This window comes from Pogona vitticeps, chromosome Z, assembly GCF_051106095.1.
Source record: "Pogona vitticeps strain Pit_001003342236 chromosome Z, PviZW2.1, whole genome shotgun sequence".
NCBI lineage: Eukaryota > Metazoa > Chordata > Lepidosauria > Squamata > Agamidae > Pogona > Pogona vitticeps.
This window is the reverse complement of record NC_135799.1, coordinates 1,542,308-2,652,307: the sequence shown is the minus strand read 5'-3', so window position 1 is coordinate 2,652,307 and position 1,110,000 is coordinate 1,542,308. Positions and strand designations below refer to the sequence as shown.

Below are 1,110,000 nucleotides of genomic sequence, written 5' to 3'. Positions count from 1 at the left end.
CACCCGCATCCTGGATCATTACCCCCACACCATTTTCCTTCTGCACATGCAGGAGCAGGGCATACCGGTCACCCGCCCCCCCTGTTGCATCCCAGTGAAATATTCCCCAAAACCCGTCATCACCTTTACCAAAGACCTCAACATGGCGTTTAAAGTTTACCCCAACATGGTGGCAGAATCGTGTGGGTGTCGGTAGAAAAAGAAGTTCTGGTAACTTCATCATTGGAAGTATATCTTTCCGGGATTTTTGCTTATAGTATTTTTAATATTTTTAGACTGCGGAGAAGTATATCAGCAGATACCGATCCCGCGGATAAGGGGGTCCTAACGTATTTTATTGCATTTTGATCCGTTTTATAGTGTGTGTGTTTTTAAAAAATGTATCTCTTACTGTGTTTTAGAATTAAAACTGTGAGATGCCTCAGATCCAATTATCAGGAGAAAGGCAGCCTATAAATAAGACAAAATCAATCAATAAAAAAAATCATCTGTATACCCTGAAGCCGGCTTTATGCGTAGCCTTGACATAAAAAAATGCAGCAACATAAGTTATTTTTTTTCTGAGTCAATATAACCATGGCAGACACAACTGCAGAATTACTCCGGCCATGTATAATTTTAAGTTGCATTTCATTTTTTTAAAATGGCCCCCATTACTGCAGAGTCCATTGAGATTTTCTTTGGGTGTTCTTTAATTAGAAGTGAAAATAGATTACGGAAGGATTATATATTTGTTACAATTTTGCCCCCTCTTGTCTTGTCTGTAAAGGGAAGATTTTGTTAGATGTTAAAGTACATATATGATGCTTTAAAAATTATATCAGGGCATGGAACGAAAATAACGAGATATCACTGGGGTTTCCTCCCCTCCCCCACATTTTTATTTAATATACATGTTATGAAGACATCTAAGCCAAAGGGAAAATATAAACACCACCTGCCACCCTCTGTACAAGTGGCCGTTACAAAGCTGTGCAAATATATCTTGATTAAACCCCCTCCCTGTCTTCAATCTTGATTCTAAATTCTACTCCGCCTTCCCAGAGGCATTGCACTCCATGTCCCATTGTCCTCGAACAACAGGAGTCCCGGTCAAAGCGGGCAGGCGATCCAGAAAACCTGCAAGGGACTTGTGTGGCGAGTGCGAAAGGCGGCCCAGATGGCGTTGAACTACAACCCCCATCACCCTTGGCCCCTGGGCTACCTTGGCTGGGGATCATGGGAGTTGTAGGCCCACATATCTGGAAAGGGGCAAGTGAAGCAAAGCTGCTTCTCTCTAAATTTTTTCTATGTCAAGCATTGTCCCAAATGTATCTTTTTAAATATGAAAAAAAATGTGTGCGTTTCCTTACTCCACTGTGTTTGGATTGATAATCCAAATTACTCAACTTTCTCACCATCTCTTCAAGCCGCACAATGCGTGGGAGCCCACCAAGTTTAAGATTTTGTTTGCCACAATGCCACTGGCTCGTAAGCCTCATTATCCCCTCGTCTCCACACCTCCCAAGGAAAGAATGAGACGATCCAGTGAGAAGCAAAGCTTTTCCAGGAGGCAAAACCCAACAACAAAACCCTGTTCTGACCAAAACCCTGTTTCATGCTGCATCTGGCAAACAAGCTTTCTTTTAATTTCTTGGCTGGTTGTTGCGGAGAGAAACACGGGGCTCCTGTTGCAAATTTGCAAAGTTTTCCTTTTACAAATTTTCAAGGTTCGCTCGGGCATGGAGAGCCAAAATGAAGCATGCCTGGATGGAAAACATCAAAGCAGGAAATGTGCTTTTCCTTCTACTTTTTTTTTTTGACCCGGGATGGGGGGGAAACCAATCCATTCCTCCTTTATACACACAACACATCTATTCATGTGGCAGAATTGGCCAGTGGCCACAAATCCCAGCCCTGCTGAGCACCCGCGGGGGGATCAGTATTTTCTTATTTGGGGGGTGGGTATTGACAGGAAACCATTTTCTGACCTCTTTCTCCCCAAAATATCAATGTACAGTGATCATTTTAGGGTGAAAATTCCCGTTTAGGTCCGTGGAGATCTCCACGCTTTTTTCCTGGCAGAGGAGAAGGGGGAAGAGGAGGGCGGCTGCCCCAGGGGGTGATGGACTACAAGAGAAGTATGTGCTTTTTTTCCCTTCTCAAAGTGAACCATGGATGAGAGCTTCAGAGAGCCTGTGGGTGGAGAGATAGTGTCGACTCATGGCCAAATACTCATTTTTTTGTGGGTATTTTTCCAAGTAGGATCCAGTCCAAGATGGGAAAAGCTGTTCCAGGTTGTGCATTGTGGGTTTTGTAGTTCAAAGGACCTCCACAGCACTTCCCATCTCCGGATTCAGAGAGCCATTATAGAGAAGCAGATAAAACCCTCTTCTGTTTTATTACTATTATTTCACGAACTCACTCCACCTGAAATCCATTCAGTCCTCTTGAATTCTAGCTTGTAGGAATGAATGTTGCAGATTTATTCCATATTTATAATATTGAAGCTCTTTACATTTTTGGGCTGGTTTTTTTTCTTCTGGTTCCTCCCGAGTAAGATTTTGGGGAGACTGCAGGAACTTCAGGTGGTAGAAACCACCATAATCCAGGTGTTGGCCAACATCAAACAATGTTGTCCAGTCACTGAGAAAAATACGAGATTGTTGAACAAGAGCAAGAAAGACCACGTGAGAGAAAGAAGGTCTGACGTTCAGATTAGGAACCCAGAGGTCAAGGTTCATCTCCTCCAAGCAGGAACTATCCACTTCCTCACCAAGGTAGTTGAAAGGAAGGTTGACTTCCCGGATATCAATGTGTACCGATTCTTTGGGTATCCAAATCACCTCCTTGTAACCTGTGAGGCAAATGAAGGAACTGGTAAGTGTGGGAATATGTTTGCTATACTTGCTGCTAAACTTTGCATTTGTAAAACTGTGTATCAGTTATGTAGCACACACACACACATGCTTGCTTTTTGCTTCCTTATCTGTAAAGGTATATCACGCATGCGCCTCACAGATGGTATGTTAACGAGCATAGTTAATTGCTTGAGAACTGCTGTAGTATCTTAGATAATAAAGTGAGGCACTAAAAGGGTTTGGCTGCAGACTCTGGAGAAGAGAAGAGTCCACTGAGCTGCTTTTTCCCTTACCTGCATTGTCTCTTAAAACACATGCATTAGTCCTGGTCTTACTCTTTCATCAACCTATATGGCAGCTGGACTGCTATAGGTAAGATCCACAAATGTTGATATCAAAATAATGGTCCAGCCAAATCCAACGGTTACTCTCAACAAGAGCAACTGCGGCGGCCAAAAGCTACATGACATTTGCAGTCAGAATCAGCCTAAGTGGAATCAATCGCAGAATTATCAATCAACACCTGCGTAAAACCATCTGATTCAGTGGGTCTACCCTCAAATTGCGGGCTCGAGGGTGTGATGTGTCAGGCGCTGGTCAATAGGAACCCACCCATAAGGATTTTGGAAGGGTGGAACTTTGCAAAGAGGCGAAACTGGGTCTGTTGTTCTGGACTCGGAAAGTTGTCCTCACCTCCGTTGGGCAGTGAAGAGTTGAAGATGCCTTTGATGGTTTCACATGTGCTCCCGTCCCCACCACACACACGGCACTTGTCTTCCTTGGTGTCCGAACTGAGAACGCGATCACAACCTACATGCTGGGGGGGGGAGAGCAGGGGTGGATTTATAATAGAAAACTCAAACTGTTTAGTCAATGGGGAATGGGGCAGAGAGGACTAGTGGTTAGGGACCATGGCCTGTCACCTTGCATTCTCTGCTGACACAGATATCAATGGAGTCTTGGCAAAGGGGTGTCGTCGACCACAGCCGCAATCCTTTCCGTGTAGAAATTGAACCCCTCCGCTAGGCAATTCAAAGAGCAGGATTTGATGCCCCCTGGAAGGGTTCAAACAGACAGGTTTAGAGTAGAGTTATGTTCGCTATGCTTCCCCTTTGTGGGAGTGATAAATGTACATTTCTGTATACTGTAGTTAATTTAGTCAAGCGATGTGAATTTTTACCATTGTCACTGCTCCAGATCTTTTTCAGAATTGTAAAAAAAAAAAAAAAAAGTTGTGCATTGAATGCATAAGAGACTCGGGAACCTCCAAGGAAATAAAGACTCTGAGGAGGTTCGCTGCTGCATCTCTGTATGATTTTATTGACTGCACTTTTCAAAACCACCTTCTCCCTTATGGATACCACCACCCTGGTGCCGGTGTGTTCTTGCAGAAGGCTTTGAGACGAAAGGAAGGGGAGAACGGGGAATGGATTAGACCTCATGGGAAATAGAAGGGGAAGACATGGAGGCAGTGACAGATTTTACTTTCTTGGGCTCCATGATCACTGCAGATGGAGACAGCAGCCCCGAAATTAAAAGACGCCTGCTTCTTGGGAGGAAAGCAATGACAAACCTTGACAGCATCTTAAAAAGCAGAGACATCACCTCGCCAACAAAAGTCCGAATAGTCAAAGCTATGGTTTTTCCTGTAGTGTTGTATGGAAGTGACAGCTGGACCATAAAGAAAGCTGACCGCCGAAGAATTGATGCCTTTTAATTGTGGTGCTGGAGGAGACTCTTGAGAGTTCCCTGGACTGCAAGGAGAACAAACCTATCAATTATAAAGGAAATCAACCCCGAGTGCTCACTGGAAGGACAGATTCTGAAGCTGAGGCTCCAGTACTTTGGCCATCTCATGAGAAGAGAAGACTCCTTGGAAAAGACTTTGATGTTGGGAAAGTGTGAAGGCAGGAGAAGAAGGGGATGATAGAGGATGAGATGGCTGGACAATGTCTACAAAGCGACCAACATGAATTTGACACAACTCCGGGAGGCGGTGGAAGATAGGAGGGCCTGGCGTGCTGTGGTCCACGGGGTCACGAAGAGTCGGACACGACTAAACGACTGAACACACTCACACAGGGAACAGGAGTAAATTACCCCAAATGGGGTAAAAATGAAAATCCTGGGGGTAATGAGGACGCAACCCTAACCCCCTTCCTCCTATTTTGCCCGGAGGGGTCCCGAGTTGCCCGATTGCTACCTTCCGACCCCTTCTCCGGTCCGGCTGCAACCAAGCCACCTGGTGCTCTTCCACGGCTACCCAGGAGCCACCTGCTGGCGGACAAAGGGAGCTGCCCCCACAGGGCCAAGGACTGAGCGCGGCCCCGCCAAGTGGTGGCAGAGGAGGAGGAGGCAGCCTGGGCGTGGGTGGCCCTGGGGCAATCGGCGGCGCTCAACTGACCACGTGTGACCGAGATCCTTCCTTTCAAATCAAGGGGGTAATGTCAGCATATATAAATTTTTTAGGGGGTAAAAGGTAAAAAAGTTCCCTGACCCCTGGATTAGAGGGTCTCACGAAAGGCCATGGCTGTTTGAAACCATGAACAAGGTGACTTCACCTGACAAAGCTCAGGTGTGGGTCCAATGGTTGAGCCCAAGTTGCCAATGTCTCACAGACACGGAAGGTCACCCTGGAGAGAAACGGCATGCTCACCTCGGTAGGTCTTCCAGCTGTAATATTTGCCGCGGAATGGAATATGATCAAATTCGGCGCACTGAAGTTCTCGGAAATCCTGAGATCCCGGAGGACAATCCTGAGCAACGGTAAGAAGGGAGAAAAGTCTCCCCAGGTCATTGCAAACACTTTTTGATCAGGCAGAGTTGACCCCCTTTCCCACATCTGTTACCACCGCATGGCCCCCAATAATGCCTTGGTAGTTGACTTCAGATTTCTTGCTGGAAAGCATCCCTTCTTCTACAAACACGTAGTCTGAGACATCCTTCTTCCCTCTTCTTACAGTAGTGAATCTATGTTGGTGAGATTTTTAGATTTTCAAGATCGCAAATCCCATAATTCTCGATTCTGGAAGTTCTCCCTGCCCTTATAGACACCTTTCCAACATCTCAGTGTGGCTCACCTGGGAGGAGGGCCTCAACCAGAAGGTGTAGCTAGGCTTAGCTCCTGTTTGGAAAAGTTCTCAGGTAGCTCTGGGGCAGGAACAGGAAGATGAAATGCTACTTGGCCTTGCTAAACCAGAAAGCTTCAGACCTAGGCTTTGTCCCCCAGGTGAGCCACATTTAGGTCTTTGAAATGGTAGGTGGACGCCCCAGAATGGATAATGATGGTGGTCTAGAACATTCCAAAATCCCATCCCCATCCATCAGGGGCTGTTAAACACCTCTGCACGGGAGCACTCTATCTCGGGTTGTGATACACTGACAGCTAGCAATGTAAGAGAGTAATTGCCTTGGAAAACCCATCGCCTCTGGGCTATTTGAAGAGGAAATTCTCATTCAATTAAAAAAAAAACCTTCCTTCTCTTCATAGGGCTCTCTGGCCCCTGTCCATTCATCCATCCCTCCTCTTCATCATATTATTATTCATATCCTTATTCTCAAGATTTTGTTAACTCACATCGGTGTTACAGGATTGGTATCGTTTCCACTCCCCCAAGCAATATCTCCCTCTGATGGTCGGCCTTGCGGAAGAGAAAGAACGGAAGGGGGGGGAATATCTCTCAGAACACATCCATTTCATTTCTGCTGCCTTTCTGAGATTCTTGTTTAGATTTGACATTTGGTTTGGATTTCGTGGCCAGGCAGCTTTCTGCTCGCTGGACCGGATTTCCTTACCGTGGGTTATAGCAGTGGCGGACTGATGAGGAGAAGCCACCACCACATGTCCGGCTACACTCTCCCCAGGATGACCATGAGCTCCACGCACCGTCACCCCTTCTGGCCGTGTTCCAAAAGGCACACATTCCCGTTTATAACACCACTGTGGCAAGGAGGAAACAAGACGAAGGTAGTCAGAGCCCCTTGTGGTCAAAAATAAATATTCTTTCCCTCTTGCTTTTCCTGCCTTGCAGGGCGGTTGGAAGACAACGCGTACCCCTATTTTTTGGTCTGAGTGCAAAGTTCAATTTAAATAATGCCATGTGAAAGCAAATCAAGATTCTAGACCTCATGGTTTCGGATGAGAATGTGATTTAAAGAGCAGCATGGGGACGGGGCTCCTCCTAAGACACATGAGTGGTCCATTTCACCCCCATCACATTGAGCACCATCTCTGTAGCGTTGCAGGTAGAGAATTTTCCCCGTCACGAGTTGGACGGGTGGGAACTCCACGCGGGACCAACCCTTGGAGGCTTAAAAGAGCTACAAGGCTGGAAGTGTTTGGGAAGTGTGGCCAAGGTACCCCCTTTTCGATGGTGTTGGTTTGGCAGATGGTCCCTTCCGCCGCTGGAATGCTGTTGGTCACACAGCGGTTGCTTTTGCTCAGGCCCCAAAGTTTGTTACAAACATCCTGGCAGGACGGAGACAAAAGACAGAAGGATGGATAAAGGCAGACGAGGTTTGTGTTGCACACTGCTCGTTTGCTTTCCATTTCCACACCTTGATCTTTAAAAAAAAAAATTAAAAATACAGTAGGAAGCCCGTATCTGCCACATCGGTATCTGTTGATTCACTTATCCACAGTCTGAAAATATTAAAATAAAATCCTAGAAATATATATTTCTAAAGGTGAAGTTACCAGAACTGGCCACTAGAAGGAGCCAGAGACCATGCTATGTACAGTGTAATATTCTCTATTAAATACTGTGTGCTAGAATCCACATTTTTCAACATCCATGGGAGGAGGGACGGTTGGAACTGTAATGAAACAGAGGTAAGAGGTTAACGTAAGGGCTTATCCAGACCGTGATCTGCCACTGGTTTAGTTCTGCAACAACACATGCATTTTACGGGCCAAAAAATCTCATTGTGCACCAATGTCTGACCCGACACCAGGTTCAGCACCTTTCCAGAGTGCCTGCCAAGTTCGCACGGGAAGCCGGAGCAGATTTTTCTGCCACCCACTTAGTGGGAAGTTGGCTCCCCACCCACCCCCTGGAAGGAAGAGAAAAAGCAGAAAGGCTTCTCTACCCCATATTTACACTGGCAAGATTTAACTCCGTAGTGAAAATGGCACTGCTCATCCGCATCGTAGGCCTGCCCCGCCGCCACCGTTGGGTAGACAAAATCTTGCTTGGGGGGAGCATTGTTCAAACACAGTCCCATCCCGGAACTTGAAGGCAGAAGATAGGGAGGGGAAAATAACGGATGGCAGTGGTTCAAGTGACCCATGGGAAAGAGTTTGGGCTGTGAGTCGTGGATGGCAAGAAGGGCGGGCAGCCTTAGAACATTTGGGAAATCAAGTTCCTAGTCCTTACTAAGCCATGGATCTCCATGGATGACCATTGGCCAAAGTTTGGAAGACTACTTCTGGAAAGGAAGTAGTTATAGTTACAGGATCACAAAAGTTTTTAGTTACAGTTACTATTCTACAAAGTAACTAACCTTGTTACTTATAGTTACTTTTTTAAAAATACAGAATGTTCCAAGAGAGTCTCCTGTTGGCTCAACTACACCAAACTAGGGAAGTCCACATAGACCATGAGTCCATCATAGAAACTCAGACTAATTTCAGTTACATAACAGATTTATCTTTTGGTGCCAGTGAAACATTCTTATGACCAATTACAAATCACTTATTAATAATAATGAGTTGCTCCCCAAATCTGGACTTCTTTCAGTTTCCCCTGACTCAAGAGGGTCATTGTGTTCTGGTATTAATGTTGAAATAAATAAATAAATAAATACGGGAGGACTCCCTTATCTGCAGAACTGGTATCTGCTGATTCATGCATCCACATTCTGCAAACATAAAATATATTAAAATGAATGGTGAAATTACCAGAATTGGCCATTAAAGGGAGTCAGAAACTATGTTATGTACAAGTACAGTTGCAGCTTCTGTGTTCAGATGCCCTGGTTTCTGGTTCCCTCTAGTAACCAGTTCTGGTAAATACATCCTGGAAATACATGTGAATATGTATTCCTGGGTTTGTTTGTTTGTTTTTTAATTTAGTATCTTAAGGCACTGGATAAGTGAATCAGCAGATACTGATTCCGGAGATAGAGGGGGTCCTACTGTATAGCTCTTGCTATTATAATAGGATTTGCTATATCCCCTGTTTTTTAGCATCCTCTGCTGATATCGGGGGGTCATTGTGCCAATTTTGTTTTGAGGGTTTTTTTTTAAAGAAAAGACAGGACATGCACCTATGTGAATAACCAACCCAGGCCTTACTCTAAGAAGCTGGTGATATAATCTCGGCTACACGCAGACCACCCAAAAGGGTTGGTTTTCATGGTGATGTGGTCTGCCATCAGCTTGGACGTCTCCTGCCCCCAAGAGCTGCAGCTGTTTCCCACACCGCCGTGGTTCATGCCAAAGCTGGAAGGGGGGGGAAATGAAATGTGGGCATCTATTTCTTGTTTCATTTTGCTGCTGAAGGAAAAGTTATCATTTGAGATTCAGCACTTCCCCCCTGCAGTGCTAGTCATTTGGGATTTTTTTGCCATGTTCAGATACCCAAAATGTGCCATTATGATTTTGTGTGTGTTTTAAAAATGGGATTTGTTAGGGAGGAAGATAAAAATAAGCCAATTGTCTGGGAAGTCCGTGGAAATTGGAGAACACTGACAGCCTCTGGGGATGACCCAGGAAACTTTGCTGCCTGAGGCAGAGGGGCAGGGGGTACCCCGTTCCTGTGCAGAAGCTGGAAAGCTTTTGAAGGAATTCTTATTCCAACACTAACAACCAAGAGAGACTATTGTGCCCTTCCCAAACGCAGTGGGTGGGGCAAAGCCCTGCCCGCTCTGGGGCTGTGTCTGATATTTCATCATTCCTGGCCAAAAAAAAAAGCAACAGACTCACGTGTGGCCGATCTTGTGGGCAATGGTGAATGCCGTGGCCAGCCCGAGATCTTCATTGATGCTGCAGCTCCTCTCACGTTCACACATCCCGCCCACAGGGGCCAAGCCTGTGAGAGGGGGAACTGTTTTTGGAGAGGAGCGCATTAAAGAAAACCCCTCTGAATCATGTCACAGGCCTCGTGTTGAAACAGAGGTTAGCGTCAAGGAGATGAGACCGGCTCCATGGAGCTGTGAAACCCATGGGGTGAGATGGGGAGGGGCCCCGCTCACACTGAGCTCGATCAACAACTTCTCAGGGTTGTGATGAAGATGACACAGGAACACCATCAGATCCAGGTGTCCCCCCCCACCACCACATGAGCACAGAAGCCACCACAAGGGCAGAGGAAAGACGGGTGGAGGAGTGGAGGAGCACCCAAAAAGATGAACGAAGAGGTTGATGTCAGAGGGCGAAGTGGGCCTGAAGAAGGGAAGGAGGAGAGAGAGGAAGAATGGTTGATGGATGTGATGAGATGGGTTTTTGGGTTAAAATCTTTTAAAGGCATATGGGTTTTGTAATTAAGAAATAAGCCAGAGAGGTTCCATCTTGTTTCTTTGTATAAAGTATCTTTGCTATGCTGACAAGTGTTTTCCAGGCGAGCAGAGAGAATGTTATTCTGAAAGCCTGAGAAAGGACTCGGTGTGATTAGATAGATGGGAATTGTTGTGACTCTTTGATAAACCACCGTAACCCAAATAACATCTGGTGCGTATGAGAAAGAAGTCATGTGGTGCAACAGGACTGTTTGCCTAGTAACGAACTCTGATTGGATGACATCGTGGGAAGGTGCGATGAGCCCTTGCCAGTTACTCTTGAAAAAGGAACTTTTTGCCTATAGACATTGTCTTTCCAAGACCGACCTTTCAGTCATTCGTGACCTACTCTTCAGCCATATGGGACTTACCCTGATGTCTTTACAGAGAGTTTGGTGGCCTACCTACATGGACTGGTTTCTATGCTTTGCTGGATTACTTTTGGACTTATGGGATTTTCCGTAAGGACTGTGCATGGACTATTTTCTATGGACTGTTCTATGGAATATTCTTTATGGACTTCTTTTCTTGGAATACTCCATATGGACTATGCTCTTGTAATTTTGTAAGGACTATGGTATATTTACTGGATTTTTCTTTTCTAAGGACTATGGGACATATAAGGGATTTTTACTTTTGTTTAGGGGTTTTTATTCTATAGGATCACTGAGGACTATAGCCTTTTTATAACCTACTTGGATTATTTTGTTTTTAATAATGATTTCCTGGACTGGAACTGTTTTTATTCTTTTTAATGGCTTTTTGGCTTTTTGAATACTTTTCTATTTTTCATGTTTTCTTTGCCTCACTACATCTGTGTAACTAAACAGCACAATGCTAGTTTATTTGTTTTGGGTTAATTTGGCTCTGATACTTAGTAACATGCTTTTTCTTTAATAAAATAAAGATTATAAAACTCATTTGGTTTCCTGAACAGTACACTTGTCATAGGGTCATCTGAGAGTGCTGCCTCGGCCTAGCTTACTTAGAGTCCTGTCAGTGGTGCAAGTTAAGTCTAAGGACTACAAAGCCCACTTGACCTTTTCATAATAATATCTGAGAGTACCAGGGTGTTCTTCTGTGGGCAGACCTGCGAGAAGGAGTGTTGTATCATGGCTAGCTGAATTTGGACTCTTCAGCCCATTGTAGCATGTGCAAACTCCTGATTGCTCTCTGTCCAAGCTTACACGTGTGTTTTCGAACCCGTGTTTGTGACAGATGGGTGGGTGGGTGGGTGGATGGATGGATGGATGGATGGATGGATGGATGGAGTTGAAGGAAGGAAAGATAGCTAGATGGAAGGAAGGAATGAGTTAATGATGGATGGAAGAAGGAAGGAAGGAGTTGATGGAAGGAAGTTGATGGAAAAAAGGAAGGAACTGATGACAGATTTATATTGATAGAGATCAGAAATGCTGATACAGGGCAAGAAAGAAGACGTGGAAACAATGAGGAAAATAGGAAAAATAAAAAAGGTCTAAAAGGGAAAGAAAAAGGAAGGAGGAAGAGAAAACAGGAAAGGGAAAGGCAGAGAGTGAAAGAGGGGGAAGAAAGACGCACATGGAAAAGCAAAGAGATGGAGGGAAAAAGCAGAAGAGGGGGACAGACACAGACAGAGAGAGAGAGAGATCCTGCCATACATCCAGATGCTATCAAGGCAGCTGGAGAAGAAGGAGCTGAGGAGGCCAGGTGGACGTTTAATGAGGTGCAGGCTCCATGGTTTGTCCAAAAGCTTAGGTTTTTTTTAAGCAGGTCTCCTAGACCCGAGGGGAAAAGCTCAGTCAGGGTTGCTCCAATGGTCAGGCCGGAGGTGGATCTGGAAACCATCTCGTCCAGCATGTCCTGCACGTATGGAACATGAGGATGCAAAAGGAGAACAGTCTCCCCAGAGAGAGGCGAGTCGAAAGAGCGATCGCCTGGCCATGTTTCACAACATCATTCTGGTACAATCTTTTTTTCTGCTTTCTACGGAACGGGGAAAAAATCGGCAACAGGGTGAAAGGAGGCTTCCTAAAAGGAAAGTTTCCTCAGCCCCCAGGACCAGCTGATTTGTGCCAAAAGATGCAAACAAGCCATCTAAGGCTACTTCTTTTGGAAAATGCACATAAAAAACCATCCGTTCCCATCCTTGGAGCAAGAAAATCGCATTTATCCATTCACGCACACACCAAAAGACTTTCCAGGTGCTGGTCAAGAAAGACAAGGGAGCATCTGGTGATCTTGGAAACCAGGAGGCAAAATGAGGGGCGGGGGGCGGAAATGGCCAGGCCAGGGAAGTTTGGCCTCGGAACGTTCCCATGCCTCAGGTTTTACCTGGTGATCAAAACAGCGGTGTCGTGGTTAGCAATCCCATTGTCCGGAATGGTGTTCCCATTGCCGTTGCAGTTCACGATGGACTTCTGCCACTTGCAAAAACTGTCCAGCGATTTCCTGGCGTGGTGGTTATCTCCAGGGTGGACTAAAGAAGATAAGAAGTGACACACTTTGGATGCCATGTAAAAATGAGAACCTTTCTTCCTGCCCCGCCCCGTGAGATCTTCTGCAGAGGCGTTGGGTTGTTTGTCCTGACCAGCCCTGAGATCTGTTGGGTTGGGACCTGTGACAGGGCCTGCTCTGTGGTGGCACATTTCCTTCCCTTTGAAGAAATTTCTTCTTTGGGCACTTCCACCACATCTGAAAGAGCATGCTTTCCCCGCCACCTGTATTTTAGGCTCAGAAGGTGTCAAAGGTCTGCTCTTATCTATCCTGGGGGTGGGCCCTTGGTGGCTCTCCCAAAAAAATGTGGGTCTTTCACAGGGGTAACATGGATCAGGAAGGTTCCCCCATAGACAGAAGAAGCTTTTGGGGGGCCCAGGAGGCTGGAGAGGAAAAAGGAAACAGGAAATTTGTCCTTTAATCTGCTGTTTACTATATACAGTGGTGCCTCGCTTACCGATCGCTCCATTGAATGATGAAATCGCTTTGCAACACTGTTTTTGTGATCACAAAAGCGATGGCTTTGCGATGTTTCCTATGGGGGAAAATGGCTTTGCGATGATCATGCGGAAGCGATCACCGCAAAGCGCCCATTTTTTAACAGCTGATCGGCGGTTCCAAAATGGCCACCGCAAAAACAAAATGGCCACCACTGTTTTGCCTCTCTCTAGAGGCACCTAAAATCGCCACCGCTGTGGAAGAATTTCGCTTAAGGTTAGTTTCTAAGCCCATAGGAACGTATTAAATAAGTTTTAATATGTTCCTATGGGCTTTTTAAAATCACTTAGAGATTACATCACTTAGCGATGTTTTTCCTGGAACGGATTAACGTTGCTAAGTGAGGCATCACTGTATTTCAATTTTGCAAGGGAAGTCTCGGTCTTTCTACTTATGGCTTTATCATCTTGAATCCTTAGGAGGTTTTTTTTTGGGGGGGGAACCACCATACTGGTTAGCTTGGTAGGACACTGGAGGACATTTGTAGGGTGTAGATGAGGCCACTAAAGCATAACGTTGCCAGTACAGAAGACCATTGGTTATTTTCACGGGAACCGTGACTTCCAAATCTTTCTGGGGAACCGTCTGTAACAGGCAGCCCTGACCCCACCTGTCCGTCATGGCTGGGCAGTGGATCATCAGCCAATTGGGTGACGGAGGGTGGAGCTGGAGGGAGAGGAGTTGGAAAAAAGGGGTGTGATGTATGGAAGTGAGAGCTGGACCATAAAGAAAGCAGACCGCCGAAGAATTGATGCCTTTGAATTGTGGTGCTGGAGGAGGCTCTTGAGAGTTCCCTGGACTGCAAGGAGAACTAACCTATCCATTCTGAAGGAAATAAACCCTGAGTGCTCACCGGAAGGACAGATCCTGAAGCTGAGGCTCCAATCCTTTGGCCATCTCATGAGACGAGAAGACTCCCTCGAAAAGACCCTGATGTTGGGAAAGTGTGAGGGCAAGAGGAGAAGGGGATGACGGAGGATGAGATGGTTGGACAGTGTCATCGAAGCAACCAAGATGAATTTGACCCAACTCCAGGAGGCAGTGGAAGACAGGAGGGCCTGGCGTGCTCTGGTCCATGGGGTCATGAAGAGTAAGGCACGACTAAATGACTAAACAACGACGAAGGGAGTGTGAGAGATCAGATCGGAAGTGTGTGAGAGAGAAAGAGCTTGTTTAGAGCCTAAGTGGTCAGTGAGGAAAGTCTGTGATTGATTAAATAAGATACAGTGATTGACATCTTGATTAGCTAATTGTGATTTACATATTTTATTTTGTTATTTCAATAAACCTGTTTTGTTTTGAAGGAAACCTTTGTCCTTCTTATATAGTCATACAATTGGTGACAGCGAGTGTGAAGTAGAGTGGTGGGCATTTTGAGAGGCCTGAGTTGGCAGAGACATCAGAGTGGCCTGCTACGTTACACCGTCCTACCTGGTCTTCTGTCAGCAAGATTATGTGGGTGATGAGGATGTTGACAATATTTCCTAGACTTGAGCCCTGGAAAAGTTTAGCAACCTGACCTCCAGAAAACAAAGAAAGACCAGTGGCAATTTCGAATGGCGAGGCCTGGGAGCCAAAAATAAAAATAATAAATCAATCTCGTTCCAGGAAGGTGAGCTCTCTTGGACCAGAAAATCCCCCAAAGAAATGAAATCAGGGTAAGGACCAGTCGTAGGGCTTTTGTTGAAGTCTTTTATGCTGGCACATCCAAGGAATGATCCACCAAAGTCTCTGTCCACCCTCTGGGAGAGCAAACCGTAACTCCAGCCCAGGCTGGCCGGCTTTTGTTTCCAACCCAGACTAAACTTCCCCCACCACCACCGCGAGAGGGGATGACCAAGTCCTGGCTCATCATTCCCACCCTTTGAAAAGGAAGCCACACTGGGATCGAATGCTCAAGTGGCTCTTCTGAAAACTCAAGGTCCCAAACGTGCCAGGAGCTGCACCAGCCACGCTGCAGGAGATGGTGGGAAAGATGCCAGCGTTGGGTCCCCTGATGTTCTCTTGGATGACAATTCCCAGAAGCCTCCAGCACCAGCGGGGCAGGCCAAGGTTTATGGGTGTTGTTGTCCAAGAACATCTGGAGGGGGCAGGTGGGCAACGAACCGGTCTAGAAATTTGAGACCCCAGATGTTCTTGGATGAGAATTCCCAGAAGCCGCCAGCACTCGCCAGGCTGGCCAAGGTTTATGGGCATTGTGGTTCAAGAACACCTGGGCGCACCACTGCTTTAGGGGATTATTGGACATGTTGTGGTTGCATGCATTTGGAGCAGCTGACACCCCTTGGAGTGGCGTCGGCTTCCAACTGAACCAGACGGAGCAGAAACTGCTCATTGGTTAGAAACACACACACACATCGGCCTGTGAAATCCTAAAAAATGTTCTTTTTGAAATTTGACAAGCTTAACCCTCTTTCCTCGGGCTCTGTCAGGTTTCCAAATTTCGTGTAGATCAGTATGAAGAAGAACCGAATCGAAATTACAATGGTGTTGGTTCTCCTGCAGAAGGCCGGCTGAGTTCATACATCAGCTTGAGCCCAGTGCACAAATGGAAGCACCGGGGTTTGTTCCGAAGTTCTGAACTGGCCTCGAGGCAGCGGGGGGGGGGGGAATCTGTGCAAAATCATCATCATCACCACTATCATCATCATCATAGGCAATGTTTTTATCATTTTGATTGACTGTGCCTGGTGTTTGGTTCGGTACTGAACCCCCAAACCAAACAACAACAACAACAGCAACAGCAACAGCAACAGCAACAACGTTTTTAACATAGGTTTTTGGTTAAGACTTATATCCGTTATATAAAACCAGACAAAGACTGTGTCTTGTATTTTCAAATCAGCTTTATCATCATCTTAGCTGGCAATTCAGTTTTATGCTGCCCTCTTGTGGCCGAAAATGGGGATAACTTTCCAGGCCGCTTCCTCCCCCCCCCCCCCACCCACGCTCTTGAGATATCTGGCTCTTCTCAAGCCGTTCTCATGGACAAAAATATTTCACATATTTTTCCTCCGCTTCAGGCCCCCAGGAGCGAGTCTTGGCTATCACGAAGGGTGCGCTTGGACAACCATGCAGAACCCGGCAGAAAGCTTGGGGTCCAAAATCCACAAAAACCCATTGACAAAATCCCGCCCACTGGCCAAACCAAACCCGCACCTCCCTGAAAAACTCTGAGCATGTGCAGAGTGTCTTTCACTGACTGCTATTCTGAAGCCCAACTTGGTTTTTAAAGGTAGGCAAAGCTTCCCTGCTGTGCTGAAAAGTAATTTTAGAGACACCTCTGGACTCCATCCAAAGGGTCCCTTCCGGCTCTGCAATTCTAAGGTGATGATGATGATCATCACCAATTTTGATTCAAAACAAAGGGTCTCTCTTTTTTTTGCACAAAGAAATGTAAAGACGTCTGCAAAGCCCACTCGAAAGGTTTCCAGGCAACACAGAGATGCAGCTGTAACTCTTAGGCACCGTTGCCTTTTCTTCCCCTGGGGGGGTTTCGGGTGCCTTCCTTCTAAAAGACGGGGGGGAGCTTCTCACCATTCAGAGGTGAGCGGAAAAGAGAGAGCCGACGCAGCCTGTTGGATTTCCGCCAGTCAGCGCAGCTGTCCAAAAGCACAGAAGCCCCATTTTGGGAGAAAAGGTGCCACCACCCACCTTTCCTCTGGCTCACGATCCTGCCACCCTTATTGTATCTTTAAAAACCTGGCTCACCTCTTTTCGTGTCCAACCTTTCAACATTGTCGCTGCCTGCGTAGGAGAGGAAAATGGGTTGGGAGCTTCAAAAGCCGTCTTCGTTCAACCTTCTTGGGGCAGAACGTCACTTCCCCAGTGTGAGAACCTCCGTCTTTCACACTCCTCTCCCAGCCCCTTGTTTTATTTTACAAAACCGACCCCTTTTGGCTTTGATCGGGAAACCACGACCACCAATGTGGATTTGCTCCTGCCAATAAAGAGATGTTGAAGGAAAATTAAGAACCCCTTGCTCTCCGAATCCGGTAAAGGTAATGGCGTGGTGGGGGGCAGTGGAGAGGAGGTGGCGACCATGTTTCGAACCCAACACCGGTAAAGGTTCAGGAGGCACCATCGTTGGTGCCCAAACCCCACAATTTCTGGAATTTGGGGGTTATGGTTCTGTGCTGTGAATTTAGAGAGACCTGATCAGGCTTTTGAAGCATTCTTGACCTTGAGATGTTGCAGGTTGGATCCCACCATATCCATCACCCTCCAAGTGGGTTTCCGTGGCCGAGTCGGGATTCAAACTCAAGCCATTCTTCACCCACCACCTTATAAGGGTCATTGTGTGCCTTAAATAACCCTGATTTAGCCAACGTTTCTTTCTTATTGCGGTTAGGGCTGTGACCGAAAAAAAAAGTTGGATACAGTTGGATTTGAGCAGTCCATTTGCCAAAACCAAGTTTGAATCTAAAGAGAATTTAAGTCCACTCTGAAAACTCGTGGGGCGATCGGTCTGCGGTAAAGCTTTTTCCCATCCTGATTGCAGGGGCTGTCGCTTGGAAATATTGTGCAAAAATGAGTCATGTAGGCCATGATAATGATAACGAATAATGATAATAAATAACTGAGTACGAGAGTGGTATTACGAAGAAGGGAAATCAGAAGTCTCGTGAGATGTCTCCATCTCCTGTTTTTAGTTTTTGCAAATTTTCGTGGGTCCCAGCACCCTTCTTCCGAGAATAATGAATAACAAGAATAACATCAGGATCCTAAGATTTGTTTGTTGACATCAGGGAACCACAAATCTTGGGAAAGACTTTGTTTGGCCTGAAAGCAAAAACCCTGAAACCCGTTTGTGAAAATCCTCCCTTTTTGGCAAACGCTGAATTTTCCTGAAATTCTCCCCCACCCACTTTCTAATCGTTCTTGCTGATTTCACATGTTTCAGTCCTGTTTATTCGAGCACTGTTGCCAGAGAGTAAACGGCCCCGGGCACTTCCTCAGTTCCTCTCGCAGATGCTGAGAAGTTTCCAACCACAGCTGAGAACCATCTGGGGGGGCTCCGATGGTGGTTTTTCTGAACTCACATCTCTGAAATGGGGGCCTGTTTTTAAAGCAATTGTGTCTGATATTGAAAGCTTTTTTTCCCTTTCCCTTTTGGCCCTGTCTGGGTGATGAGCAACCCCAAAAATCTCATTTCCGTTTATTGGAAACTCAAGTCTCATTGATTTCCGAGAAGCCACTTATGTATTGTTTTTTAAAAATACAAAACCCCCAAAGTACATTGTAAGAAGGTCCTTCTCCGGCGGGGGGGGGGACACTTGTAGTGAAGGCGGGAAAAAGACACGGAGGCTCGTCAAGGTCTTCATTAACAACTATTTTATTATAAGCAGCTTCTAGCTCCCGAGGATCAAACGGATCCTGTAACAAACGATCAGGCAAAAAATGATACTTCTTAGGGCGAACAATAGGTACCGCGCCTTAGCCTCCTAGAAGGGAGCTGGCCCAAACTTCTCCCGATCTGTCATCTGCCGCAAAGGCGCGCTCCTCACCGCACACACCGTGCCGCAGCACAGGTGGTGGGCCCAATCGCCCTCCAAAGGCCTCTTCTGATATTCTGGCCCGGGACGAATCACACGCCGCCCGCCCCCAGGGTAATTCAGAGGGAAAACCGAGACTTTCCATTCCAAGGGCTCAATACCTCTGCCTCTGATTCCCGCAAGGGACGGATCCGGTAATAGTCCCCCTCCCGTCATCAAGTTAGGAAATCCCGGTGTCGCTTCAGGTTTTTGGCTTTGGTCGAGAATGGGCTCTGTCTGCACCCCTCTGTGCCTTGGCCTGTCAGGGTTCAAGTCCGTCCAAGTTCCAAACTCCCGCGCGCCTCTCGCCTCTTTTATCTCCTCCCAGATAATTAGATCCAGCTCCTCCCCTCCTTCTTCCACAAGACACACCTCTTCGGACCTCTCAGCCACCACCTCTGTCTGATCCAGCTCTATTAACACCCCCTCCACACATCCTCCTTCCTCTACGTCATCCTTTTTAGCGGAGGACGGCGCACTCCCTTGATCTCCTTCACATACATGCATCACATACACAGGGGGGGAAGCAGAGAAAAAAGGGGACAGGAATTTGCATAAAATTGTGTGCATTTAGATAAAAAAACCTTGATTTTGGAGGAGAGAATTTGAGACAGAACGATGGGCTTTTGGCGAATCTGCTGTTCGGGTCAAAGCACAGATGTCTCACCTTTTTCAGACTAGAATTGCAGATTTTTTTTTAACCCGAGAAAAGTAACTTTTCGCACTTCAGATCCAACTTGGGCTAGCTCTGTGTAGGCAGAATCAAGGCTCCGATCGCTCTCTTCTGGCCTCTTGGTCTTTCTGCCATTTTTGCACCAGGTGGTCCTCTGAATACAGGATGGTTTTGAAAAAAGAGGTAACCCTCTCCCATCAAAGAGACCAAGCCGAGTATACAGAAAGATCAAGAGGAGAAGGGGATAAAATATATTTCTAAGGACCAGAAGATGCACAAGAATCACTTTCGGTCACATTCAGAATTTCTAAAAATCCCCGAATCCTTGTGTTCGTTTTGTTCCATGAAATGTAATTTGAGTTTATTTGTTCCTTGAGAGGCCTTCTTGGTGGCTGCTCCCAGACTCTGAAACTCCCTCTCACTGGAGGCCAGACTGGCCCTGTCTTTGCTGTCCTTTCTCTTCAGGCAGGCTTTGTGATGAGATGGGTTTTTAAGTTAAAATCTTTTAAAGGCATATGGGTTTTGTAATTATGAAGTGAGCCAGAGAGGTTCCATTTTGTTTCTTTGTATATAGTATCTGTGCTATGCTGACAAGTTGTTTTCTAGGCGAGCAGAGAGCATGTTATTCTGAAGGCCTGAGAAAGGACTCTGTGTGATTAGATAGATGGGAATTGTTGTGACTCTTTGATAAACCACCGTAACCCAAATAACATCTGTTGTGTATGAGAAAGAATTCATGTGATGCAACAGGACTGTTTGCCTAGTAACGAACTCTGATTGGATGACATCGTGGGAAGGTGCATTAGGCCCTTGCCAGTTACTCTTGAAAAAGGAACTTTTTACCTATGGACTTTGTCTTTCCAAGACCGACCTTTCAGTGATTCGTGACCTACATTTCAGCCATATGGGACTTACCCTGATGTCTTGAGAGAGAGTGTGGTGGCCTACCTACATGGACTGGTTTCTATGCTTTGCTGGATTGCTTTTGGACTTATGGGATTTTCCTAAGGACTGTGCATTGGCTATTTACTATGGACTGTTACCTATGGAATATTCTTTATGGACTTCTTTTCTTGGAATACTCCATATGGACTATGCTCTTGTAATTTAGTAAGGACTATGGTATATTTACTGGATTTTTCTTTTCTAAGGACTATGGGACATATAATGGATTTTTACTTTTGTTTAGGGATTTTTATTCTATAGTATCACTGAGGACTATAGCCTTATCATAACCAACTTGGATTATTTTGTTTACTAATGATTTCCTGGACTGGAACTGTTTTTATTCATCTTAATGGCTTTTTTGGGTTTTTGAATACTTTTCTATTTTTCATGTTTTCTTTGCCTCACTACATCTGTGTAACTAAACAGCACAATGCTAGTTTATTTGTTTTGGTTTAATTTGGCTTAGTAACATGCTTTTTCTTTAATAAAATAAAGATTATAAAACTCATTTGGTTTCCTGAACAGTACACTTGCCATAGGGTCATCTGAGAGTGCTGCCTCGGCCTAGCTTACTTAGAGTCCTGTCAGTGGTGCAAGTTAAGTCTAAGGACTACAAAGCCCACTTGACCTTTTCACAATAATATCTGAGAGTACCAGGGTGTTCTTATGTGGGCAGACTTGTGAGAAGGAGTGTTGTATCATGGCTGGCTGGATTGGACTCTTCAGCCCATTTTAGCATGTGCAAGCTCCTGATTGCTCTCTGTCCAAGCGTACACGCGTGTTTTCGAACCCGTGTTCGTCACATGGTGGCAGCTGCGCGATGAACCACGTGCTGGGTTTTGTAGTACCTCAGGATGACCAATTTTTGTTGTATCTAACAGCTTGAGTGACTCTGATCCACAAGCTAAGTTTTGATTGCAGTGGGACACTGAGGCTTCAAGGAGCTAGGTGCTTCCCTGGGTGTAAACAGTTGCTTCCTAGGAAACGCTGTTTGCCAGCAGTTAGATCTAAAGGCTGTGGTGAGAGGTGTTAAATCTTCAGGCTGTGGTAATGTGTGTTAGAATCTGGGGTGCTCTTTTAAGAAAGAGATTCCCAGTGGGACAAGCAAACTGTTAGGAAACAATTGAATTTAAGCAGTAGGCATGTGCAGGTTGTTACAACGTTGTAGTGAAGAAATTCCAAGATGCATGTCCTTTATTTTTAGAGTGCTTGCACTCTGTAAAAGCAGCAGGTCATTTCACAATCTTAGGATTGCATAAATGACTCTGGCCACTTTGTTCTGGCTATATTGTTTTGGAACTTGCATCCAGGTATTTTGTTTTTGTTTTTGGCCTAAGCGTACTCCTATAATCTTAGGATTTGCCGGAGCACCTGGCCGTGTTCCAGACTAGCTCTGGGTCTCCCCACTACGATCTTAGGATCTGGCAGGAGTACCTAGTTGCATCTGGCTTGGCCTAGAGTCATGCCCTATGATCTCAGCATCTGTCGGGATGACCTGGCCCTAGGGGTATCTATCTGCACCCAGTTCAGTCATTGATCATCTCTGTAAATCTAGGGTTCACAGAGTGATCACAGTTTTTCTTTTCTCTTCCTTTTGGATTTTTCAGTATTTTGGTTTTGGCAGCTGTCTGGCCTCTCACAGACCTTAGGGTCACCGAAGGGACAGCAGTTGGTCAGAAGTGCAGAAGAGATTTTTAATTTTATTTTGGTTTGGCAGCTGTTTGTTCTCTCGCCTATCTTAGGATAGCAGAAGGGACAGCAGTTGGTCAGAAGTGCAGAGGAGATTTTTAAATTTTTTTTTCTCCTTTTTGTTTGTTTTCGCTGACCTAGCCTAGGCTAGAGTACCAGCAGGAATGGAGGAGCAAAATCAGTCTAAAACCGTGGATTTACTCTTAGAAATGGCTTCGCAATTTTTCGAGGAAGCCAAGCAGAAAATTAGGGAAAGAGATTTCCTGATACGTGAGCTTTATCAGGAAAACATCCTTTTAAAACGTTTTCTTAGCACAGAACCTGGCTTGATGCAAAGGTTTTTCCAAGTTCAGCAGGGTTCCTTTGGGGATTACTGCAATGAGACGCTTCATACAGTTGGAAGCAACCCTGAGATGCAAGATGTTTGTGTGGAAAGAGTTAACGAGGCCCAGTGGAATGCTAAGGAGCATTCCAGAGAAGACAGCGATTCATCGTCCGTCCAAACAAAGGATTTACAGGCCCTGGAGACGCGCGCAGAGAGAGGAATGCAGAAAAAAATTTCCCGAGAAGCTGTGTCCTTGAGGAAATTAACATCGGGCGACCAATGCAGTGCATTGGAATTCAGCTCAGCACCAACTACAGCTCTTTTTCAGAGCACAGGACAGGTGAGAAATTCTGAAATAATTCGGGATGAGACTATGGGTTTGCTAGAGGAAGGAGAGCAAGGGATTTTCCAAAGTAATAAAGCAATTGCTGGGACTGAGAGCTTAGAAGCAACAGGACTTGTGTCAGCAGATCGTGATGCATGTCAGATCTCAACCAACCCCCCTTCTCTTAGCCCAGAGGGAACAGCGAAAGCAGACCCTGTTAGGTTGGCAGAGACCCCATGTAATTCATGGCAGTTCGGAAGTCAAGAAAAATACCAAGGGGGTGGCCTACTCAAGGTACCGGGGAAGTCAGCTGAGGAAGCTGGAGGAGTGAAGGTTTTCTCAGAGTCTTTGCCCAGTGCCATAGGAGTTATTTGTACAGAGACCTTGCAGCATGAACTTTCACATTGTGAGACTGTTTATAACACAACCAATGAAGGGGGAAGCGCTAACTTTTTGGGATTACAAAGTACTGATGTTTCTTCAGAGACTGAAAGATTTGGCCCAGTACCACAGTTAATCTTCTCAGAAAGATCTTTAGAAAGAAAAGCAGAGGTTTGGGACAATACTTATTTTCAACAGCCTATTTTCCAAGGAAGTGGTGAGAATGCTGATACTGTTTCTGAGGCTATGCAGAGTACTCCCGAGGGAACTTTGTTGCAACAGCGGCCTCTTGTGACCAAACCTGATAGCACAGCTAATTCAGCAATACATGTGTCCAGAGGTGTGACATTTCTAGACCAAGGCGTGGAAGGCATTGATCAATTTGGCCCAGGACAGATGTTGGAGCCTGTGTTAGCTAAACCCCAAAACGTCTTCTCGAATTCACCGGGAGAAACTGATGTGGTGAAACTTTTTATTACAGTCAATGAAGGATTTACTGCTGTTTCTGTTCCTATAGATCTAGAAGGGTCTAAGGGCAATTTAGGGTCTGGAACTGTTGAAAGGCTTTATCCGATTTTAATTAAAGGGGAACATCACCCTTATCCATCATTTAATTGCCCTCAGGGAATTTACCAACTCAGAAAACTAGCACCTGGAATGGAAAATACCTATGTTACTTTTCAGAAATTGGTTGTAATTTACAGCCCTGATCCAATTCAAGCAGACCAAAATGCTTTGTCATTCTTAGAGAAACAGAGACATCCAAGCCCAAGATTAATGCAGTGGTATTTCAGATTGCAAACATATGATTTTGATGTTAAATGTCTACCAGTAAAAGAGGCTTTAATTCCCCATTGCTTATCTCGAGTGTTTTGTGCAGATGCAAGGGGAGAAAATGGCTAGAATTGTTAAAGCTCTGATGTTTAATTTTCTTGTTATTCTGTACGACTATGTTCCTGAGCATACATAGAGTGTTTTCTCTATTATTACTACATATCAGTATATTAGATTGTCAAGTTATTATGATGTTAACCCTTGTTTCACTATTTTACTGTTTGATAGCTAGAGTATTATCTGAGCATATGCAGAGTGATGTATTTGATTAAGTATACTAACTTGTTTATTCTTCTGTTTTTCAGACTAGTAGAAGTGTCTAACGCAAATTTCTATCATGTATGGTAAATTCTGTAATTATGATAGTTCTCATGTATCAATTGTTTTGCTATTTTAGAATCACATTTGAAATGTATTACTTTATGCTCATGTTAATATCTTTCTCTATTTTGTCACTGCTTAATTATGACATCTCATCTTATTCGGTTATCAAAATTAAAACTTAAATTGTTTAGGAATTTTGTTAATCTTCAGGGGGCTTGTGATGAGATGGGTTTTTAAGTTAAAATCTTTTGAAGGCATATGGGTTTTGTAATTATGAAGTGAGCCAGAGAGGTTCCATTTTGTTTCTTTGTATATAGTATCTGTGCTATGCTGACAAGTTGTTTTCTAGGCGAGCAGAGAGAATGTTATTCGGATAGCCTGAGAAAAAGGACTCGGTGCGATTAGATGGGAATTGTTGTGACTCTTTGATAAACCACCGTAACCCAAATAACATCTGTTGTGTATGAGAAAGAATTCATGTGATGTAACAGGACTGTTTGCCTAGTAACGAACTCTGATTGGATGACATCGTGGGAAGGTGCATTAGGCCCTTGCCAGTTACTCTTGAAAAAGGAACTTTTTACCTATGGACTTTGTCTTTCCAAGACCGACCTTTCAGTGATTCGTGACCTACATTTCAGCCATATGGGACTTACCCTGATGTCTTGAGAGAGAGTGTGGTGGCCTACCTACATGGACTGGTTTCTATGCTTTGCTGGATTGCTTTTGGACTTATGGGATTTTCCTAAGGACTGTGCATTGGCTATTTACTATGGACTGTTACCTATGGAATATTCTTTATGGACTTCTTTTCTTGGAATACTCCATATGGACTATGCTCTTGTAATTTAGTAAGGACTATGGTATATTTACTGGATTTTTCTTTTCTAAGGACTATGGGACATATAATGGATTTTTACTTTTGTTTAGGGATTTTTATTCTATAGTATCACTGAGGACTATAGCCTTATCATAACCAACTTGGATTATTTTGTTTACTAATGATTTCCTGGACTGGAACTGTTTTTATTCATCTTAATGGCTTTTTTGGGTTTTTGAATACTTTTCTATTTTTCATGTTTTCTTTGCCTCACTACATCTGTGTAACTAAACAGCACAATGCTAGTTTATTTGTTTTGGTTTAATTTGGCTTAGTAACATGCTTTTTCTTTAATAAAATAAAGATTATAAAACTCATTTGGTTTCCTGAACAGTACACTTGCCATAGGGTCATCTGAGAGTGCTGCCTCGGCCTAGCTTACTTAGAGTCCTGTCAGTGGTGCAAGTTAAGTCTAAGGACTACAAAGCCCACTTGACCTTTTCACAATAATATCTGAGAGTACCAGGGTGTTCTTATGTGGGCAGACTTGTGAGAAGGAGTGTTGTATCATGGCTGGCTGGATTGGACTCTTCAGCCCATTTTAGCATGTGCAAGCTCCTGATTGCTCTCTGTCCAAGCGTACACGCGTGTTTTCGAACCCGTGTTCGTCACAGGCTTTTCCTGGTAGTCCGAGAGTGTTTTTTTAAATGGACCTGCTGTGCTCTGTTGTTTTAAGTGTGTTTTAGTGTGAATTTTATTTCCTGCTTTTAATGTAATATTGGTTCCGTTCTTTTAAAAATATTTGTACACATACCATAGTTTTTGGCTTTTAAACATTGCCTTTTTAATGAGGTAAGCCACCCTCCCGGGTCCTTTTGAAGAGCAAGGTACGACCCAAAATATCTTAAATAATTCCAGAGACCATGAAATGCAAAATTCTGATCAAAAACACCTCAAATTTGGGGGACCATCTTTACCCACCCCAAAAGCAAATGTGGGTTTTTAGCAGTCTCTTTGGATTTATTTGAGACTCTTCCACAAACTCCAGCTTCTTTATTTTTTAGTACATTTTTGATCAGGACCAAGCATGTGATTTTTGGGGAGACGGGTCTTCTTCTCTGTTTTCCCAGCCATGTGCTCTCATAAGCTTCTGCCAGTTCTTGAAGTCCCAGCTGTCACCGGCATGGCTTCCTGTCACAACTTCCTGCCCGGGCAGCCAAGAAGCTGCTCCTCTTCTTCAAGGGTTTGAAGTTCAGAGAACCGTTGTCAAGTTATAAGGCTGTGCAAGAAATCTCACCCGCTGGATTTCATGCAGGCCACCATCTGTTGGTGGTGCAACCTCTAACTGTCCTGGCTCAGCTATAGGGTGGAGACCATAAGGGGTTCTTCTCATGAGGAGGACAAGGAGCTGTCCTTTCCCACCCTCCCCAGATGTCTTTACATTTCTTTTTTTCTGAGGGAAAAACTTGTTTTTTAATAGGGACTCGAACTCAACACTTGGTGCCAAAGAGTCGAACTCGGGGCTTAATACCAAAAGGCTCTGATTCAGACTCAGTGCCAAAGACTTGAACTCAGAGTTGGAACTTACACCCAAAGATTGGCTGTCATCCCTGCCCAGTGTAAGATCAAAAGATCAAGAACCGTTATGGGGAGAGATCAGGGACCTTGAGGTTGCCCATCATCCACACTGAGCAGTCAGGAAACTCAGCGACAGGAGCATAGGTTACCAAGTCACCATCTTGGCTGTTACTCTTGGGTCCAGCTGATTTTGCCACTTTTTGGGGGAATCCTTTTGATTTTTTCTCCAGAACCCACTCGTGCAATTTTACCCAAGTCCAAAACAATTCAGAAAGCTCTAAAGGTTGGACTCAAACCCGGATGGGATGATCTACTACTCTCCCACAACATCACTGCAAATAGCGAACGGCTGGCTTTTACTAAAAATGTGGCTCTGGGTGTTTATGTACCTCTCTTCCATCCTTTAGACATTTCTCACAGATTGCCCACCAAAACCACCACCCAAAATGCAAAGTCAGAATACAGCTTCTATGCAGGTGGTCACCCGTGTTCAAAGCCGGGAGATGCAGGATCCAGAACTTGAACAGGAATCCACTGAGAATAGCTCAGATGGAAACCTGATGCAACAGCAGCCTCTTGTGACCAAACTTGATAATGCAACTACTACAGAGACTAAAATTGAGGATGTGACCCCAATGGGATCAGCTGATTTTAAATTGAAGCAACTTACTGATCCTACTTTAGCTTCTTTAAGGTCACAAGCAGACAGCTATGCCGTGCAACCTGTGCAACAGCAAGTTAACTTTTTGTGGGGGCAAAATGGACTTTTGTACAGAGAATATTTTCCTAAATCCAACGTAGATGCTCAACCTGTGCAGCAGTTGGTTGTGCCTACTGAATATAGTCTGAGAATACTAGAATTGGCTCATGACAATCCTAGTAGTGGACATCAAGGTGTACAGAAAACTTTAAAAAGGATTTCTCAACACTTTTACTGGCCTGGCATTTCAAAAACTGTAAAGGACTATGTTAGTTCTTGTGACAAAGTCGAGGCCGAAAAACAGCTTATGGAGATTTCTGAACAAGTATTCCAGTGTTTGCAAATGGACGTGTTAGGACCTTTTGTTCCTACTAAATCTAAGAAGAAATACATCATTTCTTTCATCTGTTCAGCAAGTAGGTGGATTGAGGCCTATACTATAAGCAACTTTACAGCTTCTACCATAGTTCGTATTATTGTGGACTTATGCTCACGCATTGGAATACCTTCTCAAATGATTTGTGACCAAGCAGGTGCTTTTAAAAGTGAACTGATGCATAAGATCTGCGAGATAAGTGGAATAAACATCAGTTTCAGCATTTCCCATCATCCCCATTCACATGGAATGGTCAAGAGAGGTCAGCAAACTTTGCTTAGGATGATTAAAACTTTGGTGCAAGAATATGGGAACATTTGGGATGAACTCTTGCCTTTGCTTTGTTTGTTTATCGCAGTGCACCACATGTTTCTTTAGGGAACTTTTCTCCAAGCGAGGTTGTGTTTGGGAGAAATCTACAAGGACCTTTGGATTTCTTGAAATCTGATTGGGAAGGAGTGGTGAAAAGCAGTACTGTTCCAGTTGCTGATTTTGTTAGAAAGCCTCAAGAGAAACTCTTGGCTGTCCAAGAATTGGCTAGAGAGAAGTTGTTGGATGCTTAAGCAAGACAGAAGTTCTACCATGACAAGAGATCCAGACACAGAGAATTTTCTGTGGGTGATTTGGTACTTGTTTGAACCCACTCAGACCTTCTAAGCTGGAAGTTGTCTGGGAAGGTCCAGGAGAAATTGTTCAAAAACTGGGAAATGTCAATTACCTTGTCAAAATGTTGAATTCTGGGAAGAAACCTGTTCTTTATCATGTCAATAGTTTGAAATTGTATAGAGATAGATCTGCAATGGTTTTTCAATATCATGCTGAATATTTTCAATCTGTAAATGAACCTATTGATATGTTAACTGAGTTACAGTGGGGTCTCTACTTAAGAACGTCCCTACTTAAGAACAATTCTACTTAAGAACAGCTCCGTTTGCTAAATTTTGCTTCTACTTGAGAACAGAAATCCTAGATAAGAACAGGGAAAAAAAACCTTTCCTGCTCTTTTTTTAATCTTAGGTCATCTTAGGTTAAAAAAATTTCTCCCCCTAGTGGTAGAGTACGTATCAACCAGCTTTGCATTAGTTCCTATGGGAACTAATGCTTCAATGTATGAACACACCTCTACATAACAAAAAAACAGCCAGAACGGATTAATTGGTTTTCAGTCCATTGCTTCAAAATTAGCTTCGTCAGAAGTGCTTTTAACACTGTTCCCTGACCTAAGAAAAAAGAAAAAATATCCCCCTCTAGTGGCAGAAGGCGGAATAGCAGCTTCCCATTAGTTTCTATGGACGGAAAAGAGCAGATACGGATTAAATGGTTTTCAATGCATTCCTATGGAAAATGCAGATTCTACATAAGAACTTTTCCACTTGAGAACCACCTTCCAATACAGATTAAGTTCTTAAGTAGAGACCCCACTGTACAAGATGCAGGTACATGGTCTGACAATCTTGTTTTGACAGGTACAACTGATCAGAAAGAAAAGCGTTTTCAAATCTTAGAACAAAACCAAGATGTTTTCTCAGATAAACCAGGTTACACTAATTTGATCAGTCACATAATTACTACTGACGACAGCCAGCCAATACGGTCTAACCCATATAGAGCAATTGGTAATCATGCTATCCAGATTGAACAAGAGATACAAAAAATGTTATCTTTGGGAGTTATTGAACCATCATTTTCCCCTTGGGCCTCACTGGTAGTTTTGGATCCTAAAAAGAATGCTATGGGTGAAATTCTGGATGAAGTAAGATTTTGTGTTGATTACAGAAAGTTAAACAGTGTTATTGTTCCAGATCCATACCTATTGCCTAGAATGGATGATTTAATTGAACACCTTTCAAATGCCAAGTTTATCAGCATCCTTGATCTAAAGAATGCATATTGGCAGCTTGATTTAGCTGAAGATTCACGAGATAAGACTGCATTCATAACGCACGTGGGAACTTTTCGTTTCTGACATTTGCCATTTGGTTTGAAGAATGCAGGTGCTTCATTCCAGAGGATGATAGACAAACTTTTACAGGGTTTACCATTTGAAAGTGCTTATCTTGATGATGTTGCAATTTTCAGTTCTGATTTTGATTCTCACATGTCTCACATTGAAACTGTTTTGTCTAGAATTCAGCAAGCAGGACTCACAGTCAAAGCAAACAAGTGTCAGTAGATGCAAGGAAAGGTCATGTACTTAGGTCATTTGATTGGTCAAGGAGAAATTCAGACTCTGCAAGCCAAAGTATAAGCTATTAATGATTGGCCTATTCCAAAAACTAAGAAACAGGTACGTTCATTTTTGGGCCTAGTTGGCTACTACAGAAAATTCATTCCTGACTTCAGTCATTTGGCTTCACCTCTGACAGAGCTAACTAAGAAAAGACAGCCTGTCAAGGTAAAATGGACACCGGAGTGTCAAGGTGCTTTTCATGCTTTAAAAGCTAAGATTATGGATGCACCTATACTGAAATCACCTGATTTTGACAAACCATTCATTTTACAGACTGATGCCTCTGAATTAGGCCTTAGTGCTGAATTGTTACAGCAGGGAGAAGATGGAAACCTTTATCCTATCTCATACTTCTCCAGAAAACTCTTGGAAAGAGAGAGACATTATGCAGTGTGATGAGATGGGTTTTTGAGTTAAAATCTTTTAAGGCATATGGGTTTTGTAATTAAGAAATTAGCCAGAGAGGTTCCATCTTGTTTCTTTGTATAAAGTATCTTTGCTATGCTGACAAGTGTTTTCCAGATGAGCCGACAGAATGTTATTCTGAAAGCCTGAGAAAGGATTCTGTGTGATTAGATAGATGGGAATTGTTGTGACTCTTTGAGAAACCACCGTAAACCCAAATAACATCTGCTGTGTATGAGAAAGAATTCATGTGATGTAACAGGACTGTTTGCCTAGCAACAAACTCTGATTGGATGACATCGTGGGAAGGTGCATTAAGCCCTTGCCAGTTACTCTTGAAAAAGGAACTTTTTGCCTATAGACTTTGTCTTTCCAAGACCGACCTTTCAGTGATTCGTGACCTACACTTCAGCCATTTGGGACTTACCCTGATGTCTTTAGAGAGAGTTTGGTGGCCTACCTACATGGACTGGTTTCTATGATTTGCTGGATTACTTTTGGACTTATGGGATTTTCCTAAGGACTGTACATGGACTATTTTCTATGGACTGTTCTATGGAATATTCTTTATGGACTTCTTTTCTTGGAATACTCCATATGGACTATGCTCTTGTAATTTTGTAAGGACTATGGTATGTTTACTGGATTTTTCTTTTCTAAGGACTATGGGACATATAATGGATTTTTACTTTTGTTTAGGGGTTTTTATTCTATAGTATCACTGAGGACTATAGCCTTATTATAACCTACATGGATTATTTTGATTTTACTAATGATTTCCTGGACTGGAACTGTTTTGATTCTTTTTAATGTCTTTTTGTATTTTTAATAAGGTTTTTGAACTCTTTTATATTTTTCATGTTTTCTTTGCCTCACTACATCTTTGTAACTAAACAGCACAATGCTAATTTATTTGTTTTGGTTTAATTTGGCTTTGAATATTTAGTAACATGCTTTTTCTTTAATAAAATAAAGATTATAAAACTCATTTGGTTTCCTGAACAGTACACTTGTCATAGGGTCATCTGAGAGTGCTGCCTCGGCCTAGCTTACTTAGAGTCCTGTCAGTGGTGCAAGTTAAGTCTAAGGACTACAAAGCCCACTTGACCTTTTCACAATAATATCTGAGAGTACCAGGGTGTTCTTCTGTGGGCAGACCTGCGAGAAGGAGTGTTGTATCATGGCTAGCTGGATTTGGACTCTTCAGCCCATTTTAGTATGTGCAAACTCCTGATTGCTCTCTGTCCAAACAAACACGTGTGTTCTTGGACCCGTGTTTGCTTACATGCAGTACCCGAAAAAGAGGCACTTTCTACATTTTGGTCTCTGAATCTTCTTAGACCTTACTTATGGGGGCGTAAATTCACACTCCAAACAGATCACAGAGCTTTAGTTTGGTTGCAGAAGATGAAATCTCACAATCAAAATTTGTTGAGATGGATTCGCGAAGGCTTTCACGGCCGGGATCTAATGGTTTTTGTGGGTTTTTTGGGCTTCTTGGCCGTGTTCTGAAGGTGGTTTTTCCTAATGTTTCTCCAATCTCTGTGGCCGGCATCTTCAGAGGACAGCAAACTGTCCTCTGAAGATGCCGGCCACAGAGACTGGTGAAACGTTAGGAAAAACCACCTTCAGAACACGGCCAAGAAGCCCGAAAAACCCACAACAACCATGTTGAGATGGAGTCTAGCATTGCTAGATTTTGATGTTGAAGTTCAACACATTCCTGGAAAACTGAATGTTGTGGCAGATGGTCTTTCTAAAATGTACTGTGAAGATTAATATGTTCCTGATCGTTGAAACAATGTTTCCAACAGTATGCCAGTGTTTCAGTATTCTTATAGTAATTACTGTGGTTGAATTAACTAACATGACTGTTTTCTATTTTCCAGAAAGTAGAAGTGCTTAACCAAGATATTGTATTGCGTTAATGCTGTTACGTTAATACAGTAGTGCTTTGCTAAATGCAGTGCAATTTTGATATATAACCAATTATTTACTTGTAATTACTTTTAGTTATTTTTGGTTGATTGCTTAAAATTAGACCAAAATTACTGCTCTGAATTTTAAAGGTTTTCGGTGGTGGCATGTAATAATATGTGTTTTTGAAGATATAGTGTGTTTCTTAGATGGGTTATGAAGTCATATAACTGTCTTCAAGGAATCCATTTTGAATCAATGTCTGTGTCTGTGAAAGAAGTTTTAAGATGCTGTTTTCATCTTAAAGTTCACAGTTCTTATCTGGTTGCTAGGAGACCGAAGAGAAGGACTTTTGGAGCCATAACATTCCACCAGTAACATAAACCTGCAGATTCTCATGTGAAACTAAGGATAAGACACTTTTTACTTGTTCCTGGTTGGTCTTCCTCAGGAAGAAGGAGAAGGGGGGGTAATGGAGTCATGAGTTGTAAAATGGAGAGTTTCTGAGACAGAGAGAGGCCCTTTTTCCTAACATGGATTTGAGTGGTTTTTCCTTAACATGGATGGAGAATTGATGGACTATAATGGACTTGGCAATTCCTGATGGACTATGGAATTCCTGAATACGTAAGTTTATTTATTTATTTATTTTATTTTATTTATATGCCGCCCACACTACCCAAACGTCTCTGGGCGGCTTACAGCATTTAAAATACAATAAAGTTATGTAGAAATTAAAATACAATTAAAATATATATAAAATTGCCATCGGACCCACAGCTAATATTATTTCAGTTAAAAGCCTTCTGGAACAGGAAGGTTTTGACCTGGCGCCGAAATGTCATCAGTGTCGGCGCCAGACGAATCTCAGTAGGGAGGGCATTCCATAGTCTGGGGGCAGCTGCCGAAAAGGCCCTTTGTCTACAAGCCATCCCTCTTACCTCCTTGAGGGACGGCTCTTTCAAAAGGGCCCCCTGGCTAGATCTTAACTGCCGGGTAGGTTCATATGGAAGGAGGCGATCCTTCAGGTATCCAGGGCCCAAGCCATTTAGGGCTTTATATGTCAAAACAAGCACTTTGAATTGGGCCCGGGCAGCAAATGGTAGCCAATGTAACTTATACAGAATTGGCTTGATATGTTCCCTGACGGCCACACCACTCACCAGCCGCGCCGCTCGATTCTGGACCAGTTGCAGTCGCCGGACCGTCTTCAAAGGCAGCCCCACGTAAAGCGCATTGCAGTAATCTATACGTGATGTTACCAGTGCATGTGTAACTGTCATGAGACTCCGCTCGTCCAGGTAGGGCCATAGCTGGTATAGTTTCCGCAGCTGGAGGAAGGCGCCCCTGGCCACCGAGTCCACCTGGGCTTCCAGTGTTAGACTGGAGTCCAGGAGCACCCCCAAGCTGCGGACCCTGTCCCTTAGGGGGAGTGTAACCCCATTCAGGGCAGGGAGATGGCCCTCCAGCCTGTCTGGCGAAGCACCCACTAACAGCACTTCCATCTTGTCTGGATTGAGTTTCAATTTATTGACCCTCATCCAGTCCATTATCAGGTCCAGACATGAGTTCAGCACAGAAACTGCCTCACCTGGATTGGTGGAAAATGAGAGGTAGAGCTGAGTGTCATCAGCATATTGCTGACTCCTCAGCCCAAACCTCCTGATGACCTCTCCCAGCGGTTTCATGTAGATGTTAAACAGCATGGGGGAAAGTATCGAGCCCTGAGGAACCCCATGACATGAATGCCATGGGGCAGAGCAACTGTCCCCCAGCACCACCCTCTGGACACGGTCAGCCAGGAAGGAGCGGAACCGCCGTAAAACAGTGCCCCCAACTCCTAACCCAGCCAGCCTATCCAGAAGGACACCATGGTCGATGGTGTCGAAAGCCGCTGAGAGGTCCAGGAGTATCAACAGAGTCACACTCCCCCTGTCTCTCTCCCGGCAAAGGTCATCATACAGGGCGACCAAGGCAGTCTCTGTACCAAAACCCGGCCTGAAACCCGATTGAAATGGATCTAGAAAATCAGTTTCATCCAGCAGTGCCTGGAGTTGCCCGGCCACAACCCGCTCCAACACTTTGCCCAAATAAGGGAGGTTCGCTACTGGTCGGTAGTTAGCCACCAGCCTTGGGTCCAGGTTTGGCTTTTTAAGGAGTGGTCGAATTACCGCCTCTTTCAAGGTGGTAGGGACTACTCCCTCTCTCAAAGAGGCGTTCACGGCCTCCTGGACCCAGGTGCGAACCCCCCTGGCTGATCTTCTAATTAGCCAGGATGGGCAAGGGTCGAGCGGAGTTGTGGTAGCATGGACAGATCCAAGCACCCTGTCCACATCCTCAGGTTTCAACAATTGAAACTCATCCATTAATACCTGACCAAAGCACGGTGCACTGGATACATCCTCTGACTCTGCAGTAACTGTGGAGTCCAACCCACTGCAAATCTGAGTGATTTTTTCCTCAAAATGGATGGCAAACTCATCACAACGAGTTGTAGTTTACTTAAGAGAAGGAAGGCCTAGCCTTCCATATAGATTAGTGTTCATTATTTTAATTTTCTAGCTGAAGTTTGTTGAGTGTTCTAATGACTTGTTTGGAAATGTTACTAAATGCTTTGCTTTTCAATAAACTGAATTCTTTCTAAATCTATATTTTTCTAATAAAAACAATAATGCTTAAGAGCTCATGTTTTGGTCTCTTGAACAGAACAGCTTGAATCATTAATTTGCTACCTAATTTTTGGCCACGTATTCGCTACCTTGAGCCCATAATTTACCTGAGTTCTGACTCATGGTTTATGTTGTGGTTCTTACTGGTTCTTTATCAAGGGCGTAAACTTGAGGAAGGAGTTCAGTGTAGTTGCCTGGCTGAGATTGGGCTCATCTTAGCTACATTGGAATGCACTGAGCTCTGGAATCTCTCTATTCCCGGCTTTTCTAATCTCTCCGGAGATGGACAAAGCTTACATCTCCTACATGAGTAGAAAGTTTTCATTTAATTTCCACTTTTGTCATGGTTACTTCTAAGGAGATTTCTTCAGAAGAAAGAAATGGAAAATAAGAAGTCGGCAAGTAAAACTGACTGCTGGGTTTAATCAATGCTTCCTTTAGGGTTGACTCTCCTTTGCCTTCCTGTCCCCTTTTTCTTAAACTTGTTTTTCTCTCTCCTCGAATTGTCCCAAAAGCTGGTCGAATATCTCAAACTCAAACCGGATCGGCTGATCTACTTTCTGAAAGAGAGCACCCCCAATCAGGATATCCCTTCAGGTGAGCACCCTCTTTGATCCTTAGCTATTCCAAAAAAATTTGAAAAAACAGCAAACCACCCCCCCCCCCATAATTTTCCCCCTCGATGCTGGGCGAATCTCTGGACAAATGAGGATATGGGTTTGTTTGTGGGTTTGTTTTTCTTCTTTAATTATTACTGGTTTCAAACTGTTTTGAAAAGCGTCGTCAAGATGGGCAAGATCACAAGAATCATGTGTTTCCCGCCTTTGGGAAGGAAAGCTTTTTGTGTGCGCATGGGCAGAAAACTGAATTCCGAGCAAAATGCAAAGCATTCAGGACAAAAATTTGCGGGTGAAATATTTTGGAGCTTGTAGAAGAGTGCTAAAAATTTCCCAGTGGCTGTCTATGTTGTCATCTTTGGGTGTTGAGACACTCCTTTTCAACCGGGGGCAAGAAAAATTTGTGTGTGTTCCTTACCTTCTTCCCGCTCCTCGCTTCTCGCTCGCCCGCCGTCCTGCCCGCCTCTCGGGGCCTCGGAAGACCCCCGATGGCGCCCCCTGCTCTCCCGTCAGTCCGCCAAGACCCTCACCTGCGCCTCCAGGCGCTCCTGCTCGCCCTCCTGGCCCTGCCGCTCGCCCCGTCGGTGGAAAGTGAGGGAGGGAGGGGGAGGGGAGGGGAGGGGGGAGCAAGTGGGGGAGGGCCTTGGGGGTGAGCAGAGAAAGGGGAGACCGGGAGGGGGCGGGAATGGGAGGATGCTGCCCCGGGACAGAGGGCAGCTCTGGAACCGCCACTTACGGGGAGGAGGAGGAGGAGGAGAAGAAAAAGCGAGAGGATTGGGAGGAAGGGAGGGGACAGGCCCCCCACCCCCGCCCTCTCTCCCCCCCCAAGAACACCCCCCATGTCTGGGGTACTTTGCCATCTGCTTCCTGATCCCTTTCCATTCGAGGGTGGTGGTCCTGAGGGGGCGCCCTTGAGCTGCGCCCTTAGGAGGAACAGTCTCTGACCCCGAGGGGACTTCCTTCTGAGTAGACCGGTAGGAAAAGGGCTTGCGGGGTGCCGCAGCTGACTTTGGTCTGAGGGAAGGATTGGGGAGCAAACAAGTGCCCCGCTCCCCCCCGCTCCCTGCCTTGCCCACAACAGCCCCCCCCCACACACACACACACCACACACACACACACACACGGGTATCCCTCAGCCCAGAGGTCTTTGGCTTGCCTTTCCGGTGGTGGACTGCGGGTGTCTGGAAGGGTGGCCAGAAGGCCAGATCATTCTCTCTCTCTCTCTCTCTGTTTATTATTTCTGATTTTTTCCTCTCCCCCCCCCCAGTGGAGGACACTTTCAAGGGGCTGGACTTCTTTCATCTCCCTTCAGGGCAAGAGGGCGGAGAGGACCTGTTGGCCTTCAACCAGGAGGAGATCTTCCACGTGGATTGGGCCCAGAAGCGCAACATATGGAGGCTGCCAGAGATTGGGAGCAGCAGCACTTATGAGACGCAGGGAGCCATGGGCAACATCGCCATCATGAAGAACACCTGGAGATCATGATGAAGCGCAGCAACTGGACCCGGGCCCAGAAAGGTAGCAAGATAGGAGGATTCCCACCCACCCCCACTTTGGCTGGACACAGCCCTCCCCCCACTGGATAATACCCCCCCCCTTCCTCACATGCCTCAGAGACACCCACCCAAAGGGCAGAGATCTGTTGACTTGACAGACACCCCATCACAGTAATTTAGTCATCAGTGGTCCTGTGAATGTGTGTGCAGAGCTGGGCTGGAGGGGGGAGTCCCACCCCTGGTCTGAAAGGGGGAGAAGCCCTCCATCCACAACAGGCCTCATGCTCAGCCTAGCCATCTACTCACCCCCTCCACCATCATCCACCCATGTTATTAGACCCATGAGCCAGGTCAGGGAATGCTATCACCTCAGTTTGCCCCCCACAGCCACCTCAATGACCCCCCAACCCCAGCTGCTTCAAACAAGAGAAAGTCCTTCTAGAATTGCAATGGAGGGGTGCACAATAGTTCTCTGGTTTGCCCGGATCTTTCCCCAGAGTCCAACACCTCTGTGAGAAATCCCAGGGCAGGATAAATCCTTTCAGGACCTTCCAGCTGGCTCAGCACAAGTAGCTGAACAGGACAAAACGGAGGCTGCTCCCTTCCGACACTTGCTGAAAATGGAGCCACAGGGAATATCAGCCTTGCGAAGACCTCCAGGGGGTGGGGGAGGGAGGGGAAGGGGCGGCTGCCAATGGTGTCCAGGGACCGGGAGGATTATTGGGGGTGATGGAGAGGGGGGAGGAATCAAGGCTGAGGATTCTCCATGAAGAAAGTCACTGACGTTGTCCATCTTTCTCAGTGGCTCCTTCAGCTACTGTGTACCCCGAAGACCACGTGGAACTGGGGCACCCCAACGTGCTCATCTGCTTTGTGGACCAGTTCTCCCCCCCAGTGCTGAACATCACCTGGATGAAGAATGGGCAGGTGGTCTCCCAGGGAGTGCAGGAGACGGGCTTCTATTCCAGCGTGGACTACACTTTCCGCAAGTTCTCCTACCTGGCCTTTGTCCCGCAGGAGAGGGACGTCTACGCCTGCCAGGTGGACCACTGGGGCCTCCCGGGGAGCCTGACCCGCCTCTGGTGTAAGCAGGATTGGGGCCCCTCTTGATTCTGTCCTGGAAAGATCCAGCCATTTCTTGCCTATCAGGCATGCTTGCATTATGACAAGATTTCTTCTGTTGGGCCCAAGGGATCTGTAACTCTGTTCTCACCCCAGATCTTGCTCTCTCGGGCAGGCTATAAATCAGGCTTGTTCAACCTGCGGCCCGAGGGCCACATGCGGCCCAGGTTGGCTCATAATGCGGCCCAGTGCAATTTTTTATTTTTAAAGAAATTCCAAAGTTTCAAGTTACACTGCCGGCGCTTGCAGCCGGAATGCGGCTGGGGCACGTCACAACGGGGGGGGGGGGGAGAGGGAAGGAAGGAAGGAGCGGGAATGGAGGGGAGGGGAGAAGGGGGCTGTGTGACTGCATTGTGCCATCCCGGTCAATAGGTGGACCCCCTTCCAGCTCCATAAAGCCACCGGAGTCTGAGATCGCAGCTGCCAGTAAGCGCACTTGGAACGGGGCTGCAGAGGGCAGCTAGGGCTGCCCCCCCATGCAGCCCAAACCAAATTTATGTGCGGCCCAAACCAAATTTTCATCTTCTAATGTGGCCCAGGGAAGGTGAAAAGTTGGACACCTCTGCTATAAATGCTTTAAATAAGTAGAATTTAAAAAGTGGTGAAGGAGAAGACAGAGCTATGTAGACCTTATTCCACTGTCTTAGCTTTGTTGAAGTATTGTTGTTCATCGTCATTTTCAAGTTTATCTTAAGATCTAGTGACTTACCTCTATTTAAAAAAATAATTGGTTCATATAAAGATAGTGATCTTTGGAAGTGCCCAATTTGGACCCAATTCATATCTCTGGTCTAGTGTGGTGAACACACAGTCCCGTTCTGGGCATAAATGGCAGATTGTTTATGGAGTATTTTCTGGAAGATTGCGATAAAGAGCCGTTCATGGGCAGAAAGAAGGAGAAAAATGACGTCCAAGATTGATGGGGCAAATGTTCTCTAGATCAGTTCCTACTGGAGGGAGTCACACAGTCTGTGGCTTTTCTTCCACCTGCTGGCAAGGAGTTCCACAGGCTAAGGAAATGTTTTCCCCCTGTCCAACAGCTTTCCCTCTGTCATGTATGGGTTCCCTTCTCCCACTCCCCTCCCTCGACCGCCCACCCCCCTTGGCCCAATGCCCTCCCTTTGCCAGGCAGATCCCATCCCCCCCCCGTGATCTTCATCAGAACAGCTCCCCCTGGGCTCTCGGGCCCCATCCTGCCTGATTCACCCACAGTGATCACCTCTTGACCGGCACCTCTGGATGAACATGGAAGAGCAGGAGGACGTGGACGGACAGACAGACAGACAGACAGACAGACAGACAGACAGACAGGTGGACCCTCTGTCGGCCCCGAACCAGGAGGGGTTGGAGAACATCTGGGTAGACTTCCTGTCCTGCCCCTGAAACGCCCAGCCTGACGAGGAGCCCTGTGGGACGAGAAAGCCTGCCTGTCCTGTGATACTTCCATGAGCCAATAAAAGGATTTCCCAAACCCTGATTTCCCCCTTGACATCTTTTCCTTCCCTCCCACCCCCATCACCCCCCCCCCCCAATGGAAAGGATAAAACGAGAGAAGAGCCGAGATATTAAAACCTGCCTGGAACCCCCCCCAACCCCCACCTTCACTCTTCCCATTAACTCAGGCAAAGACGGGCTGGCTTTAACAAGGCATTCTGTGTATGCTCAGTTGAAATCTCACTTTCACCCACCCGTTTTCCATCAGAGACAGACTCCCCGCCCCCCCTTTCCTGCCGTCGGATCTTGAATTCAGCCCCCTGAGGACAGCCTGGCCCTTGGCAATCTCTGTCGCGCACGGAGGGGGTGGGGGTGGGGGTGGGGGGGGCGTGGGGTGATTTAGTTATTTATTTTATCCACTCTACTTGTGTATGACGCCCGCCCACCCTCTGCAAGAGTCTCGTGGGGAAAGCGACACCGAAACGGGTGGCTTCGCGTTTGCACAAAAGGGGGGGGGTTCGCCAGCCAGACCAGAGCCACGGGGGCCAAGGCTGGCGCGGTACAGACTGGGGGGGGGGGGTGGAGAGCAAGCGAGAGGGAGGGGGGGAGAGGGGACCGCATTGGCTCAAGGGCCAGGAGGGAGATGCTGCCCTCCCCCCCCCCCCAAAAAAGGAGGTCGCGCCATCCCTCATTCGTCACATCATCCGAGGCCCTAAAAGCAACTTCAGAGAAACGCGGGTTGGAGCCCCCCCACCCCACCCCACCCCCGCAGTATTTCCCAGTGAATCAAGGTTTCCTGTATTTTGAACCCTGAACACCCAATCCTCGTATAGGTTTTGATGATGATGGGGTTGCGGTGGCTTTGCCCTCATGGGGGAGGGCTGTGACCCTTTCTGGTTCTCCCTCCCCCTCTTTGAATGGAGAGCCTTCCTCCCAGTAGGAAACCAGTCCGAAGGGAGGTGTCGGTGGGGGGGGGAAGCTCTGAGGAAGGAAGATTTTTTTAAGGGGGCAGGAAAATAGGAGAATCCCCCTAACTAGGCCACGAACAAGAGAGACGGGGGTCTCGGGGACCAAGCGAGGGGGGGGGACGGGGACCCCACGGGACGAGACTTCTCCCTTGTTCCGTCTCTCTTCAGGGGGGGGTCCTTGGTAGCCCCATTTCGGTGGGGAGGAGCAGAAGCTTTCCTCCCCCGCCAACCTTTCCTAGAGCCGCTCCTTTCCTCCCTCCGCCCGCCCGCCCCCCCCCCAAGCAGCGGAGGTGACCCCGAAAGGGGGCTCGGGTTTCGCGTCCCGGTGGGGGAGGCCGCGCTCAGCGCCCAGGGAAGGGGAGCCGGGAAGCTGCGCCCGATCCAAGAGGCTGCGCTCAGCGCCCAGGGACGCCGCCGGGCTCTGTCGGGGCGCATCATCTCCGGCTCCCAGCGGGGGGGGGAGCTTCCAGCCCGAAGGAGGGAGCGGCCAGCGGAGTCCCGGGACCAAGTGGCCCGCGAGGGGGGAGGCCCGGCGGACTGGGGAGCGTCTCTTCCCGGGGGGGGGGGGGAAGCTGGGCGGCCCAGAAGGCTCCTTGGGAGCCCACCTTCCCTTTCAAGGGCCCAGGAAGGCAGGGGAGGCCTCGATCAGCCGCACCGAAGATCAGGAAGGAGGAGAGTCGAGTCCCTCTCCTCGTCTCGTCGGCACGCATTCCCACCCTTGGAAAACAATGTGACAAGCCTGGCTGGGGAAGTCCCGGGGGGGGGGGGGCGGGGGGGCTGATCCTGCACCTGGAAGGAGGTGGCGGAAGAAGGCAAGGCCGGGAGGTCTCTCTCTCTCTCTCTCTCTCTCTCTCTCTCTCTCTCTCTCTCTCTCTCTCTCTCTCTCTCTCTCTCTCTCTCTCTCTCTCTGCCTCCTGAGGAACATCATCATCTACCCCCACTGGTTCTTAACCTTGGGTTACTCAGGTGTTTTTGGACTGCAACTCCCAGAAGCCTTCACCACCAGCTGTGCTGACTGGGGTTTCTGGGAGTTGCAGTTCAAAAACACCTGAGTAACCCAAGGTTAAGAACCACTGACTACCGGACCCCAAGAAACTCCTGAGCGGGTGCCGAGGAAGAGGGAACTCCGCCTGGCCTTGATCACGTCCTCCAAAGCAATGAAGCGGCTGGAGATTCAGACCAGCCTCCGCCACCATCCTCTCCTCCCCCCCCCCCGCCGCCGCCGCAGTGGGGGTTTCCTCCGTTCCCTCTGATGATGGATGAAAGGATGCTGGAAGAGCCTGCCTGGGCATGTCCCTGAGCAAGGTGTTCCCCTGGCAGGGAAAGGCCAGCCTGCAGCAAGTGGCCGGTCCCCCCTCACTGCATTTTGTTCTGTTTTGGGAGCCTGCCTCTCTCACGACCCACCCACCCCACCCCCCGGTGTGGGGAGAGGGTTTGACTTTTGGCCCTCCAGGCGATGCTGGCTATGGACCATCCCGGGAAGATCGATCGATCGATCGATCGATCGATCGATCGATCGATCGGTCTGCCTGCCTGCCTATCTATCTATCTATCTATCTATCTATCTATCTATCTATCTATCTATCTATCTATCTATCTATCTATCTATCTATCTATCTATCTATCTATCTATCTATCTATCTGTCTGTCTGTCTGTCTGTCTGTCTGTCTGTCTGTCTGTCTGTCTATCTATCTAATCTGATTCCTATTAAAACCAACTCATGAAAAGAGGGGTAAGGCTTCCAGTCTGCAGCGTGAGGTAGCCAGCGCCCCCCCCCCCCCGGCATCAGGTGGCCACTCAGGGAAGAAACATGGTGGGCTGGCCAGCATTCCCTGCAGAGGCTGCGGCTGAAAAGAGACCAGACCCTCTCTGAAAAAAGGCACCTTCGGCCTGAGCCGCTGCCCCTTTGCTGGTGATTTTCAGGGCAAGGGCGCCCCCTTCTGCCCGAAACCTGGGGGCGAGGGAGAAGGGGAGGGGGAGGGAGGGGGAGGCCCAAAGCAGGCGTTCCCGAGGATTCAATCCTAAATGTTTCTGTGTCTGAAGAGGTGGCTTGCGATCCCGGAATGCCCCCAGGGAAATCAGCCCCCAAAGGTGCCCAAACACAATGGGATTTGTGGTGGGTTTTTTGCGGCTCCTGGCTTCTTCGTACATCAGCTCCACTTCCTGTAGGTTTAAGAGGCTGTAGAGGAGCTGGGCAAGAAGCCCAGCAGGCAGAAGGAAAACACACAAACCACCACCACAAGCTGTAGGGCTTTTGAGTTGTTCCCTGTGAAAAGAAAAGGAGGGAGCACACAACCCTTGCAGTGTGTCAGCCTGGTTTAACTCTGCCGGCTTCAGGGCATCCCCTTCCCTATTCAATTCAGCAGCCAGTTTTAGGAAGACACAGTAGTACCTCTCCAGGTCAAGGTACCAAAGCTTTACTTTGTCCCCAGATAGATAGATCCCTTGGAGTCACAAAAAGGCCAATTTTATTTCTGCACTTGTTGTTTCTCACTCTCTGTATTCACTGATCTCAATATTTCTCCCTCAGTCACTGTGTCTCAAGCCAGGACATTTTTGGTCTCATACAATAAACCCTCATTTCAAATGCTTGTGTATATATAAACAATTGGCATGTTAATGTCCTAAAGGTAAAGGTTCCTCTTGACATTTAGTCCAGTCGTGTCCGACTCTAGGGCGCGGTGCTCATCCCCGTTTCCAAGCCATAGAGCCAGCGTTCGTCCAAAGACAGTTTCCATGGTCACATGGCTGGCACAACTAGACACAGAACACCATTACCTTCCCACCGAGGTGGTACCTATTTATCTACTTGCATTTTTACATGCTTTCAAACTGCTAGGTTGGCAGGAGCTGGGACAAGCGACGGATGCTCTCTCCGTCGCGTGGATTCGATCTTACGACAGCTGGTCTTCTGACCTTGCAGCACAGAGGTGTCAGCAGTTTAACCCGCAGCACCACCATCTTAATGTCCACTAGGTGTTAAAAGACCTGTCTGTATTATGACACTAATCTTTACAACAGCCCGTGAGGGATGTTATTTTTGATCATTGCTCAGCCTGCTCGTTATGGGCACATTCATTTATGCATTCCTTCCAAACTGTTGAGCAAGGATCCTGACCAAGATATAACGGATAACACCCCCCCCCCTTATTGTTCAGGCACTGCCCACATTCATCCTATGGGCATTTCCCATAGGAATGCATTGAGAACCATTTGATCCGTATCTGCTCTTTTCCGTCCATAGAAACGAATGGGAAGCTGCTATTCCGCCTTCAACCACTAGAGGGGGATATTTTGTTTCTTTTTTTCTTAGGTCAAGAAAGGTTCCGGGAAGGCAGGGAAAATACAGTCCAGGCAATACAGTACCAGGCAGTCTGAAGACTGTCTCCCAATCCACTCTCTAAACACTGGGAGGAGTGAGGAAGCAGACAGGCACCCTTTTCACTGGCCAACAGTTAACTGAAAGTTCACATTTTGCACTTTCCCTGCCTTCCACATGGTTTTTTTCAGTTCTTAACTCAAATCTAAGTATGTAAGTCAAGTCAATATTTTCCTATGAGAGTGGTTCTTAAGTCAAAATGTTCTTAACTCAAGCCGTTCTTAAGTCAAGACCCCACTGTAGCCACATGGTTTGCTTGGGTGGCCGGGGGAAGACGGTGTCATGAATTTGATTATGAAAAGTGTAAAAGTAGAATAGAGATGGAAGGGAGAGAGACAACACACCGAGAGATATGCAGCCGACAGGACTTTATTTTGAGATTGCGTAAGAATGCTTATTTAAGATATAATTAGACAGTTCATTATTTTCACTTTATAGAGGAAATGACTGGTGGCTAAGGCTGGGGGTTATTTTGGAAATAATTTGGAAATACTGAATGACGTTAAAATGAGCTTGTTGAAATGATATATTTTGTAATAAAATATAAAAAGATAAATTGTCTGTAAGCTGTCTCCTTGTTTAGACTAAGCTACTGTAGTAAATTGGATATTTTGAACTAGGATTGTTTTGATCTGGCCACGCTACCAAATGAGGGTCCTAAAGTAATAAAAGAGGAAGAGCAGACCTTCCAGATTGTTTATTTAAAATCGAGACAGACTTGGGTGAAGGAGTGAGAAGTCGCCCTAGGGCAAAATTACAGGACCCGATTTTGCTGGCAATAGGGACGGATCATTCTGAATCCCTCTCTGTCTCATGTAAAGGCAGCTCTAAGGAACGCTTTTACGACAGACGGGTCTCCTTTTGATGGGATGAAGACCCCCAAGGAGGAAGAGGAGGGGAAAGAGGAAGAGGAATGGGGTCCGGGTTGAGGAACTGCCCCATCATCCTCAGTGAGCTGCTGCAGCAGCAGCCTTCAGCTCAGTGGCCCATGGGCCACCCAGTCATTGCCCTCTGCTTAAGGGAGAGGACTTGCAACTCCTTCAAGTTCCTTTCGGTTTGGACTACAACACCCATAATCTTCTTCCCCGAAGGCCAGCTTCTTGAAGCTCGGTTAGTCAAGGCCATGGACGATGGATAAGATGGACCTACATTGCCTCTGATGTGGTCTCAAGGTGGCTTCTTATGAACTAACATGGCATATGATTAAATTTAAATTCCTTGGGAGTTGCTGCTGGAAGTGTTGGAACTCCCTCCCACAAGAAGCTTAGACTGGCTTTCTCTTACGGCAGGCTCCCCCACCCCTCAACGCCCACCCCAGTAACGGGCTGATTGTGAGGTTTTTTTAAATAAGGTTGTTTGTCTATCTTTTAAATATGCTTTCAAAATTGTTTAAGCTATTTTGAAATATGATACCGACGATTGATTTGTTTTAAAATTTTAAGAATTTATTGTTTCCCTGACTTTTAATATTGTCTGTTTTAATATTGTAAGCTGCCTGGAATCCTCTTCTGGAGAAAGGCAGGGTATAAATAATAAAAGGATTTCAAATAAAAAATTTCAAATAAAATTTCAGAGAATCTCAGGATTGCTGAGGACGGCAATGTCCAAACAGAGCTTGTGGGTTATGGAAATATAGTAATAGTAAGCATCCTTCAGTCTCAAAAGTCTATGGTAACATGCTCTGAATAGAGGTCTTGGAACAGCGTCTAGTGGAAATATAAAGCACTGTCTTTATTGTAAATAACCTGGGCCTCGTATAGTTTGGCTTCTTTATAAATGACTCAGGTTAAAAACTGGAGGGGGATGCTTATGAAATTTGAGGGTGACACCAAACTGGGGCAGTAGCTGATACTTCAAAAGAGTACCAGAAGAAGGTAATCAGGATTCAAGGTGACGTCAACAGATAGAACTGGGTCAAAAGAAACAAAGTGAGTTTAAAGAAAAAAAAAGGGGGGGGAATCATAAAGGTCTACATTTAGGCAGGGAAAAAAAACCAGACACACTAATATATGAAGAGGCAATGGCCAACATGGCTGTACTACACGGGGAAAAGGGTCTAGAACTGTGTGCCCAAAGTTCATGTCTTCATCTACAATCCAGTGTCTTAATTCTGGGCAGTCCAGTTAAGAAGACGAATGAGCTGGAGGATGTCCAGAGGAGGGTGACCAGCAGGGTAAAGGATCTGGAAACCAAGCCCTGTAAGGAACAAATTGAGGTTTCTGGGTGTTTTGTTTTTTTTATTCTGGAAAAGGGAAGTGGTATGATGGCCATTTTCAAATATCTGAAGAGCCGTCGTGTGGAAATAGGCAGAAACTTATTCTTGGCCGCTCCTTCAGACATTTCGGACCAGGCGTTGGGGGGCCACCCGGGAGGGGGATGTTCTGGCCTGGGGTTTTCCTGCATCTGCAGCTGGATGGGGTTGCTTCCAGCTGTCCAGCTCGGCTGGCCTTCAGTGTTTCTTTGCAGGAGAAGCCACTTCAGCTGTAGGGAGAAGATGGCGGGTGAAGAGATGGCTGAGGAGGTGCAGAAGAAGATTCAGGGGGAACTGGAGAAGTTCCAACAGCTGCAGAAAGGTCACTTCTTCCATAACCTATTTTTTATGGGATAGTTCTAGATTTGCTGCCCTTCCCCAAACCCAGAATGGGCTCTTCCTCCTTTAAATGCCTTCAAAACATCTGACCGACGGGCAAGTGTGACTTCAGGAAAGGATGGATGATTCGGAGGTGGTGTCTTCAGTTGACCCAGGGGGACTGTGGCGGGGGTGGGGTGGGGTGGGATCACTTATCACGGAGGTATGGAAGTTCCTAAGCTGTGCAGGGTCTTTGTGAACCTAGACCCATATGACAAACAAAGCCCAAGAAGGACTCAAGTATCTATGGCAGTGGTTCTCAACCTTGGGCCCCCAGATGTTCTTGGACTACAACTCCCAAAGATCTTGGTCAGCACAACTCATGGTGAAGGCTTCTGGGAGTTTTAGTCCAAGAACATCTGGGGGCCCCAGGTTGGGAACCACTCATCTATGGGATTTCAGTTCCAGGTGTCCCCTCTATGTATGTGATGTGACTGAAGGACATGCTGTAAGGTGAGGCTTCGGTCATCTATTATACGTTCAAAAAGAAGCTCTCCTTTGGCAGGTTTGAATTGCCTTACGTTTTCCAACGGAGCTAAATCTCAGTCCTGTGAAAGAAACACAAAGCAGGTGAAAGGACCCCCCTCCTGCAGGCTGACTTGTTTTAAAAAAGAAGAAGCCAAGGCAGACGTTGAGGCTATAAAGCGCTCTCTGCCTTTTGTTAAAAGAGAAAGGTGGACACCCAAAAGATAGTACAGAAATAATTCTTTTTAACAAAGAGGAATAGCCCTTCTGCAGATTTTCCTGGGGTGTCTCTTTTGCAGGACCCATGACCAGTCATGGATAGAGTAAGAGTAAGAGGTGGAGTTAGATGTCATTAAGGGCGAAGGGGAGATGTGGCTGGGAAGCCTCCCGAGGTTGATCTTTCCAGATCACTCTCTCTCTCTTTTTCTTTCCTCTTTCAGAGATCAACAAATGCATGACAGCCCAGCAGAAACTGGAGGCTCAGTTGACTGAGAACAACGTCGTGAAGGTGAGGCCCCTGGACTGCCCCATCCCTCCTCCTTTTCCCCCTTTCCCCACCTGCTGCTCTTCAATGGGGCTGTCTCTTCTTTCTAGGAGTTGGACCTCTTAGACTCCTCTAACACCGTCTACAAGCTGATCGGGCCGGTCCTGGTGAAGCAGGACATGGACGAGGCAAAAGCCACTGTTGGGAAAAGGCTGGATTACATCACAGGGGAAATGTGAGTCAGTCTTGAAGTGGGGGGGGGGGGAATGGATGTCAGGGGGGCAGGCAAAGAAGACGGGATGGCTCAGCAACCCCTCCCATCTCTGATCCTGACATAGGGGCAGCCCCGGTCCTGCCTTTTTCAGCCTTGCTCACCCTCAGAATTGCAGAATGTTTCTGAAACTGAGTTTGGTCCTCGGGCTGAAAGAGCTGACCTAGCCTTCCCTCTGAGGAACCTCTGGGTGCAGAGGCAGTCTACCTCTGAGAGAGAAAGAGGCCCTCAAGGCTTGAAGGTGCCCATGGGTTACCGCGGGGCAGGACTTTGGGTGTGGGGCAGGTGACTTTCCTCTTGATGTCTCTGCAGGGCCTCTAGGATGCCATTTCTTTGAAATAAAATTAGTCTCCCTCTTGTGCCCACTCCACAGTTGTTTGGTTGTTTGGGAGTGGAGGTTGGGATCCTGCCTTCTACTTGTCCTTCCTCCTCTAAAGGAGATGCAGAGGCCTGAGGACCGTAAGGGACCCCAAACAGCCTTTTGAGTGAGAGCTGATAAAGAAAGCGGCTAAAAGATGGGCACGAACCACTGGTTCGTTCATCAGCCAAACAGGTGTTCAACGCTTCCCAGCCCTGCCTCCTCCAGCAGGCAACCACTCACTGGGCACCTGCTGGAGGAGGTTGGACTGGGAAGTGCTGAACACTTGTTTGGCCAATAAGCGAACTGGCATGAATTAGTGGTTCGTGCCCATCTCTGGAAGGGACACAGGGCTGGCATCCCTCCCCTTTCACCTCCCTCAGGGAGGGGCTGGCTGAGCTGTTTTCGTGGCATCTTGAGAGATGCCCTCCAGCCTCTTTGGACTTGAGAGGGCTTCCCCACAGTGCCTTTTGGGAGCTGGATCTGGGCCCTGCTCTTATGGATGCAAAAATTGGCCCCCGGTGTGTTTACAGTGTTCTGTGTCTACAGGAACGCTGGAATCCCAGATCCCGGATGGGGGAAAAGGTGGAAGCAGAGGTTGAACCAGGCGATGAACTGCCATCTCCCCGCCTTTCCGAATCTTCTGCTAGCAGGGCCTGTAATCTTTTGTGGAAGGATGGCCAGATGCAGAAATGCGAGGGAGACATACCTGTGGCTGGAGGAGATTAGGCTCTGCTCTTGGGCAGTGATGGGAGGATCTGATCCACACTTTGTATGCACTCAGAGGTACTCTTACCATTGATGACAAACGTGGCACTGTGAGTCAGAGATGGAAAATGGGACCTGCCTGTTCTCACACAACACTAACAACTCTTTATATCACAAAGCTTGTTTTTTATTTTATAGAAAGAAGGGCACCCTCCATTCAGAGGGCCTGAGACCATCAAACACACAAGCATATCACATTCTTCAATAAAAAGGCTTTTTCTCTCTCTGGATGCAAAAACTGGAGGGGAAAAAAAGGAAAGAGAGAGAACGGATGGCTTTGCGGGCCACAGAATGGAAAGTCTCCCACTTGGGCCAGCGGAGCTTCTAGTAAACAGAGCTAAGGATCAGCCGGGGTGGCCTTTGACCCTCCTCTCCTCGCTGGTAATGGTCCATCCTCATTTTCTAGGAGAAATTAACTTCTGCCTTGGCCTCATGCAGTAGTGTCTGTCTTTATTTTTTTTAAAAAGGAAATTAGTGTTAAATTGTATTGAGAAGCAAAGCAGAGCGAGGCTCCGCTGCACAGACTTCGTATGAGGGGAGCAGGCAGCAGCAGCAGCGTTGGAAGGGGGGGCAATTAACGCATCTCAGCACCCAGCTAAGATTCCCTGAGGAAACCCTTCTTGCTTCTTCTAGTGCCTTCTATGGGCGTATGAACATAAAGCAGTCATTCTCCTTTTGCGTGGCTCCATGGATGCCCACCTGTGCTTAGAGGTGGACAGCAGGACCCGCCCATCCACTGATTCACTTATCCACTGGGCTGAAAATACTAAAGGCTATTGATAATCTATTTCCAGGGTGTACATATTTGTCTGAACCGGCCCCTAGAGGGCGCCAGAGACCATGCAGTGTCTGTTCTGTTTCATGCTTCCACGTTTTTCAGCATCTGCAGGAAGGGAGCTTGGAAACGAGTCCCCATGGATACGGGAGGCCCTACTGGATAACGAGAAAGGATGAGCAGAGAATCGGAGTGCCTGCCCCTGAAGGAGCAAAAATAGCAGGCTTTTCCAGCCAAGGCAGGAAGGGTGTGTGTGTCTTGGGAAAGGTCTGTCTTTTGGCCACTGTGTCACAATTAAGGCAAGTCAGGTGGGCATCCAACTCGAACACAGAAAAGGCACCCAGTTCGGGAAGCAGGAAGACAGGCGCCACGCCAACAGGAAGCATCAAAACAGGGCACCTTCTGGGGCAAAAAGTATCTGGTGTGTCGGCAGCCAGGGGTGGGTGGGGATGTCATCCATGCAGCTCTGGCTGGCTGGTGCCAAAAACAGCCATGCAAAACTCTTCCTGGCACCAAGTGCAAAATGCATCGCATTCCTGAAAGCTTTAGGAAACTCCAGTCGGTCTCCAGGGCAAAAGCAACTGCCAGAGCAGGAACCTTCCAGTTTAGCCAGGATGGGTGCCCCAAGTCAACGCGGCTGTTGGCAAATCCCAATGAGGGCAGGCAGCCCACCCGTTTCCTCCCCCCCCCAGGAGCAGGTTAAAAATAGGTCTCTGTTTGCCGTGCCGTCTGGGTGGTGGTCCCCTTCAGAAGAGGGCTTTGGCAATCTTGCGCCCGGTGGCTTTGATCTTTGGGAAAGTGGCACTGATTTCGACCCCCTTAGGCGTGGGGGTCCTGGGCAGGGGCGGCAGTGGGGCTGGCTTCCCCTGCTTGGCCCGGAGCATGAAGTCCTGGCAGGAGCTGTTCATGGCGTAGAACACGTTTGTGGTAGGCGGGAAGGCCAGCTCTGCGGGAGAGAAAGACATTGATGGATGCCCCACGGCCATTTCAATACATACGTCTCTTACCAACCTCCGGAAGGGTGTTTCTTAAAAGTTGACCTCTTCTCCTCCCCAACCTCCCCCCCAGCCGCCATTAGCTCCTGAATTCCAGGAAAAGGAAATTTGCAAGTCGCCACTTGCTGACAAGTCTGACTTAATTCGCACTAGCAACTCGACTAGGGTCTTTTAAAAAAAAAAGACTCCAAAACCAAATTTTTGAGTCGTGTTTCAAGTCCCTATTAGGGATGGCATTCCCTCCGTTGTTGTCGCCGCCATCATCCTTGGAGGCAGCTGACCTGACTTCCGTATCTGTCCGCCCACTCACCCACCAGCTGCTGCCCGACTGAGAGGCCGGTGAATGCGCCAAGGAAGGGACATTGGCCCATGGCCTATGCGCATGGGCCCAGCCGGCTCCCCTTCCAGGCTTTCTGTATTTGCCCATGCACCAGCCTATCTGCTGGGTGGTGCTTGCACAGTCTTGAGGTCCAAATCCTGAATCTCATGCCTGGGGGGACGGGGACGGGGAGGGCAAACGACTCAAGACTTGGACCCCAAGACTGGCCAATATCCCTTACTAAATTCTCTTTATATTGTATCAGAATTCCTTCTGCAGACCACAGGAGAGCTAAGCTTTGCACCACCCAAGCGGCCGGAGATCAATCATCCTTTCTGGGAGACTCGGGTTGGCGAACGTCCTTTATCACCCAAGACAGAGGCCAACCAGGACAAACCCAGCTTCAGGATCTGGTTCCCTCTTGGCTGACCAGGTTGCTCCTGGTTCTTCTCCCAGGCCACAGCCCCTGGCCGGAGGGCCAACCCACTGAGCAGCAATCTTATGGGTGTCGTTTGCAGCCATTCTGTCTCAGGCAGGCCTCCGTGTTGTGCCCGATATTGTCCAGAAACCACAATCGGCTCAGAACCCGGGACTGCCCAGGTTATAACAGGGGCCACCGTCGCCGCTCCTCCTCCCCACAGCCTCCTCCCCGCCCAAGACGATCAACAGCTCCCCCTGCTCTCCCCATCTCCACACAATTTGCACCCAGCACCCCCACCTTGGCCTTCAGACAGAAGCTGCACCAGTTTGTACTGGGGGGCCTGGCTCCGCTCCTGATTGTGTTTCTCCAGCGCTTTTGCAATCACGGCGGGTATCTTGTCTAGGCTTGTGACCTGCCAGGGGAGGAAAATAAAATAAAACCACACATCTCTGTTCTCCGGAAAACATTTCATTGGGAAAAGCTGTTCCCATCCCTGGGCACTCAGCGGCAATCTTCAGCCATCCCTTATTTCTGTCTGGAGGGAACTAATTTCCATCTTCCCAAAAAACAAACAAACAAACAAGCAAAAAACACCCACACACAACAGTAGCAGCTAATATTTTTTTCACTCTCTTGAGCTTCCTAGAACAAGAATTCTTTTATATATATAATGCTTGAAAAAGCGCTGCTGAACTTACTCACCAAGGCGGTTCCTCACCCCTGCTTAATCTGACAAAACCATCCCCTTTATGAGAAAGCTGGCCCTGAACGGATGCCAGACAAGTGAAGGCCTGCCTGCTCTGTCGTCCTCCTCCTCTAACTGAAACGTTTGTTTCCTCTAAGGATGATTTTGCACCTTTGGGTTGGATCCCGGCTGAGTCATGGTGAGAGCAGATCCCATGATTGGTCTCAGTGGGTCTACTCGAAATCAGAGCACGATCTGGATCCAACAGACCGTGAACGCTGTCATCCCATGAATTAAGTCCAGGCTGAAGAGAACATTTTGCTCAGCTGGGGTCTCTCAGCCGCTGCGCCCACGGTCTTTCACCACTGGTTCCACGGGATGAGGGGCAAATTGTAGCAGAAAATTTGGAAGAATACCCTTAAAAATAAAAATTCAAAAACAGCATAAAAAAAGAAGGAAAAGGGAGGGAAAATGATATTGAAAAAGTTGAGAAAAATAGTAATATTTTCTCCAAAGTTAATTCAGTTGTAGAAACCACTATTCCCTAATGTGTTGCCAAAAATTATATAAAAAGAGTGGGGAAAAAACAGTTGCCACCAAATTCCCAGAACTTGAGAATCACGTAATAAGATTTATTTATACAATTCCAGCAGTCACGTTTAGTCTATGCACGGTGTCATCGCAAAAAAAAAAAAAAAAAAAAAAAAAAAAAAGGTGCTATATCACTTACTGTCTTCTATTGCCCTCTAGTGGTTCCTGTAGGGTTTATATAGCCTTCCACTTCTTGCCAAATCCCAAGTAAAGGGTTAACTTCTTCAGTCTTCAGGCTTATCTCAAGTGTCCTTGGGCATTTGATACTTTGACAGTGTGCCAGTAAAAGGAGAGAGAAAGGAGGGGCTAGTGATGTCTTTATTCACCAAAATGGCCTTTCTTCTTTTCATATAGAATTCAAGGTAAATAATGACAAAACTAATATTAAAGCTGAGCCCCTTTCCCCCTTATTTTTGTAGGGATTCTCACCCAATTTCAGCACTACAATAGAGCTCTTCAACGCTTCATTTGTTCTCTCTTAAATATAGTTATACGACTTCTTCTTTCTCCATACCTCCCCCTTTATCTTCGAGCAGAGCCGCTTTGAAAGGGGGTGTGTGGGTCGTCGAGTAGAAGGAAGGACCAAAATTTCAAAGGAGAAAGGATGTTTCACAGAGAATCTCACCATTAAGGGTCGTTTGTATCCTGCTGAGTTTCTTTGTCCGGAGCCACAACTTAGTAGGAGAGTTAGCCCTCCCTTCCATCAACGGGGGGGGGGGGGAGAGTTAAGAAGCTGAACGATTCAAACCCCAGGTTCACCTCTTCTTCAGAAACTCTTCGGGTTCCCTACACCCTTTTTAGGGTGCCCCAAGGCGTGAGGACCCCCTCTTCGTTCGGAGTACCAAACTCAAGGAGTACCGCTGTGGCATAGACCGGAAGTCACCCTGGCACCTACTCTTGAGTAAACATGCCTGAGTCTTCTGGGAGGCAGCCAGCAATTAAAGGGGGGAGGAGAATTCTAGCAGTGCCCCTGACTTTTCTTTAAAAGTGATGCATCAGGAAGGGTTTCGACTGTTATTTACTTTCAGTGTTTATTTTCACAGTCTACTCACAGTGTTACATACAGCACTGATGTTACCTGTCTGTCATGGGTTTGGAGGGAAAGTTCCATCCTATGGAGAGTGGAAGGCGGGACATCAGGAGGAGGGGCTGTACTGTATATATAGGTGAAGCCTGTGTGGTGAAAGGGAGACGCTGGGATGTGACGAAGCAGCAGCTGGGAAGAAGAAGCTGGTGTGGGAGTCTGTGTGTCAGACAGGGTACTACTGTGTGTCAGAGTACCAACCTGATAGGTTCAGGTGTCTGTTGGTTAGCCAGAACTGATAGGTTCAGGGTCTGTGCTTCAAGTTAAGGGTTCTGTGTGAACCAAACTGTGTGTATGTATGAGTGAAACTAAGCCACGTTACTATATCTTATTCACCTGATCGTTTTATTTTTCCCTGTGTGTTGTATTTAAATAAACCTTATTCTTTATTTGTTTAAAAATCCATCCCTGGTCTGTGTGACTTCTTACAGGGAATGGTTGGTGGCAGCTTAGTTAACGTGTGGCAGATCCCAGTAGGTCTGGGTTTGTCACACACAGCTCTTTATATTTTCCCTAGAGCTCCCCTGGCCTGCTTTACATCCTGTGAAGGACACTGGGAGATGGGTTCTTGTTACAGTCAGCTCTGATGTCACCTGTCCTTCAAGGGTTTGGAGGGAAAGTTATCATCCAGTAGTGGTCGGGAGGCGGGACATCAGGGGGAGGAGCTGCGTTGTATATATAGAAAGTGGATGGTTTAGGTGAGGAGGGAGAAGGATTTGGGTTCTGTGTGAACACGTGTGGAAAGCCTGTATAAGCTTGAGCCTTTCTTTACCTGATTACATGATATTTGTGTTTTACCAATCCATGTGTACCAATCAATAAACATTTAGTTCTTTTATTTTTAAATCCATTCCAGTCTGTGTGACTCAATTCAGGGAATGGTTGGTGGCAGACTACCGGAAGTGTAGAAGTGTGGTGACGTAGCGACCTTCCTTTGTGAGGTGGGAGGAGGTTGTTACAGTTCTAAAGGACGATTTTATATATAGGCTGACTCAACGTGTTTGTTTTTATATATATATATATATTTTATATATATATACACACACACACACACACCCCGTATATAAACAACAGCCAATTGGCTCAGACACAAAACTCAGCCTCCAACACCAGGTGATATGAGGGACTGCGGTTTTGTCCTCAGCATAGCTTTTCTGGCGCTTCCTCCCAGACCCGTTTTCTTTCCTCCCTAAGCCCAAGGGAGACATGGACTAAGCCGCCAAGCAGGCAGAGAACACAGGGCAGAGAAAAGGAAGCCCTTCTTTCATGCTATGTGCAGAACTTAGCCTGTGGAACTCCTTGCCACAAGATGCAGCAACAGAAATGCCAACTTGGATTGTTTTCAAAAAAATCATCATGTCACGGTGCTATCTCCTCCAGTAGGAGAAGCAGCCAGCTATTATGTTATGTTATAATAATGTGTCGTCAAGTCAATTCTGACTTAGGTCAAACTTTTTCAAACTTTTCCAGGTAAGAGGGTCCTCAAAAGTGGTTTCCCACACCCTTCTTTTTTTGGGGGGGGGGTGCCCTGGGACTGTGCAGGTGGCCCAAAGCCACCCAGACTGGCTTTATTCTCCCCAGAAAATCACAGTGGGGTTGCCAATTCCCCAAAATCCCTCAACAAAAGCAAAATTAAAAGCATATTTCTGCATAATCCCGTGGAATCACGACATTCCTGGCTAGAGACGCTGGGGTTGGGAAGCGGGGTTGTCTATGCTGGGTGAGAGGAAGCCACGAAGCCCATTTGGGCTGACTCTCGGGCCTCCCCCTTGCCCAGGGCATAGTGGGGAAACATCCGCATACAGGTGCAGACGCACAACGCAACACACAAAGAGCGCGGTGGATGGAGGAGGAGAAGTGGGCTTCAGGGGTTGCACCCACCTGGAACAGTAGCCGCCGACTTTGGCTGTAGTTATCCTCTTCCGAGCAGACAGCGCTGAGCTCCTCATAGCAGCGAAGGGAAGGGAGGTTGAGGTGGGAGGAGGGGGGGAAACAGAGGAGAGAAGCTCCATAGGGCAACAGCACCCACAGAACTGCAGTGAAAGAGGGGGCGTCGTTCCAGATAAGAGAAAGACCCCCCCCCAGAAATTCTGGGAAGCTTGGATGGGGCTGTCTCGGGGGGGGGCGTCTTGTGTCCATGCTTGGCACAAACAGGCACCTCCCTGTTCTCTCCCACTGTGCTTTCTGGCTCTGCTGGGAGAGGGGAGCCTTCCGAGATCCTCCGTGACACCCCTAGAAAGTGGGGCTCCTGATGGCCCTTTTCATACTCCCAAGAGAAGACATTGCAAAGGTGGGAACCAGGAAAGGCTTGGGGGGGGCATGATAGTGTTATTGCAACCTCATATGCTGCCTCTAGGAGGCGTGGGCTGGAAGGGACCTCTTCTGGGCTAGGGGGACTGTCCATCTATCCAGCACTAACCAATCGTTCTTTCCCTGCCTTTGAGTTCAAAGAGAGCCCCGCCTCTCCGCTCTGTATCTCTTTCCTTCTCTGTGGTCTGTTGCTCAAAGCCAGCCAGCCAGGTTTGTTCCACTGTAAGTAAAGAAACATGTTTTGTGCTTCCTGCTGTTGATGTCCCAGATTGAGTTATTGAGACTGTAAGTGCCAATGGATGAGGGAGAAGAAGAAAACAAAAAGAGGAGGCCTACAATGGGGAAAACTTGAAGCTATTCTTCTAATGGAATTTAAACCAAGTTCAAAACTCTGCAACATGATCGGGGGGGGGGGGTTTCTAGGGGGAAGTCTGACTCTTGCCCCTCGGCCCCTCACCTGGAGGTCTTCTCCCAGGTCCTCTTGAGCCGGTGCAAGGGCGTGGACTGTAGGGCAGAGATGATGGCGTAGAGCGAAGAGAAATTTTGGAGGCAAAAGCATTCCTGGAGGGACACGAGGAAGCAGAGCAGATGATGACTCTGGAGCCTCTCCCCCCAGGGCAGAAGAGTCGGGGGGGACGACTCAAGGGAACCCTCCGCCTGAGACCCACTCACCTCGGCCACCCGGATCCACTTCTCCAGGAGCCGAGCCCGCTGGGCGGCCTATAGCCCCGTGTCCCTAAGGCAGGAGGAGACCACGGCCTTGGCCACCAGGCTGAACTGGGCCACCGTGGCCCGGACTGTGGGGCAGGCCCTCTCGTGGCCCTTCCTGTCCTGCTTGGACCACAGAGAGCCCACGCACTCCTGGGGGACGAGGCGCAGGAAGAGCTCCTGGGGGAACAGAAGGGGGAGAAGGTCAGTGAGGAAGACAGAGGCCCAGATCCATTCCTGCCTCGCGCCCCCCACCACCACCGGGGAACCCCGCCCTCCAAAATGACAGACGGGCTTCCACGTCAGCAGGAAACTAGGGCCCGTGGTCCTGGGTGCAAGCATCAGAAGGAATACGCCTTTCTTTCAAAAACAAAGCAAAAACAGGTCTAGGTTTCTAGCCCTCATGGCTGTGGCAAGATGCCACAAAATTTCTTTTACCCTACTGGCCATAGATGTTTATTTTTTAAAAAATGGCAATTTTTCAGACTTTACTTCATCCTCCTGATTCTGAGGGAATCAGGAGCAGTTAGGAGGACTCGTGGGGAAGAGCTGTCAAAACAAAACTATATTTCAGGAATATTTGGTGGGATTCCCTCGGGATAAAAACAAGGCAAGCAAAATAAACTTCCCGGTATCTCTAAGGATGCACCCAATTGTACTGTCAAACCTTCTACTTCCAGCAATTTTACTAACTTTTCAACACAGCACAAGCTTTCCTGGCCCCAAAAGGGATCTGCCAGTTTTCACTGGTTCAGAACCTAGCCAAGATATGGAAGAGATATAAAATATAACCTACAGCTGATCTCTTTGAATTCGTCCAGCTGAGAGAAAGCCAGAGAAAACTCAAGACATAATCAGCTCCCAGTTTCCACGCTGTTTGTTTTTCAAATCAAAGATAGAATTTAGATAACACGAAACACAGGATTTTCCCCTGGTGGAGTCCATGTATTTACGCAGTTATTCGTGTACAGTGGGGTCTTGACTTAAGAATGGCTTGAGTTAAGAACATTTTGACTTAAGAACCACTCTCAAATGAAAATATTGACTTGACTTACATACTTAGATTTGAGTTAAGAACTGAAAAAAACCCATGTGGGAGGCAGGGAAAGTGCAAAATGTGAACTTTCAGTTAACTGTTGGCCAGTGAAAAGGGTGCCTGTCTGCTTCCTCACTCCTCCCAGCGTTTAGAGAGTGGATTGGGAGACAGTCTTCGGACTGCCTGGTACTGTCCTGCCTGGACTGTATTTTCCCTGCCTTCCCGGAACCTTTCTTGACCTAAGGAAAAAGAAACAAAATATCCCCCTCTAGTGGTCGAAGGCGGAATAGCAGCTTCCCATTCGTTTCTATGGACGGAAAAGAGCAGATACGGATCAAATGATTTTCAATGCATTCCTATGGGAAATGCAGATTTGACCTGAGAACTTTTTGACTTGAGAACCACCTTCCAATACGGATTAAGTTCTCAAGTCAAGACCCCACTGTATATTTTCCAGACCTTGAAAGGCTGGTTTCTAAAAAAGCAACCTTTCTTCATTAAAGTATTTTAAAGCAGTTCGTTGTTGTTATTACTGATTGGAAAATTTTAAAAGTCACTTATGTTACCTTATGTCACTTATGTTAAAAAAAACCCTAAATATATCTAAAATTACCCTTAAAACATAATTTTGCATAATAATAATAATAATTGCATGCGGTCAAATCAGTTCTGACTTATGCAAATCCTTTTCCAGTGTTTTCCAGGTAGAGAATACTGTATACAGAAGTGGTTTTATCCTTCCCTTCCTTTAGGGGCACTGTGGGGCAGTGCAGCTGGCCCAAGGCCACCCAGGCTCGCTCTTCTCTACCTGGAGGCAATGTGGGGGAAATCGAACTCCCAACCTCTATACCTAAACCACTGAGCTGCCCAGCATAACTTTAAAAGACAGCTAGAACATATTACCAGTTCCTCAGATAAAGTACAGTGGTGCCCCGCATAGCAAGGGCCCCGTTTAATGACAAATCTGCATAGTGATGCGGATTTTGCGATCGCAAAAACGATCACATTGCGACGCTCTCAATGGCCAAAAATCGCATTGCGATGATTGGTAAGCGTTTCGCTTATTGATCTTTGCATTGTGATGTTTTAAAAACATTGTGATGTTTTAAAAATGGCCGCCGGAAGAAAAAAATGGCTGCCCGCAGCGTTTTCGCGCGGTTTCCCTCGCATACCGGGTGGCAAAAATGGCGGCCATATGGAGGATTTCCGCATAGCGGTGAGTTTATCCCCCACAGGAACGCATTAAACATGTTTTAATGCGTTCCTATGGGGTTTTTAGTCCCGCATAGTGACGAATCTGGATAGCAATGATTTTTTCTGAATGGATTATTGTCGCAATGCGGGGCACCACTGTAACTTCATTCTCAAGCACTGCACTGCGGCACAGCTTAAACTATCAGTTCTCTTGTCTTCCATGTTTTCATGCTGTCTTTTGCTTAGTTTTTCTTTTTTTTAGCTTAAATTGAGTGATGTGTTTAATTTGATTTTTGTCCTGTTACATCGTGGACCCATTTAAAGTGTCGTTGGTGGTCTTTATCACCTTGTAAACTGCTCAGAGTGGCCTCAACAGATGGACAGTGTAGAAATTGAATGAATAAATGAATAGATAGATAGATAGAGATAGAGACAGAGAGAGAGATATAGATATTAGATAGGTAGATAGGTAGATAGGTAGATAGGTAGATAGGTAGGTAGGTAGGTAGATAGATAGATAGATAGATAGATAGATAGATAGATAGATAGATAGATAGATAGATAGATAGATAGATAGATAGATAGATAGATAGATAGATAGATAGATAGATAGATAGATAGATAGATAGATAGAAAGATAGATAGATAGATAGACAGACAGACAGATAGATAGATTGAATGAAATGAAAATAACTCTGTTCCACTCTGATCACAGCCCCTTTCCTTCCAAACTGCCTGCCTCCCACCCAACCCCATTTTGACTTATGGCGTCCTGTGCAGTCAGGTAAGCTGCCACGTCCTCCGCCTGCAGCCCCAGGATGTAGTGGGGGTCGGGGTCTCTCTCCGGGGCATCATCCCCAACACCCTCGCCTTCCGCCAGGTCCTTCAGGGCCCTCCTGGGGGGCTCCTTCTCTTGCCGGGGCCGTGAGGGTCTTCTCACACTCTGACCCAGCCCCCAGGACCCAACGCAGCTGGGAGATCAGCTGTTCCCGCTGGCCGACTTCCAGCCCCATAAAGTCCTCTGGGTAGCCAGCCAGCCAGGAGCAAAGCAAGGCGCTCAGGACCCTGCGGAAGATTTGGGGGGAGGAGGAGGCAGGGGAGAAGGATGCTACCGTTCAAGAAGTGGCAGGGAATTCCACAGGGTCACAAATCTTGCAGGGTGGGAAAGGACATTTTTTGCGCCTCTCCTATAGCAGCTCTAGACAACTGCAAAATATGGGGGGGGGGCTTCCCAATGTAATAAAAACAGATTTGGACCAGAGAGAGCTTTGGGCCTGATCCAGCCTCTTGGATCTGCTGGTTTCCTTAAGCCAGATATACCTCTTCCAGGGCACTCTCTCCAGGTTCGGCAGGATTTGCCCCCCCCTCTGCTGTCTTTCCCGTTTCCCACTTCTTCTCTATGCGAACATAAACCAAACCTTGTCATTCCTCCTCATTCCAGACTTTTCAACATTTTCCTACCCCATTTTTGTTCCTTTCTCGGTATGATTTTCTTCCTCTCCATTCCAGCGTTCTCTCGTTGGGAGGCAAAAGATCCCCCCCACCACAATTGGAGGGCACCGGGTTGGGAAAGCGGCCTAACCGTTCACCAAACAACTTCCGGGAACACACTGAGCCTCTTAGCATGTGAAGAGTGCTGCCCCTTCCTGCCGTTGCCACAATCACAACCTTGAGCCACTACCGGTGGGGGGGTTGTTGTCCACAGAGAAGACACGCACACCCATCGTCCATGATTTGCCTAAGCCCAAAATCTGGAGGGAGCAGCTGCACCACAGTGTGTGTGTGTTTGTGTGTGTGTGTGTGTGTGTGTGTGAGGAGCCCTTGGTGGAAGACATTGTCTCTGGGGACTCCCTTGTGTGAGGCAGCGGGGCACCCACGTGCCTCAGTGCCCCCATCAGCTTCCAAAACACACACACACACCAGTGCAAATCTGAGCCCCGTGTCAATCTCGCATCACCTGCCAGTCACCCCTCGGGGACATTTTAACAAGGCCCTCCTCCACGTCACGAGGGTGTCCCTATTTCACCTTAAGAACCCCCCCGGCTCATCTCCAATGATGGGCAACCCACCGAGAAGAATCAAAACAGAAGGAGCTTCCAGATCTCTTCCCCCCCCACCATCATTTATGATCAAGGTACCCCTGTTATTTGGGGAGGGGGAAGATACTTCCACGGACTACTGATCCCACAATCCCCCAGCTGGTGTGGCCACAGAAAGGGGATTTTTAACCCCCCCCAAAAGGAACTTTTCTAAGCTTCCTCGCTCCTCCTTCGAATGGTGCTGTTCTGGACAACCATCGCACAGACTTTTCCTTGTCCTTGAGAAACACTGGTGCGTGGGGGGGGGGGGAACTGAGGGGCAGTTTTGCCTCTGTTGACCCTGTGCTCTCCCCCCCAACTCTCTAATGCTGGGGGGGGGGAACAGCTTAAGGATGGCCCGAGGCCCCAGCCTGAGAGATGGGGAGAGGTGGCCAAACGTTATCAGGAAAGCCAAAACCAAAAGACCTGACTGAGGCGAGAACTTAAGGCTCGGAACAACTGTTCCCCTGAGCCTGCGAAGAGTGCATTCACCATCAGCCAACTTAAAAGCAGAACGGCAAAAACAAAACCCCACAACCCTTCCCTGTCACAGTCAAAGGCAAAGAGGAAAGGATGATTTGAACCCCCTTCCCACAAGCACTTCTTCAGAAATTGCATACCCTTCACAAAACGAAGGGTGGCAGGAGTAAGACTATGCGCGCGGGGGGGGCCTTAATTGGGCCCTGGGAGGGCCTCGAGGCAGGGGGCTGTTTTTGGGCTGACGTCTGAGCCTGGCCCGGCCACTTCCTGTAGCCTTGGGAGGGAGGAAGAATATTAAAGAGGGCCAATGTAGAACCAAAGAGAGAGAAAGAAAACCACCTTCTAACCTCACCCAACTCAGCCCTCCCCCCTCCCCCCCCCGGCCCCCACTCTCCCATGGACGGGGGGGGAAGGGCTACTTGCCAGAAGGGCCACAAAAACTCGCCCAACCGCCTCCCTGAGGGGAGACGTTCTGGCCGCCTTACGCCCCCTCTGTGGGGAAGAGGAGCGCATGCGCGGGAGGGAGAGCGAGCCAGGGAGGGGATCTCGCGCGTGCGCAGAGACGAGCCGTGGGTGGGGCTTGGAGGGCAGCCTGTCAGTCACTCTGAGGGGGAAGAAAGGGGTGGGTGGGGAAAACGGGGGCTCTTGCCCAGCCAGCCTTCCAGAGGGAGGGGCTTCTTCCCGGAGACAGGTGACGCGTTAAGGAGCAGGAGGAGCGAGCTCTCATTGGGTCTCCATTTTCTTCTGCGCGTCGCTGGGTTGCCAGGCAACCCCCTCATAGATTCCCTCATAAACCGGCAGGGGGACGCCCAAGGAGACCCAGCCCTGGAGGGCTTCCGCCCAGCAACGGGTGACGTACGCAGGAGCAGCGAGTTCTCGAGGCTGAGGAGCCCCACCTACCGGGCCTGCTTTCTTAATACTGCGGAAGTATGATCCGACCCTTAAAACTTTCCTGCCCCCAGGTGTATGCAATGCTAATTGGGTTTTCTATTTACCAGGTTAGGCTCAAAATGTCTAAACCATTGGCATATAAATAAATATAAACATGTGCAGAGTGTTCTCATTGTTTTAGCTCCCAATCCTGCTGGGTTCAACCCTGCCTCAACTGCTGTGTGTGGGACGCAGCTTTGCGTGGGGCTCTCCTGAATGTCTCCTTTCTTTTGGGATCCAGGAGAGTGAACTGAAGAAACTGCTCCTGCGTGTGGGGTTCTTTTGGAGGGGGAAAGGTGGAAGGGAGCCTTTTTCCCCTTGCCTTTTTCCTAGAGGAAGTTACGTAAGAATCTAAGGAGAGTCCTGTGGTGGATCAGGCCCAGGACCCCTTCCTGTCTCTCCCAGTGTCCCCACCCCACCAGATGCCTCTGGGAGCCCACAGGATTTCCAAAACCCTAATTAAGTTTTTCCTGGGAAATCTGAAGCATTCAGGAAGTGGTTAGGCCTCCTGAGCCCTTTTCTAGCAGTACTCTTGTCTCCCATTGTAGGGTTTTAGAATTGAGGTGAGTCTTTGGATGACAGGCTCGTTATTGCCTTCCCACCAGTGAATTCCCAGGACAAATGAGTCCTCGTCTGACACTCTATCCATTGTGAACCTTCACTTGGCTCTCTTGGGTCCCACAGACAAGTAGGGGGCTCTCTTATGGAGCCAATTCCTCATCTCTTCAGAGGACGCCTGTGGAATGCCATCATCACTTTGAGAGCCCAAGAACAACAACGTCACTCATCCTCTTCTATCTTGCTTGGTCCCTATCCCACAACCAGGTTTTCAATCTATATAAACCCATGGGACCCACTAAGGTTCTCGGATCATCTGAAAAAGTGGACTTTAATCCATTGACTGTGCCATGGGAGGGGGAGCATGCCAAGTGATGCCAAAATTCACTTTTGGATGTTAAACATGTATGTGGTGACAAATCCACCCCAAGTCATCCCTGGGTAGAAGCAATAGCTCCTCTATTTACACACCTCCAGTATAGGAGAGAAAATCCCAGTCTGTTCCACTGTGGGAGGGCCCCAGTGCTGATTAGATGGGTTGCCTCTCCCAGATCACTGCTGAGGGAATGGGAAAAAATGTCCCCCTCCAGGTGGGCGAGAAGCCAAGATGGCCATGCCTGCAGTTGATTTGTCAGGACATGGAATGTGGGATGTGGAAGCATTATATCCATACCTCCTGAGTACAGTGTAAGATCACCCGTGGACTGGAAGCCGAGTGAGGCACACAAGTGGCAACCCTAAAGGCCTGCATGTTGGTGTAATGCCATTTTGATCCTGTATATCCTTGGTGGGGGGGGGCGGGGTGAGCCTTGGGATGTGGTTGGGATTCAAGGACCACTTGGAAGAATGGCATGAATGCAAAGAATGAATATTCACACACACACAAAACGCCTCCGAGCTCTTCTCCCACCTGACTGCAGGGGGAAAAGCAAGTGGAAAAACACACAACCAGGAGCCATTTTTTTCTGTGCCAGAATCCAGCTCTCTTTCCAAGACTCCTCTGGCTTTTCACCTGAAACACGGTGGGTGTCTAAACAAGGTGGCATGGAAGGCCTGCCCAGGTGTCCACCACACGCGGACACCAAGAAGTCACAAAGCCCACTTTTAAAAAATCTAAAAGCTGGAAAGTGAGCTCCGTAGGATACCCTAAGGAGGGCTGGAAGAAATTGCCACAGAGACCAAAGAGCCCCAGTGGGGGGAAAAATTGAATTCGAAGAGATAGAAGTTGAACTTTTGTTCAGTTCTATGAGATAAATTTTCTCAAGCAAGAGCCTCGTGGCGCAGTGGTTAAAACGCTGTACTGCAGCTAAAACTGTGCTCACGACCTGGGGTTCAAATCCCAGGTAGCCGGCTCAAGGTTGACTCAGCCTTCCATCCTTCCGAGGTCGGTAAAATGAGTACCCAGCTTGCTGGGGGGGCAATGTGTAGCCTTTATAATTAAAATTGTAAACCGCCCGGAGAGTGCTTGTAGAGCTATGGGGCGGTATATAAGTCCAATAAATAAATAAATAAATAAATAAATAAATAAGTATGGAAGAATTCTCCCTTCCTTCCTTCCCAAAAACCCATTCCTTTTGAGGAGAGCTTCTGTCCTCTGAGCTTCAAAGAAAGTGTGAGAAAAGGTTTGAGGAGTCATGAGCTTAATTAAGGCCTCGATCATCCTAGGGAAAGAAATGGTGGTGGTGTTCTCCTTTGTTTTTATCATCCCCTGTTAAACTTTCAGGTGGGCAACGGTGGGGGGGCGAGGACGGAGGGAGACCAGGACGTCTCATAAGCTGTGTGTTTTTGTTAAATTTTCATCTAGTGTGATATTCTGGCCATCTAACACGTAGCTTATAAAAGGTGTATAAAGTAGATTTGCCTGAGCCCTTCCGTAAAGTGATTTGTAAGGCTAACTCTGGAGATTTGATTACGGATTGCCTAGCAATTATTCTGGTTTCATTAAATAGCCCAAAATGCCTCAGGTTTCTTCCAAAGGCCTCAGAAAGCCTGAAACTAACCTCTTTTTCCACTAGAGAGGTGCGTTGCCTCTTCCAGGTGTACAGTAAACTGTGTGAGGCTGGGAGTACCTCCAAAGGCACTCCACAGTGTCTCTAACAGCAGAAAGACTGAGAAAGAATGGACAAATCTTGTGGGAGAGTTCCAGGAGCTGCATTTAGAGTCACAAACACCGGAGTGCATCCTTTTGGTGGGAAAGGAAACAGATATGAAGGAAATGAAAGGAGGAGGGAAGTTAGTTCAAAGGTGGAGGAGGAAGAAGTTTGTGGGGTGCAGGAGGAAAGAATCGAAAAGGAAGAGGGTTTAGTGGAAATAATAGAAGACGGCCTTGGATGGAGGAATGGGTGGAATTCAAAGTACCAAGAATTTGTTCAGAGAAGGAGTGAAAAGACAAACATATAGAAAGCCACCTAAGAGAGTCTCAAAGGAGAGAACGACAGAGATGTACAGAGAAACTTGGGAGACCCCGTGGGGCCAGTCCCTTCCGACCGAGATTGAGGCAGAATCCGGGCAAAAAGATTTGGGAGCCACAGGTGGGCTGGGTTCTCCACCCCCAGCAGTGATGTTTTGTTTTTGCTCGTTCCATCATTAAAACGTCCAGACTGGACGGAATCCTCAGCCCTTTTTGCCAACAGGAAACAGTCAATTGTGCTGTATATGAAACAAGACAAAGCGCCATTCCACAGGCTGGTCAGGAATCTAGTTCACAGGCCTTACCTCTAGGCCAGTTCAGTCCACCTGTCCAGAGACCTTTTCCCCAGGGTACCCTTTTGACCTAAAAGGTGCACCTGATCAACACATGCATGAATGGATTTGCCAAGGGCTTGCAACGTATCAGGTGCTTACCTGCAACCTCATTTCAGGGATTTTCCCACAGGAAACACTTGCAGTCCAGGTAGGTAAGGTAGGAGATGAACCTTAGGAACAGGGTGAAAAGGGCTGTCTGGAATCATAGAGTCACCATCCGTTTCTTTTTCTTTTAATCATGAGCTACCCTAATCAACAAGGACAAAAAGAAAACCTAGCTACCCAAATGGGAATCCAGCACCATTTTGTTAAAAATGCTGTAGGTGGAAGCTTATCTATGTAAGCCGCCTCAAGCAGACCTGGTCTAGAGGGGCGGGGTATAAATTCAATTTAAGTTAAAAAAAGTGAACTTGATCTGAGGAAGCTCTTGAAAATCAATACTGGGGAACCCTTACGGACGTCCCTAATGAAAGGTGATCATTTTGTTAATTTCCATAATGTTATTACCTTGTGAATCTTCTAATGAGCAAAGGCTTTCAATATTTGATTAGCATACAGTGGCAGGATGTGACTAATCTGGAAAAACAGACGCAGATTCCAATTTGTCTCCTAATTCGATATGGCTGAAATGGAGGACTAAACAACGCTGGGCGTCACTCGCCAGGAAGTGCCCGTGTCCTTCGCTCTCATGACCTGATCTTGGCATGAGTGGCACAATTTTGAATGGAGCAGAATATTTTCCTAGAAAGCGACTGAATCTGTTAATTTGCAAATGCTTGTCACCCCTTTCTGCTCCTCTGTCCTCTCATTCCCAAAGAATTGAAAAAAAGAATAGAGCTGCTAATAGTCACCTGTTATTTCTCACCTCCTGTTCCTTTCTTTGCCCCCAACCCCACCACCTTGTCTTCTGCCCCACCGACGACCCCTTGCCAGAATTCCTGGTCTCTTTGCAGAGATTGGGGGGGAAAGGGACCCCCTTTGATGGGAGGAATGGCCTCCTCCAAGGACGTTGGCTAAAGTTTAAGTCTGAATCTTTCGTACAGACTTTTGAGTCCCTATTAAAAAAAACCCTCCTTCATGGATTGCTGCCTTGTCGTGGCGAAGGGGCTTGAGCAACTCAGAGAAGCTATGGGCTATGCCATGCAGGGCCACCCAAGACGGACAGGTCATAGTGGAGAGTTCCAACTAAACGCAATCCACCTGGAGTAGGAAGCGGCAATTCCACTCCAGTATCTTTGCCAAGAAAACCCCATGATCAGAAACAAAAGGCTAAAAGATATGACGCTGGAAGATGGGATTCTCAGATCGGAAGGTGTCCAACATACTACTGAGGAAGAGCGGAGGACAAGTACAAGTAGCTCCAGAGCTAATAAAGTGGTTGGGCCAAAGCCGAAAGGACGCTCAGCTGTGGACGTGCCTGGAAGTCAAAGGAAAGTTCGATGCTGGAAAGAAAAATACTGCATAGGAACCTGGAATGTAAGATCTATGAACCTTGGGAAGCTGGAGGTGGTCAAACAGAAGATGGCAAGAATAAACATTGACATCCTGGGCATCAGTGAACTAAAATGGATGGGAATGGGTGATTTCAACTCAGATGATTATCATGTCTACTATTGTGGGCAAGAATCCCATAGAAGGAATGGAGTAGCCCTCATAGTCAACAAAAGAGTGGGAAAAGCCGTAATGGGATATAATCTCAAATATGATAGAATGATGTCAATACAAATCCAAGGCAGACCTCTCAACATCACAATAATCCAAGTTTATGCACCAACCTCCATTGCTGAGGAGACTGAAATTGAACAATTTTATGAAGATTTACAACACCTTCTAGAACTGACACCAAAGAAAGATGTTCTTCTCATTCTAGGGGACTGGAATGCTAAGGTAGGGAGCCAAGAGATAAAAGGAACAACAGGGAAGTTTGGCCTGGGAGTTCAAAACGAAGCAGGGCAAAGGCTAATAGAGTTTTGTCAAGAGAACAAGCTGGTCATCACAAACACTCTTTTCCAACAACACAAGAGGCGACTCTATACATGGAAATCACCAGATGGGCAATATCGAAATGAGATTGATTATATTCTCTGCACCCAAAGATGGAGAAGCTCTATACAGTCAGCAAAAACAAGACCTGGAGCTGATTGTGGCTCTGATCATCAGCCTCTCATAGCTGAATTCAAGCTTAAACTGAAGAAAGTAGGAAAAACCACTGGGCCACTCAGGTATAATCTAAACCAAATCCCTTATGGATACACAGTGGAAGTGAAGAACAGATTTAAGGAACTAGATTTGGTGGACAGAATGCCTGAAGAACTTTGGATAGAGGCTCGTAACATTGTACAGGAGGCAGCAACAAAAACCATCCCAAAGAAAAGGAAATGCAAGAAAGCAAAGTGGCTGTCCAACGAGGCCTTACAAATAGCAGAGAGGAGAAGGGAAACAAAATGCAGGGGAGATAGGGAAAGTTACAGAAAATTGAATGCAGACTTCCAAAGAATAGCAAGGAGAGACAAGAGGGCCTTCTTAAATGAACAATGCAAAGAAATAGAGGAAAATAACAGAAAAGGAAAAAACCAGAGATCTGTTCAGGAAAATTGGAGATATTAGAGGAATATTTTGTGCAAAGATGGACATGATAAAAGACAAAAATGGAAGGGACCTCACAGAAGCAGAAGACATCAAGAAGAGGTGGCAAGAATACACAGAGGAATTATATCAGAAAGATTTGGATATCCCGGTCAACCCAGACAATGTAGTTGCTGACCTAGAGCCAGACATCCTGGAGAGTGAAGTCAAGTGGGCTAACAACAAGGCCAGTGGAGGTGATGGCATTCCAGTTGAACTATTTAAAATCTTAAAAGATGATGCTGTTAAGGTGCTACATTCAATATGCCAACTAGTTTGGAAAACTCAACAGTGGCCAGAGGACTGGAAAAGATCAGTCTACATCCCAATACCAAAGAAGGGAAGTGCCAAAGAATGCTCCAACTACCGTACAATTGCACTCATCTCACATGCTAGCAAGGTTATTCTCAAAATACTACAAGGTAGGCTTCAGCAGTATGTGGACCGAGAACTCCCAGAAGTACAAGCGGGATTCCGAAGCGGCAGAGGAAAGAGGGACCAAATTACCAACATGCGCTGGATTATGGAGAAAGCCAGAGAGTTCCAGAAAAACATCTACTTCTACTTCATTGATTATGCAGAAGCCTTTGACTGTGTGGACCACAGCAAACTATGTCAAGTCCTCAAAGAAATGGGCGTGCCTGACCACCTTATCCATCTCCTGAGAAACCTATATGTGGGACAGGAAGCAACAGTTAGAACTGGATATGGAACAACTGATTGGTTCAAAATTGGAAAAAGAGTACAACAGGGCTGTATATTGTCACCCTGCCTATTTAACTTATATGCAGAATACATCATGCGGAAGGCTGGACTGGAGGAATCCGAAGCCGGAATTAAGATTGCGGGAAGAATAATCAACAACCTCCGATATGCAGATGATACCACTCTGATGGCAGAAAGTGAGGAGGAACTAAAGAACATTGTATGAGGGTGAAAGAGGAGAGTGCAAAAAACGGCCTGAAATTCAACATCAAAAAAACTAAGATCATGGCCACTGGTCCCATCACCTCCTGGCAAATAGAAGGGGAAGATATGGAGGCAGTGACAGATTTTACTTTCTTGGGCTCCATGATCACTGCAGATGGAGACAGTAGCCACGAGATTAAAAGACACCTGCTTCTTGGGAGGAAAGCAATGACAAACCTTGACAGCATCTTAAAAAGCAGAAACATCACCTTGCCAACAAAAGTCCGAATAGTCAAAGCTATGGTTTTTCCTGTAGTGATGTATGGAAGTGAGAGCTGGACCATAAAGAAAGCTGACCGCCAAAGAATTGATGCTTTTGAATTGTGGTGCTGGAGGAGACTCTTGAGAGTTCCCTGGACTGCAAAGAGAACAAACCTATCAATTCTAAAGGAAATCAACCCTGAGTGCTCACTGGAAGGACAGATCCTGAAGCTGAGGCTCCAGTACTTTGGCCATCTCATGAGAAGAAAAGAGTCCTTGGAAAAGACCTTGATGTTGGGAAAGTGTGAAGGCTGTAGAAGAAGGGGATGACCGAGGATGAGATGGTTGGACAGTGTCATCGAAGCAACCAACATGAATTTGACCCAACTCCGGGAGGCCATGGAAGACAGAAGGGCCTGGTGTGCTCTGGTCCATGGGGTCATGAAGAGTCGGACACGACAAAAGGACTAAACGACAAGCACAATAGAAGTGAGTTTCCAAATCCCGCACGGTGCTAGTCCCCCTTTGTTCAGCACTGTTGAGGCCTCGCCTTGAGTATTGTGTCCAGTTCTGGACACCAAACTTCAGGAATGATGCTAACTAATTGGAAAAAGTTCAGAGCAGGGTGACAAGGACAATCGGGGGCTGGACACCAAGCCTCAGGAGGAAAGACTGAAATAGCTAGGCAGGTTTAGCTTAGCTATTTAGCATTTTTAAAATGTTTGAAAGGCTGTTATCCAGGGGAGGGGCAGGACCTGTTCTTGGTCATTCCAGAGAGCAAGGCCGTTTTTCCTTCTGGGTCTCCTCGAGGGGAAAGGGGATTCAAAGGGGGGGGGGAGAAGATCTCTGCGGTCCAGATCCGAGACACCCCCCCACGGGTAGGGAGACCCCCCTGCCCCTGCAAGGCCCTAGCAGGAGGGCTTCATCTTGCCCCGCCCCGCATGCCTCCCTCTAAGGATGTGGGGCGCCCCCTCCCTCCCTCCCCCAGGAACGGTTGTTCTCCCCCCACCCACTGCCAAAATGGTTCTGGACTTTGGGTCCCGAAGGCACCATTCAGGGCCATCAGCTCTGCAAAAGACCTGCCCCCCTCGCTCCTCCTTCCAAGGGGTTCGCCCTCCTGCCTCCCTTTCCGGGCTCTCCGTGGGGTAGAACAAAAAAGGGGGCTTTGCAAAGAGGCCTCTCCCAGGGACGCGGGGGATTTTTCTACTTACCAGAAGGGCCCCTAAAACTCGCCCAACCGCCTTCCTGAGGGGAGATCTTCTGGCCGCCTTCTCAACTGCGCACGCGCCACAGCCCCTCCCCCCCCCACTGGATGTGGGGAAGAGGAGCGCATGCGTAGGAGGGAGACCGAGCGCAACAGCCAGTGAGGGGATCTTGCGCATGTGCAGATACGGGCCGTGGGCGAGCTTGGAGGGCAGCCTGACGCCCTGGAGGGCTTCCGCCCAGCAACGGGTGACGCATGAGAGGAGCGAGTTCTCATTGGGTCTCCATTGTTATTCGGGGAGAGGCTGCTCTGCAGGGGGAGGGGAGGGGCTTCCTCGCGAGTTTCCCGCCAGAGGACGGGCGAGGAGGTGAGCCCTCCGTCGGGGGTGGAGGAGCGCTTTTTTTGGGGGGGGGCTAAGGCGTGGCAGAGATGGAGAAGACCCGTCTCTTCTCTTCTGCCCCCCCTCCTACCCCGGAGACCCCCACAATCCGCTCGGTCTGCGAAGCATGAAAGGCCTCGACCCGTTTGAGGGAAGGGGGCGAGGGGGGGGGTCTCTTTGTTTTGGTCCCTGCCTTCCTCCTCCACTTCTTCCTCCTCAAACGGGGGGGGGGGCTAAATTGGGAGGGGGTCCGAATGGGAAGTCTGGGAGGGGCCTCGATCCCACCCTCCCCGAGACACCCGGGCCTTTTTCTCTGTGCGTGTGTCTGGTGGGTCCTTCTCAACCCCCTTCTTTCCTCAGATCTTGTAGGCAGCCTCTGGGGGGGGGTGGCAGAGGGGGGAAAGTGGAGAGCGTCCCCCCCCGTGCTCTTTCTTCCCCCCCAATTTCTCCTTCCTCCAGCGGGGGTATGGGATGCAGTGGGGAGGAGAGAGGGAGGGAGAGGGGGGCTGCAAAGGGAGGACACGAGGGGGGTCCCAGAAATGGGGACTTTGGGGGAGAAGGGGGGTCAGTTGGGGGTGATGGGGCTCCCCTAATTCCCCCCCCCTTCCTGGCCTGCCATCCTGAGCCTCTTCAGGATCCCCCCTCCCAAGTCTATGGTGTTTGAAGAGGACTCTTCAGAAGCTGTGGATGGAGGAGAGGGGAGGGCCGACCAGATCCCAGGCTGAAGGAAAGGGGGTGTGGGTGGATGGACGGATAAAAATATGAATTTTAATTTTTTTTTTAAATCCAGGGGAAAAAATTGGACATGCAGCTTCTCCGCATGTGGCTCAGCTGAGAGGTGGGACCCCGTGTGAAAGCCTCACCCAAGAGGAAATTTGTGATCACTTGGTCTTGAAAAGACCCTTCAGAGCCATTCACTCCACAAAAGACCTGCCAGGAGAAAGAGACGCCCCAGAAGGAGAGGCTGGGCTGCCTTTTCCGGTCCTTCTTTCCTCCTGCCCTCCACGTGGAAGGACCGGAGCCTCTTCCGGCCTCTTTCCAAAGCCCCCTTTTCTGCTCCACCCCATGGAGAGCCCCGAACTGGACGCAGGAGGGCGAATCCCCTGGAAGGAGGAACGAGGGGGCAGGTCTTTTGCAGAGCTGATGGCCCTGAATTGTGCCTTTGGGACCCAAAGACCAGAACCGTTTTGGCAGTGGGGGGAGGGAAAGAGAACAACTTCCAAGAAAAGACCGTTCCTGGGGAGATGGATCCCCCTTCCAGCCTCTGCTCCAGAAAGATCCCGTGGAGGAAAGTCCACCCCCTTCTCTCTCTCTCCTGATTCTCTCCTGCCTGCCTTTCGGGAAAAGGGGGTCTGTGTTCACACATGCAAGGCAACAAGGAAGCCGCCCCCCCTTGCAGTTGATCCTCAGCTCAGGATCTGGTCTTGAGAGGGATCCAGTCAGCCCTCCTCTCTGCCGGATCATCCAGGAAAACGCAAACACACACTCACACAACACACAGAGAGAAACAGGCACACATAGAGTGTGTGTGCCAAAGAGCCAGAGTTCCGGCAGACGTTCCCCCCCCCCCCGCAGGGAAGGGGCAGGGAGGACCCCCCTCCCTCCCTAGCCCCCCTTTTCCTGCCCACCTGCCCCCCAAGTCACTGGGGATGGGGCCTCCTCCCCCTTCCTCCTGCCCCCCCAGCGCCGCCCCCCCCTTTTCTTGTCCAGCCCTTTAAGAAAGCCCTTCGGCCCTTGGAGGGAGGGAGGGAGGGAGGGGGGCGTCCCACGTCATGAGAGGGAGGCACGTGCACGGGGGGGGGGGCGAAGAGATGGGAGGCAAGTTACTTTCTCCCGCGTTCCTTTGATCCCCCTACACCAGGGCGGCTGCTGGCAGGATTCAGGGGGGAGGGGGGAGGGTCTCCTCGCAGGGAAGGAAACTCCCCCCACCCCCCTCCGTGGATGATGAAGCCCTCCTCCCAGGGCCTTGCAGGGGCGGGGCGGGGGGTCCGGATCTGGACCCCGGAGATCCTCTCCCTCTCCCCCTCTCTCCCCCTTTGAATCCCCTTTCCCCTCGAGGAGACCCAGCAGGAAAAACGGCCTTGCAACCGCAGGAGGGAACCTCGGCCATGCCCGGAGAAGCCGCCCCCCCTCTCCTGAGAGTGGCCATCTCAACCCCCCCCCCCCCCGTGCAAATCCTACCCACCCACCCCGACCGGCCCCTCTGTCACTCCACCTCTGTCCGGGTCCCGTTCCAGGCATTGGGGGGGAAGGAGAGGAGCCCCATCGCCCCCAACTGACCCCCCTCTTCAACCCAAAAGCCCCACTTCTGGGACCCCCTTCGTGTCCTCCCTTTGCAGTGCCCCCTCCCTCCCTCTCTCCTCCCCACTGCATCCCATACCCCGCTTTCCGATCTGGGGGGGTGAACTTTGGGGAGGGGGTTCCTGGAGGAAGGAGAAATTGGGGGGGAGAGAGAAAGAGCACCGGGTGGGACGCTCCCCCCTTTCCCCCCCTCTGCCACCCCCCTCCCCCAAAGGCTGCCTGCAAGATCTGGGGAAAGAAGGGGGTCGAGGAGAAAAGGCCACCGACCCGCACAGAGAAAAGGGCCTGGGTGTCTTGCTGGGGGGGGGAGGGCGAGATCGAGGCCCCTCCCAGGGACTTCCCATTTGCCCCCCTCCCAATGTAGCCCCCCCCATGCAAGGAGGAAGAGGAGGGGAAGGGCAGGGACCAAAACAAAGAGACCCCCTACCCCCCCCAACCGGGCGAGGCCCGCAGACCGAGAGGATTGTGAGGGTCTCTGGGGTTGGCGGGGGGGGGGGGGAGAAGAAAAGGGTTTTTCTCCATTTCTGCAACTCCTCAGCCTCCCCCAAAAAAGCGGTCCTGCACCCACCCACCCCCAACCAGCAGGTTATCTGGCGGGAAACTCGCGAGGAATCCCCTCCTCTCCCCCTTGCAAAGCGGCCTCTTCTTCCCCGGGGGGGGGGATCCTAGAGGGTGGGGGGGCAGGAGGGGGGGCAGAGAGCCGGGCTTCTCACCTCCGGTTCCCCTTCGACGCTGCTCCTGCTTCTTCTTCACTTTTTTTCCCCTGAATGGAAAGGGGGGGCAATGGGGGGAGGGGAGATGGAGGACAGAGCGGGTGGGGGGGAGGGGAGGCAGAGAGGAAGGGGCGGAGCCTGAAACGGGGGGGGGCAGAAAAGATATTTTTCTCTCTCTCTCTCTCTTTCCTGAGGGAGGAATTTTCAAAAAAATGAGCCGCTCCTAAAACTCGCCCAACCGCCTTCCTGAGGCGAGACGTTCTGGCCGCCTTCTCAACTGCGCACGCGCCACAGACCCCGCCCCCCCTGGCTAACTCACCCCCCCTCTATGGGGCAGAGGAGCGCATGCGCGGGAGACCGAGCGGAATAGCCAGTGAGGGGATCTCGCGCGTGCGCAGAGATGAGCCGTGGGTGGGCTTGGAGGACAGCCCGTCAGTCACTCGAGAGGGAAGAAAGGGGGGGAACGGGGGTTCTTGCTTAGCGAGCCTTCAGAGGGAGGGGCTTCTGCCCGGAGACAGGTGACGCGGAAGGAGCAGGAGGAGGAGCGAGCTCTCATTGGGTTTCCCTTGTCTTGTGGGCGGAGCCAGAATCTCTCCCTTTGAGTCACCGGGTTGCCAGGCAACCCCCTCATAGACGCCATAGACGCACTGGAGGGCTTCCGCCCAGCAACGGGTGACGCGCAGGAGGAGCAAGTTCTCATTGGGTCCCCATTGTTCTTCCCTGGGCGGAGCCAGAGCATCCAGACGGACTCGGAGTCTCCCCCCCTTTCAGCCTTGTCCTCTTGAGATCCCAGAAGTCCGGACGGGGGGGGGGGGTCTGGGTCGGTCTGGATGGAGAGGGGAGAGTGGGGGGGAAGAGATGGCAAGCAGAGCTTCCCCCCCTTATGCCCTGCGTGGATACCAAGGCAAGGAGGGGGGGTGGGCTACCGGGGGGGGGCTGAGGACGAAGGGGGTCCCTTGAAAGGCTGAAGGGGGGGAGACACCCCCAGCATACCCTCCCCTTCTGGGGAAATTGGACTGAAATCACCAGGAAACCAAGGTCAGTTTCTCCTAGAGGGACTTCACAGGACACTGTATTTGCGCCCCCCTCCATGGAAATGAAAATCCCCCCCATGAAAGAAACTTCCCTCTTTCTCAACCAGGACTACCCTTTCGGGGTAACTTTGTGATTGCAAATCCCATCAATAAATCATTTTATGAACTTTCATAACCAAGCTTATCACAACCAGTACATGAGTGACTGTTGCCAGGCTCTGCTCATCCAAGTAAGGGTGAAGTTGATGTATTCTCCACAGCTGTAAGAATGTACCCCTGGACATTGAGTCCACCTTGGCTTCCAAGTTCAGACCGGGGTCAAGGAGCACCCCCAAGCTGCGGACCCTGTCCTTTAGGGGGAGTGTAATCCTGTCTAAAGCAGGGAAATGGCCCTTTAACCTATCTGGCACGGCACCTACCAGCAGCACTTCAGACTTGTCTGGATTGAGCCTCAGTTTATTGACCCTCATCCAGACCATTATTGAGTCCAGGCACAAGTTCAGAACGGTGACTGCCACACCTGGATTGGTAGAGAATGAGAGGTAGAGCTGGGTGTCGTCAGCATATTGCTGACTCCTCAGCCCAAACCTCCTAACAACCTCCCCCAGCAGTTTCATGTAGATATTGAACAGCATGGGGGACAGTATAGAGCCCTGAGGAACCCCATGATGCAGCCGCCATGGATCAGAGCTACTGTCTCCCAGCACCACCTTCTGGAGTCGATCAGCCAGGTAGGAGCGGAACCACTGTAAAACAGTCCCTCCCATTCCCATCCCAGCCAATCTGTCCAGAAGGACATCATGGTCGATGGTGTCAAAAGCCACTGAGAGGTCCAGGAGAATCAACAGGGATGCATTGCCCCTGTCCTTCTCCCGGCAAAGGTCGTCAAACAGGGCGACCAAGGCAGTTTCTGTCTCATAACCCGGCCTGAAACCCGATTGAAATGGATCTAGATAATCCGTTTCATCCAGGAGAGTCTGGAGTTGCTCAGCCACCACACGTTCCAACACCTTGCCCAGAAAAGGGAGGTTTGCTCTTGGTTGATAGTTGATCACTAGACCTGGGTCCAGATTAGGTTTTTTTAGGAGTGGGCGACTCACCGCCTCCTTTAATGGGGCAGGGACCAATCCCTCTCTTAACGAGGAGTTGATGACATCCAGGATCCAGGTGTGTGCTCCCCTGGCAGATTTCTTTATTAGCCATGATGGGCAAGGGTAGAGTCGTGTAGTGGTGGCACGAACTGATCCAAGCATCCTGTCCTCAGGCCATAACAACTGGAACTCATCCAATAAATTATGACATAAATCCGGAGCACTGGACACAACCATAGGCTCTGCATCAACAGTGGAGTCCAACTCTTTGCGAATCTGAGCAATTTTTCCCTCAAAGCGTGCAATAAATTCGTTACAGCAAGCCACTGAGGCGTCCAGGACCTCCACTGAACCATTAGGTTGAAGAAGGTCCCGAACCACTCGAATAGCTCTGCTGGATGACACGCCGAGGAAGCAATACGACTGGAGAAATACTGGCATTTCGCCAGCCATATCGCCACAGAGTAGGCCTGATAATGGGCTCTAAGCTGTGTTTGGTCATAGTCGCAGTGATATTTCCTCCATCTGCACTAAAACCATCTCCCCAACCGTTTCATAGCCAGAACCTCCTCTGTGTACCATGGACAACGGATTCTAATGCTGCTCTGCACCAAATCAGAGACCCTTCTAATTTTCTCGTGGGTCATGATTCCGACCTTGAGGTGATTGCCAATGGTTGCGCTCCATCCCAATCCAATAACCTTCTTGACCTACCTACTGAATCTGATTGACTGGTCAACCCCCTTTCATACTCCTCCTCCACTTCACCTATCAAGCTAATCTCTTGGAACCTCTCAGGATGGAGGAGCAAGTCCAAGGACAAAGACTTCCTGAATTACCTTCGATCCTTCGACGTCGTGCTCCTCCAAGAAACCTGGGCTTTAACGCAAATTAACGTCGAAGGTTTCAACTCTTATTGTTCTCCAGCCCTAAAAACTAACAACAGAGGCCGTCCACAAGCCGGTCTAGCAAGTCTGGTCGTCTCGCATCTAACCTCTGAAGCTGTCAATTTATTGTCGGATTTTCCTCGCTCAATTCAAGCCATAAAACTTACCTTTGCTAAAACAACGCTAATCATACTTAACATATATATTCCACCATTCCCCAATTCTGCCTCTCTACATCACTATTGGTCACACTTAACTTCTCTTATGGAGGACCTGGAAAGAAAATTTCCCTCCTCAGAAATTATTCTGGCAGGAGATTTTAATGCAAGAGTTGGTAACAATACCTTGTTGTTCCACAAGGCTCTTGATATTGACTACGACACCTTTTTACCACCTCCTTATTCTCAAAGCCGATATTCAAAAGACAAACTACTAAACCGTGCTGGTATTTGTTTAACAAAATTTTGTTTCCAGTTTAACAGAATATGGCTTAATGGGTCAATGAACTTCCCTAATTCCGGTGATTTTACTTTCCTGTCACCCAGAGGCTGCAGCGTAATTGACTATATAGTGATCTCTTCTTCTTTTCTGCCATACGTCTTTGATTTTGCAGTGGGCGACCACACAGATAGCGACCATGTTCCTTTAACATTGATAATTAAGCTTCACTACCAGCCAAGCTCTCTTTTAGCCAAACAATTCCCTGCTGAATCTACTGAGGTCCTAGGCAAAATCCATTGGAACGAGGCCTCAATTCAAATATTTTCTAACTTAATCAAATCCCACACCATGTTAGAACTCCGGCTTCACTGTACTTTATCTGACGACCCCCCCGAATTTATTAAAAGATACGAGGCTATACTTTCCCACATAGTTGATTCTTTGATCCAGAGCCCAAGATCTCAAAGGAACTTAAGAACGCCTTATAGTTTTCCCTGGGCAGACAAGGGGTGCCGTGAACTGAAACATCTCATCCGTGATACTTACCGCCAATTCCGGGACTCTAATGACAGATCTCTACTTCTAAGATACTTTGACCTTAAAAAACAACTCCAACAACTTATCCAGAAAAAGAAAGAAGACCTTTCATTTTCCCAGTGGGAACAGCTATATCAAGCCACAATCTATAATAAATCTAAACTCTTCTGGTCTATAATATCTGGGTCCTCTCACAAAGCTGATCCAGAGGCTTCCACAGTTTCATCTCTGGAGTGGCTTCGACACTTCTCAGCTCTGTTCTATGAAAGACAATCTGATGTTCCAAACTTTTTAGATCCCCCATTGACCGCCTTACCCAACTGGCCCTTGACCACACCCGACGAAGTCCGTGAGTTAATTTCTCAACTCAAAAATGGAAAAGCCCCTGGCCCTGATGTCATCTCAGCTGAAATGCTAAAGCATGACTCGGATTTTTGGGCCCCCCTTCTTGCTTCCACCTTTTCAATGGCTGACCAAACTGGCCTAATGCCAGAAGCTTGGACGAATGCCATTATAACTCCCATCTTCAAGAAGGGAGACCGTTCACTCCCCTCCAACTATAGGCCAATTAGTCTCTTGTCCATCATTGGGAAACTCTATGCAAAGCATCTAATGGCCAAACTTGCCTCCTGGATGGCACAGTCCAAAATCCCTGGGCCTGAACAAATCGGGTTCACTAAAGGGAAGTCAACTACAGATCACTGTCTGGTTCTCCATCATCTGGCCAACAAATATTCACAGAAGCCCAATTGCAAACTCTACACTGCTTTCCTGGATCTGAAGGGAGCTTTTGATTCTATTGACAGAGATCTTCTCTGGACCAAACTAAACAAACTGAACATTGATCCAAGGCTGCTCTTCCTCATCAAAAGACTGCATACTTCTACAACATGCCAAGTCAAGTGCTCCCCCACTGGAACACTAACATTAAAGATCCCAGTTAATAAAGGCGTCAAACAGGGCAGCATCCTAGCGCCTGCTTTATTTAACCTGTTCCTCAATGATATGGCCCCTTTCTTGGCTGAAATAGATGCTCACTCTCCTAAAATCGGCTCCCTACAAGTCCCTCTGCTCCTTTACGCGGATGATGCCGTTCTAATTTCCCGCACCCGTGTGGGTTTGAAACGCCTACTTACCAGGTGCCTCGAATATCTCAATCAAAACAAGCTTCTACTAAACTGCGAAAAATCAAAAATTCTTGTTTTCTCCAAATCCTGGCGACCCTTAAAATGGGTAATCAATGGAAACATAATAGAACAGGTTAAGCATTTCAAATACCTTGGTATCAACTTTCAATATAACCTATCTTGGACACAACACCGTAATTCTGTTACAAATCTAGCCACTTCCAGCGCCTTTGCAGTCTCCCGGTTTTTCTACAATACTGGCAACCAACTCATCCCTGCAGCCATAAAGGTCTTTAACGCTAAAGTTCAGGCCCAAATTTTATATGGTTGCCCTATATGGATTAGCTCATTCGACCATTCTATTGAGTGTATCCAGTCAAAATTTCTTCGCAAAATATTAGGGCTGCCTAATTGCGTTCCTTACGCTGCTCTTTGCCTGGAAACTGGACAGACTTCAATCGAATCTAGAGCCTGGTTGATTACCTTCAAATACTGGCTGAGACTTCATAATGACCCTGACCCAAATAGTCTCATTTTTCAATTACTTCGAGATTTGTCCCCCTCCAACTGGCTTGCCACCATCGAGAAAAAAATTAGTGCTTTGGGTCTAAGCTTGGACTCTTTTTATATGCTGTCTGCCTCTGAAACGTTTCAAATAATTAAACGAAGAGTCCTGGATATTGAGCAACAAAATCTTTATAATGCGGCTAACAAGACTTGTTCACCAGCGAAATTGTCTCTTCCCTGTAAATTTGGACATATAGCTTCATATCTTTCTGCACTAAGTAACCCCCAGCACCGGAGGGCGTTCTCATTGGCTCGGTTTAATGTGATGCCATCTGCAGTCCTGACTGGCAGATTTTTAAGGACCCCCTACGCAGATAGGCTTTGTTCATGCAAACAAAATTGTATCGATTCAATCTCCCATATCCTATTAGGGTGTCCCAAGTATACTGCCCCCCGTATCCAACTTTTAGAACCAATTTTAAAAAACAAATCAGGCCTCTCTGAAGCTGATAAAGTTTATTTTATGTTGAGTGACTCTCTACAGGATGTATCTGCGAACGTAGCATCCTTTCTACACTATGTTATAATCCTGTGCAACCAAGACCAGCAAACTGCACTCCTCTTTTAATTTTCCTTTTATATGTTGTCTTGTCTATGCCAATAAAGGTCTGATTGATTGATTGATTGACCATGGAGCCATATAGGCTCTGCGGGCAGGGAGAGGGCACCTAGGTGCAATCATGTCAACCACCCGGGCCATCTCCTTGTACCACAAGGCGACCTGGGCTTCGACAGGAGCGCCGACCATATCAGCTGGAAACTCCCCTAGAGCATTCAGGAATCCTTCAGGATCCATAAGTCTCCGGGGGTGGATCATTTTAATTGATCCCCCACCCCTGCAGAGGGTAGTAGTGCCAGAGAGTCTAAATTTTACCAGAAAATGGTCCGACCATAACAACAGAGTCAAAGATAAATCCACCACATCTGGACCACCATCCCCCCGTCCCGTTGAGAATACTAGGTCAAGTGTATGGCCTTTCTCATGAGTTGGGCCAATGCCATGTTGAGACAGCCCCATGGTTGTCATGGTGGCATGAAGTCCTGAGCTGCCCCTGATAAAGTGGCCTCGGCATGGAGGTTGAGGTCTCCCAGTACCAAAAGTCTGGGGGTCCTCACCACCAGATCCGAGATCACCTCCGTCAGCTCAGGTAGGGAGACTGTTGGTGAGCAGCAGGGTGGGTGGTACACCAACAGAATCCCCAGTCTGTCTCTTGAGCCCAACACATAATACAGGCCCTCTAGACCATTTCCCAAGGGGACGAGGAGTCTGGAAAAGTGGAAGGAATCCTTATAGACTATTGCCACACTTCCTCCCCATCCCTCCGGGCAATCCTGGTGTTGGACCAAGTACCCAGGGGGACATAACTGAGATAGAGGAACTCCTCCTTCTTCTCCCACCCAGGTCTCAGTAATGCATGCCAAGTCGGCCCCCTCATCCAAAATTAAGTCATGAATGAGGGCAGTCTTAGTTTTTGCTGACCTGGCATTTACCAACTGTACCCTGTGGCCCAGGGGGAGGCTGATATGGTCACCTGGTACCGTTTGGCTGGGAGTAGAGCTAGAAAGGGGGATAGGTGTAAGGTATTTAACCTCCTTTCTCCTATGCGGGCATGCCCTACTCCCACCGCCATATCTTCCCCTGCCGTATATTGTCTCTATTGGTTGCCCCAGAGGCCCCTCAACTCCCCCGTCTCCCAGCTTATTCCCCAACCAGTTCCCTCAGGAAATCTGGCAGCCGGAAGGAGCCCAGCCACAGTCCCACCGTCTCTCACACAGTGAGCTGTAGAAGGCAAATGTTGTTTGGCTCCCCTGAGCACAGGAACGCTGGTCTGGTAGGGCCCTAGAAGCAGCTCCGACTTAAAAGCCTTCTTTGCCATTGAGCCAGGTGGCTGAATTTGGGAAGGGGATCAGGCAGCCAGAAGCAACAGGGCCCAGTCCTGCTGGATGCATTCCGACCTGAGGGTCCCATCTTCAAGCATCATATCTTTTAGCCTTTTGTTTCTGATCATGGGGTATTCTTGGCAAAGATACTGGAGTGGCTTGCCAGTTCCAGCTACAGGTGGATTGTGCTTAGTCAGAACTCTCCACTATGACCTGTCCATCTTGAGTGTCCCTGCACGGCATAGCCCATAGTTTCTCTGAATTACTCAAGCCCCTTCACCACGACAAGGCAGCAATCCATGAAGGGGGCTGCTTTGCATAGAGTTTCCCAATGACTGATAATAAACTTATAGTTCTGAAGTTTTCTGGGACGTGCAGGTCTCCTTTTCTGTAAATGGGGCAAGGATCGCAGTTGTCCAGAATTTTGGAAAGATCCCAGTATTATCTCTAGGTGTGAGAAGGGAAGCAAAGAGTGAAGCCCACCAGTCCGGTTCGGATTTCAACATGTCCGGTGGGATGGCATCGAGGCCGTCTGCTTTTCTGGCTTGCAACTGAGTGATGAGATCTTTGGTCTCTTCTATGGTTAGTGGCCAAACAGGAAGATCAGAGAGAGCAAAGAGTGTAGAAGGTCTAACAGCTCTATCTTTGTCAAAAAGAAGGTCTGAAAAATTTTGGATCCATCTTGGTGGAGATATTACGGCAGAGTCTTGTACTTCCAGCCTGGAGGAGCTGGCCACGATGGCCCCAAATAGTTTATTGTTGCTACCAAATAAATGTCTGCCTTTTTTTGTTTTATAAACTTCCTTAATTGAGTTTTTAGGGAGCGATATTTGTGCCAATTCTCCAAGAGATCTATGGCTCCTGAAGTCTTCTATAGAAATTAAGCCAAGGTGTGAATCTCTTTTTCTGCCACCTCTACTGCTGGAATAAGGCTCCTTCCCATTTGAGTCCCTCTTGACCCTTTCCAGACCTCCGGAGAAGACCTCCCGGTGACACCTGTGGCTCGTATAGAATAACTTGTAACTGATTTAATACATTATTCAAGAAGGGCCGTTTGGGCAGCGGAATCTGCCCAAAGTAATCTGTCGTGGAGACAATTGCAAAATCTCATTTAATTTCTCTGCAATTTCCAATTCCCCCTTTCCCTCCCTCTCCATCCAGACGGCCAGATGCTTCTCTGGCAAGTTTCCTACTCCTAAAATATTTAAAGAAGCTTTTATTATTCCCCCTTACATTGCTAGCCATACGTTCCACAAAGTCTTTCTTTGCCTTTTTAATCATCTTGTTACATTTCTTTTGCCAGAATTTATGTTTTTATTTTCCTCAACTGGGAAGGATTTCCATTTATGGAAGGACCCCTCCTTTCCCGTTAAGGCCTCTGTAACTTTGCTTGTTAACTATTCCAGCACTTTCTTGGACTTCACTGAGCCCCCCCTTTTTTTCACTATACACTTCCACTGGGCCTCTGCTACCGTTGTTTTAAAAAGACTAGGCACTCTTGAGATTTTTTTTGTAAACTTCCCTTTCAACTTCTTTCTTACTTTCTTCCTCATCTGAGGGAGGTCCACCCTTCAGAAATTAAGGCTTTTTGTGTCAGATTTGCTTGACACTCTCATCTGGCCTTCGCCGTCAGCCCAGCTTCCAGGGAAAAGGGTCCTGGGTCCTGGGACACGCTCTTTTAAATCAGGAAGTCCCACCCCTAGGCCCCACCCCCCAGGCCATGTGCTCAGGAGACAAAAAGAAAGCCCAGGGGAAAAAAAACTCAGCAAGGCATCCATGCAAACAGACCTGGCCTTCGCCCTCAGCCCAGCTTCCAGGGAAAAGGGCTGGAAGCTGGGCTGAGGGCGAAGGCCAGATCTGTTTGCATGGATGCCTTGCTGAGTTTTTTTTTTCCTGGGCTTTCTTTTTGTCTCCTGAGCACATGGCCTGGGGGTGGGGCCTAGGGGTGGGACTTCCTGATTTAAAAGAGCGTGTCCCAGGACTGCGTGCCTAACGGCGCGTGAAATTCTCAAATTTAATATCTGGCCTTAATATGGTAAATAGGAAAGGCAATGAGATTTGCATAAGCTGGGGAGTCAGGAAAGTTTTAAGGATCAGATCATACTTTTGCACTATTAAAGAGCAGGCCGGGTAGGTGGGGCTCGTCAGCCATGGAAGGCAGCCCGTCTAGGAGAAGGAAAACTCCGATTTCAAACCTCCACTGCCTTGTGGCTATATCCACTCATGGAAAAGGCTTCAGGAGTTAACCTCGAGGCAAAATCCGGAGCTGGAGTCCCGAAGGCAGCATGTGTCGTTCTGCCAACTCCTGCGACATTGCTGGAACCAGTTGTATTGGCTCTTGCCTTTCCATTGGACCATTTCAGCAATGTGGAGAGGGGGGATCTGCTGCTTGGTTAACAGCCTATCCTCCATATTACCTTACCCGGGCTTCATGCTCTGGAGAGGACACTCCTCAATTCAGAGCATGTTACCATAGTCTCTCGAGACTGAAGGATGCCTATGCTATGCTTGACACTCTCCCCCCAACATGCACGGCAAAAGAGATGGCAGCATGGTCACTATTCCCTAGCGACTCAGTAAAATTCCTGTCCCTAACCAGGTCCTGAGTACATGATATTAGATCCAGAGTCACCTGTCTTCTGTTTGGCTCCATGAGAAATTGTTCCAAGACGTAGTCATTTAGGATGTCAAGAAACCCGGTCTCTCTTTCTTGACCCAAGCACGCCTCTGCCCAGCTGATGTGAGGATAATTGAAGTTTCCCATGATTACAGTCCTGTCCCTTTTGGACACCTCCCTGATTTCTCTCTGCATATCAGTTTTTCCCCCTCAAGTTTTTCCCAACATTTCCCCCTCAAGTTTTTGATCTGGAGGATGATAGCAAGCCACTCAACCCATTATCACATCACTCCTTGTGCCTGGCAGTTTAACCCACAGTGATCCTATGATGGAGTCAGACCCGCCGTCCATCTCAGCTGAGCCTCATCAGGTCCTTCCTCCCATTTCTCTTTTACCAAATCCAGAATACCATGGGGGTTCCACCCATACATCAGTTTGAATGGTGAAAAACCCATGGATGCTTGTGGTACTTCCTAATGGCGAACATCAAGGGAGTGATCAATAAATGCCACCTTTTAGGCTTCTTTATTTCCAATTTTCGCAGCATCCCCTTAAGAGTCTTGTTAAAGTGTTCCACCAACCCGTTGGTTTGGGGGTGAAAGACTGCAGTATGGATTGGTTTAACCTCCAGGAGGCGCCACAGCTCTTTAAGCGTTTGGCTCATAAAGTTTGTTCCTTGATCTGTGAGAATCTCCTTGGGAAAGCCTAACCTGGAAAATACCTGCATCAGCTCTCGTGCCAGCACTTTGGCTGTGGTAGACCTGAGGGGTATGGCCTTGGGGTACCTGGTGACATAATCAATGATCACTAGGATATGAGTGTGCCCCCCTGCTGATCGCACTAAGGGGCCTACAATATCCACACCAATCCTCTGAAAGGGGTGGTCCATTAATGGTAAGTGTCATGATTATGGTTTATGTGGACTTTATTGTGGTGTATTGCAGACGGCTAAGACAAACAACACCTGTTACCCATGGGAAGACAACCAAGCAGAGAAGAAAGAAGATAAAGGGAGACTGTTTACCTGACTTCATGCTGTGATTGGATGACAGCATGAGAAGTAGGAGATAAGGGATGTGCCAGCAAAGCTTGAAAAAGGAACTTTTTCCTTTCAGGACAATGATTAAGGATTCGAGATTCATGGACATTTATACTTTCTTGGATTACTTTATTCATTATGCTTTTTCTTATGGATTACCTTTTTTGACTATTTTAGAAATATAGTTTTTCTAGGTCTGCTTACCTGTTGTTCAGTGCAGGTGAGAGACTGAAATGAGAAGTAGGGAATTTTAGAAGGGGGGCACCTGCCTTTTTGCCTTTCCTTAAGTAGCTTTTTATATATTTTCATGGATTTTTGGGATTTGGGGGATTTTTAGTGTTTTTGTATTTTAATGGATTCATTGCTTCATTTCTACAGTATTTTGTAATCAACCTGGAAAATGATATTTTGCTTGTTTATGCATAAATTTACTCTTCTTTATGGAATTTTCTATTTTCTTTAATAAAATAATAATTATAAAAATCAATTGGTCTCTTGAACAGTAAAGCTGTCCTAGGTCACCTGAGGGGAAACTTAGGTCACATTATGCTACTGAGTCCTAACCAATTGAGCATATGGAGTCTAAGGACTACAAAGCTCATGTGTTTGGCTTTTTGAATTTTCCTAAGGTACAGAGGTGTTCTTATTAGGGCAGACTTGTAAGAGGGTGTTTGGCACAGGTCTTTGCTGCGTTACCAGGACTCAACCCAGCAACTTAAGGGTGTGTAAACTCCTAATTACTCTCTGTCTGCACAATCAGGTATCCTCTAGGGGAGAGCCTGATCGCTTACATGGTGGCAGTGGTGGGATGTGTGAGCAAACACGGTGCTCGAAAGCACACGTGAATGCCTGGACAGGAGTTTGCACACGCTAAAATGGGCTGAGTGAGTCCTAGAGCTCAGCTAGCCATGCTACAACCCTCCTTCTTACAAGTCTGCCCTAATAAGAACACCCTTGTACTCTCAGATATTACTGTTAGAAAAACATGTGGGCTTTGTAGTCCTTAGACTTATCTCGCACCACAGGCAGGACTCCTTAAGTATGCTAGGCTGAAGCAGCACTCTCAGATGACCCTAAGACAAGATTACTGTTCAGGAAACCAATTGATTTTTATAATCATTATTTTATTAAAGAAAAAGCATGTTTCTAGGTATCAAAACCAAATTAAGCCAAAGCAAGTAGATAAGCATTGTGCTAGTTATTTACAAAGATGCAGTGCAGTTAAGAAAACATGAAAAATAGAAAAGTGTTCAAAAACCTTATAAGAATACAAAAAGCCATTAAAATGTATAAAAACAGTTCCAGTAAAGTAATTCATCAGGAAAAACAAAATAGTCCAATACGTCAGCAAAAGGCTATAGTCCTCAGTGCTCCTGTAGAATAAAAATCCTGTACCAAAGAGAAAAATCCAGTAAATATCCCATTGTCCTTAGAAAAGTCCAAGAGCATAGTCCATATGAAGTATTCCATAAGTAAAAGTCCATAGAGAAATAATTCATAGGAAATAGTCCATAGGAAAAAGTCTTAAAAGAAATAGTCCTTAGGAAATAGTCCATAGGTCCAAGGGTAATCCAGTATAACATAAAAATCACTCCATGTAGACTTCAGGGTTGGTCCCGTAAGACTGAAGAGTCGGTCATGAAAGACATTAGGGTGAGTCACAAATGACAATGTCCACAGGCAAAAAGTTCCTTTTTCAAAAGTAACTGGTAAGGGCTTATCGTACCTTCGCACGATGTCATCCAATCAGAGTCTGTTACTAGGCAAACAGTCCTGTTGCACCACATGATTTCTTTCCCATACACACCAGATGTTATTTGGGTTACTGTGGTTTAGCAAAGAGTCACAACAATTCCCATCTATCTAATCACACCGAGTCCTTTATCAGGCTCTCAGAATAATATTCTCCCTGCTCGCACTAGCAAACAACCTGTCAGCATAGCATAGATCCTTTATACAAAGAAACAAGATGGAACCTCTCTTGCTCATTTCTTAATTACAAACCCCATATTCCTTACAAGATTTTAACTCAAAAACCCATCTCATCACAGGATGTACTACGTGCTAGACTTTGTAGTACCTTCATAGTGACCATTTTTGTTCTATCTCACAAGCTTGTGTGGGTCTGATCCATAAGCTATTTTTAGTGGTAGTGGAAAATGGCACAGGGACAGACACTAAAAAGTGATGTGTAGCCTCATGCTCACCAGCCTGGTGTGAACAGCAGCTTTTAAGGAAGCACTGTTTCTGAGGACTGAGTTTTATGGTTGTGGCCTTATTAGGTAGTATCTGGGGTGCTCTTTAAAAAAGAGATCTCCAGGAGACAGTGTAAACTGTTAAGGATCAATTATAAACAGTCAGTTTGTCATTTTCAAGGTTTTACAGAATGGGTGACAGCTTCTGGGTAAGACTTTTGCCAAGCAATTTCTCAACAGCGTGAAGGAAGACTCTCACTAAAAATCTGCTGCTGTATTTCCTTTTGCCTTTTTGCTTTTAAAGTTTTGGGTACCTGCATTCCGTCTGGCCAAGTGTCATTCCTGTGACTCCAGGGTCTTCAGGGTGACTTTGCTTTTTTGCTTTTTGGGCTTTTTAAAGTTTGGGTGCCTGCATTCTATTTGGCCAAGTGTCATTCCTGTGACTCCAGGGTCTTCAGGGTGACTGAAGTTTATCCAAAGTGCAGAGAGAGTTTTGCTTCGTTTTTGCTTTTTGATGTTCTGTTTTTCTTTTTGCTAGACAAGCTTAGGCAAGTTAGCAAATAGAGATGGAAGGAAACGATGCAAAAGCATCAAACAGGGACGCTCTTTTTGATAAAGTGTATAAGTTTATTCAGGGAGTGAAAGAAATTATGGAACAGAAAGATGCGATGATTGCGAGTTTGCTGGAGGAGAACATGAGATTGCTACTGAGTCCTAACCAATTGAGCATATGGAGTCTAAGGACTACAAAGCTCATGTGTTTGGTTTTTTGAATTTTCCTAAGGTACAGAAGTGTTCTTATTAGGGCAGACTTGTAAGAGGGTGTTTGGCACAGGCCTTTGCTGTTACCAGGACTCAACCCAGCAACTTAAGAGTGTGTAAACTCCTAATTACTCTCTGTCCGCACAATCAGGTAACCTCTAGGGGAGCCTGATCGCTTACAGTAAGGGTATCAGCTCAGTTCCTAACTTGGGCTTCCTTTGTGATTTCTGGCACTGGGGACACGTTACACAAAATTCCTTAATTTCCTTCTTCATCCCTGGCCACAAAATCTTTGTTTCACGCGCGCCTTCGTTTTTTCCTCTGCCAAGTGCCCCGCTAGCGGGATGACATGAGCTACTTCTAGGACCTTTGTTCTCCATTTCTGAGGTACCACAAGCTTCCTATCCCCGTTTTCCTCCACCCAGTACAACAACCCTTGCTCCAACTCACAACCTTGCTGGCCCCTCACTAGAGTTCCTGCGGGTTTAGCCACGAGCATCGGCTCTAGCAACGATGCGTCATCTTGCTGCCGCATTCTTGTTTGTTCCCGTGTCACCTTTTGCAAAAAATCGGACTGGTCTTCAGCTTTAGGGCATTCGCCCTGCAACCCCTCCTTGAATGTCTCTATCGTGCGCAATCCAACCCAGTCCCTCCCTAACAACATCTCTCTGGAGAGCCCAGGCACAACGCCAATATTCATTCTCCTTTCCTTCTTCCCCACCTTTACATTAGCCCACGTGGTTTGGTAGTTCTTTATGTCCCCATGAATACATCAAACTACCAACCTCTCATCCTTTTTGTCTCCTTATAAGTCTTGCACAAGAGTCTTCCCACACCTCATGTCTATTAAGGCTTTCTTTCTCTCCCCGTTCACCCATGCCTCAGTTTCCCAGTGTTCCGAAGGCACCATCTTTGCAACAGGGGGGTTCACTTGTTGTCCCACCCACAAACAATTAGTCCCTGGGCAATTTTTTTGTACATGTCCGGGGACCCCACATCCGAAACAAATGGGGTGCCCGTCTTTGCCTTCGCAGCACCCCATTCAGGGTGCGTAGATTCTCTGGTACACTGTTATCGGCCCCACCGGTTTGGTCCCAAAAGGCTCAAATCCTTTCCCGCGCTGCTTCACTGGCCCACTCATGTCTGTGCCGTGTTTTGGGGCCAGGTTTGAATTCGAAAGTGAAGCTTCTCTATGTGGCTTTCCTTGCTCCGACCAAGGGGGGTTCCCTTCCTTAATTGCCTCTTCTGCATTATTGTAATCCTCCAGTAGGGAGAGAGCTTTTTCCAGCGTCTTTGGGCTGTTCTTTTGAATCCAATTTTTCGCGCCGGCCCCCAACGATTGTACCAACTGCTCTAAAACAACAGTATCCACAAGCTGTTCCTTAGTTTTCTCTGCTGGTTTCAGCCATCTCATCGCACTGGCCCGCATCCGCTGGGCTACCGTGCGAGGGTGTGCTCCCGGTTTCCACTTAAGTTCCCTGAGTCTTTTCCAATATGTCTCTTCCATCAGGTTCAAAGTACGGAGTATGGCGTTTTTCACGGTTTCATATTGGGTGGCCTCTTGTGTGCTGAGCGTGTCCACTACCTCTTGTAACAGACCCGTGACGCATGGGATGAGTATGAGGGCCTAATGCTCTCTTGGCCATCCCGCCACCAGTGCTACCCTCTCAAACGTATGCAGGTATGCCTCTTGGTCATCTCTAGGTGTCATTTTCTGTATTCTAATATATGCAGGGCCAGCCAACAGTCCTCCGTGAACGCTTATTGTATTTCTCGGGTTTCTTTCTTCCTCACGTTCCTGCCTCCTCATCTGCTGCACAATCATGGTTTGCTGTTCTGTAATATTCGCAATTAGCTTCGCTTGTCTCTCCATTACTTCTCTCAGCTTATACAGCTCTCTTTTACCCCGGCCGCACATTGGGCGCCACTGTAACGAAGTTCTTCAGCTGGGTATGAGCTCGTCATAAAGGCGGGAAAAAAGGTTGGAGGCTGTTCTGAGTTTTCAACATTAGTTTCTTTATTCTTAACAGCACTAAGTTCAACAGTGTTAAACGGGTCTAACAAATTTATCTCAGGTAAAACATTATATTTCTTAACCCTAACTTCTGGAGTTGTTCTACTAACCCTCAAAAGGGAGCAGGACCAAAGTGCTCCTTGTCTGTCAAAGGCCTCAGGGGGGTACTCTGCACCGTGCAGACAGTCCCACAGCATGGGTGTCGAGCCCAGTCCCTCTCGGGCAGTTTCTGAAGAAAAGAGGGACCAGGGTGGATCACCCTCCGTCCCCCAGGCTGGGTTCGAGGGTAGTTGACCACCGTCCATTCTAGAGGGTAAAACTCACATCCACTCGTGCTGGCTAGTGTTGAATCAAGCAGTAATCCGCCTCCTAACTGCAAATTAGGAAAGTCCTTCAGGATTCCGGTCGCTTTTCCAAAGTCCCGCATGGGCTCAGTCTGTACCCCGCGACTTATGGTTCTTCCCAACTCTCCCTCTGTCGCCAGCCTGCATACGTGCACATTTTCTTCCCCTTTTATCTCCTCCCACAATATTAGATCTAACTCCTCCCGTTCTTCATCAACCAAACACACCTCTGTCATCCTCTGTGGTAACACCTCCTCCTGATCTATTTCTATCAATATTCCTTCAGTGCATCCACTTTCAGTCACTGCGTTCTGTGACATGGAGGACAGCACACTGCTCCTCTGGCCTTCACACTCCCCCGTGTGAGTTCGTTGATGGGAACTCAGGGCACTGCTCTGACTGAAGCTCTTTCCACATTCCATGCATTTATATGGTTTCTCCCCAGTGTGAGTTCTTTGATGTAAACTCAGATCACTGCTACGACTGAAACACTTCCTACACTCCATACATTTATATGGTTTCTTCCCAGTGTGAGTTATTTGATGGGAACTCAGATTATCGCTGCGACTGAAGCACTTCCCACATTCCATGCATTTATATGGTTTCAGCCCACTGTGAGTTTTTTGATGGGAACTCAGGTATTTCCTACAACTGAAGCACTTCTCACATTCCATGCATTTATATGGTTTTTCCCCTGTGTGAGTTCTTTGATGGGAACTCAGGTATCTCCTATGCCTGAAGCACTTCTCACATTCCGAGCATTTATATGGTTTCTCCCCAGTGTGAGTTCTTTGATGGGAACTCAGGTTACTTCTATGACTGAAGCACTTCTCACATTCTAAGCATTTATATGGTTTCTCTCCAGTGTGAGTTCTTTGATGGAAAATCAGGTTACTGCTCTGAATGAAGCTCTTTCCACATTCCATGCATTTATATGGTTTCTCCCCAGTGTGAATTCTTCGATGGGAACTCAGGTGACTGCTTTGACTGAAGCTCTTTCCACATTCCATGCATTTATATGGTTTCTCCCCAGTGTGAGTTCTTTGATGGGAAATAAATCTACTGCTCTGACTGAAGCTCTTTCCACACTGTAGGCATTTGTACTGTCTCTCACCTCTCAGTGATGTTTCACCTGAAGTATAATGACTGTGCATTGTGATGCTCTTTCCTTGTTCAATGCATTGGCTTTGTTTCTCCTCTGGATGGACCTTGTCAAGTCTACTGTTATCTGAAGCACCCTTGAATGTTTTTCTGCCCAGGGAACATTTTCTTCTTTTTTTCCCCCTGTTGATTTTTTTCCAGATGATCAAAAGTGCATCAACATTAATAGCAGAAGCCAGAGATTTCTTTTTTCCCTCTTGTTTTATGGCTTCGTTTCTTCACTATTTAGCCTTTTAAGTGTGTCGATTTTTTCATCATATTTCTTTTTTTTCCCATGAATGACTGCTTAAATAGAATTCCATTTGTCTTCTTCATCACCTGATGGAGAGAAAGAGATAAAAGAAGAGTCCTATGTTCAAAAAGGAACATTTTGTGCAAAGATGGACATGATAAAGGACAAAAATGGGAGGGACCTAAAAGAAGCAGAAGATATCAAGAAGAGATGGCAAGAATACACAGAGGAATTATACCAGAAAGATTTTGATATCCCAGACAACCCAGATATTTTGGTTGCTGACCTTGAGCCAGTCATCCTGGAGAGCTTTCCTGCATCTGCATTCCACATAATTAATAAAAATATTGAAGAGCCAAGGACAGAACCTTGGGGTAGCCCACTTGTGACCTCCTCCCAGTGAGAGGACCCATTAATCATAACTCTCTGAGTATGATTCTGCAGCCAACTGTGTATCCACCTGACACTTGATCTATGTAGCCCTCACCTAGTTAGCTTGCTAATTAAGATATCATGCAGCACTTTGTCAAAAGCTTTTCTGAAGTAAAAATATACAGAAAAATACATCCCAGGCTAAGCAATACTATAAGCAAAGAAGACTGTTGAATCGTCATAGATCACAAAATGAAATACAGTGGTGCCCTGCATAGTGAGGTTAATCCGTTCCGGATTAACCCTCGGTATTTGGAAACATCGCTAAACGGATCAAAAAACCCATTGGAACGCATTAAACATTGTTTAATCCGTTCCAGTGGGCCCCAAACTCACCGTTCAGCGATGTTCCTCCATAGCGGCAGCCATTTTTGTGCCCTCGGTAAGTGAGGGCAAGGCGCGAAAATGCTGCGCGTGGCCATTTTGGGGCTTCTGGTGGCCATTTTGGAGCCGCCGAACAGCTGATCCCCCGATGTCGCAATGCGAAGATCGGTAAGCGAAACGCTTACCGATCTTTGCAATGCGAGTTTCACTCATTGTGACCGTTGGTATGCCTTCGCATTAGCGATCCCAAAAAAGGGATCGCTATGCGAATTCATCATTATATGGTGCGCTCGTTAAGCGAGGCACCACTGTATAAGCCGGCAGTGTGATGTGGCAAACATTATTTTAGGCAGGATTAATATGAAGAGAGTATCCAAATCCCACGAGGTCCTAGTTCCCCTCTGTCCAGCATTTGTTTGGTCTCATCTAGAGTACTGTGTCCTGTTCTGAACTTCAAGAAGGATACCAACAAATTGTAGCAAGTTCAGAGGAGGCGAAGAGTGTTCCACCGACAGAGGCATTCAAGAGAACATAAGAATGTAAGAAGAGCTCTGCTGGATCAGCCTGAGTTCCCATCTAGACCAGCTTCGTGTATCTCACAGTGGCCCCAACAGATGCCTCTGGGAGCACATCAGACAATGAGATTCCTGTCTCCTGATCCCCCTCTCTTGCATCTGGCCTTTGCAGGGGCCTTCCTTTTAAGCCTGGAGATTGTACATCCCCATCATGATCTGTCCTCCTGGATTCTGTCAAATCTCCTATTTAAGGTATCTTATGCAGAGGCCATCACCACATACTGTGACAAGGTGTTCCAAAGACTAATAACATGTTGGGTGAAGAAATATTTTCTTTTCTCTGTTCTCAGTCTCCCAACACTCCACTGGGGTGGTTGGCCCCTGAGGGTTGAGAGAATTCAGAGAAGCTGTGGGCTATGCTGTGCAGGGACACCCAAGATGGACAGGTCATAATGGAGAGTTCTGACTAAACGCAATCCACCTGGAGCAGGAACAGACAAGACCCCCAGGATATCTGCCAAGAAAACTCCTTGGACAGAAAGACACTGGAAGACGAGCTCCTCAGGTCAGAAAGAGTTCAACATGCTACTGAGGAAGAGCAGAGGACAAGGACAAGTACAGTAGTACCTCGACTTAAGAATGTCCCTAGTTGCAAATGATTCGAGTTACAAACAGTTCCGTTCACAAAAAGTAGCTTCTGTCGTAAAAGCGAGCTTCCTAAGAATCTGCTTTTACACGGACCAGAGAGGGGTCCGGAATGATCAGTTCCTAATCAGGTAAAACTGGGTCCTTTAATTTTACCCTAGGCAACTGCTTCACTCCTTCTCCCAAGTCTGAACCGATTTTAAATAAACAACATCCAGGAATTCTAGAAGATTTAATCTTCCTCCTCTCTTATAGGTAGGACCCTAAATTGGTAGCATTTAATAAACGTGGCCTGATTAAAGAAATCAATTTAAAGTAGCTAATGAACTATAGTAGCTAATGGTCTATGCAAGAAGCCAATTTTCAGACAGTTAGACTTTTTATATTTTATTAGAAAAATAGAAATTAGTAAATGAATTTAAACAAGCAAACAAGACATCTTTTCATAATCATTTTAAAAAAAAACAAACAAACCCCAGCCATCACCACAAGGCATTTTCCTCTATAAAAATCAAAATAATAAACAGCTAACTACATTTTTGAACAGAGATCTGTCTTATTGTTAATTTGAAAAATAAAAGTTCATTCGGAGCTTTTCCTCTGGCATTCATTCCTCCGTGCTGGAATTTTCTCACTGTGTTTGGGCAGTCGTCCAGGCTGTCTTCTCTACATCTTCTCCCTCCTGTCTTCTCTCTCCCTCTCTTTAATCAAGAAGTTATGTCCTTGTTCCGTCTGGGTTGAGATAGTTACCTGGCGACGTGATAAAGGTCACCTTGTTCTTCATAGTTTTTCTCTACTGAAAAAGAACTGACCTTGGACATCTTGCTTCGTTCTAACTTGCACACAGACACAAACGGATTTCTAGCCTAACTTTGCTCCTATAAAATAAATCTCTATTCAGCTTTCATAATCAAATTCATGACAGCTTCGACCTGCGAATAGAGCCTCGACTTATGAAACAAAAAGAAAAGGGGAAAAAACTTTCCTGCCCTTTTTTTTGACGTAAGTTCATCTTAGGTCAAAAGAAGAAGAAAAATTCACCTGCTAGTGTTTGAATTATCTGGATTTGCATTAGTTCCGATGGGAACTAATGCCTCTACCTGCAAACAGTGCCTCAACCTATGAATGGAAAACAGCAGATACAGATTAAATGGTTTTCAATGGATTCCAATGCGAAAGATTGACTTGACTTGCGAACTTTTCAACATACGAACTTAATTCCAATACGGATTAAGTTCGCAAGTCAAGGTACCACTGTAGCTCTGGAGCTAATGAAGTGATTGGAACAAAGCTGAAAGGATGCTCAGCTGTGGGTGTGCCTGGAAGTGACAGGAAAGTCTGATGCCACAAAGTAAAATACTGCATAGGAACCTGGAATTTAAGATCTGTGAACCTTGGTAAGCTGGATGTGGTCAAACAGGAGCTGGCAAGAATAAACATTGACATACTGGGCATTAGTGAACTAAAATGGACAGGAATGGGCAAATTCAATTCAGACGATTATCATATGTACTATTGTGGGCAAGAATCCCAAAGAAGATATTTCTTTGTTTGTTTATTTATTTATTTATTTTTACCCCACCTATCTGGTCGGACGACCACAGATAGTCAACATAAAGTGTGGGAAAAGCTGTACTGGGATGCAATCACATAAATAATAGAATGATTTCAATACAAATCCAAGGCAGACTTTTCAGCATCACAGTAATCTGCGTTTATGTACCAACCACCAATCCCAAAGAGGCTGAAACTGGCCAATTCTATGAAGACTTACAACACCTTCTACAACTGACACCAAAGAAAGATGTTCTTCTCATTCTAGGGGACTGGAATGCTAAAGTAGGGAGTCAAGAGATAAAAGGAACAACAGGCAAGTTTGGCCTTGGCATTCACAATGAAGCAGGGCAAAGGCTAATAGAGTTTTGTCAAGAGAACAAGCTGGTCATCACAAACACTCTTTTCCAACAACACAAGAGGTGACTGTACACATGGGTATCACCAGGTGGGCAATGGCAAAACCAGATTGATTATGTTATCTGCAGCCAAAGATGGAGAAGCTCTATACTGTCAGCAAAAACAAGAGCTGGAGCTGATTGTGACACTCATCATCAGCTTCTCATAGCAAAATCTGGTCACATGGACCAGATGGGCGGGATGCAAATCAAATCAAATCAAATCAAATCAAATCAATTCAAATCAATCAATCAATCAATAAAATTCTAGCTTAAACTGAAGAAAGTAGGAAGAACCACTGGGCTAGTCAGGTATAATCTAAATCAAATCGCTTAGGAATACACAGTGGAAGTGAAGAACAGATTTAAGGAACTCAATTTGGTGGACAGAGTGCCTGAAGAACTTTGGATAGAGGCTCGTAACATTGTACAGGAGGCAGCAACAAAAACCATCCCAAAGAAAAGGAAATGCAAGAAAGCAAAGTGGCTATCAAGGCGAGAGAAGAGGGCCTTCTTAAATTAACAGTGCAAAGAAATAGAGTAAAATAATAGAAAGGGAAAAACCAGAGATCTGTTCAAGAAAATTGGAGATATTGAAGGAACCTTTTTTGCAAAGATGGACATGAGGCGGCAAGAATGAACAGAGGAGTTACTGTATACCAGAAAGATATGGATGTCCTGGGCAGCCCAGATAGAGCCATTGCTGATCTTGAGCCAGACATCCTGGAGAGTGAAGTCAAGTGGGCCTTAGAAAGCTTGTCTAACAACAAGGCCAGTGGAGGTGATGGCATTCCAGCTGAACTATTTAAAATCTTAAAAGATGATGCTGTTAAGGTGCTACATTCAATATGCCAGCAAGTTTGGAAAACTCAACAGTGGCCAGAGGACTGGAAAAGATCAATCTATATCCCAATCTCAAAGAAGGGCAGTGCCGTACAATTGAGCTCTTTCCCCACGCTAGCAAGGTTATGCTCAAAATCCTTCAAGGTAGGCTTCAGCAGTATGTGGACCGAAAACTCCCCAAAGTACAAGTTGGATTCCAAATTGCTAACATGTGCTGGATTATGGAGAAAGCCAGAGAGTTCCAGAAAAATATCTACTTCTGCTTCATTGACTATGCAAAAGCCTTTGACTGTGTGGACCACAGCAAACTATGGCAAGTCCTTAAAGAAATGGGAGTGCCTGACCACCTTATCCATCTCCTGAGAAACCTATATGTGGGACAGGAAGCAACAGTTAGAACTGGATATGGAACAACTGATTGGTTCAAAATTGGGAAAGGAATACGACAAGGCTGCATATTGTCTCCCTGATTATTTAACTTATATGCAGAATACATCATGACAAAGGCTGGAGTGGAGGAATCCCAAACCGGAATTAAGATTGCCGGAAGAAATATCAGCAACCTCAGATATGCAGATGATACCACTCTGATGGCAGAAAGTGAGGAGGAATTAAAGAACCTTTTAATGAGGGTGAAAGAGAGCTCAAAAATGGTCTGAAGCTCAACATCCAAAAAACGAAGATCATGGCCACTGGTCCCATCATCTTATGGCAAATAAGAGGGGAAGATATGGAGGCAGTGACAGATTTTACTTTCTTAGGCTCCATGATCACTGCAGATGGTGACAGTAGCCACGCAAGATCCAGAAACTGAAGCTCCAATATTTCCCGGAAAAGACTCTGATGTTGGGAAAGTGCGAAGGCAAGAGGAGAAGGGGACAACAGAGGATGAGATGGTTGGACAGTGTCACTGAAGCTACCAACATGAACTTGACCAAACTCCAGGAGGCAGTGGAAGACAGGAGGGCCTGGCATGCTCTGGTCCATGGGGTCACAAAGACTCAGACACAATCTAAGGACTAAACAACAATAAAGTGTGGATCATACAGTTACTTAAGGATTTAAATGTTAATGTAACTGAGCCTTTGTCTACTTTCATGGATAACACGGCATGTTTCAGTTTATTTGAGAATACAAGTGTAAAAGATAGAAGCAAACACATATGTACAAAATACTATGATACTGTAGAAGGTAGGCTGTAAAAGAGGAAAAAGTAAAAGATGAATTTTGCCCTGTTGTAAGAAGGTTCATCTTTTCCCTCAGGCAGCCCCTCCATTTCGGCGGGAAATATAAAAGGCTGAGTCTTTATAACTTTAACAGTAGAAACTTTATTTTCTCCAACTCCCTCCTGCACATCCTTGAACGATTCAAACGGTTTCAAACTGGGCAACAAGCCTGAATCAACATTGTTTAAACTGTGGTTAAAGTCCCAAGGTGTCAACGGCGCGGGACCCCATGAAGCCCCTTGGACTCCTGACGAGGGGGTGGGAGGCTCCTGATCGCACAGATTGTCCCACAACATCGATGTCTAATCCACCCCCTCTCGTCAGGACCCTCATCAAACGGCTTGGTCTTCCACTCACGCTCTCTTCGCAATTCCTCCTCTCTTGACGCCACGATCACGTTCCACTCTTTCACATATGGAGAAGTCTCTTTAATTGCTGGAGGATCGGGCAAAAGGCCACCCACTTTCAAATTTGGGAAATCTCTGATAAGCCCTTGGGTGCGAACCCTTTCAAAAGCCCTTCGTCTTTCCTCCTGCTTCTTCCTCTCATATGCCTCTACTACCGAACTGAACCACACCACCCCCTCCTTATCCTTATATTCCTCCTCAACTGTCACTCTAGACTCCTCCCACTCCCCTTCAGCTAAGCACACCTCTACCTTCCCCTCCCCCTCTTCCGCTGTCATCTCCTTTCCCTTTTCTTCTCCACTTTCACTGCTACGTGGTTGGTCCTTTTCTCCGTCCTTGCTTTCCATTTTCCTCTCTGCGGACGGCACACTTCTATCCACTACACCTTCACACCTGTTAACACCATAATGCTGACCTCTTCACAAAAGCTCTTCCAGAAGGAACACATGTAGTTTTGTCAAGTAGAATGGGGATTTTCCAAAGTTTATTTAGGTCAAGATATAAAAACCATCCCCCCAAAAAGGAACAGAGAGTACGAGACCCATTGCAAATGCAAACTAAACAAAGCAAAAAGCAATGAAGCATGCAAGACCTATTGTAAATGCAAAGAAAGCAAACCAAAAACTAATCAACTGTGCAACACCCATTGCAAATGCAAAAAAGCAAAGCAAAAAAACAATCAAGTGTGCAAGATCCACTGCAAATGCAAACAAAGAAAGCAAAAAGCAATCAAGCAGATTGTGTAAGATCGGAAATGGGGGAAAAATAAAAAGGAAACAAACTCCCCAAGACTCATCGGAAATGGGGGGTGTAACAGGCCGCCCTGACCTCACCTGTCCGTCACAGCTGGGCAGTGAATCATCAGCCAATGGGGTGACGGAGGGTGGAGCTGAAGAGGGAGGAGTTGGAAGAAAAAGGGGTGTGAAGAGAGTGTGAGAGATCAGATCTGGTGTGTGAGAGAGAAAGAGCTTGTTTTAGAGGCCTGTGTGCCTGAGTAGTCAGTGAGGGAAAGTCTGTGACTGACTAAATAAGAAACAGTGATTGACATCTTGATTAGCTATCTGTGATTTACATACAGTGGTGCCTCGCACAACTATGTTAATTGGTTCCAAAAAAACCCGTTCTGTGAAACATTGTTCTGTGAAACACCATTTCCCATAGGAATGCATTGAAAACCGGTTAATCCGTTCCAATTGGAACGGATTGCCGTCCTTAAGCGAAAATCCCCATAGGAAACATCGGTGAGGAAAACGCGGTTCCCCAATTGAAATACATTGAGGCCAGCTCAATGCATTTGAATGGGTTTGCGAAGTCCCTTTTCGCTCCTGTAAAAGTGCCTTAAACTGTTTGAAAAGTGTTTTCAGACCACCTCCTGAAACATATACAAACTTAATTTGGTGTTGTTCTGAGGCGTCGTTAATTTTTGGTGATTTTTTTTGTTTTTTCTCTCATTGAAATGCATTGGACGGACAGTTCAATAGAGTTCAATGAGAGAAAAAACAAAAAATCACCAAAAATTAACGACTACTCAGAACAACACCAAATTAAGTTTGCATAGGGTTCAGGAGGTGGGCTAACAATTGCAAGCATTTAAAACACTTTTCAAACAGTTTAAGGCACTTTTACAGGAGCGAAAAGGGACATCGTTGTGTGAAAATTCTCCATAGGAAACATCGTTGTGTGAGGTGGCAAATTTTTCAGGAAAAGCCATCGTTGTGTGAATTTATCATTGTGTGAGGCACTCGTTGTGCGAGGCACCACTGTATTTTATTTTGTTATACCAATAAACCTGTTTTGTTTTGAAGGAAACCTTTGTCCTTCTTAATTGGTTATTATAATTGGTGGCAGCGAGTGTGAAGTGGCATGGTGGGCATTCTGAGAGGCCTGAGTAGGCAGTGACATCAGAGTGGCCTGCTATGTCACAATAAAATTGGTGTCCAGTGGCGGGATTCGAAGATCCAGTGAAGCCTGGTACCGGAAAGGTGCCCAGAGCAGGGTATTTTAGTCAGGGAAGTCTGAGTAGACGCGTGGGTAACCTTCTAGGATTTGTCTCACAGGGGAGCAAGTCTAGTAGAAGGGCGCTGAAGCTCAGACTGGGGACTAAGATAGGGAAGCTCTGTGGTGACCATTTCTGTGGAGAGTGGCCCAAAGCAAAGGCTGTGGCAGATTGGCTGGCTTGTCCTGAGTTTAGGGAGAACTGTGAGGGGACAAAGCGGAGCCAAGGGCAGTGAGGCTGAGGGGACTCAAAACAGCTAAACCTGGGACAGGGGGAAGCTGTGTGTTTAAGATTTTGTTGCCTGAGGCAGAAAGAAAAATTCTGTTTTTGGCGAGAGGCCTAGCTGTAGTCAGAGGTCTAGTAACAGTAACTAGCTTGCCAGTGGATGAGTGCTGGAAGCTAAATTGTAACACAGACACTCACTGACAGTAAAAAAAGTGTATGTTTTAAATTTGAGGCTTGTAAATTGGAACAGAAGCCTACATAAATAAACATGCCTTCCATGCGGGGGAAAAAGCCTGCAGAGATGTCTCCTGAGGTGGCAGTTGGCTCAAATCAGGAGAGGGTAGGAACTCTGGGAGGAATTACCTCAGAGGGTAAAATGGAGACCTTGAGGAGGAAAAGATTCCTAGAATTTCAAGAATTCCAAAAATGGAAGTTACAAATGGAATTGAAATTGGATGCAATGGTGTTCTATGATGGGCAGGAGGCCAGTCAACTATCCTTTGAGCACAAAGAAAGGCAGTTAAGAGTTGGAAAAGTGGAAAGCAGAACAGAGGTCTGAGTATAGGCAGATGGAGATATACCTTAAGAAGAAATTAAAAATAGGTGATGGGGCTGAGGAAAAAGTTTTACAGCCCAACGCTGAAGCGGAAAAAGGTAATGATTTGGAAAGAAAGATAAAGCCCCAAACTGTTCAGGAACCAGGAGAAGGCACACATGTTATTATACACCTTCAAAACTTTTCTGAAGTAAAAGTGGGAAGAAAAACTTGGGAGGACAGCAAAAAGGAGCCCAAGGTTCACTTCAAGAACCAGCAGGCAAGTGGCGGTCATTTTGTAGGCAACCCCACAGAACAGGGCCAGCCAAAATACAAGCACTGGGAAGGCAAGGGAGATGAGACCCTTAGCCCAGAACAGAGAAACTTCAGGTCTTGCTTTGAAGGCAGAGAGAAAGGGCATTTAATTTCACAATGTGCCAAAGCCAGAGAAGGGGGTCAAAAAGCCAATTTACCCAAACCCAAGTCAGTGGGCTGCATGCAGCAAAACAAAGTTACCTCAGAGAATGGCGAGAGAGCAACTCATAATACAAGTACAGCTAGGGAAGAGGATCCTACTTCTGAATTAATACCAGTTAAGGTCTCCATAGAAAGTATAGTTAAAGGACCAAGGGTTTAAGAAAGTTTGCAAAAGTCAGTTAACCCCTGAGAGTCCTGAAGGGTTCTGCCTAGAAGAAGACCTTTTGGACAGAGAGGCCTCTGTGAATCCCAGTGGGGGAGGGGAAACTCACCTCAAGCAAATGATTGTTCCTCTCAAAGAGCAAGTGGGGATAGAGGAGCAGGGGCACACTGGTACCTTCGCAGATCATGTGGACATCACAAACACTGACCAGAGTTTAGTGCAAAACTTTTACTGCCCTGAAATGGAGGAGCAGTTAAAAGAATCTGGACAGAAGTGTGATGGAAGTCAGAGTCAAGGGGATTGCAGGGACAAAACTGACACCAAGCTATGTCCTTTACTGGTCATTTCAAACTCAGTTCAACGCAGTGGTTTGGACATAGTTGAACTCTTACCCAGATTTACCCTGAGGGGAAACAAAATCTGTCTGAATAGCATTGACTGTGCGGCATGTTATCCTGAAGCAGTTCCCCTGAGAAATATTGAGGCTCAGAATATGGTAGATGCTCTGCTGAGGCAAATGGGTAGCAGGAGGTTTGCTTCTGGGTTTGCCGAGTTGTTGGGAACCTATTTTCTTTATAAGATGATGCAAATAACCTCCCAAGTGAACAAGGGAGATTACATTGAACTGTTAAAGGGAAAAACAGGAAGGATCGTGGACCGGGTGAATACGATCAAGCCCTACTATAGAGAACAGAACCGGATTCGGTTTGCCATGAAGGGTGCAGACAATGGGAAACGTGACCTACCCTATTGGGAAGGTAGAGGGAAAGAAAACGATAACCCTGAAGATGTCAGAGTTAGTCCTGGACTTTTCCCTGAGCCACAAAATGAATTGAGGGCCTTGCAAGGGAGATTCCGGCAGGTTTCTTTCAGCAAGCCAGGGTTGTCCCAGGGAGTGGGGCACAAAATTGATACTAGAGATGTACCCCCACCAGCTGGTACTCCTTGTAGTGTTGCTGACCTAACACGCAAGAAGAGTGCAGATTGTATCCAGTGGACCGGCAGCTGCGAGGAGGCGTTCGCGAGGCTGATGGGGATGGTGATGACCAGTCCGGTCATGGGAGCTCCAGATTGGCAGCGCGAGTTCACCATTGTTAACGATGCGTCCAACACCGGGTTAAGACCCGTGCTGAACCAGAAGGACAGAGGACATCATCCTGTGGCGTACTTGTGCGGAAATCTACAGGCGGGCGAAGATCAGCTTTCGAGTGGTGAGGGAGAGTGTCTTGCAATCCTTCATTCTCTTCGCAAGCTTGGACCTTATGTTTGGGGAGGACATTTTGTCCTGTGTACTGACCATTCCCCATTATTGTGGCTAAGGACTATAAAGGCCAACAACAGTAAGCAGATGAGATGGGCTTTGCTTCTGCAGGACTTTGATTTCGAGGTTTGAGTGATAAAAGGGACTCAGAACTGTGCTGCAGATGCCCTCTCTAGAAGACCAGACGATTGAGGAAGACGGAAAATGGACTCTTAAATTGATTAAAGTTTGTTGTTCATGTACACCCTGATATATGTGATTTGTTGTAAATGCATATGTATTTGAATGTAAGTATAATTTTCTTATTGGATTCTAATATAGAGTGTATGTATGAGTGATCTTGGTAAGTGTTAATGAATGTATGAGTATGACTTGGAGATAAGATGTTTATTTAATGTTTATGAAAAGTTGTATTAAATGTAATATTGTTATTGGGTTAAATGTATCTTTGTACTGCTACTCGTTGTTTATAGAGGAAATCACTTTAGCTTTCCCCCATGAAACAACTTATTAAGGGGGGGGGTAATGTAACAGGCAGCCCTGACCTCACTTGCCGGTCACGGCTGGGCAGTGAATCATCAGCCAATGGGGTGACGGAGGGTGGAGCTGAAGAGGGAGGAATTGGAAGAAAAAGGGGTGTGAAGAGAGTGTGAGAGATCAGATCTGGTGTGTGAGAGAGGAAGACCTTGTTTTAGAGGCCTGTGTGCCTAAGTAGTCAGTGAAGGAAAGTCTGTGATTGAATAAATAAGAAACAGTGATTGACATCTTGATTAGCTACCTGTGATTTACATATTTTATTTTGTTATACCAATAAACCTGTTTTGTTTTGAAGGAAACCTTTGTCCTTCTTAATTGGTTATTATAATTGGTGGCAGCGAGTGTGAAGTGGCGTGGTGGGCATTCTGAGAGGCCTGAGTAGGCAGTGACATCAGAGTGGCCTGCTACGTCACAGGGGGAAACCCCCAAAAGCAACCAAACTTATCCAGACCCATTGGAAATGGGGGAAAAAAACAAAAAGCAACGAAACCCCCCAAAATCCATCAGAAATGGGGGAGAATCCAAAAAGAAAGGAAACCCACCAAGTCCCATCGAGGTGGGGGCATCTATCTTTTTTCTTGTGCTTCCTCATCTTCCTCCTTTTGGGGGGACATTTGGAGGGGGGCAGATGAGAAGTCTGGGAGGGGTCTCAATCCCCCCTCCCCCACTGAGCAAGACTCCAGGGCCCTTTCTCTGTGCATGTCCTGGGTCCTCCTTCGCTTTCATGCTAGGAGACCCCCTTCTTTCTCCAGATCCTGCAGGGACCCTTTTGGGGGGTGGCAACGGTGGAAAGGAGGGGGAGTCCCTCAGAGCTCTTTCCCTCCCACCAATTTCTCTTTCCTTAAGGTAACCCCCCCTCACCCCCGGGTGGCAAGCGGGCTATGGATTGCAGGGGGAAGGAGGGAGGGAGGGAGAGTGGGGGCTGCAAATGGGGAACACAACAGGGTCCCAGAAATGGGACTTTGGGGGAGAAGAGGATATCAGCTGGGTGCAACGGTGATCCCTTCCTCCCCCCTATGCCTGGCCTCCCCTCCTCAGCCTCTTCCCGATGTCCCTCCCCCTCCACTTTTCTCCCCTCTTGATGCCTATTTATGTAGTTACTTCACAAACCACCGTAACTATGTATAATTTTTATTTACACCAATAAAGATTCTATCTATCTATCTATCTATCTATCTATCTATCTATCTATCTATCTATCTATCTATCTATCTATCTATCTATCTATCTATCTATCTATCTATCTATCTATCTATCATAACTCCTATGAGGCCGGATGGAGAAAGGACCCTTAGATCTGCCCATTATTTAAAGACAAAAAATTCTTCTCCTATAAAGATTTCTTTAACACAAAACATAAGGACAATATACTCGTGCCTGGTGGATTTAGAAACAGGCCTCCCTGTAAGGACAGACTGGGTGTGGTGAGGGAACACAAATGGGGCGTTGAGATCTGGAAGCGGGACCGGTCCAACAGGGTTCAAAAGGCTCCATTGAAGGGAGGGTCAACCAGGCGGAAATGAAAGAACCTGCCCGGGAAATAAAGTGCTGGAGAGAGTTAATGGAGCCTCCATGACACGGGGCTGGAGTCGATGATCCAGAGGGTCCCTTCCCACTCGGCAGTTCTAAGAGGACGGGTAGACGCCAGAAGTGGCATCTCGCACCAGTGAAGGTACGATTTCTAACGCACGTCTCTAGTGGAAAAAGAGGTGAGTTTCAGGATTTCTGAGGGCTCTGGAAGAAACCTGAGGCATTTGGGGATATTTAATGAAACCAGAATGATTGCTAGGCAATCCGTAATCAAATCTCCAGAGTTAGCCTTACAAATCACTTTACGGAAGGGCTCAGGCAAATCTACTTTATACACCTTTTATAAGCTACGTGTTAGATGGCCAGAATATCACACTAGAGGAAAAATTAACAAAAAACCCTTCAGGCAGCTAAAGGAATGAAAGCTCCCCAGCTCCCCCCCCCTTTAATTTATTTATTGAGGAGGGGGAACCTTTCATAGTTATTGATGAGTAGCAAAGCTAATATCAGCCTCTGAGGCTCTTATATTTGGGGGGATCGTGAGCCAGGTTGAAATGTGAACATTTTAAGAGCATGTTTTGAAGCTCTTATATCCCACGTCTGCAATGGGACAGAGAGTGGGGTGGGAGGAGGAAGTAAGTAATGGGAATTACTATTGCATTGTATAAGTTATAGACATTTAAGGGAAAACATTTACCTGGAGAGAAGTCGTTCCCAGAAAACTCAAGCAGGAGGTCCTCGTGCAGAGATCTCTAGCCTTGATCCAGAAGATCCCACGCTCTGTTGGGATCAATACAGGGTCACCTCCTCAAAGGCCACTGGAATCAGGAAGGAGAAAACAGTCTTACTAGGTGGAAAAGGTCCCACAACGTCCCAACTCTGTTTGTTTGTTTAAAAGGTTTGAAAATCACAGGCATACTCTGAAGTTCAGCTTCAGTAAGCTGAGTCGCATGTCCAATTTTCTGACAAACAGGTCGGCTGATTTTGAAACACTGGGCCAGTAGAAACAAGTAGTAATTTTATTCAAGATTCTTTGGAGGTGAAGGTGGCCAGAAAAAAGAAGGGGCTCCCCAACCTCATTGCAAGGAGAGATGTACGTGGGGTGGGTGGGAAGGAAAAGTGAAGGAAGAAGAGGTGGAGCAAAAGAGAGATGCCCCACCCACCCTGAAACTCCTCCTCCTGGATGCCCCCTCCCCCTGAAAGGGAATCCGAAGGCTCCACAGCCAAGCATGGGCGAAGGAAGGCGGGGTGGGGAAAATCACCTGAAGAGTCGCCGCCTCTCCTTCCCTTTGGAAACCTTCCCCGCCAAAGGAAGGAAGGAAAGCAAAAAAGGAAAAGGGAGGTCTCTATGCACAGAAGAAAAAACAACAAACACCAGAGGATGATTGCCTGCACACACAAACACACATGCATGCATGCATACAAGCTTCCTGGTCCCCCTGGGTGGGACTGCGACCCTCCCTCTCTCCCCCGATGTATATCAACCCTGTAAAAACTACATATGAAAAAGACATGCTCTAATGTTTCAATTTCTTTATCGTCGCAGTGGCACAGTCGATTTTCATAAGGTATACTGTGGTAACGTTCCTCTAAAACTGCAGATGAAAGACAGTTAAATTGAGCTCCTGAAAAGACCTGCCGGTATTTTGGGATGGTTAGGTTTTCCAGGTAGTTAACTCTTTGGTGGAATTCGACATTTAGACCAAAGTTCACGGGTGAAGAGATTTTGCGGACATTGTAAACACCATTTCTCAATAAGGCTTTGGGATGACAAGCTGATGCTTTTATTCCAAACCCAAATGGGATTCTTGGGCAAATGCCCCGTACAAAAGTCCCTTTGTGGCCCAAGATGACCTGAGAGGTTTCACTGGGGAGGAAGGCAAACCAGAGTCAGCCCCGTCCCTTTGAGATGGCAGAGAGGGGTCACTTTTCTGCGCCCAACAGAAACATCGGGGGAAATTACCTGACTCGTGCCTAATCAACCGGGCTAAGCAAACATACCTGTTTCTTTCTTTGGAATTTAGGAATTCTCATTGGTAGCCCCCTTTCCTCCTGGTCAGAGGGCCTCAGGCCGCCCAGAATGTTAGAAACAGTCCTATGGGTTTTAAAAGGCAAACAGGCAGAGTGTGTGGAAGTGCTGGTTTTAAAAAAGGAGAAAACAACACCTCCCGCACAAAAGAGCCACAGAGTAGATGGGCGTTGGAGAAATCAGCTTTCCTGAGGATGACCTCCCTTTCCTTCATCCTTTCCTTCATCCGGCCTAAAGGCTGGCAGAAACAGGCAGCGACTCGGGTTCAGAAATGAATGACCACGGCTTCCTTTGAGCTACAGAAATCGTCCTCTTAGATTGCAAAACGAACAACTCTAGTGACCTGGAAGGGTATCTCTTCCCCAGAATAGCCTCATTCTGTCATTTCATTTCTCCCCCAAAAGTGCTAGTCGGTTGCAGAAACAGTTGCCACCCAAAACGCATCAACTCTCAGAGGCGCTGAATTTATTTATTTGATTTGTATCCTGCCCATCTGGTCTATGCCACCACTCTGAGCTGAAGCCACTGAAGCCTGGCAGACCCTGAGGGAGGTGGAAAGAACTCTTACCCCCCCCCCCAACACGAAAAGGTTTGTTTTAAAGAGCCTTTCCTGCCATGTCTCGCCCGCCCGGTTCCTCATCTGTCCAGTCATGATCTCAAGTCCTTCCCCCCCCCAGGCTGGACACTGCCTGCCCCCCCATCCACCCACTGGAGGTGTTTGGGGGGAGATTTGCCATCTGGATTCCTTTTCTCTTTTTTCAGGGAAATGACTTGGAGGAGAAGAAGGCGAGGGGGTGGAAGACTCCCCTTTTTGGCCTTCCTCTGCAAAGAGGAAGGCTCCTGGCCATCTTTCGACTTGCCCAGAGAGAAAGAGAGAGAGAGAGAGAGAGAGAGACGGAGCTCCCCCCTCCCTCATCCCTCGCCTCTCCCTGGCGGGGGTGGGATCCGGGCCCCAGGGATCCCCCTCTCCCCTTTGAATTCCCCCTCCGCCTCCCTCTCGAGGAGACCCAGAGGGAAAAAGCATTGCCTTGGCTTCCACTGGATAAACAGGCCTTTCTCAGTCTAAAGCTTTAAAGGAGGCGCTCAGCCAGGGAGAGTCCCTGCCCCGGGAGGCTTCCACGACTGGGGGGGTGGAGTCCCTTCCCCCCCCCCCGCCAGGCTCCACCTTGAAGGGACGTTTTGAGCCTCCCGCTCCTCCTAGAGAGACGCCTCGCCCGCCATCCTGAAAACTCAGCACCTCCTCCCCTGCGCGGTCGCCGGGTTGCCAGGCAACCCCTTCATAGACGCCTCCCAGAAAGACGCCTTGCCTGCGATCCTGAAACCTCTTGGGGAGAACTCAGACCCCACCCCCACCCCCACCTCTCCCAGGGACGGGGGGGGGGATTTTTCTACTTACCAGAAGGGCCCCTAAAACTTGCCCAACCGCCTTCCTGAGGGGAGAGCTTCCGGCCGCCTTCTCAACTGCGCACGCGCCACAACCCCTCCCCCCCTGGATGTGGGGAAGAGGAGCGCATGCGTAAGAGGGAGACCGAGCGCAACAGCCAGTGAGGGGATCTTGCGCGTGCGCAGATACGGGCCATGGGCGAGCTTGGAGGGCAGCCTGACGCCCTGGAGGGCTTCCGCCCAGCAACGGGTGACGCACGAGAGGAGCGAGTTCTCATTGGGTCTCCATTGTTCTTCGGGGAGAGGCCGCTCTGCAGGGGGAGGGGAGGGGCTTCCTCGCGAGTTTCCCGCCAGAGGACGGGCGAGGAGGTGAGCCCTCCGTCGGGGGTGGAGGAGCGCTTTTTGGGGGGGGGCTAAGGAGTTGCAGAGATCGAGAGGACCATCTCTTCTCTTCTCCACCCCCCCCCCGCCAACCCCAGGGACCCTTACAATCCACTCGTTTGAGGGAGGGGGCGAGGGGGGGTCCCTTTGTTTTGGTCCCCGACCTCCTCCTCTTCTTCCTCCTCGCACGGGGGGGGCTAAATTGGGAGGGGGTCCGAATGGGAAGTCTGGGAGGGGCCTCGATCCCACCCTCCCCGAGACACCCGGGCCTTTTTCTCTGTGCGTGTGTCTGGTGGGTCCTTCTCAACCCCCTTCTTTCCGTTTCTCCCCCTCCCGCAAAGAATGGAGAGAGAGAGAGGAGGGGGGGAGGGGGCGTCTCCTCTTTCCTCTCTCCACAGCCCCCCCCCCGCCTTCCTTCCGGGCTTCTCTCCAACCGCCGGCCTTGGGGGGGGGAGGGGAAAAGGGCGGGAAGGAAGAGAACGCACCATCCGCCCACGGTGGAGGGGGGGTTTGGTCGCTTTTCCCCTCAGGAGGGGAACTGAGGCGAGTGGGGGGGGCTCTCCCTTCCCTTGGAAGCCTCCCCCGTTCGGAGCCTCCTTCTCTGAGGGGATTCGCCCGAGGTTGTTTCCCTTCAGGAGCGAAAGGAGGAGGCGCTTCCTTTGCCAAGGGATGGGGTTTCTCTGCCCTCTTCCCTTTACATTCCTTCCTAGCAGGGAAAAGTTCACGCAGGGCACAAGGGGGGGGGGGAGGCTCTGCTTTGCCATCTCTTCCCGCCCGGACTCCTGGGGTCTCAAGAGGACAAGGCTGAAGGGGGGGGGGGGGAGAGACTGCAGCCCCTGGCTCCGCTCAGGGAAGAACAACGGAGGCCCAATGAGAGCTCGCTCCTCTTGCGCATCACCCGTTGCTGGGCGGAAGCCCTCGAGACCATCTTTCCTTGGGTGTCCCAATGCCTTATTATGCCGTCCATGAGGGGGTTGCCTGGCAACCCGGCGACGGGCAGGGGAGAGGTTCTGGCTCCACCCAGAAGACAATGGAAGGACCAATGAGAGCCCGCTCCTCCTTCCACATCACCTGTCTCCGGGCGGAAGACCCTCTGGAAGGCTTGCTGAGCAAGAACCCCGTTTCCCCCACCCCCTTTCTTCCCCATAGTTTGACTGACAAGCTGCCCTCCAAGCCCACCCACGGCGCTCCCTCCGCATGCGCTCCTCTTCCCCACAGAGGGGGCGTGTGTTAGCCAGTAGGGGAGGGGTGCTGTGGCACGTGCACAGTTGAGAAGGAGGCCTATTGAGCAGCAGTATAGAGTGGTGTGATCCATCATTCTAACATGTTCCTGCTCATCCTGCAAAATCTGGCGAATTCCCAGTATCTTCTTGTTCTTGGTGGCTCAGAAGTAAGCTCCACTGAGTTCGGCAGCCTTTAATTCCAGGTTAATGCCTTTGGGAATGGAGACTTCATTGGAGAGGACTGCGGACTGAAAGCATTATAGTACCGGCCTCTCTCTGGAAGCAGGACTGAAGCATGAAACCCCCAGATCTTTCTTTCTTTGGGCCAGAAGCAACACAGAACCATGAAGAGCTTTATCAGATCGTTCCCCCCCCCCATTAACAGGCAACATCAAGAAGATCTGAGGCAGCCAGCATTAAATCTTTCATCAATACACGTTGAGGGGCCTTGAGGATGCTGACCAAGGTGCGAAGAGGCCGGTTCCTCTATGAATGTGGGCGCAAAAGCCCCCTTTTCTTAGATTCACTCGGTTTCTTCTTCCCACTCCTTTCTGTAGCCGGCTATAAGTGACTTCCAGGTAACCCAGTTCTCTGTGTGACTGAGGGCTAGATGTTTTCCCGAGGTTCTACCCATTTTAAGCATTGTTCTTTCCTTCCACATTATAGCCCTGGCATCCTCTGCTATTTCTACAGAAGTCACCAAGGTCATGAATAACGTTTCCTTGATTTTATTTGGGGAGGGGAAGAGCCAAAGAGTGGAGGCATATTTTGAGGCACAGGCTTTTGGGTCTTTTGTTCTCAGCTGCCACTTCCCTCAATAGGTCACTCTGATGCAACACCTGCTAGGTAAGAGATTATATCCATAGGGGTTGGTTTCAGGGATCCAGTAACAATTCTGTAGCTTTCATAGGACAAAATACTGTTATGTAAACACAATAAATTAAAATAAGAAACACTACTAAGGTGGGCTACGGTGGGCTAGCCCCATCTCCTTCTTTCTCTTTAATTACATCCTCTCTCAATCAAGGTCCTTTCTCTCCCATCATCATGGAATCAAAATCCAGAACAGAAGAACAACCACCAAATCCTTCTTTCACATAACCCATTGTCTATTTTCTACCCTCTCTAACTCCTCCCTTCTTCTTGACAATTCTGGCTGTTAACCAATTAGCCTCAAGGGGCTGTAACACCTTCCTCCTCCCTTAATTCCTATGAAAGTCCAGGTGTTTTATCTCTTCTCCAATTAGCTCAGGCCCCTTGATTCGGCCTTCATTGCTGTCTTGAACCAGGCTGTAATGGTCTTCAGAAAAACATTCTCAAAGCACTTAGAAAAACACATTCCAGTGTCTCTCAAATCATCTTCACACAGAACCGGTCTGACTCCATCTTACATTTCTCTGACTACACATCTCATCATCATGACATTCATCACTCACCTACACTTGTTGATGCTGCCTCCATACATTTTTCTGCTTTGTCTTCCATTTCCCTTTGTTGCAGTGACTACTCCCTTAAGGAAAAATGCAAAAGCAGGATATATTGAATTCTCTGATCAGAGGCTGCTGTTTAGGGCTCAACATTGCTATATAATCACAGCCTAAATATATTTTTCTGCCCTGTACATAGAGGTCATCTCTTTAGCAGATATTAGTTCCTTGTTTTGATTTGAAAAGCTTTCTTGAAACTCAAAACAAAAAAATAAAACTTACAGGCTTGCTCCATCCCAGGCGGTGCAAATCCCTGCAGTTTGGAAACTCATGTTCTGCATTAACCCCAATACGACTCTTCCATGGTTGTTCCATACTAGGAAACAACACTGGAAAATGAATCTATTAAGTGTGTCAGCCTAGTCTAGTAGAAGCTGAGACTTCTATATATTTTTTAACCAGAAGAACCTATTTAAATAAATTTATAGAAATTATTGTCATTTACTCTCCTTAAATGGGCCACTGGGTCATTTTGCTTGTCAGCAAGTTTACAGTGCAATGCATCATTGGCTGGCAGCACACCTTGACCCAGGGAACGCCTAAATATGCTCACAATTACTTTTCACTCTTTCAGGAGGCTCCTTCTATGTCACTTCTATGGTAGCACATAATATAATTTTAAAATGGTGTTTTATTCAGCTGCTGCACATGAGCAAATAAATGTGTATTTAATGATGTTTGTAATAGCTCTTCTGCATTCACAGAAATCTATTGATCAGTTTCAACAAATTGTGGCATTATATACCTTACCAATGCTGAGGAGATTGAAATTGACCAATTCTATGAAGACTTACAACACCTTCTAGAACTGACACCAAAGAAAGATGTTCTTCTCATTCTAGGGGACTGGACCGTAATCAGATTGATTATATTCTCTCCAGCCAAAGATGGAGAAGCTGGTCATCACAAACACTCTTTTCCAACAACACAAGAGGCGACTCTACACATGGAAATCACCAGATGGGCAATACCAAAATTTATATTCTGTGCAGCCAAAGATGGAGAAGCTCCATACAGTCAGCAAAAACAAGACCTGGAGCTGATTGTGGCTCTGATCATCAGCTTCTCATAGCAAAATTCAAGCTTAAACTGAAGAGAGTAGGAGAAAACACTGGGCTACTCAGGTATAATCTAAACCATATCCCTTATGAATACACAGTGGAAGTGAAGAACAGATTTAAGGAACTGGATTTGGTGGACAGAGTGCCTGAAGAACTTTGGATAGAGGCTCGTAACATTGTCCAGGAGGCAAAAATAAAAACCATCCCAAAGAAAAGGAAATGCAAGAAAGCAAAGTGGCTGTCCAACGAGGCCTTAGAAATTGCAGAGAGGAGAAGGGAAGCAAAATGCAAGGGAGATACAGAAAGTTACAGAAAATTGAATGCAGACTTCCAAAGAAAAGCAAGGAGAGACAAGAGGGCCTTCTTAAATGAACAATGCAAACAAATAGAGGAAAATAATAGAAAAGGAAAAACCAGAGATCTGTTCAGGAAAAATGGAGACATTAAAGGAATCTTTTGTGCAAAGATGAACATAATAAAGGACAAAAATGGGAGGGACCTCACAGAAGCAGAAGACATCAAGAAGAGGTGGCAAGAACAAACAGAGGAACTATACCAGAAAGATTTGGATATCCCAGACAACCCAGATAGTGTGGTTGCTGACCTTGAGCCAGACATCCTGGAGAGTGAAGTCAAGTGGGCCTTAGAAAGCATGGCTAACAACAAGGCCAGTGGAGGTGATGGTATTCCAGTGGAACTATTTCAAATCTTAAAAGATGATGCTGTTAATATGCCAACAAGTTTGGAAAACTCAACAGTGGCCAGAGAACTGGAAAAGATCAGTCTACATCCCAATCCCAAAGAAGGGCAGTGCCAAAGAATGCTCCAACTACTGTATATATGCACTTATTCCGCACGCTAGCAAGATTATGCTCAAAATCCTCCAAGGTAGGCTTCAACAGTATGTGGACCGAGAACTCCCAGAAGTGCAAGCTGGATTTCGAAGGGGCAGAGGAACTAGAGACCAAATTGCTAAAATGCACTGGATTATAGAGAAAGCCCGAGAGTTCCAGAAAAACATCTACTTCTGCTTCATTGACTACGCAAAGGCCTTTGACTCTGTCGACCACAACAAACTATGGCAAGTCCTTAAAGAAAAGGGAGTGCCTGACCACCTTATCTATCTCTGGAGAAACCTATACGTTGGACATGAAGCAACAGTTAGAACTGGATATGGAATAACTGATTGGTTCAAAATTGGTAAAGGAGTATGACAAGGCTGTATATTGTCCCCCTGCTTATTTAACTTATATGCAGAATACATCATGCGAAAGGCCGGAGTGGAGGAATCCCAAACCGGAATTAAGATTGCTGGAAGAAATAACAACCTCCGATATGCAGATGATACCACTCTGATGGCAGAAAGTGAGGAGGAATTAAGGAATCTTGTAATGAGGGTGAAAGAGGAAAGTGCAAAAACCGGTCTGAAGCTCAACATCAAAAAAACTAAGATCATGGCCACTGGTCCCATCACCTCCTGGGAAATAGAAGGGGAAGATATGGAGGCAGTGACAGATTTTACTTTCTTGGGCTCCATGATCACTGCAGATGGTGACAGGAGCCCCAAAATTAAAAGACGCCTTCTTCTTGGGAGGAAAGTGATGACAAACCTCGACAGCACCTTAAAAAGCAGAGTCATAACCTTGCCAACAAAAGTCCAAATAGTCAAAGCTATGGTTTTTCCTGTTGTGATGTACAGAAGTGAGAGCTGGACCATAAAGAAAGCTGACCGCTGAAGAATTGATGCTTTCGAACTGTGGTGCTGGAGGAGACTCTTGAGTGTCCCCTGGACTGCAAGGAGAACAAACCTATCCATTTTGAAGGAAATCAACCCTGAGTGTTCACTGGAAGGACAGATCCTGAAGCTGAGGCTCCAATACTTTGGCCATCTTATGAGAGGAGAAGACTCCCTGGAAGAGCCCCTGATGTTAGGATAATGTGAGGGCAAGAGGAGAAGGGGACAACAGAGGACGAGATGGTTGGACAGTGTCATCGAAGCGACCAACATGAATTTGGCCCAGTTCCGGGAGGCAGTGGAAAACAGGATGGCCTGGCGTGCTCTGGTCCATGAGGACTTTGAAAACAAAACCTAAATATTGTTTCATATGACATATCATTGCATGTACTATACCTCTATAATTTGTATGCAGAATCAAAAATGTTTCAGTGATGACAAACCTCAAAAGCATCTTAAAAAGCAGAGCCATCACGTTGCCAACAAATGTCTGCATAGTCAAAGCTATGGTTTTTCCTGTAGTGATGTATGGACCATAAAGAAAGCCGACTGCCGAGGAATTTATGCTTAGAAAGAGCCTCGTGGCACAGTGGTTAAACTGCTGTACTGCAGCCAAAACTGTGCTCACAACCTGGGGTTCAATTCCAGGTCCGGCTCAAGGTTGACTCAGCCTTCTATCCTTCCAAGGTGAGTAAAATGAGTACCCAGTTTGTTCGGGGGGAGGGGGGCAATGCGTAGCCTGCATAATCAGCTTGTAAACTGCCCAGAGAGTGCTTGAAGCACTGAGGCAGTACATAAGCAGCATGCTTTGCTTTTGCTTTGCTTTTGAATTGTGGTGCTGGAGGAGGCTCTTGAGAGTCTCCTGGACTGCAAGGAGAACAAACCTGTCCATTCTAAAGGAAATCAACCCTGAGTGCTCACTGTAAGGACAGATCCTGATGCTGAGGCTCCAATACTTTGGCCATCTCATGAGAAGAGAAGACTCTCTGGAAAAGACCCTGATCTTGGGAAAGTGTGAAGGCAAGGGGAGAAGGGGACAACAGAGGATGAGATGGTTGGACGGTGTGATTGAAGCTACCAACATGAATTTGGTCCAACTCCGGGAGGCATTGGAAGATAGGAGGGCCTGGCGTGCTCTGGTCCATGGGGTCACAAAGAGTCAGACACGACTAAATGACTACACAGCAACAAAAAAGTATCTCTTATTTCAAATGATTTAATATAATAAAATGTTCTTCTGCCATCTCTGTTAACTAAAGAAGTCAGCAACTGAGGATGCCATATTGTGACAGCTCCGACCCTTTTGTTTTAACCAGCTGTCCCTTTTTGCCTTCTCATTATTCCCCCCCCCGCTTCCAATTCTGCAAGTCTGTTTGCAGTAGCCTATTAAAAAAGTTTTGCTGCACAAGGAGAAATTAGAGAACCTCAGCAATTCTTATTTTCGACCATTGTATTTAGAATGTAGGTAACCTAGTTCTCTGCTGGCTGGATAGAGCAATAAGTTGGGTCCTTGACTGCTGAGATACATTAAACAGACTCCTGTAGCCGCTTTGATCAGGAAGGAGCAGCTGCAGAATAATGCAACATTACAGAGTCCACCTCATGACCTAAAGACAGTGGTTCCCAACTTTGGGTCCCCAGATGTTCAGGGCTAGGAAATTGTTTGTAACTTCGGACATAAGCCAAAAGAAGAAAAGTGTGGCTATGTACATAAAGAAAGAACTGGAACCAAAACTAATTTTTGCCTCAGACAATGGAAGGATACTAATGGTGGAAATCCAAAGAGAATAAAAGAAAATGCTAATTACCTGTATTAATATTTACGCGCCAAATGGAAATCAAGAAACTTTTTTTAAACAACTGCAACTAGAACTAACAAATAAAGATTATGACTACTATTGTGTGATAGGAGATTTAAATGTTTTTGACAAAGAACTGGACACAAAATCAGATAAAATAACCAAAAAAAAGAGAGAGGAACAATCTCAATAAATTTTCTACAACTGGTGGAAGAGGTTAGTATCATAGATGCTTGGAGGACATGTAATCCAAAGTAAAGAGACTGTACCTTTTATTCGAACAGACATAAATCGTGGTCAATAATTGATGCATGTTGGATCTCAACAAGCCTAATGAAAGAATTGGAGCAAATAGATATTTTACCTAACACATTTGCAGAACACAGACCAATTTCATTACAATTGGGTAGTAAATCCAATTTAATTAGAAGCTCAATACTTCACATTTAAAAAGGAGGAATTTATTAAGCAAATAAAAGAAGACATGGACTTCTTCAAACAAAATACGAGTCCAGAAACATCAATGACAATGGTTTGGGAGGCAAGTACCCAACTCCGGGAGGCCGTGGAACACAGGAGGGCCTGGCATGCTCTGGTCCATGGGGTCACGAAGAGTCGGACATGACTTAACGACTAAACAACTCCTTAAGATACCCATTGGGGGGAACATTGAGTCAGGAGGGCGGTAGAGGAGCTTCTTTACTCGGTGCAGATCAAACAGGAACCAGACGTAGGAGTACGCCCACACGTCTCTTTCTCTCCTTTAACCCCCCCCAACACCTTTATGGTCTCCCAGGACCATACTTGCCAAGGGGGCTCCTCATGAGTTTTGGGTGGACAACATTGTTGGGGTGATGGGTGGAGAGAGAGGGGAGTGGGGGGGTTTCAATTGCAGAGGGTATTGATGAATGTCTCCTCCACAAGGAGGAGGTAAGAAGTGGGATACCCCAAGGCTCAGTCCTTGGTCTGGTGCTCTGCAACATGAGTAACAACTTGGATTAAGGAAGTTATTTATTGATTTGATTTGATTGATTTAACTGATTTATATATACCGCCCATCTGGGCACTTTACATAACATAATAAAAAAGACAATACCACAAGAAGACAAAGTATAAATTGCTCAAAACAAAATTAAACAAATGAAAATCGTATCAATAAACATGAATATTAAGAAGTGAAAGGAACAGATGGCGGGGTTGAACAATAAAATGAGTCAAGATAGTCAACAATAAGATGAGTCAACTACCCAGCTGGGAAGATCTTACTGGAGAGGCCAGTCCAGCCAGAAGAAAACATTCTGTCAGATAACAAGGTCCCAAACTGTTTAGGGTTTTGTATGTTAACACCATTACCTTGAAACTGGCATGGAAACAAACAGGTAACCTGTGCAGGGCAGCCAAGGTGGGGGAAATACGCTGATGTCTCCTCAGACCACTTAGCAATCTGGTGGCTGAGTTCTGGACCCGTTGGAGTTTCTGTGATAGCCCCAAGGGCAGCCCCACATAGAGAGCATTGCAGTAGTGTAATCACCAGACTACCAGTGCATGGACCAGCGTGGTGATGGGCCCGGTGTCAAGGTAAGGATGCAGCCGAGTGATTCACCTTTGATGAAAATAGGCGGTGCAGACCACAGACACTCACTGGGACTCCATTGATACTGCTTGGTCCAAGAGTACGCCCAAACTGTGCACCTCATCCTTCATGGTAAGAGAGACCCCCACCAAAGGAAAGGGAGGCTCCCAAACCAGAGAAAATAGGGACCCCAGACAAAGGATTTCTACCTTCTCCGGGTTCAGCCTCAGCCTATTATCCTTCAACTACCCCAGTAAAGCATCCAGGCAGCACTCAAGGAATGGGACAGCATCCACCACAGAAGGGTGGAAGGAGAAATACAGCTGGGTGTCATCTGCATATTGATGGCAAGAAGCTCCAAAAATCCCACCGACCTTTCCCAGTGGCCTCATATAAGTATTAAATAGCATTGAGGAGATAACTGACCCCTGCGGGACTCCACAATTTAGAGTCCATAGAGCAGACAGCATCTCCTCAAGCTGCACCCTCCAAGGAGGATACCATGGTTTCCAAGAACTCAAGAGCTCCTCCTGTGGCCCTAGCCTTGGCATGAACATTAGAATCTCCCAGGACAAGAAATCTCGGGAACCTCAATGCCAATGCTGAGACAAGGCATGTCTGCTCCGGAGAGGAGAGTGCTGGGTTGCAAAAACATGGTAAGCCAGCATCCTCCCAAAGCTGTCCCTGGCTCCCACCAACATGTGGAATGTGAGGAATGCTTGTCAGATTTGTGGATGACATAAAATTCGGTGGAATAGTGAATATCCTGAAAGACCGAAACAAAACTCTAAATGATCTTGATACGCTGGAGCACTGGGCTGAAAACTACAAAATCGGAACAGATCGTAAAGCGGTCATTGTGCTAGCACCTAGAAAAGAAGGCAGTAATAACTAGAAACCAACACAGATTTGTCAAGTTGAGATCCTGAAAACTTATTCAATAACTTTTTTTATCAGGTAACCTCCTGGATAGACAGAGGAAATGTTGTAAGTGTATTCTATGTTAACTTCAGCAAAGCTTTTGAGCATGTGCCCCATGATATCCTGATCAGCTAGCTTTACTAGGATAGATCAAGTGTAAGATGGATGAACAGTTGGCTATAGAATCATACTCAGAGGATGATGATTAATAGGTCCTTCTCTAACTTGGAGGAGGTCACAAGTAGGGTACCCCAAGGATCAGTCCTGGGCCTGGTGCTCTTCAATATTTTTTATTTATGATGTGAATTGGGGGTGCAGGGAATGTTAATCAAATTTGCGAATATCACAAAATTTGGTGGAGTAGCCAGTACCCTGGAAGACAGGGAAAAAAAATCAAAATGAGCTTCATAGGCTGGAGCACTGGGCCGAAAACAACAGAATGAAATTTGACAAGGAGAAGTACAAAGTACTGCACATCAGAAAAAGAAATCAATTGCACAGTTATGTCAATCAATTCCATCTTAAGAGGAAAACCTGGCTTAGCAAAAATACAAACAAGAAGGATCTGGGAATTGTCATGGATCACAAGCTAAATATGAGACAACAGTTTGATGTGACTACAAAAAAGGCAAATGCATTTTAGGCTCACTGTGAGTTCTTTGATGGGAACTCAGGTGACTGCTCTGACTGAAGCTCTTTCCACATTGCATGCATTGATATGGTTTCTCCCCAGTGTGAGTTCTTTGATGTGAACTCAGGGAACTGCTGTGACTGAAGCACTTTCCACATTCCATGCATTTATATGGTTTCAGCCCACTGTGAGTTCTTTGATGGCAACTCAGGTGACTGCTCTGACTGAAGCTCTTTCCACATTCCATGCATTGATATGGTTTCTCTCCGGTGTGAGTTCTTTGATGGGAACTGAGGTCACTGCTACGACTGAAGCTCTTTCCACATTCCATGCATTTATGTGGTTTCTCCCCAGTGTGAGTTCTTTGATGGGAACTCAGGTGACTACTCTGACTGAAGCTCTTTCCACATTTCATGCATTTATATGGTTTCTCTCCGGTGTGAGTTCTTTGATGGGAACTGAAGTCACAGCTACGACTGAAGCTCTTTCCACATTCCATGCATTTATGTGGTTTCTCCCCAGTGTGAGTTCTTTGATGGGAACGTAGATGAGTGGTGCGACTGAAGCTCTTTCCACATTCCATGCATTTATATGGTTTCTCCCCAGTGTGAGTTCTTTGATGGGAACTGAGGTCACTGCTACAACTGAAGCTCTTTCCACATTCCATGCATTTATATATTTTCTCCCCAGTGTGAATTTTTTGATGGGAAGTCAGGGAACTGCTGTGACTGAAGCTCTTTCCACATTCCATGCATTTATATGGTTTCTCCCCGGTGTGAGTTCTTCGATGGGAAGACAGGGAACTGCTGTGAGTGAAGCTCTTTCCACATTCCATGCATTTATATGGTTTTTCCCCAGTGTGAGTTCTTCGATGTGAACTCAAGTTACTCCTCTTATTGAAGCTCTTTCCACATTCCATGCATTTATATGGTTTCTCCCCAGTGTGAGTTCTTCGATGTGAACTCAAGTTACTCCTCTTATTGAAGCTCTTTCCACATTCCATGCATTTATATGGTTTCTCCCCAGTGTGAGTTCTTTGATGGGAATTCAGGTATCTGCTACAATTGAAGCTCTTCTCACATTCTGTGCATTTATATGGTTTCTCCCCAGTGTGAGTTCTTCGATGTGAACTCAGCTGACTGCTCTGACTGAAGCACTTCCCACATTCCAAGCATTTATGTGGTTTCTTCCCATGGTGAGTTCTTTGATGGGCACTGAGACTCTTGCCGTGACTGAAGCACTTCCCACATTCCAAGCATTTATATGGTTTCTCCCCTGTGTGTGTGCATTGATGGGAACTGAGGTTATTACTGTGAGCAAAGTTCTTTCCATATTCCATGCATTTATATGGTTTCTCCCCAGTGTGAGTTCTTTGATGGGAAGTCAGGCTACAGTTCTGACTGAAGCTCTTTCCACACTGTAGGCATTTGTATGATCTCTCACCTGTCAGGGATGTTTCACTTGAACTACAATCACTATGCATTGTGTAGTCCTTTCCTTGTTCGCTGCATTGACTTCGTTTCTCCTCTGGGTGGACTTTGTCAAGTCTATTGTCATCTGAGGCACCCCTGAATGTTTATCTGCCCAGGGAACCTTTTCTCCTTCCTTTTCCCTCTTGCTTTTTTCAGATGATCAGAAGTGCATCAACATCAGTAGCAGGAGGAGCTGGAGATATCTTTTTCCCTCTTCTTTTCTGGCTTCCTTTCTTCACTTTTTCGCCTTTTAAGTCTTTCAATTTTTGTTTGTCCTTTATATTTCATTTTTTCCACTGAGAGAATGACTGGCTAAATACAATTCCATTTGTCCTCTTCGTCACCTGATGGAAAGAGAAAAAGAGATGAAAGAGGTTTCCTATGTTTAAAAAGGAGAGCCAGGGACCTGCAGACCTCTCATCTTGACATCCATCTTAGGGAAAATTCTTGAGGAGATTACAAAGCAGACACTCTGCAAGCAATTCAAAAACAATGCTTTAACAGCTGAAAGCCAACATAGGAAGAAGGAAAGAACTGGGCGTCTTTAGCTTTGAGAAAAGAAGCCTGAGGGGAGAGAGATAATAGAACTCTTTCCTAAAGATGGGCCTAGAAGGCGTTCCGTGTCTAGTCACGCTGGAAACTGTCTATGGACAAACACAAGCTCTATAGCTTAAAAATGGGATGAGCACCACCCCCTAGACTGGGACACGACTGAACATTTGTCAAGAGGAACCTTTATCTTTTTTACATAAACTCTCCCACACCCAACAGGACAGTTGGACCAGTCATGTCTCGCTGTGCACTGCTGGGGTCCTTCTTCTCCAGTAGTGCACCAATCCAGAACGGAGCTCTGCTGGCCCTTCCTTGCCTCTTCCTGTGGTCAATCAATCATTTGCTTAGTAGGGAGAATCCTTGTCTCACTTCCTCATTGGAGAGGTCAGCTGCTGGAGGAGGCACGGAAGGGCAGAGCCACTTACCAGACTGGAGCACCGACACAGAAGAAGGACCCTGGTAGTTCATGATAAATTGTGAGTGGCTCGGCCGACCTAGGGCGTATGAAGGGGTTATGAATTTAGTTGCCAGGTTGGAAATAATTTGGGCCCCTTTCTCCTTTTTGGATATGATAGTATTGAGCAGGGAATGGGACTTGATAAACATATAGACCCCCTCAAAGTCAAATGATTCTATCATTCGACACCACGGCTAGGGGACTTGCAGTTGCATGACGGGGGATGTCAGGAACATCCTCTTCATTCCTAATCATCTTTGTTGCCATGTCTGGCTAAGCAAAATAACACAGGGGGAAGGTTTTCACTGTGCTCATTAACCTTAAGAACAATACCCTAAAAAAATGATTGCAGCCTCTTCCATGTGCTACTTTGGATGGAAACTTTGGCAAGTTCTAAAAATTTCACAAAAAAGTACAACACAAGATTAAGTGCTAAAATGATTCCACCACTCTCACCCTGTTAAAGGTGCTATTCCACAAGGGGAAGGGGCCAACGTGAGTTCCCAGTTTCACCAGCCTTTCAACCCTGTGATGAAACCTAGAAGGTGCTGAAATGGACAAAGCTTCTAACCCTAGACTCCCACTTATCCCCTTATTTGGGGAGAAAATATTGTTGACTGTGTACTTTAAGCCCTGCACATCATCCTGAACAGGTAGGACACCTGAAGAGCAAAAATAGCTCACATCACTCTGTGACTAAGGTAGTTTGTTTAGACACTCAAACCCGCCACCATCACTGCTTTCCCAGGCCCCTGGAAGCCTCAGAAAGGAGCGATGGTGGCAGGAGGGACCCTTGCGGTGCCTTCTGAGACCTCTGGATGCCTCAGAAGGAAGCGATAGTCGTGGTGAGGGACACCCGCGGTGGCTCCTGAGGACTCCGGATGCCTCAGAAAGGAGTGCTGGTGGCAGGGGAACCCCCACAGTGCCTTCTGAGGCTTCTGGAGGCATCAAAAGTCACCGTGTGGGTCCCCCCCCCCAGCATCGCTGCATTCAAAGGCCTCCGGAAGCCTCAGAAGTGAGTGATAGTGGCTGGGGGGGACTCTTGCAGCGTGTTCTGAGGCCTCCAGAGGCCACAGAAGGCACCATGGGGGTCCCCACCCTGCCGCGATCGCTGCTTTCCCAGGCCTTCAGAAGGCTCAGAACAGAGCAATGGTGGTGGTGGGGACCTCTGTGGTGCCGGGGGGGTAGAATCGCCAGCTTCTGAGAGTGTTTGGAGGCTTATCAAGCTTCCAAACACTCCCAGAACATGGTGATTTTGCCAGGGCTGGCCCCGTGGGGGGTGGGGGGAGCCTGGCAAGGGTCCTGGGAGGCTCCCTTGGACCCTTGCCATGCTCCCCCCGCCCCCCACGGGGCCAGGGGGGTAGAATCGCCAGCTTCTGAGAGTGTTTGGAGGCTTATCAAGCTTCCAAACACTTCCAGAACCTGGCGATTTCACCAGGGCTGACCACGTGGGGGGGGGAACCTGGCAAGGGTCCTGGAAGTCTCCCTTGGACCCTTGCAACGCTCCCCCCACCCCCCCATGGGGCCAGGGGGTAAAATCGCCAGCTTCTTGGAGTGTTTTGAGGCTTGGGAAGCCTCAAAACACTCCCAGATTGGCGATTTTGCTGGTGCTGGCCCGTGTGGGGGTGGGAGGAGCGTTGCAAGGGTCTGAGTGAGCTTCCAGGACACTTGCGACATTCCCCCCACCTGGAAGCTGGCAATTTCACCAGCGCTGGCCCCGTGGAGGGTGGGGGAGCCTCGCAAGGGTCCTGGAAGGCTCACCCGGGCCCTTGTGATGCTCCCCCCACGGGGCCAGCGGCGACGAAATTGCTGCCTTCGGTCCATAAGACGCACGGACATTCCTCCCCACATTTTGGAGGGAAAAAAGTACGTCTTATGGAGCAAAAAGTATGGTAGATTAGTAGGCGTGTATGTGTAATGCCTAGAAGCTTGGTGTAATAGGATAAGAAATGCCACAGTATGTACTCGGTAGGCTAAGTTTTGCTGCAGTGGGCGTTTTTAAGGAAGTAATAAATATGCACTGACACGGTGCTGGGGAACTGATAAGCCAGAAGTAGACGCTTTACACCCCAGCCTGCGGCAGAGCTGAAGAAAATGTTTCTGTGTCCTGAGTTTTTACCTTACTGCACCACTAGTATATCGAGCTGGTTTCTCGAGAATTGGTGCCCCAGCCTAGTCATCATTTTAGTCACTTTCTTCTGCACCTTTTCCAGTGACATCATGTCTTTTTTGCGGTATGGTTGTTTTATTTTCAATCCCCTTTTTTCATGATCCCTAGCTTGGAATTCCTACTTCATGGATTGCTTCCTTGACGTGGTGAAGGGGCTTGAGTAATTCAGTGGAGATATGGCCTATGCCGTGCAGGGACACCCAAGACGGACAGGTCATAGTCGACAGTTCTGACTAAACTGGAGCAGAAACTGGAACACCACTCTATTATCTTTGCCAAGAAAATTCCACAGACAGAAACAAAAGGCTAAGAGAAATGACGTTGGAAGATGGGCTCCTGAGGTTGGAACGTATCCAACATGCTACTGAGGAAGAGCGGAGGACAAACACCCTTTTCCAACAACACCAGAGGCGACTCTACACATGGAGATCACCAGATGGCAATACCGAAATCAGATTGATTATATCCTCTGCAGCCAAAGATGGAGAAGCTCTATACAGAGACTGGGTGGAGGGAGGAGCGGAAGGGGCGGAGCCTCAAAGGGGGGAGGGCAGAAATGTTAGAGGGGATACCCACGCAGGTGGTGGGAGAGTCTCCTGATTCCTCCCCCCCTCAAAAGGATCTGCCAAACTATTTCACGGCAGGCCTGCCCTCCTGAAAAAAAAAAAGCCTTCACCTGTGGCACAGGTGAGGAAGGTGGGCCAAGAGGGAGGGGGCCCTTTGGGAAGAGACCCCCTCCTGAAGAGTCCCCTTCAGACACCATTAAGGGGAGGGGGATCCAGAAGAGGCTCAGGAGGGCCAGCCAAGAATCTTGGGGGGGAGTAGCCCCTTTTGCGCCCAGCTGAACCCCCTGTTCTCCCCCAATAGCCCCATTTGTGGGACCCCCTTGTGTCCCCACTTTGCACTCTTACATCTGTTCTCATACAATTCTTCCAAAGAGGGGAGTGAACAGCCAGTGATGTTTTGGGCCGTCTTGATCACCCTTTGAATTGCCATTTTCTCTGCCACTGTGCAGCTCGTGAACCATACACAGAGACAGTAGGATAATATGCTCTCAATCGAACTCCGATAGAAGGTGGTTAACAAACTCTCAGTCAATTGTTGTTTTCTAAGAATCCTTAGAAAATACAACCGTTGTTGCGCCTTCCTGATTAATGCAGGAAAGAAGGGGGGGTCTCCTTGCAGGAAAGCCGAGCAGGGCCCACCCACAGGAACACAGAGAAAAAGGGCCCGGGTGCCTTGCTCGGGGGGGGAGGGTGGGATCGAGCCCCCTCCCAGGCTTCCCATTCGGGGGCCCCCTCCCCATTTACAGCCCCTTGGAGAAGAAAGAGGGGGGATAGGACAAAAAATAAGAGATGCCTCTCCCCCTCCTTGCAAGGAGGACCTTCGCGGGGAGAGGGGCCCGATCCGGAGTGCACGGTCTCTGGGGGGGTTGTGGGGGGGCGAAATAATCTTTTTCTGGGTGTTTTTTAAAATATATCTCTCTCCAGCCCCTTCTATCCCCTTAGGCCCCCCCACCCCTCCCCCGTCTTGCAAAAAAAAAAAAAGAAATACCCCCCCGGGCGATTGCTCACCTCCTTGCAGGTCCTCTGGCAGGAAACTCACGAGGAAGCCTCCCTCCCCTCCCCAGCGGGGGCCTCTTTCCCCTCTGAGAGCCCTTTGGGGAAGGGATGCCCTCCAGCAGGGACACACACAAAGCCCACCCCTCCCCAAGCGGATCCCCCCCCAGGGGACTGATCCACCAGGAGCAGCACCTCTTTCCCCCTTTGAGAGCTCCCTGTTTTCCTGAATGGAAAGAAGGGGCAGGGGGAGGGGAGCGGAAGGGGTGGAGCCTCAAAGGGGGGCAGGAACAGGAGGGGGGAGACCGTGGGGGGGTTCAAGAGCTTTCTGATTCACACACATCGCTGCTTTCCTAGGCCTCTGGAAGCCTCAGAAGGGAGGGATGGTGGCAGGGGGGACCCCCCACAGTGCCTTCTGAGGCCTCCAGATGCCTCAGAAGGAAGCAATGGTGTGGGGGGGACACCCGCGGTGGCTCCTGAGGACTCCGGAGGCCTCAGAAGGCACCACCAGGGGGCCCTCGCTGCCACCAGTCTTCCCAGGCCTCCAAAGACCTCAGAAGGGAGTGATGGTGGCGGAGGGGGACAAAATTTGCTCCAAAAGAGGCACACACTTTTCACACCACTTTTTTTGGGGGGGAGAAAAGTGCGTCTTATAGAGCAAAAAACGGTATATTCCAAGTGATGATCTAAGTTTTTCTTGAATGCCTCCAGTGTTGGAGCACTCACCAACTCCTGAGGTAACTGATCCCACTGTCGTGCTTCTGCAACAGTTGCTTTGAATATTGAACTAAAATCTTGCTTCCTTTCACTTGAGCCCATGGTTACATGTCCTGCTTTCTGGGATGACTGAGAACAGATCCTGCCCCTCCTCTATATGACAGCCTTTCAAACATTTTAAAAATGCTAAATAGCTAAGCTAAACCTGCCTAGCTATTTCAGTCTTTCCTCCTAAGGCTTGGTGTCCAGCCTCTGATTGTCCTTGTCACCTTGCTCTGAAATGTTTCCAATTTGTTAACATCCTTCCTGAAGTGTGGTGTCCAGAACTGGACACAATACTCAAGGCGAGGCCTCAACAGTGCTGAATAGAGGGGGACTAGCACCGTGCGGGATTTGGAAACTCACTTCTATTGTGTTTGTTGTTTAGTCCTTTTGTTGTGTCCGACTCTTCGTGACCCCATGGACCACAGCACGCCAGGCCCTCCTGTCTACCACTGCCTCCGGGAGTTGGGTCAAATTCATGTTGGTTGCTTCGATGCTTTATTTTATTCTTCTATGTTGTTAGCCACCCAGAGTAGACTTCAGTCTAGATTGGCAGGATATTAAATAAATAAATAATTATTCCACCCAATTTGGTATCATCTACAAATTTGACAAGCTTCCTTGCATCCCCAATCCACATCATTAATAAAAACACTGAAGAGCACCGGTCCCAGTACTGAGCCTTGGGGTAGCCCACGTCTGACCTCCTCTCAGTTAGAGAAGGAGCCATTAATCATCACTCTCTGAGAACGATTCTGTAGCCAACTGTTTATCCACCTGACACTTGATCTATCCAGCCCACACCTAGTTAGCTTGCTAATCAGGATCTCTTGGGACACTTGGTCAAATGTTTTTCTGAAGTCAAGATATACAGAAAAACATATCCCTGGCTCAGCAATGCTATAAACAAAAAAGATCATGGAATCGTCATAGATCACAAACTGAGTATTAGCCAGCAGTGTGATGTGGCTACAAAAAAGACAAACACTATTTTAGGAGGGGTTAACAGGAAGAGAGTCTCCAAATCCCATGAGGTCCTGGTTACCCTCTGTTCAACATTGGTTAGGTCACATCTAGAGTACTGTGTCCTGTTCTGGACCCCGCACCTCAAGAAGGATACTAACAAATTGCAGCAAGTTCAGAGGAGGCCAAGAGCGTTCCACCAATGGAGGCATTCAAGCGAACTTAAGAACATAAGTAGCGCCCTGCTGGATCAGGCCAAGAGCCCATCTAGTCCAGCTTCCTGTATCTCACAGTGGCCCCAACAGAAGCCTCTGGGAGCACATGAGACAACGTGATCCCTGTCTCCTGATCCCCCTCTCTTGCATCTGGCCTTTGCGGGGACCTTCCTTTTAAGCCTAGAGATTGTACATCCCCATCCTGACTTGTCCTCCAGGAATCTGTCCAGTCTCCTTTTCGAGGTATCTACACCAGATGCCATCACCACATCATGTGACAAGGAGTTCCAAAGATGAATAAAACGCTGGGTCAAGAAATATTGTCTTTTCTCATGTTCTCAGTCTCCCAACACTCCATTGGAATGGATGTCCCCTGAGGGTTCTGGTATTGTGTGAGAAGGAAAAGAGCTCCCCTCTATTCACTCGATCCATCCCGTGCATAATATTAGGTGTCTGAATCATGTCCCCTCTGGTTCCTTTTCTCTAGACTAAAGAGCCCCAAATGCTGTCGCCTTTCCTCATCAGGGAGGAGTCCCAGCCTAGTCATCATTTTGTTTGCTTTCTTCTGCACCTTTTCCAGTGCCATCATGTCTTTTTTGCGGTATGGTTGTTTTATTTTCAATCCCCTTTTTTCATGATCCCTAGCTTGGAATTCCTACTTCATGGATTGCTTCCTTGACGTGGTGAAGGGGCTTGAGTAACTTAGAGAAGCAACAGGCTATGCCGTGCAGGGACACCCAAGACGGACAGGTCATAGTCGACATTTCTGACTAAACATGATCCAACTGGAGCAGGAACTGGCTAGACAGTCCAGTACCTTTGCCAAGAAAATTCCATAGGCAGAAACAAAAGGCTAAGAGAAATGACACTGGAAGATGAGCCCCTGAGGTCGGAAGGCATCCAACATGTTACTGAGGAAGAGCGGAGGACAAGTAGCTCCAGAGCTAATGAAGTGGTTGGGCAAATGCTGAAATGACACTCAGCTGCAGATGTGCCTGGAAGTGAAAGGAAAGTACGATGCTGCAAAGAAAAATTCTGCATAGGAACCTGGAATGTAAGATACAGTGGTGCCTCACTTAGCGACGTTAATCCATTCCGGAAAAAACATTGCTAAGCGAAAACATCGCTAAGCGAAATTTACAAGCCCATAGAAACGCATTAAAACATGACTAATGCGTTCCTATGGGCTTGAAAACTCACCTTTAAGCGAAAATCTTCCATAGCGCTGTGAGCAAACACGGCGCTCAAAAGCACACGTGAATGCCTGGACAGAGAGTAATCAGGAGTTTGCGCACGCTAAAATGGGCTGAGTTAGTCCTAGGGCTCAGCTAGTCGTGCTACAACCCTCCTTCTTACAAGTCTGCCCTAATAAGAACACCCTTGTACTCTCAGATATTATTGTTAGAAAAACATGTGGGCTTTGTAGTCCTTAGACTTAACTTGCACCACAGGCAGGACTCCTTAAGTATGCTAGGCCGAGGCAGCACTCTCAGATGACCCTAAGACAAGTGTACTGATTTTTATAATCATTATTTTATTAAAGAATAAGCATGTTTTTAGGTATCAAAACCAAACTAAGCCAAGGCAAGTAAATAAGCATTTTGCTAGTTATTTACAACTCTGTAGTGAGGCAAAGAAAACATGAAAAATAGAAAAGTATTCAAAAACCTTATAAGAATACAAAAAGCCATTAAAAAGAATAAAAACAGTTCCAGTCAAGTAATTCATCAGGAAAAACAAAATAGTCCAAACATGTTAGAAAAAGGCTATAGTCCTCAGTGATCCTGTAGAATAAAAATTCTGTCCCAAAAAGAAAAATCCAATAAAAGTCCCATTGTCCTTAGAAAAGTCCAAGAGCATAGTCCATATGAAGTATTCCAAAAGTAATAGTCCATAGAGAAATAATTCATAGGAAATAGTCCGTAGGTAATAGTCCTTAAAGAAATAGTCCTTAGGAAATAGCCCATAGGTCCAAGGGTAATCCAGTATAGCATAGGAATCAGTCCATGTAAAGAATGGTCACGATAGACTTCAGGGTTGGTCACGAAAGACATTAGGATGAGTCACAAATGACAATGTCCATAGGCAAAAAGTTCCTTTTTCAAGAGTAACTGGCAAGGGCTTATCGCACCTTCCCACAATGCCATCCAATCAGAGTCTGTTACTAGGCAAACAGTCCTGTTGCACCACATGACTTCTTTCCCATGCACACCAGATATTATTTGGATTACTCTGGTTTAGCAAAGAGTCACAACAATTCCCATCTATCTAATCACACTGAGTCCTTTCTCAGGCTCTCAGAATAATATTCTCCCTGCTCTTACTAGCAAACAACCTGTCAGCATAGCATAGATCCTTTATACCAGGGGTCTCAAACATGCGGCCCCGGGGCCATTTGTGGCCCCCCAGATGATAGTTTGTGGCCCTCGCCTTGCTTGCCCCCCCAAAGCGCCCACACATCCTCTGCTGTCAAGAGTAAAAAAAAAGCCTTGCCTCGCTCGCCGGCTCTCTCCCAAGACAGCACCTCTTGCACCCTCCATCCAGAACTGCAACCTGCCAGCCAGCCCACCTGTCTATCAGCTAAGGAAACTCCTGGGCAGCTTCCTCGGGCTCTTGCTCCACTTGGCAGAAAATCTGATGCGGCCCAGCCTCACCCAGACTCTGCCTCCAGCGGCCCCCAGGTAAATTGAGTTTAAAACCCCTGCTTTATACAAAGAAACAAGATGGAACCTCTCTTGCTCATTCCTTAATTACACAACCCATATTCCTTACAAGATTTTAATTCAAAAACCCATCTCATCACAAGCGCCACCATTTTCGCTGCCTCTTAAGCAAGGAAAAACAGCGGACGGCCATTTTTGTTTTCCCGGCGGCCATTTTGAAACTGCCGATCAGCTGTGCGAAAATGGGGGCTTTGTGATGATCGCTTCCCCGCGATCATCGCAAAGCAAAAAACCCCATAGGGACCATTGAAAAGTGATCGCTTTTGCAATCGCAAAAACTCCGTCGCTAAGCAATTTCGTCGTTCAACGGAGCAATCGCTATGTGAGGCACCACTGTATATGAACCCTGGTAAGCTGGATGTGGTCAAACTGGAGATGGCAAGAATAAACTTTGACATCCTGTGCATCAGTGAACTAATGGGAATGGGCGAATTCAATTCAGACGATTATCCTATCTACTATTCTGGGCAAGAATCCTATAGAAGAAATTGAATTACCCTCATAGTCAACAAAAGAGTGGGAAAAACTCTGGGATACAATCTCAACAATGACAGAATGATGTGAATACGAATCCAAGGCAGACCATTCAACATCACACTAATCCAAGTTTATGCACCAACCAGCATTGCTGAGGAGATTGAAACTGAACAATTCTATGAATATTTACAACACCTTCTAGAACTGACACCAAAGAAAGATGTTCTTCTCATTCTAGGGGACTGGAATGCTAAAGTAGGGAGCCAAGAGATAAAAGGAACAACAGGGAAGTTTGGCCTGGGAGTTCAGAACGAAGCAGGACAAAGGCTAATAGAGTTTTGTCAAGAGAACAAGCTGGTCATCACACACACTCTTTTCCATCAACACAAGAGGCGACTCTACACATGGAAATCACCAGATGGGCAATATCGAAATCAGATTGATTACATTCTCTGCAGCCAAAGCTGGAGAAGCTCTCTACAGAGACTGGGTGAGGAAGGGGCGGAGCCTCAAAGGGGGGAGGGCAGAAATGTTAGAGGGGAGACCCACGTGGGTGGTGGGAGAGCCTCCTGATTCCCCCCCCCTCAAAAGGATCTGCCAAACTATCTGCCCGCCCTCCTGAAAAAAAAAAACCCTTCACCTGTGGCACAGGTGAGGAAGGGGGGCCAAGAGGGAGGGGGGAGCCCTTTGGGAAGAGACCCCCTCCTGAAGAGTCCCCTTCAGACACCATTAAGGGGAGGGGGATCCAGAAGAGGCTCAGGAGGGCCGGCCAAGAATCTTGGGGGGGAGTAGCCCCTTTTGCGCCCAGCTGAACCCCCTCTTCTCCCCCAATAGCCCCATTTGTGGTACCCCCCTCGTGTCCCCACTTTGCAACCCCCTCCCTCCCTCCCTCCTCCCCGCTGCACCCCATAGCCTGCTTCTCTACCTGGGGGGTGACGTTTAGCGGGTTTCCCAGAGGAAGGAGAAATTTGGGGGGGAGAGAAAGGCCACGGGCGGGGGAATCTCCCTCCTTTCCTTCTCTGCCACTCCACCCCCAAAAATGGTGCCTGCAGGATCTGGGGAAAGAAGGGGGGGGGTCTCCTCGCAGGAAAGCCGAGGAGGGCCCACCCACACGCACACACAGAAAAAGGGCCCGGGTGCCTTGCTCCGGGGGGGGGCGGGATCGAGGCCCCTCCCAGGCTTCCCATTCGGGGGGGCCCCCTCCCCATTTACAGCCCCTCGGAGAAGAAAGAGGGGGGTCAGGACAAAAAATAAAGAGATGCCTCTCCCCCTCCTTGCAAGGAGGGCCTTCGCGGGGAGAGGGGCCCGATCCGGAGTGCACGGTCTCGGGGGGGGGTTGCGGGGGGGGGCGAAATAATCTTTTTCTGGGTGTTTTCTAAAATATATCTCTCCAGCCCCTTCTATCCCCTTAGGCCCCCCCACCCCTCCCCCGTCTCGCAAAAAAAAAAAAAAAAAAGAAATACCCCCCCGGGCGATTGCTCACCTCCTTGCAGGTCCTCTGGCAGGAAACTCACGAGGAAGCCTCCCTCCCCTCCCCAGCGGGGGCCTCTTCCCCCTCTGAGAGCCCTTTGGGGAAGGGACGCCCTCCAGCGGGGATACACACAAAGCCCACCCCTCCCCACGCGGATCCCCCCCCCACAGGGGACCGATCCACCGGGAGGAGCGCCTCTTTCCCCCTCTGAGAGCTCCCTGTTTTCCTGAATGGAAAGAAGGGGCGGGGGGGGAGGGGAGCGGAAGGGGCGGAGCATCAAAGGGGGGCAGGAACAGGAGGGGGGAGACCGTGGGGGGGGGTTCGAGAGCTTTCCGATTCACCCCCCCTTGAAAGCAGGGAGTCCTTCCCAGGCCCTCCTGCGCCCCCCCCTCTTGGTGGCCCTCCAGGGAACCCCCCCCCCACGGCCAGGGCCTGCGCCCTCTACGGGGGGGGGGGGGGGAAGAAAGCCAGCCCGGGATCGGTCCGTGGGGGGGAGGGGAGGGGGGGAGTCCGTGGGGGAAAGCAGGTCACCCCCCCCAGGGGGATGGCGAGGGGGGAGGCGGGAGCTCGGCTGGCCCCGCTCCATGGGAGGAAGGAAGGAAGGAAGGAAGGAAGCTCCGGCTCTCTCTCTCTGTGCAAGCTGGAAGAGAGGAAGGAGCCTTCCTGTTTGCAGAAAAGGTGGGGGGGGGGCGGCCGAGTCGGTCTGCGCAAGGGACACACCCGCAAACACACACACACACACAGACACGCAAACACACCCCACACAAAAGCGCCACCCTCCCGCTCTGCCTGCCAGGAAGGCCAGAAAGGCGCAGCCTCTCCCCCCCCTCCCTTCTCCTCCAAAAGAGAGATTGAGAGAGAGAATCCAGGCAGAGAGAATCCGCCCCCTCCCACCCCTAGCTGTGAAGGTCGGGCTGATCCTGGTGTCGCTAAATAACTGGATGGAAATCTTCCAATTTCCCCGGTTTGGTACAGGTGATCTTCCATGCTGCCTTGACAGCAGAATTACCCAGTTCGACCACTGAATTGCTTGGTAATAAACAGGTGACGCTTTGGATTTAATGCACCTTGTGGATAGGTTTCATTTTGTTTCGTTAACCATAGATTTCAGTAATGCTGAATGTATTTTAGGATATATTTATTATTTATTTATTTAGGAAACATGTCACAAAGCATCTTATTTTCCTTCTAAGTCCTGTATAATCATTCTCCCCTTTTTTCCCCCCGCATTTTGTGGTTGGATCTAACACTAACTGGATTGTTTTATGACATCAATAAAACAGACGTGGGCCAGCCCTGCAACAAAGTCCTCTCTTTACAGATGACCGCGGATGTCCAGTCTCTGAGATGCTTTTTGTCAGAAGTGGTTGTGCGATCGTCTGATGTTCGCCACTGAAATCTTGGGTTGCTTAGAGGCCTATAGAGCAGCAGTATAGAGTGGTGTGATCCATCCTTCTAACATGTTCCTGCTCGTCCTGCAAAATCTGAAGAATTCCCAGTATCTTCTTGTTCTTGGTGGCTCAGAAGTAAGCTCCACTGAGTTTGGCAGCCTTTAATTCCAGGTTAGTGTCTCTGGGAATGGAGACTTCATCGGAGAGGGGACGGAAAGCATAGCAGGCCTCTCTCTGGAAGCCGGACTGAAGCCTGCGGGGATGGTATGAAACCCTCAGATCTTTCTTTCTTTGGGCCAGAAGCAACACAGAACAACTAAGAGATTTGTCAGATCGTCTCTCTCCCCCCCCCCCATTAACAGGCAACATCAAGAAGATCTGAGGCAGCCAGCATTAAATCTTTCCTAAATACACGTTGAGGGGCCTCGAGGACACTGACCGAGGGGTGAAGGGGCCGCCAATTCCCCTGTGAATGTGGGTGCAAAAGCCCTCTTTTCTTAGATTCACTCGGTTTCTTCTTCCCACTCCGTTCCGTAGCCGCCTCTAAGTGACTTCCAGGTAACCCAGTTCTCCGTGTGGCTGAGGGCTAGAGGTTTCCCCGAGGTTCTACCCATTTTAAGGGTTGAATTGTTCTTTCCTTCCACATTATAGTCCTGGCATCCTCTGCTATTTCTGCAGAAGTCACCGAGGTCGTGAAGAACGTTTCCTCAATTTTAATCAGGGAGGGGAAGGGGAAGAGCCAAAAAGTGGAGGCACCTTTTGAGGCAGAGGCTTTTGGGTATTTTGTTCTTAGCTGCCACCTCCCTCAATAGGTCCCTCTGAGGCAACGCCTGCTAGGTAAGAGATTTTATCTATAGGGGTTGGTTTCAGGGATCCTGCAATGATTCTGTAGCTTTAATAGCAGAAAAACTTGCTATGTAACTGCACCAGCACAACCCTGATCACCCCTTCATGGATTGCTGCCTTGTCGTGGTGAAGGGGCTTGAGCAACTCAGAGAAGCTATGGGCTATGCCGTGCAGGGCCACCCAAGACGGACAGGTCATAGTGGAGAGTTCCGACTAAACGCAATCCACCTGGAGTAGGAAGCGGCAATTCCACTCCAGTATCTTTGCCAGGAACGCCCCATGATCAGAAACAAAAGGCTAAAAGATATGACGCTGGAAGATGGGCCCCTCAGGTCGGAAGGCGTCCAACATACTACTGAGGAAGAGCGGAGGACAAGTACAAGTAGCCCCAGAGCTAATGAAGTGGTTGGGCCAAAGCCGAAAGGACGCTCAGCTGTGGACGTGCCTGCAAGTGAAAGGAAAGTCTGATGCTGCAAAGAAAAATATCGCATAGGAACCTGGAATGTAAGATCTATGAACCTTGGGAAGCTGGACGTGGTCAAACAGGAGATGGCAAGAATAAACATTGACATCCTGGGCATCAGTGAACTAAAATGGACAGGAATGGGTGAAATCAAATCAGATGATTACCATGTCTACTATTGTGGGCACGAATCCCATAGAAAGAATGGAGTAGCCCTCATAGTCAACAAAAGAGTGGGTAAAGCTGTAATGGGATACAATCTCAAAAATGATAGAATGATGTCAATACGAATCCAAGGCAGACCTTTCAACATCACAATAATCCAAGTTTATGCACCAACCTCCATTGCTGAGGAGACTGAAATTGAACAATTTTTTGAAGATTTACAACACCGTCTAGAACTGACCCCAAAGAAAGATGTTCTTCTCACTCTAGAGGACTGGAATGCTAAGGTAGGGAGTCAAGAGATAAAAGGAACAACAGGGAAGTTTGGCCTGGGAGTTCAAAACGAAGCAGGGCAAAGGCTAATAGAGTTTTGCCAAGAGAACAAGCTGGTCATCAAAAACACTCTCTTCCAACAACACAAGAGGCGACTCTACACATGGAAATCACCAGATGGGCAATATCGAAATGAGATTGATTATATTCTCTGCAGCCAAAGATGGAGAAGCTCTATACAGTCAGCAAAAACAAGACCTGGAGCTGATTGTGGCTCTGATCATCAGCTTCTCATAGCAAAATTCAAGCTTAAACTGAAGAGAGTAGGAAAAACCACTGGGCCACTCAGGTATAATCTAAACCAAATCCCTTATGAATACACAGTGGAAGTGAAGAACAGATTTAAGGAACTCGATTTGGTGGACAGAGTGCCTGAAGAACTTTGGACAGAGGCTCGTAACATTGTACAGGAGGCAGCAACAAAAACCATCCCAAAGAAAAGGAAATGCAAGAAAGCAAAGTGGCTGTCCAAGGAAGCCTTACAAATAGCAGAGAGGAGAAGGGAAACAAAATGCAGGGGAGATAGGGAAAGTTACAGGAAATTGAATGCAGACTTCCAAAGAATAGCAAGGAGAGACAAGACAGCCTTCTTAAATGAACAATGCAAAGAAATAGAGGAAAATAACAGAAAAAGAAAAAACAGAGATCTCTTCAGGAAAATTGGAGATATTAGAGGACCCTTTGGTGCAAGGATGGACATGATAAAGGACAAAAATGGAAGGGACCTCACAGAAGCAGAAGACATCAAGAAGAGGTGGCAAGAATACACAGAGGAATTATATCAGAAAGATTTGGATATCCCGGACAACCCAGACAATATAGTTGCTGACCTAGAGCCAGACATCCTGGAGAGTGAAGTCAAGTGGGCCTTAGAAAGCATGGCTAACAACAAGGCCAGTGTAGGTGATGACATTCCAGTTGAACTATTTAAAATCTTAAAAGATGATGCTGTTAAGGTGCTACATTCAATATGCCAGCAAGTTTGGAAAACTCAACAGTGGCCAGAGGACTGGAAAAGATCAGTCTACATCCCAATACCAAAGAAGGGAAGTGCGAAAGAATGCTCCAACTACCGCACAATTGCACTCATTTCACACGCTAGCAAGGTTATGCTCAAAATCCTACAAGGTAGGCTTCAGCAGTATGTGGACCGAGAACTCCCAGAAGTACAAGCTGGATTTCGAAGGGGCAGAGGAACTCGAGACCAAATTGCTAATATGCGCTGGATTATGGAGAAAGCCAGAGAGTTCCAGAAAAACATCTACTTCTGCTTCATTGACTATACAAAAGCCTTTGACTGTGTGGACCACAGCAAACTATGGCAAGTTCTTAAAGAAATGGGAGTGCCTGACCACTTTATCTGTCTCCTGAGAAACCTATATGTGGGACAGGAAGCAACAGTTAGAACTGGTCATGGAACAACTGATTGGTTCAAAATTGGGAAAGGAGTACAACAAGGCTGTATATTGTCTCCCTGCTTATTTAACTTATATGCAGAATACATTATGCGAAAGGCCGGACTGGAGGAATCCCAAGCTGGAATCAAAATTGCCGGAAGAAATATCAGCAACCTCCGATATGCAGATGATACCACTCTGATGGCAGAAAGTGAGGAGGAATTAAAGAACCTTGTAATGAGGGTGAAAGAGGAGAGTGCAAAAAACGATCTGAAGTTCAACATCAAAAAAACTAAGATCATGGCCACTGGCCCCATCACATCCTGGCAAATAGAAGAGGAAGATATGGAGGCAGTGACAGATTTTACCTTCTTGGGCTCCATAATCACTGCAGATGGAGACAGCAGCCATGAAATTAAAAGACGCCTTCTTCTTGGGAGGAAAGCAATGACAAACCTTGACAGCATCTTAAAAAGCAGAGGCATCACCTTGCCAACAAAAGTCCGAATAGTCAAAGCTATGGTTTTTCCTGTTGTGATGTACGGAAGTGAGAGCTGGACGATAAAGAAAGCTGACCGCCGAAGAATTGATGCCTCTGAATTGTGGTGCTGGAGGAGGCTCTTGAGAGTCCCCTGGACTGCAAAGAGAAGAAACCTATCAATTCTAAAGGAAATCAACCCTGAGTGCTCACTGGAAGGACAGATCCTGACACTGAGGCTCCAGTGCTTTGGCCATCTCATGAGAAGAGAGGACTCCCTGGAAAAGACCCTGATGTTGGGAAAGTGTGAAGGCAAGAGGAGAAGGGGACGACAGAGGATTAGATGGATGGACAGTGTCACCGAAGCAACCAACATGAATCTGACCCAACTCCGAGAGGCAGTGGAAGACAGGAGGGCCTGGCGTGCTCTGGTCCATGGGGTCACGAAGAGTTGGACACGACTAAACGACTAAACGAAACGAAACCCTGATCAGGCCCCCAAAGCATTTAATTCAAAACAATTAAAAGCTTATATCCTCTCCTTTCAAGTTTTGAGGATTCCTAAACCATTGGAATCCTCAAAACCCTTCATGGATTGCTGCCTTGTCGTGGCGAAGGGGCTTGAGTAACTCAGAGAAGCTATGGGCTATGCCGTGCAGGGACACCCAAGACAGACAGGTCATAGTGCAGAGTTCCGACTAAACGCAATCCACCTGGAGTAGGAACTGGCAATGCCACTCCAGTATCTTTGCCAAGAATGCCCCATGATCAGAAACAAAAGGCTAAAAGATATGATGCTGGAGGATGGGCCCCTCAGGTCGGAAGGCGTCCAACATGCTCTGAGAGCCTGGGACAAACCGCTCCGCTCGCCAGCATCCACAGCAAACGCGCAGAGAGCCACGGGAAACCCAGTGATTTCCGGCTCCAGACTCCAGTCTCAGGGAGACTCCTAGGTCTCTCCCCAGCCAAGGTGGGACGATGTCCTCCGGGGGGTCGAGTGAGGAGCTTCCGAGCTCTGCTGAAAGCCACTGCAAACTTCACAGGCTTCACGTTCTGAGCTCCGGCTCCAACGTTCTCCACACCGCCTGGTCTGCAGCTCTTCTTTTCAGGGGAAAGGACCCAAACCACTCTCAGGTTGCTCCCCAGTGAGCTTTGTCAGGCAGAAGATCTTCCGCTCCCCCCAATGCAGGAATGCTGGTCCGGTAGGGCCATGAAAACACCTTCGGCTTCAAAAGTCCTCTCTCCCCTGAGCCAGGTGGCTGATGTTGGGAGGGGGTGAGGCAATCTGGAGTAGCAGGGCTCAGTCCTGAAAAACAGAGGGAGATTGAGCCAAACTCCGGATGGTAGTTGGTAACAGCCCAGCCACAGTTCTTACTTGTTGGGACGTGTTCCCTTGTTTGGTAGTCAATCATGACACTGCAAGTATACAGATGAATTTTTCAATGGCTTCTGGGGAGGGGGAGGAAGTTTCACCTTGCCCCCACCCTGAGGGCACCCATGCGTTTCCTTCAGGCTCTGTGGAACAGCAGCCGAGCAATCCCTTGGCCACTCATCAAGCCCAACCCCCTGCTCAATGCAATAATCCAAATCAAAGGATATCTGCCAGGTAGTGGTCTAAATTTCTCTCGACTTCCTCCAGTGTTGGAGCGCTCGCCAGCTCTCGAGGTCATTGGTTCCACTGTCTTACTGCTCTAACAGTTAGGACGTTTCCCCTGCCTTTCTACCAAAATCTGGCTTCCTGTAACACGGTTGCATGTCCTGCACTTTGAGTTGATCGGGAACAGGTCCTGCTCCTCCTCTGAATAAAAGCCTTTCCAGTCTTTGAAAAGTGCTCTCAGATCTCCCCTCAGTGCTCTTTTCTCAAGGCTAAGCAAGCTCGGTTTATTTCAGTGTTTCCTCCTACGGATTGGTTTCCAGTCCCCTAATCATCCTAGTTTACCCTCCTCTGAATTTGTTTCATTTTTGTCAGCATCCTTCTCGAAGTGCAGTGTCCAGAAGTGGACACAGTCCTCTAGATGAGCCCCAACTCTGGCCCGAACACAGGGGGAACTAGTACATTGAGGATTTGGAGACTATACTTCCATTAACGCACCCCAAAATAGCATTGGCCTTTTTCGTAACCACATCACACTGTTGATTCATGTTTAGCCAGTGATCTATTTCTTGCTCCTGAAGTATCCCCCATTTTGTAACTGTGTGTTTGGCTTCTAACTCACCCTGAGTTAGGGTGCTTTGTCACTCCTATTTCTGACATGGCTTCTATCTCCTCTTCCATGAGCCTGGCCTGCTGGCCTACATCTCTCTCTAAGGAGCAAACTGAACAGGTGGATGCTCTCCAGTTTCTACAGAACGTGTAATCCATGAAGTTCTACCTGGTTAACTAGAAAAGAGAGACTAAAATTGCTGCATGAAAGCTAGCAGCTTTTCCTCTTCAGAAGCTGATGGCCCTGGAGACTTGAACAGCTCCTCCGCTCCTCCTGCCTCTTGAAAATTAGTCAAAAATCAAGCAACTCCTGCTTTGCCTGCCTTTGAGCCAGATACATGAACATCCCATGTTGCCCGGCTATCCTGAGGCCCACAGGGAACACTGGCTAGAAGGAAGGGAGATATGAGGGGACCAGGGAGGAAGCACCCCCTCCTGCCGACACCCCGCTCCTCTTAAACAACCATCAAGGAAAGGGGTGAGGGAGCAAGGAAGGGACTGGGGATCCCATCGTGTGCTTGCACAGAGAAAAGGGCAAAAAAGTGGAGGTTGTCAATCTGGGTGGCGCATGGAGTGGAGTACTCCTTGGCATCTAAGAGGGAAACAGTGCCCAGTATGGTGGACTGGGGAGAGTGACAAACTAGGACACTGGAAACTAGGGTTCAAATCCCCATTTCCCCAAATGGGAAACTCACTTGGAATTTGGTGATAAAGTCTACTGTAAATGTTGCCACAGAGGACAGAAAGCCGATAATCAGGCAAAAGCAAAAGAGGGGGGAAAGGAAGTTGGTAGGATCAATCTAAAACCCAAGTGGGTTGGTGAGGGAAGAAAATATAGGAATAAAAGTAAATGAAGACAGCAGAAGAACCATATGTGTTAGTAGAGGAAATATTTCATTTCCCCCCTCACGTGGTTGAAGAAGAGAGTGTGATCTGAAAACCTCAGTTTTGTCTGTTTTAGTTTTGTCTCATTTTGCATTGTTTTATTCCTCTGGATTTCACCCAGCGTGCTTGCACAGACTAAGTCGGCTCTCTCTTCTCAAAGGACAAGGGTGGGTAGTGAGTGATTCGTCTTGCCTTCTGCTCTCCTCTGGAGGGAGTTGGGGAGCTTTCTCTGACCTTTGAAGTCGGTGGTAGTGGCGGTGGTGGTTGTAAATATCAGGCACAATCAATCTCTTATAGTTGTTGCGATTGTTTTACTGTGGTCGCTGTGCTAGACATAAGCTGGTTTGTTTCCTTTAAAGTGTTGTTTGGGATTGTTCTGTAAATATGGTAAATGAGGAAAGTGGGAAGCTCAAAAAAACTTGGCTCCCAGCTCTCGAAAATACAGCATGCAAAAGGTCAACTCTACCCAGCCACAAGGGCAGGGGATCACTACACACAAAAGACCAGGTAATGACACCCATCAACCACAGTGACAGATAATCTCTTCTTAGCACAACAATACACCCACAACAAGACACACTAATCACCCATCTACAGAAAAAGACAAAAGCCTATCTCACAGCCATAAATACTGCACTCCCAAGCTAACTACACCAGAGCACAGAGTGCTGTCCTCTGAAGATGCCGGCCACAGGGACTGGCGAAACGTTAGGAAAAACGACCTTCAGAACACGGCCAAAGAGCCCCCAAAACCCACAACAACCGTTAACTATTTAAAACAAAAAACAAAAAAAACCCACTAGCCCCTAAACCCTCACCGCTATATTTAATAATACTATTTCCCCTCTCCTTTTGGCACGATCCTACCTGGCCACGGTCAAGTGCAAAGTCCTGCACCTTGGAAAAAGAAACCAATTGCACACTTACAAGATGGGGGATACTTGGCTCAGCAAAACTATGAGCGAGAGGGATCTGGGAATTGTTGTAGATCGCAAGCTAAATGTGGGCCAACAGTGGCTTTTTCTTAATCCAGGTTATCAAACTCTTCCTTCCCTTTCTCCTTTCATGGGTTCACCATTTTCAATATATTTATGGACTTGCAAAGCCTTTAAATTAAGTACTGTACAGTGGAAGAAATTTGCAAGTAAACCATGGAACTTTTCCAGTAAAACCTCAATTCTAATCAAACCCTCTCCTTGTATTTCTGAGTAAGCTGGCTGGAAAGGTCAGTGGTTTAAATATCTGGTTGCAGAACCAGAAGTTCCCTGCTGTGTCTCCCATGGGTAAGGTCAGCCTGTGTGGCCCTTGGGAAACTGTAGGGTCCCAGAACCAGGGAATGGGGACCGACTCTGAGAGGTTAGTCCACCTCTCCCTTTCTCACTTCAGCTAGTGTGCCTCTCTTCTCCCTGATCTTTCTCCTTCATGTTCTAACCTCTTTCTCTCCCCAATAGGAGGGTTTCTCTGGTTTTCTATCCATCTCCTATCTTCCCCTCATGACGTATCATCAGGTTCTCCCACTGTTTGGTCCAGGGTTTCTCCATTCATATCCACTCCCAGCCTTTGCAGTTTATCTTCTTCTTTCTTTGTGGTTTATCTTCCATTTTTTCTCGCCCATCTTGAAGTTTTGACTACTTAATATAATAACTCTTCTTCTTCTTCTTCTTCTTCTTCTTCTTCTTCTTCTTCTTCTTCTTCTTCTTCTTCTTCTTCTTCTTCTTCTTCTTCTTCTTCTTCTTCTTATTATTATTATTATTATTATAATTATTGTTATTATTGTTATTATTGTTATTGTTATTGTTATTGTTGTTGTTGTTGTTGTTATTGTTATTGTTATTACTATTGTTATTGTTATTGTTATTGTTACGACTCTGTAAGCTGCCTAGAGTGGTCATAACGACCAGATAGGTGGGATATAAATAGAATAAATAAATAAATTAAATAGATACCCCTGAAAAAAGGGTTGCCATCAGTCAGAATTGACTTGATGACCCCATGGACCAGAGCATGCCAGGCCCTCCTGTCTACCACTGCCTCCTGGAATTGGGTCCAATTCATGTTGGTGGCTTCGGTGACACTGTCCAACCATCTCATCCTCTGTCGTCTCCTCTTGCCTTCACACTTTCCCAACATCAGGGTCTTTTCCAGTGAGTCTTCTCTTCTCATGAGATGGCCAAAGGATTGGATCCTCAGCTTCAGGATCTGTCCTTCCAGTGAGCACTCAGGGTTGATTTCTTTCAGAATGGATAGGTTTGTTCTCCTTTCAGTCCAGGGAACTCTCAAGAGCCTCCTCCAGCACCACAATTCAAAAGCATCCATTCTTCAGCGGTCAGCTTTCTTTATGGTCCAGCTCTCACTTCCATACATCACTACAGGAAAAACCATAACTTTGACTATGTAGACTTTTGTATTGTGATGTCTCTGTTTTTTAAGATGCTGCCAATGTTTGTCATTGCTTTCCTCCCAAGAAGCAGGCATCTTTTAATTTCGTAGCTGCTGTTACCATCTGCAGTGATCATGGAGCCCAAGAAAGTAAAATTTGTCACTGCCTCCATGTCTTCCCCTTCTGTTTCCCAGGAGGTGATGGAACCATTGGCCATGATCTCAGTTTTTTTGATGTTGAGCTTCGGTCGGTATTTTGCACTCTCCTCTTTCACCCTTATTGCATGGTTCCTCACTTTCTGCCATCAGAGTGGTATCATCTGCATATCGGAGGTTGTTGATATTTCTTCCAGAAATCTTAAGTCCAGTTTGGGATTCCTACAGTCCGGCCTTTCTAATGATGTATTCTGCGTATAAGTTAAATAAGCAGATTGAAAGAGTTGGTAGTGTGCCAGGTGGTGCTAACAAGTAGAATTTCCCAGATTGATGAAGTCACCAAGCAAAAAGACATTATTGATAGCAGAAAATTATATTAAATCAAGTTTGTTGCAGGATAGATACATACAGCTTTGTCCTCATTCAGTCCAATGGTCATTCACAGTAATAGCAACAGAGTTTAGGCATAAATCAGTTCACAGTCCTTGTAAATCAGTCCAGCAGTAGGAGAGACAGTGTGCTGTCCTCCATGGAACAGAGGAGAGCTACGGTTGCATGGAGGGCATACTAGTAGAAATAGAACAGGGAGTAGAGGAAAGGAAAGAGTCACTTGAGGTGTGCGTAGCTGATGAGAAAGGGGAGGAGCTGAATTGGATTGTGTGGGAGGAGGGTATAAAAGGGGAAGAAAATGCGCGAAGTTTTACTATTCTAACAGGCAAATCACCGCCCATGAGAGATCAGGCAATCCAGACAGAGTGGAGCGCGGGACAAGAAGGATTTGCCACACTGATGAAAGAGTTCCTGAACCTGCAGCTGGGAGGAGGTCTGCTGCCTGAGCCCAAGGACGCGAGCGCGAAGTGGGAAGCCTTAGAGCTGCTAGAATGGACAGTGGTAGTATACCCTCGCAACGAGCGTGGGGAGAGGAGGGTGATCCATCCCAGTCCCTCTTTACTCCAGCCACAATGCGAGGGGGACTGGGCTAGACACCCATGTTGGAGGATTTTGAGCATGACCTTGCTAGCGTGTGAAATGAGTGCAATTGCACGGTAGTTGCAGCATTCTTTGGCACTGCCCTTCTTTGGGATTGGGATGTAGACTGATCTTTTCCAATCCTCAGGCCACTGCTGAGTTTTCCAGACTTGCTGGCATATGGAGTGTAGCACCTTAACAGCATGAGAGCTGGACCATAAAGATATCCTGTGGGCTGGATAGATCAAGGGTCAAAGCGGATACACAGTTGGCTACAGAATCGTACTCAGAGAGTGATGAGAGATACTCTCTTCCTGTTAATCCTGCCTAAAATAGTGTTTGCCTTTTTTGTAGCCGCATCACACTGCTGGCTCATATTAATCTTTTTTGCTTATAGTATTGCTGAGCCAGGGATATCTTGAATTCTGTATATTTTCAGCAAAGGTTTTGACAAATGGCAATATGGTATCCTGATTAGCAAGCCAATTAGGTGTGGAATGGATAGATCAAGTGTCAGGTGGATACACAGATGGCTACAGAATCATACTCAGACAGTTATGATTAATGGGTTCTTCTCTAACTGGGAGGAGATCACAAGTGGGGTACCCCAAGGCTCAGTCCTGGGTCCTGTGCTCTTCAATATTTTTTATTAATGATGTGGATTAGGGATGCAGGGAAGTTTGTCAATGTTGCAGATAATACCAAATTGGGCTGAATATTCATTTATTTATTTTATATCCCGCCCATCTAGACTGAGGTGGCTAACAATAGAGAAGAAGAATAAAATAAAATAAACAACATTTAAACCATAAGGATAACAATAAATCAAGTATTGACAAGAGGGAAGGCCTGCTGAAAGAGCCACGTCTTGAGTTGGCTCTTAAAAACACCCAGCAAGGGAGCCAGACAGATCTCTGGGGGGAGACGGTTCCAAAGGCGAGGGGCCACTGCTCAGAAGCCCCGGTTTCTTGTTCTTTCTCTTCGAGCCCCCATCGCCATTAGGCCCCTCAGCTGCCCATCTTGACTAAAGCAAGTGATTCGGGTAGATCTAGGTGGGAGAAGGAGGTGTTCCGTCAGATATTGAAGTCCTAAATTCGTTTAGAGATTTATATGTCATCATTGGTACTTTGAATTCAATGTGGAAATGAATGGACAGCCAATGCAGGGCAGCCAGAGTATGGGAGATATGTTGGTGTTTTCTCACTCCAGTAAGAAGTCCGGCTGCCGTGTTCACCAACATTTGAAATTTCTGCATCAGTCTCAGATGTAGCCCCACGTAGAGCGCATTACAGTAGTCTAATCATGAGACGACAAGCACATGGACCAGAGACAGGGACGCAACTGGGCAATCTGCCAAATACCAAAATAGGTGATACGGACCACTGACACTATCTGGGTCTCCATAGTGAGCTCCAGGTCAAGATGGATCCCCAGACTGCGAACTGAGTTCTGGGAATAGCTAATACCCTAGAAGACAAACAAAATTTACAATGACCTTGATAGGATGGAGCCCTGGGCCGAAAGCCACAAAATAAAATTCATCAGGGATAAGTGTAAAGTCCTGCACCTCAGAAAAAGAAACCAATGGCACAGTTACAAGATGGGGGAGACCTGGCTCAGCAAAACTGCAACTGAGAAGGATCTTGAAATTATCGCAGATCAGAATCTGAATATGAGCCAACAGTTTGATGTGGCTACAAAAAAGGCTAATGTTATTTTAGGCTGCATTAATAGAAGTAGAGTTTCCAAATCCCGCGAGGTGCTAATCTCCCTCTATTCAGAACTGGTGAGGCCTCACCTTGAAGATTGTGTCCAGTTCTGGACACTGCACTTCACGAAGGATACTATCAAATTATAAAAATTTCAGAGGAGGGTGAAAAGGTTAATCAGGGGCTGCAAACCAAGTCTTATGAGGAAAGGCTGAAAGACTTGGGCATGTTTAGCCTTGAGAGGAGAAGACAGAGGGATGACATGATAGCATTTTTCAAATGTTTGAAAGCCTATCATACAGACGAGGGACAGGATCTCTTGTCGATCTTCCCAGAGGGCAGGACATGCAACCATGGGCCCAAGTGAAAGGAAGCCAGATTTCATTTGAATATCCAAAAAAAAAACTGTTTGGAGCAGTATGACAATGGGATCAGTTACCTCAGGAGTTGGTGAGTGCTCCAACACTGGAGGCATTTGAATAGAATAGAATTTAATTATTGTGGTCAGGTGACCAGCCCACGAAACATATCCATGGCTAAAATATACAAAATACAGTTAAAAATATATATCCAAACAATTCCCAAAACATGCCATGTGGCCAGAATATACTAAATACAGTTCAAAAGTGTATAGCCAATCCGTAAAACACACTACATGGTCAAAACACACAAAATGCAATTTTAAAAAGTGCACAACAGGTAATCAACCGTGCACTGATTGTAAAATGGGGGGAGAATAAAACATAGCACCTCTACATTCAAGAAAAAAATTAGATCATCACCTTGCCAATATGCTTTGACTGAATTCCTGCATTGAGCAGGGAGTTGGACTTGATTGCCTTCTAGGCCCGTTCCAACTTCATTTTTCCATAATTCTATGATTCATTTTATACTTTACCCACAACAACCCCTCATGCAGTTCCAACCCACTTTGTCCCCTTACTATAGTTCCTGCAGGCTTAGCCTTCTGTTGATGTTCTTGTAGAGAGGGGTCAACTTGCTGCCACACCCTCATATGCTCCCGCGACGCGTCCTGTAAAAAAATCCGTCTTATCTTCAATAACTCTGCAATCGCCTTGCAAACCTTCTTTAAGAGTCTCTACCGAAATTAAAATACCCCTGTTTCTTGGGAGGAAAGCAATGACAATCCTAGAAGCATCTCTACCGTGCGGTCTCCAACCCAATCCCTTCCCAATAGCATTTCCCTCGTCAGGCCAGGCACTCCCCCAATGTTCATCCATCGTTCATCTCTCCCCACCTTCACATCAGCCCACACAGTCTGATACTTCTTAGCATCTCCATGTATACACTTTGTCGCGACTGCCACCTCCACCTACGTCACCACAAGAGATGACAGGTCACGATCCTTCACACACACACAGTACTTCGCTGCCACCAACCACACATAAACCTGACACTTCAGACTTATTGTGGATTTCAAATAAAAATGATGGTTTATTGGTTACAAAAATAAAATGTAAATCACTGAGAAAAAGAATCACTAGTAATACTATATTTATGAGACCTTCACCCTGCACAGTTCTTTGTTACTTTACACACAGTTACCTAACCTATACCTAACCCTGTCACTCTCCCACTAATTCCCCAACAACAACACCCTCAACAACCTTCTCTCTCCTTGTACACCCCCCTTATATACACAAGCTCCACCCCTATAAGACCCACCTCTTGCCTTGCCATAGGCCAGGAAACTCCAGCCTTAGCCAAGACAGGCAGGTGACGTCATGGCACACGTCACACACTTCACTAACAGCCCCTCCTCCTTCTTTTCCCCCTTAAGGTCTCTCACAAGCGTTTTACCACACCCAGTGTCTATCAGAGCCCGTTTCTTCTCCCCGTCCACCCACACGTCCACCTCCCAATGTCCTGCCATCGTTGTTTTCGGCAGAGTCTCCAGCACTTGCTGCCCCACCCAAGAACAATCCGTCCCCAGGCAGTTTTTTCTTACATGGCCGGCGACCCCACATCCATAACAAATGGGTCACCCATCTTTCCCTTCGCGCCACCCTATGCGGGGAGACTGTTCCAAAAGCGAGGGTCCACTGCCGAGAAGGCCCTATTTCTTGTTCTTTCTGTTTGGGCTTCCCTCAGCGTTTGGCCCCTCTCTATCCTTCTCCTACTCCTTAGAGCTGTGAAATGGGTAACAAAGCATCCACCCACAAAGGAATGCATCAGACTGTACTGGAGTCCATGGTTCAAATTTTTATGACATTTCAGGGCAAGAAACCCCAATTTAAAGGACAGCGGGTGCATTTTTGTGAAACAGGACAGCTGTTGGATTATGCTATAAATACTTGATACTGGGAACAAATTCCTTTGTTTAAAGACAGGGTTAAGCCTTTTAGCCAAGCGACCCGGAGGGTTAGCATCTGCACCAGAGCGACTTTGTACAGTCATGATGACAAGTTCCCAGGGAAAGACACTCTCCCCATTCAACCCGTATTCTGATGAAAGAATACTGGTCTCATCAGAATCTAACCAGAACCCTGACGAGAGGGAACGAGGACTGACAGGATGTCACCAGCGAGAGAAAACCCCTCAGCCATAAGTCTTACCAGAGATACCACAACCCAGCAGAGGACGGAGCAGCTTCTGAGCAAAAGTCCAGGATTGGGATCCCCAGAGGAAAACCTCCCCAAGGTGACCAAAACTACGCCAACCCCTGGGGACACAACCATCATGGGCTCAAAGCCGGACTTTGGTTTATATATATCTGGAAAATCTTCGTAACTATTTGAGCAGTACGGCAACGGAATCACTGACTTCCCCTCATGAAAAGGCCTTGGATGTGACAGGAACCCAGTTCTGACTTGGGTGACCCTTTTTCCAAGGTTTCCCAGGTAATGAGTCCTCAGAAGTGGTTTCCCCTTTCCTTCTCCTGGAATGGTGGAGCTGGCCGAAGAAGACAAATATGTCACCCCCGCCCAGTCCTCTGAGAGGGACGGAGAAGAACCAGTCGGATCAAGCCCATTTCTGTGGCCTCCTGGTCCCTCAAGAGTGGCTACAGGAGACCTGGGGGTGGCGCCCCCCCTCCCCAAAGGCTCCTGTGACTGCTGGCGATGGGGCTCAAATGCTCCGACATCCTTATCCAAGTGGCTTCTGCTGACGGGAGTGTAGGTGGCTGGTAAGCTCTGGGGTTCAGGATCAGTGCCTGCAGAGCTGGAGGTTGGGAGTTTGATTCCTCCCCCCCCCATGGGTTGCCTCCCGTGGGAAGATCCAGCCAGGGCGGCCTTGGGCCAGCTCCACCGTCCCAGGAGAAGGAAAGGAGAAACCCCTTCTGAGGACTCTCTCCCTGGGAAACCTTGGAAAAAGGGTCACCCAAGTCAGAACGAGCTTGATGATGATGATGACTGTCTTAATCGTATGGTGATGCCTCAGATGGCAATAAAAAGAGCTCACCTGCCTTGCAAAGGTTGGAGGGATCTGGCGTTTGATTTCTTCTCTTTCAGTCCTGGGAAGAACCGGGAGAGATCAGCTCCGTCTCCCCCCCTCCCTGGGAGAAGAGAAGAAGCCAAAGGATCCCTCTGGAGAGATCCCGGGAGGAAGGAAGAGCAAAAGGCTTTCCCTTTGGACAGCTGTCTTTCACCTTCTTCCATCTGCTGGGGCAGAGAAAGGAGCAGCCCCTGTTAAAAAAAAAGCTGGGAGGGAGGGGCCTTTTGCAAACAGGACGGCTCTGAATGGTGCCTCCAGGAGAAAGGCCCCCACCCGGAGAAGCCTCTTCCTTGCAGCCAGGAGAGCAGGCCTGAGGATCCTGTCCTTTGGGGGGGGGAGATCTCCTTTCTGCCTCGGCCGAAACCAGTGGCCTTCCTGGATTTCTTTCTCTTCCCTCTCAGGAAAAAAAGGCTTTTGCCTCAATGGCACCAGGAAGCTCCCCACTACTATCACATATATAAACACAGAGGGAGGGAGGAAATCCCTCCACCCCCCCTTCCTGCAGGGGATCCCCAGCCTGGGACTTGGTCAGGGAGGGGGATATGGTCCATCCAGACCATATCTCCTCCATCCAGAGCCACTGAACCAAAAGATGCTTCTGAAGAGTCCCCTCCATACACCACAGACTGGGAGGGGGGAGGGGGATCCAGAAGAGGCTTGGGATGGCAGGGCAGGCATTGGGGGAGGGAGCCCCGTCGCCCACAGCTCACCCCCTCTTCTGCCCCGAAGCCCCATATCTGGGAGCCCCTCATGTCCCGCCCCCTTTACAGCCCTTTCCCTCCCTCCTCCCCGCTGCACCCTATAGCTCGCTTCCCACCTGGGGTTGAGGTTCGGGGGGGTGTACAATGCCTGGAGGAAGAAGTTGGGGGAGAATTCAGGTAATGCTCCCTCCTATCCCCCCCCAAAAAAGGTGCCTGCAGGATCTGGGGAAAGAAGGGAGGTTTGCTCGAAGGAAAGCTGAGGAAGACCCACAACACTCTCAGAGAAAGGACCTGGGTGTCTTGCTTGAGTGGGATTGGGACCCCTTCCAGACTCCCCTGCCCTCCAAATCCCGCTCCCACAGAAGAGGAGGTGGCACAAGAAAAAGAAAAGATGCCTCCCCCTCCCCTTGCAAGGCCTTCGTGCATTGCAGAGCAAGCGGGAGGAGGGGCTGATCCGGAGTGCAAGATCTTTTTTTTAAGATTATTTTTAAATTTCCATAGCAAAAACAAATGCAAGATAACAAAATATTTACTACTACAATCTAAACCACAGTGCACCCCCATACCCATGGGACGTTTTGGAACAATACATTTAATACGAACCTCTTTTCCAAAATAGTATTGTTTGTTGTTTAGAGGCTTTCCCCTTTCCTTTCACTAATACAAATTCAATAAATCAACCCCAAATAGCATAAAAAAATAATTGAACTTATTTCCCTTCTTTTCATCTTAAGTTCAGTAGTCAATTTATCATTTAGCTCAATGTCCCATACTTCATTGTACCAATCTTCTAATTTAATATCATTTTTATCTTTCCAGAATCTAGCTATTAATATTCTAGCAGTCAATTCCTTTGAGCAATAATGAAGTTCTATCTTATCAAAATTTGGTCAAAGTATTGGAGCCTCAGCTTCAGGATCTGTCCTTCCAGTGAGCACTCAGGGTTGATTTCCTTCAAAATGGATAGGTTTGTTCTCCTTGCAGTCCAGGGGACTCTCAAGTGTCTCCTCCAGCACCACAGTTCGAAAGCATCAATTCTTCGGCGGTCAGCCTTCTAAATAGGAAAGCCAATTAGATTTGCATAAGCCGGGGAGTCAGGAAAGTTTTAAGGATCAGATCATACTTCTGCAGTATTAAAGAGCAGGCCGGGTAGGTGGGGCTCGTCAGCCATGGAAAGCAGCCCGTCTAGGAGAAGGAAAACTCCGATTTCAAACCTCCACTGCCTTGTGGCTATATCCATTCATGGAAAAGGCTTCAGGAGTTAACCTCGAGGCAAAATCCGGAGCTGGAGTCCCGAAGGCAGCATGTGTCATTCTGCCAACTCCTGCGACATTGCTGGAACCAGTTGTATTGGCTCTTGCCTTTCCATTGGACCATTTCAGCAATGTGGAGAGGGGGGATTTGCTGCTTGGGTAACAGCCTATCCTCCATATTACCCTACCCAGGCTTCATGCTCTGGAGAGGACACTCCTCCATTCAGAGCATGTTACCATAGTCTCTCGAGACTGAAGGATGCCTAAGAAGCCTTCTTTATAGTCCAGCTCTCACTTCCGTACATCACTACAGGAAAAACCATAGCTTTGACTATTCGGACTTTTGTTGGCAAGGTGATGTCTCTGTTTTTTAAGATGCTGTCAAGGTTTGTCATAGCTTTCCTCCCAAGATGCAGGCGTCTTTTAATTTCGTGGCTGCTGTCTCCATCTGCAGTGATCATGGAGCCCAGGAAAATAAAATCTGTCACTGCCTCCATATCTTCCCCTTCTATTTCCCAGGAGGTGATGGGACCAGTGGCCATGATCTTAGTTTTTTTGATGTTGAGTTTCAGACCGTTTTTTGCACTCTCCTCTTTCACCCTCATTACAAGGTTCCTTAATTCCTCCTCACTTTCTGCCATCAGAGACGTATGATCTGCATATCGGAGGTTGTTGATATTTCTTCCAGCAATCTTAATTTAAAATCTTAATTTTTTCATATGACAATACGTGCCAATCTTTAATTTTACATAAGATGATACGTGCCAATTTCTTCATCACATTTCCAGCAGGCCTTAGAATAGTCTGAGTTTATTATATTCAGTGTCACTGGTGTCGTGTACAATCTTAAACTAATTATAATTTTTTTTCTTTTATTCCTACTGACATTAATCTTAAAACTCTCATGTTCTAATTTTTTTGCAGTTTCAGCCAGGTCTCCTTTTGTCGGGAGGGGGCGGGGTGAGAGGGAAAAGTGGGGGAGGGAGGGGCACGGTTCCCTCCTCCTTTTCCTACTCCTCTACACCTTTCGTAGCTCTACGTTCTCCCCCCTCCCTTCCCTCCCCAGAGAGAGAGAAGAATCGCCCCTCCCACCTCCCTCTTCTCAGCGGCGATTGGTTGGGAGGGAAGGGAGGGGGAGAACGTAGAGCTACGAAAGCTATAGAGGGAGTGGGAGGGGGAGGCTGCTTCTCCCCCCGGAACCGGAAGTGGAGGCCGTGCCCTCTCCCTCACCCCTTCCCCCCCCCCTCTCGCTGTTTCTTCCGACCTCTTTCCCCGCCTGGGAGTTTTTTCCGCTTTGAGGATCCGGACGGAGGTGGGGGGGGGAGAGGGAGGGAGGGAGGGAGGAGAGAGCAGTGGGGTTTTTTTTTTGGGGGGGGGGCGTCCCTAGGAAGATGCTCCCACTCGCTCCCCACCCACTCCTCGGGGATTCCCAGAGGACCAGCCAAGGGTTTGCAAGACTGAGTGGTGGATTAAGGGGTAAAAAGGGGCTGCAGAGAGATGCGTGTTTTTTTTGGGGGGGGGTAAGACCGTCTCTCTCCCCCCCCCAACCCCAGAGACCCTCACAATCCGCTCGGTCTCCTCTGCACGAAGGCCTGGGGGGGGGTCTCTTTGTTTTGCTCCCTGCCCCCCCTCCTTCCTCCTCCTCGCATGGGGGGGGACTAAATTGGGAGGGGGCCCCCCGAATGGGAAGTCTGGGAGGGGTCTCGTTCCCCTCCCCCCCGAGCAAGGCACCCGGGCCCTTTTCTCTGTGCGGGTCGGTGGGGGTCCTCCTCGACCCCCTTCTTTCTCCGGATCCTTCAGGCTGCCTTTGAGGGGGGTGGCAGAGGGGGGGGGAAGGGGGGAGCGTCCCCCCTCCCGGTGCTCTTTCTCTCCCCCCTCCAATTTCTCCTTCCTGCAGAGAAACACCCCCCAAACCTCACACCCCAGGTTGCAAGTGGGGCATGGGCTTTGGGGGAGAAGGGGGTTCCACTCCTTCAGGCTGCCCCCCCCCCGATGCCTGGCCTCCCATCCTGAGCCTCTTCAGGATCCCCCTCCCCCCTCCCAGTCTATAGGGTTTGAAGGGAACTCTTCAGGATCATCTCTTGGTTCAGTGGATCTGGATGGAGGAGAGGGAGGGGCCCACCAGATCCCAAGCTGCAGGAAAGGGGTTGTGGGGGTGGGTGGACGGGTTGCCCCCCTCCCTCCCTGTGCCTGTGTGTTGGGGGTGTTTGTGTGTGTGTGTGTGTGTGTGTGTGTTCAGGGGGGCTTCCTGGTGGCATTGCAGGAAAACCCTTTTTTTAATCCAGAAAGGAAAGCAGGGCAGAAAGAGAAAGAGGGCCCAGGGAGGCCATGGGTTTTGGGCAGAGGCAGAAAGGACATCTCTTCCCCCCCCCCCATGAAACAAACTTTTTCTTGGGGGGTGGTGGAGGAATGTGGCGATCATCCAAGTCACTCATCCCATTCATATTTATGAGCTGGTGTGCATGAACCTATCAAAGGGCTGCAGAGGCTTGGCAGCAGGAGGAGGAGGAGTCAGATGGGGAGCAGAGAGAGAGTGAGCCTGAAGGGGTTAAGAGTGTGGAACTTATAGAGAGTGAAAAGACATTATTATTATTATTATTATTATTATTATTATTATTATTATTATTATTATTGTTGTTGTTGTTGTTGTTGTTGTTGTTGTTGTTGTTGTTGTTGTTGTTTTTGTTTTTGTTTTTATTTTTATTTTTATTTTTATTTTTATTTATTTATTTATTTAATTTATACCCCACCTATCTGGCCCACCGGACCACTCTAGGTGGCTTCCAAATATAAAATCAAATAATAAAACATAGACAAATATATAATAATCAGACAAGAACAGCAGTAAAGATAAAAAGGAAAAGTAAGAAAAAAAAATCAAGAGTTGGCTGGAGGGAAGGCCTGAATAAACAGCCATGTTTTTAATTGGGTTTTAAAGGTGCCCAGCGTGGGGGCCGCACGAATCGCCGGAGGGAGATTGTTCCAGAGGCGAGGAGCCACCGCCGAGAAGGCCCGGTTTCGTGTCTTCTCCTTCCGGGCCTCTCTCGGCGTCAGGCTCCTCAGCCTCACCTCCTGACTCGCGCGGGTGATCCGGGTAGACCTTGGTGGGAGGAGGCGTTCCGCCAAATATCGAGGTCCTAAACCGTTTAGGGCCTTATAAGTAAGCATTAAAACTTTGAAGTTGACACGGAAACAGATGGGCAGCCAATGCAATGTGACCAGCGTTGGAGAGATGTGAAACATGTTATTAATAATCTAATAAAGTCTGTGAAGAACCCGTTTAAGCCAACTGTAATCCATAAACCTCTGTTGTTCAACTTTATCCTCAGCTTGGACCTCAATCTTTCTAATTAAAGGGTGTTGACAGAGGTCAGCAGGTGGCAGCGAGATCAAGGACGTGTGAGCTCTGTGTTGGGTGAAACGAGCAGGGGCCACGTGAGTAAATGTCACAGTTATTTTACACACTGCCTCTCTGAACATGTGCAGAGTGTTCTTATTGTTTTAGCTCCCAATCCTGCTGGGCTCCACCCTGCATTAACTGCTGTGGGTTACATGCTGCTTGGTGTGGGGCCTCTCCCGAACGTTTCCTTCCTTCTTTTGGGATCCAGGAGGGTGAACAGAAGAAGCCGCTCCTGCGTGGGGGGTTCTTTTGGAGAGATCCTTTTTCCCGACCAACCTGGAGACAACCCCAGGTGGGGTTATCTCCAGGCATCCAAGGTAAAGTTGAGCATCCAAGGGGTTTCCCAGGTTCTGGCCATCCTTTAGGTCCCCAGACCCTACGAATCCCAGGTTCCAGAGATGGATTTTACTGGGACAGCCCCTGGTGCCCCATCCCGGTCTGGAAAAGTGGCTACTTTGGAGAAAGACTCCACGATCAAAACCTTCCCCCCAAAACCCCCTCGATGTGTGCCAATATCTGGGTTTGTCCTGAGTTAACTTTCTCAATGTGCCCTTCAGTGTCCGAGTAAACCTTTCCTCATGCCAATTTTGCTTGGGGATGATAAATGCAAACCTTTGGTGGCTTCACCCCTTACAGTTTCCACATTGGTTCCAAGGTCCAACTCATAAAGTGAGATCCTTGGCCAGGGAAGACCTCTTGAGAGGGAAACCTGTTCTCGAAAATATCCCTATTCTGTCAAAAGGCCCGTCCAGGAGGGGCCTCGGTATTCATGGCCCTGCTGGGGGTGGCCTTCACTGGGGCGAATGGGCCTTGGGGATGTGATCGGCAGCCTTCATCCACCTCTTTCCTCCTTGTTTGGCCAGAAGAACCGCTGTTTTCCTCTGGCCAGGGTTTTCTGCACCCCCAGGTGGGTCCTTCTTGGGGTAGGTCACAAGCCAATTGAAGCACCACCCTCTGTAACCTATGGGGTAAAACCATTTGTCCTTCTTCTGCACACACATTCTGACTTTACTACCCTGTATAGGATCCCATCCCTCAATTCAATCTTTTGCTCTATTTACGTAGTCCCTTTTTGGTCCCACTTTGCCTCTAATATCCTCCAGTTCTGAATCCTCTTGCTGCCATTTTCGTAATTGTTCTCTTGAAATGTGCAACTCCTCTTCTTCTGATGACATTTCCTCCACCTCCCCTGTTTCAGCCAGGATTTCTATCCCTGGCCAGTTTCTCCCCAAGAACTTCTCTCCTCCTAATCCTGGGATGACCCTGATCTCCAGGTCTTTCTCTTGTCCTCAGTATTTTTTAATATCTTGCACCCAGAGGCAAGATGTTTCAGTGGCCAGGTCTCTGTACAGTACTTTGTTAGTTTTTCCCGTTCTTTATTTTCAACTCTGGCCTCCCCTGGAATTGCAATTTCAATGATCCGGGCATTTCTTTTTTCTGTTCCTACCATCTCTGGTCAAGGTGTCTATCTGTTTGGATCCAGAAATCCCACAAGATCTTGACTTCCTCATTTTCTGACACCTTCTCTACCTGATGTTCCCATGGGTTTTTGGAGTCTGGCAAGTTCTAATTTTTGCATAATGACCAGTGCACTAACCTTGTAATCTGTTTGTGAAATCTTTGGACATTCACCGATGAGGTGTGATAAGGTTTCATCTTTGTCTTGGCAGAGTCGACATGTGCTGTTAGCACTAACCCCTTGGATCTTAGCTTTCATCACGTTGCTTTGGAGTGCTTGTTCTTGTGCAGCAAAAATCAAGCCTTCGGTTTCTTTCCTAAGGGTCCCCAGTTTTAGCCATACCCATGTTGAATTATCATCATGCTTTCCATCGCTATTACTCAGGTGTTGTCCATGTATTGGTTTATTTTTCCAGCTGTTTAATTTCTTTTAAAATTCTTGTTTCTTATATTGAGCTTTGGTTTCTGTTGTTTTCAAAATAGTCTCCATTTTCACTGTTTCCAGTAATTTTTCTCTACTTGTACTGATATAAATACTTAGGCTCCTTTTTTTCTTTCTCTCCTACCGGCTGCATTTGCAGTAATCCACGGCCTCTGATTTTTCGTGGTAAATATAATCTGTCCACATCACTTTTTTGGATGTAGTGTGTGATGCATGTTCATAAGGTTCCATGTTTTCTGATCCAGTTCTTCTTTGTTTTGAGTTAAAATGTAAGTTATATATATGTATTAATGGTAAGTAAGGTTTGTATAGCAAGTAATAAAAATGTTGATAAATGTAATTTATGTTAATATGCATTAAACTGTGTACTTGAGTGAGGATATATGGTATATGTTTTGTAACGACCAAGGGTTCGCTAGAGAACACCTGGATGGCGGACAGAGAGTAATTAGGGGTTTGCACACCCTTAAAGGTGCTGAGGGAGTCCTGGGGCCCAGGCAGGGCATGTACATAACCCCCTCTTACAAGTCTGACCTAATAAGAACACTACTGTACCTTAGAATATTTCTGGTAGAAAACCATGTGGGCTTTGTAGTCCTTAGACATACTAAACACCACAGGCAGGACTCATCAAGTAAAATAAGCCGAGGCAATACCATCAGGTAACCTATGACAAGCTTATTGTTAAAGAAACCAATTGATTTTTGTAATCATTATTTTATTAAAGAAAAAAGTAAATTCCATAAAGTAAAAGTCAGTTTATGCAAAAGCATGCAAATAATCATTTTGCTGGTTAATTACAAAATTGTAGTGAAGTAAAGAAATCATGAAAAATATACAAGTATTAAAAATAGTAAAAAGAATTCAAAAATCTAAGAAAACAAGTAAACATTGGTTAAGAAGGCAAATAGGAAGATACCTCCCCTCTAATCCAATCAGGTAATCCATCAGGAAAAACAAAATGGAGAAAATAATCCAAAAGAGTTTAAAAGTCCAAAGTCCATCATATCCTGTACAAAAGAAAAATCCTGTAAAATAAATATCCTAATCTATTAACTTAACTACTGCTAATAATCACATCTCTCTATAACTAAGCCACATGGTACAAAGCCATTTTATTCCCAACTTCCTCTTCATCAAACCCCACGAATCATCGTCCATAGGTAAAAGTTCCTTTTTCAAGCTTACCTGGCATATGCGTATCTTCCACTTCTCATGGTGACATCCAATCACGGCACGTCGTTAGGTAAACAGTCCTTCTGTACCTCCTGACTTTCTTCCCATGGGTAACAGATGTTATTTGGGTTTTGGTGGCTTGCAATGAGACACAACAAAGTCCATCTATCTTATCATGGAATGTTCTTCTCAGGCCTTCAGAAGAGCATTCTCCCATCCTCCTACTAGCAGATATTTTGTTACCATTGCAAAAATCATTTATGCAGAGAACCAATATGGAATCCCTCTTGTATTATTTATCTACTACATAACCCATCTTCAGTACAAGATCTCAACCAAATATCCCATCTCATCACATGTTTAACTGAGCAATGTTTTAAAGAAGATATTTTAAAAATGGGCAAGTTATTTCATACGTTGTTCACGAGGATAACCTACTGTAGGTATTACAAACCATGATACTGTACAAACTTTCCAAGGGGGGAGGTATGTGGCGGACAGCCCACCCGTCACTCCTGTCAGTCATTTTAATGCTCTAGGGCAGGAGCCTATGACAGGACAGGAGGGGCGGAGTCAAGATAACTGGGTGAGACAGAGAGTCAGTTAGAGAGAAGATTGTCAAGGGTTTAGACAAGAGGTTGGAATGTTGGTGTGTTAGAAAATATAAAAAGGTTAAAAGCAATAAGAAGTACATAGACACTCAGAATATATTGAGACCTTGATTACAGTGAATGAATCCAAGCAAGTGTACATGTAATCAAATCGACGTCTATTGAATGAATAATAATAGAACATCCATGATTTTTCTTCTGTGATTTACTTACTACTCCATAAAGAAACCTTGTTACATTTGGCAGCAATAGTCTGAGATTCATAATTGGTACAGTGAGGGCAATACCCTCTGGTGGCAATGAATAAGAGTGAAAAGAACAAGTCGTGTCCGAAGGTGAACTTGTGTGACGGGGAAAACATACAGGGGACACTGGGGGTGTGCGCAACAAAAGTTAATTAACTGTTAATCACTGGAACACTGTCTGATGACTGTCTATTACAGTGGGGTCTCAACTTACGAACGACTCTACTTGCGAACAATTCAACTTACGAACCCGCCCGATAGGGAAATAAGTACTTGACATACAAACTTCCCTCGAGTTACAAACAGGAAAAAAGTGCCCGCTCCCTCCCCTTAGAGGCTTCTGGAGGGGAAAAAAGGGTCAGAAACTTAAAAATAAATAAAACAAAGTCACTTACCAGGCATTTGTAGCCCCCGAACTGCAGGAAAAAGAGCACCAAACAGCTAAAAGCCGACAGCCAGCAGGGAGCCTGGCAGCCATTTTGTGCCCTTCTCCGCTCCTGCCCCCCTCTCCCTGCCTAACAGCTGATCGGCTGGCTCTGAAGAGGCTTCTGGAGGCTTCCTCAGCACCTAAAAAGGCTGAGGTGTGATTTCCAGACTCCTGCCTGTGTGTCTTTGTGCTGAAAAAATCAGCACAACATGCTTTAAAACATGCTTTAAAATTGGCTTCGTTTTCTTGACCTAAGGGGGAAAAAAGAAAAAATATCCCCCTGGCAAGAATACACAGAGGAATTATATCAGAAAGATTTGGATATCCCGGACAACCCAGATGATGTAGTTGCTGACCTAGAGCCAGACATCCTGGAGAGTGAAGTCAAGTGGGCCTTAGAAAGCCTGGCTAACAACAAGGCCAGTGGAGGTGATGGCATTCCAGCTGAACTATTTAAAATCTTAAAAGATGATGCTGTTAAGGTGCTACATTCAATATGCCAGCAAGTTTGGAAAACCCAACAGTGGCCAGAGGATTGGAAAAGATCAGTCTACATCCCAATCCCAAAGAAAGGCAGTGCTAAAGAATGCTCCAACTACCGTACAATTCCACTGATTTCAAACGCTAGCAAGGTTATGCTCAAAATCCTCCAAGGTAGACTTCAGCAATATGTGGACCGAGAACTCCCAGAAGTACAAGCTGGATTCCGACGAGGCAGAGGAACTAGAGACCAAATTGCCAACATGTTCTGGATTATGGAGAAAGCCAGAGAGTTCCAGAAAAACATCTACTTCTGCTTCATTGACTATGCAAAAGCCTTTGACTGTGTGGACCACAGCAAACTATGGCAAGTTCTTAAAGAAATGGGAGTGCCTGACCACCTTATCTATCTCCTGAGAAACCTATATGTGGGACAGGAAGCAACAGTTAGAACTGGATATGGAACAACTGATTGGTTCAAAATTGGGAAAGGAGTACGACAAGGCTGTATATTGTCCCCCAGCTTATTTAACTTATATGCAGGATACATCATGCGGAAGGCTGGACTGGAGGAATCCCAAGCCGGAATTAAGATTGCTGGAAGAAATATCAGCAACCTCCGATATGCAGATGATACCATTCTGATGGCAGAAAGTGAGGAAGAATTAAAGAACCTTGTAATGAGGGTGAAAGAGGAGAGTGCAAAAAACGGTCTGAACCTCAACATCAAAAAACTAAGATCATGGCCACTGGTCCCATCACCTCCTGGGAAATAGAAGGGGAAGATATGGAGGCAGTGACAGATTTTATTTTCCTGGGCTCCATGATCACTGCAGATGGAGACAGCAGCCACGAAATTAAAAGACGCCTACTTCTTTGGAGGAAAGCAATGACAAATCTTGACAGCATTTTAAAAAGCAGAGACATCACCTTGCCAACAAAAATCCGAATAGTCAAAGCTATGGTTTTTCCTCTTGTAATGTATGCAAGTGAGAGCTGGACCATAAAGAAAGCAGACCGCCGAAGAATTGATGCCTTTAAATTGTGGTGCTGGAGGAGGCTCTTGAGAGTCCCCTGGACTGCAAGGAGAACAAACCTATCAATTCTAAAGGAAATCAACTCTGAGAGCTCACTGGAAGGACAGATCCTGAAGCTGAGGCTCCAGTACTTTGGCCATCTCATGAGAAGAAAAGACTCCTTGGAAAAAACCTTGATGTTAGGAAAGTGTGATGGCAAGAGGAGAAGGGGACGGCTGAGGGTGAGATGGTTGGACAGTGTTTGTGAAGCAACCAACATGAATTTGACACAACTCCGGGAGGCAGTGGAAGACAGGAGGGCCTGGCGTGCTCTGGTCCATGGGGTCACGACGAGTCGGACACGACTAAACGACTAAACAACAACAATTAGTTTCTATGCACAGAAAAGTGCAGATACGGATTAAATGGTTTTCAATGCATTCTTATGGGAAATGCAGATTCGATCTACAAACTTTTCGACTTACAAACTGCCTTCCAATACGGATTAAGTTTGTAAGTTGAGACCCCACTGTATTTATACTTCCATCTTTTAACTATGCTTTAATCCATAAACCAACAATACCACATCAACTTTCCCTTCTCCCTCCTAAAGACCCCCAGAACCTCCCCTCTCATTCACTCTGCGTTTCCCAACGGCCTCTGTTTTCTTGACTCCGTCCTGCTGTCCTCTCATAGGCTCCAGCTCCAGAGATCCACATGAGGGGCAGGTGGGACGTGGGGCATTTTGCCACATACCTCCCCCCTTGGAAAGTTTGTTTCATGGGGTAAAACCTACGGTAGTTTACCCTCATGAACAACATATGCTTTTACTTACTAATATTTCTAACAACTTTTTTTCCCATTACAATTTTCATATACACATTTGTAATACATACTTACTCTAGGCTTACTCTTTTAGTAGGTAGCATATCATTCTTATTACTTTACATTTAAATGGCATTAATCAACATTTTTATTATTTACAAACCAATTCAGTCACTTTTATCCTTTTCATTAGTTTATTTATAAATTGCATTTTCTTTTATTTCATATACATGTACACTTAGAATATTTATTTAGAACAGTTTTAATACCATTAAAAGTTACATTCTCCTTCTTTTCTGTCAGTCATTCTTCTGGTTTTCTGGATTTTGATTTGAGTCCATTCTATTATTCCAGATGGGTATCTAATTACTGGAACAGTTTATATGTTTATGGCTTTGATTGTATTTCCCCCATTTAATTTTGATTTTAAGGTTTTCCACAGTCTATTTTTATTTATTGCTTTATTAGATTTATATCCTGTCCATCTAGATCAAAGTCTACTCTGGGCAGCTAACAATAAAAATGGAATAAAAACAATATAATAAAGTAAAAAAACAACAATAGTATTGTGGCACAAGATGGGGAAAAGAAAGGGAAAGTATTTCAGTATCTCCTCTTTCTGTCAGTTCTTTAATTTTTGTGTGCATGATGTTGTCTGCTTCTAGTATTCCAAGGTGCTTAGAATTGTCATCATTTGAAAGTGATTTTAGAACATTGCCATTTTTAAAACTCCATCTAGTTTTTTAAAAAATCTTTCCATGGTGTATAGACAGAGCAGCAACTTTGTCCATTCCAAATTTCCTCTGGATATCTTACCTAAATATTTGCACTGTTTAGCCATAATTTTATCTCTGTGGAACTTTTTGCATCTAGTTTTAAGTCATCCATTTAAAACAGATGATTGATTTTTTCCCCCTGCTTGTTCTGAAATATGGTAGTCCAATCCAGGTTTAATTAAAATTATTGACACAGGGATTTGTGAGATGTTAAACAGCAGTGGTGACAAAGATTCTGCCTGAAATATTCCTCATTTGATGTTAACTTCCCCAATTTCTTCACCATGTTTTTACTAATCCCAAAAAAATTTAGGCAGGTGTTAATCCAGCTGTGTGACAATGAGTCAGATGACTTTTTATTGTCTGTCCAGAGCATGTTAAGGTTTGGTTTTTACCTTTTTGTATTCTTTAGTATCATTTTATCAATAAGCAGCTGATCTTTCGTGCCTCTTGACTTTTTTAAAGTTCCCTTTCTCTTCAGTTGGGTAGAGGGAGTTTTCAGTTAAATGTTTAGATATTGATCTTGCCAGCACTCCTGTGAGGAGCTTGGACATTGTTGGAAGGCATGTAATTGGTCGATAATTACTGGGTTCGTTGCCCTTTTTTATTATCAGAAATGTGCGGCCTGTTGCCATCTAGTCTTAAGTTGTCGAATTTTGAATGGTTAAATGGCACTGCTATACATTGATGGAGACATGTTAGATGCCTTTAAGCAAACTCCATGCAGCTCCTCTCAACCAGGTGCATTCCAGTTTTTCACAGCCTTTCCTTGTCCCTTAATTCTTTCAGTTCTTATTACAATATCATCCATTGTTGTAGATTTTCCAGGCTCTTTGGCCATGTTCTGGAGATTTTTCTTCCTAACGTTTCACCAGTCTCTGGTCGGCATCTTCAGAGGACAGGAGTTAAAACTCTGTGTTCTGGTGTAGTTCATGGGATGGTTGTCTATTTGTAGCCGTAGGATAGCATTTGTCCTTTTCAGGAGCTTTGTTGATTATGGTGTTCAGGCTGTATTTTGTTATGGGTGTATTGTTGTGATAAGATGATACGTCACTCTGATTGATGGGTGTCATTAGCTAATCTTCAGGGTGCAGTGATCAACCGTCCTTGTGGCTGGGTAGAGTTTGTTGACCTTTTTGCAGGCCGTATTTTTTGGTGCAGGGAGCCAGGCTTTGTTGAGTTTTAGACTTTCTTCTTTTTTGTTGAAACTGTGTTGATGTTTGTAGATTTTAATGGCTTCCCTGTGTAGTTTAACAAAATGGTTGCTGGTGTTGTCCAGTACTGCTGTATTTTGAAATAGAATTTCATGTCCATATTGTTTTAGGGCATGTTCAGCTACTGCCCATTTTTCCTGTTGTTTCACTCTGCAACTGTCTGTCCTATTCTTTGATTCTGATGTGAATGCTGCATTTTGTGGTCCCGATATATACCAGGCCATAACTGCAAGGTATCCGGTATACTCCTACAGTGATGTGGGGTCCCTTTTGTCCTTTGCTGACCGTAACATTTGTTATATTTGTGTGGTGATCCTGAATACTGTTCATAGGGTGCATTTTTGTAAAAGTTTCCACATGTGGTCCATGACCCCATTGATGTATGGCAGGAATGTTTGTGGGTAGCTGTTTTGCTCTTCAGTTCTGTATTGTTTTCTTGGTTTGATGGCTCTTGTGATTTAATTCTTGGAATAGTCATTTGCCTGTAGGGCCCAATTCAGATGGTTGAGTTCGGTGCTGAGAAACTGAGCTTCACAGTTTTGATTCGCACAGTCTACCAGTGTTTTGATTATAAATAAATAAATAAATAAATAAATAAATAAATAAATAAATAAATAAATAAATAAATAAATATGCCTCTTTTTTGTGGTAGAGTTTTTGTGTAGGTACCGGTCTGCGTGGGTGGGTTTTCTGTAGACCTTGTGTCCCAATAGGAGGTCAGGTTTGTCTATGACCATGACATCTAAGGGGGAAAAAAGGCATAATCAAAACCCATCCACACAGACTGGCCTCTGGTGGAATTTCCAGTCTCATCTTTCTAGCCATCCTTAAAGGGCTGTCTCCAGAATTAGAGACAGGACTCAAGATGAGGCCTCTCCAGTGACACATAGAGGCACCTCAGCCACTGGCATAGTAATTACAGTGGCGCCTCGCTTAACGATGTTAATTGGTTAAAAAATTGCTATGGGAAAACATTGCTAAGCGAAACACTATTTCCCATAGAGATGCATTAAAAACCGTTTAATCCGTTCCAATGGGAACGGATTGCCATCCTTAAGCGAAAATCCCCATAGGAAACATCGCTAAGCTATACAATGTTTCCCCAATTGGAATGCATTGAAGCCTATTCAATGCATTTCAGTGGCTTTCCGATGTCCGTTTTTTCCAATTTTAAGTGTGTCCTAAGTGGTCTTAATCGACTAGATAGGCGGGATATAAATAAAATAAATAATAATAATAAAAGGTTCAAAAACGTTTTTAATTGCTTGGGATCGTTAATGCACCTTCTAAAACATGTGCAAACTTATTTTGGCTTTGATCTGACACTTCGTTAATTTTTGGTGAATTTATTTTTCTCCCCCATTGAACTGCATTGAACCCGATTTTGACAGCTGGCTTGGACACGCCATGAGAATGGCTGGTGGTCGGATTCCAAAAGATTTCCTGTATGGAGAATTAGTGCAGGGAAGCTGCCCCCAAGGGAGACCACAGCTGCGTTACAAGGACATCTGCAAGCGGGATCTAAAGGCCTTAGGAATGGACCTTAACAGATGGGAAACCTTGACATCTGAGCGTTCAGCCTGGAGACAGGCGGTGTATCATGGACTCTCCCAATTTGAAGAGACACTTGTACAGCAGGCCGAGGCAAAGAGGCAGTCCCGAAACAAGCAAAACCAGGGAGCTGGACAGGGGACAGATTGTATTTGTCTTCAATGTGGAAGAGATTGTCACTCTCGAATTGGCCTTCTCAGCCAAACAAGACACTGTTCCAAGACCTTCATACAGAGCACGTTATCATAGTCTCTCGAGACTGAAGGATGCCTACACAGATATTTGTCATTGATGTGTGATCTGTAGAGTTGTGATTTTTTTGCCCCAATGTGCATTACTTTACATTTTTTTAGATTGATACACATTTGCCATTTTCCCGCCGAGTCTCCCAGTTTGGAGAGATTCTTCTGGAGCACTTCACAATCCCTTCTGGTCTTCACCACCTGGAAAAGTTTCATGTCATCTGCAAACTAGGCCACCTCATTGCTTATCCCTGTCCCCAGGTCATTGATGAACAGGTTGAAAAGCACTGGTCCCAGGACAGATCCCTGAAGGCACGTTGCTCTTCACCTCCCTCCATGGTGAAAATTTGTCCATTGACACCTCCTCTCTTTTCCCTGGTTCTCCACCGATTCCCAGTCGATAGGAGGACCTGCCCTCTTATCTCCTGACTGTGGAGTTCTCTCAGGAGCCTTTGGTGAGGGACACCTTCCGAAAATCCAGAGAGACTATATCCACGGGTTCGCCCAGATCCACCTGCCTGTTGACCTTTTCAAAGAACTCCAAAAGGTTTGTGAGGCAAGACTTGCCTTTACAGAAGCCATGCTGATTCTACCTCAGCAAGGCTTATTCTCCTGTAGGATTTTCTCTTGGATGAGGCTTTCCACCATCTTCCCAGGAACAGACGTTAGGCTAACCAGCCTGTAGTTTCCCGGGTCCCTGTTCCTTTGCCTTTTAAAGAAAGTAGACAACCACCAGCATTTTTGAGAGGAATCTTGGAGCTGCCTCTGCGCATTCAACCACATCTCAGCCAAGAGGAGGGTTACCTGCTGAGAGGAGCACCATTTGCATGAGCTGTCCATTCTGCCTCTCAAAAAAAGAGCAAAAATTAAAATAAAATAAAATTTTTGAGAGGTAGCCCAGCCAAACTCTGGAAGGTTGGCTGTCTGCACAGAGGGTCCCACCTCTCAGCACAGAAGCAGCCCTGGACTCGCAAAAAATATATTTTTTCTTAAAATGTTGGGGTTTTTTCCCCTTTGGAGAAAGCATCACTGCGCATGCGTGAATCCAACTCTCAGCTGAGAGGGAGGCACATGCGCACAGGCAGCCCAGCCTCAGGAAGCAACTGCTAGCTTTCCTCTCATGACGGCGGCCGTGGGAACAGAGGGGAGGCAAGGAGGGTATCGGGGCAGGAGGGGGGCAATGAAACAGAAAATTAATGAAAATGCTAAAACTTTTATGATTCCAGTCAGCTTGGGTTCTCTGGTTGACAAACAACCCAAACCAATGAACCACCTATTATCTAGTTGTTTTTCATTCGTGCCCATATTTAACTAGTTCCGCTCTATGAGTCACTGGAGAGGCCTCATCTTGAGTCCTGTCTCTAATTCTGGAGACAGCCCTTTAAGGATGGCTAGAAAGATGAGACTGGAAATTCCACCAGAGGCCAGTCTGTGTGGATGGGTTTTGATTATGCCTTTTTTTTCTTAGATGTCATGGTCATACACAAACCTGACCTCCTATTGGGACACAAGGTCTACAGAAAACCCACTCACACAGACCGGTACCTACACAAAAACTCCAACCACCAACCACGACAAAAAGAGGCATAATCAAAACACTGGTAGACTGTGCCTATCAGAACTATGAAGCTCAGTTTCCCAGCACCGAACTCAACCATCTGAATTGGGCCCTACAGGCAAATGACTATTCCAGGCTGCCAGGAGATGTTCTAGCAACAAATTCCCCTGTTCCATTAAAACGTTGCCAAGGTCCATGCTGCAAAACCTCTTGACAATTAACTTCTTTAGAAACAGACAGAGTTAAGGCCAATGAACGGGAATCTTTATCTCCTTCAGTTTGCTTTGAAGTTTTCCCCTCTGTTCTAATTAGTCTATCAACACGGAGAGCTGAGTCCCTGCTAAGCTTCCATAAGGCTAAAGGCTGCTCATTAGAATTAATATTCACAGTCTCTACTGGGCTAGGCATGGGGGGGTTACTTGTTTCAGCTGAGATTTGACATGTAGCAAGTTTTCCCGGAGAAAGTTCAGGCTGAGTCACTGTCTCACCCGTCTGATAATCCTCCCCCTCCTGAAAAATTTCTGACTCCCATGGTTCTGGTTGCTCAGCCAACTGGGGAATTGTAAGATGTTCATTCTGAACTGAAATAGGCTCCATTACTGGGTAGTCTCCCAGGCCCTGGGGCGACTGGGATTCTGCTGTTGGCTCTAAGCAAAAGTCCTCAGGCTTCTCAGGCTTAGCAAAGTCCTTAAGGCCTTGGAGAAGCTTTTCCTCCCCATTAGCTGTCAAACCCATAGTCCCACAATCAAGTTCTGGGGTTCTCACCTTTCCTGGGCTTTGGGTAAAACACGGGAGGTGTCCTGATCCTCTGTAGAGTACGCTGACGTCCTCGGGTGTTCTGTGTGAAGCCAATCCATCAACGGAGACAGCTCGGCGAAGCGAGATCTCTCCTTCCTCCACTCCCTCGGCACGCTGTCCAGGCGCCTCTAAATCCTCTGCTGGGACGGCTGATAAACTGCTCTCTCCTCTGGTAGGCTCATTAAAAATCCACTGTGAGCCATCGTAGCTTTCGGTGAAAGTACTTGTAATTCCAGGGAAGTTATCGGTAATTCCAGTATGATATCCAAGAGTTTGAAGTATACCGTTACTGTAATCCTCAAAAGGGTCATACTGCTCTTGTGTAAATTGTTGCATCAGGTCAGTTCCTGGACCTAAGTCTGTCTCACTGACACAGGGTGAAGATCTTGCATCCAATCTTTCCTTTAACAACATCAAATTTTCCTGCTCCAACTGCCCTATCAAAGCGTCCTTCCATTTCAAGATTTCCATAGCTTGATGCATGAACTCACAAGTAAATTGCATAATCTCCAGTAAGGTTGGCAATCTCTCTCCCTCCATCTTCTGTTTGCTATCTAGCCTAAGCTAGTTCGGCACAAGAAAAACAAAACTCCAAAAAACCAAAATGAAACAAAATCTCCTCTGCACCTCTGACAAACTGCTGTCACTCTGAGATCCTAAGATCAGTGAGATGACACAGCCAGATGAAAAACCAGAATTCTGAAAAATCCAAAAAGTAAAAAAGGTGAAGTCATTCTGTGAACCCTAAAGTTACAGAAATGATCATCAGCCAATCTGGGTGCAGATATCCAAAACAACCAGGGCTAGGCCATCCTACAGATCCTAAAATCACAGGAATGACACTGAGCCAAACTGGATGCAGGTAACCAGAAACAAACTGGGCATAGTCATCCTAGAGATCCTAAGATCATAGGATTGACACAGCCAGAGCCAAATGCAAGCACCCAAAACAAAAAGAAATGCAACATAGGATTACTTCACTACTATTCTGCAAAAACCTGCAAATGATTACTGGTTATTTCCAATTGTTTCCTAACAGTTTGCTTGTCCTCTGGGAATCTCTTTCTTAAAAGAGCACCCCAGATTCTAACACACAAAGCCACAGCCATAAGATCTAATTCCTGGTAAACAGTGCTTCCTAGAAAGCTGCTGCTCACACACAGGGCTGTTCAGCTCGAGGCTACACGTTGCTCCTTAAAGCATCTGTGTCCCTCTGCTACCAAAACTTAGCTTGTGGATCAGAACCACACAAGCTGTAAGATGGAACAAAATTTGGTCATCTTGAGGTACTACAAAATCCAGCACACGGTTCATCGTGTAGCTGCCACCATGGAAGTCATGACATGTGGCCTGTAACACTGCTGCGACCATGTCAGTCATGGCACGTGGTCCGTAACACCGCTGCGACCATGTCAGCCACGGCACATGGTCCATAACACCGCTGCGACCATGTCAGCCACGGCACGTGGTCCATAACACCGCTGCGACCATGTCAGCACCCACGGTTCCCTAGAGAACTCGCAGATGGTCGACAGAGAGTAATCAGGAGTTTGTACACCCTAAAATGTGCTGAGAGAGTCCTATAGCTCAGCTAGGCATGTTCAACCTTCCTTTTTACAAGTCTGCCCTAATAAGAACATCCTTGTACCTTTGAATATTTCTGATAGAAAACCATGTGGGCTTTGTAGTCATTAGACTTACTATGCACCACAGGCAGGACTCATTAAGTATGCAAGGCCGTGGCAGCACCATGGATGCCTTGCTGAGTTTTTTTTTCCCTGCGCTTTCTTTTTGTCTCCTGAGCACATGGCCTGGGGGTGGGGCCTAGGGGTGGGACTTCCTCCTTTAAAAGAGTGTGTTCCAGGACCCTGGACCCTTTTACCTAGGAAGCTGGGCTGAGGGCGAAGGCCAGGTCTGTTTGCATGGATGCCTTGCTGAGTTTTTTTTCCCTGCACTTTCTTTTTGTCTCCTGAGCACATGGCCTGGGGGTGGGGCCTAGGGGTGGGACTTCCTCCTTTAAAAGAGTGTGTTCCAGGACACTGGACCCTTTTACCTAGGAAGCTGGGCTGAGGGCGAAGGCCAGGTCTGTTTGCATGGATGCCTTGCTGAGTTTTTTTCTCCCTGCGCTTTCTTTTTGTCTCCTGAGCACATGGCCTGGGGGTGGGGCCTAGGGGTGGGACTTCCTCCTTTAAAAGAGTGTGTTCCAGGACCCTGGACCCTTTTACCTAGGAAGCTGGGCTGAGGGCGAAGGCCAGGTCTGTTTGCATGGATGCCTTGCTGAGTTTTTTTTTCCCTGCGCTTTCTTTTTGTCTCCTGAGCACATGGCCTGGGGGTGGGGCCTAGGGGGTGGGGCCTAACGGCGCACGAAATTCTCAAATTTTATATCTCAAATTTTATATTAATATGGTAAATAGGAAAGCCAATGAGATTTGCATAAGCCGGGGAGTCAGGAAAGTTTTAAGGATCAGATCATACTTTTGCACTATTAAAGAGCAGGCCGGGTAGGTGGGGCTCGTCAGCCATGGAAGGCAGCCCATCTAGGAGAAGGAAAACTCCAATTTCAAACCTCCACTGCCTTGTGGCTATATCCACTCATGGAAAAGGCTTCAGGAGTTAACCTCGAGGCAAAATCCGGAGCTGGAGTCCCGAAGGCAGCATGTGTCGTTCTGCCAACTCCTGCAACATTGCTGGAACCAGTTGTATTGGCTCTTGCCTTTCCATTGGACCATTTCAGCAATGTGGAGAGGGGGGATCTGCTGCTTGGGTAACAGCCTATCCTCCATATTACCTTACCCGGGCTTCATGCTCTGGAGAGGACACTCCTCCATTCAGAGCATGTTACCATAGTCTCTCGAGATTGAAGGATGCCTATGCTATGCTAGGCAGCACCATCAGATGACCTATGACAAGTTTACTGTTCAAGAAACCAATTGATTTTTATAATCATTGTTTTATTAATAAAATAAGTAAATTCCATAAAGAAAAGTCAACTTATGCAAAAGCAAGCAAACAAACATTATGCTGGTTAATTACAAAATTTTAGTGAAGTAAAAAAATCATGAAAAATATACAAGTATTCAAAAATAGTAAAAAGAATTCAAAAATCCAATGAAACAAATAAAAACAAGTTCAGAAGGCAAATAAGAAAAAGCCTTCCCTCTGGTTCAATCAGATAATCCATCAGAAAAAACAAAATAGTCCAATTAGGTAGGAAAAAGTCCAAAGTCCATCATTATCCTGTAAAAAGAAAAATACTGTACGAAAGAAAAATCCTGTAAAAGAAATATCCCATTCTGATGATTCAGTCATATTGTCCTAATCCACGAGTGTCGTAAGGGTAATCCATAAGAGTTCTTAGAATAGTCCATGAGGGTGTCGAGAATATTCCATGTTGTTAGGCAAACAGTGCTGCTGTACCACCCGACCTTCCTTCCCATGGCTAACAGATGTTATTTGGGTTTCTTCAGTCAGAAACCTTTATTGGCATACTGAGTACAGTAAAACAGACAAATACAATAACATACAACTAAAATGTTCACTGGGTAACGGGTAGGAAGGGCCAGACAAGAGCATATTTAGGGCTCTTCATTCTGCGAGACTGTGCTACGACGTCTCTGCATGATGGCATATACGTATCTGGCAGTTGACAGGGTAAGTTCCTTAATATTGCCACTTAGAAGATGCTGCATTTTCCTCATATCATCCCATCCGGAATGGGAGGAGAGAAAAGCGCACAGATGGGACAGGCGAATATCCTTGTACAGAATACAGTAAAATAGCATGTGCTGCAGGGATTCAACCACTCCCTGACCACACGGGCAAAGTCTCAGTTCTATTGGTAAACCCTTGTACCTGTCCTGCACTATGTTCGAGGGTACTATATTGCATCTGGCAAGGGTAAAAGCCCATCGTTCTTGTGGCTGTTCTAAGTGATAGAGATAGCTCGGTCTACAGCCATAGCTGAGGGGCAACTGAAAGTGGAGTGGAGAGCAGACTCTTTGGGCAGCCCTGTGCAGAAATTGCCCCTCTATATCCAAAACCCTTTTTTTGATTGTTGGAAACACCCTGGAGGGGGGTATTGAGCCCAGTAAGTCTGGTGACAGCCCCAGGGTCTTGATTTTCTTAAGAAATAGGGCAAGGCCTTTTGGGAACAGACTATCTGCCAAGAGCGCTTGGAATAAGATGTCCTTGGGTGAAAAGAAACAGATTTTAATCCAATATTTCGAGAATCTGAGCCAGGCCTGAGTCTCGATCTTGTGCTGGCCACCTTCAAGGCATAGAGCAGCATAGGGCACACAGTGGGGAAGACCAAAGATTTTATACAGAAATGTGGATTGGACTCTTTCCACAGAACTGTGTAATGCAGACATCCAGATGGGCACACCATATAGAAGCTGTGCAACTGATTTGGCATCGAAAATCTGCAGCGCAGCAGGGATGTAAGAGTGGCCCCACGTATGGTGGAAACGTAAAATAGCCTGTGCCGAGAGCTTAGCAGACTTAATCGCTGCCCGTTGGTGAGTTGTCCAGGAGTGTCGATAATGAAAAAAGACACCCAGGTACTTAAACTCTCTAACCTGCTGAATATGGTTGCCATTGAAAGACCACGAGAAGGATTTCCAAGCTTTGCCAAAAGCTATAATTTTAGATTTCTCAAAGTTTAACTGGAGATTATTGCGTATCAGATAGTCATAGCAACCGATAACTAACCGCTTTAGGCCAACCCTTGTGCGGGAGAGGATAACCATGTCGTCCGCATATAATAGAACTGGAATCTGTATATGGCCCAATTTGGGGCTATGACCATTGATATTATGTAGGAGTGGGGCGAGGTCATTAATAAATAGATTGAACAGAGTTGGTGCCAGAACGCAGCCTTGCTTCACTCCTCTGTTGGAAAAGATCTGATTGGAAAGGGCCCCCAGCATCGACATTTTTATGCGACATGTAGAGCCCTCATGGAGTTTTTGGATTAAGAAGAGGAGCCTCCTATCAATACCCAGCCTGGCGAGCTTTAGCCATAGGATATCTCTGTCGATGGAATCAAAGGCCCCTTTTAGATCTAGGAAGGCTGCATACAAGTGAGTATTGCTCTGAGAGGTATATTTAGAAATCAGATGGGATAAAATCAGGCAGTGGTCTAATGTAGACTTTCCTGCCTTAAAACCCGCTTGTTCAGGTCCCAGAATATCTTGATCTAATAGCCAGTCTTGTAATTTGTAGAGTAGATAACTGGCGTACATCTTCCCAGTGATAGCGAGAAGGCTAATTGGTCTATAATTTGCAGGGGATTTCTTATCACCCTTCTTATAAATGGGAATCACTATGGCTTGAGTCCAAGACCTAGGCATAATACCAGATCGATTAACGGTAGTAAATAAAGTAGCAAGCACAGGCGCCCACCAGTCGGGGTAGGCCTTAAGCAGTTCCGGAGGAAGGGCATCGGGACCCGGAGCCTTACCAGATCTAAGGTGTCCTATAAGTTTTGTTATTTCACTGGTTGTGACTGGGGCCCATTCCGGAATATTGCTAGGTGGGAGCGAGTCGGTTGGCATTGTGGGCTTGCAGCTGTCGTAAAGAATGGCCAAGAAATGCTGTTCCCAAGTCCCAGCTGGTATATAGGGGAGGTCCTGTGAGTTCTTATTAAAAATAAAAGAACCTGAAACCACCTCCCAGAATTTTTTGTTGCTACCTGAGTTGATAGCCTGAGCTAAATGAGACCAGCGGTCCATTATAGAGCGATGGTGTAGCTTCTTAATGGCTATTCTGAGGTGGTTTTCCAACTCGAAATATTGAGAAGGGAGCTTGGAGGCCCTTGAGGGTCTGTAGTTATTGTAGATCCTTCTCATGTCATGCTTCAGGGCAAGACATTCCTTGTCTAACCTAGGACATATGGCCGGAGCCTGTCTTTTCTGAGGTTGTTGAGGAAGTTGGCCAAGGCTAGCTAAGATGGTGTCTAATAGATTCTCAAACCCTTTGATGTGATCTTCAGGCTTTGATGAAGATAACCAATTGAGGGAGCCTTGCGGTGACATTTCTGGATTAATTACTTTTTCAAAGAGATGTTTTGCTCTATGGTTCCATTTGATTCTAGGTAGGATCAATGGGCACTCCTCGAGGGCGATGTTGGTCAGAGCAGTAGAGTCTGCATTGAGAGCAAGGCTACAACATAAGGGGAGATGGTCACTAGCTAAGGGCTCACCCACCCTGAATTCAGCCACGCATGGTAAAAGGGAAACGGGGATCAAGATATAATCTATTGTGCTGGATCCCCGGGGGGAGATGTATGTGAACTCACCCTCGCTGTCGGACTCTGTAAGGCCATTTAGCCAGATTAAACCTCTAAGTAGACAGAGTTTTGCCAAATGAATTCCCGCGTCGTTAATTTGGTGGTCTTTAGACTGCCTCTCAGCAACATATAGATGTAAGGGGGAAGCATCACTAAATGTATCCAGGACACGGTTGAATACGACCTCGCCCTGGCCTACTCTGGCATTAAAGTCGCCTGCTAACAGCAAAGGAATCCCTGGAAACCTAAGATCCAGATTGTCTAAGGCATGGCTCAAGGCTTCCCATTGACTGGCCCTGTGAGACTGAGAAGAGACTGGGGGCATGTAGACATTGGCTATCAAGAGTTCTTGGTTCCTGGTTTTAAGTTTAATACCCTGGATTTTACAACTGCCATCAGGTTTCTGTGGTTTTGCAACGAGTCACAACAAAACCCATCTATCTTATCACAGTATTTCCTTCTCATGCTCTCAGAAATCATTCTCCCAGTTCTCACTAGCAAACACACTGTCAGCATTGCAAAAATCATTTGTGCGGAGAAACAAGATGGAACCTCTCTTGCATTTTTCATTATTACATAACCCATCTTCAATACACAATCTTAACCATATATCCCATCTCATCACACTCCTTCCATCCCATCATGCTCCCAGTCCTAATTGTTAAAACCGGCAGTTTCCTGAGAAACTACTCAGCTGCGGGACAGAGAGGATTCTGAGTGAATAGCTCCTTTAACAGGCAAAAACAGGGTCCAGTAATTTTACCCTAGGGCAGCTACTTCACTCTTTCACCAAGTCTGACCCGATTTCATTGAGAACCAAGACACACACGTGAGTTCTAGGGAATCCAATTCTCCTAGCACTCAGGAATATGTTGGACCCAAAGGTAGCATTACTTGTACGTGGCCTTATAAAGTACATCAATTTAGGTAAACCAAATGATTATTGTAGCATCTGTTCTATTCAAGAAGCGAAATTCCAGATCTTAAGCATATTTTGTTTTATTAGAAAAATAAAGTTCTGAAAGAATAAAGTTCATGCAAAGCAAGGCATATTTACATATTTCCATCACATCCAGTTGATAAGAAACTGGACTCCTCTAGAATAAACAAAAATAACAAACTTAATAACTAAAGAATTTGGGAAAGGCAAGCTTCCCCTCTAACTTAAGCAAAAATGTACATCTTAAAATAATACTGTAAATCCAATTGTCCATAATGAAATCAACGACATACCAATCTTCTAGAAAATCCAAGATCCATCAGTCTATTAGGCTTACTTACTTACTTAAATACCTTTATTGGCATAATACACACATTCAAACATACAAAAGTACAAAATACAGCTTGTGGAAATGACTCCTAAAAGACTAAGACTTCAGGTTAGATTCACGAGCTGAGTTAGTTTTGATTATGTCCAAGAGAAATTTACCAAGAGCATTCAGAGAATTCTCATCTGTCCGCTGTAGAATAAAACTAAGATAGGCTTTATCGGTGAGCCAGGGCTTTCATTGTGGTAGAGAGGCAAAAAAATTTTCCCTCGTGGCCGAGTGGAATGGGCAATGGAAAAGGATGTGGGGTAACGTCTCTACAACATTCAGCACGCAAGGACAAAGTCTGTTGTTGAAAGGAATATTGTTAAATCGGCCCGTTAGCGCCGCCGAAGGGATTGAATTACAGTGGGCCAAAGAAATCGCCCTTCTAATTTCAGGGTTGTACAGTATGGAGATGTAAATCGGTGGCCTACCTACTACCAAGGGGAGATTCCAGAACAGAGGTGAACAAGATCTGTTGGCGGCTCTTAATAAGTCTTGTGAGTTGATGTCAGCCAACCTTTGTTTGACAGTTCGTAGGACAGACTGGAACGGAAGAAACCCAAGGGTGTCCGGGTCTAGCCCGATCTGTTTGATCTTCCTAAGCCAACCAACTACTGGGGGGCAGCTATCTTTTTTTAGATGGTACAGTAGGCTCGTTTGAGAGGTGTCAAAATACATTCTTAGCCAGTATTTGCAGGTTCTATACCAGGCAACATCCTTGAGTGGGAGTTGTCCCATTTCGAGGCATAAAGCCTCGTAGGGGACGCAGTTTGGCATAGCCAAGATTCTTCTCAGAAAAGCTGATTGGAAACTTTCTAGTGATTTATGGTAAGCATTGATCCAAATGGGAATACCATATAGGGCTTGAGAAATAGATTTAGAATTGAATATTTTGAGGGCTGCCGGGATTAGGCGGCCCCCTTTATTGTAGAAGAATCTGGAAATTGCCATTGAGGATATTTTGGCTGTCGTTTGTGCCATATAGCGATGGCCAGCCCAGGAGCTGTCGGCTGCAAATAACAGACCCAAATATTTAAAGGTCCTCACCTGTTCTATTGGATGTCGTTTGAAAGTCCATTTGTATATTTTACGGGATTTAGAAAAGACTAAAATTTTCGATTTCTGGTAGTTTAGTTGAAGTTTATTGGTGGATAAGTAGTCCAGACATTTGTTCATTAGTCTTTTTAGGCCCAGCCGAGACCGCAAAATAAGTACCGCGTCATCGGCATATAAAAGGACTGGAATCTTACAGTCACCAAGAGTTGGAAAATGGCCATCAACAGTCGATAGTTCTGGGGCCAGGTCGTTTAGGAACAGATTAAATAAAGTCGGGGCCAGTGGGCATCCTTGCTTGACTCCCTTGTTTGTAGGGATTTCTTCAGTAAGAAGGCCATCCCATGAACATCTTATTCTGCAAGACGTGTTACAGTACAATTGCCTGATGGGATTAATCAAATTGGAAGGAATTCCAGTTCTCTCCAGCTTGGACCAGAGTAGCTGCCTATCAACGCTGTCAAAGGCTGCTTTTAAGTCGAGGAAAGCTACTAATAATTTTGAGTTGGCTTTAATGGAGTACTTGTAGGCTAGATGGGATAGGACAGCGCAGTGGTCCAAGGTGGAGTGGCCTGATCTAAACCCAATTTGTTCAATGCCTAGGATATTATTCTGGGTGATCCAAGTATTAAGATGGATCAAAAGATAGTTGGCATACAACTTGCCTACTATTGAAAGAAGGCTGATTGGCCTGTAATTCTCGGGGAGACAAGGATCTCCTTTTTTGTATATTGGAGCAACGACGGCTTGTTTCCAAGATTCCGGAAGAATTCCACTGGCAATTGCCGTTGAGAAGAGTCCTGCCAGAATAGGGGCCCAGAAATCGGGGTTGGATTTCAACCATTCCCCCATAATCATATCAGGACTGGCCGCCTTGCCAGACTTGAGTGAGACAATTAGAACTTTAATTTCTGACGTTAACACTTGCGGCCAGTTCGGAGTGGCAAATGTTTCGGAAGCTATTCCATTGGAGGGGCTATATTGTCAAAAAAGAGGTTTGAGAAGTGCAGTTTCCAGTTATAAGCAGGAACTGCTTTAGGGTCGTGACCTTTAACTTTGAAGGATCCATTCACCAACGCCCAAAAGGAGCGAGGGTTAAAGTGAATTGTGGCCTGATAAAGTTTTTCCCATAACATTTTCTCATACTTGGTCTTCTTACATTTGGCTAACGAGTTCAGATGAGAATTTAGAGAAAAATATTCTTTAAGAGCCTGCTGGGAGTTTAGTTGCCTAAACTTTTTAAAACAACTTCTGGCCGCCCTTTTATATTGTTGGCATTCATAGTCAAACCAGCTCGGGTTACTCTGGCGTGGGTCAGAACGTGAAGCATTTGCGGGCAGCGCTAGGTTAGAGGTAACGAGCTCTAATAGTTGGTTGTACAACCTTACCACTTCCGATGGATGGTTCACCAAGAGTATGGAGGAACTGAGTGCAGAAAAATTAGGGTCCTCCAACAGGAGAGCCAGTTTAGTCTGGGTTAGTTTGTCCCACCGGAATTTAGGGGGGCACGCCTGAGTCTTGACAGCCTCAGCCATTTGGACCTTACTCGCAGGAGGGACACTCAGACTAAGTTGGAGAGGGAGGTGGTCACTCAGTTTAAACGCATGGACTGCAAAGTCTATTAGGCAAAGTCCTCATTTAAAATCATTAAAAAGAAAAGAGTTCCATCTGTGTCTTTCTGCTGTCTTCCATCTTGACTCCCTTCTCCCTCTTTTTCTCTCTCTTGCTGCTGGAACTTACTTCCCCCGTCCTTCTTCTCATGAGAACTCCTGGAATGTTATGTCTTTCGCTAGCTGACCAGGCTTCAGTTACCCAGGTAACAAGATAAGAGGTCAGCCTGACCATTTCTGTGAAGCAGAGTTGTAAGGAGAAACTGTCTTTGGAAATTTTCCATTCTAAAGCACACAGAGACCAAAATGGATTCTTTTAGGTTAACTTTGTAACTACATGTTCCATTAGTAAATCACTTTCTAGCTTTCATAACCAAATTCATCATACTAATTCCTACACTATCATCACTTTGTGTTTCTCTATCCTCTCCACCCTCATTCCACAGGGATGAGGAGTCTCGAAATGAACACCTCTCGGCTCCTGTTGGCTTTCTCACGGGATTCAGTTTAAAAGCTGCTCTGCCACCTTTTTAATGTTACGCGACAGCAGTTCAGTTCTGTGTTCATTCAAGTGAAGCCCCTCCCTCTTGTACAAGCCCACCTTGTCCCAAAAAATTCCCGAGTGCCAAATGAATCTAAACCCCTCCTCTTGACACCACCGTCTCATTCATGTGTGGAGACCCCTGAGCTCCACCTGCCTGATGACACCCAGCTCTACATCTCCTTTTCTCCAACCACAGTGGATTCCGTTCCGTCCATTCAGCGCTGCCTGGAGGCTGTACTGCAATGGATGCAAGAGAATGGACGGAGGCTGAACCCAGATAAGACGGAGCTCCTGAGGGTGGCTGGCCCCTCCATTGGTGGTTTGGGAAACTCCATCTCTTTTGTGGGAGTGACTCTCACCACGAAGAGTGAGGTATGCAGCTTGGAGGTCCATACAGATCAGCGCTCACCATGGAAACCCAGATGGTGTCAGTGGTCCACTCCACCTATTTCCATCTTTGGTGGATTTCCCAACTGTGTCCTTATCTTGATGTCAGGGTGCTCACGACTCTGGTCCATGTGCTTGCAGTCTCGAGATTAGACTGCTGCAATGCGCTCTACTTGGGACTACCTTTGATATTGATGGAGAAGCTTCAAATGGTACAGAATGTGGTGGACAGACTTCTCAGTGGGGTGGGAAAATATCAGCATATTTCCCCCACTCTGGCTGCCTTGCATTGGCTGCCCGTTCATTTCCACATTGATTTCAAAGTGTTGATGATGACATACAGCCCTAAACGGTTTAGGACCTCAATATCTAGCAGAATGCCTCCTCCTGCCTAGATTTACCCGAACCACTTGTTCTAGCCAGGAAGGATGACTGAGGGGCCCAATGCAGAGCGAGGCCCACAGACAAAGACAGTAGCCCCTCACCTTTGGAACAGTCTCCCCTCCGAGATCTGTCTGGTTCTCTTGCTGGGTGTTTTTAAGAGCAAACGTAAGACCTGGCTCTTTAGGAAGGCTTTCCCTCCTGCCATCACTTGATTTCCCCCCCCCATCTTGAACTATATTACCATTGATATTTTTTATTTTATTATCTTCTTTTTATTCCTTTTTTATTTTTAGTTGCCCTTGGTCTAGATGGGCAGGGTATAAATTTAATAAATAAATAGCTGGCCCTGTGCGTTTAACAAGTAGCGCTTCCAAGAACAATACATTTGAGATACAGTAGTATCTTATTTTATGTACATCTTGGTTTACCTAATTTCTGGTTTACGAACGGAAATCCATTCAAAATAATGCCTCGGTTTAATAGTCTTTCCCCTTGTTTCTTTTACTTTGTGAAGGAGGTTTCACTGTGCCTGGAGGTTTGTAGCGCTGCCATCGCTATGGCAACCCACATTCTGGTTTATGTATTTTTCGCATTATGTAATGTCCTGGAGGACACATTGATTTTGTAAACCGAGGTACTACTGTAATATGCAGCATTTAGAATGTGTAATATTTAATTTAGCTGGGGTCAAATACCTTCTGAATTTCAATGTTTAAATATTTGCTTTTATTCTCTCAGATGTGGTTTTTCAAATTCTTCCCTCCCCTCTTTCCATACACATTGGTTTAAGTGCCTACCTCTGGATCCAGAATTTCAGAGTTGACTTCGCTTCTAGCTCTGCAGTTCTAAGATTCTATTACCTCAGTACCTACTTCCCTGACCATCTCTGCTTTCTATCCTGTTTTCAGAAATTCCTGATGATTCTCTACCTGTAATAGCATTTTATGAATTCTACATCCCATCCCTTTCGCGGACCTGTCCTTTCTCTTCTCCCTCTGAATAATAATCTCTGCAGACTTTGTCAGTTCCCGGCATTGATCACTAACTTCTCTTTACCAGTTCTCGAGCCTAATAATGTATATGCATTCATCCACTTTTACAATTCCTTTCTAACACTGTCTTTCCCCCACTTGTTACTCATGTTTGCTAAAAATGCTTTAATTCAATTATTTGTTTCCTCTTTAATCAACTTTGCGAAATTCCTTTTGAATTTTCTTGAAAAATAAGTACAATCATTGGGGAGAATGTGAGAAGGAAAAAAGTTAATATACTTTGAAACTGATGTATTTACTTGGGTGTGGAAAAGATCCTCCCTTCATGACTCCTCCCTCCATATGGTCGCTCACTGAAGAGGCCTTCCAACCTCAAGCCCAAAGGAACATCTTGAGGTCTGGCATCTTCCCCTCCCTGGTTCTCTTCCCTCACATTTTTTACTGTCTTTCCTTCCTGCTCTGTGATTCAGGCAGAGCCCAAACACCTCATTCCTTTTTCCCGCAGATTTTGGAAGTGATTGTTTCTCTTCTTTTTCTAATCTACCAGATGATAATGGACAGGAGAAGAATTGCCCAGCAACATCTGGGGCAACCTGGGCAGGAACTCATAATCAAGCAAGAAAACAGAGAACTGAAAATTGGAATGGCCATGCATGGACTTTACATGAAAGGAATAATGCAGGAGAGAAACGACGTAAATGCATGTCACATCAGTAGACATCAAAGAACACATGCAGGGGAGAAAATGTATCCATGTATGGAATGTGGAAAGAGCTTCAGTCGTAGTTATCCCCTTAGGTTACATCAAAGGACTCACACTGGGGAGAAACCACATAAATGCATGGAATGTGGAAAGAGCTTTAGTCGGAGTGATGCCCTTAGATTACATCAAAGGACACACACTGGGGAGAAACCACATAAATGCATGGAATGTGGAAAGAGTTTTAGTCTGAGTAGCTACCTTAGGTCACATCAAAGATCTCACACTGGGGAAAAACCATACAAATGTTTGGAATGTGGAAAGAACTTTAGTTTCAGTGGTGGTCTTAGGTCACATCAAAGAAGTCACACTGGGGAGAAACCACATAAATGCATGGAATGTGGAAAGAGCTTTAGTTTCAGTGGTGGTCTTAGGTCACATCAAAGAACTCACACTGGGGAGAAACCACATAAATGCATGGAATGTGGAAAGAGCTTTAGTCGCAGTGATCACCTTAGGTTACATCAAAGGATTCACACTGGGGAGAAACCACATAATTGCATAGAATGTGGAAAGAACTTTAGGCAGAGTGGTGACCTTAAGTTACATCAAAGAATTCACACTGGAGAGAAACCACATAAATGTATAGAATGTGGAAAGAGTTTTAGTTTCAGTGGTGGTCTTAGGTCACATCAAAGAACTCACACTGGGGAGAAACCATATAAATGCATAGAATGTGGAAAGAGCTTTAATTACAGTGGTGTCCTTAGATTACATCAAAGAACTCACACTGGGGAGAAACCACATAAATGCATGGAATGTGGAAAGAGCTTTAGTCAGGGTGGTGACCTTAGATTACATCAAAGAATTCACACTGGGGAGAAACCACATAAATGCTTCGAATGTGGAAAGAGCTTTAATTACAGTGGTGTCCTTAGATTACATCAAAGAACTCACACTGGGGAGAAACCACATAAATGCATAGAATGTGGAAAGAACTTTAGTCGCAGGGATGCCCTTAGGTTACATCAAAGGACTCACACTGGGGAGAAACCACATAAATGCATGGAATGTGGAAAGAGCTTTAGTAAGATTAGTCATCTTAAGTCACATCAAAGGACTCACACTGAGGAGAAACCATATAAATGCATAGAATGTGGAAAGAGATTCAGTCACAGTAGTAACCTTAGGAAACATAAAAAAACGCACACTGGGGAGAGACCACATAAATGCATAGAATGTGGAAAGAGCTTTAGTCAGAGTGGTGACCTTAAGTTACATCAAAGAATTCACACTGGAGAGAAACTACATAAATGCATGGAATGTGGAAAGAGCTTTAGTAAGAGTAGTCATCTTAAGTCACATCAAAGGACTCACACTGGGGAGAAACCATATAAATGCATGGAATGTGGAAAGAGCTTCTGTCAGAGTGGTCACCTTAGGTCACATCAAAGGACTCACACTGGGGAAAAACCACATAAATGCATAGAATGTGGAAAGAGCTTTAGTAAGAGTAGTCATGTTAAGTCACATCAAAGGACTCACACTGAGGAGAAACCACATAAATGCATGGAATGTGGAAAGAGCTTTAGTCACAGTGGTGAACTTAGGTTACATCAAAGGACTCACACTGGGGAGAAACCATAGAAAGGCATGGAATATGGAAAGAGGGTTCTTCAGAGCTCCTAATAATTAAAAAAAACGCATAAGAAGCTCATTCAGTTTTGTGCTTGTTTCCAGTGGAAAGATTAAGCAACCAGAAGCTCACTCAATGCAAAACAGAGAGAAAAAGTGAAACAATGGAGTGCATTTTGAAGTGCCACTTCTGATGTGTTTTATTTCTATCGTTAATTAACAGAGCGATACCACAAAATAAATGTGGAACGTTTTGCTAAAAAAAATGAGAACAAGCATATATTGTACAATGGAAGCTTTTACAAAATTAGTGTAAAAAGAGAAAAGGATGGATGTTATAAGGCTAACTGATGAAAGAAAAGCACGTAGTGAAGAGAGAAAAGCTGTCATTTGTTTTATGAGTCTTTATCCTCCTAATACAGTGGGGTCTCTACTTAAGAACTTAATCCGTATTGGAAGGTGGTTCTCAAGTGGAAAAGTTCTTATGTAGAATCTGCATTTCCCATAGGAATGCATTGAAAACCATTTAATCCGTATCTGCTCTTTTCCATCCATAGAAACTAATGGGAAGCTGCTATTCCGCCTTCTGCCACTAGAGGGGGATATTTTTTCTTTTTTTCTTAGGTCAGGGAACAGTGTTAAAAGCACTTCTGACGAAGCTAATTTTGAAGTAATGGACTGAAAACCAATTAATCCGTTCTGGCTGTTTTTTTGTTATGTAGAGGTGCGTTTGTACATTGAAGCATTAGTTCCCATAGGAACTAATGCAAAGCTGGTTAATACGTACTCTACCACTAGGGGGAGAATTTTTTTTAACCTAAGATGACCTAAGGTTAAAAAAAGAGCAGGAAAGGTTTTTTTTCCTGTTCTTATCTAGGATTTCTGTTCTCAAGTAGAAGCAAAATTTAGCAAACGGAGCTGTTTTTAAGTAGAATTGTTCTTAAGCAGGGACGTTCTTAAGTAGAGACCCCACTGTAATAGTAAATGAATTTTAAAGAGGGTGCCAATGAATTTTGTATTACTTATTTTTTATGAACAAATATATTGGGATTTGTATTCGCGAAGGCTTTCACGGCCGGGATCTAATGGTTGTTGTGGGTTTTTCGGGCTTCTTGGCCGTGTTCTGAAAGTGGTTCTTCCTAACGTTTCGCCAGTCTCTGTGGCTGGCATCTTCAGAGGTGGTGGGCTTGAATTGGCAATTATATCTTCCACGCTGAACTCGACCACCTGAATTGGGCCCTACAGGCAAATGGCTACTCCAAAAATGAAATCACAAGAGCCATCAAACCAAGAAAACAACACCGAACTGAAGAAGAAAAGCAGCCACCCACAAACAAAGTATTCCTGCCATACATCAAAGGGGTCACAGACCGCATGGGAAAACTTCTGGAAAAACACAACTTACAAACAGTATTCAAGCCCACCACAAAAATACAAGAAATGTTACGGTCAGCAAAGAACAGAAGGGACCCCCTCACGAATGCAGGAGTATATCGGATACTTTGCAGTTGTGGCCAGGTATACATTGGAACCACAAAATGAAGCATCCACACAGAGTCAAAGAACATGAGAGACACTGCAGACTAAAACAACCAGAAAAATCTGCAGTAGCTGAACATGCCATAAAACAAACTGGACATGAAATTCTATTTCAAAATACTGAAATACTGGACAACACCAGCAATCATTACGTCAGACTGCACAGGGAAGCCATTGAAATCCACAAGCATCAACAAAACTTCAACCGGAAGGAGGAATGTCTGAAACTCCATAAAACCTGGCTCCCAGCTCTCAAATACACAGAGTGCAAAAGGTCAATGAACTCCACCCAGCCATAGGTCAAGGGATCACTGCACACAAAAAACCAGCTAACGACACCCATCAGCCACAGGGGCAGATAATCCCCCCTCTTGATCAAAACAATGCAGCCATAACAAAACACATCAACCATCTCCTGATTAGGACAATAGCCTACCTCACCAACTAGCCTTCTCACAACCATAAATACTCCACCCACTCTCAGCCTCCCAGAGCACAGTTTGCTGTCCTCTGAAGATGCCGGCCACAGAGACTGGCGAAACATTAGGAAGAACCACTTTCAGAACACGGCCAAGAAGCCCGAAAAACCCACAACAACTATATTGGGATTGTTGGAAGGAGTGTAAAGTTTTGTTTTTCAAGTTCCGGTTTCTTTGGGCGCTGGACTGCATTGGGTCGGAGGTAACCAAATCCTTTGATCCTTAACATATGAGCTTCTCGGAGTCTGGGAAATCTAAGCCTTGGGAAAATTTGGTTTTGCTGATTGATGCAGAACAAAGGGATATAAATATTGGGAGTGATCTCACACAAAGTGTTATTAGAAAGAAATGGAGAACTATAGTTGTTGGGTTTCATGATGCCGGGTGAAAGTCCTTGGAAGAGCGAAAAGATAACAGTGTGGCATTGATAGCCACCAATGGATTTTACAGATGGCTGGGAGATAACAAAATGTTCTGTTTCTTAACATACTTACAGCCAAATAGTGCTTTTTTTACTTTGTATATATTTATTTTATTTTAAAATTTGGATACTTTTGCATGTCTTTCATGGAAAATAATAAGGTTTTTTTTATTTTTATCATTGTATTAAGAAGTTTGAAGCATTCTGAAGATGTATTCTGTCTTTCTAGATTATGAGCACCAGTGTTTTAATATTGTTTGCATTTTAGATTGAAACACGTCTTAAATTTTCTCTATTATCTAAATTTAAGTTGTTGCATCTTTTTACATGGTGCAAGGATGTATTTTAAGTAAGCCTGCAGTTTTTGCATAACTGTATGACATTTGGATTTAAAGATCTCTACTGGCAATTTTTCCCTCATGCCTGTAAGAGTGCCTTACAGATTTTTTTGGATTTAGTATATTGAAGTATGGAGTCTAGAAATGATGCAAATAAATAAACTCATACAGAATTAACAAGTTTTGGAATTGCCTTGAATCACTGGAACAATGAAAAGACTTCCTGTGAGATGCCCAGATGAGCTTCAAACACCTTGTCACTTGCTGTCTATCTGACGGAGAAAGTCAGGCTGAACCCATCCTAACTGGAGTGTGTCCTTTCCTGAGAAGTGGAGGGAGAAGCCCACGGAGCCCCAGAAACAGAACATATGACTCGTCAGAGAAGTGACACCTCCATGGGGAGAATAGAAAGATAGAGAGATGAGAAGGGTTACAGAGAAGACCAGGAGGATAGAGATAGTTCTGGGTGAAGAACCAAAGGCTTAGGCCAATGAAGGGATGGGAAAGTCAGGAAATAAAAAGAGCCTGGGGTGTCTTAAGGTGGAAGTTCCAGTGAGGGGAGCAGAAGGTCCATCAGAGGAAAGGATCGACTGGGCAAAGGTACATTAGGGTAGCAGCAGAGGTGCAGGACAAAAAGAAAGGAATAAGACAGCAGGAGGGAAGAGAAATATATCTTGGGGAACCATCAACAAGGGAGACAGTGGAAGGTGGAGAGGTAGGAGGGCAAAAGAAGGAGAGGATATTCCCACAAGGCTGGGAATGGATATGAATGGAGAATCCCTAGACCAAACAGTGGGAGAACGTGATGATACCTCATGAAGAGGCAGAAACAAGACAGAAGTAAGACCGGAGAAACCCTCCTACTGGGGAGAAAAAGAGTTTAGAAAGTTGAGGAGAAAGATCGGGGGGAGAGAGTCATGCTAGCTGAAGAGCGAAAGGGAGAGATGGACCAACCTCTCAGAGAGGGCTTTTGGCAGGACCCCGGTGGGTCAGTTGTCCTCCAGTGGTGACAACATTGAGGAATTGTAGAATCTCCTTGCCTGGGTGGTCTGTAAATTTCTGTAGGATTCCTGTGGAGTCGGGTATCCTAATGAAGTTCTGACCTGTAGATATCAAAGATGTCATAAAGGGGAGAGGCCATAGAACTATAAGGAATCATCTTTTATTCATCCAAGAACTCATACAAAGAGGAAACATTTCAAATGCAAAGAATGTGGAAACAGCTTCCGTCTGAGCTGACAGGCCTAGAATAGCCCTGTAAGAACTGATAAAGTTTGTGAACAGTTTTTAAGAAAGAGTCCAATTAATTACTTCAGCTGTGCAAGTAGCTAGCTGACCAGTTTGATTTAACCCACCTGTGGAAACAAAATCCTGGAGAAGAAGCCTGGAGAAGCTAATCTCTGATTGGCCACTAAGGGCAATAAATTTAACAGCCTCTGAGCACTTTTTTCAGGTTGAAGGAGGAGACACGAAGGTGCTACTCTGCAGGACTGATTTACGATGCTGGATATTGCTATGGACTCTGGATATATGCTATGGGAAAGGGACTGATATTGAATGCTTTATTGTGTAGGACCAATGGACTGAACTAAGACAACTCTGTCAGTATGACTATGGCTACAATATAATTTTTTCTTTACCTTAATGGACTCTCTTTTCATTGCTTGTCTGCATACTGAATTGGATAAACCTCTGCTAGGGCCAAGGAAAGATCCCAACAAAACAGCGGACAAACTCCATAGTTCCTTACATGAATAAAAGTTGACCCAATAAGCAACAGAGGCACCTGTTACTTAGATCACAGAACAACATGGCTGAGAAATCAAAGCGTGAAGTCTGGATTCCAACTTTTATATTTTTTTACTATTTCCATCAATATGTTAGAGCTTGCTAATACATTTCTGCTATATTTGTTTCTCTGTTTGAAATATATTTTCCTTAGAAAGGATCCAAGGGTGGTTTAGATCCTAGATTCCCAACCTTTGTTACTCGGATGTTTTTGAACTGCAACTCCCAGAAACCCCAGCCAGCACAGTTGGTGGTGAAGGCTTCTGGGAGTTGCAGTCCAAAACTCCTGGATAACCCAAGGTTAAGAACCAGTGGTTTACATCATTAAAAGACAATAAGAGCTTTCAAGGGTAACTATACAAATATTTAAAAGGATCAAAGTGGGGAAGGGTCATTGGTCCCTGTGACCAACCCAACAATCTAGCTGAAGCATTTTGGAAACAAAGGAAGCTTCTTGACATTGTGGTTTGAAAAAGTGATATAGGTGTGTGAGTCATGCTCCGTTCAGTATCCCACCATGAGAAGCTCGGGTGTGCATGGCTAAAATAGAGACACGCTTGTTAGCAGCATTTGAAAAGCACGTCTGTTGTCTCCACGACGTTTCTCTTCCCAAAAGCTGATGAGGGATGCCTGTCCATCTTTTGTTCCATCTCCAAACTGAAGGAGCTCAAAATGGAAAACAGACCAGCTCCTCTACATTCTCGGACCAACACACTCCAATGTAAGGTATTTGTAAGGTGCTTGTTTTGAAAACAAGGGGGACAACCAAAGGAAAGCCACCCTAGCCCTCTAATCGGCATCGTCCCGTCCAGGGATCTTCCAGCCAAATAAGTTCCCAACCACCGGGTATATTGTCCAGGTCCCTATTTATATCCCCAGCTCATGCCTCCACCACTTCCTGCACTCTTTCCTCTTTTCCCGCCAACTCAGGTTCAGTTTGAGTGGACAGTTAATCCCTTCATACCCGTTTCTAAGTCCTGGGTGTCTATACCCTGCTGTACCAGTGTAGGGGTTGGAGGAGTGGTCTGTATGCTTCTAGACGTCCTCTTGAGGGACAGCACTCCAGCGAGAACCTCTTGGGTCTCTTCTCTGGCACTACACCTGGATATGCCTTTCCTATTCCACGAGCCTGGCCTGCTGGCCCACAGCTCTCTAAGGAGCATACTCAACAAGTGGATGCTCTCCAATATCTACAGAACGTGTAGTCCATGAAGTTCTACCTGGCTAACTGGAAAAGAGATTAAAATTGCTGCATGAAAGCTAGCAGCTTTTCCTCTTCAGAGGCTGATGGCTCTGGTGACTTGAACAGCTCATCCACTCCTCCTGCCTCTTGAAAAGTAGCCAAAAATCAAGCAACTCCTGCTTTGCTTGTCTTTGAGCCAGATATATGAACATCCCATGTTGCCCAGCCATCCTGAGGCACACAGGGAACACTGGCTAGAAGGACGGGAGATATGAGAGGACCAGGGAGGAAGCACCTGTGGCATTCAGCCCTACACTCACCTGTCCGTCACAGCTGAGTAGTGTGAAAGGAGCCAATGAGTGAATGGGAGGTGGTTCTAAAGAGGGAGGGGCTGAGATAAAGGGTGTGTATGATGTGTGTGAGGGAGATTGCGAGATTGCAGTGAGAGGAGAGAGAGGAGAGATCTGAGTGAGAAGGCAGTGTGTTAATGAGTCAGTGAGAGCAGGGTCTGTGTATTAGAGAGTTCAGTGATTGAAAGAAATTGATTAGCTATGCGTGATTTGCCTATTTCTTTTATCTAATCAAATAAACAAGTTTTAATTTTAAAGAAAATACAAGTCTAATTGAATCATTGGTATTGGAGCAACAATACCTGGTGGCAGCTACTTGAGAAGAGGAGTGAGCACATCCTGGAGGCCTGAGTTATTAGAGACTTCAGGGTGCCCGCTACATAAACTGGTGTCCAGCGTGTGGGATACGTGCTTGGTCCAGTAAAGCCTTGGACTGGAAAGGTGCCCAGAGCAGAGAAGATCCTTAGTCAGGGAATCTGAGTGGATGAGTGGGTAACTTCCTAGGACTTGTCTCAAGGGGAGAAATTCTAGTGGGAAGGCTCTGAAACTCAGATTGGGGTGGCTAAGATAGGGACTGGCTCTGTGGAAACCATTTCTGGAAAGAGTTACCCCAAGCAGAATCTGTGGCAGGTTGGCTAGCTTGTCCTGAGCTCAAGGGAGAAAGCTCTGAGGGGACAAAGCAGAGGCCAAGGGCAGATAAGCTGAGGGGGCTCAAGTCAGCTAAACCTGGGAAAGGGTGAAGCTGTTAATTTGGGTTATTTTGGTGCCTGAGGCAGGAAAAGAGGCTCTGTCTTTGGTGAAAGGCCTGGCTGGAAGACAGAGGCCTAGACACAGTAGCTTTCCAGTGGATGAGTGCTGGGGAAGCAACTATATAACAATGGCTCTCACTGACAGGAAAAAAAGTGTGCTTTTTAAATTGAGGCTTGAAAACTGAATAACAAGCCTGAGTAAAGAAACATGCCTTCCACCAGAGGAAAGAAAGCTGAAATGGTACCCATTGAAATGGCAGTTGCGTCAGATAAAGAAAATGGGGATTCTGAGGAAGAAATTACCTCAGATCAAGAATTGGAGGCCTCAAGGAGGGAGGACTCAATAGAATTCAGAAAGTGGAAAATGGAGACTAAATATTCCAACTTTCCTAGGTAAACATACATCAGATCCCATGAGAAAGAAAGGCGGGATGAGACTGTCTTTTGCTTACTCCTGATTGGTTGTCAACGGTGAAGGAGAAGGAGGGGTACATTCTAGCAAGGAGAGAAAATGGAGGATGGCTGACAGAGAAGAGGACCTTTTTTCGTATAATGGATTACTACAAGGAACTTTTCCATATGGACTAATGCAGTTCGGATTTCCTGGAAGTTTGGTATGTTTTTGAATGGACTATGAATGCTTAAATGGACTATGGACTATGGAGTTCATTAAATTCTTTTAAGATGTAGTTTTGTACTTAGATTGAGGGGAAGCCTGACTTTCCTATTATGTAGTTAGTAAGTTTGTTATTTTTTTTCTTTTTTAATAGCAGGAACTAGTTACTTTTCTAACTGGTTATGATGGAAATGTTTGGGTGTGCTTTCCTTTTGCATAAACTAAATTCTTTCAGAACTTTATTTTTCTAATAAAACAAAATATTCTCAATATCTGGAGTTTGGCCTCTTGAACATAATAATTGCTACAATTACTCAATTGAATTACTTAATTGGTTTATTTTACATGGCCACGGAAATATGCTACCTTGAGTCCAGTATTTTCCTGAGTGCTAGGAGATTTTAGTATCCCTGGAACTCACGATTATATTTTGGGTTCTTAATAAAATCGGGTCAGACTTGGTGAATGAGTGAAGAGTGCTGCCTTGGGTAAAACAATGGACTCATTTTGCCTAGTTTAGGAGTACACTCACTCAGAATCCTCTCTGTCCCAGGCAGACAGTTCTCTTAGGAGACTTGCTTTGCTTACATAGCTGGCAGTGGCGCGATTTGATCCGCGTGCTGTTTTATTGCTTTACGACTGGGGAATTCCTATGCGTTCGGTTTTGGCCACAGCATAGAGAAATTCTTCCAGTTAGTGTTGATTGTAGCAAGTGGCTGTTCTAAATTGCAAGCTCTGATCATTAAGGTGACAGGGCGGAAAGATTTCATTCTGTTTGGATGACTAGAGGTCTTAGGATACGGATTAAGACTTTGGTCTTAAACTGAAATCTGTTAAAGGGCCATACTAGGAAAAAGAAAGAATTAAGTTGCATTTCCATACTATCCAGAGAAAGGGGCAAGCTCCTGAAGGGATCTGTTTTGTCTCAGTGAAGCAGTAAAGCTGACAGTTTTATTGCTTTCCCTGTGCTAAATGGTTCGGCAGCGCTTGCAGGCTGAGAGAGAAGAAAGATGACGCTTAGCAGGCGTTCATCACTGGCTGAGCTGAACTTAGCCAGCACGGCTCAGAAAACTTTAGACAGAGAGATTTTCGAAGCCATGGAACACCGTGCTTTGGTGCAGAGTGGAGCTAAGCAGCAGATTGCCTATGGTTCTTCACAACTACCAAAGGAGTTCCGAAAGGGAAGTACAATTTCCAAATTTACAGAGGATGACGTTCACAGAATGCTTACAGAGAATCCTTGCTTACAGTCTTATTCTTAGTTTGGGGCAAATTTGACCAGATATCGGGATAAATGGATCCAACAGGAGGGAGTTGAAACAGTACAAGATCTTAAAAACATCATTGGTCTTGAGCAGTTTTACTCACTGTTACCTGGTGAACTGAGGTATCTAGTAAGGGACAAGAAACCCAAAAATCTGCAAGAGGCGGGACAGGCCGGTGATTTTATTTCCTAAATTAGAAAACCAAGTATTTATGAGGGAAAAGTTGTGAGGAAAGTGTGGGAGGACACCAATAAATATCCCAGAGGGCAATTTAAGAACCAGCAGAAGGTTGGGGGCCATTTTGTGGGCAAGCCCTCAGATCAGAACCAGACCAGAAACCAAAATTTGGAGGGAAAAGGAGTTAAGAACTCTGGCTATGATCAAGTGAACTATAGGATCTGTTTTCGGTGTGGGGAAGAGGGTCACATTTCAACTCAGTGTGGTAAAAATAGAGAATTTGGGCCACAAAAAGTAAATTTGCCTAAGCCTAAATCTGTTTACTGTGTGCAGCAGGAACAGGTTAACACTCAGAGGGAGGAGTTAGGCGCCATGGCAACACAAGCTGAGCTCCCTACACAAGCTGAAAACAGAGAACCTGATCTTCCTGTGGCAGAAATTAGGCATTGTTACCTAATTAAAACAAACCAGGAGCTGTTTAAAACTTCTGGAGACAGTATTTATGTCTTTAACAATAAAGGACTCGTGCTCACAAGTAACCTTATGTTATCCTGATATTGTCCCTCAGAAATACATTCTCCAATTTCCTTATTTATTTATTTATTTATTTATTGGACTTATATACCGCCCCATAGCGCTACAAGCACTCTCCGGGCGGTTTACAATTTTAATTATACAGGCTACACATTGCCCCCCCAGCAAGCTGGGTACTCATTTTACCGACCTCGGAAGGATAGAAGGCTGAGTCAACCTTGAGCCGGCTACCTGGGATTTGAACCCCAGGTCGTGAGCACAGTTTTAGCTGCAGTACAGCGTTTTAACCACTGCGCCACGAGGCTCTGTTAACCACTGTTAAGGGAATTGGAGAAGCAGCTGTCATTCTGCCAGTGGCTGAAATACCTATCAGATATCAGGGGTGGGAAGGAAAATTGAGGATTGGGATTTCTTTGCAATTGCCATCAACTGTTTTGATTGGGACTGACCTCTCTGAGCATGTTAAGAGGGTTTTAGTTCTGACTCGTTCCCAAAAAGAGAATGTAGGGACAGCTGAGGAAGAAAATGAAAGTCATATGGAGATAATGACAGACATTAGTGACTCAGCTGAGATTATACATTTTAGTAATCCCCAAAGCAATACATTCACTCAGGAACAAAAGGCAGATTCCACGCTGAAACGCTGCTTTGAGAACATTTCTGAAGAACAGTTAACCCCTGATAGACCTGAAAGGTTCCTTATAGGAAAAGACCAGTTGGACAGGGAGGCCTTTGTGGATCCCAGTGGGGGAGGGGAGAATTACCACAAGCAGCTGGTAGTGCCTCTCAAAGATCCAGTGGGGACAGAGGAGCAGGGGCATGCTGGTACCATTGTAGCCCATATGGACATGACAATGACTGACCAGAAATTAGGACAAAACTTTTACTGCCTCGAAGTGGAGGAGCAGTTAAAAGAATTTGGCCAGAGGTGTAAAGGAGGTCAGGGGCAAGGAGATTGTATTGGCAAATCTGATGCCAAGCTGTGTCCTTTACCTGCTGTTTTGAACCCAGAACATTCTGTTGAGTTTGACATAGTTGAGCCATTGACCAGAGATACCCTGAGGGGAAACGGATTCAGTCTGAGCATAACTGAGGGTACAGCATGTTCTCCCGAAGCAGTTCCCCTGAAAAATATTCAGGCTCAGAACATTGGAGATGCTCTGCTGAGGCATTTGGGTAGCAGCAGGTTTACTTCTGAGCTTGTCAAGATTTTGGGAACTTATTCCCCTTACAACAGGATGCAAGTAACCTCCCAAGTGAATGAGGGAAATTATATCAATATGTTAGTGGGAAAGACAAGCCAGACAGGAGACCAGGGGAAAATAAGCAAGCCCTTCTATGTGAAAGAAAACTTTGTCTTACTAGCATTGGAAGGGGCAGACAAAGAAAGACTCGAATTACCTTGTGGGGAAGGGAGTTGTGAACTCAAATACACCTCAGAGGAGGATCAAATCAGTCCCTCAGTTTCCCCTGAAAACCAAAAAGGAGCTAGAGCTGTGCTTCAGAGGGTCAAGCAAGTTTTCTCCAACAAGCCCAAAGTAGCCAAGGTTGTAGTGCACAGGTTTGACACCGGGGATGCACGCCCACATGTGCTTACACCTAATAGAGGTCGAACCTATATAGCCAAACTGTGGGGCTGGAAAGCTAGGTTTGTCCAAATAAGAGAAGGGAAAAGACCCTGCGAAAACATGCATGACCATATTGGGAAGGCAGAGGGGTGACCCATCGAAAGATAAATAGGGTGAGACCCAGCCTGACCCAGTCGGGGGTGCTGAGAGGATAAGAACTGAAAGTTAGGTTAGTTCTGGCTAGGCCCTGCTTAAAGGGTTTGACCAAGAGCAGCATGTTAGCAGCTCCAGAGGGTGAGGTTAAACTCTGTAGAGCAGCTAAAATTGCAAGGCAAAAAGAGAGATGGAAGAAGCGCCAGAGGCAGACCGCTTGCAGAGAGGTCCAGGGACGGAGAGGCGTCACTGTCGTGGAGAGGTCCAGATTCCAGACAGGAGCCGTGCCGAGCCAGGCAAATGACTGCAAGGTCCTTCATCCGAGATTGTGCTGGAGAGGAAAGCAGAAGGTTGGTGAGGGACCCCAGCTATCTGCAAGTCGTGAGTTTTGTGAAGGTGCAGAGGGAGTTGGACTTCACCACATCTCCAGGTGCACAGGAGAGTAGGACATTTCCTTAATGCGCGCTACTACTCCACCATAACTACAGTTTTGGACTCTCGAAGAGGACGAGAACGTGGTGATGAGAGAGATCTCTTATGCCATATAACTTGGACTGAGAAAGATTAAAGTGCAGATGAAAGAGACTCATAATGGTGCTGCAGATGCCATCTCAAGAAGACCAGATGACTAAATGAGAAGTAAAAGGACTCTAGTAAAATGGTGAAAGTAATAAAATGTTAATGTACACATTGTTTAATGTTATTTGCTTTGTATTCAAAAGGAAAATATAGGTAAGTATTTTGGGCGTTGTGGTAGGTTAATGAGTATGCGACTGTTTAAACAATTGAAATGTTGAAGTATTTGATGTAATTAGTAACTGAATTGCCATGTTAATGTATAGTATGCAGGTAAGATGTTGTTTAATTGTAAATGTTCAAATGTGTTAAGTGTGAGTGTAATGTTGTGTAAATGGTATGCTAATTTTGAGTGTAATATTGTAATGTTTTAATGAAGTAAGCTCCTTGTTGTTCATGAGGGTAAAGCACTATAGCTTTTCCCCCATGAAACAACTTGTTAAGGGGGGAGGTATGTGGCGTTCAGCCCTGCCCTCACCTGTCCGTCACAGCTGAATAGTGTGAAAGGAGCCAATGAGTGAATGGGAGATGGTTCTAAAGGGGGAGGGGCTGAGATAAAAAGGGGTGTGTATGATGTATGAGGAAGATTGAGTGGGAGATTAGATGAAGAAGAGAGAAAGAAAGAGTAGAGAGATCTGAGTGGGAAGGCAGTGTGTTAATGAGTCAGTGAGAGCAGGGTCTGTGTATTAGAGAGTTCAGTGATTGAAAGAAATTGATTATCTACTTGTGATTTACCTATTTCTTTTATGTAATCAAATAAACAAGTATTTAATTTTAAAGAAAATACAAGTCTTATTGAATCATTGGTATTGGAGCAACAATACCTGGTGGCAGCTACTTGAGAAGAGGAGTGAGCACATCCTGGAGGCCTGAGTTATTAGAGGCTTCAGGGTGCCCGCTACAGCACCCCCTCCTGCCGACATGCTCCTCTTAAACAGCCAATAAGGAAAGGGGTGAGGGAGCAAGGGAGGGATTTGGGATCCCATCGTGTGCCTTCACAGAGAAAAGGGCAAAAAAGTGGAGGTTGTTGATCTGGGTGGCGCATGGAGTGGAGTACTCCTTGGCATCTAAGAGGGAAACGGTGCCCAGTATGGTGGACTGGGGAGAGTGACAAACGAGGACACTGGAAACTAGGGTTCAAATCCCAATTTCCCCAAATGGGAAACTCACTTGGAATTTGGTGATAAAGTCTACTGTAAATGTTGCCACAGGGGACAGAAAGCCGATAATCAGGCAAAAGCAAAAGAGGGGGGGAAAGGAAGTTGGTAGGATCAATCAAAAACCCAAGTGGGGTGGTGAGGGAAGAAAATATAGGAATAAAAGTAAATGAAGACAGCAGTAGAACCATATGTGTTAGTAGAGGGAATATTTCAATTTTTCCCCTCATGTGTTTGAGGAAGTGGACGTGATCTGAAAAACTCACATTAAAATAGAATAATCTCTACGGTGCCACATCGTTTTGTCTGTTTTAGTTTTGTCTCATTTTGCATTGTTTTATTCCTCTGGATTTTCCCCAGTATGCTTGCACAGACTAAGTCGGCTCCCTCTTCTCAAAGGACGAGGGTGGGTAGTGAGTGATTCGTCTTGCCTTCTGCTCTCCTCTGGAGGGAGTTGGGGAGCTTTCTCTGACCTTTGAAGTCGGTGGTAGTGGCGATGGTGGTTGTAAATAGCAGGCACACTCAATCTCTTATAGTTGTTGCGGTTGTTTTACTGCGGTCGCTGTGCTAGACATGAGTTGGTTTGTTTCCTTTAGCTTGTTGTTTGGGATTGTTCTTATGGCAACATTTGCATGAGTGAGTAGATCTTTTACGGGTTTACTTTGTAATTAGTGCTAATTGGGCAGCCTTTGCCTATCTGTCTGGCTAATATGGATTACTCCTTTTTCCTTTACTGATGTTTGCCATTGTGTCAACTCATAATTTCTGTTCCATAAGCCAGAGGTCCCCAACCCCCCCGTCTGTGGCCTGGTGCCGGTCCATGGCCTGAGCCGGACTGGGACGGCAAGACACACCTCCTGCCCCCCCGCACGCACTCTCCCCCAGACAGCCTGTTTGTGCCTGTGCCCATGCAAGTGCCATGCTGCAGTTTGTGCATGCGCATGAGCGCACCCGCATCCCATGTGAGTGCCAGACCACCATTTGCGCATGTGCATGAGCACCCCAGGGCCCCATGTGAGCACCATACCGCCATTTGTGCGTGTGCATGAGCACGCCTGCACCCTGTGTGAGCGCTGTGCTGCAGTTTGTGCATGCGCAGGAGCGCACCCACACCCAATGTGAGTGCCGTGCCACCATTTGTGTGCACATGAGTGCCCCAGAGCCCTGTGTAAGTGCCATGCTGCCATTTGTGCATGTGCATGAGCGCAGCTGCACCCCGTGCGAGCACTGAGCTGCCATTTGCAGGAGAGTGTGCACACTTCTTTGTGCATATGCACGGGCGTGGGGGGTGCCCCGCTTTCCCTAGCCGGTCCATGGGGTGAAAAATGTTGGAGACCCCTGCCATAAGCTGTTCCTTTATTGATATGTTTTCTTCCACTATTGTGTCTACCTCTAGCCTCCATTTTCCTTCCCTGTTATGCTCACTGTCCTGTGTTGATTGTGCCACATTTTCTACTTCTTGCAATCCTACATCTGAAAACACTTTGCGCTGGATGATAAATCTTATCTAGTCCATTAATTGTTGTTCAGTTATGTTATTACCTGGGTGTTGCCTTTTCCCAATTTCCGTATTTCTTTTTTGAAAACCACAGGCTGTTGGGTTTGCTTCATGATACTAATTTTTCATAATTTTTCAATTTTCAGCAAGAGTCCAAGTTTTGCATTTATGTTGTTCCAGTAGCTTTGCAGCAGCCGTCCTGGTCCCTCAACAGGGCCTGCTGAGCCCTATAGCTCATTTGTTGAGATTTTTGACCTAGAAATGTATTAAATATAATGTATAGTAAAAAGTATGTACAAAGTGGATTCCGGTGTGGACCGAGGTTAAAGCCTTAATATTGTGCATCTGGAGAAAATGATGTAATCTTATGTAATGTCCAATGATGTAATGTACATTGTGATTGGTCATTAGATGTATAAAAGACATGTGTAAAAGGGACATGTTATCTACTGTAAGTCAGATCATTTATTTCTATATCACGTATTGCATCACGTCATGTCATGCTGCCAGTTCCATGTCTGAATTCTATGCTGTCTTTATATTTGTCAATAGACTATGTTGAATTTTACTGTCCCAGTGTTTTAGTGTCTTTGCAACCTGATATTTCCTAACTCTGCTTACATCCAGAAATGTTGACAAATTCTCAACAATATCACCAGATACCCAGGAGCTATAGCATCTGACGCGGTCCTTGTTGACCCGAGTGACTACCTATCCGGTATGGATTTCTTTTTAATTTCCTTTCAACATAATTGATGGTTGGAGGACCCAGTTGGTCTGGCTTCTCAGCTGAGGCCTCTCTGGCTTGGGAGACCCTTCAGCATAGCTCTCAACCTCACTGAAGGATGCAGGTCCCTCCAACTCAACAAGGCCTGTGCCCATGGAGGGGATGATACTGATGATGATTCATGATGATGATGATTCAAAAACTCCAGACACAGTCAAAATTATAAAAAATATTCTGACTGGTATTATATAACAGATACAAGTTTTAACAAAAACCCTATAGGTCTCCTTCACTCTCGAGAGACTAAGGTAACGTGCTCCAGCAAGAGCACAGAGCCTTTGAAAGCATCCTTAGAGTTCCTGTTGGATCAAAACATGGCACTGCTTTCGGGGTGGATTTATGTCCCGCGTTTCTTCATTGGGGGCTGGAGGCCTCCTTTCTCGTCTGCGTCCTGGAAAGGAGAAGCAGTTTCGTCTCAAGTTTCTCTGGTGGCTGTTTTTCATCTTGATTAAGTGTAATTCCCTTTACGTGGTTTTTAGACATTCCATTTATGTTATTGTATTTAAATTATATTCGTGTCCTTCTTCCCTTTAGAGCAATTTTATTGATTGCACCTTTCCCTTAGTGCTCTCAGTATCAGGAAGATCAGAAAAGGTTCACCAAGTCAATAAAAAGGGAGCGGGCTAAATCGGTAGATAAACAGATTAGCTCCCACAGGTACAGAGAAAGATGAGGTGAGATGGATTGATGTTGGATATAAATGTAAGAAGAACGTTGGTTTCAAATTATGGGGTGGACTAGATGATCCCACTTTGCAGTGGAAACTCACTGGGGAATGGAAATGGTGAGACCCCTCCTTAAATGTCTCACCTCCCTTGAAAGCCCTCTTCGGATCAATCTGAGACGGTTCTGACTTGACAGGCACAGAACAGAACTAGATGACCTTACCTTCTAGCTTGAAAATGCCCTTAGATGACAGAGGGGAAGAAAGAGAAAACCAGGAGGAAGCTGATGATAGAAGTAGTTCTCATTCCTGCCTGACCAAGGACACCTCCCACCATGCCTCACACCAGACTTACTTAAGGCCGTGATGATGAGGATGATTATTAAAGGCACAACCAGAAGGACAAGCCCGAGGATCACACCAACCATCACCCACAGACTGATCCCTGGGACTGAAACAGGAGAATGGAATGAAATGTTACGCCAGCATATCAAACCAAACCCCCCTTGCTGTCAAGTGGGGGGGAGAGGGGGCTGCCTGCGTCTTCAAAGCTGAGACGTCCAGGCCGGGCATCAAACTAGGAGGGCGCTGGTGGTGCCCTTCAGAGGACCAGCCTGCCTCCCCCACCCTCAGCCCCACCCCCAGCAAAGGCCTTCTGTGGGCCACAGCTGGGCAGAAAGGTTTCCCAAGATGCCCACTCAGTTGGAGACCCCCTTCCAGTCAGATGGAGTGAGAGGAACAGGCACAACTTGACCACAAGATGCAGTGACCGCTTCCATGGTTGCAAGGGAATAAATTCAGAGAGGTTTGGCAGCATCCACCCTCACCAGTCAGGATGGCGGTTAATCATTAGGTTGTAAACTGACCAATACCACTTGTTGTGGAACATGATTCCACAGGCTACCACCCAGTTGCTTTGTGTAGTAAATCCCACTAGAGTATGACCATTGAATTAACTGGGATTTAGGGAATCAACTCCTTCATAAACTCTATTGATTGAATGGCAGCTTCTCTCGGTGCCTTGCTCTGCTAAAATAAGTTGCATTTAGAGTAGGCTTGTCAGAGGAATTTTTGGATGAGCTGAATCACTGAATTCTCCAGGGATTCAAGGGGCCTCCTCGAGTACACCTTACTACACCGAGGAACAGGATTTTGGCCTGGGAGTGCAACCACCCGCCCCCTCCCTTCTGATGGGTTGGTGGCTGATCACGGGACCAAATGCGAGGGCCAGAAAGATGACCTTCGTTCTGATCCACCTTCAGTGCTTTTCCTGTATTTCCATCCACGGAGCCATCTTGAATGTCCTAGTCTGGGATCCCATTCCATTTACTTTAGACAGGTAATCATTTTGTCCATTCAGGAAGGTGTTTGTTGCATGGCTGATGGCACATCCAGTTCTGCAACCAGGTGTACACCAGACACACACACGCTGAGATACTGACCTTCAACTGGCCTTCCTCCTCATCCCTTCCAGGTTCTTACCAGGCTGCTCCACAGGTCAGGATCCCTCATCAGGCTGTCATGCTCCACGGTGCAATGTTACTGGTCCCACTCCTCAAGGTGAGACTCAATACTGAGCCAGGTGTGGAAGGTCCTGTCTGAGTTAGGAACCACGTTCCTACAGAGGGTCTCGGCTTCCAAGACCTCCTTGTTCTTCCTCCAAATGGCATCAATCGCCTTGGGGTAGAAACCCTGAATGTGGCCGATGAGGATCTCAACACCATCGCAAACCCTTTTATGAACCACCTTCACTCCTGGAGCCACTGCAAAAACTATTATTTATTTGTTTGTTTGTTTGTTTGATTTATACCCTGCCTATCTGGACTATCAGTCCACTCCAGGCGGCTTCCAATACAAAATCAGACAATAAAACACAGACAAGTACATGATGATTCAATAACGGCTACAATAAAATAAGAATAAGGAAAGTAAGAGAAAAAAATTAAGAATTGGCTGGAGGGAAGGCCTGGATGAACAACCATGGTTTTAATTGGGTTTTAAAGATGCTCAGCGTGGGGGCCGCGCGAATCTCTGGAAGGAGATTGTTCCAGAGGCAAGGAGCCACCGCTGAGAAGGCCTGGTTTCATGTCTTCTCATTCCGGACCTCTCTCGGCTTTTTTGCAGTGGCTCCTCAGCCTCACCTCCTGACTTGCGCGGGTGATCTGGGTAGACCTTGGTGGGAGTAGACGTTCCACCAAATATCGAGGCCCTAAACCATTTAGGGCTTTGTAAGTTTTTTTTTTTATTATTATTATTTTTAATTTTTTAATTAACATATCCATACATAACCATTTCTCTTATCTTTACATAGTCATCATTTTCCTATTTATTTCTACCCCCTTATCCCACCCCCCCAAAAAAAAAGACCATTTAATTTTAAATCTGCAACCATGAGCACACCTTTTGGAGTTTAACCAATATAACATTATTGGCCCCCCCTTCTCTTACCCATCTTACATATCCCGACCATTTCTTTCTTATCTCTAATGTTTTTTCTTCCCATACCTTATCCTGTGTCAAAATCGACAGTATGTCTGATTGAATCCATTCATATAAATACCAATTCCATCTTTCCAAAGTCCATTTTGATGCATCCTTCCACCCATAAGCTATTACTGCATGTGCTGCTATAATCATAGCTTTAAATAAATTCTGTTTAGGTTTTTTTACTTTATTATTCCCCAGAACTCCCATAAACAAGATTTTCCCAGTCAGCTGCAATTTAATATTACACACGGCGTTCACCTTTTCTAAAATCAGCTGCCAAAATTCAATAACCTTAGGGCATTCGCACCAAAGATGTGCATAATATCCCTTACTCCTCTTACAATGCCAGCAACTTGAATTCAAACCTTTTATCATATAAGACAACTGAGGGGGTGTCCTATACCATTTCAATATTAATTTCATCTCCAATTCTCTAAATTTATCCATTTTGATTTCCAATATGCCTTCCATTAACCCATCTATTTCGTATGCTGACAATGTCATTTCTCTTTCCCACTTCGTTTGTATTGTCCCAATCATATAATCTTTATCTGTATTTATCAAGTTGTACAACTTCCTTGCAATACCCTTCTTATTATCCTCTTTATTATTATATAGTTTTTCTAGCGGGGTATCCTCTTTATTTAGTATTCCAGAATACCTTCTCTGTTTCAAAATATTATATAAAGCCATAGTCTGTAACCAGTATTGTCTTCCAACTTGTCCTACTACATTTTGTGCCGGAATCTGTATCCCCTGAGGGTTATATAAATCCTTCACTCTATAATAGCCAGTTTCTTTTAGTTTCTTCCAAAAAGTTTTCTCAATTTTCAAATCCTCACCTAGAGATTCTAGTGGGGTCCATTTGGAAAGACTTGGCATCCAATTAAGTTGCCTTTCCCCCCATATTGTTAGTGCTGTCTGTCTTGGGCCTATTGTATTTTTAATGTCGTTTTTAACCTTCTGTGTAAATATTCCAAATTTACCTACTCCTTTATTTATTATATCCTCCCATCTTACCCATTTCTCCACACTTTTCCCATCTAATTCCAATAGCATTTTTATTTGAAAAGCTTCGTAATAGCTTTCCAAATGTGGGAGACCCCACCCTAAATCTTCCTGTGGTGAATATATTACCCTCTTTACTATTCTAGCTTTCTTCTTCCCAAAAACCCAATTTTTTAATTCTTGATCCCATACAGCTAATTGTTTTTTTGGGATGTACTCCGGGAGTACCTGAAATAGATATAACATCTTTGGTATTATAAACATTTTTATTGCCCTTATTTTCCCTAAAATACTTATATATCTATTATCCCATTCGTTTAGTTTTTCCTGTATCCTTCTCCAAGTTATTTTATAATTAGTTCCCATCAAATTTTTAATACTTTTTGTTATTGTTATACCTAAATACTTTAATCTCCTAATTCCTAATTTCATACCTGTCAGCTTTGCTATTTCTTTTTGTTCCTTTAAATCTATCCTTTTAAACATTATTTCTGATTTCGAAATATTTACTCCTAAACCTGAAATCTTGACAGTTATTAAAAATTTAAAAAGTAGGAAATCACCAGGCTTAGATGGTTTTACATCAGAATTTTATAAAATGGTGGGGCCTTTAATAGTTCCAGAAATGCAGAGTTTGTTTAACAAGATAATGAAGGGAGGGAGAGCCCCTGAATCATGGAGGAAAACAGAAATTATGATAATCTTGAAACAATCGAGAGACCCGACGGACCCCAACTCTTATAGGCCTATTAGTTTAACAAACCAGGATTATAAAATTTTTGCAAAAATTTTAGCAAATAGATTAGAGAAAACACTCCCAAGATTAATAGGAGAGGATCAATATGGTTTTGTTAAAGGGAGATATATTGGACACCCTATAAGGAATGTGATTAATACTCTACATCACGGAAACAGTGAAGGAAGATTTGCCCTTTTAAAATTAGATGTATATAAGGCATTTGACACTCTAAGTCATGGGTATTTATTTCAAGTACTAAGTAAATTTGGATTTGACGGTCCCTTTTTGATAGCATTAAAAGAAATTTATAGAGAAGGGAAGGCAATGATTAAAGTTAATGATAATTATACAAAAGAAATTTTGCTCCAGAGAGGAGTGAAGCAGGGATGTCCCTTATCCCCAATGCTGTTTGTGTTATCTATGGAACCCTTAGCCGAAAAAATTAGAAGTAGTAGTAAAATAAGAGGATATACAGTAGGGAAAGAGGTAATTAAATTAAATCTGTATGCGGATGATATAATATTGGTGTTACAAAATCCTCTTGATGCAATAAGAGAACTACTGATAATTTTAGAAGAATTTAGGGCTTTGTAAGTAAGCATTAAAACTTTGAAGTTGACACGGAAACAAATGGGCAGCCAATGCAATGCGGCCAGCGTTGGAGAAATATGCTGTTATTTCATCACTCCGGTGAGGAGTCTGGCCACCACATTCTGCACCACCTGAAGTTTCCGCATCAGCCTCAAAGGCAGCCCCACGTAGAGCGCATTACAGTGGTCTAATCTTGAGATTACGAGCGCATGCACCAAGGTAGTGAGCACCCCCGTGTCTAGGTAAGGTCGCAGCCGGGCAATCCGCCAAAGGTGGAAAAAGGCAGTGTGGACTATTGACACCACCTGCATTTCCATGGTGAGCGTCGGGTCCAAATATATGCCCAGGCTGCAGACCTGGCTCTTCGCGGCCAGGGTGACCCCCCCAAATGTGAGAGAGTCACCCAAGCCGCCTACCACGGGGGCACCCACCCTCAGAACTTCCGTCTTGACCGGGTTCAGCCTCAGCCCGTTCTCCTGCATCCATTGCAGTACGGCCTCCAGGCAGTGCTGAAGGGACAGGACAGCATCACCTGCAGTTGGTGAAAAGGAGATGTAGAGCTGAGTGTCATCAGCATATTGATGACACGAAGCCCCACACCCCCTGATGACCCCACCCAGCAGCCTCATATAGATGTTAAACAGCATTGGGGAGATGATCGACCCCTGTGGAACCCCACAATTGAGACTCCACGGGGCTGAGGCACTCTCCCGAAGCTGTACTCTCTGGGGACGGTCCCCCAAGAAGGAACGGAGCCAGGCGAGTGCCGAGCCACCAATTCCCAACTCGGAGAGCCTCCCCAGGAGGATACTGTGGTCGACGGTATCAAAGGCCACCGAGATGTCAAGAAGGACCAGCAGAGACATTTTGCCTCTGTCAGCCTCCCTGAACAGGTCATCGTACAGGGCGACCAATGCCGTCTCTGTACCGTGGCACGGCCTGAAGCCCGACTGAAACGGATCCAGGGCGTCTGTTTCATCCAAGTGGGCTTGGAGCTGATCTGCCACCACCCTCTCGACCACTTTGCTCATGAAAGAAATATTGGCAACGGGCCTATATTTGCCAATTTTGTCCGCTGCCAAACTAGGTTTCTTTCTTATGGGCCTAATGAGTGTCTCCTTGAGGCAAAGACCCATTTATTATTACTGTGGCCCATTATCGGCCTGGCTGCTTTGATTAGCCAGGCCGGGCAAGGGTCAAGGAAGGAGGTGGTGGCTCGACAGCGACCAAGCACCCTGGTCACAGAATCAGGCGTTACAGGCTGAAAGGCGTCGAAAGTCACCGGACAAGACGGAGCACTGGACATCTCTGCTTGACTCACTGAATTTAAAAAAGGAGAGAGCTGCCGGTGGATGGCCTCCACTTTAGATTTTTTAAATGCTGCAAACTGGTCAGGTGAAAAACTAGGGGGAGGCCTATCACCTGAACCAGTTCCGCATAGGTCGCGCACTATATGGAATAACTCCGCCTGCTGGTTGGAAGCTTCATTTATCCGGTTATTGAAGAATGATCAACATGCAGCCTTTACCTTAGTCAGGTAAAGGTTAGTAGTGACCCTAACAGCTATCTAATTATAATCCGTCGGATTCTTCCTCCACCTACGCTCTAGCCTTCTCCTATATCGCTTCATCACTCGAAGCTCCTGGTTAAACCAGGGCGCAGGCCGAGCTCTGAGCGGGAGAGGGCGTTTAGGTGCGATCATGTCTATAGCCCTAGTGGTAGTGATGGACCAGCTGTCAACCAGAGCCTCGACAGGAGCGCCAGCCAGGTCAGCCGAAACACCTCTCATGGCCTCCTGGAATCCAACAGGATCCAGTGGCCTTTGAGGATGGACCATAGAAATAGGTCCCTGCTCCCTGCGAGGGGGGAGAGCCACTGTGAGGTTACATTGTACAAACAGCAGTCTCTTAACCTGGACTCCTAAACCAATGCAGCATGGAAGGCTGTTTCGACCCCTTCCCCATCCTGACAAGACAATCAATCAATCAAAATAAAAAGAAATGTATAGTGGGCTGAATCTGGGCTCGTCTCATGGAATCATGCAGCTGTTTTTGCCTTATTTCCTCCCCTCCAAGGGCACATCCCTCACCTTGAAAAGAAATCAGAAGCATAATATGTTTCGTTGCCATCACTTTGCTTTTTTAAAATAAATTTTGGCTATTTACAGATGCAGAACAAATTCCGAATCTCTGCCTGAGCAAAGTTGCCGAGCCTTTGCAACAGGAGGTAAAATATATCGCTGTTGGCTTTTATTCGTGCCTCGAGTTCTGAGATGATTTGAAGGAGAGTGGGGTTTGTAGTCAGAGGCAAATGGAATCTGTTAGGTTCAAAGTGAAATGATTTGAAGGCCTTGGAATGTAGTAAGGGCCCTGAGACTGTTTTTTCCTAATTTACAGCTAGGCTGGTACAGAGAGAACTCGGAGAAGGAGGAAGCAAGAGGCCCAGGAGACCAAACAAGAATGCCATCCCAATTGGGAAGGAGATGACACACCTGGCCCCAGCATGGGAGTTCGGGGGTGGAGAATGGTGTTAGCCCTCTTTGAAGTTAATTGGTTTACAGCTATGAAGTGCCAAGAAGAAAGAGGGCTAAGTGATGTAGAAAAAGATGGATGATGGGTTGGGTTGTAAAGGAAGCTTCTCTTAGCTTTGCAAGCTTGGAGAGGGGAGTTTCTGAAGGGAAAGTGCTATGTGAATGCTTACAGAAGGTAGAGACAGAAAGAGCAGGGGGTGAATAGCCCTTCTTAGAAGCTACTTAGCACAGAATTTAGTTTTTCATATTTTAATGAGAAACAGCAGCTTTATTTAACTATTGGAATCTTTGGATATGTTTTATGCTATGCTTTTGCAAACAAACTGTTTCTATGAATCTATATTTTCTTAATAAAAATAATTATAAAATCTTAAATGAGGATTGTCTCTTGGAACAGCAGGGTTCGACTTAAATCCAATTGAATGGAAAGGTCACTAACTGGCAACCAAAAAGAAGTCCTACCTTACTGAGCTGTTGTGAGTTCTGAAGTGTGATTGGGCTCAGAGTTTTCTTTGGGCAATTCCTCATTTTCCCTGGGAAATAAAATGGGAGACGTTTTAATAACCTTTAAACCATCACTTTTATTATCACCAATCCCCTCCAGCACATTACTCATAGGATCAAAGACTCTCAACTCTGGCAACAGGCCATAACGAGATGAAACAAAACTTTTCCCATACTCCCATGGACTCAATGGGGGGGGTGTTCACCCACGCCATTCCCTGCACCTCGGTCTTCGGGGAGGAGTACTTCTCAGGACGCAAGTCGTCCCACAACATGAGTGCCTCACCCAGCTTTGCTCGTCCGGTCTGTCATAGAAACGGTTAAGGGCTATCTCAGTCTCTCTTTGCAAATCTAACTCGCGTGGTGCCATGATCACAGTCCATTCTTGGGTCTTGAACTGGGCCGGCTTGTCTCCCTACAGCTTCGGCTCTGGCAACAGTCCACTTTCACATTGGGGAAATCCCTCAGCAGTCCTTGAGTCTTTACATACTCAACCTCTCTCCTCCCTGCACCTCTAGCACCGAACGGAACCAACGCACCCCTTCCTCACTTATATCTTCCTCCCACACGGTCACCTCTTGCTCTGCCTTCTTTCCTCTTGCATCCTCTTCTACTAGACAAATCTCCACTTTTCCCACCTTCTCTTTTAATTCAACTTCCCCCACCTTCTTCGTAACTGTCACTTCTTTAGTCACCATCTCTTCCTCGCTCCCCTTATCCTCTCCTCCTTCTATAGCTTTTATTATCACGGATGGCTCACTCTTGCACACTCCTCCTTCACATGAAGAATCATAAAGCCCATGTTTAAGTACTTTCAAAATACACAGTAAAGAGTTCTTTAATGGTCAGGCTTGTCCGTGGCATGGATGCTATGCATTGCTGAGGCTTAAGGACTTTGTTGTTTAGTCGTTAAGTCGTGTCCGAGTCTTCATGACCCCATGGACCAGAGCACGCCAGGCCCTCCTGTCTTCCACTGCCTCCCAGAGTTGGGTCAAATTCATGTTGGTCATTTCAATGACACTGTCCAACCATCTTGTCCTCTGTCGTCCCCTTCTCCTCTTGCCTTCACACTCTCCTAACATCAAGGAAACAAGCCAAAGTGCCATTCTGCAGGCTGGTCAGTAATCTAGTTCACAGGCCATACATCTAGGCCAGTTCAGTCCACTTGTCCAGAGAGCTTTTGCCCAGGGTAACCTTTTTACCTAAAAGGTGCACCTGATCAGCACATGCATGAATGGATTTGCCGCAAGGTATGAAGTGTTTACCTGCAACCTCATTTCACAATTTTCCTACAGGGAATAGTCCAGGTAGGTAAGGTAGGAGATGAACCTTGAGAACAGGGTGAAAAGGGATGTCTGGAATCATGGATTCACCATCCGTTGCTTTTTTCCTTTTAATCACGAGCTAGCCTAATCAACAAGGACAAAAAGAAAACCTAGCTACCCAAATGGGAATCCAGTATCATTTTGCCAAAAATGCTGTAGGTGGAAGTGAACTTGATCTGAGGAAGCTCTTGAAAATCACTACTGGGGAGCCCATACAGAAGTCCCTAATGATAGGTGATCATTTTGTTAATTGCCATAATGTTATTACCTTGTAAATCTTCTAATGAGCAAAGGCTTTCAATATCTGATTAGCGTACAGTGGCAGGATGTGACTAATCTTCGGAAAAACAGGCACAGATTCCAATTTGTCTCCTAATTCGATATGGCTGAAATGGAGGACTATACAACGCTGGGCGTCACTCGCCAGGAAGTGCCCGTGTCCTTCGCTCTCATGGCCTGAGCTTGGCATGAGTGACACCATTTTGAATGGAGCAGAATATTTTCCTAGAAAGCGCCTGAATCTGTTAATTTGCAAATGCTTGTCATGCCTTTCTGCTCCTCTTTCTCTTTCACAATTTTTTCTCTTGAAAAAAAAATTGAGTGTTCAATTGTTTTTTTCTCACCTCCTGCTCCTTTCTTTGCCGCCAACCCCACCACCTTGTCTTCTGCCCCATTGACGATCCCTTGCCAGAATTCCTGGTCTCTTTGCAGAGATGGGGGGAAAGGGACCCCCTTTGATGGGAGGAAAGGCCTCCTCCAAGGAGGTTGGTTAAGTCTTTGGGTCTGAGTCCCAAGTTTGAGTCCTTCAGACCAAGTTTGTCTGAATCTTTGGTACAGAGTTTTGAGTCCCTATTAAAAAACAAGCTTTCTTTCCTCAGAAAAAAGGGGAGAGGTTTGAGTGGGCTCTGAGTTGACCCCGAGTCATTGGGAAAGAAATCCCCCCCTAAAAAAAACCAGTCCAGTTTGAGTGGAGTCACTGGTGCTTCTCGACACTGAGTTCCCTCTCTACTCCTGGCCTCCTTTCTGGGGGGAGGGCTTCCCCCCCCCAATCACCGAGATGTGACCCCCCCCCAAAGCCGGCCCACGTCTCCTTCGTACCACAACTGACCTGTCCAGCCTTGTCCGGGGGGGGGGAGGAATTTCTTCTCTTGCCCCATTCAAACGTGTGGGGAAAGAGGAGACGGTTGGGACCAGAGGAAAAGCCCCACCCTGTTGAACTTCTGCCTGTCACGGAAGCCTTTAGAAGGGCAGGGTGTGGACAGGAGGACACACAGATAAGAGGCGGGCACGAGAGAACTCCTGAACCCCACGGAGAACAAAAGTGTATTCCCCCCCCGTTTTTTTTCTCTCTCTCTCTCCTGAGGGAGGAATTTCTAAAGAATCAGCGGCTCCTAAAACTGGCCCAACGGCCTTCCTGAGGGGAGACGTTCTGGCCGCCTTCTCCACTGCGCATGCGCTACAGCCCCTTTCCCCCCCCCCCCCGCCACTTTGAGTCAGTCTGCAGCCTCTGGCTCCGCCCAGGGAAGAACAATGGGAACCCAATGAGAACTCGCTACTCCTGCGCGTCACCCGTTGCTGAGCGGAAGCTCTCCAGGGCTGGGTCTCCTTCGGCTTCCCCCTGCCATATTATGGCGTCTATCAGGGGGTTGCCTGGCAACCCGGTGACGCTCAGGGGAGAGTTTCTGGCTCCGCCCAGAAGACAATGAAGACCCAATGAGAGCTCGCTCCTCCTCCTGCTCCTTCTGCGTCACCTGTCTCCGGGACGAAGCCCCTCCCTCTGGAAGGCTCGCGGGGCAAGAACCCCGTTTCCCCCACCCCCTCTTTCTTCCCCTTCGAGTGACTGACGGCTGCCCTCCAAGCCCCACTCACGGCTCGCCTCTGCGCACGCGCGAGATCCCCTCATTGGCTGCTCAGCTTGCTCTCCCTCCCGCGCATGCGTTCCTCTTCCCCACAGAGGGGGCGTGGGATAGCCAGTGGGGGAGGGTCTGTGGCGCGTGCGCAGTTGAGAAGGCGGCCAGAACATCTCCCCCCCCCAGGAAGGCGGTTGGGCGAGTTTTAGGAGCCGGTCTTTTTTCATTTCTCCTTGCAGGGGACCGGCAAGAAGGTGAGCCCTCGGTCGTGGGGGGGTTTACAGGACCGCTTTTGTTGGGGGGGGCTAAAGAGTTGCTAAAGAGATGGAGAATCCCCCCCCCCGCCAACCCCAGAGACGACCCTCACAATCCGCTCGGTCTGCGAAGGACGAAAGGCCTCGACCCGTTTGAAGGGAGGGGGGTCAGGGGGGTCCCTTTGTTTTTCTCCCTGCCTTCCTCCTCCTTTTCCTCTTCGCATGGGTGGGGGGACTAAATTGGGAGGGGTCTCGATCTCACCCCTCCCCTCCCCCCCCCCCGAGCGAGACACCCGGGCCCTTTCTCTCTGTGCGGGTCGGTGGGTCCTCCAGAGGGAAAGCCTTTTGCTCTCCCTCCCTCCCGGGATCTCTCCAGAGGGATCCTTTGGCTTCTTCTCTTCTCCCAGGGAGGGGGGGGAGAGATTCTTCCCAGGACCGAAAGAGAAGGGATCACACGCCAGATCCCTCCAACCTTTGCCAGGCAGGTGAGCTCTTTTGAATTGCCATCAGAGGCACCTCCATCCTATTAATCATCATCTTCCTTCTCCTGAGACGGTGGAGCTGGCCCAAGGACATCCCTCTTCTCATGGGAGGCGATCCAATGGGGGGGGGGGGAGAATCGAACTCCCAACTGATCCGGAGCCCCAGAGCTCTCTAGCCACCTACTCTCTTGTCAGCAGGAGGCCCTTCCTTGTGCTGCTCGGATAAGGAGGTCGAAGCATTTGAGCCCCATCGCTGGCAGCCCCAGAAGCCTCTTCGGGAGGGGGCCACCACCCCCAAGAATCCCGTAGCTGCTCTCGTTAACTGCTGAGGATGAGACACAGCTTGTCAGGGTCCTTCCTTGAATTCCCCCTTCCTTCTTTTGGGATCCAGGAGGGTGAACGGAAGAAGCCGCTCCCACGTGGGGGGTCCTTTTGGAGAGGGAAAGGTGGGAGAGACATTACATAAGAACCTAAGGATCCCTCTGGTGGGTCAGGCCCAGGGCCCCTCTTAGTCCCCCTTCCTATCCCCTTTCTTCCCCCGCATCAGGCATGGATGGGGTGCCGGGGTCTCCTCGACTTGCGAGCGAGCAAAAGAGTGATCTGGAAAGAAGGGGGGGAAGTCAGAGCCAAGGGAGGATGCAAACAAGAAAGGAAGCGAGCAAGCAGTGGAAAAAACTTGTTTTTTTTTCAAACTAAGGATTTTTCCCGGTTCCTCCACAGGTGTCAAGATGTTCCCTTCAATGTCTGATTAAACCTTTCCAATTGCCCATTTGCTTGGAGATGATAAATGGAAACCTTTGGTGGCTTCACCCCTTACAATTTCCACATTGGTTCAAAGATCCATAAAGTGAGATCCTTGGTCAAGGAAGACCTCTTGAGGGAAACCTATTCTTGAAAATATCCCTATTCTGTCAAAAGGCCTGTCCAGGAGCGCCCTCGGTGTTCATGGCCCTGCTGGGGGTGGCCTCCACTGGAGCGAACGGGCCTTGGGGACGTGATTGGCAGCCTTCCTCCACCTCCTTCCTCCTTGTTTGGCCAAAAGAACCGCCGTTTTCCTCTGGCCAGGGTTTTCTGCACCCCCAGGTGGGCCCTGCTCCAGGTAGGTCACGAACCAATCAAAGCACCACCCCCTGCAACCTACGGGGTAAAATCGTTTGTCCCTCTTCTCTCTCCCCTTCTGATTTTACTACCCTGTATAGGAGCCAATCCCTCAATATTTTGCTCTGTTTACGTAGTCCCTTTGGGTCCCACTTTGCCTCTAATGTCCTCCAGTTCCGAATCCTCTTGCTGCGAGTTTCGTAATTGTTCTCTTGAAACGTGCAACTCCTCTTCTTCTGATGTCATTTCCTCCACCTCCCCTGTTTCAGCCAGGATTTCTATCCCTGGCCAGTTTCTCCCCAAGGACATCTCTCCTCCTAATCCTGGGACAACCCCGATCTCCAAGTCTTTCTCTTGTCCTTAGTATTTTTTAATATGGCCAAACTGGCGGCACCCAAAGGCAAGATGTTTCAATGGCCAGGTCTCTGTACTTTGTTAGTTTTTCCAATTCTTTATTTTCAACTCTGACCTCCCCTGGAATTGCAATGTCAATGATCCGGACATTTCTTCGTTCTGTTACTACTAATTTCTTCTGCTCTGCATGTTCTCCTAGTGACCTATAGAATTGTGTTATATGATTTGCTTACAGTTATTTGTTTTTTACATCTGTGTCTTCCCAGTTGTCCCCCCCAAATTCCAGACATCTTTCAAACATTCAAACCATTCATGTACGTATTTTAGTATATAATATTGGCTACTATCATAATATTACTTTCACAGTGTACAATATTCTCAAGATCTTCTAATAACATATTTAATAAAAGTAGTTCCAGATCCATGCCCTAACCTTATATCTAGTTTAATTTACCTAAAAAGAAAACCCACCATATTAACGTCTTTACCCTGGTTAGTGTTCCCTTATTTCAATTTAATTCTCCTTTTTAATATAAAGGATATGATCCTTTACAATTCCCAAAGTTAGATATATACATGCTTTTTAACATTAAGGGCCCCCTTTCTATTTTTCCCATTTTCATCTTTCTAAGTAATTCCCTCTCTTATTTCTCTTTTTTCACTTTTTGATTCTGTCTCCCTAAGCATCCTGCCATCTTTCATGCCCTCTGAAACCATTTTGTGCATCTGATTTATCTCCACTAGATCTTTATGCACTTGCTCTAACTTCAATAGATCTTCTGGGCTTTTTAAAATTAATTTTGCTGATTTTCTCCTCTTGTCTTCCTTTAATACTCTCCCCATTAATTTCCTCCAGCTCCTTTTTTGATTGGCATACATAATCCAGCACACTCTCATTTCGTTTTTCGTTATTCCCTGTCTCTTGTTGACTATAATTCTTCTTCAGATGTTCGTTGAATAATTTTGCCTCTTGGTAGTGGGATCTCACTATTTCTAGGATTGTTTGAAGGGTAGATTTTGTTTCATCCCAAAATTGTCCTTGTTGTGCCATTCTGTCCCAGCTGCCCAAGAGCTTAAGCCAAGATTCGAAAACCCCAAGTCTCACAGTCCAGTTCGATTATTGTATCTGTGTCCTAGTTGATCCCTGGTAAATTGATGCCAGCCAAACAGATATTCCAAGTCTCCAGAGTCAGTTCAAAGAGTCCGCTTTGGCTAAATAGACCTGAACCCAAATTTAAACCCCCTAAGTACCAAGGTACAATGCAATGGTTGTATCCATGGCCTGATGGCCTAATTCCCACAGGTTTATGCCAGCTAGTCAAACACAAAAACTTCCAGCTCCCAGGGTAGTTTCAGAGGATCTACTTTGGCCAAATAGGCCTAAACTGAAGTTCAAAACCCCCAAATTTCACAATCCAATTCAGTGTTTGTATCCATGTCCTGGTAGCTTAGTTCCCGCAATTCTGCATCGTCCAAAACTGAAATTCCAAGTCCCTGGAGGTGGTTCCAAAAAGTTCACTTTGGCCCAATATACTGATTCCCAAAGTACAGTTTTAAAAGATCCACTTTAGGGTTAATTTGTCTATGTTCGAGCCAGTCTATGCTGTATAGATCCCTTCCACACTGATCCCTTCCAAAGATCTTTAGAACTTTGGATTGCAGCTGAACAGATAAGCCATGGGAGTGTGTGTGTTTTTTTAACTAATTAATCTTCATTCTGTGAATAGTTGATGAATGTCACAATGCCAGCTGGGTTCCTGCATTCCTAAAGTTTTGAAAGTGTCTGATGCATGGTTGGATTGATTGTTATTGACACGAGTGAATAAGATATTTAAAAGTTTAAAGTTTTTATTCTTCTACTATTATTTCTTCCTTTTCTTCTTTTTTTGCTTTACATATAGTGATGGCTGATCAACATAAATTCACCCAATGGGGATACCTGGAGAGGTTGCGCTCTCTCAGCTCTGTCCATGTGGCGTGTGGGAGTGTAGGCCTTTGCGCTCTGTGACATACAGTCCCCTTCCACACCATTGGAGAGAAAGCCGGGCCCTGAGGTCTGCAGCCTGCATATTCCTAATTCTTCTCCAAGTCCTTGGGCTGTGATGGAGGAGATAAACCATGCAGGAGACATTCAGCTAAGAGATCTTTTAATGGCACCTTGTTGCATACACTTTTCAAACTGATCTCAGTTGGTAGTTGTTGGTATCATAGTATCCCTTATAGATCACAGCTAAACTTTATGTTGTCCAGGGGTGGAGAGTCTCAGTTCTCTGGAGCTCTTAATACAGCCTGCTAGGCTTCCCCAGACTGCTGTGTCTCCTTCCTTGTGATACTACTGCTGGGTCACTTTAAAGCTTTTGTTTTCATTTTTCCATTCTGAAATGTCTCTTTAAGGCTTTGCTAAGAGCTTTAAGTTAGTATAGTTTTGGATTTGGATGCAAGAAATGTGAATATGAATAACACAACTTAAAATGTTCTAACTTTTGAATATGATCCAGAGAAACATAACTATTAGGCTACAAGTAAGTGACATGTACAAAACACCTTAATAAAATCTACATTAACAAAAAGCATTAACTTTAATCTAAAGCAGTGGTTCTTAACCTTTTTGAAAGAAACACCCCCTTGAGCCACTGAGGAAGTTATCATCGCCCCCTCTTATTTCTTATTATATCTTGTTTGTTTGTTTGTTTGTTTGTTTGTTTGTTTGTTTGTTTGTTTATTTATTTATTTATTTATTTATTTATTTAAGACACTTAAATCCAATGACCCCTGAAAACAAAATTCAATTCCAAGAAAATGAAATGGCCCCAAAAAGTAACATTTAATGATTTAGTTGCAAGCGAATTTTAAGACTCAAAAAGAAATATAAAAAGGGCATAAAATGCAGGAACTAAAAATTTCAAGACGAAAACTCTGAAACTAAATTAGGATAGGAGGAAAATATATATTCATGCACATTGTAAAAAGGCTGTAGCCATCTTCACAGGTTTGGCTTGCTCCAGCGCCCCCTACCGCCCCCTTCTGCTCCAGCGCCCCCACACCGCCCCTTTTCGTTCTACTGCCCCCTTGAAAAATGAAATCGCCCCCTGGGGGGCATTATCGCCCAGGTTAAGAACCACTGATCTAAAGCATGTTAATAAAATATTACAATTTTTGCCCTGTCCAGAATGCTTTTCTCCCCTCTAATGATGCTTGTCAAGTAATATAATTGCTGCTTAAGCTAACTAGCTGCTTCAGTTTTATTTATCCTTCATTAATTGCTGCCATTTCTTTATCATAAACAAAGCTCACCACCTGACTCAAGCCTTTATTACAGAGAAATTTCTGGACATGCAGCAACAGTGAAATTCTAATTACTTGTCTCCTCGTTATCTTAGATTTGAAACTAAATTCTTATCTTATTTTTGACTAACATTAGATACAAGAAAACGCCATGGACAAAAACAAAAGGCTAAAGGATTTGCTGGAAGATGAACCCCTCAGGTTGGAAGGCATCCAACATGCTACTGAGAAAGAATGGAGGACAAGTAGCTGCAGAGCTAATGAAGTGGTTGGGCCCAAGAGAAAAGAAATCTCAGCTGTGGACATGCATGGAAGTGAAACAAAAATCCGATGCTGCAAAGAAATATACTGCATAGGAACCTGGAATGTAAGATCTATGAACCCTAGTAAGCTGGAGGTGGTCAAACAGGAGATGGCAAGAATAAACATTGACATCCTGGGCATCAGTGATCTAAACTGGACGGGAATGGGAAAAATCAATTCAGATGATTATAATATCTACTATTGTGGACAAGAATCCCATAGAAGAAATGGAGTAGCCCTCATAGTCAACAAAAGAGTGGGAAAAGCAGTAGTGGGACACAATCTCAAAAATGATAGAATGATTTCAATACGAATCCAAGGCAGACCTTTGAACATCACAGTAATCCAAGTTTATGCACCAACCTCTGATGCTGAAGAGGGTGAAATTGACCAATTCTATGAAGACTTGCAACACCTTCTAGAACTGACACCAAAGAAAGATGTTCCTCTCATTATAGGAGACTGGAATGCTATAGTAGGGAGTCAAGAGATAAAAGGAACAACAGGGAAGTTTGGCCTTGGAATTCAAAACGAAGCAGGGCAAAGGCTAATACGGTTTTGTCAAGAGAACAAGCTGGTTATTGCAAACACTCTTTTCGAACAACACGAGGCGACTCTACACATGGAAATCACCAGATGGGCAACACCGAAATCAGATTGATTATGTTCTCTGTAGCCAACGATGGAGAAGTTCTATACGGACAGCAAAAACAAGACCTGGAGCTGACTGTGGCTCTGATCATAACCTCCTTATAGCAAAATTCAAGCTTAAACTGAAGAAAATGGGGAAAGCCACTGGGCCAGTCAGGTACCATCTAAACCAAATCTCCCATGAATGCACAATGGAAGTGAAGAACAAATTTAAAGAACTCAATTTGTCGACAGAGTGCCTGAAGAACTATGGATGGAGGCTCGTAACGTACAGGAGGCAGCAACAAAAACCATCCCAAAGAAAAGGAAATGCAAGAAAGCAGAGTGGCTGTCCAATGAGGCCTTAAAAATAGAAGAGAAGGGAAGCTAAAGGCAAGGGAGATAGGGAAGGTTTCAGAAAATTGAATGCAGACTTCCAAAGAATCGCAAGGAGAGACAAGAGGGCATTCTTAAATGAACAGTGCAAAGAAATAGAGGAAAAGAATATAAAGGGAAAAACCAGAGAGTGTTTGTATAGACCAGTTGGGCGGGATATAAATCAAATAAATAAAATTCAAGAAAATTTGAGATATTAAAGGAATATTTTATGCAGAGATGGACATGATAAAGGACAAAATAGTAGGAACCTAACAGAAGCAGAAGACATCAAGAAGAGGTGGCAGAAATAAACAATTATACCAGAAAGATGTGGATGTCCCAGACAACCCAGATAGTATGGTTGCTGACCTTGAGTCAGACATCCTGGAGAATGAAGTGGGCCTTAGAAAACACGGCTAACAAGGCCAGTGGAGGTGATGGCATTCCAGGTGAATTATTTAAATCTTAAAAGATTATGCTGTTTAGGCTCTACACTCAATATGCCAGCAACTTTGGAAAACTCAGAAGTGTCCAAAGGATTGGAAAAGCAGTCTACATACCAATCCAAAAGAAGGGCAATGCCAAAGAATGCTCCAACTATCGTACAATTTCACTCATTTCACACACTAGCAAGGTTATGCTCAAAATCCTCCAAGGTAGGCTTCAACAGTATGTGGGCCGAGAACTCCCACAAGTACAAGCTGGATTTCGAAGGGGCAGAGGAACTAGAGACCAAATTGCTAACATGCACTGGATTATGCAAAAAGCCAGAGAGTTTCAGAAAAAATATCTACTTCTGCTTCATTGACTATGCAAAAGCCTTTGACTGTGTGGACCATAGCAAACTATGGCAAGTCCTTAAAGAAATGGGAGTGCCTAGCCACCTTATCTATCTCCTGAGAAATCTATATGTGGGAGAGGAAGCAACAGTTAGAAGTGGATATGGAACAGCTGATTGGTTCAAAACTGGGAAAGGAGTACGACAAGGCTGTATATTGTCCCCTGATTTATTAAATTTATATGCAGAATACATCATGCAAAAGGCTGGACTGGAGGAATCCCAAGGAAAAATTAAGATTGCCAGAAGAAATATCAACAACCTCAGATACGCGATGCCAACTGGCCTGGCAGCATACTGACTCCATTCTAAAGTGTATCATACTGATGCTAAACTAACTTGTTCTCTCCGGCAATTATACTGTATTTCAATTTAAATGATAATTCTAATCTAATTACAATGATAGTTGCATATATTAATGTAAATTAGTACTGTATATACAAACTTAATGCAGACTTTTTTGAGTAAATAATTTCTTTGGTAACCAAGCAGTGGCCAGCCTAAAAGTCGATCAGGAAATTGCTTGCAAAGATCTAGTGCCATTAGTCTGTTCCATTGTGTTGACCAAATTTAATATTGTGGGGGAGAAATAAACAGCAAAATGTTGTGATACCCTAAAAAAGTAGCAGATGTCTTTGTGATTTGTGGTGGATCAAAATCACATCCTCAGTTACATGGAATATTGGGAAACGTCAGTCCCTGCTCACACTTCAGTGGCTGCTTAGAAATGTTGCTGCCATGCTTTCTTAAGTGCACTTCTTTGGATTATAACACTATTTCTCCAGTGCTAAAAGTGAGTAGTACTCCTGAGCAGTAGTTAAACAGTACCCACACAAGTCTGGTGGCAGGGGATTTGTGAAGAAACATCATTACAGCCCTCCTTGTATTGTGGTCCCACTGGAGAAGAAGCGGGACTCTTCGTTTCTCCAATGCACATAGAAGCATGTACTCTTGCTTCCCTAATAGAAAAACTCCATTACGATTTCCTATTAATATAGTTCTTCTACGCCTCTCTGTTGACTTACTGACACATGAGAAGCACCGCTATCAGAGGGAGAAGCTAGAGTATGTCGCTTGTCAGCAAAGCTTTACACTTTGTGGTAGTAGTGGGCATGAGTATTTAGCATGACTGTTTGCACTAGCGGAACTTGATGAAGGGACTGGAAGGGGTCATTAGCATCCCTGATGGCCAGGGTAAGATGGCTAGTGCCTTCCTGCTCCTCAGTGGGAAGTGGAGTAGCCCAAGGTTTTCACCTCATTTCTGACACCATCTGATGGCTTACAAACAAACCTGGGAGATCTTTTCGAGATATGTGGCAGTCAAGTCTGAAGTTCAGTACCATTCTGGCATCTGACAGGTCACTAACTGAAATTGTAATTTTTTAAGTGTACAACATGGTTTTCCCAGCAAAGTTACTGACAACATCTTGGACTCCTGTAGGGAGTTCACTACTGTAGTAGCATTCAACTTTCCTAGAGGGCCTTCTTTCTATATTGCCAAAGAGAGGGCTTAACTCCTTCATGCGCCAGAACTAGGAATGATGGGATACCATGCACTGTCTTGTGTTATGCGAGATCAATTTAAACACTGCCCTAAGGTGTGGTTCTTTATACCCAGAAAACAGGTTCAGCTGCCTTCGAAATCAGAGAACACGCCCTGAGATTTGCAGGGCTGGTGCCTCAAAGTTCCCCTCCTTCAGGCATTACCCAGTACATGATTTTGCTTCTATCAAAGCATTTTGACAGGAGGGTTTTGCAGGTGGTAGCAGAACTGTGACAACATTTTTTCACAAATGGTTGATTTTGTTTTGATAGGAATGAGCAGCACAGGCCCACTTGAGAGTACTAACTTTGGTATGTCTCACTGTTGCTTCTGCTACAAAAGACCATTGGTATTTGCTGCGATAAGCATATATTCTGTACTGAGAGGAGATACATTCTTCCTGCTCAATGGACCTTTGTACTGCTGGATAAGGGAGGAAATGTTTTTTTTTCTCCTCCCATTTTTATTATGGTTGATTTTGTCTCTTAGGATTTCTTCTACCCTCTGTTCTTTCTGGCAGCATGGAGATGATTGGTTGCTTTGCATCATTGTTCAAACAGATGTAGAGCATAGCAGACCAAAGGTTGAGTTATTTAAGAAAAAACACTTAAGTATAGAAATATTAAAAAGGAACAAATAACACTCTGAAATGGTAAAGAAGCAATACTAAAAACAGTCAAAGCGGTAATGCATAACAGTCAATCTAAAATCCCAGCCAGTCACTGATAGGCAGCCTGCCTGAAAAGAAGGGTGTGCTTGTTTGCAGAAGGACAGCTTAGCTTCCTGTGGGAGGGAGTTCCAGAGTCTGGGAGGAGCAACAGAGAAGTCCCTCTCCTGTGCCCCCACCAAACGCACTTGTGACGGTGGTGGAACTGAGAAAGGCTTGAAGCCAGATTGAAATTGATCTAGATCAGGGATCTCCAAACTACTGCCCCTGGGGCCACATCCAGCCTGCTTTGCCTTTTTATCTGGCCCAGGCATAGGAAGGGGGACCCAAGCAATCCCCACCCCTCCTGTCTGCAAACCAAGCCAGTTTGAATCAGAAGAATCCATGTCCTTTGCTGTGGTTACATGACACATTCCCTGGTATGTGTGGTGTGGCAATATGTGGAGTTGCATGGATATGCCTTTGTTCTGTGCCAAACAGACTGACAGCAACCCTAATACAACTTTCGTGGTAAGTAAGATACTGAAGGTGTGGTTTTACCAGTTCCATTATCAAGATAATACGGTAGAAAAGATTTGTCTGCTTTTCCATGTCAGTTTCTCTGGAATAGCAGCAAGGCAGAGTTTCTGCAGTGGGCGATTTCCAGTGGAAAGTGGCCCAGGACATGTTTCGGTGTTTCTATTATTTTGGAACAGAAAAGAACCTTTTCAGCCTGGAAGTGTCAGCTGAGCAACTGTTTGGCCTCATCCAGCCCTTTCCACTTTGGGCAGTCTGGTCACAGCTGAAGTATCACTAACTGGGACAAAGTTGGGAGGAACAAAGACTGTCTGGAGAGGCCCCCAAAGATGAGGAATGTTGGCAGGTTACTTTTGCATGGCCTTGAACTCACTAAGAGAAGTTCCTGCAATTTTCCTACCACTGCATTAGTGTGGTGTAGTGGGAGTGGCTAGAGGGTGGAGAACAAGGGTTCGAATCCCCACTTGGCCAGGGAAACTCCCTGGGGGAACAGAGCGGGTAAAGCCACTCCTTAAATTTAAATATCTCCTTTACCTCGAAAGCCCTCTTCGGGTGGCTCTAAGTCAGTTCCGCCGTGACGGCACAGAAACCAACCATACACAAAAGGGGCTACTTCGCCTTGCGGTCCAGCAAGAAGCACCACCCCGAGGGTAAGCAAACCTGTAGTATTAGCCTTCGGTCTAGATGGGCGAGGGATAAATTTAATAAAATAAACATTCAGTTGCCTCGGAATATCCCCAAAGGGCGTCAGCGGGCTTTCCTTCCGGGCAGAAACGTTGCAACCTGCTCAGCAAACCCCAAAGGCTGGCGCGGCGCCTTCCAGACCGCTGGCGTCCTCCTCTTCCTCACGTTCCCTCCGGCATAAATTCCCGCGCGTTCGCTGAGAGAGAGCGGAAAAGGGCGCGCGCCCCACCCCGCCAGGGAACTGGTCTGCGGTGGCACCGCCAACAGGCGCCAGGCCGAGCGCAGCAGGGCTCCCCCTCCCGCGAGAAAGCCTTTCCCGGGTCAGCGAAGAGGCGAGTTTGGAGGTGAGTGTCTGAGGCGGCGAGGGGGTTGGGGGGGGGGAACCAGCCCGACGCGCATAGCCGGCCGGGAGGGGGGGGGAAGGGAGAAGGTGCCCCCTCAAGAAGGGGCACCCCAGCGTGTCCGGCCCGCCGCGGGCAGCCCTCAACTTTCCGGGAGGTGGAAGTGGCGGGAGAGCCCGGCCGGGGCTCCTTCCACGTGGGGCCTGGAAGGCGCGGGGCGCCCCCCCCCCGACAGCCGCGGCCGTGGGTCGAGGGAGGCCTTCTTCTGAGGAGGGGAAAAAAAAAGGGGGGGGGAAGGCAAGGCAAAGGAAGGCGGCGCGGGAAATTCAAACCCGGCCTCTTTCCTGCCCAGCCGGGAAGCTAGGAGCAAGCGGGGCGGGGGGGGGGGGGGGGAGAGGGGGGGTTCGTTGTCGGGACAGGAAGATCCCGTGTTTGGAAGCGGGATCTTGTGGAGAGAGAGCTGGCGGCCTTGGGTTTGTTTTGTTTCCGTTTTTAAATCCTGCCCCAGTTGGGAGAGGGTGGGAGCTCTTGCGGGGGGGGGGTTGTCTTGGCATGCTTGAAGGGTAGACGGTGGGAGGCCCCGGTTTTTAAAGGAGGTCATTTTAGTCCCGAATCTCGAGGGCTTGGGTTTGATTCAGTGAAGAACTGAAGCCGGTTTGTTTCTCACAGGGTGAGGTTTTTCCTCCTAAGAAATCCTTTGAAAAGTAAAGCTGGGAGGGGGAAAGTTTTAAAAGCGCTATCAGCAGGCTTGGCAAATGTTAAGGAATTGTAGAGATTGCCTTCTAAAACATGGAGATCCGAAGGCTTGCCACTTAGGCAACTTTAAGTCACCGAGGTGTTTTTTGGACTGCAACTCCCAGAAACCCCAGCAAGCACAGCTGGTGGTGAAGCCTTATGGGAATTGCAGTCCAGGAACACCCAGGTTACCAGAGGTTGAGAGCCACTGGTCTATTTATTTCTTTGTTTTTAACAAATATACCACCCTATTAGTGTAAGGCGCTATTCTGTTTACAGAACATGATAAATAAAACCAAACAAGAATGATAGTGAAGGAGGCCCAACGTCTTGTGAATCATTTTCTGGCTTCCTTCAGAGGAGCATGGCCAGGGAGTAACTGGTGGAGTGGGTAGATGACCTTATGGGAAAACGGTCCAACAAGTACCTCAGTCCCAAACCATGGAGGGCTTTATAAGTGAGAATTAAAATCCTGGCCCGGAACACTGTGGGTAGCCAGTGCAGGTGAGCAAGAACTGGGAAGATAGGATCAAACTTGCTGGCGCCAGCCATCAGTCTGGCCACGGTATTCTGGATCTACTGTAATCTCCAGATTAGCCTCAATGGAAATCCCACCTAGAGAGGACTGGAGTCGTTGATCTGGGAAATGACCCGTGCGGGCACCAACATCCTGAGGGCTCCCTCATCTAGATAGGGGCGGAATTGGGTGATGAGCCTTAGCTGGTTAAAGGCTGCTGTGGATGCAGCTGCAGTTTGGGAGTCCCAACACAGACCCAGCTCCAGAAGCACACCCAGGTTACAGATTTGATCTCTAAACAGGAGGCCCATGCCATCCAGTCTAGGGTTAATTCCACACAAACACACCTATCTGACGGCCTCCCCAGGAGCAAAATCTCTGTCTTGTCTAGGTTCACGTTCGTGCCTGTTAGTGCTTGTCCATTGCAAGACCAACGCCAGATATCGCTCAAGTGTCTGGATAGCATTCACTGCCGAGGTGGTAAAGTAGAGAGTTGTGTATCATCAGGGAACTGATGACGCCTTATTCATCATGATCTCTCCCAGCAGCTTTGCATGGATGTTAAAGAGCATTGGGGGTATAGATGACCCCAAGGTGCCCCACCCCAAGCTGAACTGGCTCAACCTGGCCATTAAGGAAGGATCAGAGCCAGCTCACCACCAATCCCCATCTCCGAGATCCAGCCTAGCAGGATATTATGGTTGATGATATTAAAAGCTGCTGAGAGATCCAGGGCCACTAAGAGGATACATAGATCTTCCTCTGTTGGCCTCCCTTTTGGTTATTGTACAGCATGATCAGTGCTGTTTCAATAGCTCGCCACGGCCTGAATCCAGACTGGAATGGGTCAAGGCAGTTCTCCAGGTAACCACCCATTGGATCACCTTGGCCATAAAGGGTATGTGGGTGATTGGTCTAAGTTATTGAGTTTGTCCCTCATTAAATGTCCCAGGGAATGGTTAACCATTTCTCAGTATTCAATTCCTAGCAAAGTCTGGACAGGGTCACTGTGAGTCTTACTCAGATTGACAGCATACCCTTATCAATTTTGATTTTCTCCTATTTTGCCTAAATCATCTTGGCATGTTGCTTAGCTCTACATCTCTGCCTCATGATCATTAAGAATAAGGATTATTTTGCAAAAGGAGGGCTCTTACGGTAAGAGTAAAGTGGAGAATGCCTGGACTTTTTAATTCTATTGCTTTTATGTGACAACATTATCACCCTAGGAGTGTTTTCATGTTATTATGTGAGATATTCAAGGAGGGGGTTGTCATTTCCCCACCACAGTGAGTTTCCGTGACTGAGGGGAGATTTGAACCCAGATCTCCAAAATCCTAGTCTGACACTCTGTTCATTCTCTAACAGAAAGAAATTTGAATTAGGAAGTGGGCAGGAGGCTTAGCCACTTAGAGACAGCCTTGCCGTCTTCCATAATCAACTTCTGTACAGTCCCCTCTTTGTTTCCTAACAGAGTTCTTATGCTTTCAACAGGTGCAGAACATCGCACAGTTGTGTCTTTGTCACAGAGGTCTGATATTGCTGGACCTTCACAACAATTTACTGAATTTTTTGGTGACACAATGAGTCACATTATTTATTGAATGAAGACTAGCTACTGTCAGCCCCGTAAAGGTGCTTCTGCCCATCTGCATCAGAATGGTGTGGAGTACTGTATATCTTTTTTTACATTGACTGGGACAAAAGATGAGCAAAAAAAGATCTGTTGAAATACCTTTTCTTCCTGCAGTGTTCTGTTTGTTAAAAGGAAAAAAAACATTCAGCAGGTGGTTAAACCTTGGTTTTGTTGACAGCTGCTCAGATGGCAATGCTATAAAGTGCCTAGTTGTGTCTAGTTGTGTTGATCTTGCTTCCTCTAATCCAGTTATTTGTGCGGTGTTCCTGATCATTAGGTTTGAAACTGAAATTAGTTCAAGCAACTCTGTGTGATGTGTCAAATCCTGTTCTCATACTCCTTGCTTTAAGAACATTGCAGTTGTCTTCTCGGATTGTGTCTGATACTTCTCAGGGTATAAGTTACTGAACAGGTGGCCCTGTGGTTAGCAGTGTACTGTGTACACTATTGTTCACGTTCTTTCTGGCCAGGAACCATGTCAAACGGTCCTGGGCAAACATGAACAAAGGGAGTGCTTTGCTTTTTGAAATGTCCTCAGTTAAACCAGAGGTGGTAACTGTTCTCCAGATGTTGCACGGTATCTCCCAGGATAGATAGCAGCGAGAGATTATAGGGACTTCAGTCTGAAAACACTGGAGCACAGAGTGGATAAAATGCAATGATTTTTAAAACTCAAAATGATTAAAATTACAATTTCAATTTTTAAAAAAGATGTATTTACATTTAAATTCCAAAAAATATGATTTTTAATATTTACAAATTCAAACTCACCCTACCAGACCAGAGATTCCACTTCTGACTTAGGCTCAAGTTTGCTCAACACTTGGGGAGCAAGAACTTTATTTAACGTACTGTGCCAAATGCAGTGTCACAAAGATTTGCATTCATGTAAAGCCAGCTGTCAGTCAGTTGGTTAGTGTCAACTGTCCTTTGGCCAAATTCTTCAGCAGTGGGGACTTAGGTTGTTCCTGTAAGTAGCCAAAATACTTGTATCAAGCCTGGAGAAGTGAGTAGAAGCTTCTGCTCAGCTTTTGTGTTCATCATTAGCTGTTCTTACCATGATCAAGCACTTATGTACCTTCTTAGGGTCCGGGGGCCTCAGAAGAACATAAGAAAAATAAACTGCATTTGATTTAATTAAATAGGCTCCTGGTTGTGGAGGCCAAGGTTGGGAGTTTGATTCTCTGGCTCGGTAGAGAATCTCTCGAGGTACACACTTTGAAATAGTGCTCTCACTTGTGTCTTCATGGAGAAGAACTAGTCTGTGTAGCCTTGGGCAAGCTATACAGTCTCAGAATACTCCCCCGGAATAAACAGTTTCTGAGCACTTTTTACCTAGAAAACTTTGGGAGGGGCCACCATAAGTCAGAATTGAATTGACATTATGTAATTATTATTGTGTTTTCATTGAAAATTCAAAGAGGTATTCCAAGAGGCTAACAATGCCCAAAGTCCTTCTAGCCCAAAATTTGGATTTATATCTGGAGCATGAGGGGCTAAGTTGTCCCCAACAGTTGCTCCTTGTTCCCTAAGTAAGTGATGGGGAATCTTTGTCCAGTCAAATGTTATAAATCAACTCTCAGATGCTACGGGTAACCAAACCACGAACCAGAAAAACCATCAAATCAGGCTGGTTTGGTTTGCAACCCAGTTTGGAGATCCTGTTTTGCTGAAGCAAAATGAAGCGGTGAACGTCCTTCTCCACCCACTTTCCCCATGTCATTGCTTCATCTTGTTTTGGCAAAACAGATGCCAGCCTACCTCCTTCTGCCTGCATTGCCGTGGAAGGGAAGCTGGCCCCACTGTTTCTGACCAGTGATGGCGGTGATGGTAGAGAAGGTGGCAGGACCAAGTAGGGATGCAACGGGGGGGGGGGCAGCGGGAAGGGGGCTGGTGGGTGATCCTGCCTGGCACAAACCTGAAAAAGAAACGGTTGAACCAGTCCAGTTTTTAGGGAATTTGCAACAGTTCATGGATAGCCACAAACCATCGGTTGTGAGGTTCAAGTGCATCTCTAGTATGGGTATATATAGTTTCATCCGAGGGCCTCTGTCCTATGTTTTAACCAGAGCAAGTGTTTTTAAAGGGGACATACTCATCTATTGCTTTCTTCCTCTTCCTTCTCCCCCCCCCCCCAGCTTTAAAGAAACATGCCAAGAAAACGGGCTTTGGAAAAAGAAGATGCTCTCAAAGTGAAGCGGACTAAAGGTGAGATGTTGCTCTCAGTCCTTCATGTAAACCTCTTCCAACGCAAGAACTTTCTCCATTTCTTTGTTCATTCAGTCCTTTTTCAGATTCTAGTTTTCAGAGTGTCCCAACCAGCATGCTTTTGTCTATCACTGGTGTTACATAACAGCACTGATGTTACCTGTCTGTCATGGGTTTGGAGGGAAAGTTCCATCCTATGGGGAGTGGAAGGCGGGACATCAGGAGGAGGGGCTGTACTGTATAAATATGTGATGCCTGTGTGGTGAAGAGGAGATGCTGAGACAGACTGTGAGACACTGGGTTGGGACGAAGCAGCAGCTGGGGAGAAGAAGCTGTTGTGGGAGTCTGGGTGTCTGACAGGGTACTACTGTGTGTCAGAGTACCAGCCTGAAAGGTTCAGGGGTCTGTTGGTTAGCCAGAACTGATGGGTTCAGGGTCTGTGCTTTAAGTTAAAGGTTCTAGGTGAACCAAACTGTATGCTTGTGTGTGTGAGAATAAGCCACGTTACTTTATTTTATTCACCTGATTGTTTTATTTACCCTGTTTGTATTTAAAATAAACTTTATTCTTTTTGTTGTTTAAAAATCCATCCCTGGTCTGTGTGACTTATTATAGGGAATGGTTGGTGGCAGCTTAGTAACTGTGTGATAGATCCCAGTAGGTCTGGGTTTGTCACATTGATTGGTGTCCAGCGTGTGGGATACGACTGGTCCAGTTGTCCAGCGGTCCAGCAAAGCCTTGGCAAGTGTGCCCAGAGCAAGGGGGGTCTAGTCAGGGACAGTCTGAGGCGCGTAGGTAATCTTCTAGGTGTACCTCACGGGGAGGTGCGCTAGTAGAAGAACGTGCCCACTGGGGAGACTTAGATTAAGGTGCTCTGAGGCAGCCTAGTTTTGGCGGGAAAAAGCTGAGGCAAATCTGCGTAGCAACAGCGAGCTAGCTTGCCAGCTGAGAGGCCCAGCAGAGGGGGGTAGGCTCTGACTCGATACTGTTGCAATTTAAGTGCTGAAGAACAGCAGCAATCTCTAGGGAGAGCTGGTTCTGAGGCAAGAAGAAAAAAAAAAAAAGTGGTCGTTTTATTTTGAGGCTTGACTTTTTAAAGCAGCCTGTTCTGAGGGGGGGTATGCCCTTGACTCGAAGCCAAGTAGCAGACATGAGTGAAGTGAAAGACCCCCAGATTGACCAAGGCTCTGAGGATGAATTTGGCTCAGTGCAAGGTGACAGCACAGGAGAGCAGGACCCAGAACTCAGAAAAATACTCCTAGCCCAACAGCATGAGCTGAGGGTGAGGGAAATGGAGGAAAGATTAGAGAGAGAAAGAAGGGAGGAAAGGGAAAGGCAATTTGAAATGGAGCAAAGGGAAAGAGAGAAACAAAGGCAATTTGAATTGGCATTGGAGAGAGAGAAAATGGCGTTTGAATTAAGAAAACTGGAACTGATGAACCAGAACAATAATAATAATAGGGATTCTGAGGGAGGCCAATTGTCTAAGGCTGACCTGAAGAAATTCCCTGTGTACCACAAGGGAGATTGTCCTGAGGTGTTCTTTTCCTTAGTGGAAAGAGCGTTTGTGGACTTCTCAGTGAGGGAAACTGAGAAGATGACCATCATGCGTTCTTTAATCAGTGGTAGCCTGGCTGAGGTTTATGCCGAGATGCCTGAGGAACGGATGAAAGATTTTGCAGAGTTTAAAAAACTGGTGTTCGCAAGACATGGGATAAATGCAGAGCAGCTGAGACAAAGGTTCAGGTCCCTCACCAAGAAGCCAGAACAGACTTTTACCCAAGTGGGGGCCCAATTGGTGAGGCTGCTTGAGAAATGGCTGTCGCAGGAGGGAACAGAGACCTATGAACAGCTTAAAGACTTGATAGCCCTGGAACAATTCTATTCAGTCCTGCATGGGGAATTGAAATTCCAGGTGAGGGAAAGGAAACCGAAATCTGTGGCAGCAGCCGCAGAGATCGCGGATTTTATCTCCCAAATAAGAAAGCCCTTGGGTGAGGGGAAATCTGTAGGTAAACCCAAAGAAACCTACAGCAAGTACTCTCAGGGACCAGGGAAAAGCCAGCAAGGGGGAGGGGCCCATGGTGAAGGGAAGCCCTCAGGCATGAAACCAAGCCCTCAGAATTTGGAGGGAAAACCCAAACAAGAGGAGAGAGAATCAAAATACACCAGAAAATGCTATTTCTGTCAGGGAAAGGGTCATCTGATCTCAGAGTGTGAGAAATTGAAGCAGCTAAAAGGAATGGTGCCTCAGAATTCTAGTGGGACCAAGCCAAAAGCTGTGTTCTGTGTCCAGAAAGAGCAAAGCTCATTGTCACAGAGGGAGCCTGTTGCCATGACTACTCAGTCTGGAACAGCTACCTCTGCTGATCAGGCTGAGGAAAATGGTCCTCTTGGGGAGGTAAAGCGCTGCTTGCTGGTAAAAACAGATTCTCAGTTGTTTGAGACAGCTGGGGTGGACGTAGGAATACTTGACCGTCAGTATAGGGGGCTGCGGGACACTTGTTCCCAGGTAACCCTGTGCCATCCAGATATCATCCCTAGGGAGTTTATAATCCCAAATGAGAGCATGAAGGTGGCAGGGATTGAGGGGCAGATAATCTCTCTGCCAGTAGCAGAGGTACCTGTCAACTTTCAAGGCTGGAGGGGAGATTGGCGGATAGCGATTTCATCGACTCTGCCAGCAGCCGTGCTCGTGGGAAATGACCTGGCTGAACATGTGAAACGGGTGCTAGTGATTACACGTTCACAAGCCACCACAGGGACAGTTCAGGGGGGTAATGATGAGCCAGAGACGGAAGCAGAGGGGAGTTCAGAAGCTGTGGTGGAAACCTTAACCACAGACAGCAGATTTGGACAGGAGCAAAAGGCAGACGCCACTCTCCAAAAGTGTTTTGAACAGGTGACTGACGCCCAGCTAACACCTGAAACCCCAGTGAGATTTCTGGAGAAAAAGGGGATTTTATATAGAGAAACCCTGAGGAATATCTCAAAAGGGGGAGATGGGATCAGAAGTCAGCTGGTGGTACCTGAAAAGTATCGCCCCATGATCTTACAAAGGGGTCACTCTGACATGTTTGCTGCACACTTAGGGGTGAAAGAGCCCCTTGATTTGATCAAACAAATTTGGGAGCAGGTCACCCAGGATGACCCACAAGACGTTGTGACATACATAGACACCTTGATGAATGACCTAAGGAGAAATCTAGAGCTGGCAGCAGAAAACCTGCAAGCTCAGAAGGTCAGACAGAAAACATGGTATGACCACAAAGCTAGAGAGAGGCACTTTGACCCAGGGGAGGAAGTGCTTTGGCTTAGGCCCTGCAGAGAGAACAAACTGCAGCTCAAATGGGCAGGACCATATAGGGTCATTTCCAAGATGTCAGACCTGAACTACCTAATAGAGCAAGAGGAGAACCAAGCAAGGAGGGTGGTTCACGTGAATGCCCTAAAACCCTACTACAGAGGGGAACAGAGGGTTTTATTCGCGATAAAAGCAGCTGAGAGTGAGGAAGCTGAATTACCCTTCTGGGAGGGTAGAGGGGAAGTAAAATACAACCCAGAGGAGGTAAAGATCAGTCCTGCACTCACCCAAGACCAGCAGCAAGAACTAAAAATGCTGCTTAGTAAATATCAACAGGTGTTTTCCAACAAGCCGGGGATAGTGAAGGGAGTGATGCATCGAATCCACACAGGGGATGCACCCCCGCAGGCAGTATCCCCATACCGAGTAACGGGACCCTATAGGGACAAGGTGCGGAAGGAGCTGGACGAGATGCTGAGGGAGAACATAATCGTCCCCTCTTCTAGTCCTTGGTCCTCTCCGATAGTCCTTGTGGACAAGCCTGATGGGAGCATTAGGTTTTGTGTCGATTACAGGAAATTAAACCGTGTAACCACTCCTGATGCCTACCCAATGCCCAGGCTAGACAACCTGATTGAAACCATAGGGGGTTGTCGGTTCATCTCATCATTGGACCTGGTAAAGGGATATTGGCAATTAAGAATTGATCCCAGGGATCAAGAAAAAACTGCCTTTTGCAGCCCTTTTGGTCTCTATGAGTTTCGAGTCCTGAGCTTTGGTCTCAGAAATGCACCAGCCACATTCCAAAGGCTGATGGACCAGACCTTGGCAGGGCTCAGTGACTTTACAGTGGCCTACATTGATGACATAGGGATCTTCAGTAATACCTGGGAAGATCACCTGATACACCTGGAGTTAGTGCTGCAGAGGTTAAGTGCAGCAGGGCTAACAGTAAAGGCCAGCAAGTGTCAGCTGGGTAGCCCAGAAATAAAATACTTGGGTCACATGGTAGGGGGAGGAATGATAAAACCCCTGGAGGCCAAAATAGAAGCTGTTCGTGATTGGCCTAGACCCAACACCAAGAAAAAGGTCAAATCATTTCTTGGGTTGGTGGGCTACTACAGAAAGTTCATCCCGAGGTTTAGCGAGATTGCGGCTCCGCTGACCGATCTGACGAGGAAGAAGGCTGATGACCGCATCCCGTGGACCAGCGACTGTGAGGCGGCGTTCCAGAGGTTGAAGGAGGCGTTAATCAACTATCCTGTCCTGCGTGCTCCAGACTTCGACCGGGAGTTTATCATCTACACCGATGCGTCTAACAGCGGGGTAGGAGCAGTTCTGTGCCAAGAGGATGAGAATGGTGACCAGCATCCAGTGTCCTACCTGAGTAGGAAACTTCAAAAAGGTGAGAGACATTTGGCAACCGTGGAGAAGGAGTGTTTGGCCATAGTCTACGCGATCCAGAAGGCCAAGCCTTACATCTGGGGAAGACATTTTATTCTGTGTACTGACCATTCACCATTGCAATGGTTAAAGACAATGAAAACCCACAATAGCAAACTTATGAGGTGGGCTTTAAACCTACAGGACTATGACTTTGAAGTGAAGGTGGTCAGAGGGTCAGTGAACTGTGTTGCTGACGCCTTATCAAGAAGACCTGAAGACTGAAGACGGCGAAAGAACATGGACTATATGTATATAATGAAAACAAAAAGTTAAAATGTACCTGGTTTTAAATTGGTTTGTATTAATAAAGGTAAAATTGATGTAATGCATATGGTAAATGTTTGAAATGCCTATTTGCTATGTTTAACTTGGAGTGTAAGTATATGTAAGTATTATAGGGTATGTATAACTGTTGTTGTATGTTTTATACAGGTTGTTTTTTTGGTGAAAAGCACCTTAGCTTTCCCCCTACAAAACAACTTATAAAGAGGGGAGGTGTTACATAACAGCACTGATGTTACCTGTCTGTCATGGGTTTGGAGGGAAAGTTCCATCCTATGGGGAGTGGAAGGCGGGACATCAGGAGGAGGGGCTGTACTGTATAAATATGTGATGCCTGTGTGGTGAAGAGGAGATGCTGAGACAGACTGTGAGACACTGGGTTGGGACGAAGCAGCAGCTGGGGAGAAGAAGCTGTTGTGGGAGTCTGGGTGTCTGACAGGGTACTACTGTGTGTCAGAGTACCAGCCTGAAAGGTTCAGGGGTCTGTTGGTTAGCCAGAACTGATGGGTTCAGGGTCTGTGCTTTAAGTTAAAGGTTCTAGGTGAACCAAACTGTATGCTTGTGTGTGTGAGAATAAGCCACGTTACTTTATTTTATTCACCTGATTGTTTTATTTACCCTGTTTGTATTTAAAATAAACTTTATTCTTTTTGTTGTTTAAAAATCCATCCCTGGTCTGTGTGACTTATTATAGGGAATGGTTGGTGGCAGCTTAGTAACTGTGTGATAGATCCCAGTAGGTCTGGGTTTGTCACAACTGGCTTGAAGAGATAATCACTAATCACTGGGGTTTGTCTCCTAAGTATGTTAGGGTTTTAGTAAAGGTGTATGTAGTTTGAAAAAACATTTATTTAGAAAAAGCTGGGAAGTTTATATTTGTTGCTTATAGTGGACCCTCGGCTTACAGACTTTTCAAGTTACAGACTTCTCTGGCTGCAAAATTTAGGTTCGACTTGCAGCCAGAGAATCGACCGACAGACCGGAAAAAGAACCAAAATGGAACAAAAAAGGACCGGTTACGGGATTAATCGGTTTTCAATACATTGTAGGTCAGTGGAGACTCGACCTACAAACTTTTCAATCTACAGCCACCGTTCCAATACGGATTAATTCCGTAAGTCGAGGGTCCACTGTATTTAATCATCCTAGGGTGTGCAATAGTTCAGTCTTTATTATTTTATTTCTGACCATGCAGTTCATGACAGGGGAATGGCACCCTTTGTGTGCCCTCCTTTAAAGTTGTCCACACCAAATCTTTCTTTCCTGTAATACAGTAGGACCCTGTATCCATGGGATCGGCATCCGCAGTTTCACTTATCTGCTGCCTGAAATGATGAAAATGGATGTAGGAGGAAGTAGAAGTCTGGGCGTCAAAAGGACAGACAAGTCTCTGGGTTGCCTACTCTCAAATTCCTCTTGGGGGTCCTCTGGGCTGGATGGGTGCTAAGAGGTGATACGTGGAATATGGGACGCCAGCACTTCCTCCTTCCATCAATGGCTGACTTGTTCCTTTCTCTCTCCATCCATTCACTCTGTCCTCTTCTACTTCCTCTGGTGTTGCACCAGAGAGACAGATGTCATTAAACTGAGCTTTAGACTTTGGGGAAGGATGTTGAATAACACTGGATTGGTTGTGAAATGTGGTAGGTTATAGAGCAAGCTGTTGCAAGTGAGGGCCCTCTCATCTCTGATGCAGTGAGCGCAAGCGCAACAGCACAGAGTAAACTTTTAGCAGCAGAGGCAAACATCACACAGAGAATTCTGATGTTTCTTGATAAAAGTGTGTGGAAATAAAGAGTGTCTTTTCTTAATAACATAAGGACTGACTTCCCTACAGGAAGCATTTAAGGGCCACTTGAGTCATTTAGGTAAAGAGGGAGCTACTGTGCCCAGTTCTGGACACCGCACTTCAAGAAGGATGCCAACAAACTGGAGCAAGTTCTTGTTGCCCTCGGAGGATCATGGGACTGGGAATCCAGCCCCATGAGGAAAGACTGGAAGAACTGGCCATGTTTAGCTTTAAGAAAAGAATACTGAGAGGAGAGATGATAGCACTTTTCAGAGACTTGAAAGGTAGTCATACGGAGTAGAGGCAGGATCTCTTCTCAATCATCCCAGAGTGGAGGATATGTAATAATGGGCTCAAGCTAGAGGAAGCCAGTTGACCGTTAGGCAGTACAACAATGGAACCAATTACCTCAGGAGGTGGTGAGCTTTAGTGCTGGAGGCAGTCAGTAGAAAATTGGACCACTCTCTGTCAGGACAGCTTTGATTTGAATTCCTGCCTTGAGCAGGAGGTTGGGCTTGATGGCCTTATAGCCCCCTTTCAACTCAGTTATTCTCCGATTCTGACTTGGGTTTGCAACAACTGCTCTTCTGCTTTTTTCTTCTGCAACATGTATTGAAGATTGCCTTTTCTTTCTTTCACTCGTGCCTTATTCCCCTTATCTAGTCAGTCATCCATCACACCAATCAAAGCCTGGGCTGGTACTGACCTTGGGACAAGGGGACCTTGGACAGCTCGGCCTTGGGCCGGATGTGCTTGCCCGGAAGAGGCCCGCCGTGGTGAAGCTCCCTGAGAAAATCATCCAGGCCGAAGCAGGTGGTGTTCACACCGTGTGCCTCAGCGAGACAGGCAAGGTGAATCTGAAACAACTTTCTCCACCCACTTTCGGATGATTCGTGGCTTTGGTAGTGTGTGTTTAGATGGCCAGCTGCTCTAGTATGGGAGCCAGTAACTTCCTTGGGTGCATGGGCTGATTTGGCCCACATTCCCTTGCAATTTGCTCTGCTTTTAAACAAAGCAGACACACAAAGCTGTACCCTGTGCTTTAGAAAAGAATTGCAATGGGAATCTCAAATAGCCTGTAAAATAAGACAGATGGATACAGTAAGACAGTGGTGCCTCACTTGATGATGTTAATTCGTTCCAGCGAAATCGCTGTAGATAGAAAACGTAGTCAAACAAAATTAAAAAAACCATTGAAACGCATTGAAAACCATTCAGTGTGTTCCAATGGGTTGAATACCTGCTCGTCCAGCGAAGATCCTCCATATGGGAGCCATTTTTGGTGCCTGTAAAGCAAGGAATCCGTCCTAGAAAACAGCAGGGGCCCATTTTCTTCAGCCAACGCCATTTTGAAACTCAACAATCAGCTGTTTGCTGATCATCGTAAAGTGAAAATCAGTTCCCGAAGCAGGGAACCGATCATCGCACAGTGAAAAAAAACCCATTTAAAACATTGTTTTGCGATTGCAAAAGCGATTGCAAAAACGTCAACGTAGAGCAGGGTAATTGTCCAGCGGGGCACGACTGTATTTGCTGGGGAATGGTTCCAAGCCTCCTGTCCATACTGGAAATAATGGATAATAGTGAATTATAGTGTGGTAGAAGAGAAAGAAAACACCAGAAAAATTATTTTCAGCTGCATTACCAGAACTTGCCACTAAAGCTAATCTCTTTCTCCCATGTTGACCTAACTCATACCGTTGTTGTCAAGCTAGACTAGACCATATGAGTTATGCATAATGTCCATACCTTGAGCTCATTCATAAAACAGATGATACAGATGTAGTTAATAGCATAAATAAGCAATAAGTACACTGCCGTCTCATTCTCCTGATTGCTTTCTTCCGGCCTTTTACTGGTGCAACACAGTTCTTGTCAGATTCCTCCACATACATTGTCCTTCCCTCTGAAAGTGGCTGCTGCTAACCTGCTCCTTTTGTATTTCTGCACTCCATTTTTCATACACACTGAGTGTGATGTGCATATATATCTTTCTTTGCATCTGCTAGTAGCTCAGAACACTTATTTAATTGAATCACCGTTTTTTCATGTATCCTTTGTTTAAACCCATTGGTTTAAACAAGGGTACAGAATGGTTTTTTGGATATTGTTGGAATGGAAAAGGAAGAATAGAGAGGAAAAGCTCTGAAGTGGAGAAGGCAGTTTGTTGTTTGTGATGAGCGGGTGGGTGGGAGCTGCCATCCATCAATCAACACATGGTCTTCACCATCCCTCCGAACATTTTGTAGTAATAATACGGGTGTCACGCATGGGTGGGCCCGAGTTCACCAGCTGAAGGCCAGTGGCTTAAGCTACAGGAGGACCCCCTTATCTGCAGGATCACTATCTGCTGATTCACTTATCCACAGTTTTGGAAATATTAAAAATATTAAAAGAAAAATCCTAGAAATACTGTATGTATGTCTAAAGGTGAAGTTACCAGAACTAGCCACTAGAGGTAGCCAGAGACCATGCTATTAAACAGTGTGTTCTCTAATTTGGGTTTTTTAGCATCTGTGATGAGGGGCTTGGAATTGATACCCTGCAGATAAGAAGGTCCTATACTGTAGTTCGAAGATGTGGAAGAGTTCCCTCTTCTTTTTCAAAACTCTTCTCGGGCTGCCGTCCTGGTCTCAGTTCTGTGGAGTTTAGCAAAGCTATGTTTTTATTTTACAGGGGCTGTGCTGGCTGTGGGTTTCTGAGTAGTTTTTCAGCTATTGAAAAAGTGGCAATATATTCTCTGGCTTTCTCCTTCGCTTCATAGACATTTTTGTTCACAGATTTACACCTTTGGCTGCAACGATGAGGGTGCCTTGGGCAGAGACACTTCAGAGGAAGGTTCTGACTCCGTCCCGGGGCTGGTTGATTTGAAGGAGAAGGTGGTGCAGGTGTCTGCGGGGGACAGCCATACGGCAGCGTTGACAGAAGATGGCCGTGTTTTCATCTGGGGTGCTTTCCGGGTATGTTAGCCATTTGAGTTTTGAACTAGGTTGGGTAATCTGCCCCCCCCCCCAATTATTAGACTCCCTTTGTCATCAGCCTTGACTGTTGTCAATAGGAATGGTAGTTAACAGACCTTAAAATGGAGTACTGTGGAGGTTTTCGCCCTCCAGAGTAAGATTTCCAGATTGGTAGTATCTCAGATAGTGAGGTATGGAAGTGAGAGCTGGACCATAAAGAAGGCTGACCGCTGAAGAATTGATCCCTTTGAATTGTGGCGCTGGAGGAGGCTCTTGAGAGTCCCCTGGACTGCAAGGAGAACAAACCTATCAATTTTGAAGGAAATCAACCCTGAGTGCTCACTGGAAGGACAGATCCTGAAGCTGAAGCTCCAATACTTTGGCCATCTCATGAGAAGAGAAGACTCCCTGGAAAAGACTCTGATGTTGGGAAAGTGTGAAGGCAAGAGGAGAAGGGAACGTCAGAGGATGAGATGGCTGGACTGTGTCATTGAAGCAACCAACATGAATTTGACCCAACTCCGGGAGTCAGTGGAAGACAGAAGGGCCTGGTGTGGTCTGGTCCATGGGGTCACGAAGAGTCGGACACGACTTAATGACTAAACAACAACAAAACTATCTCAGAGGTGACCCATGCTGCTGAGGAGCAGATTACTCATTGAATCTTTCTTTTCCTCATTCTTCTCTTTCAGGATGAGAATGGAGTCATTGGCTTACTGGCTCCTCTGAAGGGGGAGGAGGATATAGAGTCGGCAACTGGTAGCCCTATTCCTGTGGAGCTGCAGCTGGAGGTCCCTATTGTTAGAATAGCCTCAGGTTTGTGATAGGAAGTGATGCCTAGCAACATGTGCCATTCACCGTGCTTGCCTTCCCATAAATAGCAGCCACAGAAAGCTTGGCTCTTCATTTGCTTTCACTCTCTTTAGGCCAGGGCTGTTGTCAAACTGCATCTCCCCTTAGCCTTACTCAACATAATATTGGTAAGAAAATTGGTGGGACTTGCATTTCACCCTCATGCGGGTGAGGGGGCACTTTGACTGTTTGGCCATCTTTCTTTGAGAATAACTGAGTTGGAAAGGGGCTATCAGGCTGTTGAGTCCAATCCCCTGCTCAGTGCAGGAACCCAATAAACTGACCTGGCAGATGGTTGTCTAATTTTCTCTTAAATGTCTCCAGCGTTGGAGCACTCACCACATCCCAAGGTATTTGGTTCCACTGTCATACTGCTCTAACTGTTGAGAAGTTTTTCCTGATATTCAGCCTAAATCTGGCTTCCTGTAGCTTGATCCCATTATTATGTGTCCTGCACTCTGGGATAACAGATCCTTCCCCTCCTCTGTAGGACAGCCTTTCAAGCATTTGAAAAGTACTATCCTATCTCCCCTCAGTCTTCTTTTCTCAAGGCTAAACATGCCCAATTCTTTCAGTCTTTCCTCCTAGGGCTTCGTTTCCAGTCCCTCATCCATCCTTGTTGCCCTCCTCTGAACTTGTTCCAATTTGTCAGCATCCGTCTTGAAGTGTGGTGTCCAGAATTGGTCTAGATGAGGCCTAACCAGTGCTGAACAGAGGGGAACTAATACCTCGTGTAGCTTGGAGGCCATGCTTCTGTTAATGCATCCCAAAATAGCATTTGTCTTTATTTGCAACCATATCACACTGTTGGATCATATTCAGCTTTTGATCCACAGTAATTCCAAGATCTTTCTCACTCATAGTATCCATGTAGTACATGGGCAACCTTCATAAGAAGCATCCAAACGGCTTAAATACCTAAGTCTTGAAATAAGGGGAAATCTGTTCTTCTTTGCCCTTATTAACTTTATTTATGTATTATTTTATATGCGGTTCTTCTATATAAGAACACTTAGAATGGTATATTCCATATAGCAAATACAGTATTTCATATGCCAAGTATAGAATTATAGGTGTCTCTCTTGTAAGCTTCTGACTGTCTTTGAAGCACAAATAACTCTTGAGAGAGCTTAAGTGCTCCAACTAAAATTACCAGCAGTCACGTTTACCACAGCATTGAATCTAACAGAATATTGCGGAAGGATCTGGAGAATAAACCCTCCAGAAAGGGGAACCCGGCTTTCTACCTCCACTCCTTTTCTCTTTCCTTTTCCAGGAAGCCATCATTTGGCATTGGTGTCCACGACAGGGAACTTGTACACGTGCGGTTGTGGAGACAATGGCCAGCTTGGCCGAGTGCCCCAAATCTTCGCCATGCGAGGGGGAAGAAGAGGTTTGGGTAAGTTGCTTGCCTTGAGCTTTGCAGTGTTGCTTTGAGATAGGAATAGGAAGAAACCTTGCTTTTGCTGAGTGTGTAGCTCATACAGTGGCTCTTGGCAGCGGGTTTTCAAGGATTCTCAACTCCCCTGAGAGATCTTGACTCTCAAAGACCAAATGTGTACTTGGTTTTTGCAGTTACTTGGGCTGAGGTGTAGATGTTTGTATTTTTAGTGGGGGATTTCTAGTGGATGGGGAGTGTTTGGGGAATGTTATGTGTGTGCATGTGTCTGGTCTCTGGGTGTCTGTGAATTTCGTTATATACTGTGTATATACTTACAATGACAATAAATTATATTATTATTATATAGTTTTTCTAATGCTCCTGTCTCTGCACAAAACTAGTTTGTTTTTTTAAAACAAAGCATGCACAGAGAGCCAGCACAACAAGATGAGCAATGGATGACAAAGACATCATCAGTCTGTCTAGTGCTATTGCTTTTACTAGCTCATGCAACAATCAATGCATTTTCCAGTAGGGTACATTTTACAGTAACACTTGCAAAACATGCGGATTTTCTCTGACTCTTTTCAGAAGAAATACTTGTCTCTTGTTGTACCTTGCATTGAGGAGAAAGATTTATTTATCTTTCTTGTACTTACGTTGCATATAGAAAGGAACAAATAAGATCCAGGTGTCCACAAACCAACAGAAAGACACACAACAAATCATCAGAGGCAAAACCCAGGCATAAGATTCAATGAAAGCTGACCCAGAAGTTTAGGTTTAATAACCATACATATTGTCTGCATGTATGAATGAATGTGGAAAGACATGAGGTCTCTGAGTCCATGTAAGTAGAGGGTGGGCATTTAGGGTTCCCATCTGTTGTTTACAACCTGGCTGAAACAGTTAATAGTATTGAATGAGACAGAATTGATGGCCAGAGAAAAGATGGAATTGGCTTTGCTACATTCATTCTTTTATTGGTTCTCAGGGCCATGCATCTGTTGTTCTTAACAAAATAAAAAAGAGCTTTGCTGTATCAGTTCAAGGGGTCACATGGTTCATTTCCAGCATTGTCAAAGGTGGGGTCCAAGGGTAGCTGAAGTATACATTTGGAGGCTCTTTTTCCTAGTTTGTCAGCAGCTTTCAAGAGCGACCCCTGAATTTTTCAATATTATTATTTATTTATTTTTTCAAAAGTTTTTAAAATCCCCAAAGGGTGGGCTTACCCTACAAAAGAGAAGTGACTGAACAGGTACAGTATTCGTGTCGTGCTGTGGGGTGGAAAAATAGGAAAGCAAGTTGCAGAGGATAAGATTGTAAGGAACCCACCCCCTGGCCCTCTTTCCTCTTGTGGCACTGTCAAACAGGTGTGGTTGTCTACATTCTGTTGAAGACTCTTTTTTATAGTATATTTGAAGCCACCTAGAGTGGTCTTATAGGCCAGATGGGCGGGGTATAAATCAAGTAAATAAATAAATAAATTTCCCCCTCACGCTTGCTCAGCCTTGACAGGGCCTAGATCCTAGGGTTGCTTCCTTGGAAGGAATTCAGGTGGAAGAAGCTTTCTGGAAGACACAGCTATTCGTGGAGAGAGAGCGAGAGACAGAGACTCTCTCTCTCTCTGTCTCTCTCTCTGTCTCTGTCTCTGTCTGTCTCTGTGTGTGTGTGTGTGTGTGTGTGTGTGTGTGGTGTGTGTGTGAAAACCTTTATTCCCTCCCTCCTATTCCCTCCTATTGACTTGATCCCCTTCTAAACCTCTTCTCACGTGTCCCAGAGCGGCTGCTGCTCCCACAAGCCGTCACCATCAAACAGAGAGGCTACAAGACGAAGGGACACATTCGGGACGTCTTCTGTGGTTCCTATTTAACAATTGCCATCACCGAAGAGGGCCACGTCATTGGGTTTGGCCTTTCCAATTACTACCAGCTGGGTGAGTTGCTTCCAGAACCAGCGGGTGAGACTTGGGGTGCACTGAGTGATCTAACATCGGATCTGGTCCTTTAACAATCCCAGATCTGTGCAACAGGAAGGCGAGATTGGTGGGTGGGCTTGGTTGCTCTTGCCCTGGGGAGATGCCCCACAAGACAGATCTTGGACCTGCTGGCTGGGCGATTCTGGCACCCGTCAGCCAAACCAATTTTTACCCCTAGACTGTGACGGAGAATAGAAATGCAACAGCCTTTCCCCAACAACCGTTCCAACAGTGGGGAAAAAAAGGCCCAGCCCAGCCTTTCCTAACTTGGTCCCCACCAGGTGGTTGAATGACAGCTTCTGTCAGGCTCCGCGGCATTGTGGGACCATCCTTCGTTTCTTAAAGTTCAAGTGTACAAATTGCGTTGAAGTACTTTGAACACTTGAAAGCATTGTAAAAATGGGACTTCAGCCTTGTGCATCAACCCACAAAATTTACTTACCTAAGATCGTCCCCACACGCACACATTCCTCCACCACCACTGACTTGTTTGGGACTGGCAGAGGAAGATTATTCTTCCCTTACCTGTTCTGAATACAGTCGTGCCCTGCTTAACGATTACCCCATATAACGATGAATTCGCTTCACGGCCATGTTTTTGCGGGATTTAATGGGATTTTTTTGCTTTGTGATGATCGGTTCCCTGCTTCGGGAGCCGATTCTTCGCATTACGACGATCAAAACAGCTGATCATTGGGTTTTCAAAATGGCCGCCAGCTGCTCAAAATGGCTCCCCGCTGTTTTTAGGACCCATTTTTCACAAGACAAGCACCCCAAAATGGCCGCCGTATGGAGGATCTTCGCTGGACGAGCAGGTATTTCGCCCATTGGAACGCATTAACCAGTTTTTAATGCGTTTCAATGAGGTTTTTAAATTTCGTTTGACGATGTTTTTGCTCTACAGCGATTTCGCTGGAACAAATCAACATCATCAAGCGAGGCACGACTGTACATTGATGGATCTCTGCAGACATCGCTCTTAGCCAGCCCGCTCTTCCCGTGTGTAGAATTCTCTCCTTTGGTGGCCAAGTGCTTCATCTGTACTAGTTTCTTTCTCATTCAGCATTAACCTTCCTGTATTTCCTTGCTAATCTCAGGTTCTCAAGGAATTGACACCTTTTATTCCCCGAAGATTCTGACAGCATTCAAGAACTCCACCAAATCCTGGGTTGGGTTCTCAGCTGGGCAACATCACACGGTGTGCCTTGATTCTGAAGGTAAGGTGCTCAAAGGGCTTTGGTGGCATTTGGCAATATTTGTTGCAGGGTCTTGAATTTGTGGTTCAATTCCTCCAGCTGCACAGCAGATGTGCAGGGATTCAGAGAGCAGGTTTTCCCCAGAGTAGTCCACCCTTTTTTTACCCGTCATCAACTGGCACTTACAGTCTCAATAGCCCCCTCTGAGACATTATTAGGAGAAAGAGTAAAAATGTCTCGTGTATGTACAGGGAACAGATAACAGCAAGCTAAAGCAAAAAGATCTCAACAGACTCACTGCTTTCAACAGACTTTAGAGCGGGAAAGAACTCAGAACAGAGAGAAAGGGCTCTCCTTGAATTCAGAGGCAGGGAAGAAACTATTGATTACTGCTGTTGGTGATTGTCACCCCAACCTGGAAAGGTCCCTCCCAGCCACACCTACTAGAGGAAACCTGGGAGGTTGCAAAAATCCCTACATTCTGGAGAAACGGAGTTGTAAGATAGCTGGTAAAAGTGGGTGGAGATGTTTTGCCTTGGTGGAATTGGGGTTTTGAAATATGGGCTTCTCATCTGTATAGTTCAGTTGTTTATGTATCTGGCCTTGAAGCCAGAGGTTGCGAGATCAGCTCCCCACTGTGCTAGACTTGATGATCCATAGGGGTCTTTTCCAGCTTTGCAGTTCTAAGATTGTGATTATGATCTCATCGTGGGGAATGGGATTATTTCTTTACGATCTCAAACAGAGTTCAGAAAAGTTGCTTTCTCAGAACATAACTATCTGGAGGGATTCTGGAAGCTATAGTCCAAAAATGTGACTTTCCCAATCTCCAGTGGCTTTTAGGCATGGCGGGGGTTCACTACAGCTAGCAGGACTCAGCAGGAGTACCTAAAGTTAAAATTCTGTAAGTTTAAGCCAGAAAAGCAAAGTTCTCAAAGCAATTTCAGAGTCCTCGCTTGTTCCTTGCTGTCTTTCTTCAGACAGTCATTAAAGCACGGATGTGGCTAGAGTTTTTGAAACTCCATGGGGACAGCTAAACATGATAAGAGCACTGGTAGTTTTTAGAGTGGCACCCTCTACAGGACCTAATGAATCACCAGTGAGGATTTTGAAATTTGATTTGATTTTTTTTAAGTAAAATTGCTAGAATTCTAACTGGGGTAATTCCTGCTCAATTCTGGCAGTTATATAATGAATTGGGGGAGTGGAATCAGAAAATCCCACACATAGGCTTCTGCTGTATCCCTGCTGTTTCTGATTTTCCATCAGACCTTACTGTCCTTCTCCTAATGGAGTGATCTGTGGGTTGTCTCTTTTTCTGCTGCCTTTGAACAGGAACGGTATATAGTCTGGGCAGGGCAGATTATGGCATGTTAGGCCTGGGAGAGGGAGTTTCGGAGAAGAGCACCCCGACCATCATCCCGGGACTGCCAAAATCCTCTTCTGTAGCCTGCGGAGAACGAGTCGGCTATGCGGTCACCGAAGACGGTGAGTCTGAAACAAGCATTGGGTTATTTGGGCATGTTGGTTAGAGTGCTAGACTGGGACTTGGGAAATCTAGGTTCTTAGTATTCCTGGTCATCTCTGGCCAGTCGCATTCTTCCTCCTTCAACATGAGCTTCCTCGCTAGGCTGTTGTAAGAATAAAAGTAGGAAGGCAAGAAGCCGTGTGCACCACCTTGAGCTCATTGGAAAGGAGGTAGAAGATAAATGAAGACTGTGAATATGTGAAATGTTAATCTGGTTTCCATCTGATATTGATTAGAATCCTCAGCGTCAATACACTAGGAACCTCCCCATCCATGGGATCAGTATCCACTGCCTGAAAATACTAAATACAGTGGTGCCTCGCTTGACGACGTTAATTTGTTCCAACGAAATCACTGTAGAGCGAAAATGTCAAACGAAACCAAAAATCCATTGAAATGCATTGAAAACCGTTCAATGCGTTCCAGTGGACTGAATACCTGCTCGTCCAGCGAAGATCTTCCATATGGTGGACATTTTCTGGTGCCTGTTAAGCGAAAAAGCCTTCCTAAAAACAGCGGGGAGGCATTTTGTACAGCGGCAGCCATTTTGAAACCCGACAATCAGCTGTTTGCTGATCATGTAAAGTGGAAGAACCCCATTTAAACCATCATTTTGTGATTGCAAAAGCGATTTCAAAAACCTAATTGTACAGCGATTTCCTCGTTAAGCTAGGCACCACAGTAAATCCCCCCAGAAATATGTGTTTATATGCATTTCCAGGGTGTAGTTACCAGAACTTGGCCAACAGAGGGAGCCAGAGACCATGTAAAATTTAAATTAGATACTTCTGTGTTTTTCAGCATCTGCAGGGAGGGGCTTAAAGCAGATACCCCGAGGATACCACAGTCCTACAGTACAATCCCCAGTGTATTTATGCAGATTAAAAGAGGGGTGTGGGAATAAAAACGTAGACACCGGTCTTACTTTTTTTAAAAAAATAAATACTGATTCAGGCGCTGGATATGCAAAATCTGAGACAGGAGGTTTCCCCCCCCCCCCCAGCTTCACTCTGAGATGTCAGGGCTTAATCCAGGGACCCTCTGCAAGAAAAGCAGCAATTATTACTTTATCGGTGGTAGTAAATATCACTTCCTTAAGAATCATGATATGAAAACAAAAAATCAACAATAAAACCAAATTTAAAGCAGTGAAGAGACCTTTCTAATTGTCATCCTGTTTCTGTCCTTCCTCCCTCTGAAGGCCGAGCCTTTGCGTGGGGCATGGGGTCTAACCTCCAACTTGCCACAGGAGACGAAGAGGATGCCTGGAGCCCCGTCCAGATGTCTGGCCAGCAGCTGGAGAATCGTACCGTCCTCTCTGTGACCGGCGGAGGACAGCACACGGTCTTGCTTGTCAAGGACCAGCAAAGTTGACGAACATGCAGTCCCACCAAGCACCATCCAAGGGATACCGGCTGCGGGTCTTCAGGGATAAGGGTCTCAGAAAACTGGCTTTCCTGGCCTCCTACGGGCAGAAAAAGGCTACGGATATTTCTGTGGAGGAGAATATCAGCTGATATAAAACATCTGAGATGCTGCGATTTGTTCAAATATAAAATGACTTTTGTCCTCACTCCTGAAGTACTAGTGGTTGGAACATAGCCTTCTATAGATAGATATTTTTTGTAAACAAATTTAAGAGACTAATTTCTCCTCTAGGAATACACGCTTTTCCATCCTGTCATTTTTCGTGCATCTCCTTGCCATGTATTTAAAAATCTCCAGAACCTGTTTTGGTTTTCTTGTTTGCCTACTAGATTTTTCCTTCCTTCGTTCTTTCCTTATTTTAAATACTTGTTTCCCCCCCTAAATACAGAAAGTTAGCATTTCTGTGGTTTTAATATTCATTGTCTGTTTCTTCTTGCTGAGAGAGTAACCATGGGACTCCTTCACCGTTCTAATTTAGGTATAATTTAGGCTGTGTTCACTTCTCTTGGGTCTGATCAAATAATGTAAGGAGCTAACGCAACATTGACGCAGAACCATTAGGGAGTTGGACCCGATGGCTTCTTGAGTAAGATGCAAACGTTTGCATGGGTCCGTGCTGATGGAGACACCTTAAAGTCTGACTGAGAGCTTGGAAAAATGATGGTGTGGGATGTAACCTCTGCTTGTGGCCGAACAGGGAAGTGATTTTTGCAATGTCCATAGAGAGGGAAAACTCAAGTGGATAGGGCAGATATTTGGAAAAGGGGTGCTATTTCTGCCCTTTGAAAGACCTGGAATACCTCAAGCCCACCTTTCCTGATCTGATGCTGCAGTGGTGGTTGGGGAAAACCACTTCCGTTTGTGACAAACCCAGACCTACTGGGATATGCCACAGTTTAACTAAGCTGCCACCAACCATTCCCTATAAGGAGTCACACAGACCAGGAATGGATTTTTAACAAATAAAAGAACAAGGTTTATTTAAATAACACACAGGGAAAATAAAATGATCAAGTGAATAAGATACAGTAACGTGGCTTAGTCTCAATCATACATGCACCAGTTTGGTTCACACAGAACACCTTTAAATAAAGCACAGACCCTGAACCTATCAGTTCTGGCTACCCATACAGACACCTGAACCTATCAGGTAGGTACTGACTGACACACAGTAGTACCCTGTCTGACACACAGACTCCCACACCAGCTTCTCCTCCAGCTTCTTCTTCTCCCTTCACACAAGCTCCACATATATATACAGTACAGCCCCTCCTCCTGATGTCCCGCCTTCCACTCCCCATAGGATGGAACTCTTCCTCCAAACCCATGACAGACAGGTAACATCAGTGCTGTATGTAATACCTCCCCTCTTTATAAGTTGTTTTGTAGGGGGAAAGCTAAAGTGCTTTCCTCCAAAAAACAACCTGGATCCAAAACATATAAAAACAGTTATACAATAACATACAATACCATACTTACTCTAAGATAAACATATCAATTAGGCATTTAAACATTTACCATTTACAATACATCAAGTTACCTTTATTCATACAAACCAAGCATGTTTAATAAACAGATACATTTAACCTTTGGTCACCAAAATATATACATAGTCCATGTTTCTTCGCCATCTTCATTCTTCGGGTCTTCTTGACAAGGCGTCAGCAACACAGTTCACTGACCCTCTGACCACCTTCACTTCAAAGTCATAGTCTTGCAGGTTTAAAGCCCACCTCATAAGTTTGCTATTGTGGGTTTTCATTGACTTTAACCATTGCAGTGGTGAATGGTCAGTGCACAGAATAAAATGTCTTCCCCAGATGTAAGGCTTGGCCTTCTGGATCGCGTAGACTATGGCCAGGCACTCCTTTTCCACGGTTGCCAAATGTCTCTCACCTTTCTGGAGTTTCCTACTCAGGTAGGACACTGGATGCTGGTCACCATTTTCATCCTCCTGGCAAAGAACTGCTCCTACCCCGCTGTTAGACGCATCGGTGTAGATGATGAACTCCCGGTCGAAGTCTGGAGCACGCAGCACTGGATAGTTGATGAGCGCCTGCTTCAACCTCTGGAACGCCTCCTCACAGTCGCTGGTCCACGGGATGCGGTCATCAGCCTTCTTCCTCGTCAGATTGGTCAGCGGAGCCGCAATCTCGCTAAACCTCGGGATGAACTTTCTGTAGTAGCCCACCAACCCAAGAAATGATTTGACTTTTTTCTTGGTGTTGGGTCTGGGCCAATCACGAACGGCTTCTATTTTGGCCTCTAGGGGTTTGATCACTCCTCCCCCTACCATGTGACCCAAGTCTTTTATTTCTGGGCTACCCAGCTGCAGTTTGTTCTCTTTGCAGAGCCTAGGCCAAAGCACTTCCTCCCCTGGGTTAAAGCGCCTCTCCCTGCCTTCCTGGTCATCCCAAGCTTTCTTTCTGACCTTTTGAGCTTGCAGGGTCTCTGCTGCTAGCTCTAGGTTTCTCTTTAGGTCATTCCTCAAGGTGTCTATGTATGTCACAACGTCTTGTGGGTCATCCTGGGTGATCTGCTCCCAATTTTGTTTGATCAAATCAAGGGGCCCTTTCACCCTTCTCCCAAATAAAAGTTCAAACGGACTGAACCCGGTACTGGCTTGTGGCACTGATCGATAAGCAAACAAAAGGGATTGCAGCTTCTGGTCCCAATTGTTTGGATTCTCTGCCAAGTAAGCCCTAATCATGCGCATCAGAGTCCCATTGAACTTCTCCGTTAACCCATTACTTTCAGGGTGATAGGCAGTGGTTTCCTTGTGCTTAATTCCACAGATTTGCCATAACCGTTTCATGAGCTTCGATGTAAACGACGCGCCCAAATCTGTGATTATTTCTGAGGCAAATCCCATCCTGGACATATACCCCACCAAGGCATCTGCCACTGTGTTAGTTTCAATGTTAGTCAAGGGAATGGCTTCAGGGTACCTCGTGGCATGGTCCACAATGGTGAGAATGAACCTGTTCCCCCTCTTTGTGGCCTTGGGCAAAGGTCCCACAATATCCACCCCTATACATTTGAACGGAGTGTCAATCACAGGCAAAGGGCACAACTTTGCTTTGGTCCTGTCACGGTTATTCCCCTGCCTCTGACACACATCACATTGTTTACAGTACTCCTTGATCTGCTTCCCTATTTCAGGCCAGTAAAAATTCTGTGTGATTCTCTGCTGTGTTTTGTTCACCCCTAAGTGCGCAGCAAACATGTCCGAGTGCCCCCTTTGTAAGATCATGGGGCGATACTTTTCAGGTACCACTAGCTGACTTCTGATCCCATCTCCCCCTTTTGAGATATTCCTCAGGGTCTCTCTATATAAAATTCCCTTTTCCTCACGAAATCTCACTGGGGTTTCAGGTGTTAGCTGGGCGTCTGTCACCTGTTCAAAACACTTTTGGAGAGTGGCGTCTGCCTTTTGCTCTTGGCCGAATCTGCTGTCTGTGGTTAAGGTTTCCACCACAGCTTCGGAACTCCCCCCACCTGCTTCCGTCTCGGGCTCGACAGTACCCCCCTGAACTGTCCCCGTGGTAGCTTGTGAGCGTGTAATCACTAGCACCCGTTTCACATGTTCAGCCAGGTCATTTCCCACGAGCACGGCTGCTGGCAGAGTCGATGAAATCGCTAGCCGCCAAACTCCCCTCCAGCCTTGAAAGTTCACAGGTACCTCTGCTACTGGCAGTGAGATCACCTGCCCCTCAATCCCTGCCACCTTCATGCTCTCATTTGGGATTATATATTCCCTAGGAATAATATCTGGATGGCACAGGGTCACCTGGGAACAAGTATCCCTTAGCCCCCTATACTGATGGTCAAGTATTCCTACGTCCACCCCTGCGGTGTCAAACAACTGCGAATCTGTTCTCACTAGTAAGCAGCGCTTGACCTCCACAAGAGGACCATTTTCCCCAGCCTGATCAGCAGATGTAACTGTTCCAGATGGAGTAGCCATGGCAACAGGCTCCCTCAGTGACAAGGGGCTTTGCTCTTTCTGGACACAGAACACAGCTTTTGGCTTGGTTCCACTCGAATCCTGAGGCACAATTCCTTTTAGCTGCTTTAATTTCTCACACTCTGAGATTAGATGGCCCTTTCCCTGACAGAAATAACATTTTCTGCTATATTTTGAGTCTTTCTCATCTTGTTTTGGTTTTCCCTCCAAAATCTGAGGTCTTGGTTTCATGTCTGAGGGCTTCCCTTCACCATGGGTCCCTCCCCCTTGCTGGTTTCTTCCTGGCCCCTGAGAGTACTTGCTGTAGGTTTCTTTGTGTTTATCTACAGATTTCCCCTCATCTAAGGGCTTTCTTATTTGGGAAATAAAATCTGCGATCTCTGCCGCTTCTGCCACAGATTTCGGTTTCCTTTCCCTCACCTGGAACTTCAGTTCCCCATGCAGGACTGAATAAAACTGTTCCAGCGCTATCAGGTCTTTGAGCTGCTGGAAGGTCTCTGTCCCCTCCTGCGACAGCCATTTCCCTAGCAGCCTCACCAGTTGGGCCCCCACTTGGGTAAAAGTCTGCTCTGGTTTCTTTGTGAGTGACCTGAATCTTTGCCTCAGCTGTTCCGCATTTATCCCATGTCTGGCAAACACCAGTTTTTTAAACTCAGCGAAGTCTTTTAGCAGTTCCTCTAGCATCTCTGCATAGACTTCTGCCAGGCTGCCACTGATTAAAGATCGCATAATGGTCATCTTCTCAGTTTCCCTTACTGAGAAGTCCACAAACGCTCTTTCCACGAGGGAAAAGAACACCTCAGGGCAATCCCCCTTGTGATACACAGGGAATTTCTTCAGGTCAGTTTTAGACAATTGGCCTCCCTCAGAATCTCTATTGTTATTATTGTTCTGATTCATCAGTTCCAATTTTCTTAACTCAAACGCCATTTTCTCTCTCTCCAATCTTTCTTCTCTTTCCATTCTCTCTCTCTCTAATTCAAATTGTCTTTGTTTCTCTCTTTCCCTTTCCTCCATTTCAAATTGCCTCATCCTCAGTTCATGCTGTTGGGCTATGAGCATTTTCCTGAGTTCTGGGTTCTGCTCTCCCGTGCTCTCATCCTGCACTGAGCCAAATTCCTCCTCAGAACCTTGGTCCATCTGTGGGTCTTTCACTTCACCCATTTCCGCCATTTGGCTTCGAGTCAAGGGCATAATCCCCCCCCCAGAACAGGCTGCTTTCAAAAGTCAAGCCTCAAAATAAAGCGACCACTTTTTTTTTCTTTTGCCTCAGAACCAGCCTTCTATAGATTGCTGCTGTTCCTTCAGCACTAACTTGCAACAGTTGCGAGCCAGAGTCTACCCCCCTCTGCTAGGCCTCTCAGCAGACAGGCTAGATCACTGCTACTTTACACAGTTTTGCCTCAGCTTTTTCCCGCCAAAACAGGTTGCCTCAGAGCTCCCTAATCTAGTCCCCAATCTGAGGTTACACGTTCTTCCACTAGCCTACCTCCCCGTGAGGTAAGCCTAGAAGATTACCTACGCGCTCTCAGATTGTCCCTGACTAGACCCCCCTTGCTCTGGGCACACTTGCCAAGGCTTTGCTGGACCACTGGACAACTGGACCAGTCGTATCCCACACGCTGGACACCAATCAATGTGACAAACCCAGACCTACTGGGATATGCCACAGTTTAACTAAGCTGCCACCAACCATTCCCTATAAGGAGTCACACAGACCAGGAATGGATTTTTAACAAATAAAAGAACAAGGTTTATTTAAATAACACACAGGGAAAATAAAATGATCAAGTGAATAAGATACAGTAATGTGGCTTAGTCTCAATCATACATGCACCAGTTTGGTTCACACAGAACACCTTTAAATAAAGCACAGACCCTGAACCTATCAGTTCTGGCTACCCATACAGACACCTGAACCTATCAGGTAGGTACTGACTGACACACAGTAGTACCCTGTCTGACACACAGACTCCCACACCAGCTTCTCCTCCAGCTTCTTCTTCTCCCTTCACACAAGCTCCACATATATATACAGTACAGCCCCTCCTCCTGATGTCCCGCCTTCCACTCCCCATAGGATGGAACTCTTCCTCCAAACCCATGACAGACAGGTAACATCAGTGCTGTATGTAACACCGTTGTCTTTCAGAATTTTTGAGAGAAGTATGCAGGACGACTTCTCTTTTAAAGAGTAGTATAGTGATTTTTTTAAAAAAATGGGTCCTATTCCTAAGACTCTTTACGATCTCCAGGATCTGATTCATAATTTGAATCTATCAGCTATGGAGAGAATAGGCTAGGGTAAATGCAAACTCATACCAACTCTTAACTTACTGTTGCTCTCGGGTTGTCCTTGAACCTGTTTACAGTTTCTGAAAAGTATATTGGATGGGAAAATGAGCATCTTGGCCTCTAGCAAACCTCTTGAGCTTCTGTGTTCTGGTAGACATCTGCAGACTTTAAAATCTGAGTGACCGCATGTCGGTGAGGCTCTACTGGATCCGAGTGGAACTAGGAGCACTTTATATAACATCCTGATTTTACAGAACGCCATATTACTGGTTGGTTGGGTCTTCTCCATCTTTATCTGTTTAGCTTTCTTAACTAGATGTAGATGAGAGTCAACAAATAAAGATCTAGAGAACCCATCCAACCAGTGTATGTGAATATAATATATATAATTTGAGGAAATACATTAGGTGACTTAGTTCACTTCTGCACTTGCTGCTCTTCCTGTTTTTTAAAGATTTGGCCTTATCATGACTGAAAAATACGTTGTCCTGTTGAAAGCAGCAAAGCCAAATTCCCTCCGAAAACTGGGTACTGTGACCTGGTTGAGAAAAAAGGCTTGTTTCCCTTCTTATGTGTTCCATCAATTCTGCCCACTCTTTGTGTCATCTCTTGCAGTCATTTTCTGAAAATCTGGACGGGTCGACAAAAGGCTGGGTTGTCAGCTTTCTGGGGAGTGATGGACTCTTTTCCCGTATAGATACCTCTGTCAACTTCTGGTGTTTTGAAATAAATTTAATTTTGTTAGCTCAGTGTCTGCTTCTGAAGAAGAGGATTGGAATCCACAAAAGCTCAGATTAAAGACTGCTAGTCATACAACATTCTATTTTGTTATATGTGCTGAATTAGACTATCTCTTTGATAACAATTTACAGTGGTGCCTCGCTTAATGATGTTGATTCGTTCCAGCAAAATCGCTGTAGAGCAAAAACATCGTAAAGCGAAAATTAAAAACCCATTGAAACGCATTAAAACCCGGTTAATGCGTTCCAATGGGCTAAAAACTCACCGTCCAGCGAAGATCCTCCATACGGCGGCCATTTTCGGTGCCTGTCTAGCGAGGAATCCGTCCTAGAAAACAGCAGGGGGCCATTTTCTTCAGCCGGCGGCCATTTTGAAACCTGACGATCAGCTGTTCGTTGATCGTCGTAATACGAAAAATCAGTTCCCGAAGCAGGGAACCGATCATCGCACAGTGGATTTTGCCCATAGGAAGCATCATTTTGTGATTGCAAAAAAGGCATTGTGAAGCAGATTCGTCGTTATACGGGGCAATCGTAAAGCGAGGCACGACTGTACATTTCCTTCATTAGCTAAACCAGGGATTATGGGCTTCCAGATGTTGATCACATCTCCCTTCACTGACTACCAGAATGGATGGGAGTCAGAGCTTGCCATAGCCACAAAGCAAATCAGAAAGCAACATGTTCATTTATATACTGTTCTTTAAAGCTTAAAGCACTCCTTAATGATGCAAGCTAAACAACTTCACACTCTAAAGTGTTCTTGTTACTTTTTTGCAGTTTACAAATGATGCAAAAGTGGAATACTTAATGATGAGTCAGATTATGGGATAACTTTCTCCATCAAGATCAGTTTAGGGAGATGGCAACAAATAACACCTAGGTATTAAGAGTTTTTTTAAAAAAAAATCACACACGAACTGATAATTCACTTTATTTTGCATGCACTTTTCTAATACCATGTTTCCCTGAAAATAAGACAGAGTCTTATATTAATTTTTGCTTCCAGTAGGAGTTAAAGCTAATCTTGTGTCTTGGAATATTCTTACAAATGCATTTTAGATGTTTGGCTCCACTATCAGATACCTAACTCACTGAGATATCAAACCAGGTAATTTTTCTAGGTGTATCTAAAAATGTTATGTGAGCTGGTTAATATTTGAATTCATCTTTGGTATACATGACAGTTTGATACTTCATATGGTATATCGCATGGTATCTTGAGATTTGTAGTTTGGTGAAATACGAATTCTGTCAGATAGAACACTTCCCAGAGCGTAGGATTCCAGTGTAGGATTCTAAGTATTCCACCAAACCCCCAGTCTTATATTGGCAGGGACATTGATAACACATGGATAACATTGGCAGAACCTCTTGTCAATACTGCTATTCTATGGTTTCAGACCCAACACATTATTTAGTTACTCAGGAAATTCGGAGTGTTTCTAGGTCCCTGTTGTAAAAAGATTCTGGATACTGTAGTAGCACATCCTGTGGCAAATAACAGTCCAACTACGTTGTTGCTATTTTCCTTCCAGGAAGAGCAGCAGTCATTCCTCAAGACATATGTCACCAGCTTTTAGATCTCCGATATCAAGAGAGTAATGAACATCATAATTGACACAACCTGAAACTCAGTGCACTAGTCAACCTTGATTACAGCCCATAATGTCAGTCCATTGATATAACCATCAATGCTTGTCTCCTTTTTTTTAAGCTGGATAAAATGCAGCCCAAAAACTTTTAACTGATTTACATTCCTTTATAAATTTCCTACAGTATTTTAATTGGGTTTTTATGTGTTCATTTATATTGGTACCAACCTTGACACTGCTAACCCAATTTGGGAATATATATGTTCATACTTATTTGGAGCAGGTCCATGAAATGTTTTTTAAATCGGGCAGAATCTCAACATCAGTTTTTGTTACTGTTTTCATTTCTGGCATATTTGGCCCAGCAGTTGTGGACTGGGCTGTGCTACCTGGATTGCAAAGGATATACCTCTATCCAAACCAGGAGGAGACGGTCTTATTCCAACACCCATATCCATTAGAAATACTGAAAAATAAAGAAAGCCCAAGTTCCATTCTATTCCTATTGACAAAGACGGAAAGAAGCTAAATCCTCATAAGCCATTGCTTTTATTCTACTGCCTCTTTAGCCGCTAGGGTTAATGGGGCATTTATCCCAGGGGTCACTTCCCTTCTTACTGATCTTTACCCTAATAGGTGCAACTCTGGTACCCCTGCTTTAATTGTGCAAACACTTCTTAGTGCCACTAGTATAGATAGCCTAAAAGAACCAGCGCTGCCCCCAAACTGCTATCAAGTGTTCGGTTTGTCCTTTTTACTGTGCCCTAGCCAGAGTCTCCTTTTTTACCCCAAGTTCTGGTGTCTATTTATATTGAAATACTGAGTTAAAAGATTTCTCGCATTTCGTTAAATCTTTTCTGTTTTCTCTGGTATTAGACAGCCTTGTGTGACATGGGTGTGATGCTTTCTTATTGTAGACTGCTTAATGTCGCAAGTTACTCAAATTGCACTCAAACTGAGTGTTGGAAGAATGAGAACAGACAAAAGAAGATATTTCTTTTACCCAGCATATTAGACTGTGGAACTCCTTGTCACAGGGTGTAGTGATGGCAACTGGCCTAGATGACTTTAAAAGGGGATTGGACCGATTCCTGGAGGAAAAGTCCATCACAGGTTACAATCCATGATGGGGATGTATAATCTCCAGCCTTAAAAAGAAGGGACCTCAAAATGCCAGATGCAGGGGAGGGGTATCAGGCGTCAGTCTCATGTGCTCCCAGAGCCTCTGGTGGGGCCACTGTGAGATACAGGAAGCTGGACTAGATGGACCCTTTGCTTGATCCAGCAGGGCTCTTATGTACTCATAAAATTAAATTTATTTAAAATATTTTTATCCCACCTTTCTCCTTACAAAGGACCCAGGGTGGCTTACATAATTAAAATTTAAAGTGTGAGTATTCTGCCTCTCTAGACATCTCAGACTGATCCTCTCTCAACTGCCACTTCCAAAACATTCTAGTTAAACCAACAAATCGACATTCAGCCTTGCAACGCAATCTCATTCTTCTGCCTCTGGGGAAAAATATATTTCCTTTGCTTCTGAATACTGTATTTCATTTTCACAATTCTCCAGATCCTTTGAGTTCTCTAGAACAAATGCCACTGCTGTCATCTTCAGGTAGCCGTCTCTGGTTGCGAGGACACACGAGTGATCATCCTTGACAATGTCAATGTTGTTTCATGGTGCCAAAGACAAAAGGCGTGGGTTGACTGCTTGTTGACCTTGGAGGGTCAACAAGAGTGAAGAATTTTCATGCAGTCATCCATCCTTCTGCTGCTTTGTCAGGGAGACTATTAGGCGGAAATAGACTTGAGGAATGTGTGTTTTCACATCGCCGAAGTGTTTCAACATGGTAGGTTTCCAAGGTTTGTGATAAAATAGCATGTTTTAATTCAATAGACCATTTAGTCTGCCTACAGCGCCATGAAGTGTTTAGCACCAGAAGAGCTGTTCTTAAAGACTTGTGAAACTTCTCTCTCTGGAAGGAGGCATGCCGGTCAAATTTTTGTCTCGGAGACCACTCCACAGACTGTTCTGGCTCTGAAAATAACAGAGAGCCAAAGTCTCAGGATGTAGAAAATAGAATCAAGATCTTTATTTTGTTTTCTTTGAGTAGGTAGTTAAAAAGCTTTGGCTCAATGCATTTCGGCAAAGCCTTCTTCAGGAGCTAAGCATACAGTGGTGCCCCGCTTAATGATTACCCCGCTTCACGACGAATCTGCTTCACGATGATGTTTTTGCTATCGCTATTGCTATCGCAAAACAATGTTTTAATGGCCAAAATCAGCATTAGGACGATCAAAACAGCTGATCGTCGGGTTTTCAAAATGGCCACTGGCTGTTCAAAATGGCTCCCCGCTGTGTTCAGGATGGATTTTTCGCTGCACAGGCATTGGAAAATGGCCGTCCTATGGAGGATCTTCGCTGGACGCTGAGGTATTTCGCCCATTGGTATGCATTGAACCGGTTTTCAATGCATTTCAATGGGCTTTTTTATTTCGCTTGACGAGGATTTAGCTCTACAGCAATTTCACTGGAACGGATTATCTTCGTCAAGTGAGGTACCAGTGTAATTGAAAACCACAGGTTAGATATCGAATCATTCACATACTCTTGAAAAAAATATACATGCCTGTTTTGGGACCATCTTCCCCCCAGTCTGTCACGCCATCTTCTTTTCACTGGGGGAACTGAGAAGGATGGCCTTTAGATATGCAGACATACACAGTGGAAGGGGAGGAGTGTTTTAATAACCCTTTAAAAATCTAAAATGTTTGCCATTCGCAGATGACCACTCAACAACAGTTATGTATAAGTAATCTGTCCTACCAACAGGAGTCTCTTAAGGAGATGTGTCATATTCTGGGGAAATAGAGCATGTCTGGGTTCCCATGGCTGGCTCCAGTATCGGAAACATAAGACTATTTCTAATCTTCCCAGAGGAAGAAACTAAAATTCTCAGGTTGAGCAGATGTTATACAGCAAATTTGGTTTCGTGTGTCTGATTGCACTGACCCACAACTAACATCAACCAAAGTTTCTGAAAGAAACAAAATAGTTGAATAGGTCCTATGAGAACATTAGGTTCCTCTGTGGATTTACCTCTCACATTCAACGTACACATACGTTCCTGGACAAATTCACAACCGTCTTCTCCCTGACTCCCAAACACGGGGTCAAGATAGAATGTCCTGGACCATTAAGGACTGCCACTGATCAAAGCAATTGAAATTGTGCTAGAAGTATTATGTTAACAGCAAATTGTTCATCGTTTGATCTATATGAACATTTGTGAATGGGAAATCCACATCTAAAGAGAAGAATTGCAAGAGAGCCACTCAATCTGGCCTGCCGCACTTACGTGATAATATTTTTTCAACAGCTATCTGTAAAGTGTGCTCAATTTTTCATTAGCGCAAACCTTTAGAAGGTTTTGCATTATTTAAATTTTACCCTCAACCTGTCACATAATATTTTCTGCCCATTTTCTGCCCTAGTTAAAGGCATCGTCATGAAGAGTGTGTTCATCTGCTCTACTGGTGAGGGAGGTAAAGGAGGGCTTGGAGAATGCAGAGAAATTCAATGAATTCTTTGCATCTGTCTTCACGACAAAAGACCTTGGGCAGATTCTGCTGCCCGAATGGCCCCTCCTGACTAATGAATTAAATCAGTTACAGGTTAAAAGAGAGGATGCTTTAGACCTAATCGATAAATTGAAGATCAATAAGTCTCCAGGCCCAGATGGCATCCCCCAAGGATTAAGGAACTGAGGAATGAAGTTGCTGAACTCTTAATCAAAATAGACAATTTATCCCTTAAAACGGCCTCAGTGCCAGATGATTGGAGGATAGCACATGTCACGCCAATTTTTAAAAAGGGAAAGAAGGGGGACCCAGAAAACTACAGGTCGGTTAACCTAATGTCTGTTCCAGGGAAGGTGGTGGAAAGCCCCATCCAAAATAAAATCTTAAAACACATTAAAAAAATAATAATAACAAACCTTGCTGAGGGAAAACCAGCATGGCTTCTGTAAGGATAAGTCTTGCCTCACAAACCTTTTAGAATTCTTTGGAAAGGTCAACAGGCTCGTGGAAGCGGGCGAACCAGTGGCTATGATCTATCTGGATTTTCAGAAGGTGTTTGACACCGTCGCTCACCAAAGGCTGCTGAGAAAACTCCACAGATGGGGGATAAGACGGCAGGTTCTCTTATGGACTGAAAATTGGTTGAGATCCAGGAAACAGTAGGTGTCAATGGGCAATTTTCACAATGGAGAAAGGTGAAAAGCGGTGGGCCCCAGGGATTTCTGTCCTGGGACCGGTGCTTTCCAACTCATTCATAAAATGATTAAAACTAAAACAACTAAAATGATTACTGGGCTGGGGCACCTCCCTTATGAGGAAAGGCTACAGGGTTTGGGGCTCTTTAGTCTAGAGAAAAGGTGCCTGAGAGGGGACATAATTGAGACCTACAAAATTATGCAGGGGATGGATAAAGTGGATAGAGGGAAGCTCTTTCCCATCTTAGGCAATACTAGAACCAGGGGACATCCACTCCAATTGAATGTTGGGAGAGTGAGAACAGACCAAAGAAAAGATTTCTTTACCCAGCAGGTTGTTAGCCTATGGAACTCCTTGCCACAGGATGTGGTGATCTCATCTGACTTAGACGCTTTTAAAAGGGGATTGGACAGATTTCTGGAGGAAAAGTCCATCGCAATTTACAAGCCATGATGGGGAAGAACAATCTCCAGACTTAGAAGGAAGGTACCTCAAAAAGTACCAAAAAGATGCAGGGGAGGGGTATCAGGAGACAGCTATCTAGTTGTCTTGTGTGTTACCAGAGGCCTCTGGTGGGGCCACTGTGAGATACAGGACGCTGGACTAGATGGACCCTTGGCCTGATCCAGCAGGGCTCTTCTTATGTTCTTATGTACTAATATGAGGAAATTGTGGCATACCACAAATAGACATAAACATATAAAGTCAGTCCTATAAATCTTTGCTCAACTCTTTGGAATTTAGTCAGTGTCACTAGTAGCAAGTACAGCATTAAGAATCTTCTTGTACAGATTAATTCACTGTTGTGCAGCCAGGTATACTTAAATATTGACTACAATCCTGTTGCTTAGCATGCTGAATCACAACTACAGTAGGCCCATCGAATCAGGAGGGATTTGGTGAGATCCTGTGATTCACCAGTCTTACTCTAGTTGAAACTTGCTACACTAAGCAACAGGATCCCAGCCATTGTCTGTGAATTTTGGCAGGGCTTTTATCAGGTCAAATGAAATGCCCATCCTCTCCCACTGCCTCTAAAATGAATTTAAAATGTGGATGTGTGTGTGTGTGTGTGTGTCAAGTTGGAACCGACTTATAAGAACCCAAATAGGGCTTCAAAGTGAGCTGAAGATGAAGCAGGGTTGTTTTCAATAGATCCAGAATGTAAAGACTGAAAGTCAATGATTCAAACTGCAAAGAAAGGAGATATCATCTTTATTAGGAAGAACATATTTGACATGTTTGATATTGGAATGGTCTGCCTTGGTAGGTGTTGGGCTCACCTGCATTTCAGGTTTGCAAATGGCAGCTAGATAACCCCCTATCAGGGATGTTTTAGCTGTGGAGTACAATGGTGCCTCGCTTAACGATTTCCTCTTTAAACGACAAAACCGCTTGAGGATGAAGTTTTTGCAATCGCAAAACGATGTTCTTATGGGGAAAATTTGCTTAATGATGATCGGTTCCTTGCTTTGGGAACTGATTTTTTGCTAAACCATGATTCTGAAACAGCTGATCGGCAGTTCTAAAATGGCCGCCCGCTGTGCAAAATGGCTCCCCACTGTGTTTCCAGGATGGATTCCCCGCTTTACAGGCACCGAAAATGGCCGCCCCTATGGAGGATCTTTGCTGGACAGTGAGTTTTCAGCCCATTGGAACGCATTGAACCGGTTTCAATGCACCTCAATGAGCTTTTTCATTTCGCTTGACAAGGATTTCACTTAACAGCGATTTCAACGGAATGAATTATCCTCTTCAAGCAAGGCACCACTGTACCTTCTTTGGAAGGCAATTGGATTTAGTGATCCTTGGGAAGCCTTCCATGTATGAAATTCTCAGAGTTTTTGAGACTCTGTATTTGAATTCTCCAGACATCTGGTGTCGGAATGGCTAGGGAAAGAAAAAATGGAATGGGAGATTTTGCAGGATCCCCAGGACCTCTTACTCTGAGCCTTTTCCCCATGGAATCTTCAGAGCCCAGGGCTTACCTTTCAAGGTGGGGCGAGCCCTTTGAAAGAGACCTGGACTTGAACATAACCCAACCTAGGTTCCAGAGTAGAGGTTGCTTTTTTTGCCACCATAATCCCAGAAATCAGAAGGTCAAAAAGCCTTCCCAGTGGTCACGGTCGTTCCTATGCTAGGCACAAGACTGAGTTAACCTGAGTTTCTCTTAAAAGCATTTCCAGACCAGGGGGGGCTGCTAGAAGTTTTATTATAAAAAGGAATAGTTTAAAAAGGAAGGTTAAAAACAAAATGGAACCTGGCAATCAGCCAGAAGTAGAATGGTGGCAGAATTAAGAAAAACAGTTACCAAAAGCAAAAAACAACAACACAAAAACAAAACAAACTTCTGAAAAAAACGAACAAGGTTAATGTAAAACGAAAAACAAACGTTAGGTCTTGGGCAGAAGGATAACAGACAATACACATAGGTAAATTTCAGCACACCAGAAAACAAGACATCACTCTTCTGCAATGGAGACGGAGATGCTCTGTTTCTCTTTCCTCCATCTCAAGATGGCTTTGCTGCTTCTTTAGTTCTCCCAAATCCGTTCTGATGGTGAGCATAGTTAGCACGACTGCCCTTTTCTTATAAAGATCTTTTGTCTCTGTCTCTCTCTGAGGTGGTCCCCCTCTCTTTGTCTCCTGAGAGTCATCTTAGTGTTTTTCTAAAGCTTTTCATTCTGTACTTATAGGCCTTCGGGATGTCAATTCTAGAGGCACCATTTTGCGATTGGTGTATGCCGTCATACACCAATTGGACTTTGGCATACACCAAAATCCAGGTCTATAAAGCCTGTGTCCTGAGCACACTCCTATACTGCAGCGAATCCTGGACCCTTCATGCACGGCAGGAGAGGAAGCTGAACATGTTCCATATGCGTTGCCTCCGACGGATTTTTGGTATCACCTGGCAGGACAAAGTTCCAAATAGAGTAGTCCTAGAACAAGCTGGAATTTTCAGCATGTATACATTACTGAAACAGCAACATCTATGTTGGCTTGGGCATGTTGTGAGAATGGATGATGGTCGGATTCCAGCAGGCCGAGGCAAAGAGGCAGTCCCGAAACCAGAAAAATCAGGGAGCTGGACAGGGGACAAGATATATACTTGTCCTCAGTGTGGAAGGGATTGTCACTCTCGAATTGTCCTTCTCAGCCACACTGGACACTGTTCCAAGTCATCCATACAGAGCACGATACCATAGTCTCTCTAGACTGAAGGATGCCTACACAATTTTGCGATACCTTCCTTGAATTATTCAGGTGTCAAATGTTTCCCCATTATAACCTGCTTATCATTTCCAATGGTCCTCCTGGCCATTTGGCATGTCCCAGTTCACATATCACAGGGTCTTATTTCCCAGACAGCCTGCCTGTACTCCCTTCGGCAGGTAATTTTTTTTCCTGATTTCTTTTCCCATGGGAACTAAGCTAACAAAGACACAACATTTGTACAAAGAATCAAAATCACATCAAGGTTCATTCACTCATTTCTCCACAGGAGTATTCTCATTCACAAGGCCTTGGATTGTAATCAGATAGTAACCAGGCTTCAGAATATATGTACAGTAGTTTTGTTACAGCTACATACATTGTTATATATATATATATGCAAAGTGTTCATTTCCTGCTCCTTGCTTCTGACTCTGGAATACATAGGGTGCTTACTCAGAGTTAGAAAGGCAACTCATTGTAGAAGTAAAAAAAAAAAAGGCTGTGTGGTACATAATACAAAGATAAGGGCACTAAAAAATTAAAGAAATAGTTTTAGTTCAATTCTAAACCAATCTTCATCAGGCTGTACAACAATATATTGTGAATATTGCAGAATATTCCAGAGCTGGAGTCCCAGAGGCAGTTCGTGTCATTCTTTCAACTCCTGCGACGTTGCTGAAACCAGTTGTATTGGCTCTTGCCTTTCCATTGGACTATTTCAGTAACGTGGAGAAGGGGGATTTGCTACTTGGATAACAGACTCTCCTCCATATTATTTCACCAAGGCTTCGTGGTCTGGAGAGGACACTCCAGCTTCGCCTACAGCGTCAAAACACTAGACGCTGTTCCAAGTCCTCCATACAGAGCATGCTACCATATTCTCTTGAGACTGAAGGATGCTTATGATGATTACAGAATATATATATATCATAGGCATCCTCCTAAAACAAAGGGCTGCAATTGATCTGCATTTACTTCCCCAAATGCCTTATTTTGAAACTCAAACGTTTTTATTTGATGGGAGTGTGGGGAAAGGTAATACAGAAATGGTGGCAAACCGCCATCAGAGAACTGGGAATAAAATGGGCCAAATACTCACCGTTCAGCGAAGCTTCGTAATGGCCGGCAGCCATTTTTGCGCCCTCGCCTCGCTTAACGAGGGCGCGAAAACGCTGCGCGTGGCCATTTTGGGCCATTTCCGGGCTGATCGTCGGGCTTCGTTTTGCGAAGATCAGTAAGCGAAACGCTTACCAGTCTTTGCAAAGCGAATTTAGCCCTATTTAAAAAACGTTAAGCGATCGCATTAGCGATCCGAAAAAACGGATCGCTATGCGATTTCGTCGTTATGCGATGCACTCATTAAGCGAGGCACCACTGTATTAGCTGGAAGGACATGTTATCTTCAGTTGACTTTTACCTGTTTTCTTATAAAGCACAAATTATAGCTAGAGATGGGGACCATCTTGGTTCGTGGGTCATCAAACGTGATGACCCACAATCCATGAATGACCCCACCCCTGTGGCATGACGAAGCACGAATCTTAAAAAAAGAAGAAGCCACGGCCTCCACAGTCTGCCCCCAACCCTCTTCCCACTGCCACTTACCTTCCCAGGTGCCTCCTCCTGCTCCGTGGCGACTTCCACGGAAACAGAAGCTAGACTGCTGGAACCGCGGTTTCAGTTCCAGCAGCCTAGCTTTCGCAAGGAGGAGCGGGGAGGGCTTCCCTTCCAGCAAGACTGAGGCGATCCCCCCCGCCACTGTCGTTCCACAAACAGCAGGGGTGGGGGGTTGCTTCAGTCAGGCTCCCCTCATCCTTCTGTGCCCCAGCGGGCATAGAAAGACAAATGAAATGGGACCCAAGCAATTCCCCACCCTTTGGTCATGTTTACCCTGTCTATGCTGCAGGTGCATAAAAAGACAGGGGGAAACTGAGCAAAGCAATACCCCCTGTCTTTGTAAACAGGGGGGTGGGATTCCCTTTGGGCAGGCATTAGAAAGTTACCCAAAGGAAAAACCCTTCTCTGTTTATGCCGCTGAGGAACAGTTGATCTGTGGGGGCATAAGCAGATAGGGATAGACGAAGGGACTAATATAAAAGGGTCATATTCGTTGCTTTGTGAGTTTCTGGACCTCAAGGGTACGAAGCAACAAACATCTGATGAATCAGGGTTATTCACTGAATATTCCAATTCGTTCTGGTATTCGTCCCCATGTCTAGTTATTATAACACAACTGAGGCAGGCACAGAAACCCACAAGATTCCTGCCCCTATTGTAATACACGTTGATTAAAATGTTATAAAGTGGTTGACCTGGGCTCCACTTAGGACGACAGCTTCTGTTTGTTTATGTCCCGTAGAACTGAAATTCCATAGTTACAAACTGAATTCTAATATTTGTTTCTCCAGCTGAAGTGAATTTAATTTTGTAGCCTTTAGAAAGTTCATTTTAAAAGAACTTCATGTTTTTATGCAATGAATGGTATCTAGTTATCAGTATGCTTATCTTGGCCATTTAGTGTACCTACATTTCTTTAAGGGTTGTTGTTGTTTATTCATTTAGTTGTGTCCGACTCTTTGTGACCCCATGGACCAGAGCACACCCTCCTGTCTTCCACTACCTCCCGGAATTGGGTCAAATTCATGTTGGTCGCTTTGATGACACTGTCCAACCATCTCGTCCTCCGTCGTCCCCTTCTCCTCCTGCCTTCATACTTTCCCAACATCAGGATCTTTTCCAGGGAGTCTTCTCTTCTCATGAGATGGCCAAAGTATTGGAGCCTCAGCTTCAGGATCTGTCCTTCCAGTGAGCACACAGTTATTTAACTTATAATATAAATTATAAATTTATATAAGTGGTTCCAGTGAACACTCAGGTATTTAATTTATAATATAATTTAAGGGTAATTACAGTACAGTATATGCAAAAAGCAAAAAAGATCATTTAAACAGAACAATCAACTAAGGACATTTTTGATAATTTAATTAAAAATAAAAAAGTTCTAGTTTTTTAAAAAAGCACAAGCACTGAAAGGGATTTGCAGCTGGCATTTCCTTCTTAATATTCAGATCTGCAATATATCATAGAATCACAATGGAACAGGAAGGGGCCTATAAGGTCATCTAGTCCAACCCCCTGCTCAGTGCAGGAATCCAAATCAAAGCAGAGCTGATTGCCCAGTTTTCTCTTGAAAGCCTGTAGGAATCTCCTATCATTCTGGCATTCACACTCTTAAGAAGTACAAAATATTTGTGATCAGGCTTTTCTTTCACATGCCTCTTCCTATGGGCCCTCATAAAATTCGTCATGGTGAGCTGGGCTATTTCTGAATGTAGGTCATAAAATGTTTATTTTACTTCTTCATCTTTTATTATTTGTTGCTGATTTTAGTCAGCCGCCCAGAATAGTGCATTGTACTCATGGGGTGGTATATACATGAAATAAATAAACGATCAATCTTCATTGCATCCTCAAGAGGCTCTTTTGGGGGCTGTCAGTGTCCAGTCAGGCTGACTTATTGAGGACTTCTGAAGGTGTGCATGTAGAGATACGTTCTCGGGTGGTATTACGGGCCCTGCTGAAGCTGTTATGTTCCATCTTGGACTGAAACGGGAGGCAGAATTCTCGGAAACACCTCTTGAAATTTTCATCCAGGAAAGCATAGAGTATTGGATTGAGGCTGCTGTTGGTGTACCCCAAGGCAATGCAGAAATGAAGGCTGGCCACCACATAGGGATTCTTCTTGTCAATGCCCACCAGGGTCCAAACAATGAAAAAAATATGGATGGGTGTCCAACAGATGATGAAAGCGGCCACCACCACCAGCACCATGTGTGTGATACGGCGCAGGTTGCGGTCTTTCTCCTTGGAGCCCGAGAGGAGGCGGACACTCTTCAGGCGGAGAATCATCAGCCCATAGCAGATGGTGATGACCAAGATGGGGATCAAGAAGGCAAAGATGAAAACACAGATCTTGGTCACTGTATCCCAGTAAATCTGAGGTTCTGGAAACTGGAGGAGACACATCACCATGTCATCTGAATGGAAAACAGAGGAAGTGTGTCAGGAGAGAAAAAATGGAGAGAGAGAGAGAGAGAGCTAAATTGTCAAGAAAATAGCAATTCTCTTGAGGAGGGGTTATAAATCAATAGCAGAGCATGTGCTTCACATATAAAATGCCCATGGTAAAGCAGTGGAATCTTTGGGAAAATCTAATTAGTTTTATTTTGTTTCGACATCTTTCTATGTCACGTTCTTTCTGTCCCAAACATGCAGTCGGTAGAAGCTTGAATCCTCTTTACATTGTGATGACATTCATAGCCCATAGGTTGTTAAATGCATTGAGGTTTTGAGGATGTATTTGAGGAGCAAGGCTGCAGACAACAAAAGGAGATGGAATAGAACCGGGCTGCGCGGCTGGTAAGTGGTGCCGCCGCACGGACTCATATCACGCCGGTTCTGAAAAATTTACACTGGCTGCCGGTTGCTGCTCGGGCCCAATTCAAAGTGCTTACTTTGACATATAAAGCCCTAAACGGCTTAGGACCTGGTTACCTAAAGGACCGCCTTCTTCCATATGTGCCTGCCCGTCCTCTAAGATCAGGCCAGGAGGCCCTTCTGAAGGTGCCATCCCTGAAAGAGGTGAAGGGGATGGCATGTCGGAATAGGGCCTTCTCGGTTGTTGCCCCCCAACTTTGGAACACCCTTCCTAGAGAGATCCGCCTGGCTCCGACACTCTTGGCCTTTCGGCGCCAGGCAAAGACCTTTCTGTTCACCCAGCATTTTAATTAATTACTTTTAATGTTTTAATTGTTTTAAGAAATATTTTAATATATGGTATTTTATACTGTTTCTTAAAATGTTTTTAATGTTTTTAGGTTTTAATGTTGTACGCCGCCCAGAAGCCACTGGCAATGGTGCGGCTAAAAATATTGTAAATAAATAAATAAATAAATAAATAGCTCAGGGTTACCTCATGTGAAATCTAGTACCTCATGGCAACAATATTTTGGTCTGTAGCCTGCCTCTTTCATTACATCCAGGATTCCATGATGAAAAAGGATAGTCATCGTGAAAGTTTGCACATTCTTTCAAACCCCCTTTTTTCAACTCAGTAAAAGTATCAACCCTGTCTGGATTTTGAAAGCTGAAGAAAACAGAGATTGTGATCCTAGATAAACACAAACATCTTTACACAGCTGAAAGTCCATTGGTCAGAGATCTGAAAGTGAGACACCAGAAACTCTGAGTATAAGTGACAGATCTGTCACTTCTGATTCCTGCCTCCATGTATATACTGTAGAGTATATAAAAATAGAAGCAGAATGTAATACATTGAAAGGATCTGTCTATTGATCAATTCTTTCAACGTATGGCATCCTGCTTCCATTTTAACAAACAAACCAAACAGCATGCTTTAAGAAATACATTAATTAACATTCTTATATAAAAGTATGTGAGTTAACATTCTTATTTAAAAAATCAAATCAAAATATATTCTTCACTCCTCCAATTTTTGGATGTAATTGTTTAACAATAAAATGGAAGGGGCAGCATCCAGAATCTAATGGGTCAATGCAGCTGGGAAGTGTTGGAATCAGGCAAGTTTTCCCTGAGTTACTGGCAGCCTGAGTGGGTTTTTAAAATAGATTGTTGTACTTCACTGCTTTGGATGTGTTTTGGTGTTGCTTTGGTTTACCATTTTTTTAGTGTTGTATCTGATCCTTTTTAGTATTTGTATATACTTGCTATTGTTAGCTTTAAAGACTGCTTTTTAATGATGTGAGCCACTTTGGGTCCTTTTTAAGGAGAAAGGCAGAATAATTTTTTTTAAAAAAATAAATATAATAAATAAAAATTTCCAAACCATACATACTTACCGTGAGATCTGGTGACTGCCATGATCATGATTGGCACTCCAATGGCAGAGGAAAGAAGCCAGATGCAAATGTTGATTAGTTTTGCTTTTGCCGGAGTTCGGAAATCTAGGGCTTTAACTGGATGGCAGACAGCTATGTACCGATCCACACTCATCATGGTGAGCGTAAAGATGCTCGTGAACATGTTGTAGTAGTCGATGGAGAGAACAGCCTTGCAGAGGAGCTCCCCAAAAGGCCAGGTCTCCATCAGATACTTTGCACTCTGGAAAGGCAATGTACTGGTGGCCAAAGCATCAGCCAGGGCCAGGTTAAAGATGTAGATATTGGTAGCTGTTTTCATTTTGGTGTATCTGGAAGGATGAGAAAAAGAGAGAGGAATGTGAAAGGCAGCTTGAACTGTACAGGAAAAAGACACAGATGGAAAGAGATGTAATGCAATGGCATCCTTCAGTCTCAAGAGACTAGGGTCACGTGCTCTGAATGGAGGACGTGGAACAGCCTCTAGTGTGGCTGAGAAGGCCAATTTGAGAGTGACAATCCCTTCCACACTGAAGACAAATACAATCTGTCCCCTGTCCAGCTCCTTGATTTTGCTGCTTCCGGGACTGCCTCTCTGCCTCGGCCTGCTGGACAAGAGTCTCTTCAAATTGGGAGAGGCCATGATGCACCGCCTGCCTCCAGGCTGAATCCTCAGAGGTCAACATTTCCCATCTGTTGAGGTTCATTCCTAAGGCCTTCAGATCCGGCTTGCAGATCTCCTTGTATCGCAGCTGTGGTCTCCCTCTGGGGCAGTTTCCTTGCACTAATCTTAATGAAGTGCTTAATGAAGTGCTCAATCTTAATGAAGTGCTTTGAGCAGTTAGTTCGGAAATATATTATCTCCTGCCTTCCTGATTCCTTTGATGGGCTTCAGTTTGCTTATAAAGAAAATAGATCAACTGAGGATGCGATTAATACTGTGCTTTATATGGCTTTATCCCACTTGGAAACACAAGGGAATTATGTAAGAATGCTGTTTGCGGACTTTAGCTCTGCTTTTAATACCATTATACCCCACAGATTAATAGTCAAACTGAAAGATCTAGATTTTCCAGATTCTATCTGTCTGTGGATTTTGGATTTTTAAACAAATCGTCCACAAAGGGTTAAACTGAATGATTACATCTCTACTGACAAGATACTCAGCACTGGCACTCCACAAGGTTGTGTCCTCAGTCCACTACTGTTCTCCATTTATTCATCGGATTGCACCAATAACCATCCAAGTAATAGAATTATCAAATTTGCAGACGACACTACACTAGTAGGACTTATTTCTGGGGATGATGAGTCTGCGTATCGGGATGAGGTATTACAGTTATCCCGCAGGTGCAGAAAAAACAATCTTCTATTTAACATCCTAAAAACCAAGGAATTTATAGTGGACTATAGGAAAAAAAGAGCAGACATTCAGCCACTGTATATAGATGGAGTTTGTGTGGAACAGGTGGTTGAATGTAAGTTTCTTGGGACCATCATAACAAATGACCTGACTTGGAGTGCAAACACCGCTGTGTTAATCAGGAAGGCGCAACAACGGTTGTATTTTCTAAGGATTCTTAGAAAACAACAATTGACTGAGAGTTTGTTAACCACCTTCTATCGGAGTTCGATTGAGAGCATATTATCCTACTGTCTCTGTGTATGGTTCACGAGCTGCACAGTGGCAGAGAAAAAGGCAATTCAAAGGGTGATTAAGACGGCCCAAAACATCATTGGCTGTTCACTCCCCTCTTTGGAAGAATTGTATAAGAACAGATGTAAGAGGAAGATATCTAACATACTGAAAGACTCCTCTCATCCGGGACATCAGCTCTTTAAATTATTACCATCGGGAAGGAGATTCAGGGTATTGAAAGCAAGGACAAGCAGATTCAAGAACAGCTTTTACCCAAGTGCAGTATTGAGTTTAAATGCGGGGTCATAAGTTTTTGGTGGAATTTTAATTGCTGGGAGAAACAGGGTATCTATATTTGTATGGTGAGTGTTGTGTATATTTTTAACTTTTTTTTGGTAGTGGTGTTGTCCAGTTTTACCTTGGGGAAGAGCACCTCATTTCGTTGCACCCACTTGTGTGTGCAATGACAAATAAATTTCTTATGTCTTATGTCTTAATTCTCCATACAGAAAATCTTTTGGAATCCGACCGTCAGACATTCTCACGACATGCCCGAGCCAACACAGTCATTGCTGTTTCATTAATGTACACATGCTAAAATTTCCAGCTCATTCTAGGACTACTCTATGCTTCCTCAGTATCCAGAAAGGATATTCTGGCTTGAGAGATCAAAAATCCAGATTCTAACAATTTTCTGAGCTTTAATACGCCACCCTTGTTCTGTTGGTATGTTAGGTGTCATCACATTGGAACTAACTAACAGGTAAATTAGAAATTTAAAGAGCAGTTTTGACAGTTCCACTCTCCAGTGGGGATTCCAACCCAGAACGCCTGCACCTTAGTCCATAATTGTATTCACTACACCACATCAAAAATCTTTTAAAAAACCCTTTAAAAACCCCACTTTCTCAGACAAACTGTCCATGAAAGCTCACATTAAAATATAGCAGTTAGTCTTTAAGGTACCACAACGTTTTGGACTCCTTTATTTTTTAATTTTTTCTTTTCTTTTTGCCTGATATGACAGCAGAGACTAACTTGGCTACATCTTGGAAATGTTACTTTTTTTGTACTGTAACTGCCAAACTACCATCCAGGATCGTCACATTTCAAAGTTCATTGACAGGCCTTCAAGCTAAGAATGTAAGAAGAGTGGAAATAACATTTATGGCTGCTAAACTATGATCATTGCTATTCGAGGCTGATTATGGCCCTCTCTTATCTTTGCCTCTTTGACTCAGAACCATATTTTAAAACAAAGGACCTGCAACATAAAGCTATAGATTTTTCTGCTTGCCAACTTAGATTAATCACTTCAGTTGCAGTGATGGGTAAACTAAGTAAGATGTATGGGATGTGACATTTGCCCCTCTGCCATATGATGGAAGTCAATCTATATATTAATCAAACAGGGGAATGGAAGCTGGAAGAGAATGTGCTGAAAAAGTTAATTTTGGGGCTACAGCCAGAATCAACAGCCAGTATAGTCAACACTGTACCTGTGGATTCTGGGAGTTTAGGTTTGACCACACAGAAGAATGTCCTTGGTTGCTCTCAACCTCTCTCTAATGCATCCTGGCATTTAAATTGCTGTTTCCATACAATTTTAATTATCCTCAGAAGGTGCATTTCAAGTGTCCCGGCAAGGACACTTGAAATACACCATTATCAGTTGCCTCTTTCATCAGTTTTCAAATCCTTTCTTTTCAGCTGTGTTCAGAGGTAACTTCTAACACTTCATACTTCCTCAAATCCTGCCCCCTCGTGTAACAGAGCAGACCTTGTTTGGAAAAGTCTTAGTGCACATGGAAGCGCTTGATCTGCATGGAATTCAGCCTTTGTACAGCACCTAAAAATAGTGAAACGTCTAGATGTCTTTGAATAAGTGTTCTAGCCCACCTCTGGGCAGAAAATTGGGTTACTTAAAGCTCCTGATGGAATCCTTCTCTCTTACTCATGTACTTTTATTCCCATTTCTGAGGAGGGAAAAAAATGAATCAAGTAGACGCATCTCCCCCTGTGAGCCTGACCAGGCATTCAGATCATCAAGGGAGGACTTTGCTTCAATCTCACCACCCTCACGGTGGCACTTGATGGGGACACAGGAGAGAGCGTTCTCTGTGGCCGCTCCCAGACTCTGGAACTCCCTCCCACAAGAAGCTAGGCTGGCCCCATCTTTGCTTTCCTTCCGCAAGCAGCCAAAGACCTTTCTCTTCAGGAAGGCTTTTCCTGAGTGATTGGCAGCAATTTTTTAGAATGGATTGTTGTGCTCTTTTAAATGGGCTTTTAGTATTGTTTTGTTTACCCTTTTTAATATAATACTTGTTCAATTCTTTTAAAATGTTTGTATAGTTACTGTTTTTAGCTTTTAAATATTGTCCTTTTAGTGAGGTAAGTTTACTTGGGTCCTTTCAAGGAGAAAGGCAGGGGGAAAAAAATTTAAATGAATGAATGAATGAATGAATGAATGAATAAAAGAATAAATGAATCAATCAATCAATCAATCAATCAATCAATCAATCAAGAATCAAAACAGTAGAAAAATCTACACACAAACAAAAAAAATCTTGTTACAATGCCAAAAGTCATTATTTCAAAGTAATATAACTAATAGCCTTAAGCAATTCCAAAATTGGCACACATCAGAAACATAGTTCCGAAATGCATTGTAGTTCCTTACTCGTGTGAGCAGAAAGCCATCAGACCCACACTGAACCATCCTTGTATCATCATTGAAGTCGACTAAACGTCCCTTCAATGGCGCCAAAGGACTGACCAAGGCAATCACAGCACATGGCTTAAAACACAGCCATGAGTGCGGAAGCTTCTACAGATATGCTAGTGTTATCTGACACTGTTGTTTCACTCTACAACGAGACACTGAAGTGCAAGATGACACAATCACATGGCTAAAACAAAGCTGTGAAAAAAGCAAGATGCATAGCTGGGAGTACATTTACAATGAAATGTTCTGATATCTACCAGAACATTTCTTTCTACGTACCGTACAGAATAAGGGTAATGGCCTTAGACTGGACTCTCAGATTTGACTATTCAGTCCTAGCTGAGGCTTTCAGGGGTCCAGACTTAAGCATGGAGACTTAATCTCTTCAACATACCAACTCCTGCAACGTCCGCTGGAACCATTTGTATTGGCTCTTGCCTTTCCATTGGACTATTTCCGCGACGTGGAGAGGGGGGATTTGTTGCTTGGGTAACAGCCTATCCTCCATATTATTTTACCCAGGCTTCGTGCTCTGGAGAGGACATCTCCAAATCCTCCATACAGAGCATGTTACCATAGTCTCTCAAGACTGAAGGATGCCTAAGGTTAAGGTTATAGTGAACAACCAAGAGAAGGTGCAACACAGAGCAATTAAAAATATTTTCAGAAAAGACTCTTCTTTAGGATATGGTTTAGAATCTAAATATAGTAATATGGATACATGTTCAGGTGAATAAATATTCAGTTTTTGAATGATTTTATCAATATTCATGAATTTCTTCATGACACAAGTGAAACTGCCTGATTTTTTTTCCCATTTCTAAATAAAACTTCAAGCTTGAGGTACTTGCTAAAACCCAAATACAACTGTATATACCAGTGTGGTGTAGTTGATAGAGTGCTAGGAGACCCGGATTCAATTCCTCTGCTCTGCCATGGAAACTCCTGGGAGAGGTGAGGGAATGGAACTGCCAAAATCACTCCTTAAATACCTCCCTTATCCTGAAAACCCTATTAGGGTTGATATAAGTCAGATCTGATCGTACATAACAACAATCACTCCAGTACCATATACTTTATTTTATTTATTTATTCAATTTTTACCCCGCCCCTCTATACAATGTCTACTCATACAACAATATAGGTAAAGGTAAAGGTTCCCCTTGACAATTTTTGTCCAGTCATGTTCGACTCTAGGGGGCGCTGCTCATCCCCGTTTCCAAGCCATAGACCCAGCGTTTTTGTCCGAAGACAATCTTCCATGGTCACATGGCCAGTGCGACTTAGACACGGAACGCTGTTACTTTCCCACCAAGGTGGTCCCTATTCATCTATTTGCATTTGCATGCTTTCGAACCGCTAGGTTGGCGGAAGCTGGGACAAGCGACGGGCGCTCACTCCGTCGTGTGGATTCGATCTTACGACTGCTTGGTCTTCTGACCCTGCAGCACAGGCTTCTGCGGTTTAGCCCGCAGCGCCACCACATCCCTATACAACAATATACTGTACAACAAATCCAGAGAGGGGAAAATGGTAGCCAGAATCAAAATGTCTTCTTGGGCTCCATATGAGGGTGTTGGGTCTCTTTTAAGTGCTCTGTCATACAGTGAGGTTATGAATTCCTTTAACCTGGGGCTAGCAATAATGTTATAATAAAATAAATAAAATGTGTCCTTTCTTTCTAAAACTGTCAGACAGCAGAATCCCAGGATTCATCGATATTGTTGAGAAACGACGAGAGCTGAATCCAAAAACGAGCCTACCTCAAAACTACGCTTTCCTTTAAACTCATAACTGGAAGCTACATTTTAAATAACTGTGAAATCAATTTTTTCCTCAGTTTTATCTAAAGACAGGTAGCATGATTATAGTTGAGCACCCAGGCAAATAACTCCCTGTTACCATATTGTGGCATTAACACCATCCTCTCCAGATAAATTGAGACAAAAGGCAATTATTTGTTCAGAGGACTTCCGACCTGCTCCCTATCTGCTATCCTTGCCTCATTGTCTCTTGGCAAAAATTCCGTCTGACGTTACAGAACCAGTCGGTTATCTATTTAAAATACACGGTTCTTTTCTTTCTTTTTTCCCCCCTTTCTTTTTCCTTTTTTTGTCTTCTCTTTTAAATCTAATTTCCCATTGTAACATAATGATTATCTTTTGGTTATTTTCTGTCAGGTTTGCTTTCAGAAATTTCTCTGGTTACCATGGCGAGCTGATCTTCCGAAATTTCATGATTAGCAATAATTGTTTGAAGTTGTGCAGTTCTCTGGAAAGAAATTACAAGCTTTACATAACAAAGCCCACACCAATGACAACTCTGTCCTTTATTTTATTTTTATTTTTTTTGCTGGGAAAGAAGTGGCACAATAACCAGGAAGTCTGTGATTATGAATCATCCTTACAATCTGTTAAAATGTTTAGTAGTGTTCCTGGTGCGGTCAGAAGAAAAAAAAAAGGTATGAGAGACTTTGAGAATGGAAGATGAGGAAAGCTGTAGTTGCCTATTATGATTCCAGTCCCCTCACCAGATACCACATCCGATAATTTCCCTGAGTTTCCCTATCTGACAGTGTGGCCTAGGACAAAATAAAGATTCTGTTGGTGCATTACACAACAGCTTCCCTTGCAAAGCTAACCAAGATGGCTTTGAGGGTAGCAATAAAGTTCCCACCGTTTGCTGTACTGAGGAACTTCAACATTGATGAGACCACGTTCTCCATGACAACAATGGGTGTGACAAAATGACATATGGCTCTATTTATGCTGCAGGGCACATTCCAAAACTCTCTCTCCCTTCCCCTTGTATGTTAAGCAAGGTGAGTGTCATCTGGATGCAGAAGAACTTGTTACAGTTTCATTGTCATCGAATAATCATAACTCATTAGAAGCTTATGCAGGGTGGGAGGATGATTAAGATGATCCACCCTAGGAGTCTGATGGATCTAAATGACTTCCTGATGGCTTTTGAGGAGGTTTTTGTCACATTGGCAGAAGTCCCAGTCAACTTCTGGAACGGGGAAATGGAGCCAGGCAGTGAACTTGGGAGGTCCTAAACATCCTCGTACATGGAGTGGAGCTGTACCAATTTACTATGAACCATGGCAGAGGCAGTGTTGTGTACTACTACTCAGACATCGGTACAAATCTCTGCTTGGGGTAGTAGACTCACCCTTGAAACATTAGCAGGTTTGAGATGCTGGAGTTAGATTACTGACTGAACCTGGTAACACTAGCTATTGGTTCATTGCTGGCTTCAAGCTACTATGGTGCTTTGCAAGACGGCTTCTTCTATGGCTGTGCTTCACAAGACGTCCCCCCCCCCCCGAGATCGATGCCTCACAAGATGAAAAAAATTTCATTCATCTTGCAAGGTTCCCATAGGAATGCATTGCAATGCATTCCTATGGGAAACTGCTTTTCGCAAGACGATTTTTTTTCGCAAGACAGCGCTTCTCGTGGAATGAATTACGTTCATCTTGTGAGGCACCACTGTATCTCCTCTCTTTTAAAATCTTTGGTAGTAGAAACTCTAATAGGTACTCCTATGGATGAGAAGTTCCTTCTTGGTAGCTTCTTTCAAATTTTGGAACTACCTTCCATCGGTGCTCAGGCTGGTCCTCTGCCTACTGCCATTCCACTCGAAGGCAGCAGCCTTTATCTTTCAGGCAGAATTTTATTAAATATTTGTCTGCTAAGGAAGGTTTTTTTTTTTTTACTCTTGTCTTTCTTCAATATCCTTTAAAATTGTTTTTTTAGTGTTTTAATTCAATAGTTTTAATAGGCAATGGTCCAATAACTAATTCCAGACAGAGCAGCCCTGCTTAGTTAACAGGATGTACATGTTTTGACCTAACATTAATCAATTCAGGACTTCTTTTGCATGTTATAAATCCCATGATTAACAACAAATCTTCTGGAACTGAACAACAAATTAACAAAAAATCTCTTGGTACTGAATGCTCCTCTTAATAAACCATCCAGTGTGGTGGAGTGGTGACAGACTAGGGACAAAATCACCATGCAACCATTAAAACTCATTGGGGTTATGAAACTGATAAAACCATAAATACTGTATTTACTTTGAAAGTCCTGTTAGGGTTGCTATAAGCCAGTTCCAACTTGATGATACATATTAAGTTCAACAAGAACTTAATAAACCATGGGTCCAGTCAGAAACCCAAATCAAAGGTAGAACAAAATGCAGATTCATTTTCCCACAACAAGAGTTGACAAACAGCTGGTAGATCTGCCTAAAACAAATCGTACAGAACTTTGTTAAGAACTTAACAGAATGAGATAAACGGTAGGTTGGAGAAAATTGAGAATATATTAACCTTTTTGTGCTTCTGTCTTGATTATGAATCTTTCTTCTAAAAGACATGTTAGATAAAATGCTTCCAACCTGATATAAACACAATATGTTTATCTTCTTTGATCCAGAATGGTAAATCTACCTTACATGCTGGTTTCTCTACTTATGAAATGGATCTGTATCATCCAGTTGAAGAAACACATTCTACTTTTCCAACAAGTGCTGAAGAGTTGTAAGGATCAGCAGAATGTAATCGTCATGCCATTTTGACAGGGCAAAAAAACCACCATCACCATTGGCACACAGTAACAAAGTCTATTTCCTGGTCCAGACCCCTTCTCACAGAAACAAACAAAATAGTTCGGACAAAAGCCAGCAAAATATACACCTTTAACAGAAAAAATACAGAATAAATCTTTAAAAAAACCCATCGAAGAAGTAGCCAAACACCCATACAAGGAACTGAAGCAAAACGAGGAAAGAAACACAACTCATTCTTCCACAAAATCCAGAAAAGCAAGCAAGCAAATAGACATAAAAGTAAAAATCAAAGCCTCCCCCACAAAACCAAAACACTCAAATATGAATTATCTCTCTCCTCCCTACTAGGTGATACATTCACTGAGTCCTCACGAGGAGACTAACTGTAGTTCTTTCTATTTACTTGAATTTTGCAATCTTTTTCTTTCATTTTCTTTGTAACCAAATGAAAACGATATTTTTAAAAAATACGAGAAAGCAAAACTGAATTTTTTTGAATCGGTGATCTCACCGCATCTGGGTTAAACTGCAGCCGTTTCTGATTTGTTGTAGCTAAAGAGATAAGGGATCAGCAGCTGTATTTAAAGTCAGCTACAGCATCTGAGCTGCATGCAAGGGAACCCCGATTATGCTGTATTGTAATAACGAGCCAAAGTCTCTAGAACAGGTGTAACTTTGGCCAAGCTGGCCTGATAATAAGACCCCTTGAAGGAATTTAGACACTGAATTTAGGCACTTACAGGGGAAACAGCACGAAACACACCCTGGGCCTTGGTTTCTTGGGATGTAGTGTGTTTGTCCCATTGACTGGCAGTCAGTATAAAGATTCTGTATCAGGTAGATGTGGCACAGATTCTGGGAGTCTGCATCTATAGACCCTCAGTTTTCCAGTTATAGACCTCTAGAATGCATGTCCTAGCCATCCCTGGTAGAGAAGAAATATAGGATCACAATACACTAGGACCCCAGTATCCACGGGATCGCTATCCACTGATTCACTTATCCATGGTATGAAAATATTAAAAATATTAAAATAAAAAACCCATATATATATATATATATATATATATATATATATATATATATATATATATATATATATATATATATATATATATATATATATATATATATATATATATATATATATATATATATATATATATATATATATATATATATATATATATATATATATATATATATATATATATATATATATATATATATATATATATATAATATATATATATATATATATATATATATATATATATATATATATATATATATATATATATATATATATATATATATATATATATATATATATATATATCTTCCATGATATAACTACCAGAACTGGCCACTAGAGTGAGAAAGAGACCAAGCTATGTAAAGCCTTTGCTAGCACAATAGTGTTTGCTATTATCCACTTTTTTCAGAATCCATGGTGGTGGGGGGACTTGAAACCAATCCCCCATGGATATGGAGCTCTTAATATACTTATTATTCCAATGTATACTTACCATGTTGTAGTAGCGCATGCTATGTGCCCAGATAATGCTCTATAGTATGCTAGCATTCTCCTGAAAAATTCTGTGATCAGTGCAGGGAAAGATTGAAGGAGACTTGCCCTCCCCTGAAAAATACTGGTTCACAGCACAAAAGGCACAGCAGCTTAGCCAGGAGTGATGAGCAGAGCTACGTGTAAAAGCAGAACACGCAGAAGCAGACAGCTGTACATTCAGTTCTCACTCCTATCCCATTTATTCACTCTTCAACCCTGCTACTTATTGGGAATCCTGCTACTACTTCCCTCAGTTGTGGGGGAAGTTGGCTAGTGGCTGCTTGAGTCCTATTCATTTTTTAATTTTCTAGCTACTCATTTTTGTTGTTGTTTAGTCGTCTAGTCGTGTCCAACTCTTCGTGACCCCATGGACCAGAGCATGGCAGGCCCTCCTGTCCACTGCCTCCTGGAGAGTTGGATCAAAGTCATGTTGGTCACTTTGCTGACACTGTCCAACCATCTCATCCTCTGCCATCCCCCTTCTCCTCTTGCCTTCACTCTTTCCCAACATCAGGTTCTTTTCCAGGGAAGCTACTCATTTACTCACAAGCACAACACAGAAGTTTTCCATGTCCTTTGTTCAAACTAGCAATTTGAACTTAATTCATACATTCGTTCTTCACTTAATTAGGATGAGCTAGGTGAGAAATGTTGTGATTATTTTGTTCCTACAAGCATCCTATGGCTACATTTCAAACCAATCAACTTCTGGCACTGTATTGACATTAAGAAAATGGGTTTGTGTAGCACAAAAAGGAAAGCCTGGAGCTGCAGTCTTAACTGGTTTGGGCTACAACACCATTCCCTGAAGTGATCTCTCTCTCTCTCTCTCTCTCTCTCTCTCTCTCTCTCTCTCTCCATCCATCCATCCATCCATCCATCCATCCATCCATCCACCGATCAGTTTTTGGAAGCAGTCCTCATATATTATGCAGAGAAAAGGCTAAATGCATGCACTGTATATTTTATTCCAAAAGAAGAATTTGGCATTTCCAAACACAGAATTTACATCGTTATGCAAAATTCTGTATAACTCTGATCTCACCAGAGCGAACACAAATAGGATTTGAATTTGATTGTGACTTTCTGAGTGTACTTCACAGTTCTTTGCCCACAAACGTAGATGTTTTACACTGAGACAACAAAAGTTCTGATCCCAACAGTATTCTTTATATGTTTTCTTTTTCATATAAATGTGTGATCGGCGATTCAAAGCCTCCAAGTGATGTGCATAACACAGGGTTCTGTACAAGTTGTATTTTCAAAATATCTGATAGAAACCAAAAGCAAATGCAGGCAGCTTTTGGTTGAGGAAAGACCTGAGGAAGACATTCGGAGCTTTAGGAGGAGCTTTTGATAGCCAACAGCTACCATAAGATCGCTGCAGGTGGTCCTGATCCCAGCAGTAGCTCTCCAGCCATATAGATATTTATTTATTTATTTATATGCCGCCCACACTACCCAAAGGTCTCTGGGCAGCTATATGTTATGGTATTTAAAAGTTATATGTTATGGTATATACTGAGGTTCCCAAAGGCTTCCCCAGGGCAAAAGGGGGGGGGGTCCTTAGGAACTTCAGAACCTACAAAAGGGAACACAGGAAGCATTAAATTATATTCACTTCTTTAAAAAAAACCCTCTGGTTTAGGAATGTGAGATATTAAGCTTCATGATTAAAAAACACAGGAAATGGCCCAATATTGCTGCAATGATATTGGGCTCATGTTGGCAGCAGGAAAAAGAATGTTAAACATTATATAGCAAAGGGCAGCCTGGATGTTGACAACACCAATGGCAGCTGTCAAGATGATCTACAGGATTGTGACACTACGCAAGGGAAAATCCCAGAAGCGGATGCCTTTTTTCATCAGTTCACCACTTCCCACCCAAATACAAAGCAATGGTCAGGGCTGTTTTTCAACAAGTGTGAACGGCAGTGAACAGAAGAGGTTAGCCTGTAGACCATCTTGACTGCTGCCATGGGTGTTGTCAGCACAATATATTGGTGCCCGCCGAGGCACCAATAATTATATTGAACAAAAGAAGTCCAACAGTTAATAAAGGAACAGATCATACTCATGCGTATGCTTTCATACTGAATTCTTGTCTATTTTGCACACTGACTCTCACTTGCCTGTATAAAAATATGTGTCTTCTATGAGTCACTCTTCCCTTTACGACTGTTATAGAAGATGGATTTAAACAGAATTCTTTTCATTCTTTGTGAACACAGAAATGAATATATCTAATTCTCATTATCCAGCTGGCCTCTCTCATAGAAACTACATCACTAAGAAGATAATTTTTTAAAAAACTCATATACAGCTACATGTAGTATCTACATAACAGACAGAACTGCAGAACCAGGAACCCATACATGCAATACTGTAACAATAATACTATAATAATGATAGTAGCAGTAGTAGCAACCATCTTCAACACCACCATTATTTTGCAATTCCAACTGCACACATTTTCAGGAGGCAGAAACATATTTGAACATTTTAATAGACTTATGCTATGTTCCCTTTCAAATACCAATGCACTGCTCAATTCACACACAAAGTTAAAAAAAATTACCTTACTCTCCAAAATTACCAGTCTTTTAAAAAACACAATGCTTCACGTCAGACACTTGCCTGCTCAGTGTATATTCTGTCTTTAACAAAAAAGATTTTTTTTGGAATTTTGTATCCAAACACTCTGATTATTGTGTTGCATATAATAATAAAGCTGACATGTGTGTGATCTTGTGTGTGTGTGTACACACACACACACACACACACACACACACACACACAGAGTTTGTAAGAGTGCATTATAAGCACAAATTGATGCTCACAGTCCTTGTGGCATTCAGCAAGGGAGGCATGCATAGAATTCTCCTACATCTAGACAAGAAGGAAGCTGGATTTACACAATCAGTGTCCTTACCTGACAATCCCATACATTACCAGGATATTCCCCAACAGTCCCACTACGCAGACTACAGAATACAGGGCAGTGATTGCAATGGCTATGATGATTGAAGTGGTGTTCTTCATTGGAGATTGATTCGTGGTGTTGGACAGCGTGAAAAAACTCAAACTGAAGTCTTGCAAGGTGCTGTTAGAGAAAAAATTGGGGAAGGTTTCAGCACCTGGGTGGGTGGACAGCTCCATCGTGTTAAGGAGCTTCTTGATTCCACCCCGAGGTCTGACAACCCCCACCCGATTAGGCTTCGAAGATGGTGCTGAGCAAAATTAAGTCTTTCTCTTTCTGTCACCAAATAAGCCCAAATAAAACTGAAAGGGGACAGGGAATTGTCTAGCTGGGTAAAGGCAGGAATTTTCAGTAGCAGCTGTATTTCCAGAGCTGCATCTGGCATTGATGCCAAACCTTCTGCATCCAGTGCTACAGAGACAACACTGCAGTCCCTTGGCTACTTGGTGCTGAGCATCTGAGCACAGGAAACTGAATTTCCAGGCTCCCCTACTGGTTGCGATGTCTTGTTTTTAAATGGGGTGGGGGAGGCTTTCTCACAGAACGTCAGAAACGGAGTAGAGGCTGCAGATTAAAGGTAGGGGATGAGTCAAACCCCTTAAGAAAATTTATTCTACATTTTCCTTCCAGCTGCTTTAGTTAATAGGTTCTTAAGGAGCTGTTGATTCTACCACACGAAACTCTCTCACTCCACGAGCAATGGAGACAATATATATGAGCAGTGGTAGAGGGAGCACAGAGGAAAGGTATCCATTCGATTAACTGCAGAAAATACAGTGGTGCCTCGCTAGATGATGATAATCCGTTCCACTGAAATCGCTGTTTAGCGAAACCATTGCTTAGCGAAAAGTATTTCCCTATTGGAATGCATTGAAACCTGTTTAATGCATTCCAATGTGGAAGAATCGTCATTGTCTAGCGAAGATCGGCCATAGGAAAGCTGCTTTGCGAACCGCCGATCAGCTGTTTAAATAGCTGTCCTGCGAAGCTTAGGTCCCAAAAACACCCGTTTTGCAAGCGCGGAGGGAGCTGTCAAAATTGTCGTCTAGCAAAAATCGGTTTGCGAAGCAGGGACCAAACATTGTCCAGTGAAATTCCCCCATAGGAATCACTGTTTTGCGAAGCGCTATAGCGATCACAAAAAGTCAATGTCTAGCGAAAAAACTGTCATATAGGTTAACTGTCTAGCGAGGCACCACTGTATAAGCAGTGTAGCAGCTGCTTTTTCTTCTTCTTTGGCATCTACCTTTCCACATGGCCTTCCTTTGAAACAACAGGTTTCTATGCAGCTGAGGAACAAGGGAACAACAACAGCAAAAACACACCCTTCATCTGTGAATTGGAGTGAAAATGTATTAAACCCACTGGATAGAGCCAACTGGAATCAAATTAAAGTAAAATAAATGAAATAGAAGCAGGCATTTCCTTCAGTTTGCCATCCTGGTCAGCTGATGCCTTGTTGGTGTGGTGGAGCTGGGGAACAGTAGTTATTCCCTGTGTCTTCATTGTTCAGTTGAAATTGAAGAGAGTTACCAGAATAGGTGATCCCTTCAATACAATGCTTCAACATAACACAACCACTTAAAATTTGTGCAGTCTGCTAGCTTTCATGAGAGTAAGTTTGCCAATTAAGATGCTCCTTGTCAAGAAGGTGATTCTTGTCCAAAGAAGAATCTATACATGGCTATCCTGTATGATGACCCACGGATCTGCAAATAGCCATCTTCTCAGCCAAAGAACCATGTGGAATGATTCAATCTGGACACTGGACTGGAAGATAATAAATATCTTCTTATTTGAACACATCTGTGCCTGCCCTGAATAGGCACCCTGGTTCTCAAAATGCTCTGTCTTGTGAATACCCAGACTGACCTGATTGGTAAAAGGAGACAGTTTTGACTACGAAAGAGTCTTCAGATCAGCTATAGAGGATGTGATCAAATTCCAGGGGTAGGCAGAAGCAATGATGGTCAATGAAAAACTCTGCATGGGAATAGACACACTACTGCTTTTAAAATTTTTGGATTAAGAAAATGTTAATCAGGATTGGTTTGATGCGAATGATGAGAAAATTGCAAAATTTCTTGAAAAAACTCACATACTCTACTGAGTTACGTGCCATTAATTTGGAACCAACTTGTAGTGACCCTAATAGGGCTTTCAAGGTAAGTGAGATATTTAAGGAGTAATTTTACCAGTTCCATTCCCCCAGTGAGTTTCAGTGGCTGAGCAGGAATTCATCCGAACCCTGTTGGCCAGAATCAAAGTCCTTCAATCTACTACACCACACTGGGAATCTACAAAATCTAAACAAAGTATATACATTCAGCAAATCACTTACCAATAAAGGCTTATTTGAAGAAAACATTGCAAGGTGCAACTTAAACTACAGGAGATGAGGAATTCATTGCTTACTTTAGGATGTTGCAGCAGTTAGTGGTTGCCTTTCCTCTTGTAAAAGCAGACAATTATTGCATTTTTGTAAAGTCCAAGATTTTGCCTTGTGTCTACATTACTCCAAATTGGTGTGTCAAATGCTGGAGAAGATTATTGTCGTATTTTAAAATAACTATCCGCTGGAATTCTATCTGTTGCTGGATATTTTCTTTGGAATGGTATATAGTTGCTTCTCCCACAGACGTGGTGTGTGTATGTGTGTATTATGTGCCATCAAGTCGGAACCGATTTATAGCAGAGCTAATTGAGCTTTCAAGGTAAACAAGATATTTAAGGAACAGGGATGTTGGCATGACTTTGGGTCCAAATCCCAAGCCCCAATCTCTGGTAGCAAGTCCTGAGTCGAAGCCCAAAGTCTAGGTAAAGGTTCCCCTTGACATTTAATCCACTCGTGTCCGACTCTAGGGGGCGGTACTCATCCACATCTCCAAGCCGTAGAGCCAGCGTTTGTCCGTAGACAGTTTCCAGGGTCACATGGCCAACGCGACTAGACACAGAATGCCGTGACCTTCCTACTGAGATGGTACCTATTTGTATACTTGCATTTACATGCTTTCGAACTGCTAGGTTGGCAGGAGCTGGGACAAGCGACGGGAGCTCCCTCTGTCGCGTGGAGTCGATCTTATGACGGCTGGTCTTCCGACCTTGCAGCACAAAGGCTTCTGCGGTTTAACCTGCAGCACCACCATGTCGCTATGAAAAACAAGTCTTTTTCCCCAGAAAAGGAGGGGTGAATGGCTTCTGAGTTGTGAATTGAACCTGAGTCATTGAAAGAAAGAAAACATCTGAGTAGAGTCACCACTGGGACTTCAGTCTGACTTGACAGCAAGTCCTCTAACTCAAGTCCCCATCCCTGTGAAGAAGTGGTTTAGCCACTTTGACTCCCCCAGTGAATTTCCATGGCCAAGTGGGGATTCAAACCCTGTTCTCCAGAATCCTGGTCTGTCACTTCAGAATCCTGGTCTGTCACTCCGAAATCCTGGTTTGTCTCACACCATACCACACTGGAAATGTGTTAGGTCCGTGGAACTGCAGCTTGTCACCTTTGACACAGCTTTCTCAGTTTCATTGTATTTTGAAAAAGCTCAGCCTATCTCTGCAAAACCTGTGACTTCTCGGGAAGCAGTACTGATCTGTTAGTATTGAGGAAGGTTGACACACCCGAAGGTTGGGGAAAAGAAAATATTGTTAATAATTTTTACAATAATCAACAAATATCTGGAAGTGGTTTCCTAATTAAGCCACTTTACAGTATTGGAAAATTGACTCTGGAGTGAACGAGGCAATCACCCAAAAAACTTTCTAAAAATGCAATATGTGAAATTAAAAAATTATACCGGGTATTAAAACATTTAACTGTTCAAAACACCTTTAAAACACATTAAAAAGATGCATAAAATATTAATACCCAGCTCACATAAGAAATTAATTATTAAGTGTCTTTTTTAAGAAGTTGAAGAAGGTAGCCCCGTTTAGTCTCCTGAAGGAAGGCATTTCACATCCTGAGAATAGAGAAGGCTTTTGTTCCCATGGATAAGCATGGGAAGGCAATGAGACCTGGAATCTGCATAGAAATATACGAGAAAGGTTGGGTAAGAATGAAACAGTTTGGCACCTTGAATTCAAAGTACTCTGGATCCAGTTTGAAATGGATGAGAAGTCTGAACTGTAAATCCAGAACTGCACAATCTGGTTGTGAATCTACTCATTTAAAGACTCTGAGAAGAGTCTTTCTCCTTCAAAAATTCTATGTAGCTATTTAAAAATGGGCTCGCTCTACCACTGCATTTAATCTAAACACACTTATTTTCTTTAATGATAAAAGCTTAATCAGAACAAAAGAATAAGGATTATAAAGATTTGTCTTATGTTTTAGAGTGTTAGATTTCATAGAATTAGAATAACAATACTTCTTCTGTTTCATCTAAAGAAGAATGTTCTTCAAGAGGGCAAAGCTTCAAAACAAAGCATCTTTAACTAGAATATTATTCTAAGAACTTATTTCCAATAGTAAGTCATACTTTGTTGCATCTGCAGGTGAAGTTAACACGATCAAGACTGTCATTTGAACCTATGGTATTTGCAATCTGTGATCACATAATGGGCTGTAGATTGATTTGAACTGCTGTGTGCTGTATAAATATCCCTTTAGCAGAACAAAAAGAAATTGAGACAATGTCTAGCTTAGACATTTGTTAATCTAGTTTTAGATTCTGAGGAATCTGACCATAAAGGAGAATATGGAGAAATGAGCTAGTTTAAATTTATAATTATTAGGTAGACTTGTGATAGTAAAACACATATATTACCAAAAACTATTTTTATGTATTTACAATATGCTTTTACAAACAAATGTAACCCTAATAAAATTGTGGTAAAACATTTTGGGAAGGTTTTTTAGAAGGGAATGGGAGAACATTAAGATTTAGAAATTGTGTACAATATAGACTAGCCACAAGCTGGATTGTCTATACTGCATTGAATAAAATATTATAGCCCATCAGATATCTCAGAATGTCAAATTTGTTTTAACTGAGTAAGACCCACAAACTGAATCAAATACAGGAAGCTAGGGATACATGTGTTGTCAATACATACCTAAATTGTCAAGAAACAGGGTTAGAATACCATTTTAGAAGTTAATATGGTAACATTTTAGAGACTGAGATTTCCCTACTGCGTATCCCAGCCTGTGGTTTTGGACCAGCTGCACAGTCCCAGGATGTTCCTAGAAGAAGGGGATGATAAACCACTTCTGAATACTCTCTACCTAGAAAACTCTGAAAGGGTCACCATATGCCAGAATTGATTTGATGGCACACAGTTATTATTGCTCCACCCGTATATCACAAGTATGCCCCTTTTTTTGAACATCCTAATTTTAACATTCAAGATAGATGCACAATTTAAACAATGGAAATAAAACAGAATTTACTGTCCCCCTCAGTGAACAACAAATGCTCACATCTTAACACATTGAGGGCCCATGGGGCCTGGTCTGCTGTTCTTGGTTGAGTCTTCAGTTCAGCCTCCTTTCAATCCATTGTCTTGGACTGGAGAGTCAAATAATTCCAATGCTCAGGAATGAAAAAATCAAAAGGAAAAAAAACAGGTTCCCAAGCTTTAAACAGCAGTAGAGTGCTCAAGGTCACTGTTCTGAGCATTCTGCCAAAAGACTTCAGGTAGCCAAAACATAAGATAACTCCAAACTTGCTGCTTAACTGATAATAGCTTACAAGAAAAGTTTCTTATGATTTATAATATTCTTAATATATATTTTGAATGTATTTAAATGAGTAGTTAATGTCCCATTAATCTTTAAATTATTTTCTTTGCAAAAACTGTCCCTCTCTCCAGATTTTCTGCTGCTCTATAAATGACAAGATTGATAGAAGGTTCTTTTTTCTGTATATAGGAATTGTCTTCTCCAGGGGTAATCACAAGCAATTAGTTGTAAAAATATATCTCACCCGATAATAACACTGATGTTGAATAGCTGATTGTTGCTTTTCTTATTGCCGGCTGCCGACGACTTGCAAGCAAGCTTCCTAGTTGCTTGTTTCTGCCCACTGGCTGATTGGGGAGTTTCCTGGATGAAACAGGGATGACCGCTGCCTGCCCCCCCCCCCCCGTGATCAACAGGCTTCCCCCCCAGTTCACCACCTCTTCGGAGTGGTTTTGACACCCTGGGGTGTCCCAAAAAGGTCAGAATTCAGCCCAGGGGACAGAGCTCCATCCTCCTCCTGCTGTCTCGTTGCGGCATCAAGCCAGTCTCCATTGTTGTTTATTTTTGAAACTGCTTGGTTTCTCTACATTGTGTGACTGTAAATCTTTTAGTTTTCTTTCCTGAAGAGGTGGGGGAGCTCTCCCAAGAAGTCTTTTGCAAAGTCAGTGGCCCAGAAGGGCCCTTTCCAGACCAAAGCATTGTGAAAGACTCTGCATGACACCAAGGGCAGCTAGCATTTGGCTTTTCTTGGGAGCAAAATAAAAGAATCAATGTTCAGATCCCTCCCTACACCGTTAAGGCAGGTGAAACCTTCATTTCTCTGAGTCAGAAGTGCCACCATACTATGGGCAGAAGGCAATAAGGGCGGAAAGCGTAGATATATCATATTTTGGGTGATTTCTGCTCAGTGTATTCATTTAATATCATTTTTACCTTGCCTTCTGTCTTACAAGAGGACCCAAGGTGGCTCCCATCAATTAAAGGACAAGAGCAGTTCCTTCTACCTGGGAGTGCGAGTGGATGCCGGGAGATGATCCTTGCAGTTTTTTTGGGGGGGAGCAGAATCTATTTAGAGGAATTCTCTTTGTGGTTTTGAGCTGCTGGTGTTCCCTGAGGAGGTGGCTGCAAATATCCTCAGTGGAAAGAGGGACCCTTTGGATCCAAGGCAAAGACTGTCTCCTGGAGGCTTTGGGGAAAGAAGGTCACCTCAAGGAAGGGTCTTCTGGCCTCCCGAGCAGAGATTGTGAAGGAGATTCCGGATTCCTTTGACGGATGTCTCTGTCTTCTAGAACAGCAGAATGAAAAGGGGCCGATTCGGCCGTCGGATTCAACCCTTTGCTCAGGGAGAGGATCAAAAACCAAGTTAACAGATGGTGGCCTCAGGTGGGGTTTTTTTCCAGCCTCCTCTTTCTAGCCATCCTTAAAAGGTCATCTCCAGAATTAGAGAGAGGACTCAGGGCGAGGTGACAGATGGAGGGGAACTAGTGAGATATGGGCACAACCCAAAAAACAACCACCAGGAAATGTGTGCAAAAGAGCTGGTTCCTTGGTTTGGGTTGTTTCTGAACCGGAGAACCCAAACGGATTGGCATCACACAATTTTTAGCATCTTCTTGACCGTTCTGGTCCATTGCCTCCCTCCTGCCCCAACAGGCTCCCCCCTCCCCTCTGTTCCCACAACCCCTCTGGCCTCCTTAATAAACATTAAGGCTGCCATCTTGAGAGGAAGGCTAGCAGCTGCTTCCGGAGGCTGGGCTGCCTGTGTGCATGTGCCTGCCCTTCCGCTAAGAGGGGGACTCACGCATGCACAGTGAGTCTTTCTCCAAAGGAAATGAATTTAAAATAAATTTTAAAAAATTTGAGCGGCTGCCTCTGTGCATGTGGCTCAGCTGAGAGGTGGGACCCTGTGCGCCGACAGCCCACCCTCCAGGAATTGGCTTGGCTGCTTCTCAAAAAGTTCTTCATTTCATTGAACACTTAAGAAGTTTCTCCTGATATTCAACCTAAATCTGGTTTCCTTTAACTTGAGTTCATCGTTGCATGTCCTCCACTCTGGGATGATCAAGAACAGATCCTGCCCCTCCTCTGTATGACAAGCTTTCAAGTCTCTGAAGAGTGCAATCCTATCTCCCCTCCGCCTTCTTTTCTCAAGGCTAAATATGCCCAGTTCTTTCCGTTTTTCCTCCGAAGGGTTGGGTTCCAGCCCCCTCATCATCATCGTGGTGGTACACTGGGTGTCCCCCTGGATTCATCCCTAAGCTCGGATGCCCAGGTCTCGGCGGTGGCAAGGAGTGCATTTGCACAGCTGAAGCTGGTGCGCCAGCTGCGCCCGTTCCGTGAGATGTCGGTCTTGGCTACAGTGACTCATGCCGTAGTTCCACCCTGTTTGGATGACTGCAACGCGCTCTGTGTTGGGGCAGCGGAAACTTCAGCTGGTGCAAAACTCTGCAATGGGACTACTGACTGGGGGCAGCTATGAAGAGCATAGAATGCCCCTGGTTACTGCTCCGTTTCCGGGCCCAATTCAAAGCGCTGGTTGTTACCTAGAAAGCCCTCTACAGCTTGGGTCCAGGCTCCCTGAAGGACCGTCTCTCCCTATAGACACCTTCTTGGTGATTCAGATCAGCAGAGGAGACCCTCCTCTTGCTCCCACTGCAAGTGCAAGCCCAGCTTATAAGGACACGGGTAAAGGAGGGCCTTCTCAGTGGCAGCCCTCAGCCCGTGGCACGCTCTCCCTCGGGCGATCAGGATGGTCCCTTCCCATTTATCCTTTTGGAAAGAGCTAAGCACCCATCTCTTCAGGCAGGCTTTTAAAAGTTATAATAGAATCCCTGAACCCCATTTTGGCAGATAATTTTAATTTTTTCCTGTTTTAATCTTTTAATTGTGTTTTAAATCATACATTGTTTAATTTATCTTTTAATATCTAACATATTGTGTTTTTAACTGTGTGAGTGTTAATGTTGTGAGCCGCTTTGGTTTACAACTTGGTAACAAAGCCTCATCAACGTGCTCCAAACATTGAACATAGTCCCAAGGGGTTAACGGCGATGGTCCCCAAAGGGTTTCTTGTAACCCCAATGAGGGGGTGGGGGACTCCTCTTGGCACAGATTGTCCCACAGCATTTGTGCCAAATCCACCCCCTCTCATCCGGACCCTCCTCGAACTCCCCTCTCTTCCCACCGCGCTCTCGCTGCTCTTCTTCTTTCCACGGAGCCACGGTTACTTTCCACTCTTGGGTTGGTGTACGCACTGGTGGATATTGGTGAGGTGAGGGATCTGGCAAGAGTCCGCCCACTCGCAGGTTTGGGAAATCTCTTATTAAACCTTGGGTGCGAACTTTCTCAAATGCTTGTCTTTTTTCATCTCTCTTCTTTCTCTCATATTCCTCCACCACTGCACTAAACCACACTACTCCCCCCTTCTCCTTCTCTCCACTTCCAACTGTCACTCCTGACTCCTCCCACTCCCCTTCAGCCAAACACACTTCCACCTTTACCTCCCCTTCTTTATTTGTTAACCCTTTCCTCTCTTCTTTATTACTTTCGCTGCTATTCAGCTGTTCTTTCTTTCCATCATCTTTTTCCTCTTCTCTGCGGACAGCACACTCTCTCTTTCTACACCTTCACACGCCCCCCCGGAGGAGTGGGCCATCCGCTCTTCATCACCATGCATATTTCCGTCTCCCTGTCGCGAAAAATAATCAGCATTAGCATGGTTGGTCCCTTTTTAATATTTCACCTGAAATGCATATGGCTGTAAACTCAAGTACCATCGTGTCAGTCGCGGATTAGCATCTTTCATTCTATTTAGCCATTGAAGGGGTGCATGATCAGTTACTAACGTAAAAGGTGCTCCCAACAAATATTATTTTAATGTCAAAATGGCCCATTTTACTGCTAATGCTTCCTTTTCAATAGTTGCATATTTTTGTTCACGAGGACTTAATTTTTTGCTAAGATACATAATTGGGTACTCTATTCCTGACTTTTCTTGAGCCAACACTGCCCCAATACCTCTATCTGATGCATCTGTTTGTACAATGAAAGGAAGAGAGAAATCTAGAGCGTATCTCTTAGGTAACTCATTCAAAATAATCTTTAACTTATCGAAAGCCTCTTGTTCTAATTTACCCCATTTAATATATTTATTCACTTTCTTTTTAGTAAGATCAGTTAGTGGGGCTGCAATACCAGAAAAGTTAGGTACGAATTGTCGGTAATACCCGGCCAAACCTAAAAATTGTTGTACTTCTTTCTTTGTTTTGGGAGCATGCCAATCAGATAGCTTGTCAATTTTTTCTTCTGATGGGCGTATCTCCCCTTTACTTACAACATGACCTAGAAACTTTACCTTCTCTTGGGCGACCTTACACTTAGAAGGATTAACAGTTAATCCTGCCTTCTTGAGTTCTTCTAGTACTCGTCTAATATGAATTATGTGTTCTTCCCAGCTCTTACTAAAAATAAGTATATCATCAATATAAGCTCCCGCAAAGGTGCTAACAGGCTCTAGAACTCTATCCATTAAGCGTTGGAATGTGGCTCCTGCCCCATGTAACCCAAATGGCATTTTCATAAATTGGTATAACCCTTTTGGGGTGACAAAGGCTGTCTTTTCTTTATCTTCAGCCTTCACGGGAATTTGCCAGTAACCTTTCGTAAGATCTAACAAACTGAGGTATTTAGTGCCCCCTAGCTTTTCCAATAAATCTTCAATGCGTGGCCTTGGATATGCATCAAATTTTGATACTTCATTGAGTTTCCTAAAATCAATACATAATCTCACTTTCCCATCAGGTTTCGGGACTACTACTGGATAACTTCTCCACGGACTATTCGAGGGTTCGATTATTCCTAATTTTAACATTTCTTCTACTTCTTTGTTGGTAACATCTTTTAAGTGGAAAGGCCAATTTCGACTTCCGCTACGTACCACCATTCCTTCTTTGGTATTAATACAATGTTCTGCCATTTGGGTATGGCCCGGTTTGGTGGAAAAAACATCTTGGAATTCCTTCTCTATCTCTTTTATTTGTGTTTTCTGTGATACGTCTAAATTTTCTCCCAAAGGAATCTCCACTTGTTCCCCTTGATATAGGGATGATTCTGGCCCTAAATCTTCTTCTATACTTTCACCCCATAAAGCTTCTCTTTCATGCCATTCCTTCAATAGATTAACATGGTAAATACCGGTCTTCTTTTTCTTGTCAGGTGTTTTTATCTCATAATCTACTTTACCTATCTGTCTGATGACTTCATAAGGTCCTTGCCACCGTGCAAACAATTTAGCATTGTCAGCAGGCAGCAATAATAGGACCTTCTGGCCTGCTACGAATGACCTTGGTGATATTTTTGCGTCATATCTTTTCTTTTGCCCGGCTTGAGCTTGCTCTAAATGACCTTTAGCCATTTCTGCTACTTTCTTTAAATGGTCTCTCATTTCTAATACATGCTGTACCGTCATCTGAGAATTATCTGCTCCGCTTTCCCATTTTTCCTTAATTAGATCTAAAATTCCTCGAGGGTTCCAACCGTACATCATTTCGAACGGAGAAAATCCCGTGGAGGCTTGTGGTACTTCTCTGATTGCGAACATAAGCGGTGCCACCAGCAAGTGCCACTTTCAGGGTTTCTCTATCACCAATTTACGTAACATGCCTAATTGCGTTCCTATGGGTGATAAACTCACCGTTCAGCGATGTTCCTCCATAGGGACGGCCATTTTCGGTGCCTCTAAAGCGAGGCAAGACAGCGGGCTGGCCATTTTGGAACCGCCGACCAGCTGACCGAAAATGGGGCCTTTGGCATTTCCTCCAGCTGAGCAGCGGGAGCTTCAAAGGCCCGCCGCTCAGCTGGGAGAAAATGTCTGCAGTCTTTCGGCAGTGGCTTTGGAAGGACCCCGAAGCCACCGCCGACCGCCCCAACATTTGCCTTCCGAGCTCTCAAGGGCTTTCCCCCCGACATTGGAGAAAGCCCTTTGAGAGCTCGGAAGGCTCTCAGCGGCGGCGGGGGCAGGGTAGGGGGTGTCCAGATGGCTTCCAGGTGAAGCACTGGACGCCATCCGGACCCACCTACCCGGCCCCTGCTGCCGGGAGACGTGCCTTGCCCACCTATCCCAGCCATGTTGGGACTCCCGGGAGTCCGGGCATGGCTGGGTAAGTGGGTGCAGCGTGGCTCCCGGAGGCAGGGGCAGGGTAGGGGGTCCGGATGGCTTCCAGACGAAGAACTGGAAGCCATCCGGAACCCCCCCTGCCCCCGCCCCGCCGCTTGAAGCTGCCCCGTGCCCGGCCAGCGCGTCCGAGCAGCGGTGGAGAAGCCTTTCCCCCAGGCCTCTCGGAAGCGCTGGCCGCGAAAATGCCGGCCAGCGCTTCCGAGAGGCCTCGGGGGAAGGCTCCTCCACCCCTTAGGTGTGCTGGCCGCCATTTTCGTGGCCAGCGCTTTCAAGCAGTGGCGGAGAAGCCTTCCCCTGAGGTGTCTTGGAAGCGCTGGCCGCGAAAATGCCGGTCAGCATGTCTGAGCACCGGTGGCGGAGCCTTCCCCCTCCTCCCGGCTCTGCACGACCCACCCCTTACCCTCCGCTCCGCGGGAGCGGAGAAGGGGGTGAAGGGTTGGGAGGAGGGCGGCCGGGAACACCAGAGCCTTGCTTTCATCGACCCACCCCTCACCCCCTTCTCCAACGCTGCGGCTCGGCTTTGGAAGCGGCTTCCGAAACCCAGCGTCAGTGGCGGAGAAGGGGGTGAAGGATTGGGAGGAGGGTGGCTGGGAACGCCGGAGCCTTGCCCTCCTCGACCCACCCCTCACCCTCATCTCCGCCGCCGTCGCTGGGCTTTGGAAGCCACTTCCAAAGCCAAGCAGCGGCATCAGAGAAGGGTTGAGGGGTTGGGAGCAGGGCAAGGCTCTGGAATATGCAAGCCTTGCCCTCCTTGACCCACCGCTCACCCTCATCTCCGCCGCCGCTGCTGGGTTTCGGAAGCCGCTTCCAAAGCCCGGCGGCGGTGGCGAAGAAGGGGGTGAAGGGTTGGGAGGAGGGTGGCCGTGATCCGCATCGTGGCCGGCTACCCCATCCATGGATGGACTACCAAGAGTCTGACAATGGGGGAGGCAGCTGGCCGGGACCCGGATCCCAGCCACGGGGGCAGGGTGGGAGGGATCTGGATGCCTTTCAGGCATCCGAAGTGGAATCCCGGCGGTGGCCTCAGAAGGACCCTTCGGAAGGGTCCTTCCGAGGCTACCACTGGCATTTTCCCCCAGCTGACCGGCGGGGCTCCCACTCAGCTCGGGGAACATACCCCCTCCGAAGGGGAATCCCGGCGGTGGCCTCGGAAGGACCCTTCAGAAGGCTACTGCCTGCATTTCCCTCCAGTTGAGCGGTGGGAGTGGTCCTTCGGAGGCTCCCACCGCTCAGTTGGGAGAAAATGGTGCCAATGGGGAAAATCGCAAAGCGATTTTTCCCCATAGGCAACATCGTAATGCGATCGCAAAAGGGATAGCAAAAAGCCATCGCTATGCGGATTCATTGTTAAACGGGGCGCTCGTTATACGAGGCACCACTGTATATCAAAATTGAATATCAAACAGAATAATTTACTAAAACTTTGTTCACTCAAAACTATTCCGTTAGAACCAAATGCAGCCAGCTGCAGTTATCTGTGAATAATATCCTGTTTCTGGGGTGGATTGAGTATGTTAACACATGGATCTGTGATTTTATCCCTTATTACAGTGGTGCCCCGTATAGCGACGTTAATCCGTTCCAGGTTTCATTGGCGAACATCAGACAATTGCACAACCACTTCTGACAAAATGCATTGCAGAGACTGGGCATTAGCTGTCATCTGTACAGACAGCACTTTGTTGTCCTCCTCCATTTTATTGATGTCATAAAACAATCCAGTTAGTGTTAGATCCAACCACAAAATGGAAAAAAGAGAAGAAGGGGGAAATGATTATACAGCACATACAAGGAAAACAAGATGTTTTGTGACATGTTTCCTAATTAATTAATTAATTAATTAATTAATTAAACAAACAAACAAACAAACAAACAAACAAACAAACAAATAAAAGAGCCCTAAAATACATTCAGCATTACTGAAGTCTATGGTTAATGAAATAAACTGAAACCTATGGATATGAAGAGCCACAATGTGCATAAAATCCAAAACATCAAGTATTACCAAGCACCTCAGTGGTGGAACTCGGTCATTCTGCTATAAAGGCAGGATGTTTGATGATTTGCTTGAAAGATGACCTCTACCAAGCAGGGAAATTGGAAGATTTGGATTGAGTTATTTAGCACTTTCACAGCTAAAGGTGGTGGTGGGGTTTCTCTCAGATGTTCGCACAACCACTATTGACAAAAAGCATTGTAGAGAGTCTTTGCAGAGGTGGGGAGAGATCGTGTTGGCCTCCATTGGGGGGGGCTTTCCCCCCAAGCTCTGAGACGTGACACACACACCCCAAAGTCCAGGGCTGGCCCACGTCTCCTTTGTACCACAACTGGCCCGCCCAGCCTCATCCGGGGGGGGGAGGGAGGGATTTCTTCTCTTGCCCCATTCAAACCTGTGGGGAAGGAGGAGACGGTTGGGAAATGACCTATGGGTTACCAGAAATTGGGAAGGAAACTATGATTGAAAGAGAGGGAACATTAAAACCCTTTGAGGCTGCTAACGGCAAAGAAAAGTAACGCAAAAGGCAGCAAATTCTGAAATAAGAAAAGGAGGGAGTGTGAGAAATAGAGGAATCAGGGCTGCTTTGGCAGGATCTTGTAGAGACATAATGATTAAGTAGATTGCTTCTGTAACCAATTAGTACATGCATTTGTTAATTATGTAGCTGACATTAGGAAGTTTAGGGGAGATCCGGGAAGCCAACAGAGAATGTGCAGATACGGGAGGTGCCCCATGGTCCTGACAAAAGGATGAAGTGAGTGAACCTAAATAAGGGTCTGGGGTCTAGGAAAAGAGGGGAGTGGGAGATGGAAACAGCGGTGGGGCTTCCTGTGATCAGTTTAGGCGCACTGGATAGGCTGTACACCTTGGATTGCCCAGACCAATGTGGAAGCAAGGGAGGGCCCCTGCAGCCGGAAGCAGGCGATTAAATATCATAGGACATGTAATGATGGGTGTGTCTACCCAGCTAGGACGCCCGCTTTTGCAAAAGTGCTTTTTAATAAAGGAGAGCTGCTTGTATTCGTGGTCGTCCGTTTACTGCATTTAAGTAGCAAGGGGTGGGCATTTGTCACACTTCCATCATCAGCGTCTTCCTTCCTCCCTTCCATCCCCTTGTCTATCTATTCTCCCCCCCTCCCTCCTTCCCTCCTTCCGACACTCTCAAAACCTTGCTTGATCAAGAAAGTGGCTCCTGCGGCTGGAATGGCCGACTGCCCTGAGAAAAGCTTTTTTCCTACCCCGTATTTTACTTTTTGCCATTGGGGTGGAAGTGTTCCTGCTGCCTTCCTCAGTGTCTAATCTCTCCCCCAGGAGGGTGAAGGAGAGAGAAAGAAACAGGGAGAATGAAAAAAATGCTAAAAAGGAAAGGGGAGGAGGGAGGAGGAGAAAAGTAAAGAAAAAAGCAAAATTCTACCTGCCACAAAGCCTTGAAAAAGGCAGAAAAAGCTCTCCCTCTTCTCCCTCCTGGGGAGGGGAGGAGCAGAGGGCAGGGCTCTCCTTGACTGCACTTAGAGAGAAAACCTGAGGGATTTCCCCCCCCCCCAGAAGGAGAACCACCCGAAGTGTCACCGTTTGCCCAGAGGAGCCTCTTTTCCTCTCCTTAAGGGGGGGGGAAGAAATGGCTTCCAAGTGAGCCCCCCCATTGCCCCTCCCAACTGCACAGGCACAGTGACCCCCCCTAGGCCTTTCCCCACTTTTTGCTCAGCATTCAGAGGGGAGAGGGAGAGAAGGGGGAGTGCCTGCACCCCAGGTGCTTGAGAGGGATTGAAGCCCTCCCCCGAGACGAAGGGAGGTTTGCATGCACACACACACACACACACAGATGAGATGTGCCTCAAGGGACCTCTGCATGTGCAGAGACCCATGGAGATGGGGCCAGCCAGCCAGGAAAGGGTCAAAGGGTGGGGCAGCTGATGGGCCCAACCTCCCTTCTCCCTGTCTGGTTCTCCTCCTCCACACCTCTCTGCCTCCCTTTCACACCTTTTCCAATCCTCTGGGGATCCATAGCTCACTCCTTGGAAATGTCATTCTATACAACACATCACATGTGTGCGTGTGTGTCTGTGTGTGTGTGTGTGGGAGGATCAGGAAAATGTGGTTTACAATCCTTTTATAAGCCACATGTTAGATGGCCAGAATAGCCACTGATCAATTTGGGACGAATCCTCGAGGGGTTTTGGCTACAACCGGACACAGTGAAAGAGGGCAGACGGCAGTACAGGAAAAATGAATAAAGAGGCTTCAGGCAGTCAAAGAATCTCCTTTATCTTCAATAAAAAGAATTTATTGAGGAGGGAGAACCTTTCATCATAGATACTGAGGAGTAGCAAAGCTAGTATCAGCCTCTGAGGCTCTTGCATTTGGGGGTGTCGTGAGCCAGGTTGAAATGTGAACATTTTAAGGGCATGTTTCGAAGCTCTCGTATCCCATGTCTGCAATGGGACAGAGAGTGGGGTGAGAGGGGGGAGTAAGTAATGAGAACGGCTATTGCACTTCTAAATGACAATTTCTAATAGACAATTGACTATTAAAAAATGAAGTTAAATCCAAAACCTGCACCGGATCCCAACTCTTCAGTTGTGTGGAGCAGCAGAACAAAATGCTTTCTTAAATATCCGGTCCTGTTTTTGACTGTGGCACTGGAGCTTTGAGCTCCCGACACACACGCTCGGGGTGCTTCCATTGACTGAGGCATCTCTGGGGGGGGGGGCAGCCAACCATCATCCTTCACAGTCTCAGCCCAGGAGACAATGGGATTCTTACCTGGAGAGACCTCGTTTCCAGTAGGAGATCCTGGTGCAGAGATCTCGAACCTCGATCCAGAAGATCACTCGCTCTTGTTGGGGGCAATACGGGGTCACCTCCTCAAAGGCCACTGGAAGCGGGAAGGAGAAAACACAGTCTTACTAGGTGGAAAAGGCCCCACAACGTCCAAATGTTTTTTTTTTTTAAGGTTTGGAAATACTGTAACAGGCATACTCTGAAGTTCAGCTTCAGTAACCTGAGTCGCATCTCCAGTTTTCTGACAAACAGGTCAGCTGCGACAATTATGTCTGGCTGATTTTGAACCACTGGGCCAGTAGAAAGGAGTAGTAATTCTATTCAAGGTCCTTTGGAGGCGAAGGTGGCCAGAAAAAGCAGCAGCGTGGGCTAAAGCGAAAACCTTTTCTCGGTAAGGCTTTGGCACTGTGTCCAGGGAGGCAGGAGCTCCTTGTAAGAAAGTCCCAGACCAACCCTAACACAGCCACCCACACCTATGGGGGGACTGTGCTTGGAGGGGATCCCCAGCCTCAGTGCAAGGAGAGAAGGACGTGGGGTGGGTGAGACGGAGAAGGGAAGGAAGAAGAGGCGGAGCAAAAGAGAGATGCCACACCCACCTTGAGGCTCCCAACAGAGACATCCGGGGGGGGGGGGGGGAATAACCTAGCTCAGAGGCAGAAACCTCTGCCTGAGCAGGCAGCTCTCCCTTCCCCCCACCCCATCCCCCACTTTCGGAGTTTACAACCTCAATCTTAATTAATTGTTCATCAGGCTCCGGCTGCCCATCAGTCCCTTCAGCATGTTTTGAAGGCAACGAACTCCACTTCCCCAGCTCAGCAATTTCTCTGTTTTTAAGCATTCTGTGCAGCCTTTAGGCCCTTGATTTCTTTCTCGTGCCTAATCAACCGGGCAAAGCAAACATACCTGTTTCTTTCTTCAGGATTTAGGAATTCTCATTCGTAGCCCCCTTTTTCTCCTGGTCAGAGGGCCTCAGGCCGCCCAGAATGTTAAAAACAGTCGTATGGGTTTTAAAAGGCAAATGGGCAGAAGTGTGTGGAAATGCTGGTTTAAAAAGGAGAAATAGCACCTCCCACACAAAAGGGCCACAGAGCAGACGGGCGTTGGAGAAATCAGCTTTCCCAAGATTGATCTCCTTTTCCTTCATCCTTTCCTTCATCCGGCCTAAAGGCTGACAGAAACAGGCAGCGACTCGGGTTCAGCAATGAATGGCTGTGGCTTCCCTTGAGCTACAGAAACCATCCTGTCAGAATGCAGAACGAACAACTCTGGTGACCTGGAAGGGTATCTCTTCACCAGAAATACCTTCGTTCTCTCATTTCTCCCCCCAAAAACGTGCAAGCCGGTTGCAGAAATAGTCGCCACCCGAAACGCACCGACTCTGAAGTTTGGCAGACCCCGAGGGAGGTGAAAAGAACTCCCCCCCCCAACACAAAATGGCTTGTTTCAAAGAGCCTTTCCTGCCACGTCTCGCCCGCCCGGTTCCTCATCTGTCCTGTCATGATCTCAACTCCTCCCCCCCCAGGCTGGACACTGCCTCGGCCCCCCCACCGGACACTGAGCCTGTCCACCCACCGCCTGGGATCGGGGCCCCAGAGAGGCCCTTCCTTCCTTCGTTCGCCTTGGCTTCTTTGTGCGTTTGTTGGAGGGGACCCAGAAGAAGGGAAAGGCCAGCCTTGACCGAAGGGAGGGAGGGTGTGTGTGTGTGTGTGGGGGGGTGTTTTGGGGGTCAGATTTGCCATCTGGGTTCCTTTCCACTGTTTTTGGAAATGACCCCCCCCTCTCTGTCTCTGCTTCCCCCACCCCACATACAGCTTATGCCACGTCCCGTTCTTCCCTCCCTCCTCGCCCCCCCCCGCCTTTGCCCACCTCCTGCCCAGACCCGATGGGGGGGGGAAGATCCTCGGAGCCCCATAGAGGTGGGGGGGGGAGAGGGAGGCAGGAGGGGGGTGATCTTCGGGGGGGGGCTTCCGCTTCCTGTTAGAGCAGCGCCTCTTCCGCCTTCTAGGTTCCTCTCTCTTCCCCCCCCCGCTTTCTCCCCCCCCCCAAGAATGGAGAGAGAGAGAGAGAGAGAGAGAAGGAGGCAGAGGCTCATGAGGGGCCAGCGGCCTCTTCACCCCCCCCCCCAATTTGTGCATACCTGAGGCCAAGAAGGAGGAGAGACCGGGTGGGTATCGTCGCTGAGGGAGGGGGGGGCAGGAACTTCCGAGGGGGGGGGAGGGTGAGGCGCCTCTCCTCTTTTCTCTCTCCAGAATTCCCCCCCCCGCCTGCCTGCCTTCCTTCCTTCCGGGCTTCTCTTCAACCGCCGGCCTTGAGGGGGGGAGGGGAGGAGAAAAAGGGCGGGAAGGAAGAGAAAGCCCCCAAAGGGCGCAGGCGCGCCGGGGACCAACCGTCCTCTAGTGGGGGGGGGGAGAGCAGGGGGCGGGGCCTCTGAGGGGGGGGTCGGTCACTATTTCCCCCCTCAGGAAGGGATACTGAGGCGAGCGGGGGTGGAGGGGTGGTTCTCCCTTCCCTTCCCTTGGAAGCCTCCCCCGTTCGGAGCCTCCTTCTCTGAGGGGATTCGCCCGAGGTGGTTTCCCTTCAGGAGCGAAAGGAGGAGGCGCTTCCTTTGCCAAGGGAGGGGTTTGGTTCTGCAAATATAAGAAGGAAGAGGCTGACAGGAGGGGCCTCGAACTAACTCCGCCTCCAATATATCTATACCAGTATATTATAGAGAGAAGGGGGATATTCTGCCCAGAGAGAGAGAAGCCCGTAGGCGTGTGATGGAGGTTGGGGGGGGGAAAGACGATGCGGGAAGACCGGGGGGGGGGGGGGAGGGAAGAGCGCGCCTTCTTGACCTTCCTGGCAGGGCCGGAGGGATGCCCTTGTCTGTGTGTGTGTGCGTGTGTGTAAAACGGAGCTGAACCATTAACACGGAGGTTGTAAGCTCGGGAAATGAGAGGGGTGGGGGTGGGGTGGTCTGGGGGCCAGAGAGATCCCCCCCTCTCTCCTTTGAATTCTCCCTCCTCCTCCCTCTCGAGGAGACCCAGAGGGGGAAAAACATTGCCTTCCCTTCCACTGGAAAAACAGGCCTTTCTCTCTAAAGCTTTAAAGGAGGCGCTCAGCCACGGAGAGTCCCTGCCCCCCCCGAGGGGGCACCCACAACCTGGGGGGGGGTTGGAGTCACCTCCTCTTCCCTCTCCCCCCGTCCAGGCCAGGCTCTCCCTTGAAGGGACGTTTTTGGCCTCCCGCCCCTCCTAGAAAGACGCCTTGCCCGCCATCCCGAAACCTCTTGGGGGGAAACTCAGACCCCACCCCACCCCCACCTCTCCCAGGGACACACGGGGGGGGGGATTTTTCTACTTACCAGAAAGGCCACTAAAACTCGCCCAACCGCCTTCCTGAGGGGAGACCTTCTGGCCGCCTTCGTAACTGCGCACGCGCCACAGACCCCCACCCCACCCCCCTCTGTGGGGGGAAGAGGAGCGCATGCGCGGGAGGGAGAGCGAGCCGAGCAGCCAGGGAGGGGATCCTGCGCGTGCGCAGAGAGGAGCCCTGGGTTGGCTTGGAGGGCAGCCTGTCAGTCACGCGAGGGGGAAGAAAGGGGGGTTCTTGCCCAGCCAGCCTTCCAGAGGGGAGGGGCTTCGCGGAAGGAGGAGCGAGCTCTCATTGGGTCTCCGGGTTGCCAGGCAACCCCCCTCATAGACGACATAATAGACGCCCCGGAGGGCTTCCGCCCAGCAACGGGTGACGCGCAGGAGGAGCGAGTTCTCATTGGGTCCCCCATTGTTCTTCCCTATTAGATTCTTAATTAGCTTTGAATTCATTCATTCATTCATATAAAATTCCTTTTCTCCTGCCTTTCTCCTCTTTGCTTCTTTATGTCTTAACTGTTTTTGTTGGTGCAGGGGACGGTGGTCGGCTGGATGGCCAGACCTTGGGGGCCAGAGAGGCTGAGCGAAGGTCCTCCTGGAAGGTCTTAAAAAGCAGGCCGAAGTTGAGTGTCCAGTGCGCCGTGCTTAGGTCCAGTATTAATGGATGAGTTTCAATTGTTGAGACCTGATGATGTGGACAGGGTGCTTGGATCTGTCCGTTCTACCACCACTCCGCTCGACCCTTGCCCATCCTGGCTAATTGGAAGATCTGCCAGGGGGTTCGCACTTGGGTCCAGGAGGCCGTGAATGCCTCTCTGAGAGAGGGAGTGGTCCCTACCGCCTTGAAAGAGGCGGTGATTCGACCACTCCTTAAAAAGCCTAACCTGGACCCAAGGCTGGTGGTCAACTACCGACCAGTGGCGAACCTCCCTTATTTGGGCAAGGTGTTGGAGCGGGTTGTGGCCGGGCAACTCCAGGCGCTGCTGGATGAAACGGATTTTCTGGATCCATTTCAATCGGGTTTCAGGCCGGGTTTTGGTACAGAGACAGCCTTGGTCGCCCTGTATGATGACCTTTGCCAGGAGAGAGACAGGGGGAGTGTGACCCTGTTGATACTCCTGGACCTCTCAGCGGCTTTCGACACCATCGACCATGGTGTCCTTCTGGATAGGCTGGCTGGGTTAGGAGTTGGGGGCACTGTTTTACGGTGGTTCCGCTCCTTCCTAGCTGACCGTATCCAGAGGGTGGTGCTGGGGGACAGTTGCTCTGCCCCATGGCAGTTATGTCATGGGGTTCCTCAGGGCTCAATACTGTCCCCCATGCTGTTCAACATCTACATGAAACCGCTGGGAGAGGTCATCAGGAGGTTTGGGCTGAGGAGTCAGCAATATGCTGACGATACTCAGCTCTACCTCTCGTTTTCCACCAATCCAGGTGAGGCAGTTTCTGTGCTGAACTCGTGTCTGGACCTGATAATGGACTGGATGAGGGTTAATAAATTGAAACTCAATCCAGACAAGACGGAAGTGCTGTTAGTGGGTGCTTCACCGGACAGGCTGGAGGGCCATTTCCCCGCCCTGAATGGGGTTACACTCCCCCTAAGGGACAGGGTCCGCAGCTTGGGGGTGCTCCTGGACCCCAGTCTAACACTGGAAGCCCAGGTGGACTCGGTGGCCAGGGGCGCCTTCCTTCAGCTGCGGAAATTATACCAGCTACGGCCCTACCTGGACGAGCAGAGTCTCATGACAGTCACACATGCACTGGTAACATCCCGCATAGATTACTGCAATGCGCTTTACGTGGGGCTGCCTTTGAAGATGGTCCGGCGATTGCAACTGGTCCAGAATCGAGCTGCGCGGCTGGTGAGTGGTGCAGCTGCCACGGAACATATCAAGCCGATTCTGTATAAGTTACATTGGCTACCAATTGCTGCCCGGGCCCAATTCAAAGTGCTTGTTTTGACATATAAAGCCCTAAACGGCTTGGGCCCTGGATACCTGAAGGACCGCCTCCTTCCATATGAACCTACCCGGCAGTTAAGATCTAGCCAGGGGGCCCTTTTGAAAGAGCCGTCCCTTAAGGAGGTAAGAGGGACGGCTTGTAGACAAAGGGCCTTTTCGGCAGCTGCCCCCAGACTATGGAATGCCCTCCCGACTGAGATTCGTCTGGCGCCGACGCTGATGACATTTCGGCGCCAGGTCAAAACCTTCCTGTTCCAGAAGGCTTTTAATTGAAATTATATTAGCTGTGGGTCTGATGGCAATTTTAATTGTATTTTAATTGTATTTTAATTATTTTATCTTTTGCTGTATTGAATTTTAATTATTGTAAGCCGCCCAGAGACCTCTGGGTAGTTTGGGTGGCATATAAATTGAATAAATAAATAAATAAATAAAATAAATCACACGAGGGGTGCCGGACCACCACATTCTTCTGGATAGCCTCTTTCTGGGTTTTCGTTCCTCTGTGAAATAGTACGGGGAATTAATGAAACCTGAAACACTCCACAAGCTGAGGGTTGGGGGGGTTGAACAAGAGTCCATCCCCCCCCAGCACCCCTGCCGTTCACAGAGCGATACCACGCGAGGGAACATCCCAGAATCTGACTCCCCTTTTTTTCGTCAAGTGACCACTCCTCCCCCAGACGCAAAGCCATGGTCAGGGCTGTGAAGGGCAAAGAGCAGAAGAGGGTCACCCGCAGAGTCCAGGGGTCCCCAACCTCTGGCCTCCAGAGGTTCTTGGACTGCAACTCCCAGAAGCCTTCACCACCGCCTCTGCTGGCCAGGATTTCTGGGAGTGGAACCGGCCAGTAATTTACACACTCCTGAGTTAGTGCAGCAGTTCCATGCTACTTACCCCGATCTGAAACTGTTAGAATGGCGTTAGCCTTAGCTGCTACAAAGAACTACATAATCCATCACTATGATATTACCACTGCATATTTAAATGCAGACCTGAAAGAGGAACTACACATGGCAAAGGCACCAGGATATGAAGGTACAAAGCCAGAATTAGTGTATAGGTTAAACAAAGCGATTTATGGTTTAAAACAATCGGCTAAGAATTGGAATGATTGTTTGCATCAAGTTTTGGTAAAACTGGGATATAGTAGCAGTCTGGCAGATCCTTGTCTATATACCAAGAAAAATGGGAATGACTTAAACATACTACTAGCATATGTTGATGATATTGTTTCATGGCAAAGAGTCAGAGCCAAGTAGAACTGTTTGAGAAACAGTTAAAAAAGGAATTTAAATTAAAAAGTCTGGGACCAATACAAAATTACTTAGGTGTACAAATACAGAGAACAAAACAAGGGATTGAATTGAGTCAAGAGCTAAAAATCAAACAAATGTTGGAAAAGTACTGCATGGGAGAGTGTAAAAGTGTAAGTACTCCCATGACGGTAGACTTTCAAAAGGAAGATGAAATCAGTAAAGATTTCGAAAACCAAGAATTATACCATTCAGCCATAGGAAGCTTAATGTATTTGGCAAACTGGACACATCCAGATATAGCAGCCTCAGTGAACATTCTAAGTAGGTATGTAGCCAGACCTAGTGAAAAGCACTGGCAAGGCGTAAAAAGGATGTTTAGATACTTAAAGGGGACATATAACTACCATTTGATATTGAAGCCATCAAAAGATTTAAAACTGTCTGCTTATGTAGATAGTGACTGGGCCAATGATGAGACAGACAGAAAATCCATGACCGGATTTGTAATAAAATTTGGAAACAACATAGTTGGATGGAAATCCAGAAAACAAAGTTCCGTAGCAACTTCAACTTCTGAAGCAGAATTTGCCGCATTGTCAGAATTGTGTTCTGAATTAACATGGTATAAACAGTTAACAAAAGATTTAAAGAATGAGACAAGTGGTGCAATAAAAGTGATGGAAGATAATACCACATGTATACACATGGCTGAAACAGAAAGAGTAAAAAACAGAAGTAAACATATTGACATTAAGTATCATAATGTAAGAGAGGCTATAAGAGAGAAATTAATTGAATTAGAGTATTGTCAAACTGAAGATAACATAGCTGATATACTGACCAAACCTTTATGTACACAGAAGCATGAGAAATGTGTAAATGAGCTGGGATTGTGTTGTGTTCAGGCATAAAAAAATTAGGAGGGGTGTCAGAGTATAGAAATTTTATAAGCCTGAACCTGTACAGTATATGTCATTAACGAGCTGCCATTGTGCACAGATGTGAGAGTGCTGAGTCACTCTGGACATGATGCAATGACTTGAAACCAGGAGAAGACCAGGTGCAAAAGGATGAAGTCATCTGTTTTCTGATTGGACAAAATATGCCATGTACATGTATATAAGTGGACTGTGTCTTTGCTTCTCTCTCTTCCTCCACTATCACTTGCTGCCACGCATGCTGTCCGTTTGTATAAAGAGTTCCTGCTGTGCTGTTAAGATACCTGCCTGTATATAACTGTAAATACGTGTAAATACAACTGTCTTGCAACAAGAAGAACTGGTAAAGTGTCTTCAATAACTCTGCGTATTTCTACTCTTGCCAAAACCCTAACAAGAGCCCGAAAAACCCACAACTACCAACATGAATCTGACCCAACTCCGGGAGGCCATGGAAGACAGGAGGGCCTGGCGTGCTCTGGTCCATGGGGGGGGGGGGTCACGAAGAGTCGGACACGACTTAACGACTAAACAACAATAATATCTACAGTATGAGATATGCAGGAAAAGGGGAAACCAAGAGGAGATTCAGACAATTGCCTGAGAATATTTTTAACCCAAAATCATCAGCAGCAAACCTCACACAAGACTACACACACACACACATGCACGCACGTACGCACACACTTTTCCTAGTGTAGGAAATGGGCAGCCCCTCTCCCCAGGGGCTCTCCTGCCCCCATTGCTATGTGGGGGGATGGAGGGTCAGGATTCAGGTCAGGGCCTGGTTCCTGTGCCAGGAACCTCCCTCTATTGCAGGGGCATCAGCAGCCACCTTCGCTGCCAGATGGACACCATAGAAATGATGTATCATCCACATTCGCAGCTATCTTCCAACCTACCCACTCCTGCTTTTCCCTCTGACTTCATTCACAACCCTGGCAGGAGCTGGGAGGGATGCAGGTGGTGGGGTCTTGCAGCTGGCTCCCCCCCTCCCCGCCTATCGTGTTGCCTGGCTTGGTCTGGAATGGATGCTTCAGAGCCATTAGCTTTACAAAAGACCTGCCTCCCACCTACAAAGGCTAAAATGATCCCTGTGAGGAGGGACTCTTTCTGGGTTGCATTTCTCTCTTTATTTTCTCCAGCCCTCCATCTAGGAGGGACGAGTCTTCTTCTTCTGACCCTTCCCAAAGCCCCCTCCGTCCGTCTGTCAAGAGGAGCCTCCAAAATCAGAGGCGGTCGGAGAGGTGGTTCGTCTTTGGAAACGAGGAGCCAGACTTTGGGAAACGGGCTGGCCCTGGAGGGGGCCTTTGGGACCCGACCCCCAGAAAGGGCTCTTCCTGGCAGCCAGGAGAAAACTTTCCAGCAGAGATCCCCTTTCTTGGGGGGACCAGAGGAACTGGCCGGCAGGATCTACCCCTCCAGTGCTGGCCGGAGCGGGGGAGGGGGAAAGGGCCAGAGGCCGCCTGGCCGGAGGGCAGACTAAGGGGCCTGGATCTAGCCCCCCTGGCTCCTAGCCAACCCCTGATCTTCACCCCCCCTCCAAGCCCCATCACTCTGGGGCCCCTCCTATGCCCCCAACCCCTGCACATGAACTTCGCCTGAGGATCCAGAGGGAGATGGGTGATGACCTCGGGGGGAGAGGAGAGATCAGTGGAGGTTGACCCTAGAACAGGGTCAGGGAAATTTTTTTACCTTTTACTCCAAAAAAATGGGCGGCTCTCTTTCTCCACCAGCAGGCAGCTCCTGGGTGACCATCAAAGAGCAGCAGGTGGCTTGCCTGCCAGGGGTGCCCGATGCCGCCTCCCACTCCATCACCAGCTCCGGCAGCTGCATTGGGGCTCAGCATCAGAGCTCCTGCAAGCCTTGCCATCAAAGCGCCCTGACAGCTGCCACAGGAAAGCCAAGAGCTCCACCAGGCCCAGCCGGTCAACATGGAGGTGCCACCGAAGGAAGCCATGTGGCTGGGCGAGCAGCACTGCTGCCTGGTGGGCTCCTCCAGACCCTCGTGACCACACCCGCCCCCCGCCCCCCGCCGCAATCCACCTCTCCTGGCACTGGAAGGAGAGGCTCCTCTTGGCCAGGATGCTCTGACCACTCACCCTCTGCCATGGGCAGCCCCGTCACCACCACCTCGGCTGACATATGCCACCGACTGGGGCCCATCCCCGGCTGCCATCCATCATGGCTCCAATGAGGCAGCTGGGGACTCCCTCCTCTCGGTAGAAGAGGAGGAGGAGGGAATGGGGTTAGGGTCGCGTCCTCATTACCCCCAGGATTTTCATTTTTACCCCATTTGGGGAAATTTATCCCTGTTCCCTGACCACTGGGTTAGTTAAAATAATGGCGAGTGATGATTAGTATATATTGCAATAATAGTAAGAAAGCTGGGATTAATAAGAAATGTTGGTAGATATTACAAAAAGAAAGTTATCAGATAACCAATATTAAATCTTATTATGTAACAAATCAATTAAGATATATTTCAGGTATTATAAGCAACAATGAAGATTTAATATGAAAACAATTGAAAATGCATGGAAGGGAGAGAATTTTGGATAACTTTTTTTTCCAAAGAAAACATTGGGGAAGAGGATAAAAAGATTGATAAACCTGTATTTTTCTATTTATAGTACACCTTTGTTTATAAGACCCACACAGACTCATTTCTAACGCAAACATTAAGAAAACTTAGCTTTGAGTATTTAGCCTCTGGGTTGAGAATGCTCAGACATTAGGAGTCCCCGTTGCTTCTGAGCCTGCCGTCTCCACCTCCAGTGAGGTGTGTCCCAATCGGTTTGTAGAGCATCAGCTGACGTCAGTTCCATAAGACGCGTGATTGGGGCAAGCTAAGTCTCCTGACTGTAGGAAGCAAAGCCTCATGACTGAAGGAAGCCTGTTTACAGAGGCTACATAAAGACCCTTTTTTGTTCTCTCCGTGCTCTCAGCTTACTTCTGTGTAACCAGTGAGCTGTGGAGAAAGTACCATCTTATAAACTGAAAACTCTGGCATGTTTGGAAGTTGGTAATATTACAGAGGATTGTTACATACAGCACTGATGTTACCTGTCTGTCATGGGTTGGAGGGAAAGTTCCATCCTATGGGGAGTGGAAGGCGGGACATCAGGAGGAGGGGCTGTACTGTATATATATGTGGAGCTTGTGTGGAGAAGTTAGGAGAGCTGAGAGAAGAAGCTGGTGTGGGAGTCTGTGTGTCAGACAGGGTACTACTGTGTGTCAGTCAGTACCTACCTGATAGGTTCAGGTGTCTTTATGGGTAGCCAGAACTGATAGGTTCAGGGTCTGTGCTTTATTTAAAGGTGTTCTGTGTGAACCAAACTGGTGTATGTATGATTGAGACTAAGCCACGTTACTGTATCTTATTCACTTGATCATTTTATTTTCCCTGTGTGTTATTTAAATAAACCTTATTCCTTTGTTTGTTAAAAATCCATTCCTGGTCTGTGTGACTTCTTATAGGGAATGGTTGGTGGCAGCTTAGTGAAACTGTGGCATATCCCAGTAGGTCTGGGGTTGTCACATTGATTGGTGTCCAGCGTGTGGGATACGACTGGTCCAGTTGTCCAGTGGTCCAGCAAAGCCTTGGCAAGTGTGCCCAGAGCAAGGGGGGTCTAGTCAGGGACAATCTGAGAGCGCGTAGGTAATCTTCTAGGCTTACCTCACCGGGAGGTAGGGTAGTGGAAGAACGTGTAACCTCAGATTGGTGGGACTAGATTAGGGAGCTCTGAGGCAACCTGTTTTGGCGGGAAAAAGCTGAGGCAAAACTGTGTAAAGTAGCAGTGATCTAGCTTGTCTGCTGAGAGGCCTAGCAGAGGGGGGTAGACTCTGGCTGGCAACAGTTGCAAGTTAGTGCTGAAGAACAGCAGCAATCTATAGAAGGCTGGTTCTGAGGCAAAAGAGAAAAAAAAGTGGTCGCTTTATTTTGAGGCTTGACTTTTGAAAGCAGCCTGTTCTGGGGGGGGAATTATGCCCTTGACTCGAAGCCAAATGGCAGAAATGGGTGAAGTGAGGGAACCCCAGGTGGACCAAGGTTCTGAGGAGGAATTTGGCTCAGTGCAGGATGAGAGCACGGGAGAACAGAACCCAGAACTCAGGAAAATGCTCATAGCCCAACAGCATGAACTGAGGATGAGGCAATTGGAAAGAGAAGAAAGATTAGAGAGAGAAAGAAGGGAGGAAAGGGAAAGGCAATTTGAAATGGAGCAAAGGGAAAGGGAGAAACAGAGATAATTTGAATTGGAATTGCAGAGAGAGAAAATGGCGTTTGAGTTAAGAAAATTGGAACTGATGAATCAGAACAATAATAACAATAGGGATTCTGAGGGGGGCCAATTGTCTAAAACTGACCTGAAGAAATTCCCTGTATACCACAAGGGAGATTGCCCTGAGGTGTTCTTTTCCCTAGTGGAAAGAGCGTTTGTGGACTTCTCAGTAAGGGAAACTGAGAAGATGACCATCATGCGATCTTTAATCAGTGGCAGCCTGGCGGAAGTCTATGCAGAGATGCCAGAGGAACTGATGAAAGATTTTGCAGAGTTTAAAAAACTGGTGTTTGCCAGACATGGGATAAATGCGGAACAGCTGAGGCAAAGATTCAGGTCACTCACCAAGAAACCAGAGCAGACTTTTACCCAAGTGGGGGCCCAACTGGTGAGGCTGCTAGAGAAGTGGCTATCTCAGGAGGGAACAGAGACCTACCAGCAGCTTAAAGACCTGATAGCGCTGGAACAGTTTTATTCAGTCCTGCATGGGGAACTGAAGTTCCAGGTGAGGGAAAGGAAACCTAGATCTGTGGCAGAAGCGGCCGAGATCGCAGATTTTATTTCCCAAATAAGAAAGCCCTTGGGTGAGGGGAAATCGATAGGTAAACCTAAGGAGACCTACAGCAAGTACTCTCAGGGACCAGGGAGAAGCCAGCAAGTGGGAGGGGCCCATGGTGAAGGGAAGCCCTCAGACATGAAACAAAGACCTCAGATTTTGGAGGGAAAACCAAAACAAGATGAGAAAGACTCCAAGTACAGCAGAAAATGTTATTTCTGTCAAGGAAAGGGCCATCTAATCTCAGAGTGTGAGAAATTAAAGCAGCTAAAAGGAAATGTGCCTCATGATTTGAGTGGAACCAAGCCAAAAGCTGTGTTCTGTGTCCAGAAAGAGCAAAGCTCCTTGTCACTGAGGGAGCCTGTTGCCATGGCTACTCAATCTGGAACAGTGACATCTGCTGATCAGGCTGAGGAAAATGGTCCTCTTGTGGAGGTCAAGCGCTGCTTGCTAGTGAGAACAGATTCACAGTTGTTTGAAACCGCAGGGGTGGACGTAGGGATACTTGACCATCAGTATAGGGGGCTGAGGGATACTTGTTCCCAGGTGACCCTGTGCCATCCAGATATTATTCCTAGGGAGTATATAATCCCGAATGAGAGCCTAAAGGTGGCAGGGATTGAGGGACAGGTGATCTCGCTGCCAGTAGCTGAGGTACCTGTGAACTTTCAAGGCTGGAGGGGAGTTTGGCGGCTAGCGATTTCATCGACTCTGCCAGCAGCCGTGCTCGTGGGAAATGACCTGGCTGAACATGTGAAACGGGTGCTAGTGATTACACGCTCACAAGCTACCACGGGGACAGTTCAGGGGGGTACTGATGAGCCCGAGACGGAAGCAGAGGGGAGTTCCGAAGCTGTGGTGGAAACCTTGACCACAGACAGCAGATTTGGCCAAGAGCAAAAGGCAGACGCCACTCTCCAAAAGTGTTTTGAACAGGTGACCGACGCCCAGCTAACACCTGAAACCCCAGTGAGATTTCGAGAGGAAAAGGGAATTTTATATAGAGAGACCCTGATGAATATCTCGAAAGGGGGAGATGGGATCAGAAGTCAGCTGGTGGTACCTGAAAAGTATCGCCCCATGATCTTACAAAGGGGGCACTCTGACATGTTTGCTGCGCACTTAGGGGTGAACAAGACCCAGCAGAGAATCACACAGAATTTTTACTGGCCTGAAATAGGGAAGCAGATCAAGGAGTTCTGTAAACAATGTGATATGTGTCAGAGGCAGGGGAATAACCGTGACAGGACCAAAGCGAAGTTGTGCCCTTTGCCTGTGATTGACACTCCGTTCAAATGCATAGGGGTGGACATTGTGGGACCTTTGCCCAAGGCCACAAAGAGGGGGAACCGGTTCATTCTCACCATTGTGGACCATGCCACGAGGTACCCTGAAGCCATACCCTTGACTAACATTGAAACTAACACAGTGGCAGATGCCTTGGTGGGGTATATGTCCAGGATGGGATTTGCCTCAGAAATAATCACAGATTTGGGCGCGTCGTTTACATCGAAGCTCATGAAACGGTTGTGGCAAATCTGTGGAATTAAACACAAGGAAACCACTGCCTATCACCCTGAAAGTAATGGGTTAACGGAGAAGTTCAATGGGACTCTGATGCGCATGATTAGGGCTTACTTGGCGGAGAATCCAAACAATTGGGACCAGAAGCTGCAATCCCTTTTGTTTGCTTATCGATCAGTGCCACAAGCCAGTACCGGGTTCAGTCCGTTTGAACTTTTGTTTGGGAGAAGGGTGAAAGGGCCACTTGATTTGATCAAACAAAATTGGGAGCAGATCACCCAGGATGACCCACAAGACGTTGTGACATACATAGACTCTTTAAGGAATGACCTAAAGAGAAACCTAGAGCTAGCAGCAGAGAACCTGTAAGCTCAAAAAGTCAGAAAGGAAGCTTGGGATGACCAGAAAGCCAGGGAGAGGCACTTTAACCCAGGGGAGGAAGTGCTTTGGCCTAGGCCCTGCAAAGAGCTGGGTAGCCCAGAAATAAAATACTTGGGTCACATGGTAGGGGGAGGACTGATCAAACCCCTAGAGGCCAAGATAGAAGCCATTCGTGATTGGCCCAGACCCAACACCAAGAAAAAAGTCAAATCATTTCTTGGGTTGGTGGGCTACTACAGAAAGTTCATCCCGAGGTTTAGCGAGATAGCGACTCCGCTGACCGATCTGACGCGGAAGAAGGCTGATGACCGCATCCCGTGGACCAGCGACTGTGAGGAGGCGTTCCAGAGGTTGAAGCAGGCGCTCATCAACTATCCAGTGCTGCGTGCTCCAGACTTCGACCGGGAGTTCATCATCTACACCGATGCGTCTAACAGCGGGGTAGGAGCAGTTCTTTGCCAGGAGGATGAAAATGGTGACCAGCATCCAGTGTCCTACCTGAGTAGGAAACTCCAGAAAGGTGAGAGACATTTGGCAACCGTGTGATGAGGGATCCTGGCCCAGGATCCAGCAATCAAGACACGGAGACAAGAGTCATGAACCAAAAGCTCTCCTCACCCAAGTGAGAGGTTTATTTTATAGTACAAAGTAAACAATACTAACATCTAGTAAGCAATGCTAACGAGCAGGTGCGTTATCAATGTTTTGTCTTCATGCAAGGCCTTGGCTCCAGATAAAGGCAAGATGATCTAATTGTTTTCTGGCTACTGAATCAGGGTCAAAGTGACCTTTCCAGACGTGGTTTGCCAGCGACCTAGAGAAGGTCACATCTCCCCCTTTTCTTTAGCCGTTGATAATAAACCTGTCGAGGTGATAATGGTTTTTTTTTGGAGCATGAAGACATGAAAAGATTTAGTAAATTTGGCAGGCATTGCAAGAAGCAGCAAAAGGCAATTAAAATGAACCCAGACATGATAAGCCATTGCACTACCTTTCGAATCCAGCCCACAGGTAACCAGCTCCAGAGAGCATCCCACCATGCTGGACCGATTTGCTCTTTGATAGAGGCTGCATAACTTTTTAGAGTGTTGATCTGTTGTTGAATTCTATTACTGTTGTCTGTTAGATTAAAGCAACACATTTCTTTTATGGCTTCACTGCCCAAATGCTGTTGTAATAAGAGATAATCAATAGCAGCCCGATTGTCCAAAATGGCTTGTCGCAGTTCCTGCTGTTCAGTTGCCAATAAACTGATAGCAGTTGAAGTAGTGTTAATGGTTTTTGCTAATAAGCAGGCAATTCGTGCAGTGTTGCGAGCATTTACTTTTACCATAGCTGGTAAGCCTACAAAGCTTAAAATAAGAGCAGAATATTCAGCTTTAGAGTATAAAGTTATATTGTAATATGAGTGATGTTTCTGGTACAATTCCATTGGGGATTGCCAGGGTTCAGAACCCCCAAAAACCTTTGAGTGGGTACAGTTTATTATGCGGGCACATGTGGTGACTGCATTAGCAACATGAGGTGTAAGTACCTGAAATGCTTCTGCAGGCAGCTGTTGTTGAATAGGTCCCCAATTCGGTAGAGAGGAATATTGTATCTGTGACTCATTCATGAATTTACTTAAGCCTGAGTCAGTACCAATATTACCAGGGGCTTTACAGACTGGAACAAGACAAGTACTTATTGCAAGCGATTGTACAAAAGCAGTGCATACAGTGTAAGCAGAAAGATACAAATAATACATATTAAAAATGGTTACATAGGAATTAAAATTCGGTTACATAGGAATTGAAATTTGGTTACATAGGAATTAAAATTCAATGCAGTGACAATGGCCGCCATGTAATTCTCAGGTGATGGTTCTGCCTGAATGGCTTCTAAAAGTCCTGCGGCCTGTGCTGATAAGTTCTTAAGAGCACCCCATGTCACAGGTGGCGGCTGAGGCTCCTGCTGTTGCCATCTCTGTTCCCTTGGTGTCATCCTGGGACTGTTCTGGCATGAGCTGAAGTCTGAGATTGGAGTGGTCAGATGTCGAGGCCACAACATGAGGTGGTCGCACCGAGCTGGCACCCTCAAAGGACCGTCTGGAGTGTCAACTGCCACGTAATCAGCCAACCTGGACCTGGAGGCTTCCGACAGCGAACTAAGGGTTGGACAGCTAGAGTGTCTATGAACACAAGTGGTTAGTTTGGAAGAAAAAGAAACAAAGGATTTAATAAAATGATAAAGGACAAAGCATTGATGAACTTTAAAATAACGTGGAAACCTTTATTGGACTTTGTAGGTCTGTGACTGTAATAAAGAATGATGATATATAAATAAGGAGACCTTTAAAACTTTGAGTATGAACAATTATTAATGCAGTAACTATTGAAATAGTGAAGAGAACTGAACAACACCTTGAAAGTTCTGACACTCGCCGAGTGTGGCACGGCCTAAGACAAATCACTGGTCAGAGTAACAAAAACAGTCTGTGTAGCAGCAGTGATTTTTTGGCTGAGCAGTTAAATCAATTTTTCAGCCGTTTTGAGGTGGAAACAGGAACAACCATTATTCCAGCACCTACTGTCTATAATACATCACTAGAATCTACCATCAACAGACAACCACTAGTACTGCAGATTTCAGATGTGAGACGCGCTTTCCAGAATATTAATGTTCGAAAGGCAGCTGGACCAGATGGAATCATGGGACGAGTTATTAGGGGCTGTGCTGCAGAATTAGCTGGAGTTTTTACGGATATTTTCAATCTATCCTTGTTGCAGTGTTCAGTCCCCACTTGCCTGAAGACATCTATTATAGTGCCAGTCCCCAAGCAGTCAGCTGTGGTATCTCTCAATGATTACAGACCAGTAGCTTTAACATCTGTTGTTATGAAATGTTTTGAGAGATTGGTGCTGGATTACATTAAGGCTAGTCTTCCACCTTCTTTGGACCCATGGCAATTTGCATACAGGAAAAATAGATCTACTGATGATGCTGTGTCCATTGTACTCCATACTGTATTGAGCCACTTAGAACATCAGGGAACTTATGCGAGGCTGTTGTTTGTGGATTATAGCTCTGCTTTTAATACCATTCTACCAAATAGGTTGTTTTTTAAAATGATCAACCTGGGATTACCTCAGGAGATATGCATGTGGATAAAGGATTTTCTGACAGATAGGCCACAGTCAGTAAGGATGGGATCTCACCATTCTTCTACCCTGGTACTAAGTACAGGAGCTCCCCAGGGCTGCGTGCTAAGTCCCTTCCTCTATTCCCTGTACACACATGATTGCACCCCACTGTATAACACCAATGCAATTATTAAATTTGCGGATGATACGACAGTGGTGGGGCTCATAAATAAGAACAATGAGTCTGCTTATAGAAAGGAAGTACAAAGGTTGATACTTTGGTGTAAAGAAAATCATCTCACACTTAACATCAAAAAAACTAAAGAACTCATAATTGATTTTAGGAGGAAGAGATATGTACATTTACCACTGTACATAAACGGTGAGGAAGTGGAGAGAGTTGGTAGTTTTAAATTTCTGGGTACTTACATCTCAGAGGACCTCTCATGGACTATAAATGCCAATATGCTAATGAAGAAGGCACAGAAGAGGCTGTATTTCCTGAGAATGCTCGGCAAGTTAAATTTATCTCAGCATTTGCTTCTGTCATACTATCGTAGCACCATTGAGAGTGTCCTAACCTATGGCATTCTGGCATGGTTTGGGAGTAGCTCTGTAGCGGACAAAAAAGCTCTACAGAGAACCATTAAAATTGCCCAGAATATCATCGGGCTCCAGCTACCAACCCTGGATGACATCTTCACATCCCGCTGTCTAAGGAAATCACATAGCATCCTGAGAGACTCTTCCCATCCTGCTTATAACTTTTTTGAACTGTTACCATCTGGCAGAAGATATAGAACAATTAGGACTCGGACCACACGTTTTCTCAATAGTTTTTATCCCAGAGCTATAATTGCAATTAATAATGAGCTTAAAGACCACCAGTAGTGAATAATTAGTTGGACTGTGTAACTTGGCCTGCGGTGTAGATGTTTGTATTTTTAGTGGGGGACTTTTAGTGGGTGGGGAGTGTTTGGGAATTTTATGTGTGTGCATGTGTCTGGTCTCTGGGTGTCTGTGAATTTCGTTGTATGTGTATATACTTACAATGACAATAAATTATTATTATTATTATTATTATTATTATTATTATTATTATTATTATTATTATTATTATTATTATTATTATTATTATTATTATTATTATTATTATTATTATTATAAGAATTGATGCAAGAGTGAATTCTTTATACATGAGACCATGGATTCTTTATTCATGAGACCCATCCTTGAGACCCAGGCCTAGGGATAGTCCAGGGATCATTCCCCCTTTTCTTTTAATTGTGCTAAGGCTGACTTAATACCAAAAGTATCCATGGGCCATAAGTGAGTTGGCTCTAAACCATGTGGATTGGGATAGATACGTAAGTTCAATTTGATTAGCAATATTAAAGACTATTTACAATGAGATTGAATTCTTGTCTAGTGAATTAAGAAAAACTAAGATAGCAGCAGCCAACTTTGCTCTTTGAGTTGTTGTTTGCAGTCCTGTAAACTTGGATCTTTCAGAAACATGTGAACACAGATAAAACCTGATCTTGTAATTGTACAGTTAGCTGGCATGAAAAGAAAATTTAGAGAGATCTCTCCCAATGTGGAATGTTCTAATTAGGGAGGTATTCAAACATTGTCACATATAGTATAACTCCTTAAAGCTTTAAACACAAAAACGTGAGTGTGGTGTGCGAACAGCTATGTATAAACACTACAGCATTTCTTCAACCTATCTACTGGGCTTAGCTTATATACCCCTATAGGACCTAAATATGGAAAGATACATAACCAGAATTAGCTAATAAGCTCTATGTTTTACCATCAGCAGAACCATTGCAAAATCCATCTCTGCGCAATCAGTGAGTCATAAGCATCACCTTGTTTCCATTGCTAGGAGTGCATGAACACAGCAGACTGCTACAAGGAAAAAGGCAGAAAATGTTAAGGTACACAGAACTGTTGCATAGAAATATCTGGAGAATTAAATGTTAAATGTGCGCTTTCCACAATTTCTTGCCCTGTAGACTTAAAAAGAAATCCTACGCTTCAGGGTGATTCCTTATTGAGCACACAAGATATTCAAATACAGTGTTGGATCACATGTCTTAAAGCAAGTAACAATTAAAGTCATAGAAAAAAATTCAAAAGCTGTCTCATAACAAAACCTCAAGAAGATGAACTGTCTGTGAAGAGAATACAAGATGCTGGGAAGAAAACAAATGGTTAATTGACAGAAAACACAGAGAAGCAGGCGCTTGTCCTTGGAGAATTCAACATTACCTGCAGACAACAAAAAAATTAGCAAAAGTTGATTACGGCACTATCTGGAACAAGCTTTGGCAACACAAATCTGTAACTGCTTTAATGCGGGAGTACAAGTTCAAAGGAGTGTCTGATAAGTGCATCTTTCACTAATTGTGATCCTATCCTTGTTAGGGATGAAGAAGAGAACTGTAATTGACAGCCGTGGTGCCACAGCTTGCAGATGAAGTTGTTGAGAGATCATGTGTATACAATGCTAAAACTGACATGCAATAGATGTGTTAAAGATGCAAAATTTTTATGCTCTGTTTATTTCCCTCTGAGGCTGCACAAGCATATTTACAGGAGTTAAGTGTTAACAAATGATTCTCTCTTAGACTGTCCGAGATGAATAGCATTCTCTTGCAGAACGCCCAGAATCGCTGATAAGAAGTCTGGGCTTTACGCCAGGCTATGACCTAGAGTTTTCTACTTCACAGAGCAGGGAAAACAATACAGACTTTATGTCCTAGCAGGCTGCACTGTATCCGTGGATGAGATTAGACCCATCACGCTGAGATATTTAGGAAACTACTAAGCAATGCAAGGTATGATAGAAGTTGTACAAATAGCTGGAGAGGAACAGTGCTTTCATGTTATAATAAATATGAAGTGAATACTAGCTTCCATACATGTCCCAGTATTTTTACTGCTGGGTCACTAATTAAATTACCTGTTGATGAATGACTGGCCTCATAATAAAAAATTACCTGTCAAAATGCTTAGGTGTCATCATGGCTCTTTGACAGTAATCTCAAGAAAACTTTTACATCTGTTGAATTTATTTTGCCTCTTATTACTGTAAGAAATAGGGACAAAGCTTTCGGATTTTCTGAGCTTTAAACTAAGAATTGTTTCTCTGAAATTCAATACTTATTACCTTTAAACCTATTACCCTTTAATATCTGGCCAGCTGATAAGACAGAAGAAAGCGCTCCTTAACGACAGCATTCCGCAGAAAAGAACATAAACAGTTCCTGACACAAGCAATCATTTACTCGGAGATATAGCAAACTGCATTTAGCAACCATGAGATCAACTCCTGTGGAGGTGCAACAGCTGCCCCCTTACTCGGAGACGTAGCAAACTACCTGCACAGAAGACACACAGCAAGCTTCCCTTGCAAACATGACCTGAAATAACTCTTGCAAATCCCCTGGGGGCTGCCCTGGGGGCTGCCCTGAATCCCATTTCTCTCTGCTGTAATGTGACCTCATCAGCAATGTGGCTGGTGCGTCCAGACCTGGCCAGAAAGGATGCAAGCAGTCAGCTGTTTTCCCTGTTTTGGCTATCTCTGGTCTTTGAAGACCATCAGTGGCTGATGCAAGATTAATTTTCATTTGCTTAGGGCAAATGAGTCCTTCCTCTTGTGGCAGGAGACCCCTGCTCCAGTCACTAGGGACTGGCTGTTGGACAGATGAGCCTTTGGGGAGAGCCTCTGTCCCTTTGTCTGTAAGACTGAGTTGCAGTTCACAGACCCCTTGAGATGGGAGCAAGTCACAGTAAGCAGAAACAGCTGCCTCATCTCTCTGAGCTAAAATCACACAGGCAGGGTCCAACACAGGAGGACTGCGAGGCATCCCAGGCGGTTCCATAATTAGCAGGGAGGCCGAAGGGAGGGGAAGAAGAATTTGAGGGAGTTGTTTAAACAAATTACTTTCACCTTCTGGAGCAAGAAGAATGTTACGTTGACTCACTGGGGTCTCTCGTATGCCAGATACTACACAACCCTCTCGAGAACTCTCACTTAAAGTTTCAGTTTTTTCCTCTACAGGAGCAGACGGTAAAGGATCTAAATTTGGTGGAGGCACTGCTGAAGAAGCAGCAGCAAGGGGGGCCGGTGGAGGCAGCGCTGTAGAAGCAGCGGGGGGGGGGGCTAACACAAACTGCGGAGATGAAAGTTTTTCCTCTGCTCCTTTTAAAAGCAAATTGTAGTTTCCATGAAATACAGAGAGTGCCTCAGAAATAACTTTCCAAGTTAACAAACATGTAATACTTGCTCTTGGCTCTGACTGCAATTCTTTCCCTATCCTTTGCCAAACTTCTAACTTCAAACTTCCATGCATAGGATACCAAGCACAACTCTGATCTATCTCACTTAACAATTCCAATATTTCTTTATCTGACACTTGTCTCTTGCAATTCTGCTGAACGAGCCTACTTAGCTCTCGAGCGTGTTGCTCCTGTTCCTTAGTATAAGAAGAGCCCATGCTTACCCGGGAGCTGACGCTGGGTGCACGAAGACTATTCCAGTCGAGGGCAGCAGGGTGATGGGAGCTGAACCTACATCAGAAGACTGTCGGCTCGGCTGATGGGAGCTGGCGTATCACGTCGGGGTCACCAACTGATGAGGGATCCTGGCCCAGGATCCAGCAATCAAGACACGGAGACAAGAGTCATGAACCAAAAGCTCTCCTCACCCAAGTGAGAGGTTTATTTTATAGTACAAAGTAAACAATACTAACATCTAGTAAGCAATGCTAACGAGCAGGTGCGTTATCAATGTTTTGTCTTCATGCAAGGCCTTGGCTCCAGATAAAGGCAAGATGATCTAATTGTTTTCTGGCTACTGAATCAGGGTCAAAGTGACCTTTCCAGACGTGGTTTGCCAGCGACCTAGAGAAGGTCACAACCGTGGAAAAGGAGTGCCTGGCCATAGTCTACGTGATCCAGAAGGCCAAGCCTTACATCTGGGGAAGACATTTTATTCTGTGCACTGACCATTCACCACTGCAATGGTTAAAGACAATGAAAACCCACAATAGTAAACTTATGAGGTGGGCTTTAAACCTGCAAGACTATGACTTTGAAGTGAAGGTGGTCAGAGGGTCAATGAACTGTGTTGCTGACGCCTTGTCAAGAAGACCCGAAGAATGAAGACGGCGAAGAAACATGGACTATGTATATATTTTGGTGACCAAAAGTTAAATGTACTTGGTTATTAAACATGCTTGGTTTGTATGAATAAAGGTAACTTGATGTATTGTAAATGGTAAATGTTTAAATGCCTAATTGATATGTTTATCCTAGAGTAAGTATGGTATTGTATGTTAATGTATAACTGTTTTGTGTTTTAATCCTGGTTGTTTTTTTGGAGAAAAGCACTTTAGCTTTTCCCCTGCAAAACAACTTATAAAGTGGGGAGGTGTTACATACAGCACTGATGGTACCTGTCTGTCATGGGTTTGGAGGGAAAGTTCCATCCTATGGGGAGTGGAAGGCGGGACATCAGGAGGAGGGGCTGTACTGTATATATATGTGGAGCTTGTGAGAAGAAGCTGGAAGAGGGCTGAGAGAAGAAGCTGGTGTGGGAGTCTGTGTGTCAGACAGGGTACTACTGTGTGTCAGTCAGTACCAACCTGATAGGTTCAGGTGTCTGTATGGTTAGCCAGAACTGATAGGTTCAGGGTCTGTGCTTTATTTAAAGGTGTTCTGTGTGAACCAAACTGGTGCATGTATGATTGAGACTAAGCCACGTTACTGTATCTTATTCACTTGATCATTTTATTTTCCCTGTGTGTTATTTGAATAAACCTTATTCCTTTGTTTGTTAAAAATCCATTCCTGGTCTGTGTGACTCCTTACAGGGAATGGTTGGTGGCAGCTTAGTTAACGTGTGGCATATCCCAGTAGGTCTGGTATTGTCACAAGGATTATTAAATCCACCAATCTTCCCTCTAAGCAGATTGCTTGAGAAATTCTGCAGAAAATCCTAAATGGGTTTATAAAAAATTGGATGAAACAGATACAAGTGTGTGTGTGTGTGGGGATTTGAGGTGGGGGGCGGGGGGTATTTTTCTCCCTTTTGGGGGGAATATCTTTCTAAGGCACCCCCCCTCCCCTCCCCTCCCCTCCCCTCCCCCAAAGCCCCACCACCGCCCGGATCCTCCGCCGGGAAAGTCTGCGCGGGAAAGAGGACGGAGGGAAAAGGGGGGAAGGGGCACAGCTTCCATTTCCGGTGGGGAAGCAGGGCCGGAAGCAGCCCCCCTTCCTCCTCTCTCACTTTAGTAGCTCTACGTTCTCCCTCCCTCCCCATCAACCTCCCACGTCCTGCTCTTCTCAGCGGCGATTGGTTGGGAGGGAAAGGGAGGCGGAGAACGCAGAGCGACTAAAGCTGTAGAGGGAGTGGGAGTGGGGCTGCTTCCGGTGCTGTTTCCCCCACCACAGGAACCGGAAGTGGAGGCCGTGCCCCTTCCTCCCTCTTTCTCCCCCCCTTTTTTTCCTCTCTCGCTGTTTCTTTGGCGCTTCAGGATCCGGACGGAGGTGGGGGCGATTTGGGGGCCTTTATTTTTCGGGGGGGGGGGAGAGCGGTGGGGGTGGGGGTGGGGGTGGGGGTGGGGGTGGGGAGGCCCTAGAAAGATATTCCCCACCAAAAGGAGAAAAGTACCCACTCCTCGGGGCACCCGGGCCCTCTTTGTGTGTGTGTGTGTGTGTGTCTGTGTGAGAGAGAGAGAGAGAGAGAGAGGGAATCTTCAGTGGGGCTTGTGTGTGTTTGTGTACCTATGGAAAGAGAGGCGGGAAGTCAGGGCGGGGGGGGGCCGAGATCCAGATACTCCGAGCCCCCCCTTCCCAGCAAGGCACCCGGGTCCTCGCAGGCTCACCTCTTCCCCCCCCCGTTGTGCTTGTTTTCCCTTTCTCCTCCCCCCCCCACAGGACCTTCTCCAGCCGTGACCCCCCCCCAGGAAACCCCTTTTGTTGAAAACTTAGGGGGGGGGAGTTCCTCGAAAGCCCCAAGTGGGAATTGGGGGGCCTTTTGGGGGGGGTGGAGATGGGGGAGGGGGTTGCAAGGGGGAGGGAGTGGGGGGGATAGGAGGGGGCCCAGGTAAATGGGGCTTGGAGGGGGGAGAAGAGAGGGGGTCGGCTCAGAGGGAGGGAGGGATGTGGATGATGATGATGATGTTCTATGTGGACCACCTGGCAGCCAAGGCGGATGCTGATGCCCCTGCAAGGGAGGGAAGTTCCAGGCTGAGGAATCAGGCCCTGACCCGAACCCAGACCCTCAGCGCCCCCACCCCCTTCTTCCCACCCAGAACAATTGGGGGGGCAGCAGAGCCCCTGGGGAGAGAGCGGCTGCCCGTTTCCGACCCTGGGAAAACTGTGTGTCTGTGTGTCCGAGTGTGGAGTCTGGTGTGAGGTTTGCTGCTGCTCATTTTGGGTTAAAAATATTCCCAGGAAATTCTCTGAATCTCCTCTTGGTTTCCAGGAAGAGACTTTCTTACAGGCAGGAAATTCAGTCATTAGATTCTTAATTAGCTTTGAATTCATTCATTCTTTCATTGAAAATTACTTTTCTCCTGCCTTTCTCCTCTTTGCTTCTTTATGTCTTAACTGTTTTCGTTGGCGCAAGGGATGGTGGTCGCCTGGATGGCCAGACCTTGGGGGCCAGAGAGGCTGAGCGAAGGGCCTCCTGGAAGGTCTTAAAAAGCAGGCAGAAGTTGTGTGTCATCATCACACGGGGGGTTTGCCAGACCACCACATTCTTCTGGATAGCCTCTTTCCGGGTTTTCGTTCCTCTGTGAAATAGTACAGGGAATTAATGGAAACCTGAAACACTCCACAGGCTGAGGGTGGAGGGGGTTGAACAGGAATCTCCCCCCCCGCCCCAGCACCACTGTCATTCACAGAGCGATACCATGCAAGGGAACATCCCAGAATCTGACTCCCCTTTTCGTCAAGTGACCACTCCTCCCCCAGACACAAAGCCATGGTCAGGGCTGTGAAGGGCAAAGAGCAGAAGAGGGTCTCCCGCAGAGTCCAGGGGTCCCCAACTTCATGCCTCCAGAGGTTCTTGGACTGCAACTCCCAGAAGCCTTCACTTCCGCCTCTCCAGGCCAGGATTTCTGGGAGTGGAAGTCCAAGAACATCAGGAAGCCCAAGGTTGGGGGGGACCCCCTGCTGTTAGACCCTCTGGACGGCTGCCTTGGGTGTGGCCACCCCTCAGCCTCCCTTTGCTCTGTCTGGCTCGGCCTCCTTTTTCCAGCTGGCAAGGAGGGCACGAGATTGTGCAGCAGTTTTGGGCTATTTCCTGGCTTTTGGAATCATGGGCATAGAAGCACACAATCCCCCCCCCACACACATTCATAAACCAGAGGATATTATTTAAAAGAATTGTATTCTCCAGATTGCCAGATTGTTAGCTTCTGTGCTAAGGGAAAGCTTTTAGTTTTGTCCATCCGAGAAGCCTCCAGAATGATTTGGGTTTTTTTTTCCTTTTCTCCCAAGGACGGGGTGAGGTTCAGCTGATGCTCTCCCGACTTTTCTCTGGACGAAAGGAGAAATCCAAAGCCTCCCTTAAAGCAGGTAAGATCTCTTTCATTCTTTGAGATCAGATGCGACATTGTGTTTGTTTATTTATTAAATGATAACTCTATGATTAGCAGGATGCAAGACATTGTAAAGCTTAGATCAGTATTTCAGAGAATTTTAGCCCAGTCGCTGGAACCATCGAGAGCGTTTGGAGGGCGCCTTCTACCCGACCTTCCATGGTGCCTGGTGAGGGCCAGAGGGGCCACCGAGATGGGCCTGACAGTGCAAAGGAGACTGAGATGGTGTGAAATGACAGGTTTTGAAGCGTTCTGCCCCAAGTTCTTCAGTCCTGGTGGAACAAAAGTCTCAAACAAATAGTTCCTTTCACTCATCTATTTCCAAACATACAGACAGAGAGAGAGTGAGACCAACTAGCAGCCTCTCTGTCTCTGAGGAAATGGGAGCTCTCAGAGCAGTTGAGTTCAGGATGGCATAAGCTCTCAAACTGAACCAAATGGTGCATGTCTTCCTCCTCGTTTATACGCACATCAGCCCCCGACAAATTACATTACATTGTTCTCTTACACCTACCATCATCTGCTGATACAGGATGACTTCCCAGTTTTCTTGACTAGTTGCACCTGCCGTGCTAACTCTTTCAGTTAACAAATTTTGACCTCATGACAGTATCTGTGAGCTATTGTTGTCTCCTAGAAGGCTAGCAACGCCAGGAACAGAGAAAAGTTATAATCCATTTCACCCCTTCATGAACTGAGTGAGTCAGTCTCAGTCAGGCTGTGAAACTGGACTTCTTTCTTTAAGTCTGTCCCCTATGAAAAAGGAACTTTAAAAAAAAGTAGCTTGTAATTAAGCAAATAAATGACTCAATTATGGTAACGTATGGCCAATTATCTGGTAGCTAGGTAGCAATATGAAACTATTCTGCTCAAAAGACCAGACTTCCAATTCTTAAGCAAAAACACATTTATTAGAAAAATAAAGAAAAATTAGTTTATTGTAAAAGCATAGATGATAGAAAGAACATTTCCATTCATAAGTATCAGAACTCCTATCAAAACCCTGCTATCAAATCAAAACTCTAAGCAAACAGAAAGGCTAGGCCTCTCCTCTAAGTTAAAAAATAAACTACATTCTTCCTCAGTCCAAGGATTCCATAGTCCATCAGAAACAGGTAAATCCATAAAGGGTAAAGTCCTTCTCCAATGGAACAGTAATCCATAAGTAATCCATCCATATGACATGTAAGGTATCCATTTTACATATCAGGCATACATCCCATTTCCAATGTTCATGTCCATATCCAAAATCCATGTGCTTTCTCTCTGTAAGACTCCATTTTTACAACTTACAAGATATAACCCCTCCTCCTTCTTCCTGACGTAACCCACCAATCAGGATAGAGGAAACGGTGTTAGTCTCTGCCTCAGTTTCTCACAAGATCCAGGTGTTATTTACAGATTGCTGGTTGGAATATTATGGCTACGAATGTCCTTCTTCTCTGCGGCCTGTGATAAGCTTGGCAACGCAGAGATGAAAACTGCTACTAGTACTTTTCCAGCACAGACCGTTTTATTAATTCAAAATGGATTCTCTATTGCTAAACTCATAACTACAAAACCCATTACTGTAGCATATTATAACTTCAAAAACACATCTCATCACAGTATCCAAACGGTGACATGAAATCCCCATATGCTGTGAGTCTGTCCTGTCGACTTCATTCTGTCGCCTATCAAGTAACTCCCAACCAACCCAGTTTTGGAGGCCTCTGGTTTGTGAAAGCAAGCACACACTGTGAGATTCCTGGCTATGTGGGGGTTTCAACCGGGGTTGCGTGAGTCCCAGTTTTACTGTCTACATCAGAGCCTCTCTGAACATGTGCAGAGTGTTTTTCTTTTGGTTCCCAGTCCTGCTTGGCTCAACCCTGTGGTCACCAAGAGCAGGTGCTGTTGGTGAGATTCCAACCCTGGACAGCCTAGCATGGGGCCTCCCCTGAATTTCTCCTTTCCTCTTTTGGGATCCAAGAGGGTGAAGTGAAGAATTCACTCCTGCATGAGGGGATTTTTGGAGAGGGAAAGACAGTTACAGTTTTTGCAGGACAGAGGCTGTTCCAGAAGAACACCCGCTAACCTTCTTCCTGTATCTCTTCGGCTTCTTCCTGCGAGGACCAAGGCAGGGTCTCCCCTGGCCGGGCGCGGAGCCTCAGCTGCCCTTGAGAGGAAAGGAAGGGAAAGCCGGAGACCTAAGGAGGAGGGAGGGGTGCCGTCTCTTCCTCAAGAAGGGCTCCTGCCGGGAGGTTCTCACAGGGAAGAGGGAAGCCTTGCACAGCCTCTGGAAAGAAACAAGAGGTGGGGAGATTGCAGGGTGCGGGTGTGGGCGTTTGTGCATTTATCGGGCCCCAGGCATGGATTTTAGAGAAGGTGCCACTTTAAGCAAGTGATAGATGGAGCACGTACATACACACACATACATATATACACACATACAAACGTACATACATAAATGTGGGTTGAGGATTACTCTTCCAAGGTTCCCACATTTTAAAAAAAAATTGCCAAGATCTTTGTCCATCATTTCCCCAGAACTTATTGAATCTCTTGCAGAAACATCATTGAAATAATGTTTGAGGATGATGGTCTTTGGTCATAAGGAGAGGGCATCTATGGAAAATGTTTCCATTTTGAATCCCAGTGTCGGATCAAGGGGTGAAAGATTCACAGAGACAGAGAGTATAGGATCCGATGGACCTCCATTATTGAAAAGAAAATCACAAAGAGAAAATAGAGGATACAAATGACAATACACACCATCCCATCAGCTCAAATTAACCCACATTACTCACGTCCACCTTTCTCCACCTCTTGCCACCTTTCCCTTAGGGACTTGGTTGGGGTTAGGATGATGGTTATTTTTGCATTTTTAGCACCCTGTTTCTCTCCAAAAGCACATGGCTCTTACTAGTTTTCAATATCCCTCTTCTGATTTTTATTTCACTGGTCCATTGTCATCAATGGCCACATTCCACATTTTTCTATACCGTTCCTCAAGGTTAATTTTATAATCACTTTTCCAGTTCCTTGCAAAGATGAGCCTTGCCATAGGCACCATTTAATAGCTAATTCCTTTTCTTCTTTCTTCCCTTGGTTATTAACCACATTCAAGAAGCCAATCATGGATTCAATTGAGTTATTTCCCTAATCTCCTATAAAACACCTCCAGCACAGAGATGATGCATTATTATTTAATATATTCAATGCCACCGGAATTAAGTGCCATCTCCATTTTACTCTATAGCAATTTTCTTTTACCCTTATGCTTCATAATTCTGTTATTACTGCGAAGAGTGAGATTCGCAGCTTGGGGATCTATCTGGACCAGGCGCTCACCATGGAAACATATGTGGCGTCTGTGGTCCGCTCCACCTATTTCCATCTTTGACAGATTACCCTATCTTTATGTCGAGATTAGACCACTGTAATGCTCTCTACGTGTGGCTACCTTTGAGATTGATGCGGAAACTCCAAATGGCACAGAATGCGGTGGCCAGACTTCTTAGTGGGGTGAGGAAACACCAACACATCACTCCCACCCTGGCCGCCTTGCACTGGTTGCCCGTTCGGTTCCACGTTGGTTTCAAAGTGTTAATGATTACATACAAAGCCCTAAATGGTTTAGGACCTCGATACTTGGCCGGAGACCTCCTCCCACCTAGCTCTACTCGTATCACCCGTTCTAGTCAGGAGGGGCGCCTGAGGAGCCTAACGCCGAGGGAGGTCCAGAAAGAAAGGACGAGACACCAGGCCTTCTTGGCAGTGGCCCCTCGACTTTGGAACAGCTTGCCATCAGAGATCCGTTTGGCCCCCTCGCTGGGCATTTTTAAAAACCAAGACCTGGTTATTCAGACAGGCCTTCCCTCCGGGCACTATTTAAATTTCTTTTTATTCTCTCCATCTTAAATTAGTATCTACAGTATGTGTTGTTAACTGCTAATATATTTACTTTGTGTTCTGTGAGCCGCCCAGAGTAGACTATGTCTAGATGGGTGGCATAGAAGTTCAATAAATAAATACATAAATGAATAATAAAATAAATATTCCATGTTTTACTCCAATCTTTCCGTTCAGTTTCTTTAACCATGTCTTCCTTTTAACACCTGGGGGTTTATATTCTGCCTCTTCTCTCGGTTTGCACATTTCACTTACGATCTCCTTTCTATTTTTCATTGCTTCTAACTTCAGTCTTTTTAAATAGTTTCCTCAAATTTCACATTTTTTCTACTTTCTTCCTTTTCCATTCTTTTGCCCATTTTCCTAACTAAACTATTTTTAGTCATGAAATCCTCCCTTCTCCCACCAGCTTCCCTGTTTGATTGCTATCTTGTATCCGTTTCATCCAATCTTTTATACACCCATTTAAGAATTTATGGAAAATGTCTCAACCACTTTGGTCAGAGGGGTTAATCATCACTTGCCATTCTTGTCAGTAATCTTTATTGGTAACATCCAGAATAGGAAATTTAATTTAAGGATCTGTTTCCTTTTAAGTAATGCAACAGCTTGGGCCCGGGCTCCCTGAAGGACGGTATCTCCCTATATGCGCCTTCTTGGGGATTAAGATCAGGAGAAAGGGCCCTCCTCTCAGCCCCATTGCCAGGCCAAGGACAGCTGATGGGAACACGGGAGAGGAGGGCCTTCTCGGTGGCAGCCCTCAGGCCATGGCACGCTCTCCCTCGGGAGATCAGGAAAGGGACCTTCCCTGTTTATGCTTCCGAAAAAAGCTAAAGACCCATCTCTTCAGGCAGGCTTTTAACAATTATGAATCCCTGCACCCCATTTAAGCAGATAATATTATTTTTTTCCTGTTTTAATATTTTAATTATATTTTAAATCATATATTGTTTAATTTTTAATTTTTATTTATTTATTTATTTGATTTATTTGATTTATACCCCGCCTATCTGGTCTACTCAACCACTCTAGGCGGCTTACAGTATAGGATAAAACAATAAAACACAAGAACATTACATAATCATTTGATACAGTTACAATAAAATAGAGTGAGAATAAAATAAGAAGGAATAGAAAAGAAATCAGGTACAGTGGTGCCTCGAATAGCGAGCACCTCTATTAATGAAAAAACCGAATAGCGATGTGGTTTTCAGGGCATTTTTTCGCTTTGATTAGCCATTTTTCCTATGGGTGATTATCGAATGGTTTCAATGCATTTCAATGGAGGAACCACAGTTTGTGTTCGCTATTTCTTAAACGGTTTAAAATTAAGGTTTCCAGTTTGAAATGTTTGAGATCGTAAAGTGCACTTATTAAATCCTTTGTTAACCCAATTTGACCTTGTTCTGATCCTTATTTAATTTGTTGTTGATTTTTTTTTCCGTGTTGAGATGCACTGAATAGGTTTCAGTGCATTTCAATTGGGGAACCGTGTTTTGAATAGCGAGCTTTCCTATGGAGATTTTCCATTAGCGACGGCAATTCGTTCCTATTGGAATGGATTAGCCAGCTTTCAATGCATTTCAATGGGAAACCATGTTTTGAATAGCAAAGAAATTCAATAGTGATGTTTTTTGCGGAACGGATTAACATCGCTGTTCGAGGCACCACTGTATTGACTGGAGGGAAGGCCTGGATGTACAACCATGTTTTTAATTGGGTTTTAAACATTCCCAGCATAGGGAAGGCTGAAGGGAGGTTGTTCCAGAGGCGAGAAGCCACCACCGAGAAGGCCCAGTTTCGTGTCTTTTCCTTCCAGGCCTCTCTCAGTGTCAGGCTCCTCAGCCTCACCTCCTGACTCATACGGATGATCCGCGTAGACCTTGGTGGGAGCAGGCATTCCGCCAAATATTGAGGTCCTAAACCATTTAGGACCTTGTAAGTAAGCATTAAGACTTTGAAGTCGACGCGGAAACGAATGGGCAGCCAATGCAATGTGGCCAGAGTTGGAGAAATATGTTGGTATTTTCTCACTCCAGTGAGGAGTCTGGCCGCCGCATTCTGCACCACCTGAAGTTTCCACATCAGCCTCAAAGGCAGCCCCATGTAAAGCGCATTACAGTGGTCTAATCTTGAGATTAGGAGCGCATGCATCAAGGTAGTGAGTGCCCCCATGTCGAGATAGGGCCACAGCCGGGCAATCCACCATAGTTGAAAAAAGACAGTGTGGAGTACCGATGCCACCTGCGTTTCCATGGTGAGTGTCGGGTCCAGATGTACGCCCAGGCTGCGGACCCCACTCTTCACGGCCAGCGTCAACCCCCCAAACATGAGAGAATCACCCAAACCGCCAACCACGGGGCCACCCACCCTCAGAACCTCCATCTTGTCCGGATTCAGCCTCAGCCCATTTTCCTGCATCCATTTCAGTATGGTCCCAAGGCAGCGCTGAAGGGACAGGAAGGCATTACCTGCAGTTGGTGAAAAGGAGATGTAGAGCTGGGTGTCATCGGCATATTGATGACATGAAGCCCCACAGACCCCTGATGACCCCTCCCAGTGGCCTCATATAGATGTTAAACAGCACTGGGGAGATAATCGACCCCTGTGGAACCCCACAATTGAGACTCCACGGGGCCGAGACCCTCTCCCCAAGCTGCACTCTCTGGGGACGGTCCCCCAAGAAGGAACGGAGCCAGGCCAATGCCAGGCCACCAATTCCCAACTCGGAGAGCCTCCCCAGGAGGATAGTGTGGTCGACGGTATCAAAGGCCACTGAGATGTCGAGGAGGACCAGCAGAGACATTTTATCCCTGTCGGCCTCCCTCAACAGGTCATCGTACAGGGTGACCAATGCCGTCTCTGTACCGTGGTGCGGCCTGAAGCCTGACTGGAATGGATCCAGGGCGTCTGTTTCATCCAAGTGAGCCTGAAGCTGATCAGCCACCACCCTCTCGACCACTTTGCTCATGAAAGAAACATTGGCGATGGGGCTATAATTGCCAATTTCGTCCAATAATTTGTATTCTAATATTTAACTTACAGTGTTTTTAACTGTGTGACTTAATGTTCCGAGCTGCTTTGGGTCCCTTCTTGGGAGAAATGCGGTGTATATATTAAGGTAACAATAACAACAACAAAAATAATAATAGTAACAGTAATAAACTGTGGAATTCCAGCCTGGTGTGTAAGTTTGGAGACCTCCAGAGCTGTTCATCAGCCTCAGTAGTGCTTATATCAGAGTGGCACATTTTTTTAGCAGCGCCTGTTGCCAAAGCTCCTTGTTCCAGTCCCAGCGGTCAAGAAAATCAGGCAGAGGTGCTAGACTTCTAGCAACTAAGTCTATTGCCATTTATAAACAGCAGCAACGGCGTAAAAGTCCACAACCCTCTCCATGAGCCAAGAGAAAGAAGTCATGACCCAGTGGCCATATAGACTATCCCACACTGTCCAGTTGGTGGTCCGAGACCTGACATCATCTTCACTCTTAAGTTGTTTATTCCGGTGTTCTTGTCGAGCACTTTCTGTCATAGACTTCTGTGCTGAGTGTTCATGGTTGTAAAATTCAGGTTCTGTTTTATTTGGCTTATTTTATATAGCCTGACAATAGGAATGTGGGATATTGTGCTTCTGTGGCCACGATTTTAAAAAAAAGGTCCAATGTGTTGCCAGCAGTGGAAAAATTTGCCAGGTTCCCCATAGGAAAGGGTAGCTTGAATATTGACAGCAGGACTGGGAGCAGTGAAGATGGTCTACCCAGGACACCCTCTCTTCTGCTCCCTGCCATCCACACTTGCTAAAAAACAGCCCTGACCTTTGCCTTGGGTTTGGGAGAGTAGCGGTGGACTGTCGGACTGTCAGCTTCTGGGATTTCCCCTTGTGGGATGTTGCTCTGTGAATGGTAATAGTGCTGGGACTCCTGCTCTACCCCTTGACCTCTTGGCCGCTGGAGTGTCTCTGGGTTCCATGGTTTCCCATACTATTTCACACCGTTACAAGACGGGGGATAACTTGCTCAGCAGTACTAGGAGCGAGAAGGACCTTGGAATCATCTTGGGGCACAAGCCAGCAGTGTGATGTGGCTGCAAAAAAGGCCAATGCTATTAAGGCTGCATTAAGAGAGGGAGCCCCTTCACGGATTGCTGCCCCCTTCACGGATTGCTGCCTTTTCGTGGCGAAGGGGCTTGAGTAACTCAGGGAAGCTATGGGCTATGCCGTGCAGGGACACCCAAGACGGACAGGTCTGGAATGTAAGATCTTGGAAAGCTGGATGTAGTCAAACACAAGATGGCAAGAATAAACATTGACATCCTAGGTGTCAGTGAACTAAAATGGACGGGAATGGGCAAATTATCATGTCTACTATTGTGGGCAAGAATCCAGTAGAAGGAATGAAGTAGCCCTCATAGTCAACAAAAGAGTGGGAAAAGCTGTAATGGGATATAATCACAAAAATGACAGATGTCAATACGAATCCAAGGTTTTTCCTATAGTGATGTATGGAAGTGAGAGCTGGACCATAAAGAAAGCTGCCCGCCGAAGAATTGATGTTTTTGAATTGTGATGCTGGAGGAGGCACTTGAGAGTCCCCTGGACTGCAAGGAGAACAATCCTACCATGTCCATCTTTGCACAAAATGTTCCTTTAATATCTCCAATTTTCCTAAACAGATCTGTTTGTTCCTTTTCTATTGTTTCCCACTATTTCTATGCACTGTTCATTTAAGAAGGCCCTCTTGTGATGAGAGGGGGGTGGAGCTACAAACAGCGAGGCAGCAAGGAATCTGGACTCTCCAGATTTCTGCTGCATGCTGTGAATCCAGACTCTCCCCAAGAAATTGGAGGGCAGGGAAGGCTAGGAGAAGCCCACCCTGAGTCGCAGGAGAGCAGAGATCTTCTGGGGGGTGGAAAGCAACCACCTCTCAGATCACTCCTTCAGACAAAGGATTCCATCAGCGCCATTTTCTAATGTCGTCCTAGCTGTGAAGCTCCACGACAGGAAGGAAGCATGAAGATTTACGAATGACTGCATTAACAAGGACTAATTGGTTTCAACATCGCCTCTGTAAGTACAAAATAAACTTAAGCGGCTGATTAAAAAGAAGATAGCTATTGCAGTCACCCCTGTCGCCTTTGTTCTTATACAATGTGACGATGTTTGCGTCCTTCATGTCCTGTGGCACTCCACCTTCTCTCCAGCAAAGACAAAAGAGTTCATACAGCTCAGTGGTGATGATCTCCTTACAGCACTTCAAAACTTCAACGGGGATGTTGTCCTTTCCAGGTGCCTTCCCAGAGGCAAGGGAATCCAAGGCCGCTTTTATTTCTCCTAAAGTTGGTTCACCGTCCAACTCTTCCAAGACAGGCAGGCACTCAATGTTATTTAGTGCCTCTTCTGTTACTACATTCTCTTTAGAATATAGCTCAGAGTAGTGCTGCACCCAGCGTTCCATCTGCTGTGCTCGGTCCTGGATGATCGCGCCTGTAGTAGACTTCAAGGGAGCAGATTTCTTCTGTATTGGACCTAAAGCCTGCTTGATACCGTCATACATTCCCTTGATGTTACCTGTGTCTGCTGCTATCTGTATCTGAGAGCAGAGCTGAAGCCAATAATCATTTGAACATCTCCTGGCAGTCTGTTGGACTTGGCTACGAGCAGCTCGAAGAGCCTGCAAGTTGTACTCAGTAGGACAGGCTTTGTATGCTGCTAGAGCTCTCCTCTTATCCTCGATGGCTGGAATCAGCTCCTCCGAATGGGCTTCGAACCAGTCAGCCGTCTTTTTGGTCTTCTTGCCAAATGTGGACAGGGCAGTGTTATAAACAGCGTTCTTGAAGTGTTCCCATCGTTCAGGTGCATGAACATCAGCCGGGCCTGGAAGGGTTTCCTGAAGCGCTTGGGCAAATTCCTCCACTTTTCTTTGATTGTGAATCTTGTTGATATCTATACGTGGCCTTCCTTCCTTTTTAGTGTGATACAATCTCTTTGTTTGCAGTTTTATTCTGCTACATACCAGGGAATGATCAGCATCACAATCAGCACTCTGGTAACTGCCTGTGATCGTGATACTAGATAGGCTAGAATGTCTAGTGAGGATCAAATCAAGCTGATGCCAATGCTTCGATCTTGGATGTCTCCAGGAAACTTTGTGTTGAGGCTTTGTATTAAAGAACGTGTTGGTGACACAAAGACCATAATAACAGCAAAACTCCAGCAAGCGTTGGCCATTTTCATTCATCTTCCCAATGCCAAAACGGCCTAGGCAGGTGGGCCAAGAGTTGTGATCAGCACCAACTCTAGCGTTAAAGTCTCCGAGAATGAACAGCGGCTCTCTCTCAGGGACTTTTTTGATAGCAGCTGCCAAATCATCATAGAATTTGTCTTTGACTTCTGTTGTGGATGACAGTGTTGGTGCATATGCACTGATGAGGGTGATCAGTCCCGCTGATGACTGGAGCTGCAGAGACAGGATTCTTTCACTCCCCACAGTAGGTGGAACAATGGATCTCAGCAGACCAGCTGATTGGCGGGTCCAAAATGGCCACTGCGCGCCCCCAAACAGCCGTGTGCGGCGTTTTCGCGCCCTTGGTAAGCGAGGGGAGTGCGCGAACACGCTGCGCGCAGCTATTTCGGCTGTTCCGGCAGCGTTTTCTCGCCCTCCCCTCGCTTACCAAGGGCGCGAAAACGCTGTGCACGGCCGTTTTGGGGCGCGCGGTGGCCATTTTGGACCTGCCGATCAGCTGATCGCAGGTCGCAAAGCGAAGGTCGGTAAGCGAACGGCTTACCGACCTTCGCTCTGTGAATTGTGCCCATTCAGGTGCCGTTTTGCGATTGCATTTGCGATCGCAAAAATGGCACCGTTGCATGATTTCGTCGCTCCACAGAGCGACCGTTGCGCGAGGCACCACTGTACATCAAACTCTGCTCATGTAAAAGCTTTTCTCTACTTTGGAAGGGTCAGAGTATTCAGATAGCTTGCAGGTAAAAATGCTTGACCATCATCTCTAAAGCCAGGATGGGCCGTAGCTGTGCTGACAGGGTGTTGCAGCTCACAATCTGTGATGTGCTGGGGCCGTTCCTGTTTTGCTTTGGTATAGCCCATTAACAAAATAGCACTTCTCGAGAGGCCCAAATTATTTAATTTCTCATCCATAGATCTTTCCCATCTGGACTGAAACTTATCAGTTAGCACTAAGGGAACCCAACCCCACAGGGGTGAAGAACTTTTTTAACCCAAAATGTAACTTTAGTATCCATGCCTGAGACTCTATCAACATCTGGCCTGTTTCTAATCATAAAAGTACATTTGGCACACAATTCGGGACTCCAAGAACGGTCCTCAGAAATTTCGTTTGAAAGGACTCCATTGCAGTAACATTTCTGTATCTACACCACTGTGCACCATAGAACATCTGTGCTAACACCTTGGCATTGAAGACCTATATGGCCGATGGTATATACTGACCTCCTTTTGCAAAGAAAAAATGTATGAGTGACTCAATACTTCTCTGAGCATTTGCAATAGTGTTGGATAATTGAGTCTTCCAAGATCCTGAGGACTGAAAGATTACAAGATTTGACTTGCTCAATTGGATGGTCATTTATTTGCCATTTATGTGCGATCCATAGAGTTTTGGGTTTTTTATTTGCCCCAATGTGCATTACTTTACATTTTTTTTAGATTGAAACATATTTGTCATTTCTTTGCTGAGTCTGTTGTAAGCCACCCAGAGTAGTCAACGACTAGATGGGCAGATTATAATAATAATAATAACAACAACAACAACAACAGGACCATAAAATGCAGCATCCACACTAAAATTAAAGAAAACTGCAGACTAAACAACTGGAAAAATTCGCAGTAGCTTAACATGCCCTAGAGGGACATGGTGGCGCTGCGGGTTAAACCGCAGAAGCCTGTGCTGCAGGGTCAGAAGACCAGCAGTCGTAAGATCAAATCCACGCGACGGAGTGAGCTCCCGTTGCTTTGTCCCAGCTCCCGCCAACCTAGCTGTTCGAAAGCATGCAAATGTAAGTAGATAAATAGGGACCACCTCGGTGGGAACGTAACAGCGTTCTGTGTCTAAGTCGCACTGGCCATGTGACCACGGAAGATTATATTCGGACAAGCGCTGGCTCTATGGCTTGGAAACGGGGATGAGCACCGCCCCCTAGAGTCGAACACGACTGGAAAAAATTGTCAAGGGGAACCTTTACCTTTACCTTTACCTAACATGCCCTAAAACAATCTGGACATGAAATTCTATTTCAAAACAGCAGTACTGGACAACACCAGCAACCATTTTGTTAGACTACACAGGGAAGGCATTGAAATCCACAAACATCAGCACAGTTTCAACAAAAAAAGAAGTCTAAAACTCAAAAAAGCCTGGCTCCCAGTACTAAAAGTACAGCCTTTTTCTGTTCACCCTCCTGGACCCCAGGGAAGCAAACATTCGGGAGAGGCCCCATACCAAGCAGTCCCTAACCCACAGCAGTTAACGCAGGGTGGAGCCCAGCAGGATCGGGAGCTAAAACAATAAGAACACTCTGTACATGTTCAGAGAGGCAGTGTGTAAGATAACTGTGACGTTTACTCATGTGGCCCCTGCTCGTTTCACCCAACACAGAGCTTACATGTCCTTTATCTCGCTGCCACCCGCTGACCTCTGTCAACACCCTTTAATTAGAAAGATTGAGGTCCAAGCTGAGGGTAAAGTTGAACAACAGAGGTTTATGGATTACAGTTGGCTTAAACGGGTTCTTCACAGACTTTAATGTATTCTTTAGATTATTAATAACTTGTTTCACTCTTAATTTTTTTCGCTCTCTGTAAGTTCCACACTCTTAACCCCTAACTCTGCCACCCTCTCTTAAGGACCACAGACTGACGCCTCCTTCAGGCTCACTCTCTCTGCTTCCCATCTGACTCCTCCCTCCTCCTCTTGCCAAGCCTCGAGTAGCTGCTGACTCCGCCTCTCCAGCCCTCTCATAGGTTCATGCAAATCAGATAATGAATATAAGTACCATGAGTGCTGTGAATGATCGCCACATTCCTCCCACCTAAGAAAAAGTTTGTTTCATTGAGGGGGGGGCAGATCTCCTTTCCGCCTCTACCCCTGATGTTTGTGGATCGAGAACTCCTAGAAGTAGAAGCTGGATTCCGACGGGGCAGAGGAACTCGAGACCAAATTGCTAACATGCCCTGGATTATGGAGAAAGCCGGAGAGTTCCAGAGAAATATCTACTTCTGCTTCATTGACTATACAAAAGCCTTTGACTGTGTGGACCACAGCAAACTATGGCAAGTCCTTAAAGAAAGGGGAGTGCCTGACCACCTTATCCATCTCCTGAGAAACCTATATGTGGGACAGGAAGCAACAGTTAGAACTGGATATGGAACAACTGATTGGTTCAAAATTGGGAAAGGAGTACGACAAGGCTGTATATTGTCACCCTGCCTATTTAACTTATATGCAGAATACATTATGCGGAAGGCTGGACTGGAGGAATCCCAAGCCGGAATTAAGATTGCTTGAAGAAATATCAACAACCTCTGATATTTTATTTATTTTATTTATTTTTGGACTTATATACTGCCCCACAGCGCTACAAGCACTCTCCGGGCGGTTTACAATTTTAATTATACAGGCTACACATTGCCCCGCCCAGCAGATGATACCACTCTGATGGCAGAAAGTGAGGAGGAATTAAAGAACCAATCTGGCGAGAGAAAAGGAGGAAGGTAAAGGCTGCTTTTGCAAGTCCCTGCAAAGACAGGATGATTGAGTAATTGGTCAAATATTAAATTAATAAGTAAAATTAATTGCTTGATTAATATTTAAATATTAATATTAAATATTAATTGTGCCGTGCCCCTACGTGTTCACTAGCCTAAGGCCCACGACATGTTCTCTCCTTTACGCTGGCCACCAGTTGACCTCTCTCTACACCACAGTCCTCCCCCCTTAATAAGTTTGTTTTATGAGCGGAAAGCTAGCCGTTTGCCTTCGTAAACAAACAGCTACGTACATGCAAATGCAATATCTTACTAAAACTTATACATATCTTAAAATACAATTCTCTCTTTATTCTACACATACAACTGTAAATACAGTTAGAATGACCGCAGGGAGATTAGGAAAAGGCAACATCCAAAAAATAAGGATAGAAATAAATAAGAGGGATCTAGGTAAAGAGAGGAGTGGGAGATGTAAACAGAGGCGGGACTTCCTGTGATCGGTTTAGGTGCACCGCATAGGCTGTACACCTTGGAGTACCCGGACCAATGGGGAAACAAGGGAGGGATCCTGCGGCCGGGTGTAGGGGAGAAATATTACGCTACCCGTATTGATGGGTGTGCCTACCCAGTTAGGACACCCGCTTTTGAAAAAGTGCTTTTCAATAAAGGACAGCTGCTTGTATTTGTGGTTGCCTGGTTACTGTATTAAGTAACAATGGTGTGAGCATTTCTCTCAATTGGGGGCTCATCCAGGATCTGGGTCTTCTGCTGTGGTCACCTGCTGAGAAAACAGGGAGATGTGTCCCATTGATTTCAATGGCCTACTTTCTCTGGTGGGGACCTCAGCTGTGCAGATGGGACAACTAGAGAGTATGACACCACGGTGAAGGAGAGAGGGAGAATTTGTTGGGCACAAATCTAACAACCTGGCAACTCCGTGCACGGAACAAGGTAAGAAGAGTGGACTGTTAAGTATTGCCTTGGTGGTTGGGATCGGGACTGATTGACAGAGTGTGTTAGATGTGTCTTGGACACAAAGTGAGTGTGGAGTCTTGATCCACGATTCCATTGTATCCATGAGGAGCGTCCAGCCAGGAAAAAGAGGAAATGGGACAAAAGAGAAAAGGGGAAACGCCATCCCCCCAAGTAGGATGTGAAGGGAAGAGAGAAGGAAGGAGACCAGAAATAAGAAGGACCAGGAGCAGAGAGTTAGAGAGAAGTGGAGGCCAGTACGGTGGAGATGAAGAGAGTAAGGTATTGCTAGAAGGGTGGGAAGGTTTCTGGATGGAGAAATCATGGATTCATATGTGAGAGTCAATGATTATATCAAGAGAAGAGGTAGAAAGGTGAAGGAACCATCACTCAGCCAGAAAAACTTTCCACTGGGGCAAAGAGGAGAGTACGGTATGGACTTGAGAGGGAAGCGTGGATGCAAATAGCAAAGGAGAAAAGAGAGAATGTAGAACGGAAGAACCATCACCCACACGGGGGTATGGAAATGCCTTCCCAGAGGAGACGAATGGAGGGGGAGAGCCCCTCTTGCATCTCCTCGTGTCCGCCTCAAGGGAAGCCCCACCTAAAGAGAGTTACTGTAGTCTATTCTTAGAGACACAGAGTCATAGAGCTGGAAGACACCACGGAGGCCATCCAGTCCAACCCCCTGCCATGCGGGAACATCCATCAAATTACTCCCAACAGATGGCCATCCAGCCTCTGCATAAAAACCTCCAAAGAAGGAGACTCCACCACCCTTCGAGGCAGCCTATTCCACGGCTGGACAGCTCTGATTGTTAGGAAGTTCTTCCTAATGTTCAGATGGAATCTCTTTTCCTGTAGTTTGAAACCACTGCTCCGTGTCCTAGTCTCTGGAGCCCTGGAAAACAAACCTGTCCCCCTCCTCAACATGACACCCTTTCAAATATTTAAACACGGCTATCATGTCCCCTCTCAACCTTCTTTTTGAAAGGCTAAATATTCCCGGCTTCCTAAGCCACTCCTCGTACGACATGGCTTCCAGACCTTTAAACATTTTGGTCGCCCTCCTCTGGACACGTTCCAGGTTGTCAACATCCTTTTGGAAGTGAGGTGCCCAGAACTGGACACAAGACTCCAGGTGAGGTCTGACCAAAGCAGAATAGAATGGTACTATCACTTCCCTTGATCTAGTCAATATACACCTATGTATGCAACGAAGAATCGAATTGGCTTTCTTGGCAGCCGCATCACAATGCTGACTCGTGTTCAGCTTGTGGTTTACCAAGACTCCTGGATCCTTTTCACGGGTCCTGTTTTTCTAGCCAGATGTCTTCCATCCTAGATCCTATATCTGTGCAGATCATTCTGCCTCGTTGTAGGACCTTACATTTCTCCCTGTTGAAACTTATTTTGTTAGTTTTGGCCCAGGACTCTAATCTGTCAAGGTCATTCTGAATTTTAATCCTGTCCTCTGGGGAATTAGCAACCCCTGCCAATTTGGTATCATCTGCAAATTTAATTGGCATACTCTCTCCTTCATCCAAGGTATTGATAAAGATGTTGAATAACACAGGACCCAGAACAGAACCCTGGGGAACCCACTAGTCACCTATTTCCAGGACGAAGGGGAGCCGTTTGTGATCATCCTTTGGGTTTGGTCAGTCAACCAATTACAAATCCACCTAACAGTAGCACTGTCCATCCCACACTGTACCAGCTTCTTTGCAAGAATATTGTGAGGAACCTTGTCGAAGGCCTTACTGAACTCAAGATATCCTACATCCACAGAGTTCCCTTCATCCACTAGGCCTGTAACTCCTATCAAAAAGAGAGATCAAATTCATCTGGCATGACTTGTTTTTGAGAAACCCGTGTTGACTTCTAGTAATGACAGCATTGCTTTCTAAGTAATTACAAACTGTCTGCTTAATGATCAATTCTAGAGCCTTTCCAGGAATTGATGTCAGACTGACGGGACGATAATCCTTTGGGTCTTTTTTTCTTGCACATTTTTTTACACTTGAAAGCTCTTTAGTCAACCCTTCTGGTTTCTTTAGAGACTCTCTGTGTGTGGACCCATCCGGGGAGCGACAGGGCGTCCAGGCAGGGACCCAGCTGCGCAAATCATCTGAGAGGGAAGTGAGCGGATCGGACCGCCGGCACCATCTGGTTCAACACTGACAGCGTTGGATCCAGAAGGACGCCCAGCGAGTGTTGGGAACCATGCAAATCACAGACATCAGGGGCACCTGGTTGGAAGCCCCCCCTCCCCGTCCTGTTTGGATTCAGCCTCCGTCTACCGTCCCTTTTATCCTCCCATTGAAGGAGAAGGTGGGGACAGAACTGAGGTTCCCTGTTGATCGATTATCCTAAGAGTTTTAAGTAAAAGTTGACGGTGCAAAGCAACCCCCCCCCCCAGTCTGGCTTGTCTGTTCAGGGGAAAGAAGGAGGGAGACTTGAAGGGAAACCCCCCCCCCACACACACACCCCAAATCAGGATGACCAAGTTTTGCCTCTTGCCAAGAGGACCTGCCCTTGGTGAGCATTGGGGTTGGGGTGAGCAGGATTGAGATTTTATTTTAAAAAGACACCTAAATAAGATACAAAGAAAACCGTACTCCCAAACACCAGCACTTTGCACATGTTGAAGGAAGAACTGTGGTGTCATCGATGGAGTACCAGACAGGAAACCAGGAGACCTGGATTCGAATCCCTGCCGGGCCAGGGAAACTGAGAGGAGGGGGGGGCAAAGCAACTTAAGCCACCTCTTGAAATCTCACTGACCTTGCAAATGTTGGAGGGATCTGGGATTTGATTCTTTGGTTTTGGTCCCAAAAAAGCAAAGGGAATTCAGCTCAGTCTCGCCCCTTCCTAGGAGAAAAGAAAAACAGAAAAGATCATCCTGGAGGCTTTACGGATAAAGCAAATCAAAAACATTTCCTTCCAGGATGTGCCTGGGAAGGAAGGAAGGAAGGAAGGAAGGAAGGAAGGAAGGAAGGAAGGAAGGAAGGAAGGAAGGAAGGAAGGAGGGAGGGAGGGAGGGAGGGAGGGAGGGAGGGAGGGAGGGAGGAAGGAAGGAAGGAAGGAAGGAAGGAAGGAAGGAAGGAAGGAAGGAAGGAAGGAAGGAAGGAAGGAAGGAAGGAGCGAGCATCTCATGCCAGGCTCCGAGATAAAACCTCCACCAACCCAGGGAGGGGGCAACAGCCGGGAACCAGAGAGCAACAGGAATCATGCTTCCCACTGACACCTGCGATGAAAGCATCTCCCACTATTTATTTAAAATATTTTTACCCCACCTTTCTCCTTAAAAAAAGGTCACAAGGCCGCTCATATAAATCTTTAAAACACAAGATTTAAAAGTTAAAAACAGCAAATCTACAAACCTTAAAGAGAATCAAATCAAAGCTACACTAAAAATGGAAACAAAATCAACATCTAGAAAACACCAGAGCCGAGTGACCTTTTCCGGTCCTTCTTTCCTCCTGCCCTCCACGTGGAAGGACCGGAGCCTCTTCCGGCCTCTTTCCAAAGTCCCTTTTTTGTTCTACACCACAGAGAGCCCCGAACTGGACGCAGGAGGGCGAATCCCCTGGAAGGAGGAACGAGGGGGCAGGTCTTTTGCAAAGCTGATGGCCCTGAATTGTGCCTTCAGGACCCAAAGTCCAGAACCGTTTTGGCAGTGCGGGGGGGGGAGAACAACCGTTCCTGGGGAGATGGATCCCCCTTCCAGCCTCCGCTCCAGAAAGATCCCAGGGAGGAAAGTTCACCCCCTTCTCTCTCTCTCTCTCCTGATTCTCTCCTGCCTGCCTTTCGGGAAAAGGGGGTCTGTGTTCACACATGCAAGGCAACAAGGAAGCCCCCCCCACTCTTGCAGTTGATCCTTAAGAGTCCCCTTCAAACCCCATAGACTGGGAAGGGGGAGGCGGATCCAGAAGAAGCTCAGGATGGGAGGCCAGGCATCTGGGGGGGAAGAGGAGGGGAGCCCCATCAGCCCAAACTGACCCCCCCTCTTCACCCCAAAGGCCCCATTTCTGGGACCCCCCTCATGTCCTCCCTTTGCAGCTTACAGTTGTGTTCAAAATTATTCAACCCCCACTGAAATTGAATGTTTTGGCCATTTTGACATTGATTTTGATCATTCACTTGTAGGTCAGAGAAATATAACCTTAAGTTTATAATGAAATAACCACAAATGTCTTTTCTGTGCTCACATCATTATTAGTTTTTATTCAACCCCCAAGTGGCATTCAATCTTAGTACTTAGTACAACATCCTTTTACAGTTATAACAGCTTTTAAACGTGAAGCATAGCTTGACACAAGTGTCTTGCAGCGATCTACGGGTATCTTCGCCCATTCTTCATGGGCAAAAGCCTCCAGTTCAGTCAAATTCTTAGGCTTGCGCACTGCAACTGCTTTCTTTAAGTCCCACCAGAGGTTCTCAATCGGATTTAAGTCTGGTGACTGCGATGGCCACTCCAAAATGTTCCAGCCTTTCCTCTGCAACCATGCTCTAGTGGACTTGGAGGTATGCTTGGTATCATTGTCCTGTTGAAAGGTCCAACGTCTCCCAAGCCTCAGGTGTGTGACGGACTGCATCACATTTTCATCCAATATCTCCTGGTACTGAAGAGAATTCATGGTACCTTGTACACGCTGAAGCTTCCCTGTACCTGCAGAAGCAAAACAGCCCCAAAGCATTATTGACCCTCTGCCATGCTTCACAGTAGGCAAGGTGTTCTTTTCGTCATATGCCTTGTTCTTCCTCCTCCAAACATAGCGTTGATCCATGGGCCCAAACAGTTCTAATTTTGTTTCATCAGTCCACAGAACACTATCCCACAACTTTTGTGGTTTGCCCACATGACTTTTGGCATACTGCAGTCGACTCTTCTTATTCTTGGGAGACAGCAAGGGGGTGCGCCTGGGGGTTCTGGCATGGAGACCTTCATTACGCAGTGTGCGCCTTATTGTCTGAGCTGAAACTTCTATACCCACATCTGACAAATCTTTTTTCAGTTCCTCAGCAGTCACACGGGGACTTTTCACCACTCTACGCTTTAGGTAGCGCACAGCAGTCGAAGTCAGCATCTTCTTTCTTCCACGACCAGGTAGCATTTCAACAGTGCCCTTTGCCTTGAATTTGCGAATGATGCTTCCTATGGTGTCTCTTGGTATGTTTAACTGAAAGTTCAAATTTTGCACTTTCCCTGCCTCCCACATAGTTTTTTTCAGTTCTTAACTCAAATCTAAGTATGTAAGTCAAGTCAATATTTTCCTATGAGAGTGGTTCTTAAGTCAAAATGTTCTTAACTCAAGCCGTTCTTAAGTCAAGACCCCACTGTATTAACTTGGGAATAAACTTCTCCTGAGGGAACAACGGCTCGTACAGGGGCACCCAATCTTCATCAAACGGGTTACTTGACCTCGACGCCCATGGACCAGCCTGAATCTGGGAGGGTTCTTCGGGCTTGAAGTCATCGGGGTCCGTCATCAATAATGGGGTTGTCTCTTCATGCCCTGTATATCCCCAGGGTACATGGTTCTCAGCTCTGGTGAAGCTCAAGGGTCCTGGTAGCAACCCAGTTTCCTCAACTCCTCCAGATGCCATAGTCTCTTTTCCTCTCTCTCTTTCTCTACTCTCTTCTTCTCCTCAACCAACTTGTGTTGCCACTCTCAGGTCTCCCTTTCTCCCCAATATGAGGGACGTACTGTCATTTCCCTCCTTCTCTTCTCCTCCGCCTCCCGCTTAGTGAGTCGCACCTGTTCCCACTTGCCGGTCCAAGGGTCTTGGATGGACACCCATTCCCATCCACCCTCTTCCACATCTCTTCGACTACTGACTTCTCCCACAGCCCCCTCCTCTAGACCCCTCCATTCCTTTCCCGCCCAAACCTGAGGAGTCTGGGTAGAGATTGTTAACCCCTTCATGCCCCGGTCTAAGTCTAAGGTGTCCATTGCCTGATGAAGCATCCGGGGTGGGAAAGGCATGGGAGCTGTCTGGGTGCCCACAGTGGCCCTAGGGCGAGATGGCACTCCCAACATCACCTCACGACCCGGGGCACGGGTGTCACACATCCCCCCCTCCAAGAATGCCGTCCGCTCTTCCTCGCTGCGCCAAGAAAAATAGTCAACATTAGTATGTTCGTTACCTTTCCTATATCTTACTCGAAAAGAGAATGGTTGCAAGGCTAAGTACCAACGGGTTAAACGAGGATTGGTTTCCTTCATTCTCTCTAACCACTGTAAGGGTGCGTGATCGGTGACAAGATCAAAGGGAGCCCCCAATAAATAATATTTGAGACTATGGGTGGCCCATTTGATGGCTAGAGCTTCCCTCTCGATGACAGCATATTTTTGTTCTCGGGGAGATAACTTATGACTTAGATACAACACCGGGTATTCCACTCCTCCTTTAACCTGGGATAGGACTGCCCCTATACCCTGATCTGAGGCATCAGTAAAGAGGGTAAATGGTGTATTGAAATCTGGCGCAAACCTAACTGGCAGTTCGCAGATGATCTCCTTCAGGGTTTTAAACGCTCTTTCTTGGGAGGGACCCCATATTACTTTCACAGGGGCCTTCTTTCTAGTCAAATCAGTTAGTGGAGCTGCTATGGATGCAAAGTTCGGCACAAACTGCCGGTAGTATCCCACTAGGCCTAAAAATTGCTGAACTTCCTTTTTGGTTATAGGTCTATACCATTTAGATATTTTGGTCACTTTCTCTTCTTGGGGCTGGATTTCTCCTTGTCCCACTTTGTATCCTAAGTATTCTACTTTGGGCAACCCTATCTTACATTTCTTAGGGTTAACTGTCAGACCTGCTTCTTGTAGCCTCTCTAGCACCCACCTGAGGTGGGATAGATGTTCTTCTCAAGAGCTACTAAAAATTATGATGTCGTCAATGTAGGTGGCTGCGCAATCTTGTAGGGGTTCTAACACCCGGTCCATCAGTCGTTGAAACGTCGCAGCCGCCCCATGCAGCCCAAACGGCATTCTTTTGAATTGGAATAACTCTTTAGGGGTACAGAATGCCGTTTTCTCCTTATCTTGAGGCCTCAACGGAATCTGCCAATATCCCTTCATTAAATCGATTGAACTTAGGTATATGCCCCCCCAGCTTATCTAATAAGTCCCCCACCTTTGGCATAGGGTAGGCATCAAACCTTGATATGGCATTAACCTTTCTGAAGTCAATACAGAACCTTAGAGATTCATCAGGCTTAGGCACCATTACTGGGAAGGTTCGATCACCCCCAATTTAAGCATTTCCTCTACTTCTTGGTTAATAACCCCTGTTACATGTCTGGACCATGACCTTCCGCTAACTCTCACTACGTCTCCCGGGGGTGTTTCAATATTGTGCTCCACCAACTGGGTACACCCGGGTATTGGAGAGAATACTTGGGGAAAATCTTCCTTCAACTGCATAGCTTGTTTTTGTTCACCCGACAAAAGGTCTCCTACAACTACGTCACCTCCTGAGGTCAGGTCTTCTCTCACGGGACCCAATTCATCATCTACCTCAGTCCCGAACAACACTTCTCTATCCACCCATTCTTTTAACAGGTTCACATGAAACACTTGGGTCTTCTTTTTCCTATCAGGGGTCTCTACTTCGTAATCTACCTCATTTAACTTCCTTAGGACCGTGTAAGGCCCATGCCATTTAGCCAAGAACTTGGAAGTGTCGGTGGGTAACAGCACTAATACCTTCTGATGTGGTTCAAAACTCCGAGGTCTCACCCTCTTGTTGTATGACCCCTTCTGTCTAACCTGTGCTTGTCCTAGATTCTCTTTAGCCATTTCCCAAGCCAATTGTAAGCTATTTCTCATCTCTACAATTTGTTGTAGCACCCCCTTAGAATGATCTTCTCCTTCTTCCCATCTTTCTCTTATCAGATCCAGTACCCCCCCGGGGTCTTCTGCCATATAACAACTCAAAAGGGGAAAAACCAGTGGAGGCCTGAGGAGCCTCTCTGATAGCAAACATCAACGGGGCTAGAAAGGTATGCCACATCTTGGGTTTCTCCATTGACAGTTTTCTAAGCATCCCCTTTAGGGTTCGATTAAACCTTTCCACCAGGCCATTGGCCTGCGGGTGATAGACCGATGTTCTCAAAGGTTTGACCCCTAACAACTGCCACATCTGTTTAAAGGTCAGGCTCATAAAATTAGAGCCTTGGTCGGTTAGCACCTCCTTTGGGAAACCCACTCTGGAAAACATTTCAATCAACTCTTTAGCCAACACTTTTGCTGTTGTGGACCTCAGGGGCACTGCCTCTGGGTAACGGGTGGCATAATCAATGACCACCACTATATACTGATGCCCCCCCGCCGATTTGGTTAGCGGTCCCACAATGTCCAGAGCAATCCTGTCGAAGGGTCTATCTACCAGAGGCATAGGTATGAGCTCTGTCCCCGGTCCTGCCTTAGGCTGGGTCATCTGGCACTTAGCACATGAACGACAGAACTCTTCCACGTCTTGGGCCATCCCTGGCCAAAAGAACCGCTGTTTTACTCTAGCCAAGGTCTTTTGGGTAGCCAAATGCCCAGCCACTGGTAAGTCATGTGCCCAATGTATCACCCAAAACCGCAAGCCCTCTGGAATTACCTGCTGGGACTCTTCATCGCTGGATGCCTTGTTTACGTGATACAAGCCTCCCTTCAGTTCAAATCCTTTCACCCCTTCTGGTGTAGTCCCTTCTGCCACCGCTTGTTGCCAACAGTTGTTAAGTTCTGCATCATCTTGTTGTAGGCTTCTTATCTGTTCTCTAGACAAATTCATGACTTCTAACTCCCTGGCCTCATTCTCTTCTTGAGCCCAGCCTATTTCCCCAGGCTCTTTAGCCAAATTGCTCAGTCCAGGCCAGTCTCTCCCTAGCAGCATTTCCCTGGTCATACCGGGAACTATCCCCACTTCCATGTCTCGTTTATGGCTGCCTATCTCAACCTCGGCCATTGTAGTCGCGTACTCCTTGGTATCCCCATGAATGCATTGGATAACAGTAATCTCAGGAAAAAGTTCTCCCTCTAGTTCCTTTACCAGCGTTCTACTGCACCCGGTGTCCACTAAAGACTTCTTCGTCTGTCCATTAAACTTCGCCTCTACTACCCACCCCGGGTGATTTTCTTCACCCACCTTGGTTGTCCCGGAACAAGCCTCTGCCCATTAAACTTCGCCTCTACTACCCACCCCGGGTGATTTTCTTCACCCACCTTGGTTGTCCCGGCACAAGCCTCTGCCCACGCACACTCCATTATGGGGCAGTACTTCCGGATATGGCCGAACTGACCGCAGCCAAAGCAAGCGGTCATCTTCTCCTTCCCCAGGTTCCACGTCGCTGCTTGTTTGGAGCCTGCGGGGTCGTTCGTGATCGTCGGCCTAGGCACCCGCGCTCCCACCGGATTTGTATACTCTATCCGGTCTGGATGCGCCTTTTTCATCAAGGCCGGGTTTGCTCCTTTCACTCATCCCCACCCACCTTCCTGCAGGGGATCCCCTGCCTGGGATCTGGTCAGGGAGGGGGAATCTGCCCTTCCCTCTCCTCCCTCCAGAGCCAGTGAACCAAGTGTTTCTGAAGAGTCCCTTCAAACCCCATAGACTGGGAGGGGGGAGGGTGATCCTGAAGAGGTTCAGGATGGCAAACCGGGTATGGGGGAAAGGAGGGGAGCCCCATCAGCCCAAACTGACCCCCTCTTCATCCCAAAAGCCCCATTTCTGGGGCCCCCTCGTGTCCTCCCTTTGCAGACCCTCTCTCCCTCCCTCCCTCCTCCCCACTGCATCCCATACCCCGCTTCCGATCTGGGGGGGTGGAGTTTGGGGAGGAGGTTTGCTGGAGGAAAGAGAAATTGGAGGGGGGAGAGAAAAAGCAAGGGGGACCGCTTCCCTCCTTTCCCCCCCATCTGCCTTCAAGATCTGGGGAAAGACCCACTGACACGCACAGAGAACAAGGGCCTGGGTGTCTTGCTGGAGAGGGTGAGGGTGAGATTGAGGCCCCTCCCAGGCTTCCCATTCACCCCCCTCCCAATTTAGCCCTCCCAATGCGAGGAGGAAGAGGAGGAGGAAGGGCAGGGACCGAAACAAAGAGACCACCCCTCGCGTGTGTGTTTAGTCGTTTAGTCGTGTCCGACTCTTCGTGACCCCATGGACCAGAGCACGCCAGGCCCTCCTGTTTTCTACTGCCTCCCAGAGTTGTGTCAGGTTCATGTTGGTTGCTTCGCAGACACTGTCCAGCCATCTCATCCTCGGTCGTCCCCTTCTCCTCTTGCCATCACACCTTCCTAACATCAAGGTTTTTTCCAAGGACTCTTTTCTTCTCATGAGATGGCCAAAGTACTGGAGCCTCAGCTTCAGGATCTGTCCTTCAAGTGAGCATTCAGGGTTGATTTCCTTTAGAACTGATAGGTTTGTTCTCCTTGCAGTCCAGGGGATTCTCAAGAGCCTCCTCCAGCACCACAATTCAAAGGCATCAATTCTTCAGCGGTCTGCTTTCTTTATGGTCCAGCTCTCACTTCCATACATCACAACAGGAAAAACCATAGCTTTGACTATTCGGACTTTTGTTGGCAAGGTGATGTCTCTGCTTTTCAAGATGCTGTCAAGATTTGTCATCGCTTTCCTCCCAAGAAGAAGGCGCCTTTTAATTTCAGGGCTGCTGTCTCCATCTGCAGTGATCATGGAGCCCAGGAAGATAAAATTTGACACTGCCTCCATATCTTCCCCTTCTATTTCCCAGGAGGTGATGGGACCAGTGGCCATGATCTTAGTTTTTTTGATGTTGAGTTTCAGACCGTTTTTTGCACCCTCCTCTTTCACTCTCATTACAAGGTTCTTTAATTCCTCCTCACTTTCTGCCATCAGAGTGGTATCATCTGCATGTCGGAGGTTGTTGATATTTCTTCCGGCAATCTTAATTCCGGCTTGGGTTTCTTCCAGTCCAGCCTTCCGCATGATGTATTCTGCATATAAGTTAAATAAGCTGGGGGACAATATACAGCCTTGCCGTACTCCTTTCCCAATTTTGAACCACTCAGTTGTTCCATGAGCAGTTCTAACTGTTGCTTCCTGTCCCGCATATAGGTTTCTCAGGAGACAGATAAAGTGGTCAGGCACTCCCATTTCTTTAAGAACTTGCCATAGTTTGCCGTGGTCCACACAGTCAAAGGCTTTCGCATAGTCAATGAAGCAGAAGTAGATATTTTTCTGGATCTCTCTGGCTTTCTCCATAATCCAGCGCAAGTTAGCAATTTGGTCTCGAGTTCCTCTGCCTCTTCGGAATCCAGCTTGTACTTCTGGGAGTTCTCAGTTCACATACTGCTGAAGCCTACCTTGTAGGATTTTGAGCATAACCTTGCTAGCGTGCGAAATGAGTGCAATTGTACGGTAGTTGAAGCATTCTTTGGCACTGCCTTTCTTTGGGATTGGGATGTAGACTGATCTTTTCCAATCCTCTGGCCACTGTTGAGTTTTCCAAACTTGCTGGCATATTGAATGTAGCACCTTAACAGCATCATCTTTCAAGATTTTAAATAGTTCAACTGGAATGCCATCACCTCCACTGGCCTTGTTTTAGCCAGGCTTTCTAAGGCCCACTTGACTTCGCTGTCCAGGATGTCTGGCTCTAGGTCAGCAATTACATTGTCTGGGTTGTCCGGGATATCCAAATCTTTCTGATATAATTCCTCTGTGTATTCTTGCCACCTCGTCTTGACGTCTTCTGCTTCTGTTAGGTCCCTCCCATTTTTGTCCTTTATCATGTTCATCTTTGCACAAAATGTTCCTCTGATATTTCCAATTTTCCTGAACAGATCTCTGGTTTTTCCTTTTCTGTTATTTTCCTCTATTTCTTTGCATTGTTCATTTAAGAAGGCCCTCTTGTCTTTCCTTGCTATTCTTTGGAAGTCTGCATTCAGTTTTCTGTAGCTTTCCCTATCTCCCTTGCATTTTGCTTCCCTTCTCCTCTCTGCTATTTCTAAGGCCTCGTTGGACAGCCACTTTGCTTTCTTGCATTTCCTTTTCTTTGGGATGGTTTTTGTTGCTGCCTCCTGGACAATGTTAGAAGCCTCTATCCAAAGTTCTTCAGGCACTCTGTCCACCAAATCTAGTTCCTTAAATCTGTTCTTTACTTCCACTGTGTATTCATAAGGGATTTGGTTTAGATTATACCTGAGTGGCCCAGTGGTTTTTCCTACTTTCTTCAGTCTAAGCTTGAATTTTGCTATAAGAAGCTGATGATCAGAGCCGCAATCAACTCCAGGTCTTGTTTTTGCTGACTGTATAGAGCTTCTCCATCTTTGGCTGCAGAGAATATAGTCAATCTGATTTCGATATTGCCCATCTGGTGATTTCCATGTATAGAGTCGCCTCTTGTGTTGTTGGAAAAGAGGGTTTGTGATAACCAGCTTATTCTCTTGACAAAACTCTATTAGCCTTTGTCCTGCTTCATTCTGAAGTCCAAGGCCAAACTTCCCTGTTGTTCCTTTTATCTCTTGGCTCCCTACTTTAGCATTCCAGTCCCCTAGAATGAGAAGAACATCTTTCTTTGGTGTCAGTTGTAAGCTGCCCCTTATCTCCAAAGAGATTTACGGGGGTGCCGGAGACTGGGATGAGTCCAAAATCCAGACAAACCTCTGACTGCTGAGCAGAGCCACTTAGGTCTCAGCCAGGTCCTGTCTAAACTTCTTCCTCAAAAGCCAATCCCCTTTATTAAGAAAGCAACACACACAGATAAATCCATGAGTTAGAATAATCTGGCTCTAAATCTTTGGTAGCAAACACACATGGCCAATTAGACATTCAGCTAGTCTGTACAAGAACCAATGCATGCAGATTAAATCATTACTGCTTTATTGAAAAGAATTGCTTTAGAAAAGGTTTCAGTTGATAATAAAATAGTTCAGTAGGTACATTTTCATATCAAGACAAACAGAATACTCCCCTCCCCACTCCAGCTAGAAAAATAAAGAAATGGAATTATGCTAACTAATAAAAAACATAATACAATCCATCTCACGTGTCTTGGGTCTTCATAGGCTGATGCTAGATGAAAACCAGTTGACTTCCATCAGTCCATGGTAGGAAAAATAGTCCATAGCAAAGCTACAATCCATTATGGGAAAAAGCACATGTCTGACCTTTCTCAGTCTAACTCCATCTTTTTTCAACCCCTTACCAACTTCCTTCTTCTTCCCAGAATTCTTCATCAGGAACACCCCCTCCTGGGTCTTGTTGTCCCGCCTAACTTTCTCATGAGAGCTTGAGAGTTGTTATCAAGTTTTGTGGCAGAATTATTTTGACTACGAAAGTCTCTGCTCTCTACTCATCCTAGCAACGAGATAACCAGAGAGCGAAGCACCCCTCCTTGCCCTTTAAAACCTATCTAACTCTGCTCCGTATCCATCCACCTTTTGGGACTTAGTTTTTTGCATTATACTGTTCCGCTGGACCTCTACTACTGTTGTTTTAAAAACTCTATGCACTCTGGAAACTTTTTTTTAACCTTCCCTTTCAACTTCCTTCTCACTAGCTTCCTCATTTGATGGAAGTCCACCCTTCATAAATCAAGGGTTTTTGTGTCTGGAGACAACATGGTCACTATTCGCTATTGACTCAGTGACATTCCCGTCCCTAACCAGGTCCTGAGCACCACACGACATTAGATCCAGAGTCACCTGTCCTCTGTTGGGCTCCACGAGAGATCCCCTCACTGGCGCGCTCTCCCTCCCGCGCATGCGCTCCTCTTCCCCACAGAGGGGGCGTGAAATGGGGGGTCTGTGGCGCGTGCGCAGTGGAGAAGGCGGCCAGAAGGTCTTCCCTCAGGAAGGCCGTTGGGCGAGTTTTAGTGGCCTTTATGGTAATTAGAAAAATCCCCCCCCGCGTCCCTGGGAGAGGTGGGGGTGGGGGTGGGGGGGTCTGAGTTTTCCCGAACAGGTTTCAGGATCGCAGGCAAGGCGTCTTTCTGGGAGGCATCTATGAAGGGGTTGCCTGGCAACCCGGCGACCGCGCAGGGGAGGAGGTGCTGAGTTTTCAGGATGGCGGGCGAGGCATCTTTCTAGGAGGAGTGGGAGGCTCAAAACGTCCCTTCAAGGTAGAGCCTGGCCCGGTGGGGGGGGGAGAAGAGGGGATCTCAGAAGGAAGGAGCACCTCATGCCAGGCTCCGAGAGAAAACCTCCACCAAACCAGGGAGGAAGGGGGGCAACATCCGGGAACCAGAGAGCAACAGGATCCATGCTTCCTGCTGACACCTGCGATGAAAGCATCCCTTTCCCCCCCCCCACAAAAAGGCCCCCATTTCCCACTTGGGGCTTTCCAGGAACTTTCCCCCAAGCTTTCCAACAAAAGGGGTTTCCTGGGGGGGTCACGCTCAGACTTCGGCTGGAGAAGGTCAAGTGGGGGGAAGGAGGGGAAAACAACCACAAAAACGGGGAGAGGAGAGGAAGGGAGACGCGGGCCTGAGGGGGCTCAGAGGGGAAAGCGCACAAACACACAAAAGGGGGCCTGGGGGGGGCCTTGCTCGGGGGGGGTGTGTCCCTCCTGCCTCTTCGGAGTATCGGGATCTCGGCCGATACACATACACACACACAGAGAGAGAGAGAGAGAGAGAGAGAGAGAAAGGCCCCTCCTGCCCCCCCAAGCACGTGGGACCATCTTTCTATGGACCCCCCACCCCACCCCCCACTGCTCTCTCTCTCTCCCTCCTCTCTCCCCCAATAAAGGCCCCCAAATCGCCCCCACCTCCATCCGGATCCTCAGGTGGGAAAAGAGGCCGGTAGAAACAGGGAGGAAAGGGGGGGAAGGAGGGAGCAAGGGAGGGAGGGGGGCACGGCCTCCACTTCCGGTTCCGGTGGGGGGGACACACAGCCCCGGAAGCAGCCCCCTCCTGTCTCCTCTCGCACTTTCGTAGCTCTACATTCACCCCCTCTCTTCCCTCCCCTCCCCCGCCCTCAGCCTTTCCCGTCCTGCTCATCCTCATCCTCATCCCTCGGGTGATCGCTTAATAAACAGTCTTTAAGAGGAGGGGAGGGTGAGGCCAGCGACCCGCAGAAGGATGGAAGGACCGGGGGGGGGGAGAGAGAGGGGGGCGCCCCCAACCCCCCCTCCCGCAGCTCGTCTTCTCTTCCCATCCTTTCCTTCAGTCCTGAGAAGCTGGGAGGGGGGAGGCTGTCCATGGGCATCTCTTACTCACACACACACACACACACACACACACACACTCCGACCGACTCCTCTGCCCCCCTCTTCCAGCGCCCCCTTGTGGACCAAAGGGGAGAACGGGCAGGAGGAGCCGATCCCAGGGGGGGAAAACAAGCCTCCCTCCCGAGGGGGGGAGTATCGGGGGGAGGGGGGAACGCCGCGGCTTTCCCACCCTCCAGACCAGGAGCGATGCCCGCGAAGGCGCCACGATCCGCAACCCCCCCAGAAGCCTTCTCGGAAGGGAGGTCGAGGGGGGGGTGCAAGGGGGGGCAGTCCCAAACCTCCCTGCAAACACACACACACGCTCACTCAGAAGCAGAAGCCAGGCAGTCCCAAGCCGCCTCCTATCGCACACTCTCTTAACTCAGTGGTCAGGGAACAGGGTTAAATTACCCCAAAAGGGGGTAAAAAATGAAAATCCTGGGGGTAATTTTGGACGTGACCCTAACCCCCTTTCCTCCTCCTCTTCTGCCCAGAGGGGGGGTCCCCAGCTCCCCGATCGTCCCCTTCCCGCCCCCTTCTCCGACCTGGCTGGGAAACTTTGAAGTACACAAAACCTTTCATAGTTAAAGATCACCTCCTGAGGCTTATTTCCTAAACTGCTAGGCTTTGGTGAGGGTGGATACCAAGAACAACTGGGTAAAGAAGGGGACTTCTGACAGCTAATTCTCACCTTAAAGAGCTGGCCTTCCGTTGTGCATTTTGCTGGAATATAAGCAAGTGCCCAGAACTCTCAACAGAGAGTTGCAGAAAGATATTTTTTAAAATACCCAGAAAAAGAGCCTGGCCCCCAAAGCCCAGAGACCATATAAAATTCGGATTGGGCCCCTCCTCCCACTTGGTCTGCAATGCATGGAGGCCTTGCAAGTGGAGGGAGGTGGAGGCGTCTATTTTTCTCTTGTGCTTCCTCGTCTTCCTCCTTGAGGGGGGAAATTTGGAGGGGGGCAGATGGGACGTCTGGGAGGGGTCTCGATCTCCCCTCCCACCTGAGCAAGATACCAGGGTCCTTTCTCTGTGCATGTCCTGGGTCCTCCTTGGCTTTCATGCGAGGAGACGCCCTTCTTTCCCCAGATCCTGCAGGCACCATTTTGGGGGGATGACAAAGGCGGAAAGGAGGGAGCGTCGCTTGGAGCTCTTTCCCTCCCCCCATTTCTCCTTCCTCAAGGTAACCCCCCCTCCAGCTTCACCCCCAGGTGGGAAGCGAGCTATGCAGTGCAGGGGGAAGGAGGGAGGGAGGGGGAGAGGGGGGCTGCAAACGGGGGACAAGAGGGGGTCTCAGAATTGGGGCTTTGGGGCAGAAGAGGGGGTCAGCTGGGTGCGATGGGGATTCCTTCCTCTCCACCCATGCCTGGCCTCCCATCCTGAGCCTCCTCAGGAATCCCCTCCACTTGTCTCCCCTCTGGATGCCTATATAATGTATGTAGTTACTTCACAAACCACTGTAACTATGTCCAATGTTTACTTCTGCCAATAAAGGATCTATCTATCTATCTATCTATCTATCTATCTATCTATCTATCTATCTATCTATCTATCTATCTATCTATCTATCTATCTATCTATCTATCTATCTGTCTGTCTGTCTGTCTGTCTGTCTGTCTGTCTGTCTGTCTGTCTGTCTGTCTGTCTGTCTGTCTGTCTGTCTATCATACCTCTTAGATCTGCCCATTATTTAAAGAAAAACTGTTCTCCTAAAAAGATTTCTTTAACACAAAATATACAAGTGCGATATACTCGTGCCTGGTGGATTTAGAAACAGGCCTCCCTGTAAGGACAGACTGGGTGTGGTGAGGGAACACAAATGGGGCGTTGAGATCTGGAAGCAGGACCGGTCCAACAGGGTTCAAAAGGCTCCATTGAAGGGTCAACCAGGCGGAAATGAAAGAACCTGCCCGGGAAATAAAGTGCTGGAGAGAGTTAATGGAGCCTCCATGACACGGGGCTGGAGTCGATGATCCAGAGGGTCCCTTCCCGCTCGGCAGTTCTAAGAGGACGGGGTAGACTCCAGAAGCGACATCTCGCACCAGTGAAGGTATGATTTCTAACGCACGTCTCTAGTGGAAAAAGAGGTTAATTTCAGGATTTCTGAGGGCTCTGGAAGAAACTTGAGGCATTTTGGGATATTTAATGAAACCGGAATGATTGCTAGGCAATCCAAAATCAAATCTCCAGAGTTAGCCTTACAAATCATTTTACGGAAGGGCTCAGGCAAATCTATACACCTTTTATAAGCTACGTGTTAGATGGCCAGAATACCACACTAGAGGAAAAATTAACAAAAAAACTTCAGACAGCCAAAGGAATAAATGCCCCCCCCACATTAATCTATTTATTGAGGAGGGAGAACCTTTCATAGTTATTGATGAGTAGCAAAGCTAATATCAGCCTCTGAGGCTCTATCATTTGGGGGGGATCATGAGCCAGGTTGAAATGTGAACATTTTAAGAGCATGTTTCGAAGCTCTTATATCCCACGTCTGCAATGGGACAGAGAGTGGGGTGGGAGGAGGGAGTAAGTAATGGGAATTACTATTGCATTGTATAAGTTATAGACATTTAAGGGAAAAATTTATCTGGAGAGAAGTCGTTCCCAGAAAACTCAAGCAGGAGGTCCTCACACAGAGATCATAAGCCTCGATCCAGAAGATCCCACGCTGTTGGGGTCAATACGGGGTCACCTCCTCAAAGGCCACTGGAAGCGGGAAGGAGAAAACAGTCTTACTGGGTGGAAAAGGCCCCACAACGTCCCATCTCCGTTTGTTTAAAAGGCTTGAAAATAACAGGCACACTCTGAAGTTCAGCTTCAGTAACCTGAATCACATGTCCAATTTTCTGACAAACAGGACAGCTGCCACAATTACATCTGATTGATTTTGAAACCCTGGGCCAGTAGAAACGAGTAGCATTCTATTCAAGGTCCTTTGGAGGTGAAGGTGGCCAGAAAAAGCAGCATCACTGGGGAGGAAGGCAAACCAGAGTCAGCCGCGTCCCTTTATGACGTCAGAAAGGGATCACTTTTCTGCGCCCAACAGAAACATCCGGGGGAAAATGACCTGACTCAGAGGCAGAAACCTCTACCTGAGCAGACAGCGCTCCCTCCCCCACTTTCCAAGTTTAGAACCTCAGTCTTAATTAATTGTTCATCAGGCTCCGGCTGCCCATCAGTCACTTCAGCATGTTTTGAAGGCCACGAACTCACCTTCTCCAGCTCAGCAATTTTCCTGTTTTTAAACATTCTGGGCAGCCTTTAGGCCTTTGATTTCTTTGTCCTGCCTAATCAACTGGACAAAGCAAACATACCCGTTTCTTTCTTTGGAATTTAGGAATTCTCGTTCGTAGCCCCCTTTTCTCCTGGTCGGAGGGCCTAAGTCCGCCCAGAATGTTAAAAACAGTCCTATGGGTTTTAAAATGCAAATGGGCCGAAGTGTGTGGAAGTGCTGGTTTAAAAAAGGAGAAACAGCACTTCCCGCACAAAAGGGCCACAGAGCAGGCGGGCGCTGGAGAAATCAGCCTTCCCAAGGTTGATCTCCTTTTCCTTCATCCGGCCTAAAGGCTGACAGAAACAGGCAGCGACTCGGGTTCAGCAATGAATGACGGCGGCTTCCCTTGAGCTACAGAAACCATCCTGTTAGAATGCAGAAGGAACAACTCTAGTGACCAGAATAGCCTCGTTCTCTCATTTCTCCCCCCCAAACGTGCTAGCCGGTTGCAGAAAGAGTCGCCACCTGAAATGCACCAACTCTCACAGGCGCCGAAGCCTGGCAGACCCCGAGGGAGGTTGAAAGAACTCCCCCCCAACACGAAAAGTCTTGTTTCAAAGAGCCTTTCCTGACACGTCTCGCCTGCCTGGTTCCTCATATGTCCTGTCATGATCTCAACTCCTCCCCCCCCCCCAGGCTGGACACTGCCTGCCCCCCCCACCGGACGCTGAGCCTCTCCACCCACAGCCTGGGATCGGGGCCCCAGAGAGGCCCTGCCCTCCCTCCTTGGCCCTGCCTTGTTTGTGCGTTTGTTGGAGGAGACCCAGAAGAAGGGAAAGGCCAGCCTTGACCGAAGGGAAGGTGTGTGTCTGTATGTGTGAGTTTGGGGGTCAGATTTGCCATCTGGGTTCCTTTTCTCTTTTTTTCTGGGAAATGACCCTCTCTCTGTTACTGCCCCCCCCAACATATAGAATGTCGTGGTCTCCCTCCCTCCCTCCTTACTCCCTCTAGGAGCCTAGATCAGCCCCCTAACCTGCAAATGTCATTTCTGGTACCCCACCATCACCCTCTTGCTTCCCCTTTTGCAACCCCCCTTCCTCCTCCTCCTCCTCTTTGAAACCCCATCAGGCTCGCTTCCCCTTCCCCCCCCAAGACTTAAAACTAACTTTTCCAAAGTTTCGGGTTTCCCCGATCTCCTTGGGGGTCCCTTGAGGTTTTGACTGGCGTGGGGGGTGGGAGAGAGAGCCAGGCCCCTTTCTATCCACCCCCTTTGAAACCCACCTGGAGAAGGTGTGATTTTTTGTGTGGGGGGTGTTGCCATGCAGGAAAAGCCAGGACAGACCCCCACCCCACTCCGCCCCCAAGGGTGCCTTGCTCGGAGGGGGATCTGGATTCCTGTTCCCCCTCAAAGCAGCCCCCCTCCCTCTCCTGAAGACAGACACCCCTCCCCCCACGCAGATGAGGGGGAGACCCAGAAGAAGCAAAAGGCCAGCCTTGGGGGAGATTTGCCATCTGGGTTCCTTTTCTATTTTCCGGGAAATGATGGTCCCTGCCCCCCCCAACAGAGCTTATGAGACGTCCTGCTCTCCCTCCCTCCCTCCTCGCCCCCCCGACCGTTTCCCACCTCCTGCCCAGACCCGATTGGGGGGGAAGATCCTGGGAGCCCCATAGAGGTGGGGGAGGGGAAGGAGAGGGAGGGAGAGAGGAGGGGGGCGACCTCCGGGGGGGCTTCCGCTTCCTGTGAGAGCAGCGCCTCTTCCCCCTTCATAGCTCTAGGGTCCTCTGGTTCCCCCCCACAGCAAAGAATGGAGAGAGGAGAAGAGAGAGAGAAGAAGAAGAAGAGGGTCATGAGGGTCCCTCCCCCCCCCCAGTTCGTGCATACCTGAGGCCAAGGAGGAGGAAAGAGGGGGGGGTATCGTCGCCAAGGGAGGGGGGCAGAGGGTGAGGCGCCTCTCCTCTTTTCTCTCTCCAGTATCCCCCCCCCCCCGCCTTCCTTCCTTCCTTCCGGGCTTCCCTCCAACCGCCGGCCTTGAGGGGGGGAGGGGAGGAGAAAAAGGGCGGGAAGGAAGAGAAAGCCCCCAAAGGGCGCAGGCGCGTCAGGGACCAACCGTCCTCTAGTGGGGGGGGGAGAGAAGGGGGCGGGGCCTCTGAGGGGGGGTTCGGTCACTATTTCCCCCCCTCAGGAGGGGATACTGAGGCGAGCGGGGGTGGAGGGGTGGTTCTCCCTTCCCTTCCCTTGGAAGGCTCTCCCCGTTCGGAGCCTCCTTCTCTGAGGGGATTCGCCCGAGGTGGTTTCCCTTCAGGAGCGAAAGGAGGAGGCGCTTCCTTTGCCAAGGGAGGGGTTTTTTCTGCCCTCACCGTCAACGTTTCGTTTTTGTATATATATATGGTGAACGGAGAGCGTAGAACTAACTACACAACATATATATATATATATATGTATATGTATATCTATATCTATCTATCTATCTATCTATCTATCTATCTATCTATCTATCTATCTATCTATATATATATATATATATAGAAAGAGAGAGAGAAGCGGTCAGGGAACAGGGGTAAATTACCCCAAATAGAGTAAAAATGAAAATCCTGGGGGTAATGAGGACGCGACCATAACCCCCTTCGCTCCTCCTCTACCTGGAGGGGGGTCCCCGGTTTCCCCCTTCCCGCCCCCTTCTCCAGCCCAGCTGCAACCAAGCCACGGCAGATGGCGGCCGGCGACGGGCCCTGTAGGAGTCTGTTGGGCGCCAGCGGCAGCGCTTGCCCGGTTGCGTGGCTTCCTTCGGCAGTGCCTCCGCGCCGGCCAGGCCTGGTGGAGCCTCTTCCCCTCCATGCGGCAGCTGTCGCAGCGCTTCGATGGCAAGGCCTGCGGGAGCCCTGACGCCGAGGCCCAACACGGCCACCGCGGCGAGCAGCTGCCAGAGCCAGTGCGAGAGCGGGAGGTGGCCCCGGAGGGCGAGCCACCTGCTGCTCTTCAACGTCCGCCCAGGAGCCACCCGCGGGCGGAGAAGGGGAGCTGCCCCCATGGGGCCAAGGACTGAGCGCGGCCTCGCCAGGCGGCAGCAACGGAGGCCTGGGCGTGGGTGGCGAGGCTTCAGCGGCGGTGCTTGACTGTCCGCGCGTGACCGAGATCCTTCCTTTCAAATCAAGGGGGTAATGTTGGTATATATAAATTTTTTAGGGGGTAAAAGGTGAAAAAGTTCCCTGACCCCTGCCCTAGAATGACCAAGGTCTTAATTAAGCTCATTACTCCTCAAACCTTCTCTCACACTTTCTTCCAGGCTCAGAGGACAGAAGCTCTCCTCAAAAGGGACGTGTTTTTGGAAGGAGGAAAGGGGGATTTCTTCCATTCTTTCCTCTTGAGAGAATTTTTTAAATTCCCCCCGTAAGGGAGGCTCTTCTTCCCTCAGGATTATCTCATAAATCTGAGCAAAAGTTCAGCTTCTATGTCTTCGAATTCAATTTTTCCCCACTGGGGCTCTTTGGTCTCTGTGGCAATTTCTTCCAGCCCTCCTTAGGGTATCCTACAGAGCTCACTTTCCAGCTTTTAGATTTTTTTAAAGTGGGCTTTGTGACTTCTTGGTGTCTGCGTGTGGTGGACACACGGGCAGGCCTTCCATGCCACCCTGTTTAGACACCCACCGTGCCTCAGGTGAAAAGCCAGAGGAGTCTTGGAAAGAGAGCTGGATTCTGGCACAGAAAAAATGGCTCCTGGTTGTGTGTTTTTCCGCTTGCTTTCCTCCCTGCAGTCAGGTGGGAGAAGAGCTCGGAGGTGGTTTTTGTGTGTAATTATTCATTCTTTGCATTCATGACATTCTTCCAAGTGGTCCTTGAATCCCACCCCATCCCAAGGCTCACCTGCTCACCCGCCAAGGAGATTCAGGATCAAAATGGCATTACACCAACATGCAGGCCTTTAGGGTTGCCACTTGTGTGCCTCACTCGGCTTCCAGTCCACGGGTGATCTTACACTCTACTCAGGGGTTGTGGACATAATGCTTCCACATCCCACCCTCCATGTCCTCACAAATCAATTACAGGTGTGGCCAACTTGGCTTCTCGCCCACTGGGGGTGTGTGAAGAGGTCGCCGGTCCCTCATGACCCCCTGCCCCCTTCTCTCTCTCTCTCTCTCTCTCTCTCTCCATTTTTTTCCTGTTCCCTCAGCAGGGATCTGGGAGAGGCAACCCATTTAATCAGCACTGGGGCCCTCCTATAGTGGAACAGACTGGGATTTTCTCTCCTGTATTTGAGGTGTGTAAAGAGAGGAGCTATTGCTTCTACCCAGGGATGACTTGGGGTGGATTTGTCACCTTTAGATTAGGCATCCTTCAGTCTCGAGAGACTACAGTAACGTGCTCTGTATGGAGGACTTGGAACAGCATCTAGTCTGGCTGAGAAGGCCAATTCGAGAGTGACAATCTCTTCCACAATGAAGACAAATCCAATTTGTCCCCTGAAAAGCTTCCTGATTTTGCTGCTTTCGGGACTGCCTCTTTGCCTTGGCCTGCTGAACAATTGGGAGAGGCCATGATGCACCGCCTGCCTCCAGGCTGAACGCTCAGAGGTCAGGGTCTCCCATCTGTTGAGGTCCATTCAGATCCCACTTGCAGATATCCTTGTATCGCAGCTGTGGTCTCCCTCTGGGGCAATTTCCCTGCACTAATTCTCTGTACAGGAGATCCTTTGGAATCCGACCATCAGCCATTCTCACGACGTGCCCAAGCCAACGTAGATGTCGCTGTTTCAGTAATGTATGCATGCTGAAAATTCCAGCTCGTTCTAGGACTACTCTATTTGGAACTTTGTCCTGCCAGGTGATACCAAAAATGTATTGGAGGCAACGCATATGGAACGTGTTCAGCTTCCTCTCCTGCCATGCACAAAGGGCCCAGGACTCGCTGCAGTACAGGAGTGTGCTCAGGACATGGGCTCTATAGACTTTGATCTTGGTATATGCCGTCATCCTCTTATTAAGCCATACTCTCTTTGTGAGTCTAGAGAATATGGTATCTACTTTCCCAATGCGTTTATCCAAAACACACACACATACACACAAACACACATACAGGAAGGGAGGGAGGCAGGAAATCCCTCTATTCAACCACCCCACCCCCTTCCTGCAGGGGATCCCCAGCCTGGGATCTGGTCGGGAGAGGGATCTGGTTGGCCCTTCCCTCTTCCCTCTTCCCAATCCAGAACCACTGAACCAAGTGCTTCTGAAGAGTCTCCTTCAAATACCAGAGAGGGAGGGGGATCCAGAAGAGGCTCAGGATGGCAGGCCAGGCATGATGGGCAGGAAGGGAGCCTCTTTGCCCCCAGCTGCCCCCCTTATCCCCCAAAGCTCCATTTCTGGGACTCCCCCCTTTGCAACCCCCCACCCCCTGCCTCCTTCCCGCTGCATCTCATAGTCCGCTTCCCACCTGGGGGTGAGGTTTGGGGGGTTTCCTAAAGGAAGAAGAAACTGATTTGGATAAAGGGCTCTGAGTGACACTCCTTCCTTTCCCCCTCTGCCCCCCCCCCACAAAAGGGTGCCTGCAGAATCTCAGGAAAGAGGGGGTTTCCTCACAGGAAAGCCTAGGAATTCCCACTGACAGGGACACAGAGAAAGTGTATTTCTGTATTCTCTGTACAGGAGATCTTTTGGAATCTGACCAGCAGCCATTCTTACAGCATGCCCAAGCCAACATAGACGTTGTTGTTTCAGTAATGTATAGATGCTGAAAATTCCAGCTCGATCTAGGACTTCTCTATTTGGAACTTTGTCCTGCCAGGTGATACCAAAAATCCGTCGGAGACGACACATATGGAACGTGTTCAGCTTCCTCTCCTGCCGAGCCCAAAGGGTCCAGGACTCACTGCAGTACAGGAGTGTGCTCGGGACACAGGTTCTATACACCTGGATCTTGGTATGTGTCGTCAGCTTCTTATTGAGCCATACTCTCTTTGTGAGTCTTCAGAACATGGTAGCTGCTTTGCCAATGTGTTTATCCAGCTCGACATCTAGGGAGAGGGTGTCAAAGATCATTGAGCCGAGGGACACAAAGCCACGAAGAACCTCCAATTCTTGTGTGGAGATGGTAGAAGATGGTCACCTCCCTGATATATGCTGTAGACATATTCTTTGTTATCTTCAGTAAAGCTTTTGACCAAGTGGTCCACAATCTTCTAATTAATACACAGTTGGCTACATAATCGTACTCAGAGGATGATGATTAATGGCTCCTTCACTAATTGGGAGGAGGTCACAAGTGGGTTACCCAAGCCTCAGTCCTCGGCCCAGTGCTCTTCAACATTGTTATTAATGATGTGGATTGGGGATGCTAATCAAACTTGCAAATGCTGTATGACAAAATTGGGTGGAGTAGCTAATACACTGGACGACAGAAGAAATTCAAAATGAACTTGATAGGCTGGAGCCCTGGGCCGAAAGCAACAGAAGGAAATTGGACCAGGAGAAGTGCAAGAGAAGGCGCAGGACGGGGGGGGGGGGGTTTCCCAGCCCTCTTTGGGGGGGTTCTCTCGGCGGGGGGGGAGGGCTTGGAGAGGAGGAAGGGGGGGCGGGGGGGATCTCTTCCCATCATCCTGAGAAGCCGGGAGAGGATTCGGGGGAGGGCTGTCCATGGGCTCTTCTCTCTCTCTCTCTCTCTATCACAAACAGACACAAACACACCATCTCCTGGGGGGGGGGGCTCTCCCGGCGCCCCCCCTCGTGGACTAAACGGGGGATGGACGGGCAGGAGGAGGAGCTACGAAAGGGGGCGAGGAGGAGGAGGGGCTGCTTCCGGCGCTGTGTCCTTCCCCCCCACCGGAACCGGAAGTGGGGGCCGTGCCCCCTCCCTCCCCTCTTTTTTCCCCCTCGATGTTCCTTCCGCCCTCTTTCCCGCCCGAGGATCCGGACGGAGGTGGGGGCGATTTGGGGGGGGCTTTATTTGGGAGGGGGGGCAGAAGGAGGGAGGGAGGGGGGAGAGCAGTGGGGTGAGTTTGGGGCGCCGGAGCAAGATATTCCCCACCAAAAGTAGAAAAATAGACCCCCGCTCCCCCCCCACTCCTCGGGGGGGGCCTGGCAGGCAGGAGGGGCCTTTCCGTTCCTTCTGTGTGTGTGTGTGTGTGTGTGTATCTGGAAAGAGAGATGGGAAGTTAGGGCGGGGGGCCGAGATCCAGATAATCCGAGCCCCCCCCTCCCAGCAAGGCACCTGGGCCCTCTTTGTGTGTGTGTGTGTGTGTGTTTGGTTTTCCCCCCCCCCGGAGTCCCCTCAGGCTCGCCTCTCCTTCCCCCCCCCCGTTGTTGTGGTTGTTTCCCCCCCCCCGGACCTTCTCCAGCCAAAGTCTGAACTTGAGGGCCCCCCCCCCCCGGAACCCTCTTTTGTTGGAAAGCTTGGGGGGGGAAGTTCCTGGAAAGTCCCAAGTGGGAATTGAGGGCCTTTTCTGGGGGGGGAGAGAAGGGGAAAGGGGGGGGCTGCAAGGGGGTGGGGGATAGGAGGGGGCCCAAAGAAACGGGGCTTGGAGGGAGGGATATTGATGATGGTGATTCATTTCTATGCGGCCCATCTGGCAGCCAAGGCAGTTGATGCCCCTGCAAAGGAGGGAAGATCCCGGCCGAAGAACCAGGCCCTGACCTGAACCCAGACCCTCAACACCCACCCCCCCCCCCGCTCTTCCCACTCAGGAAATTGTCTGAATCTTCCTCTTGGTTTCCAGGAAGAGACTTTCTTAGAGATAGAAAATTCAGTCATTAGATTCTTAATTAGCTTGGAATTCATTCATTCATTCATTCATTCATTCAAAATTCCTTTTCTCCTGCCTTTCTCCTCTTTGCGTGTTTATGTCTTAACTGTTTTTGTTGGTGCAGGGGACGGTGGTCGGCTGGATGGCCAGACCTTGGGGACCAGAGAGGCTGAGCGAAGGGCCTCCTGGAAGGTCTTAAAAAGCAGACAGAAGTTGTGTGTCATCATCACACGGGGGGTGCCGGACCACAACATTCTTCTGGATAGCCTCTTTCCGGGTTTTCATACCTCTGTGAAATGGTATGGGGAATTAATGGAAACCTGAAACACTCCACAGGCTGAGGGTGGAGGGGGTTGAACAGGAGTCCCCCCCCCGCCCCAGCACCACTGCCATTCACAGAGTGACACCATGTGAGGGAACATCCCAGAATCTGACTCCCCTTTTTGTCAAATGACCACTCCTCCCCCAGACACAAAGCCATGGTCAGGGCTGTGAAGGGTAACTGCAACTCCCAGAAGCCTTCACCACCCCCTCTGCTGGCCAGGATTTCTGGGAGCGGAAGTCCAAGAACATTTCACCAGTCTCTGTGGCCGGCATCTTCAGAGGACAGGAATCAAAACTCTTCGCTCTGGTGCAATTCCGACTCCTGTCCTCTGAAGATGCCGGCCACAGAGACTGGCGCAACGTTAGGAAGAAGAACCTTCAGAACAGGGCCAATGAGCCTGAAAAACCCACAACAAACATGCAAAAGTATTTAAACTATTTAAAATATATATACAAAGTAAAAAAGCACTATTTGGCTGTAAGTGTGTTAACAAAGAGAACATTTTGTTCTCACCCAGCTGTGTGTAAAATCCATTGCTGGCTGTCGCTGCCACGTGGCTATATTCCCACTCTTCCAAGGACTTTCACCCGGCATCAGTTCCGTCGTCTGTTGTACTCCTTGAAACCAAAAATCTATGGTTCTCAGTCAATCAAAGAGGCAATAAAAGGGATAGAGACGAGGAGAGAAATGGTTGTTCCATCAGCTTCTTCCATCATCTCCCTCCCCAACAGCCAGACTCTTCAATTAGTCCTCGTTAATTCCATCTCTTTTCGTTAATAAATCCCAACCGCATGGCAGTCTCAAAACTTTGACCGTCTCTCTTCCTTCACGGTCCTCGTCGGCCCCGCCTGTCCTGTTTGGCTCAGGAAACTACGGTGTGTATGTGTGTTGTGTGCTGTGTGGATCGGGCAGTTGAGGTCTGGCCACTGGGTGTCTTCTCCACTGAATCAGGACAAGGCCCCGAGAACCTCACTTGGAGGACGGAGAAGCTTCCCCAGATCGATCGATCGAGGGTGTGTGTGTCTGGACTGGGACAGGGGGCTTTCCCCCCGGGCGGGGAGGGGGGCTCGACCTGGCCTTCCAAGGGGGAGGGGGGACCCAGTCTGGTCCCAAAGGGGCTTCTGCAGAAGAAAGGAAACGAGCTCGCTTTGCCATGACTGTAGGAAGGAGGTCGGCCTCCTTAGCACACACCCCAAAATGGTGGGTCCCTATTTGCTTCAGCCTCTTTCATGAAACCAGGAAACTAGCTAACAGAGTGGTCTTAATCGACTAGATAGGCGGGATATAAATTGAATAAATAAAAAAATAAATAAATAATACTCCCTGTTACCCAAAAAGGGGTTGGGGCGACCCTCCAAGAGGAAGATTTGGGGAAGCCTCAGGTGGTGGTGGAGAAGTCACCTCCTCCATGGAAGTCCCCCCCAATGAGAACCCAATGAGAACTCGCTCCTCCTGCACGTCACCTGTTGCTGGGTGGAAGCCTCCGGGGCGTCTATTATGGCGTCTATGAGGGGGGGTTGCCTGGCAACCCGGTGACTCAAAGGGAGAGGTTCTGGCTCCGCCCAGAAGACAAGGGAGACCCAATGAGAGCTCCCTCCTCCTCCTGCTCCTTCCGGGTCACCTGTCTCCGGGAAGAAGCCCCTCCCTCTGGAAGGCTGGCTGGGCAAGAACCCCCGGTTTCCCCACCCCCTTTCTTCCCCCTCGATTGACTGACAGGCTGCCCTCCAGGCTCCACCCACAGCTCGTCTCTGCGCAAGCGCGAGATCCCCTCCCTGGCTCGCTCTACCTCCTGCGCATGCGCTCCTCTTCCCCACAGAGGGGGGGTTGGTTTAGCCAGTGGGGGGGAGGGGCTGTGGCGCCTGCGCAGTTGAGAAGGCGGCCAGAAGGTCTCCCCCCCCTCAGAGAAGGCGGTTGGGGGAGTTTTAGTGGCCTTTCTCGTAAGTAGAAAAATCCCCCCCCCCGTGTGTCCCTGGGAGAGGTGGGGGTGGGGGGGTCTGAGTTTCCCCCAAGAGGTTTCGGGATGGCGGGCAAGGCGTCTTTCGAGGAGGGGCGGGAGGCCTAAAACGTCCCTTCAAGGAAGAGCCTGGCCTGGACGGGGGGGGGGGGGCGAGGAGGGGGGGAAGGAAGGAAGGAAGGAAAGGAAGGAAGGTCCGTCTCTCTCTCTCTCTCTCTCTCTGAGGAAGTCGAGAGATGGCCGGGAGCCTTCCTCCTTGCAAAAGGGGAGGTGGTGGTGGTGGTGCCCCCCCCCGGTCAGTCTGTGCAAGGGACACCCCCCACCACACCCACACCCACAAAAGGGCCTCCCTCCCGCTCTGCCGGCCAGGATGGCCAAAAAGGCGAGTCTCTTCCCCCCCCCCGCCTTCTCCTTCTCCTCCTCCAAGTCATTTCCCTTGAAAAAAAGAGAGAAGGAACCCAGGTGGCAAATCCCCCCCCCCCAAACACGTCCGGTGGGTGGAGGGGGGGGCCGAGGCAGTGTCCAGCCTGGGGTGTGTGTGTGTGTGTGGAGGACTTGAGATCCTGACAGGACAGGTGAGGAACCAGGCGGGCGAGGCGTGTCAGGAAAGGCTCTTCGGAACAAGCCTTTTCGTGTTTTCGTGTGAGGGGGTAACGAGTTCTTTCCACCTCCCTCGGGGTCTGCCAGGCTTCGGCGCCTGTGAGAGTCGGTGCGTTTCGGGGGGGGGAGTGACTCTGCAACCGGCTTGCACGTTTTTGGGGGGAGAAATGACAGAAGGAGGCTATTCTGGGGAAGAGATACCCTTCCAGGTCACCAGAGTTGTTCATTTTGCATTCTGATGGGACGATTTCTGTAGCTAAAAGGAAGCCGTGGTCATTCATTTCTGAACCCGAGTCGCTGCCTGTTTCTGTCAGCCTTTAGGCCGGATGAAGGAAAGGATGAAGGAAAAGGGAGGTCAGCCTCTGGAAAGCTGATTTCTCCAACGCCCGTCTGCTCTGTGGTCCTTTTGCGCGGGAGGTGCTCTTTCTCCTTTTTTTAAACTAGCGCTTCCACACACTTCTGCCCGTTTGCCTTTTTAAACCCATACGGCTGTTTTTAACATTCGGGGCGGCCTGAGGCCCTCTGACCAGGAGAAAAAGGGGGGCTACGAAGGAGACTTCCTAAATCCTTCCTCCCCAGTGATGCTGCCTTTTCTGGCCACCTTCGCCTCCAAAGGACCTTGAATAGAATTACTCCTCGTTTCTACTGGCCCAGTGTTTCAAAATCAGCCAGACGTAATTGTCCCAGCTGTCCTATTTGCCAGAAAATTGGACATGCGATTCAGGTTACTGAAGCTGAACTTCAGAGAATGCCTGTTATTTTCAAACCTTTTAAACAAACCGAGTTGGGACGTTGTGGGACCTTTTCCACCCAGTAAGACTGTTTTCTCCTTCCCGCTTCCAGTGGCCTTTGAGGAGGTGACCCCGTATTGACCCCAACAGAGCGTGTTATCTTCTGGATCGAGGCTTAAGATCTCTGCGCGAGGACCTCCTGCTGGAGATTTCTGGGAACAACATCTCTCCAGGTAACTTTATTTTTTTTAAAAAAATGTCTAGTACATACACAATGCAATAGCCATTCCCATTACAGTGGTGCCTCACATAGCGATGTTAATTCGTTCCAAAAAAAACATCGCTATGTGAAACCATCGCTATGCGAAACACCATTTCCCATAGGAATGCATTGGAAACCGGTTAATCCGTTCCAATTGGAACGGATTGCCGTTGTTAAGCGAAAAAAACCCATAGGAAACATCGCTAATCGAAACAATGTTTCCTCCATTGGAATGTATTGAAGCTGACTCAATACATTTTGATGGCTTTTCGAAGTCAATTTTTGCAAAATTAAGTGTGTCATAAAAGGGTCAAAAATTCTTTTAAATGCTTGGATTAGCTTCTGCACCCTCTAAAACGGATGCAAAAGTTAATTTGGCTTTGATCTGACTTTTCGTTAATTTATGGTGAATTTCCACCCCCCCAACTTTTGACAGCTGTCAAAATCTGACAGCTCCATTATTTCCTATGGGGGAAGAAAAAATTCAGAAAAAATTAGCGAAGACTCAGCAACTGTTCTAAATGCTTGGGTTCGTTAGAGGACCCCCTAAGTCATGTGCAAACCTGATTTGGCTTTCATTTGAACTTTCGTTAATTGTTTGTGAATTTTTTCTTCCCCCATAGGAAAGCATGGAGCTGTCAGATTTTGACAGGTCCATTGGTTCCTATTGGCCGGAAAAAAAAATAACCATAAATTAACGAAAAGTCAGATCAAAGCCAAATCAGGTTTGCACATGACTTAAGGGGTCTTCTAACGAATCCAAGCATTTAGAACTGTTTTTGACCCTTCTAAGACACTTTTTTAATTGAAAAAAGAAACATCGTTAAGTGAAGCAGGGGACCTAAAATCGCATTCGTTATGCGAAGCATGGTCCCAAACTTCGCTAAGCGAAAATCGCCCATAGGAAACATCGTTATACGGTGCATATTATTTTCTAAAAAAACACATCGTTATGCAAATTCATCGCTAAATGAGGCAATCGTTAAGCGAGGCACCACTGTACTTACTTCCTCCTCCCACCCCACGCTTTGTCCCATTGCAGACATGGGATATAAGAGCTTTGAAACATGCTCTTAAAATGTTCACATTTCAACCTGGCTCGCGATCCCCCCAAATGATAGAGCCTCAGAGGCTGATATTAGCTTTGCTACTCCTCAATAACTATGAAAGGTTCTCCCACCTCAATAAATAGATTAATGTGGGGGGACCTTTATTCCTTTGGCTGAAGTTTTTTTTGTTAATTTTTCCTCTAGTGTGATATTCTGGCCATCTAACACGTAGCTAATAAAAGGTGTATAAAGTAGATTTGCCTGAGCCCTTCCGTAAAGTGATTTGTAAGGCTAACTCTGGAGATTTGATTACGGATTGCCTAGCAATCATTCCGGTTTCATTAAATGTCCCAAAATACCTCAGGTTTCTTCCAGAGCCTTCAGAAATCCTGAAACTAACCTTTTTTTTCCACTAGAGAGGTGCGTTAGAAATCATAACTTCACTGGTGCGAGATGTCACTTCTGGAGTCTACCCATCCAGAATGGCCGAGCAGGAAGGAACCTCTGGATCATCAACTCCAGCCCCTCTCATGGAGGCTCCGTTCGCTCTCCAGCACTTTATTTCCCAGGCAAGTTCTTTCATTTCCACCAGACTGACGCTCCCTTCAAAGGATCCTTTTGAACTATGTTGGACCAGTCCCGCTTCCAGATCTCAACGCCCCATTTGTGTTCCCTCACCACACCCAGTCCGTCCTTACAGGCAGGCCTGTTTCTAAATCCACCAGGCACGAGTATATTTTTGTTAAAGAAATCTTTATAGGAGAACAATAGTTTTCTTTAAATAATGGGCAGATCTAATAGTCCTTTCTCCATCCGGCCTCATAGGAGTTATGATGATAGATAGATAGATAGATAGATAGATAGATAGATAGATAGATAGATAGATAGATAGATAGATAGATAGATAGATAGATAGATAGATAGATAGATAGATAGATAGATAGATCGATAGATCGATAGATCGATAGATAGATCGATCGATAGATAGATCGATCGATTGATCGATCGATCCTTTATTGGCATAAGTAAAAATTGGACATAGTTACAGTGGTTTGTGAAGTAACTACAAACATAGGCATCAAGAGGGGAGAAAGGTAGAGGGGAAGGGGGATCCCAAAGAGACTTAGGATGGCAGGCCAGGCATGGGGGGGAGGAATCCCTGTCACACCCAGCTGACCCCATCTTCCCCAAAGCCCCATTTTCTGGGACCCCCCGGTGTACCCCATTTGCAGCCTCCTCTATCCCTCCCTCCCTCCTTCCCCCTGCACAGCATAGCCTGCTTCCCACCTGGGGGTGAGGCTGGAGGGGGCTTACTTTGAGGAAGGAGAAATTGGGGGGGGAGGGAAAGAGCTCCAAGTGACGCTCCCTTCTTTCCGCCTTTGCCACCCCTGCAGGATCTGGGGAAAGAAGGGGGTCTCCTCGCATGAAAGCCAAGGAGGACCCAGGACATGCACAGAGAAAGGACCCTGGTGTCTTGCTCAGGGGGGAAGGGGGGATCAAGACCCCTCCCAGACCCCATCTGCCCCCCTCCAAATTTACTCCCCCCCAAGGAGGAAGATGAGGAAGCACAAGAGAAAAATAGATGCCTCCACCTCCCTCCACTTGGTTGTACCTGAAGGCAGCAAGTTAATTAAATAGGGTACACGAGGGAGGAACAGCGTTGATATCAAGCTCTGCTCCCTTTTTAATCTTTAATCTTTATTTTTAATACCTACAAAGTATTCAACTGCTCAAGTTGTTTTATTAAAGAACTTTGCTTACCGGTGGTGCCTGGAGCCAAAGAGAGCAAGAAGCGTTGAGTCTCCCGGGGGAGTTTATCAGCAACACCATGTTTGGAAAGGACTGAGACTCTTTCAAGGAAAATTCAAGGCCGGGCAGGAACTACGCTGCAATACTGTGAGTTGTTTAAAGAAACTTTGAAGTCAAATATTGGGAGTTGCCTGAGCTATCTGATAAGGAGACACCACAGAAGGCAAGGTAATAAAGAAATAAAGAAACCACACTAGGACTTGTGCTAGGTTTTGCAGACGGCTCTAACTTTTCTGGCTGCAGCTGAGATTCAACAGCACATAAAATCACTATCAATGAGTGATTGATAGAGCCCAGAAAGCTCGTGCTGGAAGTAACAATGCTCCCAGAAGCAAAAGTCAAAGAGCTGTACTAGACTTCTGTGTGCCTCCATTAATCAACAGGACTTTTCCAGTTCCACGGGGCAAAGGTTTTCAAGGGAATATGTCTCAAGTACCCCATCTATCTATCTCAAACAATCAAAATTTGAACATGACCATCAGAGATTCCCAAAGAAATGAGGTGGCTGAAGACCCTTTTGGCTACTTGATTGGTAATTGGTCAGTGGACCCAGGATTGCAGGAAAGGTCATCAATTTTATCAACAGACCTGCCTGAGAAAAATCCAAATTTATCAGACACCGAGCCAAGGAATGTATCTATAGAAGAACAGATCGACAAATCTTGTGGGCTTGAGAATGAGGACATCAAAATTATCTACAATCAGTTGCGGGACCAGTGCTTCTTTTCTGCAAAATCAACTCAGAGCATCTTCGATAAACTTCATGCACTGCATCAAGACATACTTGACCTGAAAGCAACTCTCCAACTCATAGCCACCCTGATAGAAACGGGGATTTTGACAGCAGCACCCCCCGGACATTCCCTGATCCAGATTCAGACTTCCATCACTCAGGAAGTGGGACTCATATACTAGAAATAAACAAGAATAATCCCTGCCTAACTCAAAAAGAAGAGCATCTTATTCAGAGGTTGGTGGACACAGAGTTGGCCGTAAACTCTGAAAAGGTTCCAGAGACTCAGGCTGAGAATTGCAATGCAAGCAAAGCTACTGAGGACCTGAACTTAACCCTTTCAAATGCAGACTTCATAGTAATGGATGAATGGCAAGATGCTACCCCAGACGTAAATGGCCCACAGTCCTCATTTATAGCCCCTACAGATAGGGACAACACACAGCCGGACAATACCTACCTACGACTTCTTACGAAAGTAAACTCCGGAACAGAGAAGCCACAGACTACAGTCTCACCGACTAACACTGTGAGTCACATTACTATATACAACTGGCCTCTAAAAAGGTCCAATAATACGTGGAAAACTAACACCGATGTAACACGGGATATCTTGGACATTCTGGGTAAAGATTGGGGTCCCTTAATGTATATGCGTTGCTCCTGTATATATCCTAGAAAGCCTAAGATGTGGAGGGGGAGAGTGCATCTGTCATTGAAAGAAAATGGACATGCTTATCATTTTTGGAGCTTATTATATAAGTTTGAAGACATACCGATATCTTTCAAATGGGGAACGCATATAATACACCGTAAGCCAAATTTTAAGTTAACTGCAAAACAAAACTTGCAAAGACCATTCAAAACAAACAGACAGCAGTATGATGAGAATCACAGGGGTACTTTTGATGGGAGGGTAATGGTTGATGAATCTGGACTCAATGTAAATTCTAAAAGGATTCCAACACCTTATGGAAAATCAGAAAGAACTGCTGAGCCCTCTTTTAATTATGAGTACTCCAGGCACAGGAGAAATGCCCCCACCCATGCTGGCGCTACACCCCCTGAGCCTAACTTAAACTACAGAGGGAAAGACGCATGTCCACCTTTTGTATCTGCCCCCAATAATATCTTGATCAATCAACCCCGTGGTTTCACAAATATACGTAACAGCCAGAGAATACGAAAAAGAGAGGCTCCAAGGATTGGTGTGAATAAGTCTCCCAGTAGTCACAGAATGTATCAAGCCTCCAAGGGGAAGAGCCACCTACCCAGTCACCTCAGAACTTCCAGTAGGTCTGATTGGCACCTGGACAACAGATATGCCCCTCTAGCTGCCCTCTCCCAAGATCGACTAACACCAGATAAGATACAATGCCAGCCTCTGAATCTGCTATCTTGGAATATTGCAGGATGGAAGAATAAATTGGCTGACTCAGATTTCATACAGTGTGTGTGTGTGTTTAGTCGTTTAGTCGTGTCTGACTCTTCGTGACCCCATGGACCAGAGCACGCCAGGCCCTCCTGTCTTCTACTGCCTCCCGGAGTTGTGTCAGGTTCATGTTGGTTGCTTCGCAGACACTGTCCAGCCATCTCATCCTCGGTCGTCCCCTTCTCCTCTTGCCATCACACCTTCCTAACATCAAGGTTTTTTCCAAGGACTCTTTTCTTCTCATGAGATGGCCAGAGTACTGGAGCCTCAGCTTCAGGATCTGTCCTTCCAGTGAGCACTCAGGGTTGATTTCCTTTAGAACTGATAGGTTTGTTCTCCTTGCAGTCCAGGGGATTCTCAAGAGCCTCCTCCAGCACCACAATTCAAAGGCATCAATTCTTCGGCGGTCAGCTTTCTTTATGGTCCAGCTCTCACTTCCATACATCACGACAGGAAAAACCATAGCTTTGACTATTCGGACTTTTGTTGGCAAGGTGATGTCTCTGCTTTTCAAGATGCTGTCAAGATTTGTCATCGCTTTCCTCCCAAGAAGAAGGTGTCTTTTAATTTCGTGGCTGCTATCTCCATCTGCAGTGATCATGGAGCCCAGGAAGATAAAATTTGACACTGCCTCCATATCTTCCCCTTCTATTTCCCAGGAGGTGATGGGACCAGTGGCCATGATCTTAGTTTTTTTGATGTTGAGTTTCAGACCGTTTTTTGCACTCTCCTCTTTCACTCTCATTACAAGGTTCTTTAATTCCTCCTCACTTTCTGCCATCAGAGTGGTATCATCTGCATATCGGAGGTTGTTGATATTTCTTCCGGCAATCTTAATTCCGGCTTGGGTTTCTTCCAGTCCAGCCTTCCGCATGATGTATTCTGCATATAAGTTAAATAAGCTGGGGGACAATATACAGCCTTGCCGTACTCCTTTCCCAATTTTGAACCACTCAGTTGTTCCATGAGCAGTTCTAACTGTTGCTTCCTGTCCCGCATATAGGTTTCTCAGGAGACAGATAAAGTGGTCAGGCACTCCCATTTCTTTAAGAACTTGCCATAGTTTGCTGTGGTCCACACAGTCAAAGGCTTTCGCATAGTCAATGAAGCAGAAGTAGATATTTTTCTGGAACTCTCTGGCTTTGTCCATAATCCAGCGCAAGTTAGCAATTTGGTCTCGAGTTCCTCTGCCCCTTCGGAATCCAGCTTGTACTTCTGGGAGTTCTCGGTCCACATACTGCTGAAGCCTACCTTGCAGGATTTTGAGCATAACCTTGCTAGCGTGTGAAATGAGTGCAATTGTACGGTAGTTGGAGCATTCTTTGGCACTGCCTTTCTTTGGGATTGGGATGTAGACTGATCTTTTCCAATCCTCTGGCCACTGTTGAGTTTTCCAAACTTGCTGGCATATTGAATGTAGCACCTTAACAGCATCATCTTTCAAGATTTTAAATAGTTCAACTGGAATGCCATCACCTCCACTGGCCTTGTTGTTAGCCAGGCTTTCTAAGGCCCACTTGACTTCGCTCTCCAGGATGTCTGGCTCAAGGTCAGCAACTACATTGTCTGCGTTGTCCGGGATATCCAAATCTTTCCTATATAATTCCTCTGTGTATTCTTGCCACCTCTTCTTGATGTCTTCTGCTTCTGTTAGGTCCCTTCCATTTTTGTCTTTTATCATGGTCATCTTTGCGCAAAATGTTCCTCTAATATCTCCAATTTTCCTGAACAGATCTTTGGTCTTTCCTTTTCTGTTATCTTCCTCTATTTCTTTGCATTGTTCATTTAAGAAGGCCCTCTTGTCTCTCCTTGCTATTCTTTGGAAGTCTGCATTCAATTTTCTGTAGCTTTCCCTATCTCCCTTGCATTTTGCTTCCCTTCTCCTCTCTGCTATTTCTAAGGCCTTGTTGGACAGCCACTTTGCTTTCTTGCATTTCCTTTTCTTTGGGATGGTTTTCGTTGCTGCCTCCTGGACAATGTTACGAGTCTCTATCCAAAGTTCTTCAGGCACTCTGTCCACCAAATCTAGTTCCTTAAATCTGTTCTTTACTTCCACTGTGTATTCATAAGGGATTTGGTTTAGGTTATACCTGAGTGGCCCAGTGGTTTTTCCTACTCTCTTCAGTCTAAGCTTGAATTTTGCTATGAGGAGCTGATGATCAGAACCGCAGTCAGCTCCAGGTCTTGTTTTTGCTGACTGTATAGAGCTTCTCCATCTTTGGCTGCAGAGAATATAATCAATCTGATTTCGATATTGCCCATCTGGTGATTTCCATGTGTAGAGTCGCCTCTTGTGTTGTTGGAAAAGAGTGTTTGTGATGACCAACTTATTCTCTTGACAAAACTCTATTAGCCTTTGTCCTGCTTCGTTCTGAACTCCAAGGCCAAACTTCCCTGTTGTTCCTTTTATCTCTTGGCTCCCTACTTTAGCATTCCAGTCCCCTAGAATGAGAAGAACATCTTTCTTTGGTGTCAGTTCTAGAAGGTGTTGTAAATCTTCATAGAATGGTTCAATTTCAGTCTCCTCAGCAATGCTGGTTGGTGCATAAACTTGGATTATTGTGATGTTGAATGGTCTGCCTTGGATTCGTATTGACATCATTCTATCATTTTTGAGATTGTATCCCATTACAGCTTTTCCCACTCTTTTGTTGACTATGAGGGCTACTCCATTCCTTCTACGGGATTCTTGCCCACAGTAGTAGATATGATAATCATCTGAGCTGAATTCGCCCATTCCTGTCCATTTTAGTTCACTGATGGCCAGGATGTCAATGTTTATTCTTGCCATCTCCTGTTTGACCACCTCCAGCTTCCCAAGGTTCATAGATCTTACATTCCAGGTTCCTATGCAGTATTTTTCTTTACAGCATTGGACTTTCCTTTCATTTCCAGGCACGTCCACAGCTGAGCGTCCTTTCGGCTTTGGCCCAACCACTTCATTAGCTCTGGAGCTACTTGTACTTGCCCTCCACTCTTCCTCAGTAGCATATTGGACGCCTTCCGACCTGAGGGGCCCATCTTCCAGCGTCATATCTTTTAGCCTTTTGTTTCTGATCATGGGGCGTTCTTGGCAAAGATACTGGAGTGGCTTGCCATTTCCTACTCCAGGTGGATTGCGTTTAGTCAGAACTCTGCACTATGACCTGTCTGTCTTGGGTGTCCCTGCACGGCATAGCCCATAGCTTCTCTGAGTTACTCAAGCCCCTTCGCCACGACAAGGCAGCAATCCATGAAGGAGTTTCATACAGTACCTCCAGACATTTGACATACTTTGCCTGCAAGAGACTTGGCTTCTGGAGAAAGACTCTTTAAATTTACAGGGATATAGGACATGGGAATTCCCAGCTCAAAAAAATTCAGCTTCAGGACGAAGAAGTGGGGGCTTGGCTATTTCAATTTCCTCCACTACTGGCTTGATAGCAACAGAGATAGCTGAACTGAACTCTAGCCACTGGCAAGTTCTAACAATACATGGCTGCAAACCATGTCCTTTGATCTGTGTCAACGTCTATCTCCCACCGAGAATAATTGGTACTGCCTCAGAGGTTTGGGCTAAATTGGAGGACATTCTTGATACATTACTTTCTGAATATCCCAACTATCTTCTTCTAATTTGTGGTGAGTTTAATGCTAGAATGGGAAACAGTGTTTATATGATGGGAAAAGCCCTTGGCTTGGAGCTTGATATGGAGAAAAGCACCGCCCGAACCTCCCAAGACAAGGTAATCAACAACTATGGCAAATTCCTCTTTCAATTGATCTACAAACTCCATCTTGTATGCCTAAATGGCTCTTACCTGGACACCTCAAATGGCTACTACACTTTTCTAACAGATAAGGGTGCTAGTGTGGTAGACTATGTTATAGGATCTTCTGCTGTCCTCCCTTATGTATACTCTCTAGCAATCGATGACAGGTCAGAAAGTGACCACCTCCCTCTCAGAGTACCCTTAAGATTCCAACAAAACCAGTCAGGGGTATTAACAGACCATAAAATGCCAGGCCACGTTCTAGGTGAGAAAAGGCTTAAATGGTCTATTAAAACTGATGACAGTATAAGGCAGATGCTGAGCACCAGTAAACTCCAAGAGCTACGACAACATGCTCTTCTGGGGACCCAGAATATTTGCAAGGTCTACCAGGACATAATTCTCGCACTTAAACCACACCTAACTGTTACACACCCAGAAAGAATGTCTGAAGCTCAATGGTCCTGGTTCGACAGGGAATGTAAGACCAAGAAAAAAGAGCTGAGCAGAGCAACAAGACAGGCGAGACATATTGGCATTGACGAAGCTACAGCTTCCATGCTACATCTACGGAAAGAATATAAATCTCTGCTTAGAGGAAAAAAGAAGGCTTTCTATTTAGAGAATTGGAAATCTTTGGGCCAGGCCCTCATTGAGGGTAATGACCCCAAATTCTGGAAGCAGATAGAAAGAGGCTTCTCACAGAAAGCCTTTGAGATTGCCAACTCCATCACGCCAGAGTTATGGGTCTCCCACTTCAGCCGCATTTTTGGGGGTAGTATTCATAGAAATATTACTCATGAGACCCTCTCTAATTCCCCTGAATGGCCACCTGTTTCCCCCAAAGAAGTTGGGGACCTGATTCAAACTCTCCGGAATGGCAAGGCGCCTGGTGAAGATATGATCCCCGCTGAGGTCTTTGCTATTGACATTCAGTGGTGGTCTCCCATTCTAGCCAGTCTATTCACCTACATCAATAGTACAGGCAACCTTCCTGCAGGTTGGCAAACTAGCATTGTTGTGCCAATTTTTAAGAAAGGAGATCCTTTAGACCCTTGTAACTTTAGACCCATCAGTCTCCTCAATGTGGCCTCTAAGCTTTACGCCAGATACCTCTTGAATAGGCTCCTAGATTGGGACAACAAACATTCTATCATCTTCGAAGAACAGGCAGGCTTCAGAAAAGGCAGAAGCACAATAGACCAAGCCTTTGTTCTACACCATGTAATTAGTAAATACACCAAACCTCCAAACAAATATCTTTACGCTGCCTTTGTGGATTTTTCATCAGCCTTTGACCTGATAGATAGAGAACGCCTTTGGTATAAACTGGAAAAAACAAACATTGATAAGAGACTCCTGTGGCTCATACAGCTACTACATAAAGAAAATACGATGCAAGTGCGTATAGGCTTACAGGGAACTCTGTCACAACAGGTCAGCATTACACGAGGGGTGAAACAAGGTTGTATTTTAGCACCTTTTCTTTTCAACTTTTATATAAACAGCCTTATCCCTCAAATGGCTTCCCCCACATTCTTCCCTCCAGCCATTGGCTGTAGGAAGATTTCAATACTGCTTTACGCTGATGACCTGGTTCTGCTATCCTTGAATAAAATTGGTCTTAAAAGAATGCTGGCCAAATTTGGGCAGCTCTGTAAAGAGGAACGGTTAACAATCAATTATACCAAAACAAAAATTATGGTCTGTGGGAAGAGAGCCCCTAAGCATAACTGGTCTCTGGATGGGCATACTATAGAGCAGATACACTCATTTAAATACTTGGGCATTCAATTTTCTGAGAAACTCTCCTGGAGACAGCATTTAAATGCTACAATCTTACTGAGTACCAGATCAATAGGGCAATTAAAAAGGTTTTTCTACAGCAGAGGAGGCCAGTTGGTAAATCCCGTTCTCAAGGTGTTCGTTGTTAAAATTATAGCACAGATGCTCTATGGGACAGAACTATGGGGAGAGGCAGCCAAGCCCAAACTAGAAATCTTACAGAACAAATTTATGAGGCTGATACTGGGTCTCCCCCCAGGAACTCCCTCAGCTCACCTCAGAGCTGAGTTAAGCCTGCCCTCAATTGCCGCTAGAATTGATCTGGCTTATCTTAGATATTGGCATAGACTGAAGAGTTTGGAGGACTCCTTCCTGACAAAGTGCTGTTGGTTAGAACAACTAAAGTCTGGTGGATGGGCACAACAATGTCACCAAAAATTAAAGGTCTATAACCTTTTGATGGAAAAGTTCCTTAGTTTAAGCTCTCGTGATCTTAGGAACTGGATCTTTGATCTTGATGCTAGCCAGGATAGGGCAGCTATTGTTGGGTCCCGTTTTTTTACCTGGTATCCTCAACTTCAGGTGAATCATGCAAAGCCAAAATATTTTGAATCATTGACTTTTCCCCAGATTCGCAGAGCTTTCACAGAACTTAGATTTGGACAGATGGCCTCAGCATACCTCGAAGGGAGATATAAAGGAATCCCAGTCGAGGAACGGAAATGTGTCTTCGGCTGCAACCAAATTGAGGATCTAACTCATTACCTACTGTTCTGTCCTCTCCATAAAAATCCTAGAGAAAGATTTCTGTCACCCATCATTCAGATGTATTTTAACTGTAATACCACTGAAACAGTAGTAGGTTTGCTTGCTGATGCACAGTTGTACATTACATATACTGTAGCACAATTTGCACTAGCAGCTAAGAAGCTGAGGCTTCGATTTGTCAGGGATCATAATGCCACATAAATGCTGTATCTAGTGGATTGACGTTTTACATTATGACAATATTTTTAGACTGGGTTTTATTGGTTTTTAATGGTTTTAATGGTTTTAATGGTTTTAAGGTAATTAATGGTTTTAATGGTTTTAAGGTGATTACCTGCTTTATTTGGATTTTATATGCTACAGTAGAAACAATATTGTAAAGGTCTATGGCCAGAAACAATAAAGTTTATATGTATGTATGTATGTATTTCAGGTATTATAACGAACAATAAGGATTTAATATGAAAATGTTTAGAAATGCATGGAAGGGAGGGAATTTTGGAAAAAAACATTCTTCAAAGAAAACATTGGAGAAGAGGTTAAGAAGATTGATAAAGCTGTTCTCAAAAAATACAATATTTTTCCATTTATAAGACACCTTTCTTTAGAAGACCCACACAGACTCTTTTCTAACCCCAAAATTATGAAAACTTAGCTTTGAGTATTTACCCTCTGGGCTCAGAATGCTCGGACATTAGGAGTCCCTGTGGCTTCTGAGCCTGCAGTCTCCACCTCCAATGAGGTGTGTCCCAGTCGGTTTCTGGAGCATCAGCTGATGTCAGTTCCAGGGATGCAGGTTGTGGGGTGTTGCAGCTGGGCTCCCCCCTCCTGTCTACCCCTCCAGGGCTAGACACACACACACAAACAAGCCCCAGTAAAGATCCCCCTTCCCCCAGCAGGAGATGAGGAACGGAGAGGCCCCTCCAGCCCCCCGAGGAGTGGGGGGTGAGATGGGGGCAGGGGCTATATTTCTCCCCATTGGGGGGATATCTTTCTAGGGACACCCCCCCCACTGCTCTCTCCTCTCCCCCCCGACCATCGCCCACCTCCGTCTGGATCCTCAGGTGAAGTTCCTGTGGAGGGGGTGGGAGCATAGGAGGGGCCCCAGAGAAATGGGGCTTGGAGGTGGGGAGAATATAGGGGGTTGGCTAGGAGTGAGGGAGGCTAGATCCAGGCCCCTTAGTCTGCCCTCCGGCCAGGTGGCCTCTGCCCCCTTTCCCCCTCCCCCTCTCCGGCCAGCCCTGGAGGGGTAGATCCTGCCGGCCAGTTCCTCTGCTCCCCCCAAGAAAGGAGATCTCTGCTGGAAAGTTTTCTCCTGGCTGCCCAGGAAGAGCCCTTTCCGGGGGTCAGGTCCCAAAGGCCCCCTCCAGGGCCAGCCCGTTTCCCAAAGGCCGGCTCCTCGTTTCCAAAGACGAACCACCTCTCCGGCGGCCTCTGATTTTGGAGGCTCCTCTTGACAGACGGACGGAGGGGGCTTTGGGAAGAGACAGAAGAAGAAGACTCGCCCCTCCTAGATGGAGGGCTGGAGAAAATAAAAAGAGAAATGCAACCCAGAAAGAGTCCCTCCTCACAGGGATCATTTCAGCCTTTGCATCTGGGGGTGGGTGGGAGGCAGGCCTTTTGTAAAGCCAATGGCTCTGAAGCATCCATTCCAGACCAACCCAGGCATCACGATAGGAGGGAGGGAGCCAGCCGCAAGACCCCACCACCTTCATCTTTCGCAGCTCGTGCGACAGTTGTGAGTCAGGTCGGAGGGAAACGCAGGAATATGTAAGTTGGAAGATAGCTGGGAATGTGGATGATGATGATGATACTGCATTTCTATGCCACCCATCTGGCAGCCAAAGCTGAACCTCAAACCCCCCGCTCTTCCCACCCACAGCAATGGGGGCAGGAGAGACCCTGGGGAGAGGGCCTGTCCATTTTCTACACTTGGAGAAGTTTGTCTCTCTCTCTCTCTCAGTGTGTGTGTGTAGTCTTGTGTGAGGTTTGCTGCTGCTGATTTTGGGTTCAAAAATATTCTCAGGAAATAGTCTGAATCTCCTCTTGGTTTCCCCATTTCCTGCATATATCATACTGTAGATGTTGTTGTTTAGTCGTTAAGTTGTGTCCGACTCTTCTTGACCCCATGGACCAGAGCACGCCAGGCCCTCCTGTCTTCCACTGCCTCCCGGAGTTGGGTCAGATTCATGTTGGTAGTTGTTGTGGGTTTTTCGGGCCCTTTAGCCATGTTCTGAAGGTTGTTCTTCCTATCGTTTCGCCAGTCTCTGTAACCAGCATCTTCAGAGGATAGGAATCAAAACTCTTTGCACTGGTGCAATACCGACTCCTGTCCTCTGAAGATGCCGGCCACAGAGACTGGCGAAACGTTAGGAAGAACAACCTTCAGAAAAGGGCTAAAGAGTCGAAAAAACCCCACAACAAACATGCAAAAGTATTTACAGTTAAAAAAGAAATATATACAAAGTAAAAAAGCACAATTTGGCTGTAAATGTGTTGTTAACAGACAATTTTGTTCTCTCCCAGTTGTTTCTAAAATCCATTGGTGGCTGTCACTTCCACACTGTTATCTTTCCGTTCTTCCAAGGAATTTCACCCGGCATCATGAAACCAAACACCTATGTTTCTCCATTCCTTTCTAATAACACTTTGTGTGAGATTTCTCCCAATATTTATATTCCTTTATTCTGCATAAGTCAGCAAAACCAAATCTTCCCAAGGCTTAGATTTCCCAGCCTCCGAGAAGCTCAGATGTTAAGGATCAAAGGATTTGGTCACCTCCGGCCCAGTGCAGTCCAGGGCCCAAAGAGAGCAGAGCTTGAAAAACCAAAATTTCCACTCCTTCCAGTGTAATCCCTGCCATTACAAAGCAGTATACTCTCAATACAGTAGCATAGAAATGCCTGGTTCTTCCTGCATTATATATATACGTGTGTGTGTGTTCATAAAAAAGAGAGAATAGGTTCATTGGTAGCCTCTTTAAAACTCAATTACGATTATTATTTTTGAGGGTAAATCCTTATAAAACAAAGGACAGCTTCTCTCTCTTCATTACTTGCTTTTCTTTCATCAGTTAGCCTTAGAACATCCATCCCATTCTCTATTTACACTAATTTTGTAAAACCGTCTATTGCACAATATATACTTATTTCCATTTTTTTAGCACAAGGTTCCACATCTATTTTGTGATATCTTTTAATTAACGATGAAAGTAAAAAACATCAGAAGTGGCACTTCACAATGCACTGCACTTATCTTTTCTCTCTGTTTTGCACTACGTCATTTTATTGCTTATTTTTTCCAGTAGAAATCAGCACAAAACTGAATGAGCTCCTTCTGCCTTATCAGGAGCTCTGAATAAAGCTCTTTCCACATTCCATAAATTTCTATGGTTTCTCCACACTGTGAGTTCTTTGATGGACCCTAAGCTGACCACTTGAAAGAAAGCTCTTTCAACATTCCATGCATTTATATGGTTTCTCCCCAGTGTGGGTCCTTTGATGTAACTTAAGGGCACCACTCTGACTAAAGCTCTTTCCACATTCCATGCATTTATGTGGTTTCTCCCCAGCATGGGTCCTTTGATGTGACCTAAGGGCACCACTCTGACTAAAGCTCTTTCCACATTCCATGCATTTATGTGGTTTCTCCCCAGTGTGGGTCCTTTGATGTGACCTAAGGGCATCACTGCGACTAAAGCTCTTTTCACATTACATGCATTTATGTGGTTTCTCCCCAGTGTGGGTCCTTTGATGTAACCTAAGCTGATCACTTGAAAGAAAGCTCTTTCCACATTCCATGCATTTATGTGGTTTCTCCCCAGTGTGGGTCCTTTGATGTGACCTAAGGGCATCACTGCAACTAAAGCTCTTTCCACATTCCATGCATTTATGTGGTTTCTCCCCAGTGTGGGTCCTTTGATGTACCCTAAGCTGACCACTTGAAAGAAAGCTCTTTCCACATTCCATGCATTTATATGGTTTCTCCCCAGTGTGGGTCCTTTGATGTAACTTAAGGGCACCACTCTGACTAAAGCTCTTTCCACATTCCATGCATTTATGTGGTTTCTCCCCAGTGTGGGTCCTTTGATGTGACCTAAGGGCATCACTGCGACTAAAGCTCTTTTCACATTACATGCATTTATGTGGTTTCTCCCCAGTGTGGGTCCTTTGATGTAACCTAAGCTGACCACTCTGACTAAAGCTCTTTTCACATTCCATGCATTTATGTGGTTTCTCCCCAGTGTGGGTCCCTTGATGTAACTTAAGGGCACCACTCTGTCTAAAGCTCTTTCCACATTCCATGCATTTATGTGGTTTCTCCCCAGTGTGGGTCCTTTGATGTACCCTAAGCTGACCACTTGAAAGAAAGCTCTTTCCACATTCCATGCATTTATGTGGTTTCTCCCCAGTGTGGGTCCTTTGATGTACCCTAAGCTGACCACTGAGAGTAAAGCTCTTTCCACATTCCATGCATTTATGTGGTTTCTCTGCAGTGTGGGTCCTTTGATGTAACTTAAGGTCACCACTCTGACTAAAGGTCTTTCCACATTCCATGCATTTATGTGGTTTCTCCCCAGTGTGGGTCCTTTGATGTAACTTAAGGGCACCACTCTGACTAAAGCTCTTTCCACATTCCATGCATTTATGTGGTTTCTCCCCAGTGTGGGTCCTATGATGTACCCTAAGCTGACCACTGAGAGTAAAGCTCTTTCCACATTCCATGCATTTATGTAGTTTCTCCCCAGTGTGGGTCCTTTGATGTCTACTCAGGTCACCACTCTGACTAAAGCTCTTTCCACATTCCATGCATTTATGTGGTTTCTCCCCAGTGTGGGTCCTATGATGTACCCTAAGCTGACCACTGAGAGTAAAGCTCTTTCCACATTCCATGCATTTATGTGGTTCCTCCCCAGTGTGGGTCCTTTGATGTGACCTAAGGTCACCACTCTGACTAAAGCTCTTTCCACATTGTATGCATTTATGTGGTTTCTCCCCAGTGTGGGTCCTTTGATGTAACTTAAGGGCACCACGCTGACTAAAGCTCTTTCCACATTCCATGCATTTATGTGGTTTCTCCCCCGTGTGGATCCTTTGATGTGACCTAAGGGCATCACTGCGAGTAAAGCTCTTTTCACATTCCATGCATTTATGTGGTTTCTCCCCAGTGTGGGTCCTTTGATGTAACCTAAGCTGACCACTCTGACTAAAGCTCTTTTCACATTCCATGCATTTATGTGGTTTCTCCCCAGTGTGGGTCCTTTGATGTGAAGGCAGATTTCTTCTCTCGCTGAAACCCTTTTCACATTCCATGTTTTTGTATGATTTCTCCCCAGGATGAGTTCTTCAAACTAAACTAGCGGCACTGCTCTGAAGCTGTCTTCACACTTCAGGCATTTAATCCGTTTCTCCTTTAGCTCATGGGTTTTTTCTAAGCTTTTCTTCCCAGCTTCACACTTGACTCTTTTCAGGGACAGAAGAAGAGACTCTGTATAATTCTGGCCATCATGTTTGTTACCTGATAGAGAAAAAAAAGATGTCTTGAGAATATAGCACAGAGCAGAATCTAACTGGAGGTTAAACCAAAGAGTTTGCTCTGTCTTTGACTCCTTTGAAAGGCATATGTCTCCTGAAGACTTTACTGGCAACATTTGAAAAATTAGCCATATTGTGAAAACATCATGGACTCCCCTTGCCTGAATTGATACTTCCCAAAGGGCCAGTGATGGCAAAATATAGTTGATTAATATTAACCAAAATATTATTAAACATGGGCCATCAAGTCAATTCTGATTGATGGCTACCCTTTTTGGGGGGGTTTCTAGGTAGAGAATACTCAAAAGTTGTTCCCCATTCCCTGTTTCTGGGACCTTGCATTTTCCCGAGGGCCACACAAGCTGACCTTATCCGTGGGAGACACAGCAGGGAACCTCTGGTTCTGCAACCAGATATTTAAACTTTTTATTCATCAGCATATAAAAGTTAGTTTAGGAGATATTATATATGTATGCATCTAGTGATTGTGATTTAAAGTTTGTAAAACAGACACAGGGTTAATAAAAGTAGCAGATCACACACTGGTGAATATGGATTTTAAGAGTACATGTGATTATAAAGAAGCTAGGAGGTGGAGGTTACGTACAGGAATTTTATGTCAAAATATTCGTACAGATCAGGTCACTGAGAAATACAGTAAATTTAGGTCTTCAACATACTCACATAGGAATGTACGTTTGATCAGGTAGGCAGGGTAGAAATACAATCAATCAATCAATCAATCAATCAATAGGAAAGCCGAAGAAACAAAGTGTGTGTAGGTCAGCCAGATCCCGAAGGTGATTCATTGGGAAAGTTTGAGGCTGCCGTAGCCACGGGTAGGCGCCTGGGATTCTGGGGGCTGAAGTTTGTATGAAAGCAGCTCAGGTAAGAGCATTCGTTGCTGCACCTTTGCTGACGGGCAGTCAGGCTGACAGTGGGATCGTGAGCAAAAAAGTCATTATATGTTCTGTACACACTGTTATGCTGAAGTTAAGCTATTTAATAATAATAATAATAATAATAATAATAATAATAATAATAATAATAATAATAATAATAATAATAATAATAATAATAATAATAATAATAATAATAATATAATTTATTGTCATTGTAAGTATATACACAGTATACCATACAACGAAATTCACAGACATCCAGAGACCAGACACATGCACACACATAACATTCCCCAAACACTCCCCACCCACTAGAAGTCCCCCACTAAAAATACAAACATCTACACCTCAGGCCAAGTAACACAGTCCAACTAATTGTTCACTACTGGTGGTCTTTAAGCTCATTATTAATTGCAATTATAGCTCTAGGATAAAAGCTATTTAGAAAACGTGTGGTCCGAGTCTTAATTGTTCTATATCTTCTGCCAGACGGTAACAGTTCAAAAAAGTTATAAGCAGGATGGGAAGAGTCTCTCAGGATGCTGTGTGACTTCCTCAGACAGCGGGATGTGAAGATGTCATCCAGGGTTGGTAGCTGGAGCCCGATGATATTCTGGGCAATTTTAATGATTCTCTGTAGAGCTTTTTTGTCCGCTACAGAGCTACTCCCAAACCATGCCAGAATGCCATAGGTTAGGACACTCTCAATGGTGCTACGGTAGTAGGACAGAAGTAAATGCTGTGATAAATTTAACTTCCCGAGCATTCTCAGGAAATACAGCCTCTTCTGTGCCTTCTTTATTAGCATGTTGGCATTTATAGTCCATGAGAGGTCCTCTGAGATGTAAGTACCCAGAAATTTAAAACTACCAACTCTCTCCACTTCCTCACCGTTTATGTACAGTGGTAAATGTACATTTCTCTTCCTCCTAAAATCAATTATGAGTTCTTTAGTTTTTTTGATGTTAAGTGTGAGATGATTTTCTTTACACCATAGTATCAATCTTTGTACTTCCTTAAATTAGATGTTTAAATACAAAGTATTTTTATAATTACGTTTGCCTGTCATAGGGTTTTGCATCCAGAGAGAAAGACAAAGCACGGAGTTTCTGTCAGCTCTCTTCTCATTCCCTCCAGAGGGGCAACATCTACGCTTCCACCAAGGCCACTGTTTGTGTCCACATATCAAAGGTTTTCTTGACATTTTACAACATAAACATATATTAGACAAAACGGAGAAAGATATGACGGAAATATGGAAGATAATTCGTAAGAGAGCGTAGTAAGGAAAGCCTAATTTGATGTACTATGTAATGTGTAACACAGGGTTACTACCTAAAATTATTTTTTCTTTAGGATGAAACCAATAAAGGAAGATTTGACAGACTGGCAAAACATAATTAACAGATTTTGAAATAGTGATGAAAAAGCAAGGATTAATAAAAAGTACTGGTATTAATACCAGAAACTAGGAGGATTAGGTTGACCAAGGAGTGGGGAACTAGCACCTCATGGGATTTGGAGTCTCTCCCTCTCTTAATGCAGCCTAAATAGCACTGGCCTTTTTTGCAGCCACATCACACTTTTGGCTCATCTTTGACGTGATCTAAAACGATTCCAAGGTCCTTCTCGCTCCTAGTACTTCTGACCAAGGTATCCCCCGTCTTGTAACGGTGTGAAATAGCAGGGGAAACCATGGAACCCAGAGACACTCCAGAGGCCAAGAGGTGAAGAGGTGGAGCAGGGCTCACCCAGCACCACTACCGTTCACAGAGCGACATCCCACAAGGGGAAATCCCAGAAGCTGACAGTGCGACAATCCACCGCTTCTCTTCCAAACTGAAGGCAAAGGTCAGGGCTGTTTTTCAGCAAGTGTGGATGGCAGGGAGCAGAAGAGAGAGTGTCCTGCACAGACCATCTTCACTGCTCCCAGTCCTGCTCCTAATATTCAGGCTGCCTTTTCCTATGGGGAGCCTGGCAACTTTTTCTCCTGCTGGCAACACACTGGATCATATTTTTAAAAAATTGTGGCTACAGAAGTACAATATCCCACATTCAGACTGTCAGGTTATATAAAATAAGCCAAATACAACAGAACCTGAATTTTACAGCCATGAACATTCGGTACAGAGACCATGTACACAGTGTCAGCAGGTGTGTCCAACAAGGACACTGGAATACACAACTTAAGGGTGAAGATGATGATGTCAGGTCTCTGACCACCGACTGGACAGTGTGGGATAGTCTATATGGCCACTGGGTCATGACTTCTTTCTCTTGGCTCATGGAGAGGGTTGTGGACTTTTACGCCGTTGCTGCTGTTTATAAATGGCAATAGACTTAGTTGCTAGAAGTCTAGCACCTCTGCCTGATTTTCTTGACTGGTGGGACTGGAACAAGGAGCTTCAGCAACAGGCGCTGCTAAAAAAACTGTGCCACTCCGACATAAGCACTACTGAGGCTGATGAACAGCTCTGGAGGTCTCCAAAGCTTACACACCAGGCTGGAATTCCACAGTTTATTACTGTTACTATTAATATTTTTGTTGTTGTTATTGTTATCTTAATGTATACACCGCATTTCTCCCAAGAAGGGACCCAAAGCAGCTCAGAACATTAAGTCACACAGTTAAAAACACTGTAGGTTAAATATTAGAATACAAATTATTGGACGAAATTGGCAACTACAGGGCCGTCGCCAATGTTTCTTTCATGAGCAAAGTGGTCGAGAGGGTGGTGGCTGATCAGCTTCAGGCTCACTTGGATGAAACAGATGCCCTGGATCCATTCCAGTCGGGCTTCAGGCCACACCACGGTACAGAGACGGCATTGGTCGCCCTGTGTGATGACCTGTTGAGGGAGGCCGACAGGGATAAAATGTCTCTGCTGGTCCTCCTCGACATCTCAGCGGCCTTTGATACCGTCGACCACACTATCCTCCTGGGTAGGCTCTCCGAGTTGGGAATTGGTGGCTTGGCACTCGCCTGGTTCCGTTCCTTCTTGGGGGACCGTCCCCAGAGAGTGCAACTTGGGGAGAGGGTCTCGGCCCCGTGGAGTCTCAATTGTGGGGTTCCACAGGAGTCGATTATCTCCCCAATGCTGTTTAACATCTACATTAGGCCGCTGGGAGGGGTCATCAGGGGTCTGTGGGGCTTCGTGTCATCAATATGCTGATGACACCCAGCTATATATTTCCTTTTCACCAACTGCAGGTGATGCCGTCCTGTCCCTACAGCGCTGCCTGGGAGCCGTACTGAAATGGATGCAGGAAAATGGGCTGAGGCTGAATCCGGACAAGACGGAGGTTCTGAGGGTGGGTGGCCCTGTGGTTGGCAGCTTTAGTGACTCTCTTACATTTGGGGGGGTGACCCTGGCCACGAAAAGTGGGGTCCGCAGCCTGGGCGTACATCTGGACCTGACACTCACCATTGAAACGCAGGTGGCATCGGTAGTCTGCACCGCCTTTTTCCATCTGTGGCGGATCGCTCAGCTGCGGCCCTATATCAACATGGGGGCACTCACTACCTTGGTGCATGCGCTCGTAATTTTAAGATTAGACCACTGTAACGTGCTTTATGTGGGGCTGCCTTTGAGGCTGATGCGGAAACTTCAGGTGGTGCAGAATGCGGCAGCCAGATTCCTCACTGGAGTGAGAAAATACCAACATATTTCTCCAACTCTGGCTGCATTGCATTGGCTGCCCATTCGTTTCCGCGTCGACTTCAAAGTCTTAATGCTTTACTTGCAAGGCCCTAAACGGTTTAGGACCTCGATATTTGGTGGAACGCCTGCTCCCACCGTCTACCCGGATCACCCGCACGAGTCAGGAGGTGAGGCTGAGGAGCCTGACACTGAGAGAGGCCCGGAAGGAAAAGACACGAAACCGGGCCTTCTTGGCGGTGGCTCCTCGCCTCTGGAACAACATCCCTTCAGAGATTCGTGCGTCCCCTATGCTGGGAATCTTTAAAACCCAATTAAAAATATGGTTGTACATCCAGGCCTTCCCTCCAGTCAATACCTCATTTATTGTCTATTCCTTCTTATTTTATTCTCACTCAATTTTATTATAACTGTATCAAATGATTATGTAATGTTTTTGTGTTTTATTGTATTATCCTATACTGGAAGCCGCCTAGAGTGGTCGAGTAGACCAGATAGGCGGGGTACAAATCAAATCGAATCGAATCGAATCAAATAAATAAATAAATAAATAAATAAATAAATAAATAAATAAATAAATAAATAAATATATGATTTAAAATATAATTAAAATATTAAAATAGGAAAAATTAGTATTATCTTCTTAAATGGGGTGCAGGGATTTATAATTGTTAAAAGCCTGCCTGAAGAGATGGGTCTTTAGCTTTTTTCAGAAAGATAAACAGGGAAGGTCCCTTTCCTGATCTCCCGAGGGAGAGCGTGCCATGGCCTGAGGGCTGCCACCGAGAAGGCCCTCCTCTCCCATGTCCCCATCAGCTGTCCTTGGCCTGGCAATGGGGCTGAGAGGAGGACCCCCTCTGCTGATCTTAATCCCCTAGATGGCGCATATAGGGAGATACCGTCCTTCAGGGAGCCTGGGCCCAAGCTGTTGCATTACTTAAAAGGAAACAGATCCTTAAATTAAATTTCCTATTCTGGATGTTACCAATAAAGATTACTGACATGTAGTTAAAAGAATGGCAAGTGATGATTAACCCCTCTGACCAAAGTGGTTGAGACATTTTCCATAAATTCTTAAATGGGTGTATAAAAGACTGGATGAAACGGATACAAGATAGCAATCAAATAGGGAAGCTGGTGGGAGAAGGGAGGATTTCATGACTAAAAATAGTTTAGTTAGGAAAATGGGCAAAAGAATGGAAAAGGAAGAAAGTAGAAAAAATGTGAAATTTGAGGAAACTATTGAAAAAAAAGACTGAAGTTAGAAGCAATGAAAAATAGAAAGGAGATTGTAAGTGAAATGTGCAAACCGAGAGAAGAGGCAGGATATAAACCCCCAGGTGTTAAAAGGAAGACATGGTTAAAGAATCTGAAGGGAAAGATTGGAGTAAAACATGGAATATTTATTTTATTATTTATTTACGTATTTATTTATTGAATTTCTATGCCACCCATCTAGACATAGTCTACTTTGAGCGGCTCACAGAGCACAAAGTAAAACAATAGAAATAAATTAGCAATTAACAACACATAGATACTAATTTAAGATGGAGAGAATAAAAAGAAATTTAAATAGTGCCCGGAGGGAAGGCCTGTCTGAATAACCAGGTCTTGGTTTTTAAAAATGCCCAGCGAGGGGGCCAAAGGGATCTCTGATGGCAAGCTGTTCCAAAGTCGAGGGGCCACTGCCGAGAAGGCCTGGTGTCTCGTCCTTTCTTTCTGGACCTCCCTCGGCGTTAGGCTCCTCAGGCGCCCCTCCTGACTAGAACGGGTGATACGAGTAGAGCTAGGTGGGAGGAGGTGTCCGGCCAAGTATCGAGGTCCTAAACCATTTATTTATTTATTTATTTATTTGATTTATATGCCGCTCATCTGGTAAATCTATACCACTCTGAGCGGCTAACAGTGAACATGTATACAATTATAATAAAAAAAATTAAAATTTAGGGCTTTGTATGTAATCATTAACACTTTGAAATCAATGTGGAACCGAACGGGCAGCCAGTGCAAGGCGGCCAGGGTGGGAGTGATGTGTTGGTGTTTCCTCACCCCACTAAGAAGTCTGGCCACCGCATTCTGTGCCATTTGGAGTTTCCGCATCAATCTCAAAGGTAGCCACATGTAGAGAGCATTACAGTGGTCTAATCTCGACATAAAGATAGGGTAATCTGTCAAAGATGGAAATAGGTGGAGCGGACCACAGACGCCACCTGTGTTTCCATGGTGAGCACCTGGTCCAGATAGATCCCCAAGCTGCGAATCTCACTCTTCGCAGTAATGACAGAATTATGAAGCATAAGGGTAAAAGAAAATTGCTATAGAGTAAAATGGAGATGGCACTTAATTCCGGTGGCATTGAATATATTAAATAATAATGCATCATCTCTGTGCTGGAGGTGTTTTATAGGAGATTAGGGAAAAAACTCGATTGAATCCATGATTGCCTTATTGAATATGGTTAATAACCAAGGGAAGAAAGAAGAAAAGGAATTAGCTATTAAATGGTGCCTATGGCAAGGCTCATCTTTGCAAGGAACAGGAAAAGCGATTATCAAATTAACCTTGAGGAACGGTATAGAAAAATGTGGAATGTGGCCACTGATGACAATGGACCAGTGAAATAAAAATCAGAAGAGGGATATTGAAAACTAGTAAGCGCCATGTGCTTTTGGAGAGAAATAGGGTGCTAAAAATGCAAAAATAACCATCATCCTAACCGTAACTCTAACCTAGTCCCTAAGGGAAAGGTGGCAAGAGGTGGAGAAAGGTGGACGTGAGTAGTGTGGGTTAATTTCAGCTGATGGGATGGTGTGTGTTGTAATTTGTATCCTCTCTTTATTTTCTCTTTGTGATTTTCTTTTCAATAATGGAGGATCATCGGATCCTATAATCTCTGTCTCCGTGTATCTTTCGCCCCTTCACCTAGCGTTGGGATTCAAAATGGAAACATTTTCCCTCGATGTCCTCTCCTTATGACCAAAGACCATCATCCTCAAACATTATTTCAATGATGTTTCTGCAAGAGATTCAATAAGTTCTGGGGAAAGGATGGACAAAGATCTTGGCAATTTTTAAAAAAAAACCTGTGGGAACCTTGGGAGAGTAATCCTCAACCCACATTTATGTATGTACGTTTGTATGTGTGTATATATGTATGTGTGTGTATGTTCTCCATCCACCACTTGCTTAAAGCAAGTGGCACCTTCTCTACAATCCATGCCTGGGGCCTGATAAATGCACAAACGCCCACACCCGCACCCTGCAATCTTCCCACCTCCTGTTTCTTTCCAGAGGCTCTGCAAAGCTTCCCTCTTCCCTGTCAGAGCCTCCCAGCAGGAGCCCTTCTTGAGGAAGTGACTGCACCCCTTCCTCCTCCTTGGGTCTCCGGCTTTCCCTTCCCTTCCTTTCAAGGGCAGCTGAGGCTCCGCGCCCGGCCAGGGGAGACCCTGCCTTGGTCGTCGCAGGAAGAGGCCAAAGAGACACAGGAAGAAGGTTGGCGGGTGTTCTTCTGGGACAGCATCAGTCCTGCAAAAACTGTAACAGATGCTCCCCAAATCAGTCAATTAGTCAACTGGAACTAGCCAAAAAGACTCCATGGATTGAAAAAAGGTCTACTCTTGCAGAGAAGCCAGAAGAAGAAGAAGGCACTCCTCCATCTTTCCCTCTCCAACAATCCCGACATGCAGGAGTCACTTCACCCTCTTCGATCCCAAAAGAGGAAAGGAGAAATGGGGGGGGGGGCATGCCAGGCTGTCCAGAGTTGGAATCTCACTGACAGCACCACCATTTTGATACTGTCATGGGGTCCAAATTTGTTAACTGAAACAGACTTAGCATGGCAGGTGCAACTAATCAAGAAAACTGGGAAGTCATCCTGTATCAGCAGACGATGGAAGGTGTAAGAGAACAATGTAATGTAATTTGTCGGGGGCTGATGTGGATATAAACGAGGAGGAAGACATGCACCATTTGGTTCAGTTTGAGAGCTTATGCCATCCTGAACTCAACTGCTCTGAGTGCTCACATTTCCTCAGAGACAGAGAGGCTGCCAGTTGGTTTCACTCTCTCTCTGTCTGTATGTTTGGAAATAGACGAATGAAAGAGACTATTTGTTTGAGACTTTTGTTCCACCAGGACTGAAGAACCTGGGGGAGAACAGTTCAAATCCTGACATTTCACACCAATTCAGTCCTTTGCACTGTCACGCCCCATCTCGGTGGCCCCTCTTGCCCTCACCAGGCACCATGGAAGGTCTGGTAGAAGGCGCCCTCCAAACGCTCCCGATGCTTCCTGCGATTGGGCTAAAATTCTCTGAAATACTGATGTAAGCTTTACAACATCTCACATCCTGCTAATCATAGGGTTATTGTTTAATGAATAAACAAATCTTTGTTTATGTCTTAACTGTTTTCGTTGGCGCAGGGGATGGTGGTCGGCTGGATGGCCGGACCTTGGGGGCCGGAGGGGCTGAGCAAAGGGCCTCCTGGAAGGTCTTAAAAAGCAGGCGGAAGTTGTGTCATCATCATACGGGGGGTGCCGGACCACCACATTCTTCTGCAAAGCCTCTTTCCGGTTTTTCATGCCTCTGTGAAATAGTACGTGGAATTAATGGAAACCTGAAACACTCCACAGGCTGAGGGTTGGGGGGGATTGAACAGGAGTCCCCCCCCCCAGTACCACTGTCATTGGCAGAGTGACACCACGCGAGGGAACATCCCAGAAGCTGACTCGCCTTTTCGTCAAGTGACCACACCTCCCTGGGTGGGAAAAGCAGGGGGGGTGTTGAGGTTCTGGGTTCAGGTCAGGGCCTGGTTCCCGTTCCAGAAACTTCCCTCCCTTGCAGGCTGCCATAGAAATGAAGTATCACCCTTATCATCCACATCCCTCCCTCCCAGCCGACCCACTATCTTCTCCCTTTTCAAAGCCCCATTTCTCTGGGACCCATCCAGTTCCCCACCCCACCCCCTACACCCACCCCTTGCAGCCCCCCCTCTCCCCCTTCTCCTCCCCCCCACAAAAAGGACCCCTTCCCCAAAGCTTTCCAACAAAAGTGATTTCTGGAGGGGGGGGTTGTGTCCAGACTTTGGTTGGAGAAGGTTGGGGGGGAGGAGGGGCAGAGGCAAGCCTGAGGGGACTCCGCAAGAAGCACACACACACACACAAAAAGGGGGTGTAACTCGTGCCCCAGTCAGCACCTGTCCGTCACCAGGGAACCTTGGCAGGAGAGCCAATGAGGAGGACAGAAGGCGGGAGCAGGAGAAAAGAAGGGGGGCACAAAAGGAGGGGTCGGGGGGGGAGAGAGAGAGAGAAAAGGAGGTGTGAGGGTGAGGAGAGAGAGGAGAGAGAGAGGATTGAAAAGAGATTGAGATCAGAGGTTCAAAGAGGGAATGATTGAGGTAGAAGAGAGATCAGAGACTGGGAAATATATTGAAGTTATAGAAGGAGTTAAATACATCAGTGATCCCCAACCTTGGGCCTCCAGATGTTCTTGGACTACAACTCCCAGAAGCCTTCACCACCCCCTCTGCTGGCCAGGATTTCTGGGAGTGGAAGTCCAAGAACATCCGGAGGCCCAAGGTTGGGGGGACCCCCTGCTTTAGACCTTCTGGGCGGCTGCCTTGGGTGTGGCCACCCCTCAGCCGCCCTTTGCTCTGTCAGGCTCGGCCTCCTTTCTCCTGCTGGCAAGGCGGGCACGAGATTGTGCAGCAGTTTTGGGCTATTTCCTGGCTTTTGGAATCATAGGTATAGAAGCACACAATCCCCCCCCCCCACATTCATAAACCAGAGGATATTATTTAAAAGAATTGTATTCTCCAGATTGCCAGATTGTTAGCTTCTGTGCTAAGGGAAAGCTTTTAGTTTTGTCCATCCGAGAAGCCTCCAGAATGATTATTTTTCCCCTTTTCTCCCAGGGACGGGGTGAGGTTCAGCTGATGCTCTCCCGACTTTTCTCTGGACGAAAAAGAGAAACCGAAAGCCCCCCCCCCCTTAAAGCAGGTAAGGTCTCTTTCATTCTTTGAGATCAGATGCGACAGTGTGTTTGTTTATTCATTAAATTATCACCCTATGATTAGCAGGACGTGAGATGTTGTAAAGCTGACATCAGTGTTTCAGAGAATTTTAGCCCAATCGCAGGAGGCATCGGGAGCATTTGGAGGGCGCCTTCCACCAGACCTTCCGCGGTGCCTGGTGAGGGCAAGAGGGGCCACTGAGATGGGCGTGACAGTGCAAAGGAGACTGAGTTGGTGTGAAATGTCAGGATTTGAAGCGTTATTTAAATACATAAACGGTTTATCTCAATGGGATTTGTTTCCTGTGATGGACTCCGTTTATTCCCAACCAATCATTTAAGCCCGCCCTGATGAATGAACTGAATGCTTTTGTTCACTGGTGTGTCCCTGAATTGATTGGTGTTTAATTTAAAACATCTGGTGGCCTTTGGAGGAGGAGGAGGAGGAGGAGGAGGAGGAGGAAGCAGCTGGCATCTTTGTGAGGAACCAGAAAGAGTGTTCAGTCGTTTAGTCGTGTCCGACTCTTTGTGACCCCATGGACCAGAGCACGCCAGGCCCTCCTATCTTCCACCGCCTCCCGGAGTTGTGTCAAATTCATGTTGGTTGCTTCGATGACACTGTCCAACCATCTCATCCTCGGTCGTCCCCTTCTCATCTTGCCTTCACACTTGCCCAGCATCAAACTCTTTTCCAAGGAGTCTTCTCTTCTTATGAGATGGCCAAAGTACTGGAGCCTCAGCTTCAGGATCTGTCCTTCCAATGAGCACTCGGGGTTGATTTCCTTTAGAATTGATAGGTTTGTTCTCTTTGCAGTCCAGGGAACTCTCAAGAGTCTCCTCCAGCACCACAATTCAAAGGCATCAATTCTTCGGCGGTCAGCTTTCTTTATGGTCCAGCTCTCACTTCCATACAACACTACAGGAAAAACCATAGCTTTGACTATTCGGACTTTTGTTGGCAAGGTGATGTCTCTGCTTTTTAAGATGCTGTCAAGGTTTGTCATAGCTTTCCTCCCAAGAAGCAGGCGTCTTTTAATTTCGTGGCTACTGTCTCCATCTGCAGTGATCATGGAGCCCAAGAAAGTAAAATCTGTCACTGCCTCCATATCTTCCCCTTCTATTTCCCAGGAGGTGATGGGACCAGTGGCCATCATTGTGGTTTTTTTGATGTTGAGTTTCAGACCGTTTTTTGCACTCTCGTCTTTCACCCTCATTACAAGGTTCTTTAGTTCCTCCTCACTTTCCGCCATCAGAGTGGTATCATCTGCATATTGGAGGTTGTTGATATTTCTTCCTGCAATCTTAATTCCAGCTTGGGATTCCTCCAGTCCAGCCTTCCGCATGATGTATTCTGCATATAAGTTAAATAAGCAGGGTGAGATGAGTGCAATTGTCCGGTAGTTGGAGCATTCTTTGGCACTGCCCTTCTTTGGTATTGGGATGTAGACTGATCTTTTCCAGTCCTCTGGCCACTGTTGAGTTTTCCAAACTTGTTGGCATATTGAATGTAGCACCTTAACAGCATCATCCTTTAAGATTTTAAATAGTTCAACTGGAATGCCATCACCTCCACTGGCCTTGTTGTTTTCCTTTTCTGTTATTTTCCTCTATTTCTTTGCATTGTTCATTTAAGAAGGCCCTCTTGTCTCTCCTTGCTATTCTTTGGAAGTCTGCATTCAATTTTCTGTAACTTTCCTTATCTCCCCTGCATTTTGTTTCCCTTCTCTTTTCTGCTATTTGTAAGGCCTCGTTGGACAGCCACTTTGCTTTCTTGCATTTCCTTTTCTTTGGGATGGTTTTTGTTGCTTCCTCCTGTACAATGTTATGAGCCTCTATCCAAAGTTCTTCAGGCACTCTGTCCACCAAATCAAGTTCCTTAAATCTGTTCTTCACTTCCACTGTGTATTCATAAGGGATTTGGTTTAGATTATACCTGAGTGGCCCAGTGGTTTTTCCTAATCTCTTCAGTCTAAGCTTGAATTTTGCTATGAGAAGCTGATGATCAGAACCGCAGTCAGCTCCAGGTCTTGTTTTTGCTGACTGTATAGAGCTTCTCCATCTTTGGCTGCAGAGAATATAATCAATCTGATTTCGGTATTGCCCATCTGGTGATTTCCATGTATAGAGTCGCCTCTTGTGTTGTTGGAAAAGAGTGTTTGCGATGACCAGCTTATTCTCTTGACAAAACTCTATTAGCCTTTGTCCTGCTTCGTTCTGAACTCCAAGGCCAAACTTCCCTGTTGTTCCTTTTATCTCTTGACTCCCTACTTTGGCATTCCAACCCCCTATGATGAGAAGAACATCTTTCTTCGGTGTCAGTTCTAGAAGGTGTTGTAAATCTTCATAAAATTGTTCAGTTTCAGTCTCCTCAGCAATGCTGGTTGGTGCATAAACTTGGATTATTGTGATGTTGAAAGGTCTGCCTTGGATACCTATTGACATCATTCTATCATTTTTGAGATTGTATCCCATTACGGCTTTTCCCACTCTTTTGTTGACTATGAGGGCTACTCCATTCCTTCTAAGGGATTCTTGCCCACAAGAGTAGACATGAAAGAAAGAAAAGAAAGAAAAGAAAGGCCTCAAAGACTGAGTCGCCTCAGGCTGGAGAAGGTGCGGGGGGGGGGGCGGGGAGGAGGGAGAGGCGAGCCTGAGGGGACTCCGTGAGAAACACACGCAAAGGGGGCCCCTGGGGGGGAGGCCTTGCTCGGGGGGGGGGCGTCCCTCCTGTCCCTTTGGAGTATTGGGATCTCGGACCCCACCCTGACTTCCTGCCCCTCTTTCCCCACACAAACACACGCACACCACACACACACAAAGGAAGCCCCACTAAAGATCCCCCTCCCGCCAAAGATTCCACGGAAAGGCCCCCCTGCACCCCCACCGAGTATTTTTCTCCCCTTCAGGGGGAATGTATTTCTAAGGACACCCCTTCCCCCTCCCTCTTCCCCCCCAAAAGGCCCCCAAATCGCCCCCCCTCCGTTGGGATCCTCAGGTGGGGAAAGAGGTCGGGGAGGGGGCGGAGCGAGAGAGGAAAAGTGGGGGCAGGGAGGGGGCACGGTGCCCCACATCCGGTTCTATTGGGGGAACGCAGCGCCGGAAGCAGCCCCTCCTCCCCATCCTCTAAAACTTTCGTAGCTCTACGTCCTTCCGGAGGATGGAGACTAAAAGTTACCAGATCTATGCCCCTCCCACTCCTGCTCCCCCCTCCTCTTCTCAACGGCGATTCGTTGAGAGGAAAGGGAGGGGGGAGAACGTAGAGCTACAAAAGCTGTAGAGGAGGGGCTGTTTCCGGAAGCCGAGGCCGTGCCCCCTCCTCCCTCCCCTTTTTTGTCTCGCTATTTCTTTCTGGCCTCTTTTCCCGCTTCAGGCTCTGGATGGAGGTGGGGGCGATTTGGGGCCTTTTATTTGGGGGGGGAGAGAGGGGGAGGGGGAGGCACTCCTCACACCTCACACTCTGTGGAATCTTTTGTGTGTGTTTGTGGGGGAAAAGAGGCAGGAAGTCAGGGCGGGGCCGAGACCCCGGTACTCCGAAGGGGCAGGAGGGACACCGACCCCCCCTTGTTGTGGTTGTTTCACCCCCCCGAACTTCTCCAGCTAAAGTCTCAGCGTGACCCCCCCCAGGAAACCACTTTTCTTGGGGGGAATTTCCTGGAAAGCCCCAAGTGGGAAATGGGGGCCGTTTTGGTGGGTGGGGGTGCAAGGGAGTGGGAGGAGGGGGTGGGGGGAGGACGGGGCACAGAGAAATGGGGCTTGGAGGAGGGAGAAGACAGGGGGTCAGGTGGGAGGGAGGGGTGTGGATGATGAGGATGATATTTCTATGGCAGCCAAGGCTGAAGCCCCTGCAAAGGAGGGAAGTTCCTGTCACGGGAACCAGGCCCTGACCTGAACCCAGACCCTCCACCCCCCCTTCCATGCTTTTCCCACCCACAGGAATGGGGGCAGGAGAGCCCCTGGGGGGAGGGGCTGCACGATTCCTACACTGGGAAAAGTGTGTGTGTATGTGTGTGTGCGTGCATGGAGTCTTGTGTGAGGTTTGCTGATGATGATTTTGGGTTTATAAAAATATTCTCAGGAAATTGTCTGAATCTCCTCTTGGTTTCCAGGAAGAGACTTTCTTAGAGGCAGGAAATTCAGTCATTAGATTCTTAATTAGCTTAGAATTCATTCATTTATTCAAAATTACTTTTATCCTGCCTTTCCCCTCTTTGCTTCTTTATGTCTTAACTGTTTTCGTTGGCGCAGGGGACGGTGGTCGGCTGGATGGCCGGACCTTGGGGCTTGAGGAGCTGAGCGAAGGTCCTCCTGGAAGGTCTTAGAAAGCAGGCGGAAGTTGTGTGTCATCATCACATGGGGGGGCTGCCGGACCACCACATTCTTCTCCATAGCCTCTTTCCAGTTTTTCATACTTCTGTGCAATAGTACGGGGAATTAATGGAAACCTGAAACCCTCCACAGGCTGAGGGTCAAGGGGTTGAACAGGAGTCCCCCCCAGCACCCCCGCCGTTCCCAGAGTGACACCACGCAAGGGAACATCCCAGAATCTGACTCCCCTTTTCATCAAGTGACCACTCCTCCCCCAGACACAAAGCCATGGTCAGGGCTGTGAAGGGCAAAGAGCAGAAGAGGGTCTCCCGCAGAGTCCAGGGGTCCCCAACTTCATGCCTCCAGAGGTTCTTGGACTGCAACTCACAGAAGCCTTCACCACCCCCTCTGCTGGACAGGATTCTTGGGAGCGGAAGTCCAAGAACATCCGGAGGCCCAAGGTTGGGGGGACCCCCTGCTGTAGACCTTCTGGGCGGCTGCCTTGGGTGTGGCCACTCTTCAGCCACCCTTTGCTCTGTTAGGCTCGGCCTCCTTTTTCCTGCTGGCAAGGCGGGCACGAGATTGTACAGCAGTTTTGGGCTATATCCTGGCTTTTGGCGTCTTGGGTATAGAAGCACACAACCCCCCTCACATACACATTCATAAACTAAAGGGTATTTTTTGAAGAATTGAATTCTCCAGATTGTCAAAAAGACAAAGGCTTTTATGCTAAGGGAAGGCTTTTGGTTTTGTCCATCCGAGAAGGCTCCAGAATGATTTATTTTTATTTTTCTCTCCCAAGGATGAGGTGAGACTCCGCTGATGCTCTCTGGCATTTCTCTGGATGAAAAGACAAGAATCAAACTCCAAAGCCCCCAAAAAACCTGAATAGCAGGTGAGATCTCTTTCATTCTTTGGGACTAGAAGCACCACTGTGTTTGTTTATTTATTAAATGATAACCCTATGATTAACAGGATGCTAATCCTGAATTACATCAGTATTTCAGAGAATTTTAGCCCAATCACAGAAAGCATCAGGAGCGTTTGGAGGGCGCCTTCTACCAGACCTTCCATGGTGCCTGGTGAGTGCAAGAGTTGCCACCGAGGTGGGCGTGACAATGCAAAGGAGACTGAGTTGGTGGGTGTTTGTGCATTTATCGGGCCCCAGGCATGGATTTTAGAGAAGGTGCCACTTTAAGCAAGTGGTAGATGGAGCACATGCACACACAGAAACACACACACACACACACACACGTACATGCATACGTACATAAATGTGGGTTGAGGATTTCTCCCCTAAGGTTCCCAAAGAGTTTTTTTTAAAAATTGTCAAGATCTTTGTCCACCATTTCCCCAAAACTTACTGAATCTGTTGCAGAAACGTCATTGAAATAAAGTTTGCGGATGATCTTTGGTCATAAGAGGACATCAAAAGAAAATGTTTCCATTTTGAATCCCAACATCAGATGAAGGGGTGAAATATAAATGGAGACAGAGAGTATAGGATCCGATGGACCTCTTCATTATTGAGGAAAAAAATGAGAGAAGGAAAATAAAATAGGATGCAAGTCATTTCATTTATGATCCCCTTTCTGTTTTTCATTGCCTCTAGCTTCAGTCTTTTTTCAATGGTCTCCTCATTTTTCCTAATTTTTTACCTTCTCCTTCCTTTCTTTACTATTCTTTTGCCCATTTTTCTGATGGAACTATGTTTAGTCGTGACATCCTCTCTTCTCCCACTGTCTTTCCTATTTGCTTGCTATCTTGTATCTGTTTCATCCAAATTTTTATAAACCCATTAAAAATTTTCTGGATAATTTCTCAACCACTTTGGTCAGAGGGGAGATTGGTGGACTTAATACTTCCCTACCAACTTCCTAACATGCTGTAGTTTTCCATGTATAAGATGGTACAGTGGTGCCTCGCTTAGCGAGCGCACCGTACAACGACGAATCTGTATAGCGATCCCCTTTTTCGGGATCGCTATATGGAGCGCCCAATCGCCGCACCTCGCTTTGCGACGATTGGGCGTCCCACGGCCATTTTGGAGCTGCCGATCAGCTGATCGGCGGCTCCAAAATGGGCGCGGGAGGACCCGAAATGGCCCCGCGCTGTGTTTTCGCGCCCTTGGCAAGCGAGGGGAGGGCGCGAAAACGCGGCGTGGCGCCATTTCGGGTCCGTTTTGAAGCCGCAAAACAGCTGTTTTGCGGCTTCAAAATGGCCGCGGACGACCCGAAATGGCCCCGCGCCGCGTTTTCGCGCCCTCCCCTCGCTTGCCAAGGGCGCGAAAACGCCGCGCGGGGCCATTTCGGGTCCCCCGCAGCAGTTTTGAAGCCGCAAAACAGCTGTTTTGCAGCTTCAAAACGGCTGCAGGCAACCCAAAATGGCCCCGCGCGGCGTTTTCGCGCCCTCCCCTCGCTTGCCGAGGGCGTGAAAACGCCGCGCGGGGCCATTTCGGGTCCGTTTTGAAGCCGCAAAACAGCTGTTTTGAGGCTTCAAAACGACCCGAAATGGCCCCCCACGGCGTTTTCGCGCCCTCGGCAAGCGAGGGGAGGGCGCGAAAATGGCTGCCCAGGGCCAGGAAACTTCTCTAAGTGGGAAGTTTAGGGCCGATTTGGAACGCATTAAATGAAGTTTAATGCGTTCCAATGGCTTTTTACTTCCCGCTTAGCGAAGATTTCGTATAGCGAAGGTTAATCCGGAACGGATTAACCTCGCTATACGGGGCACCACTGTATTTTTTCCACACCTCACTGGTTACACAGAAGTAAGCTGAGAGGATGGAGAAAACAAAAAAGGGCACGTATGTTGCCTCTGTAAACAGGCTTCCTTCAATCATGAGGCTTAACTTCCTACAGTCAGTAAACTTAGCTTGATCCAATCACGAGTCTTGTGGAACTGACGTCAGCTGATGCTCTACAAACCGATTGGGACACACCTCATTGGAGGTGGAGACTGCAGGCTCAGAAGCAACAGGGACTACTAATGTCCGAGTATTCTGAACCCAGAGGCTGAATACTCAAAGCTACATTTTCTTAATTTTGGGGTTAGAAAAGAGTCTGTGTGGGTCTTATGAACAAAGGTGTCTTATAAATGGAAAAATACAGTATTTTGTAAGAACAGGATTATCAGTCTTTTTAACCAATTCCCCAATGTTTTCTTTGAAAAAAAAATGTTATCCAAAATTCCCTCCCTTCCATGCATTTCTAATTGTTTTCATATTAAATATTTATTGTTGGTTATAAGCCTAGAGTGGTCGTTTTGACCAGATAGGCGGGGTATAACTAGAATGAATAAATAAATAAATAAATAAATAAATAAATAAATAAATAAATAAATAAATAAATAAATAAATAATACCTGAAATACATCCTATTTGATTTCCTATATTTGATATTGGTTATCTGACAACCTTCTTTTTGTAATATTTACCAACATATTAATCCTAGCTTTCTTACTATTATTGCAATATGTATTATTCATCACTCGCCATTATTTTAACTACTGTATTTTTCGCTCCATAAGACACACCTTTCCATAAGATGCACCAAATTTTTAGGAGAAGAAAACAGGAAGAAAACAATCTGCTTTCTTCTCCTAAAATTTGGTGAGCCTTATGGAGAGGTCCATCTTATGGAACACACCCTAGGGTCCTAGGGTGTGTTCCAGGACCCTTTGGAGACTCACCCTGCCCCCCCAGGGGCCAGAGGGGGTGAAATTGCCACCTTCTGGGACTCTTCTGAAGCTTTCCAAGCCTCAGAAGAGCCGCAGAAGGTGGCAATTTTGCCCCCTCTGGTCCCCGGGGGGCGAGGGTGAGTCTCCAAAGGGTCCTAGGGTGTGTTCCAGGACCCTTTAGAGACTAACCTTGTCCCCCCACAGGTCAGAGGGGGCAAAATCGCCACCTCTTGGGGCTCTTCTGAAGCTTCCCAAGCCTCAGAAGAGCCCCAGAAGGTGGTGATTTTGCCCCCTCTGGCCCCCAGGGGGCAGAGTGAGTCTCCAAAGGGTCCTAGGGTGTGTTCCAGGGTCCCTTGGAGACTCGCCCTGCCCCCCCGGGGTCCAAAGGGGGCAAAATCACCACCATTTGGGGCTCTTTTGAGAGTTGTGAGACTTCAGAAGAGCCCCAAAAGGTGGCAATTTCACCAGCGCTGACCCCGTGCAGGGGTGGGGGTAGCGTCGCAAGGGTCCTGAAAGGCTCACCCAGATCCTTGGGACGCTCCCGCCACATCCCCCACGGGGCCAGGGGGGGTGAAACTGCCAGGTTCTGGGAGTCTTTTGAGGCTTCCCAAGCCTCAAAAGATGCCCAGAATCTGGCGATTTCACCGGCACTGGCCCTGTGCGGGGGTGGGGGTACCGTCGCAAGGGACCGGGTGAGCCTTCCAGGACCCTTGTGATGCTCCCCCCACCTGGAAGCTGGTGATTTTGCTCACGCTGGCCCCGTTGGGTGGGGGGAGCATCGTATGGGTCCTGGAAGGCTCACCTGGACCCTTGCGACGCTCCCCTCCATGGGACCAGCGGGGACCGAATTGCTGCCTTCGCTCCATAAGACTAATGGACTTTCCTCCCCACATTTTGGGGGGGAGTGCGTCTTATGGAGCAAAAAATACGGTACTTACCCATAATCTTTATTGGTAACATCCAGAATAGGAAATATAATTTAGGGATCTATTTCATTTTAAGTAATGCATTTCTGCCAAACCACAAAATGTTTCATGTTTTATATTCCTTTATCTTTTTACTTATCTTGTTCTTCAACCTATCAGAATTGATTTTAATTTCATCTTGTAATTTCCAAGTAATCTTTACCCAAGTGTGCTAGGGAAGAAAATAAATAAATAAGGTCTGTTCCATGGACAGAGTGTTGGTGGTTGTTCGGGTAAGCTTTCCTTCATTCCAGACTGGTGTGCAAGCTTTGGAGTCCTCCAGAACTCTTCATCAGCCTCAGTAGTGCTTATGTCAGAGTGGCACAGTTTTTAGCAGTGACTGTTGCCGAAGCCCCATGTTGCAGTCCCAGAGACACTAGACTTCTAGCAACTAAGTCTATTGACATTTATATACAGCAGCAACAGCATAACAGTCCACAATCATCTGCATTAGCCAAGAGAAAGACGTTATTACCCAGTGTCCATATAGACTATCACACTGTCCAGTCTGTGGTCAGAGACCTGACGTCATCTTCAACCTTAAGTTGCGTGTTCCCGTGTCCTTGTCGGGCACACCTGCTGAACACTTTGGACATGATCTCTATGCTGAGTGTTCATGGCTGTAAAATTCAGGTTCTGTTTGCTTTGGCTTATTTTATATAACTTTACAGCATGAATGTGGGATATTTGCTTCTGTAGCCGGGATTCAAAAAAAAAAAAGTTCCAGTATTGCTGCACAATGTTGTGCCTGTGTTGCCAGCAGGAGAAAAAGTTGCCAAGCTTCCCATAGGAGAGGGCAGCCTGAATATTGACAGCAGGACTGGGAGCAGTGAAGATGGTCTACCCAGGACACCCTCTCTTCTGCTCCCTGCCACCCACACTTGCTGAAAAACAGCCCTGATCTTTGAACTTGGGTTTGGGAGAGAAGCGGTGGACTGTCAGACTGTCAGCTTCTGGGATTTCCCCTTGTGGGATGTCACTCTGTGAACGGTAGTGGTGCTGGAGGACTCCTGCTCCACCTCTTGGCCACTGGAGTGTACAGAACATATGAGTGTTTGCTCACGAGTCCACTCTCAGCCTGACCGCCCTTAAGCAAAGGGGCAGCAACGAATGCTCTGCCTGACCTGCTTTTATACCAACTTCAGCCCCTACAATCCCAGGCGCCTGCCCGTGGCTACAGCAGCCTCAAACTTTCCCAGTGAATCAGCTTCAGGGTTTTGGCTGACCTACACGCAGTTTGTTTCTCTGGCTTTCCTATGTGAGTACGTTGAAGAATTAAATTTACTGAATTTGTCAGTGACCTGATCTATACGAACATTTTGACATAAAATTCCCAAAATAACATAGATGCTGATGAATAAAAAGTAAACTAATTTACATCTCCTTTCACTTCTCTCCAAAAATCCTGCATATCAGTTCTATTTATCAGTTTATTTCATATGATAATATTATACCTTGTTTCATTCTTGGTAGGGTTTAATTCATCTTCCTCTTCATCCATTAACATTTATCTTTATTTATCAAGACTTTAAACCATTCCATTTTAGCATCCTATCTCCATTTGGTCCCATACTCTGATGACATACCCCAGCAAAGCAACACCCAATTTTCCTTTAAAAAATCCCTAATCCATAAACCCTCACCGCAACATTTAATAATATTTCCCCTCTCTTTTTGGCAAGATCCTACCTGGCCACGGTCAAGTGCAAAGTCCTGCACCTTGGAAAAAGAAACCACTTGCACACTTACAAGATGGGGGATACTTGGCTCAGAAAAACTAGGAGCGAGAGGGATGTTGGAATTGTTGTAGATCTCAAGCTAAATATGAGCCAACAATGGCTTTTTCTTAATCCAGGTTCTCCAGCTCTTCCTTCCCTTTCTCTTTTCATGGGTTCACCATTTTCAATATATTTATGGATTTGCAATGCCTTTAAATAAAGTACTGTACAGTGGAAGAAATTTGCAAGTAAACCATGGAACTTTTCCAGTAAAACCTCAATTCTAATCAAACCCTCTCCTTGTATTTCTGAGTAAGCTGGCTGGATAGCTCTGTGGTTTAAATATCTGGTTGCAGAACCAGAGGTTCCTTGCTGTGTCTCCCACGGATAAGGTCAGCTTGTGTGGCCTTTGGAAAACTGCAAGGTCCCAGAACCAGGGAATGGGGAACGACTTTTGAGTATTCTCTATCTAGAAACCCCCGAAAAAAGGGTTGCCATCAGTCAGAATTGACTTGATGGCCCATGTTTAATAGTATTTTGGATAGTGGTTAATATTAATCAACTATATTTTCCCGTCACTGGCCCTTTGGGAAGTATCAATTCAGGCAAGGGGAGCCCAATGTTGTTTGCACAATACGGCAAATTTTTCAAATGTTCCCAGTCAAGCTTTCAGGAGACATATGCCTTTCAAAGGAGTCAAAGACAGAGCAAATTTTTGGTTTGACCTCCAGTTAGATTCTGCTCTCTGCTATATTCTCAAGACATCTCCTTTTTTCTCTATCAGGTAACACACGATGGCCAGAATTATAGTTCTTCTGGCCCCGAAAACAGTCAAGGGTGAAGCTGGGAAGAAAAGCTTGGAAAAACCCATGAGCTAAAGGAGAAATGGCTTAAACGCCTGAAGTGTGGAGAAAGATTCAGACCAGTGCCACTAGTTCAGTTTAAAGAACTCACCCTGGGGAGAAATGATACAAAAACAGTCCCGATTTGTCACAGATTTTACCTTCATCCAAACAGCTGCGGTTGGACTCATATTTTTCACCCCGTCCTTCAACACCGACTACAACACCGTCGTCACGAAGAGCTCCTTCTACCAACATGGCCCAGAAGGACCATATCCTTTCATCTACTCTTCCTCCCAAACAATCCTGTACCAAGCAGCTGCCTAGTGAGAATTCTCTCCTGGACTGTGATGTTATAGAACTTGTGAAACATTACTCTACATTAACTGCAAGAACGGTTTCCCAGATTTTTTCTCAGCTTACTTTTCTTACAGATTTCTTAAAGGGCCCACGCCCTAGTTTTCCACAGTCTCCATCTTGCCTCCATAGAACATCGGACAAACCTAACTCTGACGTTTGCAAGGCAATTCCTCCTTGCCTCCTTCCTGATGGATGTCTTCCTCAAGCTCCTCCTAAATCCACAATGCACTTGGTCTATGTTCCTTACGCTGCTGTTATTACAGTCTGTCCCCCTAGCGGTTTCACAAGCTGTCCACGCTGGTCTAGAACCTTCCTGGCGAAGAGACATCTCGCCTTCCTTTTAAAAGTGAATACCCGGAACATCGATCTCTCCAGGATTGAGACTTTGTCAACATCCTATCACTCAACTAGACTACTGCTGACCTTTCATTCGAATTATGTTCCTGGGATGCTATTCTCGTCTGTGAACCTATTACGACGTTGGGGTGTTACCCCTCACCGCTTCTTCAAGAATACCATCACTGCCAAGCTTATTTCAACGAAAGCTTCCCAGCAATCTCCTTCCATTGGCGCCTCTCCCTCGCCCAAGAGGACAAACTCGTCTCGAACTCTCAGATCTATTCACCCTCCCTCGGATTCCTTGCTGCTTGCCTTTACTTCGCCTATACCTCCATCTCCAACGAGTGATGAAGCACCCCATGTCCCTAGGCTGATGGACCACCTGACATCTCCCTTGATCCCCTCTTCCTCCATCCTGCAACACTCCTCTATTTCTCAGGAGAAGCCTCAAGACCTCATCTCAGATCTCCAGCCAGACACTGTGTCTGCCTCAATCCAACTGGAAGCTTGTGACTGCCTTCCTGCATGCTCCAATCCTCCTGCTGCTTCTCCTCCCCATATTCCCCTATCTCCCGCATGTATTGTCAACCGGGGTGCCTCAACCAGCTCTTTCGCATTGGTCGACGCTATGTCCCAGAAACCCCCTCCACTTAATTTTGATTTTACCAACCTTATTCCTGCACTAGATGCTCCAGCCTCACCCTCTGACCCTGCCCGTCCTCTAGTCCCTGACCCCATTCTGCCTTCTGTGAATTCCTCCCCTCTTCTAGACTCTAACACTGCCTCCTGCTGACTGACTGTTCCCCCCCTGGCCCCCCCATCTCCCCAACCCTCCCTCCAACTGATCTCTTGGAATATAGGTGGCTGGAGAAAAAAAGCCTCGGATAAAGATCTGCTTAAGTTTCTCTCTAGCTTTGATATTATTCTCCTACAGGAGACCTGGTTATTAGCCCCTCCATCTATCCCGGGTTTTTCTACTTACCATCTCCCGGCTGTTAAATCTAAATCAAGTGGGCGCCCCTCCGCGGGTCTTTGTTGCTTTTTTAAACCCTCCTCCCTATTTAACCTCATTTCCATCCCTTCCCCCTCATCCTATATTCAAATTTTCCTCCTTCAGTACGGCGAATTTAAAATTCTACTTCTTAACCTTTATTTCCCGCCTCCATCCTCTTCTCTGAATAGCACCTGGATGGAGGTAGAGAATCTTGTCAATCTTAATCTGGAAGCTAATCCATCTGCCCATATTTTGATCTTGGGGGACTTTAATACCCGGTTAGGACCCAATAATTCTGCTCTAGCCAAACAAATAAATTTGGAGTTTGATGAGTCGTTTCCCCCCTGGCTCAATTGCCCAAGGACTTCCAGAGACAAGATTATCACTCCTCATGCTACCTTTTTAATCAATCTCTGCCTCAACCTTCATATTGCCATCCTCAATGGCACATGGGGTAAGGACATTCCTGGGGAATATACCCATCTTTCTATTAGGGGACCAAGCGTAATTGATTACGCCATTGCTTCTCCAGCCCTCCTCCCTTTTCTCTCTGATTTCTCTGTTGGAGCCCGTGCCGACAGTGATCACTTGCCTCTTCTTTTGTCCCTAACCTTTCCCTCTTCGCTTCCCTCCCCTCTAACCCCCCCTTCACAACTTTCCTCCCGTCTTAAATGGTCTCCTCAAACAGAAACTGACTTCTTTTCTTGGACTCTACTACCAGAGATTTCCAATCTTAACCGTACCATTGCTACAACTGACTCTATCTCCACAGCTATTACCTCCTACAACACTCTTCTTGACTCCTTAGTTATCTCTCTTAGCAGTCCAACTAACCTCCCTTCTCATAACCGAGCTACCTCTTGGTTTGATTCTGACTGTTGGCAGGCTAAGAAGCAAGTTAGGTCCCTCTTTCACTCCTTCCGCCTTAACCCTACCCCAGCCTCTTTACATCTCTACCTTATTGCCAGAAGATCCTGCTTATTATTCCTAGACTCAAAAAAACATCTTTCCGCCCAACGCAAGTGGTCTGACCTGCTTCAAGCAATTCTATCACATAATTACAAGGCCTTCTGGTCTCTGGTTTCTTCCTCCACTACTTCCTTTTCTCCCGATCCTTCCTCCTCTATCTCTTTGGAGGTATGGATAGCCCACTTCTCTACAATTTTTTTCTCCCCGAATTTTAACCCCTCTCCCGATTCCTCACTGCAGGCCCTCTCTGATTGGCCTCCCGTTAGCTCTGATGAAATATTGGATTTAATCAGCTCATTGAAATCTGGTAAGGCTCCAGGCCCAGATCAAATCCTCACTGAGATTCTGACCAGTAACCCTCACTGGTGGTCTCACTCCTTGGCCAATCTCTTCACTTTAGTTAACCACTCTGGTATCTTTCCCAACTCCTGGTTAATTTCCACCCTGATCCCAATATTTAAAAAAGGTGATCCCTCCCTACCCAGTAACTACCGTCCAATCAGTCTTTTATCCTATATTGGCAAACTCTATTCAAAACTTCTTCTTTCCAAACTTTCTGCTTGGGCCTCTTCCATCAATCTTCCGGGGAAAGAGCAAATAGGCTTTCGCTCTGGAGCCTCCACCCTTGATCACGCTCTTCTTTTGTCTCATCTAGCAGAAAAATACTCCATCCACCATAAATCTAGACTGTTCGCCGCTTTTGTAGATCTTCAAGGTGCCTTTGACTCCGTTAACAGATCTCTTTTATGGGACAAACTATCCCAATGGGGCATTGACCCTCGACTACTCTTTCTGCTTAGGCGCCTTCATTCTTCAAACTCATGCCAGATCCGTCTTCCAAACTCCAATATTCTATCTGATAGGTTTCAAGTCAACAGGGGTGTCCGTCAAGGGTGCATATTAGCCCCCTTACTGTTTAACTTGTTCTTAGCAGATCTTCCCCCTTTCTTATCTAAAGCTGCCAACTCTTCCCCTTCTCTTAATGGTGCCCCTCTTTCAGTCCTCCTTTACGCAGATGATGCAGTCCTGCTCTCCCTTTCCAAAGCCGGCCTGCGTCTCCTTTTAGCCAAATTTCAAGATTACTGTTCCGTTAATGATCTTTGTATAAATTCCTCCAAAACAAAAATAGTTGTTTTTTCTAAATCTAGTCCTTTGTCCTTTTGGTCAGTCGGTACACACTCCTACCAGCAAGTGCCAACATTTAAATACCTTGGGCTGACTTTTCACCACAAACTAAACTGGACTCCACATAAAAAACTGGTTATTTCCACATCAACTACCCAACTCAATGCAATTTCAAAATTTCATTATCTTTCGGGCAACCAATTTATCCCAGCAGCCATGCATATTTTTCAGTGTAAGCTCCTATCCCACCTTTTTTATGGGGTGCCCATCTGGATAGAGGCCGTAAACCATGACATTGATTCCATTGCTGCTGCTTTTTTCAGAAAGATCTTAGGTGTTCCCAATATGATCCGCCTCTCCACCATGGTACTCGAATTGGGAACCCACCTTCCGTCTACCCTTGCCTGGGTTACCACCTTCAAATACTGGCTCCGCATCCATCTCCACTCTAACTCTAACTCTCTCCTTTTTGATCTTCTTAGTGATTCTTACACATCGAAATGGTTCCAACTGATCGATTCTAAACTTCTCTCTTTAGGACTGAATCTAGAATCCCTTTTCGATCTTGGATTACAACAGGCCCATTCCTTGATCAAGCACAAACTTTGGCAGCTCGAGTATGAGACACTTTCAGCCGATTTGAACCCCACCTGTTCTCCCCTTTTTTTTCAGTCTTTCTCCTTCCCTAGGACGTCCTTCCAACTACTTCTCTTTACTGACTAATCCTGACCAGAGAAGAGCATTTATGCAAGCTCGTCTGAATATCTTCCCATCGGCGGTCCATGTAGGCCGTTTCTCCAAGATTCCCCGTGCAAATAGGCTCTGTTTCTTCTGTCATACTTTACCAGATTCCCTGGATCATATTTTATTTCACTGCCCGGCTCATTCTTCTTTGAGAAAGCTCTGTCTTGAACCGTGGCTTTCTCTTTTTCCCAACTCCCTAGTTTTTTTCCTGAGCGATTCTTGTCCTTTGATTACATCTGCCATTGCTGGATATCTATTGGAAATTTCTATTTTAACCCATAATCTATGATATTCCCCGTTGCTTTGAGAGTATTTTTCACCTTACTTTTCCCTTTGATTATTGTTTGTTTGTACCTATGTTTTCCTGTTGTCTGTTCATATGCCAATAAAGGAATCGAAATCGAATCGATACAAAAACATGAAATGTGAAAAGAGTTTCAGCGGGAGAAGAAATCTGCGTTCACATCAAAGGACCCATACTGGGGAGAAACCACATAAATGCATGGAATGTGGAAAGAGCTTTAGTTGCAGTGGTAACTTTACATCACATCAAAGGACCCACACTGGGGAGAAACCACATAAGTGCATGGAATGTGGAAAGAGCTTTAGTCACAGTAGTGACCTTAAGGTACATCAAAGGACCCACACTGGGGAGAAACCACATAAATGCATGGAATGTGGAAAGAGCTTTAGTCAGAGCTCCTGATAAGTTAAGAAGGCATAAGGAGCTCATTCAATTTTGTGCTGGTTTCCACTGGAAAGAATAAACAACAAAATGCTGAAGTAATGCAAAACAGAGAAAAAAGAGAATAAATGGAGTACATTTTGAAGTGCCTCTTGTGATGTCATCTTCACCCTTAAGTTGCGTGTTCCCGTGTCCTTGTCGGGCACACCTGCTGAACACTTTGGACATGATCTCTATGCTGAGTGTTCATGGCTGTAAAATTCAGGTTCTGTTTGCTTTGGCTTATTTTATATAACTTTACAGCATGAATGTGGGATATTTGCTTCCGTAGCCGGGATTCAAAAAAAAAAACAACTTCCAGTATTGCTGCACAATGTTGTGCCTGTGTTGCCAGCAGGGGGAAAAAGTTGCCAAGCTTCCCACAGGAGAGGGCAGCCTGAATATTGACAGCAGGACTGGGAGCAGTGAAGATGGTTTACCCAGGACCCCCTCTCTTCTGCTCCCTGCCATCCACACTACCTGAAAGACAGCCCTGACCTTTGCCTTGGGTTTGAGAGAGTAGCGGTGGACTGTCGGACTGTCAGCTTCTGGGATTTCCCCTTGTGGGATGTCGCTCTGTGAATGGTAGTGGTGCTGGAGGACTCCTGCTTCACCTCTTGGCCACTGGAGTGTACAGAACATATGAGTGTTTGCTCACGAGTCCACTCTCAGCCTGACCACCCTTAAGCAAAGGGGCAGCAACGAATGCTCTGCCTGACCTGCTTTTATACCATCTTCAGCCCCTACAATCCCAGGGGCCTGCCCGTGGCTACAGCAGCCTCAAACTTTCCCAGTGAATCAGCTTCAGGGGTTTGGCTGACCTACACGCAGTTTGCTTCTCTGGCTTTCCTATGTGAGTAGGTTGAAGAATTAAATTTACTGAATTTCTCAGTGACCTGATCTATACGAACATTTTGACATAAAATTCCTGTACGTAACCTCCACCTCCTAGCTTCTTTATAATCACATGTACCCTTAAACCTCATATTTACCAATATGTGATCTGCTACTTTTATTAACCCTACGTCTGTCTTACAAACTCTAAATCACAATCACTAGATGCAAATATATATAATCTATCCTAAAATAACATAGATGCTGATGAATAAAAAGTAAACTAATTTACATCTCCTTTTACTTCTCTCCAAAAATCCTGCATGTCAGTTCTATTTATCAGTTTATTTCATATGATAATATTATACCTTGTTTCATTCTTGGTAGGGTTTAATTTATCTTCCTCTTCATCCATGAACATTTATCTTTATTTATCAAGACTTTAAACCATTCCATTTTAGCATCCTATCTCCATTTGGTCCCATACTCTGATGACATACCCCAGCAAAGCAACACCCAATTTTCCTTTAAAAAAACCCTAATCCATAAACCCTCACCGCAACATTTAATAATATTTCCCCCCTCTTTTTGGCAAGATCCTACCTGGCCACGGTCAAGTGCAAAGTCCTGCATCTTGGAATAAGAAACCACTTGCACACTTACAAGATGGGGGATACTTGGCTCAGAAAAACTATGAGCGAGAGGGATGTTGGAATTGTTGTAGATCTCAAGCAGTGGAAGAAATTTGCAAGTAAACCATGGAACTTTTCCAGTAAAACCTCAATTCTAATCAAACCCTCTCCTTGTATTTCTGAGTAAGCTGGCTGGATAGCTCTGTGGTTTAAATATCTGGTTGCAGAACCAGAGGATGCCTGCTGTTTCTCCCACGGATAAGGTCAGCTTGTGTGGCCTTTGGAAAACAGCAGGGTCTCAGAAACAGGGAAAGGGGAAAGACTTTAGAGTATTTTCTACCTAGAAACCCCCGAAAAAAGGGTTGCCATCAGTCAGAATTGACTTGATGGCCCATGTTTAATAGTATTTTGGATAGTGGTTAATATTAATCAACTATATTTTCCCATCACTGGCCCTTTGGGAAGTATCAATTCAGGCAAGTGGAGTCCAATGTTGTTTGCACAATACGGCAAATTTTTCAAATGTTGCCAGTCAAGCCTTCAGGAGACATATGCCTTTCAAAGGAGTCAAAGACAGAGCAAATTTTTGGTTTGACCTCCAGTTAGATTCTGCTCTCTGCTATATTCTCAAGACATCTCCTTTTTTCTCTATCAGGTAACACACGATGGCCAGAATTATACTTCTAGCCCTGAAAACAGTCAAGTGTGAAGCTGGGAAGAAAAGCTTAGAAAAACCCATGAGCTAATGGAGAAATGGCTTAAACGCCTGAAGTGTGGAGAAAGCTTCAGACCAGTGCCACTAGTTCAGTTTAAAGAACTCACCCTGGGGAGAAATGATACAAAAACATGAAATGTGAAAAGAGTTTCAGCGGGAGAAGAAATCTGCGTTCACATCAAAGGACCCACACGGGGGAGAAACCACATAAATGCACGGAATGTGGAAAGACCTTTAGTCACAGTGGTCATTTTAGGATACATGAAAGAACCCACACTGGGGAGAAACCACATAAATGCATCGAATGTGGAAAGAGCTTTAGTCACAGTAGTCCGCTTAGGTCACATCAAAGGACCCACACTGGGGAGAAACCACATAAATGCATGGAATGTGGAAAGAGCTTTAGTCGCAGTGGTGACCTTACGTTACATCTAAGGACCCACACTGGGGAGAAACCACATAAATGCATGGAATGTGGAAAGAGCTTTAGTCACAGTGGTAATCTTAGGTTACATCAAAGGACCCACACTGGGGAGAAACCACATAAATGCACGGAATGTGGAAAGAGCTTTAGTCAGAGTGGTAACCTTAGGGTACATCAAAGGACCCACACTGGGGAGAAACCACATAAATGCATGGAATGTGGAAAGAGCTTTAGTCGCAGTGGTGACCTTACGTCACATCTAAGGACCCACACTGGGGAGAAACCACATAAATGCACGGAATGTGGAAAGAGCTTTATTCACAGTGGTCATCTTAGGTCACATCAAAGGACCCACACTGGGGAGAAACCACATAAATGCACGGAATGTGGAAAGACCTTTAGTCACAGTGGTCATTTTAGGATACATGAAAGAACCCATACTGGGGAGAAACCACATAAATGCATTGAATGTGGAAAGAGCTTTAGTCACAGTAGTCCGCTTAGGTCACATCAAAGGACCCACACTGGGGAGAAACCACATAAATGCATGGAATGTGGAAAGAGCTTTAGTCGCAGTGGTGACCTTACGTTACATCTAAGGACCCACACTGGGGAGAAACCACATAAATGCATGGAATGTGGAAAGAGCTTTAGTCACAGTGGTAATCTTAGGTTACATCAAAGGACCCACACTGGGGAGAAACCACATAAATGCACGGAATGTGGAAAGAGCTTTAGTCACAGTGGTAATCTTAGGTTACATCTAAGGACCCACACTGGGGAGAAACCACATAAATGCACGGAATGTGGAAAGAGCTTTAGTCAGAGTGGTAACCTTAGGGTACATCAAAGGACCCACACTGGGGAGAAACCACATAAATGCATCGAATGTGGAAAGAGCTTTAGTCACAGTGGTAATCTTAGGTTACATCAAAGGACCCACACTGGGGAGAAACCATATAAATGCATGGAATGTGGAAAGAGCTTTAGTCGCAGTGGTAACCTTAGGGTACATCAAAGGTCTCACATTCGGGAGAAACCACATAAATGAATGGAATGAGCTTTAGTTGCAGTGATGCCCTTAGGTTACATCAAGGAACCTGCACTGGGGAGAAACCACATGAATGCATGGAATGTGGAAAGAGCTTTGTCATGGTTTACCATTTGTTTTAAAAAACGCCGGTGCTTCATTTCAGAGGATAGACAAGCTTTTGCATGGTCTTACATTTGCTAGTGTTTATCTTGATGATATTGCAGTTTTCAGTTCTGATTTTGAATCTCACATGTCACACATTGAAAGTGTGTTGTCTAGAATCCAGCAAGCAGGATTGACAGTCAAAGAGACTAAATGTCAGTGGATGTGGGGAAAAGTCATGTGCTTGGGTCATTTAATTGGACAAGGAGAAGTCCAGCCTTTACAAGCCATAAATGATTTGCCTGTTCCTACAACTAAAAAGCAAGTTCAATCCTTTTTGGGCCTATTTGGTTATTAAAGAAAATTCATTCCTGATTTCAGTTATTTGGCAACGCCTTTGACGGAGCTAACTAAGAAAAGACAGCCTGTCAAGGTAAAATGGACACCTGAGTGTCAAGGTGCTTTTGAAGCCTTAAAGGCAAAGATTAGTGCTGCACCTATACTAAAATCACCTGACTTTGACATACCATTCATTCTACAAACAGATGCTTCCGATTTGAGTCTTGGAGCTGTACTGTTACAGAAAGGGGAAGATGGGATTCCTAATCCAATCTCATATTTCTCCAGAAAACTCTTAGAAAGAGAAAGAAATTACTCAGTTCCAGAAAAAGAGGGCTTATCTATTATCTGGTCTCCTAATCTTCTTAGGCCTTATCTGTGGGGATGTAAATTCACTCTGCAGACAGATCATAGAGCTTTGGTTTGGTTGCAGAAGATGAAATCTCACAATCAGAAATTGCTGAGATGGCATTTGGCATTACAAGATTTTGATTTTGAAGTTCAGCACATTCTTGGAAAGTTGAATGTTGTAGCAGATGGTCTTTCCAGAATGTATTGTGAAGATCAAGATGTGACAGACCGTTGAAACACTGTTAATGTTTCACTGTTTCACTACTGATATGTTCCTGAGCACATGTAGAGTGCGTACTGTATTGAGTATTACTAACATGACTGTTTTTCTATTTTTCAGATAGTAGAAGTGCTTAACCTAAAGAATGTATTTACATGTTGCTGTTAGAATGTTTTTCTACCTCAATGCTTTGCTAGATTAAATGCTATTTTGAATGTGTTAAAGTTCATCATTAGTATTTGCACTATGTAACCAGCTAATTACAGCTTATTATTGTAATTAGTAGCCAAAAATGGAAACTAGATTTCCTGTTTCAGATTTTTGGAACTCCCAGAGGTGGCATGTCATGGTTTAGGTTATGAAGACTAAAATGTGATTTACTAATGGGATTTGAAGTCATGGAATTTTGTAGAAGGAATCCATATTGGTCTGTGTTAGCATAACTGGATGCTTCGAGAAGCTGTTTCTCCTAGAGCTAACTGGAATTTTCCATGAAGCTGCCTTGGCCAGAGACAATAAGGAGCCAAGACACATCATCAGGACAAAGGACAACAACACCTGCACATCCCGTGGGAAATGAAGGTGGAGTGTGAAGAGACAGCCCTTTATGCTGATTGCTTAACATCACAGAACAGTGGAGAAGAAGGGTGGTCCCAGCATGAAAGAAAAATGGAGAATGGAGACCGAGAGAGCTTGGATTTTTGGAATGATTTTAGTATTGATTTTAGGATGGAGTTTTGAGTTCCAAATGCCAGTTTTTGCTGTTATGCTAGGATGTAGTTCAGAGAAAGCATACAGAAAAGGGGACTATGCCTAGCTTACTTTCTAAGCTATTTTTAGAGTTTTTTATTTTATTTTTGTAGCTGGAATTTGCTAAGATTCTAACTGCTGTTATTCATGGAAATCTACTGGAATGCTATGCTTTTGCAACAAACTGAATATCTCTAAATTCTTTATTTTTCTAATAAAACAATAATTCTTAAAATCCTAAATTTGGTCTCTTGAACAGCAAATCTGAAATACTAAGTGACAGGCCACAGAGATGCTACTTGAGTCCATTACTAGCGTGAGTTTTGTTTGTCTTGACAGACTTTAAAACTCATGATTTCTAGCTTTGGTTGTTCTCAATTAATTGCTCATTAGAACAGACTTGGGAAAAGGGTAAGTGGTACTGCCTGGCTGGGTTGCCTGGACTCTGCTCAAATGTTTTAGGAGTACACTTACACCTGGAACCTCTCTGTTCAAGCATCAGGTGTTCTTTTAGAAGCCCCTGGGTGCTCGCAAACTTGAGTCAGAGTGGTAAGCTTAGGTTACATCTGTCATGATGTACAGTAGGTTATTGAAGCTAGAATGTAATTTCTAAATGGGATTTGCAGTCATGGAATGATGTAGAAGGAATCCATTTTGGGTCTGTGTCATTTTTACTAGAAGCATCGAGATGCTGTTTTTCTTCACAGCCAGCTAGCAATGTTATCTTGCAGTTAGCTTGGCCAAGGCCGAAGAAAGAGCCAAAACGTAGGGAAAATGGAAACAGCACCTGCAGTCCCATGCGAAAGGAAGGCGGAGAGAGAGACGAGCAGTCCTTTGTCCTGATTGGTGAACAGAGTGAAGAGAGAAGAAGGGGGGTTTCTTATGGGAGTTTCCAGTATTTTGCTAGGATGTAGTTCTTAGTAGGAGAATGGAAAGGAGGGCTCTGCATTACCTATTCCTTATCTAGTGAGTATTTTTCTTAGATAGTGATTTTATTATTTTATTTTTGTAGCTGGAGTTTGCTAAGTTTCTAATCGCCTTAGTTATGGAAATGATTTTGAATGCTATGCTTTGCAATAAAATGAATTCAACTAAATCTTTATTTTTCTAATAAAACAATTATACTTAAGAACTTTTGTTTGGTGTCTTGAACAGACAACCTGTTACCATACTTAATTTGATTTTCTAACAGGCCACAAACTATGGTGCTTTGAGTCCAGTATTTTCTTGAGTTCTCGGAGTTCTGAATGACTCTAAGACTCATGATTATATTTTGGTTTCTCAATGATTTTAAATTGGGAATAGACTTGGTGTATGAGTGCCAGTGGGACACCCTGGGTGAGACAAGGACTCATCTCAATCCAAATAGGGGTACATTGTACTTATAACCTCTCTATTCCGGCTTTCAGATTCTCTTAGGAGGACTGTTGAAGCTTACAACATCAAAGAACCCGCATTGGGGCGAAACCACATAAATGCATGGAATGCGGAAAGAGCTTTAGTCAGAGCTCCTGATAAGTTAAGAAGGCATAAGGAGCTCATTCAATTTTGTGCTGGTTTCCACTGGAAAGAATAAACAACAAAATGCTGAAGTAATGCAAAACAGAGAAAAAAGAGAATAAATGGAGTACATTTTGAAGTGCCTCTTGTGATGTCATCTTCACCCTTAAGTTGCGTGTTCCCGTGTCCTTGTCGGGCACACCTGCTGAACACTTTGGACATGATCTCTATGCTGAGTGTTCATGGCTGTAAAATTCAGGTTCTGTTTTCTTTGGCTTATTTTATATAACTTTACAGCATGAATGTGGGATATTTGCTTCTGTAGCCGGGATTCAAAAAAAAAAAAAAGTTCCAGTATTGCTGCACAATGTTGTGCCTGTGTTGCCAGCGGGAGAAAAAGTTGCCAAGCTTCCCATAGGAGAGGGCAGCCTGAATATTGACAGCAGGACTGGGAGCAGTGAAGATGGTCTACCCGGGACACCCTCTCTTCTGTTCACTGCCACCCACACTTGCTGAAAAACAGCCCTGACCTTTGCCTTGGGTTTGGGAGAGAAGCGGTGGACTGTCAGACTGTCAGCTTCTGGGATTTCCCCTTGTGGGATGTCGCTCTGTGAACGGTAGTGGTGCTGGAGGACTCCTGCTCCACCTCTTGGCCACTGGAGTGTACAGAACATATGAGTGTTTGCTCACGAGTCCACTCTCAGCCTGACCACCCTTAAGCAAAGGGGCAGCAACGAATGCTCTGCCTGACCTGCTTTTATACCAACTTCAGCCTCTACAATCCCAGGCGCCTGCCCGTGGCTACAGCAGCCTCAAACTTTCCCAGTGAATCAGCTTCAGGGTTTTGGCTGACTTACACGCAGTTTGTTTCTCTGGCTTTCCTATGTGAGTACGTTGAAGAATTAAATTTACTGAATTTCTCAGTGACCTGATCTATACGAACATTTTGACATAAAATTCCTGTACGTAACCTCCACCTCCTAGCTTCTTTATAATCACATGTACCCTTAAACCTCATATTTACCAATATGTGATCTGCTACTTTTATTAACCCTACGCCTGTCTTACAAACTCTAAATCACAATCACTAGATGCAAATATATATAATCTATCCTAAAATAACATAGATGCTGATGAATAAAAAGTAAACTAATTTACATCTCCTTTCACTTCTCTCCAAAAATCCTGCATGTCAGTTCTATTTATCAGTTTATTTCATATGATAATATTATACCTTGTTTCATTCTTGGTAGGGTTTAATTTATCTTCCTCTTCATCCATTAACATTTATCTTTATTTATCAAGACTTTAAACCATTCCATTTTAGCATCCTATCTCCATTTGGTCCCATACTCTGATGACATACCCCAGCAAAGCAACACCCAATTTTCCTTTAAAAAAACCCTAATCCATAAACCCTCACCGCAACATTTAATAATATTTCCCCTCTCTTTTTGGCAAGATCCTACCTGGCCACGGTCAAGTGCAAAGTCCTGCACCTTGGAAAAAGAAACCACTTGCACACTTACAAGATGGGGGATACTTGGCTCAGAAAAACTACGAGCGAGAGGGATGTTGGAATTGTTGTAGATCTCAAGCTAAATATGAGCCAACAATGGCTTTTTCTTAATCCAGGTTCTCCAGCTCTTCCTTCCCTTTCTCTTTTCATGGGTTCACCATTTTCAATATATTTATGGATTTGCAATGCCTTTAAATAAAGTACTGTACAGTGGAAGAAATTTGCAAGTAAACCATGGAACTTTTCCAGTAAAACCTCAATTCTAATCAAACCCTCTCCTTGTATTTCTGAGTAAGCTGGCTGGATAGCTCTGTGGTTTAAATATCTGGTTGCAGAACCAGAGGTTCCTTGCTGTGTCTCCCACGGATAAGGTCAGCTTGTGTGGCCTTTGGAAAACTGCAAGGTCCCAGAACCAGGGAATGGGGAACGACTTTTGAGTATTCTCTACCTAGAAACCCCCGAAAAAAGGGTTGCCATCAGTCAGAATTGACTTGATGGCCCATGTTTAATAGTATTTTGGATAGTGGTTAATATTAATCAACTATATTTTCCCGTCACTGGCCCTTTGGGAAGTATCAATTCAGGCAAGGGGAGTCCAATGTTGTTTGCACAATACGGCAAATTTTTCAAATGTTCCCAGTCAAGCTTTCAGGAGACATATGCCTTTCAAAGGAGTCAAAGACAGAGCAAATTTTTGGTTTGACCTCCAGTTAGATTCTGCTCTCTGCTATATTCTCAAGACATCTCCTTTTTTCTCTATCAGGTAACACACGATGGCCAGAATTATAGTTCTTCTGGCCCCGAAAACAGTCAAGGGTGAAGCTGGGAAGAAAAGCTTGGAAAAACCCATGAGCTAAAGGAGAAATGGCTTAAACGCCTGAAGTGTGGAGAAAGATTCAGACCAGTGCCACTAGTTCAGTTTAAAGAACTCACCCTGGGGAGAAATGATACAAAAACAGTCCCGATTTGTCACAGATTTTACCTTCATCCAAACAGCTGCGGTTGGACTCATATTTTTCACCCCGTCCTTCAACACCGACTACAACACCGTCGTCACGAAGAGCTCCTTCTACCAACATGGCCCAGAAGGACCATATCCTTTCATCTACTCTTCCTCCCAAACAATCCTGTACCAAGCAGCTGCCTAGTGAGAATTCTCTCCTGGACTGTGATGTTATAGAACTTGTGAAACATTACTCTACATTAACTGCAAGAACGGTTTCCCAGATTTTTTCTCAGCTTACTTTTCTTACAGATTTCTTAAAGGGCCCACGCCCTAGTTTTCCACAGTCTCCATCTTGCCTCCATAGAACATCGGACAAACCTAACTCTGACGTTTGCAAGGCAATTCCTCCTTGCCTCCATCCTGATGGATGTCTTCCTCAAGCTCCTCCTAAATCCACAATGCACTTGGTCTATGTTCCTTACGTTGCTGTTATTACAGTCTGTCCCCCTAGCGGTTTCACAAGCTGTCCACGCTGGTTTAGAACCTTCCTGGTGAAGAGACATCTCGCCTTCCTTTTAAAAGTGAATACCCGGAACATCGATCTCTCCAGGATTGAGACTTTGTCAACATCCTATCACTCAACTAGACTACTGCTGACCTTTCATTCGAATTATGTTCCTGGGATGCTATTCTCGTCTGTGAACCTATTACGACGTTGGGGTGTTACCCCTCACCGCTTCTTCAAGAATACCATCACTGCCAAGCTTATTTCAACGAAAGCTTCCCAGCAATCTCCTTCCATTGGCGCCTCTCCCTCGCCCAAGAGGACAAACTCGTCTCAAACTCTCAGATCTATTCACCCTCCCTCGGATTCCTTGCTGCTTGCCTTTACTTCGCCGATCCCTCCATCTCCAACGAGTGATGAAGCACCCCATGCCCCTAGGCTGATGGACCACCTGACATCTCCCTTGATCCCCTCTTCCTCCATCCTGCAACACTCCTCTATTTCTCAGGAGAAGCCTCAAGACCTCATCTCAGATCTCCAGCCGGACACTGTGTCTGCCTCAATCCAACTGGAAGCTTGTGACTGCCTTCCTGCAGGCTCCAATCCTCCTGCTGCTTCTCCTCCCCATATTCCCCTATCTCCCGCATGTATTGTCAACCGGGGTGCCTCAACCAGCTCTTTCGCATTGGTCGACGCTATGTCCCAGAAACCCCCTCCACTTAATTTTGATTTTACCAACCTTATTCCTGCACTAGATGCTCCAGCCTCACCCTCTGACCCTGCCCGTCCTCTAGTCCCTGACCCCATTCTGCCTTCTGTGAATTCCTCCCCTCTTCTAGACTCTAACACTGCCTCCTGCTGACTGACTGTTCCCCCCCTGGCCCCCCCATCTCCCCAACCCTCCCTCCAACTGATCTCTTGGAATATAGGTGGCTGGAGAAAAAAAGCCTCGGATAAAGATCTGCTTAAGTTTCTCTCTAGCTTTGATATTATTCTCCTACAGGAGACCTGGTTATTAGCCCCTCCATCTATCCCGGGTTTTTCTACTTACCATCTCCCGGCTGTTAAATCTAAATCAAGTGGGCGCCCCTCCGCGGGTCTTTGTTGCTTTTTTAAACCCTCCTCCCTATTTAACCTCATTTCCATCCCTTCCCCCTCATCCTATATTCAAATTTTCCTCCTTCAGTACGGCGAATTTAAAATTCTACTTCTTAACCTTTATTTCCCGCCTCCATCCTCTTCTCTGAATAGCACCTGGATGGAGGTAGAGAATCTTGTCAATCTTAATCTGGAAGCTAATCCATCTGCCCATATTTTGATCTTGGGGGACTTTAATACCCGGTTAGGACCCAATAATTCTGCTCTAGCCAAACAAATAAATTTGGAGTTTGATGAGTCGTTTCCCCCCTGGCTCAATTGCCCAAGGACTTCCAGAGACAAGATTATCACTCCTCATGCTACCTTTTTAATCAATCTCTGCCTCAACCTTCATATTGCCATCCTCAATGGCACATGGGGTAAGGACATTCCTGGGGAATATACCCATCTTTCTATTAGGGGACCAAGCGTAATTGATTACGCCATTGCTTCTCCAGCCCTCCTCCCTTTTCTCTCTGATTTCTCTGTTGGAGCCCGTGCCGACAGTGATCACTTGCCTCTTCTTTTGTCCCTAACCTTTCCCTCTTCGATTCCCTCCCCTCTAACCCCCCCTTCACAACTTTCCTCCCGTCTTAAATGGTCTCCTCAAACAGAAACTGACTTCTTTTCTTGGACTCTACTACCAGAGATTTCCAATCTTAACCGTACCATTGCTACAACTGACTCTATCTCCACAGCTATTACCTCCTACAACACTCTTCTTGACTCCTTAGTTATCTCTCTTAGCAGTCCAACTAACCTCCCTTTTCATAACCGAGCTACCTCTTGGTTTGATTCTGACTGTTGGCAGGCTAAGAAGCAAGTTAGGTCCCTCTTTCACTCTTTCCGCCTTAACCCTACCCCAGCCTCTTTACATCTCTACCTTATTGCCAGAAGATCCTGCTTATTATTCCTAGACTCAAAAAAACATCTTTCCGCCCAACGCAAGTGGTCTGACCTGCTTCAAGCAATTCTATCACATAATTACAAGGCCTTCTGGTCTCTGGTTTCTTCCTCCACTACTTCCTTTTCTCCCGATCCTTCCTCCTCTATCTCTTTGGAGGTATGGATAGCCCACTTCTCTACAATTTTTTTCTCCCCGAATTCTAACCCCTCTCCCGATTCCTCACTGCAGGCCCTCTCTGATTGGCCTCCCGTTACCTCTGATGAAATATTGGATTTAATCAGCTCATTGAAATCTGGTAAGGCTCCAGGCCCAGATCAAATCCTCACTGAGATTCTGACCAGTAACCCTCACTGGTGGTCTCACTCCTTGGCCAATCTCTTCACTTTAGTTAACCACTCTGGTATCTTTCCCAACTCTTGGTTAATTTCCACCCTGATCCCAATATTTAAAAAAGGTGATCCCTCCCTACCCAGTAACTACCATCCAATCAGTCTTTTATCCTATATTGGCAAACTCTATTCAAAACTTCTTCTTTCCAAACTTTCTGCTTGGGCCTCTTCCATCAATCTTCCGGGGAAAGAGCAAATAGGCTTTCGCTCTGGAGCCTCCACCCTTGATCACGCTCTTCTTTTGTCTCATCTAGCAGAAAAATACTCCATCCACCATAAATCTAGACTGTTCGCCGCTTTTGTAGATCTTCAAGGTGCCTTTGACTCCGTTAACAGATCTCTTTTATGGGACAAACTATCCCAATGGGGCATTGACCCTCGACTACTCTTTCTGCTTAGGCGCCTTCATTCTTCAAACTCATGCCAGATCCGTCTTCCAAACTCCAATATTCTATCTGATAGGTTTCAAGTCAACAGGGGTGTCCGTCAAGGGTGCATATTAGCCCCCTTACTGTTGAACTTGTTCTTAGCAGATCTTCCCCCTTTCTTATCTAAAGCTGCCAACTCTTCCCCTTCTCTTAATGGTGCCCCTCTTTCAGTCCTCCTTTACGCAGATGATGCAGTCCTGCTCTCCCTTTCCAAAGCCGGCCTGCGTCTCCTTTTAGCCAAATTTCAAGATTACTGTTCCGTTAATGATCTTTGTATAAATTCCTCCAAAACAAAAATAGTTGTTTTTTCTAAATCTAGTCCTTTGTCCTTTTGGTCAGTCGGTACACACTCCTACCAGCAAGTGCCAACATTTAAATACCTTGGGCTGACTTTTCACCACAAACTAAACTGGACTCCACATAAAAAACTGGTTATTTCCACATCAACTACCCAACTCAATGCAATTTCAAAATTTCATTATCTTTCGGGCAACCAATTTATCCCAGCAGCCATGCATATTTTTCAGTGTAAGCTCCTATCCCACCTTTTTTATGGGATGCCCATCTGGATAGAGGCCGTAAACCATGACATTGATTCCATTGCTGCTGCTTTTTTCAGAAAGATCTTAGGTGTTCCCAATATGATCCGCCTCTCCACCATGGTACTCGAATTGGGAACCCACCTTCCGTCTACCCTTGCCTGGGTTACCACCTTCAAATACTGGCTCCGCATCCATCTCCACTCTAACTCTAACTCTCTCCTTTTTGATCTTCTTAGTGATTCTTACACATCAAAATGGTTCCAACTGATCGATTCTAAACTTCTCTCTTTAGGACTGAATCTAGAATCCCTTTTCGATCTTGGATTACAACAGGCCCATTCCTTGATCAAGCACAAACTTTGGCAGCTCGAGTATGAGACACTTTCAGCCGATTTGAACCCCTCCTGTTCTCCCCTTTTTTTCAGTCTTCCTCCTTCCCTAGGACGTCCTTCCCACTACTTCTCTTTACTGACTAATCCTGACCAGAGAAGAGCATTTATGCAAGCTCGTCTGAATATCTTCCCATCGGCGGTCCATGTAGGCCGTTTCTCCAAGATTCCCCGTGCAAATAGGCTCTGTTTCTTCTGTCATACTTTACCAGATTCCCTGGATCATATTTTATTTCACTGCCCGGCTCATTCTTCTTTGAGAAAGCTCTGTCTTGAACCGTGGCTTTCTCTTTTAACCAACTCCCTAGTTTTTTTCCTGAGCGATTCTTGTCCTTTGATTACATCTGCCGTTGCTGGATATCTATTGGAAATTTCTATTTTAACCCATAATCTATGATATTCCCCGTTGCTTTGAGAGTATTTTTCACCTTACTTTTCCCTTTGATTATTGTTTGTTTGTACCTATGTTTTCCTGTTGTCTGTTCATATGCCAATAAAGGAATCGAAATCGAATCGATACAAAAACATGAAATGTGAAAAGAGTTTCAGCGGGAGAAGAAATCTGCGTTCACATCAAAGGACCCATACTGGGGAGAAACCACATAAATGCATGGAATGTGGAAAGAGCTTTAGTTGCAGTGGTAACTTTACATCACATCAAAGGACCCACACTGGGGAGAAACCACATAAGTGCATGGAATGTGGAAAGAGCTTTAGTCACAGTAGTGACCTTAAGGTACATCAAAGGACCCACACTGGGGAGAAACCACATAAATGCATGGAATGTGGAAAGAGCTTTAGTCAGAGCTCCTGATAAGTTAAGAAGGCATAAGGAGCTCATTCAATTTTGTGCTGGTTTCCACTGGAAAGAATAAACAACAAAATGCTGAAGTAATGCAAAACAGAGAAAAAAGAGAATAAATGGAGTACATTTTGAAGTGCCTCTTGTGATGTCATCTTCACCCTTAAGTTGCGTGTTCCCGTGTCCTTGTCGGGCACACCTGCTGAACACTTTGGACATGATCTCTATGTTGAGTGTTCATGGCTGTAAAATTCAGGTTCTGTTTTCTTTGGCTTATTTTATATAACTTTACAGCATGAATGTGGGATATTTGCTTCTGTAGCCGGGATTCAAAAAAAAAAAAACTTCCAGTATTGCTGCACAATGTTGTGCCTGTGTTGCCAGCAGGGGGAAAAAGTTGCCAAGCTTCCCACAGGAGAGGGCAGCCTGAATATTGACAGCAGGACTGGGAGCAGTGAAGATGGTTTACCCAGGACCCCCTCTCTTCTGCTCCCTGCCATCCACACTACCTGAAAGACAGCCCTGACCTTTGCCTTGGGTTTGAGAGAGTAGCGGTGGACTGTCGGACTGTCAGCTTCTGGGATTTCCCCTTGTGGGATGTCGCTCTGTGAACGGTAGTGGTGCTGGAGGACTCCTGCTTCACCTCTTGGCCACTGGAGTGTACAGAACATATGAGTGTTTGCTCACGAGTCCACTCTCAGCCTGACCACCCTTAAGCAAAGGGGCAGCAACGAATGCTCTGCCTGACCTGCTTTTATACCAACTTCAGCCCCTACAATCCCAGGGGCCTGCCCGTGGCTACAGCAGCCTCAAACTTTCCCAGTGAATCAGCTTCAGGGGTTTGGCTGACCTACACGCAGTTTGCTTCTCTGGCTTTCCTATGTGAGTAGGTTGAAGAATTAAATTTACTGAATTTCTCAGTGACCTGATCTATACGAACATTTTGACATAAAATTCCTGTACGTAACCTCCACCTCCTAGCTTCTTTATAATCACATGTACCCTTAAACCTCATATTTACCAATATGTGATCTGCTACTTTTATTAACCCTACGTCTGTCTTACAAACTCTAAATCACAATCACTAGATGCAAATATATATAATCTATCCTAAAATAACATAGATGCTGATGAATAAAAAGTAAACTAATTTACATCTCCTTTCACTTCTCTCCAAAAATCCTGCATGTCAGTTCTATTTATCAGTTTATTTCATATGATAATATTATACCTTGTTTCATTCTTGGTAGGGTTTAATTTATCTTCCTCTTCATCCATGAACATTTATCTTTATTTATCAAGACTTTAAACCATTCCATTTTAGCATCCTATCTCCATTTGGTCCCATACTCTGATGACATACCCCAGCAAAGCAACACCCAATTTTCCTTTAAAAAAACCCTAATCCATAAACCCTCACCGCAACATTTAATAATATTTCCCCTCTCTTTTTGGCAAGATCCTACCTGGCCACGGTCAAGTGCAAAGTCCTGCACCTTGGAAAAAGAAACCACTTGCACACTTACAAGATGGGGGATACTTGGCTCAGAAAAACTATGAGCGAGAGGGATGTTGGAATTGTTGTAGATCTCAAGCAGTGGAAGAAATTTGCAAGTAAACCATGGAACTTTTCCAGTAAAACCTCAATTCTAATCAAACCCTCTCCTTGTATTTCTGAGTAAGCTGGCTGGATAGCTCTGTGGTTTAAATATCTGGTTGCAGAACCAGAGGATGCCTGCTGTTTCTCCCACGGATAAGGTCAGCTTGTGTGGCCTTTGGAAAACAGCAGGGTCTCAGAAACAGGGAAAGGGGAAAGACTTTAGAGTATTTTCTACCTAGAAACCCCCGAAAAAAGGGTTGCCATCAGTCAGAATTGACTTGATGGCCCATGTTTAATAGTATTTTGGATAGTGGTTAATATTAATCAACTATATTTTCCCATCACTGGCCCTTTGGGAAGTATCAATTCAGGCAAGTGGAGTCCAATGTTGTTTGCACAATACGGCAAATTTTTCAAATGTTGCCAGTCAAGCCTTCAGGAGACATATGCCTTTCAAAGGAGTCAAAGACAGAGCAAATTTTTGGTTTGACCTCCAGTTAGATTCTGCTCTCTGCTATATTCTCAAGACATCTCCTTTTTTCTCTATCAGGTAACACACGATGGCCAGAATTATACTTCTAGCCCTGAAAACAGTCAAGTGTGAAGCTGGGAAGAAAAGCTTAGAAAAACCCATGAGCTAATGGAGAAATGGCTTAAACGCCTGAAGTGTGGAGAAAGCTTCAGACCAGTGCCACTATTTCAGTTTAAAGAACTCACCCTGGGGAGAAATGATACAAAAACATGAAATGTGAAAAGAGTTTCAGCGGGAGAAGAAATCTGCGTTCACATCAAAGGACCCACACGGGGGAGAAACCACATAAATGCACGGAATGTGGAAAGACCTTTAGTCACAGTGGTCATTTTAGGATACATGAAAGAACCCACACTGGGGAGAAACCACATAAATGCATCGAATGTGGAAAGAGCTTTAGTCACAGTAGTCCGCTTAGGTCACATCAAAGGACCCACACTGGGGAGAAACCACATAAATGCATGGAATGTGGAAAGAGCTTTAGTCGCAGTGGTGACCTTACGTTACATCTAAGGACCCACACTGGGGAGAAACCACATAAATGCATGGAATGTGGAAAGAGCTTTAGTCACAGTGGTAATCTTAGGTTACATCAAAGGACCCACACTGGGGAGAAACCACATAAATGCACGGAATGTGGAAAGAGCTTTAGTCAGAGTGGTAACCTTAGGGTACATCAAAGGACCCACACTGGGGAGAAACCACATAAATGCATGGAATGTGGAAAGAGCTTTAGTCGCAGTGGTGACCTTACGTCACATCTAAGGACCCACACTGGGGAGAAACCACATAAATGCACGGAATGTGGAAAGAGCTTTATTCACAGTGGTCATCTTAGGTCACATCAAAGGACCCACACTGGGGAGAAACCACATAAATGCACGGAATGTGGAAAGACCTTTAGTCACAGTGGTCATTTTAGGATACATGAAAGAACCCATACTGGGGAGAAACCACATAAATGCATTGAATGTGGAAAGAGCTTTAGTCACAGTAGTCCGCTTAGGTCACATCAAAGGACCCACACTGGGGAGAAACCACATAAATGCATGGAATGTGGAAAGAGCTTTAGTCGCAGTGGTGACCTTACGTTACATCTAAGGACCCACACTGGGGAGAAACCACATAAATGCATGGAATGTGGAAAGAGCTTTAGTCACAGTGGTAATCTTAGGTTACATCAAAGGACCCACACTGGGGAGAAACCACATAAATGCACGGAATGTGGAAAGAGCTTTAGTCACAGTGGTAATCTTAGGTTACATCTAAGGACCCACACTGGGGAGAAACCACATAAATGCACGGAATGTGGAAAGAGCTTTAGTCAGAGTGGTAACCTTAGGGTACATCAAAGGACCCACACTGGGCAGAAACCACATAAATGCATCGAATGTGGAAAGAGCTTTAGTCACAGTGGTAATCTTAGGTTACATCAAAGGACCCACACTGGGGAGAAACCATATAAATGCATGGAATGTGGAAAGAGCTTTAGTCGCAGTGGTAACCTTAGGGTACATCAAAGGTCTCACATTCGGGAGAAACCACATAAATGAATGGAATGAGCTTTAGTTGCAGTGATGCCCTTAGGTTACATCAAGGAACCTGCACTGGGGAGAAACCACATGAATGCATGGAATGTGGAAAGAGCTTTGTCATGGTTTACCATTTGTTTTAAAAAACGCCGGTGCTTCATTTCAGAGGATAGACAAGCTTTTGCATGGTCTTACATTTGCTAGTGTTTATCTTGATGATATTGCAGTTTTCAGTTCTGATTTTGAATCTCACATGTCACACATTGAAAGTGTGTTGTCTAGAATCCAGCAAGCAGGATTGACAGTCAAAGAGACTAAATGTCAGTGGATGTGGGGAAAAGTCATGTGCTTGGGTCATTTAATTGGACAAGGAGAGGTCCAGCCTTTACAAGCCATAAATGATTTGCCTGTTCCTACAACTAAAAAGCAAGTTCAATCCTTTTTGGGCCTATTTGGCTATTAAAGAAAATTCATTCCTGATTTCAGTTATTTGGCAACGCCTTTGACGGAGCTAACTAAGAAAAGACAGCCTGTCAAGGTAAAATGGACACCTGAGTGTCAAGGTGCTTTTGAAGCCTTAAAGGCAAAGATTAGTGCTGCACCTATACTAAAATCACCTGACTTTGACATACCATTCATTCTACAAACAGATGCTTCCGATTTGAGTCTTGGAGCTGTACTGTTACAGAAAGGGGAAGATGGGATTCCTAATCCAATCTCATATTTCTCCAGAAAACTCTTAGAAAGAGAAAGAAATTACTCAGTTCCAGAAAAAGAGGGCTTATCTATTATCTGGTCTCCTAATCTTCTTAGGCCTTATCTGTGGGGATGTAAATTCACTCTGCAGACAGATCATAGAGCTTTGGTTTGGTTGCAGAAGATGAAATCTCACAATCAGAAATTGCTGAGATGGCATTTGGCATTACAAGATTTTGATTTTGAAGTTCAGCACATTCTTGGAAAGTTGAATGTTGTAGCAGATGGTCTTTCCAGAATGTATTGTGAAGATCAAGATGTGACAGACCGTTGAAACACTGTTAATGTTTCACTGTTTCACTACTGATATGTTCCTGAGCACATGTAGAGTGCGTACTGTATTGAGTATTACTAACATGACTGTTTTTCTATTTTTCAGATAGTAGAAGTGCTTAACCTAAAGAATGTATTTACATGTTGCTGTTAGAATGTTTTTCTACCTCAATGCTTTGCTAGATTAAATGCTATTTTGAATGTGTTAAAGTTCATCATTAGTATTTGCACTATGTAACCAGCTAATTACTGCTTATTATTGTAATTAGTAGCCAAAAATGAAAACTAGATTTCCTGTTTCAGATTTTTGGAACTCCCAGAGGTGGCATGTCATGGTTTAGGTTATGAAGACTAAAATGTGATTTACTAATGGGATTTGAAGTCATGGAATTTTGTAGAAGGAATCCATATTGGTCTGTGTTAGCATAACTGGATGCTTCGAGAAGCTGTTTCTCCTAGAGCTAACTGGAATTTTCCATGAAGCTGCCTTAGCCAGAGACAATAAGGAGCCAAGACACATCGTCAGGACAAAGGACAACAACACCTAGCACATCCCGTGGGAAATGAAGGTGGAGTGTGAAGAGACAGCCCTTTATGCTGATTGGTTAACATCACAGAACAGTGGAGAAGAAGGGTGGTCCCAGCATGAAAGAAAAATGGAGAATGGAGACCGAGAGAGCTTGGATTTTTGGAATGATTTTAGTATTGATTTTAGGATGGAGTTTTGAGTTCCAAATGCCAGTTTTTGCTGTTATGCTAGGATGTAGTTCAGAGAAAGCATACAGAAAAGGGGACTATGCCTAGCTTACTTTCTAAGCTATTTTTAGAGTTTTTTATTTTATTTTTGTAGCTGGAATTTGCTAAGATTCTAACTGCTGTTATTCATGGAAATCTACTGGAATGCTATGCTTTTGCAACAAACTGAATATCTCTAAATTCTTTATTTTTCTAATAAAACAATAATTCTTAAAATCCTAAATTTGGTCTCTTGAACAGCAAATCTGAAATACTAAGTGACAGGCCACAGAGATGCTACTTGAGTCCATTACTAGCGTGAGTTTTGTTTGTCTTGACAGACTTTAAAACTCATGATTTCTAGCTTTGGTTGTTCTCAATTAATTGCTCATTAGAACAGACTTGGGAAAAGGGTAAGTGGTACTGCCTGGCTGGGTTGCCTGGACTCTGCTCAAATGTTTTAGGAGTACACTTACACCTGGAACCTCTCTGTTCAAGCATCAGGTGTTCTTTTAGAAGCCCCTGGGTGCTCGCAAACTTGAGTCAGAGTGGTAAGCTTAGGTTACATCTGTCATGATGTACAGTAGGTTATTGAAGCTAGAATGTAATTTCTAAATGGGATTTGCAGTCATGGAATGATGTAGAAGGAATCCATTTTGGGTCTGTGTCATTTTTACTAGAAGCATCGAGATGCTGTTTTTCTTCACAGCCAGCTAGCAATGTTATCTTGCAGTTAGCTTGGCCAAGGCCGAAGAAAGAGCCAAAACGTAGGGAAAATGGAAACAGCACCTGCAGTCCCATGCGAAAGGAAGGAGGAGAGAGAGACGAGCAGTCCTTTGTCCTGATTGGTGAAGTTTCCAGTATTTTGCTAGGATGTAGTTCTTAGTAGGAGAATGGAAAGGAGGGCTCTGCCTTACCTATTCCTTATCTAGTGAGTATTTTTCTTAGTGATTTTATTATTTTATTTTTGTAGCTGGAGTTTGCTAAGTTTCTAATCGCCTTAGTTATGGAAATGATTTTGAATGCTATGCTTTGCAATAAACTGAATTCAACTAAATCTTTATTTTTCTAATAAAACAATTATACTTAAGAACTTTTGTTTGGTGTCTTGAACAGACAACCTGTTACCATACTTAATTTGATTTTCTAACAGGCCACAAACTATGGTGCTTTGAGTCCAGTATTTTCTTGAGTTCTCGGAGTTCTGAATGACTCTAAGACTCATGATTATATTTTGGTTTCTCAATGATTTTAAATTGGGAATAGACTTGGTGTATGAGTGCCAGTGGGACACCCTGGGTGAGACAAGGACTCATCTCAATCCAAATAGGGGTACATTGTACTTATAACCTCTCTATTCCGGCTTTCAGATTCTCTTAGGAGGACTGTTGAAGCTTACAACATCAAAGAACCCGCATTGGGGCGAAACCACATAAATGCATGGAATGCGGAAAGAGCTTTAGTCAGAGCTCCTGATAAGTTAAGAAGGCATAAGGAGCTCATTCAATTTTGTGCTGGTTTCCACTGGAAAGAATAAACAACAAAATGCTGAAGTAATGCAAAACAGAGAAAAAAGAGAATAAATGGAGTACATTTTGAAGTGCCTCTTGTGATGTCATCTTCACCCTTAAGTTGCGTGTTCCCGTGTCCTTGTCGGGCACACCTGCTGAACACTTTGGACATGATCTCTATGCTGAGTGTTCATGGCTGTAAAATTCAGGTTCTGTTTTCTTTGGCTTATTTTATATAACTTTACAGCATGAATGTGGGATATTTGCTTCTGTAGCCGGGATTCAAAAAAAAAAAAAAGTTCCAGTATTGCTGCACAATGTTGTGCCTGTGTTGCCAGCGGGAGAAAAAGTTGCCAAGCTTCCCATAGGAGAGGGCAGCCTGAATATTGACAGCAGGACTGGGAGCAGTGAAGATGGTCTACCCGGGACAACCTCTCTTCTGTTCACTGCCACCCACACTTGCTGAAAAACAGCCCTCACCTTTGCCTTGAGTTTGGGAGAGAAGCGGTGGACTGTCAGACTGTCAGCTTCTGGGATTTCCCCTTGTGGGATGTCGCTCTGTGAACGGTAGTGGTGCTGGAGGACTCCTGCTCCACCTCTTGGCCACTGGAGTGTACAGAACATATGAGTGTTTGCTCACGAGTCCACTCTCAGCCTGACCACCCTTAAGCAAAGGGGCAGCAACGAATGCTCTGCCTGACCTGCTTTTATACCAACTTCAGCCTCTACAATCCCGGGGGCCTGCCCGTGACTACAGCAGCCTCAAACTTTCCCAGTGAATCAGCTTCAGGGTTTTGGCTGACTTACACGCAGTTTGTTTCTCTGGCTTTCCTATGTGAGTACGTTGAAGAATTAAATTTACTGAATTTCTCAGTGACCTGATCTATACGAACATTTTGACATAAAATTCCTGTACGTAACCTCCACCTCCTAGCTTCTTTATAATCACATGTACCCTTAAAATTCATATTTACCAATATGTGATCTGCTACTTTTATTAACCCTACGTCTGTCTTACAAACTCTAAATCACAATCATTAGATGCAAATATATATAATCTATCCTAAAATAACATAGATGCTGATGAATAAAAAGTAAACTAATATACATCTCCTTTCACTTCTCTCCAAAAATCCTGCATGTCAGTTCTATTTATCAGTTTATTTCATATGATAATATTATACCTTGTTTCATTCTTGGTAGGGTTTAATTTATCTTCCTCTTCATCCATTAACATTTATCTTTATTTATCAAGACTTTAAACCATTCCATTTTAGCATCCTATCTCCATTTGGTCCCATACTCTGATGACATACCCCAGCAAAGCAACACCCAATTTTCCTTTAAAAAAACCCTAATCCATAAACCCTCACCGCAACATTTAATAATATTTCCCCTCTCTTTTTGGCAGGATCCTACCTGGCCACGGTCAAGTGCAAAGTCCTGCACCTTGGAAAAAGTAACCACTTGCACACTTACAAGATGGGGGATACTTGGCTCAGAAAAACTAGGAGCGAGAGGGATGTTGGAATTGTTGTAGATCTCAAGTTAAATATGAGCCAACAATGGCTTTTTCTTAATCCAGGTTCTCCAGCTCTTCCTTCCCTTTCTCTTTTCATGGGTTCACCATTTTCAATATATTTATGGATTTGCAATGCCTTTAAATAAAGTACTGTACAGTGGAAGAAATTTGCAAGTAAACCATGGAACTTTTCCAGTAAAACCTCAATTCTAATCAAACCCTCTCCTTGTATTTCTGAGTAAGCTGGCTGGATAGCTCTGTGGTTTAAATATCTGGTTGCAGAACCAGAGGTTCCTTGCTGTGTCTCCCACGGATAAGGTCAGCTTGTGTGGCCTTTGGAAAACTGCAAGGTCCCAGAACCAGGGAATGGGGAACGACTTTTGAGTATTCTCTAACTAGAAACCCCCCAAAAAAGGGTTGCCATCAGTCAGAATTGACTTGATGGCCCATGTTTAATAGTATTTTGGATAGTGGTTAATATTAATCAACTATATTTTCCCGTCACTGGCCCTTTGGGAAGTATCAATTCAGGCAAGGGGAGTCCAATGTTGTTTGCACAATACGGCAAATTTTTCAAATGTTGCCAGTCAAGCTTTCAGGAGACATATGCCTTTCAGAGGAGTCAAAGACAGAGCAAATTTTTGGTTTGACCTCCAGTTAGATTCTGCTCTCTGCTATATTCTCAAGACATCTCCTTTTTTCTCTATCAGGTAACACACGATGGCCAGAATTATAGTTCTTCTGGCCCCGAAAACAGTCAAGGGTGAAGCTGGGAAGAAAAGCTTGGAAAAACCCATGAGCTAAAGGAGAAATGGCTTAAACGCCTGAAGTGTGGAGAAAGATTCAGACCAGTGCCACTAGTTCAGTTTAAAGAACTCACCCTGGGGAGAAATGATACAAAAACAGTCCCGATTTGTCACAGATTTTACCTTCATCCAAACAGCTGCGGTTGGACTCATATTTTTCACCCCGTCCTTCAACACCGACTACAACACCGTCGTCACGAAGAGCTCCTTCTACCAACATGGCCCAGAAGGACCATATCCTTTCATCTACTCTTCCTCCCAAACAATCCTGTACCAAGCAGCTGCCTAGTGAGAATTCTCTCCTGGACTGTGATGTTATAGAACTTGTGAAACATTACTCTACATTAACTGCAAGAAGGGTTTCCCAGATTTTTTCTCAGCTTACTTTTCTTACAGATTTCTTAAAGGGCCCACGCCCTAGTTTTCCACAGTCTCCATCTTGCCTCCATAGAACATCGGACAAACCTAACTCTGACGTTTGCAAGGCAATTCCTCCTTGCCTCCTTCCTGATGGATGTCTTCCTCAAGCTCCTCCTAAATCCACAATGCACTTGGTCTATGTTCCTTACGCTGCTGTTATTACAGTCTGTCCCCCTAGCGGTTTCACAAGCTGTCCACGCTGGTCTAGAACCTTCCTGGCGAAGAGACATCTCGCCTTCCTTTTAAAAGTGAATACCCGGAACATCGATCTCTCCAGGATTGAGACTTTGTCAACATCCTATCACTCAACTAGACTACTGCTGACCTTTCATTCGAATTATGTTCCTGGGATGCTGTTCTCATCTGTGAACCTATTACGACGTTGGGGTGTTACCCCTCACCGCTTCTTCAAGAATACCATCACTGCCAAGCTTATTTCAACGAAAGCTTCCCTGCAATCTCCTTCCATTGGCGCCTCTCCCTCGCCCAAGAGGACAAACTCGTCTCGAACTCTCAGATCTATTCACCCTCCCTCGGATTCCTTGCTGCTTGCCTTTACTTCGCCGATCCCTCCATCTCCAACGAGTGATGAAGCACCCCATGCCCCTAGGCTGATGGACCACCTGACATCTCCCTTGATCCCCTCTTCCTCCATCCTGCAACACTCCTCTATTTCTCAGGAGAAGCCTCAAGACCTCATCTCAGATCTCCAGCCGGACACTGTGTCTGCCTCAATCCAACTGGAAGCTTGTGACTGCCTTCCTGCATGCTCCAATCCTCCTGCTGCTTCTCCTCCCCATATTCCCCTATCTCCCGCATGTATTGTCAACCGGGGTGCCTCAACCAGCTCTTTCGCATTGGTCGACGCGATGTCCCAGAAACCCCCTCCACTTAATTTTGATTTTACCAACCTTATTCCTGCACTAGATGCTCCAGCCTCACCCTCTGACCCTGCCCGTCCTCTAGTCCCTGACCCCATTCTGCCTTCTGTGAATTCCTCCCCTCTTCTAGACTCTAACACTGCCTCCTGCTGACTGACTGTTCCCCCCCCTGGCCCCCCCATCTCCCCAACCCTCCCTCCAACTGATCTCTTGGAATATAGGTGGCTGGAGAAAAAAAGCCTCGGATAAAGATCTGCTTAAGTTTCTCTCTAGCTTTGATATTATTCTCCTACAGGAGACCTGGTTATTAGCCCCTCCATCTATCCCGGGTTTTTCTACTTACCATCTCCCGGCTGTTAAATCTAAATCAAGTGGGCGCCCCTCCGCGGGTCTTTGTTGCTTTTTTAAACCCTCCTCCCTATTTAACCTCATTTCCATCCCTTCCCCCTCATCCTATATTCAAATTTTCCTCCTTCAGTACGGCGAATTTAAAATTCTACTTCTTAACCTTTATTTCCCGCCTCCATCCTCTTCTCTGAATAGCAGCTGGATGGAGGTAGAGAATCTTGTCAATCTTAATCTGGAAGCTAATCCATCTGCCCATATTTTGATCTTGGGGGACTTTAATACCCGGTTAGGACCCAATAATTCTGCTCTAGCCAAACAAATAAATTTGGAGTTTGATGAGTCGTTTCCCCCCTGGCTCAATTGCCCAAGGACTTCCAGAGACAAGATTATCACTCCTCATGCTACCTTTTTAATCAATCTCTGCCTCAACCTTCATATTGCCATCCTCAATGGCACATGGGGTAAGGACATTCCTGGGGAATATACCCATCTTTCTATTAGGGGACCAAGCGTAATTGATTACGCCATTGCTTCTCCAGCCCTCCTCCCTTTTCTCTCTGATTTCTCTGTTGGAGCCCGTGCCGACAGTGATCACTTGCCTCTTCTTTTGTCCCTAACTTTTCCCTCTTCGATTCCCTCCCATCTAACCCCCCCCTTCACAACTTTCCTCCCGTCTTAAATGGTCTCCTCAAACAGAAACTGACTTCTTTTCTTGGACTCTACTACCAGAGATTTCCAATCTTAACCTTACCATTGCTACAACTGACTCTATCTCTACAGCTATTACCTCCTACAACACTCTTCTTGACTCCTTAGTTATCTCTCTTAGCAGTCCAACTAACCTCCCTTCTCATAACCGAGCTACCTCTTGGTTTGATTCTGACTGTTGGCAGGCTAAGAAGCAAGTTAGGTCCCTCTTTCACTCTTTCCGCCTTAACCCTACCCCAGCCTCTTTACATCTCTACCTTATTGCCAGAAGATCCTGCTTATTATTCCTAGACTCAAAAAAAATCTTACCGCCCAACGCAAGTGGTCTGACCTGCTTCAAGCAATTCTATCACATAATTACAAGGCCTTCTGGTCTCTGGTTTCTTCCTCCACTACTTCCTTTTCTCCCGATCCTTCCTCCTCTATCTCTTTGGAGGTATGGATAGCCCACTTCTCTACAATTTTTTTCTCCCCGAATTCTAACCCCTCTCCCGATTCCTCACTGCAGGCCCTCTCTGATTGGCCTCCCGTTAGCTCTGATGAAATATTGGATTTAATCAGCTCATTGAAATCTGGTAAGGCTCCAGGCCCAGATCAAATCCTCACTGAGATTCTGACCAGTAACCCTCACTGGTGGTCTCACTCCTTGGCCAATCTCTTCACTTTAGTTAACCACTCTGGTATCTTTCCCAACTCTTGGTTAATTTCCACCCTGATCCCAATATTTAAAAAAGGTGATCCCTCCCTACCCAGTAACTACCATCCAATCAGTCTTTTATCCTATATTGGCAAACTCTATTCAAAACTTCTTCTTTCCAAACTTTCTGCTTGGGCCTCTTCCATCAATCTTCCGGGGAAAGAGCAAATAGGCTTTCGCTCTGGAGCCTCCACCCTTGATCACGCTCTTCTTTTGTCTCATCTAGCAGAAAAATACTCCATCCACCATAAATCTAGACTGTTCGCCGCTTTTGTAGATCTTCAAGGTGCCTTTGACTCCGTTAACAGATCTCTTTTATGGGACAAACTATCCCAATGGGGCATTGACCCTCGACTACTCTTTCTGCTTAGGTGCCTTCATTCTTCAAACTCATGCCAGATCCGTCTTCCAAACTCCAATATTCTATCTGATAGGTTTCAAGTCAACAGGGGTGTCCGTCAAGGGTGCATATTAGCCCCCTTACTGTTGAACTTGTTCTTAGCAGATCTTCCCCCTTTCTTATCTAAAGCTGCCAACTCTTCCCCTTCTCTTAATGGTGCCCCTCTTTCAGTCCTCCTTTACGCAGATGATGCAGTCCTGCTCTCCCTTTCCAAAGCCGGCCTGCGTCTCCTTTTAGCCAAATTTCAAGATTACTGTTCCGTTAATGATCTTTGTATAAATTCCTCCAAAACAAAAATAGTTGTTTTTTCTAAATCTAGTCCTTTGTCCTTTTGGTCAGTCGGTACACACTCCTACCAGCAAGTGCCAACATTTAAATACCTTGGGCTGACTTTTCACCACAAACTAAACTGGACTCCACATAAAAAAATGGTTATTTCCACATCAACTACCCAACTCAATGCAATTTCAAAATTTCATTATCTTTCGGGCAACCAATTTATCCCAGCAGCCATGCATATTTTTCAGTGTAAGCTCCTATCCCACCTTTTTTATGGGGTGCCCATCTGGATAGAGGCCGTAAACCATGACATTGATTCCATTGCTGCTGCTTTTTTCAGAAAGATCTTAGGTGTTCCCAATATGATCCGCCTCTCCACCATGGTACTCGAATTGGGAACCCACCTTCCGTCTACCCTTGCCTGGGTTACCACCTTCAAATACTGGCTCCGCATCCATCTCCACTCTAACTCTAACTCTCTCCTTTTTGATCTTCTTAGTGATTCTTACACATCAAAATGGTTCCAACTGATCGATTCTAAACTTCTCTCTTTAGGACTGAATCTAGAATCCCTTTTCGATCTTGGATTACAACAGGCCCATTCCTTGATCAAGCACAAACTTTGGCAGCTCGAGTATGAGACACTTTCAGCCGATTTGAACCCCTCCTGTTCTCCCCTTTTTTTCAGTCTTCCTCCTTCCCTAGGACGTCCTTCCAACTACTTCTCTTTACTGACTAATCCTGACCAGAGAAGAGCATTTATGCAAGCTCGTCTGAATATCTTCCCATCGGCGGTCCATGTAGGCCATTTCTCCAAGATTCCCCGTGCAAATAGGCTCTGTTTCTTCTGTCATACTTTACCAGATTCCCTGGATCATATTTTATTTCACTGCCCGGCTCATTCTTCTTTGAGAAAGCTCTGTCTTGAACCGTGGCTTTCTCTTTTTCCCAACTCCCTAGTTTTTTTCCTGAGCGATTCTTGTCCTTTGATTACATCTGCCGTTGCTGGATATCTATTGGAAATTTCTATTTTAACCCATAATCTATGATATTCCCCGTTGCTTTGAGAGTATTTTTCACCTTACTTTTCCCTTTGATTATTGTTTGTTTGTACCTATGTTTTCCTGTCGTCTGTTCATATGCCAATAAAGGTATCGAAATCGAAATCGAATCGATACAAAAACATGAAATGTGAAAAGAGTTTCAGCGGGAGAAGAAATCTGCGTTCACATCAAAGGACCCATACTGGGGAGAAACCACATAAATGCATGGAATGTGGAAAGAGCTTTAGTTGCAGTGGTAACCTTACATCACAGCAAAGGACCCACACTGGGGAGAAACCACATAAGTGCATGGAATGTGGAAAGAGCTTTAGTCACAGTAGTTACCATACTTAATTTGATTTTCTAACAGGCCACAAACTATGGTGCTTTGAGTCCAGTATTTTCTTGAGTTCTCGGAGTTCTGAATGACTCTAAGACTCATGATTATATTTTGGTTTCTCAATGATTTTAAATTGGGAATAGACTTGGTCTATGAGTGCCAGTGGGACACCCTGGGTGAGACAAGGACTCATCTCAATCCAAATAGGGGTACATTGGACTTATAACCTCTCTATTCCGGCTTTCAGATTCCCTTAGGAGGACTGTTGAAGCTTACAACATCAAAGAACCCGCATTGGGGCGAAACCACATAAATGCATGGAATGCGGAAAGAGCTTTAGTCAGAGCTCCTGATAAGTTAAGAAGGCATAAGGAGCTCATTCAATTTTGTGCTGGTTTCCACTGGAAAGAATAAACAACAAAATGCTGAAGGAATGCAAAACAGAGAAAAAAGAGAATAAATGGAGTACATTTTGAAGTGCCTCTTGTGATGTCATCTTCACCCTTAAGTTGCGTGTTCCCGTGTCCTTGTCGGGCACACCTGCTGAACACTTTGGACATGATCTCTATGCTGCGTGTTCATGGCTGTAAAATTCAGGTTCTGTTTTCTTTGGCTTATTTTATATAACTTTACAGCATGAATGTGGGATATTTGCTTCTGTAGCCGGGATTCAAAAAAAAAAAAGAGTTCCAGTATTGCTGCACAATGTTGTGCCTGTGTTGCCAGCAGGAGAAAAAGTTGCCAAGCTTCCCATAGGAGAGGGCAGCCTGAATATTGACAGCAGGACTGGGAGCAGTGAAGATGGTCTACCCGGGACACCCTCTCTTCTGTTCACTGCCACCCACACTTGCTGAAAAACAGCCCTGACCTTTGCCTTGAGTTTGGGAGAGAAGCGGTGGACTGTCAGACTGTCAGCTTCTGGGATTTCCCCTTGTGGGATGTCGCTCTGTGAACGGTAGTGGTGCTGGAGGACTCCTGCTCCACCTCTTGGCCACTGGAGTGTACAGAACATATGAGTGTTTGCTCACGAGTCCACTCTCAGCCTGACCACCCTTAAGCAAAGGGGCAGCAACGAATGCTCTGCCTGACCTGCTTTTATACCAACTTCAGCCCCTACAATCCCAGGCGCCTGCCCGTGGCTACAGCAGCCTCAAACTTTCCCAGTGAATCAGCTTCAGGGTTTTGGCTGACCTACACGCAGTTTCTTTCTCTGGCTTTCCTATGTGAGTACGTTGAAGAATTAAATTTACTGAATTTGTCAGTGACCTGATCTCTACGGACATTTTGACATAAAATTCCTGTACGTAACCTCCACCTCCTAGCTTCTTTATAATCACATGTACCCTTAAAATTCATATTTACCAATATGTGATCTGCTACTTTTATTAACCCTACGTCTGTCTTACAAACTCTAAATCACAATCATTAGATGCAAATATATATAATCTATCCTAAAATAACATAGATGCTGATGAATAAAAAGTAAACTAATTTACATCTCCTTTCACTTCTCTCCAAAAATCCTGCATGTCAGTTCTATTTATCAGTTTATTTCATATGATAATATTATACCTTGTTTCATTCTTGGTAGGGTTTAATTTATCTTCCTCTTCATCCATTAACATTTATCTTTATTTATCAAGACTTTAAACCATTCCATTTTAGCATCCTATCTCCATTTGGTCCCATACTCTGATGACATACCCCAGCAAAGCAACACCCAATTTTCCTTTAAAAAAACCCTAATCCATAAACCCTCACCGCAACATTTAATAATATTTCCCCTCTCTTTTTGGCAAGATCCTACCTGGCCACGGTCAAGTGCAAAGTCCTGCACCTTGGAAAAAGAAACCACTTGCACACTTACAAGATGGGGGATACTTGGCTCAGAAAAACTACGAGCGAGAGGGATGTTGGAATTGTTGTAGATCTCAAGCTAAACATGAGCCAACAATGGCTTTTTATTAATCCAGGTTCTCCAGCTCTTCCTTCCCTTTCTCTTTTCATGGGTTCACCATTTTCAATATATTTATGGATTTGCAATGCCTTTAAATAAAGTACTGTACAGTGGAAGAAATTTGCAAGTAAACCATGGAACTTTTCCAGTAAAACCTCAATTCTAATCAAACCCTCTCCTTGTATTTCTGAGTAAGCTGGCTGGATAGCTCTGTGGTTTAACTATCTGGTTGCAGAACCAGAGGTTCCTTGCTGTGTCTCCCATGGATAAGGTCAGCTTGTGTGGCCTTTGGAAAACTGCAAGGTCCCAGAACCAGGGAATGGGGAACGACTTTTGAGTATTCTCTACCTAGAAACCCCCGAAAAAAGGGTTGCCATCAGTCAGAATTGACTTGATGGCCCATGTTTAATAGTATTTTGGATAGTGGTTAATATTAATCAACTATATTTTCCCGTCACTGGCCCTTTGGGAAGTATCAATTCAGGCAAGGGGAGTCCAATGTTGTTTGCACAATACGGCAAATTTTTCAAATGTTGCCAGTCAAGCTTTCAGGAGACATATGCCTTTCAAAGGAGTCAAAGACAGAGCAAATTTTTGGTTTGACCTCCAGTTAGATTCTGCTCTCTGCTATATTCTCAAGACATCTCCTTTTTTCTCTATCAGGTAACACACGATGGCCAGAATTATAGTTCTTCTGGCCCCGAAAACAGTCAAGGGTGAAGCTGGGAAGAAAAGCTTGGAAAAACCCATGAGCTAAAGGAGAAATGGCTTAAACGCCTGAAGTGTGGAGAAAGATTCAGACCAGTGCCACTAGTTCAGTTTAAAGAACTCACCCTGGGGAGAAATGATACAAAAACAGTCCCGATTTGTCACAGATTTTACCTTCATCCAAACAGCTGCGGTTGGACTCATATTTTTCACCCCGTCCTTCAACACCGACTACAACACCGTCGTCACGAAGAGCTCCTTCTACTAACATGGCCCAGAAGGACCATATCCTTTCATCTACTCTTCCTCCCAAACAATCCTGTACCAAGCAGCTGCCTAGTGAGAATTCTCTCCTGGACTGTGATGTTATAGAACTTGTGAAACATTACTCTACATTAACTGCAAGAACGGTTTCCCAGATTTTTTCTCAGCTTACTTTTCTTACAGATTTCTTAAAGGGCCCATGCCCTAGTTTTCCACAGTCTCCATCTTGCCTCCATAGAACATCGGACAAACCTAACTCTGACGTTTGCAAGGCAATTCCTCCTTGCCTCCTTCCTGATGGATGTCTTCCTCAAGCTCCTCCTAAATCCACAATGCACTTGGTCTATGTTCCTTACGCTGCTGTTATTACAGTCTATCCCCCTAGCGGTTTCACAAGCTGTCCACGCTGGTCTAGAACCTTCCTGGCGAAGAGACATCTCGCTTTCCTTTTAAAAGTGAATACCCGGAACATCGATCTCTCCAGGATTGAGACTTTGTCAACATCCTATCACTCAACTAGACTACTGCTGACCTTTCATTCGAATTATGTTCCTGGGATGCTATTCTCGTCTGTGAACCTATTACGACGTTGGGGTGTTACCCCTCACCGCTTCAAGAATACCATCACTGCCAAGCTTATTTCAATGAAAGCTTCCCTGCAACCTCCTTCCATTGGCGCATCTCCCTCGCCCAAGAGGACAAACTCGTCTCGAACTCTCAGATCTATTCACCCTCCCTCGGATTCCTTGCTGCTTGCCTTTACTTCGCCGATCCCTCCATCTCCAACGAGTGATGAAGCACCCCATGCCCCTAGGCTGATGGACCACCTGACATCTCCCTTGATCCCCTCTTCCTCCATCCTGCAACACTCCTCTATTTCTCAGGAGAAGCCTCAAGACCTCATCTCAGATCTCCAGCCGGACACTGTGTCTGCCTCAATCCAACTGGAAGCTTGTGACTGCCTTCCTGCATGCTCCAATCCTCCTGCTGCTTCTCCTCCCCATATTCCCCTATCTCCCGCATGTATTGTCAACCGGGGTGCCTCAACCAGCTCTTTCGCATTGGTCGACGCTATGTCCCAGAAACCCCCTCCACTTAATTTTGATTTTACCAACCTTATTCCTGCACTAGATGCTCCAGCCTCACCCTCTGACCCTGCCCGTCCTCTAGTCCCTGACCCCATTCTGCCTTCTGTGAATTCCTCCCCTCTTCTAGACTCTAACACTGCCTCCTGCTGACTGACTGTTCCCCCCCTGGCCCCCCCATCTCCCCAACCCTCCCTCCAACTGATCTCTTGGAATATAGGTGGCTGGAGAAAAAAAGCCTCGGATAAAGATCTGCTTAAGTTTCTCTCTAGCTTTGATATTGTTCTCCTACAGGAGACCTGGTTATTAGCCCCTCCATCTATCCCGGGTTTTTCTACTTACCATCTCCCGGCTGTTAAATCTAAATCAAGTGGGCGCCCCTCCGCGGGTCTTTGTTGCTTTTTTAAACCCTCCTCCCTATTTAACCTCATTTCCATCCCTTCCCCCTCATCCTATATTCAAATTTTCCTCCTTCAGTACGGCGAATTTAAAATTCTACTTCTTAACCTTTATTTCCCGCCTCCATCCTCTTCTCTGAATAGCAGCTGGATGGAGGTAGAGAATCTTGTCAATCTTAATCTGGAAGCTAATCCATCTGCCCATATTTTGATCTTGGGGGACTTTAATACCCGGTTAGGACCCAATAATTCTGCTCTAGCCAAACAAATAAATTTGGAGTTTGATGAGTCGTTTCCCCCCTGGCTCAATTGCCCAAGGACTTCCAGAGACAAGATTATCACTCCTCATGCTACCTTTTTAATCAATCTCTGCCTCAACCTTCATATTGCCATCCTCAATGGCACATGGGGTAAGGACATTCCTGGGGAATATACCCATCTTTCTATTAGGGGACCAAGCGTAATTGATTACGCCATTGCTTCTCCAGCCCTCCTCCCTTTTCTCTCTGATTTCTCTGTTGGAGCCCGTGCCGACAGTGATCACTTGCCTCTTCTTTTGTCCCTAACCTTTCCCTCTTCGCTTCCCTCCCCTCTAACCCCCCCTTCACAACTTTCCTCCCGTCTTAAATGGTCTCCTCAAACAGAAACTGACTTCTTTTCTTGGACTCTACTACCAGAGATTTCCAATCTTAACCGTACCATTGCTACAACTGACTCTATCTCCACAGCTATTACCTCCTACAACACTCTTCTTGACTCCTTAGTTATCTCTCTTAGCAGTCCAACTAACCTCCCTTCTCATAACCGAGCTACCTCTTGGTTTGATTCTGACTGTTGGCAGGCTAAGAAGCAAGTTAGGTCCCTCTTTCACTCCTTCCGCCTTAACCCTACCCCAGCCTCTTTACATCTCTACCTTATTGCCAGAAGATCCTGCTTATTATTCCTAGACTCAAAAAAACATCTTTCCGCCCAACGCAAGTGGTCTGACCTGCTTCAAGCAATTCTATCACATAATTACAAGGCCTTCTGGTCTCTGGTTTCTTCCTCCACTACTTCCTTTTCTCCCGATCCTTCCTCCTCTATCTCTTTGGAGGTATGGATAGCCCACTTCTCTACAATTTTTTTCTCCCCGAATTTTAACCCCTCTCCCGATTCCTCACTGCAGGCCCTCTCTGATTGGCCTCCCGTTAGCTCTGATGAAATATTGGATTTAATCAGCTCATTGAAATCTGGTAAGGCTCCAGGCCCAGATCAAATCCTCACTGAGATTCTGACCAGTAACCCTCACTGGTGGTCTCACTCCTTGGCCAATCTCTTCACTTTAGTTAACCACTCTGGTATCTTTCCCAACTCCTGGTTAATTTCCACCCTGATCCCAATATTTAAAAAAGGTGATCCCTCCCTACCCAGTAACTACCGTCCAATCAGTCTTTTATCCTATATTGGCAAACTCTATTCAAAACTTCTTCTTTCCAAACTTTCTGCTTGGGCCTCTTCCATCAATCTTCCGGGGAAAGAGCAAATAGGCTTTCGCTCTGGAGCCTCCACCCTTGATCACGCTCTTCTTTTGTCTCATCTAGCAGAAAAATACTCCATCCACCATAAATCTAGACTGTTCGCCGCTTTTGTAGATCTTCAAGGTGCCTTTGACTCCGTTAACAGATCTCTTTTATGGGACAAACTATCCCAATGGGGCATTGACCCTCGACTACTCTTTCTGCTTAGGCGCCTTCATTCTTCAAACTCATGCCAGATCCGTCTTCCAAACTCCAATATTCTATCTGATAGGTTTCAAGTCAACAGGGGTGTCCGTCAAGGGTGCATATTAGCCCCCTTACTGTTTAACTTGTTCTTAGCAGATCTTCCCCCTTTCTTATCTAAAGCTGCCAACTCTTCCCCTTCTCTTAATGGTGCCCCTCTTTCAGTCCTCCTTTACGCAGATGATGCAGTCCTGCTCTCCCTTTCCAAAGCCGGCCTGCGTCTCCTTTTAGCCAAATTTCAAGATTACTGTTCCGTTAATGATCTTTGTATAAATTCCTCCAAAACAAAAATAGTTGTTTTTTCTAAATCTAGTCCTTTGTCCTTTTGGTCAGTCGGTACACACTCCTACCAGCAAGTGCCAACATTTAAATACCTTGGGCTGACTTTTCACCACAAACTAAACTGGACTCCACATAAAAAACTGGTTATTTCCACATCAACTACCCAACTCAATGCAATTTCAAAATTTCATTATCTTTCGGGCAACCAATTTATCCCAGCAGCCATGCATATTTTTCAGTGTAAGCTCCTATCCCACCTTTTTTATGGGGTGCCCATCTGGATAGAGGCCGTAAACCATGACATTGATTCCATTGCTGCTGCTTTTTTCAGAAAGATCTTAGGTGTTCCCAATATGATCCGCCTCTCCACCATGGTACTCGAATTGGGAACCCACCTTCCGTCTACCCTTGCCTGGGTTACCACCTTCAAATACTGGCTCCGCATCCATCTCCACTCTAACTCTAACTCTCTCCTTTTTGATCTTCTTAGTGATTCTTACACATCGAAATGGTTCCAACTGATCGATTCTAAACTTCTCTCTTTAGGACTGAATCTAGAATCCCTTTTCGATCTTGGATTACAACAGGCCCATTCCTTGATCAAGCACAAACTTTGGCAGCTCGAGTATGAGACACTTTCAGCCGATTTGAACCCCACCTGTTCTCCCCTTTTTTTTCAGTCTTTCTCCTTCCCTAGGACGTCCTTCCAACTACTTCTCTTTACTGACTAATCCTGACCAGAGAAGAGCATTTATGCAAGCTCGTCTGAATATCTTCCCATCGGCGGTCCATGTAGGCCGTTTCTCCAAGATTCCCCGTGCAAATAGGCTCTGTTTCTTCTGTCATACTTTACCAGATTCCCTGGATCATATTTTATTTCACTGCCCGGCTCATTCTTCTTTGAGAAAGCTCTGTCTTGAACCGTGGCTTTCTCTTTTTCCCAACTCCCTAGTTTTTTTCCTGAGCGATTCTTGTCCTTTGATTACATCTGCCATTGCTGGATATCTATTGGAAATTTCTATTTTAACCCATAATCTATGATATTCCCCGTTGCTTTGAGAGTATTTTTCACCTTACTTTTCCCTTTGATTATTGTTTGTTTGTACCTATGTTTTCCTGTTGTCTGTTCATATGCCAATAAAGGAATCGAAATCGAATCGATACAAAAACATGAAATGTGAAAAGAGTTTCAGCGGGAGAAGAAATCTGCGTTCACATCAAAGGACCCATACTGGGGAGAAACCACATAAATGCATGGAATGTGGAAAGAGCTTTAGTTGCAGTGGTAACTTTACATCACATCAAAGGACCCACACTGGGGAGAAACCACATAAGTGCATGGAATGTGGAAAGAGCTTTAGTCACAGTAGTGACCTTAAGGTACATCAAAGGACCCACACTGGGGAGAAACCACATAAATGCATGGAATGTGGAAAGAGCTTTAGTCAGAGCTCCTGATAAGTTAAGAAGGCATAAGGAGCTCATTCAATTTTGTGCTGGTTTCCACTGGAAAGAATAAACAACAAAATGCTGAAGTAATGCAAAACAGAGAAAAAAGAGAATAAATGGAGTACATTTTGAAGTGCCTCTTGTGATGTCATCTTCACCCTTAAGTTGCGTGTTCCCGTGTCCTTGTCGGGCACACCTGCTGAACACTTTGGACATGATCTCTATGCTGAGTGTTCATGGCTGTAAAATTCAGGTTCTGTTTGCTTTGGCTTATTTTATATAACTTTACAGCATGAATGTGGGATATTTGCTTCTGTAGCCGGGATTCAAAAAAAAAAAAAACTTCCAGTATTGCTGCACAATGTTGTGCCTGTGTTGCCAGCAGGGGGAAAAAGTTGCCAAGCTTCCCACAGGAGAGGGCAGCCTGAATATTGACAGCAGGACTGGGAGCAGTGAGGATGGTTTACCCAGGACCCCCTCTCTTCTGCTCCCTGCCATCCACACTACCTGAAAGACAGCCCTGACCTTTGCCTTGGGTTTGAGAGAGTAGCGGTGGACTGTCGGACTGTCAGCTTCTGGGATTTCCCCTTGTGGGATGTCGCTCTGTGAATGGTAGTGGTGCTGGAGGACTCCTGCTTCACCTCTTGGCCACTGGAGTGTACAGAACATATGAGTGTTTGCTCACGAGTCCACTCTCAGCCTGACCACCCTTAAGCAAAGGGGCAGCAACGAATGCTCTGCCTGACCTGCTTTTATACCATCTTCAGCCCCTACAATCCCAGGGGCCTGCCCGTGGCTACAGCAGCCTCAAACTTTCCCAGTGAATCAGCTTCAGGGGTTTGGCTGACCTACACGCAGTTTGCTTCTCTGGCTTTCCTATGTGAGTAGGTTGAAGAATTAAATTTACTGAATTTCTCAGTGACCTGATCTATACGAACATTTTGACATAAAATTCCTGTACGTAACCTCCACCTCCTAGCTTCTTTATAATCACATGTACCCTTAAACCTCATATTTACCAATATGTGATCTGCTACTTTTATTAACCCTACGTCTGTCTTACAAACTCTAAATCACAATCACTAGATGCAAATATATATAATCTATCCTAAAATAACATAGATGCTGATGAATAAAAAGTAAACTTATTTACATCTCCTTTCACTTCTCTCCAAAAATCCTGCATGTCAGTTCTATTTATCAGTTTATTTCATATGATAATATTATACCTTCTTTCATTCTTGGTAGGGTTTAATTTATCTTCCTCTTCATCCATGAACATTTATCTTTATTTATCAAGACTTTAAACCATTCCATTTTAGCATCCTATCTCCATTTGGTCCCATACTCTGATGACATACCCCAGCAAAGCAACACCCAATTTTCCTTTAAAAAAACCCTAATCCAAAAACCCTCACCCCAACATTTAATAATATTTCCCCCCTCTTTTTGGCAAGATCCTACCTGGCCACGGTCAAGTGCAAAGTCCTGCACCTTGGAAAAAGAAACCAATTGCACACTTACAAGATGGGGGATACTTGGCTCAGCAAAACTACGAGCGAGAGGGATGTTGGAATTGTTGTAGATCTCAAGCAGTGGAAGAAATTTGCAAGTAAACCATGGAACTTTTCCAGTAAAACCTCAATTCTAATCAAACCCTCTCCTTGTATTTCTGAGTAAGCTGGCTGGATAGCTCTGTGGTTTAAATATCTGGTTGCAGAACCAGAGGATGCCTGCTGTTTCTCCCACGGATAAGGTCAGCTTGTGTGGCCTTTGGAAAACAGCAGGGTCTCAGAAACAGGGAAAGGGGAAAGACTTTAGAGTATTTTCTACCTAGAAACCCCCGAAAAAAGGGTTGCCATCAGTCAGAATTGACTTGATGGCCCATGTTTAATAGTATTTTGGATAGTGGTTAATATTAATCAACTATATTTTCCCATCACTGGCCCTTTGGGAAGTATCAATTCAGGCAAGGGGAGTCCAATGTTGTTTGCACAATACGGCAAATTTTTCAAATGTTGCCAGTCAAGCCTTCAGGAGACATATGCCTTTCAAAGGAGTCAAAGACAGAGCAAATTTTTGGTTTGACCTCCAGTTAGATTCTGCTCTCTGCTATATTCTCAAGACATCTCCTTTTTTCTCTATCAGGTAACACACGATGGCCAGAATTATACTTCTTCTGGCCCTGAAAACAGTCAAGTGTGAAGCTGGGAAGAAAAGCTTAGAAAAACCCATGAGCTAATGGAGAAATGGCTTAAACGCCTGAAGTGTGGAGAAAGCTTCAGACCAGTGCCACTAGTTCAGTTTAAAGAACTCACCCTGGGGAGAAATGATACAAAAACATGAAATGTGAAAAGAGTTTCAGCGGGAGAAGAAATCTGCGTTCACATCAAAGGACCCACACGGGGGAGAAACCACATAAATGCACGGAATGTGGAAAGACCTTTAGTCACAGTGGTCATTTTAGGATACATGAAAGAACCCACACTGGGGAGAAACCACATAAATGCATCGAATGTGGAAAGAGCTTTAGTCACAGTAGTCCGCTTAGGTCACATCAAAGGACCCACACTGGGGAGAAACCACATAAATGCATGGAATGTGGAAAGAGCTTTAGTCGCAGTGGTGACCTTACGTTACATCTAAGGACCCACACTGGGGAGAAACCACATAAATGCATGGAATGTGGAAAGAGCTTTAGTCACAGTGGTAATCTTAGGTTACATCAAAGGACCCACACTGGGGAGAAACCACATAAATGCACGGAATGTGGAAAGAGCTTTAGTCAGAGTGGTAACCTTAGGGTACATCAAAGGACCCACACTGGGGAGAAACCACATAAATGCATGGAATGTGGAAAGAGCTTTAGTCGCAGTGGTGACCTTACGTCACATCTAAGGACCCACACTGGGGAGAAACCACATAAATGCACGGAATGTGGAAAGAGCTTTATTCACAGTGGTCATCTTAGGTCACATCAAAGGACCCACACTGGGGAGAAACCACATAAATGCACGGAATGTGGAAAGACCTTTAGTCACAGTGGTCATCTTAGGATACATCAAAGGACCCACACTGGGGAGAAACCACATAAATGCATTGAATGTGGAAAGAGCTTTAGTCACAGTGGTCAGCTTAGGTCACATCAAAGGACCCACACTGGGGAGAAACCACATAAATGCATGGAATGTGGAAAGAGCTTTAGTCGCAGTGGTGACCTTACGTTACATCTAAGGACCCACACTGGGGAGAAACCACATAAATGCATGGAATGTGGAAAGAGCTTTAGTCACAGTGGTAATCTTAGGTTACATCAAAGGACCCACACTGGGGAGAAACCACATAAATGCACGGAATGTGGAAAGAGCTTTAGTCACAGTGGTAATCTTAGGTTACATCTAAGGACCCACACTGGGGAGAAACCACATAAATGCACGGAATGTGGAAAGACCTTTAGTCACAGTGGTCATTTTAGGATACATCAAAGAACCCACACTGGGGAGAAACCACATAAATGCATGGAATGTGGAAAGAGCTTTAGTCACAGTGGTCCGCTTAGGTCACATCAAAGGACCCACACTGGGGAGAAACCACATAAATGCATGGAATGTGGAAAGAGCTTTAGTCGCAGTGGTGACCTTACGTTACATCTAAGGACCCACACTGGGGAGAAACCACATAAATGCATGGAATGTGGAAAGAGCTTTAGTCACAGTGGTAATCTTAGGTTACATCAAAGGACCCACACTGGGGAGAAACCACATAAATGCACGGAATGTGGAAAGAGCTTTAGTCAGAGTGGTAACCTTAGGGTACATCAAAGGACCCACACTGGGGAGAAACCACATAAATGCATCGAATGTGGAAAGAGCTTTAGTCACAGTGGTAATCTTAGGTTACATCAAAGGACCCACACTGGGGAGAAACCATATAAATGCATGGAATGTGGAAAGAGCTTTAGTCGCAGTGGTAACCTTAGGGTACATCAAAGGTCTCACACTCGGGAGAAACCACATAAATGAATGGAATGAGCTTTAGTTGCAGTGATGCCCTTAGGTTACATCAAGGAACCTGCACTGGGGAGAAACCACATAAATGCATGGAATGTGGAAAGAGCTTTAGTCGCAGTGGTGACCTTACGTTACATCTAAGGACCCACACTGGGGAGAAACCACATAAATGCATGGAATGTGGAAAGAGCTTTAGTCACAGTGGTAATCTTAGGTTACATCAAAGGACCCACACTGGGGAGAAACCACATAAATGCACGGAATGTGGAAAGAGCTTTATTCACAGTGGTCATCTTAGGTCACATCAAAGGACCCACACTGGGGAGAAACCACATAAATGCACGGAATGTGGAAAGACCTTTAGTCACAGTGGTCATTTTAGGATACATGAAAGAACCCATACTGGGGAGAAACCACATAAATGCATTGAATGTGGAAAGAGCTTTAGTCACAGTAGTCCGCTTAGGTCACATCAAAGGACCCACACTGGGGAGAAACCACATAAATGCATGGAATGTGGAAAGAGCTTTAGTCGCAGTGGTGACCTTACGTTACATCTAAGGACCCACACTGGGGAGAAACCACATAAATGCATGGAATGTGGAAAGAGCTTTAGTCACAGTGGTAATCTTAGGTTACATCAAAGGACCCACACTGGGGAGAAACCACATAAATGCACGGAATGTGGAAAGAGCTTTAGTCAGAGTGGTAACCTTAGGGTACATCAAAGGACCCACACTGGGGAGAAACCACATAAATGCATCGAATGTGGAAAGAGCTTTAGTCACAGTGGTAATCTTAGGTTACATCAAAGGACCCACACTGGGGAGAAACCATATAAATGCATGGAATGTGGAAAGAGCTTTAGTCGCAGTGGTAACCTTAGGGTACATCAAAGGTCTCACATTCGGGAGAAACCACATAAATGAATGGAATGAGCTTTAGTTGCAGTGATGCCCTTAGGTTACATCAAGGAACCTGCACTGGGGAGAAACCACATGAATGCATGGAATGTGGAAAGAGCTTTGTCATGGTTTACCATTTGTTTTAAAAAACGCCGGTGCTTCATTTCAGAGGATAGACAAGCTTTTGCATGGTCTTACATTTGCTAGTGTTTATCTTGATGATATTGCAGTTTTCAGTTCTGATTTTGAATCTCACATGTCACACATTGAAAGTGTGTTGTCTAGAATCCAGCAAGCAGGATTGACAGTCAAAGAGACTAAATGTCAGTGGATGTGGGGAAAAGTCATGTGCTTGGGTCATTTAATTGGACAAGGAGAAGTCCAGCCTTTACAAGCCATAAATGATTTGCCTGTTCCTACAACTAAAAAGCAAGTTCAATCCTTTTTGGGCCTATTTGGTTATTAAAGAAAATTCATTCCTGATTTCAGTTATTTGGCAACGCCTTTGACGGAGCTAACTAAGAAAAGACAGCCTGTCAAGGTAAAATGGACACCTGAGTGTCAAGGTGCTTTTGAAGCCTTAAAGGCAAAGATTAGTGCTGCACCTATACTAAAATCACCTGACTTTGACATACCATTCATTCTACAAACAGATGCTTCCGATTTGAGTCTTGGAGCTGTACTGTTACAGAAAGGGGAAGATGGGATTCCTAATCCAATCTCATATTTCTCCAGAAAACTCTTAGAAAGAGAAAGAAATTACTCAGTTCCAGAAAAAGAGGGCTTATCTATTATCTGGTCTCCTAATCTTCTTAGGCCTTATCTGTGGGGATGTAAATTCACTCTGCAGACAGATCATAGAGCTTTGGTTTGGTTGCAGAAGATGAAATCTCACAATCAGAAATTGCTGAGATGGCATTTGGCATTACAAGATTTTGATTTTGAAGTTCAGCACATTCTTGGAAAGTTGAATGTTGTAGCAGATGGTCTTTCCAGAATGTATTGTGAAGATCAAGATGTGACAGACCGTTGAAACACTGTTAATGTTTCACTGTTTCACTACTGATATGTTCCTGAGCACATGTAGAGTGCGTACTGTATTGAGTATTACTAACATGACTGTTTTTCTATTTTTCAGATAGTAGAAGTGCTTAACCTAAAGAATGTATTTACATGTTGCTGTTAGAATGTTTTTCTACCTCAATGCTTTGCTAGATTAAATGCTATTTTGAATGTGTTAAAGTTCATCATTAGTATTTGCACTATGTAACCAGCTAATTACAGCTTATTATTGTAATTAGTAGCCAAAAATGGAAACTAGATTTCCTGTTTCAGATTTTTGGAACTCCCAGAGGTGGCATGTCATGGTTTAGGTTATGAAGACTAAAATGTGATTTACTAATGGGATTTGAAGTCATGGAATTTTGTAGAAGGAATCCATATTGGTCTGTGTTAGCATAACTGGATGCTTCGAGAAGCTGTTTCTCCTAGAGCTAACTGGAATTTTCCATGAAGCTGCCTTGGCCAGAGACAATAAGGAGCCAAGACACATCATCAGGACAAAGGACAACAACACCTGCACATCCCGTGGGAAATGAAGGTGGAGTGTGAAGAGACAGCCCTTTATGCTGATTGCTTAACATCACAGAACAGTGGAGAAGAAGGGTGGTCCCAGCATGAAAGAAAAATGGAGAATGGAGACCGAGAGAGCTTGGATTTTTGGAATGATTTTAGTATTGATTTTAGGATGGAGTTTTGAGTTCCAAATGCCAGTTTTTGCTGTTATGCTAGGATGTAGTTCAGAGAAAGCATACAGAAAAGGGGACTATGCCTAGCTTACTTTCTAAGCTATTTTTAGAGTTTTTTATTTTATTTTTGTAGCTGGAATTTGCTAAGATTCTAACTGCTGTTATTCATGGAAATCTACTGGAATGCTATGCTTTTGCAACAAACTGAATATCTCTAAATTCTTTATTTTTCTAATAAAACAATAATTCTTAAAATCCTAAATTTGGTCTCTTGAACAGCAAATCTGAAATACTAAGTGACAGGCCACAGAGATGCTACTTGAGTCCATTACTAGCGTGAGTTTTGTTTGTCTTGACAGACTTTAAAACTCATGATTTCTAGCTTTGGTTGTTCTCAATTAATTGCTCATTAGAACAGACTTGGGAAAAGGGTAAGTGGTACTGCCTGGCTGGGTTGCCTGGACTCTGCTCAAATGTTTTAGGAGTACACTTACACCTGGAACCTCTCTGTTCAAGCATCAGGTGTTCTTTTAGAAGCCCCTGGGTGCTCGCAAACTTGAGTCAGAGTGGTAAGCTTAGGTTACATCTGTCATGATGTACAGTAGGTTATTGAAGCTAGAATGTAATTTCTAAATGGGATTTGCAGTCATGGAATGATGTAGAAGGAATCCATTTTGGGTCTGTGTCATTTTTACTAGAAGCATCGAGATGCTGTTTTTCTTCACAGCCAGCTAGCAATGTTATCTTGCAGTTAGCTTGGCCAAGGCCGAAGAAAGAGCCAAAACGTAGGGAAAATGGAAACAGCACCTGCAGTCCCATGCGAAAGGAAGGCGGAGAGAGAGACGAGCAGTCCTTTGTCCTGATTGGTGAACAGAGTGAAGAGAGAAGAAGGGGGGTTTCTTATGGGAGTTTCCAGTATTTTGCTAGGATGTAGTTCTTAGTAGGAGAATGGAAAGGAGGGCTCTGCATTACCTATTCCTTATCTAGTGAGTATTTTTCTTAGATAGTGATTTTATTATTTTATTTTTGTAGCTGGAGTTTGCTAAGTTTCTAATCGCCTTAGTTATGGAAATGATTTTGAATGCTATGCTTTGCAATAAAATGAATTCAACTAAATCTTTATTTTTCTAATAAAACAATTATACTTAAGAACTTTTGTTTGGTGTCTTGAACAGACAACCTGTTACCATACTTAATTTGATTTTCTAACAGGCCACAAACTATGGTGCTTTGAGTCCAGTATTTTCTTGAGTTCTCGGAGTTCTGAATGACTCTAAGACTCATGATTATATTTTGGTTTCTCAATGATTTTAAATTGGGAATAGACTTGGTGTATGAGTGCCAGTGGGACACCCTGGGTGAGACAAGGACTCATCTCAATCCAAATAGGGGTACATTGTACTTATAACCTCTCTATTCCGGCTTTCAGATTCTCTTAGGAGGACTGTTGAAGCTTACAACATCAAAGAACCCGCATTGGGGCGAAACCACATAAATGCATGGAATGCGGAAAGAGCTTTAGTCAGAGCTCCTGATAAGTTAAGAAGGCATAAGGAGCTCATTCAATTTTGTGCTGGTTTCCACTGGAAAGAATAAACAACAAAATGCTGAAGTAATGCAAAACAGAGAAAAAAGAGAATAAATGGAGTACATTTTGAAGTGCCTCTTGTGATGTCATCTTCACCCTTAAGTTGCGTGTTCCCGTGTCCTTGTCGGGCACACCTGCTGAACACTTTGGACATGATCTCTATGCTGAGTGTTCATGGCTGTAAAATTCAGGTTCTGTTTTCTTTGGCTTATTTTATATAACTTTACAGCATGAATGTGGGATATTTGCTTCCGTAGCCGGGATTCAAAAAAAAAAAAAACTTCCAGTATTGCTGCACAATGTTGTGCCTGTGTTGCCAGCAGGAGAAAAAGTTGCCAAGCTTCCCATAGGAGAGGGCAGCCTGAATATTGACAGCAGGACTGGGAGCAGTGAAGATGGTCTGCAAAGGACACCCTCTCTTCTGCTCCCTGCCATCCACACTACCTGAAAGACAGCCCTGACCTTTGCCTTGGGTTTGGGAGAGAAGCGGTGGACTGTCGGACTGTCAGCTTCTGGGATTTCCCCTTGTGGGATGTCGCTCTGTGAACGGTAGTGGTGCTGGAGGACTCCTGCTCCACCTCTTGGCCACTGGAGTGTACAGAACATATGAGTGTTTGCTCACGAGTCCACTCTCAGCCTGACCACCCTTAAGCAAAGGGGCAGCAACGAATGCTCTGCCTGACCTGCTTTTATACCAACTTCAGCCTCTACAATCCCGGGGGCCTGCCCGTGACTACAGCAGCCTCAAACTTTCCCAGTGAATCAGCTTCAGGGTTTTGGCTGACTTACACGCAGTTTGTTTCTCTGGCTTTCCTATGTGAGTACGTTGAAGAATTAAATTTACTGAATTTCTCAGTGACCTGATCTATACGAACATTTTGACATAAAATTCCTGTACGTAACCTCCACCTCCTAGCTTCTTTATAATCACATGTACCCTTAAAATTCATATTTACCAATATGTGATCTGCTACTTTTATTAACCCTACGTCTGTCTTACAAACTCTAAATCACAATCATTAGATGCAAATATATATAATCTATCCTAAAATAACATAGATGCTGATGAATAAAAAGTAAACTAATATACATCTCCTTTCACTTCTCTCCAAAAATCCTGCATGTCAGTTCTATTTATCAGTTTATTTCATATGATAATATTATACCTTGTTTCATTCTTGGTAGGGTTTAATTTATCTTCCTCTTCATCCATTAACATTTATCTTTATTTATCAAGACTTTAAACCATTCCATTTTAGCATCCTATCTCCATTTGGTCCCATACTCTGATGACATACCCCAGCAAAGCAACACCCAATTTTCCTTTAAAAAAACCCTAATCCATAAACCCTCACCGCAACATTTAATAATATTTCCCCTCTCTTTTTGGCAGGATCCTACCTGGCCACGGTCAAGTGCAAAGTCCTGCACCTTGGAAAAAGTAACCACTTGCACACTTACAAGATGGGGGATACTTGGCTCAGAAAAACTAGGAGCGAGAGGGATGTTGGAATTGTTGTAGATCTCAAGTTAAATATGAGCCAACAATGGCTTTTTCTTAATCCAGGTTCTCCAGCTCTTCCTTCCCTTTCTCTTTTCATGGGTTCACCATTTTCAATATATTTATGGATTTGCAATGCCTTTAAATAAAGTACTGTACAGTGGAAGAAATTTGCAAGTAAACCATGGAACTTTTCCAGTAAAACCTCAATTCTAATCAAACCCTCTCCTTGTATTTCTGAGTAAGCTGGCTGGATAGCTCTGTGGTTTAAATATCTGGTTGCAGAACCAGAGGTTCCTTGCTGTGTCTCCCACGGATAAGGTCAGCTTGTGTGGCCTTTGGAAAACTGCAAGGTCCCAGAACCAGGGAATGGGGAACGACTTTTGAGTATTCTCTAACTAGAAACCCCCCAAAAAAGGGTTGCCATCAGTCAGAATTGACTTGATGGCCCATGTTTAATAGTATTTTGGATAGTGGTTAATATTAATCAACTATATTTTCCCGTCACTGGCCCTTTGGGAAGTATCAGTTCAGGCAAGGGGAGTCCAATGTTGTTTGCACAATACGGCAAATTTTTCAAATGTTGCCAGTCAAGCTTTCAGGAGACATATGCCTTTCAGAGGAGTCAAAGACAGAGCAAATTTTTGGTTTGACCTCCAGTTAGATTCTGCTCTCTGCTATATTCTCAAGACATCTCCTTTTTTCTCTATCAGGTAACACACGATGGCCAGAATTATAGTTCTTCTGGCCCCGAAAACAGTCAAGGGTGAAGCTGGGAAGAAAAGCTTGGAAAAACCCATGAGCTAAAGGAGAAATGGCTTAAACGCCTGAAGTGTGGAGAAAGATTCAGACCAGTGCCACTAGTTCAGTTTAAAGAACTCACCCTGGGGAGAAATGATACAAAAACAGTCCCGATTTGTCACAGATTTTACCTTCATCCAAACAGCTGCGGTTGGACTCATATTTTTCACCCCGTCCTTCAACACCGACTACAACACCGTCGTCACGAAGAGCTCCTTCTACCAACATGGCCCAGAAGGACCATATCCTTTCATCTACTCTTCCTCCCAAACAATCCTGTACCAAGCAGCTGCCTAGTGAGAATTCTCTCCTGGACTGTGATGTTATAGAACTTGTGAAACATTACTCTACATTAACTGCAAGAAGGGTTTCCCAGATTTTTTCTCAGCTTACTTTTCTTACAGATTTCTTAAAGGGCCCACGCCCTAGTTTTCCACAGTCTCCATCTTGCCTCCATAGAACATCGGACAAACCTAACTCTGACGTTTGCAAGGCAATTCCTCCTTGCCTCCTTCCTGATGGATGTCTTCCTCAAGCTCCTCCTAAATCCACAATGCACTTGGTCTATGTTCCTTACGCTGCTGTTATTACAGTCTGTCCCCCTAGCGGTTTCACAAGCTGTCCACGCTGGTCTAGAACCTTCCTGGCGAAGAGACATCTCGCCTTCCTTTTAAAAGTGAATACCCGGAACATCGATCTCTCCAGGATTGAGACTTTGTCAACATCCTATCACTCAACTAGACTACTGCTGACCTTTCATTCGAATTATGTTCCTGGGATGCTGTTCTCATCTGTGAACCTATTACGACGTTGGGGTGTTACCCCTCACCGCTTCTTCAAGAATACCATCACTGCCAAGCTTATTTCAACGAAAGCTTCCCTGCAATCTCCTTCCATTGGCGCCTCTCCCTCGCCCAAGAGGACAAACTCGTCTCGAACTCTCAGATCTATTCACCCTCCCTCGGATTCCTTGCTGCTTGCCTTTACTTCGCCGATCCCTCCATCTCCAACGAGTGATGAAGCACCCCATGCCCCTAGGCTGATGGACCACCTGACATCTCCCTTGATCCCCTCTTCCTCCATCCTGCAACACTCCTCTATTTCTCAGGAGAAGCCTCAAGACCTCATCTCAGATCTCCAGCCGGACACTGTGTCTGCCTCAATCCAACTGGAAGCTTGTGACTGCCTTCCTGCATGCTCCAATCCTCCTGCTGCTTCTCCTCCCCATATTCCCCTATCTCCCGCATGTATTGTCAACCGGGGTGCCTCAACCAGCTCTTTCGCATTGGTCGACGCGATGTCCCAGAAACCCCCTCCACTTAATTTTGATTTTACCAACCTTATTCCTGCACTAGATGCTCCAGCCTCACCCTCTGACCCTGCCCGTCCTCTAGTCCCTGACCCCATTCTGCCTTCTGTGAATTCCTCCCCTCTTCTAGACTCTAACACTGCCTCCTGCTGACTGACTGTTCCCCCCCTGGCCCCCCCATCTCCCCAACCCTCCCTCCAACTGATCTCTTGGAATATAGGTGGCTGGAGAAAAAAAGCCTCGGATAAAGATCTGCTTAAGTTTCTCTCTAGCTTTGATATTGTTCTCCTACAGGAGACCTGGTTATTAGCCCCTCCATCTATCCCGGGTTTTTCTACTTACCATCTCCCGGCTGTTAAATCTAAATCAAGTGGGCGCCCCTCCGCGGGTCTTTGTTGCTTTTTTAAACCCTCCTCCCTATTTAACCTCATTTCCATCCCTTCCCCCTCATCCTATATTCAAATTTTCCTCCTTCAGTACGGCGAATTTAAAATTCTACTTCTTAACCTTTATTTCCCGCCTCCATCCTCTTCTCTGAATAGCACCTGGATGGAGGTAGAGAATCTTGTCAATCTTAATTTGGAAGCTAATCCATCTGCCCATATTTTGATCTTGGGGGACTTTAATACCCGGTTAGGACCCAATAATTCTGCTCTAGCCAAACAAATAAATTTGGAGTTTGATGAGTCGTTTCCCCCCTGGCTCAATTGCCCAAGGACTTCCAGAGACAAGATTATCACTCCTCATGCTACCTTTTTAATCAATCTCTGCCTCAACCTTCATATTGCCATCCTCAATGGCACATGGGGTAAGGACATTCCTGGGGAATATACCCATCTTTCTATTAGGGGACCAAGCGTAATTGATTACGCCATTGCTTCTCCAGCCCTCCTCCCTTTTCTCTCTGATTTCTCTGTTGGAGCCCGTGCCGACAGTGATCACTTGCCTCTTCTTTTGTCCCTAACCTTTCCCTCTTCGCTTCCCTCCCCTCTAACCCCCCCTTCACAACTTTCCTCCCGTCTTAAATGGTCTCCTCAAACAGAAACTGACTTCTTTTCTTGGACTCTACTACCAGAGATTTCCAATCTTAACCGTACCATTGCTACAACTGACTCTATCTCCACAGCTATTACCTCCTACAACACTCTTCTTGACTCCTTAGTTATCTCTCTTAGCAGTCCAACTAACCTCCCTTCTCATAACCGAGCTACCTCTTGGTTTGATTCTGACTGTTGGCAGGCTAAGAAGCAAGTTAGGTCCCTCTTTCACTCTTTCCGCCTTAACCCTACCCCAGCCTCTTTACATCTCTACCTTATTGCCAGAAGATCCTGCTTATTATTCCTAGACTCAAAAAAACATCTTTCCGCCCAACGCAAGTGGTCTGACCTGCTTCAAGCAATTCTATCACATAATTACAAGGCCTTCTGGTCTCTGGTTTCTTCCTCCACTACTTCCTTTTCTCCCGATCCTTCCTCCTCTATCTCTTTGGAGGTATGGATAGCCCACTTCTCTACAATTTTTTTCTCCCCGAATTTTAACCCCTCTCCCGATTCCTCACTGCAGGCCCTCTCTGATTGGCCTCCCGTTAGCTCTGATGAAATATTGGATTTAATCAGCTCATTGAAATCTGGTAAGGCTCCAGGCCCAGATCAAATCCTCACTGAGATTCTGACCAGTAACCCTCACTGGTGGTCTCACTCCTTGGCCAATCTCTTCACTTTAGTTAACCACTCTGGTATCTTTCCCAACTCCTGGTTAATTTCCACCCTGATCCCAATATTTAAAAAAGGTGATCCCTCCCTACCCAGTAACTACCGTCCAATCAGTCTTTTATCCTATATTGGCAAACTCTATTCAAAACTTCTTCTTTCCAAACTTTCTGCTTGGGCCTCTTCCATCAATCTTCCGGGGAAAGAGCAAATAGGCTTTCGCTCTGGAGCCTCCACCCTTGATCACGCTCTTCTTTTGTCTCATCTAGCAGAAAAATACTCCATCCACCATAAATCTAGACTGTTCGCCGCTTTTGTAGATCTTCAAGGTGCCTTTGACTCCGTTAACAGATCTCTTTTATGGGACAAACTATCCCAATGGGGCATTGACCCTCGACTACTCTTTCTGCTTAGGCGCCTTCATTCTTCAAACTCATGCCAGATCCGTCTTCCAAACTCCAATATTCTATCTGATAGGTTTCAAGTCAACAGGGGTGTCCGTCAAGGGTGCATATTAGCCCCCTTACTGTTGAACTTGTTCTTAGCAGATCTTCCCCCTTTCTTATCTAAAGCTGCCAACTCTTCCCCTTCTCTTAATGGTGCCCCTCTTTCAGTCCTCCTTTACGCAGATGATGCAGTCCTGCTCTCCCTTTCCAAAGCCGGCCTGCGTCTCCTTTTAGCCAAATTTCAAGATTACTGTTCCGTTAATGATCTTTGTATAAATTCCTCCAAAACAAAAATAGTTGTTTTTTCTAAATCTAGTCCTTTGTCCTTTTGGTCAGTCGGTACACACTCCTACCAGCAAGTGCCAACATTTAAATACCTTGGGCTGACTTTTCACCACAAACTAAACTGGACTCCACATAAAAAACTGGTTATTTCCACATCAACTACCCAACTCAATGCAATTTCAAAATTTCATTATCTTTCGGGCAACCAATTTATCCCAGCAGCCATGCATATTTTTCAGTGTAAGCTCCTATCCCACCTTTTTTATGGGGTGCCCATCTGGATAGAGGCCGTAAACCATGACATTGATTCCATTGCTGCTGCTTTTTTCAGAAAGATCTTAGGTGTTCCCAATATGATCCGCCTCTCCACCATGGTACTCGAATTGGGAACCCACCTTCCGTCTACCCTTGCCTGGGTTACCACCTTCAAATACTGGCTCCGCATCCATCTCCACTCTAACTCTAACTCTCTCCTTTTTGATCTTCTTAGTGATTCTTACACATCGAAATGGTTCCAACTGATCGATTCTAAACTTCTCTCTTTAGGACTGAATCTAGAATCCCTTTTCGATCTTGGATTACAACAGGCCCATTCCTTGATCAAGCACAAACTTTGGCAGCTCGAGTATGAGACACTTTCAGCCGATTTGAACCCCACCTGTTCTCCCCTTTTTTTTCAGTCTTTCTCCTTCCCTAGGACGTCCTTCCAACTACTTCTCTTTACTGACTAATCCTGACCAGAGAAGAGCATTTATGCAAGCTCGTCTGAATATCTTCCCATCGGCGGTCCATGTAGGCCGTTTCTCCAAGATTCCCCGTGCAAATAGGCTCTGTTTCTTCTGTCATACTTTACCAGATTCCCTGGATCATATTTTATTTCACTGCCCGGCTCATTCTTCTTTGAGAAAGCTCTGTCTTGAACCGTGGCTTTCTCTTTTTCCCAACTCCCTAGTTTTTTTCCTGAGCGATTCTTGTCCTTTGATTACATCTGCCGTTGCTGGATATCTATTGGAAATTTCTATTTTAACCCATAATCTATGATATTCCCCGTTGCTTTGAGAGTATTTTTCACCTTACTTTTCCCTTTGATTATTGTTTGTTTGTACCTATGTTTTCCTGTTGTCTGTTCATATGCCAATAAAGGAATCGAAATCGAATCGATACAAAAACATGAAATGTGAAAAGAGTTTCAGCGGGAGAAGAAATCTGCGTTCACATCAAAGGACCCATACTGGGGAGAAACCACATAAATGCATGGAATGTGGAAAGAGCTTTAGTTGCAGTGGTAACTTTACATCACATCAAAGGACCCACACTGGGGAGAAACCACATAAGTGCATGGAATGTGGAAAGAGCTTTAGTCACAGTAGTGACCTTAAGGTACATCAAAGGACCCACACTGGGGAGAAACCACATAAATGCATGGAATGTGGAAAGAGCTTTAGTCAGAGCTCCTGATAAGTTAAGAAGGCATAAGGAGCTCATTCAATTTTGTGCTGGTTTCCACTGGAAAGAATAAACAACAAAATGCTGAAGTAATGCAAAACAGAGAAAAAAGAGAATAAATGGAGTACATTTTGAAGTGCCTCTTGTGATGTCATCTTCACCCTTAAGTTGCGTGTTCCCGTGTCCTTGTCGGGCACACCTGCTGAACACTTTGGACATGATCTCTATGCTGAGTGTTCATGGCTGTAAAATTCAGGTTCTGTTTGCTTTGGCTTATTTTATATAACTTTACAGCATGAATGTGGGATATTTGCTTCTGTAGCCGGGATTCAAAAAAAAAAAAAACTTCCAGTATTGCTGCACAATGTTGTGCCTGTGTTGCCAGCAGGGGGAAAAAGTTGCCAAGCTTCCCACAGGAGAGGGCAGCCTGAATATTGACAGCAGGACTGGGAGCAGTGAAGATGGTTTACCCAGGACCCCCTCTCTTCTGCTCCCTGCCATCCACACTACCTGAAAGACAGCCCTGACCTTTGCCTTGGGTTTGAGAGAGTAGCGGTGGACTGTCGGACTGTCAGCTTCTGGGATTTCCCCTTGTGGGATGTCGCTCTGTGAACGGTAGTGGTGCTGGAGGACTCCTGCTTCACCTCTTGGCCACTGGAGTGTACAGAACATATGAGTGTTTGCTCACGAGTCCACTCTCAGCCTGACCACCCTTAAGCAAAGGGGCAGCAACGAATGCTCTGCCTGACCTGCTTTTATACCATCTTCAGCCCCTACAATCCCAGGGGCCTGCCCGTGGCTACAGCAGCCTCAAACTTTCCCAGTGAATCAGCTTCAGGGGTTTGGCTGACCTACACGCAGTTTGCTTCTCTGGCTTTCCTATGTGAGTAGGTTGAAGAATTAAATTTACTGAATTTCTCAGTGACCTGATCTATACGAACATTTTGACATAAAATTCCTGTACGTAACCTCCACCTCCTAGCTTCTTTATAATCACATGTACCCTTAAACCTCATATTTACCAATATGTGATCTGCTACTTTTATTAACCCTACGTCTGTCTTACAAACTCTAAATCACAATCACTAGATGCAAATATATATAATCTATCCTAAAATAACATAGATGCTGATGAATAAAAAGTAAACTAATTTACATCTCCTTTCACTTCTCTCCAAAAATCCTGCATGTCAGTTCTATTTATCAGTTTATTTCATATGATAATATTATACCTTGTTTCATTCTTGGTAGGGTTTAATTTATCTTCCTCTTCATCCATGAACATTTATCTTTATTTATCAAGACTTTAAACCATTCCATTTTAGCATCCTATCTCCATTTGGTCCCATACTCTGATGACATACCCCAGCAAAGCAACACCCAATTTTCCTTTAAAAAAACCCTAATCCATAAACCCTCACCGCAACATTTAATAATATTTCCCCCCTCTTTTTGGCAAGATCCTACCTGGCCACGGTCAAGTGCAAAGTCCTGCATCTTGGAATAAGAAACCACTTGCACACTTACAAGATGGGGGATACTTGGCTCAGAAAAACTATGAGCGAGAGGGATGTTGGAATTGTTGTAGATCTCAAGCAGTGGAAGAAATTTGCAAGTAAACCATGGAACTTTTCCAGTAAAACCTCAATTCTAATCAAACCCTCTCCTTGTATTTCTGAGTAAGCTGGCTGGATAGCTCTGTGGTTTAAATATCTGGTTGCAGAACCAGAGGATGCCTGCTGTTTCTCCCACGGATAAGGTCAGCTTGTGTGGCCTTTGGAAAACAGCAGGGTCTCAGAAACAGGGAAAGGGGAAAGACTTTAGAGTATTTTCTACCTAGAAACCCCCGAAAAAAGGGTTGCCATCAGTCAGAATTGACTTGATGGCCCATGTTTAATAGTATTTTGGATAGTGGTTAATATTAATCAACTATATTTTCCCATCACTGGCCCTTTGGGAAGTATCAATTCAGGCAAGTGGAGTCCAATGTTGTTTGCACAATACGGCAAATTTTTCAAATGTTGCCAGTCAAGCCTTCAGGAGACATATGCCTTTCAAAGGAGTCAAAGACAGAGCAAATTTTTGGTTTGACCTCCAGTTAGATTCTGCTCTCTGCTATATTCTCAAGACATCTCCTTTTTTCTCTATCAGGTAACACACGATGGCCAGAATTATACTTCTAGCCCTGAAAACAGTCAAGTGTGAAGCTGGGAAGAAAAGCTTAGAAAAACCCATGAGCTAATGGAGAAATGGCTTAAACGCCTGAAGTGTGGAGAAAGCTTCAGACCAGTGCCACTAGTTCAGTTTAAAGAACTCACCCTGGGGAGAAATGATACAAAAACATGAAATGTGAAAAGAGTTTCAGCGGGAGAAGAAATCTGCGTTCACATCAAAGGACCCACACGGGGGAGAAACCACATAAATGCACGGAATGTGGAAAGACCTTTAGTCACAGTGGTCATTTTAGGATACATGAAAGAACCCACACTGGGGAGAAACCACATAAATGCATCGAATGTGGAAAGAGCTTTAGTCACAGTAGTCCGCTTAGGTCACATCAAAGGACCCACACTGGGGAGAAACCACATAAATGCATGGAATGTGGAAAGAGCTTTAGTCGCAGTGGTGACCTTACGTTACATCTAAGGACCCACACTGGGGAGAAACCACATAAATGCATGGAATGTGGAAAGAGCTTTAGTCACAGTGGTAATCTTAGGTTACATCAAAGGACCCACACTGGGGAGAAACCACATAAATGCACGGAATGTGGAAAGAGCTTTAGTCAGAGTGGTAACCTTAGGGTACATCAAAGGACCCACACTGGGGAGAAACCACATAAATGCATGGAATGTGGAAAGAGCTTTAGTCGCAGTGGTGACCTTACGTCACATCTAAGGACCCACACTGGGGAGAAACCACATAAATGCACGGAATGTGGAAAGAGCTTTATTCACAGTGGTCATCTTAGGTCACATCAAAGGACCCACACTGGGGAGAAACCACATAAATGCACGGAATGTGGAAAGACCTTTAGTCACAGTGGTCATTTTAGGATACATGAAAGAACCCATACTGGGGAGAAACCACATAAATGCATTGAATGTGGAAAGAGCTTTAGTCACAGTAGTCCGCTTAGGTCACATCAAAGGACCCACACTGGGGAGAAACCACATAAATGCATGGAATGTGGAAAGAGCTTTAGTCGCAGTGGTGACCTTACGTTACATCTAAGGACCCACACTGGGGAGAAACCACATAAATGCATGGAATGTGGAAAGAGCTTTAGTCACAGTGGTAATCTTAGGTTACATCAAAGGACCCACACTGGGGAGAAACCACATAAATGCACGGAATGTGGAAAGAGCTTTAGTCACAGTGGTAATCTTAGGTTACATCTAAGGACCCACACTGGGGAGAAACCACATAAATGCACGGAATGTGGAAAGAGCTTTAGTCAGAGTGGTAACCTTAGGGTACATCAAAGGACCCACACTGGGCAGAAACCACATAAATGCATCGAATGTGGAAAGAGCTTTAGTCACAGTGGTAATCTTAGGTTACATCAAAGGACCCACACTGGGGAGAAACCATATAAATGCATGGAATGTGGAAAGAGCTTTAGTCGCAGTGGTAACCTTAGGGTACATCAAAGGTCTCACATTCGGGAGAAACCACATAAATGAATGGAATGAGCTTTAGTTGCAGTGATGCCCTTAGGTTACATCAAGGAACCTGCACTGGGGAGAAACCACATGAATGCATGGAATGTGGAAAGAGCTTTGTCATGGTTTACCATTTGTTTTAAAAAACGCCGGTGCTTCATTTCAGAGGATAGACAAGCTTTTGCATGGTCTTACATTTGCTAGTGTTTATCTTGATGATATTGCAGTTTTCAGTTCTGATTTTGAATCTCACATGTCACACATTGAAAGTGTGTTGTCTAGAATCCAGCAAGCAGGATTGACAGTCAAAGAGACTAAATGTCAGTGGATGTGGGGAAAAGTCATGTGCTTGGGTCATTTAATTGGACAAGGAGAGGTCCAGCCTTTACAAGCCATAAATGATTTGCCTGTTCCTACAACTAAAAAGCAAGTTCAATCCTTTTTGGGCCTATTTGGCTATTAAAGAAAATTCATTCCTGATTTCAGTTATTTGGCAACGCCTTTGACGGAGCTAACTAAGAAAAGACAGCCTGTCAAGGTAAAATGGACACCTGAGTGTCAAGGTGCTTTTGAAGCCTTAAAGGCAAAGATTAGTGCTGCACCTATACTAAAATCACCTGACTTTGACATACCATTCATTCTACAAACAGATGCTTCCGATTTGAGTCTTGGAGCTGTACTGTTACAGAAAGGGGAAGATGGGATTCCTAATCCAATCTCATATTTCTCCAGAAAACTCTTAGAAAGAGAAAGAAATTACTCAGTTCCAGAAAAAGAGGGCTTATCTATTATCTGGTCTCCTAATCTTCTTAGGCCTTATCTGTGGGGATGTAAATTCACTCTGCAGACAGATCATAGAGCTTTGGTTTGGTTGCAGAAGATGAAATCTCACAATCAGAAATTGCTGAGATGGCATTTGGCATTACAAGATTTTGATTTTGAAGTTCAGCACATTCTTGGAAAGTTGAATGTTGTAGCAGATGGTCTTTCCAGAATGTATTGTGAAGATCAAGATGTGACAGACCGTTGAAACACTGTTAATGTTTCACTGTTTCACTACTGATATGTTCCTGAGCACATGTAGAGTGCGTACTGTATTGAGTATTACTAACATGACTGTTTTTCTATTTTTCAGATAGTAGAAGTGCTTAACCTAAAGAATGTATTTACATGTTGCTGTTAGAATGTTTTTCTACCTCAATGCTTTGCTAGATTAAATGCTATTTTGAATGTGTTAAAGTTCATCATTAGTATTTGCACTATGTAACCAGCTAATTACTGCTTATTATTGTAATTAGTAGCCAAAAATGAAAACTAGATTTCCTGTTTCAGATTTTTGGAACTCCCAGAGGTGGCATGTCATGGTTTAGGTTATGAAGACTAAAATGTGATTTACTAATGGGATTTGAAGTCATGGAATTTTGTAGAAGGAATCCATATTGGTCTGTGTTAGCATAACTGGATGCTTCGAGAAGCTGTTTCTCCTAGAGCTAACTGGAATTTTCCATGAAGCTGCCTTAGCCAGAGACAATAAGGAGCCAAGACACATCGTCAGGACAAAGGACAACAACACCTAGCACATCCCGTGGGAAATGAAGGTGGAGTGTGAAGAGACAGCCCTTTATGCTGATTGGTTAACATCACAGAACAGTGGAGAAGAAGGGTGGTCCCAGCATGAAAGAAAAATGGAGAATGGAGACCGAGAGAGCTTGGATTTTTGGAATGATTTTAGTATTGATTTTAGGATGGAGTTTTGAGTTCCAAATGCCAGTTTTTGCTGTTATGCTAGGATGTAGTTCAGAGAAAGCATACAGAAAAGGGGACTATGCCTAGCTTACTTTCTAAGCTATTTTTAGAGTTTTTTATTTTATTTTTGTAGCTGGAATTTGCTAAGATTCTAACTGCTGTTATTCATGGAAATCTACTGGAATGCTATGCTTTTGCAACAAACTGAATATCTCTAAATTCTTTATTTTTCTAATAAAACAATAATTCTTAAAATCCTAAATTTGGTCTCTTGAACAGCAAATCTGAAATACTAAGTGACAGGCCACAGAGATGCTACTTGAGTCCATTACTAGCGTGAGTTTTGTTTGTCTTGACAGACTTTAAAACTCATGATTTCTAGCTTTGGTTGTTCTCAATTAATTGCTCATTAGAACAGACTTGGGAAAAGGGTAAGTGGTACTGCCTGGCTGGGTTGCCTGGACTCTGCTCAAATGTTTTAGGAGTACACTTACACCTGGAACCTCTCTGTTCAAGCATCAGGTGTTCTTTTAGAAGCCCCTGGGTGCTCGCAAACTTGAGTCAGAGTGGTAAGCTTAGGTTACATCTGTCATGATGTACAGTAGGTTATTGAAGCTAGAATGTAATTTCTAAATGGGATTTGCAGTCATGGAATGATGTAGAAGGAATCCATTTTGGGTCTGTGTCATTTTTACTAGAAGCATCGAGATGCTGTTTTTCTTCACAGCCAGCTAGCAATGTTATCTTGCAGTTAGCTTGGCCAAGGCCGAAGAAAGAGCCAAAACGTAGGGAAAATGGAAACAGCACCTGCAGTCCCATGCGAAAGGAAGGCGGAGAGAGAGACGAGCAGTCCTTTGTCCTGATTGGTGAACAGAGTGAAGAGAGAAGAAGGGGGGTTTCTTATGGGAGTTTCCAGTATTTTGCTAGGATGTAGTTCTTAGTAGGAGAATGGAAAGGAGGGCTCTGCATTACCTATTCCTTATCTAGTGAGTATTTTTCTTAGATAGTGATTTTATTATTTTATTTTTGTAGCTGGAGTTTGCTAAGTTTCTAATCGCCTCAGTTATGGAAATGATTTTGAATGCTATGCTTTGCAATAAAATGAATTCAACTAAATCTTTATTTTTCTAATAAAACAATTATACTTAAGAACTTTTGTTTGGTGTCTTGAACAGACAACCTGTTACCATACTTAATTTGATTTTCTAACAGGCCACAAACTATGGTGCTTTGAGTCCAGTATTTTCTTGAGTTCTCGGAGTTCTGAATGACTCTAAGACTCATGATTATATTTTGGTTTCTCAATGATTTTAAATTGGGAATAGACTTGGTGTATGAGTGCCAGTGGGACACCCTGGGTGAGACAAGGACTCATCTCAATCCAAATAGGGGTACATTGTACTTATAACCTCTCTATTCCGGCTTTCAGATTCTCTTAGGAGGACTGTTGAAGCTTACAACATCAAAGAACCCGCATTGGGGCGAAACCACATAAATGCATGGAATGCGGAAAGAGCTTTAGTCAGAGCTCCTGATAAGTTAAGAAGGCATAAGGAGCTCATTCAATTTTGTGCTGGTTTCCACTGGAAAGAATAAACAACAAAATGCTGAAGTAATGCAAAACAGAGAAAAAAGAGAATAAATGGAGTACATTTTGAAGTGCCTCTTGTGATGTCATCTTCACCCTTAAGTTGCGTGTTCCCGTGTCCTTGTCGGGCACACCTGCTGAACACTTTGGACATGATCTCTATGCTGAGTGTTCATGGCTGTAAAATTCAGGTTCTGTTTTCTTTGGCTTATTTTATATAACTTTACAGCATGAATGTGGGATATTTGCTTCTGTAGCCGGGATTCAAAAAAAAAAAAAAGTTCCAGTATTGCTGCACAATGTTGTGCCTGTGTTGCCAGCGGGAGAAAAAGTTGCCAAGCTTCCCATAGGAGAGGGCAGCCTGAATATTGACAGCAGGACTGGGAGCAGTGAAGATGGTCTACCCGGGACACCCTCTCTTCTGTTCACTGCCACCCACACTTGCTGAAAAACAGCCCTGACCTTTGCCTTGGGTTTGGGAGAGAAGCGGTGGACTGTCAGACTGTCAGCTTCTGGGATTTCCCCTTGTGGGATGTCGCTCTGTGAACGGTAGTGGTGCTGGAGGACTCCTGCTCCACCTCTTGGCCACTGGAGTGTACAGAACATATGAGTGTTTGCTCACGAGTCCACTCTCAGCCTGACCACCCTTAAGCAAAGGGGCAGCAACGAATGCTCTGCCTGACCTGCTTTTATACCAACTTCAGCCTCTACAATCCCAGGCGCCTGCCCGTGGCTACAGCAGCCTCAAACTTTCCCAGTGAATCAGCTTCAGGGTTTTGGCTGACTTACACGCAGTTTGTTTCTCTGGCTTTCCTATGTGAGTACGTTGAAGAATTAAATTTACTGAATTTCTCAGTGACCTGATCTATACGAACATTTTGACATAAAATTCCTGTACGTAACCTCCACCTCCTTGTTTGTTTAGTCGTTTAGTCGTGTCCGACTCATCGTGACCCCATGGACCAGAGCAGGCCAGGCCCTCCTGTCTTCTACTGCCTCCCGGAGTTGTGTCAGGTTCATGTTGGTTGCTTCGCAGACCCTGTCCAGCCATCTCATCCTCGGTCGTCCCCTTCTCCTCGTGCCATCACACCTTCCTAACATCAAGGTTTTTTCCAAGGACTCTTTTCTTCTCATGAGATGGCCAAAGTACTGGAGCCTCAGCTTCAGGATCTGTCCTTCAAGTGAGCATTCAGGGTTGATTTCCTTTAGAACTGATAGGTTTGTTCTCCTTGCAGTCCAGGGGATTCTCAAGAGTCTCCTCCAGCACCACAATTCAAAGGCATCAATTCTTCGGCGGTCTGCTTTCTTTATGGTCCAGCTCTCACTTCCATACATCACGACAGGAAAAAACATAGCTTTGACTATTCGGACTTTTGTTGGCAAGGTGATGTCTCTGCTTTTCAAGATGCTGTCAAGATTTGTCATCGCTTTCCTCCCAAGAAGAAGGCGCCTTTTAATTTCAGGGCTGCTGTCTCCGTCTGCAGTGATCATGGAGCCCAGGAAGATAAAATTTGACACTGCCTCCATATCTTCCCCTTCTATTTCCCAGGAGGTGATGGGACCAGTGGCCATGATCTTAGTTTTTTTGATGTTGAGTTTCAGACCGTTTTTTGCACTCTCCTCTTTCACTCTCATTACAAGGTTCTTTAATTCCTCCTCACTTTCTGCCATCAGAGTGGTATCATCTGCATATCGGAGGTTGTTGATATTTCTTCCGGCAATCTTAATTCCGGCTTGGGTTTCTTCCAGTCCAGCCTTCCGCATGATGTATTCTGCATATAAGTTAAATAAGCTGGGGGACAATATACAGCCTTGGCGTACTCCTTTCCCAATTTTGAACCACTCAGTTGTTCCATGACCAGTTCTAACTGTTGCTTCCTGTCCCACATATAGGTTTCTCAGGAGACAGATAAAGTGGTCAGGCACTCCCAATTCTTTAAGAACTTGCCATAGTTTGCTGTGGTCCACACAGTCAAAGGCTTTCGCATAGTCGATGAAGCAGAAGTAGATATTTTTCTGGAACTCTCTGGCTTTCTCCATAATCCAGCGCAAGTTAGCAATTTGGTCTCGAGTTCCTCTGCCTCTTCGGAATCCAGCTTGTATTTCTGGGAGTTCTCAGTCCACATACTGCTGAAGCCTACCTTGTAGGATTTTGAGCATAACCTTGCTAGCGTGCGAAATGAGTGCAATTGTACGGTAGTTGGAGCATTCTTTGGCACTGCCTTTCTTTGGGATTGGGATGTAGACTGATCTTTTCCAATCCTCTGGCCACTGTTGAGTTTTCCAAACTTGCTGGCATATTGAATGTAGCACCTTAACAGCATCATCTTTCAAGATTTTAAATAGTTCAACTGGAATGCCATCACCTCCACTGGCCTTGTTGTTAGCCAGGCTTTCTAAGGCCCACTTGACTTCGCTCTCCAGGATGTCTGGCTCAAGGTCAGCAACTACATTGTCTGGGTTGTCCGGGATATCCAAATCTTTCTGATATAATTCCTCTGTGTATTCTTGCCACCTCTTCTTGACGTCTTCTGCTTCTGTTAGGTCCCTTCCATTTTTGTCTTTTATCATGTTCATCTTTGCGCAAAATGTTCCTCTAATATCTCCAATTTTTCTGAACAGATCTCTGGTCTTTCCTTTTCTGTTATCTTCCTCTATTTCTTTGCATTGTTCATTTAAGAAGGCCCTCTTGTCTCTCCTTGCTATTCTTTGGAAGTCTGCATTCAAGTTTCTGTAACTTTCCCTATCTCCCTTGCATTTTGCTTCCCTTCTCCTCTCTGCTATTTCTAAGGCCTCGTTGGACAGCCACTTTGCTTTCTTGCATTTCCTTTTCTTTGGGATGGTTTTCGTTGCTGCCTCCTGGACAATGTTACGAGCCTCTATCCAAAGTTCTTCAGGCACTCTGTCCACCAAATCTAGTTCCTTAAATCTGTTCTTTACTTCCACTGTGTATTCATAAGGGATTTGGTTTAGATTATACCTGAGTGGCCCAGTGGTTTTTCCTAATCTCTTCAGTCTAAGCTTGAATTTTGCTATGAGAAGCTGATGATCAGAACCGCAGTCAGCTCCAGGTCTTGTTTTTGCTGACTGTATAGAGCTTCTCCATCTTTGGCTGCAGAGAATATAATCAATCTGATTTCGATATTGCCCATCTGGTGATTTCCATGTATAGAGTCGCCTCTTGTGTTGTTGGAAAAGAGTGTTTGTGATGACCAGCTTATTCTCTTGACAAAACTCTATTAGCCTTTGTCCTGCTTCGTTCTGAACTCCAAGGCCAAACTTCCCTGTTGTTCCTTTTATCTCTTGGCTCCCTACTTTAGCATTCCAGTCCCCTAGAATGAGAAGAACATCTTTCTTTGGTGTCAGTTCTAGAAGGTGTTGTAGATCTTCATAGAATTGTTCAATTTCAGTCTCCTCAGCAATGCTGGTTGGTGCATAAACTTGGATTATTGTGATGTTGAATGGTCTGCCTTGGATTCGTATTGACATCATTCTATCATTTTTGAGATTGTATCCCATTACAGCTTTTCCCACTCTTTTGTTGACTGAGGGCTACTCCATTCCTTCTACGGGATTCTTGCCCACAATAGTAGATATGATAATCATCTGAGCTGAATTCGCCCATTCCTGTCCATTTTAGTTCACTGATGCCCAGGATGTCGATGTTTATTCTTGCCATCTCCTGTTTGACCACCTCCATCTTCCCAAGGTTCATAGATCTTACATTCCAGGTTCCTATGCAGTATTTTTCTTTGCAGCATTGGATTTTCCTTTCACTTCCAGGCACGTCCACAGCTGAGCGTCCTTTCGGCTTTGGCCCAACCATTTCATTAGCTCTGGAGCTACTTGTACTTGTCCTCCACTCTTCCTCAGTAGCATGTTGGACGCCTTCCGACCTGAGGGGCCCATCTTCCAGCGTCATATCTTTTAGCCTTTTGTTTCTGATCATGGGGCGTTCTTGGCAAAGATACTGGAGTGGCTTGCCATTTCCTACTCCAGGTGAATTGCGTTTAGTCGGAACTCTCCACTATGTCCTGTCCGTCTTGGGTGTCCCTGCACGGCATAGCCCATAGCTTCTCTGAGTTACTCAAGCCCCTTCGCCACGACAAGGCAGCAATCCATGATTGCTCCACCTCCTAGCTTCTTTATAATCACATGTACCCTTAAAATTCATATTTACCAATATGTGATCTGCTACTTTTATTAACCCTACGTCTGTCTTACAAACTCTGAATCACAATCATTAGATGCAAATATATATAATCTATCCTAAAATAACATAGATGCTGATGAATAAAAAGTAAACTAATTTACATCTCCTTTCACTTCTCTCCAAAAATCCTGCATGTCAGTTCTATTTATCAGTTTATTTCATATGATAATATTATACCTTGTTTCATTCTTGGTAGGGTTTAATTTATCTTCCTCTTCATCCATGAACATTTATCTTTATTTATCAAGACTTTAAACCATTCCATTTTAGCATCCTATCTCCATTTGGTCCCATACTCTGATGACATACCCCAGCAAAGCAACACCCAACTTTCCTTTAAAAAAACCCTAATCCATAAACCCTCACCGCTATATTTAATAATACTATTTCCCCTCTCTTTTTGGCACGATCCTACCTGGTCACGGTCAAGTGCAAAGTCCTGCACCTTGGAAAAAGAAACCACTTGCACCCTTACAAGATGGGGGATACTTGGCTCAGAAAAACTAGGAGCGAGAGGGATGTTGGAATTGTTGTAGATCTCAAGCTAAATATGAGCCAACAATGGCTTTTTCTTAATCCAGGTTCTCCAGCTCTTCCTTCCCTTTCTCTTTTCATGGGTTCACCATTTTCAATATATTTATGGATTTGCAATGCCTTTAAATAAAGTACTGTACAGTGGAAGAAATTTGCAAGTAAACCATGGAACTTTTCCAGTAAAACCTCAATTCTAATCAAACCCTCTCCTTGTATTTCTGAGTAAGCTGGCTGGATAGCTCTGTGGTTTAAATATCTGGTTGCAGAACCAGAGGTTCCTTGCTGTGTCTCCCACGGATAAGGTCAGCTTGTGTGGCCTTTGGAAACTGCAAGGTCCCAGAACCAGGGAATGGGGAACGGCTTTTGAGTATTCTCTACCTAGAAACCCCCGAAAAAAGGGTTGCCATCAGTCAGAATTGACTTGATGGCCCATGTTTAATAGTATTTTGGATAGTGGTTAATATTAATCAACTATATTTTCCCGTCACTGGCCCTTTGGGAAGTATCAATTCAGGCAAGGGGAGTCCAATGTTGTTTGCACAATACGGCAAATTTTTCAAATGTTGCCAGTCAAGATTTCAGGAGACATATGCCTTTCAAAGGAGTCAAAGACAGAGCAAATTTTTGGTTTGACCTCCAGTTAGATTCTGCTCTCTGCTATATTCTCAAGACATCTCCTTTTTTCTCTATCAGGTAACACACGATGGCCAGAATTATAGTTCTTCTGGCCCTGAAAACAGTCAAGGGTGAAGCTGGGAAGAAAAGCTTGGAAAAACCCATGAGCTAAAGGAGAAATGGCTTAAACGCCTGAAGTGTGGAGAAAGATTCAGACCAGTGCCACTAGTTCAGTTTAAAGAACTCACCCTGGGGAGAAATGATACAAAAACAGTCCCGATTTGTCACAGATTTTACCTTCATCCAAACAGCTGCGGTTGGACTCATATTTTTCACCCCGTCCTTCAACACCGACTACAACACCGTCGTCACGAAGAGCTCCTTCTACCAACATGGCCCAGAAGGACCATATCCTTTCATCTACTCTTCCTCCCAAACAATCCTGTACCAAGCAGCTGCCTAGTGAGAATTCTCTCCTGGACTGTGATGTTATAGAACTTGTGAAACATTACTCTACATTAACTGCAAGAAGGGTTTCCCAGATTTTTTCTCAGCTTACTTTTCTTACAGATTTCTTAAAGGGCCCACGCCCTAGTTTTCCACAGTCTCCATCTTGCCTCCATAGAACATCGGACAAACCTAACTCTGACGTTTGCAAGGCAATTCCTCCTTGCCTCCTTCCTGATGGATGTCTTCCTCAAGCTCCTCCTAAATCCACAATGCACTTGGTCTATGTTCCTTACGCTGCTGTTATTACAGTCTGTCCCCCTAGCGGTTTCACAAGCTGTCCACGCTGGTCTAGAACCTTCCTGGCGAAGAGACATCTCGCCTTCCTTTTAAAAGTGAATACCCGGAACATCGATCTCTCCAGGATTGAGACTTTGTCAACATCCTATCACTCAACTAGACTACTGCTGACCTTTCATTCGAATTATGTTCCTGGGATGCTGTTCTCGTCTGTGAACCTATTACGACGTTGGGGTGTTACCCCTCACCGCTTCTTCAAGAATACCATCACTGCCAAGCTTATTTCAACGAAAGCTTCCCTGCAATCTCCTTCCATTGGCGCCTCTCCCTCGCCCAAGAGGACAAACTCGTCTCGAACTCTCAGATCTATTCACCCTCCCTCGGATTCCTTGCTGCTTGCCTTTACTTCGCCGATCCCTCCATCTCCAACGAGTGATGAAGCACCCCATGCCCCTAGGCTGATGGACCACCTGACATCTCCCTTGATCCCCTCTTCCTCCATCCTGCAACACTCCTCTATTTCTCAGGAGAAGCCTCAAGACCTCATCTCAGATCTCCAGCCGGACACTGTGTCTGCCTCAATCCAACTGGAAGCTTGTGACTGCCTTCCTGCATGCTCCAATCCTCCTGCTGCTTCTCCTCCCCATATTCCCCTATCTCCCGCATGTATTGTCAACCGGGGTGCCTCAACCAGCTCTTTCGCATTGGTCGACGCGATGTCCCAGAAACCCCCTCCACTTAATTTTGATTTTACCAACCTTATTCCTGCACTAGATGCTCCAGCCTCACCCTCTGACCCTGCCCGTCCTCTAGTCCCTGACCCCATTCTGCCTTCTGTGAATTCCTCCCCTCTTCTAGACTCTAACACTGCCTCCTGCTGACTGACTGTTCCCCCCCTGGCCCCCCCATCTCTCCAACCCTCCCTCCAACTGATCTCTTGGAATATAGGTGGCTGGAGAAATAAAGCCTCGGATAAAGATCTGCTTAAGTTTCTCTCTAGCTTTGATATTATTCTCCTACAGGAGACCTGGTTATTAGCCCCTCCATCTATCCCGGGTTTTTCTACTTACCATCTCCTGGCTGTTAAATCTAAATCAAGTGGGCGCCCCTCCGTGGGTCTTTGTTGCTTTTTTAAACCCTCCTCCCTATTTAACCTCATTTCCATCCCTTCCCCCTCATCCTATATTCAAATTTTCCTCCTTCAGTACGGCGAATTTAAAATTCTACTTCTTAACCTTTATTTCCCGCCTCCATCCTCTTCTCTGAATAGCACCTGGATGGAGGTAGAGAATCTTGTCAATCTTAATCTGGAAGCTAATCCATCTGCCCATATTTTGATCTTGGGGGACTTTAATACCCGGTTAGGACCCAATAATTCTGCTCTAGCCAAACAAATAAATTTGGAGTTTGATGAGTCGTTTCCCCCCTGGCTCAATTGCCCAAGGACTTCCAGAGACAAGATTATCACTCCTCATGCTACCTTTTTAATATACCCATCTTTCTATTAGGGGACCAAGCGTAATTGATTACGCCATTGCTTCTCCAGCCTTCCTCCCTTTTCTCTCTGATTTCTCTGTTGGAGCCCGTGCCGACATTGATCACTTGCCTCTTCTTTTGTCCCTAACCTTTCCCTCTTCGCTTCCCTCCCCTCTAACCCCCCCTTCACAACTTTCCTCCCGTCTTAAATGGTCTCCTCAAACAGAAACTGACTTCTTTTCTTGGACTCTACTACCAGAGATTTCCAATCTTAACCGTACCATTGCTACAACTTGTCATGAATTTGATTATGAAAATAGAATAATGTTGTATATCATAGGATTTAGTTCAGAGCTGCAACGAAAAAGCTAGAAATCTGCTTATGCCCAGGTGCAAATTAGAGAGAAAATGTACAAGGTCAGTTCTTCTCCAGCTAAAGAAAAAAAAAGAGTTAAGAAGAGCAAGTTGACCCTTATCTTATCTCAGCTCCGATGGACAAGGACATAACTTCTTAATTTAAGGAAGATGGACGAAGGAGAAGGACGGAGAAGAGAGATGGGGGAAGAGTTTGCTTTCACGACAGCCAGAGACGACACATGGAGAGAGATGCGTCTGGCAGAACTTTAATCAGAAGACTGCGTAAGAATGCTTATTTAAGATATAGTTAGACTGTTTTATTATTTTCACTTTATAGAGGAAATGACTGGTGGCTAAGGCTGGGGGTTATTTTGGAAATACTGAAGGACGTTAAAATGAGCTTGTTGAAATAATATCTTTTGTAAATAAAATATAAAAAGACAAATTGTCTGTAAGCTGCCTCCTTGTTTAGACCAAGCTGCTGAAGTAAATTGGATATTTTTGAACTAAGATTGTTTTGATCTGGCCACATTACACTACCAAATGAGGGTCCTAGAGTAATAAAAGAGGAAGAGCAGACCTTCCAGATTGTTTATTTAAAATCGAGACAGACTTGGGTGAAGGAGTGAGAAGTCGCCTAGAGCTAAATTACAGGACCCGGTTTTGCTAGCATTAGGGACTAATCATTCTGAATCCCTCTCTGTCTCGTGTAAAGGCAGTTCTTAGGAACGCTTTTACCACATGGTGGCAGCGGTGGGATTCGAACCCACGCCTCCGAAGAGACTGGAGAAGACTCCTATGCAGAAAGCTCAGGCTAAAGTAATGCAAGGAGAGATTCTGCCAGTGGCTTAAGAGTTCTAAGGAACAAGCATTGTGCTGTTTAAAAAGTGCCAGCTCGTTTCACTCAGGTGAAGAGTGGCAAAATTGTTTTGAGTGGAGCAGGAGTCTATAAGGAGCAGCCAGGATAATAAAAGTAATTTAAAAGTAATTAAATAAAATTTAAAAAGGGAAAAATTCCTACCCCAAGCCAGAGCCAAAAGGATTTCCTGGAGGGAAAGTAGGATCAGTCAAAGCTGACAGTTTAATTGTTTTATTGCTCCTCCCGTGCTTCGGCCAAGGCTGCAGGGAGGGAGAGGGGAAAAAAAGGGAAAAATGGCTTTTAGCAGTCGGTTTTCACTGCCTGAAGTATCAGTGGATAAGGAGATTTTGTCAGCAATGGAGCATAGTTCTTTACTGCAGAGTGGAGCAAGATCAACAACTATTAGTAGATCGCTACAGATACCCAAAGAATTTCATATGAGGAGTGCTGTCACAAGATTTACTGAAGAAGATGCCCAAAGGTTAATGGAAGCAAATCAAGAAGTAGTTAAATCTAAAGTAATGCCAAGAAGGGCACAGCAGTACACTGGGGCAGAACAAGTTCCTATACAGCATGACCTGCTAACAGAGAAGATTCTTGTGGATGTCCAGAAGTCAGTCATAGGAAGAGGAATTTTAAAACACACAGATGATCAATTTCGGGCTGAAAGAGCTGCTTCTTTCCAGTTACCAGGTGGATTGCAAACTGACAGATTGTTGAGTCACCAAAGAGAAGACGCTGTCCTGAGAGTTTTGGCAAATGATCCAGATGACACATGGTCCAAATTACGGGAAGCAGGACTTCCAGAGGAGGAAGAAGAAATAGTAGAAGCAGTTCAAACGGGCCTGCCTGCCCAAGAAAAAATTCCTAATGAAGAAATAACCACACAGAGGGGAACAGCTGGGGCAGAGGCTGACATTAGTGGCAATGCTGCAGACCGGTCAACTCTAGAGAATAAGTTAGCTGAAGTGATGGCTGATTTATTAGCTTGCCAGAAACAATAGGTGAATGCACACACAGCTAATGAACTTCAAACAAGAAGATACCACGAAATGAAACTACAGATTTTAGAGAAGCAAATTGCTGAGAAACAACAAGCCAGAGACTCAATATCTAACATTGACAGGAGAAACCTACCATATTACCAAGAGGGCGATGACATTTTTTCATTTTTATCACTTTTTGAATCTTCGTGTGCTGATCTGAACGTGCCAACACAATTATATTTAAAACTTCTACGATCACAAGTTTCCGGGGAGTTAGCCACCATTTTAGCAAGAAGTTCCAGCCAAAATTTAACTTGGGAACAGTTTAAAATTTTGGTTTACCAAAGAGAAGGTTTTACACCGGAATTGCTAAGACAACAGTTTAGAAAATTGAGGAAGACCCCTCAAATGAGTTATTCTGCCCTTGCTGATCAAATAGAGGTGTTAGGCGACTGTTGGTTAGAGGCTGCCAAAGTCAATACATTCAAGGACTTAAGAATGCTACTGTATATAGAACATTTTCTAAATTTAGTACCACCAGAGTTGAAGAGTAGCTTATTGGAGAAAAATTGCACAGACCTCCAAACGTTGGCGCTCAAAACCGATGAATTAATTTCCTTAAAGAAGAGTGAACCTATTACCAGAGGAAGGCCTATTCCAGAAGTGCTTAGAAGGCAGAGTCAATATGAATCCAAGAAGACAGTGGTTCCTGAACCAAGACAGTCTTTTGCTGGAGAGCGAAGAAGCATGGGCCCTAGCCAGACTAGGTCACCCTTGACTTGCTTTCAATGCGGAGGAGCCCATTTAAAAAGGGATTGTCCACGACTGACGGGATCAACTAGTCAAGAGGAGAAGCCAGTTGGCAAAACCCCGTTACCTGCCCCACGGAGATTTCAGCAGACACCCTTACCAGCACCAAGGAGATTCGAGAAGGCGCCCATACCGGCTCAACGGAAATACAAATCAACTACCCCAAAGGTCAACTATCTCAGTGCAACACCACTAGAAATACCAGAAGAACAAACAACAGAACCACATGAAGTTAATCAACTAACGAATGTGTCACTCCAGCGACAAGAAGGAGTCAAGCCAAATTTTTCTGAAACCAGTGAAATACAAGCAACAGAGCCAAGGATTGTGCCAAGGATAATGGGCTTACAAGTAGCTCAAGTCTCTACAACAGTAAACCAGCAGACATCCTCAGGGGAGAAATTTTCAGTTATAGATCCCAGTAGCATCCTACCGGAAGAACAGTTATGTTGGTCACTGAAAAGTTTTTCGGAACCAGTAGCCCTACATTTTTCTACAGGAGATTTAACCATAAACGCCTCTAGGGATACCGCTGCAGATATCTCATCAATTAACAAACAGTTTGTGGATCCGGCACTAATCTTGAATAACCTGAGATGTCCAGTGAAAACATATGGATCAGGAGAAATAATCGAGCGATTTGTACCACTCGTGTATGTGCAAATTAGCTACAAGAATTGGAAAGGTGCAAAATATTTATTAGTGCATGAAGGTAAACCTGATTTTTTTATTGGGAAACGATCTAGCATTTCTTAACCACCAACACACTTTAAAATCAGCTTCCATACAAGCAGTGACACGTGCACGAAGCAAAGCAATACAGCAAATCCCAACTGAAGATAACTCTGAGGAGAAATCAGATGGACATGTAACGCAACATCAACCCCTTGCAGATGAAACGGATAGTACAACTGAGATAAAAACTGAACCAGAGGATTTACTAGTACCAATGGGATCAGAGGAATTCAAACGAAAACAGATGGAAGACCCTACATTGGATTCTTTGAGGTCTCAAGCCGACAGTTACGCGGTACAACCGGTACAACAAAAAGTAACCTTTTTGTGGGGACAAAATGGACTATTATACCGAGAATATTTTCCCAAATCAAATGATCAGGCGGAACCAGTACAACAACTAGTCATTCCAAGAGAGTACAGAGAAAGAATTCTGCAACTTGCCCATGATAGTCCAAGTAGCGGACATCTTGGAATTCAAAAAACTTTAAGTAGGATTTCGCAGCATTTTTATTGGCCCGGCATTTCCAAAAATGTCAAGGACTATGTTAATTCCTGCAATTATTATCAGAGAACGGGGAAACAGACCGACAGTACAAAAGCTAATATGCAACTAACTGAAATTCCCGATCAAGTGTTCCAATTTCTTCAAATGGATGTACTAGGACCTTTTGTACCCACGAAGTCAAAGAAAAAATACATCATATCGTTCATCTGTCAAGCCAGCAGATGGATCGAGGCATACGCCATCAGCAATCTTTCAGCCCAAACTATTGCTAGAGTGGTAGTGGATTTATGCTCTAGAATAGGGATACCAACTCAAATTATTTGCGATCAAGCTGGTGCTTTTAAAAGCGAATTGATGAGCCGAATTTGTGAGATCAGCGGAATTAAATTAAACTTTAGCATTCCTTATCATCCAGAATCTCACGGAATGGTGGAAAGAGGACAACAAACCTTGTTGAGGATGATTAAAACCCTAGTCCAAGAATATGGAAACATTTGGGACGAACTATTACCTTTTGTTTTTTTGCGTACAGAAGTGCACCTCATGTTTCTCTGGGAGGTTTTTCGCCGAGTGAGGTAGTGTTTGGGAAAAACCTACAAGGACCATTAGATCTACTATGATCAGACTGGGAAGGTGTGGTCAGAAGTAGCACGGTTCCAGTTGCGGATTTCGTCTGGAAACTACAAGAAAAACTCCTAGCAGTGCAAGAATTGGCAAGAGACAATTTGTTGAAATCCCAAATAAAACAAAAATACTATCATGACAAGAAGGCCCGGCACCGAGAGTTTGCAGTGGGTGATATGGTATTGGTACTAAACCCGCTCAGACCTTCAAAATTGGAAGTAGTTTGGGAAGGTCCAGGGGAAATCATACAAAAAGTGGGAAATGTGAATTATCTTGTGAAAATGTTAAATTCATCCAAGAAACCAATAACGTATCATGTAAATAGTTTAAAAATGTATAGAGACAGATCGGCAATGGTGTATCAGTGTCATGTGGCGTGTTTTAAACCAGATAATGAACCTACTGACATGGTAACTAAATGGGGTAAAAGTCAAAAGATTGTTCCTAATAATTCTAATTGTAACAATGTGGGGAGAAAAATCGAACATAATGTAACAGATCGTTGAAAAGTTGTATGCTGATATGATATGGTTACCTTGAATCTCTGTTTAAAATGAATTAACTTATTTTTCTGTATACTCATAGAGATATTTAGCTATAAGAACAAATGTGTTACTGGTTACTATTAATCAACTTGTTTACTTGTCTGTATATTGATAGAGATAGGCATTACTGTTATGAATTTAATACTTGATTAAGATAATTGTAAGTTCACATATAGTTTTGTTAACCTTGCATAATCAAATGTTAAGTTAGTAACAAAATAAGAACTTTAATAGTCCTATATTTTGTATCTTTAAGGGGGGGCGTGTCATGAATTTGATTATGAAAATAGAATAATGTTGTATTTCATAGGATTTAGTTCAGAGCTGCAACGAAAAAGCTAGAAATCTGCTTATGCCCAGGTGCTAATTAGAGAGAAAATGTACAAGGTCAGTTCTTCTCCAGCTAAAGAAAAAAAAAGAGTTAAGAAGAGCAAGTTGACCCTTATCTTATCTCAGCTCCGATGGACAAGGACATAACTTCTTAATTTAAGGAAGATGGACGAAGGAGAAGGACGGAGAAGAGAGATGGGGGAAGAGTTTGCTTTCACGACAGCCAGAGACGACACATGGAGAGAGATGCGTCTGGCAGAACTTTAATCAGAAGACTGCGTAAGAATGCTTATTTAAGATATAGTTAGACTGTTTTATTATTTTCACTTTATAGAGGAAATGACTGGTGGCTAAGGCTGGGGGTTATTTTGGAAATACTGAAGGACGTTAAAATGAGCTTGTTGAAATAATATCTTTTGTAAATAAAATATAAAAAGACAAATTGTCTGTAAGCTGCCTCCTTGTTTAGACCAAGCTGCTGAAGTAAATTGGATATTTTTGAACTAAGATTGTTTTGATCTGGCCACATTACACTACCAAATGAGGGTCCTAGAGTAATAAAAGAGGAAGAGCAGACCTTCCAGATTGTTTATTTAAAATCGAGACAGACTTGGGTGAAGGAGTGAGAAGTCGCCTAGAGCTAAATTACAGGACCCGGTTTTGCTAGCATTAGGGACTAATCATTCTGAATCCCTCTCTGTCTCGTGTAAAGGCAGTTCTTAGGAACGCTTTTACCACACAACTGACTCTATCTGTACAGCTATTACCTCCTACAACACTCTTCTTGACTCCTTAGTTATCTCTCTTAGCAGTCCAACTAACCTCCCTTCTCATAACCGAGCTACCTCTTGGTTTGATTCTGACTGTTGGCAGGCTAAGAAGCAAGTTAGGTCCCTCTTTCACTCCTTCCGCCTTAACCCTACCCCAGCCTCTTTACATCTCTACCTTATTGCCAGAAGATCCTGCTTATTATTCCTAGACTCAAAAAAAACATCTTTCCGCCCAACGCAAGTGGTCTGACCTGCTTCAAGCAATTCTATCACATAATTACAAGGCCTTCTGGTCTCTGGTTTCTTCCTCCACTACTTCCTTTTCTCCCGATCCTTCCTCCTCTATCTCTTTGGAGGTATGGATAGCCCACTTCTCTACAATTTTTTTCTCCCCGAATTCTAACCCCTCTCCCGATTCCTCACTGCAGGCCCTCTCTGATTGGCCTCCCGTTAGCTCTGATGAAATATTGGATTTAATCAGCTCATTGAAATCTGGTAAGGCTCCAGGCCCAGATCAAATCCTCACTGAGATTCTGACCAGTAACCCTCACTGGTGGTCTCACTCCTTGGCCAATCTCTTCACTTTAGTTAACCACTCTGGTATCTTTCCCAACTCCTGGTTAATTTCCACCCTGATCCCAATATTTAAAAAAGGTGATCCCTCCCTACCCAGTAACTACCATCCAATCAGTCTTTTATCCTATATTGGCAAACTCTATTCAAAACTTCTTCTTTCCAAACTTTCTGCTTGGGCCTCTTCCATCAATCTTCCGGGGAAAGAGCAAATAGGCTTTTGCTCTGGAGCCTCCACCCTTGATCACGCTCTTCTTTTGTCTCATCTAGCAGAAAAATACTCCATCCACCATAAATCTAGATTGTTCGCCGCTTTTGTAGATCTTCAAGGTGCCTTTGACTCCGTTAACAGATCTCTTTTATGGGACAAACTATCCCAATGGGGCATTGACCCTCGACTACTCTTTCTGCTTAGGCGCCTTCATTCTTCAAACTCATGCCAGATCCGTCTTCCAAACTCCAATATTCTATCTGATAGGTTTCAAGTCAACAGGGGTGTCCGTCAAGGGTGCATATTAGCCCCCTTACTGTTTAACTTGTTCTTAGCAGATCTTCCCCCTTTCTTATCTAAAGCTGCCAACTCTTCCCCTTCTCTTAATGGTGCCCCTCTTTCAGTCCTCCTTTACGCAGATGATGCAGTCCTGCTCCCCCTTTCCAAAGCCGGCCTGCGTCTCCTTTTAGCCAAATTTCAAGATTACTGTTCCGTTAATGATCTTTGTATAAATTCCTCCAAAACAAAAATAGTTGTTTTTTCTAAATCTAGTCCTTTGTCCTTTTGGTCAGTCGGTACACACTCCTACCAGCAAGTGCCAACATTTAAATACCTTGGGCTCACTTTTCACCACAAACTAAACTGGACTCCACATAAAAAATGGTTATTTCCACATCAACTACCCAACTCAATGCAATTTCAAAATTTCATTATCTTTCGGGCAACCAATTTATCCCAGCAGCCATGCATATTTTTCAGTGTAAGTTCCTATCCCACCTTTTTTATGGGGTGCCCATCTGGATAGAGGCCGTAAACCATGACATTGATTCCATTGCTGCTGCTTTTTTCAGAAAGATCTTAGGTGTTCCCAATATGATCCGCCTCTCCACCATGGTACTCGAATTGGGAACCCACCTTCCGTCTACCCTTGCCTGGGTTACCACCTTCAAATACTGGCTCCGCATCCATCTCCACTCTAACTCTAACTCTCTCCTTTTTGATCTTCTTAGTGATTCTTACACATCAAAATGGTTCCAACTGATCGATTCTAAACTTCTCTCTTTAGGACTGAATCTAGAATCCCTTTTCGATCTTGGATTACAACAGGCCCATTCCTTGATCAAGCACAAACTTTGGCAGCTCGAGTATGAGACACTTTCAGCCGATTTGAACCCCTCCTGTTCTCCCCTTTTTTTCAGTCTTCCTCCTTCCCTAGGACGTCCTTCCAACTACTTCTCTTTACTGACTAATCCTGACCAGAGAAGAGCATTTATGCAAGCTCGTCTGAATATCTTCCCATCGGCGGTCCATGTAGGCCATTTCTCCAAGATTCCCCGTGCAAATAGGCTCTGTTTCTTCTGTCATACTTTACCAGATTCCCTGGATCATATTTTATTTCACTGCCCGGCTCATTCTTCTTTGAGAAAGCTCTGTCTTGAACCGTGGCTTTCTCTTTTTCCCAACTCCCTAGTTTTTTTCCTGAGCGATTCTTATCCTTTGATTACATCTGCCGTTGCTGGATATCTATTGGAAATTTCTATTTTAACCCATAAACTATGATATTCCCCGTTGCTTTGAGAGTATTTTTCACCTTACTTTTCCCTTTGATTATTGTTTGTTTGTACCTATGTTTTCCTGTCGTCTGTTCATATGCCAATAAAGGTATCGAAATCGAAATCGAATTGATACAAAAACATGAAATGTGAAAAGAGTTTCAGCGGGAGAAGAAATCTGCGTTCACATCAAAGGACCCATACTGGGGAGAAACCACATAAATGCATGGAATGTGGAAAGAGCTTTAGTTGCAGTGGTAACCTTACATCACATCAAAGGACCCACACTGGGGAGAAACCACATAAGTGCATGGAATGTGGAAAGAGCTTTAGTCACAGTAGTGACCTTAAGGTACATCAAAGGACCCACACTGGGGAGAAACCACATAAATGCATGGAATGTGGAAAGAGCTTTAGTCAGAGCTCCTGATAAGTTAAGAAGGCATAAGGAGCTCATTCAATTTTGTGCTGGTTTCCACTGGAAAGAATAAACAACAAAATGCTGAAGTAATGCAAAACAGAGAAAAAAGAGAATAAATGGAGTACATTTTGAAGTGCCTCTTGTGATGTCATCTTCACCCTTAAGTTGCGTGTTCCCGTGTCCTTGTCGGGCACACCTGCTGAACACTTTGGACATGATCTCTATGCTGAGTGTTCATGGCTGTAAAATTCAGGTTCTGTTTTCTTTGGCTTATTTTATATAACTTTACAGCATGAATGTGGGATATTTGCTTCCGTAGCCGGGATTCAAAAAAAAAAAAAACTTCCAGTATTGCTGCACAATGTTGTGCCTGTGTTGCCAGCAGGAGAAAAAGTTGCCAAGCTTCCCATAGGAGAGGGCAGCCTGAATATTGACAGCAGGACTGGGAGCAGTGAAGATGGTCTGCAAAGGACACCCTCTCTTCTGCTCCCTGCCATCCACACTACCTGAAAGACAGCCCTGACCTTTGCCTTGGGTTTGGGAGAGAAGCGGTGGACTGTCGGACTGTCAGCTTCTGGGATTTCCCCTTGTGGGATGTCGCTCTGTGAACGGTAGTGGTGCTGGAGGACTCCTGCTCCACCTCTTGGCCACTGGAGTGTACAGAACATATGAGTGTTTGCTCACGAGTCCACTCTCAGCCTGACCACCCTTAAGCAAAGGGGCAGCAACGAATGCTCTGCCTGACCTGCTTTTATGCCAACTTCAGCCCCTACAATCCCAGGCGCCTGCCCGTGGCTACAGCAGCCTCAAACTTTCCCGGTGAATCAGCTTCAGGGTTTTGGCTGACTTACACGCAGTTGTTTCTCTGGCTTTCCTATGTGAGTACGTTGAAGAATTAAATTTACTGAATTTCTCAGTGACCTGATCTATACGAACATTTTGACATAAAATTCCTGTACGTAACCTCCACCTCCTAGCTTCTTTATAATCACACGTACCCTTAAAATTCATATTTACCAATATGTGATCTGCTACTTTTATTAACCCTACGTCTGTCTTACAAACTCTAAATCACAATCATTAGATGCAAATATATATAATCTATCCTAAAATAACATAGATGCTGATGAATAAAAAGTAAACTAATTTACATCTCCTTTCACTTCTCTCCAAAAATCCTGCATGTCAGTTCTATTTATCAGTTTATTTCATATGATAATATTATACCTTGTTTCATTCTTGGTAGGGTTTAATTTATCTTCCTCTTCATCCATTAACATTTATCTTTATTTATCAAGACTTTAAACCATTCCATTTTAGCATCCTATCTCCATTTGGTCCCATACTCTGATGACATACCCCAGCAAAGCAACACCCAATTTTCCTTTAAAAAAACCCTAATCCATAAACCCTCACCGCAACATTTAATAATATTTCCCCTCTCTTTTGGCAAGATCCTACCTGGCCACGGTCAAGTGCAAAGTCCTGCACCTTGGAAAAAGAAACCACTTGCACACTTACAAGATGGGGAATACTTGGCTCAGAAAAACTAGGAGCGAGAGGGATGTTGGAATTGTTGTAGATCTCAAGCTAAATATGAGCCAACAATGGCTTTTTATTAATCCAGGTTCTCCAGCTCTTCCTTCCCTTTCTCTTTTCATGGGTTCACCATTTTCAATATATTTATGGATTTGCAATGCCTTTAAATAAAGTACTGTACAGTGGAAGAAATTTGCAAGTAAACCATGGAACTTTTCCAGTAAAACCTCAATTCTAATCAAACCCTCTCCTTGTATTTCTGAGTAAGCTGGCTGGATAGCTCTGTGGTTTAAATATCTGGTTGCAGAACCAGAGGTTCCTTGCTGTGTCTCCCACGGATAAGGTCAGCTTGTGTGGCCTTTGGAAACTGCAAGGTCCCAGAACCAGGGAATGGGGAACGGCTTTTGAGTATTCTCTACCTAGAAACCCCCGAAAAAAGGGTTGCCATCAGTCAGAATTGACTTGATGGCCCATGTTTAATAGTATTTTGGATAGTGGTTAATATTAATCAACTATATTTTCCCGTCACTGGCCCTTTGGGAAGTATCAATTCAGGCAAGGGGAGTCCAATGTTGTTTGCACAATACGGCAAATTTTTCAAATGTTGCCAGTCAAGATTTCAGGAGACATATGCCTTTCAAAGGAGTCAAAGACAGAGCAAATTTTTGGTTTGACCTCCAGTTAGATTCTGCTCTCTGCTATATTCTCAAGACATCTCCTTTTTTCTCTATCAGGTAACACACGATGGCCAGAATTATACTTCTTCTGGCCCCGAAAACAGTCAAGTGTCAGGCTGGGAAGAAAAGCTTGGAAAAACCCATGAGCTAAAGGAGAAATGGCTTAAACGCCTGAAGTGTGGCGAAAGCTTCACACCAGTGCCACTAGTTCAGTTTAAAGAACTCACCCTGGGGAGAAATGATACAAAAACATGAAATGTGAAAAAAGTTTCAGCGGGAGAAGAAATCTGCGTTCATATCAAAGTTCCCATACTGGGGAGAAACCACATAAATTCACGGAATGTGGAAAGACCTTTTGTCAGAGCGGTCAGCTTAGGGTACATCAAAGGACCCACACTGGGGAGAAACCATATAAATGCATGGAATGTGGAAAGAGCTTTAGTCGCAGTGGTGACCTTACGCCACATCTAAGGACCCACACTGGGGAGAAACTACATAAATGCATGGAATGTGGAAAGAGCTTTAGTCAAAGTGCTAATCTTAGGTTACATCAAAGGACCCGCACTGGAGAGAAACCATATAAATGCATGGAATGTGGAAAGACCTTTACTCACAGTGGTCATCTTAGGATACATGAAAGAACCCACACTGGGGAGAAACCACATAAATGCACAGAATGTGGAAAGACCTTTTGTCAGAGCGGTCAGCTTAGGGTACATCAAAGGACCCACACTGGGGAGAAACCATATAAATGCATGGAATGTGGAAAGAGCTTTAGTCGCAGTGGTGACCTTACGCCACATCTAAGGACCCACACTGGGGAGAAACTACATAAATGCATGGAATGTGGAAAGAGCTTTAGTCACAGTGCTAATCTTAGGTTACATCAAAGGACCCACACTGGAGAGAAACCATATAAATGCATGGAATGTGGAAAGTGCTTTAGTCTCAGTGGTTACCTTACGTCACATCAAAGGACCCACACTGGGGAGAAACCACATATATGCATGGAATGTGGAAAGAGCTTTAGTCGCAGTGATGCCCTTACGTCACATCAAAGGTCTCACACTGGGGAGAAACCACATAAATGCATGGAATGTGCAAAGAGCTTTAATGACAGGGGTCAGCTTAAGATACATCAAAGGACCCACACTGGGGAGAAACCACATAAGTGCATGGAATGTGGAAAGAGCTTTTTTCAGAGTGGTCAGCTTAGGGTACATCAAAGGACCCACACTGGGGAGAAACCATATAAATGCATGGAATGTGGAAAGAGCTTTAGTCGCAGTGGTGACCTTACGCCGCATCTAAGGGCCCACACTGGGGAGAAACCACATAAATGCATGGAATGTGGAAAGAGCTTTAGTCAGAGTGGTCACCTTAGGGTACATCAAAGGTCTCACACTCGGGAGAAACCACGTAAATGAATGGAATGAGCTTTAGTCGGGGTGATGCCCTTAGGTTACATCAAGGAACCTGCACTGGGGAGAAACCACATGAAAACCACAGAGCTCCTGATAAGTTAAGAAGGCATAAGGAGCTCATTCAATTTTGTGCTGGTTTCCACTGGAAAGAATAAACTACAAAATGCTGAAGTAATGCAAAACAGAGAAAAAAGAGAATAAATGGAGTACATTTTGAAGTGCCTCTTGTGATGTGTTTTACTTCCATTGTTAATTAACAGAGAGATATCACAAAATAGATGTGGAACCTTGTGCTAAAAAATTAAAATAAGCATATATTGTGCAATGGAAGCTTTTACAAAATTAGTGTAAATATTTATTTATTTATTTATTTTATTTATATCCCGCCTATCTGGTCGTATGAGGACCACTCTAGGCGGCTAACAACATAAAAAAAAATACAATAATATACACAAAGCCATTTTATGCAACAAAAAAAAAATATATATATACTAAACAAAATGGGGAGCTATAGGAAAAGAAAAAAATCGTCAGGAGTTATCTGTTGGGAAGGCCTGCCCAAACATCCATGTTTTTAATTGTTTCTTGAAAATACCCAGCGAGGGAGCCGTGCGAATCTCAGGGGGAAGGTTGTTCCAGAGACGAGGAGCCACCGCCGAGCAGGCCCAATTTCTGGTCTTTTCCTTCTGGGCCTCCCACGGCGTTAGGCTCCTCAGTCTCACCTCCTGGCTCGCACGAGTGACACGGGTAGACCTTGGTGGGAGAAGGCGTTCCGCCAGGTATCGAGGTCCTAAACCGTTTAGGGCTTTATATGTAAGCATCAACACTTTGAAGTCGATGCGGAAACGGATGGGCAGCCAATGCAGTGCGGCCAGAGTGGGTGAAATATGTTGGTATCTTCTCACCCCACTGAGTAATCTGGCTGCCGCGTTCTGCACCACCTGTAGTTTCCGCAGCAGCCTCAAAGGCAACCCCACGTACAGCGCATTGCAGTGATCTAATCTTGAGATTACGAGCGCATGCACCAAGGTAGTGAGCGCCCCAACATCAAGGTAGGATCGCAGCTGGGCTATCCACCTAAGATGAAAGAAGGCAGTACGGACCACAGACACCACCTGAGGTTCCATAGTGAGCGCCGGGTCCAGATGGATCCCCAGACTGCGGACCCCATCCCTGACGGGCAGGGTCAACCCCCCATAAGTGAGGGAGTTTCCCAGATCCCCTGATGTGGGGGCGCCCACCCTTAGCACCTCCATCTTGTCCGGGTTCAGCCTCAGCCCGTTCTCCTGCATCCATTCCAGTACGGTCTCCAGGCAGCGCTGAAGGGACAGGAGGACATTTCCTGTGGTTGGTAAAAAGGAGCTGTGGAGCTGTGTGTCATCCGCATACTGATGACACAATGCTCCACACCCCCTGATGACCCCACCCAGCGGCCTCATATAGATATTAAACAGCATTGGGAAGATGATCGACCCCTGTGGGACCCCACAATTGAGGATCCACGGGGCCGAGACACTCTCCCCAAGCTGTACTCTCTGGGGACGGTCCTCCAAGAAGGAACGGAGCCAGGCCAAAGCCAGGGCACCTATTCCCAACTCGGAGAGCCTCCCCAGGAGGATACCGTGGTCAATGGTATCAAAGGCCACTGAGATACGTATCTAGGAGAACCAGCAGAGACATTTTGCCCCTCTTGGCCTCCCTCAATAGGTCATGACACAGGGCGACCAATGCCGTTTCTGTACCATGGCGCAGCCTGAAGCCCGACTGGAATGGATCCAGGGCATATGTTCCGTCCAGAAGCGCCTGAAGCTGATCGGCCACCACCCTCTCGACTACCTTGCTTAAGAAAGAAACGTTGGCGACGGGCCTGTAGTTGCCAATTTCGTCCGCCACCAAACTAGGTTTCTTTCTAATGGGCCTAATGAGTGTCTCCTTGAGGGCAGAAGGGAATCTGCCCTCAAGGAATGACCCATTAATTATTACAGTGGCCCATTCCATTGTTAAGGACCTGGCTGCCTTAATTAGCCAGGCCGGGCAAGGGTCCAAGGAGGAGGTGGTGGCACGACAGCGATCAAGCACCCTGGCCACAGTATCGGGCGTGACAGGCTGAAAGGAATCAAGTATCACCGGGCAAGACGGAGCGCTGGACATCTCAGCTTGACTCACTGTATTCAAAAAAGGAGAGCGGTCCCGGCAGATGGCCTCCACTTTCGATTTAAAAAAGGCTGCAAATTGGTCCAGTGAAAAACTAGGGGGAGGCCCATCACTCGGACCAATTCCAGATAGTTCGCGCATTCTACGGAATAATTCCGCCTGCTGATTAGAGGCTTCGCTTATCCGGTTAGCGAGATATGTTCGACTAGCAGCCTTTACCTTCGCCAGGTAAAGGTTAGTAGCGACCTTGACAGCTATACAATTGAAATCCGTCGGGCTCTTTCTCCATTTGCGCTCTAGCCGTCTCCTGACCCGCTTCGACGCTGGAGATCCTGGTTATACCAGGGCGCCGGGCGGTCTCTGCGGTGGAGAGGGCGTTTAGGAGTGATCGTGTCTACGGCGCTAGTCATGGCGGTAAACCAGCCGTGGACCAGAGCCTCGACAGGAGCACCAGCCAGATGCCCCTCCGAACCAACGTGCTCTATCTGACCCATGATTCCCCTCCTGCAGGACACTTTGTTCAGTAAAAAACTCTGCACTTACACGGGAATTCTGGTGGCCCCGGGTTTGACCTGATGGGTTATAATAAGATAGCTGTCAGGATCGCAACTAACCGTTACCTGGCTGCTAGAAGATCTCACTTCACTGACTGGATAAGCGAAGCTTCCAATCAGCAGGCGGAACTCTTCCGTATAGTTCACACTCTATCCGGAATTGGTCTGGGTGAAGGGCCTCCCACTAGCATCTCACCTCACCAATTTGCAGCATTTTTAAAATCAAAAGTGGAGGCCATCCACCGTGACCTTTCTCCTTTTTTAAATACAATGGATTGAGCAGAGATGTCCAGCGCTCCGCCTTGCCCGGTAATTCTTGACTCCTTTTTAGCCTGTAACACCAGATTTGGTGGATAAAGCGCTTGATCGCTGTCGGGCCACCACGTCTTCTCTCAACCCTTGCCTGGCCTGGCTAATCAAAGCTGCCAGGCCGGTAACAACTGAATGGGCCACGACAATAATTAATGGGTCTCTCCAGGAGGGCAAGGTTCCCCTCTCCCTCAAGGAGACACTTATTAGGCCTATTAGGTATAAATCAAATTTGGTGGCGGACGACATTGGAAATTATAGGCCTGTCGCCAATGTTTCCTTCCTCAGCAAAGTGGTTGAGAGGGTGGTGGCAGATCAGCTTCAGGCGCTTCTGGACGAAACCAACGTTCTGGGCCCATTTCAGTCGGGCTTCAGAGAGAGAGAGAGAGAGAGAGAGAGAGAGAGAGAGAGAGAAGGGGAATATTCTGCCCAGAGAGAAGCCCGTGAGCATGTGATGGAGGTGTGGAAAAAAGGGGGGGGAAAGAGTGTGCCTTTTTGGCCTTCCTGGCAGAGCTGCAGGGATGCCCTTTTATGTGTGTGTGTGTGTGTGTGTGTGTGTGTGTGTGTGTGTGTGTGTGTAAAACGGAGCTGAACCATTAATTAACACTGAGGTTTTAAACTCGGAAAGTGAGATGGGTGGGGGAGTTCTCATTACTCCTCAGACCTTCTCTCACACAGGTCACCCCCCTTTTGCAAGCTTCTTGCCATCTTTCAACTTGCCCAGAGAGAGCCTTCCTTCCGAGAGAGCGGGGCTCTTCCTTCCCCCTTCATCAGGCCCCAGAAATCTGAGTGGAAGTGCTGGTTTTAAAAAAGAGGGGAGTGGGATCCAGGCCCCAGAGATCCCCTCTCCCATTTGAATTCCCCCTCCGCCTCCCTCTGGAGGAGACCCAGAGGAAAAAATTGCCTTCATTTCCAGTGGGAAAACAAACCTTTCTCTAAAGCTTTAAACGAGGTGCTGAGCCAGGGAGAGTCCCTGCCCCGGGTGTCTTCCACAACTGGGAGGGGGGTCCCCTCTTCCTCCTCTCCCCCTTCCTGCCAGGCTCTACCTTGAAGGGACGTTTTAAGCCTCCCGTTCCACCTAAAAAAGACGCCTTGCCCATGATCCTGAAACCTCTTCAGGAAAACTCAGCCCCCCTGTGAGTGGGTTCTCTGTTACCAGTGGGCATTTCCTTACTCGAACGATTAATACCACCGAGTTAATCTTGCATTAGAATCCTTCATCTTGTTTAACCATTGTAATGGCGCATGATCAATCATCAAAATAAAAGGAGCGCCTAACAAGTAATATTTAAAAGATTGAATAGCACATTTTACAGCTAATGCTTCCTTTTCAATGGTAGCATATCGTCTTTCTCTCGCTTAATTTCTTACTAATATACATAATTGGTTATTCCTTTTGACCTTCATTCTGAGAAAGGACAGCTCCAATTTCTCTGTCAGAAGCATCAGTCTGTACAATAAAAGTTTTCTGAAAATCTGAGGCATATCGATGAGGCAATCCACTTAATATATTCTTTACTTTCTCAAAAGCAATTTGTTCTGATTGCCCCCATATTATGTTTTTACATTTCTTTTTCTTAGTTAAATCTGTCAAGGGAGCTGTCAATTCTGAACAGTTTGGTATGAATTGTCTATAATACCCCGCTAACCCCAGAAATTGTTGCACTTCTTTCTTGTCTACCTTTTCTGACACTGGTCAAATTTTCCCTTCTTCTATCAAAAATCCTAAATATTTTATTCCTCGACGAGCTATTTTACATTTAGAAGGACTAACTCTCAGATTAGCTTGCCTTAACTCGGTTAATACCTTTTCTAAATGTATCACATGTTCTCCGAAGGTTTTACTATATATTAATATATCATCAATATAGGCGGCTGCAAATTCTTTCACGGGTTCTAAAACTTTATCCATTACCCTCTGGAAGGTAGCAGAGGCTCCATGCAATCTGAACAGCATTCTTGAAAATTGATAAAATTTATTTATTTATTTATTTATTTATTTATTTATTTATTTATTTATTGGACTTATATACCGCCCCATAGCGCTACAAGCACTCTCCAGGCGGTTTACAATTTAATTATACAGGCTACACATTGCCCCCCCAGCAAGCTGGGTACTCATTTTACCGACCTCGGAAGGATGGAAGGCTGAGTCAACCTTGAGCCGGCTACCTGGGATTTGAACCCCAGGTCGTGAGCATAGTTTTAGCTGCAGTACAGCGTTTTAACCACTGCGCCATGAGGCTCAGTTAAAAGCCTTTAAGAGTGACAAAAGCTGCCTTCTCTTTATCTTCATCTCTTAATGGAATTTGCCAGTATCCTTTCACTAGATCTAGAGAGCTTAGTACAGTAGCTCCTCCTATTCTTTCTAACTGATCCTCAATCTTAGGCATTGGGAATGCCTCAAATTTAGATATATCATTTAACTTTCTAAAATATATACACAATCTAGTATTCCCATCAGATTTAGGTACCATAACCAGATAACTTCTCCAAGGGCTATAAGAAGCCTCGACGACAGCTAACGCGAACATTTCATCCACGTCTTTATTAATTTTTTTAAAGATGATATGGCCAATTATGTGCTCCAGATATTACTAATTTTCCTGGTTCTGTATTAATACAATGTACTCCCATATTGGTAAATCCAGGTTTATTATAAAACACATATTTAAATTTTGATTCCAATTTCCTAATTTCCATTTTTTTTTTGCAGATCATCTAAATTTTCTTCCAATTTTAACTCTTCTTCTGGTAATTTTCACATCTGAACAGCTGGCCCAAAATCTTCATCCTCTATTTCCCCTACAAAACTATCTCTTTTCATCCACTCCTTTAATAGGTTTACGTAGTAAATACTGGAATTTTTTCTTTTATCTGGAGTGGCTATTTCATAATTAATTTCATTCAATCTTCTAATTACTACGTATGGTCCCTGCCATCTTGCAAATAATTTTGACTGTTCAGTTGGTAGTAACAACAAAATTTTATCACCGGCTTCAAAGACTCTCTTTCTCACCTTCCTATGATATCTTTGTTTTTGCCCCATTTGAGTCCTTTTTAACTGCTCCTTAGTTTCTTTAGCCACATGGTTCAGATGTTCCCTCATCTCAGTAATTTGCTTAATTTGTAACTGAGACACATCCTTGCCAAATTCCCAACTTTCTTTTACCAAATCTAGAACTCCCCTACGGTTCCTTCCATATAATAATTCAAATGGAGAAAACCCTGTAGAAGCTTGTGGCACTTCTCTAATGGCAAACAATAATGGGGCAACTAGTAAGTGCCAATTCTTTGGTTTATCTATAACTAATTTCCTCAACATGCTTTTTAAAGTTTTATTAAACCTTTCAACAAGACCATTAGTTTGAGGGTGATATATGGTAGTTTTTAAAGGTCTTACATCTAATAACTTCCACATTTCTTTAAAGGTTTGACTCATAAAATTTGACCCCTGGTCAGTGATTACTTCTTTAGGAAATCCCAATCTTGAAAAAAATCTGCATTAATTCTTTAGCTAAGACTTTAGCAGAAGTGGTTAAGGGAATTGCCTCAGGATATCTTGTCGCATAGTCCACCAATACCAAAATCTAATTGTAACCTGCATTCAATTTAGTCAAAGGTCCTATTATGTCTAAACCAATCCGTTCAAAAGGTACATCAACCAAAGGCATTGGTATCAATTCAGCTCCAGGTTCTGGTTTTGATTGAGTTATTTGACATTGCTTGCATGTTTTACAATATTTTTCTATATCCGCCCAAATATTGGGCCACCAAAACCTCTGTAAGATTCTAGCACTCATTTTTTGGACTGCCAAGTGCCCAGCCAGGGGTACATCATGAGCTAATTGTAGGATATTTCCTCTCCAGTTTTTAGGCACCACTAGTTGTGGTATACCATCAATTGATATCCTATACAATAAACCATCACGTAACTCGAAGCCTACTTCTCCATTTATCACCGCCCCTTCTTCTCTTGCTTTTTCCATAAATTTAACCAAGGAATCATCATCTTGTTGCCGAAGTCGGGTAGTTTGTCTGGATACACCTTCAAACATTTCATTTATATTTTCTTTACCGCATTCTCCTTGCATAACTTCCGTAGAAGTCATTAATTCTTTCATTTCTAACCAATCTCTTCCTAAAATCATTTCTCTAACCAAACCAGGTACAATACCAATTTCCAATTCCCCTTTCACATTGTTAATTTCAACCATCGCAATAGCAGTTTGATATGTTTTTATATCACCATGTATACATCTAGCAGTTACCTCCCCCTTTTCCACAATCCCCTTCAAGTCTTTCACCAAAGTTTTCCCACTTCCAGAGTCAATTAGAGCCTTTTTAAGTTCACCATTCACATAAGCAGTAACTTTCCATCCATTTTTCCGTTCCCCATTACCCCCAGTCACCTGACTCCAATCTTTAATCCAGGAACAATCTACTCCTGGGCAATTTTTCTTCTGATGTTCTATGGACCAACAATGGAAACAAGCCCATTTGAATTCTCTGGGCTCTCTCCAATTTGGATAGGCTTCCATAATCTTGTGTTTTGAGCCTCCCAGTTTGCTGATTTCCACTTTCATATCTTGTGCAGGACACTGTGAAGCACCCACGTTGCTCCCAGATGCCATTTTCTCTCTAACCCTTGCCTTCTCGGTGTATGCCCAGTTGTTATCGCATGATCCCTCTTCAGGAATGCAAAAGTCTTCAACCAATCGTATCGCTGCTTCCAAGTCACAAGGGTGGTTTCTTTGCACCCAAGCTCTCATACTCGTGGGTAACTTGGTTACCAATTGTTCCAAGATGATTTCATCCAGTATTTGCTCCTTACTTTTTCCTTCAGGTCTGATTCATCTCATCAGGTTAGCTTTTAATTTTTGGACTAAGGTGCGGGGGTGTAGTTCATTTTTCCATTTCAAACCGCAAAATTTCTTGCGATAAGCTTCTTCTGTTAAGTTAAGCATTTGCAAAATGGTTAATTTTACTTTATTATATTGCAACGCTTCGCTAGGAAGTAAGGTGTCAACTATTTCTTGTAGGTTACTGGACAAACAAGGTGTTAAAATTAAGGTCCATTGCTCTTCAGGCCATCCAGCAGCGAGTGCTACTCTCTCAAATGTATTTAAGTACACCTCAGGGTCATCATCGGTTGTCATTTTCTGTAACCTGATAGGAGCTGGACCTGCCACCCATGTACTCTTTTTCGCGATTTCTTCCTTTAATTCTTTCCTGTCTATACTTTTTGCTAGTTGAGATAATATTAGATTCTGTTGTTCTACTAATAGATTAATTATCCTTTCTTGTCTCACGATCGTCTGTTTTACGTCCCCATCTTTCTCCGTTGGTGTCTCTGGAACTGCCCTGCGCTGGGTGCCAATGTGAGTGTGTTCTCTGTTACCAATGGGCATTTCCTTACTCGGAGACACAAGAGAAGATTCTGAAGTGTTCAATAAAGAATTTTTATTGACAAAACTATAACTTCTTTGCTTTTAACATTGGAACCATGAACAGATAACTAGGGAGGGGAGTTCTCCCAAAACCACAACAGGATTTTTCTTCATTTAAACCCTTTAATAGTAAGTTGTTGTTTTCTCCAGCACGGTCCATTCTTCAGGACTTAGACCGGGGATTATGGGTCTCACTTTTCTGGCTCCGCGGTCTTCAGCTTCTCCTTCTATCGGATCGTGAGCAAACATCTTCATGGGAACCGAAAAGGCTTGGGCATTTCTAACTGATCCTCCCGACGCACTTTCTTTAAATACGGTCACTTTCTCAGTTTCTCTAGAGATCGCTCCCTCTTTAGTTGTCAGGAATATATCTAATTGCTCTCTCTCTCGGTACACCTTCCTTCTCGCTCCTGCCTCAGCTCTTTCTAACGGCCCCAACTGCCTCTCTCCCTCGTGCATTCCTTCCTCACAAGCTCTTTCTATTCTGCTCACGCGACCCTTTCTCTATCTCTTCAGGTTGTTTCTTTGCCTCAGGTTTCACTGATATCTCTGATTCTATAACAATTACTTGAGGGGACGGCTCACTACTTGCTGTTTCTTTATACTCCTCCTCACGCACCCCCACCCCACTCTCTCATGGACGGGGGCTGCTTACCAGAAGGCCACTAAAACTCACCCAACCGCCTTCCTGAGGGGAGACCTTCTGGTCACCTTCTCCACTGTGCATGGGCCACAGACCCCCTCCCACTGGCTAAACCATCCCCCCTCTGTGGGGAAGAGGAGCACATGCACAGGAGGGAGAGTGAGCTGAGCAGCCAGTGAGGGGATCTCGCACGTGCGCAGAGACGAGCAGTGGGTGGGCTTGGAAGGCAGCCTGTCTGTCACTCAAGGGGGAAGAAAGGGGGTGGGGGAAATGGGGGTTCTTGCCCAGCCAGCCTTCCAAAGGGATGGGCTTCTGCCCGGAGACAAGTGACGCCTAAGGAGCAGGAGGAGGAGCGAGCTCTCATTGGGTCTCCATTGTCTTCTGGGCAGAAACAGACCCTCTCCCCTGTGCGTCGCTGGGTTGCCAGGCAACCCCCTCATAGATGCCATAAAACGGCAGGGGGAGGTCCAAGGAGACCAGCCCTGGATGGCTTCCACCCAGCAACGGGTGACGCGCCAGAGGAGTGAGTTCTCATTGGGTCTTCATTGTTTTTCCCTGTTCTTCGAGGAGAGGCTGTTTTACAAAGAATGAATCCAAGGAATGAATAATCACACAAGAACCCGCCTCTGAGCTCTTCTCCCACCTGACTGCAGGGGGAAAAGCAAGTTGAAAAACCCACAAGCAGGAGCCATTTTTTCTGTGCCAGAATCCAGCTCTCTTTCCAAGACTCCTCTGGCTTTTCACCTGAAGCATGGTGGGTGTCTAAACAGGGTGGCCTGGAAGGCCTTGCCCATGTGTCCACCGCACACAGACACCAAGAAGTCACAAAGCTCACTTTAAAGAAATCTAAAAGCTGGAAAGTGAACTCTGTAGGATATTCTAAGGAGGGCTGGAAGAAATTGCCAGGGACCAAGGAGCCCCAATGAATTCAAAGACACAGAAGTTGAACTGTTGCTCAGATTTATGAGATAATCCTGAAAACCCATCCATTTTGAGGGGAACTTCTGTCCTCTAAGCTTGGAAGAAAGTGTGAGAGAAGGTTTGAGGAGTAATGATCTTAATTAAGACCTTGTTCTTTCCTAGGGAAAGAGGAGATGGTGGTGGTGGTGTCCTTTTCATTATCCCTGTTGAACTTTTCCCTGTCAGGAAGGAATGTAGAGAACATCCCCCTTCTCTCTCTCTCTCTCTCTCTCTCTCTCTCTCTCTCTCTCTCTCTCTCCTTTCAGTACAAGTATATGCAAAATCAAACATTAACGGTGAGGGCAGAAAAATCCCTCCCTTGGCAAAGAAGCCCCTCTCGCTCCTGAAGGGAAACCTCGGGCAAATCCCCTCAGAGGCTTCAAACGGCCTGCATGTAATGCCATTTTGCCACAGAGACCAAGGAGTCCCAGTGGGGGGGAAAATTGAATTTGAAGACACAGAAGTTGAACTTTTGTTCAGATCTATGAGATAAATTCTTTCAAGTAGGAAGAATGGAAGAATTCTCCCTTTCCTTCGCCAAAACACATCCCTTTTGAGGAGAGCTTCTGTCCTCTGAGCTTCAAAGAAAGTGTGAGAAAAATCCCTCATGAGGAGTCACGAGCTAAATTAAGACTTTGATCATCCTAGAGAAAGAAATGGTGGTGGTGTTCTCCTTTGTTTTCATCATCCCCTGTTGAACTTTTCCCTGTCAGGAAGGAATGTAAAAGGAAGAGAACATCCCCCTTCTCTCTCTCTCTCTCTTTTTTTGGGGGGGAGAAAGCAGGTGGGGGGAAAGAGAGGAACCTAGAGCTATGAAGGCAAAAGAGGCGCTGCTCTAACAGGAAGCAGAAGCCCCAAAGGTTGCCCCACTCCTCTCTCCCTCTCCTTCCCACCCACCTCTATGGGGCTCCGAGGATCTTCCCCCATCGGATCTGGGCAGGAGGTGGGCTACGGCGGGGGGGCGAGGAGGGAGGGAGACCAGGACGTCTCATAAGCTGTGTGTGTTTGTATTTTTGTTAATTTTTGTTAATTTTTCCTCTGGCCATCTAACACATAGCCTATAAAAGGTGTGTTAATCGGAATTCAAGACCCTTATGAATTCCCCCCAACAGAAATGGACAGAGACACGAAGGCTACAAAGTGGAGGCTATTTATTATTCGCTGCTGCAGAAAGCGGAGAGAAAGCAAGCCAAGCCATGCAGGGCGTTGGTTTCTCTGGGGAACAAAGGAAGAGTACACATTATATAGGCTGTCCGTCCAGGCGGTCTGTTACGGCTCACAAACTTACTACAATTTCATTAAGTTGCAAAACATTCTATTTCTACTGAACAGCCTCGCTTTTACGGAGTCTGCATTTTCTTTTTACCCTAAGTCAGCTATATCTTATCGGCTCAGGCTACTCAGGAATTTAATTATAACACACACACTCCTTAGCGAAGGAGTTAAACTCTCATCACTCAGCTCTGGAAATTAATTTACAAGCTATGCACAAATGGCCCCTTACTCCCTTTTTCCCTTTAGTGAAGAAGTCAAACTCTCAGCAATTTTCTACTCACAATTCCCCCTTTTTCTTTTCTTACTAATTTTGACTTATTCACCTGACTCTCCCTCCTGGATGGGGAGTATCTTGTATTGTACTTCCGGGGCTCTAATCACCATCATTGGCACAGTTTTAGGCATAGCTGCCTGCACCACAGAGTTTATCATATTGCGGACTAGAGGAATGAGACAAGGTAGGAGCATCATGCCAAGCAGTATCATGCAGAGAAAGAATAAGGCTTGTTTCCAATTGTTAAAGATCCCCCCCCAGCCAGCCTGTTGAATCTAATATCCCAGTCCAAGTTTGGACTGGTACATTGGCTAGTTCTCTCATTCGGCCAGTAATCTCTGCAATCACCTCTTGAGTATCTCCTATCTCAAGGCAACAGTTGGTAAGTGTGACAAACCCAGACCTACTGGGATCTGCCACACGTTAACTAAGCTGCCACCAACCATTCCCTGTAAGAAGTCACACAGACCAGGGATGGATTTTCAAACAAATAAAAGAATAAGGTTTATTTAAAACAACACACAGGCAAAATAAAATAATCAGGTGAATAAGATAAAGTAACGTGGCTTATTCTCATTCATACATGCATACAGTTTGGTTCACACAGAACCCTTAACTTGAAGCACAGACCCTGAACCTATCAGTTCTGGCTAACCAACAGACACCTGAACCTATCAGGTTGGTACTCTGACACACAGTAGTACCCTGTCTGACACACAGACTCCCACACCAGCTTCTTCTTCCCAGCTGCTGCTTCTTCACATCCCAGCGTCTCCCTTCACCACACAGGCTTCACATATATATACAGTACAGCCCCTCCTCCTGATGTCCCGCCTTCCACTCCCCATAGGATGGAACTTTCCCTCCAAACCCATGACAGACAGGTAACAACAGTTGGTAAGATTGAACTTTCCACAAACCCCGCCATCTGTCACCAGAAGGTAATCGAGTGCCAGTCGATTTTGATAGATAGCATTTTTAATCTTTATGTTTTGTTTGGCTAACACCTCCAGAGCCAATTCATTCTCTCGAGTGAGGAGTTCTACCACGGCTTGCAGTCTAATGAGCCTATTTAGTAAATAGATAGGGGTCCTATATCCATAGGAACCATCCTGGGCCCAGGATGCTGGGTCATAATATGCTATGATTCTTTCAGGCGGCCATTCATCATCTTTCCATGAGCCTATTTTCAACTCTCTCTTCTTCCTTTGGTTTTGAGCAGGTTGTCCTAGTCTCATTCCCCTGGACAGGGGAATCATGAAAAATGAGGGTCGCAGATGTCCCAAGTAACAAGTCCCTGTCCAATCTGTCCTCAAATGAGAGTAGGCCATGGTCCCACAAACCCAATACAAACCGGCAGGTGCAACCCCGCCATCTAGAACTGTACCATTGTGCCAAATGATCTTTGCCACCTCAGTTAAATTTTCCCAGGGGTTCCTTAAATCAAACCCCAGAGTAGAGTTTCCCCATGTACTAACCCTACTCCCATTAAATACTTTGATGAATTTACATGTAGAATCCCCGAGAAACGAAGGGTATTCCATATCTTGTTCTGTTCGTTGAACACAGCTTTCTCCTATCAACTCACTTGCTAACTCCCATCTATAGGATACTTTATGAGTTGGATATGTTGATGTGTTATAGGGGGCTGTCTGATTCCATCCTATGACCTCCCAAGGCCATTGGTCCCCTGTCAGAGTCCCCCCACAGATGTAACAATTAGAGACGTTCATGGTAGTGGCTACTGTCTGGGCCAACTCTACGAACAAATTTATTCTTTTTGTGGTGACGGATTGTTCCCAGGGATCAGATTCCAACTCTTTCCAAAATGTCGTATAAGTTCTCATATCCTCTCCTACTATGCCTTCTCTGACTTGTTTTAATATAAAATATCCCCCTGGGTCCTTTCCTTTCCCATTGATCCGCAATCCAAAAACTTTAGACCATAGATCCTTTGTATCCCATTCCTTTGGTTTCAATATGGTGAAGTTAACCGGATTACACTCCCCTTGTTTACAAGAATTAGACCCTTTCCCCCTTTTAAGTACAGCTGAGGGGTCAAACTTTCCAGGCCAAGTAGCCCACACTACACATGACCAATGGGACAAGTAATATTGTTCCTTGTTACAACTCCAAGCCCTTACCCTCTGTTGTGGGACTCCATACCCAATGTACTTATCATTATTTTGGTAGGTTCTTTCCCAGCCCAGGTTCCCACAATTTCCCCAATAATCATAGGACAACAGTTTGCAGGCATCAAATGTTAGAGAAACCGGGCCATTAGACTTGCGCATTTGCCTGTCAATGATGCTTCCATATCCTGATTTCCCTGCCCTCATCTCTATCCATATCCTTTCTGGCTCTTTTGTGGGGTCATAGCAAATAGGAGGTTTGTCCTTTTCGTAGCACACCTTGTAATTTATATTGTTAAAGCTGCACTCTTTGATATTCCCGAGACACTGGTAGGCTGATTTATACTCAAGAGTCTGTGTCTCCTTTCTTCCTTGCCGGGTTTGTGTGATGCACGGGCAGGTAGCTCCACTAACCTGGGTAATAACACCTAACAATGTGATTATGATGGGGATTAGTTTACCCTTTCCCTTGGTTCTCCCGACCAGTCTTCCAATGATACCTCTCCATGACACTAGGGGCACGGCCCTCACAGGTAATGGTACAGAGGATTCCAATCCTCTTCGGCTGGATCGGGCTCGGGTGGACAGCAAGGGCTTACCTTCCGACACTTCCAGCACGTCTCGTGGTGCACCGAAGATGCGTTGCGGATCCATCCTCTGGGGATGGTCACTGCTCCTGCAGGTTCTGTTTCGCACGGTTTCCACCAATAACTTGCTGCCTCGGCGTCTACAGCCCACAAGCTCTCCACCCACAGTCCAGTTTGATATCCCGTGTATTATACGTACCACCTAGTGTCAGGGTCCTCGTCAAATTTGCTAAGTCGGGCACACCAGTTGAAAGGGCAAAAATGACAGTACAATAGACAAGGGGTTCAAATGGGTCTAGTCCAAGCAGGGGATCTCTCAAGTTTCTTATATCATTCCCACTGTTTAGGGTGCCACCAGGGGTAGAAAGGATTAGGGTTTTCAAAGTATTCTTCGGGGTCCTCACTATCTGAGTCGAATCCACTATTGCTCTTACCACGGTGGGAATCAGTTTCTTCCCCTTCCTCTAATTCAGGTTCCAAATACTCAGGGACTCGTTTTGTGGTTAATGGGCAGCCTCTGCAAAATTTAGTGTGCCACCAGCGGGGGTCCCACAAGCTCTCCACCTCCTTGTGAACAAACCCCTTTACAGCTCCTTTAGGTCCTGTTTCTACCAGCACAGCCTCGTTCTTGATGGAAAATCCCAAAAACACAACCCAACCTATATTAGTGTCAACATCTAAACCCACATCCCACTTATCCACGTCCCTGCTTAATGATCTACGTGTCAGCTGGATCTCAAAGAAAGGACATGGTTTGTCACAGATTTTTCTCAAAGGCATAATAGGTTACACTTTTCTTTTTAACACCAATTTTAGTCTCTCTCCCGATGCCACAACTTCCCACTGTCCTTCGGGATTTGCAGAGTGTTTTGCCCTAGTGTGGTGCGTCCAACCAGCTTCCTCAGTTCGGATGGCAGTCTCTGTTGTCAACAGTATCTGATATGGTCCAGACCACTTGGGAGTTAACGGTTCAGTTTTCCATGCTTTAATGTAGGCCCAGTCACCGGGTTGGAATGAATGCACCGGGGTCTCCAGGGGTGTCCTTTGGGTAGAAATGCCTTTCTCTCTGTTGGTTAATAAAATGGAGAATAGTGCCAGCAAGTGTTTTCTAATAAAAGCATCTTTGAACATATCCAAATTAGGGTCTATTCTCCTAGGACTTACATCCCATATGCTCATCCCATACAAACTTTCGAAGGGAGATAACCCAGTTACTTGGCTAGGCTTAGTTCTGAGAGAATACAAGGCCAGAGGCAACACCCTCGTCCAGGACAACTGAGTTTGCTGCATTAGTTTTATAACCTGATTCTTTAGACTTTGATTCATTCTTTCCGTTTTTCCTGAACTTTGCAGGTGCCAGGGGGTATGTAATTTCCACTTGATCCCCAATGTCTCCATCACCTGTTGCAGTACCTTTTGGGTGAAGTGGGACCCCCTATCGCTATCTATGGACCCTATAATCCCATATCTAGGGATAATTTGTTCCAATATTAACTTGCAGACAACATTTGCTGTTGCTCTAGAAGTAGGGTATGCCTCTACCCATCCTGTAAGTTGGTCCGTAATGACCAAACAGTGTTTCAAGGTTCCCATTCTTGGCATGTCGATAAAATCACACTGAATGTTTTCGAATGGGTGAACTGCCAAAGGTTTCCCCCCCCTCGCTGTTTCTTGGGTTATTCTTGTTAACTCGTTGACATGGAATGCAGTGTGCTAAGATGGTGTTTGCGTGAGACCAGACTTTCTTCCCCACATATCGCTGTGAGAATGCACTAGTCATGGCTTTAGTTCCCCAATGCCCCCCCTCATGTAGGGCTTTCAACACTTCTCTTACAACCCCTTTGGGGAGCCACTGTCTGCCATCCTTCAAAGTTAACACTCCGTTTTTCATTACTGCTCCTTGCTGCTCCACTAGTTCCAACTCCTTCTGGTTGTATCTATAAGGGGGTGCCGGTTCTTGCCCTAGCGGAATTAGTGCTGCCTGTAAAGCTGTTTGCAGTTCTTTATCGGCTGCCTTTTTTGCCAGTTCATCTGCCAACCTATTCCCTACTGCTTCAGGGCTGTTTCCCTTCTGATGGCCCGCCACATGTATTATGGCCACCTGGGCGGGAAGACTGAGAGCCTCTAAAGTTTCCGCTATAAGCTTATGATGGGCTAGGTTCTTCCCTTGTGAAGTTAACAATCCTCTTTCACACCACAGTTTTCCATATACATGTGCCACTCCGCTAGTATATTTTGAATCCATCCAAATATTTACCGTCTCATCTTTTGAAATCTCTAGGGCCCTTTTTACTGCATATAGCTCAGCTGTCTGTGCTGACATACCGGGAGGGAGGGGGCCCAATTCCACTTCCAACCCTCCGTCCTCCACTATTGCATACCCAGTTTTCCTTTTTCCATCCATCACCCTGGAGGACCCATCCGTATACAGGTTTCTACCTCCCTCAATAGGTTCTTCCTGTAAGTCTTCTCTGTACTTGGTTTGGAGGTCTGTAACTGCCACGCAGTCATGTTCTCCTTTGAATTCCAAACAAACTTTTTCTGAAAGGCCCTTGGCCGGACTGCAATGATCGGTGGTGGTCAACAGTAGATCTGGTTTTTCTAACAAAATAGCTTCTATCTGCATAAGTCTACTGTCGGTCATCCACCGCCTTGCTGTATGAGTCAAGATTGTCCTAAGCTGGTGTGGTGAATGGAGTATGATTACCTCAAAGGGGTATAATTTGCGCACCACCTTTACCATTGAGGCGGCAGTGGCACAGGCTTGCAAGCAAGCTGGCCACCCCAGGACCACCGGGTCCAGATGCTTAGAAAAATACCCAATCGCTTGGTATCTCCCAGCCTTCTTTTGGGCCAATACCCCCTTCGCCACACCACTTCCTATGGTGACAAACAGGTGACTCGGCTTCTTGGGGTCTGATAGACCTAGTGCTGGGGCTGAGGCCAAAATTCTCTTCAGTTTTTCCAATAGCTGATTATCAGGCCTTTCTAGGACCAACACCTCCGGTTGATCCCCTGTTAATTTCTTCAAGAATGGTTGAACTAACTCTGAAAATCCCTCTATCCATTGTCTACAGAAATTTAGTGTCCCCAATAGGCTTCGCAGTTGTCTCTTGGTTTTGGGCATTTCCAGGGCTTGGATGCCTTCAGTTCTCTTGGGGTTAATGTACTTCTTCCCTCCTTTCAATATCAATCACAGATACTTTACTTCTGCCTCACAAAACTGAAGTTTCTCCTTTGACACTCTAAGGCCTTGTTGCCCTAGGAAATTGAGCAAACCAACGCTAGCTTTCCTTACCAACTTTCCTTCTGATGCGCTCAATAACAGATCATCCACATATTGGGTAAGCAACACTCCAGGAGGTGGTGCCCAGTTTTGGAGTATTTCTTCCAGGATTTCCCCAAAAATCGTTGGAGATTCTACATAACCTTGCGCGAGGACTCGCCACTGCCACCTCATGAGTTTTCCTGTATCTGGGTGTGGCCATTGGAATGCAAATATCGGCCGGGATACTGGATCAACCGGCACACAAAAGGACGCTGATTTTAAATCAATTACAGTATACCAGGTGTGCGAATCAGGGATCCTTTTCAATATGGTATGTGGATCTGGGACAATGGGGGCCCTGGGGATAACCACTTTGTTCACTTCCCTCAAATCCTGCACCATTCTCCAAGTCCCGTTTGGTTTTCTTACTGGCAGGATGGGGGTGCAATAAGGGGAATCACTGGGTTCTATTAGACCGTCATCCAATAACTCTTTCACTACTGGCCTAAGACCTTCCTCAGCTTCGGGCCGGATGGGATACTGAGGACGATACACGGGCACTTCGGTTTTTAAATTCATTTTCACGGGGTGGATTACCTGGATTACCTGGCTTGGCCCACACTATTGAATTTACTTCTCGTTCATCTGCCTCCCGGAGAGCTGCTAAGGTAACCTTACACACTTGGTCCTTTAAAGTGATCACTAGGCCCATTTTTCCCATTAAGTCCCGTCCTAACAAATTTATTCCTGACTCGGGGGTCCACAAAAAATCATGCATCAGTTGTCCATGCTGCCATGCGTACAAGTTCCTCAGTTTCCTTCCCTTTCCTCTGTGGGCATTCTCTCTTCCAGTGGCCGGACTGGCCACAGGCCGCGCAGACATCCCGGGGCAGGGTCTCCTCTGCCCCTGTTGGCTTGCCCCTCTTCCCTGAGCTCCCCAGTTTGCCTGCCTGTCTCCCTGATTTCCATATCCTCCTCTTCCTCTAGCCCTACTGCCTCTCCAGCCACCTTGTCCTTGTCCAGACCATGGTGGTCTGGAGGAATTCCTTCCCTGTTCCTTCTGGGTCAACACTTGGTTGACCGTTTGGACCATCAATTTCACCTTCTTTTTCTCTTTCTCATCCTTTCGCCTCAGCATCACTCTCTGAGCTTCCGTTAATAGTTCCCCTATGGGCTTTACCAGCATACCATCAAACTTTTGTAGCTTTATTTTAATGTCAGGGCAACTTCCAGCTACAAACTGGAGCTTTAAGATTTGTTCATTGGTGGGTTGGTCTGGGTCTAGCCCGGTATATTGTCGCATGTTTTTCCGTAACCTTTCCAAATATACAGGGCTCTCATCTTTGCCCTGAGGTTGCCCAAATGCTTTGGTGACGCTTATATTTTTAGGAATTATATTCTCAAATGCCAATAACATATATTTCCTAAATTCGTCACATTTTTCCCTTCCTTCTAGCGTCTGGATATTCCAATCCACAGGGGTCCGCTCATGGAACGCGGCTGTTGCTTCAGCGTCTGTCCGCTGCCCATTTCCGTCCTTCCACAGTTGCCGAGCCTTGATCAAGGCTTGGTTGGTATATGTTACCCCAGCCAATTGTTGGGAAATATGCAAGAATTCCGACGGGGTATAAACAGACAGCCCTAAGGCATCTCCCATTCCTTGAACAAATCCCAAGGGGTCCTCACTCAATTGGGGTAGCTGTTGTTTAATTATTCTTAGGTCCGTGCTAGTCAGGGGAACCTCCACGTAGCCAATTCCGTCCCCCATAGGGACCTGTCGAAGGGGTAACATTTTAGTAGCACCCCCTCCCCCTTCAGCTTCAGGATTTTTCTTTTGAGTGCTGGCCGATCCCCACCTTTCCTGATCTTTGAGTAATTCTCTTAGCTCTTTATTCGGCCTATCTATCCTATCTTCTACCCCTTTGAAAGAGGGTGCAAGTGCCCTTGAGGGACTCGGGTAAGCGACTGTACTGGCCTCGGATAGTCGTTCTTCTTCATCGCCTAACCCTCTCTCTCCACCCTCCCGACGTTCACCAACCGTCCCATCATCCTGATCCTCGTATCTTGGAGGGGGATCTAAAGGACCTTGGGCTGGCGCTAAGGGTGGGGCGGTCAGTGGAGGCTGACTCAAAAACTCAAGGGGGTTGAACTTCGACATCTCGCTGCCCTGAAGCTTTCTTCTACTAGGGTTCTTCTTACGGCCAATCGAACCCCACCACAAGTTTTTATGACAAACCACATCGACGAATCCACATACGCGGAACGCGGGGGATGTTTTACATACTCATCATCCACTCTTTTAATATCTTCAAACATGCATGACCCGAATTTTGGCCACCTTGGGTCGATGTCAAGCTGTGGCCAAACCTCTGTGCACATCCTAACCATCTCACCCGGGGTTTCAAAATCTTGCACCTTTACCTGTTCCCAATGGAGGAGCAGTCTCACCAACGGACTGTTCCCCGGGATTCCTAACTCATCTTTCCCTCGACAAGTCTGGGCGTCCCCAATGGAATCCCCCTTTTCCTTTTGGCCCCCACTGGACCGTTTCTTACCCTTAGACGTCTGATTGCCCATCCTGCGGGAAGACAAAACACAAAGGGATCAGGGAGGTTTGTGAAAGGTAAGGGGTCCTTTCAACACAGACACACAAAAAAAGGTTTCAGACTTCAAACACGCAGCCTGACTCCGGGCGCCGGAACTTCCAACGGTCACCACGAAGAACTGCAGGCTCAATCACTCATTCATAATCACTCTGACAACGCCCGCCCCAATAACCACAGTTCAATATTTCAATACCACGATTACCCAGGCGCTGTCTCACCCGTCCTCCTCACGTTCGTGTCTCACTGTGAGTTCTTGAGACTGTGTAGCCGGGACGCCAGGTGGGAAACGGCCGTCGAAAACAAGACGGGGGCCCTCCGGTTCTCCGCAAGGCTGCCGCCGTTGTCCACAGCCTCAACGGACTTGAGCCTGACCCCAAAAGGGGCTTCTATTATCCCACTTCTGACACCAATCTGTTAATCGGAATTCAAGACCCTTATGAATTCCCCCCAACAGAAATGGACAGAGACACGAAGGCTACAAAGTGGAGGCTATTTATTATTCGCTGCTGCAGAAAGCGGAGAGAAAGCAAGCCAAGCCATGCAGGGCGTTGGTTTCTCTGGGGAACAAAGGAAGAGTACACATTATATAGGCTGTCCGTCCGGGCAGTCCGTTACGGCTCACAAACTTACTACAATTTCATTAAGTTGCAAAACATTCTATTTCTACTGAACAGCCTCGCTTTTACGGAGTCTGCATTTTCTTTTTACCCTAAGTCAGCTATATCTTATCGGCTCAGGCTACTCAGGAATTTAATTATAACACACACACTCCTTAGCGAAGGAGTTAAACTCTCATCACTCAGCTCTGGAAATTAATTTACAAGCTATGCACAAATGGCCCCTTACTCCCTTTTTCCCTTTGGTGAAGAAGTCAAACTCTCAGCAATTTTCTACTCACAGGTGTATAAAGTAGATTTGCCTGAGCCCTTCCATAAAGTGATTTGTAAGGCTAACTCTGGAGATTTGATTATGGATTGCCTAGCAATCATTCCGGTTTCATTAAATATCCCAAAATGCCTCAGGTTTCTTCCAGAGGCCTCAGAAATCCTGAAACTCAAATCTTTTTCCACTAGAGAGGTGTGTGAGGCTGGGAGTACCTCCAAAGGCACTCCACAGTGTTTACTGTCTGTCTCTAACAGCAGAAAGACTGAGAAAGAATGGACAAATCTTGTGGGAGAGTTCCAGGAGCTGCATTTAGAGTCACAAACACCGGAGTGCATCCTTTTGGTGGGAAAGGAAACAGATATGAAGGAAATGAAAGGAGGAGGGAAGTTAGTTCAAAGGTGGAGGAGGAAGAAGTTTGTTGGGTGCAGGAGGAAAGAATCGAAAAGGAAGAGGGTTTAGTGGAAATAATAGAAGACGGCCCTGGATGGAGGAATGGGTGGAATTCAAAGTACCAAGAATTTGTTCAGAGAAGGGGTGAAAAGACAAACATATAGAAAGCCACCTAAGAGAGTCTCAAAGGAGAGAACGACAGAGATGTACAGAGAAACTTGGGAGACCCTGTGGGGCCAGTCCCTTCCGACTGAGATTGAGGCAGAATCCGGGCAAAAAGATTTGGGAGCCACAGGTGGGCTGGGTTCTCCACCCCCAGCAGTGATGTTTTGTTTTTGCTTGTTCCATCATTAAAACGTCTAGACTGGACGGAATCCTCAGCCCTTTTTGCCAACAGGAAACAGTCAATTGTGCTGTGTATGAAACAAGACAAAGCGCCATTCCACAGGCTGGTCAGGAATCTAGTTCACAGGCCTTACATCTAGGCCAGTTCAGTCCACCTGTCCAGGGACCTTTTCCCCAGGGTACCCTTTTGACCTAAAAGTTGCACATGATCAACACATGCATGAATGGATTTGCCAAGGGCTTGCAACGTACCAGGAACCTCATTTCAGGGATTTTCCCACAGGAAACACTTGTAGTCCAGGTAAAGGTAGGAGATCAAGTTTAGGAAGAGGGTGAAAAGGGCTGTCTGGAATCACGAGGTCACCATCCGTTGCTTTTTTTCTTTCTTTAGCTACCCTAAGCAACAAGGACAGAAAGAAAACCTAGCTGCCCAAATGGGAATCCAGCACCATTTTGCTAAAAATGCTGTAGGTGGAAGTGAAATTGATCTGAGGAAGCTCTTGAAAATCAATACTGGGGAACCCATACAGAAGTCCCTAATGATAGGTGATCATTTTGTTAATTGCCATAATGTTCTTACATTGTGAATCTTCTAATGAGCAAGGACTTTCAATATTTGAATTGCATACAGTGGCAGCATGTGACTAATCTTTGGAAAAGCAGATGCAGATTCCAGTTTGTCTCCTAATTCGATGTGGCTGAAATGGAGGACTAAACAATGCTGGGCGTCACTCACCAGGAAGTGCCCGTGTCCTTTCCTCTCATGGCCTGAGCTTGGCATGAGTGGCACCATTTTGAATGGAGCAGAATATTTTCCTAGAAAGCTCCTGAGTCTGTTAATTTGCATTATTATAAAGGATTGGTTGAAAACTAATGGTAAATGTAGAGAACTTACTAAGTACGAACGATTTCTGTCATCACATGAAGATATGCAAGATACAATGTTGAAAGGAATAGTAAGTAAAATATATAATATAATTTTGGAACAAGAGGAAAAAGAATGGGAAATAGAAGGTTTAAAATTAATTTGGGAAAATGATTTAAAAACAGAAATTAAAATAGAGGATTGGACAAAAATGTGGAGGATGAGAGCGTTAAGATTAATGTCAACAAGAATAAAGGAATTTTTTAAAAAAAATTGTCTAAGGTGGTATTTGACTCCTGTAAAATTGAATATAATAAATCCAACATACCCCAAAGCATGTTGGAAATGTGATGAGGAAATTGATACATATTTTCATATGTGGTGGGAATGTAAAATGGTTAAGAAATTTTGGGAATTGATTTTTAAAGAAATGTGTGATATATTTGGTAAAGATATTGATTTTAATGCCAAAATTGCTTTATTGTCAATTTTTGATAACACAGATTTGGACCATCAGTCGAAAGAATTAACCACTAATTTTATGACAGGTGCTAGAATATTAATAGCTAGATTTTGGAAGACAAGAATGATATTAAAATTGAAGACTGGTATTGTGAAGTATGGGACATAGCATTAAATGATAAATTGACTATGGAAATTAAAATAAAAAGAGGGGAAATAAGTTGTAACAATTTATATGATATTTGGGGTAAATTTGTGGAATTTGTGTTAGTGACAGGAAGGGGGAAAGCCTCTAAAGAATACTCAATACAATTTTGGAGAGGTAATATGTAAAAAAAAATTAAAAAAATAATTATAGTAAATAGAGTCCCGTGGGTATGGGGTGCACGTTAGAATTTAGTTTATAATAAGCACTATTACATGTATGTTTTTGTATTTTTGATGTTATGTATTTGTTTTTTTCCTGTGTTTTTTGTATAAAATAAGATTTAATTTTTAAAAAGAGTCTGTTAATTTGCAAATGCTTGCCATGCCTTTCTGCTCCTCTTTCCTCTCTTTCCCAAAGAATTGAAAAAAAAGAATTGAGTGGCTAATGGTCACCTGTTATTTCTCACCTCCTGCACCTTTCCTTGCCGTCAATCCCACCACCTTCTCTTCTTCCCCACCGAAGACCCCTTGCCAGAATTCCTGGCCTCTTTGCAGAGATCGGGGGGGGGAAGGGACCCCCTTTTTATGGGAGGAAAGGCCTCCTCCAAGGACGTTGGCTAAAGTTCAAGTCTGAATCTTTGGTACAGAGTTTGGAGTCCCTATTTAAAAATAAGCTTTTTTTTCCCTCAGAAAAAGGGGAGAGGTTTGGGTGGGTAGTTGACCCCAAGTCATTGGGAAAGAACCCCCACCCCCCCCAAAAAACCTGGTCCAGTTTGACTGGAGTCACTGGTCCTTCTCCACAGTGAGTTCCCTCTCCACTCCTGGCCTCCTTTCTGGGGGGGGGCTTTTCCCCCAAACTCCGAGATGTCAATGCCCCCCCCCAAAGCCCAGGGCTGGCCCACGTCTCCTTCGTACCACAACTCTTCCGCCCAGCCTCGTCCCTGGGGGAGAGGGATTTGTTCTCTTGCCCCATTCAAACGTGTGGGGAAAGAGGAGACGGTTGGGACCGGAGGAAAAGCCCCGCCCTGTTGAACTTCTGCCTGTCACGGAAGCCTTTAGAAGGGCAGGGTGTGGACAGGAGGACACACAGGTAAGAGGCGGGCACGAGTGAACCCCTGAACCCCACGGAGAACAACAGCGCATCCCCCCCCCCGTTTCTTTCTCTCTCTCTCTCTCTCTCCTGAGGGAGGAATTTTTCAAAAATGAGCGGTTACTAAAACTCGCCCAACCGCCTTCCTGAGGCGAGACGTTCTGGCCGCCTTCCCCACTGCGCAGGCGCCACAGCCCCTCCCCCGCCCCACTCCGAGTCCGTCTGCAGCCTCTGGCTCCGCCCAGGGAAGAACAATGGGGACCCAATGAGAACGCGGTCCTCCTGCGTGTCACCCGTTGCTGGGCTCAAGCAATTCAGCGTCCCCCTGCGTTATTATGCCGGCAATGAAGGGGGTTGCCTGGCAACCCAGCGACGGTCAGGGGAGAGATTCTGGCTCCGCCCAGAGTACAATGGAGGCCCAATGAGAGCTCGCTCCTCCTCCTGCTCCTTTCGCGTCACCTGTCTCCGAGCGGAAGCCCCTCCCTCTGGAAGGCAGAAGCCTGGAGGGCTGGCTGGGCAAAAAAAACCATTTCCCCCTCACCCCCTTTCTTCCCCGTCGAGTGACTGACAGGCTGCCCTCCAAGCCCCCCACCCACCGCTCGTCTCTGCGCACGCGCGATATCCCCTCCCTGGCTGCTCGGCTCTCTCTCCCTCCCGCGCATGCGCTCCTCTTCCCCCACATAGGGGCGTGGGTTAATCTGTAGGAGGGGCGCTGTGGCGCGTGCGCAGTAGAGAAGGCGGCCAGAACGTCTCCCCTCAGGAAGGCGGTTGGGCGAGTTTTAGTGGCCTTTATGGTAAGCAGCCCCCCCCCCCGGTCCACGAGAGGATGGGGGTGGGGGGGGGCTGAGCTTTCCCCAACAGGTTTCAGGATCGCGGGCAAGGGGTTTTTCTAGGAGGAGCGGGAGGCTTAAAACGTCCCTTCGAGGTAGAGCCTGTCAGGCGGAGGAGGAGGAGGAGGAGGCGGAGGAGGAGGAGGGGACCCCCCCCAGGTTGTGGGTGCCCCCCCCTCCCGGGGGGCAGGGACTCTCCCTGGCTGAGCGCCTCCAGGCTGAGAGAGCCCTGTTTATCCAGTGGAAGCCAAGGCAATGCTTTCCCCCCCCGGGTCTCCTCGAGAGGGAGGCGGAGGGGGGATTCAGAGGGGAAGAGGGGGACCTCTGGGGCCCGGGTCTCACCCCCCTCAACCCCCCCTTTTTTAAAAACCAGCGCTTCCACTCAGAAAGAAAGAAGCTCTCTGTGGGCAAAATGGTGGGGGGGGGTGGCCTGTGTGCGAGAGAAGGTTTGAGGAGTAACGAGAACGCCCCCCCCACCCTCCACCCGTCTCTCTTTCCGAGTTTACAACCTCAGTGTGAATTAATGGCTCCGCTCCGTTTTACCGAAAGGGCATCCCTCCGGCTCTGCCAGGAAGGCCAAAAAGGCGGGCTCTCCCCCCCCCCCGTCTTTCCCCCCCACCTCCACCACATGCTTATGGGCTTCTCTCTCTGGGCAGAATATAATATACTGTATATATTTGGGGCGGAGTTAGTTCGACGCCCCTCCTTTCCGCCCATATATTATTATATATAGAAAAATCAAACGTTAACGGTGAGGGCAGAAAAATCCCTCCCTTGGCAAAGAAAGCGCCTTTTCAGAGGAGGCTTCAAACGGGGAGCCTTCAAAGGGGAGGGAGAGCCTCTCCCCCCCCCCCGCTCGCCTCAGTTCCCCTCCTGAGGGGAAATAGTGACCAACCCCCCCTCAAGGCCTTTTGCTTCTTCTGCGTGGGGGGAGGGGGGTGTCTGTCTTCAGGGGAGGGAGGGGGGCTGCTTTGGGGGGGAAGAGGAGTCCAGATCCCCCTCCGAGCAAGGCAGCTATGGGGGTGGGGGTCAGTCCCGGGTTTTCCTGCATGTCAGTACCCCCCCCCCACCAAAAAATCACACCTTCTCCCGGTGGGTTTCAAAGGGGAAGGTGAGAAAGGGGCCTGGCTCTCTCCCCACCCCCAACTCCAGCGGAAACCTCAAGGGACCCCCAAGGGAAGGGGGGGAAACCCGACCTGAACATTCCCCCCCTCCGATTGAAAAGTTATTTTTAGCCTGCAAGTCTTTGGGGGGGAAGCGAGCCTGATGAGGTTGGAAGGAGGAGGAGGACAAAGGGGGGCTGCAAAAGGCGGGGAGCAAGGGGGTGATGGTGGGGTACCAGAAATGAGGTTTGCAGGTTAGGGGGCTGATCTCCTGGGGGGAAGAGAGAGGGAGGGAGGGAGACCAGGACGTTGCATATGTGGAGGGGGGGCAGAGACAGAGAGGGAGTCATTTCCCAAAAAAAGGGAAAGGGAACCCAGATGGCAAATCTCCCCCCCCCAAAACACACCCACACACCCTCCCTCCCTTCGGTCAAGGCTGGCCTTTACCTTCTTCTGGGTCCCCTCCAACAAAGGCACAAAGAAGCCAAGGCGAACGAAGGAAGGAAGGGCCTCTCTGGGGCCCCGATCCCAGGCGGTGGGTGGACAGGCTCAGTGTCCGGTGGGGGGGCCCAGGCAGTGTCCAGCCTGGGAGATGGGAAGGAGTTGAGATCATGACTGGACAGATGAGGAACCGGGCGGGCGAGACGTGGCAGGAAAGGCTCTTTGAAACAAGCCTTTTCGTGTTGGGGGGGGAGTTCTTTCCACCTCCCTCGGGGTCTGCCAAACTTCAGTCCCTGTGAGAGTCGGTCCGTTTCGGGGGGGCGACTCTTTCTGCAACTGGCTAGCACATTTTGGGGGGAGAAATGACAGAACGAGGCTATTCTGGTGAAGAGATACCACTCCATGTCACCAGAGTTGTTCATTTTGCATTCTGACGGGACGATTTCTGTAGCTAAAAGGAAGCCGTGGTCATTCATTTCTGAACCCGAGTCGCTGCCTGTTTCTGTCAGCCTTTAGGCCGGATGAAGGAAAGGGAGGCCAACCTCCGGAAAGCTGATTTCTCCAACGCCCGTCTGCTCTGTGGCCCTTTTGTGTGGGAGGTGCTATTTCTCCTTTTTTAAACCAGCGTTTCCACACACTCTGTCCGTTTGCCTTTTAAAACCCATAGGACTGTTTTTAACATTCTGGGCAGCCTTAGGACCTCTGACCAGGAGAAAAAGGGGGCTACCAATGAGAATTCCTAAATTCTGAAGGAAGAAACATGTATGTTTGCTTAGCCTGGTTGCCTCGGCATGACAAAGAAATCAAAGGCCTAAAGGCTGCACAGAAAGTTTAAAAACAGGAAAATTGTTGAGCTGGGGAAGTGGAGTTCGTTGCCTTCAAAACATGCTGAAGGGACTGATGGGCAGCCGGAGCCTGATGAACAATTAACCCTGAGGTTGTAAACTCCACAAGTGGGGGAGGGAGTGCTGTCTGCTCAGGCAGAGGTTTCTGCCTCTGAGCCCGGCCATGTTCCCCCGGATGTTTCTGTTGGGCGCAGAAAAGTGACCCCCCCTGTCTGCCATCTCAAAGGGACGGGGCTGACTCTGGTTTGCCTTCCTCCCCAGTGAAACCTCTCAGGTCGTCTCGGGCTGCAAAGGGACTTTTGTACGGGGCATTTGCCCAGGAATCCCGTTTGGATTTGGAACAAAAGCATCAGCTTGTCGTCTCAAAGCCTTACCAAGAAAAGGTGTTTACAATGTCCGGAAAAACATTTCACCCGTGAACTTTGGTCTAGAATGTCAAATTCCACCAAAGAGCTAACTACCTGGAAAACCTAACCATCCCAAAATACCGGCAGGCCTTTTCAGGAGCTAGATTTAACTGCCTTCCATCTGCAGTTTTAGAGGGATGTTACCGAATGAAAATCGACCATGCCCCTGTAATGATAAAGACATTTAAACAGAGCACGTCTTTTTTCATATGCAGTTTTACAGGGATGATTTATGGGGAGGGACAGAGAGGGAGGGTCAAAATACCACCCTTGGAGGCAGGAAGCTTCGCAAGGATCTCCTCCATGCATGTGTGTGTGTGAGCGTGCAGGGAATCTTTGTTTCTCCTGTTCATAGAGACCTCCCTTTTCCTTTTTTGCTTTCCTTCTTTCCTGGGGGGGGTTCCAAAGGGAAGGAGAGGCAGCAACTCTCCGGGTGATTCCCCCAGGCCTTCCTTTGCCAATGCTTGGCTGGGAAGCCTTTTGGATTCCCTTTCAGATGGGAGGGGGGCATCCAGGAGGCGGCGGCGGCGATGCCCCACCCCATCGGTGTGGGTGTTTGTGGGTGGGTATGTCAAGGTTGGTCAGGGACTTTCTTACGAGGAGCCCCTGCCTCCCCTGACACAGTGCCAAAGCCTTACTGAGAAAAGGTTTTTTGCTTTAGCCCATGCTGCTGCTTTTTCTGGCCACCTTCGCCTCCAAAGGACCTTGAATAGAATTACTACTTGTTTCTACTGGCCCAGTGTTTCAAAATCAGTCAGACGTAATTCTCACAGCTGTCCTCTTTGTCAGAAAATTGGACAGGTGATTCACGTTACTGAAGCTGAACTTCAGAGGATGCCTGTTATTTTCAAACCTTTTAAACAAACAAAGGTGGGACGTTGTGGGACCTTTTCCACCTAGTAAGACTCTTTTCTCCTTCCCGCTTCCAGTGGCCTTTGAGGAGGTGACCCCGTATTGACCCCAACAAGAGTGTGGGATCTTCTGGATCGAGGCTTGAGATCTCTGCGCGAGGACCTCCTGCTGGAGATTTCTGGGAACAACATCTCTCCAGGTAACTTTATTTTTTTTAAAAAATGTCTAGTACATACACAATGCAATAGCCATTCCCATTACTTACTCCCTCCTCTCACCCCACTCTTTGTCCCATTGCAGGCGTGGGATATAAGAGGTTTGAAACATGCCCTTAAAATGTTCACATTTCAACCTGGCTCTCGATGCCCCCAAATGTAAGAGCCTCAGAGGCTGATACTAGCTTTGCTACTCCTCAATATCTATGAAAGGTTCTCCCTCCTCAATAAATACATTAATGGAGCTTTTGTTCCTTTGGCTGCCTGAAGGTTTTTTTGGTAATTTTTCCTCTAGTGTGATATTCTGGCCGTCTAACACATAGCTTGTAAAAGGTGTATAAAGTAGATTTACCTCAGCCCTTCCGTAAAGTGATTTGTAAGGCTAACTCTGGAGATTTGATTACGGATTGCCTAGGAATCATTCCGGTTTCATTAAATCTCCCAAAATGCCTCAGGTTTCTTCCAGAGCCCTCAGAAATCCTGAAACTAACCTCGTTTTCCACTAGAGACGTGCGTTAGAAATCATAACTTCACTGGTGCGAGATGCCACTTCTGGCGTCTACCCGTCCTCTTAGAACTGCTGAGCGGGAAGGGACCCTCTGGATCATCGACTCCAGCCCCGTGTCATGGAGGCTCCATTAACTCTCTCCAGCACTTTATTTCCCGGGCATTTTCTTTTATTTCCACCTGGTCGAGACTCCCTTCAATGGAGCCTTTTGAACCATGATGGCCCGGTCCCACTTCCAGATCTCAACACCCCATTTATGTTCCCTCACCACACCCGGTCTGTCCTTACAGGGAGGCTGTGGAAAGGCTTGTTATTTCCCTCAGGCGACCCCTCCATTTTGGCACTAAATGACAACGGACGCGTTTTCAAAAACTTAACATCAGAACTTTTACTTTCTCCAACTTCCACCAGCGCATCTTCAAATGATAACAAAGGTTCCAACACCGGCAACGTGCCTTCTTTAAAAAGATTTAAACTTTGGTTAATGTCCCATTGGTTTAGTGATGTGGCTCCCCATACGGTTCCTTGGGCGCCAGTTGAGGGCTTGGGAGACTCCTCACTGCACAAATCATCCCACAACATCTGTGGCGGACCCAGCCTTTTTCATCAGGGCCTTCTGCGAATGATGATGTTGTGTTCTCCCTTGCCCTTTGTAATTCACTTTCCCTAGGGGCCACGATCACATCCCACTCTCTCACCGTTATTTTCTGAGGTACTCCTCGAGGATCAGGAGGGTTGGGCAATAAACCGCCCACTTTTAGATTCGGAAAGTCTCTCACTAATCCTTGAAATCTGACTTTCTCGAATGCTCTCCTTCTTTCCTCTCTTTTTCTCTCCTCATAAGCCTTCACTACTGAACTGAACCATACGACCCCCTCCTCATCTCTATATTCCTCCCCAACTGTCACTTCTGACTCCTCCCACTCCCCTTCAGCTAAGCACACCTCTAACTTCCCTTCCCCCTCCTCTCCTGTCTCCTCCTTTCCCTCTTCTTTCCTGTTTTCATTGCTAGCTCGTTGTTTCTTTTCGTTGTCATTGTCTTTCATTCTGATTTCTGTGGACGGCACACTTCTACTTTTTACACCTTCACAGAGGCCTGTTTCTTTTTTTTTTTTAATATATTTTTTTATTTATTTATAACTATAACAAAAAAATCATATACATAAAACATATACACTTACAACACAATAACAGTGTTCCCCACCACCATATACGGGACCTCTTGCCATATTCTTCTTTTTCTTCTTCTTCTCATTCTTCTTCTATTGTCCTCCTCTCCAGAACTGCATAGATTCTTGATTTGGAGCTCTCCCTTTTCCCCTTATTAACACATATTCCAAAAATTTGCCCCATATTACATAAAAATTATTCTTTTTCAACTCTCCTTTCTTCATCTTTAAATTACAAGTTAGTTTATCATTTAATGCTATATTCCATATTTCTTTATACCATTCTTCAATTTGTAATTCATTCTTTAATTTCCACTGTCTAGCAATAATCAATCTAGCTGCTGTTATTAGATTAGTTATCAATTCTTTAATCATTTTGTCATATTCCACATTCTCATATATTGATAACAAAGCAATCTCAGCCTTACATTCTATATCTTTTCCACAGATACAACTTAATTCTTTAAAAATTTGTCTCCAAAAACTTTGTACCTTTTCACATTCCCACCACATATGAAAGTATGTACCAACTTCTTTCTCACATTTCCAACAGACATTCGGATGACTGGTGTTGATTTTATTTAATTTTACCGGTGTTAAATACCATCTTAAACTAAGTTTAAAAATTTTTCCTTTATTCTTACTGACATCAATCTTAAAATCCTCATTTTCCATATCCTCCTCCATTCTTCTTCATTTATTCTTTTCCCAATATCTTGTTCCCACACCAATTTCAATCCTTCTTTTTCACTTTCTTCTTCCTCTAAATTAAGAAGTGAATAAATTTTACTCACTGTACCTTTTACTGAGTCAGTCATCTGAATGTCCTCATATGAGAGTAAAAATTGCTCAAATTTTGTGTGTTCTGTACCTTTATTATATTTATTTGCCCATTCCTTAGTCCATCTTTCCAGTTGTACATAGTTCAACCATGAAATAGTCTTGTTTTGAAATACTTGTTTCATTTGATCTATCGATCTCATTTTATACAGCCAATCTTTCAGTCTAATCACTTTTTCTTCTTTAAATAAATCCATATACACCTTCATATTGGTAGGAAAATCTTCTATTTCTGTCACTAATCTAAATGGAGAGTATGATGAACATAAATTCTTTTTATACTTATACCATATATTTAACAGTGTCTTTAAAAAAGGATTATTAACTTGACTTATTTTGTCTTTCTTACGTTTAGCAAATAAATATTTTTCTATATTTCCTTGTAATTCTGATGATTCCATTTCCCACCAAATTAACCTTTCCGGATTATATATAATTTCACCAATAAACCTCAGTTGGTTAGCTAAATAATAGTTTCTTATATTTGGCAAACCTATACCACCTTTTTTTGTTGTTTTATACCAATACTTTTTATTTATTCTAGATTTCTTCCCTTCATTACAATATTTGTTAACTATTCCTTGCCAATATTTCAACTCATCCTCTGTTAACTGCATTGGTAACATTCTGAATAGAAAATTAATTTTTGGTAAAATTTTCATTTTTACCAATGCAATCTTTCCAAACCAAGATAATTTGAACTTATCATATTCTTGTAGTTTCTTATTAATTACTTCTTTTAGTTTGTTATAATTATAATCCTTTATCTTTTGAATATTTTTCGCTAAATCTATTCCTAAGTATTTAATTGTTTTACATATTTTAAAATCATGTTTTTCAGTAAACTTTTCTTGTTCTATTCTACTATAATTAAACATTAAGTCAGATTTTTGCCAGTTTATGTTTAATCCGGTTATTTTTCCAAATTTTTCTAAGTGTGTTTTAATTTTATCTATACATTCTAACGGGTTTTTCACTGTCAATAAGGAATCATCCGCAAATAAATTAATCTTTGTCTTCTTTTCTCCTATACCTTCAATTAAATCATCGTTCCTAATTACATTTGCCAACATTTCAATAACCAGGCAAAACAGAACTGGAGAGAGAGGACAACCTTGCCTAGTACCTCGGCCAAGAGCTATTTGATCTGTCATCCCACAGAGGCCTGTTTCTAAATCCACTAGGCAAGAGTATACTGTCCTTATATATTTTGTTAACGAATTTTTTCTAGGAGAACAATAGTTTTTGTTTACATAGTGGACAGAGCTAAGAGTCCTGTCTCCATCCGGCCTCAAAGAAGGTATGATAGATAGAGTAAACTTGGGTCTAGATGGGTGGGATATAAATTTAAGGAATAAATAATAATTAATAAATAATAAGATACAGTGGTGCCTCACATAGCGATCGCTCGCTTTAGCGATGAAATCGCTTTGTGGCGTATTTTTTGCAATCACAAAAGCGATCGCTTTGCGATGGTCCCTATGGGGTATTTTCGCTTTCCGATGATCGCAGGGAAGCGATCATCGCAAAGCCCCCATTTTCACACAGCTGATCAGCGGTTTCAAAATGGCCACTGGGTAAACAAAATGGCCACCTGCTGTTTTTTGGGATGGATTCCTCGCTTTAGAGGCACCAGATATGGCAGCGCTATGGAGGATCTTCGCTTAAAGGTGAGTTTTAAGCCCATAGGAACGCATTAATCATGTTTTAATGCGTTTCTATGGGCTTTTTTATTTCGCTTAGCAATGTTTTCGTTTAGCAGCGATTTTTTGGAACGAATTAACATCGCTAAGTTAGACACCACTGTAGATAGCTAAAACCTTTATTGGCAGAAGTAAAAATTGGACATAGTCATGGTGGTTCATTCGGTGACTACATATGTAGGCATCAAGAGGGGAGAAAAGCGTTAGACATCCTTAGAAGGACAACGGTTCGTCTTCTAACAATAGAATCAAGGAAGTCTGCGACTCTTTCTACTGTGTCAGTCGTTTCGGCCGTCAGCATAGAGTGAATTGTATCCAGATCTGACCTCCTTTCCAGCTTTAATAAAATTGGGGCTATTAACCTTGGTCGGCCGATTGAGTGAAGTGGGCAGTGCAAAAAACAAGGGTTTCCAGCACCCCCGGTTCATATGGCTGGTGCCTTTCAGAATAGGGAACTGCATTAGATCTGCCATAAAATATAGCAGTAGGCATGGCATTGCATGACAATGGTGTGACAACGCTGGGAGCAGCCCCTCCTTTTCCACTCCTCTACCACTTTCATAGCTCTACGTTCTCTCCCCCTCCCTTCCCTCCAGGATGGAGACTAAAATTTATTGATTCTCCCCGGACACAATGAGAGAGAGAGAGAGAGAGAGAGAGAGAGAGAGAGAGAGAGAGAGAGAGAAGAACCCCCTGTAATATGTGTTTTTAAAGCTATTTCTGTGTTTGTTAGAATGGGTTTTGTAGTCATAAGATTGTCTTTATAGCGTCCATATTGATTTTAGGTCTGTGTCTGTAGTAAGGAAATTTTACATGCTGTTTTCAACTGCATAGTTCTCCGAATCATCTAGTTGCTAAGAGTTGCTGGAGAGCTGAGGAATTTGTAGTCATAACAAACCCTTGCACCTGCAGAACTCCCATGGGAAAGTTAGGCGGGACAAGATACTTGTTGCTTGTTCCTAATTGGTCATCCTGAGGAGGAAGAAGGAGGGGGAAGAGTTGTAAAATGGAGTTTGACTGAGAAAGACAGGAGGAGAAGAGAGAGACATGCAGTTTTCCCAAAATGGATTATAACTTTTTAATGGAGCCTATTTGCCAACATGGACTTTTGGATACAACTGGATCTAACCTTTCCTGATGGACTATGGAGACACTGGATACGTAAGAAAGACAACGCCTATGCATTATTCTAGCTTAGTATGTTTTTCTTGTGTTATTTTTCTTAGCTGGAGTTTGTGGGGTGGTCTATCTGACTTGAGATGGAAATGTTACTTACTGAATTACTTTGCTATAATCTGAATTATGTTTAGAACTATATTTCTTAATAAAAGCAATAATGTTTAAGATGGCATGCATTGGTCTCTTGTACAAACTAGCCTAACTAATTGGCCACGAATATTTTGCTTCCACATAGAGCCCAGATTTTACTTGAATGTTAACTCATGGATTATCTGTGTTTCTTGCTTTTTCTTAACAAAGGGGATGGACTTGAGGAAAGAGATTCAGTGCAGGGCCTGGCTGGAATTTGGGCTTATCTTAGCCACATAAGGACTGACTGAATTTCTGGAATCTCTCTATCTCCGGCTCCCCTAAATCTCCTTGGAGACGGGGGTAGCTTAGTGGCGCTTGGTTGGGAGGTGGGGGGGATAGGAGGGGTCCACAGAGAAATGGGGCTTGGAGTAGGGAGAAGATAGGGGGTCGGCCAGGAGGGAGGGATGTGGATGATGATGATGATGATATTTCATTTCTATGACAGCCAAGGCTGCTGCTGCTGCCCCTGCAAGGGAGGGAAGTTCCCGGCACGCGAAACAGGCCCTGACCTGAATCCTGACCGTTGATCCCCCCCGCTCTTCCCAACCAGAGCAATGGCGACAGGAGAGCCCTTGGCAAGAGGGGCTGCCTGATTCTTACACTGGGAAAAGAGTGTTTGTGCGCATGCACGTACGTGTGTGTCACTTGCACAGAGTAACACAGCCAGCCCTTCTGCAAGGCTTAAACGTGCAGAGGGAGTCTTGGGGGGCGCTTCCCTTCCTTCCTTCAGCGGGGAGGCTTTCTCGTCTCCTCCCCCCTTCCTTCTCCCCCTCCTCGGACTAGCAGGTCTCCATTGCAGGAAAACACAATTGTTTTAACCCATAGGTCAGATTTAATAAGAGGAGTTCACTGCTATTCGCGGCCTCCTCCTCCTCCTCTTCCTCTCTCGGGAGGGGGGACGTGGGTCAGATTCAGGCCAGAAAAGCTTCCTGGCCCTTCTGTCCTCCGAGGGAGGGAAGGGTCTCCTCCTCCTCCAAGAAGGCTGCCCAGAGGGGCAGCCCTTGCCCAGACCTCCTCCTTTGGCCCCTCCAGATCCAGCCAACAGAAAGCAAAGGACACCCGTTGGGTTATATATATATTTCCCCCCCCCAGGAGGAGAGTGTGGAAGGATTTGGCAGAACGGGGGTGGTGGTGGAAGAGATAAAGACACACGTGTGTCCTTTTTCTGCCCCCCTTCGAGGTTCTGCCCCTTCTGCTCCTCCTTACTCTCCCCTGCTTTCTTGTGGGGCCTCCCCCCGCCCCTCCTTCCTTTCCGGAAAAAAAGCAAAATGCAGAGCTATTAAAGGGGGAAGACGAGATGCATTATTGAAGGGTGGGGTTTTTTTTGCAAGGTGGTGGATTAAGGGGTAAAAAGGGGTTGCAGAGAGATACATTTTTTAAAAAAACAGCCTCCCCCCGCTAACCCCAGAGATCTTAGAATCAGCTCAGTCTGCTCTGCACAAAGATCTTGTGGGGGGGAGGCGCCTCTTTGTTTTTTTTCCCTGCCCTCCTCTTCCTCCTTGCATGGGGGTTAAATTGGGAGGCGGGCCATCAGGAAGTCAGGGATGGGTTTTTCTTATGGGGAGGGAGAATTGGCTATCATCCATGTCACTCATCACATTCATATTCGTTAGCTGATTTGCATGAACCGCCGAAGCCTCTGTGCTGCAGGGTCAGAAGACCAGCAGTCATAAGATCGAATCCACGTGACGGAGTGAGCTGCTGTCACTTTGTCCCAGCTCCTTGCCAACCTAGCAGTTCGAAAGCATGTAAATGCAAGTAGATAAATAGGTACAGTGGGGTCTTGACTTACGTACTTAATCCGTATTGGAAGGCAGTTCTCAGGTCGAAAAGTTCATAAATCGAATCTTCATTTCCCATAGGAATGCATTGAAAACCATTTAATCCGTATCTGCTCTTTTCATCCATAGAAACTAATGGGTAGCTGCTATTCCACCTTCTGCCACTAGAGGGGGATATTTTTTCTTTTTTTTCCTTTTAACCTAAGATGACTTAGCTTTAAAAAAAGGGAAAAAAGAGTTTGTAACTCGAATCTAAGTTCGCAAGTCGAGTCCATATATTCCTATGAGAGCGGTTCGTAAGTTGAAACGTTCGTATGTCAAGCCGTTCGTAAGTCGAGATCCCACTGTACCACCTTGGTAGGAAGGTAAACCTGGCCACGTGACAATGGAAACTGTCTTCGGACAAGCTGGCTCTATGGCTTGAAAAATGGGATGAGCACCACCCCCTGGAGTTGGACACGACTGGACTAAAAATGTCAAGGGGAACCTTTACCTTTATGAGAGGGCTGGAGAGGTGGCATCTGCAGCTACCTGAGGATTGGCGGGAGGAGGAGGAGTCAGATCGGGAGCAGAGTGAGTGAGTCAAAAGAGGAGGTCAGTCTGTGGTCCTTAGAGAGTGTGGCAAAGTTAGGGGTTAAGAGTGCGGAACTTATAGAGAGCTAAAAGAGTTAAGAGTGAAACAAATTATTAATAATCTAATGAATTCATTAAAGTCTGTGAAGAACCCGTTTAAGCCAACTGTAATCCATAAACCTCTGTTGTTCAACTTTATACTCAGCTTGGACCTCAATCTTTCTAATTAAAGGGTGTTGACAGAGGTCAGCGGGTGGCAGGGAGATAAAGGACGTGTGAGCTCTGTGTTGGGTGAAACAAGCAGGGGCCACGTGAGTAAACGTCACAGTTATCTAACACTGCCTCTCTGAACATGTGCAGAGTGTTCTTATTGTTTTAGCCCAATCCTGCTGGGCTCCACCCTGAGTTAACTGCTGTGTGTTAGACGCTGCTTGGCATGGGGCCTCTCCCGAATGTTTCCTTCCTTCTTTTGGGATCCAGGAGGGTGAACTGAAGAAACCATTCCTGCATGCAGGGTTCTTCCGGAGAGCGAAAGGTAGGAGAGATCCTTTTTCCCAACCAGCCTGGAGGCGACCCCAGGTGGGGTTGTCTCCAGGCATTCAAGAGGAAATGGAGCATCCAAGGGGTTTTCCTGAGTCCTGCGTTCTGGCCATCTTTTAGTTCCCCAGACCCTACAAATCCCAGGTTCCAGAGGTGGAGTTTACTGGGAGGGCCTCTGGTGCCCCATCCCCGGTCTGGAAAAGGGCCTCCCACCAAGTTGCGACTTTGAAGAAATACCCCACAATCAAAACCTTTCCTCCAATTTGCTAGTTTGGTGGAAGGCTCGGGGGGGGCGGGGGGACTCTCAGTGTATGCCAATATCTGGGTTTGTCCTGAGTTAACTTTCTCAATGTTCCCTTCAGTGTCCGATTAAACCATTCCACTTGCCCATTTGCTTGGGGATGATAAATGGAATCCTTTGGTTGCTTCACCCCTTACAATTTCCACATCGGTTCAAAGATCCATAAAGTGAGATCCTTGGTCAGGGAAGACCTCTTGAGGGAAACCTGTTCTCAAAAATCTCCCTATTCTGTAGAAAAGCCTGTCCAGGAGGGGCCTCGGTGTTCATGGCCCTGCTGGGGGTGGCCTTCACTGGAGCGAACGGGCCTTGGGGACGTGATTGGCAGCCTTCCTCCACCTCCTTCCTCCTTGTTTGGCCAAAAGAACCGCCGTTTTCCTCTGGCCAGGGTTTTCTGTACAGGTGGGTCCTGCTCGGGGTAGATGATGAGCCAATTGAAGCACCACCCTCTGTAACCTATGGGGTAAAACCATTTGTCCTTCTTCTGCACACACATTCTGACTTTACTACCCTGTATCGGATCTCATCCCTCAATTCAATCTTTTGCTCTATTTACGTAGTCCCTTTGGGTCCCACTTTGCCTCTGATATCCTCCAGTTCTGAATCCTCTCGCTGCCATTTTCGTAATTGTTCTCATGAAATGTGCAACACCTCTTCTTCTGGTGTCGTTTCCTCCACCTCCCCAGTTCGTCCTTCTGCTGCAGTTTTAGCCACGTCTTCTCTTCCCGGCCAGTCTCTCCCAAGAACAATTCTCCTTCTAATCCTGGGACTACCCTGTTCTCCAAGTCTTTCTCTTGTCCCTGATAATTTTTAATATGGCTGAACTGGTGGCACCCAGAGGAAAGATGTTTCGATGGCCAGGTCTCTGTACTTTGTTAGTTTTTCCAATACTTTATTTTGAACTCTGGCCTCACCTGGAATGGCAATTTCAATGATCGGGACATTTCTTCATTCTATTACTACCATGTCTGGTGTGTTATGTTCAAGGTGTCTGTCTGTTTGGATACAGAAATCCCACAAGATCTTGATTTCCTTTTTTTCTGACACCTTCTCTACCTTATGTTCCCACGGGTTTTTAGACGATGGCAAGTTATATTTTTTGCATAGTGACCAGTCCACTAACTTTGCCACTCTCTCATGTCTAACTTTGTACTGTAATCTGTTTGTGCAATCTTTGGACATTCACAGATGAGGTGTGATAAAGTTTCATCTTTTTCTTGGCAGAGTCGACATGTGCTGTTAGCACTAACCCCTTGGATCTTAGCTTTCATCACGTTGCTTTGGAGTGCTTGTTCTTGTGCAGCAAAAATCAAGCCTTCGGTTTCTTTCCTAAGGGTCCCCAGTTTTAGCCATGCCCATGTTGAATAAGCATCATGCTTTCCATCGCTATTTCTCAGGTGTTGTCCATGTAGTGGTTTATTTTTCCAGCTGCTTAATTTCTTTTCAAATTCTTGCTTCTTATATTGAGCCTTGGATTCTGTTGTTTTCAAAATATTTTCATTTCCACTCCTTTTAGTAATAATAAACCTTTATTGGCATACAGCAGAAGGAGCCGCAAAATAAATACAGTAAAATACGCATACAGGGTTCGTTGCCTGCGAGTGGGGTGCAGAGAAAAACAGCGTTAAGCCCCTCATTTTAGAGAGGGCATGTTGCGACGTCTCTGAATAATGGCGTGAACATATCGAGCAGTTGATACAGTAACTTCCTTGTTAGTACCATTCAAGAGGTATTGGGTTTTCTTTAGGTCATCCCATCGCGTGTGGGAGGGGGGAAAGACCGACTGGTGGAGCAGGCGGATATCCATGTACAAAATGCAATGAAACAGCATATGATGCAGAGATTCGGTTTTTCCCTGGCCACATGGACAGGTTCTCAGGTCTGTAGGTAGGCCCAGGTATCTGCCCTGCACTAGATTTGATGGAACTACGTTGCATCTGGCGAGAGTAAATGCCCAACGCTCTAGTGGCTGTTCAAGGAAATATAGGTAGCTTGGGCTGCGTCCGAGAGTGAGTGAGAGGTGAAGATGGAGTGGAGAGCAGACTTTTTGTGCCGCACTAAACAAAGTTTGCCCTTCGATGTCCAAGACCCTGTTTTTGATAGTTGGAAACACCTTGGAGGGGGGTATAAGGCCCAGAAGGTCGGGAGATAACCCTAGAGTCTTAACTTTCTTTGTGAATAGGGCCAAGCCATTGGGAAGCAGGCTATCAGCTAGCAACACTTGCAATAGGGTGTCCTTGGGAGAGAAAAAACAAATTTTGACCCAGTATTTGAGAAATCTGAGCCAGGCCTTAGTCTCAATTCTGTGTTGGCCACCTTCAAGACACAGAGCTGCGTATGGAACACAGTGAGGGAGGCCAAAGATTTTGTATAAAAATACAGATTGTACTCTCTCCACAGAGCTGTGTAGTGAGGACAACCAAATAGGGACGCCGTATAGTAGCTGAGCAACTGATTTCGCATTAAAGATCTGTAAAGCAGCGGGAATAAAGCCATGGCCCCAGGTGTGGTGAAATCGTAGAATGGCTTGGGCTGAGAGTTTGGCTGTCTTGATTGCTGCCCGTTGGTGAGTTAACCAGGAGTGTCGATGATGGAAAGTAATGCCCAGATACTTAAACTCTCTGACCTGCTGAATGGGATTCCCATGGAATGACCATACGAAGGGTTTCCATGCTTTGCCAAAGACCACAATTTTGGTTTTCTCGAAGTTAAGTTGGAGGTTATTGTGTGACAGGTATTCAAGGCAGCAGGTAATTAGTCTCTTTAAGCCCACTCTTGAGCGTGAGAGGAGAACCATGTCGTCCGCGTACAGAAGAATTGGTATCGAAAGGTGGCCAATTTTGGGGCTGTGACCGTTGACAGTGCGTAAGAGAGGGGCGAGATCATTGATAAACAGGTTGAACAGGGTTGGAGCCAGGACGCAGCCTTGCTTCACTCCTCTATTGGCAGGAATTGGGTTGGAGAGGGCCCCCTTAGACGAGATTTTAATGCGGCAGGTGGAACCCGCGTGCAGTTTTTGGATTAGAAAAAGTAGCCTTCTGTCGATACCCAACCTGGCAAGCTTGAGCCATAAAATGTCTCTGTCGATTGAATCAAAGGCCCCTTTGAGATCTAGAAAGGCTGCATAAAGGCGAGTGTTTGGCTGCGAGGCGTATTTAGAAATCATGTGGGATAGGATCAGGCAGTGGTCTAGAGTTGACTTTCCCTCCTTGAAGCCCGCTTGCTCTAGGCCCATGATGTCTTGATCATGAAGCCAGTCTTGCAGTTTGTAAAGTAGGTGACTGGCATACATCTTCCCTATAATATCAAGGAGGCTTATGGGTCTGTAATTAGCTGGAGTTTTCCTGTCTCCCTTCTTTAGGATCGGAATTATTATTGCCTGTGTCCATGACTTGGGCATCGTGCCAGATTCATTAATAGCGGTAAATAGGGCAGCGAGTATCGGGGCCCACCAGTCCGTATATGCCTTTATCAGTTCTGGAGGAAGGGCATCGGGGCCAGGGGCCTTACCATTTCTGAGTTGGCCTATGAGTTTTGTTGTTTGGCTGGTTGTGATTGGGGCCCACTCTGGAAGGTCTCGAGGTGGAGGCGCAGCTGATGGAGTTGTTGGCTTACAGCTGTCGTGAAAGGTGGCCAGGAAATGATGTTCCCACGTCTCGGTTGGTATATAAGGGAGATCAGGTGATGACTGCTTGAAGATGAAAGAACCAGAAATCACTTCCCAGAATTTTTTGTTGTTACCAGAATGGAGCGCCTCGGCTAGTTGGGACCATCGGACCATTGCCGAGCGGTGATGGAGATTCTTAATGACTGAACTGAGGAGAGTTTTCAGCTCGAAGTAAAGGGAAGGGGGCTTGGAAGCCTTGGAGGATCTGTAGTTGTTGTAGATCTTTCTCAGGTGCTGCTTCAGGGCGATGGAGACCTTGTCTAGCCTGTAACAGGGGGCTGAGGCCTGTTTTGATGGGGATTGGGGGAAGGGTCGCCCCAGGTTAGCTGTTATGGTATCTGTTAGGTTCTCAAAACCTTGGATATAGTCCTCGGGCTTCGATGACGATAGCCAGTTAAGAGAACTATACGGAGATATACCTGGCTTGGTTATTTTTTCAAAGAGTTGTTTGGCTCTGAGGTTCCAGTGAATTCTGAGCAGAGTCGGTGAGTGCTCGGAGGGAGCCAAGTTCATCGGGGGTATCGGGTCTATGTAGGGGGCAAGGCTGCATGATAAAGGAAGATGGTCACTGGCTAGAGGCTCGCCCACCCGGAAATCGGCCACGTATGGTAACAAGGGGATGGGGATCAGGATGTAATCTATTGTACTGGAACCACGGGGGGATATAAACGTGAATTCACCCTCAATGTCTGCCTCAGTAAGACCGTTTAGCCATATTAAGCCTCTGAGCAGGCACAGTTGTGCCAGGTAGGTCCCCGCATCGTTGATTTGATGGTCTTTGGATAGCCTCCCTGAAACGTAGGGATACAGGGGGGAAGTGTCGCTAAATGTCTCCGACACGCGATTGAAGATGGTCTCACCCTGACCTACCCTGGCGTTAAAGTCGCCTGCCAGCAACAGCGGGGTCCCAGGGAACCGGAGCTCGAGGTTATCAAGAGCAGAGCTCAGGGATTCCCATTGGTTGAGCCTGTGAGACTTGGAGGGAGCTGGAGGCATGTAAACATTGGCTACTAGAAGCTCGTGGTTCCTGGTTTTCAATTTTATGGCCTGGATTTTGCAAATGCCGTCAACGGAAAGAATGGCGTTGGAAGCTATTGTGTCGGCTACTAGTATTGCTAAACCCCCGGATGGCCGTCCCTTTGTCGTGAGCCTTTGAGCTGGTAGGGAATATGAAACATATCCGGCTAGGGATATAGGGTGAGCAGTCCACGTTTCTTGTAGCAGTATGGTGCTGAAGCCTCGAAGAAGATCACAAAAGTCAGGATCCTGCTTTTTGCCATGCCAGCCCGCCACATTCCAGGAGATCAGACTTAGGTAAGCCGATGGAGCAGAGGGGAGTGGGTTGACCGAATGTCAGTTTGAAGGCGACAATATGACGGGTGGCGTTGAGTCCGGAAGTGAGCTTACGGCATAGGAGTCGGCCCCGGCTCGGATGTCCGCGTCCGGACTAGCCGAGGGTTCTGGCAGAACCGGCGAAGCTCCAGGACAAACACTGGAGTTCTCTGAGGTGTGAATGTCCGCAGTCACCAAAACTAGTTTAGACGGAAAACGCTGGGTTGGAAGTGAAGTTGAAAGATGGCGACACAAGCATTTGCAATGGCTAGGCACTCCAGAAATCGATATCGTTTAATTAATATTTTAATTGTGTACTTGTTATTAGGGACTCTGCATGCTCAGGCACAAGTAATTTACTGACGACAAGAATGATTAGCTATGGGCAGAGAAGGCTGCAACTTTGGACTGAGGCTCTCAACGTACAACATTCCAGCTGAGCTCTTTAGATGTCTTACTCCCCCTGCTCTCCCTGTCAGGAAGAAAAGACCACGGAGAAAACGCAAGCAGAAAAGAGGTTGCTGGGCCAGAATATGAGTGGGGCTAGGCAAAAATTCTCACAAGCCTGCATTGCCAAGTCTTTGTTTCAAATGTTAGATCTCTACCCAACAAGACTGAGGAGTCGGAACTTACTATCTGTGAAGGTTCGGTATTCCTCCCTCCCGTTTGCTCAAATAAACCAGAAGACTATTTTAATTCAAAACCCAGATTGGTGTTCATTTCTTTTTGTAAAGGAAGAACTTCTTTAAACGATGCTGGTCTTAACTTCTGTGGCGCCAGTGGGGCGTGCCGGGTTAACCATAACTCTGACTCAAACGGATTCAAAGATTTAAAGTCCCAAGGTCCTGCTAGAAAGGGGTCCTCATCCGCCCCTTCATTCTCGACCCCTTTGTCTCTCAGTAATGGGGAGGTCTCATCGTCTTCGTCCCCTCGCCATACTGGGTCTCTCTCTCCCCACGGTCCCGGAGGCTCATCATTCTCCTCGCCTCCTCAGCTCGCCATGCTCTGCGTTCCTCTGCTTCTCTCGCCACCGCTTCCCTTTCTTCTCTCAGATGTCTCCTCCACTCCTTTGCCTCAGACTCTCCCCAGTAAGATGGGCACTGGGGAAGTCCTCTCTTCGGCGATAGTCTGCCTCCTCTCTGGATACCTTTACCCGCTCCCATTTCCCAGTCCACGGGTCTTCTATCCAAATAAGTTCCCAGCCACCTGGGATGTTCTCGTCCTCCCTATTTATAATCCCCATTCCCACCTCTGCCATGGACCTCCCCCTTTCTCCTCTTCCCACCAATTCTCCTTTGATCTGGGTAACTACAATTAGACCCCGCAGGCTTGTGTCAGTCCCCTGGTGTATTCTTTTGGGGGGCGTTGGCGGCGGAGTAGTCTGTACCTCTCTGGAGGTTCTAATGGAGGACAGCATTCCGACGAGAGCCTCTATGCTCTCATCTCATTTATCACACTATCTCCCTGCAGAAAAATATTCGGGACTGTGGCATTATGATCTTTACACAGAGTACATCGAGCAGACAGGAAAGAGCAGAGGTGGAGGGTTTGTGTTTACACAAACAATAACTGGAGCACAGATGTTAAAATAATGGACATTCACTGTTCTCCTGATTTGGAGTATTTAGCAGTGAAATGCCGCCCCTTTTACCTGCCTCGTGAGTTTAATGTTGTTATAATAACTGCAATATATATATCTCCTGATGCTAGCATAATCACAGCTATGAGTTTTTTGTTAACTGCTATCAGCAAGCAGCAGCAGGCCTACCCAGATGGAGTGCTGGTGGTAGCAGGTGATTTCAATCAAGCCAATTTAAAGATTGTCCTCCCTAAGATTCATCAGTATGTGGATTGTCCCACTACAGGGAAAAATACCTTGGATCAGGTATATAGTAATATCATGCATGGATATAAGACAAAGCCTTTGCCTAGTTTGGGACAGTCAGATCATATCTCTCTCTTTTTGATTCCATCAAACAGACCTCTTGTTAACAGAATCAGACCAACTAGAGAAATACAAGTGTGGTCAGTGGGTGCATCTGAGCAACTTGAAGATTGCTTTAGGAGCACTGAATGGGCACTGTTTGAGGAGGACAATGCTGATACAAATACCCCGACAGTACTGTTTTATATCAAAAGCTGCATCGATGTTGTTGCTACCACCAGTTTTCTAACAACAAGCCTTGGCTAAATAGAGAAGTGTGCTTTTTACTAAAAGCCAGAAATGCTGCTTTTCATTCTGTTAATGTGCTACAGTATAGAGAGGCCAGAGCTAAATTGAAAAAGGGCCATTTTGTTTACCTGGTGGCCATTTTGAAACCACCAATCAGCTGTTTAAAAATCATTGCTTTGCGATGATCAGGGGAACCGATCATTGCAAAGCGAAATTCCCCCATAGGGAACATCGCAAAGCAATTGCAAAAGCAATTGCAAAAAATTTGTCGCTATGCGGTTTCATCGCTAAACAGAGCGCTCGCTAAGCAAGGCACCACTGTAGAGAGGCCAGAGCTAAATTGAAAAAGGGTATTAGGGATGCCAAAGCTATGTACAGCCGGAGGACTGAGCCACATCTTGAGAACTCTGACACTCGCCGGGTATGGCACGGCCTGCGACAAATCATGGGGCAGAGTAACAAAAACAGTCTGTGTAGCAGCAGTGAATTTTTGGCTGAGCAGTTAAATCAATTATTCAGCCGTTTTGAGGTGGAAACGGGAACAACCATTATTCCAGCACCTACTATCTATAGTATATCATTATAATCTACCATCAACAGACAACCACTACTACCGCAGATTTCAGATGTGAGACGCGCTTTCCAGAATATTAACATTAGAAAAGCAGCTGGACCAGATGGAATCATGGGAGGGGTTGTTAGGGGCTGCGCTGCAGAATTAGCTGGAGTTTTTATGGATATTTTCAATCTATCCTTGTTGCAGTGTTCTGTCCCCAGTTGTCTGAAGACATCTATCATAGTGCCAGTCCCCAAGCAGTCAACTGTGGTATCTCTCAATGATTATAGACCAGTAGCTTTAACATCTGTTATTATGAAATGTTTTGAGAGATTGGTGCTGGATTACATTAAGGCTAGTCTTCCATCTTCTTTGGATCCATGGCAATTTGCATACAGGAGAAATAGATCTACTGATTATGTCCATTGTACTCCATACTGTACTGAGTCACTTAGACAGCTGCTTATCAATAAGCAGCTGATCTTTTGTGCCTCTTGACTTTTTTAAAGTTCCCTTTCTTTTCAGTTGGGTACAAGGAGTTTTCAGGTAAGTGTTTAGATATTGATCTTGCTAGCACTCCTGTGAGGAGCTTGAACATTGTTGGAAGGCATGTAACTGGTTAATAATTACTGGGTTCGTTGCCCTTTTTATTACCAGAAATGTGTGGCATGTTGTCATCTAGTCTTCAGATGTCGAATTTTGAAATGGTTAAACAGCACTGCTGTATGTTGATGGAGACGTGTTTGATGCTTTAACAAAACTCCGTGTAGCTCCTCTCAACCAGGTGCACTCCAGTTTTTCACAGCCTTTCCTTGCCTCTTAATCGTTTCAATTGTTATTACAGTATCATCCATTGTTGCAGGTTTTCCGGGCTCTTTGGCCGTGTTCTGGAGGTTTTTCTTTTAAAACGTTTAACCAGTCCTTGTGGCTGGGTAGAGTTCATTGACCTTTTTGCAGGCTGTATTTTTCAGTGCTGGGAGGCAAGCTTTGTTGAGTTTTAGACTTTCTTCTTTTTTGTTGAAACTGCTGCTTTTTGTGGATTTCAGTGGCTTCCCTGTATAGTCTAACATAAGGATTAGTGGTGTTGTCCAGTTCTCCCGTGTTCAGCTCCTGCTGATTTTTCTGGTTGTTTCAGTTTGCAGTATCTTTCATGTTCTTTGATTGTGGAGTGGATGCTGAATTTTGTGGTCCAAATATATACCTGGCCACAACTGCAAGGTATCCGGTATGCTCCTGCAGTGGTGAGAGGGTCCCTTTTGTCCTTTCCTGACCTTAACATTTCTTGTATTTTTGTGGTGGTCGTGAATACTGTTTGTAGGTTGTGTTTTTTCAAAAGTTTCCACACACAGTCCATGACTCCATTGATGTACGGCAGAAATACTTTATTTGTGGGTGGCTGTTATTTTTCTTCATTTCAGTGTTGTTTTCTCAGTTTGGTGGCTGTTGTGATTTCATTCTTGGAACAGCCATTTGCCTGTCGGCCCCAATTCACATGATTGAGTTCATTGCTGAAAAATTGAGCTTCACAGTTCTGATTTCCATGGTGTACCAGTGTTTTGATTATGCCTCTTTTTTTATCATGGGTGGTGATTGGAGTTTTCATGTAAGTACTGGTCTGTGTGGGTGGATTTTCTGTAGACCTTGTGTCCCAGTAGGAGGTCAGGTTTGCATATGACCATGACACTTAAGGAAAAAAATTGCATGATCAAAACCCGCCCACACAGACTGGCCTCTGATGGGGTTTCCAGCCTCATCTTCCAGACTCAAGGTGAGGCCTGTCCAGTGACAAATAGAGCAGAACTAGTTAAATATGGGCATGAATGAAACACAATAACCAGGAAATATGTGGGAAATTGCTGGTTCATTGGTTTGGGTTGATTCTGAACCAGCGAACCCAAAGTGACTGGCATCATACAATTTTTTAGCATTTTCCTGAACTTTGTCATTTTTTGCCCCCCTCCTGCCCCAACACCCAACACAGTGTGGTTGTCTAATTTATTAAAAAGTTGAAGGAGCAGGGACCTGGGAAGCCACAGGCCAGTTACCCTAATGTCTGTTCCAGGGAAGGTGATGGAAAGCCTCGTCCAAGAGAAAATCTTAAAACACCGAGAAGAACATGTTGTCGGGGCGCCAACTCCAAACACAGATGTGGCATTTGCCTCTCCAGAAGCTTGGAGTCAGCGTTTGGATATTGAAGCTACAAGAGCACTCTGTTAGTGAAAAGAAACCTTGGAGCCCAAGATAACAAATTAAACAGAGGCTCTTATCAGGCAGCTTCAAATCCTCCCCTTTAATAAGCAGAATAAAGACATGGAAAGTTTAGGAAAAACACAGAGAGAGTTTGATAAGAAACTTACGGCAAGATACATTCAGACTTCAGATCATACGTATAGTAGTAGTAGTAGGCATCCTTCAGTCTCGAGAGACTATGGTAACATGCTCTGTATGGAAGTCTTGGAACAGTGTCTTGTGTGGCTGAGAAGGCCAATTCAAGAGTGACAATCCCTTCCACACTGAAGACAAATACATTCTATCCCCTGTCCAGCTCCCTGGTTGTGCTGCTTTCGGGACTGTCTCTTTGCTTCAGCCTTCTGGACAAGGGAGAGGCCATGATGCACCACCTGCCTGCAGGCTGAACGCTCAGATGTCAGGGTTTCCCATTTTGAGGTCCATTCCTAAGGCCTTCAGATCCCGCTTGCAGATGTCCTTTATCGCAGCAAAAAAAGTTCCCAAACAGGGTCGGTGCAAGGACACAGCCCTGTTTCACTCCGCTTCGGATGTCAAAGGGATCTGATGTTGAGCCATCAAAAATGACAGTGGCCTTCATTCCCTCATGAAATCACCTGATTTATTTGTTTGTTTGTTTGTTGTATTTTTACCCCGCCTATCTGGTCAGATGACCACTCTAGGCGGCTGATGATGTTAAGAAGTCGAGATGGACATCCCGTCTTGGGAAGTATTTTTAAAAGGCCATCCCTGCTAATCAAATGAAAGGTCTTTGTGAGATCTATGAAGGCAACAAAGAGTGGCTGTTTTTGTTCCCTACATTTCTCCTGCAACTGTCTGAGGGAGAATACCATGTCAGTGGTGGATCTATTAGCTCAAAATCCCCACTGTGATTCTGGATAGACTCTGTCTGCAAGCACCTGGATCCTCTTCAGCACAACACGGTCAAGCAGCTTCCCTACAATGCTGAGAAGAGAGATGCCATGGTAGTTATTGTAGTTGCCCCTGTCTGTTTTGTTCTTATACAGTGTGACCATGTTTGCATCTTTCATGTCCTGTGGTACTCCACCTTCCCTCCAGGAAAGACAAAAGACTTCATACAGCTCAGTGGTGATGATCTCTTTCGAACACTTCAGCACTTCAACAGGGATGCTGTCCTTCCCAGGTGCTTTGCCAGAGGCGAGGGAATCCAAGGCTGCTTTTATTTCTGCTAAAGTTGGTTCACTGTCCAACTCTTCCAAGACAGGTGGGCACTCAATGTTATTCAATGCTTCTTCAGTTACTACATTCTCTCTGGCATATAGCTCAGAATAGTGCTGCACCCAGCATTCCATCTGCTGTGCTTGGTCCTGGATGATCACACCTGTAGCAGCCTTCAAGGAAGCAGATTTCTTCTGTATTGGACCTAAAGCCTGCTTGATCCCATCATACATTCCCTTGATGTTACCTGTGTCTGTTGCTAAGAGCAGAGCTGAAGCCAATAATCGTTGGAACATCTCCTGGCAGCCTGTTGGACTTGGCTACGAGCAGCTAGAGCTCTCCTCTTTTCCTCGATGGCTGGCATCAATTCCTCCGAAGGGGCTTCAAACCAGCCTGCCATCTTTTTGGTCTTCTTGCCAAATTTGGATAAGGTGGTGTCATAAACAGCATTCTTGCAATGGTCCCATTGTTCAGGTGCATTGTTATCAGCTGGGCCCGGAAGGGTTTCCTCAAGCGCTTGGGCAAATTCCTCCACTTTTCTTTGATCCACAACAAAAACACGCTGATCACCCTATCTCCTGAAAAGGACAAAAGCTGTTCCCACAGCTAAAAATACTCCACTATCCAACAAAGAGCAACAGAGCATGGACAGAGTTTCTACTCCAGTCCTCTGAAGATGACGGCCACAGAGACTGGTGAAACGTCAGGAAGAACAACCTTCAGAACACGGCCAAAGAGCCTGAAAAACCCACAACAACCATAACAATGTTTATTTATGGGTTTGTAGGTAAATCACATAAAGAAAATCATGGATGGTCTTTTATTATTCATTCAATAAACGTTGCTTTGATTACATTTATGTTGGCTTATGTAGATTCACTTTAATCATGGTATTACTATTTTCAACTATTTATTTCTTAGCACTTTTAACTCTTTCCATTCTTGACCACACTAACTTTCCAAGTTCTTGTTTTCAATCGTTCCTTAACTAACCCTTTTAACTCTTTCAATCTCTCTCTATATCTCTGTCTCTTCTTCTCTCTAACTCTCTAACTGCCCTAACTGCTCTAACTGTCCCAAACTGTCTTTTTTCTCCTCTAGTTCCGTTGGTTCCACCTCTCCTGTCCTGTCATAGGCTTCCACACAAGAGCTCTAACCTGACGGACAGGAGTGACGTGTGAGCTGTCCGTCACAATATAGCTTGTGCATAAATCACTTAGAGCAACACAGACATTCAAAGAAGTGAAGTAAAGACCACCAGACTCACAACTGAGTGGCAATATGCCGTTCTCACTCCTCTGCTTATATAGTGAGAGCAGCCTACCATTGTAGACCATGCAGCTGAATGTGGTTAACAAGCACTGCCTAAGCTTGTTTCGGCTGCATGTGATCAGTCAACCATTTCACTTTGACTTTTACAGGGATGACTTTGCATATGTCATCTATTTTACATTTCCTCTACAATATTAAATTTAACCCTTTGTTCATAGGTTAGGAACAAATCCTGACAAAACAAGCCTTGCTGAGGGGAAATCATGGCTTCTGTAAGGGCAAGTCTTGCCTCACAAGCATTTAAGTGTTCTTTGGAAAGGTCAACAGGCATGTGGATGTGGGAGAACCAGTGGATATGGTCTCTAGATTTTCAGAAGGCTTTTGACATGGTCCCTCACCAAAGGCTGCTGACAAAACTCCACAGTCACGGGATAAAAGGGCAGGTCCTCTTATGGATGGAGAATTGGTGGAGAACCAAGAAACAGAGAGGAATGGGCAAATTTTCACCATGGAGGGAAGTGAAGAGCGGTGTGCCCCAGGGATCTGTCCTGAGACCCCGGAAGATTAACAAAATTCTCAAACAATTTAAGTTTTAATTTTGATAACTGAATAAGATGAGATGCCATAATTAAGCAGTAACAAAATAGAGAAAGATATTAACTTGAACCTAAGGTAATACATTTCAAATATGATTCTAAAATAGCAAAACAATTGTTACATGAGAACTATTATAATTATAGCATTTACCATACATGAGAGAAAATTGCATTAGACACTTCTACTAGTCTGAAAAACAGAAGAACAAACATGTTAGTATAATTAATCAAATACATCACTCTGCATATGCTCAGATAATACTCTAGTCATCCAACAGTAAAATAGTGAAACCAGGGTTAACATCATAATAACGTGACAAACCAATATACTGATATGAAGTAATAATGGATAAAACACTCTATGTATGCTCAGGAACATTGTCATACAGAATATCAAGAAAATTAAACATCAGAGCTTTAACAATTCTAGCCAGTTTCTCCCCTTGCATCTGCACTGAACATTCTAGATAAACAGTGGGCAATTAAAGCCTCCTTTCCAGGTAGATGTTCAACATCAAAATTATATTTTTGCAATCTGAAATACCACTGCATTAATCTTGGGCTTCGATGTCTCTGCTTCTCTAAGAATGTCAAAGCATTTTTGTCTGCTTGAATTGGATCAGGGCTGTAAATTACAAGGTTGTCTACATAGCCAATCACGTAATATAAATCACCAAACAATTCATCAACCATTTTCTGAAAAGTAACATAGGTATTTTTCATTCCAGGTGATAGTTTTCTGAGTTGGTAAATCCCCTGAGGGCAAGTAAATGACGTATAAGGGCGATGTTCCTCTTTAATTAAAATCTGATAAAGACCTCCTTTTATTCCAACCACAGAAATGTATTCAGTGTTTGCAACAATTTCTACCAACGTCTCAACATTGATTGTAGGAATTGTCTCAGTCTCCGTGAACTTATTTAACTGGCTAAAATCTAATTCCACTTTCAGACCATCCTGTTTGCCTTGACACACTGAAATAGTATTGAATACAGCTATTCTACATGGTTCAATCACTCCTTGTGAAATAAGACTTTCAACAGTTCCAGACACTAAATTGCCCTTAGTCCCTTCTAGGTCCATAAGAACAGAAACAGCAGTCAAACCATCCTTGACTGTAATAAAATGTTTCACCACATGAGTTTCTCCCGGTGAAGTCGAGAAGACGTTTTGGTGATTAGCTAACACAGACTCCAATATCTGTCCTGGGCTAAATTGATCAAAGCCTTCCACGCCAGTATCTACCTCCATATCACTTCCTCCACCTTGCTCATTATTCTCTTGGTCTACCTCTGCAACCACAGGTACAATATTGGGAACGCCTTGGTCCAGAAATGCCACACCCCTGAATACCTGTATTGCTGAATTAGCTGTGCTATCAGGTTTGGTCACAAGAGGCCGCTGTTGCATCAAAGTTCCCTCGGGAGTACTCTGCATAGCCTCAGAAACAGTATCAGCATTCTCACCACTTCCTTGGAAAATAGGCTGTTGAAAATAAGTATGGTCCCAAACCTCTGCTTTTCTTTCTAAAGATCTTTCTGAGAAGATTAACTGTGGTACTGGGCCAAAGTTTCCAGATATGATTTCAGTCTCTGGAGAAACATCAATACTTTGTAATCCCAAAAAGTTAGCGCTTCCCCCTTCATTGGTTGTGTTAGAAACAGTCCCACAACCCGACAGGTTTAAATGCAATTTCTTATCTTTAAGCAAGCTTACAGAATTAGCCCCACATTCACTTGTACTATTGAAACAATGTGAAAGTCCATGCTGCAAAACCGCTCCACCATCAACTTCTATGGCACTTGGCAATGACTCTGAGAAAACCTTCACTCCTCCAGCCTATTTAGGGCTCTTTATTCTGCGAGAGCACACTATGACGTCTCTGCATAATGGCATATACGTATCTAGCAGTTGACAGGGTAAGTTCCTTAATATTGCCACTTAAAAGATGCTGCATTTTCCTCAAATCATCCCATCCAGAATGAGAGGAGAAAAAAGCACTCAGATGAGACAGGCGAATATCCTAGTACAGAGTGCAATAAAATAGCATATGCTGCAGGGATTCAACCTCTTCATGACCACACGGGCAGACTCTCAGTTCTATTGGTCAGCCCTTATACCTGCCCTGCGCTAAGCTCGATGGTACTATATTGCATCTGGCAAGGGTAAATGCCCATTAATCTTGTGGCTGTTCTAAGTGATAAAGATAGCTTGGTCTACAGCCATAGGTGAGGGGCAAAGTGAAGTGGAGAACAAACTCTTTGGGCAGCCCTATGCAAAGTTTGCCCTTCTATATCCAAAACCCTTTTTTAATTGTTTGAAGCACCCTGGATGGGGGGTCTTGAGCCCAGTAAATCTGGTGACAGCCCCAGGGTCTTGATTTTCTTAATAAATAGAGCCAGACCTTTTGGAAACAGACTGTCGGCAAGTAGCACTTGGCATAAGGTGTCCTTGGGTGAGAAGAAACAGATTTTGATCCAATATTTCAGGAATCTGAGCCAGGCCTGGGTCTTGATCCTGTGTTGACCACCATCAAGGCATAGAGCAGCATAAGGCACACAGTGGGGGAGGCCAAAGATTTTATATAGAAATGTAGATTGGACTCTTTCCACAGAGCTGTGTAATGCAGACATCTAAATGGGGACACCATATAGAAGCTGTGATGCTGATTTCACATTAAAAATCTGCAGTGCGGCAGGGATGTAAAAGTGGCCCCACGTATGATGGAAACGTAAGATAGCCTGTGCTGAGAGGTTTGAAGACTTAATCACTGCCCGTTGGTGAGTTGTCCAGCAGTGTCGGTAATGAAAAAAGACACCCAAGTACTTAAACTCTCCACCTGCTGGATATAATTGCCACTGAAGGACCACGAGAAGGATTTCCAAGCTTTGCCAAAAGCTATAATTTTAGATTTCTCAAAGTTTATCTGGAGATTATTGTGCATCAAATAGTCATAGCAACCGGTAACCAGCCGCTTTAGGCCAACCCTTGTGCGGGAGAGGAGAACCATGTCGTCCGCATATAATAGAATTGGAATCTGTAAATGGCCTAATTTGGGGCTATGACCATTGATATTAAGTAGGAGTGCGGTGAGGTCATTAATAAATAAATTGAACAGAGCTGGAGCCAGAACACAGCCTTGCTTCACTCCTCTGTTGGCGAAAATCTGATTGGAAAGTGCCCCCTGCGTCAACTTTTTTATGCGACATGTGGAGCCCTCATGGAGTTTTTGGATTAAGAAAAGGAGCCTCCTGTCAATACCCAGCCTGGTGAGCTTTAGCCATAGGATATCTCTATCGATGGAATCAAAGGCCCCTTTTAGATCTAGGAAGGCTGCATAAAAGCAAGTATTATGCTGTGAAGTGTATTTAGAAATCAGATGGGATAAAATCAAGCAATGGTCTAATGTAGAGTTCCCTGCCTTAAAACCCGCTTGTTCAGGTCCCAGAATATCTTGATTTAATAGCCAGTCTTGTAGTTTGTGGAGTAAATGACTGGCGTACATCTTCCCAATGATAGCGAGAAGGCTTATTGGTCTATAATTTGCAGGGGATTTCTTATCGCCCTTCTTATAAATGGGAATAACTATGGCCTGTGTCCATGCTCTAGGCATGATACCAGATCAATTAATGGTGGTAAATAAAGCAGCAAGCACAGGCGCCCACCAATCGGGGTAAGCCTTAAGCAGTTCCGGAGGAAGGGCATCTGGACCCAGAGCCTTTCCAGTTCTAAGGTGTCCTATAAGTTTTGTTATTTCACTAGTTGTAACTGGGGCCCAGTCCGGAAGATCGCTGGGTGGGAGCGAGTCGGTTGGCATTGTGGCCAAGAAGTGCTGTTCCCACATCTCAGCTGGTATATAGGGGAGGTCCTGTGAGTTCTTATGAAAAATGAAAGAACCTGAAACCACTCCCAACATTTTTGTTACCTGAGTTGATAACCTGAGCTAAATGAGACCAACAGTCCATTATAGAGCGATGATGGAGCTTCTTAATGGCTATTCTGAGGTGGTTTTTCAACTCGAAATACTGAGAGGGGAGCTTGAAGGCCTTTGAGGATCTATAGTTATTATAGATCCTCCTCATATCCTGCTTCAAGGCAAGACAATCCTTGTCTAACCTAGGACATGTGGCGGGGGCCTGTCTTTTCTGAGGTTGTTGAGGAAGCTGGCCAAGGCTAACTAATATGGTGTCTATTAGGTTCTCAAAACCTTTGATGTGATCTTCGGGCTTTGATGAAGATCACCAGTTGAGGAAGCCTTGCGATGTCATCTCTAGATTAATTACTTTTTCAAAGAGATGTTTTGCTCTATGGTTCCATTTGATTCTGGGCAGGATCAATGTGCACTCCTCAAGGGCCAAGTTGGTCATAACAGTAGAGTCTGTGTTGAGAGCAAGGCTACAACATAAGGGGAGATAGTTGTTACATACAGCACTGATGTTACCTGTCTGTCATGGGTTTGGAGGGAAAGTTCCATCCTATGGGGAGTGGAAGGCGGGACATCAGGAGGAGGGGCTGTACTGTATATATATGTGAGAAGCTGAGGGGAAGAAGCAGCAGCTGGGAAGAAGAAGCTGGTGTGGGAGTCTGTGTGTCAGACAGGGTACTACTGTGTGTCAGTCAGTGCCAACCTGATAGGTTCAGGTGTCTGTTGGTTAGCCAGAACTGATAGGTTCAGGGTCTGTGCTTCAAGTTAAGTGTTCTGTGTGAACCAAACTGTGTGCCTGTATGAATGAGACTAAGCCACGTTACTATATCTTATTCACCGGATCATTTTATTTTCCCTGTGTGTTGTATTTAAATAAACCTTATTCTTTTATTTGTTGAAAATCCATCCCTGGTCTGTGTGACTTCTTATAGGGAATGGTTGGTGGCAGCTTAGTGAAACTGTGGCAGATCCCGGTAGGTCTGGGTTTGTCACAATAGTCACTAGCTAAGGGCTCACCCACTCAGCCACGCATGATAAAAGGGAAACAGGGATCAGAATATAGTCTATTGTTCTGGATCCGTAGGGGGAGATGTACGTGAACTCACCCTCGCTGTCGGACTCTGTAAGGCCATTTAGCCAGATTAAACCTCTAAGTAGACAGAGATTTGCCAATGAATCCCCGCGTCATTAATTTGGTGGTCTTTAGACTGCCTCTCTGAAACATAAGGATGTAAGAGGGAAGCATCACGAAATGTATCCAGGACACAGTTGAATACTACCTCACCCTGGCCTACTCTAGTCTCCTGCTAACAGCAAAGGGATCCCTGGAAACCTAAGATCAAGATTGTCTAAGGCGTGGCTCAAGGCTTCCCATTGACAGGCCCTGTGAGACTTGGAAGAGTCTGGGGGCATGTAGTCATTGGCTATCAAGATTTCTTGGTTCCTGGTTTTAAGTTTTATACCCTGGATTTTACAGCTACCATCAACTGTGGGAACGGAATCTGAAGACAGGGAGTCAGCAACTAATATTGCTAGGCCCCCAGATGGGTGGCCCTTTGCTATGAGCCTTTGTGCTGGAAGGGAGTATGAGGCATTTCCTGTTAGTAGTATAGAATGAACTGCCAATTTCTTGGAGTTGGATAATGCTGAAGCCTCGGAGAAAATCACGGAACTCAGGGTCCTGCAGTTTCCTGTACCACCCCGCCACATTCCAGGAAATCAATCTAAGGTCAGCAGAGGGGCCAACGGAGAGCAAGTTGGCTGTATGTCAGTTTGCAGACAGCAGTGGGGCACACATCATCGTATTCAGCGGCAGGCTGTCTGCGTAGGGGACCACCCTGGATAGGTTGTCTGCAGCCAAGGTAGCCAAAGGTTCTAGCAGAACCAGTAGGACCATAGGGCAGTCACTGAGCTTCTTGTGGTTGTGAATGTCCACACTCACCTTAGCTGGATTAGATGAGGAGCAGGGCACTTGCAGTGGTGTCAGTAGTTCCTCGCTCTGCCTAGACTCTTGGATATTAAGTAGTTGAGGGAGAGTTGAGGACTGAGAGGAATTACTGTGGTCCCTGGTGTCATGTCCTGGCTGGTCATCCTGCAGTCTCTGTGCTGCTCTGGTGGTTAACGACATGGGGCCCACTGGTGTGTAGGTAGTTGTAGGCAACTCTGCCTGGATATATTCCTTATATGGGGAGGACCTGCCCTTGCAGGCTTTTAACCTAATTGTAGGCTCATGATAGAGATGTTCATCCCCTGAGGGGATAAGGGTCCTTCAAGGGTGCTCTTAGGCTGGGAGGATTCGACCAGGGTCCTCATCTCCTGCCTTAGTGCCTCTATCTTCTTGAGCACCAGGTTCTGGTTTTCCCGTGGCAGCACTTTGAACCCATCAATGGCCTTGTTAGGCAAAGTCTCGCTGTCTATATCAATATCACGCTGCAGTAGAAGTTCTCCTAGGTCAGGACCGTTGGTGGAGCTGAAGCTGGACCGTATGAGTGATAAGGTGGACAGTGGCTCATTCTGAGGACACACGTCAATGGACTTCCAAGAGAGGTGCTCCAAGGTCGGAATGGTTTGGGCTTCATCATAGGCAGTCTCTCCCTCGATGCAACTTTTTTTGAGGAAATGCCAATTGTTTCCGGTTGTCCCGGTGTTTCGATTGAGGGTCTGGCTGGCGATACTAGTGACATCAGATCTACTGATGTGTCTGGATCAGGAATGGTCAGGTCCTTAGTGGCGGTCTTTTGTTCGGACGAGAGGCTTGGTGGCTTTGGCCCAGGGAGTGTATTTCCCAATGCATCAGCTGTAGACATGGATACTGAAGGGTCAAGAGGAGAATCACTGCATAATTCCTTACTTTTCCTCTTCCCTTTGCCTTTTTCGATGTCCTGGGCACTGCTTGAACTGGGACGGGGCGGGTGTGTTTCCACGCAAGGCTCAGGATGAGATGATTTTAGCTTAACTAAGGAGCTTCCGATATTGTTAGTTGCTGCTTTTAGTTCAGATAATAGAGAAGGAACACCTGGGCTCTTAGCAGATGGAGAGTCAGCTCTGATGCTTGTATTCTGACGGCCGTTGTCTCTTAGCTGCAGGCTGGGCAGCTGTACAAGACTTGGCCTTGGAGTTTCAGAGGAAGCTGATAAGGAGCATTTCAGCATGTTCTTTGGTATCAGTGATTTAATAGACATGTCGCTGAACACTCTATGCAAGAATATATTGTAAAATTCAAGAAGATATTTTTTTCTCATGAAGTAAATGGGGAATTCTGAGACTTTTGAACTTCAGCAGCACACGGAAGCAGCGCGGCCACTGGAAGCACCACGGGAGACGTGTCATTTCTAATAAATCAATTTTACGACTATCCAAGCATAAAAGGCTGCCCAGTGAATTGAGCACATGTTGTTTGTCTGTCCATCTACCCTTGTTTAGCGGAGTGTCCCAGACCTCTAACACAGTTTGATTTCTCATTAGGGAGCGGCTTGTCTCCTTGGAAACCTCTGCACACATCCGAGTATCAGGTACAGTTAATTTTCTGGTTCTTTCTGGGCAATTGGAGTGAGGTCCTGTGTCTTGTCCGGGGCATAAAGATATGGGCAGAATAGTCTTGTTAAGCTTGTCCAGCTGAACTATGATAGAGTTAAGCTGTTGACATATATATAAAATTGTCTTTCCAGTAATTGTGCAGTGTTCGCCAAGCAGAGTTAAAAAGTAATTGCTAAAAGAATTCTCACTCTGTGCGGACTGGTTATCTTGTGAAGTCAAGGAGGGTGACAACTGGTCTTCTGCGAAATCTCTGATTAGGGAACCAGGAGAGCCAGGTCTAACAAACTCACCCTCTGGGTCTGCAGCGTCTGACCATGCCGGGCAGTCTTCCAGCCGCCTCTGTTTTGATGTCTTTATTGGCAAGTTCTCTTGCCTGAGAGGGTGTTTGGATCTTCTCTTCTTCCCCATAGTTTCAAAGAACGTTATCCAAAAGGAGAAACAGAAGCAGAAAAACAGGGAAGAAACTTCTGTTTGGCTTGGTAATCTACCAAGTAATAGAGATTATGCCGGAGCTGTACAGAAATGTGTCTGCTCACAGCGCCATCTTTTTAAGCTCCTCAAAAATAATAATAGTAATTGAGTTTTAAAGAGGATACTAATGAATTTGTATTCTCTATTTTTAAAATATAGAAATACCTGGTTCTTCATGAATAAAATATTCATGAAGAGGGTACCAATGAATCTGTATTCTCTATTTTTAAAAAATATATCGTATTGACAGTACAGTGGTGCCTTGCTTAACGATGTTAAACCATGCCAGGAAAATCGCTGTTAAGCGAAAACACCATAAAGCGAAAAGAAAAGCCCCATTGAAACGCATTGAAACCCCTTCAATGCATTTCAATGGGGTCAAAACTCACTGTCCAGTGAAGATCCTCCATACGGCAACCATTTTCGCTGCCTGTCTTGTGAGGAATCCGTCACAGGAACAGCAGGGAGCCATTTTTTGATGGCCATTTTGGAACCACCAATCTGCTGTTCAGCGATTGTTGTTTTGTGAAGAATTGGTTCCCAAAGCAGGGAACTGATCTTCGCAAAGCAAAAAAAAAAAAAAAAAAAAAAAAAAACCATTTTGACCATCGTTTTGCGATCGCTTTTGTGATCACAAAAAGATCATCGTAATACAGTTTTGTCGTTATACGAGGCAATCGTATAGCGAGGCACAACTGTATGCTGCTTTGTAATGGTAGGGATTGTTGGAAGGAGTGGAAATTTTGGTTTTTCAAGCTCTGATCTCTTCGGGCCCTGGACTGCACTGGGTCAGAGGTGACCAAATCCTTTGATCCTTAACATCTGAGCTTCTTGGAGGCTGGGAAACCAAAGCCTTGGGAAGATTTGGTTTTGCTGACTGATGCAGAACAAAGAGATATAAAAATTGGGAGAGACCTCCCACAAACTGTTCTTAGAAAGGAACTGAGAACCGTAGATTTTTGGTTTCATGGAGTACAACAGATGATGGAACTGATGCCGGGTGAAAGTCCTTGGAAGAGCGGAAAGATAACCATGTGGAGGTGACAGCCGGCAATGGATTTTACACATGGCTGGGTGAGAACAAAATTTTCTCTGTGTTAACACACAGCCAAATAGTGCTTTTAAACTTTCTATATATATATTTGTAAAGTTTAAATACTTTTGCATATTTGTTGTGCATTTTTCAGGCTCTTTGGCCCTGTTCTGAAGGTTGCTCTTCCTTCGCCAGTCTCTGTGGCCGGCATCTTCAGAGGACAGGATTCAGAACTCTTTGCTCTGGTGCAGTTCTGACTCCTGTCCTCTGAAGATGCCGGCCACAGAGACTGGTGAAACGTTAGGAAGAACAACCTTCAGAACAGGGCCAGAGAGCCCGAAAAACCCACAACAACTACCAACATGAATCTGACACAACTCCGGGAGGCAGTGGAAGACAGGAGGGCCTGGCGTGCTCTGGTCCATGGGGTCACGAAGAGTCGGAAACGACTTGGTGGCTAAACAACAACTGTCATGATGATGGTTTATGTGGTTTAGATCTTGTACTGAAGATGGGATTTGTAGTAGTGTACAATATAAAATGGATGGCATTTTGTTTCTCTGTATAAATGATATCTGCAATGCTGACAGTGTATTTTTCCAGAAAGAGGGGGGATTGTTTTTCTGTAGGCCTGAGAAGAACATTCCTAGATAAGAAGGATGGACCTTGTTGTGGCAATTGCATGCGGCCAGGACAAACCACACCTGTTACCCTTGGGAAGAAGACAGAGCATAGAAGAAAGAAGATAAAGGGGGACTGTTTACTTAATTTCATGCCGTGATTGGATGACAGTGTGAGAGATGGGAAATCAGGGATGTGCCAGCGAAGCTTGAAAAAGGAATTTTTTTATTTTTTACTATGGACAGGGGGATTCATTGATTCGGGGTTCAGGATTCATTATTCATTCTTTTTCTCACTTGGATTTATTCCTTTTACTATGGACATTCTTTGGGACATACTTTGACTCATTCATGGATTCTTTCCTGTGGATTATCTTTTTGGACTATGTAGTTTTTCTAGGTCTGGTTGCTTGCTACTCAGTGCAAGTAAAAGGACAGTGCAAAATGTAGGGAATTTTAGAAGGAGGGGGGCTTTTGCTTTTTTGCCTTCCCTTAGGTAGCTTTTTATAATTTTGGGGGATTTGGGGGATTTTCAGTGTTTTTGTATTTTAATGGATTCATTGCTTCATTTCTACAGTATTTTGTAATCAACCTGGAAAATGATCTTTTGCTTGCTTATGCATAAATTTACTCTTCTTTATGGAATTTTCTATTTTCTTTAATAAAATAATAATTATAAAAATCAATTGGTCTCTTGAACAGTAAAGCTGTCCTAGTGTCACCCTGAGGGGGAAACTTAGGCCACTTCATGCTACTGAGTCCTAACCTGTTGAGCATATTGAGTCTAAGGACTACAAAGCTCATATGTTTGGCTTTTTGAATTTTCCTAAGGTACAGAGGTGTTCTTATTAGGGCAGACTTGTAAGCGGGTGTTTGGCACAGGCCTTTGCTGACTTACCAGGACTCAACCCAGCAACTTAAGGGTGTGCAAACTCCTAATTACTCTCTGTCCAAACGATCTAGCATCCTCTAGGGCAGTGGTTTTTAACCTTTTTGAAAGAAACGCCCCCTTGAGCCATTGAGGAAGTTATCATCGCCCCCTCCCCGTGGTGATGATATCTTATTTATTTATTTATTTATTTATTTATTTATTTATTTATTTATTTATTTATTTATTTATTTATTTACAGTATTTATTTACAGTATTTATTTACAGTATTTATTTATTTATTTATTCATTCATTCATTCATTCATTTAAGACACTTAAATCCAATGACCCCTGAAAACAAAATTCAATTCCAAGAAAATGAAATGCCCCCAAAAAGTAACATTTAATGATTTAGTTGCAAGGGAATTTTAAGACTCAAAAAGAAATATAAAAAGGGCACACAAACAAACCGCAATGCAGGAACTAAAAATTTCAAGACGAAAACTCTGAAACTAAATTAAGATTGGAGGAAAATACATATTCATGCACATTGTAAAAAGGCTGCAACCATCTTCACAGGTTTGGCATGCTCCAGCGACCCCCTACCTCCCCCCTTCTGCTCCAGTGCCCCCATGCCGCACCTTTTCATTCTACCGCCCCCCTGAAAAATGAAATCGCCCCCTGGGGGGGCATTATCGCCCAGGTTAAGAACCACTGCTCTAGGGGAGCTGATCGCTTACAACAACAGGATTGCCATCATTGGAATAAACACACCCCGATGTGTCTCTTTTATGCATCCACAAAGCATGGGACCACAGTGTAAAATGCAACAACATACTAACCCTCTTACTATCATCATTACTGCTCCCAGAAAAGCTGTCTTTAACCACCCTAAATTTGGTAGTCAGCTCCTTAACCAGGATAATGGGTTCCACCCTTCTTCCACCCTCAGCTACTTCCTCTATATGATTTATATGTTCCTCAATTTTGTTTCCCATAATCGGGAACATACACACGACACTCCTTTCCAATACATTTACACGTTCCTTCTTGTAACAGCCAAGATTATGTCCAAGGCCTTCCTGTTCTGCAAAGATAACTGTCTCAAGTCGCTCAGTTCTATTTTTATTAGCTCCAAGGTTCCCCCTGTCTCGTTTGCTAATATTTCCACCACCGCTTGTATGCGGTACATGGCATGGTTGAGGGACCTTAGACCCTCAAAAGGCGACAATGGACTGTAATCCTTGACATATTGATGGAACTGTTCAGTTATTGTCCAGTAGTTGGATACACTTTGTCTTGGTTGGAGCATGCATCCATACGATTTTGCTTCATTCTGTGTTTTTGGGTGGATTGACTGGTCCTTTTACTCTGGTATGATGAGTCCACCCTTTTCCCGCTATTCGGACCGTGATCTCAGTGACCAAGAGTGCTCGGAGTGGGCCGTCCCAATCATGTGATGAGATGGGTTTTTAAGTTAAAATCTTTTAAAGGCATATGGGTTTTGTAATTAAGAAATAAGCCAGAGAGGTTCCATTTTGTTTCTTTGTATATAGTATCTGTGCTATGCTGACAAGTTGTTTTCTAGGCGAGCAGAGAGCATGTTATTCTGAAGGCCTGAGAAGGACTCTGTGTGATTAGATAGATGGGATTGTTGTGACTCTTTGATACACCACAGAAAACCCAAATAACATCTGCTGTGTATGAGAAAGAATTCATGTGATGTAACAGGACTGTTTGCCTAGTAACGAACTCTGATTGGATGACATCGTGGGAAGGTGCATTAGGCCCTTGCCAGTTACTCTTGAAAAAGGAACTTTTTACCTATGGACTTTGTCTTTCCAAGACCGACCTTTCAGTGATTCGTGACCTACATTTCAGCCATTTGGGACTTACCCTGATGTCTTGAGAGAGAGTTTGGTGGCCTACCTACATGGACTGGTTTCTATGCTTTGCTGGATTACTTTTGGACTTATGGGATTTTACCTAAGGACTGTGCATGGACTATTTTCTATGGACTGTTCTATGGAATATTCTTTATGGACTTCTTTTCTTGGAATACTCCATATGGACTATGCTCTTGTAATTTTGTAAGGACTATGGTATATTTACTGGATTTTTCTTTTCTAAGGACTATGGGACATATAATGGATTTTTACTTTTGTTTAGGGATTTTTATTCTATAGTATCACTGAGGACTATAGCCTTTTCATAACCTACTTGGATTATTTTGTTTACTAATGATTTCCTGGACTGGAATTGTTTTTATTCATCTTAATGGCTTTTTGAGTTTTTGAATACTTTTCTATTTTTCACGTTTTCTTTGCCTCACTACATCTGTGTAACTAAACAGCACAATGCTAGTTTATTTGTTTTGGTTTAATTTGGCTTAGTAACATGCTTTTTCTTTAATAAAATAAAGATTATAAAACTCATTTGGTTTCCTGAACAGTACACTTGTCATAGGGTCATCTGAGAGTGCTGCCTCGGCCTAGCTTACTTAGAGTCCTGTCAGTGGTGCAAGTTAAGTCTAAGGACTACAAAGCCCACTTGACCTTTTCACAATAATATCTGAGAGTACCAGGGTGTTCTTATGTGGGCAGACTTGTGAGAAGGAGTGTTGTAGCATGGCTGGCTGAATTGGACTCTTCAGCCCATTTTAGCATGTGCAAGCTCCTGATTGCTCTCTGTCCAAGCGTACACGTGTGTTTTCGAACCCGTGTTCGTCACACTGGTCTCTCCAGCACTTTATCCACACCCACCGTCCGGGCTGGTCCTTGTGTACAGCAGATTCCAGTGGTGGAGTTTGAGCCAAAAGCCCTTTTGATCGGAGAAAAGAAAAAGAGGTGGACAGGCCAAGTGTCTATTGTTTAAGAAACTTGTCATTGGTTTCCAACTGTGGGTATTCTACCTCCCCCCATGCATGGTAAGCCAAACAACATCTCCTAGGGTGATAAACCGATATCCTTCCGGGGGGCAGTCCTGATTCTCAATAATGCAGTTGGCAAACATCTGCTCCATGGCAGCTTTGTTTCCAGTACTAACTTCGCCAACTGCTTTTTCAGCGTTTGATTCATCCACTCCACACGCTCAGAGGAAGGACGGTGCCCTGGAGTATGAAATTCCCATGTTATTCCCACACCATCCATTATTCCCTGTAGTAATACTTTAGAAGTGAAATGACTTCCTTGATCTGACCCCGCTGTTTCTACTAACCTATGTCGAGGTATTATCTTTTCTAATATGATTTTTGCTACACCTGCGGTCGTTGCTGATGCCATTGGATATGCTTCCACCCATCCTGTCAGGTGATCTACCAAACCCAGTAAATACTTCAGTCTCCCCAATGGCAATAATTCTGTGAAATCTATCTGCATAGTCTGGAAGGGACATGATCCTGGATATCTGCCTCCTTGTGGCAGTCTTCTCAAAATCTTATTTATTTTCTTGTGCACCACCACCTCTTCTTCCCCCTCGAGTGACTGACAGGCTGCCCTCCAAGCCCACCCACAGCTCGTCTCTGCACACGTGTGAGATCCCCTCACTGTCTCGCTCTCCCTCCTGTGCATGCGCTCCTCTTCCCCACAGAGGGGGCTGGGGTTAGCCAGCAGGGTGGGGGGTTTGTAGCACCTGCACAGTTGAGAAGGCGGGCAGAACATTTTGCCTCAGGAAGGTTGTTGGGTGAGTTTTAGTAGCCGTTCATTTTTAAAAAAAATTCCTCCCTCAGGAGAGAAAAAACGGGAGGGGGGATGTGCTGTTTTTTCAGGGTTCAGGGGTTCACTGGTGCTCGCCTCTTATCTGTGTGTCGTCACGTCCACACCCTGCCCTTCTAAAGGCTTCCGTGACAGGCAGAAGTTCAACAGGGCGGGGCTTTTCCTCCGGTCCCAACCGTCTGCTCCTTCCCCACACGTTTGAATGGGGCAAGAGAAGAAATCCCTCCCTCCCCCCCCCGGACGAGGCTGGGCGGGCCAGTTGTGGTACAAAGGAGACGTGGGCCAGCCCCGGACTTTGGGGTGTGTGTGTCACATCTCGGAGCTTGGGGGGAAAGCCCCCCCAAATGGAGGCCAACACGATCTCTCCCCACCTCTGCAAAGACTCTCTACAATGCTTTTTGTCAATAGTGGTTGTGCGAACATCTGAGAGAAACCCCACCACCACCTTTAGCTGTGAAAGTGCTAAATAACTCAATCCAAATCTTCCAATTTCCCTGCTTGGTAGAGGTCATCTTTCAAGCAAATCATCAAACATCCTGCCTTTAATAGCAGAATGACCGAGTTCCACCACTGAGGTGCTTGGTAATACTTGATGTTTTGGATTTTATGCACATTGTGGCTCTTCATATCCATAGGTTTCAGTTTATTTCATTAACCATAGACTTCAGTAATGCTGAATGTATTTTAGGGCTCTTTTATTTATTTGTTTGTTTGTTTGTTTATTTATTTATTTATTTATTTATTTATTTAGGAAACATGTCACAAAACATCTTGTTTTCCTTGTATGTGCTGTATAATCATTCTCCCCTTCTTCTCTTTTTTCCATTTTGTGGTTGGATCTAACACTAACTGGATTGTTTTATGACATCAATAAAATGGAGGAGGACAACAAAGTGCTCTCTGTACAGATGACAGCTAATGCCCAGTCTCTGCAATGCATTTTGTCAGAAGTGGTTGTGCGATTGTCTGATGTTCACCACTGAAATCCTGGGTTCCTAGAGGCCTATTGAGCAGCAGTATAGAGTGGTGTGATCCATCCTTCTAACATGTTCCTGCTCATCCTGCAAAATCTGGCGAATTCCCAGTATCTTCTTGTTCCTGGTGGCTCAGAAGCAAGCTCCACTGAGTTTGGCAGCCTTTAATTCCAGGTTAATGCCTTTGGGAATGCAGACTTCATCGGAGAGGACTGCGGACGGAAAACATAGGCCTCTCTCTGGAAGCAGGATTGCAGCCTGCTTGGATGGCATGAAACCCCCAGATCTTTCTTTCTTTGGGCCAGAGGCAACACAGAACAACTAAGAGATTTGTCAGATCGTCTCTCTCCCCCCCCCCATTAACAGGCAACATCAAGAAGATCTGAGGCAGCCAGCATTAAATCTTTCCTAAATACACGTTGAGGGGCCTCGAGGACGCTGACCAAGGTGTGAAGGGGCCACCAATTCCCCTGTGAATGTGGGTGCAAAAGCCCTCTTTTCTTAGATTCACTCGGTTTCTTCTTCCCACTCCGTTCCGTAGCCGGCTCTAAGTGACTTCCAGGTAACCCAGTTCTCTGTGTGTCTGAGGGCTAGACGTTTCCCCGAGATTCTACCCATTTTAAGCATTGAATTGTTCTTTCCTTCCACATTATAGTCCTGGCATCCTCTGCTATTTCTACAGAAGTCACCAAGGTCATGAATAACGTTTCCTTGATTTTATTTGGGGAGGGGGAAGGGGAAGAGCCAAAGAGTGGAGGCATATTTTGAGGTAGAGGCTTTTGGGTCTTTTGTTCTTAGCTGCCACCTCCCTCAATAGGTCCCTCTGAGGCAACGCCTGCTAGGTAAGAGATTTTATCCCTAGGGGTTGGTTTCAGGGATCCGGCAACGATTCTGAAGCTTTAATAGGAGAAATGCCAAAACTTGTTCTCTCTCAGTAGGTGTAGACCAATTCTTTATAGCAAACACTCGAATATCTGAGGGTTGGCAGTATCCTGGTCCAATCCAATAACCCAGATAAGGAATCCTTCCCTTGAGCCATCGACATCTATCAGCTTGTACCTTTAAACCAACGTTTAGCAATCTGCACAATACAATTTGAACATGTTCCATGTGAGAAGCAAAATCAGGACTGAGCATCACAATCTCTTTCACATAATCATATGCCAAAGGCAAATCTTTCAATATTTCATTAGCAATTCTCTGAAAAGTAAGAGTTGTGTTCTTCAAACCATGTGCTAATTTTTGAAACGGAATCTCCCAAAGTGGCTGACAAAACTGGTTTTTATTTCTTGACTCCTCATCTATTACCATTTGAAAAAGACCTCCTTCCACTCTAAGTACAGACATAAATCCAGAATTAGACGCCCTCTCTGTTATAGTCTCTACGCTGGGTAAAGAAACACAATCTCGTTCAGTTATCTGGTTCAATTGACTGAAATCCACTTTGAAAATAACACGATCTGAATTTTCTCTGGGTACTGTCCATATAGGATTATTCCATTCTGACTGGCTACGCTCAATAATTCATTAACCATTCTCTCCACATGTCTGACATTAGTTCCTTCAACATCCATAGGATCACAAGTAAGAGGTCCATGATCACCAGTATTAATCACGTTTCACTATTTCATAATTACCAGGTTCATCAGAAAACACTTCACTGTAATAGACAAGAATAGATTCAAGCCACTCTTGTGCAATCCCCTTCTGGATCTTGAGTTTCCCCAAAATCATCATTAACCAAAGCATTTTCAATATTTCCAAAAATAGGCAAGATTTCTTGATCTGCTTGATCCAAAACTGTTTTTTTACACACATATGCATTTTGGCTATTGGAGGCAGATACAATTTCATCCTCTTGACATGGCAAACTAAAGATTTATTACTAGGACCTTTCACCTGAAGAAGATAACTGGTCGTCCTTAATCTTTGCAAAATTCTGCCTGGGCCTTCCCGACTGGATTCTGATTCTGCAGCTTCTGAAAGTTTTGCTCCAAAAACATGGTCTCCAATAGAAAATTCTCTGCTCCTTACATCCCTGCAAGTTGAAATCGCCCCCCCCCGAACGAGACTGAAGTTAGCTTCTTATTCGGCGAGCTTCTTATTCACTTCTTATTCGTGTTCCAGCTTCTTATTCAGAACATGTTGTATTTAACCTATTAAACCAAGTTGGATCACTCAAATATCAGTGTAATAATAATAAATCATATCTCTAACACAAATTACAATAGTATTTTGCCTGGACCAACGCTGTTGTAGGCACAGAATAGGCTGGCAAAGTGGGCACGGCTGCATATTTTACCATTTTGAATAAGAAGCTGGAGTGTTGCAAGGGTTAATGTGTCTTGGGCCACAAATTTGACACCAGAAACCAGCAGAGGGGGGTCACTTACATATGACTCAATTGTATTTTGACTGGCCCAACGCTGTTTTGGGCACGGAATAGGCTGGCAAACTGGGCACGGCTGCATATTTTACCATTTTGAATAAGAAGCTGGAGTGTTGCAAGGGTTAGTGTGCCTTGGGCCACAAATGTGACACCAGAAACCAGCAGAGGGGGGTCACTTACATATGACCCACTTGGATTTTGACTGGCCCAACGCTGTTTTGGGCACGTAATAGGCTGCCAAAGTGGGCACCGCTGCATATTTTACCATTTTGAATAAGAAGCTGGAGTGTTGCAAGGGTTAATGTGTCTTGGGCCACAAATTTGACACCAGAAACCAGCAGAGGGGGGTCACTTACATATGACTCAATTGTATTTTGACTGGCCCAACGCTGTTTTGGGCACGGAATAGGCTGGCAAACTGGGCACGGCTGCATATTTTACCATTTTGAATAAGAAGCTGGAGTGTTGCAAGGGTTAGTGTGCCTTGGGCCACAAATGTGACACCAGAAACCAGCAAAGGGGGGTCACTTACATATGACCCACTTGGATTTTGACTGGCCCAACGCTGTTTTGGGCACGTAATAGGCTGCCAAAGTGGGCATGGCTGCATATTTTACCATTTTGAATAAGAAGCTGCAGTGTTGCAAGGGTTAATGAGCCTTGGGCCACAAATGTGACACCAGAAACCAGCAGAGGGGGGTCACTTACATATGACCTACTTTGATTTTGCCTGGCCCAACACTGTTTTGGGCACGGAATAGGCTGGCAAAGTGGGGACGGCTGCATATTTTACCATTTTGAATAAGAAGCTGGAGTGTTGCAAGGGTTAATGAGCCTTGGGCCTTTCTCTTTTTCTTTTTCTTTGCTATTCCATCTTGGTAATCCTCTCTTTAAATTAATTGTTTTAAATTGAAACTGTAGTTGTAATTTTTATGATTTTATATATTTTTATACTGTTTTGTTTTATTTTGTAAGCCGCCCCGAGTAGACATGGTCTAGAGGGGCGGGGTAAAAATCAAATAAATAAATAAATAAATAAATAAAAATTGGGCCACAAATGTGACACCAGAAACCAGCAGAGGGGGGGTCACTTACATATGACCCAATTGTATTTTGCCTGGCCCAACGCTGTTTTGGGCATGGAATAGGCCGGCAAAGTGGGCACAGCTGCGTATTTTACCATTTGAATAAGAAGCTGGAGTGTTGCAAGGGTTGAGTCATGGTCAACTTCTTTATTCTCATAGTGGCGATAATTTTATTGATTTTCCGTTTTTGCTAAATCTTTCAAGCACTGATAATATATCTAATTACCTTTTACGCCATAGAGTCACTGATAATTGAAAAAACTTTACTATATTAATGGAGCACAAAAATGTATAAATGAGACTGTTTAATAATTCTGTGCAAAACAAGAATATCTATTTACAATAATACAGTGGTGCCTCGCTTAACGAGCGCACCGTATAACGACGAATCCGCATACCGATGAGGTATTTGCGATCACAAATGCGATCGCATACCGATGGCACCTATGGGCAATAATCGCTTTGTGATGATCGGTAAGCGTTTCGCTTACCGATCTTTGCAAAGCGATGCCGGGAATCAGCTGTTCGGTGGTTCCAAAATGGCCACCGGAAGCCCCAAAATGGTTACGTGCAGTGTTTTCGCACCCTGCCCTCGCTTATCGAGGGCACAAAAATGCCTGTGCTATGGAGCAACTTCGCTGAATGGTGAGTTTGGAGCCTGTGTAAGCTTTTGAAGCTCCCGCCGCTCAGCTGGGGGGAAATGCCAAAGGCCCCATTTTCGATCAGCTGGTCGCCGGTTCCAAAATGGACGGCCCACTGTGTTGCCGAAAATGGCTGCCCCTATGGAGGAACATCGCTGAACGGTGAGTTTATCACCCATAGGAACGCATTAAACAAAATTTAATGCATTCCTATGCATTTTTCCGTTCCATTTAGCGATGTTTCCACATAGCGACGATTAATCCAGAACGGATTAACGTCGCTATGCGGGACACCACTGTACACTGTACATAGGCTCCAAACTCACCGTTCAGCGAATTTGCTCCATAGCGCAGGCATTTTCGCGCCCTCAGTAAGCGAGGGCAGGGTGCAAAAATGCTGCGCGTGGCCATTTTGGGGCTTCCGGCGGCCATTTTGGAACTGCTGAACAGCTGATTCCCGGGCATCGCTTACCGATCATCACAAAGCGATTTTTGCCCGTAGGTGCCATCGGTATGCAATCGCATTTGAGATCTCAAATACCTCATCGGTATGCGGATTCGTCATTATATGGTGCGCTCGTTAAGCGAGGCACCACTGTATTATTGTAAATAGATATTCTTGTTTTGCACAGAATTATTAAACAATCTCATTTATACATTTTTGTGCTCCATTAATAAAGTAAAGTTTTTTCAATTATCAGTGACTCTATGGCGTAAAAGGTAATTAGACATATTATCAGCATTTGAAAGATTTAGCAAAAATGGAAAATCAACAATAAAATTATCGCCACTATGAGAATAAAGAAGTTGACCATGACTCGTTAGCCCTTGCAAAACTCCAGCTTCTTATTCAAAATGGTAAAATATGCAGCCGTGCCCAGTTTGCCAGCCTATTCCGTGCCCAAAACAGCGTTGGGCCAGTCAAAATACAATTGGGTCATATGTAAGTGACCCCCCTCTGCTGGTTTCTGGTGTGAAATTTGTGGCCCAAGGCACATTAACCCTTGCAACACTCCAGCTTCTTATTCAAAATGGTAAAATATGCAGCCGTGCCCACTTTACCAGCCTATTCCGTGCCCAAAACAGTGTTGGTCCAGGCAAAATACTATTGTAATTTGTGTTAGAGATATGATTTATTATTAATACACTGATATTTGAGTGATCCAACTTGGTTTAATAGTTTAAATACAACATGTTCTGAATAAGAAGCTGGGACACGAATACGAAGTGAATAAGAAGCTGGAGCTTGAATAAGAAGTGAATAAGAAGCTGGCCGAATAAGAAGCTAACTTCAGCCTCGTCCCCCCCCCCCGAGTATTTTTCTCCCTTTCCGGGGGGGGGAATATCTTTCTAGGGACACCCCTCCCTGTCCCTCTCTTCCCCCCCAAAAAAGGCCCCAAATCCTCTCAGGCAGGAAAGAGGTCGGGAGGGGGAGGGGTGAGAGAGAGGGAAAAAGGGGGAGGGAAGGGGGGGATGCAGCGCCGGAAGCAGCCCCCTCCTCCTCCTCCTCCTCCCCGGTCCTCTCACACTTTCGTAGCTCTATGTTCTCTCCCCTCCCTCCTTCCCAACCAATCGCCACTGAGGAGGGGGGAGGGTTTTTTGTCTCTGTGTCCAAGGGGGAGGGGCATCCTGGGGAGGGAAGGGAGGGGGGAGAACGTAGAGCTATGAAAGCTGTAGAGGAGAGGGAGGAGGGGTGCTTCCGGGGGGGGGTGCGTCCCCCCCACAGGAAGTGGATGCTGTGCTCCCTCCCTCCCCCCTTTTTTCCTCTCTCTCGCTGTTTCTTTCCGGCCTCTTTTTCTGCTTCAGGATCGGGACGGAGGTGGGGGCGATTTGGGGCCTTTTATTTGGGGGGGAGAGAGGGAAGGGGGAGGCATGAGAACAGTGGGGGTAGGGGCTCCTTAGAAGGATATTCCCCCCCACCAAAAGGAGAAAAATACCTGCCCGCTCCCCCTCACACTTGATTTGGGGCTTTATTTTGGGGGGGAGAGAGAGCAGTGGGGTGGGGGGGTCCCTAGAAAGAGGTTCCCACTCACTGCCCCCCCTGACACTCCTCCGGGGGAAGGGGGGAGAATCTCCGGCGGGGCTTTTGTGTGTGTGTGTTGTTGTGTCTCTGTGTGTTTGTGTGTAGGGGGGAGAGAGGCGGGAAGTCAGGGCGGGGGGGGCGAGATCCCAATATCCCAAAGGGGCAGGAGGGCCGCCCCCCCAGCAAGGCCCCCTCTTTGTGTGTTTCTCACGGAGTCCCTTCACCCTTTGTGTGTGTGTGTGTGTGTGTGTGTCTGAGCAGGATCCCCCCCCCCAGGAAAACCCTTTTGTTGTTGGAAAGCTTTGGGGAAAGGGGGTCCTGGAGAGCCCCAAGTAAGAAAATGGGGGGGGCTTTTTGTGGTGGGGGAGAGAAATGGGGCTTGGAGGAGGGAGAAGACAGGGGGTCCAGCTGGGAAGGAGGGGTGTGGATGATGAGGATGATTCTTCATTTCTATGGCACCCAGGGCGGGTGCTGATGCTGCCCCTGCAAGGGAGGGAAGTTCCTGGCCCTTGAACCAGGCCCTGACCTGAACCCAGACCCTCCATCCCACCCCCCCACCCCCCCTTCTCTTCCCACCCAGAGCTCTGTGTCTCTCCGTATGTGGAGTCTTGTGTGAGATTGGCTGCTGCTGATTTGGATCGGAAACAATATTCTCCGGGATCTTCTCTCTCCTCCCTCCCCCCCTCTTCTCAGGGGCGCTTGGTTGGGAGGGAAGGGAGGGGCGGCGGCGTTCCCCCCCGAACTTCTCCTTCCACTTTCTTCTCTCGTGACCCTCCATCGATGTGAGAAAGAGGGGAGGGAGCCCCCCCTTCGATAGGAGCACAAGGAAGGCAAAATCTCCCGAAAGGAAAGATTTTTTTCCATTTGCTCTATGCATAAAAGCCTCCAGGATGATCTTTTCTCTTTCCTCCTAGGAAGGGGGCGAGACTGAATTCCCTTTGCCTTTTTTTGGGGGGGGGGACCGAAAACAAAGAACCACATCCCAGATCCCTCCAACATTTGCAAGGTAAGTGAGATTTCAAGAGGTGGCTGAAGTAGCCTTGCCCCCCCCACACACACTATCTCTCTCCTCTCAGTTTCCCTGGCCTGGCAGGGATTTGAATCCAGGTCTCCTGGTTTCCAGTCCGGTACTCCATCCACAGCACCACACTGCCTCTCTGAACATGTGCAAAGTGCTGGTTTGGGGGGATATGGTTTTCTTTGCATCTTATTTTAAAGTTTTTATTTAAAGATCTCAATCCTGCTCACCCCAACCCCATCCTCGGTCCTCTTGACAAGAGGCAAACCTTGGTTGTCCTGATTTGGGGTGTGTGTGTGTGTGGGGGGGTTCCCCTTGAAGCCTCCCTTCTTGTTCCCCCTTGACAGACAAGACAGACTGGGGGGTTTGGCTTTGCACCCTCCACCTGTACTTCGGACTCTGATGATAATTGATGAATAGGGAAACTCAGTTCTGTTCCCACCTTCTCCTTCAGTGGGAGGATAAAAGGGACAATAGACTAAGGCTGCCCCAGTAGAAAGGTTTATGGGCTGAGCGATGGTTCCTTCCCCTTCCTGCCTCTTCTTTTGGTATCATCATCCTCTCCCACATAGGAATCCATGCGTTCTCCATCCCTTCTAGCCATACCTTTCCTACTTTGTCCCTGTGGCGATTTCCTCTGAAGCCCCTGCGCCCCCCCCAGGCCTTCACGAGGTTCTCGCCCTTCTTTCTTCTTTGCTGCCACCAGATATTAATTCTTTAATACCAAATATGTTTAGAGACAAGTGTGCTGTTTAAAACTTAAGGCTCTTATTTGATCAGGGAAGTTATTAGGTGATAAATATTCATTAGATCAATCACAGGTTGCCAATCACTTGTATTGGAATCAAATCTGATATAACTTTAAAACTCTTTTCGCCCTCTGTTTCAATCTAGGCTCTTACAGATCTCTAACTCACTCTCTAGTCACTTTCAAGATACACACAGTCTCTCTCTTTCTCAGCATCTTCTCCGTCAGATCCCATCCACCAGCCTTTATATATCCAGCTCCCTCCCGCCTTGGCTCCGCCTTCCGCCCACTCATAGGCTCCTGCTATAAGGTTCTGCGGTGACGGACAGGTGAGGACAGGGCTGTTCGCTACAGTCCCCTTTCCCCTCTTCCCTGGCTTGGGCTCCCTCCACTTTCTTTGGGTGGAGGCCAGGGCCCTTCCCCCCCCCCCTTTCTGTCATGGGGCTCTTGTGAGTCTCTTCTTTCCCCTTCTGGGATCTTGAAGATTGAACTAAAGAAGCCACTTCTGCTTTGGGGAACTTTGAAAAGGGAAAAGCAAATGAAAGATCCAATTATTAATCTCAACGTGTGGAGGGCTCTTTAATCCATGCATCGACCTCGGAGTTGCCTTGAAAAACTCCCACAGGCTGGGTGGAGGGTCTCCTCCATTTAGAAAGAGCAAGGGAGTGATTCCAAATTAAGGAATTAAAAATGATGTAAGAAATAGCTGGAGAGTTAAAAATACTCCTTCACTTTGACCTGGGCCAGTATTCTTCTGCTTTCTTCTCCTCCTGTTGCTGCTGCTGCTTTATTGGGTTAGCAGGGCTTTGATCAGACCTAAATTGACTTTCCGGGAAGAAAGGAGTTGTTGGGCATTTGTATCTTTTGATGTAAAAACAAAACAAATGAAAAAACCCTGCTAACTCTCTGGAGAATGAAGCAAGTGCTCGTAATGACTAGAGTGGTCGTAATGACCAGATAGACGGGGAATAAACGAAATAAATAAAATAAAAATAAAATAAATAAGCAAAGAAGGAAAGTGAATAAGTGGCCCATCGGCCCGCCCCACAAAGAATGGGGCAAGTATTTTTTTTTCTTTTGCTTTTAGGGCTATGGTGCCCAGATGTGTTAAAAATACATCTTTCTTCAGAAAAGGCATCACACACCAGCTTCTTCCCTCTTCCTTGCCTTCGATGGTGAGGGATGTCAAAGCCTGAGAAAGAGCAGCGGTCAGCTCTTGGTCTCTCCCTCCGTAGGCTTCGTGGTGCCATCAGAGCCTTAACCCATATCATCTCTTCTTTAGGGTGGAGAGCCCTTATGGATCAGGCCAAAGGCCCATCTAGTCCAGCCTCCTATATCTCACAGTGGCCCCAACAGAAGCCCCTGGGAGCGCATGAGACCACGAGATCCCTGTCTCCTGATCCCCCTCTCTTGCATCTGGTCTTTTGAGGTCCCTCCCTTCGAAGCCTGGAGATTATACATCCCCATCATGGCTTGTCACCTCCGATTGACTTTTCTTCCAGAAATCTCTCCAGTCCCCCCTTTTCAAGGCATCTAGGCTAGATGTCACCAGCACATTCTGTGGCATGGAGTTCCACAGACTAATAAAACGCTGGGTAAAGAAATATTTTCTTTCCTCTGTTCTCACTCTTCCAACACTCCATTGGAGTGGACGTCCCCTGAGGGTTCTGGTATTGTGTGAGAGGGAAAAGAGCCCCCGTCTAGGCACTTGATCCATCCCCTGCAGACTTGTATATGTCTCCATCATGTAACCATCCTCTGGCACCTTTTTTCTAGATTCAAGAGCCTCAAACGCTGTAGCCTTTCCTCATCAGGGAGGGCAGCCGTCCCCAGTCATTCTTTGAGTTGCTCCCTAGTGCACCTTTTCCAGTTCCACTCTGTCTTTTTTGAGGTACGTCGACCAGAACTGTCCGCAGTTCTCCAGGTGTGGCCTTACCAGCCTTTTGTATAATGTTGGCTGCTTTGTTTTCAGTCCCCTTTTTAATTATCCCCAGCATGGAATTGGCCTTCTTCAGTGCCGCCGCACACTGGGTGGACCCTTTCATCGAGCTGTCCGCCAGCACACCAAGCTCTTCTTCCTGATCCATCACGGACAGCTGAGAACTCATTCGCTCATGAAAAAAAGATTCAGTTTTATGTCCCACTGTGCAGTACTTTACATTTTTTCATACTGAACCGTATTTGCCATTTTTCCACCCAGTCTCCCAGTTTGGAGAGATCCTTCTACAGCTCTTCACAATCCCTTCGGGTCTTCACCACCCGGAAAAAGTTTCATGTCCTCTGCAAACTTGGCCACCTCACTGCTTATCCCTGTCTCCAGGTCATTGATGAACCGGTTGAAAAGCACCGATGGCAGGACCGATCCCTGGGGCACATCGCTCTTCCCCTCTCTCTATGGGGAAAATTGCACATTGACATTTCCTCTCTTGTTTCCAATGCAAAGTCATTTGGAACTTCTCTTAAGCAGAGAATACCCCCAAAATACAGTGTACAGGGACTTTATACCATAACAGAGTCTTAGATTTCTACAAACCCATTGGCTAAAATCTACTTAATATTGAGATCCTACATCTAATTGGTACACACATGTGCAAAACAAACACATGGGTCCCCTATAGATACTTGGGGTGTGCCCACCTCCCCTTAATGACCTTCTTTTAGAACATGCCACACTGTCCCAACTTCCTTATCTTATATCACCTGGCAAGATCTGCTTTGACTGTATTCCTGCATTGAGCAGGGGGGTGGATTTGATGGCCTTGTCGGCCCCTTCCAATTTCACTTTTCCCTGATTCTATGATTCTATCTGTGTTTAGCCTCTGGGCAGCATTCCTAAATGGGCCATCTGCTAGTTCACTGGTTCTGAACCTTGGGTTACTCAGGAGATTTGAACTGCAACTCCCAGAAGCCTTCACCACCAACTGTGCTGGCTGGGGTTTCTGGGGGTTGCAGTTCAAAAACATCCGAGTAACAAAGGTTAAGAACCTAGGCACTAGTTGAAAGGTGAGGAAGGTGTGAAATACAGGCATTTGATTTGATACAAAGGTCAAGAGAGAAGTAATGCTGAAAACATAATACAGTGGTGCCTCGCATAGCGAGGTTAATTGGTTCCAAAAAAAACATCGCTATGGGAAAACATCGTTAAGTGAAACGTGTTTTCCCATAGAGATGCATTGAAAACCGGATAATCCGTTCCAATAGGAACGGATTATCCGGTTTTCTCCCCCACTATCGGGCGCAGCCCTTTGGGAGAAGCCTCGGGGGAGGGGGGGAAGACGGCATCGGCTCCTGCCTTCTCCCCCACCACCTGGCTTCTCCCAAAGGGCTGCCCCGACTGTGCTTGCAGCAGCGGAAGAGGTGCCCGGTGGAGGAGAAGGCAGGAGCCGATCTGTCATTTCTCCTCCACCGGGCACCTCTTTCGCTGCTGCAAGCAACTTCGGGGCAGCCCTTTGGGAGAAGCCGGGCTGCTCCGAAGAAAGGCAGAAGCCCATCCGATCTCCCCCCCTCCACACCGGGCAGCTTCTCCCGCTGCTCCCGATGGTTGGGAGGGGAGATCGGATGGGCTTCTGCCTTTCTTCGGAGCAGCCCGGCTTCTCCCAAAGGGCTGCCCCGACTGTGCTTGCAGCAGCAGAAGAGGTGCCCGGTGGAGGAGAAATGACAGATCGGCTCCTGCCTTCTCCTCCACCGGGCACCTCTTCCGCTGCTGCAAGCAACTTCGGGGCAGCCCTTTGGGAGAAGCCGGGCTGCTCCGAAGAAAGGCAGAAGCCCATCCGATCTCCCCTCCCAACCATCGGGAGCAGCAGGAGAAGCTGCCCGGTGTGGAGGGGGGGAGATCGGATGGGCTTCTGCCTTTCTTCGGAGCAGCCCGGCTTCTCCCAAAGGGCTGCCCCGACTGTGCTTGCAGCAGCAGAAGAGGTGCCCGGTGGAGGAGAAATGACAGATCGGCTCCTGCCTTCTCCTCCACCGGGCACCTCTTTCGCTGCTGCAAGCACAGTCGGGGCAGCCCTTTGGGAGAAGCCGGGCTGCTCCGAAGAAAGGCAGAAGCCCATCCGATCTCCCCCCCTCCACACCGGGCAGCTTCTCCTGCTGCTCTCGATGGTTGGGAGGGGAGATCGGATGGGCTTCTGCCTTTCTTCGGAGCAGCCCGGCTTCTCCCAAAGGGCTGCCCCGAAGTTGCTTGCAGCAGCGGAAGAGGTGCCCGGTGGAGGAGAAGGCAGGAGCCGATCTGTCATTTCTCCTCCACCGGGCACCTCTTCTGCTGCTGCAAGCACAGTCGGGGCAGCCCTTTGGGAGAAGCCGGGCTGCTCCGAAGAAAGGCAGAAGCCCATCCGATCTCCCCTCCCAACCATCGGGAGCAGCGGGAGAAGCTGCCCGGTGTGGAGGGGGGGGGAGATCGGATGGGCTTCTGCCTTTCTTCGGAGCAGCCCGGCTTCTCCCAAAGGGCTGCCCCGACTGTGCTTGCAGCAGCAGAAGAGGTGCCCGGTGGAGGAGAAATGACAGATCGGCTCCTGCCTTCTCCTCCACCGGGCACCTCTTCCGCTGCTGCAAGCACAGTCGGCCATGCCTCCCACCCTTCTCAAGCCGCAGGAGGTGGGTGGTGGGTGGGAGGCATAGGCGGACTCCTCGCCAGGCACCGCGGCTCAGATCCGATCTGAGCCGCGGTGCCTGGCGGGGAGTCCGGCCATGCCTCCAACCCCCCCACCTCCTGCGGCTTGAGAAGGGGGAGGCATGGCCGGACTCCTCGCCCAGGCACCGCGGCTCCGATCCGATCTGAGCCGCGGTGCCTGGCAAGGAGTCCGGCTATGCCTCCCACCCCCACCCCCACCTCCTTCGGCTTGAGATGGGTGGGAGGCATGGCCGGACTCCTTGGCAGGCACCGCGGCTCAGATCCGATCTGAGCCGCGGTGCCTGGCGGGGAGTCCGGCCATGCCTCCAACCCCCCCACCTCCTGCGGCTTGAGAAGGGGGAGGCATGGCCGGACTCCTCGCCCAGGCACCGCGGCTCCGATCCGATCTGAGCCGCGGTGCCTGGCAAGGAGTCCGGCTATGCCTCCCACCCCCACCCCCACCTCCTTCGGCTTGAGATGGGTGGGAGGCATGGCCGGACTCCTTGGCAGGCACCGCGGCTCGGATCGGATCGGAGCCGCGGTGCCTGGCGAGGAGTCAGGCCATGCCTCCCACCCCCCCACCTCCTGCGGCTTGAGAAGGGGGAGGCATGGCCGGACTCCTCGCCCAGGAACCGCGGCTCCGATCCGATCTGAGCCGCGGTGCCTGGGCGAGGAGTCCGGCCATGCCTCCCACCCTTCTCAAGCCGCAGGAGGTGGGTGGTGGGTGGGAGGCATAGGCGGACTCCTCGCCAGGCACCGCGGCTCAGATCCGATCTGAGCCGCGGTGCCTGGCGGGGAGTCCGGCCATGCCTCCAACCCCCCCACCTCCTGCGGCTTGAGAAGGGGGAGGCATGGCCGGACTCCTCGCCCAGGCACCGCGGCTCCGATCCGATCTGAGCCGCGGTGCCTGGCAAGGAGTCCGGCTATGCCTCCCACCCCCACCCCCACCTCCTTCGGCTTGAGATGGGTGGGAGGCATGGCCGGACTCCTTGGCAGGCACCGCGGCTCAGATCGGATCGGAGCCGCGGTGCCTGGCGAGGAGTCCGGCCATGCCTCCCACCTTTCTCAAGCCGAAGGAGGTGGGGTGGGTGGGAGGCATAGCCGGACTCCTTGGCAGGCACCGCGGCTCAGATCGGATCGGAGCCGCGGTGCCTGGCGAGGAGTCCGGCCATGGCTCCCACCCTCCTCAGGCCGCGGGGGGAGGGTGGTGGGATCCATCCGGATCCCCCCAACCTCTCCCCGCGGCTTGGATCCGACCCGCGGCAGGCTACCCCATGCATGGTCGGACTCCTGAAAGTCTGACCATGGCCGGGGAAGCCAGCCGCGGGGAAGGGGAATCCCAGCGGTGGCCTCGGAAGGACCCTTCGGAAGGGTCCTTCCGAGGCCACCGCAGGCATTTTCCCCCAGCTGAGCTGCGGGAGCACTCCTTCGGAGGCTCCGGCCGCTCAGCTGGGGGAAAATGGTGCCTATGGGGAAAACATCGCAAAGCGATTTTTCCCCATAGGCAACATCGTTATACGATCGCAAAAGCGATGGCAAAAATGCCATCGCTATGCGAATTCATCGTTAAACGGGGCATTCGTTGTACGAGGCACCACTGTACGTAGAATAAAATGTTCTACTCCAAGACCAAGAATAAAACTAATTTTGGCCATATCCAGGTATCACTCCCCCCTTTTTAAATTCTGACAATAGAAACAATGCTGAATTTAAATCTTCTCATTTTTGTTTAGCCTTTCCTGGGCTTTGAGTTGAACAAAAAGCAACACAGAGAGGCAAAAGTCTAGATACAACACATACAAATAATCCCAATATAATAACCACAGTTGGAATTACAAGATATATAGTAGGGTGGAGAAGTCCAGCATCTATGAAGTTATCCAAGACCAATCCCATGAACCTGAATTCAGCTCTTCAAAAGTTCTCTCCCTATCATCACGATTCCTGCCAATCAAGTCTGCTAACAGACAGACAGACAAACCTTTATTGGCATAAAAGAGAATAAAACATAACCAAGCTGGTTCATTAAGTGCCCCATGCATACAAAATCCTGGAGGGAGGAAAGCAGAAGACCAATCCCTAAAAAGATTTAATTGAAAGCGAAACTCACTTTCTGACAATTGAGCTGATGAAATCTGCAATTCTTTCCAGAATGTCAGGCACCTCCACAGATAACATAAAATGGACTTTGTCCACATCAGATTTTCTCTCCAATTTTATCAGGATCAGTGCCACAAATTTGGAACGACCTCTTTGGTGGTGTGGACAGCGCAGACACATGTGGGCAAGGGTTTCCAATGCACCCTGCTGGCATGAGCAATGTCTTTTGAGGGACGGGAATCCTTTGAACCTACTGTATAGTAAGGTTGCAGGCATGACATTGCATCTGGCTAGGGAGAATGGCCCTGCGTTTTTGTGGACATTTAAGCAGGGAAAGGAAAGCAGCTGGTTTTCCAATCATTTGGAAAGCTTTCCCTTGATTTAGTGAGCCCAAGGAGTCACTACCTAAGCCAATATATATCAGTTTTTTAAAAAGGGCAGTAGTCCCAAAGGGAGGTTTAGAGTCCAGAAATAGTTGATATAATAAACTATCTGGGTCAGAGTTTTAAAAAAGCCAGAATTGAATTGAAATGATCTCAGCCAAGCCATCGTTTCCAAAGAGGAAAATCCGGTCTTTAGACAAAACACCGAATAGGGAAGATAATTTGGTAGCACCAGCACTTTATGTAAGTATAGAGATGACACCCGTTCAATTGACCTATCCATGGCATTTAACCAGAGTGGGATGCCATGCATAATTTGTGGGATAATTTAGGATTTAAAAACCTGTAAAGCCACCAGAACATAACAATTGCCAGGATTATAGTAGAAACAAGGTATTGCCTGACCAGTGAGCCTAGCTCCATATATAACCATTTTCTGATGGGGAGACCAGGAATGTTTGTAATGGAATAGGATGCCTAGGTCTTTATACTCTTTCACCTGTTCGATTTTCAGCCCATTCAGATTCGATTGCAATAGCTTCCACGACTTTGAGAAAACCAAAATTTTGGATTCATCATAATTTAGTTGCATTTCTCTTTGTCCAGGTATTCCACAGTTGTCTTAATTAAACATTTCAAACCTGGATGGAAGTGCAAGATGATAGCAATAACATCCGCATAAAGCAATAACGGGACACAATGTGTCCCCAGTTTTGGTGGATGGCCCTCCACACTGGCTAGAAAGGGGGCTAGATCATTCGTAAATAGGTTGAATAGGGAGGGAGCAAGAATAAAGACCTCCTTCACTCCCTTGTTGGTTGGAAATTGATTAGTTAACTCCACTTTCCAAGAGACACAAACTTGGCATGTTGTGCTAGAGTATAACATTCTTATGAGGGAAAGGAGTCTTTTATCTATGCCCATATTTTCAAGTTTTTCCAAGAGAAGCTCTCGGTCTACCGAATCGAAAGCTGCCTTTAAGTCAAGGAAAGCCACATCCAATTTAGAATTTTCATGCTTAATTGTTTTGTTAATAAGATGCGAAAGTATTTAGCAGTTCATTTACTGTGGCCTTAGCTTTCCTGAAAACAGCTTGCTCAGGGCCAAGCGATGCCTGATTATTCCTCCAGGAATTAAGTTTAATTAGGAGATGTTTTGCATAGAGTTCCCAATAAATGGATTGGTCTCAAGTTTTCTGGAGGCAAGGTTCCTGTTTTTTTATAAACAGGGGCAAGAATTGCATTGGTCCAGAATTTTGGCAAGATCCCATATTATCTGTAGGTGTGAAAAGGGAAGCCCACCAGTCCGGTTTGCATTTCAATAGGTCCAGTGGGATAGCATCATGGCCAGCTGCTTTTCCAGCTTTTAATTGAGTGATTAGATCTTTGGTCTCTTCTATGTTTCTTTGTTGTTTAGTCATGAAGTCGTGTCCAATTCTTTGTGACCCCATGGACCAGAGCACTCCAGGCCCTCCTCTCTTTCACTTCCCCCTGGAGTTCTGTCAATTTCATGTTGGTAGCTTCGGTGATACTGTCCGACCATCTCGGCCTCTGTCATCCCCTTCTCCTCTTGTGTTCACATTTTCCCAACATCAGGGTCTTTTCCAGGGAGTCTTCTCTTCTCATGAGATGGCCAAAGTACTGGAGCCTCAGCTTCGTGACCTGTCCTTCCAGTGAACACCCAGGGTTGATTTCCTTCAGAATTGATAGGTTTGTTCTCCTTGCAGTCCAGGGGACTCTCAAGAGTCTCCTCCAGCACCACAATTCAAAAGCATCATTTCTTCAGCAGTCTGCTTTCTTTATGGTCCAGCTCTCACATCCATACATCACGACAGGAAAAACCATAGCTTTGACTATTCGGACTTTTGTTGGCAAGGTGATGTCTCTGCTTTTTAAGATGCTGTCAAGGTTTGTCATCGCTCTCCTCCCCAGAAGCAGGCGTCCTTTAATTTCGTGGCTGCTGTCACCATCTGCAGTGATCATGGAGCCCAAGAAAGTAAAATCTGTCACTGCCTCCATATCTTCCCCTTCTTTTTGCCAGGAGCTGATCAGACCAGTGGCCATAATCTTAGTTTTTTTGATGTTGAGTTTCAGGCCGTTTTTTGCACTCTCCTCTTTCACCCTCATTACAAGGTTCTTTAATTCCTCCTCACTTTCTGCCATCAGAGTGGCATCATATACATGTGACAAACCCAGACCTACTGGGATCTGCCACACATTTACACTAAGCTGCCACCAACCATTCCCTGTAAGAAGTCACACAGACCAGGGATGGATTTTCAAACAATAAAAAGAATAAGGTTTATTTAAATACACACAGGGAAAATAAAACAATCAGGTGAATAAAATAAAGTAACGTGGCTTATTCTCACTCATACAAGCATACAGTTTGGTTCACACAGAACCTTAACTTAAAGCACAGACCCTGAACCTATCAGTTCTGGCTAACCAACAGACACCTGAACCTATCAGGTTGGTACTCTGACACACAGTAGTACCCTGTCTGACACACAGACTTCCACAACAGCTTCTTCTTCCCAGCTGCTGCTTCGTCACAACCCAGTGTCTCCCAGTGTCTTCCTAGTGTGTGACTTCACCACACAGGCATCACATATTTATACAGTACAGCCCCTCCTCCTGATGTCCCGCCTTCCACTCCCCATAGGATGGAACTTTCCCTCCAAACCCATGACAGACAGGTAACATCAGTGCTGTATGTAACACCTCCCCTCTTTATAAGTTGTTTTGTAGGGGGAAAGCTAAGGTGCTTTTCACCAAAAAACAACCTGAATAAAACATACAAAACCAGTTATACATACCATATTATACTTACTTAAACTTACATTCTAAGTTAACCATAGCAAATAGGCATTTAAACATTTACCATATACAGTACATCAATTTACCTTTATTCATACAAACCAAAATCAAAACCAGGTATATTTTACTTTTTGTCAACATTATATACACATAGTCCATGTTCCTTTCGCCGTCTTCATTCTTCAGGTCTTCTTGATAAGGCGTCAGCAACACAGTTCACTGACCCTCTGACCACCTTCACTTCAAAGTCATAGTCCTGTAGGTTTAAAGCCCACCTCATAAGTTTGCTATTGTGGGTTTTCATTGTCTTTAACCATTGCAATGGTGAATGGTCAGTACACAGAATAAAATGTCTTCCCCAGATGTAAGGCTTGGCCTTCTGGATCGCGTAGACTATGGCCAAACACTCCTTCTCCACGGTTGCCAAATGTCTCTCACCTTTTTGAAGTTTCCTACTCAGGTAGGACACTGGATGCTGGTCACCATTCTCATCCTCCTGGCACAGAACTGCTCCTACCCCGCTGTTAGACGCATCGGTGTAGATGATGAACTCCCGGTCGAAGTCTGGAGCCCGCAGGACAGGATAGTTGATTAACGCCTCCTTCAACCTCTGGAACGCCGCCTCACAGTCGCTGGTCCACGGGATGCGGTCATCAGCCTTCTTCCTCGTCAGATCGGTCAGCGGAGCCGCAATCTCGCTAAACCTCGGGATGAATTTTCTGTAGTAGCCCACCAACCCAAGAAATGATTTGACTTTTTTCTTGGTGTTGGGTCTAGGCCAATCACGAACAGCTTCTATTTTGGTCTCCAGGGGTTTTATCATTCCTCCCCCTACCATGTGACCCAAGTATTTTATTTCTGGGCTACCCAGCTGACACTTGCTGGCCTTTACTGTTAGCCCTGCTGCACTTAACCTCTGCAGCACTAACTCCAGGTGTATCAGGTGATCTTCCCAGGTATTACTGAAGATCCCTATGTCGTCAATGTAGGCCACTGTAAAGTCACTGAGCCCTGCCAAGGTCTGGTCCATCAGCCTTTGGAATGTGGCTGGTGCATTTCTGAGACCAAAGCTCAGGACTCGAAACTCATAGAGACCAAAAGGGCTGCAAAAGGCAGTCTTTTCTTGATCCCTGGGATCAATTCTTAATTGCCAATATCCCTTTACCAGGTCCAATGATGAGATGAACCGACAACCCCCTATGGTTTCAATCAGGTTGTCTAGCCTGGGCATTGGGTAGGCATCAGGAGTGGTTACACGGTTTAATTTCCTGTAATCGACACAAAACCTAATGCTCCCATCAGGCTTGTCCACAAGGACTATCGGAGAGGACCAAGGACTAGAAGAGGGGACGATTATGTTCTCCCTCAGCATCTCGTCCAGCTCCTTCCGCACCTTGTCCCTATAGGGTCCCGTTACTCGGTATGGGGATACTGCCTGCGGGGGTGCATCCCCTGTGTGGATCCGATGCATCACTCCCTTCACTATCCCCGGCTTGTTGGAAAACACCTTTTGATATTTACTAAGCAGCATTTTTAGTTCTTGCTGCTGGTCTTGGGTGAGTGCAGGACTGATCTTTACCTCCTCTGGGTTGTATTTTACTTCCCCTCTACCCTCCCAGAAGGGTAATTCAGCTTCCTCACTCTCGGCTGCTTTTATCGCGAATAAAACCCTCTGTTCCCCTCTGTAGTAGGGTTTTAGGGCATTCACATGAACCACCCTCCTTGCTTGGTTCTCCTCCTGCTCTATTAGGTAGTTCAGGTCTGACATCTTGGAAATGACCCTATATGGTCCTGCCCATTTGAGCTGCAGTTTATTCTTTCTGCAGGGCCTAAGCCAAAGCACTTCCTCCCCTGGGTCAAAGTGTCTCTCTCTAGCTTTGTGGTCATACCATGTTTTCTGTCTGACCTTCTGAGCTTGCAGGTTTTCTGCTGCCAGCTCTAGATTTCTCCTTAGGTCATTCATCAAGGTGTCTATGTAAGTCACAACGTCTTGTGGGTCATCCTGGGTGATCTGCTCCCAATTTTGTTTGATCAAATCAAGGGGCCCTTTCACCCTTCTCCCAAATAAAAGTTCAAATGGACTGAACCCGGTACTGGCTTGTGGCACTGATCGATAAGCAAACAAAAGGGATTGCAGCTTCTGGTCCCAATTGTTTGGATTCTCTGCCAAGTAAGCCCTAATCATGCGCATTAGAGTCCCATTGAACTTCTCAGTTAACCCATTACTTTCCGGATGATAAGCAGTGGTTTCCTTGTGCTTAATTCCACAGATTTGCCATAAGCGTTTCATGAGCTTTGATGTGAACGATGCGCCCAAATCTGTGATTATCTCTGAGGCAAATCCCATCCTGGACATATACCCCACCAAAGCATCGGCCACTGTGTTAGTTTCGATGTTAGTCAAGGGTATGGCTTCAGGATACCTTGTGGCATGGTCCACAATTGTTAGTATGAACCTGTTCCCCCTCTTTGTGGCCTTGGGCAAAGGTCCCACAATATCCACCCCTATGCATTTGAACGGAGTGTCAATCACAGGCAAAGGGCACAACTTTGCTTTGGTCCTATCGCGGTTATTCCCCTGCCTTTGACACACATCACATTGTTTACAGAACTCCCTGATCTGCTTCCCTATGTCAGGCCAGTAGAAATTCTGTGTGATTCTCTGCTGTGTTTTGTTCACCCCTAAGTGTGCAGCAAACATGTCAGAGTGACCCCTTTGTAAGATCATGGGGCGATACTTTTCAAGTACCACCAGCTGACTTCTGATCCCATCTCCCCCTTTTGAGATATTCCTCAGGGTTTCTCTATATAAAATCCCCTTTTTCTCCAGAAATCTCACTGGGGTTTCAGGTGTTAGCTGGGCGCCAGTCACCTGTTCAAAACACTTTTGGAGAGTGGCGTCTGCCTTTTGCTCCTGTCCAAATCGGCTGTCTGTGGTTAAGGTTTCCACCACAGCTTCTGAACTCCCCTCTGCTTCCGTCTCTGGCTCATCATTACCCCCCTGAACTGTCCCTGTGGTGGCTTGTGAGCGTGTAATCACTAGCACCCGTTTCACATGTTCAGCCAGGTCATTTCCCACGAGCACGGCTGCTGGCAGAGTCGATGAAATCGCTAGCCGCCAATCTCCCCTCCAGCCTTGAAAGTTGACAGGTACCTCTGCTACTGGCAGAGAGATTACCTGCCCCTCAATCCCTGCCACCTTCATGGTCTCATTTGGGATTATAAACTCCCTAGGAATAATATCTGGATGGCACAGGGTTACCTGGGAACAAGTGTCCCGCAGCCCCCTATACTGACGGTCAAGTATTCCTACGTCCACCCCGGCTGTCTCAAACAACTGAGAATCTGTTTTCACCAGCAAGCAGCGCTTTACTTCCACAAGAGGACCATTTTCCTCAGCCTGATCAGCAGAGGTAGCTGTTCCAGACTGAGTAGCCATGGCAACAGGCTCCCTCAGTGACACTGAGCTTTGCTCTTTCTGGACACAGAACACAGCTTTTGGCTTGGTCCCACTAGAATTCTGAGGCACCATTCCTTTTAGCTGCTTTAATTTCTCACACTCTGAGATTAGATGACCCTTTCCCTGACAGAAATAACATTTTCTGGTGTATTTTGATTCCCTCTCATCTTGTTTTGGTTTTCCCTCCAAAATCTGAGGTCTTTGTTTCATGTCTGAGGGCTTCCCTTCACCATGGGCCCCTCCCCCTTGCTGGTTTTTCCCTGGTCCCTGAGAGTACTTGCTGTAGGTTTCTTTGGGTTTACCCACAGATTTCCCCTCACCCAAGGGCTTTCTTATTTGGGAAATAAAATCTGCGATCTCTGCGGCTGCTGCCACAGATTTCGGTTTCCTTTCCCTCACCTGGAATTTCAATTCCCCATGCAGGACTGAATAGAACTGTTCCAGTGCTATCAAATCTTTAAGCTGTTCATAGGTCTCTGTTCCCTCCTGAGATAGCCATTTCTCAAGCAGCCTCACCAATTGGGCCCCCACTTGGGTAAAAGTCTGTTCTGGCTTCTTGGTGAGGGACCTGAATCTTTGTCTCAGCTGCTCTGCATTTATCCCATGTCTTGCAAACACCAGTTTCTTAAACTCTGCAAAATCTTTCATCAGTTCCTCAGGCATCTCGGCATAAACCTCAGCCAGGCTACCACTGATTAAAGATCGCATGATGGTCATCTTCTCAGTTTCCCTCACTGAGAAGTCCACAAACGCTCTTTCCACTAAGGAAAAGAACACCTCGGGACAATCTCCCTTGTGGTACACAGGGAATTTCTTCAGGTCAGCCTTAGACAATTGGCCTTCCTCAGAATCCCTATTGTTATTATTGTTCTGGTTCATCATTTCCAGTTTCCTTAATTCAAACGCCATTCTTTCTCTCTCCAATCTTTCCTCCCTCTCCATTCTCTCTCTCTCTAATTCAAATTGCCGCTGTTTCTCTCTTTCCCTTTCCTCCATTTTTTCTCTCTCTAACCTTTCCTCCACTTCAAATTGCCTCATCCTCAGTTCATGCTGTTGGGCTATGAGCAATTTTCTGAGTTCTGGGTCTTGCTCTCCTGTGCTGTCACCTTGCACTGAGCCAAATTCCTCCTCAGATCCTTGGTCAATCTGGGGGTCTTTCACTTCACTCATGTCTGCTACTTTGCTTCGAGTCAAGGGCATAATCCCCCCTCAGAACAGGCTGCTTTAAAACGTCAAGCCTCAAAATAAAACGACCACTTTTTTCCTTCTTGCCTCAGAACCAGCTCTCCCTAGAGATTGCTGCTGTTCTTCAGCACTAACTTGCAACAGTATCGAGTCAGAGCCTACCCCCCTCTGCTGGGCCTCTCAGCTGGCAAGCTAGCTCACTGTTGCTACGCAGTTTTGCCTCAGCTTTTTCCCGCCAAAACTAGGCTGCCTCAGAGCACCTTAATCTAAGTCTCCCCAGTTGGCACGTTCTTCTACTAGCGCACCTCCCCGTGAGGTACACCTAGAAGATTACCTACGCGCCTCAGACTGTCCCTGACTAGACCCCCCTTGCTCTGGGCACACTTGCCAAGGCTTTGCTGGACCACTGGACAACTGGACCAGTCGTATCCCACACGCTGGACACCAATCAATGTGACAAACCCAGACCTACTGGGATCTGCCACACATTTACACTAAGCTGCCACCAACCATTCCCTGTAAGAAGTCACACAGACCAGGGATGGATTTTCAAACAATAAAAAGAATAAGGTTTATTTAAATACACACAGGGAAAATAAAACAATCAGGTGAATAAAATAAAGTAACGTGGCTTATTCTCACTCATACAAGCATACAGTTTGGTTCACACAGAACCTTAACTTAAAGCACAGACCCTGAACCTATCAGTTCTGGCTAACCAACAGACACCTGAACCTATCAGGTTGGTACTCTGACACACAGTAGTACCCTGTCTGACACACAGACTTCCACAACAGCTTCTTCTTCCCAGCTGCTGCTTCGTCACAACCCAGTGTCTCCCAGTGTCTTCCTAGTGTGTGACTTCACCACACAGGCATCACATATTTATACAGTACAGCCCCTCCTCCTGATGTCCCGCCTTCCACTCCCCATAGGATGGAACTTTCCCTCCAAACCCATGACAGACAGGTAACATCAGTGCTGTATGTAACAATACATATCTGAGATTGTTGATATTTCTTCCGGCAATCTTAATTCCAGCTTGGGATTCTTCCAGTCCAGCCTTCCGCATGATGTATTCTGCATATAAGTTAAATAAGTCGGGGGACAATATACAGCCTTGTCGTACTCCTTTCCCAATTTTGAAGCAATCAGTTGTTCCATATCCAGTTCTAACCGTTGCTTCCTGTCCCACATATAGGTTTCTCAGGAGATAGACAAGGTGGACAGGCACTCCCATTTCTTTAAGGACTTGCCATAGTGTGCTGTGGTCCACACAGTCAAAGGCTTTTGCATAATCAATGAAGCAGAAGTAGATATTTCTCTGGAACTCTCCGGCTTTCTCCATAATCCAGGGCATGTTAGCAATTTGGTCTCGAGTTCCTCTGCCCCGTCGGAATCCAGCTTCTACTTCTAGGAGTTCTCGATCCACAAACTGCTGAAGCCTACCTTGGAGGATTTTGAGCATAACCTTGCTAGCGTGCGAAATGAGTGCAATTGTACGGTAGTTGGAGCATTCTTTGGCACTGCCTTTCTTTGGGATTGGGATGTAGACTGATCTTTTCCAATCCTCTGGCCACTGTTGAGTTTTCCAAACTTGCTGGCATATTGAATGTAGCACCTTAACAGCATCATCTTTCAAGATTTTAAATAGTTCAACTGGAATGCCATCGCCTCCACTGGCCTTGTTGTTAGCCAGGCTTTCTAAGGCCCACTTGACTTCACTCTCCAGGATGTCTGGCTCAAGGTCAGCAACTACATTGTCTGGGTTGTCCGTGATATCTAACTCTTTCTGATATAATTCCAGTGTGTATTCTTGCCACCTCTTCTTGATGTCTTCTGTGAGGTCCCTCCCATTTTTGCCTTTTATCATGTTCATCTTTGCACAAAATGTTCCTCTAATATCTCCAATTTCCCTGAACAGATCTCTGGTTTTTCCTTTTCTGTTCTTTTCCTCTATTTCTTTGCACTGTTCATTTAAGAAGGCCCTCTTGTCTCTCCTTGCTATTCTTTTGAAATCAGCATTCAATTTTCTGTAACTTTCCCTATCTCCCTTGCATTTTGTTTCCCTTCTCTTCTCTGCTATTTGTAAGACCTCGTTGGACAGCCACTTTGCTTGCCTGTATTTCCTTTTCTTTGGGATGGTTTTTGTTGCTGCCTCCTATACAATGTTACAAGCCTGTAGTCAAAGTTCTTCAGGCACTCTGTGTACCAAATCTAGTTCCTTAAATCTATTCTTCGCTTCCACTGTGTATTCATAAGAGATTTGGTTTAGATTACAACTGACTAACCCAGTGGTTTTTCCTACTCTCTTCAGTTTAAGCTTGAATTTTGCTATGAGAAGCTGATGATCAAAGCCACAATCAGCTCCAGGTCTTGTTTTTGCTGGCTGTATAGAGCTTCTCCATCTTTGGCTGCAGAGAATATAATCAATCTGATTTCGATATTGCCCATCTGGTGATTTCCATGTATAGAGTTGCCGCTTGATAAATAAATAAATAAATAAATAAATAATAAAACTCTCCACTATGACTTGTCCATCTTGGGTGGCCCTACACGGCATAGCCCATAGCTTCTATGAATTACTCAAGCCCCTTCACCACAACAAGGCAACAATCCATAAAGGGTCTAACAGCTCTATCTTTGTCAAAAAGAAGGTATAAAAAATATTGACCCATATTTGTGGAGATATTATGGCAGGGTCTTGCACTTCTAGCCTGGAGGAGCCAGCCACAATTGCATCAAATGTTTGTTTTTCTGGGTCACTTCCTGTTGGAGCTTGCTCTATTATTCGCAAATAAATGTCTGCCTTTTGTTCTTTTACACCAGTGGTTCTTAACCTTTGTTACTCAGATGTTTTTGAACTGCAACTCCCAGAAACCCCAGCCAGCACAGTTGGTGGTGAAGGCTTCTGGGAGTTGCAGTCCAAAACTCCTGAGTAACCCAAGGTTAAGAACCAGTGTTTTACGCAACTCTTTAATTGAGTTTTTAGGAAGAGATATTTGTGCCAGCTTTGGACAGAGCCAGTCCTCCTATATTCCCTATATGAATGGTGGATTTGTACTTTCACTATAATTAGGATCAAACCCAAGTTCTTTGTTTTGAGGGATTGCAGTGCTTTCGGGCGGAAGGGGTTTGTCCTAATTCCCAGTGGAGATGTTCCATTAATCCATCAAATGCTTTATTTTTATCAAGTGGTTCGATGGAATTTGTGATGGAAATCTGAAGGTCCTAACACTTGTCCCTTAATCGCAGACTGCTAGCGCCTTATGATCCCATGCTAGTCCTTTTGAGGCTTCATGGTACATACGACGTGTTTGATTTATATACGCACACAGGCCGCCATGATGCAGGAGCATCCTACGAGTGGCTAACCTCTTTTGCAAAACCATATTCTTCAGGGAAACTACTTAAGCCTTTAATTTTGCTTGTATTTTCCTAGTGACATTCCCCAAGAGATCTATGGCTCCTGAAGTCTTATATACAAATTCAACCAAGGTGTGAATCTCTTTATAGGCTTCTGCCACCTCTACTGCTGAAAAAAGGCTCTTTCCCATTTGAGTCCCAATTGACCATTTCCAGGCCTCCAGAGAAGACCTCCTGGTGACACGTGTGGTGTGAGTAGAATAACTTGTATCTGATTTAATTCATTATTCAAGATGGGCCGTTCAGGAAGCAGAATCTGCCCAAAGTCTGTCATAGAGACAGTTGCAAAAAAAACCTCACTTAATTTCTCTGCAATTTTCATGTACCCCTTTCCCTCCCCTTTCCCTCTCTCACCATCCAGACAGATAGCCGCTTCTCTGGCAAGTTTCCTACTTCTAACATATTTAAAATATCTTTTATTATTCCCCCTCATATTGCTGCCCATATGTTCCACAAAGTCTTTCTTTGCGTTTTTATCATCTTCTTACATTTCTTTTGCCAGAATTTATGTTCCTTTTTATTTTCCTCATCTGGGAAAGATTTCCATTTACGGAAGGACCCCTCCTTTCCCATTAAGGCCTCTGTAACTTTGCTTGTTAACTATTCCAACACTTTCTTGGACTTAGTTGAGCCCCCCCTTTCCTTTTTTGCGGTATACACTTCCTGTGGGCCTCTACTACCGTTGTTTTAAAAATACTAGGCACTCTTGAGATATTTTTTGTAAACTTCCCTTTCAACTTCTTTCTTACTTGCTTCCTTGTCTGAGGGAAGTCCACACTTCAGAAATTAAGGCTTTTTGTGTCAGATTTCCATGACACTCTCCCCCCAACATGCACGGCAAAAGAGATGGCAGCGTGGTCGCTATTCCCTAGTGACTCAGCGACATTCCCACCCCTGTCCTCTTTTGGGCTCCATGAAAAATTGCTCTAAGATGTATCATTTAGCATGTCAAGAAACCCGGTCTCTCTTTCTTGACCTGAGCATGCCTTGGCCCAGTGGATGTGAGGATGATTGATGTTCCTCATGTTTACAATCCTGTCCATTTTGGACACCTCCCTGATTTCTCTCCATTTTCCCCCTCAAATTTTTCCCAACATTTCCCCCTCAAGTTTTTGATCTGGAGGATGATAGCAAGCCCCCCCCAACTATCACATTACTCCTTGGGGCTGGCAGTTTAACCCACAGTGATTCTATGATGGAGTCAGACCCGCCGTCCATCTCCATTTCTGCTGGATTCTACCCCTTCTTTGACCTTGACGGCCACCCCGCCTCCCACACGGCCCTCCCTGTCCCTCCTCTAGAGTTTATCGTCTGGGATTGCAGTATCCCACTGGTTCTCCGAATCCCACCAGGTTTCTGTTATGGCCACTCTCAATCTTCTATCTATCCTCCCAATGTTCCAGTTCTCTCATCTTTGGTCAGACGCTTCGAGCATTTGCCTAAAAGCACCTGCCTCTGGGGTCCCCGAAGAAGGGCGGCATGTTTGCTTTTCCTTCCAGTGGACCAACAATCCCATCCCATCACGCTCCCAGGCCTAATTCCTACACTATCATCACTTTGTTTTTCTCTATCCTCTCCACCCTCATTCCACAGGGATGAGGAGTCTCGAAATGAACACCTCTCGGCTCCTGTTGGCTTTCTCCCGGGATTCAGTTGAAAAGCTGCTCTGCCACCTTTTTAATGTTACGTGACAGCAGTTCAGTTCTGTGTGCATTCAAGTGAAGCCCCTCCCTCTTGTACAAGCCTGGCTTGTCCCAAAAAATTCCTGAGTGCCAAATGAATCTAAACCCCTCCTCTTGACACCATCGTCTCAACCAGATGTGGAGACCCTTGAGCTCCACCTGTCTGAGGACACCCAGCTCTACATCTCCTTTTCTCCAACCACAATGGATCCCGTTCCTTCCCTTCAGCGCTGCCTGGAGGCTGTACTGCAATGGATGCAGAAGAATGGACTGAGGCTGAACCTAGATAAGACGGAGCTCCTGAGGGTGGTCGTCCCCTCCATCGGTGGTTTGGGAAACTCCCTCTCTTTTGGGGGAGTGACTCTCACCATCATTAGTGAGGTTCACAGCTTGGGGGTCCATCTGGATCCAGCGCTCACCATGGAAACCCAGGTGGCGTTTGTGATCCGCTCCGCCTATTTCCATCTGTGGCGGATTGCCCAGCTGCGTTCCTATCTTGATGTTGGGGTGCTCACCACTCTGGTCCATGTGCTTTGAGTCTCGAAATTAGACTACTGCAATGCACTCTAACGTGGGGCTACCTTTGATATTGACGCAGAAGCTTCAAATGGTGCATAATGAGGTGGCCAGACTTCTCAGTGGGATGAGAAAATATCAGCATATTTTCCCCACTCTGGCTGCCTTGCATTGGCTGCCCATTCATTTCCACACTGATTTCAAAGTGTTAATGATGACATAAAGCACTAAATGGTTCAGGACCTCGATATCTAGCAGAATGCCTCCTCCCACCTAGATATATCCGAATCACTTGTTCTAGCCAGGAAGGATGATTGTGGGGCCTAACACAGAGGGAGGTCCAGAAAGAAAGAACAAGAAACCGGGTCTTCTCAGCAGTGGCCCCTCGGCTTTGGAACAGTCTCCCCTCCGAGATCTGTCTGGCTCCCTCGCTGGGTGTTTTTAAGAGCAAATGTAAGACCTGGCTATTTAGGCAGGCCTTCCCTGTTGTCATCACTTGAATTTCTTCCCCTCCATCTTGAACTATATTACTATTGTTGTTTTTTATTTTATTATATTCTTTTTATTCCTTTTTTAGTGTTAGCTGCCAGAGTAGACTTTGGTCTAGATGGGCGCGGAATAAAATCAATCAATCAATCAATCAATCAATCAATCAATCAATAGCTGGCCCTGTGCGATTAACAGGTAGCACTTCCAAGAACAATACCTTTGAGGTACAGTAGTATGTCATTTTATGTACACCTTGGCTTACATAATTTCTGGGTTATGAACAGAAATCAGTTCAAAAGAATGTCTTGGTTTAAATGTCTTTCCCCCCCATTACTTTCACTTTGTGATGGAAGTTTCCCTGTGCCTGGAGGCTTGTAGCGCCACGACCATCCCTATGACAACCTATGTTCCAGTTTTTTGTTTTTTTGTTTTGCATAACGTAATGTCCTGGAGGTACAACTTTAATATGTAGCCTCTAGATTTTGTAATATTTACAGTATTTTAGCTGGGGTCAAATACCTTCTGAATTTCAATGTTTAAATTTTTGCTTTTATTCTCAGAGATGTGATTTATCAAATTCTTCGCTCCCCTCTTTCCATACACATTGGTTTAAGTACCTAACTCTGGAGCCAGATGTTCGGAGTTGACTTCCCTTCTAGCTCTCCAGGTCTAAGATTATACTAACTATTTCCTTTACCATCTCTGCTTCCTATCCTGTTTTCAGAAGTTCCTGATGATTCTCTACACATAATAGCATTTTATAAATTCTACATCTCATCCCTTTCTTGGACCTGTCCTTTCTCTTCACCTTTTGAATAATAATCTCTGCAGACGTTGTCCGTTCCTGGCATTTGCCACTAATTTCTCTTTACCAGTTCTCGAGTCTAATAATCTAACTACATTCATCAACTTTTATACTTCCTTTCTAACTGTCCTTCTCCCGTTATTCTTTTTTTCTTATAAAATTCCCTTAATTCAATTACTTGTTTTGTCTGTAATCAACTTTGAGAAATTCCTTTCTAATTTTCTGGAAACTTAAGTACAATCATTGGGGAGAATTTGAGAAGGGAAAAAATTAAAATACTTTGAATTTGATGTACTTACTTGGGTGTGGAAATGATCCTACCTGAACACCTCATTCTTGATTCCTCCAGATTTTGGAAGTGATTGTTTCTCTTCTTTTTCGAATCTACCAGATGATGGCCAAGAGAAGAATTGCCCAGTAACATCTGGGGCAACCTGGGCAGGAACTCGCAATCAAGCAAGAAAACAGAGAACTGAAAATAGGAATGACCAGGCATGGACTTCACATGAAAGGAGTAACGCAGGGGAGAAACCACGTAAATGCATGTCACCTCAGTAGATGTCAAAGATCACATGAAGGGGAGAAAGTATATCCATGTACGGAATGTGGAAAGAGCTATAGTCACAGTGGTAATCTTAGGTTACATCAAAGGACCCACACTGGGGAGAAACCACATAAATGCTTAGAATGTGGAAAAAGCTTTAGTCGCAGTGGTATTCTTAGGTTACATCAAAGTGTTCACACTGGGGAGAAACCACATAAATGCATGGAATGTGGAAAGAGCTATAGTCACAGTGGTAATCTTAGGTTACATCAAAGGACCCACACTGGGGAGAAACCACATAAATGCTTAGAATGTGGAAAAAGCTTTAGTTGCAGTGGTATTCTTAGGTTACATCAAAGGACCCACACTGGGGAGAAACCACATAAATGCATGGAATGTGGAAAGAGCTTTAGTCGCAGGGATGCCCTTAGGTTACATCAAAGGACCCACACTGGGGAGAAACCACATAAATGCATGGAATGTGGAAAGAGCTTTAGTCAGAGTGGTGAACTTAGGTTACATCAAAGTGTTCACACTGGGGAGAAACCACATAAATGCATGGAATGTGGAAAGAGCTTTGGTAAGAGTAGTCATCTTAAGTCACATCAAAGGACTCACACTGGGGAGAAACCATATAAATGCTTTGAATGTGGAAAAAGCTTTAGTCGCAGTGATCACTTTAGGTCACATCAAAGAACTCACACTGGGGAAAAACCACATAAATGCATGGAATGTGGAAAGAGCTTTAGTCAAAGCAGTACCCTGAGATCACATGAAAGAACTCACACTGGGGAGAAAACACATAAATGCATGGAATGTGGAAAGAGCTTTAGTTGCAGTGCTGTTCTTAGGTTACATCAAAGGACTCACACTGGGGAGAAACCTCATAAATGCATAGAATGTGGAAAGAGCTTTAGTCGGAGTAGCACCCTTAGGTTACATCAAAGGATTCACACTGGGGAGAAACCTCATAAATGCTTGGAATGTGGAAAGAGCTTTAGTCGAAGCAGTACCCTGAGGTATCATCAAAGGACTCACACTGGGGAGAAATCACATAAATGCTTGGAATGTGGAAAGAGCTTTAGTCGCAGTGATCACCTCAGGTCACATCAAAGGACTCACACTGGAGAGAAACCTCATAAATGCATAGAATGTGGAAAGAGCTTTAGTTGGAGGAGCACCCTTAGGTTACATCAAAGGACTCACACTGGAGAGAAAGCTCATAAATGCTTGGAATGTGGAGAGAGCTTTATTTCAAGTGCTGAACTTAGGTTACATCAAAGGACTCACACTGGGGAGAAACCTCATAAATGCATAGAATGCGGAAAGAGCTTTAGTCGGAGCAGCACCCTTAGGTTCCATCAAAGAACTCACACTGGGGAGAAACCACATAAATGCTTGGAATGTGGAAAGAGCTTTAGTTGCAGTGATCACCTTAGGTTACATCAAAGAACTCACACTGGGGAGAAACCATATAAATGCATGGAATGTGGAAAGAGCTTTATTTCAAATGGTGAACTTAGGTTACATCAAAGGACTCACACTGGGGAGAAACCTTATAAATGCATAGACTGTACAAAGAGCTTTGTTTCAAGTAGTGCACTTAGGTCACATCAAAGGACTCACACTGGGGAAAGACCTCATAAATGCATGGAATGTGGAAAGAGCTTTGGTAAGAGTAGTCATCTTAAGTCACATCAAAGGACTCACACTGGGGAGAAACCACATAAATGCTTTGAATGTGGAAAGAGTTTTATTTCAAGTGGTGAACTTAGGTCACATCAAAGAACTCACACTGGGGAGAAACCTCATAAATGCATGGAATGTGGAAAGAGCTTTAGTTGGAGTAGCACCCTTAGGTTACATCAAAGGACTCACACTGGGGAGAAACCACATAAATGCATGGAATGTGGAAAGAGCTTTAGTCACAGTGGTGACCTTAAGGTACATCAAAGGACCCACACTGGGGAGAAACCACATAAATGCATGGAATGTGGAAAGAGCTTTGGTAAGAGTAGTCATCTTAAGTCACATCAAAGGACTCACACTGGGGAGAAACCACATAAATGCTTGGAATGTGGAAAGAGCTTTAGTTGGAGTAGCACCCTTAGGTTACATCAAAGGACTCACACTGGGGAGAAACCTCATAAATGCTTGGAATGTGGAAAGAGCTTTAGTCGAAGCAGTACCCTGAGGTATCATCAAAGGATTCACACTGGGGAGAAATCACATAAATGCTTGGAATGTGGAAAGAGCTTTAGTCAGAATGGTCAGCTTAGGTCACATCAAAGGACTCACACTGGGGAAAGACCTCATAAATGCATGGAATGTGGTGGGAGCTTTAGTTGCAGTAGTAACCTTAGGAAACATGAAAGAACTCACACTTGGCGGAAACTATAGAAATGCACAGAATGTGGAAAGAGTTCCTGATAAGTTGAGTACGCAGTAGGAGGTCATTCTGTTTTCTTCTGGTTTCCTTTGAAAATACTAAGCAACCAAATGCTGACATAATGCAAAACTGAAAGAAAATAGAAAAAAGGAGTGTATTTTGAAGTACCACTTGTGATTCATTTTACTTCTATCGTTAGTTGACAGAGATATCACAAAATACACTTGAGCCTTGTGATAAAAAATGAAAATAAGCATATATTGTGCCATGGAAACTTTTACAAAATTAGTGTAAAAAGAAAAAGGTGGATATTCTAATGCTAACTTGATAAAAGAAAAGCAAGTAATGAAGAGAGAAAAGCTGTCATTTGTTTTATAAGGCTTTACCTTCATAAATAATAACAGGAATTGAGTTTTTAAAAGGGTACCATTTAATATGTATTCTGTATTGTTTATGAAGAACTAGGCATTTCTATGCTATTGTAGTGAGAGTTTTCTGCTTTGTATTGGCAAGGATTGTTGGAGTGGAAATTTTGGTTTTTCAAGCTCTGGTCTCTTTGGGCCCTGGACTGCACTGGGTCGGAGGTGACCAAATCCTTTGATCTTTAACGTCTGAGCTTCTCAGAGGCTGGGAAACCCAAGCCTTGGGAAGATTTGGTTTTGCTGACTTAATGGAGGAATATTAGCATTGGGAGATATCTCACAAAAACTGTTATTAGAATGGAACAGAGTACCGTAGATGTTTGTTTTCAAGGAGTACAAGAAAATGGAACTGATGCTGGATGATAACCATGAGGCACTGACAGCCAGCAATGGATTTTACTCATACCTGGGAGAGAAGAACAACCTAGAGACAAGCAGTGCTTTTTTTTTTACTTTGTACATATTTATTTTAGAAATTTTAATACTTTTGCATGTCTTTTATTGAAAATTATAAGTTTTTTTCCTTTTTATTATTGTATTCTTAGGAAGTTTGAAGTGTTCTGAAGAGGGCAGTATTCACAAAGGGAGGTTTAGAGTCCAGAAATAGTTGATATAATAAACTATCTAGGTCAGAGTTTTGAATTTTGTTTAGCCAGAATTAAAATGATCTCAGCCAAGCCATTGTTTCCGAAGAGGAAAATCCGGTCTCCAGACAAAGCACCTAATAGGGAACACATTTTGGTAGCCCTAGCACTTTATGAAAGAATTGAGATTGTATCCATTCAATTGACCTATTCATGGCATTTAACCAGATTGGGATGGCATATAAAATTTGTGGGACAATTTTGGGTTTTAAATCTGTAAAACCACTAGATTGATTATGTTCTCTGCAGGCAAAGATAGAGAAATTCTATACAGTCAGCAAAAACAAGACCTGGAGCTGATTGTGGCTCTGATCATCAGCTTCTCATAGCAAAATTCAAGCTTAAACTGAAGAGAGTAGGAAAAACCACTGGGCCACTCAGGTATAATCTAAACCAAATCCCTTATGAATATACAGTGGAAGTAAAGAACAGATTTAAGGAACTAGATTTGGTGGACAACTGAACTGGGCCTCACACAAAAAATCGGTCATTTCCACATCAACATCCCAGCTCAATGCAATTTCTAAATTCCATTACTTCTCGGGCAACCAGTTTGTCCCAGCAGCCTTGCATATTTTCCAGTGCAAACTCCTATCCTACCTTCTTTATGGGGTCCCCATATGGATAGAGGCTGTAAACCACGACATTGACTCCATTGCCGCTGTCTTCTTTAGAAAGATCTTAGGTGTTCCCAATATGATTCGCCTCTCCACCATGGTACTTGAATTGGGAACCCACCTTCCTTCTACTCTTGCCTGGGTCTCCACTTTCAAATACTGGCTCCGTATTCATCTCCACTCTAATTCCAATTCTCTTCTCTTTGACCTTCTTAGTGACTCCTACACTTCGAATTGGTTTAAACTGATTGACTCCAAACTTCTATCCCTAGGACTGAACTTAGAATCCCTTTTCGACCTGGGATTACAACAGGCCCATTCCTTGATCAAACACAAACTTTGGCAGCTTGAGTTTGAGTCACTTTCAGCTGACTTAAACCCCACTTGTTCTCCCCTTTTTTTCAGTCTTCCTCCTTCCCTAGGACACCCTTCTAACTATTTCTCTTCACTGACCAACCCTGGTCAGAGAAGAGCATTTATGTTAGCTCGCCTCAATATCTTCCCTTCGGTGGTTCATGCAGGCCGATTCGCTAAGATCCCCCGTGCAAATAGGCTCTGCTTTTTCTGCCATACCCTCCCAGATTCCCTGGACCATATTTTATTTCATTGCCCGGCGCATTCATCTCTGAGAAAGCTGTTTCTCGAACCATGGCTTTCTCTTTTGCCCAACTCCTTATCCTTTTTCCTGAAGGATTCCTGCCCGCGGATTACATCTGCCGTTGCAAGATATCTTTTGGAAATTTCCAATTTAACCCATTACCTATGATACTATTTGTTGAGTGTATCTCCTATTTTACATTTACTCTGATCATCGCTTGGCTTGTACCTATGTTTTGTTGTTGTCCGTTTATATGCCAATAAAGGTTTCGAAATCGAAATCGATTTGGTGGACAGAGTGCCTGAAGAACTTTGGATAGAGGCTCGTAACATTGTACAGGAGGCAGCAACAAAAACCATCCCAAAGAAAAGGAAATGCAAGAAAGCAAAGTGGCTGTCCAACGAGGCTTTACAAATAGCAGAGAAGAGAAGGGAAACAAAATGCAAGGGAGATAGGGAAAGTTACAGAAAATTGAATGAAGAGTTCCAAAGAATAGCAAGGAGAAACAAGAGGGCCTTCTTAAATGAACAATGCAAAGAAATAGAGGAAAATAACAGAAAAGGAAAAATCAGAGATCTGTTCAGGAAAATTGGCTATATAAAAGGAATGTTTTATGCAAAGATGGACAAGATAAAGGATAAAAATGGGAGAGACCTAAGAGAAGCAGAAGACATCAAGAAGAGGTGGCAAGAATACAAACTTGGTGTAAAAAGGGGAAATGATTGACTTTTTAAAAAAATAAACATTTTATTAGTTTTTCAACCTATCTACATTAGTTTGCGCTTGTCAAACATCGTGTTACATCTTTGCTTACAGTTATTTGTTTTTAACATCTCAGTGTCTTCCCAATTATCCCCCAAATTCCAAACATCTTTCAAACATTCAAACCATTCACATACATATTTTGATATATAGTATGGCTATTATCATAACGCTACTTTCATAATATACAATATTCTCAAGTCTTCTAATAGCATTCTTATTAAAGGTAGTTCCAGGTCCATACTCCAGCTTTATATCTAGTTTAGTTTACCTAAAATGAAAGACCACCATATTACATCTTTATCCTGATTAGGGCTCCCTTGTTTCAATTTAGTTCTACTTTTTAATATAAAGAATACAGTATACCCTTTTACAATTCTTAGTGTTAAATATATACATGTTTTCCAACATTAAAGGGCCCCTTTTCGTTTTTCCCTTTCATCTTTCTAAGTAATTCCCTCTCTCATTTCCCTATTTTCACTTTGTGTTCTTGTATCTCTAAGCATTATGCCATCTTTCATGCCCTCTGAAACTATTTTGTGCATCTGGTTTATGTCCACTAGCTCTTTAAGCACTTGGTCTATCTTCGATGGTTTTTCCAGGCTTTTTTAGGTTAATTTTACTATGTTTGTCCCCTTGTCTTCCCTTAGTACTCTCCTCTGGTCCAAAATTGAGGTTTCTTTTAGGTTAGTTTCCTCCGGCTCCTCTTTTGATTGGTATACATCGTCTGGCACATTTCCTTCTTTGTTGTTCCCAATTGCTTGTTGACTATAATTTTCCCGATGTTGATTGGATAATTTTGCCTCTTGATAGTGGGATCTCACTTTCTCTAGTATTGTTTGAAGAGCAGATTTTGTTTCCTCCCAAAATTGTCCTTGTTCCATTCTGTTCCAGATGCCCACCAGCTTAAGCCAAAGTTCAAGGCCCCCAAGTCTCACAGTCCAATTCAATGTAGAATGCATTAGTTGTATCCGCGGCCAGATGGCCTAATTTCCACGGGTTTATGCCAGCTAGTCAGTTTGGCTAAATAGGCCTGGACCAAAATTCAGAAGCACCAAGTCTTACAGTTCAATTCTGTGTTTGTAGCCATGTCCTGGTAGCCTAATTTCCACATTTCTGCATCGACAAAAACTGAGATTCCAAGTCTCTGGAGATAGTTCCAAAAGGTTTACTTTGGGCCAAGGTGCAGTTTAAAGAAAAAACCACTTTAGGGTTAATTTTATCCAGCCGGGCATAAAAAAAATCAAAGAGAGATGAACAGGAATGTTCAAGGTCAGTGTTTCTAGGCGTTATGCCAAAAGAGTTCAGGTAACAAAACAAGAGTCGGAACATGAATCAAAACTTGTCTAGTAATAACTTATGAGAAAATTCCCAAATTATAATGTTCTTAAAGTATTTAAATGTATTTGAATGATTACAGTAGTTAATTTCAATTAATCTTCATAATATTTTTCCATATCAACTATCCTCTCTCCAGATTATCTGCCGCTAATAATTCATGAGAGCGATAGAAGGTTCTTTTTCCTATATATAGGAATTGTATTGTCCAGGGGTAATCAGAAGCAATTAGTTATCTCACCCGTAGTAACGTTGATGTTGTATCGCTTGATTATTGTTCTTATTAGTCGGCTGCCGACGACTCGCAAGCAAAGATTGCTTGTTTCTGCCCGTTGGCTGATTAGGGAGTTTCCTGGATCGAACGGGGTGGCCGCTGCCCCCCCGTGAGCAACAGGCTTTCCCCCCCCCAGTTCACCACCCCTCCAGGGTGGTTCCGACCCCGTATGGTGTCCCAAGCAGGTCAGAATTTCAGCCCAGGGGACAGAGCTCTGTCCTCCTGTTGCTGTCACGTCGCAGCATCGAGACGGAAGTCCTCATGATTGACGTTTTTAAGGCCAACTGATGAAAGAAAAACAAGTCGTGAAGAGAGAAAAACTAATTTATTTTATCCTCCTAAATAATAATAGTAATTGAATTTTAAAGAGGGTACCAATGAATTTGTATTACTTATTTTTTATGAACCAAATTTTATATATTTTGTATTATTTATGAAGAACTAGGCTGTTTTATGCTATTACAGTGGTGCCTCACACGACAAATGCCTCGCGGGATGAGAAAAATTGCAAGATGAACAGGTCTTGTGAGTTTTTTGGTGGCTCGCAAGACGGGCCGTCTTGCAATATTTTTTGTCTTGCGACGTGGGTATCCCATAGGAACGCATTGAAATTTAATTAATGCATTTCTATGGGGGGGGGGAAGTCAGAAAAAAATCACCTGGTAGTAAGACTGAGTAGACCCGGAACAGTTGGACTTTAGCGCTGAACAGCTGACAGTCAGGAACCAGCAGAGAGGCGGCAGCCAGTTTGGAGAGGCGGTAGCCATTTTGAGATGGTCACGATCCGCCTCCTCTAACGGAATCCTTGACCGGTCGGACCGAGAGTAATTGGAAGTCTGTGCACCCTCATGCAGCTGGGTTGAGTCGTAGGTGACCTCAGCCAAGGCATGCAACAAACGTCTTACAAGTCTGCCCTAAAAAGATACTTGCTCAACCATAAGAAAAACAAGAAGAAATTACCGATGAGCTTTGTATTTCTCAGATCCACTTTGCTCAATAAAGTAGGACTCAGTAGCTTAATGTGGCCTTGCTTCCCCCTCAGGGTATTGCTAAGACAGCTTCACTGTTCAAGACACCAAAGGATTTTATATTTATTATTTTATTGAAAAAATATAGATTTACAAAATAAAGTCAGTTTGATGCAAAAGCATAGCATATTACCGTTTTCAAGGCTTATTACAAAACAGAAATGAAGCAATAATTCCCTTCAATTACAATAGCTCTAAAAATCCCTAAAAATCTCTAAAAGCTTTCTTAGGGTAGGCAGAAGACATAAAGCCCCCCTTCCTCTCTTTCCTGTCTTCCTACATCTCCCTCAGTCCTTTACCTGCGCTGGGCAGCAGGCAGCCAGACCTAGAAAAACTATGATGGAAAAAGCAGACCAAAAATTGTAAAACAAAGAAGAGATCTCTGCACATAGTAAAAGTTCATTTTTCAAGCTTCTTTGGAGCCACCCTTCTCCGTCTTTCAAGCTGTCATCCAATCACAGCATGAGGTAATGGAAACAGTCCCTCCTTCTCATGAGAAACAGGTGTTGTTTTTCTCAGTCCATCTCCTTCTACGCCACAACAAGAGTCTGGTCTTCTTATCTTGTAATGGCTTATCCTGGCCTAAAGGAAAACATTCCCACAGCCCTCTGGAAATACACTCCCAGCATGCAAAATCACTTCTACAGAGAACCAATATGGAATCCATTTTCCATTGTTCACAACTACACCTGCATTTGCAAAAGTGCTTTTTAATAAAGGAGAGCTGCTTGAATTTGTGGTTGTCTGATGGCAGTTTGTTGAGCAGGACTGTGAGCGTTCCTCACACCCTGTTCCCTTAGAAATGCAATGTGAGGATGCTACCGCTGAAACGGTCTCTCTGTCTGTGTAGCCTGCATTTTGCTGCATCTCTCAAGGCTGGAACTTGGAATTTTTGGATGAGCTGAATCACTGAATTCCCCAAGGATTCAAGGGGCCTCCTCGAGTGTACAGTGGGGTCTTGACTTACGAACGGCCCGAGTTGCATACTTTTCGATTTATGAACTGCTCTGAGAGGAAAATATTTCCTCGACCCACTAACTTTATTTCAAGTTACACACCCCTGCCAAGCTTTGCCTCTGCTCTGGCTGCCGCCTTTCCGTGCTCAGGCAGTCCCTCCCCACACAGCCACACCCCACCCCTGCCGTCTACTCTCTCCCCCTGACCTGCTCCTGCGGTGGCAGTGGGGCAGAAGCCCTCCACAGGGGGCTCCGCTCCCTCCGCTCCCACGTGCTTTGCCTCTCTGCTCCCGGCAAGGAATCTGGCCGCCCACGGTTGCAGGGAGCCCCTTTCACTCCATGGCCACCCATGCCTTGCCTGACTTCCCTCCCCGGCCGTCTCTTCTCTCTCCTCTCCCCTCACCTGCACCCGGCAAGGAATCTGGCCGCCACCGGGAGCTGGAGCAAAGTCCCCCCCCGGCAGCCAGGTCCAAACGGAGGCAAGAGACCAGCTCAAAGGTAGGAGAGACTGGCACGGGGGAGTGGGAAGGAAGGACCGAGACTGGGAGGACTTCTCTAGGCAGAGAGCGATGTGGTGTTTGTTCTGGAAGGCAGGCATTTTTGTGCTGGAGGAATGGTTGCTGGATTCTGTGCCTTGCTGTGTGTGTGCGTGGGGGGTTAAGGCTTGGCTTGGCTGAAACGTGTTTTCCAAACTGTTCTGTTGTCTGAAAAGTGCTTGCTTTAAAAGGTGTTCCCTCCCTCCTTTGCTTGCCCCAAACGGGCTTGGCTTGGCTGAGATGTGTTTTGCAAACTCTTCTGCGAACTGCTTCCCCCCTATTGACGTAAGAAAAAGAAAAAAGAAACAAAATATCCCCCTCTAATGGCAGAAGGCGGAATAGCAGCTTCCCATTAGTTTCTATGGACGGAAAAGAGCAGATACGGATTAAATGGTTTTCAATGCATTCTTATGGGAAATGCAGATTTGACATAAGAACTTTTCAACCTAAGAACCACCTTCTAATATGGATTAAGTTCTTAAGTCAAGACCCCACTGTACCTTAAAACACTAAGGGACAGGATTTTGGCCTGGGAGTGCAACCACACGCCCGCCCACCGTTCTGATGGGCTTCCTGTTGGGGCTGGTGGCTGATCCCTGCCTGGACCAAATGCTAAGGTCAGTGTGAAGGAGTGGTAGGAATAGAGGAAAAAGGAGTGAGTGAGCCATCCCCTCAGACCACAAAGACTGAAAAGAAAGAGGAGACAGCAGAGGGTGGAACAGAAGGGGGAAAAGACCTGAACCTTAAGGAAGAGAGAGAGGTGGGGTCAAAGAGGGAAGAAAGGGGAGGGTAGAGGTTTTCCTAACTGGGGAGGAGAAAAAAGGTGCAGGGAAGGTGGAGCAACTGTCAGTTTGGGAAGAGGAAGAGGAAGGAGAAAGAAAGGGATCCCAAGTGTATGGAGCACCAATAAAACAGAGATTAGAAAAAGAGGATAATAATGAGACAAGAAAAGAGAGAGAGGAAACTTATGTGAAGACTCCAGAGTGGCTAGAAGATTTTCCTAATTTCAAGGTGGGGAGAACAATTGCCGGACCCCCCTAAGGTGAAGGCTGAAGAGTTTTTGCCAGATCCACTGGAATGGACAGTGGTAGTCTCTCCACATGGCCACAGTCCTTGGAGGAATGGGGTTCTGCCGGGACCCATTCATACCAACATCAAGCCGGAAGGCGACAGGGCCCGCCACCCATGCTGCAGGATGATTTGTGCAGTCCAAAGCATTCCCTTGGGGAAGCCTGCTGACCAGGAGCAGTTTGGACCAGCTCCCCCCCCCCCGGGTCCCCCCCCCAGGTAAATGAAAAGTTAAACAAAGATGTTGGCATAATTGATCCTATTGAAGTTGTTGTGGACTCTCCTGATGTTAAGCTGAATAAAAAGTTAAGCACACATGAAGAGACTCCATTATTTATTCCTGCCAAAAAAAGAGGCACTTCTCAAACTGTTTACTGAACAGTAAACAAAGAAGGGAGGCTGCCTGGATTACTCTTGTTTGCAACTAAGTAGTTTAGCTGAGAATGTGTCCTTGGTCAGTGATCAGGAAAGTGGGAGTCCAACCGCCCGGATCTGGGAGGGGTGACGTCTGCAAAACCTCCTTTCTCTCCTCCCCCGCTCCCCATCCTTTGCTTCCCCTTACTCATCACTGAGGAAACCTACTGATCAAGAAGGCTTTGGACCAGCCCCAAAATGAATGAAGGGAAGTTAAGGAAGAACTGATGTTATCTTGGACTGAGTCCCCTTTAAATGTTAAACCAACGGACCCTGTTGAAGTTATTGTAGATTCTCCTGATGTTAAGTTAAATAAAGAGTTAAACATGCATGAAGAGACTCCGTTGTTCGTTCCTGCCGAAAAGGAGGAACTGCTCAAATTGTTTATTGAACCCAGTCACAGCCAGAAAGATGACCTGATCCTCTTTCAGGGCCTTTCCTGTGTTCCCATCCATGGAGCCATCCTGAATGTTCTAGCCCAGGATCCCATTCCATTTACTTCAGACAGGTAATCATTTTCTCCGTTCAGGAAGGTGTTTGTCTGTTGCATGGCTGATGGCACATCCAGTTCTGCAACCAGGTGTACACCAGACACACACACCCTGAGATACTGGCCTTCAACTGGCCTTCCTCCTCGTCCCTTCCAGGTTCTTTCCAGGCTTCTCCACAGCTGGGTCAGGATCCCTGAGCAGGCTTCCATGCTCGCAGTGCAATGATACTGGTCCCTCTCCTCCAGGTCAATCTCAGTACTGAGCCAGGTGTGGAAGGTCCCGTCTGAGTTAGGAACCACGTCCCTGTGGAGAGTCTCAGCATCCAAGCCCCCTCCGTTCTTCCTCTACGTGGCATGAGTCGCTTTGTGGTAGAAACCTCGAATGTGGCCAATGAGGGTCTCGACACCATAAATGGCCATTTTTGTGAACTACTTTCACTCCTGGAGCCACTGCAAAAACAGCAACCTCTTAACCTGGACTCCTAAACCAACACAACATCAAAAACTGTTTTGACCCCTTCCCCATCCTGACAAGACAATCAATCAATCAATCAATCAATCAAAATACAAACAAAACGTGCAGTGGGCCCAATTTGGTTTTTTCTCAAGGAATCACACAGCTGTCTTGCCTTATTTCCTCCCCTCCAAGGGCAAATCCCTCACCTTAAAAAGAAATCAGAAGCAGAAGGAGATGTTTTGGAGCCTCGTGACGCAGTGGTTAAACCGCTGTCCTGCAGCCAAAACTGTGCTCATGACCTGGAGGTTCAAATCTCAGGTAGCTGGCTCAAGGTTGACTCAGCCTTCTATCCTTCCGAGGTCAGTAAAATGAGTACCCAGCTCGCTGGGGGGGGGCAATGTGTAGCCTGCATAATTAATTTGTAAACCGCCCAGAGAGTGCTTGAAGCGCTATGGGGCGGTATATAAGCAGCAAGCTTTGCTTTTTTTGCTTTGCCACCACTTTTTTTGGCTATTTCCAGATGTAGCGAAAATCTGACTCTCTTTCTGACCAAAGTTGCCCGGCCTTTGCAACAGGAAGTAACATATATCGCTGTTGGCTTTTATTTGTGCCACGAGTTCAGTTCTTATTTTCTCAGCGCTTGGACCGTGACAAGCTTTGGAACAAAAGGGGTTTTGGGGGGGCATACACAGACTTTGGATGGAGAAGGTGGGGGGAGACAAACAACCACAAGCCTGAATGGACACACCAAGAAAAATACACAAACACACGTGCACACAGAGGGCCCAGGTGCCTTTCTTGGGGGGTCCCTCCTGCCCCTTCAGAGTATCAGGATCTCGCCCCCACCCTGACTTCCCATCTCTCTTTTCCAACACAAACACACAACACACATAAACACAAACAAGCCCCACTAAAGATCCCCCTCCGCCCCAGGAGGAAATGAGGAATGGAGAGCCCCCCTGCCCCCTGGAGGAGTGGGGGGGTATATTTCTCCCCTTTGGGGAATATCTAGGGACATCCCCCACTGCTCTCTCCTCTCTCTCCCCCCGAGGCCATTGCCCACCTCAATCTGGGTCCTCAGGCAAAGTTCCTGTATAGGGGGTGGGGGCATACGAGGGGCCCCAGAGAAGTGGGGCTTGGAGGTGGAGAGAAGATAAGGGGTCAACTGGGAACGAGGGAGGCCCCTTAGTCTGCCCTCCGGCCAGGTGGCCTCTGCCTCTTTCTCCCTCAACCCCCTCCAGCCAGCACTGGAGGGGTAGATCCTGCCGGCCAGTTCCTCTGGTCCCCCCAAGAAAGAGGATATCTGCTGGAAAGTTTTCTCCTGGCTGCCAGGAAGAGCCCATTCTGGGGGCCGGGTCCCAAAGGCCCCCTTCAGGGCCAGCCCGTTTCCTAAAGGCCGGCTCCTCGTTTTCGAAGACGAACCACCTCTCTGGCAGCCTCTGATTTTGGGGGCTCTGCTTGACAGACAGACGGAGGGGGCTTTGGGAAGAGACAGAAGAAGACTCGTCCCTCCTATATGGAGGGCTGGAGAAAATAAAAAGAGAAATGCAACCCAGAAAGAGTCCCTCCTCACAGGGATCATTTCAGCCTTTGCATCTGGGGGTGGGTGAGAGGCAGGTCTTTTGTAAAGCCAATGGCTCTGAAGCGTCCATTCCAAAACAACCCAGGCATCACGATAGGAGGGGGGGAGCCAGCCACAAGACCCCACCACCTGCATCCCTCCCAGCTCCTGCCAGGGTTGTGAGTGAAGTCAGAGGGAAGAGCAGGAGTGGGTAGGTTGGATGATAGCTGGGAATGTTGTTGATGATGGATACTTCATTTCTATGCCACCCATTTGGCAGCCAAGGCAGCTGCTGATGCCCCTGCAACGGAGGGAAGTTCCCTGCACAGGAACCAGGCCCTGACCTGAATCCTGACCCTCCATTCCCCCCATAGCAATGGGGGCAGGAGAGCCCCTTGGGAGAGGGGCTGCCCATTTCCTACACTAGGAAAACTGTGTGGGTGGGTGGGTGGAGTCTTGTGTGAGGTTTGGTAGTGATGATTTTGGGTTAAAAAATATTCTCAGGAAATTGTCTGAATCTCCTCTTGGTTTCCCCTTTGCCTGTATATCTCATACTGTATATATTGTTGTTGTAAGCGATCAGCTCCCCTAGAGCAGTGGTTCTTAACCTGGGCGATAATGCCCCCCCAGGGGGCGATTTCATTTTTCAGGGGGGCGGTAGAATGAAAAGGTGCGGCATGGGGGCACTGGAGCAGAAGGGGGGAGGTAGGGGGTCGCTGGAGCATGCCAAACCTGTGAAGATGGTTGCAGCCTTTTTACAATGTGCATGAATATGTATTTTCCTCCAATCTTAATTTAGTTTCAGAGTTTTCGTCTTGAAATTTTTAGTTCCTGCATTGCGGTTTGTTTGTGTGCCCTTTTTATATTTCTTTTTGAGTCTTAAAATTCCCTTGCAACTAAATCATTAAATGTTACTTTTTGGGGGCATTTCATTTTCTTGGAATTGAATTTTGTTTTCAGGGGTCATTGGATTTAAGTGTCTTAAATGAATGAATGAATGAATGAATAAATAAATAAATAAATACTGTAAATAAATACTGTAAATAAATACTGTAAATAAATAAATAAATAAATAAATAAATAAATAAATAAATAAATAAATAAATAAATAAATAAATAAATAAATAAATAAATAAGATATCATCACCACGGGGAGGGGGCGATGATAACTTCCTCAATGGCTCAAGGGGGCGTTTCTTTCAAAAAGGTTAAAAACCACTGCCCTAGAGGATGCTAGATCGTTTGGACAGAGAGTAATTAGGAGTTTGCACACCCTTAAGTTGCTGGGTTGAGTCCTGGTAAGTCAGCAAAGGCCTGTGCCAAACACCCGCTTACAAGTCTGCCCTAATAAGAACACCTCTGTACCTTAGGAAAATTCAAAAAGCCAAACATATGAGCTTTGTAGTCCTTAGACTCAATATGCTCAACAGGTTAGGACTCAGTAGCATGAAGTGGCCTAAGTTTCCCCCTCAGGGTGACACTAGGACAGCTTTACTGTTCAAGAGACCAATTGATTTTTATAATTATTATTTTATTAAAGAAAATAGAAAATTCCATAAAGAAGAGTAAATTTATGCATAAGCAAGCAAAAGATCATTTTCCAGGTTGATTACAAAATACTGTAGAAATGAAGCAATGAATCCATTAAAATACAAAAACACTGAAAATCCCCCAAATCCCCCAAAATTATAAAAAGCTACCTAAGGGAAGGCAAAAAAGCAAAAGCCCCCCTCCTTCTAAAATTCCCTACATTTTGCACTGTCCTTTTACTTGCACTGAGTAGCAAGCAACCAGACCTAGAAAAACTACATAGTCCAAAAAGATAATCCACAGGAAAGAATCCATGAATGAGTCAAAGTATGTCCCAAAGAATGTCCATAGTAAAAGGAATAAATCCAAGTGAGAAAAAGAATGAATAATGAATCCTGAACCCCGAATCAATGAATCCCCCTGTCCATAGTAAAAAATAAAAAAATTCCTTTTTCAAGCTTCGCTGGCACATCCCTGATTTCCCATCTCTCACACTGTCATCCAATCACGGCATGAAATTAAGTAAACAGTCCCCCTTTATCTTCTTTCTTCTATGCTCTGTCTTCTTCCCAAGGGTAACAGGTGTGGTTTGTCCTGGCCGCATGCAATTGCCACAACAAGGTCCATCCTTCTTATCTAGGAATGTTCTTCTCAGGCCTACAGAAAAACAATCCCCCCTCTTTCTGGAAAAATACACTGTCAGCATTGCAGATATCATTTATACAGAGAAACAAAATGCCATCCATTTTATATTGTACACTACTACAAATCCCATCTTCAGTACAAGATCTAAACCACATAAACCATCATCATGACAGTTGTTGTTTAGCCACCAAGTCGTTTCCGACTCTTCGTGACCCCATGGACCAGAGCACGCCAGGCCCTCCTGTCTTCCACTGCCTCCCGGAGTTGTGTCAGATTCATGTTGGTAGTTGTTGTGGGTTTTTCGGGCTCTCTGGCCCTGTTCTGAAGGTTGTTCTTCCTAACGTTTCACCAGTCTCTGTGGCCGGCATCTTCAGAGGACAGGAGTCAGAACTGCACCAGAGCAAAGAGTTCTGAATCCTGTCCTCTGAAGATGCCGGCCACAGAGACTGGCGAAGGAAGAGCAACCTTCAGAACAGGGCCAAAGAGCCTGAAAAATGCACAACAAATATGCAAAAGTATTTAAACTTTACAAATATATATATAGAAAGTTTAAAAGCACTATTTGGCTGTGTGTTAACACAGAGAAAATTTTGTTCTCACCCAGCCATGTGTAAAATCCATTGCCGGCTGTCACCTCCACATGGTTATCTTTCCGCTCTTCCAAGGACTTTCACCCGGCATCAGTTCCATCATCTGTTGTACTCCATGAAACCAAAAATCTACGGTTCTCAGTTCCTTTCTAAGAACAGTTTGTGGGAGGTCTCTCCCAATTTTTATATCTCTTTGTTCTGCATCAGTCAGCAAAACCAAATCTTCCCAAGGCTTTGGTTTCCCAGCCTCCAAGAAGCTCAGATGTTAAGGATCAAAGGATTTGGTCACCTCTGACCCAGTGCAGTCCAGGGCCCGAAGAGATCAGAGCTTGAAAAACCAAAATTTCCACTCCTTCCAACAATCCCTACCATTACAAAGCAGCATACAGTTGTGCCTCGCTATACGATTGCCTCGTATAACGACAAAACTGTATTACGATGATCTTTTTGTGATCACAAAAGCGATCGCAAAACGATGGTCAAAATGGTTTTTTTTTTTTTTTTTTTTTTTTTTTGCTTTGCGAAGATCAGTTCCCTGCTTTGGGAACCAATTCTTCACAAAACAACAATCGCTGAACAGCAGATTGGTGGTTCCAAAATGGCCATCAAAAAATGGCTCCCTGCTGTTCCTGTGACGGATTCCTCACAAGACAGGCAGCAAAAATGGTTGCCGTATGGAGGATCTTCACTGGACAGTGAGTTTTGACCCCATTGAAATGCATTGAAGGGGTTTCAATGCGTTTCAATGGGGCTTTTCTTTTCGCTTTATGGTGTTTTCGCTTAACAGCGATTTTCCTGGCATGGTTTAACATCGTTAAGCAAGGCACCACTGTACTGTCAATACGATATATTTTTTAAAAATAGAGAATACAGATTCATTGGTACCCTCTTCATGAATATTTTATTCATGAAGAACCAGGTATTTCTATATTTTAAAAATAGAGAATACAAATTCATTAGTATCCTCTTTAAAACTCAATTACTATTATTATTTTTGAGGAGCTTAAAAAGATGGCGCTGTGAGCAGACACATTTCTGTACAGCTCCGGCATAATCTCTATTACTTGGTAGATTACCAAGCCAAACAGAAGTTTCTTCCCTGTTTTTCTGCTTCTGTTTCTCCTTTTGGATAACGTTCTTTGAAACTATGGGGAAGAAGAGAAGATCCAAACACCCTCTCAGGCAAGAGAACTTGCCAATAAAGACATCAAAACAGAGGCGGCTGGAAGACTGCCCGGCATGGTCAGACGCTGCAGACCCAGAGGGTGAGTTTGTTAGACCTGGCTCTCCTGGTTCCCTAATCAGAGATTTCGCAGAAGACCAGTTGTCACCCTCCTTGACTTCACAAGATAACCAGTCCGCACAGAGTGAGAATTCTTTTAGCAATTACTTTTTAACTCTGCTTGGCGAACACTGCACAATTACTGGAAAGACAATTTTATATATATGTCAACAGCTTAACTCTATCATAGTTCAGCTGGACAAGCTTAACAAGACTATTCTGCCCATATCTTTATGCCCCGGACAAGACACAGGACCTCACTCCAATTGCCCAGAAAGAACCAGAAAATTAACTGTACCTGATACTCGGATGTGTGCAGAGGTTTCCAAGGAGACAAGCCGCTCCCTAATGAGAAATCAAACTGTGTTAGAGGTCTGGGACACTCCGCTAAACAAGGGTAGATGGACAGACAAACAACATGTGCTCAATTCACTGGGCAGCCTTTTATGCTTGGATAGTCGTAAAATTGATTTATTAGAAATGACACGTCTCCCGTGGTGCTTCCAGTGGCCGCGCTGCTTCCGTGTGCTGCTGAAGTTCAAAAGTCTCAGAATTCCCCATTTACTTCATGAGAAAAAAATATCTTCTTGAATTTTACAATATATTCTTGCATAGAGTGTTCAGCGACATGTCTATTAAATCACTGATACCAAAGAACATGCTGAAATGCTCCTTATCAGCTTCCTCTGAAACTCCAAGGCCAAGTCTTGTACAGCTGCCCAGCCTGCAGCTAAGAGACAACGGCCGTCAGAATACAAGCATCAGAGCTGACTCTCCATCTGCTAAGAGCCCAGGTGTTCCTTCTCTATTATCTGAACTAAAAGCAGCAACTAACAATATCGGAAGCTCCTTAGTTAAGCTAAAATCATCTCATCCTGAGCCTTGCGTGGAAACACACCCGCCCCGTCCCAGTTCAAGCAGTGCCCAGGACATCGAAAAAGGCAAAGGGAAGAGGAAAAGTAAGGAATTATGCAGTGATTCTCCTCTTGACCCTTCAGTATCCATGTCTACAGCTGATGCATTGGGAAATACACTCCCTGGGCCAAAGCCACCAAGCCTCTCGTCCGAACAAAAGACCGCCACTAAGGACCTGACCATTCCTGATCCAGACACATCAGTAGATCTGATGTCACTAGTATCGCCAGCCAGACCCTCAATCGAAACACCGGGACAACCGGAAACAATTGGCATTTCCTCAAAAAAAGTTGCATCGAGGGAGAGACTGCCTATGATGAAGCCCAAACCATTCCGACCTTGGAGCACCTCTCTTGGAAGTCCATTGACGTGTGTCCTCAGAATGAGCCACTGTCCACCTTATCACTCATACGGTCCAGCTTCAGCTCCACCAACGGTCCTGACCTAGGAGAACTTCTACTGCAGCGTGATATTGATATAGACAGCGAGACTTTGCCTAACAAGGCCATTGATGGGTTCAAAGTGCTGCCACGGGAAAACCAGAACCTGGTGCTCAAGAAGATAGAGGCACTAAGGCAGGAGATGAGGACCCTGGTCGAATCCTCCCAGCCTAAGAGCACCCTTGAAGGACCCTTATCCCCTCAGGGGATGAACATCTCTATCATGAGCCTACAATTAGGTTAAAAGCCTGCAAGGGCAGGTCCTCCCCATATAAGGAATATATCCAGGCAGAGTTGCCTACAACTACCTACACACCAGTGGGCCCCATGTCGTTAACCACCAGAGCAGCACAGAGACTGCAGGATGACCAGCCAGGACATGACACCAGGGACCACAGTAATTCCTCTCAGTCCTCAACTCTCCCTCAACTACTTAATATCCAAGAGTCTAGGCAGAGCGAGGAACTACTGACACCACTGCAAGTGCCCTGCTCCTCATCTAATCCAGCTAAGGTGAGTGTGGACATTCACAACCACAAGAAGCTCAGTGACTGCCCTATGGTCCTACTGGTTCTGCTAGAACCTTTGGCTACCTTGGCTGCAGACAACCTATCCAGGGTGGTCCCCTACGCAGACAGCCTGCCGCTGAATACGATGATGTGTGCCCCACTGCTGTCTGCAAACTGACATACAGCCAACTTGCTCTCCGTTGGCCCCTCTGCTGACCTTAGATTGATTTCCTGGAATGTGGCGGGGTGGTACAGGAAACTGCAGGACCCTGAGTTCCGTGATTTTCTCCGAGGCTTCAGCATTATCCAACTCCAAGAAATTGGCAGTTCATTCTATACTACTAACAGGAAATGCCTCATACTCCCTTCCAGCACAAAGGCTCATAGCAAAGGGCCACCCATCTGGGGGCCTAGCAATATTAGTTGCTGACTCCCTGTCTTCAGATTCCGTTCCCACAGTTGATGGTAGCTGTAAAATCCAGGGTATAAAACTTAAAACCAGGAACCAAGAAATCTTGATAGCCAATGACTACATGCCCCCAGACTCTTCCAAGTCTCACAGGGCCTGTCAATGGGAAGCCTTGAGCCACGCCTTAGACAATCTTGATCTTAGGTTTCCAGGGATCCCTTTGCTGTTAGCAGGAGACTAGAGTAGGCCAGGGTGAGGTAGTATTCAACTGTGTCCTGGATACATTTCGTGATGCTTCCCTCTTACATCCTTATGTTTCAGAGAGGCAGTCTAAAGACCACCAAATTAATGACGCGGGGATTCATTGGCAAATCTCTGTCTACTTAGAGGTTTAATCTGGCTAAATGGCCTTACAGAGTCCGACAGCGAGGGTGAGTTCACGTACATCTCCCCCTACGGATCCAGAACAATAGACTATATTCTGATCCCTGTTTCCCTTTTATCATGCGTGGCTGAGTGGGTGAGCCCTTAGCTAGTGACTATTGTGACAAACCCAGACCTACCGGGATCTGCCACAGTTTCACTAAGCTGCCACCAACCATTCCCTATAAGAAGTCACACAGACCAGGGATGGATTTTCAACAAATAAAAGAATAAGGTTTATTTAAATACAACACACAGGGAAAATAAAATGATCCGGTGAATAAGATATAGTAACGTGGCTTAGTCTCATTCATACAGGCACACAGTTTGGTTCACACAGAACACTTAACTTGAAGCACAGACCCTGAACCTATCAGTTCTGGCTAACCAACAGACACCTGAACCTATCAGGTTGGCACTGACTGACACACAGTAGTACCCTGTCTGACACACAGACTCCCACACCAGCTTCTTCTTCCCAGCTGCTGCTTCTTCCCCTCAGCTTCTCACATATATATACAGTACAGCCCCTCCTCCTGATGTCCCGCCTTCCACTCCCCATAGGATGGAACTTTCCCTCCAAACCCATGACAGACAGGTAACATCAGTGCTGTATGTAACAACTATCTCCCCTTATGTTGTAGCCTTGCTCTCAACACAGACTCTACTGTTATGACCAACTTGGCCCTTGAGGAGTGCACATTGATCCTGCCCAGAATCAAATGGAACCATAGAGCAAAACATCTCTTTGAAAAAGTAATTAATCTAGAGATGACATCGCAAGGCTTCCTCAACTGGTGATCTTCATCAAAGCCCGAAGATCACATCAAAGGTTTTGAGAACCTAATAGACACCATATTAGTTAGCCTTGGCCAGCTTCCTCAACAACCTCAGAAAAGACAGGCCCCCGCCACATGTCCTAGGTTAGACAAGGATTGTCTTGCCTTGAAGCAGGATATGAGGAGGATCTATAATAACTATAGATCCTCAAAGGCCTTCAAGCTCCCCTCTCAGTATTTCGAGTTGAAAAACCACCTCAGAATAGCCATTAAGAAGCTCCATCATCGCTCTATAATGGACTGTTGGTCTCATTTAGCTCAGGTTATCAACTCAGGTAACAAAAATGTTGGGAGTGGTTTCAGGTTCTTTCATTTTTCATAAGAACTCACAGGACCTCCCCTATATACCAGCTGAGATGTGGGAACAGCACTTCTTGGCCACAATGCCAACCGACTCGCTCCCACCCAGCGATCTTCCGGACTGGGCCCCAGTTACAACTAGTGAAATAACAAAACTTATAGGACACCTTAGAACTGGAAAGGCTCTGGGTCCAGATGCCCTTCCTCCGGAACTGCTTAAGGCTTACCCCGATTGGTGGGCGCCTGTGCTTGCTGCTTTATTTACCACCATTAATTGATCTGGTATCATGCCTAGAGCATGGACACAGGCCATAGTTATTCCCATTTATAAGAAGGGCGATAAGAAATCCCCTGCAAATTATAGACCAATAAGCCTTCTCGCTATCATTGGGAAGATGTACGCCAGTCATTTACTCCACAAACTACAAGACTGGCTATTAAATCAAGATATTCTGGGACCTGAACAAGCGGGTTTTAAGGCAGGGAACTCTACATTAGACCATTGCTTGATTTTATCCCATCTGATTTCTAAATACACTTCACAGCATAATACTTGCTTTTATGCAGCCTTCCTAGATCTAAAAGGGGCCTTTGATTCCATCGATAGAGATATCCTATGGCTAAAGCTCACCAGGCTGGGTATTGACAGGAGGCTCCTTTTCTTAATCCAAAAACTCCATGAGGGCTCCACATGTCGCATAAAAAAGTTGACGCAGGGGGCACTTTCCAATCAGATTTTCGCCAACAGAGGAGTGAAGCAAGGCTGTGTTCTGGCTCCAGCTCTGTTCAATTTATTTATTAATGACCTCACCGCACTCCTACTTAATATCAATGGTCATAGCCCCAAATTAGGCCATTTACAGATTCCAATTCTATTATATGCGGACGACATGGTTCTCCTCTCCCGCACAAGGGTTGGCCTAAAGCGGCTGGTTACCGGTTGCTATGACTATTTGATGCACAATAATCTCCAGATAAACTTTGAGAAATCTAAAATTATAGCTTTTGGCAAAGCTTGGAAATCCTTCTCGTGGTCCTTCAGTGGCAATTATATCCAGCAGGTGGAGAGTTTAAGTACTTGGGTGTCTTTTTTCATTACCGACACTGCTGGACAACTCACCAACGGGCAGTGATTAAGTCTTCAAACCTCTCAGCACAGGCTATCTTACGTTTCCATCATACGTGGGGCCACTTTTACATCCCTGCCGCACTGCAGATTTTTAATGTGAAATCAGCATCACAGCTTCTATATGGTGTCCCCATTTAGATGTCTGCATTACACAGCTCTGTGGAAAGAGTCCAATCTACATTTCTATATAAAATCTTTGGCCTCCCCCACTGTGTGCCTTATGCTGCTCTATGCCTTGATGGTGGTCAACACAGGATCAAGACCCAGGCCTGGCTCAGATTCCTGAAATATTGGATCAAAATCTGTTTCTTCTCACCCAAGGACACCTTATGCCAAGTGCTACTTGCCGACAGTCTGTTTCCAAAAGGTCTGGCTCTATTTATTAAGAAAATCAAGACCCTGGGGCTGTCACCAGATTTACTGGGCTCAAGACCCCCCATCCAGGGTGCTTCAAACAATTAAAAAAGGGTTTTGGATATAGAAGGGCAAACTTTGCATAGGGCTGCCCAAAGAGTTTGTTCTCCACTTCACTTTGCCCCTCACCTATGGCTGTAGACCAAGCTATCTTTATCACTTAGAACAGCCACAAGATTAATGGGCATTTACCCTTGCCAGATGCAATATAGTACCATCGAGCTTAGCGCAGGGCAGGTATAAGGGCTGACCAATAGAACTGAGAGTCTGCCCGTGTGGTCATGAAGAGGTTGAATCCCTGCAGCATATGCTATTTTATTGCACTCTGTACTAGGATATTCGCCTGTCTCATCTGAGTGCTTTTTTCTCCTCTCATTCTGGATGGGATGATTTGAGGAAAATGCAGCATCTTTTAAGTGGCAATATTAAGGAACTTACCCTGTCAACTGCTAGATACGTATATGCCATTATGCAGAGACGTCATAGTGTGCTCTCGCAGAATAAAGAGCCCTAAATAGGCTGGAGGAGTGAAGGTTTTCTCAGAGTCATTGCCAAGTGCCATAGAAGTTGATGGTGGAGCGGTTTTGCAGCATGGACTTTCACATTGTTTCAATAGTACAAGTGAATGTGGGGCTAATTCTGTAAGCTTGCTTAAAGATAAGAAATTGCATTTAAACCTGTCGGGTTGTGGGACTGTTTCTAACACAACCAATGAAGGGGGAAGCGCTAACTTTTTGGGATTACAAAGTATTGATGTTTCTCCAGAGACTGAAATCATATCTGGAAACTTTGGCCCAGTACCACAGTTAATCTTCTCAGAAAGATCTTTAGAAAGAAAAGCAGAGGTTTGGGACCATACTTATTTTCAACAGCCTATTTTCCAAGGAAGTGGTGAGAATGCTGATACTGTTTCTGAGGCTATGCAGAGTACTCCCGAGGGAACTTTGATGCAACAGCGGCCTCTTGTGACCAAACCTGATAGCACAGCTAATTCAGCAATACAGGTATTCAGGGGTGTGGCATTTCTGGACCAAGGCGTTCCCAATATTGTACCTGTGGTTGCAGAGGTAGACCAAGAGAATAATGAGCAAGGTGGAGGAAGTGATATGGAGGTAGATACTGGCGTGGAAGGCTTTGATCAATTTAGCCCAGGACAGATATTGGAGTCTGTGTTAGCTAATCACCAAAACGTCTTCTCGACTTCACCGGGAGAAACTCATGTGGTGAAACATTTTATTACAGTCAAGGATGGTTTGACTGCTGTTTCTGTTCTTATGGACCTAGAAGGGACTAAGGGCAATTTAGTGTCTGGAACTGTTGAAAGTCTTATTTCACAAGGAGTGATTGAACCATGTAGAATAGCTGTATTCAATACTATTTCAGTGTGTCAAGGCAAACAGGATGGTCTGAAAGTGGAATTAGATTTTAGCCAGTTAAATAAGTTCACGGAGACTGAGACAATTCCTACAATCAATGTTGAGACGTTGGTAGAAATTGTTGCAAACACTGAATACATTTCTGTGGTTGGAATAAAAGGAGGTCTTTATCAGATTTTAATTAAAGAGGAACATCGCCCTTATACGTCATTTACTTGCCCTCAGGGGATTTACCAACTCAGAAAACTATCACCTGGAATGAAAAATACCTATGTTACTTTTCAGAAAATGGTTGATGAATTGTTTGGTGATTTATATTACGTGATTGGCTATGTAGACAACCTTGTAATTTACAGCCCTGATCCAATTCAAGCAGACAAAAATGCTTTGACATTCTTAGAGAAGCAGAGACATCGAAGCCCAAGATTAATGCAGTGGTATTTCAGATTGCAAAAATATAATTTTGATGTTGAACATCTACCTGGAAAGGAGGCTTTAATTGCCCACTGTTTATCTAGAATGTTCAGTGCAGATGCAAGGGGAGAAACTGGCTAGAATTGTTAAAGCTCTGATGTTTAATTTTCTTGATATTCTGTATGACAATGTTCCTGAGCATACATAGAGTGTTTTATCCATTATTACTTCATATCAGTATATTGGTTTGTCACGTTATTATGATGTTAACCCTGGTTTCACTATTTTACTGTTGGATGACTAGAGTATTATCTGAGCATATGCAGAGTGATGTATTTGATTAATTATACTAACATGTTTGTTCTTCTGTTTTTCAGACTAGTAGAAGTGTCTAATGCAATTTTCTCTCATGTATGGTAAATGCTATAATTATAATAGTTCTCATGTAACAATTGTTTTGCTATTTTAGAATCATATTTGAAATGTATTACCTTAGGTTCAAGTTAATATCTTTCTCTATTTTGTTACTGCTTAATTATGGCATCTCATCTTATTCAGTTATCAAAATTAAAACTTAAATTGTTTGAGAATTTTGTTAATCTTCCGGGGTCTCAGGACAGATCCCTGGGGCACACCGCTCTTCACTTCCCTCCATGGTGAAAATTTGCCCATTCCTCTCTGTTTCTTGGTTCTCCACCAATTCTCCATCCATAAGAGGACCTGCCCTTTTATCCCGTGACTGTGGAGTTTTGTCAGCAGCCTTTGGTGAGGGACCATGTCAAAAGCCTTCTGAAAATCTAGAGACCATATCCACTGGTTCTCCCACATCCACATGCCTGTTGACCTTTCCAAAGAACACTTAAATGCTTGTGAGGCAAGACTTGCCCTTACAGAAGCCATGATTTCCCCTCAGCAAGGCTTGTTTTGTCAGGATTTGTTCCTAACCTATGAACAAAGGGTTAAATTTAATATTGTAGAGGAAATGTAAAATAGATGACATATGCAAAGTCATCCCTGTAAAAGTCAAAGTGAAATGGTTGACTGATCACATGCAGCCGAAACAAGCTTAGGCAGTGCTTGTTAACCACATTCAGCTGCATGGTCTACAATGGTAGGCTGCTCTCACTATATAAGCAGAGGAGTGAGAACGGCATATTGCCACTCAGTTGTGAGTCTGGTGGTCTTTACTTCACTTCTTTGAATGTCTGTGTTGCTCTAAGTGATTTATGCACAAGCTATATTGTGACGGACAGCTCACACGTCACTCCTGTCCGTCAGGTTAGAGCTCTTGTGTGGAAGCCTATGACAGGACAGGAGAGGTGGAACCAACGGAACTAGAGGAGAAAAAAGACAGTTTGGGACAGTTAGAGCAGTTAGGGCAGTTAGAGAGTTAGAGAGAAGAAGAGACAGAGATATAGAGAGAGATTGAAAGAGTTAAAAGGGTTAGTTAAGGAACGATTGAAAACAAGAACTTGGAAAGTTAGTGTGGTCAAGAATGGAAAGAGTTAAAAGTGCTAAGAAATAAATAGTTGAAAATAGTAATACCATGATTAAAGTGAATCTACATAAGCCAACATAAATGTAATCAAAGCAACGTTTATTGAATGAATAATAAAAGACCATCCATGATTTTCTTTATGTGATTTACCTACAAACCCATAAATAAACATTGTTATGGTTGTTGTGGGTTTTTCAGGCTCTTTGGCCGTGTTCTGAAGGTTGTTCTTCCTGACGTTTCACCAGTCTCTGTGGCCGTCATCTTCAGAGGACTGGAGTAGAAACTCTGTCCATGCTCTGTTGCTCTTTGTTGGATAGTGGAGTATTTTTAGCTGTGGGAACAGCTTTTGTCCTTTTCAGGAGATAGGGTGATCAGCGTGTTTTTGTTGTGGATCAAAGAAAAGTGGAGGAATTTGCCCAAGCGCTTGAGGAAACCCTTCCGGGCCCAGCTGATAACAATGCACCTGAACAATGGGACCATTGCAAGAATGCTGTTTATGACACCACCTTATCCAAATTTGGCAAGAAGACCAAAAAGATGGCAGGCTGGTTTGAAGCCCCTTCGGAGGAATTGATGCCAGCCATCGAGGAAAAGAGGAGAGCTCTAGCTGCTCGTAGCCAAGTCCAACAGGCTGCCAGGAGATGTTCCAACGATTATTGGCTTCAGCTCTGCTCTTAGCAACAGACACAGGTAACATCAAGGGAATGTATGATGGGATCAAGCAGGCTTTAGGTCCAATACAGAAGAAATCTGCTTCCTTGAAGGCTGCTACAGGTGTGATCATCCAGGACCAAGCACAGCAGATGGAATGCTGGGTGCAGCACTATTCTGAGCTATATGCCAGAGAGAATGTAGTAACTGAAGAAGCATTGAATAACATTGAGTGCCCACCTGTCTTGGAAGAGTTGGACAGTGAACCAACTTTAGCAGAAATAAAAGCAGCCTTGGATTCCCTCGCCTCTGGCAAAGCACCTGGGAAGGACAGCATCCCTGTTGAAGTGCTGAAGTGTTCGAAAGAGATCATCACCACTGAGCTGTATGAAGTCTTTTGTCTTTCCTGGAGGGAAGGTGGAGTACCACAGGACATGAAAGATGCAAACATGGTCACACTGTATAAGAACAAAACAGACAGGGGCAACTACAATAACTACCATGGCATCTCTCTTCTCAGCATTGTAGGGAAGCTGCTTGACCGTGTTGTGCTGAAGAGGATCCAGGTGCTTGCAGACAGAGTCTATCCAGAATCACAGTGGGGATTTTGAGCTAATAGATCCACCACTGACATGGTATTCTCCCTCAGACAGTTGCAGGAGAAATGTAGGGAACAAAAACAGCCACTCTTTGTTGCCTTCATAGATCTCACAAAGACCTTTCATTTGATTAGCAGGGATGGCCTTTTAAAAATACTTCCCAAGACGGGATGTCCATCTCGACTTCTTAACATCATCAGCCGCCTAGAGTGGTCATCTGACCAGATAGGCGGGGTAAAAATACAACAAACAAACAAACAAATAAATCAGGTGATTTCATGAGGGAATGAAGGCCACTGTCATTTTTGATGGCTCAACATCAGATCCCTTTGACATCCGAAGCGGAGTGAAACAGGGCTGTGTCCTTGCACCGACCCTGTTTGGGAACTTTTTTTGCTGCGATAAAGGACATCTGCAAGCGGGATCTGAAGGCCTTAGGAATGGACCTCAAAATGGGAAACCCTGACATCTGAGCGTTCAGCCTGCAGGCAGGTGGTGCATCATGGCCTCTCCCTTGTCCAGAAGGCTGAAGCAAAGAGACAGTCCCGAAAGCAGCACAACCAGGGAGCTGGACAGGGGATAGAATGTATTTGTCTTCAGTGTGGAAGGGATTGTCACTCTTGAATTGGCCTTCTCAGCCACACAAGACACTGTTCCAAGACTTCCATACAGAGCATGTTACCATAGTCTCTCGAGACTGAAGGATGCCTACTACTACTACTATACGTATGATCTGAAGTCTGAATGTATCTTGCCGTAAGTTTCTTATCAAACTCTCTCTGTGTTTTTCCTAAACTTTCCATGTCTTTATTCTGCTTATTAAAGGGGAGGATTTGAAGCTGCCTGATAAGAGCCTCTGTTTAATTTGTTATCTTGGGCTCCAAGGTTTCTTTTCACTAACAGAGTGCTCTTGTAGCTTCAATATCCAAACGCTGACTCCAAGCTTCTGGAGAGGCAAATGCCACATCTGTGTTTGGAGTTGGCGCCCCGACAACATGTTCTTCTCGGTGTTTTAAGATTTTCTCTTGGACGAGGCTTTCCATCACCTTCCCTGGAACAGACATTAGGGTAACTGGCCTGTGGCTTCCCAGGTCCCTGCTCCTTCAACTTTTTAATAAATTAGACAACCACACTGTGTTGGGTGTTGGGGCAGGAGGGGGGCAAAAAATGACAAAGTTCAGGAAAATGCTAAAAAATTGTATGATGCCAGTCACTTTGGGTTCGCTGGTTCAGAATCAACCCAAACCAATGAACCAGCAATTTCCCACATATTTCCTGGTTATTGTGTTTCATTCATGCCCATATTTAACTAGTTCTGCTCTATTTGTCACTGGACAGGCCTCACCTTGAGTCTGGAAGATGAGGCTGGAAACCCCATCAGAGGCCAGTCTGTGTGGGCGGGTTTTGATCATGCAATTTTTTTCCTTAAGTGTCATGGTCATATGCAAACCTGACCTCCTACTGGGACACAAGGTCTACAGAAAATCCACCCACACAGACCAGTACTTACATGAAAACTCCAATCACCACCCATGATAAAAAAAGAGGCATAATCAAAACACTGGTACACCATGGAAATCAGAACTGTGAAGCTCAATTTTTCAGCAATGAACTCAATCATGTGAATTGGGGCCGACAGGCAAATGGCTGTTCCAAGAATGAAATCACAACAGCCACCAAACTGAGAAAACAACACTGAAATGAAGAAAAATAACAGCCACCCACAAATAAAGTATTTCTGCCGTACATCAATGGAGTCATGGACTGTGTGTGGAAACTTTTGAAAAAACACAACCTACAAACAGTATTCACGACCACCACAAAAATACAAGAAATGTTAAGGTCAGGAAAGGACAAAAGGGACCCTCTCACCACTGCAGGAGCATACCGGATACCTTGCAGTTGTGGCCAGGTATATATTTGGACCACAAAATTCAGCATCCACTCCACAATCAAAGAACATGAAAGATACTGCAAACTGAAACAACCAGAAAAATCAGCAGGAGCTGAACACGGGAGAACTGGACAACACCACTAATCCTTATGTTAGACTATACAGGGAAGCCACTGAAATCCACAAAAAGCAGCAGTTTCAACAAAAAAGAAGAAAGTCTAAAACTCAACAAAGCTTGCCTCCCAGCACTGAAAAATACAGCCTGCAAAAAGGTCAATGAACTCTACCCAGCCACAAGGACTGGTTAAACGTTTTAAAAGAAAAACCTCCAGAACACGGCCAAAGAGCCCGGAAAACCTGCAACAATGGATGATACTGTAATAACAATTGAAACGATTAAGAGGCAAGGAAAGGCTGTGAAAAACTGGAGTGCACCTGGTTGAGAGGAGCTACACGGAGTTTTGTTAAAGCATCAAACACGTCTCCATCAACATACAGCAGTGCTGTTTAACCATTTCAAAATTCGACATCTGAAGACTAGATGACAACATGCCACACATTTCTGGTAATAAAAAGGGCAACGAACCCAGTAATTATTAACCAGTTACATGCCTTCCAACAATGTTCAAGCTCCTCACAGGAGTGCTAGCAAGATCAATATCTAAACACTTACCTGAAAACTCCTTGTACCCAACTGAAAAGAAAGGGAACTTTAAAAAAGTCAAGAGGCACAAAAGATCAGCTGCTTATTGATAAGCAGCTGTCTAAGTGACTCAGTACAGTATGGAGTACAATGGACATAATCAGTAGATCTATTTCTCCTGTATGCAAATTGCCATGGATCCAAAGAAGATGGAAGACTAGCCTTAATGTAATCCAGCACCAATCTCTCAAAACATTTCATAATAACAGATGTTAAAGCTACTGGTCTATAATCATTGAGAGATACCACAGTTGACTGCTTGGGGACTGGCACTATGATAGATGTCTTCAGACAACTGGGGACAGAACACTGCAACAAGGATAGATTGAAAATATCCATAAAAACTCCAGCTAATTCTGCAGCGCAGCCCCTAACAACCCCTCCCATGATTCCATCTGGTCCAGCTGCTTTTCTAATGTTAATATTCTGGAAAGCGCGTCTCACATCTGAAATCTGCGGTAGTAGTGGTTGTCTGTTGATGGTAGATTATAATGATATACTATAGATAGTAGGTGCTGGAATAATGGTTGTTCCCGTTTCCACCTCAAAACGGCTGAATAATTGATTTAACTGCTCAGCCAAAAATTCACTGCTGCTACACAGACTGTTTTTGTTACTCTGCCCCATGATTTGTCGCAGGCCGTGCCATACCCGGCGAGTGTCAGAGTTCTCAAGATGTGGCTCAGTCCTCCGGCTGTACATAGCTTTGGCATCCCTAATACCCTTTTTCAATTTAGCTCTGGCCTCTCTACAGTGGTGCCTTGCTTAGCGAGCGCTCTGTTTAGCGATGAAACCGCATAGCGACAAATTTTTTGCAATTGCTTTTGCAATTGCTTTGCGATGTTCCCTATGGGGGAATTTCGCTTTGCAATGATCGGTTCCCCTGATCATCGCAAAGCAATGATTTTTAAACAGCTGATTGGTGGTTTCAAAATGGCCACCAGGTAAACAAAATGGCCCTTTTTCAATTTAGCTCTGGCCTCTCTATACTGTAGCACATTAACAGAATGAAAAGCAGCATTTCTGGCTTTTAGTAAAAAGCACACTTCTCTATTTAGCCAAGGCTTGTTGTTAGAAAACTGGTGGTAGCAACAACATCGATGCAGCTTTTGATATAAAACAGTACTGTCGGGGTATTTGTATCAGCATTGTCCTCCTCAAACAGTGCCCATTCAGTGCTCCTAAAGCAATCTTCAAGTTGCTCAGATGCACCCACTGACCACACTTGTATTTCTCTAGTTGGTCTGATTCTGTTAACAAGAGGTCTGTTTGATGGAATCAAAAAGAGAGAGATATGATCTGACTGTCCCAAACTAGGCAAAGGCTTTGTCTTATATCCATGCATGATATTACTATATACCTGATCCAAGGTATTTTTCCCTGTAGTGGGACAATCCACATACTGATGAATCTTAGGGAGGACAATCTTTAAATTGGCTTGATTGAAATCACCTGCTACCACCAGCACTCCATCTGGGTAGGCCTGCTGCTGCTTGCTGATAGCAGTTAACAAAAAACTCATAGCTGTGATTATGCTAGCATCAGGAGATATATATATTGCAGTTATTATAACAACATTAAACTCACGAGGCAGGTAAAAGGGGCGGCATTTCACTGCTAAATACTCCAAATCAGGAGAACAGTGAATGTCCATTATTTTAACATCTGTGCTCCAGTTATTGTTTGTGTAAACACAAACCCTCCACCTCTGCTCTTTCCTGTCTGCTCGATGTACTCTGTGTAAAGATCATAATGCCACAGTCCCGAATATTTTTCTGCAGGGAGATAGTGTGATAAATGAGATGAGAGCATAGAGGCTCTCGTCGGAATGCTGTCCTCCATTAGAACCTCCAGAGAGGTACAGACTACTCCGCCGCCAACGCCCCCCAAAAGAATACACCAGGGGACTGACACAAGCCTGCGGGGTCTAATTGTAGTTACCCAGATCAAAGGAGAATTGGTGGGAAGAGGAGAAAGGGGGAGGTCCATGGCAGAGGTGGGAATGGGGATTATAAATAGGGAGGACGAGAACATCCCAGGTGGCTGGGAACTTATTTGGATAGAAGACCCGTGGACTGGGAAATGGGAGCGGGTAAAGGTATCCAGAGAGGAGGCAGACTATCGCCGAAGAGAGGACTTCCCCAGTGCCCATCTTACTGGGGAGAGTCTGAGGCAAAGGAGTGGAGGAGACATCTGAGAGAAGAAAGGGAAGCGGTGGCGAGAGAAGCAGAGGAACGCAGAGCATGGCGAGCTGAGGAGGCGAGGAGAATGATGAGCCTCCGGGACCGTGGGGAGAGAGAGACCCAGTATGGCGAGGGGACGAAGACGATGAGACCTCCCCATTACTGAGAGACAAAGGGGTCGAGAATGAAGGGGCGGATGAGGACCCCTTTCTAGCAGGACCTTGGGACTTTAAATCTTTGAATCCGTTTGAGTCAGAGTTATGGTTAACCCGGCACGCCCCACTGGCGCCACAGAAGTTAAGACCAGCATCGTTTAAAGAAGTTCTTCCTTTACAAAAAGAAATGAACACCAATCTGGGTTTTGAATTAAAATAGTCTTCTGGTTTATTTGAGCAAACGGGAGGGAGGAATACCGAACCTTCACAGATAGTAAGTTCCGACTCCTCAGTCTTGTTGGGTAGAGATCTAACATTTGAAACAAAGACTTGGCAATGCAGGCTTGTGAGAATTTTTGCCTAGCCCCACTCATATTCTGGCCCAGCAACCTCTTTTCTGCTTGCGTTTTCTCCGTGGTCTTTTCTTCCTGACAGGGAGAGCAGGGGGAGTAAGACATCTAAAGAGCTCAGCTGGAATGTTGTACGTTGAGAGCCTCAGTCCAAAGTTGCAGCCTTCTCTGCCCATAGCTAATCATTCTTGTCGTCAGTAAATTACTTGTGCCTGAGCATGCAGAGTCCCTAATAACAAGTACACAATTAAAATATTAATTAAACGATATCGATTTCTGGAGTGCCTAGCCATTGCAAATGCTTGTGTCGCCATCTTTCAACTTCACTTCCAACCCAGCGTTTTCCGTCTAAACTAGTTTTGGTGACTGCGGACATTCACACCTCAGAGAACTCCAGTGTTTGTCCTGGAGCTTCGCCGGTTCTGCCAGAACCCTCGGCTAGTCCGGACGCGGACATCCGAGCCGGGGCCGACTCCTATGCCGTAAGCTCACTTCCGGACTCAACGCCACCCGTCATATTGTCGCCTTCAAACTGACATTCGGTCAACCCACTCCCCTCTGCTCCATCGGCTTACCTAAGTCTGATCTCCTGGAATGTGGCGGGCTGGCATGGCAAAAAGCAGGATCCTGACTTTTGTGATCTTCTTCGAGGCTTCAGCACCATACTGCTACAAGAAACGTGGACTGCTCACCCTATATCCCTAGCCGGATATGTTTCATATTCCCTACCAGCTCAAAGGCTCACGACAAAGGGACGGCCATCCGGGGGTTTAGCAATACTAGTAGCCGACACAATAGCTTCCAACGCCATTCTTTCCGTTGACGGCATTTGCAAAATCCAGGCCATAAAATTGAAAACCAGGAACCACGAGCTTCTAGTAGCCAATGTTTACATGCCTCCAGCTCCCTCCAAGTCTCACAGGCTCAACCAATGGGAATCCCTGAGCTCTGCTCTTGATAACCTCGAGCTCCGGTTCCCTGGGACCCCGCTGTTGCTGGCAGGCGACTTTAACGCCAGGGTAGGTCAGGGTGAGACCATCTTCAATCGCGTGTCGGAGACATTTAGCGACACTTCCCCCCTGTATCCCTACGTTTCAGGGAGGCTATCCAAAGACCATCAAATCAACGATGCGGGGACCTACCTGGCACAACTGTGCCTGCTCAGAGGCTTAATATGGCTAAACGGTCTTACTGAGGCAGACATTGAGGGTGAATTCACGTTTATATCCCCCCGTGGTTCCAGTACAATAGATTACATCCTGATCCCCATCCCCTTGTTACCATACGTGGCCGATTTCCGGGTGGGCGAGCCTCTAGCCAGTGACCATCTTCCTTTATCATGCAGCCTTGCCCCCTACATAGACCCGATACCCCCGATGAACTTGGCTCCCTCCGAGCACTCACCGACTCTGCTCAGAATTCACTGGAACCTCAGAGCCAAACAACTCTTTGAAAAAATAACCAAGCCAGGTATATCTCCGTATAGTTCTCTTAACTGGCTATCGTCATCGAAGCCCGAGGACTATATCCAAGGTTTTGAGAACCTAACAGATACCATAACAGCTAACCTGGGGCGACCCTTCCCCCAATCCCCATCAAAACAGGCCTCAGCCCCCTGTTACAGGCTAGACAAGGTCTCCATCGCCCTGAAGCAGCACCTGAGAAAGATCTACAACAACTACAGATCCTCCAAGGCTTCCAAGCCCCCTTCCCTTTACTTCGAGCTGAAAACTCTCCTCAGTTCAGTCATTAAGAATCTCCATCACCGCTCGGCAATGGTCCGATGGTCCCAACTAGCCGAGGCGCTCCATTCTGGTAACAACAAAAAATTCTGGGAAGTGATTTCTGGTTCTTTCATCTTCAAGCAGTCATCACCTGATCTCCCTTATATACCAACCGAGACGTGGGAACATCATTTCCTGGCCACCTTTCACGACAGCTGTAAGCCAACAACTCCATCAGCTGCGCCTCCACCTCGAGACCTTCCAGAGTGGGCCCCAATCACAACCAGCCAAACAACAAAACTCATAGGCCAACTCAGAAATGGTAAGGCCCCTGGCCCCGATGCCCTTCCTCCAGAACTGATAAAGGCATATACGGACTGGTGGGCCCCGATACTCGCTGCCCTATTTACCGCTATTAATGAATCTGGCACGATGCCCAAGTCATGGACACAGGCAATAATAATTCCGATCCTAAAGAAGGGAGACAGGAAAACTCCAGCTAATTACAGACCCATAAGCCTCCTTGATATTATAGGGAAGATGTATGCCAGTCACCTACTTTACAAACTGCAAGACTGGCTTCATGATCAAGACATCATGGGCCTAGAGCAAGCGGGCTTCAAGGAGGGAAAGTCAACTCTAGACCACTGCCTGATCCTATCCCACATGATTTCTAAATACGCCTCGCAGCCAAACACTCGCCTTTATGCAGCCTTTCTAGATCTCAAAGGGGCCTTTGATTCAATCGACAGAGACATTTTATGGCTCAAGCTTGCCAGGTTGGGTATCGACAGAAGGCTACTTTTTCTAATCCAAAAACTGCACGCGGGTTCCACCTGCCGCATTAAAATCTCGTCTAAGGGGGCCCTCTCCAACCCAATTCCTGCCAATAGAGGAGTGAAGCAAGGCTGCGTCCTGGCTCCAACCCTGTTCAACCTGTTTATCAATGATCTCGCCCCTCTCTTACGCACTGTCAACGGTCACAGCCCCAAAATTGGCCACCTTTCGATACCAATTCTTCTGTACGCGGACGACATGGTTCTCCTCTCACGCTCAAGAGTGGGCTTAAAGAGACTAATTACCTGCTGCCTTGAATACCTGTCACACAATAACCTCCAACTTAACTTCGAGAAAACCAAAATTGTGGTCTTTGGCAAAGCATGGAAACCCTTCGTATGGTCATTCCATGGGAATCCCATTCAGCAGGTCAGAGAGTTTAAGTATCTGGGCATTACTTTCCATCATCGACACTCCTGGTTAACTCACCAACGGGCAGCAATCAAGACAGCCAAACTCTCAGCCCAAGCCATTCTACGATTTCACCACACCTGGGGCCATGGCTTTATTCCCGCTGCTTTACAGATCTTTAATGCGAAATCAGTTGCTCAGCTACTATACGGCGTCCCTATTTGGTTGTCCTCACTACACAGCTCTGTGGAGAGAGTACAATCTGTATTTTTATACAAAATCTTTGGCCTCCCTCACTGTGTTCCATACGCAGCTCTGTGTCTTGAAGGTGGCCAACACAGAATTGAGACTAAGGCCTGGCTCAGATTTCTCAAATACTGGGTCAAAATTTGTTTTTTCTCTCCCAAGGACACCCTATTGCAAGTGTTGCTAGCTGATAGCCTGCTTCCCAATGGCTTGGCCCTATTCACAAAGAAAGTTAAGACTCTAGGGTTATCTCCCGACCTTCTGGGCCTTATACCCCCCTCCAAGGTGTTTCCAACTATCAAAAACAGGGTCTTGGACATCGAAGGGCAAACTTTGTTTAGTGCGGCACAAAAAGTCTGCTCTCCACTCCATCTTCACCTCTCACTCACTCTCGGACGCAGCCCAAGCTACCTATATTTCCTTGAACAGCCACTAGAGCGTTGGGCATTTACTCTCGCCAGATGCAACGTAGTTCCATCAAATCTAGTGCAGGGCAGATACCTGGGCCTACCTACAGACCTGAGAACCTGTCCATGTGGCCAGGGAAAAACCGAATCTCTGCATCATATGCTGTTTCATTGCATTTTGTACATGGATATCCGCCTGCTCCACCAGTCGGTCTTTCCCCCCTCCCACACGCGATGGGATGACCTAAAGAAAACCCAATACCTCTTGAATGGTACTAACAAGGAAGTTACTGTATCAACTGCTCGATATGTTCACGCCATTATTCAGAGACGTCGCAACATGCCCTCTCTAAAATGAGGGGCTTAACGCTGTTTTTCTCTGCACCCCACTCGCAGGCAACGAACCCTGTATGCGTATTTTACTGTATTTATTTTGCGGCTCCTTCTGCTGTATGCCAATAAAGGTTTATTATTACTAAAAGGAGTGGAAATGAAAATATTTTGAAAACAACAGAATCCAAGGCTCAATATAAGAAGCAAGAATTTGAAAAGAAATTAAGCAGCTGGAAAAATAAACCACTACATGGACAACACCTGAGAAATAGCGATGGAAAGCATGATGCTTATTCAACATGGGCATGGCTAAAACTGGGGACCCTTAGGAAAGAAACCGAAGGCTTGATTTTTGCTGCACAAGAACAAGCACTCCAAAGCAACGTGATGAAAGCTAAGATCCAAGGGGTTAGTGCTAACAGCACATGTCGACTCTGCCAAGAAAAAGATGAAACTTTATCACACCTCATCTGTGAATGTCCAAAGATTGCACAAACAGATTACAGTACAAAGTTAGACATGAGAGAGTGGCAAAGTTAGTGGACTGGTCACTATGCAAAAAATATAACTTGCCATCGTCTAAAAACCCGTGGGAACATAAGGTAGAGAAGGTGTCAGAAAAAAAGGAAATCAAGATCTTGTGGGATTTCTGTATCCAAACAGACAGACACCTTGAACATAACACACCAGACATGGTAGTAATAGAATGAAGAAATGTCCCGATCATTGAAATTGCCATTCCAGGTGAGGCCAGAGTTCAAAATAAAGTATTGGAAAAACTAACAAAGTACAGAGACCTGGCCATCGAAACATCTTTCCTCTGGGTGCCACCAGTTCAGCCATATTAAAAATTATCAGGGACAAGAGAAAGACTTGGAGAACAGGGTAGTCCCAGGATTAGAAGGAGAATTGTTCTTGGGAGAGACTGGCCGGGAAGAGAAGACGTGGCTAAAACTGCAGCAGAAGGACGAACTGGGGAGGTGGAGGAAACGACACCAGAAGAAGAGGTGTTGCACATTTCATGAGAACAATTACGAAAATGGCAGCGAGAGGATTCAGAACTGGAGGATATCAGAGGCAAAGTGGGACCCAAAGGGACTACGTAAATAGAGCAAAAGATTGAATTGAGGGATGAGATCCGATACAGGGTAGTAAAGTCAGAATGTGTGTGCAGAAGAAGGACAAATGGTTTTACCCCATAGGTTACAGAGGGTGGTGCTTCAATTGGCTCATCATCTACCCCGAGCAGGACCCACCTGTACAGAAAACCCTGGCCAGAGGAAAACGGCGGTTCTTTTGGCCAAACAAGGAGGAAGGAGGTGGAGGAAGGCTGCCAATCACGTCCCCAAGGCCCGTTCGCTCCAGTGAAGGCCACCCCCAGCAGGGCCATGAACACCGAGGCCCCTCCTGGACAGGCTTTTCTACAGAATAGGGAGATTTTTGAGAACAGGTTTCCCTCAAGAGGTCTTCCCTGACCAAGGATCTCACTTTATGGATCTTTGAACCGATGTGGAAATTGTAAGGGGTGAAGCAACCAAAGGATTCCATTTATCATCCCCAAGCAAATGGGCAAGTGGAATGGTTTAATCGGACACTGAAGGGAACATTGAGAAAGTTAACTCAGGACAAACCCAGATATTGGCATACACTGAGAGTCCCCCCGCCCCCCCCGAGCCTTCCACCAAACTAGCAAATTGGAGGAAAGGTTTTGATTGTGGGGTATTTCTTCAAAGTCGCAACTTGGTGGGAGGCCCTTTTCCAGACCGGGGATGGGGCACCAGAGGCCCTCCCAGTAAACTCCACCTCTGGAACCTGGGATTTGTAGGGTCTGGGGAACTAAAAGATGGCCAGAACGCAGGACTCAGGAAAACCCCTTGGATGCTCCATTTCCTCTTGAATGCCTGGAGACAACCCCACCTGGGGTCGCCTCCAGGCTGGTTGGGAAAAAGGATCTCTCCTACCTTTCGCTCTCCGGAAGAACCCTGCATGCAGGAATGGTTTCTTCAGTTCACCCTCCTGGATCCCAAAAGAAGGAAGGAAACATTCGGGAGAGGCCCCATGCCAAGCAGCGTCTAACACACAGCAGTTAACTCAGGGTGGAGCCCAGCAGGATTGGGCTAAAACAATAAGAACACTCTGCACATGTTCAGAGAGGCAGTGTTAGATAACTGTGACGTTTACTCACGTGGCCCCTGCTTGTTTCACCCAACACAGAGCTCACACGTCCTTTATCTCCCTGCCACCCGCTGACCTCTGTCAACACCCTTTAATTAGAAAGATTGAGGTCCAAGCTGAGTATAAAGTTGAACAACAGAGGTTTATGGATTACAGTTGGCTTAAACGGGTTCTTCACAGACTTTAATGAATTCATTAGATTATTAATAATTTGTTTCACTCTTAACTCTTTTAGCTCTCTATAAGTTCCGCACTCTTAACCCCTAACTTTGCCACACTCTCTAAGGACCACAGACTGACCTCCCCTTTTGACTCACTCACTCTGCTCCCGATCTGACTCCTCCTCCTCCCGCCAATCCTCAGGTAGCTGCAGATGCCACCTCTCCAGCCCTCTCATAAAGGTAAAGGTTCCCCTTGACATTTTTAGTCCAGTCGTGTCCAACTCCAGGGGGTGGTGCTCATCCCATTTTTCAAGCCATAGAGCCAGCTTGTCCGAAGACAGTTTCCATTGTCACGTGGCCAGGTTTACCTTCCTACCAAGGTGGTACAGTGGGATCTCGACTTACGAACGGCTTGACATACGAACGTTTCAACTTACGAACCGCTCTCATAGGAATATATGGACTCGACTTGCGAACTTAGATTCGAGTTACAAACTCTTTTTTCCCTTTTTTTAAAGCTAAGTCATCTTAGGTTAAAAGGAAAAAAAAGAAAAAATATCCCCCTCTAGTGGCAGAAGGTGGAATAGCAGCTACCCATTAGTTTCTATGGATGAAAAGAGCAGATACGGATTAAATGGTTTTCAATGCATTCCTATGGGAAATGAAGATTCGATTTATGAACTTTTCGACCTGAGAACTGCCTTCCAATACGGATTAAGTACGTAAGTCAAGACCCCACTGTACCTATTTATCTACTTGCATTTACATGCTTTCGAACTGCTAGGTTGGCAAGGAGCTGGGACAAAGTGACAGCAGCTCACTCCGTCACGTGGATTCGATCTTATGACTGCTGGTCTTCTGACCCTGCAGCACAGAGGCTTCGGCGGTTCATGCAAATCAGCTAACGAATATGAATGTGATGAGTGACATGGATGATAGCCAATTCTCCCTCCCCATAAGAAAAACCCATCCCTGACTTCCTGATGGCCCGCCTCCCAATTTAACCCCCATGCAAGGAGGAAGAGGAGGGCAGGGAAAAAAAACAAAGAGGCGCCTCCCCCCCACAAGATCTTTGTGCAGAGCAGACTGAGCTGATTCTAAGATCTCTGGGGTTAGCGGGGGGAGGCTGTTTTTTTAAAAAATGTATCTCTCTGCAACCCCTTTTTACCCCTTAATCCACCACCTTGCAAAAAAAACCCCACCCTTCAATAATGCATCTCGTCTTCCCCCTTTAATAGCTCTGCATTTTGCTTTTTTTCCGGAAAGGAAGGAGGGGCGGGGGGAGGCCCCACAAGAAAGCAGGGGAGAGTAAGGAGGAGCAGAAGGGGCAGAACCTCGAAGGGGGGCAGAAAAAGGACACACGTGTGTCTTTATCTCTTCCACCACCACCCCCGTTCTGCCAAATCCTTCCACACTCTCCTCCTGGGGGGGGGAAATATATATATAACCCGACGGGTGTCCTTTGCTTTCTGTTGGCTGGATCTGGAGGGGCCAAAGGAGGAGGTCTGGGCAAGGGCTGCCCCTCTGGGCAGCCTTCTTGGAGGAGGAGGAGACCCTTCCCTCCCTCGGAGGACAGAAGGGCCAGGAAGCTTTTCTGGCCTGAATCTGACCCACGTCCCCCCTCCCGAGAGAGGAAGAGGAGGAGGAGGAGGCCGCGAATAGCCGTGAACTCCTCTTATTAAATCTGACCTATGGGTTAAAACAATTGTGTTTTCCTGCAATCAAGACCTGCTAGTCCGAGGAGGGGGAGAAGGAAGGGGGGAGGAGACGAGAAAGCCTCCCCGCTGAAGGAAGGAAGGGAGGCGCCCCCCAAGACTCTCTCTGCACGTTTAAGCCTTGCAGAAGGGCTGGCTGTGTTACTCTGTGCAAGTGACACACACGTGCGTGCATGCGCACAAACACTCTTTTCCCAGTGTAAGAATCAGGCAGCCCCTCTTGCCAAGGGCTCTCCTGTCACCATTGCTCTGGTTGGGAAGAGCGGGGGGGATCAACGGTCAGGGTTCAGGTCAGGGCCTGTTTCGCGTGCCGGGAACTTCCCTCCCTTGCAGGGGCAGCAGCAGCAGCCTTGGCTGTCATAGAAATGAAATATCATCATCATCATCATCCACATCCCTCCCTCCTGGCCGATCCTCTATCTTCTCCCTACTCCAAGCCCCATTTCTCTGTGGACCCCTCCTATCCCCCCCACCTCCCAACCAAGCGCCACTAAGCTACCCCCGTCTCCAAGGAGATTTAGGGGAGCCGGAGATAGAGAGATTCCAGAAATTCAGTCAGTCCTTATGTGGCTAAGATAAGCCCAAATTCCAGCCAGGCCCTGCACTGAATCTCTTTCCTCAAGTCCATCCCCTTTGTTAAGAAAAAGCAAGAAACACAGACAATCCATGAGTTAACATTCAAGTAAAATCTGGGCTCTATGTGGAAGCAAAATATTCGTGGCCAATTAGTTAGGCTAGTTTGTACAAGAGACCAATGCATGCCATCTTAAACATTATTGCTTTTATTAAGAAATATAGTTCTAAACAGAATTCAGATTATAGCAAAGTAATTCAGTAAGTAACATTTCCATCTCAAGTCAGATAGACCACCCCACAAACTCCAGCTAAGAAAAATAACACAAGAAAAACATACTAAGCTAGAATAATGCATAGGCGTTGTCTTTCTTACGTATCCAGTGTCTCCATAGTCCATCAGGAAAGGTTAGATCCAGTTGTATCCAAAAGTCCATGTTGGCCAATAGGCTCCATTCAAAAGTTATAATCCATTTTGGGAAAACTGCATGTCTCTCTCTTCTCCTCCTGTCTTTCTCAGTCAAACTCCATTTTACAACTCTTCCCCCTCCTTCTTCCTCCTCAGGATGACCAATTAGGAACAAGCAACAAGTATCTTGTCCCGCCTAACTTTCCCATGGGAGTTCTGCAGGTGCAAGGGTTTGTTATGACTACAAATTCCTCAGCTCTCCAGCAACTCTTAGCAACTAGATGAGACGGAGAACTATGCAGTTGAAAACAGCATGTAAAATTTCCTTACTACAGACACAGACCTAAAATCAATATGGACGCTATAAAGACAATCTTATGACTACAAAACCCATTCTAACAAACACAGAAATAGCTTTAAAAACACATATTACAGGGGGTTCTTCTCTCTCTCTCTCTCTCTCTCTCTCTCTCTCTCTCTCTCTCTCTCTCTCATTGTGTCCGGGCAGAATCAATAAATTTTAGTCTCCATCCTGGAGGGAAGGGAGGGGGAGAGAACGTAGAGCTATGAAAGTGGTAGAGGAGTGGAAAAGGAGGGGCTGCTCCCAGCGTTGTCACAGCATTGTCATGCAATGCCATGCCTACTGCTATATTATATGGCAGATCTAATGCAGTTCCCTATTCTGAAAGGCACCAGCCATATGAACCGGGGGTGCTGGAAACCCTTGTTTTTTGCACTGCCCACTTCACTCAATCAGCCGACCAAGGTTAATAGCCCCAATTTTATTAAAGCTGGAAAGGAGGTCAGATCTGGATACAATTCACTCTATGCTGACGGCCGAAATGACTGACACAGTAGAAAGAGTCGCAGACTTCCTTGATTCTATTGTTAGAAGACGAACCGTTGTCCTTCTAAGGATGTCTAACGCTTTTCTCCCCTCTTGATGCCTACATATGTAGTCACCGAATGAACCACCATGACTATGTCCAATTTTTACTTCTGCCAATAAAGGTTTTAGCTATCTACAGTGGTGTCTAACTTAGCGATGTTAATTCGTTCCAAAAAATCGCTGCTAAACGAAAACATTGCTAAGCGAAATAAAAAAGCCCATAGAAACGCATTAAAACATGATTAATGCGTTCCTATGGGCTTAAAACTCACCTTTAAGCGAAGATCCTCCATAGCGCTGCCATATCTGGTGCCTCTAAAGCGAGGAATCCATCCCAAAAAACAGCAGGTGGCCATTTTGTTTACCCAGTGGCCATTTTGAAACCGCTGATCAGCTGTGTGAAAATGGGGGCTTTGCGATGATCGCTTCCCTGCGATCATCGGAAAGCGAAAATACCCCATAGGGACCATCGCAAAGCGATCGCTTTTGTGATTGCAAAAAATACGCCACAAAGCGATTTCATCGCTAAAGCGAGCGATCGCTATGTGAGGCACCACTGTATCTTATTATTTATTAATTATTATTTATTCCTTAAATTTATATCCCACCCATCTAGACCCAAGTTTACTCTATCTATCTATCATACCTTCTTTGAGGCCGGATGGAGACAGGACTCTTAGCTCTGTCCACTATGTAAACAAAAACTATTGTTCTCCTAGAAAAAATTCGTTAACAAAATATATAAGGACAGTATACTCTTGCCTAGTGGATTTAGAAACAGGCCTCTGTGGGATGACAGATCAAATAGCTCTTGGCCGAGGTACTAGGCAAGGTTGTCCTCTCTCTCCAGTTCTGTTTTGCCTGGTTATTGAAATGTTGGCAAATGTAATTAGGAACGATGATTTAATTGAAGGTATAGGAGAAAAGAAGACAAAGATTAATTTATTTGCGGATGATTCCTTATTGACAGTGAAAAACCCGTTAGAATGTATAGATAAAATTAAAACACACTTAGAAAAATTTGGAAAAATAACCGGATTAAACATAAACTGGCAAAAATCTGACTTAATGTTTAATTATAGTAGAATAGAACAAGAAAAGTTTACTGAAAAACATGATTTTAAAATATGTAAAACAATTAAATACTTAGGAATAGATTTAGCGAAAAATATTCAAAAGATAAAGGATTATAATTATAACAAACTAAAAGAAGTAATTAATAAGAAACTACAAGAATATGATAAGTTCAAATTATCTTGGTTTGGAAAGATTGCATTGGTAAAAATGAAAATTTTACCAAAAATTAATTTTCTATTCAGAATGTTACCAATGCAGTTAACAGAGGATGAGTTGAAATATTGGCAAGGAATAGTTAACAAATATTGTAATGAAGGGAAGAAATCTAGAATAAATAAAAAGTATTGGTATAAAACAACAAAAAAAGGTGGTATAGGTTTGCCAAATATAAGAAACTATTATTTAGCTAACCAACTGAGGTTTATTGGTGAAATTATATATAATCCGGAAAGGTTAATTTGGTGGGAAATGGAATCATCAGAATTACAAGGAAATATAGAAAAATATTTATTTGCTAAACGTAAGAAAGACAAAATAAGTCAAGTTAATAATCCTTTTTTAAAGACACTGTTAAATATATGGTATAAGTATAAAAAGAATTTATGTTCATCATACTCTCCATTTAGATTAGTGACAGAAATAGAAGATTTTCCTACCAATATGAAGGTGTATATGGATTTATTTAAAGAAGAAAAAGTGATTAGACTGAAAGATTGGCTGTATAAAATGAGATCGATAGATCAAATGAAACAAGTATTTCAAAACAAGACTATTTCATGGTTGAACTATGTACAACTGGAAAGATGGACTAAGGAATGGGCAAATAAATATAATAAAGGTACAGAACACACAAAATTTGAGCAATTTTTACTCTCATATGAGGACATTCAGATGACTGACTCAGTAAAAGGTACAGTGAGTAAAATTTATTCACTTCTTAATTTAGAGGAAGAAGAAAGTGAAAAAGAAGGATTGAAATTGGTGTGGGAACAAGATATTGGGAAAAGAATAAATGAAGAAGAATGGAGGAGGATATGGAAAATGAGGATTTTAAGATTGATGTCAGTAAGAATAAAGGAAAAATTTTTAAACTTAGTTTAAGATGGTATTTAACACCGGTAAAATTAAATAAAATCAACACCAGTCATCCGAATGTCTGTTGGAAATGTGAGAAAGAAGTTGGTACATACTTTCATATGTGGTGGGAATGTGAAAAGGTACAAAGTTTTTGGAGACAAATTTTTAAAGAATTAAGTTGTATCTGTGGAAAAGATATAGAATGTAAGGCTGAGATTGCTTTGTTATCAATATATGAGAATGTGGAATATGACAAAATGATTAAAGAATTGATAACTAATCTAATAACAGCAGCTAGATTGATTATTGCTAGACAGTGGAAATTAAAGAATGAATTACAAATTGAAGAATGGTATAAAGAAATATGGAATATAGCATTAAATGATAAACTAACTTGTAATTTAAAGATGAAGAAAGGAGAGTTGAAAAAGAATAATTTTTATGTAATATGGGGCAAATTTTTGGAATATGTGTTAATAAGGGGAAAAGGGAGAGCTCCAAATCAAGAATCTATGCAGTTCTGGAGAGGAGGACAATAGAAGAAGAATGAGAAGAAGAAGAAAAAGAAGAATATGGCAAGAGGTCCCGTATATGGTGGTGGGGAACACTGTTATTGTGTTGTAAGTGTATATGTTTTATGTATATGATTTTTTTGTTATAGTTATAAATAAATAAAAAAATATATTAAAAAAAAAAAAGAAACAGGCCTCTGTGAAGGTGTAAAAAGTAGAAGTGTGCCGTCCACAGAAATCAGAATGAAAGACAATGACAACGAAAAGAAACAACGAGCTAGCAATGAAAACAGGAAAGAAGAGGGAAAGGAGGAGACAGGAGAGGAGGGGGAAGGGAAGTTAGAGGTGTGCTTAGCTGAAGGGGAGTGGGAGGAGTCAGAAGTGACAGTTGGGGAGGAATATAGAGATGAGGAGGGGGTCGTATGGTTCAGTTCAGTAGTGAAGGCTTATGAGGAGAGAAAAAGAGAGGAAAGAAGGAGAGCATTCGAGAAAGTCAGATTTCAAGGATTAGTGAGAGACTTTCCGAATCTAAAAGTGGGCGGTTTATTGCCCAACCCTCCTGATCCTCGAGGAGTACCTCAGAAAATAACGGTGAGAGAGTGGGATGTGATCGTGGCCCCTAGGGAAAGTGAATTACAAAGGGCAAGGGAGAACACAACATCATCATTCGCAGAAGGCCCTGATGAAAAAGGCTGGGTCCGCCACAGATGTTGTGGGATGATTTGTGCAGTGAGGAGTCTCCCAAGCCCTCAACTGGCGCCCAAGGAACCGTATGGGGAGCCACATCACTAAACCAATGGGACATTAACCAAAGTTTAAATCTTTTTAAAGAAGGCACGTTGCCGGTGTTGGAACCTTTGTTATCATTTGAAGATGCGCTGGTGGAAGTTGGAGAAAGTAAAAGTTCTGATGTTAAGTTTTTGAAAACGCGTCCGTTGTCATTTAGTGCCAAAATGGAGGGGTCGCCTGAGGGAAATAACAAGCCTTTCCACAGCCTCCCTGTAAGGACAGACCGGGTGTGGTGAGGGAACATAAATGGGGTGTTGAGATCTGGAAGTGGGACCGGGCCATCATGGTTCAAAAGGCTCCATTGAAGGGAGTCTCGACCAGGTGGAAATAAAAGAAAATGCCCGGGAAATAAAGTGCTGGAGAGAGTTAATGGAGCCTCCATGACACGGGGCTGGAGTCGATGATCCAGAGGGTCCCTTCCCGCTCAGCAGTTCTAAGAGGACGGGTAGACGCCAGAAGTGGCATCTCGCACCAGTGAAGTTATGATTTCTAACGCACGTCTCTAGTGGAAAACGAGGTTAGTTTCAGGATTTCTGAGGGCTCTGGAAGAAACCTGAGGCATTTTGGGAGATTTAATGAAACCGGAATGATTCCTAGGCAATCCGTAATCAAATCTCCAGAGTTAGCCTTACAAATCACTTTACGGAAGGGCTGAGGTAAATCTACTTTATACACCTTTTACAAGCTATGTGTTAGACGGCCAGAATATCACACTAGAGGAAAAATTACCAAAAAAACCTTCAGGCAGCCAAAGGAACAAAAGCTCCATTAATGTATTTATTGAGGAGGGAGAACCTTTCATAGATACTGAGGAGTAGCAAAGCTAGTATCAGCCTCTGAGGCTCTTACATTTGGGGGCATCGAGAGCCAGGTTGAAATGTGAACATTTTAAGGGCATGTTTCAAACCTCTTATATCCCACGCCTGCAATGGGACAAAGAGTGGGGTGAGAGGAGGGATTAAGTAATGGGAGTGGCTATTGCATTGTGTATGTACTAGACATTTTTTTAAAAAAATAAAGTTACCTGGAGAGATGTTGTTCCCAGAAATCTCCAGCAGGAGGTCCTCGCGCAGAGATCTCAAGCCTCAATCCAGAAGATCCCACACTCTTGTTGGGGTCAATACGGGGTCACCTCCTCAAAGGCCACTAGAAGCGGGAAGGAGAAAAGAGTCTTACTAGGTGGAAAAGGTCCCACAACGTCCCACCTTTGTTTGTTTAAAAGCTTTGAAAATAACAGGCATCCTCTGAAGTTCAGCTTCAGTAACGTGAATCACCTGTCCAATTTTCTGACAAAGAGGACAGCTGTGAGAATTACGTCTGACTGATTTTGAAACACTGGGCCAGTAGAAACAAGTAGTAATTTTATTTAAGATCCTTTGGAGGCGAAGGTGGCCAGAAAAAGCAACAGCATGGGCTAAAGCAAAAAACCTTTTCTCAGTAAGGCTTTGGCACTGTGTCAGGGGAGGCAGGGGCTCCTCGTAAGAAAGTCCCTGACCAACCTTGACATACCCACCCACAAACACCCACACCGATGGGGTGGGGCATCGCCGCCGCCGCCTCCTGGATGCCCCCCTCCCATCTGAAAGGGAATCCAAAAGGCTTCCCAGCCAAGCATTGGCAAAGGAAGGCCTGGGGGAATCACCCGGAGAGTTGCTGCCTCTCCTTCCCTTTGGAACCCCCCCCAGGAAAGAAGGAAAGCAAAAAAGGAAAAGGGAGGTCTCTATGAACAGGAGAAACAAAGATTCCCTGCACGCTCACACACACACATGCATGGAGGAGATCCTTGCGAAGCTTCCTGCCTCCAAGGGTGGTATTTTGACCCTCCCTCTCTGTCCCTCCCCATAAATCATCCCTGTAAAACTGCATATGAAAAAAGACGTGCTCTGTTTAAATGTCTTTATCATTACAGGGGCATGGTCGATTTTCATTCGGTAACATCCCTCTAAAACTGCAGATGGAAGGCAGTTAAATCTAGCTCCTGAAAAGGCCTGCCGGTATTTTGGGATGGTTAGGTTTTCCAGGTAGTTAGCTCTTTGGTGGAATTTGACATTCTAGACCAAAGTTCACGGGTGAAATGTTTTTCCGGACATTGTAAACACCTTTTCTTGGTAAGGCTTTGAGACGACAAGCTGATGCTTTTGTTCCAAATCCAAACGGGATTCCTGGGCAAATGCCCCGTACAAAAGTCCCTTTGCAGCCCGAGACGACCTGAGAGGTTTCACTGGGGAGGAAGGCAAACCAGAGTCAGCCCCGTCCCTTTGAGATGGCAGACAGGGGGGGTCACTTTTCTGCGCCCAACAGAAACATCCGGGGGAACATGGCCGGGCTCAGAGGCAGAAACCTCTGCCTGAGCAGACAGCACTCCCTCCCCCACTTGTGGAGTTTACAACCTCAGGGTTAATTGTTCATCAGGCTCCGGCTGCCCATCAGTCCCTTCAGCATGTTTTGAAGGCAACGAACTCCACTTCCCCAGCTCAACAATTTTCCTGTTTTTAAACTTTCTGTGCAGCCTTTAGGCCTTTGATTTCTTTGTCATGCCGAGGCAACCAGGCTAAGCAAACATACATGTTTCTTCCTTCAGAATTTAGGAATTCTCATTGGTAGCCCCCTTTTTCTCCTGGTCAGAGGTCCTAAGGCTGCCCAGAATGTTAAAAACAGTCCTATGGGTTTTAAAAGGCAAACGGACAGAGTGTGTGGAAACGCTGGTTTAAAAAAGGAGAAATAGCACCTCCCACACAAAAGGGCCACAGAGCAGACGGGCGTTGGAGAAATCAGCTTTCCGGAGGTTGGCCTCCCTTTCCTTCATCCGGCCTAAAGGCTGACAGAAACAGGCAGCGACTCGGGTTCAGAAATGAATGACCACGGCTTCCTTTTAGCTACAGAAATCGTCCCGTCAGAATGCAAAATGAACAACTCTGGTGACATGGAGTGGTATCTCTTCACCAGAATAGCCTCGTTCTGTCATTTCTCCCCCCAAAATGTGCTAGCCAGTTGCAGAAAGAGTCGCCCCCCCGAAACGGACCGACTCTCACAGGGACTGAAGTTTGGCAGACCCCGAGGGAGGTGGAAAGAACTCCCCCCCCAACACGAAAAGGCTTGTTTCAAAGAGCCTTTCCTGCCACGTCTCGCCCGCCCGGTTCCTCATCTGTCCAGTCATGATCTCAACTCCTTCCCATCTCCCAGGCTGGACACTGCCTGGGCCCCCCCACCGGACACTGAGCCTGTCCACCCACCGCCTGGGATCGGGGCCCCAGAGAGGCCCTTCCTTCCTTCGTTCGCCTTGGCTTCTTTGTGCCTTTGTTGGAGGGGACCCAGAAGAAGGTAAAGGCCAGCCTTGACCGAAGGGAGGGAGGGTGTGTGGGTGTGTTTTGGGGGGGGGAGATTTGCCATCTGGGTTCCCTTTCCCTTTTTTTGGGAAATGACTCCCTCTCTGTCTCTGCCCCCCCTCCACATATGCAACGTCCTGGTCTCCCTCCCTCCCTCTCTCTTCCCCCCAGGAGATCAGCCCCCTAACCTGCAAACCTCATTTCTGGTACCCCACCATCACCCCCTTGCTCCCCGCCTTTTGCAGCCCCCCTTTGTCCTCCTCCTCCTTCCAACCTCATCAGGCTCGCTTCCCCCCCAAAGACTTGCAGGCTAAAAATAACTTTTCAATCGGAGGGGGGGAATGTTCAGGTCGGGTTTCCCCCCCTTCCCTTGGGGGTCCCTTGAGGTTTCCGCTGGAGTTGGGGGTGGGGAGAGAGCCAGGCCCCTTTCTCACCTTCCCCTTTGAAACCCACCGGGAGAAGGTGTGATTTTTTGGTGGGGGGGGGGTACTGACATGCAGGAAAACCCGGGACTGACCCCCACCCCCATAGCTGCCTTGCTCGGAGGGGGATCTGGACTCCTCTTCCCCCCCAAAGCAGCCCCCCTCCCTCCCCTGAAGACAGACACCCCCCTCCCCCCACGCAGAAGAAGCAAAAGGCCTTGAGGGGGGGTTGGTCACTATTTCCCCTCAGGAGGGGAACTGAGGCGAGCGGGGGGGGGGGAGAGGCTCTCCCTCCCCTTTGAAGGCTCCCCGTTTGAAGCCTCCTCTGAAAAGGCGCTTTCTTTGCCAAGGGAGGGATTTTTCTGCCCTCACCGTTAACGTTTGATTTTTCTATATATAATAATATATGGGCGGAAAGGAGGGGCGTCGAACTAACTCCGCCCCAAATATATACAGTATATTATATTCTGCCCAGAGAGAGAAGCCCATAAGCATGTGGTGGAGGTGGGGGGGGAAGACGGGGGGGGGGGGAAGAGCGCGCCTTTTTGGCCTTCCTGGCAGAGCCGGAGGGATGCCCTTTCGGTAAAACGGAGCGGAGCCATTAATTCACACTGAGGTTGTAAACTCGGAAAGAGAGACGGGTGGAGGGTGGGGGGGGCGTTCTCGTTACTCCTCAAACCTTCTCTCGCACACAGGCCACCCCCCCCCACCATTTTGCCCACAGAGAGCTTCTTTCTTTCTGAGTGGAAGCGCTGGTTTTTAAAAAAGGGGGGGTTGAGGGGGGTGAGACCCGGGCCCCAGAGGTCCCCCTCTTCCCCTCTGAATCCCCCCTCCGCCTCCCTCTCGAGGAGACCCGGGGGGGGAAAGCATTGCCTTGGCTTCCACTGGATAAACAGGGCTCTCTCAGCCTGGAGGCGCTCAGCCAGGGAGAGTCCCTGCCCCCCGGGAGGGGGGGGCACCCACAACCTGGGGGGGGGTCCCCTCCTCCTCCTCCGCCTCCTCCTCCTCCTCCTCCGCCTGACAGGCTCTACCTCGAAGGGACGTTTTAAGCCTCCCGCTCCTCCTAGAAAAACCCCTTGCCCGCGATCCTGAAACCTGTTGGGGAAAGCTCAGCCCCCCCCCACCCCCATCCTCTCGTGGACCGGGGGGGGGGGCTGCTTACCATAAAGGCCACTAAAACTCGCCCAACCGCCTTCCTGAGGGGAGACGTTCTGGCCGCCTTCTCTACTGCGCACGCGCCACAGCGCCCCTCCTACAGATTAACCCACGCCCCTATGTGGGGGAAGAGGAGCGCATGCGCGGGAGGGAGAGAGAGCCGAGCAGCCAGGGAGGGGATATCGCGCGTGCGCAGAGACGAGCGGTGGGTGGGGGGCTTGGAGGGCAGCCTGTCAGTCACTCGACGGGGAAGAAAGGGGGTGAGGGGGAAATGGTTTTTTTTTGCCCAGCCAGCCCTCCAGGCTTCTGCCTTCCAGAGGGAGGGGCTTCCGCTCGGAGACAGGTGACGCGAAAGGAGCAGGAGGAGGAGCGAGCTCTCATTGGGCCTCCATTGTACTCTGGGCGGAGCCAGAATCTCTCCCCTGACCGTCGCTGGGTTGCCAGGCAACCCCCTTCATTGCCGGCATAATAACGCAGGGGGACGCTGAATTGCTTGAGCCCAGCAACGGGTGACACGCAGGAGGACCGCGTTCTCATTGGGTCCCCATTGTTCTTCCCTGGGCGGAGCCAGAGGCTGCAGACGGACTCGGAGTGGGGCGGGGGAGGGGCTGTGGCGCCTGCGCAGTGGGGAAGGCGGCCAGAACGTCTCGCCTCAGGAAGGCGGTTGGGCGAGTTTTAGTAACCGCTCATTTTTGAAAAATTCCTCCCTCAGGAGAGAGAGAGAGAGAGAGAAAGAAACGGGGGGGGGGATGCGCTGTTGTTCTCCGTGGGGTTCAGGGGTTCACTCGTGCCCGCCTCTTACCTGTGTGTCCTCCTGTCCACACCCTGCCCTTCTAAAGGCTTCCGTGACAGGCAGAAGTTCAACAGGGCGGGGCTTTTCCTCCGGTCCCAACCGTCTCCTCTTTCCCCACACGTTTGAATGGGGCAAGAGAACAAATCCCTCTCCCCCAGGGACGAGGCTGGGCGGAAGAGTTGTGGTACGAAGGAGACGTGGGCCAGCCCTGGGCTTTGGGGGGGGGCATTGACATCTCGGAGTTTGGGGGAAAAGCCCCCCCCCAGAAAGGAGGCCAGGAGTGGAGAGGGAACTCACTGTGGAGAAGGACCAGTGACTCCAGTCAAACTGGACCAGGTTTTTTGGGGGGGGTGGGGGTTCTTTCCCAATGACTTGGGGTCAACTACCCACCCAAACCTCTCCCCTTTTTCTGAGGGAAAAAAAAGCTTATTTTTAAATAGGGACTCCAAACTCTGTACCAAAGATTCAGACTTGAACTTTAGCCAACGTCCTTGGAGGAGGCCTTTCCTCCCATAAAAAGGGGGTCCCTTCCCCCCCCCGATCTCTGCAAAGAGGCCAGGAATTCTGGCAAGGGGTCTTCGGTGGGGAAGAAGAGAAGGTGGTGGGATTGACGGCAAGGAAAGGTGCAGGAGGTGAGAAATAACAGGTGACCATTAGCCACTCAATTCTTTTTTTTCAATTCTTTGGGAAAGAGAGGAAAGAGGAGCAGAAAGGCATGGCAAGCATTTGCAAATTAACAGACTCTTTTTAAAAATTAAATCTTATTTTATACAAAAAACACAGGAAAAAAACAAATACATAACATCAAAAATACAAAAACATACATGTAATAGTGCTTATTATAAACTAAATTCTAACGTGCACCCCATACCCACGGGACTCTATTTACTATAATTATTTTTTTAATTTTTTTTTACATATTACCTCTCCAAAATTGTATTGAGTATTCTTTAGAGGCTTTCCCCCTTCCTGTCACTAACACAAATTCCACAAATTTACCCCAAATATCATATAAATTGTTACAACTTATTTCCCCTCTTTTTATTTTAATTTCCATAGTCAATTTATCATTTAATGCTATGTCCCATACTTCACAATACCAGTCTTCAATTTTAATATCATTCTTGTCTTCCAAAATCTAGCTATTAATATTCTAGCACCTGTCATAAAATTAGTGGTTAATTCTTTCGACTGATGGTCCAAATCTGTGTTATCAAAAATTGACAATAAAGCAATTTTGGCATTAAAATCAATATCTTTACCAAATATATCACACATTTCTTTAAAAATCAATTCCCAAAATTTCTTAACCATTTTACATTCCCACCACATATGAAAATATGTATCAATTTCCTCATCACATTTCCAACATGCTTTGGGGTATGTTGGATTTATTATATTCAATTTTACAGGAGTCAAATACCACCTTAGACAATTTTTTTTAAAAAATTCCTTTATTCTTGTTGACATTAATCTTAACGCTCTCATCCTCCACATTTTTGTCCAATCCTCTATTTTAATTTCTGTTTTTAAATCATTTTCCCAAATTAATTTTAAACCTTCTATTTCCCATTCTTTTTCCTCTTGTTCCAAAATTATATTATATATTTTACTTACTATTCCTTTCAACATTGTATCTTGCATATCTTCATGTGATGACAGAAATCGTTCGTACTTAGTAAGTTCTCTACATTTACCATTAGTTTTCAACCAATCCTTTATAATAATGCAAATTAACAGACTCAGGAGCTTTCTAGGAAAATATTCTGCTCCATTCAAAATGGTGCCACTCATGCCAAGCTCAGGCCATGAGAGGAAAGGACACGGGCACTTCCTGGTGAGTGACGCCCAGCATTGTTTAGTCCTCCATTTCAGCCACATCGAATTAGGAGACAAACTGGAATCTGCATCTGCTTTTCCAAAGATTAGTCACATGCTGCCACTGTATGCAATTCAAATATTGAAAGTCCTTGCTCATTAGAAGATTCACAATGTAAGAACATTATGGCAATTAACAAAATGATCACCTATCATTAGGGACTTCTGTATGGGTTCCCCAGTATTGATTTTCAAGAGCTTCCTCAGATCAATTTCACTTCCACCTACAGCATTTTTAGCAAAATGGTGCTGGATTCCCATTTGGGCAGCTAGGTTTTCTTTCTGTCCTTGTTGCTTAGGGTAGCTAAAGAAAGAAAAAAAGCAACGGATGGTGACCTCGTGATTCCAGACAGCCCTTTTCACCCTCTTCCTAAACTTGATCTCCTACCTTTACCTGGACTACAAGTGTTTCCTGTGGGAAAATCCCTGAAATGAGGTTCCTGGTACGTTGCAAGCCCTTGGCAAATCCATTCATGCATGTGTTGATCATGTGCAACTTTTAGGTCAAAAGGGTACCCTGGGGAAAAGGTCCCTGGACAGGTGGACTGAACTGGCCTAGATGTAAGGCCTGTGAACTAGATTCCTGACCAGCCTGTGGAATGGCGCTTTGTCTTGTTTCATACACAGCACAATTGACTGTTTCCTGTTGGCAAAAAGGGCTGAGGATTCCGTCCAGTCTAGACGTTTTAATGATGGAACAAGCAAAAACAAAACATCACTGCTGGGGGTGGAGAACCCAGCCCACCTGTGGCTCCCAAATCTTTTTGCCCGGATTCTGCCTCAATCTCAGTCGGAAGGGACTGGCCCCACAGGGTCTCCCAAGTTTCTCTGTACATCTCTGTCGTTCTCTCCTTTGAGACTCTCTTAGGTGGCTTTCTATATGTTTGTCTTTTCACCCCTTCTCTGAACAAATTCTTGGTACTTTGAATTCCACCCATTCCTCCATCCAGGGCCGTCTTCTATTATTTCCACTAAACCCTCTTCCTTTTCGATTCTTTCCTCCTGCACCCAACAAACTTCTTCCTCCTCCACCTTTGAACTAACTTCCCTCCTCCTTTCATTTCCTTCATATCTGTTTCCTTTCCCACCAAAAGGATGCACTCCGGTGTTTGTGACTCTAAATGCAGCTCCTGGAACTCTCCCACAAGATTTGTCCATTCTTTCTCAGTCTTTCTGCTGTTAGAGACAGACAGTAAACACTGTGGAGTGCCTTTGGAGGTACTCCCAGCCTCACACACCTCTCTAGTGGAAAAAGATTTGAGTTTCAGGATTTCTGAGGCCTCTGGAAGAAACCTGAGGCATTTTGGGATATTTAATGAAACCGGAATGATTGCTAGGCAATCCATAATCAAATCTCCAGAGTTAGCCTTACAAATCACTTTATGGAAGGGCTCAGGCAAATCTACTTTATACACCTGTGAGTAGAAAATTGCTGAGAGTTTGACTTCTTCACCAAAGGGAAAAAGGGAGTAAGGGGCCATTTGTGCATAGCTTGTAAATTAATTTCCAGAGCTGAGTGATGAGAGTTTAACTCCTTCGCTAAGGAGTGTGTGTGTTATAATTAAATTCCTGAGTAGCCTGAGCCGATAAGATATAGCTGACTTAGGGTAAAAAGAAAATGCAGACTCCGTAAAAGCGAGGCTGTTCAGTAGAAATAGAATGTTTTGCAACTTAATGAAATTGTAGTAAGTTTGTGAGCCGTAACGGACTGCCCGGACGGACAGCCTATATAATGTGTACTCTTCCTTTGTTCCCCAGAGAAACCAACGCCCTGCATGGCTTGGCTTGCTTTCTCTCCGCTTTCTGCAGCAGCGAATAATAAATAGCCTCCACTTTGTAGCCTTCGTGTCTCTGTCCATTTCTGTTGGGGGGAATTCATAAGGGTCTTGAATTCCGATTAACAGATTGGTGTCAGAAGTGGGATAATAGAAGCCCCTTTTGGGGTCAGGCTCAAGTCCGTTGAGGCTGTGGACAACGGCGGCAGCCTTGCGGAGAACCGGAGGGCCCCCGTCTTGTTTTCGACGGCCGTTTCCCACCTGGCGTCCCGGCTACACAGTCTCAAGAACTCACAGTGAGACACGAACGTGAGGAGGACGGGTGAGACAGCGCCTGGGTAATCGTGGTATTGAAATATTGAACTGTGGTTATTGGGGCGGGCGTTGTCAGAGTGATTATGAATGAGTGATTGAGCCTGCAGTTCTTCGTGGTGACCGTTGGAAGTTCCGGCGCCCGGAGTCAGGCTGCGTGTTTGAAGTCTGAAACCTTTTTTTGTGTGTCTGTGTTGAAAGGACCCCTTACCTTTCACAAACCTCCCTGATCCCTTTGTGTTTTGTCTTCCCGCAGGATGGGCAATCAGACGTCTAAGGGTAAGAAACGGTCCAGTGGGGGCCAAAAGGAAAAGGGGGATTCCATTGGGGACGCCCAGACTTGTCGAGGGAAAGATGAGTTAGGAATCCCGGGGAACAGTCCGTTGGTGAGACTGCTCCTCCATTGGGAACAGGTAAAGGTGCAAGATTTTGAAACCCCGGGTGAGATGGTTAGGATGTGCACAGAGGTTTGGCCACAGCTTGACATCGACCCAAGGTGGCCAAAATTCGGGTCATGCATGTTTGAAGATATTAAAAGAGTGGATGATGAGTATGTAAAACATCCCCCGCGTTCCGCGTATGTGGATTCGTCGATGTGGTTTGTCATAAAAACTTGTGGTGGGGTTCGATTGGCCGTAAGAAGAACCCTAGTAGAAGAAAGCTTCAGGGCAGCGAGATGTCGAAGTTCAACCCCCTTGAGTTTTTGAGTCAGCCTCCACTGACCGCCCCACCCTTAGCGCCAGCCCAAGGTCCTTTAGATCCCCCTCCAAGATACGAGGATCAGGATGATGGGACGGTTGGTGAACGTCGGGAGGGTGGAGAGAGAGGGTTAGGCGATGAAGAAGAACGACTATCCGAGGCCAGTACAGTCGCTTACCCGAGTCCCTCAAGGGCACTTGCACCCTCTTTCAAAGGGGTAGAAGATAGGATAGATAGGCCGAATAAAGAGCTAAGAGAATTACTCAAAGATCAGGAAAGGTGGGGATCGGCCAGCACTCAAAAGAAAAATCCTGAAGCTGAAGGGGGAGGGGGTGCTACTAAAATGTTACCCCTTCGACAGGTCCCTATGGGGGACGGAATTGGCTACGTGGAGGTTCCCCTGACTAGCACGGACCTAAGAATAATTAAACAACAGCTACCCCAATTGAGTGAGGACCCCTTGGGATTTGTTCAAGGAATGGGAGATGCCTTAGGGCTGTCTGTTTATACCCCGTCGGAATTCTTGCATATTTCCCAACAATTGGCTGGGGTAACATATACCAACCAAGCCTTGATCAAGGCTCGGCAACTGTGGAAGGACGGAAATGGGCAGCGGACAGACGCTGAAGCAACAGCCGCGTTCCATGAGCGGACCCCTGTGGATTGGAATATCCAGACGCTAGAAGGAAGGGAAAAATGTGACGAATTTAGGAAATATATGTTATTGGCATTTGAGAATATAATTCCTAAAAATATAAGCGTCACCAAAGCATTTGGGCAACCTCAGGGCAAAGATGAGAGCCCTGTATATTTGGAAAGGTTACGGAAAAACATGCGACAATATACCGGGCTAGACCCAGACCAACCCACCAATGAACAAATCTTAAAGCTCCAGTTTGTAGCTGGAAGTTGCCCTGACATTAAAATAAAGCTACAAAAGTTTGATGGTATGCTGGTAAAGCCCATAGGGGAACTATTAACGGAAGCTCAGAGAGTGATGCTGAGGCGAAAGGATGAGAAAGAGAAAAAGAAGGTGAAATTGATGGTCCAAACGGTCAACCAAGTGTTGACCCAGAAGGAACAGGGAAGGAATTCCTCCAGACCACCATGGTCTGGACAAGGACAAGGTGGCTGGAGAGGCAGTAGGGCTAGAGGAAGAGGAGGATATGGAAATCAGGGAGACAGGCAGGCAAACTGGGGAGCTCAGGGAAGAGGGGCAAGCCAACAGGGGCAGAGGAGACCCTGCCCCGGGATGTCTGCGCGGCCTGTGGCCAGTCCGGCCACTGGAAGAGAGAATGCCCACAGAGGAAAGGGAAGGAAACTGAGGAACTTGTACGCATGGCAGCATGGACAACTGATGCATGATTTTTTGTGGACCCCCGAGTCAGGAATAAATTTGTTAGGACGGGACTTAATGGGAAAAATGGGCCTAGTGATCACTTTAAAGGACCAAGTGTGTAAGGTTACCTTAGCAGCTCTCCGGGAGGCAGATGAACGAGAAGTAAATTCAATAGTGTGGGCCAAGCCAGGTAATCCAGGTAATCCACCCCGTGAAAATGAATTTAAAAACCGAAGTGCCCGTGTATCGTCCTCAGTATCCCATCCGGCCCGAAGCTGAGGAAGGTCTTAGGCCAGTAGTGAAAGAGTTATTGGATGACGGTCTAATAGAACCCAGTGATTCCCCTTATTGCACCCCCATCCTGCCAGTAAGAAAACCAAACGGGACTTGGAGAATGGTGCAGGATTTGAGGGAAGTGAACAAAGTGGTTATCCCCAGGGCCCCCATTGTCCCAGATCCACATACCATATTGAAAAGGATCCCTGATTCGCACACCTGGTATACTGTAATTGATTTAAAATCAGCGTCCTTTTGTGTGCCGGTTGATCCAGTATCCCGGCCGATATTTGCATTCCAATGGCCACACCCAGATACAGGAAAACTCATGAGGTGGCAGTGGCGAGTCCTCGCGCAAGGTTATGTAGAATCTCCAACGATTTTTGGGGAAATCCTGGAAGAAATACTCCAAAACTGGGCACCACCTCCTGGAGTGTTGCTTACCCAATATGTGGATGATCTGTTATTGAGCGCATCAGAAGGAAAGTTGGTAAGGAAAGCTAGCGTTGGTTTGCTCAATTTCCTAGGGCAACAAGGCCTTAGAGTGTCAAAGGAGAAACTTCAGTTTTGTGAGGCAGAAGTAAAGTATCTGTGATTGATATTGAAAGGAGGGAAGAAGTACATTAACCCCAAGAGAACTGAAGGCATCCAAGCCCTGGAAATGCCCAAAACCAAGAGACAACTGCGAAGCCTATTGGGGACACTAAATTTCTGTAGACAATGGATAGAGGGATTTTCAGAGTTAGTTCAACCATTCTTGAAGAAATTAACAGGGGATCAACCGGAGGTGTTGGTCCTAGAAAGGCCTGATAATCAGCTATTGGAAAAACTGAAGAGAATTTTGGCCTCAGCCCCAGCACTAGGTCTATCAGACCCCAAGAAGCCGAGTCACCTGTTTGTCACCATAGGAAGTGGTGTGGCGAAGGGGGTATTGGCCCAAAAGAAGGCTGGGAGATACCAAGCGATTGGGTATTTTTCTAAGCATCTGGACCCGGTGGTCCTGGGGTGGCCAGCTTGCTTGCAAGCCTGTGCCACTGCCGCCTCAATGGTAAAGGTGGTGCGCAAATTATACCCCTTTGAGGTAATCATACTCCATTCACCACACCAGCTTAGGACAATCTTGACTCATACAGCAAGGCGGTGGATGACCGACAGTAGACTTATGCAGATAGAAGCTATTTTGTTAGAAAAACCAGATCTACTGTTGACCACCACCGATCATTGCAGTCCGGCCAAGGGCCTTTCAGAAAAAGTTTGTTTGGAATTCAAAGGAGAACATGACTGCGTGGCAGTTACAGACCTCCAAACCAAGTACAGAGAAGACTTACAGGAAGAACCTATTGAGGGAGGTAGAAACCTGTATACGGATGGGTCCTCCAGGGTGATGGATGGAAAAAGGAAAACTGGGTATGCAATAGTGGAGGACGGAGGGTTGGAAGTGGAATTGGGCCCCCTCCCTCCCGGTATGTCAGCACAGACAGCTGAGCTATATGCAGTAAAAAGGGCCCTAGAGATTTCAAAAGATGAGACGGTAAATATTTGGATGGATTCAAAATATACTAGCGGAGTGGCACATGTATATGGAAAACTGTGGTGTGAAAGAGGATTGTTAACTTCACAAGGGAAGAACCTAGCCCATCATAAGCTTATAGCGGAAACTTTAGAGGCTCTCAGTCTTCCCGCCCAGGTGGCCATAATACATGTGGCGGGCCATCAGAAGGGAAACAGCCCTGAAGCAGTAGGGAATAGGTTGGCAGATGAACTGGCAAAAAAGGCAGCCGATAAAGAACTGCAAACAGCTTTACAGGCAGCACTAATTCCGCTAGGGCAAGAACCGGCACCCCCTTATAGATACAACCAGAAGGAGTTGGAACTAGTGGAGCAGCAAGGAGCAGTAATGAAAAACGGAGTGTTAACTTTGAAGGATGGCAGACAGTGGCTCCCCAAAGGGGTTGTAAGAGAAGTGTTGAAAGCCCTACATGAGGGGGGGCATTGGGGAACTAAAGCCATGACTAGTGCATTCTCACAGCGATATGTGGGGAAGAAAGTCTGGTCTCACGCAAACACCATCTTAGCACACTGCATTCCATGTCAACGAGTTAACAAGAATAACCCAAGAAACAGCGAGGGGGGGGAAACCTTTGGCAGTTCACCCATTCGAAAACATTCAGTGTGATTTTATCGACATGCCAAGAATGGGAACCTTGAAACACTGTTTGGTCATTACGGACCAACTTACAGGATGGGTAGAGGCATACCCTACTTCTAGAGCAACAGCAAATGTTGTCTGCAAGTTAATATTGGAACAAATTATCCCTAGATATGGGATTATAGGGTCCATAGATAGCGATAGGGGGTCCCACTTCACCCAAAAGGTACTGCAACAGGTGATGGAGACATTGGGGATCAAGTGGAAATTACATACCCCCTGGCACCTGCAAAGTTCAGGAAAAACGGAAAGAATGAATCAAAGTCTAAAGAATCAGGTTATAAAACTAATGCAGCAAACTCAGTTGTCCTGGACGAGGGTGTTGCCTCTGGCCTTGTATTCTCTCAGAACTAAGCCTAGCCAAGTAACTGGGTTATCTCCCTTCGAAAGTTTGTATGGGATGAGCATATGGGATGTAAGTCCTAGGAGAATAGACCCTAATTTGGATATGTTCAAAGATGCTTTTATTAGAAAACACTTGCTGGCACTATTCTCCATTTTATTAACCAACAGAGAGAAAGGCATTTCTACCCAAAGGACACCCCTGGAGACCCCGGTGCATTCATTCCAACCCGGTGACTGGGCCTACATTAAAGCATGGAAAACTGAACCGTTAACTCCCAAGTGGTCTGGACCATATCAGATACTGTTGACAACAGAGACTGCCATCCGAACTGAGGAAGCTGGTTGGACGCACCACACTAGGGCAAAACACTCTGCAAATCCCGAAGGACAGTGGGAAGTTGTGGCATCGGGAGAGAGACTAAAATTGGTGTTAAAAAGAAAAGTGTAACCTATTATGCCTTTGAGAAAAATCTGTGACAAACCATGTCCTTTCTTTGAGATCCAGCTGACACGTAGATCATTAAGCAGGGACGTGGATAAGTGGGATGTGGGTTTAGATGTTGACACTAATATAGGTTGGGTTGTGTTTTTGGGATTTTCCATCAAGAACGAGGCTGTGCTGGTAGAAACAGGACCTAAAGGAGCTGTAAAGGGGTTTGTTCACAAGGAGGTGGAGAGCTTGTGGGACCCCCGCTGGTGGCACACTAAATTTTGCAGAGGCTGCCCATTAACCACAAAACGAGTCCCTGAGTATTTGGAACCTGAATTAGAGGAAGGGGAAGAAACTGATTCCCACCGTGGTAAGAGCAATAGTGGATTCGACTCAGATAGTGAGGACCCCGAAGAATACTTTGAAAACCCTAATCCTTTCTACCCCTGGTGGCACCCTAAACAGTGGGAATGATATAAGAAACTTGAGAGATCCCCTGCTTGGACTAGACCCATTTGAACCCCTTGTCTATTGTACTGTCATTTTTGCCCTTTCAACTGGTGTGCCCGACTTAGCAAATTTGACGAGGACCCTGACACTAGGTGGTACGTATAATACACGGGATATCAAACTGGACTGTGGGTGGAGAGCTTGTGGGCTGTAGACGCCGAGGCAGCAAGTTATTGGTGGAAACCGTGCGAAACAGAACCTGCAGGAGCAGTGACCATCCCCAGAGGATGGATCCGCAACGCATCTTCGGTGCACCACGAGACGTGCTGGAAGTGTCGGAAGGTAAGCCCTTGCTGTCCACCCGAGCCCGATCCAGCCGAAGAGGATTGGAATCCTCTGTACCATTACCTGTGAGGGCCGTGCCCCTAGTGTCATGGAGAGGTATCATTGGAAGACTGGTCGGGAGAACCAAGGGAAAGGGTAAACTAATCCCCATCATAATCACATTGTTAGGTGTTATTACCCAGGTTAGTGGAGCTACCTGCCCGTGCATCACACAAACCCGGCAAGGAAGAAAGGAGACACAGACTCTTGAGTATAAATCAGCCTACCAGTGTCTCGGGAATATCAAAGAGTGCAGCTTTAACAATATAAATTACAAGGTGTGCTACGAAAAGGACAAACCTCCTATTTGCTATGACCCCACAAAAGAGCCAGAAAGGATATGGATAGAGATGAGGGCAGGGAAATCAGGATATGGAAGCATCATTGACAGGCAAATGCGCAAGTCTAATGGCCCGGTTTCTCTAACATTTGATGCCTGCAAACTGTTGTCCTATGATTATTGGGGAAATTGTGGGAACCTGGGCTGGGAAAGAACCTACCAAAATAATGATAAGTACATTGGGTATGGAGTCCCACAACAGAGGGTAAGGGCTTGGAGTTGTAACAAGGAACAATATTACTTGTCCCATTGGTCATGTGTAGTGTGGGCTACTTGGCCTGGAAAGTTTGACCCCTCAGCTGTACTTAAAAGGGGGAAAGGGTCTAATTCTTGTAAACAAGGGGAGTGTAATCCGGTTAACTTCACCATATTGAAACCAAAGGAATGGGATACAAAGGATCTATGGTCTAAAGTTTTTGGATTGCGGATCAATGGGAAAGGAAAGGACCCAGGGGGATATTTTATATTAAAACAAGTCAGAGAAGGCATAGTAGGAGAGGATATGAGAACTTATACGACATTTTGGAAAGAGTTGGAATCTGATCCCTGGGAACAATCCGTCACCACAAAAAGAATAAATTTGTTCGTAGAGTTGGCCCAGACAGTAGCCACTACCATGAACGTCTCTAATTGTTACATCTGTGGGGGGACTCTGACAGGGGACCAATGGCCTTGGGAGGTCATAGGATGGAATCAGACAGCCCCCTATAACACATCAACATATCCAACTCATAAAGTATCCTATAGATGGGAGTTAGCAAGTGAGTTGATAGGAGAAAGCTGTGTTCAACGAACAGAACAAGATATGGAATACCCTTCGTTTCTCGGGGATTCTACATGTAAATTCATCAAAGTATTTAATGGGAGTAGGGTTAGTACATGGGGAAACTCTACTCTGGGGTTTGATTTAAGGAACCCCTGGGAAAATTTAACTGAGGTGGCAAAGATCATTTGGCACAATGGTACAGTTCTAGATGGCGGGGTTGCACCTGCCGGTTTGTATTGGGTTTGTGGGACCATGGCCTACTCTCATTTGAGGACAGATTGGACAGGGACTTGTTACTTGGGACATCTGCGACCCTCATTTTTCATGATTCCCCTGTCCAGGGGAATGAGACTAGGACAACCTGCTCAAAACCAAAGGAAGAAGAGAGAGTTGAAAATAGGCTCATGGAAAGATGATGAATGGCCGCCTGAAAGAATCATAGCATATTATGACCCAGCATCCTGGGCCCAGGATGGTTCCTATGGATATAGGACCCCTATCTATTTACTAAATAGGCTCATTAGACTGCAAGCCGTGGTAGAACTCCTCACTCGAGAGAATGAATTGGCTCTGGAGGTGTTAGCCAAACAAAACATAAAGATTAAAAATGCTATCTATCAAAATCGACTGGCACTCGATTACCTTCTGGTGACAGATGGCGGGGTTTGTGGAAAGTTCAATCTTACCAACTGTTGTTACCTGTCTGTCATGGGTTTGGAGGGAAAGTTCCATCCTATGGGGAGTGGAAGGCGGGACATCAGGAGGAGGGGCTGTACTGTATATATATGTGAAGCCTGTGTGGTGAAGGGAGACGCTGGGATGTGAAGAAGCAGCAGCTGGGAAGAAGAAGCTGGTGTGGGAGTCTGTGTGTCAGACAGGGTACTACTGTGTGTCAGAGTACCAACCTGATAGGTTCAGGTGTCTGTTGGTTAGCCAGAACTGATAGGTTCAGGGTCTGTGCTTCAAGTTAAGGGTTCTGTGTGAACCAAACTGTATGCATGTATGAATGAGAATAAGCCACGTTACTTTATCTTATTCACCTGATTATTTTATTTTGCCTGTGTGTTGTTTTAAATAAACCTTATTCTTTTATTTGTTTGAAAATCCATCCCTGGTCTGTGTGACTTCTTACAGGGAATGGTTGGTGGCAGCTTAGTTAACGTGTGGCAGATCCCAGTAGGTCTGGGTTTGTCACACTTACCAACTGTTGCCTTGAGATAGGAGATACTCAAGAGGTGATTGCAGAGATTACTGGCCGAATGAGAGAACTAGCCAATGTACCAGTCCAAACTTGGACTGGGATATTAGATTCAACAGGCTGGCTGGGGGGGGATCTTTAACAATTGGAAACAAGCCTTATTCTTTCTCTGCATGATACTGCTTGGCATGATGCTCCTACCTTGTCTCATTCCTCTAGTCCGCAATATGATAAACTCTGTGGTGCAGGCAGCTATGCCTAAAACTGTGCCAATGATGGTGATTAGAGCCCCGGAAGTACAATACAAGATACTCCCCATCCAGGAGGGAGAGTCAGGTGAATAAGTCAAAATTAGTAAGAAAAGAAAAAGGGGGAATTGTGAGTAGAAAATTGCTGAGAGTTTGACTTCTTCACTAAAGGGAAAAAGGGAGTAAGGGGCCATTTGTGCATAGCTTGTAAATTAATTTCCAGAGCTGAGTGATGAGAGTTTAACTCCTTCGCTAAGGAGTGTGTGTGTTATAATTAAATTCCTGAGTAGCCTGAGCCGATAAGATATAGCTGACTTAGGGTAAAAAGAAAATGCAGACTCCGTAAAAGCGAGGCTGTTCAGTAGAAATAGAATGTTTTGCAACTTAATGAAATTGTAGTAAGTTTGTGAGCCGTAACAGACCGCCTGGACGGACAGCCTATATAATGTGTACTCTTCCTTTGTTCCCCAGAGAAACCAACGCCCTGCATGGCTTGGCTTGCTTTCTCTCCGCTTTCTGCAGCAGCGAATAATAAATAGCCTCCACTTTGTAGCCTTCGTGTCTCTGTCCATTTCTGTTGGGGGGAATTCATAAGGGTCTTGAATTCCGATTAACACACCTTTTATAGGCTATGTGTTAGATGGCCAGAGGAAAAATTAACAAAAATTAACAAAAATACAAACACACACAGCTTATGAGACGTCCTGGTCTCCCTCCCTCCTCGCCCCCCCGCCGTAGCCCACCTCCTGCCCAGATCCGATGGGGGAAGATCCTCGGAGCCCCATAGAGGTGGGTGGGAAGGAGAGGGAGAGAGGAGTGGGGCAACCTTTGGGGCTTCTGCTTCCTGTTAGAGCAGCGCCTCTTTTGCCTTCATAGCTCTAGGTTCCTCTCTTTCCCCCCACCTGCTTTCTCCCCCCCAAAAAAAGAGAGAGAGAGAGAGAAGGGGGATGTTCTCTTCCTTTTACATTCCTTCCTGACAGGGAAAAGTTCAACAGGGGATGATGAAAACAAAGGAGAACACCACCACCATTTCTTTCTCTAGGATGATCAAAGTCTTAATTTAGCTCGTGACTCCTCATGAGGGATTTTTCTCACACTTTCTTTGAAGCTCAGAGGACAGAAGCTCTCCTCAAAAGGGATGTGTTTTGGCGAAGGAAAGGGAGAATTCTTCCATTCTTCCTACTTGAAAGAATTTATCTCATAGATCTGAACAAAAGTTCAACTTCTGTGTCTTCAAATTCAATTTTCCCCCCCACTGGGACTCCTTGGTCTCTGTGGCAAAATGGCATTACATGCAGGCCGTTTGAAGCCTCTGAGGGGATTTGCCCGAGGTTTCCCTTCAGGAGCGAGAGGGGCTTCTTTGCCAAGGGAGGGATTTTTCTGCCCTCACCGTTAATGTTTGATTTTGCATATACTTGTACTGAAAGGAGAGAGAGAGAGAGAGAGAGAGAGAGAGAGAGAGAGAGAGAGAGAGAAGGGGGATGTTCTCTACATTCCTTCCTGACAGGGAAAAGTTCAACAGGGATAATGAAAAGGACACCACCACCACCATCTCCTCTTTCCCTAGGAAAGAACAAGGTCTTAATTAAGATCATTACTCCTCAAACCTTCTCTCACACTTTCTTCCAAGCTTAGAGGACAGAAGTTCCCCTCAAAATGGATGGGTTTTCAGGATTATCTCATAAATCTGAGCAACAGTTCAACTTCTGTGTCTTTGAATTCATTGGGGCTCCTTGGTCCCTGGCAATTTCTTCCAGCCCTCCTTAGAATATCCTACAGAGTTCACTTTCCAGCTTTTAGATTTCTTTAAAGTGAGCTTTGTGACTTCTTGGTGTCTGTGTGCGGTGGACACATGGGCAAGGCCTTCCAGGCCACCCTGTTTAGACACCCACCATGCTTCAGGTGAAAAGCCAGAGGAGTCTTGGAAAGAGAGCTGGATTCTGGCACAGAAAAAATGGCTCCTGCTTGTGGGTTTTTCAACTTGCTTTTCCCCCTGCAGTCAGGTGGGAGAAGAGCTCAGAGGCGGGTTCTTGTGTGATTATTCATTCCTTGGATTCATTCTTTGTAAAACAGCCTCTCCTCGAAGAACAGGGAAAAACAATGAAGACCCAATGAGAACTCACTCCTCTGGCGCGTCACCCGTTGCTGGGTGGAAGCCATCCAGGGCTGGTCTCCTTGGACCTCCCCCTGCCGTTTTATGGCATCTATGAGGGGGTTGCCTGGCAACCCAGCGACGCACAGGGGAGAGGGTCTGTTTCTGCCCAGAAGACAATGGAGACCCAATGAGAGCTCGCTCCTCCTCCTGCTCCTTAGGCGTCACTTGTCTCCGGGCAGAAGCCCATCCCTTTGGAAGGCTGGCTGGGCAAGAACCCCCATTTCCCCCACCCCCTTTCTTCCCCCTTGAGTGACAGACAGGCTGCCTTCCAAGCCCACCCACTGCTCGTCTCTGCGCACGTGCGAGATCCCCTCACTGGCTGCTCAGCTCACTCTCCCTCCTGTGCATGTGCTCCTCTTCCCCACAGAGGGGGGATGGTTTAGCCAGTGGGAGGGGGTCTGTGGCCCATGCACAGTGGAGAAGGTGACCAGAAGGTCTCCCCTCAGGAAGGCGGTTGGGTGAGTTTTAGTGGCCTTCTGGTAAGCAGCCCCCGTCCATGAGAGAGTGGGGTGGGGGTGCGTGAGGAGGAGTATAAAGAAACAGCAAGTAGTGAGCCGTCCCCTCAAGTAATTGTTATAGAATCAGAGATATCAGTGAAACCTGAGGCAAAGAAACAACCTGAAGAGATAGAGAAAGGGTCGCGTGAGCAGAATAGAAAGAGCTTGTGAGGAAGGAATGCACGAGGGAGAGAGGCAGTTGGGGCCGTTAGAAAGAGCTGAGGCAGGAGCGAGAAGGAAGGTGTACCGAGAGAGAGAGCAATTAGATATATTCCTGACAACTAAAGAGGGAGCGATCTCTAGAGAAACTGAGAAAGTGACCGTATTTAAAGAAAGTGCGTCGGGAGGATCAGTTAGAAATGCCCAAGCCTTTTCGGTTCCCATGAAGATGTTTGCTCACGATCCGATAGAAGGAGAAGCTGAAGACCGCGGAGCCAGAAAAGTGAGACCCATAATCCCCGGTCTAAGTCCTGAAGAATGGACCGTGCTGGAGAAAACAACAACTTACTATTAAAGGGTTTAAATGAAGAAAAATCCTGTTGTGGTTTTGGGAGAACTCCCCTCCCTAGTTATCTGTTCATGGTTCCAATGTTAAAAGCAAAGAAGTTATAGTTTTGTCAATAAAAATTCTTTATTGAACACTTCAGAATCTTCTCTTGTGTCTCCGAGTAAGGAAATGCCCATTGGTAACAGAGAACACACTCACATTGGCACCCAGCGCAGGGCAGTTCCAGAGACACCAACGGAGAAAGATGGGGACGTAAAACAGACGATCGTGAGACAAGAAAGGATAATTAATCTATTAGTAGAACAACAGAATCTAATATTATCTCAACTAGCAAAAAGTATAGACAGGAAAGAATTAAAGGAAGAAATCGCGAAAAAGAGTACATGGGTGGCAGGTCCAGCTCCTATCAGGTTACAGAAAATGACAACCGATGATGACCCTGAGGTGTACTTAAATACATTTGAGAGAGTAGCACTCGCTGCTGGATGGCCTGAAGAGCAATGGACCTTAATTTTAACACCTTGTTTGTCCAGTAACCTACAAGAAATAGTTGACACCTTACTTCCTAGCGAAGCGTTGCAATATAATAAAGTAAAATTAACCATTTTGCAAATGCTTAACTTAACAGAAGAAGCTTATCGCAAGAAATTTTGCGGTTTGAAATGGAAAAATGAACTACACCCCCGCACCTTAGTCCAAAAATTAAAAGCTAACCTGATGAGATGAATCAGACCTGAAGGAAAAAGTAAGGAGCAAATACTGGATGAAATCATCTTGGAACAATTGGTAACCAAGTTACCCACGAGTATGAGAGCTTGGGTGCAAAGAAACCACCCTTGTGACTTGGAAGCAGCGATACGATTGGTTGAAGACTTTTGCATTCCTGAAGAGGGATCATGCGATAACAACTGGGCATACACCGAGAAGGCAAGGGTTAGAGAGAAAATGGCATCTGGGAGCAACGTGGGTGCTTCACAGTGTCCTGCACAAGATATGAAAGTGGAAATCAGCAAACTGGGAGGCTCAAAACACAAGATTATGGAAGCCTATCCAAATTGGAGAGAGCCCAGAGAATTCAAATGGGCTTGTTTCCATTGTTGGTCCATAGAACATCAGAAGAAAAATTGCCCAGGAGTAGATTGTTCCTGGATTAAAGATTGGAGTCAGGTGACTGGGGGTAATGGGGAACGGAAAAATGGATGGAAAGTTACTGCTTATGTGAATGGTGAACTTAAAAAGGCTCTAATTGACTCTGGAAGTGGGAAAACTTTGGTGAAAGACTTGAAGGGGATTGTGGAAAAGGGGGAGGTAACTGCTAGATGTATACATGGTGATATAAAAACATATCAAACTGCTATTGCGATGGTTGAAATTAACAATGTGAAAGGGGAATTGGAAATTGGTATTGTACCTGGTTTGGTTAGAGAAATGATTTTAGGAAGAGATTGGTTAGAAATGAAAGAATTAATGACTTCTACGGAAGTTATGCAAGGAGAATGCGGTAAAGAAAATATAAATGAAATGTTTGAAGGTGTATCCAGACAAACTACCCGACTTCGGCAACAAGATGATGATTCCTTGGTTAAATTTATGGAAAAAGCAAGAGAAGAAGGGGCGGTGATAAATGGAGAAGTAGGCTTCGAGTTACGTGATGGTTTATTGTATAGGATATCAATTGATGGTATACCACAACTAGTGGTGCCTAAAAACTGGAGAGGAAATATCCTACAATTAGCTCATGATGTACCCCTGGCTGGGCACTTGGCAGTCCAAAAAATGAGTGCTAGAATCTTACAGAGGTTTTGGTGGCCCAATATTTGGGCGGATATAGAAAAATATTGTAAAACATGCAAGCAATGTCAAATAACTCAATCAAAACCAGAACCTGGAGCTGAATTGATACCAATGCCTTTGGTTGATGTACCTTTTGAACGGATTGGTTTAGACATAATAGGACCTTTGACTAAATTGAATGCAGGTTACAATTAGATTTTGGTATTGGTGGACTATGCGACAAGATATCCTGAGGCAATTCCCTTAACCACTTCTGCTAAAGTCTTAGCTAAAGAATTAATGCAGATTTTTTTCAAGATTGGGATTTCCTAAAGAAGTAATCACTGACCAGGGGTCAAATTTTATGAGTCAAACCTTTAAAGAAATGTGGAAGTTATTAGATGTAAGACCTTTAAAAACTACCATATATCACCCTCAAACTAATGGTCTTGTTGAAAGGTTTAATAAAACTTTAAAAAGCATGTTGAGGAAATTAGTTATAGATAAACCAAAGAATTGGCACTTACTAGTTGCCCCATTATTGTTTGCCATTAGAGAAGTGCCACAAGCTTCTACAGGGTTTTCTCCATTTGAATTATTATATGGAAGGAACCGTAGGGGAGTTCTAGATTTGGTAAAAGAAAGTTGGGAATTTGGCAAGGATGTGTCTCAGTTACAAATTAAGCAAATTACTGAGATGAGGGAACATCTGAACCATGTGGCTAAAGAAACTAAGGAGCAGTTAAAAAGGACTCAAATGGGGCAAAAACAAAGATATCATAGGAAGGTGAGAAAGAGAGTCTTTGAAGCCGGTGATAAAATTTTGTTGTTACTACCAACTGAACAGTCAAAATTATTTGCAAGATGGCAGGGACCATACGTAGTAATTAGAAGATTGAATGAAATTAATTATGAAATAGCCACTCCAGATAAAAGAAAAAATTCCAGTATTTACTACGTAAACCTATTAAAGGAGTGGATGAAAAGAGATAGTTTTGTAGGGGAAATAGAGGATGAAGATTTTGGGCCAGCTGTTCAGATGTGAAAATTACCAGAAGAAGAGTTAAAATTGGAAGAAAATTTAGATGATCTGCAAAAAAAAAATGGAAATTAGGAAATTGGAATCAAAATTTAAATATGTGTTTTATAATAAACCTGGATTTACCAATATGGGAGTACATTGTATTAATACAGAACCAGGAAAATTAGTAATATCTGGAGCACATAATTGGCCATATCATCTTTAAAAAAATTAATAAAGACGTGGATGAAATGTTCGCGTTAGCTGTCGTCGAGGCTTCTTATAGCCCTTGGAGAAGTTATCTGGTTATGGTACCTAAATCTGATGGGAATACTAGATTGTGTATATATTTTAGAAAGTTAAATGATATATCTAAATTTGAGGCATTCCCAATGCCTAAGATTGAGGATCAGTTAGAAAGAATAGGAGGAGCTACTGTACTAAGCTCTCTAGATCTAGTGAAAGGATACTGGCAAATTCCATTAAGAGATGAAGATAAAGAGAAGGCAGCTTTTGTCACTCTTAAAGGCTTTTAACTGAGCCTCATGGCGCAGTGGTTAAAACGCTGTACTGCAGCTAAAACTATGCTCACGACCTGGGGTTCAAATCCCAGGTAGCCGGCTCAAGGTTGACTCAGCCTTCCATCCTTCCGAGGTCGGTAAAATGAGTACCCAGCTTGCTGGGGGGGCAATGTGTAGCCTGTATAATTAAATTGTAAACCGCCTGGAGAGTGCTTGTAGCGCTATGGGGCGGTATATAAGTCCAATAAATAAATAAATAAATAAATAAATAAATAAATAAATAAATAAATTTTATCAATTTTCAAGAATGCTGTTCAGATTGCATGGAGCCTCTGCTACCTTCCAGAGGGTAATGGATAAAGTTTTAGAACCCGTGAAAGAATTTGCAGCCGCCTATATTGATGATATATTAATATATAGTAAAACCTTCGGAGAACATGTGATACATTTAGAAAAGGTATTAACCGAGTTAAGGCAAGCTAATCTGAGAGTTAGTCCTTCTAAATGTAAAATAGCTCGTCGAGGAATAAAATATTTAGGATTTTTGATAGAAGAAGGGAAAATTTGACCAGTGTCAGAAAAGGTAGACAAGAAAGAAGTGCAACAATTTCTGGGGTTAGCGGGGTATTATAGACAATTCATACCAAACTGTTCAGAATTGACAGCTCCCTTGACAGATTTAACTAAGAAAAAGAAATGTAAAAACATAATATGGGGGCAATCAGAACAAATTGCTTTTGAGAAAGTAAAGAATATATTAAGTGGATTGCCTCATCGATATGCCTCAGATTTTCAGAAAACTTTTATTGTACAGACTGATGCTTCTGACAGAGAAATTGGAGCTGTCCTTTCTCAGAATGAAGGTCAAAAGGAATAACCAATTATGTATATTAGTAAGAAATTAAGCGAGAGAAAGACGATATGCTACCATTGAAAAGGAAGCATTAGCTGTAAAATGTGCTATTCAATCTTTTAAATATTACTTGTTAGGCGCTCCTTTTATTTTGATGATTGATCATGCGCCATTACAATGGTTAAACAAGATGAAGGATTCTAATGCAAGATTAACTCGGTGGTATTAATCGTTCGAGTAAGGAAATGCCCACTGGTAACAGAGAACCCACTCACAGGGGGGCTGAGTTTTCCTGAAGAGGTTTCAGGATCATGGGCAAGGCGTCTTTTTTAGGTCAGGATTCAGGTCAGGGCCTGGTTCCTGTGCAGGGAACTTCCCTCCGTTGCAGGGGCATCAGCAGCTGCCTTGGCTGCCAAATGGGTGGCATAGAAATGAAGTATCCATCATCAACAACATTCCCAGCTATCATCCAACCTACCCACTCCTGCTCTTCCCTCTGACTTCACTCACAACCCTGGCAGGAGCTGGGAGGGATGCAGGTGGTGGGGTCTTGTGGCTGGCTCCCCCCCTCCTATCGTGATGCCTGGGTTGTTTTGGAATGGACGCTTCAGAGCCATTGGCTTTACAAAAGACCTGCCTCTCACCCACCCCCAGATGCAAAGGCTGAAATGATCCCTGTGAGGAGGGACTCTTTCTGGGTTGCATTTCTCTTTTTATTTTCTCCAGCCCTCCATATAGGAGGGACGAGTCTTCTTCTGTCTCTTCCCAAAGCCCCCTCCGTCTGTCTGTCAAGCAGAGCCCCCAAAATCAGAGGCTGCCAGAGAGGTGGTTCGTCTTCGAAAACGAGGAGCCGGCCTTTAGGAAACGGGCTGGCCCTGAAGGGGGCCTTTGGGACCCGGCCCCCAGAATGGGCTCTTCCTGGCAGCCAGGAGAAAACTTTCCAGCAGATATCCTCTTTCTTGGGGGGACCAGAGGAACTGGCCGGCAGGATCTACCCCTCCAGTGCTGGCTGGAGGGGGTTGAGGGAGAAAGAGGCAGAGGCCACCTGGCCGGAGGGCAGACTAAGGGGCCTCCCTCGTTCCCAGTTGACCCCTTATCTTCTCTCCACCTCCAAGCCCCACTTCTCTGGGGCCCCTCGTATGCCCCCACCCCCTATACAGGAACTTTGCCTGAGGACCCAGATTGAGGTGGGCAATGGCCTCGGGGGGAGAGAGAGGAGAGAGCAGTGGGGGATGTCCCTAGATATTCCCCAAAGGGGAGAAATATACCCCCCCACTCCTCCAGGGGGCAGGGGGGCTCTCCATTCCTCATTTCCTCCTGGGGCGGAGGGGGATCTTTAGTGGGGCTTGTTTGTGTTTATGTGTGTTGTGTGTTTGTGTTGGAAAAGAGAGATGGGAAGTCAGGGTGGGGGCGAGATCCTGATACTCTGAAGGGGCAGGAGGGACCCCCCAAGAAAGGCACCTGGGCCCTCTGTGTGCACGTGTGTTTGTGTATTTTTCTTGGTGTGTCCATTCAGGCTTGTGGTTGTTTGTCTCCCCCCACCTTCTCCATCCAAAGTCTGTGTATGCCCCCCCAAAACCCCTTTTGTTCCAAAGCTTGTCACGGTCCAAGCGCTGAGAAAATAAGAACTGAACTCGTGGCACAAATAAAAGCCAACAGCGATATATGTTACTTCCTGTTGCAAAGGCCGGGCAACTTTGGTCAGAAAGAGAGTCAGATTTTCGCTACATCTGGAAATAGCCAAAAAAAGTGGTGGCAAAGCAAAAAAAGCAAAGCTTGCTGCTTATATACCGCCCCATAGCGCTTCAAGCACTCTCTGGGCGGTTTACAAATTAATTATGCAGGCTACACATTGCCCCCCCCCAGCGAGCTGGGTACTCATTTTACTGACCTCGGAAGGATAGAAGGCTGAGTCAACCTTGAGCCAGCTACCTGAGATTTGAACCTCCAGGTCATGAGCACAGTTTTGGCTGCAGGACAGCGGTTTAACCACTGCGTCACGAGGCTCCAAAACATCTCCTTCTGCTTCTGATTTCTTTTTAAGGTGAGGGATTTGCCCTTGGAGGGGAGGAAATAAGGCAAGACAGCTGTGTGATTCCTTGAGAAAAAACCAAATTGGGCCCACTGCACGTTTTGTTTGTATTTTGATTGATTGATTGATTGATTGATTGTCTTGTCAGGATGGGGAAGGGGTCAAAACAGTTTTTGATGTTGTGTTGGTTTAGGAGTCCAGGTTAAGAGGTTGCTGTTTTTGCAGTGGCTCCAGGAGTGAAAGTAGTTCACAAAAATGGCCATTTATGGTGTCGAGACCCTCATTGGCCACATTCGAGGTTTCTACCACAAAGCGACTCATGCCACGTAGAGGAAGAACGGAGGGGGCTTGGATGCTGAGACTCTCCACAGGGACGTGGTTCCTAACTCAGACGGGACCTTCCACACCTGGCTCAGTACTGAGATTGACCTGGAGGAGAGGGACCAGTATCATTGCACTGCGAGCATGGAAGCCTGCTCAGGGATCCTGACCCAGCTGTGGAGAAGCCTGGAAAGAACCTGGAAGGGACGAGGAGGAAGGCCAGTTGAAGGCCAGTATCTCAGGGTGTGTGTGTCTGGTGTACACCTGGTTGCAGAACTGGATGTGCCATCAGCCATGCAACAGACAAACACCTTCCTGAACGGAGAAAATGATTACCTGTCTGAAGTAAATGGAATGGGATCCTGGGCTAGAACATTCAGGATGGCTCCATGGATGGGAACACAGGAAAGGCCCTGAAAGAGGATCAGGTCATCTTTCTGGCTGTGACTGGGTTCAATAAACAATTTGAGCAGTTCCTCCTTTTCGGCAGGAACGAACAACGGAGTCTCTTCATGCATGTTTAACTCTTTATTTAACTTAACATCAGGAGAATCTACAATAACTTCAACAGGGTCCGTTGGTTTAACATTTAAAGGGGACTCAGTCCAAGATAACATCAGTTCTTCCTTAACTTCCCTTCATTCATTTTGGGGCTGGTCCAAAGCCTTCTTGATCAGTAGGTTTCCTCAGTGATGAGTAAGGGGAAGCAAAGGATGGGGAGCGGGGGAGGAGAGAAAGGAGGTTTTGCAGACGTCACCCCTCCCAGATCCGGGCGGTTGGACTCCCACTTTCCTGATCACTGACCAAGGACACATTCTCAGCTAAACTACTTAGTTGCAAACAAGAGTAATCCAGGCAGCCTCCCTTCTTTGTTTACTGTTCAGTAAACAGTTTGAGAAGTGCCTCTTTTTTTGGCAGGAATAAATAATGGAGTCTCTTCATGTGTGCTTAACTTTTTATTCAGCTTAACATCAGGAGAGTCCACAACAACTTCAATAGGATCAATTATGCCAACATCTTTGTTTAACTTTTCATTTACCTGGGGGGGGGACCCGGGGGGGGGGGAGCTGGTCCAAACTGCTCCTGGTCAGCAGGCTTCCCCAAGGGAATGCTTTGGACTGCACAAATCATCCTGCAGCATGGGTGGCGGGCCCTGTCGCCTTCCGGCTTGATGTTGGTATGAATGGGTCCCGGCAGAACCCCATTCCTCCAAGGACTGTGGCCATGTGGAGAGACTACCACTGTCCATTCCAGTGGATCTGGCAAAAACTCTTCAGCCTTCACCTTAGGGGGGTCCGGCAATTGTTCTCCCCACCTTGAAATTAGGAAAATCTTCTAGCCACTCTGGAGTCTTCACATAAGTTTCCTCTCTCTCTTTTCTTGTCTCATTATTATCCTCTTTTTCTAATCTCTGTTTTATTGGTGCTCCATACACTTGGGATCCCTTTCTTTCTCCTTCCTCTTCCTCTTCCCAAACTGACAGTTGCTCCACCTTCCCTGCACCTTTTTTCTCCTCCCCAGTTAGGAAAACCTCTACCCTCCCCTTTCTTCCCTCTTTGACCCCACCTCTCTCTCTTCCTTAAGGTTCAGGTCTTTTCCCCCTTCTGTTCCACCCTCTGCTGTCTCCTCTTTCTTTTCAGTCTTTGTGGTCTGAGGGGATGGCTCACTCACTCCTTTTTCCTCTATTCCTACCACTCCTTCACACTGACCTTAGCATTTGGTCCAGGCAGGGATCAGCCACCAGCCCCAACAGGAAGCCCATCAGAACGGTGGGCGGGCGTGTGGTTGCACTCCCAGGCCAAAATCCTGTCCCTTAGTGTTTTAAGGTACAGTGGGGTCTTGACTTAAGAACTTAATCCATATTAGAAGGTGGTTCTTAGGTTGAAAAGTTCTTATGTCAAATCTGCATTTCCCATAAGAATGCATTGAAAACCATTTAATCCGTATCTGCTCTTTTCCGTCCATAGAAACTAATGGGAAGCTGCTATTCCGCCTTCTGCCATTAGAGGGGGATATTTTGTTTCTTTTTTCTTTTTCTTACGTCAATAGGGGGGAAGCAGTTCGCAGAAGAGTTTGCAAAACACATCTCAGCCAAGCCAAGCCCGTTTGGGGCAAGCAAAGGAGGGAGGGAACACCTTTTAAAGCAAGCACTTTTCAGACAACAGAACAGTTTGGAAAACACGTTTCAGCCAAGCCAAGCCTTAACCCCCCACGCACACACACAGCAAGGCACAGAATCCAGCAACCATTCCTCCAGCACAAAAATGCCTGCCTTCCAGAACAAACACCACATCGCTCTCTGCCTAGAGAAGTCCTCCCAGTCTCGGTCCTTCCTTCCCACTCCCCCGTGCCAGTCTCTCCTACCTTTGAGCTGGTCTCTTGCCTCCGTTTGGACCTGGCTGCCGGGGGGGGACTTTGCTCCAGCTCCCGGTGGCGGCCAGATTCCTTGCCGGGTGCAGGTGAGGGGAGAGGAGAGAGAAGAGACGGCCGGGGAGGGAAGTCAGGCAAGGCATGGGTGGCCATGGAGTGAAAGGGGCTCCCTGCAACCGTGGGCGGCCAGATTCCTTGCCGGGAGCAGAGAGGCAAAGCACGTGGGAGCGGAGGGAGCGGAGCCCCCTGTGGAGGGCTTCTGCCCCACTGCCACCGCAGGAGCAGGTCAGGGGGAGAGAGTAGACGGCAGGGGTGGGGTGTGGCTGTGTGGGGAGGGACTGCCTGAGCACGGAAAGGCGGCAGCCAGAGCAGAGGCAAAGCTTGGCAGGGGTGTGTAACTTGAAATAAAGTTAGTGGGTCGAGGAAATATTTTCCTCTCAGAGCAGTTCATAAATCGAAAAGTATGCAACTCGGGCCGTTCGTAAGTCAAGACCCCACTGTACACTCGAGGAGGCCCCTTGAATCCTTGGGGAATTCAGTGATTCAGCTCATCCAAAAATTCCAAGTTCCAGCCTTGAGAGATGCAGCAAAATGCAGGCTACACAGACAGAGAGACCGTTTCAGCGGTAGCATCCTCACATTGCATTTCTAAGGGAACAGGGTGTGAGGAACGCTCACAGTCCTGCTCAACAAACTGCCATCAGACAACCACAAATTCAAGCAGCTCTCCTTTATTAAAAAGCACTTTTGCAAATGCAGGTGTAGTTGTGAACAATGGAAAATGGATTCCATATTGGTTCTCTGTAGAAGTGATTTTGCATGCTGGGAGTGTATTTCCAGAGGGCTGTGGGAATGTTTTCCTTTAGGCCAGGATAAGCCATTACAAGATAAGAAGACCAGACTCTTGTTGTGGCGTAGAAGGAGATGGACTGAGAAAAACAACACCTGTTTCTCATGAGAAGGAGGGACTGTTTCCATTACCTCATGCTGTGATTGGATGACAGCTTGAAAGACGGAGAAGGGTGGCTCCAAAGAAGCTTGAAAAATGAACTTTTACTATGTGCAGAGATCTCTTCTTTGTTTTACAATTTTTGGTCTGCTTTTTCCATCATAGTTTTTCTAGGTCTGGCTGCCTGCTGCCCAGCGCAGGTAAAGGACTGAGGGAGATGTAGGAAGACAGGAAAGAGAGGAAGGGGGGCTTTATGTCTTCTGCCTACCCTAAGAAAGCTTTTAGAGATTTTTAGGGATTTTTAGAGCTATTGTAATTGAAGGGAATTATTGCTTCATTTCTGTTTTGTAATAAGCCTTGAAAACGGTAATATGCTATGCTTTTGCATCAAACTGACTTTATTTTGTAAATCTATATTTTTTCAATAAAATAATAAATATAAAATCCTTTGGTGTCTTGAACAGTGAAGCTGTCTTAGCAATACCCTGAGGGGGAAGCAAGGCCACATTAAGCTACTGAGTCCTACTTTATTGAGCAAAGTGGATCTGAGAAATACAAAGCTCATCGGTAATTTCTTCTTGTTTTTCTTATGGTTGAGCAAGTATCTTTTTAGGGCAGACTTGTAAGACGTTTGTTGCATGCCTTGGCTGAGGTCACCTACGACTCAACCCAGCTGCATGAGGGTGCACAGACTTCCAATTACTCTCGGTCCGACCGGTCAAGGATTCCGTTAGAGGAGGCGGATCGTGACCATCTCAAAATGGCTACCGCCTCTCCAAACTGGCTGCCGCCTCTCTGCTGGTTCCTGACTGTCAGCTGTTCAGCGCTAAAGTCCAACTGTTCCGGGTCTACTCAGTCTTACTACCAGGTGATTTTTTTCTGACTTCCCCCCCCCCATAGAAATGCATTAATTAAATTTCAATGCGTTCCTATGGGATACCCACGTCGCAAGACAAAAAATATTGCAAGACGGCCCGTCTTGCGAGCCACCAAAAAACTCACAAGACCTGTTCATCTTGCAATTTTTCTCATCCCGCGAGGCATTTGTCGTGTGAGGCACCACTGTAATAGCATAAAACAGCCTAGTTCTTCATAAATAATACAAAATATATAAAATTTGGTTCATAAAAAATAAGTAATACAAATTCATTGGTACCCTCTTTAAAATTCAATTACTATTATTATTTAGGAGGATAAAATAAATTAGTTTTTCTCTCTTCACGACTTGTTTTTCTTTCATCAGTTGGCCTTAAAAACGTCAATCATGAGGACTTCCGTCTCGATGCTGCGACGTGACAGCAACAGGAGGACAGAGCTCTGTCCCCTGGGCTGAAATTCTGACCTGCTTGGGACACCATACGGGGTCGGAACCACCCTGGAGGGGTGGTGAACTGGGGGGGGGAAAGCCTGTTGCTCACGGGGGGGCAGCGGCCACCCCGTTCGATCCAGGAAACTCCCTAATCAGCCAACGGGCAGAAACAAGCAATCTTTGCTTGCGAGTCGTCGGCAGCCGACTAATAAGAACAATAATCAAGCGATACAACATCAACGTTACTACGGGTGAGATAACTAATTGCTTCTGATTACCCCTGGACAATACAATTCCTATATATAGGAAAAAGAACCTTCTATCGCTCTCATGAATTATTAGCGGCAGATAATCTGGAGAGAGGATAGTTGATATGGAAAAATATTATGAAGATTAATTGAAATTAACTACTGTAATCATTCAAATACATTTAAATACTTTAAGAACATTATAATTTGGGAATTTTCTCATAAGTTATTACTAGACAAGTTTTGATTCATGTTCCGACTCTTGTTTTGTTACCTGAACTCTTTTGGCATAACGCCTAGAAACACTGACCTTGAACATTCCTGTTCATCTCTCTTTGATTTTTTTTATGCCCGGCTGGATAAAATTAACCCTAAAGTGGTTTTTTCTTTAAACTGCACCTTGGCCCAAAGTAAACCTTTTGGAACTATCTCCAGAGACTTGGAATCTCAGTTTTTGTCGATGCAGAAATGTGGAAATTAGGCTACCAGGACATGGCTACAAACACAGAATTGAACTGTAAGACTTGGTGCTTCTGAATTTTGGTCCAGGCCTATTTAGCCAAACTGACTAGCTGGCATAAACCCGTGGAAATTAGGCCATCTGGCCGCGGATACAACTAATGCATTCTACATTGAATTGGACTGTGAGACTTGGGGGCCTTGAACTTTGGCTTAAGCTGGTGGGCATCTGGAACAGAATGGAACAAGGACAATTTTGGGAGGAAACAAAATCTGCTCTTCAAACAATACTAGAGAAAGTGAGATCCCACTATCAAGAGGCAAAATTATCCAATCAACATCGGGAAAATTATAGTCAACAAGCAATTGGGAACAACAAAGAAGGAAATGTGCCAGACGATGTATACCAATCAAAAGAGGAGCCGGAGGAAACTAACCTAAAAGAAACCTCAATTTTGGACCAGAGGAGAGTACTAAGGGAAGACAAGGGGACAAACATAGTAAAATTAACCTAAAAAAGCCTGGAAAAACCATCGAAGATAGACCAAGTGCTTAAAGAGCTAGTGGACATAAACCAGATGCACAAAATAGTTTCAGAGGGCATGAAAGATGGCATAATGCTTAGAGATACAAGAACACAAAGTGAAAATAGGGAAATGAGAGAGGGAATTACTTAGAAAGATGAAAGGGAAAAACGAAAAGGGGCCCTTTAATGTTGGAAAACATGTATATATTTAACACTAAGAATTGTAAAAGGGTATACTGTATTCTTTATATTAAAAAGTAGAACTAAATTGAAACAAGGGAGCCCTAATCAGGATAAAGATGTAATATGGTGGTCTTTCATTTTAGGTAAACTAAACTAGATATAAAGCTGGAGTATGGACCTGGAACTACCTTTAATAAGAATGCTATTAGAAGACTTGAGAATATTGTATATTATGAAAGTAGCGTTATGATAATAGCCATACTATATATCAAAATATGTATGTGAATGGTTTGAATGTTTGAAAGATGTTTGGAATTTGGGGGATAATTGGGAAGACACTGAGATGTTAAAAACAAATAACTGTAAGCAAAGATGTAACACGATGTTTGACAAGCGCAAACTAATGTAGATAGGTTGAAAAACTAATAAAATGTTTATTTTTTTAAAAAGTCAATCATTTCCCCTTTTTACACCAAGTTTGTATTCTTGCCACCTCTTCTTGATGTCTTCTGCTTCTCTTAGGTCTCTCCCATTTTTATCCTTTATCTTGTCCATCTTTGCATAAAACATTCCTTTTATATAGCCAATTTTCCTGAACAGATCTCTGATTTTTCCTTTTCTGTTATTTTCCTCTATTTCTTTGCATTGTTCATTTAAGAAGGCCCTCTTGTTTCTCCTTGCTATTCTTTGGAACTCTTCATTCAATTTTCTGTAACTTTCCCTATCTCCCTTGCATTTTGTTTCCCTTCTCTTCTCTGCTATTTGTAAAGCCTCGTTGGACAGCCACTTTGCTTTCTTGCATTTCCTTTTCTTTGGGATGGTTTTTGTTGCTGCCTCCTGTACAATGTTACGAGCCTCTATCCAAAGTTCTTCAGGCACTCTGTCCACCAAATCGATTTCGATTTCGAAACCTTTATTGGCATATAAACGGACAACAACAAAACATAGGTACAAGCCAAGCGATGATCAGAGTAAATGTAAAATAGGAGATACACTCAACAAATAGTATCATAGGTAATGGGTTAAATTGGAAATTTCCAAAAGATATCTTGCAACGGCAGATGTAATCCGCGGGCAGGAATCCTTCAGGAAAAAGGATAAGGAGTTGGGCAAAAGAGAAAGCCATGGTTCGAGAAACAGCTTTCTCAGAGATGAATGCGCCGGGCAATGAAATAAAATATGGTCCAGGGAATCTGGGAGGGTATGGCAGAAAAAGCAGAGCCTATTTGCACGGGGGATCTTAGCGAATCGGCCTGCATGAACCACCGAAGGGAAGATATTGAGGCGAGCTAACATAAATGCTCTTCTCTGACCAGGGTTGGTCAGTGAAGAGAAATAGTTAGAAGGGTGTCCTAGGGAAGGAGGAAGACTGAAAAAAAGGGGAGAACAAGTGGGGTTTAAGTCAGCTGAAAGTGACTCAAACTCAAGCTGCCAAAGTTTGTGTTTGATCAAGGAATGGGCCTGTTGTAATCCCAGGTCGAAAAGGGATTCTAAGTTCAGTCCTAGGGATAGAAGTTTGGAGTCAATCAGTTTAAACCAATTCGAAGTGTAGGAGTCACTAAGAAGGTCAAAGAGAAGAGAATTGGAATTAGAGTGGAGATGAATACGGAGCCAGTATTTGAAAGTGGAGACCCAGGCAAGAGTAGAAGGAAGGTGGGTTCCCAATTCAAGTACCATGGTGGAGAGGCGAATCATATTGGGAACACCTAAGATCTTTCTAAAGAAGACAGCGGCAATGGAGTCAATGTCGTGGTTTACAGCCTCTATCCATATGGGGACCCCATAAAGAAGGTAGGATAGGAGTTTGCACTGGAAAATATGCAAGGCTGCTGGGACAAACTGGTTGCCCGAGAAGTAATGGAATTTAGAAATTGCATTGAGCTGGGATGTTGATGTGGAAATGACCGATTTTTTGTGTGAGGCCCAGTTCAGTTGTCCACCAAATCTAGTTCCTTAAATCTGTTCTTTACTTCCACTGTATATTCATAAGGGATTTGGTTTAGATTATACCTGAGTGGCCCAGTGGTTTTTCCTACTCTCTTCAGTTTAAGCTTGAATTTTGCTATGAGAAGCTGATGATCAGAGCCACAATCAGCTCCAGGTCTTGTTTTTGCTGACTGTATAGAATTTCTCTATCTTTGCCTGCAGAGAACATAATCAATCTAGTGGTTTTACAGATTTAAAACCCAAAATTGTCCCACAAATTTTATATGCCATCCCAATCTGGTTAAATGCCATGAATAGGTCAATTGAATGGATACAATCTCAATTCTTTCATAAAGTGCTAGGGCTACCAAAATGTGTTCCCTATTAGGTGCTTTGTCTGGAGACCGGATTTTCCTCTTCGGAAACAATGGCTTGGCTGAGATCATTTTAATTCTGGCTAAACAAAATTCAAAACTCTGACCTAGATAGTTTATTATATCAACTATTTCTGGACTCTAAACCTCCCTTTGTGAATACTGCCCTCTTCAGAACACTTCAAACTTCCTAAGAATACAATAATAAAAAGGAAAAAAACTTATAATTTTCAATAAAAGACATGCAAAAGTATTAAAATTTCTAAAATAAATATGTACAAAGTAAAAAAAAAAGCACTGCTTGTCTCTAGGTTGTTCTTCTCTCCCAGGTATGAGTAAAATCCATTGCTGGCTGTCAGTGCCTCATGGTTATCATCCAGCATCAGTTCCATTTTCTTGTACTCCTTGAAAACAAACATCTACGGTACTCTGTTCCATTCTAATAACAGTTTTTGTGAGATATCTCCCAATGCTAATATTCCTCCATTAAGTCAGCAAAACCAAATCTTCCCAAGGCTTGGGTTTCCCAGCCTCTGAGAAGCTCAGACGTTAAAGATCAAAGGATTTGGTCACCTCCGACCCAGTGCAGTCCAGGGCCCAAAGAGACCAGAGCTTGAAAAACCAAAATTTCCACTCCAACAATCCTTGCCAATACAAAGCAGAAAACTCTCACTACAATAGCATAGAAATGCCTAGTTCTTCATAAACAATACAGAATACATATTAAATGGTACCCTTTTAAAAACTCAATTCCTGTTATTATTTATGAAGGTAAAGCCTTATAAAACAAATGACAGCTTTTCTCTCTTCATTACTTGCTTTTCTTTTATCAAGTTAGCATTAGAATATCCACCTTTTTCTTTTTACACTAATTTTGTAAAAGTTTCCATGGCACAATATATGCTTATTTTCATTTTTTATCACAAGGCTCAAGTGTATTTTGTGATATCTCTGTCAACTAACGATAGAAGTAAAATGAATCACAAGTGGTACTTCAAAATACACTCCTTTTTTCTATTTTCTTTCAGTTTTGCATTATGTCAGCATTTGGTTGCTTAGTATTTTCAAAGGAAACCAGAAGAAAACAGAATGACCTCCTACTGCGTACTCAACTTATCAGGAACTCTTTCCACATTCTGTGCATTTCTATAGTTTCCGCCAAGTGTGAGTTCTTTCATGTTTCCTAAGGTTACTACTGCAACTAAAGCTCCCACCACATTCCATGCATTTATGAGGTCTTTCCCCAGTGTGAGTCCTTTGATGTGACCTAAGCTGACCATTCTGACTAAAGCTCTTTCCACATTCCAAGCATTTATGTGATTTCTCCCCAGTGTGAATCCTTTGATGATACCTCAGGGTACTGCTTCGACTAAAGCTCTTTCCACATTCCAAGCATTTATGAGGTTTCTCCCCAGTGTGAGTCCTTTGATGTAACCTAAGGGTGCTACTCCAACTAAAGCTCTTTCCACATTCCAAGCATTTATGTGGTTTCTCCCCAGTGTGAGTCCTTTGATGTGACTTAAGATGACTACTCTTACCAAAGCTCTTTCCACATTCCATGCATTTATGTGGTTTCTCCCCAGTGTGGGTCCTTTGATGTACCTTAAGGTCACCACTGTGACTAAAGCTCTTTCCACATTCCATGCATTTATGTGGTTTCTCCCCAGTGTGAGTCCTTTGATGTAACCTAAGGGTGCTACTCCAACTAAAGCTCTTTCCACATTCCATGCATTTATGAGGTTTCTCCCCAGTGTGAGTTCTTTGATGTGACCTAAGTTCACCACTTGAAATAAAACTCTTTCCACATTCAAAGCATTTATGTGGTTTCTCCCCAGTGTGAGTCCTTTGATGTGACTTAAGATGACTACTCTTACCAAAGCTCTTTCCACATTCCATGCATTTATGAGGTCTTTCCCCAGTGTGAGTCCTTTGATGTGACCTAAGTGCACTACTTGAAACAAAGCTCTTTGTACAGTCTATGCATTTATAAGGTTTCTCCCCAGTGTGAGTCCTTTGATGTAACCTAAGTTCACCATTTGAAATAAAGCTCTTTCCACATTCCATGCATTTATATGGTTTCTCCCCAGTGTGAGTTCTTTGATGTAACCTAAGGTGATCACTGCAACTAAAGCTCTTTCCACATTCCAAGCATTTATGTGGTTTCTCCCCAGTGTGAGTTCTTTGATGGAACCTAAGGGTGCTGCTCCGACTAAAGCTCTTTCCGCATTCTATGCATTTATGAGGTTTCTCCCCAGTGTGAGTCCTTTGATGTAACCTAAGTTCAGCACTTGAAATAAAGCTCTCTCCACATTCCAAGCATTTATGAGCTTTCTCTCCAGTGTGAGTCCTTTGATGTAACCTAAGGGTGCTCCTCCAACTAAAGCTCTTTCCACATTCTATGCATTTATGAGGTTTCTCTCCAGTGTGAGTCCTTTGATGTGACCTGAGGTGATCACTGCGACTAAAGCTCTTTCCACATTCCAAGCATTTATGTGATTTCTCCCCAGTGTGAGTCCTTTGATGATACCTCAGGGTACTGCTTCGACTAAAGCTCTTTCCACATTCCAAGCATTTATGAGGTTTCTCCCCAGTGTGAATCCTTTGATGTAACCTAAGGCTGCTACTCCGACTAAAGCTCTTTCCACATTCTATGCATTTATGAGGTTTCTCCCCAGTGTGAGTCCTTTGATGTAACCTAAGAACAGCACTGCAACTAAAGCTCTTTCCACATTCCATGCATTTATGTGTTTTCTCCCCAGTGTGAGTTCTTTCATGTGATCTCAGGGTACTGCTTTGACTAAAGCTCTTTCCACATTCCATGCATTTATGTGGTTTTTCCCCAGTGTGAGTTCTTTGATGTGACCTAAAGTGATCACTGCGACTAAAGCTTTTTCCACATTCAAAGCATTTATATGGTTTCTCCCCAGTGTGAGTCCTTTGATGTGACTTAAGATGACTACTCTTACCAAAGCTCTTTCCACATTCCATGCATTTATGTGGTTTCTCCCCAGTGTGAACACTTTGATGTAACCTAAGTTCACCACTCTGACTAAAGCTCTTTCCACATTCCATGCATTTATGTGGTTTCTCCCCAGTGTGGGTCCTTTGATGTAACCTAAGGGCATCCCTGCGACTAAAGCTCTTTCCACATTCCATGCATTTATGTGGTTTCTCCCCAGTGTGGGTCCTTTGATGTAACCTAAGAATACCACTGCAACTAAAGCTTTTTCCACATTCTAAGCATTTATGTGGTTTCTCCCCAGTGTGGGTCCTTTGATGTAACCTAAGATTACCACTGTGACTATAGCTCTTTCCACATTCCATGCATTTATGTGGTTTCTCCCCAGTGTGAACACTTTGATGTAACCTAAGAATACCACTGCGACTAAAGCTTTTTCCACATTCTAAGCATTTATGTGGTTTCTCCCCAGTGTGGGTCCTTTGATGTAACCTAAGATTACCACTGTGACTATAGCTCTTTCCACATTCCGTACATGGATATACTTTCTCCCCTTCATGTGATCTTTGACATCTACTGAGGTGACATGCATTTACGTGGTTTCTCCCCTGCGTTACTCCTTTCATGTGAAGTCCATGCCTGGTCATTCCTATTTTCAGTTCTCTGTTTTCTTGCTTGATTGCGAGTTCCTGCCCAGGTTGCCCCAGATGTTACTGGGCAATTCTTCTCTTGGCCATCATCTGGTAGATTCGAAAAAGAAGAGAAACAATCACTTCCAAAATCTGGAGGAATCAAGAATGAGGTGTTCAGGTAGGATCATTTCCACACCCAAGTAAGTACATCAAATTCAAAGTATTTTAATTTTTTCCCTTCTCAAATTCTCCCCAATGATTGTACTTAAGTTTCCAGAAAATTAGAAAGGAATTTCTCAAAGTTGATTACAGACAAAACAAGTAATTGAATTAAGGGAATTTTATAAGAAAAAAAGAATAACGGGAGAAGGACAGTTAGAAAGGAAGTATAAAAGTTGATGAATGTAGTTAGATTATTAGACTCGAGAACTGGTAAAGAGAAATTAGTGGCAAATGCCAGGAACTGACAACGTCTGCAGAGATTATTATTCAAAAGGTGAAGAGAAAGGACAGGTCCAAGAAAGGGATGAGATGTAGAATTTATAAAATGCTATTATGTGTAGAGAATCATCAGGAACTTCTGAAAACAGGATAGGAAGCAGAGATGGTAAAGGAAATAGTTAGTATAATCTTAGACCTGGAGAGCTAGAAGGGAAGTCAACTCCGAACATCTGGCTCCAGAGTTAGGTACTTAAACCAATGTGTATGGAAAGAGGGGAGCGAAGAATTTGATAAATCACATCTGTGAGAATAAAAGCAAAAATTTAAACATTGAAATTCAGAAGGTATTTGACCCCAGCTAAAATACTGTAAATATTACAAAATCTAGAGGCTACATATTAAAGTTGTACCTCCAGGACATTACGTTATGCAAAACAAAAAAACAAAAAACTGGAACATAGGTTGTCATAGGGATGGTCGTGGCGCTACAAGCCTCCAGGCACAGGGAAACTTCCATCACAAAGTGAAAGTAATGGGGGGGAAAGACATTTAAACCAAGACATTCTTTTGAACTGATTTCTGTTCATAACCCAGAAATTATGTAAGCCAAGGTGTACATAAAATGACATACTACTGTACCTCAAAGGTATTGTTCTTGGAAGTGCTACCTGTTAATCGCACAGGGCCAGCTATTGATTGATTGATTGATTGATTGATTGATTGATTGATTTTATTCCGCGCCCATCTAGACCAAAGTCTACTCTGGCAGCTAACACTAAAAAAGGAATAAAAAGAATATAATAAAATAAAAAACAACAATAGTAATATAGTTCAAGATGGAGGGGAAGAAATTCAAGTGATGACAACAGGGAAGGCCTGCCTAAATAGCCAGGTCTTACATTTGCTCTTAAAAACACCCAGCGAGGGAGCCAGACAGATCTCGGAGGGGAGACTGTTCCAAAGCCGAGGGGCCACTGCTGAGAAGACCCGGTTTCTTGTTCTTTCTTTCTGGACCTCCCTCTGTGTTAGGCCCCACAATCATCCTTCCTGGCTAGAACAAGTGATTCGGATATATCTAGGTGGGAGGAGGCATTCTGCTAGATATCGAGGTCCTGAACCATTTAGTGCTTTATGTCATCATTAACACTTTGAAATCAGTGTGGAAATGAATGGGCAGCCAATGCAAGGCAGCCAGAGTGGGGAAAATATGCTGATATTTTCTCATCCCACTGAGAAGTCTGGCCACCTCATTATGCACCATTTGAAGCTTCTGCGTCAATATCAAAGGTAGCCCCACGTTAGAGTGCATTGCAGTAGTCTAATTTCGAGACTCAAAGCACATGGACCAGAGTGGTGAGCACCCCAACATCAAGATAGGAACGCAGCTGGGCAATCCGCCACAGATGGAAATAGGCGGAGCGGATCACAAACGCCACCTGGGTTTCCATGGTGAGCGCTGGATCCAGATGGACCCCCAAGCTGTGAACCTCACTAATGATGGTGAGAGTCACTCCCCCAAAAGAGAGGGAGTTTCCCAAACCACCGATGGAGGGGACGACCACCCTCAGGAGCTCCGTCTTATCTAGGTTCAGCCTCAGTCCATTCTTCTGCATCCATTGCAGTACAGCCTCCAGGCAGCGCTGAAGGGAAGGAACGGGATCCATTGTGGTTGGAGAAAAGGAGATGTAGAGCTGGGTGTCCTCAGACAGGTGGAGCTCAAGGGTCTCCACATCTGGTTGAGACGATGGTGTCAAGAGGAGGGGTTTAGATTCATTTGGCACTCAGGAATTTTTTGGGACAAGCCAGGCTTGTACAAGAGGGAGGGGCTTCACTTGAATGCACACAGAACTGAACTGCTGTCACGTAACATTAAAAAGGTGGCAGAGCAGCTTTTCAACTGAATCCCGGGAGAAAGCCAACAGGAGCCGAGAGGTGTTCATTTCGAGACTCCTCATCCCTGTGGAATGAGGGTGGAGAGGATAGAGAAAAACAAAGTGATGATAGTGTAGGAATTAGGCCTGGGAGCGTGATGGGATGGGATTGTTGGTCCACTGGAAGGAAAAGCAAACATGCCGCCCTTCTTCGGGGACCCCAGAGGCAGGTGCTTTTAGGCAAATGCTCGAAGCGTCTGACCAAAGATGAGAGAACTGGAACATTGGGAGGATAGATAGAAGATTGAGAGTGGCCATAACAGAAACCTGGTGGGATTCGGAGAACCAGTGGGATACTGCAATCCCAGACGATAAACTCTAGAGGAGGGACAGGGAGGGCCGTGTGGGAGGCGGGGTGGCCGTCAAGGTCAAAGAAGGGGTAGAATCCAGCAGAAATGGAGATGGACGGCGGGTCTGACTCCATCATAGAATCACTGTGGGTTAAACTGCCAGCCCCAAGGAGTAATGTGATAGTTGGGGGGGGCTTGCTATCATCCTCCAGATCAAAAACTTGAGGGGGAAATGTTGGGAAAAATTTGAGGGGGAAAATGGAGAGAAATCAGGGAGGTGTCCAAAATGGACAGGATTGTAAACATGAGGAACATCAATCATCCTCACATCCACTGGGCCAAGGCATGCTCAGGTCAAGAAAGAGAGACCGGGTTTCTTGACATGCTAAATGATACATCTTAGAGCAATTTTTCATGGAGCCCAAAAGAGGACAGGGGTGGGAATGTCGCTGAGTCACTAGGGAATAGCGACCACGCTGCCATCTCTTTTGCCGTGCATGTTGGGGGGAGAGTGTCATGGAAATCTGACACAAAAAGCCTTAATTTCTGAAGTGTGGACTTCCCTCAGACAAGGAAGCAAGTAAGAAAGAAGTTGAAAGGGAAGTTTACAAAAAATATCTCAAGAGTGCCTAGTATTTTTAAAACAACGGTAGTAGAGGCCCACAGGAAGTGTATACCGCAAAAAAGGAAAGGGGGGGCTCAACTAAGTCCAAGAAAGTGTTGGAATAGTTAACAAGCAAAGTTACAGAGGCCTTAATGGGAAAGGAGGGGTCCTTCCGTAAATGGAAATCTTTCCCAGATGAGGAAAATAAAAAGGAACATAAATTCTGGCAAAAGAAATGTAAGAAGATGATAAAAACGCAAAGAAAGACTTTGTGGAACATATGGGCAGCAATATGAGGGGGAATAATAAAAGATATTTTAAATATGTTAGAAGTAGGAAACTTGCCAGAGAAGCGGCTATCTGTCTGGATGGTGAGAGAGGGAAAGGGGAGGGAAAGGGGTACATGAAAATTGCAGAGAAATTAAGTGAGGTTTTTTTTGCAACTGTCTCTATGACAGACTTTGGGCAGATTCTGCTTCCTGAACGGCCCATCTTGAATAATGAATTAAATCAGATACAAGTTATTCTACTCACACCACACGTGTCACCAGGAGGTCTTCTCTGGAGGCCTGGAAATGGTCAATTGGGACTCAAATGGGAAAGAGCCTTTTTTCAGCAGTAGAGGTGGCAGAAGCCTATAAAGAGATTCACACCTTGGTTGAATTTGTATATAAGACTTCAGGAGCCATAGATCTCTTGGGGAATGTCACTAGGAAAATACAAGCAAAATTAAAGGCTTAAGTAGTTTCCCTGAAGAATATGGTTTTGCAAAAGAGGTTAGCCACTCGTAGGATGCTCCTGCATCATGGCGGCCTGTGTGCGTATATAAATCAAACACGTCGTATGTACCATGAAGCCTCAAAAGGACTAGCATGGGATCATAAGGCGCTAGCAGTCTGCGATTAAGGGACAAGTGTTAGGACCTTCAGATTTCCATCACAAATTCCATCGAACCACTTGATAAAAATAAAGCATTTGATGGATTAATGGAACATCTCCACTGGGAATTAGGACAAACCCCTTCCGCCCGAAAGCACTGCAATCCCTCAAAACAAAGAACTTGGGTTTGATCCTAATTATAGTGAAAGTACAAATCCACCATTCATATAGGGAATATAGGAGGACTGGCTCTGTCCAAAGCTGGCACAAATATCTCTTCCTAAAAACTCAATTAAAGAGTTGCGTAAAACACTGGTTCTTAACCTTGGGTTACTCAGGAGTTTTGGACTGCAACTCCCAGAAGCCTTCACCACCAACTGTGCTGGCTGGGGTTTCTGGGAGTTGCAGTTCAAAAACATCTGAGTAACAAAGGTTAAGAACCACTGGTGTAAAAGAACAAAAGGCAGACATTTATTTGCGAATAATAGAGCAAGCTCCAACAGGAAGTGACCCAGAAAAACAAACATTTGATGCAATTGTGGCTGGCTCCTCCAGGCTAGAAGTGCAAGACCCTGCCATAATATCTCCACAAATATGGGTCAATATTTTTTATACCTTCTTTTTGACAAAGATAGAGCTGTTAGACCCTTTATGGATTGTTGCCTTGTTGTGGTGAAGGGGCTTGAGTAATTCATAGAAGCTATGGGCTATGCCGTGTAGGGCCACCCAAGATGGACAAGTCATAGTGGAGAGTTTTATTATTTATTTATTTATTTATTTATTTATCAAGCGGCAACTCTATACATGGAAATCACCAGATGGGCAATATCGAAATCAGATTGATTATATTCTCTGCAGCCAAAGATGGAGAAGCTCTATACAGCCAGCAAAAACAAGACCTGGAGCTGATTGTGGCTTTGATCATCAGCTTCTCATAGCAAAATTCAAGCTTAAACTGAAGAGAGTAGGAAAAACCACTGGGTTAGTCAGTTGTAATCTAAACCAAATCTCTTATGAATACACAGTGGAAGCGAAGAATAGATTTAAGGAACTAGATTTGGTACACAGAGTGCCTGAAGAACTTTGACTACAGGCTTGTAACATTGTATAGGAGGCAGCAACAAAAACCATCCCAAAGAAAAGGAAATACAGGCAAGCAAAGTGGCTGTCCAACGAGGTCTTACAAATAGCAGAGAAGAGAAGGGAAACAAAATGCAAGGGAGATAGGGAAAGTTACAGAAAATTGAATGCTGATTTCAAAAGAATAGCAAGGAGAGACAAGAGGGCCTTCTTAAATGAACAGTGCAAAGAAATAGAGGAAAAGAACAGAAAAGGAAAAACCAGAGATCTGTTCAGGGAAATTGGAGATATTAGAGGAACATTTTGTGCAAAGATGAACATGATAAAAGGCAAAAATGGGAGGGACCTCACAGAAGACATCAAGAAGAGGTGGCAAGAATACACACTGGAATTATATCAGAAAGAGTTAGATATCCCGGACAACCCAGACAATGTAGTTGCTGACCTTGAGCCAGACATCCTGGAGAGTGAAGTCAAGTGGGCCTTAGAAAGCCTGGCTAACAACAAGGCCAGTGGAGGCGATGGCATTCCAGTTGAACTATTTAAAATCTTGAAAGATGATGCTGTTAAGGTGCTACATTCAATATGCCAGCAAGTTTGGAAAACTCAACAGTGGCCAGAGGATTGGAAAAGATCAGTCTACATCCCAATCCCAAAGAAAGGCAGTGCCAAAGAATGCTCCAACTACCGTACAATTGCACTCATTTCGCACGCTAGCAAGGTTATGCTCAAAATCCTCCAAGGTAGGCTTCAGCAGTTTGTGGATCGAGAACTCCTAGAAGTAGAAGCTGGATTCCGACGGGGCAGAGGAACTCGAGACCAAATTGCTAACATGCCCTGGATTATGGAGAAAGCCGGAGAGTTCCAGAGAAATATCTACTTCTGCTTCATTGATTATGCAAAAGCCTTTGACTGTGTGGACCACAGCACACTATGGCAAGTCCTTAAAGAAATGGGAGTGCCTGTCCACCTTGTCTATCTCCTGAGAAACCTATATGTGGGACAGGAAGCAACGGTTAGAACTGGATATGGAACAACTGATTGCTTCAAAATTGGGAAAGGAGTACGACAAGGCTGTATATTGTCCCCCGACTTATTTAACTTATATGCAGAATACATCATGCGGAAGGCTGGACTGGAAGAATCCCAAGCTGGAATTAAGATTGCCGGAAGAAATATCAACAATCTCAGATATGTATTGTTACATACAGCACTGATGTTACCTGTCTGTCATGGGTTTGGAGGGAAAGTTCCATCCTATGGGGAGTGGAAGGCGGGACATCAGGAGGAGGGGCTGTACTGTATAAATATGTGATGCCTGTGTGGTGAAGTCACACACTAGGAAGACACTGGGAGACACTGGGTTGTGACGAAGCAGCAGCTGGGAAGAAGAAGCTGTTGTGGAAGTCTGTGTGTCAGACAGGGTACTACTGTGTGTCAGAGTACCAACCTGATAGGTTCAGGTGTCTGTTGGTTAGCCAGAACTGATAGGTTCAGGGTCTGTGCTTTAAGTTAAGGTTCTGTGTGAACCAAACTGTATGCTTGTATGAGTGAGAATAAGCCACGTTACTTTATTTTATTCACCTGATTGTTTTATTTTCCCTGTGTGTATTTAAATAAACCTTATTCTTTTTATTGTTTGAAAATCCATCCCTGGTCTGTGTGACTTCTTACAGGGAATGGTTGGTGGCAGCTTAGTGTAAATGTGTGGCAGATCCCAGTAGGTCTGGGTTTGTCACATTGATTGGTGTCCAGCGTGTGGGATACGACTGGTCCAGTTGTCCAGTGGTCCAGCAAAGCCTTGGCAAGTGTGCCCAGAGCAAGGGGGGTCTAGTCAGGGACAGTCTGAGGCGCGTAGGTAATCTTCTAGGTGTACCTCACGGGGAGGTGCGCTAGTAGAAGAACGTGCCAACTGGGGAGACTTAGATTAAGGTGCTCTGAGGCAGCCTAGTTTTGGCGGGAAAAAGCTGAGGCAAAACTGCGTAGCAACAGTGAGCTAGCTTGCCAGCTGAGAGGCCCAGCAGAGGGGGGTAGGCTCTGACTCGATACTGTTGCAAGTTAGTGCTGAAGAACAGCAGCAATCTCTAGGGAGAGCTGGTTCTGAGGCAAGAAGGAAAAAAGTGGTCGTTTTATTTTGAGGCTTGACGTTTTAAAGCAGCCTGTTCTGAGGGGGGATTATGCCCTTGACTCGAAGCAAAGTAGCAGACATGAGTGAAGTGAAAGACCCCCAGATTGACCAAGGATCTGAGGAGGAATTTGGCTCAGTGCAAGGTGACAGCACAGGAGAGCAAGACCCAGAACTCAGAAAATTGCTCATAGCCCAACAGCATGAACTGAGGATGAGGCAATTTGAAGTGGAGGAAAGGTTAGAGAGAGAAAAAATGGAGGAAAGGGAAAGAGAGAAACAGCGGCAATTTGAATTAGAGAGAGAGAGAATGGAGAGGGAGGAAAGATTGGAGAGAGAAAGAATGGCGTTTGAATTAAGGAAACTGGAAATGATGAACCAGAACAATAATAACAATAGGGATTCTGAGGAAGGCCAATTGTCTAAGGCTGACCTGAAGAAATTCCCTGTGTACCACAAGGGAGATTGTCCCGAGGTGTTCTTTTCCTTAGTGGAAAGAGCGTTTGTGGACTTCTCAGTGAGGGAAACTGAGAAGATGACCATCATGCGATCTTTAATCAGTGGTAGCCTGGCTGAGGTTTATGCCGAGATGCCTGAGGAACTGATGAAAGATTTTGCAGAGTTTAAGAAACTGGTGTTTGCAAGACATGGGATAAATGCAGAGCAGCTGAGACAAAGATTCAGGTCCCTCACCAAGAAGCCAGAACAGACTTTTACCCAAGTGGGGGCCCAATTGGTGAGGCTGCTTGAGAAATGGCTATCTCAGGAGGGAACAGAGACCTATGAACAGCTTAAAGATTTGATAGCACTGGAACAGTTCTATTCAGTCCTGCATGGGGAATTGAAATTCCAGGTGAGGGAAAGGAAACCGAAATCTGTGGCAGCAGCCGCAGAGATCGCAGATTTTATTTCCCAAATAAGAAAGCCCTTGGGTGAGGGGAAATCTGTGGGTAAACCCAAAGAAACCTACAGCAAGTACTCTCAGGGACCAGGGAAAAACCAGCAAGGGGGAGGGGCCCATGGTGAAGGGAAGCCCTCAGACATGAAACAAAGACCTCAGATTTTGGAGGGAAAACCAAAACAAGATGAGAGGGAATCAAAATACACCAGAAAATGTTATTTCTGTCAGGGAAAGGGTCATCTAATCTCAGAGTGTGAGAAATTAAAGCAGCTAAAAGGAATGGTGCCTCAGAATTCTAGTGGGACCAAGCCAAAAGCTGTGTTCTGTGTCCAGAAAGAGCAAAGCTCAGTGTCACTGAGGGAGCCTGTTGCCATGGCTACTCAGTCTGGAACAGCTACCTCTGCTGATCAGGCTGAGGAAAATGGTCCTCTTGTGGAAGTAAAGCGCTGCTTGCTGGTGAAAACAGATTCTCAGTTGTTTGAGACAGCCGGGGTGGACGTAGGAATACTTGACCGTCAGTATAGGGGGCTGCGGGACACTTGTTCCCAGGTAACCCTGTGCCATCCAGATATTATTCCTAGGGAGTTTATAATCCCAAATGAGACCATGAAGGTGGCAGGGATTGAGGGGCAGGTAATCTCTCTGCCAGTAGCAGAGGTACCTGTCAACTTTCAAGGCTGGAGGGGAGATTGGCGGCTAGCGATTTCATCGACTCTGCCAGCAGCCGTGCTCGTGGGAAATGACCTGGCTGAACATGTGAAACGGGTGCTAGTGATTACACGCTCACAAGCCACCACAGGGACAGTTCAGGGGGGTAATGATGAGCCAGAGACGGAAGCAGAGGGGAGTTCAGAAGCTGTGGTGGAAACCTTAACCACAGACAGCCGATTTGGACAGGAGCAAAAGGCAGACGCCACTCTCCAAAAGTGTTTTGAACAGGTGACTGGCGCCCAGCTAACACCTGAAACCCCAGTGAGATTTCTGGAGAAAAAGGGGATTTTATATAGAGAAACCCTGAGGAATATCTCAAAAGGGGGAGATGGGATCAGAAGTCAGCTGGTGGTACTTGAAAAGTATCGCCCCATGATCTTACAAAGGGGTCACTCTGACATGTTTGCTGCACACTTAGGGGTGAACAAAACACAGCAGAGAATCACACAGAATTTCTACTGGCCTGACATAGGGAAGCAGATCAGGGAGTTCTGTAAACAATGTGATGTGTGTCAAAGGCAGGGGAATAACCGCGATAGGACCAAAGCAAAGTTGTGCCCTTTGCCTGTGATTGACACTCCGTTCAAATGCATAGGGGTGGATATTGTGGGACCTTTGCCCAAGGCCACAAAGAGGGGGAACAGGTTCATACTAACAATTGTGGACCATGCCACAAGGTATCCTGAAGCCATACCCTTGACTAACATCGAAACTAACACAGTGGCCGATGCTTTGGTGGGGTATATGTCCAGGATGGGATTTGCCTCAGAGATAATCACAGATTTGGGCGCATCGTTCACATCAAAGCTCATGAAACGCTTATGGCAAATCTGTGGAATTAAGCACAAGGAAACCACTGCTTATCATCCGGAAAGTAATGGGTTAACTGAGAAGTTCAATGGGACTCTAATGCGCATGATTAGGGCTTACTTGGCAGAGAATCCAAACAATTGGGACCAGAAGCTGCAATCCCTTTTGTTTGCTTATCGATCAGTGCCACAAGCCAGTACCGGGTTCAGTCCATTTGAACTTTTATTTGGGAGAAGGGTGAAAGGGCCCCTTGATTTGATCAAACAAAATTGGGAGCAGATCACCCAGGATGACCCACAAGACGTTGTGACTTACATAGACACCTTGATGAATGACCTAAGGAGAAATCTAGAGCTGGCAGCAGAAAACCTGCAAGCTCAGAAGGTCAGACAGAAAACATGGTATGACCACAAAGCTAGAGAGAGACACTTTGACCCAGGGGAGGAAGTGCTTTGGCTTAGGCCCTGCAGAAAGAATAAACTGCAGCTCAAATGGGCAGGACCATATAGGGTCATTTCCAAGATGTCAGACCTGAACTACCTAATAGAGCAGGAGGAGAACCAAGCAAGGAGGGTGGTTCATGTGAATGCCCTAAAACCCTACTACAGAGGGGAACAGAGGGTTTTATTCGCGATAAAAGCAGCCGAGAGTGAGGAAGCTGAATTACCCTTCTGGGAGGGTAGAGGGGAAGTAAAATACAACCCAGAGGAGGTAAAGATCAGTCCTGCACTCACCCAAGACCAGCAGCAAGAACTAAAAATGCTGCTTAGTAAATATCAAAAGGTGTTTTCCAACAAGCCGGGGATAGTGAAGGGAGTGATGCATCGGATCCACACAGGGGATGCACCCCCGCAGGCAGTATCCCCATACCGAGTAACGGGACCCTATAGGGACAAGGTGCGGAAGGAGCTGGACGAGATGCTGAGGGAGAACATAATCGTCCCCTCTTCTAGTCCTTGGTCCTCTCCGATAGTCCTTGTGGACAAGCCTGATGGGAGCATTAGGTTTTGTGTCGATTACAGGAAATTAAACCGTGTAACCACTCCTGATGCCTACCCAATGCCCAGGCTAGACAACCTGATTGAAACCATAGGGGGTTGTCGGTTCATCTCATCATTGGACCTGGTAAAGGGATATTGGCAATTAAGAATTGATCCCAGGGATCAAGAAAAGACTGCCTTTTGCAGCCCTTTTGGTCTCTATGAGTTTCGAGTCCTGAGCTTTGGTCTCAGAAATGCACCAGCCACATTCCAAAGGCTGATGGACCAGACCTTGGCAGGGCTCAGTGACTTTACAGTGGCCTACATTGACGACATAGGGATCTTCAGTAATACCTGGGAAGATCACCTGATACACCTGGAGTTAGTGCTGCAGAGGTTAAGTGCAGCAGGGCTAACAGTAAAGGCCAGCAAGTGTCAGCTGGGTAGCCCAGAAATAAAATACTTGGGTCACATGGTAGGGGGAGGAATGATAAAACCCCTGGAGACCAAAATAGAAGCTGTTCGTGATTGGCCTAGACCCAACACCAAGAAAAAAGTCAAATCATTTCTTGGGTTGGTGGGCTACTACAGAAAATTCATCCCGAGGTTTAGCGAGATTGCGGCTCCGCTGACCGATCTGACGAGGAAGAAGGCTGATGACCGCATCCCGTGGACCAGCGACTGTGAGGCGGCGTTCCAGAGGTTGAAGGAGGCGTTAATCAACTATCCTGTCCTGCGGGCTCCAGACTTCGACCGGGAGTTCATCATCTACACCGATGCGTCTAACAGCGGGGTAGGAGCAGTTCTGTGCCAGGAGGATGAGAATGGTGACCAGCATCCAGTGTCCTACCTGAGTAGGAAACTTCAAAAAGGTGAGAGACATTTGGCAACCGTGGAGAAGGAGTGTTTGGCCATAGTCTACGCGATCCAGAAGGCCAAGCCTTACATCTGGGGAAGACATTTTATTCTGTGTACTGACCATTCACCATTGCAATGGTTAAAGACAATGAAAACCCACAATAGCAAACTTATGAGGTGGGCTTTAAACCTACAGGACTATGACTTTGAAGTGAAGGTGGTCAGAGGGTCAGTGAACTGTGTTGCTGACGCCTTATCAAGAAGACCTGAAGAATGAAGACGGCGAAAGGAACATGGACTATGTGTATATAATGTTGACAAAAAGTAAAATATACCTGGTTTTGATTTTGGTTTGTATGAATAAAGGTAAATTGATGTACTGTATATGGTAAATGTTTAAATGCCTATTTGCTATGGTTAACTTAGAATGTAAGTTTAAGTAAGTATAATATGGTATGTATAACTGGTTTTGTATGTTTTATTCAGGTTGTTTTTTGGTGAAAAGCACCTTAGCTTTCCCCCTACAAAACAACTTATAAAGAGGGGAGGTGTTACATACAGCACTGATGTTACCTGTCTGTCATGGGTTTGGAGGGAAAGTTCCATCCTATGGGGAGTGGAAGGCGGGACATCAGGAGGAGGGGCTGTACTGTATAAATATGTGATGCCTGTGTGGTGAAGTCACACACTAGGAAGACACTGGGAGACACTGGGTTGTGACGAAGCAGCAGCTGGGAAGAAGAAGCTGTTGTGGAAGTCTGTGTGTCAGACAGGGTACTACTGTGTGTCAGAGTACCAACCTGATAGGTTCAGGTGTCTGTTGGTTAGCCAGAACTGATAGGTTCAGGGTCTGTGCTTTAAGTTAAGGTTCTGTGTGAACCAAACTGTATGCTTGTATGAGTGAGAATAAGCCACGTTACTTTATTTTATTCACCTGATTGTTTTATTTTCCCTGTGTGTATTTAAATAAACCTTATTCTTTTTATTGTTTGAAAATCCATCCCTGGTCTGTGTGACTTCTTACAGGGAATGGTTGGTGGCAGCTTAGTGTAAATGTGTGGCAGATCCCAGTAGGTCTGGGTTTGTCACATGTATATGATGCCACTCTGATGGCAGAAAGTGAGGAGGAATTAAAGAACCTTGTAATGAGGGTGAAAGAGGAGAGTGCAAAAAACGGCCTGAAACTCAACATCAAAAAAACTAAGATTATGGCCACTGGTCTGATCAGCTCCTGGCAAAAAGAAGGGGAAGATATGGAGGCAGTGACAGATTTTACTTTCTTGGGCTCCATGATCACTGCAGATGGTGACAGCAGCCACGAAATTAAAGGACGCCTGCTTCTGGGGAGGAGAGCGATGACAAACCTTGACAGCATCTTAAAAAGCAGAGACATCACCTTGCCAACAAAAGTCCGAATAGTCAAAGCTATGGTTTTTCCTGTCGTGATGTATGGATGTGAGAGCTGGACCATAAAGAAAGCAGACTGCTGAAGAAATGATGCTTTTGAATTGTGGTGCTGGAGGAGACTCTTGAGAGTCCCCTGGACTGCAAGGAGAACAAACCTATCAATTCTGAAGGAAATCAACCCTGGGTGTTCACTGGAAGGACAGGTCACGAAGCTGAGGCTCCAGTACTTTGGCCATCTCATGAGAAGAGAAGACTCCCTGGAAAAGACCCTGATGTTGGGAAAATGTGAACACAAGAGGAGAAGGGGATGACAGAGGCCGAGATGGTCGGACAGTATCACCGAAGCTACCAACATGAAATTGACAGAACTCCAGGGGGAAGTGAAAGAGAGGAGGGCCTGGAGTGCTCTGGTCCATGGGGTCACAAAGAATTGGACACGACTTCATGACTAAACAACAAAGAAACATAGAAGAGACCAAAGATCTAATCACTCAATTAAAAGCTGGAAAAGCAGCTGGCCATGATGCTATCCCACTGGACCTATTGAAATGCAAACCGGACTGGTGGGCTTCCCTTTTCACACCTACAGATAATATGGGATCTTGCCAAAATTCTGGACCAATGCAATTCTTGCCCCTGTTTATAAAAAAACAGGAACCTTGCCTCCAGAAAACTTGAGACCAATCCATTTATTGGGAACTCTATGCAAAACATCTCCTAATTAAACTTAATTCCTGGAGGAATAATCAGGCATCGCTTGGCCCTGAGCAAGCTGTTTTCAGGAAAGCTAAGGCCACAGTAAATGAACTGCTAAATACTTTCGCATCTTATTAACAAAACAATTAAGCATGAAAATTCTAAATTGGATGTGGCTTTCCTTGACTTAAAGGCAGCTTTCGATTCGGTAGACCGAGAGCTTCTCTTGGAAAAACTTGAAAATATGGGCATAGATAAAAGACTCCTTTCCCTCATAAGAATGTTATACTCTAGCACAACATGCCAAGTTTGTGTCTCTTGGAAAGTGGAGTTAACTAATCAATTTCCAACCAACAAGGGAGTGAAGGAGGTCTTTATTCTTGCTCCCTCCCTATTCAACCTATTTACGAATGATCTAGCCCCCTTTCTAGCCAGTGTGGAGGGCCATCCACCAAAACTGGGGACACATTGTGTCCCGTTATTGCTTTATGCGGATGTTATTGCTATCATCTTGCACTTCCATCCAGGTTTGAAATGTTTAATTAAGACAACTGTGGAATACCTGGACAAAGAGAAATGCAACTAAATTATGATGAATCCAAAATTTTGGTTTTCTCAAAGTCGTGGAAGCTATTGCAATCGAATCTGAATGGGCTGAAAATCGAACAGGTGAAAGAGTATAAAGACCTAGGCATCCTATTCCATTACAAACATTCCTGGTCTCCCCATCAGAAAATGGTTATATATGGAGCTAGGCTCACTGGTCAGGCAATACCTTGTTTCTACTATAATCCTGGCAATTGTTATGTTCTGGTGGCTTTACAGGTTTTTAAATCCTAAATTATCCCACAAATTATGCATGGCATCCCACTCTGGTTAAATGCCATGGATAGGTCAATTGAACGGGTGTCATCTCTATACTTACATAAAGTGCTGGTGCTACCAAATTATCTTCCCTATTCGGTGTTTTGTCTAAAGACCGGATTTTCCTCTTTGGAAACGATGGCTTGGCTGAGATCATTTCAATTCAATTCTGGCTTTTTTAAAACTCTGACCCAGATAGTTTATTATATCAACTATTTCTGGACTCTAAACCTCCCTTTGGGACTACTGCCCTTTTTAAAAAACTGATATATATTGGCTTAGGTAGTGACTCCTTGGGCTCACTAAATCAAGGGAAAGCTTTCCAAATGATTGGAAAACCAGCTGCTTTCCTTTCCCTGCTTAAATGTCCACAAAAACGCAGGGCCATTCTCCCTAGCCAGATGCAATGTCATGCCTGCAACCTTACTATACAGTAGGTTCAAAGGATTCCCGTCCCTCAAAAGACATTGCTCATGCCAGCAGGGTGCATTGGAAACCCTTGCCCACATGTGTCTGCGCTGTCCACACCACCAAAGAGGTCGTTCCAAATTTGTGGCACTGATCCTGATAAAATTGGAGAGAAAATCTGATGTGGACAAAGTCCATTTTATGTTATCTGTGGAGGTGCCTGACATTCTGGAAAGAATTGCAGATTTCATCAGCTCAATTGTCAGAAAGTGAAGTTTCGCTTTCAATTAAATCTTTTTAGGGATTGGTCTTCTGCTTTCCTCCCTCCAGGATTTTGTATGCATGGGGCACTTAATGAACCAGCTTGGTTATGTTTTATTCTCTTTTATGCCAATAAAGGTTTGTCTGTCTGTCTGTTAGCAGACTTGATTGGCAGGAATCGTGATGATAGGGAGAGAACTTTTGAAGAGCTGAATTCAGGTTCATGGGATTGGTCTTGGATAACTTCATAGATGCTGGACTTCTCCACCCTACTATATATCTTGTAATTCCAACTGTGGTTATTATATTGGGATTATTTGTATGTGTTGTATCTAGACTTTTGCCTCTCTGTGTTGCTTTTTGTTCAACTCAAAGCCCAGGAAAGGCTAAACAAAAATGAGAAGATTTAAATTCAGCATTGTTTCTATTGTCAGAATTTAAAAAGGGGGGAGTGATACCTGGATATGGCCAAAATTAGTTTTATTCTTGGTCTTGGAGTAGAACATTTTATTCTACGTACAGTGGTGCCTCGTACAACGAATGCCCCGTTTAACGATGAATTCGCATAGCGATGGCATTTTTGCCATCGCTTTTGCGATCGTATAACGATGTTGCCTATGGGGAAAAATCGCTTTGCGATGTTTTCCCCATAGGCACCATTTTCCCCCAGCTGAGCGGCCGGAGCCTCCGAAGGAGTGCTCCCGCAGCTCAGCTGGGGGAAAATGCCTGCGGTGGCCTCGGAAGGACCCTTCCGAAGGGTCCTTCCGAGGCCACCGCTGGGATTCCCCTTCCCCGCGGCTGGCTTCCCCGGCCATGGTCAGACTTTCAGGAGTCCGACCATGCATGGGGTAGCCTGCCGCGGGTCGGATCCAAGCCGCGGGGAGAGGTTGGGGGGATCCGGATGGATCCCACCACCCTCCCCCCGCGGCCTGAGGAGGGTGGGAGCCATGGCCGGACTCCTCGCCAGGCACCGCGGCTCCGATCCGATCTGAGCCGCGGTGCCTGCCAAGGAGTCCGGCTATGCCTCCCACCCACCCCACCTCCTTCGGCTTGAGAAAGGTGGGAGGCATGGCCGGACTCCTCGCCAGGCACCGCGGCTCCGATCCGATCTGAGCCGCGGTGCCTGCCAAGGAGTCCGGCCATGCCTCCCACCCATCTCAAGCCGAAGGAGGTGGGGGTGGGGGTGGGAGGCATAGCCGGACTCCTTGCCAGGCACCGCGGCTCAGATCGGATCGGAGCCGCGGTGCCTGGGCGAGGAGTCCGGCCATGCCTCCCCCTTCTCAAGCCGCAGGAGGTGGGGGGGTTGGAGGCATGGCCGGACTCCCCGCCAGGCACCGCGGCTCAGATCGGATCTGAGCCGCGGTGCCTGGCGAGGAGTCCGCCTATGCCTCCCACCCACCACCCACCTCCTGCGGCTTGAGAAGGGTGGGAGGCATGGCCGGACTCCTCGCCCAGGCACCGCGGCTCAGATCGGATCGGAGCCGCGGTTCCTGGGCGAGGAGTCCGGCCATGCCTCCCCCTTCTCAAGCCGCAGGAGGTGGGGGGGTGGGAGGCATGGCCTGACTCCTCGCCAGGCACCGCGGCTCCGATCCGATCCGAGCCGCGGTGCCTGCCAAGGAGTCCGGCCATGCCTCCCACCCATCTCAAGCCGAAGGAGGTGGGGGTGGGGGTGGGAGGCATAGCCGGACTCCTTGCCAGGCACCGCGGCTCAGATCGGATCGGAGCCGCGGTGCCTGGGCGAGGAGTCCGGCCATGCCTCCCCCTTCTCAAGCCGCAGGAGGTGGGGGGGTTGGAGGCATGGCCGGACTCCCCGCCAGGCACCGCGGCTCAGATCGGATCTGAGCCGCGGTGCCTGCCAAGGAGTCCGGCCATGCCTCCCACCCATCTCAAGCCGAAGGAGGTGGGGGTGGGGGTGGGAGGCATAGCCGGACTCCTTGCCAGGCACCGCGGCTCAGATCGGATCGGAGCCGCGGTGCCTGGGCGAGGAGTCCGGCCATGCCTCCCCCTTCTCAAGCCGCAGGAGGTGGGGGGGTTGGAGGCATGGCCGGACTCCCCGCCAGGCACCGCGGCTCAGATCGGATCTGAGCCGCGGTGCCTGGCGAGGAGTCCGCCTATGCCTCCCACCCACCACCCACCTCCTGCGGCTTGAGAAGGGTGGGAGGCATGGCCGACTGTGCTTGCAGCAGCGGAAGAGGTGCCCGGTGGAGGAGAAGGCAGGAGCCGATCTGTCATTTCTCCTCCACCGGGCACCTCTTCTGCTGCTGCAAGCACAGTCGGGGCAGCCCTTTGGGAGAAGCCGGGCTGCTCCGAAGAAAGGCAGAAGCCCATCCGATCTCCCCCCCCCTCCACACCGGGCAGCTTCTCCCGCTGCTCCCGATGGTTGGGAGGGGAGATCGGATGGGCTTCTGCCTTTCTTCGGAGCAGCCCGGCTTCTCCCAAAGGGCTGCCCCGACTGTGCTTGCAGCAGCAGAAGAGGTGCCCGGTGGAGGAGAAATGACAGATCGGCTCCTGCCTTCTCCTCCACCGGGCACCTCTTCCGCTGCTGCAAGCAACTTCGGGGCAGCCCTTTGGGAGAAGCCGGGCTGCTCCGAAGAAAGGCAGAAGCCCATCCGATCTCCCCTCCCAACCATCGAGAGCAGCAGGAGAAGCTGCCCGGTGTGGAGGGGGGGAGATCGGATGGGCTTCTGCCTTTCTTCGGAGCAGCCCGGCTTCTCCCAAAGGGCTGCCCCGACTGTGCTTGCAGCAGCGAAAGAGGTGCCCGGTGGAGGAGAAGGCAGGAGCCGATCTGTCATTTCTCCTCCACCGGGCACCTCTTCTGCTGCTGCAAGCACAGTCGGGGCAGCCCTTTGGGAGAAGCCGGGCTGCTCCGAAGAAAGGCAGAAGCCCATCCGATCTCCCCCCCTCCACACCGGGCAGCTTCTCCTGCTGCTCCCGATGGTTGGGAGGGGAGATCGGATGGGCTTCTGCCTTTCTTCGGAGCAGCCCGGCTTCTCCCAAAGGGCTGCCCCGAAGTTGCTTGCAGCAGCGGAAGAGGTGCCCGGTGGAGGAGAAGGCAGGAGCCGATCTGTCATTTCTCCTCCACCGGGCACCTCTTCTGCTGCTGCAAGCACAGTCGGGGCAGCCCTTTGGGAGAAGCCGGGCTGCTCCGAAGAAAGGCAGAAGCCCATCCGATCTCCCCTCCCAACCATCGGGAGCAGCGGGAGAAGCTGCCCGGTGTGGAGGGGGGGAGATCGGATGGGCTTCTGCCTTTCTTCGGAGCAGCCCGGCTTCTCCCAAAGGGCTGCCCCGAAGTTGCTTGCAGCAGCGAAAGAGGTGCCCGGTGGAGGAGAAATGACAGATCGGCTCCTGCCTTCTCCTCCACCGGGCACCTCTTCCGCTGCTGCAAGCACAGTCGGGGCAGCCCTTTGGGAGAAGCCAGGTGGTGGGGGAGAAGGCAGGAGCCGATGCCGTCTTCCCCCCCTCCCCCGAGGCTTCTCCCAAAGGGCTGCGCCCGATAGTGGGGGAGAAAACCGGATAATCCGTTCCTATTGGAACGGATTATCCGGTTTTCAATGCATCTCTATGGGAAAACACGTTTCACTTAACGATGTTTTCCCATAGCGATGTTTTTTTTGGAACCAATTAACCTCGCTATGCGAGGCACCACTGTATTATGTTTTCAGCATTACTTCTCTCTTGACCTTTGTATCAAATCAAATGCCTGTATTTCACACCTTCCTCACCTTTCAACTAGTGCCTAGGTTCTTAACCTTTGTTACTCGGATGTTTTTGAACTGCAACCCCCAGAAACCCCAGCCAGCACAGTTGGTGGTGAAGGCTTCTGGGAGTTGCAGTTCAAATCTCCTGAGTAACCCAAGGTTCAGAACCAGTGAACTAGCAGATGGCCCATTTAGGAATGCTGCCCAGAGGCTAAACACAGATAGAATCATAGAATCAGGGAAAAGTGAAATTGGAAGGGGCCGACAAGGCCATCAAATCCACCCCCCTGCTCAATGCAGGAATACAGTCAAAGCAGATCTTGCCAGGTGATATAAGATAAGGAAGTTGGGACAGTGTGGCATGTTCTAAAAGAAGGTCATTAAGGGGAGGTGGGCACACCCCAAGTATCTATAGGGGACCCATGTGTTTGTTTTGCACATGTGTGTACCAATTAGATGTAGGATCTCAATATTAAGTAGATTTTAGCCAATGGGTTTGTAGAAATCTAAGACTCTGTTATGGTATAAAGTCCCTGTACACTGTATTTTGGGGGTATTCTCTGCTTAAGAGAAGTTCCAAATGACTTTGCATTGGAAACAAGAGAGGAAATGTCAATGTGCAATTTTCCCCATAGAGAGAGGGGAAGAGCGATGTGCCCCAGGGATCGGTCCTGCCATCGGTGCTTTTCAACCGGTTCATCAATGACCTGGAGACAGGGATAAGCAGTGAGGTGGCCAAGTTTGCAGAGGACATGAAACTTTTTCCGGGTGGTGAAGACCCGAAGGGATTGTGAAGAGCTGTAGAAGGATCTCTCCAAACTGGGAGACTGGGTGGAAAAATGGCAAATACGGTTCAGTATGAAAAAATGTAAAGTACTGCACAGTGGGACATAAAACTGAATCTTTTTTTCATGAGCGAATGAGTTCTCAGCTGTCCGTGATGGATCAGGAAGAAGAGCTTGGTGTGCTGGCGGACAGCTCGATGAAAGGGTCCACCCAGTGTGCGGCGGCACTGAAGAAGGCCAATTCCATGCTGGGGATAATTAAAAAGGGGACTGAAAACAAAGCAGCCAACATTATACAAAAGGCTGGTAAGGCCACACCTGGAGAACTGCGGACAGTTCTGGTCGACGTACCTCAAAAAAGACAGAGTGGAACTGGAAAAGGTGCACTAGGGAGCAACTCAAAGAATGACTGGGGACGGCTGCCCTCCCTGATGAGGAAAGGCTACAGCGTTTGAGGCTCTTGAATCTAGAAAAAAGGTGCCAGAGGATGGTTACATGATGGAGACATATACAAGTCTGCAGGGGATGGATCAAGTGCCTAGACGGGGGCTCTTTTCCCTCTCACACAATACCAGAACCCTCAGGGGACGTCCACTCCAATGGAGTGTTGGAAGAGTGAGAACAGAGGAAAGAAAATATTTCTTTACCCAGCGTTTTATTAGTCTGTGGAACTCCATGCCACAGAATGTGCTGGTGACATCTAGCCTAGATGCCTTGAAAAGGGGGGACTGGAGAGATTTCTGGAAGAAAAGTCAATCGGAGGTGACAAGCCATGATGGGGATGTATAATCTCCAGGCTTCGAAGGGAGGGACCTCAAAAGACCAGATGCAAGAGAGGGGGATCAGGAGACAGGGATCTCGTGGTCTCATGCGCTCCCAGGGGCTTCTGTTGGGGCCACTGTGAGATATAGGAGGCTGGACTAGATGGGCCTTTGGCCTGATCCATAAGGGCTCTCCACCCTAAAGAAGAGATGATATGGGTTAAGGCTCTGATGGCACCACGAAGCCTACGGAGGGAGAGACCAAGAGCTGACCGCTGCTCTTTCTCAGGCTTTGACATCCCTCACCATCGAAGGCAAGGAAGAGGGAAGAAGCTGGTGTGTGATGCCTTTTCTGAAGAAAGATGTATTTTTAACACATCTGGGCACCATAGCCCTAAAAGCAAAAGAAAAAAAAATACTTGCCCCATTCTTTGTGGGGCGGGCCGATGGGCCACTTATTCACTTTCCTTCTTTGCTTATTTATTTTATTTTTATTTTATTTATTTCGTTTATTCCCCGTCTATCTGGTCATTACGACCACTCTAGTCATTACGAGCACTTGCTTCATTCTCCAGAGAGTTAGCAGGGTTTTTTCATTTGTTTTGTTTTTACATCAAAAGATACAAATGCCCAACAACTCCTTTCTTCCCGGAAAGTCAATTTAGGTCTGATCAAAGCCCTGCTAACCCAATAAAGCAGCAGCAGCAACAGGAGGAGAAGAAAGCAGAAGAATACTGGCCCAGGTCAAAGTGAAGGAGTATTTTTAACTCTCCAGCTATTTCTTACATCATTTTTAATTCCTTAATTTGGAATCACTCCCTTGCTCTTTCTAAATGGAGGAGACCCTCCACCCAGCCTGTGGGAGTTTGTCAAGGCAACTCCGAGGTCGATGCATGGATTAAAGAGCCCTCCACACGTTGAGATTAATAATTGGATCTTTCATTTGCTTTTCCCTTTTCAAAGTTCCCCAAAGCAGAAGTGGCTTCTTTAGTTCAATCTTCAAGATCCCAAAAGGGGAAAGAAGAGACTCACAAGAGCCCCATGACAGAAAGGGGGGGGGGGAAGGGCCCTACCCTCCACCCAAAGAAAGTGGAGGGAGCCCAAGCCAGGGAAGAGGGGAAAGGGGACTGTAGCGAACAGCCCTGTCCTCACCTGTCCGTCACCGCAGAACCTTATAGCAGGAGCCTATGAGTGGGCGGAAGGCGGAGCCAAGGCGGGAGGGAGCTGGATATATAAAGGCTGGTGGATGGGATCTGACGGAGAAGATGCTGAGAAAGAGAGAGACTGTGTGTATCTTGAAAGTGACTAGAGAGTGAGTTAGAGATCTGTAAGAGCCTAGATTGAAACAGAGGGCGAAAAGAGTTTTAAAGTTATATCAGATTTGATTCCAATACAAGTGATTGGCAACCTGTGATTGATCTAATGAATATTTATCACCTAATAACTTCCCTGATCAAATAAGAGCCTTAAGTTTTAAACAGCACACTTGTCTCTAAACATATTTGGTATTAAAGAATTAATATCTGGTGGCAGCAAAGAAGAAAGAAGGGCGAGAACCTCGTGAAGGCCTGGGGGGGGCGCAGGGGCTTCAGAGGAAATCGCCACAGGGACAAAGTAGGAAAGGTATGGCTAGAAGGGATGGAGAACGCATGGATTCCTATGTGGGAGAGGATGATGATACCAAAAGAAGAGGCAGGAAGGGGAAGGAACCATCGCTCAGCCCATAAACCTTTCTACTGGGGCAGCCTTAGTCTATTGTCCCTTTTATCCTCCCACTGAAGGAGAAGGTGGGAACAGAACTGAGTTTCCCTATTCATCAATTATCATCAGAGTCCGAAGTACAGGTGGAGGGTGCAAAGCCAAACCCCCCAGTCTGTCTTGTCTGTCAAGGGGGAACAAGAAGGGAGGCTTCAAGGGGAACCCCCCCACACACACACACACCCCAAATCAGGACAACCAAGGTTTGCCTCTTGTCAAGAGGACCGAGGATGGGGTTGGGGTGAGCAGGATTGAGATCTTTAAATAAAAACTTTAAAATAAGATGCAAAGAAAACCATATCCCCCCAAACCAGCACTTTGCACATGTTCAGAGAGGCAGTGTGGTGCTGTGGATGGAGTACCGGACTGGAAACCAGGAGACCTGGATTCAAATCCCTGCCAGGCCAGGGAAACTGAGAGGAGAGAGATAGTGTGTGTGGGGGGGGCAAGGCTACTTCAGCCACCTCTTGAAATCTCACTTACCTTGCAAATGTTGGAGGGATCTGGGATGTGGTTCTTTGTTTTCGGTCCCCCCCCCCAAAAAAAGGCAAAGGGAATTCAGTCTCGCCCCCTTCCTAGGAGGAAAGAGAAAAGATCATCCTGGAGGCTTTTATGCATAGAGCAAATGGAAAAAAATCTTTCCTTTCGGGAGATTTTGCCTTCCTTGTGCTCCTATCGAAGGGGGGGCTCCCTCCCCTCTTTCTCACATCGATGGAGGGTCACGAGAGAAGAAAGTGGAAGGAGAAGTTCGGGGGGGAACGCCGCCGCCCCTCCCTTCCCTCCCAACCAAGCGCCCCTGAGAAGAGGGGGGGAGGGAGGAGAGAGAAGATCCCGGAGAATATTGTTTCCGATCCAAATCAGCAGCAGCCAATCTCACACAAGACTCCACATACGGAGAGACACAGAGCTCTGGGTGGGAAGAGAAGGGGGGGTGGGGGGGTGGGATGGAGGGTCTGGGTTCAGGTCAGGGCCTGGTTCAAGGGCCAGGAACTTCCCTCCCTTGCAGGGGCAGCATCAGCACCCGCCCTGGGTGCCATAGAAATGAAGAATCATCCTCATCATCCACACCCCTCCTTCCCAGCTGGACCCCCTGTCTTCTCCCTCCTCCAAGCCCCATTTCTCTCCCCCACCACAAAAAGCCCCCCCCATTTTCTTACTTGGGGCTCTCCAGGACCCCCTTTCCCCAAAGCTTTCCAACAACAAAAGGGTTTTCCTGGGGGGGGGGATCCTGCTCAGACACACACACACACACACACACACAAAGGGTGAAGGGACTCCGTGAGAAACACACAAAGAGGGGGCCTTGCTGGGGGGGCGGCCCTCCTGCCCCTTTGGGGTATCGGGATCTCGCCCCCCCCGCCCTGACTTCCCGCCTCTCTCCCCCCTACACACAAACACACAGAGACACAACAACACACACACACAAAAGCCCCGCCGGAGATTCTCCCCCCTTCCCCCGGAGGAGTGTCAGGGGGGGCAGTGAGTGGGAACCTCTTTCTAGGGACCCCCCCACCCCACTGCTCTCTCTCCCCCCCAAAATAAAGCCCCAAATCAAGTGTGAGGGGGAGCGGGCAGGTATTTTTCTCCTTTTGGTGGGGGGGAATATCCTTCTAAGGAGCCCCTACCCCCACTGTTCTCATGCCTCCCCCTTCCCTCTCTCCCCCCCAAATAAAAGGCCCCAAATCGCCCCCACCTCCGTCCCGATCCTGAAGCGGAAAAAGAGGCCGGAAAGAAACAGCGAGAGAGAGGAAAAAAGGGGGGAGGGAGGGAGCACAGCATCCACTTCCTGTGGGGGGGACGCACCCCCCCCCGGAAGCACCCCTCCTCCCTCTCCTCTACAGCTTTCATAGCTCTACGTTCTCCCCCCTCCCTTCCCTCCCCAGGATGCCCCTCCCCCTTGGACACAGAGACAAAAAACCCTCCCCCCTCCTCAGTGGCGATTGGTTGGGAAGGAGGGAGGGGAGAGAACATAGAGCTACGAAAGTGTGAGAGGACCGGGGAGGAGGAGGAGGAGGAGGGGGCTGCTTCCGGCGCTGCATCCCCCCCTTCCCTCCCCCTTTTTCCCTCTCTCTCACCCCTCCCCCTCCCGACCTCTTTCCTGCCTGAGAGGATTTGGGGCCTTTTTTGGGGGGGAAGAGAGGGACAGGGAGGGGTGTCCCTAGAAAGATATTCCCCCCCCCGGAAAGGGAGAAAAATACTCGGGGGGGGGGGACGAGGCTGAAGTTAGCTTCTTATTCGGCCAGCTTCTTATTCACTTCTTATTCAAGCTCCAGCTTCTTATTCACTTCGTATTCGTGTCCCAGCTTCTTATTCAGAACATGTTGTATTTAAACTATTAAACCAAGTTGGATCACTCAAATATCAGTGTATTAATAATAAATCATATCTCTAACACAAATTACAATAGTATTTTGCCTGGACCAACACTGTTTTGGGCACGGAATAGGCTGGTAAAGTGGGCACGGCTGCATATTTTACCATTTTGAATAAGAAGCTGGAGTGTTGCAAGGGTTAATGTGCCTTGGGCCACAAATTTCACACCAGAAACCAGCAGAGGGGGGTCACTTACATATGACCCAATTGTATTTTGACTGGCCCAACGCTGTTTTGGGCACGGAATAGGCTGGCAAACTGGGCACGGCTGCATATTTTACCATTTTGAATAAGAAGCTGGAGTTTTGCAAGGGCTAACGAGTCATGGTCAACTTCTTTATTCTCATAGTGGCGATAATTTTATTGTTGATTTTCCATTTTTGCTAAATCTTTCAAATGCTGATAATATGTCTAATTACCTTTTACGCCATAGAGTCACTGATAATTGAAAAAACTTTACTTTATTAATGGAGCACAAAAATGTATAAATGAGATTGTTTAATAATTCTGTGCAAAACAAGAATATCTATTTACAATAATACAGTGGTGCCTCGCTTAACGAGCGCACCATATAATGACGAATCCGCATACCGATGAGGTATTTGAGATCTCAAATGCGATTGCATACCGATGGCACCTACGGGCAAAAATCGCTTTGTGATGATCGGTAAGCGATGCCCGGGAATCAGCTGTTCAGCAGTTCCAAAATGGCCGCCGGAAGCCCCAAAATGGCCACGCGCAGCATTTTTGCACCCTGCCCTCGCTTACTGAGGGCGCGAAAATGCCTGCGCTATGGAGCAAATTCGCTGAACGGTGAGTTTGGAGCCTATGTACAGTGTACAGTGGTGTCCCGCATAGCGACGTTAATCCGTTCTGGATTAATCGTCGCTATGTGGAAACATCGCTAAATGGAACGGAAAAATGCATAGGAATGCATTAAATTTTGTTTAATGCGTTCCTATGGGTGATAAACTCACCGTTCAGCGATGTTCCTCCATAGGGGCAGCCATTTTCGGCAACACAGTGGGCCGTCCATTTTGGAACCGGCGACCAGCTGATCGAAAATGGGGCCTTTGGCATTTCCCCCCAGCTGAGCGGCGGGAGCTTCAAAAGCTTACACAGGCTCCAAACTCACCATTCAGCGAAGTTGCTCCATAGCACAGGCATTTTTGTGCCCTCGATAAGCGAGGGCAGGGTGCGAAAACACTGCACGTAACCATTTTGGGGCTTCCGGTGGCCATTTTGGAACCACCGAACAGCTGATTCCCGGCATCGCTTTGCAAAGATCGGTAAGCGAAACGCTTACCGATCATCACAAAGCGATTATTGCCCATAGGTGCCATCGGTATGCGATCGCATTTGTGATCGCAAATACCTCATCGGTATGCGGATTCGTCGTTATACGGTGCGCTCGTTAAGCGAGGCACCACTGTATTATTGTAAATAGATATTCTTGTTTTGCACAGAATTATTAAACAGTCTCATTTATACATTTTTGTGCTCCATTAATATAGTAAAGTTTTTTCAATTATCAGTGACTCTATGGCGTAAAAGGTAATTAGATATATTATCAGTGCTTGAAAGATTTAGCAAAAACGGAAAATCAATAAAATTATCGCCACTATGAGAATAAAGAAGTTGACCATGACTCAACCCTTGCAACACTCCAGCTTCTTATTCAAATGGTAAAATACGCAGCTGTGCCCACTTTGCCGGCCTATTCCATGCCCAAAACAGCGTTGGGCCAGGCAAAATACAATTGGGTCATATGTAAGTGACCCCCCCTCTGCTGGTTTCTGGTGTCACATTTGTGGCCCAATTTTTATTTATTTATTTATTTATTTATTTGATTTTTACCCCGCCCCTCTAGACCATGTCTACTCGGGGCGGCTTACAAAATAAAACAAAACAGTATAAAAATATATAAAATCATAAAAATTACAACTACAGTTTCAATTTAAAACAATTAATTTAAAGAGAGGATTACCAAGATGGAATAGCAAAGAAAAAGAAAAAGAGAAAGGCCCAAGGCTCATTAACCCTTGCAACACTCCAGCTTCTTATTCAAAATGGTAAAATATGCAGCCGTCCCCACTTTGCCAGCCTATTCCGTGCCCAAAACAGTGTTGGGCCAGGCAAAATCAAAGTAGGTCATATGTAAGTGACCCCCCTCTGCTGGTTTCTGGTGTCACATTTGTGGCCCAAGGCTCATTAACCCTTGCAACACTGCAGCTTCTTATTCAAAATGGTAAAATATGCAGCCATGCCCACTTTGGCAGCCTATTACGTGCCCAAAACAGCGTTGGGCCAGTCAAAATCCAAGTGGGTCATATGTAAGTGACCCCCCTTTGCTGGTTTCTGGTGTCACATTTGTGGCCCAAGGCACACTAACCCTTGCAACACTCCAGCTTCTTATTCAAAATGGTAAAATATGCAGCCGTGCCCAGTTTGCCAGCCTATTCCGTGCCCAAAACAGCGTTGGGCCAGTCAAAATACAATTGAGTCATATGTAAGTGACCCCCCTCTGCTGGTTTCTGGTGTCAAATTTGTGGCCCAAGACACATTAACCCTTGCAACACTCCAGCTTCTTATTCAAAATGGTAAAATATGCAGCGGTGCCCACTTTGGCAGCCTATTACGTGCCCAAAACAGCGTTGGGCCAGTCAAAATCCAAGTGGGTCATATGTAAGTGACCCCCCTCTGCTGGTTTCTGGTGTCACATTTGTGGCCCAAGGCACACTAACCCTTGCAACACTCCAGCTTCTTATTCAAAATGGTAAAATATGCAGCCGTGCCCAGTTTGCCAGCCTATTCCGTGCCCAAAACAGCGTTGGGCCAGTCAAAATACAATTGAGTCATATGTAAGTGACCCCCCTCTGCTGGTTTCTGGTGTCAAATTTGTGGCCCAAGACACATTAACCCTTGCAACACTCCAGCTTCTTATTCAAAATGGTAAAATATGCAGCCGTGCCCACTTTGCCAGCCTATTCTGTGCCTACAACAGCGTTGGTCCAGGCAAAATACTATTGTAATTTGTGTTAGAGATATGATTTATTATTATTACACTGATATTTGAGTGATCCAACTTGGTTTAATAGGTTAAATACAACATGTTCTGAATAAGAAGCTGGAACACGAATAAGAAGTGAATAAGAAGCTCGCCGAATAAGAAGCTAACTTCAGTCTCGTTCGGGGGGGGGCGATTTCAACTTGCAGGGATGTAAGGAGCAGAGAATTTTCTATTGGAGACCATGTTTTTGGAGCAAAACTTTCAGAAGCTGCAGAATCAGAATCCAGTCGGGAAGGCCCAGGCAGAATTTTGCAAAGATTAAGGACGACCAGTTATCTTCTCCAGGTGAAAGGTCCTAGTAATAAATCTTTAGTTTGCCATGTCAAGAGGATGAAATTGTATCTGCCTCCAATAGCCAAAATGCATATGTGTGTAAAAAAACAGTTTTGGATCAAGCAGATCAAGAAATCTTGCCTATTTTTGGAAATATTGAAAATGCTTTGGTTAATGATGATTTTGGGGAAACTCAAGATCCAGAAGGGGATTGCACAAGAGTGGCTTGAATCTATTCTTGTCTATTACAGTGAAGTGTTTTCTGATGAACCTGGTAATTATGAAATAGTGAAACGTGATTAATACTGGTGATCATGGACCTCTTACTTGTGATCCTATGGATGTTGAAGGAACTAATGTCAGACATGTGGAGAGAATGGTTAATGAATTATTGAGCGTAGCCAGTCAGAATGGAATAATCCTATATGGACAGTACCCAGAGAAAATTCAGATCGTGTTATTTTCAAAGTGGATTTCAGTCAATTGAACCAGATAACTGAACGAGATTGTGTTTCTTTACCCAGCGTAGAGACTATAACAGAGAGGGCGTCTAATTCTGGATTTATGTCTGTACTTAGAGTGGAAGGAGGTCTTTTTCAAATGGTAATAGATGAGGAGTCAAGAAATAAAAACCAGTTTTGTCAGCCACTTTGGGAGATTCCGTTTCAAAAATTAGCACATGGTTTGAAGAACACAACTCTTACTTTTCAGAGAATTGCTAATGAAATATTGAAAGATTTGCCTTTGGCATATGATTATGTGAAAGAGATTGTGATGCTCAGTCCTGATTTTGCTTCTCACATGGAACATGTTCAAATTGTATTGTGCAGATTGCTAAACGTTGGTTTAAAGGTACAAGCTGATAGATGTCGATGGCTCAAGGGAAGGATTCCTTATCTGGGTTATTGGATTGGACCAGGATACTGCCAACCCTCAGATATTCGAGTGTTTGCTATAAAGAATTGGTCTACACCTACTGAGAGAGAACAAGTTTTGGCATTTCTCCTATTAAAGCTTCAGAATCGTTGCCGGATCCCTGAAACCAACCCCTAGGGATAAAATCTCTTACCTAGCAGGCGTTGCCTCAGAGGGACCTATTGAGGGAGGTGGCAGCTAAGAACAAAAGACCCAAAAGCCTCTACCTCAAAATATGCCTCCACTCTTTGGCTCTTCCCCTTCCCCCTCCCCAAATAAAATCAAGGAAACGTTATTCATGACCTTGGTGACTTCTGTAGAAATAGCAGAGGATGCCAGGACTATAATGTGGAAGGAAAGAACAATTCAATGCTTAAAATGGGTAGAATCTCGGGGAAACGTCTAGCCCTCAGACACACAGAGAACTGGGTTACCTGGAAGTCACTTAGAGCCGGCTACGGAACGGAGTGGGAAGAAGAAACCGAGTGAATCTAAGAAAAGAGGGCTTTTGCACCCACATTCACAGGGGAATTGGTGGCCCCTTCACACCTTGGTCAGCGTCCTCGAGGCCCCTCAACGTGTATTTAGGAAAGATTTAATGCTGGCTGCCTCAGATCTTCTTGATGTTGCCTGTTAATGGGGGGGGGGAGAGAGACGATCTGACAAATCTCTTAGTTGTTCTGTGTTGCCTCTGGCCCAAAGAAAGAAAGATCTGGGGGTTTCATGCCATCCAAGCAGGCTGCAATCCTGCTTCCAGAGAGAGGCCTATGTTTTCCGTCCGCAGTCCTCTCCGATGAAGTCTGCATTCCCAAAGGCATTAACCTGGAATTAAAGGCTGCCAAACTCAGTGGAGCTTGCTTCTGAGCCACCAGGAACAAGAAGATACTGGGAATTCGCCAGATTTTGCAGGATGAGCAGGAACATGTTAGAAGGATGGATCACACCACTCTATACTGCTGCTCAATAGGCCTCTAGGAACCCAGGATTTCAGTGGTGAACATCAGACAATCGCACAACCACTTCTGACAAAATGCATTGCAGAGACTGGGCATTAGCTGTCATCTGTACAGAGAGCACTTTGTTGTCCTCCTCCATTTTATTGATGTCATAAAACAATCCAGTTAGTGTTAGATCCAACCACAAAATGGAAAAAAGAGAAGAAGGGGAGAATGATTATACAGCACATACAAGGAAAACAAGATGTTTTGTGACATGTTTCCTAAATAAATAAATAAATAAATAAATAAATAAACAAACAAACAAATAAATAAATAAAAGAGCCCTAAAATACATTCAGCATTACTGAAGTCTATGGTTAATGAAATAAACTGAAACCTATGGATATGAAGAGCCACAATGTGCATAAAATCCAAAACATCAAGTATTACCAAGCACCTCAGTGGTGGAACTCGGTCATTCTGCTATTAAAGGCAGGATGTTTGATGATTTGCTTGAAAGATGACCTCTACCAAGCAGGGAAATTGGAAGATTTGGATTGAGTTATTTAGCACTTTCACAGCTAAAGGTGGTGGTGGGGTTTCTCTCAGATGTTCGCACAACCACTATTGACAAAAAGCATTGTAGAGAGTCTTTGCAGAGGTGGGGAGAGATCGTGTTGGCCTCCATTTGGGGGGGCTTTCCCCCCAAGCTCCGAGATGTGACACACACACCCCAAAGTCCGGGGCTGGCCCACGTCTCCTTTGTACCACAACTGGCCCGCCCAGCCTCGTCCGGGGGGGGGAGGGAGGGATTTCTTCTCTTGCCCCATTCAAACGTGTGGGGAAGGAGCAGACGGTTGGGACCGGAGGAAAAGCCCCGCCCTGTTGAACTTCTGCCTGTCACGGAAGCCTTTAGAAGGGCAGGGTGTGGACGTGACGACACACAGATAAGAGGCGAGCACCAGTGAACCCCTGAACCCTGAAAAAACAGCACATCCCCCCTCCCGTTTTTTCTCTCCTGAGGGAGGAATTTTTTTTAAAAATGAACGGCTACTAAAACTCACCCAACAACCTTCCTGAGGCAAAATGTTCTGCCCGCCTTCTCAACTGTGCAGGTGCTACAAACCCCCCACCCTGCTGGCTAACCCCAGCCCCCTCTGTGGGGAAGAGGAGCGCATGCACAGGAGGGAGAGCGAGACAGTGAGGGGATCTCACACGTGTGCAGAGACGAGCTGTGGGTGGGCTTGGAGGGCAGCCTGTCAGTCACTCGAGGGGGAAGAAGAGGTGGTGGTGCACAAGAAAATAAATAAGATTTTGAGAAGACTGCCACAAGGAGGCAGATATCCAGGATCATGTCCCTTCCAGACTATGCAGATAGATTTCACAGAATTATTGCCATTGGGGAGACTGAAGTATTTACTGGGTTTGGTAGATCACCTGACAGGATGGGTGGAAGCATATCCAATGGCATCAGCAACGACCGCAGGTGTAGCAAAAATCATATTAGAAAAGATAATACCTCGACATAGGTTAGTAGAAACAGCGGGGTCAGATCAAGGAAGTCATTTCACTTCTAAAGTATTACTACAGGGAATAATGGATGGTGTGGGAATAACATGGGAATTTCATACTCCAGGGCACCGTCCTTCCTCTGAGCGTGTGGAGTGGATGAATCAAACGCTGAAAAAGCAGTTGGCGAAGTTAGTACTGGAAACAAAGCTGCCATGGAGCAGATGTTTGCCAACTGCATTATTGAGAATCAGGACTGCCCCCCGGAAGGATATCGGTTTATCACCCTAGGAGATGTTGTTTGGCTTACCATGCATGGGGGGAGGTAGAATACCCACAGTTGGAAACCAATGACAAGTTTCTTAAACAATAGACACTTGGCCTGTCCACCTCTTTTTCTTTTCTCCGATCAAAAGGGCTTTTGGCTCAAACTCCACCACTGGAATCTGCTGTACACAAGGACCAGCCCGGACGGTGGGTGTGGATAAAGTGCTGGAGAGACCAGTGTGACGAACACGGGTTCGAAAACACACGTGTACGCTTGGACAGAGAGCAATCAGGAGCTTGCACATGCTAAAATGGGCTGAAGAGTCCAATTCAGCCAGCCATGCTACAACACTCCTTCTCACAAGTCTGCCCACATAAGAACACCCTGGTACTCTCAGATATTATTGTGAAAAGGTCAAGTGGGCTTTGTAGTCCTTAGACTTAACTTGCACCACTGACAGGACTCTAAGTAAGCTAGGCCGAGGCAGCACTCTCAGATGACCCTATGACAAGTGTACTGTTCAGGAAACCAAATGAGTTTTATAATCTTTATTTTATTAAAGAAAAAGCATGTTACTAAGCCAAATTAAACCAAAACAAATAAACTAGCATTGTGCTGTTTAGTTACACAGATGTAGTGAGGCAAAGAAAACGTGAAAAATAGAAAAGTATTCAAAAACTCAAAAAGCCATTAAGATGAATAAAAACAATTCCAGTCCAGGAAATCATTAGTAAACAAAATAATCCAAGTAGGTTATGAAAAGGCTATAGTCCTCAGTGATACTATAGAATAAAAATCCCTAAACAAAAGTAAAAATCCATTATATGTCCCATAGTCCTTAGAAAAGAAAAATCCAGTAAATATACCATAGTCCTTACAAAATTACAAGAGCATAGTCCATATGGAGTATTCCAAGAAAAGAAGTCCATAAAGAATATTCCATAGAACAGTCCATAGAAAATAGTCCATGCACAGTCCTTAGGTAAAATCCCATAAGTCCAAAAGTAATCCAGCAAAGCATAGAAACCAGTCCATGTAGGTAGGCCACCAAACTCTCTCTCAAGACATCAGGGTAAGTCCCAAATGGCTGAAATGTAGGTCACGAATCACTGAAAGGTCGGTCTTGGAAAGACAAAGTCCATAGGTAAAAAGTTCCTTTTTCAAGAGTAACTGGCAAGGGCCTAATGCACCTTCCCACGATGTCATCCAATCAGAGTTCGTTACTAGGCAAACAGTCCTGTTACATCACATGAATTCTTTCTCATACACAGCAGATGTTATTTGGGTTTTCTGTGGTGTATCAAAGAGTCACAACAATCCCATCTATCTAATCACACAGAGTCCTTCTCAGGCCTTCAGAATAACATGCTCTCTGCTCGCCTAGAAAACAACTTGTCAGCATAGCACAGATACTATATACAGTGGTGCCTCGCTTAACGTTTGCTTCGCTTAACGTTTTTTTCGCTTAACGTTTATTTTTTCAGAGGCAGATTGTGCTTCGTATAACGTTTTTTCCTATGGGCGATTTTCGCATAACGTTTTTGGGACCATGCTTCGCTTAACGTTTTTTGTTTTAGGTCCCTTGTTTCGCTTAACGTTTTTTTTGACAGCCCTGGGAATGTGCATTGTTTGAATGTTTTTTTAAGGTCGTTTTGCGATGTGCATTGCTTAAAAGAGATTTCTAAAGGTCATTATGTGATGTGCATTGTTTGAAAGGGATTTTTAAAGGTCCTTTTGTAATGCATCTTCACAGTTTGAGTACCCTCCTGCTCCAGGGTGTTTTTTTTCCCTGTTGCTATTGTTTGAAAGGGATTTTTAAAGGTCCTTTTGTAATGCATCTTCACAGTTTGAGTACCCTCCTGCTCCAGGGTGTTTTTTTCCCTGTTGCTATTATCTTTCTAATTTAAACTGTCAATACCCAGGATGCATTGCCTGTTTTTCCCAGTTGCTGCTTTCTTTCAAATTTCAACAGTCAATACCCAGGATGCATTGCCTGTTTTTCCCTGTTGCTGCTTTCTTTCAAATTTCAACAGTCAATACCCAGGATGCATTGTGCCTTGTGCAGGGAAGGTTTAAAAACCGGTCCCCATGCTGCCTGGCTTTACTCTTGCACTTGGACTTCCAGGGGCAAGTTGCTTGCAGTAGCAGAAATTGCCTGGCTGAAGGTAAGCTTGCATTTGTTCTATTGCGTGGGTGGTGGGTTATGCTGTAGTGTGTGTACTGTACAGTTCCTTTTAAAATTGCAGGGGTTGTTGGTGCATGCCTTGTAAAAGTTTAAAAATGTTCCTCTAGTGTGTACTGCACAGTACTGTACTGTGCTGTGCTGTTGCAGGGGTTTTACAGTAGTACAGGTACAGTACTGTAGTGTACACATTAGTGCATGCCTTTTAAAAATGGGGATTTAAAGTTTAAAAGTCTCATTCTTTTTTGGGTGTGTGTGTGATGGGCAGGCTGACTCAAAGTTTAAAACTGCCTTTTTGAATTTTTTTTCCCCTTGGACTGCTTTCCTTGTGAGTTGAGATTTCTGCAGGGGTCCCCTGGGTGTGAGGGGGTTGTGCAGAGGTCCGGTCCTGTTTTTGGGGTGTACAGTATGTGGGAGCCAGGCTGATGCAAAGTGTAAAACTGCCTTTTTGAATTTTTTTTCCCCTTGGGCTGCTTTCCTTGTGAGTTGAGATTTCTGCAGAGGTCCCCTGGGTGTGAGGGGGTTGTGCAGAGGTCCGGTCCTGTTTTTGGGGTGTATGTGGGAGCCAGGCTGACTCAAAGTTTAAAACTGCCTTTTTGAATTTTTTTTTCCCTTGGACTGCTTTCCTTGCGAGTTGAGATTTCTGCAGAGGTCCCCTGGGTGTGAGGGGGTTGTGCAGAGGTCCGGTCCTGTTTTTGGGGTGTATGTGGGAGGCAGGCTGATGCAAAGTGTAAAACTGCCTTTTTGAATTTTTTTTCCCTTGGACTGCTTTCCTTGCGAGTTGAGATTTCTGCAGAGGTCCCCTGGGTGTGAGGGGGTTGTGCAGAGGTCCGGTCCTGTTTTTGGGGTGTATGTGGGAGGCAGGCTGATGCAAAGTGTAAAACTGCCTTTTTGAATTTTTTTTTCCCCTTGGACTGCTTTCCTTGTGAGTTGAGATTTCTGCAGGGGTCCCCTGGGTGTGAGGGGGTTGTGCAGAGGTCCGGTCCTGTTTTTGGGGTGTATGTGGGAGCCAGGCTGATGCAAAGTGTAAAACTGCCTTTTTGAATTTTTTTCCCCTTGGGCTGCTTTCCTTGTGAGTTGAGATTTCTGCAGAGGTCTCCTGGGTGTGAGGGGGTTGTGCAGAGGTCCGGTCCTGTTTTTGGGGTGTATGTGGGAGCCAGGCTGATGCAAAGTGTAAAACTGCCTTTTTGAATTTTTTTCCCCTTGGACTGCTTTCCTTGTGAGTTGAGATTTCTGCAGGGGTCCCCTGGGTGTGAGGGGGTTGTGCAGAGGTCCGGTCCTGTTTTGGGGGTGTATGTGGGAGGCAGGCTGATGCAAAGTGTAAAACTGCCTTTTTGAATTTTTTTCCCCTTGGACTGCTTTCCTTGTGAGTTGAGATTTCTGCAGAGGTCTCCTGGGTGTGAGGGGGTTGTGCAGAGGTCCGGTCCTGTTTTTGAGGTGTATGTGGGAGCCAGGCTGATGCAAAGTGTAAAACTGCCTTTTTGAATTTTTTTCCCCTTGGGCTGCTTTCCTTGTGAGTTGAGATTTCTGCAGAGGTCCCCTGGGTGTGAGGGGGTTGTGCAGAGGTCCGGTCCTGTTTTTGGGGTGTATGTGGGAGCCAGGCTGATGCAAAGTGTAAAACTGCCTTTTTGAATTTTTTTCCCCTTGGGCTGCTTTCCTTGTGAGTTGAGATTTCTGCAGAGGTCCCCTGGGTGTGAGGGGGTTGTGCAGAGGTCTGCATTTCCTTTCCTGTGCTGAAGTGGGTGGGGGTGGAGGTTATGCCCCTTTTTCAGGCATCATCATATTGGTGAGGTCGATGTACAGTTGTGTAGTCTTCATTGATTTTGGCGTTGATCTTCTTCTTTTCTCTCTACGTTTCTTTGTTCAGACATCCTCCTGGGACGTGGTGCGGCCTGCTGAGGACTTTGCCGCTTCAGGGACATCGAGAGGTAGGTCTCCTCCTGTGTTTTCTCCGTCTTTCCTTGTGCTGGGTTGGGGGTTTGCTGTGCTAACTGAGTTCTCTCTCTACGTTTCTTTGTTCAGACATCCTCCTGGGACGTGGTGCGGCCTGCTGAGGACTTTGCCGCTTCAGGGACATCGAGAGGTAGGTCTCCTCCTGTGTTTTCTCCGTCTTTCCTTGTGCTGGGTTGGGGGTTTGCTGTGCTAACTGAGTTCTCTCTCTACGTTTCTTTGTTCAGACATCCTCCTGGGACGTGGTGCGGCCTGCTGAGGACTTTGCCGCTTCAGGGACATCGAGAGGTAGGTCTCCTCCTGTGTTTTCTCCGTCTTTCCTTGTGCTGGGTTGGGGGTTTGCTGTGCTAACTGAGTTCTCTCTCTACGTTTCTTTGTTCAGACATCCTCCTGGGACGTGGTGCGGCCTGCTGAGGACTTTGCCGCTTCAGGGACATCGAGAGGTAGGTCTCCTCCTGTGTTTTCTCCGTCTTTCCTTGTGCTGGGTTGGGGGTTTGCTGTGCTAACTGAGTTCTCTCTCTACGTTTCTTTGTTCAGACATCCTCCTGGGACGTGGTGCGGCCTGCAGTGGTGTTCTCCACAGCTTCTGGGACCGGAATAGGTAGGTCTGAATTTGTTCTCCTATGGGTTTTTTTCCTTAGCTTGTGCTGTGGTATGCCACTTGTTTGTCCAAGACAGTTTTGCCCAGGTGTGTGAAGGTAAAGCACTGACTGTTTTTTTTTTCCCTTTACTGTAGCAACAGCTGAAATGGGTCCCAAGAAGCCTGCTTCTGCCCAGGTTGGCAAGCCAACCAGGGAGAAGATTACCCTGGAGACTAAGAAGGAGATCCTCCAAAAGTATGATGGAGGAATGCGGATTGTGGACATCGCCAGGGAGTACGGCAGGAAGGCCTCCACCATTGGAACCATTGTCGCAATGAAGGAGAAGATCCTTGCCACAGATACAGCACAGGGGGTCACCAGGATTGCGAAGAACCGGCCAGCTGTCCTGGAGGAAGTGGAGAAGCTCCTAGTCATTTGGATGGGAGAGAAGCAGCGTGCGGGGGACACTGTCACTGAAGCTGTAATCTGCGAGAAGGCCAGGGCCTTGTATGCGGACCTCGTTGAGCACCTGCCCGGAACCTCTGCTGAGCCTGAAGAGTTCAAGGCCAGCAGAGGCTGGTTTGAACGCTTCAAAACCAGATCCGGCATCCACAGCGTGGTGAGACACGGAGAGGCTGCCAGCTCCGATGTTGCTGCAGCTGAGGACTTTGCTGTGGAGTTCCTCGAAGTTGTCACTACACAGGGCTACCTTCCAGAACAAGTTTTCAACTGCGACGAGACCGGGCTGTTTTGGAAGAGGATGCCCAAAAGGACCTTCCTGACACAAGAGGAGAGCAAGCTGCCTGGACACAAGCCTATGAAGGATCGTCTGACCCTCCTCTTCTGCGCCAACGCCAGCGGGGACCTGAAGATTAAGCCCTTGCTGGTGTACCACTCAGATAATCCACGGGCTTTCAAAAAACACAAAGTGGACAAGACACATCTGAGGGTGATGTGGCGATCCAATGCCAAGGCTTGGGTCACACGCACCCTGTTTGTGGACTGGGTCAATCATGCTTTTGGCCCAGCTGTGAAGCGTTACCTGGTGAAGAAGGACCTGCCACTGAAGGCCTTGCTCATCATGGACAATGCTCCTGCCCATCCTCCAGGCCTTGAGGATGACTTGTTGCAGGAGTTTAGGTTCATAAAAATCATGTTCTTGCCACCTAACACTACCCCTGTACTCCAGCCAATGGACCAGCAGGTGATAGCTAACTTTAAGAAGAGATACACTAAAGAACTTTTCCGCGAGTGTTTCAACGTGACCGAGGCCACCCACCTCAGCCTCCGTGACTTTTGGAAAGAACACTTTGACATTGTTAGCTGTCTGAGGATGATCGTCAGGGCCTGGGACGGCATCAGCCAGAGGAACCTAAACTCTGCTTGGCGCAACCTCTGGCCAGACTGCGTGGCTACAGATGCTTCTGTGCCTGCACCTGAGTCCACAGTGATGCAGGACATTGTGGACTTGGGGAGGAACATTGGCCTTGATGTCACTGAGGAGGACATTGCTGAACTTGTGGTAGGCCACGACCAGGAACTGTCGACCCAGGAGCTGGTCGAGATGCAGGCACAGGCTAGGGAGGAGCAAGAAGAAGAAGAAGAGCCAGAGGTGGAACAGCTGTCCACCAGCGACCTCAAGAAGTTCTTGGACTGCTGGCAGTTTGTGCAGACTGTAGCACAGCGGCACCACCCGGACACGGCCCTGGCACAGAACTTATCGAACTCATATGATGAAAGGATCGTGTCCCCTTTCAGAGGCATGCTTAAAAGGCGTCAGAGACAGCTGACTATGGAGAGGTTCCTCACAAAGAGACCAAGGCAGGAAGAGGAACCTGCTCCTTCCACCAGTGGTGCCCAGGTGCCTTGTGCAGGTACCTGGAGCATCTCTCCTTCTTCCTCCGCCTCATCATCCCCCTAGAAGACTGTTGCAGTTATGTGGGGAACACTGGTGTGGGTGGTTTACAGGCTTTTGCCGCACTTGTTCACTTAAAAAATGTTTATGTAGTGTACATTAACTGTAATGTTTACTGCCTGACAATGGAAGTGTTAAAAGTTTCTGTCCCTACTGTACTACCTGTATGTTTGTGCACTTTATGATGACTTCATGGAGTTTAATGTTCCTGCATAAAAGTGTTTGCTGTGTTTAAAAAGTTTTTCCTATGCTACTGTACAGTACTTTTATAAAGTTCCTGCATCATGTCTGCTATCACCTGCACAGTGCTATTATGTTAAAGTGTGCTTAATAAACCCTTTGTTACCCAAATTTGACTTTGTTTTGACTCTCTTTAAATTTGTTGATGACTTCTAAAGTTTTAACTCGGCAACTGTCGGATTTTGACAGCTGTCAAAAGTTGGGGGGTCCTCTAACGAACCCAACCATTTAGAACAGTTGCTGAGGCTTCACTACTTTTTGGTGAATTTATTCTTCCCCCATAGGAAATAACGGGGGACGAATAAATTCACCAAAAAGTAGCGAAGCCTCAGCAACTGTTCTAAATGGTTGGGTTCGTTAGAGGACCCCCTAAGTCGTGTGCAAACCTGATTTGGCTTCGATCTGACTTTTCCTTAATTTATGGTAAATTTATGTTTTCGGCCCATAGCAAACAATGGAGCTGTCAGATTTTGACAGCTCCATTGTTTGCTATGGGCCGAAACCATAAATTCACCATAAATTAAGGAAAAGTCAGATCGAAGCCAAATCAGGTTTGCATATGACTTAGGGGGTCCTCTAACGAACCCAACCATTTAGAACAGTTGCTGAGGCTTCGCTACTTTTTGGTGAATTTATTCGTCCCCCATAGGAAATAACGGGGGAAGAATAAATTCACCAAAAAGTAGCGAAGCCTCAGCAACTGTTCTAAATGGTTGGGTTCGTTAGAGGACCCCCTAAGTCGTGTACAAACCTGATATGGCTTCGATCTGACTTTTCCTTAATTTATGGTAAATTTATGTTTTCGGCCCATAGCAAACAATGGAGCTGTCAGATTTTGACAGCTCCATTGTTTGCTATGGGCCGAAACCATAAATTTACCATAAATTAAGGAAAAGTCAGATCGAAGCCAAATCAGGTTTGCATATGACTTAGGGGGTCCTCTAACGAACCCAACCATTTAGAACAGTTGCTGAGGCTTCGCTACTTTTTGGTGAATTTATTCTTCCCCCATAGGAAATAACGGGGGAAGAATAAATTCACCAAAAAGTAGCGAAGCCTCAGCAACTGTTCTAAATGGTTGGGTTCGTTAGAGGACCCCCTAAGTCGTGTGCAAACCTGATTTGGCTTCGATCTGACCTTTCCTTAATTTATGGTAAATTTATGTTTTCGGCCCATAGCAAACAATGGAGCTGTCAAAATCTGACAGCTCCATTGTTTGCTATGGGCCGAAACCATAAATTCACCATAAATTAAGGAAAAGTCAGATCGAAGCCAAATCAGGTTTGCATATGACTTAGGGGGTCCTCTAACGAACCCAACCATTTAGAACAGTTGCTGAGGCTTCGCTACTTTTTGGTGAATTTATTCTTCCCCCATAGGAAATAACGGGGGAAGAATAAATTCACCAAAAAGTAGCGAAGCCTCAGCAACTGTTCTAAATGGTTGGGTTCGTTAGAGGACCCCCTAAGTCGTGTGCAAACCTGATTTGGCTTCGATCTGACCTTTCCTTAATTTATGGTAAATTTATGTTTTCGGCCCATAGCAAACAATGGAGCTGTCAAAATCTGACAGCTCCATTGTTTGCTATGGGCCGAAACCATAAATTCACCATAAATTAAGGAAAAGTCAGATCGAAGCCAAATCAGGTTTGCATATGACTTAGGGGGTCCTCTAACGAACCCAACCATTTAGAACAGTTGCTGAGGCTTCGCTACTTTTTGGTGAATTTATTCTTCCCCCATAGGAAATAACGGGGGAAGAATAAATTCACCAAAAAGTAGCGAAGCCTCAGCAACTGTTCTAAATGGTTGGGTTCGTTAGAGGACCCCCTAAGTCGTGTGCAAACCTGATATGGCTTCGATCTGACTTTTCCTTAATTTATGGTAAATTTATGTTTTCGGCCCATAGCAAACAATGGAGCTGTCAGATTTTGACAGCTCCATTGTTTGCTATGGGCCGAAACCATAAATTCACCATAAATTAAGGAAAAGTCAGATCGAAGCCAAATCAGGTTTGCATATGACTTAGGGGGTCCTCTAACGAACCCAACCATTTAGAACAGTTGCTGAGGCTTCGCTACTTTTTGGTGAATTTATTCGTCCCCCATAGGAAATAACGGGGGACGAATAAATTCACCAAAAAGTAGCGAAGCCTCAGCAACTGTTCTAAATGGTTGGGTTCGTTAGAGGACCCCCTAAGTTGTGTGCAAACCTGATATGGCTTCGATCTGACTTTTCCTTAATTTATGGTAAATTTATGTTTTCGGCCCATAGCAAACAATGGAGCTGTCAAAATCTGACAGCTCCATGCTTTCCTATGGGGGAGAAAACAATTTACAAAAAATTAACGAAAGTTCAGATCACCGCCAAATCAGGTTTGCACACAACTTAGGGGGTCCTCTAACGAACCCAAGACTTTAGAACAGTTGCTGAGTCTTAATTAATTTTTTGTGAATTTTTTCTTCCCCCATAGGAAATAATGGAGCTGTCAAATTTTGACAGCTGTCAAAAGTTGGGGGAAAAAAATTCAGAAAAAATTAACGAAAAGTCAGATCAAAGCCAAATTAACTTTTGCATCCGTTTTAGAGGGTGCAGAAGCTAATCCAAGCATTTAAAACCATTTTTGACCCTTTTATGACACACTTAATTTTGCAAAAATTGACTTCGCAAAGCCATTGAAACCTATTGAGTCAGCTACAATACATTCCAATGGAGGATACATTGTATCGCTTAACGATGTTTCCTATGGGTTTTTTCGCTTAAGGACGGCAATCCGTGCCTATTGGAACGGATTAACCGGTTTCCAATGCATCTCTATGGGAAATGGTGTTTCGCATAAAGTTTTTTTCGCATAAGGTTTTTTTTTTTGGAACCAATTAAAAACGTTATGCGAGGCACCACTGTACAAAGAAACAAAATGGAACCTCTCTGGCTTATTTCTTAATTACAAAACCCATATGCCTTTAAAAGATTTTAACTTAAAAACCCATCTCATCACATGATTGGGACGGCCCACTCCGAGCACTCTTGGTCACTGAGATCACGGTCCGAATAGCGGGAAAAGGGTGGACTCATCATACCAGAGTAAAAGGACCAGTCAATCCACCCAAAAACACAGAATGAAGCAAAATCGTATGGATGCATGCTCCAACCAAGACAAAGTGTATCCAACTACTGGACAATAACTGAACAGTTCCATCAATATGTCAAGGATTACAGTCCATTGTCGCCTTTTGAGGGTCTAAGGTCCCTCAACCATGCCATGTACCGCATACAAGCGGTGGTGGAAATATTAGCAAACGAGACAGGGGGAACCTTGGAGCTAATAAAAATAGAACTGAGCGACTTGAGACAGTTATCTTTGCAGAACAGGAAGGCCTTGGACATAATCTTGGCTGTTACAAGAAGGAACGTGTAAATGTATTGGAAAGGAGTGTCGTGTGTATGTTCCCGATTATGGGAAACAAAATTGAGGAACATATAAATCATATAGAGGAAGTAGCTGAGGGTGGAAGAAGGGTGGAACCCATTATCCTGGTTAAGGAGCTGACTACCAAATTTAGGGTGGTTAAAGACAGCTTTTCTGGGAGCAGTAATGATGATAGTAAGAGGGTTAGTATGTTGTTGCATTTTACACTGTGGTCCCATGCTTTGTGGATGCATAAAAGAGACACATCGGGGTGTGTTTATTCCAATGATGGCAATTAGGGAAGAGACCTATGGGTTACCAGAAATTGGGAAGGAAACTATGATTGAAAGAGAGGGAACATTAAAACCCTTTGAGGCTGCTAACGGCAAAGAAAAGTAACGCAAAAGGCAGCAAATTCTGAAATAAGAAAAGGAGGGAGTGTGAGAAATAGAGGAATCAGGGCTGCTTTGGCAAGATCTTGTAGAGACATAATGATTAAGTAGATTGCTTCTGTAACCAATTAGTACATGCATTTGTTAATTATGTAGCTGACATTAGGAAGTTTAGGGGAGATCCGGGAAGCCAACAGAGAATGTGCAGATACGGGAGGTGCCCCATGGTCCTGACAAAAGGATGAAGTGAGTGAACCTAAATAAGGGTCTGGGGTCTAGGAAAAGAGGGGAGTGAGAGATGTAAACAGCGGCGGGGCTTCCTGTGATCAGTTTAGGCGCACTGGATAGGCTGCACACCTTGGATTGCCCAGACCAATGGGGAAGCAAGGGAGGGCCCCTGCAGCCGGAAGTAGGGGATTAAATATCATAGGACATGTAATGATGGGTGTGTGTACCCAGCTAGGACGCCCGCTTTTGCAAAAGTGCTTTTTAATAAAGGAGAGCTGCTTGTATTCGTGGTCGTCCAGTTACTGCATTTAAGTAGCAAGGGGTGGGCATTTGTCACACTTCCATCATCAGCGTCTTCCTTCCTCCCTTCCATCCCCTTGTCTATCTATTCTTCCCCCCCTCCCTCCTTCCCTCCTTCCGACACTCTCAAAACCTTGCTTGATCAAGAAAGTGGCTCCTGCTGCTGGAATGGCCCATTGCCCTGAGAAAAGCTTTTTTTCTACTCCGTATTTTGCTTTTTTGCAAAATGGGTGGAAGTGTTCCTGCTGCCTTCCTCAGTGTCTAATCTCTCCCTCAGGAGGGTGAAGGAGAGAGAAAGAAACAGGGAGAATGAAAAAAATGCTAAAAAGGAAAGGGGAGGAGGGAGGAGGAGAAAAGTAAAGAAAAAAGCAAAATTCTACCTGCCACAAAGCCTTGAAAAAGGCAGAAAAAGCTCTCCCTCTTCTCCCTCCTGGGGAGGGGAGGAGCAGAGGGCAGGGCTCTCCTTGACTGCACTTAGAGAGAAAACCTGAGGGATTCCCCCCCCCAGAAGGAGAACCACCCGAAGTGTCACCGTTTGCCCAGAGGAGCCTCTTTTCCTCTCCTTAAGGGGGGGGGAAGAAATGGCTTCCAAGTGAGCCCCCCCATTGCCCCTCCCAACTGCACAGGCACAGTGACCCCCCCCCAGGCCTTTCCCCACTTTTTGCTCAGCATTCAGAGGGGAGAGGGAGAGAAGGGGGAGTGCCTGCACCCCAGGTGCTTGAGAGGGATTGAAGCCCTCCCCCCGAGACGAAGGGAGGTTTGCATGCACACACACACACACACACAGATGAGATGTGCCTCAAGGGACCTCTGCATGTGCAGAGACCCATGGAGATGGGGCCAGCCAGCCAGGAAAGGGTCAAAGGGTGGGGCAGCTGATGGGCCCAACCTCCCTTCTCCCTGTCTGGTTCTCCTCCTCCACACCTCTCTGCCTCCCTTTCACACCTTTTCCAATCCTCTGGGGATCCATAGCTCACTCCTTGGAAATGTCATTCTATACAACACATCACATGTGTGCGTGTGTGTCTGTGTGTGTGTGTGTGGGAGGATCAGGAAAATGTGGTTTACAATCCTTTTATAAGCCACATGTTAGATGGCCAGAATAGCCACTGATCAATTTGGGACGAATCCTCGAGGGGTTTTGGCTACAACCGGACACAGTGAAAGAGGGCAGACGGCAGTACAGGAAAAATGAATAAAGAGGCTTCGGACAGTCAAAGAATCTCCTTTATCTTCAATAAAAAGAATTTATTGAGGAGGGAGAACCTTTCATCATAGATACTGAGGAGTAGCAAAGCTAGTATCAGTCTCTGAGGCTCTTGCATTTGGGGGTGTCGTGAGCCAGGTTGAAATGTGAACATTTTAAGGGCATGTTTCGAAGCTCTCGTATCCCACGTCTGCAATGGGACAGAGAGTGGGGTGAGAGGGGGGATTAAGTAATGAGAACGGCTATTGCACTTCTAAATGACAATTTCTAATAGACAATTGACTATTAAAAAATGAAGTTAAATCCAAAACCTGCACTGGATCCCAACTCTTCAGTTGTGTGGAGCAGCAAAACAAAATGCCTTCTTAAATATCCGGTCCTGTTTTTGACTGTGGCACTGGAGCTTTGCGCTCCCGACACACACGCTCGGGGTGCTTCCATTGACTGAGGCATCTCTGGGGGGGGCTGCCAACCATCATCCTTCACAGTCTCAGCCCAGGAGACAACGGGATCCTTACCTGGAGAGACCTCGTTTCCAGTAGGAGATCCTGGTGCAGAGATCTCGAACCTCGATCCAGAAGATCCCTCGCTCTTGTTGGGGGCAATACGGGGTCACCTCCTCAAAGGCCACTGTAAGCGGGAAGGAGAAAACAGAGTCTTACTGGGTGGAAAAGGCCCCACAACGTCCCAACTTTGTTTGTTTAAAAGGTTTGGAAATTACAGGCGTACTCTGAAGTTCAGCTTCAGTAACGTGAGTCGCATCTCCAGTTTTCTGACAAACAGGTCAGCTGCGACAATTACGTCTGGCTGATTTTGAAACACTGGGCCAGTAGAAAGGAGTAGTAATTCTATTCAAGGTCCTTTGGAGGCGAAGGTGGCCAGAAAAAGCAGCAGCGTGGGCTAAAGCGAAAAACCTTTTCTCGGTAAGGCTTTGGCACTGTGTCCAGGGAGGCAGGAGCTCCTCGTAAGAAAGTCCCAGACCAACCCTGACACAGCCACCCACACCTATGGGGGGACAGTGCTTGGAGGGGCTCCCCAGCCTCAGTGCAAGGAGAGAAGGACGTGGGGTGGGTGAGACGGAGAAGCGAAGGAAGAAGAGGCGGAGCAAAAGAGAGATGCCACACCCACCTTGAGGCTCCCAACAGAGACATCCGGGGGGGGGGGAATAACCTAGCTCAGAGGCAGAAACCTCTGCCTGAGCAGGCAGCTCTCCCTTCCCCCACCCCACCCCACTGTCAGAGATTACAACCTCAGTGTTAATTAATTAATTTTTCATGAGGCTCCAGCTGCCCATCAGTCCCTTCAGAATGTTTTGAAGGCAAGGAACTCAACTTCTCCAGCTCAGCAATTTTCCTGTTTTTAAACACTCTGTGCAGCCTTTAGGCCCTTGATTTCTTTCTCGTGCCTAATCAACTGGGCTAAGCAAAGACACCCGTTTCTTCCTTCAGGATTTAGGAATTCTTATTGGTAGCCCCCTTTTCTCCTGGTCAGAGTGCCTCAGGCTGCCCAGAATGTTACAAACAGCCTTATGGGTTTAAAAAGGCAAACGGGCAGAAGTGTGTGGAAGTGCTGGTTTTAAAAAAGGAGAAAGAGCACCTCCCGCGCAAAAGGGCCACAGAGCAGACGGGCGTTGGAGAAATCAGCTTTCCCGAGGATGACCTCCCTTTCCTTCATCCTTTCCTTCATCCGGCCTAAAGGCTGACAGAAACAGGCAGCGACTCGGGTTCAGCAATGAATGGCTGTGGCTTCCCTTGAGCTACAGAAACCATCCTGTCAGAATGCAGAACGAACAACTCTGGTGACCTGGAAGGGTATCTCTTCACCAGAAATACCTTCGTTCTCTCATTTCTCCCCCCCCCCCCAAACGTGCAAGCCGGTTGCAGAAAGTCGCCCCCCCCCCCCGAAACGCACCGACTCTCACAGGCGCCGAAGCCTGGCAGACCCCGAGGGAGGTGGAAAGAACTCTTTACCCCCTCACACGAAAACACGAAAAGGCTTGTTTCAAAGAGCCTTTCCTGCCATGTCTTGCCCGCCTATGTCCTGTCATGATCTCAACTCCTTCCCCCCCCCAGGCTGGACACTGCCTACCCCCCCACCGGACGCTGATCCTCTCCACCCACAGCCTGGGATCGGGGCCCCAGAGAGGCCCTGCCCTCCCTCCTTGGCCTTGGCTTGTTTGTGCCTTTGTTGGAGGAGACCCAGAAGAAGGGAAAGGCCAGCCTCGACCGAAGGGAGGGTGTGTGTGTGGGGGGTGTGTGTTTTGGGGGTCAGATTTGCCATTTGGGTTCCTTTCCACTGTTTTTGGAAATGACCCCCCCCCCTCTGTCTCTGCTTCCCCACCCCACATACAGCTTATGCCACGTCCCGTTCTTCCCTCCCTCCCTCCTCGCCCCCCCCGCCTTTGCCCACCTCCTGCCCAGACCCGATGGGGGGGAAGATCCTCGGAGCCCCATAGAGGTGGGGGGGGGGGAGAGGGAGGCAGGAGGGGGGGTGATCTCCGGGGGGGGGGCTTCCGCTTCCTGTTAGAGCAGCGCCTCTTCCGCCTTCTAGCTTCCTCTCTCTTCCCCCCCCCCGCTTTCTCCCCCCCAAGAATGGAGAGAGAGAGAGAGAGAGAGAGAGAGAAGGAGGCAGAGGGTCATGAGGGGCCAGCGGCCTCTTCACCACCCCCCCCCCCAATTTGTGCATACCTGAGGCCAAGAAGGAGGAGAGACCGGGTGGGTATCGTCGCTGAGGGAGGGGGGGCAGGGACTTCCGAGGGGGGGAGGGTGAGGCGCCTCTCCTCTTTTCTCTCTCCAGAATTCCCCCCCCCGCCTGCCTGCCTTCCTTCCTTCCTTCCTTCCTTCCTTCCGGGCTTCTCTTCAACCGCCGGCCTTGAGGGGGGGAGGGGAGGAGAAAAAGGGCGGGAAGGAAGAGAAAGCCCCCAAAGGGCGCAGGCGCGTCAGGGACCAACCGTCCTCTGGTGGGGGGGGAGAGAAGGGGGCGGGGCCTCTGAGGGGGGGGGTCGGTCACTATTTCCCCCCCTCAGGAGGGGATACTGAGGCGAGCGGGGGTGGAGGGGTGGTTCTCCCTTCCCTCCCCTTGGAAGGCTGTCCCCGTTCGGAGCCTCCTTCTCTGAGGGGATTCGCTCGAGGTTGTTTCCCTTCAGGAGCGAAAGGAGGAGGCGCTTCCTTTGCCAAGGGAGGGGTTTGGTTCTGCAAATATAAGAAGGAAGAGGCTGACAGGAGGGGCCTCGAACTAACTCCGCCTCCAATATATCTATACCAGTATATTATAGAGAGAAAGGGGGATAATCTGCCCAGAGAGAGAGAAGCCCGTAGGCGTGTGTGATGGAGGGGGGGGGGGAAAGACGATGCGGGAAGACGGGGGGGGGGGGGAGGGAAGAGCGCGCCTTCTTGACCTTCCTGGCAGGGCCGGAGGGATGCCCTTGTGTGCGTGTGTGTGTGTGTGTAAAACGGAGCTGAACCATTAACACGGAGGTTGTAAACTCGGAAAGTGAGAGGGGTGGGGGTGGGGTGGTCTGGGGGCCAGAGAGATTCCCCCCCTCTCCCCTTTGAATTCCCCCTCCTCCTCCCTCTCGAGGAGACCCAGAGGGGGAAAAACATTGCCTTCCCTTCCACTGGAAAAACAGGCCTTTCTCTCTAAAGCTTTAAAGGAGGCGCTCAGCCACGGAGAGTCCCTGCCCCCCCCGGGGGGGGGCACCCACAACCTGGGGGGGGTTGGAGTCACCTCCTCTTCCCTCTCCCCCCCCCCCGTCCAGGCCAGGCTCTCCCTTGAAGGGACGTTTTTGGCCTCCCGCCCCTCCTCGAAAGACGCCTTGCCCGCCATCCTGAATCCTCTTGGGGAAAACTCAGACCCCCACCCCCACCCCCCCACCCCCCACCTCTCCCAGGGACACACGGGGGGGGGATTTTTCTACTTACCAGAAGGGCCCCTAAAACTCCCCCAACCGCCTTCTCTGAGGGGAGACCTTCTGGCCGCCTTCGTAACTGCGCACGCGCCACAGACCCCCACCCCACCCCCTTCTGTGGGGGGAAGAGGAGCGCATGCGCGGGAGGGAGAGCGAGCCGAGCAGCCAGGGAGGGGATCCTGCGCGTGCGCAGAGAGGAGCCCTGGGTTCGCTTGGAGGGCAGCCTGTCAGTCACGCGAGGGGGAAGAAAGGGGGGTTCTTGCCCAGCCAGCCTTCCAGAGGGGAGGGGCTTCGCGGAAGGAGGAGCGAGCTCTCATTGGGTCTCCGGGTTGCCAGGCAACCCCCCTCATAGACGACATAATAGACGCCCCGGAGGGCTTCCGCCCAGCAACGGGTGACGCGCAGGAGGAGCGAGTTCTCATTGGGTCCCCCATTGTTCTTCCCTATTAGATTCTTAATTAGCTTTGAATTCATTCATTCTTTCATTGAAAATTACTTTTCTCCTGCCTTTCTCCTCTTTGCTTCTTTATGTCTTAACTGTTTTTGTTGGTGCAGGGGACGGTGGTCGGCTGGATGGCCAGACCTTGGGGGCCAGAGAGGCTGAGCGAATGTCCTCCTGGAAGGTCTTAAAAAGCAGGCAGAAGTTGAGTGTCCAGTGCGCCGTGCTTAGGTCCAGTATTAATGGATGAGTTTCAATTGTTGAGACCTGATGATGTGGACAGGGTGCTTGGATCTGTCCGTTCTACCACCACTCTGCTCGACCCTTGCCCATCCTGGCTAATTGGAAGATCTGCCAGGGGGTTCGCACTTGGGTCCAGGAGGCCATGAATGCCTCTCTGAGAGAGGGAGTGGTCCCTACCGCCTTGAAAGAGGCGGTGATTCGACCACTCCTTAAAAAGCCTAACCTGGACCCAAGGCTGGTGGTCAACTACCGACCAGTGGCGAACCTCCCTTATTTGGGCAAGGTGTTGGAGCGGGTTGTGGCCGGGCAACTCCAGGCGCTGCTGGATGAAACGGATTTTCTGGATCCATTTCAATCGGGTTTCAGGCCGGGTTTTGGTACAGAGACTGCCTTGGTCGCCCTGTATGATGACCTTTGCCAGGAGAGAGACAGGGGGAGTGTGACCCTGTTGATACTCCTGGACCTCTCAGCGGCTTTCGACACCATCGACCATGGTGTCCTTCTGGATAGGCTGGCTGGGTTGGGAGTTGGGGGCACTGTTTTACAGTGGTTCCGCTCCTTCCTAGCTGACCATATCCAGAGGGTGGTGCTGGGGGACAGTTGCTCTGCCCCATGGCAGTTATGTCATGGGGTTCCTCAGGGCTCAATACTGTCCCCCATGCTGTTCAACATCTACATGAAACCGCTGGGAGAGGTCATCAGGAGGTTTGGGCTGAGGAGTCAGCAATATGCTGACGATACTCAGCTCTACCTCTCGTTTTCCACCAATCCAGGTGAGGCAGTTTCTGTGCTGAACTCGTGTCTGGACCTGATAATGGACTGGATGAGGGTTAATAAATTGAAACTCAATCCAGACAAGACGGAAGTGCTGTTAGTGGGTGCTTCACCGGACAGGCTGGAGGGCCATTTCCCCGCCCTGAATGGGGTTACACTCCCCCTAAGGGACAGGGTCCGCAGCTTGGGGGTGCTCCTGGACCCCAGTCTAACTCTGGAAGCCCAGGTGGACTCGGTGGCCAGGGGCGCCTTCCTTCAGCTGCGGAAATTATACCAGCTACGGCCCTACCTGGACGAGCAGAGTCTCATGACAGTCACACATGCACTGGTAACATCCCGCATAGATTACTGCAATGCGCTTTACGTGGGGCTGCCTTTGAAGACGGTCCGGCGATTGCAACTGGTCCAGAATCGAGCTGCGCGGCTGGTGAGTGGTGGGGCCGCCACGGAACATATCAAGCCGATTCTGTATAAGTTACATTGGCTACCAATTGCTGCCCGGGCCCAATTCAAAGTGCTTGTTTTGACATATAAAGCCCTAAACGGCTTGGGCCCTGGATACCTGAAGGACCGCCTCCTTCCATGTGAACCTACCCGGCAGTTAAGATCTAGCCAGGGGGCCCTTTTGAAAGAGCCGTCCCTTAAGGAGGTAAGAGGGACGGCTTGTAGACAAAGGGCCTTTTCGGCAGCTGCCCCCAGACTATGGAATGCCCTCCCGACTGAGATTCGTCTGGCGCCGACGCTGATGACATTTCGGCGCCAGGTCAAAACCTTCCTGTTCCAGAAGGCTTTTAATTGAAATTATATTAGCTGTGGGTCTGATGGCAATTTTAATTGTATTTTAATTGTATTTTAATTATTTTATCTTTTGCTGTATTGAATTTTAATTATTGTAAGCCGCCCAGAGACCTCTGGGTAGTTTGGGCGGCATATAAATTGAATAAATAAATAAATAAAATAAATAAATCACACGAGGGGTGCCGGACCACCACATTCTTCTGGATAGCCTCTTTCTGGGTTTTCGTTCCTCTGTGAAATAGTACGGGGAATTAATGGAAACCTGAAACACTCCACAAGCTGAGGGTTGGGGGGGTTGAACAAGAGTCCATCCCCCCCCCAGCACCCCTGCCGTTCACAGAGCGATACCACGCGAGGGAACATCCCAGAATCTGACTCCCCTTTTTTTCGTCAATTGACCACTCCTCCCCAGACGCAAAGCCATGGTCAGGGCTGTGAAGGGCAAAGAGCAGAAGAGGGTCTCCCGCAGAGTCCAGGGGTCCCCAACCTCTGGCCTCCAGAGGTTCTTGGACTGCAACTCCCAGAAGCCTTCACCACCGCCTCTGCTGGCCAGGATTTCTGGGAGTGGAACCGGCCAGTAATTTACACACTCCTGAGTTAGTGCAGCAGTTCCATGCTACTTACCCCGATCTGAAACTGTTAGAATGGCATTAGCCTTAGCTGCTACAAAGAACTACATAATCCATCACTATGATATTACCACTGCATATTTAAATGCAGACCTGAAAGAGGAACTACACATGGCAAAGGCACCAGGATATGAAGGTACAAAGCCAGAATTAGTGTATAGGTTAAACAAAGCGATTTATGGTTTAAAACAATCGGCTAAGAATTGGAATGATTGTTTGCATCAAGTTTTGGTAAAACTGGGATATAGTAGCAGTCTGGCAGATCCTTGTCTATATACCAAGAAAAATGGGAATGACTTAAACATACTACTAGCATATGTTGATGATATTGTTTCATGGCAAAGAGTCAGAGCCAAGTAGAACTGTTTGAGAAACAGTTAAAAAAGGAATTTAAATTAAAAAGTCTGGGACCAATACAAAATTACTTAGGTGTACAAATACAGAGAACAAAACAAGGGATTGAATTGAGTCAAGAGCTAAAAATCAAACAAATGTTGGAAAAGTACTGCATGGGAGAGTGTAAAAGTGTAAGTACTCCCATGACGGTAGACTTTCAAAAGGAAGATGAAATCAGTAAAGATTTCAAAAACCAAGAATTATACCATTCAGCCATAGGAAGCTTAATGTATTTGGCAAACTGGACACATCCAGATATAGCAGCCTCAGTGAACATTCTAAGTAGGTATGTAGCCAGACCTAGTGAAAAGCACTGGCAAGGCGTAAAAAGGATGTTTAGATACTTAAAGGGGACATATAACTACCATTTGATATTGAAGCCATCAAAAGATTTAAAACTGTCTGCTTATGTAGATAGTGACTGGGCCAATGATGAGACAGACAGAAAATCCATGACCAGATTTGTAATAAAATTTGGAAACAACATAGTTGGATGGAAATCCAGAAAACAAAGTTCCGTAGCAACTTCAACTTCTGAAGCAGAATTTGCCGCATTGTCAGAATTGTGTTCTAAATTAACATGGTATAAACAGTTAACAAAAGATTTAAAGAATGAGACAAGTGGTGCAATAAAAGTGATGGAAGATAATACCACATGTATACACATGGCTGAAACGGAAAGAGTAAAAAACAGAAGTAAACATATTGACATTAAGTATCATAACGTAAGAGAGGCTATAAGAGAGAAATTAATTGAATTAGAGTATTGTCAAACTGAAGATAACATAGCTGATATACTGACCAAACCTTTATGTACACAGAAGCATGAGAAATGTGTAAATGAGCTGGGATTGTGTTATGTTCAGGCATAAAAAAATTAGGAGGGGTGTCAGAGTATAGAAATTTTATAAGCCTGAACCTGTATATGTGTTTCATTAACGAGCTGCCATTGTGCACAGATGTGAGAGTGCTGAGTCACTCTGGACATGATGCAATGACTTGAAACCAGGAGAAGACCAGGTGCAAAAGGATGAAGTCATCTGTTTTCTGATTGGACAAAATATGCCATGTACATGTATATAAGTGGACTGTGTCTTTGCTTCTCTCTCTTCCTCCACTATCACTTGCTGCCACGCATGCTGTCCGTTTGTATAAAGAGTTCCTGCTGTGCTGTTAAGATACCTGCCTGTATATAACTGTAAATACATGTAAATATAACCGTCTTGCAACACAAGAAGAACTGGTAAAGTGTCTTCAATAACTCTGCGTATTTCTACTCTTGCCAAAACCCTAACAAGAGCCCGAAAAACCCACAACTACCAACATGAATCTGACCCAACTCCGGGAGGCCATGGAAGACAGGAGGGCCTGGCGTGCTCTGGTCCATGGGGGGGAGGGTCACGAAGAGTCGGACACGACTTAACGACTAAACAACAATAATATCTACAGTATGAGATATGCAGGAAAAGGGGAAACCAAGAGGAGATTCAGACAATTGCCTGAGAATATTTTTAACCCAAAATCATCAGCAGCAAACCTCACACAAGACTACACACACACACACATGCATGCACGTACGCACACACTTTTCCTAGTGTAGGAAATGGGCAGCCCCTCTCCCCAGGGGCTCTCCTGCCCCCATTGCTATGTGGGGGGATGGAGGGTCAGGATTCAGGTCAGGGCCTGGTTCCTGTGCCGGGAACTTCCCTCTATTGCAGGGGCATCAGCAGCCACCTTCGCTGCCAGATGGACACCATAGAAATGATGTATCATCATCCACATTCACAGCTATCTTCCAACCTACCCACTCCTGCTTTTCCCTCTGACTTCATTCACAACCCTGGCAGGAGCTGGGAGGGATGCAGGTGGTGGGGTCTTGCGGCTGGCTCCCCCCCCCACCTATCGTGTTGCCTGGGTTGGTCTGGAATGGATGCTTCAGAGCCATTGGCTTTACAAAAGACCTGCCTCCCACCCACCCCCAGATGCAAAGGCTGAAATGATCCCTGTGAGGAGGGACTCTTTCTGGGTTGCATTTCTCTTTTTATTTTCTCCAGCCCTCCATATAGGAGGGGCGAGTCTTCTTCTTCTGCCTCTTCCCAAAGCCCCCTCCGTCCGTCTGTCAAGAGGAGCCTCCAAAATCAGAGGCGGTCGGAGAGGTGGTTCATCTTTGGAAACGAGGAGCCAGACTTTGGGAAACGGGCTGGCCCTGGAGGGGGCCTTTGGGACCTGACCCCCGGAAAGGGCTCTTCCTGGCAGCCAGGAGAAAACGTTCCAGCAGAGATCTCCTTTCTTGGGGGGACCAGAGGAACTGGCCGGCAGGATCTACCCCTCCAGTGCTGGCCGGAGCGGGGGAGGGGGAAAGGGGCAGAGGCCGCCTGGCCAGAGGGCAGACTAAGGGGCCTGGATCTAGCCCCCCTCGCTCCTAGCCAACCCCCGATCTTCACCCCCCCTCCAAGCCCCATCACTCTGGGGCCCCTCCTATGCCCCCAACCCCTGCACATGAACTTCGCCTGAGGATCCAGAGGGAGATGGGTGATGACCTCGGGGAGAGAGGAGAGATCAGTGGAGGTTGACCCTAGAACAGGGTCAGGGAACTTTTTTACCTTTTACTCCAAAAAAATGGGCGGCTCTCTTTCTCCACCAGCAGGCAGCTCCTGGGTGACCATCAAAGAGCAGCAGGTGGCTTGCCTGCCAGGGGTGCCCGATGCCGCCTCCCACTCCATCACCAGCTCCGGCAGCTGCATTGGGGCTCAGCATCAGAGCTCCTGCAAGCCTTGCCATCAAAGCGCCCTGACAGCTGCCACACGAAAGCCAAGAGCTCCACCAGGCCCAGCCGGCCAACATGGAGGTGCCACCGAAGGAAGCCATGTGGCTGGGCGAGCAGCACTGCTGCCTGGTGGGCTCCTCCAGACCCTCGTGACCACACCCGCCCCCCGCCGCAATCCACCTCTCCTGGCACTGGAAGGAGAGGCTCCTCTTGGCCAGGATGCTCTGACCACTCACCCTCTGCCATGGGCAGCCCCGTCACCACCACCTCGGCTGACATATGCCACCGACTGGGGCCCATCCCCGGCTGCCATCCATCATGGCTCCAATGAGGCAGCTGGGGACTCCCTCCTCTGGGTAGAAGAGGAGGAGGAGGAGGGAATGGGGTTAGGGTCGCGTCCTCATTACCCCCAGGATTTTCATTTTTACCCCATTTGGGGAAATTTATCCCTGTTCCCTGACCACTGGGTTAGTTAAAATAATGGCGAGTGATGATTAGTATATATTGCAATAATAGTAAGAAAGCTGGGATTAATAAGAAATGTTGGTAGATATTACAAAAAGAAAGTTATCAGATAACCAATATTAAATCTTATTATGTAACAAATCAATTAAGATATATTTCAGGTATTATAAGCAACAATGAAGATTTAATATGAAAACAATTGAAAATGCATGGAAGGGAGAGAATTTTGGATAACTTTTTTTTTCAAAGAAAACATTGGGGAAGAGGATAAAAAGATTGATAAACCTGTATTTTTCTATTTATAGTACACCTTTGTTTATAAGACCCACACAGACTCATTTCTAACGCAAACATTAAGAAAACTTAGCTTTGAGTATTTAGCCTCTGGGTTGAGAATGCTCGGACATTAGGAGTCCCCGTTGCTTCTGAGCCTGCCGTCTCCACCTCCAGTAAGGTGTGTCCCAATCGGTTTGTAGAGCATCAGCTGACGTCAGTTCCATAAGACGCGTGATTGGGGCAAGCTAAGTCTCCTGACTGTAGGAAGCAAAGCCTCATGACTGAAGGAAGCCTGTTTACAGAGGCTACATAAAGACCCTTTTTTGTTCTCTCCGTGCTCTCAGCTTACTTCTGTGTAACCAGTGAGCTGTGGAGAAAGTACCATCTTATAAACTGAAAACTCTGGCATGTTTGGAAGTTGGTAATATTACAGAGGATTGTTACATACAGCACTGATGTTACCTGTCTGTCATGGGTTGGAGGGAAAGTTCCATCCTATGGGGAGTGGAAGGCGGGACATCAGGAGGAGGGGCTGTACTGTATATATATGTGGAGCTTGTGTGGAGAAGTTAGGAGAGCTGAGAGAAGAAGCTGGTGTGGGAGTCTGTGTGTCAGACAGGGTACTACTGTGTGTCAGTCAGTACCTACCTGATAGGTTCAGGTGTCTTTATGGGTAGCCAGAACTGATAGGTTCAGGGTCTGTGCTTTATTTAAAGGTGTTCTGTGTGAACCAAACTGGTGTATGTATGATTGAGACTAAGCCACGTTACTGTATCTTATTCACTTGATCATTTTATTTTCCCTGTGTGTTATTTAAATAAACCTTATTCCTTTGTTTGTTAAAAATCCATTCCTGGTCTGTGTGACTTCTTATAGGGAATGGTTGGTGGCAGCTTAGTGAAACTGTGGCATATCCCAGTAGGTCTGGGGATGTCACATTGATTGGTGTCCAGCGTGTGGGATACGACTGGTCCAGTTGTCCAGTGGTCCAGCAAAGCCTTGGCAAGTGTGCCCAGAGCAAGGGGGGTCTAGTCAGGGACAATCTGAGAGCGCGTAGGTAATCTTCTAGGCTTACCTCACGGGGAGGTAGGCTAGTGGAAGAACGTGTAACCTCAGATTGGTGGGACTAGATTAGGGAGCTCTGAGGCAACCTGTTTTGGCGGGAAAAAGCTGAGGCAAAACTGTGTAAAGTAGCAGTGATCTAGCTTGTCTGCTGAGAGGCCTAGCAGAGGGGGGTAGACTCTGGCTGGCAACAGTTGCAAGTTAGTGCTGAAGAACAGCAGCAATCTATAGAAGGCTGGTTCTGAGGCAAAAGAGAAAAAAAGTGGTCGCTTTATTTTGAGGCTTGACTTTTGAAAGCAGCCTGTTCTGGGGGGGGATTATGCCCTTGACTCGAAGCCAAATGGCAGAAATGGGTGAAGTGAGGGAACCCCAGGTGGACCAAGGTTCTGAGGAGGAATTTGGCTCAGTGCAGGATGAGAGCACGGGAGAACAGAACCCAGAACTCAGGAAAATGCTCATAGCCCAACAGCATGAACTGAGGATGAGGCAATTGGAAAGAGAAGAAAGATTAGAGAGAGAAAGAAGGGAGGAAAGGGAAAGGCAATTTGAAATGGAGCAAAGGGAAAGGGAGAAACAGAGATAATTTGAATTGGAATTGCAGAGAGAGAAAATGGCGTTTGAGTTAAGAAAATTGGAACTGATGAATCAGAACAATAATAACAATAGGGATTCTGAGGGGGGCCAATTGTCTAAAATTGACCTGAAGAAATTCCCTGTATACCACAAGGGAGATTGCCCTGAGGTGTTCTTTTCCCTAGTGGAAAGAGCGTTTGTGGACTTCTCAGTAAGGGAAACTGAGAAGATGACCATCATGCGATCTTTAATCAGTGGCAGCCTGGCGGAAGTCTATGCAGAGATGCCAGAGGAACTGCTAAAAGATTTTGCAGAGTTTAAAAAACTGGTGTTTGCCAGACATGGGATAAATGCGGAACAGCTGAGGCAAAGATTCAGGTCACTCACCAAGAAACCAGAGCAGACTTTTACCCAAGTGGGGGCCCAACTGGTGAGGCTGCTAGAGAAGTGGCTATCTCAGGAGGGAACAGAGACCTACCAGCAGCTTAAAGACCTGATAGCGCTGGAACAGTTTTATTCAGTCCTGCATGGGGAACTGAAGTTCCAGGTGAGGGAAAGGAAACCTAGATCTGTGGCAGAAGCCGCCGAGATCGCAGATTTTATTTCCCAAATAAGAAAGCCCTTGGGTGAGGGGAAATCGATAGGTAAACCTAAGGAGACCTACAGCAAGTACTCTCAGGGACCAGGGAGAAGCCAGCAAGTGGGAGGGGCCCATGGTGAAGGGAAGCCCTCAGACATGAAACCAAGACCTCAGATTTTGGAGGGAAAACCAAAACAAGATGAGAAAGACTCCAAGTACAGCAGAAAATGTTATTTCTGTCAAGGAAAGGGCCATCTAATCTCAGAGTGTGAGAAATTAAAGCAGCTAAAAGGAAATGTGCGTCATGATTTGAGTGGAACCAAGCCAAAAGCTGTGTTCTGTGTCCAGAAAGAGCAAAGCTCCTTGTCACTGAGGGAGCCTGTTGCCATGGCTACTCAATCTGGAACAGTGACATCTGCTGATCAGGCTGAGGAAAATGGTCCTCTTGTGGAGGTCAAGCGCTGCTTGCTAGTGAGAACAGATTCACAGTTGTTTGAAACCGCAGGGGTGGACGTAGGGATACTTGACCATCAGTATAGGGGGCTGAGGGATACTTGTTCCCAGGTGACCCTGTGCCATCCAGATATTATTCCTAGGGAGTATATAATCCCGAATGAGAGCCTAAAGGTGGCAGGGATTGAGGGACAGGTGATCTCGCTGCCAGTAGCTGAGGTACCTGTGAACTTTCAAGGCTGGAGGGGAGTTTGGCGGCTAGCGATTTCATCGACTCTGCCAGCAGCCGTGCTCGTGGGAAATGACCTGGCTGAACATGTGAAACGGGTGCTAGTGATTACACGCTCACAAGCTACCACGGGGACAGTTCAGGGGGGTGCTGACGAGCCCGAGACGGAAGCAGAGGGGAGTTCCAAAGCTGTGGTGGAAACCTTGACCACAGACAGCAGATTTGGCCAAGAGCAAAAGGCAGACGCCACTCTCCAAAAGTGTTTTGAACAGGTGACCGACGCCCAGCTAACACCTGAAACCCCAGTGAGATTTCGAGAGGAAAAGGGAATTTTATATAGAGAGACCCTGATGAATATCTCGAAAGGGGGAGATGGGATCAGAAGTCAGCTGGTGGTACCTGAAAAGTATCGCCCCATGATCTTACAAAGGGGGCACTCTGACATGTTTGCTGCGCACTTAGGGGTGAACAAGACGCAGCAGAGAATCACACAGAATTTTTACTGGCCTGAAATAGGGAAGCAGATCAAGGAGTTCTGTAAACAATGTGATATGTGTCAGAGGCAGGGGAATAACCGTGACAGGACCAAAGCGAAGTTGTGCCCTTTGCCTGTGATTGACACTCCGTTCAAATGCATAGGGGTGGACATTGTGGGACCTTTGCCCAAGGCCACAAAGAGGGGGAACCAGTTCATTCTCACCATTGTGGACCATGCCACGAGGTACCCTGAAGCCATACCCTTGACTAACATTGAAACTAACACAGTGGCAGATGCCTTGGTGGGGTATATGTCCAGGATGGGATTTGCCTCAGAAATAATCACAGATTTGGGCGCGTCGTTTACATCGAAGCTCATGAAACGGTTGTGGCAAATCTGTGGAATTAAACACAAGGAAACCACTGCCTATCACCCTGAAAGTAATGGGTTAACGGAGAAGTTCAATGGGACTCTGATGCGCATGATTAGGGCTTACTTGGCGGAGAATCCAAACAATTGGGACCAGAAGCTGCAATCCCTTTTGTTTGCTTATCGATCAGTGCCACAAGCCAGTACCGGGTTCAGTCCGTTTGAACTTTTGTTTGGGAGAAGGGTGAAAGGGCCACTTGATTTGATCAAACAAAATTGGGAGCAGATCACCCAGGATGACCCACAAGATGTTGTGACATACATAGACTCTTTAAGGAATGACCTAAAGAGAAACCTAGAGCTAGCAGCAGAGACCCTGCAAGCTCAAAAAGTCAGAAAGGAAGCTTGGGATGACCAGAAAGCCAGGGAGAGGCACTTTAACCCAGGGGAGGAAGTGCTTTGGCCTAGGCCCTGCAAAGAGCTGGGTAGCCCAGAAATAAAATACTTGGGTCACATGGTAGGGGGAGGAGTGATCAAACCCCTAGAGGCCAAGATAGAAGCCGTTCGTGATTGGCCCAGACCCAACACCAAGAAAAAAGTCAAATCATTTCTTGGGTTGGTGGGCTACTACAGAAAGTTCATCCCGAGGTTTAGCGAGATAGCGACTCCGCTGACCGATCTGACGCGGAAGAAGACTGATGACCGCATCCCGTGGACCAGCGACTGTGAGGAGGCGTTCCAGAGGTTGAAGCAGGCGCTCATCAACTATCCAGTGCTGCGTGCTCCAGACTTCGACCGGGAGTTCATCATCTACACCGATGCGTCTAACAGCGGGGTAGGAGCAGTTCTTTGCCAGGAGGATGAAAATGGTGACCAGCATCCAGTGTCCTACCTGAGTAGGAAACTCCAGAAAGGTGAGAGACATTTGGCAACCGTGGAAAAGGAGTGCCTGGCCATAGTCTACGTGATCCAGAAGGCCAAGCCTTACATCTGGGGAAGACATTTTATTCTGTGCACTGACCATTCACCACTGCAATGGTTAAAGACAATGAAAACCCACAATAGTAAACTTATGAGGTGGGCTTTAAACCTGCAAGACTATGACTTTGAAGTGAAGGTGGTCAGAGGGTCAATGAACTGTGTTGCTGACGCCTTGTCAAAAAGACCCGAAGAATGAAGACGGCGAAGAAACATGGACTATGTATATATTTTGGTGACCAAAAGTTAAATGTACTTGGTTATTAAACATGCTTGGTTTGTATGAATAAAGGTAACTTGATGTATTGTAAATGGTAAATGTTTAAATGCCTAATTGATATGTTTATCCTAGAGTAAGTATGGTATTGTATGTTAATGTATAACTGTTTTTGTGTGTTTTAACCAGGTTGTTTTTTGGAGAAAAGCACTTTAGCTTTCCCCCTACAAAACAACTTATAAAGAGGGGAGGTGTTACATACAGCACTGATGTTACCTGTCTGTCATGGGTTGGAGGGAAAGTTCCATCCTATGGGGAGTGGAAGGCGGGACATCAGGAGGAGGGGCTGTACTGTATATATATGTGGAGCTTGTGAGAAGAAGCTGGAAGAGGGCTGAGAGAAGAAGCTGGTGTGGGAGTCTGTGTGTCAGACAGGGTACAACTGTGTGTCAGTCAGTACCAACCTGATAGGTTCAGGTGCCTGTAGGGTTAGCCAGAACTGATAGGTTCAGGGTCTGTGCTTTATTTAAAGGTGTTCTGTGTGAACCAAACTGGTGTATGTATGATTGAGACTAAGCCACGTTACTGTATCTTATTCACTTGAACATTTTATTTTCCCTGTGTGTTATTTAAATAAACCTTATTCCTTTGTTTGTTAAAAATCCATTCCTGGTCTGTGTGACTCCTTACAGGGAATGGTTGGTGGCAGCTTAGTGAAACTGTGGCATATCCCAGTAGGTCTGGGTTTGTCACAAGGATTATTAAATCCAACAATCTTCCCTCTAAGCAGATTGCTTGAGAAATTCTGCAGAAAATCCTAAATGGGTTTATAAAAAACTGGATGAAACAGATACAAGTGTGTGTGTGGGGGGGGATTTGAGGTGGGGGGCGGGGGGTATTTTTCTCCCTTTTGGGGGGAATATCTTTCTAAGGAACCCCCCTCCCCTCCCCTCCCCTCCCCTCCCCTCCCCTCCCCTCCCCTCCCCTCCCCTCCCCCTCCCCCAAAGACCCACCACCGCCCGGATCCTCCGCCGGGAAAGTCTGCGCGGGAAAGAGGACGGAAGAAAAAGAGGGAAAAGGGGGGAGGGGCACAGCTTCCATTTCCGGTGGGGAAGCAGGGCTGGAAGCAGCCCCCCCTTCCTCCTCTCTCACTTTAGTAGCTCTACGTTCTCCCTCCCTCCCCATCAACCTCTCACGTCCTGCTCTTCTCAGCGGCGATTGGTTGGGAGGGAAAGGGAGGCGGAGAACGCAGAGCGACTAAAGCTGTAGAGGGAGTGGGAGTGGGGCTGCTTCCGGTGCTGTTTCGCCCACCACAGGAACCGGAAGTGGAGGCCGTGCCCCTTCCTCCCTCTTTCTCCCCCCCTTTTTTTCCTCTCTCGCTGTTTCTTTGGCGCTTCAGGATCCGGACGGAGGTGGGGGCGATTTGGGAGCCTTTATTTTTCGGGGGGGAGAAAGCGGGGTGGGGTGGGGGTGGGGGTGGGGGTGGGGAGGCCCTAGAAAGCTATTCCCCACCAAAAGGAGAAAAATACCCACTCCTCGGGGCACCCGGGCCCTCTTTGTTTGTGTGTGTGTGTGTGTGTGTTTGTGTGTGTGTGTGTGTGGGGGGGGCCCTCTTTGTGTGTGTGTGTGTGTGTCTGTGTGTGGGGGGGCCCTCTTTGTGTGTGTGTGTGGGGGGGCTCTTTGTGTGTGTGTGTGTGTGTGTGTGTGAGAGAGAGAGAGAGAGAGAGAGAGGGAATCTTCAGTGGGGCTTGTGTGTGTTTGTGTATCTATGGAAAGAGAGGCGGGAAGTCAGGGCGGGGGGGGGCCGAGATCCAGATACTCCGAGCCCCCCCTTCCCAGCAAGGCACCCGGGTCCTCTCAGGCTCACCTCTCCCCCCCCCCCGTTGTGCTTGTTTTCCCTTTCTCCTCCCCCCCCACAGGACCTTCTCCAGCCGTGACCCCTCCCCCCAGGAAACCCCTTTTGTTGAAAACTTAGGGGGGGGAGTTCCTCGAAAACCCCAAGTGGGAATTGGGGGGCCTTTTGGGGGGGTGGAGATGGGGGAGGGGGTTGCAAGGGGGAGGGAGTGGGGGGGATAGGAGGGGGCCCAGGTAAATGGGGCTTGGAGGGGGGAGAAGAGAGGGGGTCGGCTCAGAGGGAGGGAGGGATGTGGATGATGATGATGATGTTCTATGTGGACCATCTGGCAGCCAAGGCGGATGCTGATGCCCCTGCAAGGGAGGAAAGTTCCAGGCTGAGGAATCAGGCCCTGACCCGAACCCAGACCCTCAGCGCCCCCACCCCCTTCTTCCCACCCAGAACAATTGGGGGGGCAGCAGAGCCCCTGGGGAGAGAGCGGCTGCCCGTTTCCTACCCTGGGAAAACTCTGTGTCTGTGTGTCCGTGTGTGTGTGGAGTCTGGTGTGAGGTTTGCTGCTGCTCATTTTGGGTTAAAAATATTCCCAGGAAATTGTCTGAATCTCCTCTTGGTTTCCAGGAAGAGACTTTCTTAGAGGCAGGAAATTCAGTCATTAGATTCTTAATTAGCTTTGAATTCATTCATTCTTTCATTGAAAATTACTTTTCTCCTGCCTTTCTCCTCTTTGCTTCTTTATGTCTTAACTGTTTTTGTTGGCGCAGGGGACGGTGGTCGGCTGGATGGCCAGACCTTGGGGGCCAGAGAGGCTGAGCAAAGGGCCTCCTGGAAGGTCTTAAAAGCAGACAGAAGTTGTGTGTCATCATCACACGAGGGGTGCCGGACCACCACATTCTTCTGCAAAGCCTCTTTCCGGGTTTTCGTTCCTCTGTGAAATAGTACAGGGAATTAATGGAAACCTGAAACACTCCACAGGCTGAGGGTGGAGGGGGTTGAACAGGAATCTCCCCCCCCCCCCGCCCCAGCACCACTGTCATTCACAGAGCGATACCATGCAAGGGAACATCCCAGAATCTGACTCCCCTTTTCGTCAAGTGACCACTCCTCCCCCAGACTCAAAGCCATGGTCAGGGCTGTGAAGGGCAAAGAGCAGAAGAGGGTCTCCCGCAGAGTCCAGGGGTCCCCAACTTCAGGCCTCCAGAGGTTCTCGGACTGCAACTCCCAGAAGCCTTCACTTCCGCCTCTCCAGGCCAGGATTTCTGGGAGTGGAAGTCCAAGAACATCAGGAAGCCCAAGGTTGGGGGGGACCCCCTGCTGTTAGACCCTCTGGACGGCTGCCTTGGGTGTGGCCACCCCTCAGCCGCCCTTTGCTCTGTCTGGCTCGGCCTCCTTTTTCCAGCTGGCAAGGAGGGCATGAGATTGTGCAGCATTTTTGGACTATTTCCTGGCTTTTGGAATCATGGGCATAGAAGCACACAATCCCCCCCCCCACATTCATAAACCAGAGGATATTATTTAAAAGAATTGTATTCTCCAGATTGCCAGATTGTTAGCTTCTGTGCTAAGGGAAAGCTTTTAGTTTTGTCCATCCGAGAAGCCTCCAGAATGATTTGGGTTTTTTTTTCCTTTTCTCCCAAGGACGGGGTGAGGTTCAGCTGATGCTCTCCCGACTTTTCTCTGGACGAAAGGAGAAATCCAAAGCCTCCCTTAAAGCAGGTAAGATCTCTTTCATTCTTTGAGATCAGATGCGACATTGTGTTTGTTTATTTATTAAATGATAACTCTATGATTAGCAGGATGCAAGACATTGTAAAGCTTAGATCAGTATTTCAGAGAATTTTAGCCCAGTCGCTGGAACCATCGGGAGCGTTTGGGGGGCGCCTTCTACCCGACCTTCCATGGTGCCTGGTGAGGGCCAGAGGGGCCACCGAGATGGGCCTGACAGTGCAAAGGAGACTGAGATGGTGTGAAATGACAGGTTTTGAAGCGTTCTGCCCCAAGTTCTTCAGTCCTGGTGGAACAAAAGTCTCAAACAAATAGTTCCTTTCACTCGTCCATTTCCAAACATACAGACAGAGAGAGAGAGTGAAACCAACTAGCAGCCTCTCTGTCTCTGAGGAAATGGGAGCTCTCAGAGCAGTTGAGTTCAGGATAGCATAAGCTCTCAAACCGAAGCAAATGGTGCATGTCTTCCTACTTGTTTATATCCACATCAGCCCCCGACAAATTACATCACATCGTTCTCTTACACCTTCCATCATCTGCTGATACAGGATGACTTCCCAGTTTTCTTGACTAGTTGCACCTGCCGTGCTAACTCTTTCAGTTAACAAATTTTGACCTCATGACAGTATCTGTGAGCTATTGTTGTCTCCTAGAAGGCTAGCAACGCCAGGAACAGAGAAAAGTTATAATCCATTTCACCCCTTCATGAACTGAGTGAGTCAGTCTCAGTCAGGCTGTGAAACTGGACTTCTTTCTTTAAGTCTGTCCCCTATGAAAAAGGAACTTAAAAAAAACATAGCTTGTAATTAAGCAAATAAATGACTCAATTATGGTAACGTATGGCCAATTATCTGGTAGCTAGGTAACAATATGAAACTATTCTGCTCAAAAGACCAGACTTCTAATTCTTAAGCAAAAACACATTTATTAGAAAAATAAAGAAAAATTAGTTTATTGTAAAAGCATAGATGATAGAAAGAACATTTCCATTCATAAGTATCAGAACTCCTATCAAAACCCTGCTATCAAATCAAAACTCTAAGCAAACAGAAAGGCTAGGCCTCTCCTCTAAGTTAAAAAATAAACTACATTCTTCCTCAGTCCAAGGATTCCATAGTCCATCAGAAACAGGTAAATCCATAAAGGGTAAAGTCCTTCTCCAAAGGAACAGTAATCCATGAGTAATCCATCCATATGACATGTAAGGTATCCATTTTACATATCAGGCATACATCCCATTTCCAATGTTCATGTCCATATCCAAAATCCATGTGCTTTCTCTCTGTAAGACTCCATTTTTACAACTTACAAGATATTACCCCTCCTCCTTCTTCCTGACGTAACCCACCAATCAGGATAGAGGAAACGATGTTAGTCTCTGCCTCAGTTTCTCACAAGATCCAGGTTGGAATATTATGGCTACGAATGTCCTTCTTCTCTGCGGCCTGTGATAAGCTTGGCAACGCAGAGATGAAAACTGCTACTAGTACTTTTCCAGCACAGACCGTTTTATTAATTCAAAATGGATTCTCTATTGCTAAACTCATAACTACAAAACCCATTACTGTAGCATATTATAACTTCAAAAACACATCTCATCACAGTATCCAAACGGTGACATGAAATCCCCATATGCTGTGAGACTGTCCTGTCGACTTCATTCTGTCGCCGATTAAGTAACTCCCAACCAACCCAGTTTTGGAGGCCTCTGGTTTGTGAAAGCAAGCACACACTGTGAGATTCCTGGCTATGTGGGGGTTTCAACCCGGGTTGCGTGAGTCCCAGTTTTACTGTCTACAGCAGAGCCTCTCTGAACATGTGCAGAGTGTTTTTCTTTTGGTTCCCAGTCCTGCTTGGCTCAACCCTCTGGTCACCAAGAGCAGGTGCTGTTGGTGAGATTCCAACCCTGGACAGTCTAGCATGAGGCCTCCCTGGAATTTCTCCTTTCCTCTTTTGGGATCCAAGAGGGTGAAGTGAAGAGTTCACTCCTGCATGAGGGGATTTTTGGAGAGGGAAAGACAGTTACAGTTACAGTTTTTGCAGGACTGATGCTGTCCTAGGAGAACACCCACCAACCTTCTTCCTGTCTCTTCTTGGCCTCTTCCTGCGACGACCAAGGCAGGGTCTCCCCTGGCCAGGTGTGGAGCCTCAGCTGCCCTTGAGAGGAAGGGAAGGGAAAGCTGGAGACCCAAGGAGGAGGAAGGGGTGCGGTCTCTTCCTCAAAAAGGGCTCCTGCCGGGAGGCTGTGACAGGGAAGAGGGAAGCCTTGCACAGCCTCTGGAAAGAAACAAGAGGTGGGGAGATTGCAGGGTGTGGGTGTGGGCGTTTGTGCATTTATCAGTCCCCAGGCATGGATTTTAGAGAAGGTGCCATTTTAAGCAAGTGATAGATGGAGCACGTACATACACACACATACAGATATACACACATACAAACGTACATACATAAATGTGGGTTGAGGATTACTCTTCCAAGGTTCCCACATTTAAAAAAAAATTGCCAAGATCTTTGTCCATCATTTCCCCAGAACTTATTGAATCTCTTGCAGAAACATCATTGAAATAATGTTTGAGGATGATGGTCTTTGGTCATAAGGAGAGGACATCTATGGAAAATGTTTCCATTTTCAATCCCAGTGTCGGATCAAGGGGTGAAAGATTCACAGAGACAGAGAGTATAGGATCCGATGGACCTCCATTATTGAAAAGAAAATCACAAAGAGAAAATAGAGGATACAAATGACAACACACACCATCCCATCAGCTCAAATTAACCCACATTACTCACGTCCACCTTTCTCCACCTCTTGCCACCTTTCCCTTAGGGACTAGGTTAGAGTTAGGGTTAGGATGATGGTTATTTTTGCATTTTTAGCACCCTGTTTCTCTCCAAAAGCACATGGCTCTTACTAGTTTCCAGTATCCATCTCCTAATTTTTATTTCACTGGTCCATTGTCATCAATGGCCACATTCCACATTTTTCTATACCGTTCCTCAAGGTTAATTTGATAATCGCTTTTCCTGTTCCTTGCAAAGATGAGCCTTGCCATAGGCACCATTTAATAGCTAATTCCTTTTCTTCTTTCTTCCCTTGGTTATTAACCATATTCAATAAGGCAATCATGGATTCAATTGAGTTTTTTCCCTAATCTCCTATAAAACACCTCCAGCACAGAGATGATGCATTATTATTTAATATATTCAATGCCACCGGAATTAAGTGCCATCTCCATTTTACTCTATAGCAATTTTCTTTTACCCTTATGCTTCATAATTCTGTTATTACTGCGAAGAGTGAGATTCGCAGCTTGGGGATCTATCTGGACCAGGCGCTCACCATGGAAACACAGGTGGCGTCTGTGGTCCGCTCCACCTATTTTCATCTTTGACAGATTACCCTATCTTCATGTCGAGATTAGACCACTGTAATGCTCTCTACGTGTGGCTACCTTTGAGATTGATGCGGAAACTCCGAATGGCACGGAATGCGGTGGCCAGACTTCTTAGTGGGGTGAGGAAACACCAACACATCACTCCCACCCTGGCCGCCTTGCACTGGTTGCCCGTTCGGTTCCACGTTGGTTTCAAAGTGTTAATGATTACATACAAAGCCCTAAATGGTTTAGGACCTCGATACTTGGCCGGAGACCTCCTCCCACCTAGCTCTACTCGTGTCACCCGTTCTAGTCAGGAGGGGCGCCTGAGGAGCCTAACGCCGAGGGAGGACCAGAAAGAAAAGATGAGACACCAGGCCTTCTCGGCAGTGGCCCCTCGACTTTGGAACAGCTTGCCATCAGAGATCCGTTTGGCCCCCTCGCTGGGCATTTTTAAAAACCAACTGAAGACCTGGTTATTCAGACAGGCCTTCCCTCCGGGCACTATTTAAATTTCTTTTTATTCTTTCCATCTTAAATTACTATCTATGTGTTGTTAATTGCTAATTTATTTCTATTGTTTTACTTTGTGTTCTGTGAGCCGCTCAGAGTAGACTATGTCTAGATGGGTGGCATAGAAGTTCAATAAATAAATACATAAATAAATAATAAAATAAATATTCCATGTTTTACTCCAATCTTTCCCTTCAGATTCTTTAACCATGTCTTCCTTTTAACACCTGGGGGTTTATATTCTGCCTCTTCTCTCGGTTTGCACATTTCACTTACAATCTCCTTTCTATTTTTCATTGCTTCTAACTTCAGTCTTTTTTTTCAATAGTTTCCTCAAATTTCACATTTTTTCTACTTTCTTCCTTTTCCATTCTTTTGCCCATTTTCCTAACTAAACTATTTTTAGTCATGAAATCCTCCCTTCTCCCACCAGCTTCCCTATTTGATTGCTATCTTGTATCCGTTTCATCCAATCTTTTATACACCCATTTAAGAATTTATGGAAAATGTCTCAACCACTTTGGTCAGAGGGGTTAATCATCACTTGCCATTCTTTTAACTACATGTCAGTAATCTTTATTGGTAACATCCAGAATAGGAAATTTAATTTAAGGATCTGTTTCCTTTTAAGTAATGCAACAGCTTGGGCCCAGGCTCCCTGAAGGACGGTATCTCCCTATATGTGCCTTCTTGGGGATTAAGATCAGCAGAGGGGGTCCTCCTCTCAGCCCCATTGCCAGGCCAAGGACAGCTGATGGGGACACGGGAGAGGAGGGCCTTCTCGGTGGCAGCCCTCAGGCCATGGCACGCTCTCCCTCGGGAGATCAGGAAAGGGACCTTCCCTGTTTATGCTTCCGAAAAAAGCTAAAGACCCATCTCTTCAGGCAGGCTTTTAACAATTATGAATCCCTGCACCCCATTTAAGCAGATAATATTATTTTTTTCCTGTTTTAATATTTTAATTATATTTTAAATCATATATTGTTTAATTTTTAATTTTTATTTATTTATTTATTTGATTTATTTGATTTATACCCCGCCTATCTGGTCTACTCAACCACTCTAGGCGGCTTACAGTATAGGATAAAACAATAAAACACAAGAACATTACATAATCATTTGATACAGTTACAATAAAATAGAGTGAGAATAAAATAAGAAGGAATAGAAAAGAAATCAGGTACAGTGGTGCCTCGAATAGCGAGCACCTCTATTAATGAAAAAAACGAATAGCGATGTGGTTCTCAGGGCATTTTTTCGCTTTGATTAGCCATTTTTCCTATGGGTGATTATCAAATGGTTTCAATGCATTTCAATGGAGGAACCACAGTTCGTGTTCGCTATTTCTTAAACGGTTTAAAATTAAGGTTTCCAGTTTGAAATGTTTGAGATCGTAAAGTGCACTTATTAAATCCTTTGTTAACCCAATTTGACCTTGTTCTGATCCTTATTTAATTTGTTGTTGATTTTTTTTCCGTGTTGAGATGCACTGAATAGGTTTCAATGCATTTCAGTTGGGGAACCGTGTTTTGAATAGCGAGGTTTCCTATGGAGATTTTCCATTAGCGACGGCAATTCGTTCCTATTGGAATGGATTAGCCGGCTTTCAATGCATTTCAATGGGAAACCATGTTTTGAATAGCAAAGAAATTCAATAGTGATGTTTTTTGCGGAACGGATTAACATCGCTGTTCGAGGCACCACTGTATTGACTGGAGGGAAGGCCTGGATGTACAACCATGTTTTTAATTGGGTTTTAAACATTCCCAGCATAGGGAAGGCTGAAGGGAGGTTGTTCCAGAGGCGAGAAGCCACCACCGAGAAGGCCCAGTTTCGTGTCTTTTCCTTCCAGGCCTCTCTCAGTGTCAGGCTCCTCAGCCTCACCTCCTGACTCATGCGGGTGATCCGGGTAAACCTTGGTGGGAGCAGGCATTCCGCCAAATATTGAGGTCCTAAACCATTTAGGACCTTGTAAGTAAGCATTAAGACTTTGAAGTCGACGCGGAAACGAATGGGCAGCCAATGCAATGTGGCCAGAGTTGGAGAAATATGTTGGTATTTTCTCACTCCAGTGAGGAGTCTGGCCGCCGCATTCTGCACCACCTGAAGTTTCCACATCAGCCTCAAAGGCAGCCCCATGTAAAGCGCATTACAGTGGTCTAATCTTGAGATTAGGAGCGCATGCACCAAGGTAGTGAGTGCCCCCGTGTCGAGATAGGGCCACAGCCGGGCAATCCACCATAGTTGAAAAAAGACAGTGTGGACTACCGATGCCACCTGCGTTTCCATGGTGAGTGTCGGGTCCAGATGTACGCCCAGGCTGCGGACCCCACTCTTCACGGCCAGCGTCAACCCCCCAAACATGAGAGAATCACCCAAGCCGCCAACCACGGGGCCACCCACCCTCAGAACCTCCATCTTGTCCGGATTCAGCCTCAGCCCATTTTCCTGCATCCATTTCAGTATGGTCCCAAGGCAGCGCTGAAGGGACAGGAAGGCATTACCTGCAGTTGGTGAAAAGGAGATATAGAGCTGGGTGTCATCGGCATATTGATGACACGAAGCCCCACAGACCCCTGATGACCCCTCCCAGTGGCCTCATATAGATGTTAAACAGCATTGGGGAGATAATCGACCCCTGTGGAACCCCACAATTGAGACTCCACGGGGCCGAGACCCTCTCCCCAAGCTGCACTCTCTGGGGACGGTCCCCCAAGAAGGAACGGAGCCAGGCCAATGCCAGGCCACCAATTCCCAACTCGGAGAGCCTCCCCAGGAGGATAGTGTGGTCGACGGTATCAAAGGCCACTGAGATGTCGAGGAGGACCAGCAGAGACATTTTATCCCTGTCGGCCTCCCTCAACAGGTCATCGTACAGGGTGACCAATGCCGTCTCTGTACCGTGGTGCGGCCTGAAGCCTGACTGGAATGGATCCAGGGCGTCTGTTTCATCCAAGTGAGCCTGAAGCTGATCAGCCACCACCCTCTCGACCACTTTGCTCATGAAAGAAACATTGGCGATGGGGCTATAATTGCCAATTTCGTCCAATAATTTGTATTCTAATATTTAACTTACAGTGTTTTTAACTGTGTGACTTAATGTTCCGAGCTGCTTTGGGTCCCTTCTTGGGAGAAATGCGGTGTATATATTAAGGTAACAATAACAACAACAAAAATAATAATAGTAACAGTAATAAACTGTGGAATTCCAGCCTGGTGTGTAAGTTTGGAGACCTCCAGAGCTGTTCATCAGCCTCAGTAGTGCTTATATCAGAGTGGCACATTTTTTTAGCAGCGCCTGTTGCCAAAGCTCCTTGTTCCAGTCCCAGCGGTCAAGAAAATCAGGCAGAGAGACTAGACTTCTAGCAACTAAGTCTATTGCCATTTATGTACAGCAGCAACGGCGTAAAAGTCCACAACCCTCTCCATGAGCCAAGAGAAAGAAGTCATGACCCAGTGGCCATATAGACTATCCCACACTGTCCAGTTGGTGGTCCGAGACCTGACATCATCTTCACTCTTAAGTTGTTTATTCCGGTGTTCTTGTCGAGCACTTTCTGTCATAGATCTCTGTGCTGAGTGTTCATGGTTGTAAAATTCAGGTTCTGTTTTATTTGGCTTATTTTATATAACCTGACAATAGGAATGTGGGATATTGTGCTTCTGTGGCCACGATTAAAAAAAAAAAGGTCCAATGTGTTGCCAGCAGTGGAAAAATTTGCCAGGTTCCCCATAGGAAAGGGTAGCTTGAATATTGACAGCAGGACTGGGAGCAGTGAAGATGGTCTACCCAGGACACCCTCTCTTCTGCTCCCTGCCATCCACACTTGCTAAAAAACAGCCCTGACCTTTGCCTTGGGTTTGGGAGAGTAGCGGTGGACTGTCGGACTGTCAGCTTCTGGGATTTCCCCTTGTGGGATGTTGCTCTGTGAATGGTAATAGTGCTGGGACTCCTGCTCTACCCCTTGACCTCTTGGCCGCTGGAGTGTCTCTGGGTTCCATGGTTTCCCATACTATTTCACACCGTTACAAGACGGGGGATAACTTGCTCAGCAGTACTAGGAGCGAGAAGGACCTTGGAATCATCTTGGGGCACAAGCCAGCAGTGTGATGTGGCTGCAAAAAAGACCAATGCTATTAAGGCTGCATTAAGAGAGGGAGCCCCTTCACGGATTGCTGCCCCCTTCACGGATTGCTGCCTTTTCGTGGCGAAGGGGCTTGAGTAACTCAGGGAAGCTATGGGCTATGCCGTGCAGGGACACCCAAGACGGACAGGTCTGGAATGTAAGATCTTGGAAAGCTGGATGTAGTCAAACACAAGATGGCAAGAATAAACATTGACATCCTAGGTGTCAGTGAACTAAAATGGACGGGAATGGGCAAATTATCATGTCTACTATTGTGGGCAAGAATCCAGTAGAAGGAATGAAGTAGCCCTCATAGTCAACAAAAGAGTGGGAAAAGCTGTAATGGGATATAATCACAAAAATGACAGATGTCAATACGAATCCAAGGTTTTTCCTATAGTGATGTATGGAAGTGAGAGCTGGACCATAAAGAAAGCTGCCCGCCGAAGAATTGATGTTTTTGAATTGTGATGCTGGAGGAGGCACTTGAGAGTCCCCTGGACTGCAAGGAGAACAATCCTACCATGTCCATCTTTGCACAAAATGTTCCTTTAATATCTCCAATTTTCCTAAACAGATCTGTTTTTTCCTTTTCTATTGTTTTCCACTATTTCTATGCACTGTTCATTTAAGAAGGCCCTCTTGTGATGAGAGGGGGGTGGAGCTACAAACAGCGAGGCAGCAAGGAATCTGGACTCTCCAGATTTCTGCTGCATGCTGTGAATCCAGACTCTCCCCAAGAAATTGGAGGGCAGGGAAGGCTAGGAGAAGCCCACCCTGAGTCGCAGGAGAGCAGAGATCTTCTGGGGGGTGGAAAGCAACCACCTCTCAGATCACTCCTTCAGACAAAGGATTCCATCAACGCCATTTTCTAATGTCGTCCTAGCTGTGAAGCTCCACGACAGGAAGGAAGCATGAAGATTTACGAATGACTGCATTAACAAGGACTAATTGGTTTCAACATCGCCTCTGTAAGTACAAAATAAACTTAAGCGGCTGATTTCAAAGAAGATAGTGTAACCTTGGAAGCGGCAAACAAGCATATCTCGAAATTACAAAGCTTCTTTGTTCATCTGCTTTGCAACCATGATGGATTTAACAGAAGACATAATAAATGCCTTTCAGAACTTACAAAGGAACATTCTGAATCATTTTGAAATTCAGTTTTTTGAACTCCAGACTGTGCTTTCGGATATGAAGGAAACGACAGAGCTTTGGGAATTTTCGTCAGAACAGCGTACTGAAACAGAAGCAGATCAGCCCACTATAGCAGCACAAGAAAGAGTGACTTTATTTGTTTTTAAAAAGGAGGGTAAAATCTTTAAAAAGGAGGTTAGGAAAACTGATTTGTATTGTGAGAAAGAGGTCCAGGTGGGTGAAAAAGAGATGTGTCCTAACTCGATGGGTGAATTTGCAAAACAAAGAAGCAAAAAGGCAAGGCTGAAAGGGAAACAAAATGATTACAGATCAGACATTGCTTGGCTTCAAAGGCAGAACATGATGAGCCCACCAAATGAGAGAGAAAATAGCCTAATAGGGTTCCATAGATGGCATTTCAAAGCTAGTAAAAAAGGAGCCAATCTAATTTTAGGTTTATAATGTTATAAATAAAAGGGGAAATGTTAATTGATGAATATAACAACAAAGTAATTTTGATTATGTTTGGAGATAAACAATTAAGAATTATTAATTATACAATCTGAAATATTTATGATGACTATAATATTAGAAATTGTGGACTTTATGGTACACTTTAAGATGCAACTTAACTTTAGGTTAATAATGCCATAAGAGATCTGGAATAGCTGGCCTGTGTATAGAGTTAAGATTTATAAACTAAAAAAGGAGGAACGTTACCTGATGAATATAATAGAAATTATGGATTTGAGAATTTTTATCTATATAATCTGAAATATCTATGATGAACACAAGATTAGACTGTAAAGCTTTTACTTAGAGAAACATAATATGAATTATAAGAATGTAACCTTAGATTTATTATGTTATAAGTGATTTGGAATTCCTGGCCGTGCAATGGAGTTAAGATTTATAAAATATAAAAGGGTGAATGTTATTTGATGATTATAAAAACCAAATTATAAATTTGAGGGGCACACATATGTACACAAAATGGATGTGATTTATATATTGCAAGTAATTTCTACTATGTTTGGAGTCAAATGGCAATTAAGAATTTCCAATTATGTAATCTGAAATGTCTATGATGAATATAACATTAGAAACTGTTGAGTCTAAGGCACGTAGTCTGAGAAACAAAATATATACAAACTGTAACATGATTGAATATATCAGGTGAGAGACATTTAATATCCCTACTTTTTGAAAGACTGATGATGATATTTGAAAATATATGAAATTGATGATGATATATGAAATACTGATATGAAATACATGTATGTATAGATGTATATTAGAGTGAACATAGTACTAGAGATTACTTAATTATAGTATAAAGCATTAACATGGAGATATTAAGCACATATGAATTATAATATGATTAAGTAGCCAATATTAGATAAATATATTTTGTGGTGTTTTTTATCTTTGCTGAAATGCGGATTTCTCATGATAGTAAAATATTGATATTCTGAGACATAATTGGTTAGCCAAGGATGTAAGAGGAATTATCTTAAAAATCAATCATTAGAATTACTATAACTTTAGGATGACTCACATCTCAAGCAAATTTTTAAGAGCAATAAGGTTGATGCAGTCAGATTTATATAATGGATAATATTGTATGAAATGCCTCCACCCTGCCTATATGTGGGGTTTTGTTGTTTTGTTTTCTCTCTCTCTCTCTCTCTCTCTCTCTCTCTGTGTGTGTGTGTGTGTGTGTTTGTATTTATTACTTTTGCTTGTTTTGTGTGATCTCTGTTAGGTTTGTATGTCTATAGTGTGATAAAATAAAAAATATTTTTTAAAAAAAGAAGGCCCTCTTGTCTCTCCTTGCTATTCTCTGAAAGTCTGCATTCAATTTTCTGTAACTTTCCCTATCTCCCTCTATAGTGAGAAGAACATCTTTCTTTGGTGTCAGTTCTAGAAGGTGTTGTAAATCTTCATAAAATTTCAGTCTCCTCAGCATTGGTGGTTGGTGCATAAACCTGGATGACTGTGATGTTGAAAGGTCTGCCTTGGATTCGTATTTAAATCATTATATCATTTTGACATTATATCCTAGTATAGCTTTTCCCACTCTTTTGTTGACTATGAGGGCTACTCCATGTTTTCTAGAGGATTCTTGCCCACAGAAGTAGATATGATAATAGTCTAAACTGAATTCGCCCATTCCTGTCCACATTTGTTCACTTACTGCCAGGATGTCAATGTTTATTCTTGCCGTCTCGTGTTTGACTGCATCCAGCTTACCAAGGTTCGTAGATCTTACATTCCAGGTTCCTATGCAGTATTTTTCTTTGCAGCATCGGACATTCCTTTTACTTCCAGGCGTGTCTGCAGCTGAGCATTCTTTCGGCTTTGGCCCAACCACTTCATTAGCTCTGGAGTTACCTGTACTTGTCCTCTGCTCTTCCTCAGTAACATGTTGGACACTTTCCAACTTAAGGGGCCCATCTTCCAGCATCATATCTTTTAACCTTTTGTTTCTGTTCATGGGGTTTTCTTGGCAAAGATACCAGAGTGGCTTGCCAATTCATACTCTATGGATTGTGTTTAGTCAGAACTCTCCACTATGACTTGTCTGTCTTGGGTGTCCCTGCACGGCATAGCCCGTAGCTTCCCTGAGTTACTCAAGCCCCTTTGCCACAACAAGGCAGCAATCCATGAAGGGGTTGTAATATTATACCTTCTTTCATATATATCATATATTTTTGAATATTGTAATATTATATCTTCTTTAATCCTTGGTAGGGTTTAACCTATCTTCCTCTTCATCCCTTAACATTTATCTTTATTTATCAAGACTTTAAACCATTCCATTTTAGCATCACATCTCCATTTGGTCCCATACTCTGAGGACATTCCCTAGCAAAGCAACACCCAATAGTAACAAATCCTCAAACTTTAACTATTTTCCTTTAAAAAAAAAAACCTAGCCCAAAAACCCTCACCATTGTCAGGTTGGGGAAACAACCTGAATAGAATTGTTAAATCAAGTTTGTAAAATGACCATAAGTATTGTCAGAATCAGAAGTGTAAAGTAAAGCAAAGCTTGAATATACACAGCTGAGGTGATTGCTACAGCTGTGAATGTAAACGTAGGATTGGACAATACTAGGATAAAATTAGCAGCACTAGGACACACAATCTGTGGGTTGTTGTGGATTGTTGCTGGTGATACTGTTGGAGAAACTGTAGAGAAGAATCGTATTGTTCCTGTTGCTGAGAATCCTGGTGGAAGCTGTGTCTACGTGCTTGATAAGAGAAGGAACTCTGGCAAGCTGGAAGGAACTTATGGTATTCAACTACTGAACTTATTTAAATGATATATGCACTAAAACTCTGTGAAAACTACTGTGCATTATTTTGGAACTGAAAACTTGCCTGTATATATTGTTCATAATGGAATATCTACTATCAACACTATCCTTGTGCCTGGTGTATTCATAATCTCAGTGAAGATCTTATTTGCCTATCATACTTTGGTGTTCAGCTGGATTCTGCTACTCTGTCAACCGTTATATTTAATAATATTCCTCCCTCTTTTTGGCACGATCCTACCTGGCCACGGGTAAGTGCAAAGTCCTGCACCTTGGAAAAAGAAACCAATTGCTCAATTACAAGATGGGGGATACTTAGCTCAGCAAAATTACGAGTGAGAGGGATGTTGGAATTGTTGTAGATCGCAAGCTAAATGTGAGCCAACAGTGGCTTTTTTATTAATCCAGGTTTTCCAACTCTTCCTTCACTTTCTCCTTTCATGGGTTCACCATTTTCAATACATTTATGGACTTGCAATGCCTTTAAATTAAGTACAGTGGTGCCTCACATAGCGATGATAATCGGTGCAGCAAAACTCGCTGCAAAGCGATTTCGTCGCTATATGATATTAAAAAGCCCATATGAATGCATTGAAACCCCTTCAATGCATTCCTACGGGCTAAAATCCTCCATACGGCAGCCATTTTTGCTGCCCGGTAAGCGAGGAATCCATCCCAGAAAACAGTGGGTGGCCATTTTTTTTTACGTGGCGGTCATTTTGGAACCACCGATCAGCTGGTAAAAAATCATCACTTTGCAATGATCGGTAAGCGAAACAGGGTACCGATCATCACAAAGTGATTTTTCCCCATAGGGAACATTGCAAAGCGATCACAAAAAGTTAATTGCTATGCGATTTCGTCATTAAACGGGGCACCCGTTAAGCAAGGCACCACTGTACTGTACTGTGGAGGAAATTTGCAAGTAAACCATGGAACGTTTCCTGTAAAACCTCAATTCTAATCAAATCCTATCCTTGTATTTCTGAGTAAGCTGGTTGGATAGTTCTGTGGTTTAAATATTTGGTTGCAGAACCAGAGGTTCACTGCTGTGTCTCCCATGGGTAAGGTCAGCCTGTGTGGCCCTTGGGAAACTGCAGGGTCCCAGAATCAGGGAATGGGGAATGACTTTTGAGTATTCTCTACCTAGAAAAACCCCCCCCCCAAAAAAAGGGCTGCCATCAGTCAGAATTGACTTGATGGCCCATGATTAATATTATTTCAGATAGTGGTTAATATTAATCAACTACAATATATTTTCCCATCCCTGTCCCTTTGGAAGTATCAGTTCAGGCAAGGTGAGTCCATGCTGTTTGTACAATACGGCTAATTTTTCAAATGTTGCCTGTAAAGCCTTCAGGAGACATATGCCTTTCAAAGGAGTCAAAGACAAACGAAACTCTTTGGTTTGACCTCCAGTTAGTTTCTGCTCTGTGCTATATTCTCAAAATATCTTCTTTGTTCTCTACAAGGTAACAAACTCGATGGCCAGAATTATACAGAGCCACTTCTTCTGGCCCTGAAAAGAGTCAAGGGTGAAGCCAGGAAGAAAAGCTTGGAAAAACCCATGAGCTAAAAGAGAAATGGCTTAAACTCCTGAAGTGTGAAGACAGCTTCAGACCAGTGCCGCTAGTTCAGATTAAAGAACTCACCCTGGGGAGAAATCATACAAAAACATGGAATGTGAAAACAGTTTCAGCAGGAGAAGAAATCTGCGTTCACATCAAACTCACACAGGGAAGAAACTGTACAAATGCATGGAATGTGGAAAGAGCTTTTGTGAGAATGGTCAACTTGGGAGACATCAAAGGACCCACACTGGGGAGAAACCACATAAATGCATGGAATGTGGAAAGAGCTTTAGTCAGAGTGGTCATCTTAGGGTACATCAAAGGACCCACACTGGGGAGAAACCACATAAATGCATGGAATGTGGAAAGAGCTTTTGTGAGAATGGTCAGCTTGGGAGACATCAAAGGACCCACACTGGGGAGAAACCACATAAATGCATGGAATGTGGAAAGAGCTTTAGTCACAATAGTCATCTTAGGGTACATCAAAGGACCCACACCGGGGAGAAACCACATAAATGCATGGAATGTGGAAAGAGCTTTGGTCAGAGTGGTCAGCTTAGGAGACATCAAAGGACCCACACTGGGGAGAAACCACATAAATGCATGGAATGTGGAAAGAGCTTTAGTCAGAGTGGTCATCTTAGGGTACATCAAAGGACCCACACTTGGGAGAAACCACATAAATGCATGGAATGTGGAAAGAGCTTTTGTGAGAATGGTCAGCTTGGGAGACATCAAAGGACCCACACTGGGGAGAAACCACATAAATGCATGGAATGTGGAAAGAGCTTTAGTCACAATAGTCATCTTAGGGTACATCAAAGGACCCACACCGGGGAGAAACCACATAAATGCATGGAATGTGGAAAGAGCTTTGGTCAGAGTGGTCAGCTTAGGAGACATCAAAGGACCCACACTGGGGAGAAACCACATAAATGCATGGAATGTGGAAAGAGCTTTAGTCAGAGTGGTCATCTTAGGGTACATCAAAGGACTCACACTTGGGAGAAACCACATAAATGCATGGAATGTGGAAAGAGCTTTTGTGAGAATGGTCAGCTTGGGAGACATCAAAGGACCCACACTGGGGAGAAACCACATAAATGCATGGAATGTGGAAAGAGCTTTAGTCGGAATGGTGACCTTAGATTACATCAAAGGACCCACACTGGGGAGAAACCACATAAATGCATGGAATGTGGAAAGAGCTTTAGTCAGAGTGGTCATCTTAGGGTACATCAAAGGACCCACACTTGGGAGAAACCACATAAATGCATGGAATGTGGAAACAGCTTTGGTGAGAATGGTCAGCTTAGGAGACATCAAAGGACCCACACTGGGGAGAAACCACATAAATGCATGGAATGTGGAAAGAGCTTTAGTTGGCATGGTGACCTTAGATTACATCAAAGGACCCACACTGGGGAGAAACCACATAAATGCATGGGATGTGGAAAGAGCTTTAGTCAGAGTGGTCATCTTAGGGTACATCAAAGGACCCACACTGGGGAGAAGCCACATAAATGCATGGGATGTGGAAAGAGATTTAGTCAGAGTGGTCATCTTAGGAGACATCAAAGGACCCACACTGGGGAGAAACCACATAAATGCATGGAATGTGGAAAGAGCTTTGGTGAGAATGGTCAGCTTAGGAGACATCAAAGGACCCACACTAGGGAGAAACCACATAAATGCATGGAATGTGGAAAGAGCTTTAGTCACAATAGTCATCTTAGATTACATCAAAGGACCCACACTGGGGAGAAACTACATAAATGCATGGAATGTGGAAAGAGCTTTCTTTCAAGTGGTCAGCTCAGGGTACATCAAAGGACCCACACTGGGGAGAAACCACATAAATGCATGGAATGTGGAAAGAGCTTTAGTCAGAGTGGTCATCTTAGGAGACATCAAAGGACCCACACTGGGGAGAAACCACATAAATGCATGGAATTGGGAAAGAGCTTTGGTGAGAATGGTCAGCTTAGGAGACATCAAAGGAACCACACTACGGAGAAACCACATAAATGCATGGAATGTGGAAAGAGCTTTAGTCACAATAGTCATCTTAGATTACATCAAAGGACCCACACTGGCGAGAAACTACATAAATGCATGGAATGTGGAAAGAGCTTTAGTCACAATAGTCATCTTAGGGTACATCAAAGGACCCACACTGGGGAGAAACCACATAAATGCATGGAATGTGGAAAGAGCTTTAGTCAGAGTGGTCATCTTAGGGTACATCAAAGGACCCACACTGGGGAGAAACCACATAAATGCATGGAATGTGGAAAGAGCTTTAGTCGGAATGGTGACCTTAGATTACATCAAAGGACCCACACTGGGGAGAAACCACATAAATGCATGGAATGTGGAAAGAGCTTTAGTCGGAATGGTGACCTTAGATTACATCAAAGGACCCACACTGGGGAGAAACCACATAAATGCATGGAATGTGGAAAGAGCTTTAGTCACAATAGTCATCTTAGGGTACATCAAAGGACCCACACTGGGGAGAAACCACATAAATGCATGGAATGTGGAAAGAGCTTTGGTCAGAGTGGTCAGCTTAGGGTACATCAAAGGACCCACACTGGGGAGAAACCACATAAATGCATGGAATGTGGAAAGAGCTTTAGTCAGAGTGGTCATCTTAGGGTACATCAAAGGACCCACACTGGGGAGAAACCACATAAATGCATGGAATGTGGAAAGAGCTTTAGTCAGAGTGGTGACCTGAGTAGACATCAAAGGACCCACACTGGGGAGAAACTACATAAATGCATGGAATGTGGAAAGAGCTTTAGTCACAATAGTCATCTTAGGGTACATCAAAGGACCCACACTGGGGAGAAACCACATAAATGCATGGAATGTGGAAAGAGCTTTCTTTCAAGTGGTCAGCTCAGGGTACATCAAAGGACCCACACTGGGGAGAAACCACATAAATGCATGGAATGTGGAAAGAGCTTTAGTCAGAGTGGTCAGCTTAGGAGACATCAAAGGACCCACACTGGGGAGAAACCACATGAATGCATGGAATGTGGAAAGAGCTTTAGTCAGAGTGGTCATCTTAGGGTACATCAAAGGACCCACACTTGGGAGAAACCACATAAATGCATGGAATGTGGAAAGAGCTTTTGTGAGAATGGTCAGCTTGGGAGACATCAAAGGACCCACACTGGGGAGAAACCACATAAATGCATGGAATGTGGAAAGAGCTTTCTTTCAAGTGGTCAGCTCAGGGTACATCAAAGGACCCACACTGGGGAGAAACCACATAAATGCATGGAATGTGGAAAGAGCTTTAGTCAGAGTGGTCAGCTTAGGAGACATCAAAGGACCCACACTGGGGAGAAACCACATAAATGCATGGAATGTGGAAAGAGCTTTAGTCAGAGTGGTCAGCTTAGGAGACATCAAAGGATCCACACGGGGGAGAAACCACATAAATGCATGGAATGTGGAAAGAGCTTTAGTCGGAATTTAAATACAAGGTTTTAAATACAAGATGGCGGACCGATAGCTGGTAGGAGTCTTTTCTCTCCACCACTTCGGTCTAGTCTTTTCTTTCCCTTTTCTCTTTTTGGTTGCTTTCTGCTTCACTCATTTTATTTTCACTTCACCTATCTTATTTTTACTTCATTTAGCCAACTCAGTTTATTTTTAGCTTATAATCTCTTTCTGTTTTCTGAGTTTCTCTCCTGGTTCCTGAGCTTCTCTTCTGGTTCCTGCGTTGCTGGGACTGCTCGGAGGTTGCCGAGAGAGCTGGAGGAGGCGGAGGGGAAGACCTGACCTTGGCCTGGCTTGTCAGGGAGGCAGAGTTTGGCGTCCCGGGAGCTTGTGCTGTGGCTGCGGGGGTTGGAAGAGCTTGCCTTTCGTTCTGAGGGGGCTGGAAGAGCTTAAGCCCTTGGAAAACCATCGTGCTTGGTGGGCCTGGCGCTGGGGGCCTTGGGAGACTAAGGCCCAGCATGGAAGGGTCTAGAAGAGCCTGCCGGTTCGAGAGCTAGAGCCCTGGAGGCCGTGGACACCGTTGGAAGGAGTTGGGTGAGCCTGTGCTTAGGAATCTGAGAGACTGAGAGACTAACTGAAGCCTGTGAAATCTGATACCGGCTGGCTGTGTTCTCTCTCAGGGCCTCTTGGAGAGCCAGATGGAACTGTGACTCTTTCCTATTATTTATGGCCAGAGAAGCCCAGTTTACAGCAGCAGACCCTGAAAGGAATTCCCCTTTCGACCCTATAACGCCGAGAGAGCCAGCACAGGTATCATGTCTTCAGTGGCTCTCTTCCTGTTCTCCCTCCTTGCAATGCTATATCAAGCTCTACCTCTGACTGTCTGGGTAGGGGTTGTTGCCCCCATGAATTTGAACTCATACCCAACAACCACTCTGAGGAAAATAAGACCTGCTGTTAGGGTGCTGCAAGACAGGACTAATTATATGGGGGGAGAAGCTTGGGTTTATTTTCTCTGCTTTTTCACTATATTAATTTTGTTGCTTTTTGTCTTATTTTGTTTTACTTTGTTTATTGTCATTAGCTTGCCCCATTCTATTTTTTGTTTAATCCATTTGAAGTAAATGCATATTTTAAATTTCAATATTATATTTATTTAAACTGTATAATTTGAATTTTATGGAATTTCTCTAATTTGGATATAACTATAATTGATGCCTATTGTAATTGTTTCATTGTTATTAATGTTTTTTCCCAGTTATTATTTGTGGGGGTTAATTATTTAGTTTTTGTGATTAATATTTTTATTATTTTATTTTATTATGTTATTATTATTTTTGTTTTTATTGTTTATTATTTTTGATTACTTATCTTAATTATTATTAAGTTTGATACTGTTGTTTACATGTTTTATTGATGTATTGAGTTTATTGTTGTATTGTATAATTCTTTTTTTCTCTTTAATTATATTAAGTTATTAGTTCTTTTTTTATTCTTCTTTCTAGTTTTCCTTCTCGTCATGGATTGGAGGGCCCGCCTTCCCAGCGGGGGGCCACAAAACATCTCTGTCATCACGGGTAGAGGGCGATATGGCGTTGGCTCCTTCCCTACTCGTGTTAGAAGAACAAGGGACAGATGTTTAAAGGCTGTTCCTTGTTCTGAGATGGAGACCAACCTCCAGTGCCGAGGTAGTCAGACCAGCCAACCCTCTACTCTACGGCTGGTGTTGTTGAACGCCAGGTCTGTATCTAACAAAACCCAGCTAATTTACGATCTTATTCTGGAGGAAGATGCAGACCTGGCCTGCATAATCGAAACATGGATTGGTGGAGAGGGGGGCCCCCCTCTAGCTCTCATCTGCCCGCCCGTTTATGCTGTCCAACACCAGGGTAGACTAGAGGGTCGGGGGGGGAGTCGCCATCGTTTATAAATCCACCCTGGAAGTAATTAGGCGCTCCTCGGTGGTAAAACCAGGTCTTGAGGCTCTCCACGTGTGGATCGGGGCCAGGGACGGTATTGGGATCTTGCTGGGTTACCGTGCTCCCCACGACCCAGCCACTTCCCTACCGGAGCTGGTGGACTTTGTCTCCGTGGCACTGTTGGATTCCCCGAGATTATTGGTCTTGGGGGACTTCAATGTGCATGCGGGGGCAGAGCCCGCTGGACCAGCTCTTGAGTTCTTGGAGACCATGGCCTTCTTGAACATGTCCCAACATGTCAACGGCCCTACGCACGTGGGCGGCCATACATTAGATTTGGTTTTTTCCACCAATGGGAGTGAGAGTGGACCGATGGTGACTGACCTTGAGTCGGTCCCCTTGTCATGGTCGGATCACCACCTAATAAAATGCTTCCTCAAGATGGCCCTCCCCCCTCGCAGGGAGCAGGGATCTATTGTCATGGTCCGCCCTCGAAGGCTACTGGATCCGATTGGATTCCAGGATGCCATGAGAGGGGTTACGGCTGACCTGGCTGGCGCTCCTGTCGAGGCCCTGGTTGACGGCTGGCTCACCGCCGCGACTAGTGCCGTTGACACGATCGCACCTAAACGCCCTCTCCGCCGCAGAGATCGCCCAGCGCCCTGGTTTAACCAGGATCTTCGGGTGTCGAAGTGGGTCAGGAGACGGCTGGAGCGCAAATGGAGAAAGGACCCGACGGTTTTCAATCGTATAGCTGTTAAGGTCGCAACTAACCTTTACCAGTCTAAGGTAAAGGCTGCCAGTAGAACTTACCTCGCTAACTGGATAAGTGAGGCATCCAACCAGCAGGCGGAACTATTCCGTATAGTACGTGACCTATCCGGAGTTGGCCCGGGAGATAGGCCTCCCCCTAGTCTTACCCTGGACCAATTTGCAGCATTTTTAAAATCCAAAGTGGAGGCCATCCGCCGGGATCTCGCTCCTTTTTTGAATACAGTGAGTCGAGTTGAGATGTCCAGCGCTCCGTCTTGCCCGGTGTCTTTTGACTCTTTTAAGCCCGTATCGCCCGACACTGTGGCCAGGACGCTTGATCGCTGTCGTGCCACCACCTCTTTGGACCCCTGCCCAGCCTGGCTAATCAAGGCAGCCAGGCCCTCAACAACGGAATGGGCTACTGCAATAATTAATGGGTCTTTCCTTGAGGGTAGATTTCCCTCTGCCCTCAAGGAAACACTCATTAGGCCCATAAGAAAGAAACCCAGTTTGGCGGCGGACGAAATTGGCAACTATAGGCCCGTCGCCAATGTTTCTTTCTTAAGCAAGGTAGTCGAGAGGGTGGTAGCCGATCAGCTCCAGGCGTTCCTGGATGAAACAGATGCCCTGGATCCATTCCAGTCGGGCTTCAGGCCGCGCCATGGGACAAAAACGGCATTGGTCGCCCTGTGTGATGACTTATTGAGGGAGGCCGACAGGGGCAAAGTGTCTCTGTTGGTCCTCCTCGATATCTCAGCGGCCTTTGATACCATTGACCATGGTATCCTCCTGGGGAGGCTCGCCGAGTTGGGGATAGGTGGCCGGGCTTTTGCTTGGCTCCATTCCTTCTTGGAGGACCGTCCCCAGAGAGTACAGCTTGGGGAGAATGTTTCGGCCCCGTGGTGCCTTAATTGTGGGGTCCCACAGGGGTCGATCATCTCCCCAATGCTGTTTAATATCTACATGAGGCCGCTGGGAGGGGTCATCAGGAGGTGTGGAGCGCAGTGCCATCAATATGCGGATGACACACAGCTCTACATCTCCTTTTTTCCAACTGCAGGAGATGCCGTTCTGTCCCTTCGGCGTTGCCTGGAGGCTGTACAGGAATGGATGCAGGAGAACGGGCTGAGGCTGAACCCGGACAAGACAGAGGTACTGAGGGTGGGCGCCCCCACACCTGGGGACATGGGAAACTCCCTCATTTTTGGGGGGGTGACCCTGCCCGCCAGGGATGGGGTCCGTAGCTTGGGTGTCCATCTTGACCCGGCGCTCACCATGGAGACCCAGGTGGCGTCCGTGGTCCGTTCCGCTTTTTTCCATCTCAGGCGGATAGCCCAGCTGCGGCCCTACCTTGATGTGGGGTCTCTCACCACTCTGGTGCATGCGCTTGTAGTCTCGAGATTAGACCACTGTAATGCGCTCTACGTGGGGCTACCTTTGAGATTGCTGTGGAAACTACAGGTGGTGAAGAATGTGGCGGCCAGACTACTCAGTGGGCTGAGAAGATACCAACATATCTCCCCCACTCTGGCCGCATTGCATTGGCTGCCCATCCGATTCCGCATCGACTTCAAAGTCTTGATGCTTACTTACAAAGCCCTAAACGGTTTAGGACCTCGATACTTGGCGGAACGCCTTCTCCCACCTAGATCTACCCGTGTCACTCGCGCGAGCCAGGAGATAAGGCTGAGGAGCCTAACGCCGAGAGAGGCCCGAAAGGAAAAGACCAGAAACCGGGCCTTCTCAGCGGTGGCTCCTCGCCTTTGGAACAACTTGCCCCCTGAGATTCGCGCGGCTCCCTCGCTGGGCATTTTTAAGAAACAACTAAAAACATTGATGTATAGGCGGGCCTTCCCAACAGAAAACCCTTGACGATCTTTTTTCTTATTCTGTTCTTTATTTTTTTTTATTTACGTTTCTGCTGTAAAGTTTTAAAATTACATTATTGTTTTTACTGTAAGCCGCCTAGAGTGGTCTAATATGATCAGATAAGCGGGATAGAAATAAAATAAATAAATAAATAAATAAATGGTCATCTTAGGTTACATCAAAGGACCCACACTAGGAACCTTCAGGATCTGTCCTTCCAGTGAGCACTCAGGGTTGATTTCCTTCAGAATGGATAGGTTTGTTTTCCGTGCAGTCTACAAGACTCTCAAGAGCCTTCTCCAGCACCACAGTTCAAAAGCAAAAATTCTTTGCCTGTCAGCTTTATGGTCCAGCTCTCACTTCCCTACATCAGTACAGGAAAAACTATAGCTTCGACTACTCGGACTTTGGTCGGCATGGTGATGTCTCTGCTTTTTAAGATGCTGTCTAGGTTTATAATTGCTTTCCTCGCAAGTAGCAGGTGTGTTTTAATTTTGTGGCTGCTGTCGCCATCTGCAGCAATCATGGAGCCCAATAAAGAACAATTGGTCATTGCCTCTGTATCTTCCCCTTCTATTTGACAGGAAGTGATGGGACCAGTGGCCCTGATCTTAGTTTTTTTGACCGTTTTTTGCGCTCTCCTCTTTCACCGTCATTAGGAGGTTCTTTAATTCCTCCTCACTTTCTGCCATCAGAGTGGTATCATCTGCATATCAGAGGTTGTTGATAGTTCTTCCAGCAGTCTTGATTCCAGTTTGGGATTCCTCCAGTCCAGCCTTTTGCATGATGTATTCTGCATATAAGTTAAATAAGCCGGGGGACAATATACAGCCTTGTACTTTCCCAATATTGAACCAATCAACCATTGCTTCCTGTCCCATATATAGATTTCTCAGGAGATACATGAGGTGGTCAGGCACTCCCCTTTCTTTAAGAACCTGCCATAGTTTGCTATGGTTTTACACAGGCAAAGCAAAGCAAAGCAAAGCGTGTTGCTTATATACTGCCCCATATTGCTTCAAACGCTTTCTGGGTGGTTTACAAGTTATTTATGCAGGCTACACATTGCCCCCCCCCAACAAGCTGGGTACTCATTTTACCGACCTCGGAAGGATAGAAGGCTGAGTCAACCTTGAGCCGGCTACCTCGGACTGAACCCCAGGTCAAAGGCTTTTGCACAGTCAATGAAGCAGAAGGAGATGTTTTCCTTTTGTTGGAAAGCTTGGGGGAAGCTAAAAGGTAGATAAATATATGTAGATATAAATTCCAGAAAGGTTAATGAAAAATAATAATATTAGATGCTTTGGCTCTTATGGTTTATATATAGAGCTTAAATATGAGTGAGTCACCATATTGATTATATAGACAAGATTAGACTTACAATGTCTTTTTACCTGTAAAAGTGGGGATCTTACAGAAATGTATTGAGCTGGCCTGGAGCTTCTGTGTGGGGAGGTGTGTATGGTTAAGCTACCTTTATGATGAAATTAGAATTGCTTATGATGACTTCTGGTTAGAGGTGTACGCAGGTGAAAGAATATAAAGAGACTTTATAGATAGCACTTTAAAAGCCAGGAAAAAGAATGAAAGAAATGAATTCCTAGATCCACAAGGCTGTAAATAATTAAAAATTCCTGATTTATACATGGAGCAAAGAAATATAATAAAAATGGGGAAGTTACTTGTTGAACGTCTTCAATGGTTAATAAGTATAGGTAATGCTTAGATTACATATTCTGATCACAATTATTTAGAAGGTATTGATGATGAATTAGAAACATGAAGATACTAAGTAACTTATGAACTATAATTGGTCTATGCAACTAAGAATGGCTTGAATATAAGATCAATACAGGTTTAAGTTTATATATTAGACAATTTATTTATGTTAATCTTTAGGGTTTATGTAGTCAGATTTATATATTAAATGGATATGGTCTAAAGATGCTTAGTAGGGCAATATGGTTAATGTAGTCAGGTTTATATGTTAGATGGATATATTCTCCCCACATATATGTTTTGTGTTTGTTTTGTATGTTTGTGTATAATAAAAAGAAAAAGAAAAATGTGATTGGCTGACTAACGAATTGAATCAGATTAAAGAAGAAGTTTTTTTAAAACCTAATCAATAAATTAAAAATCAATAAGTCACCGGGCCCAGATGGCATCCACCCAACTGTTATTAAGGAACTGAGAAATGAAGTTGTTGAATTCTTAACTAAGATATACAACTTGTCATTTAAAACAGTCCATTCATTTTGTTTTACTTGTGAGTAGACTCTGCTATTTTTGTTCACATTGGAGGCCCATATTTCTACCAATGGGGAATATCTACACCCCGAGAAGCTGGAAATAGATTTTCTGTCATTGGCAGGCTTCACTTCTCTCTCTCTCTCTCTCTCTTCCTTCCTTTTTCACATGTGGTTTTTTCTAGCAGCATCAGAAGTGGGTCTGTATAATTCTGATTCTTCTCTTTGCGACCTGGTGGGGAAAGGAAAGGAAAGGGGAGGGCCTCTCACTGGGGAACCAGCCAAGGGTTGGGCTCTGTCTCCGAAGGTCAGGAGAAAGGAAGGGCCCTCGTGGCTGCCCCAAGGCCAGCAGATGGAGGGTGGGGTGGGGAGTTCTTGTGGCCCTTCCATCGCCATGAGTATTGTTATAAATCCCGGCTGAGCCCTCGGATCCTGTCCTAGAGAGATCGGCTGCTCGAAGTCATGGGAGTTTCCCCTCTTGGCTCAGGCCTTTCTTGGCTTTTCTCAGCCCGGGGATCCCTTGTTGTTTCTTCTGGCCGGCATCAGGGCCAGAGCCAGCCTCAAGGGAGGCTGGGTGGATCTCAGGCCAGGAACGGACGGACTTTGGGGCACCCAGAACCGGGGGGGGGGACGACGACGACAAGGGAACGCCTCTTCCCTTTTGACTTAGAAGGCCAAGCTCTCCAGTTGTCGCAGGGGCACTCCTCTGGGGAACCAGCTGCCGCCATCATCATCCTGTTGAAGAACAGGCATGATTGGACTTTTGGAACCCTCTGTTTACTTGTCTGGCAAAAAAAAAAATTTAATTGCTGGAATTGAACAGGGCAACTTTTCCTGACCCTTTCTTTGCTGTGTCTCTTTTCGTCCAGAAAGTGGCAAAGATGATGAAACATTATTAAGGAGTGACCCAAAATCTGAATCGTGCTTTGCTTTTTTCTGTCTTGGTAAGCGTTACTTCATTTTTTAAAAAAAAGCTTAAAAATTACCTCTCTTTAGTGTCAGGATGTCCCTTAGAGAAGGAAAGTTATTCATTAGAATAAATGAACCACTAGGGCTGAACGTAAAGAACAATGATTGACGGCAGAATTATTTTGCTTCCAGCTACAAGCAAAAATAAAACAGAAAATGATATGGAACATTTCAAGAAACATTCTAGTAGCTGTCATTGTAGAAGAGGCAGCCCTGTTCGTCCGCACAAGCGTTATCCGGCAAAATCCAAAGAAACAAAACAAAACAAGGCACAAATGTATGGCACCTTATCGGCTAACCATTATATTTTGATGTGAGCCTTTGTGGACGTGCCCACTTGATCAGACATACGGAAACGGAGTGAAAAATAACGGGTGAAATAGTCCGTTTCATAACAGAGCACAGCTGAGAATAAAGCTGGAGGCAGAACCCGGGGGGGGGGGATCCTGCGACCAGGGATCAGAGCTGGCAGGGGTTTGACAGGGAACAGAAAGGAAGGAAAGGGAGGAAGGAAGGAAAAGCCTTCATCTGGAGGAAGGAGGAGAAAAGAAAGAAAGAAAGAAAAGAAAGAAAGAAAGGGGAGAGACCCCGGAGACCGAGGGCAGATCCGTGGACTCGCCCAGCTACCTTTCAGGGAACACCAAATGAAGGGAAAGGGCATGAAATCCCTCCTGCCACTGCTTAGTTTCTTCTTCTTCTTCTTCTTCTGGTTTTTGGATTGTTTCGGTCTATTTATTGAGGATTTTAATTTTATTGCCTTTTTTTTTTTTACTGTAGACTGTGCGCAGAGTAGCTCCGTCTAGGTGGGGGGGGGGTATAAAAGCTAAACAAATACTAGACAAGGGGATCAAAGCAAAAAGGCCAAAGGGAGGATGGAGGGAAGAGATGCTTCAGTTGTGGGGATCTGCAGATGTTTGTGCAACGTTTGTCTTTGTGCCCGAGTGTGACACGGTGTGTGTGTGCACGCAAGGCGTGTCAAACGGGCGGCCCTGTGGGGAAGAAGCCTTGAGAGAACCGGAGCAGCGAGAAGAGGTCTAAAAGGAAGTCGAAGTCTAACGTGTCCATCATCCTCCTTGGAGGTCTCGAGCAGAAAGCTCTTTCCCCTCTCACGCAGTACCAGAACCGTCAGGGGACCTCCACTCCGATGGGGTGGTGCTGGAGTAAGAACCGAGGAAATAGTCCTTGACTTGGCATGTTAGCCTGTGGAACTCCTTGCCACAGGATGTGGTGTCCAGTAGGGCCTCCCAGGGAGCGAGGTGCCCCTTGCCCCTGAGCCCCCCCCAACGGCTCCCTCCTTGCCCCCCTTCAGGGAAAAAGGCAGGGGGGGACAGAGGGGGGGGGTTGGCGGCGGATCGTGGCCTGGAGGGCGGGAAAGCAGCGGCCGTTTCATTCCCCCCCCCAAATAGGCTCCTCCTGCCCATTCTCCCCCCCTCTGGTCCACCAGGGGGGCATTGGATGGGGGGCAGAGGAGTCGTCTGTGTGTGTGTGTGTGTGTGTGTGTGTGTGTGTGTGTGTGTGTGTGTGTGTGTGTGTGTGTGTGTGTGTGTGTGTGTGTGTGTGTGTGTGTGCGCGCGCGCGCGTGCACCCATAGGCAGCCCCCCGCCCCCTATTTTTTTGAGGAGTGGGGGGGATAGGAGGGGGCCCAAGTAAGTAGGGCTTGGAAGGGAGGGGCAGAAGACAAGGGGCTGGCTGGGAGGGAAGGAGGGATGTGGATGATGAGGATGATATTTCATGTCTATGGCAGCCAAGGTGGTTGCTGATGCTGCCCCTGCAAGGGAGGGAAGTTCCTAGAACGCCAACCAGGCCCTGACCTGAACCCAGACCCTGACCCTCCATCCCACCCCCTTCTCTTCCCACCCAGAGCAATGGGGGGGGGCAGGAGAGCCCCTGGGGGGGAAGAGAGGGGCTGCCCCTTTCCTACACTGGGAAAAGTGACTGTGTGTGTCTGTGTGAGATTTACTGCTGCTGGTTTTAGGTTTATAAAAATATTCCCAGGAAATTGTCTGAATCTCCTCTTGGTTTCCAGGAAGAGACTTTCTTAGAGGCAGGAAATTCAGTCATTAGATTCTTAATTAGCTTAGAATTCATTCATTCAGAATTACTTTCCTCTTTGCTTCTTTATGTCTTTCTGCTTTCGTTGGCGCAGGGGATGGTGGTCAGCTAGATGGCCTGACCTTGGGGGCCGGAGAGGCTGAGCGAAGGTCCGCCTGCAAGGTCTTAAAAAGCAATCGGAAGTTGTGTGTCATCATCACACGGGGGGTGCCGGACCATCACATTCTTCTGGCTGGGCGCTTTGCAGTTTTTCATGCCTCAGTGAAATAGTACGGGGAATTAATGGAAACCTGAAACACTCCACAGGCTGAGAGTCAGAGGGGTTGAACAGGAGTCTCCCCCCCCCCCCAGCACCCCTGCCATTCACAGAGTGACACCACGTGAGGGAACATCCCAGAATCTGACTCCCCTTTTTCATCAAGTGACCACTCCTCCCCCAGACACAAAGCCATGGTCAGGGCTGTGAAGGGCAAAGAGCAGAAGAGGGTCTCCCACAGAGTCCAGGGGTCCCCAACCTTGGGCCTCCAGAGGTTCTTGGACTGTAACTCCCAGAAGCCTTCACCATCGTCTATGCTGGCCAGGATTTCTGGGAGCGGAAGTACCAAGAACATCCGGAGGCCCAAGGTTGGGGGGGGACCCCCTGCTGTAGACCCCCTGGACGGCTGCCTTGGGTGGTTGCCAACCTTCAGCCACCCTTTGCTCTGTCTGGCTTGGCCTCCTTTTTCCTGCTGGCAAGGCGGGCACGAGATTGTGCAGCATTTTTGGGCTATTTCCTGGCTTTTGGAATTGTAGGTATAGGAGCACACAATCCCCCCCCCCCCCAATTCATAAACTGGAGGTATTTTTTAAAGAATTGAATTCTCCAGATTGTCAAAAAGACAAAGGCTTCTATGCTAAGGGTAAGTTTTTGGTTTTATCCATCTGAGAAGGCTCCAGAATTATTTGTTTTTATTTTTCTCTCCCAAGGACGAGGTGAGACTCAGCTGATGCTCTCCGGCATTGCTCTGGATGAAAAGACAAGAATCAAACTCCGAAGCCCCCCAAAAACTTGAATGACAGGTGAGATCAATTTCATTCTTTGGGACCAGAAGCACCCCTGTGTTTGTTTATTTATTAAACAGTAATCCTATGATTAGCACGCTGCTAATACTGAATTACATCAGTATTTCAGAGAATTTTAGCCCAATTGCAGGAAGCATCAGGAGCATTTGGAGAACACCTTCTACCAGACCTTCCATGGTGCCTGGTGAGGGCAAAAGGGGACACCGAGATGGGGCGTGACAGTGCAAAGGAGACCGAGTTGGTGTGAAATCCCCATATTCTGAGGTTCACTTTGAGTCTCTTCTGTCAATTTCCTTCTGTCGCCCCGTTCTGGAGACCTCTGGTTTGTGAAAGGAAGCACACACTCTCAGTTCTATGGCTGAGTGTGGGTTCGAACCCGGCTTGTGTGGGTCCCAGTTTTACTGTCTGCAGCAGTGCCTCTATGAACATGTGCAGAGTTTTTTTGGTTCCCAGTCCTGCTTGGCTCAACCCTGTGGTCACCAAGAGCAGGTGCTGTTGGTAAGATTCCAACCCTGGACAGGCTAGCATGGGGCCTCCTTGGAATTTCTCCTTTCCTCTTTTGGGATCCAAGAGGGTGAAGTGAAGAATTCACTCCTGCATGTGGGGATTCTTGGAGAGGGAAAGATGGAGGAGAGCAAAACCACAAAATGTTTCATTTTATATTCCTTTATCTTTTGACTTATCTCGTTCCTCAACCTATCCAAATTCATTTTAATTTCATCTTGTAAATTCCAAGTGATCTTTACTTTGGGAAGAAAGTAAATGAAAAAGCAAAGGCTGAGGAGGTCTGTTCCGTGCACACGGGGTTTGGTGGTCGGGTGGGTGAGCTTTCCTTCATTGGGGCCAACTGTGAAATTCCAGTCTGGTGTGTAAGCTTTGGAGACCTCCAGAACTCTTCATCAGCCTCAATAGTGTTTATGTCGGAGTGGCACAGTTTTTTAGCAGCGCCTGTTGCCGAAGCTCCTTGTTTATTTATTTATTTATTTATTTATTTATTTATTTATTTATTGGACTTATATACCGCCCCATAGCGCTACAAGCACTCTCCGGGCGGTTTACAATTTTAATTATAAAGGCTACACATTATTTTTTATTTTTATTTATTTGATTTGTATCCCGCCCATCTGGTAGGTCAATACCACTCTGAGCGGCTGTTCCAGTCCCAGCAGTCAAGAAAATCAGGCAGACTTCTAGTCTATTGCCATTTATATACAGCAGCAACAGCGTAACACTCCACAACCCTCTACATGAGCCAAGAGAAAGACGTCATTACCTGGTGGCCATATAGACTATCCCACACTGTCCAGTCAGTTGTCAGAGGCCTGACATGATCATCATCCTTAAGATGTGTATTCCCGTGTCCTTGTCGGGCACACCTGCTGACACTTTGTACGTGATCTCTGTGCCAAGTGTTCATGGCTGTAAAATTCAGGTTCTGTTTTATTTGGCTTATTTTATATAACCTGACAGTGTGAATGTGGGATATTGTACCTCTGTAGCTGTGATTCAAAAAAAAAAGGTCCAATGTGTTGCCAGCAGGAGAAAAAGTTGCCAGGCTTCCCATAGGAAAGGGCAGCCTGAATATTGACAGCAGGACTGGGAGCAGTGAAGATGGTCTACCCAGGACACCCTCTCTTCTGCTCCCTGCCATCCACACTTGGTGAAAAACAGCCCTGACCTTTGCCTTGGGTTTGGGAGAGAAGCGGTGGACTGTCAGACTGTCAGCTTCTGGGATTTCCCCTTGTGGGATTTCGCTCTGTGAATGGTAGTGATGCTGAGGGAGTCCTGCTCTACCTCTTGGCCTCTGGAGTGTCTCTGGGTTCCATGGTTTCCCGTACTATTTCCCACCATTACAAAATGGGGGATACCTGGCTCAGCATTATTAGGAGCGGGAAGGACCTTGGAATCATCTTAGATCACAAGATGAGCAAAAAGTGTGATGTGGCTGCAAAAAAGGCCAGTGCTATTTAGGCTGCATTAAGAGAGGGAGAGTCTCGACTTCCGGCTTGATGTTGCGACGAGACAGCAGGAGGAGGACAGAGCTCTGTCCCTCTGGGCTGAATTCTGACCCTGTTTGGGACACCATAGGGTGTCGGAACCACCCTGGAGGGGTGGTGAACTGGGGGGGAAGCCTGTTGATCATGGGGGGGGCGGCCACCCCATTTGATCCAGGAAACTCCCTAATCAGCCAACGGGCAGAAACAAGCAGCTTCGGCTGGCTTGCAAGTCGCTGGCAGCCAGCCATGAGAAGCAACACCAGCATCTGGCATCGCTGTTTTCCATCGGGTGAGATATTTCTTTACAAATAATTGCCTACGTACCCCTGGAAGAAATAATTTCTATATATAGGGGGGAGGAAGAATTGCTATCTTATCTCAGTAACTTATAAAAGCGGCAAAAAATCTGGTGAGAGGGATAGCTGAAGAAAATAACATTTTTAAAAATATACTTCAAGAATATTACAATTTTGTGTTATAAGCTTAAGAGAATTCTCCTGCTAGCAAAGTCCGGACATTGTTTTGATTACGGAAACTTGTTTGGCATGGATCCCAGGAGAGGTGGCCTTGAACATTCAGCTATTGTTTAAGTCTGAGAATCTGTTTGCTTCTTCTTGATTTTTTTTTCTTCTTGCTCCTGGCTGGGGGAATTAACCCTAAAATGGACTTTTTAAAAACTGTTCCTTGGACATTCCTAAATCTGTGAAGTTAGGCCATCAGGCCACGGATACAAATATTGTACCCTGGTATTTGGGGGTCCGAAATTGGTTCGGGCCTACCTAGCCAAGCAGACCTTTTGAAATGACTCAGGGGACTTTGAATATCTGTGTATAGCAGGAACAGAATGGCACAACAAGGAGAATTTTGGAATGAAATAAAATCTACTCTTCAAACAATATTAGTAACAGTGAGATCCCACTATCAAGAAGCAAAACTATTTTATCAACATCAGGAGAAGGACAGTTTACAAACAACGGAACAATGAAGGAGGAAATGAGAATATTCCAGATGATGTATGCCAATCAAAGCAGGAGCATGAGAGGAGAGTACCAAGGGAAGATAAAGAGATAACAACAGCAAAAATAACCAAAAAAAGCCTGGAAGGTCCATTGAAGATAGACCAAGTACACAAAGAATTAGTGGACATAAACCATATGTATAAAATAGATTCAGAGGATATGAAAGATGGTAGAATGCTTAGAGATACAGAAATACCAAATGAGAAAAGAGAAATCACACTGGGCCATGGATGTGGGACCATTTTCAATGAGAATGTCATCAGAGGATATTGAGAATATTATATAATATGAGAGAAATATTATGATAGTAGTCATACTATATATTAAAACTTGTACATGAATGGTTTGAATGTTTAAAAGATGTTTGGAACTTCGGGGGACAACCGGGAAGATATTCTGATGTAAAAAATAAATAATTGTAAGCAAGTATGTAACACGATGCTTGACAAGCATAAATAATATAGATAGATTGAAAAACTAATAAAATGTATATTAAAAAAGAGAGAGGGAGAGTCTCCAAATCCCATGAGGTGCTAGTTCCCTGCTCCTTGGTCAATCTAATCCTCCTTGTTTCTGATATTAATACCAGTACTTTTTATTAATCCTTGCTTTTTCATCTCCATTTCAAAATCTGGTAATTATGTTTTGCCAGTCTGTCAAATCTTTCTTTATTGGTTTCATCGTAAAGAAAAAATACTTTTACGTAGTAACCCTTTGTCACACATTACATAGTACATCAAATTAGGCTTTCCTTACTACCCTCTCTTACAAATTATCTTCCATATTTCCATCATATCTTTCTCCGTTTTGTCTAATATATGTTTATGTTGTAAAATGTCAAGAAAACTTTTGATACGTGGACACAAACAGTGGCCTTGATGGAAGCATAGATGTTGCCCCTCTGGAAGGAATGAGAGAGAGCTGACAGAAACTCCGTGCTTTGTCTTTCTCTCCGGATGCAAAAACCTATGACAGGCAAATGTAATTATAAAAATAGGTAAAGGTAAAGGTAAAGGTTCCCCTTGACAATTTTTGTCCAGTCGTGTTCGACTCTAGGGGGTGGTGCTCATCCCCGTTTCCAAGCCATAGAGCCAACGTTTGTCCGAAGACAATCTTCCGTGGTCACATGGCCAGTGCGACTTAGACACAGAACGCTGTTACCTTCCCACCGAGGTGGTCCCTATTTATCTACTTGCATTTGCATGCTTTCGAACCGCTAGGTTGGCGGGAGCTGGGACAGGCGACGGGCGCTCACTCCGTCGTGTGGATTCGATCTGACGACTGCTGGTCTTCTGACCCTGCAGCACAGGCTTCTGCGGTTTAGCCCACAGCGCCACCACATCCCTAATTATAAAAATACTTTGTATTTAAACATTTAACTTAAATAGCTTAACTTCAGCATAACAGTGTGTACAGAGCATGTAATGACTGTTTGCTCACGAACCCACTGTCAGCCTGACCGCCCTTAAGCAAAGGTGCAGCAACAAATGCTCCTACCTGAGCTTCTTTTATACAGACTTCAGCCCCTTCAGGGGTCTGGCTGACCTACACGTAGTTTGTTTCTTCAGCTTTCCTATTTTTTATTATTTATTTATTTTATTTTATTTCTACCCCACCTATCTATAGCTGCCCAGAGTAGTATAATATACCAGATGGATGGGATATAAACCAAATCAATCAAATAAATAAATAAATAAATATCTGGTCAAACAACCACTCCTATGTGAGTATGTTGAAGACTTTATTATTTGATCTGTTTATATTAAGTTACAGGTTTTTCCCCTCCCCTTTCTCTTATTTCTCCCTCTCTTGGTTCTCTTTCTCTTCCCCTTCTCCCCCTTCGTTCGGTCATGGAATGGAAGGCCTGCCCTCCAAGCGAGGGGCCCCAAAACATCTCTGTGGTCACGGGTAGGGGAAGATATGGCATTGGCCCCGTCCCTGCTCGTGTTAGAACAACGGATAGATGCTTAAAACCTGTTCATTGTTCTGAGACGGTGTCCAACCCCCAGTATCGAGGTAGCCAGTCCAGTCGTCCATCCACTCTGCTCCTGGTGTTGTTGAATGCCAGGTCTGTATCCAACAAGGCCCAAGTAATTTATGATCTTATCTTGGAGCAGGATGCAGACCTGGCATGAATAACCGAAACATGGATTGGCGGAGAAAGGGGCCCTCCCCTAGCACTCCTCTGTCCGCCCGGTTATGCTGTCCAGGGTAGACTGGAGGGTCGGGGGGGGAGTTGCCATTGTCTATAAATCCAACCTGAGGTCACTAGGCGCTCCTCAGTGGTAAAACCGGGTCTTGAGGCCCTCCACGTGTCGGTTGGGGCCAGGGATGGTATTGGGATCTTGCTGGGCTATCGTGCTCCCCGCGACCCAGCCATTTCCCTACTGTAGCTGGTGGACTTTGTCTCCGTGGCACTGTTGGATTCCCCAGGGCTATTGGTTTTGGGGGATTTCAATGTGCATGCGGGGGCAGAGACCTCCGGGCCAGCTCTTGAGTTCTTGGAGACCATGGCCTTCTTGAACATGTTCCAGCATATCAACGGCCCCACCCACGTGGGCAGCCACACACTTGACCTGTTTTTTTCCACTAATGGGAGTGAGAGTGGTCCGATGGTGTCTGACCTCGAGTAAGTACCCTTGTCATGGTCGGACCATCACCTAATAAAATGCATCCTCAAAATGGCTCTCCCCCCTCGCAGGGAGCATGGACCTATTGTCATGGTCTGCCTTCGAAGGCTACTGGATCCGGTTGGATTCCAGGATGCCATGAGAGGTGTCACGGCTGAACTGGCTGGCGCTCCTGTCGATGCTCTGGTTGACGGTTGGTTCTCAGCCGCAGCTAGGGCTGTAGACATGATCGCTCCTAAATGCCCTCTCTGCCATAGAGACCGCCCGGCGCCCTGGTTTAACCAGGATCTCCAGGCGTTGAAGCGGGTCAGGAGATGGCTAGAGCGCAAATGGAGAAAGGACCCGACGGATTTTAATTGGATAGATGTTAAGGTCACTACTAACCTTTATCTGGCCAAGGTAAAGGCTGCCAGTCGAGCATACTTCGCTAACCGGATAAGCGAAGCGTCCAACCAGCAGGCGGAGTTATTCCATATAGTACACGACCTATCCGGAGTTGGTCTGGGTGATGGGCCTCCCCCTAGTTTTTCACCGGACCAATTTGCAGCATTTTTAAAATCAAAAGTGGAGGCCATCCGCCGGGACCTCTCCCCTTTTTTGAATACAGTGAGTCGAGCAGAGATGTCCAGCGCTCCACCTTGCCCGGTGATTCTTGACTCCTTTCAGCCTGTCACGCCTGACTCTGTGGCCAGGGTGCTTGATCGCTGTCGTGCCACCTCCTCCTCCTTGGACCCTTGCCCGGCCTGGCTAATCAAATCAGCCAGGCCTTCAACAACGGAATGGGCCACGGCTATAATTAATGGGTCTTTCCTTGAGGGCAGATTTCCATCTGCCCTGAAGGAGACACTCATTAGGCCCATTAGGAAGAAACCCAGTTTGGTGGCGGAGGAAATTGGGAACTATAGGCCCATCGCCAATGTTTCTTTCCTAAGCAAGGTGGTCGAGAGGGTGGTGGCCGATCAGCTTCAGGCGCTCCTGGATGAAACAGATGCCCTGGATCCATTTCAGTCGGGCCTCAGGCGATCAGCTGGTAAAAAATCATCACTTTGCAATGATCGGTAAGCGAAACAGGGTACCGATCATCACAAAGTGATTTTTCCCCATAGGGAACATTGCAAAGCGATCACAAAAAGTTAATTGCTATGCGATTTCGTCATTAAACGGGGCACCCGTTAAGCAAGGCACCACTGTACTGTACTGTGGAGGAAATTTGCAAGTAAACCATGGAACGTTTCCTGTAAAACCTCAATTCTAATCAAATCCTATCCTTGTATTTCTGAGTAAGCTGGTTGGATAGTTCTGTGGTTTAAATATTTGGTTGCAGAACCAGAGGTTCACTGCTGTGTCTCCCATGGGTAAGGTCAGCCTGTGTGGCCCTTGGGAAACTGCAGGGTCCCAGAATCAGGGAATGGGGAATGACTTTTGAGTATTCTCTACCTAGAAAACCCCCCCCCCCAAAAAAAGGGCTGCCATCAGTCAGAATTGACTTGATGGCCCATGATTAATATTATTTCAGATAGTGGTTAATATTAATCAACTACAATATATTTTCCCATCCCTGTCCCTTTGGAAGTATCAGTTCAGGCAAGGTGAGTCCATGCTGTTTGTACAATACGGCTAATTTTTCAAATGTTGCCTGTAAAGCCTTCAGGAGACATATGCCTTTCAAAGGAGTCAAAGACAAACGAAACTCTTTGGTTTGACCTCCAGTTAGTTTCTGCTCTGTGCTATATTCTCAAAATATCTTCTTTGTTCTCTACAAGGTAACAAACTCGATGGCCAGAATTATACAGAGCCACTTCTTCTGGCCCTGAAAAGAGTCAAGGGTGAAGCCAGGAAGAAAAGCTTGGAAAAACCCATGAGCTAAAAGAGAAATGGCTTAAACTCCTGAAGTGTGAAGACAGCTTCAGACCAGTGCCGCTAGTTCAGATTAAAGAACTCACCCTGGGGAGAAATCATACAAAAACATGGAATGTGAAAACAGTTTCAGCAGGAGAAGAAATCTGCGTTCACATCAAACTCACACAGGGAAGAAACTGTACAAATGCATGGAATGTGGAAAGAGCTTTTGTGAGAATGGTCAACTTGGGAGACATCAAAGGACCCACACTGGGGAGAAACCACATAAATGCATGGAATGTGGAAAGAGCTTTAGTCAGAGTGGTCATCTTAGGGTACATCAAAGGACCCACACTGGGGAGAAACCACATAAATGCATGGAATGTGGAAAGAGCTTTTGTGAGAATGGTCAGCTTGGGAGACATCAAAGGACCCACACTGGGGAGAAACCACATAAATGCATGGAATGTGGAAAGAGCTTTAGTCACAATAGTCATCTTAGGGTACATCAAAGGACCCACACCGGGGAGAAACCACATAAATGCATGGAATGTGGAAAGAGCTTTGGTCAGAGTGGTCAGCTTAGGAGACATCAAAGGACCCACACTGGGGAGAAACCACATAAATGCATGGAATGTGGAAAGAGCTTTAGTCAGAGTGGTCATCTTAGGGTACATCAAAGGACCCACACTTGGGAGAAACCACATAAATGCATGGAATGTGGAAAGAGCTTTTGTGAGAATGGTCAGCTTGGGAGACATCAAAGGACCCACACTGGGGAGAAACCACATAAATGCATGGAATGTGGAAAGAGCTTTAGTCACAATAGTCATCTTAGGGTACATCAAAGGACCCACACCGGGGAGAAACCACATAAATGCATGGAATGTGGAAAGAGCTTTGGTCAGAGTGGTCAGCTTAGGAGACATCAAAGGACCCACACTGGGGAGAAACCACATAAATGCATGGAATGTGGAAAGAGCTTTAGTCAGAGTGGTCATCTTAGGGTACATCAAAGGACTCACACTTGGGAGAAACCACATAAATGCATGGAATGTGGAAAGAGCTTTTGTGAGAATGGTCAGCTTGGGAGACATCAAAGGACCCACACTGGGGAGAAACCACATAAATGCATGGAATGTGGAAAGAGCTTTAGTCGGAATGGTGACCTTAGATTACATCAAAGGACCCACACTGGGGAGAAACCACATAAATGCATGGAATGTGGAAAGAGCTTTAGTCAGAGTGGTCATCTTAGGGTACATCAAAGGACCCACACTTGGGAGAAACCACATAAATGCATGGAATGTGGAAACAGCTTTGGTGAGAATGGTCAGCTTAGGAGACATCAAAGGACCCACACTGGGGAGAAACCACATAAATGCATGGAATGTGGAAAGAGCTTTAGTTGGCATGGTGACCTTAGATTACATCAAAGGACCCACACTGGGGAGAAACCACATAAATGCATGGGATGTGGAAAGAGCTTTAGTCAGAGTGGTCATCTTAGGGTACATCAAAGGACCCACACTGGGGAGAAGCCACATAAATGCATGGGATGTGGAAAGAGATTTAGTCAGAGTGGTCATCTTAGGAGACATCAAAGGACCCACACTGGGGAGAAACCACATAAATGCATGGAATGTGGAAAGAGCTTTGGTGAGAATGGTCAGCTTAGGAGACATCAAAGGACCCACACTAGGGAGAAACCACATAAATGCATGGAATGTGGAAAGAGCTTTAGTCACAATAGTCATCTTAGATTACATCAAAGGACCCACACTGGGGAGAAACTACATAAATGCATGGAATGTGGAAAGAGCTTTCTTTCAAGTGGTCAGCTCAGGGTACATCAAAGGACCCACACTGGGGAGAAACCACATAAATGCATGGAATGTGGAAAGAGCTTTAGTCAGAGTGGTCATCTTAGGAGACATCAAAGGACCCACACTGGGGAGAAACCACATAAATGCATGGAATTGGGAAAGAGCTTTGGTGAGAATGGTCAGCTTAGGAGACATCAAAGGAACCACACTACGGAGAAACCACATAAATGCATGGAATGTGGAAAGAGCTTTAGTCACAATAGTCATCTTAGATTACATCAAAGGACCCACACTGGCGAGAAACTACATAAATGCATGGAATGTGGAAAGAGCTTTAGTCACAATAGTCATCTTAGGGTACATCAAAGGACCCACACTGGGGAGAAACCACATAAATGCATGGAATGTGGAAAGAGCTTTAGTCAGAGTGGTCATCTTAGGGTACATCAAAGGACCCACACTGGGGAGAAACCACATAAATGCATGGAATGTGGAAAGAGCTTTAGTCGGAATGGTGACCTTAGATTACATCAAAGGACCCACACTGGGGAGAAACCACATAAATGCATGGAATGTGGAAAGAGCTTTAGTCGGAATGGTGACCTTAGATTACATCAAAGGACCCACACTGGGGAGAAACCACATAAATGCATGGAATGTGGAAAGAGCTTTAGTCACAATAGTCATCTTAGGGTACATCAAAGGACCCACACTGGGGAGAAACCACATAAATGCATGGAATGTGGAAAGAGCTTTGGTCAGAGTGGTCAGCTTAGGGTACATCAAAGGACCCACACTGGGGAGAAACCACATAAATGCATGGAATGTGGAAAGAGCTTTAGTCAGAGTGGTCATCTTAGGGTACATCAAAGGACCCACACTGGGGAGAAACCACATAAATGCATGGAATGTGGAAAGAGCTTTAGTCAGAGTGGTGACCTGAGTAGACATCAAAGGACCCACACTGGGGAGAAACTACATAAATGCATGGAATGTGGAAAGAGCTTTAGTCACAATAGTCATCTTAGGGTACATCAAAGGACCCACACTGGGGAGAAACCACATAAATGCATGGAATGTGGAAAGAGCTTTCTTTCAAGTGGTCAGCTCAGGGTACATCAAAGGACCCACACTGGGGAGAAACCACATAAATGCATGGAATGTGGAAAGAGCTTTAGTCAGAGTGGTCAGCTTAGGAGACATCAAAGGACCCACACTGGGGAGAAACCACATGAATGCATGGAATGTGGAAAGAGCTTTAGTCAGAGTGGTCATCTTAGGGTACATCAAAGGACCCACACTTGGGAGAAACCACATAAATGCATGGAATGTGGAAAGAGCTTTTGTGAGAATGGTCAGCTTGGGAGACATCAAAGGACCCACACTGGGGAGAAACCACATAAATGCATGGAATGTGGAAAGAGCTTTCTTTCAAGTGGTCAGCTCAGGGTACATCAAAGGACCCACACTGGGGAGAAACCACATAAATGCATGGAATGTGGAAAGAGCTTTAGTCAGAGTGGTCAGCTTAGGAGACATCAAAGGACCCACACTGGGGAGAAACCACATAAATGCATGGAATGTGGAAAGAGCTTTAGTCAGAGTGGTCAGCTTAGGAGACATCAAAGGATCCACACGGGGGAGAAACCACATAAATGCATGGAATGTGGAAAGAGCTTTAGTCGGAATTTAAATACAAGGTTTTAAATACAAGATGGCGGACCGATAGCTGGTAGGAGTCTTTTCTCTCCACCACTTCGGTCTAGTCTTTTCTTTCCCTTTTCTCTTTTTGGTTGCTTTCTGCTTCACTCATTTTATTTTCACTTCACCTATCTTATTTTTACTTCATTTAGCCAACTCAGTTTATTTTTAGCTTATAATCTCTTTCTGTTTTCTGAGTTTCTCTCCTGGTTCCTGAGCTTCTCTTCTGGTTCCTGCGTTGCTGGGACTGCTCGGAGGTTGCCGAGAGAGCTGGAGGAGGCGGAGGGGAAGACCTGACCTTGGCCTGGCTTGTCAGGGAGGCAGAGTTTGGCGTCCCGGGAGCTTGTGCTGTGGCTGCGGGGGTTGGAAGAGCTTGCCTTTCGTTCTGAGGGGGCTGGAAGAGCTTAAGCCCTTGGAAAACCATCGTGCTTGGTGGGCCTGGCGCTGGGGGCCTTGGGAGACTAAGGCCCAGCATGGAAGGGTCTAGAAGAGCCTGCCGGTTCGAGAGCTAGAGCCCTGGAGGCCGTGGACACCGTTGGAAGGAGTTGGGTGAGCCTGTGCTTAGGAATCTGAGAGACTGAGAGACTAACTGAAGCCTGTGAAATCTGATACCGGCTGGCTGTGTTCTCTCTCAGGGCCTCTTGGAGAGCCAGATGGAACTGTGACTCTTTCCTATTATTTATGGCCAGAGAAGCCCAGTTTACAGCAGCAGACCCTGAAAGGAATTCCCCTTTCGACCCTATAACGCCGAGAGAGCCAGCACAGGTATCATGTCTTCAGTGGCTCTCTTCCTGTTCTCCCTCCTTGCAATGCTATATCAAGCTCTACCTCTGACTGTCTGGGTAGGGGTTGTTGCCCCCATGAATTTGAACTCATACCCAACAACCACTCTGAGGAAAATAAGACCTGCTGTTAGGGTGCTGCAAGACAGGACTAATTATATGGGGGGAGAAGCTTGGGTTTATTTTCTCTGCTTTTTCACTATATTAATTTTGTTGCTTTTTGTCTTATTTTGTTTTACTTTGTTTATTGTCATTAGCTTGCCCCATTCTATTTTTTGTTTAATCCATTTGAAGTAAATGCATATTTTAAATTTCAATATTATATTTATTTAAACTGTATAATTTGAATTTTATGGAATTTCTCTAATTTGGATATAACTATAATTGATGCCTATTGTAATTGTTTCATTGTTATTAATGTTTTTTCCCAGTTATTATTTGTGGGGGTTAATTATTTAGTTTTTGTGATTAATATTTTTATTATTTTATTTTATTATGTTATTATTATTTTTGTTTTTATTGTTTATTATTTTTGATTACTTATCTTAATTATTATTAAGTTTGATACTGTTGTTTACATGTTTTATTGATGTATTGAGTTTATTGTTGTATTGTATAATTCTTTTTTTCTCTTTAATTATATTAAGTTATTAGTTCTTTTTTTATTCTTCTTTCTAGTTTTCCTTCTCGTCATGGATTGGAGGGCCCGCCTTCCCAGCGGGGGGCCACAAAACATCTCTGTCATCACGGGTAGAGGGCGATATGGCGTTGGCTCCTTCCCTACTCGTGTTAGAAGAACAAGGGACAGATGTTTAAAGGCTGTTCCTTGTTCTGAGATGGAGACCAACCTCCAGTGCCGAGGTAGTCAGACCAGCCAACCCTCTACTCTACGGCTGGTGTTGTTGAACGCCAGGTCTGTATCTAACAAAACCCAGCTAATTTACGATCTTATTCTGGAGGAAGATGCAGACCTGGCCTGCATAATCGAAACATGGATTGGTGGAGAGGGGGGCCCCCCTCTAGCTCTCATCTGCCCGCCCGTTTATGCTGTCCAACACCAGGGTAGACTAGAGGGTCGGGGGGGGAGTCGCCATCGTTTATAAATCCACCCTGGAAGTAATTAGGCGCTCCTCGGTGGTAAAACCAGGTCTTGAGGCTCTCCACGTGTGGATCGGGGCCAGGGACGGTATTGGGATCTTGCTGGGTTACCGTGCTCCCCACGACCCAGCCACTTCCCTACCGGAGCTGGTGGACTTTGTCTCCGTGGCACTGTTGGATTCCCCGAGATTATTGGTCTTGGGGGACTTCAATGTGCATGCGGGGGCAGAGCCCGCTGGACCAGCTCTTGAGTTCTTGGAGACCATGGCCTTCTTGAACATGTCCCAACATGTCAACGGCCCTACGCACGTGGGCGGCCATACATTAGATTTGGTTTTTTCCACCAATGGGAGTGAGAGTGGACCGATGGTGACTGACCTTGAGTCGGTCCCCTTGTCATGGTCGGATCACCACCTAATAAAATGCTTCCTCAAGATGGCCCTCCCCCCTCGCAGGGAGCAGGGATCTATTGTCATGGTCCGCCCTCGAAGGCTACTGGATCCGATTGGATTCCAGGATGCCATGAGAGGGGTTACGGCTGACCTGGCTGGCGCTCCTGTCGAGGCCCTGGTTGACGGCTGGCTCACCGCCGCGACTAGTGCCGTTGACACGATCGCACCTAAACGCCCTCTCCGCCGCAGAGATCGCCCAGCGCCCTGGTTTAACCAGGATCTTCGGGTGTCGAAGTGGGTCAGGAGACGGCTGGAGCGCAAATGGAGAAAGGACCCGACGGTTTTCAATCGTATAGCTGTTAAGGTCGCAACTAACCTTTACCAGTCTAAGGTAAAGGCTGCCAGTAGAACTTACCTCGCTAACTGGATAAGTGAGGCATCCAACCAGCAGGCGGAACTATTCCGTATAGTACGTGACCTATCCGGAGTTGGCCCGGGAGATAGGCCTCCCCCTAGTCTTACCCTGGACCAATTTGCAGCATTTTTAAAATCCAAAGTGGAGGCCATCCGCCGGGATCTCGCTCCTTTTTTGAATACAGTGAGTCGAGTTGAGATGTCCAGCGCTCCGTCTTGCCCGGTGTCTTTTGACTCTTTTAAGCCCGTATCGCCCGACACTGTGGCCAGGACGCTTGATCGCTGTCGTGCCACCACCTCTTTGGACCCCTGCCCAGCCTGGCTAATCAAGGCAGCCAGGCCCTCAACAACGGAATGGGCTACTGCAATAATTAATGGGTCTTTCCTTGAGGGTAGATTTCCCTCTGCCCTCAAGGAAACACTCATTAGGTCCATAAGAAAGAAACCCAGTTTGGCGGCGGACGAAATTGGCAACTATAGGCCCGTCGCCAATGTTTCTTTCTTAAGCAAGGTAGTCGAGAGGGTGGTAGCCGATCAGCTCCAGGCGTTCCTGGATGAAACAGATGCCCTGGATCCATTCCAGTCGGGCTTCAGGCCGCGCCATGGGACAAAAACGGCATTGGTCGCCCTGTGTGATGACTTATTGAGGGAGGCCGACAGGGGCAAAGTGTCTCTGTTGGTCCTCCTCGATATCTCAGCGGCCTTTGATACCATTGACCATGGTATCCTCCTGGGGAGGCTCGCCGAGTTGGGGATAGGTGGCCGGGCTTTTGCTTGGCTCCATTCCTTCTTGGAGGACCGTCCCCAGAGAGTACAGCTTGGGGAGAATGTTTCGGCCCCGTGGTGCCTTAATTGTGGGGTCCCACAGGGGTCGATCATCTCCCCAATGCTGTTTAATATCTACATGAGGCCGCTGGGAGGGGTCATCAGGAGGTGTGGAGCGCAGTGCCATCAATATGCGGATGACACACAGCTCTACATCTCCTTTTTTCCAACTGCAGGAGATGCCGTTCTGTCCCTTCGGCGTTGCCTGGAGGCTGTACAGGAATGGATGCAGGAGAACGGGCTGAGGCTGAACCCGGACAAGACAGAGGTACTGAGGGTGGGCGCCCCCACACCTGCGGACATGGGAAACTCCCTCATTTTTGGGGGGGTGACCCTGCCCGCCAGGGATGGGGTCCGTAGCTTGGGTGTCCATCTTGACCCGGCGCTCACCATGGAGACCCAGGTGGCGTCCGTGGTCCGTTCCGCTTTTTTCCATCTCAGGCGGATAGCCCAGCTGCGGCCCTACCTTGATGTGGGGTCTCTCACCACTCTGGTGCATGCGCTTGTAGTCTCGAGATTAGACCACTGTAATGCGCTCTACGTGGGGCTACCTTTGAGATTGCTGTGGAAACTACAGGTGGTGAAGAATGTGGCGGCCAGACTACTCAGTGGGCTGAGAAGATACCAACATATCTCCCCCACTCTGGCCGCATTGCATTGGCTGCCCATCCGATTCCGCATCGACTTCAAAGTCTTGATGCTTACTTACAAAGCCCTAAACGGTTTAGGACCTCGATACTTGGCGGAACGCCTTCTCCCACCTAGATCTACCCGTGTCACTCGCGCGAGCCAGGAGATAAGGCTGAGGAGCCTAACGCCGAGAGAGGCCCGAAAGGAAAAGACCAGAAACCGGGCCTTCTCAGCGGTGGCTCCTCGCCTTTGGAACAACTTGCCCCCTGAGATTCGCGCGGCTCCCTCGCTGGGCATTTTTAAGAAACAACTAAAAACATTGATGTATAGGCGGGCCTTCCCAACAGAAAACCCTTGACGATCTTTTTTCTTATTCTGTTCTTTATTTTTTTTTATTTACGTTTCTGCTGTAAAGTTTTAAAATTACATTATTGTTTTTACTGTAAGCCGCCTAGAGTGGTCTAATATGATCAGATAAGCGGGATAGAAATAAAATAAATAAATAAATAAATAAATGGTCATCTTAGGTTACATCAAAGGACCCACACTAGGAACCTTCAGGATCTGTCCTTCCAGTGAGCACTCAGGGTTGATTTCCTTCAGAATGGATAGGTTTGTTTTCCGTGCAGTCTACAAGACTCTCAAGAGCCTTCTCCAGCACCACAGTTCAAAAGCAAAAATTCTTTGCCTGTCAGCTTTATGGTCCAGCTCTCACTTCCCTACATCAGTACAGGAAAAACTATAGCTTCGACTACTCGGACTTTGGTCGGCATGGTGATGTCTCTGCTTTTTAAGATGCTGTCTAGGTTTATAATTGCTTTCCTCGCAAGTAGCAGGTGTGTTTTAATTTTGTGGCTGCTGTCGCCATCTGCAGCAATCATGGAGCCCAATAAAGAACAATTGGTCATTGCCTCTGTATCTTCCCCTTCTATTTGACAGGAAGTGATGGGACCAGTGGCCCTGATCTTAGTTTTTTTGACCGTTTTTTGCGCTCTCCTCTTTCACCGTCATTAGGAGGTTCTTTAATTCCTCCTCACTTTCTGCCATCAGAGTGGTATCATCTGCATATCAGAGGTTGTTGATAGTTCTTCCAGCAGTCTTGATTCCAGTTTGGGATTCCTCCAGTCCAGCCTTTTGCATGATGTATTCTGCATATAAGTTAAATAAGCCGGGGGACAATATACAGCCTTGTACTTTCCCAATATTGAACCAATCAACCATTGCTTCCTGTCCCATATATAGATTTCTCAGGAGATACATGAGGTGGTCAGGCACTCCCCTTTCTTTAAGAACCTGCCATAGTTTGCTATGGTTTTACACAGGCAAAGCAAAGCAAAGCAAAGCGTGTTGCTTATATACTGCCCCATATTGCTTCAAACGCTTTCTGGGTGGTTTACAAGTTATTTATGCAGGCTACACATTGCCCCCCCCCAACAAGCTGGGTACTCATTTTACCGACCTCGGAAGGATAGAAGGCTGAGTCAACCTTGAGCCGGCTACCTCGGACTGAACCCCAGGTCAAAGGCTTTTGCACAGTCAATGAAGCAGAAGGAGATGTTTTCCTTTTGTTGGAAAGCTTGGGGGAAGCTAAAAGGTAGATAAATATATGTAGATATAAATTCCAGAAAGGTTAATGAAAAATAATAATATTAGATGCTTTGGCTCTTATGGTTTATATATAGAGCTTAAATATGAGTGAGTCACCATATTGATTATATAGACAAGATTAGACTTACAATGTCTTTTTACCTGTAAAAGTGGGGATCTTACAGAAATGTATTGAGCTGGCCTGGAGCTTCTGTGTGGGGAGGTGTGTATGGTTAAGCTACCTTTATGATGAAATTAGAATTGCTTATGATGACTTCTGGTTAGAGGTGTACGCAGGTGAAAGAATATAAAGAGACTTTATAGATAGCACTTTAAAAGCCAGGAAAAAGAATGAAAGAAATGAATTCCTAGATCCACAAGGCTGTAAATAATTAAAAATTCCTGATTTATACATGGAGCAAAGAAATATAATAAAAATGGGGAAGTTACTTGTTGAACGTCTTCAATGGTTAATAAGTATAGGTAATGCTTAGATTACATATTCTGATCACAATTATTTAGAAGGTATTGATGATGAATTAGAAACATGAAGATACTAAGTAACTTATGAACTATAATTGGTCTATGCAACTAAGAATGGCTTGAATATAAGATCAATACAGGTTTAAGTTTATATATTAGACAATTTATTTATGTTAATCTTTAGGGTTTATGTAGTCAGATTTATATATTAAATGGATATGGTCTAAAGATGCTTAGTAGGGCAATATGGTTAATGTAGTCAGGTTTATATGTTAGATGGATATATTCTCCCCACATATATGTTTTGTGTTTGTTTTGTATGTTTGTGTATAATAAAAAGAAAAAGAAAAATGTGATTGGCTGACTAACGAATTGAATCAGATTAAAGAAGAAGTTTTTTTAAAACCTAATCAATAAATTAAAAATCAATAAGTCACCGGGCCCAGATGGCATCCACCCAACTGTTATTAAGGAACTGAGAAATGAAGTTGTTGAATTCTTAACTAAGATATACAACTTGTCATTTAAAACAGTCCATTCATTTTGTTTTACTTGTGAGTAGACTCTGCTATTTTTGTTCACATTGGAGGCCCATATTTCTACCAATGGGGAATATCTACACCCCGAGAAGCTGGAAATAGATTTTCTGTCATTGGCAGGCTTCACTTCTCTCTCTCTCTCTCTCTCTTCCTTCCTTTTTCACATGTGGTTTTTTCTAGCAGCATCAGAAGTGGGTCTGTATAATTCTGATTCTTCTCTTTGCGACCTGGTGGGGAAAGGAAAGGAAAGGGGAGGGCCTCTCACTGGGGAACCAGCCAAGGGTTGGGCTCTGTCTCCGAAGGTCAGGAGAAAGGAAGGGCCCTCGTGGCTGCCCCAAGGCCAGCAGATGGAGGGTGGGGTGGGGAGTTCTTGTGGCCCTTCCATCGCCATGAGTATTGTTATAAATCCCGGCTGAGCCCTCGGATCCTGTCCTAGAGAGATCGGCTGCTCGAAGTCATGGGAGTTTCCCCTCTTGGCTCAGGCCTTTCTTGGCTTTTCTCAGCCCGGGGATCCCTTGTTGTTTCTTCTGGCCGGCATCAGGGCCAGAGCCAGCCTCAAGGGAGGCTGGGTGGATCTCAGGCCAGGAACGGACGGACTTTGGGGCACCCAGAACCGGGGGGGGGGACGACGACGACAAGGGAACGCCTCTTCCCTTTTGACTTAGAAGGCCAAGCTCTCCAGTTGTCGCAGGGGCACTCCTCTGGGGAACCAGCTGCCGCCATCATCATCCTGTTGAAGAACAGGCATGATTGGACTTTTGGAACCCTCTGTTTACTTGTCTGGCAAAAAAAAAAATTTAATTGCTGGAATTGAACAGGGCAACTTTTCCTGACCCTTTCTTTGCTGTGTCTCTTTTCGTCCAGAAAGTGGCAAAGATGATGAAACATTATTAAGGAGTGACCCAAAATCTGAATCGTGCTTTGCTTTTTTCTGTCTTGGTAAGCGTTACTTCATTTTTTAAAAAAAAGCTTAAAAATTACCTCTCTTTAGTGTCAGGATGTCCCTTAGAGAAGGAAAGTTATTCATTAGAATAAATGAACCACTAGGGCTGAACGTAAAGAACAATGATTGACGGCAGAATTATTTTGCTTCCAGCTACAAGCAAAAATAAAACAGAAAATGATATGGAACATTTCAAGAAACATTCTAGTAGCTGTCATTGTAGAAGAGGCAGCCCTGTTCGTCCGCACAAGCGTTATCCGGCAAAATCCAAAGAAACAAAACAAAACAAGGCACAAATGTATGGCACCTTATCGGCTAACCATTATATTTTGATGTGAGCCTTTGTGGACGTGCCCACTTGATCAGACATACGGAAACGGAGTGAAAAATAACGGGTGAAATAGTCCGTTTCATAACAGAGCACAGCTGAGAATAAAGCTGGAGGCAGAACCCGGGGGGGGGGGATCCTGCGACCAGGGATCAGAGCTGGCAGGGGTTTGACAGGGAACAGAAAGGAAGGAAAGGGAGGAAGGAAGGAAAAGCCTTCATCTGGAGGAAGGAGGAGAAAAGAAAGAAAGAAAGAAAAGAAAGAAAGAAAGGGGAGAGACCCCGGAGACCGAGGGCAGATCCGTGGACTCGCCCAGCTACCTTTCAGGGAACACCAAATGAAGGGAAAGGGCATGAAATCCCTCCTGCCACTGCTTAGTTTCTTCTTCTTCTTCTTCTTCTGGTTTTTGGATTGTTTCGGTCTATTTATTGAGGATTTTAATTTTATTGCCTTTTTTTTTTTTACTGTAGACTGTGCGCAGAGTAGCTCCGTCTAGGTGGGGGGGGGGTATAAAAGCTAAACAAATACTAGACAAGGGGATCAAAGCAAAAAGGCCAAAGGGAGGATGGAGGGAAGAGATGCTTCAGTTGTGGGGATCTGCAGATGTTTGTGCAACGTTTGTCTTTGTGCCCGAGTGTGACACGGTGTGTGTGTGCACGCAAGGCGTGTCAAACGGGCGGCCCTGTGGGGAAGAAGCCTTGAGAGAACCGGAGCAGCGAGAAGAGGTCTAAAAGGAAGTCGAAGTCTAACGTGTCCATCATCCTCCTTGGAGGTCTCGAGCAGAAAGCTCTTTCCCCTCTCACGCAGTACCAGAACCGTCAGGGGACCTCCACTCCGATGGGGTGGTGCTGGAGTAAGAACCGAGGAAATAGTCCTTGACTTGGCATGTTAGCCTGTGGAACTCCTTGCCACAGGATGTGGTGTCCAGTAGGGCCTCCCAGGGAGCGAGGTGCCCCTTGCCCCTGAGCCCCCCCCAACGGCTCCCTCCTTGCCCCCCTTCAGGGAAAAAGGCAGGGGGGGACAGAGGGGGGGGGGTTGGCGGCGGATCGTGGCCTGGAGGGCGGGAAAGCAGCGGCCGTTTCATTCCCCCCCCCAAATAGGCTCCTCCTGCCCATTCTCCCCCCCTCTGGTCCACCAGGGGGGCATTGGATGGGGGGCAGAGGAGTCGTCTGTGTGTGTGTGTGTGTGTGTGTGTGTGTGTGTGTGTGTGTGTGTGTGTGTGTGTGTGTGTGTGTGTGTGTGTGTGTGTGTGTGTGTGTGCGCGCGCGCGCGTGCACCCATAGGCAGCCCCCCGCCCCCTATTTTTTTGAGGAGTGGGGGGGATAGGAGGGGGCCCAAGTAAGTAGGGCTTGGAAGGGAGGGGCAGAAGACAAGGGGCTGGCTGGGAGGGAAGGAGGGATGTGGATGATGAGGATGATATTTCATGTCTATGGCAGCCAAGGTGGTTGCTGATGCTGCCCCTGCAAGGGAGGGAAGTTCCTAGAACGCCAACCAGGCCCTGACCTGAACCCAGACCCTGACCCTCCATCCCACCCCCTTCTCTTCCCACCCAGAGCAATGGGGGGGGGCAGGAGAGCCCCTGGGGGGGAAGAGAGGGGCTGCCCCTTTCCTACACTGGGAAAAGTGACTGTGTGTGTCTGTGTGAGATTTACTGCTGCTGGTTTTAGGTTTATAAAAATATTCCCAGGAAATTGTCTGAATCTCCTCTTGGTTTCCAGGAAGAGACTTTCTTAGAGGCAGGAAATTCAGTCATTAGATTCTTAATTAGCTTAGAATTCATTCATTCAGAATTACTTTCCTCTTTGCTTCTTTATGTCTTTCTGCTTTCGTTGGCGCAGGGGATGGTGGTCAGCTAGATGGCCTGACCTTGGGGGCCGGAGAGGCTGAGCGAAGGTCCGCCTGCAAGGTCTTAAAAAGCAATCGGAAGTTGTGTGTCATCATCACACGGGGGGTGCCGGACCATCACATTCTTCTGGCTGGGCGCTTTGCAGTTTTTCATGCCTCAGTGAAATAGTACGGGGAATTAATGGAAACCTGAAACACTCCACAGGCTGAGAGTCAGAGGGGTTGAACAGGAGTCTCCCCCCCCCCCCAGCACCCCTGCCATTCACAGAGTGACACCACGTGAGGGAACATCCCAGAATCTGACTCCCCTTTTTCATCAAGTGACCACTCCTCCCCCAGACACAAAGCCATGGTCAGGGCTGTGAAGGGCAAAGAGCAGAAGAGGGTCTCCCACAGAGTCCAGGGGTCCCCAACCTTGGGCCTCCAGAGGTTCTTGGACTGTAACTCCCAGAAGCCTTCACCATCGTCTATGCTGGCCAGGATTTCTGGGAGCGGAAGTACCAAGAACATCCGGAGGCCCAAGGTTGGGGGGGGACCCCCTGCTGTAGACCCCCTGGACGGCTGCCTTGGGTGGTTGCCAACCTTCAGCCACCCTTTGCTCTGTCTGGCTTGGCCTCCTTTTTCCTGCTGGCAAGGCGGGCACGAGATTGTGCAGCATTTTTGGGCTATTTCCTGGCTTTTGGAATTGTAGGTATAGGAGCACACAATCCCCCCCCCCCCCAATTCATAAACTGGAGGTATTTTTTAAAGAATTGAATTCTCCAGATTGTCAAAAAGACAAAGGCTTCTATGCTAAGGGTAAGTTTTTGGTTTTATCCATCTGAGAAGGCTCCAGAATTATTTGTTTTTATTTTTCTCTCCCAAGGACGAGGTGAGACTCAGCTGATGCTCTCCGGCATTGCTCTGGATGAAAAGACAAGAATCAAACTCCGAAGCCCCCCAAAAACTTGAATGACAGGTGAGATCAATTTCATTCTTTGGGACCAGAAGCACCCCTGTGTTTGTTTATTTATTAAACAGTAATCCTATGATTAGCACGCTGCTAATACTGAATTACATCAGTATTTCAGAGAATTTTAGCCCAATTGCAGGAAGCATCAGGAGCATTTGGAGAACACCTTCTACCAGACCTTCCATGGTGCCTGGTGAGGGCAAAAGGGGACACCGAGATGGGGCGTGACAGTGCAAAGGAGACCGAGTTGGTGTGAAATCCCCATATTCTGAGGTTCACTTTGAGTCTCTTCTGTCAATTTCCTTCTGTCGCCCCGTTCTGGAGACCTCTGGTTTGTGAAAGGAAGCACACACTCTCAGTTCTATGGCTGAGTGTGGGTTCGAACCCGGCTTGTGTGGGTCCCAGTTTTACTGTCTGCAGCAGTGCCTCTATGAACATGTGCAGAGTTTTTTTGGTTCCCAGTCCTGCTTGGCTCAACCCTGTGGTCACCAAGAGCAGGTGCTGTTGGTAAGATTCCAACCCTGGACAGGCTAGCATGGGGCCTCCTTGGAATTTCTCCTTTCCTCTTTTGGGATCCAAGAGGGTGAAGTGAAGAATTCACTCCTGCATGTGGGGATTCTTGGAGAGGGAAAGATGGAGGAGAGCAAAACCACAAAATGTTTCATTTTATATTCCTTTATCTTTTGACTTATCTCGTTCCTCAACCTATCCAAATTCATTTTAATTTCATCTTGTAAATTCCAAGTGATCTTTACTTTGGGAAGAAAGTAAATGAAAAAGCAAAGGCTGAGGAGGTCTGTTCCGTGCACACGGGGTTTGGTGGTCGGGTGGGTGAGCTTTCCTTCATTGGGGCCAACTGTGAAATTCCAGTCTGGTGTGTAAGCTTTGGAGACCTCCAGAACTCTTCATCAGCCTCAATAGTGTTTATGTCGGAGTGGCACAGTTTTTTAGCAGCGCCTGTTGCCGAAGCTCCTTGTTTATTTATTTATTTATTTATTTATTTATTTATTTATTTATTGGACTTATATACCGCCCCATAGCGCTACAAGCACTCTCCGGGCGGTTTACAATTTTAATTATAAAGGCTACACATTATTTTTTATTTTTATTTATTTGATTTGTATCCCGCCCATCTGGTAGGTCAATACCACTCTGAGCGGCTGTTCCAGTCCCAGCAGTCAAGAAAATCAGGCAGACTTCTAGTCTATTGCCATTTATATACAGCAGCAACAGCGTAACACTCCACAACCCTCTACATGAGCCAAGAGAAAGACGTCATTACCTGGTGGCCATATAGACTATCCCACACTGTCCAGTCAGTTGTCAGAGGCCTGACATGATCATCATCCTTAAGATGTGTATTCCCGTGTCCTTGTCGGGCACACCTGCTGACACTTTGTACGTGATCTCTGTGCCAAGTGTTCATGGCTGTAAAATTCAGGTTCTGTTTTATTTGGCTTATTTTATATAACCTGACAGTGTGAATGTGGGATATTGTACCTCTGTAGCTGTGATTCAAAAAAAAAAGGTCCAATGTGTTGCCAGCAGGAGAAAAAGTTGCCAGGCTTCCCATAGGAAAGGGCAGCCTGAATATTGACAGCAGGACTGGGAGCAGTGAAGATGGTCTACCCAGGACACCCTCTCTTCTGCTCCCTGCCATCCACACTTGGTGAAAAACAGCCCTGACCTTTGCCTTGGGTTTGGGAGAGAAGCGGTGGACTGTCAGACTGTCAGCTTCTGGGATTTCCCCTTGTGGGATTTCGCTCTGTGAATGGTAGTGATGCTGAGGGAGTCCTGCTCTACCTCTTGGCCTCTGGAGTGTCTCTGGGTTCCATGGTTTCCCGTACTATTTCCCACCATTACAAAATGGGGGATACCTGGCTCAGCATTATTAGGAGCGGGAAGGACCTTGGAATCATCTTAGATCACAAGATGAGCAAAAAGTGTGATGTGGCTGCAAAAAAGGCCAGTGCTATTTAGGCTGCATTAAGAGAGGGAGAGTCTCGACTTCCGGCTTGATGTTGCGACGAGACAGCAGGAGGAGGACAGAGCTCTGTCCCTCTGGGCTGAATTCTGACCCTGTTTGGGACACCATAGGGTGTCGGAACCACCCTGGAGGGGTGGTGAACTGGGGGGGAAGCCTGTTGATCATGGGGGGGGCGGCCACCCCATTTGATCCAGGAAACTCCCTAATCAGCCAACGGGCAGAAACAAGCAGCTTCGGCTGGCTTGCAAGTCGCTGGCAGCCAGCCATGAGAAGCAACACCAGCATCTGGCATCGCTGTTTTCCATCGGGTGAGATATTTCTTTACAAATAATTGCCTACGTACCCCTGGAAGAAATAATTTCTATATATAGGGGGGAGGAAGAATTGCTATCTTATCTCAGTAACTTATAAAAGCGGCAAAAAATCTGGTGAGAGGGATAGCTGAAGAAAATAACATTTTTAAAAATATACTTCAAGAATATTACAATTTTGTGTTATAAGCTTAAGAGAATTCTCCTGCTAGCAAAGTCCGGACATTGTTTTGATTACGGAAACTTGTTTGGCATGGATCCCAGGAGAGGTGGCCTTGAACATTCAGCTATTGTTTAAGTCTGAGAATCTGTTTGCTTCTTCTTGATTTTTTTTTCTTCTTGCTCCTGGCTGGGGGAATTAACCCTAAAATGGACTTTTTAAAAACTGTTCCTTGGACATTCCTAAATCTGTGAAGTTAGGCCATCAGGCCACGGATACAAATATTGTACCCTGGTATTTGGGGGTCCGAAATTGGTTCGGGCCTACCTAGCCAAGCAGACCTTTTGAAATGACTCAGGGGACTTTGAATATCTGTGTATAGCAGGAACAGAATGGCACAACAAGGAGAATTTTGGAATGAAATAAAATCTACTCTTCAAACAATATTAGTAACAGTGAGATCCCACTATCAAGAAGCAAAACTATTTTATCAACATCAGGAGAAGGACAGTTTACAAACAACGGAACAATGAAGGAGGAAATGAGAATATTCCAGATGATGTATGCCAATCAAAGCAGGAGCATGAGAGGAGAGTACCAAGGGAAGATAAAGAGATAACAACAGCAAAAATAACCAAAAAAAGCCTGGAAGGTCCATTGAAGATAGACCAAGTACACAAAGAATTAGTGGACATAAACCATATGTATAAAATAGATTCAGAGGATATGAAAGATGGTAGAATGCTTAGAGATACAGAAATACCAAATGAGAAAAGAGAAATCACACTGGGCCATGGATGTGGGACCATTTTCAATGAGAATGTCATCAGAGGATATTGAGAATATTATATAATATGAGAGAAATATTATGATAGTAGTCATACTATATATTAAAACTTGTACATGAATGGTTTGAATGTTTAAAAGATGTTTGGAACTTCGGGGGACAACCGGGAAGATATTCTGATGTAAAAAATAAATAATTGTAAGCAAGTATGTAACACGATGCTTGACAAGCATAAATAATATAGATAGATTGAAAAACTAATAAAATGTATATTAAAAAAGAGAGAGGGAGAGTCTCCAAATCCCATGAGGTGCTAGTTCCCTGCTCCTTGGTCAATCTAATCCTCCTTGTTTCTGATATTAATACCAGTACTTTTTATTAATCCTTGCTTTTTCATCTCCATTTCAAAATCTGGTAATTATGTTTTGCCAGTCTGTCAAATCTTTCTTTATTGGTTTCATCGTAAAGAAAAAATACTTTTACGTAGTAACCCTTTGTCACACATTACATAGTACATCAAATTAGGCTTTCCTTACTACCCTCTCTTACAAATTATCTTCCATATTTCCATCATATCTTTCTCCGTTTTGTCTAATATATGTTTATGTTGTAAAATGTCAAGAAAACTTTTGATACGTGGACACAAACAGTGGCCTTGATGGAAGCATAGATGTTGCCCCTCTGGAAGGAATGAGAGAGAGCTGACAGAAACTCCGTGCTTTGTCTTTCTCTCCGGATGCAAAAACCTATGACAGGCAAATGTAATTATAAAAATAGGTAAAGGTAAAGGTAAAGGTTCCCCTTGACAATTTTTGTCCAGTCGTGTTCGACTCTAGGGGGTGGTGCTCATCCCCGTTTCCAAGCCATAGAGCCAACGTTTGTCCGAAGACAATCTTCCGTGGTCACATGGCCAGTGCGACTTAGACACAGAACGCTGTTACCTTCCCACCGAGGTGGTCCCTATTTATCTACTTGCATTTGCATGCTTTCGAACCGCTAGGTTGGCGGGAGCTGGGACAGGCGACGGGCGCTCACTCCGTCGTGTGGATTCGATCTGACGACTGCTGGTCTTCTGACCCTGCAGCACAGGCTTCTGCGGTTTAGCCCACAGCGCCACCACATCCCTAATTATAAAAATACTTTGTATTTAAACATTTAACTTAAATAGCTTAACTTCAGCATAACAGTGTGTACAGAGCATGTAATGACTGTTTGCTCACGAACCCACTGTCAGCCTGACCGCCCTTAAGCAAAGGTGCAGCAACAAATGCTCCTACCTGAGCTTCTTTTATACAGACTTCAGCCCCTTCAGGGGTCTGGCTGACCTACACGTAGTTTGTTTCTTCAGCTTTCCTATTTTTTATTATTTATTTATTTTATTTTATTTCTACCCCACCTATCTATAGCTGCCCAGAGTAGTATAATATACCAGATGGATGGGATATAAACCAAATCAATCAAATAAATAAATAAATAAATATCTGGTCAAACAACCACTCCTATGTGAGTATGTTGAAGACTTTATTATTTGATCTGTTTATATTAAGTTACAGGTTTTTCCCCTCCCCTTTCTCTTATTTCTCCCTCTCTTGGTTCTCTTTCTCTTCCCCTTCTCCCCCTTCGTTCGGTCATGGAATGGAAGGCCTGCCCTCCAAGCGAGGGGCCCCAAAACATCTCTGTGGTCACGGGTAGGGGAAGATATGGCATTGGCCCCGTCCCTGCTCGTGTTAGAACAACGGATAGATGCTTAAAACCTGTTCATTGTTCTGAGACGGTGTCCAACCCCCAGTATCGAGGTAGCCAGTCCAGTCGTCCATCCACTCTGCTCCTGGTGTTGTTGAATGCCAGGTCTGTATCCAACAAGGCCCAAGTAATTTATGATCTTATCTTGGAGCAGGATGCAGACCTGGCATGAATAACCGAAACATGGATTGGCGGAGAAAGGGGCCCTCCCCTAGCACTCCTCTGTCCGCCCGGTTATGCTGTCCAGGGTAGACTGGAGGGTCGGGGGGGGAGTTGCCATTGTCTATAAATCCAACCTGAGGTCACTAGGCGCTCCTCAGTGGTAAAACCGGGTCTTGAGGCCCTCCACGTGTCGGTTGGGGCCAGGGATGGTATTGGGATCTTGCTGGGCTATCGTGCTCCCCGCGACCCAGCCATTTCCCTACTGTAGCTGGTGGACTTTGTCTCCGTGGCACTGTTGGATTCCCCAGGGCTATTGGTTTTGGGGGATTTCAATGTGCATGCGGGGGCAGAGACCTCCGGGCCAGCTCTTGAGTTCTTGGAGACCATGGCCTTCTTGAACATGTTCCAGCATATCAACGGCCCCACCCACGTGGGCAGCCACACACTTGACCTGTTTTTTTCCACTAATGGGAGTGAGAGTGGTCCGATGGTGTCTGACCTCGAGTAAGTACCCTTGTCATGGTCGGACCATCACCTAATAAAATGCATCCTCAAAATGGCTCTCCCCCCTCGCAGGGAGCATGGACCTATTGTCATGGTCTGCCTTCGAAGGCTACTGGATCCGGTTGGATTCCAGGATGCCATGAGAGGTGTCACGGCTGAACTGGCTGGCGCTCCTGTCGATGCTCTGGTTGACGGTTGGTTCTCAGCCGCAGCTAGGGCTGTAGACATGATCGCTCCTAAATGCCCTCTCTGCCATAGAGACCGCCCGGCGCCCTGGTTTAACCAGGATCTCCAGGCGTTGAAGCGGGTCAGGAGATGGCTAGAGCGCAAATGGAGAAAGGACCCGACGGATTTTAATTGGATAGATGTTAAGGTCACTACTAACCTTTATCTGGCCAAGGTAAAGGCTGCCAGTCGAGCATACTTCGCTAACCGGATAAGCGAAGCGTCCAACCAGCAGGCGGAGTTATTCCATATAGTACACGACCTATCCGGAGTTGGTCTGGGTGATGGGCCTCCCCCTAGTTTTTCACCGGACCAATTTGCAGCATTTTTAAAATCAAAAGTGGAGGCCATCCGCCGGGACCTCTCCCCTTTTTTGAATACAGTGAGTCGAGCAGAGATGTCCAGCGCTCCACCTTGCCCGGTGATTCTTGACTCCTTTCAGCCTGTCACGCCTGACTCTGTGGCCAGGGTGCTTGATCGCTGTCGTGCCACCTCCTCCTCCTTGGACCCTTGCCCGGCCTGGCTAATCAAATCAGCCAGGCCTTCAACAACGGAATGGGCCACGGCTATAATTAATGGGTCTTTCCTTGAGGGCAGATTTCCATCTGCCCTGAAGGAGACACTCATTAGGCCCATTAGGAAGAAACCCAGTTTGGTGGCGGAGGAAATTGGGAACTATAGGCCCATCGCCAATGTTTCTTTCCTAAGCAAGGTGGTCGAGAGGGTGGTGGCCGATCAGCTTCAGGCGCTCCTGGATGAAACAGATGCCCTGGATCCATTTCAGTCGGGCCTCAGGCCAGGCCACGGGACAGAGACGGCATTGGTCGCCCTGTGCGATGACCTACTGAGGGAGGCCGACAGGGGCAAAGTGTCCCTGTTGGTTCTCCTCGATATCTCAGCATCCTTTGATACCATTGACCACGGTATCCTCCTGGGGAGGCTCTCCGAGTTGGGAATAGGTGGCCTGGCATTGGCCTGGCTCCGTTCCTTCTTGGAGGACCGCCCCCAGGAGTGCAGCTTGGGGAGAGGGTCTCGGCCCCGTGGTGCCTCAATTGTGGGGTTCCACAGGGGTCAATTATCTCCCCAATGCTGTTTAACATCTACATGAGGCCGCTGGGTGGGGTCATCAGGGGATGTGGAGCCTTGTGTCATCAGTATGCCAATGACACTCAGCTCTACATCTCTTTTCCACCTACCGCAGGAGATGCTGTCCTGTCCCTCCAGCGCTGCCTGGGGATTGTACTGCAATGGATGCAGGAGAACGGGCTGAGGTTGAACCCGGACAAGACGGAGGTGCTGAGAGTGGGCGCCCCCACAGATGGGGGTTTGGGTAACTCCCTCACTTTTGGGGGGGTGACTTGCTGCCAGGGTTGGGGTCCACAGCTTGGGGATCCATATGGCCCCGGCGCTTACCATGGAATCCCAAGTGGCGTCGGTGGTCCACACCGCCTTTTTTCACCTCAGGCGGATAGCCCAGCTGCGGTCCTACCTTGATGTGGGGGCGCTCACTACCTTGGTGCATGCGCTCGTAATCTCGAGATTAGACCACTGCAATGCGCTCTACGTGGGGCTACCTTTGAGGCTGCTGCGGAAATTACAGGTGGTGCAGAATGCGGCGGCCAGATTACTTAGTGGTGTGAAAAAATACCAACATATTTCACCCACTCTGGCCGCATTGCATTGGCTGCCCATCCAATTCCACATCGACTTCAAAGTTTTGATGCTTACCTGTAAAGCCCTAAATGGTTTAGGGCCTCGATAGTTAGCAGAGCGCCTACTCCCACCACGATCTACCCGTGTCACTCGTGCGAGCCAGGAGGTGAGGCTGAGGAGCCTGACGCCGAGGGAGGCCCGGAAGGAAAAGACAAGAAATCGGGCCTTCTCGGCGGTGGCTCCTCACCTCTGGAACAACTTACCTCCTGAGATTCGTGGGGCTCCCTCACTGGGTACCTTTAAGAAGCAATTAAAAACTTGGATGTTTTGGCAGGTCTTCCCATCACATAACTCATGACCTCTTTCTTTCCTCCTTTACTGTTCTATGTTTTGTGTTTTGGCATCGTAATCTAGTGTTTTTATGATTTAGAACTGTTTATTTACATTGTTTACTGTATTATTTTTAAGGTTGTTAGCCACCTAGAGTGGTCCTCGCTTGACCAGATAAGCGGGATATAAATAAAATAAATAAATAAATAAAATAAATGTAATTTACTGTATTTCTCAGTGACCTGATCTATACGAATATTTTGACATAAAATTCCTGTGCGTAGCCTCCACCTCCTAGCTTCTTTATAATCACATGTACCCTTAAAATCCATATTCACCAATTTGTGATCTGCTACTTTTATTAACCCTACGTCTGTCTTACAAACTCTAAATCACAATCACTAGATGCATACATATATAATCTATCCTAAAATAACTTTTATATGCTGATGAATAAAAAGTAAACATTTACATCTCCTTTCACTTCTCTCCAAACATCTTGCATGTCAGTTCTATTTATCAGTTTATGTCATATTGTAATATTATACAGTGGTGCCCCACATGACGACGATAATGTGTTCCACTGAAATCGCTGTACAGCAAAATCATCATGCGCCATTGGAATGCATAGAAAACCAGATAAAGCATTCCAATGGGGAAATTACCTCATCGTCCAGCAAAGATCCTCCATAGGGAAGCCATTTTCTGAGCACCAATCAGCTGTTTTAATAGCTGTCTTCCAAAGCATGGGTCGGAAAACAGCTGGAAGCCATTTTGCGATGTCGTAAAAATCGTCGTCTTGTGAACAAACAGTTCACGAAGCACGTACCTATTCCACATCCAGCGAAGAAACCCCAAAGTCAACATCCTGTGGTTTCGTTGTCCTGTGAGGTCGTCGTGTAGCAGGGCACCACTGTACCTTCTTTCATTCTTGGTAGGGTTTAACTTATCTTCCTCTTCATCCCTTAACATTTATCTTTATTTATCAAGACTTTAAATCATTCCATTTTAGCATCACATCTCCCATTTGGTCCCGTACTGTGACAGCAAGCCCCAGCAAAGCAACACCCAATAGTAACATATCCTCAAACACTATTTTCCTTAAAAAAAACCCTAACCTATAAACACTCACAGCAATATTTAATAATATTTCCCCCCTTTTTTGGCAAGATCCTACCTGGCAACGGTTAAGTGCAAAGTCCTGTGCCTTGGAAAAAGAAACCACTTGCACACTTACAAGATGGGGGATACTTGGCTCAGAAAAACTATGAGCGAGAGGGATGTTGGAATTGTTGTAGATCTCAAGCTAAATATGAGCCAACAATGGCTTTTTATTAATCCAGGTTATCAAACTCTTCCTTCCCTTTCTCCTTTCATGGGTTCACCATTTTCAATACATTTATGGACTTGCAATGCCTTTAAATTAAGTACTGTACAGTGGAAGAAATTTGCAAGTAAACCATGGAACTTTTCCAGTAAAACCTCAATTCTAATCAAATCCTATCCTTGTATTTCTGAGTAAGCTGGTTGGATAGGTCAGTGGTTTAAATATCTGGTTGCAGAACCAGAGGTTCCTTGCTGTGTCTCCCATGGGTAAGGTCAGCTTGTGTGGCCCTCGGGAAAATGCAAGGTCCCAGAAACAGGGAATGGGGAACAACTTTTGAGTATTCTCTACCTAGAAACCCCCCAAAAAAGGGTAGCCATCAGTCAGAATTGACTTGATGGCCCATGTTTAATAATATTTTGGTTAATATATTTTGCCATCACTGGCCCTTTGGGAAGTATCAATTCAGGCAAGGGAAGTCCATGATGTTTTCACAATATGGCTAATTTTTCAAATGTTGCCAGTAAAGCCTTCAGGAGACATATGCCTTTCAAAGGAGTCAAAGACAGAGCAAACTGTTTGGTTTAACCTCCAGTTAGATTCTGCTCTGTGCTATATTCTCAAGACATCTTTTTTTTCTCTATCAGGTAACAAACATGATGGCCAGAATTATACAGAGTCTCTTCTTCTGTCCCTGAAAAGAGTCAAGTGTGAAGCTGGGAAGAAAAGCTTAGAAAAAACCCATGAGCTAAAGGAGAAACGGCTTAAATGCCTGAAGTGTGGAGACAGCTTCAGAGCAGTTCAGTTTGAAGAACTCATCCTGGGGAAAAATCATACAAAAACATGGAATGTGAAAAGAGTTTCAGCGAGAGAAGAAATCTGCCTTCACATCAAAGGACCCACACTGGGGAGAAACCACATAAATGCATCGAATGTGGAAAGAGCTTTAGTCACAATAGTCATCTTAGGGTACATCAAAGGACCCACACTGGGGAGAAACCACATAAATGCATGGAATGTGGAAAGAGCTTTACTCGCAGTGATGCCCTTAGGTCACATCAAAGGACCCACACTGGGGAGAAACCACATAAATGCATGGAATGTGGAAAGAGCTTTAGTCAGAGTGGTGACCTTAGGGTACATCAAAGGACCCACACTGGGGAGAAACCACATAAATGCATGGAATGTGGAAAGAGCTTTAGTTGGAATGGTGCCCTTAGGTTACATCAAAGGACCCTCACTGGGGAGAAACCACATAAATGCATGGAATGTGGAAAGAGCTTTAGTCAGAGTGGTCATCTTAGGGTACATCAAAGGACCCACACTGGGGAGAAACCACATAAATGCATACAATGTGGAAAGAGCTTTAGTCAGAGTGGTGACCTTAGGTCACATCAAAGGACCCACACTGGGGAGGAACCACATAAATGCATGGAATGTGGAAAGAGCTTTACTCTCAGTGGTCAGCTTAGGGTACATCAAAGAACCCACACTGGGGAGAAACCACATAAATGCATGGAATGTGGAAAGAGCTTTCTTTCAAGTGGTCAGCTCAGGGTACATCAAAGGACCCACACTGGGGAGAAACCACATAAATGCATGGAATGTGGAAAGAGCTTTAGTCACAATAGTCATCTTAGGGTACATCAAAGGACCCACACTGGGGAGAAACCACATAAATGCATGGAATGTGGAAAGAGCTTTCTTTCAAGTGGTCAGCTCAGGGTACATCAAAGGACCCACACTGGGGAGAAACCACATAAATGCATGGAATGTGGAAAGACCTTTAGTCAGAGTGGTGCCCTTAAGTTACATCAAAGGACCCACACTGGGGAGAAACCACATGAATGCATGGAATGTGGAAAGAGCTTTAGTCGCAGTGATTCCTTTAGGTTACATCAAAGGACCCACACTGGGGAGAAACCACATAAATGCATGGAATGTGGAAAGACCTTTAGTCAGAGTGGTGCCCTTAAGTTACATCAAAGGACCCACACTGGGGAGAAACCACATAAATGCATGGAATGTGAAAAGAGCTTTAGTCGCAATAGTCATCTTAGGGTACATCAAAGGACCCACACTGGGGAGAAACCACATAAATGCATGGAATGTGGAAAGAGCTTTCTTTCAAGTGGTCAGCTTAGGGTACATCAAAGGACCCACACTGGGGAGAAACCACATAAATGCATGGAATGTGGAAAGAGCTTTAGTCAGAGTGGTCAGCTTAGGTTACATCAAAGGACCCACACTGGGGAGAAACCACATAAATGCATGGAATGTGAAAAGAGCTTTAGTCGCAGTGATGCCCTTAGGTCACATCAAAGGATCCACACGGGGGGAGAAACCACAGAAATGCATGGAATGTGGAAAGAGCTTTAGTCGCAGTGATGCCCTTAGGTCACATCAAAGGACCCACACTGGGGAGAAACCATATAAATGCATGGAATGTGGAAAGAGCTTTCTTTGAAGTGGTCAGCTTAGGGTACATCAAAGGACCCACACTGGGGAGAAACCACATAAATGCATGGAATGTGGAAAGAGCTTTAGTTGCAGTGATGCCCTTAGGTCACATCAAAGGACCCATGCTGGGGAGAAACCACATAAATGCATGGAATGTGGAAAGAGCTTGCTTTCAAGTGGTCAGCTTAGGGTCCATCAAAGAACTCACAGTGTGGAGAAACCATAGAAATTTATGGAATGTGGAAAGAGCTTTATTCAGAGCTCCTGATAAGAAGGCAGAAGGAGCTCATTCAGTTTTGTGCTGATTTCTGCTGGAAAGAATAAGCAATAAAATGACGTAATGCAAAACAGAGAGAAAAGATAAGTGCAGTGCATTGTGAAGTGCCACTTCTGATGTTTTTTACTTTCATCGTTAATTAAAAGATATCACAAAATAGATGTGGAACCTTGTGCTAAAAAAATGAAAATAAGTATATATTGTGCAATAGACGGTTTTACAAAATTAGTGTAAATAGAGAACGGGATGGATGTTCTAAGGCTAACTGATGTAAGAAAAGCAAGTAATGAAGAGAGAGAAGCTGTCCTTTGTTTTATAAGGATTTACCCTCAAAAATAATAATCGTAATTGAGTTTTAAAGAGGCTACCAATGAACCTATTCTCTCTTTTTTATGAACACACACACACATATATATAATGCATGAAGAACCAGGCATTTCTATGCTACTGTATTGAGAGTATACTGCTTTGTAATGGCAGGGATTGTTGGAAGGAGTGGAAATTTTGGTATTTCAATCTCTGCTCTCTATGGGCCCTGGACTGCACTGGGTCGGAGGTGACCAAATCCTTTGATTCTTAACATCTGAGCTTCTCGGAGGCTGGGAAATCTAAGCCTTGGGAAGATTTGATTTTGCTGACTTATGCAGAATAAAGGAATAGAAATATTGGGAGAAATCTCACACAAAGTGTTATTAGAAAGGAATGGAGAAACATAGGTGTTTGGTTTCATGATGCCGGGTGAAATTCCTTGGAAGAACGGAAAGATAACAGTGTGGAAGTGACAGCCACCAATGGATTTTAGAAACAACTGGGAGAGAACAAAATTGTCTGTTAACAACACACTTACAGCCAAATTGTGCTTTTTTACTTTGTATATATTTCTTTTTTAACTGTAAATACTTTTGCATGTTTGTTGTGGGGGTTTTTCGACTCTTTAGCCCTTTTCTGAAGGTTGTTCTTCCTAACGTTTCGCCAGTCTCTGTGGCCGGCATCTTCAGAGGACTGGAGTCGGTATTGCACCAGAGCAAAGAGTTTTGATTCCTGTCCTCTGAAGATGCTGGTTACAGAGACTGGCGAAACGATAGGAAGAACAACCTTTAGAACATGGCTAAAGGGCCCGAAAAACCCACAACAACTACCAACATGAATCTGACCCAACTCCGGGAGAGCAGTGGAAGACAGGAGGACCTGTGGCGTGCTCTGGTCCATGGGGTCAAGAAGAGTCGGACACAACTTAACGACTAAACAACAACATCTACAGTATGATATATGCAGGAAATGGGGAAACCAAGAGGAGATTCAGACTATTTCCTGAGAATATTTTTGAACCCAAAATCAGCAGCAGCAAACCTCACACAAGACTACACGCACACACTGAGAGAGAGAGAGAGACAAACTTCTCCTAGTGTAGAAAATGGACAGGCCCTCTCCCCAGGGTCTCTCCTGCCCCCATTGCTGTGGGTGGGAAGAGCGGGGGGTTTGAGGTTCAGCTTTGGCTGCCAGATGGGTGGCATAGAAATGCAGTATCATCATCATCATCATCCACATTCCCAGCTATCTTCCAACCTACCCACTCCTACGTTTCCCTCCGACTTGACTCACAACTTTCGCACAAGCTGTGAAAGAAGCAGGGGGTGGGGTCTTACAGCTGACTCCCCCCTCTATCGTGATGCCTGGGTTGGTCTGGAATGGATGCTTCAGAGCCATTGGCTTTACAAAAGACCTGCCTCCCACCCACCCCCAGATGCAAAGGCTGAAATGATCCCTGTGAGGAGGGACTCTTTCTGGGTTGCATTTCTCTGTTTATTTTATTTTCTCCAGCCCTCCATCTAGGAGGGACGAGTCTTCCTCTTCTGCCCATTCCCAAAGCCCCCTTCGCCCGTCCGTCAAGAGGAGCCTCCAAAATCAGAGGCTGCCGGAGAGATGGTTCGTCTTTGGAAACGAGGAGCCGGCCTTTGGGAAACGGGCTGGCCCTGGAGGGGGCCTTTGGGACCTGACCCCCAGAAAGGGCTCTTCCTGGCAGCCAGGAGAAAACTTTCCAGCAGAGATCTCCTTTCTTGGGGGGACCAGAGGAACTGGCCGGCAGGATCTACCCCTCCAGTGCTGGCCAGAGGGTGGAGGGGATAAGGGGGCAGAGGCCACCTGGCCGGAGGGCAGACTAAGGGGCCTGGATCTAGCCTCCCTCACTCCTAGCCAACCCCCTATATTCTCCCCACCTCCAAGCCCCATTTCTCTGGGGCCCCTCCTATGCCCCCACCCCCTCCACAGGAACTTCGTCTGAGGATCCAGACGGAGGTGGGCGATGGTCGGGGGGGAGAGGAGAGAGCAGTGGGGGGGTGTCCCTAGAAAGATATCCCCCCAATGGGGAGAAATATAGCCCCTGCCTCCATCTCACCCCCCACTCCTCGGGGGGCTGGAGGGGCCTCTCCGTTCCTCGTCTCCTGCTGGGGGAAGGGGGATCTTTACTGGGGCTTGTTTGTGTGTGTGTGTGTGTGTGTGTGTGTGTCTAGCCCTGGAGGGGTAGACAGGAGGGGGGAGCCCAGCTGCAACACCCCACAACCTGCATCCCTGGAACTGACATCAGCTGATGCTCTACAAACCGATTGAGACACACCTCATTGGAGGTGGAGACTGCAGGCTCAGAAGCCACAGGGACTCCTAATGTCCGAGCATTCTGAGCCCAGAGGCTAAATACTCAAAGCTAAGTTTTCATAATTTTGGGGGATTAGAAAAGAGTCTGTGTGGGTCTTCTAAACAAAGGCTGACCCAGGGGGAGGGGGATGGATGGGCAGGAGGAGCTACGAAAGAGGAGGGGCTGCTTCCACCACTGCGTGTCCCCCCCACCAGAACCGGAAGTGGGGGCCCTGCCCCTCCCCACTTTCCCCCCCTCTGTCAATGTCTTCTTCCCGCCCTCTTTCCTGCCTGAGGATCCGGACGGAGGTGGGGGCGATTTGGGGCCTTTATTTTTGGGGGGGGTGGGGAGAAAGGGGTGGCAGTGGGGGTGGGGGACCCTAGAAAGATATTCCCCACCAAAAGGAGAAAAATACCCACCCGCTCTTTGTGTGTGTGTGTGTGTGTGTGTGTGTGTGTGTGTGTCTTTGTGTGTGTTTCTCCCGGAGTCCCCTCAGGCTCGCCTCCCCCTCCCCCTGTTGTGTTTTTCCCCCTCCTCCCCCCCTCCTGAGCTTGAGCCCCCCCACCAGGAAACCCCTTTGGTTGGAAACCTTGGGGGGGAAGTTCCTAGAAAGCCCCAAGTGGGAAATGGGGGGCTTTTTGGTGGGGGGGAGAAGTGGGGAGGGGGGGCTGCAAGGGGAGGGAGGATAGGTGGGGGCTGAAATAAATGGGGCTTGGACAGGAGGGGCAGAAGACAAGGGGTTGGCTGGGGGGGAAGGAGGGATGTGGATCATGAGGATTATATTTCATGTCTATGGCAGCCAAGGCAGTTGCTGATGCTGCCCCTGCAAGGGAGGGAAGTTCCTGGAACGCCAACCAGGCCCTGACCTGAACCCAGACCCTGACCCTCCATCCCACCCCCTTCTCTTCCCACCCAGAGCAATGGGGGGGGCAGGAGAGCCCCTGGGGGGAGGGAAAGAGGGGCTGCCCCTTTCCTACACTGGGAAAAGTGACTGTGTGTGTCTGTGTGAGATTTACTGCTGCTGGTTTTAGGTTTATAAAAATATTCTCAGGAAATTCTCTGAATCTCCGCTTGGTTTCCAGGAAGAGACTTTCTTAGAAGCAGGAAATTCAGGCATTAGATTCTTAATTAGCTTAGAATTCATTCATTCTTTCATGCATTCATTCAAAATTATTTTTATCCTGCCTTTCTCCTCTTCGATTGTTTATGTCTTGCTGTGTTCATTGGCACAGGGGACGCTGGATGGCCAGACCTTGGGGCCTCAGAGGGTGTGTCATCATCACACGGGGGTGTGGGGGTGTGCCAGACCACCATATTCCGGACAGTCTCTGGTTTTTCATGCCTCAGTGAAATAGTACGGGGAATTAATGGAAACCTGAAACACTCCACAGGCTGAGGGTCAGAGGGGTTGAACAGGAGTCCCCCCCCAGCACCCCTGCCGTTCCCAGAGCGACACCACGCGAGGGAACATCCCAGAATCTGACTCCCCTTTTCGTCAAGTGACCACTCCTCCCCCAGACACAAAGCCATGGTCAGGGCTGTGAAGGGCAAAGAGCAGAAGAGGGTCTCCCGCAGAGTCCAGGGGTCCCCAACTTCAGGCCTCCAGAGGTTCTCGGACTGTAACTCCCAGAAGCCTTCACTTCCGCCTCTCCAGGCCAGGATTTCTGGGAGTGGAAGTCCAAGAACATCAGGAAGCCCAAGGTTGGGGGGGACCCCCTGATGTAGACCCCCTGGACGGCTGCCTTGGGTGGTTGTCAACCTTCAGCCGCCCTTTGCTCTGTCTGGCTTGGCCTCCTTTTTCCTGCTGGCAAGGCGGGCATGAGATTGTGAAGCAGTTTTGGGCTATTTCCTGGCTTTTGTTAATCATGGATATAGAAGCACGCAAACCCCCCACCCACCCACCCACCCACTTTCCTCAAATTTCACAATTTTTCTACCTTCTCCTTCCTTTCTTTTTCATTCTTTTGTCCATTTTTCTAACTCAACTATGTTTCCTCATGAAATCCTCCCTTCGCCCACCAGCTCCCCTATTTCCTTGCCATCTTGTATCCGTTTCATCCAATCTTTTATAAACCCATTTAAGAATTTCTAGAAAATTTCTCAACCACTTTGGTCAGAGGGGAGATTGGCAGACTTCTCACCTGTAACATTACCAACTTTCTAACAACTTTTAAAAAAAGATTTATCAGTCTTCTTAACTTCTTCTTCAATGTTTTGTTTGAAAAAAATGTTATTCCCACTGTATAAGATTTTTTTAAAGATTATTTTTAAATTTACAAAACAAATGAAAGAAAACAAAATACTTACTACTACAATCTAAACCACAGTGCACTCCCGTACCCACAGGACCCTTTGGAACAATACTTTTAATATGAACCTCTTTTCCAAAATTGTATTGTTTGTTGTTCAGAGGCTTTACCCTTTCCTTTCACTAATACAAAGTCAATAAATCAACCCCAAATAGCATCAAAATATGTGAACTTATTTCCCCTCTTTTCATCTTAAGTTCAGTAGTCAATTTATCATTTAGCTCAGTGTCCCATACTTCATTGTACCAATCTTCTAATTTAATATAATTTTTATCTTTCCATAATCTAGCTATTAATATTCTAGCACTTGTCATAAAATTGGAAATCAATTCCTTTGAGCAATAATGAAGTTCTATCTTATCAAAATTTGAATTGTGGTGTTGGAGGAGACTCTTGAGAGTACCCTGGACTCCAAAGAGAACAAACCTATCCATTTTGAAGGAAATCAATCCTCAGTGCTCACTGGAAGGACAGATCCTGAAGGTGAGGCTCCAATACTTTGGCCATCTCATGAGAAGAGAAGACTCCCTGGAAAAGAACCTGATGTTGGAAAAGTGTGAGAGCAAGAGGAAGAGAAGGGGACAACAGAGGACGAGATGGTTGGACAGTGTCATTGAAGCAACCAACATGAATTTGACCCAACTCCGGGAGGCACTGGAAGACAGGAGGACCTGGCGTGCTCTGGTCCATGGGGTCACGAAGAGTCGGACGTGACTAAACAACAAAATCTTATCAAAAATTAACAACAAAGCAATTTTAGAATTTAATTCAATATCTTTTCCAAATATATCACGTGTTTCCTTAAAAATTAGTTTCCCAAATTTCTGAATGCATTCACAGTCCCACCACATATGATAATACGTGTCAATTTCTTCATCACATTTCCAACAGGCCTTAGAATAGTCTGAATGTATTACCGTATTTTTCAGTCCATAAGATGCTCCTGAACTTAAGACGCACCTAATTTTTAGAGGAGGAAAACTGGAAAAAAATATTCTGAACTAAATAGTGTAATAAAATATTTAATAAACTATACAGAATAACATTTGAACCATGTAAAGTGAACAGCAGTCAACAGTGGCATTAAGAACCATTACCACTGACTTTAACAACCCTCTCTTTTACTTGTTCCTAATGCCGCTCAGCAGGAGAAGACTCCAGCCTGGAAAGCAGGAAATATGAAAAATTGGGAGGGGGGTGAGGAAAGGACTTGCCTGGAAGGGCCGGACTTAGTTGGGCATGGAGGCTGATCTCCGAAGAAGAGGAAGACGAGACCAGGAGGGAGAATCGCAAAGTGTGGAAAAATGATTCCTTTCCTTTCTTTTATATAATGCCCATCTGGTTAGATGACACCATGCCACTCTGGGTGTCTTAGAAGACGTGGGGGACAGGAGAAGGAAGGAAATATTCAAAGCCAGAATGATCTGAAGATGGAGACACCCCCTGAATTTGACACTAAAACTTTACAATGCTCTAAAGATTATGTGCTTTTTTTGTATACCTGTTATCCACCTCACAACTACCTTTTGGGAGAAAAAAAATCAGATCCTTGTGTTTAATGCATTCCTATGGCTCCAAAACTCAACGTTGAATGAATGAATTTATTTATTACGGTCAGGTGACCAGCTCATAAAACATAATTATTGTTTACATATACAAAATACAGTTTAAAAATGTACATCCAATTCATAAAACATGTGGCTAAAATATACAAAATGGTAAAAAGAAGGTGACTAACCTCCCCAGAGTGACTTCACCCACTGAAATAGCAGAGAAGAGGAGAACCAAGTGCAAGTTAGTAAAGTTCAAAACGGATCATAAACATATGGGCAAGAAAGCCAAGGGCTTGAAGTTCAATGCTCTGTTCAAATTATTGGACTCTACCACAACCAGCCCAAAGAAGAAGCGTGACATCAATAATACACATCTAAATGATAAGCGACCAAAAAGGAATCAAAGAGTCAACAGAGCAGTACCGGAAGGAAAGAACAACACAAGACAGCAAAATGGAAACATCAATCAGTTCAAGTATACACCCCAGGATGATATATACCAAATGTCTGCTGACCCTGTCCCTCCTGGCTGGCGCACTCAGAGCCCGCACACCAAGTGCTCCAAAGAACAACCTGTTAGCCAATGGCCTCCGAACTCTGACTCCATTGTGGGCATCCCTATTCCTGTCCTCATAGGGAATAGAGGCAGGCATACAAGAAATAAAAGAAGATTTAGAGGAAACAATGAGATGAGGAGGAGATCCACTGCCAATCAGATGAGCATAAATCATCAAAACTTTGAAGCAGACCCACATTTTAACGAGGCCTGGAAGTACCAATTTAGTGGTGGCAATTGTGTGCAAAACAAAATGATTTGACACAGGGTGGATAGTTCTCCACAGGTACTTCCGTCATGGATATAAGTGCTACAGATGAAGCGAGATTATACAATCATCATCATCATCATTTAGTCGTTTAGTCGTGTCCGACTCTTCATGACCCCATGGACCAGAGCACGCCAGGCCCTCCTGTCTTCCACTGCCTCCCAGAGTTGTGTCAAATTCATGTTGGTTGCCTCGCAGACACTGTCCAGCCATCTCATCCTCGGTCGTCCCCTTCTACTCTTGCCGTCACACTTTCCTAACATCAAGGTTTTTTCCAAGGAGTCTTTTCTTCTCATGAGATGGCCAAAGTACTGGAGCCTCAGCTTCAGGATCTGTCCTTCCAGGGAGCACTCAGGGTTGATTTCCTTCAAAATGGATGTTTGTTCTCCTTGCAGTCCAGGGGACTCTCAAGAGCCTCCTCCAGCACCACAATTCAAAGGCATCAATTCTTCGGCGATCAGCTTTCTTTATGGTCCAGCTCTCACTTCCATACATTAGAACAGGAATAACCATAGCTTTGACTATTCGGACTTTTGTTGGCAAGGTGATGTCTCTGCTTTTTAAGATGCTTTCAAGGTTTATCATTGCTTTCCTCCCAAGAAGAAGATGTCTTTTAATTTCGAGGCGGCTGTCTCCATCTGCAGTGATTATGGAGCCCAAGAAGGTAAAATCTGTAACTGCCTCCATATCTTCCCCTTCTATTTGCCAGGATGAGATGGGACCAGTGGCCATGATCTTAGTTTTTTTGATGTTGAGTTTAAGACCGTTTTTTGCACTCTCCTCTTTCACCCTCATTACAAGGTTCTTTAGTTCCTCCTCACTTTCTGCCATCAGAGTAGTATCATCTGCATATCGGAGGTTGTTGATATTTCTTCCGGCAATCTTGATTCCAGCTTGGGATTCCTCCAGTCCGGCCTTTCGCATGATGTATTCTGCATATAAGTTAAATAAGCAAGGAGACAATATACAGCCTTGTCGTACTCCTTTCCCAATTTTGAACCAATCAGTTGTTCCATATCCAGTTCTAACTGTGGCTTCCTGTCCCACATATAGGTTTCTCAGGAGATGGATAAGGTGGTCAGGCACGCCCATTTCTTTAAGGACTTGCCATAGTTTGCTGTGGTCCACACAGTCAAAGGCTTTTGCATAATCAATGAAGCAGAAGTAGATCTTTTTCTGGAACTCTCTGGCTTTCTCCATAATCCAGGGCATGTTAGCAATTTGGTCTCGAGTTCCTCCGCCCCTTCGGAATCCCGCTTGTACTTCTGGGAGTTCTCGGTCCACATACTGCTGAAGCCTACCTTGTAGGATTTTGAGCATAACCTTGCTAGCGTGTGAAATGAGTGCAATTGTGTGGTAGTTGGAACATTCTTTGGCACTGCCTTTCTTTGGGATTGGGATGTAGACTGATCTTTTCCAGTCCTCTGGCCACTGTTGAGTTTTCCAAACTTGCTGGCATATTGAATGTAGCACCATGACAGCGTCATTTTTTAACATTTTAAATAGTTCCGCTGGGATGCCATCACCTCCACTGGCCTTGTTGTTAGACAAGCTTTCTAAGGCCCACTTGACTTCACTCTCCAGGATGTCTGGCTCTAGGTCAGCAACCACACTATCTGGGTTGATCGGGATATCCAAATCTTTCTGATATAATTCCTCTGTGTATTATTGCCACCTCTTCTTGATGTCTTCTGCTTCTGTGAGGTCCCTCCCGTTTTTGTCCTTTATCATGTTCATCTTTGCACAAAATGTTCCTTTAATATCTATGATTTTCCTGAACAGATCTCTGGTTTTTCCTTTTCTATTATTTTCCTCTATTTCCTTGCATTGTTCATTTAAGAAGGCCCTCTTATCTCTCCTTGCTATTCTCTGGGAGACTGCATTCAATTTTCTGTAACTTTCCCTATCTCCCTTCCATTTAGTTTCCCTTCTCACCTCTGCTATTTGTAAAGCCTTGTTGGACAGCCACTTTGCTTTCTTGCATTTCCTTTTCTTTGGGATGGTTTTTGTTGCTGCCTCCTATACAATGTTACAAGCCTGTAGTCAAAGTTCTTCAGGCACTCTGTCCACCAAATCGAGTTCCTTAAATCTGTTCTTCACTTCCACTGTGTATTCATAAGGGATTTGGTTTAGATGATATCTGACGAAGCCAGAGGTTTTTCCTACTCTCTTCAGTTTAAGCTTGAATTTTGCTATAAGAAGCTGATGATCAGAGCCACAATCGGCTCCAGATCTTGTTTTTGCTGACTGTATAGAGCTTCTCCATCTTTGCCTGCAGAGAATATAATCAATCTGATTTCGGTATTGCCCGTCTGGTGACTTCCATGTGTAGAGTCACCTCTTGTGTTGTTGGAAAAGAGTGTTTGTGATGACCAACTTATTCTCTTGACAAAACTCTATTAGCCTTTGCCCTGCTTTGTTGTGAACTCCAAGGCCAAATTTTCCGATTGTTCCTTTTATCTCCTGACTCCCTACTTTAGCATTCCAATCTGCTAGAATGAGAAGAACATCTTTCTTTGGGGTCAGTTCTAGAAGGTGTTGTAAGTCTTCATAATATTGATCAATTTCAGTCTCCTCAGGATTGGTGGTTGGTGCATAAACTTGGATTATTGTGATGTTGAAAGGTCTGCCTTGGATTCGTATTGACATCATTCTATCTTTTTTTGAGATTATATCCCATTACAGCTTTTCCTACTCTCTTGTTGACTATGAGGGCTACTCCATTCTTTCTATGGGATTCTTGCCCACAATAGTAGATATGATAATCATCTGAGTTCAATTCGCCCATTCCTGTCCATTTTAGTTCACTGATGCCCAGGATGTCAATGTTTATTCTTGCCATCTCCTGTTTGACCACATCCAGCTTACCAAGGTTCATAGATCTTACATTCCAGGTTCCTATGCAGTATTTTTCTTTGCAGCATCGGACCTTCCTTTCACTTCCAGGCATGCCCAGAGCTCCGCGTCCTTTCGGCTTTGGCCCAACCACTTCATTAGCTCTGGAGCTACTTCTGTTTGTCCTCCACTCTTCCTCAGTAGCATGTTGAACGCCTTCCGGCCTGAGGGTCCCATCTTCCAGCATCATATCTTTTAGCCCTTTGTTTCTGATCATGGGGTTTTCTTGGCATAGATACTGGAGTGGCATTGCCATTTCCTACTCCAGGTGGATTGCGTTTAGTCGGAACTCTCCACTATGTCCTGTCCGTCTTGGGTGTCCCTGCACAGCATAGCCAATAGCTTCTCTAAGCTATTCAAGCCCTGCCACGACAAGGCACCAATCCATTAAGGAGTGAGCAATCCATGAAGGAGCTACTAATGCAGCCTAAAATAGAATTTGCCTCTTTTCTAGCCACATCACACTGTTGGCTCATATTTAGGTTGCGATCTACGACAATTTCCAGATCCTTCTCGCATGTAGTTTTGCTGTGCCAGGTCTTCCCCATCTCGTAACTGTGGAACTGGTTATTTTTATGAGATGCAGAACTTTGCACTTATCCCTGTTGAATTTCATTCTGTTGCTTTCAGCCCAGGGCTCCATCCTATCAAGGCCATTCTGGTCCATGTGCTTGTAGTCTCGAGATTAGACTACTGTAATGCGCTCTACGTTTGGCTACCTCTGACACTGATGCAGAAATTTCAAATGGCGGAGAACACGGCAGCCGGACTTCTTACTGGGGTGAGAAAACACCAACATATCTCCCCTACTCCGCCTGCCCTGCATTGGCTGTCCGTTCGTTTCCGCATTGAATTCAAAGTACTAATGATGACATATAAATCTCTAAACGATTTAGGACCTCAATATCTGACGGAACGCCTCCTTCTCCTACCTAGATCTACCCGAACCACTTGCTTTAGTCAAGATGGGCAGCTGAGAGGCCTAATGGCAATGGAGGCTTGAAGAGAAAGAACAAGAAACCAGGGCTTTTGAGCAGTGGCCCCTCGACTTTGGAACCGTCTCTCCCCCAAAGATATGTCTGGCTCCCTCGCTGATTGTTTTTAAGAGTCAACTGAAGAATTGGCTCTTTAGGCAGGCCTCCCCTCCCGTCAATACTTGGTTTATTGATATCCTTATGGTTTAAATGTTGTTGTTTATTTTATTTTATTCTTCTATGTTGTTAGCCACCCAGAGTAGACTTCAGTCTAGAGGGGCAGGATATTAAACAAATAAATAATTATTCCACCCAATTTGGTATCATCTGCAACTTTGACAAGCTTCCCTGCATCCCCAATCCACATCACTAATAAAAACACTGAAGAGCACAAGGCCCAGAACTGAGCCTTGGGGTAGCCCACGTCTGACCTCCTCCCAGTTAGAGAAGGACCCATTAATCATCACTCTCTGAGTACGATTATCCACCTGACGATCTATCCAGCCCACACCTAGTTAGCTTGCCATACAGGATCTCTTGGGACACTTGGTCAAATGTTTTTCTGAAGTCAAGATATACAGAAAAACATATCCCTGGCTCAGCAATGCTATAAACAAAAAAGATCATGGAATTGTCATAGATCACAAAATGAATATTAGCCAGCAGTGTGATGCGGCTACAAAAAAGACAAACACTATTTTAGGAGGGGTTAACTGGAAGAGAGTCTCCAAATCCCACGAGGTCCTGGTTCCCCTCTATTCAACATTGGTTAGGTCACATCTAGAGTACTGTGTCCTGTTCTGGACCCCGCACCTCAAGAAGGATACTAACAAATTGCAGCAAGTTCAGAGGAGGCCAAGAGCGTTCCATCAATGGAGGCATTCAAGCGAACTTAAGAACATAGGTAGAGCCCTGCTGGATCAGGCCAAAGGCCCCTCTAGTCCACCTTCCTGTATCTCATAGTGGCCCCAACAGAAGCCTCTGGGAGCACATGAGACAACGTGATCCCTGTCTCCTGATCCCCATCTCTTGCATCTGGCCTTTGCAGGGACTTTCCTTTTAAGCCTGGAGATTGTACATCCCCATCATGACTTGTCCTCCAGGAATCTGTCCAGTCTCCTTTTTGAGGTATCTACGCCATCAGGGAGGTGCCCCAGCCTAGTCATCATTTTTGTCACTTTCTTCTGCACCTTTTCCAGTGCCATCATGTCTTTTTTGCAGTACGGTTGTTTTATTTTCAATCCCCTTTTTTCATGATCCCTAGCATGGAATCCCTACCTCATGGATTGCTTCCTTATCGTGGTGAAGGGGCTTGAGTAACTTAGAGAAGCAACAGGCTATGCCGTGCAGGGACACCCAAGACGGACAGGTCATAGTCCACAGTTCTGACTAAACATGATCCAACTGGAGCAGGAACTGGCAAGACAGTCCAGTACCTTTGCCAAGAAAATTCCATAGGCAGAAACAAAAGGCTAAGAGAAATGACGCTGGAAGATGAGCCCTGAGGTCAGAAGGCATCCAACATGTTACTGAGGAAGAGCGGAGGACAAGTAGCTCCAGAGCTAATGAAGTGGTCGGGCAAATGCTGAAATGACACTCAGCTGCAGATGTGCCTGGAAGTGAAAGGAAAGTCTGATGCTGCAAAGAAAAATACTGCATAGGAACCTGGAATGTAAGATACAGCGGTGCCTCGCTTAGTGACGTTAATCCGTTCCGGAAAAAATGTTGCTAAGCGAAAACATCACTAAGCGAAATTTAAAAGCCCATAGAAACGCATTAAAACACGATAAATGTGTTCCTATGGGCTTGAAAACTCACCTTTAAGCGAAAATCATCCATAGCGCCACCATTTTCGCTGCCTCTTAAGCAAGGAATAACAGCGGGCAGCCATTTTTGTTTTCCCGGTGGCCATTTTGAAACTGCTGTGCAAAAATGGGGGCTTTGCGATGATCGCTTCCCCACGATCATCGCAAAGCAAAAAACCCCATAGGGACCATTGCAAAGCGATCACTTTTGCGATCGCAAAAACTCTGTCGCTAAGCAATTTTGTCGCTCAACGGAGCAATCGCTATGTGAGGCACCACAGTATATAAACCCTGGCAAGAATAAACTTTGACATCCTGTGCATCAGTGAACTAAAATGGACAGGAATGGGCGAATTCAATTCAGACGATTATGCTATCTACTATTCTGGGCAAGAATCCTATAGAAGAAATTGAATTACCATCATAGTCAACAAAAGACTGGGAAAAACTCTGGGATACAATCTCAACAATGATAGAATGATTTCAATACAAATCCAATGCAGACTTTTCAACATCAGAGTTGTCCAAGTTTATGCACCAACCACTGATGCTGAAGAGGCTGAGATTGACCAATTCTATGAAGATTTTACAACACCTTCTAGAACAGACCCCAAAGAAAGATGTTCTTCTCATTCTAGGGGACTGGAATGCTAAAGTAGGGAGTCAAGAGATAAAAGGAACAACAGGGAAGTTTGGCTTTGGAGTTCAGAACGAAGCAGGACAAAGGCTCATAGAGTTTTGTCAAGAGAACAAGCTGGTCATCACAAACACCCTTTTCGAACAACACAAGAGGAGACTCTATACATGGAAATCACCAGATGGGCAATATCGAAATCAGATTGATTATACAGTATTCTCTGCAGCCAAAGATGGAGAAGCTCTCTACAGAGACTGGGTGGGTGGGGGAGGATCGGAGCCTCAAAGGGGGGGGGGGGTCAGAAATGGGAGAGGGGAGACCCACGTGGGTGGTGGGAGAGCCTCCCGATTCCTCCCCCCCCTCAACAGGATCTGCCAAACTATTTCACGGCAGGCCTGCCCTCCTGGGGGGAAAAAACCCTTCACCTCTGGCACAGGTGAGGAAGGGGGCCAAGAGGGAGGGGGGAGCCCTTTGGGAAGAGACCCCCCCTGCTGAAGAATCCCCTTCAGGCACCATTAAGGGGAGGGGGGAGGGGGACCCAGAAGAGGCTCAGGAGGGCCGGCGAGGCATCTCGGGGGGGGGGAAGGAGCCCCTTTTGCGCCCAGCTGAACCCCCCTCTTCTCCCCCAATAGCCCCATTTGTGGGACCCCCCCTCGTGTCCCCACTTTGCAACCCCCTCCCTCCCTCCCTCCCTCCCCGCTGCACCCCATAGCCTGCTTCTCTACCTGGGGGGTGACGTTTAGGGGGGAGGGTTCTCAGAGGAAGGAGAAATTGGGTGGAAGAGAAAGACCACGGGGGGGGGGGAACGCTCCCTCCTTTCCCTCTCTGCCACCCCCCCTCCCCATAAATAATGGCGCCTGCAGGATCTGGGGAAAGAAGGGGGGTCTGCTCGCAGGAAAGCCGAGGCGGGCCCACCGACAAGGACACGCAGAGAGAAAGGGCCCCGGGTGCCTTGCTGGGGGGGGGGGAGGGCGGGATCGAGGCCCCTCCCAGGCTTCCCATTCGGGGGGGACCCCCTCCCCATTTACACCCCCTCGGAGAAGAAAAAGGAGGGTCAGGACAAAAAATAAAGAGACGCCTCTCCCCCCTCACCCCCCCCTCCTTCGTGGTTCGCAGACCCAGCAGGGAGAGGGGCCCGATCCGGAGTGCACGGTCTCTGGGGGAGGGTTGCGGGGGGGGGCGGGAAGGGAGGCTCTTTTTCTGGGTGTTTTTTTAAAAAAATCTCTCTCTCCGACCCCGCCAATCCCCTTAGGGCCCCCCCAACCCCCCCCCCCGGGTCTCGCAAAAAAAGAGAACTCCCCCCCCCACCCGATGGCTCACCTCCTTGCAGGTCCTCTGGGAAGAAACTCACGAGGAAGCCGCTCCCCCCCCCCCGCCCAGCGGCGGCCTCTTCCCCCCTTTGAGAGCCCTTAGCGTGCATTCCCCCCCCCCCCGGGCCCGATCCACCGGGAGGAGCGCCTCTGTCCCCCTCTGAGAGCTCCCTGTTTTCCTGAATGGAAAGAAGGGGCGGGGGGAGGGGAGCGGAAGGGGCGGAGCCTCAACGTGGGGGGGGAGGAAGAGGAGCTATCCATGGGGGGAGGGGGAGGGGGAGGGGAGGGGAGAGGGGGAGTCCATGGGGAAGGCAGGTCACGGGGGGGGGCACGAGGGGGGAGGCTGGCCCCGCTCCATGGAAGGAAGGAAGGGAGGAGGGAAGGGAAGGGGGGGGGCCCGGCTCTCGCTCTCTAGTTGCAGAAGGGGGGGCCGGGTCGGTCTGTGCAAGGGACACACCCGCAAACACACACACACACATACCCCACAAAAGGGCGCCCCTCCCGCTCTGCCTGCCAGGAAGGCCAGAAAGGCGCAGCCTCTCCCCCCCCACTAGAGAGAGAAAGAGAGAGAGAGAGAGAGCTCTCCGCGTGTTATTTTTATCGGGGGGGGGGCTCCTTTTTCTCTCCATTGAAAGAAATGGCATTTTTGAGGATTTAACTGGCTTTGCCCCCTCAGAGGGAATTTACCCCCCTCCCCCCTCTAGCTGTGAAAGTATTGTCGCTGATCGGGGTGTCGCTAAATAACGGGGTCGAAATCTTCCCATTTCCCCGGCTTGGTCGAGGGGATCTTCCGTCCTGCCTTGATAACAAGAATTGCCCAGTTCCACCCCTGAGTTGCTTGGGAATAAATAGTTGATATTTTGGATTTTATGCACCTTGTGGCTCTTCATATCCATAGGTTTCATTTTGTTTCGTTAACCATATATTTCAGTAATGCTGAATGTATTTTAGGACTCTTTTTTATTTCATTACTATGTCACAAAGCATCTTATTTTCCTTCTAAGTCCTGTATAATCATTCTCCCCTTCTTTTTTCCCCATTTTGTGGTTGGATCTAACACTAACTGTATTGTTTTATCATGTCAATAAAACAGACGTGGGCCAGGCCTGCAACAAAGTCCTCTCTTTACAGATGACCGCAGATGCCCAGTCTCTGCGATGCTTTTTATCAGAAGTGGTTGTGCGATCGTCTGATGTTCGCCACTGAAATCTTGGGTTGCTTAGAGGCCTATAGAGCAGCAGTATAGAGTGGTGTGAGAGGCAGCTTTAACATGTTCCTGCTCGTCCTGGAAAGTCTGGAGAATTCCCAGGGTCTTCTTGTTCTTGGTGGCTCAGACATAAGCTCCACTGAGTTTGGCAGCCTTTAATTCCAGGTTAGTGGCTCTGGGAATGGAGACTTCATCGGAGAGGAGATTGAAAGCACAGCAGGCCTCTCTCTGGAAGCAGGACTGAAGCCTGCGGGGATGGCATGAAACCCCCAGATCTTTCTTTCTTTGGGCCAGAAGCAACACAGAACAACTAAGAGATTTGTCAGATCTTCTCTTCACCCCCCCCATTAACAGGCAACATCAAGAAGATCTGAGGCAGCCAGCATTAAATCTTTCCTAAATACACGTTGAGGGGCCTTGAGGATGCTGACCGAGGTGTGAAGGGGCCGCCAATTCCCCTGTGAATGTGGGTGCAAAAGCCCTCTTTTCTTAGATTCACTCGGTTTCTTCTTCCCACTCCGTTCCGTAGCCGGCTCTAAGTGACTTCCAGGTAACCCAGTTCTCTGTGTGTCTGAGGGCTAGACGTTTCCCCGAGATTCTACCCATTTTAAGCATTGAATTGTTCTTTCCTTCCACATTATAGTCCTGGCATCCTCTGCTATTTCTACAGAAGTCACCAAGGTCGTGAATAACGTTTCCTTGATTTTATTTGGGGAGGGGAAGAGCCAAAGAGTGGAGGCATATTTTGAGGCACAGGCTTTTGGGTCTTTTTTTCTTAGCTGCCACCTCCTTCAATAGGTCCCTCTGAAGCAACACCTGCTAGGTAAGAGATTTTATCCATAGGGGTTGGTTTCAGGGATCCGGCAACGATTCTGTAGCTTTCATAGGAGAAAATACTGCTATGTAACTTTGTACCAGCATAACCCTGATCAGGCCCTCAAAGCATCTAATTTAAAACAATTAAACTCTTATATCCTCTCCTTTCAAGTTTTGAGGATTCCTAACCCTTTGGGAGTCTTGAGATGTCAGGATTGGGGTGGAGCCTTTAGTAGTAAAAAGAAAAAATGTTGGTCGTAGGATCAGCCCCTCGGGTGGCAATGTTTTACTCTTAATAGCCTCCCCGCTTCCTGTTCCAAATGCTTCTGAAGTCTTCCCCAGGCAAAAAGGGGGGAGCCCTGCAACCTGAAAGGAAGATGATAGGAATCTTTATAATTAAAGGTGCCTGTTGCAGGTTTAATTATAAAGCGACGACAGCAGGATTTTGCCCATGGAGGGCTGTGTCTGTAGGAACAATACCACACTGGGCTGGCCCGCTGGCCTAGAGGAAGCACAGGACCATGCCTAGGGTTCTGCAGCCTTTCCGGTTGTGTGCCCGAACTGGTTCTTGATAGCTTTCAAATAACATCGTTCCTTGCACAGACCTTTTGCTTTGTGTTTTGGTGTCAGTGCTCGATCTGTATAACATCTAGATATTTGGGGGCAAAAAACGATCTGTTTGGATTTGCTTTCTGGTAAACCTGAAATTTCCAAAAGGCCTCTTTGTTTCTCAGATGAAAGGCGCACATGCGAGTCTTAGTCGGGTGAGGGTTCAGTTGATTTCTATCCTAGGATGGCCCCTGTTCAAATGCATGAGAGCCCAGAAGGCCATCTGATGGAGCAGCAAGGGTGAGGTCAGCAGGAATAACACTCTTTGGGTCTTGAGGAAGTCATTGCTGAGAAGGAGCAACAGTCAGGAAATCAGTTTCCAGACTGAAGAAATGGCTCCACTGTGTCCTGGTTGTTTTTGCCATAAAGCTAATAGACCGGCACTGAGAAGCCGAAGCATTGCTAGGTTCTGAGTTATTGACTCAGGTAACTGAGCACTAATTTGAATATTTCTTGCCTCTCAATTACCTGCCCAGGTACAGTGAACCCTCTACTTACAGAATTAATCCGTATTGGAACGGTGGCTGCAGGTCGAAAAGTCTGTAGGTCGAGTCTCCATTGACCTACAATGCATTGAAAACCGATTAATCCGTAACCGGACGTTTTTGTTCCATTTTTGTTCCATTTTGATTTTTTTCTGGTCTGTAGGTCGATTCTCCGGCTGTAAGTCGAACCTAAATTTTGCGGCCAGAGAAGTCTGTAACTTGAAAAGTCTGCAAGTCGAGCCATCTATAAATCGAGGGTCCACTGTAATCAAGTGTGCATTGGAATGATTGGCTTTATTAATCCCCAGAGAAACATTAACAGATGTGCCATGTGACCAGAAGAGGAAACAAGTCCTACCATACAGGGATCAGCCTAAGCCCGAACGCGCATAATCCCCTATGTGCAGGGAACAGGTGTCATATATATAGTCACATAACAATCAGTTTGAAATTCAGCTTCTGCTTTCTGCCTGTTCTACACACAATCTCTCTCTCTCTCTCTCTCTCTCTCTCTCTCTCTCTCTATATATATATATATATATATATATATACACATATACACACAGACACAGACACACACACAGACACACAGACACACAGACACACACACACACACACACACACACACACATATATATATATATATATATATATATATATATATATATATATATATATATATATATATATATATATAAGAGAGAGAGAGAGCACTTTTGTTTTGAAATTCAAAACAGAAAATAAGCCTTTCAGGCTTGCTACTTCCCAGGCGGTGCAAATCCCTGCAGTTTGGAAACTAATGTTCTGCATTAACCCCAATACGACTCTTCCACGGTTGTTCCATACTGGGAACCAACACTGTAAATGAATCGATTAACTGGTGTCAGCCCATTCTAGTGGAATCTGCGACTTCTATATATTACATTTTGGAAGTGCCAAAAAGAGTTTTAGGATCAGAAGTAACCTGGAGCTTAGCTAAATCTAATGCATCAGTTCCTGGGCTGTGGCATGCAGACGCAGGAATTATAAAAACGGAAGAGTTTTATAATATCAAGTACAAGTCTAGATTACCTGGAAAAGCACCTGATTTTTCACAGAAGCGGTGGATGTAGCCCTGTGGAGCAGGCGTCCACTGCTGACTTGTGCGTGTTGTATGTTGTTGCCGTTGACCGCCAAGCTGCGACTCCTGGACTGCTTCTCACAGCGCTGTTGCCAGGCAGGAATCTTCCACTTTGCAGCTGGCTGCGCAGGGTGGCTGGAACTTGACATAAATCGCCCAGACTGCTTGAGGGGATTGTGTGCAGCATAACTGGTGTTTTAGTTCAAAGAACATATATAATTGGCACGTCTACACACAAGCAACACACAGCCTTGCACATGGCAGGTTGCAGAATGGATTCCATTTTTTTCCAAAGGGAAACGTAAGATGCTCCCTAGCCTTCTGTTCAGGCAGAGATTCCATCTGATACGATCCAAACGCATGGAAACATCTTTTCAATTGGGTTTTGTGAAAAGAATTTCTTAAATTAGCTGCCACTTGTGTCAAGTATCTCATTTTGTGCTCTCTGTTGAATTTGGTGCGTGCCTCTAAATCATGCTAGAAAATATAGCAGCCCCTGAAGGACAAACGATATACGATACAGATAAGACAGTGACATCTTTGTAAAGAAATCCGGTGCCAGACAAGGACGGGTGAGCCCTGAACTCGGATATCCACTTGGCCATGGAAACTCACTGAGGATGGGCAAGACCCAGCCACCCCTGGGCATATTCACACTCCTTGATTCTATTAGGGTTAACTCAGAAGGGATTTGACAGCACATCTTTATTCATATCAGAACCTTGCACAATTTCAAATTATGGACAGATATGAAATAGAGGCATCATTAAAACAAACTAAAATGTTAAGATAATAAGACTATTTGTAACCAGAAGCACCTATTTAAATGAATTTATAGAAATTATTGTCATTTACACTTCTTAAATGGGCCATTGGGACATTTTGCTCATCAGCAAGTTTACAGTGCAATGCAAGGAATACCTGGGTGTGCTCGCAATTATTTTCCACTCTTTCGGGAGGCTCCTTCCATGTCCCTCCTAAGGTAGCACATCATATAATTCATTTTAAAAACTGGGTTTTATTCAGCTGCTGCACACTAGCAAATAAATGTGTATTTAATGATATCTTGTTTGTATTAGCTATTCTGCATTCACAGAAATCTATTGACTGGTTTCAACAAATTATGGCATTATATACCTTACCAGACTTTGAAAACAAAATCTACATATTGTTTCATATGATGCATCATGGCATCTACTACACCTCTATAATTTTTAGGCAGATTTAAAAATGTATACCTTACTTGAAATGATTTAACATAATAAAATGTTCTTCTTATATCCCTGTTAACTCAAGAAGTCAGCAACTGAGGATGCCATATTGTGACAGCTCAGATATTTCTGTTTTAACCAGCTGTCCTGTTTTGTCTTCTCATTCTCACCCACCCCGCTTCTAATTCTGCAAGTCTGTTTGCAGTGGCATATTAGAAAAGTTTTTGCTGTGCAAGGAGAAATGAAATAAAGAGACCCTCCACATTTCTTAGTTGTGACCGTTGAATTCAGAATGTAGTTAACCTTGATCTCTGCTAGCTGGATAGGACCATAGGTTGAGTCCTTGGCTGTTGAGGTGGGCAAATTCATTCCCCGCTTTGCCTCTTGGAGAAGAGCCAGCCTGGGTCGCTTTGGCCAAAACTGCGCCGCCCCAGAAGTGGCCCCTGAAGAAAAGAATGGCAGACCACATCCCTCTTTGCCTGGGAAACCCTGGAAAGGGTCGCCATAAGTCAGAACACTTTGAGGGCACTGCCTTATCATCATCATCATCATCATCATCATCATCATCATCATCATCATCATCATCATCATCATCATCCTACAAGTCAAGTTATGAACAGCAGTCCTGATTTAACCTTCTTCCCACTGTCTGCAGGGGGCAAGAATGTTATCCATCTCTCCGTTATCTGGAGCCAATTGGTCTTTCACTAAACGACCTAAACAAGGGGGTTCGGGTGCCAAGAAGAACAGGGGCTCTCTGATTTTAAAAGCTGTCCATTCGTGCAGGATTGAGAAGACAGGACGGCCAAGCCGATTTTATGCCGGCACCGCTGGAAGTCCCTCTGTGTGAAGGCAATGATGCTCTAACTCGATGGGATCCCAGAACAAACTGAGCCGAACTGCGTGGGAGGCAGACCTGGGATGGAGAGGATCCTGCCCTGCTTGAGCAGATCGTTCCTTCCACTTAGCCCTCTTGTTTGCCGTTGGGTTGGGCTGAAGTAGAATAGTAGGACTTCGAGAGGGCTGTTTTAAAGACCAGGGTATATCAATTTCCTGAACAAATTCCTTCCAGAAAACTCACAAAAGAGGACTGTGACAAACCCAGACCTACTGGGATATGCCACAGTTTCACTAAGCTGCCACCAACCATTCCCTATAAGAAGTCACACAGACCAGGAATGGATTTTTAACAAATAAAGGAATAAGGTTTATTTAAACAACACACAGGGAAAATAAAATGATCAAGTGAATAAGATACAGTAACGTGGCTTAGTCTCAATCATACATACACCAGTTTGGTTCACACAGAACACCTTTAAATAAAGCACAGACCCTGAACCTATCAGTTCTGGCTACCCATAAAGACACCTGAACCTATCAGGTAGGTACTGACTGACACACAGTAGTACCCTGTCTGACACACAGACTCCCACTCCAGCTTCTTCTCTCAGCTTCTCCTCAGCTTCTTCTCCACACAAGCTCCACATATATATACAGTACAGCCCCTCCTCCTGATGTCCCGCCTTCCACTCCCCATAGGATGGAACTTTCCCTCCAAACCCATGACAGACAGGTAACATCAGTGCTGTATGTAACACCTCCCCTCTTTATAAGTTGTTTTGTAGGGGGAAAGCTAAGGTGCTTTTCTCCAAAAAAACAACCTGGTTAAAACACACAAAAACAGTTATACATACAATATCATACTTACTTATACTTACACTCTATTAGGCATTTAAACATTTACCATTTACAATACATCAAGTTACCTTTATTCATACAAACCAACATGTTTAATAAACAAGTACATTTAACCTTTTGTCACCAAAATATATACATAGTCCATGTTTCTTTCGCCGTCTTCATTCTTCAGGTCTTCTTGACAAGGCGTCAGCAACACAGTTCACTGACCCTCTGACCACCTTCACTTCAAAGTCATAGTCTTGCAGGTTTAAAGCCCACCTCATAAGTTTACTATTGTGGGTTTTCATTGTCTTTAACCATTGCAGTGGTGAATGGTCAGTGCACAGAGTAAAATGTCTTCCCCAGATGTAAGGCTTGGCCTTCTGGATCGCGTAGACTATGGCCAGGCACTCCTTCTCCACGGTTGCCAAATGTCTCTCACCTTTCTGGAGTTTCCTACTCAGGTAGGACACTGGATGCTGGTCACCATTTTCATCCTCCTGGCAAAGAACTGCTCCTACCCCGCTGTTAGACGCATCGGTGTAGATGATGAACTCCCGGTCGAAGTCTGGAGCACGCAGCACTGGATAGTTGATGAGGGCCTCCTTCAAACTCTGGAACGCCTCCTCACAGTCGCTGGTCCACGGGATGCGGTCATCAGTCTTCTTCCTCATCAGATCGGTCAGCGGAGCCGCAATCTCGCTAAACCTCGGGATGAACTTTCTGTAGTAGCCCACCAACCCAAGAAATGATTTCACTTTTCTCTTGGTGTTGGGTCTAGGCCAATCACGAACTGCTTCTAACTTAGCCTCTAGGGGTTTTATCACTCCTCCCCCTACTATGTGACCCAAGTATTTTATTTCTGGGCTACCCAGCTGACACTTGCTCGCCTTTACCGTTAGCCCTGCTGCACTTAACCTCTGCAGCACTAACTCCAGGTGTTTCAGGTGATCTTCCCAGGTATTACTGAAGATCCCTATGTCGTCAATGTAGGCCACAGTAAAGTCACTGAGCCCTGCTAAGGTCTGGTCCGTCAGCCTTTGGAATGTGGCTGGTGCATTTCTGAGACCAAAGCTCAGGACTCGAAACTCATAGAGACCAAAAGGGCTGCAAAAGGCGGTCTTTTCTTGATCCCTGGGATCAATTCTTAATTGCCAATATCCCTTTACCAGGTCCAATGATGAGATGAACTGACAACCCCCTATGGTTTCAATCAGGTTGTCTAGCCTGGGCATTGGGTAGGCATCAGGAGTGGTTACGCGGTTTAATTTCCTGTAATCTACACAAAACCTAATGCTCCCATCAGGCTTGTCCACTAGGACTATCGGAGAGGACCAAGGACTAGAAGAGGGGACGATTATGTTCTCCCTAAGCATCTCGTCCAGCTCCTTCCGCACCTTGTCCCTATAGGGTCCCGTCACTTGGTATGGGGATACTGCTTGCGGGGGTGCATCCCCTGTGTGGATCCGATGCATCACTCCCTTCACTATCCCCAGCTTATTGGAAAACACCTTTTGATATTTGATGAGCAGCACTTTTAGTTCTTGCTGCTGGTCTTGGGTGAGTGCAGGACTGATCTTTACCTCCTCTGGGTTGTATTTTACTTCCCCTCTACCCTCCCAGAAGGGTAATTCAGCTTCCTCACTCTCAGCTGCTTTTATCACAAATAAAACCCTCTGTTCCCCTCTGTAGTAGGGTTTTAGGGCATTCACATGAACCACCCTCCTTGCTTGGTTCTCCTCCTGCTCTATAAGGTAGTTCAGGTCTGACATCTTGGAAATGACCCTATATGGTCCTTCCCATTTGAGCTGCAGTTTGTTCTCTCTGCCTAAGCCAAAGCACTTCCTCCCCTGGGTCAAAGTGCCTCTCTCTAGCTTTGTGGTCATACCATGTTTTCTGTCTGACCTTCTGAGCTTGCAGGTTTTCTGCTGCTAGCTCTAGGTTTCTCTTTAGGTCATTCATCAAGGTGTCTATGTATGTCACAACGTCTTGTGGGTCATCCTGGGTGATCTGCTCCCAATTTTGTTTGATCAAATCGAGTGGCCCTTTCACCCTCCTCCCAAATAAAAGTTCAAACGGACTGAACCCGGTACTGGCTTGTGGCACTGATCGATAAGCAAACAAAAGGGATTGCAGCTTCTGGTCCCAATTGTTTGGATTCTCCGCCAAGTAAGCCCTAATCATGCGCATTAGAGTCCCATTGAACTTCTCAGTTAACCCATTACTTTCAGGGTGATAGGCAGTGGTTTCCTTGTGCTTAATTCCACAGATTTGCCATAAGCGTTTCATGAGCTTCGATGTGAACGATGCGCCCAAATCTGTGATTATTTCTGAGGCAAATCCCATCCTGGACATATACCCCACCAAGGCATCTGCCACTGTGTTAGTTTCAATGTTAGTCAAGGGTATGGCTTCAGGGTACCTCATGGCATGGTCCACAATGGTGAGAATGAATCTGTTCCCCCTCTTTGTGGCCTTGGGCAAAGGTCCCACAATATCCACCCCTATGCATTTGAACGGAGTGTCAATCACAGGCAAAGGGCACAACTTTGCTTTGGTCCTGTCGCGGCTATTCCCCTGCCTTTGACACACATCACATTGTTTACAGAACTCTTTGATCTGCTTCCCTATTTCAGGCCAGTAAAAATTCTGTGTGATTCTCTGCTGTGTTTTGTTCACCCCTAAGTGCGCAGCAAACATGTCAGAGTGCCCCCTTTGTAAGATCATGGGGCGATACTTTTCAGGTACTACTAGCTGACTTCTGATCCCATCTCCCCCTTTTGAGATATTCCTCAGGGTCTCTCTATACAAAATTCCCTTTTTCTCATGAAATCTCACTGGGGTTTCAGGTGTTAGCTGGGCGTCTGTCACCTGTTCAAAACACTTTTGGAGAGTGGCGTCTGCCTTTTGCTCTTGGCCAAATTTGCTGTTTGTGGTTAAGGTTTCCACCACAGCTTCTGAACTCCCCCCACCTACTTCCGTCTCGGGCTCATCAGTACCCCCCTGAACTGTCCCCGTGGTGGCTTGTGAGCGTGTAATCACTAGCACCCGTTTCACATGTTCAGCCAGGTCATTTCCCACGAGCACGGCTGCTGGCAGAGTCGATGAAATCGCTAGCCGCCAAACTCCCCTCCAGCCTTGAAAGTACACAGGTACCTCAGCTACTGGCAGCGAGATCACCTGTCCCTCAATCCCTGCCATCTTTATGCTCTCATTTGGGATTACATACTCCCTAGGAATAATATCTGGATGGCACAGGGTCACCTGGGAACAAGTATCCCTTAACCCCCCGATACCGATGGTCAAGTATTCCTACGTCCACCCCTGCTGTTTCAAACAACTGTGAATCTGTTCTCACTAGCAAGCAGCGCTTGACCTCCACAAGAGGACCATTTTCCTCAGCCTGATCAGCAGATGTCACTGTTCCAGATTGAGTAGCCATGGCAACAGGCTCCCTCAGTGACAAGGAGCTTTGCTCTTTCTGGACACAGAACACAGCTTTTGGCTTGGTTCCACTCGAATCATGAGGCACATTTCCTTTTAGCTGCTTTAATTTCTCACACTCTGAGATTAGATGGCCCTTTCCCTGACAGAAATAACATTTTCTGCTATATTTTGAGTCTTTCTCATCTTGTTTTGGTTTTCCCTCCAAAATCTGAGGTCTTGGTTTCATGTCTGAGGGCTTCCCTTCACCATGGGCCCCTCCCCCTTGCTGGTTTTTCCCTGGTCCCTGAGAGTACTTGCTGTAGGTTTCTTTGGGTTTACCTATCGATTTCCCCTCAGCACCTAAGGGCTTTCTTATTTGGGAAATAAAATCTGCGATCTCGGCCGCTTCCGCCACAGATTTCGGTTTCCTTTCCCTCACCTGGAACTTCAGTTCCCCATGCAGGACTGAATAGAACTGTTCCAGCGCTATCAAGTCTTTGAGCTGCTGAAAGGTCTCTGTCCCCTCCTGAGATAGCCATTTCTCTAGCAGCCTCACCAATTGGGCCCCCACTTGGGTAAAAGTCTGCTCTGGTTTCTTGGTGAGTGACCTGAATCTTTGCCTCAGCTGTTCCGCATTTATCCCATGTCTGGCAAACACCAGTTTTTTAAACTCTGCGAAATCTTTTAGCAGTTCCTCTGGCATCTCTGCATAGACTTCTGCCAGGCTGCCACTGATTAAAGATCGCATAATGGTCATCTTCTCAGTTTCCCTTACTGAGAAGTCCACAAACGCTCTTTCCACTAAGGAAAAGAACACCTCAGGGCAATCTCCCTTGTGGTACACAGGGAATTTCTTCAGGTCAGCTTTAGACAATTGGCCTCCTTCAGAATCCCTATTGTTATTATTGTTCTGATTCATCAGTTCCAATTTTCTCAACTCAAACACCATCCTTTCTTTTTCCAGAGCAATTTTCTCTCTCTCCCTCTCCATTCTTTCTTCTCTTTCCATTTTCTCTATTTCAAATTGCCTTTGTTTCTCTCTTTCCCTTTCCTCCATTTTTTCTCTCTCTAATCTTTCCTCCATTTCAAATTGCCTCATCCTCAGTTCATGCTGTTGGGCTATGAGCATTTTCCTGAGTTCTGGGTTCTGTTCTCCCGTGCTGTCACCCTGCACTGAGCCAAATTCATCCTCAGAACCTTGGTCTACCTGGGGGTCTTTCACTTCACCCATTTCTGCCATTTGGCTTCGAGTCAAGGGCATAATCCCCCCCCAGAACAGGCTGCTTTCAAAAGTCAAGCCTCAAAATAAAGCAACCACTTTTTTTTTCTTTTCTTTTCTTTTGCCTCAGAACCAGCCTTCTATAGATTGCTGCTGTTCTTCAGCACTAACTTGCAACTGTTGCAAGCCAGAGTCTACCCCCCTCTGCTAAGCCTCTCAGCAGGCAGGCTAGATCACTGCTACTTCACACAGTTTTGCCTCAGCTTTTTTCCCGCCAAAACAGGTTGCCTCAGAGCTCCCTAATCTAGTCCCACCAATCTGAGGTGGCACGTTCTTCTACTAGCGTACCTCCCCGTGAGGTAAGCCTAGAAGATTACCTACGCGCTCTCAGATTGTCCCTGACTAGACCCCCCTTGCTCTGGGCACACTTGCCAAGGCTTTGCTGTACCACTGGACAACTGGACCAGTCGTATCCCACCGCTGCCACCAATCATTGTGACAAACCCAGACCTACTGGGATATGCCACAGTTTCACTAAGCTGCCACCAACCATTCCCTGTAAGGAGTCACACAGACCAGGAATGGATTTTTAACAAATAAAGGAATAAGGTTTATTTAAACAACACACAGGGAAAATAAAATGATCAAGTGAATAAGATACAGTAACGTGGCTTAGTCTCAATCATACATACACCAGTTTGGTTCACACAGAACACCTTTAAATAAAGCACAGACCCTGAACCTATCAATTCTGGCTACACATAAAGACACCTGAACCTATCAGGTAGGTACTGACTGACACACAGTAGTACCCTGTCTGACACACAGACTCCCACTCCAGCTTCTTCTCTCAGCTTCTCCTCAGCTTCTTCTCCACACAAGCTCCACATATATATACAGTACAGCCCCTCCTCCTGATGTCCCGCCTTCCACTCCCCATAGGATGGAACTTTCCCTCCAAACCCATGACAGACAGGTAACATCAGTGCTGTATGTAACAAGGACATAGCAGCTTTCTTTTATTTTCTCCTAGTAAAAAGCAGTTTGCCGAGCGAGACTGTTTTATCTATCCAGAGAAAGAGCAGAGTCTGGAAACCGTGGCCTTCCTCTCCCCCCCCCGGCCACTGCTTACATCCACCTGATCGCGGGGGGGGAATCCTCAGCAAGGGGGAGTCTGAAAGGGTCACCTTTTCAGATTCTAGCGAGAGAGCAGGAATGGGCCTGATCCCCTCTTCACACCATCAGTCCTGCCTTCCCGGAGTCCTCCTGCAAGGCTCTCAAGACTGGCGAGGGCACGCCTGTTAAATCTTATATGTGTGTCTCTGTATCCCTTGATACACCCACCCACCCCCTCTACGAAGGAGCGGCTCCTCCAGCGTCTGAGCACCATCGGTGGGGAAGCGAGCTCTTTTGGGGGCCGGAGGAAGAGGAGGAGAGGAAAATGGGGCACATCTGCTGGCAGCTGCGTTGGCAGCGGGGGGTTTTCTCAGAGGGGGCGCAACCCTCAGATCCGCACGGGGGTCCCCCTCAGCACCCCCTATCTGTAGGTCAGGGTGTTGAGGCCGGGCTGGTGCTGGGGGTGCCGAGAGAGAGAGCCACTTCCCTGAAAGAGGCGGTGGCGGCGGCAGCTGCTGCTGGTGGCTTGGAGGCGCTCTTTGAGGACGGGCCGGGAGCGAGCTCCGGTCTCAGGCATCGCCCAGTGGCGGCTCAGGCGCTTGGGGAAAAGGGCCAGCAGCGTGTCTCGCTCGCCAGCTCTCCTCCAAGACAGCACCTCTTGCACCCTCCATCCAGAACTGCAGCCTGCCAGCCGGCAGACAGGCAGGCTGGCTGGCAGGCTGCCATTCCGGATGGAGGGTGCAAGAGGTGCTGTCTTGGGAGAGAACCGGGAGTGAGGGAAAATTTTTTTTACTCTTGACAGCAGAGGACGCGTGGGCACTTCGGGGGGCCAGGCAGGGTGGGGGCTGCAAATGATTGTCCGGCGGGCCGCAAATGGCCCCTGGGCCACATGTTTGAGACCCCTGCACTAGAGGAAAAATTAACAAAAAAACCCTTCAGGCATCAAAAGGAATAAAAGCTCACCAGCCTACCATGTTAATTTGTTTATTGAGGAGGGAGAACCTTTCATAGATATTGAGGAGTAGCAAAGCTAAAATCAGCTTCTGAGGCTCTATCATTTGGGGGGATTGTGAGCCAGGTTGAACCATGAACATTTTAAGGGCTTGTTTCGAAGGTCTTATATCCCACGTCTGCAATGGGACAGAGTGAGTAAGTAATGAGAGCATTGTATATGTTATAGACATTTAGGGGAAAAAAAATTAAGTTACCTGGAGAGATGTTGTTCCCAGAAATCTCCAGCAGGAGGTCCTCGCGCAGAGATCTTAAGCCTTGATCCAGAAGATCTCACGCTCTTGTTGGGGTCAATACGGGGTCACCTCCTCAAAGGCCACTGGAAGCGGGAAGGAGAAAACAGTCTTACTAGGTGGAAAAGGTCCCACAACGTCCCAACTCTGTTTATGTAAAAGGTTTGAAAATAACAGGCATACTCTGAAGTTCAGCTTCAGTAACGTGAGTTGCATGTCCAATTTTCTGACAAAGAGGACAGCTGCCACAATTACATCTTGTAATGAGATGTGTTTTTGAAAGTATAATATGCTACAGTGATGGGTTTTGTAGTTATGAGTTTAGCAATAGAGAATCCATTTTGGGTTAATAAAGGGTCTGTGCTGAAAAATTACTAACAGCAGTTTTCATCTCTGCGTTGCAAAGCTTATCGCAGGCCGCAGAGAAGGACATTCGTAGCCACAATATTCCAACCAGCATTCTGTAAATAACACCTGGATCCTGTGGGAAACTGAGGCAGAGACTAACACCGTTTCCTCTATCCTGATTGGTTGGTTACGTCAGGAAGAAGGAGGAGGGGTAATATCTTGTAAGTTGTAAAAATGGAGTCTTACAGAGAGAAAGCACATGGGATGTATGCCTGATGTGTAAGATGGATATCTTACAGGTCACATGGATGGATTACTTCTATTCCTGATGGATTACTTGTTCTTTTGAAGATGGACTTTACCCTTTATGGATTTACCTGTTTCTGATGGACTATGGAATCCTTGGACTGAGTAAGAATGTACAGTGGTGCCTCGCTTAACGAGCGCACCGTTTAATGAAGAATCCGTATAGCGATCCCTTTTTGGGGATCGCTATACGGATCTGCCCCAATCGCCGCACTCGCTTTGCGACGATTGGGGCGTCCTGCGGCCATTTTGGAGCCGCCGAACAGCTGATCGGCGGCTCCAAAATGGCCGCCAGATGACCCGAAATGGCCCCTATCAGTGTTTTCCCGCCCTCCCCTTGCTTACGGAGGTCACGAAAACGCTGCGGGGGGGCATTTCGGGTCATCCACGGCCATTAAAATGGCTGCAGATGGCCCGAAATGCCCTCCCACAGCGTTTTCGCGACCTCCGTAAGCAAGGGGAGGGCGCGAAAACACTGACAGGGGCCATTTCGGGTCATCCGGTGGCCATTTTGGAGCGGCCGATCAGCTGATCGGTGGCTCCAAAATGGCCGCCGGACGCGAAAAGATCGCTGGAGGGGTAAGTTTGCACGCTTATTGGAACGCATTAAACTAAGTTTAATGCGTTCCAATAGGCTTTCCTTACCCGCACAGCGATGTTTTCGTATAGCGAAGGTTAATCCGGAACGGATTAACCTCGCTATACGGGGCACCACTGTAGTTTATATTTTAACTTAGAGGAGAGGCCTAGCCTTTCTGTTTGCTTAGAGTTTTGATTTGATAGCAGGGTTTTGATAGGAGTTCTGATACTTATGAATGGAAATGTTCTTTCTATCAGCTATGCTTTTACAATAAACTAATTTCACTTTATTTTACTAATAAATGTATTTTTGCTTAAGAATTGGAAGTCTGGTCTTTTGAACAGAATAGTTTGTTATTGTTATTTCGCTACCATACATTGGCCATACGTTACTGTGACGGCTGCGATGACATCACCTGCCTATCATGGTTATGCTGGAACCCATCTGCCATAGCAGAGCAGGAGGTGGGACTCCAGGAGGTGGAGCTGTGTATATAAGGAGGGGGAGTGAATGATGTGAGTCAGTTAGTTAAGAGTTTTGGCGTTAAGAGTCATGAAGAGTTAAGGTCTGAGTGATAGTGTGTATGAGGGGATACTTTATTATTACTGATTGCCTTTTTATTTTAATTATTATAGTGATTTACCATTCCTTTTGTTATTATCAATAAACTTAAGTTTTTATTTTAAAATCATACATTTGTCTGAAGAGTCTTATGAAGGAGTGGTTGGTGGCAGCGTAAATAAAGTGTAAATGAGAGAGTGTCCGGACCATTGTGACGTGAAAGAGGAATGTCACAACGAAAATTGGTGGCAGCGGTGGGATACGAGTTGTCCAGTTGTCCAGTAAAGCCTTGGCTAAAGTGGCAAGAGCAAAAGGACTTCAGTGAGGGTCACCTGAAGTGGAGAGCATGGGTAACTCTCTAGGATTTGTCTCAAGGGGAGCAAATCTAGTGGAGAGGCGCTCAAGCTTCAGTGTGAGAGGACTGTCGTATGAGCTCTGTAGTGGCCATTTTGTGAGGGAGAGTAGCCCCAAAGCAGAGACTGTGGCGAGTTGGTCAGTGTCCTGAGTTAGGTGAACTCTGAGAGGACAGACCAAGCCCAGCAAAGCTGAGGGATCTCCATTTTAAACAGCTCCAGTGAGTGGAGAGAGCTGTGGTGATTCTAAAGGCAGTAATATAAAATAAGTATCCTTAGTTGGCAAGAGGCCCAGAAAAGGGGAAAAGAAGATGACATAGAAGCTTAGTTACAGTTTCTAGGGTCAGATCAGCTGGAACACACTGCTAATATATATCAGACCTTAACACAGAAAGGAAAAAGTATTTTAAATAGAGGCTTGGAAATAGTCAGGAGCCTTTTGTGTAAGAAACATGCCTTTGACGCGCAGTAAAATGGCTGAAAGTGAGCCTAAATCTCCAGAGATGTCTGAGGGAACTGGAGAGGTGATTGATGGAGAAGGGGACAGATTTACCTCAGAGCAGGAGGAAGGAATTAATGGGGAACAGTTATCAGAACTGAGGAAAATTCAATTAGCCCAGGAACATGAATATAGGATGAGACAAATAGAAAAGGAGGAAAGAATAGAAAGGGAAAGGATTGCCCTAGAGAAGGAGGAAAGAATGAGACAAATGGAGATGGAAAGAGAAGAAAGATTGGAGAGAGAGAGGATGGTGTTTGAGTTAAGAAAATTGGAAATGATGAACCAGAACAATAATAACAATAGAGATTCTGAGGTGGGCCAATTATCGAAAGCAGATTTAAAGAAATTTCCATCCTATAAACAAGGGGATTCGGTTGAAGCGTTCCTTACAAGTTTTGAGAGAGCAGCCTCAGATTTTTCTCTCAGAGAAGCAGAGAAAATGGTGGTTTTAAGGTCTCTGATTAGTGGGAAAATGGCAGAAATATATGCTGATATGCCAATAGAACTCAGTAAAGATTACTCAGAGTTTAAAAAGTTGGTTTTTCTTAGATTTGGCATTAATTCAGAACACCTCAGACAGAAATTCAGAAAGCTCACCAAGAAATCAGATGAAACTTTCACACAGCTGGGTTATAACTTAGAGAGATGTTTGGACAGGTGGTTGGAACAGGAGAATGTACAGACTTTTCAACAGTTAAAAAATATTGTAGGTTTGGAGCAGTTCTATTCCTTACTCCATGGTGAACTTAAATATTTGGTTCAGGAAAGGAAACCTACTGACATTAGACAGGCTGCGCAGATTGCTGATTTTATTTCACAAATAAGGGGGCCTGTAAGTTATGAGGAAAAAGGTATGAGGAAAACATGGGACCCAAAGTACTCCAAAGAGCCAGGTCAGGGTCAGGCTAAAATGGGCAGCCATTTTGTGGGTAAAACTTCTGGGCAGAGCCAGTCCAGGAACCAGATTTTGGAGGGAAAAGAAAAATCAGAAAAGTTCACTAACAGAGGCTCATGGGGAGATAAAATTTGCTTTGCTTGTCAAGGCAGGGGACACATTGCTTCCCAGTGTTTTAACACAACTCAAAAGAAAAAAAATTCTCCTCAGAAACTGAATTTGAAAGAGGCAAAGTCTGTGTATTGTATACAGAACAGCCAAATGAGTCCCTCTAGAGATAGCCCTGTTGCCATGGGAACGCAGCCAGAAGCAGCAGCTAGCTCTTCAGAAATGGATACTTCTAATGGCCAGAGTACAGAATATGAGGATCTGCCAATAGCTGAAATAAGACATTGTTTGTACATTCAGATAAATTCTCAGCTACTGGAATCAGCTGGGGACAGAATAAAAATTTTAGGACAGAATTACACTGCTTTACGAGACACTTGCTCACAAGTGTCGATCTGCCACTCTGATATTGTACCTCAGGAATGTATAATTCCTGGTCAGAATATGACTCTCAGAGGAATTGGGAAGGAGTTAGTGAGCTTGCCTGTGGCAGATGTTTTAGTTGATTATCAAGGATGGCGGGGAGTTTGGCGAATGGGGGTTATGGCAGATATGTGGGATCAGACACCTCGAAACTTCTCCTTATCACCCAGAATGTAACGGGTTAACGGAAAGATTTAATGGTACTCTCATCAGGATGATCAGAGCTTACTTACAGGAGAATCCAAATAATTGGGACCAAAAGTTACAACTACTCTTATATGCATACAGATCAGTCCCACAGGAAAGTACTGGGTTTAGTCCTTTCGAGCTATTATTTGGGAGACATGTAAGGGGACCACTAGATTTAATCAAGCAGAATTGGGAACAGTGTATTGAAGATGATCCCCATGATGTAGCAACTTATATTGATTCACTAATGAACTGCCTCAAGAGAAATATGGATTTGGCTGTGGAAAATTTAACAACTAAAAAGGCCAAACAGAAGCAGTGGTATGACAAACAAGCACGAGAACGTCAATTCAACCCAGGGGATGAGGTTCTTAGGCTGAGACCCATTAAGGGGAACAAATTACAACTTAAATGGGATGGACCATATAGAGTGATTCATAAAATGAGTGACCTTAATTATATTACTGAGGACGATGGAAGTTTAGGCAGGAGGGTTTTGTTGTGCCTTGACCACAGGAGACTTCACGCAGAGAGAGCGGCATGCAGGGAATATACAAAATAGCATGTGTTATGTACACTGGTGGAGTTTTCTCCCCTTTTTCTTAGACATACATATGGATTTATATATAGGACATGTGGAAGCAAAAGAGGGGGGGGAAAGACTCTGAGGCCACAGGAGGAAGCCCTGCAACAGGACAGAATGATATGCTCTGAAGGGATTGTTTGATTATAAAGGATATGCTGTGGAAATGAAGTCCTCCTTCCACCCTTCAACGAGTGTGACGGCTGCGATGATGTCACCTGCCTATCATGGTTATGCTGGAACCCATCTGCCTATAGCAGAGCAGGAGGTGGGACTCCAGGAGGTGGAGCTGTGTATATAAGAGGGGGGAGTGAATGATGTGAGTCAGTTAGTTGAGAGTTAGAGTGAGAGTTAAGAGTTTTGGAGTTAAGAGTCATGAAGAGTTAAGGTCTGAGTGATAGTGTGTATGAGGGGATACTTTATTATTACTGATTGCCTTTTTATTTTAGTTGATAAAGTGATTTACCATTCCTTCTGTGGTTATCAATAAAATACAAGTTTTCATTTTTAAAATTATACATTTGTCTGAAGAGTCTTATGAAGGAATGGTTGGTGGCAGCGTAAATAAAGTGTGAATGAGAGAGTGTCCTGACCATTGTGACGTCAAAGAGGAACGTCACAATGTAAATTGGACTTAAGAATTGGAAGTCTGGTCTTTTGAACAGAATAGTTTGTTATTGTTATTTCGCTACCATACATTGGCCATACGTTACCAATATTGAGTCAATTATTTTGATTAATTACCAGCTTATGCTTTTTCAAGGTTTCTCTTTTTAAAGGGAACAGACTTAAAGAAGGAAGGCCAGTTTCACAGCCTGACTGAGACTGACTCACTCAGTTCATGAAGGGGTGAAATGGATTATAACTTTTCTCTGTTCCCGGCTTTACCGGTCTTCTAGAAGACGGTAATAGCTCACACGTCTGACTGATTTTGAAACACTGGGTCAGTAGAAAGGAGTAGTAATTCTATTCAAGGTACTTTGGAGGCGAAGGTGGCCAGAAAAAAGCAGCAGTGTGGGCTAACGTGAAAAACCTTTTCTCGGTAAGGCTTTGGCACTGTGTCGGGTGAGGCAGAAACTCCTCGTAAGAAAGTCCCAGACCAACCTTGACATACCCACCCACACCTATGAGGGGGCTGTGGTGGGAAGGGCTCTTCAGCCCCATTGCAAGGAGAGAAGGACGTGGGGAGGGGTTGGGCAATAGAAGGGAAGGAAGAAGAGGCGGAGCAAAAGAGAGATGCCACACCCACCCCAAGGCACCTCCTCCTGAGGGGCAGGGCATCTCCTCCTCCTGGATGCCCCCTCCCACCTGAAAGGGAATCCAAAGGGCTTCCCAGCCAAGCATTGGCAAAGGAAGGCCTGGGGGGTCACCCGGAGAGTCGCCGCCTCTCCTTCCCTTTGGAAACCCTCCCAATGGAAGGAAGGAAAGCAAAAAAGGAAAAGGGAGGTCTCTATGAACAGGAGAAACAAAAATTCCCTGCACGCTCACACACACACATGCATGGAGGAGAACCTTGTGAAGCTTCCTGCCTCCAAGGGTGGTATTTTGACCCTCCCTCTCTGTCCCTCCCCATAAATCATCCCTGTAAAACTGCATATGAAAAAAGACGTGCTCTGTTTAAATGTCTTTATCATTACAGGGGCATGGTCGATTTTCATACGGTAACATCCCTCTAAAACTGCAGATGGAAGGCAGTTAAATCTCGCTCCTGAAAAGGCCTGCCGGTATTTTGGGATGGTTAGGTTTTCCAGGTAGTTCGCTCTTTGGTGGAATTCGACATTTAGACCAAAGTTCACGGGTGAAGAGATTTTGCGGACATTGTAAACACCTTTTCTTGGTAAGGCTTTGGGACGACAAGCTGATGCTTTTGTACCAAATCCAAACGGGATTCCTGGGCAAATGCCCCATATGAAAATGAAAGTCCCTTTGCAGCCCGAGACAACCTGAGAGGTTTCACTGGGGAGGAAGGCAAACCAGAGTCAGCCCCGTCCCTTGGAGACGGCAGAGAGAGGGGGGTCACTTTTTTGTTTCCCAACAGAAACATCCAGGGGAAAATGACCTGACTCAGAGGCAGAAACCTCTGCCTGAGCAGACAGCACTCACTCCCCCACTTTTGGAGTTTACAACCTCAATCTTAATTAATTCTTCATCAGGCTCCGGCTGCCCATCAGTCCCTTCAGCATGTTTTGAAGGCAAGGAGCGCAACTTCTCCAGCTCAACAATTTTCCTGTTTTTAAACATTCTGGGCAGCCTTTAGGCCCTTGATTTCTTTGTTGTGCCAAGGCAGCTGGGCTAAGGAAACATACCTGTTTCTTTCTTCAGGATTTAGGAATTCTCATTCGCAGCCCCCTTTTCTCCTGGTCAAAGGGCCTAAGGCCGCCCAAAATGTTAAAAACAGCCTTATGGGTTTTAAAAGGCAAACGGGCAGAAGTGTGTGGAAGTGCTGGTTTTAAAAAAGGAGAAAACCTCCCGCACAAAAGAGCCACAGAGTAGACGGGCATTGGAGAAATCAGCTTTCCAGAGGCTGACCTCCCTTTCCTTCATCCTTTCCTTCATCCGGCCTAAAGGCTGACAGAAACAGGCAGCGACTCGGGTTCAGCAATGAATGACGGCGGCTTCCCTTGAGCTACACGCAGTGGTGTCCAACCTTGGCCCTCCAGATGTTCTTAGACTATAGCTCCCAGAAGCCTTCACCACCATCTCTGCTGGCCAGGATTTCTGGGAGTTGAAGTCCAAGAACATCTGGAGGGCCAAGGTTGGGGACCACAGAAATCGTCCTGTCAGAATGCAGAACGAACAACTCTGGTGACCTGGAAGGGTATCTCTTCACCAGAAATACCTTCGTTCTCTCATTTCTCCCCCCCAAACGTGCTAGCCGGTTGCAGAAAGAGTCGCCACCCGAAACGCACCGACTCTCACAGGCGCCGAAGCCTGGCACACCCCGAGGGAGGTGGAAAGAACTCCCCCCCCAACACGAAAAGGCTTGTTTCAAAGAGTCTTTCCTGACACGTCTCGACCGCCCGGTTCCTCATCTGTCCTGTCATGATCTCAACTCCTTCCCCCCCCCCAGGCTGGACACTGCCTGCCCCCCCCCACCGGACGCTGATCCTCTCCACCCACAGCCTGGGGATCGGGGCCCCAGAGGCCCTGCCCTCCCTCCTTGGCCTTGGCTTCTTTGTTCCTTTGTTGGAGGAGACCCAGAAGAAGGGAAAGGCCAGCCTTGACTGAAGGGAGGGAGGGTGTGTGTGTGTGGGGGGGTCTGTTTTGGGGATCAGATTTGACTTATAGTGGACTTATAGTCCAGATAGGCAGGATATAAATTAAATAAATAAATGAATAAATAAATAAATAAATTTGCCATCTGGATTCCTTTTCTCTTTTTTGGGGGAAATTACCCCCCTCCATCTCTGCCCCCCCCCCCAGCTTATGGGACGTCTGGGTCTCTGAGCCCCCCCTCCCCGACCGTTTCCCACCTCCTGCCCAGATCCTCGGAGCCCCATAGAGGTGGGGGGGGTGGAAGGAGAGGGAGGAGGGGGGGGCGACCGTGTGTTTGGGGGGGAGATTTGCCACCTAAGTTCCTTTTCTCTCTTTTTTAAGGGAAATGACTTGGAGGAGAAGAAGGAGAAGGCGGGAGGGAGGGGGAAGACTGTGCCTTTTTGGCCTTCCTGGCTGGCAGGGAGGGAGGGAGGGAGGCCCTTTTGTGGGTGGGTGGGTGGGTGTCCCTTGCACAGACTGACTGGGGGGGGGCACCTGCCCAGAGAGAGCGAGCGAGCGAGAGTCCCTGCCCCGGGAGGCTTCCACAACTGGGGGGGGTTAGAGTCCCCTCCTCCCCCCCCCATCTGCCAGGTTCTACCTTGAAGGGACGTTTCCTCCTAGAAAGACGCCTTGCCCGCCATCCTGAAACCTGTTGGGGAAAACAGCCCCCCCACCCCCAACTCTCCCAGGGACACACGGGGGGGGGGGATTTTTCTGCTTACCAGAAAGGCCACTAAAACTCGCCCAACCCCCTCCCTGAGGGGAGACCTTCTGGCCGCCTTCTCCACTGCGCACGCGCCACAGACCCTTCCCCCCCCCATAGGCTAACCCCCCCAACCCCCTCCGTGGGGAAGAGGAACGCATGCGGGGGAGGAAGAGCGAGTCCAGCAGCGAGTGGGGGGGGGTTCCGCACCTGCGCAGAGACGAGGCGTGGGTGGGGAAGAAAGGGGGTTCTTGCCCAGCCAGCCTTCCAGAGGGAGGGGCTTCTGCCCGGAGACAGGTGACGCGGAAGGAGCAGGAGGAGGAGCGAGCTCTCATTGGGTCTCCGTTGTCTTCTGGGAGAAAACATAACCAATCCCCTGCGCGTCTCCGGGTTGCCAGGCAACCCCCTCATAGACGCCATAAAAAACGGCAGGGAGACGCCCAATTCCTTCCGCCCAGCAACGGGTGACGCGCAGGAGGAGCGAGTTCTCATTGGGTCTCCACTGTTCTTCGGGGAGAGGCCGCTTTGCGAGGGGAGGGGAGGGGATTCCTCGCGACTTTCCCGCCAGAGGACCGGCAAGGAGGGGAGCCATCAGGTGGGGGGGCTGCAGGACCGGTCTTTTTTGGGGGGGGGCTAAGGAGTTGCATCTCTTATTTCAGAGGCTCTGGATGGGGGAGAGGGAAGGGCCGACCAGATCCCAGGCTGCAGGAAAGGGGTTGTGGGGGTGGGTGGACAGATTGCCTCCCTCCCCCCCCCGTGCCTGTGTGTTGAGGGTGTTTCTCTGTGTGTGTGTTTGGGGGGGGGCTTCCTGGTGGCATTGCAGGAAAAGCCTCCCCCCCCCAAGAGGAAAGCAGGGCACAAAGAGAAAGAGGCCCAGGAAGGCCACAGGTTTGGGGGCAGAGGCGGGGGGGGGGAAAGGATCCTCTGGCTGGCTCTCCTGTCTGCAAAGGGGGGGGGGGCTTGGCTTTCTCCTGGAGGCGCCATTCAGAGCCGCCCTGTTTGCAAAAGGCCCCTCCCTCCCTCTCTCCCTCCCTCCCAGCTTTTCCTCCTCCTTCCCTTGCTCCTTTCTCTGCCCCACGGGATGGAAGAAGGAGAAAGGCAGCCCTTTGCTCTCAGCTGAGACGTGGACTCACATATCCACAGTGGGACTTTCTCCAGAGAATAAAAATGAAAAATATAAAATTAAAAAATATTTTTAAAAAATTCCAGTAAAAAAAAAACTGGACATGCAGCCCAGGGCTGCTTCTCCGCATGGGGCTCAGCCGAGAGGTGGGACCCCGTGTGAAAGCCTCGTCCAAGAGGAAAATCTTAAAAGACACAGGGAAGAACAAGCCTGGCTGAGGGAGAATCAGCATGGCTTCTGTAAAGGCAAGTCTTGCCTCACAAACCTTTTGGAGCTCTTTGGAAAGGCCAACAGGCAGGTGGATGTGGGCGAACCCGTGGATGTGGTCTCTCCGGATTTTCAGAAGGCGTTTGACACGATCCCTCACCAAAGGCTGCTGAGAGAACTCCACAGTCAGGGGTTAAGAGGGCAGGTCTGAGCCCTGGGGTACCCCGCTTGTTATCTCCTCCCAGTCGGAGAAGGAGCCATTAATCATCATCCTAAATCATGGGGCACCTTCTCAAAAGCTTTGCTGAAGTCAAGATATATACTATATCTGCAGCATTCCCTCTTTTTGTCAGGGAGGTCAAAAAATGAGATCAGGCTAGTCTGGCAGAATTTGTTCTTGGCCAATCCACATGAGCTTCTGTTTTTTAAAGCATTGCTTCCTAGGTGCTTGCATAATGTCTGCTTTGTAAAATATTCCATAATTCCCCTGGGATTGATGTTAGGCTGATTGGACTATTTATTTATTTATTTATTTATTTATTGCCCACACTGCCCAAAAGTCTCTGGGCGGCTTACAACATTTAAAATACAATAAAAAGGCAAAATAAAAGGGCAAAATAATTAAAATGCAATTAAAAAATATATTCTAAAAATTGCCACCAGACCCACAGCTGATATTATTTCAATTAAAAGCCTTCTGGAACAGGAAGGTTTTGACCTGGCGCCGAAATGTCATCAGCGTCGGCGCCACACGAATCTCAGTCAGGAGGGCATTCCATAGTCTGGGGGCAGCTGCCGAAAAGGCCCTTTCTCTACAAGCCCTCCCTCTTACCTCCTTAAGGGACGGCTCTTTCAAAAGGGCCCCCTGGTTAGATCTTAACTGCCGGGTAGGTTCATATGGAAGGAGGCAGTCCTTCAGGTATCCAGGGCCCAAGCCGTTTAGAGCTTTATATGTCAAAACAAGCACTTTGAATTGGGCTCGGGCAGCAACTGGTACCCAATGTAATTTAATCAGAATCGGCTTGGTATGTTCCCTAGCGGCCCACCACTCACTAGCCGTGCAGCTCGATTCTGGACCAGTTGCAATCACCGAACCATCTTCAAAGGCAGCCCCACATAGAGCGCATTGTAATAATCTATACAAGATGTTACCAGTGTGTGTGTAACTGTCATGAGACTCCGCTCGTCCAGGTAGGGCCGTTCGTTTCATTTAGTCGTTTAGTCGTGTCCGACTCTTCGTGACCCCATGGACCAGAGCATGCCAGGCCCTCCTATCTTCTACTGCCTCCCGGAGTTGTGTCAAATTCATGTTGGTTGCTTCGCAGACACTATCCAGCCATCTCATCCTCGGTCGTCCCCTTCTCCTCTTGCCATCACACTTTCCCAACATCAGGGTCTTTTCCAGGGAGTCTTTTCTTCTCCTCACTTTCTGCCATCAGAGTGGTGTCATCTGCATATCGGAGGTTGTTGATATTTCTTCCAGCAATCTTAATTCCGGCTTGGGATTCCTCCAGTCCAGCCTTCCGCATAATGTATTCTGCATATAAATTGAATAAGCAGGGGGACAATATACAGCCTTGTCGTACTCCTTTCCCAATTTTGAACCAATCAGTTGTTCCATAGCCAGTTCTAACTGTTGCTTCCTGTCCCACATATAGGTTTCTCAGGAGACAGATAAGGTGATCAGGCACTCCCATTTCTTCAAGGACTTGCCATAGTTTGCTGTGGTCCACACAGTCAAATGCTTTTGCATAATCAATGAAGCAGAAGTAGATCTTTTTCTGGAACTCTCTGGCTTTCTCCATAATCCAGCGCATGTTAGCAATTTGGTCTCGAGTTCCTCTGCCCCTTCGGAATCCCGCTTGTAGTTCTGGAAGTTCTCGGTCCACATATTGCTGAAGCCTACCTTGTAGGATTTTGAGCATAATCTTGCTGGCGTGTGAGATGAGTGCAATTGTCCGGTAGTTGGAGCATTCTTTCGCACTTCCCTTTTTTGGTATTGGGATGTAGACTGATCTTTTCCAGTCCTCTGGCCACTGTTGAGTTTTCCAAACTTGCTGGCATATTGAATGTAGCACCTTAACAGCATCATCTTTTAATATTTTAAATAGTTCAGCTGGAATGCCATCACCTCCACTGGCCTTGTTGTTAGCCAGGCTTTTTAAGGCCCACTTGACCTCACTCTCCAGGATGTCTGGCTCTAGGTCTGCAACTATATTGTTTGGGTTGTCTGGGATATCCAAATCTTTCTGATATAATTCCTCAGTGTATTCTTGCCACCTCTTCTTGATGTCTTCTGCTTCTGTGAGGTCCCTCCCATTTTTGTCCTTTATCATGTTCATCTTTGCACAAAATGACCCTTTAATATCTCCAATTTTCCTGAACAGATCTCTGGTTTTTCCTTTTCTGTTATTTTCCTCTATTTCTTTGCATTGTTCATTTAAGAAGGCTCTCTTGTCTCTCCTTGCTATTCTTTGGAAGTCTGCATTCCATTTTCTGTAACTTTCCCTATCTCCCCTGCATTTTGTTTCCCTTCTCCTCTCTGCTATCTGTAAGGCTTCGTTGGACAGCCACTTTGCTTTCTTGCATTTCCTTTTCTTTGGGATGGTTTTTTTTTGCTGCCTCCTGTACAATGTTACGAGCCTCTATCCAAAGTTCTTCAGGCACTCTGTCCACCAAATCAAATTCCTTAAATCTGTTCTTCACTTCCACTGTGTATTCATATGGGATTTGATTTAGATTATACCTTAGCCCAGTGGTTTTCCCTACCTTCTTCAGTTTAAGCTTGAATTTTGCTATGAGAAGCTGATGATCAGAGCCACAATCAGCTCCAGGTCTTGTTTTTGCTGACTGTATAGAGCAGTGGTTCTTAACCTTTGTTACTCGGATGCTTTTGAACTGCAGCTCCCAGAAACCCCAGTCAGGACAGCAGGTGGTGAAGGCTTCTGGGAGTTGCAGTCCAAAACTCCTGAGTAGCCCAAGGTTAAGAACCAGTGGTATAGAGCTTCTCCATTTTTGGCTGCAGAGAATATAATCAATCTGATTTTGGTATTGCCCATCTGGTGATGTCCATGTGTAGAGTCGCCTCTTGTGTTGTTGGAAAAGAGTGTTTGTGATGACCAGCTTGTTCTCTTGACAGAACTCTATGAGCCTTTGCCCTGCTTCGTTTTGAACTCCAAGGCCAAACTTCCCTGTTGTTCCTTTTATCTCTTGACTCCCTACTTTAGCATTCCAGTCCCCTATAGTGAGAAGAACATCTTTCTTTGGGGTCTATTGTAGAAGGTGTTGTAAAATCTTCATAGAATTGGTCAATCTCAGCATCTTCAGCATAGGTGTTCAAAGGGATTGCTGAGAGAGAGATATATTTATATTTAAAATGCTCAGAGAAAGAGCCACCCCAACCCCCCCTTACCCCCAGAGACCGTGCAATCCGGATTGGGCCCCTCCTCCCTCCTAGTCTTCAATGCGGGAAGGCCTTGCAACGGGGGTGGGGGGTGGGGGGAGAATGGGGAAGCATCTATTTATTTTTGTCCACCGACTTCCTCGTGGAGAGAGAGAGAGTGTGTGTGTGGGGGGGGTAAATTTGGTGGGTGGGCAGAGGGTCTCGATCCAGCAAGACACCAGGGCCCTTTTTGCGTGTGCGTCGGTGGGTCCTCAGCGTTCCTGCGAGGAGACCCCCCTTCTTTCCACAGATCCTGCAGGCACCCTTTTGGGGAGGGGGGAAGAAGGGAGCGTCATCCCCCGGTCATTCTTTCCCCCCCAAATGTCTCTGTCCTCCAGGACCCCCCCCCAACCTCACCCCCCAGGTAGGAAGCAGGAGGAGGGAGGGAGGGAAGGGGCTGCAAAGAGGGGACAGGAAGGGAGGTCTCAGGAATGGGCTAAAGGGGTGTCTGCTGGGGGCGATGGGGCTCCCCTCCTTTCCCCCCATACCTGGCCTGCCCTCCTGAGCCTCTTCAGGATCCCCCTCCCCCCCTCCCAGTCTATGGGGTTTGAAGGGGGCTCTTCAGAAGCATGTCTTGGTTCAGTGGCTCTGGATGGAGGAGAGGGAAGGGCAGACCAGATCCCCCTTCTTGACCAGATCCCAGGCTGTGGATCCCCTGCAGGAAAGGAGGTTGGGTGGAGGGATTTCCTCCCTTCTTCTGTGTTTAGGTATGTGTTACTTGTGGGGAACTTCCTGGTGTCCTTGAGGGAAATGCCTTTTTTTAATCCGGAGAGGAAAGCAGAGCACAAAGAGGTCCAGGCAGGCCACGGGTTTCGGGGACAGAGGCTGGAAGGAGATCTCTCCCCCCCCCGCCAGGCTTCCCGGGAAGAGAGTCCTCAGGAGCACTTTCCCCCTTTCCTTCTCCTGGGACGGTGGAGCTGGCCCAAGGCCGCCCCGGCTGGCTCTTCTTGCAGGAGGCGGCCCAATTGGGGTGGGGGTGGGGAATCAAACCCCCAACCTCCGGATCCGAGCAGCCACCGATCCTGAACCCCAGAGCTCTCCAGCCACTTACTCTCCCGTCAGCAGGAGGCCCTTCCTTGTGCCGCTCAGATAAGGTCGGAGCATTTGGTCCCCATCGCCGGCAGCCCCAGGAGCCTTTGGGGAGGGGGCTGCTTCCCCCCCAGGTCTCCAGTAGCCGCTCTCGAGTGACCGAGAGGCCACAGAGATGGGCTGGACCCGACCCGACCCGTTCTTCTTCCCTGCCCCTCGCAGAGGACATCTCCTTCACGTTGCTTTTTCTGTTCTTTCCGCTCGGTTTCATAGCCTCTAAAGTGACTTCCATTCATCCCCAGGGGGTGGGGAAGAGACCTCGGGTTTGCCAAAGGAAGGCCCCAGAAGCATGCACACGACCGGTGGGTTTCCTCGGCCAAGGGGGGCTTTGAGCCCAGATTGCAGGAGCCCCCCCCTTTGGGTATCTACCACACTGCCTCTCTGAACGTGTGCAGAATCTTCTTATTGTATTAGCTCCCGATCCTGCTGAGCGCCACCCTGCCTTAACTGCTTTGGGTGAGACGCAGCCTGGCGTGGGGGCTCTCCCGAATGTCTCCTTCCTTCTTGTGGGATCCTGGAGGGTGAACAGAAGCAGCCTCTCCTGCGTGGGGGGTTCTTTTCGAGAGGGAAAGGTGGGAGAGAGCCTTTTTACCAATCTTATCTTCCTGACCTTTCTGGTTCATTGTCCCCCTCCTGCCCCAACACCCCCTTTCTTCCCTCCACTCCATTCCCCACGGCCCCTCTGGCCCCCTTAATGTTTGCTGCCCCCATGGCTGCCGACCGGAGAGGAAGGCTAGCAGCTGATTCCGGAGGCTGGACTGCCTGTGCGCATGTGCCTGCCTCTCAGCTGAGAGGGGGACTCACACATGCGCAGTGAGATGTTCTCCAATGAAATATTTTAAAAGCAGAGTTTTAAGAAAATATATACCATATATACTGAAGTACTAGCCTAGCTTTTCAACACAATTTTTTTTTGCTGAAAAAGCACCCCCTTGGCTTATACTCCAGTCAGTGTCAAAATTACATGTTCTCCTTGTGATGATTTGTGTTTTTATGTGTATTAGAATGGGATATGTAGTCCTAAGATTGTCCCAATAGCATCCATTTTGATTTAAAGTCTGTTCTGTAGTAGGAAAGTTTTACATGCGGTTTCAGAGAAGCTTCGCTCTCTGGTTATCTCGTTGCTAAGATGAGCAGAGAGCAGAGGATTTCGTAGTCAAAATAATTCTGCCACAAAGTATGAAAACAACTGAAGCTCCATGAGAAAGTTAGGCGGGACAAGACCCAGGAGGCATTCTGGGAAGAAGAAGGAAGAGGAGGAGAGAGAAAAAGATGGAGTTTGCCTGAGAAAGGGGCAGACACGTGCTTTCCCTTAATGGGCTATTTTTCCTACCTTGGACTGATGGAAGTCAACAGGTTTTCATCTAACATCAGCCTTTGAAGACTCAAGATACGTGAGATGGACTATGTTATCCTTTATATTAGTTAGCATAGTTTCATTTCTTTATTTTTTTTAGCTGGAGTGGGGGGAGTGGAGTGTTCCGTTAGTCTTGAATGAAAATGTACCTACTGAACTATTTTACTATCAACTGAAACCTTTTCTAAAGTAATTCTTTTTAATAAAACAGTAATGATTGATTTCTATCTAGAAGCATTGTTTCTTGAACAGACTAGCTGAATGTCTAATTGGCCACGTGGGTTTGCTACCAAAGATTTCTAGAGCCAAGATTAATCTGAGTATATCTCATGGTTATGTCTGTGTTGCTTTCTTAATAAGGAGATTGGCCTCTGAGGAAGAAAATTTAGACAGAACCTGGCTGAGTTCAAGTGGCTCTGCTCAGCAGTTAGAGGTTTGTCTGGTTTTCGTACTCGTCCCAATTTCCGGCACCCCCATAAATCTCTTTGGATATACGGGGCTGCTTACATGTTTGGCAGCGGTAGGACGGAACACGTGCTTTAGTGTGATTTATGGATTTATGGTGCTTGCTTTGTAAGTGAAGCTGCAGGCATTCTTCCGGAAGCCTTGGCTGAGGGAGTGCGTGCATGCTGACAGGCTGTAAATTAGCCAAATTGCTTTTCTCTTTCCAGCTAAGGATCTTACGGAAAGACTTAGCTGCAGTGAGGTCTGATAAGAAACAATGCTTAAGTTTTAACAGACATTAAAATCTGTTTAATTGGGCTGTTTAATGAGTGGGCATTTTCATGCAAGTAAACGGTCGCCCTTCTGAAGCTCCAGTTTAGGGCTGTTCCTGCCAGAGTGTTTTATGGCTTTGCTCTCGCCCTACAGTTTCGGCTACATGGGCAGAGAGAGATTTTTCCTTTTGGGTCAGCTTGGCGTTTGCGTTGGTTGCAGCTTATATGGAGCAACACTTAGCAGCAGAAGAATTTTTGGAATTGCCTGGAGAGCTGTTTGTGACTCAGAGAAAAGTTAAGATTGGTAGTGCATCTGCTAAGCTGCCTTTGGTTAGTACTGATATGAAGCCCTGGCACCAAGAGCTTTTGGAGGCTCTTGAGCACGACGTCTTGACTCCAAGTGGAGCTAAGCAAAGGATTACTTATGATTCTTCACAACTGAGAAGGGAATTACAAAAGGGAAATATAATGGCTAAACTCCCAGCACAGGACGTCCAGGATCTACTTAGATCTGATTCAGATCAGACTTGGACTAAGTTGCAACAGATGGATCAGGCAGAGGAAATGGCGGGTGCCAGCACTCCAGTAGGGAGGGGAGTGCCAGGCAGAGGCATTGCTGATGGGACAGCAGGAGCAGCAGCAGCAGCAGCAGCAGCAGCAGCCGGTGCTGAGCGCCCTGATCCTAACAAGAGTCTATCACAAGTGGATAAGTTAACAATGATGTTTGCAGATTTTGTTGCTTGTCACACTCAATCTATTCATAATCAGAATATTGCTGATGAGTTATTGCAGCAGTACAGAGAGAATGAGGTGGAGCGTTTGGTTAATAAGCTGAAGGAAAAAGAGGAGTTTGAGAACTCAATAGCCAGTGTTGATAGAAGCAATCTACCTTACTACCATGATGACCTACCTGTTAGGGCAAAGACTACACCAGTAGCGCCTAAGAGACAGAGTCAGCCTGAATTTAGAAAGTCTTTTCCTCAAGAGCCCAGGCAAAGTTCATTTGAGCAACGCAGGAGTCTAGCTCCTAGCCAGAGTAAAACGCCTCTTAAATGTTTTGAATGTGGTGGCTCTCATCTGCGACGAGATTGCCCAAGGTTGAATGTGCCAGCTAGCCAAGTTAAGGAGCCAGCTAGGAAAACACCTGTGCCAGCTCCACGCAGATCTAAAGCAGGCACACCCAAGATGGCGTATGTAAGTTCTGTGCCAGCAGGAACTCAGCAAGTGCCAGCTGCCAGTAATGCAGTTTCTGTGCCTCACCAGTCAAGCATTGTGCCTTCACAGAGTCAGGAAGGAGTTAACCTAACTGTAACCCCTTCGCAAGCCAGTGGAATGCAGGCAGCAGTAAACCAATATGTGCCTAGAGTTTTGGACTTACAAATTGCTTCAATTTCCTCAGAAATTGTAAAAGAGACTGCATCAGGAGAGAGGTTTTCTGTTATGGATCCTGATTGCATAGTACCAACTGCGCAAAGGGATTGGGCAACCCGCACATTTTCTGAGGTGGTTTTTCTTCACACACCTGGAGGTGATATGGCTTTAAGTGCTTTTCGTGACTCGGGTGCCGACATTTCTTCGATAAGCAAACGTTTTCTAGACCCCACTTTAATCTTGAACAACCTGAGGTGTCCAGTAAAAACTTATGGATCTATAGAGACTGATCAGCGTTTCATTCCTTTAGCTTATGTCAAAATTTCCTATAAGAGCTGGTCAGGTGCAAAACATATTTTAACCCATAAAGGAAAACCTGATTTTCTTCTTGGAAATGATCTTGCTTTTTTGGATCACATGCAGAGTCAAAATGCAACTTCAATGTCGGTAGTTACGCGTTCTCAAAGTAGGGAGATGCATGATCCTGAACGGGAGCAGGAATCCACTGAGGATAGCTCAGATGGAGACCTTACCCAACAGCAGCCTCTTGTGACCGAACCTGATAATGCAGCTACAACTGAAACTAAAATGGAGGAGGTGATACCTAAGGGTTCAGAGGACTTTAGACTGAAGCAACTAAATGATCCCTCTCTAGCTTCTTTGAGGTCACAAGCAGACAACTATGCTGAACGTTCTGCGCATCAGCAAGTTAGTTTCCTGTGGGGAGAAAATGGACTTTTGTACAGAGAATATTTCCCCAAATCCAACTTGGATGCCCAACCTGTTCAACAGTTAGTCGTGCCTACTGAATATAGACTGAGAATACTAGAAATGGCTCATGACCATCCGAGTAGTGGGCACCAGGGAATACAAAAAACCCTAAAGAGGATTTCTCAACATTTTTTACTGGCCTGGTATTTCAAAAACTGTAAAGGACTATGTCAGTTCTTGTGACTACTGCCAACGCACAGGCCATCAAACTGACAAGGTAAAGGCCGAAATGCAGATTATGGAAATTCCTGACCAAGTGTTCCAGTGTTTGCAAATGGATGTGCTAGGACCTTTTGTTCCTACTAAATCTAAGAAGAAATACATCATTTCTTTCATCTGTTCTGCCAGTAGGTGGATCGAGGCTTACGCTATTAGCAACCTGACAGCTACCACCATAGCTAGAATTATTGTGGACTTATGCTCGCGTATTGGAGTACCATCCAAAATAATTTGTGATCAAGCAGGAGCCTTTACAAGTGAACTTATGCGTAAGATCTGCGAGATAAGTGGAATAACCATCAGTTTTAGCATGGCTCATCATCCTCAATCTCATGGTATGGTGGAAAGAGGTCAACAAACTTTGCTTAGGATGATTAAAACTTTGACCCAAGAATATGGAAACATTTGGGATGAGCTTTTGCCTTTTGCTTTGTTTGCTTACCGTAGCTCAGCCCATTCTTCACTAGGTGGCTTTTCTCCAAGTGAGGTGGTGTTTGGAAGAAATCTACAAGGACCATTGGACTTCCTGAAATCCGATTGGGAAGGTGTGGTTAAAAGTAGTACTGTTCCAGTTGCTGATTTTGTTAGAAAACTTCAAGAGAAACTCTTGGCTGTCCAGGAGTTAGCCAGAGACAATTTGTTGGACGCTCAAGCAAGTCAGAAGTTCTTCCACGACAAGAGATCCAGACACAGGGAATTTTCTGTGGGTGATTTGGTACTTGTTCTGAACCCACTCAGACCTTCTAAGCTAGAAGTTGTCTGGGAAGGTCCAGGTGAAATTGTTCAAAAATTGGGAAATGTCAATTATCTTGTCAAAATGTTGGATTCTAATAAGAAACCTGTTCTTTACCATGTCAATAGTTTGAAACTGTACAAAGATAGATCTGCAATGGTTTTTCAATGTCATGCTGAATATTTTCATGCTGCAAACGAACCTATTGATATGTTGTCTGAATTGCAAGATGCAGGTACATGGTCTGATAATCTTGTTTTAACAGGTACCGTTGATCAGAAAGAAAGGTTGTTTCAAATTTTAGAACAATACCAAGATGTGTTTTCAGATAAACCAGGTTACACCAAATTGATCAGTCATGTGATAACTACTGAGAACAACGCCCAGCCCATACGGTCTAGCCCATATAGAGCAATTGGTAATCATGCTATCCAAATTGAACAAGAGATACAAAAGATGTTATCTTTGGGGGTGATTGAACCGTCATTCTCCCCTTGGGCTTCTCCGGTGGTTCTGGTGCCAAAACGTAACGCTTTGGGTGAAATTCTCGAGGAAGTAAGATTTTGTGTTGATTACAGAAAGTTAAACAGTGTTACTGTTCCAGATCCATACCCATTGCCTAGAATGGATGATTTAATTGAACATCTTTCAAAGGCTAAGTTTATCAGCATTCTCGATCTAAAGAATGCTTATTGGCAGTTAGATTTAGCTGAAGATTCACGAGATAAGACCGCTTTCATCACGCACGTGGGAACTTTCCGTTTCCGCAGATTGCCATTTGGTTTGAAGAATGCAGGTGCGTCATTTCAAAGGATGATAGACAAACTTTTACAAGGTTTACCTTTTGCAAGTGCTTATCTTGATGATGTTGCCATTTTCAGTTCTGATTTTGATTCTCACATGTCTCACATTGAAACTGTTTTGTCCAGACTTCAACAAGCAGGACTGACAGTCAAAGCCAGCAAGTGTCAGTGGATGCAAGGAAAAGTCATGTACTTAGGTCATTTGATTGGGCAAGGAGAAATTCAGACTTTGCAAGCTAAAGTACAATCTATTAATGATTGGCCTATTCCAAAAACTAAGAAACAGGTACGCTCGTTTTTGGGCCTAGTTGGCTACTACAGAAAATTCATTCCTGATTTCAGTCATTTGGCTTCACCTCTGACAGAGCTCACTAGGAAGAGACAGCCTGTCAAGGTAAAGTGGACACCAGAGTGTCAAGGTGCCTTTGAAGCTTTAAAAGCTAAGATTATGGATGCACCTATACTGAAATCCCCTGATTTTGACAAACCATTCATTTTACAAACTGATGCTTCTGAATTAGGACTTGGAGCCGTTTTGTTACAGCAAGGAGAAGATGGGAACCTTTACCCTATCTCATACTTCTCTAGAAAACTCTTGGATAGAGAGAGAAGTTACGCAGTACCTGAAAAAGAAGCTCTTTCTATATTTTGGTCTCTCAATTTACTTAGACCTTACCTATGGGGTCGTAAGTTTACACTCCAAACAGATCACAGAGCTTTAGTTTGGTTGCAGAAGATGAAATCTCACAAACAAAAATTGTTGAGATGGAGTCTAGCATTGCAAGATTTTGATTTTGAAGTTCAACACATTCCTGGAAAATTGAATGTAGTGGCAGATGGTCTTTCTAGAATGTACTGTGAAGATTCTTATGAACCTGAACGTTGAAACAATGTATTCAACAGTGTGCTATGTTTCAGTATTGTAATAGTTAATCTGTAGTTGAATTTTGAGATGTAACCAGTTAATTACTTTGAATTACTTTTTAGTTACTTTTACTTGATTACTTAAAATTAGATCAGATTAACTGCTCTGAATTTTAACGATAATCAGGGGGGGCATGTGATGATTTGTGTTTTTATGTGTATTAGAATGGGATATGTAGTCCTAAGATTGTCCCAATAGCATCCATTTTGATTTAAAGTCTGTTCTGTAGTAGGAAAGTTTTACATGCGGTTTCAGAGAAGCTTCGCTCTCTGGTTATCTCGTTGCTAAGATGAGCAGAGAGCAGAGGATTTCGTAGTCAAAATAATTCTGCCACAAAGTATGAAAACAACTGAAGCTCCATGAGAAAGTTAGGCGGGACAACAATGTTACATACAGCACTGATGTTACCTGTCTGTCATGGGTTTGGAGGGAAAGTTCCATCCTATGGGGAGTGGAAGGCGGGACATCAGGAGGAGGGGCTGTACTGTATAAATATGTGATGCCTGTGTGGTGAAAGAGAGACACTGAGAGACGCTGGGATGTGACGAAGCAGCAGCTGGGAAGAAGAAGCTGTTGTGGGAGTCTGTGTGTCAGACAGGGTACTTCTGTGTGTCAGAGTACCAACCTGATAGGTTCAGGTGTCTGTTGGTTAGCCAGAACTGATAGGTTCAGGGTCTGTGCTTCAAGTTAAGGGTTCTGTGTGAACCAAACTGTATGCTTGTATGAGTGAGAATAAGCCACGTTACTTTATCTTATTCACCTGATTGTTTATTTTTCCCTGTGTGTATTTAAAATAAACCTTATTCTTTTTATTGTTTAAAAATCCATCCCTGGTCTGTGTGACTTCTTATAGGGAATGGTTGGTGGCAGCTTAGTGTAACTGTGTGACATATCCCAGTAGGTCTGGGTTTGTCACATTGATTGGTGTCCAGCGTGTGGGATACGACTGGTCCAGTTGTCCAGCGGTCCAGCAAAGCCTTGGCAAGTGTGCCCAGAGCAAGGGGGGTCTAGTCAGGGACGGTCTGAGGCGCGTAGGTAATCTTCTAGGTGTACCTCACGGGGAGGTGCGCTAGTAGAAGAACGTGCCAACTGGGGAGACTTAGATTAAGGTGCTCTGAGGCAGCCTAGTTTTGGCGGGAAAAAGCTGAGGCAAAACTGCGTAGTAACAGTGAGCTAGCTTGCCAGCTGAGAGGCCCAGCAGAGGGGGGTAGGCTCTGACTCGATACTGTTGCAAGTTAGTGCTGAAGAACAGCAGCAATCTCTAGGGAGAGCTGGTTCTGAGGCAAGAAGGAAAAAAGTGGTCGTTTTATTTTGAGGCTTGACTTTTTAAAGCAGCCTGTTCTGAGGGGGGATTATGCCCTTGACTCGAAGCCAGATGGCCGAAATAAGTGAAGTGAAAGACCCCCAGATTGACCAAGGTTCTGAGGATGAATTTGGCTCAGTGCAAGGTGACAGCACAGGAGAGCAGAACCCAGAACTCAGAAAAATGCTCATAGCCCAACAGCATGAACTGAGGATGAGGCAATTTGAAGTGGAGGAAAGGTTAGAGAGAGAAAAAATGGAGGAAAGGGAAAGAGAGAAACAGCGGCAATTTGAATTAGAGAGAGAGAGAGAGAGAATGGAGAGGGAAGAAAGAATGGAGAGAGAGAAAATTGCTCTGGAAAAAGAAAGGATGGCGTTTGAATTAAGAAAACTGGAACTGATGAACCAGAACAATAATAACAATAGGGATTCTGAGGGAGGCCAACTGTCTAAAGCTGACCTGAAGAAATTCCCTGTGTACCACAAGGGAGATTGTCCTGAGGTGTTCTTTTCCTTAGTGGAAAGAGCGTTTGTGGACTTCTCAGTGAGGGAAACTGAGAAGATGACCATCATGCGGTCTTTAATCAGTGGTAGCCTGGCTGAGGTTTATGCCGAGATGCCTGAGGAACTGATGAAAGATTTTGCAGAGTTTAAGAAACTGGTGTTTGCCAGACATGGGATAAATGCAGAGCAGCTGAGACAAAGATTCAGGTCCCTCACCAAGAAGCCAGAACAGACTTTTACCCAAGTGGGGGCCCAATTGGTGAGGCTGCTTGAGAAATGGCTATCGCAGGAGGGAACAGAGACCTATGAGCAGCTTAAAGACTTGATAGCACTGGAACAGTTCTATTCAGTCCTGCATGGGGAATTGAAATTCCAGGTGAGGGAAAGGAAACCGAAATCTGTGGCAGCAGCCGCAGAGATCGCAGATTTTATTTCCCAAATAAGAAAGCCCTTGGGTGAGGGGAAATCTGTAGGTAAACCCAAAGAAACCTACAGCAAGTACTCTCAGGGACCAGGGAAAAGCCAGCAAGGGGGAGGGGCCCATGGTGAAGGGAAGCCCTCAGACATGAAACTAAGACCTCAGATTTTGGAGGGAAAACCAAAACAAGATGAGAGAGAATCAAAATACACCAGAAAATGTTATTTCTGTCAGGGAAAGGGTCATCTAATCTCAGAGTGTGAGAAATTAAAGCAGCTAAAAGGAATGGTGCCTCAGAATTCTAGTGGGACCAAGCCAAAAGCTGTGTTCTGTGTCCAGAAAGAGCAAGGCTCAGTGTCACTGAGGGAGCCTGTTGCCATGGCTACTCAGTCTGGAACAGCTACCTCTGCTGATCAGGCTGAGGAAAATGGTCCTCTTGTGGAGGTAAAACGCTGCTTGCTGGTGAAAACAGATTCTCAGTTGTTTGAGACAGCAGGGGTGGACGTAGGAATACTTGACCGTCAGTATAGGGGGCTGCGGGACACTTGTTCCCAGGTAACCCTGTGCCATCCAGATATTATTCCTAGGGAGTTTATAATCCCAAATGAGAGCATGAAGGTGGCAGGGATTGAGGGGCAGGTAATCTCCCTGCCAGTAGCAGAGGTACCTGTCAACTTTCAAGGCTGGAGGGGAGCTTGGCGGCTAGCGATTTCATCGACTCTGCCAGCAGCCGTGCTCGTGGGAAATGACCTGGCTGAACATGTGAAACGGGTGCTAGTGATTACACGCTCACAAGCCACCACAGAGACAGTTCAGGGGGGTAATGATGAGCCAGAGACGGAAGCAGAGGGGAGTTCAGAAGCTGTGGTGGAAACCTTAACCACAGACAGCAGATTTGGACAGGAGCAAAAGGCAGACGCCACTCTCCAAAAGTGTTTTGAACAGGTGACTGACGCCCAGCTAACACCTGAAACCCCAGTGAGATTTCTGGAGAAAAAGGGGATTTTATATAGAGAGACCCTGAGGAATATCTCAAAAGGGGGAGATGGGATCAAAAGTCAGCTGGTGGTACCTGAAAAGTATCGCCCCATGATCTTACAAAGGGGGCACTCTGACATGTTTGCTGCGCACTTAGGGGTGAACAAAACACAGCAGAGAATCACACAGAATTTCTACTGGCCTGACATCGGGAAGCAGATCAGGGAGTTCTGTAAACAATGTGATGTATGTCAAAGGCAGGGGAATAACCGCGACAGGACCAAAGCAAAGTTGTGCCCTTTGCCTGTGATTGACACTCCGTTCAAATGCATAGGGGTGGATATTGTGGGACCTTTGCCCAAGGCCACAAAGAGGGGGAACAGGTTCATTCTAACAATTGTGGACCATGCCACAAGGTATCCTGAAGCCATACCCTTGACTAACATTGAAACTAACACAGTGGCCGATGCCTTGGTGGGGTATATGTCCAGGATGGGATTTGCCTCAGAGATAATCACAGATTTGGGCGCATCGTTCACATCAAAGCTCATGAAACGCTTATGGCAAATCTGTGGAATTAAGCACAAGGAAACCACTGCCTATCATCCTGAAAGTAATGGGTTAACTGAGAAGTTCAATGGGACTCTAATGCGCATGATTAGGGCTTACTTGGCAGAGAATCCAAACAATTGGGACCAGAAGCTGCAATCCCTTTTGTTTGCTTATCGATCAGTGCCACAAGCCAGCACCGGGTTCAGTCCATTTGAACTTTTATTTGGGAGAAGGGTGAAAGGGCCCCTTGATTTGATCAAACAAAATTGGGAGCAGATCACCCAGGATGACCCACAAGACGTTGTGACTTACATAGACACCTTGATGAATGACCTAAGGAGAAATCTAGAGCTGGCAGCAGAAAACCTGCAAGCTCAGAAGGTCAGACAGAAAACATGGTATGACCACAAAGCTAGAGAGAGGCACTTTGACCCAGGGGAGGAAGTGCTTTGGCTTAGGCCCTGCAGAGAGAACAAACTGCAGCTCAAATGGGCAGGACCATATAGGGTCATTTCCAAGATGTCAGACCTGAACTACCTAATAGAGCAGGAGGAGAACCAAGCAAGGAGGGTGGTTCATGTGAATGCCCTAAAACCCTACTACAGAGGGGAACAGAGGGTTTTATTCGCGATAAAAGCAGCTGAGAGTGAGGAAGCGGAATTGCCCTTCTGGGAGGGTAGAGGGGAAGTAAAATACAACCCAGAGGAGGTAAAGATCAGTCCTGCACTCACCCAAGACCAGCAGCAAGAACTAAAAATGCTGCTTAGTAAATATCAACAGGTGTTTTCCAACAAGCCGGGGATAGTGAAGGGAGTGATGCATCGGATCCACACAGGGGATGCACCCCCGCAGGCAGTATCCCCATACCGAGTAACGGGACCCTATAGGGACAAGGTGCGGAAGGAGCTGGACGAGATGCTGAGGGAGAACATAATCGTCCCCTCTTCTAGTCCTTGGTCCTCTCCGATAGTCCTTGTGGACAAGCCTGATGGGAGCATTAGGTTTTGTGTCGATTACAGGAAATTAAACCGTGTAACCACTCCTGATGCCTATCCAATGCCCAGGCTAGACAACCTGATTGAAACCATAGGGGGTTGTCGGTTCATCTCATCATTGGACCTGGTAAAGGGATATTGGCAATTAAGAATTGATCCCAGGGATCAAGAAAAGACTGCCTTTTGCAGCCCTTTTGGTCTCTATGAGTTTCGAGTCCTGAGCTTTGGTCTCAGAAATGCACCAGCCACATTCCAAAGGCTGATGGACCAGACCTTGGCAGGGCTCAGTGACTTTACAGTGGCCTACATTGACGACATAGGGATCTTCAGTAATACCTGGGAAGATCACCTGATACACCTGGAGTTAGTGCTGCAGAGGTTAAGTGCAGCAGGGCTAACGGTAAAGGCCAGCAAGTGTCAGCTGGGTAGCCCAGAAATAAAATACTTGGGTCACATGGTAGGGGGAGGAATGATAAAACCCCTGGAGGCCAAAATAGAAGCTGTTCGGGATTGGACCAGACCCAATACCAAGAAAAAAGTCAAATCATTTATTGGGTTGGTGGGCTACTACAGAAAGTTCATCCCGAGGTTTAGCGAGATTGCGGCTCCGCTGACCGATCTGACGAGGAAGAAGGCTGATGACCGCATCCCGTGGACTAGCGACTGTGAGGCGGCGTTCCAGAGGTTGAAGGAGGCGTTAATCAACTATCCTGTCCTGCGTGCTCCAGACTTCGACCGGGAGTTCATCATCTACACCGATGCGTCTAACAGCGGGGTAGGAGCAGTTCTGTGCCAGGAGGATGAGAATGGTGACCAGCATCCAGTGTCCTACCTGAGTAGGAAACTTCAAAAAGGTGAGAGACATTTGGCAACCGTGGAGAAGGAGTGTTTGGCCATAGTCTACGCGATCCAGAAGGCCAAGCCTTACATCTGGGGAAGACATTTTATTCTGTGTACTGACCATTCACCATTGCAATGGTTAAAGACAATGAAAACCCACAATAGCAAACTTATGAGGTGGGCTTTAAACCTACAGGACTATGACTTTGAAGTGAAGGTGGTCAGAGGGTCAGTGAACTGTGTTGCTGACGCCTTATCAAGAAGACCTGAAGATTGAAGACGGCGAAAGAACATGGACTATGTGTATATAATGTTGACAAAAAGTTAAATGTACCTGGTTTTGAATTTGGTTTGTATGAATAAAGGTAAATTGATGTAATGTATATGGTAAATGTTTAAATGCCTATTTGCTATGGTTTAACTTAGAATGTAAGTATGAGTAAGTATAATAAGGTATGTATAACTGTTGTTGTGTGTTTTATCAAGGTTGTTTTTTTGGTGAAAAGCACCTTAGCTTTCCCCCTACAAAACAACTTATAAAGAGGGGAGGTGTTACATACAGCACTGATGTTACCTGTCTGTCATGGGTTTGGAGGGAAAGTTCCATCCTATGGGGAGTGGAAGGCGGGACATCAGGAGGAGGGGCTGTACTGTATAAATATGTGATGCCTGTGTGGTGAAAGAGAGACACTGAGAGACGCTGGGATGTGACGAAGCAGCAGCTGGGAAGAAGAAGCTGTTGTGGGAGTCTGTGTGTCAGACAGGGTACTTCTGTGTGTCAGAGTACCAACCTGATAGGTTCAGGTGTCTGTTGGTTAGCCAGAACTGATAGGTTCAGGGTCTGTGCTTCAAGTTAAGGGTTCTGTGTGAACCAAACTGTATGCTTGTATGAGTGAGAATAAGCCACGTTACTTTATCTTATTCACCTGATTGTTTATTTTTCCCTGTGTGTATTTAAAATAAACCTTATTCTTTTTATTGTTTAAAAATCCATCCCTGGTCTGTGTGACTTCTTATAGGGAATGGTTGGTGGCAGCTTAGTGTAACTGTGTGACATATCCCAGTAGGTCTGGGTTTGTCACAAACAAGACCCAGGAGGCATTCTGGGAAGAAGAAGGAAGAGGAGGAGAGAGAAAAAGATGGAGTTTGCCTGAGAAAGGGGCAGACACGTGCTTTCCCTTAATGGGCTATTTTTCCTACCTTGGACTGATGGAAGTCAACAGGTTTTCATCTAACATCAGCCTTTGAAGACTCAAGATACGTGAGATGGACTATGTTATCCTTTATATTAGTTAGCATAGTTTCATTTCTTTATTTTTTTTAGCTGGAGTGGGGGGAGTGGAGTGTTCCGTTAGTCTTGAATGAAAATGTACCTACTGAACTATTTTACTATCAACTGAAACCTTTTCTAAAGTAATTCTTTTTAATAAAACAGTAATGATTGATTTCTATCTAGAAGCATTGTTTCTTGAACAGACTAGCTGAATGTCTAATTGGCCACGTGGGTTTGCTACCAAAGATTTCTAGAGCCAAGATTAATCTGAGTATATCTCATGGTTATGTCTGTGTTGCTTTCTTAATAAGGAGATTGGCCTCTGAGGAAGAAAATTTAGACAGAACCTGGCTGAGTTCAAGTGGCTCTGCTCAGCAGTTAGAGGTTTGTCTGGTTTTCGTACTCGTCCCAATTTCCGGCACCCCCATAAATCTCTTTGGAGATACGGGGCTGCTTACACTCCTCTGCAGTGCGGGTGTTCTCCGGACTGCCCCGCTCATCTACGGGCACCTGCGGCCTCTGTGGGTGGTCCGATGACCCGGGCTAAGTACACTGCATTTCTAGACTCAAAAACATTTAACTTATTCATCATAGGCATCCTTCAGTCTCGAGAGACTATGGTAGCGTGCTCTGTATGGAGGGCTTGGAACAGCATCTAGTGTTTTGACGCTGTACACGAAGCTGGAGTGTCCTCTCCAGAGCACGAAGCCTGGGCAAAAACAATATGGAGGATAGGTTCTTACCCAACAAGCAAATCCCCCCTCTCCACATCCCTGAAATAGTCCAGTGGAAAGGCAAGAGCCAATACAACTGGTTCCAGCAACGTCGCAGGAGTTGGCAGAATGACACGAACTGCCTCCGGGACTCCAGCTCCGGATTTTTCCTCAAGGTTAACTCCTGAAGCCTTTTCCATCAGTGGATGTAGCCACAAGGCAGTGGAGGTTTGAAATCAGAGTTTTCCTTCTCTTAGGTGAGCTGCCTTCCGGGGCTGAATGAGTCCCACCTATTTAACTTATTGATGCATCAATTAATGTAATTTTACTGGTATAGACGGAAAGCTCTTTAATCTCTCTAGACTGAGAGCGAGGACCAAAGTCCAGCTGAAATGCATGCGGGACTTCCCTTTCGCAGATGACGCAGCCATTGTTGCCCACTCTGCTGAAGACCTCCAACAACTCATGAATCATTTTAGCAAGGCCTGCCAAGACTTTGGACTAACTATCAGCCTGAAGAAAACACAAGTCATGGGCCAGAGCTGTTATGGGAAAGTATAGCCCTAATAATGAACAAATTTTACCTATAATCAATAAAGTTTTATGATTAACAAAGGCTAGGCAGAAATTGCTTACAGTTGCTGTTGCAAAAAGGTATTTCAGGATATTGCTTGACTAATACGAAAAGAGGAACTGAACTTAGACACAGAAAGGAAGAAGCATGTTTGTTACACCGGATATGTTCTTGGTCAAGGGTGAAAATGGGAAGTTGAGTAAACATTGCTAGTGTCAGTTGACCTGGTATAATCTAATGTACTAAAACATATAGTTTGAAAATAACATTTGCTGATTGCTGAATTAGGGTAAAGAGGAGACATTAATCATCAACATAATCAAAAGGGGGTTGGATAATCAGGGGGAGGGATTGATTTGGGTGGCAAAGGGGTGGAATAATGAGATGATAATTAGCAAGAATGGAAGCCCATTCGCTAATCACTGAATGGGACAGTCAGGGTTCCTTTTGTATATAAATCTATGCGGCTACCTCATAAATTCGGAAGTTCTTGGGGGGATTTCCAACTTGAACTTCCCCGCTACTGCAGTGGGAAAACAAATAAAGCTTTTTCCTCCATTTTACCTCAGAGCTTGTAAGAGTCATTTATGCTCTCAGCAGATATTTCTACATTTGACAGGGCGTGGACTCACCTCCTTCTATTACCATCTCCACACAAGAATTGGAAGTTGTTCATTACTTTGTGTACCTTGGCTCAACAATCTCTGACACACACTCTCTAGATGTCGAGCTGGATAAACGCATTGGCAAAGCAGCCACCATGTTCTCTAGACTCACAAAGAGAGTATGGCTCAATAAGAAGCTGACGACACATACGAAGATCCAGGTCTATAGAGCCTGTGTCCTGAGCACACTCCTGTACTGTAGTGAGTCCTGGACCATTTGTGCACGGCAGGAGAGGAAGCTGAACACCTTCCATATGCATGGACTCCGACAGATTTTGGTATCACCTGGCAGGACAAAGTTCCAAATAGAGTAGTGCTGGAACGAACTGGAATTTTCAGGATATATACTTTACTGAAACAGCGACTTCCCATCTCTCTTTCCCCTCCCACACAAACAAGGCCCACTAAAGATTCCCCTCCCCCAGGATAGGAGAGGGGGGTGAGGTGGGGGTGGGGGTATATTTCTCCGCTTTTGGGGGATATCTTTCTAGAGACCCCCCACTGCTCTCTCCTCCCCCCCCCGGGGCCATTGCCCACCTCCGTCTGGATCCTCAGGCAGTGGAGGGGGTGGGGGCATAGGAGGGGCCCCAGAGAGATGGGGCTTGGAGGGGGGAGAAGATAGAGGGTCAACTGGGAGCGAGGGAGGCTAGATCCAGGCCCCTTAGTCTGCCCTCCGGCCTCTGCCTCTTTCTCCCTCACCCCCCTCCAGCCAGCACTGGAGGGGTAGATCCTGCCGGCCAGTTCCTCTGGTTCCCCCAAGAAAGGGGATCTCTGCTGGAAAGTTTTCTCCTGGCTGCCAGGAAGAGCCCTTTCTGGGGGTCGGGTCCCAAAGGCCCCCTCCAGGGCCAGCCCGTTTCCCAAGGTCTGGCTCCTCGTTTCCAAAGACGAACCACCTCTCCGGCGGCCTCTGATTTTGGAGGCTCCTCTTGACAGACGGACGGAGGGGGCTTTGGGAAGGGTCAGAAGAAGAAGACTCGCCCCTCCTATATGGAGGGCTGGAGAAAATAAAAAGAGAAATGCAATCCAGAAAGACTCCCTCCTCACAGGGATCATTTTAGCCTTTGTAGGTGGGAGGCAGGTCTTTTGTAAAGCCAATGGCTGTGAAGCATCCATTCCAGACCAACCCAGGCATCACGATAGAGGGGGGAGTCAGCTGTAAGACCCCACCACCTGCGTCCCTCGCAGCTCGTGCAACAGTTGTGAGTCAAGTCGGAGGGAAACATTCGAGTGGGTAGGTTGGAAGATAGCTGGGAATGTGGATGATGATGATACTGCATTTCTATGCTGCCCATCTGGCAGCCAAGGCTGAACCTCAAACCCCCCACGCTCTTCCCACCCACAGCAATGGGGGCAGGAGAGACCCTGGGGAGAGGGCCTGTCCATTTTCTACACTAGGAAAAGTTTGTCTCTCTCTCTCTGTGTGTGTGTGTGTCTGTGTGGTTTGCTGATGATGATTTTGGGTTCAAAAATATTCTCAGGAAATTGTCTGAATCTCCTCTTGGTTTCCCCATTTCCTGCATATCTCCTACCGTAGATGTTGTTGTTGTTTAGTCGTTGTGTCCGACTCTTCGTGACCCCATGGACCAGAGCACGCCACAGGCCCTCCTGTCTTCCACTGCGTCCCGGAGTTGGGTCAGATTCATATTGGTAGTTGTTGTGGGTTTTTTGCGCTCTTTGGCCATGTTCTGAAGGTTGTTCTTCCTAACGTTTCGCCAGTCTCTGTAACCAGCATCTTCAGAGGACAGGAATCAAAACTCTTTGCTCTGGTGCAATTCCGACTCCTGTCCTCTGAAGATGCCGGCCACAGAGACTGGCGAAACGTTAGGAAGAACAACCTTCAGAAAAGGGCTAAAGAGTCGAAAAAAACCCACAACAAACATTCAAAAGTATTTAAACTTCAAAAAGAAATATATAAAGTAAAAACGAACAATTTGGCTGTAAATGTGTGGTGAACAGACAGTATTTTTCTTCTCTCCCAGTTGTTTGTAAAATCCATTGGTGGCTGTCACTGCTACATTGTTATTTTTCCGCTCTTCCAAGGACTTTCACAGGGCATCATAAAACCAAACACCTATGTTTCTCTATTCCTTTCTAATAACACTTTGTGTGAAATTTCTCCCAATATTTATATTCCTTTATTCTGCATGAGTCAGCAAAACCAAATCTTCCCAAGGCTTGGGTTTCCCAGCCTCCGAGAAGCTCAGATGTTAAGGATCAAAGGATTTGGTCACCTCCGACCCAGTGCAGTCCAGGGCCCGAAGAGATCAGAGCTTGAAAAACCAAAATTTCCACTCCTTCCAACAATCCCTGCCATTACAAAGCAGTATACTCTCAATACAGTAGCACAGAAATGCCTGGTTCTTCATGCATTATATATATATGTGTGTGTGTTCATAAAAAAGAGAGAATAGGTTCATTGGTAGCCTCTTTAAAACTCAATTACGATTATTATTTTTCAGGGTAAATCCTTATAAAACAAAGGACAGCTTCTCTCTGTTCACTACTTGATTTTCTTTCATCAGTTAGCCTTAGAACATCCATCTTTTTCTCTGTTTACACTTATTTTGTAAAAGCTTCTATTGCACAATTTATATTTATTTTCTTTTTTTAGCACAAGGTTCCACGTCTATTTTGTGATATCTTTTAATTAAGGATGGAAGTAAAAAACATCACATTTCACAATGCACTGCACTTATTATCTTTTCTCTGTTTTGCATTACGTCAACATTTTGTTGTTTATTCTTTCCAGTGAAAATCAGCACAAAATTGAATGAGCTCCTTCTGCCTTCTTATCAGGAGCTCTGACTAAAGCTCTTTCCACATTCCATGAATTTCTATGGTTTCTCCGCACTGTGAGCTTTTTGATGTGACCTAAGGTGTCCATTCTGACTAAAGCTCTTTCCACATTCTATGCATATATGTGGTTTCTCCCCAGTGTGGGTCCTTTGATGTAACCTAAGGTTACCACTCTGACTAAAGCTCTTTCCACATTCTATGCATTTATGTGGTTTTTCTCCAGTGTGGGTCCTTTGATGTAACCTAAGCTTACCACTGTGACTAAAGCCCTTTCCACATTCCATGCATTTATGTGGTTTCTCCCCAGTGTGGGTACTTTGATGTGACGTGAGGTCACCACTGTGACTAAAGCACTTTCCACATGCCATGCATTTATGTGGTTTCTCCCCAGTGTGGGTCCTTTGATGTAACCTAAGGGCACCACTCTGACTAAAGCTCTTTCCACATTCCATGCATTTATGTGGTTTCTCCCCAGTGTGGGTCCTTTGATGTAACCTAAGGGCACCACTCTGACTAAAGCTCTTTCCACATTCCATGCATTTATGTGGTTTCTCCCCAGTGTGGGTACTTTGATGTGACGTAAGGTTATCACTGCGACTAAAACTCTTTCCACATGCCATGCATTTATGTGGTTTCTCCCCAGTGTGGGTCCTTTGATGTAACCTTAGAGCATCACTGCGACTAAAACTCTTTCCACATTCCATGCATTTATATGGTTTTTCCCCAGTGTGGGTCCTTTGATGCAACCTAAGGTGACCACTGCAACTAAAGCTCTTTCCACATTCTATGCATTCATGTGGTTTCTCCCCAGTGTGGGTCCTTTGATGTGACTTAAGGTTATTACTGCGACTAAAGCTCTTTCCACATTCTATGCATTTATGTGGTTTCTCCCCAGTATGGGTTCTTTGATGTGACGTAAGGTCACCACTGCGACTAAAGCTCTTTCCACATTCCATGCATTTATGTGGTTTCTCCCCAGTGTGGGTCCTTTGATGTAACCTAAGATGACCACTGTGACTAAAGCTCTTTCCACATTCCATGCATTTATGTGGTTTCTCCCCAGTGTGGGTCCTTTGATGTAACCTAAAGGAATCACTGCGACTAAAGCTCTTTCCACATTCCATGCATTTATGTGGTTTTTCTCCAGTGTGGGTCCTTTGATGTAACCTAAGCTTACCACTGTGACTAAAGCCCTTTCCACATTCCATGCATTTATGTGGTTTCTCCCCAGTGTGGGTCCTTTGATGTGACGTGAGGTCACCACTGTGACTAAAGCACTTTCCACATGCCATGCATTTATGTGGTTTCTCCCCAGTGTGGGTCCTTTGATGTAACCTAAGGGCACCACTCTGACTAAAGCTCTTTCCACATTCCATGCATTTATGTGGTTTCTCCCCAGTGTGGGTCCTTTGATGTGACGTGAGGTCACCACTGTGACTAAAGCACTTTCCACATGCCATGCATTTATGTGGTTTCTCCCCAGTGTGGGTCCTTTGATGTAACCTAAGGGCACCACTCTGACTAAAGCTCTTTCCACATTCCATGCATTTATGTGGTTTCTCCCCAGTGTGGGTCCTTTGATGTAACCTAAGGGCACCACTCTGACTAAAGCTCTTTCCACATTCCATGCATTTATGTGGTTTCTCCCCAGTGTGGGTACTTTGATGTGACGTAAGGTTATCACTGCGACTAAAGCTCTTTCCACATGCCATGCATTTATGTGGTTTCTCCCCAGTGTGGGTCCTTTGATGTAACCTTAGAGCATCACTGCGACTAAAACTCTTTCCACATTCCATGCATTTATGTGGTTTCTCCCCAGTGTGGGTACTTTGATGTGACGTAAGGTTATCACTGCGACTAAAGCTCTTTCCACATGCCATGCATTTATGTGGTTTCTCCCCAGTGTGGGTCCTTTGATGTAACCTTAGAGCATCACTGCGACTAAAACTCTTTCCACATTCCATGCATTTATGTGGTTTCTCCCCAGTGTGGGTACTTTGATGTAACCTAAGCTTACCACTGTGACTAAAGCCCTTTCCACATTCCATGCATTTATGTGGTTTCTCCCCAGTGTGGGTCCTTTGATGTGACGTGAGGTCACCACTGTGACTAAAGCACTTTCCACATGCCATGCATTTATGTGGTTTCTCCCCAGTGTGGGTCCTTTGATGTAACCTAAGGGCACCACTCTGACTAAAGCTCTTTCCACATTCCATGCATTTATGTGGTTTCTCCCCAGTGTGGGTCCTTTGATGTGACGTGAGGTCACCACTGTGACTAAAGCACTTTCCACATGCCATGCATTTATGTGGTTTCTCCCCAGTGTGGGTCCTTTGATGTAACCTAAGGGCACCACTCTGACTAAAGCTCTTTCCACATTCCATGCATTTATGTGGTTTCTCCCCAGTGTGGGTCCTTTGATGTAACCTAAGGGCACCACTCTGACTAAAGCTCTTTCCACATTCCATGCATTTATGTGGTTTCTCCCCAGTGTGGGTACTTTGATGTGACGTAAGGTTATCACTGCGACTAAAGCTCTTTCCACATGCCATGCATTTATGTGGTTTCTCCCCAGTGTGGGTCCTTTGATGTAACCTTAGAGCATCACTGCGACTAAAACTCTTTCCACATTCCATGCATTTATGTGGTTTCTCCCCAGTGTGGGTACTTTGATGTGACGTAAGGTTATCACTGCGACTAAAGCTCTTTCCACATGCCATGCATTTATGTGGTTTCTCCCCAGTGTGGGTCCTTTGATGTAACCTTAGAGCATCACTGCGACTAAAACTCTTTCCACATTCCATGCATTTATGTGGTTTCTCCCCAGTGTGGGTACTTTGATGTAACCTAAGCTTACCACTGTGACTAAAGCCCTTTCCACATTCCATGCATTTATGTGGTTTCTCCCCAGTGTGGGTCCTTTGATGTGACGTGAGGTCACCACTGTGACTAAAGCACTTTCCACATGCCATGCATTTATGTGGTTTCTCCCCAGTGTGGGTCCTTTGATGTAACCTAAGGGCACCACTCTGACTAAAGCTCTTTCCACATTCCATGCATTTATGTGGTTTCTCCCCAGTGTGGGTCCTTTGATGTGACGTGAGGTCACCACTGTGACTAAAGCACTTTCCACATGCCATGCATTTATGTGGTTTCTCCCCAGTGTGGGTCCTTTGATGTAACCTAAGGGCACCACTCTGACTAAAGCTCTTTCCACATTCCATGCATTTATGTGGTTTCTCCCCAGTGTGGGTCCTTTGATGTAACCTAAGGGCACCACTCTGACTAAAGCTCTTTCCACATTCCATGCATTTATGTGGTTTCTCCCCAGTGTGGGTACTTTGATGTGACGTAAGGTTATCACTGCGACTAAAGCTCTTTCCACATGCCATGCATTTATGTGGTTTCTCCCCAGTGTGGGTCCTTTGATGTAACCTTAGAGCATCACTGCGACTAAAACTCTTTCCACATTCCATGCATTTATGTGGTTTCTCCCCAGTGTGGGTACTTTGATGTGACGTAAGGTTATCACTGCGACTAAAGCTCTTTCCACATGCCATGCATTTATGTGGTTTCTCCCCAGTGTGGGTCCTTTGATGTAACCTTAGAGCATCACTGCGACTAAAACTCTTTCCACATTCCATGCATTTATGTGGTTTTTCCCCAGTGTGGGTCCTTTGATGCAACCTAAGATGACCACTGTGACTAAAGCTCTTTCCACATTCCATGCATTTATGTGGTTTCTCTCCAGTGAGGGTCCTTAGATGTGAACGCATATTTCTTCTCTCACTGAAACTCTTCTCACATTCCATGTTTTCGTATTTCTCCCTAAGGTGAGTTCTTTAAACTGAACTAGCGGCACTGCTCTGAGGCTGTCTCCACACTTCAGGCATTTAAGCCGTTTCTCCTTTAGCTCGTGGGTTTTTCTAAGCTTTTCTTCCCAGCTTCACACTTTTTTCAGGGACAGAAGAAGAGGCTCTGTATAATTCTGGCCATCGTGTTTGTTACCTGATAGAGAAAAAAGATGTATTGAGAATATAGCAGAGAGCAGAATCTAAGTGGAGGTTAAACCAAAGAGTTTGCTCTGTCTTTGACTCCTTTGAAAGGCATATGTCTCCTGAAGGCTTGACTGGCAACATTTGAAAAATTTGCCGTATTGTGCAAACAACATTGGATTCCCCTTGCCTGAATTGATACTTCCCAAAGGGCCAGTGACGGGAAAATATAGTTGATTAATATTAACCACTATCCAAAATACTATTAAACATGAGCCATCAAGTCAATTCTGACTGATGGCTACCCTTTTTTCGGGGGTTTCTAGGTAGAGAATACTCAAAAGTCGTTCCCCATTTCCTGCTTCTGGGACCTTGCAGTTTTCCAAAGGCCACACAAGCTGACCTTATCCGTGGGAGACACAGCAAGGAACCTCTGGTTGTGCCACCAGATATTTAAACCACTGACCTATCCAACCAGCTTACTCAGAAATACAAGGAGAGGGTTTGATCAGAATTGAGGTTTTACTGGAAAAGTTCCATGGTTTACTTGCAAATTTCTTCCACTGTACAGTATTTTATTTAAAGGCATTGCAAATCCATAAATATATTGAAAATGGTGAACCCATCAAAAGAGAAAGGGAAGGAAGAGCTGGAGAATTTGGATTAAGAAAAAGCCATTGATGGCTCATATTTATAGAGCCTCGTGGCGCAGTGGTTAAAACGCTGTACTGCAAGCTAAAACTGTGCTCACGACCTGGGGTTCAAATCCCAGGTAGCCGGCTCAAGGTTGACTCAGCCTTCCATCCTTCCGAAGTCGGTAAAATGAGTACCCAGCTTGCTGGGGGGGCAATGTGTAGCCTGTATAATTAAAAATTGTAAACCGCCCGGAGAGTGCTTGTAGCGCTATGGGGCGGTATATAAGTCCAATAAATAAATAAATAAATATATAAATTTAGCTTGAGATCTACAACAATTCCAACATCCCTCTCGTTCGTAGTTTTTCTGAGCCAAGTATCCCCCATCTTGTAAGGGTGCAAGTGGTTTCTTTTTCCAAGGTGCAGGACTTTGCACTTGACCGTGGCCAGGTAGGATCTTGCCAAAAAGAGAGGGGAAATATTATTAAATGTTGCGGTAAGGGTTTATAGGTTAGGGTTTTTTTTAAGGAAAATAGTTAAAGTTTGAGGAGTTGTTACTATTGGGTGTTGCTTTGCTGGGGTATGTCGTCAGAGTATGGGACCAAATGGAGATGTGATGCTAAAATGGAATGGTTTAAAGTCTTGATAAATAAAGAAAAATGTTAATGGATGAAGAGGAAGATAATTTAAACCCTACCAAGGATGAAAGAAGGTACAGTGGTGCCCCGCTACATGACGACCTCGTGGAACAATGAAATGGCAGGACGGTGACTTTTTTGCAATCGCTATAGCGATCGCAAAATGATGCTTCCAATGGGTTTTTTTTCGCTGGATGTGGAATAGTTCCGTGCTTTGCGAACCGTTTGTTCACAAGACAATGATTTTTATGACATCGCAAAATGGCTTCCAGCTCTTTTCAGACTCATGCTTCGGAAGAGAGCTATTAAAAACAGCTGACCGGTGCTCAGAAAATGGCTTCTCTATGGAGGATCTTCACTGGACGATGAGGTAATTTCCCCATTGGAACGCTTTAACCGGTTTTCAATGCATTCCAATGGGGAATTCTTTTTGCATGACGATTTCGCTGTACAGCGATTTTAGTGGAATGCATTATTGGTGTCTTGCGTGACACCACTGTATAATATTACAATATGACATAAACTGATAAGTAGAACTGACATGCAAGATATTTGGAGAGAAGTGAAAGGAGATGTAAATAATTTTACTTTTTATTCATCAGCATATAAAAGTTATTTTAGGAGAGATTATATATGTATGCATCTAATGATTGTGATTTAAAGTTTGTAAAACAGACATAGGGTTAATAAAAGTAGCAGATCACACACTGGTGAATATGGATTTTAAGGGTACATGTGATTATAAAGAAGCTAGGAGGTGGAGGTCACGTACAGGAATTTTATGTCAAAATATTTGTATAGTTCAGGTCACTGAGAAGTACAGTATATTTAAGTCTTCAACATACTCACATAGGAATGGTTGTTTGACCAGGTAGGCAGGGTAGAAATACAACCAACCAACAAACCAACCAATCAGCCAATCAATCAATCAATAGTAAAGCCGAAGAAACAAACTTTGTGCAAGGATTCAGAAAAAGTACTGGTATTAATACCAGAAACTAGGAGGATTAGGTTGACCAAGGAGTGGGGAGCTAGCACCTCATGGGATTTGGAGACTCTTCCTCTCTTAATGCAGACTAAATAGCACTGGCCTTTTTTGCAGCCACATCACACTTTTGGCTCATCCTTGACGTGATCTAAAACGATTCCAAGGTCCTTCTCGCTTCTAGTACTGCTGAGCAAGTTATCCCCCGTCTTGTAATGGTGTGAAATGGTATGGGAAACCATGGAACCCAGAAATACTCCAGAGGCCAAGAGGTCAAGAGGTGGAGCAGGACTCCCCCCATAACCACTACCGTTCACAGAGCGACATCCCACAAGGGGAAATCCCAGAAGCTGACAGTCCGACAATCCACCGCTTCTCTTCCAAACTGAAGGCAAAGGTCAGGGCTGTTTTTCAGCAAGTGTGGAGGGCAGGGAGCAGAAGAGAGGGTGTCCTGGGTAGACCATCTTCACTGCTCTCAGTCCTGCTCCTAATATTCAGGCTGCCCTTTCCTATGGGAAGCCTGGCAACTTTTTATCCTGCTGGCAACACACTGGACCATTTTTTTAAAAAATCGTGGCTAAAGAATCACAATATCCCACATTCAAACTGTCAGGTTATATAAAATAAGCCAAATAAAACGGAACATGAATTTTACAGCCATGAACATTCGGTACAGAGACCATGTACACAGTGTCAGCAGTTGTGCCCGACAAGGACATTGGAATACACAACTTAGGGGTGAAGATGATGTCAGGCCTCTGACCACAGACTGGACAGTGTGGGATAGTCTATATGGCCACCGGGTGATGGCTTCTTTCTCTTTGCTGATGCGGAGGGTTGTGGACTGTTATGCTGTTGCTGCTGTATATAAATGTCAATAGACTTAGTTGCTAGAAGTCTACTGTCTCTGCCTGATTTTCTTGACTGCTGGGAGTGGAATAAGGAGCTTCATCAAGAGACGCTGCTAAAAACTGTGGCACTCTGACATAAGCACCACTGAGGCTGATGAAGACTTCTGGAGGACTCCAAAGCTTACACACCAGGCTGGAATTTCACAGTTGGCCCTAATGAAGGAAAGATTACCCACCCGACCACCAACCCCCATGTGCACGGAACAGACCTCCTCAGCCTTTGCTTTTTCATTTACTTTCTTCCCAGACACACCAGGGTAAAGATCACTTGGAATTTACAAGACGTATTTAAAATGAATTTGGACAGGTTGAGAAAAGAGAGGAGAAAAAAAATAAAATTTAAAAACATTAATTTTTTTCTGGCTAGGCAACATTATTATTATTATTATTATTATTATTATTATTATTATTATTATTATTATTATTATTATTATTATTATTATTATTATTATTATTATTTGTTGTTGTTGTTGTTGTTGTTGTTGTTGTTGTTGTTGTTGTTGTTGTTGTTGTTGTTATAGTGGCTCAGAACTTTAAAAATCACACCATTAAAATTAAATCTCTGAAAATGACATAGATCCCTAAATGGGAGGATTCCATGAGGAAACATAGTTCAGTTAGAAAGAATATTATAATTTGGTGTTATAAATCTTAAGATATTTTCTCATAAGTTATTACCAGATAAGTCTGGACTCATGTTTTGACTACTTGAAGTCTTTTGGCATAATGCCCAGAACAGTGACCTTGAGCGCTCTACTGTTGTTTAAAAGTTGGAAACCTTTTTTCTATTTCTTTTTGATTTCTTCATGCCTGACTGGAACATACATAAATTAACCCTAAAGTGGATCTTTTTAAACTGTACCTTGGGAATTAATATATTGGGCCAAAGTGAACTTTTTGGAACGACCTCCAGGGACTTGGAATCATAGTTTTGGCCATGCAGAATTGCGGGAACTAGGCCACCAGGATATGGATACAAACACTGAACTGGACTGTGATATTTGGGGCTTTTGAACCTCGGTCCAGGCCTGTTTGGCTGGAAGTGCTTATGTTGGATTAGCTGGCGTAAACCTGTGGGAATTAGGACATCAGGCCGCGGATACAACCCTTGCACTATATCTTGGCACCTTGAGGGTCTAAATTTCGGTTCAGGCCTATTTAGCTGTGACAAACCCAGACCTACTGGGATCTATCACACAGTTACTAAGCTGCCACCAACCATTCCCTATAATAAGTCACACAGACCAGGGATGGATTTTTAAACAATAAAAGAATAAGGTTTATTTTAAATACAAACAGGGTAAATAAAACAATCAGGTGAATAAAATAAAGTAACGTGGCTTATTCTCACACACACAAGCATACAGTTTGGTTCACCTAGAACCTTTAACTTAAAGCACAGACCCTGAACCCATCAGTTCTGGCTAACCCACAGACACCTGAACCTTTCAGGTTGGTACTCTGACACACAGTAGTACCCTGTCAGACACCCAGACTCCCACAACAGCTTCTTCTTCCCCAGCTGCTGCTTCGTCCCAACCCAGTGTCTCACAGTCTGTCTCAGCATCTCCCTTCACCACACAGGCATCACATATTTATACAGTACAGCCCTTCCTCCTGATGTCCCGCCTTCCACTCCCCATAGGATGGAACTTTCCCTCCAAACCCATGACAGACAGGTAACATCAGTGCTGTTATGTAACACCTCCCCTCTTTATAAGTTGTTTTGTAGGGGGAAAGCTAAAAGTGCTTTTCACCAAAAAAACAACCTGCATAAAACATACAACAACAGTTATACATACCATATAATACTTACATATACTTACACTCCAAGTTAAACATAGCAAATAGGCATTTCAAACATTTACCATATGCATTACATCAATTTTACCTTTATTAATACCAACCAAATTCAAAACCAGGTACATTTTAACTTTTTGTTTTCATTATATACATATAGTCCATGTTCTTTCGCCGTCTTCAGTCTTCAGGTCTTCTTGATAAGGCGTCAGCAACATAGTTCACTGACCCTCTGACCACCTTCACTTCAAAGTCATAGTCCTGTAGGTTCAAAGCCCACCTCATAAGTTTGCTACTGTGGGTTTTCATTGTCTTTAACCATTGCAATGGTGAATGGTCAGTACACAGAACAAAATGTCTTCCCCAGATGTAAGGCTTGGCCTTCTGGATCGCGTAGACTATGGCCAAACACTCCTTCTCCACGGTTGCCAAATGTCTCTCACCTTTTTGAAGTTTCCTACTCAGGTAGGACACTGGATGCTGGTCACCATTCTCATCCTCTTGGCACAGAACTGCTCCTACCCCGCTGTTAGACGCGTCGGTGTAGATGATAAACTCCCGGTCGAAGTCTGGAGCACGCAGGACAGGATAGTTGATTAACGCCTCCTTCAACCTCTGGAACGCCGCCTCACAGTCGCCGGTCCACGGGATGCGGTCATCAGCCGTCTTCCTCGTCAGATCGGTCAGCGGAGCCGCAATCTCGCTAAACCTCGGGATGAACTTTCTGTAGTAGCCCACCAACCCAAGAAATGATTTGACTTTTTTCTTGGTGTTGGGTCTGGGCCAATCACGAACAGCTTCTATTTTGGCCTCCAGGGGTTTTATCATTCCTCCCCCTACCATGTGACCCAAGTATTTTATTTCTGGGCTACCCAGCTGCAGTTTGCTCTCTCTGCAGAGCCTAAGCCAAAGCACTCCCTCCCCTGGGTCAAAGTGCCTCTCTCTGCCTTCCTGGTCATCCCAAGCTTTCTTTCTGACCTTTTGAGCTGGCAGGGTCTCTGCTGCTAGCTCTAGGTTTCTCCTTAGGTCATTCATCAGGGTGTCTATGTATGTCACAACGTCTTGTGGGTCATCCTGGGTGACCTGCTCCCAAATTTGTTTGATCAAATCAAGGGGCCCTTTCACCCCTAAGTGTGCAGCAAACATGTCAGAGTGACCCCTTTGTAAGATCATGGGGCGATACTTTTCAGGTACCACCAGCTGACTTCTGATCCCATCTCCCCCTTTTGAGATATTCGTCAGGGTCTCTCTATATAAAATCCCCTTTTCCTCCAGAAATCTCACTGGGGTTTCAGGTGTTAGCTGGGCGTCAGTCACCTGTTCAAAACACTTTTGGAGAGTGGCGTCTGCCTTTTGCTCCTGTCCAAATCTGCTGTCTGTGGTTAAGGTTTCCACCACAGCTTCTGAACTCCCCTCTGCTTCCGCCTCTGGCTCATCATTACCCCCCTGAACTGTCCCCGTGGTGGCTTGTGAGCGTGTAATCACTAGCACCCGTTTCACATGTTCAGCCAGGTCATTTCCTACGAGCACGGCTGCTGGCAGAGTCGATGAAATCGCTATCCGCCAATCTCCCCTCCAGCCTTGAAAGTTGACAGGTACCTCTGCTACTGGCAGAGAGATTATCTGCCCCTCAATCCCTGCCACCTTCATGCTCTCATTTGGGATTATAAACTCCCTAAGGATGATATCTGGATGGCACAGGGTTACCTGGGAACAAGTGTCCCGCAGCCCCCTATACTGACGGTCAAGTATTCCTACGTCCACCCCTGCTGTCTCAAACAACTGAGAATCTGTTTTTATCAGCAAGCAGCGCTTTACCTCCATAAGAGGACCATTTTCCTCAGCCTGATCAGCAGAGGTAGCTGTTCCAGACTGAGTAGTCATGGCAACCGGCTCCCTCTGTGACACTGAGCCTTGCTCTTTCTGGACACAGAACACAGCTTTTGGCTTGGTCCCACTAGAATTCTGAGGCACCATTCCTTTTAGCTGCTTTAATATCTCACACTCTGAGATTAGATGACCCTTTCCCTGACAGAAATAACATTTTCTGGTGTATTTTGATTCTCTCTCATCTTGTTTTGGTTTTCCCTCCAAAATCTGAGGTCTTAGTTTCATGTCTGAGGGCTTCCCTTCACCATGGGCCCCTCCCCCTTGCTGGCTTTTCCCTTTTATTCTCAAATCCAGCTCCTTTTGCTTGGCCTCAAACTCAGCCCTGATCTGTAAAATTTCTTCCTCAGCCCTAGCTTTTATCTCTTTTACTTTTTCTTCAGTCTTATCTCTGATTTCTTTTAATTTAATGTCTTTTTGCTGAGTATATTTTTCAAGATCTTGCTCACTTTGTCTGACCTGAGCCTCATACTTTTCCTTCTTTGACATTTCTTCCCCTGATAAATTGTTAATAAACTTATTTAGGAACTTCAATTCCAATTGTACCAGTCTAATTTGGTGTTTCAGTTCCATCTCTTTTATCCTCATGGCCATTCCCCTTTTCTTGGCATCTGCCTCTGCCTGACAGATTTCAGCTCTTTCTTTTCTTCTGATTTCCATTTCCCTCACCCTCAGTTCATGCTGTTGGGCTAGGAGTATTTTTCTGAGTTCTGGGTTCTGCTCTCCTGTGCTGTCACCTTGCACTGAGCCAAATTCCTCCTCAGAACCTTGGTCAATTTGGGGGTCTTTCACTTCACTCATTTCGGCCATCTGGCTTCGAGTCAAGGGCATAATCCCCCCCTCAGAACAGGCTGCTTTAAAAAGTCAAGCCTCAAAATAAAACGACCACTTTTTTCCTTCTTGCCTCAGAACCAGCTCTCCTAGAGATTGCTGCTGTTCTTCAGCACTAAATTTGCAACAGTATCGAGTCAGAGCCTACCCCCCTCTGCTGGGCCTCTCAGCTGGCAAGCTAGCTCACTGTTGCTACGCAATTTTGCCTCAGCGTTTTCCCGCCAAAACTAGGCTGCCTCAGAGCACCTTAATCTAAGTCTCCCCAGTTGGCACGTTCTTCTACTAGCGCACCTCCCCGTGAGGTACACCTAGAAGATTACCTACGCGCCTCAGACTGTCCCTGACTAGACCCCCCTTGCTCTGGGCACACTTGCCAAGGCTTTGCTGGACCACTGGACAACTGGACCAGTCGTATCCCACACGCTGGACACCAATCAATGTGACAAACCCAGACCTACTGGGATCTATCACACAGTTACTAAGCTGCCACCAACCATTCCCTATAATAAGTCACACAGACCAGGGATGGATTTTTAAACAATAAAAGAATAAGGTTTATTTTAAATACAAACAGGGTAAATAAAACAATCAGGTGAATAAAATAAAGTAACGTGGCTTATTCTCACACACACAAGCATACAGTTTGGTTCACCTAGAACCTTTAACTTAAAGCACAGACCCTGAACCCATCAGTTCTGGCTAACCCACAGACACCTGAACCTTTCAGGTTGGTACTCTGACACACAGTAGTACCCTGTCAGACACCCAGACTCCCACAACAGCTTCTTCTTCCCCAGCTGCTGCTTCGTCCCAACCCAGTGTCTCACAGTCTGTCTCAGCATCTCCCTTCACCACACAGGCATCACATATTTATACAGTACAGCCCTTCCTCCTGATGTCCCGCCTTCCACTCCCCATAGGATGGAACTTTCCCTCCAAACCCATGACAGACAGGTAACATCAGTGCTGTTATGTAACATTAGCCAAAGCAGACTCTTTGAACTGACTCTGGAGACTTGGAATGACTGTTTAGCTGGCATCAATTTGCCAGGAATTAAGGAATTAATTAGGACACAGATACAATCATCGAATTGGACTGCGAGTTGGCCTAAGCTATTGGGCAGCTGGAACAGAATGGCACTACAAGGACAATTTTGGGATGAAACAAAATCTACCCTTCAAACAATACTAGAACTAGTGAGATAACCCACTACCAAGAGGCAAAATTATTCAACGGCCATCTGAAGAATTATAGTCAACAAGCAACAGGGAATAACAAAGAAGGAAACGAGAGTGTGCCGGATGATGTATGCCAATCAAAAGAGGAGCTGGAGGAAATTAATGGGGAAAACCTAAGAGAAACAACGTCAATATTGGATCAGAGGAGAGTACAGTGGTGCCTCGGGATCGCTATACGGAAACATACCCGATCTTCGCAATGAGGAAAACCCGCATTGCGAAGATCGGGTATTGCGGCGGCCATTTTGGAGCCGCCGAACAGCTGTTCAGCAGCTCAAAAATGGCTGCCGGAAGCCCGGAAATGGCTGCCGGCAGCCATTTTCACGCCATGCCCTCACTTAGCGAGGGCGCGAAAATGGCTGCCGGCACTTGGAATCCTCGCTGAACGGGTAAGTAAGAAAGGTACTGGAACGCATTAAACTAAGTTTAATGCGTTTCAATACGTTTTCCCTAGCCGTTTAGCGACGATTCCGAATAGCGAGGGTTAATCCGGAACGGATTAACCTCGCTATGCGGGGCACCACTGTATTAAGGGAAGTCAAGGGGAGAAAATCAGCAAAGTTAATTTAAAAAAGCCTGGAAGATCTACTGAAGATAGACCAAGTGTATAAAGATCTACGGGAGATAAATCAGATGCACAAAATAGTTTCAGGGGGCATGAAAGATGGCAGAATGCTTAGAGAGACAGAAACACAAAGTGAAAAAAGAAATAAGAGAGGGAATTACTTAGAAAGATGGAAAATAAGAAGGGGGCTCTTAAGGTTGAAAAACATGTATATATTTAACTTTGGGAATTATAAAGGGGCATATCCTTTATATTAAAAAAGATAATTAAATTGAAATAAGGGAACCCTAACCAGGGTAAAGATGTAATATGGTGGGTTTCATTTTAGGTAAATTAAACTAGATATAAAGCCGGGGCATGGATCTGGAACCATTTTTATTAAGAATGTTATTAGAAAATCTTGAGAATATTGTATATTATGAAAGTAATATTATGATAGTAGTCATATTATATACTAAAATATGTACATGAATGGTTTGAATGTTTGAAAGATGTCTGGAATTTGGGGGGACAACTGGGAAGACACTGAGATGTAAAAACCAAATAATTTTTAAAAAACAAATAATTGTAAGCAAACCATGTAATACTATATTTGGCAAGCACAAACCAATGTAGATAGAGTAAAAAACTAATAAAATGTTAAGAAAAAGAATTCACTCCTTTTCCATCTTTCCTTCCCCAAAAATCCCCTCATGCAGGAGTGAATTCTTCACTTCACCCTCTTGGATCCCAAAAGAGGAAAGGAGAAATTCAGGGGAGGCCCCATGCTAGGCTGTCCAGGGTTGGAATCTCACCGACAGCACCTGCTTTTGGCAACCACAGGGTTGAGCCAAGCAGGACCAGGAACCAAAAGAAAAACACTCTGCACATGTTCAGAGAGGCTCTGCTGTAGACAGTAAAACTGGACTCACACAACCCGGGTTGAAACCTCCACTCAGCCAGGGAATTGACAGCGTGTCTTTGCTTTCACAAACCAGAGTTCTCCAGAACGGGGCGACAGACGGAAGTCGACAGAAGAGACTCAAAGTGAACCTCAGAATATGGGGATTTCACACCAACTCAGTCTCCTTTGCACTGTCACGCCCCATCTCGGTGGCCCCTCTTGCCCTCACCAGGCACCATGGAAGGTCTGGTAGAAGGCGCCCTCCAAACGCTCCCGATGCTTCCTGCGATTGGGCTAAAATTCTCTGAAACACTGATGTAAGCTTTACAACGTCTCGCATCCTACTAATCATTTAACTGTTTAATAAACAAACAAACTCAGTAGTGCTTCTGGTCCCAAAGAATGAAAGAGATCTCACCTGCCATTCAAGTTTTCAGGGGGCTTTGGAGATGGATTCTTGCCTTTTCGTCCAGAGAAAAGCCGGGAGAGCATTAGCTCAGTCCCAGTCCGTCCTTGGGAGAAAAGAAAAAATACAAATCATTCTGGAGCCTTCCTGGATGGACAAAAGCAAAAGTTTTCCCTTAGCATAGAACCCTTTTTTGACAATCTGGAGAATGCAGTTCTTTTAAACAATACCTTCCGGTTTATGAATGTTGGGGGGCTGTGTGCTTCTGTACCCACGATTCCAAAGCCAGGAAATAGCCCAAAACAGGGGCACAATCTCATGCCCTCCTTGCCAGCAGGAAAAAGAAGGCAGAGCCTGACAGAGCAAAGGGCGGCTGAAGGGTGGCCACACCCAAGGCAGCCGCCCAGAGGGTCTACAGCAGGGGGTCCCCCCGACCTTGGGCCTCCGGATGTTGGACTTCCACTCCCAGAAATCCTGGCCTGCAGAGGGGGTGGTGGAGGCTTCTGGGAGTTGCAGTCCAAGAACCTCTGGAGGCCAGACGTTGGGGACCCCTGGACTCTGCGGGAGACCCTCTTCTGCTCTTTGCCCTTCACAAACCTTACCATAGCTTTGTGCCTGGGGGAGGAGTGGTCACTTGACAAAAAAGGGGAGTCAGATTCTGGGACGTTCCCTCGTGTGGTGTCACTCTGTGAACGGCAGGGGTGCTGGGGCGGGGGGGGGGACTTCTGTTCAACCCCCTCGACCCTCAGCCTGTGGAGTGTTTCAGTTTTCCACTAATTCCCCATACCATTTCACAGAGGTATGAAAAACCGGAAAGAGCCTATCCAGAAGAATGTGGTGGTCCGGCACCCCCCGTGTGATGATGACACACGACTTACGCCTGCTTTATAAGACCTTCCAGGGGAACCTTCGCTCAGCCTCTCCGGCCCCCAAGGTTTGGCCATCCAGCCGACCACCGTCCCCTGCGCCAACGAAAACAGCAAGATATAAAGAAGCAAAGAGGGGAAAGGCAGGAGAAAAGTAATTCTGAATAAATGAATGAATTCTAAGCTAATTAAGAATCTAATGCCTGAATTTCCTGCCTGTAAGAAAGTCTCTTCCTGGAAACTAAGAGGAGATTCAGACAATTTCCTGAGAATATTTATTTTAAACCCAAAATCATCATCAGCAAACCTCACAGAAGACTCCACACACACGTGCACATACACACATACACAGGTTTCCTAGTGTAGGAAACGGGCAGCCCACAGGGGGTCCCAGCCCCTCTCCTCTCCCCCCCCAAGGGGCTCTCCTGCCCCCCCCATTGCTCTGGGTGGGAAGAGGATTCGGGGCCTGGTTCGTAGACCAGGAACTTCCCTCCCTCGCAGGGGCATCAACCGCCTTGGCTGCCGGATGGGCCGCATAGAAATGAAATATCATCATCCTCATCATCCACATCCCTCCCTCCTAGCCACCCCCCTGTCTTAACCCCCCCTTCCAAGACCCATTTTCTGGACCCCCTTTTCCTTCCCCCCTCGCAAAAAAAGGCCCCCAATTCCCACTTGGGGCTTTCCAGGAACTGCCCCCCCAAGCTTTCCAACAAAAGGGGTTTCCTGGGGGGGGGCTCAAGCTCAGGTCAGGGGGAGGAAACAACGGGAGGCGAGCCTTGAGGAGGCTCAGAGGGCAAAGCACACACACACACACACACACACACACACACACACGGGGCGCTGGGGGGGGCTTACTGGGGTGTGGGGGGGGCCATTCCCCGCCTGCCCCTTCAGATTGCGAGCCCTGACCTCCCGTCTCTCTTTCCCACAGACAAACACACACACACACACACACACACACACACACACACACACACACACACACACACACAAGGGGCCCTGGGGGGGGGTTACTGGTGTGTGTGTGTGTGGTGGCCCTCCTGCCCCTTCAGATTGTGAGCCCTGACCTCCCGTCTCTCTTTCCCACAGACAACCACACAAAGACACAGAAACCCCCCCCCCGGAGATTACAGACACACACACACACACACACACACACACACACAGGGGGAAGAGGAAGGTAAAGGCCCCTCCTGGGACCCCCCCCTTCCCGAGGAGTGGGGGGGGCAGCGGGTGGGAACCTCTTTCTAGGGACCCCCCAACCCCCACCGCTCTCTCCCCCCCAATGAAGGCCCCCAAATCGAGTGGGGGGGGCAGCGGGCGGGTATTTTTCTCCTTTTGGTGGGGGGGGAATATCCTTCTAGGGCTCCCCCACCCCCCCCTGTTCTCATGCCTCCCCCCCTCCCTCTCTCCCCCCCCCAAAATAAAAGCCCCCCAAATCGCCCCCCCACCTCCGTCTGGATCCTGAAGCGGGAAAAGAGGCCGGAAAGAAAGAGCGAGAGAGGAACAAAAGGGGGGGTGGAAGGAGGGAGGGAGGGAGGGGGCACGGCTTCCGGTTCCGGTTCCGCTGGGGGGGGAAAGCAGCCCCGGAAGCAGCCCCTCCTCTACGACTCCTCTTCTCCGCAGCGATTGGTTGGGAGGGAAGGGAGGGGAAGAACGTAGAGCTACTAAAGCTGTAGAGGGAGGAGGAGGAGGGGCTGCTTCCGGAGCTGCGTCCTTCTCTCCCCCTCCTTCCGCCTTCTCCTCTCCTGACCCTCCATCGAGGTGAGAAAGGAGGGGAGGGGGAGGGAGGCCCCCCCTCTCGGTCTTCCCCCCCCCCGCAAGGAAAGGTTTTATTTTCCATTTGCTCTATCCATAAAAGCCTCCTGGATGATCTTTTCTCTTTCCTCCTAGGGAGGGGGCCAGACTGAATTCCCTTTGCCTTTTTTTTGGGGGGGGGGACCGAAAACAAAGAACCACATCCCAGATTCCCTCCCAACGTTTGCAAGGTCAGTGAGGTTTCAAGAGGTGGCTGAAGTAGCCTTCCCCCCCCCCCCCCCACTATCTCTCTCCTCTCAGTTTCCCTGGCCCGGGAAGGATTTGAACCCAGGTCTCCAGGTTTCCCGTCTGGGACTCCATCCATGACACCACAGTTCTTCTTTGAGCATATGCAGAGTGCTGGTGTTTGGGGGTACGGTTTTCTTTGCATCACATTTAGGTGTATTATTTATAAATGAAACCTGAGTCCTGCTCACCCCAACCCCATGCTCCCCAAGGGCAGGTCCTCTTGACAAGAGGCAAACCTTGGTCGTCCTGATTTGGGCCATGTGTGTGGGTGGGGTTCCCTTCCAAGCCTCCCTTCTTGTTCCCCCTTGACAGACAAGCCAGACTGGGGGGTTTTGCTTTGCACCCTCCACCTGTACTTCGGACTCTGATGATATTAACAGGGAACGACATTTCTGTTCCCACCTTCTCCTTCAATGGGAGGGGGGAAAGGGACAATAGACTAAGGCTGAACCCAAAGAAGATGGAGGGGGGGTTTCCTCCATCTGGGTGCCCCTGAGGTCTGTGACTTGGGTGGTTCCCAATGCTTGCTGGGCGTCCTTCTGGACCCGAGGCTGCCAATGGACAACCTGGTGGCGTCTGCGGTCCGATCCGTTCACTTCCCTCTCAGATGAATTGCGCAGCTGCTCCCCTGCCAGGATGCCCTGTCACTCCCCGGATTGGTCCAGGCACGGATATTCTCAAGATTAGACTGCCGTAATCCTCTTTATGTGGGACTTCCCTTGAGGCTGACACCGGCCGATGCAAGAGGGTCTCCTCCGTCCACCCCTCTCCCACTCCAGCCGTCTCCTCTGGGGAGGCGATTCCATACCCCCGCGTGGATGATGGTTCTTCCGTTCTACATTCTCTCTTTCCTCCTCTGCTATTTGCGTCCACTCTTCCCTTATCTTCCGGCTTCATCCTCTACTCTCCCGTTTGCCCCAGTGGAAAGGTTGAGCGAGGGTTCCTTCCCCTTTCTGCCTCTTCCCTTGGTCTCATCATCCTCCCCCAGATAGGAATCCACGGGTTCTCCATCTAGAAACCTTCCCACCCTTCTAGCAAGAGCTTGCTCTGTTCCCCTCTACCCTTCTGGCCTCTCACTTCTCTCTCACTCACTCGCTCTCTCTGCTCCTCGTCCTTCTGACTCCTCGTCTCCTTCCATTTCTCTTCCCCTCACGTCCGACAGGGGTGGGTGAGTGTGACAAACCCAGACCTACTGGGATATGTCACACAGTTACACTAAGCTGCCACCAACCATTCCCTGTAAGAAGTCACACAGACCAGGGATGGATTTTTAAACAATAAAAAGAATAAGGTTTATTTTAAATACACACAGGGAAAAATAAACAATCAGGTGAATAGGATAAAGTAACGTGGCTTATTCTCACTCATACAAGCATACAGTTTGGTTCACCCAGAACCCTTAACTTGAAGCACAGACCCTGAACCTATCAGTTCTGGCTAACCAACAGACACCTGAACCTATCAGGTTGGTACTCTGACACACAGTAGTACCCTGTCTGACACACAGACTCCCACAACAGCTTCTTCTTCCCAGCTGCTGCTTCGTCACAACCCAGTGTCTCCCAGCATCTCATAAACTCTCCACACACGCTTCACATATTTATACAGTACAGCCCCTCCTCCTGATGTCCCGCCTTCCACTCCCCATAGGATGGAACTTTCCCTCCAAACCCATGACAGACAGGTAACATCAGTGCTGTATGTAACACCTCCCCTCTTTATAAGTTGTTTTGTAGGGGGAAAGCTAAGGTGCTTTTCACCAAAAAACAACCTGTATAAAATACACAACAACAGTTATACATACCTTATTATACTTACTCATACTTACACTCTAAGTTAACCATAGCAATTATGCATTTAAACATTTACCATATACAATACATCCATTTACCTTTATTCATACAAACCAAATTCAAAACCAGGTACATTTTACTTTTTGTCATCATTATATACATATAGTCCATGTTCTTTCGCCGTCTTCAATCTTCAGGTCTTCTTGATAAGGCGTCAGCAACACAGTTCACTGACCCTCTGACCACCTTCACTTCAAAGTCATAGTCCTGTAGGTTTAAAGCCCACCTCATAAGTTTGCTATTGTGGGTTTTCATTGTCTTTAACCATTGCAATGGTGAATGGTCAGTACACAGAATAAAATGTCTTCCCCAGATGTAAGGCTTGGCCTTCTGGATCGCGTAGACTATGGCCAAACACTCCTTCTCCACGGTTGCCAAATGTCTCTCACCTTTTTGAAGTTTCCTACTCAGGTAGGACACTGGATGCTGGTCACCATTCTCATCCTCCTGGCACAGAACTGCTCCTACCCCGCTGTTAGACGCATCGGTGTAGATGATGAACTCCCGGTCGAAGTCTGGAGCACGCAGGACAGGATAGTTGATTAACGCCTCCTTCAACCTCTGGAACGCCGCCTCACAGTCGCTGGTCCACGGGATGCGGTCATCAGCCTTCTTCCTCGTCAGATCGGTCAGCGGAGCCGCAATCTCGCTAAACCTCGGGATGAACTTTCTGTAGTAGCCCACCAACCCAAGAAATGATTTAACTTTTTTCTTGGTGTTGGGTCGAGGCCAATCACGAACAGCTTCTATTTTGGCCTCCAGGGGTTTTATCACTCCTCCCCCTACCATGTGACCCAAGTATTTTATTTCTGGGCTACCCAGCTGACACTTGCTGGCCTTTACCGTTAGCCCTGCTGCACTTAACCTCTGCAGCACTAACTCCAGGTGTATCAGGTGATCTTCCCAGGTATTACTGAAGACCCCTATGTCGTCAATGTAGGCCACTGTAAAGTCACTGAGCCCTGCCAAGGTCTGGTCCATCAGCCTTTGGAATGTGGCTGGTGCATTTCTGAGACCAAAGCTCAGGACTCGAAACTCATAGAGACCAAAAGGGCTGCAAAAGGCAGTCTTTTCTTGATCCCTGGGATCAATTCTTAATTGCCAATATCCCTTTACCAGGTCCAATGATGAGATGAACCGACAACCCCCTATGGTTTCAATCAGGTTGTCTAGCCTGGGCATTGGGTAGGCATCAGGAGTGGTTACACGGTTTAATTTCCTGTAATCAACACAAAACCTAATGCTCCCATCAGGCTTGTCCACAAGGACTATCGGAGAGGACCAAGGACTAGAAGAGGGGACGATTATGTTCTCCCTCAGCATCTCGTCCAGCTCCTTCCGCACCTTGTCCCTATAGGGTCCCGTTACTCGGTATGGGGATACTGCCTGCGGGGGTGCATCCCCTGTGTGGATCCGATGCATCACTCCCTTCACTATCCCCGGCTTGTTGGAAAACACCTGTTGATATTTACTAAGCAGCATTTTTAGTTCTTGCTGCTGGTCTTGGGTGAGTGCAGGACTGATTTTTACCTCCTCTGGGTTGTATTTTACTTCCCCTCTACCCTCCCAGAAGGGTAATTCAGCTTCCTCACTCTCAGCTGCTTTTATCGCGAATAAAACCCTCTGTTCCCCTCTGTAGTAGGGTTTTAGGGCATTCACATGAACCACCCTCCTTGCTTGGTTCTCCTCCTGCTCTATTAGGTAGTTCAGGTCTGACATCTTGGAAATGACCCTATATGGTCCTGCCCATTTGAGCTGCAGTTTATTCTCTCTGCAGGGCCTAAGCCAAAGCACTTCCTCCCCTGGGTCAAAGTGCCTCTCTCTAGCTTTGTGGTCATACCATGTTTTCTGTCTGACCTTCTGAGCTTGCAGGTTTTCTGCTGCCAGCTCTAGATTTCGCTTTAGGTCATTCATCAAGGTGTCTATGTATGTCACAACGTCTTGTGGGTCATCCTGGGTGATCTGCTCCCAATTTTGTTTGATCAAATCAAGGGGCTCTTTCACCCCTAAGTGTGCAGCAAACATGTCAGAGTGACCCCTTTGTAAGATCATGGGGCGATCCTTTTCAGGTACCACCAGCTGACTTCTGATCCCATCTCCCCCTTTTGAGATATTCCTCAGGGTCTCTCTATATAAAATCCCCTTTTTCTCCAGAAATCTCACTGGGGTTTCAGGTGTTAGCTGGGCGTCAGTCACCTGTTCAAAACACTTTTGGAGAGTGGCGTCTGCCTTTTGCTCCTGTCCAAATCGGCTGTCTGTGGTTAAGGTTTCCACCACAGCTTCTGAACTCCCCTCTGCTTCCGTCTCTGGCTCATCATTACCCCCCTGAACTGTCCCTGTGGTGGCTTGTGAGCGTGTAATCACTAGCACCCGTTTCACATGTTCAGCCAGGTCATTTCCCACGAGTACGGCTGCTGGCAGAGTCGATGAAATCGCTAGCCGCCAAGCTCCCCTCCAGCCTTGAAAGTGGACAGGTACCTCTGCTACTGGCAGAGAGATTACCTGCCCCTCAATCCCTGCCACCTTCATGCTCTCATTTGGGATTATAAACTCCCTAGGAATAATATCTGGATGGCACAGGGTTACCTGGGAACAAGTGTCCCGCAGCCCCCTATACTGACGGTCAAGTATTCCTACGTCCACCCCTGCTGTCTCAAACAACTGAGAATCTGTTTTCACCAGCAAGCAGCGCTTTACTTCCACAAGAGGACCATTTTCCTCAGCCTGATCAGCAGAGGTAGCTGTTCCAGACTGAGTAGCCATGGCAACAGGCTCCCTCTGTGACACTGAGCCTTGCTCTTTCTGGACACAGAACACAGCTTTTGGCTTGGTCCCACTAGAATTCTGAGGCACCATTCCTTTTAGCTGCTTTAATTTCTCACACTCTGAGATTAGATGACCCTTTCCCTGACAGAAATAACATTTTCTGGTGTATTTTGATTCTCTCTCATCTTGTTTTGGTTTTCCCTCCAAAATCTGAGGTCTTAGTTTCATGTCTGAGGGCTTCCCTTCACCATGGGCCCCTCCCCCTTGCTGGCTTTTCCCTGGTCCCTGAGAGTACTTGCTGTAGGTTTCTTTGGGTTTACCTACAGATTTCCCCTCACCCAAGGGCTTTCTTATTTGGGAAATAAAATCTGCGATCTCTGCGGCTGCTGCCACAGACCTCGGTTTCCTTTCCCTCACCTGGAATTTCAATTCCCCATGCAGGACTGAATAGAACTGTTCCAGTGCTATCAAGTCTTTAAGCTGCTCATAGGTCTCTGTCCCTTCCTGCGATAGCCATTTCCCAAGCAGCCTCACCAATTGGGCCCCCACTTGGGTAAAAGTCTGTTCTGGTTTCTTGGTGAGGGACCTGAATCTTTGTCTCAGCTGCTCTGCATTTATCCCATGTCTGGCAAACACCAGTTTTTTAAACTCTGCAAAATCTTTCATCAGTTCCTCCGGCATCTCGGCATAAACCTCAGCCAGGCTACCACTGATTAAAGACCGCATGATGGTCATCTTCTCAGTTTCCCTCACTGAGAAGTCCACAAACGCTCTTTCCACTAAGGAAAAGAACACCTCAGGACAATCTCCCTTGTGGTACACAGGGAATTTCTTCAGGTCAGCCTTAGACAATTGGCCTCCCTCAGAATCCCTATTGTTATTATTGTTCTGGTTCATCAGTTCCAATTTTTTTAATTCAAAGGCCATTCTTTCTTTTTCCAGAGCAATTTTCTCTCTCTCCCTCTCCATTTCCATTCTCTCTCTCTCTAATCTTTCTTCTCTTTCCAATCTCTCTATTTCAAATTGCCGTTGTTTCTCTCTTTCCCTTTCTTCTCTTTCCCTTTCCTCCATTTCAAATTGCCTCATCCTCAGTTCATGCTGTTGGGCTATGAGCAATTTTCTAAGTTCTGGGTTCTGCTCTCCTGTGCTGTCACCCTGCACTGAGCCAAATTCATCCTCAGAACCTTGGTCAATCTGGGGGTCTTTCACTTCACTCATTTCGGCCATCTGGCTTCGAGTCAAGGGCATAATCCCCCCTCAGAACAGGCTGCTTTAAAAAGTCAAGCCTCAAAATAAAACGACCACTTTTTTCCTTTTTGCCTCAGAACCAGCTCTCCCTAGAGATTGCTGCTGTTCTTCAGCACTAACTTGCAACAGTATCGAGTCAGAGCCTACCCCCCTCTGCTGGGCCTCTCAGCTGGCAAGCTAGATCACTGTTACTACGCAGTTTTGCCTCAGCTTTTTCCCGCCAAAACTAGGCTGCCTCAGAGCACCTTAATCTAAGTCTCCCCAGTTGGCACGTTCTTCTACTAGCGCACCACCCCGTGAGGTACACCTAGAAGATTACCTACGCGCCTCAGACTGTCCCTGACTAGACCCCCCTTGCTCTGGGCACACTTGCCAAGGCTTTGCTGGACCGCTGGACAACTGGACCAGTCGTATCCCACACGCTGGACACCAATCAATGTGACAAACCCAGACCTACTGGGATATGTCACACAGTTACACTAAGCTGCCACCAACCATTCCCTGTAAGAAGTCACACAGACCAGGGATGGATTTTTAAACAATAAAAAGAATAAGGTTTATTTTAAATACACACAGGGAAAAATAAACAATCAGGTGAATAGGATAAAGTAACGTGGCTTATTCTCACTCATACAAGCATACAGTTTGGTTCACCCAGAACCCTTAACTTGAAGCACAGACCCTGAACCTATCAGTTCTGGCTAACCAACAGACACCTGAACCTATCAGGTTGGTACTCTGACACACAGTAGTACCCTGTCTGACACACAGACTCCCACAACAGCTTCTTCTTCCCAGCTGCTGCTTCGTCACAACCCAGTGTCTCCCAGCATCTCATAAACTCTCCACACACGCTTCACATATTTATACAGTACAGCCCCTCCTCCTGATGTCCCGCCTTCCACTCCCCATAGGATGGAACTTTCCCTCCAAACCCATGACAGACAGGTAACATCAGTGCTGCTCCTCGTCCTTCTGACTCCTCGTCTCCTTCCATTTCTCTTCCCCTCACGTCCGACAGGGGTGGGTGAGTTTCCCCTTTTCCTCTTTGTCCCCTTTCCCCTCTTCGCTGGCTTGGGCACCCTCCACTTTCTTTGGGTGGAGGGGTAGGACCGTCTTGCCCCCTTCCTCCCAATGGGGCTCTTGTGAGTCTCTTCTTTCCCCTTCTGGGATCCTGAAGAGGGAACTGAAGAAGGAACTTCTGCTTTGGGGAACCAAAGTAAGGATTGAAGAATTACGTAAGAAAGGGAGGTGAACGTTTCAGCCTGGACTTCTCAGGACTTCACTCCCAAGCCTGGAACAGAAGTCAGCAGATGGGAGTGAGGCAGAGCGATGCCTCCAGCTCCCTTCGGGGTTTTATGTTTCGCCTATTTTGGAGTGCTCCGACCCTGGAGGCATTCAAGGAAAACTTGGGCCATCCCCTGGCAGATCTGCTTTGACGGTATCCCTGCCTTGAGCAGGGGGCTGGACTTGGTGGCCTTATGGGCCCCTTCCAACTTCACTGTTCCGTGATTCTATGGTTCTACGTGTGTTTGGCCTCTTGGCGGCATTCCTAAATAGGCCACCTGCTAATGAAATTTAACAAGGAGGAGGACAAAGTCCTGCACCTTGAAAAAAGAAACCAGTCACCTAGTTACATGTTGGGGTATCCTTGTCTCAGCAACACTATAAGCAAAAAATGATCTTGGAATCGTCATAGATCACAAGCTGAACAGGAGCCAGCATGTGACGTGGCTACAAAAAAAAAGGTAAATGCTATTTTAGGCTGCATTAACAGAAGTATAGTTTCGAAATCTTGCAAGGTGCTAGTCCTCAATTCAGCACAGTTTTGGCGTCGCCTTGAGTATTGTGTCCAGGTCTGGATACTACCCTTCAAGAAGGATGCTGACAAATTGGAAAAACTTCATAGGACGGCGACAAGGGTGATCAGGGGACAGATCAAGCCTCAAGAGAAAAGGCGGAAAGAACTGGGCATGTTTAGCCTTGAGAAAAGAAAACTGAGGGCTGAAATGATAGCACTTTTCAAGGACTTGAAAGGCTGCCATACAGAAGAGGGGCAGGATCTGTCCCTGATCATCCCATGCAAAAATGGGTTGAATTGTTTGCACGAGCTGTTCAGGCTGCCTTTCAAAAAGAAAAAAAAGAAAAAAAATTAAATTAAATTACATTAAATTTTTGAGAGGTAGCCCAGCCAGTTCTTGGAGGTTGGGCTGTCTGCACACAGGGTCCCACCTCTCAGCTGAGCTACGTGCACAGAGACAGTTCTGGGCTGCCTCTGAAAAAACGTTTTTCTATTTTTTTTAAAAAAAAAATTATTTAGAGAAAGTCTCACTGCACATGGTGGGGGCCACTGGGGGAGAGACAGGGAGGGGGACTCAGAGGGGCCCCTGGGCCCGATCCACCACAGGGCTCGTCATGGTTTGTAGCAGCATGGGATCTGTAGTCAAAGACGAGCATGGAGTCACACCTGGAGCCATGATGGGAACTCCAGGTGGAGGGTTGTCTTAACACCTCTTCGAAGTCAATTGGTTTAACATCCAAGACTTGTCAGGAAAAAAAAGGGGGGGGGAGGTTGTGAGTCATGAAGAAAAAGAGGGAGGGAGGGAGGGGCTGAATATGCGTTCGTGTGAACGTGTGACAACGGCTCTCCTTCTGAGTTTTTTTTTAAATATATATATATCTCTCTCTGCAATCCCTTCAAACACTTATATATGTCTCTCCCCCCCCCTCGCCCGACTTTCCTGCTTTGTTTTCCACCTGTATTTTGGTGGTGGGGGGGGCAGGAATCAGGGAGGCTCTCTCGCATAACCCCCCCCCCACACACACACACACACACGTTCGTCTCCCCTCTCCTCCTCCTGCCCCTCCCCCCCTCGAGGCTCCGTTCCCCTCCCCCCCTCCCCCCCACCCGCTTTGTTGCGGGACCCTCCCCTCCCCCTCTTTCCCATTCAAGCCAACAGGGAAACCTAGAGCTATGAAAGGGGGAAGAAGCAGAAGAGGCGCTGCTCCCGGCGAGGCGGCGTCGAAGGGGAACCGGAGGTGGGAAGCCCGGCCCCGCCCTCGTCCTGCCCCCCCACCCTCTAGGATCCCCCCCCCCCCGAAAGAAGAGGCCGCTTTCCAGGCGACCGGACGGGATTCCTCGCGAGGTTCCCTCCCGCCGGAGGAGGACGGGCAAGGAGGGGAGCCATTGGGGGGGGTGTCGGTGGTGTTGGTGTAAGTGCTCGAAGGGATTGCAGAGATATATTTGAAAGACGCAGAAAAAGAGCCGCCCCCCCCTTCCCCCCCCAGAGGCCGTGCAATCCGGATTGGGCCCCTTCCTGCGGGAAGGCCTTGCAAAGGGGGGGGGAGAATGGGGGAAGCATCGATTCGTGGAGAGAGAGAGAGAGAGTGTGTGTTTGTGTGTGTGGTGGGGGGGTAAATTTGGAGGGCGGGCAGAGGGTCTCGACCCAGCAAGACACCGGGGGCCCTTGCTGTGTGCGAGGAGACCCCCCTTCTTTCCGCAGATCCTGCAGGCGCCCCTTTTTTGGGGGGAGGAGGAAGAAGGGAGCGTCACCCCCTCCCCGGTCATTCTCCCTTCCCCCAATGTCTCCGCCCTCCAGGGACCCCCCCAACCTCACCCCCCCCCAGGTGGGAAGCAGGGAGGGGAGGGGCTGCGAAGGGGGGGCAGGAAGGGGGAGGGTCTCAGGAATGGGGTAGAAGAGGGGGGGTCAGCTGGGGGCGATGGGGGCTCCCTCCCTCCGCCCTCCCCCCCAGAGATCCTTGGCCTCCCCCCCCGACCCCCCCTCCCAGTCTATGGGGTTGGAAGGGGACTTGCTTAATTCAGGGGCTCCGGGTCGGGAAGAGGGGAGGGCCGGCCAGATCGCCCCCCCTCCCCGACCAGATCCCAGGCAGGGGATCCCCAGCAGGAAGGGGGGGTGGAGGGGTTCCCTCCCTCCCTCTGCACGTGGGTGTTGAGGGGGTGGGCCTTCCTGGGGGCATTGCTGGAAAAGCCATTCCCCCCCCCAAAAAAAAAACAAATAGGAGAGCCAGGCAGAAAGAGAAAGCGGCCCAGGGAGGCGGCGGGGTTTGGGCAGAGGCGGAATCCGAAATTCAGAGCCATCATGTTTGCAAAAGGCCCGTCCCTCCCTCCCTCCCTCCCTCCCTCCATCCCTCCCTGGAGGGCCCCACGGAGAAAGCCTGGCTCCTCCTGGGGGGGGGGTGGCGGCTGTCCGGGCCTTTCTTGGGGTGCCTTCCCCCCCCACACACAAAGGCCGAACCTGGGCGAGCGGAGGGAGGGAGGGAGGCTCCCCGTCAGGTCAGGAGGGGCCCAATCCTGCCGGGCTGGCCCTTGGGATTGGGCACCAAAGCTGACGTTGGAGAAGCCCCATGTCTGGAACAAGGGGGGGGGGGAATCTCTCAAACAGGGAGAAGCCTTGGAGAAGGAGGAAGCGGGATGGGGGGGGGGCGGCAATGTGCCTTTTCTGGCCTGTTTTCCAGATCTGCTCCTTTGAGCTTTGAGACGGATTTCCTGGCCCGTTTGGCCTTCCTGGCAGGCAGAGCAGGAGGGAAGCCCTTGTGTGTGTGTGTCTGGGTGTGTGTGTGTGTGTGTGTGTTTGTTTGTGAAAAGCTCGTTCATGAAAGGCCTCCCCCCCCGCCAGCCTTCCCCCCCCCAAGGGATCGATCCTGGATGAGCTCTCTGCGGGGAATGTTCAACATTGCAGATCCTCAGAGCTTCCTTCCATTTTGGCCTGTTTTCCAAATGTGCTCCTTTTTCCTTTGGAGGAAGTCTGTGTGGGTGTGTGTGTGGGGGGGGTGTCCCTTGCACAGTCTGAGATGGCTACCCTCTTCTGCAAGAAGGAAGGCTCCTTGCCATCTCTCAACTGGCCCAGAGAGAACCAGAGCTTGCTTGCTTGCTTCCTTCCCTTCCCTCCCCTTCCCTTCCCTCCCCTTCCCTTCCCTCCCCTTCCCTTCCCTTCCCTCCCCTTCCCTTCCCTTCCCTTCCCTCCCCTTCCCTTCCCTCCCCTTCCCTCCCCTTCCCTCCCCTCCCCTTCCCTCCCCTCCCCTTCCCTTCCCTCCCCTTCCCTTCCCTCCCCTTCCCTCCCTTCCCCTTCCCTCCCCTCCCCTTCCCTTCCCTTCCCTTCCCTCCCCTTCCCTTCCCTTCCCTTCCCTTCCCTTCCCTTCCCTCCCCTCCCCTTCCCTCCCCTCCCCTCCCCTCCCCTTCCCTCCCCTTCCCTCCCCTTCCCTCCCCTCCCCTCCCCTCCCCTTCCCTCCCCTTCCCTTCCCTTCCCTTCCCTCCCCTTCCCTTCCCTTCCCTCCCCTTCCCTCCCCTCCCCTTCCCTTCCCTTCCCTCCCCTTCCCTCCCCTTCCCTTCCCTTCCCTCCCCTCCCCTTCCCTTCCCTCCCCTTCCCTCCCCTCCCCTTCCCTCCCCTTCCCTCCCCTCCCCTCCCCTTCCCTTCCCTCCCCTCCCCTTCCCTTCCCTTCCCTCCCCTTCCCTCCCCTTCCCTTCCCTTCCCTCCCCTTCCCTCCCCTTCCCTCCCCTTCCCTCCCCTCCCCTTCCCTTCCCTCCCCTCCCCTTCCCTTCCCTCCCCTCCCCTCCCCTTCCCTCCCCTTCCCTCCCCTCCCCTTCCCTCCCCTTCCCTTCCCTCCCCTTCCCTCCCCTTCCCTTCCCTTCCCTCCCCTCCCCTCCCCTCCCCTTCCCTCCCCTTCCCTTCCCTCCCCTCCCCTTCCCTTCCCTTCCCTCCCCTTCCCTCCCCTTCCCTCCCCTTCCCTCCCCTCCCCTTCCCTTCCCTCCCCTCCCCTCCCCTTCCCTCCCCTTCCCTTCCCTTCCCTCCCCTTCCCTCCCCTTCCCTTCCCTCCCCTACCCTACCCTTCCCTCCCCTCCCCTTCCCTTCCCTTCCCTCCCCTTCCCTCCCCTTCCCTCCCCTTCCCTTCCCTTCCCTTCCCTTCCCTTCCCTTCCCTTCCCTCCCCTCCCCTCCCCTCCCCTTCCCTCCCCTCCCCTTCCCTTCCCTTCCCTCCCCTTCCCTCCCCTTCCCTTCCCTCCCCTTCCCTCCCCTCCCCTCCCCTTCCCTTCCCTTCCCTTCCTTATGAGCGGGGCTACTGCCTCCCCCTTCCATGCCAGGGGGGGGAATCTTCCCCTTGGACTCTCCCCCTCCCCTATGGATTGGGCTGGGCTGGCTTTCTTTCCGTGGGGAGGGCACTTGCCCTGGCCATGGGGGTCGGTTTCCATACGGCTCGGCTCCAGGATTGCCATGGCGGGAAGGAAGGGGGGTTTCTCTGGAGGGCCACCAAGGGGGGGGAGAAGGAGGGCCTGGAGCTTTCCATGCTTTCAAGGGGGGAATCAGAAACCTCTCGTACCCCCCCCCCCCACGCCGGTCTCCCCTCTCCTGTTTCTCTGCTCCGCTTTGGGGCTCCCCCCCTTCCACTCCCCCCCTTCCCCACCTGCTTTCGTGTGCAGCCTCCCCTCCCCCCCCGCCCCTCTTTCCATCCAGGAAGACAGAGAGCTATCAAAGGTCCTGCTGCCGTTGAGTCCGAACTCTCCACTACCTATGACCTGTCCGTCTTGGGTGTCCCTGCCGCGACAAGGCAGCCATCCAAGAAAGGGGGGGGCTTTTATCTTCCTGCAAAAAAAGAGGGGGGGGAAAGAATTCATCCCAGATACCAGAACCCTCAGGGGACGTCCACTCCAATGGATTGTTGGGAGACTGAGAACAGAGAAAAGAAAATATTTCTTGACCCAGCGTGTTATTCGTCTTTGGAACTCCTTGTCACATAATGCGGTTGATGGCATCTGGCCTAGTTACCTCGAAAAGGAGATTGGACAGGTTCCAGGAGGACAAATCATGATGGGGATGTACAGTCTCTAGGCTTAAAAGGAAGGTCCCTGCAAAGGCCAGATGCAAGAAAAGGGGATCAGGATCTCATTGTCTGATGTGCTCCCAGAGGCATCTGTTGGGGCCACTGTGAGATACAGGAAGGCGGGCTAGAGGGGCCCTTGGCCTGATCCAGCAGGGCTCTTTTTAATGTTTTTATGTTCTCTTGAATGCCTCCATTGATGGAACACTCTTGGCCTCTTCTGAACTTGCTGCAATTTGTTAGTATCCTTCTTGAGGTGCGGGGTCCAGACCAGGACACAGTACTCTAGATGAGATCTAACCAATGTTGAATAGAGGGGAACCAGGACCTTGTGGGATTTGGAGACTCTCTTCCTGTTAACCCCTCTTAAAATAGTGTTTGTCTTTTTTATAGCCACATCACACTGCTGGCTCATATTCAGTTTGTGATCTATGACTATTCCATGATCTTTTTTGTTTATATTGCTGAGCCAGGGATAATTTGACTTCTGTATATCTCGACTTCAGAAAAGCTTTTGACCAAGTGTCCCAAGAGATCCTGATTAGCAAGCTAACTAAGGGTTGGCTGGAGAGATCAAGTGTCAGGTGGAAACACAATTGGCTACAGAATCATTCTCAGAGGGTGATGATTAATGGGTCCTTCTCTAACTGGGAGGAGGTCAGACGTGAGCTACCCCAAGCGTCAGTCCTGCGACCGGTGCTCTTCAATATTTTCATTAATGTTGTGGATTGGGGATGCAGGGAAACTTGTCAAAGTTGCACATGATACCCAATTGGGCAGAATATTTATTTCTTTTATATCCTGCCATCTAGACCGAAGTCTACTCTGGCTGGCTAACAACATTGAGGATTAATAAAATAAAAAACAACAACATTTAAACCATAAGGATTTCAATAAATTAATTATTGACAGGAGGGAAAGCCTGCCTAAAGAGCCAGGTCTTGAGTTGGCTCTTAAAAACACCCAGCGAGGGAGCTGGACAAATCTCTGGGGGGGAGACTTTTCCAAAGGTGAGGGGCCACTGCTCAGAAGGCCCATTTTTTTGTTCTTCCTCCTTGGCCCTCCATCACCGTTAGGCCCCTCAGATGCCCATCTTGACTAAAGCAAGTGAACAGGCAGTCAATACAAGGCCATCAGAGTAGGGGAGATATGTTGGTGTTTTCTCAGCCCACTAAGAAGTCTGGCCGTCGCGTTCTGCACCATTTGAAATTTCTGCATCAATCTCAGAGGTAGCCCCATGTAGACTGCATTACAGTAGTCTAATCTAGAGACTACAAGCACATGGACTAGAATGGCTTTGATAGGATGGAGCCCTGGGCTGAAAGCATCAGAATTCAATTCAACAGGGATAAGTGCAAACTACTGCATCTCATAAAAAGTAATCAATTCCACAGTTACAAGATGGGGGAGACCTGGCTCAGCAAAACTACATGAGACAAGGATCTGGGTATTGTCGTAGATGGCAAACTAAATATGAGCCAACAGTGTGATGCGGCTACAAAAAAGGCAAATTCTATTTTAGCTTGCATTAATAGCTCCTTCATGGATTGCTCACTCCTTAATGGATTGCTGCCTTGTCGTGGCAAACAGGCTTGAGTAACTCAGAGAAGCTATTGGCTATGCCGTGCAGGGACACCCAAGATGGACAGGTCACAGTGGAGAGTTCTGATTTAACGCAAACCACCTGGAGTAGGAATTGGCAAGCCACTCCAGTACCTTTGCCAAGAAAACACAGTGAACAGAAACAAAACGCTAAAAGATATGATGCTGGAAGATGGGCCCTCAGAAGACATCCAACATGTTACTGAGGAAAAGCGGAGGGAAAGTACAAGTAGCTCCAGAGGTAATGAAGTGGTTCGGCCAAAGCTGAAAGGATGCTCAGCTGTGGGTGTGCCTGGAAGTGAAAGGAAAGTGCAATGCTGCAAAGAAAAATACTGCATAGGAACCTGGAATGCAAACTCTATGAACTTTGGTAAGTTGGGTGTGGTCAAACAGGAGATGGCAAGAATAAACATTGACATCCTGGGCATCAGTGAACTAAAATGGACAGGAATGGGCAAATTCAATTCTGATGGTTATCATATCTACTATTGTGGGCAAGAATCCCATAGAAGGAATGGAGTAGTACTCATAGTCAACAAGAGAGTAGGAAAAGCTGTAATGGGATAAAATATCAAAAATGATAGAATGATTTCAATACAAATCCAAGGCAGACCTTTCAACATCACAACAATCCAAGTTTATGCACCAACCTCCATTGCTGAGGAGACTGAAATTGAACAATTTTATGAAGATTTACAACACCTTCTAGGACTGACACCAAAGAAAGATGTTCTACTCATTCTAGGGAACTGGAATGCTAAGGCAGGGAGTCAAGAGATAAAAGGAACAACAGGGAAGTTTGGCCTTGGAGTTCAAAACGAAGCAGGGCAAAGGCTAATAGATTTTTGTCAAGAGAAGAAGCTGGTCATCACAAACACCCTTTTCGAACAACACCGGAGGAGACTCTATACATGGAAATCACCAGATGGGCAATACCGAAATCAGATTAATTATATTCTCTGCAGCCAAAGATGGAGAAGCTCTGTACAGTCATCAAAAACAAGACCTGGAGCTGATTGTGGCTCTGATCATCAGCTTCTCATAGCAAAATTCAAGCTTAAACTCAAGAGAGTAGGAAAAACCACTGGGCCAATCAGGTATAATCTAAACCAAATCCCTTACGAATACACAGTGGAAGTGAAGAACAGATTTAAGGAACTCAATTTGGTGGACAGAGTGCCTGAAGAACTTTGGATAGAGGCTCGTAACATTGTACAGGAGTCAGCAACAAAAACCATCCCAAAGAAAAGGAAATGCAAGAAAGCAAAGTGGCTGTCCAACGAGGCCTTAGAAATAGCAGAAAAGAGAAGGGAAACAAAATGCAGGGGAGATAGGGAAAGTTACAGAAAATTGAATGCAGACTTCCAAAGAATAGTAAGGAGAGACAAGAGGGCCTTCTTAAATGAACAATGCAAAGAAATAGAGGAAAATAACAGGAAAGGAAAAACCAGAGATCTGTTCAGGAAAATTGGAGATACTAGAGGAACATTTTGTGCAAAGATGGACATGATAAAGGACAAAAATGGAAGGGACCTCACAGAAGCAGAAGACATCAAGAAGAGGTGGCAAGAATACACAGAGGAATTATATCAGAAAGTTTTAGATATCCCGGACAACCCAGACAATGTAGTTGCTGACCTAGAGCCAGACATCCTCGAGAGTTAAGTAAAGTGGGCCTTAGAAAGCCTGGCTAACAACAAGGCCAGTGGAGGTGATGGCATTCCAGTGGAACTATTTAAAATCTTAAAATATGATGCTGTTAAGGTGCTACATTCAATATGCCAACAAGTTTGGAAAACTCAACAGTGGCCAGAGGACTGGAAAAGATCAGTCTACATCCCAATCTCAAAGAAGGGCAGTGCCAAAGAATGCTCCAACTACCCTACAATTGCACTCATCTCACACGCTAGCAAGGTTATGCTCAAAGTCCTCCAAGGTAGGCTTCAGCAGTATGTGGACCGAGAACTCCCAGAAGTACAAGATGGATTACGAAGGGGCAGAGGAACTGGGGACCAAATTGCTAACATGCGCTGGATTATAGAGAAAGCCAGAGAGTTCCAGAAAAATATCTACTTCTGCTTCATTGACTATGCAAAAGCCTTTGACTGTGTGGACCACAGCAAACTATGGGAAGTCCTTAAAGAAATGGGCGTGCCTGACCACCTTATCCATCTCCTGAGAAACCTATATGTGGGACAGGAAGTAACAGTTAGAACTGGATATGGAACAATGGATTGGTTCAAAATTGGGAAAGGAGTACGACAAGGCTGTATATTGTCCCCCGGCTTATTTAATTTATATGCAGAATACATCATGTGGAAGGCAGGACTGGAGGAATCCCAAGCCGGAATTAAGATTGCTGGAAGAAATATCAACAACCTCCGATATGCAGATGATACCACTCTGATGGCAGAAAGTGAGGAGGAACTAAAGAACCTTGTAATGAGGGTGAAAGAGGAGAGTGCAAAAAACGGCCTGAAACTCAAAATCAAAAATACTAAGATTATGGCCACTGGTGCCATCACCTCCTGGCAAATAGAAGGGGAAGATATGGAGGCAGTGACAGATTTTACTTTCTTGGGTTCCATGATCACTGCAGATGGAGACAGCAGCCCAGAAATTAAAAGACGCCTGCTTCTTGGGAGGAAAGTGATGACAAACCTTGACAGCATCTTAAAAAGCAGAGACATCACCTTGCCAACAAAAGTCCGAATAGTCAAAGCTACGGTTTTCCCTGTAGTGATGTATGGAAGTGAGAGTTGGACCATAAAGAAAGCTGACCACCGTAGAATTGATGCCTTTGAATTGTGGTGCTGGAGGAGACTCTTGAGAGTCCCATGGTCTGCAAGGAGAACAAACCTGTCCATTTTGGAGGAAATCAAGCCTGAGTGTTCACTGGAAGGACAGATGCTGAAACTGAGGCTCCAATACTTTGTCCATCTCATGAGAAGAGAAGACTCTGTGGAAAAGATGCTGATATTGGGAAAGTGTGAAGGCAGGAGGAGAAGGAGACGACAGAGGATGAGATGGTTGGACAGGATCATCAATGCTATCAACATGAACTTGACCAAACTCCGGGAGGCAGTGGAAGACAGGAGGGACTGGCGTACTCTGGTCTGTGGGGTCACGAAGAGTCGGACATGACTTAATGACTAAACAACAACAATAGAAGTGAGTTTACAAATCCTGCATGGTGCTAGTCCCCCTCTATTCAGCACTGGTGAGTTCTGGACACCCCACTTCAGGAAGGATGTTAACAAATTGGAAAAATTTCAGAGCAGGGTGCCAAGGACAATCAGGGCCTGGACACCAAGCCTTAGGAGGAAAGGATGAAATAGCTAGGCATGTTTTGCGGAGCTATTTAGCATTTTTCAAATGTTTGAAAGGCATAGAGAGGATGCAACCATGGGCTCAAGTGAAAGGAAGACAGATTTCAGTTGAACATCCAAAAAAACTGTTGGGGCAGTACGATAGTGGGATCAGTTACCTCAGGAGTTGGTGAGTGCTCCAACACTGGAGGCATTCAAGAAAAACTTGGATGATCACCTGGCAGATACCATATTTTTCACTCCATAAGACGCACTTCCCCCTCCCAATAAAAAGTGGTGTGAAAATGTGTGCGTCTTTTGGAGCAAATGCTGTCCCCCTCCACCACCATCACTCCCTTCTGAGGCCTCCGGAGGTGTCAGAAGGCACCGCAGCGGTCGCCCCAACCAACATCACTTCTGAGGTTTCCAGAGGCCTGGGAAAGCAGCGATGGTGGTGATGGGATCCTCGGGGTGCCTTCTGAGGCCTCTGCAGGCCTCAGAAGGCACCACAGGGACCCCTGTCACCATCATTTCCTTCTGTGGCATCCAGAGGTCTCACAAGGCACGACAGGCCTCCCACCACCACCATTGCTCCCTTCTGAGGCGTCTGGAGGCCTCAGAGGGCACCGTGGGGCTCCCCCCTGCCACCATTGCTCCCTTCTGAGGCGTCTGGAGGCCTGGGAAAGCAGTGATGTTGGTGGATTTGAGTGTCTAAACAAACTGCCTTAAGTCACAGATTGGTGTGAGCTATTTTTGCTCTTCAGTTGTCCTACCTGTTAAGGATGGTGTGCAGGGCTTAAAGTACACAGTCAACAGTATTTTGTCCCCAAATAAGGGAATAAGTGGGAGTCTAGGGTTAGAAGCTTTGTCCATTTCTGCACCTTCTAGTTTTCAGCCTAGGGTTGAAAGGCTGGTGAAACTGGGAACTCACGTTGGCCCCTTCCCCTTGTGGAATAGCACCTTTAACAGGGTGGGAGTGGTGGAATCATTTTAGCACTTAATCTTGTGTTTTACTTTTTTTGTGAAGTTTTTAGAACTTGCCAAAATTTCCATCCAAAGTAGCACATGGAAGAGGCTTCAATCGTTTTTTTTAAAGGGTGTTGTTCTTAAGGTTAATGAGCACAGTGAAAACTTTCCCCCTGTGTTATTTTGCTTAGCCAGACATGGCAACAAAGATGATTAGGAATGAAGAGGACGTTCCTGACATCCCCTGTCATGCAACTGCAAGTCCCCTAGCCGTGGTGTCATATGATTGAATCATTTGACTTTGAAGGGTTCTATATGTCTATCATGTCCCATCCCCTGCTCAATGCTATCATATCCAAAAAGGAGAGAGGGGCCCAAATTATTTCCAACCTGGCAACAAAATTCATAACCTTTTCATACGCCCTAGGTCGGCCGAGCCGCTCAAAATTTCTCATGAACTACCAGAGTCCTTCTCTGTCGGTGCTCCAATCTGGGAAGTGGCTCTGCCCTTCCCTGCCTCCTCCAGCAGCTGACCTTTACGATAAGGAAGTAAGACAAGGATTCTCCCTACTAAGCAAATGATTGATTGACCACAGGAAGAGGCAAGGAGGGGCTAGCAGAGCTCCGTTCTGGATTTATGCACTACTGGAGAAGAAGGACCCCAGCAGTGCACAGTGAGACATGACTGGAGCAGCTGGCTTGTTGGGCATGGGAGAGTTTATGTAAAAAAGGTAAAGGTTCCTCTTGACAAATGTGCAGTCGTGTCTGAGTCTAGGGGGCGGTGCTCATCCCGTTTTTAAGCCATAGAGCTAGCCTTTGTCCATAGACAGTTTCCGTGGTCACGTGGCCAAGGCGACTAGACAGAACGTTGTCTAGGCCCATCTTTAGGAAAGAATTCTTTTATGTCTCTCCCCTCAGGCTTCTTTTCTCAAAGCTAAACACGCCCAGTTCTTTCCTTCTTTCTATGTTGGCTTTCAGCTGTTAATGCATTGTTTTCGAGTTGCTTGCAGAGTGTCTGTTTGTAATCTCAAGGATTTTCCCTAAGATGGATGTCAAACTGAGATGTCTGCAGGACCCTCGCTCCTCTTTTAGAAGATAGTACTCTTCTTTCATCTCTTTTTCTCTCTCCATCAGGTGATGAAGAGGACAAATGGAATTCTATTTAGCCAGTCATTCTTTCAGTGAAAAAAAAAAGAAATATGAAGGATGAAAAAAAATAGACATAATTAAAAGGCGAAAAAGTGAAGAAAGAAAGCCAGAAAACAAGTGGAAAAAATCTCCAGCTTCTGCTCTTGATGTTGATGCATTTCTGATCATCTGAAAAAGTCAAAGGGGGTGGGGGTGAGAGGAGATAATGTTCCCTGGGCAGATAAACATTCAAGGGTGCCTCAGATAACAATACACTTGACAAAGTCCACCCAGAGGGGAGACAAAGCCAGTGTATTGAACAAGGAAAGAACATCACAATGCAGAGTCATTGTAATTCACGTGAAACATCCCTGAGAGGTGAGAGACAGTACAAATGCCTACAGTGTGGAAAGAGCTTCAGTTACAGCAGTAGCCTCGTTTCCCATCAAAGAACTCACACTGGGGAGAAACCATATAAATGTGTGGAATGTGGAAAGAGCTTCAGTCAGAGCGGTTCACTGAGTAACCATCAAAGAACTCACACTGGGGAGAAACCACATAAATGCGTGGAATGTGGAAAGAGCTTCAGTCAGAGTGGTTCACTGAGTCACCATCAAAGAACTCACACTGGGGAGAAACCACATAAATGCGTGGAATGTGGAAAGAGCTTCAGTCAGAGCGGTTCACTGAGTAACCATCAAAGAACTCACACTGGGGAGAAACCACATAAATGTGTGGAATGTGGAAAGAACTTCAGTTGTAGCAGTGACCTCAGTTCCCATCAAAGAACTCACACTGGGGAGAAACCATATAAATGCATGGAATGTGGAAATAGCTTCAGTCAAAGCACTTACCTGAGTAACCATCAAAGAACTCACACTGGGGAGAAACCATATAAATGCATGGAATGTGGAAAGAGCTTCAGTCAGAGCGGTCATCTGAGTTCCCATCAAAGAACTCACACTGGGGAGAAACTATATAAATGCGTGGAATGTGGAAGGAGCTTCAGTTGTAGCAGTCACCTCAGTTCCCATCAAAGAACTCACAGTGAGCCTAAAATGCATTTGCCTTTTTTGTAGCCACATCAAACTGTTGTCTCATATTTTGTTTGTGATCCACGACAATTCCCAGATCCTTCTCATTTGTAGTTTTGCCTAACCAGGTTTCCCCCATCTTATAACTGTGCAGTTGATTTCTTTTTCTGATGTGCAGTACTTTGCATTTTTGTCAAATTTCATTCTGTTGCTTTCGGCCCAGGGCTCCAGCCTATGAAGTTCATTTTGATTTTTTTCTGTCTTCCAGGGTATTGCTACTCCAGCCAATTTTGTGATATTCTCAAATTTGATTAACATTCCCTACATCCCCAATCCACATCATAAATAAAAAATATTGAAGAGCACCAGGCCCAGGACAGAGGCTTGGTGTACCCTACTTGTGACCTCCTCTGAGTTAGAGAAGGACCTATTAATCATCATCTTCTGAGTATAATTCTATAGCCAACTGTTCATCCATCTTACACTTGATCTATCCAGGCCTCACCTAGTAAGCTTGCTAATCAGGATATCATGGGGCACTTGCTCAAAAGCTTTGTTGAAGTTAACAGAACAGTGGTTCTTAACGTGGGCAATAATGCCCCCCAGGGGGCGATTTCATTTTTCAGGTGGGTGGTAGAACGAAAAGGGGTGGCGTGTGGGTGATGGAGCAGAAGGGGGCGGTATGGGGCACTGGAGCGAGCCAAACCTGTGAAGGTGGGTGCAGCTGGGGCTGCTGGCAGTGGAGTGCGGCAATTTAAGAATGAGATTAACAAAAATGGTTCCAGACATCAAGAAATTGGCATCAGCTCGCCAAGCACAAGGCAGCCATTGATAGGGGTTTTTGCTTTTTGTGTACATACATTTACTTCATTAATAATTTTCTCAGCTCCATGGACTCTAAATTGTGGAGTCCCTCAGGGGTCAATTATCTCCCCAATGCTATTTAATACTTATATGAGGCCACTGGGAAAGGTCAGCGGGAGTTTTGGAGCTTCGTGCCATCAATATGCAGATGACACCCAGCTCTATCTCTCCTTCCACCCTGCTGTGGTGGATGCTGTCCCATTCCTTGAGCGCTGCCTGGATTCTTTAGTGGGGTGGTAGAAGGATAATAGGCTGAGGCTGAATCCGGACAAGGTGGAAATCCTTTGTTTGGGGTCCCTATTGTCTCTGGTTTAGGAGCCTCCCTTTCCTTTGGTGGGGTCTCTCTTACCATGAAGGATGAGGTGTGCAGTTTGGGCGTACTCTTGGACCAAGTGCTATCAATGGAGTCCCATTGAGTGCCTGTGGTCTGCACCACCTATTTTCATCAAAGTTGAATCACTCGGCTGCATCCTTACCTTGACACTGGGTCTATCAGCATGCTGGTCCATGCACTGGTAGTCTGGTGATCACACTACTGCAATGCTCTCTATGTGGGGCTGCCCTTGGGGCTATCACAGAAACTTCAACGGGTCCAGAACTCAGCTGCCAGATTGCTAAGTGGTCTGAGGAGACATCAGCGTATTTCCCCCACCTTGGCTGCCCTGCACTGTTTACCTGTTCGTTTCCATGCCAGCTTCAAGGTAATGGTGTTAACATACAAAACTCTAAACAGTTTGGGACCTTTTTATCTGACAGAACGTTTCCTTCTGGCTGGACCGGCCTCTCCAGTAAGATCTTCCCGGCTGGGTAGTTGACTCCTCTTATTGTTGACTTTCTTGACTCAATTTATTGTTCAACCCCCCGTCTGTTCCTTTCGGTTCTTAATATTAATGCTTATTGATGTTATTTTTATTTGTTTAATTTTGTTTTGAGCAATTTATACTTTGTCTTCTTATGGTATTGCCTGTTTTATTATGTTATGTAAAGTGCCCAGATGGGCGGTATATGTAAATCAATTAAATCAATGAAATCAAATCAATAAATAACTTCCTTAACCCAAGTCATTACTCATGTTGAAGAGCACCAGACCCAGGACTGAGCCTTGGGGTATCCCACTTCTTACCTCCTCCTGTGGAGGAGACATTCATCATCACCCTCTGCAATTGAAACCCCCACTCCCCTCTCTCTCCACCCCCACTCCAACAATGTTGTCCACCCAAAACTCATGAGGAACCCCTTTGGCAAGTGTGGTCCTGGGAGACCATAAAGGTGTTTGTGTGTGGGGGTGGGGTAAAGGAGAGAGAGAGATGTGCAGCAGCACTCCTTCGATGTCCAGTTCCTGTTCGACCTACACCGAGTCAAGAAGTTCCTCTACCGCCCTCCTGACACACTGTTCCCCCCAATGGGTATCTTAAGGAGTTGTTTAGTCATTAAGTCATGTCCGACTCTTCGTGACCCCATGGACTGCAGCACACCAGGCCCTCCTGTCTTCCACTGCCTCCCGGAATTGGGTACTTGCCTCCCAAACCATTGTCATTGATGTTTCTGGACTCGTATTTTGTTTGAAGAAGTCCATGTCTTCTTTTATTTGCTTAATAAATTCCTCATTTTTAAATGTGAAGTATTGAGCTTCTAATTAAATTGGATTTACTACCCAATTGTAATGAAATTGGTCTGTGGTCTGCAAATGTGTTACGTAAAATGTTTATTTGCTCCAATTCTTTCATTAGGCTTGTTGAGATCCAACATGCACCAATTATTGACCACGATTTATGTCTGTTCAAATAAAAGGTATAGTCTCTTTTCTTTGGATTACATGTCCTCCAAGCTTCTATGATATTTACTTCTTCCGCCAGTTGTAGAAAATTTAATGAGATTGTTCCTCTCTCTTTTTTTGGTTATTTTATCTGATTTTGTGTCCAGTTCTTTGTCAAAAACAGCATTTAAATCTCCCATCACACAATAGTAGTCATAATCTTTATTTGTTCTAGTTGCAGGTGTTTAAAAAAAGTTTCTTGATTTCCATTTGGTGCGCCAATATTAATAATTAGCATTTCTGCCCGGGGGGGGGGATGACCAGCTAGGAGCGAACCTCCGTATTGCCTAGCAAGGTAAAAAGCTATTAAAATGCATTTCTTCTTCTAGAAGATTGGTTTTTTTAACATAAATCTTTGAAGAGAAGGATAAGGAAAGCGTCCAGCTAATTAAAATCTCTAAAGACTATGTAGTTTTAAAACTACGAGCTACTTTCACTTTTGAGTCCGTTTAGCTTCTGGTTTTTTCCAGCTGCCCTGCTCCTAATGAAAGCCTGAAACAACAATAATTATTCTTAATTAGACCTCTCTATGTCAAGGAGAAGGGATAAATCTGCTAAAACCCCTTCAGACCGCAGTTTGGAAAGATTGACGACACAAACAACTGAAGAAGATAAGATGGACGAAATTACGAAGCTTATAAAAGACCTATCTGGTAAAATGTCAGAAGGCTTTGACAAAACAGAGCAAAGATCTAAGTCCATCGAAAGGAGTATTAATAAGCTTCAAGATCAAATTTCAGGCGTGTCACAGGAGTTAAAGGACATGAAAAACAAAATCAGAGATCTTGGTGAAACAGTTCAAGCAAATAAAGAAAAAATAGTGTCCATGGCTCAACAAATTTCTGAAACTGATAAAAAGCTCATATATATGGAAGATAACCTCAGAAGGTCTAATATCAAAATAATGAATTTCCAGGTGCAACAGGGACAAGATCTCAGAAAAGAAGTTATAGTTTGGATTAACTCCATAATGGACACACAGCATCTAAATGAATCAGATATAGAAAAGGCATATTACCTGGGAAATCCAAGAAGTCTCAGAATTAGACCAGTGGTTGTGAAGTTTTTGAATTATGCAAAGAAAGAACAATTTTTGAAAGTAATTAAACAAAATCAAGACCAGCTGGTATTTCGGGATAGGAAAATTCAGATTTTCCAGGACCGATGTAATGAGTCTGTAAAATGGGGAGGATCTATGAAGCCGGTTACAGCAATTCTGAAGAAAAGTAACATCAGATATCAATGGGGCTATCCAATTTTTTTGAAAATTTGGAAAGACAAGATTTTGTTCAAAATACACTCCTGCGAGGAAGGCATCGAGTTGTTAAAGCCTGGAAAATTTATGAAGAAGAAAGTGAGGCGCTAACTCCAACTGTGAGCAAAGAACTAGAAGGCTGAACCAGAAACAATCAGATGTGCGGAAGAAGATGGACCAGTTTTTCTTTTTATTTATTTTCCTTTATCTTTCTCCTAATAAAATTTCTTTTATATATGTGTGTGTGTGTGCATACATATGCATATATATGTTTTTCTCCTCCCCTCTTTCCCCCCTTTAAATTTTTGATGTTTTTGTTGTTGTTTTATAATCAACTTTATTGAATATTACTATTACTTTATTCTTGTTCTTAACTTTTTTCTTTCTTTTTCTTGTATAAATTATACTCATACAATAATACTAAACACACTAAATTTAGATAGTAAGAGTGATAACAAAATTAAAATTACTAAAAACTAAATCTTAATATTTTTAAAGGATTCTAATAAAGGGGAAAGGGGGAAGGAGAAGGGTATTACCATGTTAGTACTAAATATTAATAGAAATGCAAAAATCAAATGAAAAGATCAGAGGTGAGGCTCCGGTTGTGGTTCTGCCGGACGATGGTGGCGTCTTCCCCCCACCTCTTGCTCACGCCAGTGGTTATGGCGTGGGACTATGGTGGAGAGGATGTTAATGTATATGTTCACAAAATTGGTGAAGATCAATTTTTGGGTGTTGTTAAGTCTATTTTATGTTTTAGTTTATTTTTGGTAGGTTGGTGGGAGGTAAGGATACACACGGGACCTAGTGGAATGAAAACTTTTGAATTCACATGGGTAGAAAAATAAGACTTGCGATGTTAAACGTGAAAGGCCTGGGTTCAATGGTGAAAAGAAGAAGAATAGAAGCATTGTTGAGGAAAAACAAGTTGGACATTGTCTTTCTACAAGAGACTCATCAATCAGAAAATGGAGTTAATGAGTTAAAGATGAATAATATAGACATTTATGAAAAAAAATTTGGAACTTCTAAATCTAGAGGTGTAGCAATTATAATTTTTAAAAATTGTGAATTTAAAGTAGAAAAAGTAGTAAAAGATTGCAATGGTAGATATATAATAATGCAAGGTAAAATGGGGTTGGAAGAATATACTTTGGTAAATGTGTATAAACATAATAAACAAGGAGAATTTTATGATTTGGTTTTTAAAGAAATGGAAAAGGTAAAGAAAGGTTATGTTGTCATGGCAGGAGATTTTAATATGGTTATGGATAAGATAAAAGATAAAACTGCATATGGTTGTAACGATATTTATTATAGAAACACAATATTGAGTAAAAAGATAAAAAATAACCATTTAAAGGATATTTGGAGAGAAATGAAAGGCGATGAAAAAAGATATACTTTTTTTCAGCGGTACATAACACTTACTCTAGAATAGATCATATATTTATATCTCAAGATTTAATTTCTAAGATAGTTGATACCGAAATAAACCCTATAAAAATAACAGAGCATGCATTGATGTTAATAGAGATTGAAATAAAGAAAGATTATAAAAACTCCAAAAGGTGGAGAATTGATAATAATATTTTGCAATACCCAGAAATAATAGAAAAGATAGAGAAGGAATGGCTAGAATTATGGGCAATAAATGAAACAGGAGGTGTTAAACCAGGCCTGTTGTGGGACACAATGAAAGCAATCACAAGAGGAATATCAATAAGAGAATCGTGTAAATTAAAAAAAAATTAAGGAGAGACATGTGAAAAAATTGGAAGAAGATTTGAAAAATTTTGAAAATAGGTTTTTTTATAGAAAAAGATAGAAAAATTTTATTAGAAATTCAGGCTAAGAGAAAGGAATTAGATAATGTAGAAATAGAGAAAGTCCAGAGAGATTTGATGTATTTAAAGAGACATTTTTTTGAATTTACTAACAAAAACTCAAAATTGCTAGCTAGAATGTGTAAAAATAAAAGAGCAAAAAAATTCAATAGGGATAATTAAAGATGGAACAGGTAAGAATTGTAGCATAATGAAAGAAAAATTGAAGATTTTTCATGAATTTTTTCAGAAATTGTATAAAGGAAATAATGTAAAGAAAGAATGTATAGAAAAATATATAAATGATAATTTAAAAACTAAATTATTGGAAGATAATAAAAGAATATTAGAAGAAGAGATCAATGAACAAGAGATTGCTGAAGTTATAAATACATTTAAAATTGGTAAAACACCAGGCCCTGACGGATTGGGTCCGGAATATTATAAACCCTTTAGTTCCATTCTGATACCTAAGTTAAAAATGTTTTATAATAAGATAATGGAAGGAGAGACAATACCTGCTTCATGGAAGCATTCATTAACTATACTTATTCTAAAACCCAATAAGGATCAAACCGATCCAGGATCGTATAGACCCATATCTTTAATAAACCAAGATGCTAAGGTTTTTACTGCCATACTGGCAAATAGATTAAATAGATTCATAGCAAATTATATTAAGGAAGACCAATGTGGTTTTATTAAAGGTAGACAAATGGATAATTTAACTAGATGAGTTTTAAATATTATACATGAAATAGAAAAATAAAAAATAAAAGCAATAATTTTATCACTGGATATATTTAAAGCTTTTAATTGTGTTGAATGGCCAACACTAAAACTTCTTATAAGGGGTTGGGGATTTGGTAAAAAGTTTAGAGGAGTTATAGATCAATTATACTTAGATAATACTTCAGAAGTAATAGTTAATGATGGTATAACAGAAAAGATCTTTCTAGGCCACTGCACTAGACAAGGCTGCCCACTTTCACCAATATTGTTTTGTATGGTTATAGAACTATTAGCTAACGCAATAAGAAACGATAAATCAATTAAAGGAACAGGGAAAAACGATATAATTAAAATTAATTTGTTTGCTGATGATTCACTATTGACTATTAAAAATCCATTAGAGAGTATGAAAAACATTAAAACCCATTTAGAAAAATTTGGGGAAATAACAGGTTTAATGATTAATTGGCAAAAATCACAAATGAAGATGTTTAATTGTAATATACAGGAACAAGAAATGTTTGTGAATAAATATAGTGTTAAAATGTGCAATCATATCAAATATTTAGGTATAAACATAGTTAGAACAACACAATAATTAGAGGAGAAAATTTTAATAAATTAAAAAATGAAATTAAAGATAGATTGCAAGAGTATGCTAAATTGAAACTATCATGGTTTGGGAGAATTGCTATAATTAAAATGAAAATATTACCGAAAATTACTTTTTTATTTAGGATGCTCCCAATACAATTAGAAGAGGATTTTAAGTATTGGCAGGGATTAATTAATGGATTTTGTAATCAAGGCAAAAAATCTAGAAATAAAAGATACTGGTATAAGACTCAAAAAAAAGGAGGTCTAGGTATGCCTAATGTAAAAAATTATTATATAGCAAACCAATTAAGAGTTATTGGAGATATTATATACAATAAAGAAAATTAATTTGGTGGGAGATGGAATCTTGTTTAATATAGTAAAGAGAAGTTTAATAAATCAGATGAAAAACCCCTTTTTAAGAAACCTGTTAAATATATGGAATATATATAAAGAGAAGTTTTCTCCCTCAACATCACCATTAAAATTAGTGACTGAGATAGAATGTTTTCCTACAAACTTAAAGGATTTAGTAGAACTGTTTAAGAATAAAAGGGTTGCAAGATTGAAGGATTGGATGTGCAAAATGAGATCAAAGGAGTTGATTATGTCTAAACTTCAAAATAATAAATTATCATGGTATAATTTTATTCAATTAGACACCGGGACAAAGAAATTGTTGAAAACTAATGGCGAACAAGTACGAACAATTTCTGTCATCACATGAAGATATGCAAGTTGTTATTGTTGTTAGTTGTTAGGCATCCTTCAGTCTCGAAAGACTATGGTAACGTGCTCTGTATGGAGGACTTGGAACAGCATTTGGTGTGGCTGAGGAGGCCAATTCGAGAGTGACAATCCTTTCCACACTGAAGATAAATCCAATCTGTCCCCTGTCCAGCTGCCTGGTTTTGCTGCTTTTGTGATTTCCTCTTTGCCTCAGCCTGCTGGACAAGGATCTCTTCAAATTGGGAGAGGCTGTGATGCACCTCCTGCCTCCAGGCTGAATGCTCAGATGTCAGGGTTTCCCATCTGTTGAGGTCTATTCCTAAGGCCTTCAGATTTCCCTTGCAGATGTCCTTGTATCGCAGCTGTGGTCTCCCTCTGGGGCGCTTTCCCTGCACTAATTCTCCATGAAGGAGATCCTTTGGAATCCGACCATCAAGATACAATTTCGAAAGGAATAGTAAGCAAAATATATAATATAATTTTGGAACAAGAGGAAAAAGAATGGGGAATAGAAGGTTTGAAATTAATTTGGGAAAATGATTTAAAAATAGAAATTAAAATGGAGGATTGGATAAAAATGTGGAGGATGAGAGTCTTAAGATTAATGTCAACAAGAATAAAGGAAAATTATTTTAAAATCTGTTTAAGATGGTATTTGACTCCTGTAAAATCAAATATAATAAATCCAGCATACTCTAAAGCATGTTGGAAATGTGATGAGGAAATTGGTACGTATTTTCATATGTGGTGGGAATGTAAAGTGGTTAAGAAATTTTGGGAATTGATTTTTAAAGAAATGTGTGATATATTTGGTAAAGATATTGATTTTAATGCTAAAATTGCTCTATTGTCAATTTTTGATAACATAGATTTGGATTATTACTCGAAAGAATTAATCACCAATTTTATGACAAGTGCAAGAATATTAATAGCTAGATTTTGGAAAGAGAAAAATGATATTAAAATAGAAGATTGGTATTGTGAAGTGTGGGATATGGTATTGTGAAGTGTGGGATATTGCATTAAATGATTAAATGATAAATTGACTATTGAACTTAAAATAAAAAGAGGGGAAATAATTTCTAACAATTTTTATGATATTTGGGGTAAATTTGTGGAATTTCTGTTAGTGAAGGGAAGGGGGAAAGCCTTTAAAGAATATTCAATACAATTTTGGAAAGGTAGTCCGTAATAAAATACTATTAATGGAGTCCCGTGGGTATGGGGTACACGTTAGAATATAGTTTATAAGCACTATTATTTGTATTTTTTTCTGTATTTTTGTTATTATATGTGTGTGGTTTTTTTTGCTGTCCTTTTTGTATTATAAAATAAAATTTCAAAAAAATTTTAAAAAATAATTAGCATTTTCTTTTATTATCTTTGGATTTCCACCATTAGTATCCTTCCATTGTCTGAGGCAAAGATTAGTTTTGGTTCCAGTTCTTTCTTTATGTACATAGCCACACCTTTCTTCTTTTTACTTATGTCCGAAGTTACGAACAATTTCCCACTGTCTGTAGGTCATGAGGTGGACTCTGTAGTGTTGCTTTATTCTGCAGCTGCTCCTTTCTGCTCAAAGCGGCTACAGGAGTCTGCTTAATGTATCTCAGCAGTCAAGGACCAAACTTGTTGTTCTATCCAGCCAGCAGAGAACTAGGTTACCTACATTCTAAATACAATGGTCAAAACTAAGAATTGCTGAGGTTCTCTAATTTCATTTCTCCTTGTGCAGCAAAACTTTTTTTAATAGGCTACTGCAAACAGACTTGCAAAATTGGAAACTGGGTGGGAATAATGAGAAGGCAAAAAGGGACAGTTGGTTAAAACAAAAGGGTCGGAGCTGTCACAATATGGCACCCTCAGTTGCTGACTTCTTTAGTTAACAGGGATGGCAGAAGAACATTTTATTATGTTAAATCATTTGAAAAAAGAGATACATTTTTTTTGTTGCTGTGTAGTCGTTTAGTCGTGTCTGACTCTTTGTGACCCCATGGATCGGAGCACGCCAGGCCCTCCTGTCTTCCACTGCCTCCCGGAGTTGGGTCAAATTCATGTTGGTCGCTTCAATGACACCGTCCAACCCTCTCATCCTCTGTTGCCCCCTTCTCCTCTTGCCTTCACACTTTCCCAACATCAGGGTCTTTTCCAGGGAGTCTTCTCTTCTCATGAGATGGCCAAAGTATTGGAGCCTCAGCTTCAGGATCTGTCCTTCCAGTCAGCACTCAAGGTTGATTTCCTTCAGAAAGGATGGGTTTGTTCTCCTTGCAGTCCAGGGGACTCTCAAGAGCCTCCTCCAGCACCACAATTCAAAAGCAAAGCAAAAGCAAAGTGTGCTGCTTATATACTGCCTCATAGCGCTTCAAGCACTCTCTGGGCAGTTTACAAGTTAATTATGCAGACAACACATTGCCCCCTCCCAGCAAGCTGGGTACTCATTTTACTGACCTCAGAAGGATAGAAGGTTGAGTCAACCTTGAGCCTGCTACCTGGAATTGAACCCCAGGTCCTGAGCACAGTTTGGGCTGCAGTACAGCAATTTAACCACTGTGCCATGAGCGTCTTTCTAAGCATCAATTCTTCAGCAGTCAGCTTTCTTTATGGTCTATACATCACCACAAGAAAAACCATAGCTTTGACTATGCAGACTTTTGTTGGCAAGGTGATGGCTCTGCTTTTAAAGATGCTGTTGAGGTTTGTCATCACTAAAACATTTTTAATTCTGCATACAAATTATAGAGGTATAGTACATGCAATGATATGTCATATGAAACAATATTTAGGTTTTGTTTTCAAAGTCTGGTAAGGTATATAATGCCACAATTTGCTGAAACTGGTCAATAGATTTCTGTGAATGCAGAATAGCTATTACAAACATCATTAAATACACATTTATTTGCTCGTGTGCAGCAGCTGAATAAAACACCATTTTAAAATGACCTATATTACGTGCTACCATATAAGTGACATAGAAGGAGCCTCCTGAAAGAGTGAAAAGTAATTGCGAGCATATTTAGGCGTTCCCTTGGTCAAGGTGTGCTGCCAGCCAATGATGCATTGCACTGTAAACTTGCTGACAAGCAAAATGACCCAATGGCCCATTTAATGACAATAATTTCTATGAATTCATTTAAATAGGTGCTTCTGGTTAAAAATATTTAGAAGTCTCAGCTTCTACTAGAATAGGCTGACACACTTAATAGATTCATTTTCAAGTGTTGTTTCCTAGTATGGAACAGCCTTGGAATAGTACAGTATATGGGTTAATGCAGAACATTAGTTTCCAAACTGCAGGAGCAAGCCTGAAAGTTTTATTTTTTGTTTTGAATTTCATGGAAGCTTTTCAAATCAAAACAAGGAAGTAATATCTGCTAAAGAGATGACCTCTATGTACAGGGCAGAAAAATATATTTAGCCTGTGATTATATAGCAATGTTGAGCGCTAAACAGCAGCCTCTGATCAGAGAATTCAATATATCCTGCTTTTGCATTTTTCCTTAAGGGAGTAGTCACTGCAACAAAGGGAAATGGAAGACAAAGCAGAAAAATGTATGGAGGCAGCATCAACAAGTGTAGGTGAGTGATGAATGTCATGATGATGAGATGTGTAGTCAGAGAAATGTAAGATGGAGTCAGACCAGTTCTGTGTGAAGATGATTTGAGAGACACTGGAATGTGTTTTTCAAAGTGCTTTGAGAATGTTTTTCTGAAGACCGTTACAGCCTGGTTTGAGACAGCAATGAAGGCCGAATCAAGGGGCCTGAGCTAATTGGAGAAGAGATAAAACACCGGGACTTTCATAGGAATTAAGGGAGGAGGAAGGTGTTACAGCCCCTTGAGGCTAATTGGTTAACAGCCAGAATTGTCAAGAAAAAGAGAGGAGTTAGAGAGGGTAGAAAATGGACAATGGGTTATGTGAAAGAAGGATTCGGTGGTTGTTCTTCTGTTCTGGATTTTGATTCCATGATGATGGGAGAGAAAGGACCTTGATTGAGAGAGGATGTAATTAAAGAGAAAGAAGGAGGTGGGGCTAACCCACTATAGCCCACCTTAGTAGTGTTTCTTATTTTAATTTATTGTGTTTACATAACAGTATTTTGTCCTGTGAAAGCTACAGAATCATTACCGGATCCCTGAAACTAACCCCTATGGATAAAATCTCTTACATCAGAGGGATCTATTGAGGGAGGTGGCACCTAAGAACAAAAGACTCGAAGCCTCTACCTCAAAAGGTGCCTCCGCTCTTTGGCTCTTCCCCTCCCCAATTAAAATTGAGGAAACATTTTTCACGACCTTGGTGACTTCTGTAGAAATAGCAGAGGATGCCAGGACTATAACGTGGAAGGAAAGAACAATTCAATGCTTAAAATGGGTAGAAATGTCTAGCCCTCAGTTACACAGAGAATTGGGTTACCTGGAAGTCACATAGCCGGCTACAGAACGGAGTGGGAAGAAGAAACCGAGTGAATCTAAGAAAAGAGAGCTTTTGCACCCACATTCATAGAGAAACTGGCCTCTTCACACCTTGGTCAGCATCCTCAAGGCCCCTCAACGTGTATTTAGGAAAGATTTAATGCTGGCTGCCTCAGATCTTCTTGATGTTGCCTGTTAATGGGGGGGGGGGGGGAGAGACGATCTGACAAATCTCTTAGTTGTTCTGTGTTGCTTCTTGCCCAAAGAAAGAAAGATCTGGGGGTTTCATTCCACCCCAGCAGGCTTCAGTCCTGCTTCCAGAGAGAGCCTGCTGTGCTTTCCGTCTCCTCTCCGATGAAGTCTCCATTCCCAGAGCCACTAACCTGGAATTAAAGGCTGCCAAACTCAGTGGAGCTTATGTCTGATCCACCAACAAGAAGAAGATACTGGGAATTCTCCAGACTTTCCAGGACAAGCAGGAACTTGTTAGAATGATGGATCACACCACTCTATACTGCTGCTCAATAGGCCTCTAGCAACCCAGGATTTCAGTGGTGAACATCAGACGATCACACAACCACTTCTGACAAAAAGCATCTCAGAGACTGGACATTAGCTGTCATCTGTAAAGAGAGCACTTTGTTGCAGGCCTGGTCCTCCTCCATTTTACTGATGTCATAAAACAATCCAGTTAGTGTTAGATCCACACACAAAATGGAAAAAAGAGAAGAAGGGGAGAATGATTATACAGCACATACAAGGAAAATAAGATGTTTTGTGACATGTTTCCTAAATAAATAAATAAATAATCCTAAAATACATTCAGCACTACTGAAATCTATGGTTAATGAAACAAACTGAAACCTGTGGATATTAAGAGCCACAATGTGCATAAAATCCAAAACATCAAGTATTACCAAGCAACTCAGGGGTGGAACTCGGTCATTCTGCTATAAAGGCAGGATGTTTGACGATTTGCTTGAATGATCACCTCTACCAAGCAGGGAAATTGGAAGATTTGGATTGGGTTATTTATCACTTTCACAGCTAAAGGTGTGTGTGTGTGGGGGGTTCTCTCAGATGTTCGCACAACCACTATTGACAAAAAGCATTGTAGAGAGTCTTTGCAGAGGTGGGGAGAGATCCTCTCGGCCTCCGTTTGAGGGGGGCCTCCCCCCCCAAGCTCCAAGACGTGACACACACACCCCAAAGTCCAGGGTTGGCCCACGTCTCCTTCGTATAACTCTCCCGCCCAGCCTCATCGGGGGAGGGGATTTCTTCTCTTGCCCCATTCAAACGTGTGGGGAAGGAGGAGATGGTTGGGAGGGGAGGAAAAGCCCCGCCCTGTTGAACTTCTGCCTGTCACGGAAACCTTTAGAAGGGCAGGGTGTGGACGTGATGACACACAGATAAGAGGTGGGTACGAGTGAACCCCTGAACCCTGAAAAAAAAGCGCATCCCCCTCCTGTTTTTTTCTCTCTCCTGAGGGAGGAATTTTTAAAAAAATGAACAGCTACTAAACCTCGCCCAACCGCCTTCCTGAGGCAAAACGTTCTGGCCGCCTTCTCCACTGCGCAGGCGCTACAGACCCTCCCCCCCCTCCCCCCGCTGGCTAACCCCAGCCCCCTGTGTGGGCAAGAGGAGCGCATGTGCGGTAGGGAGAGCGAGCCAGTGAGGAGATACCACGCGTGCGCAGAGACGAGCTGTGGGTGGGCTTGGAGGGCAGCCCGTCAGTCACTCCACAGGGAAGAAAGGGGGGGTTCTTGCCCCGCCAGCCTTCCAGAGGGAGGGGCTTCTGCCCGGAGACAGGTGACGCGGAAGGAGCAGGAGTAGGAGCGAGCTCTCATTGGGTCTCGTCTTCTGGGTGGAGCCAGAACCTCTCTCCCGCCCGTCTCCGGGTTGCCAGGCAACCCCCTCATAGACGCCATAATAGACGCCCTGGGGGGCTTCCGCCCAGCAACGGGTGACGCGCAAGAGGACTGAGTTCTCATTGGGCCTCCATTGTTCTTCCATGGGCGGAGCTGGAGGAGCAGGAGGAGGATGGCGACGGGGGCGACCCCTCAGAAAAGAAAGCGAGGAGGAGGAGCGCCCCCCCGCCATTGAAGGGGGTCAAGGACTGGAGGGAGTGGGGAGAGTGGGGGGGGGAGAGATGGCAAGCAGAGTTCCCCCCCTTATGCCCTGCGTGGCCTCTAAGGCAGGGAGGGGGCTGAGGACCAAGGGGGGCCCTTGAAAGGCTGAAGGGGGGAGAGACACCCCCAGCGTACCCTCCCCTTCTAGGGAAATTGGCCTGAAAACACAAGGAAACCAAGGCCATCGACTTTGGGGCTCCACAGGGCTCCTGGTCAGTTTCTCCCAGGGGGACTTCACAGGATGCTGCATTCGCAGCCTCCACCCCCACCCCCATGGAAATGAAAATCTCCTCCTTGAAGAAACTTCCCTCTTTCTCCAGACTCAACCGGGACCACCCATTGGGGTCACACCATGCAACCCAACTGGGAGAGACTGGAGCAGGTCATGGTGGTTGCCCAGTCAATTGGGAGGTGACCTTGCACCCCAGATTTGTTTTGCCCCCCTTCCTACCAATAACCCACCGTCCCACTCTTGATCCCCTTTGGGGTATTTTTTTGGGGGGGGAGCTTTCTTCCTCTCTCCTGATCCAGCTTGTTCCCCCTTTTGTCCCTTTTCTACAGGATGGGGCCGTGGTGCCTGAGAAGGAAACCTTATCTCACCAATGCTGTTTAATAGCTACATGAGGCCACCGGGTGGGGTCATCGGGGGTGTGGGGCTTCGTGCCATCAGTACACGGGTGACACCCAGCTCTACATACCACAGTGGACGCCGTTCCCTTCAGCGCTGCCTGAAGGCTGTAATGCAATGGATGCAGGAGAATGGACTGAGGCTGAACCCAGACAAGACAGAGGTCCTGAGGGTGGGTGGCCCCTCCATCAGTGGTTTGAGAAACTCCCCCCCCCTCTTTTGGGGAGTGACTCTCACCACGAAGAGTGAGGTTCACAGCTTGGGGATCCATCTGGATCCGGCACTCACCATGGAAACTCAGTGGTCTGCTCTGTCTATTTCCATCTGTGGCGGATTGCCCAGCTGCGTCCCTATCTTGATGTTGGGGCACTCACGACTCTGGTCCATGCGCTTGTAGTCTTGAGATTAGACTACTGCAATGCGCTCTATGTGGGGCTACCTTTGAGATTGATGCAGAAGGTTCAACTTGTGCAGAACATGGTGGCCAGACATCTCAGTTGGACAAGAAAATGTCAGCATATTCCTCCCACTCTGGCTGCCTTGCATTGGCTGTCCATTCATTTCCGCATTTATTTCAAAGTGTTAATGATGACATATAAAGCCCTAAATGGTTTAGGACCTTGATATCTAGCAGAATGCCTCCTCCCACCTAGATCTATTTGAATCACTCGTTCTAGTCAAGAAGGGTGGCTGAGGGGCCTCACGCTGAGGGAGGCCCAGAGAGAAAGAAGAAGAAACCGGGCCTTTTCAACAGTGGCCCCTCGCCTTTGGAAAAGTCTGCCCCCAGAGATCTGTCTGGCTCCCTTGCTGGGTGTTTTCAAGAGCAAACGTAAGACCTGGCTCTTTAGGCAGGCTTTCCCTCCTGTCATCACTTGAATATTTTTTCCATCTTGAGCTATATTACTACTGCTGTTTTTTATCTATTATTGTTAGCCTCCCAGAGTAGACTTCAGTCTAGATGGGAGGGATAGAGATTGAATAAATAATAAATAAATAATCATCCTTTCCTCAAGAAATTCACATGCAACTCAGTCTTTATTCTTACAGTTGCAAAATTTAGCATGGAAAACTCTTAGTCATTCATAGTGCAGGATGTTTCCAAATATAAACCCTCCTTTCAGGGGGATAAATTCCCAAAAAACAAAAACAAACAAACCACTAACCCTCAAGGTTTCATATAGACTTTAGATCAATTTCAGTCCACTTTCAGTCTTTTTCTCATAATATGCTAATGAAATCACTATATTTACTGATTACTAAAGCATTTCATTGTGAACTATATTGAATTGCATGGCAGCATAAAGTAAAAGAAGAGATCTAAGCAAGTACAGTGGGGTCTCTACTTAAGAACTTAATCCGTATTGGAAGGTGGTTCTCAAGTTGAAAAGTTCTTATGTTGAATCTGCATTTCCCATTTACAGGGGTGCCTCACATAACGATGTCAATTGGTTCCAGAAAAAAAACGTTATGTGAAAACATCATTATGGGAAGCACCATTTCCCATAGAAATGCATTGAAAACCGGTTAATCCGTTCCAATTGGAACGGATTATCCGTTTTTTTCCCTCCCCCCCCGCGACTTGGATCTGACCCATGGCGGCTACCTCAGCCATGGCTGGACTCCCTAGAGTCCGGCCATGGCTGGGGTAGCCGCTGCGGTTACCCTTTAAGCGGCGGGGACAGGCTGGGGGGTGGATCGGGGAGCTTGAAGCCTCTCCGCGCCGCCTACCCAGGTCGTTCCCGGACTTCTGGAAGTCCGGGAACGGCGGGGGTAGGCGGCGCAGAGAGGCTTCAAGCTCCCCGGTCCACCCCCCAGCCTGTCCCCGATGCCGGTAGCCTTCCCCGCCGCCTACCCAGCCCGTTCTCGGACACCTAGGTGTCCAAGAAAGGGCTGGGTAGGCGGCACAAGGAGGCTTTAAGCGGCGGGGACAGGCTGGGGGATGGATCGGGAAGCTTGAAGCCTCCCCGCGCTGCTTACCCAGGCTGTTCCCGGACTTCCAGAAGTCCGGGAACGGCGGGGGTAGGCGGCGCGGAGAGGCTTCAAGCTCCCCGGTCCACCCCCCAGCCTGTCCCCGATGCCGGTAGCCTTCCCCGCCACCTACCCAGCCCTTTCTCGGACACCTAGGTGTCCAAGAAAGGGCTGGGTAGGCGGCGCAAGGAGGCTTTAAGCGGCGGGGACAGGCTGGGGGGTGGATCAGGAAGCTTGAAGCCTCCCCGCGCTGCTTACCCAGGCTGTTCCCGGACTTCCAGAAGTCCGGGAACGGCGGGGGTAGGCGGCGCGGAGAGGCTTCAAGCTCCCCGGTCCACCCCCCAGCCTGTCACCGATGCCGGTAGCCTTCCCCGCCGCCTACCCAGCCCTTTCTCGGACACCTAGGTGTCCGAGAAAGGGCTGGGTAGGCGGCGCAAGGAGGCTTTCAGCGGCGGGGACAGGCTGGGGGGTGGATCGGGAAGCTTGAAGCCTCTCCGCGCTGCTTACCCAGGCTGTTCCCGGACTTCCAGAAGTCCGGGAATGGCGGGGGTAGGCGGCGCGGAGAGGCTTCAAGCTCCCCGGTCCACCCCCCAGCCTGTCCCCGATGCCGGTAGCCTTCCCCGCCGCCTACCCAGCCCGTTCTCGGACACCTAGGTGTCCGAGAACGGGCTAGGTAGGCGGCGCAAGGAGGCTTTAAGCGGCGGAGACAGGCTGGGGGGTGGATCGGGAAGCTTGAAGCCTCCCCGCGCTGCTTACCCAGGCTGTTCCCGGACTTCCAGAAGTCCGGGAACGGCGGGGGTAGGCGGCGCGGAGAGGCTTCAAGCTCCCCGGTCCACCCCCCAGCCTGTCACCGATGCCGGTAGCCTTCCCCGCCGCCTACCCAGCCCGTTCTCGGACACCTAGGTGTCCGAGAACGGGCTAGGTAGGCGGCGCAAGGAGGCTTTAAGCGGCGGAGACAGGCTGGGGGGTGGATCGGGAAGCTTGAAGCCTCCCCGCGCTGCTTACCCAGGCTGTTCCCGGACTTCCAGAAGTCCGGGAACGGCGGGGGTAGGCGGCGCGGAGAGGCTTCAAGCTCCCCGGTCCACCCCCCAGCCTGTCACCGATGCCGGTAGCCTTCCCCGCCGCCTACCCAGCCCTTTCTCGGACACCTAGGTGTCCGAGAAAGGGCTGGGTAGGCGGCGCAAGGAGGCTTTCAGCGGCGGGGACAGGCTGGGGGGTGGATCGGGAAGCTTGAAGCCTCCCCGCGCTGCTTACCCAGGCTGTTCCCGGACTTCCAGAAGTCCGGGAACGGCGGGGGGAGGCGGCGCGGAGAGGCTTCAAGCTTCCCGGTCCACCCCCCAGCCTGTCCCCGGAGCTTGGAAGGGAATTGTCGGCAGGGGACGGTGGCTTCGGGGTCCTTCCGAGGCCGCAGCCCACTGCCGACATTTTCCCCCAGCTGAGCAGCGGGGCTTCAAAGCTCCCGCCGCTCAGCTGGGGGGAAATGGTGCCTATGGGGAAAAATCGCAAAGCGATTTTTCCCCATAGGGAAGATCGTTGTGCGATCGCAAAAGCGATGGCAACGAAGCCATCGTTATGCGATTTTTTCGTTGTACAGGGCACTCGTTAAGCGAGGCACCACTGTAATGCACTGAAAACCATTTACTGTAATCCGTATCTGCTCTTTTCCGTCCATAGAAACTAATGGGAAGCTGCTATTCCGCCTTCGACCACTAGAGAGGGATATTTTGGCCTGGTCTACTGCCTGGGGAAAGCTTGGTAGACTGGGCCTCTCAGGGGAAGCGCTTTCCTCCGGGAGACCTGGTCTACTGCCTGGGGGGGAAAGCTTGGTAGACTGGGCCTCTCAGGGGAAGCGCTTCCTTCGGGAGGCCTGGTCTACTGCCTGGGGGGGGGAAAGCTTGGTAGACTGGGCCTCTCAGGGGAAGCGCTTCCTCCGGGAGGCCTGGTCTACTGCCTGGGGGGGGGAAAAGCTTGGTAGACTGGGCCTCTCAGGGGAAGCGCTTCCTTCGGGAGGCCTAGTCTACTGCCTGGGGGGGAAAAGCTTGGTAGACTGGGCCTCTCAGGGGAAGCGCTTCCTCCGGGAGGCCTAGTCTACTGCCGGGGGGGGGAAGCTTGGTAGACTAGGCCTCTCAGGGGAAGCGGTTCCTCCGGGAGGCCTGGTCTACTGCCTGTGGGGGGGAAGCTTGGTAGACTAGGCCTCTCAGGGGAAGCGCTTCCTTCGGGAGGCCTGGTCTACTGCCTGGGGGGGAAAAAGCTTGGTAGACTGGGCCTCTCAGGGGAAGCGCTTCCTTCGGGAGGCCTAGTCTACTGCCTGGGGGGGAAAAGCTTGGTAGACTGGGCCTCTCAGGGGAAGCGCTTCCTCCGGGAGGCCTGGTCTACTGCCTGGGGGGGGGGGGGAAAAAGCTTGGTAGACTGGGCCTCTCAGGGGAAGCGCTTCCCTCGGGAGGCCTAGTCTACTGCTGGGGGGGGAAGCTTGGTAGACTAGGCCTCTCAGGGGAAGCGGTTCCTCCGGGAGGCCTGGTCTACTGCCTGTGGGGGGGAAGCTTGGTAGACTAGGCCTCTCAGGGGAAGCGCTTCCTTCGGGAGGCCTGGTCTACTGCCTGGGGGAAGCTTGGTAGACTAGGCCTCTCAGGGGAAGCGGTTCCTCCGGGAGGCCTGGTCTACTGCCTGGGGGGGGAAAAGCTTGGTAGACTGGGCCTCTCAGGGGAAGCGCTTCCTCCGGGAGGCCTGGTCTACTGCCTGGGGGGGAAAAGCTTGGTAGACTGGGCCTCTCAGGGGAAGCGCTTCCTCCGGGAGGCCTGGTCTACTGCCTGGGGGGATTGAAAGCGTCGTAGACTGGGCCTCTCAGGGGAAGCGCTTCCTCCGGGAGGCCTGATCTACTGCCTGGGGAAAAGCTTGGTAGACTGGGCCTCCCAGGGCAAGCGGCGGCGGCGGGGACCTCCAAGATGCTTTCCAGGGAAACTCACCCCACGTTTTCCAATATCCACACAGCAAAGCAGAGCAAGCAAAGGAAACAATTCATTCTACACTCAACCCACGTTCTCCAATATCCACACAGCAAAGCGGAGCAAAGGAAACAATTCTCTCTTCCCTGGCCAACAGACGAATGGAAGCAGTTTGAATCTGCTGCTTTCCCCGCCTCTCCCGCTTTGTTTTTTTGCCCTTATTTGGTCCTAGGCACTTCCCTGGCCAATGTTTTTTCCCCCCACTTTTCCTTTTGTACGTTTGCAAGTGGAAATGGATTTTTGCGGATGGAGAAGGACGTAACTAGAAAAGTACGTAAGTAGAACCGTTCGCAAGTAGAGACCCCACTGTATCAAAATGAGTCACCACAACTGCAATTATGAAAAGATAACAATAGTTTTCCTCAATGAAAAAAAATTAAATGGATGTCAACTGCTGGAAAAGACTTTGATTGGAACAGGTGTCTAAATACTGCATTAAACCTCTCTAACAGGAAAAGACTCATTCTGCAATTTAAGGATACATCTGATTCAGGAATATATAAATCAATTTTAATGGGTCAACACCCTCCTCTTGTAACAGAAAATATCAGTCCATATAAAAACTTCCTGCTCCAGTTCTGTGACACCCGCACCCCGGGTCGAGAGGTGATGTTGGGAGTGCCGTCCCGCCCTAGAGCCTCCGTGGGCACACAAACAGCTCCCAAGCCTTTCCCACCCCGGATGCTGCATCAGGCCGTGGATACTATAGACCTAGAGCGGGGCCTGAAGGGGTTAAATGTATCAACCCAGACTCCTCCGGTTTGGGCGGGAAGAGCTGGGAAGGAGCCAGAGGAGGGAGCTGTGGGGGAGGGCAGTAGGAGGAGGGACACAGAGGAAGAAGGATGGGAATGGGTGTCCATCCAAGACCCTTGGACGGGCAATTGGGAACAGGTGCGCCTCACTAAGAGGGAGGCAGAAGAGAAGAGAAGGAGGGAAATGACAGTTAGGCCCTCTTATTGGGGAGAAAGGGAGACGAGAGTGGCGGCGAAAGCTGGTTGAGGAGAAGAGGCGAGTAGAGAGAGAGAGGGAGGAGAAGAAGTTATGGCATCTCGAGGAACTGAAGAAATTGGGGTATTACCAGGACCCTGGGATGCCGCCGGGGCAGAAACACGTACCCTGGGGAGTTACAGGGTATGAAGAAACCACCCCGTTATTGATCTCGGATCCCGAAGACTTCGCTCCCGAAGAACCTACCCGGGTTCAGGCTGGCCCATGGGCGGCGAGGTCAAGCAACCCGTTCGATGAAGACTGGGTGCCCCTGTATGAGCCGTTGCTCACACAGGAGAAGTTAGCCCCTAAGTTGGTGGACATTTCTATTCCCTTACCCAAGTTAATAAACGAAGAAAAGTTTGGTTTAAAAACGTCGTCTGTTTTATTTGGTTCGGGGGAGGCGAAGACTAGCGGACCCTCACAAGTTCCATCTTCCTTTTTTCCAGTTTCACCTCAAGTAACTTTGATAAGTAATTTTTCTGATTATTTTAAAATACCTTTTTCTGCATTTTAGGATAGCCATGAAATCTGAGGGGCACCTAGGTGAGTCACGGCCACACCCGAAGCCATCCCACTGTGCTCTTGTGAAGACAAGAGAGTCGGGTTCATGCATGTCTCCCAGAGAACGTGATGTTCTCACAAACTCTGTTTTAGGTCCTCCGGTCCTTTAGCTGTGGTTACAGGGAGAGACCTTCACATCCTAAATAGTTCTTCAATAACATCTCCACACCGTGGTTTATAAGTCCCGCTGTTTTAACACACAAGGACCTGATTTTTTTTCTCCCAAAGGTAGTTGTGAGGTGGATAACTCAGGTATATATATATAAAAGCACATAATCTTTAGAGCATTGTAAAGTTTTAGTGTCAAATTCAGGAGTCTCCATCTTCAGATCATTCTGGCTTTGAATATTTCCTTCCTTCTCCTGTCCCCTACATCTTGTAAGACACCCGGAGTGGCATGGTGTCATCTAACCAGATGGGCATTATATAAAAGAAAGGAAAGGAATCATTTTTCCACACTTTGCGATTCTCCCTCCTGGTCTCGTCTTCCTCTTCTTCGGAGATCAGCCTCCATGCCCAACTAAGTCTGGCCCTTCCAGCCAAGTCCTTCCCTCACCCCCCCTCCCAATTTTTCATATTTCCTGCTTTACAGGCTGGAGTCTTCTCCTGCTGAGCGGCATTAGGAACAAGTAAAAGAGAAAAGCACTCTGTACATGTTCGCAGAAGCAGTCTGGTGGACTTCTAAAGGGTGACTCGAGGAATCATCAAAGCCCCACTTGGCCTGGAAAATTCCTGGGGCATGTGTTTGTGCAACTCCAGCTGAATCCCCTCTTTGGAGGTATCACCTTACATTGGTGCTTCTGGGGCTTGCTCTGAGGAACCTCCAGAGGTAACCTCCTTCCCTGAAAGGTCTCAGGAACTGGCTGGGGGCACCCAAGCGCAGCACAAACACCCTTGGCCCTTATGCTGCTCAGCAGGCGATGGATGACCCCCGCCTAGGGCAGCCCATGCGACACAGGCCTGGTGCTCCAGGAGAGCTGCGGAGTCCTTCCGGAAGCCCTGGAGCCGACCCCGAACGCCCCGGGGGGATGGCCTGGTGGGCCTTGAACCCGCTTACATGCTCAGAGAGCAGCGAAGAAGGAAAGACTCAGAGCCTCGCCTTCAAAGAGACCATCACGGTTCGGCTCCCCTCCCGTTCCTCCCCAATTAAAAAGGAAAGAAAGAAACAAAGAAGAAAAGTGTGATTTGGGAGTGTGAAGAAGAACAGAAAAACATCACACCCATCTCAGGGTGCGTCTCTGTGGCCCCGACGGGTTGTCAAGGAAGATGGATGGATTGATGGATTAGAGCTAGACACTCAGAGGGTTGGACCCCCAGGGAAAGAGTCAGCCTGGGCGTGTCAGAGGGTCTTCCGGGCTCCCTCGCCGCTTCCTGTCACTGTCCCACACCACCCCTCTCCTCTCCTTTTCCTCTCCTCCCCTTCTGGATTTTCTCTCTCCCCCCTTCCCACCCACCCCCCAGGGTGCTGCTGGAGGAGGGCTTTTGGGGTCAGGTCGGTGGAAGTCTTCATACAGTTCGGTGGTGATGATCTCTTTACAGCACTTCAGCAGGGATGTTATCCTTTCCAGGTGCCTTGCCGGAGGCGAGGGAATCCAAGGCCGCTTTTATTTCTGCGAAAGTTGGTTTGCTGTCCAAGTCTTCCAAGACAGGCAAGCACTTGATGTTATTTAATGATTCTTCAGTTAGCACATTCTCTTTGGAATATAGCTCAGAGTAGTGCTGCACCCAGCGTTCCATCAGCTGGGCCTGGAAGCGCTTGGTCAAATTCCTCCACTTTTCTTTGATCGCGGGTCTTGCTGATGTGAATACGTGGTCTTCCTTCCTTTTTCGTGTGATAGAATCTCTTTGTTTGCAGTTTAACTCTACTACACACCAGGGAGTGATCAGTACCACAATCAGCAGTACTCTGGTAACTGCGTGTGATCGTAATACTGGGAAGGCTAGAACGTCTAGTGAGGATCAAATCGAGCTGATGCCAATGCTTGGATCTTGGATGTCTCCAGGAAACTCTGTGTTGAGGCTTTGTATTAAAGAACGTGTTGCTGACACAAAGACCATAATAACGGCAAAATTGCAACAAGCGTTTGCCATTTTCGTTCATCTTCCCTATGCCAAAATGGCCTAGACAGGTGGGCCAAGAATTGTGATCAGAACCAACTCTAGCGTTAAAGCTTCCAAGAATGAACAGTGGCTCTCTCTCAGGGACTTTTTTGACGGTAGCTGCCAGATCGTCATAGAATTTGTCTTTCACTTCTGTAGTAGATGACAGTGTTGGTGCATATGCACTAATGAGGGTGACTGGTCCTGCTGATGAGTGGAGCTTCAGATACAGGATGCTTTCACTCCCCACAGTAGGTGGAACAATGTATCTCAGCAGAGTATTTCTGACTGCAAAGCCAACACCATATTCCCTGGTCTCATTTGATGGTTTTCCCTGCCAGAAGAATGAGAAGTTTTTTTCTTTTACAGATCCCATGTCTGGCAATCTCATCTCTTGCAGGGCAACAATATCCATCTGCAGTCTACTCAGTTCCATGTCGATGACAGCTGTCTGCAGGTCGTCAGGGGTCATTGTCCGAACATTCCAGGTGCCAAACTTTAGGGCAGATGTTTTCTTACGATCAATCTGCTTGTTGGCTTTTACCCTACCTAGTGAGGTGCAATGACCTCTCCCACCGTTGGAAGTAGCCCCTAGCATCATGCTCTATTCCAATTGAGCAAAGACTTATAAACAGTAACGGCTACTTCCCATGTTATTTCGACACTGTTTGTGAAGCTGGAGTGTCCTCTCCAGAGCACAAAACATGGGTAAAATAATATGGAGGATAGGCTGTTACCCAAGCAGAAAATCCCCCCTCTCCACGTTGCTGAAATAGTCCAATGGAAAGGCAAGAGCTAATACAACTGGTTCCAGTGATGTTGCAGGAGTTGCCAGAACCACACGAACTGCCTTCGGGACTTCAGCTCCAGATTTTGCCTCGAGGTTAACTCCTGAAGCCTTTTCTATCAGTGGATATAGCCAGAAGGCAGTGGAGGCTTGAAATCAGAGCTTTCCTTCTCCTAGATGGGCTGCCTTCCAAGGCTGATGAGCCCCATCTACACCTACACAGAAATAGAAGGTTTGAAATAAATTTGGGAACATGATTTAAAGACAGAAATTGAAACAGAGGATTGGACACAAATTTAGAAGTTGAGAGTTTTGATTAATGTCGGTAAGAATAAAGGAAAAAATTATAATTAGTTTAAGATGGTACACGACTGCAGTGAAATTGAATAATACATTCAGCCTATTCTAAAGCCTGTTGGAAATGTGATGGAGAAATTGACATGTATTATCATATGTGGTGGGACTGTGAATGCATTCAGAAATTTGGGAAACTAATTTTTAAGGAAACACATGATATATTTGGAAAAGATATTGAATTCAATTCTAAAATTGCTTTGTTGTTAATTTTTGATAAGATTTTGTTGTTTAGTCGCGTCCGACTCTTCGTGATCCCATGGACCAGAGTGCGACAGGCCCTCCTGTCTTCCAATGCCTCCCGGAGTTGGGTCAGATTCATGTTGGTAGCTTCGATGACACCATCCAACCCTCTCATCCTCTGTCGTCCCCTTCTCCTCTTGCCTTCACACCTTCCCAACATCAGAGGCTTTTCCAGGGAGTCTTCTCTTCTCATGAGATGGCCAAAGTATTGGAGCCTCACCTTCAGGATCTGTCCTTCCAGTGAGTACTGAGGGTTGATTTCCTTCAAAATGGATAGGTTTGTTCTCTTTGGAGTCCAGGGGACTCTCAAGAGTCTCCTTCAACACCACAATTCAAATTTTGATAAGATAGAACTTCATTATTGCTCAAAGGAATTGATTTCCAATTTTATGACAAGTGCTAGAATATTAATAGCTAGATTATGGAAAGATAAAAATGATATTAAATTAGAAGATTGGTACAATGAAGTATGGGACACTGAGCTAAATGATAAATTGACTACTGAACTTAAGATGAAAAGAAGGGAAATAAGTTCAAATATTTTTATGCTATTTGGGGTTGATTTATTGACTTTGTATTAGTGAAAGGAAATGGGAAAGCCTCTAAACAAGAAACAATACAATTTTGGAAAAGAGGTTCATATTAAAAGTATTGTTCCAAAGGGTCCTGTGGGTACGGGAGTGCACTGTGGTTTAGATTGCAGTAGTAAGTATTTTGTTTTCTTTCATTTGTTTTGGAAATTTAAAAATAATCTTTCAAAAAATCTTATACAGTGGGAATAACATTTTTTTCCAAACAAAACATTGAAGAAGAGGTTAAGAAGACTGATGAATCTTTTTTTAAAAGTTGTTAGCTATGAAATACAAAAATAACCATCATGCTAACCCCAACCTAGTCCGTAGGGGAAAGGTGCATCCTCTCTTTATTTTCTTTTTGTCATTTTTTTTCTCAATAAAGAAGAGGTCCATCGGATCCTATAATCTCTGCCTCCGCGTATCTTTCACCCCTTCATCTGATGTTAGGATTCAAAATGGAATCATTTTCCCTCAATGTCCTCTCCTTATTATCAAAGATCATCATCCCCAAACATTATTTCAATGATGTTGCTGAAAGAGATTTGATAGGTTTTGGGGAAATGATGGACAAAGATCCTGGCAAAAAAAATGTAAACACTGTGGGAACATTAGGGGAGAAATCCTGAACCCACATTTGTGTGTGTGTGTGTGTATCTGCTCCATCCACCATTTGCTTTAAGCAAGTGGCACCTTCTCTACAATCCATGCCTGGGGCCTGATAAATGCACAAACGCCCACACCCGCACCCTGCTATCTTCCCACCTCTTGTTTCTTTCCAGAGGCTGTGCAAAGCTTCCCTCTTCCCTGTGAGAACCTCCCGGCAGGAGCCCTTCTTGAGGAAAAGACTGCATGCCTCCCTCCTTCTTGGGTCTCCGGCTTTCCCTTCCCTTCCTTTCAAGGGCAGCTGAGGCTCCGCGCCCGGCCAGGGGAGACCCTGCCTTGGTCCTCGCAGGAAGAAGCCAAAGAGAGACAGGAAGAAGGTTGGCGGGCGTTCTCCTAGGACAGCCTCCGTCCTGCAAAAACTATTCGCAGAACTTGGAAGAGATCATCAAGGATCACTTTCCCTCTCAAAGGTGGAGAAAGGGCATCCTTTGGGATATTAATCCCCTTAATTCTGCAGCAGAAACTCATGGTGGAGAATTAAGAGAAGGTGTTTCTCTCTTAAAGATGTTCCTGAGATGTCACATGGAAGGATAACGGATGCTCCCCAAATCAATCAATTAATCAGCTGGAACCTACCAAAAAGACTCCATGGACTGAAAAAAGATCTACTCTTGCAGAGAAGCGAGAAGAAAGCTCTCTTCCGTCTTTCCCTCTCCAACGATCCCCACATGCAGGAGTGAACTCTTCACTTCACCCTCTTGGATGCCAAAAGAGGAAAGGAGAAATTCAGGGGAGGCCCCATGCCTGTCTCTTGAGGGTTGGAATCTCACTGACAGCTCCTGCTCTTGGTGACCACAGGGTTGGGCCAAGCAGGACCAGGAACCAAAAGAAAAACACTCTGCACATGTTCAGAGAGGCTCTGATGTAGACAGTAAAACTGGGACTCACGCAACCCGGGTTCAAACCCCCACATAGCCAGGAATCTCACAGTGTGTGCTTGCTTTCACAAACCAGAGGCCTCCAAAACTGGTTTGGTTGGGAGTTATTTAATAGGCGACAGAATGAAGTCGACAGGACAGTCTCACAGCATATGGGGATTTCATGTCACCGTTTGGATACTGTCATGGGGTCCAAACTTGTTAACTGAAACAGAGTTAGCACGGCAGGTGCAACTAATCAAGAAAACTGGGAACTCATCCTGTATCAGCAGACGATGGAAGGTGTAAGAGAACAATGTAATGTAATTTGTCGGGGGCTGATGTGGATATAAACGAGGAGGAAGACATGCGCCGTTTGCTTCAGTTTGAGAGCTTATGCTATCCTGAACTCAACTGCTCTGAGAGCTCCCATTTCCTCAGAGACAGAGAGGCTGCCAGTTGGTCTCACTCTCTCTCTGTCTGTATGTTTGGAAATGGACGAGTGGAAGGAACTATTTGTTTGAGACTTTTGTTCCACCAGGACTGAAGAACTTGGGGGAGAACGCTTCAAATCCTGACATTTCACACCAATTCAGACTCCTTTGCACTTTCACGCCCACCTTGGTGGCCCCTCTGGCCCTCACCAGGCACCACGGAAGATCTGGTGGAAGGCACCCTCCAAACGCTCCCGATGCTTCCTGCGATTGGGCTAAAATTTTCTGAAATACTGATGTAAGCTTTACATCTCGTATCCTGGTAATAATAGGGTAATAGTTTAATGAATATACAAACACAGTGTCGCATCTGATCTCAAAGAATGAAAGAGACCTTACCTGCTTTAAGTGGGGCTTTGGTTTCTCTTTTCGTCCAGAGAAAAGTCGGGAGAGCATCAGCTGAACCTCACCCCGTCCTTGGGAGAAAAGAAAAAAAAACCCAATCATTCTGGAGCCTTCTCGGATGGACAAAACTAAAAGCTTTCCCTTAGCATAGAAGCCTTTGTCTTTCTGACAATCTGGAGAATTCAATTCTTCAAAAAATACCCTCCAGTTTATGAATGTGTGTGTGTGTGGGGGGGAGATTGTGTGCTTCTATGCCCACGATTCCAAAAGCCAGGAAATAGCCCAAAAATGCTGCACAATCTCGTGCCCGCCTTGCCAGCTGGAAAAAGGAGGCTGAGCCTGACAGAGCAAAGGGAGGCTGAGGGGTGGCCACAGCCAAGGCAGCCGTTCAGAGGGTCTACAGCAGGGGGTCCCCCCAACCTTGGGCCTCCAGATGTTCTTGGACTTCCGCTCCCAGAAATCCTGGCCAGCAGAGGCGGAAGTGAAGGCTTCTGGGAGTTGCAGTCCAAGAACATCTGGAGGCCTGAGGTTGGGGACCCCGGGACTCTGCGGGAGACCCTCTTCTGCTCTTGCCCATCACAGCCCTGACCACACAGCTTTGTGTCTGGGGGAGGAGTGGTCACTTGACAAAAAGGGGAGTCAGATTCTGGGATGTTCCCTTGCATGGTATTGCTCTGTGAACGGCAGGGGTGCTGGGGGGGATGGACTCTTGTTCAACCCCCCCGACCCTCAGCCTGTGGAGTGTTTCAGGTTTCCATTAATTCCCCGTACTATTTCACAGAGGCATGAAAAATGGAAAGATGTTATGCATAATAATGTGGTGGTCCGGCACCCCCTGTGTGATGATGACACACAACTTCCGTCTGCTTTTAAGACCTTCCAGGAGGCCCTTCGCTCAGCCTCTCAGGCCCCAAGGTCCGGCCATCCAGCCGACCACCGTCTCCTGTGCCAACAAAAACAGCAAGACATAAACAAGCAAAGAGGAGAAAGGCAGGAGAAAAGTAATTTTGAATGAATGCATGAAAGAATGAATGAATTCTAAGGTAATTAAGAATCTATTGACTGAATTTCCTGCCTCTAAGAAAGTCTCTTCCTGGAAACCAAAAGGAGATTCAGACAATTTTCTGAGAATATTGTTAACGCAAAATCATCATCAGCAAACCTCACACAAGACTACAGACACAGACACACTTTTCCCAGGGTAGGAAACAGGCAGCCCCTCTCCCCCCCCCCCGGGCTTTCCTGCCCCCCAATTGCTGTGGGTGGGAAGAGCCCAGGGGAGGGGGGGCAGGTGTTGAGGGGGCGGGGAACTTCCCTCCCTCGCAGGGGCATCAGAAGCCGCCTTGGCTGCCAGATGGGCTGCATAGAAATGAAACATCATCATCATCATCAACATCCCTCCCTCCCTCCGAGGTGACATTCTGTCTTCTCCCCCCTCCTATCCCCCCATTCCCGCCCCCCTTGCAGCCCCTCCTGTCCCCCCCCCACCAAAAAGGGCCCCCAATTCCCACTTGGGGCTTTCCAGGAACTTCCCCCCCCCAAGCTTTCCAACCAAAGGGGATTTCCTGGGGGGGGCTCAAGCTCAGGCGGGGGGGGGGGGAGGAGGGGGAAACAACCACAACAATGGGGGGAGGGGGGGCGAGCCTGAGGGGACTCCGGGATCCAAAAACAGACACACAAACACACACAAGCCCCACGGAAGATACTTTCTAGGGCCCCCCCGACCCACCCCCCCACCCCCCACAGAGCCTGAGGGGATTCCACGAGAAAGCACATACACACACAAACACACACACACACACACACACACACACAAAGAGGGCCCGGGTGCCTTGCTGGAAAGGGGGGGGGAGTATCGGACTCTCGGCCCCACCCTGACTGCCCATCTCTCTTCCATTACAGAAGGAGGCCTCGGGGAGTCTGGAGGGGAGCGGGCGGGTATTTTCCCCCTTTTGGTGGTGGTGGTGGGGAATATCTTTCTAGCGGGCCCCCCCACTCCACCCCCCGAAAATAAAGGCCCCAAATGGCCCCCACCTCCGTCCGGATCCTCAGGCGGGAAATCCTGCGCGGGAAAGAGGGCGGGAAGAGACAGCGAGAAACAGAGGGGGGGGAAGAGGGGAGGGGCCCCCACTTCCGGTTCCGCTCCTCTCCCCCCCCCACAGAAAAGAGAAGGCGGCCATAAGGTCTCCCCTCAGGAAGGCGGTTGCGCGGGTTTTAGTGGCCGCTCGTTTTTTTTTTTTTTAAATTCCTCCCTCAGGAGAGAGAGAGAGAGAGAAATATCTTTTCTTCCCCCCCCCCCGTTCAGGCTCCGCCCCTTCTGCTCCCCCTCCCCTCCCCCCCGCTTCGTCCTCGACCTCCCCTCCCCCCATCGCCCCCCCCTTTTCCATTCAGGGGAAAGAAGAAGCAGGAGCGGCGTCGAAGGGGAACCGGAGGTGGGAAGCCCCCCTCCCGCCCCCCACCCTCTAGGATTCCCCGGGGGGGGGGGAAGAAGAGGCATCTTTGCAGGGGGGACTCCTCGCGAGTTTCCCGCCAGAGGACCGGGAAGGAGGCGAGCCGTATTCGGGGGGGGGGGGATTGCAGGACCGCTTTTTTGGGGGGGGCTAAGGAGTTGCTAAAGAGATGGAGAATTCCCCCCCGCCAACCCCAGAGACCCCCCCCACAATCCGCTCGGTTTGCGAAGCAGGAAAGGCCCGGTTGGAGGGAGGGGGGGTCACTTTGTGTTTTTTTTTTCTCCCTCCCTCCCTCCTCCTGGGGGGCTAAATTGGGAGGGGGCGATCGGGAAGTCTGGGAGGGGCCTCGATCTCACCCTCCCCCCTTTCTCTGGGAGTGTCGGTGGGTCCTCCTCGGCTTTCCTTCAAGGAGACCCCCCCCCGTCTTTCCCCAGATCCTGCAGGTGCCCTTTTTTGGGGGGGGAGATAGGAGGGAGCGTCACCTGAGTCCTCTCCCCCCCCCAATTTCTCCTCCCTTCAGGTATTCCACACACCCCCCCCCCCGACCTCCACCCCAGGTGGGAAGCGAGCTAGAGGGAGGAGGGAGGGAGGGAGGGGGCTGCAAAGGGGGTGGGACACGGGGGGGCTCCTCCCAGATATGGGGCTTTGGGGCAGGAGAGGGGGGTCTTCTGGGGGCAATGGACTCCCTTCCTTCCTCCCCCCCCCCCCGATGCCTGGCCTCCCATCCTGAGCCTCTTCAGGATCCCCTTCCCCCCTCCCAGTCTATAGGGTTTGAAGGGGGCTCTTCAGAAGGATCTCTTGGTTCAGTGGATCTGGATGGAGGAGAGGGAAGGGCCCGCCAGATCCCAGGCTGGGGATCCCCTGCAGGAAGGGGCGTGAGTGGACGGAGGGGCTTGGCGCCTCCCGGATCGGGACCTGGATAGAGGTGGGGTGATGGAGGGGTCGGTCGGGGTTGGGTGGGATTTGCACGGGGTGTGTGTGTGAGATGGCCAGTCTCGGGGGGGGGGGCGGCAGCTTCTCTGGGCATGGCCAATGTTGCTGATGATCCCAACCAGATCCCAGGCTGGGGATCCCCTGCAGCAGTGATCCCCAACGTTTTTCCATCTGCGGACTGGCTGGTGAAGGTGAGGCACCCCCGCGGACCAGCTGGTGAAGGCAGGGCACCCCCATGCTCGGGCGCATGCGCAGACGGCAGCGCAGCAGGTCGCTTGTGTAATTTAGAAGCGCGCAATCCAATGCAAGAAGCCCAGGGCAACCCTCGCCTGCCAGAGCTTCCCATGCAGGCGATCCGAGCCAAGCAGCCTTTCGTCCGGCTGTCCCCTTGCCCTGCAGCATTCTTCACAAGAGGAGACGGGCTGCCTCTGGCCCCAAAACAGGACGCGGAAAGGGGGCTCCGCCCCTCCCACCCAGCAAGGAGGCTTGCACAACGTGCGCGCGCGCTCTCCCGCTGAGCGCTCCATCTCTCCCCCCCACCTCCCTTTGCCCCCCACCACCACACAGAGACACCCACACTCTCCTCCCGATCCCCTCAGCGCCCCTGCTCTTGCTGATGGCGCTGGCGCTGGCGTGGAGCTGCTGGCCAGGGAGGGCGGAGGGAGGGAGGGGAGCGGAGGGGGGGAAGGCGAGAGGAGAAGGGCGGCTGCGGTGGCAAGAGGTGGCCCAGGGCAAGTGGACGGCTGCTGCTGCTGCTGCTCCAGCCAGGAGCCTAAATATACATGCCAGCCAGCAGTAGTCAGCCCCCTCTCCACCCACTAGGAAGCACTTTCTCCCAGAACCAAAAAACTTGAGCAGCAGCAGCAGCAAAGACTGGAGAGGAGAGGGGAAGGGTATCATGCCACGTTGTTGCCTCCATCGGGCTGCTCCTTCCCCTGCCGCGACACTTTCTTCCCCCTCCCCACACGGGGCACTATCTTAAAAGGGGCTTGCTTTTCCCAGGATGAGGCAAACCAACCCACCTGCCCCCCAAAACATTTAACGCATGGGGGAGGAGGGAAAACAACCCCCTGAAAGGGGTAACGGTAAAAGGTCTTCTCCAGCCGCACCCTCCTCCTTGCCAAGCCAGCAGAGCTTACCCACCTATTTCCTCTGGCAGTGGGGCTGGGTGGGGGCGGGCCAAGGAAGATAAGCAGAGTGGTGCTGCTGGCGATGGTGGTCGGTCTTTGTTTGCTTGTTTGTCTGCTTTTGGCAGGAATCCTGGTGCCCCACAGGAGGGGAGGAGAGAAACCGGCTCGTTCTCCCCCCCCCCCCCAGATTAGGGCTCCAGCAGTAGCTGGAAGTAGTCCCTTCCCTGCCTATTTCTCTTCCCTCTCCTCCCCTCCTGGGGGGGGCACCCAGACTCCCACCGGGCAGGAGCCCTTAGCCGCCCCCACGCAGCAGCACTTGGGTCTTCCCCACCCCCGGGCTGGCCAGAAGGGCAGGGCGGTGAGCCCTCCTGGTGCGCAGCATTGCCTTCCTTGGAAACGTCTGGTGGGCCGAGGGGAAGGGGGAAGCCAAGGGCAGCTGGGTGGGGGCGGCTAAGGGCTCCTACCTGGTGGGAGTCTGGGTGCCTCAAGGGAGGGGAGGAGAGAAACAGGCAGTCCAAGACAAGCCAACAAAGGGAAAAGGAAGTGGGGCTCAGGCAGCAGGGGATGCTTTCCCTGCTGTAGGAGGAGGCAAGGGAAAGAGCGACGGAGCTGCTGCTGCTGCTGCTGCAAGGGTGGGAGCAAGGCTCTGATGGGAAGCCCCGGAAGGTGAGCCACACTAGGGGGATGTGGCGGCAGCGGCCACAAGGAAGCTGCCCTCCTGGAGCCTTGGAAGCAGACAAGCACCAGCGCCCTGTGCGGCCCAGCCTGGCCCACCTTTCCTGCCTGGGAAACGTCAGCCGGGCAGGAAAAAAGCAGGAATGCGCCCGCGTGCTCAACCCCCCCGCCACTCGCCCTGGGTGGGCCAGCCCCAAGCCTGGTGGCTGGCCATTGGTGCTTCCCAGGTGGCCTGACCCGCGGCAGCTTCCCCATAGGGAAGGGGCACTGAAGGAACAGTTAGGAGCGTGACACCCCCCTCCCCGGGGCAGCGGGGGGGGGGGCGGAAACGTGTGTCCACGGCCCGGTTCCGGCAAGCCCACAGACCAGCACTGGGCCATGGACCAGGGGGTTGGGGAACTCTGCCCTGCAGGAAGGGGTGGGTGGGTGGAGGGATTTCCTCCCTCCCTCTGTGTTTATATATGTGTTAGTTGTGGGGGAGCTTCCTGCTGTCATTGAGGGGCAAACGGGCCTTGGGGATGTGATGGGCAGCCTTCGTCCACCTCCTTCCTCCTTGTTTGGCCAGAAGAACTGCTGTTTTCCTCTGGCCAGGGTTTTCCGCACCCCCAGGTGGGTCCTGCTCGGGGTAGATCAGGAGCCCATCAAAGCACCACCATCTGCAACCCACCGGGTAAAACAGTCTGTTCTTCCCCCCTCTGACTTTACTACCCTGTATGGGGTCCCACCTCTCAATTCATTCTCATGCCCCTGAATTTTCTGATTCCTTGCCCCCCCCCGCCCCAACACCCTCCCTCCCTCTCCTCTGTTCCTATGGCCGCCATTGTGAGAGGAAGGCTAGCAGCTGCTTCCGGAGGCTGGGCTGCTTCTGCGCATGTGCCCGCCCTTCCACTGAGAGGGGGACTCACGCATGTGCAGTGAGACTTTCTCCAAATAATTTTTTAAAAAAAACCAAATTAGAAAAACGTTTTTTGAGAGGCAGCCCAGAACTGTCTCTGTGCACGTAGCTCAGCTGAGAGGTGGGACCCTGTGTGCAGACAGCTGAATCTCCAAGAACCGGCTGGGCTACCTCTGAAAATTTGTATTATTTTTTAATTTATTTTTTCCTTTTTCCTTTTCTTTTTCCTTTCTTTTTTTTAAAAACATTTTATTGGTTTTCCGGTCTATCTACATTGTTTTGTGCTTATCAGACATCGTGTTACATATTTTGCTTACAATTATTTGTTTTTTTACATCTCAGTATTTTCCTGGTTGTCCCCCCCAATTCCAAACATCTTTCAAGCATTCAAACCATTCACATACAGATTTTAGTACACAATATGACCACTATCATAATACAGTGGTGCCTCGCATAGCGAGGTTAATTGGTTCCAAAAAAAACATCGCTATGGGAAAACATCGTTAAGTGAAACGTGTTTTCCCATAGAGATGCATTGAAAACCGGATAATCCGTTCCAATAGGAACGGATTATCCGGTTTTCTCCCCCACTATCGGGCGCAGCCCTTTGGGAGAAGCCTCGGGGGAGGGGGGGAAGACGGCATCGGCTCCTGCCTTCTCCCCCACCACCTGGCTTCTCCCAAAGGGCTGCCCCGACTGTGCTTGCAGCAGCGGAAGAGGTGCCCGGTGGAGGAGAAGGCAGGAGCCGATCTGTCATTTCTCCTCCACCGGGCACCTCTTTCGCTGCTGCAAGCAACTTCGGGGCAGCCCTTTGGGAGAAGCCGGGCTGCTCCGAAGAAAGGCAGAAGCCCATCCGATCTCCCCCCCTCCACACCGGGCAGCTTCTCCCGCTGCTCCCGATGGTTGGGAGGGGAGATCGGATGGGCTTCTGCCTTTCTTCGGAGCAGCCCGGCTTCTCCCAAAGGGCTGCCCCGACTGTGCTTGCAGCAGCAGAAGAGGTGCCCGGTGGAGGAGAAATGACAGATCGGCTCCTGCCTTCTCCTCCACCGGGCACCTCTTCCGCTGCTGCAAGCACAGTCGGCCATGCCTCCCACCCTTCTCAAGCCGCAGGAGGTGGGTGGTGGGTGGGAGGCATAGGCGGACTCCTCGCCAGGCACCGCGGCTCAGATCCGATCTGAGCCGCGGTGCCTGGCGGGGAGTCCGGCCATGCCTCCAACCCCCCCACCTCCTGCGGCTTGAGAAGGGGGAGGCATGGCCGGACTCCTCGCCCAGGCACCGCGGCTCCGATCCGATCTGAGCCGCGGTGCCTGGCAAGGAGTCCGGCTATGCCTCCCACCCCCACCCCCACCTCCTTCGGCTTGAGATGGGTGGGAGGCATGGCCGGACTCCTTGGCAGGCACCGCGGCTCAGATCGGATCGGAGCCGCGGTGCCTGGCGAGGAGTCCGGCCATGCCTCCCACCTTTCTCAAGCCGAAGGAGGTGGGGTGGGTGGGAGGCATAGCCGGACTCCTTGGCAGGCACCGCGGCTCAGATCGGATCGGAGCCGCGGTGCCTGGCGAGGAGTCCGGCCATGGCTCCCACCCTCCTCAGGCCGCGGGGGGAGGGTGGTGGGATCCATCCGGATCCCCCCACCCTCTCCCCGCGGCTTGGATCCGACCCGCGGCAGGCTACCCCATGCATGGTCGGACTCCTGAAAGTCTGACCATGGCCGGGGAAGCCAGCCGCGGGGAAGGGGAATCCCAGCGGTGGCCTCGGAAGGACCCTTCGGAAGGGTCCTTCCGAGGCCACCGCAGGCATTTTCCCCCAGCTGAGCTGCGGGAGCACTCCTTCGGAGGCTCCGGCCGCTCAGCTGGGGGAAAATGGTGCCTATGGGGAAAACATCGCAAAGCGATTTTTCCCCATAGGCAACATCGTTATACGATCGCAAAAGCGATGGCAAAAATGCCATCGCTATGCGAATTCATCGTTAAACGGGGCATTCGTTGTACGAGGCACCACTGTATTACTCTCATATTATATAAAATTCTTCTAATAATTCTTCTATTAACAGTCTTCTAGTAACATTTTTATTAAAGGTGGTTCCAGATCCATAACGCAGCTTTATATCTAATTTAGTTTACCTAAAATAAAAAATCACCATATTACATCTTTACTCTAATTAGGCCTCCCTTATTTCAATTTAATTCTCTTTTTTAATATGCAGAATATACCCTTTTACAAATCCAAATGGTGAATATAAACCTGTTTTCAATATTAAGGGGCCCTTCCTTGTTTTCCCTTTTTTCATCTTTCTAGGTAATTCCCTCTCTAATTTCTTTCTCACTTAATATTACTGTATTTTCAAGTTTTCTGTCATCCCTCATGTCCTCTGAAGCCATTTTATAGGTCTGATCTATGCCCACCAACTCTCTATGCACCCAGTCCATCCTCAGTGAGTCCTCCAGGCATCTTCTGGTTAATTTTGCTGTCTTTCCCCCCTTGTCCCATCCTGGCACTCCTCCCTGATCCAAGACCGGTGCCTCTCTTGGAACAATTTCCTCAAGCTGCTGTTTTAATTGGGATGCCTCATCTGAAATATTTCCATCTTCCTTGCCGCTCCCTGCTGCCTGCAGACCACAATCCATCTGATGTTGATTAGCTAAATTTGCTTCTTCATAGTGAGATTTCACAGTGTCCAATATTCTTTCAAGTGCAAGTTTTATTTCGTTCCAGAATTCTCCTTGTGCCATTGCAATATTGTATCCACGGCTGATGGCCTTAAAAGTCCACTTTAGGGTTAATTTCCCAGTCAAGCTCAGAGAAAGTCAAAAGGGAACAACAGCCAAGTAGTCAAGGTCACAGGCTTCTGGGCTCCACGCCAAGAGATTCCAAGTAGTCAAAATAAAATTCAGATTATCAAATATAGGTTGTAGGAAAATTTCTCAAGCTTCACAGCATCAAACTAATATTCTCAAAGTATATTTTAAAGTTATTTCCTTTCCATCAGCTATCCCTCTCACCAGATCTTCTGCCGCTTTTTAGTTTCTGAGGGACAGCTTTTCTTTTTCCATATACTGTATAGGAATTTTTCAGGGGTATAAGCAATTAGTTATAAAAGTCTCACCCAATGGTAAACCGCGATGTCAAAAGGCTGGTTCTTGCTTCTTTGGCCGGCTGCCAGCGATTTGCAAGCAAGCCGAAGCTGCTTGTTCCTGCCCGTTCGCTGATTTAGGGAGTTTCCTGGATCAAACGGGGTGGCCGCCGCCCCCCGCGATCGACAGGCTTCCCCCCCAGTTCACCACCCCTCCAGGGTGGTTCCGACACCCTACGGTGTCCCGAACAAGGTCAGGATTCAGCCCAGGGGACAGAGCTCTGTCCTCCTGTTGCTGTCTCGTCGCGACGTCAAGCCGGAAGTCCTTTTTCTTTTTTTTGAAAGGCAGCCTGGACAGCTCGTGCAAACAATTCAACCCATTTTTGCATGGGATGATCAGGGACAGATCCTGCCCCTCTTCTGTATGGCAGCCTTTCAAGTCTTTGAAAAGTGCTATCATTTCAGCCCACAGTTTTCTTTTCTCAAGGCTAAACATGCCCAGTTCTTTCCGTCTTTTCTCTTGAGGCTTGATCTGTCCTCTGATCATCCTTGTCGCCCTCCTCTGAACTTTTCCCAATTTGTCAGCATCCTTCTTGAAGTGTGGTGTCCAGACCTGGACACAATACTCAAGGCGACGCCAAAACTGTGCTGAATTGAGGACTAGCACCTTGCAGGATTTCGAAAACTATACTTCTGTTAATGCAGCGGAAAAATAACTGTGGCAGTGACAGCCACCAATGGTGCGGAGGCGATCGCTGGAGGGGAGAAGATCTGCGGCTAGCGACGAACGCCCTCCCCTCCCTCCCTGGAGACGAACCTGGCCGCGCTGGAGAGATCTTGGCCCTGGGTGGCAGGCGCTGCGGACGGACGCCTCTGCGGGCGAGCGCGGAGCACAGGACGCCGGGTTTGCCTGCGGAGAGGTGGTGAGCAGCGGCCTGGAAGTGATTGGGGGTTCCCCGCTTGTCTGGGAGGAGTTCTCCTCCGGTGGAGTTGGTGGAGGAGCGGAGCGTCTTTTGGAGATTGGGGACCTTGGAGGTGCGGCTGGACGGACTGTTGGGGCTGGGGGCAGCCGAGAGGGTGCAAGATCCTGCAAGAACCAGCGGGAGCTGAGAGGCTGCCGGAGCATGGAAACGCGGGCGCCATGTTGGAGATTCCCCTCCCAGCTCTTTCTTCCCTTGCCTGCTTCTCTGCCTCCGTCTGCTTGCTGCCATTCGATCTCCCCCAACTGGATTCCTAAGGGGGGAAATGGCAGGGTCCAAGCTTTTTCCAGCCTGCTTGTCAGCGCTTGTGACCCTGCTCAGTGACAATATCGAGACCCCTGAGCCGGTTACTGTGATCCGGGACTCCTGCTTTGTTAACGAAACGCCACTGACTCTGGTATCATCGAAAGGGACAAAATCAATCGGCAGAGAAAAACAGTTTTTGGATTTATGTGGGGGATAACCTTTGGGGGAATACTGTAGCTACTTAGTTATTATACTGTGATTTTTTTCTTTTTCTTTATTTTATTTTATTTAAATGTTTCTTTAGTTGATACTATTATTATTCTTAGTTAGATTAATTTTGTTTATTTTATAATTGTATAAGTTATTTACTTTGGGTTAATTTGATTGTTTGTACTTAGTTGTTTTTTCTTTTTCCCCTCCTTTTTTCTCTTTATTTTTTTTCCCCCCTTCTGATATGGTATGGAAGGCCTGCCCTCAAAGCGAGGGGCCCCAGAATATTTCTGTGATTACGGGTAGGGGGAAATATGGCGTTGGCTCCGTCCCTGCTCGTGTTAGAAGAACTAGGGACAGATGTTTGAAGGCTGTTCCTTGTTCTGAGACAGAGACCAGCCCCCAGCATTGAGGTAACCAGACCAGCCAGCCTTCCACTCTACGCCTGGTGTTGTTGAACGCCAGGTCTGTATCCAATAAGGCCCAGGTAATTCAAGACCTTATCCTGGAGGAGGATGCAGACCTGGCTTGCATAACCGAAACTTGGATTGGCGGAGAGGGGGGTCCCCCTCTAGCTCTCATCTGTCCGCCCGGTTATGCTGTCCAACACCAGGGTAGACTGGAGGGTCGGGGGGGGAGTAGCCATTGTCCATAAATCAAGCTTGGAGGTCACTAGGCGCTCCTCGGTGATAAAGCCGGGTCTTGAGGCCCTCCACGTGTCTATCGGGGCCAGGGATGGTATTGGGATCTTGCTGGGCTACCGTGCTCCCCACGACCCAGCCACCTCCCTACCGGAGCTGGTGGACTTCGTCTCCACGGCACTGTTGGGTTCCCCGAACCTATTGGTTCTGGGGGATTTCAACGTGCACGCGGGGGCGGGGACCTCTGGTCCAGCTCTTGAGTTCCTGGAGACCATGGCCTTCTTGAACATGTCCCAACATGTCAATGGCCCCACTCACGTGGAGGGTCATACACTTGACCTGGTTTTTTCTACCAATGGGAGTGAGAGTGGTCCGATGGTGACTGACCTTGAGTCGGTACCCTTGTCATGGTCGGATCACCACCTAATAAAGTGTACCATTAAAATGGATCGCCCCCCCCCTGCAGGGAGCAGGGATCTATTGTTATGGTCCGCCCTTGAAGGCTACTGGATCCGGTTGGATTCCAGGATGCCATGAGAGGTGTTATGGCTGACCTGGCTGGCGCTCCTGTCGAGGCTCTGGTAGATGGCTGGTTTGCTGCCGCGACTAGGGCTGTTGACATGATCGCACCTAAACGCCCTCTCCGCCGCAGAGACCGCCCGGCCCCTTGGTTTAACCGGGACCTCCGGGCAAGGAAGCGGGTCAGGAGACGGCTAGAGCGCAAATGGAGAAAGGTCCCGACGGATTTTAACAGGATAGCTGTCAGGGTCGCTACTAACCTTTATCTTGCTAAGGTAAAGGCTGCTAGTAGATCATACCTCGCTAACCGGATAAGCGAGGCGTCCAACCAGCAGGCGGAGTTATTCCGTATAGTACGCGACCTTTCCGGAATTGGTCCGGGCGATGGGCCTCCCCCTAGTTTTTCGCCGGACCAATTTGCAGCATTTTTTAAATCAAAAGTGGAGGCCATCCGCCGGGACCTCTCCCCTTTTTTGAATACAGTGAGTCGAGCTGAGATGTCCAGCGCTCCGTCTTGTCCGGTGATTTTGGACACCTTTCAGCCTGTTACGCCTGACACTGTTTCCAGGGCGCTTGACCGCTGTCGTGCCACCACCTCCTCTTTGGACCCTTGTCTGGCCTGGCTAATCAAAGCAGCCAGGCCGCTAACAACGGAATGGGCCACGGCTATAATAAATGGGTCTCTCCTTGAGGGCAGATTTCCATCTGCTCTGAAGGACACACTCATTAGGCCCATCAGGAAGAAACCTAGCTTGGCGGCGGACGAAATTGGCAATTACAGGCCCGTCGCCAATGTTTCTTTCCTTAGCAAGGTAGTCGAGAGGGTGGTGGCCGACCAGCTTCAGGCGCTCCTGGATGAAACAGATGCCCTGGATCCATTCCAGTCGGGCTTCAGGCCGCGCCACGGCACAGAAACGGCTTGGGTCGCCCTGTGTGATGACCTATTGAGTACCTGTTGGTACTCCTCGACATCTCAGCGGCCTTTGATACCATTGACCACGGTATCCTCCTGGGGAGGCTCTCCGAGTTGGGAATAGGTGGCCTGGCATTGTCCTGGCTCTGTTCCTTCTTGGAGTACCGTCCCCAGAGAGTCCAGCTTGGGGAGAGAGTCTCGGCCCCGTGGAGCCTCAATTGTGGGGTTCCACAGGGGTCGATTATCTCCCCAATGCTATTTAACATCTATATGAGGCCGCTGGGTGGGGTCATCAGGGGGTGTGGTGCTTCGTGTCACCAGTATGCAGACGACACGCAGCTCTACATCTCCTTTTTGCCAACTGCAGGAGAAGCCGTCCTGTGCCTTCAGCGCTGCCTGGGGACTATACTGGAATGGATGCAGGAGAACGGGCTTAGGCTGAACCCGGACAAGACGGAAGTACTGAGGGTCGGCCCTCCCACAGTCGGGGTTCTGGGAAACTCCCTCTCTTTTGGGGGGGTGACTCTCCCTGCAAAGGATGGGGTACGCAGCTTGGGGATCCATCTGGACCCGGTGCTCTCCATGGAGTCACAGGTGGCGTCGGTGGTCCGCACCGCCTTTTTTCACCTCAGGCGGATAGCCCAGCTGCGGCCCTACCTGGACGTGGGGGCGCTCACCATCTTAGTACACGCGCTCGTAATCTCAAGATTAGACCACTGTAATGCGCTCTACGTGGGGCTTCCTTTGAGGTTGCTGCGGAAATTACAGGTGGTGCAGAATGCGGCGGCCAGATTACTCAGTGGAGTGAAAAAATTCCAACATATTTCGCCCACTCTGGCTGCATTGCACTGGCTGCCCATCAGGTTCCGCATCGACTTCAAAGTGTTAACGCTTACGTATAAAGCCCTAAATGGTTTAGGGCCTCGATACCTGGCGGAACGCCTATTCCCACCAAGTTCTACCCGGATCACACGGGTGAGCCAGGAGGTGAGGCTGAGGAGCTTAACGCCGTGGGAGGCCCGAAAAGAGAAAACAAGAAATAGGGCCTTCTCGGCGGTGGCTCCTCGCTTGTGGAATAATTTACCTCCTGGTATTCGCGGAGCTTCCTCGCTGGGTACCTTTAAGAACCTATTAAAGACCTGGTTGTTTCGGCAGGCCTTCTCACCAGATTACTTTTGATTTTCTTTTCTCCTTTATTGTTTCTTTACTTTAATTGTTTTGTAATTTGTTGTTTTATTTTATTGTATTTTATCTTTGTTGTCGGCCGCCTATAGTCCATTGTGACTAGATAGGCGGGATATAAATTAAATAAAATAAAATAAATAATAAATAAATAAATTTTACAAACAACTGGGAGAGAACAAACTTTTCTGTCTGTTAACAACATACAGCCAAATAGTGCTTTTTTACTTTGTATATATTTATTTTTAATGTTCATATACTTTTGCTTGTTTGTTGTGCGTTTTTTGGACTCTTTAGCCCTGTTCTGAAGGTTGTTCTTCCTAACATTTCGCCGGTCTCTGTGGCCGGCATCTTCAGAGTACAGGAGTCAGAATTGCACCAGAGCAAAGAGTTTTGATTCCTGTCCTCTGAAGATGCCGGCCACAGAGACTTGCGAAACATTAGGAAGATCAGTCTTTAGAACATGGCCAAAGAGCCCAAAAAACCCACAACAACTACCAACAACTGCGTGGCCTGGTTGGGCTCAGGCCATGGACCAGCACTGGGCCGAGAACCGGGGGTTGATGACCTCTGCTTTAGTGGACCATGTGGATGGCATACCACATGATCTTCTGATTAGCAAGTTAACTAGGTGTAGCCTGGATAGAACAAGTGTCAGGTGGATACACAGTTGGCTACAGAATCGTACTCAGAGGATGATGAGTAATAGCTCCTTCTCTAACTGGGAGGAGGTCACAAGAGAGGCTCCCCAGAGATCACTCCTGGGCCTGGTGCTCTTCAACATTTTAATAAATGACGTGGAATGGGGATGCAGGGAATGATAAATTTACAGATATCACAAAATTGGGTGGAATAGCCAATACTCTTACATTCAAAATGAACTTCTCCCGAGTTTAGCAAGCTTCTATTATCAGACTCACACACAGTCCGACAAACAAAACAACAATCACAGAGTCTCAAACTGTCCTGTAGTTGTCCTTGAAGCCCATCTTATGATCTTTCCATTAACCCCTTGATACTCCTTAGTCCAATTAACCACGCCAGCTCCTTCTTTCTTTTCCAGAAAACCACCAGATTCTGTTATTAACAGTTCACAGAGTCCAGGAAAAGGCAAAGAGAAACATGTCCCAGCCAAACTGCATTCACCAAACTCAAGTCTCTAAAATCCTGTCCGATGGTGTTACCGTCTGGGATTCTTTTCCAGAAACATAAGATTTATTTTTCCGTCTCACTCTCTCGGCTTTGAAACCAGCCTGCTATATTAAGAGTTCACTTGGGGAGGAGAGTTAGTTTCACTTTTGAAGAAATAATTGTGCCACGGTTCTACTTGATTTTGAATTTGCTGGGTTAAAAGTTGATTTTTATATTATATTGGAGGGAGATCTAAGGGGAGGTTTATGATTAGGGGTTTGGATTGTTGATAAAATTGTGGAAGGATATCTAAGGGGCGATCATTGTGGTTAAGGGCATAGTATCACTTATACCAACCCCACTCATTGGAAAGCCTGAGATGGCCTCCAAAAATTTAAGACAACAAATGGAGACTTGGTCTGTTCAATCCCAAAGTTTTGGAACAATGGTACAAGAAATAGAAAAGGAATGGCAGATTACTATGCAAAAGACAATAATAACAGGGTTTCAGAAAGTGAATGAAGGTCTTAGCAAAATAGAAGATCTGATGAAGGTGACGAAAGAGGGGACATTAGATGCCAAACAAAACTTAAATGAAGCTGTACAAACTTTAGAACCGTCTTTATTAGGCATGACACCAGGTAACATAAATGGAATAGAGAGTTATCCAGTGACCTATGCAGCTTCCAAAATTAAAAAGCATTATGTTAAAAATCTCAAGAAAGCAGAGATACTGAAACAAGAGAAATTGTGAAAATATGGGAAGTGAAAAAAATGGATATTCTGTCAGATGGGCTGAAAGACTGTTCAATTCAAAAGGAAACTGAACAATGGGATGTATTGATAAATGGCTGCAGTTACCATATAGTATTGGAGTAACATAGAATTAAACTAAAATTAAATGATAAGATGAAAGCAGGAGGGTAATCAAACTGTGAAAAAGCAAAAAGGAGAAGTGCAAAGGAGAAGTGCAAAGTACTGCACATCAGAAGAAGAAACCAATTAAACAGTTACAAGATGGGGGAAAACTAGCTCAGCAAAACTACGAATAAGAAGGCTATGGGAATTGTCGTAGATCACAAGCTAAATATCGTGTCACCAGTATGCTGGTGACACACAGCTCTACATCTCCTTTTCATCTACCTCAGTGGATGCCGTTCTGTCCTTTCAGCGCTGCCTGGAGACTACTGGAGTGGATGCAGTCGAACGGGTTGAGGCTGAACCCGGACAAGACGGAGGTCTTGAGGGTGAGTGGTCCTTCCATCAGTGGTATAGGTAACTCCCTTTCTTTTGGGGGGACTACCCTTGCCGCAAAGAATGAAGTCTGCAGCTTGGGGATACATCTGGACCCGGTGCTTACCATGGAAACCCAGGTGGCATCCGTGGTCCACTCCACCTATTTTTATCTATGGCGGATTGCCCAGCTGCGACCATATCTTGATGGGGGGCCCTCGCTACTCTAATCCATGCGCTCGTAATCTTGAGATTAGACCATTGTAACACACTCTACGTGGGGCTGCCTTTGAGACTGACGCGGAAACTTCAGATGGTCCAGAATGCGGCAGCCAAGCTTCTTAGTGGGGTGAGAAAACACCAGCATATCTCCCCCACTCTGGCTGCTTTGCACTGGTTGCCCATCCATTTCCGCATTGACTTCAAAGTGCTAATGATCACTTAGAAAGCCCTAAACGGTTTGGGACCTCAATATTTGGGGGAGCAATGTGCAGCGAGAACAGGGGAAATTCCAGGGCTCTGGATTCCCCTGGGTTTACTCCGAGTCAGAGGACCCCCCCGGAGAAGGGGGGCAAGTTCCCACAGGAGAGTGGGACTTAGCAAGTGGGGGCTTTGGAACCACCGAATCTTAGATGGCAGCCTGTTTTTTGGAAGAGTTCCCTTCCTACATGCAATCTGTCTCGTGAAGTCACCATGATGGTGAGTTAGCTGCTTGGAGAGGGGAGATATTGAGATTTATTATCTGACTGCAAAACAGAGATTAACGATCTGCTGCCAAGCCACAGCAAGTAAAAGATCAAATTTGCTCTGTGAAAGCTGACGAAAAGGAATGATCTCAAGCGGCATAACTTTGTTAATGCCTGAGAAACTGTAACATTGGAGTTTTTTTACTGTGTCACAGCTCGGAAACAAAACCAATTCTGCTCTTTTTTCTCTCTTAACCTTCTCCTCCAGAGAAACTGGCTTTCCATAAATACATAAAGTCAGGACTTAAGAATTCTAAATAACTGCATATCTAACCTAAGTGACTCTGTATCTGGCTACAAGGTGAATTGTAAATCATGGGGTCCCCCCTCATAAGACTTTAAGTGCGGACTAGCTAATAAATCATGTGGGTAATCTGAGTAATTAACCTGCTGTCTGCTATGGCCATGGAAGGAGGGAAAGACCCATCATCGCAACCCACAATGGATTATATCAAGGGACCTCTTCAAGAATGTCAATCTTACATAATCATTTTAAGGCGCAACTAGAGGAGATCAGAACAGACTTGAAGATGACTTTTTCTGCTCTGCACAAAAAGATTGAAAGCAAAGATAAACAATTGAGCCCAATTTTTAATGAACAGCCTTTAATGTCAGAGAGGGAAATTGCTTCAAAGCAGCTCAGATCAATCATGGAACAGCCACCGTCATCAGAGTGAGAGGAGAAGACGACTCCTTTTCTTCAAAGGATGACCAAAAAAGACAAAAGGGGGGATGGGAGGATGTATCTCAAGACTGTTCCGAAAAGAAAGAATGTAAAGGGGGAGAAATGGGCAAAACTGAGGGCAGAAATTTACAATCAGAGATCACACACTATGTTGCTCCAAAATCAAACTGCTGACTACATGGGCATGAAATTAGTCAACCGTATAGAAAATGTCTTAAAGAAATATTATAGATGGCATTTCAAAACTGGAAAAAAAGAATGAATAAAGGAGGCAAGAGGCTAATTTTGGTTTGTTAACACTGGAACTGAATATACAAAGCAATATGATTCATATACTATAAGCAAATTCGGCCAGAGATGAAATTTAACGTTAGACAAGCACATGTAACCTATGAATTTTAGAAATCATGATGAACAATAATAGTGGATACTTTGTTTGTGAGGCACATATATTGAGACATTAAATATGTGTGATTATAATAGTGACAATGTTGACAAGATTAGAGAGGCCAATACCGGTTTGATGACACTGGAGTTGATAAATGAAAATTAGAAAGGAGGAAGTTACTTGCTGAATAAATAATAGAAATCAATTGGTTTTAGTATATATATATATATATATATATATATATATATATATATATATATATATATATATATATATATATATATATATATATATATATATATATATATATATATATATATATATATATATATATATATATATATATATATATATATATATATATAAAGCAACATGACTAATATACTATAAGCAAATTTGGCCTGACATGGAATTTAAGGTTTAGATAAGAGTTGTGACTTATGAAATTCAGAAATGATGATGATTAATAATTATAGTTTTCTGTATATAAGAATGGAGATTATCGAGGAATGAATAGGCCTGTGTGGATATTATGGTGGATAAGTAATTTTAAAGAGGAAATGAGGAATGTTTATGATGAGAGTTGGATGGAAATGCAGATGAGAGAACTTACAAAATTTATTATTAATTTAGGATGTTAGATACTTAATCAGATATACAAATAGGGATGTGGAATATAACATGTGCAGATGCACATGGATATATTATTTCTGTAGTCAGAATTTATATAATAGATAAGCTGGTATGGGATATACCTCCCTGCCTGTATGTTTTGTTAGTCTTTTATGTTTTGTTAGTTTTATGTGTTAATTGTCTTGTAGGTACAGTGGTGCCTCGCTTAACGGGTGCCCCATTTAATGACGAATCTGCATAGTGATGCAGATTTTGCAATCGCAAAAGTGATCGCATTGCGATGTTCCCTATGTGAAAAAATCTCTTAGCGATTTTTCCCCATAGGCCCCATTTTTCCCCAGCTGACTGGTGGGGGCTTTGGAAGGACTGTGGGGGAGCCCTCCCCGGTGGTCCTTCCGAAGCACCTGCCCAGCTGGGCGGAAATGCCGGTGGGGCTTTGGGAGGACCGCAGGGGAACCCTCCCCCGCAGTCCTCCCAAAGGCCCCATTTTCACACAGCTGATCAGCGGTTCCAAAATGGCCACTGGATGAAGAAAATGGCCACCCACAGTGTTTTCACGCCTATCCCTCGCTTACCGAGGTGGCGAAAATGGCAGCCCTATGGAGGATTCCCACTTAGCGGTGAGTTTTGTCCCCATAGGAACGCATTAAATGGAGTTTAATGAATTCCAATGGGGTTTTTCATTTCGGATAGTGAATTTGACCCAACTCTGGGAGGCAGTGGAAGACAGGAGGGCCTGACGTGCTCTGGTCCATAGGATCATGAAGAGTCGGACACGACTAAACAACGACAACAAAGTCCTTAAGCCTCAGCAATGCATAACATCCATGCCACGGACAAGCCTGACCATTAAAGAACTCTTTACTGTGTACTTTGAAAGTACTTAAACATGGGCTTTGTGAGTCTTCATGTGAAGGAGGAGTGTGCCAGTGAGCCATCCATGATAATAGAGGCTATAGAAGGAGGAGAGGATAAGGGGAGCGAGGAAGAGATGGTGACTAAAGAAGTGACAGTTACGAAGGAGGCGGGGGAAGTTGAATTAAAAGAGGTGGAAAACGTGAAGATTTGTCTAGTGGAAGAGGACCCAAGAGGAAAGAAGGTGGAGCAAGAGGTGACAGTGTGGGAAGAGGATATGTGAGGAAGGGGTGCATTGGTTCAGTTCAGTGCTACAGGTGTATGAGAGAAAGAGGAGGCATGAAGGAGAGAGGCTGAGTATGTAAAGACTCGAGACTGCTGAGGGATTTCCCCAATGTGAAAGTGGACTGTTGCCAGAGCCGAAGTTGTAGGGAGACAAGGCGGCCCAGTTCAAGACCCAAGAATGGACTGTGATCATGGCACCGCAAAAGTTAGAATTGCAAAGAGAGACTGAGATAGCCCACAACTGTTTCTATGACAGACCGGACGAGCGAGGCTGGGTGAGGCGCTCCTGTTGCGGGATGATTTGTGTCCTGAGAAGTACTCTTCCCCAAAGACCGAGGTACAGGGAATGGTGTGGGCGAACGGCCCATTGAGTCTGTGGGAGTTTTGGTTCATCTCGTTATGGCCTGTTGCCAGAGTTGAGAGTCTTTGATCCTATGAGTAATGGGCTGGAAGAGATTGGTGATAATGAAAGTGACAGTTTAAAGGTTATTAAGACGTCTCCCGTTTTATTTCCCACCGAAAATGAGGAGTTGCCCAAAGAGAACTCTGAAGATTTTATAATTAATGGTTTTTGTGGGTTTTTCGGGCCCTTTGGCCGTGTTCTGAAAATAATGTTATAATTATTTTTTTAAGAAAATAAAGATTCATAGAAAGTTTGTTTGCAAAGGCATAGCATAAAACATATCCAAAGATTCCAATAGTTAAATAAAGCTGGTATTTCTCATTAAAATATAAAACACTAAATTCTAAGCTAAGTATCTTCTAAGAAGGGCTATTCACCTCTTTCTGTCTCTATATTCTGTAAGCATTCTCTCACATAGCACTTTCCATTCTGAAACTCCCCTCTCCAAACTTGCAAAGCTAAGAGAAACTACAACCCATCATCCATCTTTTTCTACATCACTTAGCCCTCCTTCTTCTTAACACTTCATACCTTTAAACCAGGGGTCAGGGAACTTTTTTACCTTTTATCCCCCAATAATTTATATACAGTGGTGCCTCGCTTAACGAGCGCCTCGCTGAATGATAAATCCACATAACGCTGGCTTTTTCTGAAAAATTTGCCACCTCGGTTTAATGATGTTTCCTATGGGGGATTTCCGCTTAGCGATTTCGGGACCATGCTTCACATAATTATTGCATTTTGGGTCCCCTGTTTCGCTTAACGATGTTTTAAAAAGAGCGGGAAAGGTGGCTGTTTGTCAATGCTAATTTGTTGTTTTCCTTGAAATTCTAACTGCCTGTACCCAGGATGCATTGCGCCTGTGCAGGGAAGGTATAAACCCCCTTCCCCATGCATCCTGGGTTTACTTTTCAACGTGCAGTTCCAAGGTTGGCTTTGTCACTTTGGTCTGTCTTGTGGGTGCAACCTGTGCTGGAGAACTTCAAAAGGTAAGCTTGCATTTCTTCTCCTGGGTGGGTGGTGGGTTTTATTGCAAAACTCAGATGTTTTTTGCAAGAGGGAATTTGGGTCTGGCTGGCTCTGGCTTTGGTTATGGGTTTTTTTTTTTCATTGGGGAAATTGCAGGGGTTTTTTTTAGTGGGGGTTTGTGTGGATTGTGAGAGATTTGGATCCCCAAGTTAAAACCTGAGTTTAATTTTTTTTTCCTGTCCTGCCATGCTGCTTCTTGGTGTGGGTGGTGGTGGTGTGGAAAGCTGCTATACCCTCACTGGAAATGGTTTTTCATGGTGTTCTCTGCATGCCTGCATCTGGGATTTGGATCCCCAAGTTAAAACCTGAGTTTAAAATTTGACTTTCTTCTGACTCTTTTGAAATTAGTTGTTGAATTTTAAAGTTTTAAAGTTTTAAATGCTTGGATTCGTTAGTGCACCTTGTAAAACCTTTGCAAACTTAATTTGGCTTTGTTCTGAGTCTTCGTTAATTTTTGGTGCATTTTTTTCTCCCCCATTGAAATGCATTGAAGCCTACTCAATGCATTTGAATGGGGGATACATTGTTTCACTTAGCGATGTTTCCTATGGCAATTTTCGCTTAAGGACGTTAATCCGTTCCAATTGGAACGGATTATCCAGTTTTCAATGCATCTCTATGGGAAAACGCGTTTCACTTAGCGATGTTTCTACATAGCGATTTTTTTGGAACCAATTAAAATCGTTAAGTGAGGCACCACTGTGGTAAAAAAATTGAAACGCTGGAATCCAGACTTCACGCTTTGATTTCTCAACCATGTTGTTATGTGCTCTAAATAACGGGTGCCTCTGTCGCTTATTCAGTCAACTTTTATCCACATAAGGAACCATAGAGTTTTTCTGTTGTTTCCTTGGGATCTTTCCTCTACCCTAGCAGAGATTTATCCAATTCAGGTACCAGTATGCAGACAAACAATGAAAAGAGAGTTCATTAAGGTAAAGAAAAAATTGTATTGTAGCAGTAGTCATACAGACAGAGTTGTCTTAGTTCAGTCCATTGGTCATACACAATAAAGCATTCAATATCAGTCCATTTCCCATAACACATATCCAGAGTCCATAGCAATATCCAGCATCGTAAATCTGTCCTGCAGAGTAGTGCCTTCGTCTCTCCTCGTTCAACCCAAAAAAAGTGCTCAGAGGCTCTTAATTTTATTGCCCCTAGTGGCCAATCAGAGATTAGCTTCTCCAGGGTTCTTCTCCAGCATTATTGTTTCCACAGCTGGGTTAAATCAAACTGGTCAGCTAGTTACTTGCACAGCTGAAGTAATTAATCAGACTCTTTCTTACAAACTTTTTACGAACTTTGATTATCAATTCTTAAAGGGCTGTTGTTAGCCGCCCAGAGTGGTCGATTGACCAGATGGGTGGGATATAAATAGAATAAATAAACTAAAATAAATAAAATGAATATTGTAAGCCTGTCAGCTCAGACTGAAGCTGTTCCCACATTCTTTGTTTTTCAAAGGTTTCCTTTTTGTATGAGTTCTTGGATGAATAAAAAGATGACTGCTTTTATGGAAAGTCCTCCTACATTCCGTGTATTTCTATGGCCTCTTCCCTGTATGATGTCTTTGATATCTACAGGTCAGACCTTCATTAGGATACCCGACTCCACAGGAATCCTACAGAAATTTACAGACCTCCTAGGCAAGGAGATTCTACAATTCCAGTTGTCACCACTGGAAGACAACTGACCCACCGGGGTCCTGCCAAAAGCCCTCTCTGAGAGGTTGGTCCATCTCTCCCTTTCTCTCTTCAGCTAGCGTGCCTCTCTCCTCCCTGATCTTTCTCCTCCCCCTTCCAACCTCTTTCTCTCCCCAATAGGAGGGTTTCTCCGGTCTTACTTCTCTCTGTCTCCTTTCTGCCTCTTATGAGGTATCATCAAGTTCTCCCACTGTTTGGTCCAGGGATTCTCCATTCATATCCACTCCCAGCCTTGTGGTAATATCCTAATTTTGCCCTTCTACCTCTCCACCTTCTGCTCTCTCCCTTCTTGATGGTTCCCCAAGATATATTTCTCTTCCCCCCTCCTGTCTTATTCCTTTCTTTTTCTCCTGCACCTCTGCTGCTACCCTAATGTTCCTTTACCCAGTCAATCCTTTCCTCTGATGGACCTTCTGCTTCCCTCACTGGAACTTCCACCTTAGACACCCCAGGCTCTTTATTTCCAGACTCTCCCATACCTTCATTGGCCTAAAGTTTTGATTCTTCACATGGAACTATCTCTATCCTCCTGGTCTTCTCTGTGACCCTTCTCATCTCGCTATCTTTCCATTCTCCCCATGGAGGTGTCACTTCTCTGACGGGTGATATGTTCTGTCTCTGGGGCTCCATGGACTTCTCCCTCCTCTTTTCAGGAAAGGACGGCACTCCGGTCAGGATGGGTTCAGCCCGACTTTCTCCATCAGATAGACAGCCAGTGACAAGGTGTTTGAAGCTCATCTGGGTATCTCGTAGGAAGTCTTTTAATTGTTCCAGTGATTCAAGGCAATTCCAAAACTTGTTAATTCTGTACAAGTTCATTTATTTACATCATTACTAGATTCCATAATTAATTATACTAAATCCAAAAAAAATATGTAAGGCACTCTTACAGGCGTGAGGAAAAAACTGTTGGTAGAGATCTGTCGTCTTTAAATCCAAGCATCATACAATCATGAAAAAACTGCAGGCTTACTTAAAATACATCCTTGTATCTTGTAAAAATATGCAGCAACTTAAATTTAGATAATAGGGAAAATTTAAGGTTTGTTTGAATCTAGAATGCAAACACATTAAAACACTGGTGCTCATAATCCAGAAAGATAGCATACATCTTCAGAACATTTCAAACTTCCTAAGAATACAATGATAAAAATCAAAAAACCCTTATTATTTTCAATGGAAGACATGCAAAATTATTTAAACTTTAAAAACATATATATGCAAAGTTTAAAAAGCACTATTTGGATATGTGTGTTGTTAAGAAACAGAAAATTTTGTTCTCACCCAGAGTTTGTAAAATCCATTGATAGCTGTCACTGCCACACTGTTATCTTTCTGCTCTTCCAAGGACTTCCACCCAGCATCATGAAACCAAACATCTGTTTCTCTGTTCCTTTCTAATAATACTTTTTGTGAGATCTCTCCCAATTTTTATATTCCTCTGTTCTGCATCAGTCAGCAAAACCAAATTTTCCCAAGGCTTAGATTTCCCAGCCTCTGAGAAGCTCAGATGTTAAGGATCAAAGGATTTGATCACCTCTGACCCAGTGCAGTCTAGCACCCAAAGAGACTGGAGCTTGAAAAACCAAACTTTCCACTCCTTCCAAAAATCCCTGCCATGACAAAGCAGGATACTCTAAATCAGGGGTTTTAAACTCAATTTACCCGGGGGCCGCTGAAGGCAGAGTCTGGATGAGGCTGGGACGCATCAGATTTTCCGCCAAGCAGAGCAAGAGCCTGAGGAAGCGGCCCAGGAGTTTCCTTAGCCGGCAGACAGGTGGGCTGGCTGGCAGGCTGCAGTTCTGGATGGAGAGTGCAAGAAGTGCTGTCTTGGGCGAGAGCTGGCGAGCGAGGCAAGGCTTTTTTTTACTCTTGACAGCAGAGGATGTGGGGGGGCAGGCAAGGCGAGGGCCACAAACTATCATCTGAGGGGCCGCAAATGGCCCCCGGGCCGCATGTTTGAGACCCCTGCTCTAAATATAATAGCACAGAAGAGCCTAGTTCTTCATAAATAATACACACTATATATATTTGTTTATAAAAATTAAATAGTAGAAATTCATTGGTACCCTCTTTAAAATTCAGTTACTATTATTTAGGAGGATAAAGACTTATAAAACAAATGAGAGCTTCTCTCTCTTCACTACTTGCTTTTCTTTCATCAGTTAGCCTTAGAACATCCATCCTTTTCTTTTTACACCAGGGGTCTCAAACTCAATTTACCTTGGGGCTGCTGGAGACAGAAGCTGGGTGAGGTTGATTTTCCACAAAGCGGAGCAAGAGCCCGAGGAAGCTGCCCAGGAGTTTCCTTAGCCCGGCTGGGCCTCCAAGGAGGAGGAGGAGGGGCGTGAGAGCCCTCGTCACTGGCCATGACCCCTTCATGCTCCTTCTTCACTACCACCACCAGCAGGAGGAGGACAAAGAAGCGGAAAAGGGAGGGAGTGCCACTGACCGCATAGCCAGAGGGGAGGAGGGCACGGCATAAAATTTTTAAAAACCCCTCACAGAATCGCCTTGCCAAAGGAGAAAAGCCCTCATTGGTACCCATGAAATTAAAAAACCGGGTGGCCCCCCCAGGTGTGCACCCACATGCACACACACAAAGAAGTACGGCAAACTTATTCTGAGGGCCCCACTCCAAAAAAGGGGCATTCAGCAGCAGCAGCTACCCCCACAAAAGAGGAGCAAACTTTACAAGGCGAGCCCAGGCAGCCTCCAGAGCCGAGGCGGCTGAAGCAGGACGAAGAGGAGGAGGAGGAAGCACCACCAGGTGCTGAGGCGGCCGCTGACTGGGCTGGTGCTGGAGGTGCTGACAGAAAAGGTGCCAGAGAGCTGCTTCCCTGGAAGAAGCAGTAGCAGCTGCTGTTGGTGGCTTGGAGGTGCTCTTTGAGGACGGGCCGGGAGTGAGCTCCGCTCTAAGGCATTGCTTGGCGGTGGCTCAGGCACTCAGGGAAAGGGCCGGCAGCATGCCTCACTCGCCGACTCTCCCCCAAGACAATGTCTCTTGCACCCTCCATCCAGAACTGCAGCCTGCCAGCTGGCAGACAGGCGACCTGGCTAGCAGGTTGCAGTTCTGGATGAAGGGTGCAAGAGGCGCTATCTCGGGAGAGAGCTGGCAAACAAGGCAAGGCTTTTTTTGACTCTTGACAGCAGAGGACGTGTGGGCGCTTCGGGGGGGTGGCAAGGCGGGGGCCACAAACTATCATCCGGTGGACCACAAATGGCCCCCGGGTCGCATGTTTATTTATTTATTTATTATTTATTATTATTTTATTTATTTAATTTATATCCCGCCTATCTGCATCACATAGGACCACTCTAGGCGGCTTACAACAGTGACCATTTACAATAAAAATTAATACAGTTTTAAAGTAGGGGAAAGGCAAGAACGAAGTGAAACAAAGACTAGGGCAAAGGAAAAATAGGGAAGGTCAGGAACTGGCGGTGGGGAAGGCCTGCCGGAACATCAGCGTTTTTAATTGTTTTTTAAAGATACCCAGCGAGGGGGCGGCGCGAATGTCAGGGGGAAGGTTATTCCAGAGGCGAGGAGCCACTGCCGAGAAGGCCCGATTTCTTGTCTTTTCTTTCCGGGCCTCCCTCGGCGTTAGGCTCCTCAGCCTCACCTCCTGACTCGCGCGAGTGACACGGGTAGAACTTGGTGGAAGGTGTTCTGCCAAGTATCGAGGCCCTAAGCCATTTAGGGCTTTATACGAAAGCATCAGCACTTTGAAGTCGATGCGGAAACGGATGGGCAGCCAATGCAGTGCGGCCAGAGTGGGAGAAATATGTTGGTATTTTTTCACGCCACTGATAAGTCTGGCCGCAGCATTCTGCACCACCTGTAGTTTCCGCAGCAGCCTCAAAGGCAGCCCCACGTAGAGACCCGTTTTACACTAATTTTGTAAAAGCTTCCATTATACAATATATACTTATGCTCATTTTTTAAGCAAGAACTTCCACGTCTATTTTGTGGTATCTCTCTGTTAATTAACAATAGAAGTAAAACACATCACAAGTGGCACTTCAAATGCACTCCATTTTTTTGCTTTTTCTCTCTTTTGCATTGAGTCAGCTTTTGGTTGCTTAATTTTTCCACTGGAAACCAGCACAAAACTGAATGAGTTTCTTATGCGTTAATTATCAGGACCACTGAGTAAAACCCCTTCCACATTCCAAGCACTTATGCAGTTTCTCCCCAGTGTGAGTCCTTTGCTGTAACCTAAGGTGACCACTTAGTCTGAAGCTCTTTCCACATTCCAGGAATTTATGTGGTTTCTAGCCAGTGTGAGTCCTTTGATGTAACCTAAGGTGACCTCTCTGACTAAAGCTCTTTCCACATTCCAAGCATTTATGTGGTTTCTCCCCAGTGTGAGTTCTTTCATGTTTCCTAAGGCCACCACTGTCACTAAAACTCTTTCCACATTCCATGCATTTATGTGGTTTCTCCCCAGTGTGAGTCCTTTGATGTAACCTAAGGACACAACTGAGAATAAAGCTCTTTCCGCATTCCATGCATTTATGTGGTTTCTCCCCAGTGTGAATCCTTTCATGTTTCCTAAGGTCACCACTGTTACTAAAACTCTTTCCACATTCCATGCATTTATGTGGTTTCTCCCCGGTGTGAGTTCTTTGATGTGTCCTAAGGTGACCACTCTGACTAAAACTCTTTCCACATTCCATGCATTTATGTGGTTTCTCCCCAGTGTGAGTCCTTTGATGTAATCTAAGGCGACCACTGTTACTAAAACTCTTTCCACATTCCATGCATTTATGTGGTTTCTCCCCGGTGTGAGTTCTTTGATGTGTCCTAAGGTGACCACTCTGACAAAAGCTCTTTCCACATTCCAAGCATTTATGTGGTTTCTCCCCAGTGTGGGTCCTTTGATGTAACCTAAGTTCACCACTGCGACAAAAGCTCTTTCCACATTCCATGCATTCGTACGGTTTCTCCCAAGTATGAATCCTTTCATGTTTCCTAAGGTAACCACTCTGACTAAAGCTCTTTCCACATTCCATGCATTTGTACGGTTTCTCCCCAGTGTGAATTCTTTGATGTAATCTTAGGACGCCACCATGACTAAAGCTCTTTCCACATTCCAAGCATTTATGTGGTTTCTCTCCAGTGTGAGTCCTGTGATGTAACTTAAGAGTGCTACTTTGACTAAAGCTCTTTCCACATTCCGTGCATTTATGTGGTTTCTCCCCAGTGTGAGTCCTTTGATGTAACTTAAGAGTGCTACTTTGACTAAAGCTCTTTCCACATTCCGTGCATTTATGTGGTTTCTCTCCAGTGTGAGTCCTTTGATGTAACCTAAGGTCACCACTGCGACTAAAGCTCTTTCCGCATTCCATGCATTTATGTTGTTTTTCACCAGTGTGAATCCTTTGATGTTTCCTAAGGTAACCACTCTGACTAAAGCTCTTTCCACATTCTATGCATTTATTCGGTTTCTCCCCAGTGTGAGTCCTTTGATGTGACTTAAGGTCACTACTCTTACTAAAGTTCTTTCCACATTCCATGCATTTATGTGGTTTCTCCCCAGTGTGAGTCCTTTGATGTGATGTAAGGGTATCACTGCGACTAAAACTCTTTCCACATTCCATGCATTTATGTGGTTTCTCTCCAGTGTGAGTCCTTTGATGTAACCTAAGGGTGCTACGGTGACTAAAGCTCTTTCCACATTCCATGCATTTATGTGGTTTCTCCCCAGTGTGGGTCCTTTGATGTAACCTAAGGGTGCTACGGTGACTAAAGCTCTTTCCACATTCCATGCATTTATGTGGTTTCTCCCCGGTGTGAGTCCTTTGATGTGTCCTAAGGTGACCACTCTGACTAAAACTCTTTCCACATTCTATGCATTTATGTGGTTTCTCTCCAGTGTGAGTCCTTTGATGTAACCTAAGGTGACCACTCTGACTGAAGCTCTTTCCACATTCCAAGCATTTATGTGGTTTCTCCCCAGTGTGAGTTTTTTGATGTGTCCTAAGGTGACCACTCTGACTAAAACTCTTTGCACATTCTATGCATTGATGTGGTTTTTCCCCGGTGTGAGTTCTTTGATGTGATCTAAGGATACTACTGTGACTGAAGCTCTTTCCACATTCCATACAGGGATACATTTTCTCCCCTCCATGTTTTCTTTGATGTCTACTGAGGTGACATGCATTTACATGATTTCTCTCCTGTGCCAGTCCTTTTATGTGAAGTCCATGCATGGCCATTCCTATTTTCAGTTCTCTGTTTTCTTGCTTGATTGCGAGTTCCTGCCCAGGTTGCCCCACTTGATGCTAGGCAATTCTCCTGTTCATCATCATCTTCTAGCTTAGAAAAAGAAGAGAAACAATGACTTCCAATATCTGCAGGAATAAGGAATGATGTGTGCCGACTCCGCCTGAGTCACAGAGGAGGAATGAAAGACAGCCAAATAGGCGAGGGAAGAGAACCAGGGAGGGGATGCTGCCAAACCGGAGGGTGTTCCTTTGGGCTTCAGTTTGGATGGACTCTTTAGTGAGGGACCTTTTGGAGGGAGGAGTCATGAAGGGAGGATAATTTCCTCACCCAAGTAAGTGCATCAAATTCAAAGTATATTAACTTTCTTCCTTCTCAAATTCTCCCCAATGATTGTTCTTAAGTTTCCAGAAAATTAGAAAGGAATTTCTCAAAGTTGATTAAAGAGGAAAGAAATAATTGAAAGAGAGGTTACTTACCTGTAACCATGGTTCTTCAAGTGGACCTCTGTGAATTCACACATTTGGGTTAAGTCAGCACGTGCGCTGGAACTTCAGAATCTTCTAGAGCTTTTCTGAAAAGATACAAAGTTTAGATTGCCCCTTGCATGTATGCTCCATTCCCCCCAGCCTTCAGTTCCATTTATCCGCCACCATAAGAGCATGAGCTCAAATATAACATAAAAAGTGACGGATAGTGTCAGCAATCAGCTCCCCAAGAGGATGCTTGACCGGTCAGACAGAGAGTAATTAGGAATTTTCACACCCTTTTAATTAACTGAGTAGAGTCCTGATTACTTAGTCAAGGCCTGTGACAAAATCCTGCTTACAAGTCTGCCCTCATAAGAACACTTTTGTACCTTAGGAAAATCCAAAAAAGGCACACACATGAGCTTTGTAGTCCTGGGACCCAATATGCTCAATATGATAGGACTCGGTAGCATAATGTGACCAATTTAATAATTTAAATTGCCCTTCAGGTGACACTCTGACAGGTTACTGTTCAAGAGACCAATTGGTTTGAATAATAAGTGTTTTATTAAAGAAAATAGAAAATTCCATGAAGAAAATTCAGCTCAGCCTAAGTAAGCAAAAGAATCATTTTCAAAACAGATTACAAAATAGAAATAAGGCAAAAAATCCATAAAAATATAAAAACAGGAAAAATATTTAAAAATCACAAAAACCCACAAAAATATATGAAAAGCTATTTAAGGGAAAACAAAAGGCAAAAGCCCCCCTTCTTTTAAAAATCCCTGCATCTTGTAAAGTCCTTCTTCAGCAAGCAAGCATTTTTAAAATAATTACCCCAAAAATAATCCACATGAAAAAGTAAAAATTAATCCATGGAAAATGAATAAGGTAATCCATTAGCAATCCACAGGTAATCTACAGGTAATCCAAGCAGGTAAATCATAGAAAAAGTATCCAAGCAGATCCATGGCAAAAAGAATAATAATCCACAATAGGGAACAAAATTCAGGAACCCAGAAAAGGCTCAATATTCTTAAAAAGAAAAAGGCCTAGGAAAGGCCTGGTCCATTAGGTAACATCCATGGTAAAGGCTCCCCTTAGAATAATGTCCAGCAGATGGTTTAGGATGGCATCAATTGACTCCACATGGCTTCTCCCATGATTTGACTCTCTGTTTTGTCTTCCCTTATCTCCCTTTCTCATGGTGGCAGCCATGATCCAGCTGTCAACTAGAGCGTCAACAGGAGCGCTAGCCAGGTCAGCCGTAACCCCTCTCATGGCATCCTGGAATCCAACCGGATCCAGTAGAGTTCGAGGGTGGACCATAGAAATAGGTTCCTGCTCCCTGCGAGGGGGGAGAGCCACGGAAATGTTACATTTTACCAGATGGTGATCTGACCATGACAAGAGGAGCGACACAAGGTCAGTAACCACCAGACCACATTCGCTCCAATTGGTGGAAAAGACCAGGTCCAACATATGACCACCCACGTGGGTGGGGCCGTTGACATGTTGAGACATGTTCAAGGAAGCCATGGTTTCCAGGAACTCAAGAGCTGGCCCAGTGACCTCTGCCTCCGCATGCACGTTGAAATCACCCAAGACCAAAAGCCTCGGGGATCCCAACAATGCCACGGAGACAAACTCGTCCAGCTCCGGAAAGGAAGTCACTGGGTTACAGGGAGCGGAATAACACAGCAAAATCCCAATTCCATCCCTGGCCCCAATCGACATGTGGAGTGCCTCTAGACCTGGCTTTATCACAGAGGAGCGCCTAGTAACCTGTAAGCTGGATTTATAAACAATGGCTACTCCCCCCCCGCCCCTTCAGTCTACCCTGGTGCTGGATGGCATAACCCAGCAGACAGATGAGAGCCAGGGGAGGACCCCCTCCCCGCCAATCCATGTCTTGGTAATGCATGCCAGGTGTTACATACCGCACTGATGGTACCTGTCTGTCATGGGTTTGGAGGGAAAGTTCCATCCTATGGGGAGTGGAAGGCGGGACATCAAGGGGGAGGAGCTGTACTGTATATATTTGGGGGAAGTCCTTCGTAAGGGAGCTGACGTGGAGAAGTGGAGTTGGAGTCTGTGGGTCAGACTGGGTACAACTGTTCGTCAGATAGTACATACCTGATAGGTTCAGGTTTCTATCTAGGTAGCCAGAACGGATAAGTTCAGGGTCTGTGCGTTACCTTAAAGTGTTCCGTGGGAACCAATCTGTTGTATGTGTAGGATTGGGACTATCCCAGGTTCCAGTATCCTATTTACCTGATCCTTTTATTTACCCTGTTTGTTTTTTCAATAAACCTTGTTCTCTTGTTTATTAAAATCCATTCCTGGTCTGGGTGACTTGGGAGAGCGAAGGGTTGGTGGCAGCATAACTACAGGGTGGGATACTCCAGTAGGTCTGGGGTTGTTACATTTGTTGGTGTCCAGCGGGTGGGATACGACTGGTCCAGTTGCCCAGTGGTCCAGCAAAGCCTTGGCTAGTGTGCCCAGAGCAAGGGGGGGTCTAGTCAGGGAAAATCTGAGGGCGCGTAGGTAATCTTCTAGGCTTACCTCACGGGGAGGTAGGCTAGTGGAAGAACGTGCAAACTCAGATTGGGGGACTAGATTAGGGAGCTCTGAGGCAACCCGTTTTGGCGGGAAAGGGCTGAGGCAAAGCTGCGTGAAGTAACAGTGAACTAGCCTGTCTGCTGAGAGGCCTAGCAGAGGGGGTGGATTCTGTCTGGCAACAGTTGCAAGTGGGTGCTGGAGGGACAGCAGCAGTCTATAGAAGGCTGTTTCTGAGGCAAAAGGAAAAAAGTCGTCGTTTTATTTTGAGGCGTGACTTTTGAAGGCAGCCTGTTCTGGGGGGGGATTATGCCCTTGACTCGAAGCCAAATGGCAGAAATAGGGAAAGTGAGAGAACCACAGGGAGACCAAGGTTCTGAGGAGGAATTTGGCTCAGTGCAGGATGAGAGCACGGGAGAACTGACCTCAGAACTCAGAAAAATGCTCCTAGCCCAACAGCATGAACTGAGGGTGAGGGAAATGGAGGAAAGGGAAAGGGAGAAACAAAGACAATTTGAAATGGAAAGGGAAGAGAAACAGAGACAGTTGGAGTTAGAAAGAATGGCGTTTGAGCTGAAGAAGCTGGAAATAATGAGTAGAAATAGGAATAACAATAATAATGAGGGGAACCCAGGGAATGGGGAAGGCAGCCTGTCAAAAACTGACTTGAAGAAATTCCCTGTGTACAACAAGGGAGATTGCCCTGAGGTGTTCTTTTCCCTCGTGGAAAGAGCGTTTGTGGACTTCTCTGAAAGGGAAACTGAGAAGATGACCATTATGCGATCTTTAATCAGTGGCAGCCTGGCAGAAGTCTATGCAGAGATGCCAGTGGAACTGCTGAAAGACTTCGCTGAGTTTAAAAAACTGGTGTTTGCCCGGCATGGGATAAATGCTGAACAGCTGAGGCAAAAATTCAGGTCACTCACAAAAAACCAGAGCAGACTTTTACCCAAGTGGGGGCCCAACTGGTGAGGTTGCTAGAGAAATGGCTGTCTCAGGAGGGGACAGAGACCTTCCAGCAGTTCAAAGACCTGATAGCGCTGGAACAATTTTATTCAGTCCTGCATGGGGAACTAAAGTTCCATGTGAGGGAGAGGAAACCTAAAACTGTAACAGAAGCGGCGGAGATCGCAGATTTTATTTCCCAAATAAGGAAGTCCTTAGGTGTTGAGGGGAAAACTGTGGGTAAGCCCAAAGAAACCTACAGCCGGTACTCTCAGGGACCAGGGAAAAACCAGCAAGGGGGAGGGGCCCATGTTGAAGGGAAGCCCTCTGACATGAAACCACCAAGACCTCAGATTTTGGAGGGAAAACCAAAAACAGAGGAGAAAGACTCCAAGTATAGCAGAAAATGTTATTTCTGTCAAGGAAAGGGCCATCTAATCTCAGAGTGTGAGAAATTAAAGCAGCTAAAGGGAAATTTGCCTCATGATTTGAGTGGAACCAAGCCAAAAGCTGTGTTCTGTGTCCAGACAGAGCAACGCTCCTTGCCACTGAGGGAGCCTGTTGCCATGGCGACTCACTCTGGACCAGTTACATCTGCTGATCAGGCTGGGGAAAATGATCCTCTTGTGGAGGTCAAGCGCTGCTTACTAGTTAGGACAGATTCACAATTGTTTGAGGCCGCTGGGGTGGACGTAGGAATACTTGACCATCAGTATAGGGGGCTAAGAGATACTCGTTCCCAGGTGACCCTGTGCCATCCAGACATTATTCCTAGGAAGCATATAATCCCAAATGAGAGCCTGAAGGTGGCAGGGATTGAGGGGCAGGTGATCTCACTGCCAGTAGCTGAGGTACCTGTGAGCTTTCAAGGCTGGAGGGGAGTTTGGCGTCTAGCGATTTCATCGACTCTGCCAGCAGCCGTGCTCGTGGGAAATGACCAGGCTGAACATGTGAAACGGATGCTAGTGATTACACGCTCACAAGCTACCACGGGGACAGTTCAGGGGGGTACGGAAGAGCCCGAGGCTGAAGCAGATGAGGGTAGTCCCGAAGCTGTGGCAGAAACCTTAACCACAGACAGCAAATTTGGCCAAGAGCAAAAGGCAGATGCCACTCCCCGAAAGTGTTTTGAAAAGGTGACAGACACCCAGCTAACACCTGAAACCCCAGCGAGATTTCACGAGGAAAAGGGAATTTTATATAGGGAGACCCTGATGAATATCTCAAAAGGGGGAGATGGGATCAGAAGTCAGCTAGTGGTACCTGAAAAGTATCGCCCCATGATCTTACAAAGGGGGCACTCTGACATGTTTGCTGCGCACTTGGGGGTGAACAAAACACAGCAGAGAATCACACAAAATTTTTACTGGCCTGAAATAGGGAAGCAGATCAAGGAGTTCTGTAAACAATGTGATGTGTGTCAGAGGCAGGGGAATAACCGTGACAGGACCAAAGCGAAGTTGTGCCCTTTGCCTGTGATTGACACCCCGTTCAAATGTATAGGAGTGGATATTGTGGGACCTTTGCCCAAGGCCACAAAGAGGGGGAACCGGTTCATTCTCACCATTGTGGACCATGCCACGAGGTACCCCGAAGCCGTTCCCTTGACTAACATCGAAACTAACACAGTGGCAGATGCCTTGGTGGGGTATATGTCCAGGATGGGATTTGCCTCAGAAATAATCACAGATTTGGGCACATCGTTTACATCAAAGCTCATGAAACGGTTATGGCAAATCTGTGGAATTAAACACAAGGAAACCACTGCCTATCACCCCGAGAGTAATGGGTTAACGGAGAAGTTCAATGGGACTCTGATGCGCATGATTAGGGCTTACTTGGCAGAGAATCCAAACAATTGGGACCAGAAGCTGCAATCCCTTTTGTTTGCTTACCGATCAGTGCCCCAAGCCAGTACCGGGTTCAGTCCGTTTGAACTTTTGTTTGGGAGAAAAGTAAAAGGTCCACTTGATTTAATCAAACAGAATTGGGAGCAGATCACCCAGGGTGACCCACAAGATGTTGTGACGTATATAGACACTTTAATGAATGACCTGAAGAGAAACCTAGAGCTAGCAGCAGAAAACCTGCAAGCTCAGAAGGTCAGACAGAAAACCTGGTATGACCAGAAAGCCAGGGAGAGGCACTTTAACCCAGGGGAGGAAGTGCTTTGGCTTAGGCCCTGCAAAGAGAACAAACTGCAGCTCAAATGGGCAGGACCATACAGGGTCATTTCCAAGATGTCGGACCTGAACTACCTTATAGAACAGGAGGAACACCAAGCACGGAGGGTGGTACATGTGAATGCTCTGACACCCTACTACAGAGGGGAACAGAGGGTTTTATTTGCCATAAAAGCAGCTGAGAGTGAGGAAGCTGAATTGCCCTTCTGGGAGGGTAGAGGGGAAGTGAAATACAACCCAGATGAGGTGAAGATCAGTCCTGCACTCACCCAAGACCAGCAGCAAGAACTAAAAGTGCTGCTCACTAAATATCATAAGGTTTTTTCAAATAAGCCGGGGATAGTGAAGGGAGTGATGCATCGGATCCACACAGGGGATGCACCCCCGCAAGCAGTATCCCCGTACCGAGTGACGGGACCCTATAGGGACAAGGTGCGGAAGGAGCTGGACGAGATGCTTAGGGAGAACATAATCGTCCCCTCTTCTAGTCCTTGGTCCTCTCCGATAGTCCTGGTGGACAAGCCTGATGGGAGCATTAGATTTTGTGTAGATTACCGGAAATTAAACCGCGTAACCACTCCTGATGCCTACCCAATGCCCAGGCTAGACAACCTGATTGAAACCATAGGGGGTTGTCGGTTCATTTCATCGTTGGACCTAGTAAAGGGTTACTGGCAATTAAGGATTGATCCCAGGGATCAGGAAAAGACCGCATTTTGCAGCCCTTTCGGTCTATATGAGTTTAGAGTCCTTAGTTTTGGTCTCAGAAATGCACCAGCCACATTCCAAAGGCTGATGGACCAGACCTTAGCAGGGCTCAGTGACTTTACTGTGGCCTACATTGACGATATAGGGATCTTCAGCAATACCTAGGAAGATCACCTGAAACACCTGGAGATAGTGCTGCAGAGGTTAAATGCAGCACGGCTAACAGTAAAGGCAAGCAAGTGTCAGCTGGGTAGCCCAGAAATAAAATACTTGGGTCACATAGTAGGGGGAGGAGTGATCAAACCCCTAGAGGCCAAGATAGAAGCAGTTCGGGATTGGCCCAGACCCAACACCAAGAAAAAAGTCAAATCATTTCTTGGGTTGGTGGGCTACTACAGAAAGTTCATCCTGAGGTTTAGCGAGATGGCAACTCCGCTGACCGATCTGACGCGGAAGAAGACTGATGACCGCATCCCGTGGACCAGTGACTGTGAGGAGGCGTTCCAGAGGTTGAAGGAGGCGCTCATCCATTATCCAGTGCTGCGTGCTCCCGACTTTGACCGGGAGTTCATCATCTACATCGATGCGTCTAACAGCGGGGTAGGAGCAGTTCTTTGCCAGGAGGATGAAAATGATGACCAGCATCCAGTGTCCTACCTGAGTAGGAAACTCCAGAAAGGTGAGAGACATTTGGCAACCGTGGAAAAGGAGTGCCTGGCCATAGTATACGCGATTCAGAAGGCCAAACCTTACATCTGGGGAAGACATTTTGTTCTGTGCACTGACCACTCACCACTGCAGTGGTTAAAGACAATGAAAACCCATAATAGTAAACTTATGAGGTGGGCTTTAAACCTGCAAGATTTTGACTTTGAAGTGAAGGTGGTCAGAGGGACAATGAACTGTGTTGCTGATGCCTTGTCAAGAAGACCCGACGAGTGAAGACGGCGAAGAAACCATGGACTGTGTATATTGGTGACCAAAAGTTAAATGTACCTGTTTATTGAACAGGCTTGGTTTGTATTAATAAAGGTAACTTAATGTATTGCAAATATTAATGTATAAATGCATAAGTGATATGTTTGACCTAGAGTGAGTAAGTATGGGTTATGGGATTGTATTATAATGTATAACTGTTTATGTGTTTTGATCCTGGTTGTTTTTTTGGAGAAAAGCACTTTAGCTTTTCCCCCGTAAAACAACTTATAAAGGGGGGAGGTGTTACATACCGCACTGATGGTACCTGTCTGTCATGGGTTTGGAGGGAAAGTTCCATCCTATGGGGAGTGGAAGGCGGGTCATCAAGGGGGAGGAGCTGTACTGTATATATTTGGGGGAAGTCCTTCGTAAGGGAGCTGACGTGGAGAAGTGGAGTTGGAGTCTGTGGGTCAGACTGGGTACAACTGTTCGTCGGATAGTACATACCTGATAGGTTCAGGTTTCTATCTAGGTAGCCAGAACGGATAAGTTCAGGGTCTGTGCGTTACCTTAAAGTGTTCCGTGGGAACCAATCTGTTGTATGTGTAGGATTGGGACTATCCCAGGTTCCAGTATCCTATTTACCTGATCCTTTTATTTACCCTGTTTGTTTTTTCAATAAACCTTGTTCTCTTGTTTATTAAAATCCATTCCTGGTCTGGGTGACTTGGGAGAGCGAAGGGTTGGTGGCAGCATAACTACAGGGTGGGATACTCCAGTAGGTCTTGGGTTGTTACACCAGGTCTGCATCCTCCTCCAGGATAAGGTTGTGAATTACCTTGGACTTGTTGGATACAGACCTGGCATTCAACAACAGCAGGCATAGAGTGGAGGGCCGACTGGTCTGGCTACCTCGGTACTGGGGGTTGGTCACCGTCTCAGAACAATGAACAGCCTTTAAGCATCTGTCCATCGTTCTTCTGACATGAGTAGGGACAGAGCCAATGTGATATCTTCCTCTACCTGCGATCACAGGAATATTAAAAGGCCCCTGGCTGGGCGAACAGGCCTTCCACTCCATATCCAGGAAAGGAAAAGGAAAAAGGAAAAAGAAAAAAATAATTCAATCCCTAAATTAATAAGAACAACTATATACTATAAAATAGAAAAAATACAAAAACAATAAGACTCCCAAATTATATGATTTCTGCAATGCTGCCAGTGTTTTTCCAGAAGGTTGTGGAATGTTTTTCTGCAGGCCTGAGAAAGACATTCCTAGATAAGGAAAATGGACCTTGTTGTGGCGTGCTTGCAGACGCACTACGTAAATGCCGCCTGTTACCCATGGGAAGAGAACGGAGCTGAGAAGAGAGACGATAAAGAGGACTGTTTACCTGACTTTATGCCGTGATTGGTTGTCAGCGTGAGAGAGGGGAGATCACGGATGTGCCAGCAAAGCTTGGAAAAGGAACTCTTACTATGCACAGGAGTCTAGTTGAGTCTTTAGTTTTAGTCCAGCTAATCTTGGTGCTTTATTCTTTTATTATGGACTTTCTATGGAATATACTTTGATTCTTTCATTTTACCATGGACATTCCTGAATTTTTACTTATGGATTACTTCATTCCTTTTTTCTGTGGATTACCTTTTGGATTATTTTGAAAATGGACTTTTTTCTGATCTACGTGCTTGCTGCAGAAGGACTGGGCAAGATGTAGGAGATTTTAGAAGAAGGGGGGCTTTTGCCTTTTTGCCTTCCCTTAAATAGCTTTTTCCTTATTTTCATGGGTTTTTGAGATTTTTGATATTTTTGCTGTTTTTGTATTATTATGGATTTATTGCTTCACTTCTATTTTGTAACCAGTTTGAAAATGATTCATTTGCTTGCTTATGCATAAACTGACTTTTCTTTATGGAATTGTCCATATTAAAACAATAATAATGAAAAGCAATTGGTCTCTTGAACAGTAAACTGCCTTAGTGTCACCTGAAGGGGAATTTAAACCATTAAATCGGCCACTTATGCTACTGAGTCCTGACATATTGAGCCTATGGGGTCTAAGGACTACAAAGCTCATGTGTTTGATCTTTTTGGAGTTTCCTAAGGTACTACTATTTTAGGACAGACTTGTAAGCGGGAGTTTGTCACAGGCCTTGCTGGGTTACCAGGACTCAACTCAGCTAACATAAGGGTGTGAAAACATCTAATTACTCTGTGTCCGAACGGTCAAGCATCCTCTAGGGGAGCTGATCGCTTACACAGGTAACTTTGGTCTTGGAGATAAAAATGAAGCAGGGCAAAGGCTAATAGCATTTTGTTAAGAGAACAAGCTGATCATCACAAACACTCTTTTCCAACAACACAAGAGGCGACTCTACACATGGACATCACCAGGTGGCCAATACCGAAATCAGATTATGTTCTCAGCAGCCAAAGATGGAGAAGCTCTATACAGTCAGCAAAAACAAGACCTGGAGCTAATTGTGGCTCTGATCATCAGCTTCTTATAGCAAAAGCTTAACTGAAGATTGTAGGGAAAACCACTGGGTCAGTCAATTATAATCTAAACCAAATCTCTTATGAATACACAGTGGAAGCGAAGAATAGATTTAAGGAACTAGATTTGGTATACAGAGTGCCTGAAGAACTTTGGATAGAGGCTCGTAACATTGTACAGTACGCAGCAACAGAAACCATCCCAAAGAAAAGGAAATACAGGAAAGCAAAGTGGCTGTCCAACAAGGTCTTACAAATAGCAGAGAAGAGAAGGGAAACAAAATGCAAGGGAGATAGGGAAAGTTACAGCAAATTGAATGCTGATTTCGAAAGAATAGAAAGGAGAGACAAGATCTGTTCAAGAAAATTGGAGACATTAAAGGAATATTTTGTGCAAAGATAGACATGATAAAGGACAAAAATTGTAGGGACCTAACAGAAGCAGAGGAACAAGAGACCAAATTGCTAACATGTGCTGGATTATGGAGAAAGCTAGAGAATTCCAGAAAAACATCTACTTCTGCTTCATTGACTACATAAAAGCCTCTGACTGTGTGGACTACAGCAAACTATGGCAAGTCCTTAAAGAAGTAGGAGTGACTGATAACCTTATCTACCTCCTGAGAAACCTATACATGAGACAGGAAACAACAGTTAGAACTGGATATGGAAGAACTGATTGGTTCAAAATTGGGAAAGGAGTACGACAGGGCTGTATATTGTCCCCCAGCTTATTCAACTTATATGCAGAATACATTATGCGGAAGGCTGGACTGGAGGAATCCCAAGCCGGAATTAAGATTGCCGGAAGAAATATCAACAACCTCCGATATGCAGATGATACCACTCTGATGGCAGAAAGTGAGGAGGAATTAAGGAACCTTGTAATGAGGGTGAAAGAGAAGAGCGCAAAAAATGGTCTGAAGCTCAACATCAAAAAACTAAGATCATGGGCACTGGTCTGATCAGCTCCTGGCAAATAGAAGGCAAAGATATGGAAGCAGTGACAGCTTTCACTTTCTTGGGCTCCATGACCACTGCAGATGGTGACAGCAGCAACAAAATTAAAAGACACCTGCTTTTTGGGAGGAAAACAGTGACAAACCTACACAGCATCTTTTTAAAAAGTGACATCACCTTGCTGACAAAGGTCCACATAGTCAAAGCTATGGCTTTCCCTGTAGTGATGTATGGAAGTGAGAGCTGGACCATAAAGAAGGCTGACCGCTGAAGAATTGATGCTTTTGAATTGTGGTGCTGGAGGAGGCTCTTGAGAGTCCCCTGGACTGCAAGGAGAACAAAGCTATCCATTTTGGAGGAAATCAACCCTGAGTGCTGACTGGAAGGACAGATCCTGAACCTGAGGCTCCAATACTTTGGCCATCTCATGAGAAGAGAAGACTCCCTGGAAAAGACCCTGATGCTGGGAAAGGGTGAAGGTAAGAGGAGAAGGGGATGACCGAGGATGAGACGGTTGGAGAGTGTCATTGAAGCTACCAAAATGAGTTTGGCCGAACTCCAGAGGGCAGTGAAAGAGAGGAGGGCCTGGCGAGCTCTCGTCCATGGGGTCACGAAGAGTCGGACATGACTTAATGACTAAATAACAAAGAAACATAGAAGAGACCAAAGATCTAATCACTCAATTAAAAGCTGGAAAAGCAACTCCTTTGAAGATGATCAGAGAGACTTTCTTCTCCGAAAGTCGATTTAGGATTGCCACCTAAAGGTGGGGTCCTTCCCTAGTCATGCTTAAAACAGATCGGACAAGAATGAAGGGAGTGTGTTTCTTCATTTTGTTTATTTCAACGGGTCTGATCAAAGCCCTGCTAACCCAATAAAGCAGCAGCAGCAACAGGAGGAGAAGAAAGCAGAATACTGGCCCAGGTCAAAGTGAAGGAGCATTTTTAACTCTCCAGCTATTTCTTACATCATTTTTAATTCCTTAATTTGGAATCACTCCCTTGCTCTTTCTAAGTGGAGGAGACCCGCCACCCAGCCTGTGGGAGTTTGTCAAGGCAACTCTGAGGTCGATGCATGAATTAAAGAACCCGTTGGGATTAATAATTGGATTTTTCATTTGCTTTTCCCTTTTCAAAGTTCCCCAAAGCAGAAGTGGCTTCTTTAGTTCAATCTTCAAGATCCCAAAAGGAGAAAGAAGAGACTCACAAGAGCCCCATGACAGAAAGGGGGGGAAGGGCCCTACCCTCCACCCAAAGAAAGTGGAGGGAGCCCAAGCCAGCGAAGAGGGGAAAGGGGACTGTAGCGAACAGCCCTGTCCTCACCTGTCCATAACCGCAGAACCTTATAGCAGGAGCCTATGAGTGGGCGGAAGGCGGAGCCAAGGGGGGAGGGAGCTGGATATATAAAGGCTGGTGGATGGGGTCTGACGGAGAAGATGCTGAGAAAGAGAGAGACTGTGTGTATCTTGAAAGTGACTAGAGAGTGAGTTAGAGATCTGTAAGAGCCTAGATTGAAACAGAGGGTGAAAAGAGTTTTAAAGTTATATCAGATTTGATTCCAATACAAGTGATTGGCAACCTGTGATTGATCTAATGAATATTTATCACCTAATAACTTCCCTGATCAAATAAGAGCCTTTTCTCTAAACATATCTCTAAACTTTTCTCTAAATATATTTGGTATTAAAGCATTAATACCTGGTGGCAGCAAAGAAGAAAGAAGGGCGAGAACCTCATGAAGGCCGGGGGGGGGGCAGGGGCTTCAGAGGAAATCGCCACAGGGACAAAGTAGGAAAGGTATGGCCAGAAGGGTGGGGATGTTTCTGGATGGAGAACACATGGATTCCTATGTGGGAGAGGATGATGATACCAAAAGAAGAGGCAGGAAGGGAAAGGAACCATTGTTCAGCCTGTAAACCTTTCTACTGGGGCAAACAGGAGAGTAGAGGATGAAGCCGAAAGTTAAGAGTGGAGGCAAATGGAGAAAAGAGAGAACGCAGAACGGAAGATCCATCGCCCACGCAGAATTGTGGAATCGCCTCCCCAGAGGAGACGGCCGGAGTGGGAGAGGGGTGGACGGAGGAGACCCTCTTGCATCGGCTGGTGTCAGCCCCAAGGGAAGCCCCACAGAAAGAGGATTACGGTAGTCTATTCTTGAAACTATCTGAGTGTGGACCCATCTGGGGAGTGATAATTACATCCAGGCAGGGGCCCAGCTGCAACACCCGTTTAAGAGGGAAGTAGGCGGATCAGACCATGGGCGCCACCTGGTTCTCCACTGACAGCGATGGCTCCAGAAGGACGCCCAGCGTGCCTTGGGAACCCCCGAAGTCACAGACATCAGGGGCACCCAGTTGGAGGACCCCCCCAATCTTCTTTGGGTTCAGCCTTAGTCTATTGTCCCCTTTATCCTCCCACGTTCCCTGTTAACCAATTATCATCAGAGTCCGAAGTACAGGTGGAGGGTGCAAAGCAAAGCAAACATACAAAAACCCAGTCTGTCTTGTCTGTCAAGGGGGAACAAGAAGGGAGGCTTCAAGGGGAACCCCCCCACACACACACACACACCAAATCAGGACAACCAAAGTTTGCCTCTTGTCAACAGGACCGAGCATGAGGTTGGGGTGAGCAGGATTGAGATCTTTTTTAAAAAGCTAAATAAGATGCAAAGAAAACCATATCCCCCCAAACCAGCACTTTGCACATGTTCAGAGAGGCAGTGTGGTGCTGTGGATGGAGTACCGGACTGGAAACCAGGAGACCTGGATTCAAATCCCTGCCGGGCCAGGGAAACTGAGAGGAGAGAGATAGTGTGTGTGTGGGGGGGGCAAGGCTACTGAAGCCACCTCTTGAAATCTCACTTACCTTGCAAATGTTGGAGGGATCTGGGATGTGGTTCTTTGTATTCGGTCCCCCCCCCCCAAAAAAGCAAAGGGAATCCAGCTCAGTCTCGCCCCTTCCTAGGAGAAAAGAAAAACAGGAAAGATCATCTGGGAGGCTTTTATGCATAAATCTTTCCTTTCGGGAGATTTTGCCTTCCTCGTGCTCCTATCGAAGGGGGGGCTCCCTCCCTTCTTTCTCACATCGATGGAGGGTCACGAGAGGAGAAGGTGGAAGGAGAAGTTCGGGGGGGGAACGCCGCCGCCCCTCCCTTCCCTCCCAACCAAGCACCCCTGAGAAGAGGGGGGGAGGGAGGAGAGAGAAGATCCCGGAGAATATTTTTTTCAATCCAAATCAGCAGCAGCCAATCTCACACAAGACTCCACACACACACAGACACACACACACTTTCCCCAGGGTCGGAAACGGGCAGCCCCTCTCTCCCCCCCCAGGGCTCTCCTGCCCCCCCAATTGCTGTGGGTGGGAAAAGAAGGGGTGGGAGTGGGATGGAGGGTCTGGGTTCAGGTCAGGGCCTGGTTTCTGTGCCGGGAACTTGCAGGGGCAGCATCAGCAGCCGCCCTGGCTGCCATAGAAACAAAGAATCATCCTCATCATCCACACCCCTCCTTCCCAGCCGGCCCCCCTGTCTTCTCCCTCCCCACGCCCCATTTCTCTTGACCCCCCCCTTCCTCCTCTCCCCCACCACAACCCCCCCCCATTTCCCACTTGGGGCTCTCCAGAACCCCCTTTCCCCAAAGCTTTCCAACAACAAAAGGGGTTTTCCTGGGGGGGGGGGTCCCGCTCAGACAACGGGGGGGGGGAGAGGCGAGGCTGAGGGGACTCCATGAGAAACACACAAAAAGGGGGCCCGGGGGGGGCCTTGCTGGGGGGGGGCTTCCTTCCCCTTCGGAGTACCGGGATCTCGGCTCCCCCCGCCCTGCCTTCCCGCCTCTCTTCCCCCCCCCCCCACAAACACACAAGAGACACAACCACACACACACAAAAGCCCCCCAGGAAAGGAGTGTGAGGAGTGTCGGGGGGGGGGAAGCGAGTGGGAACCTCTTTCTAGGGACCCCCCCACTGCTCTCTCCCCCAAAATAGGCCCCCCAACTGCAGGTAATGCCTTCCTGTCCCTTCAGCGCTGCCTTGGGACCATACTGAAATGGATGCAGGAAAATGGGCTGAGGCTGAATCCGGACAAGATGGAGGTTCTGAGGGTGGGTGGCCCCGTGGTTGGCGGCTTGGGTGATTCTCTCATGTCTGGGGGGTTGACGCTGGCCGTGAAGAGTGGGGTCCGCAGCCTGGGCGTACATCTGGACCCGACACTCACCATGGAAACGCAGGTGGCATCGGTAGTCCACACTGTCTTTTTTCAACTATGGTGGATTGCCCGGCTGTGGCCCTATCTCGACACGGGGGCACTCACTACCTTGGTGCATGCGCTCCTAATCTCAAGATTAGACCACTGTAATGCGCTTTACATGGGGCTGCCTTTGAGGCTGATGTGGAAACTTCAGGTGGTGCAGAATGCGGCGGCCAGACTCCTCACTGGAGTGAGAAAATACCAACATATTTCTCCAACTCTGGCCACATTGCATTGGCTGCCCATTCGTTTCCGCGTCGACTTCAAAGTCTTAATGCTTACTTACAAGGTCCTAAATGGTTTAGGACCTCAATATTTGGCGGAATGCCTGCTCCCACCAAGGTTTACCCGGATCACCCGCATGAGTCAGGAGGTGAGGCTGAGGAGCCTGACACTGAGAGAGGCCTGGAAGGAAAAGACACGAAACTGGGCCTTCTCGGTGGTGGCTTCTCGCCTCTGGAACAACCTCCCTTCAGCCTTCCCTATGCTGGGAATGTTTAAAACCCAATTAAAAACATGGTTGTACATCCAGGCCTTCCCTCCAGTCAATACAGTGGTGCCTCGAACAGCGATGTTAATCCGTTCCGCAAAAAACATCACTATTGAATTTCTTTGCTATTCAAAACATGGTTTCCCATTGAAATGCATTGAAAGCCGGCTAATCCATTCCAATAGGAACGAATTGCCGTCGCTAATGGAAAATCTCCATAGGAAACCTCGCTATTCAAAACACGGTTCCCCAACTGAAATGCATTGAAACCTATTCAGTGCATCTCAACACGGAAAAAAAATCAACAACAAATTAAATAAGGATCAGAACAAGGTCAAATTGGGTTAACAAAGGATTTAATAAGTGCACTTTACGATCTCAAACATTTCAAACTGGAAACCTTAATTTTAAACCGTTTAAGAAATAGCGAACACGAACTGTGGTTCCTCCATTGAAATGCATTGAAACCATTTGATAATCACCCATAGGAAAAATGGCTAATCAAAGCGAAAAAATGCCCTGAGAACCACATCGCTATTCGTTTTTTTCATTAATAGAGGTGCTCGCTATTCGAGGCACCACTGTACCTGATTTCTTTTCTATTCCTTCTTATTTTATTCTCACTCTATTTTATTGTAACTGTATCAAATGATTATGTAATGTTCTTGTGTTTTATTGTTTTATCCTATACTGTAAGCCGCCTAGAGTGGTTGAGTAGACCAGATAGGCGGGGTATAAATCAAATAAATCAAATAAATAAATAAATAAAAATTAAAAATTAAACAATATATGATTTAAAATATAATTAAAATATTAAAACAGGAAAAAAATAATATTATCTGCTTAAATGGGGTGCAGGGATTCATAATTGTTAAAAGCCTGCCTGAAGAGATGGGTCTTTAGCTTTTTTCGGAAGCATAAACAGGGAAGGTCCCTTTCCTGATCTCCCGAGGGAGAGCGTGCCATGGCCTGAGGGCTGCCACCGAGAAGGCCCTCCTCTCCCATGTCCCCATCAGCTGTCCTTGGCCTGGCAATGGGGCTGAGAGGAGGGCCCCCTCTCCTGATCTTAATCCCCTAGATGGCGCATATAGGGAGATACCGTCCTTCAGGGAGCCTGGGCCCAAGCTGTTGCATTACTTAAAAGGAAACAGATCCTTAAATTAAATTTCCTATTCTGGATGTTACCAATAAAGATTACTGACATGTAGTTAAAAGAATGGCAAGTGATGATTAACCCCTCTGACCAAAGTGGTTGAGACATTTTCCATAAATTCTTAAATGGGTGTATAAAAGATTGGATGAAGCGGATACAAGATAGCAATCAAATAGGGAAGCTGGTGGGAGAAGGGAGGATTTCATGACTAAAAATAGTTTAGTTAGGAAAATGGGCAAAAGAATGGAAAAGGAAGAAAGTAGAAAAAATGTGAAATTTGAGGGAACTATTGAAAAAGACTGAAGTTAGAAGCAATGAAAAATAGAAAGGAGATCGTAAGTGAAATGTGCAAACCGAGAGAAGAGGCAGAATATAAACCCCCAGGTGTTAAAAGGAAGACATGGTTAAAGAATCTGAAGGGAAAGATTGGAGTAAAACATGGAATATTTATTTTATTATTTATTTATGTATTTATTTATTGAACTTCTATGCCACCCATCTAGACATAGTCTACTCTGAGCGGCTCACAGAACACAAAGTAAAACAATAGAAATAAATTAGCAATTAACAACACATAGATAGTAATTTAAGATGGAAAGAATAAAAAGAAATTTAAATAGTGCCCGGAGGGAAGGCCTGTCTGAATAACCAGGTCTTGGTTTTTAAAAATGCCCAGCGAGGGGGCCAAAGGGATCTCTGATGGCAAGCTGTTCCAAAGTCGAGGGGCCACTGCTGAGAAGGCCTGGTGTCTCATCTTTTCTTTCTGGTCCTCCCTCGGCGTTAGGCTCCTCAGGCGCCCCTCCTGACTAGAACGGGTGACACGAGTAGAGCTAGGTGGGAGGAGGTCTCCGGCCAAGTATCGAGGTCCTAAACCATTTAGGGCTTTGTATGTAATCATTAACACTTTGAAACCAACGTGGAACCGAACGGGCAACCAGTGCAAGGCGGCCAGGGTGGGAGTGATGTGTTGGTGTTTCCTCACCCCACTAAGAAGTCTGGCCACCGCATTCTGTGCCATTTGGAGTTTCCGCATCAATCTCAAAGGTAGCCACACGTAGAGAGCATTACAGTGGTCTAATCTCGACATAAAGATAGGGATGCAGCTGGGTAATCTGTCAAAGATGGAAATAGGTGGAGCGGACCACAGACACCACCTGTGTTTCCATGGTGAGCGCCTGGTCCAGATAGATCCCCAAGCTGCGAATCTCACTCTTCGCAGTAATAACAGAATTATGAAGCATAAGGGTAAAAGAAAATTGCTATAGAGTAAAATGGAGATGGCACTTAATTCCGGTGGCATTGAATATATTAAATAATAATGCATCATCTCTGTGCTGGAGGTGTTTTATAGGAGATTAGGGAAAAAACTCGATTGAATCCATGATTGCCTTATTGAATATGGTTAATAACCAAGGGAAGAAAGAAGAAAAGGAATTAGCTATTAAATGGTGCCTATGGCAAGGCTCATCTTTGCAAGGAACAGGAAAAGCGATTATCAAATTAACCTTGAGGAACGGTATAGAAAAATGTGGAATGTGGCCATTGATGACAATGGACCAGTGAAATAAAAATTAGGAGATGGATACTGGAAACTAGTAAGAGCCATGTGCTTTTGGAGAGAAACAGGGTGCTAAAAATGCAAAAATAACCATCATCCTAACCCTAACTCTAACCTAGTCCCTAAGGGAAAGGTGGCAAGAGGTGGAGAAAGGTGGACGTGAGTAATGTGGGTTAATTTGAGCTGATGGGATGGTGTGTGTTGTCATTTGTATCCTCTATTTTCTCTTTGTGATTTTCTTTTCAATAATGGAGGTCCATCGGATCCTATACTCTCTGTCTCTGTGAATCTTTCACCCCTTGATCCGACACTGGGATTCAAAATGGAAACATTTTCCATAGATGTCCTCTCCTTATGACCAAAGACCATCATCCTCAAACATTATTTCAATGATGTTTCTGCAAGAGATTCAATAAGTTCTGGGGAAATGATGGACAAAGATCTTGGCAATTTTTTTTAAATGTGGGAACCTTGGGAGAGTAATCCTCAACCCACATTTATGTATGTACGTTTGTATGTGTGTATATCTGTATGTGTGTGTATGTACGTGCTCCATCTATCACTTGCTTAAAGTGGCACCTTCTCTAAAATCCACGTCTGGGGCCCGATAAATGCACAAACGCCCACACCCACACCCTGCAATCTCCCCACCTCTTGTTTCTTTCCAGAGGCTGTGCAAAGCTTCCCTCTTCCCTGTCAGAGCCTCCCGGCAGGAGCCCTTCTTGAGGAAGAGACTGCACCCCTCCCTCCTTCTTGGGTCTCCGGCTTTCCCTTCCCTTCCTTTCAAGGGCAGCTGAGGCTCCACACCTGGCCAGGGGAGACCCTGCCTTGGTCCTCGCAGGAAGAGGCCAAGGAGAGACAGGAAGAAGGTTGGTGGGTGTTCTCCTAGGACAGCATCAATCCTGCAAAAACTGTAACTGTAACTGTCTTTCCCTCTCCAAAAATCCCCTCATGCAGGAGTGAACTCTTCACTTCACCCTCTTGGATCCCAAAAGAGGAAAGGAGAAATTCCAGGGAGGCCTCCTGCTAGACTGTCCAGGGTTGGAATCTCACCAACAGCACCTGCTCTTGGTGACCAGAGGGTTGAGCCAAGCAGGACTGGGAACCAAAAGAAAAACACTCTGCACATGTTCAGAGAGGCTCTGATGTAGACAGTAAAACTGGGACTCACGCAACCCGGGTTGAAACCCCCACATAGCCAGGAATCTCACAGTGTGTGCTTGCTTTCACAAACCAGAGGCCTCCAAAACTGGGTTGGTTGGGAGTTACTTAATCGACGACAGAATGAAGTCGACAGGACAGACTCACAGCATATGGGGATTTCATGTCACCGTTTGGATACTGTGATGAGATGTGTTTTTGAAGTTATAATATGCTACAGTAATGGGTTTTGTAGTTATGAGTTTAGCAATAGAGAATCCATTTTGAATTAATAAAACGGTCTGTGCTGGAAAAGTACTAGTAGCAGTTTTCATCTCTGCGTTGCCAAGCTTATCACAGGCCGCAGAGAAGAAGGACATTCGTAGCCATAATATTCCAACCTGGATCTTGTGAGAAACTGAGGCAGAGACTAACACCGTTTCCTCTATCCTGATTGGTGGGTTACGTCAGGAAGAAGGAGGAGGGGTAATATCTTGTAAGTTGTAAAAATGGAGTCTTACAGAGAGAAAGCACATGGATTTTGGATATGGACATGAACATTGGAAATGGGATGTATGCCTGATATGTAAAATGGATACCTGACATGTCATATGGATGGATTACTCATGGATTACTGTTCCTTTGGAGAAGGACTTTACCCTTTATGGATTTACCTGTTTCTGATGGACTATGGAATCCTTGGACTGAGGAAGAATGTAGTTTATTTTTTAACTTAGAGGAGAGGCCTAGCCTTTCTGTTTGCTTAGAGTTTTGATTTGATAGCAGGGTTTTGATAGGAGTTCTGATACTTATGAATGGAAATGTTCTTTCTATCATCTATGCTTTTACAATAAACTAATTTTTCTTTATTTTTCTAATAAATGTGTTTTTGCTTAAGAATTAGAAGTCTGGTCTTTTGAGCAGAATAGTTTCATATTGTTACCTAGCTACCAGATAATTGGCCATACGTTACCATAATTGAGTCATTTATTTGCTTAATTACAAGCTACTTTTTTTTAAGTTCCTTTTTCATAGGGGACAGACTTAAAGAAAGAAGTCCAGTTTCACAGCCTGACTGAGACTGACTCACTCAGTTCATGAAGGGGTGAAATGGATTATAACTTTTCTCTGTTCCTGGCGTTGCTAGCCTTCTAGGAGACAACAATAGCTCACAGATACTGTCATGAGGTCAAAATTTGTTAACTGAAAGAGTTAGCACGGCAGGTGCAACTAGTCAAGAAAACTGGGAAGTCATCCTGTATCAGCAGATGATGGAAGGTGTAAGAGAACGATGTGATGTAATTTGTCGGGGGCTGATGTGGATATAAACAAGTAGGAAGACATGCACCATTTGCTTCGGTTTGAGAGCTTATGCTATCCTGAACTCAACTGCTCTGAGAGCTCCCATTTCCTCAGAGACAGAGAGGCTGCTAGTTGGTCTCTCTCTCTCTGTCTGTATGTTTGGAAATAGATGAGTGAAAGGAACTATTTGTTTGAGACTTTTGTTCCACCAGGACTGAAGAACTTGGGGCAGAACGCTTCAAAACCTGTCATTTCACACCATCTCAGTCTCCTTTGCACTGTCAGGCCCATCTCGGTGGCCCCTCTGGCCCTCACCAGGCACCATGGAAGGTCGGGTAGAAGGCGCCCTCCAAACGCTCCCGATGGTTCCAGCGACTGGGCTAAAATTCTCTGAAATACTGATCTAAGCTTTACAATGTCTTGCATCCTGCTAATCATAGAGTTATCATTTAATAAATAAACAAACACAATGTCGCATCTGATCTCAAAGAATGAAAGAGATCTTACCTGCTTTAAGGGAGGCTTTGGATTTCTCCTTTCGTCCAGAGAAAAGTCGGGAGAGCATCAGCTGAACCTCACCCCGTCCTTGGGAGAAAAGGAAAAAAAAACCCAAATCATTCTGGAGGCTTCTCGGATGGACAAAACTAAAAGCTTTCCCTTAGCACAGAAGCTAACAATCTGGCAATCTGGAGAATACAATTCTTTTAAATAATATCCTCTGGTTTATGAATGTGGGGGGGGGGGGATTGTGTGCTTCTATGCCCATGATTCCAAAAGCCAGGAAATAGTCCAAAAATGCTGCACAATCTCATGCCCTCCTTGCCAGCTGGAAAAAGGAGGCCGAGCCAGACAGAGCAAAGGGCGGCTGAGGGGTGGCCACACCCAAGGCAGCCGTCCAGAGGGTCTAACAGCAGGGGGTCCCCCCCAACCTTGGGCTTCCTGATGTTCTTGGACTTCCACTCCCAGAAATCCTGGCCTGGAGAGGCGGAAGTGAAGGCTTCTGGGAGTTGCAGTCCGAGAACCTCTGGAGGCCTGAAGTTGGGGACCCCTGGACTCTGCGGGAGACCCTCTTCTGCTCTTTGCCCTTCACAGCCCTGACCATGGCTTTGAGTCTGGGGGAGGAGTGGTCACTTGACGAAAAGGGGAGTCAGATTCTGGGATGTTCCCTTGCATGGTATCGCTCTGTGAATGACAGTGGTGCTGGGGCGGGGGGGGGGGGGAGATTCCTGTTCAACCCCCTCCACCCTCAGCCTGTGGAGTGTTTCAGGTTTCCATTAATTCCCTGTACTATTTCACAGAGGAACGAAAACCCGGAAAGAGGCTATCCAGAAGAATGTGGTGGTCCGGCACCCCCTGTGTGATGATGACACACAACTTCTGTCTGCTTTTAAGACCTTCCAGGAGGCCCTTCGCTCACCCTCTCTGGCCCCCAAGGTCTGGCCATCCAGCCGACCACCGTCTCCTGTGCCAACAAAAACAGTTAAGACATAAAGAAGCAAAGAGGAGAAAGGCAGGAGAAAAGTAATTTTCAATGAAAGAATGAATGAATTCAAAGCTAATTAAGAATCTAATGACTGAATTTCCTGCCTCTAAGAAAGTCCCTTCCTGGAAACCAAGAGGAGATTCAGACAATTTCCTGGGAATATTTTTAACCCAAAATGAGCAGCAGCAAACCTCACACCAGACTCCACACACACACACGGACACACAGACACAGAGTTTTCCCAGGGTAGGAAACGGGCAGCCGCTCTCTCCCCAGGGGCTCTGCTGCCCCCCCCCAATTGTTCTGGGTGGGAAGAAGGGGGTGGGGGCGCTGAGGGTCTGGGTTCGGGTCAGGGCCTGATTCCTCAGCCTGGAACTTCCCTCCCTTGCAGGGGCATCAGCATCCGCCTTGGCTGCCAGGTGGTCCACATAGAACATCATCATCATCATCCACATCCCTCCCTCCCTCTGAGCCGACCCCCTCTCTTCTCCCCCCTCCAAGCCCCATTTACCTGGGCCCCCTCCTATCCCCCCCACTCCCTCCCCCTTGCGACCCCCTCCCCCATCTCCACCCCCCCAAAAGGCCCCCCAATTCCCACTTGGGGCTTTCGAGGAACTCCCCCCCCCTAAGTTTTCAACCAAAGGGGTTTCCTGGGGGGAGGGGTCACGGCTGGAGAAGGTCCTGTGGGGGGGGAGGAGAAAGGGAAAACAAGCACAACGGGGGGGGGGGAGAGGTGAGCCTGAGAGGACCCGGGTGCCTTGCTGGGAAGGGGGGGCTCGGAGTATCTGGATCTCGGCCCCCCCCCGCCCTGACTTCCCGCCTCTCTTTCCATAGATACACAAACACACACAAGCCCCACTGAAGATTCTCTCTCTCTCTCTCTCACACACACACAGACACACACACACACACACACACACAAAGAGGGCGCGGGTGCCCCGAGGAGTGGGTATTTTTCTCCTTTTGGTGGGGAATATCTTTCTAGGGCCTCCCCACCCCCACCCCCACCCCCACCCCCACCGCTTTCTCCCCCCCCCCCCGAAAAATAAAGGCCCCCAAATCGCCCCCACCTCCGCCCGGACCCTGAAGCGGGAAAGAAACAGCGAGAGGAAAAAAGGGGGGGAGGAGGGAGGGAGGGCACGGCCTCCACTTCCGGTTCCGGTGGGGAGGAATGCAACCCGGAAGCAAACCCCTCCTTCCCCTCCTCTACAGCTTTCGTAGCTCTACGTTCCCTCCCCTCCCCAGGATGCCCCTCCCCCTCCCCGAACACAAAGAGACAAAAACCCCTCCCCCCTCCTCTTCTCAGCGGCGATTGGTTGGGAGGGGAGGGAACGTAGAGCTACGAAAGTGTGAGAGGAGCGGGAGGAGGAGGAGGAGGAGAGGGCTGCTTCCAGCGCTGCATTACCGTGCCCCCCTCCCTCCCTCCTTTTCCCCCTCCCTCCTTTCTCTCTCTCTCTCTCTCGCTCTCTCTTCCCGCGCAGGATTTCCCGCCTTAGGATCCGGACGGAGGTGGGGGTCACTTGGGGCCTTTATTTTCGGGGGGGGGAGAAAGGGAAAGGGAAGGGTGGTGGTGGGGCGACCCTAGAAAGATATTCCCCCTCCACCAAAAGGAGTAAAATACCCGCCCGCTCCCCTCCAAAGAAATGAAATAGAGATGGGAAGTTCGGGGGGGGGGGAGGGGGGCCCGAGATCCTGATACTCCGAGCCCCAGGAAGGCCCCCAGCCCCCCCCCCCCTTTGTGTGTTGTGTGTTTTCTCCCGCATTCCCCTCAGGCTCGCCTCCCCCCCCCCCCCGTTCTGTAAGTGATATATGGGCCACAATCCGAAATTAACCTGACCACCTTTGTCGGGGGGGGGGGGCTTTCCTCCTGTAGAGCCGCCAAACTGTTACCCAGACGTTTTTCCTCTGGGGTTTTGAGAGAGCTGGCAGTTAAGTAAAGAGTGGACAGCATCCTCTCTCTCACCTGCTCCGCACATACACAGCCTGAGATGCTTGGGGACATTCGTGCACCTGCCGTCTAAGACAGCGGTTGGCACGGTTTGGTCACGGAGTTCTGTGAATGCGGTTCTCAAGGAGGGAAAAGTAAGTGTTTGTAAATATTGCGCCCTTGAGGGGTTTGTTTTCAGCAGGTGGTACCACTGAGAGAAATTTGAAGAGTGGATTAAGGATGAGTCCTGGTCGTTTTCCAATTTGTAGAGCCAGTCCCTCAACATTCTTTTCACCCCAGAGAAAACAAAAATATCGGTTGAGAGGGATTTAGATGTTAGTAGGGCTTGAACTGAGGTTGCCCAGCCGCCACTCTTCCATGGCTCTACCATGCAACGTTTGGGTAGACGGTGGTCGGGCATATCCATCACCCTCTTATCATAACAGAGTATAGCTAGCCTTGCCCTGGCTTTAATGGACACCATACCGGTCTCTGTTCTGAGAAAAGCTGCTGGGGTCCCCTGGGGTAGTGCGAGGATGTGCCTCAAAAATTTATTCTGTCCTACTTCAAGGTGGTGTAGGTTGTTCTGATTCACACGCCAGATCTCAATTCCATAAAGCATTTGAGAGATGACCCTCCCTGGAAAAACTTGTAAAGCTGGGGTTATGAGTTTACCAGCTTTGAGATGGAAAAATTTGACCAGAGCATGGCTAGATTTCTGAGCCGATATTTTCATGCTCTGTATCTGGGATTTCCATCAGTTTTTCTCATCAAAATGCACTCCTAGGTACTTAAAGGTCTGGACTTGTTCTATTTTGTTTTCGCCTATAGTCCAGCTAAATTTGGGGGGATGCTTTCCAAAAATCATCACTTTAGATTTTGTGTAATTTATTTTTAGTTGCTCTAGGTGGCTGAACTCTTGGAACTTATTTAAGCTTCTCTTCAGTCCCTTTTTGTTCATAAATAGTACTACAATGTCATCAGCATATATAAGGCTTGCAATCTTATAATTCCCAGTTGAGGGGGGAAATGATCTGGATGGTTTAAAGCTGTTACAATATTGTTAATACAAAAGTTAAAAAGTAGGGGTGCGAGTAAGCACCCTTGTTTTAACCCTTTGTTAGTATGAATTTCCTCTGTCAGCCTGCCATCTGTGCTAATCCTTACCCTCAACGTTGTGCTGGAGTATAGTTCTTGTATTAGGGTTAAGAGTCTCTTATCGATGTTGGTCTTTGTGAGCTTGTCCCACAGGCGGTTTCTGGTGACTGTGTCAAATGCACAGGAGAAGTCAATAAAAGCTGTGAAGAGCCATTTGAATGGCCTGGTGGTGTATTTGCATACTAGATGGTGTAGCACGTAGATTTGATCTACTGTGCTATGGCCCTTCCTAAAACCTCCTTGTTCCTGGTGAAGGATATTATTTTTCTCCATCCATTTAGCCAGCTTCTGATGAAGAAGATGGGTATAGAGCTTGGAGCTGATATCCAATAAGCTGATTGGGGGGTAGTTCTGGGGGATGGATTTATCACCTTTTTTATAAATTGGGAAAATTATGCTCTGCCTCCACCCCTCGGGAAAGGTTCCTGTAGCATTAATGTGAGATAAATCTAGTGCGTAAATGACCCTTTGGTCACACAAATCATGATCTCTTAGAGACACAGTAACCAACAGGAATTAATATTGAAAGAGTGGTGGTTCGAAAGGACGCTCAGCTGTGGATGCACCTGGAAGTGAAAGGAAAGTCCGATGCTGCAACAAAAAATACTGCATCGGAACCTGGAATGTGAGATCTAGGAACCTTGGGAAGCTGGATGTGGTCAAACAGGAGATGGCAAGAATAAACATTGACATTCTGGGTGTCAGTGAACTAAAATGGACGGGAAAGGGCAAATTCAATTCAGACAATTATCATATCTACTATTGTGGGCAAGAATCCCATAGAAGAAATGGAGTAGCCTTCATAGTCAACAAAAGAGTGGGAAAAGCTGTACTGCGATATAATCTCAGAAAGGATAGAATGATGTCAATATGAATCCAAGGCAGACCTTTCAACATCACAATAATCCAAGTTTATGCACCAACCTCCATTGCTGAGGAGACTGAAACTGAACAATTTTGTGAAGATTTGCAACACCTTCTAGAACTGACACCAAAGAAAGATGTTCTTCTCATTGTAGGGGACTGGAATGCCAAAGTTGGGAGTCAAGAGATAAAAGGAACAACAGGTAAGTTTGGCCTTGGAGTTCAGAACGAAGCAGGGCAAAGGCTAATAGAGTTCTGTCAAGAAAACAAGCTGGTCATCACAAACACTCTTTTCCAACAACACAAGAGGCGACTACACATGGACATCACCACATAGGCAATATGGAAATCAGATTGATTATGTTCTCTGCAACCAAAGATGGAGAAGCTCAATACAGTCAGCAAAAACAAGACCTGGAGCTGATTGTGGCTCTGATCTTCAGCTTCTCATAGCAAAATTCAAGCTTAAACTGAAGAGAGTAGGAAAAAACCACTGGGTTCATCAGGTATAATCTAACCCAAATCCCTTATGAGTACATATCCCCGGAGGAGATTCCCTCTACACACACATGGCATGGAGGGGATCCCAGCGAGCTTTCTTGCCCCCCCCCCCGGTGGGAGCATGACCCCCAAGTAAGAAAGGAAGAGGGGGAGGGTGTCCTTTCCTTCCATGCGGAGCAATGCGGGTGGGCTTTGCTATGTTTATTCCCCCCCATTGGATTGCCCAGAGGGGACCCTCCCAGGGGAATGGGCCCCCCTAATGTTCATGCTTGGAAATCCCACCCACCACACAACACAACTAACTCACACACAGGGACCCTGGGGGGGGGCTTTGTCTGGGGACGAAAAGGGGGGGAGGAAGAGAATAAAGGGGGGGAAGAGACCCAGTGGCCCCTTCTCCTTCCCTTTGCAACCCTCCCCGAAAGAAGGCAGGAAAGCAAGAAAGGGAAAGGGCATGGGGGGGATAAAACAACCCCCCCAGAGGATGATTCCCTGCATGCACGCAAACTCTAAAACATGGCATGGGGAAGGATCCCGGCGAGCTTCCTTGTCCCCACCCAGGTGGGATCCTGACCCCCTCTTCTTCCTTCCTTCCCTCCAGGCGGAGCAACGTGGGGGGGGGCATTTGTCTTTGCTGCGCTTCTTCCACCCGATGGCCTGGAAAAGACCCATTCCTCCCCCCCCACGCGCGGTCTCTGGGGAGTGGGGGGGGCCACTCGTGTTCATTTTTGGAAATCCCCTTCGACCACAGAGAGAGAGAGAGAGAGAGAGACACCCCTACCGACCTCCTGTGCCTCCTTCCCAGTCCTCTGGTGGGAAACGGGGAAGACCATAGAGGTGGGAGAGAGAGAGAGAGGACGGAAGTTGCCCAGCTTCCACTTCCGGTCCACCTGAAAAGGAGCTCCTCTATCTCCTCTTGGCTCTATGGTCCCTCCCCTTCCCCCTCCCTTAGGGGTTTCCTGAAGGGAGGCGAGGGGGGTAGGAAGGGGGAGGGGTAATAATAATAATTAAGAATAATAATTAAGAGCCCTGCCCTTGGTCTTCTTGGGGAAAGGGGAGCCATCAGGGCACAATAAGTCAAAATATTAAAAGACAAATAAAACAATACATGCTTTAAAAGACAATTAAATAGGTGAAAACATGAAAACATGGAAAAGATCAAAACTGTCTGCTCAAATGGGGTTCAGGGGTTCAGTTGCAATTGTCAACAAAGCCTGCCTGAGGAGATGGAGGTCTTTCGCCTTTTCTTGGAAGGCTGACAGGGAAGGGGCCGGGAAACGAGGGTCTTTACCCTGGAGAAGAGAAGACTGAGGCATGATAGGAAGGCTGCCTTCCAGTACTTGAAGACCTGGAATGTGGAGCAAGGTTGTTTTCAGCATCTCCAGAGGGGAGGACCTGAAGTCAAATTACAAGAAGGGACATTTTGTCTAGTCTAAACATGAGGAAGAACTTCTTGAGGGCACAAGCCATTCGGCAGTAGAACGGACACTGGAGTATCCTTTCGTTGAACATTTTCAAACAGAGGATGATGGATGCCTACCTTTTTAGCAATGTGGATCTCCACCTTTGGCAGGAAATCGGACTCAGCAACCTTGGAGTCCCTTGAAGTGTTACTCCCCAAAACGGGTCCTTTTATCCGGAGAAGAACACAGACTGAGATGCAAAGACCAGCTATCTATTATGCCAATTTATTGAAATACACAGCTGGGGCCCAATCTCCTAAAATCAGAGATGAGCCCCGAACAACGAGAAGCATAATCATTATATAAGTTTCAATATACAGCGTTGGGGATAGGGTGTTGCAGAGGTCTTGACCTGATTGGTTCCTTAAACCCTTAACCTAAATTTCTCCTGATTATTGGCCAGAGAGGTTCCGTGGGTTTTCCTAATTGGCCAGAATACGATGCCCATATTGTGCCCTCGTGTCAGTTTTATCTCCCTTCTCATGTTTATGTTACATTTCTACGTATATGTAAAAGGTTCAAAGTTGTTAGATTGGAGGTGTTTTCGTTTCCTCCCCACGCTTATTAGGGTCACCCATCTGGGGCATTTGTCTCCATAAACGTCCTTGAGGGCTCCGTCTGCTTAGGATTGAATGACCCAGTTGTTATTCTGTTTAGAGAAGGGAGCCAAATATCTATAGCTATGCAGGGATGTTGTTCTATATTACCCTGTAATGTTTCCTGTGGTCTGTCCTATCTCACATTCAGAGATGGAAACTAGCATTGTGTACCCTTTGAAATGTAAACTCATGGTTCCTCTCTGCTATTGCCCTTTGAAGTGTAAACTCATGGTTCCCCCCTCCTATTGTCCGAGGGTGTTAGGTTTGTCCTGTTCCCTTCTCTGGCCAACCTTCAGGATATGCATTTGACGGACTTGTTCAAAGATACCTCTTATCAATAATGAGTTTCAGCAATCTGTGATGCATTGCCGACGGGATACATTTTGAAACATTTCAACAATCAGAATACTACTTTCTGTTAAGCACTGTCTTAGTTGCTAAATATAAAGCATATTACAGTGGTGCCCCGTATAGCGAGGTTAATCCGTTCCGGATTAACCCTTGCTATACGGAATCATCGCTAAACGGGTAGGGGAAAGGTATTGGAACGCATTAAACTTCGTTTAATGCGTTCCAATACCTTCGTTACTTACCCGTTCAGCGAGGATTCCAGGTGCCGGCAGCCATTTTCGTGCCTTCGCTAAGCGAGGGCAGGGCGCGAAAACGGCTGCCGGCAGCCATTTCCGGGCTTCCGGTGGCCATTTTGGAACCGCCGATCAGCTGTTCGGCGGCTCCAAAATGGCTGCCGCAATACCCGATCTTCGCAATGCGGGTTTTCCCCATTGCGAAGATCGGGTATGTTTCCGTATAGCGATCCCGAAAAAGGGATCGCTATACGGAAACATCGCTATACGGTGCACTCGTTAAGCGAGGCTCCACTGTAGTTCAATTTGTTACAGAGATCAATCTTCAAGGTATAAGCATACAATGAATCTACAAGGTAGGGGTTTACAATGAAAGACATTATGTTAGCCTCTGAGCATGTTAAATGTATTATCTCTGATGGTCTACTATCAGAAGCTGTTCTGTTTTATGACTCCGTTCTGTCTTCTTGCTACTGATACCTCCCGACAATCAAGTATCCTCTTCCTGCTAGTTCAGTGGCAGTCTGGCCGTTCTAAGGCATCCATCTTATGTGTTACATCTGAACACAATAAGTCCTGCCATAGATTTTAGTTAAATTTTAAAAATGTATCTCAATGTTTTAATCCTTAACAGCACATAAGCCAGACAAAAAACACAATGTGAAATGGTGAAATAGAAGAGATGCAACTAAATGTCTCAATGTTTAAAACGGTTGTTTTACTAAAAGATACAGCCTCTCCAACTGTAGGAGAAAGGACTGCTTACCAAGAGTGTCCAGCATCCGGCGGATCTCCTCCGTGACTTCTCTGCGCAAAGCTCTTTGGTCCAGATCCAGCCATGCCCACTTTCTTTAGCTGAAAAAAGAGAAAAGACATCCAGGCTCTCAGAGTGGGGTTATACCAGTTGTGATGATATTGGGTGGAAGACGGTCTGTTACCCCTCCTCCTCCTCTCATCCAGCAGAATTGAGGTAGCCCTATCATCCGATTTTCTGATCTGCACATGGGGCTGTTAAAAACGGGGCAGATCAAAAATAAATCGGAGTCCACGTTAGACCTGTCAGAAGAGGGAAAGGCTGACCTGAGGAAAGGAGAGCCGCCCTCGTTTCCCAGGTGTGCTTCCCAGGTTCCTCCATCCCAGCATCCGGGCAGGGCAGGGGTGGTGCCCTCTGTTACATACAGCACTGATGTTACCTGTCTGTCATGGGTTTGGAGGGAAAGTTCCATCCTATGGGGAGTGGAAGGCGGGACATCAGGAGGAGGGGCTGTACTGTATATATAGGTGAAGCCTGTGTGGAGAAGTTCAGACGCTAGGAGAAGAAGCAGCAGCTGGGAAGAAGAAGCTGGTGTGGGAGTCTGTGTGTCAGACAGGGTACTACTGTGTGTCAGTCAGTACCAACCTGATAGGTTCAGGTGTCTGTTGGTTAGCCAGAACTGATAGGTTCAGGGTCTGTGCTTCAAGTTAAGTGTTCTGTGTGAACCAAACTGTATGCATGTATGAATGAGACTAAGCCACGTTACTATATCTTATTCACCTGATCATTTTATTTTCCCTGTGTGTTGTTTTAAATAAACCTTATTCTTTTATTTGTTGAAAATCCATCCCTGGTCTGTGTGACTTCTTATAGGGAATGGTTGGTGGCAGCTTAGTTAACGTGTGGCAGATCCCAGTAGGTCTGGGTTTGTCACATTGATTGGTGTCCAGTGTGTGGGATACGACTGGTCCAGTTGTCCAGTGGTACAGCAAAGCCTTGGCAAGTGTGCCCAGAGCAAGGGGGGTCTAGTCAGGGACAATCTGAGAGCGCGTAGGTAATCTTCTAGGTGTGCCTCACGGGGGGGTGCACTAGTAGAAGAACGTGTAACCTCAGATTGGGGGCTAGATTAGGGAGCTCTGAGGCAGCCTGTTTTGGCGGGAAAAAGCTGAGGCAAAACTGTGAAATAGCAGTGAGCTAGCTTGTCTGCTGAGAGGCCCAGCAGAGGGGGGTAGACTCTAGCTCGCAACTGTTGCAAGTAGTGCTGAAGGACAGCAGCAATCTATAGAGAAAGCTGGTTCTGAGGCAAAAGAAAAAAAAAGTGGTCGTTTTATTTTGAGGCTTGACTTTTTAAAGCAGCCTGTTCGGGGGGGGGATTATGCCCTTGACTCGAAGCCAAATGGCAGAAATGGGTGAAGTGAAAGACCCCCAGGTTGACCAAGGTTCTGAGGATGAATTTGGCTCAGTGCAAGGTGACAGCACGGGAGAACAAAACCCAGAGCTCAGAAAAATACTCCTAGCCCAACAGCATGAACTGAGGGTGAGGGAAATGGAGGAAAGGTTAGAGACAGAAAAAATGGAGGAAAGGGAAAGAGAGAAACAAAGGCAATTTGAGTTAGAGAGAGAGAGAATGGAAAGGGAAGAAAGATTGGAGAGAGAGAGAATGGCGTTTGAATTAAGAAAACTGGAACTGATGAACCAGAACAATAATAACAATAGGGATTCTGAGGGAGGCCAATTGTCTAAAGCTGACCTGAAGAAATTCCCTGTGTACCACAAGGGAGATTGTCCTGAGGTGTTCTTTTCCTTAGTGGAAAGAGCGTTTGTGGACTTCTCAGTAAGGGAAACTGAGAAGATGACCATCATGCGATCTTTAATCAGTGGTAGCCTTGCTGAAGTTTATTCAGAGATGCCACAGGAACTGATGAGAGATTTTGCAGAGTTTAAAAAACTGGTGTTTGCAAGACATGGGATAAATGCGGAACAGCTGAGGCAAAGATTCAGGTCAATCACCAAGAAACCAGAGCAGACTTTTACCCAGGTGGGGGCCCAATTGGTGAGGCTGCTAGAGAAATGGCTATCTCAGGAGGGAACAGAGACCTTTCAGCAGCTCAAAGACTTGATAGCGCTGGAACAGTTCTATTCAGTCCTGCATGGGGAACTGAAATTCCAGGTGAGGGAAAGGAAACCAAAATCTGTGGCAGAAGCAGCCGAGATCGCAGATTTTATTTCCCAAATAAGAAAGCCCTTGGGTGAGGGGAAAGCGATGGGGAAACCTAAAGAAACCTACAGCAAGTACTCTCAGGGACCAGGGAAAAGCCAGCAAGGGGGAGGGGCCCATGGTGAAGGGAAGCCCTCAGACATGAAACCAAGACCTCAGATTTTGGAGGGAAAACCAAAACAAGATGAGAAAGACTCAAAATATAGCAGAAAATGTTATTTCTGTCAGGGAAAGGGCCATCTAATCTCAGAGTGTGAGAAATTAAAGCAGCTAAAAGGAATGGTGCCTCAGGATTCGAGTGGAACCAAGCCAAAAGCTGTGTTCTGTGTCCAGAAAGAGCAAGGCTCATTGTCACTGAGGGAGCCTGTTGCCATGGCTACTCAATCTGGAACAGCTACATCTGCTGATCAGGCTGAGGAAAATGGTCCTCTTGTAGAGGTCAGGCGCTGCCTACTGGTGAGAACAGATTCTCAGTTGTTTGAGACAGCAGGGGTGGACGTAGGAATACTTGACCATCAGTATCGGGGGCTGCGGGACACTTGTTCCCAGGTGACCCTGGGCCATCCAGATATTATTCCTAGGGAATATATAATCCCAAATGAGAGCATGAAGGTGGCAGGGATTGAGGGGCAGGTGATCTCATTGCCAGTAGCGGAGGTACCTGTGAACTTTCAAGGCTGGAGGGGAGTTTGGCGGCTAGCGATTTCAGCGACTCTGCCAGCAGCCGTGCTCGTGGGAAATGACCTGGCTGAACATGTGAAACGGGTGCTAGTGATTACACGTTCACAAGCCACCACGGGGACAGTTCAGGGGGGTAATGATGAGCCAGAGACGGAAGCAGAGGGGAGTTCAGAAGCTGTGGTGGAAACCTTAACCACAGACAGCAGATTTGGACAAGAGCAAAAGGCAGACGCCACTCTCCAAAAGTGTTTTGAACAGGTGACTGACGCCCAGCTAACACCTGAAACCCCAGTGAGATTTCTAGAGAAAAAGGGGATTTTGTATAGAGAGACCCTGAGGGGTATCTCAAAAGGGGGAGATGGGATCAGAAGTCAGCTAGTGGTACCTGAAAAGTGTCGCCCCATGATCTTACAAAGGGGGCACTCTGACATGTTTGCTGCGCACTTAGGGGTGAACAAAACACAGCAGAGAATCACACAGAATTTCTACTGGCCTGACATAGGGAAGCAGATCAGGGAGTTCTGTAAACAATGTGATGTGTGTCAAAGGCAGGGGAATAGCCGCGACAGGACCAAAGCAAAGTTGTGCCCTTTGCCTGTGATTGACACTCCGTTCAAATGCATAGGGGTGGATATTGTGGGACCTTTGCCCAAGGCCACAAAGAGGGGGAACAGGTTCATTCTCACCATTGTGGACCATGCCACGAGGTACCCTGAAGCCATACCCTTGACTAACATTGAAACTAACACAGTGGCAGATGCCTTGGTGGGGTATATGTCCAGGATGGGATTTGCCTCAGAAATAATCACAGATTTGGGCGCATCGTTCACATCAAAGCTCATGAAACGCTTATGGCAAATCTGTGGAATTAAGCACAAGGAAACCACTGCCTATCATCCTGAAAGTAATGGGTTAACTGAGAAGTTCAATGGGACTCTAATGCGCATGATTAGGGCTTACTTGGCAGAGAATCCAAACAATTGGGACCAGAAGCTGCAATCCCTTTTGTTTGCTTATCGATCAGTGCCACAAGCCAGTACCGGGTTCAGTCCATTTGAACTTTTATTTGGGAGAAGGGTGAAAGGGCCCCTTGATTTGATCAAACAAAATTGGGAGCAGATCACCCAGGATGACCCACAAGACGTTGTGACATACATAGACACCTTGATGAATGACCTAAAGAGAAACCTAGAACTGGCAGCAGAAAACCTGCAAGCTCAGAAGGTCAGACAGAAAACATGGTATGACCACAAAGCTAGAGAGAGGCACTTTGACCCAGGGGAGGAAGTGCTTTGGCTTAGGCCCTGCAGAGAGAACAAACTGCAGCTCAAATGGGCAGGACCATATAGGGTCATTTCCAAGATGTCAGACCTGAACTACCTTATAGAGCAGGAGGAGAACCAAGCAAGGAGGGTGGTTCATGTGAATGCCCTAAAACCCTACTACAGAGGGGAACAGAGGGTTTTATTCACGATAAAAGCAGCTGAGAGTGAGGAAGCTGAATTACCCTTCTGGGAGGGTAGAGGGGAAGTAAAATACAACCCAGAGGAGGTAAAGATCAGTCCTGCACTCACCCAAGACCAGCAGCAAGAACTAAAAATGCTGCTCATTAAATATCAAAAGGTGTTTTCCAACAAGCCGGGGATAGTGAAGGGAGTGATGCATCGGATCCACACAGGGGATGCACCCCCGCAGGCAGTATCCCCATACCGAGTAACGGGACCCTATAGGGACAAGGTGCGGAAGGAGCTGGACGAGATGCTTAGGGAGAACATAATCGTCCCCTCTTCTAGTCCTTGGTCCTCTCCAATAGTCCTTGTGGACAAGCCTGATGGGAGCATTAGGTTTTGTGTTGATTACAGGAAATTAAACCGCGTAACCACTCCTGATGCCTACCCAATGCCCAGGCTAGACAACCTGATTGAAACCATAGGGGGTTGTCGGTTCATCTCATCATTGGACCTGGTAAAGGGATATTGGCAATTAAGAATTGATCCCAGGGATCAAGAAAAGACTGCCTTTTGCAGCCCTTTTGGTCTCTATGAGTTTCGAGTCCTGAGCTTTGGTCTCAGAAATGCACCAGCCACATTCCAAAGGCTGATGGACCAGACCTTGGCAGGGCTCAGTGACTTTACTGTGGCCTACATCGACGACATAGGGATCTTCAGTAATACCTGGGAAGATCACCTGAAACACCTGGAGTTAGTGCTGCAGAGGTTAAGTGCAGCAGGGCTAACAGTAAAGGCCAGCAAGTGTCAGCTGGGTAGCCCAGAAATAAAATACTTCGGTCATATAGTAGGGGGAGGAGTGATAAAACCCCTAGAGGCCAAAATAGAAGCCGTTCGTGATTGGCCTAGACCCAACACCAAGAAAAAAGTCAAATCATTTCTTGGGTTGGTGGGCTACTACAGAAAGTTCATCCCGAGGTTTAGCGAGATTGCGGCTCCGCTGACCGATCTGACGAGGAAGAAGGCTGATGACCGCATCCCGTGGACCAGCGACTGTGAGGCGGCGTTCCAGAGGTTGAAGGAAGCGCTCATCAACTATCCAGTGCTGCGTGCTCCAGACTTCGACCGGGAGTTCATCATCTACACCGATGCGTCTAACAGCGGGGTAGGAGCAGTTCTTTGCCAGGAGGATGAGAATGGTGACCAGCATCCAGTGTCCTACCTGAGTAGGAAACTCCAGAAAGGTGAGAGACATTTGGCAACCGTGGAGAAGGAGTGTCTGGCCATAGTCTACGCGATCCAGAAGGCCAAGCCTTACATCTGGGGAAGACATTTTGTTCTGTGCACTGACCATTCACCACTGCAATGGTTAAAGACAATGAAAACCCACAATAGTAAACTTATGAGGTGGGCTTTAAACCTACAAGACTATGACTTTGAAGTGAAGGTGGTCAGAGGGTCAGTGAACTGTGTTGCTGACGCCTTGTCAAGAAGACCTGAAGAATGAAGACGGCGAAAGAAACATGGACTATGTATATATTTTGATGACAAAAAGTTAAATGTACCTGTTTTTTGAATTTGGTTTGTATGAATAAAGGTAACTTGATGTAATGTATATGGTAAATGTTTAACTTAGAGTGTAAGTATAAGTAAGTATGATATTGTATGTATAACTGTTGTTGTGTGTTTTATCCAGGTTGTTTTTTTGGGAAAAAGCACCTTAGCTTTCCCCCTACAAAACAACTTATAAAGAGGGGAGGTGTTACATACAGCACTGATGTTACCTGTCTGTCATGGGTTTGGAGGGAAAGTTCCATCCTATGGGGAGTGGAAGGCGGGACATCAGGAGGAGGGGCTGTACTGTATATATAGGTGAAGCCTGTGTGGAGAAGTTCAGACGCTAGGAGAAGAAGCAGCAGCTGGGAAGAAGAAGCTGGTGTGGGAGTCTGTGTGTCAGACAGGGTACTACTGTGTGTCAGTCAGTAACAACCTGATAGGTTCAGGTGTCTGTTGGTTAGCCAGAACTGATAGGTTCAGGGTCTGTGCTTCAAGTTAAGTGTTCTGTGTGAACCAAACTGTATGCATGTATGAATGAGACTAAGCCACGTTACTATATCTTATTCACCTGATCATTTTATTTTCCCTGTGTGTTGTTTTAAATAAACCTTATTCTTTTATTTGTTGAAAATCCATCCCTGGTCTGTGTGACTTCTTATAGGGAATGGTTGGTGGCAGCTTAGTTAACGTGTGGCAGATCCCAGTAGGTCTGGGTTTGTCACACCCTCCTCTACAGAAACTCCCTCAATATCAGCAGGGTCTCTGCCCTCTGGTGCCTCAGTTTACTTTATGCAAGACCACTGGGGCAGAATGGGACCGATGGTGGCATACCACTCCCACCGTGACCCAGCACGCCTGCATACATGCATGCGGAGGCATGGGTGTGGATGGATGCCACGGCGGTCATGGGCCTGTCCCTACATTGGTCCTTTGATATTGGGCTGTGGCGCCAGGGTGGGTGACATGACCTTTAGCCTGGTTTGTTCCTTTTTGCACACCACACATAGAATGATTAAAGTGGTAGGGAAAACCCGCCCTCCAATTCTGCGTTGGCTGTCTCTAGCAAGCATGTCATTGCTAGCACCACTCCGGCAGCCACTGATGATTAAATCCTCTACGAGCTAGCAAAAATTTAATGCAACTTGCTAGGCACATTGGACACCGTACTATTCCCTATAGCACACCATGGCTGGAGTGCAATGTGTTCCAGCAAAAATAGTGCACATCTTTATCAAATTTGGTGCATCTTGCTAGTTCGGTACACAGCCTGTGTAGATTCAGTAATATTTTTAATTCAAATAATGTATGATTTCCTTCCTTTCGAATCAAGGGGGTAATGTCGGCATATATAAATTTTGAGGGGGGGGGTAAAAGGTAAAAAAGTTCCCTGACCCCTGGTTTAAAGCTATGAAGTGTTAAGAAGGAGGGCTAAGTGATGCAGAAAAAGATGGATGATAGGTTGTAAAGGAAGCTTCTGTTAGCTTTGCAAGTTTGGAGAGGGGAGTTTCAGAATGGAAAGTGCTATGGGAGAGAATGCTTACAGAATGTAGAGACAGAAAGAGGTGAATAGCCCTTCTTAGAAGATACTTAGCTTACAATTTAGTTTTTTATATTTTAATGAGAAATACCAGCTTTATTTAACTATTGGAATCTTTGGATATGTTTTATGCTATGCCTTTGCAAACAAACTGTTTCTATGAATCTATATTTTCTTAATAAAAATAATTATAACATTATTTTCAGAACAGAACACGGCCAAAGGGCCCAAAAAACCCACATTCATTTAGTCGTGTCCGACTCTTCGTGACCCCATGGACCAGAGCACGCCAGGCCCTCCTATCTTCCACTGCCTCCCGGAGTTGGGTCAGATTCATGTTGGTTGGTTTGGTGACACTGTCCAACCATCTCATCCTCTGTCGTCCCCTTTGTCAGCAAACACGGGTTTGAAAACACACGTGTAAGCCTGGACAGAGAGCAATCAGGAGTTTGCACATGCTAAAATGGGCTGAGTGAGTCCAAACTCAGCTAGCCATGCTACAACACTCCCTCTTACAAGTCTGCCCACACAAGATACCCTTGTGCCCTTTCTCTATTGCTGAAATAAAACCATGTGGGCTTTGTAGTCCTGAGACTTATCTTGCACCACAGGCAGGACTCTAAGTAAGCTAGGCCGAGGCAGCACTCTCAGATGACCCTATGACAAGTGTACTGTTCAGAAAACCAATTGAGTTTTATAATCTTTAATTTATTAAAGAATAAGCATGTTTCTAAGTATCAAAGCCAAACTAAACCAAAGCAATTAAACTACCATTGTGCTGGTTAGTTATTTACAACTCTGTAGTGAGGCAAAGAAAACATGAAAAATAGAAAAGTGTTCAAAAACCTTACAAGAATACAAAAAGCCATTAAAAAGAATAAAAGCAGTTCCAGTCCAGTAATTCATTAGTAAAAACAAAATAATCCAAGTAGGTTATAAAAAGGCTATAGTCCTCAGTGATCCTGTAGAACAAAAATCCTGTACTAAAAAGAAAGATTCAGTAAAAGTCCCATTATCCTTAGGAAAGTCCAAGAGTATAGTCCATATGAAGTATTTCAAGAAAAGAAGTTCATAAAGAATATTCCATGGGTAACAGTCCATAGGAAATAGTCCATGCATAGTCCTTAGGAAAAAGCCCATAAGTCCAAGGGTAATCCAGTATAGTAAAGGTTAGTCCCATGTGTCACGAATGAATGAAGAGTCGGTCTTGAATGACAATGTCCATAGGCAAAAAGTTCCTTTTTCAAGAGTAACTGGCAAGGGCTTATTGCACCTTCCCACGATGTCATCCAATCAGAGTTCGTTAGTAGGCAAACAGTCCTGTTACACCACATGACTTCTTTCCCATACACACCAGATGTTATTTGGGTTTACTGTGGTTTCGCAGAAAGTCACAACAATTCTAATCACACCGAGTCCTTTTCTCAGGCTATCAGAATAACATTCTCTCCGCTCGCCAAGAAAACAACCTGTCAGCATAGCAAAGATACTTTATACAAAGAACCAAGATGGAACCTTTCTGGCTCATTTCTTAATTACAAAACCCCATATTCCTTACAAGACTTTAACTCAAAAACCCATCTCATCACACCCTTCTGCTCTTGCCTTCACACTTTCCCAACATTAAGGTCTTTTCCAGGGAAAAACCCACAACAACCATTAATTATAAAATCTTCAGAGTTCTCTTTAGGCAACTCCTCATTTTCGGTGGGAAATAAAACGGGAGACGTCTTAATAACCTTTAAACTGTCACTTTCATTATCACCAATCTCTTCCAGCCCATTACTCATAGGATCAAAGACTCTCAACTCTGGCAACAGGCCATAACTAGATGAACCAAAACTCCCACAGACTCAATGGGCCGTTCACCCACACCATTCCCTGTATGTCGGTCTTTGGAGAGAAGTACTTCTCAGGACACAAATCATCCCGCAACATGAGTGCCTCACCCAGCCTCGCTCGTCGGGTCTGTCATAGAAACAGTTGTGGGCTATCTCAGTCTCTCTTTGCAATACTAACTTTCGCTGTGCCATAATCACAGTCCATTCTTGGGTCTTGAACTGGGCCGGCTTGTCTCCCTACAGCTTCGGCTCTGGCAACAGTCCACTTTCACATTGGGGAAATTCCTCAGCAGTCTCGAGTCTTTACATACTCAGCCTCTCTCCTTCATGCCTCCTCCCTCTTTCTCTCATACACCTGTAGCACTGAACTGAACCAATGCACCTCTTCCTCACTTATATCCTCTTCCCACACTGTCACCTCTTACTCCACCTTCTTTCCTCTTCCACTAGACAAATCTCCACTTTTCCCACCTTCTCTTTTAATTCAACTTCCCCCGCCTCCTCCGTAACTGTCACTTCTTTAGTCACCATCTCTTCCTCGCTCCCCTTATCCTCTCCTCCTTCTATAGCCTCTATTATCATGGATGGCTCACTGGCACACTCCTCCTTCACATGAAGACTCACAAAGCCCATGTTTAAGTACTTTCAAAATACACAGTAAAGAGTTCTTTAATGGTCAGGCTTGTCCATGGCATGGATGCTATGCATTGCTGAGGCTTAAGGACTTTGTTGTTGTTGTTTAGTCGTTAAGTCGTGTCCGACTCTTCGTGACCCCATGGACCAGAGCACGCCAGGCCCTCCTCTCTTCCACGGCCTCCCAGAGTTGGGTCAAATTCATGTTGGTCGTTTTGATGACACTGTCCAATCATTTTGTCCTCTGTCGCCCCCTTCTCCTCTTGCCTTCACACTTTCCTATCATCAGGGAAACAAGCCAAAGTGTCAGTCCGCAGGCTGGTCAATAATCTAGTTCACAGGCCATACATCTAGGCCAGTTCAGTCCACTTGTCCAGAGACCGTTTGCCCAGGGTAACCTTTTTACCTAAAAGGCGCACCTGATCAGCACATGCATGAATGGGTTTGCCAAGGGCTTACAACATATCAGGTGTTTACCTGCAACCTCATTTCAGGGATTTTCCCACAGGAAATACAAGTAGTCCAGGTAGGTAAGGTAGGAGATGAACCTTAGGAACAGGGTGAAAAAGGATGTCTGGAATCATGGATTCACCATCCGTTGCTTTTTTCCTTTTAATCATGAGCTACCCTAATCAGCAAGGACAAAAAGAAAACCTAGCTACCCAAATGGGAATCCAGTATCATTTTGCCAAAAATGCTGTAGGTGGAAGTGAACTTGATCTGAGGAAGCTCTTGAAAATCAATACTGCGGAGCCCATACAGAAGTCCCTAATGATAGGTGATCATTTTGTTAATTGCCATAATGTTCTTATGTTGTGAATGAGCAAACACTTCCAATATTTGATTAGCATACAGTGGCAAGATGTGACTAATCTTTGGAAAAGCAGACGCAGATTCCAATTTGTCTCCTAATTCGATATGGCTGAAATGGAGGACTATACAACGCTGGGCGTCACCCGCCAGGAAGTGCCCGTGTCCTTCGCTCTCATGGCCTGAGCTTGGCATGAGTGACACCATTTTGAATGGAGCAGAAGTTGAGCCTGAGTCATTAGGAAAGAAACCCCCCAAGGTGGCTTCCTTTCTGGGGGGGGCTTTCCCCGCCAAACTCCGAGATGTGACCCCCCCTCAAAAACCCAGGGCTGGCGCACGTCTCCTTCGTACCACAAATCTCCCGCCCAGCCTCGTCCCTGGGGGGCGGAGGAGTCTTTCTCTTGCCCCATTCAAACGTGTGGGGAACAAGGAGACGGTTGGGACCGGAGGAAAAGCCCCGCCCTGTTGAACTTCTGCCTGTCACAGAAGCCTTTAAAAGGGCAGGGTGTGGACCTGAAGACACACAGATAAGAGGCCGGCACCAGTGAACCCCTGAACCCGACGGAGAACAACAGCGCATTCCCCCCCTCACGTTTTTTCTCTCTCTCTCTCCTGAGGGAAAATCAACGGCTCCTAAAACTCGCCCAACCGCCTTCCTGTGGCGAGACGTTCTGGCCGCCTTCTCCACTGCGCACGCGCCACAGACCCCTCCCCCTCTAACCTACGCCCCCCCTCTGTGGGGAAGAGGAACGCATGCGCGGGAGGGAGAGCCAGCCGAGCAGCCAGGGAGGGGATCCGGCGAGTGCGCAGAGACGAGCCCTGGGTGGGGCTTGGAGGGCAGCCTGTCAGTCACGCGAGGGGGAAGGAAGGGGGGGAAACGGGGGTTCTTGCCCAGCCAGCCTTCCAGAGGGAGGGGCTTCTGCCCAGAGACAGGTGACGCGAAAAGAGCAGGAGGAGGAGCGAGCGCTCATTGGGTCTCCTTTGTCTTCTGGGCGGAGCCAGAACCTCTCCGCCCTGCGCGTCGCCAGGTTGCCAGGCAACCCCCTCATAGAAGCCATAATAGGGCAGGGGGACTCCCAAGGTTACCCAGCCCTGAAGGGCTTCCGCCCAGCAACAGGTGAAAAGGAAGTGAGGAGGAAGAGCGCCCCCTGCCATTAAAGAGGGCGAAGGGCTGGAGGGAGAGGGGAGAGTGGGGGGGGCTGGAGAGAGGGCAAGCAGAGCCCTCCCCTCCCCCCCTTTATGCCCTTCATGGACCCCAAGGCAGGGAGGGGGGGTTGGGCTCCCTGGGGAGAAAAAGTGGGGCTGAGGACCAAGGGGGGGGTTTCCCTTGAAAGGCCTCCAGGAGGTGCTCACTCTTCTTCTCAATTGCTGCCACCAGGGTGTTGCTCTTTCAATACCAATTAATCACTGAAACACGTGTTTCTTTCAAACTTAAACTTCTTTATTTGATTAATAATAAGTCACAGGTAAATCACAAGTTGCCAATCAAACTCTCTCACTCACCGGACTCACTAATACACAGAACCCTCCTCTCACCGACTCCCTCAAAGCTCCTGACGTCCCTCCTGACTCACATACTGACTGCCTCACATACTCCATATACACCCTCATTTATATCCAAGCTTTGGCACCGCCTTCCCTTCACTCATTGGCTCCCTTTCCACTGCTCAGCGGTGACGGACAGGTGAGGGCAGGGCTGAACGCTACAGAGACACCCCCCCCCCAGAGTACCCTCCCTTTCTGGGGGAATTGGCCTGAAACTACCAGGAAACCAAGGCCTTCGACTTCGGGGCTCCACAGGGCTCCTCCTGGTCACTTTCTCCCAGAGGGACTTCACAGGATGCTGCATTTGCGCATCCCCACCTCCACCCCCATGGAAATGGGAATCTCCCCCTTGGAGAAACTTCCCTCTTTCTCCAGGCTCCATGAACGCACGTCAGAGTTTTAGTAGCGGCTCATTTAGTGGCCTTCTGGTAATTAGACTCCCCCGGTCCCTGGGAGAGTGTGGTGGTGGTGGTGTCTGCGTTTTTCCCCAACAGGTTTCAGGATCTTGGGCATGGCGTCTTTCTAGGAGAAGCGGGAGGCTTAAAACGTCCCTTCTGGCAGGAAGGTGTTAGCCCAGTATTTTAAGGTTCAATTCTCCGGCAAAGTCAACAGACTAAGATGCACAACAATCAGCTGCCAGTAAAGCCAATCTTTATTTATAAGCACAGCTGGGCCCTTCGTCTTAAAAGCAGAGAAGAGCCCAGATCAGAAATTGCATAGGTATTTTATAAGGTTTTTCACAAAGAGTCATAAAGTGAAATATCCGGATTGGTTTCTTGAACCTGGAAATCTGGATCCTCCTGCCCATTGGCCAAAGATGTTGCGTGGGCCTAATCTATTGGCTATAGTTGAATATCCATACTGGTTCCCCCCACCCGTGTCCCCTTGACCCAGGGTCATGATATACCCCCAAAGAGTCTATGAGTCTGCAGAGGATGTGCCTGGGTTCTCCTTATCTCTTTGGTATGTTTATGTAGCATTTCCTGGGCCTCAAGGGCCTCAATATATGACCTTCAAAAACAGTAATTCTCCTGGTGGTGTCAAAATGTAGATGGCTGTGCTTCCTCCCTACGCATGCCATCTGCGCCCATTTATCTCCCAAATAGTCTCCTAAATAGTTGTGCTCACTGAAGAGAAAAAGCTTAATTGTCTGGGATGTTTGGGAAACGAAACTCAAATATTTTCTAAATGTTTTCCAATTGTGGTGTGATATCTCTTCCTGTAGCCTGGGTCAGAGAGGCCATTGTATCTACTATGTTTGATATGCAGAAATGCGGTATGAGAGCTTGCCTTGCCTCACTGGCACAAAGGTCAGGAGAATCAAATGAGGTCCAAGGATTCCAAGGATGAAGAAAGTTATTATACCATTCAAATAAAATATAAGTATAAAGTACATGTGGAGAAGCCAATAGGTATGAAGTACATGTAGAGAGGCCAATAATGATACATATGTACAGTGGTGCCTCGCTTAGCAATCGCTCCGTTGAGCAATGAAATCGCTTTGCGATGGACTTTTGGCCATCGCTGGAGCGATCGCTTAGCAATCAACCCCCCCCACAAGGCCCCCCTCCCCCCACAGGCCTTTGGTCCCTGGCGTGCCTGCACCCTTGGGGTCTTCTCTTCCTTCCTGCCCTTTTCTCCTCCCCTCCCCTCAAGGGCGGCAGTTGGAGAGAATCCGGGAAGGAAGGCGGGGGGAAGGGAAATTAACATAGAATATGTCTACAGCATTCCCTCTGTTTATCCGGGAGGTGACCTGATCAAAAAAAGTTGTCAAATAAGTTTGGCAGGATCTGAGCTTGACCAATCTGTGTTGGGTTCTAGTTATTACTGCCTTGTTTTCTTGGTGCTAGCACAATGACCGCTTCACAATCTGTTCCGACTTGGAAGTTTTCAGCCCAGTGCTCCAGCATATCAAGATCATTTACAGTTTTGCTTCAGTCTTTCAGGGTTTTAACTATTCCACCAAATTTTTGTCATCCACAAATCTGACAGGCATTCCCTGCATTCCACGTGTCGGTGGGAGCCAGAGACAGCTTTGGGAGGATGCTGACTTGCCATTTTCCTTGCAACCCAGCACTCTCCTGTCTGGAGCAGACAGACCTTGTCTCAGGGTTGGTGCTGAGGTCCCCGAGGATTCTTGTCCTGGGAGATTCTAATGTTCGTGCCAAGGCTGGGGCCACAGTGCAGCTCTTGAGTTCTTAGAAACCATGGCTTCCTTGGATATATCCCAACATGTGAATGGCTTGTGAAATGCTTGGCAGACCCAGTTGGAGGGGGAGAGGAATCAGGAGGTTCTCACAACCCCCACGTGGGTCTACCCTCTCCTATTTCTGCCTCCTTTGAGGCTCCACCCCTTCTGATCCTTCTCCCTCCACCAACCTGCTTTGTTTTGGGAGCCCCCAATCTTGCCTTGCAGGATCCCAAGGAGGGGGCTTTTCAACTGAGGGGAGGATGCTTGGGGAGGGGAGGGGTCCCAAACAAAGCAACCAAGCAGCATGAAAGAGCCCCTCTTGGCCCCCCGTTCAAGAAGGAGGGAGCGGGTGCCTTCCTCGTCTTTTTTCACCGTGGTGGGAGAGACCTGTGGAAGATAAGAGGGGGGGAAAGGCCAGCATTTTCTTCACCTCCTTCTTTCCTCCAGCATGCTGTTTGGGGAAGCACTGGGCTCTCTCCTCACGCTTTTGCCCATCAGGTGCTCTCTCTCTCTCTCTCTCTCTCCATCTCTCTCTCTCTCTCTCTCTCTCAATACATAGATATATATTATTTGGGAGACGGAGCTTGGTCACAGTGAAGCCAGCAGCTGCTGGGAACAGCTCCCAGGAAAAGCTGGAACCGCCCGATCTGGGGTCCCTCTAGAAAGAGGGGGAGACCAAAGGGGAGACCAGGAGAGGTCTTCCTCAAGCAGTTGGTGAGCCCCAGATGGGTAGAAGATTGGGCAGCAACCTGATTTTTCTTCCCTCTGAAAATACATCCGAGCACAGATCGGAGACAGGAAGCCATTTTATGGCAGAAAGCTGTGGGAAACTCCACCCCCAATTCCCCGAGGAGAGGAGAACAAAAATACGGTGGAAAATACACAATAACAAAGTAAGCCTTTGATTTATGTATAACCTCATTAAGATGTCAAAGAAACTAGAGTGAAATATTTGACCGAAAGAAGAGAGAAGTAGCAGCGAGTCGTGCTTGCCAGCCTGCCTCTTCAAAGTGAAATGACTCTTAAATAGCAAGTTCTTAAACAGCAGGCTGGCTCAAGGTCCCAGACAGACAGTGAGACAGAAAAATTTTGTGCTTCTGGAAAAAAATCCCAGAGGAAATACTACTTTAAGGGATTGAAATTTTGTGAATGCTGGATTTTTTTTTTTTTTTTGGATTAGTCTGGATTTTTCTCCCTAGTTTGTGTGGGACTTTGAAAATAAAATCTTGTCTTCGGAGCAGTAGAAATGAGCTTTTGTGAACAACAACAACAACAAAAAGACGGTGAATCATCAGTGTGACGACATAATTGGCTAGATTGAAGAGCTGGGGAAGCCAGGACTGGAATCGAATGGTGTGATGATTTGTGTTTTTATGTGTATTAGAATGGGATATGTAGTCCTAAGATTGTCCCAATAGCATCCATCTTGATTTAAAGTCTGCTCTGTAGTAGGAAAGTTTTTCATGCTGTTTCAGAGAAGCTTCGCTCTCTGGTTATCTTGTTGCTAAGATGAGCAGAGAGCAGAGACTTTCGTAGTCAAAATAATTCTGCCACAAAACTTGATAACAACTCTCAAGCTCTCATGAGAAAGTTAGGCGGGACAACAAGACCCAGGAGGGGGTGTTCCTTATGAGGAATTCTGGGAAGAAGAAGGAAGTTGGTAGGGAGTTGGAAGAAGATGGAGTTGGACTGAGAAAGGTCAGACACGTGCTTTTTCCCATAATGGTTTGTAGCTTTGCTATGGACTATTTTTCCTACCATGGACTGATGGAAGTCAACTGGATTTCATCTAGCATCAGCCTATGAAGACCCAAGACATGTGAGATGGACTGTGTTATGCTTTTTATTAGTTAGCATAATTCTATTTCTTTATTTTTCCAGCTGGAGTGGGGAGGGAAGTATTCCGTTTGTCTTGATATGAAAATGTACCTACTGAACTATTTTACTATCAACTGAAACCTTTTCTAAAGCAATTCTTTTCAATAAATGTAATGATTTGATCTGCATGCATTGGTTCTTGTACAGACCAGCTGAATGTCTAATTGGCCATGTGTGTTTGCTACCAAAGATTTAGAGCCAGATTATTCTGAGTATAACTCATGGATTTGTCTGTGTGTTGCTTTCTTACTAAAGGAGGTTGGCTTTTGAGGAAGAAGTTTAGACAGGACCTTGCTGAGACCTAAGTGGCTCTACTCAGCAGTCAGAGGTTTGTCTGGATTTCGGACTCATCCCAGTCTCCGGCACCCCCATAAATCTCTTTGGAGATAAGGGGCTGCTTACAAATGGGACTTTAATAATAGAGCTTGTTTGGTTTTAGAAGGAGGAATAAATCTTTGGGAGCAAGGGACAGTGCATAATCAGCAAGAGAAGAACTAGGAAAATCAGTACTCTTTTGGAGAGTCTGGCTCCCTGTGTTTGCTGTTTAGTCGGGACTTTCCCTTGGGTGGACTGTGTGGATTTTGATAATATTGCCATAATATCTGGGCAAGGAAGGGAGGACACACTCAGGGGAGGTATATGACGATGGGTTTGGTTTGTTGATAAAAGAGTGGAATCTAAAAAAAGATTTATACAAACCATATGTATTGGAAAGATGGAAATGACCTCTGAAAATTTTAAATATCAACTGTTGGGAATTTTGCCAGATAAAGAATGGCAGGTTACCATGCAAATGACAATAATAACAGGATTTCAGCAGGCAAATGAGTGTCTCGACCAGGTGGAAGACCTGATGAAAGGGAAACCATCAGAGGTTAAACAACAGTTAAAAGAAACTGTACTAACTCCAGAACAGTCTTTATTGAGAGCGATGCCAGGTAACATAGACGAGATTAAGCGTTACCCTGTGAGCTATTGAGCTACAATAGTCAGAAAAGGTGATGTTAAAAATCAGATTACTGTCCTGGATCCAATTTTACCTTCCCAAAACGGGAAGAAAATAGAGCCACAGAAACAAGAAAAGAGTACTGAGAAAATATGGGAAGTGCTAGAAATGGATGCTTTTCCAGGCAGGCTGAATATACGTCCAAGACAGAAGGAAATTGAAAGAGGGGATGTATTTTATAATTGGTTTCAATTTCCTGATAGAGTTGGAATAACAGTAAAAAAAGGATAAAGTTTCTTTGCATTGAAAAATGAATAGATTAGATGATTGTATACTTAATATGAATAGATTGGATGATTGTATATTTTGTGTTCTCCTGTCCTTAAAACCCTTTCCCCATCCCTTCCACTTCCTTTTACCTTTTGTATTCCCTACCCTTTTTCTAGTAGTTTAAAAATAAAATATTAAAAAATGTATAGATAGATATACAGTGGTGCCTCGCTTAACGAGTGCACCGTATAGCGATGTTTCCGTATAGCGATCCCTTTTTCGGGATCGCTATACGGAAACATACCCGATCTTCGCAATGGGGAAAACCCGCATTGCGAAGATCGGGTATTGTGGCAGCCATTTTGGAGCCGCCGAACAGCTGATCGGCGGTTCCAAAATGGCCACCGGAAGCCCGGAAATGGCTGCCGGCATCCGTTTTTGCGCCCTGCCCTCGCTTAGCGAAGGCGCGAAAATGGCTGCCAGCACCTGGAATCCTCGCTGAACGGGTAAGTAACAAACATATTGGAACGTTTGTTACTTACCCAATATGTTTCCCCTACCCGCTTAGCGATGATTCCGTATAGCGAGGGTTAATCCGGAACGGATTAACCTCGCTATACGGGGCACCACTGTATATTATTTAACATGTGCACCCTCACTGAGATGCAGTGTGTGCCAAAATGTGAGCCAGTGCCTCACCCTGCTTGTCGGGAGGCCCCACAGGGCAAGCTGGACCCCTTCCCAGACTTGTCCTGGCCCCCCAAGGCCCCTCTGGACCTTTCTCCCACTGGGGCCAGACCTTGCTTGTGATTTAGCCCATGTCTATTAAATCCGCCTTTCAGGGCACGCTGTCTTCTTGGCCAGATCAACCAGGCTGGACCTAAATCAACGAGCCTAGATCAACCAGGCCAGACCTAGGGTTACCCGATGTCCGGCAAAAGGGGGACATGTCCTCCTTTTTAGCATAATGTTCTCTGTCTGGCAGGCAAAGATAAAAACCTTTAAAATGTTCAGCTCTTTTATATTTTATGTTATAATTTTGGATGGGAGAGGGAGAGGTGGAAGGACCCCCCTCCCCGTCTTTTCCCACACCCGGCCACCCGTTACCTGCCACTGGTGCCGGAATGCAGCCCTTGCCCCCTTCCTCCGCGGTGCTGCTGCTCAGCGATCCGCCATGCCTGCCCAGCCCACATGGAGCCCAGAAAAGCAACGCGAGCAGAGTGCTGCCCGCTGAGCCAGGCAGGAACAAGAAGCGCCCGAGGGCATCAGTGGGAAGGTGAGCGCCTGGACTGTGTGTGTTCAAAGTCTGTTCCGGGGACTCTAACTCCCACACTCCCCAGCCTTTAACTGATGACCATCACAGGAAGGGAGGCTGCCTTGTTCGGCTTTGCCTGGCACCGCTTTCTCCCTGCCTGCTCCAGAGACTTTTTTGGGCATCCAGATTAGCAAGGTTGCCTCTGAGCCTGTGCAGAGTGTGAGCAGCAGGGGGGATCCTGAAGCCAAGCAGGGGCAGGTTTGGTTTTATTTGCTTTGCTCCTAGTCGGAAGTCCAATTTGAAGAATATTACCTGTGAAAACTTTGATGCATACGTGATTGCTAATGAAGATCTTCTGTTAAAAGTTGGTTCCTCTGAGAAATATGTCATATAATTAATAAAGGTTATAAGGTAATAATTTTATTTATTTATTTATTTATTTGATTTTTATCCCGCCCATCTGGTCTGGTCGACCACTCTGTGTACAATTGGCTGTTTAATTTTTTTTGGTATATTGAAAAAAAGCCTCCACTGAATTTATTTTTATTTTTTACCATTAGTCTTTCTTGGTCAGGTCACTAAAAGACATTTATTGGCAGCTATTGTAATAAAATTGTATTGATTGTGGGATTAATCCGGAACGATTCAAATGAAATATTTCATACATCCTCCTCTGTCCTCTTTTTTGTCTTTCTATGTCCTCCTCTTGGGACCCATGCCTAGCCAGACCCCATCATCGAGAGCGCCCCACGGATGGGCTGGGGGAAGGAACCTGGCTTGTTGTTTTCATTAGCTGGAGACGCCTCTGACCTACACTAAGACAATGTCTACACAGCCTTTTAAATCTGAATACATTCTTAACAGGTCCTCTTCTTTTTCTTCGTCGGTACATAATCTGGAAATGAGAGAAAGAAAGCAGTCATCATCATCCAAAAAGTCAGCAGCAGACCGTGAAGAAGAAATGAAGAACTGCTACCCGGACAAGGTCAAGGAAACTCAATCATTTTGCTGAAGCCAGGACTCAAAGGCTGGCCTAGATCAGACCCAAAGGGCATCTAGTTCACACAGTGACCCCCCAGATGCCCAGAGGAAACTCACAAGCACGGCACGAAGACAACAGCCATCCTCAAAGCTGATCCCCAGTCTACTGGATGACTCTAACATCTCAAAGTGGAGAAGGGTGTTAAATAAGTGGAAGAGGAAGTTCACTGTGTCACATCTCCCTTTGGAAAGGACACCCAGTGACACATTAGACCAGAAGTGTGAAGAGAGGGTTGACTTTGCATCACTTCTTCAATCCGAGATGTCAAATCTCCCACACCTTTCTGGCTCTTTCGTCACTCACGGGTTGGAATCCTATGGCACTTGACATAGGAGAAAGTGACGCCTTCAGATGTTCCCAGGGACTGCCAGCCAGCCAGTCCTCATCGGGCACCTGATTGTGCAATGGACAGTGCCACTGGTCGCATGGCTGCAAAGCTGCTGGCGGGGTTGGACTTCTGCCTTGGCCTGACATGTGGCAACTCTTGGAGCAACGACAAGTTACGAAGGTGCAGCCATGCAACAGGATTTTGGTCAGTGAGTAAAAAGGAATTTGATGTGTTTTAAATCCTTATATACCAGTGCTATATTCTGCTAGTTTGGCAAGAAGTATACAACACTCATATTGAGGGGTGTGCATGTGCCTTTGCTTAAGTTTCAGGCTGCTTTGCAATGTACCTGCCTTGCAAGGCAAGGCTCTAGAGGTATACAAAGCGACTTGGATGCCCTGCTATCTGTAGCTGCTTTTACAGGACACATTTTTCCCAGTGGGACACAGAAAACTGTTGCCATTGTCATTATGTTTTTAACGCAAACTTTTCTAGTTCATCTAACAAATCAGAACAATGTATATTTCCAAACATAAATCAGAACAGTCAAGAATTTCTCCACCATGCAGAAAAACGGAAAAGGCAATAAGACGACAGCCGTATGTTTTTAATTTATTTATTGTATTTATTGCATTTATATCCCGCCTGTCTAGTCGAACGACCACTCTAGGCGGCTAGATTTTAAGCATCCTTCCTTACAAAGGCAGAGGATTAACGAGTATGGTTTTTTACACACTTACTTGAGCAAATGTGGAATAAGGCCTAGATTGGATGTCAGCTAACGCTGGCTCTTCCAGCTCCCTGGAAAGAAAATATGACAAGCGTCATCTCTATGTGGCTTAGTTTTGGATTGCTATCTGTTTTTAAATCCACTGGACTGAATTATCCATATTGTGTGAGAAAAAAACATTAATCCTTTATTTCAAAGTGCAACTATCATATGTCATATTCATAATTTTCTACAAACTTACTTTAAGGGCTTCCCCAGCCAGATCTTTGACCAGAGGACAAAGGCCATCCTCGGACTCAAGGGAAAGGGTGCTTCAGCCGAGACGAGCAAGAACCGCATAGGCAGACGACAGGATCGCTACAGGGCCCAGACCGTTGGGTTCCAACGATGGTTATGGGACCCACTCTAGGAAGAAAATTCCATTTTTATTCAGAGGACATCCTGAACCTCCTAGTGATGGGCTCTATAGAGCTAAACCATGAATCGTATGAAGGAGGAGCAGCACAAGATACCCTTCCTGCCAGACTCTATTGTACAGTCTATTGGCTCAGTCTCTTCTTTTCAAATGAACTTTCCCTTCAATTCAAGCACTGTCATATTTCCTTACCTCTGGCTCTTGCAAAGAACCTTCATTTTCATTGCTCGCTTCTTCATGCCTAGCTGCCGAAGAGGGCTCCTGGAAGAACATTCAGGATTTCACCATGAAAAAATAAATAAATAAAATGAGACCTCGCTCATGTCCCACTAAGACATTCAGTGTCATACTAGGATATACCTGCCCCTTCTCGCTCCTCCAGTCCACTTGAAACCCTCTTCTGGTGGGCTTTCCCATCCCGCTGCTCCAGGTCTGAAGGACACACTGGAGGTTGTAAGGGAGAGGAAACCCCCTCCCCTGATTTTGCTGGTGGAAACAGCTCCGTCAGCAGAACAGCAACACTGGATCTGCCTACCGTGTGCAACTGACACAACTGAATTGTGAGTGAAGACACTGAGACTATCCAGCGGCTGTGCCCACAGACCCTTACAGAGGAACCTTTTTGGCCCATGCCACGCAGGAATAAGTAACATCCGGATGTCTCCCCAAAGGTCTGCAGATCTGCCTTTTTCAGGTTCTCGCAATCCAATCTAGTGCATCGTGTGTTCAGAAACTTCTCATTATATTCTGACTCACAAGGCATACCTAGGTAGCCACTGCCAATAGTGTCGAAATACTATAAAAAGTTAAAATCAATCTCCAAACCAACACATTCCTTCACCTTAATTCATCAGGAATTCCGAAGCATTTCTGATGCATGAATCAAGTAGCTTCCTGTTCTCCCATTCGTTCTCCATGATAAAGTATTAGAATCATAGAGTTGTAGAGCTGGAAGAGACTCAAGGAATATCTCGTCTAACAGTTAAGTCCAGTTAAGTCCACTGGGGTAAGAAAATGGGAACCTGATAGGATTTATTTATTTACAGGTATTTATTGGATTTCTATACTTTAATTAGATTTTTACCCCGCCCCCCCCCCAGACAAAGTCTACTCGGGGCAGCTTACATACATAATAAAACATCGAAAATAGCAAATATCATAAAAATAATTTAAAACATAGTTTTAACACTTAATTTAAAGCATTGCCAAGACGAAATAATTAAACTACAAAGAATAAAGATCAGTTATTGACTGAAGGGAAGGCCTGCCTGAAGAGCCAAGTTTTTAAATGGCTTTTAAAAACACCCAGCGAGGGTGCCAGATGAATTTCTGTTGGGAGACTGTTCCATAACTGAGGGGCCACTGCCGAGAAGGCCCAGTTTCTTGTTCTTTCTTTCTGAGCCTCTCTCGGCATTAGGCCCCACAGTCGACCCTGCTGGCTATGTCGGGTGATTCAGGTAGCTCTAGGTGGCAGAAGATGATTTACCAAGTATCGAGGTCCAAAACCATTTAGGGCTTTGTATGTCATCATTAGCACTTTGAAGTCAATGCGGAAATGAAGGGGCAGCCAATGCAAAGCAGCCGGGGGGGGAGATATGCTGATATTTCCTCACCCCACTAAGAAGCCTGGCTGCCGCATTCTGCACCATCAATCTCAAAGGCAGCCCCACGTACAGTGTGTTACAATGGTCTAGTCTTGAGATTACGAGCGCATGGATTAGAGTAGTGAGGGCCCCCCATCAAGATACAGTCACAGCTGGGCAATCTGCCATAGATGGAAATAGGCAGAGTGGGCCACGGACGCCACCTGGGTTTCCATGGTAAGCGCTGGGTCCAGGTGTATCCCCAAGCTGCGATCCTCGCTCTTTGTGATGAGAGTCATCCCCCCAAAAGAAAGGGAGTCACCCAAACCGCTAATGGAGGGACCATCCACCCTCAGGACCTCCGTCTTGTCTGGGTTCAGCCTCAGCCCATTCAGCTGCATCCATTGCAGTACAGTCTCCAGGCAGCGCTGAAGGGACAGAACGGCATCCACTGAAGTAGGTGAAAAGGAGATGTAGAGCTGTGTGTCATCAGCATACTGGTGGCACAATGCCCCACACCCCCTGATGATCCCACCCAACTGCCTCATATAGATATTAAACAGCCTTGGGCAGATGATCAACCCCTGTGGGACCCCACAATTGAGGCTCCATGGGACCGAAACATTCTCCCCAAGCTGTACTCTCTGGGGACGGTCCTCCAAGAAGGATCAGAGCCAGGCAAGCACCAGGCCACCGATTCCCAACTCGGAGAGCCTCCCCAGGAGGATACCAAGGTCGACAGTATCAAAGGTGGCTGAGATATCGAGGAGGACCAACAAGGACATATTGCCCCTGTCGGCCTCCCTCAACAGGTCATCCAACAGTGCGATCAGTGCCATTTCTGTGCCATAACGCGGCCTGAAGCCCGACTGAAATGGGTCCAGAGTGTTGGTTTTGTCCAAAAGCATCTGAAGTTGGTCTGCCACCACCCTCTCCACCACTTTGCTAAGGAAAGAAACATTGGCGACAGGCCTATAATTTCTAACATCATCCGCCAACAAATTTGGTTTCTTCCTAATGGGCCTAATGAGTGTCTCCTTGAGGGCAAGATGAATCTTGTGTCACGTTCCCGGGGGTTACAACAGCTGAAGTCCAATAAACCAGTCCAAGGTCAGGAATACCAAGAATGCAACGCCAATATCCATTTACCAAACCAACTCACAGAACGTAGTCCAGGGTCAGAGTCCAGAGTCAGGAACATGGTTCAAGGTTGTAGGAGCTTGGGTGGAAGCCAGAGGGTTTGACTCATTGCTTCCACAGAGATTCTAGCTGACTAGGAGCTGTTTTATAGTAAAAACAGCTCCTTGAGCTGCTGGAAACCTTTCCATCCTGTCAATACTCAGGGCTAGTTGAACGGATGTTTCTGTGGACAGCCTTCGAGCGATCCTCTGACCTTTTTGCCCTTAATCTTCCCCGAAGCCTGGCCTGAAGTTTGTCTGGAGGCAATTCAGGTATTTCTGATTGCTGAGCATTCTCCTCAGCTTCAGTTAACCCTTCTGGTTCCAGGTCTTCAGCTGCACTCATGACACCTTGCCCTCTTGGAGAAACCCATTAATTATTGCTGTGGTCCATTTCGTTGTTACAGGCCTGGCTGCTTTGATTAGCGAGGCCAGGCAAGGGTCAAAGGAGGGTCAAAGGAGGAGATGGTGGCCTGACAGCGATCAAGCGCTTTGTCCACCAAATCAGGCATCACAGGCTGAAAGATATCAAGAATAACCGGGCAAGGCGGAGCGCTGGACATCTCTGCTCAATCCACTGTATTTAAAAAAGGGGAGAGGTCATGGCGGATGGCCTCCACTTTTGATTTTAAAAATGCTGCAAATTGGTCAGGTGAGATATTAGTGGGAGGCCCATCACCCAGACCAATTCTGGATAGATTGCGAACTATATGGAAAATTTCCGCCTGCTGATTGGAAGCTTTGCTTATCCGCTCAGTGAAGTGTGATCGTCTGGCAGCCCTTACCTTAGCCAGGTAATGGTTAGTTGTGATCCTGACAGCTTTCTTATTGTAATCCGTCGGTTCCTCTCTCCAGATGCACTCTAGCTAGGATTAATAAGAAATGTTGGTAGATATTACAAAAAGGTTGTCAGATAACCAGTATTAAATGTTATTATATAGCAAATCAATTGAGATATATTTCAGGTATTATAACCAACAATAAGGATTTAATATGAAAATGTTTAGAAATTCATGGAAGGGAGGGAATTTTGGATAACTTCCTTTTTCAAAGAAAACCCAAAAATTATGAAAACTTAGCTTTGAGTATTTAGCCTCTGGGTTCAGAATGCTCGGACATTAGGAGTCCCTGTGGCTTCTGAGCCTGCAGTCTCCACCTCCAATGAGGTGTGTCCCAATCGGTTTGTAGAGCATCAGCTGACGTCAGTTCCAGGGACGCAGGTTGTGGGGTGTTGCAGCTGGGCTCCCCCCTCCTGTCTACCCCTCCAAGGTTGGCTGGGGGGGAGAAAGGTGGGGGGGTGGAGAGGGGGAGGGGAAAAGGGGCAGAGGCTGCCTAGCTGGAGGGCAGCCAAAGGGGACTGGGTCCGAACTCCCTGCCAACCCATCTTCTCCACCCTCCAAGCCCCATTCCTCTGGGGCCCTTCCTATCCCCCCCACCCCCTTCACCCACCCACTCATTGCAGCCTCCTCCTCCTCCTCCTCCTACCAAAAAGCCCCCAGTTGGGGTTTTCCAGGAATTTCTCCCAAGCTTTGGAATAAAAGGGTTTTTTGGGGGGGTCATGCTCAGATTTTGGCTGGAGAAGGTGGGGGGAGGGAGAGTCGAGCCTGAGTGGACTCACCGAGAAAAACACACAAACACACACAGGTACACAAAGGGGGCCCGGGTGCCTTGCTTGGGGGGGTCCTACCTGCCCCTTCGGAGTATCGAGATCTCAGCCCCATCCTGAGTTCCCATCTCTCTTCACACACACACACACACACACACACACACACACACACACTTACACAAACACACACAAGCCGCACTAAAGATTCCCCTCCCCCCAGGATGGGAGAAGGGATGAGGTGGGGGTGGGGGCTATATTTCTCCCCTTTCGTGGGATATCTTTCTAGGGACACCCCCCACTGCTCACTCCTCTCCCCCCAGTTATCACCCACTTCCGTCAGGATCCTCAGGCAAAGTTCCCGTGGAGGGGGTGGGGGCATAGGAGGGGCCCCAGAGAAATGGGGCTTGGAGGTGGGGAGAATATAGGGGGTTGGCTAGAAGCGAGGGGGGCTAGATCCAGGCCCCTTAGTCTGCCCTCCGGCCAGGCGGCCTCTGCCTCTTTCTCCCTCACCCCCCTCCAGCCAGCGCTGGAGGGGTAGATCCTGCCGGCCAGTTCCTCTGCTCCCCCCCAAGAAAGGAGATCTCTGCTGGAAAGTTTTCTCCTGGCTGCCCAGGAAGAGCCCTTTCCGGGGGTTGGGTCCCAAAGGCCCCCTCCAGGGCCAGCCCGTTTCCCAAAGGCCGGCTCCTCGTTTCCAAAGACGAACCACCTCTCCGGCGGCCTCTGATTTTGGAGGCTCCTCTTGACAGACGGACGGAGGGGGCTTTGGGAAGGGTCAGAAGAAGGCTCGTCCCTCCTATATGGAGGGCTGGAGAAAATAAAAAAAGAAATGCAACCCAGAAAGAGTCCCTCCTCACAGGGATCATTTCAGCCTTTGCATCTGGGGGTGGGTGGGAGGCAGGTCTTTTGTAAAGCCAATGGCTCTGAAGCATCCATTCCAGAACAACCCAGTTATCACGATAGGGGGGGGAGCCAGCCGCAAGACCCCACCACCTGCATCTTTCGCAGCTTGTGCGACAGTTGTGAGTCAAGTCGGAGGGAAACGTAGGAGTGGGTAGGTTGGAAGATAGCTGGGAATGTGGATGATGATGATGATACTGCATTTCTATGCCACCCATCTGGAAGCCAAAGCTGAACCTCAACGCCCCCCCCCCCGCTCTTCCCACCCACAGCAATGGGGGCAGGAGAGACCCTGGGGAGAGGGCTTGCCCATTTTCTACACTAGGAAAAGTTTCTGTGTTTGTGTGTGTGTGTGTGTGTGTGTGTGTGTGTGTGTGTGTGTGTGTGTGTGTGTGTGTGTGTGTGTTTGTGTGTGGTTTGCTGCTGCTGATTTTGGGTTCAAAAATATTCTCAGGAAATAGTCTGAATCTCCTCTTGGTTTCCCCATTTCCTGCATATCTCATACTGTAGATGTTGTTGTTTAGTCATTAAGTTGTGTCCGACTCTTCGTGACCCCATGGACCAGAGCACGCCACAGGTCCTCCTGTCTTCCACTGCCTCCCGGAGTTGGGTCAGATTCATGTTGGTAGTTGTTGTGGGTTTTTCGGGCTCTTTGGCCCTGTTCTGAAGGTGGTTCTTCCTAACGTTTCGCCGGTCTCTGTGACCAGCATCAAAACTCTTTGCTCTGGTGGAACAACAAACATGCAAAAGTATTTACACTTTAAAAAGAAATATATACAAAATGAAAAAGCACAATTTGGCTGTAAGTGTGTTGTTAACAGACAGAAAATTTTCTTCTCTCCCAGTTGTTTGTAAAATCCATTGGTGGCTGTCACTGCTACACTGTTATTTTTCCGCTCTTCCAAGGACTTTCACCCGGCATCATGAAACCAAACACCTATGTTTCTCCATTCCTTTCTAATAACACTTTGTGTCAGATTTCTCCCAATATTTATATTCCTTTAATCTGCATAAGTTACCAAAACCAAATCTTCTCAAGGCTTAGATTTCCCAGCCTCTGAGAAACCCATTTGGCCCTGATCTTTGTGTCCTGTGTGATTCTTCCACACCTGTGTGGCGGCGAGACCATCACATATATGAGGCTGTTGGGTGGGGTCATCAGGGGGTGTGGAGCATTCTGTCATCAATATGCTGACGACACCCAGCTCTACATCTCTGTTTTACCAACTGCAGGTGATGCCATCCTGTCCCTCCAGCGCTGCCTGGAGGCCGTACTGCAATGGATGCGGGAGAACGGGTTGAGGCTGAAACCGGACAAGACGGAAGTCCTGAGGGTGCAGCCTTGTGGCTGGCGGTTTGGGTGACTCACTCTCGTTTGGGGGGGTGACCCTGGCCGCAAAGAGTGAGGTCCGCAGCTTGGGAGTACACCTGGACCCGACGCTTACCATGGAAACAGGTGGCATCGGTAGTCCGCACCGCCTTTTTTTCATCTTTGGCGGATTGCCCGGCTGCAACCTTACCTAGACATGGGGACGCTCACTACCTTAGTACATGCGCTCGTAATCTCTAGGTTAGACCACTGTAACACACTCTACGTGGGGCTGCCTTTGAAGCTGACGCAGAAGCTTCAGGTGGTGCAGAATGCAGCGGCCAGACTCCTTACTGGTGTGAGAAAATACCAACATATCTCTCCTACTCTAGCCATGCTGCACTGGCTGCCCATCCGTTTCCACATTGACTTCAAAGTGTTAATGCTTACATATAAGGCACTAAACAGTTTAGGACCTCGATACTTGGTGGAACGCCTGCTCCCACCTAGATCTACTCGGATCACCCGCACGAGCCAGGAGGTGAGGCTGAGGAGCCTAACACCGAGGGAGGCCCGGAAGGAAAGGACACGAAATCGGGTCTTCTCGGCGGTGGCTCCTCGCCTCTGGAATAACCTTCCTCCGGCAATTCGAGCAGTCCCTACGCTGGACACTTTCAAGAGTCAATTAAAAACATGGTTATACTTTCAGGCCTTCCCTTCTGTCAATATTTAACTCTTTTTTTCTTTTTCTTCTTTATTTGTTTCATTATTGTATGTGTTCTGATTGTTGTAATAGTCTTATGTTTTACTGTATATACCTTTTATTGGAAGCTGCCCAGAGTGGTCAACCAGACCAGATGGGCGGGATATAAATCAAATAAATGAATGAATGAATGAATGAATGAATGAATGAATGAATGAATGAATGAATGAATGAATGAATGAATGAATGAATAAATAAATAAATAAATAAATAAATAAATAAATAAATAAATAAATATATCGGGAATCCAGACTTCACACTTTGATTTCTCAGCCATGTTGTTATGTGCTCTAAGTAATGGGTGCCTCTCTCGCGCTTATTCGGTCAACTTTTATCCACGGAAGGAACCATGGAGTTTGTTGTTTCCCTGGGATCTTTCCTTTGCCCTAGCAGAGGTTTATCCAATTCAGGTATCAGGATGCAGACAAACAATGAAAAGAGAGTTCATTAAGGTAAAGAAAAAATTGTATTGTAGCCGTAGTCATACAGACAGAGTTGTCATACTTCACTCCATTGGTCATACACGATAAAGCATTCAATATCGGTCCATTTCCCATAGCACATATCCAGCATCATAAATCAGTCCTGCAGAGTAGCACCTTCGTCTCTCCTTGTTCAACCCGAAAAAAGTGCTCAGAGGCTCTTAATTTTATTGCCCCTAGTGGCCAATCAGAGATTAGCTTCTCCAGGGTTCTTTTCCAGCATTATTGTTTCCACAGCTGGGTTAAATCAAACTGGTCAGCTAGTTACTTACACAGCTGAATTAATTAATTGGACTCTTTCTTACAATTTTTTTACAAACTTTGATTTATTTACTGTATTTGTATTTATTTATTTGTTACATTTATAGCCCACCCATCTAGTCATGCCGACTACTCTGGGTGGGTAACAACATATCAAATTTAAATACAATTTAAAATCATAACAACATTTTACTAAGAGAGAAAAGATACCACAATAATCCAGATGGGAAAAAGGCACAGAGAACAAAATCAGGTGGTGGATGGAGGAAACGCTTGCTTAAACAGCCAGGTTTTCAGTTGGCGTTTGAAGATGCCCAGGGAAGGGGCCATATGGATCTCAGCAGGGAGGCCATTCCAAAGACGAGGAGCCACCGCCGAGAAGGCCCAGTTTCTTGTTTTTTCCTTCCGGGCGTCCCTCGGCGTTAGGCTCCTCAGCCTCACCTTCTGGCTAGATCGAGTGATACGGGTAGACCTAGGTGGCAGAAGGCGTTCCGACAGGTAACGAGGCCCTAGACCATTTAGGGCTTTATATGTAAGTGTTAAAACATTGAAATCTACTTGGAACTGAATGGGCAGCCAGTGCAAGGTGGCTAGAATGGGGGTAATATGTTGATATTTCTTTACCCCAGTAAGAAGTCTCACCGCCGCATTCTGCACCATCTGGAGTTTCCGCATAGATCTCAAAGGCAGCCCCACGTAGAGAGCATTACAGTGGTCTAATTTCGAGATTACGAGCGCATGGACCAGAGTGGTGAGCGACCCAACATCTAGATAGGGGTGCAGCTGGGCTCTCTGCCAGAGATTGAAATAAGCAGTGTGGACCACTGACGCTACCTGGGATTCCAAGGCAAGCACCTGGTCCAGATGGACCCCCAAGCTGCACACCTCACTCTTCGCGCTGAGAGTCACCCCCCCAAAAGAGAGGGAGTTTCCCTAACCGCTGATGCTAGGCTCGCCCACCCTCAGGACCTCCGTCTTGTCCGGGTTCAGCCTCAGCCCATTTCCCGGCATCCATTGCAGTACAGACCACAGGCAGCGCTGCAGGGACAGGATGGCATCCGCTGTAGATGGCAAAAAGGAGATGTAGAGCTGTGTGTTATCAGCATGTTGATGGCATGATGCTCCACACCCCCGATAGTAGTAGGTTAAGGGTAGCCTTCTTCAAACTCAAAATTTGACAGGTGCCCCACCCCTTTTTGGGTCCCTGTAGCGGAAGGGGAGGGACTTCCGGCGTCCAGGCTCAACCCAGGCCCATTCCGGCAGAAGGGGCGGGTCGTGCGGTGACGTCAGGGGCTGTGTAGGTCCCGTGGGCCTATAGGGGCCTTTTCCTAGAGTCCGGGGTCCCCCGTGACCCAAGGGTGGCCTGAGGATTGGTCCTCGAGGGGATTGTGACACCCCGCGGCCCTGTGGACCAATGGGGAGCAGTTCAAGGGGTTTGTCTAGAAAAGGGGGTGGTCATAGGACATGTCTCAGCTTGCCCTAGGCCCTGCAGGGTGGGAAAGTCCCAGGGGTTTGCTGAGAGGTTATAATCGTGGTTCGGGGCCCTTCTGCGCACTCTAGCGGCTCTTTGCAAAGGTCTTGTGGCCTTGGAGACATGGCGGAGTAGGAGATCCAAGCTCCCGAGGCATGCCAAAAGCTTGCGGGAAAGCCCAGGAGGCGTTTGCGTCCCAAAGGCTACTATTATGGGCCTGTGGGATTTTCCATGCCATTGTGTCCCTTAGGAACTTCTACAAGACTAAAGGATAGCCTTCCCGAAGACCCAGAAAAGTTAAGAAAAAAATGCAAGTCTGCAGAAGACGTATTTGTATTTACTGCAAAGCCGAAGCCGAAAAACACAAGAAAACTGGCTTGCACCCTGATGTGGGGTGATGATGAAGATGCTGAGTCTCAGTGCGTTGATGGCGAACAAGGGATAAAAAGAGATTTACAGAAGCCGCCGGGTTTTGCGGAGATTGACGATGGTCCTGAGCAGCAAATGTTGGCAGAGGCTCCAGACGAAGGTTTTGAGAGTGATAAAGAGCACCAAGGCTTTCTGGTAAGATCAGAAGAGTATCATTAAGGGTTCTGTTATAAGGGGTCTTAAAAGCATTAGTTATGGGCTATGTTAGGGATGGGCTTTAAGGTCTTTTAAACTTACTGAAATTATGTTTCATTCCCAAACACAGGATAAGGATTGGCATGTGGATGATGAGGATGATGTGCTTGATTGTGATTGTGGACACGGGCCAGCCAGACACCTGGAAGCTGCAGGTGTCATCCCTTCAAGAGAGAAACCGTCCTGAATGACTATATAACCTGCAAATATATCATGTATTGTGTGTGTGTGCTTCTACCTGTACCTTCTGCTGTATTGCGTGTGTTTCTACCTATACCTTCTGTAAAAGCTAAAATGTCTGCCCTGTATTTCTACTGGCACTGAGATTTAGATGTATGCTTTACAATATTCTTGTAATATACTGTCTTTTAATAAAGAGTCTTTATTGTACCATACATTGCTCATATATGTGCTAATGGCTGAGCTGGATGCACGGGGGAAATTACTGCACAATATCTATTATACACCCTCATCAGCGGGGAGTTTTGGAGGTCTGAAGCCTCTCTTTAGGGAGGCCAAAAAACAGGTCAAAACCTTGAAACTCGGAGATGTTTCTCGATGGCTGTCCGACCAGGATGCCTATACGTTGCATAGACCTGCTAGAATTCATTTTAAAAGAAATAAGACCGTGGTTTCCAAAGTAGATGTTCAATGGCAGGCAGATTTGGTTGATATGCAACAATATGCTCGGCACAACAAGGGTTGCAAGTATATTCTGGTCTGTATAGACATTCTTTCTAAGTACAGCTGGGTAAAAGCGCTCAAAGGCAAAACAGGCAAAGAAGTGGCCAGAGCCTTTGAAGCCATTTTCAAACAAGATGGAAGAAAACCTGACAAAATACAGACGGACTGTGGCGGTGAATTTCTAAACAGTCCTGTAAGCAGATTATTCAAGAAATATGGAATACAGCATTTTGTCACCAATAATGAGGTCAAAGCGGGGGTTGTTGAGAGGTTTAACAGAACATTAAAAACAAAAATGTGGAGGTATTTCACGGCTAATAACACCTACAGGTATGTGGATGTATTACCGCAGTTCCTTAAAAGTTATAATCATAGCCTTCATAGAACTATTAAATGTAGGCCTGTAGATGTGAATCATCACAATGATCTGATCGTCTGGAAAAGAGTCTATGAGCCCTCTGTTGGAACCAAAAAAGAAGTTCCAAAACTCAGAAAAGGGGACCGTGTGAGGGTTTCTAAAAGGAAGGTGTATTTGATAAGGGCTATGAACAGAATTTCACCACCGAGATATTTATTGTGGATCGGGTTGTCAAAGGTACAGAGAGACATGTATATCAGCTAACGGATTATGATGGGGATGCCATAATCGGGACTTTCTATCCTGAAGAACTGCAGAAGGTCAATGACCGGGAAGACCGACTGTACAGAATTGAAAAGATTTTGGGCACAAAAGGCCGAGGTCGAAGAAAGCTCCACTTAGTGAAGTGGCTAGGTTGGCCTAGCAAGTTTAACAGTTGGGTGTCTGCCTCAGAGGTTTCTGAGGTCGTATAGGGGACAGAGAAGCAAAATGGGAGATTATGGTTTTTACATCACACTACCCAGCAACGCCTGTAAGAAGGTTTTTCCTCAAAATACAAATGCCAGCTTTACGACAATGTTGCCCAAGCCCTTAGATTTGATTGGTGTTTGGGAAGTTGGTCTAGCAGAGATACAGTATCCTCGGAGCTGGTACACACTCCTGAAAAATACCCCGTTTTCAATTTCTAAGGGTACAAATAAATGGACCTTTCAGTTACACAGGGGCTGTTACAAGGACATTCCTGATCTTCTGAACAACATGAATGACACTATAAAACAAGCTATAGATCTTCAAGAAACGTGGTTGACCTACGACCCCGTCATGGGAAAAGTTAGATTCACAGGACCTGAAAATTACTTATTTTCAGCGGGTGCTGAGTTAGCCCACATTTTGGGGGCCCCTCCGTGAAAAATGCCCGTCAGAAAAATACCTCATGCTGCAGACTTTACCGGGGGATTCAGCTCCTTGTATGTCTATACAGATATCATCGAGCACCAAATCGTGGGAGACCATGCCGTACCTCTGTTACGCTGCATCCCCGTCAAGGGAGAAACCTACAAATGTGTTACAATTACCTACGACAAGCCGCATTACGTGTTGATGAGCAAGAACCACATCAACACAATAACCATTGAAATAAAGACGGATCAGAACCAACCCGTGCCATTCACTCTGGGGAAAGTTGTTGTGCGGTTGCATATACGTCTCAGAAAAGGCTGTGTTTAGGAAGAGAACAGAAGGACGCTAAAATGGTGGTGTTGAAAGACTACGGTGATGTCAATGTTTATAGGGTGTACTATAAGGCCCAGGCAGGGCGTGGCCTCCCTGGTTTTCACGGATCTGTAAACATGTACGGGGCAGGACTGGGCGGCATTTTTCGTGGATTGTTCCGAAAGGCCGTCCCCCTCTTGAGGAGAGGCTTTGAGTTTATTAAGCCCCACATTAAGACGGCCGTGCATAATATCGCCGGAGATGTCGCAAGTCATGTTATGAAAAAAGTGAGACCCCAAGAAGGCTCAGGACTCACATACATGAAAAGAAGGGGTGGAGTTAAACGAAAAGTGGGTCATCTACGCCTAGGTCCACCTAAACGGTTAAACAGCGGATTGCCTCTGACGTTTTTTAAAATAAATATATACAAAGTTTAAAAGCATTTTTTTTATTCAAATGGTTTTTTAAACAAAGAGAAAATTTTGTTCTCATCCAGTGGTGTGTAAAATCCATTGCTGGCTTTCACTGCCTCAGTTATCTTTCTGTTCTTCCAAGGACTTTCATCAAGCATCAGTTCCATTGTCTGTTGTTCTCCATGAAACCAAACATCTATGATTCTCCATTTCTTTCTTACAACACTTTGTGTAGAGATCTTTCCCAATATTCATATCTCTTTGTTCTGCATACGGCAGAAAAACTAAATCTTCCCAAGGCTTGGGTTTTCCAGTCTCCGAGAAGCTCAGATGTTAAGGATCAAAGGATTTGGTCGCCTCCGACCTAGTGCAGTCCAGGGGCCGAAGAGATCAGAGCTTGAAAAACCAAAATTTCCACTCCTTCCAACAATCTCTGCCATTACAAAACACTACATTTTTGAGGGTAAATCCTTAGAAAACAAAGGACAGCTTCTCTCTCTTCATTACTTCTTTTCTTTCATCAGTTAGCCTTAGAACATCCATCCCTTTCTCTATTTATACTAATTTTGTAAAAGCTTCTATTGCACAATATATGCCTATTTTCATTTTTTTTAGCACAAGGTTCCACGTCTATTTTGTGATATCTTTTAATTAACGATGGAAGTACAAAACATCAGAAGTGCCACTTCACAATGAACTGCACTTATCTTTTCTCTCTGTTTTGCATAACGTCATTTTGTTGTTTATTCTTCCCAGTGGAAATCAGCACAAAATTGAATGAGCTCCTTCTGCCTTCTTATCAGGAGCTCTGAATAAAACTCTTTCCACATTCCATAAATTTCTACGGTTTCTCCGCACTGTGAGTTCTTTGATGTGACCTAAGGTGACCACTCTGACTGAAGCTCTTTCCACATTCTATGCATTTATGTGGTTTCTCCCCAGTGTGAGTCCTTTGATGTAACCTAAGGACACCACTCTGACTAAAGCTCTTTCCACATTCCATGCATTTATGTGGTTTCTCCCCAGTGTGGGTCCTTTGATGTAACTTAAGGTCACCACTCTGACTAAAGCTCTTTCCACATTCCATGCATTTATGTGGTTTCTCCCCAGTGTGGGTCCTTTGATGTAACCTAAGGTTACCACTGTGACTAAAGCTCTTTCCACATTCCATGCATTTATGTGGTTTCTCCCCAGTGTGGGTCCTTTGATGTAACCTAAGGTTATCACTCTGACTAAAGCTCTTTCCACATTCCATGCATTTATGTGGTTTCTCCCCAGTGTGGATCCTTTGATGTAGCCTAAGGTGACCACTGCGACTAAAGCTCTTTCCACATTCCACGCATTTATGTGGCTTCTCCCCAGTGTGGATCCTTTGATGTAGCCTAAGGTGACCACTGCGACTAAAGCTCTTTCCACATTCCATGCATTTATGTGGTTTCTCCCCAGTGTGGGTCCTTTGATGTGACCTAAGCTGACCACTTGAAACAAAGCAATTTCCACATTCCATGCATTTATGCGGTTTCTCCCCAGTGTGGGTCCTTTGATGTAACCCAAGGTGACTACTGTGACTAAAGCTTTTTCCACATTCCATGCATTTATGTGGTTTCTCCCCAGTGTGGGTCCTTTGATGTAACCTAAGGGTGCTACTGTGACTAAAGCTTTTTCCACATTGCATGCATTTATGTGGTTTCTCCCCAGTGTGGGTCCTTTGATGTAACCTAAGCTGACCACTCTGACTAAAGCTCTTTCCACATTCCATGCATTTATGTGGTTTCTCCCCAGTGTGGATCCTTTGATGTAGCCGAAGGTGACCACTGCGACTAAAGCTCTTTCCACATTCCACGCATTTATGTGGCTTCTCCCCAGTGTGGATCCTTTGATGTAGCCTAAGGTGACCACTGCAACTAAAGGTCTTTCCACATTCCATGCATTTATGTGGTTTCTCCCCAGTGTGGGTCCTTTGATGTGAATGCAGATTTCTTCTCTCGCTGAGACCCTTTTCACATTCCATGTTTTTGTATGATTTCTTCCCAGGGTGAGTTCTTTAATCTGAACTAGCGGCACTGCTCTGAAGCTGTCTCCACACTTCAGGCATTTAAGCTGTTTCTCCTTAAGCTCATGGGTTTTTCCTAAGCTTTTCTTCCCAGCTTCACACTTGACTCTTTTCAGGGACAGAAGATTAGGCTCTGTATAATTCTGGTCGTCGTGTTTGTTATCTGATAGAGAAAAAAAGATGTATTGAGAATATAGCAGAGAGCAGAATCTAACTGGAGGTTAAACCAAAGAGTTTGCTCTGTCTTTGACTCCTTTTAAAGGCATATGTATCCTGAAAGCTTTACTGGCAACATTTGAAAAATTAGCCGTATTATGAAAACATCATGGACTCCCCTTGCCTGAATTGATACTTCCCAAAGGGCCAGTGATGGGAAAATATAGTTGATTAATATTAACCACTATCCAAAATAATTTTAATCATGGGCCATCAAGTCAATTCTGACTGATGTCAACCCTTTTTTGGGGGGTTTCTAGGTAGAGAATACTCAAAAGTCGTTCCCCATTTCCTGCTTCTGGGACCTTGCAGTTTCCCGGTGGCCACACAGGCTGACCTTACCCGTGGGAGACACAGCAGGGAACCTCTGGTTCTGCAACCAGATATTTAAACCACTGACCTATCCAACCAGCTTACTCAGAAATACAAGGAGAGGGTATGATTAGAATTGAGGTTTTACTGGAAAAGTTCCATGGTTTGCTTGCAAATTTCCTGCACTGTATAGTACTTAATTTAAAGCCATTGCAAGTCCATAAATGTATTGATAATGGTGAACACATGAAAGGAGAAAGGGAAGGAAGAGTTGGAGAACCTGGATTAATAAAAAGCCACTGTTGGCCCACATTTAGCTTGCGATCTACAACAATTCCCAGATCCCTCTCGCTCGTAGTTTTTCTGAGCCAAGTATCCCCCATCTTGTAAGTGTGCAATTGGTTTCTTTTTCCAAGGTGCAGGACTTTGCACTTAACTGTGGCCAGGTAGGATCTGGCCAAAAAGAGGGGGGGATATTATTAAATATAGCTGTGAGGATTTATGGGTTAGGGGTGTTTTTTTAAAGGAAAATTGTTAAAGTTTGAGGATTTGTTACTATTGGGTGTTGCTTTGCTGGGGTATGTCGTCAGAGTATGGGACCAAATGGAGATGTGATGCTAAAATGGAATGGTTTAAAGTCTTGATAAATAAAGAAAAATGTTAATGGATGAAGAGGAACATAAGTTAAACCCTACCAAGGATGAAAGAAGGTACAGTGGTGCCCTGCTATATGACGACCTCGTGGAACAATGAAACCGCAGGACGGTGACTTTTTTGCAATCGCTATAGCGATCGCAAAATGATGCTTCCAATGGTTTTTTTCCGCTGGATGTAGAATAGTTCCGTGCTTCGCGAACTGTTTGTTCACAAGACGATGATTTTATGACATCGCAAAATGGCTTCCAGCTGTTTTTCGACCCATGCTTTGGAAGACAGCTATTAAAAACAACTGATTGGTGCTCAGAAAATGGCTCCTCTATGGAGGATCTTCACTGGATGATGAGGTAATTTCCCCATTGGAAAACTTTAACTGGTTTTCAATGCATTCCAATGGGGATTTTTTTTGCATGACGATTTCGCTGTACAGCGGTTTCAGTGGAATGCATTATCGGTGTCTCGCGGGGCACCATTGTATAATATTACAATATGACATAAACTGATAAATAGAACTGACATGCAAGATATTTGGAGAGATGTGAAAGGAGATGTAAATAATTTTACTTTTTATTCATCAGCATATAAAAGTTATTTTAGGAGAGATTATATATGTATGCATCTCGTGATTGTGATTTAGAGTTTTTAAAACAGACATAGGGTTAATAAAAGTAGCAGATCACACATTGGTGAATATGGATTTTAAGGGTACATGTGATTATAAAGAAGCTAGGAGGTGGAGGTTACGCACAGGAATTTTATGTCAAAATATTCGTATAGATCAGGTCACTGAGAAATACAGTAAAAGTAGGTTTTCAACATACTCACATAGGAATGGTTGTTTGACAATCAATCAATCAATCAATCAATCAATCAATCAATCAATCAATCAATCAATCAATCAATCAATCAATCAATCAATAGGAAAGCCGTAGAAACCAACTGCGTGTAGGTCAGCCAAAACCCTGAAGCTGATTCACTGGGAAGGTTTGAGGCTGCTGTAGCCACGGGCAGGTGCCTGGGACTGTAGGGGCGGAAGCTGATATAAAAGCAGGGCATGCAGATCATTCATTGCTGCACCTTTGCTTAAGGGTGTTCAGGCTGACAGTGGGATCCTGAGCAAAAAAGTCATTATATGTTCTGTACACACTGTTATGCTGAAGTTAAGCTATTTAAATTAGATGTTTAAATACAAAGTATTTTTATATTTATGTTTGCCTGTCATAGGTTTTTGCATCCAGAGAGAAAGACAAAGCACGGAGTTTCTGTCAGCTCTCTTCTCATTCCCTCCAGAGGGGCAACATCTACGCATCCACCAAGGCCACTGTTTGTGTCCACATATCAAAAGTGTTCTTGACATTTTACAACATAAACATATATTAGAGAAAACGGAGAAAGATATGACGGAAATATGGAAGATAATTCGTAAGAGAGGGTAGTAAGGAAAGCCTAATTTGATGTACTATGAAATGTGTAACAAAGGGTTGCTAGCCAAAATTATTTTTTCTTTAGGATGAAACCAATAAAGAAAGATTTGAAAGACTGGCAAAACATAATTAACAAATTTTGAAATGGTGATGAAAAAGCAAGGATTAATAAAAAGTACTGGTATTGATATCAGAAACTAGGAGGAGTAGGTTGACCAAGGAGTGGGGAACTAGCACCTCATGGGATTTGGAGTCTCTCCCTCTCCTAATGCAACCTAAATAGCACTGGCCTTTTTTGCAGCTACATCACACTGTTGGCTCATCCTCAACATGTGATCTAAGACGATTCCAAGGTCCTTCTCGCTCCTAGTACTGCTGAGCAAGGTATCCCCCATCTTGTAACGGTGTGAAATAGCAGGGGAAACCATGGATCCCAGAGACACTCCAGAGGCCAAGAGGTCAAGGAGTGGAGCAGGACTTACCCCGCAACCACTACCGTTCACAGAGCGACGTCCCACAGGGGAAAATCCCAGAAGCTGACAGTCCGACAGTCCACCGCTTCTCTCCCAAAGCCAAGGCAAAGGTCAGGGCTGTTTTTCAGCAAGTGTGGATGGCAGGGAGCAGAAGAGAGGGTGTCCTGCACAGACCATCTTCACTGCTCCCAGTCCTGCTGTCAGTATTCAGGCTGCCCTTTCTTATGGGGAGCCTGGCAACTTTTTCTCCTGCTGGCAACACATTGGACCTTTTTTTTTTTTTTCTAATCGTGGCTACAGAAGCACAATATCCCACATTCAGACTGTCAGGTTATATAAAATAAGCCGAAGAAAACAGAACCTGAATTTTACAGCCATGAACACTCGGTACAGAGACCATGTACACAGTGTCAGCAGGTGTGCCCGACAAGGACACAGGAATACACAATTTAAGGGTGAAGATGATGTCAGGTCTCTGACCACCAACTGGACAGTGTGGGATAGTCTATATGGCCACTGGGTCATGACTTCTTTCTCTTGGTTCATGGAGAGGGTTGTGGACTGTTATGCTGTTGCTGCTGTACATAAATGTCAATAGACTTAGTTGCTAGAAGTCTAGTCTCCCTGCCTGATTTTCTTGACTGGGGGGACTGGAACAAAGAGTTTTGGCAACAGGAGCTGCAAAAAAACTGCACCACTCTGACATAAGCACTACTGATGCTGATGAAGAGTTCTGGAGGTCTCCAAAGCTTGCACACCAGGCTGGAATTTCATAGTTGGCCCTAATGAAGGAAAGCTCACCCACCCGACCACCAGCCCCCATGTGCACAGAACAGACATCCTCAGCCTTTGCTTTTTCATTTACTTTCTTCCCAGACATACCAGGGTAAAGATCACTTGGAATTTTCAAGATGTATTTAAAATGAATTTGGATAGGTTGAGAAAAAAGAGAATTTTTTAAAAAAAACATTAATTTTTTTCTGGTTAGGCATTATTATTATTATTATTATTATTATTATTATTATTATTATTATTATTATTATTATTATTATTATTATTATTATTATTATTATTATTGCCAGGTAGGTGGGGCTCGTCAGCCCTGGAAGGCAGCCCATCTAGGAGAAGGAAAACTCCAAATCTAAACCTCCACTGCCTTGTGGCTATATCCACTTATGGAAAGGGCTTCAGGAGAGAACCTCGAGGCAAAATCCGGAGCTGGAGTCCCGGAGGCAGTTTGTGTCATCCTGCCAACTCCTGCGACGTCACTGGAACCAGTTGTACTGGCTCTTGCCTTTCCACTGGACTACTTCAGCGACGTGGAGAGGGGGGGATTTGCTGCTTGGGTAACAGCCTGTCCTCCATATTATTTTACCCAGGCTTCGTGCTCTGGAGAGGACACTCCAGCTTCGCATACAGCGTCGAAACAACACGGGAAGTAGCAGTTACCGGTTATAAGTCTCTGCTCAATTGGCGTAGAGCAGGACGCCAGGGGCTACTTCCGACAGTGGGAGAGGTTATTGCACCTCACTAGGTAGATACCGCCCACCTTAAGCTGGGCAGCCCCAAGCCAGTAAGGTGCTACCTCGCCACAGTCTGTTAACCTCACAGGGTGCGTGGGGTTTAGGGTGAAACCCGACAAGCAGATCGACAACCGTGCACCATGCAACAATCATAAGAAAACTTCTGCCCTAAAGCTGGGGAACCTGGAATGTACGGACAATGACCCCTGGCTTTCCTGACTACGGCTTTCCTAATGACCTGCAAGAAATAGACGATGTGCGCAAGACAGCTGTCATTGACATGGAACTGAGTAGACTGCAGATGGAGATTGTTGCCCTGCAAGAGACAAGACTGCCAGACTCGGGATCTGTCAAAGAAAAAAGCTTCTCATTCTTCTGGCAGGGAAAACCATCGAATGAGACCAGGGAGTATGGTGTTGGCTTTGCAGTCAGAAACACCCTTCTGAGATGCATTGTTCCACCCACTGTGGGGAGTGAAAGAATCCTGTCTCTGCAGCTCCACTCATCAGCAGGACCAGTAACCCTCATTAGTGCATATGCACCAACACTGTCATCCACTACAGAAGTGAAAGACAAATTCTACGACGATCTGGCAGCTACTATCAAAAAAGTCCCTGAAAGAGAGTCACTGTTCATTCTTGGAGACTTTAATGCTAGAGTTGGTGCTGATCACAATTCTTGGCCCACTTGTCTAGGCCGTTTTGGCATTGGAAAGATGAATGAAAATGGCCAACGCTTGCTGGAGTTTTGCTGTTATTATGGTCTCTGTGTCAGCAACACATTCTTTAATACGAAGCTGCAACACAGAGTTTCCTGGAGACATCCAAGATCCAAGCATTGGCATCAGCTCGATTTGATCCTCACTAGACGTTCTAGCCTTCCTAGTGTTACGATCACACACAGCTACCAGAGTGCTGATTGCGATACTGATCACTCCCTGGTGTGTAGTAGAGTAAAACTGCGAACAAAGAAATTGTATCACACGAAAAAGGAAGGAAGACCACGTATTGACATCAACAAGACTCGCGATCAAAGAAAAGTGAAGGAATTTGCCCAAGCACTCGAGGAAACCCTTCCAGGTCCAGCTAATGTAAATGCACCTGAACGATGGGAACACTTCAAGAACACTGTCTACAACACTGCCTTGTCCACCTTTGGCAAGAAGACCAGAAAGATGGCTGACTGGTTTGAAGCCCATTCGGAGGAGTTAATGCCAGCCATTGAGGATAAGAGAAGAGCTCTAACAGCATACAAAACCTATTCTAGCGAGTACAACCTGCAAGCTCTTCGAGCCGCTCATAGCCAAGTCCAACAGGCTGCCAGGAGATGCTCCAATGACTATTGGCTTCAGCTCTGCTCTCAGATACAGATAGCAGCAGACACAGGTAACATCAAAGGAATGTATGATGGTATCAAGCAGGCCTTAGGTCCATTACAGAAGAAATCTGCTCCCCTGAAGTCTGCTACAGGTGAGATCATCCAGGACCGAGCACAGCAGATGGAACGCTGGGTGCAGCACTACTCCGAGCTATATTCCAGAAAGAATGTAGTAACCGAAGAAGCATTAAATAACATTGAGTGCCTGCCTGTCTTGGAAGAGCTGGACAGTGAACCAACCCTAGCAGAAATAAATGCGGCCTTGGATTCCCTCACCTCCGGCAAGGCACCTGGAAGGGACAACATCCCTGTTGAAGTGCTGAAATGCGGTAAGGAGATCATCATCACCTAACTGTATGAAATCTTTTGTCTCTGCTGGAGGGAAGGTGGAGTACCACAGGACATGAAGGATGCAAACATTGTCACATTGTACAAGAACAAAGGTGACAGGGGTGACTGTGATGAGATGGGTTTTTGAGTTAAAATCTTGGATTATTTTGGTTTTTACTAATGATTTCTTGTTCTGGAACTGTTTTGACTCTTTTTAATGTCTTTTTGTATTTCTATCTGGCAGCTTGAGTGACTCTGATCCACAAGCTAAGTTTTGATTGCAGTGGGACACTGAGGCTTCAAGGAGCTAGGTGCTTCCCTGGGTGTAAACAGTAATTTCCTAGGAAACACTGTTTGCCAGCAGTTAGATCTAAAGGCTGTGGTGAGAGGTGTTAAATCTTCAGGCTGTGGTAATGTGTGTTAGAACCTGGGGTGCTCTTTTAAGAAAGAGATTCCCAGTGGGACAAGCAAACTGTTAGGAAACAATTGGATTTAATCAGTAGGCATGTGCAGGTTGTTACAACATTGTAGTGAAGAAATTCCAAGATGCATGTCCTTTATTTTTGGAGTGCTTGCACCCAAGTTGAGCAGGTCATTTCACAATCTTAGGATTGCATAAATGACTCTGGCCACTTTGTTCTGGTTACATTGTTTTGGAACTTGCATCCAGGTTTTTTCTTTTTTTGTTTTGGCCTAAGCGTACTCCTATAATCTTAGGATTTGCCGGAGCACCTGGCCGTGTTCCAGACTAGCTCTGGGTCTCCCAATATGATTTTAGGATCTGTCAGGAGTACCTAGTTGCATCTGGCTTGGCCTAGAGTCATGCCCTATTATCTTGGAGGTATCTATCTGCACCCAGTTCAGTCATTGATCATCTCTGTAACTTTAGGGTTCACAGAGTGATCACAGTTTTTCTTTTCTCTTCCTTTTGGATTTTTCAGTATTTTGGTTTGGCAGCTGTCTGTCTTCTCACAGATCTTAGGGTCACAGAAGGGACAGCAGTTGGTCAGAAGTGCAGAAGAGATTTTTAATTTTATTTTGGTTTGGCAGCTGTTTGTTCTCTCGCCTATCTTAGGATAGCAGAAGGGACAGCAGTTGGTCAGAAGTGCAGAGGAGATTTTTAAATTTTCATTTCTATTATTAGAAGTTTTGTTTGCTGACCTAGCCAAGGCTAGATTGCCAGCAGAAATGGAGGAGCAAAACCAGTCGAAAACCGTGGATATACTCTTGGAAGTGGCTTCGGGATTTTTCGAGCAAGCCAAGCAGAAAATTAGGGAAAGAGATTTCCTGATACGTGAGCTTTATCAGGAAAACATCCTTTTAAAACGTTTTCTTAGCACAGAACCTGGCTTGATGCAAAGGTTTTTCCAAGTTCAGCAGGGTTCCTTTGGGGATTACTGCAATGAGACGCTCCAAACAACTGGGAGCAACCCTGAGATGCAAGATGCTTGTGTGGAAAGAATTAACGAGGCCCAGTGGAATGCTAAGGAGCATTCCAGAGAAGACAGCGATTTATCGCCCGTCCAAACAAAGGATTTACAGGCCCTGGAGCCACGCGCAGAGAAAGGAATGCAGGAGAAAGTTCCCCGAGAAGCTGTGTCCTTGAGGAAATTAACATCGGGCGACCCAAGGGAAAACTGCAGTGCTCCAGAGAATTGCAGTGCATTGGAAGTCAACTCAGAACCAACCTCAGCTCTTTTTCAGAGCACAGGACAGGTGAGAAGTTCTGAAATAATTCGGGATGAGACTATGGGTTTGCCAGGACTTGTGTCAGCAGATCTTGATGCATGTCAGATCTCAAACAACCCCCCTTCTCTTAGCCCAGAGGGAACAGCGAAAGCAGACCCTGTTAGGTTGGCAGAGACCCCGTGTACTTCATGGCAGTTCGGAAGTAAAGAAATATACCAAGGGGGTGGCCTACTCAAGGTACCGGAAAAGTCAGCTGAGGAAGCTGGAGGAGTGAAGGTTTTCTCAGAGTCTTTGCCAAGTGTTTTAGTGATTGATAGTGGAGCAGTTTTGCAGCATGGACTTTCACATTGTTGCGATAGTACAAATGACTCTGTAAACTTGATTAAAGATAGAAAGCTGCATTTGAACTTGTCAGATTGTGAGACTGTTCCTAACACAACCAACAATGGGGGAAGCGCTAACTTTTTGGGATTACAAAGTACTGATGTTTCTCCAGAGACTGAAATCATATCTGAAAGATTTGGCCCAGTACCACAGTTAATCTTCTCAGAAAGATCTTTAGAGAGAAAAACGGAGGTTGGGGACCATTCTTATTTTCAACAGCCTATTTTCCAAGGAAGTGGTGAGAATGCTGATACTGTTTCTGAGGCTATGCAGAGTACTCCCGAGGGAACTTTGACACAACAGCGGCCTCTTGTGACCAAACCACAGCTAATTCAGTGATACATGTGTCCAGAGGTGTGACATTTCTGGACCAAGGCGTGGAAGGCATTGATCAATTTAGCTCAGAACAGGTATTGGAGTCTGTGTTACCTAATCCTAAAGTGGACTTGGATTTTAGCCAGTTAAATGAGCTCACGAAGACTGAATCAATCCTTACAATTAATGTTGAGATGTTGGTAGAAATTGTTGCAAACGCTGATTATATTTCTGTGATTGGAATGAAAGGAGGGCTTTATCAGATTTTAATTAAAGAGGAACATCGCCCTTATACATCATTTACTTGCCCTCAGGGAATTTACCAACTCAGAAAACTAGCACCTGAAATGGAAAATGCCTATGTTACTTTTCAGAAATTGGTTGATGAATTGTTTGGTGATTTATATTATGTGATTGGCTATGTAGGCAACCTTGTAATTTACAGCCCTGATCCAATTCAAGCAGACCAAAATGCTTTGACTTTCTTAGAGAAGCAGAGACATCGAAGCCCAAGATTAGTGCAGTGGTATTTCAGATTGCAAAAATATGATTTTGATGTTGAACATCTACCAGTAAAAGAGGCTTTAATTCCCCATTGTTTATCTCGAATGTTTAGTGCAGATGCAAGGGGAGAAAATGGCTAGAATTGTTAAAGCTCTGATGTTTAATTTTCTTGGTATTCTGTATGACTATGTTCCTGAGCATACATAGAGTGTTTTATCCATTATTACTACATATCAGTATATTGGGTTGTCAAGTTATTATGATGTTAACCCTGGTTTCACTATTTTACTCTTTGATGACTAGAGTATTATCTGAGCATATGCAGAGTGTATAAGTATAAGTATACTAACTTGTTTGTTCTTCTGTTTTTCAGACTAGTAGAAGTGTCTAAGGCAAATTTCTCTCATGTATGGTAAATACTGTAATTATAATAGTTCTCATGTATTAATTGTTTTGCTATTTTAGAATCATATTTGAAATGTATTACTTTATGTTCAAGTTAATATCTTTCTCTATTTTGTTACTGCTTAATTATGACATCTCATCTTATTCAGTTATCAAAATTAAAACTTCAATTGTTTAGGAATTTTGTTAATCTTCAGGGGGCTTGTGATGAGATGGGTTTTTGAGTTAAAATCTTTTAAGGCATATGGGTTTTGTAATTATGAAGTGAGCCAGAGAGGTTCCATTTTGTTTCTTTGTATATAGTATCTGTGCTATGCTGACAAATTGTTTTCTAGGCGAGCAGAGAGAATGTTATTCTGAAGGCCTGAGAAAGGACTGTGTGATTAGATAGATGGGAATTGTTGTGACTCTTTGAGAAACCACCGTAAACCCAAATAACATCTGCTGTGTATGAGAAAGAATTCATGTGATGTAACAGGACTGTTTGCCTAGTAACGAACTCTGATTGGATGACATCGTGGGAAGGTGCATTAGGCCCTTGCCAGTTACTCTTGAAAAAGGAACTTTTTACCTATGGACATTGTCTTTCCAAGACCGACCTTTCAGTGATTCGTGACCTACACTTCAGCCATTTGGGACTTACCCTGATGTCTTTAGAGAGAGTTTGGTGGCCTACCTACATGGACTGGTTTCTATGCTTTGCTGGATTACTTTTGGATTTATGGGATTTTTCCTAAGGACTGTGCATGGACTATTTCCTATGGACTGTTCTATGGAATATTCTGTATGGACTTCTTTTCTTGGAATACTCCATATGGACTATGCTCTTGTAATTTTGTAAGGACTATGGTATATTTACTGGATTTTTCTTTTCTAAGTACTATGGGACATATAATGGATTTTTACTTTTGTTTAGGGGTTTTTATTCTATAGGATCATTGAGGACTATAGCCTTTTTATAACCAACTTGGATTATTTTGGTTTTTACTAATGATTTCTTGTTCTGGAACTGTTTTGACTCTTTTTAATGTCTTTTTGTATTTTTAATAAGGTTTTGGAACTCTTTTATATTTTTCATGTTTTCTTTGCCTCACTACATCTTTGTAACTAAACAGCACAATGCTAGATTATTTGTTTTGGTTTAATTTGGCTTAGTAACATGCTTTTTCTTTAATAAAATAAAGATTATAAAACTCATTTGGTTTCCTGAACAGTACACTTGCCATAGGGTCATCTGAGAGTGCTGCCTCGGCCTAGCTTACTTAGAGTCCTGTCAGTGGTGCAAGTTAAGTCTAAGGACTACAAAGCCCACTTGACCTTTTCACAATAATATCTGAGAGTACCAGGGTGTTCTTATGTGGGCAGACCTGCGAGAAGGAGTGTTGTAGCATAGCTGGCTGAATTTGGACTCTTCAGCCCATTTTAGCATGTGCAAACTCCTGATTGCTCTCTGTCCAAGCTTACACGTGTGTTTTCGAATAGCAATAACTACCGTGCTATCTCTCTTCTTAGCGCTGTAGGGAAGCTGCTGGCCCGTGTTGTGCTGAAGAGACTTCAGGTGCTTGCAGACAGAGTCTCTCCAGAATCACAGTGTGGATTTCGAGCTAACAGATCCACCACTGACATGGTATTCTCCCTCCGACAGTTGCAAGAGAAATGCAGGGAACAACAACAGCCACTCTTAGTGGCCTTCATAGACCTTACAAAAGCATTTGACTTGGTTAGCAGAGATGGCCTTTTCAAAATACTTCCCAAGATCGGATGTCCACCTCGTCTCCTTAACATCATCAGGTCCTTCCACGATGGAATGAAAGGCACTGTAGTTTTTGACGGCTCAACATCAGATCCCTTTGACATCTGAAGCGGAGTGAAACAGGGCTGTGTCCTCGCACCCTTGTCCAGCAGGCCGAGGCAAAGAGGAAGTCACAAAGGAAGCAAAACCAGGGAGCTGGACAGGGGACAGATTGGATTTGTCTTCAGTGTGGAAGAGATTGTAACTCTCGAATTGGCCTCCTCAGCCACACTAGACGCTGTTCCAAGTCCTCCATACAGAGCACGCTACCATAGTCTTTCGAGACTGAAGGATGCCTACTTTTATTATTATTATTATTATTATTATTATTATTATTATTATTATTATTATTATTATTATTATTATTATTATTATTATTATTATTATTATTATTATTATTATTATTATTATTATTATTATATAGTGGCTAAGGACATAAAAAAGCACACCGTTAAAATTAAATCTCTTAAAATGAAATAGATCCCTAAATTGGAGGATTCCATGAGGAAACACAGTTCAGTTAGAAAAATGGGCAAAAGAATAGAAAAGTAAGGAGAATGTAGAAAAATTGTAAAGTTTGAGGAAACTATTTTAAAAAGACTGACGTTAGAAGCAATGAAAAATAGAAAGATCATAAGTGAAATGTACAAACAGTGAGAAGAGGCAGGATATAAACCCCAGGTGTTAAAAGGAAGACATGGTTAAAGAAACTGAAGGGAATAACAGAATTATGAAGCCTATGTCCATAAGAGTTAAAGAAAATTGCTACAAAGCAAAATTGCATTTAATTCTGGTGGCATTGAATATATTAAATAATAATGCATCATCTCTGTGCTGGAGGTGTAAAACAGAAAAAGGGACATATTTCCACATGTGGTGGTTCTGTCAAATAAGGAGGAGGAAGGAACCAATGCTGGTTTTAAAGGAGATTAGGGGAAATAACTTGATTGAATCCATGATTGCCTTATTGAATATGGTTAATAATAACCAAGGGAAGAAAAAAGATAAGGAATTAGATATTAAATGGTGCCTATGGCAAGGCTCATCTTTGCAAGGAACTGGAAAACTGATTGCCAAATTAACCCTGAGGAACGGTATAGAAAAATGTGGAATGTGGCCATTGATGACAATGGACCAGTGAAATAAAAATTAGAAGAGGGATATTGAAAACTAGTAAGTTTAAAGCAATATGGAATATTTTTCAAGACTATCTTTTGGAAAGGGAAGAAGGGTAGTCCGGGAGAATGATCAATGTGCTTTTGGAGAGAAACAGGGTGCTACGAAATGCAAAAATAACCATCATCCTAACCCTAACCTACTCACTAGGGGAAAGGTGGCAAGAGATAGAGAAAGGTGGACGTGAGCAGCATGGGTCAATTTCAGCTGATGGGATGTTGTGTATTCTAATTTGTATCCTCTCTTTTCTTCTTGTCATTTTTCTCCCTCAATAATGAAGAGGTCCATCGGATCCTATACAGTGGTGCCTTGCTAGACAGTTACCCCGCATGACAGTTTTTTCGCTAGACATTGACTTTTTGCGATCGCTATAGCAACTCGCAAAACAGTGATCCCTATGGGGGAATTTTGCTGGACAATGTTTGGTCCCTGCTTTGCAAACCGATTTTCACTAGACAATGATTTTGACAGCTCCCTCCACACTCGCAAAACGGGTGTTTTGAGGACCTAAGCTTCACAAGACAGCTATTTAAACAGCTGATCAGCGGTTCGCAAAGCGGCTTTCCTATGGCTGATCTTCGCTAAACAATGACGATTCTTCCCCATTGGAACACATTAAACAGGTTTCAATGCATTCCAATAGGGAAATGCTTTTCGCTAGACAATGATTTCGCTAAACAGCTATTTCAGTGGAACGGATTATCATCGTCTAGCAAGGCACCACTGTACTCTCTGCCTCCGTCTATCTTTCACCTCTTGATCTGACATTGGGATTCAAAATGGAAACATTTTCCCTCAATTTCCTCTCCTTATGACCAAAGACCATCATCCCCAAACTTTATTTCAATGACGTTTCTGCAACAGATTCAGTAAGTTTCGGAGAAATGATGGACAAAGATGTTAGCAAAAATTTTTTAAAACACTGTGGGAACATTAGGGGATAAATCCTCCACATTTATGTATATATGCATGTATGTTTGTATGTGCGTATATATGTGTGTATACATGTGGGTGGGATATAAATATAATAAATAAATAAAATGTGTGTGTGTTTGTGTTTGTGTGTGTATGTGCTGCATCTAGCACTTCCTTAAAGCAATTGGCACCTTCTCTAAAATCCATGCCTGGGACCCGATAAATGCACAAATGCCCGCACACGCACCCTGCAATCTTCCCACCTCTTGTTTCTTTCCAGAGGCTCTGCAAGGCTTCCCTCTTCCCTGTGAGAACCTCCCGGCAGGAGCCCTTCTTGAGGAAGAGACGGCACCCCTCCCTCCTCCTTGGGTCTCCAGCTTTCCCTTCCTTTCAAGGGCAGCTGGCCAGGGGAGACCCTGCTTTGGTCATCGCAGGAAGAAGCCAAAGAGATACAGGAAGGTTAGCGGGTGTTCTCCTAGGATAGTATCAATCCTGCAAAAACTCTTCACAGAACTTGGAAGTGGTCATCAAGGATTGCTTTCCCTCTCAAAGGGGGAGAAATGGCATCCTTTGGGATATTAATCCCCTTAATTCTGCAGGAGAATCTCATGTTGGAGAATTAAGAGAAGGTGTTTCTCTCTTAAAGATGTTCCTGAGATGTCATATGGAAGGATAAGGGATGCTCCCCAAATCAATCAATCAACTGAAACCTACCAAAAAGATACCTTGGATTGAAGCGAGAAGAAGAAGGTGGCTCTTTTCCATCTTTCCTTTCCCAAAAATCCCCACATGCAAGAATTCTGGCTTGACACCGTGATGAGACAGCAGCAGGAGGACAGAGCTCTGTTCCCTGGGCTGAATACTGACCTGTTTGGGACACCATAGGGTGTTGAAACCACCCCGGAGAGGTGGTGAACTGGGGGGGAGCCTGTTGATCATGGGGAGGGGGGATGGCGGTCATCCCCATTTGATCCAGAAAACTCCCTAATCAGCCAATGGGCAGAAACAAGCAGTTTTCTGCTTGCAAGTCGTCGGCAGTTGGCAAATAAGAGAAGCAACAATCAGCTATTCAGCATCAGTGTTACTATCAGGTGAGATATATTTTTTACAACTAATTGCTTATGATTACCCCTGGAGAAGACTATTCCTATATACAGGAAAAAGAATCTCCTATCAATCTCATCAATCATAGAGCAGCAGGAAATCTGGAGAGAGGGATAGTTGATGCAAAGAAAATAATTTAAAGATTAATGGGACATTAACTACTTATTTAAATACATTCAAAATATACTTTAAGAATATTATAATTTGGCGATATAAATCTTAAGAATTTTTTTCATAAGTTATTACCAGATAAGTCTGGACTCATGTTTTGACTACTTGAAGTCTTTTGGCATAATGCCCAGAACAGTGACCTTGAGCGCTCTACTGTTGTTTAAAAGTTGGAAACCTTTTTTCTATTTCTTTTTGATTTCTTCATGCCTGACTGGAACATACATAAATTAACCCTAAAGTGGATCTTTTTAAACTGTACCTTGGGAATTAATATATTGGGCCAAAGTGAACTTTTTGGAACCACCTCCAGGGACTTGGAATCATAGTTTTGGCCATGCAGAATTGCGGGAACTAGGCCACCAGGATATGGATACAAACAATGAACTGGACTGTGATATTTGGGGCTTTTGAACCTCAGTCCAGGCCTGTTTGGCTGGAAGTGCTTATGTTTGATTAGCTGGCGTAAACCTGTGGGATTTAGGACATGAGGCCGCGGATACAACCCTTGCACTGTACCTTGGCATCTTGAGGGTCTAAATTTTGGTTCAGGCCTATTTAGCCAAAGCAGACTCTTTGAACTGACTCTGGAGACTTGGAATGACTGTTTAGCTGGCATCAATTTGCCAGGAATTAAGGAATTAATTAGGACACAGATACAATCATTGAATTGGACTGCGAGTTGGCCTAAGCTCTTGGGCAGCTGGAACAGACTGGCACTACAAGGACAATTTTGGGATGAAACAAAATCTACCCTTCAAACAATACTAGAAATAGTGAGATCCCACAACCAAGAGGCAAAATTATTCAATGACCATCTGAAGAATTATAGTCAACAAGCGACAGGGAATAACAAAGAAGGAAACGAGAGTGTGCCGGATGATGTATGCCAATCAAAAGAGGAGCTGGAGGAAATTAATGGGGAAAACCTAAGAGAAACAACGTCAATATTGGATCAGAGGAGAGTATTAAGGGAAGTCAAGGGGAGAAAATCAGCAAAGTTAATTTTAAAAAGCCTGGAAGATCTATTGAAGTGCATAAAGATCTAGTGGAGATAAATCAGATGCACAAAATGGTTTCAGAGGGCATGAAAGATGGCAGAATGCTTAGAGAGACAGAAACACAAAGTGAAAAAAGAGAAATAAGAGAGGGAATTACTTAGAAAGATGGAAAATAAGAAGGGGGCCCTTAAGGTTGAAAAACATGTATATATTTAACTTTGGGAATTATAAAGGGGCATATCCTTTATATTAAAAAAGATAATTAAATTGAAAAAAGGGAACCCTAACCAGGGTAAAGATGTAATATGGTGGGTTTCATTTTAGGTAAATTAAACTAGATATAAAGCCGGGGCATGGATCTGGAACCATTTTTATTAAGAATGTTATTAGAAAATCTTGAGAATATTGTATATTATGAAAGTAATATTATGATAGTAGTCATATTATATACTAAAATATGTACATGAATGGTTTGAATGTTTGAAAGATGTCTGGAATTTGGGGGGACAACTGGGAAGACACTGAGATGTAAAAACCAAATAATTTAAAAAAAACAAATAATTGTAAGCAAACCATGTAATACTATATTTGGCAAGCACAAACCAATGTAGATAGAGTAAAAAACTAATAAAATGTTAAGAAAACGAATTCACTCCTTTTCCATCTTTCCTTCCCCAAAAATCCCCTCATGCAGGAGTGAATTCTTCACTTCACCCTCTCGGATCCCGAAAGAGGAAAGGAGAAATTCAGGGGAGGCCCCATGCTAGGCTGTCCAGGGTTGGAATCTCACCGACAGCACCTGCTCTTGGTGACCACAAGGTTGAGCCAAGCAGGACTGGGAACCAAAAGAAAAACACTCTGCACATGTTCAGAGAGGCTCTGCTGTAGACAGTAAAACTGGACTCACACAACCCGGGTTGAAACCTCCACTCAGCCAGGGAATTGACAGTGTGTCTTTGCTTTCACAAACCAGAGGTCTCCAGAACGGGGCGACAGAAGGAAGTTGACAGAAGAGACTCAAAGTGAACCTCAGAATATGGGGATTTCACACCAACTCGCTCTCCTTTGCACTGTTACGCCCCATCTCGGTGGCCCCTCTTGCCCTCGCCAGGCACCATGGAAAATCTGGTAGAAGGCGCCCTCCAAACGCTCCCGATGCTTCCTGCGATTGGGCTAAAATTCTCTGAAACACTGATGTAAGCTTTACAACGTCTCACATCCTGCTAATCATTTAACCATTTAATAAATAAACAAACTCAGTGGTGCTTCTGGTCCCAAAGAATGAAAGAGATCTCACCTGCCATTCAAGTTTTCAGGGGGCTTTGGAGTTGGATTCTTGCCTTTTCATCCAGATAAAAGCTGGGAGAGCATTAGCTCAGTCTCAGTCCGTCCTTGGGAGAAAAGAAAAAAAATCATTCTGGAGCCTTCCTGGATGGACAAAAGCAAAAGTTTTCCCTTAGCATAGAACCCTTTTTTGACAATCTGGAGAATGCAGTTCTTTTAAACAATACCTTCCGGTTTATGAATGTGGGGGGGGGGGGGGGGGCTGTGTGCTTCTATGCCCACGTTTCCAAAGCCAGGAAATAGCCCAAAACAGCTGCACAATCTCATGCCCGCCTTGCCAGCAGGAAAAAGGAAGCCAACCCTGACAGAGCAAAGGGCGTCTGAGGGGTGCCCACACCCAAGGCAGCCGCCCACAGGGTCTATAGCAGCCCCCCCCAACCTTGGGCCTCCTTCTGGGACTTCCACCCCCAGAAATCCTGTCCAATAAAGGGGGTGGTGGAGGCTTCTGGGAGTTGCAGTCCAAGAACCTCTAGAGGCCAGAGGTTGGGGACCCCTGGGACTCTGCGGGTGACCCTCTTCTGCTCTTTGCCCTTCACAGCCCTGACCATGGCTTTGTGTCTGGGGGAGGAGTGGTCACTTGACGAAAAAGGGGAGTCAGATTCTGGGATGTTCCCTCGTGTGGTGTCGCTCTGTGAACGGCAGGGGTGCTGGGGCGGGGGGGGGGGACTTCTGTTCAACCCCCTCGACCCTCAGCCTGTGGAGTGTTTCAGTTTTCCACTAATTCCCCATACTATTTCACAGAGGCATGAAAAACTAGAAAGAGGCTATGAAGAAGAATGTGGTGGTCCGACACCCCCCGTGTGATGATGACACTCAACTTCCACCTGCTTTTTAAGACCTTCCAGGAGGCCCTTCACTCAGCCTCTCCGGCCCCCAAGGTTTGGCCATCCAGCCGACCACCGTCTCCTGTGCCAACGAAAACAGTTAAGACATAAAGAAGCAAAGAGGAGAAAAGTAATTTTCAATGAAAGAATGAATGACTTCTAAGCTAATTAAGAATCTAATGCTTGAATTTCCTGCCTCTAAGAAAGTCTCTTCCTGGAAACTAAGAGGAGATTCAGACAATTTCCTGAGAATATTTTTTAAAACCCAAAATCATCATCAGCAAACCTCACAGAAGACTCCACACACACACACACACAGAGTTTTCCTAGTGTAGGAAATGGGCAGCCCACAGGGGGTCCCAGCCCCCCCTCTTCCCCCCCAGGGGCTCTCCTGCCCCTCCCCTTAGACCAGGAACTTCCCTCCCTCGCAAAAAAGGCCCTCAATTCCCACTTGGGGCTTGCCAGGAACTCCCCCCCCAAAGCTTTCCAACAAAAGGGGTTTCCTGGGGGGGCCTCGCACAAGACTTCGGCTGGAGAAGGAAAACAAGGAGGCTCAGAGGGCAAAGCACACACACACACACACACACACACACACACACACACACACACGCACACACACACACACAAGGGGCCCCGGGGGGGTGCTTACTGGTGTGTGTGTGTGTGTGGGGGGTCCCCTCCTGCCCCTTCAGATTGCGATCCCTGACCCCCGTCTCTCTTTCCCACAAACACACAAAGACACACAAAGCCCCCCCCCGGAGATTACACACACACACACACACACACACACACACACGCCCCACAGAAGGGGAAGAGTGTCCGGGAGCGAGTGGGAACCTCTTTTCCCCATTTCTCTCTCCCCCCCAATCGCCCCCACCTCCCTCCAGATCCTGAAGTGGGAAAGGCTTGCGCGGGAAAAGAGAAAGCGGGGGAGGGAGGGAGGGGGCACGGCCGCCACTTCCGGTTCCGGTGGGGGGGGGACGCAGCCCCGGAAGCAGCCCCTCCTCTACCATTTTCGTAGCTCCACGTTCTCTCCCCCTCCCCCCCTCCCTTCCAAGGATGGAATCTGTGCCCCGCCCTCCCGTCCCCTGGTTAGGAGGGAAGGGAGGGGGGGAGAACGTAGAGCTATGAAAGTGAGAGATGAGTGGGGGAGAAGGAGGGGCTGCTTCCGGAGCTGCGTCCTTCTCTCTCTCTCTCTCTCTCTCTCTCTCCCCCCCCCAACAGGGGTCTTCTCCTTCCGCCTTCTCCTCTCCTGAGGTGAGAAAGGAGGGGAGGGAGGCCCCCCTCGATCTGCCCCCCCCCCCCCGCAAGGAAAGGTTTTTTTTTTCATTCGCTTTATCCATAAAAGCCTCCAGGATGATCTTTTCTCTTTCCTCCTAGGAAGGGGGCGAGACTGAGCTGAATTCCCTTTGCTTTTTTTGGGGCGAAAACAAAGAACCAAATCCAGGATCCCTCCAACGTTTGCAAGGTCAGTGAGATTTCAAGAGGTGGCTGAAGTAGCCTTGCCCCCCCCCCCCCACTATCACTCTCCTCTCAGTTTCCCTGGCCCGGCAGGGATTTGAATCCAGGTCTCCTGGTTTCCCGTCTGGGACTCCATCCATGACACCACAGTTCTTCTTTGAACATGTGCAAAGTGCGGGTGTTTGGGGGTACGGTTTTCTTTGTATCTCATTTAGGTGTATTTTTAAAATGAAACCTCAGTCCTGCTCACCCCGACCTGATGCTCACCAAGGGCAGGTCCTCTTGGCAAGAGGCAAACCTTGGTCGTCCTTCCCCTTCAAGGCTCCCTTCTTCTTCCCCCTCGACAGACAAGCCAGACTGGGGGGTTTGGCTTTGCACCCTCCACCTGTACTTTGAACCCCAATGACAATTGATTAACAGGGAACGTCATTTCTGTTCCCACCTTCTCCTTCATTGGGAGAATAGGCTAGGTTGGGGGGGGGGGTTCCTCCATCTGGGTGCCCCTGAGGTCTGTGACTTGGGTGGTTCCCAACGCTTGCTGGGCCTCCTTCTGGACACGAGGCTGCCAGTGGACAACCCGGTGGCGTCTGCGGTCCGATCCGCCTGCATCCCTCTTAGAGCGGTTGCGCAGCTGCACCCCTGCCAGGACGCCCTGTCACTCCCCGGATTGGTCCAGGCACGGATATTTTCAAGATTAAAAAGGTAAAGGCAAAGGTTCCCCTTGGCAATTTTTGTCCAGTCCTGTTCGACTCTAGGGAGCGGTGCTCATCCCCATTTCCAAGCCATAGAGCCAGTGTTTGTCCAAAGAGTTTCCGTTGTCGCGTGGCCAGTGCAGCTATACACAGAACACTGTTTACCTTCCCACTGAGGTGGTACCTATTTATCTACTTGCATTTGCATGCTTTCGAACCGCTAGGTTGGCGGGAGCTGGGACAAGCAATTGGCGCTCACTCTGTCACGTGGATTCGATCTTACGACTGCTGGTTTTCTGACCCTGCAGCACAGAGCCTTCTGCGATTTAGCCCACAGTGCCACCACGTCCCTCTCAAGATTAGACTGCCGTAATCCTCTTTCTGTGGGGCTTCCCTTGAGGCTGACACCGGCCGATGCAAGATGGTCTCCTAAGTCCACCGCTCTCCCACTCCAGCCGTCTCCTCTGGGAAGGCGATTCCACAATTCTGCGTGGATGATGGTTATTCCGTTCGACATTCTCTTTTTCCTCCTCTGCTATTTGCATCCACTCTTCCCGTATCTTCCGGCTCCATCCTCTACTCTCCCGTTTGCCCCAGTAGAAAGGTTGAGCGAGGGTTCCTTCCCCTTTCTACCTCTTCTCTTGGTCTCATCATCCTCCCCCAGATAGGAATCCACGGGTTCTCCATCTAGAAACCTTCCCACCCTTCTAGCAAGAGCTTGCTCTGTTCCCCTCTACCCTTCTGGCCTCTCACTTCTCTCTCACACTCACTCGCTCTCTCTGCTCCTCGTCCTTCTGACTCCTCGTCTCCTTCCATTTCTCTTCCCCTCATGTCCGACGGGGGTGGGTGAGTTTCCCCTTTTCCTCTTTGTCCCCTTTCCCTTCTTTGCTGGCTTGGGCTCCCTCCACTTTCTTTGGGTGGGGGGTAGGACCTGCCGTGAACACGGGTTCGAAAACACGCGTGTAAGCTTGGACAGAGAGCAATCAGGAGTTTGCACATGCTAAAATAGGCTGAAGAGTCCAAATTCAGCCAGCTATGCTACAACACTCCTTCTCGCAGGTCTGCCCACATAAGATCACCCTGGTACTCTCAGATATTATTGTGAAAAGGTCAAGTGGGCTTTGTAGTCCTTAGACTTAACTTGCACCACTGACAGGACTCTAAGTAAGCTAGGCCGAGGCAGCACTCTCAGATGACCCTATGACAAGTGTACTGTTCAGGAAACCAAATGAGTTTTATAATCTTTATTTTATTAAAGAAAAAGCATGTTACTAAGTATCAGAGCCAAATTAACCCAAAACAAATAAACTAGCATTGTGCTGTTTAGTTACAAAGATGTAGTGAGGCAAAGAAAACATGAAAAATATAAAAGAGTTCAAAAACCTTATTAAAAATACAAAAAGACATTAAAAAGAATCAAAACAGTTCCAGTCCAGGAAATCATTAGTAAAACAAAATAATCCAAGTAGGTTATGAAAAGGCTATAGTCCTCAGTGATCCTATAGAATAAAAATCCCTAAACAAAAGTAAAAATCCATTATATGTCCCATAGTCCTTAGAAAAGTAAAATCCAGTGAATATACCATAGTCCTTACAAAATTACAAGAGCATAGTCCATATGGAGTATTCCAAGAAAAGAAGTCCATAAGGAATATTCCATAGAACAGTCCATAGAAAATAGTCCATGCATAGTCCTTAGGAAAAATCCCATAAGTCCAAAAGTAATCCAGCAAATCATAGAAACCAGTTCATGTAGGTAGGCCACCAAACTCTCTCTAAAGACATCAGGGTAAGTCCCAAATGGCTGAAGTGTAGGTCACGAATCACTGAAAGGTCGGTCTTGGAAAGACAATGTCCATAGGTAAAAAGTTCCTTTTTCAAGAGTAACTGGCAAGGGCCTAATGCACCTTCCCACGATGTCATCCAATCAGAGTTCGTTACTAGGCAAACAGTCCTGTTACATCACATGAATTCTTTCTCATACACCAGCAGATGTTATTTGGGTTACGGTGGTTTATCAAAGAGTCACAACAATTCCCATCTATCTAATCACACAGAGTCCTTTCTCAGGCCTTCAGAATAACATTCTCTCTGCTCGCCTAGAAAACAATTTGTCAGCATAGCACAGATACTATATACAAAGAAACAAAATGGAACCTCTCTGGCTCACTTCATAATTACAAAACCCATATGCCTTAAAAGATTTTAACTTAAAAACCCATCTCATCACAGGACCGTCTTATTTATTTATATTTATTTATTTATTGGACTTATATACTGCCCCATAGCGCTACAAGCACTCTCCGGGCAGTTTTACAATTTTTAATTATACAGGCTACACATTGCCCCCCCAGCAAGCTGGGTACTCATTTTACCGACCTCGGAAGGATGGAAGGCTGAGTCAACCTTGAGCCGGCTACCTGGGATTTGAACCCCAGGTCGTGAGCACAGTTTTAGCTGCAGTACAGCGTTTTAACCACTGCGCCACGAGCCCAATGGGGCTCTTGTGAGTCTCTTCTTCCCCCTTTTGGGATCCTGAAGAGGGAACTGAAGAAACCCTTACAGACGTCCCTAATGATAGGTGATCATTTTGCTAATTGCCATAATGTTCTTACCTTGTGAATCTTCTAATGAGCAAACACTTTCAATATTTAATTTGCATACAGTGGCAGGATGTGACTAATCTTCGGAAAAGCAGACTCAGATTCCAATTTGTCTCCTAATTCGATATTTATTTATTTATTGTATTTATACCCCGCCTATCTAGTCATTTCGACCACTCTAGGCGGCTTACAACATAAAGCATAGTAAGTTTTTAAAAAAATTATAACAATTAATTAATTAAATGATTCAGCAAGATGGGAAAAATACAAAATAAATCAAATGAAGAGAGAAAAAAGGAAAGAGGACAGGAATTAACTGGCAGGGAAGGCCTGCCTAAACATCCACATTTTTAATTGGTTTTTAAAAGTACCCAGCGAGGGTGCAGCGCGAATCTCCGGAGGCAGGTTATTCCAGAGGCGAGGAGCCACCGCAAGAAGGCCCGGTTTTCTAGTTCTTCCCTTCCGGGCCTCCCTCGGCGTCAAGCTCCTCAGCCTCTTCTCCTGGCTCACATGAGCGACACAGGTAGATCTAGTTGGGAGCAGAGTAGGAAAGATAGGGTGGTGTTTTCTCACTCCAGTAAGGAGTCTGGCCGCCGCACTCTGCACCACTTGAAGTTTCCGCATCAGCTTCAAAGGAAGCCCCACGTAGAGCGCATTACAGTAGTCTAATCTAGAAATTATGAGCGCATGTACTAAGGTAGTGAGCGTCCCCATGTCTAGGTAAGGTCGCAGCCGGGCAATCCGCCAAAGGTGGAAAAAGGCGGTGTGGACTACCGATGCCACCTGCGTTTCCATGGTGAGCATCGGGTCCAGGTGTACCCCCAGGCTGCGGATCCCACTCTTCATGGCCAGGGCCGCCGCCCCCCCAAACATGAGGGAGTTTCCCAAGCCACCATCCACAGGGCCACCCACCCTCAGAACTTCTGTCTTGTCCGGGTTCAACCTCAGCCCGTTCTGCATCCATTGCTGTACGGCCCCCAGGCAGCGCTGGAGGGACAGGACGGCATCACCTGCAGTTGGTGAAAAGGAAATATAGAGCTGGGTGTCATCAGCATATTGATGACATAATATTCCACACCCCCTGATGACCCCACCCAGCGGCCTCATATAGATGTTAAACAGCATTGGGGAGATGATCGACCCCTGTGGAACCCCACAATTGAGATTCCACGGGGCCAAAATACTCTCCCCAAGCTGCACTCTCTGGAGGCGGTCCTCCAAGAAGGAACGGAACCAGGCCAGAGCCAAGCCACCGATACCCAACTCAGAGAGCCTCCCCAGGAGGATACCGTGGTCAACGTATCGAAGGCCGCTGAGCTGTCGAGGAGGACCATATGGCTGAAATGGAGGATTATACAACGCTGGGCATCACTCACCAAGAAGTGCCCTTTACTCTCATGGCCTGAGCTTGGCATGAGTGGCACCATTTTGAATGGAGCAGAATATTTTCCTAGAAAGCACCAGAATCTGTTAATTTGCAAATGCTTGCCATGCCTTTCTGCTCCTCTTTCTTCTCTTTCCAAAGAACTGGGAAAAAAAAGAATGGTCTTTTCTTCGAAGTCGTTCTCCCCCCCCCCCCCAAAACGCTTCAGGACTTTGGTTCCTGAAGGCGCTATCGAGGGCCGTCGGCTCTGCAAAAGACCTGCCCCCTCACTCATCCTTCCAGGGGATTCGCCCTCCTGCCTCCAGTTCCTGGCTCTCCGTGGGGTGGAGCAGAAAAGGGGCTTTGGAAAGAGGCCGGAAGAGGCTCCGGTCCTTCCACGTGGAGGGCAGGAGGAAAGAAGGACCAGAAAAGGCAGCCCAGCCTCTCCTTCTGCGGCATCTCCCTCTCTGGGCAGGTCTTTTGTGGAGTGAATGGCTCTGAAGGGTCCGTTCCAGACCAAGTGACCACAAAACGCTTTCTTCTACTGCAGGGGCAACTGACACCAAGACCTCCCAACCCTCAGTGGCCGCCGTTCTCAACCCCGTGAGGTGACAAGAAGTAACAACTGGTCCCCTGAGAACAGAGGTCCACCACATTACACGGGCTCTGGTGATTTCTAGATGTTGATTTTGTTTACCATTTTTAGTGTAGCTTTGGTTTGATTATCTTTAAGGTTTGTAGACTTGCTGTTTTCAAGAACGTTCAAATCTTGTGTTTTAAAGATTTACATTAGCTGCATTGTGACCTTTTTTAAGGAGAAAGGTGGGGTAAAATATTTCAAATAAATAGTGGGAGAAATACCATCTTGTATGCTGGTGCTTTCATCGCAGGTGTCCGCGGAAGCATGGTCCCTGTTGCTCTCTGGTTCCCAGCTGTTGCCCCCCCCTCCTCCCTGGTTTGGTGGAAGTTTGATCTCGGAGCCCGGCATGAGATGCTCCTTCCTTCCTTCCTTCCTTCCTTCCTTCCTTCCTTCCTTCCTTCCTTCCTTCCTTCCTTCCTTCCTTCCTTCCTTCCTTCCTTCCTGCCTGCCTGCCTGCCTGCCTGCCTGCCTGCCTGCCTGCCTGCCTGCCTGCCTGCCTGCCTGCCTGCCTGCCTGCCTGCCTGCCTTCCTTCCTGCCTGCCTGCCTGCCTGCCTGCCTGCCTGCCTGCCTGCCTGCCTGCCTGCCTGCCTGCCTGCCTGCCTGCCTTCCTGCCTGCCTGCCTTCCTGCCTGCCTGCCTGCCTGCCTGCCTGCCTGCCTGCCTGCCTTCCTGCCTGCCTGCCTGCCTGCCTGCCTGCCTGCCTTCCTGCCTGCCTGCCTGCCTGCCTGCCTGCCTTCCTTCCTTCCTTCCTTCCTTCCTTCCTGCCTGCCTGCCTGCCTGCCTGCCTGCCTGCCTGCCTGCCTGCCTGCCTGCCTGCCTGCCTGCCTGCCTGCCTGCCTTCCTTCCTTCCTGCCTGCCTTCCTTCCTTCCTTCCTTCCTTCCTTCCTTCCTTCCTTCCTTCCTTCCTTCCTTCCTTCCTTCCTTCCTTCCTTCTTCCTTCCTTCCTTCCTTCCTTCCTTCCTTCCTTCCTTCCTTCCTTCCTTCCTTCCTCCTGCCTGCCTGCCTTCCTTCCTTCCTTCCTTCCTTCCTTCCTTCCTTCCTTCCTTCCTTCCCTGGGAATATTTAGACTTACAAAAAGAAGGTTGAGAGAGGAAATGATAGCTGTGTTTAAATATTTGAAAGGGTGTCATGTTGAAGAGGGGACCGGTTTGTTTTCCAGGGCTCCAGAGACTAGGACGCGGAGCAATGGTTTCAAACTACAGGAAAAGAGATTCCATCTGAACATTAGGAAGAACTTCCTGACAGTCAGAGCTGTCCGGCCGTGGAAGAGGCTGCCTCGAAGGGTGGTGGAGTCTCCTCTTTTGGAGGTTTTTAAGCAGAGCCTGGGTGGCCGTCTGTTGGGAGTAATTTGATGGATGTTCCCGCATGGCAGGGGGTTGGACTGGATGGCCTCCATGGTCTCTTCCAACTTCATGACTCTATGCCTCTAAGAATAGACTACAGTAACTCTCTTTAGGTGGGGCTTCCCTTGAGGCGGACACCAGGAGATGCAAGAGGGGCAGTGTCTCCTCAGTCCATCGCTCTCCCCCTCCGGTTGTCTCCTCTGGGAAGGTGATTCCATAGCCTTGTGTGGGTGATGGTTCTTCCGTTCTACATTGTCTCTTTTCTCCTTTGCTATTTGCATCCACGCTTCCCTTCCATCCTGTACTCTCCTGTTTGCCCCAGGGGAAAGTTTTTCTGGCTGAGTGATGGTTCCTTCACCTTTCTACCTCTTCTCTTGATATCATCACATATGAATCCATGATTTCTCCATCCAGAAACCAACCCACCCTTCTAGCAATACCTTACTCTCTTCACCTCCACCGTACCGGCCTCCACTTCTCTCTAACTCTCTGCTCCTGGTCCTTCTTATTTCTGGTCTCCTTCCTTCTCTCTTCCCTTCACATCCTACGTGGGGGGGATGGCGTTTCCCCTTTTCTCTTTTGTCCCATTTCCTCTTTTTGCTGGCTGGACGCTCCTCGCGGATACAATGGAATCGTGGATCAAGACTCCACACTCACTTTGTGTCCAAGACACATCTAACACACTCTGTCAGTCAGTCCCGATCCCAGCCACCAAGGCAATACTTAACAGTCTACTCTTCTTACCTTGTTCCGTGCACGGAGTTGCCAGGTTGTTAGATTTGTGCCCAACAAATTTTCCCTGTCTCCTTCACCGTGGTGGAGACAGCATGGTCACTATTCCCTAGCAACTCAGTAACATTCCTGTCCCTAACCAGGTCCTGAGTCACCTGTCCTCCGTTGGGATCCATGAGAAATTTGTTTGTTTGTTTGTTTGTTTGATTTATATCCCGCCCATCTGGTATATTCTACCACTCTGGGCGGCTACCAACAAACATATATTCATTAAATAATACAAAGCCATTGACATATCCATAATAAAAACAGTGCAAAATATAATAAATGATAGATAGCAAAAGGAGAAAGAATTAAGTGCTGGCAGGAGGGAAGGCCTGGATGTACATCCATGTTTTTAGTTGGGTTTTAAATATACCCAGCATAGGGGCCTCACAAATCTCCGGAGGAAGGTTGTTCCAGAGGCGAGGAGCCACAGGCGAGAAGGCCTGGTTTCGTGTCTTTTCCTTCCGTGCCTCCCTCGGTATCAGGCTCCTCAACCTCACCTCCTGGCTCGCGTGGGTGATCCGGGTAGATCTTGGTGGGAGCACGCGTTCCGCCAAGTATGGAGGTCCCAAACCGTTTAGGGCTTTATAGGTAAGGGTTAGGACTTTGAAGTCAATGCGGAAACGGATGGGCAGCCAGTGCAGCATGGCCAGAATAGGAGAAATGTGCTGGTGTTTTCTCACTCCAGTAAGGAGTCTGGCTGCTGCATTCTGCACCACTTGAAGTTTTCGCATCAACCTCAAAGGCAGCCCCACGTAGAGTGCATTACAGTGGTCTAATCTTGAGATTACGAGCACATGCACCAAGGTAATGAGCGCCCCCGTGTCAAGGTAGGGCTGCAGTCGGGCTATCCACCAAAGGTGGGAAAAGGCAGTATGGACTACTGACACCACCTGTGTTTCCATGGTAAGCGCCGGGTCCAAATGCACACCCAAGCTGCGGACCCCGCTCTTTGCAGACAGGGCCACCCCCCCAAACGAGAGAGAGAGTCGCCCAGGCCACCAGCTATGAGGGCCCCCACCCTCAGAACTTCCATCTTGTCCGGGTTCAGCCTCAGCCCATTTTCCTGTATCCATTGCAGTACGGTCCCCAGGCAGCACTGAAGGGACAGGACAGCATCACCTGCAGTTGGTGAAAAGGAGATGTAGAGCTGGGTGTCATCCGCATACTGATGACACAATGCTCCACACCCCCTGATGACCCCACCCAGCGGCCTCATGTAGATGTTAAACAGCATTGGGGAAATAATCAACCCCTGTGGAACCCCGCAATTGGAACTCCACGGGGCTGAAACACTCTCCCCAAGCTGTGCTCTCTGGGGCCAGTCTTCCAAGAAGGAACGGAGCCAGGCAAGTGCTGAGCCACCAATTCCCAACTTAGAGAGCCTCTCCAGGAGGATATCATGGTCGACGATATCAAAGGCCACCAAGATGTCGAGGAGGACCAGCAGAGACATTTTGCCACTGTTGGCCTCCCTCAACAGGTCATCGTACAGGGCAACCAATGCAGTATCTGTACCGTGGCGTGGCCTGAAGCCTGACTGAAATGGGTCCAGGGTATCTGTTTCCTCCAAGAGAGCCTGAAGTTGGTCTGCCACCACCCTCTCCACCACTTTGCTCATGAAAGAAACATTGGCGATGGGCCTGTAATTGCCAATTTCGTCCACTGCTAAGTTCAGTTTCTTTCTTATGGGCCTAATGAGTGTCTCCTTGAGGGCAGATGGAAACCTGCCCTCAAGGAAAGACCCATTTATTATTGCAGTGGCCCATTCTGTTGTTATCGGCCTGGCTGCTTTGATTAGCCAGGCCAGGCAAGGGTCCAAGGAGGAGGTGGTGGCTCGACAGAGGTCAAGCACCTTGGCTACAGAATCAGGCGTGACAGGCTGAAAGGTGTTGAAAGTTACCGGGCAAGACGGAGCGCTGGACATCTCTGCTCGACTCACTGTATTTAAAAAAGGAGAGAGCTCCCGGCGGATGGCCTCCACTTTAGATTTTAAAAAGCCTGCAAACTGGTCAGGTGAGAAACTAGGGGGAGGCCTATAACCTGGACCCGTTCCGGATAGGTCGCGCACTATACGGAATAACTCCGCCTGCTGGTTGGACACTTCGCTTATCCGCTTAGCGAAGAATGATCGACATGCAGCCTTTACCTTATTCAGGTAAAGGTTAGTTGCGACCTTAACAGCTATCCAGTTATGGTCCATCGGGTTCTTCCTCCATCTACGCTCTAGCCTTCTCCTTATTCGCTTAATCACTCGAAGCTCCTGGTTGAACCAGGGCGCCGGGTGGGTTCTGCGCCGGAGAGGGCATTTGGGTGCGATCGTGTCTATGGCCCTGACAGGAGCGCTTGCCAGGTCAGGCATAACACCTCTCATGACATCCTGGAATCCAACCGGATCCAGGAGCCTTCGAGGACGGACCATGACAATAGGTCCCTGCTTCCTGCAATGGGGGAGAGCCACTGTGAAGTTACATTTTACCAGATGGTGATCTGACCATGGCAAGGGGACCAACACGAGGTCAGTCACCATCAGACCACACTCGCTCCAATTGGTGGAAAAAACCAGGTCCAGCGTATGGCCACCCACGTGGGTGGGGCCCTTGACATGTTGGAACATGTTCAAGGAAGCCATGGTTTCCAAGAACTCAAGAGCTGGCCCAGAGGCCTCTGCCCCTGCATGCAGGAAGGGAAGTGGCTGGGTTGCAGAGAGCGCGGTAGCCCAGCAAAATCCCAATACCATCCCTGGCCCCAGCTGACACGTGGAGTGCCTCTAGACCCGGCTTTACCACCGAGGAGCACCTAGTAACCTGTAAGCTGGATTTATAAACAATGGCTACTCCCCTCCGCCCCTCCAGTCTACCCTGGTGCTGGACGGCATAACCGGGTAGAGAGATGAGAGCCAGGGGAGGACCCCCTCCCCGCCAGTCCACGTCTCGGTTATGTATGCCAGGTCTGCATCCTCCTCCAGGATAAAGTCGTGGATCACCTGGGTTTTGTTGGATACAGACCTGGCATTCAACAGTACCAGATTTAGAGTGGAAGGTTGGCTGGACTGGCTACCTCGATACTGGGGGTTGGTCACAGTCTCAGAACAATGAACAGCCTTCAAGCATCTGTTCATTGTTCTTCTGACACAAGTAGGGACTGTGCCAACACCATATCTCCCTCTGCCCATGACCACAGGGATGTTAAAAGGACCCTCACTGGGTAAGCAAGCCTCCCACTCCATGCCAGATAAAAAGAAAAAGAAAAAAATAAATAAAATAGAAAAGCAGAATCCTAAATAATACCACAATTTAACAAAGTGCAAAGACAAATACAATATGGTTCAAAATTATACAGTGTTATAATTAAAAATCCCGAATAGAAAAAATAGTATTTTTTAAATTGCATTTTTAATTATTTTTTAAACTACAAACACATATCTAACATACATTACAAACACCCCAAACCCTCCCCCCCTTTGAGGACAGGGATCCAGACCTCATTACTTTCCCACTTTCCCAAAACTCCAGAGAGCATTGAAGAGGAAAAAACTAAATAAGAAAACAAAGCCCATCAATCATTTTGCCCTATCTTCAAGTTCGACCTTGGGCCCAAGCATGTATTAAGTTCCAACTTTGTTTTTCATGGTCTCTTGGTTGATCTGGTAGCGCTTCTGATAGTGTGTCCAGTTCTATAATGTCCAGCAGGAGCTCCTCCATTGTAGGTACATCTTCACTTTTCCATTTTTGGGCCCAGAGTAACCTAGCTGCTATCAATATATGCATCAAACAATATTTAATTTTCTTGTCAGTAGTTTCTGGCATAATGTTTAATAATGCTATTTCAGGTTTAAGGTTTAATTTCTTTTGAATAATTTCTTTTATCATTTCCCACAACTGTAACCAATAGCCCCTAGCTTTTTCACATGACCACCACATATGATAATAAGTCCCCACCTTTTTTTTACATTTCCAACAGATATTGCTGCTACCTTCTGACATTTTTGCCAATTTTATAGGAGTATAATGCCATCTGTAAAACATTTTGAGGGTATTTTCTCTTAGATTTACTGGCTTAATCATTTTATAACAGTCTTTCCACATCATCGTCCAGTGATCAATGTCAATGTTATAACCGAAATCCCTTGCCCATTTTACCATTGTCTCCGAATACAAAAAATAGTATTAAGTTTTTTAAAAAGTACCCAAGAAGTTACCGCCTCATCTAGTCCAGAGACCTTTGGGTAGTGTGGGCGGCATATAAATTAAATAAATAATAATAATAATAAATAAGTCTGTCCTCCTCCGCCTCGCAGCCTTGTCCTTTTAGGTTTTACCGGTCTTAGTGTTTTTATTATTTCAGAGGTTGTTAATATAGATGTTAATGGCAAGGGAAATGTCGGAGTGAGGATGTTACGAGTTGCATTACAGTGATGAGCGTGGGCAGCGTCAAAAGCAATAAAGTCCAGGCAAACAAGTTCTCAGTCCCTGGCTTTCCCTTTTCCCTTCCTCGAAAGGGAGGTAAGGGTTCTTTGTGACCAGACCGGGAAGGGCAGAGTGAACAGTCCGATCCAGGAAAGGAGGCTGCTGTCAGGAAGACCAACATGGCGGCCGCCTGGCAAGTCGGCTCTCTCCTCCCCACAGCCGCCCAGGGTCTTCCCCCCGCCGTCTCACCACCGGTGCCTGGGATGGTCCACCTCTCCACCACAGCAACACGAGGCACACGGAGCTCCTGGGCAACACAGCCACCTCCTTTAGCTACAGGAAACCCAGCAGTCCTGGCTCCAGCCTCAACCATGCAGTCAAGACAGAGCTCGTCAGGAAGAGGCGGGCGCCGAGTCATGAGGCTCCAGGTCTTCTCCCCTCCAAGGCAGCCGCCGATGTCAGCCTGGGTCGGAGAGCCCATTCCCCCGCAGCGCTCAAACGCCACCTCCTGCGGGCTGGCGAGGGCTTCCGAGCCTCCGAGCTCTGCTGACAAGCCGGAAGGCTCCAATCGAGCCCCAGCTCCGGCCCCGCGTTAGAGCTCTGGCTCCAGCCCCACAACCCCGTGCTCAGTCAGTCATCAGGGAGGCGAGGAGGAGGAGGACCAAGAAAAGAATGGGGGGCGGGGAAGAAGGAAAGGGGAGAAAAAGGAAAGAAAAAACAAAATAGTGAGGAAAATCCAAGAGGCAAGCCGTTGCGGCGGAGAGAAGCGCTAGCTGCCCACCTCTGGCGCCATCTTGGGGGAAAAGGTTCTACAGCGATCTGCTCCAAGATGTAGTCATTTAGCATGTCAAGAAACCCGGTCTCTCTTTCTTGACCCGAGCATACCTTGGCCCAGTCGATGTGAGGATAATTGAAGTTCCCAATGTTTACGATCTTGTGCCTTTGGGACACCTCCCTGATTTCTATCCACTTATCAAATTTTCCTGCTCAAGTTTTTCCCAACATTTTCCCCTCAAGTTTTTGATCTGGAGGATGATGGCAAGCCCTCCAACCCACTATCACATTGTTCCTTGGGGCTGGCAGTTTAACCCACAGTGATTCTATGATGGAGTCAGATCCGCCGTCCATCGCCATTCTGCTGGATTCTACCCCTTCTTTGACCTAGATGGCAACCCCACCTCCCACACGCCCCTCCCTGTCCCTCCTCTAGAGTTTATCGTCTTGGATTGTGGTATCCCACTGGTTCTCCGAATCCCACCAGGTTTCTGTTATGGCCATTCTATCAATCTTATATCTACCCTCCAAATAGAAGTTAAGTAAATAAAAAAGTTATATAAATAGCATGCACCAGTTCTCTCATCTTTGCTCAGACGCTTTGGAGATTTGCATAAAAGCACCTGCGTACGGGGTCCCCCAAGAAGGGTGGCTTGTTTGCTTCTCCTTCCAGTGGACCAACAATCCCATCCCATCATGCTCCCAGGCCTAATTCCTACACTGTCATCACTTTGCTTTTTTCTGTCCTCCCCATCCTCATTCCACAAGGATGAGGAGTCCCGAAATGAACGCCTCTCAGCTCCTGTCTGCTTTCCCCTGGGATTCAGTTTAAACGCTGCTCTGCCACCTTTTAAAAGTTATACAAGCCCGGCTTGTCCCAAAACATTAATGAGTGCCAAATGAATCTGAACTCCTCTCCTTGACACCACCGTCTCATTCACGCATTCAGACCCCTGAGCTCGCGGAACAGGTACCACTTCCGAGAGCGCTACCTTTGAGGTCCTGGCTCTGAGCTCCCTCCCTAACCACCTAAATTTGGCTTCCAGGACCTCGTGGCTACATTTCCCGAAGTTGTTGGTAGCGACATATGTAATGATCTCGTGTCTGTAAAGAGACAATGATCCTGATCAGGGAGTCTGTCTGGGAACAAAAACTACTACCTTGATTCCCTGAGGTTAGTCCTATAAGCTTCAGAAGTGTGTAATGTGTGCCACATAGACGAGCCTGGTCCACACGTTGAGACCCCTAGCTGGCCCTGTGCGTGGAACAGATAGAGCAGTTCTGAGAACACTGCCTTTCAGGTACAGTAATAACTTGGTTTATGTATGCCTCAGTTTACGTAATTTCTGATTTATGAATGGAAATCAGTTCAAAATAATGCTTCGGTCTACGTTTCTTTTCCCCCGTTTCTTTCACTTTGTGAAGGAAGTTTCCGTGCACCTGGAGGTTTGTAGCGCTGCCACCATCGCTATGGCCACCCGCATTGCGGTTTATATATTTTTCGCATGACATGACGTCCTGGAGGGCACATTGATTTCATAAACCAAGGTACAGTGGTGCCTCGCTTAACGTTTGCTTCGTTTAACGTTTTTTTCGCTTAACGTTTATTTTTTCAGAGGCAGATTGTGCTTCGTATAACGTTTTTCCCTATGGGCGATTTTCGCATAGCGTTTTTGGGACCATGCTTCGCTTAACGTTTTTGGTTTTAGGTCCCCTGCTTCGCTTAACGTTTTTTTTGTTTTCAATTTAAAAAGTGTCTTAGAAGGGTCCAAAACGGTTCTAAATGCTTGGATTCGTTAGAGGACCCCTTAAGTCATGTGCAAACCTGATTTGGCTTTGATCTGACGTTTCGTTAATTTTTTGTGAATTTTTGTTTTTTGGCCCATAGGAACCAATGGACCTGTCAAAATCTGACAGCTCCATGCTTTCCTATGGGGGAGAAAACAATTTACAAAAAATTAACGAAAGTTCAGATCAAAGCCAAATCAGGTTTGCACACAACTTAGGGGGTCCTCTAACGAACCCAAGAATTTAGAACAGTTGCTGAGTCTTCATTAATTTTTTGTGAATTTTTTCTTCCCCCATAGGAAATAATGGAGCTGTCAGATTTTGACAGCTGTCAAAAGTTGGGGGAAAAAATTCACCATTAATTAACGAAAAGTCAGATCAAAGCCAAATTAACTTTTGCATCCGTTTTAGAGGGTGCAGGAGCTAATCCAAGCATTTAAAACCATTTTTGACCCTTTTATGACACACTTAATTTTGCAAAAATTGACTTCGCAAAGCCATTGAAACCTATTGAGTCAGCTACAATACATTCCAATGGAGGATACATTGTATCATTTAACGATGTTTCCTATGGGTTTTTTCGCTTAAGGACGGCAATCCGTGCCTATTGGAACGGATTAACCGGTTTCCAATGCATCTCTATGGGAAATGGTGTTTCGCATAAAGTTTTTTTCGCATAAGGTTTTTTTTTTTTTGAACCAATTAAAAACGTTATGTGAGGCACCACTGTACTACTGTAATATGCAGCATTTAGAATTTGTAATATTTAATTTAGCTGGGGTCAAATACCTTCTGAATGTCAGTGTTTAAATTTTTGCTTTTATTCTCACAGATGTGGTTTATCAAATTCCTTCTCCTCCACCCTTTCTTGTGCATTGGTTTAGGTATCTAACTCTGGAGCCAGAGTTTGGGAGTTCACTTCCCTTCTAGCTCTGCAGTTCTAAGATTCTATTAACTCAGTACCTATTTCCCTGGCCATCTCTGCTTCCTGTCCTGTTTCCAGAAATGCCTCATGATTCTCTACCCGTAATAACATTTTATAAATTCTACATCCCATCCCTTTTGTGCACCTGTCTTTTCTCCCTCTGAATAATAATCTTTGCAGACTTTTGACAGTTCCCAGCATTGACCACTAACTGCTCTTTACTCATTCTTGAGTCCAGTGATCTAGCTGCATTCATCCTTCCCCCCCTTGTTATTCATTTTTGCTAAACAATCCTTAAATTCAAATATTTGTTTCCTCTTTAATCAACTTTGAGAAATTCCTTTCTAAGTTCCTGGAAACTTAAGTACAATCAAATTTATTGCGGTCAAAGACCCAGTAAAACTAAACAAAGTATACAAAGATATGGTACACATTTTTAAAAGGACATGCTCCAATAAATTGGGAACATTTACATTAAAACTGAATCCTTACTATGTGACCGTTGATTAGCTCATCACCCTTAGAATCTCTTCTTAAGACTTAAAAGGGCTTTATGAGTTTTACAGACTGCTGCCAAGAAACTGGCACACTGCTTTGTGGGTTGGATCCCAGAAGCAGCAGCTTGGCCCTTTCTGTATCTGTAGGGCCCAACATTTTCCCGGTTAGGGGTGAAATATATTTCTCCCGTATGCCCTTCTACTGTGGGCACTGGGACAGAATGTGCTCTGTTGACTCAACCTCCCCCGAGCCACACGGCATACCCGTTCTGAAAGGGGTGTCCTTTTAAAATGGCCTTCAAGCATGGCTGAGGGGAGCACTCACCATCTGGCTAGGAAGAAGGCTGTCCTGTGGTGTGGCATTTCTAAGCATGAGAGGTATGTGGCTTGCTCAGCTGCCTACTTATCCTCTGCTGCTAAGAAGTTGGGGCATTGATTAATATCGCTCTGTATGTGTGTGTGTGTGTCCCATGCTCTTTGTCTTGGGTCAGTTTTTGTGTGGTTTATGTCCATAACCAGAACAGCCTCTGGGGAAAATCCCAGGTGTCTCAGCTTTTCTTGTGCCATCTTAGTCCAGGAAGATTGGAAGTTGTCACGTAGGACCAAGGATGCTGAATCTGCCTGCCTTCCTTCCTTCCTTCCTTCCTTCCTTCCTTCCTTCCTTCCTTCCTTCCTTCCTTCCTTCCTTCCTTCCCATCCAATAGAAACATGAGGAAGGCACATCCCGGAATGAAATGTTTTTGATTTGCTTTATCCGTAAAGCCTCCCGGATGATCTTTTCTGTTTTTCTTTTCTCCTAGGAAGGGGCGAGACTGAACAATTCCCAAAACCAAAAACAAAGAACCACATTCCAGATCCCTCCATCGTTTGCAAGGTCAGTGAGATTTCAAGAGGAGGCTTAAGTAGCCCTGCCCCACGCACACTCTCTAGTGTCTCAGTTTCCCTGACCCAGCAGGGATTTGAATCCAGGTCTCCTGGTTTCCAGTCTGGTACTCCATCCATGACACCACAGTTCTTCTTTGAACATGTGCCCAGCGGTGATTTTGGGGGTACGGTTTTCTTTTTATCTTATTTAGGTGTATTTTTAAAATAAAATCTCAGTCCTGCTCACCCCAACCCCATGCTCACCAAGGGCAGGTCCTCTTGGCAAGAGGCAAACCTTGGTCATCCTGATTTGGGGTGTGTGTGTGTGTGTGGGGGGTTCCCTTCAAGGCTCCCTCCTCCTTCCCCCTGAACAGACAAGCCAGACGGGGGGATTTTGCTTTGCACCATCAACTTTTGCTTAAAACTCTTATGATAGTCGATCAACAGGGAACCTCAGTTCTGTCCCCACCTTCTCCTTCGATGGGAGGATAAAAGGGACGGTAGACGGAGGCTGAATGAGGGTTCAGCCCCCATTCAGGATGGGGGGTCTTCCAACTGGGTGCCCCTGATGTCTGTGATTTGCAGGGTTCCCAACACTCGCTGGGCGTCCTTCTGGACCCAACGCTGTCAATGTTGAACCAGGTGGTGCCGGTGGTCCGATCCGCTCACTTCCCTCTCAGACGAATTGCACAGCTGTGTCCCTGCCTGGACGCCCTGTCGCTCCCCGGATGGGTCCACACACAGAGAGTCTCTAAAGAAACCAGAAAGGTTGACTAAAGAACTTTCAACTCAGCTAAGTGAAAAAAAGTACAAGAAAAAAAAAGACCCAAAGGATTATCGCCCCGTCAGTCTGACATCAATTCCTGGAAAGAGTCTAGAATTGATCATTAAGCAGACAGTTTGTAATTACTTAGAAAGCAATGCTGTCATTACTAGAAGTCAACACGGGTTTCCCAAAAAACAAGTCATGCCAGACGAATTCGATCTCTCTTTTTAATAGAGTTACAGGCCTGGTGGATGAAGGGAACGTTGTGGATGTAGAATATCCTGAGTTCATTTTTAAAAAAATTATTTTCCAAATCAAATGCAACAATACAAAATACCTACTAACAATCTAAAACCCAGTGCCACCCCCCTGCCCACGGGACCTTTTGGAGTAATTCTTTTATTACTTTCCTTTCACTAATTCACATTCAAGAAATCTACCCCAAATAGCATTAAAGATATTCAAACATATTTCCCCTCTTTTCACCTTAATTTCTGTAGTCAATTTGTCATTTAACGAAATGTCCCTACTTCATTATACCAATCTTCTACTTTGATATCATGTTTGTCTTTCCCGTGTCTAGCTATTAATAATTTAGCACTTGTCATAAAATTATAAATCAATTCCTTTGAGTAATAATCAAGCTCTAATTTATCAAAAATTAACAACTAAGCAATTTTTGAGTTAAGGTCAATCTCTTTTCCAAATATATCATATATTTCCTTAAAAATCAATTTTTAAAATTTCTCAATCTATTTACCACATATGATTTCCAACAGGCCTTAGAATATTCTGAATTTTTTCTGTTCAATTTCACTGGAGTAATGTACCACCTTAAACTAATTTTTTAAAAAATCTCCTTTATTTTTAAGGACATTAATCTTAAAACTCTCGTCTTCCAGATTTTTTTTCCAATCTTCTATTCTGATTTCTGTCTTTAAATTATGTTCCCAAATTGATATCAATCCTATTTCATTCTCTTTCTCCTCCTGATCCAAAATTAGGTTATAAATTTTACTTAGTACTGCCTTCCTCAAACCATCCTTCTCCATGTCTTCATGTGATGATAGAAATTGTTCATACTTAGTACATTCTCTACATTTGCCAATAATCCTCAACCATTCTTTAATCCATCTGCCTAATTGGATATAATTGTACCATGACAGTTTATTAGTTTCAAGTTTAGCTATAATCTGATCCTTTGAGCTCATTTTAATCATCCAGTCCTTCAATCTGGCAATTTTTTTATCCTTAAATAAATCAACAAATCCCTTCAGGTTTGCTGGGAAATTTTCTATTCCAGTCACTAATTTTATTGGTGAAGTAAAAGGACAAAATTCTTTTGCATAGAAAAATTATTTCAAAATGAGTGTTATTGTAGGAAATTGTCTCATAAAAAGCATAGCCCTAAAAGCTTACCAGACTCAAAAACAAAAGTAGTGTTCAACTCTAAACCAACAGTCTTAAAAGAATTTAGCAACATGTACACACTCCTTATTTTTCGCTCCAAAGGTTTATGAAGAAAAACTCCATCTTCAAAAGGAAGAAATGCATTTTAAACGTAGTTTTACATACTGGTGAGGTTTATTTCTTAGCTGCTCATCCCTCCCGAGCGGAAGTGACGTCCTAGCATATCTTGATTTCAGTAAGGCCTTCGACAAGGTTCCTCACAATATTCTTGCAAAGAAGGTGGCACAATGTGGGACGGACAGTGCTACTGTTTGGTGGATTTGTAATTGGTTGACTGACCAAACCCAAAAGGTGATCACAAACGGCTCCCCTTCGTCCTTGAAAGAGGTGACTAGTGGGTTCCCCAGGGTTCTGTTCTGGGTCCGTGTTATTCAACATCTTTATCAATGACTTGGATGAAGGAATAGAGAGCATGCCTATTAAATTTGCAGATGATACCAAATTGGCAGGGGTTGCTAATTCCCCAGAGGACAGGATTAAAATTCAGAATGACCTTGAAGGATTAGAGTTATGGACCAAAACTAACAAAATGAATTTCGACAGGGAGAAATGTAAGGTCCTACAGCGAGGCAGAAAAAATGATCTGCACAGATCTAGGATGGAAGACACCTGGCTAGAAAAACAGGACCCGTGAAAGGGATCCAGGAGTCTTGGTAAACCACAAGCCGAACATGAGTCAGAAGTGTGATGCGGCTGCCAAGAAAGCCGATGCGATTCTTCGTTGCATACATAGGTGTATATTGACTAGATCAAGGGAAGGGATAGTACCACTCTATTCTGCTTTGGTCAGACCTCACCTGGAGTCTTGTGTCCAGTTCTGGGCACCTCAATTCCAAAAGGATATTGACAATCTGGAATGTGTCCAGAGGAGGGCGACCAAAATGGATAAAGGTCTGGAAGCCATGTATGAGGAGCGGCTTAGGAAGCTGGGAATATTTAGACTTACAAAAAGAAGGTTGAGAGAGGAAATGATAGCTGTGTTTAAATATTTGAAAGGGTGTCATGTTGAAGAGGGGACCGGTTTGTTTTCCAGGGCTCCAGAGACTAGGACGCGGAGCAATGGTTTCAAACTACAGGAAAAGAGATTCCATCTGAACATTAGGAAGAACTTCCTGACAGTCAGAGCTGTCCGGCCGTGGAAGAGGCTGCCTCGAAGGGTGGTGGAGTCTCCTCTTTTGGAGGTTTTTAAGCAGAGCCTGGGTGGCCGTCTGTTGGGAGTAATTTGATGGATGTTCCCGCATGGCAGGGGGTTGGACTGGATGGCCTCCATGGTCTCTTCCAACTTCATGACTCTATGCCTCTAAGAATAGACTACAGTAACTCTCTTTAGGTGGGGCTTCCCTTGAGGCGGACACCAGGAGATGCAAGAGGGGCAGTGTCTCCTCAGTCCATCGCTCTCCCCCTCCGGTTGTCTCCTCTGGGAAGGTGATTCCATAGCCTTGTGTGGGTGATGGTTCTTCCGTTCTACATTGTCTCTTTTCTCCTTTGCTATTTGCATCCACGCTTCCCTTCCATCCTGTACTCTCCTGTTTGCCCCAGGGGAAAGTTTTTCTGGCTGAGTGATGGTTCCTTCACCTTTCTACCTCTTCTCTTGATATCATCACATATGAATCCATGATTTCTCCATCCAGAAACCAACCCACCCTTCTAGCAATACCTTACTCTCTTCACCTCCACCGTACCGGCCTCCACTTCTCTCTAACTCTCTGCTCCTGGTCCTTCTTATTTCTGGTCTCCTTCCTTCTCTCTTCCCTTCACATCCTACGTGGGGGGGATGGCGTTTCCCCTTTTCTCTTTTGTCCCATTTCCTCTTTTTGCTGGCTGGACGCTCCTCGCGGATACAATGGAATCGTGGATCAAGACTCCACACTCACTTTGTGTCCAAGACACATCTAACACACTCTGTCAGTCAGTCCCGATCCCAGCCACCAAGGCAATACTTAACAGTCTACTCTTCTTACCTTGTTCCGTGCACGGAGTTGCCAGGTTGTTAGATTTGTGCCCAACAAATTTTCCCTGTCTCCTTCACCGTGGTGGAGACAGCATGGTCACTATTCCCTAGCAACTCAGTAACATTCCTGTCCCTAACCAGGTCCTGAGTCACCTGTCCTCCGTTGGGATCCATGAGAAATTTGTTTGTTTGTTTGTTTGTTTGATTTATATCCCGCCCATCTGGTATATTCTACCACTCTGGGCGGCTACCAACAAACATATATTCATTAAATAATACAAAGCCATTGACATATCCATAATAAAAACAGTGCAAAATATAATAAATGATAGATAGCAAAAGGAGAAAGAATTAAGTGCTGGCAGGAGGGAAGGCCTGGATGTACATCCATGTTTTTAGTTGGGTTTTAAATATACCCAGCATAGGGGCCTCACAAATCTCCGGAGGAAGGTTGTTCCAGAGGCGAGGAGCCACAGGCGAGAAGGCCTGGTTTCGTGTCTTTTCCTTCCGTGCCTCCCTCGGTATCAGGCTCCTCAACCTCACCTCCTGGCTCGCGTGGGTGATCCGGGTAGATCTTGGTGGGAGCACGCGTTCCGCCAAGTATGGAGGTCCCAAACCGTTTAGGGCTTTATAGGTAAGGGTTAGGACTTTGAAGTCAATGCGGAAACGGATGGGCAGCCAGTGCAGCATGGCCAGAATAGGAGAAATGTGCTGGTGTTTTCTCACTCCAGTAAGGAGTCTGGCTGCTGCATTCTGCACCACTTGAAGTTTTCGCATCAACCTCAAAGGCAGCCCCACGTAGAGTGCATTACAGTGGTCTAATCTTGAGATTACGAGCACATGCACCAAGGTAATGAGCGCCCCCGTGTCAAGGTAGGGCTGCAGCCGGGCTATCCACCAAAGGTGGGAAAAGGCAGTATGGACTACTGACACCACCTGTGTTTCCATGGTAAGCGCCGGGTCCAAATGCACACCCAAGCTGCGGACCCCGCTCTTTGCAGACAGGGCCACCCCCCCAAACGAGAGAGAGAGTCGCCCAGGCCACCAGCTATGGGGGCCCCCACCCTCAGAACTTCCATCTTGTCCGGGTTCAGCCTCAGCCCATTTTCCTGTATCCATTGCAGTACGGTCCCCAGGCAGCACTGAAGGGACAGGACAGCATCACCTGCAGTTGGTGAAAAGGAGATGTAGAGCTGGGTGTCATCCGCATACTGATGACACAATGCTCCACACCCCCTGATGACCCCACCCAGCGGCCTCATGTAGATGTTAAACAGCATTGGGGAAATAATCAACCCCTGTGGAACCCCGCAATTGGAACTCCACGGGGCTGAAACACTCTCCCCAAGCTGTGCTCTCTGGGGCCAGTCTTCCAAGAAGGAACGGAGCCAGGCAAGTGCTGAGCCACCAATTCCCAACTTAGAGAGCCTCCCCAGGAGGATATCATGGTCGACGATATCAAAGGCCACCAAGATGTCGAGGAGGACCAGCAGAGACATTTTGCCACTGTTGGCCTCCCTCAACAGGTCATCGTACAGGGCAACCAATGCAGTATCTGTACCGTGGCGTGGCCTGAAGCCTGACTGAAATGGGTCCAGGGTATCTGTTTCCTCCAAGAGAGCCTGAAGTTGGTCTGCCACCACCCTCTCCACCACTTTGCTCATGAAAGAAACATTGGCGATGGGCCTGTAATTGCCAATTTCGTCCACTGCTAAGTTCAGTTTCTTTCTTATGGGCCTAATGAGTGTCTCCTTGAGGGCAGATGGAAACCTGCCCTCAAGGAAAGACCCATTTATTATTGCAGTGGCCCATTCTGTTGTTATCGGCCTGGCTGCTTTGATTAGCCAGGCCAGGCAAGGGTCCAAGGAGGAGGTGGTGGCTCGACAGAGGCCAAGCACCTTGGCTACAGAATCAGGCGTGACAGGCTGAAAGGTGTTGAAAGTTACCGGGCAAGACGGAGCGCTGGACATCTCTGCTCGACTCACTGTATTTAAAAAAGGAGAGAGCTCCCAGCGGATGGCCTCCACTTTAGATTTTAAAAAGGCTGCAAACTGGTCAGGTGAGAAACTAGGGGGAGGCCTATAACCTGGACCCGTTCCGGATAGGTCGCGCACTATACGGAATAACTCCGCCTGCTGGTTGGACACTTCACTTATCCGGTTAGCGAAGAATGATCGACATGCAGCCTTTACCTTATTCAGGTAAAGGTTAGTTGCGACCTTAACAGCTATCCAGTTATGGTCCATCGGGTTCTTCCTCCATCTACGCTCTAGCCTTCTCCTTATTCGCTTAATCACTCGAAGCTCCTGGTTGAACCAGGGCGCCGGGTGGGTTCTGCGCCGGAGAGGGCATTTGGGCACGATCGTGTCTATGGCCCTGACAGGAGCGCTTGCCAGGTCAGGCATAACACCTCTCATGACATCCTGGAATCCAACCGGATCCAGGAGCCTTCGAGGACGGACCATGACAATAGGTCCCTGCTTCCTGCAATGGGGGAGAGCCACTGTGAAGTTACATTTTACCAGATGGTGATCTGACCATGGCAAGGGGACCAACACGAGGTCAGTCACCATCAGACCACACTCGCTCCAATTGGTGGAAAAAACCAGGTCCAGCGTATGGCCACCCACGTGGGTGGGGCCCTTGACATGTTGGAACATGTTCAAGGAAGCCATGGTTTCCAAGAACTCAAGAGCTGGCCCAGAGGCCTCTGCCCCTGCATGCAGGAAGGGAAGTGGCTGGGTTGCAGAGAGCGCGGTAGCCCAGCAAAATCCCAATACCATCCCTGGCCCCAGCTGACACGTGGAGTGCCTCTAGACCCGGCTTTACCACCGAGGAGCACCTAGTAACCTGTAAGCTGGATTTATAAACAATGGCTACTCCCCTCCGCCCCTCCAGTCTACCCTGGTGCTGGACGGCATAACCGGGTAGAGAGATGAGAGCCAGCGGAGGACCCCCTCCCCGCCAGTCCACGTCTCGGTTATGTATGCCAGGTCTGCATCCTCCTCCAGGATAAAGTCGTGGATCACCTGGGTTTTGTTGGATACAGACCTGGCATTCAACAGTACCAGATTTAGAGTGGAAGGTTGGCTGGACTGGCTACCTCGATACTGGGGGTTGGTCACAGTCTCAGAACAATGAACAGCCTTCAAGCATCTGTTCATTGTTCTTCTGACACAAGTAGGGACTGTGCCAACACCATATCTCCCTCTGCCCATGACCACAGGGATGTTAAAAGGACCCTCACTGGGTAAGCAAGCCTCCCACTCCATGCCAGATAAAAAGAAAAAGAAAAAAATAAATAAAATAGAAAAGCAGAATCCTAAATAATACCACAATTTAACAAAGTGCAAAGACAAATACAATATGGTTCAAAATTATACAGTGTTATAATTAAAAATCCCGAATAGAAAAAATATTATTTTTTAAATTGCATTTTTAATTATTTTTTAAACTACAAACACATATCTAACATACATTACAAACACCCCAAACCCTCCCCCCCTTTGAGGACAGGGATCCAGACCTCATTACTTTCCCACTTTCCCAAAACTCCAGAGAGCATTGAAGAGAAAAAAACTAAATAAGAAAACAAAGCCCATCAATCATTTTGCCCTATCTTCAAGTTCGACCTTGGGCCCAAGCATGTATTAAGTTCCAACTTTGTTTTTCATGGTCTCTTGGTTGATCTGGTAGCGCTTCTGATAGTGTGTCCAGTTCTATAATGTCCAGCAGGAGCTCCTCCATTGTAGGTACATCTTCACTTTTCCATTTTTGGGCCCAGAGTAACCTAGCTGCTATCAATATATGCATCAAACAATATTTAATTTTCTTGTCAGTAGTTTCTGGCATAATGTTTAATAATGCTATTTCAGGTTTAAGGTTTAATTTCTTTTGAATAATTTCTTTTATCATTTCCCACAACTGTAACCAATAGCCCCTAGCTTTTTCACATGACCACCACATATGATAATAAGTCCCCACCTTTTTTTTACATTTCCAACAGATATTGCTGCTACCTTCTGACATTTTTGCCAATTTTATAGGAGTATAATGCCATCTGTAAAACATTTTGAGGGTATTTTCTCTTAGATTTACTGGCTTAATCATTTTATAACAGTCTTTCCACATCATCGTCCAGTGATCAATGTCAATGTTATAACCGAAATCCCTTGCCCATTTTACCATTGTCTCCGAATACAAAAAATAGTATTAAGTTTTTTAAAAAGTACCCAAGAAGTTACCGCCTCATCTAGTCCAGAGACCTTTGGGTAGTGTGGGCGGCATATAAATTAAATAAATAATAATAATAATAAATAAGTCTGTCCTCCTCCGCCTCGCAGCCTTGTCCTTTTAGGTTTTACCGGTCTTAGTGTTTTTATTATTTCAGAGGTTGTTAATATAGATGTTAATGGCAAGAGAAATGTCGGAGTGAGGATGTTACGAGTTGCATTACAGTGATGAGCGTGGGCAGCATCAAAAGCAATAAAGTCCAGGCAAACAAGTTCTCAGTCCCTGGCTTTCCCTTTTCCCTTCCTCGAAAGGGAGGTAAGGGTTCTTTGTGACCAGACCGGGAAGGGCAGAGTGAACAGTCCGATCCAGGAAAGGAGGCTGCTGTCAGGAAGACCAACATGGCGGCCGCCTGGCAAGTCGGCTCTCTCCTCCCCACAGCCGCCCAGGGTCTTCCCCCCGCCGTCTCACCACCGGTGCCTGGGATGGTCCACCTCTCCACCACAGCAACACGAGGCACACGGAGCTCCTGGGCAACACAGCCACCTCCTTTAGCTACAGGAAACCCAGCAGTCCTGGCTCCAGCCTCAACCATGCAGTCAAGACAGAGCTCGTCAGGAAGAGGCGGGCGCCGAGTCATGAGGCTCCAGGTCTTCTCCCCTCCAAGGCAGCCGCCGATGTCAACCTGGGCCGGAGAGCCCATTCCCCCGCAGCGCTCAAACGCCACCTCCTGCGGGCTGGCGAGGGCTTCCGAGCCTCCGAGCTCTGCTGACAAGCCGGAAGGCTCCAATCGAGCCCCAGCTCTGGCCCCGCGTTAGAGCTCTGGCTCCAGCCCCACAAACCCGTGCTCAGTCCGGCAGTCAGTCATCAGGGAGGCGAGGAGGAGGAGGACCAAGAAAAGAATGGGGGGCGGGGAAGAAGGAAAGGGGAGAAAAAGGAAAGAAAAAACAAAATAGGAAAATTCAAGAGGCAAGCCGTTGCGGCAGAGAGAAGCGCTAGCTGCCCACCTCTGGCGCCATCTTGGGGAAAAAGGTTCTACAGCGATCTGCTCCAAGATGTAGTCATTTAGCATGTCAAGAAACCCGGTCTCTCTTTCTTGACCCGAGCATACCTTGGCCCAGTCGATGTGAGGATAATTGAAGTTCCCAATGTTTACGATCTTGTGCCTTTGGGACACCTCCCTGATTTCTATCCACTTATCAAATTTTCCTGCTCAAGTTTTTCCCAACATTTTCCCCTCAAGTTTTTGAGGATGATAGCAAGCCCTCCAACCCACTATCACATTGTTCCTTGGTGCTGGCGGTTTAACCCACAGTGATTCTATGATGGAGTCAAACCCATCGTCCATTGCCATTCTGCTGGATTCTACCCCTTCTTTGACCTAGACAGCCTCCCCGCCTCCAACACGCCTCTCCCTGTCTCTCCTCTAGAGTTTATCATCTGGGATTGCGGTATCCCACTGGTTCTCTGAATCCCACCAGGTTTCTGTTATGGCCACTCTATCAATCTTATATCTACCCTCCAAATAGAAGTTAAGTAAATAAAAAAGTTATATAAATAGCATGCACCAGTTCTCTCATCTTTGCTCAGACGCTTTGGAGATTTGCATAAAAGCACCTGCGTACGGGGTCCCCCAAGAAGGGTGGCTTGTTTGCTTCTCCTTCCAGTGGACCAGCAATCCCATCCCATCATGCTCCCAGGCCTAATTCCTACACTATCATCACTTTGCTTTTTTCTGTCCTCCCCATCCTCATTCCACAAGGATGAGGAGTCCCGAAATGAACGCCTCTCAGCTCCTGTCTGCTTTCCCCTGGGATTCAGTTTAAAAGCTGCTCTGCCACCTTTTAAAAGTTATACAAGCCCGGCTTGTCCCAAAACATTAATGAGTGCCAAATGAATCTGAACTCCTCTCCTTGACACCACCGTCTCATTCACGCATTCAGACCCCTGAGCTCGCGGAACAGGTACCACTTCCGAGAGCGCTACCTTTGAGGTCCTGGCTCTGAGCTCCCTCCCTAACCACCTAAATTTGGCTTCCAGGACCTCGTGGCTACATTTCCCGAAGTTGTTGGTAGCGACATATGTAATGATCTCGTGTCTGTAAAGAGACAATGATCCTGATCAGGGAGTCTGTCTGGGAACAAAAACTACTACCTTGATTCCCTGAGGTTAGTCCTATAAGCTTCAGAAGTGTGTAATGTGTGCCACATAGACGAGCCTGGTCCACACGTTGAGACCCCTAGCTGGCCCTGTGCGTGGAACAGATAGAGCAGTTCTGAGAACACTACCTTTCAGGTACAGTAATAACTTGGTTTATGTATGCCTCAGCTTACGTAATTTCTGATTTATGAATGGAAATCAGTTCAAAATAATGCTTCGGTCTACGTTTCTTTTCCCCCGTTTCTTTCACTTTGTGAAGGAAGTTTCCGTGCACCTGGAGGTTTGTAGCGCTGCCACCATCGCTATGGCCACCCGCATTGCGGTTTATATATTTTTCGCATGACATGACGTCCTGGAGGGCACATTGATTTCATAAACCAAGGTACAGTGGTGCCTCGCTTAACGTTTGCTTCGTTTAACGTTTTTTTCGCTTAACGTTTATTTTTTCAGAGGCAGATTGTGCTTCGTATAACGTTTTTCCCTATGGGCGATTTTCGCATAGCGTTTTTGGGACCATGCTTCGCTTAACGTTTTTGGTTTTAGGTCCCCTGCTTCGCTTAACGTTTTTTTTGTTTTCAATTTAAAAAGTGTCTTAGAAGGGTCCAAAACGGTTCTAAATGCTTGGATTCGTTAGAGGACCCCTTAAGTCATGTGCAAACCTGATTTGGCTTTGATCTGACGTTTCGTTAATTTTTTGTGAATTTTTGTTTTTTGGCCCATAGGAACCAATGGACCTGTCAAAATCTGACAGCTCCATGCTTTCCTATGGGGGAGAAAACAATTTACAAAAAATTAACGAAAGTTCAGATCAAAGCCAAATCAGGTTTGCACACAACTTAGGGGGTCCTCTAACGAACCCAAGAATTTAGAACAGTTGCTGAGTCTTCATTAATTTTTTGTGAATTTTTTCTTCCCCCATAGGAAATAATGGAGCTGTCAGATTTTGACAGCTGTCAAAAGTTGGGGGAAAAAATTCACCATTAATTAACGAAAAGTCAGATCAAAGCCAAATTAACTTTTGCATCCGTTTTAGAGGGTGCAGGAGCTAATCCAAGCATTTAAAACCATTTTTGACCCTTTTATGACACACTTAATTTTGCAAAAATTGACTTCGCAAAGCCATTGAAACCTATTGAGTCAGCTACAATACATTCCAATGGAGGATACATTGTATCATTTAACGATGTTTCCTATGGGTTTTTTCGCTTAAGGACGGCAATCCGTGCCTATTGGAACGGATTAACCGGTTTCCAATGCATCTCTATGGGAAATGGTGTTTCGCATAAAGTTTTTTTCGCATAAGGTTTTTTTTTTTTTGAACCAATTAAAAACGTTATGTGAGGCACCACTGTACTACTGTAATATGCAGCATTTAGAATTTGTAATATTTAATTTAGCTGGGGTCAAATACCTTCTGAATGTCAGTGTTTAAATTTTTGCTTTTATTCTCACAGATGTGGTTTATCGAATTCCTTCTCCTCCACCCTTTCTTGTGCATTGGTTTAGGTACCTAACTCTGGAGCCAGAGTTTGGGAGTTCACTTCCCTTCTAGCTCTGCAGTTCTAAGATTCTATTAACTCAGTACCTATTTCCCTGGCCATCTCTGCTTCCTGTCCTGTTTCCAGAAATGCCTCATGATTCTCTACCCGTAATAACATTTTATAAATTCTACATCCCATCCCTTTTGTGGACCTGTCTTTTCTCCCTCTGAATAATAATCTTTGTAGACTTTTGACAGTTCCCAGCATTGACCACTAACTGCTCTTTACTCATTCTTGAGTCCAGTGATCTAGCTGCATTCATCCTTCCCCCCCTTGTTATTCATTTTTGCTAAACAATCCTTAAATTCAAATATTTGTTTCCTCTTTAATCAACTTTGAGAAATTCCTTTCTAAGTTCCTGGAAACTTAAGTACAATCAAATTTATTGCGGTCAAAGACCCAGTAAAACTAAACAAAGTATACAAAGATATGGTACACATTTTTAAAAGGACATGCTCCAATAAATTGGGAACATTTACATTAAAACTGAATCCTTATTATGTGACCGTTGATTAGCTCATCACCCTTAGAATCTCTTCTTAAGACTTAAAAGGGCTTTATGAGTTTTACAGACTGCTGCCAAGAAACTGGCACACTGCTTTGTGGGTTGGATCCCAGAAGCAGCAGCTTGGCCCTTTCTGTATCTGTAGGGCCCAACATTTTCCCGGTTAGGGGTGAAATATATTTCTCCCGTATGCCCTTCTACTGTGGGCACTGGGACAGAATGTGCTCTGTTGACTCAACCTCCCCCGAGCCACACGGCATACCCGTTCTGAAAGGGGTGTCCTTTTAAAATGGCCTTCAAGCATGGCTGAGGGGAGCACTCACCATCTGGCTAGGAAGAAGGCTGTCCTGTGGTGTGGCATTTCTAAGCATGAGAGGTATGTGGCTTGCTCAGCTGCCTACTTATCCTCTGCTGCTAAGAAGTTGGGGCATTGATTAATATCGCTCTGTATGTGTGTGTGTGTGTCCCATGCTCTTTGTCTTGGGTCAGTTTTTGTGTGGTTTATGTCCATAACCAGAACAGCCTCTGGGGAAAATCCCAGGTGTCTCAGCTTTTCTTGTGCCATCTTAGTCCAGGAAGATTGGAAGTTGTCACGTAGGACCAAGGATGCTGAATCTGATGTTGGCGGGATTGAGTTTGAGCTAGAGGTTAATAGAGGAAATTAATACTCTGGCCTCGACTTTTGTCATCTCTATCTCCAGTCGTAGACTAGCATTGGATACATGACTGGAGACCTGGAAAATGGACCTTAGTAATTTCGATTGAACCCGTTCCAATGGGGTGAATCTAGAGGAAGGAGAACCCAATAAGGTCCCATATAATAGTTGGGGCAGGGCTTTGGCTTGATATCATTTGATTGCTGCAGGGATGTAATGGCCAACTTTAGTTCATGAAAATGTTGCGACAGCTTGGGCCCACTGATGACCAACGGAAGCTACGTGTTCATGATGGACTGTCTGTGCCCCAGTTGAGTGCAGCACAACCCCTAGGTATTTATAAGCAGTTGCCTGTTCAATCCTCCATCCATTAATTTCCCACACCCTTTTTAAAGTCTCCTGCCAAATGATACAACCTTGTTTTTGAGATAGTTAAGCTCTAACTGATTATCGTCACAGAGCTGGCTGAACCTACTCATCGTCCTTCAGAGACCCACCAGGGTTCTAGAGAGAATTACTGTATCATCTGTGTATAAGAGTAGCGGCACCTTGCGGTTTGCTAGAGTTGCGGGATGTGAGTCAGTTGTATTCATGAATTCTACAAAACCGTTAAATGCTAAACTAAATGGGTGTCAAGACACATCCCTGTTTTACCTCTTTGTGAGTAGGAATCGGGTTGGAATAATGCCCATTGGCAGAGCATCTCACCATGACGGATGTGTTCGCATATAATACTCTAATCAAGTGCAGCAGCCTACAGTCAATGGATGTGCCTTCAAGCTTCTCCCACAGTTTTATCCTTGAGATGGAGTCAAAGGCTGTTTTTAGATCTACAAAGGCTGCATGCAATGTCTCTGTATTGCCTGCCACCAATTATCATAACTTGATTCAGTGTAGACCTTCCGTCCCTAAATCCTGCCTGTTCCTCTGCGATCAGATTTTTCTGAGTCGACCCAAGATTTAAGTTTAAAGGGTGACTGGCATAAAGTTTGCTAATTATACTTAGTAGACTAATAGGCCTGTAGTTAGCTGGGTCATCTCTCCTGCCTTTTTTTCTTCCAACCTTCAGGGATAAGCCCTGAGGAGTCTCAGTTGGTGAAAAGGGAGGCCAGCAGTGGGACCCAAAAGGCCATGTTCTGCTTTAGTAGCTCTGGTGGGCTGCTATCCATACTGGGGGCTTTGCCATTTTTAAGTTGACTAATGAGTGGTTTGACTTCATCTGTCAAGACTGGGGACAACACTGGTAAATCCTTCTCCATTTGCAGTAGCGTTTGACTGGAGCATATATCAGCATATGTTTTTTTTTAAAAAATGGCTCCCGTATTCTTGCTGGTATAAGAGAGTCTAACAGTGCAGATTCCCTGAGGGTGTTATGGGATATAGCTTCCAAAACAAGGCTGAGTTATTCCCCTTTGCTGCTTGGATTAGCTGGTCCCATGATGCCATTGCATCAGCTTTCTTCTTCCTAGCCACCACTTTCTTATATGATTTTTTTCAGCTCTAGGGTGTGTAGTCAAAATGGGAGGGCATCACAACCAGGAACCATTTGGTAACTCTGGTACGTGGAGTTAAGTGCCCATTTGGCTTCCAGACATTCCCTGTCAAACCACCCTTGGGAATGCCTAGTTGCGTGATTACCTTGATTTCCGCATTACCAGCAGGGGTTTCAACGCCTGTATTAATGGCTTGTAGGAGAGCAGAAAATCCATACCTGTGATGTCATCCATGATGGCCCTGTGCCAAGGGGCCATGCACTCTCCTGCCAGCATTTCCTTGGCCTTTTCCAAAGAAGGGGGGTCCATTTGGCTCTGCACCCCTCTGGACTGGGAGGGCTTAATGGTTATTCTGGGCAGCTTTTTAAGATGGACTAGGTGGGAGGCTAAATCCATATTTAACAGAAAAGGTAAGTGATCACTTTCCAGGTCTGGAAGGACTTGGAGGCTTGTGGCCAGTGGTGATACGTTACTGCTGACCAAAATGTCATCTATGGTGCTTGGACCTTGTACCAGATATGAAGGTGAACTCTCCAGGATAATCTACTGTTTTAGACTCATTCAAAATTTGGAGATTGAGTTGCCCAGCCATTGCTGCTAGCTGGGAGCCGGCCAAATTTGCCTTCCTGTCTCTGGAGAGTCATGTGTAATCAGCTCCACAACTCTGTTCAGCTCCAGGTCCCTCGTTTAAGGATGAATCGCTTGGCCTGATTCTTGCATTGAAATCATCCCCCAGTGTAATCCCCTCCACAGGGTTCTCCATTATATAGCCACCCCCCAGAGCGAAGCAGGTGTTCTTGTTGTGGGCCTTTGCATGTTAGGGGTTGAGAGAGATATCAACCACCAAGACCATTAGATCTTTGAATTTGAGGCAAATCGCCATCGCGAAATGCTCCAAAGAGGAGACGTCACTTCCGCTCGGGGGGATGACCAGCTAGGAGCGAACCCTCCGTATCGCCTAGCAAGGTAAAAAGCTATTAAAATGCATTTCTTTCTTTAGAAGAATGTTTTTTTAATCATAAATCCTTGGAGAGAAGGATAAGGAAGGCATATCGCTGATTAAAAGCCTTAAGGACTATGTTTTTTTAAAGTTATGAACTACTTTCACTTTCATGGCCGATTAGCTACTGGCGTTTTCCAGCTGCCCTGCTCCTAACGAAAAGCCTGAAACAACAATAATTATTTTTAATTAGAACTCTCTATGTCAAGGAGGAGGGATAAAACTGCCAAAACCCCCTCAGATCGCAGTTTGGAAAGATTGACGACACAACCAACTGAAGACGATAGGATGGACGAGGTTACAAGGCTTATAAAAGATCTGTCTTGTAAAATGTCTGAAGGCTTTGACAAAACAGCAAAGATCTAAGTCCATCGAAAGAAGCATTACTAAGCTTCAAGACCAAATTTCAGGGGTGTCACAGGAGTTAAAGGACATGAAGAGCAAAATTAGGGACCTTGGTGATACAGTTCAAGGAAATAAAGAAGAAATTGTGTCCATGGCTCAGCAAATTTCTGAAACCAATAAAAAGCTCATATTTATGGATGATAACCTCAGAAGGTCTAATATTAAAATAATGAACTTCCAAGTGCAACAGGGCCGAGATCTCAGAAAGGAGATAATGGCTTGGATAAACTCTATAATGGGCACGCAGCATCTGATTGAAACAGATATAGAAAAGGCATATTTCCTGGGGAATCCAAGTAGTCTCGGTATTAGACCAGTGGTTGTGAAGTTTTTGAATCATACAAAGAAAGATCAATTTTTAAAAGCAATCAAACAAAAACAAGACCAGCTGGTTTATAGGGACAGAAAAATTCAGATTTTCCAGGATTTTTGTAAAGAGACTGTGAAATGGCGAGGATCTATGCAGCCAGTTACAGCAATTCTGAGGAAAAATAACATCAGATATCAATGGGGCTACCCAATTTTTTTGAAAATCTGGAAAGACAAGATTTTGTTTAAAATCCACTCCTGCGAGCAAGGTTTACAACTGCTGAAAGATTGGAACATTTATGAAGGAGAAAGTCAGGAGTTAATTCCAACCACAAGCAAAGAACTAGAAGGCTGAACCAGAAGGAAGAAGATGGACCAGTTTTTTCTTATATTTTTTATTATTTTATTTTATTCTTTATATCTTTTATTTTTTTTCCTTTATCTTTCTCCTAACAAAATCTTTCTTATATATATGTATGTGTGTGCATATATATATACATATATATGTTTCTCTCCTCCCCTCTTTCCCCTCTTCTAATTTTTGAGGTTCTTTTTTGTTTTTTTTTTAAATTAGCTTTATAGAATAATACCATTTATTTTACTCTTGTTCTAATCATACTAAACACACTAAATTTAGATAGTAAAAGGGGTAACAAAATTAAAATTACTAAAAACTAAATATAAACTCTTTAAAGGATTCCAGTAAGGGGAAGGGGGGAAGGAGAAGGGTATTCTTATTCTTATTCTTATTTTGTTACTATTGTAGTATTAAACATTAAGTAGAAATGCAAAAGTTAAATGAAAAGATCAGAGGCAAGGCTCCGGTCATGGTTCCGCCGGACGATGGTGGCGTCTCCCCCCCCACCTTTTGCTCATGCCAGTGGTCATGGCATGGGACCATGGTGGAGAGGATACAAATGTATATGTTCACAAAATTGGTGAAGATCAATTATGGGGTGTTGTTTTGTCTGTTTTATGTTTTAGTTTATGTTTGGTAGGTTGGTGGGAGGTAAGGTTACACACGGGACCTATTGGAAAGAAAACTTTTGAACACATATGGGTAGAAAAATAAGACTTGCAACTTTAAACGTTAAAGGCCTCGGATCAACAGTGAAAAGAAGAAGAATAGAAGCATTGTTGAGGAAAAACAAGCTGGATATTGTCTTTCTACAAGAGACTCATCAATCAGAAAAAGGAGTCAATGAGTTAAAGATGAATAATATCGACATTTATGAAAAAAACTTTGGAACTTCTAAATCTAGGGGTGTAGCAATTATAATTTTCAAAAACTGCGAATTTAAAGTAGAAAAGGTAGTAAAAGATTGTAATGGTAGATTTATAATAATGCAAGGTAAAATGGGGTTGGAAGAATATACTTTGGTAAATATGTACACACCTAATAATAAACAAGGTGAATTTTATGATTTGGTTTTTAAAGAAATGGAAAAGGTAAAGAAAGGTTATGTTATTATGGCAGGAGATTTCAATATGGTTATGGATAAGATAAAAGACAAAACTGCATACAGTCGGAATGATATTTATCATAGAAACACAATATTAAGTAAAAAGATAAAAAATAACCATTTGAAGGATATTTGGAGAGAAATGAAAGGTGATGAAAAAAGATATACTTATTTTTCAGTTGTGCACAATACTTACTCTAGAATAGATTATATATTTACATCTCAGGATTTAATTTCTAAGATTGTTGATACTGAAATAAACCCTATTAAAATAACAGATCATGCATTGATGTCAATAGAGATTGAAATAAAGAAAGATTATAAAGACTCCAAAAGATGGAGAATTGATAATAATATTCTGCAGCATCCAGAAATAATAGAAAAGATAAAGAAGGAATGGCTAGAATTATGGACAATAAATGAAACAGGAGGTGCTAACCCAGGCCTGTTGTGGGACACAATGAAAGCAATCACAAGAGGAATAACGATAAGAGAATCGTGTAAATTAAAAAAAATTAAGGAGGGACATGTGAAAAAACTAGAAGAAGATTTGAAAAACTTAGAAAATAGATTTTTTACAGAAAGAGATAGAAGAATATTAATAGAAATTCAGGCTAAGAGAAAGGAATTAGATAATATAGAAATAGAGAAAGTTCAAAGAGATCTGATGTATTTAAAGAGACATTTTTTTGAATTTAATAACAAAAACTCAAAATTGTTAGCTAAAATGTGTAAAAATAAAAGAGCAAAAAATTCAATAGGGATAATTAAAGATCAAACAGGTAAAATTGTAATATAATGAAAGAAAAATTGAAGATTTTTCATGAATTTTTTCAGAAACTATACAAAGGAAATAACATAAAGAAAGAATGTATAGAAAAATATATAAACGATAATTTAAAAACTAAATTATCGGAAAATGATAAAAGAATATTAGAAGAAGAGATCAATGAACAAGAGATTGCTGAAGTCATAAATAAATTAAAAAATGGTAAAACACCAGGTCCTGACGGATTGGGTCCAGAATATTATAAACACTTTAGCACCATTTTGATACCTAAGCTAAAAATGATTTATAATAAGATAATGGAAGGAGAGACAATACCAGCTTCATGGAAACATTCATTAACGATTCTCATTCTAAAACCCAATAAGGATCAAACAGATCCAGGATCCTATAGACCTATATCTTTAATAAACCAAGATGCTAAGATTTTTACCGCTATATTGGCAAATAGATTAAATAGATTTATAGCAAATTATATTAAAGAAGACCAATGTGGTTTCATTAAGGGTAGACAAATGGACAATTTAACTAGACGAGTATTAAATATTATACATGAAATAGAAAAAGAAAAAATAAAAGCAATGATTTTATCATTGGATATATTTAAAGCCTTTGATTGTGTTGAATGGTCAACACTAAAACTTCTTATAAGAGGTTGGGGATTTGGTAAAAAGTTTAGAGGTGTTATAGATCAATTATACTTAGATAATACTTCAGAAATAATAGTTAACGATGGTATAACGGAAAAGATCTTTCTAGGCCGAGGTACTAGACAAGGCTGCCCACTTTCACCAATATTGTTTTGCATGATTATAGAATTATTAGCTAACGCAATAAGAAATGATAAATTAATTAAAGGAACAGGTAAAAATGAAATGATTAAAATTAATTTGTTTGCTGATGATTCCTTACTGACTATTAAAAATCCATTAGAGAGTATGGAAAACATTAAAAACCATTTAGAAAAATTTGGGGAAATAACAGGTTTAAGGATTAATTGGCAAAAATCACAAATGATGATGTTTAACTATAATATACAGGAGCAAGACATGTTTGTGAATAAATATAGCGTTAAAATGTGTAATCTTATCAAATATTTAGGTATAAACATAATTAGAACAACTCAAAAATTAAAAGAGAAAAATTTTAATAAATTAAAAAATGAAATTAAAGATAAATTGCAAGAGTACGCCAAATTGAAACTATCATGGTTTGGGAGAATCGCTTTAATTAAGATGAAAATATTACCGAAGATCACTTTTTTATTTAGGATGCTCCCAATACGATTAGAAGAAGAGGATTTTAAATATTGGCAGGGATTAATTAATGGATTTTGTAATCAAGGCAAAAAATCTAGAATAAATAAAAGATATTGGTATAAGGCTCAAAAAAAAGGAGGTTTAGGTATGCCCAATGTTAAAAATTATTATATAGCAAATCAATTAAGAGTTATTGGAGATATTATATTAAATAAAGAAAAATTAATTTGGTGGGAGATGGAATCTTCAGAAATAAATGGAAATGCTGAAGGATACTTGTTTAATATACTAAAGAGAAGTTCAATAAATCAGATTAAAAACCCCTTTTTAAGAAACCTGTTAAATATTTGGAATAAATATAAAGAGAAGTTTTGTCCCTTAACTTCACCATTAAAACTAGTGACTGAGACAGAAAACTTTCCTATAAATTTAAAGGATTTAGTAGAATTATTTAAGAATAAAAGGGTTGCAAGATTGAAGGACTGGATGGGTAACATGAGATCGAAGGAGTTGATTATGTCTAAACTGCAATCTAATAAACTATCATGGTATAATCTTATTCAGTTAGACACCTGGACAAAGGATTGGTTGAAAACTAATGGTAAATGTAGAGAACTTACTAAGTACGAACAATTTCTGTCATCACATGAAGATATGCAAGATACAATTTTGAAAGGAATAGTAAGTAAAATATATAATATAATTTTGGAACAAGAGGAAAAAGAATGGGGAATAGAAGGTTTAAAATTAATTTGGGAAAACGATTTAAAAACAGATATTAAAATAGAGGATTGGACAAAAATGTGGAGGATGAGAGTGTTAAGATTAATGTCAACAAGAATAAAGGAAATTTTTTTTAAAATCTGTCTAAGGTGGTATTTGACTCCTGTAAAATTGAATATAATAAATCCAACATACTCCAAAGCATGTTGGAAATGTGATGAGGAAATTGGTACGTATTTTCATATGTGGTGGGAATGTAAAGTGGTTAAGAAATTTTGGGAATTGATTTTTAAGGAAATGTGTGATATATTTGATAAAGATATTGATTTTAATGCCAAAATTGCTTTATTGTCAATTTTTGATAATACAGATCTGGACCATCACTCGAAAGAATTAATCACTAATTTTATGACAGGTGCTAGAATATTAATAGCTAGATTTTGGAAAGACAAGAAGGATATTAAAATTGAAGACTGGTATTGTGAAGTATGGGACATTGCATTAAATGATAAATTGACTATGGAACTTAAAATAAAAAGAGGGGAAATAAGATGTAACAATTTCTATGATATTTGGGGTAAATTTGTGGAATTTGTGTTAGTGAAAGGAAGGGGGAAAGCCTCTAAAGAATACTCAATACAATTTTGGAGAGGTAATCTGTAAGAAAAAAATTATTATAGTAAATAGAGTCCCGTGGGTATGGGGTGCACATTAGAATTTAGTTTATAATAAGCACTATTACTTGTATTTTTTTGTATTTTTGTTATGTATGTGTTCTTTTGTGTATTTTTTTGTATAAAATAAAAATTATTAAAAAAAAAAAAAGAAATGCTCCAAAGAGAGCAGTTGTCTACAGCTTACTCCTAAGGAGGTGGAAACCAACGTACACAGGCCTTCTTTGAGCCTCCTGGGCCCAGCCCCGGGGTATTGCACTGTTAATGTAGGAATAGTAGCCATCCACCCTAATTTCCTTATCTGTCCAAGTCTCCTGAAGCAGGATTATATCATAATTCCGTTAGAAAAAAGGATAGTCCTGGCTTTTGCAGTGAGCCCATCCGGCAATGTTCCAAGAGGCAACGTTCAGAAATTTCTCTGACACCGTCTTGGACTTGTCTGCATGCAGTCAGGCTGAGCTGTGATCATCCTGATGCTAATTTGAGCTTGGCTCGCCGGCTGCTATAGATAGGATAGGATCCTCTTCAGAGATAACCACATTGGGGCACAGGATCTTCTTGTTGATTCATACAGCTGGTTCTTGTCGGGGATGGTTCCTATTACAACTAGATGGTCACCATTGAGGCCACCATTGAAGAATTCTGTACAAAGGGCCCAGGGCTGGCCAGCTGATCATAGGAAGTTGTCTGAGACTTTAGGGAAGGAGTCAAGGTTTCCAGTTGCCTTTTTGAGGTTGCCTGTTCACCTGCCGGCATGGCCTTAAGTGTGGTCAACAGTTTAACCTTCTGGTTATCTGCTGTTAGTTCAGATGTAAGCTTATCCCCTGCAGACCGATTGCTGGGGGTTGTGTAGCAAAGCAGATCGAAAGAGGGTAAGGAATTGAGAAGTTGGGTCCTGGGTGACTCCATTGGCTTCGGTAGGTTCGTCAGAACAGGCTGATTCAGGGGAATTAATGGGGTTTCTAAGTGCTCGTCTGAAACGTGTATTGGGTCCTCAACTTGCCCCCTTGATGGTCTGGCTCTCCTCCTGGGGCTAACCAGAGTTCATTTCTGTGTTGAAATAGCTCTAAAATGCCTTTGAAGCCTAATCCCGACTCCGCTTAGCTCTAGGGATTGCGCAAGGAGCTGCCTTGGGATATTGTTGGTACAGAAATATAAGAGAAAACATTCTTGGCTCCTTGTACCAGGCAGTCTCTCTATCTTGGAGAGGTCAGTGCCAACAGTGCCCCCTTCCTTAAGGGGGAGACTGTGATTGCCAGGGTCTTTGAATCATAAATCAAGTTGGAGTGGTCTTTCCCAGTGGCTCTTGAAGCAGAAGTCTCAAACCGGGGATGTTGATAGCTCCTGGTGAAGAGCCCTTTGTGAGGCGAGGCTGATCTCCTTGCCTATTGGAGGGGGTTCTCTTTTTTTCAAATTTTTTATTTTTTAACATAAGGGGTGACAAAAGGGAAAAGGGAACTTGGAATTTATGAGGAAGAGGAGAGACAATAACATACTAACAACCATTCTATACTTATTGCCATATCAAAGTTTTACGTTATTCTGTTTACTCTTTTCTGCCTTCTAGATTCAGTTCTCATTTCCATGTATGCTATTTACACGTTGCCTGCTAATTTAGTCCATTTATTGAATAGGTCCCATCTTTCTGTTGCCTTTTTTTTTCTTTTTTTTCTTTTTTATATATTTATTTAGGAACAGGGATAAAGGGTACAAAAAGAAAGAGGGGATAGAGAAGGAAAAATGGTTTTGGGGGATAGGAGAGCATAAAGTATAACATCATCCAATCAATTCATATTACTAATACATATCAACTTTTTGCTTTTTCACAGTTTGATTACCCTCCTGCTTTTATCTTATCATTTAATTTTAATTTTATTCTATGTTATTCCAACATTGTCTGGTAACTGCTGTCATTTATACAATACATCCCATCGTTCAATTTCTTTTTGAATTGAACAGTCTTTCAGCCCATCTGACAGAATATCCATTTTTTTCACTTCCCATATTTTCACCATAAGATTGTCTGGTTTCAGTATCTCTGCCTCCTTAAGATTTTTGTCATAATGCTTTTTAATTTTGGAAGCTGCATGGGTCACTGGATAACTCTCTACTGCATTCATATTACTTGGTGTCATGTCTAATACAGACGATTCTAAAGTTTGTACAACTTCATTTAAGTTTTGTTTGGCATCTACTGTCCCCTCTTTTGTCACTTTCATCAGATCTTCTATTTTGCTAAGACCTTCATGTACTTGCTGGAACCCTGTTAATATTAGCCTTTGTATATTAATCTGCCATTCCTTTTCTATTTCTTGCACCACTATTCCAGAACTTTGGGATTGAACAGACCAAGTCTCCATTTGTTCTTTTGAATTTTTGGGGTCCATCTCAGGCTTTGGGGTTTGTATAAATACCACAATAATCACCCCCTAGAAATCCTTCCACAGTTTCCACAATTTTATCAACAATTCAAACCCCTCATCATAAACCTCCCCTTAGATCTCCCTCCAATCTTTATCTAAATATTGTAATATAAAAATCAACTTTTAGCCCAGCAAATACAATATCAAATAGAACCGTGACGCAGTTATTTCTTCTTCTCCTGGGTTCAGCAAGCTTCTTTTATTAGACACACGTGGTCTGCAGTCCGACAAACAAAACAACAACCATAAAGTCTCAAACTGTCCAGTAGATTGTCCTTGAAGCTCGTCTTGTGATCTTCATTAACCCCTTAATGCTCCTTAGTCCAGTCGGCCACGTCAGCTCCTTCTCCCGAAAACCACCAGATTCTATTATTTATAGTTCACAAAGTCCAGAGAAGGCAAAGAGTAACGTATCCCAGCCACACTGCATCCACCGAAGTCTCTTAAATCCAGTCAGACGGTGTTGCTGTCTGGGATTCTTTTCCAGAAACATAAGATTTATTTTTCCATCTCAGACTCTCGGCTTTAGAATCAGCCTGGTGTTTTAAGAGTTCACTTGGAGAAGCTTAGTTTCGCTTTTGAGTCAGACTGATAAGATAAACCCGCCGCTGCATTTATTCTTTCAGCCAAATATTTTCATTCTTATTTCAGCTTAATGAGGCTGTTTCATAAATCAGAGGCTTCGGCTTACTTACTTGTTATATATTATTAGTTTATATTGATTGCTCTCCTCTCCCCCGGTAAAGGGTTCCTCGCGGCTCAGTGCCAAAATGGCGCCCGCTCCAGTCCGTGCACGGTGATTTCTTCAGAAGAAAAAAGTCTGGGTCTGCCTCCCTTTCTTCTCCTTCTGCTGCTCACCATCTGCTTCAGAGAGACTTCTTCTAGACTCTCCTTTGATCCCCATTTCAAAAGAGGGATCCCGGATCGGAGGGTTCCAGTTTTTTCCAGAGAGCTCTTCTCTGGAGTTGCTGGCAGCACCACAACAAAGCCCCGCCTCTCCTTTCTGTTGCCTTTTGTAGGGGATAATCCTTCATGACTTCTGATAAAATATCCATTTCTGCTATTTCCCGTATTTTTTCAATAAGATCCTCTTGCTTCGGTATCGTCGGACTTTTCCAATTTTTAGCATATAAAATTTTAGCTGCTGTAACAATATACACAACTATATATTCCTTTGATTTATCCACATTATCAGGTATCATACTCAATAGGAACAATTCTGGGGTTAATTGCACATTACAGAGCAATATTTGTTGTAACATAGCATGTACTCTTTTCCAGTATTTTTTCGCTCTTTCGCATGACCACCACATATGATAATAACTTCCCACTTGTGTTTCACATTTCCAACACTTATTTGATACATCTGTATACATCTTTGACAGTTTTTCTGGGGTCATGTGCCACCTATAAAACATTTTTTATATATTCTCTTTAAAATTAACCTATCTTGTAAGTTTTATGTTACTTTGCCATATTTTCAGCCATTGGTCAATATCGATATTATGCCCTATGTTTTGTGCCCATTTTATCATATATTCCTTAACCATTTCATCCTGCATTTTAATTTCCAACATATAGTTATACATTTTCTTAACAATTTGTTATTTTGAAACCAACAGCAGCTTATCAAAAGACGTTTGCTCTGAATAGAAACCCTCTATTTTATCTTTTGCATATCTAGATTCTAACTGTGCTCTAGGACACCAATCTATATAAACATTCTGTGACTCTAGTTCTTCCTTAGACCTTAATTCCCCATCTTTTTAAAGTAAATCTTGATATCTTAGTAAATTTACTTTTGTCATGAATCTAGGTTGTGTAAAAGCCTCTATCGGTGACACCCATACAGGTATTTTGTAGTAAATTTGTTGTATAATCTTTCTCCATGTTCCCAGTAAAGCTCTTCTTCTCATGTGTGAGTTAAAATTCTTTTGTTCTTTATCCTTTTTATACCATAGATAAGCATGCCATCCTAATTGCAAATCGTGTCCTTCCAAGTTGAGTACTCTATCATTTTCTAGAGTTACCCATTCCCTTATCCAATCTAGGATACAGAACCCAATTCGGAAGACCAAAGCCACCCCTCTGTTTAGCATCTTGCATTGCCTTAATTTTAATTCTTGATTTTTTTTTCCTTGCCATATAAATCTCATGATTATCTTGTTAAGTTCTTTAAAAAATGACTGTTTTAGTATGATAGGAATTGATTGGAATAAAAATAAAATGTTTGGCAAGATGTTCATTTTAATCGTTGCAATTCTTCCCAACATTGATAGTTGTAGTTTATCCCATTTCTCCAAGTTGTTCTGTATCTCCTTCATCAATTTCATGTAGTTATCTTTAAACAGTGTGCTTGTCTTCTTTGTGATTTGTATCCCTACATATCGAATTTTCTTTTCCTCTTGGAAGTTCATCTTCTCTATTAGCACCTGCCTTTCTTCTTCTCTCATGTTCTTAGTGAGTATTTTGGTCTTCTTTTGATTTATTCTCATTCCTGCCATGTCACCAAATTTTTTTACCATTACCATCAAGTCTTCTATTGAATGCAGAGCTCCTGACTAGAGCTGCTCATGCGTTGCCATCTTACCCTTTAGTACAATCATTGGGGAGAAAATGAGAAGGAAAAAAAGTTAATATACTTTGAATTTGATCTACTTATTTGGGGGTACAAATGATCCTCCCTTCACAACTCCTCCTCCCAAAAGGTCCCTCAGTGAATAACTTTCCAATCTGAAGCCCAAAGGCACAAACTCTGGACCCCTCCATCATTGTCTTCCCTCACCTTTTTACCTGTCTTTCCATCCTCCTCTGTGATTCAGGTGGAGCCCGAATGCATCATTCCTTATTCATGTAGATTTTGGAAGTAGTTGTTTCTCTTCTTTTTTCTAATCTACCAGATGATGAACAGGAGAAGAATTGCTGAGCAAAATCTGGGTCAACCTGGGCAGGAACTCGCAATCAAGCAAGAAAACAGAGAACTGAAAATAGGAATAGTCAGGCATGGACTTCACATGAAAGGAGTGACACAGGGGAGAAACCACATAAATTTATGTCACCTCAGTAACCGTCAAAGAACACATGCAGGAGAGAAACAGTATCCGTGTATGGAATGTGGAAAGAGCTTCAATCACAGCAGTTCCCTGAGTTCCCATCAAAAAACTCACACTGGGGAGAAACCATATCAATGCATGGAATGTGGGAAGAGCTTCAGTCATAGCAGTACTCTGAGTTCCCATCAAAGAACACACACTGGGGAAAAACCATATGAATGCATGGAATGTGGAAAAAGCTTCAGTCAGAGCAATGCCCTGAGTTCCCATCAAAGAACACATACTGGGGAAAAACCATATGAATGCATGGAATGTGGGAAGAGCTTCACTCGGAGTAGCACCCTTAGGTTACATCAAAGAATTCACACTGGGGAGAAACCACATAAATGCATGGAATGTGGAAAGAGCTTCAGTTGGAGCAATGCCCTGAGTTCCCATCAAAGAACACATACTGGGGAAAAACCATAGGAATGCATGGAATGTGGGAAGAGCTTCAGTCGGAGTAGCACCCTTAGGTTACATCAAAGAATTCACACTGGGGAGAAACCACATAAATGCATGGAATGTGGAAAGAGCTTCAGTCGGAGTGATCACCTGAATTCCCATCAAAGAACGCACACTGGGGGAAAACCATATGAATGCATGGAATGTGGAAAAACCTTTCGTCACAGTGCTCACTTTAGGTCACATGAAAGAACTCACACTGGAGAGAAACCACATAAATGCATGGAATGTGGAAAAATCTTCAGTCATAGCAGTACCCTGAGTTCAAATCAAAGAACACACACTGGGGAAAAACCATATGAATGCATGGAATGTGGAAAGAGCTTCAGTTGGAGCAATGCCCTGAGTTCCCATCAAAGAACTCACACTGGGGAGAAACCACATAAATGCATGGAATGTGGAAAGAGCTTCAGTCGGAGTGATCACCTGAATTCCCATCAAAGAACGCACACTGGGGGAAAACCATATGAATGCATGGAATGTGGAAAAACCTTTCGTCGCAGTGCTCACTTTAGGTCACATGAAAGAACTCACACTGGAGAGAAACCACATAAATGCATGGAATGTGGAAAAATCTTCAGTCATAGCAGTACCCTGAGTTCCCATCAAAGAACACACACTGGGGAAAAACCATATGAATGCATGGAATGTGGAAAGAGCTTCAGTTGGAGCAATGCCCTGAGTTCCCATCAAAGAACTCACACTGGGGAGAAACCACATAAATGCATGGAATGTGGAAAGAGCTTCAGTCGGAGTGATCACCTGAATTCCCATCAAAGAACGCACACTGGGGGAAAACCATATGAATGCATGGAATGTGGAAAAACCTTTCGTCACAGTGCTCACTTTAGGTCACATGAAAGAACTCACACTGGAGAGAAACCACATAAATGCATGGAATGTGGAAAAATCTTCAGTCATAGCAGTACCCTGAGTTCCCATCAAAGAACACACACTGGGGAAAAACCATATGAATGCATGGAATGTGGAAAGAGCTTCAGTTGGAGCAATGCCCTGAGTTCCCATCAAAGAACTCACACTGGGGAGAAACCACATAAATGCATGGAATGTGGAAAGAGCTTCAGTCGGAGTGATCACCTGAATTCCCATCAAAGAACGCACACTGGGGGAAAACCATATGAATGCATGGAATGTGGAAAAACCTTTCGTCACAGTGCTCACTTTAGGTCACATGAAAGAACTCACACTGGAGAGAAACCACATAAATGCATGGAATGTGGAAAAATCTTCAGTCATAGCAGTACCCTGAGTTCCCATCAAAGAACACACACTGGGGAAAAACCATATGAATGCATGGAATGTGGAAAGAGCTTCAGTTGGAGCAATGCCCTGAGTTCCCATCAAAGAACTCACACTGGGGAGAAACCACATAAATGCATGGAATGTGGAAAGAGCTTCAGTCGGAGTGATCACCTGAATTCCCATCAAAGAACGCACACTGGGGGAAAACCATATGAATGCATGGAATGTGGAAAAACCTTTCATCACAGTGCTCACTTTAGGTCACATGAAAGAACTCACACTTGGGAGAAACCATATTAATGCATGGACTGTGGGAAGAGCTTCAGTTGGAGTAGCACCCTTAGGTTACATCAAAGAATTCACACTGGGGAAAAACCACATAAATGCATGAAATGTGGGAAAAGCTTCAGTCTCAGCAGTTCCCTGAGTTCCCATCAAAGAACGCACACTGGGGAAAAAACCACATGAATGCATGGAATGTGGAAAGAGGTTTCGTCACAGTGCTAACCTTAGGCCACATAAAAGAACTCACACTGGGGAGAAACCACATAAATGCATGGAATGTGGAAAGAGCTTTAGTCACATGGGTGAGTTTTGGAAACATGAAAAAATTCACACTGGGGAGAAACCACATACAGTGGTGTCTCGCTTAACGGGTGCTCCGTTTAGTGATGAAATCGCTTAGTGATGACTTCTTGGAGCGTTTTTGCGCTTTGTTTAAGGATGGTCCCCATGGGCGACTTTCGCTTAGCGATGGTGGGACCATGCTTTGCATAGCGATTAAATTTTGGGTTCCCTGTTTTGCTTAACGATGGTTTAAACAGCTTCATGTTTGCTGTTTTTTAAATTTTTCTGTTATTTATAAAGTTAAAGTTTACTGTTTAAAATGTTTGAAATCATAAAGTGCACTTAATAAACCCTTTGTTAAGCAAATTTGACTTTGTTCTGACTCTTTTTAAATTTGTTGTTGGATTTTTCCCCCCATTGAGATGCATTGCATAGGTTTCAATGCATTTCAATTGGGGAACCGTGTTTCACTTTAAAATGTTTCCTACGGCGATTTTCGCTTAAGGACAGCAATTCATTCCTATTGGAACGGATTATCCGGTTTTCAATACATTTCAATGGGAAACCACGTTTCGCTTACCGATGTTTTCGCTTAGCAGCGATTTTTCTGGAACAAATTAACATCGCTAAGCGAGGCACCACTATATATGCATGGAATGTAGAAAGAACTTTAGGAATATGGGTTACTTTAGGAAACATGAAAGAACTCTCACTGGGGAGAAAGCACATAAATGTATGAAATGTGGAAGAAGATTTAGTTACATTAGTGAATTTAGGAAACATGAAAGAACTCACACTGGGGAGAAACCATATTAATGCATGGAATGTGGAAAGAGCTTTAGTCTCAGTGCTGGCCTTAGGATACATCAAAGAATGCACACTGGGGAGAAACCATATAAATGCATGGAATGTGGAAAGAGCTTTATTCAGAGCTCCTCGAAAGACTAAGCAAATGCTGACGTAATGCAAAACAGAGAAAAGTACAATGGAAGCTTTTACAAAATTAGTGTAAAAAGAGAAAAGGATGGATCTTATAAGGCTAACTCATGAAAGAAAAGCAAGTAGTGAAGAGAGAGAAGCTGTCCTTTGTTTTAAAAGGCTTTTCCCTCATAAATAATAATAGTAATGAGTTTTAAAGAGGGTACCAGTGAATATACTATATTATTTATGAAGAACTAGGTGTTTCTATGCTATTGTATTGAGAGTATACTGCTTTGTAGTGGCAGGGATTGTTGGAAGGAGTGGACATTTTGGTTTTTCAAGGTCTGGAAGGAGTGGGCATTTTGGTTTTTCAAGGTCTGGTCTTTTCGGGCCCTTGACTGCACTTGGTTGGAGGTGACCAAATCCTTTGATCCTTAACATCTGAGCTTCTCGGAGACTGGAAAACCCAAGCCTTGGGAAGATTTAGTTTTTCTGACTGATGCAGAAGAGATATAAATATTGGGAGAGATCTCACATAAAGTGTTATAAGAAAGGAATGGAGAACCATAGATGTTTGGTTTCATGGAGTACAACAGACAAGGGAACTGATGCTGAATGAAAGTTCTTGGAAGAACGGAAAGATAACTGTGAGGCAGTGACAACCAGCAATGGATTTTGCAGACCACTGGATGAGAACAAAATTTTCTCTTTATTTAAAAAACTATTTGAGTCAAAAATGCTTTTTTACTTTGTATATATTTTTAAAGTTTAAATACTTTTGCATGTGTTTCATTGTAAATTATATATTTTTTCCTTTTTATCTTTGTATTCTTTAGAAGTTTAAAGTGTTCTGAAGATGTATTCTGTCTTTCTAGATTATGAGCATCAGTATTTTAGATTCAAACACGCTGTAAATTTTGCCTATTACCTAACTTTAAGTTGCTCCATCTTTTTACATGGTGCAAGCATGTATTTTAAGTAAGCCTGCAGGGTTTTTTGCATAACTGTATGATGTTTGGATTTAAAGATCTGTACCGACTTTTTTCCCTCACGCCTTTAAGACTGCCTTACTTTGGGGGGGGGGTTATTATATTTAAGTATGGAATCTAGAGATGATGTAAATAAATGAACGTGTACAGAATTAACAAGTTTTGGAATTGTCTAGAATGATTGCAAGAATGAAAAGACTTCCTGTGAGATACCCAGTTGAGCTTCAAACGTCTTGTCACTTGCTGTCTATCTGATGGAGAAAGTCGGGCTGAACCCATCCTGACTGGGGTGCCATGTTGCTGTTTAGTTGTTTAGTCGTGTCTGACTCTTCATGACCCCATGGACCAGAGCATGCCAGGCCATACTTTCCTGAAAGGAGGAGGGAGAAGCCCATGAATCCCCAGAGACAGAACATATGACCTGTCAGAGAAGTGACACCTCCATGGGGAGAATGGAAAGATAGAGAAATGAGAAGGGTCACAGAGAAGACCAGGAGGATAGAGATCGTTCCAGGTGAAGAAACAAAGGTTTAGGCCAAGGAAGGGATGGGAGGTTCTGGAAATAAAGAGCCTGGGGTGTCTAAGCTGGAAGTTCCAGTGAGGGAAGCAGAAGGTCCATCAGAGGAAAGGATCGACTGGGCAAAGGAACATGAGGGTAGCAGCAGAGGTGCAGGAGAAAAAGAAAGGAATAAGGCAGGAGGGGGGAAGAGAAATATATCTTGGGGAACCATCAAGAAGGGAGAGAGCGGAAGGTGGAGAGGTGGGAGGGCAAAAGAAGGAGAGGATATTACCACAAGGCTGGGAGTGGATAAGAATGGAGAATCCCTGGACCAAATAGTGGGAGAACTTGATGATACTTCATGAGAGGCAGAAAGGAGATGGAGAGAAGTAAGACCGGAGAAACCCTCCTATTGGGGAGAAAAAGAGGTTGGAAGGGGGAGGAGAAAAATCAGGGAGGAGAGAGGCACGCTAGCTGAAGAGTGAGATGGACCAACCTCTCAGAGAGGGCTTTTGGCAGGACCCCGGTGGGTCGTCTTCCAGTGGTGACAACTGGAATTGTAGAATCTCCTTGCCTGGGCTATCTGTAAATTTCTGTAGGATTCCTGTGGAGTCAGATATCCTAATAAAGTTCTGGCGTGAAGATATCAAAGACGTCATAAAGGAGAGAGGCCGTAGAAATACATGGAATGTAGGAGGACTTTCCATAAAAGCAGTCAGCTTTCTGTTCAAGAACTCATACAGATAAGAAAAGCAAAGAATGTGGGAACAGCTTCCGTCTGAGCTGACAGGCCTAGAATAGCCCTTTAAGAATTGATAATCAATAATGTAACCTCAAAATGGCCCTCCCACCTCGCAGGGAGCAAGGGCCTATTTTAATGGTCCACCCTCAAAAGTTACTGGATCCAGTAGGATTCCAGGATACCATGGGAGGGATACCGGCAGATCTGGTTGGTGCTCCTGTCAAGGCTCTGGTAGATGGTTGGACTACTAGCCGCCACTAGAACTGTTGACACAATCACTCCTAAACGCCCTCTCCAATGCAGAGCTCATCCAGTGCCCTGGTTTAACCAGGAGCTGTGAGCAATGAAGCAAATTAGGAGAAGGCTAGAGAGCAAGTGGAGGAAGAAACTGACGGAGTATAATAGAGAAGCTGCCAGGGCCGCAACTAACCTTTATCTGGCCAAGATAAGGGCTCCTAGTCGAGCTCACCTCGCTGACTGGAATTGGTCGGCACGAAGGGCCTCCCCCTAGTATCTCCCCTGACCAATTTGCAGCATTTTAAAAATCTAAAGTGGAGGCCATCCGCTGGGAGCTTTCTCCTTTTTTGGATACAGTGGATCGAGGAGAGATGTCCACTGCTCTGCCTTGCCCGGTGAGTCTTGACCATTTTCAGCCTGTGATTCCTGACATTGTGGACAAGGCGCTAGCTCGCTGTTGGGCCACCACCTCCTCACTCAACCCTTGCCGGGCCTGGCTAATCAAAGCAGCCAGGCCCACAACAACTGAATGGGCTACAGCGATAATTAATGGGTCTCTTCAGTTGGGCAGGTTTCCCCTGCCGTCAAGGAGACACTCATTAGGCCCATTCGAAAGAAACTTAACTTGGTGGCGGACAATATTGGCAATTATAGGCCCGGCGCCAATGTTTTTTTCATGAGTAAAGTGGTGGAGAGGGTGGTGGCCGATCAGCTTCAGGCGCATTTGGATGAAACAAATGCCCTGGATCCATTTCAGTTGGGCTTCAGGCCGTGACATGGTACGGAAATTGCATTGGTTGCCCTGTTAGATTACCTATTGAGGGAGGCTGGCGGAAAAAACCTCTGCTGGTCCTCCTCAATCTCTCAGCCGCCTTTGATACCCTCGACCATGGTATCCTGCTAAGGAGCGTCTCTGAGCTGGGAATCAGTGGTCAGGCATTGTCCTGGCTCTGGTCTTTCCTGGGGGACCGTCCTCAGAGAGTTCATCTTGGGGAGCATTTGTCAGCCCCGTGGAGCCTCAATTGTGGAGTTCTGCAGGGTTCGGTCATCTCTCCAGTGCTGTTTAACATCTATATGAGGCCGCTGGGTGAGGTCATCAGGGGGTGTGGAGCGTCATGCCATCAACATGCTGATGACACGCAGCTCTACATCTCCTTTTTGCCAACTACAGCAGATGCTGTCCTGTCCCTGCAGCGCTGCCTGTGGTCTGTACTGCAATGCATGCAGGAAAATGGGCTGAGGCTGAACCCGGACAAGACGGAGGTCCTGAGGGTGGGCGTTCCTAGCATCAGTGGTTTGGGAAACTCCCTCTCCTTTGGGGGGGGGTGACTACTGTCTATTTCAAAGTCCTTCCCTAGCATCAGCAGTTTGGGAAATTCCCTCTCTTTTGGGGGGGTGACTCTCAGCACGAAGAGTGAGGTGTGCAGCTTGGGGGTCCATCTGGACCAGGTGCTTGCCTTGGAATCCCAGGTGGCGTCAGTGGTCCACACTGCTTATTTCATCTCTGGCAGATAGCCCAGCTGCGCCCCTATCTAGATGTTGGGTCACTCACCACTCTGGTCCATGCGCTTGTTATCTCATGGTTAGATCAATGTAATGCTCTCTATGTGGGGCTGCCTTTGAGATCTATGCAGAAACTCCAGATGGTGCAGAATGCGGCGGTGAGACTTCTTACTGGGGTAAAGAAATATCAACATATTACCCCCATTCTGGCCACCTTGCACTGGCTGCCCATTCAATTCCAAGTAGATTTCAAAGTTTTAATGCTTACGTATAACGCCCTAAACGGTTTAGGGCCTCATTACCTGACAGAACACCTTCTCCCACCTAGGACTACCCGTATCACTAGATCTAGCCAGAAGGTGAGGCTGAGGATCCTAATGCCGAGGGAGGCCCGGAAGGAAAAAACAAGAAACCAGGCCTTCTTGGCGGTGGCTCCTCATCTTTGGAATGGCCTCCCCCCGAGATCTGCATGTGCCACAAAAAGGTGACTACTGGTTCTTTTGTATCCCAGGAAGAACAACATTAAACAGCAAAGAACCTCACAAGACACATTAATAAATGCAAAAATAAATATACTTTATTATCTATTGATTACAATTCCAAATAAAGGGGTTTCATGCATTCAGCACATTCACACCACATACATACTCACCAAAGAGAGAAGAATTCTTTACCTGCATTGTCCAAGTTCCAAAGAAGGTAGTTGGTTCCAAAGCCACTTTTGGTCTCAGCAGACAGACAGGCAGACAGACTAATGTTTGCCCAGACCCCTCTTATATTCTATTTAGGCAGTTTTTTAGGAGCGCATGCGCAGAAGAGATTCCTTTGTCTCAGGTTGCTCACAGAGCATGCGTAGTAGAGATATCTTTAGATAGATGGTCCTTATCACTTATTGTGAAGTGTGGAATGCCTAATATGTCTTCCATCACTTAGTGGACAGGTGTGGAGTCTGCTTTGCTCTGGAGGATCTCTGTACCAGAGTCTTCTTAATCCCGTTGACTCTACTCCCAGCAGCAGATGTTTTTTGTCAACTTAGTTCAAAAAGTTAACAGTTCAAAAGTTGAATCTCTCACAATGAGGGCTTCTAGCTAGAAATACAAAGTCCCATAGTTCCTCTGGTTTTCTTGGTCTCCAGCTTTGTGTTCTAACTCTCTCTGGTTCTTCACCTGATCGAGGCCAAATATGCACACACCGGACACATGACCCCTTCCCTGGGCATCTTCAAACGCCAACTGAAAACCTGGCTGTTTAAGCAAGCCTTTCCTCCATCCACTGCCTGATTTTGTTCTCTGTGCCTTTCCCCCATCTGGTTTATTGTGGTTCCTTTTTCTCTCTTAGTAACACATTGTTATGATTTTAAATGTATTTAGATTTGATATGTTGTTACCCGCCCAGAGTAGTCGGCATAACTAGATGGGCGGGCTATAAATGTAACAAATAAATACAAATAAATAAATCAAAGTTCGTGAAAAGTTTGTAAGAAAGAGTCCAATTAATTACTTCAGCTGTGCAAGTAACTAGCTGACCAGTTTGATTTAACCCAGCTGTGGAAATAAAATTCTGGGGAAGAAGCCTGGAGAAGCTAATCTCTGATTGACCACTAGGGGCAATAAAATCAACAACCTCTGAACACTTTTTTTCAGGTTGAACGAGGAAAGACGAAGGTGCTCCTCTGCAGGACTGATTTAGGATGCTGGATATTGCTATAGACTCTGGATATGTGCTATGGGAAATGGACTGATATTGCATGCTTTATCTTGTATGACCAATGGACTGAACTAAGACAACTCTGTATGACTACGGCTACAATACAATTTTTTCTTTACCTTAATGAACTCTCTTTTCATTGCTTGTTTGCATCCTGGCACCTGAATTGAATAAATCTCTGCTAGGGCAGAGGAAAGATCCCAAGGAAACAACAAACTCCATAGTTCCCTATGTGGATAAAAGTTGATCGAATAAGTGACAGAGGCACCTGTTAATAAGAACACATAACAACATGGCTGAGAAATCGAAGCATGAAGTCTGGGTTCCCAATTTTATATTATTTACAATTTCCATCAATATGTCAGAGCTTGCTAATACATTTCTGCTGTATTTGTTTCTCTGTTTGAAATATTTTCTCCTTAGAAAGGACCCAAGGGTGGTTTACATCATTAAAAGACAATAAGAGCTTTCAAGGATAACTATAGAAATACTTTAAAGGATCAAAGGGGGGGGGGGCTGTGGTCCCTGTGACAAGCCCAAGCCAATAATGAAGCTTCTTGACATTGTGGGTTGAAAAAGTGATATACGTGTGTGAGTCATGCTCCGTTCAGTATCCCACCATGAGAATCTTGGGTGTGCATGGCTAAAATAGAGACAACTTGTTAGCAGCATTTGAGAAGCACGTCTGTTGTCTCCAGGACATTTCTCTTCCCAAAAGCTGATGAGGGATGCCCATCCATCTTTCGTTCCATCTCCAAGCTGAAGGAGCTCAAAATGGAAAACAGACCAGCTCCTCTACATTCTCAGACCAACACTCTGCAACACTGTAAGGTATTTGTAAGGTGCTTGTTTTGAAAACAAGGGGGGCAACCAAAGGAAAGCCACCCTAAACCTTAGTGAGATGTGGGGAAAGCTTCATTGACAGGTGGATGAAAACTGGTAAGGACTGAATGAGAACTCAGAGGTGGGTGATCTCTTAAAGAGGGAAATGGATTGGGATCTTTCCATGGGTCTACTCCAGCCGATTCCGGAGTTTGTTGGGATGTGTTCTCTTGTTTCATAGTCAACCATGACACTGCATAGAGATAAGTGTGTGCAAGCATACAGATGGATTTTTCAATGGCTTGTGGGGTGGGGGAGGAAGTTTCACCTTGCCCCCACCCTGAGGACACCCATGTGTTTCCTTCAGGCTCTGTGGAGCAGCAGCCGAGCAATCCCTTGGCCAATCATCAAGCCCGACCCCCTGCTCAATGCAAGAATCCAAATCAAAGGATATCTGCTAGGTTGGGGTCTAAATTTCTCTTGACTGCCTCCAGTGTTGGAGCGCTCGCCAGCTCTCGAGGTCATTGGTTCCACTGTCTTACTGCTCTAACAGTTAGGACGTTTTCCCTGCCATTCAACCAAAATCTGACTTCCTGTAACAGAGTTGCATGTCCTGCATTTTGGGTTGATCGGGAACAGGTCCTGCTCCTCCTCTGAATGAAAGCCTTTCAAGTCTTTGAAAAGTGCTCTCAGATCTCCCCTCAGTGCTCTGTTCTCAAGGCTAAACAAGCTGAGTTTATTTCAGTGTTTCCTCCTACGGATTGGTTTCCAGTCCCCTAATCATTCTTGTTTAACCTCCTCTGAATTTGTTTTATTTTTGTCAGCATCCTTCTCGAAGTGCAGTGTCCAGAAGTGGACACAGTCCTCTAGATGAGGCCTAACCAGGGCCCAAACACAGGGGGAACTGGTACATTGAGGATTTGGAGACTATACTTCCATTAACGCAGCCTCAAATAGCATTGGCCTTTTTTGTAGCCACATCACACTCTTGACTCATGTTTAGCCGGTGATCTATTTCTTGCTCCTGAAGTGTAAGGAGATGATTCTGCTGTAGGCAGAACAGAGAGCATATTATTAATTAGTCTAGCAATTTTCCATAAGTCTATGTATCTTTTTATATATCTATGTGCCTTGTGGGCCTGTCCCTAAGGCAACAGGAAGAAGTATTTCTTCATTTCCTCTTGTATTGTGTGGTGTGATGTAGGTTAGTAGGCGTGTATATGTATGCCTAGAAGCTGTGTAACAGGCTGAATTTTGTAGCAGAGGCGTTTTATGGAAGTAATAAATCGCTCTGACAGGTGGCCGGAACCAGAACTGATAAGGGAAGCAGCAGTGGAACAAAGGAATGCTGCAAGAGACACAGAGAGACACAGACAGTCTCCCCAGCCATGCTGAAGGGCTAAAAAAGAGCAAAGCTTTCTGTGTGTTTGGAGTCATTTATTTTACAGCACACTTCACATTTCTCGAGCTGGTCTCGACACTGAAGTATCCCCCATTTTGTAACTGTATGTTTGGCTTCTATGTCTGAGGTGCTGTACTTTGCATTCATCCTTGTTAAATTTCATTTTGTTGTTTTCAGCCCAAAGTGAAACTACTCTCTTCCAGGGTATTAGCTATTCCACCCAATATTGTGTCATCTGCAAATAACATCAGCACTCCCAGCATCTCTTGATCCAGATCATGAATAAAAATGTTGGAGTTTACAGGGCCCAGGAGAGAGCCCTGGGTTACCCCACTTGTGACCCACTCCCAGTTTGAGAAGGAGGTGTTAATCACCCTCTGAGTAGGGTTCTGTAGCCTGCCAGCAGTTTGATCCGGCCCACACCTAGTTTGTTTGCTTATCAGAATATCATGGGGCATTTTAACAAAAGCTTTGGTTAGACCAAATTAGATCAAGATATAAGATGTCTACACCATTCCCCCTATCAGGGAGGTTACCCAATCAAACAATGAGATCAGATTAGTCTGGCAGGATTTGTTCTTGACAAATTCGTGTTGGCTTCTAGTTATGACTGCTTTGTTTTCTAGGTGTTTATATGGTGGCCAGTTCATAATCAGCAGTTCTGAGAGTTCTTCAGTCAGTCCCTTCTACATTCTTGGATGCAGCTCAACAACCTGACATGTGGGACAATTGTAGATTTTTTTTGAAACATCCTTATGTACCTTGATATGCAAATAAGCTTTGATTAGATCAATTGTGCTGATATATTGGGCCTTTCCCAGGGTCTCCATGTGGATATCCATCCACAGCATGGAGCACGGATCAACTTGAATAATCTGATTCAACTTCCTATAGGAAACACAGAGTCTCACTTCTGGTTGAATATTTCAAAAAGTACTTTTCTTCACAACCCCCACCACTGGTGACGTAAGCTACATTGGTGGGTAAGTTAGGGTGCTTAGTCATGCCCGTGTCTAACATGGCTTCTATTTCTTGTTCCATGAGCCTGGCCTACATCTCTCTCTAAGGAGCAGACTGAACAGGTGGATGCTCTCCAGGCTGTACAAAACATGTAGTCCATAACGTTCTATCTGGCCAACTGGAAAAGAGAGACTAAAATTGCTGCATGAAAGCTACCAGCTTTTCCTCTTCAGAGACTGATGGCTCTGGTGACTTGAACAGCTCATCCACTCCTCCTGCCTCTTGAAAAGTAGCCAAAAATCAAGCAACTCCTGCTTTGCCTGTCTTTGAGCCAGATACATGAACATCCTATGTTGCCTGGCCATCCTGAGGCCCACAAGGAACACTGGCTAGAAGGAAGGGAGATATGAGAGGACCAGGGAGGAAGCACCCCCTCCTGCCGACACCCCGCTCCTCTGAAACATCCATCAAGGAAAGGGCTGAGGGAGCGAGGAAGGGACTGGGGATCCCATCGTGTGCCTGCACAGAGAAAAGGGCAAAAAAGTGGAGGTTGTTGATCTGGGTGGCGCATGGAGTGGAGTTCTCCTTGGCATCTAAGAGAGAAACGGTGCCCAGTATGGTGGACTGGGGAGAGTGACAAACTACGACACTGGAAACTAGGGTTCAAATCCCCACTTCCCCAAATGGAAACTCACTTGGAATTTGGCATTAATTTATATTGTAAACATTGCCACAGAGGACAGAAAGCCGATAATCAGGTAAGAGCAAAAGAGAGGGGAAAGGAAGTTGGTAGGATCAATCAAAAACCCAAGGGTAAGCTATTACCCTTCTCCTAGAAGACAGGTAATGCCGGGAACAGAGAAAACCTAGAATCCATTTCACTCCTTTATGAACCGAGTGAGTCAGGCCTCAGTCAGGCTGTGAAAACTGGCCTTCTGCCTTTAAGTCTGTTCCCTTTAAAAAAGAGACTTTGAACATGTAATTGCATGAATAACTGACTCAATTATGGTAACGTATGGCCAATTATATGGTAGCAAAGTAAAACAACAAACTTTTCTGTTCAAAAGACCAGACTTCCAATCTTTAAGCAAAAAGACATTTATTAGTAAAATAAAGAGAAATTAGTTTATTGTAAAAGCGTAGTTGATAGAAAATCATTTCCATTAATATGCATCAGAGCTCATATCAAAATCCTGCTATAAAAATAAAGAAAGGCTAGGCCTCTCCCCTATATTAAAAAATAAACTACATCCTTACATAGTCCAAGGAGTCCATAGTCCATCAGAAACTGGAAAGTCCATACTGGGTAAAGTCCATCTTCAAAGTAATAAGTAATCCATCAGGAAAATAAATCCATGATTATAGCCATCTCTCCTCTTCTCTGTAAAACTCCATTTTTACAACTTACAAGATACAACCCCTCCTCTCTCTTCCTGATGTAACCAACCAATCAGGAAGGAGGAAATAGTGTTTGTCCCCGCCTCAATTTCTCACAGAACCCAGGTGTTATTTACAGTATACTGGTTGGAATATTTTGGCTACGGATGTCCTTCTCTCTCTGCGGCCTTGATAAGCCTGGCAGCTCGGAGACTAAAACTGCTGCTAGTAATTTTCCAGCACAGACCCTTATATTATTCCAAAATGGATTCTCTATGGCTATATTCATGATTACAAATACCATCTATGTAACACATTATGGGTTCAAAAACATATCTCATTACATGCCACCACTAAAATTCTTTAAAATTCAGAGCAGTAATTCTGGTCTAATTTTAAGTAATTAGACAAAGTAACTAAAAGTTATTGGTTACATAATGAAAATGAAAATGAGTAACAGCAATACATTCTCTTGGTTAAACATCTCTAATAAAGAAAATAAAAGTAGTTATGTCAGTTAATTCAAACACAGTAATTACTCCAACGATGCTTCCATCTTCTTCAACGTTCTGGAACATCTGGATCTTCACAGTACATCCTAGAAAGTCCATCAGCCACCACATTAAGCTTTCCAGGGATATGTTGAACTTCAAAATCTTGTAAAGCTAGACTCCATCTCAACAATTTTTGGTTGTGAGATTTCATCTTCTGCAACCAAACCAAGGCTCTGTGATCTGTTTGGAGTGTAAATTTACGCCCCCATAAGTAAGGTCTAAGAAGATTTAGAGTCCAAAATATAGAAAGCGCCTCTTTTTCAGGTACTGCGTAATGTCTCTCTCTATCTAAGAGTTTCCTGGAGAAGTATGAGATTGGGTAAAGGTTCCCATCTTCCCCTTGCTGTAACAACACAGCACCAAGACCAAATTCAGAGGCATCAGTCTGTAAAATGAAAGGTTTGTCAAAGTCAGGTGATTTCAGTATACAGTGGACCCTTGACTTATGGAATTAATCTGTATTGGAATGGTGGCTGCAGGTCGAAAAGTCTGTTGGTCGAGTCTCCATTGACCTACAATGCATTGAAAACTGATTAATCCATAACTGGCTGTTTTTGTTCCATTTTGGGTTTTTTTCCAGTCTGTAGGTCAAATCTCTGGCTGCAAGTCGAACCTAAATTTTGCACCCAGAGAAGTCTGTAACTCAAAAAGTCTGTAAGTCGAGCCATCTGTAAGTCGAGGGTCCACTGTAGGTGCATCAATAATCTTGGCCTTTAAGGCATCAAAAGCACCTTGACAATCTGATGTCCATTTAACTTTGACAGGCTGTCTTTTCTTAGTTAGCTCTGTCAGAGGTGTAGCCAATTCACTGAAATCAGGAATGAATTTTCTGTAACACATCTATGCAACACATTATGGGTTCAAAAATACATCTCATTACAACACATTATGGGGTGGTGGGGGAAGAAAATATAGGAATAAAAGTAAACGAAGACAGCAGAAGAACCATATGTGTTAGTAAGGAAATATTTCATTTCCCCCCTCACGTGTTTGAAGAAGTGAGCATGATCTGAAAACCTCCATTTTGTCTGTTTTAGTTTTGTTTCATTTTGCATTATTATATTCCTCTGGATTTTACCCAATATGCTTGCACAGACTAAGTCGGCTCCCTCTTATCAAAGGACAAGGGTGGGAAGTGAGTAATTCGTCTTACTTTCTGCTCTCCTCTGGAGGGAGTTGGGGAGCTTTTTCTGCCCTTTGAAGTCGGTGGTAGTGGCGATGGTGGTTGTCAATATCAGTCACACTCAATCTCTTATAGTTTTTGCTGTTGTTTTACTGTGGTCGCTGTGCTAGACATGAGCTGGCTTGTTTCCTTTAGCGTGTTGTTTGGGATTATTCTGTAAATATGGTAAATGAGGAAGGTGGGAAGCTCAACAAAACTTGGCTCCCAGCTCTCAAAAATAGAGCATGCAAAAGGTCAACGAACTCTACCCAGCCACAAGGGCAGGGGATCACTACACACAAAAGACCAGGTAATGACACCCATCAACCACAGTGACAGATAATCTCTTCTTAGCACAACAATACACCCACAAGACACACTAATCACCCATCTACAGAAAAAGACAAAAGCCTATCTTACAGCCATAAATACTGCACTCCCAAGCTAACTACACCAGAGCACAGAGTGCTGTCCTCTGAAGATGCCGGCCACAGAGACTGGTGAAACGTTAGGAAAAACGACCTTCAGAACACAGCCAAAGAGCCCCCAAAACCCACAACAACTGTTAACTATTTTCCAAAAAACAAAACAAAACACTAGCCCCTAAACCCTCACCGGTATATTTAATAATACTATTTCCCCCCTCTTTTTGGCAAGATCCTACCTGGCCATGGTAAGTGCAAATTCCTGCACCTTGGAAAAAGAAACCAATTGCACAGTTAAAAGATGGGGGATACTTGGCTCAGCAAAACTACGAGCGAGAGGGATGGTTGGAATTGTTGTACGTTGCAAGCTAAATATGAGCCAACAGTGGCTTTTTATTAATCCAGGTTCTTCAATGCTTCCTTGCCCTTTTCCTTTCATGGGTTCACCATTTGTGGATTTCCAAAGCCTTTAAATTAAGTACTGTACAGGGGAGGAAATTTGCAAGTAAACCATAGAACTTTTCCAGTAAAACGTCAATTCTAATCAAACTCCATCCTTGTATTTCTGAGTAAACTTGCTGGATAGGTCAGTGGTTTAAATATCTGGTTGCAGAACTAGAGGATCCCTGCTGTGTCTCCCATGGGTAAGGTCAGCCTGTGTGGCGTTTGGGAAACTGCAGGGTCCCAGAAGCAGGGAATGGGGACCGACTCTGAGAGGTTAGTCCATCTCTCCCTTTCTCGCTGCAGCTAGCGTGCCTCTCTCCTCCCTAATCTTTCTCCTCCATGTTCTAACCTCTTTCTCTCCCCAATAGGAGGGTTTCTCTGGTTTTCTATCCATCTCCTATCTTCCCCTCATGACGTATCATCAGGTTCTCCCACTGTTTGGTCCAGGGTTTCTCCATTCATATCCACTCCCAGCCTTTGCAGTTTTTCTTCTTCTTTCTTTGTGGTTTATCTTACATTTTTTCTTGCCCATCTTGAAGTTTTGACTACTTAATGTAATAGCTCCTTCTTCTTCTTCTTCTTCTTCTTCTTCTTCTTCTTCTTCTTCCAGTTTGGGATTCCTGCAGTCCGGCCTTTCTAATGATGTATTCTGCATATAAGTTAAATAAGCAGATTGAAAGAGTTGGTAGCGTGCCAGGTGGTGCTAACAAGTAGAATTTCCCAGATTGATGAAGTCACCAAGCAAAGAGACAGTATTGATAGCAGAAAATTATATTAAATCAAGTTTGTTGCAGGATAGATACATACAGCTTTGTCCTCATTCAGTCCAATGGTCATTCACAGTAATAGCAACAGAGTTTAGGCATAAATCAGTTCACAGTCCTTGTAAATCAGTCCAGCAGTAGGAGAGACAGAGAACAGATGACAGAGGAGAGCCACGGTTGCTTGGAGGGCATACTAGTAGAAATAGAACAGAGAGAAGAGGAAAGGAAAGAGTCACTTGAGGTGTGCGTAGCTGATGAGAAAGGGGAGGAGCTGAATTGGATTGTGTGGGAGGAGGGTATAAAAGGGGAAGAAAATGTGCGAAGTTTTACTATTCTAACAGGCAAACCACCGCCCATGAGAGATCAGGCAATCCAGACAGAGTGGAGCGCGGGACAAGAAGGATTTGCCACGCTGATGAAAGAGTTCCTGAACCTGCAGCTGGGAGGAGGTCTGCTGCCTGAGCCCAAGGACGCGAGCGCGAAGCGGGAAGCCTTAGAGCTGCTAGAATGGACAGTGGTAGTATACCCCCGCAACGAGCGTGGGGAGAGGAGGGTGATCCAGCCACAACGCGAGGGGGACTGGGCTAGACACCCATGTTGGAGGATTTTGAGCATAACCTTGCTAGCGTGTGAAATGAGTGCAATTGTGCGGTAGTTGGAGCATTCTTTCGCCCCATGATCTTACAAAGGGGGCACTCTGACATGTTTGCTGCGCACTTAGGAGTGAACAAAACACAGCAGAGAATCACACAGAATTTCTACTGGCCTGACATAGGGAAGCAGATCAGGGAGTTCTGTAAACAATGTGATGTGTGTCAAAGGCAGGGGAATAACCGCGACAGGACCAAAGCAAAGTTGTGCCCTTTGCCTGTGATTGACACTCCGTTCAAATGCATAGGGGTGGATATTGTGGGACCTTTGCCCAAGGCCACAAAGAGGGGGAACAGGTTCATTCTAACCATTGTGGACCATGCCACAAGGTATCCTGAAGCCATACCCTTGACTAACATTGAAACTAACACAGTGGCCGATGCTTTGGTGGGGTATATGTCCAGGATGGGATTTGCCTCAGAGATAATCACAGATTTGGGCGCATCGTTCACATCAAAGCTCATGAAACGCTTATGGCAAATCTGTGGAATTAAGCACAAGGAAACCACTGCTTATCATCCGGAAAGTAATGGGTTAACTGAGAAGTTCAATGGGACTCTAATGCGCATGATTAGGGCTTACTTGGCAGAGAATCCAAACAATTGGGACCAGAAGCTGCAATCCCTTTTGTTTGCTTATCGATCAGTGCCACAAGCCAGTACCGGGTTCAGTCCATTTGAACTTTTATTTGGGAGAAGGGTGAAAGGGCCCCTTGATTTGATCAAACAAAATTGGGAGCAGATCACCCAGGATGACCCACAAGACGTTGTGACTTACATAGACACCTTGATGAATGACCTAAGGAGAAATCTAGAGCTGGCAGCAGAAAACCTGCAAGCTCAGAAGGTCAGACAGAAAACATGGTATGACCACAAAGCTAGAGAGAGGCACTTTGACCCAGGGGAGGAAGTGCTTTGGCTTAGGCCCTGCAGAGAGAATAAACTGCAGCTCAAATGGGCAGGACCATATAGGGTCATTTCCAAAATGTCAGACCTGAACTACCTTATAGAGCAGGAGGAGAACCAAGCAAGGAGGGTGGTTCATGTGAATGCCCTAAAACCCTACTACAGAGGGGAACAGAGGGTTTTATTCGCGATAAAAGCAGCTGAGAGTGAGGAAGCTGAATTACCCTTCTGGGAGGGTAGAGGGGAAGTAAAATACAACCCAGAGGAGGTAAAGATCAGTCCTGCACTCACCCAAGACCAGCAGCGAGAACTAAAAATGCTGCTTAGTAAATATCAACAGGTGTTTTCCAACAAGCCGGGGATAGTGAAGGGAGTGATGCATCGGATCCACACAGGGGATGCACCCCCGCAGGCAGTATCCCCATACCGGGTAACGGGACCCTATAGGGACAAGGTGCGGAAGGAGCTGGACGAGATGCTGAGGGAGAACATAATCGTCCCCTCTTCTAGTCCTTGGTCCTCTCCGATAGTCCTTGTGGACAAGCCTGATGGGAGCATTAGGTTTTGTGTTGATTATAGGAAATTAAACCGTGTAACCACTCCTGATGCCTACCCAATGCCCAGGCTAGACAACCTGATTGAAACCATAGGGGGTTGTCGGTTCATCTCATCATTGGACCTGGTAAAGGGATATTGGCAATTAAGAATTGATCCCAGGGATCAAGAAAAGACTGCCTTTTGCAGCCCTTTTGGTCTCTATGAGTTTCGAGTCCTGAGCTTTGGTCTCAGAAATGCACCAGCCACATTCCAAAGGCTGATGGACCAGACCTTGGCAGGGCTCAGTGACTTTACAGTGGCCTACATTGACGACATAGGGATCTTCAGTAATACCTGGGAGGATCACCTGATACACCTGGAGTTAGTGCTGCAGAGGTTAAGTGCAGCAGGGCTAACAGTAAAGGCCAGCAAGTGTCAGCTGGGTAGCCCAGAAATAAAATACTTGGGTCACATGGTAGGGGGAGGAGTGATAAAACCCCTGGAGGCCAAAATAGAAGCTGTTCGTGATTGGCCTAGACCCAACACCAAGAAAAAAGTCAAATCATTTCTTGGGTTGGTGGGCTACTACAGAAAGTTCATCCCGAGGTTTAGCGAGATTGCGGCTCCGCTGACCGATCTGACGAGGAAGAAGGCTGATGACCGCATCCCGTGGACCAGCGACTGTGAGGCGGCGTTCCAGAGGTTGAAGGAGGCGTTAATCAACTATCCTGTCCTGCGTGCTCCAGACTTCGACCGGGAGTTCATCATCTACACCGATGCGTCTAACAGCGGGGTAGGAGCAGTTCTGTGCCAGGAGGATGGGAATGGTGACCAGCATCCAGTGTCCTACCTGAGTAGGAAACTTCAAAAAGGTGAGAGACATTTGGCAACCGTGGAGAAGGAGTGTTTGGCCCATAGTCTACGCGATCCAGAAGGCCAAGCCTTACATCTGGGGAAGACATTTTATTCTGTGTACTGACCATTCACCATTGCAATGGTTAAAGACAATGAAAACCCACAATAGCAAACTTATGAGGTGGGCTTTAAACCTACAGGACTATGACTTTGAAGTGAAGGTGGTCAGAGGGTCAGTGAACTGTGTTGCTGACGCCTTATCAAGAAGACCTGAAGAATGAAGACGGCGAAAGAACATGGACTATGTATATATTTTGATGACTAAAGGTTAAATGTACCTATTTTTTGAATTTGGTTTGTATGAATAAAGGTAAATGGATGTAATGTATATGGTAAATGTTTAAATGCCTATTTGCTATGGTTTAACTTAGAGTGTAAGGATAAGTAAGTATTATATGGTATGTATAACTGTTGTTGTGTGTTTTATCAAGGTTGTTTTTTGGTGAAAAGCACGTTAGCTTTCCCCCTACAAAACAACTTATAAAGAGGGGAGGTGTTACATACAGCACTGATGTTACCTGTCTGTCATGGGTTTGGAGGGAAAGTTCCATCCTATGGAGAGTGGAAGGCGGGACATCAGGAGGAGGGGCTGTACTGTATAAATATGTGAAGCGTGTGTGGAGAGTTTATGATGCTGAGAGACACTGGGTTGTGACGAAGCAGCAGCTGGGAAGAAGAAGCTGTTGTGGGAGTCTGTGTGTCAGACAGGGTACTTCTGTGTGTCAGAGTACCAACCTGATAGGTTCAGGTGTCTGTTGGTTAGCCAGAACTGATAGGTTCAGGGTCTGTGCTTCAAGTTAAGGGTTCTGGGTGAACCAAACTGTGTGTATGTATGAGTGAGAATAAGCCACGTTACTTTATTCCTATTCACCTGATTGTTTATTTTTCCCTGTGTGTATTTAAATAAACCTTATTCTTTTTATTGTTTAAAAAATCCATCCCTGGTCTGTGTGACTTCTTAAAGGGAATGGTTGGTGGCAGCTTAGTGTAACTGTGTGACAGATCCCAGTAGGTCTGGGTTTGTCACAGAGAGTTCCTTAGCGTAGAGAGGTTTTTGATCCATTTTACCTTTTTTTCCTTGTGTTAGGATGAAGGTTTCAGAATGTAGGAAGAACAGAGAGAAGAATGGGGGCTCTCACCCTTTGCCTACCCTGAAGAAAGCTTTTTAGAAATCTTAGCTATTTTTACTTAGCTGGAACATGTTATTCATTTTAACTGCAATATTCCTTGGAAATATAATCTATGCCATGCTTATACAACGAACTGGATTTTCTATGAAACTTTATTTTTTCAATAAAAAAAGAAATTTAAAAATCTACAGGACTGGTCTCTTGAGCAGTGAGTCTGCTGAGCCTGCCTCCAGGGGTGGCAAGGCCATAATATAGCTATCAGACGGAGTCCTAATCCTCCGAGCTTTAGTGAGTCTTAAGGGACTACAAAGCCCAGGTGTCTGTACTTGCTAGCTACAAGCAAGTGCAGAAGAGAACCTTTAAGGCCAGACTTACTGGAAAGGATTTGTGCTACACCATGGCTGATGGTTAAAGGGACTCAGCCCAGCTGAAACGGGGTACACAGATACCTGGAGGCTCTCTGGCTGAAGGAGTAGCACTCCCTAGAGGGGAGGCTGGTCCTGACAGGAGTGACTTGTCCTATTGGATCCCAAAAGAGGAAAGGAGAAATTCCGGGGGGGGGGGGGGTGTAGGATGCCACGCTGTCCAGGGTTGGAATCTCACCAACAGCACAGGGCTAAGCCAAGCAGGACTGCAAACGAAAAGAAAAACACTCTGCACATGTTCAGAGATGCACTACTGTAGGACAGTAAAACTGGGACTCACACAACCCGGGTTCGAACCCCCACTCAGCCAGGGAACTGACAGCGTGTCTTTGCTTTCACAAACCAGAGGTCTCCAGAACGGGGCGACAGACGGAAGTCGACAGAAGAGACTCAAAGTGAACCTCAGGATATGGGGATTTCACACCAACTCAGTCTCCTTTGCACTGTCACGCCCCATCTCGGTGGCCCCTCTGGCCCTCACCAGGCACGCGGAAGGTCTGGTGGAAGGCGCCCTCCGAACGCTCCCTGATGCTTCCTGCGAGTGGGCTAAAATTCTCTGAAATACTGATGTAATTCAGGATTAGCGTCCTGCTAATGATAGGGTTGCTGTTTAATAAATAAACAAACACAGGGGTGCTTCTGGTCCCAAAGAATGAAAGAGATCTCACCTGCTATTCAAGTTTTTGGGGGGCTTCGAGTTTGATTCTTGTCTTTTCATCCAGAGAAACGCCGGAGAGCATCAGCTGAGTCTCACCTCGTCCTTGGGAGAAAAAAATAAAAACAAATAATTCTGGAGCCTTCTCATATAGATAAAACCAAAAACTTTCCCTTAGCATAGAAGCCTTTGTCTTTTTGACAATCTGGACAATTCAATTCTTCAAAAAATACCTCCAGGTTATGAGTTGGGGGGGAATTGTGTGCTTCTATACCCATGATTCCAAAAGCCAGGAAATAGCCCAAAAATGCTGCACAATCTCGTGCCCCGCCTTGCCAGCAGGAAAAAGGAGGACGAGCCAGACAGCGCAAAGGGTGGCTGAAGGTTGGCAACCACCCAAAAGCAGCCGTCCAGAGGGTCTAAAGCAGGGGGTCCCCCCCAACCTTGGGCTTCCGGATGTTCTTGGACTTCCGCTCCCAGAAATCCTGGCCAGCAGAGGCGGAAGTGAAGGCTTCTGGGAGTTGCAGTCCAAGAACATCTGGAGGCATGAAGTTGGGGACCCCTGGACTCTGCGGGAGACCCTCTTCTGCTCTTTGCCCTTCACAGCCCTGACCATGCCTTTGTGTCTGGGGGAGGAGTGGTCACTTGATGAAAAGGGGAGTCAGATTCTGGGATGTTCCCTTGTGTGGTGTCGCTCTGGGAACGGCAGGGGTGCTGGGGGGACAGACTCCTGTTCAGCCCCCTCCACCCTCAGCCTGTGGAGTGTTTCAGGTTTCCATTAATTCCCCGTACTATTTCACAGAGGCATGAAAAACTGCAAAGCGCCTAGCCAGAAGAATGTGGTGGTCCGGCACCCCCTGTGTGATGATGACACACAACTTCCGCCTGCTTTCTAAGACCTTCCAGGAGGCCCCTTCGCTCAGCCTCTCTGGCCCCCAAGGTCTGGCCATCCAGCCGACCACCATCCCCTGCGCCAACAAAAACAGTTAAGGACATAAAGAAGCAAAGAGGAAAGTAATTTTGAATGAATGAATTCTAAGCTAATTAAGAATCTAATGCCTGAATTTCCTGCCTCTAAGAAAGTCTCTTCGTGGAAACCAAGCGGAGATTCAGAGAATTTCCTGGGAATATTTTTATAAACCTAAAACCAGCAGCAGTAAATCTCACACAGACACACACAGTCACTTTTCCCAGTGTAGGAAAGGGGCAGCCCCTCTCTTCCCCCCCCCAGGGGCTCTCCTGCCCCCCCATTCCTCTGTGTGGGAAGAGTATAGGGGGTGGGTGGGTGTTGAGGGGTCTGGGTTCAGGTCAGGGCCTGGTTGGCGTTCCAGGAACTTCCCTCCCTTGCAGGGGCAGCATCAGCAACCGCCTTGGCTGCCATAGACATGAAATATCATCCTCATCATCCACACCCCTCCCTCCTAGCCGACCCCCTACCTTCTCCTCCCAGCCACATTTCTCTGTGACCCCCACCCCTACACCCCCACTACCTTGCAGCCCCCCCCACAAAAAAGGCCCCCAATTCCCACTTGGGGCTTTCCAGGAACTTCCCCCCCCCAAAGTTTTCCAACCAAAGGGGTTTCCTGGGGGGGGTCAGGGCTGGAGAAGGTCCTGTGGGGGGAGGAGGGGGAAACAACCACAACGGGGGGGGGGGAAGGGAGAGGGGAGCCTGAGGGGACTCCGGGAGGAAAACAGAGAGAGAGAGAGAGAGAAAAACCCACAAGCCCCACTAAAGATTCTCCCCCCCCCCCCAGAGAGAAGGAGACGAGGACCGGAAAGCCCCCCCCCGACCCCCCCCGAAAGGAGTGTGGAATATCTTTCTGGGGTGCCCCCAACCCCCCTCCCCCTCCCTCTTTCTGCCCCCCCCCAAAAATAAAGGCTCCAAATGGCCCCCACCTCCCTCCGGATCCTCAGGCGGTGAAAGAGGGCGGGAAGAGACAGCGAGGGGGGGGGGGAAAGAGGGGAGGAGAGAGGGAGGGGAGGGGGGGCACGGCCTCCACTTCCGGTTCCGGTGGGGGGGAGACACAGCCCCGGAAGCAGCCCCCTCCTGTCTCCTCTCGCACTTTCGTAGCTCTACATTCACCCCCCTCTCTTCCCTCCCCTCCCCCGCCCTCAGCCTTTCGCGTCCTGCTCATCATCATCCTCATCATCCTCGGGTGATCGCTTAATAAACAAAACAGATTTTAAGAGGAGGGGGGGCGAGGCCAGCGGCGCCCGGAAGGACGGGGGGGGGCGGAAGAGAGACTCTGCCCCCCCCCCCGCGGCTCCTCCTCTCTTCCCATCGTTTCTGTCCCTCCTTCCCTCCCAGCCAGCCCCTTGTCTTCTGCCCCTCCCTTCCAAGCCCTACTTACTTGGGCCCCCTCCTATCCCCCCACTCCTGAAAAAATAGGGGGCGGGGGGGCTGTCCATGGGCGCGCGCGCGCACACACCCACACACACACACACCCACACACACACACACACACACACACACACACAAAAGACTCCTCTGCCCCCCCCGGAGGAGCCTATTCGGGGGGGGGGGGAAATGAAACGGCCGCTGCTTTCCGCCCTCCAGGCCACGATCCGCCGCCAACCCCCCCTCGGTCCCCCCCTGCCTTTTT

General features: G+C 45.9%; 26 protein-coding genes, 5 long non-coding RNA genes, 1 other non-coding gene and 2 pseudogenes across 76 annotated transcripts in view; 23 read left to right on the top strand and 11 right to left on the bottom strand.

The window, feature by feature from the left end:
- LOC110070405 (muellerian-inhibiting factor-like) overlaps window positions 1-493 on the top strand; it is a 6,640-nt gene extending 6,147 nt beyond the window's left edge. The window contains exon 5 of the mRNA XM_020778076.3: window positions 1-493. This exon is cut by the window's left edge and continues 753 nt beyond it. Coding sequence (XP_020633735.3) covers window positions 1-196 — 196 coding nt within the window. The 3' untranslated portion in view covers window positions 197-493.
- Window positions 494-888: 395 nt separating this feature from the next.
- Window positions 889-14,888, bottom strand: LOC110070402 (A disintegrin and metalloproteinase with thrombospondin motifs 10-like; the record flags this gene model as incomplete). The annotated part of the gene is given in 17 exon segments (XM_072985136.1): window positions 889-2,836; window positions 3,534-3,657; window positions 3,764-3,805; window positions 3,807-3,895; window positions 4,994-4,996; window positions 5,497-5,596; window positions 6,418-6,481; window positions 6,636-6,732; window positions 6,735-6,780; window positions 7,201-7,308; window positions 7,929-8,070; window positions 9,136-9,282; window positions 9,766-9,871; window positions 12,370-12,413; window positions 12,651-12,783; window positions 14,092-14,104; window positions 14,742-14,888. Coding segments are annotated over 17 exon segments (1,821 nt in total), but the record flags the coding sequence as incomplete, so codon positions are not given.
- Window positions 14,889-22,850: 7,962 nt separating this feature from the next.
- Window positions 22,851-38,553, top strand: LOC110071174 (HLA class II histocompatibility antigen, DO alpha chain-like; annotated as a pseudogene). Its single transcript, XR_013539599.1, has 4 exons — window positions 22,851-32,996; window positions 35,554-35,635; window positions 36,968-37,173; window positions 37,954-38,553. The product of XR_013539599.1 is annotated as an HLA class II histocompatibility antigen, DO alpha chain-like (transcript).
- A 4,205-nt stretch (window positions 38,554-42,758) lies between these two features.
- Window positions 42,759-47,872, top strand: LOC110071373 (uncharacterized). The gene is made up of 3 exons (XM_078382616.1): window positions 42,759-46,628; window positions 47,590-47,657; window positions 47,744-47,872. The coding sequence occupies exons 1-3, from the start codon at window positions 46,076-46,078 to the stop codon at window positions 47,870-47,872; spliced, it is 750 nt and encodes a 249-aa protein (XP_078238742.1). The 5' UTR covers window positions 42,759-46,075.
- Window positions 47,873-49,135: 1,263 nt separating this feature from the next.
- LOC110070893 (ral guanine nucleotide dissociation stimulator-like 2) lies at window positions 49,136-74,596 on the bottom strand. Of its 12 annotated transcripts, none has more exons than XM_072984860.2 (7): window positions 74,332-74,596; window positions 66,039-66,187; window positions 56,883-57,098; window positions 56,668-56,771; window positions 56,320-56,430; window positions 51,838-51,952; window positions 49,136-50,751 (listed from the first exon to the last, which is right to left on the bottom strand). In XM_072984860.2, exons 4-7 carry the CDS (start codon window positions 56,767-56,769, stop codon window positions 50,552-50,554), a joined length of 528 nt encoding a protein of 175 aa, XP_072840961.2. In that variant the 5' UTR covers window positions 56,770-56,771; window positions 56,883-57,098; window positions 66,039-66,187; window positions 74,332-74,596; the 3' UTR covers window positions 49,136-50,551. The 12 variants fall into 12 exon arrangements, 8 of the variants coding, with proteins under 8 accessions (XP_072840961.2, XP_072840960.2, XP_072840962.2 ...); XM_072984859.2 differs by having other exon boundaries at window positions 66,039-66,109; XR_013539596.1 differs by lacking the exons at window positions 56,320-56,430; window positions 74,332-74,596 and adding an exon at window positions 70,946-71,483.
- A 15,905-nt stretch (window positions 74,597-90,501) lies between these two features.
- On the bottom strand, window positions 90,502-299,458 carry LOC140702925 (uncharacterized). 7 transcript variants are annotated; one of them, XM_072984830.2, is made up of 4 exons: window positions 108,754-109,033; window positions 107,330-107,423; window positions 106,026-106,146; window positions 90,502-92,346 (listed from the first exon to the last, which is right to left on the bottom strand). In XM_072984830.2, the coding sequence occupies exon 4, from the start codon at window positions 92,019-92,021 to the stop codon at window positions 90,636-90,638; it is 1,386 nt and encodes a 461-aa protein (XP_072840931.1). In that variant the 5' UTR covers window positions 92,022-92,346; window positions 106,026-106,146; window positions 107,330-107,423; window positions 108,754-109,033; the 3' UTR covers window positions 90,502-90,635. The 7 variants fall into 7 exon arrangements, with proteins under 7 accessions (XP_072840931.1, XP_078238665.1, XP_072840930.1 ...); XM_078382539.1 differs by lacking the exons at window positions 107,330-107,423; window positions 108,754-109,033 and adding an exon at window positions 299,235-299,458; XM_072984829.2 differs by lacking the exon at window positions 107,330-107,423 and having other exon boundaries at window positions 108,754-109,031.
- Window positions 152,320-186,698, top strand: LOC140702911 (uncharacterized). 2 transcript variants are annotated; one of them, XM_078382510.1, is made up of 4 exons: window positions 152,320-152,462; window positions 154,480-154,585; window positions 156,590-170,826; window positions 174,058-186,698. In XM_078382510.1, exon 4 carries the CDS (start codon window positions 180,231-180,233, stop codon window positions 182,286-182,288), a length of 2,058 nt encoding a protein of 685 aa, XP_078238636.1. In that variant the 5' UTR covers window positions 152,320-152,462; window positions 154,480-154,585; window positions 156,590-170,826; window positions 174,058-180,230; the 3' UTR covers window positions 182,289-186,698. The 2 variants fall into 2 exon arrangements, with proteins under 2 accessions (XP_078238636.1, XP_078238637.1); XM_078382511.1 differs by lacking the exon at window positions 156,590-170,826 and having other exon boundaries at window positions 180,489-186,698.
- Window positions 197,410-206,165, top strand: LOC140702943 (uncharacterized). Its single transcript, XR_012082210.2, has 2 exons — window positions 197,410-199,678; window positions 205,111-206,165. It is a non-coding gene; the product is annotated as an uncharacterized LOC140702943 (long non-coding RNA).
- Window positions 213,267-213,473, top strand: LOC144585109 (small nucleolar RNA SNORA73 family). Its single transcript, XR_013539604.1, has one exon. It is a non-coding gene; the product is annotated as a small nucleolar RNA SNORA73 family (small nucleolar RNA).
- Window positions 219,295-244,178, top strand: LOC144582995 (regulator of chromosome condensation-like). 3 transcript variants are annotated; one of them, XM_078382552.1, is made up of 10 exons: window positions 219,295-219,494; window positions 225,552-225,621; window positions 233,106-233,293; window positions 235,223-235,402; window positions 236,095-236,218; window positions 237,531-237,653; window positions 239,416-239,571; window positions 240,711-240,830; window positions 242,145-242,297; window positions 243,539-244,178. In XM_078382552.1, exons 2-10 carry the CDS (start codon window positions 225,564-225,566, stop codon window positions 243,709-243,711), a joined length of 1,275 nt encoding a protein of 424 aa, XP_078238678.1. In that variant the 5' UTR covers window positions 219,295-219,494; window positions 225,552-225,563; the 3' UTR covers window positions 243,712-244,178. The 3 variants fall into 3 exon arrangements, with proteins under 3 accessions (XP_078238678.1, XP_078238680.1, XP_078238677.1); XM_078382554.1 differs by lacking the exon at window positions 219,295-219,494 and adding an exon at window positions 219,948-220,150; XM_078382551.1 differs by lacking the exon at window positions 219,295-219,494 and adding an exon at window positions 220,215-220,528.
- LOC144585070 (delta-type opioid receptor-like) lies at window positions 258,199-285,923 on the bottom strand. The gene is made up of 3 exons (XM_078382556.1): window positions 279,206-285,923; window positions 265,742-266,091; window positions 258,199-263,899 (listed from the first exon to the last, which is right to left on the bottom strand). The coding sequence occupies exons 1-3, from the start codon at window positions 279,430-279,432 to the stop codon at window positions 263,367-263,369; spliced, it is 1,110 nt and encodes a 369-aa protein (XP_078238682.1). The 5' UTR covers window positions 279,433-285,923; the 3' UTR covers window positions 258,199-263,366.
- A 20,249-nt stretch (window positions 299,459-319,707) lies between the features above and the next one.
- On the top strand, window positions 319,708-330,858 carry LOC144585091 (uncharacterized). Its single transcript, XR_013539582.1, has 3 exons — window positions 319,708-319,824; window positions 321,784-321,861; window positions 330,755-330,858. It is a non-coding gene; the product is annotated as an uncharacterized LOC144585091 (long non-coding RNA).
- Window positions 330,859-353,373: 22,515 nt separating this feature from the next.
- Window positions 353,374-357,221, bottom strand: LOC144585095 (uncharacterized). The gene is made up of 2 exons (XR_013539586.1): window positions 356,769-357,221; window positions 353,374-354,378 (listed from the first exon to the last, which is right to left on the bottom strand). It is a non-coding gene; the product is annotated as an uncharacterized LOC144585095 (long non-coding RNA).
- A 7,387-nt stretch (window positions 357,222-364,608) lies between these two features.
- Window positions 364,609-904,669, top strand: LOC140702944 (uncharacterized). 11 transcript variants are annotated; one of them, XR_013539553.1, is made up of 4 exons: window positions 364,622-364,877; window positions 366,338-366,458; window positions 367,953-368,105; window positions 369,286-378,234. XR_013539553.1 is itself a non-coding variant. In XM_078382570.1 (3 exons), exon 3 carries the CDS (start codon window positions 897,930-897,932, stop codon window positions 898,668-898,670), a length of 741 nt encoding a protein of 246 aa, XP_078238696.1. In that variant the 5' UTR covers window positions 364,609-364,877; window positions 519,636-519,757; window positions 897,598-897,929; the 3' UTR covers window positions 898,671-904,669. The 11 variants fall into 11 exon arrangements, 8 of the variants coding, with proteins under 8 accessions (XP_078238696.1, XP_078238695.1, XP_078238700.1 ...); XR_013539552.1 differs by having other exon boundaries at window positions 364,625-364,877; window positions 368,931-378,234; XM_078382570.1 differs by lacking the exons at window positions 366,338-366,458; window positions 367,953-368,105; window positions 369,286-378,234 and adding exons at window positions 519,636-519,757; window positions 897,598-904,669 and having other exon boundaries at window positions 364,609-364,877.
- LOC140702929 (uncharacterized) lies at window positions 380,993-928,848 on the bottom strand (annotated as a pseudogene). The gene is made up of 3 exons (XR_013539546.1): window positions 928,591-928,848; window positions 926,551-926,627; window positions 380,993-383,332 (listed from the first exon to the last, which is right to left on the bottom strand). The product of XR_013539546.1 is annotated as an uncharacterized LOC140702929 (transcript).
- On the top strand, window positions 406,676-410,709 carry LOC144585078 (uncharacterized). Its single transcript, XM_078382590.1, has one exon. It carries the CDS (start codon window positions 410,336-410,338, stop codon window positions 410,660-410,662), a length of 327 nt encoding a protein of 108 aa, XP_078238716.1. The 5' UTR covers window positions 406,676-410,335; the 3' UTR covers window positions 410,663-410,709.
- LOC144585071 (uncharacterized) lies at window positions 413,172-414,644 on the top strand. The gene has a single exon (XM_078382557.1). It carries the CDS (start codon window positions 413,245-413,247, stop codon window positions 414,334-414,336), a length of 1,092 nt encoding a protein of 363 aa, XP_078238683.1. The 5' UTR covers window positions 413,172-413,244; the 3' UTR covers window positions 414,337-414,644.
- LOC144585084 (uncharacterized) lies at window positions 424,646-429,137 on the top strand. Its single transcript, XM_078382597.1, is given in 3 exon segments — window positions 424,646-425,148; window positions 426,931-426,934; window positions 427,518-429,137. Coding segments are annotated over 3 exon segments (1,818 nt in total). The 5' UTR covers window positions 424,646-424,829; the 3' UTR covers window positions 429,013-429,137.
- LOC144585079 (uncharacterized) lies at window positions 442,911-447,486 on the top strand. The gene has a single exon (XM_078382591.1). It carries the CDS (start codon window positions 447,113-447,115, stop codon window positions 447,437-447,439), a length of 327 nt encoding a protein of 108 aa, XP_078238717.1. The 5' UTR covers window positions 442,911-447,112; the 3' UTR covers window positions 447,440-447,486.
- LOC144585074 (uncharacterized) lies at window positions 450,498-451,464 on the top strand (the record flags this gene model as incomplete). The annotated part of the gene is given in 1 exon segment (XM_078382563.1): window positions 450,498-451,464. A coding segment is annotated over 1 exon segment (852 nt), but the record flags the coding sequence as incomplete, so codon positions are not given.
- On the top strand, window positions 451,473-452,677 carry LOC144585108 (uncharacterized; the record flags this gene model as incomplete). The annotated part of the gene is made up of 1 exon (XM_078382615.1): window positions 451,473-452,677. A coding segment is annotated over one exon (897 nt), but the record flags the coding sequence as incomplete, so codon positions are not given.
- LOC144585107 (uncharacterized) lies at window positions 459,298-490,687 on the top strand. The gene is given in 5 exon segments (XM_078382614.1): window positions 459,298-463,193; window positions 465,536-466,833; window positions 486,819-487,032; window positions 489,336-489,370; window positions 489,565-490,687. Coding segments are annotated over 5 exon segments (3,000 nt in total). The 5' UTR covers window positions 459,298-462,863.
- On the top strand, window positions 562,418-590,024 carry LOC144585054 (uncharacterized). Of its 5 annotated transcripts, XM_078382504.1 has the most exons (5): window positions 562,418-562,594; window positions 563,713-563,804; window positions 582,634-582,734; window positions 585,319-585,454; window positions 586,427-590,024. In XM_078382504.1, the coding sequence occupies exon 5, from the start codon at window positions 586,520-586,522 to the stop codon at window positions 588,977-588,979; it is 2,460 nt and encodes an 819-aa protein (XP_078238630.1). In that variant the 5' UTR covers window positions 562,418-562,594; window positions 563,713-563,804; window positions 582,634-582,734; window positions 585,319-585,454; window positions 586,427-586,519; the 3' UTR covers window positions 588,980-590,024. The 5 variants fall into 5 exon arrangements, with proteins under 5 accessions (XP_078238630.1, XP_078238629.1, XP_078238632.1 ...); XM_078382503.1 differs by lacking the exons at window positions 582,634-582,734; window positions 585,319-585,454 and adding an exon at window positions 585,793-585,897; XM_078382506.1 differs by lacking the exon at window positions 585,319-585,454 and having other exon boundaries at window positions 582,634-582,732.
- LOC140702907 (uncharacterized) lies at window positions 669,128-720,638 on the bottom strand. 4 transcript variants are annotated; one of them, XM_078382500.1, is made up of 5 exons: window positions 719,302-719,447; window positions 717,133-717,244; window positions 695,349-695,440; window positions 676,418-676,518; window positions 669,128-672,725 (listed from the first exon to the last, which is right to left on the bottom strand). In XM_078382500.1, exon 5 carries the CDS (start codon window positions 672,630-672,632, stop codon window positions 670,173-670,175), a length of 2,460 nt encoding a protein of 819 aa, XP_078238626.1. In that variant the 5' UTR covers window positions 672,633-672,725; window positions 676,418-676,518; window positions 695,349-695,440; window positions 717,133-717,244; window positions 719,302-719,447; the 3' UTR covers window positions 669,128-670,172. The 4 variants fall into 4 exon arrangements, with proteins under 4 accessions (XP_078238626.1, XP_078238628.1, XP_078238627.1 ...); XM_078382502.1 differs by lacking the exons at window positions 676,418-676,518; window positions 719,302-719,447 and adding an exon at window positions 720,535-720,638; XM_078382501.1 differs by lacking the exon at window positions 676,418-676,518.
- On the top strand, window positions 733,516-776,655 carry LOC140702905 (uncharacterized). Its single transcript, XM_078382596.1, has 4 exons — window positions 733,516-733,659; window positions 735,738-735,815; window positions 749,771-753,372; window positions 772,021-776,655. Exons 3-4 carry the CDS (start codon window positions 749,975-749,977, stop codon window positions 775,217-775,219), a joined length of 6,597 nt encoding a protein of 2,198 aa, XP_078238722.1. The 5' UTR covers window positions 733,516-733,659; window positions 735,738-735,815; window positions 749,771-749,974; the 3' UTR covers window positions 775,220-776,655.
- Window positions 779,033-798,113, top strand: LOC144585069 (uncharacterized). 2 transcript variants are annotated; one of them, XM_078382533.1, is made up of 3 exons: window positions 779,033-786,037; window positions 795,865-797,529; window positions 797,615-798,113. In XM_078382533.1, exons 2-3 carry the CDS (start codon window positions 796,061-796,063, stop codon window positions 797,682-797,684), a joined length of 1,539 nt encoding a protein of 512 aa, XP_078238659.1. In that variant the 5' UTR covers window positions 779,033-786,037; window positions 795,865-796,060; the 3' UTR covers window positions 797,685-798,113. The 2 variants fall into 2 exon arrangements, with proteins under 2 accessions (XP_078238659.1, XP_078238658.1); XM_078382532.1 differs by having other exon boundaries at window positions 784,273-786,037; window positions 797,699-798,113.
- On the bottom strand, window positions 860,032-877,441 carry LOC140702937 (uncharacterized). Its single transcript, XM_078382489.1, has 4 exons — window positions 877,294-877,441; window positions 875,852-875,935; window positions 874,986-875,079; window positions 860,032-864,206 (listed from the first exon to the last, which is right to left on the bottom strand). The coding sequence occupies exon 4, from the start codon at window positions 864,008-864,010 to the stop codon at window positions 860,237-860,239; it is 3,774 nt and encodes a 1,257-aa protein (XP_078238615.1). The 5' UTR covers window positions 864,011-864,206; window positions 874,986-875,079; window positions 875,852-875,935; window positions 877,294-877,441; the 3' UTR covers window positions 860,032-860,236.
- LOC144585048 (uncharacterized) lies at window positions 868,614-884,714 on the bottom strand. Its single transcript, XM_078382488.1, has 2 exons — window positions 879,598-884,714; window positions 868,614-869,067 (listed from the first exon to the last, which is right to left on the bottom strand). The coding sequence occupies exon 1, from the start codon at window positions 883,753-883,755 to the stop codon at window positions 879,868-879,870; it is 3,888 nt and encodes a 1,295-aa protein (XP_078238614.1). The 5' UTR covers window positions 883,756-884,714; the 3' UTR covers window positions 868,614-869,067; window positions 879,598-879,867.
- Window positions 928,849-950,297: 21,449 nt separating the features above from the next.
- On the bottom strand, window positions 950,298-979,493 carry LOC110070995 (uncharacterized). Of its 2 annotated transcripts, XM_078382520.1 has the most exons (4): window positions 979,402-979,493; window positions 969,828-969,922; window positions 956,203-956,297; window positions 950,298-955,816 (listed from the first exon to the last, which is right to left on the bottom strand). In XM_078382520.1, the coding sequence occupies exon 4, from the start codon at window positions 955,714-955,716 to the stop codon at window positions 953,770-953,772; it is 1,947 nt and encodes a 648-aa protein (XP_078238646.1). In that variant the 5' UTR covers window positions 955,717-955,816; window positions 956,203-956,297; window positions 969,828-969,922; window positions 979,402-979,493; the 3' UTR covers window positions 950,298-953,769. The 2 variants fall into 2 exon arrangements, with proteins under 2 accessions (XP_078238646.1, XP_072840856.2); XM_072984755.2 differs by lacking the exon at window positions 979,402-979,493 and having other exon boundaries at window positions 969,828-970,494.
- A 189-nt stretch (window positions 979,494-979,682) lies between these two features.
- On the top strand, window positions 979,683-1,004,731 carry LOC144585106 (uncharacterized). The gene is made up of 4 exons (XM_078382613.1): window positions 979,683-979,840; window positions 980,205-980,413; window positions 986,177-991,680; window positions 1,004,722-1,004,731. Exons 3-4 carry the CDS (start codon window positions 987,557-987,559, stop codon window positions 1,004,729-1,004,731), a joined length of 4,134 nt encoding a protein of 1,377 aa, XP_078238739.1. The 5' UTR covers window positions 979,683-979,840; window positions 980,205-980,413; window positions 986,177-987,556.
- A 675-nt stretch (window positions 1,004,732-1,005,406) lies between these two features.
- On the bottom strand, window positions 1,005,407-1,041,230 carry LOC140702926 (uncharacterized). 4 transcript variants are annotated; one of them, XR_013539550.1, is made up of 7 exons: window positions 1,040,328-1,041,230; window positions 1,039,463-1,039,556; window positions 1,011,053-1,011,133; window positions 1,007,699-1,007,767; window positions 1,007,333-1,007,496; window positions 1,007,102-1,007,162; window positions 1,005,407-1,005,886 (listed from the first exon to the last, which is right to left on the bottom strand). XR_013539550.1 is itself a non-coding variant. In XM_072984838.2 (2 exons), the coding sequence occupies exon 2, from the start codon at window positions 1,022,356-1,022,358 to the stop codon at window positions 1,021,189-1,021,191; it is 1,170 nt and encodes a 389-aa protein (XP_072840939.2). In that variant the 5' UTR covers window positions 1,022,359-1,022,563; window positions 1,039,463-1,040,305; the 3' UTR covers window positions 1,020,367-1,021,188. The 4 variants fall into 4 exon arrangements, 1 of the variants encoding a protein (XP_072840939.2); XR_013539548.1 differs by lacking the exon at window positions 1,040,328-1,041,230 and having other exon boundaries at window positions 1,039,463-1,040,321; XR_013539549.1 differs by lacking the exon at window positions 1,040,328-1,041,230 and having other exon boundaries at window positions 1,011,053-1,011,129; window positions 1,039,463-1,040,321.
- On the top strand, window positions 1,005,886-1,018,075 carry LOC144585094 (uncharacterized). Its single transcript, XR_013539585.1, has 3 exons — window positions 1,005,886-1,006,565; window positions 1,007,339-1,008,177; window positions 1,017,751-1,018,075. It is a non-coding gene; the product is annotated as an uncharacterized LOC144585094 (long non-coding RNA).
- A 26,357-nt stretch (window positions 1,041,231-1,067,587) lies between the features above and the next one.
- Window positions 1,067,588-1,094,393, top strand: LOC144585050 (uncharacterized). Its single transcript, XM_078382494.1, is given in 3 exon segments — window positions 1,067,588-1,069,428; window positions 1,085,185-1,087,560; window positions 1,087,562-1,094,393. Coding segments are annotated over 2 exon segments (2,604 nt in total). The 5' UTR covers window positions 1,067,588-1,069,428; the 3' UTR covers window positions 1,087,790-1,094,393.
- On the top strand, window positions 1,088,323-1,094,393 carry LOC144585080 (uncharacterized). Its single transcript, XR_013539565.1, has one exon. It is a non-coding gene; the product is annotated as an uncharacterized LOC144585080 (long non-coding RNA).
- Window positions 1,094,394-1,110,000: the final 15,607 nt, after the last annotated feature.

Coding starts and splice junctions, on each gene's coding strand:
- LOC140702911 (XM_078382510.1), top strand. CDS start 180,231: ATGTATTTACTTGGGTGTGGAAAAGATCCTCCCTTCATGACTCCTCCC.
- LOC144585070 (XM_078382556.1), bottom strand. CDS start 279,432: ATGGAGCTGTCCACCCACCCAGGTGCTGAAACCTTCCCCAATTTTTTC. Junction 266,092..279,205: donor GTAATGTATGGGATTGTCAG/GTAAGGACACTG, acceptor TCATCCTTCCAG/ATACACCAAAATGAAAACAG. Junction 263,900..265,741: donor GGCAGTCACCAGATCTCACG/GTAAGTATGTAT, acceptor TTTTCCATTCAG/ATGACATGGTGATGTGTCTC.
- LOC144585069 (XM_078382532.1), top strand. CDS start 796,061: ATGGAATGTGAAAAGAGTTTCAGCGAGAGAAGAAATCTGCCTTCACAT. Junction 797,530..797,698: donor AGTCGCAGTGATGCCCTTAG/GTCACATCAAAG, acceptor TGGTCAGCTTAG/GGTACATCAAAGGACCCACA.
- LOC144585048 (XM_078382488.1), bottom strand. CDS start 883,755: ATGCCCTTGACTCGAAGCCAGATGGCCGAAATGAGTGAAGTGAAAGAC.
- LOC110070893 (XM_072984858.2), bottom strand. CDS start 56,039: ATGGACACAAGACGCCCCCCCCCGAGACAGCCCCATCCAAGCTTCCCA. Junction 51,953..55,781: donor GTCGGCGGCTACTGTTCCAG/GTGGGTGCAACC, acceptor CTCCCCTGGCAG/GTCACAAGCCTAGACAAGAT. Junction 50,752..51,837: donor GCTTCTGTCTGAAGGCCAAG/GTGGGGGTGCTG, acceptor TCTCTCCCGCAG/AGCTGGCCTTCCCGCCTACC.
- LOC140702905 (XM_078382596.1), top strand. CDS start 749,975: ATGGAATGTGAAAACAGTTTCAGCAGGAGAAGAAATCTGCGTTCACAT. Junction 753,373..772,020: donor AGTCGGAATTTAAATACAAG/GTTTTAAATACA, acceptor TGGTCATCTTAG/GGTACATCAAAGGACCCACA.
- LOC140702907 (XM_078382502.1), bottom strand. CDS start 672,632: ATGACCAGGCATGGACTTCACATGAAAGGAGTAACGCAGGGGAGAAAC.
- LOC144585079 (XM_078382591.1), top strand. CDS start 447,113: ATGCCAATAAAGGAATCGAAATCGAATCGATACAAAAACATGAAATGT.
- LOC110071373 (XM_078382616.1), top strand. CDS start 46,076: ATGGCCAACATGGCTGTACTACACGGGGAAAAGGGTCTAGAACTGTGT. Junction 46,629..47,589: donor GTTCCAACAGCTGCAGAAAG/GTCACTTCTTCC, acceptor TTCCTCTTTCAG/AGATCAACAAATGCATGACA. Junction 47,658..47,743: donor CTGAGAACAACGTCGTGAAG/GTGAGGCCCCTG, acceptor TCTTCTTTCTAG/GAGTTGGACCTCTTAGACTC.
- LOC144585106 (XM_078382613.1), top strand. CDS start 987,557: ATGCCCTTGACTCGAAGCCAAATGGCAGAAATGGGTGAAGTGAAAGAC.
- LOC140702926 (XM_072984838.2), bottom strand. CDS start 1,022,358: ATGGAATGTGAAAAGGGTCTCAGCGAGAGAAGAAATCTGCATTCACAT.
- LOC144585071 (XM_078382557.1), top strand. CDS start 413,245: ATGGAATGTGGAAAGAGCTTTAGTCGCAGTGGTGACCTTACGTTACAT.
- LOC140702944 (XM_078382570.1), top strand. CDS start 897,930: ATGCAGAGTCATTGTAATTCACGTGAAACATCCCTGAGAGGTGAGAGA.
- LOC140702925 (XM_078382538.1), bottom strand. CDS start 121,034: ATGCATAGTGATTGTAGTTCAAGTGAAACATCCCTGACAGGTGAGAGA.
- LOC144585078 (XM_078382590.1), top strand. CDS start 410,336: ATGCCAATAAAGGAATCGAAATCGAATCGATACAAAAACATGAAATGT.
- LOC144582995 (XM_078382552.1), top strand. CDS start 225,564: ATGCCAAGAAAACGGGCTTTGGAAAAAGAAGATGCTCTCAAAGTGAAG. Junction 235,403..236,094: donor TCATCTGGGGTGCTTTCCGG/GTATGTTAGCCA, acceptor CTTCTCTTTCAG/GATGAGAATGGAGTCATTGG. Junction 236,219..237,530: donor TATTGTTAGAATAGCCTCAG/GTTTGTGATAGG, acceptor TTCCTTTTCCAG/GAAGCCATCATTTGGCATTG.
- LOC144585054 (XM_078382507.1), top strand. CDS start 586,520: ATGACCAGGCATGGACTTCACATGAAAGGAGTAACGCAGGGGAGAAAC.
- LOC110070995 (XM_078382520.1), bottom strand. CDS start 955,716: ATGGCCATGCATGGACTTCACATAAAAGGACTGGCACAGGAGAGAAAT.
- LOC140702937 (XM_078382489.1), bottom strand. CDS start 864,010: ATGGAATGTGAGAAGAGTTTCAGTGAGAGAAGAAATATGCGTTCACAT.